The sequence below is a fragment of the Schistocerca piceifrons genome, chromosome X, assembly GCF_021461385.2.
Source record: "Schistocerca piceifrons isolate TAMUIC-IGC-003096 chromosome X, iqSchPice1.1, whole genome shotgun sequence".
Classification (NCBI taxonomy): Eukaryota; Metazoa; Arthropoda; class Insecta; order Orthoptera; family Acrididae; genus Schistocerca; species Schistocerca piceifrons.
The window spans coordinates 570,713,356-571,866,788 of NC_060149.1; positions in this window are offsets into that span (position 1 = coordinate 570,713,356).

Below are 1,153,433 nucleotides of genomic sequence, written 5' to 3' on the forward strand. Positions count from 1 at the left end.
GAAATTATAACTATTTGAATTGCATCCCAACTACATCGATGTGATCGCACAGCACCCTAGCGCTTAGTCGTATTTTTGTTGACGTTGTGAGGTATGTACCAGCAGCATTTCCGCATGCTGTTTCGCGTGTTACATTGTATCCACGTAACATTAACCCCAAAAATTTTTCATGTCGAAAAGAAATCATAGAAAAATATTTCACCTTTCTCTTTCTTTCCGTAATTGATGTGGCTAATGCAGGGTACACTGAACGAAAAAATTTCATGGTACATTTACGTCGTAATGAATACCTGTCAAAACTACTATTTGAAAGCATTTACTCGTATTGTCCCTGAATACTGCTGTAACATCGAACTCATCTCGTCTAATTTACCCAGTTGAAGGATCAGATCTATTTCTCATTCTTCTTTCTTCTGAGAGCGAGGGTCACTAACTTGGCTCGGTGGTAGTTACGTGATCTTGATAATGTCTGTTTAGAGGTTAACACATGTCAAAAGTCGCTGGCGGCTGGGGTGGCCGAGCGGTTCTAGGCGCTTCAGTCTGGAAATGCGCAGGTTCGAATCCTGCCTCGGTCATGGATGTGTGTGATGTCTTTAGGTTAGTTAGGTATAAGTAGTTCTAAGTTCTAGGTGACTGATGACCTCAGAAGTTAAGTCCCATTGTGCTCAGAGCCATTTGAACCATTTCTTCAAAAGTCCCTTGGAAAGTATCAGCAAACAAGAAAAGTTGTTAACTGTCATGTGATCCATATTGCCGGCCGTGGTGGCCAAGCGGTTAAAGGCGCTACAGTCTGGAACCGCGCGACCGCTACGGTCGCAGGTTCGAATCCTGCCTCGGGAATGGATGTTTGTGATGTCCTTAGGTTAGTTAGGTTTAAGTAGTTCTGAGTTCTAGGGGACTGATGACCTTAGAAGTTAAGTCCCATATTGCTCAGAGCCATTTGAACCATTTGATCCATATTTTTAATATTCGACATCCTTCAAGAACTAGCTTCCAAAATTGTTGTACTTCATAGGCGTCTACTTTAATTATCATCGCGATCAACAGGAAAATCACATCTTAAACATGATGATTAATGACAAATTATATTACTGGCTTATCGGCCGTGTCAGTGTGTGTTGAGAGACAGATCTATAAAATCAATCTCACGTATTTTTCTATTATTGTAAGTCATTCATGTTTTGCATTACGACACGATACGTGTTTACGTAAGTAGTAAGCCTCTCGGCAGGAAGTGACTCGTTTCAGTCTCAGTATTTTCATTGGTGTTTGTGCACCTACGTCTTTGTATATCCCTGTCCAATTATTTAGCCGCGCGGATTAGCTCGAGGTCTAAGGCCCCTTGCCACGTTCGCGAGACTCCCCCGTCGGAGGTTAGAATCCTGCCGCGGGCATGGGTGTGTGTATTGTCCTTAGCGTAAGTATTTTGAGTTAGATGGAGTAGTGTGTAAGCGTAGGGATGAAGACCTCAACAGTTTGGTCCCACAGGAACTTACTACAAATTTACAGTTTCCAATTATTTAATCTGATGTGCGTGAATGGAACGAGTCAATGTGAGATTTCGTAAGAGTAGCTGGTATCTGCTTTTTAAAAGTGAAGTTGAGCCAATAGTTGTAGCTTGAAAGGAAATGCAGTGAGCTTAGCGTGAACGTAAGGACAGGTGCCGGAGCAGGTACACATGTAAGTTGGCAGGGGCACCGTGGCCTTCTTTGGCGAGTCTCCCTCGTCTCGAAAGAAAGTACTGTTGGGGTGTGTCCGCTTTAGACTCCGTCACTAGGATCTGGTACTAACAGACGTGTCCTTCGGACACTCTACGAATATCTTTGTTTTAATGTAATTATTGTGCAATATTTAACCATACTACTTTCAGCCTTTGGGACATTTGGAGAAATTTAGGATGTAGGCTTACGATTATTTTTGAACACTTGATAGGGAATACTTTTGCATGTCTGTGGTGTGTGTGTGTGTGTGTGTGTGTGTGTGTGTGTGTGTGTGTGTGAGAGAGAGAGAGAGAGAGAGAGAGAGAGAGAGAGGAGGGTGGGGGGAGAGAAAGAGAGAGAGAGAGAGAGAGGGAGAGAGAGAGAGAGAGAGAGAGACAGATGGAGATAAAGTTTGTGTGTGTGTGTGTGTGTGCGTGTGTGAGTGAGAGACAGAGAGAGAGAGAGAGGGAGGGAGAGAGAGAGAGTAAGGTACTAAGTGTAGTGCATTAAAAAAAATTACCCTCCCACGGTATTAATAAAGTAAAATTGTTCTCAATGTGTAAGGTAAATCTGCAGAATGTAAGTACGACAAGTGCATGGCTGAATTTTATATTTTCTGTCAACTTCACAAACATGTCGTAGGATGGCTAATTTGACGACGCCATTCGAGCTGTAGTAGAATTTAAGCCGACTCATTAACTAGCTTTCAACAAAAGTTGCACTATCAGTGCTTGAGTAGCGTATGTGGAAGATTCCTAATTTAAGCGGATTTTTTGTGGGAAATAGAAGGGTTTCCTTGTACGCATAACAGCGTTTCCAATGACTTATCACTAAGACCACACAGAAATTCAAATGCTTGCTAATCATTAAATGGATCATAATTTGATTGGTAAAGTGAATACCTACATGGGTGAAGCACATTTCGTGATTTTGGAAATTTGTAACTTAATAGATTTTAGTGGGTTGGTGACTTGATCAAATTAAATTCATTCCTTCATTAGTCCTTCAGTATGTACTTCAACTTTCAGTGTTCGAGTAATATTTGTACACATTTCCAAATGTAAGTTGAGTTTTCCTACAACCATAGCAGAGTGAACAAAGGTTCTCGGTTTTCAGGCAGCATCAGTTCAAATAAAATCCTCAAGCTTTCGATGACCATCTCTGCCATCGTCGTCAGGAGTTTACTGGCTGCCGGACCGCCTACGGTTTCTCGCTTGTATAGGCACGATGAGATCATCAGCAGCCAATCAGATAGACTCAATGTGGCGCGGTCGCCTACGTCGACTCGGGCAGCTAGCACAGCTATTGCCTGTGGCAGCACTGGTGACTCAGGTAGCGCCTTCTACTTCTCCTCCTCAATGAACACTCTCGTCCACTCAAGATATCTTACCTCCACTCCCCCACACTGTTACGTCAACCTCTGTGGCCCCCACCAGGGTGGTTGCCCGATGAGCCACAGCACACGCCACAATAGCACCGACGCCGGAATCTACCACTTCCCGTCATCTCCCAGCCGCTCGCGTCCCCCAAACCTCCTCCTACCCTTCCGCTGTGGTTAAGCGCCCTGGCGCCACCCCCAAATACTCCACTCCTAAAAACTCCCAGCCTCTCCTTCCTCCCCCTCCACCTGACGCCATGGACGTCACACCTCACGCCCCCTCATCCCCCACCTTCCCCTCAGTCTCCTCTCCACCCCGTACCTACCACTACATCCTCTCTAATCCTGACCCATCCGTCCTGGAAGCTCGTAACCTCACCACGCTTCTCAGGAAGTACTACCGTAGTGCCCCTATCTCGTTCCTAACTCCTCGTAGGGACTCTGTCCTTATCTCGTCTCCCAGACCCACCCTCCACACTGATATCCTGTCCCGAATTCCTCGCATCCACTTTGGCACCAATGCCTCCCTCACACCTGTTCCCTCCTCCTCATCCTCCCAGCAACCCCAACCTCTGCGCCACTCACCGACCCTCACCGCCATTATCACTCGTCTTAGCCTGATGATCATGGAGAAGGAGATGTTGACAGAACTCCAGGCACATCTGCACACTTACATCCGTGCCGTTCGCATCATCCACAATGCCGCTGGCCCCACTTGCCTCATATGGGTGTTTTCTGAACACGCCCCATCCATTGACCACCTCCTCAAAGAGGGCGCCCTGTTGTTTCATAAACAGCACAAGGTTGACCCCTCCTGTTTCCCTCCCCATCCGTTTGGTGCCAGAGCTGTCTACAACACAATGTGCACCATACATCGGAGTGCTGCGAGGCCCCTGTTTGCCCTCACTAAAAACAAGCGCACTTCCTGCTGCAGTGTCCTAACCTTAAGTCCCCCCCCCCCCTCCCCCATCCTGCAACACCTGTAACCTTCTCCAAGCCACCTACTTCCAGAAGTGCATAGCCTGAGTCCCCTATTAACTCCCAATCTCACTGTCCCTGTCTGCCCTCATGATGACCCCACCCCTCATGGAAACTCCCTGACCCTCCCACCCACAGCCAAGGACATCATCTGTTCTGTGACCGTTTGTCCTCCAGAATGTCCATACCTTTCAACATCCCCACACCCTCCAACAGATCTCCCTGGCAGGCCATTCTGTCTTCCATCTCAATACCTTCGCCACCTGCTCACATAACCCGGCCCACTTTACCTTCTCACATCTTGACTCCCTCGTTTGAATCTTTAATAACATCCACTCCCTCCCTACCAACAAGAACCTCCTCATGTACACCCTCCTCACCCACTGCGTGGATGCCTTCCTCCTCAATGAAACCTTTCTCAACCCACATGTATCATCAGCACATCTCCCTCCCTCCTCCACCATTCCAACACCCCCCACCCAGTAGCACGTTTCGGCATCACCTTTGACCATCATTGCCAGATCAGCTCCAACCCCTCCTCCTTGACCGCACTGAACACCTCTTCTTCCCTGGCCTTACCGTTACCTGCACCACCATTTTTGTCCATCCTGCAGCCCCCATCCCATTTCACTTACTTTCCCACATTGACCATACCTTTTCCTCCTACATGACTGCTGCCAACCTCAACATCCATAGTCGTTCCCTGCTCTGGTGGTGGCACCGGTTCCTTGCCTCCCTGCAAGGTGATCTCATCTCCCTTCTGCAACATACCTGCCCTGAATCCAATACCACTCCCAATGTAGTCCTGGCCTCCCCCAACCTCCATGGACGCATTACGGTGGAAGTCTTATACCCCATCGGTAGTGACGATCTCCCTGTCCTCCTTATCGTGTCAGATGGATGTAACCCCTGTCTCGCTCCCCGCAACGACTCTCCCCCAAAATATGTCCATAATTACTCCCGTGCCAACTGGAATGCCTACCAGGCCACCCTCAATACCCAGGTAGAAAACCACCCTCTCACCTACAACCACCCCAACGATATACCCATGCCGCCTCCTTTCTCCAGCAGACCTTGTCTGAGGCTGTCGAGGCCCATGTGCCCAATACCGCCATTTATCCGCACTGTCCCACCTTACCCCCACAGGCCATCCTACTTCTGAGAGAATCCCATCTCCTCTACCATGCTTTCCTCCACACACGAGCCTGGGACACACTCCAACGACACTGGAGACTCCAGAGGCACATTCATACTTTGTTCACAGCCAAAAAATGCTGGGACTGGCGCCAGACATGCACCTGCCTAAATGCTACCCTACCAATAAACTCGTCTAAGTACTAGTCATCCTTCCACCATCTTACTGGATCTAAACCCTCTCAGCAATATCCCCTCCTCCATAATGACCAAACCTTTCCTGACAACCTTAGAAAGTTCACTCGTTTCGTTTCCTACCTTTCTGATATCCTCACAATCCCCGATGATCCTCTGTTCGATTACTCCCTCTTCCCTGATGTCTGTGACTGGACTGACACCTCTGCCGCTCCACTCGCTCCTAGCTTCCAGTACTTGGACAACATCCCACACACAGATCTCAACAACACCCTCACCACTCAAGACATCGTAACCACACTTCACACAAAACGCAACACTGCTCCCAGTCATGAACGAGTCACCCACCGCCATCTCTGCGAAGCGCCTGACTCCTTCTTCACCGTTCTGGCCACACTCTATAATGTGGTCCTGTCCACCTGCTATTACCCTGACTTGCGGAAAACCTCCCTGATCCTGACGTTCCCCAAGCCCACCAAACCACCCTCTGACGTCTTCTGCTACCAACCTATCAGCCTCACCTCGGTCTTAAGCAAGGTCTTGGAGTATATCCTCACCTGACGAATCCACCAGCACCTCCCCTCCACCCAATCAAGCTTCCAACCCTCCTTCTCTGCCAATGACCTTCTCCTTCACCTCACTCACCTCCTCTCCATACAACTCAATTCCCGTCACTCCAGCATCTTCCTCTCTATAGATCTCGAACGTGCTTACGACCGTCTATGGTATTCCAGTCTCCTCTTCAAGCTCCACACCTTTGCCTTCCTAATTAATTACGTCCATCTGATCGCCTCATTCCTCTCTCATCGCCCTTCCTATGTTACCATCCTCACCCTATACCCCTCCGCCGGTGTGCCCCAAGGTTCCATCCTCTCCCTCTAACTAAAACTCTCCCTCTCTCCCCATAGGGTGGGGTTTGAGAGAGAAGAATTAGAGTTTTACAAAAGCTGACCCATAGGGTGGGGTTTGAGCTCACGCTATGGGGAGAGAGGGAGAGTTTTAGTTTAGGCGAATCAAAATTTACGAAGTAAATAACCATTTTTTATTTGTCTGTAACCATTTTCCACGAAAAAATGAGAACATGGATTTTCTTGAATTACAGCACCAACTACCAAGAATCAAAACAAATGTTTAAGACGAAATGTACATAGTTGTTTTATGTAGAATCTGATTCTGCAATAAAAAATGGGAATTCTGATTTGAAATTTTAAAGGTGCCTTCCGCCCCACCCACAGGGGGCTGGGGTGACGGGCTAATTTTGGCACCAGCAGATGTCCCCCACGAAAATAATCAACTTTGGATTCAACACATTGTTTCGTGTGAAGCTTATGTTTCGAGTTATTCGCGATGTCAACTTAAAATTTACACGCTGTGTATATGGCGTGGAGTGCGGATATTTCTACTGGTGACTGAAATGGTATACTGAAAAACATTATATTGGTAATTATGTCTTTTACAGGCTAATAACTATAGCTACTAGAAGTTGATGTTTTTAGGTTAGGTAGTACTTCCAAGTACCTGTGGCAAGAGGAAGCCGTTAATGAGACACGTGGACCTGTGCACTACCAACCATTCTCCAGTATGCAGCATGGTCAAGTATACCCAGGTGCTTTTCCAGCCCAAGCTTCTCAGTCTCCACAAGTACCGGTCACCTCACAAGCAGGGTCTGAACATCAACAATTGCCGAATATACAATATGGCCAGGTACACTCAGGAGCTTTTCCAACACATGCAACTCAGACCCCACGACAACCACAAGAGGCCGCCTCACCAGCAGATAGTTGCACTTCTCTACAAAGTTCTGAAATATTGCATTTGTACTAAAACTCAAGGATTTTCTTTACTTTAAGAAACATAAAAAATTTTAAATTGATGTCTTGCCAATTTGTTATTTTATATACAATAATTTATACCGTACATGTAATATCAGTTTACAAATAAACTTACCTCAATCTGATTACGAGTTTCTCTTCTGATGAAATACTATCCCAATCGTAGTTCTCACTAGGTGCCAGGTCATCATGAACTATGTTCAACAACTCGTCAAAGGACGCAATCGACATTCTTAAGTAATTAAAAATCTTTGGCCCATGTTTTCTTAGATCTGGGTACAGAGTTACAAAAGATCCGTGAGTTAATTTGTCACGTAAAATCTGATGTACCCAGTACTGTCTTTGCCTTCGTCTCCGTTCTTTAAGCCTGCGGTGCATAATCCAAAGACATGCTGCCTCTTCAACTTGCCGGGCTAAACTGGAGTTCAACGCGGCGTCAACGCCGTACGTGTGTACACGCCACTTTCTCTGACGCGTGTTGCAACGCGCGATGCAACGCTATCATGTGTACATAGCCTATTTTTCTCTGGGAACCAGGGCAGCTGTTGAAATGTGAATACTGCTAGGCGTCATTCACATTGCGGCTTAGATAGAGTCAAGCAGAAAACATCAGGTCGAAAAGTCTGTGGGAGGTTTATTGGACACAGAGAAAAAAAAAAAACCTATCAGAACACTGATGCGTGTACATACTAATGTACAACACATAAAAATATGTTCACTTATACCCATTACACACTTACCTGCACTGCAGATGCTACGGAAACTTAAAGTGGTATTGCAATTATTGCAGAATGGATTGGTGGTAAGGGGCTCATACTGTCAGCCAATAAACAGTTTTTCATAATGCTTAGAAAGTGTGTTTTTCGTACAAACATACACTTTTTAAATGGAACAATATTTATTGATAGTAAAAAACTGAAATTAGAGTAACAGTGGTGTTTGTTGCAGGATGTTAGTGCGAGTCGTTTATGAAATATCGTATTTTAAAAAGTTCCCACACCGACACTTGTACAATACTTGTGGTAGCACACGCTAAAGAAAAACATAAGTGCATACACTACTTTGTGAACTCTGATCAGCAACGAGACATTTGACCATCACATGTTGTGTTCAAAATAACCACCAGCAGCAGCAATACACGCTTCCAGAGTGGTATGGGACGACTGCTGCACACATGTTAGCATTTAAGAGGAGATGTCCGAGCAGGCTGCTGTAATTCGTCGTTGAATATCATTGGCCGTAGTTGGAATGTCCTTTGGACAGTGTCTTTCAGCTTCCCCGCAGAGAAAAGTCTACAGGCGTCAAATACAGGAATGAACGAACCAAGATAGAGGTCCTCTGTGTCCTGTCCAACGATTTGGAAACTATTCGTGAAGTCATGCTGTAGTACTTCGTACACTGTAGACTGGACAGCCATCATGTTGGTGCGATAGGTTCTTACTAGTCTGCAACGGAATGCCTTCTAGCATTAGTGGAAGATGGTCTTTTAGGAGGCTCCAATACATGTCCACATCTAGTGTTACGTCTACGAAAAACGGACCTGCGAGCTGATGATTCACTATCCCATGCCACACGTTTACACTCCATGGACCCTTACGTTCCACCCAAAGAAGCCAATGGGGAATGTCAGTAGATCAATATTGTACGTTTAGGTGAATTACGTATACATGATTGGTAAATGTGGCTTCACCACTAAACAGGATACATTATACATGTGGAGCATCATCTCTTAATGCCCATTTACAGAAGCTAACACGCTTCTCATTAACGTTTCCATGCAATTCCTGATGGAGAGAGATGTGGTGGTGACGGATGATATGTCGATGGAGAATGGGTAGGACACTTGACTCACTCATGCCACTTCCTTGTGCGAATGGGCTTGAGCTACACTTCTCAAAATACAGTACCTCGTAAAAGACTCGCACTAAAATCCTGCAACAAAGACCAATGACATTCTAATTTGCTCTACTTCTACTTTCTTAATGTCAGCAAGCATTGTTCCATTTACGAACTATATGCTTGCATATATGCTTTCTATGTATTACTACAATCTGTTCATTGGCTAACAGTATGAGTCCCTGACTACCAATCCGTTCTGTAAACACCGCACATCAGTAACACTTTCCATACCCGCAACATCTGCGGTTCAAGTCTTGAGTGATTCATCATATATATAACGGTTATATTTTTACATTCCCCCCCATGAACCATGGACCTTGCCGATGGTGGGGAGGCTTGCGTGCCACAGCGATACAGATGGCCGTACCATAGATGCAACCACAACGGAGGGGTATCTGTTGAGAGGCCAGACATACGTGTGGTTCCTGAAGAGGGGCAGCAGCCTTTTGAGTAGTTGCAGGGGCAACAGTCTGGATGATTGACTGATCTGGCCTTGTAACAATAACCAAAACGGCCTTGCTGTGCTGGTACTGCGAACGGCTGAAATCAAGGGGAAACTACAGCCGTAATTTTTCCCGAGGGCATGCAGCTTTACTGTATGGTTAAATGATGATGGCGTCCTCTTGGGTAAAGTAATCCGGAGGTAAAATAGTCCCCCATTCGGATCTCTGGGCGGGGACTACTCAAGAGGACGTTGTTATCAGGAGAAAGAAAACTGGCATTCTACGGATCGGAGCGTGGACTGTCAGATCCCTTAATCGAGCAGGTAGGTTAGAAAATTTAAAAAGGGATATGGATAGGTTAAAGTTAGATATAGTGGGAATTAATGAAGTTCGGTGGCACGAGGAACTAGACTTTTGGTCAGGTGAATTGAGGGTTATAAATACAAAATCAAATAGAGGTAATGCAGGAGTAGGTTTAGTAACGAATAAAAAATAGGCGTGCGGGTAAGCTACTACAAACAGCATAGTGAACGCATTATTGTGGCCAAGATAGACACGAATCCCACGTCTACTACAGTAGTACAACTTTACATGACAACTAGCTTTGCAGATGATGAGGAAATTGATGAAATGTATGTTGAGATAAAAGAAATTATTCAGATAGTGAAGGGAGACGAAAATTTAATAGTCATGGGTGACTGGAATTCGAGTCTAGGAAAAGGGAGAGAAGGAAACATAGTAGGTGAATATGGATTGGGGCTAAGAAATGAAAGAGGAAGCCGTCTGGTAGAATTTTGCGCAGAGCATAACTTAATCGTAGCTAACACTTGGTTCAAGAATCATGAAAGGAGGCTGTACACATGGAAGAATCCCGGAGATACTAAAAGGTATCAGATAGATTATATAATGGTCAGACAGAGATTTAGGAACCAGATTTTAAATTGTAAGACATTTCCAGGGGCTCTGACCACAATCTATTGGTTATGAACTGCAGATTAAAATTGAAGAAACTGCAAAAAGGTGGGAATTTAAGGAGATGGGACCTAGATAAACTGACTAAACCAGAGGTAGTACAGAGTTTCAGGGAGAGCATTAGGGAACAATTGACAGCAGTGGGGGAAAGAAGTACAGTAGAGGAAGAATGGGTAGCTCTGAGGGATGAAGTAGTGAAGGCAGCAGAGGATCAAGTAGGTAAAAAGACGAGGGCTAGTAGAAATCCTTGGGTAACAGAAGAAATATTGAATTTAATTGATGAAAGGAGAAAATATAAAAATGCAGTAAATGAAGCAGCCAAAAAGGAATACAATCGTCTCAAATATGAGATCGACAGGAAGTGCAAAACGGCTAAGCAGGGATGGCTAGAGGACAAATATAAGGATGTGGAGGCTTATCTCACTAGGGGTAAGATAGATACTGCCTACAGGAAAATTAGAGAGACCTTTGGAGAAAAGAGAACCACTTGTATGAATATCAAGAGCTCAGATGGAAACCCAGTTCTAACCAAAGAAGGGAAAGCAGAAAGATGGAATGGGTATATAGAGGGTCTAAACAAGGGCGATGTACTTGAGGACAATATTATGGAAATGGAAGAGAATGTAGATGAAGATGAAATGGGAGATACGACACTGCGTGAAAAGTTTGACAGAGCACTGAAAGACCTGAGCCGAAACAAGGCCCCGGGAGTAGACAACATTCCAATACAACTACTGACGGCCTTGGGAGAGCCAGTCCTGACAAAACTCTACCATCTGGTGAGGAAGATGTATGAGACAGGCGAAGTACCCTCAGACTTCAAGAAAATATAATAATTCCAATCCCAAAGAAAGCAGGTGTTGACAGATGTGAATATTACCGAACTATCAGTTTAATAAGTCACAGCTGCAAAATACTAACACGAATTCTTTACAGACGAATGTAAAAACTGGTAGAAGATCAGTTTGGATTCCGTAGAAATATTGGAACACGTGAGGCAATACTGACCTTACGACTTATCTTAGAAGAAAGATTAAGGAAAGGCAAACCTACGTTTCTAGCATTTGTAGACTTAGAGAAAGCATTTGGCAATGTTGACTGGAATACTCTCTTTCAAATTCTAAATATGGCAGGGGTAAAATACAGGGAGCGAAAGGCTATTTACAATTTGTACAGAAACCAGATGGCAGTTATAAGAGTCGAGGGGCATGAAAGGGAAGCAGTGGTTGGGAAGGGAGTGAGACAGGGTTGTAGCCTCTCCCCAATGTTATTCAATCTGTATATTGAGCAAGCATAAAGGAAACAAAAGAAAAATTCAGAGTAGGAATTAAAATCCATGGAGAAGAAATAAAAACTTTGAGGTTTGCCGATGACATTGTAATTCTCTCAGAGACAGCAAAGGACTTGGAAGAGCAGTTGAACGGAATGGACAGTGTCTTGAAAAGAGGATATGAGATGAATATCAACAAAAGCAAAACAAGGATAGTCGAATTAAGTCGGGTGATGCTGAGGGAATTAGATTAGGAAATGAGACACTTAAATTAGTAAAGGAGTTTTGCTATTTGGGGAGCAAAATAACTGATGATGGTCGAAGTAGAGAAGATATAAAATGTAGACTGGCAATGGCAAGGAAAGCGTTTCTGAAGAAGAGTAATTTGTTAACATCGAGTATACACTCCTGGAAATGGAAAAAAGAACACATTGACACCGGTGTGTCAGACCCACCATACTTGCTCCGGACACTGCGAGAGGGCTGTACAAGCAATGATCACACGCACGGCACAGCGGACACACCAGGAACCGCGGTGTTGGCCGTCGAATGGCGCTAGCTGCGCAGCATTTGTGCACCGCCGCCGTCAGTGGCAGCCAGTTTGCCGTGGCATACGGAGCTCCATCGCAGTCTTTAACACTGGTAGCATGCCGCGACAGCGTGGACGTGAACCGTATGTGCAGTTGACGGACTTTGAGCGAGGGCGTATAGTGGGCATGCGGGAGGCCGGGTGGACGTACCGCCGAATTGCTCAACACGTGGGGCGTGAGGTCTCCACAGTACATCGATGTTGTCGCCAGTGGTCGGCGGAAGGTGCACGTGCCCGTCGACCTGGGACCGGACCGCAGCGACGCACGGATGCACGCCAAGACCGTAGGATCCTACGCAGTGCCGTTGGGGACCGCACCGCCACTTCCCAGCAAATTAGGGACACTGTTGCTCCTGGGGTATCGCCGAGGACCATTCGCAACCGTCTCCATGAAGCTGGGCTACGGTCCCGCACACCGTTAGGCCGTCTTCCGCTCACGCCCCAACATCGTGCAGCCCGCCTCCAGTGGTGTCGCGACAGGCGTGAATGGAGGGACGAATGGAGACGTGTCGTCTTCAGCGATGAGAGTCGCTTCTGCCTTGGTGCCAATGATGGTCGTATGCGTGTTTGGCGCCGTGCAGGTGAGCGCCACAATCAGGACTGCATACGACCGAGGCACACAGGGTCAAAACGCGGCATCATGGTGTGGGGAGCGATCTCCTACACTGGCCGTACACCACTGGTGATCGTCGAGGGGACACTGAATAGTGCACGGTACATCCAAACCGTCATCGAACCCATCGTTCTACCATTCCTAGACCGGCAAGGGAACTTGCTGTTCCAACAGGACAATGCACGTCCGCATGTATCCCGTGCCACCCAACGTGCTCTAGAAGGTGTAAGTTAACTACCCTGGCCAGCAAGATCTCCGGATCTGTCCCCCATTGAGCATGTTTGGGACTGGATGAAGCGTCGTCTCACGCGGTCTGCACGTCCAGCACGAACGCTGGTCCAACTGAGGCGCCAGGTGGAAATGGCATGGCAAGCCGTTCCACAGGACTACATCCAGCATCTCTACGATCGTCTTCATGGGAGAATAGCAGCCTGCATTGCTGCGAAAGGTGGATATACACTGTACTAGTGCCGACATTGTGCATGCTCTGTTGCCTGTGTCTATGTGCCTGTGGTTCTGTCAGTGTGATCATGTGATGTATCTGACCCCAGGAATGTGTCAATAAAGTTTCCGCTTCCTGGGACAATGAATTCACGGTGTTCTTATTTCAATTTCCAGGAGTGTAGATTTAAGTGTCAGGAAGTCGTTTCTAAAAGTATTCGTATGGAGTGTAGCCATGTATGGAAGTGAAACATGGACGATAAATAGTTTGGAAGGGAAGAGAATAGTAGCTTTTGAAATGTGGTGCTACAGAAGAATGCTGAAGATTAGATGGGTAGATCACATAACTAATGAGGAGGTATTGAATAGAATTGGGGAGAAGAGGAGTATGTAGCACAACTTGACGAGAAGAAGGGACCGGTTGGTAGGACATGTTCTGAGGCATCAAGGGATCACAAATTTAGCATTGGAGAGCAGCGTGGAGGGTAAAAATCGTAGAGGGAGACCAAGAGATGAATACACTAAGCTGATTCAGAAGGATGTAGGTTGCAGTAGGTACTGGGAGATGAAAAGTTTGCACAGGATAGGGTAGCATGGAGAGCTGCATCAAACCAGTCTCAGGACGGAAGACCACAACAACAAACAACAACAATTATGTACGCATGATGAAACTTACTTCGCACCGAGCGGCGATGACACTTATTTCACTGCGAGAGAGCGTGTGTGTGTGTGTGTGTGTGTGTGTGTGTGTGTGTTTGTGTGCACTGTTGTGAAAGAACTGCCTCGGGAACAAATTATACGTCCACAATTCGTCGTAGCACGTATAGACGTATTACCATGTTTCAAGAGCAACAGAGTGTGATTGGTGGCCAATCACCACGGCGAAGTGAGCATTTAAAAGCGGAGATACGAAGTTGCTGCATGGCCCGATTTTCCGATAATTGCCTGCCACAACTCCTCGGCTAACGACGAGATTTGTATACTGTATCGGAAACGTAGTAGCTCAAACTGATTTGAGCTTGTGAAAAAAAAACATTCACAAGTATCAGCACGACGTTCTTTGGAAACGATCGGCGCTGCTGAAAAGTAAAGGAGACAGTTAGAGTAAATTTTACTACAGACCTTGAATAAGAATTGAACCAGTCTTAAACACTATAGTATGACGGTATTGTTACGAAAATTGCATTAGAAATATTCATCCGCATTAACCGAATAAGATGACGCTTTGGTAAAGCACTGCACTTACATTCTGAAAGATCGGGTTACCAATCCCCGGCCCGATAGTGAATTTTAGGTCTTCTGGGGTTTCCCAGAATCGATTACGGCCAGCGCAGAGGACGTGGCAGCCGTCCTTCCCAAAAAAAAGCTGCTCCCCAACCTCAAAAGACCCGTCGATGACTTGTTGTTAGACCCCAAGTTTCCACGCAAACAAGTGAATCAAAGACAGTAGGATGAAAGAAAATGGCAACTCTAAGAGAAGATGGAAGAATATCGAAGCAACAGAAAAGACGAGGAATGCAAGGGGAAAATTTCGGGATTTGGCATTGTGATAAAACTTGGTGAAAACAATCAGTCGTTATGGGTCTTCTCGTAATTGATTTGTTACACAAATGAGTAAAAATGCGGAACAGCAGTAGTCTGACAGGTTTTATTAATCTTATAGAGGTTTCTGGAAGTCAGTGTGTGCCCTCTCCCTCGAAATACAGTTTGGACACCACAGCAGTCTGGTTACTGCACATAATAGACGCCTCATGTTCATAGGGAGCCAGAAAACGGTTCCTCTGACCAATTCATTAGCAATGTGAGATTGCCGGAGAGATTACCTGGAGAGCAATTAAGATGGAAGAAATTGACAGAAATTACGTTAAGATGCTCTGAGCCTCGCTCATAAGCTCACGAATACAAGGAAATGTGGAGCTACAAACTGCTGACTATCAGTCAATGGTCGTGCCGCAGAACACCGACTTAATTGGTGACTGACACGTAGCATCGACTGGAACTCCACCTGCATGAGACAAAATTATTAATCCCGCCCCTTACGAACATGCCCAATAACTGTGTCGTCTCTACATCCGGTCAAATCGGCCATTACAATTCTTTTCTTACGATGTATCCATAATAACGAATTTAAATGGAGTTATACCCTTTCTCTATTTTATTAATTTGACTTCGATACAATCTTAATCTTGATATTAAACATAAGTGAACCAATGGAGAGACTAACACCAGAGGCCGTAATAGTGATAACAAGTACACATTAAACCTCGAGACTTAACAGACGTTCTGATGACTCTAAAACATTTAACCATAAACAAAGATATAATTCGGGAGTTTTCAGTGCTTATGTAGCAATGACCGGCTGAATTTGGATAACAGCATTTTCTAAAGTTACTGTTACCCTCTCCTTCAAGTCAAATTGAAACTGATATCAACTAAAAGAAGTCATGGTTACGCTTCGATCGAATTCTACGAGTCAAATAAGATACGTTTTGCACCACTACTGTCCCAGTTCTTCAGATGTATATGAAATGATCGTACATATTCTGTTAGCAAATCTTATATGAAGTTAATTATAATAATACGTTTACGGGATAACATGTTTGTGCTGTATAGTTCAGTTGGCCAAAGGTGTGAACGTATCTATCTGATGTTACGTTCTGTAATTTGATTTATATTAAATCGGATCGGCTATGTACTTGGAGCAGGTTTCGGTATTTCCTCGTTACTATGACTTCATGAATTATTCACTTGTAGTATATGCATGACCATATGCTCATGTGCACTTGAGAATGATAGTTAGGTCCAGATTAACAAATAATGGTGAATAAGGAATATTAATCAAATAATAAACGGCATCAACAGCACCAGTACCTTTTTTATGGTTCATATTGGTCTAAGCACTATGGGACTTAACATCTGAGGTCATCAGTTCCCTAGATTTAAAACTACTTAAACCTAACTAACCTAAGGACATCACACACGTCCATGCCCGAGGCAGGTTCGAACCTGCGACCGTAGCAGCAGCGCGGCTCCGGACTGAAGCGCCTAGAACCCCTCGGCCGCAGCGGACGGCATTACCTTTTTTAATCGATGTGCGTTGGTTAAGGTCGCAAGCACATGGAAAAGATCTGAAACTGATACACCAACTTCGCGGAGACATTTTGACAGAAATCTAGTATCGTCTGTGGCATGTTTGACGTTGTCAATGGATGTTATATTTCAATGAATCCCGTGATAGGAAGGGTCAGTGTAAATATCTGTGACGAGCAGGACAGTCTATAAATGCAAAAGACAAAAAGGACTGCACACATTCAGCAATATTCAGTGTCCTGTAGTGAATGACAAACTAGAACACTTCACTCGCATCCGTACACACACACACACACACACACACACACACACACAAGAATCTCCATATGATTGCCCAAAGATCAATGAAAGAGCAGAGAATACTTAAAGGCTTCCGACGACTTTAAGTTACGGAGAAACAAGTAACTGTAGTTTTATTGATTTCGTCTGCGCACAGTTGAACTTGAAGCGTTTTCGCTCTTACATACTTTAGAAGTGAAAGCCATTAAATTATGTAAAAAACTGAGGCCTAGAACGCTGACCAATTGACACTGCTGAAGAGTAGTAATGAAGAGTGGATTTCTACCAGACTGCTTGGTGAACCCGCTTCAGTAAAAGAATTTCACATTTTTTTCACTTAGTTCCTTCTTTCACCTTCACTTGGTACAATGAGTCCACAAAATACGTGGGGAAACTACAAAATATTTAGATAAGTGTTGACTCGAAATAAATACAGAAAAGTAGCTTCAGTAATGTGAGTTTAGTTAGCTTTACCGCCATATAGTTTTCACGGATGTATAGATGTATGACAGTTTTTAGTAGTTAATTATGCATTGTGGAAATTGTTACTTTCCCGCCGACAGGTCGTTCTGTGGCGCTTCTGAAGCTACAGGCCATGGTTTTTAATGAAGGTTATTGAGTGGCGCACTAGTAAAGAAAAGTGGTCTCGATATTAAATGTACTGTGAAGCGACGAGAAGCACTTTCCGCTTAATGGAAGTGTAAATTCATACAGGTGCCTATCGTATTATGCTATTAAATAAACTATTTTAGCATATGTTAGCTAATTGGATACATAAAGATTATAAATTTCGGCATTATATGTTTTTAACGAGATCTCCATTTTAAAAAATTCGATTAGAGACTGGTGCACAGTGTGGAATTATATCAAACGGCTTAACCAGTTAACATTAACGGTACATGCTATTACATTTATTTAGCACTATCTTGCAGCGTTGCGAACAAAATTACTCGGTCACGAATGCGTGAAACAATTGACGTTCATGACAGGTTCACTTTAAACAACTATCAGCTCATTACACATTGTAGTGATGATGGTGTTTGGTTTGTGGGGCGCTCAATTGCACGGTCATTAGCACCCATACAGTGTCCCAATTTTTTCACACAGTCCAGTACAGCCATTGTCACGAGTAACGATGAGGACAACATGAACACCCAGTTCCCGGGCAGAGAAAGATCCCCAACCCGGCCGGGAATCGAACCCGGAGCCCCGTGATTCAGAGGCAACAACGATAGCCACTAGACCACTAGCTGCGGACTGCACCTAGTAGTAACATCTTTTCACCTAGGCAGATAGTTACAAGCAGCTCACGAAACACGCTCAACGCATTTCCGTATCTGGACTCATTAAACACTGTGATATAGTCATCACCCCTGTTGTTTTAACTGAACGACATTTTTCCTGCAGCACAATAGCAGGTTTGCAGAAGGCAAGTACAGTGATACAACTCTTTTGTAGTAATTCCATTAAAGTCCTAAAAGTACGTACCAAGCACGGTGAATCCTCTTTTGCCCCCATGACAGTGGCGTCGCGTCATGGCATCCACTCAAGTACACTGCGACATCGAGTGAACGTCTTCCTAATCCATGGCCTTTCTACCATCGTGCACAACTCAATGAGACCTCGAATATCTGCGTCCAAGGCGTTCAATAGACTTGAGATAAAGCGTCTTGCGAGCTCTCATCAACACCGTCATGATCGTTGAGGGTTCCCGAATCCATGCTAACATAGTTCGGGATAAATGGAGAGCAGCACTGCCCTGCTGAAGGTACAGGTAACTTGCGGGTTGTTATTGGAGAATTAACGGATGCACTACTTAAGACAGTGGATTGCTGCACCCTTCACCGTTAGATTCGTGTCGGAAACCACATGACATTCCATTCCAACATACCTTTCATGAAAGCATCCATTACCCATGAAGGTTGTCTTCGTGTCAAGTGGAATCCATTACCTTATGTGAATTTCGGTGGTCTCCATATAACAATAGTAGTAGTTTTATACATCCGTGGGTCATTTTCACAAGGATGTTGAACATAGTGTGGTATTATAATTTACGAACAACAAAAACAATAAATTCGTGTAAACAAATTGCATATTATAGGTCTAGTTAACATGGATGTGACATCATTATGACTGTGGCATCACTGCAGGAATTACCCAATCATATTTTAAGATGGTGATGCTCCACAGCTCGTAAATATTTCAATAAAATTGTGATTAACCACCAAGACTCGTTGACAAAATTTCGCTAGTTCACAAGTTTCGGTTCACAGACCATGATACATTTATGACATCCTACTAGGAGATATAAAAGCGATGATGTCACATAATAAAATCAATGAATTCGTCACTGTTGCCACATAGTAATATAAATTTCGTCGTCAATCTTAAAATGTCGGTAACAGTGCACTCAGTCGTAGGCTTCATCAACAGTCAGCATTAACGGTACTAGTGGAGGAATTCTACATATTGCCCGCTATAAAACATGACGATTTAATCTCTATTATTATGCGACAACAGCGACAACTTCATTGATTTTTCTATGTGACATCATTGCTTTTATACTGTGTAGTAGGATGTTGTAAATGTTTCTATGAACCTCGTGACGGTCCGTGGACGGCAACTAGTTGTGCAATGACGAAACAGTATCAGCTGTTCTAGGCGGTAAATAACGACGTAGTTCAACTGTCCCAGTACTAGCCTTACATTTTTTAGGGAAACTATGGGAAACCTAAATCAGCATGGTCGGGTGAAGACTGGAATCTTCATCCTCCAAAATTCAGTACTAAATGATAAACCTTAATCTTTCCTCCCTCCTTCGGAAAACAATGCCAGTGTCATTAAATCAGTGCTACCTTACTCGGTTTGAACGTGATGTACAATACAAAGAAGTTATTTAATAATATGAAAGGCTGTTACACATTATACTCACATTATTACATGATACAGCACTACTTAATCAATCAGCAGATATGTGAAATATAGCGATGATGTTTGATTTCCTTTTTGTATACTGCAACTTCAAGATTTTCCAAACAGGAAAAAAAGAAAGAAATAACACATTTTGAAAGGCTTATGTGAGACGATAGATCTCCACTCTGTTTTATCTAACTACTCCTTCAATATACAAAGTTTATTGCTTAACTGCTGTACATTTTATTGATTGTTAAATATGTATCTTTTGTTAACCTTTTTAATCTTCTTTGCTAATTTAGTGGACAGTTTTATTCCTTTGTAGCATATGCTGTTTTGAGTTTTCGTTATACTGTCTTCTTAAATGTACGAGGGTCGTTCAATAAGTAATTCCCCACATTTTTTTTTTTTTTAAATAAGCCGTTAATATACACATACAAACGTCCTCGTTGATTCTTCACATCTGATATTTGCTCCTTGCGCCGCTACAGTTTCGAACCGTTCTGGCAAATGGCAGAGCCGTTGTACAGCGTCAAAATGGCGTCTACATACGACTCACGTTACAAGCAGCGTGCTGTTATTGAATTCTTATGTACAGAAAAAGAAACCTTGGTGAACATCCATAAACGTTTGTGTGCACTTTATGATGATGTTGCAGTTGATAGGAGTACAGTTTGGCGATGGGTAAAGAAAGTTACAGACTGAGAAAAAGCAGAATCTGAGCTCTATGACCAGTTAGGCTCGGGTCGTCCTGTCACGCCTACTGCTCCAGACATGCTGAATCGTGTGGATGGCATTATTCATGCCGACCGGCGCATCACAACTCGACAATTGGCTCTACAGCTGTCGGTGAGCTTTGGAAATGCGTCTACAATGATCGAGACTCTCGGAGATTTAAATAGGTGCCCACAAAGGGTTCCACGAATGATCACAGTGTACCACAAGACACAAAGAAAGGCTATTTCACCTGAATTGTTGGAGCGTTTTGAGACCAACGGAGACGCCTTTCTGTCTCGTATCGTTACGGGAGACGGAAGCTGGGTGCACCTACATTTAATTTAGTGATGTCATTTTCTCTCTTCAAACTGAAATTCATGTCATTTGCTTCCCTTACGTTCTTTGTCACTTTATTGTGTAGTGATCAATAGGAAACACCCTTTGGTGGTTAATTTGCTTTCTCTGCTGGAAGTCCTCCTGTTTCCGCAGTGACTATAATATTGCTGCCATCAGCAAAGAGAATATTTTCTGTGAGTATTACTATTTTGAAAGTCATTATTTGTATCAGTATTAGGTAGACTACTGGTCCTAACGTGCAACCCTGAGGAAAACCTATCTTGTGGTATGAGCTTCACTAAAAGTATAGCCTTATTTTAGGTTTATGTCATTATCGCACTCTGCTCCATGTGCTAGGTATGATCGATACCAACCTTTAGCGATGCCTATTCATCCTAACCATTCTAGCCTGTCCAATAGAACAGAACACTACCGAGTTCAAAAGTCTTAGAAACGTCTAAGAACATGCCTGTGACACGCGCACGATTGTCAGTATATCAATTACCACTTTTGTGAATTATTGTATCGCTCGTCGTGTACTTCTGCCACTTCGGAACCCAGGCTGTGATTGAAGTGGAGGGTTATATTTATCCAAGTAATTCATCAATCTGTCTATCTTAATTGATTAAATTATTTGTTAAAATGATGAGAGTAGGGAAATAAGACAGCAGTGTCCTACGTATTGTGCTTTACCTTGCTTTAGAGAAGGCACAACTCATACATGTGTTAAATACTCCAGAAATTGTTCTGGTGCAAATGATTCATTTATCATTTTTGATAAGCGTACCTGTATACTTCGTATGCATTGATCCAAAACACGTCGATACTTCACGCAACCGTAATGATTTTTTTGTTGTGTTTTGCTCAGTTTTAGTGTACTGAGGCTCTGTGGTTGGTAATAGCATCATTTTACTTATTACATAATTATTTATAGGTGTTACATTTATTTTTAGGTATATTTGTTGTAATTTCTCTCTAGTGCTTGAGAAATGATGCTTCAGATAATTTACTAGGTGTTGTGGATCACCTGTTACTTTACTCCTCTCTCTTAAAAATCTTATCATACTTCTGGCTGTCTCTTTGCTTCTCATGTTTAATGGTGAACAGTCTGCTTTGTTTTCAGTCTGTGCATTCTATATTACTTTGCATTAAATTATTTTTCGCAGCACTGAGCACTCTCCCATAACCATTTCTTTATCTGTTCAAAAAATGGCTCTGAGCACTATTGGACTTAACTTCTGAGGACATCAGTTCCCTAGAACTTAGAACTACTTAAACCTAACTAACCTAACGACATCACACACATCCATGCCCGAGGCAGGATTCTTACCTGCGACCGTAGCGGTCACGCGGTTCCAGACTGAAGCGCCTAGAACCGCTTGGCCACTCTTTTTCTGTGATGGAAATTTAAGAATTATACCTCGATATGACTCATTTTCGCAAAACTGAGTTACTGCTACACAAGGGTATGGCAGGACCTGCTAGTAACTATGTTAACCGTTTGTATTCGAGAGACATTGCTACTGATGTAGATGCATTTGGAAACATCGTTTCAAAGATCAATTATATTTCACTGCAAGGTAAAGTGATTGTAATAGAAATAATCATTCCACCACCAACTGTATTTAATCTATCCTTTCCGAACGTGTTTAGTTTCTATATAATAATTTCAGATGAATATATTTCCGGCTTTAGCCAGCTTTCCGTACCTATAACCATTTGAGTTCCAGTGCTCTCTATTAGCGCTTGGAGGTCTGATTCTTTACCAACATAGCTACGACAGCTGACAACTACAATACCTATTGTTTCTTTCTTATCTTTGTTCTGCACCCATTTAGACTGACGTCCTTTCTATAGTTTCCCGAGATTCGCTAACCCAAAGAAACCGCCCAGTCCTCTCCTACAATACCTACGTTGCCGCTTTCTATGTGTAATGGACCCCTGATTTATCATGCGGAACACTGAAACCCAGCACCCTACGGCGCATATCGAGTTCTCTGTAAGCCTACACCGTTGCAGAACCGTCTGAGTCTCTGATACAGACGCTCCACACGGCTCTGTCTATTCTGTCGAAGATGTTACAGAACTCGAGCTCCGCTTTCACCTCTCAAGCACGATTCGAAGTCTTTACTAATTCAACTAGCTGCCTGAAACCAGCGAGAATCTCTTCCGATTCAAAGCGACACACATCGTTAGTTCCGACGTGAGCCATCACCTGCTGTTGGCAGCACCCTGTGTTCTTCATAGTAACCTGAGGCAGCCCTTCCACATCTGGAATGACTCCTCCCGGTATGCACGCAGAGCGCACACTGGATTCCTTCCCCTCCTTGGCAGCCATATTCTAAGGGTCCCCATTGCGCGCTTAATGTTGGGGCTCCCAGCGACCAGTAAACGCACCTTCTTCGAATGCCCATACCGAGCGTACCGAGCTGTTTCCTCTGGAACAGGACGAGCGAGATCATCTGGCTCCGGGACTTCGTCAGCCACAGACAGCACCCGAGATCTGCTCGTCAGACAAACAGGGGTCGTCCTCTGTTCTTCTGAACATGGTCTGCTGTAAGTTTAGTTTAGAATTATTCAACCCCCAGCCCCCCCAAAAAGTAGTCTTAGTAACATACATACAATACATAAGCGTCACCTGTTCTTCAGTATAATTACTGTATTCCACGACATGTATTTCAAAAAATACTTCTTTTAAACCATGTTGCAAGCTTCATGTATTCTTTTCTGATGTGATTCCTTATACTATTTAATTGGTTAAACACTTATTCTTGTTAACAAACGATTGCTTCAATACATCACAGCCTTGGCACCACCTCGAGGTTTTTTCTCATAGTAATGACATCAAGCATTTGCTAGGCTTTAAACCATATATGTACTTTCGATGTTGTGGCTGCACTTAACTGGTGGAAATGTAGCGTGTTTTATATTTATTTTTATAACAATTCGTCTTTGTACTTATTATAGCCTTGATAATGACATTAACTCGAAAAGCGCAACGCATATTGGAATAATAAAATTGTGGACAAGGAATCTAAAAGTGTTTAAAATTCCCAAGCGAAGTATCTTACATCCTTCCAAGAAATCTTTGTTGTTGATTATGTTAATGAAGAGTCTTAATGTTTTCTGTAAATTTATAAAGGACTATATAGTATCAGCACTTGTCTGGAACGTATCCACCGTGACCTGTGTACTAATAGAGTTCAGTTCCAATAAATGTCCATCTTTTTCAGGTACAATCGCCAGATGATTTAATTGTGTAGCAAGCTCCACTTGCCTTTGCTCTCAGTGTTCGGAGACCACAGAGTTTCCTGTTGTGATCTTAAAATGTTTGGTAATCAGTTTCATCAGGTCTTAAGTGATAAATTTTGACATGCTTTCGTATGACATTCCATATTTGGTGAGTGATTATAAATTTCATAATTCTGAACGATCCATCAGAATCCATGTCATATGGTGAAAGAAATAATGGCACGAACAATGGCGTTCTACATTACGTAAGGGTAGAAGCCCTCATTCATTTTAGCCATCCCCTTTTTGTTGTTCAACACATCTCAGTCTCGAGGAGTTGATTTCCTCCGAAAGTACGGACTCCGTACGCAAACTTGAACCAGTGACATAAGGAAGTCGCAAACAATGAAAGTTGAGCGTACAGTGCGTTGTTCACCGATGATGTGTCGGTGGTCAAATGCACTGACATCGTGCGCCATTTCCGTCCGCCACTTGTTCCGGCGATTGCCAGTACATAGCGGTTTAGTTATGCAGCCTCATATCCTGCTGATCGTGACAATGCAAAGCACCTGTCTCCACCGCAGTTGTATGTACCCATGTATCTTTGGAAAGTGACCCTTCTCTAACATTTGTTAAGATATTTCAATTTTTTAAGCAAGCATGGAAACACCCCAAACAAATTATGCTTATCAGACACTTCATGTGACGCCCAAAGTATGGAGGACACGGAAATTGGTTACATTGTAAACACAATATTCTCCAGATTGTACATGTACTTGCCCTATCGACAGAGCAACCGCTAAATTACTCTGACATGATGATCGATCCAAGGATGTCTGTTGATGAGAAAAAAAGCGACGTCTTAATCATCACTGATAGGGTCGCCTCTAAGTGCACATTAAAACAAAATACTGGAAGTATCTTCATGGACACCAGAGAATGAGGTCTTCGTTAATCTTAGGAGGGACACCGTATAGCTCTAATCTCGTCTGTCTACGCATTTATGTCAAAATTGCAGAGTGCTACGTGATTTTCCATTTTATTTGTTATCTGTGTTACAACTGACACTCGTTTAATCTCGAGACATTGGAGCAAACGGTATATGCCACGCGAAAAGGAGTGGGAAATTAACGAAGACGATTGCGATAAGTGTCCAACTGTTATGTGATTTTACTGGGTCCTCACAGTGATGTGAACCTACGTACGTATGGATGTTTGGCTACGATCGGGAGACGACGCCCTGAAAGCGAGTGTCGCCTGCGGGGACGCCTCCCCTACTGCGAGAAGCGCGTCGGGAGGCAGAGCAGGTGCGCTCCAACTCGGCTGGCTCGTCACGTTTTTGCGTGAGGAAACGCCAGACGTACTAAGCTGCGCAGATAAGGGACAGGAATCCCGGTATTTGCGTGTGATGTATGAGGAAAACAACGCGATCGATGGCAGCCGTGAGACTTGGCGGCCGATGGCGCGTGTCCGGCGCGCCGAGTCGCCGCCTTGCTAGCCGTGGGCCGTGGATCAAGTCAACCCTTCCTCAACACCAGAGAACTAAATGTTTTTCCGTACTCATACATACGCTCGTATACATGACATTGGTTGCTTTCGAATAACAGTGCCTCACTGCCGACGCATTCGTCATGTATTCGAGGTCTTCAACGGTGATACTCTTCCTGGATGGCCGGTTAGTATGGTCTTCATTAGTTAAAGAGTCAATGGTTCAAATGGCTCTGAGCACTATGGGACTTACCTACTGAGGTCATCAGTCCCCTAGAACTTAGAACTACTTAAACCTAACTAACCTAAGGACATCACACACATCCATGCGCGAGGCAGGATTCGAACCTGCAACCGTAGTGGTCACGCGGTTCCAAACTGACGCGCTTAGAACCGCACGGCCACAACGGCCGGCCGTTAAGGAGTCAGGGAGAATGAGTAGTGCTATAAAATTACCTCATCAGGATACTACAGTCATGGTTACATTTGACACATCTTCAGTCCTTTTTGATCACATCTCCATTATGTTTCTTGCTTTTGTATGCGAAATAAAATATAAAAGGCATGTGATTTGGCGCCATCACCTTTGGTACAGCTACTTTGTGCGCGCTACGACAGTCACTTTTCACCTCAAAGTTCTTTAAGATATTACAGTGCCTGCGTTATTCTGATTATAATGATGTTCCTTTGGACATGCATGCATGTCCAAAAGAACAGGCACAGCAGAGCGACTGCAGCCGTTATGAAGCAAATTAACTGAATTCGCAATTTCGAAGAAGAACAACCATCAACTGTACAATGGGATGACGACAATGAAAATTTGTGCCGGACCGGGACCCTTACCCGGATTTCCCGCTTATTGCGAGCGGTCGCCTTACCATTTTTCATTTTTTTGTTCGTGATTTTTCATTTTATTTGGTCGTAGCGGACCTCACGTGATGATGCTGAAGTTCGTTGCTGATCTCTTCACTCAGTTTTTTTGTCGCAGAGAGCAGCCAGCTCTCTGACCGAACACGCTGAGCTACCGTGCCAGCACCATTTGGCTATCCGTGCGCGACTCACAGCCATACCCAAACTCTGCATCGTAATCATAATAACACAGGCACTGCAATATGTTATTTAACTGCCAATAGAGGGCATGTGAGTTTCAAGTACAACGTCTGACCTGTACGGGAATATACATAATGAAGATTCGAGTATAGCTCGTAAACGCATGGTTGACGACATATGGAAGTTTGGGTTTGCACGTGAGTCGTGCACGCATAGCCAATTGTAAGGTGACCGCCCGCGGTAAGCGGGAAATCCGATGTCGAATCCCAGTCCAGCACAAATGTCCATTGTCGTCATACCATTCTACAGCTGACGGTTGTCCTTCTTTGCAAATGCGAATTCAGTTAATGTATATCAGAGTTCTTTAGTCGCCTATCTGCCTGCTTGCGCGTCGAATTGTGAGTAGAGTCTAAAAGGAACGAGGGTCTTTTATGTTGATTTACAGTTTATTTTTTCGCATCGTTCATGGGACGCTATTTGACTCGTACTTACAATTGCAAGTATGTAGTACTTTGCTCTATTCGTAGGTAGCAGGACAATCACTAGAAGTGTAATCCCTTCACAATACGGCCTATTTTTCCAACTGCTATATTTGCTTGAGGGGTCAACAGCTAGTCAGTTAGTACGATCATCAAGAACTACTCAGAGCTTCGTCATTTCTGTGGAAGGGGGGTGTAACCACTGCTGATACTCGCCGGCGATTGTTGGCAGTGCTGGACAGTGTCCACCATAACTAAAAGTGTTCTTGCAACACTGCAACGCTTGTCCCCATAAGAATCGAAAAACCACAGATGTAATGGCCGAAATAGTGATGCAGGAACTGTCACATCCACCATCATCTCCTGAGTTGCCCCCTCCTCTCACTACCACCTATTCAGGGCTATGAGGAAATTTTCCATCATAGCCCCAGAAACGGCGAACAGCTGTCCTATGGTGGGTGCGACAGACTTCTGAATAGTGGTTCGTGGAGGGCCCACTGAAGTTAAAGGGTCTATGTCTTGAGAATACTGCGGTTGTGGCAGTACCTGCAACCCCATCTCAGCGATGGCAGTTGCGATTCTGCTGCGGGCTAGCGTTGTCGTTTTACAAGAGCACTTTTCATGATCGTGCACATCGTCCAATATTGCTAACTATCGTCGGCGAATATCCGCAGTGACTGCACCATCCTTTCACAGAAACCACGATGTTCAGCACAGGCGTTGATGATCTCACTTCCTATTGTTCTCTCGCATAATGAAATCAGATGGTCAAATGGATTGCACTGTGCAGGAACTACACTTCTAGTGACTGTCCCGCCACCTACGGTTCGACCAATGTACTACATACTTTCAACTGTAATGATGAGTCAAATAGCGCACTATCAGTGACCGGGAAAAATAATGTATAAATCAATATGGAACGCCTCTCGTATATCTTGGCAGGACGAGAGAACTTTGATAGGCTCCGGCCAGTTAGGATGTAGGGCGGAATATCTCAGTTTGAAAATCTTAGTGTTCAGAGCAGTACGGGAGACTTCTCTGATCCTGCTGTCGTATAGCCTACCCCAGATGATATTCCTGATAGTATAAACACTTCGTCTTGTGATCTAAATATGGGTGCGTTGAACCGACTTCGTTTTGGATTATGGCGACATTTGTCGTTGGATCCGCTCATTTGCACTGCATTTATGTAATCACGTGGACTATCACATTACGGAGAATAAGGTTTCTTTCCACGATACATTTTGGAATCGTATTGTTCGATGTTTTCAACGTATTTAACTCACGTTCAGATGAGTATCCACTTGTAATTTAATCATCCAAAGCTTCAAATGGATTATCTCAATGCTCTTCCATTCAACATATCCGATGAAGATGTAAAGCCGATGGTGTTTGGATTTGGTTTATCCATGAAGCATGTGAACCTGTGTATGAATTTCGATGAATTTATTTCATTTTGATACAGCTGGGACTTAACGACTTCATTACCCTCGAACATAGGCTTCATTCAATGAAGTATTCCACGAGTTCCATAAATCCATGTATTCACTAAAGAACTACATCCTCTAAGGACAACCCATTCAGTTTGATTTTATTTAAAGCTGGGATGTATCAACGTGTAGTTTCTTTACATGCGTAGTTAGCAGATGGAAAAAAAAAATTGTAAATTTGTGGTAAGGTCTTACGGGACAAAACTACTGAGGTCATCGGTCCCTAAGCTTGCACACTATTTAGTCTAACTTAAACTAACTTACGCTATACACACCCATGCCAGAGGGAGGACTCGAACCTCCGACAAGGCGCCTTCAGACCGCCTGGCTACTCCGCGCGGCAGTTAGCCGACGCATGAGGTCTACACTGAGGATTCTAATTTCAGTTTTGTCTAGATTAAGTTTGGTTAATCCCCTCTTCTTCCGTTCACAGCCTAATTCGACGTTCATGGGTGATCGCTTGTTGTTCGGAGCTCCCACTGGTATCCCGTGAAGAACAACTGCTCTCAGCTTTCTATAGTTCTGATGGATGTGATAACCGGCGATATCGCAGTGCACAGATAGCCGAATCGAAAGCATTACTCAAAATGAAACCTCAGGTCCAGTTTAATGGGTTTTCCGACTATGTACTTAGGTAGACGGCATAATTATGCTGTTTCGAATGCTGTACATTTTTAGCCATATCGATTCTTAATCGGCCGTGGCTGTTTCGAAAATATGAAAACGCTTTTCAGAGACCGCAACCAATCACATAGTTTGTTGACTTACTTAAATGATTTAATGAAGCAACATGTTTCGGGGTATAAATGTCTAAACTCGTAAAAATTGTGCAAAATGACATTAATATCTATGTGCTGTTTTGTTAAATGTTAGTGTATTTCCAAATTAACATCAAGATGATGTTTATGTCTCTAAACATGTTGATTCATTAAATAATTCAAGTAAATTAACAAATATTGTGATAAGGATATATCTTTCAAAAACCTTTTCCGTATTACTCACTTTCACACACCACTCTGGTGTCGCGTTCCCTTTCTCTATTAGGCTCGAGGCATGGTTTTCTTATTCGGGTGTGTCGCTGATGTTACTTAGATATAAGCAGTTATGGAAAAAAGAACATCGAGACAATAATAAAACGTGTCAGACGTGCACATACCACGCTGGAACAGAAGTTCCAGTGGAGCGTCATACGTCAAGTAGTAAAAAGATAGTTCCGGTAAACACTCCGAAAGTTACTAATCAAATACATTTGGTACGTTAGGTATTACTTGCTCTGTCTGGGATGACAGCTGACGGCACAGTACCACGCAATAGTCAACGTACTGTATCGTACTGTATTACGGAGTACCACCTGAGGACAGCAGTCTCCCACATTGTAACTTAGGATTATAATGCATGTTTTCTATGTTTTTATGATACGTACAATGAAAACAATGATCTACAACTACCATTTTATACACATTTTTAAAACAACTTCGATATAGTTTCTTATTAGGAGATAGGAAGTGGTAGTGCCAATGAGATGCAACAGGCATGACGTTTAAAAGCAGAGAATCCTAATCACTCAAAACTTGTCAAAACATCATGAAATATTTCAGCAATTCCACAAATAAAACCATGAATTGAAGTGGACTACACAGATAACACCATGCGGAAGGTAGTTCGTTTCTGTTTTCCACAGAACAGCTTTTGGTAACGCAAACGTTATACACATTTCGTAATACATATTAATAAATAATAACCAAAAATTGAACTGATGTAATCTGCATCAAAGGACACAACAGTGTTATGTGTGCCATCATTAATAATACATTATTATACCATGTTGTGTGCACCGTTACCTTGATTATGCATGTAAAATGCTTCATATTTCCCTGAAGTAGATCATAATCATAAGGAGGAAATGTTTGGGGTGCGGCCCTTGGCATGCTTGTAGTGTTATCCACATTAAAACCCTGCCACGTATGATTCAGCCTCCATAAAGTAGAAACTGGATCTGTATAAACACAGTTTGGATGTACAGCTCTTATCATGGCATACTCCTCATCACGACCTAGGCCTTTGCCTGTGAATCGTCCTTCACTAAAAGCTTTTCAACCTAGGCCTCGGGTTACACTTCACACGAAGACAAATTTGGTTATGGCGATACCAACAAGGTAATATATGCACATAATGTTCATCAACTGGATGAAGTAGAAATACCACACTTAAAGGTCGGCATGCGATTCCTTATCCCAGTCAAGATAAAAGCCTATAGCCCCACTAATAGGCTTAATAGGAATGCGATTTTAAACCGAGGTTCTGGCAAAGCTGTAACTGCGTACAGCGTGGCCAGCAACAGATAGCACGATATCTACATTGTGCTCGAGATGTCAGGTTACTTCAGTGTAACTAGGCAATGCCATTCGGAAAAGGTATGCAGTGTCGCCGATGTTCTAGTCAGGTGCACGCTAAACGTTTTCTTTTAGTTACAACATAAACTGTATCCAATTTACACCTACACAATGCGGAATCCTCTTACAAAGGTAACCGAATACTTTGTTTCTTCCATGAGACAAATAAAGCCAATAGAAAATAATAGTGAATACAGTCTCACCGTCTGTATCCAGTGAGGTACACAAGACACAAGAGCAAGACTACACTAAGTTGCATATTACGTTTCGCACAATAGATCTGTTCTGCAAGTGTCAATCCAGGTTTATCTTAACACAGCCGGCACGTACACGTACGAGCAACGTTCACTTTAGAGTAGCAGTCAGACCTATTTTGTGTACTACGGGCGATCAGCTCCGTTGTTTGCCAATTTATTTGCTATAAATCTCTCAATTGCTGTCGGAAGAATTTCTGTGATTTCAAGCCGCTGACCCCCTCCTCCTCACCCACCTTCAGCATTGGGGGAATTTCGAATTTTGACGGGAATTTTGAAGCTAGGCTGTAATTTCAAAAATGGAGGGAACTTTCTCCCAGAGCTTTGTTAAACGCCACCCTTCCCTCTCCCCTCCTGGCGATGTCCTTTCTGGGACTCAAACACTGATCCTTCTTGACAGAATGCTGAAGTACAACTCCCCCACCCCCCTCCCAACACATGGAAACTATCCAGATGATGCAGAGGAAGGTTAGGTTAGGGTACTTTATATATTTTGGTTGGGAAATTGAAGCAAAGGTTGGTGCTAATTACGTAATTAATCATAAAGATTCAATGCAATGAGACAACTATATGCAAAGGACTACACAAGGAGCACCGAAAATCGCTATACACCTCAAAAATTCACAATGTCATGCAGCTCGTGTTATCCTGTTGGGAAAAAATTTCGCAATATCACTTGAAACCAGTGGCAGATGCACTCAAATTCTACCCTTCACGTGCAAGATGGTGGGATGAAAGGATGGAGTGGAAGGCCCTAACTTATTTTTGGTGGAAATTGTGTTCAACTAACGAGGGGCTGGTGTTGGGTAGAGAGGAGTTTAGTAAGTGTATTAACTGTAAGCATGCAGCTGAGGACTGTATCTATCACTGTTTGACGTCAGATTTCGCTACAGACGTCTTACCCTGCATTTATCAACAATTACCCTGTAGCCCAGGTAATCAAAGCCAATACAGTCTATCGGAATTGATGGAAAATTCCTTACTGCTGTAATTACGCATCGGAACTGTTGTGAAGAAAACTAGCCCTCCTAATGAGTAGGTCATAATGCATCGCATGTACAGGGGAAAATCGTCATCCCAAAAAATTGCAGATGAGTGGCAGTTCTAAGTGCGTTTTCCTCGAAGTACGGCCGAGAACTAGTGAAATTATGGGCACTCCTGCCTCCGCTCATCCCTGCTTACCTCCCTCCACCTATGGTGGGGACACAGGTCTTTTCAAACAGTCAGCTGCTACCGAGTGCCTCACAGTTTGTCTGTAGCCTACTCTCCATCTCCAGTGGACGAGCGGCACCCACCCCGCCTTGAGGCTACTGTCCTTCGCCAACACAAAAGAATGTAAAGCCAACTTGACAATGTGAGATAAATGAGGGCTGCCCAAGTGAACCTTGTTTGTTAGTTTAAAACTTGGCAGAGCCACCACATTCCACAAGCCTCCCCCTGGACAGGGCACACCTGCCTAGAGCGAACACACAGACGGCCCTAATAAGTGCCCACCATCCTGGATGTAAAAACGCTGCACTGAAACAATTATATTGAACTTCAGTGCATCTCTTATAACTGAGCAACTATTAAAAAAATGTGTTCTGTCCCCAAAAATAGGTGCAGTCTATTTACTTTTAGTTTTGTGGGCAAAGTAAGCATAGTTTTCATGTGAGACTGCAGGACAGAATTCGCATCTCATATTTTTGAGACATCCAACAAAATGGAAAAAAATTCCTGCAACACTGCCGCCGATCACAGATAGCCAGATTGCAGAGGTCTACACATATCCCCCCCACGTAAAACTGGGAAAAAGAACTTCCACTACTTTGCTGTGAAAACTACCGATCACCACAGAATGTTCTCCTTATTTCAAATAAAGAAAAAGCGAGAGTTTAGTCTCCAAAGAAGAAACGTTTGTGTGAAGCAATTTCTTTCAGCTTAATGGCGAAATTACACGATCTGTGAGAGTTTCTTACATTCAATTCAGTGTCTGTAGATAGACTGACATGCATGTGTGTATTACAAACATTTCAGACACACAAAATAATATTACAGGTTACAGCCTTTTACACCATTTGCTCGCACGTTGGAAAAAGCACAATCACTTTACATTTGACAACAAGAAGCTATAATTCAAGAGGAAATGGCTTTTTGGACACTATGGCAAGTCCCATTACACCAATGTGAAGTCATACCACAATGGCGTTTACAAAACAAATCGTGAGAGCCTGTCCTGTAATAGAATCTCCTATTACATTTTACCGCATCTCTCTCTCTCTTCCATATCATTAAAACCAAATAACATCTGCATACTTAAATTTAACATTGTTACTCCATAACTCCCCTCTACTGAACTGCGTGTAAAATTTCTATCATACAACAGACAGTAATTTGCAATAACATCAGATGCTTGCATTCTAGTTTTGTGAACAATTTGATCATCACAGCCTGTTTCAAGCAATCTACTCACATATTGGGAAAAAAATGCTGTCATTTCTAGGCTGCACAACGAGCTATAATTAAAGTGGTCTTTATTCTATAATTAAAGGTTATGAAGTATGACATGACACAAGACTTGCGGTATCACCTATATTTAAATACACAATTGTGACGATGATAGTAAAAACAGTCATGATTCAACACAAAAATAGATACAGCCAATATTTATTAGTTTATGAGCAAAAACGTTGTATTTTAGAGAACTTTCTGAGTCCAGATTTGACCAGTTACACCTGTCCTTGTAACAGAACCGACTATAAGATCCTACCATGTCTCTCTCTTCCGATATATCGAAAAAAAATACCGTCTGCATATCGACATGAAGCACATTACATATACATGTACTGTTCCATCGAGGGAGGTGGCAAGTGCTCGAAGTCACTTGCAAGGATCAGTGTAAAGTTTTGTTGACTGTACTGCAGGAAGACCATATCCAACAGACTATCAATCACAGGAGAGGGTTCCTGAATTGTTCCTTCATAGGAAGTTAAATATATTGTTTTTTGGCTGTAGCACATCGAAGCAGTGTACGATTACAGCTTTGTACACAATCATACACTTTGTTTTTCTACCATGACTTCGAGGTCTGTGTAAGGTACTAAAATCAAATTAACACGTTTCGATCCACTGGCTCTCACACAAAGCTGAACACTGCATGGTGTAAACTGTCCAGCTTCCACAACACACAGGTTGGTAGAAATGAAACACAGAAGCAATGTTTCTCATTGACAAAGATGTGGAAGACATCGCAACATGTGGAAACTGGAAGATTTTCGGGACTGTAGAGAGTTTCCATCAGCTATCTGATGGTGATGACGTATACAGTTAACCGCATTTTCCACAGTGATGGGGGTGGTGAATGTCTTAGTGTTCCTTTTCAGAGTGCATTGTTTCCTCATTTTGGAGTCATGCACATGATTAGTGTTCCAGTGTTGTCCATCACTGGAAGATGCTGTTCACAACACGCATGCCATGTGTAGGAGCCGTGTGGTCTGAGGGCCCTTTCACAGTTTGCACGGCTCCCCCCATCGGAGGTTCGAGTCCTCCCTCGGGCATGTGTGTGTGTATTGTCCTTAGCGTAAGTTATTTTAGGTCAGATTAAGTAGTTTGTAAGCCTAGGGACCGATGACCTTAGCAGTTTGGTCCTCTAGTACCTTACCACAAATTTCAAATTTTCAAACAACATGCGTGAGGTGGTTGAAATAAGGAGAGGTGTTGCTATCTCATGCATGAATAAAATACGCGTAGAGGGCATCACAGCATATGGAAATCGCATGAGTCTGCAGCACTGAAGACCACTTCCCAGCAACTGTCTGAATTTAATGATCTCTTCATTTCATCCCATGCTCCACAGTGACAAGTAGCATATATCCATTGTTCTGCCAAGACTCCCACCATATAAATCAGGTGGTGTCAGCCGATCATTGGGTTGTAATCAACAGTATACCAATGGACAGTGTGGATGGGAAAACACCACTGATATCGGATGACGTACTGTAATATGCACTGCAGCTGACAACATGATCAGTTTTAGGAATTTTAGCAGTTCTTCCATTATTTGAACGCCAGGCAATGACACAACAGAATGCTTCCCAATTTCGGTATGATCACCAAATCACCCCTCCAGTACTTTAAACGCATACTGATGTGGTTAGGTTACCTACATATTTCCAGCTTATCGATCATAGTGCAAAATTTACGATCTTTCCCTGTGTGGATGGGTGACAGAGAGTATGCTTGGATTCGTAGAATAAAGTCGGAGATTGGCAGATCCCTCCCACATTGACCTTAACCAATCCTCTCTACAACACGGTCGCCAGTTTAACCTGCAGATGATCACAAGTATGAAGGTCCTACACTCACTACACTCCTCATCTCGTGAAGGGACAGGGAGAGCTGTGTCCGTAACTGCTGTTCAGTGCGGAATGTCCCACACCAATCTTACCCACAGCACCCATCCAAATGCACAGGATCTCTCCAGATGTGTGCTGGCTGAGGAGGGTAGCACCTGTTATTGGCTCACAGTAGACCTGAGATTGTTGCAGTGATATAACAGACTATTAAGTAGGAATGTGTGGATTACACATGATGGAGCTCCACATGGATAGAGTTCAGAACAGTACACGTAAATAAACCATGCTATTAATTCTGAAGCATTATTCCACTTTCTGGAATCAGAACCAGGAAGTTACCGGCAATAGAGAAGTGACCATAGAGCATAAACACACAGTCCTATGGTTACACAGTTGTGCAGCTAAAAATGCTATATTGTTAAAGGTATAGTAGTCATTCAGAATGCTATGCTCTTGATACTCTAATGCAGGGTATATTTGTTCAACATCAGACATACAACCACCCTGCAAGTTTTCCACCCCAATCACTACGGTGTCAAACTTTAAAATGATAAAACTACTTCCTCCTGCACTATTCTGATGTCCTAGGACGGCATCGTCAGTGCATATCCGCCGCTCGAGCTGCTTATAATCGAAATAGCACGAAGTCAGGAGACTGCTGTTCTGTATCTTAAGAAATTAATGGATTTTAGGCATATTTTAAAGTCAGAAACATACATACCCTCAATTACATTTTTATCACTACTACTACTAGTAGTAGTTTTGATGGAGGCAATTACGTTTCATTAGGAACGAAAAACCGACCAAATATTTTCGTTTGCTGATATACTGAGGTACCACCCACGTCCAGCTGCACGAAAATGCACATGAAGAAGCAGCAACTTCTTATGATAGAGTAAGCGCCACTAACAGTAGCCAAAAGAGATGTAACAGTCTTACTTCTGTTTACAGTAGGAACACGGAAGTTCTCGGAGCATTCCCCTTGCACAAAGAAGTCCTGGACTGATGTTAGGTACTTTTCCTCATGTGTAGAAACAGGAATGTCGTCCTAGCACCACACCTTACAAGTACACCCCACTCACACTATTAAAGAAGATATATGTGGAATCAGTTCACTCTCTTAGAGTACACTCTAGGGCAAGGTTTCCCAACCTTTTCAGCTGGCAGACCCCTTCTTCAGTCGAAAATCCTTGGCGGACCCCTAGTCAGTGTTGAGTACAGTAATTTTAAATTTCAGAGCGAAACCCATGGGAACTGAAAGCTTCTTAATGCAAGTTCCCAATGACCCCCCCACCCACCACCCCCCACCCGAGGTATCAATTGTATTTGGTTTACAGATGAATGAAAACAACTTGAAGGTCAAAATTCGACTTATGAAATAGGCAGTGCACTGACAAAGCAAGTTTAACATTTAATGATGCCTGTGGCCGCATACGTGCCACCGAACACTGTGATTGGTTGACAAAGCTCACTCCGCCCATGCGTAATAGGTTTCAGCGCATCTACCGCCGTGAGCCGGCACACAAACGACCCCCCTATTGTTGCGAAACAGTCGATCAAAGAAGCCGTATTCTCCGGCACTAAACTGTGTGTGCGTTCTCACTTAGGAACCGCAAAGGCTGCTTGGAAATACGACCTGAAGTACGAAAAACAATTGTGATGATTTTGATTTTCACATTTTTATCCAATACTTTTACTCATTATTTTACACGATTTGGTGAAGGGCGACCGCGCACCCCCTAGAAAGAGCCGGCGGACCCCTAAGGGGTCCGCGGACCACACGTTGCGAAGCCCTGCTCTAGGGAATGGCTTAAGTCTGATAAACACATTAATTCTTCTCCTTAAGACTTCAGGAATAACATTTTTTGAGAGAACCAACTGTGATTCAGAAATATCTCTATTCGACTGAGTGTGTGAGAACATAATTATGGACAGGGATACATATGCTTTGCCTGCTTTAATATAACGGCTCTATGTAATACTTACATCGCCTTTGTTGAAGTATGTGTTCCGAAAACTCACGTAGTTCAAAGGTGGAGGGTTAAAAGTAAATACAAAAAGAGCATAATTTTTAAGTTTTTGACGTTCTTGAGCCACTGGTTACCCCCAACCCACCTCAATTCCCGCATTTCAGGTTACTTTCCCTCTAATTGTATGTATTCTGATTCAGTTCTCGTAATTTTGCAATTTTTTGTGATTTTACGTATTTCGTCATATTTCCCTCAATTTTACGTACTTACCATCTATTTGTCGTAATTATACAAGGATTTCCTCGATTTTCTAACTTTTTTTGATATTCTTCCGAATGTTTAGATCATATTTTCAGCATACCCATGTGTTCTTTGATTTGAAACGAGGATATTTGTTTGTCCTATACACCACCCTACAAAAAGATCCCAGGAATTGCCCTCTTTCCAATAATCTACATGCATGCATTTTGGATGGGAAGACCGCGAAAAGTATAGTTACATTCGCCTCGTAGCTAGATGGGACTCAACGGGTGGTGCAGATTGTAAACTCGTAGTCTGGAAACAAATCCCTGTACCGCTACGGCAAATCAGAGAGGTTGTTTGCAGACTCATGTAGCTATGTAGATGAAGGAATCTCAAAGTCTTCCACAGTCCTACATATTCATTTAACTTCCACTCTACCGTGTAGTGATGTGGAACAGGTAGTTGACGTGTGTACAGAGTTGATTTCTGCTGCTGTTCCGATATTTTTTCCCATAAGTATACGCTCTTATTGCTTACCAGATGAGTTTAGCTATTTATTTTTACAACTTACAAATCCGATACGTCCCCACAACCACGTCAGGACATCTAAAAATTTTAGATTTCTCGCATTTTTTATCCTAGTAATAAGCTATTCGTTAGTTGACTGCGTTTAGCATCCTGGAACATGAGGGTTTCCCCTCCTTGTATCTACAGAGTGTGCACCCCCGGCAACGTAATTTATAGATAAACAAGTAGAAAGTTGCACACTTCAACTGCAACCTCACTTCGCTGACAGCTCTACAAACATATGTATAGAGACTATGCTGCATATTACCAATCGTGAAGTCTCGGTTTGATCCGCTTGTACGTTATTTTCGACAGTGCTACAGCCCCGCAGATAGCGAAAAACTCTTTGCAAAATGATTCTGTATGGGATGTAAGCACATTTAAATTCATCCTGCTAAAGAGCATAACATCTTCTATGCAAGTTATATCACCGACACTTCGCGAGATTATTGTCTAAATTCTAACAACAAAAAACCAAGGCATGCTGCTGCGCCTCTCACACCTTCTTTTATACTATTAAATATCCACGATGATGGCCCTTAATCATCTCACCCCGCTATTTTGTGTGCTAAATGTCTATTGGAGGGATGGAGACTGTCCTTCTTGAGTATCATTCTTATGTACCGTAGAGAACAGCAAATTAGTTGGACGATATAGTACTGTACTCAAATGCATCCAGCCACTCACAACAAAATTTTCTACAGATGAAATGAACTTGCTCAATTTCTTTATGTCTTTGTCCAAGGATGTGTTGTGGATGGTTCCAATAAATCCGACCTAGTCCTCCCGCTGATGGATCCACCATGCGTCATATATTGAACGGTATCTAGAGGATCATCCACACTTCAGTATGTCCAGAATTGGATTTGAAGGTGGAATAACCAGGTGGAGGGCTGGTTGAGATTTATGACAGCCATTCATGACACTCACATTGATATAGACATAAAGAAAATAGAGCAAATGCACTGCATCTCTACAATATATGGTTGTGAGTGACTGTGCATTCGATGATGATATGATTTATGGCGGAGGGCGCTAAACAGCTAGGTCATCAACGATGTGCGTTCGAGTTCAGTGTTACTCCATACTGTCCAACTAATGTACTGTTCTATATTGTACATAAGAATAATACTCACAAAAAACTGTCACCTTCCATCCAACTGACATTTAGCACACAAAATAGCGGAGTTGGGACGATTATGCTCCATCATCATGCATCTCTAACAGCAGAAAAGGGGGTGTTTTAGGCACAGCAATGTGCCTTGGTTAGCAGGGGAACAACGCCGGTATCAATGCAGTCTGTTACTGTGTGTTTCCTTCATTCAGTGACAAGTATGCATTTATGGTCAAATCTATTGTTCTCTTTTGATTGACAGGTCCTTCAACTATAGTTCTTTCGAGTGACGGGTCCTTGACCTATTATTCCCCCACTCACCTCTCTACTCCTCCTCCTCTCCCTCCCCCTCCTCCTCCCCCACCCTTTGGGGACTCCCTGTGCCTATATAAGCACACTTTAGATATGAATCTGATTGAATAATTAATTAAATCAATCAATTAAGTAACCAGCAACGACGCAGCCAGCCAAGAAAAGAAGTCTGCACCTGATCCAGCGCCGCTTCGACCGCACTCCGTCTTCGCTGCCAATGGACCTTGACAACGTGCTCGCAGGCCTGCTCATATTCTGTCAGACTCATTTGGCAACACTGTAAAAACTGTGAACTCCTACAGATCGTAACTTATGTGATACTCTTTTCCAATGTGTGTCTGTCAAGGAGAGAGAGGACGTAAGAATTTGGTACTCATACTAGTGGGGAACGAACTCTGATTGTAGAAACTTTCATTGAGTTGTTCCCTCAACCAAGACTTTCATTTAGTTGTGAATCTTTTTTTCCTGTTATGAACTAGTTACAAAGTTTGTTATTTGCTGTGACAGTCAATGAAGACCATTTATGTTGATTCCATTGTGTTCTTAAAAATAGAGGATGAACTAAATGGTCGTGTGTTTCTTGCGAAAGTGTTCCAAGCACCGGATACTTTGGCATCTTAGTACATTTCCAGAGAAAGGTGAAGTAGAAAATCTCGGTTCGACGCCGCCCTCCACGGCCTCTTGCCCAACCATTCAAAGCCTTGTGGACGGTAGGCTTTGGACAGATGTCCCACCATGACAGGGCGAACTGATATGCATCGCGGTATTGACGACGGCTGTCCATAAGGTGTCGATGAGCTGCCGGCGTTTGGGTGAAGTAAAATGAATTGTGTTCTGTTTCCGTGGTCCCCGACCATACCACATCCTTTGGCGTCAGAGACTGTGGGCACAGATACAGGCATCATGGTCAGAGAACACAATGGACCAGAATTCAGCGGCCTGCGTCCCTCCGACGACCTAAATAAAATAAACACAATCGAGGCCACTGGAAGATTGACTAGTGAAATGTGTAAACCCCAGACGATAGCCATGAACATGCTCCAGAGAGTCCACAAAGTTGAGGTGTTGGGCAATGGCCACACAGAAAGTGACGTGAGAGCTGATCTTTGGGATCCTGGGAGGAGTTGAAGTAGCCTCCTATGATCAATGCATCAAGTCGACCAAAGAAGAGGGGCGTTCCTATCTCTGAGAAGAAAGTGGAACGTTCGGGGTGGCCACACAAACCAGGTGGTGCACTGACGTTGATGTTCCTAATGCCAGCAAACGTGAGAGCCATATCTCTGGCGTCTAGGAGATAGGCAACTGTATCAGCGAGGACACTGTCACATAACATTATCACCACCCCACGAGCACTCAGAGAAGCATGGGATACGTTTCCCATATATCCTTGTGGAGCACAAAAAGCTGCAATATGCATCTCCTGAAGGTCGTCAACGTCAGTGGCCGCAGCATACAGCTTGACATTGACTGTGGGTATGCGTTAAGTTTGAAAAGCAGCCATGGCCAAGTGAGCAGCTGATGCAAACGTGGAGGAATCGCGGGAATTTCCCTGCTAGGCCCCCGTTGAAATGCATGTCACTATGATGGGAAGGGAATGGATTCCACTGAGGGGGTTCCATCACCCTGTACCATCCTCAGGACCGCTGTCGTCTGTAAAGGAGTTTGATGTCTCACCCAGTGGATCACTTTCTGAGGTGTGCCTACAGGTAGCGCCAGACGCAGACAGGGGCGGGGGTACGATCAGACGCAGGTGGGGGAAGGTCGATGTCCATAGACGAATGCTGCCTGGAGACAGTAGTGGAGACAGACGTCGCTTCGTCCAGTGTCAGCGAGACGTAGGAGAGTGCTTCATCATTCCACACATCCGATAAAGGCTGTCATCAGAAGGGGTACAGTGCTGTCTCTTTCATTTCTTATGTGATCTTTGCTTCCTAACATGCTGTTCCATTTCGGATGGCGGATGACTGCGTCAGACATGTGGCCAGACGAAAGAAAAGTGGAGGTCAGTACAGTTCTCTGATAAACAACCATGATGTCGAGACAGATAGCTGGCAGCTGCTGCGGCCATCGTACGTAGGTACAGTCGCCAGTGGCAGTGTAGGAGAGACATGCAGAACGTCCATTGCCTCGTCGAGAGGAGTCGACGCCAGAGTCAACTGATTCATAGCAGTTGCAGCAGGCAGGCCCATCACAGACACATAAGATGGCGGTAACACAGAGGGCCCCGTAGGCAGAGCGACATCTCCGGTCTGTGTCTGAATCAGTCTGTGTCGGAGACATTCCGAATTGACATGGCCTTCATGGGTATAACGTGAACAAGTGAAAGGCTGAATATCGAACATTACGACAGCCCTGCCGCCAGAAGTAACCTAGTCAGAAGACACATGTTCAGTTTTGATCTGATGGACATCACTGAGAACATGGTAGGTTTCGAACGAATTCCCCGTTACAATAACGTGACTGTTTCGCCATCTTTATGTAGACATTGGTACCAATGATCGGGAAATGATCATTTAGTGTGAGACGCATTTCGTCCTATATAAACCGTTCAACTTCATTCGCTTTTGGTCGTTCATGACCCGAAGGAAAAGTAATTTTATCGTGGCTTGGCTATAGAAATCTCCATGACGACTGGTGAATGTGGACACGAAAAGAAGGCACTATGTGAAAGTAAAGAAGCGTGCCCTCGCTCGCATGCAGCACAACAGGCAAGACGCTATTAAGACCAGTTCGCCTCACCACCTAACGGAGACGCCATTCTGTGCATTAGACCACTCAGCCATTATCTAAGACGCATAATCTACTCTTTACAATACGAAACACGTAGTTTCAAAGAGTTGGTGCTGTGAGCAACGTAACACTCGTACTGCTCCGAGGGATGAAGTTACATCAGAGAATAAGCAGCTGAAAACAGACCTCTGCGTCCCTTATCTGACTTGTACGCCTGTTTTGTTTATTAGGCCACAGTGTGCTGCTCTATCGCACTCCGAATTGGAAACAAAGGAACACGACATCATCCTGGACGCCGGTATCTACTACCATCTGAATCTTGTGGACGTAGAGAGCAAGACTGATGCCACACGATTGTTGTTTTCGAAATTTTTGATGATTACTGCAGAGAATATTTTCGGTCTTCGATAATATCATAATACGCAAGCATAAAATGTGTACCAAATTCTACAGCTTACTGACGTCACCAACAGACACTCACAGCTAACTGCGTCTATTCGAAGACCCTTTTTGAAGCAGGTTAAAAAATGGCTCTGAGCACTATGGGACTTAACATCTGAGGTCATCAGTCCCCTAGAACTTAGAAGTACTTAAACCTAACTAACCTAAGGACACCACACACATCCATGCCCGAGGCACGATTCGAACCTGCGACCGTAGCGGTCGTGCGGTTCCAGACTGAAGCGCCTAGAACCGCTCGGCCACACTGGCCGGCTTTTCAAGCAGGAGTGACCTGTCCGGTTTTCGAACTACTTGCAACTCTCCGCTTCTCCTGTACCTACGGCACACTGTATCTAGGAGAGAAGCAGTACTTTCATATATTCTATCTAGAACCATTTAGGTGTTCCATATGGTCCAGTCGTCTATCCTCTGGTGAGTTTTGTGGTTGAGTATACAGACACGGATTATCATTCCTAATGGAGAAAAGTTTTCAGAACTAAAAGTTATCTCTAGAGTACCACAAAGGAGTATTACAGGAGCACTACTTTTTGTAATATATAGGACTAAGTGTCTGGAAATGTACCGTTTGTGTGTAATATAAGGTTGAAGATCAGCTTCAAATCTCCCACGGAGTAAATGGGCTCTGAACAGTGTGCTCCACACGAGCCAGTATCACGGGCAATGTATGAGGTTCTCGTCGTCGGTTTCTCTTCTACGTGGTGAAGGATGTCCTCTTGAAAGTCCATAGTTTAGCGCATGCGTGGAGCACTACAAGCAGCCAGTCCAGTTGCAGACGTACCACTTTCTCACTGTCGTTTCTTCCAGTCGGACGGATATAGTATGCGATCAGCTGCGGCTGGTTATCATGTGCTAATGTGCTATAGTACACAATTAATACTGCAATAAAGTTATGGCATATCACTTCGAATGCGAGCCGGAAATAGCACTAAAATTGCTACATTTCTCTTCGAATGCGTGCTGGTATGCTAATAAAACGGGAAAAGGCGTGTTTTGCAGCTCTCTCTCCGCGGTAACTAGAAACCTGTACCAAGTGCTGAAAAGATGGTCGGTTAAATTACCATCTTGTGGTCACTTATTTCGATACTTGTTATTATGACGTTGGTGCAACGGTTTAAAGGGGGTACCACAGAAAGATTTCCCTAAGTGAAGTAATTTTGGAAAAATAGCATTTCAGCCTTATGTATGTGTACCGTTTTGCATTTCTTAGTTATTCAATGCAGAGTTGAAATAGCAAGACATATGAATATACGATACACCTAAAAGTTCTCAAGCAACGTTCAACGTTTTCTCGAGTATCGACGAAAGTTTAGATTAAGAAATTCTCAAAATTTTTCTTTTACGGGAAACATGCGCGTTACATAATAGGTATGGAGCTGCTTCTGTAAACAGGAGTACTGTAGAAATCTAAAGAAACAGATAAAATTTTATACCATTCGTTGATTAGAAGTCCATTGGATTTGTTAAATGGCTTATTCATTGAAAAGAATCAGTGTTCTGGTCTGAAGGACCCGGTTGTTGATTCATGTAAACTTGTTAGTGAAATAACGGAAAGCCTGCGACCGGAACGATGTTTGAGCACAGCCTCATCCAGATCCGAATTAATCATTGCTACATTATAATTGAGACTCAGGAAAAAATCATATATTCGAGGGACATAAATGTTTGTTATTAACTATCGGCAACATACAAAAAGTCATATTTGCTGTTGTACCTACTACAGTGAAATTTCCTGTTGGATCTATTAATTCACTATTTTGTGAAAATTATCAACAAGAGATCGAAATTAATGTTTTTGACGTTGTTGCACTTTGATATCAATGCAGTATCGTTGATCCTAAGGTAGAACTTTTCCTTCAAATGTCGTCTCTCGATATACTGATTATTTTATGGGGTTTTGTTTAACAGTGATTTATTGTGACGAACCTGTTCCTCTTAGCACTTGCAGTTCGCAATACTTCAGTGAATGGGAGAATTTCGAAACAGTTATGAAATGTGACTAATGGTGGCATTATCTGAGAAACCAATTACAGACAGTATTTTCGTGAAAGGTCAACACCATCATTCTTCCATTGGTGACAGGATGTATATTTTCTACATTGCAGCTTACTTTAGGAATTAAAAATTTTTAAATTAAAATGTCAGTCACTGGTACAGATCTGTAGCGTGGCAGCGACGTTTCCTATCGACAGCTTGTGCTATTCGTTAAACGTTATCATTCGGTGGCGTAAAAAAGCTAAATAATCCTGCAAGAAATTTCAGAATTGTTAGTTCGACTTTCTAAGCATCTAGAATGTATTAAAAGCCAAACACACAGCTCTCTCACAAATTTCTTCTGTTGGAAGAGTTTAAATGAAAGCGTTTAATGTAATGATGTTTTGTTTTTGTAGAATAGCGCCCACATATTACAGCCGAAATTGAACAGAGACAGTTACGAGTATTTATTCGACGGTCGGTACGAACAAACCGAAACATAAGTACAAGGCGTGTCTTTCTTAAATAATCAGCTTCGGCTATGGAGAGCAACAGTTTTCGTCTTGTTATCGTCGTTTTTCATCTGACTTGAGAAAAGCGGCAGTCACTAATTAGAGCGATTGTTTTGCTGGCTTCCGGTATATTTAAGTACTGCCTGAGCTAATTACATAGAGTAGGAATTCTGTTCCTTCTGCCGAGCTAACGATGTCGTCTTCGAGAAATGTTCTTCTGATGGACATGTTCCTTCTGTACCAAGAGGCTTCACTTATCCTTTTTGATTTGGATTTCTACAGATATTGAAGTTTACGGTTGTTATTATTAAATTAAATCAGATTTTTTAAATAAAACTTTGATTAGCAGTCTTTACAAACACTGTAATTATTTAAGTAACTAAATGTAGTACTAGGACCACACACTCGATTGTTTCAGGCGTTTCTCTTAGTCGTAAATTATTTTCGTGTGCTATTTTATGTTAATTCATTTCCCTTACTGGTCCAGACATCAGATTTTTGCGTCAGATAAGCTTAAAATATTATACTACACTGTCTACATAGTTCGATCATTTCCTTTGTATATTAACAACAAAGATAAGTCATTTAAAAGTAAGGAGGTTCTTCGGATCTCTTCTTTTATTCTTTTTACGTATGACTGATAGTTTATTGTACATATTAACTACAACAACGATTAACTCGTTACGCATCTAGTTATCTAATTCCTTTTATAGTGGCTAATTCGTGAATCCATAATCCAGAGGAGCGGGATTCAAATTCCCATTCAGTGATCATTTTGAGGACTTGTGGGGTTTCCGTAAATAATGCAAAATGAATGGCACAATTCTGGCTAAGGAAAAGGATGTGGCAGATATCCTTTAACATTCTTATCCAAATCGGTCTTCTGATTTTTGTTTAGTGGCATACTCGTCGATGAAACCTTAACGTTAAATCATCTATCTCATTTTTGTACTGTTCACCTAAAATTCGTATCCTAAAATTAGCAAAACAATTAAGTGCCATTGGTAGCTACTACAGTATAATCCATAAAAGTTATTAGTAACCGAAAGACTTAATTTAATTTTCAGCATAATGTCCTGCCAGACACTGCATGTATATTAGCGGTTACAGAAATGATAAACATTTATGTTCCCTTTGTGAGGTATCGTTTGAGTGTTTAGCATACCTCTGAAATGCTACAGATCCTACTTCCAGTGACCTACAGGAACAGGAAGCTCCCGCTAACATCATGCAAATTTAAAGGTAAAAAGGTCGTGCTACGGATAACGGATTATTACGTGGAAATTGCTAGGAGTGTGCCAATTACATATGGAAGGACAGGTACCGCATCTCATACAGACATGTTAGTAACAGGATCCATCAAACTGTGAAAGGAAATTCATGGTCACTGAAACAATCTGGTTTATTGAGAAGACACATGAACAATGATTTATCTCCTGAATCAGGAATACAAACTGTTAACAAGAGGGCAAGAGGTTGCACATCCAAACTACAGCCTTGACACAGGTTGGTGGATACATAAAACAACGGTATAATATAAGTCCCTGGAAAAGCAAGGACATACACTAATATTTTTTTTAAAATGAAAGGTCCAGACTAGATGCAATAACGTCAATATTTTTTACAAAACTGTTTCACCTGTATTGTCATTCTCAAGTAATTTACAAATACAACGTGGGTGACACTATTTACGTAGGTGGTGGTAGTCAATGTGAATAATTATGTATGGTAATTTTACATTGGTACTTACGCCTTATTTTAATTTGACATATATAATACATCTGTAGTAAACTGTTACTATTGTAGTGATTGAGTGATATATAGTAACTATAAATGTATGAAATGTTTCGACACGCATTTGACTGCTCATTTTCGGTAAATTGCCGTTTGACGTTTATTTCACAGTTTGTTTGCTAAGATGCTCAGTATATACAAAGCGTAATCAGTTAAGCAACGAATTAGACACTGACCGTTTAGAATAGGGCGTTATGGACGTCAGATAGAACCAGATGTAAGTTCCAACGTAGAAGTACATTATACATCTATACATCTAAACAGTCTCACCTGCTGTACGTTGCATTCGCACGTTACTTGAGGGGATGGTTGGTTGGTTGATGCGAGGGAGGGGACCAAACAGCGAGGTCATCGATCCCATCAGATTAGGGAAGGATGAGGGAGGAAGTCGGCCATGCCTCTTTAAAGGAACCATCCCGGCATTAGCCCGAAGCGATTAAGGATAACCTAAATCGGGATGGCCGGACGTAGGTTTAAGCCGTCTTTCTCCCGAATACGAGTCAGGCGTGCTAACCACTGCACCACCACGCTCGTTATATTACTTTAGAATGGCAAAAAGCTGAAACACTGTCGTAAAAAATATTAATATGTCAACATTTACTGTGTTTCGGGCTCAAACTAATGTAAAAAAAATCACATACTCTCTCCTAAGCACAATTAGCTGACTGTGAAAATTAGATCTCCACAATCTCTGACGAAAGTTATTTAACTTCGCGAGTGCCTCGTCTCCGTGGCTGCAGTTACGACCCATGATTACCACTGTTACGCTGCATGAAGGTAGACAACGGCTGCAGTAGAGGCTGAAAATTCTAAGTTCAACTAGGGCTCTGTATTCTGCTCTGACTCGAAGACATCTGTCTCTGCAGCTCGCTGCACCGACCTGGAACAATAATATCTTCTACTCCAGGGACGGCCAAAATTTTCACTCACTGGCCATTTCCGGACCCGAGTGCCAAAGCACCCAGCGACATTTCAAATTTCCCCCACCGCCGTACCATGCTATCTCAGCTCGAGGAGGGGGAAGAAGGGAAAACAGCGAACACGTCACATTAAAAAGGCAGTGCAGGCGCAGTGCATGCGATTTGGTTTTGTATTCCATATTTCTCAACAAGATAGATGATAAACAAAACAAGTTTTCAGTACTTATTAATAATAACTTTTAGCGCGCTGAAATCACAATATAGTTTTTTTCTGCTATATACTGTCGGCATACGAAGAGACGCAGACAATTTCTAGAATTGTGGCTTATTTGGTTTCATAACCGTAAAAGTATTTCACACAAATATGTCGATGGTAATACTATAGCACTTTTGTAACCTCATTATGGGCCCGCGGGGGGCAGCCGCGTGTTCTTTCCCGCCTTGCCACGGTTCGCGTGGCTCCCCCGGCAGAGATTCGAGTCCTCCGTTTGGCATGGGTGTGTGTGTTGTCCTTACCGTAAGTTAGTTTAAGTTACGTGTAAGTCTAGGGACCGATGATCTCAGTAGTTTGGTCCCATAGGAACTCACCACAAATTTCCAGTTTCCTCATTATGGGCACTTTGAAAATCAATTTGACGAAAGCAATGTAGACGCCCTGGACAGTTGTAACCTAAAAAGATTTGTCGATAAAATTGGAATTACAGTGTAGGTCAGTCAGTTAAATCTACAATGGCACAGCTTTGCTTTCAACTGAACAGGCAAACGGTGTCGAAAACAGTTCGAAAACAGATGTATGATTGACATTGTCCTAGAAAACCTTGTAAAACTGTCCTTGTAATTCTCGCAGGGCCACAATGAATTCTTGAAACCTCGCGCTTACTTTAACGATAGTGAACTGGACGGACTGGACTGTCTTTTGCAATATGTGTCCCTCCTACAACGAAATTTTTGTTTCGAATGCATCCCCATCAAATCAGAAAGAAGTTACCGTGCACTGTCTCACTGAGAAAAGTGTGTAGTCAAGTCCACTTAAAATTGGAAGTCAGAAATCCGTTCCGGATGTTCTAATTCTCATATCTGCACTCCTTTATCCTTCAAAAATTCAACAGCTGTGAGTTTCAAATCGAAAACTCGTTCCACGCATGCCTGTTGACTTATATAACGTACTCTGCAGTAACATTTGCAGACTCCATACTCTTCGTTCATTTCCATTGAAAAATGTTGCAACTGACAACGGAGGAATGGTTGCTCTCTCTGATATGTTACTGCTCGCACCACCAATTTTTCAAGTCTCCACGCAGAAGATTTAGCACCAAGTATTTCGTGATGTACAGAACAATGAATCCCATCTGTCGATCGTTGTAATTTTTTGCTGTTTCACTGTCGTGTAAATGTTTAAATTCCCTCTGCCGTTTCATAGCAAATAAGCAGTGCCCATCGTTTACGCGAATTACGAATTCCGATCCCTTTATTTTCTCATTCTCATTCGTTTTAAAGGTTTGGTGATAGACCGCTAGACTGCTTATTTTTGTGCGAACATCAACTGGACCAGTGTGTATCCTTCATACGACTAAGAAATGGGGAAGGGTAAACTGATCTGACATGATTCTTTCGAACTCAGATCGTTGTTGTTGTTGTGGTCTTCAGTCCTGAGACAGGTTTGATGCAGCTCTCCATGCTACCCTATCCTGTGCAAACTTACTCATCTCCCAGTACCCACCGCAACCCACATCCTTCTGAACCTGCTTAGTGTATTCATCTCTTGGTCTCCCTCTACGATTTTTACCCTCCACGCTGCCTTCCAATGCTAAATTTGTGATCCCTTGATGCCTCAGAACATGTCCTACTAACCGGTCCCTTCTTTTTGTCAAGTGTGCCACATTGGATTCTATTCAATACTTCATCATTAGTTATGTGATCTACCCCTCTAATCTTCAGCATTCTTCTGTTGCACCACATTTCGAAAGCTTCTATTCTCTTCTTGTCCAAACTATTTATCGTCCATGTTTCACTTCCATACATGGCTACACTCCATACAGATACTTTCAGAAACGACTTCCTGACACTTAAATTTATACTCGATGTTAACAAATTTCTCGTCTTCAAAAACGCATTCTTTGCCATTGCCTGTCTACATTTTATATCTTCTCTACTTCGACCATCATCAGTTATTTTGCTCCCCAAATAGCAAAACTCCTTTACTACTGTAAGTGTCTCATTTCCTAATCTAATTCCCTCAGCATCACCCGACTTAATTCGACTACATTCCATTATCCTCGTTTTGCTTTTGTTGATGTTCATCTTATATCCTCCTTTCAAGACACTGTCCATTCCGTTCAACTGCTCTTCCAAGTCCTTTGCTGTCTCTGATAGAATTTCAATGTCATCGGCGAACCTCAAAGTTTTTATTTCTTCACCATGGACTTTAATACCTACTCCGAATTTTTCTTTTGTTTCCTTTACTGCTTGCTCAATATACAGATTGAATAACATCGGGGAGAGGCTACAAACCTGTCTCACTCCCTTCCCAACCACTGCTTCCCTTTCATGCCCCTCGACTCTTATAATAGCCATCTGGTTTCTGTACACATTGTAAATTGCCTTTCGCTCCCTGTATTTTATCCCTGCCACCTTTAGAATTTGAAAGAGAGTATTCCAGTCGACATTGTCAAAATCTTTCTCTAAGTCTACAAATGCTGGAAACGTAGGTTTGCCTTTCCTTAATCTTTCTTCTAGGATAAGTCGTAAGGTCAGTATTGCCTCACGTGTTCCAATATTTTTACGGAATCCAAACTTATCTTCCCCGAGGTCGGCTTCTACCAGTTTTTCCATTCGTCTGTAAGGAATTCCCGTTAGTATTTTGCAGCTGTGACTTATTAAACTGATAGTTCGGTAATTTTCACATCTGTCAACACCGGCTTTCCTTGGGATTGGAATTATTATATTCTTCTTGAAGTCTGAGGGTATTTCGCCTGTCACGTACATCTTGCACACCAGATGGTAGAGTTTTGCCAGGGCTGGCTCTCCCAAGGCCATCAGTAGTTCTAATGGAATGTTGTCTACTCCCGGGGCCTTGTTTCGACTCAGGTCTTTCAGTGCTCTGTCAAACTCTTCTCGCAGTATCGTATCTCCCATTTCATCTTCATCTACATTCTCTTCCATTTCCATAATATTGTCCTCAAGTACATCGCCCTTGCATAGACCCTCTATATACTCTTTCCACCTTTCTGCTTTCCCTTCTTTGCTTAGAACTGGGTTTCCATCTGAGCTCTTGATATTCGTACAAGTGGTTCTCTTTTCTCAAAAGGTCACTTTAATTTTCCTGTAGGCAGTATCCATCTTACCCCTAGTGAGATAATCCTCTACAGCCTTACATTTGTCCTCTAGCCATCCCTGCTTAGCCATTTTTCACTTCCTGTCGCTCTCATTTTTGAGACGACTGTATTCCTTTTTGCCTGCTTCATTTACTGCATTTTTATATTTTCTCCTTTCGCCAGTTAAGTTCAATATTTCCTCTGTTACCCAAGGAGTTCTACAAGCCCTCGTCTTTTTACCTACTTGATCCTGTGCTGCCTTCACTGCTTCATCCCTCAGAGGTACCCATTCTTCTTCTACTGTACTTATTTCCCCCATTCCTGTGAATTGTTCCCTTATGCTTTCCTTGAAACTCTGTACAACCTCTGGTTCTTTCAGTTTATCCAGGTCCCATCTTCTTAAATTCCCACCTTTTTGCAGTTTCTTCAGTTTTAATCTACAGTTCATAACCAATAGATTGTGGTCAGAGTCCACGTCTGCCCCTGGAAATGTCTTACAATTTGAAACCTGGTTCCTAAATCTCTGTCTTACCATTATATAATGCAAAACTCTACCAGGCGGCTTCCTCTTTCATTTCTTAGCCCCAGTCCATATTCACCTACTATGTTTCCTTCTCTCCCTTTTCCTGCTCTCGAATTCGAGTCACCCATGACTATTAAATTTTCGTCTCCCTTCACTACCTGAATAATTTCTTTTATCTCATCATACATTTCTTCAATTCCTTCATCATCTGCAGACCTAGTTGGCATATAAACTTGCGCGACTGTAGTAGGCATGGGCTTCGTGTCTATCTAGGCCACAATAATGCGTTTATTATGCTGTTTGTAGTAGCTTACCCGCACTCCTATTTTTTTTTATTCATTATTAAACCTACTCCTGCATTACCCCTATTTGATTTTGTGTTTATAACCCTGTATTCACCTGACCAAAAGTCTTGTTCCTCCTGCCACCGAACTTCACTAATGCCCTCTATATCTAACTTGAACCTATCCACTTCCCTTTTTTTAATTTGCTAATCTACCTGCCCGGTTAAGGGATCTGACATTCCACGCTCCGATGTGTAGAACGCCAGTTTTCTTTTCCTGATAACGACGTCCTCTTGAGTAGTCCCCGCCCGGAGATCTGAATGGGGGACTATTTTACCTCCGGAATATTTTACCCAAGAGGACGCTATCATCATTTATCCATCGTTGTACTGACAGAAAAATGCCGTAACGCAATGCTAAATGAAATGTCGCACTGTTCCGAGTATTCCCGAGAAGGATCGTACAAACTCGAGTGACGGGCCAGGCCTTGGCCCGCAAGCCTCCCGCACTCACAGCATGCGTGAAGTTCGCCACGCCGCGGCCGGCCCTGTTCTACATCTACATCTACATCCATACTCTGCAATCCACCATAGAGTGTGTGGCTGAGGGTACCTCGTACCACAACTAGCATCTTCTCTCCCTGTTCCACGCCCAAACAGAACGCGGGAAAAACGACTGCCTATATGCCTCTGTACGCGCCTAAATGTAAGTTGGCGGCAGTAAAATTGTACTGCAGTCAGCCTCAAATGCTGGTTCTCTAAATTTCCTCAGTTGAAATTCACTAAAAGAACGCCTCCTTTCCTTTAGAGACTCCCATCCGAGTTTCTGAAGCATTTCCGTAACACTCGCATAATGATCAAACCTACCAGTAACAAATCTAGCAGCCCACCTCTGAATTGCTTCTATGTCCTCCCTCAATCCGACCTGATAGGGATCCCAAACGCTCGAGCAGTACTCAAGAATTGGTCGTATTAGTGTTTTATAAGCGGTCTCCATTACAGATGAACCACATCGTCCCAAAATTCTACCAATGAACCGAAGACGACTATTCGCCATCCCCACAACTGCCATTACATGCTTGTTCCACTTCATATCGCTCTGCAATGTTACGCCCAAATACAGGGTTATTACAAATAATTGAAGCGATTTCACAGCTCTACAATAACTTTATTATTTGAGATATTTTCAGAATGCTTTGCATACACATACAAAAACTCAAAAAGCTTTTTTAGGCATTCACAAATGTTCGATATGTGCCCCTTTAGTGATTCGGCAGACATCAAGCCGATAATCAAGTTCCTCCCACACTCGGCGCAGCATGTCCCCATCAATGAGTTCGAAAGCATCGTTGATGCGAGCTCGCAGTTCTGGCACGTTTCTTGGTAGAGGAGGTTTAAACACTGAATCTCTCACATAACCCCACGGAAAGAAATCGCATGGGGTTAAGTCGGGAGAGTGTGGAGGCCATGACATGAATTGCTGATCATGATCTCCACCACGACCGATCCATCGGTTTTCCAATCTCCTGTTTAAGAAATGCCGAACATCATGATGGAATTGCGGTGGAGCACCATCGTGTTGAAAGATGAAGTCGGCGCTGTCGGTCTCCAGTTGTGGCATGAGCCAATTTTGCACCATGTCCAGATACACGTGTCCTGTAACGTTTTTTTTCGTAGAAGAAAAAGGGGCCGTAAACTTTAAACCGTGAGATTGCACAAAACACGTTAACTTTTGGTGAATTGCGAATTTGCTGCAGGAATGCGTAAGAATTCTTTACCGCCCAGATTCGCACATTGTGTCTGTTCTCTTCACCATTAAGAAAAAATGTTGCTTCATTACTGAAAACAAGTTTCGCACTGAACGCATCCTCTTCCATGAGCTGTTGCAACGGCGCCGAAAATTCAAAGCGTTTGACTTTGTCATCGGGTGTCAGGGCATGTAGCAATTGTAAACGGTAAGGCTTCTGCTTTAGCCTTTTCCGTAAGATTTTCCAAACCGTCGGCTGTGGTACGTTTAGCTCCCTGCTTGCTTTATTCGTCGACTTCCGCGGGCAACGCGTGAAACTTGCCCGCACGCGTTCAACCGTTACTTCGCTCACTGCAGGCCGACCTGTTGATTTCCCATTACAGAGGCATCCAGAAGCTTTAAACTGCGCATACCATCGCCGAATGGAGTTAGCAGTTGGTGGATCTTTGTTGAACTTCGTCCTGAAGTGTCGTTGTACTGTTATGACTGACTGATGTGAGTGCATTTCAAGCACGACATACGCTTTCTCGGCTCCTTCGCTATTTTGTCTCACTGCGCTCTCGAGCGCTCTGGCGGCAGAAACCTGAAGTGCGGCTTCAGCCGAACAAAACTTTATGAGTTTTTCTACGTATCTGTAGTGTGTCGTGACCATATGCCAATGAATGGAGCTACAGTGAATTTATGAAATCGCTTCAATCATTTGTAATAGCCCTGTATTTAATCGACGTGATTGTGTCAAGCGCTACACTACTAATGGAGTATTCAAACATTACGGGATTCTTTTTCCTATTCATCTGCATTAATTTACATTTATCTACATTTAGAGTTAGCTGCCATTCTTTACACCAATCACAAATCCTGTCCAAGTCATCTTGTTTCCTTCTACAGTCACTCAACGACGACACCTTCCAGTACACCACAGCATCATCAGCAAACAGCCGCACATTGCTACCCACCCTAGCCAAAAGATCATTTATGTAGATAGAAAACAACAGCGGACCTACCACACTTCTCTGAGGCACTCCAGATGATACCCTCACCTCCGATGAACACTCACCATCGAGGACAACGTACTGGGTTCTATTACTTAAGACGTCTTCGAGCCTCTCACATTCTTGGGAACCAATCCCATATGCTTGTACCTTAGTTAGGAGTCTGCAGTGGGGCCCCAAGTCAAATGCTCTCCGTAAGTCAAGGAATATGGCAGCCGTCTAATACCCTTCATCCATGGTTCGCAAGATATCATGTGAAAAAAGGGCGAGTTGCGTTTCACAGGAGCGATGCTTTCTAAAGCCGTGCTGATGCATGGACAGCAACTTCTCTGTCTCAAGGAAATTCATTATATTCAAGCTGAGAATATGTTCGAGAATCCTGCAACAAACCGATGTTAAGGATATTGGTCTGTAATTTTGAGGATCCGTCCTTCTACCCTTCTTATATACAGGCGTCACCTGCGCTTTTTTCCGGTCGCTCGGGATTTTACGGTGGGCAAGAGATTCGCGATGAATGCAAGCTACGTAAGGAGCCAATGCAGTAGAGTACTCTCTGTAAAACCGAATTGGAATCCCATCAGGACCTTGCGATTTATTTATTTTCAACCCATTCAGCTGCTTCACAACGCCAGGGATGTCTAGCACTATGTCCTCCATACGGGAATCTGTACGAGACTCAAACGGCGGTATGTTTGTACGATCCTCCCGCAAGAAAGATTTCTCAAATGCTAAATTTCAAATTTCAGCTTTCGTTTTGCTGTCTTTCGTTGCCAGGCCAGACTGATCAGTGACTGACTGGATGGAAGCCTTCGACACGCTTACCGATTTTACGTAAGACCAGAATTTCCTTGGGTTTTCAGCAAGATCTTTTGCTAAGGTAGTTGTTGAATGCTTCGCGCATCGCTCTTTTTACAGCAGCAAGAATCTCTACAAACTTTTGCCTGTCCTCATTCTCCCGATCTTTCTTGTACCGCGAGAGCAACTGCCTTTGCTTCCTGAGCATTCTCCGAATTGCGCTGTTAAACCACGGTGGGTCTTTTCCGTCCGTAACCCACTTTTTCGGCACATACTTGTCCAATGCATGATTTACAGTGTGTTTAAAATTTGCCCATAATTCTTCCACGTCCATCGTAAGTAAATGAAGTCCATTCATTTACTAAGTGGGATGCTAACAACTGCTTATCTGATCTTTCTAGTAAGAATACTCTCCTAGCCTTCTTGAAGGACTTTTTAACTTTCGTAACCATAGTCGTAATGACAACATCATGAGAGACTGTCCGTAAGACAGACTCGCGTACAACATCAATGTTCGCTGGAGAACGCACATTCTTGGTCGTCCTGTTGGTTTCTTCTTGACGGAAGATCCAGTCTCTTCAAAGTTATTAATCCAATATTTTAACGCTTGTTTCGACGGAACGGGATCATGACGTCCTAAATCATAAACACTTCGAAACTCCCTCTGCGCCGATATCAAACTGTCATTGTTTTCACAAAACATTTTTATAGCTTCCGCACGCTGGTGTCTTTTCCACTGATCCATGGTTACTGAAATGGCGAACTGTTAACTCGCTAACTGTCTCGAAACCCGCAGTGTTGCCACCTGCCCATGGTTGCCACTGCTTATTTCAAACATTTCCGTTATTCTGTGTCACCCTGTATATTAGATTATTTTGGTTCACTGTCCTACTGAAATTATTTTGAATTGGAAATTTCGTCCGATGTATATAGAATATCCCAAACAATTGTGAATGCTAGCAGTAACACCATAAAGCAAACTTGCAAATTTAAAAGTATTCCATTTTTGTAACTTGATGCATAAGATTCAGTTCACATTAATTAAGCAACTTAAAGTTAACAGTATACTCTGCTAGGTTTATAATGAAAACTAAAAATCGTTATGCGTCCAACAGAAAATTTATTGCAAGAAATAATCAGATATGGTGATACTTGCTTATTAGATGGATTCAATGCTAGTATGTTCTAGCCTGTCATTAGATAACGATTTTCTGCTGATATTGCCCACACCTGATATAGTTCGGCTGTGCACAGCTCTGTTTTAAAGGAATAGCGTGATTCAAATATTGGCTAATATCGCTAGTTAACAAATACACAGAAATGTAAAGTAAATTATAAATGAAAGTTTAATAAAAAGAGTGACATTCTAATGTTTGTAATTGATGCAGACAACAGAGAATTATGCTGAATGATATTTATTCAATAAAGTAGATATCAAATAATTCTAAAGTGGTCCTATGACAACTTATTGAGGTACAAATGGAAAATAACGTCATGAAACGCGGTAAAAATCCTTTGACAGTGTTAAGAAAACGGTACCAAATTCCCGAAGCTAAACAGTCTTCCAAATAACATAAAAACTAAGTCAACTTCAAGAACATATTATTTTCGAGAATAAAATGTTCTGATAGACATTTGCACAATCAAAAGTTATACAGGATGTTACAAAAAGGTACGGCCAAACTTTCAGGAAACATTCCTCACACACAAACAAAGAAAATATGCTATGTGGACATGTGTCCTGAATCGCTTACTTTCCATGTTAGAGCTCATTTTATTACTTCTCTTCAAATCACATTAATCATGGGATGGAAACACACAGCAACAGAACGTACCAGCGTGACTTCAAACACTTTGTTACAGGAAATGTTCAAAATGTCCTCCGTTAGCAAGGATACATGCATCCACCCTCCGTCGCATGGAATCCCTGATGCGCTGATGCAGCCCTGGGGAATGGCGTATTGTATCACAGCCATCCACAATACGAGCACGGAGAGTCTCTACATTCAGTACCGGGGTTGCGTAGACAAGAGCTTTCAAATGCCCCCATAAATAAAAGTCAAGAGGGTTGAGGTCAGGAGAGCGTGGAGGCCATGGAACTGGTCTGCCTCTACCAATCCATCAGTCACCGAATCTGTTGTTGAGAAGCGTACGAACACTTCGACTGAAATGTGCAGGAGCTCCATCGTGCATGAACCACATGTTGTGTCGTATTTGTAAAGGCACATGTTCTAGCAGCGCAGGTAGAGTATCCCGTGTGAAATCATGATAACGTGCTCCATTGAGCGTAGGTGGAAGAACATGGGGCCCAATCAAGACATCACCAACAATGCCTGCCCAAACGTTCACAGAAAAGCTGTGTTGATGACGTGATTGCACAATTGCGTGCGGATTCTCGTCATCCCACACATGTTGAATGTGAAAATTTACAATTTGATCACGTTGGAATGAAGCCTCATCCGTAAAGAGAACATTTGCATTGAAATGAGGTTTGACACATTGTTGGATGAACCATTCGCAGAAGTGTACCCGTGGAGGCCAATCAGCTGCTGATAGTGCCTGCACACGCTGTACATGGTACGGAAACAACTGGTTGTCCCGTAGCACTGCCCATACAGTGACGTGGTCAACATTACCTTTTACAGCAGCAACTTCTCTGACGCTGATATTAGGGTTATCGTCAACTGCACGAAGAATTGCCTCGTCCATTGCAGGTGTCCTCGTCGTTCTAGGTCTTCCCCAGTCGCGAGTCATAGGCTGGAATGTTTCGTGCTCCCTAAGACGCCGATCAATTGCTTCGAACGTCTTCCTGTCGGGACACCTTCGTTCTGGAAATCTGTCTCAATACAAACGTACCGCGCCACGGCTATTGCCCCGTGCTAATCCACACATCAAATGGGCATCTGACAACTCCGCATTTTTAAACATTGCACTGACTGCAAAACCACGTTCGTGATGAACACTAACCTGTTGATGCTACCTACTGATGTTCTCGATGCTAGTACTGTAGAGCAATGAGTCGCATGTCGACACAGGCACCGAAGTCAACATTACCTTCCTTCAATTGGGCCAACTGACGGTGAATCAAGGAAGTACAGTACATACTGACGAAACTAAAATGAGCTCTAACATGGAAATTAAGCGTTTCCAGACACATGTCCACACAACATCTTTTCTTTATTTGTGTATGAGAGATGTTTCCTGAAAGTTTGGCCGTACCTTTTTGTAACACCCTGTATAAACGTCATGAATCAATAACTAGAATTGGTGAAGGTATATAACTTTCAGTGTTGATAGTTATAGAGGAGTGATGTCATCTGAGGCATCGTCTGTTTATATCGCATGAAGCGTTTAAAAGTTGTTGCTTCAGAGGGTTCAGTGTGAAAATGTTTAGTCACTGTAAAACATTAATTCTGTAGTTTTAAAGATATTGGAAATATTCTTGTGTCGCTGAATGCACCTCTTTTTCTGAGGTCGCGGATGTATTCAGATTTGCTTCTATGTTTGACTGTGGATTATTATAAATTCTCTAAGATTTATAGATTAGGTATCTGTCAGAGTGTCTCAGCATCCGCCATTGCTGCTGTATTCTACAGTCAACCAAGCGTTCGACCTTTATACAAATTCCCCGTAGGAGGTTTTACCCACTTCCTCTTACTCACACCACCTGAGCACGTGGCGTGGGCTTTACCGGTCACTTCTGCTGGTCTGCCCACTAGGCCACGTGAGCTCACGGGCTGCCAGTTAGCGTTCAGTATCACAAACTAAATACACATCACTGCACACGAGTTCTACGTAGCTGAATAACTCGTCTACATATGCATAAAGTTACATACTGCTCTGTGTTAAGGCAAGCTGATAAACCTTCAACAAATTCCACATAGAACGTCATCCAAATCACCAGGAATAGCAGTTACTAGTGTCAGCATATTACTGGTCTCTTGCAGATAATCGGCTGCGTGGGTAGGTTAGGACATTTCATGTTCACAAAACACCGTTTTAAGTGTCCCTGCTGATTAACACACCAAAGTTGGAGGAAATGGTCTACAAAATCCATGAAATCATTTTCCCAAAAATGGTCAAATGTGTGTGCAGTCTTATGGGACTTAATAGTTAAGGTCATCAGTCCCTAAGCTTACACACTACTTAACCTAAATTATCCTAAGGACAAACACACACACCCATGCCCGAGGGAGGACTCGAACGTCCGCCGGGACCAGCCGCACAGTCCATGACTGCAGCGCCTCAGACCGCTCGGCTAATCCCGCGCGGCCAATCATTTTCCCATCAATTCACAAGCATCACGTACCTCATCCATATAGCGAAAACTAATTCCATCATAAAAACTTTGATGCTCCTACAGACATATCGCCCCCGATACGTAAACTAAGCTCAGAGTCGACGTTTCAATATATCAGACAACAGTACATCAAAGCCGACCCATGGCAAACCTACATAGGAATTTCTTCGAATTACTTCTCATACATACAATACATATCGTTGCTCTTGATCAAAACATATCGCAGTCATGAGCCTGTGAATGACAGGCCCGTATCACACACACGGCACCTTTATCAATACCAAAATGGTTCAGATGGCTCTGAGCACTATGGGACTTGACATCTGTGGTCATCAGTCCACTAGAACTTACAACTACTTAAACCTAACTAACCTAAGGACATCACACACATCCATACTCGAGGCGGGATTCGAACCTGCGACCGTAGCAGTCGCGCGGTTCCGGACTGAGCGCCTAGAACCGCTAGACCACCGCGGCCGGCTATCAATACCACTAAAAACCTATTATGACCAGATATTCAATCCTATCCGCCTGCAGAGCAGAACGTTTGTGTGTGGTAAGTGACTTACTTAGCCTCCCTTGTACTTACGATTTCAACAGCAGACACAATGACCATTACAGGCTATTTAACTCATCAATGTTGGCTGTTAAAAAATAAGTTCCAAAAGAAATGTTAAGAATTTTTCTGCAATTTTCTCTAAATCTCTCCTAGTAAAGCCGGCTAAGGTTCCCATGTAAGAAATTTCTGTTGTTATTCGAGGGAAGTCCTATTTATTCTCAAGAAAAGATCCATGGGCGTGTTTTTCAAAATGTTTCTCGATTTATTAAGAAGTATTTCTACTGATTGTTTTTTTCTTTAAAAAATTTTCCTCCCTCTTTTTGCCCACCTGAAGATAAGTTTGCTTTTTTTTTTTTTTAAATTTTCCTCCCTCTTTTTGCCCACCTGAAGATAAGTTTGTTATAATTTTTCCCACGTGGTGATTGTTATTAGTTTTCCAAGGTAATATTTACTTTATTTGTTTTCTATGAAGAGTTTATTTCATATTTTACGCGACGAAGTTATCTTTTTGTTTTTCATGAGGAAGCTCTTCTCCTATCAACATGAAGTTTTAGAATTCAGAGGTGTTAATTAAGCAATAAGGGAGGCCCTCCAGGACAAATTCTGCTACTTAAATATCATTAAAAGAAACAAGTTGCTTCCGACTGAGGATTACAAGAGGTGGAAAGCAATGTGGTGACGTTTTCACTTTATGAAGCGTAGGGTGTCTCAGCTAACTGTTTGCGACAACCTCCCACAACCTACCACTATATCCGTTTGTAATCCACCAGTAAATGATCAGAGCCGAAGTAAATAGGTAAACAAGATGCAGCGTTTTCACTAGTGTGTTTACGTTGACTGGATGGCGAGACTTTGATAGAAATTTAATAGATATTTTTTATCAGTTAGAAATGACTGCACGTGCTGGGTTTGAATGAGGGACCAGAAGAAATCATTTCCAAATATCGTTCAACATTTAAGCTTTGGTACAGCTATCCCCTGTTGAATACACTAGATCCCTAATGTCACTTTGTGCTGCATAACAAGGATGATATGTGAATTTAGGAGTGTACATGGATCCACATGCCATCATGAGCACAGCGAAATTAGTAGCGGTACCGTTGCCCCACTTTATCGATAGGAAAAGAAACAAGATCTGTTCAATGAAACAAAGATGGGACGAAACAGACATTCAAGAGCTACCGTAACATGGGATGTAAAGGAACAGTTTTCAACATCAAACGAAAAGAATGATAATTTTGAAAATAAGAATGAGAATCAAATTTATACGAGATTGGCCTAACTTTAAACTTACGATTAAATTTGGGACCCAGCTCATGCTTCTATAACATAAAAATAAGTGCATTTTGTTTCCATTTTTCCCACCGAGAGGGGTGGATAGAAACAGCAGTTTTAATCTTATAATTTTTCCTATTTCTTTGTCTTTGGGTGAATAAAGACAATTAAGAGTCTGTTGTGGATCTAGGAGAATAAGGAACAAAATTTATCTGCTTCAAATGTTTTATTCCATACAAAAACTATAAATATTGCATAAACTGTGATCTTTTATTCAGTTATATCCCTAATTAGTCAATCATAAAACTAAATTGTAGTTCTTCATGTTTCCCGGCGATCTGTTGACATGTTGGATATTCGGGAATCCAGCCGGATATTCGCGTCGTTCTCGCACGATAATTCAACAGCGTCCCTCGCTGTCTTCTTCAGGTGCTAGCTGAGAAGGAAGCAGGACAGTCGCAAATGAGTTGGCCCGATGGCTTACTATGAATCGTTCTGTCGTTTCTCGGATGTGGCGACATTTTATAGAGACCGAACGGTGTTCTGAAGACCAGGGCAGGGCCTACCACGCGTGACTTCCAAAGAGAGGTCCGTTATTTGACTGTAAGGGTACGACAGTACCGCCTTAGTACTGCATGGCAACTAGCATGTGCGCTCGCAACATCCACTGGTCGTGTTGTATCGAGGCGTTCTGTATGCAGAAGTCTTCAGCAAAGTGGCCTTTATTGTCGGCGACCTGCTGGATGTGTACCTCTGACTCATCCTCACAGAAGGGAACGTCTAGAGTAGAGACCTCAATATGCCGCTTCGACGGTCGAAGAGTCGGCCACTGTTGTTGTCACAGATTAGTTCCGATTCTGTTTGGAGAGTGATTCTCAATGGATTCACATCTGGAGGGAACGAGGAACCCGATTCCGGGACCCAAAAATTGTGGAAAGTGACATATCAAGGAGGATCCCTAAAAGTGTGGCCAGCGATTATGTTTATCACTCGGACCCCTCTTCATGATATTATAAGGGTTAATCGGCAATATTTAACTGCTGTCAGGTATCGCGACGAGTTCTTGGGACCTCATTTGCGGTTGTTGTAAGATGCTGTGGGCCCAGATTTCGTACTGATAGGCGATGATGCTCGACCTCATAGAGCATAGGTGGTTGAACTTTTGTTCGAGACAGAATGTATTGTACCAATGGCGTAGCCTGCTCGCTCTCCCGAATTCAAAAATGGTTCAAATGGCTCTGAGCACTGTGGGACTTAACATCGGAGGTCATCAGTCCCCTAGACTAAGAACTACTTATACCTAACTAACCTAAGGACATCACAAACATCCATGCCCGAGGCAGGATTCGAATCTGCGACCGTAGCAGCCGCACGGTTCCAGACTGAAGCGCCTAGAACCGCTCGGCCACAGCGGCCGGTTCTCCCGATTTGCAACTCACAGAGCATGCCTGGGATGCACTAGGGACACGGCTTGCATCACGTCAGCGCCCACCAACAACGCTCCAAGACTGCAAGCAGCTTTGCAGGAATAATGAGATTGATGACATCATTCACAGCATGCGCCGTCGCTGTCAGGCCTGTATTGCTGCCAGAGGTGGTCACACCCCATTCTGAGCACATTTACCAGTTGTCGGAATGTGTGTGCCAATCCGCTACGTTGGAAGAAACGAAGAACATATTTGTCTACCACTATGCATGTTGTAGCTGTTTAAGTTCTGTATTCTTTACATTATTTCTACTTTACTATCACCTGTTTATAGAGTTTTGTGACAAAATAAATGCAATACATTTCCGTTTGTTGCTTTAATTTTGGAGATCATTCTATATATTAGTGGAAGTATTACGAAAATTCCTACAGTAATTCCTGAGATTTACCTTGAGATGCAGACAGAAACACACTGTAGGGGACTTTAATTCATCACGGTTCAGCCAGTTTGCAGAAGTATTTATAAATTATGTTCAAAAACATTCCTCGTCATTCAGTGTATGTACAAGGGACGCTAAATAAGTGGTACAGAACTGTTTTTACTGTTGTCTGGTTTTATCTAGGATACCAATGGACCATATTATACCCACTCTTTTCGCTGCAAAACTCTGTTCTTCATCATAATCTGCACGTAGTACGACTGCCTCACACCTCCCTAATGGGAGGGCCTGTATGCCCGCAATGCACCACTCTACTGGTCGACGTCGGAGCTAAAGTCTTGCAGCATCGATAACCTGCTCATCACCCACGTACTGCTTCCCATGGAGGGCACCCTTCGTCCTTCTAATCTCGTTGTTCTTTATGGTCTTCTGTTAGGCGGATAGAAACCCAGCGGATACACACCATAGTGTATCTCAACTGTTGGACGAATGTGTGATCACTACCATCAGAGACGACCAGTTGCGCAGTGAGGTGTTTGACAGTGATCTGTCGATCACCTCGACTGAGAATGTTCTCACGTTCCAGCATTGCAGGAGTCACGCGGGAGATCAGACAGATTTGCGAAACCCTGCTGCGGTGATGACAGGCACCTCGCCTAACGACTCACCGTGCTTCTGTTCAGTGCTAGGTCTCCGTAGATTCTCTGCAACCGCCTCTGGATATCTGTGATGCTTTGATTTTTCTCCAAAAGAAACACGATGACAGGTCTCTGCTAGGAAAGCACCTCCGTTAAAGACACTACTTTGAGGTTATGTACAGCACCGCCACCTATCGGAACTTCATGACTTAATCGGAAATATTCCACGGTGTCCCACAATGAATTCTGCATTTTTAAACTGATATTGGTTAAATAAATGTTTATTATCTACCAAGAGTCCCTCGTACTGGTGAAAACTGCATTGAAATGCCTGTAGTATCTTCTGAGATTATTCTACACATTGAAACAGAAGCAAGCGGGGTAAATCTGCAATTTATAATATGTTTAGATTTTAACAAATTCCTCTCTTTCAGAAACCCATTTATTGCTATAACAAGTTAGCAGTTTATATCCTCCCTACGTTGGAAAGTACCAGTCAACTTATAGCACGAATTGCAAAACTCATCTACTTGTGTGTCTCTCATTTACCAATCTAATTCCATAAATGTTTTTTATGTGTTTCTGTTGAAGATACAACCTTTTTTCAATAAATTAATATAATAATTCCAATCCCAAAGAAAGCAGGTGCTGATAGGTATGAAAATTACCGAACTATCAGTTTAATAACTCAGAGCTGCAAAATACTAACCCGAACTCTTTACAGAGGAGTGGAAAACTGGTAAAAGCCGACATCGGGGAAGATCAGTTTGGATTCCGTAGAAATTTTGGAACAGGAGAGGCATTTTAGAAGACAGATTAAGGAGAGGCAAACCTACTTTTCTGGCATTTGTAGACTTAGAGAAAGCTTTTGTCAAGGTTGACTGGAATACTCACTTTCAAATTCTGAAGGTGGCAGGGGTAAAATACAGGGAGCGAAAGGCTATTTAAAATTTGTACAGAAATCAGATCGACGTCATAAGAGCCGAGGGGCATAAAAGGGAAGCAGTGGTTGGGAAAGAAGTGAAACAGAGCTCTAGCCCATCCTCGATGTTATTCAATCTGTATATTGAGCAAACAGTACAGGAAAGAAAAGAAAAATTGGAGTAGGAATTAAAATCCATGGTGAAGAAATAAAAACTTTGAGGTCTGCCGACACAACATTGTAATTCTGTCAGGGACAGCAAAGGACCTGGAAGAGCAGTTGAACGAAATGGACCGTGTCTTGAAAGGATAACGTAAGACGAACATCAACAAAAGCAAAACGAGGATAATGGAATGTAGTCGAATTAAGTCGGGTGATGCTGAGGGAATTAGATTAGAAAATGCGACACGTATAGTAGTTGGTGGGTTTTGCTTTTTAGGGGGCAAAATAACTGATAATGGTCAAACTAGGCACGATATAAAATGTAGACTGGCAATGGAAAAGGAAAGCGTTCCTGAAGAAGAGAAATCTGTTAACATCAAGTATAGATTTAAGTGTCAGAAAGACTTTTCTGAATGTATTTTTATGGAATACAGCCATGTATGGAAGTGAAACATGGATGATAAATAGTTTAGACAAGACGAGAATATAAGCATTAGAAATGTGGTCCCACAGAGTAATACTAAAGATTAGATGGGTAGACTACTTAACTAAGTGGAGGTACTGAATAAAGTTCGTGAGAAGAGGAATTTGTCACACAACTTGACCAGAAGAAGGGAATGGTAGGACACGCTCTCAGGCATCAAGTGATCACCAATTTAGTATTGCGGGGAAGCGTGGAGTGTGAAAATCGTAGATGGAGACCAAGGGATGAATGCACTAAGCAGATTCAGAAGCATGTAAGTTGCAGTAATTACTCAACGGTGAAGAAGCTTGCGCAGGAAAGAGTAGCATGGAGCGCTGCATCAAACCAGTCTCTGGACTGAAGACCACAACAACAACACATATACCCCACAGTTTCTAGTTTCTCCTCAATTTCCTTTAAGTTTGGTTTTGGTACTGGCAACGGTATGATAGATAAATTGCGGTGCAACTTCATATGCAGCCACATAGCTGGCTATTCACGTTGGATTGACAGCGCAACCTGTTGCCACGTGCATCAGGCTGAATAGGTACTTTGAAGCTTGCCAGGTTATCGGAAACACAAGTTGTCCTGTTTTAACCACGGTGCTACAGTAAACATGTATCACCGTTGCTGCTGGCTGAGCTGCTTCAATGGTTTCAGTGGAGATAGCGGCAGGTAGGCTGGAAGAAGAATTTGTGCACCTCTGGTCGCTCCCTCTACAACTGACAACGACCACTGCTTCTTGCAATTCATCCAAATATAGTTTGCTTAATACCCTACCATATAGCAGTTTCTTTAGCTTTAATCTACATTTCATAAACAATAACTTATAGTTACCGTTTATAGCTACTCCTGGAAATTTCTAAGATCTTGTTTCTAAATCTCTGCTTTACCATTGTATAATCAGCCTGAAATCTTTTAGTTTCTCCTGGACTCTTCCAGGTGAACTGATAAGCCAAAACATTATGACTAGTGCTCATCGCGACGTTGGATGCCGCTTGGTGGCGTTGCGGGCACGTGACACGGTTACAAAGTATGTAAGCCGAGCAGCACGGACTGGGGATCACCCTAGCGAAGATATGGGTTGCAGATGGGGATATCCCCTGAGGAAAGCTACTATGAGAGAGGGCAAAGGGTTATGACGCAGATCCTGTTAACATTTATCTCGAAAACGGCAAAGTGGGTCGAATGTCCATCTGCTATTGTCGTGATGATGTATGGAAAGAGGTAGAAGGACAGTGAAACTACCACTAGGCTCTAAATAGTTGGACGTCCTCGACGCTTCACAGAAGATGGGGTTCGGAGGTTTGTCTGTTCTGTAAAATAGGATAGGTGGCGATCTGTGGAACCTCTGGCGAAAGAGCACAATTGTGGTGCACGCACAAGTGTTTCGGTGCACAGCGTTCACCGTTCATTATTGAACATTTAGCTCCGCAGCAGACCACCCGTACGTGTTGACATGTTGAACCAACGACATCGTCTATTACGATGGCAGTGGGCACGGAACCAAAGCCATTCGACAATACATCTTTGGAAACATGTCGGCTCTTCAGGTAACTCAAATGTTTACTACACTAGGTCGCTGGTCATCTCCACAAACGTAATCATCGAGGTGAACAGTGGGTCGAAACGTGCAGCTTGCAACGGGTGCAAGATGGTAGGAGCAGTATTATGCTCTGGGATACATTCTTCTGCTCTTGCATGGGAACTGTGGTAGTAATCGAAGACATACTGAGAGCTACGAATCACCTGCATCCCTTCATGTTTGATGTCTTCTCCGACGGCGATGTGATCTTTCAGCAGCATAATTGTCCGTGTCCCTGAGCCAGAACCGTGCTATTGTCGTATGAGGAGAACTGTAATGAACTCACGTTGATGTCTCGGCTGCAAAATTCGCCTGATATAAATCCTATTGAACCGACCTATGCCGCTATCGGGCGCCATCACCGCGTACGCACATCAGTGGCCCATAATTTACGCAAATTACATGACCTGTAGATTTTGGATTTACTTATCAACAAGATGTCGGATCCCTGATACGCAGAATGAGTGAAGTATTTCGTTCCAAAGACGGACAACCAAGCTAATAAGCAGGTGGTCGTAATGTTTTGGCTCATCACTTTATACAGGGTGTTACAAAAAGGTACGGCCAAACTTTCAGGAAACATTCCTCACACACAAATAAAGAAAAGATGTTATGTGGACATGTGTCCGGAAACGCTTAATTTCCATGTTAGAGCTCATTTTAGTTTTTTCCACCTACGCTCAATGGAGCACGTTATCATGATTTCATACGGGATACTCCACCTGTGATGCTAGAACATGTGCCTTTACAAGTACGACACAACATGTAGTTCATGCACGATGGAGCTCCTGCACATTTCAGTCGAAGTGTTCGTATGCTTCCTAACAACAGATTCGGTGACTGATGGATTGGTAGAGGCGGATCAATTCCATGGCCTCCACGCTCTCCTGACCTCAACCCTCTTGACTTTCATTTATGGGGGCATTTGAAAGCTCTTGTCTACGCAACCCCGGTACCAAATGTAGAGACTCTTCGTGCCCGTATTGTGGACGGCTGTGATACAATACGCCATTCTCCAGGGCTGCATCAGTGCATCAGGGATTCCATGCGACGGAGGGTGGATGCATGTATCCTCGCTAACGGAGGACATTTTGAACATTTCCTGTAACAAAGTGTTTGAAGTCACGCTGGTACGTTCTGCTGCTGTGTGTTTCCATCCCATGATTAATGTGATTTGAAGAGAAGTAATAAAATGAGCTCTAACATGGAAAGTAAGGGTTGCCGGACACATGCCCATATAACATATTTTCTTGGTTTGTGTGTGAGGAATGTTTCCTGAAAGTTTGGCAGTACCTATTTGTAACACCCTGAATAGCCCGGTTACGTGCTTCATAGACGAAGTGTTGGCAAAGAGTAAATTAAGCTCTGTGAAAAATTCTACGAGGCAGCTTCCTCTTCCATTACTCCCACCTCTCCCGCCCCCCTCCACCTGTCCATACGCTTCTGTTCTCTTACCTTCTCTGCCTTTTCCCACTATCGAATTACATTCGATGATAACACTTTAATTTGAGTCTACCTTAACTATCTCAGTACTTTTTTACGTTATCATATATTCTTTCAATTCCTTTATCACGTACTGAGCTAGTTGGCTCACCCATTTCTTGTGCTGTATTGGTTGTTGCTCTTGTGTCTAACTTGGCTGCTATAAAACTGTTCATTGTAGTTTATCAATATTCTTACATCCTTGTTCATTATTACTCTTACTCCTGCATTACACCGAATATATTTTTCATTTATAACTCAATATTCATCTGACCATTTCACCAGTTCCCGCTAACTAACTCTACTTTAAAGTATCTCACATATCCATTTCCCTTCTTAAATTATGTAGCCCGCTTAACTCATCAAGGGATCTAAAATCAACTTTCCGACCAGAGCAATGTTTTTCGTGTGGATGGCAACCTCTTCACCAGTTCCCTCCCAAAACTACAAATACGGAACAATTTTTCTCTTGAAGTATTTTTCGTAAGAGACTCTCATCAAAATTTAACAGTATTGTAGAGCAGTATGGCATCCTGAAATACGGGGACCGTAGTCTCCTCTTGCTTTCAGCCACTGACAGTACCAACATGGCAACGCCATGGTGGCTATCGTTAGAAGGCCAAAACAGTCAATCATCCAAACTGTTGGCTCTGCAGCAACCGAAAAGACTGTTTTCCCTCTTCAGGAACTGTAAGTCATTCTGGCATCTCCAGAGATGACCCTTCATTTTTGCACATACGGTATGGCTATCTCCATCGTTGAGGAATGGAAGCCACCACGGTTCGGCAAGTTCCATGGGATTTGAATGAATTACGTGACTGAATCACTGGTTTTATCTGATTCAGATATTTCAGCATATCCTAGTCGGCCGAGTTCCATATTTGGAATGTGATTAATTCCAAGAAAATTCACTTTTCAAGCGTTGACGGCGGTATGATTTCTGATAACACACTCACAAACGTTTGCAGTATTGTGGATCTGATTTAAATCTACCTCGATTGCCATATGGGACAATGTTCCCAGTGGGTATCTTGTGGTATCGGTCTATCATTACCACACCACTTAAACACTAAGTTGGACATACTTCATATGCTTCATCTAAGTTGTTCACCTGAAATATTTGTGATGTTGTTTAAGGTATTGTAAATACTGGTATTTTTCCCATATAAATTTTGAAAACGACGTATAGCCTCTTTACGTCGCTCTATTAAATACTGAGATATCGGTAATAATTTTGATGTTTCATATGGAACTAAAATAATTTCTGGTGCTATTATTGTAGTCCGAAAAGAGAGGGTTTAAACGACGTTTCACTCTTCAAATCCAATTACTGCTTTCGGAAAAATATTCGTATGTTTATAACTAATATTTATTTGTATAGAACATGAGACCGAATGCTGTGTTGTGCGGTAGCTCGTGATTTCATGTCTAAATAAGAAAATTCTCAGCTTTCGGTAACTCTTACTTATAATCCTCATGTTACCCCGACAGAAATACTGAGTGCCTCTGAACTAGCTCAGCGTTGCTCGAATTTTCCTCGTGAACATACTTCCATCTGTATCGTAAGTCACCTCGCAAGCAGATAAAGAAACTGGATTGCTGAAAACCTATGGAATTCTGCCCCTCGTATCTAATGCCACACCAGGCCAACAGGTGCTCTTCAAGGAATTGTCAGTAACGAAAATACTACTTATGCACGTCATGCAAAGCGGAGTGAAAGTAGTGTGCGTTACTGTTAATAATAATCCCCATTGGCTGACGGACGCTGAACAGCAAAGGCAGTGGAAAACCGACGATTGCTGCGGGATGACTGAATACTAAGAGACAGCTCTTTAATTCACTGAAGAAACCTCAGCTTCTTAGAGGAGACAACTCCTAAAATATGTGGATATTTATGGCACCAGAACGATATGTACCCGACTGACTACTCGCTTGTGGCTACGAAAGCGCCGAACCAGCTCTTTACTGTTCACTGGAAATATTTGTGGAAGAGTTACCATTTGGCTTTAACGTTCGCCCGATTTGATGCCTCTGGACTTTTTCTCCGAGGTGAACACAGAGATGAGGTGTAGGCACTAATTCCGACGACCAAAGAGGTGTTAAACATCTCACTGGTGCAGCACGTGCAATGATGTCGATGAAATTTCTTCAGTCTGTCAAGAATTCCTCGCACAAGAGACTGCAGACGTGTATTTTCAGTAGACGGTGAGAACTGCTAATACTTGATGACATAAATGAAATTTTAAGAAAGGGTTTATGAGCAACTAATTTTGTGACTCTCATTTTGCTCGTGTTGGTGTTGTAATTTTGCAGCGCGTGCATATTGACAATCTCATAGCGTGAAGCTGGAACACCTTTCTTTCGAGATTCTGGCAAGAGCCGCAGCAGAACTTTTACCATAGTTACCTGGTGAAACATCCTTAGATGCCAAGAAAACTTATTTTATTTTCTAAAATGAAACATCATCGAATTCTCCTTTTTTAGAACTGCGATACTGGCAGCAGGTATTACTGTAGTTCTATCTGAAAGAAAAATCGAAGTTGATACCAATATCTCTGCAATTAATGTAGTAATGACTGGAGGCTATGTGCTTTAGTGGGATCTTTTAAATACAGAATTATGATGTCTTAAACAGTTCTGGAATTATCTGAGGCGAAGAGCTTAGCTGAATCGTCCTGCATAGTACGGTGAAATATTAAAGATATACTGATAAAAGTACCATACATTTTAATACTGCTGTCAAAGCACCCACAGTGCTAAGATTTACGATAACGGTTTCAGGAATCACTGTTGACTCTGCTGTTACCACCATTTAGAGAGGCGTATGTAGTTTGATTGGTCCTTTGCATTATTTAGATATGTTATCTACGTAAGTTCCCAAAATGAATATAAATATATTTATTTTGTAATGGTTCCGTCGAACTATACAGTATTGTCTGTTGGAGCTCATAGCCTCACACATGATGCTTACAACGACGTGAGAATTACAAAAATTAGAATTTGCACTACATAACACACGATATGTGCAGGTAAGCTTCATAGAGTTGCTGAATCAGTACGTGCATAAACTTACAGTTTTTAATACGCAGTATTTATTGATATCCATTGCACTAGTGTGCGCTACAGGAAAAACAATTGCGTATGCAGTAGCTCAGGTACTGTAAATAGCTGACGGCAGAGATGGGGCTGCCGCAGAATGCTGAGCAGGTAGCGGCTAGCGGCTAGCGGAGTGGGAGGTTTTTGCGTGAGGAAGGCCGGCCTAAGCCTTCCAGACCAATAAAACCCCGCCAGAGATCGCGCCAGGATTAGCGCGAGAATTATTTACACCGGCAAGTAGCATGCGCCGAGCTAACAATTAGGATTTATGCCGCATTTCGCGCGCCGACTCCGCATACGAACGCGCCAATTACGGGCTGGCAAGCAATTCTCCCTCTGTGGCCGAAGGGACCCTCAACCAGCGGCATAGCGCTGCAATGAGGGCTGAGGGTAATATTTCCTTTCGCTAGATGCCACGTCGCATTGGTGTGAGAACGTTAGTGACTGACTCGGAACAGTCACTTCCCTTCTCGGCATCGGTTATATTGGGCACGTCCGAATTCTTATACTCTCGGATTTTTTAAGAAATGAGAACGAATCTATAGGTTAGTAACCAAACTTGCTCCAAGGTCATAAACATTTGAATAACATGAAGAAAGCACAAGACGCAGGATTGCAAATTGACGTCAGGTCGACAACGAGTTCATCAGAGTCTGTTGTACAAAGTTGCATTACAGAAGTATGGCAATAGTAATCGTACGTAGCGTTTTCAAATAACCTTTGCGGAATATGCCTTAGGCTAGTTAAGGAAACGATGAACAGCCAAAATATGCATGGCCGTTAGCGGATTTCAACCCTGCTCCTCCGGATTACGAACCTAGTGTGGTAATCATAGATCTACGTGACATAATAGTGAAGGAAAACATGAAACAAGGAAAACAAGGAAGATTATTGCTTAGCATCCCGTCGATAACGGAGTAATTAGAGTCGGAAAACAACCCCACGTTGTAGAATACTTAAAAATTACAGCTGTGTCCTTTCCTATAGGAACATCCCTGTTGTCGTATTAAGCTACTTTAAGGAAACCACGGAGAACCTAAATGTGGGTGAGCAGGCGGGAATTTTAGCTTCGTAATGAACGTTACGAGACCACACAAATGCTACGCATTAATTAAAAGCCAGGACTGGCTACCGGGTATATGGTTGTTCTAAAGATTTCATGTTGCAATGACACTGATACACTTAATTTACAATTGAAATTATTTGTTAACGGTACATCACGCACTTGTCTTAAATGTATCCTTTAAATCCTAATTTCAGTTTAACAATGACAGTAGCACGTTTAATATTTTCAAAGAGGCTATTGTATTATAGATCTACTCTAGCAGTGATTGTACACTGTAGTTAAGTTTTGTGGCTCCAATTAAATATACGGTTTCTGAGCACAATGTTTTTCTCTGATCTTTTCTCATTCCCACATCAACTTTTTTTTCTGGTGATCGAACTCTCCTTAACTGAAAACCGGTTTCCAAGACTTTGTATGGACATTACATTGCACAAAAAACCACAATAAATTATCATGTCCTGCTAGTATTGTAGACAGTACGTCCACAAAAACTGTTACAATAAAACACACTACCACAGAAAGTGCTACAACTATTAACGCTCATTTCCAAATTCATGTCAAAGAGGCTGCTTTCCATTAAAATTGCAACTCCAAAAATTTTGAAAATAGTGAAATATTAATTACCGCGCAAACCCAGTGTCGTAGGACGGACATATGATTACATCTGCAGGTGTTTGGGGACTGCATATGGTACGCCGTGTGCCAACGACAACTGCTCTAGACTTACTGGGCACAGCTTACTACTGAACTTTGGTGAAACATACGAGTACGTCAATCCACGCTACTTCTGACCTATGTCTAAGTGTGGCAGCGAACTGCGCTACGCTAGTCTCTCAGAAACCCATGACCAATTTTTTCATTCTGTCAGAGATTTTGAAAACTCAATGGACAGGACAACAATCTAACGCCCTCTGCATCCAAGTAGATCAGAATACCACGGGCACCATGCTGCACTACATTATCATGTTGAAAAGGTCGTAACGGAGATCTCAGATATGTCAGAGATGTAACAGCAGCTATCCACATTAAAGGCTATGCGACCAGTGATGATAACGTTATGTACCCAACAGCAGCCCATACCATCAAACAAGGTGCAGCGCTTGTACGTATGACGATGACGAATGTAGTCAGGCAACTGTCGTTCCTACACCAGTATCGGTGCGCCTTTCTCTGCAGCCGCGCTATGTACACGTACGTCTATACTCAGTAAGCCCACTTGCGGTTGTATGGTCGCAGGTACTTTGTGTACGGCTATCACTTCTCCCTTCTTGCTCCGATCGCGAACTGTTTGCGGGAACGATTACCGCTATGGCTCGGTGAGCATTCGAATCTCTCTTTTTTTATCTTCATGGCATTTTCACGAGATATGCATAGGAGGAATCAATATACTTGTTGACACGTCTAGGAATGTACAATCTAGGAACTTTGACAGTATACCACGCCGTAACAGAGAACGCGTCTCTTGCAGCGTCTGCCACTGGAGTTGGTTAATAATCTCCATGGCGCTTTCGTGCTTAATAAATGAGTCTGTAACGTAATGTGCTGTTGTTCTTTGGATCTTCTCCATTTCCTTTATTAATACTATTTGGTAAGTATCCCATACTGTTGAGCAATATTTAAATATTGCTGGAACGAAGGTTTCGTAAGCCACATACTTTGATGACGGACTACATTTCCTGAGGATTTTTCCAATGAATCTGTCTGGCATTTGCCTTTCCAGGGATTGGGTTTATTTGGAATTTCTTCTTTAAGTCGCTCTGTAGGCATAACACTGGATATTTTAGGGAAGTAAATACTCCCAGTGATAGTTCCGTTGCCGTGTTATCATACAATAATGGGGCTTTCTGTCTATGTATAATCAGTACAATACATTTGCATATGTTGGGGATCAACTGCTATTCCCTACAACAAGTATCGATTCTCTGCAGGTCTTCCTGCATTTCGCCACAATTTTCTTGTGTTGCGACTTTTCTTCATAGAGCAGCATCATCCCCGATATGCCTCATGGAACATCCGATGTTTCTACTAAGTCAATTATGTGTCTGTTCTAAAATTAATGGACTAATAACTCTCTCGTGAGGTACGCCCAAAGCCACTTTTATATGTGAAGAATACTTCCTGAGAATGACATGTTGTGTTCTGTTTGCTAGAAATTCTACAATCCAGTCACACAGTTGGTCTGATATTCCGCACTATTCTATTTTGTTAATTAGGCGGCAATGTGGAACTGTATTCAACGCCTTACGGAACTGAAAGAACGCCACCACTGCCAGGCGCCTGTATGAGCCGCCTTCTTGATCTCATGGACGAACAGAGCGAAATGAGTTTCACACGATCATTGTTTCCAGAACCCCTGTTGATTCCTATAATGGAGATTTTAGGCCTCTGGAAATGTCACAATAGGCGAGCATAAAACATGTTCCAGAATTGTACATGTGACGGTTGTCAGAGTTATAGGCCTGCAATTTCGTGCGTCTGTTCGATGACCCTCATTGAAAACGGGAATGAGCTGTGTTTTTCTCCCAGTCATCGGCAATACTTCGATCCCGCAGAGACGTACGGTACACTGATGCTAGGAGAGGAGCAAGTTCTTTTGCATACTCTATTTAGGGTCGTGTTGGTATCCCAACAGGTCCAGTGGCCTTCATTCTCTTGAGCGATGACAACTGCTTTTCTATCCCATGGTCAGTCAAATCGTCACACAAAATTTAAATTTTGAAGTCACGGAACGCTTCACTCACGCCTCTTCTTATGCAAATTTTGGCTTCTTTTTTCCGAGGCTTTCGCTACGTTTAAATCTGTTAAATTCGGAATGAGGTTCTCTTTGCTTCCATAGCGGCTTTCAAACATGGCTGTCGAACCACGGCGGGTCTCTGCCATCCATTACAACTTTGCTGGGCAGATACCTGCTCAAAGGCTATTTTACCATCCTATGGAATTTGTCCACTGATACTGAAACTTTTCAGTGGTGAAGATGAAATTGTCATTATGACTACTCAAGTAATCTGATATCTATTTATTATCACTTTTCCTAATGAGAGAGTGATTCTTACCCTTCCTTGTATACCTATTCACAGCCTTATTATATGATGCTGTAATGGCCGTATGCTCAAAGAATTCCTGTTCCACACTGAATCCAAACGTTCGGGCCTGTTCTCATCTGCAGATCGAAGATGTTGCTTCACGAGTCGTTTCTTATAAAAACTGCTGAAGGTAAATTTCTAACAAGGCATTTAAAAATATTTTATGCTATACACTGTCCGTACTATCGGCCTTAATCACTTGAGTCTCCCCGTCTATAGCTTGTATGTTGAAATATTCAACTATTTCTACAACATGACCTGGAAATTTACTTGAAATATTGTCAAGTTTCCCCTCAAATTTTCCGTCATTACTGCTTCTGAGGCAGGGGTCTATAAAAGAATCCCATGATTATCTTTGACCCACGTTTAACACTTGTCTTCAACCAACTTATTTCGCATTCGGAATCTGTATTACTCTAATTAGATATTATCGTATTACTTACGGCTATAAACAAGCCTCCACCATAAGTGTTCAACCTATCGATACAATTGCATCCCAACCGGAATTTAGAATTTCATTGCTGTTGACAACTAGTTTCAGCCATCTTTCCATCCATTGTACTATTTCGCCAGTGTTACCGTTTATAAGTGGCACTACTTCCAGAATCTTTCCTTTACAGCTAACTACTACTGTATTAACTTTATCTTACTCAGCACTGTAGGCGTGGGTGCGTATTTTCGAGTGCTCAGAGTAGATTATCGAAGTTTCTTTTCCTTACAATTATCTATACCAATATTTCATCTCAAGCTACGTTTCGTCTTAGTTTGAGCTCTACAGATGTCAAAGAAAGTAACATGTAGCGAATTTTGAGCCTTCTCGGTATTTTTGTTCGTCCAGTAAAATAGCATGCCTTGGATTGTGAACTTCCCCGGTTTTTTTATTTCACTCGATTTGTAAGCCGAGCAGTGTCACCCCTTCTCGTCGTTAGAAAACGAGGAGCAGTTTTTTGGAACATGATGTTCGTATAAGCCGCGTTGCACTGGGTGAGGTAGGGTGTTGTTAGATTTGAAATCGTCAGCACATTCATAATCAGTTACTAATCAGTTAAGCTTTCCCAATAATATTCGTGTGTGCATGCTAATATATACGCGTGAAATTTAAGATCTTGTCTGCATGCTTCGTTCTTTCACACTGACTGTCCATGTGATCTGACAGTGCTATCATTTGACAAGTTTAGCGTTGCTCGTCCTACCTCAACTATTCAATGCTGTTAGTATACCAGAGTGTTCATTGAGAGAAAATCTTAGCGTTAACGGAATTCTAGTGGACTAGGAGTTTTTCATGAATGATTGCCTCACGTATGTTCCTTTTTAACTTTCAGTTTCGCCTAATATTTCTTGGAAATTGGAAATTTGTGATAAGATATTATGGGACTAAACTGCTGAGGTCGTCGGTCCCTAAGCCTACACACTACTTAATCTAACTTAAACTAACTTACGATATGGACAACCCACACACCCATGCCTGAGGAAGGACTCGAAACTCCGACGGGGGGAGCCGCGTGGACAATATTTCTCCTTCCAATCACTTCTAGTGAGCTTTACCATTGTAATTCAAACGCAGGCAGAAGGAAACTTTTCGCAGAGTCACGTTCATCCTTTATATGGTACTGGACACAAAATGGCAACAAACATGTGTATTACGATTGACCTAACGCGGCAAGGAAAACAAGCAAGTTTTATCTACAGTGCATTTTTTTGAAGAAAATGATCTGTACATCTTGATCACCCTTCATGGAAATTGGGTGTACCTCATTTATTTCATAGGGAAGGTACTCTTTAATCTAACGAGTTATTTGTCCTGAAATTTACAAACAATAGTATATCACACAGAGGACGTAATGTAGTGTTGCATCGGTAGCAAATTTACTACTGGATTACAAATATCAATGACGAAGGAAATAATGATAATTACCCTTGTCATCTCTGCTAAGCTTTGGGCCGTTTTTTGTGTGAAGTCCATAGCTGTATTGACTTCTCGGTCATAGAAATTCAAGGCTGCACATGTAAGAACCGATAAGGAGTTGAAATCCAGTCTGGACAGGGGTATTCTGCAGCGGAAAAGCACGGGATCCTATTAGTTATTTTCAGAACAATGATATTTTCTCCGTACTTATTGCTAGTAATTTTCTCCTGGATATTGCTCCTCGTTGTTGCTTTCTTAGAAATTTGCGTGACGTGATTCGTATAGGTTCAAGACCTGTGACGCATACTCAATGATAATTATGAGTGTCTCTGTTGTCCATTGCTGTCCCCCCCCTCCCACACCAATATATTTTCGGTTTTTGCCTTATGAGTCCCTGTTAGTTTCTATTCAACAAGTTCAAATTTATAAACTGTGCAACAAGAGCGAGACCTGAATTGTGGATGATGTACAGCAACAATCAAAAATTGGTTTTAGGTTACTTGATTCACAAAATACCTCTTTAGAATTTATACAGTGAATCATCAGACGTTTACTGGTGATTTGCCCTATGATAAACAGTAATTCTCAGTTACAAACGTGTAATAAGGATGGTTGTGCAATAGACTTGCGTTATAACGCAACTTACTTGATACATCAATTCTAAGCATTTTGTTTCAGTTTCCTTCCAGCTAATCATGCTCGTAATGTCGGTTGCATTTTCACAATCACGTACGTCTATCTGCATTACTAAACACTTTCATTGGGACACAAAACTATTTTCCAATGTGCACCAGATGTTTTGAATTACTGAAAACATATGAAAACAAATACAAAATGTTTACAGAGAACATAAGTGTCAAAGATACAACAATAAAATGGTATATTACAAAGATATAATATTTTAATTTTTTATGTCAAATTGAAAAGGTATTTTACATTAAATATGGGGCATTAAATATAGAAAGATAAATGTGATTTTTGAGAATTATAGCGTTGCAAATTTATTTTAAATGTTTAGAGAAGTAACGCTGGCTAAGAAAATACGTGAATTCTACTGTGATATTTGAAAAGTGATTTTAAGTCCCATGAAAATTTTTGACTGTTGTAGATACAACATTATAAGAATTTTACCTGATCGCAGGTAGGTGAAGAAACATTATTAACAATGGAGAGTGAAACGTACTTTATGGAAGTTTATCATGAAAGGAGTATTAACCAACCCAGTTCCCCATTAAGGATATTGTTAGGAAAGCTGTTTTTTTGTGTATGCAATTCTATTTAATATCACACATTCATAGCGGCGTCTTCTTCTGTTCTGTAATATTTTCATGTTGTTATCAATGTTTCTTACTGAATCGTTTTTTTTTCAGTAATGTGGGCTGCAAATGTAGGCTGGTTCATGTTGCCAACTCTTAAAGCGTCAGAGTGTTCTTTGTATCTAATCTCAAAACTTCTGCGCGTCTGATCAATGCCCAATTCTGTGTATGAGTTATATTTGAGCTTTTATATTCCTTATTGACTATATGGGGCCCTGGAAGGATCCGTTAGTAGAGATGCTGATCTTAATATTCTTCCTTTCAAATACGTATGTTATTTGGTATGATACTGGGCCTATGTATGGGATAACGGTATATTTCGGTTGGGCTTCTGTGGAAGGCGGATTTATTTTGGGATGAATGTTGTGTTAATTGTTTATCTGTGAACCTGTGTTTTCCGTTTTTGTTTTGTTGTGGATAGCCATTATTATGAACAACTGATTTAATTACAATGATTACATTTGGTTTAGCTATATGACTCATAGACACTTTCTGCATTTGGTGTATCATGGGTCTGAAATTTTCCGTTTTGTTGGCTGGCGTGATATGAGTTGTCAACGCTGACGTCTATGGTTGAAGGTTTTCTGCAGATGCTGTACTTTTTATGGTTACTGTTACAAATCTGAACACCAGGATAATTTATGTTCTTGTTTGTTTCATGATAACTGTGAATTTAATATTGTTGTACATCTTGCTGAGGTCTGCTACCAATGCATCACTTTCACTGTCTGCACCATCAAAAATTATGACTGTATCATCGGTATACCATTCGTAGTAGATTACTTTGATTGTGATATTTTTATTAGTTGAGAGGTATTTCTGGTCTACTTGGCTGAGGTAAATGTCAGATAATCTCTGAGACAAGCTACTTCCCACTGTCAATTCATCGTGATGCTGGTATGACTTGTTGTTTAGCTAAGGTAATTATGCTGTGTTTCTATGAGTTCACAGGTTGTGCAATACCAATCTGGCTGCATATAACCAAATTTTTTCAAATAATTTTAATAGGGAATTTCAAAAACGTCAGTACTGAGCAGCATACTATTTTGAAATATAAATCGGAAAAATCTCCTAGTTTTTTGCACTTTAATGCGTTCCATATCGTGCAGGCTGTTTCGTTTTAGCTTTGTAATTCTGTTTATCCTACTAACGAACTCTTAAAATGTTTATTGAGGGCAGCAGATCGTCTGAAGATTCGATTCATTGCTTTCATACAATTATGGGAAAACTCCCTTATGGTTAACTAAATCTCGATCATTGGGACGATATGCTTGTATTAGCATAACGTGTCTTGGTTTGAGGTAGGATGCACACTTTTCGAGTGAACACGTCAAAAAATTCACTGAATCAATAAATGTAAGGATCATGTTGCAACTCTGCTCATGATTTATTACTGAATTACTCTTTGTAAAAGATTTATATATCACCATATTCGTTGGTAGAATAGAAACAAAACCTGGATGTAATGTAATTTCTTCATCACTATCAGCTGTCTTTCGTTCACATAGGTTAGTCATCAAGAAATGCCCATCACAACTGTTCAGAATGTGAAACTATACTGATGCCTATAGTTTACATTGCTACTCTGATGTGCTGCACCTAGCTACACACCAGAGAATCGGCAATGGTTGCTAACTATATTTTGCTTTAATCATAAGCGTATGTCTGAGTGATGCTATAAACTATTATTTTTACGTAAAGAGAAGTATTGTCATCTCAATAACCTTCAAATTGTGAGTTTCACTCTTAATTTTTATGTATGAGGTAGCGAATTTTCTCTTAACACTTTTGTTCCCTATTCCTGTGGTCACTTTTAGGACTCAAATTAATAATGAAAATAATTAATTTAATGAGAATGAACCTTAAATTGCTGGTACCCATGTACCACCACAATAAAATAAATACAGTGAATAAATGAACGAGTATAAATGAGGACAGCGGCGTATTTTATTTACAAAATAATGACAAACTTTATTAACCATCTTAAAATTACAATTAGCTGATGAAGAACTACAAACACAAATCAGAAGAGGAATGGTGTTTGAATGGCAAAGCATACATTGGGGTTTAAGCTATACAGATTCTCCACTGAATTAATCACTTTTACAACGCAGTCTGATTTCGTTTAGATGAATAAACTGTGAGACTCAACTCTATTCAAGTGGAATCAGCTACGACCAAGTAGACCACAAACTATGGTTCACCTGAGATCAGGGAGCTGTGAATAACATTTAACATCCCCACGCCACTGCAGCAGTATTTTACTCTTTCATCCTGATTCAGGCCGCAGCAGAAAAGCGGCACCCTGTGGGCCAGGAACAGTGGTCTGCGGCAGCTGTAATGTTCTGACACGTCACAAAAATTAGCAATCTATCAGACCTGACGTTCTGATTATCAGAACGCGTGAAAGTTTCGTATCGGAGACCCGAAATCTCGGCATATCTGAGTGTGAAGTGCACCCGTTCGCTGGTTTGGCCAACCCAATTTGACTCACAGTCACAACAGTGCATGCTGGAACTATCAAGCGTCAAACAGCCGGCTCAGGACGAATGACATCAAACTCGTGACACACGATATATCTTATGTGATACGCAGTTAAACTGTTGGTACGACTGGAAACTGCCGCTGGCACTTGTCCACCACAACATACAGTCCACAAGACGCAACCAGACGGGAAAGACATGAAGCTCTCCACCAGGGGAGGGCCAGAAGAGGAAGCAGGCAAAGTATCACAACCACTTTACACCAAGATTTGGTACAGGAGCCAAAACGAGGAGCAAATACACAACCACCTGCACACTGCACAAACCAATCGAACTATGATCTACTCCTGACTTCCGTTGGCCTGGTAGCCAAGCAAACACGGCTCCAGAGCTCCCAGACTGGGAACTTCTCATTCCATATGCCAATCAGCGACTGCAAATTCCTCTTGTCTGACAAAAGAAGGTGTTACATCAGGAAGGTGTCGTTCTCATGGTAATCATGGCCTTGTTTTGGCAAAAACATCTACCTACAGGTAAACAGGACCATAGTCTCCTACTTACAGAGAGATCTAATTTTTCCAGGCCGATCATTTCAAATCTCAGTAAGAAAGCTGTTCTGCTTCCAAGACAGTCGTGCCTGTGAAATGTATGTTTATATCGCTCTCTAAATGAACCTGGCGACATCCTGGTGGCGTCATGGTGACGGGGGGGGGGAGGGAGAAGGAGGTTACAGTTAGCCTCCACTGCGTATGTACACCAGTCACTATGCCCGTATCTTCCGAGCTTCTAACATGCAAATGCATGGAGCTTTATGACCTCCCCACCATTTGCACAAAAGCTCAGTTTACATCAGTCTCTCTTAAATGGATTTCTTCACCCACTTTTGGCCAACTGGCCACATTCACAATGGACCGCCTCCTGGACCAGATAAAATGTTTTTCGAACCCATAACCTTCTGTCTGGCACTAATCGGAAGGAGGAGAGGGCTTCAAGCAGAGGAAGTTCCACTGCAGGTACGATCCACTGAATGCTGCATCCTTGAATCAGTCCCGCTGGCAAATCGCTGCACTCAGCATTTATGGCACCCAGTTCATCTGCCTCTGTGTACTTTGCTAGCTCCACTACAGCTGCTTCGATTGAAGTTACACATGTAGTAATAAGAGCATTCTGCCCACAATTTTCGCATGTGAAAAAGTTGTAAACCACAAATAATAAATGTAGTACTGGGAACTCTGAGATAATGATCTAAATTAGGAGTATTAATTGAACTGACAAAGTTGTTAAAGTGAGAGAGTGATGTGCCACCTCTCTCTACCTGCCCATTACCCAATAATCTCTCCATGGGGAGTGTCACACTTCAATAAAGGGGTCAGCGTGACACGAAGCTGAGGAAATCATCGCACGTTAACTGGGTCTTTGCGAATGACATACTAGCCTATGACTGCTTTGCCAACCAAAAAATACCACACCCTGTCTTGACTTCATTCAACCAGGGGTCATACACACACTCACTGCTGCATACCTGCAAAAGTTTAGTGATTTTCTGGGTGTCATAATTGTTCCTGTGGACCTTCAGGTCTTTGACATGCATCCCTAATTCTAAATTCAATGACTGAACAGTTAAAAGGTCATGCAGACATTTAAGTAACCCATTCACACTGAAGCTGTGGTCAGAGATTATTGGTTTCCTTAACCACAACACAATATCACTGCACGCTGAGCATTCTGAGAGATTTTGTTACCCCTGTGCAAGCATTCATAGTGATTCAGTCTTCCATAAAGACAAACGACATGACACATTCTGTCCAAGCATTTAGCAAATCTAAGCACGTCAGTTGCATGTTCTTGCAACATGTGTCATCCATTAACCTTATTTCATTGTAAGGTGTCCGTCTGTTCTTTTAGTACAATAGTGTAAATGGTTAACACATAGTAGACAACATTTAAATGACGTAGTGAGACATTACACTAATGTCAAAGATAAAATAAAAACATGAGTCACTTTCAAAAATTGGTTTCAATATCAGTGTATATGGCTTGTGTGATCTTTTGTCAATCTTAGATTTTAGATGAGAGTGACATTGCATTCCATTACATATCTGAAAATGGTGTGAAATAAATGTTAAAGAAAAGGCAAAAATATTTGAAGTTCCCTACGACTCCCTTGTCAAGGCTCTTTAGGGAGTCCAAAAATTAACTTTACATTAATCACAACACTACACTCATGAAGTGTGTAACAGGTTGGACATGGCAGCTGTAGGGGACGAATTGGAGCTATGAGAAGGGTTACCCGTTTACTTAACAAGCTCAGAGGTGGCAGCAGTGTCTGCGGCAGGACTTGTTCCCTGTCTATGGCAGCAACCAGTAATCATATGGACTATTGATAGATCAGAGATGGGTCAACAACAGACAAACTGTCGCTCATGTTGAAGACAGTCCTACAACAGCAGTTGTCAGTGTCATGGCAAGTGGTCCAACGCTCTCTAATCCCTCCTTTTCCTTGTGTCAAACAGTAGTGACCCCACATTATCACATAACTTCAGAGACGACCCTCCGTAACTGCTGGCTGCAGGCAAAGCACCCTTGCTGCTTCTTTCGGCCGCAGCACTTGGAATTCCTTTCACTCTCCGTTTGCAAGAGTGAAAGGAATGGGAGGACTCTGTGTGAGCCACTGTCGCCCCTGAGCTGCCCCTGTGTCATAATGTCAACTGGCTGTCTCCCATGTCACCTCAGGGGGATGACGGGCCACCTGCAGTTGACAGTTACCGATGTGGTCATGCAGTGACTTCATGTCCGCTGGACATTTACCTGGGGTGGTCGCCCTGCTGTGACGTTACACTGACAGCAGCGCCTGAGGTCATGCTACGTCGTGCCAGCCCAACCATCAGCATTGCGGTATGTGGCGTTTGCTGAGCGACCAGCCCTGCTTCATGTTCACCGTTTGGAATGCCACAGTCAATTACACAATCCTTGGTGCATACTTTAGTGCTGTGTTTTTACAATGAATGTATAAAAAACACATACATAGAAATCATAACAAAAATATTAACTGCTTTTAGCTGAAACTGCGGCGGGGCGGGATTAATTTTCGTCCGTTCGTCATAATGTGCACTGTTCAACTGCAACGTACGCACTGTTTAGATGTCGGAAAAGCAGCATTGATAAAAACGACGCCTATACTTACGTTGCAAAGTTCGCGTGAACTCTAGTAACCAGCTGTGCTGCAATAATTTCATAAAACATATCGGGTGGTAATGTTGGTGTTTCTGTCATTAGTAATTGTTCAAAATTCGAAAGCAAGTCTTTTTTATTTCCTTAAGCACACATTTGAATTGGCCATTAAGTACACATTTACTTAACTAACAAATCTATAACTCTCAGTTCTCAGTTCATACAACAGCCTCACACGCAAAGCAGTCAGACATGCAAATAAGTCCAACCAGATTGACTACGCGATCTCACAGTCACAGTTCCACTACTAATAGTGAGTTTCACATTCGGTCCTTTTGACTGGCCTTAAGAGAAAGTTCACACGCTCGTAACTTTCCAACAAAGCAATTCGAAAACTTCCTACTTTCATCAAACTGTTCGTAATTGCAACGGCTTTCCTTGTAACTAGTTTTAAATAGGCGGAACACAATATTTCTTCATCTTAAACAGAATGAGAAACATCATATTTAACATTTCCTTCCGCAACCGAAGGTGGCGAGCGACTCTTGTTCAGGCTGCCTCTCTCCCAGTATATCTAACTAGTTATGTGTGGGAAGTACGTAGTTCTCATTGGCTGATCAATCTGACAGACCAATCAAAGTGATCCTTCGAGATCATTCTAGCAGCAAAACTCGCCTAAGCCAATTACTATTCAGAGAAAGATTTGCGTCTTCCTAAATGCAAATACTTAAACAATGTTTACTAAAACAAAACGAAGTTAAAAGTAATCTTGAAAATAGTTTAGAAAACTATTACCTTGCAATCGGCTATTCTGGCTGCCTTCTTATAAAAGCAATTACATCTAGATATACGTTATAAGCAATGTGGCTAAACCACAACTTTCCCACGTGCTAGTTATGTAATGTTGTACATAACATAATATTAAATTTAAACGTATGTCACACATACACACTCTCACTCATTCTTATTTATTCGCACAACAACCTAATAAACAGATATAAAAATTTCTGAATTTTATGCTACGAAAATGAAAAATAATGAAGGTTTTGAAAAAAAAATAAAAACCTCAGTTAAATCATTCTACACCTTCAGAACTCTAGTAATGATTTCAAAATGATACTAAAAGACAAACGGTTACTATTCCGAACTGAGTTTTGTACTCTAATTGTCGGTTTGGGGTGTTTTAGGTAATTTTCTGAATCTCCAAAACTATAATATGTACGACCTTGAAATTTTGTGGACACCTCCTTCTGAATAACAAAACTTAGTATATCAACATTATTAAACATATTGAGAATAATTTTCTGCCATCTCCTACAGCTCTGAAAAATATTATATGCACAGTATGTAAGAGAATACTAAATTATTAAACCCCTTGAAAATCATTTAGGCCACCTTATGTTGCTCTAGAAAACATCATTACCTACATATTACACAAAACTAATAAAACATAATTTTTATAAAACTATTAAAAATTACTCTTTCCAGCTTCTGTGGTTCTCCATTACACATCAGATACACGTTACTCAAAAAACACACGTTGTTGAAATTACCAGAATACACTTAAACCCATCTCTGTGGCTCTGTATCATATCTCATATACAACATTATATTTACTCTTTTCACTGGCACATTTTTTCTGCCTCTGACACAAACATTTTACCACCATATTTTTACTGGTTTCAAAAATCTTCTGAAAACTCGTCACATTACAGTAGTCTTTACAGCATCACTTTCACTCCCCATCCATCCTGGTTAGTGTCTTTTTTATTGACATTATTTCAATTACTACTTTCTAAAACTGTCTTCCTGATGCCTCTACTATACTTACTACATACTCTTTATTTTTATTTCCCACGAAATTACTTTCTGCTGGTTCTTAGATATCCAATATAAAACGTCCCAGTCTTTTTTTTGTGAATTCTTAACAACTATGGAAGAAGGAAAGATGATAGGAAAAGTTCTGAATGATGAAGAGGAAAGCTGACAACTTGAAATGAAAAGGAAGTAGTATTGCCAACTACTCGGATTGCCTGGTGTTCGACAAACACCTGCTGATGCAAAGGTCACACGTCCCATGAGGCTTCCTTGTTACTGCTGTCTCCGTCGTTCGTCCTGTATATACCTCTTTAAGTCTACAATGTTTCTCAATCCGAGTAGTTTATGTGATTTGACATACTCTAATTGGAAAGCATTTGCGTGAGGTTTAGCAACAATCCTAAATGGCCTCACATACTCATCAGCAAATCTTTTAGTCTCAGAAGTACGTTTCTTAGATTTTTATTTTGTCTTTACTAATACTAGGTCATCTATTTGGAAACTTGTCGTATTTGCCCTAGCATCATGCCTTATTTTTCTTTCCAAAGCCTTTTTCCTAGTATTTGCACATATTATTTTATTTTTCTGCTCCATAGCTATTTCAGTAAGAGTCGGAAATTCTACCAGGTCAAATAGGAGGTTATTAGGTCTAATCCCACCCATTAATTCTATCAGTGCACAAACCATTGGTTCGTGTTTCAAATTGTTTGTTACTTCTTCAAAATATTCCAAGTAATTAGCCCAAGTAGAGTGCTTCTTGTGACAATATGTAATGCAGAGGCGGTTCAGTTCTTTCATAATCCTTTCACACATATTCCCCTGTGGAAAATAAGACGGAATTTTGAAATGTTCTATGTTTCTTCAGCTTAAACGTTGTTCAAATCGTTTAGATATAAATTGTGGCCCGTTATCTGGTAATATTGCTTTTGGTACGCCAATATTTACATAGTTATCTTTCTCCAAATTACTCATAATTACTTTTGAGTTAGCCTTCTTAGTCGGATAAAATCTCACGTATTTTGAAAATCCATCCACCAGTACAAACACATGTTCACAACTTCCCCTTGAAACTGACAGAGGGCCGAAAAGGTCTACATCTACTAAATCTAGTTTATTCTGATGTTCCACAGAGTACATCTGTCCCTGTATAACACTGTTATTTGCTTGCACTTTTTGTCATCTGCTGCAGGATTCTAGCCTCTACGCCACATGTTCTCAAAAATTACTACTTCACTTAATTTTGCAATCACTTCTGGGCTCCATAATGTCTATATTTCCCATGTATAAAATCAATTAATAACTCCATGTGCTGTTGTAGGAAACAAATACGCCAATTATCGTCAGTGTTCTTTCTTCTCCTAAACAGAATATCCTTGTACACCTGACAATATTCAGTTAATTTTGGAAAATAGGGCTGACCTATCCTGTTTTTAATAATTTCAAATTGTCGTCTTGGATTAGTTCCCGCCTTAGATTTCTAAAAATGCGCTTTATTGGTCCCTCTTCCTGTAATTGAATAACCACGACCAAAATATCATCACAATCCCGTGTTCTTAATGGATCTACCCCCTGCTCTTTATCGTTCACGTTTCTGGATAATGTATCTGCCACAATATTTTCTGAACCTTTTACATATTTCATTTCATAACAAATTGCTGTAGATACATAGAACACCTCCTCAGTCTACTGTGTTTAAGTTGACAAGTCTTTAAATAAGTCAAAACACTATGGCCAGTGAAAATTATGACTTGATGTCCCAACAGGTATTGTTCAAACATTTGCAATCCAGATATAACGGCTAATGCTTCCAGTTGAGAAATACTATAATTCTTCTCTGCTTGTTGCAACGATTGACTAGCAAAAGCTTTTGTTTTATGGACCTGCTCTTCTCCAGTTGTTTCGATCTGGAATAATTCCACCCCCAGACTGTAACCACCTACATCTGATCCCAGACAAAGAGGTTTAGAAAAGTCAGGATGGTCTAAAATCTGACTATTTACTATCCCCTCTTTTAGTTCTTCAAACGCTCTTTGACACTCATTAGTCCACTTATGGGGAACATTTTTCTGTAGTAACTCCCTCAAACAAGGCGCATTAAATATCAGCACAGTCACAAAATTGTGATAAAATCCCAAAAGGCTAAACAAACCCTTTAACTCTTTACATGTAATTGGTGCTACGTAGTTTCTAAGAGTCTTCATCTTTCCTGGATCGGGTATAATTCCTTCACCACTAACAATATGTCCCAGGAATTTAATTTCTTTCTTAACAAATTCTGTTTTGTCCAGTTTCAGTTTCATTCCCCCCGTTTTAATTGTCTAACAACAGGCAGTGCTCTTCCCAAGTGGGAGTCGAGATTAATACGTAATCTACATAGACAGTAATCCTTCTTAATAACTGATCAGCTAACATCTGGGATATTGCCCTAGCAAATGCACAGACACTGATGTTTAATGCAAATGGTACCACTTTAAACTGATAACATCTTCCCTCAAATAGGAAAGCTGTGTAATTTATAGTTTCCTGAGCCAACAGTAAGTACCAGCAGCCACACGTTACATCCATGGATGTGAAAAACTTTGCCCCTTTAAATTTCTCTAATAACTCCTCTAGATTTTCAGGTCTATCACTCTCTGGCACTATAATTTTATTCAACGCTCTAGTGTCTAAAACAAGCATAACAGAACCATCCTTCTTAGGTATAACAACCAATGGTTTATTATATACACTAACTGTTCTTTCTATTATTCCCCATTCGAGCATTTTCTGTATCAAGTCTCGAACTGCTTCCTTATGCACTTCTGGAACGGCAAATGGTTTTCGGAAAAAATGTTTATCCTCTTTTACAGTCAAATAGCGTTCATATTCCCTTACCAATCCGGGTTTGTCGGCAAACACTTCACAATGCTTGTTCAAAATTTGTCTCAAATCTTGTTTTTGTACTTCCTTCAAATCCATTAATTCCTCGAATTTTTTCTCGATCTCAGAAAGATACTCTTCCTTCCTTTCGCCATATTCATTATAGTCCTCAATGAATTTGGTGGTCCTGCAGTATCGTATTGGAATATCACTTTGCTCACTGGCTACACAATGTATTTTACCTATGAAGGGAGTAGCTACCGGTTTTTCATTTACTTAATAATCACATGATTAGACCCAAAATTAACCCATCCTTCATATTTTTGCAAGAAATCGGCACCTACCAACATTCCAACACTAAGTCCATTAATAATGAAAAATTTTGTTCTATTTGTACCTCACCTATAGTGATTAGTAACAATATTTCTTGCTTAACTACTTTACTGCTCTTTCCAGTGGCCACAATAATTGTTAGCTGACTCAGTGGCATTATAACTACTTTCGTATATTCAGGGAGAGTATTAACAAAGTTCTGTGGCACTGTGCAAACTTCAGAACCAGTATCTATCAAACAGGGGGCCTTTTCTTTAAACACCATTACATCAATGATACGTTGTCCAATATATTCTCTTCTAACTACCGACTCCGGCTCCTCTAATAAATCCTGCACTTCTTCGCGCCTGTGAAAACCTGCCACTTCTGTGGAAATTACACATACCTTTATTGGGTCCTCTTTCACTTAATTAGTAGTGGCGTGTTTTACTATCCCGTCCACTATGGATAAATCAAAACACCTCTCTGACTTCTCACCCTCCGTAATAATTTCTGTTTCTGCAACCCCGTCCAGGGTGGAGCCAGACATTTTTAAAACATCTCCTTCTTCTTCCCCTTCCCACTCCTCTTCACCACTTTCTAAAATTACTTCCTGTAATTTATTCACTACTTCCTCTGCTCTATTATTTTCTTCCTTCTGCATTTCTTATACTGCTTTACCTATTATTGTATTAATCCCACAGTTTACAGGCAGCCTCTCGTCTGTTTTGCAGTGCTGATTCACCCCCACTTTCCGTACCTAGTTCCTCACTAACTTGGTTCCTAGGATCTTCATTTGAACTTTCCTTTTTCCAAAATGCTATTGAATTTACTGAATAACCGAACTGTTTCCCGGTGTCACTCTCCTCTGCTCTCCTTATTTCTATAACATTACTCCCACGATGTTTCGTAGGTGCCTCTTTCACAATGGGTGTCGCTAGCGGGTTTAATTCGTACTGTTTCAGTCTGCAAACGCTAGCGGTATTACAGACTGCTATTCGTTTCCTTCCTGTACGTTGTCATTGCCTCTCATACTCCTGTAACCAGGCGGTCTGCGCCTATCCGTTACGTCATCTGACTGCAGCTGTCCGCAGTCGAAGTGGCGAGCTCGATCATCGAACCGGCTCCCAACCGAACCTCCCCGTTCTCTGTACCTACCCTGGTAACCATTACCTCTTTGTATAACTATACAGTTCACCTGTACCTCGGCTCTGTTTCCATTTGATCTAGCAGGAAGTCTATATTCGCTTCTATTCCTTTCCTCCTCTTTCAGAATGTTTTCTACTCTCTCAAGATAATGAATGAACTTATCGTTATCATCCCTAGAAACTGATACGATCTCATACCTCCAGTACAACGGCAGCTTGTTCTCCATTTCCATAATTATCTGCTGTGTCTCTACTTTTTAATTTAAACACGACAACGTAGTCACCCACTTGCGCACAAATCTTTTGATATTATCTCTTTTGGCATCGCATTTTTCTCATGACCAAATTTTATTCAAAACCTCTATTTATTTGCTTTTACGACAGTACTGTTTGAAAAATGCCTGTTTGAAATCTGCCAGTCTATCATATTTATCTGAGGCCACGTTTCCCCAAATTCTTGCCTCACCCATTAGATTAGAAATAATGAAACCTATCCTTCGCTTATCACTCCATACTTTAGGCAATACTTCCTAAAAATCACTCCAAAACTCCTTGTGATGTACATTTTTATTTGATTCAACTTTCAAAAATTGGCGATGAGTAACATAGGCAATTCCTGAAGCATCTATTACACCACTGGATATGATACAACCACTACTGTTGTAAACACACTTTTCTACTTTTGTTATTCTACCTTCATATCTACATAATTCCTCATTCACATCGGTACTAAGCTGTTGAATGTTAGTTTCAATGTTAGTGATTTTATTAGCCATTTGCACACCAGCCTTCATACACACATCTTTTCCTTCCTTAATTTTACTTTCTAATGCAACATGACTATCTTGACAGTGTTTTTTCAGATTATATACCTGTTCATTAATTTTATTTAATTCTGAATGTAGCTGTTGCTTCAATTGCTGGTTGTCCTCAGTAACTTGCTCAATCCGTGATGTTAATTCATTTTTTACTGTTACAACAGCAGTATTACATTTTTGTCTGACATGATTAATATAACTTTTAATACTATTAATAAACAAAGACATGCTATTATTCCTAGATTCTCTCACTTTAGATACTTTGTCTTCCATTTCAGATACCATTTCAACTGACAAGTTATTAAATCCCTGATCAACTTCAGAATGCAATTCATTTATTTCGTAACCCAATTTACTTATTTTATTTTCCATATCAGAACTCAATGAAGATTTTATATCTGAACACATTTTATTCATTTCAACGCCCATTTGACTCATTTTATTGTTAATATTAGCATCCATTTTATTCATATGTGTTAAAATATTCATTAACATGCCTGAAACACTATCCTTTGGTTCACAAGGCATTGGTTCCTGTATTGTTTCTTTTACAATTACAGTTATAAATGTAGCATCAGCTTCTACCGTGCTCAGATCGTTTTTCATTCCATAGTTAAAAGACACTGACTCAGGTAAACCACTATCACTAGCTTGTGCTACATCAAAACTGAAATTACCTATCATGGACTCATCTTCATAGTTTACATTTCCAAATATACCTGCAGTCTCTCCTTTACGACTTCCTGATTCTTATTTTCTGCCTTGGTGCAAAGTTTTTTGACACATGCACACAGACAACGAAGTAGAACACTACTTACCTTTTTTATTGTGTGGACGGCACGGCGAGATAGTACAGCGAGTCCGTTCACCAGGGTGTGACGCCGTTGGTCCAGAATACATGTCCACACTTCAGTCACGGCTACCAACTGCTATGAATGCCCGTCTGCTGCAGTAGCGAGGCGCCCGTCGATATTCAGCTGTCGCCACGTCGACTGCTACTTTGTACCGTCAGTTGTTCTCGCTGCATTTCACCTCACTATAAACGTTGCACTCGAGTTCTTTGCGTGTGTGTTTTTCATTCATCTGGGTTCATTTTACACTACTGCTTTTCTGAAGCTCCTACACATCCGAGCTTTCCGATTGTTGTTTTTCCAAGACGCTGCTGCACCAATTGCGGCGGGGCGGGTTAAATTTTCGTTCGTTCATCGTACTGTGCACCGTTCATCCGCAAAAATCCACCTACCTCAGTACGGCGTCCTTTCACCATCCCTTTTCTCTGCAAACATACGTACTGTTCAGACGTCGGAAAAGCAGTGTTCATGAAAACGACGCCTATAATTAAGTTGCAAACTCTGTGTGAACTCTAGTAACCTGCTGTCCTACGATTATTTCATAATACATATCTGGTGGTAACGATGGTGCTTCTATCATTAGAAATTGTTCAGAATTTGAAAGGAAGTCTTTTTTATTTCCTTAAGCACACATTTCAACCGGCCATGAAGTCCAAATTTACTTAACTAACAAATCTACACCACTCAGCTCTCAGTTCATACAACAAATTCACATGCAATGCAGTCATAAATACAAATAAGTCCGACTAGATCGACTACGCGATCTCACAGTCACAGTTCCGCTACTAATAGTCAGTTTCGCATCCGGTCCTTTTCAGTGGTTTTCTTTAAGAGAAACTGCTCGCCAAAATACTCCATATATGAATACGGAACGTGCCACATAGAAATGTTCACAAAGTCCGAAAGTTCACACGCTCGTAACTCTCCAACAAAGCAATTCGGAAACTTCCTACTTCCATCAAACTGTTTGTAATCGCTACGGCTTTCCTTAAAACTAGTTTTAAACAGGCGGAACACAATATTTCTTCAACTTACACATAATGAGAAACAGCACATTTAACATGTCCTTCCGCGACCGAAGGTGGCGAGCGACTCTTGTTCAGTGTGCTTCTCTCCCAGTATGCCTAACTAGTTGTGGGCGGGAAGTACTTATTTCTGATTGGCTGATAGTCTGACAGACCTTCGAGATCATTCTCACAGCAAAACTCGCCTAAGCCAATCACTATTCAGAAAAGGATTTGCGTCTTCCAGAATGCAAAAACTTACGCAATGTTTAATAAAACCAAACGGATGGGGGTTTGTCGGGGACGGCCAGCTCGTCCCACGCATCCCCTGACCGGACTACGACTGTGGTTGCCCGGGATACTGCCCGCATTGAGGCTGATCCCTCACCTGTGGTAGAGTGGGAGGTCGTTTCAAGGTGTGGCAGGGGGCGAAAGACATTCCGGAGGGCTGAACGGAAAGCCTCTCCAGTTTGTCTGACGAACCGGTTTCAGGCTCTGTCTCAGGCTGATACTGATCTTCGGCCTGACATGGCTGCTTGTCCTGTTCCAGAGGTTGCCCCTCAGTCTGCAAGATCCGGGCAGTCGCAGAGGGTGGGCTTACTGGTAGTTGGGAGCTCCAACGTCAGGCGCGTAATGGGGCCCCTTAGGGAAATGGCAGCAAGAGAGGGGAAGAAAACCAATGTGCACTCCGTGTGCATACCGGGGGGAGTCATTCCAGATGTGGAAAGGGTCCTTCCGGATGCCATGAAGGGTACAGGGTGCACCCATCTGCAGGTGGTCGCTCATGTCGGCACCAATGATGTGTGTCGCTATGGATCGGAGGAAATCCTCTCTGGCTTCCGGCGGCTATCTGATTTGGTGAAGACTGCCAGTCTCGCTAGCGGGATGAAAGCAGAGCTCACCATCTGCAGCATCGTCGACAGGACTGATTGCGGACCTTTGGTACAGAGCCGAGTGGAGGGTCTGAATCAGAGGCTGAGACGGTTCTGCGACCGTGTGGGCTGCAGATTCCTCGACTTGCGCCATAGGGTGGTGGGGTTTCGGGTTCCGCTGGATAGGTCAGGAGTCCACTACACGCAACAAGCGGCTACACGGGTAGCAGGGGTTGTGTGGCGTGGGCTGGGCGGTTTTTTAGGTTAGATGGCCTTGGGCAAGTACAGAAAGGGCAACAGCCTCAACGGGTGCGGGGCAAAGTCAGGACATGCGGGGACCAAGCAGCAATCGGTATTGTAATTGTCAACTGTCGAAGCTGCGTTGGTAAAGTACCGGAACTTCAAGCGCTGATAGAAAGCACCGAAGCTGAAATCGTTATAGGTACAGAAAGCTGGCTTAAGCCAGAGATAAATTCTGCCGAAATTTTTACAAAGATACAGACGGTGTTTAGAAAGGATAGATTGCATGCAACCGGTGGTGGAGTGTTCATCGCTGTTAGTAGTAGTTTATCCTGTAGTGAAGTAGAAGTGGATAGTTCCTGTGAATTATTATGGGTGGAGGTTACACTAAACAACCGAACTAGGTTAATAATTGGCTCCTTTTACCGACCTCCCGACTCAGCAGCATTAGTGGCAGAACAACTGAGAGAAAATTTGGAATACATTTCACATAAATTTTCTCAGCATGTTATAGTCTTAGGTGGAGATTTCAATTTACCAGATATAGACTGGGACACTCAGATGTTTAGGACGGGTGGTAGGGACAGAGCATCGAGTGACATTATACTGAGTGCACTATCCGAAAATTACCTCGAGCAATTAAACAGAGAACCGACTCGTGGAGATAACATATTGGACCTACTGATAACAAACAGACCCGAACTTTTCGAATCTGTATGTACAGAACAGGGAATCAGTGATCATAAGGCCGTTGCAGCATCCCTGAATATGGAAGTTAATAGGAATATAAAAAAAAGGGAGGAAGGTTTATCTGTTTAGCAAGAGTAATAGAAGGCAGATTTCAGACTACCTAACAGATCAAAACGAAAATTTCTGTTCCGACACTGACAACGTTGAGTGTTTATGGAAAAGTTCAAGGCAATCGTAAAATGCGTTTTAGACAGGTACGTGCCGAGTAAAACTGTGAGGGACGGGAAAAACCCACCGTGGTACAACAACAAAGTTAGGAAACTACTGCGAAAGCAAAGAGAGCTCCACTCCAAGTTTAAACGCAGCCAAAACCTCTCAGACAAACAGAAGCTAAACGATGTCAAAGTTAGCGTAAGGAGGGCTATGCGTGAAGCGTTCATTGAATTCGAAAGTAAAATTCTATGTACCGACTTGACAGAAAATCCTAGGAAGTTCTGGTCTTACGTTAAATCAGTAAGTGGCTCGAAACAGCATATCCAGACAATACGGGATGATGATGGCATTGAAACAGAGGATGACACGCGTAAAGCTGAAATACTAAACACATTTTTCCAAAGCTGTTTCACAGAGGAAGACCGCACTGCAGTTCCTTCTCTAAATCCTCGCACAAACGAAAAAATGGCTGACATCGAAATAAGTGTCCAAGGAATAGAAAAGCAACTGGAATCACTCAACAGAGGAAAGTCCACTGGACCTGACGGGATACCAATTCGATTCTACACAGAGTACGCGAAAGAACTTGCTCCCCTTCTAACAGCCGTGTACCGCAAGTCTCTAGAGGAACGGAGGGTTCCAAATGATTGGAAAAGAGCACAGATAGTCCCAGTCTTCAAGAAGGGTCGTCGAGCAGATGCGCAAAACTATAGACCTATATCTCTTACGTCGATCTCTTGTAGAATTTTAGAACATGTTTTTTGCTCGCGTATCATGTCATTTCTGGAAGCCCAGAATCTACTATGTAGGAATCAACATGGATTCCGGAAACAGCGATCGTGTGAGACCCAACTCGCCTTATTTGTTCATGAGACCCAGAAAATATTAGATACAGGCTCCCAGGTAGATGCTATTTTTCTTGACTTCTGGAAGGCGTTCGATACAGTTCCGCACTGTCGCCTGATAAACAAAGTAAGAGCCTACGGAATATCAGACCAGCTGTGTGGCTGGATTGAAGAGTTTTTAGCAAACAGAACACAGCGTGTTGTTATCAATGGAGAGACGTCTACAGACGTTAAAGTAACCTCTGGCGTGCCACAGGGGAGTGTTATGGGACCATTGCTTTTCACAATATATATAAATGACTTAGTAGATAGTGTCGGAAGTTCCATGCGGCTTTTCGCGGATGATGCTGTAGTATACAGAGAAGTTGCTGCATTAGAAAATTGTAGCGAAATACAGGAAGATCTGCAGCGGATAGGCACTTGGTGCAGGGAGTGGCAACTGACCCTTAACATAGACAAATGTAATGTATTGCGAATACATAGAAAGAAGGATCCTTTATTGTATGATTATATGATAGCGGAACAAACACTGGTAGCAGTTACTTCTGTAAAATATCTGGGAGTATGCGTACGGAACGATTTGAAGTGGAATGATCATATAAAACTAATTGTTGGTAAGGCGGGTACCAGGTTGAGATTCATTGGGAGAGTGCTTAGAAAATGTAGTCCATCAACAAAGGAGGTGGCTTACAAAACACTCGTTCGACCTATGCTTGAGTATTGATCATCAGTGTGGGATCCGTACCAGGTCGGGTTGACGGAGGAGATAGAGAAGATCCAAAGAAGAGCGGCGCGTTTCGTCACTGGGTTATTTGGTAACCGTGATAGCGTTACGGAGATGTTTAGCAAACTCAAGTGGCAGACTCTGCAAGAGATGCGCTCTGCATCGCGGTGTAGCTTGCTCGCCAGGTTTCGAGAGGGTGGGTTTCTGGATGAGGTATCGAATATATTGCTTCCCCCTACTTATACTTCCCGAGGAGATCACGAATGTAAAATTAGAGAGATTAGAGCGCGCACGGAGGCTTTCAGACAGTCGTTCTTCCCGCGAACCATACGCGACTGGAACAGGAAAGGGAGGTAATGACAGTGGCACGTAAAGTGCCCTCCGCCACACACCGTTGGGTGGCTTGCGGAGTATCAATGTAGATGTAGATGTAGAAATCCTTCTAATTATGTCCCACCCATCACCAAGTTCAGCTACCTGTAACCCTTTTTATTTTACGGTGTTCTGCACTTTGAAACTTTTCCTGTTGCCAACTTATTGGATGATGACACTGATGCAGATATGTTGCGCACAATCTGGGTCGAATACCGCTCACCACGTTCTACACACTCTTTACTGTGCTGTCAGGATCGATCAGACACTGGCACGCATTCACCTTTCTCTCTGAAACTGACCAATTAACTCGGGATCGATCAGACACTGGCACGCATTCACCTTTCTCTCTGAAACTGACCAATAACTCTCAAAAATCTAAGTACAGATATCATATAGCAACTATTGCATAGACATAAAGTAACAGTATTTTTTTATTATTTGTAATACTTAAGAATTTGTGTTTAACTTCCTTTTCCTTTTTCTTTCTTTTGGTTGGTCCCATTCGCCATTTCCTTCCCTCGCACTCCACGCACTCACGCCATGTAATACAAAACTTCGCCAATGGTGCCCCTTGCGCTGCGATCCACAATCAAAGTACCACAAGGAAAGCATCATCGCACTACTGGTGATAATCCATAAACGATTACCACAGACGAAAAAGTACGCTCAGTGAAAAACACCGCAACATATGCGATTATCCGTAAATGTAACAACATTCGAAAACCACCAACGAGAACACATCGCTTCACTGCTAGTAACACTAATCGAACCACAGCGAAAAAAAACAGCACTTGAACGTCAACACACCTCTGGCACGGACAACCAACGTCCATCTCCAAGAAACCACATCGGTATCGGCGGCATGATCAAAATCACGCCATGGTCCACTATCGGATCGCAGATCAACTTCTATGGCACCACTATCGCCTTCTCGTTTCGAATGAAGGAATAGACCGTGCACACGCCCCACTGTCAAGGCGCACAATATCAACAGAAGAAACGAAATCAAATCCTACATTCCAAGTCGAATTTTGAGAAGAACTGAGTCACCAGGACTAACCAAAGATGCAATTTTCATGTTCCAACACATACTAATACAGCAGTGCTCAAATATTAAACCGACCAGTTTTATCATAAGCCCAAGAGGTTTCCGCCGAGAGATCGACACATTCTTATCCACGAAATAAATGTCTATCAGTGAAACATGAGAGAATACCAGCAAATCTCAAAATTGCATTAAATTATCAAAGTAGAAATGCTGTACACAAAACCAAAAACGCCAAACTCATTGACGGGTGAAGTTGTTATCCTTTAATTACAATAATAAATCATATTAAAAGTATAAGTGTAAGCAAATAAAGAACAATACACTAAGTGGCTACATTAATGAATAGGAAACAAATGATTCTCAGCATTAAGTTATTGCTATAACGAGACAGCTACGTCCGACTGTCAATTCCTATGCGGACTTCTGCTGTTCCTGTTTGATGGGTTCGGTGGTCTGAGTTCCCCTGCGTCATTCTGGCGTTCATGTTGCGGACTTCGCCTACCAATCCCTCCATTATTCCTTGTTTGCCCTGAGATCCACACCGGCTGCATGAAGTCGTTAGACTTTAGCATTTCCCTCCTGTTGTTATTTCTGTTTTCTTGAAAATTGTTGCCATACACCCTCCGTCTGCTTCCATCATTCCACTGAGGCTCATTGCCGAATATTTAGCCACGATACTGTTATTTGGGCGCCTTGTCTCTATTCTTGTTTTGCTCGTCATTATTTCCACCTGATGCACCTAGCGAATTTCGTTCGTTTTGTCTCATTCGGTTCCCAACTTTTTGCACTTCCTTGACAAAATCTAATGCTCGTAGAGCGCTTTTGAATGGCTCTGTTATGTCATGACATTTGCCAATGAGCAGTTCCTGTTACCTCAACGGAAGTTTCATGTAGCAGTGTCGTATTATCTCCCTATCACTGTATGGTTGGTCCAGGTAACTGGATAAGCGTCGCGAAAATCTTTACCGGAGTACGACTCCCCGGTGCTTCGCAGTCCTTCCCTAACATAATCTCATCTTCAATCCTATCCTGTGTGTCTTCTGACCAGTAGTTTTTTAGGAAAGACGTAACTGCTGCAGTTTGTCGCAACGTTACGCATGTGCTCTGTTATTGAACCTTCCAGGTATCCACAGACAAATTCCAATTTGTATACTAGCGGCCATGACTCTGGCAATACCCTACCATACTTAGCAATTCATGTGCGCGCGTGCGCCCAAGATTTCATGGCCGACCGATGCCTGATATTCTTGTACCCTCGTCTCGTGTCGTCAGAGTCATGTAGTAATGTTTCCGTATGTCTGGGTCGCGCGCAAATGTGGTCCGGCCGGCATGGTACTTGTGCAAAATTTCGTCTTTGACGTTACTGGTGACCAACGAATTCACGACGCCGCGCTGTTACTTTTGGCTGAATTTCAATATGAGCGAGCCGTTCTCACATTTGTCTCATCTCATCCCTCACCTCGTTCTCCTGGGTAATGAGACGTGTTAGCTCGTTTTTGATTTCCAACATTTCTTCTTGTGTCCCAATTTTTAGAGCGCAGTAAAAGCTTTCTTGGTTGCGCTCACTTCGGCCTTTGCCAGCACCGCCTGATCTCTCGTAATTTGGGCATTTTTTCGCGCCATCGAATGCTACTAATGTGGCTGTCCTAGCCTCACGTCTGGACTCAATCACTACTTCTCGCGTATCATCTGACGTTTTCCTCTGTTTTTACACCCTTAACTTCATCCCTGACCTGATTTATATTTTAGACAAATTCATCAGCTCTTCTTTGAATTTCCTTTATTTTTTTCATGATTCTGTCCGGTCTCTTTTCCTCCTTGTCTTGTCGTTTCTGAATTTCCCCAGTTTCATAAATGAGAATCTCCTGTCTTTCGTCTTCTTCCTGCGGTCTTTTTTCTTCTCTTTCCTTCCTCTGTTTTTCCTCCTCTTGCCGTCTCTTCTCAACGTCTTTCATAAACTGAATGATCGATTCTAATTGCGTACTTCCAGTAACATACCCTAGATTAGACGCAATGACTACATTATACTATGCACCTTGACCGCAGAATTGGACTGTTACTTTCCCATACTGTACTTCATTCCGTATGTACAGAACCTACATGAAGTGCCACCTCGGCATAGTTTTCATTTTCATTTCCTGTCAGAACTGAACCCTCAGTATCGGAGTAATCTGTATTTGACGTTTGTGCCCTGCTTGCTGACCGATTTCAATGAACCTCTTCCGCCGTTCTATCTTTCTCTGTATCAATGTCCGGCTCGTATTCCATTTAGAACGACATCAGTACGCAGCCGTTCTCACTATGCAACGAGCTTTGCTTCTCGTAAGCATTCAAATCGATTGCTAGTTTCGCACGTTTCCGTTTCTAACGCATCACGTGCCAAAACTCCTCTCTGATCTTCTTTTAAGAAATCACGCAATTATACCTAAGCCCATGAAACAAAAACTACTCTAAAATGTCGTACACACCCCATTTTGAAATTTGTTTCACAGAAGCTTGCGGAACGATGTGAGCAACGACGCAACCTCAGAAAAAAATGTCAAAGAAGTCACTGACAAGATACAATGAGGACAAAAGATGTCATGACTCAGCATATTACAAAGTCCGGAGAGACAACGCGTAGCGCCAAACCTGAATCTTAATATTCTCAGTTCACCATAGTCTCACTTTGGGAAAATAAAGAAAAAGACGTGTCTGTTCGGCAAGATAACGCATTAGCTACCTCACGAAATTGTCATCATTAGAGATCCTGGCCACGGGAGGCCAAATGCTTGTTTTAATCATATATATACACTCCTGGAAATGGAAAAAAGAACACATTGACACCGGTGTGTCAGACCCACCATACTTGCTCCGGACACTGCCAGAGGGCTGTACAAGCAATGATCACACGCACGGCACAGCGGACACACCAGGAACCGCGGTGTTGGCCGTCGAATGGCGCTAGCTGCGCAGCATTTGTGCACCGCCGCCGTCAGTGTCAGCCAGTTTGCCGTGGCATACGGAGCTCCATTGCAGTCTTTAACACTGGTAGCATGCCGCGACAGCGTGGACGTGAACCGTATGTGCAGTTGACGGGCTTTGAGCGAGGGCGTATAGTGGGCATGCGGGAGGCCGGGTGGACGTACCGCCGAGTTGCTCAACACGTGGGGCGTGAGGTCTCCACAGTACATCGATGTTGTCGCCAGTGGTCGGCGGAAGGTGCGCGTGTCCGTCGACCTGGGACCGGTCCGCAGCGACGCACGGATGCACGCCAAGACCGTAGGATCCTACGCAGTGCCATAGGGGACCACACCGTCACTTCCCAGCAAATTAGGGACACTGTTGCTCCTGGGGTATCGGCGAGGACCATTCGCAACCGTCTCCATGAAGCTGGGCTACGGTCCCGCACACCGTTAGGCCGTCTTCCGCTCACGCCCCAACATCGTGCAGCCCGCCTCCAGTGGTGTCGCGACAGGCGTGAATGGAGGGACGAATGGAGACGTGTCGTCTTCAGTGATGAGAGTCGCTTCTGCCTTGGTGCCAATGATGGTCGTATGCGTGTTTGGCGCCATGCAGGTGAGCGCCACAATCAGGACTGCATACGACCGAGGCACACAGGGCCAACACCCGGCATCATGGTGTGGGGAGCGATCTCCTACACTGGCCGTACACCACTGGTGATCGTCGAGGGGACACTGAATAGTGCACGGTACATCCAAACCGTCATTGAACCCATCGTTCTACCATTCCTAGACCGGCAAGGGAACCTGCTGTTCCAACAGGACAATGCACGTCCGCATGTATCCCGTGCCACCCAACGTGCTCTAGAAGGTGTAAGTCAACTACCCTGGCCAGCAAGATCTCCGGATCTGTCCCCCATTGAGCATGTTTGGGACTGGATGAAGCGTCGTCTCACGCGGTCTGCACGTCCAGCACGAACGCTGGTCCAACTGAGGCGCCAGGTGGAAATGGCATGGCAAGCCGTTCCACAGGACTACATCCAGCATCTCTACGATCGTCTCCATGGGGGAATAGCAGCCTGCATTGCTGCGAAAGGTGGATATACACTGTACTAGTGCCGACATTGTGCATGCTCTGTTGCCTGTGTCTATGTGCCTGTGGTTCTGTCAGTGTGATCATGTGATGTATCTGACCCCAGGAATGTGTCAATAAAGTTTCCCCTTCCTGGGACAATGAATTCACGGTGTTCTTATTTCAATTTCCAGGAGTGTATATATATATATATATATATATATATATATATATATATATGAGTGATGCTAAATGGTATTGTTTTTACGTAAAGAAAGGTGTTATCTTCTCAATAATCTTCAGATCGTGAGCTACACTCATAATTTTTATATGCGTGTTTGTGAATTTATTCATGGCACGTTGGTTGCCCACCCCTGTGGCCACTTTTAGAACTCAAATTAATAACAAAATTATTTATTGAGATTGAATGTTAAATTGCTGGTGTATCCATGTACCACCACAATAAAATGAAAACAGGGAATAGTAGAGGGACTGTAAGTGATAACAGTAGCGTATTTAAGTTTACAAAATAATGACTAATTTTATTAATCTTTTTGTAACTACAACTAGCTGCCAAAAATTACCACTACAAATCAGAAAAGCAAAGGTGGTTGATTGGCAAAGCATGCATTGGCGTGCACGCTATACAAATTCTCCCCTGAATTAATCCCTTTTATATCACAATGTGACATTGTTTACATGAATTCACTTTGAGGCCCAATTCTACTCAAATGGAATCAGCTACGAAGAAGTATAGCACAAACTACAGTTAACCAGAGAACAGAGAGCTGTGAATTTAATTTAACAACCTTACGACGCTGCAGCAGTATTTCGTGCTTCGATCTTGATTCAGGCCTCAAAAGAAAAGGCAGCCGTAATGTTCTGACACGTCCACGAAAATTTGATAACTACGCGGTTTGGCGTCATTATCAGAACACGGGAGAATTTCCTATTAGAGACCTGAAATCCCGGCATATTTGAGTGTGAGGTGCATCCGTTCGCTGGTCTGGCCAAACCAATTTGACTCACACTCACGACGGTGGATGCCGGAATTGTCAAATGTCAGACGGCCGACTCAAGGTAAATAAGTTCATTCTCGTGACACACGGTATGTCGTAGATAATATGCTATTCCACTATCGGTTAAGTTGGAAATTGCCACTGGCTCTTAGTCCACTACAAAATACAGACCACAAGCCTCACCCACTACAGAAAGACATGAAGTTCTCTAGCAGGGGAGGACCAGAAGACGAAGCAGGCAAAGAATCACAACCACTTACCACCAAGCCTCTGTATGGGACCCCAATTAACAAACCCAAACTCTCCGCCACTTGCACAAGCCAATCGAACTACGCTCAACTCATTGAATCTCCCCTCTTGACTGTTTTGTTGCTTTGGTAGCCAATCCAGACACAGTTCCGGGGTTCCCTCACTGAGGGAGGAAGCCTTCTCTTTGCATACGGAAAAAGAAGATTTTGAGCTAGAAAGGCATCGTTTTCACGGTAAGCATGGCCATTTTTTGGCAAGAAGCATCTACCTAGACGGGACCACAGTTCTTCATTTACAGAGAGATCTAATCTTTCCCGGCCAACCATTTCCACATCCTGAAAGACGACTGTTAAGCCTCCCAGATAGTCATGCCGGTAAAACATGTGTTTTTGCCGCTCGCTAAAAGAACATGGTGACTTCCTGGCGTCATACTGGGGGTCGGTGGGAGGGGGGAGGGGAGGGATTGGAGGGTTACAGTCTAGCCTCCACTGAACACGTTCAACAGCCGCTCTGTCTGTATTGTCCCAGCTTCTGACATGAAAATGCAATGACCTTTATTACCTTACCACTGTTTGCACGAAAGCTCAGTTTACAGAAGTCTCTCTTACATGGCTTCCTATACCCAGTATCCGTAACTGGCCTCCTTCGCGACTGACTGTCTCCTGGCCAATGTAAAATGTTCTGCGAACTGCCGCCCTTCTGTCCAACCCTAAGTGGAAGGAAGAGAGCGCTTCAGCTAGAAATCCGTTTGCAAGTACGATCCACAGAGCACTACTTCCCAGAATCGCTCATACAGCTAGGTCGCTTCACTCAGCATTTATGACCCCCATTTCGTCTCTATCCCGGTTCTTCCTCAGCTCCACTACAGTTCAAATGGCTCAAATGGCTCTGAGCACTATGGGACTTAAGTTCTGAGGTCATCAGACCCTTGAACTTAGAACTACTTAAACCTAACTAGCCTAAGGACATCACACACACCCATGCCCGAGGCACGATGCCAACCTGCGACCGTAGCGGTCGCGCGGTTCCAGACTGCAGTGCCTAGAACCGCTCGGCCGCCCCGGCCGGCCACTACAGTTCCAAGGGTACCAGTTCTCTACGGGTTGTACACTCTGCCCACAATTTTCCGACGTGAAAAAAGTTACAAACGACGTATACCAAATGTATTAATGGGGAAGTTTGAGATCATGATCTAAAATATGAATGTTAAACTGACTGAAAATGTTGCTGAAGTGAGAGAGTGGCGTTGCACCTCTCATGGTCCTGTGCTTCGCATCATATTCCGCAAGAGTTCCTCGCAGATATGACATACTCATGCAGATCAAAATCCTGATCTTCTTTTGCGCTTAAAATAATTTGTTTACTCGGCAATAAAAATCCATTTCCAGTGTCATCGATTGCATAGAACTGATGAGCAAACCATGCCATGCAATCGCCGTCTCTATACTTTCGAACATTGGTTATTCCTGGTTAACACTGTTGTATACGTTGTAAACGACAGTGAATAGTCTATCGGAATACGAACTAGGATCTGTATTACGACTGTAATCAGTGACTGGTTTCAATATGTATTCCGTATCAGCATACATCATGAAAGGCAGTTTCAGTCGATTACTAACTTTCGTAAATTTTACAAATTCGTTTTAGACTGTAGGCATTGTACTGGAGACAGGTTTAAACTGTGTGCAGTCAACTAAATGTGCATTTCATCCTTCCCTAAAATCAAGGTAACAAAATTATCATCCTACATTATCTAAAGAGAAAAAGTAATGCTGCACCCAGTGGGCCACCAAAGTTTTTTATGTAGCAGAAATGACACATATATGTTGTATCGTAAACTGCAACAGTAATTAATACACATGTATTTTGCAACAGTATTTTGTAATATGTAGTGGTGCAACTATAATTTCCTTGTTCTTCCACTTGGTCTCTACAGTTATTCATTCATAATCCCAATACTGGATACCGATGACATTTACAGACACCTCTTCATTATGTTTTTCGAAAATCTGAACATGTCTGATCTCTGCAGGGAAAGCCGTGTCGGCAAAGTTCACTTGGTATTCACTTCTTTACAGGATCCAATCCAGCTTGAATTGACGACTTAAAATGCGCGTTATCCTTTGACTCGTTGTTTATTAGAGCGTGTTTATCTGATATGACTTTAGGAATTTACGTGTTTACTCACACATAAAGTTTCTTTCTTTCATTAACACTAAATCTTAATTCTTTCAGCGCCGAGTCAGAATAACGCGCTTGGAAACTTTTCGGGTTTTCACAAGTCGCTCTGTGACGCTAGTTGAGTACCATTCAAAGACATGTGCCGCTTATAGTGATAGAAACACTTTGTTTGCGTTAAGGTACGCTGTTTTTCCTCACCTGTCTTTTTCTCGAGAAAGTTGGAGACTAGTGAACAATTATTCTTAACCTGCTGGTTAATTTGAAGCACTCTACTGTTAAAAATGTGAAAAGAGCGATCCAACAATGTGTATGGTTCTTAACGCCGCCCTATTGTACACTCTTTGACATAAAACTCGACCGGCGGCCGGCCGCTTCAGAGGCTAAGTCCGCGCCGATCGCGACATGGGACAATAAAACTGGCCAACTCGCTAATTCTCTAAGTCCGGTTATCTGCACAATCTGGCAACACTGCAGACTGCGGCACTTCCTGGAGGAAAACTTATCCCATGATAGAGAAACAATAGGCTGATTACGCCTGTGGTCTAGCGGTTGCGTGCGTTGTTTCTGTTCATAATGTCAGTGGATCGAGAACAGCTGGCATAAAATATTTTTATAGCCTCTTCTGTCTGAATGCTGAAGACGTGAATGTAATGGTAGCGCAGGTTCAATCTATTTCGCTTTCTGACACACCGATATCAAACTTTTATCCAGTAACGATTTTGCGGCAGATTTCCTGCAGACTGTCCTCCTCTGGACGCCGTATGCGGCAAAGCTCCGGGGTCCATTTGCTGGCTACCGGCAGCGTCCGTGGCGACAGCAGCGGCGCTGCACTCCCCCGTTCTTTATCGAAAGCGTCTGCTCCCGCTCATCGCTTTTGATGATTTAAAACGCTTTATTATTAAATGTTGCTCCACAGAAACTTTCTACGATTTCCATTCACGTTCAAAAGCAACGGAGGCAGACGCCCTGATTAGTAGGCGGGTATTATATTACATTAATCGGCAAGAGCTGAGTATGGCCCGAAATTAATTTTATAGACTGGGACGAAATTAAACCACCTCGCTACATTCGATGAATTTATAAATGCTTCATACCTCGTTTCTTTTCCTTTCAAACTCAATTATTTGTGCAACTTTTGGTCAATGTTCGGAAGTTTTCGTCAAGCCGGGGTGAGCGTCTGTGGTGTCAAGTGTATTACAGTTCTTGTTTCATTCCTTATGGTAACTCTATGCGATAAACTGTGTGAATACCTTCCAATGCATGGTCTGTAGCAGTGCAGGAATACTGCACATTTGGAGTTCCATGTAAGGGTTCATGAAGTATTTAATGTTGATCGGAAGTGATAGTTAAGGTCATCAGATTTAGACCAGAAAAATTTGTCGTTTTGGAGGTTTCAGAGAACGGAAAGGAATTGCTAACGCCGGTGTTAGAAAACGTCTACAGTTAAATGCTATTGCAAAAATTTAGAAGAGGGGAACTATATTAATCAACATGTGCACTTCGTAAACAACCTTCTGACATGTTAGACCTATATGACGAACAAAACTCAAATTTATATCGTTGACAGTCGCTTTGAATCTTTTCAGGATCTATTTTACAGTGAAGCACCTTGACATTTGCAAAGCACACATCCATGATATTAACTTAAATTACTAAGTCGAATCGGACGAAGATTGATGTTTAAAGGCATTCTTCAGATTTCGTATAAAGAATTTTTACTAGCCGTTTGCAACTCCATTAATGAAAATGGAAAATAGAAGGTTGTAGTCAGCGGCTTCCACCGAGATTGGAACTGCTATGTCATACAGTACGACCACCGCAACGCACAAGGGAACCTCTTTTTTTTTTAATTTTGCTTTTTTTCTTTTACTTTTTTTGACGATTACCCCTTTTTTTCTCTCTCATTTTAAAGCCCCTTAGGAAAATGGCAATAAAAAAAGAAACTAAGTGCCACCGCCACTTTTCATCCTATAACAAAAAAAAAAAAAAAATCTGGTCCACTTCAGGCGTTGGCTCCTGACTAAACCTACCCCAAGAGCTGCCTATATACCAGGGGAAATATGGGAATTCAAGGTTTGGGCTATCATTACAAACGTCATTACAAATTTTATATTTATTTTGATTTTTGTTTTGTTTATATTTGTTGTGTAATTGTCTGTATTTTGAGTGGCGGAAAACGACATAATAACGGTCGTTGAGGTATGTCAAAAAATCGAGTACAGAGTCTACAGTTTGTCCAACTAGGTAGTGAATGCTATGTCCGCGAATCCAATTCACAGCATTGGTCTTTGTCCGAGGAAAATAGTCACGTCCCGGAACTAATAATGAAAGGGGAGTATTCCTAGCCGGCCGCGGTGGTCTAGCGGTTCTGGCGCTGCAGTCCGGAACCGCGGGACTGCTACGGTCACAGGTTCGAATCCTGCCTCGGGCATGGGTGTGTGTGATGTCCTTAGGTTAGTTAGGTTTAAGTAGTTCTAAGTTCTAGGGGACCTATGACCTAAGATGTTGAGTCCCATAGTGCTCAGAGCCATTTGAACCATTATTGAGTATTCCGATTCAGAATGTCCCGCGTTAGAAAAGCCACGATATGACGAATAACCTCTGAGCTAACGACACACTGGCGACCACAGACGGACTATAGTCACTGCGATGTTGCCTGAGCGTCAAAACGAAACCTTAAAACACACAAACAGGTGTTACTTATGTGAAGAACGCCGTTCTTGGAGTCCAGAAATTAATTATACTTTCTAAGTGTCTCATCTTACAGTGGATTCTATCGTACGAGTCTTCGATGTGGAAAACGAATGTCAAGTGAATTTAGCGAGGTAACGCCGGCCTACACCCGGAAGTAAATGCACTATCAGAGTGTTGACAAATACTTGCTACGACGCTGCCATTTCTCGGTTCTCTTACGAGGCAGCTCTTCAGCGAAATGCTTGCCGTGATTCTCCGATACGGTCCTTCAGAGTGGAGACGCGCGCGCACGTTTGGTTTTTATGTGGCGTTCTCCCCTGATGGTTTCTGACGTCGCCTTGTGGGCTATGTCTACATTTGAGACATTCAATTATCATTAATCCAGAATGACACAAGTTTCAGCTTCCGGCTTGGAAGAAGGCTGTTGACGCCGACATTATATCATTTCAACGTAGGGAAAGCAAAACGGGTCATTCAATGATTCTCATTCAACATAAAGCGCGTGAGATAATTTACCGTAACGTTCATAATCATCTAAAAATACTAACGAAGTAAAAATACATTTGAAGCTTATTCGAATTGAATATACTGTAAGATACCAAACGGTTTGCACCTTGATGTCGAATTTGTCCACGTGCAATCTTTTGCAGCATACAAAAAGAATGAAGATATGTGTTGGTACGGATGGAAGCAAGGAGAGACGTAGTCAACAAATATTCGATTCCTCATGGCATTCATTTCATTTGAGACGTAAGAAGAGTTAAAGCGGGATATTACTTTCGTTAACACGAAAGATATGCCGCACATATTGATAACGAGGAAGTCTGCGTCTTCATACGTTTCCTCCTTGAAATCTGTATACTCTCTTATATACTAAGTGGCTTGATCATTGTTTCAGTAATGTTACCCTCTTGTTTGACCCCGTAACAATGAACAGACTCCAAATGCATGTCTCTGCATGGAAGTAGCTGTTCGAACCCTTCCTGGGTTGCTTTTTGTGTTTTATTGCTTGGAATTCCTGAAGCATAATACTGTGCCTTCTCCCCTTGTGGGTTAGGTCTCAAAACTAAACGGCTTTTTATCCAATGGCATAATTTATTCAGACAGCATCAGCACAAGACTGTCAAACAAAGCCTTCCATTTACAGTTGCAACACTCTAACCAGCACTGACTGAAGTGTAATCCACGGTCATGGTCCGAAATTAGCAGCTGTCTGCTACTGTGGCAAAGTCCGTACTACACTTTCGATTCCGCAGCACCATTTTATCTGGTAACACTGTGTAGTTGCAGAGTTGTGCCAGCATGTCTGTCCTCACACTGTCAACTTTATGTATCTCACTTCTCCTCCAGCGCTGATCACGAGGAGCAGAAGTAAATGAGTGTATTCTGCATGACGTAACATTCAGTATTCCCTTCTTTCATAGCCACTCTTCATGTGCATCGATACCAAATAGGAATGTGAAAACTCTTGCGAGTGAGAGAATGACAATAACAATCGTAACAAGAACACTCAAATAATGAATGATGTTTATTCCAACGCAGAACGAGAATGGCTTTAAATATAAAAATCTATATCTATATCCATATCTATTGATCTTTGAGTTGGCACAATGCAAATATATTCTTAGCATTTAGTTACTGAATTTAGTTCGGGATGTTGGCAGAGAAAAGGAAAAGTCGGTACTTCTCGCTAGTGTAATATAATGTGAACTAGCAACTACCCTTTCCTTAGAACACGACTCAAGCAGGTCCCCAAGTAGGTACTACGGCACTGCTGCATTCTGTTCCCTGACATTGCTCTGATGACGGTTAATGCAGATAGTTCCGATTATGAAATACAAAACGTATTGCAGGTTAGTTCCTAGGATAGTAACATTAGATTTGCGTTGTAGACGGCACATGAACGTGACGTCTATCCATATTACTCATCAGTATAAAAAGACAATATTATGGGAATTTAGCAGGATTACTCAACATGAATTCTGAAATTGGTTGACTGACCGCACAGGTGCTAAACGTCGTCAAGTGTATACGATGTCCTAATCGCATTAGGAATATGAAGGTCGTCTTCGACAGCTCGCAACTTTCACATTGCTATATCCACCCTACTCCAGACAGCCCTCGGTGGAGTTGCACTAAGTTGCCGATGCAATGTAAGGCCTAACCGACAACAGACCACATATTGAAAAATACAAGCGAGTTCTCTTGCAGCGTAAGCTTATTGTAACTAATCTAAAAATTATTGGACAGGAACATTGTCCTATTCAAAAAAAGCTGTCCAGCAGGTCCTCTAATCGCTCCTTGGTACAGTCGTTTGACTATTGAAAATGGTTCCAACAAGTCACCACTAGAAAACACTGCTCTGTACCGCAATAACTCAAGATGTAAAGTAATACCACGATACTCCAAATATCAGGGAACACCTTATCACAGATAAGACTGTCCTTACGGCTTGTAAGCTCACATTTACACTCCTGGAAATGGAAAAAAGAACACATTGACACCGGTGTGTCAGACCCACCATACTTGCTCCGGACACTGCGAGAGGGCTGTACAAGCAATGATCACACGCACGGCACAGCGGACACGCCAGGAACGGCGGTGTTGGACGTCGAATGGCGCTAGCTGCGCAGCATTTGTGCACCGCCGCCGTCAGTGTCAGCCAGTTTGCCGTGACATACGGAGCTCCATCGCAGTCTTTAACACTGGTAGCATGCCGCGACAGCGTGGACGTGAACCGTATGTGCAGTTGACGGACTTTGAGCGAGGGCGTATAGTGGGCATGCGGGAGGCCGGGTGGACGTACCGCCGAATTGCTCAACACGTGGGGCGTGAGGTCTCCACAGTACATCGATGTTGTCGCCAGTGGTCGGCGGAAGGTGCACGTGCCCGTCGACCTGGGACCGGACCGCAGCGACGCACGGATGCACGCCAAGACCGTAGGATCCTATGCAGTGCCGTAGGGGACCGCACCGCCGCTTCCCAGCAAATTAGGGACACTGTTGCTCCTGGGGTATCGGCGAGAACCATTCGCAACCGTCTCCATGAAGCTGGGCTACGGTCCCGCACACCATTAGGCCGTCTTCCGCTCACGCCCCAACATCGTGCAGATCGCCTCCAGTGGTGTCGCGACAGGCGTGAATGGAGGGACGAATGGAGACGTGTCGTCTTCAGCGATGAGAGTCGCTTCTGCCTTGGTGCCAATGATGGTCGTATGCGTGTTTGGCGCCATGCAGGTGAGCGCCACAATCAGGACTGCATACGACCGAGGCACACAGGGCCAACACCCGGCATCATGGTGTGGGGAGCGATCTCTTACACTGGCCGTACACCACTGGTGATCGTCGAGGGGACATTAAATAGTGCACGGTACATCCAAACCGTCATCGAACCCATCGTTCTACCATTCCTAGACCGGCAAGGGAACTTGCTGTTCCAACAGGACAATGCACGTCCGCATGTATCCCGTGCCACCCAACGTGCTCTAGAAGGTGTAAGTCAACTACCCTGGCCAGCAAGATCGCCGGATCTGTCCCCCATTGAGCATGTTTGGGACTGGATGAAGCGTCGTCTCACGCGGTCTGCGCGTCCAGCACGAACGCTGGTCCAACTGAGGCGCCAGGTGGAAATGGCATGGCAAGCCGTTCCACAGGACTACATCCAGCATCTCTACTATCGTCTCCATGGGAGAATAGCAGCCTGCATTGCTGCGAAAGGTGGATATACACTGTACTAGTGCCGACATTGTGCATGCTCTGTTGCCTGTGTCTATGTGCCTGTGTTTCTGTCAGTGTGATCATGTGATGTATCTGACCCCAGGAATGTGTCAATAAAGTTTCCCCTTCCTGGGACAATGAATTCACGGTGTCCTTATTTCAATTTCCAGGAGTGTATTACAATAAATGACATACCTGAAATGTTACCACTCTCATTATTACGTCAGATTGGTAATGCACGTAGTAAGTTCGTCGTATCCATGATTTCCTCTTCAAAGTAACATACTGTACTTATTATTTAACACAAAATGACATTAAAAATTTAAGTTATTCACGAGCAGCTAGTTGAGAATATGTATGAACTTCAAATGACACGACGTACCGTCTTGTTCCGCATATGGATTCAAACCCAGCTCATGAAGACTAAGCAAAGATTTCGTTACTGACGGAAACTAACAGTCATTCCTGATTAAGCATACAGAGTGTGATATACCTCGATTGTAGACAGTATCAGTTAGCAAATATCAACTTTAAATTGAATATCGCAAACATGTTTAACAGACGCGAATTCCTACCCATCATATATTGTCCCTGTTAACGAACTACGAGAGATGTTAAATATTGCTTCTTCACAAGTAACTTACTTGAAATGCCGTGAGGTAAAGCTTTGTGTTGGACAGGGATTCGAACCCAGAACCTAATCGGATTCCTATCGAAGCACAGACAAATGTGACATACCGGATTTTCGCGGCAGTAGCTAGATGTTTTAACTGAAATGACGAGACGAAACATTAATTTTTTCCTTCCCAGGACTCCTACCCGGCACCTATCGCTGTTATATTCTAGAGAAAACGAACGTTAAATATGGGTTTGTTGCGCCAGCAGTGATATGTGAGCGTGTTTGAATTAGAAATAATATGACGAAGAGTTCAGCGCTCACTGGGAATAGAGCCCCACATATATCGTTGTTGACTACACACAAAGAGACGTCAGCTACCGAATTTTTCTCCACCAGCTGCTCACAATAACATCTTGAACTCACAGTCATCTCGCAAATAGTTCTGTCTCTCACTGGGAGTTAAAAACGTCAGATATCGTTAGTGTTGACAAAGAATGAAAATGCATTAAAAATCAAAATTCTTATCCACCAGCAGATAGGTGTTCTCATGCTAGAGCTTGATAATAAATAATTAAATCTTTAGTGCCGGGACAGGATTCGATCCCATTCACGCGTAATATGTGGAGATGTTGAGGAATCTGCAGTTTTGAACAAACAACAAATTGTAGCCGAGCTGTATTGTCACGAAGGGATCAAATTCCGCGTTAAGGGCGGTCTGAGTTGCATTCCCAGTTCAGAACAAATCTTATCGACATACAGAAGCTCAGATAAAAGATGGAATAAGTGTCCTGTGACCATACATAGCGTTTGTTTCGTCACTTGAAATAGATAACTAGTATAAGAAAGGTTACTGGTGATAGAGTTTCTACATGTCGCCACTCTAGACTTTATTGTGGTTCAATCTACCGTCTACTTGGTAGAGAAGGAAAATCATCTTTAATGTGAATTTTCAGACCACACTGCCATTACACCTTCTTCACTTGGTGTAGCCAGGAGAGAATGGACTCCGTCCCTCCGTATCTAAAATCATTGACAGAAGTGGGAATCCAACCCAGACCATAGGTATAACAACCTACCATCCGTCCAACAGACCACGAAATCCTCTTCTCTCATTTTTCTGTCGTAACGCCGTTGCGCCACACTGGATGAGAATTCTGACACACAGGCGTCCTGTAGTAATTTGCACCATGTTCAGTAAATTCATTTACTTGGTTGACCGAATCACCATGAACTAGCTGCCTCGGCTACCCAGTGCATACATTCCACTCTATATTTTGTAATCATCGAAATAAAATCACGCAACTGCCACCTACACAGAACTGCCAACAGTGTAGGATGCAGAAGTTTATATAGGAAGTGTTCCTTTCCACTAGAGCTATTCTATTGCGCTAACTGTTTGTAGAAAACGTCGTTCAATAAAAAAAAAAGAAAAGCTGTAACTGTTTGTCTCTCAGAAGTCAAGACCTGGCCATATGCATAATCTCACAGTGCTGTGGAATCCTAACGTTCTGGAGGAATAGTTTTCGAGCTCTGGAGCTGTTGTAGCTACGTGTCAGCTAGTAGCGTAGATAAGATGTCGCGAGTTCGAATACATTCAGTGCTACATTTTTTAAAACGCAATTCTGCTATCTGCTGAAGTTGTCAATCTAATGGAACTTTGAACATACTTCCCTTCACTTCTCAACCCAAAGTAGTCGCATGTGGAAAAAGGGCTAACTACTGTGACATTTTGTTCTGTTCAGGTTTAATAGACAGCAGGCAGCAGATGCATCTCGAAGATGTGTAGGGAGAGCGCATCGTGCCATAATATGTCAGAAAAGTATTTTCTACATTAGATGTCGTGTGGTAGTGAGATTTTATTCATCTTCAATCTTTGTTTGACAGTTTTAACTCAGAACAAGTTTTCTATATGCATGTAATCAAAAAACTGCACGTGCATTCTCATACTGTCATAGATAACATCAGAGAATTCGCATTTATCGTTGATGATTAATTTCTCTCTCATGTTTACTATTGTTTCAACAACACTAAAGGAAACCTTACGAACATTGTGCACTGTATTATAAGAAACGAAATAAAACTAACCACGATAACCTTACGACGAAAGTATGTTTTAATAAAACCGAGTATCTGTACACAAATGTGCCTCTATCGACACGAATTAGTAAAATACTACTCACTTAGATTTTGAATGGGTCTGTGTTTCATTGGTATGCTGTGTCGTACTCAAGAGGTATGGAAATGTGGCATTTCATAAATAAAGTTACGTATTCCTAGAAACCCAAAATTCGCTTGTCAGCAGCGGAAAGAGGCGTTACCTGTTGTGCAGCATTGTAAGTTTTTCAACATTGCACTATGAGCCGAAAGTATTTTCTTGCGATTTCCTTATTGATGTTTGATCCGACTCCTTGTAGCTCTTTCACAGAAGGGATAAAAACGTTGCAGTCAGTGAGACTGGAACTGCGAACCATAACAAACGCTTTTCGACAGGTCAGCACGTTACCACAGAGCTGGGGAAGAGGTATGGGTCTGAGCGTCCTCTTACGACGGCAATAGTGCCTAGAACTCGTAAACCGCTATTTAAAGGTCGAGATTAGTTGCGATTTCCACCTGCAACGACTTTCCTGGGCTGAAAACCGTAAATTTACAATCTTTTGTTACCCTTCAAGTGATAATAACTCGGATTATTCACTGGAAATGACAGGTAAAATCAAGTGAACTTTGAGGCTTAATTCCGTGCACACCAAGAAGTAACTCGTCGATCACAGAGTTGCCAAACATACGTTGCCTTGTTGCCAAATCTCAGTTACAGTACCAGCAGGGAGAAGACGAACCGGTGTGATCCTACAGCGGGCTGGGAAGTGACCATAGCTGGTGTCTCCAAGTCGCGGCTGCTACGGCCTGGAATACGTAATGCGTCTGACTCGCTTACTGTAACTAGGTTTAGGGACTAGAGCGTAGTTACTAATAATACTCAGAACTGACTGCAAACTAAGCATCATAAATCAGTAACTCTCATTGTTGTTTTTATATTTCTTTAGTAAGTGTACTCAAAACTAAGAAACTCATTCACAGGCGTTTTCGTGCCTCGCCGATAGTCGAGCAAAACAAACAAATAAAAATAAAAAAGAATGTTTATATATACTTGTGTGTGTGTGTGAGTGTTTGTGTGTGTGTGTGTGTGAGAGAGAGAGAGAGAGAGGGAGAGAGAGAGAGAGAGAGAGAGAGTTAAAAAAGAATGAGAGAGAGTGTAAAAAATTGTTGTAAAGAAATTGAATCATGGTATTTAAAGAAATCTTTCATTGTAATGACACGTTCCACATCATTACGAAATGTCGTATTCATGATCTATGGAACAAGAAGTAATCTAATGTAATGTAATCGACTCTAATCACATCATATTGATGACTAGCACTAAAAAAGAGTCATGAATTACCGAAATTTCTGCCAATACCAGTAACAAAATCTAAACTTGAAAATAAAAGACGACAAGTTTTGTAATAAACCGTGACTCCTATCAAGACCCTTTCGTTCCTGTTATCTAACCACGAAAGATGTCTGATATACCTCCATTCTGAAGTAACAAAGTGTGCATGCATTTAAAGATGAAGTGCATGATGTGAAGTTCTGTGACGGAGATACAAACCCAACATGTAATCGAATTGTTAACTAAGAAAAATCAAATGTTACGTATCGGTTTTTCTTACGAGTCGCTAGGTGTCTGAATCTAAAATAAGGATACAAACTTTTGTGCCTAAGAGACAATCGAACTGCACACCTACCGTGCATCCACGAATGTAGCTTAAGTATCAGTTTCTTACTCACGAACAGTAAGATGTGTGCGTGTTTGACCAGAAATAACGACACCTGTTGCGATTGTTGGCAACACATGAACAGACATTAAAAATGCGCGTTAATTTTCACTAGCAGGTGGGTGTGCACTTGATAGAGCTGGAAATGAAATTATGAATATTTTTGTACTGGATCAGGATTCGGACCCACATATTTACCTTTGGAGGGGACCTAGAGAGGACTGCAGTCTTGGGAAAAGGAACGAAATGATTGAACTATACTGTTCCGAGAGATTCAGATCCTCGAAAGAGGAGATACGAATGCGAATCACAGTCCAGCACCAAATTTTTCAACGTCTCTAGTTCAATCAAGTACAAGTAAACTAAGAGCCCTGTCCCTTTAAATGGCTATCGGTTCATCAAATAAAATAAAATTTGCTGATGTAAGTAAGTTTACTGGGGACTGTATTTCTGTTTACAATGACTTCCGCTATGTCATTTCCCAACGTAAACTGGCTCTGCCCAGTTGGTAAAGAAGGAACGTGATGCTTAATGCTGATTCTGGATTATAACGTCTTTCTCTTGAGGTTAACAGAGGTAAAATAAATCTGTTTGTGCGTCTTAAAAGCAAATGCCTGAACCCACGCATTGCACCTGTGATTGTTCGTTCCACCAGACCATTGTGGCCACATTTCCCAGCCCCTGGAGTGTGCTGTAACGGATCATGTGCTTAGCTTACAAAATTAATCACGGTGGAAAAAATGCGAGTCTATTAAATGGTTAAGTAGAAGCAAGCTTCTGACGCAGAGATTATGGTAGTCTCATGTCAGCAGGATGTAAAGACTCTTCTAGGCATCATAGGCTGGATGTGAGGCCCTTTTTGATTTTTCACAAATTCAGCAAATTTCTTAATTCGAGAAAATCCACTATGAAGTGTGAAGTTGCCGGATAATTCGATTATTACTGTTATTATTACTATCATTTTATTCATACCGCTGCTGGAACACAAGTGCTTGAAGATCATTTAATGCCTTTTGGTTACTATAGAAGTAGTTTCCCAAGAACAGGTTCTTTCCCTGTCTACTGAATCCTATTCATGTTAATATCAAACATCAGCAATTACTCTTAGATTACATTAAAACTAAAGTAATTGACGAAGACGTTACTTGATGACAAAAAAGCGCTGCTTTTCGTCCTTTAATTGCACCTAGAAATGGCTATCGAGTACTGACAAACCGAAAGGCAAGAGAACTTACTGCCTTCCGATATACGTCGCTGTCAGTTCTTCCACATGATTTGGTCGACATGACCTGTTTCAAGTTGTGTATGACAGACAATGTTTTAGAAAATCTATTATTTCCCTTTGAAATAAACAGAAGTATTTTCATTCTAAGCTGTCCAAGTACAAAATTTTCGCAATATTAGTTCAAATTTAATATTCGCTTCTATAATGTAGGAAAGTATTTCACAGTTGCAAAACTCGCATCCGAAACATTGACCTGACCATAAATTCTAGCTCAGAGTGACACCAGTTTAAATAACCTCATGTAGCGAAGACTGTTTGCCAGTGCTCTTTCTCACCGGAAAATACGCAATCCACTCATTTGGCTCCATAAGTACACTGTAACAATAATTTCTGTCTGAAATTTGTCAGTAAGCTTTTGCCTTCCAACTGGCGAAATACGGCAGAGTGCGGCCGGCAAACAATTCACAAATCACGAGTTAGTGCCGATAAGACGATTTCTTTAAACGTTATCGAAGCTGAGGGAATTTAGTTTCTGCTTAAGTCGTCTTAAGCAGCAACGTTCACAGATATCTCAAATAGGAAAAAGCTCATTATCCAGGTACGAAGGTTGTGAAACAAACTTCCCACAGTTTGTGTCAGGTTGATCTTTTCGTCTGATAACACTGCTTAAGTATTTTGTCTAAGAGGTATCACAAGTAGTGTTCCTGTAGCTATGGGAATCATTGGTTGAAAACGAGTTTAACACCAATTGGTACAGTGCTGCTAAATATTCAAAATTATTATCAACCTAAGTCTGAGTTCATCCACAAACTGAGGCGTATTTATAATATTGAAGCTAGACTGTGTATCCTTGTCTTCCTTGAGTGGTCATTGGAAGGCGTTTACACACACGTATACAATACTATGAATACTTCGAACGCTCTGGTTAACGTTGCTCTCATAAACTACTTTTGTTTTTTTAATTCTTCTGGGTCTTCAGCGTGCAATGTGTGTTGTAGATACAGTCTTAGACCAAAAAATTGACCGCCGAGTCGCTCACGTAAGGTGGACAATACAGTCGTGCTCCTCTCAGAATTCTATGTCTGGCAACATGCTCGATCTGGCAACATGTAGACTGCGGCACTTCCCAGAGGAAGTCTTGACTCCAGTCTTAGTACATTACTCTTCACTACGACCGTAGTCTTCAGGTAAAACGCGAGACCAGCTAATATTATATAGTAGATTCGCTTGAATTACACTCATAGCTTCAACACCGAGAGGAAAGGGGCGAGAAAATTTTTGTCGATATGTGCTTTCGGTCGCCAGACGTCGTATTAGCTGGTCTCGTGTTTTACCTCAAGACTACGGTCGTGTTCCAGCAGCGGTATGAATAAAATGATAGTAATAATAACAGTAATAATCGAATTATCCGGCAACTTCACACTTCACAGTGGATTTTCTCGAACTAAGAAATTTGCTGAATTTGTGAAAAATCAAAATGGCTTAACATCCAGCCTATGATGCCTAGAAGAGTCTTTACATCCTGCTGACGTGAGAATAGCATAATCTCTGCGTCAGAAGCTTGCTTCTACTTAACCATTTAATAGACTCGCATTTTTTCCACCGTGATTAATTTTGTAAGCTAAGCACATCAACCGTTACAGCACACTCCAGGGGCTGGGAAATGTGACCACAATGGTCTGGTGGAACGAACTATCACAGGTGCAATGCGTGGGTTCAGGCATTTGCTTTTAAGACGCACAAACAGATTTATTTTACCCCTGGTAACCTCAAGAGAAAGACGTTATAATCCAGAATCAGCATTAAGCATCACGTTCCTTCTTTACCAACTGGGCAGAGCCAGTTTACGTTGGGAAATGACATAGCGGAAGTCATTGTAAACAGAAATACAGTCCCCAGTAAGCTTACTTACATCAGCAAATTTTATTTTATTTGATGAACCGATAGCCATTTAAAGGGACAGGGCTCTTAGTTTACTTGTACTTGGTTGAACTAGAGGCGTTGAAAAATTTGGTGCTGGACTGTGATTCGCATTCGTATCTCCTCTTTCGAGGATCTGAATCTCTCGGAACAGCATAGTTCAATCATTTCGTTCCTTTTCCCAAGACTGCAGTCTTCTCTAGGTCTCCTCCAAAGGTAAATATGTGGGTCCGAATCCTGATCCAGTACAAAAATATTCATAATTTCATTTCCAGCTCAATCAAGTGCACACCCACCTGCTAGTGAAAATTAACGCGCATTTTTAATGTCTGTTCATGTGTTGCCAACAATCGCAACAAGTGTCGTTATTTCTGGTCAAACATGCACACATCTTACTGTTCGTGAGTAAGAAACTGATACTTAAGCTACAGTCGTGGATGCACGGTAGGTGTGCAGTTCGATTGCCTCTTAGGCACAAAAGTTTGTATCCTTATTTTAGATTCAGACACCTAGCGGCTCGTAAGAAAAACCGATACGTAACATTTGATTTTTCTTAGTTAACACTCCGATTACGTGTTGGGTTTGTATCTCCGTCACAGAACTTCACATCATGCACTTCACCTTTAAATGCATGCACACTTTGTTACTTCAGAATGGAGGTATATCAGACATCTTTCGTGGTTAGATAACAGGGACGAAAGGGTCTTAATAGGAGTCACGATTTATTACAAAACTTGTCGTCTTTTATTTTCAAGTTTAGATTTTGTTACTGGTATTGGCAAAAATTTCGGTAATTCATGACTCTTTATGGCTAGTCATCAATATGATGTGATTAGATTAGATTACATTACATTAGGTGACTTCTCGTTCCATAGATCATGAGTACGACATTTCGTAATGATGTGGAACGTGTCATTACAATGAGAGATTTCTTTAAATACCATGACTCAATTTCTTTACAACAATTTTTTACACTCTCTCTCATTCTTTTCTATCTCTCTCTCTCTCTCTCTCTCTCACACACACACACACACACACACACACACACACACATCCACACACTCACTCACACACACATACACACTCACACACACACACATATAAACATTCTTTTTTATTTTTATTTGTTTGTTTTGCTCGACTATCGGCACGGCACGAAAACGCCTGTGAATGAGTTTCTAAGTTTTGAGTACACTTACTAAAGAAATATAAAAACAACAATGAGAGTTACTGATTTATGATGCTTAGTTTGCAGTCAGTTCTGAGTATTATTAGTAACTACGCTCTAGTCCCTAAACCTAGTTACAGTAAGCGAGTCAGACGCATTACGTATTCCAGGCCGTAGCAGCCGCGACTTGGAGACACCAGCTATGGTCACTTCCCAGCCCGCTGTAGGATCACATCGGTTCGTCTTCTTCCTGCTGGTACTGTAACTGAGATTTGGCAACAAGGCAACGTATGTTTGGCAACTCTGTGATCGACGAGTTACTTCCTGGTGTGCACGGAATTAAGCCTCAAAGTTCACTTGATTTTACCTGTCATTTCCATTGAATAATCTGAGTTATTATCACTTGAAGGGTAACAAAAGATTGTAAATTTACGGTTTTCAGCCCAGGAAAGTCGTTGCAGGTGGAAATCGCAACTAATCTCGACCTTTAAATAGCGGTTTACGAGTTCTAGGCAGTATTGCCGTCGCAAGAGGACGCTCAGACCCATACCTCTTCGCCAGCTCTGTGGTAACGTGCTGACCTGTCGAAAAGCGTCTGTTATGGTTCGCAGTTCCAGTCTCACTGACTGCAACGTTTTTATCCCTTCTGTGAAAGAGCTACAAGGAGTCGGATCAAACATCAATAAGGAAATCGCAAGAGAATACTTTCGGCTCGTAGTGCAATGTTGAAAAACTTACAATGCTGCACAACAGGTAACGCCTCTTTCCGCTGCTGACAAGCGAATTTTGGGTTTCTAGGAATACGTAACTATATTTATGAAATGCCACATTTGCATACCTCTTGAGTACGACACGGCATACCAATGAAACACAGACCCAATCAAAATCTAAGTGAGTAGTATTTTACTAATTCGTGTCGATAGAGGCACATTTGTGTACAGATACTCGGTTTTATTAAAACATACTTTCGTCGTAAGGTTATCGTGGTTAGTTTTATTTCGTTTCTTATAATACAGTGCACAATTTTCGTAAGGTTTCCTTTAGTGTTGTTGAAACAATAGTAAACATGAGAGAGAAATTAATCATCAACGATATATGCGAATTCTCTGATGTTATCTATGACAGTATGAGAATGCACGTGCAGTTTTTTGATTACATGCATGTAGAAAACTTGTTCTGAGTTAAAGCTGTCAAACAAAGATTGAAGAAGAATAAAATCTCACTACCACACGACATCTAATGTAGAAAATACTTTTCTGACATATTATGGCACGATGCGCTCTCCCTACACATCTTCGAGTTGCATCTGCTGCCTGCTGTCTATTAAACCTGAACAGAACAAAACGTCACAGTAGTTAACCCTTTTTCCACATGCGACTGCTTTGGGTTGAGAAGTGAAGGGAAGTATGTTCAAAGTTCCATTAGATTGACACCTTCAGCAGACAGCAGAATTGCATTTTAAAAAATGTAGCACTGAATGTATTCGAACTCGCGACATCTTATCTACGCTACTAGCTGACACGTAGCTACAACAGCTCCAGAGCTCGAAAACTATTCCTCCAGAACTTTTGGATTCCACAGCACTGTGAGGTTATGCATATGGCCAGGTCTTGACTTCTGAGAGACAAACAGTTACAGCTTTTCTTTTTTTTTTACTGAACGACGTTTTCTACAAACAGATAGCGCAATAGAATAGCTCAAGTGGAAAGGAACACTTCCTATCTAAACTTCTGCATCCTACACTGTTGGCATTTCTGTGTAGGTGGCAGTTACGTGATTTTATTTCGGTGATTACAAAATATAGAGTGGAATGTATGCACTGGGTAGCCGAGGCAGCTAGTTCATGGTGATTCGGTCAACCAAGTAAATGAATTTACTGAACATGGTGCAAATTACTACAGGACGCCTGTGTGTCAGAATTCTCATCCAGTGTGGCGCAACGGCGTTACGACAGAAAAATGAGAGAAGAGGATTTCGTGGTCTGTTGGACGGATGGTAGGTTGTTATACCTATGGTCTGGGTTGGATTCCCACTTCTGTCAATGATTTTAGATAGGGAGAGACAGAGTCCATTCTTTCCTGGCTACACCAAGTGAAGAAGGTGTAATGGCAATGTGGTCTGAAAATTCACATTAAAGATGATTTTCCTTCTCTACCAAGTAGACAGTAGGTTGAACCACAATAAAGTCTGGAGTGGCGACATGTAGAAACTCTATCACCAGTAACCTTTCTTATACTAGTTATTTATTTCAAGTGACGAAACAAACGCTATGTATGGTCACAGGACACTTATTCCATCTTTTATCTGAGCTTCTGTATGTCGATATGATTGGTTCTCAACTGGGAATGCAACTCAGACCGCCCTTAACGCGGAATTTGATCCCTTCGTGACAATACAGCTCGGCTACAATTTGTTGTTTGTTCAAAACTGCAGATTCCTCAACATCTCCGCATATTACGCGTGAATGGGATCGAATCCTGGCTCGGCACGAAAGATTTAATTACGTATTACCAAGCTCTAGCATGAGAACACCTATCTGCTGGTGGATAAGAATTTTGATTTTTAATGCAATTTCATTCGTTGTCAACACTAACGATATCTAACGTTTTTAACTCCCAGTGAGACACAGAACTATTTGCGAGATGACTGTAAGTTCAAGATGTTATTCTGAGCAGCTGGTGGAGAAAAATTCGGTAGCTGACGTCTCTTTGTGTGTAGTCAACAACGATATATGTGGGGCTCTATTCCCAGTGAGCGCTGAACTCTTCGTCATATTATTTCTAGTTCAAACACGCTCACATATCACTGCTGGCGCAACAAACCCATATTTAACGTTCGTTTTCTCTAGAATATAACAGCGATAGGTGCCGGGTAGGAGTCCTGGGAAGGAAAAAATTAATGTTTCGTCTCGTCATTTCAGTTAAAACATCTAGCTACTGCCGCGAAAATCCGGTATGTCACATTTGTCTGTGCTTCGATAGGAATCCGATTAGGTTCTGGGTTCGAATCCCTGTCCAACACAAAGCTTTACCTCACGGCATTTCAAGTAAGTTACTTGTGAAGAAGCAATATTTAACATCTCTCGTAGTTCGTTAACAGGGACAATATATGATGGGTAGGAATTCGCGTCTGTTAAACATGTTTGCGTTATTCAATTTAAAGTTGATATTTGCTAACTGATACTGTCTACAATCGAGGTATATCACACTCTGTATGCTTAATCAGGAATGACTGTTAGTTTCCGTCAGTAACGAAATCTTTGCTTAGTCTTCATGAGCTGGGTTTGAATCCATATGCGGAACAAAAAAAATGGTTCAAATGGCTCTGAGCACTATGGGACTGAACTGCCGAGGTCATTAGTCCCCTAGAACTTAGAACTAGTTAAACCTAACTAACCTAAGGACATCACAAACATCCATGCCCGAGGCAGGATTCGAACTTGCGACCGTAGCGGTCTTGCGGTTCCAGACTGCAGCGCCTTTAACCGCACGGCCACTTCGGCCGGCCTATGCGGAACAAGACGGTTCGTCGTGTCATTTGAAGTTCATACATATTCTCAACTAGCTGCTCATGAATAACTTAAATTTTTAATGTAATTTTGTGTTAAATAATAAGTACAGTATGTTACTTGGAAGAGGAAATCATGGATACGACGAACTTACTACGTGCATTACCAATCTGACGTAATAATGAGAGTGGTAACATTTCAGGTATGTCATTTATTGTAATAAATGTGAGCTTACAAGCCTTAAGGACAGTCATATCTGTGATAAGGTGTTCCCTGATATTTGCAGTATCGTGGTATTACTTTACATCTTGAGTTATTGCGGTACAGAGCAGTGTTTTCTAGTGGTGACTTCTTGGAACCATTTTCAATAGTCAAACGACTGTACCAAGGAGCGATTAGAGGACCTGCTGGACAGCTTTTTTTGAATAGGGCAATGTTCCTGTCCAATAATTTTTAGATTAGTTACAATAAGTTTACGCTGCAAGAGAACTCGCTTGTATTTTTCAATATGTGGTCTGCTGTCGGTTAGGCCTTACATTGCATCGGCAACTTAGTGCAACTCCACCGAGGGCTGTCTGGAGTAGGGTGGATATAGCAATGTGAAAGTTGCGAGCTGTCGAAGACGACCTTCATATTCCTAATGCGATTAGGACATCGTATACACTTGACGACGTTTAGCACCTGTGCGGTCAGTCAACCAATTTCAGAATTCATGTTGAGTAATCCTGCTAAATTCCCATAATATTGTCTTTTTATATTGATGAGTGATATGGATAGTCGTCACGTTCATGTGCCGTCTACAACGCAAATTTAATGTTACTATCCTAGGAACTAACCTGCAATACGTTTTGTATTTCATAATCGGAACTATCTGCATTAACCGTCATCAGAGCAATGTCAGGGAACAGAATGCAGCAGTGCCTTGGTACCTACTTGGGGACCTGCTTGAGTCGTGTTCTAAGGAAAGGGTAGTTGCTAGTTCACATTATATTACACTAGCGAGAAGTACCGACTTTTCCTTTTCTCTGCCAACATCCCGAACTAAATTCAGTAACTAAATGCTAAGAATATATTTGCATTGTGCCAACTCAAAGATCAATAGATATGGATATAGATATAGATTTTTATATTTAAAGCCATTCTCGTTCTGCGTTGGAATAAACATCATTCATTGTTTGAGTGTTCTTGTTACGATTGTTATTGTCATTCTCTCACTCGCAAGAGTTTTCACATTCCTATTTGGTATCGATGCACATGAAGAGTGGCTATGAAAGAAGGGAATACTGAATGTTACGTCATGCAGAATACACTCATTTACTTCTGCTCCTCATGACCAACGCTGCAGGAGAAGTGAGATACATAAAGTTGACAGTGTGAGGACAGACATGCTGGCACAACTATGCAACTACACAGTGTTACCAGATAAAATGGTGCTGCGGAATCGAAAGTGTAGTACGGACTTTGCCACAGTAGCAGACAGCTGCTAATTTCGGACCATGACCGTGGATTACACTTCAGTCAGTGCTGGTTAGAGTGTTGCAACTGTAAATGGAAGGCTTTGTTTGACAGCCCTGTGCTGATGCTGTCTGAATAAATTATGCTATTGGATAAAAAGCCGTTTAGTTTTGAGACCTAACCCACAAGGGGAGAAGGCACAGTGGTCTGCTTCAGGAATTCCAAGCAATAAAACACAAAAAGCAACCCAGGAAGGGTTCGAACAGCTACTTCCATGCAGAGACATGCATTTGGAGTCTGTTCATTGTTACGGGGTCAAACAAGAGGGTAACATTACTGAAGCAATGATCAGGCTACTTAGTATATAAGAGAGCATACAGATTTCAAGGAGGAAACGTATGAAGACGCAGACTTCCTCGTTATCAATATGGGCGGCATATCTTTCGTGTTAACGAAAGTAATATCCCGCTTTAACTCTTCTTACGTCTCAAATGAAATGAATGCCATGAGGAATCGAATATTTGTTGACTACGTCTCTCCTTGCTTCCATCCGTACCAACATATATCTTCATTCTTTTTGTATGCTGCAAAAGATAGCACGTGGACAAATTCGACATCAAGGTGCAAACCGTTTGGTATCTTACAGTATATTCAATTCGAATAAGCTTCAAATGTATTTTTACTTCGTTAGTATTTTTAGATGATTATGAACGTTACGGTAAATTATCTCACGCGCTTTATGTTGAATGAGAATCATTGAATGTCCCGTTTTGCTTTCCCTACGTTGAAATGATATAATGTCGGCGTCAACAGCCTTCTTCCAAGCCGGAAGCTGAAACTTGTGTCATTCTGGATTAATGATAATTGAATGTCTCAAATGTAGACATAGCCCACAAGGCGACGTCAGAAACCATCAGGGGAGAACGCCACATAAAAACCAAACGTGCGCGCGCGTCTCCACTCTGAAGGACCGTATCGGAGAATCACGGCAAGCATTTCGCTGAAGAGCTGCCTCGTAAGAGAACCGAGAAATGGCAGCGTCGTAGCAAGTATTTGTCAACACTCTGATAGTGCATTTACTTCCGGGTGTAGGCCGGCGTTACCTCGCTAAATTCACTTGACATTCGTTTTCCACATCGAAGACTCGTACGATAGAATCCACTGTAAGATGAGACACTTAGAAAGTATAATTAATTTCTGGACTCCAAGAACGGCGTTCTTCACATAAGTAACACCTGTTTGTGTGTTTTAAGGTTGCGTTTTGACGCTCAGGCAACATCGCAGTGACTATAGTCCGTCTGTGGTCGCCAGTGTGTCGTTAGCTCAGAGGTTATTCGTCATATTGTGGCTTTTCTAACGCGGGACATTCTGAATCGGAATACTCCCCTTTCATTATTAGTTCCGGGACGTGACTATTTTCCTCGGACAAAGACCAATGCTGTGAATTGGATTCGCGGACATGGCATTCACTACCTAGTTGGACAAACTGTAGACTCTGTACTCGATTTTTTGACATACCTCAACGACCGTCATTATGTCGTTGTCCGCCACCCAAAATACAGACAATTTTTCTCGAACTTCCTTGGGAGTGCTTTCCACGACCCGCCTCGCAGCTGGAATGTGTTAAGCCAAGAGTGAAGAAGGTTTCCAGTTTGAATCAATGAACATTTCTGAACTACTGAACGGAACACACCAATTTCGAGAAGACGTGACTCAACATATTACCAGCGGGACGCAGAAGGCGTCTGATCAATTACACAACAAAAATAAACAAAACAAAAATCAAAATAAATATAAAATTCAGAAAAAGGAAGATTTTGTTTTGTTTGTAATGATAGCCCTAACCTTGAATTCCCATATTTCCCCAGGCATATAGGTAGCTCTTGGGGTAGGTTTAGTCAGGAGCCAACGCCTGAAGTGGACCAGATTTTTTTTTTTTTGTTATAGGATGAAAAGTGGCGGTGGCACTTAGTTTCTTTTTTTATTGCCATTTTCCTAAGGGGCTTTAAAATGAGAGAGAAGAAAAGGGGTAATCGTCAAAAAAAGTAAAAGAAAAAAAGCAAAATTAAAAAAAAGAGGTTCCCTTGTGCGTTGCGGTGGTCGTACTGTATGACATAGCAGTTCCAATCTCGGTGGAAGCCGCTGACTACAACCTTCTATTTTCCATTTTCATTAATGGAGTTGCAAACGGCTAGTAAAAATTCTTTATACGAAATCTGAAGAATGCCTTTAAACATCAATCTTCATCCGATTCGACTTAGTAAATTAAGTTAATATCATGGATGTGTGCTTTGCAAATGCCAAGGTGCTTCACTGTAAAATAGATCATCAAAAGATTCAAAGCTACTGTCAACGATATAAATTTGAGTTTTGTTCGTCATATAGGTCTAACATGTCAGAAGGTTGTTTACGAAGTGCACATGTTGATTAATATAGTTCCCCTCTTCTAAATTTTTGCAATAGCATTTAACTGTAGACGTTTTCTAACACCGGCGTTAGCAATTCCTTTCCGTTCTCTGAAACCTCCAAAACGACAAATTTTTCTGGTCTAAATCTGATGACCTTAAATATCACTTCCGATCAACATTAAATACTTCATGAACCCATACATGGAACTCCAAATGTGCAGTGTTCCTGCACTGCTACAGAGCATGCATTGCAAGGTATTCACACAGTTTATCGCATAGAGTTACCATAAGGAATGAAACAAGAACTGTAATACACTTGACACCACAGACGCTCACCCCGGCTTGACGAAAACTTCCGAACATTGACCAAAAGTTGGACAAAGAATTGAGTTTGAAAGGAAAAGAAACGAGGTATGAAGCATTTATAAATTCATCGAATGTAGCGAGGTGGTTTAATTTCGTCCCAGTCTATAAAATTAATTTCGGGCCATACTCAGCTCTTGCCGATTAATGTAATATAATACCCGCCTACTAATCAGGGCGTCTGCCTCCGTTGCTTTTGAGCGTGAATGGAAATCGTAGAAATTTTCTGTGGAGCAACATTTAATAGTAAAGCGTTTTAAATCATCAAAAGCGATGAGCGGGAGCAGGCGGGAGTGCAGCGCCGCTGCTGTCGCCACGGCCGCTGCCGGTAGCCAGCAAATGGATCCCGGAGCTTTGCCGCATACGGCGTCCAGAGGAGGACAGTCTGCAGGAAATCTGCCGCAAAATCGTTACTGGATAAAATTTTGATATCGGTGTGTCAGAAAGCGAAATAGATTGAACCTGCGCTACCATTACATTCACGTCTTCAGCATTCAGACAGAAGAGGCTATAAAAATATTTTATGCTAGCTGTTCTCGATCCACTGACATTATGAACAGAAACAACGCACGCAACCGCTAGACCACAGGCGTAATCAGCCTATTGTTTTTCTATCATGGGACAAGTTTTCCTCCAGGAAGTGCCGCAGTCTGCAGTGTTGCCAGATTGTGCAGATAACCGGACTTAGAGAATTAGCGAGTTGGCCAGTTTTATTGTCCCATGTCGCGATCGGCGCGGACTTAGCCTCTGAAGCGGCCGGCCGCCGGTCGAGTTTTATGTCAAAGAGTGTACATGATGAAGAAAAATTGTGTCACAAAATTTTAACCCTGTATTGTTAATTCCAGTAGGAACCTAAATAACTAATGTTCTGTATGTCGAAAACGCAGCATTTTTAAACTACAGAAACTTGGCGCCACGAGCTCCGAACTTCCGTGGGGTTGCCCTGTGCCCGTTCTTCGGTTGACGGCTAGCGCTGTGGTTCCCGTGGCCAATCGGGGCGCGTGACGCCAATTTCCCTAGTTAAAAAAGTTTGCGTTGTCGACCTACTCAACTTTAGTAATTTTAGTTCCTACTGGCAACACCTATCCAGGTTTAAAATTTCGTAACACAATTTTTCTTCACCTTGTATGTAACTCCAGTACTTATTCGTCTTCTAAATGAAGACTTGGCAACAAGCCATTCGAGATCATGATCTACTTTAATACATTTTGCTGCTACTTGAGCCATAATAATATTAGTATTCGGTTAGTCGATGACAAACACAAGCATGCTCAGACGTGTTTTTTCCGAGGCAAGGAAGAGGTGAGCTGGTACTTGTTCCAAAAGGTTTGCTGGTGGCTGTCTCCCGACTGCATAAACATCCAGCCACACTATCTAGAAGCTGAAGAGGTATTCTGCATCAAATGCTCTTTTTTTTCTTTTTTTTTAAAAGAGTAACGTGTTCAGACCAGTTTTTTAAAACGTCAACATTCATAGGTACTATCGCCAGAAGCGTGGCGCTTATTCTGAATCCTAAAGATAATCGGAGTGCTGTTCCCCGAAATTTATTGGGAGTAGAGTCAGCGCATTTCCATCGTTGATAAAAGTTATACCGAACTATCAACATTTCTTCGTGAGAATCTAAAGACAGATAATGACTCCGTCATAAAAAATAATGTTGCCCATGACTGTGAGCGCAACTACACATAAGAGACATTATGTAAGCTATCTTTGTTAGCTGCTGTTCCGACGTCGAACGAGTAACATTGTTAGAACAGGTTGCAATTAAGTGTCTCACGCTACTGATATTACACAGCATCAACGTAAGCCCATTTTATTTACGTTTCATATCATAGCACACTGTAAAATACGGTAGAAAAAATGGGGCGCAACAGTCGACACATTTCTGCACTCAGCGCTAAACAGCGCTTAAGGTGGTGTACAGAGCGACGGTACTGGACAGTGGACGACTGATAACCATTGATTTCGAGAGGTGTTCGTTACCTGGCGTCAGTAAAGTACGGATGGCATTATGTTGTTAATGTATTCTTGGTTAGGGTTTGTCCTGTTATTGCACTTAAGAAGAATCTAAATGCAGTAGGGTATGAAGACGATTTATAGCACTGTGAACCACATACAGTAAGGTAACAGTTTTGAGTGGATGAATGTTTTTATCAATATGATAATGGATCCTATCACAAGACAGCATCAGTAAAACAATGGCACATGGATCATAATATTCCTGAACTGCACTGGCCTGCCTGCAGTCCCGACCTGATCCTGATGGAACACCTCTGGTATGAGGTCCAGCTCTGAGTATCCAACGTCATTGTTTCAGCTGTTACGGAACTGTGGGACGCCATTTCTCCTCAGGCGGTCAGATGTCTTATTGAAAGTCTTCTTTGCAGAATACAAACCAACACAAACGCAAAAGATGGACATATCTCGCATTTATTTTTTACAGTGCTACAATTTCATTTTGCCAGGACTATTTGCTGTGACATGAACCAATCTAAAGTGACAGACAATAATATCAGCTAAAGAGAGGAGCGTGGACTATCGCCTGAAAGTTTACAGTATCTCACGGAGATACTAGAGTGAAAGACTTGGAGGTAGCATACGGAGCCAGTCTATCGATTGAGAGACGTCTGCCAAATGTTCATATGGAAACAGTCCACGTATTTATTGATTTAGATTGAACAACATGCACTGGATTAGGGATGAGAGATTGTATTCACTTTTGGATATAAATTGAAACTATTAGTTACATGATAGAATCAATACTACTCTTAGAGTGTGTTCTGCGGAAAACAATGAGTGCTGCAAGTGTCAGTGCAAGATAATACTGTAAACTAATCCCGTAAGGCAACAGCGACTGACTATGTCGTGTTACAGTGCTGTAGAAGACAATATTGTCTTCAATTATTATAACGCACATTGAAAGAGAGTTTTTACTACTCCTTTTTTTCGTGCAAAGCTGCGACATTGAGAAGGAAAATCAAGTTTATCTGGTTCCTCTTCCAGAGTGTCAAGGTGCTTGACATTTGCAGATTCCAGACTATCTCATGGAGCTCATCTTCTTGGAGGAAACAGCTCAACAAAAAAAAGAAAAAAAAAACGAAAAGATAGGACACTTGTTAATTAGTGTATAGAAATCACATTATTTAGCACTCGTCATATTACTGCATGCGGATTCAGCAATGAAGCATACCATAAGGGCTGAAAGAAACTCGCTTTGAAGCTTTCAGCTATCGTCTCAGTCGCTGTCTTTGTTCCTGATGTAAGTACAACATACGCTGCCTCTAATAAGAATCTATACATTTTGATGATCAGTTACTTGCTTTATTATGTGAAAACAAGGATTCCCTGTAACAGAACAGGAAGAGTCTGGGAAACATAATAGGCGCTGGAAGACTGCTCGCACCGGAGGAAGTGCGGCGACATCTGATACTCATCGTAAACTACGTCACCATCAGATTTGGAGCAATTATCCTAGTTCACATGAAGCATTACAAGATATATGTCTACAATCAAGATTTTCTACCATCAGTCCCGCTGAACTCGAATACCGCAATAGCGGTGAAGTGTGGATAACATGTTGTGAAAGACAGAAGTACATGGACAGTTGATTTAGGAAATATCGATAAGTAATTGTTAGTGTATATAGAAATGTCAGCTTCTGCCCCCAAAGCATCAAGCAGCGCATGAATAACAACAGATGTTAGTATTACGTCTGTAAAAGAAGACCCATGTCTACTATTCCCTTTATTCACATAGCTCTTAGCTGCAGCGTAACTGGTGAGCTAAGGGCTTTTACAGAATTGGAAGAGTGAATAATATGTTAACTTCAGACAGACAGAAAGTGCTTTGCCGATTGTCAATACTTTGGTGTTTTCGAGTGAACAATAGATACGAATGACAGAACTCTCTGTTCCAACATAAGAAGCTGGTTCACTGCTACATTAAAGATACATTACTCACAACGAACAAAGCTTGATTGCAAAAAGCTATTCACTGCTCTTTCGGTTTCATTAATGCAAATGTAGCAGTGGAAACTTGATGTTTAATGGAGTTGCCTCATATATCTTCATAAATTTCAATAAGCTACTGTATGCAATGACGTAAAAACTGTGGAAAAACATTCGAATGAGGACTAAATTCAGACATTTCCACAGTACAAAATATGAGAATTCACTGTGAACATTTTTACTTTATAACATTGTTAAATATTGCTTGCTTTTCATTTTACCCTCTGAGTGATATAATTTTAAGGCAGTTTGAGACAGCTTGGTGTGTGTGTGTGTGAGAGAGAGAGAGAGAGAGAGAGGGAGAGAGAGAGTAACTGAGACAGAAATGAGAGAAAAATGGTTAATAGAGATCACAGCATATGACGTATTAAATATAGAGGTATCTCTCTCTCTCTCTCTCTCTCTGTGTGTGTATGTGTGTATAATGCACATCTTTGACCTTGAAGTTTTTAAAATATTATAGTTTGTTGGATGGTTTGGTAGACGGGCCCAAAAAGCGAGGTCATCCACCCCATCGGTATAGAAAAGGATGGAGAAGGAAGTCGGCCGTGCCTATCCAAAGGAACCATCTGGACGTTTACCTGAGGCGATACAGGGAAATCACGGAAAACATAAATCAGGGTGGCAGGACGCGGGTTTGAACCGTCGTCCTCCGTAGTGCGAGTCCAGTGTGCTAACCACCGTGCCACCTCGCTCGGTAAATATTATGCCAGACGTACGTATGTGTAGGCAAATAATACAGAATTCTGACATTAACATGCTTTCACAATCCCATGAGTGGTATTTAGTGTATGTGTACGTAACAAATGTAACACGGCACAGATATTATTTAGGAAATAGTGTGTGTTTTTAATGTCCAAGGAAACAACGAACATCTTTGAGTATCAAGTGGAGGTTACGTAATTGTTTACTACATATCTGGCACATAATTTTGATACAACACTCTGACTGGTTAGATATGGGGAGGAGGAGTGTGTGTTATAAAGCACCATTGGTCTATTTCCGTCAGCGTGGATTTTTAATAATGTACTCTGATAAGCTAGAGACAGGGAGAGCGAGAGGGGGCCAAGAGGGGGTTTTTAACTTTCTTTAACACAACGGGGCTATTTCGGCCATCTCCGATTTTTCATTGGACTCTTTCATTATTCATACTGCACTATGATTATTTGGAGACAAGGAGGGAGAGGGGGAAAAGAGAGCCCGGTGATAAGGATGATGACATCATGCATTAAAGGTCATCGATGATCCATAGGATCACGTGACGATCTTGGACGTCAGTAACTTTGTTCATGGTCGAAATGCATCAGAATTCCAAGGTTGTGTGACTGAAAATTCTAGCTGCGGCAGATAGTTGACACTAATACTCCTCATGTTGTTTAAGTAGCAGGGCATGTCTGGAACTATGTTTTGAATTAAAATCAGATATTGTTAAATTTATGAAGGGAAAAAGAGAGCAGGAACGACATTTGTAACACCCAGATGGATTGTAGACCTTGCATTTTAAGTGAACTTGTCTGCACAGTGCCCACACTTTAACACCTGGCAAGCTGAGAAAAAAGTTATTTCTGATTTGACTGGGATGCACTTACAAAGATAACCACGTTGTAGAAGAGGTTAATTCTGACAAAAATACCTCCCACTTGTCGAAACCCACCGGCTTTAAAGAAATTGCGATGTTTGAAGAATTCATTGTAGCCTTGAAATAATTTCAAGGATACTTTTCTAAACGATTTCAGAACACTGCCAATCTTACGTCTGTTTCCGAGGCCATTAGACGATTCAGTTTAAAGCGCCTCCGTGTAAATGCAGATGGAACTTACTGGTTCATAATTTTATTCCCGTTTAAAATACATTTTCTTTTGCGTTAAAGAAATCCTGGAGGTCTTCTATGTTTTCCTTGGGAGGAGTTTCCATGTCTGCACAATGAGGCTGCAAACATGATAACATATTTCGACCAACAAAGGTATGTGAAAAGCTTCTTCCGATTATGAAAAACTAAATAAACCACGATTATATGGCACCCAGAGTGCGTAAATGTGTAAAATGATCTGCTTCTGTCAATGTGCTGACAGTTTGTACCAGATAAATTTTTTACAATATCTTCAGCGCGCCAAAACAATCAAATAATACTGGAAATTTGATTTGTTTATGAGCTGTGTTCTTGAGAAATAGGAAATATTGCATCAAATTGTATACTTCGCTACTATATTGCAATTTACATGAGGCTCTTTCGCAGTTTCCCTTTCTACACGCTCCTCATGATCAAAAAGCATGGTGTGGTGGTGGTGGTGGAAGTGTGTAGCAGGGTGAGAGAGCTATGGCATGTGAGCGAAATGACTGCCTGTGTGCCGTATTCTTGGCTATCCCTGATCTAATGATATTGTTGATAGCGTGGGGTTAGAACTTAAACTTACTTTTTATTTGCAAAAGTAATATATTTTCTCAGTTATGTTATTACTGTGCCTTTTCTGTTAACGTTAGTGACTTTTTCTTTAGATTTACATTACTCTCATACTGGGTTCCAGTTAATTAACTGAAAATTTGTACACTCATACAGAGACATACACGCATCCACTTACACATCCATGCACAGAATACAGAAACAAAAGTGCGTTTTCAAAAATTCCTCTAGACTTAATTGTTGTGTTTCTGCCTTAGACTCTATATAGTACAATATACATTTAAGGAAACGTGCTTAAAACTAAAGAGTGGAACAATAAACTAATGAAATTTAATGCATTATCATATTCACATGGTATAGAATTTTGGCATGGTCATCCATAACAATCACCAGTAGTTTAAGATACCAGTTAAATCAGCCGAATTTGAAACGTTGTGTTATTTTAGACATAATCACACGCACACGCGCAAGCACACACACACACACACACACACACACACACACACACACACACACACAATCACACACACGGTATATTTAATGTCTCAGATAATTTACTTCTGCTTCTTGCAGGAACCGTAATGTTTACTGGCAATGTTAAACTGTCACAGCAAGTAATGATGGAATGGGTAGCGTTGAAGTCTGCAGGTAACCGACAGCTGGCAATCTGAACCTTAGATTCCAGTGCCCAGTAGAGGACAAACTGTTTCTTGTGACACCTCTGGTATGAGTATCAGCAGGAAACTGTTCACAGGGAACGGCAGAACTTACACGTTGCGGCGACGGTGAGACGGCAAGGGAACAGTGGGAGGATGTGTTCGGGCATCCTTGCGTGGTTCACATAGCTCGACATGAGACAGCATTCGACTCGGCACTGGTCTGTACTCAGAGCGGTTCGTGTATCCATTTCAAAGCGTCACACGCGAACAGCGGCCATTGGAATGGCGTGCATTGTGCTTGGCACTGTCCAGTGCTGTATCCATCGAGGCGCCAAGCGCACCTGTCGTAGCAACCGTGTTTGCGGATCACTTAGCACCGCTCGGTTGTATAAGATCAGACGCACGGAACCAGAGTAGAGAGAATCAATAATGCAACAATCTGTTCTTACAGGAGCCCTTCACAGACACAGGGTTTGGGTTCTGTGTACCCTTCAAACCTGCTTGCTATTAATAATAATAAGAAGATTATATACGAAATGTACAGATGTGAAGACGTGTAGTTCCAGAACGTTAGGTGTTATCGTGCATGATATCATGATAACAGCTGTTTGGCTGTTTTTCAAGGCTACACCGCGGAAGGATAAGCTGACTGCGTCCTTTCTCTTATTTCCTGCCACACATCCATACAACAGAAGGTAGTTTGTTCAAAAGACAGTCTTTTCACTAGTTGACGGTCTCATTTTCCATCTTTGCCGCGATAAATTATTTCGTTTAACGGGAGACACAAAATGTGAATGTTCTCGTCCGCTTACATTTCTGTTACTGTGTCGTCTGTTTACAAAGCAATCGTCTTAACAGTTCTTTCACGAGGGCTTTATAAGCCTAATAAATTTATTTAGGTTTTTTATGATTTGTAATGTCCATATCGCACTGTATGTATTTTATTTTTCCAAACATATCTTTTATCTGATGAGAACTCCATGCCTTTCTGTTTACTCCAACTATGTAAATTTAAAATCTTTCACTTTGAATCATATTAATTCTTCTATTCTGTCCTCTTTTGTTAAACAAACAATCTTTGTATTCTTCTAAGCTTATTGTGTTTTTAACAATTCATTTCTTAATTCCTTCTCTATTTTATCACCAACGTTATAGGCATGGATTCTGGCTCTTAAACCACAGAATCTTTCCATTTTTATTCCATTGCATTCATCTTTCATTTTTCCTACGACATTCTTGTTTAATTGTGGAATTCCATAGATATTATCTGTTGGTTAATCACCTTTTTCAAAGTAATCAATCATCGATTTCATGTCTTCATATAAATCTGCAGTTCATATATTGTAGTAATAACCATCAATGTCTTGATAAGACAACTCAATATTTTCTCCGTATTTCGGTTTCATTATTCTATAGTGAAAATTATACATCAGTTCTTTAGATAAATAGGTATACTCATTCCGACATAGATGGCCTTACTAAATGTGATTTTTGTCTCGTTCATATGAATGGACACATGATTTTCATTAAAATAGATCTTTCCTTAAAGTTTGGCATAGCTATAAGATTATCACATTTTTCTCCATCTGAAACTAATTTTATATGCACTGTGTTTCCTAAAGTTTCTATCGTTTTTCTACTGATTTCAGTCAACATAGGTGCATTTTTCAAACCAATACATGCAATAAATAGAAGTACTGTCCTTGGCAGATATTATGATCTTGGATGATGACTGATATCAGTCAAAATTGATTTGCAACAATGTAAATAAAGTATGTATCTGCGACTGGTTGCTACATTCTTTATAATTATTCTTTAAGTGTTCTGTTGAATTGTTCAACAACAGATGCATTTAATTCTGTAAAAGATGAATAATTATTGATGTAGTATCTTTTCATCAGCTCATGTAACTCATCATTGTGGAATTCTGTATCATTATCTGTCTGTTGTTTTCTTGGAGTTCTTACTTTGAATATTTTTTTCAAAAGCATCAGTAACATTGTCATCTGTTTCATTTTTATTTGGAATAGTCCAAGCAAATTTTGAAAAAAAAATCCATAACAGTTAATAAATATTTACATCCTTTATGAATTTTAGATAATCCTTTCAGATTACTTGAGTCCATTTCAGCTACATCCCCTAAAACTATTCCAAATGAAACAACTCTTCTTCTTTTAAAGTTTTTAATTTCTTAATGCATTTCATTAATGATTTATTCATGACTATTAGAGGGGCCTGGTGGACGTGCTTCACCTACAAATTTTTTAATGCACTTACTCTTTTTAGTTTTACATAATGGGCATAGCTATAAGATTATCACATTTTTCTCCATCTGAAACTAATTTTATATGCACTGTGTTTCCTAAAGTTTCTATCGTTTTTCTACTGATATCAGTCAACATAGGTGCATTTTTCAAACCAATACATGCCATAAATAGAAGTACTGTCCTTGGCAGATTTTATGATCTTGGATGTCCATTTTTAGTGGTGAGTCTGTGAGGGTTATGTGTTTCAGTAAATTTTTTGCACTTCAAACAGTATATGTGATTGTGAGGATCCATTTACACCGATTTAAAAATCGAATAAGATTTTAAATTATTTCACCTACGACAATTAACTTAACTTCAATTGGAACAGTTTTAATAGAATCTTTTAATCTTACACTGAGAAAATTTGATTTGTTTACCATTATTGATTGATTACTATTATTTATTAGGTATAGTTTATCAGCCATGCTTACAGTGATGTCAAAGTCGTCAAATTTTAAATTTCTCGTTACATTCATACCTACAACAATGACACTTTTAAGTCCTAAATCGTATTCGAAACAATGCATCTTTTGTTCTCTTCCAGTCATAAAAGTAAATTCAATTATGTGTTTATCATATACTTTATCTTTAAGATTACTTAACTCATCTAAGTACAGAGTCAAATCTTTTTCTGAAAAATAATCTGAAAAAGCTTTTTCTATTTCCTTTCTGATAAAGCAATTAGATTAGTTTTACTGACATAATTATTCAACTACTTTAGAATATTTCAATATTCGGGTTTTGTAACAACATTTGATAACTCTTTATGTGAATAATGTTTGTTCACTACATCTTAGAATTTTGTAATTAATTCATTATTAACTTTTGAATGAAAATCTAATTCACTATTTACCTTATTTCCAAAAATGTCCATTTATGCGATTTCAGGCTGTCTCGCCGGATTTCACCCATGAAATCTTCACGGGATGTCAGCCAATTGGCGTCGTCTTCTAGTCGCAACATTTCAATCCCCTGCGTATCCATCGTCTTCAGGGGAAGTGTCGGGATGCTGTCAGTCGCACGCCTTTGTAGCCGCTAGACAGCAATCAGATTTCGGCCGCCAACCAATCACGTGCCAGTGGAATCGCACGGGGCCTTGGCGCCAACGGTGCTGGAGGCGACACGAGTCGTGGCGTCGATTCCCGGTGTCTGTTCATATCAGCGCCGGCTGCGGTCCCCTTCGGACCAGAGCGTTCTTGCCGAATTTTCCTAATTGCAGGATACCAAGCTGTATTGAGACGGTAACCACTCTCTCGATTAATTAAATTTACGTGCAGACGAATCTCTACCGCTTCTTTTATCACCGAATCCCAAAATCCACTGGTGCTGCATAACTTCTTTGTTTCTTCAAATTTGAGGGTATGCTTTCGTTGATGCTGTATTCCGACAAGACGGACTTGTCAACCTGTCCAAGACGCACGTTTCTTGTATGTTCCCTATGGCGCTGTGTAATGCAACGTTGCGTTTGTGTTACGTACAGCCTTCCACATCCCATCCAATTCTGTAAATACCTGGTGTCATTGGTCCTCGTGGGTCTTTGGTCGATCCAAGAATATCCTTGATTTCCTTTGCTGTGCGAAAGAGGGTCTTTACTTGGTGCTTGTTAAGGATTCTTGCGACATTTGCCGTTGGTGGTCCCGCTTACGGCACGAACCCACGATCTCTTGTGTCGTCCTCTTCCGGTCCCTCTCCTCCTCTCTTCTTATTGTTCCTCAAAGCTCGTCGTATTAGTTTCTCGCGGTAGCCTTTTCATCTGAAGGTTTCCTTTAGGTGTTGTAATTCACTCGGTACGCTCTTCTTGTCGCAAATGGACCTCGCCCTGTGTACCAAGGTTTTAAGTACAGAACTGCGTTGCGCTGGATGGTGACAGCTCCTAGCGTTGAGATATAGGTCCGCATGTGTTTCTGTCCTATATACCGAATGTCCCAGCGTGCCTCCTGCGTTTCTAGTAACCAGGATGTCCTGGAAGGGTAGGCTTCCGTTTTTCTCTATCTCCATGGTAAACTTGATGTCTTCATGTATACCGTTGAGGTGCTGCAGGAACTCAAGCAGTTTATTTTTACCATGTGGCCATATCACAAACGTGTCATCCACATATATGTAAAATACTTTCGGTTTCAGTGGCGCCATGTCTAACGCTACCTCCTTGAAGTATTCCCTGTATACGTTAGACATGCTTGGTGCTAAGGGGAAACCCATAGCAGCTCCATCAATTTGCTCGCAGAATTTCCCACCACTTTTGAAGTAGGTGGTTGTTAGTAGATGCCAAAAGAGTCTGACTATGTCCCCATCGAAGTGTCCCTTGAGCAGTCCTAGAGGATCTTCCAGCGACACCCGTGTGAATAATGACGTCACGTCGAAGCTGAATAACAGATCTTCTTAATCCAAGCGCATTTCTTGCACTACCTTGACTAATTCCGCCGAGTTTTTCACATGGTGGGGACAATTCCCTACGAGTGGTTTTAACAGCTGTGCCAGATGTTTGGCAATGCCGTATGTCGGCGCCTTTATTGTGTTTAAAATCGGACATAATGGAACCTCCTTATTGTGAATTTTTGGTAGGCCTTACAGGAGTGGTCGGGTTGGTGCCCTCGGGTACAGTCTTCTGATAGTGTTCCTTTCTAGTCCTGAGTTATTGAGCAACTTGATGGCCGTGCGTGTCACTGATGCAGTCGCGTCCTTTCCAATTTGCTGGTAAGCAAGATCTTGCAGGGGTTGTCGATTTTCTGTCAATAATCTTTTGACTCCATCAGCACCGTCACATTCCCTTTGTCCGCTGCTAGGACTACTATATCTTCGTCTTCCCGAAGTGTCCATAGTGCCTTGTGCTCTGCAGCCGAAATGTTGTTCTTCGACATTTTTGCCTTCTCAAGTACTTCGCGAATGTCTCTTCTTACTTCTTCTGCAGCCTCTGAGGGGAGACCTCTTATGGCCTGCTCCATACCACCCATGATTTCGCGTTTTGGCAACGACTAAACTTCATCCTGGTTCCAAAGTCGTTGCCAAGATGAGTAGCATGGTAAATGCGTCTCAGGCAATGGCACATTATTTAAAACCCAATTTATTGTTCCTTTTCCATGTTTTTCACTTTTCAAAAATGTGTAATGAAGATTATTCAAAAGCGTAATTAACATGGAATTACGTTTGTATTATTAATAATGAAATCACTAAATTTATTGTTAACATCTGTGCTATGCTAAGTTTTTCATTATGATAATATTTATTTCTAGCTAAATGTTCTCCATGAATTACTGTTAATCTGTCAATTAAATCTCTGACATCATTCATCCAAAGGTATTCTATTGATTTTTCTGTATATTTCTTTACTAAGCCTTTACTTTTTTTCCCAGCGACAGCTGAAGCAGTCTCAGAACTGCATTCAAGTGAACTTGTTTCTGAATAATCTGAAGAATCTGTAACTGAACTTCTTAAGTTTGGGAAAGTCATCAACAGTTTGGTGTATCAGATCTCTGTATCTATTACCTTACCTTGATTTTATTTTATTTGGGCTAGTCTCAGAATACAGTGCTCCTGAACTGAATAACATATCTGCATAATTTGATAGATCTACACCATCAAAACTTTCTCCCACTTCATTCATAGTAATCCATTTTCAGTTAAAAGATTGATTAATCCATATGTTCCTTCATGTGTCTTTTCAAAAATTGTTAATTTATCTCCACTGAATTCAACTGGTAATTTACCAACATATTTAAACATGCCAACAGGTTTTAGACCAAAAACTTTATCTTCACTATGATTAATATACTTTAACATTCTTTCACTATCATTTATCATTTAAGCTTCATCCTCTTACTGCCAGACTGTATCTCCTTTATTATTTGAGATTGTCTCTCTTCATCATAATTCTTCAAAACGTTTTCAGTTTTTGATTCACTTAATGTATAGTCGCATTTCCCAGGAATATCATCAGACCAATCTTTTAATGGCCTAATTGCTGATAAATTTCCAAAATATTCTGTATGACGACGATATGGAATCATCTGTTTTTCAACTCCTCTATCTTGTTCAATAGATTTCAAAACAATATCACCTAAACCTTCAATTCCTTGTTTAGTTGTTCGATAGCATGGATAACTGGGTGATCTTCTTTTTTATATTTTTCATAAACTCTTCTTGGTTGTTTTTTCCAAAGCTTGAATTGTGGTTTCAATTCTTCAGCTGTCTCTCTATTTCGCTTAGCTTTTTTAACAACCTCAAGATCATATTTTGCAAACATTTGTTGGGGAAGATAAAACATAATTTAAACATGTCTAATGTTTATTGTTTGGCGACTCCATGGAGTGTCCTGTGCACCACGACCAGATAATGGATACACTTGGAAGGAGAGACAGCACTGGTCGTATTTTTTTGTTTTATTAACCGCAAAATCGATTTTCGGTCACTTAGTGACCATTCTCAGTGATGTAATATACAATTTAAATTGGTAGGCAGTGGTGTCAACAAGCTTAGAGCGATCACAAACTCAATGTTTGTGTTTAATGTCTCCCTTTATTTGAACTTCTATGGCTAATGTTTACATTTATGTTTAACATTTATGTTTTAATTTAATGTTTATGTTGTTATGAAATGTATTTTATTTCTGAACTTACCTTCATTTGGTTTTCTAGTCATGTCTGCAGTAAAAAATCCAAACTCATCATTCCAACATTTACTACACATTTCTTTAAGATCATCAAATTTTAAATCGCCTCCAGTGAACTCCTGGTAAATATGATTTAAATTTGTGTCACCTGTCTAAAAATGTTAAAAAAATTAAGATTATCTCGGACTAATTGCTTTGACAGTCAGTTCCTTTATCTCTACCTGTAGTAAAATATTCTCTAACTATATCTTGATTTTCAAGAATGAAGTCATTAAAAACACGACAGAATTTTGTTGGCATTCATCCAATGGAATGGTTTCATCATTATTTTCAATAAAAGTAGCAATTTTCTCTTTACTCTTATCTACAATTTTTCACACCTCATTATAAATGCTTGATACTGTGATTGATCTAAACTTTTCAAATAGACATACAAACAATTAACTTTATTCTAGTTCAACCATCCTGGAGCAAGAATATAACTGTGAAGCATTCATATATGTTTTCCACAACCACTTGCTCGTATGGCTGCACATCAAATAGAATTTCGTAAAAGTTTTCCTTGTCTACTTTTTTGACGTCTCTTTGGGTATTCTTATTTTTGGTTCCCAGTCAGTATTCAATTAATCGAAATTTTTTTTAATGGTAATGAGTAGATTATTTCAACTGAGTGACAAGTCATCAGTTCTCAAAAAGAGATTGACTGTACCTATATGAGAGAGCTTCAGTAATGTTGCACTGGTTGGTTTTTATTCAACATTTTTAACTCTTAATATTACATTGAAAAATAATAAACTAAATTGTGGAGCAGCAAAAACAGGCTCGAACCCGCAGTCTGATGAAGAAACGATAGAAATTCCAGCTTGTCAGTATAGCTTGAAAAACTTGGAAAAGTTTATATATTCGAAAAAGACTAATATTCACACGAAAGCAGATGAAATTTTCAACAGAGTTACTGCTGAGAGTGATGTAAAATAGTATATGGATATAAAAGATGGCATATTAAGTGTGCTTGATTTTAGTAACCAAATTGTTGAGGCTAATGAAAAGACTGTTGCTAACGATGTTCCTAAAATTATTCCTTTTGAATTAATAAATACAAATTTTGATTTGGTAGATGGGATGTTTGTAAAGCATACGGATAATATTCATTCAGAGATTAATATTAATGCCTCATTCAAGCCTAGTGGAGAATTTGATGGGCCAATAATTCACAAACCATATTATCCTGTAAATATTCAAGTTTCTTATCCAGTTCAAAATCTAGAAATAACTATAACTAATGAAAATGATAGTCTGATTAACTTCAGTGGTGCTTATGTATCAGTTGTTTTGGAAACGCCTTAATAAATTTTTTCCTTAATAAGTCATGAATAAAATCGAGAGATGTCAGTTCTACTCATTCCCTGTGAATGAGAAAAGTAAAAATAATTAAAATGTACCAAACAAGGATACAGAGATTAATACAAATATTGGTGATGGATGGTTGCATCCTAATCATGCTCAGTTATACATGAACTTTAGTGTTATGGGAGCTGATGGTATTGATTATCCGACATACAATGGGAAATATTTGATATTTGTTACTCTTCTTTATTGGATCACGTTAACAAGCAGAATATACACCTAAAAAATGGAAGAAATGAAATTTTCCCACAGAACATGTGGAATATTAATGCTCCAAATGATTTTCTCACAGCATAAGATGCATTTCTCGATTTCAAACGAGTTATGAAAGCAGATTTAGACATTAGTCTATATAATTCCATAACGAATTATCCCATTTTCGTCATTAATATGGCTCGAAGAAAGTATACTGTAATATTATAGGAAACGGCTATGAAACTGTATGCAACTTTTAATGATAAAATTTCTGCAGACACTATACCATATACAGTTATGTATGAAAAGAGAGATCGTACATATGATGCTCAACACAGAATACTTTTGAAAATTTTTAATTACTAGTTTTTACTTCTACATAAATGAATGACAAATTTTTAAAAAAAATTATAGAAGTGTTAACTTCATGCTTATATACATTGTTGAAAAGTTTAAAAAAAGATAGAGAATTTAAAAAGGGAATAATTTTCGTTAACCAGTTGATTTTATCTATTTTCTATGTTCACCTTTCATAAAAACTGCATTACATTTAATTTGCTTACGTTCACCCTTTATAAAAAATATATTAAATTTGTTTTATTACATTCACCTTTTATAAGAAATAATTATTTTCGAGTGAGTTAGACTTGAAAATGTTGGTGAGAGTAGGAAGTGAGCCAGTGAGCCAGAACTCAAAAATCGGTGTGTTAGCCTAAAATTTAGGTAAAGAGCCAGAACCCTAAAATCGGTGGGTTAGTCAGAAATCAAGGTATTGGGCTAGAGAGTGGGCTAGTGGGCCAGAATCCGCCTTTTCATATTACTCCTACAGCAACGTAGTCTATCTACGAGCATTCTCCGTTTTGTAAAACTTTCTGCGCCTTTGAATGCTCTATAGTAGCTGTTAAAATCGGGGGGAGTATGCTACGGGCAGTATTTTACGTCCTCCCACAAATATACATAATGCTTCGGACAAGAGGGTTACAGAGATTACTGGAAATTAAACTTTAGTATATTCCACATAGTTTTGGCAAAGTTATCAGTCGCTGACCAACTGGAGACATTTATACTGTGACGCAGTTGATTGGTGGGAAGACCTCATTAAACCTGGTACCCTAAAAAATATTAGAAAATGTAGCTTTCAAGCTAAGTGATGGCTGCAGAAAGAATATCGAATATTACTTCCTTGTAACTGATAAACGCTTCGGTCTGCAATGTCTATATAAAATAACAAATCCCTAGCGTAGTTGTTAGATTGTTAACTGCTGCTATAATAGCAGGTTATCAAGATTTAAGTGGGTTTAAATGTGGTGTTATGGTCGGCACACGAGCGATGGGACACAGCATCTCCGAGGTAACGATGGATTTTCCCGCACGACCATTTCACGAGTGAATATCAGGAATCAGATAAATGATCAAATCTCCGAAATTGCTGCGGCTGGAAAAAGAGTCTGCGAGGACGGTACCAACGACGATTGAAGAGAATTATTCAACGTGACAGAAGTGCAACCCTGCTGCAGATTGATCCACATTTCAGTGCTGAGCCATCAACAAGTGTCAGCGTGCGAACCATTCAACGAATCATTATCGATACGGGCTTTCGGAGCCGAAGGCCCACTTGTGTACCCTTGATGACTGCACGACACAAAGCTATATGCTTCTCCTGGCCAAACACCACCAACACTGGACTGCTGATGGCGGGAAACATGATGCCTGGTCGAACGAGTCTCGTTTCAAATTGTATGGTGGGGATGGACGTGTACGGGTATAGAGACATCCTCATGCATCCATGGACCCTACATGTCAGCAGGGTACTGTTCAAGCTGATGGAGGCTCTGTAATGGTGTGGGTCATATGCAGTTTGAGTGATATGGGACCCCTGATACATCTATATGCGACTCTGACAGGTGACACGTACTAAATTATCCTGTCTGATCACCTGCATCCAGTCACGTTCATTGAGCATTCCGACGGACTTTGGCAATACTAGCAGGAAAATGCGACATACCACGCGTCCAGAATTGCTACAGAGTCGCTCAAGGAACACTCTTCTGAGTTTAAACACTTTCGCTGCCCACTATACTCCCCAGAAATGAACATGTGATTGAACGTATATGGGATGCCTTACAAGGTGTTGTTCTGAAGAGATCTCCATCCTGTCGTACTCTTACGGGTTCATGGGCAGCCTTGCAGGAGTTTTGGTGTCAATTTCCTCCAGCACTACTACAGACATTAGTCAAGTCAATGGCACGTCGGGTTGTTTCACCTCTACGTGCTCGTTGGGGCCCTACACGAAATTAGGAAGGTGTACCAACTTTTTGGCTCTTCAGAGTATAAATGCAGCATGTATACCAGCACAGCAGAACTGATATACACCTGCCTTGTAGCTTTTATGGAACGCCATTCATTGTATTGGGATGTGATTATGGTATGCATTTCTGGGTCATTCGTGATAAGAGATTAGCATGTCAGTAGAATCCAGCATGCATTACTAACCTATTAACGATTCGAGGCTGAAGATTGTGACGTTACGTGTTTGTAGGCGTGGGATTTAGCCGCTGTGGGTGATATGAAAGGGGGTGAAATTGTTGTGCGACTGACCGCTAGTGGGCCCAGAGCTCTGAGTGTGCCACAGCAGGTCTGACTAGGTAACTGTTACAGGCGAGTTCAGGTATAAAGATGAGCAGTGTCGCAGGAAATGGGTAAATCCCAAAGCTGGGAATTAGGACGGCAGTCGCTCACGTTGGCTTTCGGGCACGAGAGGCACCAAAAATGATGTAGTGTCGGAGCTGAAAGTTGGCGTGTTAGAGCTCTTTGAGTATCTATAATAATCTTCGGTGAAGTATTAAAGCAAATCTGAATATATCTGCGATATCAGAAAACGAGGTAAATTCAATGACAAAACAGTATTTCAATTTCTTTGAAACCACAGAAGTTAGTATCTCACAGTGAACTAACATTTTCGCAACAGACCTATGAATTAACAAGTATTAAACGCTTCAAGTTAGTTCAACCAATGACACCTTAAATGATAGCGTTGTACGATGGCTATAATCCTAGAAAGCCACTCATCTGTATCTGTTCCATTTATTGATTTATTGAGTCTTTAATAGCATTTTACAGCATTAATATTTGTCAGAAGATCGTTTTTTGTACAATTAAACAGCAAATGGATACAGCATGGATACCTTGTGTAGTTATTTAATGCACAATGCACTATTTCGCCAGTAACTTTAGTCAAGTGCTGACTGCAAGTGCTGTTAAAAATGTGGTAATCTGAATGTGGTCAGTCACATTTATTAAGAGAAACCACAGTTCAAAAGAGAACCAAAAGACACTTCTGTCAAAGGACATAAATTATTGTTTAAATTAAATTTGACGACGATCTCTTGAAGTTTATAGTGAGCGCAATTGCGCAAGAATACTGGCTTACTTACTTACAAACAAACCTATACTTACATTTAATGTGAATGGTCTGAGTGTGACCGAATGTTTACAATATTTCTTAACTTAAAAATTGTTGTAATACATTAATTTAGTCCAGAAAGTGGTCGATTTGTGTCAAACCATGTCTGTAGAAGTTAAGAACGACGTGATTTTAGTGGGGACAACCTTCAGCCAATGGGAAAGCAGACAGTAGCTTAACACAGCAGGAGTTACGTGGAGACGGGACTTTTTCGAGTGAAGAGCTCAAGGGAGGGATTCTTGTCACGTTAACGTGATTTCTGGAAGGATCTGGACCTGCTTGCGGTAAAGATTGATTGTCGATCATGGAGTGTTTAATTCTGGGCAAGGAACAGCCTCTACATTCCTTAATTTCTGTAGAGACCTTATGTTTCGAGAGGTCTGAGTATGTTCCAGAGGTCTCCAGCTTCCTAAATTAGTAGTAAAGGAATGAGGTGAGACAGAGTACGAGTTATAGTTCAAAGATTCACAGATGGTAATTTGTAAAGCATTATGTTCAACTCTGAACTATTTTGAGATGGTTAATATTTCGTGTCCTGTGATTATCAAATGGAATCAGTTTTTCGGTATCTTTGATTACAGTTTAGTGTGGGGATTTTCCTACTATTCTTCTAACGATCTCAGCGTAACTTTACTGCGCTTGATGACAGTATTTGCTGTCTCTGTTTTGAATGAATATCGTAGGACCAGTTCCCATTTATCTGAGATGTTCTTTCTTGGATAAACATTTTCCAGCGTAGTTCTCTGTCGTCCACATCAATTTCGTTTGAATAAAACTCTTGTTATTGAATTATTCACTTAAGTTTTATCTTGTAATTCTGTGTATTTTATTACCTCGCAATTCTAGCCAATGCATAGACTATTTGACTGCAGGATCAGAGCTACAATTTCTTATCGGCAAAGCATTAGCTGCAGGGCATAAGAGCAGATATGTGCGGCTCGACCTTATGACTACATCGATCTATTCTTTTTAGAGAGAGCCATTCATATCTCAAGTGCAGAAAGTACAAGTAATCAGAGCTGAAGACACAACTGGCTTGTTCATGTGGGATGCCTTTTTGGTAGAACAACTACACAAGCAGTAATCATTAGGTACCATCGCAATTGGGGTTACCTCATCTGGGCTATGAATTTAATCACTATAGAATTAGACCTGTAATTCTAACACATTACCATATTCTGTGATCCCTGTGCCAAATCTACTGCATTACAGGCAATTTGCTTGATGTCTCCTAGCGTAAAGTTTTGCAGCAGTTGTATCTGTGAGAATCGGTAGCAAAAGTTATGTATGGGGAAGATTTGTGGGGAGCTTCAGGGAAAGTAGAAGAATGCTACACACAGGTGTGCAGAGTTCATGTTTGCAGTGGCCAGCAGCAGAGGATACTGACAGCAGCAATGGCAGCGCGAGCCACAGGCGATGACTTTGTCCATCCGCGTCGGCATCGGCAGCATATGCCTATTTCGCAGCAACTGTACAGCAGATGCCGCCAACATGACTGACACGTTAAGTGCTTGTGCAGATAATTAATATGTGTGAACTCCTAGGTCATCGTCATTGATGGTACTTACAAGTAATGAGCAACCATCCAGTCTGAGTGATACAGATAATATTAGTGGGCAATTTAGTGCTAAACCTAAACGTGGTAGTGTAGAAATTAAACTTATTAATGGGGAAGATAGTCCCATTTAGAGAGGGGAAGTAACCCTTTAGATGACACATCATCAAAATAATTCAATGATGTCTAGTATGAGATCGTTGTGTACGGAGCTAAGTTATGTGAAAGCAGAGCAGGCTTCAATAGGGACAAAAACTGAGAATGTAGAGACAAGTGTGGCAAAAGGTGTAATGTCTGAGGTGAAGAAAATTAAACCTGATGTTGAATAAATGAGTGATTCAAAGTTAGAAGTTATTGGGGCAGATGGGGGGAAAATTTCTGAGGAGGTTGGGCTGTTTAACACCTGAGTCGATACAGTTGAAGAAGATCTGGGGGTCAAGTTGGAAATGATACTGAGCCAAAACTCTCTTGAGCAGTCGCCCGGGGTGGCCGAGCAGTTCTAGGCACTACAGTCTGGAACCGCGCGGCCGCTACGATCGCAGGTTCGAATCCGGCCTCGGGCATGGATGTGTGTGATGTCCTTAGGTTAGTTAGGTTTAAGTAGTTCTAAGTTCTAGGAGACTGATGACCTCAGAAGTTAATTCCCATAGTGCTCAGAACCATTTGAACTCTTGAGAAAGTGTACCACTACATCGATTAACAATTTGTCAGGTACAGTCGTAGAATGTGATAGGGAGGTGCTTATAAATTAAGAACATTTTGAATCGGGATTAAATAAAGAAGCTGTGCAGCATGAACCGCAGATTAAATGTACGAGCAGAAGCAAATTCTTTACCAGTGGATCAGGCTACTGCTGCAGTAGGTGTTCGATGGGTTAATTCAGGAACGACAAAGTGTTTCGCAAATGATGGAAAGTAACATCCAGATGATTTTCTTAAGCATGTACGGTTGGTTATATGAGAGGAATGTCCTAAGAGGCAAAAATTAAGTTCGCTAAAAGACATATTGAGTGCAGTGTACAATCAAGGGCAAATTTAACCCTTTGACTGCTGGAGGCGTTCCATTCTTGGGGCGCTGAGGCGCCGCGGCCTGCGGCGTAATCGGGCTACCTGCGCTGCGTGCCTGTCCCTCGGAGCTGCAGCCGACTTCTCGGCTGATTACGGTTCAGATGGCTCTGAGCACTATGGGACTTAACATCTGAGGTCATCAGTCCCCTAGAACTTAGAACTACATAAACCTAACTAACATAAGGACATCACACACATCCATGCGCGAGGCCGGATTCGAACCTGCGACCGTAGCAGTCGCGCGGTTCCGGACTGAAGCGCCTAGAACTGCTCGGCCACCGCGGCCGGCCGCTGATTACAACTCGCGCAAAGTCAGCGTGAATTTTGGGTGACTTTGAGTTGTAATACCTCGAGCAATGGTTTTTATAAAGAAATCAAATTTGGCCATCTTGTACATCTTCATGCGTTCTCTTTCGAATAATAATGAAAAGAATTTTACTAACCATATTGAGACAGAGAATTGTAGGTAAATGGGCCTAAAAATTAGGCGCCCGAAAAAATTTCGAGGTTTGGCTTCTTGCATCTCTTGAACTACGTGAAACTTAGTATGTAGTAACCTAACAACACAAGGTTCTTAAATATGAAGTTTCATTTCAAATTGTTCAAATGGCTCTAAGCACTGTGGGACTTAACATCTGAGGTCATCAGTTCCCTAGACTTAGAACTAACTAAATTTAACTAACCTAAGGACAACACACACATCCATGCCCGAGGCAGGATTTGAACCTGTAACCGTAGCAACAGAGCGGTTCCAGATTGAAGTGAATAGAACTGCTCGGCCACAGCGGCCAGCAGTTTCATTTCGATAACAGTTTCCAGTACTGAGTGAATTATGCGCAAAACTGAAGGTTTTGTAAAAACGTCAAAAATGCGGTATTTTTGTTCTGATTTTGCTAAGAAACTATGCTCTGTAAAGCATACCAAGCTGTATAACTTGAATGAAAGTTGGACACGAAAATCAATCCCGAAAACAATGTAAACTTCGAATTCGCATATCTAGTAGAGTGAACGCATGATGAAAATGAAGTTAAGAGTTCAATAGACTGACAGCACAACGATAAGGAATAAAAAATTTTCTTCCCCTACCATTTTACAATAATCTACAAATTAGTCGACAAGATGTAGATTTTTATGAAAGGATGAAAGCAGGGTATATTCGATACTCATTTTACAAATATCGTTTTCTACTAATGATTCAAAGCCAGTCTCATTCGAACAACAAGTTTTAAGCCTGCCACCCTCCCCAGAACAATGGGCTTAATTTCCAATATTGGTTAACAACAGAGGCAAAGTAGCAAGAAAAATTTTTCATGTTGTTTCTCATTAGTCAGAGGCGTTTAAATCAGTAATGGAAAACAAGTTTTATGCAAGTAGACCGAATGTGATCTATATTTGTACCACTAAGGATAAAAGAATATAACTGCCCATGTTACGTGTTAATAATTTAAATGTATCGTACATAAATTAATATATGTGTTTTGTTATACTGGCCCAATGTACGCGACGTCATTACATTTGCTAATGTACAGATGTTACGTCATCTCAATCACCAAGTACGTTCATTTGCAATTAAACTGCTACAGATGAAGAAGTCATGCTTCGTTTGAATAATTTTACACGTGTTGCATCTATTTCCCATCCTTCTTTTCGATACGGGCTATGGACCGGCACTGGGGAAGTTAAAAGTAGATTTATATTTTTCTACGTTTCGCCTTTTTTTCTTTTAGTAATTGATTCAGAAGAGTCAATAAATTTTCTCGGATTTAGTTCCCAATGATTGGTAATGCTTCTATGTATGATAAATCTCAAAGCAGGCTTCAGCACATAATGGAACGTTGCAAGTCTTGCATTAGTATCTAGTTTCCCGGCGCACTTTCTGTTTCGTGCAAACCACGCGTCTACGCATTAGCCTACTTTTCTACGAATGTTCACTCGCGATAACAGCCGGAAAATGTCTCCCTGGGAATCACAGAGGATTCTCGTGATCGTAGCGCCTTCTCCTACCAGCTTTTTTCCGGTCTGTAGTATATTATTCTACAATCTCCCTTGCGAGAGAAAGGTGAAACTCTGCGAGAGCCATTTTTCGTCCTGTTACCGACCGGTGAAGAGCATGAGCATTTAGAATGCACTAATCCAGAATGTGAAAAAAATATTTCTTGTGTAATTTCACAGTCTTACGCGCTGATCCCACTGAGCTCAGTAACATGTCACAACCGTCAACTGCACATATTCTCGAACTGTAATCTACAATACATTGCGGTTTCTTTATTTTTTGGTTAGAATTTCTGTCAGTCTTCTCTGTTTCAACCATTTGTGTTGTGTGACTTGAGGACAACATGCACACCTCTCTCTTATCGCACCAGTTGATAGTAAGGACCTTGTCAGTGCACTTAAACTCAGTTTCTCCTCGTCATAATTTCTTCTGCAGTTTTGGCATGTTGCGCCTATTCTTACGAACAGTGTCACATGCGGCTGTTCCATGGTTGTGAAGCCAGAGGAACAGGTCCGGGCTGGGGTTCCAATTATCGACATGTAGAATGTGATCCTGTTCCAATTACGGTTCCATAAGAACTGCCACTACGTCGCCACTTTTTCCCAAATTGTGGAACCCAATTTCTGTTGTTGCGCCTATATATACAATAAAATTCAATATATACCCACTCTGATAGTCCCACAGTACAAATGCCTTTATTCCAAACCTACTTCGCTTGGTTGGAATACATTGCTTAAAAGATAATCGTCCTTTGAACAGCCAGAGACTTTCAACTATACAAAGCTTGTGATGTGGGTGAAATGAATTACGAAACTTCTTACGAACTTTGTCAACAATCGTCCTAATTTTAAACAGACTGTCACGTCCAGTACTCACAGAGTTATCACTGAAGTGTAACATTTCCAGATGCAGACAAAAACGGTCTCGAGACATAATGACGCTGAAAACTGGTGTGCTCAAAAGTGTATCTCTGGATCAATAATCACTTAACACTTACTTCTTAACTAGCGCCATTAGAAGGCAAATAGCAACAAAACAATACTTTTCCTCAAATCCAGTGTCTTTCCGCTTTGACAGTCAAGAATTCACATATTCTGTAGTATTTTCTCTGGTTGTTTTGTCTTCAATAAATTGCAACAGTTCTTGAGACATAAATATCACAAAAAATGAAAGAATGCTTGTGTCAGTATCTAACTGACATTTGTGTCCTGAACTCGAGTCATCGAAGTAATGGTTTAACAGCTGGAAATCGGTTTCTTTCCAGTCAAATGTGTCATTTAAGCTCGGTCTTTTCCGAATAATTTCACTGTCAATTTCTGATTCCCCGGATTCAGAGGAACTGCTGACTGTAATTCTTGCTCTCCCCTCTGATGTAAAGGGCTGAGGCTTCGAGATTCTATTGAAGACTCATCACTGCTAGCAACGTCGGATAATTCACACTCCCTTTCGCTCTTAGTGAGCATATCCAGGATTTCTTTTCTGTGCAACCACGGCTACGTGACAATTCTCATCCAGAAAACTAGAAAACTGACGAAAACACAGGAAGTCGAATTCTGCAAAGAGGGAACATTACAGCAAATATATATGCACTCTCCAACTATACACTCGGATCACTAAACAGCTACTGGAAAAGCAGGGCGGAAAGACAGATCTGCGTGTTTAAACGTCTGTAGCGCTCAGGCAGCTATGACTGAGCGCGCCTAAACTTGTCTGTTGCGGTGGAAAGGCCGGTGGCGCGGTATGTGTCAACACGTCCTTAGCGCTCTATGGAAGACACAAGGGCCGCGCTTATACTCTTCAGGCGTGCCAGGGGAACGGCGAGGCAGGACGAGTTAACACGTCCCCAGCAGTCAAAGGGTTAATGAGTGATTCATTTGTTATCTATGAAATGTTTGAGAGTTGTTTCCTGAATAAATTTTGAAGAGTAGCGAAACAGATGCAAATTCAGAATGAGTTCCTAAACGGAACAAGTTTCAAATACGGTCGATGCGGATCTCTGTGTGTATGAACTTTCTGTGTTGATGCACATAAATCGTCCGCTAGGAGTGTTGATGGATATTACGAAACTCAAGAGACGACTACCGGAATTTTACAACGGAATCTCGTCCACAGTCCGAAAAATTCCATTGATACATTTGTAGATTTCATTGGGAAACTAGAACGGGCGTTGAAATTCAAGCCACGTGATTGAAACAGTACACAAGGAAATGGGTACCAGAACGGGAACATTAGTGAAATCCACAATAATTATAAGAATCATAACAGAAATAATTATTACTGTAATAATAATTCACAAAGCGGAAACGGAAATGGGAATCCTTTCATCCGAAATCAAAACTAGGAGCGAAGGTTTGAGGGGGCTGGAGCCTCACGAAATGCAACACCAGTATATTAGAGATCGCCACATCTCACTTCCGAGGGTGGCAAAATAAACCGATTTCATGCGTATAAGGGTGATAATAAGACGGAGGATTTTGAGGGTGATTTAAAGCCTGTAGACGATTAAGAGGGGGATCAGGAGAATAGAGAGGTGGATTATAGATTAACTATTTGTTTAGGAGATATGCTGGTATTTAATGGCAGCGCAAGGAAAAGTGACTACTCCACAAATGATTCGAGATGATGTGGAAAAAATGCTGGAGTTGTGGTGTCACCGCCAGACACCACACTTGCTTGGTGGTAGCATTTAAATCGGCCGCGATCCGTTAGTATACGTCGGACCCGCGTGTCGCCACTATCAGTGATTGCAGACCGAGCGCCGCCACACGGCAGGTCTAGAGAGACTTCCTAGCACTCTCCCCAGTTGTACAGTGGACTTTGCTAGCGATGGTTCACTGACAATTTACGCTCTCATTTGCCGAGACGATTGTTAGCATAGCCTTCAGCTACGTCATTTGCTACGACCTAGCAAGGCGCCATTATCATTTGCCATTTATCTTGTGATACATGTACCGTCAGACCGATGTTCACCAATTATGGATTAAAGTTAAGTATTCCGGAAGCTACGTCCCTTTATTCTAGTCTCAATTCCTTGTCATTTTCCAGACCTCACGCCAGCCTGCGTGAGCTTAAACGCGTACCTTTCGGCTACCTGTCATAGTGGATTGGCTGTCTGGCCAGTCCACAACAGGAGTCATTAATGCCTCACTGGTGGGGAGAAGAGAAATGTAAAGTAAAAGAGGTCCTGAAGAGTGGACAGACGAGATCGGGGAGATTTAACTGTTAATTAATTGTTCATGATGGTAATGAAATTGAGGATTGAACTGACGTTGTAATTTGTACCACAAATATGGAGGAAGAAGGAAGGGACGTTGAAACTGTTCATTTTCTGGTGCAGTCTACATCTACATCAACATCTACATGGATACTCTGCGAATTACACTTAAGTATTCTAAAAGAGGATGGACAAGCTTAGTTTACGCAGTCTCCCTAGTAGATCTGTTACTTCTTCTGTGTCCTGCCAATAGAACGCAGTCTTTGGATGGCCTTCCCCATAATATTTTCTATGTGTTCCCTCCAATTTAAAATGTTCGTAATTGTAATTCCCAGGTATTTAGTGGAATTTACGGCATTTAGATCTGACTGATTTATCATGTTTAGTTTAGTGAAGTTTAACGTATTCCTTTTAGAACTCATGTAGATAACCTCAGTCTTATTTAGGGTCAATTGCCAATTTTCGCACCATGGAGATATCTTTTGTAAATCGTTTTGCCACTTGTTTTGATCGTCTGATGATTTTATTAGTCGATAAATGACGGTGGCATCGGCAAACAACAGAAGATAACTACTCAGATTTCTCCCAAATCGTTTACACTAATGGCCATTAAAACTGCTACACCAAGAAGATATGCTGATGATAAAAAGGTATTCATTGGACAAATATATTATACTAGAACTGACATGGTAATAACGGCGCTGATACGTCTGGGCATTGAGTCAAACAGAGCTTGGATGGCATGTACCGGTACAGCTGCCCATGCAGCTTCAACACGATACCACAGTTCATCAAGAGTAGTAACTGGCGTATTGTGACTAGCCAGTTCCTCGGCCACCATTGACTAGACCTTTTCAATTCGTGAGAGATCTGGAGAATGTGCTGGCCAGGGCAGCAGTCGAACATTTTCTGTATCCAGAAAGGCCCGTACATGACCTGCAACATGCGGTCGTGCATTATCCTGCTGAAATGTAGGGTTTCGCAGGGATCGAATGAAGGGTAGAGCCACGGGTCGTAACACATCTGAAATGTAACGTCCACTGTTCAAGGTGCCGTCAATGCGAACAAGAGGTGACCGAGACGTGTAACCAATGGCACCCCATACCATCACGCCGCGTGATACGCCAGTATGGCGATGACGAATACACGCTTCCAATGTGCGTTAACCGCGATGTCGCCAAACACGGATGCGACCATCATGATGCTGTAAACAGAACCTGGACTCATCCGAAAAAATGACCTTTTGCATTCGTGCACCCAGGTTCGTCGTTGAGTACACCATCGCAGGCGCTCCTGTCTGTGATTCAGCGTCAAGGATAATCGCAGCCATGGTCTCCGAGCTGATAGTCCATGCTGCTGCAAACGTCGTCGAACTGTTCGTGCAGATGGTTGTTGCCTTGCAAACGTCCCCATATGTTGACTCAGGGATCGAGACATGGCTGCACGATCCGTTACAGCCATGCGGATAAGATGCCTGTCATCTAGACTGCTAGTGATACGAGGCCGTTGGGATCCAGCACGGCGTTCCATATTACCCTCCTGGGCCCACCGATTCCATATTCTGCTAACAGTCATTGGATCTCGACCAACGCGAGCAGAAATGTCGCGATACGATAAACCGCAATCTCGATAGACTACAATCTGACCTTTAAGTCGGAAACGTGGTGGTACGCATTTCTCCTTCTTACACGAGGCATCACGACAACGTTTCACCAGGCAACGCCGGTCAACTGCTGCTTTTGTATGAGAAATCGGTTGGAAACTTTTCTCGTGTCAGCACGTTGTAGGTGTCGCCACCGGCGCCAACCTTGAGTGAATGCTCTGAAAAGCTAATAATTTGCATATCACAGCATCTTCTTCCTGTGGGTTAAACTTCGCTTCTGTAGCACGTCATCCTCGTGGTGTAGCAATTTTAATGGCCATAGTGTATATAGATAAGGAACAACAAAGTGCCTGTAACACTACCTTGGAGAACGCCAGAGATCACTTCTGTTTCACTCGATGACTTTCCGTTAATTATTACGAACTGTTATGTCTCTAACAGGAATTCACGAATCCAGTCACGAAACAAAGGCGATATTCCATAAGCGCGCAATTTCAGTACAAGCCGCTTTTGTGGTACAGTGTCAAAAGCTTCCGGAAATCCAGAAATACATAAACAATCTGAAATCCCTGGTCACCATCTCTGAACACTTCATGCGAGTAACGAGCTAGTTGTGTTTCACAAGAACGATGTTTCCTAAATCCATGTTGACTGTGTGCCAATACACCGTTTTGTTTGAGGTAATTTATAATGTTCGAACACAATATATGTTCCAAAATCCTGCTGCATATCAACGTTAATGATATGGTCTTTAATGCAGTGGATTACTCCTACTACCTTTCTTGAATATTGGCGTGACCTGTGCAACTTTCCAGTCTTTGGGTATGGTTCTTTCGTCGAGAAAACGATTGTAGGTGATTGTTAAGTAAGGAGCTATTGCATCAGCATACTCAGAAAGGAACGTAATTGGTACACCGTCTGGACCAGAAGACTTGGTTTTATTAAGTCTTTTAAGTTGCTTCACTACTCCGAGGATATTTACTTCTACGTTACTCATGTTGGGAGCCGTTCTTGATTCGTATTCCGGAATATTTACTTCCGTATTCTTTTGTGAAAGCATTTCGGAAGGCTGTGTTTAGTAACTCTGCTTTGGCAGCACTGTCTTCGATAGTATCTTCATTGTTATCACGCAGAGATGGCATTGGTTGTGTCTTGCCACTAGCATACTTTACATACGTCCAGAATCGCTTTGGATTTTCTGCCAGATTTCGAGACAACGTTTTGGTGTGGAAACTATTATAAGCATCTCTCATTTAAGTCCACGCTAAATTTCGAGTTTCTGTAAAAAATCGCCAATCTTGGGCATTTTTCGTCTGTTTCAATTTGGCATGTTTGTTTCATTGTTTGTGCAAGAGTATTTCTGCAATGTTTACAGAAGGGTGAAAGTAACGATGTGTAGCCTGTAACTGAAATGAACGAAACTGATGAACACAGAATGTGTGCGTGTCTCCACACTAAAAATTGTGTTGCGACGGTTGTCACACATGCATTGAGTTCGAGAAGTTCAAAAAATGCCAGAAGGTGGGATTTCTAAAGGTACTATAATCTGCGAGAAAAATGCTATAAGAGGCAACAATGTCTGAGTTGCAACTTGTGAAAGAAAAAAACGTGCGTAAATAAGTTTATTTCATTTGTAGTTTTGTAAGAATTTTGTTTTGTGTAAGTGGTAATTTTGTAAATTTAATACGTAAGTGATAAAGTATGGATGGTGGTCGACAGAACATAATTAATTTTGTTATTTACGAAATAGAGGAGTAAATTGTATTGTATATAAGATTGGTGGGCCAAATTCTATTTGTTACTTGAATGTGTTACCTGAAGTATTTTGTGTGGGTTTCTCGTATAGTATGTGTAATTTACTTGTATTTATTGTTCCTGTTTGTGAATTTATCGATTCCACTGGAGAGGACGTTTAGTGCCTGATCTATGTGGATTCAGGAAATCATATTATTACTGGTAATCACACCACAGTAGTATTTCGATAGCTATCGCCATCTGACTTTGGCAGAAGATTGACCCATGTTTGGCGTAGTGTATGGCCAAAGGGGTAACGATATTTTGCAGAGGGGGCTACAGTGAAAATTATGCGAATCAGTATGTTACAAAAAGCGTTCTGGAGAGTTCTCTGGAATTTCGTTGTTGCTCCAGGGGCTGGAAAATACATTCACAGAACAAAGCAATCTATCTGATGCTGGTGTAAGTCGACTTTGGAAATTTGTGTTAAGGCCTTATGGGACCAAACTGCTGAGGTCATCGGTCCCTAAGCCCACGCACTACCTAATCTAGCTTAACCTAACCACGCTAAGGACAACACACACACCCATGCGCGAGGGAGGCCTCGAACCCCCGACTGGGGGAGCCGCGAGGACTGGGTGTAAGTCATTGTGTACCATCGGCAACAGATTCCGGAACAGACCTGAAAGACTGCATCTAACGCTGCGAGGGCTCTGGGATTGTTGGGATCGAGGAGGGGAGGTACGAGGCAGAGTCAGGGATGGTTCTGGCGTGCTTAGTCTGTTACGATACGCCGGGGATGACACATCGTTATGGTGACGAGGGAATTTTTTCATTAGCTGTGTGACGTTACTACAATGCTTTATCGTTAATTTCCGATGTATGTTGCTGTACGGTTCGTTATTTACGACTGGGAGAGGGTAGGTGGTGGTTTTCCACTTTAATTTCTATGTTTCTTTTTTCTGAGAACAGTGAAGCATTTGCCATGACCTGCGTGTGTACGTCTGGGTGTGTGTATTTGTAGTATTAAGGATGTTTGGTTTCGAGTGATGTTTAATTGATGGATTATATAATTTTTTCCGATCTTACTATGATCCATGTGTGTATGTGTGTGTGTGTGTGTGTGTGTGTGTGTGTGTGTGTGTATTTGAAGCATCAAGGCTGTTTGGTTTTGAGTGGTGGTTAGTTGTTGGATTATATGACTTTTTTTAAATTGATGATTCTTTCAATTACTGTTTGTCTGTTAGGGTTTCTTTTCTCGATGGTATATAGACAAGCTAGAGCCACACTCTGGCGCTTCTGCTGCTGAAACTATGACTGCTAACATTTATGTGGCTGGACTGTCCTCAAAGTGATGATGGCAGTAGTGTGATTTTCAGTCAATTCTTACCCTTCCTTTCAACTAAGTGTTCTGAACGATGTATGAGTGTGTTGGTATGAATGAAACTATGAATAAATCCCTCCACCAGCAGTTATCCATATGAAGAGTGGTAGCAGATAGCTCTTCCTTTACTTCTGTGATAGTTTGCCGTCCCATCCTTTCATACTGAGTACCTTGAACAATGTTTGATAGTCAGAGGTATGATACAGTACTGCAAATGAATGAATTGGACCCGAAAACTGCGGAGTCTATCTCAGGCAAGCACACACAGAGCGTTTCCCACCAATCTATACCAGTGTAATTACGTAATTAGTGCGCCTAGTAATACTTGCACCAACAGCAGTGGGTGTGCTGGCAGTAGCACATCTGATAAATCAGGAAGACTGCCTACGGCCTACTTTTGTTGTGGTGCTGTAGGCATATGTTGAACATATGTGTGTGGAGTGTAAGCGTTTTAGTTAGTCACGGATCACTGGCATGTTGTGATGCTGGAAAAAAATTAAATCAAAACATAAGTATCAACGACCAAATTATTAAATACATAACAATAATATTAATAATAAATCTTTTACTGCTCTGGATGTTTTAACGCTCGTACACTGCTCCTACGATTCCCAGGTGAGGTGGACACGTTTACACGTTCCTTTGATCCTTTCGTCATGTGCTGCAGACTTGGATATGTACATCCTCTTGTGCTCCCGACGTTTTACCACGTCCAGCCGCTAGGGTCCTTGTGTACCCTGGATGTGTTCAAGCGTGAGACATCTGGCGGGCAGGTAGTGCGGCCAAGTAGCCACATATCCTCTCTGAGTCCTCAACAGCTGCCCATCGTTCGGCCCGTGTTCGTTTTCTGCTGTGGTCTTATCTGTGTTGCTGATTTCATCTCCGTTTTTCACTGAGAAAATGCCACTCTGTTGTGGCTATTCAGAAGAGGAAGATGATGACAGGCAATTAGAGTATGAGACGCCTCCATATAAAAACCACTGATATCATGTTACTAGACAGACTATTTGGCAATCTGATATCGTTACATGTAACTATAATGCATTCTAAAGATTGTAAATAAACAAAAGCTCTCGGTGGAAACTGAAATAATTAAAACATTTACTTACCTAGAGATTAAATTTTCTCACATAAGAACAAACAGGTTTCTACTGAACAGAGTATGCAACATAGAATATCCGAAATATTAACGTGTCCAATACAAAAATATTCCGTTTTGACTAGATATTAAATGCTGTTAAAAGACGTTCATCCTTGAATCGAGAAAAGTTTTAACTACGCATATATCTCGACGGATAAAAATGTTCCGAGTACTAATCAAGCGACATTATACGCACCGCTTTGCGTGCTATCAATTGCAGAAAAATTTCGTTCAGATATCTAGAACCGTTCATGAAATACGATGGGTGCTATGGCTACGTGATTCACGTTCCACATGAAAAGAACACTGGGTGCAATTCGCGCAACCCTCCCATGAATATAAAGAACCATATGTTGAGAACGGTCATATACACTGAAGCGCAAAAGAACCTGGTATAGGCGTGCGTACTCAAATAAAGAGACATGTAAACAGGCAGAATAAGGCACTGCGGCCGGCGACGCCTATATAAGACAACAAGTTTCTGGCGCAGTTCTTAGATCGGTTGCTGCTGCCACAATGGCAGGTTATCAAGATTTAAGTGAGTTTGAACGTGGTGCTATAGTAGGGGCACGAGCGATGGGACACAGAGTCTACAAGGTAGCGACGAAGTGGGGATTTTCCCGGACGACCATTTCATGAGTGTACCGTGAATATCAGGAACCTGATAAACCCTCAGATGATCGACATTGCTGAGGCCGGAAAAAGATTCTGCAAGAAAGGAACCAACGACGAATGAAGAGAATCGTTCAAAGTGAGAGAAGTGCAACCTTTCCGCAAATTGCAGCAGATTTCAATGCTAGGCCGTCTACATGTGGCAGCATGCGTACCATTCAACGAAACATAATCGAGGGCTTTCGGAGTCGAAGGCCCATTCGTGTACCCTTGATGAGTGCACGAGACAAAGCTTTATGCTTCGTCTGAGCACGTCAACACCGAAATTGAACTGTTGAGGACTGAAAACGTGTTGCCTGGTCGGACGACTCCCGTTTCAAATTGTATCGAGCAGATAGATATGTACGGGTATGGAGACAACATCATGAATATATGGACCCTGCACGTCAGAAGAGGACGGCTCAAGCTGGTAGAGGCTCTGTAATAATGAGGGGTGTGTGCGGTTGGAGTGTTATGGGACCTCTAATACGTCTAGACACGACTATGACAGATGACACGTTCGTAAGCTTCCTGTCTGATCATCTGCACCTATTCATGTGCATTGTGCATTCCGATGGACTTCGGCAATTCCAGTAGGACAATGCGACGCTCCACACGTCCAGAATTGCTATACAGTGGCTCCAGGAACACTCTTCTGAGTTTAAACACTTCCAGAGGCCACCAGACTGCCCAGACGTTAACATTATTGCGCATATCTAGTGTGCCTTGGGATGTGCTCTTCAGAAGAGATCTCCACCCCATCGTACTCTTATGGATTTATGGGCAGCCCTGCAGGATTCATGGTGTCAGTTCCCTCAAGCACTACTTTAGACATTAGTTTAGTCCATGCCTCGTCGTGTTGAGGCACTTCTGCGTGCTCGCGAGGGCCGTACACGATATTAGGCAGATGTACCAGTTTCTTTGGCTCTTCAGTGTATACCACTTTGTTGACCGCGGCTCGTGGTCTTGCGGTAGAGTTCTTACTTCCAGCGCACGGGGTCGCGGGTTCGATTCCCGGCGGGGCCGGGGATTTTCTCTGCCTCGAGATGACTGGGTGTTGTTTGTCTTTCGTCATCATTTCATCTTCATTCACTCGCAAGTGGCCGTAATGGCGTTAAAGAACTTGTGGAGCGACGGCCGAACCGCCCCGCGAGGGGTCTCCCGGCCATCAATGCCATACGCTCATTATTATCATTACCGCTTTGTTCTCAAGTTTAAATACAGTTTTGTTATGTTAGCCACATTTCATACACTTCAGTCAAAGACTTAAAACGAACCATACGCAAGGTCTACACAATGTGGTTTTACCTCTGCAAAAAGTTTTGAATATCCTGCAATGCTTTACTTCATTGGATGCATCACAGTAATTACGCCAAATAACCGAAAGTAATTAATTCCTTTATCGCGCGAAGACATCAAACTGCAAGATGTGAAGAAATTACATTTTTTCGATTAATAGCTTCCTTAAAATCAGATGATAAATATTTCATTAGCGGCCCGCATGTCCAAAAAAAAAAAAAAAGAAATGGTGCAAATGGCTCTAAGCACTATTGGACTTAACATCTGAGGTCATCAGTCCCCTAGACTTAGAACTACTTAAACCTAAGGACATCACACACATCCATGTTCGAGGCAGGATTGGAACCCGTGACCGTAGCAGCAGCGCGGTTCCAGACTAAAGCGCCTAGAAATGCTCGGACACAGCGGCCGGCCCGCATGTCCACTCAACGGCGGCGCTGACAATTCGTGAACGGAATGGACAAACGTAGACCGACAAGTTATTACTGTGGTTTCCAACGATTGCCGATGTAGTAGAGCGATATCAATGATAGTTTCAATCTTTTCCTTGAATTATTAAAGTTATGAAAATATGCAGAAAAGCAGCCTTGTGAAAGAGTAACTGTGAAATAACACTAGGTTAATGAGATGAATCGAACGTGACACCAGATTTACTCATAGGTTTCCAACATACTGCTATAAACTCCAAGATAGCTGTAATTCGCAGACGTGAAACAATATTGACGTATCTGTGTATGTGTCTATGGAGTAATTCATCTGTATACGAGTTCTAAAGTTACTGCATTTACACTAGGTTCTTGACTATCTGGCTCGTTACTATCTGGTCCCCACACTATTTAACCTGCTTAATTAAAATCATAATAATACTTCTCCCCGGTAAAATGAAGATTAATTTATTGCATGTGCTGTACTTTTCCAAAGCTTTAACAAATTGGCGCCGGCTACAGTGCTGGGGGGCCATTCAAAATGCTCATGCAGCTTTTGTGCTCCTAGCACGTTTGGGGTCCTAATTATAAGGTATACACCGTATTGTTAATATTGTATCAGGGAACGCTCTTCAACAAACGATGCTTACACTAATACCTCCAGATTTCTGACAGCCAGATCGCTACCAAACATTGTATGTCGATAGACTATCAACCAAAACTCTGATTTACTTCGTACTATGTTCTGTCGTCCAGCAGAACGGCCTTAAATGTTAATTAAAAGTAAGTAGAACTACGGAGCACAGGAAAATGACGACTCTATTTCATACGTATAAATTCCGAGGGAAAGTTGGTAGAGCGTTAGATCGTCGTTCCATGGGTACTGGTTTCGTATCGTAATGACGACAATTTTTCTTACTCTATTTGCGTGAAGAAGTTATATGGGACTATTAACACTTCCGGACGCGTGATGCAATTGTCTCTTTATTCTACTGTTCCAGTTGTTTATGTTTATTCTGTGAAACTACAAACGCACTAGCTGTTTCATTACGAGTGGTGTCCGTTTTGTCGCACATTTCCGACTGAACACAACACCTATCTACAAAAATGTACTCTACAGGTTTGATACTTTCAACTAACGATGCGAAAGCAGACTGCCAAATCAACATTGCTACAAACCCCGAAGTCCTTTTACATGTCAGTAAGATGTTCTCCCATATAAAGCGTAAACAGTTGTAACAAATTGTCATCAGTGGGATTTGAACGCGGGATCTTTGGCACGACCTCACGCTCTACCAACTCACCGACAGAATTACTTCTCATAGATACGCGTTTCCTGTGCTCCGTAGTTCTCGTGTTACTTTTAATTCCTGTTTACGCATGTTCTAATGGACGACAGCACATAGCACGAACTAAATCGATGTTGTGGTTGATACTCTATGTACATGAAACGTTTGGTACCGATCTGAGTGTCTGACATCTTGAAGTTTGGGTGTTAGAAACCTTCTTCCACCGCTGACAAACAACCATGAACACATAAAGAGTGCAGCTCTGCTGCCAACACTGTTTTCTTGGTTTCCTCAGTTGCATGTCACACGTCCAAAATTAGTATTTTGTTAAACAACTTTTTTTGTGTGGTCCTTTGTGTTTCAATTAATCAGGTTTTGATATATAAGAGGACGTTTGAAATGGTACAACTGGGGTCGAGAAATGGGATTTGTAGAAGCCTATTCAGCTTTTTCGTTATCTGGCTTGACCTTCCACCGCATCAGGCCGGGTAGTCAAAAGTCTACTGTACATTGTGTTGGAGCGTTGGAGCGACGAAACCCAGAATGGCCAACGAAGTGTTCACGTCAAGCGCTCTGGGAATATTCAACACGGACGAAATGGACCGTGCGGCAAAAACAGTTCACAGGTAATGGAGAGAGCTCCGTGTCCCAGCGTGGGCTGGAGTATAAGGCGACAACAAATCAGCACTCTCCACGAAATGCAGCCAGCACATTTGTAGCTGTGGAAGTGTTAATAATTGAATAATTGTTGGGGACGTCTTACCTTTTTCTGGCTGTAGGCAGTGGCTGGTCCTGCTGAGAGTGACAGCACTTGGTGGTGACCCTTGAACTATGAAATTGAGACCTCAAATGAGAAGCAATCGTGTGTTTTTTTTTTCCAAAAAGAAACGGACTCGAGAGGAGCTTCATTTCTATTGGCCCGGAAAAAATTGCCCGAGAGCAATGGGATATCCCAGAAGTTTGGCAGAGAGCAAAGACGTCGACGTGCTATTGACCTAGAGCAAGTAGGGGTGGAGAAGGAGCGAAGGGGAGATCAGTGACCTTGGATATAACAAGCACAATTTCCTCAGGTATAATGACACGGGAAGCGCAGTTTGAGAAAAATGACACTGTAAGGAGCTGATGGTGCAGTTCAAGGTACGCTGAAACCAGATGAAGTGCTGACATTAGGGATATGAGCCAAAACCGCCTCTGCTATCCTACTAATATTCATCACATGGCAGTCTGAACAACACTCAAGAACATCACTGGTGGCCAAACCTTCATCGACGACTATCGTGGAAACAGTGCACCTGTGACATTTTTGTTGCATGAAATGGGTTTTTTGTTATCTCCTTCAAACACTCAGATTTTGGATATCTATTACATAATTTGTATGATATGATAGATAGATCTATTTATTTTTTGCTGATCGTGGCCAATATTTATACAGTAATCAGCGAGAGTAAGGAATTAGAAAATAAGGATTTCCGGATGTTATATTTGCTGAATTTATGGAAATATATATGGAGAAGTTAGGTGTCATCAAAGAGAGGGAAAGTATTTTCAGTGATGTTGAGCAGAATAGTGGGAATGTATGCAATGTATGAAGTCAGTTAACAGCCGATCATTTTTGGACAACCTTTTCCCCTCTACGTACACTATAGGGCAAAAAAATCACAATACCAAAAAATAATTGATGGAGAGTAATGAAATTTCGAGAATACCTTTGTTTGTTTAACCTATTTAAGTGATAACAGTTGGAAGATGACAGGTTAATGTGAACATGAGATAAGCCATTGCAAATATGAAATGCTGGTACATTAGTAATTAATGTAACCACCAGAATGTTGAATGCAAGCAGGCAAGCTTGTATGTATTGCATAGTACAGTCCAAGATGTCAATTTATGGGATGGACTTCCATGAATGTTGCACTTGATCGGTCAATACATGGACAGTCAATGCTGTTTGTGGATGATGCTGTCATCCAAAGATGACCCGTATGAGCTCGATTTGAGCCATATCTGGTGATGGAGGAGGCCTAGACAACAAGTCGACACTCTGAAGAGCATGTTGAGCTACAATAGTGGTATGTGGGTGAGCGTTGTCCTGCTGAAAAACACCCCTCGAATGCTGTTCATTAATGTCAGCAAAGCAGAGCGAATCACCAGATTGACGCACAAATTTGTAGACACAGTGCTTAGGATAACCACGAGAATACTCATTCTGATTAATAACTCAAGGTGCAGGTAGAGTGTGTCCAGCCTACAGACAAGTTCACTACAAGCCCTAAACTAGCCTCCTTCTGACCAAGACATGGCTATCACTGGCACCGAGATAGAACCTGATATCAAAAAATACAGCTGACCTCCACCCTCCCTTCCAATGAGCTCTCGCTTGACACCACTGAAGTAGCAAATGTCGGTGGTTTGGGGTCAGTGGACTGCACGCTACAGGGCGTCTGGCTCGGATTTATCCTCGAAGTAAGCGATTTGTAGTAGTTCGTTGTGTCACTAGGGTGCCAAATGCTGCTCAGATTGTTGCTCCAGATACAGAGCACCAGAGCTATACGCCGAACATGATGGTCTTGCCTCTCGGTAGCGCCACATGGCGTCCGGAGCCCTGGATTCTTGCGGCTGTAAATTCGCGTGATCTCCACTGCTAGCTGTAAGTGGTAACAGTCCTACCGAGTCATTCTGCAGTATCGCAGAAGGAACATCCAGTTACTAGTCGCTCTAGATCATGAATTCGTTCAAATACTTTGAGGTGTTGATAATGCTGTCTTTGTCACCTTAAAAGCATTCTTGACTTACAGCAGCTCTCCACGTTCAATCTAAAAGGTAACTGACGCTCACCACCATTGTTGCAGGTATTTAAAGCAAACCTGATATGCATCCTTATAGTAGCGCCACTAACTCTTACGCGCCTGGGGCGAAATTTAAATATACGTAATCTTTGTGATGCATGACACGATTACCAACTTTCGTCTGTGTTACACAGCTCCTTCTTGGTATAACGATTTTTCCGCCTGTGTATGTAAATCTCAGTAGTATTAAAGTGCATTATTACTCATAAAAAACTTTTGAACTGTTTGAACACTGAGTAAAATGCATTCAGTTGGACTGCATCAAGTACATTTCTAACACTATTTAGTAGCTAATGAATAAGGACATTTTACATGTTTATTGTTGTGTAACTGTAAGAGGAACTGAGACGATTTCATTGTGTTGTACCATTCTTACGAAGACTTATCGCAATGGTTTCAACACTTCTGCGACCATTGCCCCTGAGTGAAACCGTATCTTAGCTAGTAGCCTTCTATACCCCGCCCTCCATTTTCTACATTAGTGTCTAACTAGTCTTCATAATGAATAAAAATGTTCCTTGAACATTATTTTTAAAGTTATTTATTAAACCACAAACTAAGGAGTCAGCGAGACAAATGGTACTGATAATTTACAACACTCAATTTTTGTGGAGTGATGAAGCAGTTCTTTGTGCATTGCAACTGGTTACCTAGAACTACATGTACCTCTCAGAAAAGAAAGCTAACCATCCAAGATTGAGTGTAGATACACATTACGAAACGTGTTTCTTCTCCAGCACTCTTCTCCCTAGTGACATTTGTTTCAACCACATTCAGCATCCCCATTTAAAATCAACCACGTTGAAAAGTATTCACTATATTTGGAATGTGGCAAACATTTTGCATGCCGGTTTCATCAATAATTGGAATATATTGGTCGTTCTGAGGCCAACAACAGGGAAAAATCGGTATAAAAATATCATTGACATTATGGAACCTGTTGACAGGCCGTAGCGGGCCCAATGTTATTTGCATGTCTCTCTTTACTAACTCAGTGACGAATTTAATGGAGTATCAGTGAATCTGGGGTGCTTGCGATTGTTCGGAGTGGTGGAATTGAGATATAGCAACAGGAAACGCTTCGGCAAAACAGGTCGGAGACGGATGGGTGGGACCACAGCCTGGGTGGCGAAAAATTCTTGAAGAGAGGTCGACTCGGAACCCAGAGCGAGCGGCAAGCATTCTCCTCACACATGATTGCTTGGAGGTAAGGTCCGGTCCAGAGCTGTGCGGTATTGTGTGAGGGAGTCATGCACGCCTCTCCATGTTTTTTGACTCCCTTTGAAGAATAGCAGCTGCAGCTGGTAGGAAGTGCAAGCCGCAGGAAGCAGGCACTAGCCTCGTCGTAGTCCTCTCTGAATTTCTTGAACGCAGTTCCGGGGCAATGAACATTGGCGGGAGAACCTGAGGCTGGCGTAAGATACGTGGCGTCAGAATGCAGCATTGAAATGAATACTTTTGGTGATCGGGAAGCGTTTTATGTCGTCATTGGAAGCTGGGAAAAGATGAGCTACTTTAGAGAGGATTCTCTGTTGCGGGTAATCCTCGTGATTGGGCTGCAGTGCACAGTAATTTTGGGATTGGCGGGTTGTACCTTTTGGCGGCAAGGAATACTCCATACATAAGTGAGCACCTCAAGGGAGACACTTGCCAGTATGATGCGAAAGTGTCCGAATAGATTCTACAGTAGGATACAAGGGCGTCTAGTTCGACTTTTGGGTAGGAAGCGAGGGTGTCCTGATGGACTTGACGTAGAAGCACGGTAGACGCTGCCACATTTTAGAGGCACACGAAGTTGCTGAGGACTCCGTCCTCACTAGGGGCTAGCACAGCTGAAGCACACAGCTTTGCACAGCCAGGGCCAACTTATAGTGAGCATAATTCATAGCAACCGCACAATAATTAACTCTGAATTCACACTTTTCTAATTCAGGATGATCGCTTGTCTGATCTCCTGTTACACTGGTATTGAGTGTGTGGACTTCTGGGTTTTAGACACCAACTTTCAGTCACTGTTCCGATTGAAAGTGGCCGGATTAAATACTTGTCAGTTATCATGTGCATCGAGAGAGAATAAATTCTTAGGAGGGCAAGAAATAATTTAACTGACAGGAGAATGACACTGTTTTCCATTTAACTTCACGCTAATTTGGATAGATATAAATGTCACAGGTTTTTGATAATTCATTTCCTATGTTGATCCCATAAATGTGTTCATGAATGAATGTAAGAATTTAATTTAATCTTTGTTTTTGTTCGCTCCCTTCATATACATTAGCTTGTACGTTTTTAATCTGTGTCCAAGAAGATAGTGACAGAGTGCAGTTTTGTGCAAATTACCTGCTTTAAAGGCTATGTCTAGGGCTGTAATTTACACGTTATCCATTTCAATTTGCCCACAATCCATTAGAGGTTACTCCTTTAAGATATGACCTTCCCCACAATCAGTACTGGAAGGTTAAGGGATATACTAGCACGCTATGTTTTCAATATTTATTGTCTGTATATCACAATAGTAGTGGATGGCATAAATGGAAACACTCCAGGGTGCCATTGTTTTGTTTCTGTTCATTGCCATTAATAATAATAATAATAATAATAATAATAGTAATAGTAATAATTCCGCTACGGTCGCAGATTCCAATCCTGCCTCTGGCATGGATGTGTGTGATGTCCTTAGGTTAGTTATGTTTAAGGTTTAAGTAGTTCTAAGTTATATGGGACTGTTGACCTCACACTGCTCAGAGCCATTTGAACCATTTTTGAAGTAATAATAACATGTAGGTCCTACAGCGTTGCAGTAGATATTACATAGTTATTGTGAAATAGTTCGTTTACTGTGAAATCTGAGATTCTTCAGAAGTTTACAGTGTTCAAGTAACTAATGAGAATGCAGCCGGATGCAACCTTCGACAGCCGCCTTATTTTGGAGAGGTGCACACCCTGTCATTTTCAAAGCACAAACGCAGAAAGGAAGAGCTGTGCCAGGGAATTTAGAACGTCGGTTTGCAGAGCGTTCCCGGAAATATAACACACACACGTACACACACACACACACACACACGTTATCGATAGTGAATGTTAATAACCAATGAGTGAGAGAGCATTAACTCTGCCCCTCTTTCTTCGACAGGCTGTGTGCTCTCAATATCGAGGTTGTAAGTTCCCTTACACAGAAATTCCTTCCTGCACTTATGCACTGAAAATGACAGGGTGTTCACCTGTCAAAATATCGACGTTTGTCTAGGACGTCACCCTCCTCCATTCACGTACGTTATTTGAGCAGTTAGTTTATTGTTACGAAGTGAATACTGAAGCAATTTCTGGTTTGTTCTGGGAACTACCTAGTGCATGGAGTAAACATTTTCATTAGAAAATTTTATTTTAACCCCAAAAATCGTAATTACCGCCAGGTTCACTTAGAAGAATGTAGCCATGGATGAATAATTTTTTTGGTAAACAGTTATTTGTTTCCCTAAGGGTTTTTTTGTCATGTGAAATCTTCCGCGAATTTTCTTTGAAAAAATCCAATGGAGTAAGTAAGAAGTGCTACTGTTAATAGTATTATGGCGTAGTTAACCGTATCCTATACGCTTCGCAAGTTATCAGGAAGATTCGGAACTGAGTGTGCCTTTTCTGTCTGGAGGCAGTTCCACAATGCTTAAGCGATTACCCTTCTCACGCCTTTAGGCGAGGCAAGAGTTGTCGTTGTTAAGGTTTCCCGTGGAACAGTAGGATGCGGTCGTGCAGCACCAAAACATATAGATAGTTGGCAGATGTTTAAAATATATGTTTTTGGAAGTTTTCCGTCGAATGATAGGCTAACAGTGAGTGATTACACGGAATACTCGCAGAGGATGTGTTTTATTATTTGAAGTGAGTGAACAGATCAGTATCGTCATACGCAGCTGGTAGTATCCTTTGGTGGGCTTGACTATTATTTGAACACTTATTAAAACAAACAAACTATGTACGAAGAGGCCTTATTAAGACGGCTGTAAACTTTTTTTAACGTAGTTGTTTCATTTAGAAAAGCAATACAGCAATGGAAAGTCCCAGCGCGAAAGTCGAACGTAATTTTACTGTTAGTATGGCAATATGGTCAAGTTTCGTACGGAGAGTGTTCTATATGTTAAGCATCCTCTATCTATGTCCGATGCTCGCAAAGAATTCTGTTTCAATTAAGAATCAGCAAATAGTAATTGTAGAGAAAGGAAGGTTACAAGCCTAGCAGATGACGGCCACCTGGCAAACTGGCGCTGTTCCTTGATGATCTTGTTGGATGGCACTTATTTTAGTAGCTTCCTACCCAGTTTGGTGTGAAAAAGAGGCCAACATATTACATTCGCAATTCATTTAATGTACCGATGGCTTTCATGTGACCTAGCGCGAATACCGTCTCTCTCTCTCTGGTTCTTCGGTTAGATCCGTGGCCTTGCATCTAATTGAGTTAGAGGTCACTTACAACTGACATCCGATAAGTCGCCATATTGACAAAAGCCTTGTTCTGTATTTATTCACACAACGGAGTAATCAAGAAGAATTAAATGCTCCCAGTAAAAAGATCTTTCCATGGACAGTGTTCGTGGGATACGGCAAACATTTTACAGATGACGCGAACTAGAGGACACACCATCAGAATAATTTGTTACTGATGCAATGAGACAACTAAGCTGCTGGTGAAATAATCAACCGACTGCTCTACTCGAAACTGACATTCTCTCTCTCGTTCAACCTTAGCTATTCTCCATTAGTTATGTGACTCGTAGGGATTATATTTTGTAGAACTGTTAAATATATATAGACGTAATGCCCAGCAGAAGAAAGCAATTGTCTAGTGGCTTTGGCTGCAGAAGCCTAAAAGCTATAAATGTTATATCGGTTTGATGTATTTACTTATGCTATTAGTTCCCTGTGTACTCTTTGCAGCTGTTTCAATGCTACATACGTTGTGTCCCAGGAGGAATGTTCAGTATTCAAAGACAATACAGAAACGATCATTCGATACTAAAAAAGGTGAACATAGGTTCTAAAATGCTTACCATAAGAGCTATGAACATTTCTTCACCTTCGGAAATGTGACACAAACCTCTTCTACTGCAAGCTCTTTGCTTTCCATATTTTGGGAGGAAATAGTATGGAGCAAATCCAGAAAAAATTGCTTGGCAAACGTGGGTTCTAAAATCTATATCTTAAGACTTATGGGCACTTGTACAGTAGAAGAGATGTGTGTCACAGTATCGTACGAGGAAGAGCTCATAGCTCTAAGAGATGCATTTTAAAGCTCATGCTTACTAGACATTTTTCCGTCGAATTATCGTTCCTATCATATCGCTGAATGGCGACCATTCCTCCTGGAACACGTTATATTTATATATACTGTATGTGTTCTACACTGACTCAACTGTTGTGTGCCGATAAAACAGTTAATGCTTTAGTGTGTAGAAACTATGTGCTAGCCCTCTAGTGTTGGTATTCTCAGTCAAACCTCAATGATCATTACTATCATAACCTGACTGATCGTTAAATCTCCACTTCTAAATCAGCTCTGCCAGTAAGATTGAATGGATCCCTTCAGTGGTGATAAATTTACATCGGTTTACACTGATTAGACATACCAACACAAGTACATATAAGCAAAACGGCCCAATGGTAGCAGAAACTGACACTTTGGACGTTTAAATTACATACTAAACAGGCACAAAATATGAGCAAATCAAATAAGCTGCATACAAAATAATGCAATGATTATTTTTCTGTTAAATTCGAAGTGTTTTTTTCTACTTTGTCGCGAATCTTTAAACGTTGTATACTGATTTGTTGGAAAATGTCTCAAACATACAGTTTTGTATACCACATATTATGGCACAAAACGATCATCCGTGCTATTTATTTAATTTGCGACGTTCGTTATTATTATAGCATTGTTATAAACAACTGTACTGTGGAAGCGTTTAGTTACGCATTGTATTTGAGGACGATTGCGATCTTACGTAACATCTCCATTTTCGCAGGTCGGCAGAGGATTTGCTCTGTTCGTGGCAACCGGGTTTTCAGACATCTGGCTATAAGCGTACTTAAACGTAATTTGAGTGACATTATTCACAGCGGTAACCAGCAACGGTGCACAAAGCCGTTAATCTGCGACAACAGCGAGGGACTCTGCGTTCAATTCGCGGAGCTCAGGCGCAGCTGTAGCGCGCGTCTCGGCCTCAGACAGCCAAATGAATTCCATCTGCGCCTCCACTGACACCCCATTACGCAGCTTAAGGCAATTTAATCACTGACAAACAGTCGCCTCACTGATTGGATGAAGAGTTGGAATTCGTTACCCATCAATTCCGTGACTTTAATATTAAAGGGACTAATGAACAGACTTTACGCCTTTGGAGCTGGTCGCAGAAATCAATTCAATGTGTATAGTTACTACACAGGCATTGTGCATCTCTCATTATCAGGTATTATCCCACATGAAGGCACAACAGTGCGTCTTAAATAGATGGCTACAACGTAGATGTTTGTGAAAATTTTTCCTACATTTGGAATAATCAGTGACTCATTTCGGGTAAGCGATGGTTGGGGTAGTGTGGAGATACGACAAATGACTTGTGCTTGTACACCTCGTCCAGAAACGCCTTATTCACATCCCAAAATATGTTATTCACAGCCGCAGGCATGGACAGTATAGTGTTGTAAACCGCATTAACCCGTTCGGTATGTCGAATCTCTGGCGGTCGGAATGCACCTTGCTTAAATTTTTGTCTGCTGACTTCGAAAGTAGTGATTTACATTTCACTGACAAATAACGTTGAGATGAATCGTGACAACATCGTAATACAACATAGCGTGCCATATACTCGTTTCGTTCCGTAAGCTGCAACTTTCAGCCATAATTAATGAAACAGATGTCCAGAAATTTTCTGTTGAGTTTTTACAGTAACTGAGGACTAAAATGAAATCGTCTAATAAGTTCTCGTCATGTATTACACATAATTTATATTGAATCATAAAGTGCATTGCCAAACGTACGATAAATCATGACAATGTTAACTCACGTTACATTCATACATTTTTAAATTTAACGGGCGTTACATTGTATATTTGTACATGTATTTAAGGGAGATGTTAATAGGTTCTCTGATTTCATACCGTATGCTATTTGTGACGTATGTGATAAAGAAACAGCAATCAGACAGTGAAGCGAGGATTCCAGTGGATGGAGTATTTTAGAAGAACCTTCAGGTCGCTTTCAGGCAGCTTTCACTAATAGCATAAGTGGCCTCTGCTTTTGCAAACGAAACATGAATGACTGAGCCGTATGGCCGCTGCTGATGAGACGGGAACTAGATTCACGTGTAATTGTACGGAAAACCAGAAAAATGTTGATTCAAGTGTCAACAACGCATTTTATCCTTCCAGGACACTGCGCACTGAATCCAATACAGCGGCACACCGTCACGGAAAGTTAGTAATACTGACATAAAATAGTATTAATTTTTACTATAGATCACATGTAATACCAACAGACGAAAATTGCAGCAATGCCCTGTTCTCGAACATTCAACCACCAAGTAGTTATTATTTCAAATAATGGTAGGTATACCCCCTACTTTCGCATCGGCGCATGGTTTTACTTGTAAAGAAGTTACTGCTGCGGATATCCTGATACAAGCAGGGCTCTACCTATAGTATTCAAAGTCAGTAAATGTATTAATTTTTTCAACAAGTATAACGATGTAATAAATAATTTCATAAGGGAAGTGTACCCCATCAGACTGTTAACATAGAACGGAAATGTATCAACAGATTTAAATAACGAATAATAAGATAGTGTTATTTTTCTGCATGAAAATTCAAAGAAGGTTACTTAAAATTGTAATGTGTATTTTTCTAGACCTTTGGCAGGTAGCGAAAGCTACGTTGTTTTTCAAGACACACCCTTACTCTCAACAAATTTCTCTTTGATTTCTTGATTTAGTGCCCATTTATATGACACCATAGTAAATAAGACTAAGTATGAAACTTTCCCCTGCTTGTCGTTTCGACCATCAACATGCCACGATATCTCAACTGTACTTTTTCTTTTCCGTGCACGTTTCCTATGCTGTTCTTTTATCACTGCAGTCCACGTTCGTGCAGTTTTTAGTTTTAGTTTTTCTTGGAAACGAAGATGCTCTTCGAATGTCTTCTCGGGAGTCTTCTTGGATCCAGGTGGTTTTCTAATACGGTGATGCACATTCCATGATACTATCGTTGAGAACGTAACGGGAAAACTTTTAGAACTCACAGAAGCAATGAAGCCATTGAAAACAATCCTGCTCCTACGACAAGTGACTGACGAATTCCACCTCTATGTGGAGTTCATGGTTACACCTTCTTCTACATTCACCTTTTTGTTTGAATGGTCCTGGAGTTTTCCTTAAGATCTGCCTTTTAATTCTTAATTTCCGTGAGTTATGTTAAGTCACCGATCATATTACTGAGCAGTTAATGTCGTATCTTGGCCTTGACTAATATTTATTTTTCCTTTTTGAATAATAAATATGCCGTTTTCATTTTCTTCATACACAGCTTCCACCTCTAACATTTCCAAATTCAGTAATTAACAAGTCGACCCCCTGAAGATACGGAACAATTGCCAGGAAAAAGAACATATAGTAGTCAACATAGCGTCCAGGGTACTTGAATTGTAGACTTGAGAGACTGTACGACTTGATATTTCCTTTGAAAGTCTTACAGACGATTTGGATGTAATGCTTCTTGAAGTCTTCCTAAATCTGTACTAGATGGTTTTTGTCGAAAGTATATTTTACCATGCAGACACTTTTGGCAGCGTGTTTTCTTGCATCAAGGAATTTCATTCCGATATCTTTGTCCTTCTGGAGTTCTGTTTCAACCACGCTTCTATCTTTGCTTCAAAACCACGCTTCTTGGTTAACACTGTACTCAATCTCAGCTTCTCTTTGTCGAACAAGTCTCCTCCGAGCTCTCCTAGATTCTCTTGCAAGAAGCCTAATCTTCATCCGTGAGATATAGTGATCTATTTCTAGAGTTGCCCTTCTTAATGCTTTGTTAGACTGAATTTCCAACTGTGCTCTCCCTGCGATAGCGCAATGGTCTACTTGCATTCCACCAAGTCTGGGTTTGGGGGTGTCCAGGTTCTCAGTTTCCTGGATTGATGTTTGAGGTTGATAAAATTGAATTCCTTGCTAAGTTCAATGAGACTCTCCTCAAATTTATTAACTCTACGCAAATCAGGATAATATCCTACAATGTCTTATAGCTTTCGTTCTTCACCTATACGTGCATTAAAATCTTCGAACAGGTTGACACTAGGCTTCAGTTACACCTGGGCCTTTACAGTTTTTTCTAATTAAGTGGGGCAGGTGCTATCAGTTGCAAAGGTATCCCAACGGCATTAATTGCGTTCCACCTTATTTTAATGCAATCCACTTAACGTAGCTGTCTTGCGGGTCCTCTACACTGTTTCTCTCCACCTGTTGTTATTACTAACAACAGACAAGGATGTGATAAAAAGTCATAATAATTCTTCACTTATGGTTTGGTGTGCGGATTCAATAACTTGAAATATGATGAAAACTTTTTTGCCCGACCAGGATTCGAACCAAACCACGCGCGTTTAGTGAAGACCCTGAGGAGTTTGTAATCTTGGAGGAACCAAGAAACGATTTAACAGTATCGTTTCAAAGGGATCAACCCGGGTGAAACGGGAGATCAGAGTATGAATCCAAGTCCGCATCAATATTTTCAACACCTCACGTTCAGATGCTGTATGCAATAAGTGCCCTGTGACTTTGCATGACGACTGCTTCAGTAATGAAATATAATTTCCCGTGTAAGAAATCTTACGGGTTTCAACTTACCTTTGTCATGGCCTTTGTGATGACCCAACCTATATCGACTCTCCCGCTGACTCTCACCCAGTTGGTGGAAAAGGGACATCATGTTTAATGTGGCTTTGGAACCACGATGTAGGAACCATGCTAGGACCCATCGTGTACAATTTGTATATCTATATTGTTCAACTAACATTACGAGAGGTGAAGAGGATCTGTCCGTGTTGTTAAAGATGATTGCCTGCTCTGTGAATTGAAGCAACATATTAAATATCCGAGGTATAATCGTTACAATGTACCAGCATGAAAATGCAGTTCACACTTCGACTCATGATATCTTTACCTCCAAAGCAGTAGCTTTCAACTGTCGTGGAACCGAGAAACAGCCCGAGCATCATCAGACAAACGTGAGCGAGCATATTTTTGGTGATTAATTTTCCCTTGTGTTTTTCTGTCATATTCAATAAACGAAGAAGAAACGCTATAAAAATAGGCACTGTTCTAATACGAATAATTTACAACTTACCAGGATACTCTTACGAGAAAAATAGAAAAGTATTTTGATAAAAATCAGAAAAACTTAAGTTTTAACATGGGTGCAAAGTCACACCTAATTAAATATATCACCTTTATATCTAAAGGTCATTAAGACGACATTTTGATAAGATTTAAAATGGCCAAGAGAACATTTTTATACTGGTTTTGATCTGGAAACTTATAGATCGGTAAGAGGAGATGTAAAATGCAGACAAAATATTTAGACCCCTAGCGAGAGTACAACCTTTTGATAACTCACTTTCTCATTTAAAAAGCGACCTCTTATCACTTAGATAGCGAGCCTATACTGCCATAAGTATGCTCTTATTGCCATAGTGATCGTTATAAGAGGTAGTTAGTTAATTCTAATTGTGAAATTAGTTATAGATTCTGTGTAGAATAACCTTGCTGGAATCTTACAACATATTTGACAGCCCACTGTTTTACCTTAAGTGATAATAATTCAACTTCTTTTGCAGAAATGGACAGGAAATATCAAGTGAATGTAGTGATAAAAGTTTGAGCATCCACAGGAAGTAAATTGATGGTCACGTAGTTGTCAAAAGTACTCGAAAATGTTGCCAGTTCTCCATCATACTACCGAGAGGAAGAATGAGTTCTTTTTGTACTGTTGTTGGGTGTCCAGCCACGTGCTCTCGTTTTTATGGAACGATGTTTCGACAGCGTACTTTGCCTTCATCTTCTGGTGTTTCCTTAAGAATGAACGTCGATATCCCGCTTCCTTTATACTCTTATCACTCCACATCCCTTCCTCCGCTGCCGGTATCACCCTGCGACAAGTGTAGTTGTGGAGTGGGACGGCGCCGCCGGATGCTGGGCGCGAACTCTGATCCCTTACTACTCCTGTGGCCTGCGTCGGGCGCGGAAGTCGCTCTCAGCCGATGCTGTGATTTTAGTTTACTGGGTGCTTGGTATGAAGCTTTGATGAGAGTGAACACCCTATCTCTGTTGATCAGCCACTCGTATTTCAGTAGTGTCATTGAACACAGTCCCAAAACGACGAGGTCTGTCTCAGAACTTCTATTTCTTCATACTTCACTGAGTCCCTTGTAACCATGTAGTGTTCCGCAACCGCAGGTTTCGTAGGTTCCTTAAGTTCGGTGTGTTTTGTTCAGTGTATCTTTCTTTGATTGTGTGTACAGTCTCCCCGATGTACAAATTACCGTATTTACATGGAATACGGTAAACACAAGGTTTACGAAGTCCTAATTCATCTTTCACCGTACGTTATAGGGTACGCTTCTCCGAAGGTGTGCGGAAACGCATTTAATGTTACGTCGAGCCAGGATCTTCCAATTTTGTTCGATACTTTGCATACGACAAATACGTCATTCTATTCTCCTTGTCGTTTTCTGTCTGCTGGGCTCGTACCTCCTGCCTGAAAGTACGTTGGATTTGTCCGTCCTCGAATTCGTTCTTCTTGAAAACATGCTTAAGATGGTCAAGCACCATTCGTAGGCTTTTTTCGTCCGATATTGGGTGGGCTCTCTGTTCCACTGTACATAGCACACACTCACGCTGTGAGAGATTATGGCAGCTGGCAACGTGGAGATACATAGCAGCGTTGGTAGCTTTCCTATACATACTGTGTCCTATAGTGACTTTCATTCTGCGCTTGATTAAGACGTCCGAAAAGGGGAGTTCACCATTCTCTTCCACCTACATGCTGAATTTGATACTAGGATGCAGAGAGCTCAGATGGTGGAGGAACCACTGGAAGTCTTTCACTCTCATGTCGCCACACGACAAACGTGTCATCAATGTATCTTAGGAAACATGTAGGCTTCAGTGCAGCTGTTTCCAGAACGTTTTCTTCGAAGGCCTCCATAGATACGTTTGCCACAACAGGTGACATAGGCACTCTATGGTGACGCTATTTCTTTGTTCATAACAGTCGCTTCTGAAGAGAAATAATTTTTATGTGAGGGGAGATTCGATGAGATTGGACGTTGTCGGGTTGAATTTCTCCCTGATTAACTTGAGGGACTCAGCAAGCGGCACTCTGGTGGGGAGGGATACCACACCAAAGCACCATTAGGTCCTGGACAAGAAAGCGTAATTCTTACACCTGTTGAATGAAATGTGCAGAGTTTCTTGCGTGGTGCTGACATTTACCGACGTAGGGGCTTAATACTGCCGTTAGACGTTTGACCAGCTAGTGCGTTGCTGTGCCTATGTTGCTTACAATAGGCCGTCGTGGAACTTTGGTAAGCCATAGAGGCTTAGAGCTATAGAGCAGCAGTTAGTGGTCGGAGCTTTTTGACGCTTTCCTTCGCCATGGACTGCCACAAAAGCTCAGTAGTCTTCACTCTGTTGGTCGGTTCGCCCTTGATGTTCTGTATGCTGGATCCTCGAGTACGTCATACGTTTTAGTACTGTACTCTGACAGCGATAGCAGTACTGTAGCATTTCCTTTGTCCACAGGTAAAATGACTATTTCAGGATCATTTCGTAGTTCTCGAATGGCAGTTCTTTCAGCTTTTGTGACGTTCGTCCTCCGTGGGACAGCTCTAGTGATCACGCGGCACGTTTCCCGATCTACCTCTTCCGCATCGTCTCTAGCACGAGGGTGGAGGGGACGGGATGGAGGAATAACTAGTTATATACCACTGATAAAATCTGCAGCAAGTATAGCAATCGGTGCTAGTTCGAAGTTGAATCTCTTTTCCGGTACTGATTCTGCTGCGACGACCTGCGACCAGCAGTGGAGGAAAGGGTGAGGGGGCTGTAAGAGTATATATAAGGCGAGATGTAGCAAAGACGCTCATTCTACAGACATCACCTGAAGATGACGGTAAGGTACCCTATCGAAATATCGTGTTACGAAAACGACTGCTCCCGGCTGGACACCTGACAACAGCGCAAACAGCTGATTCGCTGGGAAAGCCTAACATCACACATAATACGCTCTCCCAGTCGATGTGCTGCGCTGGCTAGCGCGGGGAAGCTTGGACTCTGAAGACGCCTCGATGCCAGCTGCTGTCGCAATACCTGGTAGCAGAAATTTCGTAAACTATACCCTAATGAGTTTTATTCCACTGGCGCATGGCTTCTAGCTTCGGCCCGACAACCCTCCAACCTGTGGTGCTTCGAGCGTGCAGATCATCGTGCTCCACATTTTACTAGACTTGGTTTATTTTCCTACCAGAGGACAGGGAGCAGATTTGCTAGCTGATCAGCCTCCGTTTTAAGTGACATTGGAAGGAATGTTGCTAGAGTTTTGGGGTTTTGTAATCTGTCCAACTTGTTTCTGCAAATTTTAGGAGGATGATCTTTTCAATGTGTTTACAGAATTACTGGTTCAGCCATGCTTTTTGTAAGTATTCAGTCAGTCGCTATCCCCCGTACCTTTCTTTTAGCTCTTCCGTTGTTTTACTTCTGTTTTAATCCCATGCATAGCGCCCTTAATCCTTCTCCATTATCTTAACACTTGGGAGATAGTTTGTCTGGGTTAATGTGAGTGATGTGGGAGTGAGTAAATGAGTGTTATTTTATTGGTTTCTTTCTCACTGTGTGACAGCAGTTTGTCATTTTAGACATGTTCATTCCTTATAATATGAGTAAGTGCGTTGATAACCTCAGCGTTGAGTAAGTTCCAGACAAACACACACACACACACACACACACACACACACACACACACACACACAAACAGGATGCCCCTATCCTTCAGTAGCTGTCGTAATTATTTGTTCTTCTGTCAAACTGAGAAACTCACTCGCCGGACGTCGTTCACTTCTTTTTGTTTTCAAGTATCACCCTTGGTTACACTCTAAACCTTATGAGGATATGAGGCTGGAAAACAGACGTTCCTATACGAATTTTAAAACTAATAACTACTCATACCTTCACTGTGATACTTGAGCCTGCGTAGATGCTCACAGACGGCTTATTCGTAACGGAATCGTAGTCAAAGAAATCATCATTCCTCCATCGATTGATTTGAGTCTCTCTCTCACTCTTTGATGTTGTAAGGTCAGTCAACATCTAGAAGCCAAGATCACACAAGTATGTATTTGGAAACAGTTATAACACTTAAACTGCCATGCTTATCGACTACCGAAAAGTATTAAAAGGCACTTCGATGAATTTTGATGTCAGTTATCTGCTTGCTTTCAAATCTGCCAGGTGCTCTTCTTAGCCTGAACCGAAATTAGTTACTAGTCGTTTCAAATCCACGAAATGATGACAAATCCAATCAAAATTTCCAAAAATCTTTCCAAAATATATTTTGAAATTTTACTGCAAGAGTATTATCTGATGTTTAATTAAGTCCATCAAGATCTCATTATCGTCAGTAATGGACCACACAGTTGGTAAAATCTCACACGATTCATTTTCAATTGTATGTCTCCACAAATTTATCTTATAGTAAGTTCTTGAATATTACCCATACTAGTCAGAATAATTCCCTTTCCACCTTGCATTTTTCTGTGCAGTTCAGTTAGGTTTACGAAAATATCGGAAAGATATGCCAGTTTAGATACCCATTCATCATCTGCAAATAAATCGAATATTCATTCTTTTCAATAGTAAAAGACTCTAATACTTCACCTCTGAGTTCAAACTTTCGCGTTAACACTCTGCCTCGAGATAACCGTCGTACTTTTGTATGTAGCGGAAATGTAGTACGTTGTAATCCCATTTCTTGACACAATACGTTAGAATGTCTGATATGTAGGGGCCGCCATTTAAAATAGTTCACGGCTTGTTCTACTTCGTCCACAGCAGTTTTCAGAGAAGATGGCAAAGACTTAGCAACAACGTCTTCCCAGTGAATGAGACAGTAGTCGGTTTATAAGACAGGATTTACTTTGCATACTCTACCTGCTAGTCCTTTCACTTGGCCTGTCATTGACGGGATCCATCTGTACAATCATTAACACATTTCTCCCTCGTTAACACCTTACGGACAAATAGTCATTAATCGCACGAAATATTTGTTATTTCTTCACTGGTTGGTAGTTCGGGTTCTTATTTGAAAAAAGAAATACTAGCAATTACATGTCTGTCAACATACCTTATGTAGAAAAGAAGGTGTGCGTGACCGCAAAAATTGGTGGACTCGTTGATCTAAAGTGAGACCTTATTGGCGCTATATATTTCCTCCTTGAAAATGTCTTCCACACCACAGCATATGTCACTAACTCGTCGGCTGATTGTGTCTGCAGAGAGAAGAATTCTTGAAATTTCAGTAGCAGCTTCTGAACCGAGGACCATTTTTATAACGTATTTACACATTGGAATTAACAACTTCATGCTGTTATGTTTATTTTTATTTTTTGTTCAAAAAAAAATGGCTCCGAGCACTATGGGACTCAACTGCTGAGGTCAGTAGTCCCCTAGAAATTAGAACTAGTTAAACCTAACTAACCTAAGGACATCACAAACGTCCATGCCCGAGGCAGGATTCGAACCTGCGACCGTAGCGGTCTTGCGGTTCCAGACTGCAGCGCCTTTAACCGCACGGCCACTTCGGCCGGCTTATTTTTTTTTTTTTTTTTTTTTTTTGTCTGTACGATAAGTTCAGCTACTTCACAGCTAGCCATCTGTACTTTTTGCGAAGTTTCACTTCAATTTTTCTGAGTTTTCCACATGGTTCGTTGTTACTTTAATGGAGTATAAGCCATTTAAGACCAAAGAGAGGTTTTAATTTGTTTCATTTGGCATCTCACTAATTTCTTATGTTTTCATTACAGCAGAAGATCATTTACTTAGAAAATAAACGATATGGTCGTTTGCGCACGCCGCTACCAGCGGCCTATGTAGCGTTTACCTGTTAACTGCTGGTGCATCGATCATCTGTTCTCTCTCTAATGTTCGGCGTGGTTCGCTTATTGTGTGGTAAACTGTATTGCCATTCTGGATAGTCTGCTGTGGCTACTTCGAAGTATGCCTACTTGACTGTATTTTAATTACTTATGTTAACGATATGTAACCTTTCATGTGACTATTCATATAACCTAACTAATACCTATACTCACGCCTCTTTTATATAGTTATTGTAACATCTACGGTAACTTTGTTTTTATGTCGGAAACTAGTCACTACTAATAAACATAGATAATTCTTAGTCCGAATTTCGACGGAATTCTAAGTATTTATTTCAAGTGAGCTTCACTTACTTTATATTTTGTTACAATAACCGACAAAAATAAATCACTTCTTTAGTTAAGAGAGGAATGTTTTTTGTCAAATGTTTCAGTTTAGTTGGAACCGTAGCAGCATTACTGAGTTTGTCTTCATATACAATACACTCGAGGATTGGTCATATTTTGTGACCGCACCAAGAAAACAGATAAAATAAATAATTGTCACTACATTGCCTTTGAACTACTTTCTGACTCTTTTATCTGACTCGATAGTTTCTCTACTCACACTTGAGGGTGGACCACTTCGTACAAAGAACGTATATATATCGGAAAAGAATAGTCTAATGACACTGTAACAGAAAATACTAGTCTAGTAACCACAATATCTGCGCTACTATAGAGCACAGTTATGATAACACTGAAATACACAAGAAATGGAAAGTCCAGGACAGAATAACAACAATATTGTTGAACTGAAATTCTAAACTGTGGTCTGAAAATGTGTGAGTCGTTTACTGGTGAGCGGAAAGAGTTATTAAGTTTAAGAAGCGGCTCTAAACTAGAATAATTACAGAAACAAAGCAATAAAAACATAAAGACAGGCACGCTTTTGCTAAGCCCCAGGATATTAGTCAAAATCACATAGAAGTACAGCCAGACATACTCAAAAGATTCGGGGTTACGAAGTGCTCTTAACCTAGCGACATACCCGGTTCAGTGATACAGATGAGAATACACTTAACTTAGGTAAAGTGTCACAATAAAACTTTAAAAAGTTAAGGAATACACAATCACCTTAGTACTTAAAATCAAGTGAAATATCTAACTTTTAACTTCTTTAAAAACATAAAAATTCGCGGCATGTGTAAAATCAAAAGTCCTTAATAACTTACACTAATTCGAGGGCTGTCCGGAAAGTAAGGACCGATCGGTCGCGAAATGAAAACTACAACGAAAATCAGAAATCTTTGATTCGCAGCAATTCCAGCTACCTCTCTAAATAGTCACCGCTAAGGCCTAGACATTAGTCGTGGCGTTGTGCAAACTTTCCAGTACTCTTGTCACAGAAAGCAGCCGCCTGTGCTTTCAGGCAATTCTCTACGTTGGTCTACCTTTCGTTGTTTGTGCCAAAATGTTGTCTTCATAGCCAGCGGTTCATGCGAGCAGAGATGAACAACGGACGGAACCAATGGAGGGCTGCATTATGAGTGATCAAATAAATCCCATCGAAAACGCTGCAGGAGCCTCTTCATTGCCCCTACAGAGTGCGCCTGAAAATTGTCTTGAGGAAACAAACGCATGACATTTACGTTGTGTGGGCAGCATAGCTTCAGGAGAGATCTATCACCAGATCCATATACTTCGTGGGAGACACAGTTGTTTTAGGCATTTCTACTTGATCATATTGCTCTCTGAACTGAAGAGAGCGACGTAAAGTGATCGACAGGCAGCCTATAGATACTGCCCAACACATCTGTACAAAGTTCCATCGGATTTTCACAGTCGTTTCCATTTCGCGCCTAATCAGACCTTACTTTCCGAATACGCCTCGTATGTAAATGTTCGCACCACACTCTTCACTTTGTGTGACAGCATACAGGTTGCGGAGCACTGCTCTACGCTAACCCAACATGCGCATTATCTCTGCATAACTACTGCTACGTGCATCCACATCGATCTGATTACCATATTCAAACCTTGATCTTACTAAACGGTTCTTACTTCCTACCCCCACCCTCTCCTCCTCTCCCACCATTCCCGTCTATTACCAAATCATGCTTGATGTCTTACGATGTGTTCTAGAGAATGATCATCACTTCAGTCACTTTATGAAATAAATTTCTTTTCTTACGAAATCGATTCAGTACGTCTTCGTTATCCGGTCTACCCTTCTAGTCTTCAGCCTTTTTCTGAAGCACAACATTTGAAATGCTTTCAATTTCTCCTTGTCTCATCTATTCATATTCCACTTTTCAATTCAGTTCAATGTTACACTCCAAAGAGGTACCTTTCAAAAAGGCTTTCCTGGATTTAAATTTATGTTGAATGTGAGCTAACCGATTCTCATTCCATAAGGTACCAGTGTGCAAGAGTTCATCATTTATTTTAAGAAATATGATTTTTCTTACTGGTGCACCCAGATTTTTCTGTCCTCTCTATTTCTGCTATCTTCACTTATTTTTCTGTCTAAATAACAAAATTGATTTACTATTTTTCGTGTGCCATTTCGTAATGTCATTCACTCAACAGCACCTGGTTTAATTGGACTTCATACCGTTATCTTTGTTCTGCTTTTGTTGATGATTACCATATCACTGCTTTTCATGACGCTAACCATTCCGTTCAACTGACCTTCCTAGTCTTTTGCCGTTACCGACAGAATTACAATATTGTCGGCAAACCTCAAAATATTTGTATCTTTTCCCTGGAGTTTAATTTCCTGTCCAGATTTCCCCTAGGTATCCTTTACTGGTTGCTCAATGCTTCGTTCAGAATTACAGTGTATCTTACAATCAACATCGTCAAGAGTTTTCTCAAAATGGTTAGGCTTTTTCCGCATTTATTCTTTGAATATTTTCCTTCTAGTATAGAAACATTCTTCATTGGAGTGGTTTTCGACCCTGATATTAAATTTCTCTCAGATGGTTTATTGCTCTTTTTTAAAGTCGCCTTCATTTCCTTTGGACTGCATACTTTGCTGTCATGCCATTGATCCGTAAATTATCTTCCGCATACTCGTGTATCAGGCTCCCGAGTATGTTCTCCCGATTATGACGTAAATCCTTGGGAAATTAATTGACTTTCTCTCAATGTCATATATGATACTACTGCCAAGGTATTTAAATTCTGATATTTGTTCGAGACAGATGTCACCTAGGCAAATTTTCGTTCAGAATTTCTTTCGCTTCAAGTCTCTTGAATGATGTTTAGCTTTTGATATTTCACAATGCTTCAGCCATATAATGCTGCGAAATGGCTGGTCCTGGCCATCTTCCATAGATGCGATAGCAGCCTGGTCATCGGTTAACAAAGGGACCGATTTTATCCAAATTTATGGTATATGCAGGGCTTAGTCCGTAAAGAAACTGACAGACATAGTAGCTCCAGATGGGCAAGCGTTTAAAAAACAGAAGCGCGGATAGGGTCAGTCATGAGTCATTTACATTAGTATAGTTTCCAGGCGGAAGTTGGCGCAGCGTAGAAAGTACAGAACGGCAATTCTAAGGTCGTGGGCTGAACTTGATATGCGGAATAATATTTTTATATTCAATTTTTACGTTACGTACTTTGTTAAAAAAGCGAAATAATACTCAATATATTGTATTTATTAATATTTTCATAAAAAGGAAAGGCAGAGGTAAATTTGCGATTGCAAAGAAATTTCAAGGTAGGGACTATAAGCCGTACACTACAGCTTCGTGCATGAAATTAGATACGTTAATTATTTTACAGTTGATGATTTACACATGCTGGGGTCATATTCATCGTAAAAAACAGGGTAAGCATTAATTTTCTTGTCATCTTTCACACGATATAATTTTTCATAATTATATGGTTGCTTTAAAGTTTCTATGCAAAAAGAAACTGGTTTCAAATTCATAAGGGGTTCGCTAACATCGCACAGGGTGTTATGTCCGATACAGGGACAAGCCAATAATACTTCATCCCGCCTGTAAATGAAAGGAGAAACACCACGGGGGTATAGTTGGTTTCACAGGTCGAAGCTTCGTTTCCCCCACATCCCGTCACTATTCTTCCCATGAACGTATGACGGCATCCAACAGCTAGTTCAGAACCTGCAGCGTCATAGCACATCATTCAACTCAGTTCCCCTATAGGCCTCTTTGGCCGCTATGTCGGCTTCCTCTTTTCCCCTTTGTCCCCATGTACCCAAGTATCCATCAGAAAGGCAACACATATCCATTGTGCTGCATTCTTCAAAATGCTGTATCACATTTCTTGCTGTGTAGCTTTGTTGAATAGTCTGTAGAGCACTCTGGGTATTGAAGCACAACACAAACATGTACCTTTAGTTTCGTGGCATCTGCTCTGGTTCTTTCAGAACTGCATGCAGCTGAGCGTAATAGACAGCGAACACATCTGGTAGGTGGATTCTGAAGACACGACCAGGGAAAACTACAGTATTGTGCGCCTGAGGATTCTTTCTGTTTTTGATCATCTGTATGTACCATCTTAAAATTGTGGTGTTTATTTAAAATAGTGCTTAACGTATATCTGAAAATCACATTCTGAGTGCTTTATTCCGTAAAAATAATTAAACTTAAAACAATTCCGAGCATCTGAAGGAGCTAATGAGTTGGTTTAGTCTATCCTTTGCTATACTCATTTCTGAAAGATGGATCTTTGCATGTTGCTCGCGGCCTTCAGGTGAAAAGTTGCTCCATGCATGGATGGAAAACACTGTAGGTGCTTTGAGCTCAGAATATATTTCATACGCTTGTCGTACAATGGGGGGTTGCCGCTTGATAGAAACTGTGGCTCACCAGCTTCGGCACAGAGGCTGGAAATGAGGCTCATGCTAAGCTCTCCTACGGCCAACCTAATGCCTTCAAGGTGGACTGTATCCAGCAGTTTAAGGCATAATGATCTAGCAGACCTATGCTCAATCCATCCATAAATAAAACAGGGGCCACACAAAAGCTCTATAAAAGTGATGCGAAAGTTCTAGGTCTCCTCCCTATTCGCTGTGTGCAACATATTGTAGGATGTTACGAGCTTTGAAGGATTGAGTTCCCAATTCATTCATATGTGGTAGCAATGAACGTTCCTAGTCAAAACGGTGTTCCAGATACCTTACCAATTCTTTAAAATTTCAAACATTGTCTCTCAGTTTAAGTTCTGAAAGATTAAAAGGACGACGACAACGGGTAGAAACAACAAACACAGCTTTTCCTAACAAAAAATTAAAACTATTTTTTAGTGTCCATTCGTGCATCTTCTTAATAACCTTCTGCAGCTAGCCTGTACTTACTGCACGACTAAATGATGAACAAAACTGAAAAAAAAGGAAGACACCCAGAAATCCCCATGCGTGGAGGTACTGGAGGATATTATGCCTACTGGTAGCAACATATACTGTCACAAAGTCGAAAACACATCAGTTAAGGGATAAATATATATAAAACTAAGTTGTACGGCCTCCCCCAGCATGGTCGGGTTACCAGCGGTGGAGTGATACCTCCTGAATCCACAATGAAAGGGAGAAATGAGCTATGTGGACAGTACGAATCAGGCAAGGTGGCACTTGAAAATCCGTCCCAAGATCTTTCTCACACAGCTCCTGAATACAACTTAACGACCACTGCTTCGAAATATCTGGTCACTCTCGGTTTAAGAAGGTCAATTAAAGTAGTCTGTTTTAAAAATGTCCAGTTTCCCGTACTGAGTTTAAATGGTCCAATGGCATTTCGTTAACAATCCCAGCCAGATGTCGCAACATTTGTAATGCATTTTGTAGTGATCTGATGTCGTGTCTCGTGCTGCATTCAATTTAGAGTCGAGCTCCCAGGTAGAGAGGAGGCAGTTATATACTTCATTGATGGTGGTACGTTAAGTGCCAACTACACCTCTCAGCAAGCACTCGGTCGTGACGAAAAGCTGGCAGTGTTAGTTATTTGAGGGAAGTGTCCGCAATGATTTGTGCAGTGTCTTTTGGTTGCGGGATTCCTGTTCTTTATTGCAGCATTAGTAGGGAATCCCCACCTACCGTTTAAATCCTCTTAACTGTTTCCCATACTTGCACTGATATAGAGAAACGGTTGATGAGTGCACAAATAGTAGCCAAAATATGTTTTTGCTCTCCCATTTTGTAAGGCTACCATTTCCTCTCGCCACCAGTACCCGAAAGGCTGTGATGTCCTGATCAGGTGCTCCGCAGTTGAACCTCCACAGGGCCATGCTTCTCTCTCTAACTCGAGAATGACATTTGTCATTCCACCAAGGGACATGTGGTGCTCACGGCGTGGCGAATCGTTAAGCCGGTACGATCCACCCTATCATGGATGCTGCCTCTACGTTCAAATACAATCAGTTGGCTGTATAGTATGCTCTTATTCTATCTGGGCACCCGTTATTATATTAAGGCAGTGCTCTTTCAGGTAAATATATCCAGATCGGAATGTGATCGCTGCGGTCCAAGTTGTCGTCCACTTTCCACTGAAAACAGTGTGTCTGAGGGATGGAGATGACCGACGGCAAAGAACGACGCAAGGTCATTGCTGAGGCTTGGCTTCTTCCCCATGTTCAGGAGACACAGATTATCGACAGCAAGTGATTCTGAACAACTCCAACTGAGAAAGTGTGTTGGTGGAGCCACATCACGTAAGGCGGACGTTGCAGTCAAGGGGACGACGAAGAGGTTACCAAGAGCGTCCACATCTAGAGTTTCGTTGGAGGGGAGGTGTAGAAAGCATACTACACTGACCAGGTTAGTCATTCATTCAAGTCATAACAGAAGCTCGGCCAGTGCATGAAGTCAGCCGGCCGTCCGCACCTTCGACGCTGTCTTACTGCTGTGTCGGTGCTTCTCCGCCTGTGGCCACTCACCTTGGCGACAGCGGGAAGCAACCATTTTGATGGTGCGGCCGTAACACTTGTCACATCAGTGGACATTCCACGTTGAAGTTCTGCCTTGCTGTTGTGACATGACCCCGTTAAGTGGCTTACTGTGTTACGAGGAAAGCTGTCTTAATTTTAACCGACTATTCCAAGTACATTACACAATGGCGCAACAATATGGTTATTCTGTAGGGAACATGCACTCTTGCTGCTGTACTGACGTGTAAGTCCTCAAGTCGTTCTTCCTGTGGAGGTTGTAACACCTTAGTACAGGTTAGTCCGATAATTTAAAACGTACGAGGGTTGTTCAATAAGTAATGTCCCCCTTTTTTTTAAAAAAGCCATTAATACACATAGACAAACGTCCTTGTTTGTGCTTCACATTTGATGTTTGTTCTGTGCTCCGATGAAGTTTCGAACCGTTCTAGCAGATGGCAGAGCCATAGTCCACCGTCAAAATAGCGTCTACATACGACTCACGTTACAATCAGCGTGCTGTTATTGAATTCTTGTGTGTAGAAAAAGAAACCGTAGTGAACATCCATAAACGTTAGTGTGCAGCGTATGGTGATGCTGCAGTTGATAGGAGCACAGTTGGGCGATGGGTAAAGAATGTTACAGCCTCAGGAAATGCAGAAACAGAGCTCCATGATCAGCCACACACGGGACGTCCTGTCACAGCTACTGCTCCAGACATGCTGAATCGTGTGTATGCCATTATTCGTGTCGACCGGCCATCACAACTCGACAATTGGCTCTACAGTTTTCGTTCTGCATTGTAAGTGCGTCTGCAATGATCGAGACACTTGGATACTGAAAGAGGTGCTCACGATGGATTCCACGAAGGCACATAGCGGATCACAAGATTCAAAGAAAGGCTATTTCACCTGCACTTTTGGAGCGTTTTGAGACCGACGGAGAGGCCTTTCTTTCACGGATCATTACGGGGTACGAAAGCTAGATGCACCACTTTGCGCCGGAAAGGGAAAGGCAATCCGTGAAGTTGCATGGTCTTCATTCACCATAAAAGAAGACATTCAAGACATCCACCTGTCGAAAAAGTCAGGATAACACCCTTCTGGAATTGTTATGGCGTCATGCTCGTGGATGTGATGCCAAGAGGGTCAACCATCGACTCATAGGCATGTGTGAACACTCTGAATGAAATAAGGAACCGTTTCCGACGTGTTCGATCGGACAAGAATCCAACAGAAATCTTGCTGCAACACGATAATGCACACCCACACCCAAGTCTGAGAACCCGGGCACACATCGCAAAATTGGGTTGGACATCATCGCCTCATCCACTCTACAGTCCAGACCTGGCACCCTCGGACTTACATCTCTTTGGGTCGCAAAATATTCTGTACGGGGAACGCATTTTCAAGATTAGAAGAGGGTCAGTCATGTAGTGAAAACACGGCTACGCCGACAGGACAAGAGCTTTTACCAGCAGGGAATACATGCTCTTCCACAATTTAGTGTACCGCCATAGAACGTGATGGAGACGACGTAGAATCATAGGACATGGACAAGACATGTTGATACATATTGTCACCACATTCTGAGTCCTGACAATAAATATGTTCTGAGAAACAAATGTGGAACATTACCTATTGAACGACCCTCGTACTTTTAGTGAAAACAAGCTTGATGGTTTATCCTTTGCTAAAAGTCCAACCCTCTCGATATAGTTTCTGAAACCATTTACATTTCACTGTAAAATGTGAGCCATTTTACAGATTAAATACAGTATTCGTTTTTCATAACTATTTGTCTTAATGCCGATGTTGCGATATAATGGGGATTGTTACATGGGGCTGTTGGTCCCCTTAGGCATTTATCTATGCCCCTATCGCCTGTACATCCGATAGATTCATCACAAAAAACTACTGCATTGCTGTTTGATGGTCATGAGCTGTTTCTTTTCGATCTCGAACTGTTCACCACGCCTTCCCCATTGGCTGGAGATGGTAGAGACTTCATCATTGGCGACACGCTACCGATGATTTGTCTGTCTTTCTGCAGGGATGTATTTGCGGCCTGTGGGGTAAGTTTCGCTGTAAACTTCGTGTGTTGAGTGGTGGAGACAATTGTTCAGCGGGAACTACGTTACTGCGAGTGCTCTTGAATGTGCAGGTGTTTATGGCAACTTCCGTTGAATTCTGTGCTGAAGCACAAAATTTTGGAACAATTTGTCAGTCACTGAACAAAGGACGTCACAAAATTTGGTAGGTTGTAAGCAACACACAGTTTTTTGGCTTCCTAATAAGAGATTATCTTTTTGCCTTTGATATCAAGAATTTTCTTTTCATGCAGGAAAAATGACAGTCACAGCTCCAAACAGCGCTCTTATCTCTGCAGGTCACACAAGATAGAGAATCTGTACAAGGATTTCTATCTTCCCTTTCTGCTTGGCCGCAATTCCACTACTTGCCTGTCTATTCAACGCTGCTGTGGTGTGTTCGTAATGCTGACTTGAAAAAGCGCATTCCGTTAGCGACATGTAGAGTCACTTTCCGGTGGATAACTCCCGCTATAATGTGCTCATGGAACATTTGACACCTGAAGGTAACAATAAATGCAGGCACATTTTCTAGTTCTATGTTCATTCGCTGCAATTGACTTTTAATATCCGTCACACCAGCATCCTCCCACTTTTATTTTAAGTTCTTATACATCTATATGCACTAGGTATCTGCTTGTTACAACAACCTTTTCAAAATTAGGATGTTGTGGGATATGGCCAGAAATCAATGTCCACCAAGAATTCTTCAAGCGCTTCACAGGTTTCAGTGTGTTTCCTACGTATAATGAGCGTTTATGTATACAAATGGGTGACACTTGTTCAAAGCCTTCCTTCTGTCTCTTAATAATGAGAAACACATTTAGAGATACAATGATTACATATGGAACACATAGAAAAAATATTGCAGTTCAGGGAGTTCCGAAATACAGTTTTCAGTCCAGTCACAAACTCCACTGAAACAGTACGTATTCGTGGTTCCGTGTATGAATCTTCTCCGCTACATTGTTTTCATATTACTTGCCGAATTAGGACTTGTCAGTGACGAGCAATAGTAGTTAACAGTTTAACTAAAAGAGGATGCGTTGATGCAGTTGAAAACCATCCATATAATTGGTACTGGACATAATTACAGTATATACGTTTAAGAATGATTAACGTGATATATGTCCACAATGTATAAGGGACGTTGAAAAGTTTCCGTTTGAAGGCCGTACAGTCCACAGCCGGTGTACTAATCAGGCAAAGTCGTTGTGGTCATTGAGGTAATAATCCCACTGACGCACTAGGATGAAGATACTCGTTTGGTAAAACCCTGTCAAGAAGACCGTAACTGAAAGCTGTGAATCGATTTTTCAAGGCCTTTTTTAAGGGACCGAAGGCATGATAATCACATAGGGAGTGATTAGAACTATAGATTAAATACTGGAGTGTCTCCCACTTGACTTGGCGAAACTTCTGCTCTACGAGATTTACGATATGGGGACGTGCCTGTGGAAGCACGCCCGGTACGGAATGAATCCATCCGAAGTACAGGCGATAGGGGCATACAGCCCCATGTAACAATCCCCATTATATTGCAACATCGACGTCAAGACAAATAGTTATGAATAAAAAGAACACTGTACCTCATCTATAAGATGGCTCATATTTTACAATGGAATGTAAATGGTTTGATAACTTATATCGAGAAAGTAGGACTTTTAACAAAGGATAAACCATCGAGCTTGATTTCAGAAAAAGTACGAGGGTGCTCCAAATTTTTTTCTCAGAGCATATTTATTGTTAAGAGTCAGAATTTGGTGACAATATACATAAACATGTCTTGTCCCTGTCCTATGATTCTACATAGTCTCCATAACGTTCTATGGCGGCACGACAACTTGTGGAAGAGCATGAAATCCCAGCTGGTAAAAGCTCTTGTCCTGTCGGCGTAGCCTTGGTTTCTCTGCATGATTGACCCTCTCCTCATCTTCAAAATGCGTTCCCCGTAGAGAATCTTTGAGCGACCCAAAGAGATGTAAGTCCGAGGGTGCCAAGTCTGGACTATAGGGTGGATGAGGCGATGATGTCCAACCCAATTTTGCAATGTGTTCCAGGGTTCTCAGACCTGTGTGTGGGCGTGCATTATCGTGTTGGAGCAAGATTTCGGCTGGATTATTGTCCGATCGAACACGTCATAAACGGTTGTGCACCATTCCACGACGGTTGTTTCCGGAAGATATACTGCTCCTTCCACAATCTTCGTTCTCCGATAGATGCCTATCGGTGTTTGGCCCTCGACAGCCAAGAAAGGAATAGCAGCACATCGGTATTGTTTGGAGACATTTGGTAATGTCGTCGGCATAGTTCACGCTCTCTCATTTACCGCTTGCATGTCTGAAACACATGAATGCCACAATAATCCCTTTGTCCATAAGTCAGTGTTATTATACTTGCATGATAGTCACGCTACGTTGCATATATGCTGTAGAATCGGCGTCAAAGGGAAACTTTTTTCGACCCTTGTAACCACTGTCATTGCAAACTGACAAGTAAATATATTGCTATAAATCGATCTGTAAACGCCGCAAATGCCAAAGAGTTACGGAATCGTGTTTATCGTGACCATTCACAGTTCTTTTTCATAATTGGGAAACGCCTGAGGTGCTGGTGGATGACAGTATGTAGTAGATTACCGCATGCAGAGAATGATACCAGAACAGTTGTGGAGTTGGGGTGGTTCCCACACTGCAGTTATTAAACATTGCTTCATTGAGGGTGGCCAAGGTGCATTAAACGCACTACCGGCCAAACCATCGGTTAAATGCGTCTGAAGAAAGGAGATAAGAGCAACACTATGGGTATAGGCGGTTCACTATTCTGAATCGAGGTCATCAACTCCATTTGAATTACACTACTGGCCATTAAAATTGCTACACCAAGGAAGAAATGCAGATGATAAACGGGTATTCATTGGACAAATATATTATACTAGAAATGACATTTGATTAGATTTTCAAGCAATTTGGGTGCATAGATCCTGAGAAAACAGTACCCAGAACAACCACCTCTGGCCGTAATAACGGCCTTGATACGCCTGGGAATTGAGTCAAACAGAGCTTGGATGACGTGTACAGGTACAGCTGCTCATGCAGCTTCAACACGATACCACAGTTCATTAAGATCAGTGACTGGCCTATTGTGACGAGCCAGTTGCTCGGCCACCATTGACCAGGCGTTCTCAGTTGGTGAGAGATCTGCAGAATGTACTGGCCAGGGCAGCAGTGGAACATTTTCTGTATCCAGAAAGGACCTGCACATGCGGTCGTGCATTATTCTGCTGAAATGTAGTATTTAGCAGGGATCGAATGAAGGGTTCAAAGTGCCGTCAATGCGAACAAGAGATGACCGAGACGTGTAATCAATGGCACCCCATACCATCACGCCGGGTGATACGCCAGTATGGCGACGACGAATACACGTTTCCAATGTGCGTTCACCGCGATATCACCAAACACGGATGCGACCATCATGATGCTGTAAACAGAACCTGGACTCATCCGAAAAAATGACGTTTTGCCATTCGTGCACCCAGGTTCGTCGTTGAGTACACCATCGCAGGCGCTCCTGTCTGTGATGCAGCGTCAAGGGTAACCGCAGCCATGGTCTCCGAGCTGGTAGTCCATGCTGCTGCAAACGTCGTCGAAATGCTCATGCAGATGGTTGTTGTTTTGCAAACGTCCCGATCTGTTGACTCAGGGATCGAGACGTGGCTGCAGGATCCGTTACAGCCATGCGGATAAGATGGCTGTCATCTCGACTGTTAGTGACACGAGGCCGTTGGGATACAGCACGTCGTTCCGTATTACCCTCCTGAAACCACCGATTCCATACTCCGCAAACAGTCATTGGATCTCGATAAAATGCGAGCAGCAATGGCGCGATGCGATCAACCGGAATCGTCATAGGCTACAATCCCACCTATATCAAAGTCGGAAAGGTGATAGTACGCATTACTCCTCCTCATACAAGGCATCACGACAACGTTTCACCAGGCAACGGTGGTCAACTGCTGTTTGTGTATGAGAAATCGGTTGGAATCTTTCTTCATGTCAGCACATTGTAGGTGTCGTCCCCGGCGCCAACCTTGGGTGAATGCTCTGAAAAGCTAATCATTTGCATATCACTACATCTTCTTCTTGTCGGTTAAATTTCGCGTCTGTAGCACGTCATCTTCGTGGTGTAGCAATTTTAATGGCCAGTAGTGTACGAGATTAGATATCGCAGCTGTAAACCTATTCGCTCTTTCAGGACGTTGTATTGAAGAGTAACTGCTTTTCTCTAAACTACTATCCTTTTTTTCAGTTTGTGCAAAGAGTATGTCGCTTACACATTAGTCTCCTTGTCATGAAACTGCTCCTAATTGTTCCTGATCGTTATTGAGATTCAGCAGAATAAAGAAATTAACTTTCATCTTGATAACTGTAACTGCTACAATTTATATTCAAATTTAATTCGTCTGCGTTCGTTTACTGCAAGCTGATACGAGCTGATGAGAATTACAGCATAAATTCACGACTAGCATTAGCAGTACGGAGTCTCACGATATTTAAGGCGGGACTCACTAAAACTACGAGACATATAATTTATGTTTACTGCACAGTTGCATGTATTACGAAATGGGCGACAGCCGACGGGAATGGAAAGGAGTGAATAGGTTTACTCTTTTCAGTTGATCTTGTCTATTTCCAGGTATCTTACATGCAATCAGCATTGCTATCTGTATTGTCACTGTGTTTGTGTGTTATTGTGCGTGCTGAACTGACAGTGAAGTGTTATTAAAAGAACATAGCATTGTTTGCAGATTTTTCGGTCCTTGCAAAGATCGTTTAGTGCGAACAGCATTAACTTTATTCGCACTTACTTGATTTAAATTGTGTCGTTTAAAGGACGCATTCTGGCAGGATTATCATGCACTTCAACCAATTAGTTCGATTTTCTTTCATAGCACAATTGAGGCTTACTGTTCTCGGTCAAGATGTGAGAGAACGTGCTACCAGTTTGACCTGTTTGCACAGGTAGAGCAATGTGCAACGGACTACCCCGGAAACATCCGGTCGATTTCTAATAGCTGACGGTAGTAATATTGCCGAGTCACGACATCAGACATCGGTTTCAAATCTATCATCAGCCGTTATAGACTGGGCTCATTTTTTAGAGAACCGTGACTCAAATCCCCTTGCGGCCCTCCAGGCCCATATTTTCTCTGGTTTCCTTAACCGAGTTGCTGTGACTCATCCTCCGAAAGGGACACGGCCGATATCTTCTCCTATCCTTGTTCTATTTTAACCTGTACTCGAAACATAATTTTCTTAACTAGAATCCTCAGTAAAACTAAAATTTCAAATTTTATTATCCAGCATCGATAGCGACAAATAACCTCGATTGAGACTTAATGTTTATTAATGAGTTGAATAGAAGAACGATTTTGAAACAAATGGTAAAATAGAAAATCAGGTATGTGACGTCAGTAAGGACCAAAGAACATCGAATTTGTGTCCTGAGACATTATATTTGTTCAGGAAGGTATTTGCGAGATTAATTGGCCTTACGCACTGGATATAGGAATAGCTGGATGCCATACGGACGCGACGGCCTCACAGAAGCACCTCCCTGTAGCTATCTGCAGAGGTGTAATATTCACGCTGTGCGCCCGCAGCAACTGAAACCCGGGAACCTGTGCGCTCTGTTTCCGCTCCCCACGCGTAATCGTAGTTTACAGCAACAGACGAGGCGTGCCCGCTACCTAACACCGACACGCGCAGGAAACCTTAAACGCCCGCTGCGGGCCATATCGGAGCACGGCGAGAGGGACATTAGCCGATATATTCCGGGCGCGGACGCCTATCCGGATAATGGCGGCGCTTAATCCCGGCACACCTTCGGAGCATCTCTGCCAGCGCATAAATTGAAGCGCACAGGACCGGCCCTGCGGCGTCGCCGTCGCCGTCGCCGTCGTTAGCCGCAAGAAGCACGTAACGAGCGCCTCCTGCCTCACGCGAAACCGCACTCAGCCGCTGCTACAATGGGCGCAAATTAGAAGCGGTCACACTGCCAAAAGGGCGGGCAAAAGGCCGATTTGCTTAAAGGACGCCTCAAATGAGGACGACTAACCGCGTCAGACAGACTCGCAGATTCTTCCCTTCTTCACGTCTCGGTAAGCGAATCTCAAGAAAATGCCGATGACCACTTGTTGATGTAGGCACCGTTTTTGCTAACAACTCTCCTGCCAATGCAAGTCGGGTTGATGATCATTTCCCTGTGTCACATAGGATCGCGAATATACTTCTAAGTATTCATAAATACTCAACAGGGATTCATAAAACATCGTATTTGTGAAGAACATCTAGCTCTTTCTTCTCACGAAGTAAAGAGTGCTATCGAAAGAGAATGTCAGGCTGATTCCATAATTTTAGATTTCCAGAAGGCTTTTGACACCGTTACTCACAAGAGACTTCAAATAAAATTGCGTGTATACGGAGTATTACCTCAGTTGTGCGACTGGATTCGTGAGTTCCTGTCAGATAGGTAACAGGTCGTAGTAAATGACGTGAAGTCGTCGAGTAAAACAGAAGTAATATATGGCGCTCCTCAGGGAGGTGTTAGAGGCCCACTGCTGCTCCTAATATATGTACACAACATAGGAGATAATCTGAAAATCCCTCTTGGACTATTTGCATATGATGCTGTCATAGGGTTTCATCGGATAATCAAAACCAATTGCCAAATGGTCTTGTCAAGATATCTGTATGGTGTGAACAGTGGCAGTGGAATCGAAATAACGAAAAGTGTGAATACATCCCCATGAGTACTAAAACAAACCGGCTAAATTGCGGTTACACGATAAATCACACAAATCAAAAGGCTTCAAATTCAACTAAATACAATTACGAGTAATATGAAACGATCACATAGGTAATGTGGTGGGGAAAGCAAACCAAAGACTGTGATTTATTGCCAGAATACTTATAAAGTGTTATTAGTCTTCTGAAGAGGCCGCTTATACCATGCTCGCCCGCGATTTTTCGGGATACTGCTGTGCGGTGTTGGATCCACAGCAGATGGGACTGAGGGAAGATATCGAAAAAGTTCAAATAAGGGCAGTTCGTTTTCTATCATCGGAAAATAAGGGAGAGAGTGCTACGCACATGATAAGTGAATGGGAGTGGTAATTCTTAAAACAAAGGGGTTTTTCGGTGAGGCAGGATCTTCTCACGAAATTACAACCACCAACTTTGTTCTCCGACTGCGAAGTTATTCTGCTGGCACCCACCTACACAGGGCTAAAGGATCATGACGATAAAACAAGGGAAATAATAGCTAGTACAGAAAGACTTTATTAGCTTCCTACAAAATTTTATCTAAAATGAAAGTATTCAATATTCTTTTTTCAAAAACTTTCTCCTCGTGTAAAATGTACTTCATGTATCGTATTCAACTGCTGAGGAACATTACCTGTTGGATGGACTTACGTTGCGCATGTAAACATTGTCGTGAAACAAAACTTTAATCCCAGTGAAAAGCTGAATTTAAAATCCCGAAAATAAACCAGATTAAATCCCATAAGGAAGTAATAATTTATATATTGAAACCTTTGTAACTGTAACTCAATACTGAAGTAGTTTGTGAAAGTTGCGTAACATGAAGTGCATATCTACAATATAAAATACTCCTCAACTCGATATAATATAACTGTTTCATATTACCTACACTGTTCACTGTAACTTAACCTGCTTAATAAGGACGATACCGCCAGCCGCTCTGGCCGAGCGGTTCTAGGCGCTTCAATCTGGAACCGTGCTGCTGCAACATTCGCAGCTTCGAATCCTGCCTCGGGGGTGGATGTGTGTTATGTCCTTAGGTTAGTTAGGTTTCAGTAGCTCTAAGTATAGGGGACTGTTGACCTCAGATGTTAAGTCCCATAGTGCTCAGAGCCATTTGAGCCATTTGAAGAACGGTTCCCAAAATTTCTGACTGTGTACTATTTGTCCGCAAGAATTCAAAGTGAGATCTGACCTGAAATAAAAGTAACTTACCTCATGTGCACGCTGATTTTTGTGTGGTGTACTGACGTTCTCGAAACCAAACTGAAATCAGCAAATACAGCCGCTAAAGAAATATAATCTGACTCTAAATTTGTTTTTTGCTTTTCATAAACAATCTGTGGTTTCGTGTGGCATAAAGTGTAATGCACATACGAGAATAAGTTCAAAATTTACTAGGAATGATCGGGGAGGGTTTTCTTTAATGAACACTGATCTTGGGATATCAAAATCCAGTTATTGTAAAAAAAGACTACCAGTTACAAAAGTCTGTCACGAGTAAAAAAATTTACAGGTATTTCAACTAATAGTGTTACTTGTCACACAATGAATATTATTAGTTATCTAAATGATACAGATTTCCGTAAATATTAGCACTGACAAACAAAGATTTCGTTTTTGCACATACATTGTTTACCTTGAAATAGTCCTAAAATCCTCTTCATGGAAGCAGTAACAGTCTTTTTATAAACAAGTTTTCATCTCCATGACAAAGTATTTCAGATAATTTCTCCCAAATTCACGAATATCAAATCTCCTTCTCTAAAAACTCAGCTGCTCGCAACTATGCCTCAAATAAGAATGCTCCAGGGCTGCAAACTAACAACCGAGCAAGTGAAGCACAGATAAAAAACCGCAGAGTCAAGTATCTTATTTACTATTCGTGGCGCGGTCTCTTTCTTCTCTGTTCCAGCGCAGTAAATGTGAGTTATTTACAATGGCAGATATATTTTTTTCTGTTGTTATTTCATCGTCTTTGTCCTTCAGGGACGGGGGGGTGGGCCTTTACTTTCTCCCTTCTTCATCCAAGCTATTTTTAAAAAAAATACAGTGAGAAACACAAAAAATTGGGTCAGTTTTCTATTTTAAGTTAAAAATCTAAGACAGTTAAAAAAGTGAACATATATACAATAAAAACACACAGAAGTGTGAAATTCGTTTGATAGAAACACAGAAGCACTGCACATTTCATGTAAAATCTCAAGGACCTGCGCTAGGACGAGAAGTATTGTTGGTGGAGAGAGTATTTTCCATTCGGTTGATGGGTGCTGGTAGAAATATACGAGTCTGTTAGATAGTAAGACTATAAAAGTGAGTGGTAGAAGTTGAGGTGGATAGTGGGAAATACCGATATGCAGTCGGTGGGAAAGACAGAGGGTGAGATGTGTTGTGTTGTATGGGTAGGGCAGTGGTTGCAAGAGGAAAGGGATGGGGCTGGGTGGAGATAGAGAGGAGAAAGGATTCCCGATGTGGTGTGGGATAGGTTGGGAAGAGTTAAAGCTGGCAGGAGCGATAAATATCGCGATGCATCTCATTGCCTGGGTGACGGAGTTGGATGAAGTTGCGTTTGGATAGCATATATAGAGTGTGTAAGTGGAGGGATGTGTTTGTGAAGGTGCAGCAGCATACCAGGGTCGGCGATCAGAGAGGAGATAACGGGGTGATTAGAATCAAGTTGATGAATAGGTGCTGGATGTGAGTGAGGGGAGGTGGGAATTTGATGTGATATTAGAGGACCCAGGTGGAGGCACGTAAATGGATACAGAAAGTGAGACAGGTTGCATGATGTTATAGGATTTGTAAATACTTATAGATCTCTGGTGGGGCAGAGATCCATGCAACATTTGCATAGCAGTGGATGGGTCAGATCAAAGTTTTGTAGGTGTGGAGAATAGTGGAGTGGCGTAATCTACAATTTCGGCCTGTTAGCAGTTTCAGTGGTTTTAGGCTCCTGCGGGCTTTTTCTTGGATGTTAGTAAGTGAGGGTTACACGTTTGTTGCCGATAGAGTGTTATTTCAATATATTTTAGTTTGTTAGCCGGATAGGACCGTTATAAATATTAACATAGAAGACATGGAGATGGAAGGTAAGGGTAGATCGTCCTGTAATTATTGCCTACATTTTAGAGCGCTTGATCCTGAGAAACCATTGCATTCATTTCATCAGAAGGTAAACTGATTGAGGCGGTTTTGGAGAGATCATTGGGATTTGTGGGGTGTAGGGTAGAGGGTGAGGAGAGCGGTGCCATCAGCATAATGTACGAGGTGAACTGGTAGTGGTGGTTTGGGTAGGTCAGCAGTTTAGAGGAGATAAAGGAGATGAGAGATGGCAGAGAGTTGGGGAACTCCTCCAGTCGTTTTGGACATACAGGAATTAGTACCGTTAATAGTGGCGGAGAATGAGTGATTAGATAGCGTGGAGGCAATGAGGCAGCCATAGTGAATTGGAAGTGCGTAAGTCTGGAGTTTGAAAAGCCGGCCAGAATGTTATACATGGTCGTAGGCTGTTTCTAGATCGAGGGAGACGAGACAGCGGATTTACAGGAGTGGTGTTGGTGGGATAGGAGATGGGTGAGATGCCGGAGATAGTCATCAGAGGTGAAACTGGGACGCAAGCCACACTGGTTAGGGTGGAGAATGTGGTGTTGATTCATGTGTTGATAGATGCGGCAGGAGAGGATGGATTCGAACACCTTCCTAAATACTGAGGTAAGGCAGATGAGACGGTTGGGAGGAAGTATCAGTAGGAGCTTTGTGGGGTTTGAGGAAAAGTAAGATTTTGGATGTTTTCCGTTGTTGGGTATAGTAGCCTGTGGGGATGATAGTGGTCTAAAGGGTTGCAAGGGTGTTGAGAAAGGAGGAGGGGCACTCTTTGAGGCATTGGTAATTAATGCAGTTGCGGTTGGACGAAGTGTTGCGCTTTGTGTGGAGTATTTGTTTCATGTCGCTTGCTGTAATTGGTGTATTTAATTTTGTTTGTGGTATGTTGTCCAAGTACTGGAAGCTGGGAGTCAGGAGTTGGACAGCGGTATTTGTACCTTCACGAATGGCAGAGGAAAGTACGAAACCAAACGTGGGTAATCAGGGATGGAGAAGATGTCAGACAGATAGGATGCAGAATGGGTGGCTTTGCTCAGGTTTTCTGGTACTGGACTGTTATCGTGAAGAAGTGGGTATTGAGGTATGGGGTACTGCCAGTTAGTCAGTGGGATGCTTTCCAGTATTTGGAAGAGTTAGTGGAGAGTGTAGCGTTGAGTTTGGTGCATGTTTGGCGCCTGTTAATAAATTCCTAGTATGTCCCTGTATTTGGCAGTGGCTTGTGAGTGTTCCCCAGTCACGAATATGTGAGGAGTGTTATATACGACAGGTTTTTCGGAAGATCGGAAGAGTAGTAGGTCTTGTAAGGCGGGGGGGGGGGGGGAGGGAGGATGGGGTGGTGAGGCTATACGTTGGTAGGAATGTGGCCGGATATAGCATCTGAGTGCTGTGTGATGTCCTTAGGTTAGTTAGGTTTAAGTAGTTCTAAGTTCTAGGGGACTGATGACCATAGATGTTAAGTCCCATAGTGCTCAGAGCCATTTATAGCATCTGACCAGGTCTGCTGCAGTTAGGACAAGGCACGAGGGATATCATTAGGTTCCTGGAAGGATTGGAGGTGGCTTCCGATGTGGTTTTCTATGGGTTCCGAACAGACATTCCAGTTAGAGCGTGGTAATTTTAGATATTTCTTGGATGGAGATTTGGCAGGGGTGCAATGGGATGAGTTTGTGTGGGTAGGTAGGAGAACAGGTAGGTTCAAAAAATGGTTCAAATGGCTCTAAGCACCATGGGACTTAACATCTGAGGTCATCAGTCCCCTAGACTTAGCACTACTTAAACCTGACTACCCTAAGAACATCACACACATCAATGCCCGAGGCAGGATTCGAACCTCCGACCGTAGCAGCAGCGCGGTTCCGGACTGAAGGGCCTAGAACCACTCGGCCACAGCGGCTGGCAACAGGTAGGTGATCACTTCCAGTCAAATCAAGGACTTCTGCAATGAGGCGCCGAAGAAGTTTGGGAGATGCTGGGATGAGGGCTGGTGTCGCTTTCAGGATGGGTGTGATGTGGGATGGGAACAACGTCACCTTGCAGGGAGTCAGTAAACTAATGCCACCGCTGGAGTTATATGGGGGATCTACTATGGACGTTGAGATCTGCAACAATAAAACAGCTGGAAAAGGTGGAAATACGAAAACATTACATCTCAAGTGCTCGTTTTCCCAACACGCCGTTCTAGAATGAAATGGTAGAGAAATTACTTGAAGGTGGTTTGATGAACCCTCTACCAGGCATTTAAATGTCACTTGTAAAGTATTCATGTATATGTAAATGTAGATGTAGATGTAGATGTGGGTCCAATGTAATTTTCATTGTGCCCCAAGCACACATAAACATGGAAATCAGTTATCAATAATGCTGAGGATCGTGTGCCAGCCTTCCAAATTTCCTCCATAGATGGGGAGGAGACCTTATGCACTTTGTATCCAGTTCTCATGGACATGCAGTTGGTGAAAGTCCTATTGCAGTTCCACCTCCCATCGCTTGCCTGGTCTTCCATCAGGCTCTTCCTTAGGCGAAGATTTGGCCCATCACATATCTGGTCTCTTAGCAATGTGCCCTGGCAGGCCTATTTTCCTCGCTTTCATTTTATGCACGGTGTTCAGTTGTTTCAACAGGTCGTACAGTTTCTGGTTCTTTCAACCTCTGCAGGTGTTCTTTCCACTGATTGACCAAAAGACCTATCTCATGATTTTCCCTTCAAAGATCAAGTTCTCTTCATATTTTTTGGTGTTGCTTGTTGTTCTGTCCCATATAACAACACCAGAACCATCAGTGCATTATAGGCTGGAAAACTGATCTTAACTGAGACATTGTTACGATATTATCTGTTTCAGATTGAAATTAATTTTACACTGTTGACAATGTGTTGATCTGTTTATCGTTTTAGGTAAGGCCCTATTATAACTGTTCAACCAGGTGCCAGGGCATTTAAAATTTTTCTCTCTGGCTATGTTTCAATTTACAGCCCGTAATTTAGCATTATTATGAGTTTCTCTGGATGCTTGCATCACTTCAGTCTTCTCCACATTAATCCCCAGACAAATCTTAATGGCATTCTTTGCTGAATGCTCTACGGTTTATGCCATGTCTTTCTATAGCACCATGGCAACAATGTCGTATTCATATAACAGTAACTGTGTTCTTCTATTCAGGTTCACTGCTTCGCCTTCTTTTTTTTTATTCCTCTAATAATTCTCTCCAAAACCAATTTAACAGGCTGTGGGTAAATGGTATCGCCTTGTCTCACACTGCTCTGATGCTCAATCCCTTGAGTAGCCCCCTGGAATTTCACTTTGGCTTTTGTCTCCACTGTATACACTTTCATCTAGTTAATCAATTTCCTTGGTATACCAAGCTCCCTCAGCAAGTTTTACATAATTAATTGAAGTATACTACGAGGGCGTGATGAAAAGCAATTCCTCGAATTTTTTATGTGAAAAGTCTTAAAGCTTTAAAAAAAGAAAAATTTATTTGTATTCTACATATTTATTCTGTATTTCCACATACCCACAGCCCTCAGCCGCTTGCTCGATTCTAATTAAACAGCTTAATGTGGCGCTGTGAAACATAAAGCCGTCGGCACACGGATTTTGCTGTGCTGCGCTGAGCGTGCCAAGTTCTACGCGCTGCTAAATGCCCGCAAAATATGAGATTTGTGCATACGTCACGTGTGCCTTAACGTGGTATTCGCGATGGCAGCGCACTCCAGCGGCAGTAGTCTTTGCAGATCACAGTGTCTACGAAATGGACGGCGTAAAAACTCTGCGTTAGCTCTATTAACACGCATATTTTCTCCATTCTCCATGTGCTAGTCTTGTCGTACTATCTGTAGTATACATAAATAATAATTTCAGTACATATCCATGAATATGTTATAAGGCGAAAAGGAAAGTAAATGGTCCAATCAATAAGGACATCTGCTAACGGAAGGTGCATTAGAAATACAGCGATGAAAATTTACAATAGTTCTCCACAGGAGATAAAAATTATGGCATCATTCTCACTTTTTAGTAAAACCATATGGTCATTTTCACTTGACCCCAGTTCCTGTTAAGTAGCAGTATCTATACAACACGTGAAATACAAAACTTCAGCGTTGCTACCTTTGGATCACGGAGTCCCGGTTTCGATTCCCGGCACGGTAGGAGATTTTCTTCTGTGTGTTTGTTTTGACCTCATCAGTCAATCATCATTTACAAAACTAGCTCGATTGAAACGTGTACGGATTGGGAATGTGTATGGGCGCCGATGCCGGTGCAGTTGAGCGCCCCACAAACCAAACAATCCAAAAAAACAAATAAAACTTGAAACAAGAAAGCGAAAAATATCTTACTGCAAGTAGTGCAAGCAAGTTTTTGTCGAGAAAGTGAATCGAACAAAATCACTCATCAGAAAGAGAGCACTTACGCTTACGAAACAGCGAATGCTATAAAATATGCTTCTATTAAACTAATATGGAAGTATCGGACCTATTAGAAAACGTGAAGGTACGTAAAAACCTATTTGCCTGTACTGAGATTCGAACTAGCACCATGTTATCTGTTGTCCTATAACTCCATATTTCTACATGTTACGCTACTCCGACGATGAAAGATTAACGACCAGCGCCTGATATCTTTAATCATAGATACGTTATGAAGCGACATTTAACTATAAAAAATCATACCAAGAATAATGCATTTTTTATGGATCTTTAATGTGCCGTTGCCTTGAAACTGCATATTTCCATAACACGTAAGTTAATATAATTCTTGAACCACCAGTATGACGTTCCCCACACTTTATTGAGGCAGAACAAATAGTACAGTTAAGTACAAGTTTTCGAGAAATCCTCAATTTGTTGGTACTTAGAAACATCATATATAGTTAAGAGTTTCAACTCAGAGTTAATATGGCGTTTCACAACACTATGCTGAAGAGAGACAACAACATCTTCCATGTCATTGGTCTACGTTAAATTCCACGTTCAAATTATCTATCGTGCCAGATATTGCTCTCTGCCAACGGCCTTACCACAGCGGTAACACTGGTTCCCGTCAGATCACCGAAGTTCAGCGCTGGCTGTGTGACCATCCGGTCTGCCGAGCGCTGTTGGCAAGCGGGTTGCACTCAGCGCTTATGAGGTAAACCGAGGTGCTACTTTATTACGAAGTGGCGGCTCCGGTCTTGTGAACTGACATACGGTCTGGGAGAGCGGTGTGGTGAACACACGCCTCTCCATATCCGCATCCAGTGACGCCTGTGGGCTGAGGATGACACGGTGGCCGGTCGGTACCGTTGGGCCTTCCAAGGCCTGTTCGGACTGAAAGGAGATATTGCTCTCTACGTTTGGAAAGACTCCCCAACGCGCTTTTTCCACGCTATGATGTCAGAAAATCAGCATGATCAAAGCTCAGTATTCGAATACACGATCCATGCGTGTGTGTGAATTCCTAAGGGACCTAACTGCTAAGGTCATCGGTCCCTAGACTTGCACACTACTTAAACTAACTTGAGGACAACACTCACACCCATGCCCAAGGGAGGACTCGAACCTCCGGCGGGAGGATCCATGTGTCGACGTCTTAAATATGCTGGTGCGTGAGAAACACCATACTGCAATCGAGTTTCGAATTTGAGAAGCTCGTCTACACATGGAATACACTGTCCTTCAGCATGATAATCCTAGACCTCGCTAGATCACACACAAACGCTGCAATGTCTACAACAATCAGACGCCTAGCGTTAACTGTCATCGATTATCCTCCATAGAGTCCAAATCTTGCTCCACCAGATTTTCATCCGTTTTCCAAACTTAAAGAACACCTTCAAGGGCTTCACTTTGATTGTGATGAAGCTCTGCAGGAAGAGGTGAGATTGTGGCTCCGTCAAGAATGTCAAAGCTTCTACTCTGACGGTAACATCAAACTGGGCTCTCGTTGGGAGAGATGTGTCCGTCGCCTGGGTGACTATATAGAAAAATAAATATATCGAAATGAATAAATAAATAAATAAAGTTGTACAATCTTAATGGTGTTCGTTTTATTTAAGAACTTTATCCACGGTTGATTGTATGCCCGAAAACCTGTCTGCTACTCTCCAACAATATCTTCACCAAAAGGTTTCAGCTTGTCACATTTGTTAATGATATCATTTCGTATGGTGCACTCAGCAAAGAAATACCTCAGTAATTGCTACAATTCCTTTTACTGTTCCTTTTGTAATGTGGGATAAAGGCAGCTGATTCCCACACTTTCGGTATCTTGTGCGTTCTCCATACTTCACTTATGAGTTTGTATATCTGGTTGTATTCATGTCGGGTATCCAGTAGGAACATATAGTCATCTGCGAACAATATTTCAGAAGCCCACTTGGTCGCCATCTAAATACCGCCATCTTCGGGTGAGTAGGCCCTCGTGCTGTCTCGCCGGAACAGAAATAAAACACGCCACGGCGATTCCTTTATATGGTTCAAATGGCTCTGAGCACTATGGGACTTAAACATCTGAGGTCATCAGTCCCCTAGAACCTAGAACTACCTGAACTTAACTAACTAAGGACATCACATACATCCATGCCCGAGGCAGGATTCGAACCTGCGACCGTAGCGATCGCGCGGTTCCGGACTGGAGAGCCTAGAACCGCTCGGCCACAACGGCCGGCGACTCCTTTATACACTGACCGTATGTCCACCGCCCGTGAGTGAACATAACTGCCCTCTAGCGACAGGCACAATATCGCACAGGTGGTGAAAACTCGTGGAAACGATAAATCAATATCAAACACTATTGACAGTCTTTGGTGACCGAAACAAAGACTGTTGCTTCTTAATGTCTAACAGAACATTGTCAAATAGACAGATTCCAATGGCTTGTTTCACTACACAGTCCCAACACCGCGACGCAGGGGCTACCACTTGTCTCTCATCGTATGACATTTTATGTCCTTCAGCAACACAATGTTCCGCCACTGCAGATTTTTCTGGCTGAAATAAACGCGTGTGGCGATGATGCTCCATGCAACGATCCTGGAACGTACGAATTATCTGACCGATATAGACTTTCCCTCAATGGAATCTTGTATAAAAAAATGGTTCAAATGGCTCTGAGCACTATGGGACTCAACATCTTAGGTCATAAGTCCCCTGGAACTTAGAACTACTTAAACCTAACTAACCTAAGGACATCACACACACCCATGCCCGAGGCAGGATTCGAACCTGCGACCGTAGCAGTCCCGCGGTTCCAGACTGCAGCGCCAGAACCGCTAGACCACCGCGGCCGGCAATCTTGTATACCCTGGGTTTTCTCAAACCCAAATCATCCTTCATTGAGCCCAGCAGAGCTCTGATCTTATCAAATTTCTTTAAAATCCTTCTTGCTTTTGAAGATATGCTCCCCACAAATGATAGGAATGCCACCGATTTGCTTGTATCTTCTGTTGGTTCCCGCGAAGGTCCGATCTGTAGAGCACGACGGATCTAATTGTGAGTGTAACCATTTTGCTTGAACACAGCTTTTAAATGATCCAGTTTTGTGTCAAAATATCTGCATCTGATGTGGTGTAAGGACCCCGTTGGTTTGGTACGATGGATGACAACTTTATGCATGAAGATATCGGTCTGTATGCGTGGGCTTACGATAAACACTGTGTCCTAATGTCCCATCATCCTTCCTGTAGACCAAGACATCTAATAAGGGAAGTTTTCCATCCTTTTCAACTGCCACCGTGAATTTAATATTGAGATGCAAACAATTAAAATGATCTAGGAAACGATCCACAGCATCCCTCCCATAAAGGTATGGTCGACGTACCTCCAGTAACAAGTTAGATCTAAGAACGCCGTCTTCAGTACCATGTCCTCAAAATCTTCCACAAACAAATTGGCGATTATGGCGGATAATGCACTCCTCATAGCCACTCCGTCAGTTTGTTCAAAGTATTAGTCATTAAATAAAAAATACGTCGACGTCAACACATGGCAACAAAACTTAGTTGTTTCTACGTCCAATTTTTCACCAATTAACTGCCAAGAATCTTCAAGAAGAACTCTGGTAAATGGAGATACAACATCAAAACTAAAGAGAAAATCCGTGGGACTGAGACACAAAGACTTCAAACGCTGAATCTAAACCAGAGAATGGGAAATAATTTGTTCACGTTTTCCGACGTGGGGATTGAGAATAAACGCTAAATACTTGGCTAAATTGTAAGTAGGAGCGCCGAAATTGCTAACAATAGGCCGAAGAGGAACTCCTTGCTTGTGTACCTTAGGCAAACCGTATAATACGACCAATCTGATTGGTGGTATTACCATCTGGGTAGGTCCAGGTCTTGTGTTATCTGTTTATGGTGGAATGTCGTCCAGCTCACACAAGGTTCTGACTGAGCAGTCCACTGTCATTTGTTTACGCATGTATACTCTCCTTGTTGGTTGATAGCCTGTACATATCTTCCTGTCCCAATTGGCATTTAGGTGTCCCAAAATGATGTAGTCTTTCTGTTAGCAATGCTTTCTAGATCTTCATAAAGCTCACTTCTCGCCTCGTTGCCGCTTATGTTTCTTGGTGCATACGCATTAACAAGCGTTACATCTCCATACTTACGCCTTACAGTGAGACACGATAACCTCTTGCTCTTTGCACTGAATCTCTCCACTTGCCTTACCAAACGATCACCCACCACAAAACAGATTTGCTGTTATGCCTTCCACTCTCTTCGCGGCCGCCGTAAAAGATTACTGAATTATTCTCACGTAAAACCACTTACGCACACCATCAGGTTTCTTGTATTTCAGTGCAACAACTTTATATTCCTCCAGCTCTGACACCACAAATTTGGGGACACCTAGTCTACATAGAGTTCTAATTTTTGATGTGTCGACTTGTTACCCAATCTATCAAGCAGTTTTTGTCTTATAAGTTTCCATCCTTTTGCAAGGCACACTCGCAAGGGCTTTTGGTACTTATAAATGTCTCCTAGACGCGTTATGGGTGCTGCACAGATGGAGCCAACAGTGCGCTGCCACTTTTCTACACCTGGGCTAGCAGGATTGGTCCTCAGGGTTTTCTCCCTGGGAGGATGGGTTACAATACACCTCAAGAGCTGCCTGAGCCCTATGGAAAAGAAAATTACGGGATATGTAAGAAATGGAGGAATAGGCAAGACGGGAGTGATGATCTATGATGCCAAATCGTTTCATAGTGGGACACTTGTGGTTGTCTTTCGCGACACGCTTACAGCGCAGCGGTATGTCTAAGTTATTCTACGCCCCGTTTCGTTGCTCTTAGTGGCAAGCCGTCCCGGCTTTACATTTCGGCAAAACTATGTCTGCCCATACACAGCGAGTGTTTTTGTTGCTAGTCTTCGTGCTTGTCAAACCCTACTTAGGCCAGCAAGGTGACCAGATCCCTCCACAGATGAGGACGCTCGAAGCATTATGGGTAGTATCCACCAGCCAGCTCGGCATTTTGACAAACTAATGAGCCAGCTGGACAGAATTTGGCACGGTATCCCTCAGGAGGACACCCACCACATCTAACAAGAAATGTTAACCGGAATAACGGCTTGCATAAGGGCCAGAGGTGAAACCACGCTTTGTTGACTTGCTCAGTTTGTGAAGTTCTATCTCTTGAATAAATTATCCAATTTTTGCCTAAAATTGTAATCATCTACTTATCTGTACACGTACATCACATCTACCGATCTCCATTTCATTCGGATAATTCCTATAATACCTTAGTGGTGTGCCCTTTTCTTTTTGACTTAGAATGTACACTGAAGCTGCAAACAAACAGGTACAGGCATGAATATTCCAATACATAGAGATGTAAACTGGCAGAATACGGCGCAGCGGTCGGCAACGCCTATATAAGACAATAAGTTCTAATGGTTCAAATGGCTCTGAGCACTATGGGACTTAACATCTGTGGTCATCAGTCCCCTAGAACTTAGAACTACTTAAGCCTAACTAACCTAAGGACATCACACACATCCATGCCCGAGGCAGGATTCGAACCTGCGACCGTAGCAGTCGCGCGGTTCCGGACTGAGCGCCTAGAACAAGACAATAAGTGTCTGGCGTAGTTGTTAGATCGGTTACCCCTGCTAGAATGGCAGGTTGTCAAGATTTAAATGAGTCTGAACATAGTGTTATAGTCGGCGCACGAGCCTTGCGACACAGCATCTCCGAGGTAGCGATGAACTGGAGATTTTTCCTTACGATCATTTCACGAGTGTACCGTTAATATCAGGAATCCGATAAAACATCAAATCTACGACATCACTGCAGGAAAGATATCCTGCAAGAAGAGGACCAACGACCACTGAAGAAAATGGTTGAACGTGACAGAAGTGAAACCCGCCTGCAGATTGCTGCAGATTTCAATGGTGGGCCTTCAGCAAGTGTCAACGTACAAACATTCTACGAAACATCATCGATATGGGCTTTCAGAGGCGAAGGCCCACTCGTGTTCTCTTGATGACTGTACAGCACAAAGCTTTATGCTTCGTCTGGGCCCATCAACCCCGACATTGGACTGTTGATGACTGGAAACATGTCACCTGGTCGCGCGAGTCTCGATTCAGATTGTATCGTGCGGATGAACGTGTGCGGCAATGGAGACAACCTCATGAATCCATGGACCCTGTATGTCAGCAGGGAATTTTCAATCTGGTAGAGGCTCTGTAATGGCGTGTGGCGTGTGCAGTTGGAGTGATACGGGACCCCTGGTAAGTCCAGATATGACTCTGACAAGTGACACGTACTTCAGCATCCTGTCTGATCATATGCATCCATATATATGTGCATTGTGCATTCTGATGGATTTGGGCTATTCCAACAGGACAATGCCCCACGCCACACGTCCAGAACTTCTACAGAGTTGCTCCAGGAACACTTTTCTATGTTTAATTACTTCCGCTGGTCACCAAACTCTCCAGGCGAGAATATTATTGAGAATATCCGGGAGCGTTGCAACGTACTGTTCAGAAGAATCTCCACCCCCTCGTAATCTTACGGATTTATGGACAGCCCTGCGGGATTCTTGGTGTCAGTTCCCTCCAACACTACTTCAGACATTAGTCATGTCCATGCCACGTCGTGTTGCGGCACTTCTGCGTGCTCGCGAGGAGCTTACACGATTTTATTCAGGTGTACCAGTTTCTTTGGCTCTTCAGTGTATGTCGTAACGAGTAATTGCACGATAAACTTCTTCGTCCGTAATGACGGTACGTAGCGGATATTTATCCGACAAAGTATGCCACATTCTCCAGCTATCTCTGCTGGCCAACCCGATGTCGTACTGCGTTTCAGAAGATACGTTCCTCTATCTCATGGTTCACTACTGACAGATTTACCGAATTTTGTCTCTGTGATGCATCTCCACGAAATCTTTGTAGTGTGATCATGCACTGATAGGCAAACCTTAAGCACTAAAATAATTTTCGCATGTACCAAGTGACATAGCTCGATTAAACTTTGACCATACATAGATAGAACAGTTACAGTGTAGTACAGAATGTAATTGAATGATATACGCAGGAAGACGAACAAAAATGGCGCTTTTATTTTTTAAAAAATTCACTGACCTCATCGCAATTTATGATGTTGCGCTGGACAGCACAAATACCGGGAAATAGATCCTAATAGGGTGTCAGCTCACCACGGAGGCAGATGCATGTTCTGCAACGTTCTCCCATGCAGGTCTTAAGGTTGGTAAGGAGTTTCTGTGGTTGGTCGTTCTATTCTTGCACCATTGCCGTTGGCTACTACATCCCACAGTAGCTTCATGGAATTAAGTCTGAGAAATGACGGGCTAGTCCATTCGCCAAATATCCTCTTGTTCTAAGTGCTTCTGTACCTGCGCAGTTCGATGGTTTCGTGAATTGTCATCCACAAAAATAAAGTGAAGGCCGTAGGTATCACTGAAAGGACGGTCGTGGGGAAAGAGTACTCTGTCACTATAAGGTTGACCAGTGAGTATACCGTGATCAAAAATGACAACCACATTAACGTTACACCTCTGCACATCGTAACAATTGAACCACCGAAGCGATCGAGATCGACAATGTTCCTTGGTACATTAGCTGTCTCCAAAAGAGGGTACAGATTGAGCTAAGGAACCATCTCGTGCATGATCGTTTTGGTGATCCAGACGATGTGATGCAGTGAGGAATAATATGTTTTGGGCATATTGACCTACAAATCTTTGAACTCTGTACACTCACCGATCGACATTACTGTCGCATCATATTCCTTCCCAATAGGCGTCTTTTCTGAAACTCGAAAATATAATTAAATCTCTATAGATGGAATTTTACCTCCTTCCTGAATGTGACGTCAGTGTACTGGTCGCATTTATACCACAGTATCTCTCAGAGACTCGACGCATGGCACAAAGGGCTGTACATAGTACTAAAGACGAATAAAGATGAGACGTATTTAAAAAAATAAAATCAAGAATCTTAACAGGCTCATTTTTACCATTATTTCGTTCGAAATAGACTGAAGAGTCAAAGAAACTAGTACACCTGCATAATATCTTGTAGGGCCCCCGCGAGCACGTAAAAGTGACGCAACACGATGTGGCATGGACGCGACTAATGTTTGAAGTAGTGCTTGAGGGAACTGACACCGTGAATCCTGCAGTGTTGTCCATAAATCCATAAGAATACGAGGAGCTGGAGATCTCTTCTAAACAACACGTAGCAAAACGTCCCAGGTATGGTCAGTAATGTTCATATCTGGGGAGTTTGGTTGCCAGCGGAAGTGTTTCAACTGAGAAGAGTGTTCCTGGAGTCACTCTGTAGCCATTCTGGACGTGTGGGGTGTCGCATTGTAATGCTGGAATTGTCCAAGTCCATCAGAAAGCACAATAGACAAGAAAGGATCCAGGTGATCCGACAGGATGCTTACACACGTGTCTGTCAGAGTCGTATCTATAAATATCAGGGGTCCCATATCAATCCAACTGCACGCATCCCACACCATTACAGAGCCTCCACGAGCTTGAAGAGTCCCCTGATGATATGCAGGGTCCGAGGATTCATGAGGTTGTCTGCGTACACGTCCATCCGCTCGATACAATTTGGAACGAGACTCGTCCGACCAGGCGACATGTTTCCAGTCATCAACAGTCCAATGTCGGTGTTGAAGGGTCCAGTCGAGGCATAAAGCATTGTGTTGTCAGTCCTCAAGGGTACACGTGAGGGCCTTCGGCTCCGAAATCATACATCGATGATGTTTCGTTGAATGTTTGCACGCTGATACTTGACAGCCCAGCACTGAAATCTGCTGCAGTTTGCAGAATGGTTTCACTTTTGTCACGTTGAACGATTCTCTTCAGTGGTCGTAGGTCCCGTTCTTGCAGGATCTCTTTCCGGCCGCACCGATGTCGGAGGATCGGTGTTTTACCTGATTCGTGATATTTACGGTACACTCGTGGAATGGTCGTAAGGAAAAATCTCCACTTCATCGTTACCTCGGAGATGCTGTGTCCCATCGCTCGTGCTACGCATATAACACCACGTTCAAACTCATTGTAGCAGCAGTAACCGATATAACAAATGCGCCAAACACTTGTTGTCTTATATAGGCGTTGCCGACCGCAGTGCCGTATTCTGCCTGTTTACATAACTCTGTATTTGAATCCACATTCCTATACCAGTTTTCCGGCGCTTCAGAGAATTATATGTATAAAAAGAAACACGTATTGCAGGCCACTGAAGATGCTTCACAAATAAAAGAAGCGAAACGTGTATGGCAATAAACAAACTGCCTTCAATTAGTTGCATAAACAGTACGTACCTACATGAATTTTGAAGCAACTAAAACAGAAAAAATGACCTTCTAAAAATGTTCACATATTTTCGTGCGGCAGTTTTGGGGTAATGTAAGATTTCTTCATGTGATTGCTCACTTTATAAAGTTTTTTACAGTTTCCGCAGTGAGTTAACAGACTTGGGTGTATTTCAGGGATCATTGGGAGTAGAAATAGTATTAATTCTCTTCTCAAGGCATCGGTATATTAACCCAAGCGCAGAACTGGGTAAAGGCAGGAAAGCATATCAGTCTCTTGCTGCTGTCACAGTACACAATAACGTGTTAAATATACAATTTATGTAGTAAACTGTAGCCACACTGTGTTCTCAGCGTTCATTTTCAGTCAGCCAGATACAGCATGCAGCTATATTGCTGTGTAGGAAGTAGGAAAAATGTAACGGATGATGAAACGCTTGTCCGGCTGTCCCCTAGAAATGAATGCAGCGAATGAACTTTAAAAATCGACACGGGTTTTTATCAAACCAGCATATCGAACCCTTTTTATAAGAGGTCTTCCGACGTTACTGGGGCGTGGTTAATGTTGTTTGCCCCTCTCTGGGGTGGAGTGGAGCATCCCTTCAGTTTCACAAACGGCTGTCGAAGCCAATGTGCGCAACGTCATAGAGAGGGGTAGGAATCACCTTCAGAGATAAAACGTAAAAACTGGTCAGCCGCTTGAACCAGAGGCAGCGCTTCAGCAACTTTAAGGTTTAATTGTAAGGTGGCCAAGTTGAGGCTGTCCAGTAGGACGTGCAACACCATCAGACAGGCACTACACCAACAGTGGTGTCGATTCTCACGTCGTAGGATGTGCACATGTTTCAGCCAAGTGTGAGCAATTTGAAGCTAACAGAGAGATAGAGATAGATTCCCTGAACTGCAAAGGGTTGACGACCACATGGACGTGGTTTGCGTTTTTGCTCGCAGTTTGTTCGAAGAAATCAGGCCATACCAATCTGTGTTCCATGACTCCTAAAATGAGGTTGTAAAGTTTATCGAAAATCAGATTCTAGTACCCCATCTCCAAACTTATCATCCTGGTAGACAGTTTAAACTGGGGTCAATACAATGATGTTCAACTATCCAGCTTGATGAAGGTCAGTAAGGAATACTGGATAGTCACAAATAATGGGTGTCGAGGGTAGCACTAAACGATAGCCTGAGGCCTACTGAGGAAGACATTGTCTATTATGAACATCTCATCATTGAAACAACTAATGTGACTGAGGGATCGAGCATTGGCCACCAGTTGTGTAGTGAACATACCTTATCTGTTTGGTAGGAAGTGAAGTTCACTGTATCTTGCCTGTGTCTAGTCAAAACCTGCTGATCCATCTATCACAGAGCCATCAGTGTCTACCACTTTCGAAATACATCAAGGACGACAGGGAACAGGCGGGGAAAACCCTTTGGATCAGCAGAGTCTTTCAATCCGAAGATGAGGTCTAGATAGATCCGAGGATGTGGTACACACCTTGGGGAGATACGCAATTGCTCCGACAGGAGGCGACAGTGGGGAAAGCTGGAATGCAGAGCAGAGATACTGTATGCAAACTGCGATTATGATTCCAGACCTGGACCGCTGTTGTGAGAGATGGATCACCCTCACAAAAAATAGGACACAGTAGTTCTGATGGTCAGGGGGAAAAGCAATTTTTATCGCATAGTTGAGCAGCCGTTGTTGGCGCACAGTTTTTAGTGGAGGGATCCCATCCCCTGCGAGTAGGCTGTACACAGGGCTGGTCCGAGAAGCTCCTGTCACAGTTCGGTGTATTGGGTCCAGCACCCACAATGCTGAAGGTGATGTAGAGCCATATGGCCAGGTTCCCAGGCCCAGAATCAGAACTAAGTAAGGCCGCAAAAGTATATAGCATTCTGCACTGAAGCTGGTGTTAATGAAGCAGTGAGGAGTATTAATTTGTGACCAGCACATTAACTAGAGCTGGTGTAGATGGGGACGGCATGTCTACTGGGCTTCAGAAACCAGTCCAAGATAACGGTGAGACTCCAGCACATTGAACAACTGGCCGACAAGTTAGTAGTGGATGCATAGTACAAGGGTGACAGAAGTGCATGACACATGTCTTGGAGGCCGGAAACCAGTAGCCATACAGAACCCAATTGGATGCCATTCTCTTGTTCGTGGGGATACTGTAGGAAGCACCAATTTCAGCCCACAAAATATGGTGTGACGAGAAATTCTGGACAAAAATCGGTAGTAGCCAGTGAGACCCGACTCATGAAGGGTGAAAAGGATTTGATGATGCCATGTGGTGTCTAAGCCTTTAGCAAGCGGAAATAGTCAGCGATAAGACGTTGACGCCAGGCAAATGCTGAATGGATAGGAGGCTCCCGGAAGACCAACCTGCCACCAATAGAACAGCCTTGGTAAAAACCACCCTGGAACGGAGCCAAAAGACCCTGAAACTCGAGGTACCGACACAGTACCCCGTTCACCATGTATTTGAGCATCTTACATAGATGATTAGTGTGACTAATTGGGCGATAGCTGTCCATCTCAATGGGTGTTTACCCAGATTCAGTACTGGGATAAGCACGCTTTCTCACCACTGAGATGGGAACACACCCTTCGTGCAGACACAGTTGAAAATGACAAGGTTGTATCGTTGGCAGTCTACCGACAGGTGTTTGGGAATTTAGCTGTGGATGTGGTCTGGATCTGGAGGAGCGTCAGTGCAACGAGTTGGAGCACTGATGAATTCCCACTCACTGAAAAGAAATTATGTGATTTCAGAAGACGTTTAGTGGAAGATAAGTTAATTTGCTTCACCTGATGTTGAAGGACATGAAATGCATGCTCTTAATTCTTTGATGTGGAGGCTCAAGGATTATGCGCAGCAAAATGTTTGGCGATAGCACCTGGGTCAGTGTAGACAACTTCATTCAGGAAGATACCAGGTACACCTGTGGGGGACTGGTGTCCATGTATGTGTCAAACCTTAGCCTAAACCTAGCTGAAGTTTCAAATTTCATACTTACATAATGTTTCACGCAGAAGGCGTTCACACACGTACCGTCGTTTGTTCATCGGATGTACCTCCATATTGGGAGTATAGTAGTAGGCGTTCTTGGTGTAGAGAAGTAACTGAAAGAGTTGAAAAGAAATAAGTCGCCAGGTCCAGATGTAATCCACGTTCGGTCTTAGCAAGAGTACTGTAAGGCACTGGCCCCTTACTTAGTTTGCTTTATCGCGGATCTCTCGCCCAGCGCTAAGTTCCATGTGAGTGCAAAAAGCACAGGAGACTTCATTATATAAGAAAGGTCCAATAACTCAACACCAAAATTACACTCTAGTACCTTCCACATCGATTGGCTGCAGAATTCATGAAGATATACTCAGATTGAATATAATAAAGTGGAATAGCAACAATCGATGCCATTCCACAGTTTCGAACGGCTTTGTGGTGTCTGTTTGCGCTGTATGTACATGTTTTGTTGATGTTGGTACTGCAAATTCAGTTTTACGGGTGGTGAACTATTTGTGTTCTGATATTTCCACACTGTCAGACCACTGTGAGGTACACATACCAACATACCTTTGGAATAAATATGACTTAGTATTTTTTTCTATTTCGTGTCGTGCACATACTGTGTCCCTTCTTCCCCTCCCTATCATGTCGTATAGTGTTTGGTCAAGCATGAATGGTTTTAAATGCGGTAGCAGACGACGAAAAGTGTAGAGGGAACCTCAGTCTTGTACCAGGTTAAATTCAGTCTGGGTAAGGCGTTGAACAGGAACAGGGTGGTCAAGATAAAGATGAGCTGAAAGCTAATCGTTCGGTGTCCAGGGGTTGGTCATGGGCTCTGATTGGGTTTCCCCTATGACTTGTGAGGGGCAGTGAGAGGTCCTATGGGAGTAGTATCTTGGGCACTGTTCCAGGAGACGGGTAGCTAGAGGACGTTCCCTCACAACGCCTGTGTCAGCTGCTCGCGTAAGAGGTATTGTTGTTGTTGTTGTTGTTGTTTTTGTTGTTGTCTCCAGTCCTAAAACTGGTTTCATGCAGTTCTCCATGCAGCTCTATCCTATGCGAGCCTCTTCATCTCAGAGTAACTACTGCAACCTTCTGAATCTACTTACTGTATTCATCTCTTGGTCTCACTCTGTGATTTTCACACAACCACACTTCCTCCAGTGCTAAACTGCTGATCCCTTGATGCCTCAGAAGGGTGTTCTACGAGTACCAACCGATCCCTTCTTTTGATAAAGTTGTGCCAGAAATTTCTTGTCTCTCCAGTTCTTTTCGGTATCTCCACATTAGTTACGTAATCGATCCATCTAATCTTCAACATTCTTCTGTAGCACCACATTTCGAAAGCTCATATACTGATTTTGGCTCTAAGCATTATAGGACTTAACATCTGAGGTCATCAGTCCCATAGATTTAGAACTACTTAAACCTAACTAACCTAAGGATATCACACACATCCATGCCCGAGGCAGGATTCGAACCTGCGACCGTACCAGTAGCGCGGTTTCGGACTAAAGCGTCTTGAACTGCTTCGGCCACAGCGGCCGGTATTCTATCTTTTTCCGAACTGTTTGTCGTCCACGTTTCGCTTCCATTCATGGCTGGATTCTCCAAAGACTGTCAGTGGTTCTGACGGAATATGGTCTACCGCGGGCCTATTTTTGGCTTAGATCTTTCATAGCTCTTGCGGCGCGGCACGTTACTTTTTACCGCCCTGCCAATGTCCAGCAATGTTCATTTGTCTAGCTAAAAGCTGTAGTAGAAAATACTAGACCACTACTGTCAATGCAGGTCGCAACACACATAGAATTGTCCAGCAAACGGGATATGGCTAGCTACTGAAATAAAAGTTTTAACTTGCAATGTAAATTTTCAGGTGTATTTTTACGATAAAGATCACAGTTAATACTGCCAAGTCCGTACTAAAAGGCAACACAATGTAAAGTTCACGCGCACACCACAATCACACACATAGCCAGTTTATGGTATTTACACCCGTTACCGAAGGTAATAGATTTCACCGGATCGTTTAGTTATGAAAATGCTCGCTCAAATGTTGTGCACTCTGCTTTAGACGTAATACCTGTTCCAGTCTTAGATCGCACAACACGGCACGCTGTTTTAACTAACGGTCAAAAGCAATACTTTTGATATTCCGTACGAAATTCCACACGACTTCCACTATACCGTTCATTGAAATACACTTTGTATACTTCGCGGACTCGTAATTAGCATTTCTCCGCGATTTTACAGTACTTTCGTCAGAGCTGCTTTCAATGAGATGTTACTAGTTGGAACCCTCAGCCCCGACCCCCCTGGATCACACCAAAGGCTTTGTTCCCAGCATAGATTGGCGCGAGCCTGCATTTTTCTGATTGGCTGATATCACAAACAGCAAATCAGGTTGCAGTATTATCCCGCGCTAAACCGTGCTTTACTTCAATGACCAATCATAGTAAAACATTGCTTTCTATGGCAATTGCTAAATAAATAAATTTAGAAAAGTATCAAATATAAAATTATTCCTTCTGAAATTACCGATTAATTTGTGTTCTACTCACGATTTATTAGTACCATAAACTGACTGCACATTTAATTATAGTAAATACCCTGTAGAGTTTAACTGGTACTTCGTGAATAAACAAAACAATTTTCATTTACTTCTGTTCATCTTCACTCATACAACACTCACACTGGTAATTACTACACATATAAAACAATTATAAATGTGCCAATACATTAAATATTAATCAAACATAACTTTACAACATTGTTTTGACTACGACTGCTAGCACTGTCTGTCAACTGCTGACCTGTGCCGCCTACTAGTACAACTACATGCAGCTCTGTAACTCAGGTCCATGTCAGCTGGTGACATCTGTCGATGACTCTTGCCTATAACGATATCGTCCTAACAAGTGACAGGAACGATGCGAAGGCGCTACGCCTCACTCTGTCAAATTCTTCGCGCAATATCTCCTCTCTCATATACATCTACGTGCACTTCCCCTTTCATAATATGGCCTTCAAGTTCATCTCCCTTGTATGGATCCTATATACGTCCTTCCACCTTGCAGCTTTCCCTTCTTTGCTTAGGACTCGTTTTCCATCTGAGCTCTTGGTATTTATACAGCTGCTTCTCTTTTCCAGCCGGCCGGAGTAGCCGAGCGGTTCTAGCCGCTACAGTCAGGAACCGCGCACCGCTAGGGTCGCAGGTTCGAATCCTGCCTCGGGCATGGATGTGTGTGATTTCCTTAGGTTAGTTAGGTTTAAGTAGTTCTAAGTTCAAGGGGCTGATGACCTCAGAAGTTAAGTCCCATAGCGCTCAGAGCCATTTGAACCATTTTTTCTCTTTTCCCCAACAGCCTCTTTAATTTTCCTCTAATGCAGTCTCTAGTTTCCCCCTTGTGTAATATGCTTCTACATCTGTATATTTCTCCTCTAGTCATTCTTGTTTAGCCATTTTGCACTTCTTGTAAATCTCATTTTTTAGATGTTTGTATTCCCTATGGCCTGTTCCATTCGCTGCGATTTTAGATTTTCACCTTTCATCAATTAATTTCAATATCTCTTGTGTTATCCAATGATTTCTACTAGGCCTTGTTTTTTTAACTGTTTTATCCCCTATTGTCTTCACTACTTCATCTCTTAAAGCTACCCATTGATCTTCTACTTTATTCCTTTCCCCTGTTCCCGTCAATTATTGCCTAATATTTCCTCTGAAACCCTCAAGAACATCTGGTTCTTTCAACCCATCCAGGTCCTATCTCCTTAATATCCCATCTTTTTGCAGTTTCATCAGTTTTAATCTACAGTTCATAACCAATAAGTTGTGGTCATGGTACACATCTGCATCTTTAAATGTAATACAATCTGACATCTGGTTCATAAATCTCTGTGTAAACATTATATAATCTATCTGAATCCTTCCCGTGTCTCCAGGTGTCTTCCACGTATGCAACCTTTTCTTATGATTCTCAAACCAAGTGTTAGATGTGATTAAATTATGCTCTGTGAAAAAAATTCTAGCAGGCTCCTTCCTCTGTCATTCCTTTCCCCCAGTCCATTTTCACCTACTCTTTAAATTCTATTCTGTTTCGCACTTTAGACTTCCAGTCCCCTATCACAATTAAATTTTCGTCTCCTTTAACTATCTGAATTATTTCATTTATCTCATCATATGCCTCTTCAATCTCTTCATCGGCGGAGCTAGTTGCCATATAGACTTGTACTACTCTAGTACGCGTGGGCTTCGTGTCTGCCTTGGCAACGATTATGAACTCACCAGCTGCTCATAGTAGATTACCCGCATTCCTATTTTCTCATTTATTATTAAACCCACTCCTGAATGAACACTATTTGACTTTTTATTAATAAACCTGTTTTCACCTGAAGGGAATTCCTGTTCCTCCTGCCACCGAGTTTCAGATGTTTGTATTCCCTATGGCTTGTTCCATTCGCTCCGATTTTAGATTTTCACCTTTCATCAATTAATTTCAATAGCTCTTGTGTTATCCAATGATTTCTACTAGGCCTTGTCTTTTTAACTGTTTTATCCTCTATTGTCTTCACTATTTCATCTCTTATAGCTAGCTTCAACCTATCCTTTTCCCATTTTAAATATTCTAACTTACCTACCAAATTACGGGATCTAACATTCCACTCTCTCATCCGTGGAATGCTAGTTTTGTTCCTCCTGGTGACGACATACTCCAGCGGAATCCCCAACCAGAGATCCGAATAGGTGCCTATTTCACCTACGCAGTATTTTACATAAGAAGACATCATCCTCGTTTAACCGTACAGTAGAGCTGCATACCCTGGGCAAAAGTTACGGCTGTAGTCTCCCCTTGGTTTCAGCAGTTCGCAGTACCCACAGAGCAAGGCCGTTTCGGTTCATGTTACAAGGTCAGACAAGTCAATCATCCAGACTTTTGGCCCTACAACTATTGTAAATGCTGCTGCCCCTCTTCAGGAACCGCACGTTTGTCTGGCCTCTTAACAGAGAACCCTCTGTTGTGGTTGAACTAGGACACGGCTCTCTCTATCCCTGAGCCATCCCAACGGCGGCAAGGTCCATGGTTCATGGGACTGGGGAAGCAGGGATGGGGATAATAGACTTAACCACTAAATCCATCATTCCAAGAGGTATTAGAATGATTTATTTAGTGGACAAGTCTAATTACTTTTTTCCTTATCAATTTTATTATTGTTGATGAAGTAGGTCAGGGATAGTAATTATAGCAGACTTCTGAAATAGACACTTTGCAACGGAAGTGATGTGGATTCCGCTATGCGAGACCACTGGGTGTTCAGTGCCGTAGTTTACCGTCTGTAAATTCATGCGGTTGTGCCTTTCTACACTACTGGCCATTAAAATTGCTACACCACGAGGATGACGTGCTACAGACGCGAAATGTAACCGACAGGAAGAAGATGCTGTGATATGGAAATAATTAGCTTTACAGAGCATTCACACAAGGTTGGCGCTGGTGGAGACACCTACAACGTGCTGACATGAGGAAAGTTTCCAACCGATTTCTCATACAAAAGCAGCAGTTGACCGGCGTTGCCTGGTGAAACGTTGTGATACCTCGTGTAAGGAGGAGAAATACGTACCATCACGTTTCCGACTTAAAGGTCGGATTGTAGCCTATCGCGATTGCGGTTTATCATATCGCGACATTGCTGCAGGCGTTGGTCGAGATCCAAAGACTGTTGGGAGAATATGGAATCGGTGGGTTCAGGAGGGTAGTACGGAACGCCGTGCTGGATCCCAACGGCCTCGTACCACTAGCAGTCGAGATGACAGGCATCTTATCCGCATGGCTGTAACGCGTCGTGCAGCCACGTCTCCATCCCTGAGTCAACAGATGGGGACGTTTGCAAGACAACAACCATCTGCACGAGCAGTTCGACGACGTTTGCAGCAGCATGGACTATCAGCTCGGAGACCATGGCTGCGGTTACCCTTGACGCTGCATCAGAGCCAGGAGCGCCTGCGATGGTGTACTCAACGACGAACCTGGGTGCACGAATGTCAGAACGTCATTTTTTCGTATGAATACAGGTTCTGTTTACAGCATCATGATGGTCGCATCCGTGTTTGGCGACATCGCGGGGAACGCACATTGGAGGCGTGTATTCGTCATCGCTATACTGGCGTATCATCCGGCGTGATCGTATGGGTTCCATTGGTTCACGTCTCGGTCACCTGTTGTTCGCATTGACGGCACTTTGAACAGTGGACGTTACATTTCAGATGTGTTACGACCCGTGGCTCTACCCTTCATTCGATCCCAGCGAAACCCTACATTTCAGCAGGATAATGCACGACCGCATGTCACAGGTCCTGTACGGGCCTTTCTGGATAGAGAAAATGTTCTACTGCTGCCCTGGCCATCACATTCTCCAGATCTCTCACCAACTGAAAACGTCTGGTCAATGGTGGCTGAGAAACTGGCTCGTCACAATACGCCAGTCACTAATCTTGATGAACTGTGGAATTGTGTTGAATCTGCATGGGCAGCTGTACCTGTACACGCCATCCAAGCTCTGCTTGACTCTATGCCCAGGAGTATCAAGGCCGTTATTGTAATGACCAGAGGTGGTTGTTGTGGGTACTGATTTCTCAGTATCTATGCACCCAAATTGCGTGAAAATGTAATCACAAATGGTTCAAATGGCTCTGAGCACTATGGGACTCAACTTATGAGGTCATTAGTCCCCTAGAACGTAGAACGAGTTAAACCTAACTAACCTAAGGACATCACACACATCCATGCCCGAGGCAGGACTCGAACCTGCGACCGTAGCGGTCTCGCGGTTCCAGACTGCAGCGCCTAGAACCGCAGGTCACTTCTGCCGGCCTGTAATCACATGTCAGTTCTAGTATAATATATCTGTCCAGTGAATACCTGTTTATCATCTATATTTGTTCTTGGTGTAGCAATTTTAGTGGCCAGTAGGTATCATAATCTTTCGTGTAATTCATGTTACCCTGTGTCGAATTTCGAAACCGATCTGATCAGATCTGATGAGCTCTTCTGTATGTACTAGATCCCTCCAATTGAGAGTTTCAGTGGGTGCACTTGTATTCCACACACTTACACCTAAATTCACCATGGTCAGTAAATGGTTAACACATATGGTCGCGTGATCTAAGCAGCCTCACGGTAAATGTCTGTTCGAAATTTTGGTACATCTCTTTGTGTGTTTGGCATTGTGCTGTATCCGGTCCACATGGTGGGAATTAGACGCGGAAAGGACAATGCTTCCAGTCTCAGTTCAATACAGGGTTACTGCAAATAGCTATTACTATATTCTGGCACAGTAACATAATTGATCAACCTAGCTGTTTGCTGGATCCACTTTCTTCTGTGCGGATGCACAAATACGTCAGATCTCCTTTGGGAATATCAGAGAGCGAACATGGAGGAAATGGACAGGGAACGTGCATACGTGGCGCTCATGGGAAAGCCGATCGGCCGTGAGACGTGCCGACATAGTCCACGCACTTGTGCTAACGCTGTGTCATGGATCAGGCAGTGGTTAACACATCTGTCTTGTCAGCAGCACGTCATAGGTTCTCATTTTCATTCGCCGTTGCTGGTTACACACGATGTCCCGATGCAGCTGACAGCAGTGATCCCTTCCCGTTCCCTGCTCCCCTTCTCCACCTTCAATTTACGTGTAAGACATTTAGTGGGGGTGGAATTGGTATACTGAATATTATCACGAATCTACTCTTCTGCCGACGTGCGTGTGTAACTTTGGGTTCACCCACACCTATATCGTTTCTCAATCCGTTGAAATGTTAACAGTCTACTGTTGTTCCTCTCTCTAGCGTGTGATAGAACACGAATACTGAAATTAGTGATCTTTAGAACCGCTTCACGCATACAGCCACCCGTTGTTTCCCGTTCTTTGCCTAAACTATCTGTTTTCTTAATGTAGTTGTCTGTAATTAAAGTTTCGGTCTTATTCCTATTTCATAGAGCATGTGCATGAACGTTTGAGAGTCTGAGCATATAGGCCACAAATTGCCCGCAATTTTCTATATCCTTTCCCACTCAGTTTCGTGCACAAATGTATTCAAATGCTATGAACTGTAACAGAGTACAAATACGAGGGCATACTGTGAACTAGCAGATATTTTTGTTTATTCATGATGTCATTTGTCTTTTTCAATGATAATAAATTTCGTGGTCATTTAAGATGAAATTCTCTTGTGTCGTAGTAATGTCAGCCTCAAAATGCCTGAAAGAAAATCCTTGAATGCTCATTAAAAGAATCCGAAGAGTAGAGATCAGTAGGCGTGGAAGCACCAGAATGTACATTATCTGACTACTGCCCAACACCAAATGCCAAGTACTATTTCAATTAAATTATCACGCCCCTTTCTCTGACGGCCCCACTGTCGTTTTAAGATATTCATTGCGTGTTTGAGAAATCAGTCAGTAACTTTTCATACCAGCTATTAAATTCAATCTGTCATATCTTATTATATTTGTATCTGTGGGCCTACTCTCCCACTGAGATTATACGGGGCTAGCAGGTCACACAAGAGCGCATCTGTTATAAAGAAAGGAGCCTGTGATCTCTCCATGGCAGGTCAAAGAACTTTTAAAAGAGAATAAAGTAAGTAACACAGCCCAATAGCCTGTCACTGTTTTCCAGTGAATAATCAGGGTGTTACAGAAGTCAGTGAGATAGAAAAGCTCCAGTTAACAAATCAGCAAGGTTTTACAAAGAGTGACTCGTCCCAAACTTAGTTAGCTCTTTTCTAATATGGTATCCTGCGAATATGGATGAAGGGCAACAGGCAGATTCCATATTCGTAGTATTCCGAAAATCGTTTGACACAGAGTCCCAATGCAGACTATTAGCCAGGGTATGAGTAAACGGAATAGGTTCCCAGCGTCTAGGTACGAAGTTATCGTCAAGAGAACCCCAGTGAAATGTGACAGGAGCGCTGCTGTTCTCTATATACATAAATGATCTGACAAACAGAGTCAATTGCAATTTGTGGCTGTTTGAAGGTGATGCTGTGCTGCACGGGAAGGTGTCATCGTTCAGTGACTACAGAAGGATACAAGATACTTTAGGCAAAATTTGTAATTGGTATTATGAATGGCAGCTACCTGCAAATGTGGAAAAATATAAGTTAATGCAGACAAGTAGGAGAAAACAATCCCGGAATGATCGAATACTGCGTTAAGAGCATGCCATTTGACACAGTTCGCTCGATTAAAAATTGAGACGTAAGGTTGCAGAATGATATCAAATGGAACGAGCATGTGAGGTCTGTTTTAAGGAAGGTGGATGGTCGTCTTTGGTTTATTCGGAGAATTTTATAAAGTGCGGAGACCGAACACTAGTGCTCGAGTGTTTGGGATCCTCAATAGTTCGGACTGACGGAAGACATCGAAGCAGTTGAGAGGCGGACTGGTAGATTTGTTACCGTTATGTTCGATCAACACGTACGCATTACGGAGATGCTCTGGGAACCCAAAAGGCGATCCCTAGAGGGAAGTCGACGTTCGTTTCGGTGAACACTGTTGAGGAAATTCAGAGAATAAGCATTTGAAGCAGACTGGTGAACAGTTCTGCTGCAGCGAACGTACATTTCGCGCAAGGACCATAAAGATAAGATAAGAGAAATTAGGGCTCTTGCGGAGGCATATAGGCAATCAGTTTTCCCTCGCTATCTCTCTGAGTGAAACAGGAAATGAAATGACTAACAGTGATAAAAGGTTTCCTGAACCATACGGTCTCTTGCGGAGTATGTATATAGATGAAGATGTGTGCTGGTTTAGGCGCTTACAGATGTACTGGAAGAGGATCGATTCGAACACCTAGCTAAATACCAGTGTGAGGCAGTTCGGTCGATAGGCGCCTCACCGACAGTTTTGTTGGGTTTAAAGAAACGTAGGATTTTGGAGATTTCCAAAGCTTAGGGCGGTAACCTGTGTGGAGAATTACATTACAGAGCGTGACAAAGGTTAATTGGAATAAATGGAGCCAATTTTTCTGTGTCTGTAAGAGATACTGTAGAGACTGGAAAAAAATTTACAATTTTTGTGAAGTATGTATTGCGTATCCTAAGCTTCAGTTGTTGTGTCACAACCGTTGTATGTTGTCTACGTACTGAAAGCTACGAGCAAGAGGTTTGTCAAAGTACATACAACAACTACCAAATGCTTTTATGTATAACATATTACAACCTATTATGCTAGTTACACGAACCGTTTCAAGAAAAGACCCTTGTGTAGAATGTCATGCACGTCTAGAACGCAGAACTATTGAGAGTAGCATCTCCATGCGCCAGAGGTTATTTCTTGGTGGTTTTAAGTTCTGGAAAGAAAGTATTCGTTCTCAGGAGGAAAGGAAGTGCGGAGTGTACAGCAGTGATAATTTCAGTCAGTGGGATACTTACAGTAGTTTCTACAGATTTCGCATTGTTAATTTAGAATCTCCTTACGTACTGCGAGTTTCTGCGGGACAGAACTGCACTTCGATACAGCGCACAAGGGAGACCAACCGCATCGTTAACTGAAATTTGTGCAGTGTACCATTAATCTCTATATGCATATGGTAGTTAACAGTGCGCAGTGCGCTATTGTTTTGAAGGGCCGCACAGCTAACGAAAAATCCTGGTTCAGGAATTATTCGTGGGGCTAACACCTTTGTGCACTACTGAAAAAATCTACTGACTTTCGCTAAATTATTTTAACTCTTATTAAAATCAGTGGCTCCCCATTTTGTTCGAATGATGAAATTTCTGGCGAAGTTCATTAGTAACAGTTGTTGTCTTCTATTTTTGTAATATCAATAAATGTATGTAAGCACTTAACTATAACACACACTCACTCACACACAACAATTTTTTCCACCGTCTACGAACTCTAGTGATTGGACGATGAGAGGATACGAAGCAAAAAAGGTCTAGTGAACTTATGTCCAGAAATGTATGGTTTCCATGCTAGAGACCATTTATTCAATCATAGATTCTTACAGAGACTGCGGTGTAATGTGTGCTGTACCATGAAGCCACAGATACAGTATGTGTTTAAAACTGTTTCCACGTGCCTCAACGCATACGTGTACGAGCCTTAGCATGTTCTGATTCACACATTTACATCGGCCAGGTTGCATTAGAACAGTGTCAAAGGCAGCATGAATACTCTGCTCCATCGTCTCCACATCTGGAATGGGCTCTGCCTACACGATACATTTGAGATGCTCCCATAACCATAAATCGCACGGGTTGAGATCCAGTGAACGAGCAGGCCATACTACTGGACCCCCTCGTCCGATCCATCGACCAAGAAGACACGATTGAGATGCGTCCGGATGTTAACGGCGAAGTGGGCTGGAGCACCAACAGACAATGGAGGTTCTGCATTCGATTCCACAGATGATTGTTACGAAACCTGAAGATACCACCCCGCGCACAGGTGGCCTCATCTGTGAATAGGATGGATGACACAAATCCCTGTATCGTGGTTGCCTGGTGAAGAAACCAGTGATAAAACTGCTCCCGATGGGGAAAGTTTGTCGCTAGGAAGTCCTGCACTCGCTGCAAGTGATATGGGTAGTAACAATTGTCATGTCACGGTCGTTTGGCTTACCCTATACTGGCTGGCCAACTGCCTCGACTGACATGGCAGTCACCATCCGCAGTGTTAATCTCATTTCCCCCCCCCCCCCCCCCCAAGTGTGGTGTCCGAACATTTCGGGTACGTCCTTCATGATTTTCTGTTTCCTTAAATGACCCTGTCTCAGACAAGCGGCGAAACACTGTTACAAACATTGAATGGTGTGGTTGTTGCCATTTGCCTTTCCGTAAGTAAATACCACGTCGGCAAGCTCTCGATTCGAATACGGAACCATTGTGTACAATGCTGTATCACATCCACTACAAGGTGAGTCAGCAAGAAAAGTGAATCGGGCGCAACATTACCAATTACCATGGCTGGCGAGGGCGCTAGGGCGAGACCTATGAGGAACAGTACCACTCTCTAGGAGGATATCATACATTCTGTAACTGTGGGTGCATGGTACAACGCGCATTAGACCACAGTCCTCGAAGCAAAGTTTGATTGAATAAATTGTTTCTAGCAAGGAAACTATGCATATCCGGACATAGGTTCATTAGACCTATTTTGTTCCGTATCCTGTCAATCCTCGCATCGATCAATCGCTACAGTTTTACACGGTGGAAGAAAATCGCCCTATATCTATAAGATCTGTTAAATGTGAGGGATAACCACTTCGTGTTTGAAATTACCTAGTACCGAAGGCATGAGACGTATCTGAAAACTCCTGTCGCACTGAAACCTCAGCTGAGTAAAAAAATTGTTCAAATGGCTCTGAGCACTATGGGACTTAACAGCTGTGGTCATCAGTCCCCTAGAACTTAAATCTACTTAAACCTAACCAACCTAAGGACATCACACAAATCCATGCCCAAGGCAGGATTCGAACCTGCGACCGTAGCAGTCACGCGGTTCCGAACTGAGCGCCTAGAACCGCTAGACCAACTCGGCCGGCTCAGTTGAGTAGCCTGCCAAATTTTCTGTCATTTCAGAAGTAATATTTTCTTTCCAGGGTGTATTACTGTTAAGATCATTTCCGATTTACCGACTGATCTGGCGCAGTGATTAGCACACTGGACTAGCATTCTGGAGGACGACAGTTCAAATCCGCTTCCGTGCATTAAGATTTAGGTTTTCCGTGATTTCCCTAAAACACTTCAGGCAAATGCCGGGATGGTTCCTTTGAAAGGGAACGGCCGACTTCCTTACCCATCCTTCCCTAATCCGATGGAATCGATGACCTCGCTGTTTGGTCCTCTCCCCAAATCAAACAACCATATAGTTTATCCACTGCAATAATCAGTTTGTAGACATAAACCTAATCCCTTGGAATCAATATGATTTTATCGAAAAGGTCTCTGGTGAAAACGGTTACAATGGAAAATACTTTACCATGAGGCAATTTGTTAGAGTTTTGCTGTAATGAGGAGAGCAGCCCCAGTAGCTGACACCCACCGCACATAAGCACTACGTGCTACTGGTGTTAAAACACAGTTTTGTATGTAATAGCTGACAGTTGATTTTATGTTATGACACGTATTGTCAAGTACTGGCACATACACTGCCAGCTTCTGGTTTCAGAATACTGCTTATGTTCTAAACGCCTGTTTATTTGATTGAAGTATCACTACCTGGCCAGCTTACCATTGTAAGGAGAAGGTGACAAAATTTCTGTATTGCAAGATAAAATTAATACTCTGGTATTGAGTTATTATAATTTTTTGTGACTCTCAAAGTGAATGGCAGTAAACAAAGCCATCCTCATTTCCCACCTATACGAATGTGTGTTAATACTGTTCAGTATGCCATTCCGTCAAAGTCTCATCAAATTTCGACTGTCTGACAGCAGTATATGACAATTTTTTGAACTGCAAGATGAAGTGAATGGAGCAATATGGGATTTCAATAAACATTGTTTGACTTTGATTCGGTTTTAAAAATTAGTCTCAGACGAATTTAGGCGTGCGGGAAATATTATTTTTTTTTGGTAACTCTTGTCAAAAAGTTCATTTTAACCGCTAATTATGATCTACAACAGTGCTCATGTGTATTTTGCAATGCTACACAACCAATTCCATGTAATTTCATAAATTGAATTTTTGGTATCATTTCGTGGTAGAAATAAAGGACTAAGCTCGCCTACTGACCTACAACTTATTTCAATAGCGCAAATTACCGATATGCGTTTATTTTAATAAGTAATACAGGCATTTGAAAAGTGGAAAAAATTTGGGGGTCAGTTGTTCTTGCGAAAGAACAACTGAACTTTGGTCATCAACGAGTGCTGCTTAATATGTAGGTTTTATCAGTAATGGCAGTATGTATGCCATATATATTTACTGTTATCCTACAGATCAATTAAGCTACTGCAGTTGTGCCATGTTTGGTTTCTCGTAGAAGTCAAACATATTTTGAGAAATATTACAACTTTTTTTGAGTCAAAGTTTGAATGGTTTTTCGCGATCAGTGATACGTAATTAGTGTGTGTGTGTGTGTGTGTGTGTGTGTGTGTGGTGGGGAGAGGGTGCTAGATTGTACTTTCAAACACAGACTTTTCACCTTTGTCTATTGCACTATTTTCTTTGTCCATGTTTCATCTCTGTCTTGAAACAACATCTTTGCTCATGCTATATAAAACCCTGATATCTGGTACACAAATCTTTACTTGTATATTATGAAAATGTATAAGTACTGCATCACAATAAACATCACACCAAAACAAATTCTTTATTCTTAAATAAATGGTGTTTGGTCAATTTTTTTGCCTTTCAGCTATGTTGTGTGCGTTTACATGATACATTTTGATTAAATTTTGGGTATTATTTAGTAGTTGAATATTAGAGATACGGTATGTAAATGTTTTAGAGAGTTTGATGCTGTAGTTCTGATAGGTAAATATTGCAGTCTTCCTCAGATGTTGTTCCTCTACATAATCTCACACAAGATTCATTTATTTGTAATATAAAAAATAACTGTCACTCAGTCATCCATTATATTTTTAGCGTACAACAAGATGAATTATTTTCTTCACCCAAAAATGATGTTTGCTAAAGTGAAGCATTAATAAAAAATTGTAAAATTGAAACTGCAGTCATAGTACGTGCTGTCTTTCTCTCTCCTGTGATAGAGACATTGTTAAAGCGTGGTATAGAAAGAAATATGTTGAATCGATGCTCGCCCACGACACAGCGAAAAATCTCTATACCAGAATCATTTGTTGCGAAAATTGCCCTAAATTTATCGTAATTCGACATGAAAGCTGCAGAATACAATAAAAGTCATAATGTAAGGCGGTGGCCGTTGTTCCTACGAACCAGCGAGAACACAGCATTACATTGAAATTCTTTCACCCTTAAAGTACTTTTGACGTGGAGATAGCATTGTAACACTTTATAAGCGTATAGCACAATTTAAATGTGGAAATAATTAATAAGCGGGGCCATTGTGCCATAGATCAAAGCTTAAAAATTTATTTCATTGTGTTGTTCCAGTAGCTGACAATAATTCAGACTGTCTCTTTAAGCGTTTGTCTGCTTAGCATAGCATTTTATGAAAAATTTATTTTCTGAAGTGCGAGGCTTTTTCAGGTTAGTATAGCTATACTGAAATATTTAAGCCTAGCTTGAAGTGTGATTTCAGCATGTTATGTTTTAGCCACATGTAACTTATTTTGTATTTCGGTACGCTAAAAGGATTGGGGTACAACTATATTTTAGCCACCAACTCGACGGATGTATGTGTCTGGAAAACAACAATGTGTATGGGTGAAAATAATAAGCCCTAGAAAACGGTATACCTTAACATTGGCCATAATATTGTCGTCGTCAGAAAGTAACTTGTAAAGTGTCGAGAGGAAATATGACTCCCACTCTATTACATACGTGACTGGTTTCAAATGGCTCTTAGCACTATGAGACTTAATTGCTCAGGTCATCAGTCCCCTAGAACTTAGAACTACTTAAACCTAACTAACCTAAGGACATCACACACATCCATGCCCGAGGCAGGATTCGAACCTGCAACCGTAGCGGTCGCGTGGTTCCAGACGGTAGCGCCTAGAACCGCTCGGCCACTAGGGCCGGCAGTGACTGGTTTACTGGAGACGACATATACAAGGAAAATTGGAGCATTAGCAAATGACGACTGAATGTTATTCTACAAAACACTATTACAGTACAAAGCAAACCGAAACTTTGTAGTTTTGATGTGACTGAACTGATGCACCGATACACCAAGTGTTTCCGAATTTCCATGCTTGTTTTCTTTTGCACTGAACATAGGATACTAGAAAATTACAACTTCGTACATAAATAAAAAATGTATAATGTGTAAAACACGCGTATAGAAATTAAATGAGTTATTGGTTAGTATTAACACAGAGTTAATAAAACGGTCGCTGCGTTAATGAAACAATATTGAATCTACATTTCTCCCTTAGAGGCATTCAAAAAAGTAATTATTTAAAGGCTATTGATAGCAAATGAAAATTTATTTTATTGCTAGGCTGTGCTCCATTATTTCTTCTTAGAAACTCTAAGGTGAAAGGATTTGTCTCTCTACCTCTATTTCGTAATGAAAGCCTTGAAGTTTGCATTCACTTGATATTTGATCTGTCTCATGCTACCAATCTCTCTACATGTAGACTGAGCTAATTCCCAAACACAAATACACGCCAACTTCTTAATGAAATAAAAGAGAGTACAAATAACTTATTTTTGATATGGGGTTTCTACTAAGCTATTGACTTATTTAATCATTATGAGTAAATAAATCAGTAGTGTAGCATAAATCTGTACCAAAGGTAGAAGATATCACGTCGTGTAACTTCGTAATCACTGCGAGTCAATAAACATATAGCGCACCAGAAGCCTTTACCAAAATAAAGTGTGTCGTTCTTCGACGTCATGTATGCTCTGGGCGCACTGGAACAGAAATTGTTGAATATAAAAGGCATAATAGTCCTAGTCTGTTATCTTTAACGTAAAGGTATATATATATATATATATATATATATATATATATATATATATATATATATATATATATATATACTATTTGCTCGATATACAAGAGAGAATTGTCAGAGCTTATGTTTCGATAAGCGCCGAAGTGATAAGGAATACCACTCAGTTCATGATACAAGATTGCAACATCGCACTGATACCGATCATCATCACATCGAAAGCCTTCTGTAAATGGACGTTCATGCCACCTTTGTGACCGTTTTTGACCTTCAAAGACCTTACTGTTATACATCATTGGATTCGTGTCGATAGCTGCTGTCAGAAAATAAGCACCAAACTATAGCGTCTCATTTAAAAAAAGGAAGTCAAAGTTAGAATTTCAAAACCTGGGTGCTTATTTATTAATATTCATTGAAATAAACAAGAACAAATTTAGGAACAGTGTTGTTCTGCACTGGCATGTATCATTTGTTTACAAAGTGAATCAAATGAAAGTACTGCTATGACTGACAATACCAACAGACCGTGGTAATAACGGTCAGCGAAAACTTAATGGAATTCAACTTAAGGATTAACTGTTACATGGCAGCGAACGTAGAAGAACACAAATATAGCATTATAATGAAGGAAAACAACTCTCAAATCAAGAAGAATACATACAGAACCATATTTAAATTCAATATTATGGGTCGTAAGGAATAAGATATTCACAAAAATTTCATGTGGCGAAATTTGAATAAGCGAATTTTTCTTACTTTAGTTTGCTGTTGTCATCAAACGGACCCGCTAGATTCCACCTGCGACCTACAATTTTCTGCTGAAGGATTGGTTTTCTCTTCTGAAAGACCTATGCTTCTCTTTGATTACCTTTCCCGCCTTGTTTGCTCTTTTTTCTTCAAGATATTTCTTCATGGTGGTATCAGTTAGGGGTAGAGAGTGCTGCGGTTTCTGTCCTTCATGGCGGAGCTAGGATATAAAATTGGAGATGTTTCTGAAAATGAACTTCTTTTGCTGTTGCACATGGCGTGTCATTTGAGTTATTTGATTTTTCAGCAGGAGCATCATAGAATGTGGACACCTCCTTTTTTATAGTGCCTCGAACACAGCTCATGCTAATTGATTCTAGCTTTCTTACAAAAATGGTGGGATACATCTTCAGAAGACTCTGTAAACAGTCTCTACCAGCCACACACGCAACCAGGACGTGTGAACTATTTCGACCTTTCTGCAAATCGATATTTATGTCTGCTAAGACAAAGAGGACTGATGCTTTTGCTAACTTCTTGACATATTCTGCAATTTCTTTCGTCTGCTGGACAGTGAACACCAATTTGCGATCCATTCTAGGGGCCTCCTGCATTCATCTCTTTATTCCCTCCTCCGGGGTACTGAAAGGAATTCCCTCTTCTTTTGCACTGGCCTTACAGATTCCCCATCTCTGCAAGTTTTAATAGCATCTGGCAGCTGCTCTTGTGTCCATGTGCATTATTCGAAATTTTTTCACGGTTTCACACCATCTAAATGAGTATAAAGTCGAAGCCCTTATCATGTGGGAGAATACTAGACGTGGAGGAAATGCTGATCATGTTGAAAGCCACAATCACAAGTCATTAAATATCTTCCAAATTACTATAAACATTGAAGTTCATATTACACATCAAACTGTATCTCTGATTTCCTATATGTAACCAAGTTACGAACCACAAGTATTCTAAGAAACTAATAACGATACTCACACGAACATGGGTTACATCACACAGGAAGAATTATAGGATTATCAAACCGTTAAGAACTCTCTTGATTCTACGCGGGACCAGAAGACAATGGCTAACAGAGTTGCGTTAGTTCCTACTGTTGTTCGAAAGAACACGTCACAGTAATTTTTTTTCTAAAATATCAAGTGAACAGTATTGTCTGCGTGTCAATTTTCCGTACGTTTATAAATAGGGGACATATATCTCACTATGCACACACACACACACACACATTTATATATTCCCCATCTCTGCTAGTTTTAATAGCATCTGGCAGCTGCTCTTGTGCCCATGTGCATTATTCGAAATTTTTTCACGGTTTCACACCATCTAAATGAGTATAAAGTCGAAGGGTGGTCAGAAAAGGTCTTAAACGCTTGTAGGGATGTGCAAGGGCACGTTGTACTGAGATATAAATGTTAAGAAACAAATTCAATACGTTACGCCATTTCAGAGTTATTTAGCATTGAAACTAGCCAATGGAGGCATCGCGCGCTCACATTCAAGCGGCGTGCCAGGGGCGGTATTGCTCAACGAGTGCTTTGTTTAGTTACATCAAACTTGGATTTGCGCGCGCAACGACCTGATTTGCCAACGTCAATGCTAAATAACTAGGAAACGGCGCAACGTATTGAATTTGTTTCTTAACATCTGTATCTCAGTACAACGTGCCCTGCAACATCCCTACAAGCGCACGCCCGGTACTCACAGCTTTACTTCTGCCAGTACCTCGTCTCCTACCTTCCAAACTTTACAGAAGCTCTTCTGCGAACGCAAAGGCAAAGGCAAAGGTCCCGAGTTCGAGTCTCGGTCGGGCACACAGTTTTAATCTGCCAGGAAGTTTCATATCAGCGCACACTCCGCTGCAGAGTGAAAATCTCATTCTGGAAACATCCCCCAGGCTGTGGCTAAGCCATGTCTCCGCAGTATCCTTTCTTTCAGGAGTGCTAGTTCTGCATGGTTCGCAGAAGAGCTTCTGTAAAGTTTGAAAGGTAGGAGACGAGGTACTGGCACAAGTAAAGCTGTGAGTACCGGGCGTGAGTCGTGCTTCGGTAGCTCAGTTGGAAGAGCACTTGCCTGCGAAAGGCAAAGGTCCCGAGTTTGAGTCTCGGTCGGGCACACAGTTTTAATCTGCCAGGAAGTTTCATATCAGCGCACACTCCGCTGCAGAGTGAAAATCTCATTCTGGATCCCTACAAGCGTTTCAGACATTTTCTGACCACATTGCATCCGTGGAAAGGTTTATGCAGTCAGGTGACAAAAGTCATGGGATGCCGATATGCACATACATAGACGGCGGTATTATCCTGTACACAATTAATAATAGGGCTGTCATTTGTATTCACCTACACATGGGACATTTCGTTTTCTAAATCGTGAGGGAACTAAATATTCCACGATCCACAGTGTCAAGAGTGTGTCTAGAATATCACATTTCCGTGATTACCTCTCACTATGGGGAAGATAGTGGCTGACGACCTTCAACTGAACTACCGAGAGCAGCTGCATTTGCGTAGACTGTCGCTGCTAACAGACAAGCAATAGAACGTGTAATATCCGCAGAAATCAACATGGGTCTCACGACGAACATATACGTCAGGAAAATGCGGTGAAATATGGTGTTAATGGGCTATGACAGCAGACGAACGACGCGAGTGCCTTTGCAGTCAGCACGACATCGCCTCTCCTGGGCTCGTGACAGTATCGGTTGGATCTTAGACTACTGGAAAACCACTGATCTCAGTTGGTGGGAACTGATAGTGGGGCTTGACTGTGGCGCAGACTAGACGAAGTCATGGACCGAAGTTGTCAACAAGGCACTATGCAAGCTGGTTTTGGCAATACAAAAATGTCTGTCACAAAATTTCGTCCTGCGTATGATTCCGGCAGTAAATGGACGTTAAAAATTGGGAATCCGGCAACACGGTTATCACATGTACGATAACTACCTTTGCAGCATTCAGCGGTAGTGGTGTGCAATTGGTGCAGTGGATACTCATTTGGGTTAGGCAGCAGGAGATCTAGGGTTCGATTCTGGGTCGAGGCGTATTTGTTTTTATTTGCTAGATTCACTCTGCCATTCAGTAATGTAGTCGACACCGTATCTTGAGCCACACGATCCGACATCTAAATAGTACAGTGTTTTGCAACAGTGAACATAACAAAAACGTGGTCAGTCAAATCAGAGATAGATATTTGAAACGAATGACCAGTCGTAAGACAGAACAACTACAAAAACAATATCAATTTCGAGATGCTGAATATGGTATTACAGCTAAGTAACTCAAAATCTACTGGTCATTTATACTACATGCGGTACATCTACTCATATGTAACAGATTAGCCACCATTGACAATAATAATTTCCATATTAATGACTCCATGACGTTTACAAAAGAATACATTGTTTTTAGAGGAGATACTCAAGCTATGGACGTACAAATTTTGTTTGACCCGCTGAGTCACGCAGCTTTGGACTCTTCGCAACGTGGCTACATCCACAGGTACAAGAGCGGTATGAACACACACCATCAGTTCTAACACGTGTGTCAGCGGCGTAGAATACACGTGTTCCTTCAAATGTCCCCACAGGAAGAAATAAAGGGCATTCAGGTCAGGTGAACACAAATACAACTGGATTTCCCTGTCGGAGCTGTTCCCTGGAAATGTTCTCTCTAAATACCATCTCAAATTAATTCCGAAGTGTGAAGGTGGACCATCATGTTGGAAACATACCCTCTGCCAAACATGAAGTGCAACATCTTCCAGTGCGTCAGGCTAATAGCTTGAGAGTGACATGCAACAGCCACATGGCCTTGCCATGCAGGTAAGGAAACATAGACTGTATCTATACAACTTCGACACAACGTAGCAGCACTAATGGGCTTCCTACGAATTCAGATGTATTTAGAATTTATTTTTAGCTGTTGATTTTCCTTGTTTTCTACGGAGGAGATACGCGCTGTATACCTGCGATTCACCAAGTGCTACTATAGTATAACGAAAATTAAAGTGATAATTGAAAATTATGTTATTAAAATTCATTGTTTGAATTGGGGAACTGAATATTTCCGTGAAATAGTAGCTTATAAATTAGTGTTCACTTTCATTCAACTGCTAAATTGGCACTGGCGTTTAGACATGTTTTGAACAGAAGAAATGAAAAAGATTTACTTTGAGAGTGCGACAACAGACTATAATAGTCAACTTCTTCTGTATAAATTTAGCGAGTGAACTACTAGGACTCGTTGATTTGCTGATACAATCAGAAAGTGAAAGAAAGCGTAAGGTGTAGAGGTGAGAAGAGATTATATTATTTAAATAGATTTCTATCTGGATAATTATTCGAATAAGTGGATCATTCAAACTAATTTATTCGCCAGTAAATTATCTGTAACTTAAATAACGGATAACATCTAATGCCATTATATGTCACTGTTTATTTCTTGTTCAGAATTAGTATTTGTTTCCTTGGCTCAGTGCAGTTTCTGTTTGATAATTAATTTAGTAGTGGTTTGTCCTGAAACGTGCCTTTATGGATCAGTGGCTTACGTTCTGGACAAAAAAAGAATCTGGCTTAGGGTTCGATCCCTGTTTGGTCTAATGATTTTCCCTGTTCTTATCACTCATTCCACCTATAACAAATACAGTAATGTCAAAATAAGTTAGCCGGCCGTTGTGGCCGAGCGGTTCTAGGCACTTCAGTCCGGAACCGCGCCGCTGCTACGGTCGCAGGTTCGAATCCTGCCTCGGGCATGGATGTGTGTGCTGTTCTTAGGTTGGTTAGGTTTAAGTAGTTCTAAGTCTAGGGAACTGATGACCTCAGATATTAAGTCCCATAGTGCTCACAGCCATTTGAACCATTCTGAAAATAAGTTACACCGTATTTCGGAGTGCATGTTGAAATGTAGATCCTGCACTAACTGGCTGTATGCCAGGAATGGGAGGAAGTCAAAGGTACACAAACATGCCTCGTAAAGCACTGCAGTACTGCAGACAGCCTTCAAGTTGAGCACAGCTTTACTTGATTTACAGTGTAAAAAATAAAATATAAAAATGCTCATAGGAGGACGGCCTCAGTAGTTTGGGTTATAACGCACTAGGCAGCCGCAATGTTAAGCAGCCAATTTCGTAGAGTCCAACCAGCCAAGCGAGATGGGCGTGATATGTGTAATGCTTTCTTTCTCATAACAGACGTACTTTACTACAATGATAAAAATTATTTTTCTATCATTTAACTTGCTTTATGAGCAGCGGATTATGAGTTCACTTACTTAAATGTTGGGGTATACATAAAATATAATAACTCATCAATTTTTTACAGTAAATTTTAAACGAAAGTCTCGTAAGCAAAAATTTCAAATATTGGAAAAAAGCTCCGTATCAAGCAAGGGAGTACCGATGCCGTGCGTCAATGTCACAGGCGAGGCACTTGATATACCAGAAACATCAATGCGTCCTCATGGAGGAAGCAGTTTAACAAACAATAAAAGAGCCTTTAAAAACCGACTGTCTCCGACTAAGCGCTTTATAGAATTAATTCTGGCAAATGAATGGAGAACGGAGAATTTTTCATCTCCCAGTGGATGTTCTAGACGTATTTGTCGCAACTGTCGTAATAAACGCATGCTGTAATTTATAAAATACTGTGCCAAAAAGATATAGCTATAAAATTGAAGACACATTGTACCTCCATTCAGAACTGGAAATTCCCCCGAGTCCTACTAGCCGTCTAAAGTTCTGAAGTTATTATGAAATTCGTTTCAGGATGCAAGGAAGATCTGGCTGCTTCGGCAAGTGCACGGACACTGAAGGCAGCCACATAAGTTTTCCACGAGACAGTGGGCTCAAAATAGGCACCGCGGAGCCAGCTGTCTGTCGCAGCTGCCCATTACGCGGGCTACAATGCACACGTCATTTTCTGTATCAGCTGCCACAGTAGGTCTCGCTACAGCGTTACAGTCCTTCTACCCTACCAACTAGGCCACCTTCACCTGTCTCTGCACCTGCATATACATTTCCTGCTGCCACTGCTAACATCACGCAAGAACTCTACATAAGCAGCCAACGCTGAGCAGCATTACACACTAGAAATTAACACTTCTTTTGTTGTTATGTTTTGGTTGGTGTTGCCAACTGTCGAATCAACACCAACCAAAAAACAAGTGTTAAGTTCATAGTGCTGTGAAGTCTGAAAAACAAAATTTCAAATGGCAGTTATAAGAAGGAGAACAGCGCCAAAAATTGAACAAAAACACAGTAAGTAGAACAATATTGACGAAACCTGCCACTGAAGGTGCAGGGGGCCGGCCCGTGTGGCAGAGCGGTTCTAGGCGCTTCAGTCTGGAACCGCGTGACCGCTACGGTAGCAGGTTCGAATCCTGCCTCGGGCACGGATGTGTGTGATGTCCTTAGGTTAGTTAGGTTTAAGCAGTTCTAAGTTCTAGGGGACTGATGACCTCAGATGTTAAGTCTCATAGTGCTCGGAGCCATTGAACCAATTGAAGGTGCAGGCTCGAAAATTCTGTTCCATTCAGTTGTAATTAGACGGTCCAAAAGTAAAGAGTATTAGCATATCGTAATATTATGTTTTGTTCTTAACACTTTTTATTTTCAGATGACGAATAAGTGTTTTTTTGGCGTAAGTGAATAATTTTTCGAATAATATTTGTTTTTAACGATTAATAAAAAATAATTTATATCTGTGTTTGATAATAGGCATTCGTATAAATTTCGCCCAAGCCTGGTGCTAAGTCAAGCCCATCTCACATGCGCACGCTGTAAATTCGCAGCCTTTGTGCAGGTGAGTGCAGGATGCGCTAAATCCCCGTGGCTTACGCTACTAGCTACTGTGTCAGCCCCGTATACATGCGCTCAAGCGGCTATGAGTAGCATCGGTAATCTTCTACAACTTCCACCAACGTTCGCGAAGCGTATTAGCGCTTTCATTCACACACAAAAAGTACGTGAGGGCAATGCTGATTGGCCACGTAGTTGCAGGGCCTAAATACTCACGGTCATGGCCGATGTGCGAGTTAATGCGACACCAATGGTGAGCAATGTGGATACTGAAGGCACCCTCACGAGTGAACACTGCTTCATCCGACCATATTACAGTATTTATGAAGTCGTCATTGCCCTCATGTGGTTGTTGGAATGCCGGCCGCGGTGGCCGAGCGGTTCTAGGCACTTCAGTCAAGAACCGAACGAATGCTACGGTCGCAGGTTCTAATCCAGCCTCGGGTATGGATGTGTGTGGTGTCCTTGTGTTAGTTAGGTTTAATTTGTTCTAAGTTCTAGGGGACTGATGACCTCAGATGTTAAGTCCCATAGTGCTCAGAGCCGTTTGAACCACTTGTTCTTGGAACGTGTCACAGAATTGCATCCTCAGACGGCGGTCCGCAGGATGCAGGCGTTGCGTTGACGAATAATGACAGGGGTGCAGACCATGCTCGAGCAGTGCGTGAACGACCGTGTGTTGCGAGACACGCAGCTGCCTTGTTATGCTACATATACTTGGCTGGCGTTCTTGGTGTATAACCTCCACAATGACTTCTTCGGTAGCTAGAGTATGACGAGTCCTTAGACGAATTCCGTCACAGGACGGTGAAGGAGAGAACCTTTCTCCAGAAGCCGAAACTTCAGACGTCGAAACACATTTTTGTCAGAAAGCTGTCGACCAGGTTATCTAGCAGCATATTCACGAGAGCGAACACCGGGACGGTTGTCAGATGCACCAAAGATCAGAAGTATATCACCATTTCCATCGTTTGTGTATGCCTTACGTATTGCACACTGTTTTAGATTAACACAAGAAAGAAACGCAATATGTGTACATGAAGTCTGTCACGGGCGCGTTGCTTTACAGGCAACTAGTCCCTGTCTGGTAAACAGCGCATACAGTATAAGCACGTCGTTAGTCGTTGCGGGTTGTTCCACATAATGCGCATCACCTCTCTTACAGCTTCTGTTCTGCGTGACTTATCCCGACATTGCTAATTGTGATATGTTCGTTTCCAAATCACACTGTGCCCCTAACGGTAATGGACGTGATGTTTCCACATTTGCATCGGTAATAATAATAATAGTAACTCATTGAGATGCTTACTAAAAAGCATGCCCTTATCAGACGCAATGTTGAGAGACGTAATTAATAGTTCCATGATGATAATACATGCAAATGGTAATCGAGTTTGGAAATTAATTGCAAAGCACGTTGCTAGCCATACTGGTGACATAGCGCCCTAACGAAATGTAATTGACCTAACGAACTGCAATGGACGTAGCAAGAATAGTACTTGGTACTAAATGGTTGGATAACTGGGGGACGGTACACAGATAATAGGTTTGGAGTCTTGTAGATGCAGTGGCGTGAAGAAACTCTAATCGCTGTCTGATAATTAAGACGCCAGGTAACGTACCACGACGACAACATTTAGCAAATAAACGTAAATACGTCTCCAGTGACAATCGAACCCTCGACCTCTTGTATGCTAACCCAAAACAGTATCCACTGAACCAATTGCGTAGCACTGCCCTACATGCTGACAGAGATAGTCACCGCACATGTGCTTACAAAAAAAATGGTTCTGAGCACTATGGGACTTAACATCTATGGTCATCAGTCCCCTAGAACTTAGAACTACTTAAACCTAACTAACCTAAGGACAGCACACAACACCCAGCCATCACGAGGCAGAGAAAATCCCTGACCCCTGCGGGAATCGAACCCGGGAACCCGGACGTGGGAAGCGAGAACGCTACCTCACGACCACGAGATGCGGGCCATGTGCTTACAATCTTGCCAGATTGTACGAAATAAGGGCAGGAAGAAATTTTGTGGGAGACGTTTCTGTATTTCGCGCTGCGAAGTCCAAGTGCGCGAATTTTTCTTCACCCTATATTGTATATTATTGTTGTTAAGACTGTCTCCATGAAATAATGCCTGCAAAAGTTTTGAAAGCAAATAGCCTATATGAGAGTGTGGCATACGAAGGAAACGAAACATAAGGGAAAAAAAACTACTACGCTAATGATCAAACAGTAATATTGTCAGCTTGTCAGCTGTTTCGTAGTGACTGAGCTAACACAGCAACCGAGTGTATTAATGCGAACCTTATGAACCACGAACACCTCCAAAACTTTAAGAAATGCTATGCCTGAAGTTTCTGTAGTTAGACGGATGGGAATATAACGTTACGCCACACTTACGATATTTTCAACATCTAATGAATTTCCTGGCGCAAAATCAGAATCAGCATCGCTATAAAAAAAAAGGGTAACCGTTGTTATTAACATACTCTCGACCAATTCATCTATTTTCCTCACTATAATACTTAAACGTCACTACTATGACATATCACTGCTTTCCCTTGAGGTAACATGTTAACGCAAAATAATTTATGCAGCTAACATATAGGAGTTCACATGGAACTACTTGTTGGCAGCATGTAGTGAGGTTGAAACGACGACAGATATCGTGATCAGACTAATTCTCACTAGATTGTGGGTCAACTCTTTCGTTCGGCACCCCTTAAATTTTTCTCGAGTCATAAGTAAACTCTAGTATCACAGTTAATTGTCTACCTGTTACTGCATTTACTTGTAGAAAAGGCGATCCGTCATAACCGTACATTCACCATTCTTGTTCCAAGCCACAAAGCAACAGTACTCGCAATACACACAATTTTCACTTCCTCGTGTAAACAAAAACGACTACTCATGAGAGACCTGTCTCAGCACATGGATGATCTGACAACTGTGCAGCGGTAGTCTTATTTGCCACGAGCAGCTGATTGAGACCAGAAAAGTCACTCGTGTAAAAGAGGTTCTACGTTAACAAGCGGCAGCAGTAATTTTCCGTGTAGAGACTACAGCGTTTTCGAAAGAGTGTCAGAAGAAGAAGGTCAGACCTCGCTTAGAGCATGCCTTAGCACTGACAGTTGATAGCCTCCAGAGCAGAGGAGCTGGAGAACACAGGCAATGAGCACAGTGGCCGCGTAGTCAACTACACTATCCAGTCACATTAACGGACCATCTGGCAAGAGCCTGAATATCCACCTTTTACAGGTTCAAAAATTGCTCTGAACGTTATGGGACCTAACATCTTACGTCATCAGTCCCCGAGAACTTAGAACTACTTAAACCTAAATAACCTAAGGACGTCACGCACACCCATGCCCGAGGCAGGATTCGAACCTGCGACCGTAGCGGTCGCGCGGTTCCAGACTGAAGCGCCTAGAACCGCTCGGCCACACCGGCCGGCACCCTTTACAGCGAATACCGTTGTAAGAAGTGCGGAAGAGAGTCAGTGAGGTTAAAAATGGTACCGACAGGGTTGTGGAACCATGCCGACTCCAGCGCCGTGACCAGCTATTCTAGGTTTCTCGGCTGAGGATCCGTGGGATGTAAAACCAGATTAAGATGATCCTAGAGATTCTCGACTGGGTTTAAATTCGGATAATACGGTGGCCAGGGGAGTATGGTAAACTCATCCTGCTGCTCTTCTAAACATGCACGTACACTGCAAGCTGCGTGATACGTTGTATTGCCTTGCTAGTTGATACCGTTGTGCTGAGGATAAATAAACTGCATGTGGAAGTGGAAATGGTCCTCAAGGATAGATGCCACTCGGTGGACGTCCAGTTGCGAAACTGATGTGCAAATTCCAGCTTTTGTCGCTGATGAACAGCAGTCAGCATCGCTGCATAAAGTAGGCGCCTGCCGCGGAGGCCCATACACAGCAACGTTATCAGAATAGTCGTTGAGGATACACTGGTGTTTGTTTGACCCGCCAGGTTAGCCGAGAGCGCTAATGCGCCTCTTCCTGGACTCGGGTAGGCGCGCTGGACCCGGATCGAATCCGCCCGCCGGATTAACGACGAGGGCCAGTGTGCCGGCCAGCCTGGCTGTGGTTTTAGGCGGTTTTCCACATCCATATAGGTGAATAACGGGCTGGTCCCCATGTCTCGCCTCAGTTACACGACTCACAGACATTCGAAACACATCCGTCCCGGCCGCGGTGGCCTAGTGGTTCTAGGCGCGCAGTCCGGAACCGCGGGACTGCTACGGTCGCAGGTTCGAATCCTGCCTCGGGCATGGATGTGTGTGATGTCCTTAGGTTAGTTAGGTTTAAGTAGTTCTAAGTTCTAGGGGACTGATGACCACAGAAGTTAAGTCCCATAGTGCTCAGAGCCATTTGAACCATTTTTGAAACACATCCGCAATTTTCCATGATTCACACTGGACGCAGACAGAAGGGGTACTCTGATTCCGCCCTGGGAGCTATGGGGTGGCGGCAGGAAGGGCATCCGGCCACCCCTTCACATTAACATGCCAAATCCGATTTAACCACGCCAACACCGCGCAAAAACTTGGTACTACGGCGCAAGCGATAGATAGATAGATACACTGGTGTTAGTCCCTTGGTTCATCTTGGTGGTCAGTTGCTCAACAGCAGTTGGTCTGTTCGCCAGTACACATCTTCGCAGACGTTGTGACCCCTACCATCTATTGCCTGTGGTGCACCACGTTTCCCTCGGCCCCAGTTTTGTGTAGCGCCACTTTGCCATGTACGGTATACTTCAACCACGGCGACATGGGAACAGTTTACAAACTTAGCCGTTTCGGAAATGCTACCACTCTTGGGCCAAAAGGCAATGACATGCCCATTTGGACGTTAGATAAATAGCTCCGTTTCCCTCATTATGATAACGACTTCACTGCTTTCCTCGTCCGCACGACACAGTTTTTATACCCTCTACTGCTAGCACTGATGTCTGCCATCTGTGAGTGGTTACTACGTTCACGTGACAGGACCGTGTATAGGGAATATTCAAATGAAAACGAGGCGGATGGAAAAATGTAAATACACTACTTGTCATTTCTAAAGTAAGCGTCATAATTATTAATACATTTTCTGCACTGTGAGGCAAGATGGCCAGTGCCTTCATTGGAAAATGTCCGCGGTTTCCAGATGAGCCGTTATTGTATCGAGGCGTGCGCCCTTTCGTCCGAAGCAAATAGTCGGCCACGAATGTCTTTCTTCAGGTCTCCAAAACACGTAAATCGCATTGGGAGGAATCCGGACTGTATTTAGGACACGTAACGGCTTCCCAGCGAAATCTCTGAAGCGTACTAGGAATAACTTTCGAAACACGTCGGAAACACATTTTCTTTGTCTGGAGACAAACCATCGTGAATTCGTACTTACACAGTACTGTACAGTGGCGGCTCCTGGAAAACTTTACCAGTGTGCTACTATGTGGTGGCTTCTAGCCATTTAACTTGGAAAGGTGTTAATGGTAGCTGAATGGAATATATTAATAATGAAACAAAAGGCGTATGGTTGCAGTAATTTGAACCTTTACATCAACCAACAACTTTTGAATTCAGTACTCTGTGGCAAACGACTGACTTTAGACTAAATGTTTGTTCAGAACATGATCTACCCTTCTAAAACTACCTTGATGTTTAGCAACATTTTTCTTCAGTTTTGTTCCTAGTCTGTTTAGTACAATCTTGGAAAATATGTTACATGCAACTGGTTGCAAAGAAGTTCCTCTGTTTTTATTAACACCTTGTTTATTATCTTTCTTAGGCAATCAGTGTATCAAGACCGCCCTCCAATCTCTCTGGAGTTAGTAGGTTTCCAAGTCTTCTCAAAGATTCATGTCAAATCATTTCTTCATTTTTGGTAAAATCATTTCAGAAGTTCTGCGGTAATATTTTTCTCCAAGAGCTGTATAAGGTTTTAATAACTTCTACAGTTTCTTTGATAGTTAGAGGCAAATCTTCTAGTTTTTCATTGGTGTTTGAGTACTGTTGCTTAGGGATTCGTTTTGGATGATCAAGAAGCTGATCATAATAATTTGCAAGTATTTCGAATGTTTCGGTGTTTCGTAAGCAAAATCGGTAAGAATCGCCTAAAGCCCCTCTGTTCTCAGATTTACATTTGAAGTACATCTGCCATACTCCTTACGTCTCACTTTTTCCGACAAAGATCTACTGGAAAGGGCCTGCCTAACACATCATAAACAGATCATCTGCAGAAAAAACGTTCATACTAAAATTTTTAATTTACTCGGTTTTTTCACCACCATCTAACTAATGGTCTTTTGACTTACAAGGTTAGTCAATTAAATACATTAATTTTACATTTTTAAATTAAACTGTTAAAATATATTTAAAATTTATGATTAATAGTTTAACACTCAGAGGCATAAAATCAAATGAAATATGGTGACAACAGCACAAATTGCACGTAAGTTCTTAAACTGAGCGCCTGCCCACTCAGACAAAGCACACTTACAACAACAGGTCGCCAAAAATCCCTCATTCTCCACGCTTATAAAATACGCTACACGAAATTTCAAAGAAATGTACTGACTTGGTACTGTGAGCAGCGTAGCACTCGTAGTGCCAGAAGGCATGACATTACATCACAACAGGTGCAGTTGAGGACAAAACAGTTGTCTCCCTTGTCTGAGTTGATCACAACACAGCCGATAGTCATTTCAGCACTCTATACTGGTTTAGAATTAGCAGAGAGCGCTATAGAACATCTTTTCGTCGTTTTATTTGTATACCAGCATGCATTAGAAGAGAAACGGCGTTATTTTAGGCTCACGTTGGAGATGAAATGGCGTAATTTTAGTGCAATTTCCGGCTCGCATTAAAAAAAAAAAGACACTCAGTCTTCAGGCAACAAGTGGCCCATCGGGATCATTCGACTACCGTGTCATCGTCAGCTGAGGATGCGGATAGGAGGGGCGTGTGGACAGCACACCGCTCTCCCGGTCGTTACGAAGTTGCATTTAAAACGAAATAGCATAATTGTAGTGCGATATTTACAGTGTGCTGTAGGACGCTAAAACATGATAACCGGCCAACAGTGGAACTGTAACGTGCGAGCCAAGCAGTGGGTGGGAGTGAAACAGTTGCTCTGCTACACCTACCAACTTGGCTTTGGCTACGAGACTCTTTTCCCAGAACTGTATGTAAATTGTGAACTGGCGTTCTTTACAAGGTTCTCGCTACATGAGATAGCAGACACGTTCCACACGGTATCACTGCTGCGCCAGGAAGAGTATCTGCCACAGAACCAAGCGAGATATTCTCCATCAGCCATGGTTCTTCATACAACACATTATTGTCTGACTCCCAACCTGCTGAACCCTGCTTGAACTACTACCAGGTCAGCTGTTCGCTCCTCAAATGTCCAGTTCTCTTATTCAAGCAACTTCTCGAACTCACCTGGGTGATTTGATCCAGTTTCGAACCATTCCAAAGCGGAAACGAATTGAATACAGGGAATTGAAACTGTGAACTCCCTGTAAGCGGCCACCAATATTAAGCACTTCTTGTATGCATCTGCGAATACTCTGATACCTTTAAAACGATACTGACGGACTCATTTTATAAGAATTGACAATACAGAACTTTCAGTCATGTTCAAAAAGCCGAAAGTTACACTTTGACCTTGGTGACAAGCCTCTGGAAGAATAATGAATTGGAAAATATGTTTATTTATACTCATTTAGCCCATATCCATTCCTTTGCATCCATCTGAATAACTGGATATTTGAAAGAGTTTGTTCCAAAATTCCGTGGGGAAACGGAGAGCTAAATACTATCCGTCTGAGATTTTCCAGCTTTACAGTAACTTCCTAGTCGAGTAAAGCAGTGAACTGTCTTCAGACCTGATTCACCGTCTCCGCTAAAACACGTCTAAGCTTTGGTTAACAATAAGTAAAGGAACCGTTCTCCCTTCAGACCCCAGTTAGGGCGCACAGCACTCCGTCTTCAGGCCACGAGTGGCCTATAGGGACCATCCGACCGCCGTGCCATCCTCAGTGGAGGATGCGCATAGTAGGGGCGTGGGGTCAGCACAACGCTATCCCGGCCGTTGTGATGGTATCCTTGACCGAAGCCGGTACTAATCGGTAGAGTAGCACCTCAATTGCCATCACGAGGCTGAGTGCACCGCGAAAAATGGCAACAGCGCATGGCGGCCTGAATGGCCGACCACGCCCGACAGCGCTTAACTTCGGTGATCTCACGGAAACCAGTGTATCCACTGCGGCAAGGCCGTTGCCCCAGTTGGGACACGATCTCTCAAAATCCACAATGGACAAACCCTTATGTTCCCGACATACGAGTATATGGTGGTGCTCTCTAGAACTTACTGTTACATTTTGGAGTTAGGTAGCGGTTTGAGTTATATGAAAATTGTTGGGAGGTTGATCTATTTCTTTCAGCAGTATAATTTGGTGGAGAGTGTTTAGTGCTCATACTAGGGCGCACTGAAAATTATAGCCTTCGGTTCCCTTATGTGGAGACTATTACATTGTTTTTTAAATATAACAAATATTAACATTCTACATCCTTGTTCTTCGTGTCCGCATACTTATTACTCAAAATAGTCACACTGGTGACGAACACATTTCTTCCAGTGAGAGACCAGTTTGTTGATACCGTCACTATAGAATTTTTTACTCTGTTAATGGAACCACAACCTCCCCTCTGATCGCACGGCTTCATCACCATCAAAGTGAAGTCATCGAAAATTAATATATTTCCTTTTTAAAAAAAAATATTTGGAAACAAATGAAAATCGTATGGGACCAAGTGTGGACCACATTGAGGATGATCGATGACACTGAATTCAACGCGTCGGATTGATGCAGATGTCACAGCACTCGTGTGTGGTCTATCGTTAGTAAGCTGAAGGGAGGGTGCTCCATGTGTGGACGAACTCTTCGAATTCGAAACTCGATTACAGCACGCTGTTTCTCACACGCACAGTTCTGTTACACACCGCTACGTTACACCCTATAATTCGGAGCTCTCTTGCGGTGGAGTGCTGCAACTATGTAGATATGAAGAATAAATACGTAGAACGTTGCTGACGTTTGTTTTAATTAAAAAGTTTTAAGAGTTTTTCCATAGAAATTCGAGGAGTTGTCCCTCATGGCGGCCTTCTTTTTTTGATTTAATTCATTTAATTTTACGTGCAGAACGCAATTAGTAAGATGGGATTTGTCAGTTAACAATCGAACCATGTCCTGTTATAGGCCTACGCTTATTTGTTCGCGAGGTTTACTGACATAAGTCATTCGGAAGTTTCGTTGTCCTTAAACTATTAAAAGTATTTCACATCTTGGACGTTCCTCTGTGAGACTACCATGTTGTACCATGATCAAACTAAATTCATCGTGAACTCTGTAAGTATAAAGCCACGCGAACCTTTCCTTTTGCACATTTCACGGAAGACTTTTTTTCCCTTTATGTTGGACATTGTCTTGATGGACACTCCACTCAACGTGGCCCTTGTGATATACCCATACAGTAATGCTAAAATCACTTTTGTAAAATGCGAAATTGAATGTAGAACGATGAACGATATGCGTAAAGAATCCTTTTTTCCTTTTTCGTTTACAGAATTTGAAATGCGTTTCTACCACTATACCAGGTATCGAATCTGCTTGTATTCTCGCTGTTTACAATCTAGTGGGCTTAATTGTAATGGTTTATGGGATTTAACATCAATCATAGCATCGCCGTGTAGTTTGATTATGCTTACACATCCGGGTTATTTACATTGTTTTTGTCCTGTCACATCTGTTTCTCATTAGTTTCGAGGATGAAGCTAGCCATAATTCTGTTAGTTCCCCTGTGTCCACCATTTCTGTTCCGATGTCTGTGTTAAAAGACCATTTAGTTAACTTAATTCAATGAGAGGTTGTTAAGACTATATCACCATTTTTTGCAAGTTTTCTGCTTACGTATGAAGCTTTATGGTCCTTCCTTGTGAATATCCATGCCAGTCGTAAATAGATTGACGTATTTTTAATGATCAACCCAATTTTTCCTGGTACACGATTTCAAACTTGGGGACGCTCGTTAAATCTGCCTTGCTCCAACGCTCTGATTTTTACACTCATATTTTAGGAAGTGAATCAATTTGCCTTAAAACAATGAACTCCAGATCAGTCGTTACGTTTCCCATACGGCTGAGTTTGTACGATAACTCGTCGGAATTATCTGTTGCTAATAATCAGTACTGATCCTTTTATTCTGCCTGTGTAATCTCATAAGGTCAGATCAGCTACACAAGTCATGAACGTGAGGTACACAGGGAAATCAAACTCTTTCCTGGCCAAGAAGTCCTTGGCTAAGATTTATTTTGTTTAGCATATTTACTTCCAAAATCCCTCTTTTCTTTGACGTCCCTAAATTAGCCGTATTTAGATTTATATATAGGGTGTCCCAAAATAATTTATACACTATTCGAACAGAATATCAATTTCATTAAAGGAGACAGAAATACAGTTTTTATGGGTAATAATTTAGAAGGCGGTGAAAAACATAACAATGCTTGTTTTTTTTCAGGATTGTCAACAAACATAGTGTTATCGATTGAACAACGGAAATGGGTGTTATTGGAAAAGAGAGAATGTGCGTGCGGTAAGGGGACGTTGGAGAGTTGATTTTTGGAACACCACCACCGACAAGAGTAACAATTACAAGAATCAGAGATAAGTCTGAAGTCCAAGGAACGGTGTACGATATGAAGAACGGACATAGCGGACGAAAGAGAATTTCAACAGACAATGAGAGAGGCCTACACACGATCCAAGAAGAAATTTGTAAGGCCGTGCTGTCGTGAGACTGGGGTCTGCAGAAGCAGTGTTCATAGAATTTTGCAGTCTCACAACTTTAAGCCTTACATTCCAAGACTTCTCCATGGCTTTAACGAGGATGATACTGACAGGCGAAGCGAATTTTGTGAGTGATTCATTAACAGATGTGAAGATGAGCATCGTTTCCAAGATCTAATTCTTTGCTCAGATGAAACTTGATGGAGCAATTAACCACCATAATTGCCTGTAATGGGCCAGGGAGAATCCATACGTCACCGACCAATGGCATGTTAATCTACCAGGAGTAACAGTCTGATGTCTGTCTTCTAGAGGGTTAATCGGGCCGTACTTCTTTGCCGACACTGTAACGGGTGGCTCGTACTTGGCAATGTTGGAAATGATAACTCCTGGTCTTAGCGTTGTGTTTGGAAATGAAGATTATTACTTTCAATAGAATGGGATGCCACGTAACTTTTATCTGGATGTGAGGGAATTTCTCAATGGTAGATTCCCTGCCAGATGGGTAGGACGAAGAGGGAGTGTGGAGTATCCCGCTCGATCTCCATGTTGAACTCCTCTAGACTTCTTTCAGTGGGGTACTCTCAAAAACAAAGTTTACACTGCGAGACCACACACACACTGGAGGATCTTAGAGAGCAAATTGAGCAAGCTTGTGATGCTATTCCGTTGGAAACCATAAAGTTAGCATGTCGCTCAATCGTCAGTCGTTATCGACGGCGTATTGCGATGGACGGACACCGGTATGAACATTTACCCCCTGAAGTCGGACCATGAGGCACCTAACACCACTAAAATTGTATTTCTAAGCCCTTCCATTAAAGAGATGTTCAGTTTCAAAGAGTGTATACATTATTTTGGGACATCCTGTATATGGTATTCGCAAAAACATTATTTACCTTTAATTTTTGTCTTGAAAGTCTACTATCTGACATACAAAAATGCTCTTCTTTCTTGAAAATAAAAAATGTTTAATCTGAGCACCATAATTGTACATTATTGTAAACAGTAAAAATACCCCGCTTATTAGCAAACTAAAAGGGAATTCATTCTTCAAAAGTGAAATATCTGCCTTCTTGTAAATAAAATTCTTCATTCTTCTGGAAGTAACCGTTTTTCCCAATCCACTCCGTAAGATTATTATACAAATTATGGTAACGCACTAACGTAAGCAGCTTCCTTTCTGAAAATGACTGTTGTCATATTCGTTAAATAATCAGCGATCCACTTCCCTTGGGAAAAAACTGAAAGTTATCTCTTCTTGGAATGACGCCTGCTGTCTGCTAGAAATGAAATATAGTTTGAAGAAATTCATCTCAAGGTAATTACTGGTACATGAATCACACTCGTAGGCGGTGGAAAAAGCAAAAGTTATAAAGAAAAGAGGCCGATTCCCGACTTACTGTGGAATAAGGATGATAAATTTTTCTAAAAAAGCTTGAATTTTATTGACTGAGTGACCACAGGGGAGGCCTGAATGTACGGGTCTGGGTTCTGCACTATTATCGAGGTAAATAATATCACTCCAGTACCACACTACGTCCATGTAAGGAATTTATAGCAGGAACAAGAAACTTTACTAAAAAAATAAGTCTACAGTGACATTAGATTTTAGGGTCCGATGATCATAGAGTTATTTAAAGAAGACGTATTGTGTAAATTTAATAATTCAAGAAAACCACGAAAATAAGAAAATGTAATGGCACAACTATATTTGCAAGCTGCTCATCACAACAAACAGGTCAGCCTCTTAACCTCGATGTTACGTCGCTCATCTTCACTACGTCTCTTTCTACTTCGCGTCTGAACTGATACCGAATTTTCCAAGAGTAACTGTTTGATCCAGTGTTTAATAGCGATACTGGTCAAGGCGGAACGACCCAGATGAATCCGATAGACGTTTAGTTCCTGCCGAATCAGTAGTACTATAACTTTTAACAATTACGTCTGCTAACTGCTGGCGCACTTCCTTGTTTTTTGAAGTGCAGTTTTTTTAGTAAACGCATTTAAATTGTAACCTTGTCCCTCCTGACATTTTGTGGAAGAAATTATTCGCCCTGAATGGACATACGGTTTCATTAATGCTTCATTCTTCTACTACAGTCAAACTGCTGCTTTATCATTTTACTCCTTTTTAAGAAGAAGCGAACAGCAGTTAAAACGCAGATTTGTGTTAATAAGAATCTGTTCATTCAGTAGCGGCACAGCTATCAAAATACGAATTTAAAAAGGAAGTTGGGAAAAGAAACGCTCCCCAGTTGACTGCGGCCTGTACTTCCCTAGAGGATAATTACATAAATTGATTTCTTCCGAAAGTTAGAGACAAACAAATAAGACGGCAGCCCGCGGGTCGTGCGCGTGACAAGGGTTTGATGATTAAATTTTCTTCTCATTTTCGCGTCCCCCAGCGGCACGCCGGCGTCACCGCCACCTGTCGCGGGTAGAAATGGCGCGCGCGCTGCCCACAAATATCCGGCTCGCATTCAAAGTCGCTTCTCCCTTCAATACGTGCAATCGTCGCTCCCTTATGGGGCTTCCACGCCTTGTAATATGAGTTCCAGGAGAAAAATACAGTCGCGATCGCTCTCTGGCACACGTGGCACCGGATGTCGACTGAGCGGAAAGGACTTCTGGCACTGCGGCACATCTGCGTACGCCTATATATTTCCATCCTTCGGTAAGCACAGACGTTACTTCTGACATGGTCGACTCGTCACTCGACGACTGAGACGAAAAACAGAAAGAGAAAGTTTGAGTCAGGTTGCCCCAACCAATAATCGTTTAATCATAAAGGTATTACACAATTATCACGTTAGACGATTGAATCCTTGGGGGTTTTATGTACCCCCGAAGAATTCTTCTTTCAATCTCTCTATGAAGTTATCGCCTACAGCTAGATCAACTTTGGCTGATTGCTCTCATATCATCGTCATTAACCATATCACATCCCATATTCTACAAATACTTCCTCCAGGATTTTCCTAAATTACCTAGTTATCTACATGCACCTACGTTGCTCGTGTACGTTACATATTATCATCTACCTAGATGTCATTAGTTCATTTTCTCGATCTTTCCTTCCCTTCTGGAATCCAGCAAAGAAAGTCGTTGGTGCATCTACCAGCCAGCCGCTGTGGCCGAGCGGTTCTAGGTGCTTCAGTCTGGAACCGGGCGACCGCTACGGTCGCAGGTTCGAATCCTGCCTCGGGCATGGATTTGTGTGATGTCCTTAGGTTACTTAGGTTTATGTAGTTCTAAGTTCTAGGGGAATGATGACCTCAGATGTTAAGTCCCATAGTGCTCAGAGTAATTTTTTTGCATCTACCATCCACTTACATGGCTATACATCAAACTCAGCGGCATTTAGTTTTCAGTATGATAACAGTTAGGTTTTCCACTGCAGCCTTTTCACTGGTCTATTTATTTGTTTCTTTTGTAGTCTGAGAATTACCAACTTGCATCGGTTTTAACATACTGGTCATGAATTCGGTAGGTCGCGGTTCAGATCCCCATCTGTCAATCCAGATTACTGTTTTCCACATTTTCCATAATTCACAATGAATTGTTTTCAAATGACATAGTGGGATTCCTGCCACATCATTCTCGTATCGCAGCTTGCGATCCAAATCCAACCACTCAGTTGTCGATAGGGCCAAAGCGTTCTATAAATTTCTTTCAGTCCCCGGATCAGTATTCCAACGATGACGTGTATATAATTTTTCTCAGTATTTCTTTCAATTCTCTGATATTAGGCCTCAAAGTTGAGTCTTCCGTTTAAATGTACTCTGTGGACAGTGTGGATACCGATTTCTGTCTACCTGTAGAAGTTCTTTTGGGAACATCCTAGCAGTGCTTTCACCTAATTTTGGAAAGGTGAACAGTGCAGAAAAGTGTACAGCGTGAATATAAAATGTGGGGTTGTGAGCGACTATACTGAGAAGAATGGAAACCCTAAACCTGTGAATAGCATTCGCCAAAATGTCCAAAATGGCTCTGGTGGGAAATTTAAAAACATGCAAGGTGACGTTGGTGGGAAGTTTAACAATACAAGACAGAAATTTTTTAAAAAAGTTATATTGAACTATTGGGATGTTTAAAAATCCAAGATGGCGGAACTTGCGTAGTTGTGCTTTATATCTCCTTCACCTCTCCCTCCGCTTGCTCTCTCCAGCAAATGATACTGTAGTATTGAAACGTATTAAAACAGAGCAGTATTTTAGTAGGCATTAAAGTGAAATCACAAAGAATCCCCAGAGAAACTATCAGCCTGTGCCAAAAGTGCATGAACGAACTGAACTTTTTTTTTTTTGGTCCATGTTCAAACTGGTTATACAAAAAATTACGTAAAGGGTTTATTTTGAAGTGCTATGTTTTGAGAAGTTATAGAGATTAATTTTGCTACAAAATTTAAATTTCGGTTTGCGATCAGAGAGCTGTAATTACAGGTGCATGTTGCGACAAGCAATCTATGTGTGTTTTATTTTCAAAATGGTTACCTATTATGATAAGAATTCTTATTACAGCGGTAAAGATTATAGTTATGAGATATAAGTGCAAGGTGTTTTATAAAACATCTTTCAATAGTGTACGTGATCCACTAATGAAGATAAAACCATTTTGTATCCCCTCATATGTACGTAATTACTTACAATGTTAAGATTATTTTTTTCAGGTACACTTTTCATTTAGTACAGCTTACATTCCGACAGAATGAAAACTTTATATTATGAACTCAGATCCATGTGAAATGAAAAAGGTAGTTCCGAAATATTTGTGGTAGCTGAAGTCTTACTTTTGTTCCTAAATGCCGTGTTTGGCTCTTTGATAATAAGGTGTTTGGGAGGTTTTCTCTATGATATATGTTCAATGTCATATCAGTCTATCAGTAACCGATTCCTTAAACGAAGATGAAAATCTACGACTTAATTTACATTTTTACATCTAAACAGCTATTTTAGTTATTGACTTGAGAGGTGAATGATTATCTGCAATTACTGTTTAGAAGTGGTGTATGAAATTTCAGTAGATCAGTTTCATCAAAAGAGAGAAAACTATGTGCCGCACATTTTTCCTCAACAATTCTTTATTGAACATACTGAGAATTACACACATATAGTGTTTTATATACTCACACTGTTTTTCCACGTAATCTCCATCCCGTCCTATGGCCTTCCTCTAGCACAAAACAACTGCGTGTGTGTCCTATCATTACCAAATCCTTTTCCTGGTGGTGGAGCCAGTGCTTCATTGTGTGACCCACCTCCTCATCGTTCTCATAATGTCTTCCACGAATGGCATCCTTTAATGGAGAATGACAACATCAGCTCCCTGGAAAATGTCGGGTGTGACAGCCCTGGATGGTCTCCCCGACCGCTGCAACCCGTGGAGTTCCGCCGAAACGCCTTCTGATGACCTCTGCCTTCGTGCCCAGCGAATACCTGTAGTCTGTCGACAGCTGATGCTCTATAGTCTTTGCACAGGAGTTTGGGAATATTCCCCGCAATTCCTTTCTCTGCAGTGAGAAATTCAAGGACGGCACATTGATTGTAGCGTACATCACCTACAGACGCCATTTTGAAACTGTCTTGGAGCTACGCTATCTGTCGGAAGTGACAGAAACTTCGCGCGCCCACTCAGGAGACTTCAAATATTACGTTTCGTAACGTTTTCCACTCGTACCAATATTTTCGACAGAGAAAACAAATGCGGAGCATTACTTTCTGCCGGTCGGAGTGGCCGAGTGGTTCTAGGCGCTACAGTCTGGAACCGCACGACCGCTGCGGTCGCAGGTTCTAATCCTGGCTCGGGCATGGATGTGTGTGATATCCTTAGGTTAGTTAGGCTTAAGTAGTTCTAAGTTCTAGGGGACTGATGACCTCAGCACTTAAGTCCCATAGTGCTCAGAGCCATTTGAACCATTACTTTCTGGACAACCCTCGTATAATCACAAACATGAAATCACTCGCTCACACCTCTAAAAAAGCTCTTGTCATTTGGTGTAGTGTATAGTAGTATTTATGCACTCGACAGTATCTCCTTTTTGCAGTTGGAATACAGCTCTTCCTATGAGAATGGAGCCACAGAGTAGTGCTACAATTCTGAGCCTTACCTGGCAACAGTAACATGAAGCGGAGCCGTGTGTTAATGTTATAATTGGAAAAAGGGTATGCTGTATACAGGGTGTAAGTAAATTCTCTTCACTGACTTTGAGGACAAGTTCCTTGGAACAAAAGAAGAAAAAGTGTCGTAAAAACGGTCTCTAAAGTACATATCGTAAGAGCTGCGAGCACTGCTTCATCTTCGACACTTTGAAACACTACTCTCTGGCTGCAGTATCTCTGCTTTCCATCTTCTGGGAGGAGGTTGTGTTGACCAAAACAAGAAAACATGTCCGATAAATATGAACTCTAGAATGCTTACTTTTAGAGCAGTAAGGACTTGCTTGTGTTAGCTATTTTGAAACACATCTCTTCTGTGGGACAAGTGCTAATAGCTCTTAAGTTATGCATTTTAAAGCCCCATGATCAGTTGACATTTTTTCTTGTTTTCGTCTAAGGAACCTGCCCTCAAAGTCTTTCAACGGAATTTAGTTACACCTTGTACATTGACTGGACTGTCCATACGACTACAGTACTTGGCCGTACACTAATTTTAAAAGCTTTTAGGAATGTTTTGTTGTTACACAATCAAGATAAGATGCTCATACGTACAGATTATTAAAGCTTACAACACTAAATATAACTGCACAATATGCCTAAGTTTAAATAGATTTCGAAAGAAATTATCGCATAAAAGCAATTAGGAAACAGAAATGAAAGCAGAAAACACTATTCATATTGTGGGTAAAGTATTGGTTGACCTTGTAAGTAACAGACTGATGAAGCGGAATTCTACATTTTATATTTAACATTCTACATTTGTCTGTAATTCCAGTTCCAGCTCGCAGCAAGTTCGATCTAAAGTAGCACACTATTTATAGCTAGCACTCTATTTACTATTCTTATTTGTATTGTTACGTGAACAAGCACTAATGTAATTTAATTGCACCAGAAAAAGGACACCTATTTAATCTTCCGCCAGAGTCTTTCAGATCCCTATTCTACATCGGTAGCTATTACACAAGTTTTATGGTGCCTTCCATCTTTTCTTTGAGATAACCAAGAGGATTTTACACACAGCTTCTCTTCGTACGACTTAGGCCCTGGTGAGCAGCTAAGAAGCACACTCGCAGTATTGGAAGCGATACCGTATATATTTCCATCAGAAATAGAATCTATTCTTCGCATTTCTTGTCCAGCACGTGGAGCATTTTAATGCAAGTTCTGAAATTGATGTATTGATTCTGAATAAAATCCAAGCATTACTTGCGCTCATCTTTTCATTTTGAAAATCACCACCTGTTTCGGTCCCTACTGCCATTATCCAATATTACATGTGATGTTGATAATGCTTATTGTTACATTCTTGTCTATTTGACTAATTTCGCTATACTTAGTTGTTCCATACTTTGTGGATACATTTCAGTGGCGAGGCTTAAGGTATTCGTAACTTTAAGCTCTTTTAAAAAATTGTTAAAATCAAAACTATTGTTGTTGTACCGGTAATTATTATTGTCAACGTTATTATTATTATGTTATTGTTTGCGGTTATCCAAGTAACAGTATTGTTGTTATAATAATAATTATTACTGTGATTGTTCCTCTTATGTTAATGTTCACGATTATACGTTGTTGCTTAGTATCACCCCCTAGTATTGCAGTGAGTAATGTCAAATGCCGTCTGTTAACCTACAAGGCCCAAACTCGTAAGGTCTGCTGAGGGATACCGGATACTCAGAAAGTAGCTGTTATTGTATCTACTTGGAAAAGGATGGTATATTATAAATTCCTGTAATCACAGTTTCATTTATATTTCAGGTCAGTTCTACGACCCTTCTTGTCGAAAAGTTCCATCACGGAGTAATAGAATGACACTTGTTATTTCGCGGATCTGTACAGTCGTTCTTCAATGAACAACAAAGAAAGGTAACAAGTCTCGTTTCCAACTGTGTATTTTGCAGATAAATTTTGATCCTCTTCAATGCCAAAAGTGATCTTTCTGCCAAATTACTGGTTGCAGAAATAGTTAAAATTAATTTTATTGGTTTTGATGCTTAAGGTACTGCTTCACTGAAACCCAAGGCGGTGAGATATTGACTTCGTCTAAGCCTGGCTGGTTGCGGAGTTCACCTGAAGAATATGTCACATATAGTTCCGTCCTCAATAAATCGCCAGGTAGCCGAGAGCGCTAATTCGCTGGTTCCTGGACTGCGGTAGGCGCACCGGCCCTGGGTCGAATCCGCCTGGCGTATGAACGACGTGGGGCCCCTATGCCGGCCAGCCTGGATGTGGCTTTTAGGAGGTCTTTCACATCCTGATAGGTGAATACTGAGCTGGTCTCCACGTTCCCCCTCTGTTACATGACTCGCAGACATCTGAAAAACGTTGGTACAATTCCATGGCTTACACTAAACGCAGACAGCAGGAGCACACTAATTCCATCCATGGGGTCTCGGATTGGCGGCAGGAAGGGCATCTCGCCACCATCTGCAACTAACACGGCCGACTCCGCGTGAAGAGGGACCAAGACCCCAAGAAAGCAAGAACGAATCTTCCGCCCTTAATCGAGGTATATTAAAATTTCCACAGTAGGATACCTTCAAGGAATTAAATGCAGACTCAGAGAAGTTATCTGTATAGTGGCTATAATTTTCATAGTTCATTAGTGAAATAAATTCCAAATTATCCAAGTCAGCATACCAGTCAGTGAACAGAAATGCGACAATATTAACAATTTCACAAAGCAAAGCACAGTACAATGTTTCTCTGTCATTCACACCACCACAATGCTTCTTTCTTGGTGGCTCAGAATCGCTTTCTTCTGGCACAGTTTCACAACAAATGTCTTCAAATTTATGGCCAAGCTCCTATAACTCAGTCTTAAACCAGCCAACTTTCTTTAACCAAAGAGGTTAGTTTACAGTATTTTGAAAATAGTTGCTGACTTAGGAAGTATACACGAAAAAATATTAAGTTAGAAATTAAAACTAAATTGTTTAAGTATTAGGAAAAGACCATTGGCAAACGCTAGTGTTTCACTGTCCCAAAAAATTGGATCATGTTTCATAAGCCTGAAAAGCTTTTGGAATTCAGATCGCCGCTAGGTCTCTTAATCTGCTGTTATGTAAGCACCGGGTGTTGGATATTGAAGTAAAACACCGTTTGATCAACTTATCTAAAGCGTTGGAACTCATAGACGATTTGGAGAAAAAAGAGGAAAAACTAGAAAATGTCTGAATGAATATCCTGCACTCCCGCATATGTTCAACTGACTGTTTCAGCCCTAAATTAAGTTAATGAGCATAGCAATGTACGATGAGAACTGAGGGGTATTTGCCTCTCACATGTTTTTGAACCCCATTGTGTTGCCCAGCCATGACGACACTGCCATCTTGTGTGTGAACTACAAGTTTTCTACGACAATCAGTCTCACTGAGGCAGCAAAACAGATGCTCCGCTAAGCTGGCAGCGCTTCCGTTATCACTGACATCAACAAATCACAATAATCTCTCACATACTTCAGCAGTGGATAATACATATCGCAGAACAGTTGAAAGTTGGGACTCGCTTGAAACATCTACTGTTTCAACCATTATAATTGCTACCAATGGCTTTTCTTTTAGTTCTTTCGAAATTTCGGCACAAATTACTTCTGCAATGGAACAGATGAGGTAATTCTGTATGTCACTTGAGGTACCTTGAAAACCAGTTGATGTCAGCAAGTGATTTGACTAACAGTCATCTTTATGTGCCTTAAGTGTAACAGTTCAAAATAACTGCCACGATTATCGATGTCCTCTGTTCCATTGTGTCTTCTGAAAGGGAATCCTTGTGCAGTTAGGAAACATGCGAGATCAATTAAACAGCTGACAATGTGTCAATTTCTCCTCACTTGTTCGTTATGTTTCTCAACATTTACTATTATGGCATTATACTGTCAAATTTAATGTGTGACCATACACATGTAAAATGTTCCTTGGAACCGTCGTGCCGTTTCCTTAATTTGTTGTAATTCTTCGTGTCACTCACTCCATTATTGTCCACAGCAAATCGGAAGAAAACACTGTCGCCAACACTACATTTTTATGACTGTACCAAGATTCTTGGAAATATCTGACATAATATTTAGTTACTGTATTTAACTGTGAAAGATTTGGTGCGGACTGTTCCTGTTTGGTCACGTCACTTTTCGCCTCTAAACTATGTCCTCCGAATGAATGTTTCCACTGACATTTCTGAGCGTGTTTCCAGTAACATGTTTGTATCTAGTGAGCCCACTACTTCGTCCATATTACTTCAGCAACCCAACCTCCCACTTCCCGAGAAACTAATTTAAAATGTGTAAAATTATACAGTTTCCGTATAACTATAATGCATAGGTAGTAATATGTACTAAAACACTATGAAACACAAAAATATGTACCCTGATCTATATCTGAATACTTTCATCACTGCAGTATGTGCCAGAATATCACACGTGTCTTTAGAAAACATAGAGAATCGGAGGCACTACACGATTATCAGATTCCTTTTAACAGCTGCACAGCCCTCCTCCTCTTTTTCTAGAGAAGCTGGAGAGGGGATGGACTTTGCAAAGGAACATGCGCACACCGTTAATCGTTGTTTCTGGGAGGTTAAAGGAGTGTAGCATACAGCTGACCAGCCGCTGTGGTCTTCCAAACTGGCACCCGTTACACTGACAGCCGTTAATGTCTTAAATACCTGGGGTTAACAGTATGAAGTATGCCCGCATCCGAAATTGTAGAGAAAATATATACAAAGAATGCTTAAATGTAAAAAAAAAAGCATCTTATCTCCAACTGTAATCGGTGACTACAGCAGTAACTAGCACGCCTCGCCCCCGATACCCACTGGCTTAGGGGCCGAAGTTGGTCGTGGTTTATAAAATAAAATGAAAAGTGTAACTGACGCTGGAATTTTATTCAAAATTTGTTATTCTGTTGCTTTTTGATTGCCATTTTGAATTCCATCTACAAAACCGAGCTGGTCGATGCAGTGATTAAAGCATTTGAATCGCATTATGAGGGACCGTGGTTCAGATCTCTGCCTGGTCATCCTGCTTTAAATTTCCTTACATCACTCCGTGCGTATGGGAGGAAGTGCCTGGCAGAGGGGTCATCGAACCACCTTCACAATAATTCTCCATTATTTCACTCTCGAACAGCTCGCAGAAAAAACGAACACCTATGTCTTTCCGTGTGAAATCTGATTTCCCTTATTTTTTCATGATTATACTTTCCCAATATCGGTCGGCGTCAACAAAATATTTTCGTATTCGGGGAAGAAAGTTGGTGGCTGAAATTTCGTGGGAATACTCTGCTGCAACAGGTAGCGCCTTTGTTTTAATGGTGTACATCGAAAATCCTGTATCACGTCCTTGAGACTCTCTCACCCATGCGGCGATAATACAAAACGTGTTGCTCTTCGTTAAACTTTCTTGATGTACTGCGTTTATCTTCTCTGGTAAGGATCCCAGACCGCGTAGCACTACTCCAAAAGAGGACGGACATTCACAGTCTAGGCAGTCTCTCTAGTAGATCTTTTACATTTTGTAAGTGTTCTGCCTATAAAACGCTGTCATTGGTTTGCCTCTCACACACGTTTTTCTACGTGTTGTTTCCATTTAAATTTTTAGTAATTCCTAGGTATTTAGTCGAGTTTACGGCCTTTAGATTAGACTGATTTATCATGTAATCGAAGTTTAACGGTTTCCTTTTAGCACTCAAATGGATGACATCACACGTCTAATTATTTAGGGTCAGTTGCCAGTTTTTGTACCATTCAGTTATGTTTTCTAAATCGTTTTGCAATTGGTTTTGATCTTCTCAGGACTGAACTAGACGACAAACGACTGCATCAAGTGCAAACAGCCTAAGACGGCTGCTCAGATTGTCTCCTAAATAGCTTATACAGATAAGGAACAGCAGAAGGATTGTAACACTGCCTTGGGAGACGCCAGAAATCACTTATGTTATACTCTATGACTTTTCGTGAATTACTACGAACTGTGACCTCTCTGACAGGAAATTACGAATCCAGTCACACAACTGAGACGATATTCCGTAGGCACGCAGTTTCACTACAAGCCGGTAATGCGCTACATTGTAATGGTTGCTTCCTCCTAGTTATTAGCAACTTCTTGTCCATTTATAAAGCGTAGACAGTGTCCAGGTATTCCTGCACCACACCACAGCATTTAGCCACCACTGTATACAATAGCAGCAACTAAGACATCCTCACGGTGCTGCCGACGTTACCCAACAGAGTACTAATGCATTCTGTGTTGAGAAAAGTAAAGGTCCAATAATAAAACCTCTGGTGAGCGTCTGACGTTATTTTTACGCTCGATGATTTCCCTATATAAAGAACGATCAGTTGAGTTCTATCTGCTACGAAGTCCTTCATCCGTTCACAAAGGTGGTCCGATATTACGAAATTTCGTATTTTGATCACTGGGTAAAGCTGCGCAACTGTTTCGTTCACCGATCTGAAGTCAACAAACGCACCACCGTCTTCTGCACTGTCATATGCTGTCTGCTGAATCTCACGAACGAAGAGAGCAGCCTGGTGACACAAAATTGTTTTTGTGTAAAATGTTGACATCTACGAAGGGGAATTTTGTTCCGCAGAAAGTCACACGCGAGCGTATAATGTATTCCATAATTCATAATTCTATAACATAATGATACTATCAATAATAGGCTTTAGTTGTGCGTCTGTCACATGACCATTCTTGAAAACGGAAATTCCTACCCCTTTTCCCTGTCGCTTGGAATACTTCGTTGGTGCTGGAAGGAGTTTAATTACAGAGAATCAGACTTCTGATATGGCCACGTGCTTTTAATCAACCATATGAGGGGATTTTTCTCGGGATTTCGATTAAAGCATCACACCGCTTATAGTTTCTTCGTGAGAACATTTAATTGACTTCTCTGGTCTAGTATCTCTACTGTGAAGATGTATTCTTCTTTTTTTGAAGGACTATTAGCTATGAGTCAGTACTAAAACGTGTCAATGGCATAGCGTTTTGTAGAACTTCCTCAAATGAGTAAAAGTACAGTTCAGAGTTGCCAAAAATAATTCCACCGGGAAACCAGGACATCAAAACTTATCTACGCTGTACTGTGTCCCAGCGAATGTACGCTGCTACCGTCTGAAGTTAGTGTGACTGGATTTTCGGAGCCATACGCTTTCTGTAGCTCGTTATCTCTTGAGAAGACATCTTCGATGCTGCAATTGTGTAACAGTTTCCTCCGCAACTACATCCGCACGATACCAAGCGGAGGTTGTTCCGTAATTAGCAGCTCGGAATCCTTGACGTGGAAGGAAGGGAACGACGACTTAGTGAGCAGATACAAGGACAGCTCCCCACTAAAGGTCCAACCCCCGTTTGAGGGCACAAACTTGGCACAATGTTTCATTGGTATTACTAAGACGTGAGCATTAACAGAGGGCTTATACCAGCGCGTGGTTTTGTGTACCGCTTCCCGCTGCAAGCATTGGGACCCAGCTTGTTACGTACTTTAGTTTTGTTTACACAGACGCTCACGTCGAATATCCGATAAGAAGCATTAAGTGGTGAAGGTGAACTATGGCAGCCAGAAAATTACAGTTACTGGTTACAGAATTACAGTTCTCGCTGTCTCACATTCTCACTCTTTTTCTCTCTTTCTTTTCCTCCCACTCTGTCACATCTGGGCATAATGACTGAGTGAGGTCAATCATAATAACCATAGAAACACACAGGATTTAAAATATGAAATGTATCCGAAATAAATTGTGGAAACACGACGCACTATTAACACTACAAGCTCTACAATAAATATACAGAAAAAGTGCTTAGAATAGCGAAGTTACAAATGCCAGAAACTTATACTATTTAAAAAGGAAAAGGAGATAAACATTTCTCCGCAGAGTGAGTGTATTTGAAAAACGTCATCATAAGCCTTCATAGGCCACTGCTTAGGTAATAAACTTAATTAACTAATATTTTCGGTTATTCGAGCATCATCTGGGAGATACATTTTAGTATCACAGGAAACGCTTCCAACAAAAATTCCATAACGTAAACACACAATCGCAAATTCGGTTTCTGTTAGGGTATGTGAGATGGGTCTGTCATGCCAGGAACAATAAATGTACTTCTATGAAAAGACGTATGCAAGTAACAGTTCCAGTAGTAAGTCAGATATCAAACTAAAATTACTCGCAAAATAATTGTGTAAAGTGGGTAGCACTTGTAATGAGATAAATAACAGTATTATGGCTAACGTCTTACTGTCACCACCCGTTATATTATTACTACGTTGTAATAAAGTTAGTTAGGAGTGAAAATTATTTTATTCTATTCCTCATTTAAAAATCATACAGTGATTTACTTATTTTGCAAGAGAAAACTGAAAGTTATTTTTCCGTTTTGACTGATGTTACTGCAGAAAGTGAAAATAGTTTGAGATTGATGATTTGAGAAAATCGGGTTGTTCAGACAGAATATTTGCAGCGCTGCCCTCTCCAGAGATAGATTTAATCCTTGACAATTTTCGGTGAAGTTAACATTTTTACCAGAACAATTGAAATAGAGTATACTGAAGATAGTCTCCGGACAAAAATATCTGCTAATTACTTGTCAGAAGACTTCAAAAGTTTTATTGTGGCTTACATACTGGGTAACAGTAATCCGAACACGGTCAAGCAAAATTAAATCAAATACTTAGTTCAGTGCATGGTCGATTAACTGATGGAAGTTGAATTTCTGCTACACTTATGCATCGGAACCAGGGGCTGGAAAGCCGCGTTTGGAGAATATCTTCCAACAGCAACAATAGCCAGCTGCATTCAGTGTCGCCGCACGATAATCATCTGATAACAGTATACAGAAAATAGGCATAGAAACATCAGTAGCATTTAATGACTGTAGGATACTTTCTTGGGTCGTAATAAACATTTTCTTCATGTTTCCGTACTAGAGAAGACTTGAAACACTATGGCATCACAGCCAGCAGATAATGAATATGCGCACGGCAGTGAGTATCACGGCAGTTTCACCAACGATTCTCGGGCAAGAAAATATAGACAACATCAGTTGCCTTCCAAAAATGTAGTGCGTACTGTACAAGCTGACTTCCAATTACTAAATAATTAAGATGCTAGAAACGGTATTATTTAATAACAATGGATCCATATATTTCGTATATATAAGTACTCTAACAATATAACTAATTGCTGATTGAGCTCACTTCTCCCTGCATTTCACTTTTCTTTAAACTGTTACAGCGCAGAATAGCAAAGGGACAGAAACCATAAAGTTTTCTTAAAACTCATTCACATTGCCACAGGCAAACTTAAATCATTCCAGAGACAGTGTCGGAAGCTGGAAGCGTGTCAATTTGTTGCAAGTGGGTCAGGTCGACGATACATTACGACACTGTATGCACAGTGAGAATACACATTCAGAAGGAAGGAGACTAAGACAGAAGACCAAAGTAAGCAAGACAAGCATATGCGTTATCTCGTAAGGCATGTTGCAAGGAACTCTGTCTCTTTCACAAGAACACATAGCGAGATATTGACAGAATAAGAAGGACTCATGCGGTCTTTACGAGCCAAGCTTCGTATCATAGTCTCACGCTAGCTCCGTTTAAATACTCCATCTCTCGTCATGAGTTGATCTTTGGGATCGATGACATACACAGTAATAGCTCTGGATTACGTGATTACGATACTGTAGTGAATCTATGTCCTAGATGCTCCAGCACAGCCTATGAACTAGTCGAAGATGTACTCGAGATGATGGCCTTCACCTAATGAACTTCATGCTGCTTGCTGCTTACCATCTACTAATGAAAAACACCACATCGCAAGGTGCTGCCAGCACGAAACTTCAGGGCGGAAGCCCGCAGCAGAGCCTTTTGGGGTCCACGTTTCTCTTCAACATACATGTGCCTCCGGATGCTGAAATCTACTAGGGGAAGGGAGGAGACAAACCGACCAAACGACTACCGACACCAGGTACATCAAAGTGGTTCAACAAGGGCCGTAGTAGAAATTAGAATAGCATTTGCCCTTAGCGATTTAGGAAATCACGGAAACCTGTGTCATTCACCACGTCACAGCTCTGAAAGGTAAGCTAAAGATGCTAACATTCTTTTGCATTAGTTCGTGTTATAGATGGCTCCAAGAGGAATTAAATACTGTTACAATGCACAAGACTATGTCCGCTTATTCCTTCAGTGACCATAGGCGGACTGATCGACATCAAGCTAAACGGATGTGAATTAATCTGCTGGTTCATCTTTTAAAGCTGTGTACCTCTCTCGTAGATTAATGTCACTCCGGATGTCAGTATTACTATTCTAATGTGATTTACAATATTACTGTTTTTCTATAGCAGGAAACGGAGTAAGAAAAACGATGGCCATAACCTTCCAATTAAGTGTGCTGTAACTCAGCCTACAGGTAGAGGAGAGTGATTTACCTTGCTACACATCTCAGACTCTCCACACCGTAACAGAAGTCTGATACATTTTCTTATTCCATTTGCAAATGATGATGGCCACTTTTTATACGCTGCAGTTTTTTTCTGAAATTAAAAATATTACTCCGAAAAATTAAGGCTTCTCCAAATGTGAAAACATGTTCCAAGGCCTAAAAGGTCATGCATCTAGAACAAATATTCAACTAAAATTTAAAATCGTTGCAATTTAGAAAATCTCGTCAGTACCGTATTTTATCCTCTATCTGTTATTTTTTTTACTGCACACCAATAATCAGTAAGTGAAATCAGATTAAGCTAATGAATTATCAGAAGCTAGATTCTAGTTAGATACATTTTGAAATTGAAGCTAACTAACACAACTTCCCGATTTCAACACGGAAAAATCTGTTACGGTAGTAAAGAATCTCACTTCATTTGTAAGTACTGCATGTTCCATGGTGAAGACCTTTATCCGTGTGAAGTTGCAAGATGATGTACCACATACGAGGTATGGCTGAACTGTTCCCATCTTATATAAATAGTTTTGGAAATATATAGCATTTTACTCATCATAAAATTCGTCCTTGAAGAAGTAAAAATATCTTCCATATAGCTTTAATACATTATACAGCATCTAAATGTGTGGAACGGGAAACGTTTACAAATACTGCGCATAATATACCATCATATCTAACAACAACTAAAACTGCAATAAATGGCGGTAACTGCTTACGTCGTGCTATAATTTGCATTATTTCATGTGATTCTAAAACAGCCACATGACTGAAATACTGACCAAAAAACATCATGTGTTCATAGGTGCATTATCCTAGGGGTACAATACTGTACCCTACGCAGATGCGTTTCGGAGATGTTTGCTCAGTAACATCTATCGTGGAAAGATAATATGGTGACATTGACAATAAAATAGTGCTGCAGGTTTCTGAAAGCATGATATACTTTAATTTTTATCACTCATATTAAGTATTCAGAGCATTTATCCAGTGGCTGTAGCACAGGAATCAAAACAGAAAAGAAAATATTTAAGGAAATGTTGACTACGCAGTTCGTCTGCTACTTTGCAAAAATGTTGAGATTAGCAAGTAATACTTACTTACTAGAGTGATAAGCATTAAAATTATATGTTACTGTCAAAGCGGAAAAGCGTCTTAAGTAATTATTTGATGATAGGAAAATAATTGAAACTGTACTAAGAAAGCTTAAGTAAAAAGTATTTAAGTTCCAGAGTCAACACTCGAACTTGTTAATACAGTATTTTAAAGTCCTCCTCTAAGAAAGGTTGAAGAAGGACTTTAAAATAAGAAGTATACAAGTTAAGCATGAGGAAGTACCATGGAAGGCCTCGCTAAATGTGAGAAACTGTACCAGAAAAGCCCATTTCATGAAGAAACTGTAGAGTTGCAGTACTGCATTGACGGGAGCGCTGGAAGAAACGAGGAAAAATAGATGGAGTGAGACCCTTCAGAAGATGGACTTGACAAAGAGAAGTAAAATAGCCTGGAACCTCATTATAAAGCTCAAGGGCAATCCCGTAGGCTATAGACAGCCCGCTTAGGTAACATTCAAACAAATGACGCATCAGCTCTTCGTGAATGGAAAGTCCAATACAAAACATCGATTGTAAGAATCAATAGGATCCTACAATCGTAAATCCATACGCTCTAGGCTCATTTCACGATGACATAACTAAACCTCGGTCTTAATACTATGATAAACGTTAAAGCGGCTAAGGTGAATGATATGCGCACGGAGCAGACCATTCATTTTGACCCGGACGCCAAAATGTGAATCCTGCGGCTCTTCAAGCATTGCTGCGAAAATTGTATGATACCCAAGACGTCGGGAAAAGCAGGAAATTGGCGGTGCGGATCCTAGGTAAGGAACCAGACTCCAGGAAGCACTACCGACCTATGCGACTTATTTGCCACTTGTACAAACCGTATTAGGGACTCTTTTTGAAGCGCATGATGGACTCTATAGATATGAAACATATTTCTTAACAAATTCGTTTTAATCCTGCCAAATCATGCACCCGCCAAATTCTGTACCTCACTGGACATATAGAAGAAGGGTATGAGAATACGGATAAAATATTGTGTTCTGATATCAAGATATGGATAGTTATATCTACAGTACAAACGCTGAACATTTCTACTAAGACATAAAATCGATGATTGATTACTTTGCTAAAAGTGATTATCCAACAGATAATATATACAACATTCCACAAGTAAAGAAGAAAGTTTTAGGAAAACTGACAGACGAATGCAATGGAAAAACAATGGAAGAATTTTGTGGTTTATGAGCAAATATGTATGCATATAAAATTGATGATAAAATACAGAATAAATCGAAAGGAGTTAAGATATGTATCACTAAAAACAGAATAAGCTTAGAAGATTATGAAGATTGTTTAACAACAGAGAACGGTACAGGAAAATTTGTATGATTCGAAGTGAAAAACCTGAAACATGCACAGTTGATCTAAACAAGAAAGCCTTGAGCCAATGCGGTGATAAAGGACATATTTTGGAAAATAAAAGAGATACGCTACCGTACAGACATTACAAATCGCAAAACAGTGTAATAAAAATTTTTCTACATAAATGAAAACTAATCAAGAAGATGAACAATGCAAATCTCTGGAAACAGATTTAAAAAATAAGAGAGTTATAGATAGATGTTTCATATGATGTTACTGGATGTGAATACTTAAATACCAGATATGGAGATAAAAATTTGTATGGAACTAAGTAACGAGTTTGAGGTAATTTTACCACATAGATATTCCAAATTAATTGCTGACTGGTATTTTCAGTTAATTGAAGATGGACAGATGAACTGAGATATAGAGGAATGAAGACATTTAAAAATAAAAATAATGAATTTCACGATCGGGAGTCCACTCTGTGAAATTAATGAAAGTTTTATTTTTCCATTTAAATGTTATATCTTTTAAATGGACAATAGCAAACAGCTAAAGTGAATTGGTGACGGTCTAGCTAAAAGAAATATTAATGAATTTTGTAAAGATAAATATTGAATAGATGGATATTGTAATTAATGTAAAGAATGTAAAAAGACACCACCACAAATTAAGGTTACTTGTGAATGTAGTAGAAGATTAGTCAAGAAAGCACTCAAGCAATATGAAAAATCAACAGTTTACAAAAATTTTATGACTGCTCAGGAAGAAAGAATTACATAAATTTTATGTAAAGAATAGAACTTATAAAAACCGTTTTTATTTATGTTCTTACGTTCATCTATTTTCTGAAATTATTTTTAGTTTTATTGTTACATTCACCTCTTTTCAGAAAATATTATTTATTAACTTATGTTCACCTATTGTGAGAATTTTTTTTTTATAATAAGTGAACGAGATAAGGAGAGATTCTCATTTTTCAGAATTTTATTAAGTAAATGATACTAAAATATGTGTTTCTTAGTTGAAAATAAATGAGTTAGGCCTAAAAAAATGGATTATAGTAGATATATTTCGTAGGTTCTAGGTAACTTCTTACAAGATACTGAAACTTTTGGCTCACCAAAATGAGACGAAAATCTAGTTAGCTTAGAAAAAAGTGACCTAGAACCTACGAAATATATCTAGTGATTCGGCTTGCAGTATCCTTTCTTAACCTTAGGTCTGATGCAGTATTACCCACTAGGTTTGCAAATGTTTCGACAGTCTTCAGTCGCTCATTGTTTAGTGAGCATTGGGTCACATTGTTCTGTCCGCTCACCCACTAATATTTTTGTTTTAACTCTATTAATTTTCGAATTATAGGAAGAACTGAGGGTGGTTTTCACCTGGGCCAGCATCGCCTTAAATTGATTTGCTTCTGCACTTAACCCGGCGATATCATAGGCAAATCTCTGCATATCTACAGTATTTTGAATTTCAATTCCTCCTCTACTTCTCAGTTTATCCATAGCTTCATCTGCTGCCCTTTGAATATATCCATTGAAGAAGATTACGTTAATCAGTAATATCTGAGTTGCCAGAAAACCCTGTTACTTATACAACAGATGAACATGTTTTCTGGTATGAAACGTTTCCCTGTGAACGATGGCGAGATTGAAAAAAAATATTTTATCACAGATGACACGAACATGCGATATTTGCTGTTGGCATGTGAAGACTTTTGACGTGTTAGACGCGAGAACTGTGAGTCACACAAGTAATGTGGCATGATGTTACCAGAAGGTAGTCTCTGGCTCGCTTAGAAGCATGCTTGCCAATGGAATGTGAGGTGAGATACTATGAAAACCAATCATTTACCCACGAGCACGTTGACGTTAAGCGCCGAGAGTAAGATAATCAGAAAACTATAGTTAGTCTCACTTCTTGCTTTGCTGAGTATTGCTATATAGACACTTGTGGGTACAAAATAATTACATTAATCTCTGTGTTAATGCATACTACAAAATTTACTACACGTTATTAAGAAAAGTCACTTTGATACCAACAGTTTTATAAAATCTTGGAAAATTGCTTCATAGCAATGTGAGCACTGGAAACGAATATTCGGTTCTCGAACTGAAATAACTGCCTAACATATTTTTGGTTTGAATTCGGTATTTGGAAGTCTGATCTCTCTGTCAAATTCACCCCGTGAGAGTTCAGTGGGACTTAAGTCAGACAACTCTCTTGACCAAATCATTTCTCACTAGATTACCGACTTCATCATTCGTGAAACATCTCTACACCATGACCGACACTGCATCATCTCCCATCGTTGTCCCACAATGTCTCTTCATACGTTCTCCACAAAGTCGACGAATATCCATTCGACGATAGCTTCTCAGTAGTTCAAAACTAAATTCGTCCTTGAATAACACATTAGACCGTGGCTACAGGCTCCTTTTGATTTGGAATTAATAGTTGTAGCTTAGCCCAAACTTGCCTTAAGAAGTATCTTTCTTTACACTGAAGAGCCAAAGAAACTGGAACACCTGTCTAATATCGTAAAGGGCCCCCGCGAGCACGCAGAAGTGCCGCGACACGATGTGGCATGGACTCGACTAATGTCTGAAGGTGTGCTAGATGGAATTGACGCGATGAATCGTGCAGGGCTCTCTATAAATCCATAAGAGTATGATAGGGTGGAAACCTCTTCTGAACAGGACGTTGCAAAGTATTCCAGACAAGCTCAATAATTTCCATTACTGGGGAGTTTGTTGGCCAGCGGAAGTGTTTAAACTCAGAAGAATGTTCCTGGAGCCATTCTGTAGCAATTCTGGATGTGCAGGGTGTCGAATTTTCCTGCTGGAATAGCCCAAGTCCGTCAGAATGCACAATGGAGGTGAACAGATGCAGGTGATCAGACAGGATGCTTACGTACGTGTCACCTGTCAGAGTCGTATCTAGACTTAGCAGAAGTCCCATATCACTCAAATTGCACACGTCCCAAACCATTACAGAGCCTCCATCAGCTTGAACAGTACCCTGCTGACATGCTGGATCCATGGATTCATGAGGATGTCTTCATACCCATACATGTCTATCCACTCGATACAATTTTGAAACAAGACTCGTCTGACCAGTCAACATGTTTCTAGTCATCAGCAGTCCAGTGTCGGTCTTGACGGGCCCGGGCGAAGTGTTGAGCAGTCATCAGGGTTACACGAGCGGGCCTTCGGCTCAGGAAGCCCATTTCGATGATGTTTCGTTGAATGGTTCACTTTTTGATGTCCTAGCACTGAAATCTGCAGCAATTTGCTGAAGGGTTTCACTTCTTTCATACTGAACGATTCTCTTCACAGGTCGTTGGTCCCGTTCTTGCAGGATCTTTTTCCAGCTGCAGTGATGCCGGATATTTGATGTTTTAGCGGGTTTCTTATATTCACGTTAAACTCGTGAAATGGTCGTACGGGAAAATCGCTGCTTCATCGCTACCTCGGGGATGCTGTGTCCTATCGCTCGTGTGCCGACACCACGCCCAAACTCACTTAAATCTTGATAATCTGCCTTTGTGTCAGCAGAAAGCGGCCTCACAACTGCACTTGATACTTGCTTTCTAATATAGGAGTTGCTGACCCGAGCGCCGTATTCTGCCTATTTACATGTCTCTGTATTTGAATACGCATGCCTATTCCAGTTTCTTTGACACTTCAGTGTATTTATTGATGGCTACTTGTTTCTGACACCTATGTCTATTTTCAAATCATCCATATCGTAAGTGTGACAATGCAGGCGGAAGCCCATGTACCGTAACTGCCAATGCAGAATGAGCAAACCAACACGATGTCCCACTCAAAAGCAGTAAATAGACCACATAGGGCAGACTTTGGAGAAGTCAAGTTTGTATGTTGCTGTGCCAATTGCAATCGTTTCACCTTATTTTGTTTGCGTAGTGAAGATTTTGCCCGCCACGCACCCCTTTAAATCTTGTTCACGAAGACGGCGCTGCACTGTTGAGACAGAGACTGGAGCTACTCGCATATTATGTACTCCCTCGTGAATTTCAGGTGTCGTACGAGTCCTCTGAGGACTACCCTGTAGACATATGAACTAATCATCCCTGTGTGATGTTACTTGGAGTCTTCCAGGTAACGAAATTCTAGTATTCTCAGCAGTTTGCGTGAACAGTGCTATGTATACTACCGGTCAAAAGCTTTGGATCACACATCACGACTATGGATTTGTGGTTAAAACTGGGATTTCAGTTTCAATATTCAATCATATTCTTTTTCTGATAGTAAAAATGTATAAATCTGTAAGGAGTAACTGCTTCTGTTATATATTTGACAGGTAGTTCGCGTAAAGGGTTGCCGATGAGTATCCACAGCAACACAAACGTGCCTTTACCTAAGACGGTTTCATTCGAATAGGCCTCATTCCTTCTACTGTCTGTGTAGCAATCAGTTCGCATTAGTTTACGTTACGTTTTCTGCCATCTAGCACTGTGTTTATATATCCAATCAGGCTCATACCATATTACCTCCGAATTGGAGGGGATCGGGATATTGGAATTGAAAAACGTGCTGCAATTGTAGCTCGGCATCAGGAAGGCTATTCTAGTACGACAGTACCAACAAAAGGCCTAGCCCAGTCCACAGTGGTGTATACAGTGCAATCGATTAAGCAGACTGGTGCCTATGCAACTGTTTCGCGATCTGGATGACCCCGACTAACATCATATAGGGAAGATCAGTTAATATGTGCACAGGGTAAATTTAGAGGACTAGTACTGCGTCTGAAATTCACGAGCAAGTAAACAATATGCTAATAACTCCGATATCTGTGTCAACAGCACAACGCCTTCTTCGTGAATAAGATTTAAGGGCTGCGTAATGGTCAAGCAATCTTTATTATGTAAACAAGATAAAGTTAAATGTTTGCAGTGCGCACAGAAACATAAAAATTGGACGCGTGCAGCAACCGTCCAAGGTTCACGAACAAATCTGATATTGAACTATTGGGAAGCCATCGTGGAATGTATGTTACTTCGTCGTCTTTGTGGAGAACGTATGTATAGACAGTGTGTGACGCCAACAGTGAAGCGTAATGGAGGGTTGGTCATGGTGTGGGATGTTTTATTAGTGATAAAGTCGGTGATCTAGTGAGACTCAGTGGAACGTTAATCAAGGAGGGATATCACAGGATACTAATCGACAATGCATTTCCTTGTTGCAAGAGACTTATTGGTATTGGATTCATTCTGTAGCAGGACAACGATCCCAAACATGGTTTTAAGTTATGCAGAGGGTATGTCAATAAAAAACAGAAATGGAGAGAACTGATGAATATGATTTGGCCAGGTCAGTCACCTGACTTAAATCTCATTAAACTCTTACGGGATGAACTTGACAAAGAGTTCATAGAACTGAGGTAATCTAATGTTCAAGATCTATGAACTAAATCACAGACGTGTTGCACTGCAATATTGGCAGAAGCATACAAAATATTATCTCCACAAAGCTGAAATCTAAACCATATTGTGGTGTATTAAAGAAAGAGAGACAAAATACTTATTTTGTTGATCTATCCAGTTTGTGTTCGTACGTTGAAACAAGGTATACAGTTTTTAGCATGGGTGATTGAAAACATTTGACAGGTAGCGTACCTACACACCACTGTAGATTGAGCTACACTAACTTTTATTTGTATTGTCCTTCGAGAACAGACTTCCTGATGCAGAGCTACAATTACAGCTCGTTTTTCAATTCCAGTCTGCTGCTTGCGTCCCATTAGGAAGCAATATGGTATGAAGATGTTTAGGTGTATAAAAACACTGCTAAATGGACGCAATAGATTGGAAACTAATGCGAACTGATAGCTACACAGATTACTGAAGGACGAAGGCCCATTCGAGTGGAAGCTTTTTATGTAAGGCGCATTAGTGTTGCTGTGGATACTCATCAGGCCCCCGTATAGGGGAACAACCAGTCAAGTACGCTGCAGAGGCGCTTAGTTTTTATATGTTTATACTCATTTTAGTAATAGAACCGGATATGATACTATAGTGAAAGCGAAATCCCTGTTATAACCACAAATACATAGTTGTTAGTGGTGATCGAAAATTTTGGCTGTTAGGGTAGTGAAACACAAATTATTTAATCCTCTCAGTTAAACAAAACTGAGTTTTATGTTATAGTCGCTAGCATTCTGAGGTATCTCCAGAACGCCGTCCTAGGTGAGAAATATAACGCTACATTGTTGTCAGCGACGTGCTTGGAGAATATTGAGAAAGGAGACATCCGCCGCAGTATTAAGGGACCACAGAATGATTCACCTGAAGAGATTTGGGGAAAGATGAAAAACTTGAATGTGAATGCGCGGACGACGATCATTAGCCATAATAGAGCCTAGTGTCTCCACCACTGCGCTTCTCGCTTATTACAGTCAGAGAGACACTAAAGTAGACGTCGTTAGCACTCTCTTAAATATCGCACATAAGAGAAGTAGTTTTTGTAGTAGTGTGATAGGAGATTGGTTGTCGATGTATCTATCAAGATTTAAATTATATCGTTTCTGTACGGTGAAGTTAAAGTTTCTGTTGTGATCGTTATGCTGGTATTCCTGTTTTCTATCGATAATATGTGGTATAATGTATTTTGTATGAGATTTTATACGCAATTAAGTAATGTATGCTACCATTATGACACTATAAACATGAAGTTATCATCTTTAAAGTTACTATGAGCGATAAATTTTCAGACAATCTTCCATTAATCTGCCCATCATATTACACTACCGGAACTGCTTGTTCCATATTGTCATGGATCCATCACGTGTGTAAGTCTCTTTCCAGGACACTGTCGATTTCTTTTCAGGTTTCGAATGGTTGATGAAAGATTTTTTATTGAAATTGTTCTCGGCTGCTGCACCTGACTCTCGGAAGTAAATACATCTCAATAAGAGTCAGTGATAGTGAGGCGTGTTTCTGGGAGTCGGGAATCAATACGGTACGACGTTTGAGATGGAGCGGCTGGTGCGGACGCTGAGGCAAGCTTTCAGCGCGTCCCCTGCCTCTGCCTGGGGGGAAATCGAGCAACAGATCCCATTAGGGCAAGATGGTATCGGCGGGGGCACGACACCCAAGTCGCTAAGAGCGCACACATGGCGATTCCGTCAGCCTTTCTCGATTGCGCACCTTCCCCCTATCTCACTGGCGGAAGGAGAAGTTCCTTGCGAAAAACACGACAAGTTCTTGTGAACAAGCTTTGTCGCTGTGTTTGAAAAAACGTGCTAAACAAAAATTTCCTATACAGAAACAGTGTGAAATCTTGTATGTCACAAGGAAATGTATTTTCCTGTCGTTCATCACACAGTGCTCTTCAAGTGGCCAACTAATTCAGTAAAAGTATTCTGAACTGATATTGAATGGTATCCACTTATACGGACAGACTGTAAGTCAATTCTTATTTCTGTCCCAGAGCATCTTCGAATGTAACATTTCATTTATAAATGTTGTGCTGTCTTTAGTACAGAGCTTTTTTGAGCTTTTTTAGCATATGTATGGTCTGCGGCTTTCCTGTATGAAATATATCAGACTGCACGTGTTCTCAGGGTTTGCACATGAGCAGTTTCTCATGGACAGCGTGAACTGGGTCTCACGTGAAACGATCTGCACGATCATATTGGCGCAGAAGAATCTGAGTAGGGCAGTCACAGTGATGTTGTGGTTATGATACAAGACTGTTGCCTGCAGGGTTGTGAGTTCAAAATCCACCTGAATTCAAATATTTTAATTTCTAAGTTCGGTTCAAGTACATTCTAGAAGTATCAACAAATGTCAAGAATCATTGCACTGGAATGTTCTGTAACTGTACATATACCGTATGTATTCTGGCCGGAGGCAGTTCGCTCCGCGCTCTTGTATGTGCAAGTGCTGAATAAACCTTCGTTAAGTGAAGTTAGTGCTTGTCATTCATCTAAAGGCACCTTCTTCTACGTGACATTATTCTGGTGGAGGCGCCGGGTATTGTAATTTGTGATACTGCACATTATCGACGACACAGTGGTTCCCATGAGGCCACGACAGAGCCGCCGTTTACGTGGCGAGAAACCCGAGTTCGAGCCATATTCGACAAATGGCAATCTATCGGAGACAGAAGAGGAAGTGGACGTTACGATGACAGCAACTATGTGGCACCACATGAGACATCCTTCAGGGTTCTCTGGTGACGATGGCCAAGATCCAAACAAGTGGCTGAAGGCATATGCGCGTATTGCCAAATTTAACAAATGAGATGAGACCGTGTGTTTGGCTAACGTATTTTTCTACTTGGATGGCACTGCCAAGCAATGATATGAGAACAACGAGGAGAAGTTCACAAGCTGAGAGGTATTCCAGGTGGAACTGCGCAATTATTTCGGCGACACACAACGACAGAAGTGTAAAGCTCAAGATAAACTGCAGGGCACAGCGCCCAGGAGAAACTACAGCATCCTACATTCAAATCGTCTTGGAGTTGTGTGAAATAGTGGATCCTAGAATGAAGGAGGATGGTAAGGTTACACATCTCATGAAGGGTGTTGTTGAGGACATGTATCAAGTCCTACTCCTGAAGGAGGTTTCGACAGCAGACGACTTCATAAATTGGCGCCAGTATACCGAGACAATCCATCAAAGAAGGAATTATACGCAAGAAGTTTGAACGGCTTCCAAATGTCGTATCGATTTCTGTGATGGAGGAAGGAACTGATTTCACAAGCGTTCTTCGTCAGATAGTGAGAGAGGAAGCTCAGAAGGCACTTGGATTGCATGGCGAGCAAAGAAACGAGACACTTCAAGAGGTCATATGGGAGAAAGCGGAACAGAAATTGAACCCAATCTCTCGTCCTTCATTTCCCTTTAAAACGATGAAAAAGTCGAGACCTAGGTGAAGTTACGTTCCTACAATGCCGCATGGGGAACTTGTTTGGACACCAAGGAAGAATGACGTCTGGAGGACTCAGGATAACCAACCAGTATGTTTCCACTGCGGAAGACCGGGACATGTGGTGCGCTATTATCGAGAAAGGCGGCGGGTATCTGATGTCGCCCGCGCCAGAAGACAGTAGACCGATCTTAGCCGACGCCAACTCTGGGACGACGAAGATGAGCAAGATGTGGGTGCAGGACGACGTAGGTCACCATCGCCGCAAGGCAGCCGCTGGAGAGGACGCTCCCCAACACGCCGATCAAGGTCTCCATCGCCGTTTAGAAGCTCCAGCCGATCACCTAGCCACCGCAACCTGGAAAACTAAACGGTACGACCTTCCTTGGAGGTGGGGCCGCCGAAGAGAAAAATTCTCCACCCTGGATCACTACAAAAGTGGTAGGAAACTACGTCGATATCCTCATGGATGACTGACCAGCCAAAGCTCTTGTCGATTCTGGAGCATCATATTCAGTCATTTCGGAGAAGTACCGTTGCCAGTCGCAGAAAACCATATTCGTCGACAGCAAAACATCTCTGCTGAAGGTGGCTAGTAGGAAATATGTAAAACCTACAGGAAGATGCGTTATTCGTTTGGGTATAAGAGACCATACACAACCCTTAGAATTCATCGTCTTAATAGAGTGCAGTCATAACTCATTCTCGGATGGGACTTTTTGAAAGCTTCTCAGGCAATTATAGACTGTGGTCGCTTGAAAACAATGCTAGACGAGATGAGATACTATGTACAAGAAGAAGCGAATCCGAGTGTGCGGAGACTATGTGTGCTGGATGAAGTGATCATTTCTGCAGCCAGCGCTAGAAAGGTAACTGTCATGTGTTATGCCATGCAGCAACCCATTAGTCTTGTAGTTGAATGTAAGAGAAGCATACCACTGAAGAATAACTTCATCATCCCAGCCTCTCTCGTCTCGTATAACAACGGATTCGGTGAATTGTGGATAGTTAACCATCACCGAGAACAGCAGATCCTTCCAAGACGCATGTGCGTAGCAAACGCTGAGCCGTTAACTGCTGAACAGTTGAGCGTCATAGAAACCTCCCATGCCGAGTCTGTGGGCGAAATTGGCGCTACCACCACGAGATAAGATCTTCTAGCTCGACTAGCACCAGATCTCACTAAGGAACAACAAAAGAAGCTACTTGCCATTATCCAAGAGTTCTCTGAATGCTTCAACCCACAGGTGAAGGGCCAATTAGTCAAATCTACCGTGAAGCACCGGATTTGCACTGGAGACCATCAAACAGTAAGCTAAAGAGCATACCGTGTGCCAGCAACGGAATGTCGAATAATTCGCGACGAGGTAGAGAAAATGAGGAAGAATGCCATCATTCAGTCTTCGCAGAGACCGTGGTCGTCACCAGTGGTTCTCGTCAGGAAGAAGGATGGCAGTTGGCAATTTTGTATTGAATACAGGAAACGTAATAAGACAACTAAAATGGACGTTTATCCCCTTCCACGAAATGACGATACACTAGATTGCCTGAAGGGGGCTACGTTTTTCTCAACCATGCGCTTGTACTCGAGATACTGGCAAATCGAAGTAAATGAGGCTGATCGTGAAAAACTGCATTCCTCACCCCTGAGGGCCTGTATGAGTTTAAGGTAATGCCGTTTGGTTTGCGTGATGCCTCAGCAACTTTTGAACGGATGATGGATAATCTTCTAAGTTACCTGAAGTGGACGATGTGCCTTTCTTATTTAGATGACATTATAACGTTCTCATGGATATTTTATGAACACGTAAAAAGCTTGATGGCCGTCCTTAAGTGTTTCCAACAAGGCGGACTGAAACTTAATCCATGAAAGTGTCTCTTTGGAGCAAAAGATATCAAAATACTCGGACACCATGTGACAATCGAAGGTGTGCGGCCAGACCCAGAAAAGGTGAGATCTATAACGGAATTTCCTATTCCTAAAAATATTAGAGATGTGAGCTTCATCGTATTATGTTCTTATTACCGTCGTTTTATCAAAGACTTTCGTATCAAAGCCAGGCCACCCCTAGAGTTGTTAAAAGCCGACGCTAAATTTATATGGGGTGGTGCTCAACAAGATTCTTTCAATGTGCTCCGAAAAGCTCTGACAACTGACCCTTTACTGGTCTGTATGTTGAGATAGCACCTACGGAACTACACACAGATGCCAGAGGATATGGGATCGGTGCTGTTCTGGTGCAAATTTCATATGTAAAAGAGAAGGTTATAGCCTATGCTTCTAGGACATTTACAAAAAACCGATAGGAACTACTCAACTACGAAAAGAGAATGTCTGCTGTGATCTGGGCCATGTGCAAATTTCGGCATTATCGTTATGGAAGGCCACTCACAGTTGTTACAAACCATCATTCAGTTTGTTGGTTGACAGGTTTTAAGGATCCAACAAGGACGACTCACCTGGTGGGCACTACGTCTTCAAGAGTATGACATTACCATAGAAGAAAACAACAAGATGCCAACTGTCTCTCAGGAAACCCTGTGCAATCCCATCAAGACTTTGATGAAGATTGTGACTGTCTCGCTGCACTCCGGGATCTCTGTGCTGAGCAGAAGAAGGACGCCAAGATATCTCAAATTATGCTTGCCTTAAATCGGTCACAGGGTGGGAAAGAACAATTTAAGGTAGTTAATGATTACTTTGCAAGAAAAACTTTGATTCGTTTAGAAAGAGTTGGCTGCCAGTCATTCCTAAACACATGCGCTTAGATGTTCTACAGAAATTCCATGACACACCTGAGGCCGGACAATTAGAGTTTATTAAGATTTACGATATGATCCGCAAGTGATTTTTCTGGCCAAGTTTATTTAGGAGTGTCCGTCACTATGTGTCGCGCTGTCAAGTGTCCCAGAGGAGAAAGGCAGTTCCTCAGAAACCACCTGGCCGACTCATACCAATTCCACCAGCCGAAACGCCTTTCCAGCGTGTTGGGATTGACCTCCTCCGACGATTTCCAACGTCTGATAGTGGCAATAGATGGATTATTGTTTGAACCGATTATCTGAAAAGCTATGCCATTACAAAAGCGTGGAAACAGCCGAAGCATTCAAGGTAGCCAAATTCATCGTGGAAGACATTGTATTAAAACACGGTGCTCCAAGGACGTTAATTACGGATCGAAGGAAAGTTTATCAATCGAATCTTGTGACATAGATAAACCGTTGGTGCAACATTACTCATCACATGACGACTGCTTACCATTCGCTAACGGGCTTACTGAACGCCTTATTAAGACCTTGGCCGACATGCTATCAGTGTTCGTCAATGTTGAGCAGAACAACTGGGATGAGATGCTACCTTCCGTGACGTTTGTCTACAAAACCGCCAAACAATACACAAAAGGATTTACGCCATTTTTCCTGGTACATGGGCGTGAGGCGACTACGACGATGGACACTGTGTTTCCGCTACATTCTGAGGACGTGGACGAGGACTACATCGGGCAGGTGTTAACGAGAGCCGAGGAAGCTCGGAAGTTAGCTCGACTCCGCACGCTGCAGACTCAAGAAAACGATCGCCGAAAGTACGACGCGGGCCACTGCCCTGCTGTCTACCAGCCTTGTGACCTCGTCTGGCTCTTCACTCGTTTTCGGAAGGTTGGCCTCTCTGGGAACCTCCTCAGGGTCTACTTTGGACTTAAAAGGTTGTAAAACAGTAGTCTGATGTTACTTATGAAGTTGAAGATTTCGACTCTGACACAAGACGACGAAAGATCAGAGGTATGGTCGACTTCCTTAGAATGAAGCCCTAAAAGGATCCTACAGGCCAGGGAAAATTCGAAGCTCCAGCGACAGACAACAAGCGAAAAGGTGACGAAGAGCGTAGCGGCAAAGGAAGTTCCAGGAAGATCACCGCCAGGGTGAACGTCAGTCATCGGTAGTCGGAGGATGCAGGACGGATGACTCATTCCCAGACTAGGAGCGAACTGCCTCCGGCCAGAACACATACGGTATATATACAGTTACAGAACATTCTAGGCACTACAGTCTGGAACAGCGTGACCACTACGGTCGCAGGTTCGAATCCTGCCTCGGGAATGGATGTGTGTGATGTCCTTAGGTTAGTTAGGTCTAACTGGTTCTAAGTCTAGGGGACTGATGACCTCAGATGTTAAGTCCATAGTGCTTACAGCCATTTGAACCATTTTTTTTTTTTTAACGTGTAGGAGTTGGTCAGGGATAAAGCAAATCTTCTTACCAACTTCAGGCAGGACAATCCGAATTTAATGCGTATTTACCAAGCTCATGCTGACATGTCATTCAGTGAATTCATCACCACTTGCAATGATTGCTGGAATAACTTGCAGTATAACTGTTTAGTTATTGATAAAACGAGGAACCTGAATGAAGACTGATACAGCCGAAACTTCGAAGAGATTCTGCATAAAACCCAGTGTACCAAAATGTAATTGTCTCAGTATATTGTAGACTATGGAGAAATTTACGTGTATGCAATGGTCTCATTCTGATGACATGAAGCACAAAACAAACATACGTTTACAAAGCAACAGAAAAATCGAGACAATTATTGCAAAATTAACGGAATTGTGTAGTGATATTAAGGTGGCAGCTGTAAAAGGCGAGTCTCAGATGAACCAGCTGAATAATGGAATCCAGCGATGTGAGCGAGCAATCAACCCAATGGAACTGGATAGCAGCAACCACAAAAGGTGGATCTCAGATTTGGTTGTCCAATGATAGAATACATCACACAAAGGGGCAACAAAAGCAAAGATAAATCAGACTCTTTTAGTGAATGGTAAGATCCTAAAATGTTAGCAGGGGCAAAAAATCTCCTCCTGTAGATATCATGGAAAGAAAAGCGCAAGAAAGAGGCAATGAACCCAATGTAATAAATCAAAAGATTGACGAGCTTAAGAAAAGCGTGTATATCTCTGTATAAGATGTGTAGTATTTCGAAATGTGATTAATACGCGACAGCACGTCGGCAAAACGCAGAGTTGTTGAAGTACAGAGGGCTATTCGTCTGATACTATGAGTCTTTAAAGTGGGACAGCTGGAGTATAAACCACATTTCACTAAAATGTTTAGACCAATAACAGAAAGTATTATAAGGCTCTCACACATGGCAGCGTATGGTGGTGAAAGAAGAGAAGTCCTTGTGACTTTGATTTGATTAGAAAGATGAAGGAACCACTTCGTGGCATTCGCTTCAGAACTGTACCAGAGATTCGTCAGGCAGTAGACCGCTCCATTCGCACCATCAACAGAATAGACTCAGCTAACGGTATACTACGCCTTCCACAACGCTGGTAACGGGTTCTACACAACGCTGGTGACTACTTTGAAGGACAGTAACAGGTGCAAACATGTAACTCTTTTGTATCGGTTGTGAATAAATAGTTGCCACTATTTAAGTTACAACCCTCGTATTTTGATGGTCCAAATTAAGCCATAGACTTATTATGTCAACTAATAACATCTGCCACTGCTACGAATACAGCTCACATCAACTAAATAAGTCAATCATATTGAACCTCCGAGAAAGATGCGTTGTTAAACAGTGGAGACTGCAATCCGTGAACTCCAGAGGCCTGCTCGCAGAACGTTCCAGTGCAGGTGAGTCATAATGTGAGGTTTGGCTGATTTATTTAGGCTGATGTCACGGATACCATGAACACTCATAATAAAATAAAGGGTTCAAAATTATTTCAACAGTCATAGATACGTATTACAAATTTTCCTGGACTAATCCTGTGAAGGCAAAGACTGGAGGGGAAGTCGAGTGGGTGTTTGAAGAACTGCTGCCCACTGGGACTTATCAGTACCCCAACAACCTACACACCGACCATGTAAGTGGATTTTACAATAAGCTTATTCAGGTTAGTAATGAAGCGGTATGGAATAAACCATTACTCAGCATTCTCTCACTTAACAATGAGTATGGTGAAGTGTCTGAACTGAATCACTGAAAGCCACTTGTGGATCTAATTCAATCAACATTGTTCATAAACATGGATAGTTGCTCTTCTATAAATTATAGGTAAGTGCGATCGACCTGAACAACATACGACTAAGATAAGACCTATTGATATACGTGGCAATGGACTTCTAAATACTACAGACAGTCATATTAACAAGCGCATCCGTGCAAGCTGAAGTTTAAAGTATGTAATACGATGCGTATTTCAAAATACAAAGCTGTGTTTGAGAAGTCTTACATTTTGAGCTGGTCAAAGAGCAGTGGACAAACCTGTGAACTTACGTCTTAAAGGACAACGAAGCAGGCAGTTTTTACACAGAGGAACAAGATGTGTGTCTCATGTTGCATTTCGTGAGGTGTCATAAGAACAACGCCTTAGTGAAATTGTTTGGCTTTGCATGGTCGTAAAACAGTTGCGTGGATGGTCCCAATCAGATATATAAGAGGCTCCACAAACCTCGGACGGCTGAGTGCTATAAGTGCTTTGAAGCACATCAGAGGTGGTAGTGATACTCCCAACAAACTGTCAGCTAACTCCTTATCCCTGCATACAGCTTCTGTTCACCTGGAATGAAATTAAAAGGCATCTGACTGTTGGCTATAAAGGAATTAATCTACTTGATGAAGGCTACAAGGAGCATAATTTAGCATGCTCTATAAAAAAAGTTACGCAGAATATCACGCTGCAGACAGAATTTTAGCCAATAAAGCTAAATAAATAAATATTCCAGCTTTCTCTATTAATGAAAACTTAGACTGGATGCTGGAAACTTGTAATAGGATTCCAAACATGACTAAGGTGAAAAATTGAACTTCATGTAGGAGGTGACGAAGTTCTGAAGATTCCTCCTGGCGTACGTGACACTGATGATCTAAATACAATATTGTAAAACGATATGTAAAAGGTATTGTCTTATGTGCAAATATACCTTTGAAACGGAAATAAAAACGACATAACATACAACATACGAAGCCAGGAACGCGTAACAGGGTCAATACTTGGTTTCTCGAAGCGTCAAATTTAGGCTAAGAATATCGCGAAACGTTAAAAGTCGGATGAACCAGTTGATATTCTTCCTGCCGGCCGCGGTGGTCTAGCGGTTCTGGCGCTGCAGTCCGGAACCGCGGGACTGCTACGGTCGCAGGTTCGAATCCTGCCTCGGGCATGTGTGTGTGTGATGTTCTTAGGTTAGTTAGGTTTAAGTAGTTCTAAGTTCTAGGGAACTTACGACCTAAGATGTTGAGTCCCATAGTGCTCAGAGCCGTTTGAACCATTTTTTGATATTCTTCCTTTTAACATGACCCGCGCTGAGTGTAATATCACAACGGCTTCATACCTCAACGACCAATCAGTATATACCGTCTACAGATTTTTCCTACAATGGGACCAGGATACAAACTCGCTGAGTAGCCGAGCAGTTCAACATATCTCTCAGTGATTGTTCAGATAACAGAAAATCTCAGGCTGAACAGTGCTGACCAGAACAGCAACCTAATTGAATTTTGAGAAGAAGTCGTGGTACGTCTTCAGCATTTAGGATGTACAGTACAAAATCAGCCCACACACCAGTCAGTGCTCCACTCTGCAGCTGAAGGACAGGGTGATAACACATCAGAATTAAGTGTTTCTCAAGTCGATAGAACTGAAATCTCAGACTAACATCATTCAAAATAACACCATTCAAGTATTGTGAACAAACCACTCATCCACAATATATCTCCCACACACCATTTGCTATAGCGATGTTCAATAATAATGGCTAGATAAGACATGTTATTCAGCATCATGATAATTTATCAGTTTCAAGCAGCCGTTTCCTATACTTCGAAGGAACATTTATCAAGACTGAAGGAAGCACTCCAGCAGAAATATCGTGACTTAGACATAGAGCGTTCTCCCTTCTGTTTCAAGAAATACTATATGAAACGAAAGACATTTAATGACCACAAAGGAAACATTGGAATCAAATCACCACTCAGAACTTTGGTCTCTGCATAAAATCTTCTACAAATGTTCTGAATTTTCTACAAAACGTTGGATTATCCACTAATGGAGCGTTAGGTAATCAGTTTCACATGTGCATCCCTCTCAGAATTTCATGGAGTTCTTTAAAGATAATAAATACACCAGTATAAACGCCAAACAGTAACTGATTCTAGTTCGAAGTGCTACAGTTAATAATGAGTACAGTGGAGAACTTCGAACAGCTGAAGGAAACATTGTTTTGGCCGAAGTGATGAGGAAAGTACCGCACATATCTATACCAAATGAGAATTTTTTGTGTGCTAAATTCTGCAGCTGAGCTGTCATTAACTTTCCAATCTTGAGATCTCTATGAGTATCGTGTTATACCAATGACTTCTACATATAGCTGATCGGTTAAGACATCTGTTCAAGTATGTCCACCTTGACTCATTTTTTAGGAGCTGCAGACTGCCATGGGGGGAAATGTGATTGAGTATTCCATGTAAACGACAACTGTAGCCTAACGAAAGCAAAAATGTTACTGTATTCTGTATATTACCCATAAAATAATCCACTATACGAATGCGACAGTGGCAATAACAACAATCATGTGGATTTCTATGAGGGCAGTGAATTTGGATGTCTGCTAGCTTACAGAAATTTAAAGAATTATCACCAGCGGTCATGATTAATTCTTTGAAGCAAAATGAGAGTATCAAGACACGGCCTATTGATATCCATATTGAATTTTAATCATAAAACCTTTCCCTCCAAGAAGTACAGCATACATATTACTGTTGTATGTATGTGTTATTAATTGCATGCCTCTCAGGAATTGTACGGCGATTAGCACACAGGGTGTTTGTTTTAACTTGAGTCAACTAATAATTCGACAACGACGCCGTGTATGGAAAAAAATTGTTGTAGGTGAAAAGTTAGTATTGGGGACATCTGCCTGTGCTACGACTTACCACCTCCTAACCATCTCCCCTATGAGCTCAAATTTTCACCTGGGAACCTTCCATTTTTACTGCTTATGCGGATTCTACACCAAAATACGTACAGTTTATTCAGAAAATTGTTTTCCGTTCGTGGTAGACGAGCTGTAGTCACCAAATATTAAATGTGCAATTAAGAACCGATGCAATTGAATCTACATGTCATTTATGATGTAAATATAAACCTCTGTGTCCTAACGGTTGACATTTGTGTTCGAAATTGACTTTAGTGTTGCAGATTTGGTTGTAGAATACAATATACCTAACAACTTCCGTGTCTAGTTATAAAAATCCATGATCCAGGGACAACGATGGGGACACAATAGTTCCCTGTTTCCATCGGTATGCTTGATATCGGTGAGCCCTCTTGCCTCCGACCACTGAAGTGTTTGATTTCAGTGAGCCCCATTACCAGCCACCATTATGCTGGTTGGTGTCGGTGAGTATCCATGGCTAGTGCGCCAATCACTGTCACTTCGTGGACATTTTACCTTATTACAAGGGTTGTCGTTTGTATTCCGCGAGTGGCCTTCTGGAGGCTTCTGTGAGAGTTTACAGTGGTTGGATGGAAACATACTGGAACCTGTCACCTGGATGGCGGGGTACGAATGCGGTCACCGAAATCAAGCATTACGATGGTTTAGGGATTTACCAAAATTGGCCCTGTAGGGAACAGAAAACTACGTAACCAGAAATGTAAATCTCTAGCCACATTATTTGTATTGTACAATTACATTTGCAACACCAATAACGTTCGGAGTATCAATATCAACAGTGTTGTTGTTGTGGTCTTCAGTCCTGAGACTGGTTTGATGCAGCTCTCCATGCTACTCTATCCCGTGCAAGCGTCTTCATCTCCCAGTACCTACTGCAACCTACATCCTTCTGAATCTGCTTAGTGTATTCATCTCTTGGTCTCCCTCTACGATTTTTACCCTCCACGCTGCCCTCCAACACTAAATTCGTCATCCCTTGATGCCTCAGAACATGTCCTACCAACCGATCCCTTCTTCTGGTCAAGTTGTGCCACAAACTTCTCTTCTCCCCAATCCTATTCAATACTTCCTCATTAGTTATGTGATCTACCCATCTAATCTTCAGCATTCTTCTGTAGCACCACATTTCGAAAGCTTCTATTCTCTTCTTGTCCAAACTATTTATCGTCCATGTTTCACTTCCATACATGGCTACACTCCATACAATTACTTTCAGAAATGACTTCCTGACATTTAAATCTATACTCGATGTTAACAAATTTCTCTTCTTCAGAAACGCTTTCCTTGCCATTGCAAGTCTACATTTTATATCCTCTCTACCTCGACCATCATCAGTTATTTTGCTCCCCAAATAGCAAAACTCCTTTACTACTTTAAGTGTCTCATATCCTAATCTAATTCCCTCAGCATCACCCGACTTAATTTGACTACATTCCATTATCCTCGCTTTGCTTTTGTTGATGTTCATCTTATATCCTCCTTTCAAGACACTGTCCATTCCATTCAACTGCTCTTCCAAGTCCTTTGCTGTCTCTGACAGAATTACAATGTCATCGGCAAACCTCAAAGTTTTTATTTCTTCTCCATGGATTCTAATACCTACTCCGAATTTTTCTTTTGTTTCCTTTACTGCTTGCTCAATATACAGATTGAACAACATCGGGGAGAGGCTACAACCCTGTCTTACTCGCTTCTCAACCACTGCTTCCCTTTCATGTCCCTCGACTTTTATAACTGCCATCTGGTTTCTGTACAAATTGTAAATAACCTTTCGCTCCCTGTATTTTACCCCTGCCACCTTTAGAATTTGAAAGAGAGTATTCCAGTCAACATTGTCTAAAGCTTTCTCTAAGTCTACAAATGCTAAAAACGTAGGTTTGCCTTTCCTTAATCTTTCTTCTACGATAAGTCGTAAGGTCAGTATTGCCTCACGTGTTCCAGTGTTTCTACGGAATCCAAACTGATCTTCCCCGAGGTTGGCTTCTACTAGTTTCACCATTCGTCTGTAAAGAATTCCTGTTAGTATTTTGCAGCTGTGACTTATTAAACTGATAGTTCGGTAATTTTCACATCTGTCAACACGTGCTTTCTTTGGGATTGGAATTATTAAATTCTTCTTGAAGTCTGAGGGTATTTCACCTGTTTCATACATCTTGCTCACCAGATGGTAGAGTTTTGTCAGGACTGGCTCTCCCAAGGCCGTCAGTAGTTCCAATGGAATGTTGTCTACTCCGGGGGCCTTGTTTCGACTCAGGTCTTTCAGTGCTCTGTCAAACCCTTCACGCAGTATCGTATCTCCCATTTCATCTTCATCTACATCCTCTTTCATTTCCATAATATTGTCCTCAAGTACATCGCCCTTGTATAGACCTTCTATATACTCCTTCCACCTTTCTGCTTTCCCTTCTTTGCTTTGAACTGGGTTTCCATCTGAGCTCTTGATATTCATACATGTCGTTCTCTTATCTCCAAAGGTCTCTTTAATTTTCCTGTAGGCAGTATCTATCTTACCCCTAGTGAGATAAGCCTCCACATCCCTACATTTGTCCTCTAGCCATCCCTGCTTAGCCATTTTGCACTTCCTGTAGATCTCATTTTTGAGATGTTTGTATTCCTTTTTGCCTGATTCATTTACTGCATTTTTATATTTTCTCCTTTCATCAATTAAATTCAATATTTCTTCTGTTACCCAAGGATTTCTACTAGCCCTAGTCCTTTTACCTACTTGATCCTCTGCTGCCTTCACTACTTCATCCCTCAGAGCTACCCTTTCTTCCTCTACTGTACTTCTTTCCCCCACTGCTGTCAATTGTTCCCTAATGCTCTCCCTGAAACTCTGTACTACCTCTGGTTTAGTCAGTTTATCTAGGTCCCATCTCCTTAAATTCCCACCTTTTTGCAGTTTCTTCAATTTTAATCTGCAGTTCATAACCAATAGATTGTGGTCAGAGCCCCTGGAAATGTCTTACAATTTAAAATCTGGTTCCTAAATCTCTGTCTGACCATTATATAATCTATCTGATACCTTTTAGTATCTCCGGGATTCTTCCATGTGTACAGCCTCCTTTTATGATTCTTGAACCAAGTGTTAGCTACGATTATGTTATGCTCTGCGCAAAATTCTACCAGGCGGCTTCCTATTTCATTTCTTAGCCCCAATCCATATTCACCTACTATGTTTCCCTCTCTCCCTTTTCCTACACTCGAATTCCAGTCACCCATGATTATTAAATTTTCGTCTCCCTTCACAATCTGAAGAATTTGTTTTATTTCAACATACATTTCTTCAATTTCTTCGTCATCTGCAGAGCCAGTTGGCATATAAACTTGTACTACTGTAGTAGGTGTGGGCTTCGTATCTATCTTGGCCACAATAATGCGTTCACTATGCTGTTTGTAGTAGCTTAACCGCATTCCTATTTTCTTATTCATTATTAAACCTACTCCTGCATTACCCTTATTTGATTTTCTGTTTATAACCCTGTAGTCACCTGACCAGAAGTCTTGTTCCTCCTGCCACCGAACTTCACTAATTCCCACCATATTTAACTTTAACCTATCCACTTCCCTTTTCAAATTTTCTAACCTACCTGCCCGATTAAGGGATCTGACATTCCACGCTCCGATCCGTAGAACGCCAGTTTTCTTTCTCCTGATAACGACGTCCTCTTGACGTCATCAACAGTAAGAAAACAAAATTCTACATTTACATCGTAACTGAAATGTAGAATCGAATGTCATGTCCATTATAGTTATCCGGGCTGCTATGCTGTGATCGGTTGATGAATTTTGTCTTAATTCCCAACGCAGCGAGCTACTGGGTGTGTTGGACCTTCCATCGACCTACGGACCCCCTTGAAGATGTCTCCCGCAGTCGGAGGCGAAACGTTGGGAATTGAGACAAAATTCATCAACCGACCACGGCATAACAGCCCGGATAACTATAATGGACATGAAATTTCCGGCCGTGAAAGTCTACATTTTAGTATCAGAATCGAATGTACCAGTTATTAATACCAAAACAAGTACACTTGCTATTTGTCGAATAAAGCGTCATCTATCACGAATGGGAAACACTATTTTGAATAAACCATACGTACTTTTTTATTCGAAAATGGTATAAGAAAGGGTGGTTTCCTATTTGAAAATACAAATCTGACACCACCCACACCAGAGAGGGAGTGGCCAGCTGTAGTACAGACAGACTGCCCCTTTACTAATATCCACACTTCAAGTAGAACATTTTTTTCGTACGATGCGTCGTTTTCGAGATACTTAGTTGTCTCATATTAAGTTAAACGCCCTGTATACGTGATGGTTCTGCTTCACACCAGAGACATTCAACGATGGCGCCAGAAAGTGCGAACGTCATCACAGATATGCGGGTCTTTTACGGCAAATGTGGACAATTTGTGTTTAAAGTTGTGGGTCGGCCTTAATTGACAATGTTCTTCACCATCGCCAATTCACCCATACCATTTCGTACACTACAAAGGTCCAAGACCTGACAGACAGCTGACTAGTTAACCGGCAGTCACCACGGTCAGCGGTAGAATAACCACAGATTGCACCTTGAAGAAATGGCGACATCCCTCCGAATCTACATTCAATACGATTGAACTGTTTATGTCAAAGGCTGTATAAAGGTTTTTTTTTTTTGTTTCGTAACATTTTCGAAAGTCCGTCAGTAAGGCATGTTCAAGATAATAGCTGCTCAGCTATTTGGAGACTTAGGATAACGTACGGTGTACACATAAGTGAATATACTCTGAGGTGATAGAAATTATTGGACACCGATATGCACATATATAGATGGCGGTAGTATCGCATACATAACGTATAAAAGGGCAGGGCCATTGGCGGAGCTATCATTTGTACTTAGGTGATTCATATTGAAAGGTCGGAAGCGACGTGATTATGACCGCACGACTGGAAGTAACCGACTTTGCACGCGTAATGGCAGATGGAACTAGACGCATGGGAATTCCACTTCGGAAATCCACAGCATCAAGAGCGTGTCGACAATACCAAATTCCAGGCATTGCCTCCCACCATAGGCAACGCAGTGGCCGATGCCCGTCGCTTAACAATCGAGAGCAGCGCCGTTTGCGTAGCGTTGACACTGCTACCAGAAAAGCAATACTGCGTGAAATAACCGAAGAAATAAAAAAAATGGTTCAAATGGCTCTGAGCACTATGGGACTTAACATCTATGGTCATCAGTCCCCTAGAACGTAGAACTACTTAAACCTAACTAACCTAAGGACATCAGACAACACCCAGTCATCACGAGGCAGAGGAAGAAATCAATCCGGGACGTACAACAAAGGCATCCGTTATGATAGTGCGGCAAAATTTGCCGTTAAAGGACTATGGCAGCACACGACCGTCTCGAGTGCCTTTGCTAACAGCACGACGTCGCCTGGAGCGCCTCTCCTGGGCGCGTAACTATACGGGGTGCAGCGTAGGCGACTGGAGAACCGTGGCCTAGTCAGATGATTCCTGATTTGTGTTGGTAAGAGCTGATGGAAGGGTTCGAGTGGACCGAGACCCCATGGTGCCATGGATCCAGCTTGTCAACAAGTCACTGTGCAAGCTGGTGTGAGCTGTGTTTACATATAATGATCCTGGTCCTCTGGTCCAACTGAACCGATCATTGATCGGAAACGGGTATGTTCGGGCACTGTAGGTCATTCGCAGCCATTCAACGATGAACTTTTTGTGAATGACTATGCGCCAGGTCACCGGGCGATTATGGTTCACGACTGGTTTGAAGGACGTTCTGGACAATCTGAGTAAATGATCTGGCCACCGAAATCGCCTGACATGAATGCCATCAAACATTTATAGGACATATTCGAGAGGTCACTGCGTGCATAAAATCCTGTGTCACCAACACTTTCACAGTAATGGGCAGCTATAAAGAGCACATGTCTCAATATTTCCACAGGGTACTTCGAACGACTTGTTGAGTCCGTGCTACGTCGAGTTGCAGCACTACACCAGACAAAAGGAGGTCCAGCACTATATTTAAAAGGTATCCCATGACTTACGTCTGCTCAGTTTATGTTGGCTTCAGAAAAAGAACAAATAATTCTAAGTTAGATCATCAAGAAACGATACTGTATTTTATTTTAAACTGTTTCTCTTTTCAATTATTTCACATTCTCTTACAGGTTTTGAAGGGTTCAGGTAAGTATTCATTAAATATGGCCTGTGTTGTTCATTGAGTATCGGGGTCAGAATCCTAGAAGCCCCCTCAATATGTTTGATGAAGCGATTGCTATCCACCCCATAGGCCTCTCATTTAATACGTGAACTGAGGTATACAACTAACCTGGAGAGTGGACGTCCGAAATCATCGGTACGATCTCTATATCACAAAACTTTATTATATACGTGCATGTGCAACAGCGTCACAACCCAGTCTCCGTTCCAAGCTGACAAAGCAGACTCCGACACAGAGCAGTAGCAGCGATTATGTCTGTCCTGGCAGCTACAGATTACCATCCAGCAACAGTGTGGATAGTACTCTGCAGATAGCATCTTCGCAGCAGCTTGGTGCAACTGGTGTGTGAGTACATTGGTGGAGTTTCTACCATTAACAGACACTCAGGGAATCGTCGGAAGGAATTTCATCATCACTATGGTAATTTATGATGTACTGCTGACTCCGACAATATTTCTTTTAATGCCACAGATGGTCACTAAAATTAATTCTGATGATGTTCAGCTAATACAGCCAGAGATAACCATATCTAAGCCCACATCTTTCTCGACCGTGAGCACATGGGGGCTGACACAAGTCATCAAGCAGCAAATACATGATTATTAATTCTTCCTCTTCCTGTGCAATAATAATACTGATAATAATATGCTTCTTATCCACACAATTGCATGCAGTACTAAAGTGAAACTATCTTTTCTATTTATAGGTGCACGCGAGAGAACAAATTAACCCACTCAACGACACAGCTTATAATTGAGATCCCTTCTCCGTTCTCGTTCATAGATTATGACAGCACTCAGGAAGTGGTAAACACGTGAGTAGTAGTTTCTTCCATAATAATGATACACTTGTTACTCAACACAACTGCATTCATGCCAATTTTAGATATTCTTGTATGTTTCTAGGTGCACTCAGTGAGAATATCGCCTTGAACCAGGGGAGTGTTGAACTGCTTGCTGTGTTGGAGACGAAGTTACTAGAGACAGCAGCCAAGAATGCTTTCAAAAATGTTCCACCGACTGATATGAATGCGGATAATTTTGAACATGGGCAGTTGTCTACAGGCATCCTAACGTATTTTTACTTAATTATGCGTGATAGTATCTTTTCATTCATTGCAGCTGATAAGGATGACATGTACGGAGGGAGGCTTGCGCCTGCAATTGCAACAACTGACCCATTGTTGACAATGATGATACACCTACAGCTGATCATGTTGCATCCTAGCGCATCATCGATTATGTACCCACAGCTGGGTATGCCAAAGCCTACCTGTTGGTCAGTGAGGGTTTAGTCACGGCCATATGAGCAACAGTCAGGCTTGTCGGAGGATGATGTACTCGTGTCATGATGTGCCACAGCCCAGTCCGTTTATGACGCCCAGGTCTGTCAGTCACTGACATTATGGAACAGCAATAAAGCCTTTCCTCGTTTGCCATCATAGTCTAGGCCATACTCCCCGTCTCCTGGACCATCTCGTAACATCGTCATAAGAGTTCACAGTATCACATTATTACAGATCACAAAGTAAGTCCTGCAGTCACTTTGGACCATTGTGTGGTTGCTGGCTCATTTGGGGTCACCGTCTCATTGGTCCACACTGATTACACGAATACGTACTATCGAGTTTCTGCCACTACCATTAATGCTTTCCAAGTTGTTCTGCAAAGAGAGCACCCTGGATACATCAACGACGCACGGTAACCAGCCATTAAGCGTAAAGCAGCTCTGTACTCTGCACTTACACATCAGTAGAAAGTGTGCCGTGATGCAGTTGAGGAATAGAGCATCATCCAAATTTTGGGAGCTAATGGTGTGTTACTGTGGGGTGAGTCAATACCGGCATGGTTTAAAACTTTTACGAAGTGGTCATACTGTGCCATTATTCTGAAATGCACGAAATAGGGTCCAGGAAGGCACTCAGCGATGAACTCCACCTCGATTTATACTCACATGTATTTAATATATTGATTTTGGGTGGCGGGGGTTCAGTTTTATCCGTCATATGATATTGCTGCTAATAGGCATGCACTAATGGCCACAATCTCGATGAACGGAATGTATATTCCTTTACATTGTCGCTTGTGACTAGTAATGGCACTTACCCTAGAAATGTAGGATGTATGGATACTTACCAAATGTTTGATGCCCATGTGCAATAGAATTTCCAAGGCATCTCATTCCAAGTATACCTCCAAGACCCACTAAAATTCTGGAGGAAGAACCCTGATCATTCAGTTCACTTATACACCCTGGCTGCTGAAGATAAAAAGCTAAAAGATAATGACCATGGGCACACTAAACAGAACAAAGACGCAAAGCATAAATAAGTTGGACCCCTCCACTTTTCTAAATTTGTCAACCACTGCAACAAACATTTGTACCTGATAAAAAACTTTGATTCCATAATGTACCGTTGTACACAGTGACCATTGACTATAAGGAAGAAGAGGCAAACAGCAATGAGTAGCAATCCCATTGATTTTCATTACTCTTGCGTATCTAAACTTCGGCTGTACATAGCCACCTTCAGTGCTAAAATACCAAGCAATTAAAGAATACGGATTAATTTACTTTGTATAGAACAATAAGGTAAGCACCATGTTATCGAGTAGCATCCGACCATTCTAGTCAACCCATAATTTATGTTATAATCCAACAAACTCGCAACAGTATATGTCACCATATGAACTTACTGGTTCAGAAGCAGAAGGAAGCTGAAGCGGTTGTCTAAAGCCAACATTAGCACTCAAATCGCAGTGGTTAAGTGATCCATTGCATATTTAATGTGAAAGAATTATAGAAGTCCTCAGAAATAATTTTTATCATGTTAACATCACAGTAAAATAATGAAGGTCAATACGAAAAGGCTGATTCAAACAGGTACATTTAATGAAACATGCAACCGCCCCCCATTGACGTAAAATTTCATAAATAAACGTATGATATAGCAACAATGACGTTAGGCTCTTTGCTGAAAGAAGATAAAAGAAGCTGCCATTATATCTAACTTACAAGACTCTTAAAGTGAACAGTGACTTATTTGTTTGGTGGTAAAAGAGATATATCATTTTATAGCACACTGGGAAACTGGAAGACAAAACGATCCACTAATAAGTTAGGTTCTCACATACTACAATGCCAATTGCAGTCTTTTTGAATTCCCATATTAGCACAACTTCTGAGGGCTGGAACCCCTCCCCCCTGAGATATCACAACTGCCTGGGCTGCCTTCAGGGACGAAATTCCATACAGACATGTTTGTGGCCGATGCTGTCCCGTTGCTGTCCATCATCATCGTCATCGTATCCACTGGGAGACGACGCCATTACAGCCAATCTTTGCTGCTCGTCATCGTTATTGCCTTCACTGCCAGACGTCATCATTACTGCAAGGCCTGACCGCTCACCATCGTCATTACCGCCAGTGCATCCCTCGCCGCCGAACATCGCCAGTGATCAACAGCCAAAGTGTTTGCTGCCAGCCTTCACCTCCGTTAGCTAGTCACCACTGTCACTACACTCATCCACGGATGTATCAACCCACAACTACGACATCCTCGGTCATTTACTCACATCTGTACTCCATTTCCACCTCCACCTACTTCTTTACCCACTGTTCACTTTCCCCCCTGCACTTTCCTCATTTCCCCTCTTTCCCCACTACTCAGATGACACCATCTCTCTTCCCAATCTGAAACATTGCACATTAATTCCCTCGTCATTTGCAGATATCATCCCTCCAACTTATACTGTGTCTCCATTGCCACTGTTTTTGCCACCACCACTGCCACTCTCGTCATATGTTAGACCTGCACCAGCCACCAGCGCCAGGAGCTCCTGCTGTTGCTGCTCCATTGCTGCCACTGTCGTCATTTCATCTAGAAGCAACGGCCACAGCTACTCCAACCACAAACGAACCAGCACCAATAACATATGCAACAGCTGTGGTCACACCAACCACATCTGCATGAACTTCAACCCTACCAGCTCCAGCTAAGATAACTAAGGAAAGTCGTAGTAAACTCCATCCCACTCCATAGACAATATGCTCCGAATTCCCATCATGAAACTATCTCTGGAATCCACCCAGTACAGGAACTCCACCTATCCCTGATAGCCAACTGCTGCCCCACCAGACACACACACCAGAACCTATGGAGTCCATCCCCAGCTCACCCCACACATTCCTTCCTCCTATCACATCCCAAGGTCAGATGCTGCTATCCTAAAACACTTTGCCTCGAAATAAAAAAAGTACCTTCCAACGCTCATCATGTTATGAATCATACGCCTCAAAGACTTTGTACTCGTCAAATCATCTGATCCCGATTTTCAAACTCACCTACTGAAACGCGTCCGTCTTATCACCTTTGCTCCACATGCCTCCCTGTCCCACTCAACCCACCATGACCCAGAGAATCCCAACGCCACGCCACCTGCCGCCTCTTATTGCTGTGGTCAAGGGGGTGGACCCTGAGATCACAGTGGGGAAAGTTGACTGGGAGTTAAATTCCAATCCTAACTCCTAAATCCGAAAAAATCTTAGAATTCATCATCATTATGGTCCTACGTACATCATTTGCCTATTTTTCAAAGATCCCTCAACCATAAATTACCTCCTTCAGGATTTTATCTATCACCGCAAACATAACGTTGAGCCTTCAAGATTCCAAGCCCAAGCATTCTGTTGCCACAAATGCCTCATCTACAACGATCATATAACTTCCGCATGCAAAAATTCTCTCATTTGCCCCACTGTAAAGCCAACTACCTGTCTCAGCCTGAAGACTGCATGCACCTGCAACACTTGCAATCAGTCTCATCACACCCACTCCTGTAAGTTTAAAGCCACCCCCACCCCCACGAAACCTGAATTGACTGTCCCAATCCGTCCTATTGACACACCACTCCACCCAAACTGCTCACTACATCCTACTCCTATTGCTGAAGTCATCATCCAGTTCATCACCACCGTCCTTCCAAATATCAAACTATCTGAGGGTTCAGACATCATTTATCAGGTCACCCCAGCAACCCATTCCATATTTCATATATATGTCACTGCCACATATTCCCAAAACCACTGCCATATCCTCTTCTCCTAAGCACATGCCCTTGTGTAATAAATTTCATCCTACACTTGAGCAGACCCTACAACCCCCTGGCACCCTCAATCCCTTCCATAATGAACCCTTTCACTACCAGGCAAACAAAATTTCTCCTTCACCACAGCTTCATGCCAGCTCTCTAACCTCCACTTTTGTTTTACTCTCCATGGTGATACCACAATCCCTTCTGTCTGCCACTTACTTGGAGCTGGTCATCAAGTAGACGCCACTTCAACATCATCTCCTGTAACTCGTCATCTCCATGCTCGCCATGAAACGCCAACTCTACACATCACTGTCATCCAGAAGTGTTCAGTACTCATATTTTTCACCTTTCTAAATTTTAAACCATTCCATAATTATGTCAAAATCTGTAGGCTGAACAACGGCTACATCACTGCTGCCTCCTGGTCCCCCCCCCCCGCATTTAGGGGAATGAAATGACAATAAAGGAAAAGAAATCAGCTCTTAAGCCCCTCCCTGGGTCGTGATGTCTGTTGCCCCAAAACAGGTTGCTCTTCACCGACACCTACTTATTGAGCAGGTAAGAGCCAGATGACGTCACATGGCAGTATATCTCCATCTCCTATAAGAGGTCCATGAATCTTCCTTCCTGAGCACTGTGCAACAACTTGACACATGACTTCTGAGAGGGGAGGGAGTGTCCATTCGCAACTGTGTGGACAGTGAAGTTAGTTCTCTCATCTAACTCCCACCTCTCCAAAGCTACAGGCTAACCAAACTTGATCTCAAGTTATCCATCTGTCTGTCCAACGTAATAGGTATTACAATCTGGACATTTCATACTATACTCTGCTGATTCGTGATGCATTTTCCTTTTATCAACCTCATGGGCCAAAATACGCCCAAGTCTGTTTCCAGTTGAGAAGCAAACCTTTATAGTTATTTTTTCTTTGAAAAACGATGATGTTTTTCTGCTGAAGTTGCAATACTGTGACAGACAAATGTATCTGTTATCTGTACCTTATATTTTGTTGCTGTCTACAAATTCAGTTACATTCTGGTATTTTTTACTATCTTTTTGTAAATTTTATCTACATAATGAGGAGGATGGTTGTTCACCCTGACAATATGATAGTTGGAAACACGGATTCAGAATTTTCATAAAAGAATACTTACACCGATATTATTACTGGCTACCATTCAAATCAACCAAATCAGCCTCGAGAATGCCTTATTTAATTTTTCCATTAACTTTCTTTGTCAAAAATTTTTGTAGCAGCTTTCTTTTCCCTGGTGTTATAATCATGAATGTCGCTGTTGTTTTTAAACTGGTCGATGTTATTGAGAACAAATGTCATCAGTCAGTAAATGTACTGAGAGGCTGTTGTAAGAATTCCCAATCTTTCAAAAAGATACCTACAAGATGTGCGACTATGAACCCCACACATTATTCAAATCACTTTCCTTTCAGCAGTGAATACTTTTTGTCTAAGTGTTGAGTTACCCCAAAACATTATTCTGTACGAGATCAGAGAGTGAAAGTATGCCAGTATGTTAGCTTACTAATTTCTATGTCTTCAAAATTGACAATTATTCTGATCGGAAAAGTTACTGAATCTAGTTGCTTTAGAATATCTAAAATATGAATTTTCCATTACACATTCTCATCTATATGTAGAGACAAAAACTTTGTGCTCTCTATACTGTCTACAGAATTCTGTTGATATATTATATTTATTGAAGGAACTGCACTTCTTGCAGCAGAAAATTGGATGTACTGTGTTTTATCAAAGGTTAAAGTAAGCCCATTTGCAGAAAACCATTAATGACTTTCCAAAGACCTTATTTGCACCCTTTTCAACTGGAGTTCCTTTTACTGGATTAGTAAAGATGCTTGTATCATCAGCAAACAATTTCAGTTCAGCTTCTTGTTTCGCATAAGAAGCGAGGTCGTTCTTATATATCAAGAAAAGAAGAAGACCCATGGTTGAACCCTGTGGAGCACCTAATGTAATTTCACCCCAGCTAGATGAAGTGGCAAACTTATTTAAATCACTTCACCCATATAAAGAAACTTTATGTTTCCTGTTCTGTCGGTATGACTTAAACCACTCATACACTATTCCAGTTATACCATTAAACTGTAATTTCTGTAACATCATGTCATGGTTCACACAATCATATGCTTTGGACAAGTCACAGAAAATTCCTATTGGTGACATTTTACTATGTAAATATTACCCCATTACTGTTGAGATGGCTGTCCACTCTGAGTACATGACTTTGTCAAAGATTTTTGAAAATGGTGTGAGCATAGGTACTGACCAATAATTATTGACATCTGTAGAGTCCCCCTTTCTGTATATGCTTGACAGTGGCATATTTTAACCTATCTGGGAAAATACCTTGAGTTAGTGATGCATTACGTATATGACTCAGAACATCAGCTGTAAATGCTCCATGTTGTTTTAATATCTTATTAGAGATGTCAACTACTGCAACAAAACATTTATTTTTCAAAGATTTAATAATTTTACTTATTTCGCAGGAGGTTGTTAGGTGAAACTTAATCTGACTAAAGTTTTTCAAAACTGTCTCTTCTATGGACTGCTTGGCTTTTTCTTTTGAACTATTCTCACTATTCGCTCAATTCTCACTATTCTCTCAGCCATGCGGCTGTACATCACAGTGCCTCTTTGTTCTATTTATATAAATGTTTATTTGGCCAATGATGCTACACTTACACTTTAATATCTGCACTGTAGGAGCGGACATGATAAGCGATACCAACAATGTATAGCAATCTGCAGCGCTTAGTTTATACAGTGGGACAAAATATTCACGTCTGTGAATTTAGGTATTTACTATTTTTCTCAAAACCTGTACAACTGACATTGTTCACTTTTCTTTCAAGATGAACTACGCTAAAAAATATTGACACTCATGAACCCTCATTCACATCATAAAACAATTAAAGCAGGCTGAGGGGGCAAAAATTTTCCTATGGGACAAAAATGTTCCGTCGGCGATTCTAGGGTTAACAAGCAAATATGAAGCAAATCATTGTTGAAGAAGTAGTGGAAGGAGGGGCATTACGCCAAGTGCATCAAGAATCAGGTATCTATCCCAAAGCAAAGCAAGTAAAATTCACACACTTAATATTTTATTGATGATACAGATACATGTATTGTTACACAGAGGTTTACGCGATGTAATGGATAATACAAAGGAAACCGTCTTTGAAAAACCTTCGCAGATTTTGTCACACAATACTGGGGTTCCAGAATAGCAAAGAAACTCAGAGAAAATATGTTCCATCCATAGTATTTCAATTAAAAAGCTGCCTGAATAAACGTGTGATTATATGCGGACGAGACAACATACTTGTAAAAATAGGATAGTATATAAGATTTTTAATAAAAATTAAGCATGGAATTAAATTAGCCAGTAACTTCTTTCTTAAAATCAGTTAGACTTTGAATAATTATTGTAAAATGATTGTATCCGGTGAGCACTATCAGAGAATAATGCCAGACAAGTTTCTCTTGTCTGTGTCTATAACAGGAAATTGTTGGAGTATCATGTACAGATGGACGGCTAAAAACTGAAAGTACCTAGGGACAAGGTAAGTCGAAATACCTGTCTTAATTAATGGGCTCTGACCATTCTTTATTCTATTGTGAAACTTCTAAATCGGAAACGTTTCATGTAGCCTTTCTCGGACTTACTGTTATTTCATTCATTACTGGCATCTCGAATTATCGGTGCGTTTCTTGGCCCGACCCCTGACAAAACTGAGACGTGGGACATACTTATCTCATGATAAATTGATGGAGCGATGCAGACTATCTGTTATACATCCCTGTAACATATTTATGCATTGTTACTCATGTTCCATGCAAGCCCTTGGTACTATTTCTATTATTTGTATTTTCTGCTCCCACAGTTCCCTTCCTTCCTTAACTTCTGTGCGAAAGAGTGAGTGAATGTGGGTAGCCTCTTTCTATTTCAATAGTAGTTAGTATCGCAGCAATCTTTTATCTACTGGAGACACAGGGTGGCAGACTTAGTGGGTTCCGGCAAGGCAAAGAGGTTTGTGCCTTCGACAGTGGTTACGTTGGGTGTGAAAGGAACCCTTCTGGTGAGTTCCGCTTACCTGGGGTTCCTTATTCGGGGAGCATGCTAAAGCACTTGTCACTGGGCGGCTGATGAGGGCACATCGCAACTTTAAGAACGAGACTAGGGTATACATCATAGAATGTGCATTGTGAAAGTCTTCAAGCTATCTGAAATATTCTAATTCAATTTATTTCACAGCGGTAGTACCAGAATCATAATTAATACTTCATTCAGTGTAAGAACTTGTGTTTTTCTGCTTTTGTTAAGTGTTTCTGAGACTTATTATGTTGTGCCAGAATTTTTGGTGCGAGAATGCATTCCACTACGATACGGCGAGATTTTGAGAGAATAGTTTGCGTTAGTTTAAAACGTGCGTGTGAATGTACTCTCGTGTGATTGTATTTTCATTTCTTTTGTAAAAACATTTCCGTTTCAATTTTACGAATAACTACGCAGATTTCTTTTGTATGGCACAACACGTAGTCATAAATTCTTTCCATGTACCCTCATGACTATCCCATTATATTTTATATTGTGACCTCGTGTGACAGTAGATATTCAGTGTAGTTAAATGTTTTCGTGTGCGTTTATTATGTTAAACTTTGATTTTCGAGTTCTTCGTATTTTCACACAGGCTACGTGAACGCATGAGTCCGTAGTGTCCTAAGCTCCTTATATTTATCAATTAATTTTTATTTGGTTTTTCCTATTGTGGCACGTATTTATCACTTTAATTTATCGGCTAAATATTCAGAAAATTCACGAGCGTTTCATGCCCTCGTGTGTGATTCATTTGTGTATTGACTTGCATGTGTGTGAATGCTCGGTGCTATTTCATTTTTACCGCCTCCTCTATCGGCTGAAAGGCACGGACCACGTCTTCTGTACTTACGTGGTGAAGAGCTGACTTCCTACAGTCTGTATTCTTCTAATGTGAACATCGAGCTTGTGAATTTACCATGTCTTTCCCCCATTTTGTATGAATTAAATTCATGAAGTTCGTAATTATCTAATATACTTTTGGTTTGAATGATACCAGTATGTAAATGCAGGCAACGGCCACTTTAAGTCAACATAATTTCTTATGAGGTGATTTGAATTGTTTCTTTCTATGAAAATAAATCGTCAGAAGTTGATGACTGTTTCCAAGGCAACCCCTTCGATCATAAAGATTTTTTTAAATTAATACTACCAGTCACAAACTTTGTCAACTAATGTATTACTTATTTATTTAGCGACATGTTTCGAGGGAATACCTGATCTTCAGGCTAAATGGCATTACAAAAACAACTTTAAACTTTCATACTGATATTACATAGTCTTTTCGTAAATGCTGTGGTCATCTTGGTTCCTCTCCGGCGTGGCAGTCTCGTTGTGATGCGCTGAGATGTTTCCATTTCCGTGGCTCTCTCGGCTTTCTTGGTCACTGTTCACAAATTGTCACTAACATAACAGTAACTTGGAAACACGATCACAAACAATTCTGTATGGCAGTGGACAAGATGGCGGTCGATATACAGAATTGTTTGTGATCGTGTTTCCAAGTTACTTTTAAGTTAGTGACAGTTTGTGAACAGTGACCAAGAATGCCAAGAGAGCCACGGAAATGGAAACACCTCAGCGCATCACAAAGAGTCTGCCGCGCCAGAAGAAGAAAGATGACCACGGCATTTACGAAATGACTATGTAGTATCCGTGTGACCTTACTGTAAAGTTGTTTTTGTAATGCCATTTAAACTGAAGATGAGGTATTCCTTCGAAATATGTCACTAAATAAATATGTAATACAACAGCTGAGAAAGTTTGTGACTGGTAGCGGTAATTTAGAAAAACCTTTACATGTTTCTTGAAACAGTCACAGTCGAAAAATAGTCAAAATGGCTTCAAACCCCTTCGTTGTTATAATAAGCGTAATACATCCAGTCTGGCGTTTTCCTAAGCGCAACAATTCTTGTAGACCAAGCCCTTTCATGTTTGTAAGTGAGTATTTAGGATATTGTCTCGAGACTTAACCTCCTGTTAACTTTCACCCGGAAGGAATCTACTTCATGAATAATTTGGCTTTAACTGACCAACTTTTGGAGGCAATTAAGAATACATAATTGACGGGGATCAATGCAGTTATTAATTCCCTTTCTTATAACTAAATTTTCCCAACTTAGTCGGGTGGCCACTCTAAATAATTAATTAGCTGCGGACCCAGCTGAGAAGACCTCAGGGTTCCCAGCGCACATTTCCATTTCCAGCACATTTTGATTATTCAACAGAAACCATGTAACTGAGAAGAATTTCAAGAAAATGATCCCGACCTACGGCTACCATAGCATCTAGACCTGAATCCTATAGAACTGCTCTGAAATCCGCCAAAAGTAAGAACCGTTGTCGCAATACATTAAGCATCTCACTCTCTAACTTGAAAAAACAACAGTTGATACGTTTGGTGCTAATAAATAAATGTTGTTTGTCACCTTGTGTGGTACAGTCCTCTCGACGCAACGCAAATTACGTGATATGCGTGTGAATTTAGTTGCTTTTATATTTATGTATCTTTTCTGCTGGACTCAGAAGTCTGAATGGACCTGCTCGTAGATGTTTACCCCAGAAAGTAATTGTAGTGGATTCCTAGAATAAAACACGAGACTATGGTATTACTGTCCAAAAACGTCAGTAGCAGTTTAGTTTTGCTGTTGTGCTATTAGCCTTTATAAATATGACGTCAGAAGACTTGCAAGAATGTGTAACACCCCAAAAAAGTGTGTGATGACTACTAAAGGACAGATACCTCGAAGGACGATGAATCCAAAAATATAATAAAATCGGTCAGTATAGATCCGGACAAAGAGTCGGCGTTATCATTAACGGATGAAACATCAGACGTGGAATCAATAGACGCAGTTGCAAAAATTAGCGACAACACCGGGAAACTCAGTCTTACAGACACTATCAGCGAACTGTCGTGCGCAGGTAATGTGAGAAAAACTTCGTTGTATTTCTGTTCTTGTCTGTAGCGTGAGTACCGTAGGGGATACACTTTGCCGAAGCCAAAGTTAGCATGCCAAAACAGAGGCATCCGAAAAGAACAACAAGCAAAACGAACAGCATACGACTGAAAGTGAGATAAGATAACCATGAACAAGGAAATCGATCCAAAAAAATAGTAAAGAAGAAACATAGACAGAGAATGTCTCCATGGCTGACACTTGGGTTGCGGAGATACTACACATCAGCTGGAGCAGTCAGAAACCGTCACCTATGGAGATGGCCAAGTACGCAGACTGCAATAGGAGTTTAATACGGTAGGAAGTCATAGACCATTGACGACGAACAATGCCAACACCGAAACATTCAAAACAGTCTCGATATGCATTAACCAGGTAATTTGTGAGACAAAGCTGTACAGCTTAATGTAATACCTGTTCGTGGCCCAGTAGACAAGGTTATACAATTATAGGTATAAATCCCAGGTTATGATGTACTATTTAATACTGTAAAGGAGACGGGGGCAGATATTTTCTTTATAGAGTGTATAAAATATGAACACATGCGATGTTTCTGTAATTTGTACTGCCTACTATCTATTTGTCTAAATCTACTCCCCTCTGGCCACTCTTTCTCCTCCAATCCCGTACCCCCCCCCCCCCCCCACTAAACTTCTACAGTCAATCACACTGTGCTATTAAAATTAGGGAGCTAATCACAGCTTCGTACTTCACAGACCATTAAAATAAAAGCAAGGTCACAATATAACCATTTTGGCTATGTTCAAAAGTATTCAAACACTCTGAATATTTCGTATGAAGTTAAAAGAATTATGAAAGTGTCGACTGAACTGTGCAAAGTGGCAGCCTGAACACACATATACGTATTTGGCCAAATAATACGTAAAGAATGGAACATACATTATTTCATAGAACTCTATAGGGTGTTAAAAGTGTCTGAATGTTCAGATTTTTTTCGCTATTTTCAAAATAGTGAATTTTTGCAAACATTTACCCAAATGGGTGCCAAATTCGAAAGCATTCACCCAAAAAGTTACATAGAGAGTGTTACTATCTGTATTTCAGAGTTCTTTAGAGTGTGCTCAAAAATATCTATGTGATAGAGATTTTTGCGTCATATTCAAAATAAATTACAGAAAGCAGTACGTGTTTACTTGAAAATCAAAACAAATCTCAAGTCAATTAATTTCGACACCTACATTGCTGTCAATTTTCAATAGTCAATTAACCAGACAGAGGCAACACTGGGCTTGGTGACTGAGCGTCTTGCTTTTTCCAGTAGGTTCTTGCCTTGAAATCATGTCCATTCGGCGTAATATGGTAGGCACGCCTCAATGAAAAACGCACATAATGAACTAACGTAAGGTACATCTTCAAGTGAAAGTGATCAGTGTCATTCCCGCGTGCAAAACTAGTCTGATGTCAAATCAAGAAAATTTTATACTGAACAAACAAATTCATTATTTTACACATCTATGCTTATCAAGTATAACACTGTTCTTAACACCTTTAAAATGTCTGAAAAATGCTGCGAGAACGCAAAAGTGCAACGCTTACATCAAATTCGTGTCCAAAACCTGACTACACGCTCTAAACGAAGTGCTCCAACGAATACAAAACATAATTCCCATACGGGATAAGACACAAGTACACTCCTGGAAATGGAAAAAAGAACACATTGACACCGGTGTGTCAGACCCACCATACTTGCTCCGGACACTGCGAGAGGGCTGTACAAGCAATGATCACACGAACGGCACAGCTGACACACCAGGAACCGCGGTGTTGGCCGTCGAATGGCGCTAGCTGCGCAGCATTTGTGCACCGCCGCCGTCAGTGTCAGCCAGTTTGCCGTGGCATACGGAGCTCCATCGCAGTCTTTAACACTGGTAGCATGCCGCGACAGCGTGGACGTGAACCGTATGTGCAGTTGACGGACTTTGAGCGAGGGCGTATAGTGGGCATGCGGCAGGCCGGGTGGACGTACCGCCGAATTGCTCAACACGTGGGGCGTGAGGTCTCCACAGTACATCGATGTTGTCGCCAGTGGTCGGCGGAAGGTGCACGTGCCCGTCGACCTGGGACCGGACCGCAGCGACGCACGGATGCACGCCAAGACCGTAGGATCCTACGCAGTGCCGTAGGGGACCGCACCGCCACTTCCCAACAAAGTAGGGACACTGTTGCTCCTGGGGTATCGGCGAGGACCATTCGCAACCGTCTCCATGAAGCTGGGCTACGGTCCCACACACCGTTAGGCCGTCTTCCGCTCACGCCCCAACATCGTGCAGCCCGCCTCCAGTGGTGTCGCGACAGGCGTGAATGGAGGGACGAATGGAGACGTGTCGTCTTCAGCGATGAGAGTCGCTTCTGCCTTGGTGCCAATGATGGTCGTATGCGTGTTTGGCGCCGTGCAGGTGAGCGCCACAATCAGGACTGCATACGACCGAGGCACACAGGGCCAACACCCGGCATCATGGTGTGGGGAGCGATCTCCTACACTGGCTGTACACCACTGGTGATCGTCGAGGGGACACTGAATAGTGCACGGTACATCCAAACCGTCATCGAACCCATCGTTCTACCATTCCTAGACCGGCAAGGGAACTTGCTGTTCCAACAGGACAATGCACGTCCGCATGTATCCCGTGCCACCCAACGTGCTCTAGAAGGTGTAAGTCAACTACCCTGGCCAGCAAGATCTCCGGATCTGTCCCCCATTGAGCATGTTTGGGACTGGATGAAGCGTCGTCTCACGCGGTCTGCACGTCCAGCACGAACGCTGGTCCAACTGAGGCGCCAGGTGGAAATGGCATGGCAAGCCGTTCCACAGGACTACATCCAGCATCTCTACGATCGTCTCCATGGGAGAATAGCAGCCTGCATTGCTGCGAAAGGTGGATATACACTGTACTAGTGCCGACATTGTGCATGCTCTGTTGCCTGTGTCTATGTGCCTGTGGTTCTGTCAGTGTGATCATGTGATGTATCTGACCCCAGGAATGTGTCAATAAAGTTTCCCCTTCCTGGGACAATGAATTCACGGTGTTCTTATTTCAATTTCCAGGAGTGTATTTGCTTATACAGGGTAAGTCTCCTAACGTTACCGCTGGATATATTTCGTAAACCACATCAAATACTGACGAACCGATTCCACAGACCGAACGTGAGGGGAGGGGCTAGTGTAATTGTTTAATACAAACCATACAAATATGCACGGAAGTATGTTTTTTGACACAAATCTACGTATTTTTAAATGGAACCACGTTCGTTTTGTTAGCACATCTCAACATATAAACAAATACGTAATCAGTGCCGTTTGTTTAACTGTAAAATGTTAATTACATCAGGAGATATTGTATCCTAAAGTTGACGCTTGAAACCTCCGACGTTCAGTTGCGTGTTGTAACAGACACGGGCCACGGTCGGCGAGCTGCATCTGCAGGGACGTGTTTACGATGACGACCGTGTTTACGAGCGTGGCTGTAGTGCACTGTTGTGGTTTGGTCTAGCTGTCGCAGTGTCCGCATGTAGCGCTTGCTGCTATTGTTATGCTGCATTCGTTTCCGCACGCAGACCAACTGTAGTACACCGTGTTACCAGACGTCTGTGATAGTGTAGTGTTGTAGGAACTGTGACCATGGTGTATTCGAACTCTGAAAAGGCGGAGATGATACTCATCTATGGCGAGTGTCGACGAAATGCAGCTGAAGCCTGCAGGGTGTATGCAGAACGGTACCCGGACAGAGAGCATCCAACGTGCCGCACATTGCAAAACATCTACCGCCAACTGTATGCAACAGGTATGGTCGTAGCACGCAAACGGGTCCGTAACAGGCCCGTCACAGGAGAAGCGGGTGCAGTTGGTGTGTTAGCTGCTGTTGCCATGAACCGACACATGAGTACACGGGACATTGCGAGAGCCGGTGGACTGAGTCAAAGTACTGTCATGCGCATACTGCATCGTCACCGCTTTCACCCGTTTCATGTGTCGCTACATCAGCAATGACATGGTGATGACTTTAATCATCGAGTGCAATTCTGTCAATGGGCATTAACAGAGAATGCGTTGCAGTTCTACCTGTTTACCGATGAAGCGGGTTTCACAAACCACGGGGCAGTGAATCTGCGGAATATGCATTACTGGTCCGTGCACAATCCTCGCTGGCTCAGACATGTAGAGCGACAGCGACCATGGACCGTAAATGTATGGTGCGGAATCATTGGCGACCACCTCATTGGTCCTCACTTCATTGCACGGGCCCAAACAGCTGCAACATACATCGCGTTTCTAGAGAATGATCTGCCAACGTTGCTCGAAAATGTCACACTGGAAACGTGTCGACGTATGTGGTATCAGCAATCATGCTGCACATTCCGCAATTAACACTAGGCTGACCCTTGATAGGATGTTTGACGGGCGTTTCATAGGACGTGGAGGACGCATAAATTGGCCAGTCCGTTCTCCGGCTCTCACACCTCTGGACTTCTTTCTATGGGGTACGTTAAAAGAGAATGTGTACCGTGATGTGCCTACAACCCCAGAGGACATGAAACAACGTATTGTGGCAGCCTGCGGCGACATTACACCAGATGTACTGCGGCGTGTACGACATTCATTACGCCAGAGATTGCCATTGTGTGCAGCAAATAATGGCCACCACATTGAACATCTATTGGCCTGACATGTCGGGACACACTCTATTCCACTCCGTAATTGAAAACGGAAGCCAGGTGTGTACGTGCACCTCAACCGTCATGGTAATGTACATGTGCGTCAGTGAAAAAGACCAATAAAAAGATGTTAGCATGTGGACGTAATGTGCTGTTCCAGTCTCTTCTGTACCTAAGGTCCATCACCGTTCCCTTTAGATCCCTACGTATTTCGGTGCTCTCCGATACACACGATCGAACAGCGGAGGAGTGGTACTCAAGCGTCAACTTTAGGTTACAATACCTCCGGATGTAATTAACATTTTACAATGCAACAAACGGCACTGATTACGTATTTATTTATATGTTCAGATGTGCTAACAAAACTAACGGGGTTCCATTTTTAAAAAATTTAGGTTTGTGTTCAAAACATACTTCCGTGCATTTTTTAATGGTTTGTATTAACCAATTACACTAGCCCCTCTACTCACGTTCGGTCTGTGGAATCGATTCGTCAGTATTTGATGCGGTTTACGAAATATATCCAGCGGTAATGTTAGCTGATTCACACTGTATAAAGTAGTTAACGAATTCATTATATACAGGGTGGTCCATTGATAGTGACCGGGCCAAATATCTCACGAAATAAGCATCAAACGAAAAAACTACAAAGAACGAAACTCATCTAGCTTGAAGGGTGAAACCAGATAGCGCCATGGTTGGCCCGCTAGATAGCGCTGCCATAGGTCAAAAGGATATCAACGGCGTTTTTTAAAAATAGGAAGCCCCCTTTTTATTACATATTCGTGTAGTACGTAAAGAAATATGAATGTTTGCTGGACAACTTTTTTTCGATTTGTGATAGATGGCGCAGTAACAGTCACAAACGTATAAGTACGCGGTATCACGTAACATTCAGCCAGTGTAGACGGTATTTGCTTCGTGATACATTACCCGAGACCGTTTACCAATTGCGGGAAACGTCGATATCGTGTTGATGTATAAATATTGTGATCAAACTGCCCAAAGGAGGTGTGCAATGTACACTACTGGCCATTAAAACTGCTACACCAAGAAGAAATGCAGATGATAAACGAGTATTCATTGGACAAATATATTATACTACAAGTGACATGTGATACCATTTTTACGCAGTTTGACTGCATAGATCTTGAGAAATCAGTACCCAGAACAATCACCTCTGGCCGTAATAACGGCCTTGATACGCCTGGTCATTGAGTCAAACAGAGTTTGGATGGCGTGTACAGGTACAGCTACCCATCCATCTTCAACACGATACCACAGTTCATTAAGAGTAGTGACTAGCGTATTGTGACGAGCCAGTTGCTCGGCCACCATTGACCAGACGTTTTCAACTGGTGAGAGATGTGCTGGCCAGGGCAGCAGTTGAACATTTTCCCTATCCAGAAAGGCCCGTACGGGACCTACAACATGAGGTCGTGCATTTTGCTGCTGAAATGTAGGGTTTCGCTGGGATCGAATGAAGAGTAGATCCACGGGTCGTAACACATCTGAAATGTAACGTCCACTCTTCAAAGTGCCGTCAATGCGAAGAATTGGTGCCGAGACGTGTAACCAATGGCACCACATACCATCACGCAGGATGATACGCCAGTATGGCGATGGCGATTACATGCTTCCAATGTGCCTTCACCGAAATGTCGCAAAACACGGATGCGACCATCATGAGACTGTAAACAGAACCTGGATTCATCCGAAAAAATGACGTTCTGACATTCGTGCAGCCAGGTTCGTCGTTGAGTATACCATCGCAGGCGCTCCTGGCTCTGATGCAGCGTCAAGGGGAACCGCAGCCATGGTCTCCGAGCTGATAGTCCATGCTGCTGCAAACGTCGTCGAACTGTTCGCGCAGATAGTTGTTGTCTTGCAAACATCCTCATCTGTTGACTTAGGGATCGAGACGTGGGTGCACGATCCGTTACAGCCACACGGATAAGATGCCTGTCATCTCGACTGCTAGTGATACAAGGCCGTTGGGATCCAGCACGGCGTTCCCTATTACCCTCCTGAAACCACCGATTCCATATTCTGCTAACAGTCATTGAATCTCGACCAATGCGAGCAGCAATGTCGCGATACGATAAACCGCAATCGCGGTAGGCTACAATTCGACCTTTCTGAAAGTCGTAAACGTGATGGTACATATTTCTCTTCCTTACCCGAGGCATCACAACAACGTTTCACCAGGCAACGCCGGTCAGCTGCTGTTTGTGTATGAGAAATCGGTTGGAAACTTTCCTCATGTCAGCACGTTGTAGGAGTCGCCACCGGCACCAACCTTGTGTGCATGCTCTGAAAAGCTTATCATTTGTATATCACAACATCTTCTTCCTGTAGGATAAATTTCGCGTCTGTAGCACGTCGTCCTCGTGGTGTAGCAACTTTAATGACCAGTAGTCTATGCTGCTCGGTACCCTGGACGATATCATCCAAGTGTCCGGACCGTTCGCCGGATAGTTATGTTATTTAAGCAAACAGGAAGTGTTCAGCCACATGTGAAACGTCAACCACGACCTGCAACAAATGATGATGGCCAAGTAGGTGTTTTAACTGCTCTTGTGGCTAATCCGCACATCAGTAGCAGACAAATTGTGCGAGAATAATGAATCTCGAAAAAGTCGGTGTTGAGAATGCTATATCAACATCGATTGCACCCGTACCATATTTCTATGCACCAGGAATTGCATGGGGACGTCTCTGAACGTCGTGTACAGTTCTGCCACTGGGCGCAAGAGAAATTAGGGGACGACGACAGATTTTTTGCACTTCTTCTGTTTAGCGACGAAGCGTCATTCACAAACAGCGGTAACGTAAACCGTCATAATACGCACTACCGGGCAACGGAAAATCCACGTTGGCTGCGACAAGTGGAACACCAGCGACCTTGGCGTATTAATGTATGGTGTGGCATTATGGGAGGAAGGATAATTGGCCCCAATTTTATCGAAGGCAATCTAAATTGTGCAATGTATGCTGATTTCCTACGTAATGTTCTACCGATGTTACTACAAGATGTTTCACTGCATGACAGAATGGAGATGTGCTTCCAACATCATGGATGTCCGGCACATAACTCGCGTGTGGTTGAAGTGGTATTGAATAGCACATTTCATGACAGTTGGATTGGTCGCCGAAGCACCATACCATGGCCCGCACGTTCACCGGAACTGACGTCCCCAGTTTTCTTTCTGTGGGGAAAGTTGCAGGAGATTTGCTATCGTGATCCACCGACAACGGCTGACAACATGCGTCACCGCATTGTCAATGCATGTGCAAACATTACGGAAGGCAAACTACACGCTGTAGAGAGGAATGTCGTTACACGTATTGCCAAATGCATTGAGGTTGTCGGACATCATTTTGAGAGTTTATTACATTAATGTGGTATTTACAGGTAATCACGCTGTAACAGTATGCGTTCTCAGAAATGATAAGTTCACAAAGGTATATGTATCACATTGGAACAGCCGAAATAAAATGTTCAAACGTACCTACGTTCTGTATTTTAATTTAAAAAACCTACCTGTTACCAACTGTTCGTCTAACTATGTGGGCCATATGTTTGTGACTATTACAGCGCCATCTATCACAAAGTGAAGAAAGTGGTCCAACTAAAACAATCATATTTCTTTACGTACTACACGAATATGTAATAAAAAATGATGGTTCCTATTTAAAATAACGCAGTTGATATCCGTTTGACCTATGGCAGTGCCATCTACCGGGCCAACCATAGTGACATCTGGTTTCCCCCTTCAAGCTAGACGAGATTCGTTCTTTGTAGTTATTTCGTTTGACGCATATTTCGTGAGGTATTTGGCCCGGTCACGATCAATGGACCACCCTGTATAGTTGCTGAAGAGGAGTTTCACCTTAAATACTGTTCCTCAAAACTTCAAAACGCGAACTAGAATTCACTCCAGAATAATACTCCTGTTTCTCTTCTCACGAACAGATCGTTTCTTAATTCGAATTATTGACCATATTTACATGTTCCAGATCTGTGATACTTATCTGGTATCACAATGGTCATTAAAGTTTAAAATTTGTGCGAAAATACGTCAGAAACTGAAAAATATGCATTGTTTACATGAATTATAACAGTGTTACTTTACATATGCATTCACATATAATATATACGTAAATTGGTGCCTAAAACATTGCTGTGGACGCCCAAATTAAGTGCCACAATACGTTTTTCGTTCCTAACCGCATGTGGCTAAAAAGAGAAATTGCGTGCTAAACAGATCGTCGACATCACAAGTTAGGCCCCATAAATCGGTGTCGAAAAATTAACTAGGCCAGGTATCCAATTGCAGAAAATAGTTGTTGACTAAAATACTATGTAAACACAAAAACAAATGGGCTTTCTGTGTTCCTGGAGGAATGTTGTTAATTAGGCCTACTCATTGTGTAAGTCTAAACACATTTCAAATTAATTCCAAATTCCCCTGTAACGCTTGTCAAGTGTTACAAAGGTAACTCCACGTCTAAAATATGTGAAGGATGATGTCATTTGAATCTGAGGAACTACCGTAGAATATAACTGTCGTCTGTCATCACCTGTAGTTTTTCAGTAACTTTTCACTACCAGCTTAAGGAAGAGGTAGATAACGTATCATTAGGGACCTTTAATCGGTGGTATTGATTAGAAATTATTGGTCTTCATTAAATGATTCGGCACAGTTGAGGTTAAGCACGGAATGAACTACAGTGCCAAAGCACTCTAAAATGTTCACACACAGTATTTCCGATAATCATCTACTAAATACATCAACATCTAATAAAAGTATGCGATGTGAAACACCACACAGACACAATATAACCGTACACCATGTTATGAGGAATGAAAGAAGACGTTTTTTTTTTTTTACAATGTATCACTCAAACTTAACGAATTCTCCTATATTTACACACAACGTGACCAAAGACGGTGATAGAGATGTACCATCTCCGAAGAAAGTGACAGATTTGATGTCTCAAAAGCAACATACTTGGTAAAATTATTTATCATTTGTTCAAGACAAAAAATACATGCAAGTTCCTTATCATAATATTCAAATGTCATTACAGATCTCTAAAATTAAGTCTTTTAAAAAATAAAATTGAACGTTTTCTGTCACGAAACACATTTTACAAGCTGAATGTACTTTCAAAATAAATTCGTTCTGCTTTCCTTGTTCAGCTATCTCCTGCTGACGACCGTATTTTGATCTCCATAACAAGCAATAAATTCATATATGCACGCAAAACTGGTTGCAAGAAACACACATAGGCAGATCTACCTTACAGCGTAAACTGCACAGAGGAATAGCAAAGTAAACATTGACGACGTTTTACGCGCGAAAAAGCAGTGTATTCATACATCTTGGAACGAATAGCAACAGAATGCAAAAACACTTTGTACATACATCAAGTTGTGATTGTGATTTGAGTTGTTCTGGGACCTTTGTACTGTTTACTAGCACTTACTGATTACCATGTAGGTTATAAAGCTTGATGCATTTGATTATCTTCATACTCGGAAAACTTCTTCTCCTCTTCTTCCTCCATATCAGTTATGGTTAGAAACCTGAAACAATGTGCTAAGCAGGCAAGAGAGCGATGGTTGACAGTTCCAGATACATATTCATTCAGAACTCAGATAACATGCATCGAATCCTGATAGTAGGGGTCAACTGCTGGGTCGTAAATAGTATTCTGTCATCAAAAGTTACCGTGTGTATGTGTTGCTGCTGTTAGTTAATGGATCTTCTCGGGTGTACATCAACGTGCACGTGCTGACACCAGCATGTCCGATCATGATACTGATTTACCAAGTTGAGACTTGTTCCGACAAGCAAAAGCAATTACTCCGCATGTTGAGAGTAGACAGCATATATCTGCAGAGGGTATAAGCAACTGGGGGTCAACTACTGGGGCTGTTAGATACCGGGATATGATAGCTAGCACAAATGAGTTAATGGGAGAGCTGTAAGTGCTTGGTAAACAGTAAGTAATACCACTTATCCGTTACTGATTACCTATTACTCATAATCTGTTACCCATCACCGACTAACCATTACTCATTAGCCATTACCCATGACCTATTTCCTATTACCCATTACCTGTTATCTATTCTGTGATAACTGTTCACCTATTTTTTACGGATTACGTCTTCCAGTGGCTGTACCTGACAGCTAGTAGATGAAATCGCTAAAAGCTGAAACTCTCGGACACTGACCACCCCCCCCCCTCCCCGGCAGAGGTCAGCTCTCAACTTGCTGTTGAAGCCGATCCTAACTCTAGCAGAGGAACTGGCTTTTCAAAGATGAGGAAAAAAATGCCACTTTCTTACCTGGACATTGGTTGTAGAAGTGGTGGGACTTGAAGTATGGGCAAAACGTTAATGTGACACCGGTTCTTACAACATCCTTTTACTCATTTTTATACAGAAACAGGAGTGCAGTAGGTGGAAGTCTATTGCCCCTCGATGTCATCCGTGGTTGCTGGGATGCTGAGTGCCAAGATCAGCAACTGGGGAGACAGTGATGGGCAGTGCCGCCAGTGATGCTGCTGCCGAAGTGTGTCAGACGCAATTCCTTGAAGTCTGGCTAGCTCGTCGTAGCTGCTTATCACACCAGGGAGACTGGTGTTAAAGCGTAACGTCTAGCGTAGCCAGAGTCGAATGTACATGTTCACATAGGCTGTGACCAAAGATGATGGCCCTTAGAAAGTGGTGTACAACATAGGAGCCTGTGCTCAAAGGTGCAACCCACCTGAGGTGCTTGAGGGCAGAAGACATTCAATAGGCAGGCAACCCATTGCTACAAGTGTGCCCAGATTTCTGCAAATGGTTCCCAGCGCCAGGTGGTCGCTGACAGCTACCGGAGACGAAGTACTGGGAAAGTGGCTGGATACTTAAGTCTGGCACTGCAGTGGTCTTCACCTCGAAGTTAACAAGAGATGAAGACCATAGAGTAGACACCCCAAAGTACTGTGAGTGGAACACTATCGAAGGCAGACTGCATGGGTGATATTGCACCAAGATATCCTTATCTGTGCAACTCGCTGACGCAAGATCGAAGAACCCAAATTCAGACAGGAGCTAAGTCAGACACTTAGGTCGCACGTCCGAAACGTAAGAGAAGATTACGGATCGCGTTACTGCCACCAAGTCAGCTGCCATATCTGCCGACCTCCCACTGCACATTTCCAATCTCTATCCCCGATATCTCCGACGAGAAATGTCATAAGATACACGAAAAATAGGGGAAGAAACAGTAAAATTCTCCCTCTCTGCGTACACAATGCACAGTTTTTTTTTCACACAGTTGGTGCCGGACGGAAATCATGTTATTTCGGTTAACTGTCCCATCCGCGCTCTGCCCAAGGCGAGCCGTAGGCTAAATCAAAAGTCTGAAGAGAAAACACAGGTGCTACTCCAGCGTTTCCACTGGTGCTGGGATGACGGGCTGTAAGTAGTGCTCACAGAGAAGCCATGTTATCGTACCAACTTTATCCCTACGGTTTGGCGAGACCAACGTGATGTCGCCGCCCACCTTGGCGCCCCTTGTGAACACAGATAGAACATAGTTTCAGACTACCGCCAAGGCTGGCCAGCTACAACGAGGGTGTGGATGACGCAATAAAAGTTACCGACAGCTCTCTATCACTAATGGAGACCACGCCAGCTTGCCTCCGGGACAACAGCCAGATGTGTAGCTTTACTCTCTTTGCAAAGTTTCAAACAGACCACCTACACGAAGGAAATGTAAGCTAGCCCTGCAATGAATGCATATCCCATAGTGATATGTGATAGTAACGTCACGACTATACGGTTCATCGAGCTATGTTACTTGGCATTGACACATGACGCAAATGTTACTTTCGTCCTTACGTTTTCCTCACCAGTGTACAAGACATACATTGATGAGCCAAACATTATGACCATCTGCTTAATAGCTTATTTTCCGCCTTTGGAACGAAATACTTCACTGATTCTGTGTGTCAGAGATCTGACTGTTTGTTGGTAGGTTTGTGGAGGTATGTGGCATTATACGTCTACGCGCAGATCATGTAGTTCCCTTAAATAAAGGGCCTTTGATTTGCTTACATGGTGATATCGCCCTATAGCGACTCAGATGGGTTCCATAGGATTTACAACAAGTGAATTTGGTAGCCGTGACATCAACGTGAGTGCGTTATACGCTCCTCACACCAATGCAGCACATTCCCGGCTCCGGACATGGACAATTATACTGCCGCAAGATGACATCACCGTTGGGAAAGACATCAAGCCTAAAGGGATGCAGATGTTTCCCAGCTTTCAGTGTGTCTGTGATTATTACCACAGACCCCACACAAGCGCAAGAAAATGTCTCCCATAGCACAATACTGTTCCTATATGCCTGCCCCCGTGGCGCACCACGCGTTTTGAGACGCCCTTTGCTCTATGATGGCTGCGATCGCACTAGCGTTTTCTTTGATCAAATCCTGATGATCCGATGCACACTACAACCGCAATTAACGGTATGGTTGGGTCAACATGTGTACACATAGGTATGGTCTGGTGCGGAGTTCCACATTCAACGGTGTACGATGTTCAGTATGCTCTGTAACACTTATGCATGTGCCACCAATGTCCTCTTTCGTCAGAAAACTCACAGATCACCATCTATCCTACTCTACAGTGCAGACAAGTATCTGAAATCCACGTTCTGTGAGGATTCGTGGACGTCCAACCATTTAGTGTCTAGAGATAGTTTCACTATCGTTCTACATCTTTCCATAGATGCTCAAGACAGTAGCATGTGAAAATTCAACCAGTATCACCGTTTTCGAGATATTAGTTCACAGATTCTCAGTAAGAATGATGTGTCCTTTGTCAAAGTCGCTTATCTCAATGTCTCGATAGGTAGTAAGTGCATGTTGTAGAGACCGTGACTAGCGGGTTGGTTTGTCAGACTATGGTATATATTGGAAGGATGTACGCATTAGGCGCCCTTCAGTTGGGTGATGTCAGTCAACTATGACAGTTCCGTGAAGACTATGTACCACATATCGGGTAATAGCAGTGGTATATAAATGAGAGTTCTCGAGTAAAGAGCATATTTTCTAAAAATTGAAAAATTTTAAAACCAGGTTTTATTTTTGTTGTTTCCCCTATTAAAAAATTTATGTATATCCATGAACGAAACTTTCATTTACTTAAAAAATTAAAAAATCAAATCAATTGTTTCTTTATAAAAAAAGTTCTCCAAGCTTGTGTTTATCTACACAAACAAACAAAACTCTCATTCTACTTTTAAAAAATCTAATAAATTTGTTTCTTTATAAATAAAGTTCCTTAAACCTTGTCTATATAGACCAACAACTGAAATTTTCATTTAAAAACTCACGAGCACATTTCAACTGTAAACATTTTAATAATTTAAAAATCAAAATTGGTCTATGTAAATAAAAGCGAAACAAAATGTACTCCAGAGCTAAGTCACTTCAGAACTTAGAAAACTATTGTAAAGAAAATCATTGATTGAGTTATACAGATCTATAAAATTACAGTAGGAAAAATGGTTATCAAATGTAACTAGACACAAGATCGCTTGGTATTTATAGATTATTTTGAAATGAAAGCAAAGAGAGAACTAAAATATAAAAGTATAAAAAAATTTAAATAATTATTATAGACTTCAGAAAGAAAAATTAATCGAACTTATTCTAAATCAAGTTGACAGCATCATTAATAATGATAATGATTTGAATAAAAAAATCTTTAAAAGAACCATATGAAATCTGAAAAACAAAAGATTTAAAAATTATTCTAAACATAATGAGCAACAATTAATCACACTTAGTGAAAGCTCTGAGGACAATATAAGAAAAAATGATAATGAATTGAATAAAAAATAATTAGAAGATATTTGCAAAGTATGTGAAAGGAAAAATATTAAAAAAATACTTTAAACTTAATAAACAACCATTAATCATTCGTATTAATCTGTCTGAGTGTTACATTGATAATACTGACAATGAAAATTATTTTCAAAAGCTTCTAGTGGATAAATAGGAAGAAATTAAAGAAAAAACATTTCCCTTAAAATTTTTAAGTTATAATTTCCTACATGCTACGAGATTTCAAATCACCTAAACTATTTAACAGAAAATATCCTGCTTTTAAATCTAGAATAATAACTTACAAAATGCATAATGTTGATAATATTGTTGAATCACAAGAATATTTTAATCAAATTAAAGCAGAAGTAATCACTTAATTTACGAATATTTGTGGTTAAAGTTACAATGAAATTATTAAGATTAGACAAAATACAAGAATTGAATTTTAAACCAATTAATGAAGTTTTATTAAGAACAACTACCTCAGAAGATTATTATCAAAAATCAACAAATAAACTATTAACTGAAATGGACAAAAATACAAAGGAAAATATCTGGTTGGTGTTTGTTTTACATAAATAGTTTAGAATTAAGTGTTCATAGACACAAACAGTTTCTGTTTCTTCTCATATAGATTTACCAAACGAAAATAAAGATATAAAAACTGTAAAAAATAAGATCAAAAATGTTTTCTTATTCTAGAAAATTAGCTTTATATCAAGTAGATTTTGATGGAGACAGAGTTAGTAAATACAAAAATATTGAATCAGCATTAGATGAATTTTTTTAAAAAGAGAAAATTAATTTTCATAATAAGTTGTCAAATGTCCCAATATGTGGAAAGATGTCATATATGTCAAATACTGTTTACACTTATGACGATTAATTTGTTGTGTACCAACTTTACTAGACAAAAAATTTAAAAAATGACAAACATTTTGTCACCTTTTCATTTGAGAAGAAAATAATTCTCGTTATTGTTGGATAAAAAGTGTATTTAGATCACTTAGTACACAAACAAGTGTACAAAATGGACAAATTTATTCTTGTGACAGATGTTTAAAATATTTTCACTCAGGAGAAAAATTAGACAAGCATGAATATGATTGCAATTAAAATTATATATCCGAACAGAAGTTCTTTCTGGGTTTAGTTGACAAGTGCTACCACCTCTTAAAAGATATTCGAAATCTGCATAAATTAAAGAAGGTACTTGTAATGATTTATTATAATTTAAACATTTAATTAAAATATAATAAATAATTACAAGTAACTTTCGTAATTTATGCAGATTTAGAATATCTTTTAAAAGATGTTAAACTTGTCAATGAAATCCAGAAAAAGCTTCTGTTAACAAATATCGAAAACATGTTTCCTTTTTACTTAGTTATTATATTAAATACTCTAATGGTGATTAAAATACCTGTAGTATAAATTGCCAAAGAAGCAGCAAATAATTCCTGTTGAAACGTTAGAACAAGAATCTAATGAAATTACAGAAATATATGACCGAAATATTCCAATGATAATGACAAATAAAGATGGAGTAAATGTTAAAATCCAAATATGTGTTTTATTTGTGAATAGGATGTTACTAAAGAAGAAAAAAAGTAATCATTCTCATTTAACAATAAAATTTCAAGGAAGTGGTCACAAAGACTCAAATCAGATAATGACCCAAAATTTATTTCATTTGGTAAAGAGGCTGAGGATGGATTAACATTTAGATCCTTAGATACGTTTAAATTTATAGCGTCCAGTACTGATAAAATATCTTCACATCTTACAAAAGAATTATTGAAAGAAACAGCAAAACATTTTATTAATATATGAATTGTGAAGGAAAATTAACAGAAACAAAATTATGTAAGAATCAATATTTATATTCTAGACTTAATGAATCAAACATATATGATGAAAGTTATATTCATCAGTTCGATGGTCGTCTTCACAAAGGCTGTCATCGAGATGAACGGTGGCTCGAACCGTGCAGTGAGCTACAGACGCAGGCTGTTGGGAGTGGTATTGTGCTATGAGAGACATTTTCCTGCGCTTGCAAGGGCCCTGGGACCTGAGGTGGTAACTGAAAAAAACGCCGCAACTCTTCATGCTTGGTGTCTTCCCCGACACTGATGTTACCTTTCAGCAGCATGGAACCAACATAGGTCACTATCGGGCGCAAATCTACGGCCCGCTATTTTCACGAATTATATGACCTGTGCGTAGACATTTAATGCTACATACCTCCACAAACCTATCAACAAACTAATGGATCCCTGACACAGAATCAGTGATGTATTTCGTTCCGAAGACGGCAAACAAGCTATGTAAGCAGGTGGTCACAATGTTTTGGCTCATCAGTATATGTTATACATTGGAACTGAACATCTCACTTTGCCTTACGGCCAGTATATACAAGGTGGCCAGACACAGTCTCAAAAGCTTGTAACAGTGTTGCAGAATAGGTTGTGCTGAGAAATCATTGCCGGCCGTGGTGGCCGTGCGGTTCTAGGCGCTGCAGTCCAGAACCGCGGGATTGCTAAGGTCGCAGGTTCAAATCTTGCCTCGGGCATGGATGTGTGTGATGTCCTTAGGTTAGTTAGGTTTAAGTAGTTCTAAGTTTTAGGGAACTGATGACCTCAGATGTTAAGTCCCATAGTGCTTAGAGCCATTTGAATCATTTGCTAATCCAAAGCTGCTCTGTTGTGATTGGCTCTTTGTTTCACTTGTTCCAAAGTGTTATTTACTTTCCGGATATCATCGGTATCTGCCATTCCAAATACCAGCCTTAATAATTTCACACCAGCGTGTAGCCACTCACTTTATACCACCCCAATGCGTGTGGTGCTAGATTCCTCACATTGAGCAACATCTCTCGTTGCCGTTCGTATGAGAGACGTAACCCCTGGTTGTCCCCTTGTTTCACTGCTAATATATCCTTCCTTCTGACCTCGAGATAGAATCCGACGAACGTCTCCTCAAGCCTGTGTACCTTATTTCTTACTTCACACGTACTGTAAGGCAATTGTGGCTAGTTATGGTGAAATCCTTCTGCCTGGAAAACCGTACTCCTCCTTCGAGTTGCTGAATCCATAATATGCGAGACCCTTCTGCCTGGGAAACTGTATTCCTCCTTCGAGTTGCTGAATCCGTAATACGTCAAACAGTAGTCCACTAAAGGGACATATCATCACCAGAATTACCGCACACCTCGTCGTCGTCTTCTCACGGGCTTATGTCAAAGATAGCGTGTTCGTGCCTTCACTGCTGCCTGTGTTTAACTTGGAGGAGATGCAAGGAAGAATAACTAATTTGGTCGCTGGTATGAACCACGATGCATATAGGAAGAGTTTCACTAATGTACAGATGTTTGCTGCGTCGTAGACAATAACCATTCTGGGCACATGTAATCACAATTAAAAACCAGAAGAGATTCACTATCCACGAACATGGATCTATAGTTTTTATGTCTTTTACTTTTCACAAAGTCGTCTTCTGAATCCTCAGAAACATGTATGAATAACCCTGTAAATACACTTATCGATAAAAAGTTAAGCGTAACATGTTCAGCTGTGAATGTCATTTCGTACACGCATGTACCATTGGTGGGGATGTGAATGATTACAGTTTTAGTTCTCTGTGATAGTTGAAATGGTCACAAGAGTACATTCATAATTATCGGGTTTAAGGTTAATATCACGACTGGTAAGGTAAAGAAGGGGCATGAACAACACCAGATGTTGAGTAGTCACTGTCAAGCATTCAGAAATGGCGTGTAATCGTGTAAGATAGCGTTATTAGCATCTGACAGCCAGACTAGGGATTAGCGTCTCCTGCATAGGCTGTCGTTAACAGCACAAACAGCGACGTCTCGGGTGTTGCTGTGACCGCGAAACATGGCCAATGCTTACTGGCGCCCGAATGAGTTCAGCAATGAAACGCGGTCGTTCTCTACCCTGGATGGCCATATCTGGAGTGCTGCAGCAGTATTACGCCTAGCGTGAAGCTGCGGGCATCCATCGGGTTTGACTTCGAGCTGGTAGTAACCGAGGGAACTCTAATGGCATATGTGTTCATCACGGTCCTCCTGTGTCCTCATGGGTTTCCTCAGATGCGACAGTATCGTGGTGCCATTCTTCAATAGGTCAATACACATTCACACATGGCACTTGTCTCTATGTACTGTCTGCATGACGCTGAGGTAGTCCCGTGGATAGCAGGATACCCAGATCTGTCCCCGATAGAAAAAGTATGGGAGTAGCTCGAATATCGTTTCCTTCCTAGTGAAAGAATGCAGGATATCAAGGGCCAGTTGCAACAGTTGTGGGCCAGCTTTCCGCAGGAGGGGATATAATGGTCTTAAGACACCCTTCCCAAGCGGAACAGTGCATGCATCCACGCCAGAGGAGGATGCAACGTAATACTGATAAATGTGCCTACACTGCCAAGTTTTTTATGAACTAACTCGGTGTTGCAATCACGGAAATATCATCACGTACTCTCTCAACCTATGAGGTTTTATTTCGTTTCCTGCTGCCATTAGGGTGCTTAAATTTCTTGTCGCGAAGTGTATTCTGAGGACCAGTTTTATCTTGCCTCCGTGTACACGCGCCTTCTGTAGACAATGAACTTATCGCAAGAAAATAATTTGAGAAGTAGAATGGCTGAGTTTTTTACTATTTTACGAAAAGATATCACGTTATAAAGTGATTTTTAACTTGGTTCTATGCAATGAGAACGAGCACCCGAATTATAATTTTAGTAAGAAGCTGCTACGATTGACGCATGTTTTAGCTTAAATGATACGGGGCAGCATCTACGTTCAAATGCTTTCGCCTATTCTCAAATATCGACGACAACAGCGAGTGTGTTGGCCAGGATTTATGCACAAAAGGATATAGTCAACACAGTTATCATCTACGAGTTTCGGTTGCTCATTTTCTGGGATCATATCCTGCATCAAATTCTAAAAACCACAAAAACCAACCATTCTACCGATGTAGTGCGCTCTGCCAACTCAGTGAGGTGTATCTAGTGTTGTCAGGTCTTGAACAACACATTATCGAAAAATACAGGAAGGCATCCTCAAACAGACAATATATTTTTAAAAAGTGACCCAATGAACCGAATATTAAAAACCTGATCATAAAAAAGTTCCATTAGGTTAGCCAAGAGCAAAAAATTTCGCAGAATAATGCAATGTAATTTCATTTCACTGTACTGAGAGAATCATATTGCATTTTAACGAAGCTAACCAAAAAGAAAAAAAGAAATAGTCGCGCAAAAGCGAAAATAATTAGCATAATGAACGAACACTTTTTGAGTAACAAGTGCGCTCAAGTGACGCATTGAACCCGTAGGGGAAGGCAAGGACGAATTCTAAACATTCAGGATAATGAAAGAAAGCTGTGCGCAGACCGTCGCTCCATATGGAATTTCAATTTCGGTAGTTTACAAGCCCGTACAGAAACTGACACCACCCTCCATTTGGCAATGAGTGATTGCATACAATACACTTCTACGGAAGGTAATGACGGATCGCTAACGTGACTGAATGAACCCGTAGGGGAAGGCAAGGATGAATTCTAAACATTCAGGATGAGGAAAGAAAGCTGTACGCAGACAGTCGCTCTGTATGGAATTTCATTTTCGGTAGTTTACAAGCTCGTACAAAAACTGGTACCACCCTCCATTTGGCAATGGACTGATTGCATACAGTTCACTTCTACGGAAGATAATGCCGTATAAAAACAAGGTCTCATGGGAGCTATCACATGCAATGACCTAAAACAAATAATCCGAGCGGCAGCAAAGGTAAGTCGACAAGATTAGATAAACCTCCCGCCGATATTAATTTTCTGGAGGAAAATTCACGTAAATGTTAAACCAACTACTTGTCTGCGACATACCTCCCACGTTCTTCGCAGAATACTTGGTTGTGATCATCCTGAAAACGAAAATAGTCAAGACTACATGAAATGTAAAACCAGTAACTTAATTATACTCGGACTTTGATATCTTTACATGGCATATAATATGAACCTTACACCCAATCTGTCCCACATTTTGCGATCTTATCAAGTCATGGCCACCGCACAATGCTCCGTCACTAAAATCTTAGCTTAATATACGGATCTGGTACACCTGCAATCGAAATTTTAAGTTAAACTAGCAATGAATTTTCTAAGGCCACTGACAGGATCGAGCATCAATTCTTGTGGGAAGCAATGAATCAAATGTGTTTTTGTAGGTCACTGCTATAGGTGACAAGAAAATGCGTTAAAGTAACTTACTGGGGATCAAAATTAACGGACAGCTGACAGTATCTGTAGTGATTAAGCAAGCCATTTGACAAAGTTTTATACTTTCCTTACACTGCACACGGTGACCAAAGGGCCACCATGTAGGATGCCACGCGCAACACTACCGGGGACTCAGGAATTTCGCACGATGTGTGTATGCTTAGCTTATGTCGGTGACGTCAGCCAGATCCACATCAACAATGATATTCCATTCAGATTATAAGTGAATATACAAATGTCACCGGAGATGGACTTCATTTTCATCTATTGTCAATCCTTCCTCTAGGTCTAGAACCTAATTACTAAGCAATACTTGGGTCCCAAAGGTAAAATGGAATCAATTAGGTATTTACATTACGGGACGTGCCCAGGAGGTGATAAAATTGAATTGGGACCTAAAATTACAATCTATTGGAGCGACAGTTATAGAACGGAATACGAAAATCTTTGAATGCCTGCAGAAATTGTTTCCTTTTGTCAACAATTATATCTGTTCTCGAGTTAGAAAACATGCCAACCGTGCTTCCTTTACTCACATTGAACGCACAGATAATTCTAATAGTGGCAAGTTGCCTTTACAACTACAGCCACTTGATGGAGTGTTGGGAGGCTAGGATTAAGGAACATATAAGCTTTTGCCTAGCCATATACATAAAGAACACCTATAAGATGATTACCGGATATCAAGACATCTAGTACAAACACACTGTGAAACACTGAAGCAGAATAAGACCCCACCAATTAAACTTGCATTAGCAAGTAAAATTTTGGGTATATCAGAGTGCATTTTTTAGAAATCAACTGAAAAAAAAACAAAATCTGAAAGGAAAAAGAGTGCAGATTTACGAAGAGCTCACTAGGCTCTCAGTCCTAACTGCAAGGAATTAAAGCATCCGAGCAGAAATCAGCCATTATCTCTAGCAACACGCACGATTTAGTACTACCTACGCGTGTGTGAGTCGTTTGTAATCAAGGTTTTATTCAAATGACCTCCACGGGAGAACGTTAGTACGAAACAAAACTACGACATAAGTCTCTTTGCGAAAAGTTTGCAACGATCGATTGTTTACCTGACACAACTGACTATAAAGATCAAGCTTGCGTTTGAAACCGGATACGAAAGAAACGGCAGTGATAAACAGAACTGCAGTACAAAGAGTCTGAAGAAGGATTTCCAATCAAATTAATGCAGAAACATTGATTTTCAAACAGTTCAACTGAGAACGAAATTTTATTTCTAAGAAACGAATACAACCGACGAAGTATCCAAAGAAGGCATTTCGGTGAGCAATAACCTCAAAGGGGAGGAAGGAGGCCCCAAAGAAAATAAAGAAAAAGTTAAAGCACTGGACCCGCATTTGGAATGAGCGGCCCCGTCCGGCCATCCACATTTACGTTTCCCTTCTATTTGACTAAATCGGAGCAGAAGAATGTCGTTCTTTGAAAGTGACGTGGCTGCTTGCCTTCGCCATCCTTTTCGTATCCGAGCGTGTGCCTTGATCCCTAGTTACCTTCTTCTCGAGAGGACAGTAAACCACAGTCTTCCATTCTCCCTTGAACTGTGGTTCAGTAGTACTCTGACCTCCTTACTTTCTTATTTGTCAATTTTACTTTACTTGTTGATAAAAGTTCTGTCGAATGTCTGTTGACGAATGCTACTGCTAAGGGAAAGAAAAGAAGAAAACCATCCACGAGTTCATGAAATACCGGCAACGCAAAGTATGAGTGAAAATAAATTCATGACGATGATAATGCGAGATGTGTATCGCAGAGCGTTCAAGATAATATAGTTGTCATCAACAAGCTGTATATATGTATGTGTGGGATGATAATTCTTTATCATACAATTTTAGTTACCGAGAGAAATTAGAAGTTAACAGATTAATTAATCAATTGTTGAAAATCCATTCCAATTGATGATATCTATATCGTTCAAGCCTGCGATTGATTCCATTCTTCACATGCAGATCATTTCAGCTGAATTTTAAACTCTGAGCTGGAAAAATTGTACTGGATATGCTGGACTGCCCTGCTTAAAATATCAGTTTGAACTCCGTATAACATTGTAGCGGTCGTCTAGAAATAGTAATTAATTCTATAATTCTTTAGCAATTGATATACATGACCATTGGTCAGGTCTAACGGTGTCTGCTAACTTAAATATATTAAGCACAATAAAAATGAGTTACATTGTACAGAATATCTACATACATAGGGTGAATTCACAGTGGCTAGATAACAGGAACAAATGATAGTTTCTTTATTCATTATTACTATTACGTTTCTTCAGGACTGTACTTCGTGTATGGGTTGCGCATGTAAATCATTGAAGTTTCATAGATATATTTTTAGGGTAACTCTGCTTGTTCACATAGAACTTCATTCGACTATGCACATTTGTGAGAATAAATGTCAGTTTCGTCGAGTAGCCTCATTCTTTTGTCTTTGTTCGTCACTTGAAGGGTTTAAAGGTTGTGTGTTATGTCTGTCACTTGACATTTATCTTCAGCTATGTGTAAGGAAAATGTGGATTTATGAAGGGTTTTTAACGAAGAGGATCCACGTATTCACGGAATCGTACATTAAATTTTAATCCTATTGGTCAACGTATGTCAATGATCATGAATCGTAGCTAAGTTTCTTTAGTCCGGAGCGGCTGCACAGCTTGCTGTTATTTTAAATATTATGGATGGCTTTGTTCTTCATTTTGTTATTTTTTTAAAAAAATGGTTCAAATGGCTCTGAGCACTATGGGACTTAACATCTATGGTCATCAGTCCCCTAGAATTTAGAACTACTTAAACCTAACAAACCGAAGGACATCACACAACACCCAGTTATTTTTTAAAAGCTGACTTTGATATTTATTTTATTATTTATGATATTTACTGCTGGTTTGTCTTCGTAAACGTTGATTTGAGAATTTATTTTAAAATAGAGTTCATTTGGCATGTCTGGGCTGGAGCTGCCATTATAAGCAATTGTTTTAACGGTATTCAGTTCTTCAGTCTGATCACTCATTTCTAAGGGGGTTTTATGCATTCTATTGAGCTCTGCTTTGTATGAAGCCATTTTATGTTTATCTCGGCGACATCTGATTTTATTGGTTATGTCCACTACGTATGTTGGTTTCCTGTGTGCTTAAAATATGTGCCTGTTATTAGAGTTTCTTATGGAGAGGTTCAGGAGGTTTAAGCCTTAGAATATCTAGTGTTTGATGTTAAGAATGATATTTTGATGCATTTTATTCATTTCTTTTGCAAAGCCTTCAGTTTCCTCTGTTGAATCATCAAATACGATTAGTTTGAATTCTAAGTTTTTGATGAAATTGTCAGCATATAGCCTAGCTAAGCAATCTATCTGTGATAAATTTTGTTAATGAAAGAACAAAAGTTATGTGAGAGCACTGGTGTTAATAAATCAGACAAAGGGAAGGTGAAATGCATCCGTGTGCGCTGTAATTAAACCAATATTGGCCTCACGATCCCTACAGAACCGGAATGTAGGGAGCTTTAGTATAGTCATAGTGTCACCATTTAAAGCCGGTTTTTGAAACTTCATAAGTATGCTTTCTCGGGATAGTTTACGTCTATGATCAAGAACCTGCCAGTTCAGTATCTTCAGCGTCTCTGTGACACTCTGCCACGGGTCAGGTAAACCTATACCCTTTCGTGTTGCCCTTCTCTGCATACATCCAGTATTCCCCGCAGCGACTACAGCACTCTAGAAATACAGGATATGTATCCGCAATTGCGAATTTAAACCACCCTCGGCTGTTATTGGAATGATGGTAATGAAAATTTGTGCTGGACCAAGACTCAAACCCGTATTTCTCATTTCACGTGAGAGGTCGTCTTAAACGGTTTGGCCTTCCGAGCACGAATCACAGCCAGACACAAACTTCCATATGTCATCATGGTAACGTACTAGTCCTGTTCGTGACACATGAAAGAAGACATATGGAATTTTCTTTGTGACCGTGATTCGTGCTTGGATGGCCGAAGCAGTTAAGGCGACCGCTAGCGTGAAATGGGAAACGTGGCTTCGAGTCCTGGTTCGCCTGAAATTTTCATTGCCGTCATACCAATGTACACCTGAAAGTGGTTCATTTACATTTGTCGTACTGGTATGGTTCCCACTTACTTGATCAATATTCTAGGTTGGATTGCACGAGGGACTTGTAATGAATCTCCTATGTAGACTGATTTCATTTTCTCGGTATTCTACCAATACCCCGAAGTCTGCTTCCTGTTTACCCACGACTGCGCTACGTGATCGTTCCACTTCGTTCCTACTAAGTGTTACATCCACGTGTTTCTATGAATTAACAGATCTCTGCAGTACCTTACTAATATTATATTAACAGGATATTATATTTCCATCGTTTTGTGAAAATCAAGATTTTACATTTCTGAACATTTAAAGCAAATCCCAAGTATGCACCACACTGGAACCATATCAGAATCTCACTACATATTTACACCTTTTTTCAGGCAGTACTTCACTATAGGTGACTGTAACATCTGCAAAAAGTCTGAGATTACTATCAATATTGTCATTAAGGCAATTAATATACATCATGAAGAGCAAGAGTCGTAACACACTTCCATGGAGCACACCGAAGATACTTCTACGTATGTTTATAGTTCTTTTGCCGCGTCCTCCCTGCCAAAAAATCCTCAGTCCAGTCACACATTCCGCTTTATACCACATACGGTCTTACTTTTGGTAATAAGCGTAGATGTGGTACTGAGTTAAATGCTTTTCGGGCATCAAGAAATACTACAATCTACTTCACCTCCTTGATCCAAAGCTTTCAGTACATCATGTCAGACGCTTTGAGCAAAGGGCCTGATCTTACGCTGCTTACCCATAACTTGTCAATCTTCCATCAAAGTAATGGAATAAAGCCACGATTATTCACAACTGTATACACTGATACGCAAGACAGCGGACGGTCTCGCTATCTAAGACGAGATGTTTATCTTTTAAATTCTATAAAGTGATTAAATCAGTCGCAAGGGGTAGCCTTGCGACCTGAGGCGCCTTGCTACGGTTCGCGCGGGTGCCCCCGTCGGGGGTTTGAGTCCTCCCTCGGGCATGAGTGTGAGCGCTGTCTTTAGCGTTAGTTAGTTTCAGTTAGATTAAGTAGTGTGTAAGCCTAGGGACCGACGACCACAGCAGTTTGGTCCCATAGGAATTACCACAAATTTCCAATTTGAGTAAATCGCTTTAGACTGAAGCTAGAAAAAGCCTACATGTGATAGCGAGAGCGACTGTTCGTCAGTCTTACGTTATTCATATTAAATGGATCAGGCGCTCCGCGTGTCAGATGTGTTTATTCATTGACAAGTACTAAACTCCGATAAACGCCTTTCCTTCGACTATCCGGATCTACAAACACGATTGTTGTGGGTCTCCACGAAATAAAAAAAAAATGTTTTTTTGAAGCTGTGGGTATAAGGTCATGGGACCGCTAAGTTTCGTAATTTGCGAAATACCACCAACACATCGGAGTCTAAGCCATGGTTGGAGCAGGACGTGACCCCAATGATACTGGGAGAGTCGTCTGCTGGCATGTCATTATGGAACGACGTTTACCCTCCTAGACGTGGGTTCTGGAGGTGGTGCTTACTGAAATGGTGTGATGGACCATCAGTAAAACATTACTTGATAAGAAAGGATCATATTACAGGGACCGAATCTTAGCCGGTGAGATCGTTATTTTTCTTTGTAACATAGTAGGCCATCTTCGCTCTGCGTGCCAGCGTCAATGGTCGCCTGCCAGCAAGAAGCGTGTGCTGCTGGCCACGGTTTCTGGCGTCACAACAGTCGCAGAGTCTTGATATAATTCAGCGTGCCGTCTCCGGAGGATGCCAGATGATTGCTTGACTACTTCGTGGCCACAGCGTACAGCACAACGGGCAGACGGTGTTAAAATCGTGGTGTCGATCATGACTGCAGACGATGGCGTGGGGCCCCCGCCCCGCCCCCACGTGCGATAGTCAACAACAACGCAGACCCACACAGACTGGATGATGTTGACAGGGTGGCTAGGCAACTAGCTGGCCCATGCTCGAAATCATTACCCACCTTGGAGGTGACTGTCGGCAGAGACAGTCACCTAGGGGTTCGAAGGCACTGAGTTGACCAAGCGCCGACTTCAGCCTAGACGAATGACAGCTGCTTCTGGTGCAAAGTCCGTTAATGATCGCTGACCGCTTCATATTGTACTGCTAGTGGAGTCCATTTCTTAGTCATCAGCTTTCACATTTTGCATCGCTTGGCATATCGTACACGCCACGATAATGCTGTGCACAAGGATCATCTGAGAGTGAGGGCCTAAATTAGATGGCACATATGTGAGCTGGGCTGTCTAGTGTTCTTCCCCACGGCAGCTCCCAGCCCAGAAACCATAGCAGCCTGGAGCATTCGGGCGAAGCCATTCGGCAACGGTGACCTCATTCGTTCTTCTTTCACTATCCAATCAGCTCTTTCAGAAGCCCTGCCACTGCTCTAAGGTGTCCCAACTTCGGCTTTCAGATGCGGTCGCTGGAATATTACACAGCGTCAGCTTGCTGAATGAGTGGTTTGGTGTTCTGGTGTTCTGAATATGTCTTTCTAGCTCCATAGTGTCTGGTCTTCGTGTTGACGGTCGGTTCTCCATCAATGACGCCGTTCTGTTGAACCTGTGCTGGGCTGTTCATTACACAAGGCTACGTTGTTGCGCAACACTGGCCCCTCCTTGCGAGATACTCGGTCTCCACGTTCGGACAAGTTTACTTTTCTGGATAAAAGAGATCTCAACACATATTTCATTGGTTCATATAAAAAATACGACATTCCCCCTTATCTTTACTCTACTTTCACGTAAACCATATGGTTAACTGGCTATCAGTTAATCTTAACGGTATTTCCTACGATTAACCCAGTCAGGTAGCTGGTGAACTGCAAGCTCAACAGTTCGAATGGTACTCAGGTAAAAGTAGAAATGGGTTACACAAAGCAAAGTGTTGTTTCCTTCAAATTCTCTTAGCATGACCATGTACGTTTAAGATCGGTACGTCTGGTGTGTAGACACAGTAAATCCAATCATTGCTGACGCTTTGACAGTAATAGTGAAGTACCGCAACATACCTTTGGCAGCCCACTTCATCCATTTTACCTTGGAATCACCTTATGCCACGTGCTTTCCTGATTCGATGGGCCACCCAGTTTTGAAGTTAGCAACCCTTTGCCTTTAACATTAGCGGAAATCGTTTCGTCGTCATCATCGCAAAGCTTTTCGTCTCCTTGCGGTTCAATACTATTTCCTGCATCTTCACTTGTACGTATTTACCTTGAGTTTACAATTTCAGTGGTCTAGCGGTTCTAGGCGCTCAGTCCGGAGCCGCGCGACTGCTACGGTTGCAGGTTCGAATCCTGCCTCGGGCATGGATGTGTGTGATGTCCTTAGGTTAGTTAGGTTTAAGTAGTTCTAAGTTCTAGGGGACTGATGACCATAGATGTTAAGTCCCATAGTGCTCAGAGCCATTTGAACCATTTACAATTTCACCGGATAGGGGTGGACTGTAAGTTTTCGGAATATAAATACGTGGCACTAGAAATTGAACTGATGTATGTAGTCGGCCTCTATAGATGCTAATTTCAACTTCTGTCATATGGCACAATAAGATAAACCTCTAGTCAATTGCACTAGATGCTGCAATTTCACAGTTAGTTCTTCCTGGAAATTATGCAGGCGTCTTAGGAAGTGTCCTGGAGACAGCAGTGTAGGATTTAATTGTCCATTTACTGGTGTAATACTCCCTGTAGGGCCGTCATGTCCTCTCTTGCATCTCCTACGCTGTCTGCTAGTCATCGCAGGAGTCTCGCCCCTGCTATTCTAACCGATAGTGAATGCAGTGGATTCTGATCAACTTGAAATCCTTAATTACTGCGACCTGTTAGTTCCATACTCAATTCCCCAATCGCTCGAGTATTATTTAATATGTCCTGTTCCTGTTTTGTTAATTGTTTGTCCCAAAGCGTCATTTAATTCCAGATATCATCGGTATCCTGCATTCCAAATACTTTCCTTAATACGAGTGATTTCTAACCAGCGTCTAGCCATAACTTTTGGACTTCTCAATGCGTGTAGCGCTAGATACTTCACTCAGCGCAACAGTTCTCGTAGGAGTTCATACGGGAGACGTAATTCCTGGTGCTTTCCTAGTATCTGTGCTGATATTGCCGCCCTCTGGCCTCTAGAAATAGTTCGGTGATCGTCTCCTCCAGCCTTTGTACCTCATTCCTTATCTCACAACCACTGTAAGTCCTACTCAGTGTCGAATTGTGGACTGTAAATTCGACGTCCTTCTTCCTGGAGAACTGTACTAATGTTTAGAGATACAGAATCCGTGATATGTCTACCCCTTCTCCAGTAAAGAGGTGTAAGATCTCCAGAATTACTGCACACGTCATGTTCGTCCTCGGTGGTAACGCCACCTATGAGAAAGAAATCCATATCACTCTCCCTCCCCTTCGCGAAAGACTGGACACACATAGTCCATCATCACGTGTCAAAAATAGCGCAAGTCATGCCACTTTGTTGATATGCTTCTGTTTTATTTACGCGCTACACTGTTTACCAACACCATTACGAAATAAAATATGTGTACAAAAGAAAACACGAATCCTCCTTTCCTAATACAACACAATAACGCCACAAAAGATGGCAGTAAGAAGAACGTGCTATAATGTACTACCAAGCTCCTTCATACACTCCGGTAGCCTCGCCAATTATTGGTGTGCCCTGAAAGTGTAAGTTTCTCCTTCCTTCCTTTCCTTTTAAACCTTTAACTTCATCGCAGGTAGCGGCACAGGCACTTGTGATAAGGCATCGGAATCACCACTAAAAGGGTTTAATGCGCTCCACGTGGACAATGTCTGCTAGCATTAGTAACTGTAACTTTACGCTTACAGCCGATGTCATGTTTAATGGACTCCATTATGGAATACACAGATGTTTAGAGACGGTGGATTTCGGTCTATGATCAGACCATCATCGGATTAAAAATACATCTCAGGTATGGATTTACACAAATGCACTAATAGTTATCAGTTGTAGACCGTTCCATCAATAATATTAGCCGTATGTGTGTGGCATATATGTTCCATTAACCTCGATAAGCTTGTTTGTGCTTTTATACTAAAAAGTGGCTGTTTAGCGCTTAATAACAAGCACACACAAGTGTTCTTGCGGTGTTGCTATTGCTGACGCCACCGATTGCTGCCTGTGGCTACGAGCCGTGGGTGTTCACAGCTCTCTTCTCGCCTGAGTGTGTGCTGCTGAAGCTGGCAGACGTTGGCTCTCTGCGGCAACGACCCAACTAGTGATGTACTCTGAGTAATATATGAATGATCTTCCAATGCTGTTTTTCTGACTTCTTATCGGGCGTCTAGAAGGCACAAACTCACGACACTACTGCTACCGTCGCCCCGTGTAGTGGATTCCCGTCATCGTGATATCGATCTACACATTTCTACAATCCACCGTAAAAACGGACCAATTCGGTCCGTATGGTATGGACAAGAATATGTTATCACTTTGGCAGTTCGTCGTAAGTCAGTTACCTCTCAGTGTACATAGGTGTACGCCTCACCTCGCGCTCTGCCAGTTACGCAGAAAGCCATGACAATTTTTACGAAAATATCATGAATATTACCAGCCATAATACGCTCTGTCATAAAGTCGTTGAACAATCAGAAGTATTACGATCACTTGGACGCGATGTCACAGGTCGTAAAACTGAATGTCTTCGAAAGTCATGCAAGTATTCGGAGTTGCTATAATATGCAATCTCTAAAATGGCAGTTGTGATATAGTGTGACCCGATCCGATAAAGATATGGGGCACGTTTACTGCGTGAGGTGCTCAGTTAAATCACATAGGTACTCGTACCAGCATCTGGCAGCGATTCAAATATGGCTCTGTATCTGCGTGAAGCCGGGTAATTAAATCATTATCTCGCAGGGGCATCAAGCATTCTGTACTCACAGCGGTCAGTCATTAGGTGAAATAGGAACGTAATGTAGCTGAGACTCGAAAGCTTCAGTACAGTACGTCAAACCATGGTGTGAGGTGATTGCCATACCTCATAATAGTATGATTGCAGGTCACCTCTGATAGTTATTTGCGAAACTTTAAAATGAACTAATAATGCGGAGACATATTATTTTTTTACGTTTTAGAACTTCGAGACGAATTCCCAATACGGACTTTTACACAAGGCAAGTTTCTATCTTTCTCTATAAGGATGTCTGCTGACTGCTTGCATTCAGTTGAAGTATGGCCATAAGCAAGACAATTTCCCTTGGACCCCAAAGGAAATGTGAGACTCCTTCAAAATACCCAGCGCCATTTTCCTCAGCTGTTGCAGAAAATGAAGGAAGAACAGATGCATAAATGCGCTCACTGTACAGCTCCGTTCCTCACTGCAACGGTGTGCACATCCAGGCCCTAATTGCACAAATTTACGCCCAACGGCTTATCTATACTTTGAGGTCCGTTAATGTGTTGATGTAAACTTTTAGTAATTGTGATACACTGAAATAGCGTCACAGTATATCAAATTTCATTACATTTCTATTGTTCTTCCCTGGGATTTAACAAGTGTGATTACGTTTGTTTGCGATGTTGGGATATTATTATTCTAACATAATATTAGAGACGTTGACTAACACTTTTTATGACAACGGTTTTTATATCCCTGGAACTAGTAGTAAAGTGCTCAAAAGAAATTTTGTATTATCTGCATCCCTGCGAAAGTGTATGGCCTCATAATCTAAGAAGCCAAATACTGAAATTAAAAATGTAAATATACTGCGTGATAAAAACCAAACAGTAATCAAAATGAAGCAATTCGACTTGAAAGCTCACATCTTTGCACGTATGTGAATTCAAAATGTGCTGCTGAATAAAATTCAGTACTGTGTTACTCCACCTCGCGCGTCGTAACATGCTTGACTCGTCTCTGGAATGTTGCACACAAAGTCGGCGATACATTGCAGCAGATACAACTGGCCACTTAATTCGGTTCATTCTAGCTCTGACTCTATGGTTCAAATGGCTCTGAACACTATAGGACTTAACTGCTGTGGTCATCAGTCCCCTAGAACTTAGAACTACGTAAACCTAACTAACCTAAGGACATCACACACATCCATGCCCGAGGCAGGATTCGAACCTGCGACCGTAGCGGACGCGCGGTTCCGGACTGTAGCGCCTAGAACCGCTCGGCCACTCCGGCCGGCTTTCATTCTAGCCTCCTGAAGGAAGGTGTTCCCGAGGTGGGTGCGTTGTGCTTGTGCATTATCTACTGACAGTGAAACTATCAGCGAATTGTATTGTTGGGGTATCTTCTTTCTACTGACGATCATACGTAGGGATTTCTTAAAAAGATTGTTGAAGAATAGGTTTCCGATCCAAACTTCAAAAGTCAAGAGGTACATGCAAAAGCTATTCTATCAACTGCTTATACACCAAAATGCTCGTGGCATTGTTATCAGTGTATAGGATCAACAACACAGCATAAATTGTACAACAAATAAATGTTGCACAAGAGATGAACTAGGTAAATCATTTATTTTAACTTTCTGGCCGGTCAAAAAAACGGTATCGGACAATAATTATAGGCCCCACACACAGTAAGTTACTCAAGACAACGATCACTTAACAGAGAATGAAGGAAGTGGACACCTTTGATACTGATAAAGATAAGTGTTAAACATTTGTATTACCTTGTCTGGAGATTTTCAATAAGCACTACATGAAATTTTTAGTTGGAAGGTGCGGAAACTGTGTACAGTTGTGGGCTGCCGTATTTCCTATGCGCATTTAGTATCATCTAGTACTCATATCTCATTAAAATTGTTAGTCGTTATAGAGATGTAAACTACAACATCTTTCAATCGACGGCTTTCGGCTAGCAGTAGAGCTTGTATTTAGGAACTATAACAAGTAAATCTTCTACAGACGTTATTCTTATACATCTGCAGGATAAAGAGAAACGCGTGATACCATTATTATTTAAACAAATTAAAAAAACAGTGCTGTGATTTTGTGTCTCAGTGTGTTTGAGGTTTTGGGAAAGTATATACCTTCATACTGATGTCCGTAGAGTGCGCTGATGATCGAAACGGTGGTGATCATAAGAGACCTGTCCATAAATGATTGGGAACAAGCGCTGCTTGTTGAGATTGACTTTTTGAAGCCCATGTCTCTCAGCGACATTTCACATGGCGGCTGATCCATCTCTATTGGTAAGAGTTACAGTACCAAACAGGAATCATTCAAATTATCTTAAATTTACAGATCAATCACATCAAGGAATGACATGCTAATTACAGAGCGACAGCGTGTGCACGTTCAAACGAGCATTGCAATATACTTATATAGGTGGCGTGTGCTGCAGTCTACCAAATCTGAAAGATGTAGGTTTATTTCGAGACTGTCATTTCAGTCAAATAATGCAGCATATGGAAACTACGATCTTGCACATAATGGGATAAACCGAGCTGGGCGACGCCTACTGCTTCGCGGTCACACACTGCAGAATATGTTTCTCGTCTCCAACCAGAGCACGCCCTTGTAAAGAACAGTTGCGTTCTCATACCTGTGACTGTCTGGTATTCGAAACTAGAGAACGCAGAACGGTGAGAAGCAAAGGTATGGCCAGGAAGTCTAAAGGTTAACGCGCGTGGAATATGACGTACATATTATGGCCCCGTGGTGGGTATCGCACTGATTTTATTTGTATTTTATTTCAATTATATGTGATTATTGATCAAATAGATTGTGAATACGAGTGCTACACATTCCACAAGGACAGTTCTCGTAATAAATGAAAAGTGTTTTTGTATCTTAAAAAGAGTCTGAATACCTATTGCCGATATCCAAGCAATTTATTAATCACTGGTAGCGATATTCGTTGCCGTGAAAGTGAGTGGGCCTGCATAAGCGACACATATAAGTAAGAAGCAAAGTTTGTGGAACTAACATTCTTGGCGTAACCTGGAGCACACATGTCCTCCGGCAACGTCCGCGTGAAAAATCTGGCTCTTACAGCCAACCAATACCCTCACGTTTTCGACAGTAATCATGAGTTGGGATTTTAAAGGCTTCGGATACGCAGTTCAAGATGTCAGTAAAATTACAAAGCGAACAGGGAAAACTAAACGCCATGCACTATGTGGTATACCGGTTTCAGGGATTTTCACCTGCCTCGAGGTAACTGAGTGTTGTGTTGTCCTCATCATTTCATCATTATTCATAAAAAGTGGCGAAATTGGCCTGAGCAAAGGATGGGAATTTGTACGGGCGCCGATAACCGCGCAGATGAGCACCCCACAAACCAAACATCATCATCATCATCTATGTGGTGTAGCTTAGGACCTACATTCGTAGTATTTCGAGAAAGAGTTGTGGGGTAGTCTCGAAGGCATACGTATAGGGGCTGGCAGCAGTTTGCGGCTCTAATACATTTTAAACATCCGTTTTCAGAGCTCATGTCAGTACAACCCAAGAGAAAATGTAATTATGCTGTCGTACTGCTTGCGGAGTGTAAATGTAGATGAAGAGTTCTTCGTACAGTTAATCCCTGATATCGTTACCTTACAATGAGCTTTTACTGGTCTACGAATATTACGCCCTGCATACCGACATCGTTTCCGTAGTATTTAAAGGGCTCTTCCTGCTACATTCAATGCTAATGAGAAAACGATCTACGTCTGGTGTAACTCAAAGGGGCAGATATTCATCCATGGACAAAAGAATGACATCGTGTGATTGTGTCGTACATTCTGCTTACACTGAAAATATTTAGAAGACTGCCACATTTTGGATCAAATGCACTACTTCTAATTATCTTTCAGCCACAAAATTATTCCTTGCTATCCTAGACAGACACCACAATTCACTTTGGTCAAAATTATTTACAATCAATTACAGTGACTGCTCACATTTTTCCTTTAAGACTTCCTCTTTTCTCGGATATTATTACATTTTACTGACTGTTGTAACAAAAGACCCTTAGAATAATTATTATCACTGTGTATCGATGTCTGCTACTTACGGCCGTCGCTTGGTGCCACGTGACCAAATTATCATACCGTAACGGGGGTGAGTAGTCGGTTTCCGTAAATGTTAGTGAATTTAGTGCGTCGTATTGTAAAACTTTCTATCTCATATTGTTTAATCCTACTACAACCAGTATCTGTTGAAGAAGTGGGCCTTGGAGAACGTGACCCTACATAAACCAAGAAGTGGATCAGAAGATGTAACTTGAGCACAGAATGTGAGATACAGCATCGTTATAACAGTGGTGGACTATAGAGGCCACCTTGGCACTGGAATAATAATGGAGCATTCCATACGGACCGGTGTCTCAAGCTACAGCGCTGTGGACCGTGTTCACCTGTTCGTTCCTGCAGTTCACTAGTAATTTTGAATAAAAGTGTTTCCCGTTAGAATTTCATGTATTTTGTCCATAAATCACTTTTTCGTACGAGTTTCTTTGTGGTGTATAATACAGCAGTAGTCTGATGAGCATTAAATGCTACTAAAGTTAATGCTATATTGCTGAGAGCTTCATCCAGCGTCGTATCATTCGCAAATAAGATTTGGTCCTTTAAAGCGACTTTGGGCGTAAGTGTCACATTTAAATACTCACAATTGTTGGTTTTCGAAAGGCCCAACTGCTACATCATGGACGCTATACAACCTGTGGTGCTAATCTATCTTCACTTACTATCACGGTTTGAATTACTAGAGGGCACTTGTCATCCATTTATTGCTATGAATACTCAGGGCACTTCCCACATGACAGATGTCGTTTTTCTAAAGCCTACACGTTCTCCTGAGATGTCCGCGAAAATACATTGGTGAAATTTCACCAGTTGAGGATTCGCTTGTGACTCTTGTCCAGTAATCCCCACATATGTGCCTTGGACTGATGCTTTTTAGGAATAAATTTCAAGACTTTTTGGTATAATTCTACGACCTGTAGAATCTTTTATAGCAGATGCTGTCGTCTTTACCTACCACTGGTTCTTGGTATGTGCCACTTAATTATTGCTGTTTACATATTTCAATCCGTTTTCCTGCTTGTGAGTAATACAATAATTTTGCTTTAGGCAGGATGGCTAGGTGGTGAAGCTGCCAGCCTTAGGTATTCTAGCAAACCTGATTTCCTTTTGGGGTTGTGTCCCTCAGATGATTACGTTCACAACGGCTATGGATCAATCACTCCGCATTTTGTTGTGTGTCCATCGGTGTTCTTCCTCAAAGTTTCTCCTCTAGGAGAGTAGGCTTCCCAACGTATAAGAGCTCGCCACCCTTCTTCCATACATTATGGGCGGCTCTTCGTATAACTATTACTCGAGAAAGCCGTCTGGCTATGGCGGCCCAACCAGGAGATGAAGATCACACCTGCCTTGCTGTTCGCGTTACAGCATATTGCGCGTTATTTCCCGGTGCAACCAGGGGACTTTCCTTGGCTGTAGCGTTGCAGTGATGTTTACTCAGCCTGATGAGGTCAACTGAGGAGCCACTTCTACGAAAAACCGCCACGCCAATATATGGAAAGCTGATAACGGCTGAGGCAGCTGTGTATTGACCCCATGCCCCTCCATATCGCAACCAAATGACGCTGTAACGTAGATGATGAGGCGGCCGGTCAAGAGCGTTAGGGGGTGGTACATGAGAGGTGATCAAGTAGTTACTTTGTATACCTATGATGTAATTATCAGGTGTATTTATCATGAATCAAGTCGAACATTTCTTCCTAAGTTAACAATTCCTGTAGACCACAGTGTATGCTCTGCTCTAATGCTTCATTCAGCCTTTGCAGTCCTAATTAGCACATAGGTCCGACTCTTGCTCACGGTACCGCAATACATAGACAATTAAACGTCTACCGAAGGTGCGAAGTGTGCGTAAGGTGGTAATAAATGGTAAAGTTTGTCAGTCAACCACTGATCAGATTCTGTTTCTGTGATGTGAGAATTACGTTTGGCGAAAAATACGGTATTCGTTACATTTCACGTAATACATTTAATAAATGAATGGGCATTGTGCTCTGTGAAATAATATTGTTATACCATGGACACGTAAGAATGAGATGTGCATATGGTATTTGTTGTGCATACTGGTCAGTTTAATCAAGTATAGATATCTGACCAGTACTGATGTTTTTCAGAGGTAAACTGGAAGGAAGATCTCTGTTTAACGTCCCGTCGTCGACGAGGTGAAGACGAAGCGCAAGTTCTGACTGGAAAAGGAGGAGAAAGGGAACTGGCCGAGACATCTTAACCGACTCACGGATACAACGGAGAACCAGAACCTGGGTGGCCAAACCCTCCTCGTCCATGCCGAGAGTCTTAAACACTGCGGAATGTCGCTCGACCGTGGTATACAACAAACAGGCTGTTTGCAAATAAGATATAAAATTTTCTATCAGAAGTGAAGAAATATGGAGCAAAAACGTCTACCGACCATTTTGACAGTTCCAGTTTCAAATTTGCGTGGCCTAAGGAAAGTGTACCACAGTGTCAGTGTCTTTGTTTTACTTACTAAAGAATTCAAAAAATTATTACCTTCATTATTAAACTTCGTGAACAGCATTTAAAAAAAGAGTTGCAGCATACTTTCAGAAAGTCAGTAGGTTAATACGGGTAGACAGAAACAAAACAAACAGAAGCCGTCACGTCGCATCTGTATGCTAGCCAGAGCCTCGAAGAAAGAAATTCAAGTTCCATACAGTCATGGCGTTCTTTTACGGCGCTAGAGTGTGCGTCATCACCCCTTATCTGCCTGCCATCCGGCGAGCGAGGGATATATGACGGAACAACGCCATCTTTTCATAACCAGTTTCTTCAAACAAAACTCCTTAAAGAAATATATGGGCAAAGACGACAACGGAGATGAGGAAAGTGTTGCAGATAAGGGAGGAATGGCTGAAATTGTTTCTGTGATATATGATTTTCCTGTTTTGACGCCCTCGCCCAGAAAGGAGACTGTTTCCCTGACGAGGGATGGCGAGGAGGCAGCTCACGTAAGGCGCGCGGCGCTCTGCAACTTGAGCAGCGGATACGAGTCGTCTCCACCCTTGCCCCTTACCTCAGTGTGCACTTCGTCTCGTCTCCACCCTTGCCCCTTACCTCAGTGTGCACTTCGTAATACAAGAAGCTTAAGTGGAAGGTTGCTCCTTACATACTTCAAACGCTGCCAGAGGACGCAATTAATGCGAAAACAGAGGCATTTACACAACACCACAACATAATTATGTAGTTCCTAAAACCAGAAATGTAATGTTTTATGACTGTAGTATCAACGAGTCATAGCTAAACTCAGTCAACTCATAAAAATATCTGGCTGTTACAATTTGTGGGAATAAAAAATAAAATGACCACTCTGGCTGTGTTGTAAATGCAGGAGGTGCGAGATTTCGGTTCATTGGTAGAGTGCCGAAAAAGTGCGAAAGGTCTAGAAAACAAACGGAATATTAACCTGTCGAACAATCGATCGTCGAATACTACTCAGTAGGAATGTACGAATGGTCACAGGTCTGTTTGGCAGATGGGAGTGCGTTACGGACACGTTTCAAATTATGAAATGGTAGACGTTTCAGGACGTATGTCAGCTATGTCGCGAAATGACACTCCCCTACATATCGTCCCCGTAGAGACTGCGAAGACAGGGTTAGATTAATTATAATGTATACAGAAGTATTTACACAGTCATTCTTCTCGCACTCGATACGCTAATGGTACGGGTAGAAGGTCCAATTGGTGGTACAGTGGGATGTACTCACTGCCATTCACCTCATAGTGGCTCGCAGGGAGTGACTAAATGAAAATTTGGATTTCCATACGCTCAAGTCAGAAGTGGGGAGTTCTGAATACCACCACTACACAGCAGGTGCATCTCACAGTAAAGCGATCATTGTTATGCAGTTGTGTAGTTCTTCTTTCATAATAAGTGCCAGACTGAATATGAAAACCGACGAATACCAACAGGGACCTAATACATAGCCACAACACAGACACTGTGTTCTGTGAAGTCCGTAAGTACACCTCGCAAGCGGTGTCCTTCAAAACAATACCTCTCGTTTCTGCTACTACATACGCAACAGATGAGGATGCAGATCACGACAGACACTACGAAAATAACTGCAGCTAATTATAAAATTTAGTCACGAAATCCTTTCTCGCAACAATATTACGTTTGTGTATAAAGTTTCTTTATGACTTACCAACTAAATACCCACCTATTTACAGATGGGAAGGTATCAATAATGTACAGAAGATCCTACAAAACCTGATGATCGAAAAATTAACTTAACAATCAGAACGGACGTAAGATATTTTTTGGTTAGTTTTTATAATTTAATAACTAGTTTAAACATGTTTGTATTTTGCTGAACTGAGCAAAACCACAAATCTGCTGAAACATATCTGACATTGAAAAGAACAGTTCTTTACGTAACAAGCTGACCAGAAATCCCATAACTCAAACAGGAAACACACTCCAGCAATGCATTCGTTGAGAAACTCTCCTAGATGGCTACTAACATAACATTGGAAATAGGACACTGACATTTATTTTCTTATTTTTCAGTACAGGGCGTACCACACACACACGTATATATATATATGTTTCTATTCGTGTCCAGAAAAAGGTCAGGTACTCTTACGAAACTAACTTGTGTTTTCTCTCATATCACGTAAATCATATAAAAATATGACAACAAGAGCTAACGTCTATTAAATTTATCCGTCCAGTGACACCTATTTTTTGCAACAAAACCTAAACGGCAAGATCACTTGAAGCATTGCTTCTTATAATGTGTGTAGACCATTTATTATATGATTACAAAATTACAGAACAATCACCCAGAGGCAGTTACTTCCACAAAATATGTACGAATATGCACACGGAGCTGTTTGAAGTAGAACGAACACATAAAAACAATCGCGAGTAAGTCAAATCCGAAACTGAGATTCACTGGAGGAATCCTCGGAAGCCGGCCAGTGTGGCCGTGCGGTTCTAGGCTTGTCAGTCTGGAACCGCGTTACCGCTACGGTCGCAGGTTCGAATCCTGCCTTGGGCATGGATGTGTGTGATGTCCTTAGGTTAGTTAGGCTTAAGTAGTTCTAAGTTCTAGGGGACTGATGACCACAGATGCTAAGTCCCATAGTGCTCAGAGCCATTTGAACCATTTTGAATCCTCGGAAAATGTAGTCCATCAACAACTTAGCCATTCGTTCAACAAATACTTGAACATTGCTCGTCAGCAGGATCCGCACCAGATAGGACTTATAGAGGAAATAGTGAAGATCCAGCGCAGAGCAGCACGTTTCGTTACAGGTTCATTTAGTAAGCTTGGAGCCTCGTGGAGGAACCCAGCCAACTCCACTGGCAGGAACTGCGAGAGAGGAGCTCTGAATCACGCTATGGTCTACTTTTCAAGTTCCAAGAGTGTGTATTCCTTGAAGAATCAACCAATATATTGCTTACCCCCTCCACATATATGTTGTGGAAAGACCATGAAGATAAAATTAGAGAGATTCGAGCCCACACGAAGGTTTTTCAGCAATCATTTCTCCCGCGAACCTCACGCGGCTGGAACAGGAAAAGAGAGATTTGACACTGGTTCACAAAGTACTCTACGACACAACCATAAGGTGATTTGCGTTGTATAGATGTAGATGTAGCTTAAACCAAATTGTTTTTGGCAAAAATGTGTCTAAAAACTAAAAATTGTATCTTTGTGGGAAAATGTAGACGTTCGTTGACCGAAAATTAGAGTGTATTTTCTTTACAACTGCTAAAAGAGAATTGACCTTCCCGTACTGCACTCTCCAAGTAGTAAACTTGTGTGACTATTTGCAGAGAATAACTTTATTGAACAAAGTATATTGATGTTTTACGAATTACTAGGAACACACATTATAAAACAGGTAAGGAAAGAAAAAAAAGAGAAAAACTGAAATAGCATGAAAGAGGCAGTTACTGGTTATACTTTCAGAGACTTCTCAATATACAGGGCGCTTCATGATTTATAGCAAAACTGACATGGGACAGATGTACGATATTAGAAGCAGAAAACCTTCTAGTGAACACGGATCCGATAAACGAACCATTTAAGAGGTAATTGTCAGTTTGTGATTATGAGCCGCCACTGAGTTCAGTAACAAATCTTTCTCTAGTTAGCAAAAATGTATTTGATATGCAATTTTTTCGATCAAGGCACCATGTTAATAGGCTAAAATTTCATCCATGGCCTACTATTACATGAAATACATTACTGATTCAGTATGTTAGTAACAATTCACTGGACATTCTTATCTATTAAAGCAGGTTTTCCGTTTATCTCTGCAGTGAGTTTCGAATTTTATTACTTCAGTTCCTCAACCGTATCAACATGAGTGTTGTACACTTGACTCTTTAAGTGACCATTGGCAGTGAAATCCAGATGATTCACCCCTGGTGTTCGTATAGGCCAGGGTATAGGCCCTACTCGAGCTATCCATCCTGAAGCAAATTCGGGCGTTAGATGTGGTTTTGTATCAGCAACGAAGTCCGGTACCCTGTCGTGTAAGCCCCACATTTCCAATCCCCAGGTTCAAATTCAAATGGTTCAAATGGCTCTAAGCACTGTGGGACTTAGCATCTGAGGTCATCAGTCCCCTAGACTTATAACTACTTAAACCTAACTAACCTAACAACATCACACACATCCTTGCCCGAAGCAGGATTCGAACCTGTGACCGTAGCAGCAGTGCGGTTCCAGACTGAAGCGCCTAGAACCGCTCGGACACAACGGACAGCCCCAGGTTCGATGTGAAACTTGAACTCGATAAGATGGAGAATTAACGGAGACGTTTACATTTCAAATGAATTTGTCCGAATCAGGTCAATATTCAACACTGAAGTCAGTACCGGCTCGCAACCACGTATTTGCAGTTAGCTCGCAAACGGCTCATTTGTGGACATACGTATGCCAGAAACCTTTTTGCTCCTGTTATCATATAATTCATACGTGTCAGTTTTCCCTATTACTTACGATAAACCCTGAAGATATTACACAACACAAGTAAATTTTCAGTTCGCAGGACATCAGTGGGCAGAACCCAAATTTTTACAAAATTCAGTGACTTAAGATCAGAAAATGTTCAGACTTCGTATAGATCGGTAACCTTTCAAAATGAATAGTCTCATAGCTTACCCACGCAAAGAAGAAAGAGTAATAGTAGTAGTAGTAGTAGTAGTAGTAGTAGAAGAAGAAGAAGAAAAGAATGCCTATTTTTTTATTAAATGTTGTGTTGCAAAGACTTCCTTACGAACGGAGATATTTTCGATTGGTATTTAACACACTACGAAAACTGAAACATCTAACATGCTGAAGACCGTATTATTCACTTTTTCAAGGAGATATTTAAAAATTCAGCACTTATCTTCTTCGTTTTAGATTCTTGATCCATCTGTAGATCCAACAAAACTTATTGTCTTCGTAATTTAGAAGTGCGCCAGAGTAGCAAAAGGAAAGGGACTAATTCAATCACCCATGTGATTCGCTGATTCTACAACAACGGGAAAGCTTTTCCCCACGAGTGAACTTAATTGCTATTAGGCTGCCAGGAATTGTTATATTACACAAAGTAAAGTAGTAGTGAAGGAAATAAATCATTCACGGAGAGTTATACTGTGTCTGCTTCAAACTGAACCCCAGTTAAGAGGAATAAATAGTGTCGCTCTTTATTGTGGGGTATAGACGACGAGAAGTCAGTCGTATTTTTCACATTGCGTAAAAAGGGAAGTCACCAAAAAGAATCTACAAATTTCAATTCTTATAGCAAGTACAGTTCGCTAAACTTATATTACATTTGTATTGCCTCATCTTTTATAATTGGTTTGAACGTAACAGATTAGACCCAGATTTAAAAATGAAGTATATTTATTTCTTGTTGTCTATAGCCAAATGCAATACCCATCCGAAACTGCGATGTCGAACACTTTATTTCTAACTAGTTCAGTCACATAATGTCAACACGTTGTAAAGCCCATCGAAAAAATGTAAATAAAATGTAAGAAACAATAGAGAGAGGTTTGGTCATGAATTAGCTTGACCTGAATGATTCATGTGTAATGTACCTTCATTTCTCATCTATAAATGTATATATGTACAAATTTAGTTTTCTACCGTCCCCTAATAAGATTTTTGTTACACATTTCCCAGGGACCCTCATGAGTGGGACACCCGTTAGAATGCAGTACATGGAGAAAATACAAACAAAAATTTTTCGAACATAAAAAGTACTATATTTGTAGTACACAATAGCCTAGGAGTTCGGTGGCAAAGTATATAATAACTGCAGAAAACTTAGACATTTCTGAACAAATTAGAAGTCGTGACGTGTTAAAAAGAGCAGATGAATATTTTCATTCGGGGTTAAAATATACGTAGGCAGTAATATTTTTATGCTGTATAATAAGTAATTCGGATCACACAAGTCAATAGCAATTTTACATCTGGAGATTTACATCGGTAACGGCATCTTAATGTATATTATGCGGTCACAATTACTGGGTGGCAATGTATTCCACTCTATCAATGTGTGTAGCGTGTGGAAAACGACTATTTCCATTCCCCCTTCCCAAGCAGGCTAATATTCCTTCTTTAGTTTATAATTTCTCTTAAAATATGACCAGCTGAAATAATTTCCACTATATAATCGCTACTTTGGTCCTCACCTTGTGGATATCCGTTTGAATACTGGTAACGACATTGGCGCTATCTCTGTATTTGGGTGGCTAAGATATCAGAGGTAATGGTGTACAGTTTTCCATTACTAGATGGTGTGCGTAATACCATCGCTCAATGTCGTTAAGTGTTTGGGTGGCCAGGAAATCAGAGGCAGTAGTGTACAGTTTTCCTTAATAGACGGTGTATGTAATAACCTCACTCGATTGGGAAACCTCTCCTCTAGTGTCTCATGTAGTGAGGTGTTAATATATTTTGCATAGTAATCACTCCGTCGTATGGGACGCTATGCTCAGCTGTCTCTGGGTATTACTCAATAAGAGTCTTTTCAGCTAATTAACACTACAAACATGAGACTGCAGTCTAGAAGCACTTCATTACAGAGCCACAACTCAGTTTGCGAATGAAAGGTGGTAAAGTGTGCGAAGTCAGGAATTTTTTTCTGAGAGGAACCTAAAGGTACTCATCAGAGTCTCTCAGCCAATAATGCTGCACTACTTTGCTTTTACTATCAGCGATTTTCCAGTGATCATTTATACTGAGTATGTTCGATCCTTTAAAAAACAGTCCTCTCCTTAGTTTTCTTCTCTTTTTCGGTACTTTAGATGGGATTTTTCTTTTCACCTCTTACGTGGTCGATCGGAATTCCACATCGAGAAGCACAAGCATTAACATTTTTGTCTCTCATCTTCCGAATATTTGACAACGAAGGAAGGAGCCAGTTGACGTAGCGCTATCGCAGGTCCACGCGTTGCTCTGGAAAAGAACCTATCAATCACCCGCAGATCGAATTATTTTATCTACAGGCTTCTGCTTAAATACGACAGCTCCCCTCTTGGCAAAGTCACACAACTGTGTGGAGGGTCCGAGATGGATGGTGCAGGGGTCGGACTTATTAATCTGGAGGCGGGCTGTCAGTGTCAACTGACGCGCGACTCTGTGGCAAGCGAGAAATTGGCCGTGTCTTCTTATAGCGGCACTTGCAGCCGCCGCGCCGGACGCCGGACAGGGGTGATCCCCTTCTTGGGCCTGTTCCTGACGGGGAAACCACTTACAAGGGCAAACTTCCACACCTAACGCATTTACTCCACCCCTCAACGACCTGCGTGTTGTCGCACTTCTATACACAGTGCATTTTTCTCGTCAGAGTTGGTGCAGCTGTGGACTTTTCTTTAAATAATTAAATAGTACTTCGTGGTTGTTCTCCTGGCAATTCAGCTGTGAAACAATGGTAATGAAGTTTTACCCCATGTCTGTATTCTGGCGTCAATGGTTATGCTCATTTTGTATTGTTATATTCTGCAACTCAGGGTGGCGGAAGTTTCATAAGTGTCCTCCCTGTGGATAATGAAATTTCTAGTGTGATGTTTCGGATACCCATGCACCTCCTTTACAGACAAATATCCGGTTTTTTTAAAGGCAGCCTATTATGACTTAGTATGGGCAGTGAAACTATGCGAACACTACCGGAATTCGAGTGGGGTGCTCTTACGAACATCTTTAGTTTCATACAGCGAACTTCTCAGTATCAGATGGGTGACAGCAGACACCTGGTTTAGAATCTTCTTGCAGCAATGAGCTGTTGGAATATTCATCCTTTTGTAACGTAAAGAATTGTAAAGTAAGAAAGGAAAGCTTTGATGTCTCATGCCGTCGCCGAGAAGCACATTATAGATGCAGTGGACATGGATCAAAAGGATATCTATTGTGGTCTATTCGAAGAAATCATCACCACATTCAACTGTAGCTGTTTTTTAGGAAACCAATTTTAATTCTAATTTTCTCTGAATACAGTGTTTTAACCATTAAGCTACGTAGATCAGACAGAAATGACCACACCTGATGCTTGGTATAGATAGTGGAAGTGTATTGTTGAGGAGTAAGTCTAGGTCACCTGTTTTGTCATCGCTGTTAAAATTTTCTGTTGCCTCGGCGTTTGAACATTTTCCACACCTGATGCTTGGTATAGATAGTGGAAGTGTATTGTTGAGGAGTAAGTCTAGGTCACCTGTTTTGTCATCGCTGTTAAAATTTTCTGTTGCCTCGGCGTTTGAACATTTTCTTTTCCTGCACCGAATTTATTCGGAAGAAGCATAGTGCGGTCTCCTGAAGATGACTATGACAGATTTAAATCCGATCTGTAATGATCTCGTTGTCTAAGAGCGCTCTACTTAAAAAAAAAATGAACGTTGTCTACTACCGGTCATGTATGTTTACGAGAGAGACGTAGCTAATGAAGAGCAAAGGTTTCATATAAACGTTGGCTGCAACAACTGCCATAAAGTGGTGTTGAAACGAAGTAGTCACTGTAGTGTCAACACGATATGAACTGATGACGGTGAACGTACTCAGCCGTGTGATTAGCTTTCGTTACTGATGAGAAGCCTTGTAGAAGTCATCTATGTTAAGTCCTCCCTGCAAAGGTGTATTACACATCACGAACAAACTAATGTGTGATGGAAACTGCGCTGTATTGGGAAACGGCAAAACGTTTGCAAGCCTGTATACAGGTGTAATTCCTATTGTAAAACCAGCCATTGGAAAACATGCTAATCATAAAACAAGTTATTACTGATAAATTGAACATTCAGACGGTAGTACATACTCTGCCCAACAAATCTGTTACGGCAAATAGAACTTTAATATCAGAACGAATTATTCATTGCATATTTATTTATTAATCTTTGCCTGTTTATTTACTTAATGTTATCTAAAATACGTAAATTTTATGTGATGTCATTAAAGAACTATATCCATAGAAATTATTATCGCTGTGGGAATCTGAGGAACAAGGGGGTAAAGACAGTTGAAGGACAGTTGAGTCGCAAGAGGAGCAATTGCGTTTGTGGGATTGCTTGGCGACGTGTTGCAAGATAAACACAAAAAGAACACTAGAAGGAGTTAATATTAATGCCAACGTTTAAATGGATTTGCTACAGAGCGTGTGAATTATGAGTTACATGTAGACAAGAAGGGAACGTTAGCAATAGAAAGACCATTTATACTAACAGTGCTGTAGACGAAGGAATACGTACAGGTAGACATTGTCAGGTCACAATATGCCTAATTTCGTACCGATCTTGATCAGTAGACCATGACCCATTTACTCAAACAGAGATTCAGTGTGCGATTTTATACAAACGAAACCGCTGTTCAGAAGCATTCTTTCGAGCGCTATTCGTTCATTCCTAAGTGCGAGTATGTATTATTCTCGTTTCAGGATGTAGATTACTTTACATTACTCAGTGAGAAAATTAGTACATATCGTAGCTGGCTGTCAGCTGAAAAGACAAATTCGTAGTAACCAACGGTAAAATCATTAACGACGTGTAACATTAAAATTTTATTGGAGAGGCTAATACAGAATACTCGCTCAATAAACTTCATTATTGTGCACATTGATAATAAACATGTCATTAATTACTACATGAATACTCTGAAGCCTTTGCAATAGAAAAAAATTAGCCTTCTTTCCTCTTGCGTAAAATTCATATGTGACAGTGTTGTTCATTTGGGTAGTATATGTGCGTTGCGAATTCAGTTCTGCCACTGGATGCAAAATTAGTAGTGTGAGAACAATAACAAAAATAGAGAGGCGAGGAAGAACATTTATTTCCTTTGCAAAATGAAAAGACTTACATCAATCTAAACTCAGCAAATAATGTCACTAGCCTTAATTGTTTCCTTAAGTGTGAACACTTGGTCCTACTTAACACCGTCTAATACTATAACGTAACATAAACCACAAAAAATGTCGTGTGGCAAGGGCCTCCCGGCGGGTAGACCGTTCGCCGGGTGCAAGTCTTTCGATTTGACGCCACTTCGGCGACTTGCGCGTCGATGAGGATGAAATGATGATGATTAGGACAACACAACACCCAGTCCATGAGTAGAGAAAATAAATCTCCGACTCAGCCGGGAATCGAACCCGGGCCCTTAGGATTGACGTTCTGTCGCCCTGACCACTTTTTTTCCGTTCGCTCAGTTTTTTATTAGAAAGGGTAGCTAACACACTGACCGAACCCGCATTTTTTGTATAAGTGGACCTTTTTTTTTACATTATGGTGTAACAATAACAAACATAAGCTGCTACAAGCAATTTTTTTTAATATATAAGACGATGACCTTTATAAAATAAAATATTTCTGAGAAACGTAAATAAGTGGACCTTTTTTTTACATAATAGTGAAATAAAATATCCTGCTTCTGTCAGTACAAAATAATAACGGACCACGTTCCTCTTTTGGGCACGTACCTCGCTAATCCCGTTATACCTCGCGTTGGTGTCGGGTACGTCTTCACGTGTGGTGGTGGATCCTCTCACTCTCTTGGTCCTTTCTTCTTCTGATACTTATAGGCAATAATTACATTCTCCTACCCGGGACACCCCAACTGGGTGGGGGTTCAAGCAAGGCATTCCCCAAAAAATTTGCGTAATATGTTCGATATCTCGGATGTCTCATAAGCTGTGAGTGATGTTCTTGTAGTAAGGCCCAAAAGTCGAGCACATTCTTACTGCCGTCTCGGAAAAGATAACGCACAGTCAAACCTCGAATCCAAGTCACTGCGTTTGTCTTTGTTCGGGGATAATATGTCATATCTGGGAGAAGTAGTAGCCGTGGTTCTATTGCTTGCGGCCCCACCCGAAGGAAAAAAGGCGATCATTTTTTTGACCAAACACCATACGTCCGCCGAAGGCCCGCACTTCGGGCGACGCTCCTCTGTGTCTATAACATTGCACTGCGGACACAGTGGCTCATCCACCATATGAATTGTATGCAACATGGAACGAGTCACGTATTTCCCATTTCCCACCTGATACCACAGTGCACACGTTCCCGTATCAGGGTGTGGGTGGTGCACTGTACGCCATACCACTGAACACGTAACTGTTGGTCGGCAGAGCTCTACGCCATTACTCGGCCGTCGTCGAGTCAAGATGTGATATATATCACGTGCCGTTGCCGTCCTGGTAGTAGGTAGTTCCATATGTACATAACTGTGCTCCACATAAAAGGTTCGCATATGGGCAAGCGATGGTGAGATGTGAGACACCGCTACCGGAGCCGAACGAGAAGGTGGAACGAGTTCGTCTATCAAGGTGCCCGTCAGACTTGTCCGGTGTCGTGTCCACATCTTTATCATTGTGGTTACATAAATAGCTACCGCTCGGTCGCGTACGTGGACTAGTCCAAGACCTCCGCGACTACGAGGAAGGGTGAGGGTTTCGTATCCGACCTTAAAAAGCAGACCTGTGCTCACAAAATATCCTAGTGCCGCCAGGATTCGGCGGGCCAACACTACCGGCATAGGAAGAACTTGTGCCAGGTGGGGGATGCGAGAAGCTAGATAAGTGTTGGCAAAGGTGACCCGTTGTATCATATCCAGTGCCCTTAACCTGTGACTTCGGATACTCGCACGAATTGTTTGCAGAAGATGTCTGTAGCTCAGTGCCGTCGTGCGTCGAACTTCTGTAGTGAAGATAATTCCTAGACATTTCATCTTGTTGATAGGCTGTAATAGTGCTACGCTTCCTGTCGGGAGTCCTCTCCCGATGTTCATCGCTCCCGACTTTGCCATGTTCAGGAGACTTCCCGTAGCCATACAATACAAATTAATCCAATGCACGGCCGCTCTTGCCTCGTCGCCTGACCGTGCTAAAAGCAGTAGGTCATTCGCGTATGTTCTGCATATAAACTTTTTGTGCCTTATGGTCATTCCTTGGAGTCGATTCCGGAGCCCGCAGAGAAGCGGCTCGACAGCGATGGCATACAATATCGTCGACAGCGAGCACCCTTGTCTGACCGATCGTGAAATGGTGATGGGCCCCACCAAGCGTCCATTGATGAGCACTTTGGATGCAGCTCCGTGGAGTAGGCTCAACGACGGTGACAGAACTGTCCGGAAACTTCATTTGCGTCATCACTTCCGTGAGGTAAGCATAGATCAGCACGTCAAAGGCGCGATCAAAGTCTATCGATACCAATGCACCCCGGAGACGACATGTAGATGCCAGTGCGATAACATCGCGGTAGTCGCTGAGTGCCGTTTGTATATTGCTATCTCCTCCTAGCTGGGTTTGGTCGAGTGATATCACTTGGCGTATTACGCGTTTAAAGCGTGCTGCAAGTATCCTGGTGTAGATCTTGTAGTCGCAATTAGTAAGGGTAGGTGGCCGGCAGTCCTGTATCCCTGTGCCGTCGGATGGTTTGTGGATGGGGATGATCATTCCTTCCACGAAGGAGGGTGGAAGAGGCGCCTTGGGAGACATGAATTCGCAGTACATGGCAGTCCATCGTGGAGTCATGAGATCTTTAAATGTACGATAAAACTCTAGCGGAAACCCGTCGGGCCCCGGCGATTTGTGCGACGCTCTCTTATCAATCGCTTCCATTACGTCGTCGACTGCGACTTCACCTGTAAACTACTGGTTGGCCGTCTCGTCGAGGCACACGGAGATCGTTCGTCGGACCTCCTGAAAGGCTGTTTGATCGTGTTCCGCTTCTTCATAGAGATGACCGTAGTGTTCCACAAAAGCGTTGGCAATGTCTTTTTTCGTTGTCATACGTCGACCATCTGGCAGTACGACCGTCTGTATTAAGGTTCTGCAGCTACGTTGTTTTTCTCTGACAACGTGATACATCGACGGTGATTCTCCACGGACTCGTTCAAAGGCCCTTGCACGGATTGCGACACCCTCCAGACGGCGGCGCGTTATGGAAATTATTTGGGCCTGTGCTCGTTCTATACCGGCCCGACGCTCCTGTGAAGGTGCTTGTACAGAAAGTTCGCGGAGCATTGTGAAATAAAATTCCGTCGTGTGTCGCCTCCACATCATCTGCTCCCTTCCATATGCAATTAACGCTCGGCGCAATGCAGGCTTAACGCATTCCAGCCGCCACTGTAACGTCGTCGGATACGTCGGGAGACGTCGTTCACACATGTGCCAAGTGTCTTCGATTAAGCGTCTGCACTCAGGTTCCCTGAGGTGTGCTGTATTCAGTTCCCAACACTGCGACTCCTCCACACTTTTTGACGACTCAGGGAGGCCGCGCATATATATGCTATGTGATCTGAAAAGGCGACAGGCCACAATTCCGCATCGAGGATCGCAGGTTCGAGACGATGTGTTACGTAAATGCGATCGAGATGACTTGCAGAGTGACTCGTGACGTAGGTGTATCCACGTCTGTCGCCATGTATCGTCTCCCATGTATCAATGAGATCCATGTCCTGTATGAGTTGCCGCAGCTCCAGGCATGAAGTATAACGTGGGTGTTGATCTCTTGGTGCGAGCACGCAGTTGAAGTCGCCTCCAAATAAGACATGTTCATACCGACCTAAGAATAGTGGTGCAATTTCCTCTGCGTAAAATCGGGATCGATCGCGCCGTCTGTCGGACCCCGACGGTGCGTAAATGTTAACGACCCGTACTCCCAGCACTGTGAGCGCCAGTCCTCGCGCTGACGGCAGGTACACCTCGACCTCGGCTACTATGCCGCTACGTAGAAGTATCGCTGTTTCGCTGCCGCCGTCGGTAGTAGGTGTATGTATGTATCGTACTCATACAGGTCGGGGAAGCTCTCAACACATACTTCCTGCAGAAGAACGATGTCGACGTCTGACGCATGTAACATGTCTCGTAATAATTGCAATTTGACAGGCGTTCTGGTCGTATTAATATTAATAGTGCCTCTTCGATATGCCTGTCGCTGTTCCTCAGTGCGTAAAGCGCACATGAACGCTTATGTTAATTTGTGTGCTGCTGCTCGGCGACATGCTGTCTCTGCGGCAGTCTGAATCTTCTGCGTGGTTAACATCCGGTGGACGCAGCACTCGCCATTGCGGGTGCGTCGTCGGTCTGTGGGTCAGTATCGGATTCGTCGGCCCAGTTCCTGTGCTGTAGTTCCATCTCCGGTCGTGTTTCTCCGGCCTGGCTGACCGAAGGCGGTGGCGATGCTGCGGTGGGTGGATAGACTCCTTCCGTCGGCTTTCCGTCCGGTGTGTCTGTATTCAACCCCAGTCTGGGTCTGGTATGCTTCGCGTCGTACTGCTGTATGGGAGGTAGAACCTCCCGTTGCGCATCCGGATGCACTGTATCGACGTTACAACCAAGTCGGTCTGACGTGGACTGCAGTAAGCAGGTATCCGACGGCGCTAGTCGTCGTTTCTTGTGGCGCTTCGGCGATCGTTGTTTGCGCGTGTCCGCCTCCGTATCCGAGTGCGGAAGTGACTCCCGGTGCTCAGGGACGAAAGCAGCTGTCGGCACAACAGCAGGATCAATTTCCATACCTCCTACCCATCCTTTCCGCTCGATTAAGGGCGTCGTCGGCGCCGGAGCGGCAGAAGTGTGTGTCGTGGCGTCTCTGGAGGCGGTCTCTGCTGCAGTCGGTTGCCGTAAACTGTCAGGATTCTGTAGCTGGTCATTCTTCGGGATGGTATCTGTTCGAAAAGCGTCCGCATACGTTAGTGTCAGCGGCGTCAACGTGGACGGAGGCACGGGCCCGCCATTTGAAACTTGCACTATCGTCCGCTGCATACATTCGGAACGGACGTGGCCCTCTTTCCCGCAGCCTGAGCACGTTTTGGGTTGTCCATCGTAGATGACTAAAGCTCTACATCCGCCGATGAACAAGTACGGGGGTACATGCTGTGTCAGTTCTATTCTGACTTGACGCACCCCATTGAGAACGGGTAAGTCGTCAAGTTGGACCATTTTTCCTCAACATAGCTAAGCACTCTTCCATATGAGCGTAAGGCGTCAATGACCAAGTCAGGCGGAACCTCGAAGGGAAGTTCTAAAAGTACGTATGTTTCGTAAGCCCAGTCCTGCGTGATCAATAGCTACGTCTCCAACATGTCCATCAGAGTGACGAAATTTGAGTCCATGTTTAGTATCTCGGATGATTCTGTCACATACTGCATCGTTAATTAGTTTGACGTGAACGACACTGCTAACTATGGAGAGGTGTATTCCGATAAGTTCGTTGTAGTCAAGTTTAACTTCGTCTCGTAGGAACCTTTCGATTTCGTAGGCTTTCGGTCTCGCATATTCATTCGAAAATCTAGTCTTGAGAGTCGACCTTCGGTATGCATGTGCCATTTTATATCGAGTCGTCTAAACGCGCGAGTACGTCGAAGAGGTAAACAACTGCGCGAGCGCGAACTTCCCCGGCAGGGACGTAAACAGACGTCCGTGCCGTAGCACCGCCGAAGGCAGACCAGTGAGCTACCGGGGGCGGACACATAAACCACAAATAAAACAAATGCCAATATGTTATTAAAACTTACATAGGAGCTTCACTTGTCAAATTATTATTGGGCTACACTAGTTCTACAAACTGTTTTGATCTGTACAAAAAAATAGTGGCTGCGCGAAGTGACGTTTGTGGCCATTGCGTCTAATTACCTTATGTAAATATTTCTCTCATACATTCTGATATATTTCTCCCTAGTTTTGCTCCATTTCCTCTCTTTATTTTTCATTTTCTGTTATTCACTTTTATAAAAATGAAGCTCAACCTTTCTTCAGAACATGGCTCATTATGTGACGAGCTCAACTCGTTCCAGAGCAAAGGTAATATGGTGAACGTTAGTTAGAGCTCATGATAGATCCACAGAGACCGAAAAGCATAGTATAATGCAATTAAAACATTGACATCTGAATCTGAAGATGGCAGCTATTTAGACAGTGCATCCACGTGGTCAGTTGTAGACTATGGGCAAAATAATTCCACTCAATTTAAGAAAATCGTTGCTAATTTCAAACACTTTCTTCCTGTGGAGAAATATTTCTGAATTGTACACACGCTGACGCTAGAAATAGTAAAAAAAGAGAAAGAACATTAAAAACACATTAGAAACCAGTGATCATTTCTGTTTCAAATGGAAAGCTTAAAGTTTATTTCTTCGTCAACTAATGCATTCAGAAAATACGTAGATACTGAGAATATTTCTCCTCGTGACATATAATCAAAGACACTTTCACAGGAGCAAGTGAGGGTTTTCACTACATTAACACCAGATGTTTCCTTACCATTTAACGTTAATCTTCGCATGGTAAGGTCTCAACATATAAGTGGAATAATAGCAAAGAGTTAACTTTCTAACAATGATTCTTCGAGAGATGTACGTGCTTCCCGAAAAACTACATTCGATATAACTCGATTGATGTACGTGGAGCTTCTACCGACGAAAGTCCTAGTAGCGCTTTTGTTGTTATTGTTGTGGTCTTCAGTCCAGAGACTGGTTTGATGCAGCTCTCCATGCTACTCTATCCTGTGTAAGTTTGTTACACGGCCACAGTGCGAGATTTCCCACTTACTTCATAGGCGTCTTCCAGTGAGAACGCTTGCCAGTCGTCGCCAGTTGCTACTGTTAAGCTCTAAGCGGAATATAGTCTATGTGGCTATGAGTATTTTGGACTAACCACCTGTATATCGAGCTAAGCCTTGTTTTGGAATTTCACTAATAGAAATTATGTCTGCTGGCTGGTACAAAAAAGGACTGGTAATTTTATTTCGAGCATGATGTTGATGAGGCAGTAGTGAATTACCGTGTGTTTCTGCATGGGTGTAAGACTACCCCATCCGAGATTTTAAGAAGGCCTTATTTTATTCGGAAGATGTATTCAGTGATAATACACGTGCGTGTGTGTGTATGTGTGTGTGTGTGTGTGTGTGTATGTGTGTTTGTACTTCCACATCTGCGACACCATCATCATCGTAATCAGTGAATTTTCTACTCTACAAAAAATATTTATGTCAAGTACTTTACTGCCCTAGTAAATTTCCTTTCTCTCTCTCTTTCTCCATCTTTCTCTCCCTCTCCCCCCCCCCCCCCCCTCTCTTGAGGCAGCAACATTATGGTGTATTTCAGAGACAATAGGAGGAAATTGACCCCAAAGAAATATATAATGTTCGTCAATAAATCGACATTAAATTAGGCTTACAGGGAACATTGTTTATCGTCTTATGCTGTTAAACAGCGAATCAGCTTACATATTTTCTATCTCTTCAACATATAGTTTACCGTTCCAGTTTACATCATATTCTTATATCTACAAAATGTAGGTTACCATTTCATTTTACTTCTCTTCTAAATACAACTCACAGATTACAGTATTACTGCTATGTTTACAATATACGGATTACAATCACATTTCACAGCACATTTAACCACATACGGGTTATTTTCACATTATATATATTGCTATGTAAATAATATTCAGCTTACGTTACCTGTATTAAATCTTACAACGTACAGGTTACAATTACAGTAGATTACTGTAAAGTCAAGTTTTGTGCACAAATCATTGAGCGCACATAACGGTATAACGGTGCTCACTTTACTATAAAGTATGAAGTACGAAATATATATGGCCAAAAATATTAATTTGCATTGTTTTATGGTCAAAGATGTGTACACCTTAGATCTGCACACTCGAATTTTCAGTAATATTTGACACATATTCCCGGTAACCGTCAATGATAAGTTCTTTTGCTGATGAGTGTTTCACACTCTTTGCTGTACACATTACGCATTGTGCCTCACTTTCGAGAGCATTCACTTTTGCACTCAGTTCCATGAATTCTAGAAGAATCTTTTCAGGTAAGTCATCTTTCGTTAAACCTATTTTTCTTTTTGACACATAGGGTGATATAAATATTATTATCGGAATAAGCTTAAGTGTCACACCAAATACGTGCATCACTTCTATCGTATTAGGCTTTGTATTTATAAAACATTTAAATTTTTTGGCAAAATTTTCTTAAACATATTGTGACAATGAAAATCTAAAAATTGCACCTGGGAAATATCTGTAATGGGCATCCCTACAAATTAGGTTTATCAAGAACAGCGTTAAAACTAAATAAATAACTGAATTGTAAAGAGAGAAGTTGTCTTAAATACGATGTTACACTTGCTATTTGTAACGCAGTCAAAGCAGCTGTTCCATATACTCCTACGCAACTCGTTACTAGCTCCACATCACACTTTTCTTTCTCTCATTGTCACAGTTTTGTGAAAATTACTATTACTCACGAGGTTGGAATTTTTTTTCGATATAGTTTTTTGAACTCGCGCTTCTCTAAACATTAATGTAAATATACGGTTTCATCCAGACACTTTGACGGAGAGACAATATCCAGTGAATCTTGCTTGTAGTAAGATTGCTCTCCAGACACTGTTTTAAATGTTGTAGTGAATAACATAATTTTTCTTGTTGTAAAATTTTGAAATGACCTACTTTATAACTCCCGGCATGCTGATGTCTCTAGATATATAATGGTAGCTTAGACTGCAATTCATGTGAATTTGCTGGATACTCTAGACGCGCTTACAATATATACCCTTTCTTTGTATTATCAGGTATGCTTATTACATCAGAATCGTATACAGGCCTCCACGCAGAATGAAGGAGTGGTAGATGCTGCATCTTGGTGAAGCAGTAGAGGCTGTTAACGTTGGGCTATATAATAGATAACTCATTCTTATTTTTAAGATAGTCAGCCGTGAACCTATTGTTTGCAACTACATATCTATGTGAGCAGTAAACAATACCACCTCTGAAGCGACGTTCAATAAATTATAATGCTTCTACGCCTATAATAAGTTGCAGCCTTACATTTGTTGTTTTCAGGAAAGCATCCCATGCCAATCCTGGTATAGTCATCTAATAGTCTCACTCTATTTAGTTCATTTTAAGATAGACTGAGCTGAAGTTTCCAAACATACTGGTTAAAACCAACACGTCGGTTTTCCTATACAAATCATAGTATCTCCTAATTTCTAGCACTCAAATGATCTCCATACTTCGGTAATTCAATTGTTTGATTGTTGTTACACGTGTCAGCAGGCTTTTCAACAGTCACTCGGCTGTCACTGTTCATCCAACACAACAGATTCGTCAGTTACATGCTCATAAGGAACGACACCTTTTTTCTTTATCAAATTAAACTTCTCGCTGCTGGGGAAATATCCTCTTGTTACTAGCAACTCATCTGGCTTTAAATATGAGACATAATTTTCGAGAGAGGACACCAGAAAGTTGAAGGAATCTCTCAACGAAAATTTTATGTTGCTGCAGCAGCCCACTGTGATAGATGTAGTGTAGGCTTTATTTTTTTCCATTCGGTGTTTGCAAATATAAAAATGACAACATTAATTGATTGCTACGCTATTCAATTTTATAAATTGTTTCTCGGTTTTGGGCATTGCATTCTTGACTGATTTGTGTGCCAAAAAATCGACTAAATGTGCAGTCATCTTCTCTTTAGTATCATAAACAGTATTCACATACGTAAGCGAATAAAATAACCTGTAATTCTACTATATGCTAGACTCGAACAGTTTTTTATGTTACAGAAATGATAAATTTTCGGGTTTGCAGCAAGTCGCATTAATTCACATTCCTCTCATATTTCTAACAATTCGAGGCATGCAGTGGAGTCACTTCAATCTTTTGCCCTAGATGTAATTCCATCCCTTCTAAAACCATACAACTTCCTGAACGCTGCACACATTAACATATACTTTTATGTAGTTTATTCTCATCTCTGTCCACAAGTTTTAGTTCAGCAGGGCACGAAATGTTCACAGCATTTATTGAATCTGATTAATTAAGCAAACTTCAAACATAGGTCATCTTATCATATGTTATAACTGAGTACCTGAAGCAATAATGTCATTCGTTGAATTGATATTTATTATGCCTTGTTTCTTTGCAATCACTTTTAGTACTTATCTGTGCATTCCAACATAAAATCTTCTCCTTATATTCACATCAAAACATAAGTTTTGTGATATCTTTTAACGCCCACCTGGAATAACGAAAAGCTGGCCGGAGTGGCCGTGCGGTTCTAGGAGCTAGAGTCTGGAGCCGAGCGACCGCTACGGTCGCAGGTTCGAATCCTGCCTCGGGCATGGATGTGTGTGATGTCCTTAGGTTAGTTAGGTTTAAGTAATTCCAAGTTCTAGGTGACTGATGACCTCAGAAGTTAAGTCACATAGTGCTCAGAGCCATTGGAACCATTTTTTAATAGCGAAATACAGTTCCTTAATCTCACCTGACTTTAGAAAAGAGGAATTTTGAGCCAATTAGGACATTTATCTTAACTGACTACTTCAAGTCCCTCACTCTGTCGATGAAAATCACGAGACAAACGGCAAGAAACCCATCATGGTCGGCTATTATGCCAGTATATATTCGCTTATTAAAAGTTGTATCGGCAAAACACATCCTAGACTATCAAATAAACACCATCCGAACAGGACTTGAAGGCGCACGGTGACCACGTCATCCTCAGTCCCTAGACGTCAGCCGAAGCAGATACGGGGGGCACGTGGACAACACACCGCTTTGCCGGCTGTTGTGTTTTCGCGACCGGTGCCGCTACTTCTCAGTCAAGTGGCTTCTCAATTGGTCTTACAAGTGCTGCGTGCACCCCGCTTACCAGCAGCATTCGTCAGATCCGGATGGTGACCCATGCAAGTGCTAGCCAAGCCAACAGTCCTAAACTTCAGTGATCTGACGGAATCGGTGTTACCTCTGCAGCAATACCGTTGGCATTCAAGTCTATCATCACTGATTTTGAGATACTTTGTAGATAGCTCAGCCATTATTTGTAATTGTGTAAAATACTACTTAATTCCCCTCAAAGTCAGCAGTGACAATGGCCATGAAGTAAAGCCTACGGAAAGGTGTCTCAATTAGCGGTCCTCGGCGGTATTCTTCTTCTTCAAAAATGGTAGTAACTGCTGCTGTCCTTCGAAAGCTCCTTGACTGAGGTACAAGACAGCAGCTGCTTTGCTTATTATCCATTGCTCGGCTACTAGATGACAGCCACTGCACTCCTTCGATCACTGCTTCATCAGGTTGGTGAATAAAATGTCTGTGAACAGCTCACTTAAGCAGAATCGTTTCTGGAAGAAGTAGAAGAATCAGTAGGTGAAAAATCTTTTTTGTGGAAAGTTGTTGTGGGAGTTAAATTTCATCACCATCGGCTGCAATTTCTGGGAGATAGAAATCACTGCAGTCTCTCTAGCAGCCTGCAGAAACAGCAACATTGAATGAAAAAAAAAAAGATTTACAGCAACTAATCGTTCTATGAAAGATCTATTATAGTTAATATGTATCAGACTTACACGAGCCCTTGAAGGAAAAGGAGTTGAACAACAATGACAACTATCGTGGCGCAACGTGAATAGCTTCTCTCAAATTGAAGGTCCACATTTAAAACGCTCCTCCCTGCTGCACCAGATCTGTACGTGTTCTAGCCTGCTCCAACAAGCAAGAAAGGTTAAGTCCCGTCTTTACATCATATGCATTATTATTATCTTCCACCATTCCAGGATGGTGATCTCAGGGAATGTATGTTCAAGATGAGTATGTTTGTGCTACAGGATTACATTGGCTGACATTTTAGCAATAATTATAATCTCAGAGTGAAATAGCTCTCCATCCTACTACTTGCTAAGTAGCCCTCATGAAAATGCAAGCGAGCTTTTCAAGCTCCGCTAACAACATCGTATTACACTCAGCAACTCCTCAGGCCACCATCGGTTGTCAGCCGTCCATGGCTGCCTCGTCAACGAAGCTGTCAGAGGTGTTGTGGCGCTGTACGCTGTAAATATTAATTTACAGAAAATTGAATAATAGCAAACTGAATTAAACCACTTGGAAGACTTAAGGCCGAACAGGAGACGCCGTCGAAACGTTTACAAGACATCGTCACTTATTTGTTGGAGAAAGTGTACTACATACAAACCGCAATGTGTCATGAAAGCACAAAATCCTTTACTACAACATGACTCAGTGCAGCAAGCGTATGTCAACGTCTATGTAAAACTCTCTTCCCATGAAACTTTGATCTCTGTATGAATAAAATGCTTATTTCAAAATGTTTTGACATTATGATCTATTCTGATTTTCAGTGGTCTTTGGCAATTAAGGCACTGTGGCAACTCTTTTCGGCGTTCCGTCTTGTAAATGGTTTGTGTGAATGAAATTGTGTGAGGCAACCGCCAGTATAAATACAAGGTGGGGAGAGTATTTTGTAGTCAGTAGTGAAGCAGTAACAGCTTGGATAGGAGAGCTCAGTCACTTCGAACGTGGAGTAGTCACTGAATGTCACCTGAGTAACAAAGCCACGAGGGAATTTCAAGCCTTCTAAAGCCGCACAAGTGGATTGTTCTTGGTATGGAAACGCGAATGAACAGTCAAAGATAGACAAGAAGTAGGCATACCTCGACCACTGCGGATGGCGGCTGTAAAGAATCACATGCAGTCAGCAACACGAATCACTCACACCGCCAGCAGCTGTGGCCCAGCGGTTCTAGGCGCTTCAGTCCGGAATCGCGCTGCTGCTGCGGTCGCAGGTTCGAATCCTGCCTCGGGCATGGATGTGTGTGATGTACTTAGGTTAGTTAGGTTTAAGTAGTTCTAAGTCTAGGGAACCGATGACCTCAGATGTTAAGTCCCATAGTGCTTAGAGCCATTTGAATCACTCGTACCTTCCTACGTGCTACCAACATTTACGCTAGAACAATAACTGTGTTTAGTACGTTAAAAGGAATTAAATTCAATGGTCGAGCAGCTGCTCGTAAGCCACACTTTTCTGTAGTCGATAATAAGTGCCAGTGTAGGTGGTGTACACAGGTTACTGGAACGAATAACTTGAAGAGGTGAATCATACTATACTTGTCTAGGAGATGGTATTAGAGATGGGGGAGTTTTTCATGGTTATCCTGTCATTAAGTAGTATATACGAGACAAGCGTTTGCGAAAAATAACATTCTTGAAACGAACTGCTTTTCCAAAGGCCCTGACCTGAACCCTATGGTATGATTTACAACGACGACTTCATTCCATATCCGCAGTGTCCAATATCAATACTTGATCTGGGTTCGGATCTTGAGGAAGAATGGGCTGTCATAACTTTACAGATATTCAAATGCCTCCGGTTCCCAAATACTGCAGTTTCATGGGAGAAGTGATCGTTGGGTAACCCCGGGTATCTAAACGCTGTAGTCTGATGTCACGTAGTAAAGATTGGGTACTCAGGCAATTACATGTGGGCACCGTCACTTAGCATATCTCCACTTCAGCAGTATCGGTTCAGAACAATATCATCCGATGAGATTCAGTTTGTTGGGCGGATGTAAGGGCCATATACAGAAGCTGTATCGACACGTGGATTATTATTCATGTGGCAAAGTGTGCTACAAAGGTTCGAATTGTCAGAATAGGAAAAACAGGAAGCATCGTTGGGATAAGAAGCCGGTACACGCAGATGGGAGTGCTTCGACCAGAGCAAAGCACCCCGAACAGACTGTAAGACTGCGCAATTTAGTGCACAGATGAAATGTTGCTTAGTGGACTTAGTGAGTGATGTGGAACAAAGTTTTCTTGTAGAAAAGGGGTGTATGTGTCTGTTATCAGTCAGGACCCGAAGAGCAGGAGGAGACTAGTGTCACTACCATATAAGTGACATGGCGTTGGCGATATGGCCATATCACTGTTCAGTCGCTACCTATGACGGTATTGGGATTTGCTATTCTGAAAACTAAGGTTATTGAACATATAGAAGTTTTGCCGTGTGTGCATGAATAATATGCAGTGATTCTCAGGATAGGTTTTCTCTACTAACATAATTCTAGATCGATCTTCGGCACCGCATGGTTGAGCTTAGTGAAGCTTTGTTTCATTAGAGGGATGCAACAGCAAAGGATGCACTGTTGCAAGATTCACCAGTCATGAATATGATGCTAGCAAAACTTAAGATGATTTCGTTATAGATTGATCAACAGAAAGATATGCCAACGTAATGTGAGTTTCGACGGGTTCCGATTCGCCTTATTGGACTTTGCAGTGGCTTCGCACTCTCAAGCAGTGAGGAGATAGGTGGTTTACTTTGTTTTGAGCATACAAACACATGCGAGTAACATTAATTGAGAGTACATTGTTACAGTTAGTGTAGATAAGTTAGCCTGTCAAAAGGTAAAGTGATAGCCATTATGGAGGTATTAGAAGAAGAAGACTTCGATAGATCGAGCCTAGACATGACCCGTAAGAGAACCACTGACACTGCAGTATTACGCAATAAAGTGGGTAGTTTGAATGATAGTGATCGCACAGCTGTGGAGAATGAATCGTAAAAGTGTAGCGACTTTTAGAGGTAGGTGGTTACCAGTAGCTCCAGTACCACGCCATATACCAACAGCGCATAGTAACAGACTTCTACGAAACGGTATCACACAGCAAGACTTTTACAGCTATTAACGGAGGCGTTCATTGAACAGCAACACGATATGGGATCATAGAACGTGATGACAGCCCCTGGGGCGTAAATATAGTTACCGTGCCTAAGAAATTATTAGCCGGAGCGATTGTGATTATAGGTAGCTGAATACACGAAAAATTACATATGCTTATACAGTCCCTATCATTGTGGAAACCTCGGATAATTTGGGCCAGTGTCATTACTTTACTACGATGAATCTTAAAAGTGGCAAAAGTTCAAAAATGGTTCAAATGGCTCTGAGCACTATGGGACTTAACAGCTGTGGTCATCAGTCCCCTAGAACTTAGAACAACTTAAACCTAACTAACCTAAGGACATCACACACATCCATGCCCGAGGCAGGATTCGAACCTGCGACCGTAGCAGTCGCGCGGTTCCGGACTGCGCGCCTAGAACCGCGAGACCACCGCGGCCGGCTGGCAAGAGTGGTTATCATCAGTTAGAAGTACCAACTGAGGATAGACTGAAGACAACATCTGTGGTAACATGAAGACGTTACCAATATAAGCCGATGCCATTTAGTTTCAGCAGTTATTGGATGGATATTTGACTCTCGAGTAGGCACGCCTATGTATAAAGTGCCCGAATCACAAATAAAATTGTTTAGAACCGTTTAATTGTTGTTTCACTATTGCGAGCCCATACTTATTACTTCATTATTGCTTCAGCTAACACAGTGATTAATTGTGCTCCCTTACATCCAAGTGACCAGCAGTAAAGTAAAATAAACAGGGAGGTAGGTGAGAAAAAAATTACGATCCGTGCAAGAAAACGACCCAACAGGAGAATCCCACAGTGAGGCAGTTTATCGTGAAAATTAGTAATCGAATAAGTGGTTGACTGAGATCTGATGCAAATGCGCTGTTCAGTGCTTCGAATGGATCATTACTATGATATAATGAAAGTTTATTTCAATATTGTTTAGTTAAAACGTGCTTTAGCTCATATTATGTAAGGTTATTTAATCATTTTTAGCTAATGTAAGATGAACCTGTGATTTTACTTATGCACATTTACCATGGCAACGTAAGGACAGCCCTTCTTTGCATGTGTACGAAGTGCGTCGTACGACCCCTAACATTATGAAAAGCGGCAAGGCTGCTCAAGGATTAAATGGATTGCGGCCTAAAACCCATATGTATTATTTAGATGAGACAGCTGTTTTTCATATGATCTATCAGAACATGTTAGACGACTACAGTATGTTTTTAGTACATTATAGTCAGCACGTTTGACGCTGAGCATGGATAGGTGCCGTACTGCTGTAACTCGCATTAACAGTCTGGGACACAATTAGTGAACATGGTGAGCAAAACGATTCTCGTCTTATACAAGCAGTTCATAATTTTTCGACACCACGAACAACCAAAAAGTTACAGACATTCATCAGTTTATGTAACGACTCCATAATCTGAGAAGGCTTTCGAAAGAAACAGCCGAACTTTTGAACAGATTACTTACAAAGTATGTAAATTTTCAGTGGATACAGTAGTGTCAGCTGACGTTAAAAAAATTAAGGAGACATTGATTATGGATTCGGTATTGTTTTTTCCCAGTTTTGAAAACGAATTTATCATGTCACATGATCATTCTAACAAAGCAGTTGGCTGTAGTTTGGGTCACACTGTAAATGGACAGGAGGAACCCCTACACACTGAAAGGGAAGATGAAAACTTCTTCAGCAAATATCATGAATTGTATCAGGTTGTGAAAATGACGTCACCAGTTAACGTAAAAGTGCAATTTCCTACCAAATAGAGTATCATCCAAGGCAGTCTTGTAAAACCATTTAAAGGTGTGGCAGATGAGGTTCCATAGCTATCTGCAACCAACCTGGTACGCAAAGATACAGCAGGCAGAAGGAAGGAACCACCAGCGGTTAGACAGCGCAAGGCACATTACATGCCTTACGCTTTAAAGTCGCAAAATTAATTATATTGTTCGATTCTCTGTAATGTTTTGTGTGGTCTTAAATTTATTCTTGATATTTGACATTAATGGATATACTTTGCATTATGTTACTTTTAGATGGATCTAGTGTTGTTTTGTTGCGTCATGGCCACATGTATTTTTCTTTTATTATTGTGCGGTCATTGTCCATCATTTTTGCTGTGGTTTCTTATTTTCTGCTTATCGTTACGTCCTCTTCGTTTCGAAAGGAGAGAGGGAATAATCGACATTTATGGATATGCTTTGCATTATGTTACTTTTAGATGGATCTAGTGTTGTTTTGTTGCGTCATGGCCACATGTATTTTTCTTTTATTATTGTAGGGTCATTGTCCAGCAGTTTTGCTATATTTTCTTATTTTCTACTTGTCGTTACTTCGTCCTCGTTTCGAAAGGAGCGAGGGAATAATTGACGACTCCTTTCCTCAAGTGACGAGTGCGTAGGGACATCTTGGATGATGGGGACGGTCCTGGTTTGGCCATACTTTATCGGGCGTAGAATAAAGCGCTTCACTGCCGTTCAGCCACTGGAGTCAGGTGTGTTGTTCTCTGAACAGTCGGCAGTGTTGATTACTAGCCGTCAGTGGACATTAAAATCAACAATAGCGACATGTGAAAGTAGAAATGAAATTCGGAGATTGGAAGATGTTTGTCCAGAATTATGAAAAGAGGTACATGGAACTGACACTCTTAGAGAAATTCAAGGGGAGTACCATAAGTTACAGGCTACCTACAGTAAATACTGGAGAAAAGTTACTAAAAACAGTGTTCAGGACAGCAGGAAAGGAGGATATTCAGAAATTAAAACCCGCATTTGGTCACGTCCAGCAGTGTCCAGCTCTGCGGAAGGTGTCGTAGATTGCCACGCAACATGACTTTCTAATTTGGAGTACGAGAGTTAGCGGCGGAGATGACGCGGTACACCAGTGATATGAAGAAGGTGTTGAATGGCGATCTGGAGAAGAAACAGAGGCAATTATGTTTACTAGCTCACAAATTGGATATTGTAAGATTATTCTCTGAATTGACAGATGGTATCGGTGGAAGCAATGTATCATGTGATAAACGGACACCCCAGTTCGGGGGCGATACCATCATGGAAGTTTACAGTAGGATTAACCCTCTCGGAGGAACAGGTCCGAGCAGATTTAAGACATATAGCTGAAGTAACATAAGGTAATTTAGCTTTATTTTTCAATTTTTGTAAGATTACAGGACCAACGGTTGTAACAAGGGTATATATAGTGGTTTACTTACATACAGAAGGGGTTAGTGCGAAATTTCAGTGTTACAGCATTCACCCGTATCCAGTGAAATGGGGTAACAGGAAAACGGAAAGGTATAAGGACGCAGGAGATATTAGGGATTTTAGATAATAAACAAATGCCTGTAGTTATGTCGTTAGCGGATTTGGAGAAAGATGTTTAAAAGAGTGCTGTTTTCTGTCCAGACAGTACCGTAAAGACTGATACGCAGTCATGTGACATGAGTGTGTTTTTGGGGAAAACGAATGCGACAAGTTGCGAAAAGAAAATCTTCCCCACAAGTCTTACTTTCAAAAGGCAGGGCTGCATCGGCTGTTATGGTCTTCTCGCCAGAAACTGTGTTGACGAATTGATATGTATGAGGGAAACTGAAGGGATTGAGAAAATTATAGTTTCAGGGGAGCGGTGTTATCACTAACGGTATGGCTTGTGAGATAGTCACGACAAATGTCTGCCTTCTGGCTACGCCGACTGGCAAGTCAGTGATGACACTGAAGTGGAATCCGTTGTATTAACAAGAATGGTCACTACTGGTAATACCCACAACAAATTTAACTTACCTTAATACCACCTTCAACAATCAACTTATGCATCCATTAGAAAAATTTATCGAACCAAAGCAGGTGAAAATTCGAAAGCATTAGATGCTACTAAATATTTAAAATTTTCAACAAAATCGTCAATACAAAATTATATAGATATATATTTCTGCTGTCAGCTGTGGTATACTTTTTCAAGGTATTTGCACATTTCATTTCTGCATTAAGAGCACATGAACACAGTGCACTGACCCATCAACGCAGCAGTTGCAAGACATGCAGTTAGACAGCATAAGCTGGGGGAACAGGTTTAATCTAAGCAAAATCACTGTATGCAAGTACTTTAAGCATCAGATTACATTGTAACAAGTTTCTGCAAACTGTACTTTAAGTGTAACCTCACGTTAAAAGTAGATAAAACGGAAACCTATGTGGAACACTTCTTTTTAAACCTGTATGTTGGCATCAGTTCAGTATAGAGTTTTATAGGTCGGACTAATTGTTATCGAAGGCTTGTCTTGGATGATGCGGGTTAATCTATCGGAAAGGGGGAGGCACTCTGCACCCTGAAAAAGTTTGGCATGCGAATTGTAAATATTTTAAAAGTCTTATTCCAGACGCTGCCAGGCAACAGAGGCCAGCTCGACCCAATGTACAGGTCAAGTAGGCCACTGAGCATTATTGCTGACATTACATCAAACACTATGACTGGACGGGTTTGCTGCACTGACCGTGGGTAAAGGACATAGAAACGCTAATGCCGCAACACAGCGTGGTCATAGGTAAAGTAATATCTTGCAACACGGAGCAGTTTCATATTCCCGAAAACTCACACGTTGAAATTATGACCACGGCTATCAATCTGCGCTTGGTGCAGCCCGAGGGCAAGCCAGGAAGGGGTGACAGGATGAGTGATGTAGAACATACCCACTCGCCCTCCGCAGTAAGACTACATCACAAACGTAGCAGTAAGTATATAAATAATGAAGCATAGAGGCTGAGGATATTCGGACTTCCTTCCATTCTGTCTGCATATTGAACTAGAGAGATTTACGTTATATCGAGTTTCAGAGAATCCACGACTAACACTCTGATGGTTAAGATCTGTTGATTGCCTACCAAATGATCAGCTTGTAAATTTCTGGCCTGAGGGGCCCATACCCATGGTATAGGAGACGCTGAACTTGAAAACTTTACCGATGCAGGAAGCTGGTGTGTGGCCAGCCTCCACCTTCTGAGGATGTCGACCAACGCACTGCAAGCCATCTACAGTCTGTCTGGGGGCGGGAGGAGGGGGGGGGGGTGCGTTCGTACTCTGCTAGTCATCCAGTCACCATCAGACATCATCCTGATCGGCCCCTGGTGAGTGACCGTGGCCATTGCTGCTGGGCACCAAACATCTTGACTCGTCTATAGCACCCAAGTGCACAACATGGATACCACAACCCAAGTGCATGGGCGCATAGCTGGCCAAACTCTGAAGGCCCTGAGCAGACAACACGCGCTTCCTCGTTTGCTCGTGGGCGACAATGCACCATCGTAACAGCAGCGCACAGCCAAGGGAAATGGATGTCACGGGCACTATCAAAGAATCAGCATTCCAGTGCCGTCTTGAGGAAGGTGTCAGCACGGTATATTGTGCTGGATGTAAACACTTATTAAGTGTACCACTGTTTCACTGTGTGCTCTGGTGTAAATCAGCCCTCCCCGCACCAGTCCTCTCACCAATCCTGATGTGTAGCGGACTTCAATAGGCCGGGTCATTAAACATAGTAACGTCGATAATGTAAGCAGGAAAACATTTTGCAGGCACTGGGCCTGAGTATTCCTGAATGGCTAGGAGAATGGGCAGCTGACACTGACTGTCTGGCATACAGGTCACAGTCACAGTTTTTGACATGTGATGGCTTATTGTACAAACTATGAATTGCAAATCGCAATTGGCAGAGGGCTAGGTAACAAAATGTGGATGGAGTATACAGCCGGTCTACAATAGGGAGACGTACTTGAGGGCACTATTACGGAAATGGAAGAGGACGTAGATGAAGATGACTGGTTAGATATGATACTGCGTGAAGAGTTTGACAGAGTAATGAAATACTTCAGTCGAAACAAAACCCCGGGAGTAAACAACATTCCATTAGAGCTACTGATCGCCTTGGGAGAGTCAGCCGTGACAGAACCCTTCCATCTGGTCAGAAAGATGTTTGAGGCGGGTGAAATACCCACAGACGTCAAGAATAATATAGTAGTTCCAGTCCCAAAGAAGACAGGTGCTGACAGGTGAGAAAATTACAGAACTATCAGTTTAATAAGTCACGCTTTCAAAATATTAACACGAATCCCACACAGAAGAATTGAAAAAACTTATAAAAGCCGATATCGGGAAAGATCAGAGTGGATTCCGGAGAAATGTAGGAACACACGAGGCAATATTGACCCTCATAGAAGTTAGGTTAAGGAAAGATAAACCTACGTTTATAACATTTGTAGAATCAGAGATAGCATTTGAAAATGTGAACAGTCTATTTCAAATTCCAAAGGTGGCAGAGGTAAAACAATAGGAGCGAAAGGCTATTAACAATTTGTACAGAAACTAGGTGGCAGTTATAAGAGTCGAGGGGCACGAAAGGATGGAAGTTGTTGAGAAGGGAATGAGACAGAGCTGTAGCCTATCCCCGATGTTATTCATTCCGTGTATTGAGCAAGCAGTAAAGGAGACAAAAGAAAAACTTGGAGCAGCAAATGAAGTCATGGGAGAAGAAACCAAAATTTTGAGGTTTGCTGATGACACTGTAATTTCGTCAGAGACAGCAAAGGACTTGGAAGAGCAGTTGAACGGAATGGAAAGTATCTTGAAAGGAGGATATAAGGTGAACATTAACAAAAGCAAGACAACGATGATGGAATGTAGTCGAATTAAAATAGGTGATGCCGAGGGAATTAGAGTAGGAAATGAGACCCTTAAAGTAGTAAATGAGTTTTGCTATTTGGAAAGCAAAATTACTGATGATGGTCGAAGTAGGTAGGATATGAAATGTAGATTGACAATGGAAAGAAAAGCGTTACTGAAGAAGAGAATTTTGTTAACATCGACTATAGATTTCAGTGTCAGGAAATCCCTTCTGAAAGTGTTTGTATGGAGTGTAGCCATGTATGGAAGTGAAACATGGACGATAAACAGTTTAGACAAGAAGAGAATAGAAGCTTTTGAAATGCTGTGCTACAGAATAATGCTGAAGATTATATGGATAGATCATGTAACCAATGAGGAGGTATTGATTAGGATTGGGACGAAGAGAAGTTTGTGGCACAACTTGACTAGAAGAAGGGATCGGTTGGTAGGACATGTTCTGAGGCATCAAGGGATCACCAATTTAGTATTGGAGGACAGCGTGGAGGATAAAAATCGTGGAGGGAGACCAAGAGATGATTACACTAAGCATATTCAGAAGGATGTAGGTGGCAGTAGTCACTCAGAGATGAAGAGGCTAGCGGAGGATAGAGTAGTATGGAGAGCTACTTCAAACCAGTCTTTTTAGTGAAGACCACAGCAACAAAAATATAATCTCCCCCTCAACTGCGGAGCTATTTGGCAAATAAACTTATACTGCTGTGTGGGATATGGCCCTCGCGTCTATCTTTGGCACAATAATGCGTTCGTTACGTTGTTCATAGTAGCTTACCCATGTTAATATTTTGTTATTCATTATTTAACCTACTCCTGCATTACCATTATTTGGTTTTGTATTTATCACCCTGTATTCACCTGAACAGAAGTGCTGTTCCCCCTTCCACCGAACTTCACTCTTTATCTAGCTACAACCTATTCATTTCCCTTTTTAAATGGTCTAACATACCAGCCCATTAAGGGATCCGACATTCAAGGCTCCGATCCCTAGAGCGCCAGTTTTGTTTCTCCTGATAACGACATCCTTCTGAGTAGCCCCCCCCCCCCCCTAAGGTCCGAATGGGGGCTATTTTACCTCCAGAATATTTTACCCAAGGGGATGCCATCATCATTTAACCATACAGCAGAGCTGCATGCCCCCGGGAAATGTTACACCTGCAGTTTCCCTTGTTTTCAATCGTTCGCAGTACCAGCACAGAAAGGCCGCTTTGGTTGATGTTACACGGCCAGATCAGTCAGTCATTCAGACTGTTGCCCCTGTAACTACTGAAAAGGCTGCTGCCCCTCTCCAGAAACCGCACGTTTGTCTGGCCTCTTTACAGGTATCCCTCCATTGTGGTTGCAGCTGTATCGCTGAGGCACGCAAGCCTCCACACCAACGGCAAGATCCATGGTTAATAGGGAACGGGGGGGGGGGGGGGGGGGGAGGTGGTGGTGCTCACAATGATAGGAGTGGATATTTTAGACCCATTTAATAGAACATCTGTAGGTAATCTGCTCATATTGACAATAACAGATCATTTTTCGTGTTTCATAGTGATGATAGCAGTCCCCGACCAGCAAGCAAGGATGGTAGCAGAAAGAATAATGAGAAAGTGATTGCTAATCACTTATCTTAGTATCAATTTAGTTCCACTCTGTTGAAATAAATGTGTATATTGCCAAAAACTTGCGAACGTTGAGAAATTTCTTCCAACTCTCAGGTAAATAAGAGAATGGAGAGGGTACATCACACGACTTCTTAGATGTTCTCCGCCCCCTTAGCTGTCTGCAGTTGTCTTCACCGACCATCGTAGTAGGTTGTTCTAGTTCCGCCTCTTACCGTTAGCGCTGCGTGCCTTACTTGTTTTCCGTTTAGTCTCATTTGAGTTCTTTTGTGCCTCACATTGTGTTTGTCGTCTAGTTTCTGGCGTTTGTGCAGCCCTTCCTGATGCAGCGTTGTCTCTTGTGATATCCAACACAGTTCCTACATCTGTTCCAAGTACAAATACTTTCAACTTCAATTGTGATAAATGCACGCGACACGTGCAGACCGGCTCTTTAGAGATACACGACCGATTGGTGGACAAGATCAAGGTTACTATAGATCCAGATACTGCTCTCTTATGTGTATATAGTGGTGTTCGATTAATAGAAATAGTGATTAAGAATTAGCTTCGCAGAACACAAGACGATGATTCAGCTGATGAGCATTTTTCTCGATTTTGCCCCTCGAGTAGCCCTCTTTTGAAAAACTCTCTTCTCCGGCCTGAGTTTGTGGACGAGGATGCCATGGGTGCTTCTGCAACCGATCAGGTGCATCTGACGATTCTCCTGCCATCCAGGCCGCCTTGCCGGCGCAGACTGTTAAGGAACCTGTTTCAGGAATCCGCTTGTTTCTTCCAGTTCCATGGGATATTTCTCCGGATACCTCAGCTTATTAAACTACTTCTGTGCCTTCTGTGGCGGCGTTCACGTCATTACCTCTTCATGAGAATAACTTAGTTGATTCCTAAGGGCAGGAGGAACCCGTCGTTAGCAAACAATTCTCCATACACTAGCCACTGTCCATTGACGAGTGGTGTGCCAGTCTGTCACAGATTGTTTGATTCACCCTTCCTCCCTCCGCCTCCCCCTCCCCATTACCATGCACACACACACACACACACACACACACACACACACACACAACCGCATGAGGTAGCAGCAATTACGAGGAGCCGCCGTAACCAACGTCTCCAGCCTGCGAGAGTCGCATCACGGAAGAAGACAGAACATTTGAAAAATGAGGGAGGTGTTCATACTTCTTCTCTCTCCTTTCCGTGCATTGATTTTGCCATGGATTTTGGTCCGTAGCTCCGTTCGATGATGGTGGTGTAATTTTGCAGCTTTTGTTCCACTTTAACTGTCTATGCAAGTTTACACTTTACTCGCTTTGAGTACTATCAGGGTCGGTACTAAGTCCGGATAGCCGCTTTACGACACTCAATATACACTACGTGATCGAAAGTATTCGGACAGCCCCAAAAACATGCGTTTTTCGTATTAGATGCATTTTGCTGCCACCTACTGCCAGGTACTCCACATCATTGACCTCAGTAGTCATTAGATATCGTGAGAGAGCAGAATGCGACGCTCCGCGGAACTCACGGACTTCGAAAGTGGTCCGGTGATTGGGTGTCACTTGTGTCGTGTGTCTGTATGCAAGATTTCCACAATCCTAAACATCCCTAGGTCCACTGTTTCCGATGTGATAGTGAAGTGGAAACGTGAAGGGACACGTACAGCACAAAAGCGTATAGGCCGACCTCGTCTGTTGATTGACAGAGTTCTGCTGGCCGGGGTGGCCGAGTGGTTCTAGGCTCTACAGTGTGGAACCGCGCGACCGCTACGGTCGCAGGTTCGAATGCTGGCTCGGGCATGGGTGTGTGTGATGTCCTTAGGTTTGTTAGGTTTAAGTAGTTGTAAGTTCTAGCGGACTGATGAACTCAGAAGTTAAGTCCCATGGTGCTCAGAGCCATTTGAACCATTTGATTGACAGAGTCCGCCGACAGTTGAAGAGGGTCGTAATTCGTAATAGGCAGAGATCTATCCAGACCATCACGCGGGAATTCCAAACTACATCAGGATCCACTGCAAGTACTAAGCCCACATCACGCCAGTAAATGCCAAACGACCCCTCGCTTGGTGTAAGTAGCATAAACATTGGACGAGTGAACAGTGGAAAAACGTTGTGTGGAGTGACGAAACACGGTACACAATGTGGCGATCCGATGGCAGGGTGTGGGTACGGAGAAAGCCCGGTGAACGTCGTCTTCCAGGTTGTGTAGTGCCAACAGCAAAACTCGGAGGCGGTGGTGTTATGGAGTTGTTGTGTTTTTCATGGAGAGGGTTGGCACCCCTTGTTTTGCGTAGCACTATGACAACACAGGCCTACGTTGATGTTATAAGCAACCTATTGCTTTCCACTGTTGAAGAGCAATTTGGGGATGCCGATTGCATCTTTCAACACGATCGAGCACCTGTTCATAATTCATGACCTGTGGCAGAGTGGTTACTCGACAATAACATCCCTGTAATGAACTGGCCTGCACAGAATTCTGACCTGAATCCTACAGAACACCTTTGGAATGTTTTGGAACGCCGACTTCGTGCCAGGCCTCAGCGACCAACATCGATACCTCTCCTAAGTGCAGCACTCAGTGAAGACTGGGATGCCATTCCCCAAGAAACTTTCCAGCACCTGACTGAACGTATGCGTGCAAAAGTGGAAGCTGTCATCAACACCACACTGAATTCCAGCATTACCGATGGAGGGCGCCACGAACTTGTAAGTCATTTTCAGCCATGTGTCCGGATACTTTTGATAACATTGTGTATAATACTGATGCAGACGTAAATTTTGTACAGAAAGTATTATTTGATCAGTTTTCAATTGATAGGTTCTCGAAGTTCTTTTAATGTTGCTTCCGATCTTTGTACGGCCACGGAAACATTTCATAGGGAAGAAATCCCATTACAACATTTCGGAACTCTCCGTAATGGTCGGGGTATAGGATGTACCTTTTGTGATCTCACTTTACTTCTTTCGTATTTGTTTGTGTTTCTACAAAGAGGAACTCATTCACCTATTTTGTAAACTTCTATAGGGATTCTATTGGGTAGTGATTCTAATTGTTTTCTCCGGCCAGAGGATCATTTCCCTAATTTTTGTTTTAATAAAGAACTCGATGACATGGTATACTCCTTGCAACTACGTGAGGTATTTTTGTATGTATCCTACACTCGTCCGATATAATTATTTCACTACCACCTCCAGCAGTCGCCTTGATGGGTTTCATCCTTGTGATTCCTTGCGCTGGCAGATTTTGGACGTTGACGTCATACTGATCATTATGTTGTAGCCGTCACATTTAATTATATGCAGCTGTTGGTAAAATTGTATCGTCTTCCCTGGATGCTCAATATGTCCCATTTACAAGACCATTCCCTGGTTTTGTCATTGAGGATGTATGAGCCCGCTACTCTCGTGCTATAGCACGGTACTCATCTAGTGTGGAACGGTGGACACTGTATGCGAAACCACAAATTCGTAATGCTCTAACGCGTTTTGGTGCTGTAAGGGCGGCAGACGCCAGGCTGACCCAAGAATTTTACTACTCCGTGTTACGTCAACTTTGTGATAAGCTCCCCTTCCGTTAACGAAGGAACGGCGAATTAATGCGAAATTGCTACAATTAAAACAATTTCAGATGGAGGGATTCCGGACAAAATCCCACCCATGTTCCATTTTACAAGATGAACTAACTTCCCTATACCATCTTATTCGTATGCGGGCCCGCAGGACACGCGTATGCACTGCATCCCTCCCTAACGGTGATGGTCGAGTGTCAACGTCTCACCGTGATGACGTTTTCATTTTTATTTTAACTACTTTACAGAACTGCATGATGTTCACATTCCTTTTGAAAATTTTTTAACAACTTTTCCTCTTTGCTGGATTGCGTCGTCATCCTTTTGAGTGATTTCCACAAGGATGACATATATGATAATGTTACCGGGTTTTAGTCAAGCAAGTCACCTGGATTCGATGGTATTCCCAAAGAATTTTATGTTCATTTTTGGCCTCTCATAGGTGACACAAAAGCGTCGATAATCAGTGAAGTGATAAAGTTTAGTCTCGCTAACTCCCGCTTTCTAGGAAAGTAAAACTCTCCTCATTCCTAAAGTCATGGTTCTTGACTCACTTCCTTCGATTATTTTCCTAAACTTCGACTACAGAATTGTCGCTCCAGCTATAAACACCCATCGCTTAAAGTTGCTCAACAAAATCATTGCAGCTCACGAAAGTTGTGTACCTGCACGCGCTGTCATAACTTCTGTTATCGAATGTCGAGGTGTCATTTCGTTGGCAACGGCCACTATTATCTCAGCCGCCTTGCTTTATCTCGACTTCCACAAGGCATTTGACGGAGTCAGTCACAGTTCAAATTGTTTAAATGGCTCTAAGCACTATGGGACTTAACATCTGAGGTCATCAGTCCCCTGGACTTAGAACTACTTAAACCTAACTAACTTAAGGCCATCACACACATCCATGCCCGAGGCAGGATTCGAACATGCGACCGTAGCTGCAGCGCGGTTCCGGACTGAAGCGCCTAGAACCGCTCGGCCACAGCGGCCGGCTCATTCACAGTACTTTAATCATTATAATGACCCTTTTTGTTTTACTCACGATGCATACCAGACACTAGTTAGACTTTTTTCTGGTGGCCATGCCTCAGTAGTTGTGAACGGTCACCTTACCCCCGGTTTTCGATTAGACGGGATCTGCCCCAGGGAAGGCCCTTATCCATGTCACTATGTCACTCTCTGTCTTGTGCTTAGTAGCCGTGCCTTGGAGTACTGTCATGCAACTACGTGGATGGGCTATATTGGGAGAACGACTCTCGGTCCGCGGTTACGCAGATGACGTTATGGTTTTAGTACGAAATGCCAACGACTTTTCATGGCTCAGGGATACCTTGGATTGTCTTTGTCGCCTTGCGGTGCTCACATTAACGACCGAAAATGCACATTCCTACCGTTGAGGGGCTTTAACCAAGTGGTATTTCCACGGGTGACGATGGTCGATCGGCACAAGACTAGAGATCATAGTAGATCGCAAGCCGATCGAAATGGCGGCACTTAACTGGCGAGAGATTACGACTTAAGTTCAGTGATGGATTCTTGAAAACGAACTCTGTTCTCTTACCCTACTTCACCAAGTGCAGGTCTTAGACTCCTATATTTTCAGTAAAGCGATGATGGCCCACAGACTGAAACCACTATCCGGTCGATGCTTGTGGCGACGACACATACTCGTATTTCGAGTTCAGTAGGAATGGTGGCCAGGACCCGCAAGCTCGGATGATTAGGTCTTCCAAATATTAAAGTAAGGGCGCCCATCTTCTTCGTACGACGCAATGTCTTAATATGTACAGAGGCACCTTATCCCATTACAATTTGTTTGTTTTCCTGTCTTCAGCCGGTCAGTCTGATTCCCCCCGTTTATGTCGGGCGGATTAACCACAAATTGCGACATATCTGCGAATGTTTTATAACTGTCACTTTTTTAGGTGCTGATGTCTTTTCGGAGACGGACTTCACTACCGCAGACTTATTCCGTTGGGTTCAACAACCTTGTCTCTCCCCTGTTGAAATAGCTTCCCCGTCAACATCGTGGAAAAATATCCGGTCTCACGTTAGTCTTCTTATATTACAATGGAGATTAATTCGTCGTGGTATAGGGTCATTAATCGTTTGATACCGACTGGCGATCGTCTTTTCCGCATAGGCCGTCGCCCGACTGATCAATACTACAAATGTCATCGCACTGATACCTTACTTCTTAGGTTGCTGTCTTGCAGAGGGGATCATTGTTCTCTGTATTCGTCGACAGTTGGTTTTTGTTTCCCGAAGACCTAAATCCACTTTTACGGATGAAATTCTTACTCTCCGAACGTATCCCTTTTTCCTCAGACTTCTGGCTCCTGGGTCACTACGTTCGCTACTTTGCTGAAGGAGGAAACTACCCTGATCTCCCAGTCTTCCGGCAGTATCTGGAGACCGCGTTGCAGCAGGTGATCTTGTAATCTTGTAAGCATGAGTGAGTTTGTCCAGGAGGTCCCTGTAAGCCCTCTTATTTTCGGCTCTCCTGTTTCTCAGGAAGAATGTTTTCACATTACGAAAACAATGCCATGTATGCCGCTGATCAGGGATTTGACCGAACTCACATTGTGTGTCTGCCAACAGTTGGCATATCTATGGGCCAATGAATAATCCCACTTGCTATCTCTCTGCTGAGTAATGCAAACTTCTTACACAAATACTGAAATGCTGCTTCATTCCTGTTCACAGCCTTAACAAAATCTGTCATAAGTCTCAAACTAATGCGCAATGCTTGGCGAACAATTTTGTTCGGTTTCATTAGAGGTGTTTTGGCAATATTTTATGACCCAGGCACAAGAGCTTTTCGTGAAGGCCATTCCCTCTGTTTGTAGCGTTCTTCTCTTGCGCGGCTGTCCCACTCATACACGTAGGAGCCATACTTAGTGTACCCCCTTGCAAACACAACAGCATCGCAATGACTTTGATATCGCAGGATACTAGCCATTCACGCTTACTGTATTTAACACAGTTTACAACGGATTTTAACATGGCACAACTTCCCTTAACGACTGCAGCATATGCGTCAGGGATGGACAGCCTTGTAGTACTATTGTGTAACAGTGCTGCCTTTTTTTAGACGTCTATAAAGAATCTCCACTCGTCTGGTTGTGTGTAATGTTCAGGTCTTCCAAAAAAGAGTCATAGTGACTGCAGAATGTAATGTCACCCTCAGTACTGAAATGACACTCAAGGTTTTTTCTGACGCTCCCGAAACACAGATCCACGTACTGTGTCAGCGAGGAAATTCTGCTGCTTTACAGTCGTGAGGACAAGAGTTCGGCTATTCGCTTTAGTAGCTATAAATCACTAATCAGATCACTGCGTTACACTGTGACTGTGTGTGGTTCTCCAGACGCCGATGTTGGTGTAAATGTAGAGTGTCACTTCTTCGACTGTGTATTTCGGTTCGGTCTCATAGCTCTCACTGTTTGATGGTGGTACATGTGGGGGTACAGGCGTTGTCAGTCGTCTGCCATGAGCCACAGGATGACAGGGTACTGAATATTCCTCTTCCTCTTGATGCTGACTCTTTCCCTCAAGGGAGGTTCAATACAAACATAGCAATCCGATGCGTGATACGTGGTTTCACGCCAAATACCACCCCCAACTTCATTGGGACGCATTTACCATGCATCCAAACGTCCACCTCAGTCACTTACGGCAGAGGCACCCTTGTCACAAGATATTTGCACGTAGCTCTTACGACGGCCCATAATTGTGGCTGCGAAACTTAAACCGTTTATTAACTTGTAACACTGAGATAGGAGACAATTTTAACGTTGATACTAATGTTCAGAGCATCTAAATCTATAAAGTACGTCAGCTTTCGTTTCTATGAAATTTAAAAAGTGAAAATTTGGGAACCACTGTTATATGGAATATTAAGTGTCACTTAAGTACAGGACAACATAGTGACACGAAGTTTACAACACGGAAAGTGGAGTTAAGTTCATGTGTCGCAAAGATGGGCTGATCTGCTGTTTCTTTGTGGCACACAGTTACAACTGCGTTTCATCTAATTATAAGGCTATCCTCACTCAAACAAAATAAGAATGAAATAACTTATCTTCACTAAGCAAGATGATTAAAAAAATTTTCACTCGCGTATTTACGCATTTGTTTAATGAAACTGTTTGAGAAAAAAGAAGGTCCCAAGATTCATTTAACCCAGTATCCTCCAAGAGAGGCAATTAGTTCAAACTGTTGAACACTTCCGCAGACAAACTTGGGCGGTTTTCAGGTCCTTTTTTCCGTCAACAGCTAGTTACTTGACGTTTTTGGTCCAGGTAGGACCTCCCTCCATGTTTGGTTTTTCATGCTAGCCACAAATTGAGTCTTAATAGTGTTTTTTTTATTTTCATCTTACCAGTGAACCACTATGGTTAATTTGTTTAGGACACATCCACCATATTCGAATGGAATCCGGCTGTTTTTATTCAATGACATACCGCTTTTTAACAATGATTTTTTCTGATGGACAACGAATGTTGTGTACAAAGTTCTGTAGCTTTTAGCTCTAATGTTTCAGTTATATGAGTACCAATATTTTAATTTGCTCATGTAAACGATTTGAATAGCTTTAAAAAATTTAAAATCTTAAAATAATTTTAGAAAGTTATCTTATCAGTGGAAGTCTCAGCGTTATTATTCCTTCTGGTTTTATTCTTATAGAGATGTTCACTTGAAGGTGCATCATTTAGTGCCTTCAAACCAGTAGTGGTCTAAAAATAAAGGACTAGCTGAAGCTGTATATTAATAGTAAAGATGTTGGACACTTAGTTACCGTTTCAGTGAAATGAGAAGAAACATAGTCATGACAGATTAAATAAAATATTCTGAGCAACTGTATATTATACTTAGAGACAAAGATATAATGCGAAATAACTTTTTTTTTTTTAGGGTTCCGTACATCAATAATGTAGGATTACTTCGTTGTCCCTCCGTTAAGACAGTTTTTTCTCAGGCACATAGGCACATATAGGTGTATGAAGTTCAAATTTATGCAGATACCAAAATCTGACGTCCCTTGACGGTGTGAAGCATTCAAGCTTGTAAGTCAGAGCAATGTAAAGATATGTCCATTCATATAACATACTTTGAAACTAGTAAACTCATTCTTCAAAATCTGTTCGGTACGCCCTGTTGACCTAGTACCATGAAATTTCGCAAGAGGAAAATTTTCACGACATAAGTATTGGAAAAATTATGAAAATTTTTCATTTTTAATAATGTCGCATAAGAAATGTTGTTTTGGCCATTGGTCTGCGTGCCTGTCTGTTAAGACCCCTTTCTTTCAGGAGGGGTAGAAGTATGAAGTTTAAATTAATATCAAATATTTAAGATCTGCGGACCCTAAGCGATGTATAAAGTTTAAGCTTCTAGGCCAAAGCAGTCAAAAGTTACGGCCGTTTAAACAACATATCTTTATACTTGCGAAGTCATTAAAACCTACATGAGAACTATCAATACAGATAAATTAGGTCGTATCCATTATTCCTGTTTTATGTCTTGGGGTCGCTCGCAACTGAGTCCAGTAATCATAGCCCCAGGAAACACACCACCAAAATGTCGTTGTATAAACACAACATGGTCAACGCCAACATGAACAGTTTGTTTCCATGTCACATATGCCGAGAGAATATTATCTAGTTGTGCTCCATCACAACCAATGGTATCGACATATCGGTATTCAATTCGAAATGTGTGTTTTGCTGTAGACGTGGGTATTAAAACAGATCACCACCTACACATCTTCAGAAACCGTGAGCAAGATCTTAAGCTTTGTGATATGAAATATCGGAAAATACCAATAAGAATCGCTGGGTCCCCCCGTCACGACGTATTAAGAATTGAAATGTAGCTCCAAGACGCTACGCTATAATAAAATACGTTTCTTAGTTCAGTGCGATAAATATTTATCGTACAAATAACAAATTGCAGTCGTTTCTTGTTTCTAATGACATTTATTGTCAGACCTATCTGAATCGCCGGTGTTTGTATACCTATGTTTACGACAATGAGTGCGTTTCATACTGATGGACTGCTAAACTGTATTCATAAAGGTGTCGTCTGAAGAGCATATGTCTAGAAAACGTCGTTGCAGGCCTCGTCGAATGCATGCCGCAAATCAGCTTTATTGTAATTCGATGTCATCACACTACGATAGAACCACTAACAGTAGAAATTATATTAAAAGAGAATTCGCAGTAGACTGCCTTCGCATTACGAGATGCAATACAGCGTGACGGAGCTCCCCTTGGCGTGAGGACGTTTGAAAGGAGTGGTGATTTACGCTGAGGAATTCAGCCCGGGAGGAGATGAGGGTCCGCCAGGAAGCTTCTACGTCACCCGCTGGATATACTTATCGCGTCCAATTTGTAGGTTGGAAGATTTCATTATCCTCCACTGCGTAATGGGAATCTCTGGCACTTCAAGCTACGATACCAAATTAATTTTGATTCCTTCTAGGAGAGAACAACTTTATTGAGAGTGCGATTTCCACAAGCCGTGTTTCTGAAAATAATCCAGGACCAGGGGGCTTGAGACAAATTAATTCTAACTTGCCGATGCGCAAGATGGGTACCTACCGCCTCAAAGTTGCGAAGCTATTTCAATATCTTCTGTGATGCTAGTTTGGTCTGTAAAAAAGAAATTTTAACTTCAAAACAACGACATCAAGAAGATTTCGTCTTTGAAAAGGAATGTACACGTAGCCTTGTGTTGGAGCTAATTGGAAATTCTTGAGCTCAATTATATTAGCGTATTGAGGCCTGTCAGACACAGCAAGTATCTTTAGCAGAGAGAATCCGCGTAGGGAAAGGATGATTTCAGAGCCGTGCCCCACGGTTTTCGTTGTTATCAGTGTAGTTAAGAAATGTATGTTGGTATGTTCCAGCCTTAATATGTTAACAAACGTAGTTCACTTCATTCACGTACAAAACTGTCTTCGTGCCAACCGTTACCTATCTCAAGCTGTAGAAAACCTTGACTTTATCAGCAAATACTAACGTATTCCTAAATTACGACAGTTTTCTGCACATCCTAGTCACTCAGTGACTGAGATGTAGTAGTGCTAGACCCACAAGAAGCTATTTAGAATCCTGACATTGCAGAAAATTCAAATAATACTAAACACATTCAAACAGAGACTAGCCGGAGGCTGTAAAATAAGAATTCCTGAAGCGTTCGTAATGTCATTGCCTACGGAAGAAGATATGGTCCCTCCAAGATCACCGAAGCCCCAAACTCGTCGCTAGAGCGATAGGGACGCAAATCCACATGGCGACAGAGCGAGCATTTGCAAGAGTTTTAAAAGTCCCAGAGACCGTGGTTAGCGTTACCCGCTTCAGTAGCGCTAGGCAAGAGGTACAAAATTACAACAATATCAAAAATATTTGGTTTATGATATACAAATAAAGCAAGCCCATATATTTCACGGTATCAGTGCAGCGAAACTGAGATCTCGTCTGTAATCCTGAAACTCAGTATGATAAAAACAATTTAATAGAATTTTGTTTTATTTTTAAAGTTTTTATTTATAGTGTTAATTGATATATGTTAGCGACAGTAGCGGTAAATCGGATGATAACTAAGAATGTTATCCACTGTTTGAATGCAACAAAACCTTTTGCGAGCTCTGTCATAGTTGCAGTACCACTTTCAACTGAAGAGTAACACGTGAATCGGACTTTATTTAAGCAAATGCGAGTAAACGCTGACACTGGAAACCACGCTGGACTTCATTTGTGACATACGTACAAATGTGCAGCTTAGACGTAAGAATGCTTCAGTAGTGTCAGAATATATTATTTATGATGCCCAAATACGGCAATCATGCTGCACATACACGCTAAACTAGTAGGACGAAACGCAACAGTGCAACATCAAGGTATGTATAATTAACATAGAGCATAGTGGAAATGATCAGTACTTACATTTAGCCATAATTAGCGTAAGTACCGTGTGCATAACTAACTGAGGCCGTCTTGACAAAGTAGCTAAGCCAGTTACAATTGATGAACTCGCAATATCAAATATACGAGGGGCGATTAATAAATAATCCAACACTTTTTTACTGACCGATTTCGGTTGAAAAAATGCTACATTCTTTGTGGAACATTGTGAAATATAGCCGCTTCAGCCCTGTACTTCCATGAAGTTCCGATAAGTGGCGGCGCTGTACGTAGCCTTCAAAATATCGTCTGCATCGGAAGTGCGTTCCAAGCAGAGACCTGTCATTGCGTTTCTTCTGGCGGGAAATCGGAGGTTCGCAAGTACTCATAGGCGCTTGCAGTATGTCTACGGAGAGGTGGCAGTGAACAAAAGCACGACCAGTCGTGAGCGAAGCGTCTGTCATTATCGCAATAACTTCGAGCAAACCTATTGGCCCCCCGCGTGCCGGCCGACCTTACCTAGCTGTGACTCCTGTAATGATGGACCGTGCGGACACTGCCATTCGAGGTGATAGACAGACCACAATCGAACACCTCGCTGCACTACTTGACGCCTCTGTTGTAGTGCTGACACACTCATCCCCCTGATGGCGTAGTCAAAGGCATGTTCCCGCTGAGTTCCTAGCCCTCCAACAGAAGACTATAAAATGCAACGAAGGACTATGTGTGTGGAATTTCTTGAGCATTACGAGGGAGATTATTGATACAGAAGACGTTGACTTCGTTGTCGACCAGTAGAGTGGCACCATGTGGGCACACAGGCCGTCACATTAGAGTGGCATAAGGCCGTCTGGTGGAACGGAGATTATGTTGAAAAACAGGGTTTTGTAGCCGAAGAGTGGGTAATAATATAGGGTATTACAATCCTAAATAAAACATACTTGTTTCAGAATAAGAATGTGTTGCGATATTTATTGAACGTCCCTCGAAGTTCACAATAATTAATTAGCTGTGTAGTTAATAATCTTACAGTAGGGCTAAGCTCCGTAATTTAGATTTTAAGTGAATTGTTCATCACTTAGACTAACCTTCATTTAAATTCTGATTATTGGCCGTCCAAAGACACTTTGAGTGATGGACCGAAATGATCAGTGAGCTGAGGTGCTTTAACACTTATAAATACGTAGTTCTGCAACGGTAACAGAAGTCACTGCAAGGGTAAAATAACCCAGAAAAGCATGATCGGATAGCTGCGCTGTGGGAAGAGGCAACTTTACAATGAACATTTTTCGGTGGTAGGTTGGGAAGTTTTTCAGCAGTGAGTCTTGGGAAGCTGAGATGCTTGGTGCTTTCTTGTCATACTAGTTTTTGAGAGTCCGCTTTAAATGTCTCGAAAGCAGTTGCACTAAGAACTGTTCATATTACTACGTTGTAACAGATCTATGTAGTGTATACAGTTGCTTGCAGTGCTGGTGTTACTTGGTTATATCTCAGATAAAATAAACACGGTGTGGAATACATCATTGATGGTTTCTCAAATCAACTTCCTCGTACAGGTATATAGACTAGGTCTAAATAGAACATCCGTAGACGCAATTCACTACGGTATGTTTCTGGTGTGTAGTCTCCCTCTAAGCAAAGAAGAGAAAACGATGAATCATGAGGGTCTGTGCAATTCAGAAATCTGCCTGAGGTAAGCAATGGCATCATTCTGAATACGTGGCTGGTGGTTCATCAGTTGTACACTACCGGCCATTAAAATTGCTTCACCAAGAAGAAATGCAGATGATAAACGGGTATTCATTGGGCGAATATATTACACTAGAACTGAAATGTGATTACATTTTCACGCTATTTGGGTGCATAGATCCTGAGAAATCAGTACCCAGAACAACCAACTCTGGCCGTAATAACGGCCTTGATACGCCTGGGCATTGAGTCAAACAGAGCTTGGATGGCGTGTACAGGTACAGCTGCCCATGCAGCTCCAACAGGATACCACGGTTCATCAAGAGTAGTGACTGGCGTAATGTGACGAGCCAGTCGCCCGGCCATCATTGACCAGACGTTTTCAGTCGGTGTGACATCAGGAGAATGTGCTGGCCAGAGCAGCAGTCGATTATTTTCTATATCTAGAAAGGCCCGTGCAAGACCTGCAACATGCAGTCGTGCATTATCCTGCTGAAATGTAGGGTTTCGCATGGATCGAATGAAGGGTAGATCCACGGGTCGTAACACATCTGAAATGTAACGTCCACTGTTCCAAGTGCCGTAAATGCGAACTAGAGGTGACCGAGACGTGTAACGAATGGCACCCCATACCATCACGCGGGGTAATACGCCAGTATGGCGATTACGAATACACGCTTCCAATGTGCATTCACCGCGATGTCGCCCAACACGGATGCGACCATCATGATGCTGTAAACAGAACCTGGATTCATCCGAAAAATGACGTTTCGCCATTCGTGCACCCAGGTTCGTCGTTGAGTTCACCATCGCAGGCGATGGAATAGTATGTGCGAAACGTGATGGGTATGCATGCAGATGTAGATATAGAACATCCCTATACTGTTGTCATGTCCAGCACGCACAAGAAACAAATATCAATATCCACACTTATTAATTAACTACCAAACACAGCAACGTTTTCCAATGGTTAAATATGTATGAGAATTGGATTTAAGTCATGCACTCCTTCCCCCTCCTTCCTGCTCATATCCTCCTCTCCCTGTCTTAGTCTACCTGCATGTTCGTCGCCTCCTCCTCCCTACCACTGTCCCTCTTCCCCTTCCCTCTTCTCTATGTCTGTACACTCACCATCACTCTCTGTCCTCTCGGTCCTCTGTCTGACTTTCAGCCTTGTTTATTGTTACTGAAAACGAAAGGTTGACTGGAAACTGAAGTCGCTTAAGATGAATGGGTAAATCGGTTGGGATCATTGGTATATGGGGTATAGGAGTGACGTTGAAAGACAGTATTTCTCATAGTTTTAATCTGATTATGGGCAGCATTACAAAGTCTCAGAGTATTCAGGTTCCGTAGTAGTATTCTAATCGTTAGCTGATGAGCCATAAATAGAAATTTCCAGTTTTCTATAAAACAGACGGCAAGGAAGCACACAAAAGAGCACATTTTTGCGTATACAATTTCTTTATTCTTTTTCTGAAAATATTTAAAAGGAGAATACGTATAGGGTGTTGGTTTTAACTTGAGACAAGTAAATATCCCGAAAACGATGCATCGTATGAAAAAATGTTGTGGGTGAAAAGTTAATATTAGAAAAGTGGACATCTGTCTGGGCTACTACTGCTACAGGTCACCTCCTAACCAACTCTCCTGCGTAGGAGACGTCAGATTTTTTATTTTCAAATGGGAAGCCACCTCTCCCCCCCCCCCCAATTTTTACTGAATATTAGGATTCTACGCCAAAAAATCCGTTATTATCCATTCTTGGAAGACGGCGCTGTAGTTGACAAGCATCAAGAGTGTCTGATTTTGCAATTAAAAACTGGCGTATCACAGTCTACAGTTAATTTAAAATGTAAATGTAAATCTTTGTGTTCCAGCGATTGATAGATACTTTAGAAATTTACTTTAGTGTTGCAAATTTGATTACAAAATACAATATGGTTAGTTGTTTTAATGTCTGGTTCCTGGAACAGCGGCATGGATGTAATAGTTTCATGTTCCCGTCGGGATCCTTCATATCGATGAGCCCCCTTGTCCCTGACCGTTGGAGTGCTTGATTTCGGCGAGTATCTGTTGCAGGTGCGCCTGTCACTATCACTTGATGTACATGTTACCTTATTATAATGGCTGTGGTTTTATTCCAACGATAGCCGTGTTGTGGACAGCGCGAAAGTTACGACGGCTGTGTGGTAACACACACCGGAATCACTCATATGGATGAAGGGCTTCGTGGGCGACCACCGACATCAAGCACTCCCACGGTTTTGGGACTCATGACAATCAACCCGGTAGTGAAGAGAAAACTACGTTATCATACAAGTAGCTTATTTGCAAGAGATTTCAATGTCTAATCATATTATTTGTACTGTACAATAACTTTTGCAACACTCAAGTAATGTTTGAACAGGATTATCAACTGTTAGAACATAAAGTGTTGCCAAGTATATCTTAAATGACATGTAGAATCAAATGCATCGGTTCTTAGTTGCAAAAGCAGGCACAATTGATATTTGTCGGTTACAGAGCCATCTACCATAACGGGGAAGCAATGGTTTGAGTAAATCGTACGAAGCTTTTGGTATAGAATCCGAATATACATTAAAATTGGAGATGAAATTTGAAAATACAAAGTATTACGCAGGAGAGGTGGCTAGCAAGTGGCCAGTTATAGCACAGACGGATGTCTCCTTTACTAATTTTAACTTTCCACCAAGAACATTTTTTTCTTACGATGCTTATATTTGGGATGTTTAGTTGTCTAATGTTAAAACAAACATTCCTTTGTACGTGGGAGAAACAATTTGTCTAACGTTTACATTGCCTTCCTATCGTACTTGAAACTGTATGTGAGAAAGAATCGCAACCGCACATTTTTACAACACAGCACATCACTTCCTTTATCGCATTCGGTTTTAACAGAAAGAGGGTTCACTGTCTTTAAAGAAAATATACAGCTTATGTCCGTCTGAATATTTATTACAATATCGTGTAAAAATTTGAAGCAAATAGTTCACGAATTTCTCGTGATATTTTGCTAACAATGTTTCCTCTTTATGTTAGTATATATCCATACAAATTTTAAAAATGGATGTATGTATATAATAAAAAATTTGAACAGCAATTGATACAAGGATAAATGTAATGAAATAACAAAAAATGGATAAGGCCAGTAGATGATGCTGTAAGCGTTAGAATATTCACATCAACAGACGCGCCGCACAAGGCTGTTCTTCAGTTTGCGTTCGAGATATGACAAGGAATAACGTATTCACATAAATCCCAAAAAGTTTCGAACTGATTTATTTCAGCTTTTTACAAAATATCGTAATGAACATGTAGTCTACGTACTTTTCTAATATATATAGTTGCCTGGGAATGTATTTATTCCAGTGTTCCATTGTACATCCCCTCTATCTGTACATCTCCTCGTCCTCTCCTCAGCCCATCTCCTATACCAATTTTCTCCGTCCACCTACACCGCCCCCACCATCAATGTCCATCTAATCCTACCCCCTCTATGTCAATCTACTTGATCCCCACTGTATGTTCACCTGCTCACCTCCCCCTCCATCCATCGGCCCATCTGCCCCTCCCCCACTTCGAACATCTCCTCCTTTCTCCTCTGTCCATCTCCTCCTTTCTCCTCTGTCCCTCTCTTGCACCTCCTCCTCTCCCCTATGGTTTCCATCTCCTTCTCCCCCACTCTCTCCGTACGTCTCCTCATTCCCCTCTGCCTGTTCATCTCTTTATCCCTTTCTCTCCCTCTCACTGTTCACATCCTCCTCCACCCTCTGTTTTTTCATCTCCTCCTCTCCCCTCTGTCTTCCTACCTCTTTCTACCCCTATCTGTGTGCATTTCCTCCTCTTTCCATTCTCTGTTTATATCCATCTCCTCATTTCCCCTCTCCCTGTCCTTCTCTTCCTCCCCTTCTCACTGTTCATCTTCTCCTCCCCCTCTGTTTGTTCATCTCCTCCTTTCCCCTCTCTCTTCCTATCTCTTCCTCCTCTTATCTCTGTCCATCCCCTCCTTTTTCCTTTCTCTCTTCATCTCCATCTTCTCATTTCCGCTCTCCCTGTCCATGTGCTCCTCCTTCTCTCCCTCTGTTTGTTCATCTCCTGCTCTTCCCTCTCTCTTCCTATCTCTCCTCCCCTTGTCTCTGTCCATCTCCTTCTCTTTCCTTTCTATGTTCATCTCCTCTTCAGCCCTCTCTCTGTCATTTCTCTTCTCCATCACCCTGTCCATGTCCTCCTCCTCCCTATCGTGCCCACTGTCTCCTTCCCCTTCGCTGTCTCTCCATCTCCTACTCCCCAACTCTCTCTCCACGTTATCATGCTCCCCCTCGTGAAGGTCAAGTAGTCCTTATCGTCACAGACTTTCTTTCTAGATTGTAACCGGTATGTGTACCAAAGTTGATTGAATTCTTTCCACGGTTTTTAGGTGAGCTTCTTACGCATGGTCCTGTCCAAGTAGGCACAGTAGGCACATGCCAAATATATTTCACCTGTAATTAACATACTTCACAAATGCTTGTACCCATATTACACCAGTATCTTTAGCGAATCTCGTCCTGTAGTTTCATTTTCATGCAGCTCAGTGTTTATAACGGCGCATTTCCTGAACTATGTGCTCTAGAATAACATAACTTTGCAGTTATATCCAGTGATGTATGTGGCTAGTATCTGAGAAATATGTCGTGAATAGAGGTAGTATTAAACAAGTGATAAATTAAACCGTCATGCGCGAAGCGGCAGTTTTTCACACATTTCTTGGTTTGTGACATCGTCACACAATGATATATTTATCTAAGTATGATCAGCGACATATGTGGCTGCTCCTTGCAAAATCTGTCGCAAATACAGTTAGTATGAAAGAAGTAATAAATTAAAGCGTCATGATCAATGCGGTAGTTTTACTGCGTAAACAGCGAAAATGTACTAACCGATAAGTTTATTTCCTTTCATCATTTTGCGGGGGTTGTTAGTGAGGAAAAGCTCCGCAAGGGTTTGAGATCTGTGTTACGTTTGATGCAAGCTACAAAGTGTTCATTATACTGGATGACTAAAGTATGGGTATTCGTGTGTCGTTGGCTACACTGCTTTTTCGCACCCACAGAGGTGATTTCAAATGGATCAAATGGCTGTAAGCACTATGGGACTTATCATCTGAGGTCATCAGTCCCCTAAGACTTTGAACTACTTAAACCTAACTAATTTAAGGACATCACACACACGTCCATGGCCGAGGCAGGATTCGAACCTGCGACCGTAGGAGCAGCGCAGCTCCGGACTGAAACACCTAGAACCGCACGGCCACAGAGGCCGGCAATGGTGATTTCCAGATAGTATGTGATATGGGTACCATGTTTGGTTGAAATCGGTCCTGTGGTTTACGAGTAGATGTACAACATACACAGACTCATACAGGGTATTCATAATTAAACCTCCAGTTTCAAAACGCTGTAGAGGGAAACGTTATGAATTTAAAAAATTTACGAAAACTTGACCAATAGATGGCGCTGTAGGCATCAGGATATGCACGCTAACAGACGCCCAACATGATTGTCTCCATGACAGATAGTGCGTTGCTGGTGAAGCTCTTTTACAAGATCGGTATCTGTGCGCCAGAAGCCCTGCAGAAGTTCCGGACACTCAAGGGTATGAATAAAATCATTGGTACTATGTTTGCTGAGAGTCTAGAGAAAATACTACAAAATTTGATAAGACAGATTCTTGTGCAGAGGGAGAAAAGCAGTTGATCCGACCGCTGTCGAAGAGGTGGCCTCAGTATTACAGGTGGGTTCGAGCGGTTGTATGCAAACATGCAGTGCACCTGGTATTGCCAGAGCACTGTACATGCCTCAAAGCACGGAGCATAAAATGCTACGAAACATCCAGTATTGCTATCCATTCAAAGTCACTCATGTTCAGGGGCTGCATTCTACAAACCTTCAAGCAAGACAAACCTCCGGTCTAGAATTTCTTGCTCGCATGAAACTGGACAATGAATGGGAATGGAATGTTCCGTGGACAGACGAAGCCCATTTCCATTTCCAAGGACATGTCATGACACTAACTGCTGAATATGGGCAACGGAAAATCCGCACACACATCAACCGGTACCGCTTCATTCTGTAGAGGTAGCTCTGTGCTGCAGTTGGACGGCATAGTTTATCATAGTGCCGAAATTTTTAGAGGAGAAGAGTCCTGCGGATCCTGCTACCTGTACCGTCACAGATAAACGTTGTAAAAGTGTTTTGCGCACCAACATCATTCCAACCCTTCAACAGCGTAAATGGATCTGTAGGACCATTTTTATGCAATATGGCACTCTGCTGCACATTGCGCAGCCAGTGAAGTGGTTGCTGATGAGGCATTTCGGAAATGCTAGAAGTATCAGCCAGTTCAGAAGACTTGATCTTAATGCGTGTGACATGTGGCAGCAGGGTCATCTGAAAGACGTTGTATTCAGTGCTCCAGTTACGAACGTTAGTGAACTGAAGGCACGCATTGCGGAACACTGTCTGAACGTGACCCCCGAGACACTCAGATCTGTTGGGGAACATGCTATTTCTCGGTTTCTACGTGTGGAAGAGACTGGTGGAGAGCATATTGCACATGCTTGCGCCAGTATCACGACAAGTAGAAACGGATGTCAGTTTGCTTTTTATATGGTTTTTGGCCTGGGAACCATTAAAGCCGACTTTAGCCATCAGATGTTGTACGCCGTTTCCGTGGTGGATGGGCTTACCTATCTAACAATGCCACGACTGTTGATTGCCGAACTTGTGCAGTCTTGCTCATCGACCAGTAAGGATGGTGTAATGTGTAACTCAAACCACAGTCGTCGTATTGCAAGTCATCTGTCATTTATAGGCGACCCAAATGCGATAAGACGCTACAGCGCCATCTGTTGGTAAAATTTTCATTTCTTTTCTTGATGTTTCCTCTATATCAAAAACATGCTTTTCAAATTTGATGTCATTCTGAGTAGCGGCTCTCTTTCTACATCGTTTTGAAATTGGAACTTTATTTATGGACAGCCTGTATATATCGGGATACAAAATTTTACTCAGAACAGAACAGGACCTTAGAAGTAGTTAAGAAGAAAGCGCGAGAGAGGTAAGGAGGAGGGAGGGAACTGAAACCAATGACTGTTTTCATTTTATCGAAATTAGTCTAAAAAGTACCGGTGGGTTATAGCTCGAGTGCAACTGCTCACAATTTTGCAGCGTAGGCTGTAATTATTGTATGTCAGCAAAACCTGGTAGATATTGTAATGCGTTAATGCTAAACCGATTTACACAGGAAACAATAAATTCCAGTTTTAGCCACCACGTGCCTATCTGTTGCTGTGAATGCAAGATAAATGTATAGATATTTTTCTATATGTACTTGATTAGGAACGGGACGTGGGCAGAAAAGGTCAAACAAGTGAGGAAAGCAAAATGTTGGTATTTATTTTAACCACCGCTTACACAAGTTGGTCATAATGAGCACGTCGACGAGATGCTGTGCAGCACCAGAGTTTCTCATGGAGGGCAATATTGGAACTTTTTTTCAGCGTAAATCGCTTCAGCCTTAACGCATTAGAATATCCAACAAGTTCCGCTCCCATAAACAACTGCAGTCCACACTGGGCCTCCGTGAGTAGCTCCACTATAATTGTAACCACCCAGTACAAAGTGCATTAGCTTCATACAGTCATCTAATCAATGAAGGGTTCTAGAGCATTGTGAAAAACTTCTACATTGTGCAGAAACGTTCAGGCTGTGATGTAAGACACTATACAGGCCAATCTTGAGTACTACGCAGGGTACTAAAGAAATAACAGCCAAACACATTTGTAGCAGGCCTCACAAGTTTCCACAATGTGCACGTAACACATAATAAAAGCATAGGCTACAGCGATCACACCTATAAATTAACTTACTTCAAGCCACCATTCTACTTCCAATTTTGAGAAATGGTGAAAACACGATTTCTTTGACTAGTCCTAGGTTCGGACATTGGCAGACATAGCAACAAATGCATGCAATTAGTCAGTATTGTAGGAAACGTTTGTATCCATTGGTCTCCTGTACTCACTATTTAGTATCTAAGACTTACGTTATTCCTCATTTCATTAACAATCTGAATTAGAGGAGAGAAGGAGAAAATACAAAAATGCAGTAAATGAAGCAGGCAAAAAGGAAGACAAACGTCTCATAAATAAGATGGACATGAAGTGCAAAATGGCTAAGCAGGAATAGCTAGAGGGCAAATGTAAGGATGTAGAGGCGTATATCAGTAGGTGTAAAATAGGTACTGCCTACAATAAAATTAAAGAGACCTTTGGAGAAAAGAGAACCACTTGCATGAATATCAAGCGCTCAGATGGAAACACAGTTCTAAGCAAAGAAGGGAAAGCAGAAAGGTGGAAGGAGTATATAGAGAGTCTATACACGGGCGATGTTCTTGAGGACAATATTATGGAAATGGAAGAAGACGTAGGTAAAGCTGAAATGGGAGATATGCTACTGCGTGAAGGGTTTGACACAGCACAGAAAGACCTAAGTCGAAACAAGGCCCCGGGAGTAGACAACATCACATTAGAACTACTGACAGACTTGGGAGAACCAGCCCTGACAAAACTCTACCATCTGGTGAGCAAGATGTATGAGACAGGCAAAATACCCCCAGACTTCAAGAAGAATATAATAATTCCGATCCTAAAGAAAGCAGGGGTTTACAGATGTGAAAATAACCGAACTATCAGTTTAATAAGCCACGGCTGCAAAATACTAACACAAATTCTTTACAGACGAATGGAAAAACTGGTAGAACCCGACGTCGGGGAAGATCAGTTTCGATTCCGTAGAAATGTTGGAAGACGTGATGCAATACTGACCCTACGACTTATCTTAGAAAATAGATTAAGGAAAGGCAAACTTATGTTTCTAGAATTTGTAGACTTAGAGAAAGATTTTGGCAATGTTGACTGGAACACTTTCTTTCAAATTCTGAAGGTGGCAGGGGTAAAATACAGGGAGCGAAAGGCTATCTACAATTTGTACAGAAACCTGGTGGCAGTTATAAGAGTCGAGGGGCATGAAAGGGATGCAGTGACTGGGAAGGGAGTGAGACACGGCTGTAGCCTATCCCCGATATTGTTCAATCTGTATATTGACAAGCAGGAAACAAAAGAAAAATTAGGAGTAGTAATTAAAATCAATGGAGAAGAAATAAAAACTTTGAGGTTTGCTGATGACATTGTAATTTTGTCAGAGACAGCAAAGGACCTGAAAGAGCAGCTGAACCGAATGGACAGTGTCTTGAAATGAGGATATAACATCAACAAAAGCAAAACGAGGATAATGGAATGAAGTCGAATTAAATCGGGTGATGCTGAGAGCGTTAGCTTAGGAAATGAGACGCTTAAAGTAGTAAATGAGTTTTGCTATTTGGGGAGCAAAATAACTGACCATGGTCGAAGTAGAGAGGATATAAAATGTAGACTGACAATGGCAATGAAAGTGTTTCTGAAGAAGAGAAATTAGTTAACATCGAGTATACATTTAGATGTCAGGAAGTCTTTTCTGAAAGTATTTGTATGGAGTGTAGCCATGTATGGAAGTGAAACGTCGACAATAAATAGTGAGAATAGTAGGTTTCAAAATGTGGTGCTACAGAAGAATGCTGAAGATTAGAATGGTAGATCAAATAACTAATGAGGTGGTATTGTATAGAATTGGGGAGAAGAGAAATTTGTGGCACAACTTGACTAGAAGAAGGGATCGGTTGGTAGGACGTAATCTGAGGCGTCAAGGAAACACCAGTTCAGTATTGGAGGGCAGCACGGAGGGTAAAAATCGTAGAGGGAGTCCAAGAGATGAACACACTAAACAGATTCAGAACGATGTAGGTTGCAGTAAGTACTGGGAGGTTAAGAAGCTTACAGAGGAGAGAGTAGCATGGAGAGCTGCATCAAACCAGTCTCTGGACTGAAGACCACAACAACAACTGAATAAGAGTGATGCACCGTGCTTGTTTCCGCCCACCCGGTCCGTGTCCCGAGACCTGGCCTAGTGAGCTGTTACAGCGGCCACCTTACTGCATCAGTCCGCTGGTCGATGCGCCAAGCGCTCTGTTCCTCGCAGTTCCCAATCCAGCCCGTGCGGCGGGTCGTCTCGCCTCTCCTTGAAACGTATCTAGACTTACGGGGAGAAAATTACTCATTCACATAATGCCTACAATGACTCAGTTGATGATTACAGCTGTGATTATTAGCGATTCATTCCTAACCTGAGAAAAATCGGCTTAAGGAAATCTATACAACTTATAGTGAAATATTGTAAGTTTCCTTTTGATTTCAAGTAAGTATTTTGGCCCTAAATTCAATTATATTCTATACAACGGTAATATGGACATGGCGTCCTGTTCACGTAGTCGATTTTCAAGTACTGTTTTTTGGAATTGTGTCACTCTTCTTGCCGTGGTGCGATTTGTTTGATTTTCACTGTTAGAAAATAAAGAGGCGTAATAAATAGAAAATTTCCAAACTAAAAATATTCTTCAGTTTTATTAGTGTCACACACAGACGTATAAAATATACTGATGCTGTAAGAAACTGTAACAAAATAAAATCTGTCACTAAAGCAAACATTTTTTAGTGTCGGTGAGTGGTGTAGACCAGGGCTTCCCAACGTGTGGTCCGCGGACCCCTTAGGGGTCCGCCGTTTCTTTTTAGGGGGTCCGCGGCCACCTTTCACGAAAGTGTGTAAAATAATGAGTAAAATTATTGAATAAAAGTGTGAAAATCAAATTTATCACTATTTTCTTTTCGTGTGAAAAACATGTGTACTTTTACTTCAGGTCGCATTCCCAAGCAGCCTCTGCGGTTCCGAAGTGAGAACGCATACACAGTTTAGTGCCGAAGAATGCGGCTTCTGTGATCTACTGTTTCGCAAGAATACGGGAGTCGTTTGTGCGCCGGTTCACGGCACTAGATACACTGAAACCTTTTACACACGCGCGGGGCGAGCTTTGTCGACCAATCACAGCGCTCGCTCGCACGTATGCGGCCCCAGGCGTCATTAAATGTTGAACTTGCTTTGTCAGTGCACTACCTTTCTCGTAAGTCGATTTTTGACCAGTTTATTACTTATAACATGGATCGGTGGCTGAAGTCAGGATCATTGAAGAAGGGTACAGTTTTTCCATCGCCTTCACAACAAAGAAAATTTCCAGTTGAAATTAATGAGGAGGGAGGACGACCAAAGGAAGAACAATCACAAGAAGCTCCACAACCTGAGTTATTATGTGAAAACGCTGCTAGTACTCCATTGGTTGCAATATCCTGTGGAAGTGGGATAACCAAGAAGCGTAAGTACGACGAAACCTATTTAGAAATGGGCTTTAAGGAGACAAAGGAGGGTAAAGCTCAGTGTGTAATTTGTGCGCCTGTCCTTCCGAACAGTTCAATGGTTCCAATTAAATTGCACCGTCATTTTGAAGGTACTCACCCGGGCTTCGGGGCTAAAGACATCGATTTATTTAAAAGGAAGAGTGCTAAACTAGCTGCTTCTCAGCATTGCATGAAAACTCTTGCAAACACAATTAATGAAAATTCATTAAAATCTTCTTTCTTGGTTAGTTATCGAGTGGCAAAAACAAGCAAAGCTCATACCATTGCAGAAAATCTCATAATTGGATCGTTAATTTCAAGTTGTTTTCATTCATCTCTAAACCAAAGACTACTGATATTTCGGGAGAGGGGGGGGGGGGGGGGCGTCATTCGGAACATGGCACTTGCATTAAGAAGCTTTCAGTTCCCATGGGTTTCGCTCTGAAATTTAAAGTTACTGTACTCTTGACTGACTTGCGGTCCGCCATGGATTTTCTATTGAAGAAGGGGTCCGCCAGCTGGAAAGGTTGGGAAGCCCTGGTGTAGACAAACCTCTTATTTCAAGGTTGTTATCCGTAAAATCGACGCATAACATGCTATAATGTAAGACCTTAGCCAGTTTAATGGACGATGGCCGATGAAGATCCAGTACTGGTATTGCGTAATGTAACAAGAACAGAGAATATAGAACTTTAGTTGGACGTTTAGAGAATCGGATTTTTTTCTCTTGAAATGAAGGTTGTGGTTTACATGAAGACATTGAGATAATTGTAATAACTAAATTTAAATGAACACTAACAGTACCTACCATAAAAAATATTTATTTTGTGGTAACCGGATTCGGTCAGTTTTTTTACCATCTTCAGACTTTATATTAAAGTATAAATATAGAATGGATTTACAGGGATTTCTGAAAATAGTAGTAACATGTAAAATACACCATGCATAATAAATATTAAAAGAAGAAATCATATTCGTACTGGAAGGAGGTGGCAGTGAATGAAACTGGAGTTACAACTTCACGTACGCCAACTGCTAAAGAGATCAATGCAGTTGTTGCTTAAATATGCGATGTTCCGCCCACTTCATATCTAACTAAGTCAGCGATAGGCAGTCAGGCATACAGGACTTGAAACAATTATTACAGTAAGGTATATACAGAATGGTTACACGTAAGCAAATAGCAAATGAAGAAACAGGTGCCTATAAAGTAACCGCTGTAAACGGCATTTCGCCAGTATGTAACAAAAATATGTATGTAAAGAGATAACCAATCAGAATCGGTTGTGAGAAAACCGATAGCCATCTGTGGGGATTTACCGCAAAATCGTAGCTTGTATGGCAGCCTAGATGGTGGTTAAGTGACGCTAATGGTTCCCATGGAGACGGCTTAGTCATATCGATATGCACCATGCAGCAGATGAGAATATCAGAGCTGCGACAGTGGCTGGATGATAAATACATATTGGCATGCAGGCCGACATGAAGAAATGCATGCCAGGTATTGCATATTGCTCCTAGATTGTAGTGCCTGTGAAAATACTGCTTTAGTGACGCCTTATTTACTATCTAAGCAGCGTGGAGGTGTAGATGTGCACGTTTCAACAGAAGACGATATCAGAGCTACGACAGCGACTATTTGTTAAAAAATACTAATGTACATCTGTCTTAACAGGTATCAGAGCTTCCAAATGTAAAATAGGGTTTATTATACCTAAATCATAAAAAACGTAAATGGAAAGAACGACGGGACCAAATCTCATGGACCCATGGAGGGAGTCAAAGATATAAAACAAGGAGCATAAGAAAATGAGGTTAACAGTAACTTTGAACTTAGTTGTTTGCAGGCATAAATATTCCACGAAATTCCGTAAAACAGGTCTGCACTGTGTCAGATGTTCAGAAATATAGATTACGCTGTACGATATAATATATTATCGACCAGTCTAAGTGGTCATAAATGCAAAACAAACGTGTAAGCAGTCAAAGGTTAAAACGTACTGCCGATGTCGTTATTTACAGTCACAAAAGTCCATAAAATAGCAATAAGCCTGAAGTTATCTGGAGAAATAAAAGTGGAATAAAAACAAAGGTAAAATAGCGTTCAGTAGTTAACCTAGATAAAAAGCATCTTATTACATTGAAGGCGGCACTGCACAATGGTTGTCGTAAAGTGAACTAGTCTATTAAGACAGTCATGCATAAAAAGTAAAAACATAAGCAGCCAACAGCTGAGAATAACGTGCACAAAGTTTTACACAATCATGAAAACATCCCATAAAAATAAAATTAAGAATAAAAGAGAAACAGAAGTGCAGGAAAGTTATAAAGTAGCTCTTCAAAACGATCATAGATATAGTTTCTCTGAAGTCTGATTGCTCATTGAGTAAGGACAAGGATTCATTTTTGTAGTGAGTGTAAATCTCTATCTCTTCTACTTTATTAAGTTACATATTTCTCCACGAGAAATGTTCTTAAAAATTACCATAATAACTAAATTTTGAATTGCAGGGTTACTGAATTTGAATAATTGAATGTTATATGGTGACAAACCTATTGGTGTACAGTAATGAGTTGCACTATAAAATAATTATCAGTGATGGCTTAGGGGAGCCACCTGGCTTTTAGAATCATTCCTAAAAACAAAAGACAACGTCTGACACCATAATTTTTGTGGGGAAACAAGAATTCCCCATTTGCAAAAAGCACTCCTGAAAATTACGCCGTTTCTTCAGTATGAGCCGTACCAAATATGAGTTATACTGACGCAGCAGGTCTTCAGCGTTTTTGGCCTGATCTTTTCTCATTGATTATAAACCCTGCTCGGCTACAATTCCTGTCTGAAGATGCAGATGTTGCGGAAATTGTAATCATAGATCAGGCTAGTGTGAAAGATCTGCATCCTTACTTTCAGAAAAGCCTGTTCTAAGTAACGTAAATGTTTAATTTCTATAATTCTGCTCCTCTTGCAAGAATCCCCTAAGTCATCTACGCAATTGCCAGATCGGGTTTTCTTTGGTTCCGTGGTGGACAAACCACTTACATCACTGAAACTGAAAGCATATGTATAATATACAAATGTCACACATTTTGTTTTGCGGAAACCAGTGTATAAATGATACATTGATTCAAAACATAAATGAAAGTAGAGATAGTGAACAGAGGGGTGGGGGGGCGGGGGAGAGGTGGAGGATGGAAATAGAGAAAAACAATTATAGAGAAAAACGAGTTTTCAATTCAAGGAAATATGGAAAAAAGGGCAAAGGACACAGAAAGGCACATATTTTTCTTCAATAAATGCTAGTATGTCACACTGGCAGCACAGCTGAGAACTATCATCCTTTAATGCGACAGGCAGTTTGATCACAGTACTATGCACTTCCTGTCTCACTTCCGGACTCATATTTATGAGATTTAGAATGCTGGGGCTCAAAAGTGCTGCGACAAGACATTCTTCGCGAATCCCAATCTTCTCTCTCGGGAAAGATTCTGTCCTCCGATCCAGTGCTATGGTCTGTATCTATAATACAATATTAGACCCTAAAAGCAGTCTTTATTAGCAGTAACAAATGATTATTAACAAGGAAGTAGATGCAATACATTCCGGCAGCTCTAGTTCCAGTGACGTTATGTTGTTTCTAGAACACAGGACAGATCAAACTTATCTTAGTACCTTACCAATAGAAACAGGAGTATCGGGTGCTTCTTTGCTTGAACTTACTTCGTAAGTGACGTCTATAAGCTTCGAGAGGAAGAGAATAAAGGTTGTAGCAAGCTCCCTGTTCCACTCTTCTCTTTGATCCATTTTATTTCGTTCCTTATTCTGACAGTGATCTCGTCAATTGCATTTGCCACAGAACATCAAATCGACAAAGGTATTCCTTCGGACATCTATCATGCACTTCACTCTTTTGGTAACTAGCTTATTTAAGCCATTTTTAGATAATTTATGACATTCCTTGAAGTTGCCGTTAAATGTTTGTGACACCCAGTCTTTGAGAAACTGCTCTTCATCTAACAGGTGTCATAAAATGTTTGCAGTGCCATGTGCCATGCAGGGGAGCCACTTAAGAGGCTAAAGTGACGACTCGATTTTGGCCACCTGGTCTGTTATAAACGCTCCCCCTTCCAAATATGTGGCAGAAATACCGCAACTTTCCAATTCATACAAAATTTCTCTCCTCTTATTGAGACTAGATTTAGCATTATCAATAGGAAATTAAATACTCATAAAACTTAGGATTTCATCTGTATTTCTGGAGTCATATAGTGAAACAATGGTAACGTATTCAATTTTAGTACATTTATCACACCACAAGTCCTCTTCAGAAGCATACACAATGGTTTATAAGCAAGTTTTCGTTTCCTGTTTAACATCTGCTCTGATTATTTTCAGTTCCCCCAAAATCGTTGACAAATGAGGAAGGATGTCGTTAATACTCACGTGGATTGATTATGCACACTGTGCATCTATATCTAAAACGTCCTGATATATGCTCCTGAACCCTTAACCTTTAACGACATCATAAGAATGCAGGCCCTGGCCGCAGATTCGAGAGCAACTACTAATAATAGTATGTTTTGATGTTGAAGATACTAATGGTATGTCTAAGTCTCAAAAATTTCTAACTTTTACGCATTTCTGCCTGATTAACATTGAGGGAGATAACACTTTCTTGAAGCAATACAAAAAAATCTCATGATTGTACTGCACAAAACCAACTTATTCGTTCGATTGTGCACAAAGTACAGCCCAGAAATATTTCTTTTGAATGAAGAACAAATTCTTTTCCAAATCACTTTTTATTCACTGCTTCCTTGATAAGAAACACCCAGTGGTGCTGGTAACATCGAACAGCTAGTTTTTGAAAACTCCATGTTGCATAGACAATCAGAGATAAGGAACTGGTTAGAGGGGCGAGTAATCACAGTGCGCTGTCAGGCGTGCTGGGGAAGCACAAGAGGCGGGGCGTCGTCGCCGGGCCCCAGCAACTCGGTATCTGTCAGCTCTGCTCAGCTCTAGGCGGATCAGCCGGTGACCCGTACAGACCAGATCGATGATGATGATGATGTTTGGTTAGTGCGGCGCTCAACTGCGCGGTCAACAGCGCCAATGTTTAAACAGTTCAATCTAGCCACTGCCAGGAATGATGATGAAACGATGAGGACTGCACAAACACCCAGTCCCAGGACAGAGAAAATCCCCAACTCAGGCGGGAATCGAACCCAGGACCCTGTGATCCAGAGGCCGAAACGCTAACAAATAGACAACAAGCTGCAGAAGCCCAGGTCGAGACCCATTGGTTGGGCGGGCTGAAACCAGCACCGTAAAGGACTACGCTACACTAAGGTGACAAGAAGTCATGGGATAGCGATATGTACATACACAGGTGGCGGTAGTATCCCGTGCACAAGGTATAAAAGGTAAGTGCATCGACGGAGCTGTCCTTTTTACTTATTTGATTCATTTGAAAAGGTTTCCGACGTGATTACGGCCGGACGACGCGAAATGGTAGTTGGTGTTTGACACATGGAACATTCCATTACGGAGATCGTAAGGGAATTCAGCGTTACCAGATCCACAAAGTACCGAGAATACCAAATTTCAGGGATTGCCTCTCACCACCGATGATTCAGGAGCCAATGGCCTTCACTTGACGACCGAGAGCAACGGAGTTTGCGTAAAGTTGTCAGTGCTAACAGAAAAGCAACATTGCGTGAAATAAACGCAGAAATCATTATGGGACGTACTCCGAACGTATCCGTTAGGAAAATGCGACGGAATATGGCGTTAGTGGGCTATGGTAGCAGACGACTGACGTGAGTGCCTTTGGTAATAGCACGGCATCGCCTTCACCACATTTCCTTGGCTTACGATCATATGGGTTGTACCCAGACCACTGAAACTGTGGCCAGGTCAGATGAGTCCCGAGTTCAGATGGTAAGAGCTGATGGTAGGGTTCGAGTGTAACGCAAATCCCACGAAGCAATCGACACAGTTTGTCAACAATCCACTGTGCAAACTGATGTAGGTTGTGTTTACATGGAATGGACTGGATCCTCTGATCCAATTGAAACGATCATTAACTGAAAATGGTTGTGTTTGGCTACTTGGAAACCATTTGCAGCCATTCATGGACTTCATTCTCCGAAACAACGATGGAATTTTTATGGGTGACAATGCACCATATCATCCAGCCAGAATTGTTCGCGATTGGTTTCTAGAACATTCTGGAAAATTTTAGGGAATCATTTGGCCACACAGATCGCTCGACATGCATACCATCGGATATTTGTGGGGCATAATCGATAGGTCAGTTCGTGCACAAATTCCTGCAATTACGGACGACTATAGAGGCTGCATGGTTCAGTATTTCTGCAGAGGACATCCAGCGACTTGTTGAGTCTATGCCAGGTCCAGTTGCTTCACTGCGTCGGGCAAAAGTAGATCCGCCACGAAATTAGGAGGTGTCCCATGACTTTTGTCACTTCTCAGTGTCATCAGTGAGAATAAAGTTGTGAGTGTGAATGCGTACTTGATCTGTGTATTGTGTATTAAAATTGTATACTGTTTTGTAGACTGAAAAATTTAGTATATTCTTTACACACAATAGGTCGTCAATAATATTTCTTACCATTTTTTGAATTTTTTGTATGACCTGCGTCAGCCTTTACAGACAGCACTTTCTGTAAATCCATTTTGAACTTGCTTCTTCAGTTATGCAATAGCTAATTCAAACTATCTTCCAAATCTGAACTGCTGAACAGTGTAGTTGCGGTGGGGCGGGGTCGTTCGGTCGTTCTTTCGTCTCCTTACTCTCTCTCTCCCAGTTACTTTCATCGAACAGTTCACCTACCTCTATATTTCTTCATTCCGACGTCCGCTCACTCAGCAGTAGTAGAAACACGCTAGGCAATATAAATCAGTGTTGATGAAACTACTACCTAATACCTACCACACAGAGGCCGCGTAACTCAAGTTGCAGTAGAGTAACTCAGTTCCTGTAAGTTTATTTTCACAAATTTCGGGCGGTAGGAGAATGCAGTTTAATCGCAGTAAGCATTTGAAAATTCTATTAACGTCTTTTTATTCGTAAGGAAGCACAAGAAATAGCTATCAAGTCCGTATTTACTATGGTAATACTCATCATTCAAAGTTCACTGTTTAACAAACACATTTAACACGTAAAAGCAGCCAGAATTTCTGCAAGTCCGACCCGATTAATTTTGCGGTCTAACAGTCACCGACCCACCACTGTTAGTGAGTTGAACATTCGGTTATTTGAGTGGTCTTCTAAGTCAGAAGTGCTCGCCAAAGTATTCCATACAGAATACGGAATATGCCACGCGGAATTGTCTCTACGACCAAAAGATCACACGCTTATAAAACTTCAACTAATTAGTTTCGAAACATCACACTTTCCTCAAATGTTCGTAACTTAACCAGCTTTAGTCACGACACGTTTTATCTGAAAAGATCTCATTAGCTCTTTATTTCACATGCTCATTTCACGGAGACATCTAGCACGGTGTTAATCGGAAGCAGGTTAGCGAGCGACTCTCTCGATGCACCTCTCCTCTCTGCCTATCTATCTGCAGCCGGGAACCGCTCAATTCTGATTGGCTATTGATCTGAATGACCAATCAGAATTATTATTCCAGATCATTCACGCAGCAAAACTTGTCTTAGCCAACCGCTAATCCGATAGTCATTGACGTCATTACAATTACGGTTTTTAATATACGGTTTAATAAAATAAAACGAAATGCAAAAGAATCTTTAAATTAATATAGAAACTTATTCCACTTCATACTTTTATTCTGGCTGCTCTCTTACAAAAGCAAGCACACATAGACATACGTCATGGTTGCAACATAATTTCCCCACGGTTCAATTATATAAGGTTTTACATAAAATGCCATTAAGTTTTAACGTATCTCCCACGTACACTCCCTCATTCATTCCCATGTATTCACATAAAAAATAAGCAAATAATACTTTAGAATGATTTTTATAGTACGTAACGTAGGGTAATTAAAGTTTTGAAAAGAAAATTCCAGTTAAATTATTTTATATTCTGTGAGTTTTGTTATGACTTCAGGTGATAATAAAAGACATTTGGTTATTGTTCCTAACTTAGTTTTCTAACATAAGTGTCGGTTTTAGGATATTTAAGTAATTTTCTCAATCTCCGAAACTATAATAGATAAAAATCTGAAATTTTAACAAGCCCCCTTCCTTAATAACAAAAGATTTCGTACCAAGTTTGAACAATATTGGATGATAATCACTATAGTTTATTTAGATTCGTAGGGGGGATTGAATTTGCGTACCGACTCTATGTTACTTGAGATCGTTCTCACGGCTGGTAGCGTCAGCTGCACTTTGAGTCAGAGTGAAGAAAACACGTAGCCATCCTGAAGCCACCGTGCTACAGGGCTGTGTGCCTTACTGCAAAGAATGTTATCTCGCAATAACTTGCTACGTTACATACACCCATCATTAAATTTTGTATTTATCCCTTATATCATGAAACTTGATATTAACCTCTTTCACTCATAAAAATATGTAATAATAAAATAAAATCATAGATTACAACGTCAAAAAACAGAGAATATAATCATTGGAACGTTTTAAATGAAATAAAGTAAAAATCATTTCATTTTCTCGTGGAAAATTCATGTTACTTCAGGTGGCTTGACATGTTTTCTCATTTGCCTAAGGCAGAAACCACACCGATAGTTAAAACACCTGACATAGAAAACAATACATGCACATAAATCATCAGGCACTTTAACCACAAGCAATACTGATTGCATACAAATAACTTCAATAACAGGACAATATCCCTGGATGTATACCTCCATCCATAAAGAACATGAATAACATGATCCGTGCCTGCACACCAGTAACTTTTATAAATGGACCTTACGCCTCCATGTGTATCTCCACCCACAAACAAACATCAACCACAAGTCATATTACCTACATAAAAAGAAACTCAGTCTAATAACTAGAGCATATGCATCCAGGTACGTCTCCTTCCACCAAAAAATAATTTCAAACACGGGTCTTGCTGCCTGTAGACAAATAACTCCAACCTCCACAGGGTTGGATTTCATTTCACCTAAATCAATTTACCAATGCTGCCATTCACACAAACATTCCTCACAACACACATTTAATCCCTCAGTCACCACAGCTTATTCTAGTTCTGGCTTCCATGTACATTAATGACGCCAATTCTACAATATATCTTCAACAATTACTCTTATTACCTTATTATCCTTATCAGATAAAATTCTTATCCACAACTATGTGCCTCTCTACAAAATATTCGCTTACCTAACTTGCTTTCTAAAATCATACTGCATATAATTATTCCATCTCTTAGTCCAGTTCTTTCCTGATACAATGTGCAAAGTAACATCCCAGGTTGAACAAATTTTAATTTCCCAAATTCTGTCCCAGCTGTCCCCCTTTATTCATTCCATATCACGTGGCCTTTTAAGATGAGAAAATTTTCTCAGTTCTTCCTGCCCGACATATTTCATTTTGAATCTTTCTCCCCCATACTCTGGTCCATTCAGTGCTTTATTTAAAAACCTGATTTCCTTAGGCTGCACCCACGCTCTATCCACAAACGTTTTTCCAAACACTACATCAGACAAAACTTGGGCCACGTCTGATCAGAACCCTTCATCATTCTTTCCATTTTTTTTATCATTGAGCATACCATCTTGACTTAGCCAACTGTCATTCAGTCAAGATGGTATGGTAAATGATAAAACAAAGCAGTAGGCTTTTACCAGAAATATTGACCCTTAGACAATGTGTCTAATAGTATATTTTAAATACGACAGTATGCCATCTTAGGCACTATATAACATTAAAACACTTGACAATGGCACTTTAGAGCCGAAATCATGATCTTATAAATGTAGCACTGCAAATAAAAAACAGTCTAATGGCGGTACTGACTTTAAAGAAATATATTATGCCTGTAGTCTCACATTATGAAGAAAATTGTTATATTTCATTATTATGTGCAACAAAACCAAATTCATTACTATTCAATATACCACTCACAGTTTCTCCAAAAAAAAAAAATTATCTGCAGCTATAATCTACCCACTGTACCACTAACAACAAAACCATGTAATACGGGATCCTCTGCCCGCTCACAGTTAAACTCAGCACGTCACTGGGACATGCACTTCCTTATAAACCCACACCTCTATAAACACTACAGTCATGCTCAGTAACCTGCACATAATTAACGCTGACATCCACTGAAGTAGAGCCCATTGTATCTGATTCAGTAGGACTACTGAAGGCATCTGATGCTGGAGTCATTGCCTGCTCGCAATTAGTAACCACAGCATTTTGGAATTGCTGTCTGAAATTGCCAGCTGAGCTTGCCACTCCACATAGCAACGAATTTTTCGTTTCATCACAGCTAACCACTATCTTCCTATGTATCTCGTTTATAGCTTGCATACTCTCTTCTTGCCTTGTCTAACACAGTTACATATCTGTTTTAGTCTCATCCCTCAATTTAGTTTGCACTGTATCAGTTCCAGCAGTTAAATTCTTTTCCACATCCCCAAAATTTACCGTTGGTTCTTCCAATTTATTGTTGCAAACCCCTCGCGGAAAAATCTAATTTACTTTTTAATTCATCTTTTGAGCCATCCCTAATATTTCTTTAATTCCCATAAAAATGACCATAAAGTATGTATTAGTTTTCACTCATCGACATATTAAACATTTCTTTCGTGATCACCTCCGTTACTTCTTCCTGCTTCTGCAGGCTCTGAAACTCCCTCATACTAGACAGTTACTTACAATCACTAGTTGACTTCTGAAGTTTGCTATTCATTGTTATGGTTAGCAGTACTACAAACACGTATTTTATGTTGTAACCGAATCTCTTGTTACTGATGACTGCTGCAGTTGGCAGCTCTTCCAGAGTGGTGCAGTGCACTGGAAAAGTATTGCTTGGTATGGCATGATGCGGCTTACAGCCTGGTGACTGTGGCAGCAGTAGCAATTCCTTGCTGGTTGTCGGCGCTCAGACGGAAGTCTGTCACTGATACTGCTGGCCGTTAAGCGTTACGTTTCTTGTATATCACAGAAGTGGCTACACACGCAATCCTACAACGTCTCTCCAAGTCAGTTCACTGTGATTTGTACCGGACCGACCCACATTTGCGATGTGACGGCTAGAATAATATTGAGTATCATACGCTTTCTGTAAATTTGGAAATTTGTAGTAAGTTCCAATGGGACCAAATTGCTGAGGTCATCGGTCCCTAGGCTTACACATTACTTAATCTAACTTAAACTAACTTACGCTAAGGACAGCACATACACCCATGCCCGAGGGAGGACTCGAACCTCCGACAGGGGAAGCCGCACTAACCGTGACAAAGCGCCCGAGACCGCGCGGCTACCCCACATGCTTTCTCTCCAACAAGACCAGTCTATGCGACTATATGCGATAGGAAGCTACTTCCCAATTCTTGTTGATCCCCAAATGATTGTTCATTCAATTACTCTTGAGCCCTCACATGTATCAGGACGAATAATAAATCGTAAAGCAAGAAAAGCACTGTTTATAGGGCCTCCGTAATATATGACAGAATTTCGTTAAGTGTTGGCTATTACACAGTCTCGGTGCCAACCAAATCAATTGTCACATTAACCCTAAAGAAATCCAGACGCAAGTTCAATAAATGTGGGCAGCGTTTAAATGCTTAGCAAACTAAGTTTATTTCAGAAAACAATGTAGCACTTACGACAACTACACATTCGTGCAATAATAATCGTATGAGTGAGAGTTTAAATAAAGTTAACGGTATCACGCGTTTGCGTAGCATTCCGAAAATTCGCGAAAATCAATGAAAGTCCCATAACCCAAGTCTAAAGTTGTAGTCCCGTAACTGTGAGCTAACGAAATTACAAATGCAGACCACAGAACTAACTACAGAACAGTTTTTAAATCCAAACTGACTCACCTAACCTGAAATATTCAAAGTCCGCATGTTGAAAATCTTTTACAGTGTCACAAATGTCCATGCAAACAGTTCGGCTGATGCGATATTTTCCAAGTCCCTACAAGTCGAAAATACTTTAAATTGTTCGCTATCGACACATGCAAGTTACTGCAAGTCCGTGACCAACTCACATACGTGGGTCAAAAAAATACACTTCTGAATTCTGAAACATACTTGAAACTATTACACGTGAATGAAACCTGAAACTGCATTTCCTATCGAGGACACTTTTTGACCCACACATTTTCTATATTTATCTTTGTAATCATATTACCAGTTTGACTGTTATTCTTTGTGTTTAGTTTTCGTTAAATTTTCTTTTATTTTATATTTTTCCTGGCTACTCAAGTCATCTAAGGTGGAAAACACTCCAAGTTTCATGCTAAATTCTGGCTTTTTCCCAACACATGCTGAGAGGCACCGTTTACCTGACATGCAGTGTAAGATTCTGAATCTTAGAGCGTATAGCAATCACTGCACCTGACAATGATGACAATGTGTGACTAGTGCAGCTACTGGTCTCTGACAGCTTGGGCCAATCACATCTTCTTAGCAGTCAAAATATGGACATTGTTCAGCCGCGCCTACTCCTAACGGCACAACGGAACGAGTGCGCTCGGCGGCGTCTACGAATATGTTTAAAGTGTTTCATAACCATTTCGGGGATGTATCGTCTTAACCAGTTTCAGATGACTGGCCCTCCGTTCATGATATGCATTGTGGTAATGTGTTAAACGCTTTGCCGAGATCTAGGAATACGAAATTTTCCTGTTGCCCTTCCATTCATGGTTCTCAGAACATCGAGCTAATAAAGGGCTAGCAGCGTTTCACACGAGCAGTGATTTCTAAATCGATGTTGATTTTTGGTTCAAAGCTTTTCTCTCTCAGGGAAATTTATTATTCTTAGTTCTAAACGTAATCCTTTATGGAGACTTTTTCGGTATTCTCAAGATATAGATAAATGTGCTTACCGTTACTGGTGAACGGCTTCCATCCCAGTGGTCGGACGGTTGTATTTATCAGGGTGAAATTGCATTGAGGTAGCACTCAACACTGATAGAAATGGTAAGTAATACTCCATAAACCCTTCTCCAAATGCTACCAAACTGATACTGTACTCTTTCCATCTCTATGGCCCACATTGGTTAAAATTTGGTCCTTACACGGGCTATTTTGCAGCATTTTCAGTACAGCCATTGCTACTGATGAAAAATTTTGTGAGTGTATGACGGTTGTTGGTTATGTCTGTCGACATTGTAACATTTCAGGTGATGATCAAAACACAGCATGTCCAGAGGACGTGCTGAAATGCGTGCTTAATTTACTGGCATAGTGTCACCAAGAACCATCGATAACACATTAATGAAAGTTGGGTTGAAATCATTAGTTACATTGTGTCGTTTACCGCTTACGCCATACCACAGGCAAAAGAGACTTGCATGGTGTAGTACCAGAGTCAGCTGAGATTCGTGGTGAAATTCTGTGGTGTTCACTTCCAGTTGTGGCTGGCAGTTTGACGTCAACTTGTCCGTATACGATATGGTGAAAGGCCTTAGGAAACAGCGATTCTCGAAATCCATTCCTCTTCAAATCCTCGAATTATGGTGAGGGAAACTTATGGATATGACAACAGGAGTTACTTCATAGCTGCTGAAGGAAGGCTGAATGCTCGTCAGCACGTAGCAACATTGGTAAACCCTGTGGCACACCGTTCTCGACCACTATACCAAATGACATTTTTTCAATAGAGTAACCTAAGGCACTACACTGCAGTTCACACCATAAGCCCAGTCGAAATGTAATCATTGTTGGCTGGCCTACCCTGTCCCCTCCTTTGTCATCCATAGGGCACCTGATGGATGTGACCGAAAACAAATACGAGGCCTGTTCAGAAAGTAAGCTCCGATTGATTGCCAAATTGAAACCACAGTGAACATCAGAAATGTTTTACTTGTAACAATTAGCTACACCTTTCAGGTACTTCTCTACGTAGTTGCCGTTCTGACTTAGACTTTTGTCATAGCGTTGTACCAACTTTTCAATAGCCTCATCATAGAAGGCAGCCGCCAGTGCTTTCCGCCAATTCTCCACGCTGGCCTACACCTCGTTGTCTGTGTCAAAATGTTGTCTTCAAAGACAGCGGTTCATGCGACCAGAGATGAAACTCAGGGGGAGACAATTGCGGACTGTATTGTGGGTAATCTCACATTTCCATTTGAAAACGATGCAGGAGCATCTTCATTGCCCCTGCAGAATGCGGCTGAGATTTGTCTTGAAGAAGAAACAGCACGACAGTTATGTAATGTTAGCTGCATAGCTTCAGCCGAAATTTCTCACCAGGCCCTCGTACTTGGCGGCAGACACTATTTTCTAGACATCTTTACGCACTCACTGCGAGCTCAGAAATGAGAAGAGCGACGTGATGCTAACTGGGGTTATACTAGAGACACTACCCAACACATCTGCGTAAAGCTTTATCGGATTTTCATAGTCGTTTCCATTTCACGACCGATCGGAGCTTACTTTCTGAACGCCCCTCGTACTTTTATACCAGCATTGAGCCAACAGTCTCTATGAACTGACACATCATGTGTCTGAAGCATCGCAAGAAATTCCTAACGGTGTCAGTTGGAGGCTATTTGCTTGCATGCCACAGCGAATACGAAGTATGTTCATGCCTGTGGAGTCACACCATATATTTATGTTGATGCTAGACATTATTTACCAATGGAACCAAAATTTAATCATCTGATATCCGTGATGTGATCAACATGTCCATAAAGTGTGTTTTATATCTGACAATTGCTTCATGACGTGCCTTTTTTTATTTACGTTCATGTATAACTGGTGTACGAATGATGATTTCTCCGATCAAAGTGAGGCTGGCAACACTTTTCAAGACCGTTTTAAAAGTTTAGCCCCTGCAGTGTTGTCTGTCTAACCCAGTTCCCAGATTAACAGCCAGTTGTACGTCGCGGAGCGGACTCTGTGTCGCAGAGGTCTGTAGCAGCGTGGACGTGATACACGATTTGTCACTACTGAGAATAAGTAGTGAGTGTTGACGACGATCACCAGATCCTAAGCCGTAATTAATGAAGCATCCTTGTAAACTATGGCACAAGACTTTCGTAAGAGTGCTGATTTACACGACAGTGATACGACAGTTCGTACAGAGCTGACAGCAATCGGTTTCTATGGTGCAGCTGCTGCTCAGAGGTCACTTAACATAAAACCGATGCAAGTCGTCAATTACAGTGAGGCAAAACAGTGTTTTCATTATCCGGTCGAGGAACACAGCGAAAGTTGGGCATGATATGGATAGCAGTAGTTTATGTACCTCGGGAATGCACGTATGTAATGTCACTCCCGAATGCCTCGTAGTGATAGTGGAATGTAGAGGAGGAGATGTGACGGTTGTGACGCTACTGTCACATATCACTTTGGGGTATTAATTCATTTTCTGCCACTATTTAGAGGTTATCTTAGTGATAGTACTGGAGCTGTATCGGTGGAAAGGTAACCTTGAGCCAGCCCTGCTGGGGTAGTGTCGTCGGAAACGTTTCTATGGCCGCTTTTGTTAGCAGAAGGCCAGATGTCTTGCATCTTCTAAGTATTCTGCCAATAAATCGTTGTCTTTGGTTAGCTTTCCCAATAACATTATCTATATAATGGTCAGATTATAAGTTATTTGTCATGTAGTCGAATTCACAGCCTTTAGATTTGTGTGATTCATCGTGTAACCGAAATTTTGCGAATTCCTTTTAAGAACTCAAATGGATGACTCCACACTTTTCAATATTTAGAGTCAATTGCTACTTTCCGCATCACGCAGATATCGTGTTTAATTCATTTTGCAATTGGTTGAGATCGTCTTATATCTTTACAAGACGGTAAACGACAGGATCATTTGGAAACAATGTAAGAGGGGTGCTCAGATTGTCTCTTGAGGCCTTTATATAGATCAGGGACAACAGAAAGCCCATAAAACCTCCTTGGGAAACGCCAGACACTACTTCTGTGTTACTCAATGACTTCCCGTCAGTAACTATGAAGTGTGACCTTTCTGACCGGAAATCAAGAATCCAGCCTCATTTATTGTGTCTTGTAGAGATATTGTAGATTTTCCAAAAGAAGAATTGAAATATGAGGGGGATCAAGACCGATTGACGTGTAAAATATAAAGAAAAGGATATATGGGGAACTGTTGAAATCTGATTCTTTTATTCTCACTTTCAGTAGCATCATCGCTACCAGAGCGTATCAAAGCCGCTTTCATTCGCTTAAACATGAGGCTAATATTCACAACCCTTTGCGCTGTTTTAAACGCCAGCGCTTTGGGCACGCCTCTCCAGCGCGCAAGGGAGAAGTCACATATGGGAAATGTTGTAACACTGTCCAAGAAGGAGTCGTTTTTTCATCTCATTCGAATTGTGTAAATTGCTCTGGGGATCACGCTGTTTGGAGCAGAGACTGCAGTGTCTACTTTGAGCAAATGAAAGTACAAGAGCTAAAGACAAAGAAGGTCATGTAATCTCTCACCTTTGCTACTTAGTTTGCTTCAGCTCTTAAAAAACTATCCCGAAAACTGTCGCCTCATCACAAACGGAGGTTGTTAGTGTTACCGTAATACCTGCGCTGGTCATTGCAGTTGTCAAGGTACTGTTACTCCAGAGACTTTGGCTCCCCACAGAACAACAGAAGATGGTTCAAATGGCTCTGAGCACTATGGCACTCAACTTCTGAGGTCATCAGTCCCCTAGAACTTAGAACTACTTAAACCTAACTAACCTAGGGATATCACACACAGCCATGCCCGAGGCAGGATTCGAACCTGCGACCGTAGCGGTCGCTCGGTTCCAGACTGTAGCGCCAAGAACCGCACGGCCACTCCGGCCGGCAACAACACAAGAGGCCACGGTTGTTGATATATTGGAACCTCGGATACGTTAAGAAGCAGACTCCAGTAGACAGACCGGCGCTTTCGCTATCACTGCCACAACTGTTCCTCGGTATCTCCTCCGGGAAACAAACGAAACGGAAAGCGGTGACCACGGGAAGGACAGTTAGGAAACTTTCAAACCACGTAAATACCTTCCAGTGTGACGGTTTTTATTATTCGCCTTCGGAGACATTGGAATACTGCGTCTGACAACCAGCTAGCCCACAAACTAAGCTTCCAAACTTCGCAGGTTACCCACCCTAGCGGAAGACAGGGTGAAAGAAAAACGTCACAAATAAAATGGCTCGCATACTGAAGTGGAGCGTCAGTGGGTTCCACACGCATTTGGAGAAGCTGAAACTCCTAGTGGAGACCGTCCCCAGTGTTTGTGCTGACAAGAAACAAATTTTGGTTTTACTAACGTCCCTGTGCTACAAGGATATATCCTCCACCACAAGGGAGACCCTACTGGAGAGACGGCCAAGGGAGAAGTCACTGAGTTTCTTAGTAACACACGCCACTCTGCTCTAATCCTGCTTACTGACGTATTAGCAGTTGCAGTTTAAATAAGTTTGGGTCGAAGGATCACTGTGCATTCCCTGTACATACGAAGACAAAATGCAATAGATTCAGGGGCTCTCATTGATCTTATAGGACAACTAACCTGTCCATTTCTCCTGCTAGGAAACTTCAGTTCTCAAGACGCATTATGGGGCTGTTACCATACTTGCGCTGGTGGTTGAAGCTTGGAAAGCCTCACAACGTCGAATGAGAGGAGTATCCTCAACAACGCTTCTAATGGGTCATTCTCATCCACAGACCTCTCTTCCTCTTCTCCGGGCCTCTTATATTCTGCTCCGTGGGAAGTTCCTAATCGCCTTCATTACTCTGACCACTTCGCACTCTAGATCCACCTACCTGATGGATCAAATGCTAGAAAGGAAGCCGCCAAGATGGTTGATTGACAAAGTAAAATAAGTGTTGTTCAACAACATGGCTGTCTTTGAACACCGAGGCAGCATGCGGAAATATGGCGACTATATTACACGTGCGATCCACTATGCCGTCGACCTATCCCTGTCAAAGCTTTCAGGAATTACGGGAAGGCAGGTCTTATTGGATCGATGAGTGCCGCTCAGCAAACCGGTTTAAGTGTGCGGCTCTGCGACGATTTAAGTGCCACACAACAGCTGAAAACTCACAGCCTTTAGAGTCACGAGAGCCAATATTCGACACACAATCGACGACAGCAATAAAAATTGTCATGAAACTACTTTATTTGTTCTCTGAATGTATGGGAAACCATCGGGAGGATTTCTGCCAAATGCATTTGGATAGTTGCTGCAGTGGCATTGGTGCAGGGTTATCTCCAAACAAGACCCGAACGGATCTCCCAGAAATGGCAGACCATTCAGTGACGACTACTGTCACTGCCAGTCAGGATCCAGCGTTCTGCTGCTGCCGTACGACCGCGAAAGGAAGTGAGCTGGACATCAGGTACAACAATTCTGAATCATACAACTGCTCTTTATCCATTTGAGACCTGGATTCATCACTGTAAGTGACACATAATACCGTGCCCGGTCATGACAAAATTAAATACAGAAATGCAGCCAAAATGGTAAACAGCTTCAGAGGAAATCCTTCTAGAACGTTTTAATTCCATATGGAGAACAGGAAAATTTCCCAAATCGTGGAGAGAGAAAATTCTGAGACCACTTGTGAAACCAGACAAAGACCGAACATGTCCCACTAGTTACCAGTGCGGCACCTTAACGAGCTGTGTAGGAAAGACCTCAGAGCGAATGGTCAACCGTCGTTTGGTCCTGATGTTAGAGAACGGGCAGCACATTAGCCGCTCTCACTGCGGATTCAGGAGATACAGATCCACAGACGACAACGTGACCCTGCCAATGGCAGCTATCTAGCAGACTCTCCTACACTCCTGGAAATTGAAATAAGAACACCGTGAATTCATTGTCCCAGGAAGGGGAAACTTTATTGACACATTCCTGGGGTCAGATACATCACATGATCACATTGACAGAACCACAGGCACATAGACACAGGCAACAGAGCATGCACAATGTCGGCACTAGTACAGTGTATATTCACCTTTCGCAGCAATGCAGGCTGCTATTCTCCCATGGAGACGATCGTAGAGATGCTGGATGTAGTCCTGTGGAACGGCTTGCCATGCCATTTCCACCTGGCGCCTCAGTTGGACCAGCGTTCGTGCTGGACGTGCAGACCGCGTGAGACGACGCTTCATCCAGTCCCAAACATGGTCAATGGGGGACAGATCCGGAGATCTTGCTGGCCAGGGTAGTTGACTTACACCTTCTAGAGCACGTTGGGTGGCACGGGATACGTGCGGACGTGCATTGTCCTGTTGGAACAGCAAGTTCCCTTGTCGGTCTAGGAATGGTAGAACGATGGGTTCGATGACGGTTTGGATGTACCGTGCACTATTCAGTGTCCCCTCGACGATCACCAGTGGTGTACGGCCAGTGTAGGAGATCGCTCCCCACACCATGCTGCCGGGTGTTGGCCCTGTGTGCCTCGGTCGTATGCAGTCCTGATTGTGGCGCTCACCTGCACGGCGCCAAACACGCATACGACCATCATTGGCACCAAGGCAGAAGCGACTCTCATCGCTGAAGACGACACGTCTCCATTCGTCCCTCCATTCACGCCTGTCGCGACACCACTGGAGGCGGGCTGCACGATGTTGGGGCGTGAGCGGAAGACGGCCTAACGGTGTGCGGGACCGTAGCCCAGCTTCATGGAAACGTTTGCGAATGGTCCTCGCCGATACCCCAGGAGCAACAGTGTCCCTAATTTGCTGGGAAGTGGCGGTGCGGTCCCCTACGGCACTGCGTAGGATCCTACGGTCTTGGCGTGCATCCGTGCGTCGCTGCGGTCCGGTCCCAGGTCGACGGGCACGTGCACCTTCCGCCGACCTCTGGCGACAACATCGATGTACTGTGGAGACCTCACGCCCCACGTGTTGAGCAATTCGGCGGTACGTCCACCCGGCCTCCAGCATGCCCACTATACGCCCTCGCTCAAAGTCCGTCAACTGCACATACGGTTCACGTCCACGCTGTCGCGGCATGCTACCAGTGTTAAAGACTGCGATGGAGCTCGGTATGCCGCGGCAAACTGGCTGACACTGACGGCGGCGGTGCACAAATGCTGCGCAGCTAGTGCCATTCGACGGCAAACACCGCGGTTCCTGGTCTGTCCGCTGTGCCGTGCGTGTGATCATTGCTTGTACAGCCCTCTCGCAGTGTCCGGAGCAAGTATGGTGGGTCTGACACACCGGTGTCAATGTGTTCTTTTTTCCATTTCCAGGAGTGTAGTTAAACACAGTTGCATAGGGATATTCTTTGCCATCACTAAAGCGTACGACAGCACATGAAGGCACAATATTACAGGGAATCTTATTGGGCTTTCGTGTCAACCACAATATTCATTCGTTCCTTCTTATCTAAAAGCTTTTTTATGTACCGAGTTGGTAACATAATATCAAATAGTTTTGAGCAAAAGAATGTTGCGTCCCAGAGAAGTGTTTTAAGTGTGACCCTCTTTGTCAGAGCCATTATTATACGTGCAGTAGGGCGTCCTGTACAGTACTTCTAACTAGCTTGGACGATTCTGCAGTTTTCTGTTCCTTGTTGAAAACTGCTAAAGCGACGGCAGTTGCATCTTATGGCGATGAGGCTGAGAGACTAGACTGCAGAGATGGGTTTTACATTTTGTGCAGAAATGTGTGTGTGTGTGTGTGTTCATTTTAATTGTCGTCGTAGTATTTTAAATTTTTCTGATCTGCATATGAGGGAAACCATTCTGCAGTTTAAAGACTCGATCGGGTTTATCGTCCTCACTTTTGGTTTCAAACTATCGTGGTTACCATAACTAAATGACCTGAAGGCAAGTACCCAAGAAACATTGAATACCTTTAAGTCCCTTAGCCACAAATCTCGGGGAACATGCAGCGTGCATCTGCTCCAGTTTCATTGGTATCCTGTATGAACGAGGCTAGACTATGGGCGCACAATGTACTGATCAGTGAGACCTTAATATCTGAAGAACATTGATGCCATCCACTAATGAGGGGATCAGGCCGGCCATGGTTGCTTACAGGATCAGCCCCACACCCAGTCTCTGTGCTAAGGCTGGGTAACCACCACTCATCAGCCAGTGGGTGGATGTATGTCAGATTGTGGTTGCTCCCAGTTTACTAGCGTACAGTGCTGTTGGTCGTCCAGCAACGTAAGCCTTTTCTCCAGTCGTCCACGAGCAACAAAATCATTTGGGAAAATGTACTGGATTCACATGGAGTGAAGCAGTTAGGAACCCCAATTCTGGGTTGGAATCGACTGCCACCCTTGTTACTGCAGAGGTTCAGAGTAATTTCAGATTTAGGGCAATATAGGAGAGGTTGCACTCCTCCACGTGTGTTTAATACAATGTTTCATCAGATATTATCTGAGCACCACTAATATACAGCTGTATTTACAAATATACAGCTGTATTTACGATTGGACCTAAGCAGTGGGGACGGCGTTGGCTGCTCTGTTGCTTTCCCCGACAGTGTCCTCAAGACCTTGTTACTTCAATAATTCACTATGTTCGATACAGAAGTATATGGGATCTGTCAGGGCACCAGAGCAGGCATCGTGACTGCTAAATTCCTAGCCTGTTCCAGCTCTCTATAACATATGTAACCAACCAAAAACAGTGTAGCCAGGGCGCATTTCTAAGCCTACAAATTCTATGGAAGGAGATGTCTTTCTGCTGGGTACCAGCACACAAGGGCATTAAGGGAAACGAAATGCCAGATGTAACATCCAAAGAGGAGTGTCATGATATTCAGATGGTTCAGTGTACCATCCCCTCCGTGCACTCACCTGATTGTTCAAGTAGAGGGTAATACGTAAATGGAAATAAGACTGTCTCGATGTGGCAGACCATAGCCACGCCTAGAAAAGTAAGTAACGCAGCCATGGCATACCTTCTTCCAGCCTCGGAGATTGGATGTCACTCTTCTCACCCGTCTTAGCATAGGACAGAGCCCCTGACCCAGTGCCTATTGCCTGTGCAGGAGCACCATCCAAAAAGGCAGCATTTAATTTATAGATATATTTACCCTCTATTGTAACTGGTAGTCTAACAATGTGGTAGGAATCTAAAATTTTTGTGGAATGTTCCACTTGTTCCCTAAAAATGTACAGAGAAATTTTTAATAATTTATTAAGGATGTTGCCTTATCCACATTCTCTGTTAGCCATAAGCCATCCACGTATTTGAGTATTTATTATAGTTTCCCTCTTCTCTTACAAGTGTTGTAACTCCAGTTGTTGGACATAGGAGCGTTTTAACGCTGTCTTACTGGATTTGAGCCATTGGATATTGGTTGATCAAGGGTGAGACTCGAGAGAGGGAATGAAAATATGTAACAGATTGCTTCTTACTTCCGAAGTCACATTCGTTACTACCAAATTTCCCCGTTGCGTGGGCTAAAATCACACACACACACACACACACACACACACACACACACACACACACGCACGCACGCCGTGCGGGGTAGCTGTGCGGTCTGGGGCGCCTTTCCACTGTTCGCGCGGCTGCCCCCGTCGAAGGTTCGAGGCCTCCCTCGGGCAAGGGTGTGTGTGTGTTGTCCTTAGCATAAGGCAGTTTAAATTAGATTAGGTAGTGTGTGAGCCAGGGACCGATGACCTCAGCAATTTGGTCGCATACTAACTTACTACAAATTTCCAATTGTGACATGGTGCATTTTGATCTATACAAATTCCATCGTTGTTTGGGAACATGAAACCCATAGATGGCTGCAAATGATCTTCAAGTACCCGAAAGTAATCATTTGCAGTCTATGCTCGGTTCAGTTGGACCCAAGGATCCAGTTCATTCCATGTAAACAAAGCCCAAATATTATGGAGCCACCGCCAGCTTGCACAGTGCCTTGTAGAAAACTTCAGTCCATGGCTCTGTGGGGTCTGCGCCACACTCGAAACCTACCATTCGTCTAGGGTCCAACCAATATTGTCAATAGCCCAAGAGAGACACTGGAAGCGATGTCGTGCTGTGAGCAAAGGCACTCACATCTGTCGTCTGCTGGCGTAGACAAATAATGCAAAATTTCGCCGCACTGTCCCAAAGAATACTTTCCCTTTACGTCCCACATTGGTTTCTACACTTGTTTCATGCATCGTTGTTTGTCTGTTAGCACTGACAACTCTACGCAAACGCTGCTGCTCTCGGTCGTTAAGAGAGGGCCGTCGGCCACTGCGTTGTCTGTGGTCAGAGGTAGCGCATGAAATTTGGCATTCTCCGCGCGCTCTTCACTCTGTTGATCTCGGAATACTGAATTCCCTAACAACTGTGCCTTTAGTGTACTAACCACTGCGCCAGCCCCCTTTGTAAGGAGACTGCCTTGAATACGTTATCAAGCATCAGGACTTTTAAGTAAATAGTTACTGTTTCATTCAATCACTCCCAGAGCCTTGTTTCGACTCAGGTCTTTCAGTGCTCTGTCAAACTCTTCACGCAGTATCATATCTCCCATTTCATCTTCATCTACGACCTCTTCCATCTCCATAGTATTGTCCTCAATTACATCGTCCTTGTATAGAACCCCTATATACTCCTTCCACCTTTCTGCTTTGCCTTCTTTGCTTAGTACTGGTTTTCCATATGAGTTCTTGACATTCATACAAGTGGTTCTCTTTTCTCCAAAGGTCTCTTTAACTTTCCTGAAGGCAGTATCCATCTTACCCCTAGTGATATATGCCTCTATATCCTTACATTTGTCCTCTATCCATCCCTGCTTAGCCATTTTACACTTCCTGTCGATCTCATTTTTGAGACTTTTGTATTCCTTTTTGCCTACTTCATGTACTGCATTTTTATATTTTCTCCTTCCATCAACTAAATTCAGTATCTCTTCTGTTACCCAAGGATTTCTACTAGGCCTCCTCTTTGTAAATACTTGATCTTCTGATGCCATCACTATTTCATCTCTTGAAGCTACTGTATTTCTTTCCGCCGTTCTTGTCAGTCGTTCCCTAATGCTTCTGTGAATCTCTCTATAACCTCTGGTTCTTTCAGGTTATCCAGGTCCTACCTCCTTAAATTCCTACTTACTTGCAGTTTCTTTAGTTTTCATTTACAGTACATAACCAGTAGATTGTGGTCAGAGTCCACATCTGCCATTGGAAATGGCTTACAATTTAAAACCTGGTTCCTATATCTCTGTCTTGCCATTATATAATCTATTTGAAACCTACCAGTGTCTCCAGGCCTCTTCCACGTACACAGTCTTCTTTCATGATTCTTAAACTGTGTTAGCTATGATTAAGTTCTGCTCTGTGCAAAATTCATACACGACTACTCTGCGATTGGCAATTAAGTTCTGGCAGAGGGTTCATCGAACCAGTTTCAGACAATTTCTCTACCTTTCCACTCCCAACGGCTTGCGGGAAAAACGAGCACATATATCTTTCCGTGCCACCTCTGATTTATCTTATTTCATTACAATGATCATTATCCCTATGTAGGAGAGCGCGAACAAAATATTTTAAAAATCAAAGGAGAAAGTTGGTGACAGAAACTTTCTGAAAATTTCATGGCGGAGCTTTAAGTGCATTTGTTTTAATTATTACCAATCCGACTGGCACATCATATCCGTAACACTGTCCCCCTATTGCATGATAATACATAACGAACTGTCCTCTTTTAAACATTTAATTTCTACGTCAGCTGAACCCGATGCGGGTCCCACACCGTGCAGCACTACTCCAGAAGAGCACGGACGAGCGCATTGTAGGCAGTCCATCAGTAGACCTACTGCATCTTCTAAGTTGTCTGCCAACAAAAGGACGTCTTTGGTCAGCTTTCACAACAGCAATATCTGTGTGATCGATAAAATACAAGTCATTTGTAATTTTAATCCGTAAGTATTACGTCGAATTCACAGCATTTAGACTTGTGTGATTCATTGTGTGAACGAAATTTAGCTGATTCCTTTTGGTGGTCATGTAGCTGACTTCACACTTTTCATTATTTGGGATCAACTGCCTCTTTTCGTACCATGCAAACAACTTGTCTAAAGCATTTTGCAATTGGCTTTCATTTTCAATTCATTTCACTAGACTGTGAAAGACGGCATCATCTGCGAACAACCTAAGACTGATGCTCAAAATGTCTTCCAAATTGATTATATAGTTTAGAAACAGGTGATGGCCTGTAACAGTTCGTTGGGGAACATCAGATAACCCTTCTGTTTTATACGATACATCAGTCAAATATAATGGCCGTAAATTCAACTAAATATCTAGAAATTACAATTACAAACAACTTAAATTGGAAGGAATACATAGAAAATGTCGAGGGGAAGGCTAACCGAAGACTGCGTTTTGTTGGCAGGACACTTAGAAAATGTAACAGATCTACTAAGGAGGCTGCCTACACTACGCTTCTCCGTTCTCTTTTAGAATATTGCTGAGCGATGTGGGCCCTTTACCAGATAGAATCGACGGAGTCCATAGAGAAAGTTCGAAGAAGGGCAGCACGTTTCGTATTATCGCGAAATATGGGAGAGAGTGTCACTGAAATTATACAGGTTTTGGGCTGGACATCATTAAAAGAAAGGCGTTTTTCGTTGCGACGGAATCTTCTCACGAAATTCCAATCACCAACTTTCTCCTCCCAAAGCGAAAATATTGTTACACCGACTTGCATAGGGAGAAACGATCACCGCGCTATACGAGGTTGGAATAATAGAGATTTGTGAAGGTGGTTCGATGAACCCTCTACCGGGCATTTAAATGTGATTTGCAGAGTACCCATGTAGATGCAGATATTCGATGACGTTCCGTCAACTACCACGAACTGTGACATTTCTGACACGAAGTTATGAGTTCAGTCGCACAACTGATACGATACTCGGAAGGCATGCAATTTGTTTACAAGTCACTTGTGAGGAACGGTGTGAAAAGCCTTTTGGAAATCTAAAAATAAGGAGTCTATTTCAGATCTGCTGTCGATATCAGTCATTACTTAGTGTGAGTTAAAAGCTAGTCATGTTTCACAAGAACGATATTTTCTGAATCCGTGCCATTTGTCAATAAATGATATTCATCTAAGTAATCCATGATGTTCAGATAGATTATATGTTCCAAAATCCTATTGAAAACCGACGTTAATGATATGGGCCTGCAATTTAATTTGTTTCTTGAGCATTGGTGTGACATACGCCACTTTCCAGTCTTAAGATGCAGATCTTTCGTCGATCGACTTGTTGTAAATGATTACTAAGCATAGAGTTATTGTATCAGCATACTTTGAAAGGAATCTAATTTGTATGCTATCCCAACTATAGGAGTTCCCATCATTAAGCAAATTAAGCTGTTCGCTAAACCGAGAATATCCACATCTAAATTAGTTTTGTTGGCAGATGTCTTTGATTCAAATTCTGGAACTTTAACTTCGTCTTGTTTTGTGAAAGTGTTTGATAAAACCGTGTTTAATAAACTCCGATTTCCCTCCAAGGATTATCATATGAGTTCCTGAAGCATTTCCGTAACACTTGTGTTTTGTTCGAACTTACCGGTAACAAATATAGAAGCCCGCTTCTGAAGTGCTTCGATGCCTTCCTTAATCCGATCTCGTACGGACCCCAAACACTTGAACACTACTGAAGAATACGTCGCACAAGCGTCCTATATGCGGTGTTCTTCACAGATGAATCACACTTTCCCAAAATTCTCCATATAAACCGAAGTTGACCATTTGCCTTTCCTTTTACAGTCCTTATACGCTCGTTCCATTTCATACCTCTCTGCAACATTAGACCTAGAAATTTAGACGACGTAACCTTGTCACGCATGACGTTACTAATGCTGTATCCGTACATTACGGCTTTTTTCCGCTGTTCATTCACATTAACTTACATGCTATACCTCACTTAGTATCGATAACTGAACTGATGGAAAATCTATTTGTTGAATCGGATGCATCAGAGGAACGAACAGCACAGGCGTATGCAGAAATTTCGTCGGCTTGTTGTACGTAAGAAGGAGTGTTGTTTACTCGTTCAGCACACTGTCGATGTAGAACTTGTTTTATGTCAGAATGTGTCCTTTGTTAAACCTATGCAGCTTCGTACCAGGGTATGGCTTAAACTAATGAATATTCTGAATTTTTACAACAAACTGTAGTAACATATCTGCAGTGTTGAAAAAGCCTTAGAGGCACATGCCGAAAGCCAGTAAATAAAAAAACCTGTAGGAAGGATTAAATGGCTGTTTTGTATACAGACCCGGGGCATGAAAACGAAGCTGATTCGTGGCATTACTTCGCACCGAGTGCCAATTCAGCGCAGCTGGAGTGAACAGAGGTAGGCTACCTGAGGTCGGGCCTGTGACAATAGCCAGCGCTCGAGCGCTAGCAGCCCCACCTGCGTTCGACGGCAGTCAGCCCCGCTCGGTAAATACGCGCCGACGGCTTTCTCGTGTGCGGTGTAAACACACGCTCCTCGTCTGATGTGACATTCGACACGTGGCGGCGGCTGAGTGGCGGTGAAGGAGCTGCGTTCCTCGCAGCTTACGGGAATCCATACCAGCCTTCAGTGCTGCGTTGTGCGCATAAAGAAGGAAGCACGGAGACACTTTTCCTGTTTGCAAACTGGATCAAGCTTATGTCTTTCGAATCGTATCACAAGTTTCATAACATTATCAGTAATTTTTTGTTATATAATTTTAATAAATGTTCTTTACTAAGGGGAAGACCCCTTCGTATTAGTGTTAAAGACTTGTGAAATCAGTATGGGTGATGATACCGTTTGAGGATTCACTGTTGTCGATACAATTCTCTTGGTGTATGTGGCCTGTTGGGAAACTTGAGTTGTTGCTTGGGACATCATTAGGTTCTGTAAGGTATTTTTTTATCAAAATCCTCTGAAGTACTGACTGTAGGAAAAATTTACCCTTGCAAAAATCTGTGAATTTTATGGTGTGACTTGAAAACGTTTTACTTGGTTGAAATCTAAGTATTCATTCCTATTTATCAGTTGAGAACCAGTTTCACTTATGATGTGCTTTTCCGCAAACGTTCTATGTCCATTTCATTTGGTGTAACATCCACCTAAAAAGGTTTGGAATAATCAGAGTAACTTGTGACATAATATCGCAAAGGAAACCAGTAACACAGAAAAGACAAAATAGGCACAAGAAAGAACCCTGCGTGGGACAGAATGTGGGGTACGAGAGTATTTTGAAAGGACGCTGGACTCTCCGATCCGCTGACGTCCCGTTTCGAATTTATTTCCTCTTGCGTATCGTCGCTAAAAGCTACTCAAATCGATTGACTGGATTGCAGATCACCACCACTTTCTCAGGACTGGTCTTTGCAAATGACGACTACTGTTGAGTCTTAAAGTGCAGTCTTGTAACAGGTTATCTTTCTCAAAATTTTACATTGTTGCAGAATTTTATGTTCCCACCTCTCAATAGCGTCACTAAATTGATCCTGGCTTCATCCTATTTACATTCTGTCCCACACGATAAAATGGTGTAAGCTAATGCTTAAGGTAACCTGAGCCTCAGACGATGTAAATCAATATTAGTTAGCTCTTGATACGTCGGAGACTAACCAATACACTATATAGATATTTAACATGTAAGTATTTTTCTCATATGTAATTACGTAACTCAAACTAGCATGCCAAATATTTCGTACTCCTCCGCTAGTATCGCAGGTTCGCAAAATTACTCCCAGTTACGAGAAACTAGTCGCCAAGTAAAATATTTTTTTCATATAACAGCATTTGGTGGTGCCATGATGTCAGCCTCATACTTAGTTTTATGTTCTATTTTGAAAACTGTTTCCTAACTGAAGCTTCCGGTCGGTTATCGGAAAATGTCTTCGTTGAGTGGATGTTCTTGGTTACAGACGACACTCTTCACTCTTTGCGAAAGCTTTCATTTGAAGAATTGGAACCATTCTGTTCCTACATTGGTTGTGGAATGAAACATGAACTTCGGCGGCGACCCGCGTACTTTAGTCATCCACATACGACGCCATCTAGCGCGCAATGGGTATCTTCTTATCAATGCTTACCCATGACTTCCCGTTAACGATGAGGAACTGCTCCTTTGACATAATTCATGGTGCAAGAGCAGGTTATGTACTGACCTCCATCGTGATTTATTATGTATGCATGGGCCAATAAGAAGTGGTATGCTGTTTCTGTCACCCAACATTTTTACTGACTTACCCCTTCAGTATAAGCAGTACCGACAGCAGGCTTCGAAACTTGATATACCTGAACATTTAACACGTTTACATATATTAGACAGAGGCGACAGAACGGCAAGTGACGGGAAATACCCTACAATCGACGAGGAATTGAACCCCCGATCCTTGACTTCAAAGACCGACCCACAGGCAGTGCTCCTATGCTAGGAATTCCTTATTACAAAAAAGATTTCATGCATGAATGCTGTTAGATTTCATCGGGACAGTGAGAAATCTGGAAATGAAAGAGCAGTCAAGCAAGGAATTCTCGTTTCTCCATCAGCCCTAAACGTAATTTTCAGATTCTCTGAACTGCGTCTTATGTTTCAGCATTCCTCATTTCGTAACTCTATGGATTTTAGTTGGACACTTTCAATTTGGTAGATGTCGCCACTTTGCACTCTCAGGGAGGCGGAAAATTTTCAGTTTTGTAGGGGTAGTAGTTACTTTGCGATCCCCACACTTACATACTTCAGTGGAATAAGGGAAGTTGCATGGTGGAAACGGACTCGTTACGAAGATTATGGCGAAGAAGGTCGAGATCCATGCATGTCATTGTGTGTAGGATAGTGCTGAATTATCTAATCGCTTACACAGAAAAAGGAGGCCAGAAGTTTTCAAGTATGTAATTACGTGGAGTTGTGTTTCATATTTACTGAGAGTTTTTTATTGTTATTATGGTATTCCTATTATGTAGTTTGTAGACCGTGCACGTAGGTAATCGCGCCGAATCATACTTTCCGGGATTGGTGTTGTAGCTTTCTTATATACTCCTTTTGAAGTAAGTGTGAAGCAAAAGGAATCGTTTTGTTAGGTGACAGTTTATTCTCAAACTGTCACCCAGTGTATCTTATAATGTATTAGCTGAGTAGCCATGTATGTATTTATTCCAATCTTGTATTAGTCCACTTTCTGCCTTCCCCTCTCTCTGTCTGTCTCCTCCTTCTGCCCTCTCTCTCCATATCCTCCTGTCCGTCTCTCTGTCCTTCTGCTTCTCTTCCCTCTGTCCATCTCCTCCTTCCTCTTCTGCTCATCTCCTCCTCCTACCGCTAAGCTACACTCACTTGGTGAGTGTAGCTTAGTTACACTCAGTTAGTAATTCACATGTTGATGCATTACAGCAGTAAACCAAATTGTTTATTATGACGAGTTGTTTCTATTTTAGATAGACGGGTCCTTCATTAACGTATCCATGTGTTGTACTATTTGCATTTTCATGCTTGATTGGGCCTCCCTGATGGTTTTCAGTAAATAATGCGTTTGCGTTCCTCAACATCGCAAGTTCCATAAATTTGCATAATCTTATGGGAAACTTCCCTTCGCTGTAGGTCACCAGAGATCGGACTACAAAGCCTGGAGCCCTCTCATGCATATATCAAATACTTTTATTGGCCGTATTTTAAACAGGAAGGTGAAGACGAGCGCCTTAGTAATAAAAGAACAAAAAGAATTTAAGCGCATTCTGAGTTGCTTGCGCTATACTAAATTTTGCTCCCTTGAATGGCCACGTGTAAAATTTCATCTTTTACCTGAGTTTCGTATATTTTATATGTTCGTGTTTTATTAAGATTCAATTGTGTTATGAGAAGTGTAGGTTACGAATTTGGATATTTGGGGAAATATTTAAGTTTATTTGCATTCCTGGTTTAAGTTTATAGTTGGTATTGAATTGTATGTGGAATTTCACTGAGGCGACTTAAGTCATGGGACAGCAATGTACACTTGACAGCAAAAAAAGTGGGTCACTGCCAAATACAACCAACATAACGTAGCTGTGTTGCAGGTCCTCTAAACACCAAAACCCCGTGGGGTACAGTCGTTTGACTACACACAATGGGTACCGCAAGAGACTGCTAAGAGACCAAAGCTCTTTATGGCTGTCAGTCTAAGCGTCAACTAATGTCGTCATACAAAACATATTAGAAAACACGTTCTTAGCGATGAGACACCCCATAACACTCATAAACTAACCTTAATTACAACAAGTGACATTCTGAAAGTTCTGAGAAAACGGATTATTTTACATATATCGTACAGTAATCCTTAGTCAAAATTAGATACTTGAGACAATATATGGAGTTACAAAGCTGTACGGCAATAGGAAAAAGTTTTTTGCTCTCTAAAAGGTTTTTCATTCACGTGCTGAGGGTCGCTCAACGGCGACTGGCTCTGGAAACTGGATATTGGACGAACCAGTAGAAAAACTCGATTAACGACAACAAGCACTCTAAGGAAATCTCAACATTAACAGCGAATAACCAGTAATATCATTGTTCTCGTAACACATTAACAGCTATGTGTACACAAATTTGAACTTTAAATGACATGACCAACGTCGTCGTTCTGGACCTGGATTCAAACCCAGCACCTATAGCCATTGCTAACTAAGCTAAGCTTTGTTTGTGCCTTATTGAGACCGGATCACTAGGCATAAAGAGACGTGAAGTATAGACGTTTGCACCAATATCAGTTATCAATTCAGATCCTGAAAATAAATGACGAAAATGTATGTACTGAACTGGAAATCCAGTCATTACAGTTACCGTCCTGGGAACTACCGCCAACGACGTTTAATATGGTGTCATCCACAAGGAACAAGGTATGCTCATGTTTAAAATTGAAATGCCATCATATACAGCTTATAACAGGGATGCAGACCCAGCACCTAATCGGATTGTTAACGAAGTACAGTCATGTTCAAAAGTATCCGAACGACCTGGATTGCATTTCGCCTAATTCCCATGCATACCACATAACGCAGTTGTCTAGCAGGTCCTCTAATCGCTACTTCATACAGTCGTTTCACTATTGGAAATGGTTCCAACAAGTCACCACTAGAAAACACTGCTCCGTATCGCAATAACTCAGAATGTAAAGTAATACCACGATACTAAAAATATCAGGGAACACCTCATCACAGATGAGACTGTCCTTAAGACCTGTAAGCTCGCATTTATTGCAATAACTGACACAACTGAAATGTTAGCACTCTCATTCTTACGTCAGATAGGTAATGCACGTAGTTAGTTCATCGTATTCATGATTTCCTCTTCAAAGTGACATACCACACTTGTTATTTAACACAAAATGTCATTAAAAATTTACGTTATTCACGAGCAGCTAGTTGAGAATATGTATGAACTTCAAATGACACGACGAACCGACTCGTTCTGCATATGGATTCAAACCCAGGTCATGCAAACTAAGATTTCGTGACTGACGGAAATTAACAGTCATTCCTGACTAGGCATAAAGAGAGTGATATACCTCGATTTTAGACAGTATCAGTTAACAAATATCAACTTTAAATTACTTAACGTAATCATTTTTAACGGTCGCGAATTCCTACCGAGCATCTATTGTCCCTGTTAACGAACTACGAGATATGTTAAATGCTGCTACTTCACAAGTACCTAACTTGAAATGCATTGAGGTAAAGCTTTGTGTTGGATAGGAGATTCGAACCCAAAACCTAATCGGATTGTTATCGAAGCACAATCAACTTTAACATATCGGATTTTCTCGGCTGTAGCTAGATGTATTAAATGAAATGACGAGACGAAACATTAATATTTCCTTCCCAGGACTCCAACCCGGCACGTATCGCTGTTATATTCTAGAGAATAGGAACGTTAAGTATGGGTTTGTTACACCAGCAGCGACATGTGAGCATGTTTGAACTAGAAATAATATGACAAAGAGTTCAGTGCTGACTAGGAATCGAACCCCACACATATCGTTGTTGACTACAAACAAAGAGACGCCAGCTAACGAATTTTTCTCCACCAGCAGCTCGGAATAACATCCTTGAACTTACAGTGATCTCGCAAATAGTTCTGTGTCTCACTGGGAATCAAAAACGTCAGATATCGTTAGTGTTGACAACGAATGAAAATGTATTAAAAATGAAAATTATTATCCACCAGCAGATAGGTGCTCTCATGCTAGAGCTTGATAATACATAGTGAAAAGTTTAGTGCTGGGCCTGGATTCCAACTCATTCATGCGCAGTATGTGGAGATGTTGAGGAATCTGCAGTTTTGAACAAACAACAAGTTGTAGTCGAGCTGTATTGTCACGAAGGGATCAAATTCCGCGTGAAGGGCGGTCTGAGTTGCATTCCCAGTTCAGAACCAATTTTATCGACATACAGAAGCACAAATAAAAGACGGAATAAGTGTCCTGTGACCATACACAGGGTTTGTTTCGTCACTAGAAATAAATAACTGGAATAAGAAAGGTTACTGATGATAGAGTTTCTACATGTCGCCACTCCTCACGTTATTGTGGTTCCACCTAACGTCTACTTGGTAGAGAAGGAATATCATGTTTAATGTGATTTCCAGACCACAACGCCATTATGCCTTCTTCACTTGGCGTAGCCAGAAGAGATTAGAATCTGCCTCTGCCTATCAAAAGACATCGGCAGAAGTTGGAATCGAACCGAGACCAACATCATAAGAAACTGTCATCAGTCCAACTAGCTTCTGTGCTATGTTTGTTCCATAAGAGTTAGTTGATCAACGAAGTAAATGTATACAAGTAAACAGAATCTCTTCTTCTGGGGTTGTGGAAAGAAAATAGGTCCTCTACATTCTTCCATTTTTATAGGAGAGCCAGGCGTACTTCAGCCTGCTGGCGCCTCATGTTTGCGTCAGCAACCTATCAGTGCTGCTACACGAGGGCAAAGGGTAAACGAAATAGCCACCTCGTTGGCGTAAAATGAATGAGAAACTTAATAGATAATTTCATAAAGAAAAAAAAGGAATCCTGAGAGTGAACAAAATATCGTTTGATCGTTCTTCAGCTCTGTCGGTAAGACAATGTTAGGTTCAAGAAATTTGCGTAATTTTCTTTGTATTTCTTTTGTCGTTCGAGCTTTTGATGTTCTGTCATCAGGTACATCCAATAATCTGCTTCACTCTTCGTCATAGCCGTAGAGACGTAATAGACTGTCAGTCCTTTGAGCCAGTTGGCTGACCTTTTTTTAGTGTTAGGATATGGCACGTCATCAGGCAGAAGGACGTGTGTCGGTGTAATCGTGTTAGGTGACGTGCGGAGCACATGTGCTAGTTTTTGCCTGTAGAGATTCAACACGTCTTTCACATCGTCACAGACGTAGCGATGTTCTGCAGTGTCGACGACATTGCAGCTGGGATAGTTTGGTGTGTTAGCCAGACGTATCGCGTGCAATTTAGCGTTGTTGGGGATTTTTCTATTGACGGCGAGGTACCACGTCGATCGCACATTGGATGGTAAATGGGGGTCAGATATGTTTTCCCATATGTTTTTCCAGTTATAATGTCGAAACTTGTTTTCTATTCGATTGCGCAATTTTCCTTCCAGCAAGGTGTTGTAAACCTCCTTAACCTGATATATGTCCTTCTCCGGTACTCGATGGCGTACATAGCTGTATTCCACAAGAAAATGTTTATAGTGGTACAGCTCGTGGGAGATGTGATGCACATCGATTGGTGGATCTCTGCTGACTGGGGTGATTTCACGTAAGAGATGAGCCACTAAGGTCCGCGGTGATCGTTGCCACTGTTTATGAGTTTTGCTAACGTATAGCGCTTGCGCTTTAAGGTAGATGTCTGTTAGATGTAGCCCTCCATTGCGTGTCGGTAGCGTGAAGGTATCGTATGAAACCTTAAATATCTGACCTCTGCTGACAAAATAACCAAGCGCTGCTTGCAGTTGGTGTGCTATGGTTCGTGGCAGAGGCAGTACTTGAGCAACATAGTTTACTTTGGAGGTTATATAAGTATTGGCTAGTTGCACTTTTTGTATTTCATTTAAATTACGCAAGCTGTGTTGTTTTATGCTTGCTCGTAATGTGGCAAGTAATTTTCTATAATTGAGAGTGGCCGTGCGGCGGATATTATTCGTATATTCTATTCCAAGGCATTTGATCTTTTCCACATTGTTGATACGTCCAGCGGCTCTGATCTCTATACCCCTACCAAGATTCATAATACCAGATTTATTGCGGTTGAGTTTAGCTCCTGACGCCAGTTCGTAGGTCGCCACAACTTCAAGTACTGTTGCCACCTCGCTTTCGTCTGTCACAAGTACCCCTACATCGTCCGCGTAGGCTTGACATATAATCTTCTGTCCGTGTATATGTAGTCCACGGAGTTGCCGAGTCAGGGATACTAAGAGAGGTTCAAGCGCAATCGCGAAATGCGTCATGGACATGGGGCCACCTTGTCTTACCGAACTCTGAATATTGATCGGGTGACGGAGTTGTCCGTTGACACTGATTCTTGACGTGCTATTCGTCAGTATGTTTTTCATAGAGGCTATAATTTTCTGTGGGAAGTGCATGGATGTCATACACCGGAACAGGTACGAATGATTAACTTTATCAAAAGCTTTTTCAAAATCAAGCGACATCAGAGCACAGCGAAAGTTGCAGGCTTCCGATATCGCTATAATGTCTCTGTAGTCGCATAAGGTCTGAAATATCGTCCTATCCTTTCCCACATTTGTCTGGTAAGCTCCTGTCACTGTACGAATAACTGAATTAAACCTTTGAATCATGATACGGTCGAAGATTTTATAATCACTATTGAGAAGTGTTATGGGTCGAAGATTCTCCACGGTTTTGCCTCTTGGTGTTTTGGGGACTAAGACCACTGTACCTTCACAGAATTCCTTCGGAAGGTCAGTGTCGGCATTTAGTATTTCATTGCAGACGAGTGCCAATTTAGCAATTACCTGTCCGCGAAAAGTTTGATAAAATTCAGCGGGTAGCCCATCTGGTCCAGGTGATTTATTCTTTGGACTCCTCGAGATGGCATCTTCGACGTCTTCGTCCGTTATTCTTGCTGCGAGCACATCAGCTTCTTCAGGAGTGAGTCGCTCTGTCGTCCTAGCAGTAAGAGCTTGCTGCGCTGTTTCATCCGTCTGTGTATTGGCCAGCAATTCACTAAAGTGTCGATGGATGTCGTCTCGTATTGCAGCTTGATCTGTCAAGAGTCTCCCGTCTGAAGTTTTGAGTTCTGTCAGAGTTTTCCGTTTTTGTCTTTTGTTCTCTTGGAGGATGTGGTACATCGATGTTGTTTCTTCTCGTGTACCGTTCTGCAAACGCGTTCGTATTTTACAGCCTTCGAGATGGTGTCTCTGCAGGGTGAGCAATTTTGCTTTTATTCTGTTGATTTGTCCATAGTTTGTTATGATTGTAGCATCCCGAACGCACTAGTCTCTGAGACAGCTGAAGTAAAAGTCTAATGTCCGCTTCCGCCAGGCGACTTTTTCACGGGAGTAAGTTTTCACTGTCTTTATTATTGCGGGCTTCGCGCAGTTTACCCAACAATTCAGCGCCGTACCGTACAAGTGGAACTTCCTTTCACATTCTGCCCAAGTGGTGTGGAAGGCGGCGTGACATCCAGGATCCGAAAGATGAGCAACGTTTAGCTTCCACTGACCTCTCGCCCTGTAAATTCCTTGTTTCTCTAAATTTATCGTACATATGTACGCGATATGATCAGAGAAAACAGTGGGCCATAGCTCGGACTGTAAAACGTGTTTCCTTAAATTGGATGTTGCGTAAATCCTGTCGATACGACTGGCAGAATGGCTGGTGATATAGGTGAATCCTAGCTGATCACAATGTTTTAGTTCCCAAGTATCTAACAGATGGAATTCTCTGAAGATGTTCTCCAGCTCCAGAGATTTGTTAAAATTTTGCGTCTGATCTTTGGGACCCAGCACGCAATTAAGGTCACCCGCAAATAATATTTGTCCAAATCGCACAGCGAAAAGGGGGGCGATGTCCTCCTTGAAAAATTCGGCCCTGCGGCGCTTGTTTCAGGTTACTGACGGGACATATATGTTGATAAACCTGGTGTTGTTTATCGTGACAGCGAGACCTCTACTGTTCGGCAGTTTCGTCACGTCTGTAAGTAGGATCCCCTCTTTAGTCATAATCGCTGTGCCGAGGCTATTGTCATTGCCAGGATTGATGACGGCGTTGTAGCCAGTGATGTCGTCCAAACGGATAGCCGTTACTTCTTGCAGCAGCGGCGTACAGAAAATCTTGGAGATTTCTCAGATCGAGGGTGCTGCTAATTTTATTTATATTCAAGGTCGCAATTCTGTACGCCTGCAAGGACGTCATGTCGAATATACCGTGTTGGTGGGATACTGTTTGCCAGGTGAAGTGGATGTGTGCTCTTCTTAGAAGAAGTCGGCATCATCATCTTTTGCACGAGCGTCTTTGATGGTGGGTTGTTGCCGGGTGGACACATCTTGTCGACGGTAGGGTGCCGTCCGTCCTGAACGTTGTGGTATGTCAGCCATCTCTGCATCATGGCTTTGCTCCTCCATGTCATCCGCCCAATCTCGCGTGCACGTAACTTCCCGCGTGTCTGTTTTTGGTACAGGTGGAGGGTCCTTCGGACTAGCTGTACCGTCTGGAATGTGGATTCCACGGTCAGGTTCAGTGACCTCGTTTCGGGTCTTCTTTTTTGTTGTTCGATCTTCCAGAGGAGTTGCCTGTGTCGTCTCCGCCAGTCCTTGGCCTATCTGTTTCGCCTTTTCACGCAGGATTGGCGCGATTTCTGCTGCTCCCTGACGGGCTATTCGACGTTTCTTCCGTTTCTTTGGTGAAACATTTGTAGGCTGCTGGTCATTATCCTCCGATGTTTCAACCGTGTCCTCTTTGTGTTGCCCAACTTCTTCGAGTGGTTTGCACATGCCTTCTTCTGCCGTCTTAACCTGGTCTTGTTCTTCACGCCTGTCAGTTTCCTCGTCTTGTGAGTGTGCTGGACCTGTAGCTTCTGTGCTGCTAGTATCCATGGCTACGTTACCGTCGGGAATGTCGGCATAAGCAACTACCGCCCTGTCAAAACATATGTCTTGGGCGACGTCACTGCGAATTGCGGCGGCGTACGCCACGGGTAGCGCGGCCATCTGACTAGGCGGGTCTAGCTCCCCAGTCGGCAGTTGCGTCACACGCCGTTGAACACATTGCGCGCGGACGTGTTGGGTCGAACCACAACCCGAGCAGGTTCTCGGCTGTCCATCGTAAATGATGATCGCTCGCTATCCACCAATCCAGAGATACGATGGGATATGTTTCAACATGTCAATCTTAACTTGCCTGACTCCATTTAATGCTGGATACTTGTGCAAGCTAGACCATTTTTCTGCGACATTGCTGATAATGGCGCCATAGTCTCTCAGCCTTTTCTTAATCTTCTCGGGCGTTGTTTCAAAGGGGAGCTCAAAGATTCGAACCGTTCTTATTCCCATTCCGGCACGCGAAACTGTGACCTGCCCTATGTGTCCGTCTGAATGTTTGAATTTTGCCATCTCACCACATGCTTCTACAATTTGGTCGCACTTGTCAGAACTGGATAACTTAAGGAACACAGTCGGACTGACAATCGACAGGTGAATTCCAATCAGTTCATCGACTTTGATCTGAAAAGTTTCTTCGATAAATGCCTCAACTTCGTAAGATTTCGGGCGGGCGTAGTTCGGATCGAAAATCCACTTCAAAGTATCGCGTCGCGTTGTCTGTTCCATTATGTCATTCTAGAAATGTGATCGTGGACTATGACTAACGCAGAAAGCGCGCACTCACCACACAGCGCCGGCCGTTCGCAGCGACGATGTAAACACCGCAACAGCCGCTCCGCACGCCCGCACAAGCACGGCCGCCGGCGGCGGAATGCGTCCAACGGACCACCAAACCCTCTTCTCTGTGACTTGTTTCTCTATCATAACGCCGTTGCGGCACACAAGATGGAAATTCTGACTCACAGGCTCCCTGTAGTGGTTTGCAGGATGTTCAGTACATTAATTTACTTGGTTGACTGAATCGCCATGAGCTAGCAACCTTGGCTACCCAGTGCATACATTCGACTCTAATTCGTAATCACCGAAATAAAATAACGTAACTGCCACCTACACAGAACTGCCAACAGTGTAGGATGCAGAAATTTAAATAGGAAGTGTTCCTTTCCATTTGAGCTACTCTATTGCGCTATCTGTTTGTTGAAACCATCGTGCAGTGCAAAAGAAATGCTGTAACTGTCTGTCTCTCATAAGTCTAGATCCGGCCATATGCATTATCTCACAGCACTGTGGAATGCCGAAGTTCTGGAGGAACTGTTGTTCACTTCCAGACTTGCTGTAGCTACGTCACAGCTAGTAGCGTAACGTTAAGTGCCGCGCACTGTTGAAAAGATGTCCCGTGTTCTATTACATTCGCTACTACATTTTTTTAAAACGAAATTCTGCTGTCTGCTGAAGTTAACAATTTAATGGAACTTTGAACATAATTTTCTTCACTTATAAACCCAAAATAGTCGCATGTGGAAAAAAGGATAACTTCGGCGTCATTTTGTTCTTTTCAGGTTTAATAGACGGCCAGGCAGCAGATGTGCTCGAAGCTTTTGTATTATGTATGGGGAGAGCACATCGTGCCAAAATAGTCAGAAAAGTATTTTCTACATTAGCTGTCGTCTGGTAGTGGCATTTTATTCTTCTTCAAACCTTGTTTGACAGCTTCAACTCAGAACAAGTTTTCTACATGCATGTAATCAATAAACTGCATGTGCATTGTCAGACTGTTATAGATAACATCAGAGAATTCGCATATATCGTTGATGATTAATTTATCTTTCATGTTTAGTACTGTTTTAACAACACTAAAAGAAACCTTACGAAAACTGAGCACTGTATTGTAAGAAATGAAATAAAACTACTCACGATAACCTTACGACGAAAGTAAGTCTGTTTTAACAAAACTGATTATCTGTACACAAGTGTGCCTCTATCTTCACGAATTAGTAAAACATTATTCACTTAGATTTCGATTGGTTCTGTGTTTAAATTGTATGCTGTGTCATACTCAACAGGTATGCGAACGTGGCATTTCATAAATAATGTTACGTATTCCTATAAACCCAAAATTTGCTTGTCAGCAGCGGAAAGAGGCGTTACCTGTTGTGCAGCATTGTAAGTTTTTCACCATTGCACTATGAGCTGAAAGTATTTTCTTACGATTTGCTTCTCTATGTTTGATGTGACTGCTTGCAGCTCTTACACTGAAGGGATAAAAACGTTACATTCAGCGAGGCTGGAACCACGAACCATAACAGTCGCGTTTCCACAGTCCAGCACGTCAACACAGAGCTAGCGGATAGATATAGTTTGCGCTTTCCCCTTACGAGTCCAATAGTTACTAGAACTCGTAAACCGCTATTTACTGGACAAGATTAGTTGCGATTGCCACGTTCAATGACTTTGCTGGGCTGAAAACCGTAAATTTACAATCTTCTGTTACATCTCTAGCGATAAAAACTTAGGTTACTCAATGGAAATGACACAAGAAATCAAGTGAACTTTGAGGATTAATTCCGTGCACACCAGGAAGTAACTCGTCGATCACAGAGTTGCCAAACATACCTTGCGTTGTTGCCAAATCTCAGTTACAGTACCAGCAGGAAGAAGACGAACTGATGTGATCCTACAGCGGGCTGGGAAGTGGTCATAGCTGGCGCCTCAAAGACGCGGCTGCTACGGCCTGGAATAAGTAATGCGTCTGATTCGCATTTCTGTAACTAGGTTAGAGGGACTGGAGCTTAGTTGCTAATAATTCTCAGAACTGACTGCTACTAAGCATCATAAATCAGTAACTCTCATAGTTGTTTTTATATTTCTTTCGTAACTGTACTCAAAACTAAGAAACTCATTCATGGACGTTTTCGTGCCTCGCCGATAGTCGAGTACAACAAACAAATAAAAATAAAAAGAGAATGTGGGTGTTTGTGTGAGAGAGAGAGAGAGACAGAGAGAGAGAGAGGGAGAGAGAGAGGGAGAGAGAGAGGGAGAGAGAGAGATAGAGAGAGAGTGTGTAAAAAATTATTGTAAATAAATTGAATACTGGTATGTAAAGAAACCTTTCATTATAATGACGCGTTCCACATCATTACGAAATGTCGTATTCATGATCTATGGAACAAGCATTAATCTAATCTAATCTAATCATATCATATTGCTGACTATCCATGAAGAGTCATGAAGTACCGAAATTTTCGCCTATATCAGTAAACAAATCTAAACTTGAAAATAAAAGACAACAGTTTTTGTAATAAACCATGACTCCTATCAAGACCCTTTCATCCCTGTTAACTAACCATGAAAGATGTGTGATATACCTCAATCCAGAAGTAACGAAGTGTGTATGAATTTAAAGATGAAGCGCATGATGTGAAGTTCTGCGACGGAGATACGAACCCAAGACGTAATCGGATTGTTAACTAAGTAAAATCAAATGTTAAGTATCGGTTTTCCTTGCCAGCTGCTAGGTGTTTAATCTAAAATATGGACAAAAATTTTTGTGCCTGAGCGACAATCGAACGGCACTCCTATCGTTCTTCTTTATTGTCCACGAATATTGCTTAAGTATCAATTGCTTACTCACCAACGGTAGGATGTGTACGTGTTTGTCCAGAAATTGTTGGCAACATGAACAGACATTAAAAATGCACGTTAATTTTCACTAGCAGGCCGGTGTGCACGTGATAGGGCTTGAAATGAAATTATGAATGTTTTTGTACTGGATCAGGATTCGGACCCACAAATTTACCTTTGGAGGAGACCTAGCGAAGACTACAGTCTTGGGAAAAGGTATGAAATGATTGAACTATACTGTTCCGAGAGATTCAGATCCTCGAAAGAGGAGATCAGAATTCGAATCACAGTCCAGCACCAAATTTTTCAACGTCTCTAGTTCAATCAAGTACAAGTAAAATAGGAGCCCTGTTCCTTTAGATGGCTATCAGTTCATCAAATAAAATAAAATTTTCTAATGCAAGTAAGTTTACTGGTGACAGTATTTCTGTTTACCCTGACCTCCACCTATGTCATTTTCCAACGTAAACCGGCTGTGCCCAGTTTGGAATGAAGGAACGTGATGTTTAATGCGGATTCTGGATTATAACAGCTTTCTCTTGAGGTTACCAGAGGTAAAGTAAATCTGTTTGTGCCTCTTAAAAGTAAATGCCTGAACCCACGCATTGCACTTGTGATAGTTCGTTCCACCAGACCATTGTGGCCACATTTCCCAGCTCCAAGAGTGTGCTGTAATGGATGATGTGCTTAGCTTACTAAACTAGTCACGGCGAGTCTATTAAATGGTTAAGTAGAAGCAATCTTCTGACGTGGAGATTATGCTATTCTCATGTCAGCAGCATGTAAAGACTCTTCTAGGCGCCATAGCCTCGATTTGAAGCCATTTTGAAATTTTCACTAATTCTTAGTTCCAGAAAATCCACTGTGAAGTGTGAAGTTACCGGATAATTCGATTATCACCGTCATTATTACTATCATTTTCTTCATACCGCTGCTGGAACACATGTGCTTGAAGATCATTTAAGTCCTTTTGGTCATTATAGAAGTAGTTGCCCAAGAACAAGTTCTTTCCCTGTCTACGGAATCCATTTCATGGTAATATAAAAACATCAGCAATTACTCGTAGATCACATTAAAACTAAAGTAATTGATGAAGGCGTTACTTGATAACGAAAACGCGCTGCCTTTCTTCATTTACTTGCGCCCAGAAATGGCTGTCGAATACTGCCAAAGCAAAAGCCAAGGGATCTTACCGCCTTCCAATATACGTCGCTGTCAGTTCTTCCACGTGATTTGGTCGACGTGACCTGTTTCAAGTTGTGTATGACACAGAATGTTTTAGAAAATCATTTGTTTTCCTTTGCAATAAACAGAAAGATTTTCATCCTAAGCTAACCAAGTCCAAAACTTTCGCAATATTAGTGCAAATTTAATAATCGCTTCCATAATGTAAGGAAAGTATTTCACAGTTGCAAAACCCGCATCCGACTCACTGTCCTTACACTTAGTCGCCGCCCATAAATTCTAGCTCAAAGTGACGCCAGTTTAAACAACCTAATGTAGTGAAGACTGTTTGCCAGTGCTCTTTCTCACCGGAAAAAATGAAATTCACTCATTGGGCTCCATAAGTACACTGTAACAGTAATTTCTGTGTGTATGCAATGCATACGGATTGTAGAATTTAGTGGTGCTCTCTCCTCCACTTCTGTGTACAGTATGCCTGACCTAAACGGGCCCTTTATCATTACAGGCTCCGGGCGGTGCAACATCATATTGACAACAGTAATGTGCTTATACTGACCACCTCGTTGTTCGTTTTACCCGATTTTGTAATCATTTAAGTGAAACAACATGACCTTAGAGTGGGAGACATTTCGTTCCCCTTTTCCTTCTGTGAAATTTGTCAGTAAGCTTTTTGCCTTCGAACCAGCGAAATGCGGCAGAGTGCGGCTGGAAAACGATTTATGAACCACGATTTAGTGCCGTTAACACGATTTCTTTAAACATTGGCGTAACTGAAGGAATTTAGTTTCTCCTTAAATCGTCTTATGCAGCAACGTTCACAGATATCTCAAATAGGAAAAGCTCTTTATCCAGGTAGGAAGGTTGTAAAACAAACTTCCCACAGTTTGTGTCAGGTTGATCTTTTCATCTGATAGCACTGCGTAAGTATTTTGTGTAAGAGGTATTAAAGTAGCGTTCCTGTAGCTGTGGGAATCATTGGTAGAAAACGAGTTTCACACCAATGGGTGCAGTACTGATAAATATTCAAAATGATTATCAACCTAAGTCTGCGTTCATCCACAAATAGAGGCGTATTTGTAATATTGAAGCAAGACTAGGTATCCTTGTCTTCCTTGAGTGGGCATTGGAAGACGTTTACACACACGTATACGAGGGTAATCCCAAAGCTAAGGTCTCCTAAGGGACACATAAGTGGCAACGCAGGCACAAATGAGAGATCCTTAATTTTAACGGCAAGCAGAAACTACAGTGTTGGCTGCGTGGTGGCAACGTGATAAAGAGCAAGACTATGAATACGAAGGTCTCGGGTTCGATCTCTCACCAGCCCCACGATTTTTATGTGCCGATTTACACATATTTCCCCCGGAACAGTATTTGTTGATGTGAAAAATGCCGAGTTGCACTGTGGTCCGAAAGCCACGTAAAACTGTAGGTTCCCCTATTAAATGGCTAGGTAAGTCAACTCAAAGGTCGGCATACCACCTCAAACAAGTCCGTGCCTATTAAAGCACTGTGGTGTTCAAACCACTCTTGCGACTGATGACTGCTTTGATTTCTATGGGTTCCAAAACTAATGATCTTCGGGTATTAACATTTTTGTGTTTTCGTTCTGTAGCTTTGATACCAGTAAACGTAAGTAACCGGCCGAGCACTGTCACCGTTCGAGTTGTGAAGGTGGTAGACGACGATGCTGTCGACCGCAGTTACAATTTTGGTCATGGCTATGTTTCAGTCGAATACCTCTATGGGCCTTTCTGCGTATTTCAAGATATACTTTTATACACTTGGTACGCTTCCAAATTGATATCTAATAGAGCTGTATTTAGGAACATGAATCAGATATGTTTTCCGTGCAATATATCGGACAACACGTCAGTGCTGCGAGATTTCGTTAATGTGTTGCGCATGGTGCAAGAAATATTTGTGTTTTGCTTGCTTCTGTGATAGTTTTCACCCTACTGAATGCGAGCAAGCTCACGAATAGACTGTCAATAACTGTAATTACGCAATAACACACTTAAAAGTTGTATTTTTGCATTATGTATCCCGATGAAAATAACTGTAAACAGGTTATATGCCTACTTCCTTATTATCGCGCTTCTCTATGCTTCCCTCAAAAAATTAAAATAAAAATAAAAAGAGAGAGAGAGACAGAGAGAGAAAACAGAAATGTTTGTCAAATATCAGCTCAGTGACGCCATGTTCGTCTCGCGATGTAAAGCAAGGATAGTTGATAGGTAATATCTCGTTGTACTAGCGATATGTATGGCTACAGGGTTCTTTGTTTTCTCTCTGCAAACAACTAGAACAGAATTCAATAACAAAGTGGTAAGAACACCTACTCAGTGCCCCAATTAAACACTCAGCCATTCTTGGTTATTTTGTTAATCGTCTGTAATGCAGTAAGCATCCTTGATTATTGATTTGTAATTACTGCCATTGTTATTGTTATTCGTCACCCCACACCAGCTTTCCTATCACTCATTGCCGCCGATGCACGTAACGAATGGATCAGGATGAATGGTATGTGGGATGTTTCGTTACGGAGAATATACACATTTACCTCGGCGTCTTGTGGCGGGGTAATATGAAAATCTCAATAAGAAAAGACGACAATAACACCCAACTATTTCTGTTCACTTAACACCATGACGACAGACAAATTGGCGTCTCACTGTATTTTGATTATAATTCGTTAGCCTTTTTGCGACCTCATTTTAATACCTATGGGAGCAGGCATTATATTTTGCTTTTTGAACACCGAACAATAACACACAAAGATAGTAGATGGAAGGATACAGTTCATCACAAGAAGACTAAACAAGAGGGAAACATTACGAAAGCAATGAATACGCTGGTTAGTACACATTATTTGTATAGATCTGAAGATGAAAAAGCGCAGATCTGCACAGTGTCCGCATCTGCACTTTAGTTTCTGTAGTAATGGTTTCAAAATGGTTCAAATGGCTCTGAGCACTATGGGACTCAACTTCTGAGGTCATTAGTCCCCTAGAACGTAGAACTACTTAAACCTAACTAACCTAAGGACATCACACACATCCATGCCCGAGGCAAGATTCGAACCTGCGACCGTAGCGATCTTGCGGTTCCAGACTTCAACGCCTAGAACCGCAAGGCCACTTCGGCCGGCTGTCTTAATGGGCATAATTTTTAGTTTCTTCTCTTCTTAATTATGAAATGAATTGATTATTACGTGGTTCAGAATAATTAAGTAACTGTGTTTCTTACAGATTCCATTCACACCAACATTCTTCCTCATTCTCGTGCAATTCTTGAAATTCTACTTGTATGATCACAAGACTCCACACAGATGCAATCGATTTCGAGGTGCAAAGTGTTTGTTATCTTACTTTTCGTGAGAGGTTGGCAAAGTTGATTTCCAAAGACTTTTTATTGTACTGAAATAATCTTTTCTAACAATGTACAAGGGTAAGCGTTTTATTCGTATATATTTTGTGGGAAACTGTAATCGTGATGGAGGATTACACACCCTGATTGTTTGACTCTGCTGGTAGGAGAAAACGCTGCATATTAACCAAATCCCGCGCCTCTTCTCCGTATCCTCCTGTGACACGAGCACAGGATTCTCCTCCTATAACGCTACAGAGCTGTTCCTATCACAGCTGAGAATCGGCAACATCGTCACAAACATTTGGCAACACTGTGACACTGCAATCACTTCCACGTATGGTACTGAACTGACTCGCTAAATTCACTTGATATTCCCTTTCCATTTGAATGACTCGTGGTAAAAAAAATCCTCACGTAAACCAAGACACTGAGTCTGAAATTTCAATTTTTTGGCTAAAGAAATGCTATTCTTCACATAAGTGACAACTTTTAATACCTTTCACGATGCGATATGAGGCTGAGCGACGAATACCATGACGAGAGTGGTGGGCTGGCAGCAGTGTGTCCGTAGCCCCGTGGTACCGCCCGTGTCTCGTGTTCCAACGGTTAAAAAAATCGGCGGTTCTAACAGTGGTAGGGGCAGCGCGTGCGAGGTTTTTTTTGTGTATTATTTCATGGAACTGCGAATTCCCAGAAAAAAATTCTGTAACAAAATCAGAAGAAAGTCTTTACACATCAGATCCTCTTCGCAGATCGACTCAGCGAGTTGTGTTAATGGTCGTAGATCTCGGCTTTCTGACTGCCAAGCTGTTATACAATACAAGCGTCTCTGAAGAAATTTGAATCGATCGTCAACGATACGAAATTCAATAATGTTCTCCATTTAAGACTCCCATGCCAGGGTGATAGGTATGAAGGAAATAAATTGATTAGCAAATCTCAAGACAATACTTCAACTCAAAGTGCAATGGTGAAAAACTTACAATGCTGCACAACAGGTAACGCCTCTTTCCGCTGCTAGCAAGTAAATTTTGGGTTTCTAGGAATACGTAACTTTATTTATGAAATGCCACTTTTGCGTACCTGTTGAGTGTGACACAGCATACCATTTAAACACAGACCCAATCGAAATCTAAGTGAGTAATTTTTTACTATTTCGTGCAGATAGAGGCACACTTGTGTACAGATACTCAGTTTTGTTAAAACAGACTTACTTTAGTCGTAAGGTTATCGTGGGTAGTTTTATTTCATTTCTTACAATACAGTGCTCAGTTTTCGTAAGGTTTCTTTTAGTGTTGTTAAAACAATACCAAACATGAGAGAGAAATTAATCATCAACGATATATGCGAATTCTCTGATGTTATCTATAACAGTCTGACAATGCACATGCAGTTTATTGATTACATGCATGTAGAAAGCTTGTTCTGAGTTAAAGCTGTCAAACAAGGTTTGAAGAAGAATAAAATGCCTCTACCAGACGACAGCTAATGTAGAAAATACTTTTCTGACTATTTTGGCACGATGCGCTCTCCCCATACATAATACAAAAGCTTCGAGACGCATTTGCTGCCTGGCCGTCTATTAAACCTGAAAAGAACAAAATGACTCTGAAGCTAGCCTTTTCTCCACATGCGACCATTTTGGGTTTATAAGTGAAGAAAATTATGTTCAAAATTCCATTAAATTGTTAACATCAGCAGACAGCAGAATTGCGAATATAATAGAAGACGCGACGTCTTATCAACAGTGCTCGACATTTACCGTTACGCTACTAGCTGTGACGTAGCTACAGCGACTCCTCCAGCACTCCGGCATTCCACAGTGCTGTGAGATAATGCATATGGCCCGATTTAGCCTTCTGAGAGACAGACAGTTACAGCATTTCTTTTGCACTGCCGATGGTTTCAACAAACAGATAGCGCAATAGAGTAGCTCAAATGGAAAGGAACACTTCCTATTTAAATTTCTGCATCCTACACTGTTGGCAGTTCTGTGTAGGTGGCAGTTACGTTATTTTATTTCGGTGATTACGAAATAGAGTCGAATGTATGCACTGGGTAGCCAAGGCAGCTAGTTCATGGCGATTCGGTCAACCAAGTAAATGAATGTACTGAACATCCTGCATACCACTACAGGGAGCTTGTGTGTCAGAATTCTCATCTTGTGTGCCGCAACGGTGTTATTATACAGAAATCAGTCTTAGATACGAGGGTTTGGTGGTCTGTTTGACTGGTGATAGTTTCATATGATGTTGGTCTCGGTTCGATTCCAACTTCTGCCGATGTTTTTTGATAGGGAGAGGCAGATTTTATTCTCTTCTGGCTACGCCAAGTGAAGAAGGTATAGTGTCATTGTGGTCTGAAAATCACATTAAACGTCATATTCCTTCTCTACCAACTAGACGTTAAGTGTAACCACAACAACGTAAGCACTGGCGACATGTAGAAACTCTATCATCAGTAACCTTTCTTATACTAGTTATTTACTTCTAGTGACGAAACAAACCCTGTGTTTGGTCACAGGACACTTATTCCGTCTTTTATTTGTGCTTCTGTATGTCGATAAAATTGGTTCTGAACTGGGAATGCAACTCAGAACGCCCTTAACACGGAAGTTGATCCCTTCGTAACTATAAAGCTCGACTACAACTTGTTGTTTGTTCAAAACTGCAGATTCCTCAACATCTCCACATACTGCGCATGAATGGGTTGGAATCCTGGTCCAGCACTAAACTTTTCACTATGTATTATCAAGCTCTAGCATGAGAACACCTATCTGCTGGTGGATAATAATGTTTATTTTTAATGCATTTTCATTCGTTTTCAACACTAACGATATCTGACGTTTTTGACCCCCAGTGAGACACAGAACTATTTGCGAGATCACTGTAAGTTCAAGAATGTTATTCCGAGCTGCAGGTGGAGAAAAATTCGTTCGCTGACGTCTCTTTGTTTGTAGTCTACAACGATATGTGTAGACTGAACTCTTTGTCATATTATTTCTAGTTCAAACATGCCAACATGTCGCTCGTGGTGTAACAAACCCATACTTAACGTTCCTATTCTCTAGAATATAACAGCGATACGTTCCGGGTTGGAGTCGTGGGAAGTAAAAATTAATGTTCCGTCTCGTCATTTCATTTAATACATCTAGCTACAGCCGAGAAAATCCGATATGTCAAAATTGATTGTGCTTCGATAACGATCCGATTAGGGTCTTGGTTCGAATCCCTGTCCAACACAAAGCTTTACCTCACTGCATTTCAAGTAAGTTACTTATGAAGTAGCAATATTTAACATATCTCGTAGTTCGTTAACAGGGACAATAGATTCTGGGTAGGAATTCACGTCCGTTAAAAATGTTACGTTATGTAATTTAAAGTTGATATTTGTTAACTGATACTGTCCAAAAATGAGTTATGTCACTCTCTTTATGCCTAGTCAGGAATGACTGTTAATTTTCGTCAGCTACGAAAACTTAGTCTGCATGATTGGTTCAAATGGCTCTGAGCACTATGGTACTCAATATCTGAGGTCATCAGTCCCCTAGAACCTAGAACTGCTTAAACCTAACTAACCTAAGGACATCACACACATCCATGCCCGAGGCAGGATTCGAACCTGTGACCGTAGCAGTCACGCGGTTCCGGACAAACCGCACGGCCACCGCGGCCTAGCCGGCATGGCCTGGGTTTGAATCCATATGCAGAACGAGTCGGTTCGTCGTGTCATTTGAAGTTCATACATATTCTCAACTAGCGGCTCGTGAATAACGTAAATCTTTAATGACATTTTGTGTTAAATAACAAGTATGTTATGTTACTTTGAAGAGGAAATCATGAATACGACGAACTTACTACGTGCATTACCTATCTGACGTAATAATGTGAGTGCTAACATTTCAGGTATGTCACTTATTGCAATAAATGCGAGCTTACAGGCCTTAAGGACAGTCTTATCTGTGATGAAGTGTTCCCTGATATTTGTACTATCGTGGTATTACTTTACATCTTGAGTTATTGCGATACAGAGCAGTGTTTTCTAGTGGTGATTTGTTGGAACCATTTTCAATAGTCAAACGACTGTACCAAGGAGCGATTAGAGGACCTGCTAGACACCTGCGTTATGTAGGTCGCATGGGAATCAGGTGCAATGCAATTTAGGTCGTTCGGATACTTTTGAGCACGACTGTACATAAAATCAGAAGTTAAATATGAAATGTTTTCACCAATAGCGAAATGCTGGAACCTTAATTGAAGATAGATTTGTTTTTGCCTGACTGGGATTCGAACCCAGCATCTAGCACCGTCGTTTTCTAGCCAGGAACAGACGATAAATAGCTATTGTAGGTTTACCAGTAGCGAGATGGGCGCATGTTTAGCTAGACATCAGGCGACGGAAAGTTCTGTGCAGAATGGAATTCAAACCCCGCACATGTGGTCATAAAGAAACTGTAACTATCAAATTCTTTTCCAATAAGAGCTAGGAATGATATGTTTGTAGTTTCAATGATGGGATGGAAAATACTCTGCTGGCTAGAAGTTGAATCCACAATATGTCGTCGTTGGTGATCACAACAAACACAACGTCAAACCCAAATCCGTTTTCACCAGTTAATGGAGAGGAATGTTTGAACTTGAAAAGATGTAAGGATACGATTGATGTTGTAATATTGTGATAAAAAGCTCATCATGTGGCTGTGAGTTGAAACGAACACGTTACAGCTGACAACGCACGAAGAGACGTTGAAAATGCAACTATTTTTCACCAGTAGTTCGGAGTGCACATGCTAGGGCTTGTAATGAAATAATGAATATTTTGTGTTGGTCAAGATTCGAAACCAGATAGGTGCCTTTCGAGGACGCCTAGAAGAGTTTGCAATCTTCGGGAACACAGTGAAATCGAATTCTAATCCCAGCCCAGCACCACAATTTTCAACGTCTCAGTTTCAAATAAAGTAAGAGCATTGTGAACTTACATGGCCATTGGTTCATTAAATGAAATACGTTTTCTAGTTTACGACGGCTTGCTGGTGACAGAGTCTCTGCCTTACGGGGTTTCTTCATCTGTCACAGCTCAAACGAATGCCCAGTCGGCAGCGAAGGGATGTTATCTTTACTGCGGATATTGAACTACGGAGCTTACTGGCGTTCTGCACTTGGCGGTACTAGGGGTGAAGGAGAGCTACTTGTGTGTGTTAAAATTCTACGCCTGACGTGAGATGTAAACCTACAAGTTTTACACATCAATACAAGATTAATCCACCAGACTACAGAACCCCCTGCCAAGCACGTAATTATGAATTGCAGAGTATTCATTTAGATGTAGATGCAGATGTCAAGGGACGCGTAACAGGAAGGAGGGGGGATCTGGGAATGGATAGAAGTGCAGAAGTGCAAAATATAAGCGTGAAATGCTTGCAAAGTATTGCTTACTCAGATGCGTGCCACAGTTCGTTTTATCTTAGGACCGAGAGATAAGGCAGGACTGTTCCCAGAACGAAGAATGGGTTACAGGGAAGGGGAGATCAAAGAATACGGTTTCATAGGTGGTGAGAGGAATGATAGAGAGTAAAGACAGCAGCAATTAAAAGAGAAAATGTAGCGTCATTGGAAATCGCTAGATTTGTTTACAAAGTTTTGGGGGAGTGTAATAGAAGGGCACTTGCGGCGATAGTGTCAGAGAGAGAGAGTGTGAGAGAGAATAGAAGAGATATTAACAACGAGTAAACATAAATGTTCAAATGTGTGTGAAATCTTATGGGACTTAACTGCTAAGGTCATCAGTCCCTAATCTTACACACTACTTAACCTAAATTATCTTAAGGACAAACATACACACCCATACCCGACGGAGGTCTCGAACCTCAGCCGGGACTAGCCTCACAGTCCATGACTGCAGCGCCCTAGACCGCTCGGCTGGTCCCGCGCGGCGAGTAAACATAATATGAAATCGTTGGCGTATTGTGTAGAGAACGGAGGGCGTATTCATGGATGGAGGGGAAGAGAGAGACGTATTTGAAATAACAAAAACTACTGTGACAGAGTCCATTTACGCTGACTAGTTTGTAAGTGTGTAGACAGGGTATAAATTAAATAAAAATAGAATACTTAACAAACTGTATATTCAAAAGCAACCCATTTGAATTAAAAGGGAAACTCAAAGGAAAGCTAACTCATATTGTAGATTCTCTGTTGCCACGCGATCTTCCACTAGCTCCCAATGAGGAAAAATGACGAAAAAGAAGACATAACAAAACATTTTAAGAACTCTAATATTTTATCCAGAATCCTTCATTATTTTGTATTTCTACCACGCGTCTTGGCATAGAATGTATAAGCCATCGGACGTTACAGCCTGAAGAAGCAACTTCCTCCCAGGCTTCCAGGACGCAGTCCCAAAGAGCGTCCGGAGTAGTTGGTTGGTTTCGTGGCCAGTTCTCTGTTAATATTCTGGCGACCTCAGCCCACATGTTTTCCATGGAGTTCATATCAGCCGCCCGTGGCGGCCAGTCCATGACGTTGACGCCAATGGTGGAGAGCCGCTGCTGAACAAATTCAGACTTGTGAATGGGTGAATGGTCCTCTTCCAATGTGACGTCCCCTTCTGCGTACAGCATTCGCACTGACGGAAGCATCACATTTTACAATATGTGGGCATACTGCGCGCTGTCTAGAGTACCTTCTATCCTGTGAAGAATTCCCGCCCCTCTCGCGGAATTCCAACCTCAGCAGGTAACAGATAGCCGGCCACTTCTTCTCGTCGTGGTTACATATTCGCGTTGATGGCGAGTCCCTTGCGGCCTGTAAACGATTCGTGGATCGCCGTTGTTGGTGGAAAACACCTTCTGATCAGTGAAAATGACGTTGTCCCACGACGCCCTCAGATGGAGCTCCGCAAATGCTAGCCGGCATAAAGCGTTGTCTTCGCTGAGCTCTTGTTTCACGGCGGATCGTCGTGCATGCAGTCCAGCGTCCCTCAGCCTTCGGCGAATCGTGTCACTGGAGCCGGGGAAGTAGGTCTCCCGCCGCAACTGCTTCGCGTTCAGAAAGGGATTATCTCTGCTGCTAGACACTAGGTCCCGGTCTTCCTGCTGTGAGATCACTCTCTTCCTGCCTGAGCCAGGAGCCCTGTTGGTGGTGCCTCTTTCACGGCAGATCCTCCACCATCTCGTTGCAGTGGTATGTGGTACGCCATACCGCCTGCCAGCTTCTCTGATGGAACATCCTCCTTCCTCAATGAGAGCGACGACTCTACCTCGGCCGGCCGGAGTGGCCGAGCGGTTCTAGGCGCTTCATTCTGGAACCGCGAGACCGCTACGGTCGCAGGTTCGAATCCTGCCTCGGGCATGTGTGTGTGTGATGTCCTTAGGTTAGTTAAGTTTAAGTAGTTCTAAGTTCCAGGGGACTGATGACTTCAGATGTTAAGTCTCATAGTGCTCAGAGCCATTTGAACCAGTTTTTGACTCTACCTCGAATAGGCCTCTCCCAGTGAGCAGTGTGATGTGTATTTCTGCTTGCCGCTCTTATACTGATTCGAGGAGGTAAACATATTTACGTCAAATGGAGCGGCAGAGGGAGAGGCATGCGGCGCAGCCGTGCTGGCTCGTCCCGGGCTGTTGGCCCACCAACGCCACCGCCAGTTCGCTCACTTGCGTCTCGCCTCGGCCAGCCTGGCTGGCCCGCAGCTCGCGAGCCGCGGCTAGTACAGGTCGGGGCCGTATGGCCACGATTACCCCTTGAAGGATCAAAAGTTACACCTAACCTTCCCAAGTCTGTAGTACAAACTAACCCAGCTACAGCTATTATGCTATAACATGTGCAGGCACACCTACAGTTGACGATTTATTCAAATTTTTGACGAACAATACTTTCAAATATACATTCATTTTAAACATAGCTACCACAAAATATTTCACCTGGCTAGCAATAGCATGACGCAGAAAACTATACCATCTTGTAAGCGCTGTGCATTATATGTAGCCTTAAGAAAACCTGCATTCAACCACGACAACTAAGCGGAATGTCAAAGTAAACAGGTTTGGCGGCAGTTTCTCCAAATAATAGTATAAATTTAGTATATAATACACGTTTTGTGCACTTATAACATGTACTCAGTGTCTCTGAAACAATACGTGCTGCACGACGGAAATTACTTTCTGCTGAGGCACTTCATTTACATCCCAATGATACACGACTACTAGAGAACATTGACCTTTACGGCAGTCAATCCACTTGTAAATTAACATCATGATATCGCAGATATTAGGCAACATGTTACTAGGGATGAGTAAGGCCTTAAGGTTTGCAACTAAACATGCTACTCCTAGCTACTACTGAATATGAAGTTGATTATTAACGTGTCTTCATAACCATGTGTGCGGCGTTCGAGTCTCAGTCAGCATAGACGTTTTCGTCACATTATTTCTAGTTAAACGTGTGCACATCTTGCTGATGGTGGACCAACATTGGACATTTCTCGTCTGTTGCTGGTTAGACAACGACGGCGGTAGGCGCCGGGTTCTAATCCCGGTCAGGCAATACTACTTCAGTCGTCATTTAAGGTTCCAACCCCACTACTGGTGACAAACTGTGATATCTACATTCTGATTTTACGTACTTATTCAACAATCCGATTAGGTGCTGGGTTCGCATCCTTGTCCCCAGCACTACATGATGGCATTTCAATTTTAAACATGTGCATCCTTTATTCCTTGACAATGCAACACAATACAACGTCTTTCGAGGTTAATTACCAAGAAGGTAATTGTCATGTTAGGGTTCCTGCTTTCGGACAAACATTATCGTCATTTACGTTCAAGTTGAGAATTGATAACTGATACTGGTGCAAACGTCAATATTTGACGTCTCTTTCTGCCTAGTGATCGAGTCTCGATAAGGCAAAAAGCTTTGCTTGGTTAACAATGGCTTTAAGTTCTGGGTTTGCATCCGGATCCAGAGCGAGGACGCTGGTCATGTCATTTAGAGTACAACTTCGTGTACAAGTAACTGTTGATGAGTAATGTGAACAATCATATTACTTGTGATTCGCTTTTAATGTTGGGATTTCCGTAGAGTGGTTGCCGCCGTTAATCACGTTTTCTTTTAACTGCTTAGTATTACCTAAGGTTGATGTGAAACCACTCCCCGTTGAATGTTGAACGACGTTCAGCATGTGTTGGGTAAACCTTTTAGACAGCAAAGAACTTGTTTCCAATTGCCCTAAAACTTTATAAATCCATATACTGTCTCAAATATTTAATTGTACCTAAGGATTACTGAACGATTTATGTGACAAAGCTAGTTGTCCTATAACATTTGAAATGTCACTTACTGTAATTAAGTTTAGTTTACAAACGTTAAGGACTGTCTGATCCCTTCTGTACTATCGTGGTGTTACTTTACATCTGGATGGACTGTCATAAAGACTGGTGTTCTCTAGTAGTCTCTTACAACGACTGTACTGTGGAGGGTTGCGACTATGTGCAACACAGATATGCTATGTTGGTTGCATACATTCAGGTGCAGCGTACACGTTGGAATTCAGGGGTGACCCACTTTTTTTGCTGTCGAGTGTACTTATATAGATGGTGGTATAATCGCGTACTCGAGGTATTAAAGGGCACAGCATTGGCAGAGTTGTCACATGAAGTCAATCATGTGAAAAGGTGTCTGATGTGATTATGGCCGCATGACAGAATTTGACCGCAGCTAGACGCATGGGACATTCAGTTCTGGAAACCTTTAGGGAATTCAGTATTACGAGGCACACAGCGTGAAGAGTGTGCTGAGAAAAGCACATTTCAGGCTTTACCTCTCACCACGGACAACGCAGTGTCCGACAGTCTTCACTTAACGACCGATAGCGGGGACAGCAACACTGTCTGAAGTAACCGTAGAAATCAGTATGAGACGTATGAAAAACTTGGGGCGAAATCTGGCGTTAATAGGCATGGGAGCAGATGACCGAGCTAGTGCCTTTGCTAACAGCACGACATCGCCTGCAGCGCCTCTCCTGCGGTTGTCGCCATATCGGCTGGGCCCTAGACGACTGGAAAACTGTAGCCTGGTAATATGAATCTCGATTTCAGTTGATGGTAGGGTCCGAGTGAGGTGTAGATCACACGAAGCCACGGACCCTTTATACGGAATGGACTGGGTTTTCCGGTGAAACTGAACCGACCATTGATTGGAGATGTTTATGTTCGGCTAATTGGAGACCATTTCCTGCAATTTCTGCACTTCATGTTCCCAACAACAAAGGAATTTTCATGGATGAGTATGCGACACCTCAGCGCACTATAATTTTTCGCCATGAGTTTAAAAAACATCCTGGACATCTCGTGCGAATGATGTGGCCACCCACATCGCCCGATATGAATCCCTCCGAACAATTATTGGACATAATCCAGAAGTCAGTGCGTGCACAAAATCCTACAACACTGGCAACAATTGTGCAATTATAGGCGGCTATAGTTGCAGCATGGTTCAAACTTCCTACGGGGGATTTCAGGCCAATGAACAGGCTAATTTCACAGCACGGATATCAAAGAGTTAGAAATCAACCCCTTAGTTTAGTATTTGTAGACACAGAAAAAGCGCACGTCAATATACTCATATGCAACTTCTGAAAAGTTTTAGTATGGTAGGAGCTGAAAAGCTTGTGGGACAAAAGTTGCATGGGGCAACGGAGGTCATTATATGACTATAATTTTTTGTTGCTAGGTCAGGTTAGTTTAGAAAAAAATCGTTCAGATTGCTCTGAGCACTATGGGACTTAACATATGAGGTCATCAGTCCTCTAGAACTTAGAACCACTTAAACCTAACTAATCTAAGGACGTCACACACATCCATGCCCGAGGCAGGATTCGAGTCTGCGACCGTAGCGGTCGCGCGGTTCCAAACTGAAGCTCCACCGGGACCAGCCGCACATTCCACGACTGCAGCACCTTGGACCGCTCGGCTAATCCCGCGGGGCTCAAGGGGTGTCAATTCAGGCGAACGAGCCGGCCACGATACATCTCCTCCGCATCCAATCCAACGATCGGGGCATTGTCTCTGCAACTCATTTCTCGCCGTCACCGAAAAATGTTCCGGACACCCATCGTGTTGACACCACATCCTGTTCCAGGTTATGAAAAGTATTTCTTCCAAAAACAGACCTGATGTATCTTACAGTAATGTGTTGTATTTCCTACCATTAAGATATCCTTCGGTGAAAGAGGGGCCTACAATTCTGTCCTCCAGAATCCCACACCACACATTCACCTACCACGATTAACATTTCCATGGGTCGTGATTATAGCCTCGTCAGTAAATACACACATCAAAAATTTTTGCATCACCCTGGTTCCAGAACTTCTGAAGACAGGCGTTGATTGTGGATATTTTACCGAAAATTACCGAATTATCAGTTTAATAAGTCACGGCTGCAAAATGCTGACACGAATTCTCTCAGACGAATGGAGAAACTGATAGAAGCCGACCTCGGGGAATATCAGTTTGGATTCCGTAGGAATGTTGGAACACGTGAGGCAATACTGACACTACGAGTTATCTTAGAAGATAGATTAAGGAAAGGTAAACCTACGTTTCTGACATTTGTAGACTTAGAGAAAGATTTTGACAATGTTGACTGGAACACTCTCTTTCAAATTCTGGAGGTGGCAGGGGTCAAATACACGGAACGAAAGGCTTCTTACAATTTGTACAGAAACCAGATGGCAGTTATAAGAGTTATGGGGCATGAAAGGGAAACAGTGGTTTGGAGGAGAGTGAGACAGGATTGTAGCATATCCTCGATGCTATTCAATCTGTATATTGAGCAAGCAGTAAAGGAAATGAAAGAAAATTTTGGAGTAGGAAAGTAGGAATTAAAATCCATGGAGAAAAATTAAAAACTTTGAGGTTTGATGATGACACTGTAATTCTGTCACAGACAGCTAAGGACCAGGAAGAGCAGTTAAACGGAATGGACAGTGTCTTGAAAGGAGAGTATAACATTAACACCAACAAAAGCAAGACGAGGATAATGGAATGTAGTCAAATGAAATCAGCTGATGCTGGGGGAATTAGGTTAGAAAATGAGACATTTAAATTAGTAGATGAGTTTTTAAATTTGGGGAGCAAAATAACTGATGATGGTCGAAGTAGGTTGTATATAAAATGTAGGCTGGCAATGGCAAGGAAAGCATTTCTGAAGAAGAGAAATTTGTTAACACCGAGTATAGATTTACATGACAGGAAGTCTTTTCTGAAAGTATTTGTATGCAGTGTAGGCATCTATGGAAGTGAAACCTGAACGATACATAGTTTAGACAAGAAGAGAATAGAAGCTTTCGAAATGTGGTGCTAGAGAAGTATGAGGAATATTAGATGGGTATATCACGTAACTAATGAGGAGGTGCTGAATAGAAAAGGGGAGAAGAGGAATTTGTGGCACAACTTGATTAGAAGAAGGGATCGGTTGGTGGGACATATTATGAGGTATCAAGGGATCACCAATTTAGTGATTGAGGGCGGCATGGAGGGTAAAAATCGTAGAGGGAGACCAAGAGATGAATACACTATGCAGATTCAAGAAGGATGCAGTCTGCAGTAAGTACTTGGAGATGAAGGAGCTTTATATATATATATATATATATATATATATATATATATATATATATATATATATATATTTCTATCGCTGCTCGTTTAGTTTTTATTGCCGTTTCAAATATACCGGTCATTTTATGAAACACCTTGTATATATATATATATATATATATATATATATATATATATATATATATATATATATATAGGGTGTTTCATAAAATGACCGGTATATTTGAAACGGCAATAAAAACTAAACGAGCAGCGATAGAAATACACCGTTTGTTGCAATATGCTTGGGACAACAGTACATTTTCAGGCGGACAAACTTTCGAAATTACAGTAGTTACAATTTTCAACAACAGATGGCGCTGCAAGTGATGTGAAAGATATAGAAGACAACGCAGTCTGTGGGTGCGCCATTCTGTACGTCGTCTTTCTGCTGTAAGCGTGTGCTGTTCACAACATGCAAGTGTGCTGTAGACAACATGGTTTATTCCTTAGAACAGAGGATTTTTCTGGTGTTGGAATTCCACCGCCTACAACACAGTGTTGTTGCAACAAGACGAAGTTTTCAACGGAGGTTTAATGTAACCAAAAGACCGAAAAGCGATACAATAAAGGATCTGTTTGAAAAATTTCAACGGACTGGGAACGTGACGAATGAACGTGCTGGAAAGGTAGGGCGACCGCGTATGGCAACCAAAGAGGGCAACGCGCAGCTAGTGCAGCAGGTGATCCAACAGCGGCCTCGGGTTTCCGTTCGTCGTGTTGCAGCTGCGGTCCAAATGACGCCAACGTCCACGTATCGTCTCATGCGCCAGAGTTTACACCTCTGTCCATACAAAATTCAAACGCGGCAGCCCCTCAGCGCCGCTACCATTGCTGCACGAGAGACATTCGCTAACGATATAGCGCACAGGATAGATGACGGCGATATGCATGTGGGCAGCATTTGGTTTACTGACGAAGCTTATTTTTACCTGGACGGCTTCGTCAATAAACAAAACTGGCGCATATGGGGAACCGAAAAGCCCCATGTTGCAGTCCCATCGTCCCTGCATCCTCAAAAAGTACTGGTCTGGGCCGCCATTTCTTCCCAAGGAATCATTGGCCCATTTTTCAGATCCGAAACGATTACTGCATCACGCTATCTGGACATTCTTCGTGAATTTGTGGCGGTACAAATTGCCTTAGACGACACTGCGAACACCTCGTGGTTTATGCAAGATTGTGCCCGGCCACATCGCACGGCCGACGTCTTTAATTTCCTGAATGAATATTTCGATGATCGTGTGATTGCTTTGGGCTATCCGAAACATACAGGAGGCGGCGTGGATTGGCCTCCCTATTCGCCAGACATAAACCCCTGTGACTTCTTTCTGTGGGGACACTTGAAAGACCAGGTGTACCGCCAGAATCCAGAAACAATTGAACAGCTGAAGCAGTACATCTCATCTGCGTGTGAAGCCTTTCCGTCAGACACGTTGTCAAAGGTTTCGGGTAATTTCATTCAGAGACTACGCCATATTATTGCTACGCATGGTGGATATGTGGAAAATATCGTACTATAGAGTTTCCCAGACCGCAGCGCCATCTGTTGCTGAAAACTGTAACAACTGTAATTTCGAAAGTTTGTCTGCCTGAAAATGTACTGTTGTCCCAAGCATATTGCAACAAACGGTGTATTTCTATCGCTGCTCGTTTAGTTTTTATTGCCGTTTCAAATATACCGGTCATTTTTTAAACACCCTGTATATATATATGTGTGTGTGTGGTAAAAAGAAGAAAGTATCAGAGAGAGAGAGAGAGAGAGAGAGAGAGAGAGAGAGGGAGAGAGAGAGAGAAACCACTTTATGATAATCTGGGAGTATGTCAGTGCATGCTGCCATCGTAAAAGCTACCTCTAGAGGATGTCATTATTTTATGTAAATTGCATGCTAAAATTTGTCCAGGGGATTCAATTTAGCTTAGATAGATATCTAATTTGCATCACAGTTGCATAATATCTGAAGTAACGGCATCTCCACAAACCATTAACAAGAGAACTGATTTGTCATCTATTTTTGCAGTGAACCTCATAGATACGATTTTATAGTGTTTCAATATAAACGCACGTTCACATTTTGCTCACTAAATGTTTGATTAATTGTTTGAGAGGCCCGGGGGCCTTGTTGATGCCATGAGGTCCAGTCCCGTTTCTAACAATTTTATAAATATTTTACATAAATTTTGAAGTCTTGAGACCTTCAGTTCTTATTTAACTGCTCAAATTTTGATGCCATAGCGCCACAACTGGTAGCTACATAAAAAAGAGCATTAAACATAGTAAATTTTACGTAAAACTGAATATCATATGTAATGGTTCTATGTAAACTTTATTGCTGTACCTCAAATATTCAAAATGTAACGTGATGCAAGGGCATTACGAATAACGAGAGCCGCACTATACGCAAGCAAAGATGAGGCAGCCGCTTGACCAGAGAGGCAGCTGAACTGTGAAAGCGGTGTGACTTTGACTGACTGTCAAGCCACGGAGGGGTTGCTCCGCAGAGTGACTTCTGTCCGGGCAGTACAGATGTTCCTACCCCAGTAATGACCTCGTAATGAGAGCTCAACACACATCGACATGTGCCTTCTTCTCTTCCAGGCAGCTGCGCAACTCTGTGCGAGCAATTCCCCGCCCCGAGCAACATCTCACTCCACTCACCAAGGAATCACACTGTCAGGGATTACTGCATTAGAGCCAGACTTACGGCAGACTGCAGAAGTAGTTTTTCCCACGTCGGCAACGCGACTTATCGGTCAATTGTAAGTCAAACTGAATCATTATCAAACAAGTGTGGGTGGTCTGCACAACCTGTAAACCATGTCACACTTCCGAGAGAAAAGTTACAGTAACTATGAACACTAACTCATTCATTTTCATGTTGTCTTTTGTGTTGTAACTGTCGTAAAAATGTTTTGTGTGATGAACAACGTATCTGCCCCAGACCAGTGCAGTGTAAGTTGTGTTCTACCTTTATTTTTACAATTCACGGATAATTATATAGACTGGCCCGTAGGCTTCACCAACACTTATTCAATCATTTTGATGTACAACATCAGCAGTCATACTAATTGTTTGTATTTTTCACTTTACGGTTTTCCTTTTCTCAAGCATTATTTCTAACTCTCATCATCAGTGGTGTCACAACTTTCATGTACCCGTAAATTTGATTGATACTGACTGTATTTGAGGTTACAATTATGTCGGACACTTACCAATTTTTACTTCACTTTGTTTTTACAGAAACACAAGTGTTTGCCTTTGAGAATTTATCTAAAGTTTTAACACTCATTTTTTCATTTACACGTGTTGTATGTAGTCACGACTGTATACTTTTTAGAGTTTACGACCTTGTACTTCTAAATAATGATACATCACAAGAGTAGTGCTACTGGAACATGAGTTTCTGTATATGTCATCCCCTTTGTTCGATGTGATACACTGTAAACGTGTTTTGACAAATATCGTTCTTACTGTTCAGTGTGATATACTCTGTAGTAACATATTGTTATAACAGAGTGAATGATTTAGGTTTGTAACATAATGCTGGCCACGGTGGCCGAGCGGTTCTAGGCGCTTCACTCCGGAACCGCGCGACTGCTACGGTCGCAGGTTCGAACCCTGCCTCGGGCATAGATGTGTGTGATGTCCTTAGGTTTGTTAGGTTTAAGTAGTTCTAAGTTCTAGGGGACTGATGATCTCAGATGTTAAGTCCCATAGTGCTCAGAGCCATTTGAATTTGTAATATAATACTTCGGGATGGAGTAACTAATTTTGGACTGATTTGAGCATGTGTGGACCTTGGTAAGTCCTCCTAGTGTGTGTGAGCATTATAAAAGTAATTGTTATGTCAGTATAACACTGTAATAGCTGATGTTTCTCCTTTTACTATATGCTTCGCCAAATAAATATATCCCTGTATCAGTACATATGAGTGAATCTGAGGATGATTGTAATTAGTCCGCTTATGTATTTTGATGATGTTTACATTAGTAACATGTTACCCTTTCCACGTATGGCGTGAAAGTGATCTGATGATGAGCACACGAAAGAAAAAACAAAAGTAGCACCCATATCCTAGCAATAATATTTATGAGAATCTCGTGCTTGACATGAATCTCAGAGCAATTTCATTGGAATCAGTATAAAAACGACAAAGAGATGATATATGGTGGCAGTATATTCCCAAATTGTCACCCAAACCATTTTACAATGTATTATGCACATCCCATAATCAATCTAGTCTATGCTTCAACGCTGCATCGTAACTGCAGCTGACGTCAACAATACCAATCACAACCCACCTCGTTATTTCTTCCCTTCCTTCCCTTTAATTAAAGTAAGGCATTGTCATTTTCTACAGCCTTGGAGAATCTTTGCTAGCTGACTTTCAATAAGTGAGTCTACTCACTCATAAAGGAACCAGGAAGCACCACAATTTTGTTCAGAGGTGAGATGTGTCCTTCAGAGCAAGTTATGAATCCAGAAATCCCTTCGTCCCAACTTTTCTTGAGATCCTATTAGTAATCCATTGAGTAAAGATAAAATCAATGATAGATGTAATTATGAGATACCGTAAAGCGTGAAACTCGCCGTTTTCTCAGGGGCCATGCCACGAAAGAATGTTCGTTTGAAATCCTAGCAACGAGCCTTGGGATTCGCTCACAACATTTATATCTATGGATTGCGCACTTTACCACGTGCTTGTATGTGTAAGTCTTGTGATTCGTCAGGTTTAGAATCCTGTCAGAGACTGGGGGAATTTTTTTGTTTTTCTCCCTATGCTAGGGCGTCATTGGTTAATCATGACAAAATCTGTGATAGTAGGCGTTTGTTTAACTTATTTGCTAAATTATTTCTGGTCGGAACTCGCAGGTTGTGCCGTAATTGACTGACAAGTTTCTTATACTGGCAGAAACAGCCTAGCCCCGGAAAGTTAAGTGAGAGAACAGTTGCTGCTAGATTACGAATAAGATTAGAATTACTGTCGCGAAATCGACGTCCCATCTAAATAGTTGTCTGCATGTTAGAACTGAGTACAGAAGGCGAACTGGACTCACAATTTCCTGCCGTTACTTGCCATCTTCCGCATTTATGATGTGTAAGTGTGGTAAGAATGACCCGACAGTGCAATCAGTTATTCAGGGGGGAAGCTACATTATTTATCTTGCAGTAGGATTTAATTGCATCGTCATAACATTTACAGCCAGCTATTGGCTTCCATCATGAACCTTGTCGATTTCTGTGGTGTTTGTTATAATTTTTCTGGGTTCCTTCTTTATACCACTAACGATTCTTGCAGTTAGTGGCCGTATCCACAAATTAATCTCATGGTTATGCTTTTATATTGTAAACCCACCAGTGCCTAAGATAGATTTCACAATTGCAATCCATTGTCTACGTATAAAGTGTTGACTTACATATTTCTGAAGGTGATTGATACGTTGATGCATTACAGTAATAAACCAAATTGCTTGTAGTGACCACCTGTTTTGCGTTTTCAGGCTTGATGATGCCACCCTTGATAGTTTTCATTCAATAAGGCGTATCTATTGTACAACGTTGACATTTTATAAAACTTGTATGATGTTATGGGTGTGGTGTCACCGCCAGACACCACACTTGCTAGGTGGTAGTTTAAATCGGCCGCGGTCCATGTAGTACATGTCGGACCCGCGTGTCGCCACTGTGATCGCAGACCTAGCGCCACCACCTAGGCAGGTCTCGTGATACGAGAGTGGACTAGCCCCAGTTGTACGAGAACCAAGCTACCGCCCAGTTGTACGCGAACCTAGCTATCGCCCAGTTGTACGAAGCCTTTCTCTCTCATTAGCCGAGAGACAGGATAGCCATCAGAAGTTAATGGCTACGAACTAACAAGGAGCCATTTGTATCAGTGCCTATAGCTTCGAGTATTCAAGAGAGATGTATTCCAAGGAATCAATAAAAGTTAAGTAAAAAGCATCTACATACTTTTCTTCGTATTCATTTATAAGTTCTCATGTTCCAGACTTCACGCCCGTCTGCATTAGTCTAGCGTGCCTTTCTTTTGGCTACTACCGTGTGGCGTAACAGTCTTGTTACGTCACTACAGATTGGCGACGAGGGAAAAGGACCTTTTTCTGATTGCTTACATTTATTTCTGATTGCTTACATTTATTTGTGTCATGGCTTCGCCACAATCTCCAGATGTACTGTCCGAATTTTATCGCTTGCAGAATCAGCAGACGCAGGCGTTACTGGATGCCCTTGGACAGCTCGTCCAGGGTCAACGTGCGCTGCACACCGATGCGGCCGCCGCCGCTTCTTCGCTACCGCTGCCACTGAACGCTGTTGCACCTCCCTTTCGACCATACGTGGCAGCCGATGAGACCTGGCAAGAGTGGTCTCGTCAGTTCGCCTTTCACATGGCTGCCTACAGAATTCAAGGTAATGAGCGGCAGCCGTTTTTGCTTTCTTGTGTCGGTGTGTCCACATACCGTGTGATAGTGAAATTGTTTCCCCGCCGCGACGTAGCAACTTTGTCATACGAGGAAATTTTGTCTGCCTTAGATGCCTATTTCAAAGAAACAGTTAATGTGGTTGCAAAACGGTATACGTTTTTTCGTACAAAACGTACGGCCGGTCAAACTAATAGGGAGTGGGTAGCAACATTGCAAGGACTTACTAGGGACTGTGCCTTTGAATGTGACTGTGGTCTTTCTTATTCAGATACAATGGTGCGTGATGCAATTGCACAGAACGTTTCTGATGTTCGCATACGGGAGCAAATTTTGAAGCTAGTTAATCCCTCCCTTCAACAAGTGATAGACATATTGGATAGACAGGACACACTGGACTGTGCTCAGGAATCTTTTGAAACTTCGCCAGCCGTGTGTAACATTTACCGGCCCGCTGGACGCGCTGCGCGGCCCGGTACCCGGGCCTCGCGCACGGACGCACAGCGACCGCCGCGTGCTAAGCCAGGTGTGCCGCGCCGGCACACAAATGTAGTGAAATCATGCCCGCGGTGTGCTACTAGACATTCGCGTGAACATTGCCCGTCACGCCAAGCTATTTGCTTTTTCTGCAATAAGAAAGGACATGTTCAAAGTGTTTGCCAGAAAAAGCTCAGATCAGACAATCACAATCATTCCAGGCCCTTTGCTTCGCGCCGGAATCGAACCAAGGACACTCAGGCTCGTGGACCTTCGCCTATGGACATTCATGTCGTTCATTCCACTTCGTCCAGTGACACTTTCTCTAACAGTGACTGTGATCGTCCCACAAAAACTGTGCGTCGACGTCGCCGGAAATCACGTCAATTAGCAAGTGATTCTGTACCAGTGTCTGTTCCAATTGCACAAAACAGTCGCTCTTGTCAGCAGGACAATAAACTTTTTGTGGACTTAGACTTTGAAGGCAAAGTGATACCATTCCAGCTCGATACCGGCGCTGCAGTTTCATTGCTCAATCACGACACATACAAACAACTGGGCGCACCTCCGTTGCGTGCCGCAAATGTTAAGCTAGCTACATATTCCGGACAGAAAATTCCTGTGTTAGGCCAGTGCAGCCTTCTTGCAACATTCAAGGGACAAACAAAACTTGTGTCATTTTACGTTCTTCGTTCTTCTTCTGCAGTGAACTTATTTGGTCTAGATTTATTTAAGTTGTTTAACATGTCTATTGTAAATCAGGTCCTATCTGTGAATCAGACTGTGCCTCCAGACAGTGTTTCCCGGCTGTGTGACGAATTTGCAGACATTTTTGCACCGGGCTTAGGTTGCGCTAAAAACTATGAAGCACATTTAGAACTGCAGGTAAACGCGCAACCGAAATTTTTCAGGGCGCGCAATGTTCCCCACGCATTGCGTGATGAGGTCGCAAGAACGTTATACGATCTCGAATCACAGGGTGTAATTGAACGTGTGCAAGCTTCTCTCTGGGCCTCACCCTTAGTAATTTTGCCAAAACCTTCCGGAAAATTGAGACTTTGCGTGGACTTCAAGGCCACCGTGAATCCACAGCTAGTGACTGCTACTTTTCCTTTGCCCCGCCCGGAAGATCTTTTTGCTAAACTGTGCCCGGGAAAATATTTTTCAAAGTTGGACCTAGCCGATGCGTACTTGCAAATACCGGTGGACGACGAATCCCAGCGCGTATTGGTGGTTAACACGCATCTTGGATTGTACCGCTTCAAAAGACTGCCATTCGGGTGTGCATCCGCCCCTGCCTTGTTTCAGCAATATTTACAAACTGTTTGTGCGTCGGTCCCTACTGCAGCAAACTATCTGGACGATATAGTGATCTCCGGACAGACAGAAGAAGATCATCTTGCGAACTTACGAACATTATTTCAGGTCTTGCGGAAAAATGGTCTTCGCTTGAGGAAGGACAAATGTGTGTTTTTTGCTCGTGACTTACCATACCTGGGACATGTCATTAATGCCCAAGGCATACATCCGAGTCCAGAGCACCTCCGTGCCATACAAGACTTGCCGTCCCCTAAAAATCTGAAACAGCTACAGAGTGTGTTGGGTAAAATTAACTATTACCATAAATATGTGCGCAATGCCTCTTCCATTTCAGCTCCGCTTCATCGCTTACGCCGTAAAGGTGTTCCGTTCGTCTGGACGACGGAATGTGAACGCGCCTTTCGCCAGTTGAAATCGGCGTTGCTTTCTAATACTTGCCTTACGCCATTCGATCCCCAGAACCCCCTTTTGTTGATGGTAGATGCATCGGATTTCGGGATCGGTGCTGTGCTTGCGCACACAGTTGGCTCCCATGATCGCCCTATTGCCTTTGCGTCCAAATTGCTCTCGTCTGCGCAAAGAAATTATTCACAGATAGAGAAAGAAGCTTTGGCTCTCGTGTTTGGTGTTACTAAGTTCCATGATTTCTTGTATGGTCGTCACTTTACCATCATCACAGACCACAAACCTTTGACATCGCTTTTTCATCCGACCAAGCCTGTACCTCCACGTACAGCGCAGAAATTCATTCGCTGGTCTATTTTCCTCTCGCAGTACCGCTACGATATCTTGTATCGGTCCACTGCTAAGCACGGAAACGCCGATGCGTTGTCCCGTTTGCCTGTTGCTGAGGATAAAGCCTTCGATTCTTCCGAACTTGCTTGCATGTTCATTGATTCGGAAACCGATGAAGTGGTCGAATCGTTTCCGATTGATTTTCGTCGTGTCGCTACAGCCACAGCTGCTGACCCTGTCCTTGCTACTGTTTTACGTTTTGTTGCTACGCAATGGCCTTTGTCAAAGTCTCGGATCGAGGATCCGTTGGTTCGCCGATTTTTTGCTCACAAGGAGAGACTTTTTGTTCGACGTGGTGTTTTGTTGTTGCGTTCTGATAATGATCAGTCCAGAGTCGTGGTCCCACGTTCGTTACAGTCCTCTGTTTTACGGCTTCTTCACCAAGGACATTGGGGTATAGTGCGAACGAAACAACTTGCTCGTCAGCACTGTACTTGGTTCGGAATCGATGCTGCGATTACGAATATGTGTTCTTCGTGCCCGGCGTGTGCCGAACAACAGTCCGCACCGCCGCGGAAAGTCTTTGCGTGGCCAAAAGCCACTTCCCCTTGGCAACGCTTGCACATTGATTTTGCTGGTCCATTCTGGAATGCTCGATGGTTGGTTCTGGTCGACGCCTTCAGTAATTTTCCTTTTGTTGTCCGGATGTCTTCCACGACGTCCTCCGCCACCATCCAAGCGTTGTCTGCTATCTTTTGCATTGAAGGTCTTCCGCAGACTATTGTTTCCGACAATGGCCCACAATTCATGTCCGCCGAATTCCAGTCTTTCTGCCAGGCCAATGGTATTCAACATCTGACATCCGCGCCGTTTTCGCCTCAGTCCAACGGTGCCGCTGAACGATTGGTCCGGACTTTCAAGTCACAGATGTTGAAATTGTAAGAGTCGCATTCTCGGGAGGACGCATTGTTGCTCTTTTTATCTTCGTATCGCTCTCAGCCCCGAGATGGTCGCTCGCCGGCTGAGTTGCTCCACGGTCGTCCTCATCGCACCTTGATGTCTTTGCTGCATCCGCCGCATCAGGTTCCTGTGCAGCGGCAGACTCCTGCTTTTGCTCCAGGCGACGTTGTATTTTATCGCACCTATCGAGGTTCACGGCGTTGGCTCGCAGGGCGCATTCTTCGCTGCCTCGGCCGCGCGATGTATTTGGTTTTGGGGGCCTCTGGTGAGGTGCGTCGGCATCTCAATCAGCTGCGCCTCTGTCGTCGCTCGGGTTCTGCCGCTCCCCGTCTGCTTTCAGCGACGGTGCCGTCCGGTCAGCGCCCTGGGGACCCATCTACTGGCTCGCCTCATCCCCAGGTGTTACCGACGATGCCTTCCATTTTGCCCCATGGCGACGCGCCGCCGCCGCCGCAGCAGCAGCAGCAGCAGCAGCCGCCGCCGCCGCCGACCGCATTCGACGCTTCGTTGCAGCCGCCAAGCGCCTCCCAGGGTCACGCGCCGCCGATCGCTTCCCGTGACCAGCTGTCCTCCGCCATGGAACGCCCGCCCGCTCCGGACCACATGACGTCATCGCGCGTCGGCTACCCCGACGCAATGGAGGTCGACCCCAGTTCTTTACGGGCGCATACACCGCATGTTGACGTGCACCCTGGACTAGTTTTGCAGGCGTTTCCTAGCTCCCCTCGGACCGGATGGCCGGGTGCGGGTGGCACAGCCTCGCCTGTTGTTAGGCTCCCCACCTCATCGCATACGTCAACATGTGGTCCTCCCCACGGCGGGCGGAAGCCTTATCTCACGACCGTTCGCCGATTTGCGGGGGAGGAATGTGGTGTCACCGCCAGACACCACACTTGCTAGGTGGTAGTTTAAATCGGCCGCGGTCCATGTAGTACATGTCGGACCCGCGTGTCGCCACTGTGATCGCAGACCTAGCGCCACCACCTAGGCAGGTCTCGTGATACGAGAGTGGACTAGCCCCAGTTGTACGAGAACCAAGCTACCGCCCAGTTGTACGCGAACCTAGCTATCGCCCAGTTGTACGAAGCCTTTCTCTCTCATTAGCCGAGAGACAGGATAGCCATCAGAAGTTAATGGCTACGAACTAACAAGGAGCCATTTGTATCAGTGCCTATAGCTTCGAGTATTCAAGAGAGATGTATTCCAAGGAATCAATAAAAGTTAAGTAAAAAGCATCTACATACTTTTCTTCGTATTCATTTATAAGTTCTCATGTTCCAGACTTCACGCCCGTCTGCATTAGTCTAGCGTGCCTTTCTTTTGGCTACTACCGTGTGGCGTAACAGTCTTGTTACGTCACTACAATGGGTAGCCCCCATATCAGTAGGTCACCACAGATTGGACTTACAGCGTGTTGGGGATATGCTAAACATCACAGGCGGAACTGCACAGTTTGGAGCCATATTTTTCAGAATGAAATCTAAATTTTAACACTGTGAATATCACAGAATTACCTATGCATTTGTCTAAGCTTTGGCCACTTAAAACCTGAATTGAATAATTTCTCTGTTTGCATCATTTCTTTTCCTTGCGTTTATATGGTTCTTAAACATCAGTCTATCTTTGGGTGTATGCTATGGAACTATCAAGTAGGTAGCAGTGTGATTATGGACCCAAGACTGTTTGAGAGTGTGGGGAACTGTTTAAGTGTACACAACGCTAACAATATGATTCCGTTTAGCCTATGCTTACTTCGCATTGCCATAAAATATTGTCCTACGCAGTCGCTGCCTCATACATAATTCTCAAGGAACAACTTTTTAGGCAACTACGACAGAGTGCACACATTGAAAACATGCCTCGGAATTGTTTGTCTCACCATGTCACCGTGTACATTGTTATCACAGCTCCCAGAACACAATGCAAACATGCACGACAATTTCCAGATAGTTTCTGTGCACGTCACCTTGTCTCCAGATAGCAGTAATCATCGGCTATTGCTCAACTAGAACCTTGATAGCCATAAAAATAGGGCAAGGAAATTGCTGTTGTATAAGTAGTTAACTGTCGTGTAGGAGGTGCATCTTGGTTCGATGATTTTTTTTCCAAACCCTGGTCCAGATTATCATTATCTTATTGCTCCTGGAAGAAGTGTCAATTTGTTCACATAACCTCATTTTGCATGTGTGGCTAGTACCACGTGGTCCGCCTCCACGTTGGCAAGGCGTTTTCTGTGTACGAAGCGAAAGCACAATATAATTCCGATTTTGCGAATATTACTGTCCCGTGTCAGAACTGCAACTAGTGATTTCCTGCAGACCTGTGTTGTGCGTAACTCTCTAAACTTTAATACGCACCTAGCAAATGCGAGCTGCATCACCATGCGTTGAATAGGGAGTACATTGCGATGGTAAAAATATGATCTGTTTAAAAAGCGTTAGCGACAACTTCTTTCGTTAAAAAGGAGAACCATTACGGCTTTGCTAAGCAAGGGATTCTGTGGTAAGATGATGATATTTTGTAAGTAATAAAATGGGAAATCGAGCTCGTAGCTTGAAGACTTTCTAAGTAAGAGAACCCTGTATGTTGTCCTTTATGGTGAGTGCTCATAAAAGACTATAGTATCACGATGAATGTCCCATGAAAGTCTGATAGGCCTACTCTTGTTCTCTATATACATAAATGATCTGACGGATAAGTAGTTTGCGATTTTTCTGAGGGCGCTGTAATGCATCGTAGAGTGTCGTTGTTGAGTGTCTGTGAAAAATACAGGACAATTTAGTGACAATTTCTATTTGTTGTAATGAAAAGCTGCTTGCTATAAATGTTGGAAAATATATGGTAATGCGGATAAGTAGGAAAAAGAATATGGTAATATTCGGATGTTCGATTTTATTACTCATACATAGATGAAGAGGTCTGTTCCTGTCAAAGGAAGCTACAGGTTATAAGCCACTGGTGAGAAAATTCGAGGAATCAGAGTAACACGAAAGTTTTTCTCTACACTCTTCCTTTCCACCCATAAGTGAAAGTAAAAAATATCTAGGATGTGATGAGCAGTATTTTAGTGATTTTATTTGCAATGTATAAAACAAAAAAACGGTGATCCTTGACATTATTTTCACTAATTCACAATAATGTAATGAAAGCAAGAGGCATACCTGTCATAATGGAGAATTTCTAAAGGAACGCGTTTCTGCTAGCGATCATGCTGTCTTTTTAATACGTTGGACATTTCGACTAGTCAGTGGTGACTGTGATGCATATAATCTTTTCGAATAAGGTTTTTTGTAATTTATCTAACATGGCTTCGCAAGAACCATGTCGTCCTAGAACTTGTGTGCTGCTCAAATATTGTAGCAGCGTTGCAGCCCACAGAGCTTGCATTCGGGAGGGCAATGGTTCAAATCCGCGTCTGACAATTCTGATTTGAGTTTTCCGTGACTTCTCTAAATATCTTTAGGCATATGCCCGGATGGTTCCTTTGAAAGAGCGCGTCCCATTTCCTTCCCCATCCTTGAAACATTCTGAGCTTGTACACCGTCTTACTTTCATGTTGTCAGGATGCTAAAACCTGAACATCCATCGTATAAATCTCTTAATTAGACGTTTTGTGTGGCGGCTGAAGTACACTGTAACAAGACATTACGACTCACATGCGGACACTGAGAACAGTGCGTAATTTACTGTGCGACTGTGGCAGACGGTTGTCACTTAGGGGAAGAATGGTCCGGTACATAGAGTCTGGCAACATGTGATAGGTCAACATGTCTATGAGTCCTTTCATCCTCACCGTCGAGTGACACAGAGTGCCCGCAGAGTTGTAGGTCTCCATCTGTATAGGGTCCGCCCCCGGTAGCTGAGTGGTCAGGGTGACAGAATGTCACTCTTAAGAGCCCGGGTTCGATTCCCGACTGGGTCGGAGATTTTCTCCGCACAGGGACTGGGTGTCGTGTTGTCCTCACCATAATCATTTCGTCCCCATCGACGTGCAAGTCACCGAAGTGGCGTCAAATCGGAAGACTTGCTCCTGGCGAACGGTCTACCCGATGGGATTCCCTAGTAACACGACATTTTTTTGTTTATCTGTATTGTGGCCATGACCTAGCTGCACAGTGTCAGCATCCCCAGTTCATGGGCGCAGTGTATCATTTAGCGGCCTGGTTCTTGGTTTCAGTCAACATGCCGAATCGTCTCCATATGGCTGCACAATTCCCTGTCGTGATATCACTTGCCGATGGGTGGAAGGAGGTAGAAGTGGTCAGAGTAAACGTAAATCCATACAAAATATAAAACTGGATGTCCATGCGTAACACAGATCAGCCAGAACATTATGACCACCTCCTTTGGCACGAATAACAGCTGCGACCCATCTTGGCAAGGAATCAATGAGGCCTTGGTAGATCGCTGGAGGGAGTTGGCACCATATCTACACACAAAAGCTACATGGTTACCGAAAATTCCCGGGACTGGGTCGATGAGATGTGATGCCACGTTCAACCACATCCCAGATGTGTTCGATCGGGTTCAGATCTGACAAGTTGGGGGGCCAGCACATCAAATGGAGCTCGCCACGCCATCACACTTCCTGCCTTGTAACATGGCGCATTATTTTGTTAAAAATGCCACTGCCATCAAGAAACATTATCGTCATGAAGTGGTGTACGTGGTCTGCAAACAGTGTACGATACTCTTTGGCCGTCATAGTACCTTGCACGGGCTACACTGGACCCATGGATGTTCACGTGAATGTTCCCCTGCACATAATGGAGCCGCCATCAGTTTGTTTCCGTCCCACAGTACAGGTGATAAGGAGCTCTTGCGCTGAAAGACGGCGGATTCGTGGCCTTGAAGAAGGCATCATCAGACCATGCAACGATCTGCAACTGCGCCAACATCTAGTGCCGATGGTCATGTGACTATTTCAGTCGTAGTTGTCAATGCCGTGGTGTTGAAATTGGCACATGTATGGGTCGTCGGCTGCGGATGCCCATCGTTAGGAGTAATCGGTGTACCGTTTGTTCAGACATACTTGCGCTCTGCCTAGCATTAAAGTCTGAAGTTAGTTCCGCCACAGTTCGCCGCCTGTTCTGTTTTACCAGTCTGCCCGGCCTACGACATCGGACACCTGTAACGAAGAGTAGCCGCTCAACCCCACGACGTCTGGACGTAGTTTCACCTTGGCTTCGCTACGTGTTGAAGACGCTCACCACAGTATTGCTGTAACAACCGACAAGTCGTACAGTTTTCGAAATGCTAATGCTGAGCCTCCGGGCCATCGCAATCCGCCCTCAGTCAAACTCAAATAGATCGCGCCTTCCCCTTTCTACACATGGACAGTGAGCTAACTGCTACTATGTGCACCGTGCGTGTGTCTGACTAGCGGTCATTCCTCGACAGGTGACGCTGCCATCCCCTGGACGGCCTTATTTCGATAGTAGGTCGGTGGTTATAATGTTCTGGCTGATTATTGAACGGTATGTACGTAAGTGTGTATGTATGTATGTTTGGTTCAAATGGCTCTGAGCACTATGGGACTTAACATCTGAGGTCATCAGTCCCCTAGAACTTAGATCTACTTAAACCTAACTAACCTAAGGAAATCATAAGCATCCATGCCTGAGGCAGGATTCGAACCTGCGACAATAGCGGTGTCGCGGTTCCTGACTGAAGGGCCTAGAACCACTCAGCCACTTGGGCCGGTATGTATGTTTGTTTGCACCACATTTCCTCCTAAACAACTGGGCTGGTTTCAAACATACTTGGTAAAGATGTCATTTACTGTCTGGAAAGAATCACTGTGGGGTTAGTAATCACCCACCTATCAAAGCATTGGGGGTGCGGGTGAAAAAGCAGTGTAGCCCACGACACAAGGGTACCCATAATTTGAAAATGAGTGAACTTAGAGACTTGCAACCAACTTCACACGTAGTTTGAAACCAATACGAAACTTTGTATCGCTGACGACAAAATGATGAAAGGAAAAAAATATGTCGCTTAGTACATTTTTGTATTTCTTGCGGTAAATACGCCACTTGAAGGTCGACGTTTTAATTTATTACTCCTTTACTACTAGGTCTATTGACAACACATTTCGCAGACAGTAGACAGATATACCTCTGGTTGTACCTCCAAAATTATATCATTTTACAGCATGTAGTTTAAGAGATACGACGTTATAAACAACAAGCTGCGTTGAAATGAAACTGTAGTGCGAAATTCGTTAGACATACAAGTGACATATGAGCACGAATATGGGTGAAATAAATTAAATGTGTGGGAAATATATTCGACATGTGTGGACGGGTGCAAAGCCATGAGAGGAAAGCTTACTACGAGCCCCCTGGACGATTTCAATCAAATTTGGTACATGTATTGGCTACAATCCAGAAACGAATACTGTAGGAGTAAGAACCACCAGCCTCCTATTGTGGTGACTGTCGTAGTGTGGAGACAGATGGGAGGACGAGGAGATGGATGGAAAGACAGCCATTAGGACAGGGGACGTACGAATGGGTAGGAGGAGGAGAAGATGGACTGAGTTAGGGAAAGGGGAAATGGTCAGAGAGAGGGGACAGAATGAGATGGACAGAAAGAGGGAAAGGACCAGATGGACACAGAACGGAAAGAGGAGGAGGTTGACAGAAAGGGGCAGGGGGAGATGGATGAGAGTGGCGGGTAGAGGAGGTGGAGAGAGAGTGGGGGTTGTGGCGATTGAGAGAGAGGGGGAAAGATGGATGTGGTGGACAGGGACAGGGGGTAATTGATAAAGAGAGAAGGTAAGATATATTGATAAAAAAAGGGTTTGGGCGGAGAGAGGACAGGAGGAGATCGATACAGAAAAGGGAAATGAGAGGGAAATGGACAGTGAGAGGGGGCAAGAGGAGATGGGCAGAGGGAGGGGGAATGAAGAAATGGTCAAGGAGAAGGGGGAGGAGGACATGAACTAATAGAAGTTTGAACTAAATAAATACCACGCCAACGCCGAATTCCTCAGATAATTACATTATAAATTATAGTGGCAGCGTAGAGGCTTATTCCGATCATTAACTTGTATGTGTAGGCTAGCTAGTTCACGTTAGAGTTAGTAATTATAATGTGTTCTTGAGAAGACATCCTCGGGAGCAGCGGGCGAGATTAAACGGCGGCCCCTACGTAAAGCGGGAAAAACTCGCCTCGCTTGCAACCAGCCGCAAGAGGTATGGTGTGAAAGAACCACAGCGCGAGGTTGGGGGCGTGGGTGGAGGGGGAGAAAGACGCCACGCTCACTGCCGCTACTTAACTCTGCCTCGTGCCGCGCTCGGGTGACACGTGTGGCCACAACACTTCTAGGCCGCAGTCCGCTCATGTGTGCCGCCTTGAAGCTAAGACGAAGTGGGACGCAGTTGCCCTGCGACTTTCTACGAATAAAATTATCATATCTGAACCATTCCTTGTTTCCTCGTACATCCGACTGTGCAAAGCTACTGCTTAAACAGGTAATTATGGGCTGTCATCGAGGTCTCGTTATGTGATTCGCACTTGTTTTGGCATATCTTCCAATTTAAAACTGTTCTTGGAGTGTGAGTTACTCAGTACATATGTGTATATGTAGTTTAAAACGTGTTTTGGCAGTCAAACTATCAATCACTTTTTAAATTTTTTCAGCCGTTTGTACCATCTCAGATAACAAATACGCCAATTTTTCTGTTTGGGATTGTGTACCCTTCAATTATAGAAGAACAAGCCAACACTGGTTTTGCAATTCTGCACAGCTGTAAACCTGGAACAAGCAAGTTCATGTGAGCTACTTGAATTTTCCCTTAGAGAAAACAAGATACCTTGGATATTAGCCACCATTACTGAATATTCCGCCGTTTACAGACTTTTTAACAACTACATGTGATGTTCAATAAGCAATGTAACACTTGGTTTTATTCAGAATCTCAGTACTTCGTATTATTCTACACTCGGCTGGATACAAAAGATACAAAACTCTGTTTTTCAACATATTCTCCCTTCAATACGACGGCCTTACACCACCTTAGCAGGACAGCCTCTGTTCCTACTTGGTACCATTCTACTGGTCGACGTCGGTTGCCACATCTTGTTGCATCAATAACCTCCCTATCATTCACGTACTGCTTCCTGTGGAGCGTCTCCTTCATGGGGCCAAACAGATGGAACTCGGAAGGTGCGAGATCCGGGCTGCAAGCTGGATGAGGAAGAACAGGTGGTGGACGAGTGTATCAACAATACCAACAGAGACGTCTAGCTGAACAGCAGGGTTATTGTTTGTGAACCGTCGATCAGCTCGAATGAGAGTGACCGTTCGTCCCAGTACTGCACGAGTTACATCTATGTGCGGCCAGCCGTTGCGCTGGAGATCGGACAAGGATGCGCGACCTATCTGCGATGATAACAGATGCCTCGCCTAACGACTCACCGTGCTTTTGTTCACTGCCATATCTTCTCAGACATTCTGCAAGCGCCTATGAACATTTGTGATGCTCTGATTTTGCGCGAAAAGAAACTACGTGACAAATGTCTGCTTGGAACGCACTTCCGTTCCGACACCATTTTGATGGATACTTTTTAGCGCCGCCACCTGTCAGAGCTTCATAAAACTATAGGGGCTGAAGCGGAAGTATTCCACGATGTCCCAAAATAATTTCCGCGTTTTTCAGGCGAAACCGCCCGAAAAATACTTTTTGTTGCATTATTTATTAAACTCCCCTCATATTCTGGATGGAAAACAGACTTCTAGGTCTACAACATCTACACCAGTACTCAGCAAGCTACTTAACCGTGTTTGGCTCGGGTACTTTATAGCAGCGCTCTCTTATTCCCCCTTCCTCATTGTGCTTGAAAATGGCGCTTTGGATGAATGATTGTCGTTAAATCTCTGTGTTGGTCCTAATTTCTCGAATTTTCTTCTTGTGGTCATTTCGCGTGACATATGGGGGAACAAGTAATATGTTGTCCAGATTCTTCCCAGAAGCACTCTGTCGAAATTCCATTAGTAAGCCACTCTGTGTTGCTCAACGCCTCTCTTGTTGCGTCTGGCCCTAGACATTTTGAGGATTTCTGTAACGCTCCCGCGCCCACTAAACGACGCTGTGACGGAATCCAATGGTCTTCACTGGATTATATTTATATCTTCTTTTAGACCCACCTGCTAAAGGTCTCAGGGTGGTGAGGAATGCTCTAGAATCGGTCCAACATGTGCGCTGTAAGCCACTTCTTTTAATAGATGAGCTAAATTTCCTTAAGATCCTTCCTATGAATCTCACTCTAGCATCTGCTCTTCTTATTATTTATTTAATGTTGTTATTCGACTTAAGGTTGCTCCAAATGGTTACTCCTATATATTTTAAGGAAGATAATGTTTACTGCAGTTTCTCGTCACTAGTGCAGATGGTCAGTAGCGGATTTCCTATCTTATGTATGCCCAGTATGTTATATTCTTTTAAGTTTAGAGCCAACTGCCAGTCCCTGCGTGAGTCGTCAATCCCCTTTAGGATTCTGTAAAAATCGCTAGTATAATGTCGTTGATACCTTTGTGTAGGAAACTGTATCATTTGCGAATAGTCTTATGGATTTTTCAAAGTCTGCTGCTAGATATTTTAGTTACCAGGTGGTCAGAAAGAGTTTAAAATTCTTGTAAGACTGTATGAGAGGAAGCTGTGCTGAAACGTAATTGTTAAGAAAAAAATTCCACACGTTGCGCCGTCTCCGATTTAATTGGAACTGACGTTAGCCAGTCAGATGGTTGTGCATGCAAATTCAAGGACTTCCACGCGCTAAAATGCGGTGCTGCACATACATCTGCGGATCCGTGAGCTACCATTTGTTCCAATGCTCATTGCCAGTTAAAATGTGACTTTTTAGGAAATGATAAATTTAAGCTACTTGAGCTAAGGCTACGTTTGTTCGATTTGAGGAAACAAAGGAGGAACACCTTTGGCGACAGTGCCTTTGATTGGCTAACGACAATGCTAATTAGATCAGAAACGGTGAAATGTATCAGTATTTTTCATTATAATTATTTCTCTGGAAAATGTACCCTGTAGCGCCATTACTTTCTACACTGTTTCTGGCCTTCCCGTATACTGTAAACAGTAACGATCCTATCACACTTCCTTGGGGTTTTTCTGAAATTATCTTTACATCTGTCGATATCTCTCCATGGAAGTCTTTTATCGTGTCGCAAATGGTATCGAATAGTTAGGAGGCTCATTAAATGTCAGTGCGGCATGGTATCAAATGCGGTCCTGAAGATTAGGAAGACAGCATCAACACGAGTGCTGATGTCTACAACATCGTGGATCTCATGGAGGAACAGAGCGAGCTGAGTTACACCAGGTCTCTGTTTGTGGAATACCTGTTGATTTTTATGGAGCAGATTTTTGCTCCAAACGGTTGACCACTGTAGCCGAGTGGACAGCGCGCTGGCTTGTCATGCTGGGCGGGCGGGGTTGGGGGGGGGGGGGGGGGCAGGGTTCGATTACCGACTAGGTTGAAGATTTTCTTCACCTATGGAACTGGGTGTTTGTGACGTTTTCATCACCCTTATTTCATCGTCATCGATGCGCGAGTCGCCGAAGTGGCATCACCTCGAAAGACTTGCATCAGGCGATAAGGTCTAACCGCTGGGAGGCCCTCGCGACACATTTCATATCATTTCATTTCTCCAAATACATCATTATAGATGCGTATAAAACATGTTCCATAATTCCAAAGAAGATTGACATCAATGATATTGGCCTGTAATTATGTGCAGCTTTTTTATGGCACTTATTGGAAACGGGACTGACCTTCGTATTTGGCCAGTCGCCCCTCGTTGCTCCAGCGACCTATTATACACTGCTGCTAACAGGGCAACACGTCCTTTCGCATGATCTCTCTAAGAGGGTATGTAATCTGATCTTGATGCATTTCCTCTGCTAAGTGATTTAGTTGCTTTTCTATTCCGTGATCATTTATCTTAGTGTCTGGCATTTCATTATTCTTACAATGACTGAAAGAAAGGACTGAATTTCGATCTTCCACTGCGAAACATTTTCGGAAGAGCGAATTGAGTATTTTAGTCTTAACTCTGTCATCTTCCATTTCGATGCCAAATCACAAATCACAGAGGCACGTTACAGTCACAGAATCAGTGTAACTGCGTCTCCCTAAGCACGGTGTGGAAATGGCAAAGTGAGGCACCACGTTCATACTAATAATTCAAAGAAGCAGTTTAATTACGTAAATCAGACATATAAAGAAGTGGTGACATAGTCCACCATTCTTCCACCACAATTTTTCCTCCACTATTTTTTTCCCATTTTTCCACCGCCACCTTCGATAGTGACATCATAGTCTGCTACAGTCAACACAACTGTGAAACTTGCCACAAAGCGATTGAGACATTTACAACCAGAGGGTACCTCTGGGATAATTATTAGACATAAGATTAGTGTAATTAGTTTGATGTGTTGATTACGCTGTATTGTGTGAAATTATTATTTGCACTTCTCTTTATTAATTGTTACCAGGTCATCTGACGACGGGCTGCACCCGAAACGCGTCATGAGCACAATAAAGAATTCAATTAGTCTACAACTATATTAGTTATGCGTTTTAGCAGCATTTTTAAATTCTGTTGCTTAGTTTTAGTAGGACTCAGCTATAACTATTAGCCACAGTAACTTCGTAATAAAGCCTCAAGTCTCTTTTTTCCTATTATGCTGTTTCTACCTTCCACTACAGTGGAAGTCTCCCAGTGGGACTAGAGGAGGGGGAAGGGGACGTTTGATAGTGACATCATAATCCACCATCTTTGGCTCAGGCAATTGGCTTAAAGTGTGTGAGGGACGGGGTGACATTGACACTGACACTGTCAGGGGTGGGTAGTGGGCGATCTTGAAAGTGACGCTCATTTTTGCAATTATTCCATAAACTGCTCCAGAACAAACACTGTCACAGTACCACCATCACATGAGGTGAATGGTATCTTCAAAATATTAATGATAAAGTAAATTCTAAGGTTATTTGATGGAGAAAGTTTAATTAGAGGTACGAATTTTAGTTTCAAGCAGTATCTAGTACGTAAGTCAAAATCGCTCTTCAAACATGAAATTTTCACCAGGACTGAAAGGAAGGACTGAATTTCGATCTTCCACTGCGAAACATTTTCGGAAGAACGAATTGAGTATTTTAGCCTTATCTCTGTCATCTTCCGTTTCGATGCCAAATCACAAATCACAGAGGCACGTTACAGTCACAGAATCATGACCAACTAATACAGCAGAAATAATTAAATGCTCACATACAGTGACCTAGTTCTGTTTAGATATGTCTGGTTATTTTTATTGATTACAATATGTTGAAACAGCCAATGCCAGACCCTCTCTTTCTCGATATTACTTGCGATCTGTGTTAACTATTTAATCAGGTAACTTGCTTATATGCAAAAATCAGTTGTTCGTACTACTTGTTAGCAATGGAAGTTTCACAAAGGAATTTAGTATGAAGCTACTCTCATTGAGAGCTTAAGAGTCTCTGCAGTACAATCACTCACTTGATCATTTGAGATACATTTTGTTCGCTGGCGCACTGAGTTGCAGAATAACCGAGCTGCAGTTTAATGTAGATTACGTCGTACCCTGATATGAAGCTACATAGGCTTAACAAAGGACAGAATCCGACATAAAACAGATTTTACATTCACAGTATACTGAAATGAGAAACAAGACAAAAATGTAACACACGATACACGGAGGCAGTATGTTGCAGGAATCCTGCTGATAACACAAAGAGAAATCATAAATCACTCTTGGTATACATTTGGGATATTGGCAATTCAATCTATATTAATGACTATGTATATAAATTATCAATAAAACGTTCTTGTATATATCTTGTAAGAATTGTTTGCGGATAGAGAACTGAATATTTGCGCAGGTCTGTAAGTGCCATGTAGATAGAACATGTGAACAGTGTACAAGGACTGGATTTGGGTACCGCAGTCATACGTATTACTACAGCAGTATTCAGGCACATAAATACAACATGCACATAGGGTTATACATTCATAGGCAGAGCATTCGATATCCTGCTGAGTAGCTCGTGGGAATATAGTCACTGAATTATGCTCTGGACTTCCCCTGACATTCTAATTATCAAGAGCAGTAGATCTAGATGTTGGCCCTGTTGACGAACTTGTCCAATAGCTTACAAGTTCCTATATCTTTGTACGCTGACAAGGTTAGGAAGCTGCCTGAGAATAGATGACCAAGAGCCCATAGATTACTTGAAAGTACGTTTATATGATACGTGTTCCAAGGACATTGCAGGAATATAAGGTTTCGCCCTTCTTCCCCTCTGCAAACGCATAGAGTGTGGCGCTTGAGTTGAAATTACAATGATTGCATTTCAGCCCTGCTATAGCTGTCGAGAAACTAGTCGATTTCTGCCTCCTATTGTACCATGGTACTCTTGCAATCGTGGGATGAAATGGTGCGTAATGAGTGCCTTCTATTTGAGATGTCGCCGAACATTCTTCATAGGGTCCGATGACAACTGTTTTCAGAGCTTGGGTGTCATATCTGTGAGAGGGAGTGTATCATATCTACTAGCTCCATGTAGAGACGCTTGCTTTTGTAGGACACCTGCTTCTTCATTTCCAGCAATCGCAGAGTGGGCTTTCATCCATATCATCATGATTCTGCAATAGTTCCTCTGTATCCAAAATACAACATTGATATTTGCTGCAATAATTGGATTGGTACAACTACACTCCTGGAAATTGAAATAAGAACACCGTGAATTCATTGTCCCAGGAAGGGGAAACTTTATTGACACATTCCTGGGGTCAGATACATCACATGATCACACTGACAGAACCACAGGCACATAGACACAGGCAACAGAGCATGCACAATGTCGGCACTAGTACAGTGTATATCCACCTTTCGCAGCAATGCAGGCTGCTATTCTCCCATGGAGACGATCGTAGAGATGCTGGATGTAGTCCTGTGGAACGGCTTGCCATGCCATTTCCATCTGGCGCCTCAGTTGGACCAGCGTTCGTGCTGGACGTGCAGACCGCGTGAGACGACGCTTCATCCAGTCCCAAACATGCAACATGGGGGGTCAGATCCGGAGATCTTGCTGGCCAGGGTAGTTGACTTACACCTTCTAGAGCACGTTGGGTGGCACGGGATACATGCGGACGTGCATTGTCCTGTTGGAACAGCAAGTTACGTTGCCGGTCTAGGAATGGTAGAACGATGGGTTCGATGACGGTTTGGATGTACCGTGCACTATTCAGTGTCCCCTCGACGATCACCAGTGGTGTACGGCCAGTGTAGGAGATCGCTCCCCACACCATGATGCCGGGTGTTGGCCCTGTGTGCCTCGGTCGTATGCAGTCCTGATTGTGGCGCTCTCCTGCACGGCGCCAAACACGCATACGACCATCATTGGCACCAAGGCAGAAGCGACTCTCATCGCTGAAGACGACACGTCTCCATTCGTCCCTCCATTCACGCCTGTCGCGACACCACTGGAGGCGGGCTGCACGATGTTGGGGCGTGAGCGGAAGACGGCCTAACGGTGTGCGGGACCGTAGCCGAGCTTCATGGGTACGATTGCGAATGGTCCTCGCCGATACCCCAGGAGCAACAGTGTCCCTAATTTGCTGGGAAGTGACGGTGCGGTCCCCTACGGCACTGCGTAGGATCCTACGGTCTTGGCGTGCATCCGTGCGTCGCTGCGGTCCGGTCCCAGGTCGACGGGCACGTGCACCTTCCGCCGACCACTGGCGACAACATCGATGTACTGTGGAGACCTCACGCCCCACGTGTTGAGCAATTCGGCGGTACGTCCACCCGGCCTCCCGCATGCCCACTATACGCCCTCGCTCAAAGTCCGTCAACTGCACATACGGTTCACGTCCACGCTGTCGCGGCATGCTACCAGTGTTAAAGACTACGATGGAGCTACGTATGCCACGGCAAACTGGCTGACACTGACGGCGGCGGTGCACAAATGCTGCGCAGCTAGCGCCATTCGACGGCCAACACCGCGGTTCCTGGTGTGTCCGCTGTGCCGTGCGTGTGATCATTGCTTGTACAGCCCTCTCGCAGTGTCCGGAGCAAGTATGGTGGGTCTGACACACCGGTGTCAATGTGTTCTTTTTTCGATTTCCAGGAGTGTATTATTATGGTTTCAAATCATTTGTAGGGCTGACATACCGTCAGACATTACTGCTATTGTGTCTGCTGTGGTCGTCTGAGCTAATAGCAGGACTTCTATAATGGCAATCAGCTCGGTTGCGGTAGTAGTGGAGTGTGGATCCATCTTGTTCAGATGTTCAAATGTGTGTGAAATCTTATGGGACTTAACTGCAAAGGTCATCAGTCCCTAAGCTCACACACTACTTAACCTAAATTATCCTAAGGACAGACACACACACACACCCATGCCCGAGGGAGGACTCGAACCTCCGCCGGGACCAGCGATCCATCTTGTATAAACTTTGTCGTGTGCTGCAAGGTACACCATAGGCACTACCAAAGCGCTCACTACACTTGAACACATCTGTACACACCAAGCATGCTTCGTGATAGTAAGCCAAGAAATCTACTGCCGTTGTGTTAGTTGTATCCTAGTTTTCAACCGCTTAACTGGTCCTGCCGGGTCAACGTATCCTATGGCCTGTTGAGGTGTGGTACAAAACGACTTTTCCACTTATTGCGCCTTAATGGCTGCGTTTCAATATATTCAGCAATGATGGTACAAGTTGCTTGTTTAGCCAATATCTTCATACACTCAGTAGGATTTTAATTCCCGGATATTTTCGTCAAAAGACCCATATTCGTCAATATAGAGACGCAGAAGGAATTTATTACAGAGGAATGTTCGTTCCAGCTTCAACGGTGGGTCATTTGCTTCAGCAGTAATGCGTTGGTTGGCGTTGACATGAACGCCCCAGTAACTATACACAGGGCTTTTACTGCAGAATGTCCAGTCTCTGGAGCGCGCTGCCTGACACTAACGCGCGGCACATATGTCCATACCTAAGTGTGTCCTTATTAGCGATTTTAAGAAAGACGTTACTATCTACTGATCAGAGCCCCACCATACTACGGTCGTTGCCTAATGCGATTTCATGGCTTTTCACATCAAGCATGTTCAAAGGAATTTTGCATCGTAGTCATAAAAACACAGGCACTGCAATATCGTACTGGAAAATTATGTTGCTCCAGTTGCACTTTTTGAGGAAGTGGAATTATGTAGCGAGGAAAGATTATTAGAGTAGTCTTGGTATGAGAAATTGTGAGGCCACTTCCTGTACACCACTTCGGTATGTATGCTTATGGTGTCTGTGAATTGTAATAGTTGGATGACACTGATAAAGATGTCACGAAGGTCTGTAATATCAACAATAAAGGAGCCAAGACTGATCCCTACGTAAGTTCTCTTCAAGTTTCTCTAAGTCCCAGTGTAGTTCTGTTTTGTAGAATGATTATCTGCCTATTGCTCGGGAAGCTTATAACGTTACTCATGAATAGTTTTTGAATCTGAAGTTTCTCCAGTTTTTACCCTCAGACTGACAAGATCACGCTATCGAATGCTTTAGTCAAGTCCATGAACAGAATTATCACATAATCATTCTCAGAGATATTTGGCTGCGTAGCAGTAACTAACCGTAAAAGGAATTTAGTTGTTGCTTTTCCTTTCCCAAACCTAAGTCGTTTTCCGGTAATATTTTCTTGATTTCACACCACCATTCTAAGCATCGCTTACACTAATAATATTTTGTATTACCGTCGCATAATACGGGAGTAAGGTGATAGAGCGCTAGGACTTGGGTCTATCACATCTTTTTCCCAGTTTGTGGACGGAGACGCTACGACATGCTTTCAGTGAGTCGATCTTGATCTTTTGAGTCCATGACTATTGTAAATTTTGAGCAGCAGCAGTTGGTCTTTTTGTGTAATGTCACTTAACATTGGCTACTCAATACGATGTGGAACAGATGCAGTACCCTTCCCTTGGGAGAGCGCAATCTGGAGCTAGTCAAGCGCGAAGGGTTGTATAAGTACACTGTTGTGCTCCTCATAATCCGCCTCGTCTTCCTTCCCCATTATATCAATAGGACTGTCACACACAAGAACGACTGTAAAAATTCGTCGGAAGGTAGAGGCGGTGTACTGAAGATTGCGCCCACTGGTCGAGGAGGGGGTCTACTGATTCCCTTGCCTGGCAGGTAGAATAGCTGAGGGACGCTTCCTAGAGGTTTGAGAGCTCGCATTTGCAAGCCATACTACGTAGAACGCTGCAAACTGAGGTCCTTGTTAAGCGTGCACCGACAGCTTCCTACAAGAAATCGACACACATTGCAAAACCATGGAACGTATATCAGATGCAGATTCAGATGTTAGTCATTTGATGAAAACTTCAGAAACGAAGCTTCCCATTATTATACAAGAATCACTTGACAATTACCACGAGATTCGTGATTACGATATCTGTTGTAACCGCGACAGGAACGGTCGCGGGGTTGGCGCTAACGAAAACGTGGCGGGACCGAACGAGAGCGAACCGCGAACAAACAAGACGGACGAACGGGAATTGAAGGACAACAATGACGATAGACAACCGAGCAAGACACCAAGATCAACCACAAAGTATTAACAAATGGGGTCACGAGAGAAAACCTCACGAAATCAAAAAAACGTCCACTCGTAGACGGGAAGTAAGCACACGCAACGAAAACACGAGATATCTACCGACTCAACGCGAATACCAGACTGCCTCGATGCAGACGCAGACGCACTTAACTGAGGTTTACCCTAGGCAGATGGCGAAGTGCTAGTGCCTGTAGGGCGCTTCTCCTTCTAGCTTCAAGAGGCGGGGGGGGGGGGGGGGGGGAATTACATGATGACGCTAAATGGGACTTGGCTTTGTGCTGTTTTTTTTTTTTGTTTTAGGATGATAGAATAGTTAGAGGGATAGTAGAAGAAGCAGGAAAACGAACGGCCCAATTGATTGGCCGGCATAGTATTTAAAAATGATAGATGAAAGGGCAGTAGAAGGGACAGTAAGAGAGGAAAACGAACGGCCTATTGTCTAGCCGGTAACTTACGAGTAAATGACAGATTAAAGGAAAGGAGAAAGGCCAGTAAGAGTTGAGTGAAAACGAAAGGCCATTGTCCTGGCCTCATCTTCATGGCGGCGTCGGTGACGGCGGTGGCAGACAGTCGTGAGGGGGTGAAGTGGCGGGAGGAGGGGGGTAGAGAAAGGAGTCGGAGAGTGACAGATGGAGGAGGGAAAAGGGAAGGGCCTGTAGACTGCCGCGATGCGTTTTTTTTTTTTCTTTATTGATTTTCAATTCCCCCCGAAGGAGGCGGGCCCGCAGCAGCTTACTACGCTGCTCTACAGCCTACAGACTTTTTTTTAAATAAAGGAAGAAGAAAGAAACAAGGAAAAACAGGCGATAAAATGGCGATTTAAAGTGTAAAATGGCGTAAAATTGCGGAAAGTTAAAACAGAAAGCAAAAGGGGTTGGCAATGTAGATAAAAGACACAGGAATCAGACAAGTAACAGAGTAGACACACAATTAAAAAAAAAAACATGGCGACAGTCTGGTTTCCGTTCGCAAGTGATAAAAAGCACACCCAGCGACAGTTTGATGGCTGTTCACTACACTTCCCAAAAGACTCAACACGGAGCACGCACTGGAAAAACACACTGCAAAACACTGCACGAAAAAGGCGGCACAAAGATGGCACTCCCGATCCAAGGCAGATGGTGGGGGCGACCTGGAGTAGGGGGAAAAACAAGGAGGTAGGAGAGGAAAAAACGAAAAAGAGGGGGGGGACCAAGGAGGGAGAGGACTAATAAAGGGGGAGAAGGGCAGACGCGAGAGGGAATGAGAGGAGGCATAGGACGGAAATGGAAAAGGACGCTGGGGAGAAAAGGAGGCAAAGAGAGGGGGGGTGGGGAAGAAAGAGGATGGAAGGGGGGGGGAGGGAGCCCGGGGAAAGGACAGAGGAAAGGAGGGGGAGTGAGGATCAGAGTTGATAGGAGGGGTAAATGGAGGGAGAGAGGGCATCATCCGGGAGGGGGAGTTGATGGAAGCCACCTTGGGAAAGGAGATGTAGGGTGTAGGGACGGAGGCTAGGGGGGACACAACGGTGAAGACGGGGCAGGGGGCACGGATGGGAGAGGAGAAGAGCAACCAGGGGGTGAGGGGGTTCAAGACGGCGGGAGGTGTAGAGGATGCAGATATGTTCGAGGAATAGGAGCAGATGGGGGAAAGGAATGAGATCATAGAGGATCCGCGTGGGGGATGGGAGGCATATATGGAAGGCGAGGCGGAGTGCATGACGCTCAAGGATCTGGAGGGACTTATAGAATTTTGTGGGGGTGGGGGGCAGATACCCAGGCAGGACTGGCATAACAGAGGATGGGACGGATTAAGGATTTGCCTCGATGCGTGCGAGGCAGCCGCCTAAATACACGACAGGATATGCCGCTATTGGCCGCTGGGACCACGTGCTCCACAGTGGCGCCGTCACAGTAGACTCGGGGACAGGAGCGCGTGCAGCCACGGCTGAAGACGCTACTGCTGCAGATACCTCTAGTGGTCATCGAGTTCCATGCCGTCTGGCGCGGATTCGAAACCCGCGGCGGTCGGTGCCAGAGTATCCTTGCACAAATTTCACGACGAAGAAGATTTTTTCCGAAACTGTTCCGAACTTTATTTTGGCACTAGGATTTTTCTTAACTTTGTGTGTTTCGATAGGGTTATGTAAGAGAACAGCTTTTCAGAAGTCAGATTAGTTCAGAATTCTCTTGGGTCCGCTATGAGTCAAGCACAACTGTCTAATTTAGCAGTAATTCAATAAAAAGTGGGCTAGTTAAAGATGTCGATAGTGGTGACTCAGATCCAAAATTTGCAGCCGAAACTGAAGGAAGAAATTCTAAGCTACGAGCTAGTCACCTGTCACGAAGGAGATCTTCAATTGCTTTTCTGCTTTCTTAATAATCAGTTACAATATTACTTTTTTTTACTCATTGGTTTTCATCCATCAAAAACTGTTTGGAAACAGTTAACATTACACACTGATCGCTTCATCACACGTACGAAAAAATGCCTATGCTTTTATGAGGTTTGCAGTTTGGGGAGGGAGGGTGGGTGGCGGTGAGGGGGGGGGGGGGAAGGGGGGCAGTGACAAATTAAAAGTCTGCACTGGGTACCAAACTACCTAGATAGGCCACTGCATGGACGTCAGTTTGAACCAGAGTAAAATACTGGATGTGTAGGTAACCTAGTTGGTAATTCTTTGTACAGTTCTGTACATGTTTGAAATTGATAACAACAAGTATCACCAAGACATTCATTAACATTTAAATACACTCCTGGAAATGGAAAAAAGAACACATTGACACCGGTGTGTCAGACCCACCATACTTGCTCCGGACACTGCGAGAGGGCTGTACAAGCAATGATCACACGCACGGCACAGCAGACACACCAGGAACCGCGGTGTTGGCCGTCGAATGGCGCTAGCTGCGCAGCATTTGTGCACCGCCGCCGTCAGTGTCAGCCAGTTTGCCGTGGCATACGGAGCTCCATCGCAGTCTTTAACACTGGTAGCATGCCGCGACAGCGTGGACGTGAACCGTATGTGCAGTTGACGGACTTTGAGCGAGGGCGTATAGTGGGCATGCGGGAGGCCGGGTGGACGTAGCGCCGAATTGCGCAACACGTGGGGCGTGAGGTCTCCACAGTACATCGATGTTGTCGCCAGTGGTCGGCGGAAGGTGCACGTGCCCGTCGACCTGGGACCGGACCCCAGCGACGCACGGATGCACGCCAAGACCGTAGGATCCTACGCAGTGCCGTAGGGGACCGCACCGCCACTTCCCAGCAAATTAGGGACACTGTTGCTCCTGGGGTATCGGCGAGGACCATTCGCAACCGTCTCCATGAAGCTGGGCTACGGTCCCGCACACCGTTAGGCCGTGTTCCGCTCATGCCCCAACATCGTGCAGCCCGCCTCCAGTGGTGTCGCGACAGGCGTGAATGAAGGGACGAATGGAGACGTGTCGTTTTCAGCGATGAGAGTCGCTTCTGCCTTGGTGCCAATGATGGTCGTATGCGTGTTTGGCGCCGTGCAGGAGAGCGCCACAATCAGGACTGCATACAACCGAGGCACACAGGGCCAACACCCGGCATCATGGTGTGGGGAGCGATCTCCTACACTGGCCGTACACCACTGGTGATCGTCGAGGGGACACTGAATAGTGCACGGTACATCCAAACCGTCATCGAACCCATAGTTCTACCATTCCTAGACCGGCAAGGGAACTTGCTGTTCCAACAGGACAATGCACGTCCGCATGTATCCCGTGCCACCCAACGTGCTCTAGAAGGTGTAAGTCAACTACCCTGGCCAGCAAGATCTCCGGATCTGTCCCCCATTGAGCATGTTTGGGACTGGATGAAGCGTCGTCTCACGCGGTCTGCACGTCCAGCACGAACGCTGGTCCAACTGAGGCGCCAGGTGGAAATGGCATGGCAAGCCGTTCCACAGGACTACATCCAGCATCTCTACGATCGTCTCCATGGGAGAATAGCAGCCTGCATTGCTGCGAAAGGTGGATATACACTGTACTAGTGCCGACATTGTGCATGCTCTGTTGCCTGTGTCTATGTGCCTGTGGTTCTGTCAGTGTGATCATGTGATGCATCTGACCCCAGGAATGTGTCAATAAAGTTTCCCCTTCCTGGGACAATGAATTCATGGTGTTCTTATTTCAATTCCAGGAGTGTAGCTCATGAGCTTAATCTTTACATCATTAAGGAATTTGTATGTGTCTTAGAAGTTTAATAAAGTGAATGACAAAATAACTTACAGAAACCAAGTTTACATTCCACCGCTATGTTGAATTTTAGGTCAGTGTATCTTAATTTTTCCTTATAAAAAACTACCGAAAACCAATTTTGCGTTTGGTGTTTTATGTCGCGTCGACTGTTACTGTCGTTAGAGATTTAGCTCTCAGATACGTGGTTATAGCATGGGGAGGAAGCAATCATGGCGTCCTTAAGGAACAATTCCAGCATTTGCCTGGAATGATGAAAACCAAATTCGGTATGACTGGCATTAGAATTAAGCCCAGGTTTTCAAAAATAATCAGGTTTCCATCAGACTTCATATGGAGACATGGCTTATCGTACATGGTCATTGAAACTTCCATATCGGAACTGTTGTTGTTGTTCTGGTCTCCATCCCTGAGACTGGTTTGATGCAGCTCTCCATGCTGCTCTATCCTGTGCAAGCTGCTTCATCTCCCAGTACGTACTGCAGCCTACATTCTTCTGAATCTGCTTAGTGTATTCATCTGTTGGTCTCCCTCTACGATTTTTACCCTCCACGCTGCCCTCCAATACTAAATTGGTGATACCTTGATGCCTCAGAACATGTCTTACCAACTGATCTCTTCTTCTAGTCAAGTTGTGCCACAAACTCCTCTTCTCCCCAATTCTATTCAATACCTCCTCCTTAGTTATGTGATCTACCTATCTAATCTCCAGCATTTTTCTGTAGCACCACATTTCGAAAGCTTCTATACTCTTCTTGTCCAAACGATTTATCGTCCATGTTTCACTTCCATACATGGCTACACTCCACACAAATACTTTCAGAAACGACTTACTGCACTTAAATCTATACTCGATGTTAACAAATTTCTCTTCTTCAGAAACGCATTCCTTGTCATTGCCAGTCTATATTTTATATCCTCTCTACTTCGACTATCATCAGTTATTTTGCTCCCCAAATAGCAAAACTCGTTTACTAATTTAAGTGTCATTCCCTAATATAATCCCCTCAGCGTCACCCGAGTTATCTCTACTACATTCCATTATCTTCGTTTCGCTTTTGTCGACGTTCGTCTTATATCCTACCTTCAAGACACTGTCCATTCCGTTCAACTGTTCTTCCTAGTCCTATGCTGTCTCTGTCATAGGTACAATGTCATTGGCGAACCTTAAAGTTTTTATTTCTTCTCCATGGATTTTAATACCTACTCCGAATTTTTCTTTTGTTTCCTTTACTGCTTGCTCAATATACAGATTGAATAACATCGGAGAGAGGCTACAACCCTGTCTCACTCCCTTCCCAACCACTGCTTCCCTTTCATGTCCCTCGACTCTTATAACTGCCATCTGGTTTCTGTACAAATTGTAAATAGCCTTTCGCTCCCTGTATTTGACCCCTTCCACCTTCAGAATTTGAAAGAGATTATTCCAGGCAACATTGTCAAAAGCTTTCTCTAAGTCTACAAATGCTAGACACGTAGGTTTGACATTTCTTAATCTAGCTTGTAAGATAAGCCGTAGTGTCAGTATTGCCTCACGTGTTCCAACATTTCTACGAAATCCAAACTGATCTTCCCCGAGGACGGCATCTACCAGTTTTTCCATTCGTCTGTAAAGAATTCGCGCTAGTATTTTGCAGCAGTGACTTATTAAACTGATAACTCGGTAATTTTCACATCTCTGTACACCTGCTTTCTTCGGGATTGAAATTACTATACTCTTCTTGAAGTCTGAGGGTATTTCGCGTCTCTCATACATTTTGCTCACCAGATGGTAGAGTTTTGTCAGGACTGGCTCTCCCAAGGCTGTCAGTAGTTCTAATGTTTCGACTTAGGTCTTTCAGTACTCTGGCAAACTCTTAACGAAGTATCATATCTCCCATTTCATCTTCATCTACATCCTCTTCTATTTCCATAATACTGTCCTCAAGTACATCGCCCTTGTATAGACCCTCTATATATTCCTTCCACATTTCTGCTTTCTCTTCTTTCCTTAGAACTGGATTCCCCTCTGAGCTCTTGACATTCATACAAGTGGTTCTCTTTTCTCCAAAGGTCTCTTTAGTTTTCCTGAAGGCAGTATCCATCTTTCCCCTAGTGATATATGCATCTACATCCTTACATTTGTCCTCTAGCCATCCCTGCTTAGCCATTTGGCACTTCCTGACGATCTCATTTGTGAGACGTTTGTATTCCTTTTTGCCTGCTTCGTTTACTGCATTTTTATATTTTCTCCTTTCATCAATTACATTCTATATTTCTTCTGTTACCCAAGGATTTCTACTAGCCCTCGTCTGTTTACCGAGTTGATCCTCTGCTGCATTCACTACTTCATCCCTCAAAGCTACCCATTCTTCTTCTGCTGTATTTCTTTCCCCCATTCTTGTCAATTGTTCCCTTATGCTCTCCCTGAAACTCTGTACAACCTCTGGTTTAGACAGTTTATCCAGTCCCATCTCCTTAAATTCCCACCTTCTTTCAGTTTCTTCAGTTTTAATCTATAGTTCATAACCAATAGATTGTGGTCAGAATCCACATCTGCCCCTGGAAATATCTTACAATTTAAAACCTGGTCCCCAAATCTCTGTCTTACCATTATATAATCTATCTGAAATTTTTCAGTATCTCCAGGCTTCTTCCATGTGTACAACCTTCTTTTATGATTCTTGAACCACGTGTTAGCTATGATTAAGTTATGCTCTGTGCAAAATTCTACTAGGCGGCTTCCTCTTTCATTTCTTACCGTGGAAAATTCTACTAGGCGGCTTCCTCTTTCATTTCTTACCTTTGTCAGTATCTCCAGGCTTCTTCCATGTGTACAACCTTCTTTTATGATTCTTGAACCACGTGTTAGCTATGATTAAGTTATGCTCTGTGCAAAATACTACTAGGCGGCTTCCTCTTTCATTTCTTACCCCCAATCCATATTCACTTACTACGTTTCCTTCTCTTCCTTTTCCTACTATGGAATTCCAGTCACCCATGACTACTAAATTTTCGTCTCCCCTCATCATACATTTCTTCAATTTCTTCGTCATCTACAGAGCTAGTTGTCATATAGACTTGTACTACTATAGTAGGCGTGAGCTTCGTGTCTATCTTGGCCACAATAAGGCTTTCACTATGGTGTTTGTAGTAGCTTACCCGCACTCCTATTTTGAAACAAATATATAAGTCGCATGAAGTCAACTTTACTGCAGCTATAGCGGTACTAAGGCTGTCCAAACAGCTATTGTGGATAGAGGAAGTCTATCGGGTCAAAGTTCGCTCTTGTCTCGGGAGCAGGTAGTTTAGTGTAATTAAGACGGTCCGGTCGCAGGTAAGCCGTGACATAAAGGGAGGAGGTAGTGGGTGCAGATTTCACTGATTTCTGGTTGGGCGCTAATTTCACTGGGCGCAGTTTTCATGGATTCGGTGGAGGTATGTGTGTGCAGAAATTTTGCCACGATTTTCTTTTTCGTGGTTGAATATTATACAGGCTTTTGCCTCTGCTTTCTTAAGAGTGCAATATGGCAGGCCCTCTGGCCTCTTCATAGACTTATTAAGGGCCAACAAACAGAGCTATCATGTACGAGGGTTGAAACTTTAATAGTGGCAACTATTTATTTACAGCTCGTACAAAATTGATACGTGTTTCAAAGTTTTACCTACCTTCAGAGTAGTCACCAGCATTGTGTATAACCAGTTGCCAGCGATGTGGAAGTCGTTTGATACTCTTAGCAGTGCCAGTTGTGTTGACAGTTCGATCGGCGCGGTCTATTGCCCGACGAATTTGTAGCAGGTCTGAAGCGAATGCCGTGAAGTGTTTCCTTCAGTTTAGAAATCGAGTTGAACTGACGAGGGCTTGTCAGGGGAATTCAGTAGGTGGTATAGCACTAGCAGCCCCATCAGTCAAACAAATCAGTAACAGCTTGCACTGTACGTGCTAAGCATTGTCCTGCAAAATGATGGTCAGGTCCTGCAGAAAGTGTCATCAGTTCTGTCTCTATCTGTTCATTTTTGGAACACGACCTCGGGCACTGCAAGAGAAGATGTACAGGAACCTGTACGATTACGTAGGTCACCAATGGTTCAGTCTTTACCGACGGGTTTCTGCGTTTCGGTTTAAGCAACGGCCGGCGCAGTTCGGACAGAGACACTATCATTGTGCACTCGGACATCCGTTACGCCGAAAAGCGAGAAGCAATACTGGACACCCTTAGCGCTAGTTCGGGCCCGTACGATGGCCGCTGTAGACATGATTTCGCACATCATGTCGAATATGTTCGAACATCGGATTCGATGAGATGTTCAAACGCAGAAGAAACACCCGCTTTCGATCACAGTTGCGTCCTGTCCCTCCTGAAATTTTAGAACTTGAAAGGGGTAGGGAGTACTTTGGGTCGTAAGGTTTGGCTGGACAGTTTAAAGGCACTTCCCCTTCAAGATCACTGACTACGAAGCTGGAATATATTTGCTCTCACACGGAGTATGTCGCTGCGAAACGAAACATTGCAACATGCTGCAGTTCGTTCCACGAATTTGGAGACGCATTTCTAGCGAGAAATGAAAGACCGTGCTAAGCAAGAAATAATGATGTGGTCAGATCTAGGAGCGCCGGGATAAGAATTTTCTCTCACAATCTTCAATGCATTGTTTCTAAAAAATCAATTCTTAGACTATCCATTTAGCTCGTCTGTGTAATTCCTTTTTACTTGAGCAAACTACTCGCCCGCTATCAGTAAGCTGTAGTTGGAAGATACAGTGTTTAGCATCTTTAAATGTTTGCTGCCAGAATGGAAGTGGTGTCTAACAAACAAAATGTGTGGGAAAGCAGAAGGGCAAATGAAAGCAGTAATTAGTAATCCCGCATCAATAACAACAGGAGGAATGAGGGAAAGAAACGGCAACGTGTGCTACAGGAAAGGATAGCACAGTCGGACCACAGGAATTACGGGGACCGTGGTTATGGAGCTGAGAATGCCCGTGGATCACTGCCGATGGGCCAGACAGAACCATATTAATAACAACATCGACAGAATCGAAATTAGGGGTCTGAACCCGTCCAACGGACACAATAGTAAAATAGCAGTCATAGCTGAGGCCAGATAACAAACCATTTCCAGAATAGATACTTTGTCATTTGTTGTCTTTATTTACTTATTTATTTATTTATTTTTGCGATCAGATTTGATGTTTTCATTTTTGTGAAATTTTCTTCATGTGTTATTGTGTGCAGAATATGGTCCACATTAATCTCTATGTCATCACAGTTTTTTTTCTTATTTTACGTGTTTCTCTAGGTCTCATTTTGTGTATTTTGTGTGAACTACAGTTGTGCGTCAGACACCGTACTTCAATATGATGATGATGTTTGGTTTGTGGAGCGCTCAACTGCGCGGTCATCAGCGCCCGTACACATTCCCAATCCGTACACAGTCCAGTCTAGCGTGTTTCGTGAATGATGATTGAATGATGAGGACAGCACAAGCACCCAGCCCCCAAACCGACAAGAAATCGAACCCGGCACCCCTTGATTCAGAGGTAGTACTTCAAGATATTCGTGCATATGTCAGGGTAGGTTATCAAAGTCTTCATATGCTGTTGTGTGGCAAATATCTAGACGTATTCAGCATCTGTCTTTTCCGTAGGGATTGACACATCTTAGCGCTTCCTGTGGGCTGTCGTGTTTAGAGTCGAATTGTCTTTGGTTTGGTCAGAAGTTTAGATTCACTTCTAGGGTGTATTCTAAGTGAGATTGTACATGAACGAGGGACTGGCGCACGAACAATACGAGACTGGAATAGAAGGGAGAACCGAGAGAGGTACTTAAGGTACCCTCCGCCACACACCGTCAGGTGGCTTGCGGAGTATGGATGTAGATGTAGATGTAGACAGCTCGACATATTTCCAGTTTTGTTTTGTATCAATACGGCCGCACAATAATGCTTAAGTCCGTGTTTAGGGTGCTAAGGTGGCCAGAGTGCCCACACTCGCGACAAGTGTGCAGGGTCATCGGGAGTTGTTTTAGAGAGGATCTTTAGGCCTTGCCAGTTTCGGGAGTGCCAAGTTCCACAGTCGTGTGCGTAAGATGTTAAAGGGGCCATAGAGCCCGCCCTCACCGAAGCTGCGAAGGGTCGCCCAGCGTTTTGCGATTGTCACGATGTCACAATTCCCTTGGGCGTGTGCAAAATTTACTGTGACTGGCTGTGACGTGTTCGTTGTGCAAGTACCACATACTAACACTAGAACTGTGACTCGATCAACTCACACCTTCTTTACCAACTTGTAGGTTTCGCAAATTTCCCGTACAATGGATCTGTAATAGGATCTAGCAGGTCTTCATGACTAACAATATCATATAGTTTTGAGAGGACTCAAATCATCCTGATCGGCAGCATGCAGACGACAGATACATACACCACTTGCAGAAGCCAAACCGGAGATACGCCACCTGACGACGGAGGCCCCACCGTCCGGCAGCACAATTATGACATGGAGCTCCTCAGTATAATGGAATAAGAAGTCTGGTAACACTCATGGTATGTCACTTACTTACAGCTTGCATACATCAAACAAGTGTGCATACTCATTTATAATTTAGGCCACCTCCATAAAAGTGGCGGACAGTGTAAGTTGTGTTTTCTTTTTACAATAGTGTGTTTTGCGGATATGATGCAACCATGTCCTCAGGTGCTGTCCTCGAGGAGGGGAAGAGAAGATTAAAGCAGAAAGAGGTGTAGGCCTGACATCCAAGCGCAAACACACACACGCACACACACACACACACACACACACACACATACACACACACACACACACACACACACACACACACACATATATATATATATATATATATATATATATATATATATATATATATATATATAAGGAGAAATTGAAGAGTGGGAATTGTTCGTTGTCTTCTCGAAAAAAGAAATACAAATATGTATGGTTCAAATGGCTCTGAGCACACTGGGACTTAACTTCTGAGGTCATCAGTCTTCTAGAACGTAGAACTACTTAAACCTAACTAACCTAAGGACATCACACACATCCATGCCCGAGGCCGGATTCGAACCTGCGACCGTAACGGTAGCTTGGTTCCAGACTGTAGCGCCTTGAACCACTCGGCCACCCCGGCCGGCTAAAAATGTATATAAACAAAAAGTTATATAAGCATTTTAAGTTACATTGGGATAATTAAAAAGCATGTCAATTTTTAAGCATGGTAATTCATAAAACGGTACAGACCGGCTCGCGTGTCATCCTCAGCCTACAGGCGTCACTGAATGCTGATATGGAAGGGCATGTGCTCAGCACATCACTCTTCCTGCCGTATATCAGTTCACAAGACCAGAGCCGCTAATTCTAAATCAAGTAGCTATTCTATTTGCATCACATGAGCTGACTGCACTCCGTTTGCCAACAGCACTTGGCAGAACGGACAGTCACTCATCCAAGTGTTAATCAAGCCAGACAGTGCTTAACTTCGGTGATCTGACGGGAAACGGTGTTACCACTGTCTGGTAATTCAGAATACTAGTTTTAGAAGTATGTTGTGATGGGTAGCATTAGATTTCTGATTTCGTTAATGATAAGCACTATTTTAAGGTAGTCCTAATAAGGGAATCCCCCAACCATTCGCTTCTGAGTCCTTTACTTGCGCGAGGTAGGTACTGACACTGATTCACTAGTTATGGCACACCCTGCGGTTAAGTTGTTTATCGTGTTCGTTGTTAGATAGCAATGAGAACAGAAATTAGGTTACCTTGTTGCATGTTAGGAAGTTCCCTTTTGCATGTCACAGGACTAAAAAATACTGAGGTCTGTGGTATGTGAGGTTCTTTGCTTTCATGCTCTTGTACATATTTGGAAGGTTTGTGGACAATGCACCGAAAACAAAATATGTCATTGTCGTACAACAATCGACATGAAGCTCGAGAAGCGACGTCGCACTGCCCGGTACTCAAGCAGTCGACAACGGGGTGAGCTGAAGGGAGAGAATACATGGATGGGCGACCGAGGTGCATCACGAGGCTGGAGAAATTCCCCGAGCGGCCAAGGTGACGTAATTCCATGTCACAATAACTTTCACTGTTGGCGAGAAGGCTTAGCGGACCCAAGCGTGGGACCCGTTCACAGGTACAACCCATACACCTGCTGGCATCCGGTTCATGGAGCAGCACTGAACTGACGCAATGAATGGACATGTAGCGGCGCCGACCAAGTGAGTTCTCGCAACCAAATTTGTGCGAATGACTAACAGTGCACCACACAGGTTACGCACACATCGTCATCCGGTGCCCGTGTAATCAACGCAGTAGTGGGCCACCTGTTCAACAATGTCTTGCAGCGACCGAAGAGCCGCCTGATGGTACCCTACGAGAGTCTGTGTGGTTGTGAGCTACATCCACTCATAATACTCCCCAGCGGGCATGATAAATGTGACCACGTGCCATCTCCAATCTCCTCTATCTCTTTCGCAACACTCTCGACGTGACTCTGACCACCTGGACGAGCCACTCTACAATCAAGAAACTGTTTGGGACAAACGTTTTTTGTTGAGATATGCATGTGCAACTTTGTTTACATTACAGTCATTATGGTTGACATTTGACTGGTGCGACGACTAAAACACAATCCAGCTTCAACTCATTTGTGGTTGTGCAACAATTAGAGACATATTTTTTATTGTGGTTCCTAGTATGACCTTAACTAATCAACTTAGCATTTTTCACATTGCAACAGGACACTCTTCATGTGTATTTCATCTCTTTATGTTTATACTGTCTGTAATTACCATGTTTATATGGCATGCTATATAGGGATACATTCAGCTTACCACTTTTTGCTGATAAACACTGATTATTTTGATAGGTAAATACATTATGTGATCAAAAGTATCCAGACACCTGGCTGAAATTGACATACAAGTTCATGGCGCCCGCCATCGGTATTGCTGGAATTTAATATCGTGTTGGCCCACCCTTAGCCTTGATGACAGCTTCCGCTCTCGCAGGCATACATTCAATCAAGTGCTGGAAGGTTTCTTTGGGAATGGCAGCCCATTCTTCACAGAGTGCTGCACTGAGGAGAGGTATCGATGTCGGTCGGTGTGGCCTGGCACGAAGTCGACGTTCCAAAACATCCCAAAGGTGTTCTATAGGATTCAGGTTAGGACTCTGTGCAGACCAGTCCATTACAGGGATAATATTGTCGTGTAACCACTCCGCCACAGGCCATGCATTATGAACAGGTGCTCGATCGTGTTGAAAGATGCAATCGCCATCCCCGAATTGCTCTTCAGCAGTGGGAAGCAAGAGGGCGCTTAAAACATCAACGTAATGCATCCCCCCCCCCTCAATTAAAAACACGACCAAACCATAACACCACCGCCCCCGAATTTTATTGTTGGCACTACACACGCTGGGAGATGACGTTGACCGGGCATTCGCCATAGCCACACCCTGCCAGAGGATCGCCACATTGTGTACCGCGATTCGTCACTCCACACAAAGTTTTTCCACTGTTCAATCGTCCAATGATTACGTTCCTTACACCAATCGAGGTGTCGTTTGGCATTTACCGGCGTGATGTGTGGCTTATTAGCAGCCGCTTGATCATGAAATCCAAGTTGTGTCACCTCCCGCCTAAGTGTCATTGCACTTGCAGTGGATCATGTTGCAGTTTGGAATTCCTGTATGATGGTCTGGATAGATGTCTGCCTAATGCACATTACGACCCTCTTCAACTGTCGGCGGTCTCTGTCAGTCAACAGACGAGGTCGGCCTGTACGTTTTTGTGCTGTACGTGTCGCTTCACGTTTCCACTTCACTGTTACATCGGGAACAGTGGACCTAGGGATGTTTAGGAGTGTGGAAATCCCGCCTACAGACGTATGACACAAGTGACACCCTATCACCTGACCCCGTTCGAAGTCCGTGAGTTCCGCGGAGCGTCCCATTCTGCTCTCTCACTATGTCTAATGTCTAATGACTACTGAGGTCGCTGATAAGGATTACCTGGCAGTAGGTGGCAGCACAATGCACGTAATATGATAAACATATGCTTTTGAGGGTGTCCGGATACTTTTGATCACGTAGTGTACAATTCCACACTGCATATCTTTAGCTCATTGATACCATTAATTTGTTCTCAGTTATCGAAAGGTTACATATTAATTAATTAACATTGGATTTTGAACTTTTTCGCCTTCTAAACTGTGCGTTGTTTTAATAATGTAGTGTTTAAATGTCTTTTCTTTGTGCATAATCTCCACAAAATACACTATATTTAAAGGTTTTGTCAATATGATCACCTTCACTGTTATTATTATATCATGTTATAGACGTAAAATCTATCTTAGCACACAATCATTTTTGTGATAATCTACTTGTCCATGTACATCATCATCTCTTCGCTTTTAGCTACGTTGTTTTCGATCATTACGCATTTTATTATATTACAATGACCGACTTTCAGGATGTATATGTCTGGTGTTTGACTGTTACTCTAGAAATGTTTTTCGAATGCATGAACATGATGGACATTATGTGAAATCTAATTGATTAAAAACTGAACATTTATAGTTCTGGGACATGTCTTTGTGTGTGGTACTTTCATTGGTCGAAGATACAACCGGATCATGTGTTTTCTCCATTTTTTTTTCTTTGTTGACATTTGTGCTGTTTTCTTACTGCCACAATTAGACGTTTTCAGTTTTTTAATTTGTTATTTGGGCACATTAATTATAAGGACCTGGGTCCAATCTTGCACACTCACTTCAAATATCCTGGGCAGCAGCCTGGTATCCAGCCCTCCGAATTGTGTATGCTAAAGTGAGTTAATATGTGTGGCGTCCAAGAGGGTGTCTCCATGTTGTCTGTCTTAATTGCAACGAATGGATAGAGGGTTGGCAAATTATTAACGTCTATGTCTTTATTGAACCCTTTGGTTCCTTTGGGTATGTTGGGAAATGTTCCAGTTGTGTGTGATTTTTTCCTTCGTATAGTGCCACACTATCCCCATTTCTCAAGTGAGGCACACACGTTGCATAAAAATCTAATGCGAGCGACATGGTAAAAGAAGATGGCAGGCCTCCTGGCGACTTCATACACTTATTAAGAGCAATCAAACCAGCCTATCTTACATTTACGAAATATGAAATGGTTCAAATGGCTCTGAGCACTATGGGACTCAACTGCTGTGGTCGTCAGTCCCCTAGAACTTAGAACTACTTAAACCGAACTAACCTAAAGACATCACACACATCCATGCCCGAGGCAGGATTCGAACCTGCGACCGTAGCAGTCGCACGGTTCCGGACTGCGCGCCTAGAACCGCGAGACCACCGCGGCCGGCTACGAAATATGAAATTGCACACTTGTAAACTAATGCAATTTCGCTACCGTATTACTCTGTCATGCAAAGTAGGTAGTCGGAAGCTATGTATCGGCTTGTATATGATCGGCAGTGGGATGCATGGATATTGCAATTCTATTCCTTTCGCATAGGAGATGAGCTGGAACTTTTGGGCTGTGAGGAGGCCAGCCACTCACAACAGCAGGAGGTAGCGGGGGGATATCTGGTCACTGGGGACTGCGGAAGGAGACCCGACCTTCAGCAGGTGGCTTTCTGTTTTTACGTCAGGTCTCAGGGACCAGAATGACGGACGCTCGCTATTTCTACAATAGTTGGAGACAGTTTACTCGTAGGAGCGACATGCTCCGGCAGGAAAGCGCCAACTCGACGCCACAGCTGTGTTATTGTTTGGGTCATTTCGGAGAAATGGTTGCCCAGCTCCACGGGATAGTCGGCAGAGCGGCGCCACACATCGCACACCAGTTACCAAATTCCTTTGGCGCCCGTCGCCAGAATGCTTCCCGCACGAAGTCCTGACGCGGCTATGGTAGGCTGCTTGACTGTTATGTCAGCACACGTTTGCAGCCACTGACGAGAACTGGCGGGAAAGAACGGTATTGGCACCTAGGTTGAAGGAGTACAGTGGTGGGAGTCTAGAAGAATTTTTTACAAGGCCACAACTGGCGAAAGCTATGTTTATAGGTGACGCTAGGCCGAGTTCTGACACAAGCCTAGCGGTCGCTCTTTGGGCACGTGGCAGAAGACAAGAGAGTGTTGGTTCTTGGCTTGGCTGCAGGAGTCTGTCGTATACTTTGTCGCCCTTGCTGCAGAGTAATTTTGTTTCCAGTTTCATTTGTTCGGCCACTCAGACAAACACTCAGTTTTTCTTCGTGCTCCCGCTTCGACAGGTCTGCAAAAAGGACCCAGTCCCCATGCAGCGGCCGACCACAACTAGCAGCCGTCATCAGCTAGCCGCCTTCCTCCATATTGTCGGTAATATAAACAGCCTCGGCCAGTAGTATTTCAGATGATTTTTCAGCCGTCCTAAATTCGAACTGAGCTTTCTCAGTGGTGGCATCCATGGAACCAAATTGCCTCTTTAGGTGATATCGTAGTACTGCAACCAATTACCCACTTGTTTGTCGTTATTATACATTCCAGCTGTTCTGTTTGCTGCCGCATCTCCCAGTTGAGAATCATACTAGATTCATTGTAGTGTTGTTTGTACTAGTTTCTTGTCAAAATTTCTATCAAGTCAGGACTATTTACATGTTTGGTTTATGTTTACATACGCGATTGTTCCTTGTACAAATTCATGACCAATTTTGTGTTCCCTTTAAAGAAATTACATTTAATTGTAAATTTCTTGGCCAGTATTTATCTGTTAAAAAGTCGTATTCAGCAGAATCCTTTCCCACCATCATTTTTGGAAGGGAGTTTTGATCAGTTAATTGAAGGAATAAATTATATGAAAGGCTAGCCGCCCCAACGTAGAATTTGTACCAGGGCCATTAAAAGATCGCGTTACCCACCATGTGTATTTATTTAATGCTTCCCTTGCTTCGTTCATGGCTGGGTCACATTCTGAATCACACCAACAGGATGACGGCCTGTAAGCAGCCCGCTTACGTCCTTTTTGAGTTACTGGAAGTTCCTTTGTTTCATTGATAAGCTTTTTACAATACCGCACAGCCTCTTTCTGGATCCCCAGTTTCGATGATCGATTTCACTTTTCGTTCCAGCAGTGTTCCGTATAGGTTCCATTTGGTCTGGACTGGCAATTGATCCGAATCTAAGGTATCCTGTATTTCTTCACATGTTCCAGCAGACAGTGCAGCAGATGCTATGCTCAGGTGTACTGCGTCGTTAATTATTTGTCTGAGCTATTCTTGTTGATGAGCTGTCATTTACTACTACAAGGTCTTCCAAATGTAATACATCCACTACAATTTTTCCCATTGCGTTAGCATTTCTACAGTCCCAAATTGCATGGTGACTGTTAAAGTCATCTAGCAGCAGAAAGGCTTTCCCGATGGAGTCAGTTACTGTTGTTAACATGTGTTTGGAAAGCCTGTGGTTTGTTTCAGTGATGGCACAAATGTCTACATTGTTTTAGAGTAGAAAATGTCGGAGGCTTTCTTTGTTCGTCTTAAGCGATCTTGATTTCTGATGGATGATTTTGTATGCCATTTTGGGCTGTATGAAGTGGGATTATCACGTTTTTGAATCACATACGGATCAAATCTCTTTGTAGTACCGGAGTCGTACCATTAGCAGCCTGCTGGTACCATATATCATAATTATACTGAAAATATTATTAATCCGTTAGCTCCCAACATCGCTCTGTTAGTTTAGTTTGTAATAGTGTCGGTGGGCAGTGGTTGGGACTCACTGGAGTAACAAAAAGTAGAGTTATGGTTGCTACCGCCCGATGGTAGATCCTGTATGTACCAAAGAATTTACGCATTGCTGGTGGTGTAGTTGAGCATGGAGTATTAGAGGAGGAGGCGCTGGTATCGGCGGTGAATCTACCAGAGCCATAGTTTCTGGTGTCTGTGGCATTGGTGTCCTGGTATGTGCTGGTTGCTGCGGAACGTAGGTGGGGGTGCTGATTTTGTTGTGTGTGTGTTTTATAGGTTGGCGTTGTTTGAAGGTTCGTTGAGGGCAGGGAACTAAGAGTTCCGTTGCAAAGACCTGTGTATACGTTTATTAAATGTTTTCCTTGTACAGTGAGTTTTTACATTTGGTGGTTTCCTTCGGTTATTAGTTTTTGTGAGAGACTGTTGCTGTAGTTGAAAATTTTCAAGTCGGTGTTAACGTCTGCTGCTCTGTTTTTCCCGTTCATCAAATGCAAAATGACAACTGTTACTTTTTAGTTCTCTTCTGTGATCTGTGTCTCTGGTATAAAGCTTCTACTTGTTTGGCCAATGTAAATTAATTTAAGGTTCTAGCATGTCTGATGGTAAACACCAGATGTGTTGTGTTTGTTTTTATATTGGTTGCCCGTAGTTTTCTATGTACTGAGTCATCTTTTCTGTAGGCTATTTTTAGTGCTGGATTTTTGTGTATGTTGCCTAACCTATAGGAAACCACAGAATGTAGTACCATGGTATGTACACAAAACTTTGTCTGTCTATATAGTTTGTAAATGCTTTTTAAGAAATCCAGTTTTTTATGTGTAATACCAGTGAAAAATATTTTTCCTTTCGCTTAATGGAAGGAAAATAAAAGCCCACTACTGAATCTGAAACTTTAGCTGAACATGTCTGGGTAATAGAAAAGAAAAGAAAGAAAACTGTTTTTCTCAAGGCGGACCCAGTTCTAAAACAAATGTTTCTAATCATTTTTGTGCATTATTGATCAAACTCCATTGTACAGGAGTGATTTATCAGTCTTATTAAATAAGTTTCAATTATTTAGTGTCTCGTGTATTGCAATGGTTTGGGGACTCTCAGTGCCAAGAGAGCAAAGCGATACTGAAATACATTCGAAAAATAAGGCACGGCAACGCCGAACCCCCTGTTGAATCGGCCAGGAGTTCCTCTACGTTAATGACGACTGAGCCTACTGCTGTCGCAGAGACAGCGCCGCAGGCCAGCAGACTAATTTGTCAATTCATAGTAGTAATAACACTTGCGTCGAGATGAGACGTTCGCTGGCCGCGCCGGCTTTACGGTTGGCGGAGGCGCCATTGTGAGCGCGTGGCACCGCACTAAACCAAAATTATGACTTGTGGGTCCACAGGCCGCTTCGGTCCACGGTTTCAAGGTTTTATGGCTCACTCGCGTAGCAGCACGGCGCGCTACCGGAACTTCTGACGCTTTACAACTGGCGTTAGTACAACTACATCACGTTAGCATCCGCAGTATAGTTACAATGAAGGGTGCTTCCTGCACGCTCTCAGATAATGGACTGTAGAGAAATCAAAGTAAATAAACAGGAAACTGAGGCTGTAGCAGAAGGCAGAAAACAGAACGCGTACGTAAAATCTGAAGAAACACGACAGTGGACTTTGTCAGCTCAAAAAGGTGGAGTCGTGTTAAAACATGTATTTTATGTTGGAAACCGAAAATGACGGAGGGATTACGTTGTAATTAACGGTGAGCAAAGTCAGGTAAATTTCCAAGTGAGAGAATGGAGACAGAGTAAAATGGCTCTGAGCACTATGGGACTTAACATCTGTGGTCATCAGTCCCCTATAACTTAGAACTACTTAAACCTAACCAACCTAAGGACATCACACACATCCATGCCCGAGGCAGGATTCGAACCTGCGACCGTAGCAGTCGCGCGGCTCCGGACTGAGCGCCTAGAACCGCTAGACCAGGAGACAGAGCAATGAAAGCATCAATAATCATTTTCATATGTGGAAAAATATAGGTATCTTACTAACCAAGGGGTACAATGTTTCTTTTTTGCGATGGACAGTGGGCCAACCGGAAAACACTCCGGAAGATGTTCAACGCCGTATTGCATTGTCGATGATACTCAAGATGCATCTTATGACTTATAATCGCAGATTAGTGATTATCGTGACTGGTTTTATAACGGGGCTTAGTGCATTGTTATAGGGAGCGACTTTTCAACAGAAGCGAAATCTATGTCGGATGCTGAAGAAGCAAACTTAAAGAGTCCGATTTATTAATTGGTAGTTGGAGGTACTGCTGTCAACATGAGAGTATTGTTGCTGGATGACTGCGCGGGAATATAGATTTAGTTGTACTTTACTCCCACTTGGTAAAAAGAAGTAAAACTCTCTTTAAATGTGGCTGAATTCAGTACATTTCCCTTAAGAAGGAGAAAGAACCCTACAGTATCCAATTATAAGATCATCAGTAAATGTCTGTTGCTCGTCACAAGACTATCGTAAGTGGGGGTGATACAAGAGACATGGAATGCGGCGAACACGTGAAATTATCAGTAGGTGAAACGAAGATGTGATGTATGGATTCTGAAATATATGCTGTATTAGTAAAAGAAATGGCAACACAATATCCTAGTGCGCCTTATTCCACAGTATTTCTGCATCGTTCGGAGCTGTAACCAGGTACCTATGACGACACAAATCTAATTGATTCTGGGATGCGCTCTTAGTATCATAGCAAGGCTCAATAGCCCACGTAAAACTGTAATAGAAATGGTACTGTTCAGTAAATTTTATGAATCTGTTTTCAAGGAAGACAGTGTAATAATTCTCCAACATCTACCATAAATTACACGTGGTGAAATTGTGAATAAGGTAAACCCGATAATAGTGCGAGGTGTACAGCGGTCTGCGCAGCGACGAGGCTGATTTCACAACCAGATTCTTGACGGCAGGCAGGACGAGTTTTTATAACCTGAAACACGTCTCTACCTCGTTAGAACTTTAACAGAGACACTTGTACTTAGTTAGAATTGCTGTCTCGGAAAGAACTTCTTGGTGAAACTAGTCTACTCTGATCTCTTACTGTGCAGGAACGCTAACTGACAGAACATGTTGTGAAAACGACTATAATGCAGGCTTCGTACTCTTATCGAGTGGAAAAATGCTGTCTGATTGAACATTATACTGAAATGAAATGAGCGTTTGGCGTCATTGGCCGGGACGACCCTTACTGGGCAGGTCCGGCCGCCCTGGTGCAGGTCTTATTACATTCGACGCCACATTTGGCGACCTGCGCGCCGGGTAGGGATGAAATGATGATAAAGACAACACAACACCCAGTCCCTGAGCGGAGAAAATCCCCGACCCATCCGGCAATCAAACCCGGGCCCGTAGGACGGCAATCCGTCACGCTTACCGCTCAGCTATAGGGGCGGACAATATCATACTGAAATGCACTCACATAGCATATCGATTGCTGTAGCCCCATCGAAGCCTGCGAGATGCTTCTCTCTCTCTCTCTCTCTCTCTCTCTCTCTCTCTCTCTCTCACACACACACACACACACACACACACACACACACATGAAAGGAAACGACAGGACAAACCGGTGGTGTAACGGGGTGGGGGCGAACCTGATGTATAATGAAAGACATGATTTGAACGACAGCGTTGTATATGTATAGCCGTAACCCATATATAATAAAGCTTTTAGGTGCAAAACGTGACCCTGGGAGAATGAAGGAACGTTGTGAAACGATTGCAAGCTTTACCTCACGCGTGACAGCTTCAAATCCGTCTAGTGCCACCGAAGAGTCACTGACCCTCCATCAGTAGCGGAATCTTGCACTGCACGAAGGCGTTCCTTGTCAAGGAGGAGAGATTTTTGCCAGTGTCTTTGGTGGCAGTGTTAATTCTGAATCTTAATCCTGAACCTTCTCCTCCATGTTACAGACACATGATTCTGTGTCAGACGATGAAAGGTTACCCAAAACGCACACAACGTAAAATGAGATCCAAGTACAGCCACATGTACACCTTTAATTACTGCCCACCTGTGAGTACAAATATTTTGTGGATAGCCCCAGCCAAAACAAACACGGAGATACATCGGAGCATTTTTGAACAAAAAAAGGACCATCGGCAAGAGTTTCGCTGTTACAGGGAGCTACCTTACAGAAATATGTTGTTCTAAGCTGATACTAACACCAGACGGGCATACAGAGAGCCATTCAAACTGTGGAGAGCGTTATTTATGTCTGAGTAATAAAATATCAAATTGCATATCCAGAAATGTAACGAGATTAATCAGTAATCACATAATATATAGACAAATAAACAATGATGTCGGCTCAACCTCATTACACACAGAATAAGTCATGGTAAATAAGCTACAGTTCATAACTTCACCAATAATAGTTCCAGAATAACCCAAAATTAATCGCTGTTCACTCTGCTTCAGTTACTGTTCTTCAGGCGCACGATGCTCGGAACAGTATGAGCACAAAGGCAGAAAGAGGTTCGTATTTTGAACGATGACACTTTGTTTCTCTTGGATAAGTTTAGGGAAGTGTGGGGTTTATAGTCTCAGCAGAGGGATGAACGTGGTATCTTAGTCCCGCTGGTTACCATGATACAGATGTGTCTTTATGTCTGGGATCACAATGAAATCTTGAACTGGTTGCATTAACCTAAGCCCAGCACCCTATGTGCCAGCCACGCGGTGTGCCTCAACATGAGGTCGGACATTGTCATGTTCGTTACAGAGCAGTTGGCACGGGCGTAGACTTTACTACATAAGCTTGATGTGTTGATTCGTTGAACAACAATATCAAGCTAAGTGTCGGGGCGACAAGCATGTCAAGCAGCTTCTTCAGCTAACATGCCATGGAGGCTATGTGTAACCGAAGTCACCGGGTTAGTCACAGCCCTGGAAAGCCAGCTGAGGCCGTTATGCATCCGCATCATCTGCCAAATGTGACTATGTGCATCACAGCATCCTGCCACCTCAAGATGAATGTTGCCCCAAGTAAGCGTTGCCAATGCAGTGAACAACTACTATCTTTTCCCCTCAGCAACAAAAGAAATAACCTTTGCATGCCCCTTTGATTAGTCCACAATTAACTTCAGTAACTCTAAACGTTCACAGATCTCATGACCGTTAATCACAAATGGTAAAAACGTTCTTAAAACAGACAAACACCACTTAAGTAACGTGTACAGGGAGTATTCTCCCAATCACACAAAACGGTTAGCAATGGATAACAACGAGATACAATCCGAAACGGTTTACAGCCTTTTTTTCTTCTGTTATAGCAATTTAAAAATCTGTCCCACCATCACATGTGTAGCACAGAGTACGCACGCCCAGACAGCTTCTCTGGTGTAGCCGTAATTCTGTTTTGCAAGGCACTGTGTAGGGACATGATTGAAGTTCAAGGAACAACATTAAGTAATTGAATTGCATCAGTTTCATGTAAGTTAAACAATGTAAGCAGTGCACTTTAGGTAGGTTCTCAGGAGGCACGCATGTCATCAATCTGTGTATAATTCGCGTTAGGAGTGACATCTCATTAATGGTAACTGTTGTCCCGGGCGAAAATGCGAGTACATCGCCGATACAATGATGATTCTTAGGTTTGCTTGAGGAGAAAATTGAATGTAACGATAACACATAAAATATTAGTTCACTTTACTACAATATACATATGAAAATTTACTTAACTTGAACAATCCATTTCCGCATGGAAGTTTTGAGTACTTATAGCTGTCTCTGAATGTTTAAGTATCACTTGATACAGGTAAAATTAACAAGACTCCTCTATTGATGTATAATTTATATAATGTTCACATTAAAGTTCTGCCTATGACATTTAATACATTGGCAGCATATCTAAGACGATGCTGTCGTCCTGATCGGTGACTGCAAACTGGGACCGATCTTTCCTCTGCCCAGCCGAAAGTAGACCATTGATTACGGTGGCGTAGCGAAGCTCCAGGAAGCGTGGCTATGCCTGTGTTTCTCATTTGTTGATGGGACACTCAGCGACTATTGTTTTCTGTGGTTTCGGTGGGAGGTGCCAACCATTTTTTGGCACTCCGTTCTTTGGACGACACCCCATTCCTCTCACTCAAACCTCCATCCAATAGGGCAGATGCATGTGACGAAGGTGGGAGGAAGGACTGAATGCGGACGCAGGTAAGGAGTCAGGTAGTGTAATTTGGACATGACAGCTCCCTGCCAGCAGCCTGGCTTCCGTCTTGCGAGTGACCGGGAACACAGACCGGAAAACAGTCACAGGGCCACGCCCGCATCCAGAGACGCTGATTCTGTGGTCAGCTGAACAGCGAAGTGATCTTCGGGGGCGGCTTGATGACCTTCCAGTGCCGGTATATCCACGGACATAGGTTCAGGCTGCGGGATGGGCACCGACGTCGGCGACATCGATAGCGGTGTCAGTGGGGTGTCGACATCCATTGGTACAGTAGATGGTGCCGGCCTCGGTTGACGAAGAGGCGGAAGCGACTGCTGTTATGGAGGCCAGTGATGTGCTGAGTCTATGAACAAACAATCTGAAGCTGAGTCACTGACAAACTCAGAAGCGAGTAGCAGCTGGTTTTGGGGACAACGCTGCAGCCCAGCAGAACCTCGGACGCTTAAGAACAGCGTCCGACGGTTTTCGTAATGACTCAGCGCTTCCAGCGCTGCTTCTTACCGAAAGACTTCAGCTTGCGGCTGAAACTTTGTCTGACCTGGCAGAACTAATTGATTCCGCTGCTGCCACAGAAAACGCAAGGAGGTGCGGTGTCTACGACAGTGTAACAAAATTATTGGTGACATCCTGTCACTTGGCAAGGAGTGGGTTGAGGACAGAAAAATCTTTAAAGACTGCTCCCGAGTGTGGTCGGAATGGAGTATCCCCATGTGGCTACTGAACGTTCGAGCGAACCGTTCCGCTTCCCCTTTAGACTGAGGGTGAAAAGGTGCAGTGGTCACTTGGTATATGCCATTAGCGGCGCAAAACTTTTGGAAATCGACTGATGTAAACTGTGGTCCATTTTGGGAGACAGCGACCTCTGGAAGATCTTCAAGACAAAAAAATAGAAGAGAACGCTGATGTCGTGGTAGTAGCAGTGGTGGATGTCATGGAGGTAGCAAAAGGAAACATACTACAAGCATCCAGCACTATCAATCACTGGTGTCCCAATATGGACCCACAGAATCTATATGAATGCGTTGCCGTGGTCCGGATGGAAGTGCCCACTCAGAACAGCGTTGCGGTGGAGCTGATTCATGTTCCGCATACACTTTTCAGGGAGATGTCATTTGCTCAATCTGAGCATCCATTCCCTGCCAACTTCTATGACGTCTGGTGAGTTGCTTCGTGCAAACTATGCCACAGTGACTTTGATACAATAAAGTCAAAACTTCGAGTTGTAGGGACAAATCACAACACTCACACCACCGTTCTCTGTATGCAACAGCAGAACACTTGATCGTACGGACAGTGCATGCCGATGCGGAAAAAAACTATGCGTCACAGAGTGTAGAGTGTCTCTCAAACTGTGAGGTCACCAATGGAACACGCATTGTAATACAACTTGCAGAGTGGCGTCGGAAGCCGTCGCTGGAGCTACACGCCGAAAATCTGGACGAAAATTTTGAAACCATTCAAAATCCTGTGAGACAATTTGCAAACATGATTCTTCAATAAATGTAACACTGTGTGGGTACCTACCAGAAACTGACGCAACAAGTTATCATTCCTATGTTGGGCTGCGGGCCTGTACAACAACTCACAATGATAATTAGACAATATCAGAGTCCAAAAGTTGCAATTTTTGTGCTGTCCGAGGTGAGAGAGAGTTGGCAGGACTGAACAAGGCCCTCAAAGACCGATTTTCTGTCAGTAAATAGAACTTCCGACCGTACAAATATTGGTGTATGTTTATAGAACAAGAGATAACGGCGAGCACATCTTTTCAAGCTGACTGTCGTTATAATGCGCTTTGTTAAAAGTTTTCACGGTAAAAGCAATAGGTTTCTTATAAGAACAACTGTAATCGGCCAGCACAGCTCCGATGCATCCACAGCTAAAATGACAGGCTTAGCTGCGTCAAAATAAAATAAACATCGATGACGTAACAATGCGTCCTTCAATTGCTGAAATGCGTTCTGGCGTTCTTTTGACCACACAAAATGATAATGTTTCTGGCGCAACATATGGGGCGATACAACATATTTCCCATTGTTATCAATAAATTTGATATAATATGTGCGCTTCCCCATGACTGATTGAAGCTCCTTACTGTTAGGTGGAGCCGGCAGATCTTTAATCGTAGGCAAGTGCGATGTAGCAGGATGAATGTCCTGTGCTTTAATTATGAGACGTAAGTAGTTCATTTCTCAGTGGAGGCAAGCAAGCCACAGAAAGAACTTCAAAGAAGCACTCCACGTTTTGTAAATGTTCAGCAGGTTTACGACCCACGACTACAATATTGTCCCAACGGTTTCTACACGAAGGGACTTCTCGCGTCAGTCGGCCGTCGTAATTTAATATACACTCCTGGAAATGGAAAAAAGAACACATCGACACCGGTGTGTTAGACCCACCATACTTGCTCCGGACACTGCGAGAGGGCTGTACAAGCAATGATCACACGCACGGCACAGCGGACACACCAGGAACCGCGGTGTTGGCCGTCGAATGGCACTAGCTGCGCAGCATTTGTGCACCGCCGCCGTCAGTGTCAGCCAGTTTGCCGTGGCATACGGAGCTCCATCGCAGTCTTTAACACTGGTAGCATGCCGCGACAGCGTGGACGTGAACCGTATGTGCGGTTGACGGACTTTGAGCGAGGGCGTATAGTGGGCATGCGGGAGGCCGGGTGGACGTACCGCCGAATTGCTCAACACGTGGGGCGTGAGGTCTCCACAGTACATCGATGTTGTCGCCAGTGGTCGGCGGAAGGTGCACGTGCCCGTCGACCTGGGACCGGACCGCAGCAACGCACGGATGCACGCCAAGACCGTAGGATCCTACGCAGTGCCTTAGGGGACCGCACCGCCACTTCCCAGCAAATTAGGGACACTGTTGCTCCTGGGGTATCGGCGAGGACCATTCGCAACCGTCTCCATAAAGCTGGGCTACGGTCCCGCACACCGTTAGGCCGTCTTCCGCTCACGCCCCAACATCGTGCAGCCCGCCTCCAGTGGTGTCGCGACAGGCGTGAATGGAGGGACGAATGGAGACGTGTCGTCTTCAGCGATGAGAGTCGCTTCTGCCTTGGTGCCAATGATGGTCGTATGCGTGTTTGGCGCCGTGCAGGTGAGCGCCACAATCAGGACTGCATACGACCGAGGCACACAGGGCCAACACCCGGCATCATGGTGTGGGGAGCGATCTCCTACACTGACCGTACACCACTGGTGATCGTCGAGGGGACACTGAATAGTGCACGGTACATCCAAACCGTCATCGAACCCATCGTTCTACCATTCCTAGACCGGCAAGGGAACTTGCTGTTCCAACAGGACAATGCACGTCCGCATGTATCCCGTGCCACCCAACGTGCTCTAGAAGGTGTAAGTCAACTACCCTGGCCAGCAAGATCTCCGGATCTGTCCCCCATTGAGCATGTTTGGGACTGGATGAAGCGTCGTCTCACGCGGTCTGCACGTCCAGCACGAACGCTGGTCCAACTGAGGCGCCAGGTGGAAATGGCATGGCAAGCCGTTCCACAGGACTACATCCAGCATCTCTACGATCGTCTCCATGGGAGAATAGCAGCCTGCATTGCTGCGAAAGGTGGATATACACTGTACTAGTGCCGACATTGTGCATGCTCTGTTGCCTGTGTCTATGTGCCTGTGGTTCTGTCAGTGTGATCATGTGATGTATCTGACCCCAGGAATGTGTCAATAAAGTTTCCCCTTCCTGGGACAATGAATTCACGGTGTTCTTATTTCAATTTCCAGGAGTGTATTATTATTATTTTGATTGTTGCCGACTTACGTGGTGGGCCTTAATAAAAATGATATTTCATTTTATTTTGATTTACAATTAAACGCTTTTGTGAAGTTCTCCCTTTTTTAATAATATTAATCTTCAGTATAAATTATTTGTTACGTTAATGAACGTTAGACTCACTGAATCTTAAAACATGAGCATATAAGTTGAACAATGGAATAAGCTTTTCATATTAATTTCCTCGGCTAATCAGCTCACTTTAAATGAAAAAATCTTTAGTTATTAATCACAATTGCGGCCCACACACACGCGCGAGAGTATTTTTTCTTACATCCGTTAAGTATTGCCTCATAGTCGGAGTCCTGGTTGTGGCTCTCGGGTATGGTACTGAAAATAAGAGTCTTAAAGCTACGTTTTTCTGCAACGTCGGGCGGCTCTGGAGAAAAATGTATATTATGTTCATGGCGGGCGAGTTTTTCGCTTCCGCTAATTTTTATAAGTTAATATCGCCACGTAATGGCGTCGTTGGCTGCATCGGCCGCTGCGATTGTTGAACTGTAAATTACTCGAATGCAGGTTAATTCAAAGGAAGGCGTACATGAAATCGAGATCAGCTCTTACAAATTAAAAGTGAACAATAATATTAAATCAATATATTATGTGCTTAATTAGTACAAATATGCTTACATTTGCCAGCACTCGCAAGATGTCCATCTACACGCAACCAAGACAAGAGAAGAAGTGAAGACGACTAAGAAAATTAACAAAAGAGCGTATCTTGTCGTCTCTTTAGATCATTTTGTTATATTTCTTTGCACTCGAAACTTACACAGAGAAATTATTATTTTACGGGTACATGATAAAAATATATATTATTCAATTTTTAAATGTCTCTTCTTTATAAATACTGTTTAAGTCTTTTCGTATTATTTCACTGGGGACGCTATAGACTTTTGCTGTTAAGTGTTTCGGGAACCGCTGAAAATTTGCAGAAGCTGAAGCACTTCCAAACAGTAGCCTGCGAAACCGCAACAAGCCGTGATGAGTGTTTATCACAACCTATTGCTTCGACTAATGGTAACTGTACATATGCCTCACACTAATTAATCTTTGAAATGTATCTGCCCTGTCCCTGTCTGTTCATCAGTTACTTCCGGACGTGGAAGAGGAAACGAATCCGCCACAATTTGTAAGTTTACATTTGATTTACAATCAGCACTCAGACGTAAGCCATCTGAAGGCTTCCTGAGAATGACCAAGCGCGACGTCCATTGACTTGCAGAAGTGGGTTGGAGAACCCCATTGTCTTTCCGTCTTTGCATTTCCTGGGCAACCTGCTAGCGTATAGAAGCGGGGACAGGCCGTGCGCGAAAATCAAGAGGTTGCGCATCGTCTTTCACAGTACCGTACGCTTCAAAACTTTTTGCCCTTGCTAAATCTATTTCAAACAGTGCCCTGTACTTACTAAACAAGTCTGAAACATCAGTGTGAGTAAATGAAACACTGATTTTAATAGATTGTCTTGGGTCAGATGTTGAATAAATCAAATAAGTCTTGAAAACTTCTGGCAGAACAGAACTATGTGCTGGAACGAGACTCGAACTCAGTACCTTAGCCTTTCGCGGGCATGTGCTCTACCAACAGGGTTACCCAAACACGACTAATGACCCGTTCTTACAGCTTTACTTCCGCCAGTAACACGTCTCCTACATTCCAAACCTACGTTAAGCTGTCAGGGCAGGTCGTGAGTCGTACTTGTGTACCTCAGGGAATAATCTGCGCCTCGACGTTAGTCGCACGGAGGCATTCTGCTGCAGACTTGTGCAAATGAGTAATACGAGTGTTCGAAGCTACACCTTAAGGGCACTAGAAAAAATCCAACGTGTCACCTTTGCCAACACTTACCAAGCTTCTCTCATCTACTATCATCCTCAGATCCTTCCAGTGCAGGTGATGATGGTGCGCCGAATCCTGGCGACATTCGAATACTCCGTGAGCACAGAACTGCTTTTTAAAGTCGGAAACCCTCACTTCCCTAGTAGACGTGGAGGCCTTGGGCTTATACCACGTCTGCGAACGAGCAGTGGCGAACTATGTAAGGAACGCCACCAGATAAGTCTGACTTCACATGACGGAAACGCCACCGTGCCCACAGTGTAGTAGACATAGATGAACATTTCCTGACATGCGAGCCTTCGGCGGCAGTATTATTTTTGATTCAAAAAATGATAGCCTTCCTGCTGGTGACACAAGCAACTGAGCCATGGGTATTACTTCTCCCGGACTGGCACCATCCCCTCGTCTGGCGCCGGTAGCGGTGGCCGCACACGAATCTTTTTTGTGGAACTCAGTTATGTACATACTGAAATATCGACTACGGGAACGTACGCGGTGATCGATATATATATCATATTGATTTGAGGACGGCCGAGTAACGGCATAGGGAGGCGGCAACCAACAACGAGCTGGTCACTGGTATGGCGTAGAGTGCGCCACTTGCACCTCGATACGGCGACGCGTATAGGTATCAGGTTGTGAATGGGAAGTTTGTGACCCGTTCCAGGTTACATACAATTCACATGACGGAAACGCCACCGTGCCCACAGTGTAGTAGACATAGATGAACATTTCCTGACATGCGGGCCTTCGGCGGCAGTATTATTTTTGATTCAAAAAATGATAGCCTTCCTGCTGGTGACACAAGCAACTGAGCCATGGGTATTACTTCTCCCGGATGTGAAATACTTCCCTGAAACGAAGACCAACAGAGTGACTTGGATTCGGTGTCTGATTGTAATTTAGCTTTTCTGAGAGGGTGGTAGGAATGTGGTAGACTTTGGGACCTTCCTACAAAGACGTCACTCACTGATTTTGTATAATCCGAGATATCGAACACATACGCAATTTTTTTAGGCAGTGCCTTGCTTGATCCCCCAACCAGTTAAGGTGACCAGGTAGGAGAATGTAAACACTGTAAATGATGATTCTGAACAGGAAAGGATCAGAACAGTGGAGAGGACCTACCATTACATACAAAGACGTTCCCGTCTCCAACACGAGTTACAACACGATCGGGAAGGAATGCGCCCACGAAGAGGTACGTTGTCAGTCACTGTTTTGCACTCAAAGAAGGAGTTTATGTCTCTTATTTCTTACGTCATTTATGTGAAAGAAAAGTGATGCTGAAAAGTATGCTTATTTACGTTTACAAAAAATGTTTTATTTTATCTAGAACATCGTCTTTTATTTCCAAACAACAGGGATTCAGGGACTTATTTGCGTTATCATTATACCTGCGTTATTTCAGTCGTGTAGTACTCGTTTATTTTTTTGTTCTCTACATAGAAAATTTTATTCTTTATTTTCAGGAGAGATCATTTCATTCCATCATTCAAGACACTCCTTAACTAAAAAAAGTAGCTCTTACCTAAATATGCTTACACTGTTTCTAGAATTTGGCACATGAAACACACCTTGTGACTGTGCGAAAAGGTGCAGGCAAATTACATACCTCACGGACCGGAAGTTCGTGTCTGTCGTAGGTGGACAAAATAGAAATAGGCTGCTGTAGTGGCGGACTACCGATTCTGTCGTATGTGCCTTTATTTATTAGTGTAACAGAAACATCCGTGTCCAACTGTAATTTAATTGTCTTTCGATCCATTAGTAATTGAAAAGAAAGCTTGTTCGCCTGCCTGAATACTGCAGCGGAAAATTTCCATGTTGTGGAAGTGCGAGGTTCGGCTTATGCCAGTATTAATGGCTTCACCGTAACCATATTCACTTTTTGACAGCTTTGCTGCAGATACAGGTTCGCACAGTGGCGGCTGTTGCCTGAGATTGGGTTGCCGCATAAACATACTGTTTGATGTAACCTTGGAGTCTGCATAGGTCCTGCATCACAAGGACAAGCTTTCCGGTCATGATTCGAAAAGCATTGAGGACAAGACTTCGTCACAGAATGTTGTAGCACACATCCTGTACTGTGAGACTGGGAGTTTCTACTTTTACCGTTACTGCTTGTCTGAGCCCTATTTTTAACCTCTTTAACGCTATTATAAGCTGTAGATGGATTGTCTTTTGCACTTTGAACAACAGAAATAAAGGGGTCTCGAAGTCAACTTTTGTTGAGTCCAAAATTGATTGTGATTCTACAATAAACAACTAATTTTAATCACGATCTGCTAGTTTTATAATTGCAGCGTGAATGCATGTGTATGATACATTTTAAGTGACTAAATCACGTAACACCACATCACCATAACTGATTCCACAAAAACACTTAAACTCACAATGCCTAGTTAGCCCTTTGAATCTGGCATTCGGCTGTATTAGTGTTTGAGATGGTTGCTGCTGCAGCATGTGACTGGCATCATAATGTTCGTATGGTCGCTTAACAAGGTCGTGGTGTTAGACAGATTTTTTGAGTAGTGTCTGGAAACTGTTTAACACATAGCTGGTAGTCGTCGGCATCTACAAATAGAAAGCATTGTGCTCCATACCTATTGTGCTATAAGCAGCGAAATAGGCCACCATTGCGTCTGATATTCCGATCATTCTTCATCCTGACTATAGTATGAGAAAAATTTAGGTGCTGCAACCCGTGGTGATGCTTCTTGGGGAAAGATTAGTGACGTCAGTAGCTAAATACTGAGCAGCAGGCGTTTAATATGCTGCACCTGAAAATGGAAATTCGTGGTAAGGTCTTACGGGACCAAGTAGCTCAGGTCATCGGTCCCTAAGCTTACACACTACTTAATCTAACTTACGCTACGGACGACATGCACACCCATGCCCGAGGGAGGACTCGAATCCCCGACGGGGGGAGCCGCGAGCATCGTGACAAGACGCCCCAGACCGCGCAGCTATCCCGGGCAGCGCTGCACCTGAAACTGGATAAACTACAACACATAAAATATTTCTTAGATATGTGTATCAAAATTTACTTAAGGTGTACAAACCACTTCCACTGGAATTTTCTGACTATTTACAACTCTCTCAGTATTAAAGCATCACTTGTTACAGATAAACGTAAAAGACTATAATTGACATAATGTTCCCATTAAAGTTCTATATAAGGCATTTAATACACTGGTGGGTTGATTCGTGACTGCGAAATGAGGCCTAGCGTTCCTCTGCTCATCCATCGATTGTGGTGGTGTAACGATGCACGGTCTGACGACTGCAGCACTAGTTCAGTGCAAGGTAGAGACATTTGCCGACTGCCCAACCGCTGTGCAGTCCGTCCAACTACAACGGACTCGCAGCGAGCTACATTCACTTGCACGCCACCTAACACTAGTGCCAGTGCGGTATGAGCTACTTTTCGTCTATAATCTTCTCAGACATTTCCTGTACTGTATGACACGCTAAATTTGTAGAGACTATCCAGTGTCGCAAAGAATTAGTATGAAGTACCCTCAGCTTCACAACGTCGGTAGGACATTAGTACAAAGCACTGTCTGCCACCCAATATTGATACAAAACACCTTCTGCCATTTAGAACGGGTAAGAAGCACCCTCTACCACGAAGCATTGGTAATAAGCACCCTCTGCAACATGACGCCGCTAGTATGTACCTTCAGACTACTGAATGATTACAGTGGTCACTATAAAACCCTATGAAACCCTTACAATTCGTTGTAAACATCAAGTTAAAAATAAGTGCAAAAATACAGAAAATCGTGACAATCATTAAATATTAATGCAAGCTACAATGAGATATGGCTATCAGCCCCTTGACAGAGGTCTGGTGATGAGGTAATACATTAAAGTCACCACAACATTTAGAGAAACTACCAACATCGCGGAAGTCGCACAGTGATTATTGAATGTTAAACATAGAGGAAAGAAAGAACTGCAGAAGGAATAATGCAAGCACCCACTATTTTGATTGAGCACAAGCTTTGTTTGGGATTGCTGATAAATGTAAGTGAATTAAAAATATGAAAACCCTGCCATCAGCCTGAAATCGTCGCAGGTATCCTATAACTCAATTTGCGAATGCTGCAGTTGTCCACCATACATACGACTAGAATGTATAGTGTCCATGGCTAGTGGCTGTGATATCTGATATTCAAAATCAATCTATTCTGTACCTTTACCGGAAACTACTCTCCCTCAGAACCTGGAATTGAAGTACCTCTCTCGGCTGAAGCGTACGCTGGCGAATGTTGGATGGATGTAAGTTCCACGGAGTGCTTCCAGCAAGAAGCAGAATTATACTCTATCTTCTCGTCTGTGAGCCTTGTTCATATATTTCTCACCACTGACAGTAATTTTTCTTTGTTCTAACCAGTCAGATCCATTTTGTCAATGGAAAAAATCTCTCTTCCACATTCAGTTTTAAAATAATGAACCAGCTGTGGAGGTTTTTAGTGCTGGAGCACACAAGTAGGCAATATCTGAGTGTCACTGTCTATCTTATTTCGTATTTCAGCCCACCAGGATTTCTCCACATACACACAAGCGCCTAGGGTCTCCAGCTTCTGAATTAGTTTAAATTAACCAGTGGTAGCGGCTCTTAACGTTTCTTAGCAGAGTTAACGGCAATGCAGTTAACTTGCCGCCAACTGATGGCTGTGGATGCTGCAGCACAATCGAGCCTGGAGGGGGGGGGGGGGGCGGGGGGCTTTCACTCTCCTTTAGAGGTCTTTGCATAGTCGGGGGCTTTACATTGCCAGAATATGGACTTCCTGCAGAGCGCAGGGTATTCTGATACTGCACTCCATGTCATTGTTAGCTCACGACATGTCCACTTAGCGCCAGCAGACTCGCGACATTAAAAACAGTACACAATAGCTTTCCGACATTTAGGCCGCAAATCGGACGGTGCCCTTCCCGTGGAGCCTGCGCCACACGCAGTATACTGGTCCCAACTCCTAAGTGGCTTCTCCACTCCTCGCCATAGTGGTAGTGCTTGTCATTTGAAGACAACTGCCCCCCTCCCGCCATAATAGGCAGACACTGGCTCGCTCTCCACTGCCTCCACATGCATTCAGTTTTACTCCCAACTACGTACTTAAAAAGTTGTGCAGAATACGAAATTAACGTGGAAATTAGTAGTTATACATAGTGATCACTGACACTAATGTTACCCGTATTTGTACTCTCATTTCTATCGAACAACTGATTTTATCTGGGTGTGTTTATTACTTTGATGGAATCTGATTATGGTTCATGGAAAGTTCGGCAAAAACGGTCGCGTAACATCAACTCTCACTCGATTTTAAAATTTGGTTAGATGCAATTTTTACTCATCTAGCATGGGATCTACGTGCTTGTAACGGCAAAAATTGTTAGGCAGTGGAAAGGATTTTTTCCAACGATACACTTGTTCTAAGCCTCCACACATTCACTCTCATTACTAGTGTAGAGATAAACTTTACTTCATGGAACATACCATTTAAAGAGAGCATCAGTTCTCAACTTTCCGTTCATTCTTTTAGATAAAATTTACAATTATTATCCAATATTTAAATTCTTCATTCATACCGATTTACTTTGAAGATATGGCATTACCTCAAAATTATCACTCATTCAGTGATGGCTTACCAACTAATTCAGATGCTCTCCTATTGAACACAGAACAGTCAAAACACACCCATTCTTACTTTATAGAATTAATTACTAACTGTCATTCACACTCTTTAATAACGTCTGTGTATGTCAGAACACAGATGTCTGTGAAAACAATTAATCCAAACGGATATGAATACGGGTTATCAAAAATCACATTCATTATATACGTTCATGTGCACAGCAAAAAGGAAATACATTTCGATAAATAGTAGCACATTAAAATGGTGTAGGATTAGTACTAAAGCATATATGTGCCAGCGGAAAATTGCTCCTACTGAAGCATAAAAGATGCGAATATGTTCCTGTTTATTTAAAAGACTGACAGAAAAGTGGGTTATCAGCTGCCTCATTCTGCCTTCTTTAGTACTTTTAAATAATTTCCCTAAGAATTTTGGCATGTGAACTTATTCACGCTTTTTATAGCACACAACTCACCTCAAAATCCCATAAGCTCCCCATACTCATTCACACTCACTACTCCATCTCGGTAAGTCGCTCATAATCATTCAATCCAAGTTGCCGTTTCTCTCTCACTTATTCAGCCGAACTCACTGTCATTATCTCTTTATTATCTTTTTGTGTCTCTCTGTCATTGTCCTCTGTGTCACAGCCACAGTCCCCTTCGTTCTGTCCTACTATTACTGTCTCCTTTCGTTGTCACTGTCTCCCTCTTGCTCCCTCTTACTGCTAGTATCTCATTCCCTCTCTCCTTCCTACTGCTGCTGTCTCTCTTCACTGTCACCATCTCTCTCTTCCACATTTCAGTTATCATACATTCTGTCTTGTGTTATCACAGGCTCTCACCTACTACCACTTTCTCTTTCGTTACATCCCTCCCTCTCATCTCCCTGTGACTGCCACCTATATCTTTTTTCTAGCACTGTTCAGTCACTGTCAACTATGTTCCAGTGACACTGCGTCCCTCCCTTTCTCTTACATTGCCGTAACCTCCTTCGCTCCTTCTATAACACAACCACTGTCTATTATCTTCAGGATTTATTATTTTTCCGTCTCTTTGCCACTGCCACTGTCTTCTTCTCCCTCAGCATAAAGAAATGAGAAGATTTTTGAGGTAATTTTTGAAGGTTCTGAGAAAGGTAGAATGGGGCAACTCGTAAACCACTTCTCATTCAGAATCTTTAAAATAAATAGAAACATATTTGCACTTTTTGTCCTCCTATAGCCTCATTTTTCCGTTGGTTCCCTTCTTTTCTTTGCTGCAGAAGGGCATGTAACTCATTATGAAACGAAATGTACTTCTCGGTAAAATTTAGGTAATATACTTATGTGGAGCAGAAATAATTCAAAACTAATTTTACACCCAGACAGGGCTTAAAGTGCAAAAAAGAGAAAAAACAAAGAAATGCATGTGCTTCAGTATAACAACATGGGGTTTGGAGATGACAACGGAGGCATTTTAGAGCACATTTCTCCCTGCTACGCCACTTTATAATGTACTTTTTCGCCTCATACCGGATTTTACACGTGTATCTTACGTGTCCAAGTAGGGTAACCTTCAACCACTGCATCTCGAAACGGATAAAGGTGGGCAGAAAATTTTTAAGATTGTATGAAATCTGGATCTTAGGAATACATTGTAAAAAGTTCAGTCAGTTGCTGTGATTCCAGACCTATATAGTTATATGGATATGGTGTCTGTTCTTTCAGACATGTCCGAAAGAACAGAGACCATATCCATATAATTATATAGTTCTGGCAACACCGGCCATGATCGTCTTCTTTTGTGCGGATGCACACATATTCCCCGAACTCTTACGGGCCTTGGTAAGAATGTCTTCCACGAGTAATAAGTGTGTTGGGGAGGGACACTACAAATGTAGTGTGTGGACATACAAGGTGAGAATGTGGGTCTCGCGAGAGGCGTGCGTGAGATAGTCCCTGCAGTCGCGCTACCCTCTGTGCCCTCGGTGGCTCAGCTGGATAGCCGGCACGGTAGCTCAGCGTCCTCGGTCAGAGGGTTAGCTGCGCTCTGCAATAAGAAAACTGAGTGAATGGCTCAACGAAGAACTTAAACGGACGTCATAAGACGTCCGCCTCGAAAACATAGAACAAACTATAACGAACAAAATGATGGATAGAGCGCCTGCCATGTAAGCAGGAGATCCCAGGTTCGAGTCCCGGTCGGAGCACACATTTTCACTTGTCCTCGTTGATACATATCAACGCCCGTTAGCAGCTGAAGGTATTAATATATTTCTAATTTCATTCTAGACAGCTGCAGGTCATCAATGGTGTCTGTTCTTTCGGACAATGGAGTTTTATGTATGGTTAACTCAGATGCTGACATTCACTTATTGAGTGTTAACTACCGTAATCAGTTATGAAGTCCATACTGCACCAAGTAAAATACTACGAATTTTAACTACTTCAGACAACTCTGTTTAGCAATAGAAAACTTTTCTTGGCGGAACCTGTTTGAAACGGCTATAATGCAAGCTGCCTACACACTTCATGTGTGTGTAAACGATATCTGAATAGTATTCTGAAGTGCAGTCTCCTCGGAACTTAATTAATAGAGCGCCGCTGATGTCGACAGATGCCTAAAATATACTTACGTGCCTTGATTGTATGTACACTTATCAAATTAAATACTATGAACAGCATGTGTGTAGGGTGCAGAGAGTAGGAGGAAGCTGAAGACAGTATCCCACAAACTAAGCATTTATGTATCAGACAAATTCAAAGCAACACTGTCGACGGCAATTCAGAGGTTTAAACCAAATATATTAATGTGAGAGGGAAATGATCCCCCATGGCACCCAATACGGATCGGAACACTGTTGCAGATCCAACGATAACTACATGACAATTTTAAAAGAACGCAAAATTTCCATGTCTGGTGATGTTTTACTGAAACTCAACACTTAGTGATGATTTCATTTGTTAGACGGTTTTAATAGTTTCACAATCAATACCTTCACTGAGCGTGACCAGTGGTAATATTAACGACGACAGTGTCACTGAAGCTGAGTTACTAAAGTGCTTGTGAGCGGTGTGTGTGGGTGCTATTCTATCATTCTGCACAACGAATTAATCTGAGATGTACCCTTTACCCTGTGGCTCCTTCAAGATGCAATTTCCACCCCCCACTACTACAGAAGTCAGACAGACGCTCCTAACGTTCTAAAGAGAAATGCCTGAAAAACTTTCAGCAATAAATACATTCTGAAATCGTCCGCTGTAAGGAAATGACACAAAAATTCACAAAATTTCTTACGTAACTAGTGGGATACTTGGGTACTGGAGTAGTGCTAGTTAGTGTACGAAAAACATGAAACTAACGAAAATTATTATTTATTTTTGCTAAGATTCTGAGAAATCACAATGGAACTTTTAGTTATGAACCGAACAAGTTATTTCCGGGTTCTTTTCGGAATGTGAGGTTACCTCTTAAGGATAGGATTCGCTAATGAAATTTCTATACAAAGTTTAAGATTGTTATTGACTTGGCAGAATGGCTGAGAGCCCTATCTGCTCAACTTGAATAATTATCCGTTAGAATGTTCCTAGGTGTGGTCGAGGCTGTCATGTGTGAAATGCAGTGAAGTGTACTGTTGTGGAGGAAATATGGGGCTTGCAAGAGCTGTAGCGCACAATACCATAAGCTGTGATGATTGCTGTGTGCGTCGCTTGCTGCTGACAAATAAGATAACTCTCGTTCTATCTGAATTGACCTTCGCCAATCAAACTCTCCCTATGCCTTGATGAAGTCAAGGACTCCTATTCGCCCCTAGTCTAAATACTGGCGTGGTACACCGGTCAGATAACCAGTCCACCGCGATGCCACTTAAAAATTCGCTCGCAGGCGTTTAACTGTAAGTCTGTCCGTTCACACCGCACAATAAGTGTGGCGGCCAACACAGTGAACAACGCTTAATTGCAAGGACTCAATATAGAGTCACACTCCGATTCACTCTCGACAGAGGTGCTCTCCCAGTGAAGTACTGAGGAGAGACTTGTTCCTCGCTCTTTGAGTACATGTATGAGCGCACACGCTCTTGTTACGTGTTCTCTGTCCAAGATTGACAACGGAACGGCCCCTCTCCATGTCAGACGTGAAGGGATATTTCTATCGGTCTCTTCCATTACTCCTACAGCTCAAGGCATCAGGATTATCTTCTGCCAATCAGCAATGCTCTTCTAAAATGGGAGAATGACGTTTCGTTTTAAGGTGACCAATCCGGAAATCTGTAGCATCGGCGTTTGGCGTTTGCTGCCTCCCTGTGAAAACCTCTGAAACTGCGTGCTATGTTTGTAAAAAGAATGCGTATGCTGGGCGCTCCCACACAATGTAGCAGAATTTGCTTTTAAGCCGAACACGGGATCGTTCTCCCTTTCACTCAGGCAAACTCTGTCCACTCTACAGGCAGTCGCTGGCCGACGTAGATAGGTTGACTTGTCATCTGAAGGGATCAGCCTCCTAGCATGCGGTTTGCCTCTCCTGAACTAAAAGCTTTTGTGACCATCGTGTCTTGAATGTGTGTGTGTGTACGCCAGCCTCGAGTACTTCACCCTCGGTGCGCACTTGCGATTTATTTGTTATTTGCATATCGTTTACATGAATTCATACAACATTGACTTTATCTAATCGAGTTTGACTTTGAATGAAGCGTCTTGATGTGCGGAATATGTAAGCAATGAAGCAATGAAGGCCAGGAGACAACGAAGTTTTACATGCTTTCAGAAATTCCATCACTAAAGAAATCGAAGCAAATAATCCAGAATTCGAATCTAGAACAGTTGCCAGCATAAATAGCTTAGAAGGAGATATCCAAGATGAAGCGAAGCAGATTAAATGACTTAATATAGGGGAGCCTTCGGGTCCTGAATCTCTATCAGTTACATTCCTTCAAGCGTGCACCGATATATTATCCCCATATTAAGCAATCACATGTAACTGCTCGAAAAAAGATTTGTACGTAAAGACGGGATAGCTGCATATGCCACTCATTACTGAAGAAAGAAAATAGCCACAATCCACTAAATTACAGCCTCATATCACTGACGATAATTATTTATCAAAAGGATTTTGGTACACTCGACAGCACTAAAAAGCGGGCCACCTCTGAATTCCAATGTGTGGACCGCACCTAACTGCACGTAACCAATATAGTATAGCTCTGTCACAGGCCCTCTAAACCGTCTACAGTACTGTCGTTCGACTATACACAATCAGAGCCACTAGAGATTATTACAGACAACTGCTCTTTATGGCACTCACAAGGGGAGGCCGCCAATTGTGAAATTCAGATTCGATTGATACTGCGCATAATAAAAGCTCATGGCCAGAGGTGTAATGTGGCAAAGCACCATGATGCACTTCTCAGTCGTTGTCGAGAAAATCGACAGTTAAAAGAAACCGTTGCGGTGAAATACTCTCTACGATTAGTAAGTTTCTACAACGTGGTGGTGCAGCGGTAAGCGCTCGGGTTCGTAGTCCGAATCTCGCTCCATGCAACTTTTTTTTTTAGTATTTGCTTTTTGTAATTCATATATATATATATATATATATATATATATATATATATATAATTCCCGGCAATCAGTTGCAACAATTATGCGTATAAGAAGTTGTTGAAAGTCGTTTGTCGTGGAAAAACTGGCGACTTCGAACATCATTATGTTTTCCTCAAACAAAGTTGTATTTCACAAATGTTATTAATTGTCTTCATAAAGTTAACCACGTATAGTTAACGGAAGACGTAGAGACAAATACGTATAGCGTAAGTCAAACGTTCGAATTAGAATAGAGACCCCACGAACACAAACTTGCTGTGGCAGGTATCAAATATAAACTCCGTTACTCGCTCGTTACACTTAAAGGACAGATGTTGAATGGGCCGAAACGAGCCGCCCCATAACAGCGTAGTTGACTGCTAACTTCGAAAGAAGGTAGATGCGGTCCCTAGCGCAACTTGTAACTTCGTCGAAAACCGTGCGGACGGGACAGCTTTGGTACACCCTGTTAAACAAACGGAAAAATGGAGGCGGTACAATTGGAGAGCGATCCGCCTTCACCAACATGCATAAGCAATTCATTAATAGTTTATAGCGAGATTTGATCCGGCGACCTTCGGATTACGAACCCCAGCGCTTACCGCTGCGCTAAGACGCTGTAGAAAATCATTAATCGTAGAGAGTATTTCGCAGCAACGGTTTCTTTTAACTGTCGATTTTCTCGACAACGGCTGAGAAGTGCATCTTGGTGCTTTGCCACATTACATCTCTGGCCATGAGCTTTTATTATGCGCAGTATGAATCGAATCTGAATTTCACAATTGGCGGCCTCCCCTTGTCAGTCCAGATGTAAACCAATATCGTCTTACAACAAATATTAGAAAACACATTATTAGAGATGAGACAGTCCTTAACGCTTGAAAATTAAACTTCATTACAATAAGTGACATTGAGGAAGTCTTATCATACTCATTGAATGGTATGACGAGTTGTCGTTCGTGATCAGTATTCGAACCCACAGTTAACAAAACAAAGCTTGTGTGTCTGATGGCAACTCGACTAGGCATAAAGAGACGCAAACTAGTGAAGTGTTGACCAGTAACATTTTACAAGGCCGAATGTCAGAACCTGGAAATAAGTTACAAATATTACAACAAAATCCTAAATATTTTTTATCAAGTGGAAAATTTTTAAGAATGAAGACTGTTTCTTTATCTATTTTGATATTTTTATTGGAAAAAGTGGAGTATGAGAATTAAAACAACTGTAATTGAAGTGTATCTGCAGTCATCGTTTACAGTCATTATTACCATATATGTTCCCATTAAAGAAAAATTAATCAGTATTGTCATTTATGAATAAAATTTGACCCATTTTAGTCAATGTAAGTCTCTATCTCTTCTCAGTGCCTGTTTCTCCTGATTTTGAAAATATTCGTTCACAGGCCACTGATGTTGCTGTGATACATAATACTTTCAGAACCAGTTGATACAGCGCTGGTCACAACAATTTTTTTTTATTTCCCACCAGTTTAAGGGATCGCTGGATCGCTGTTTCTAGGCACATATCCCTCCACAAAATATTTGTCCAATTCGACAATTGCTGCATTTTCTGGGTTGTGACTTGCTAGAAGTTGACTAATAGTGTCATTGAACTCCTACCAGTTTGAAGAAGTCTCATGTGTAACGGTGGTAACTGGTTGAGACATGAGCTCTGTTTTTTCTTGTTGAACAACCAACGGTTTCATTTCTACATCAGCCGTCATGTAGAGTCCTGAAATTTTTTGTCATCAGAAAATCCTTGACTTAGAATCTGGGTCCAGTAATGTTGCCTGACTAATCATTTCGTTACTGGAGATAACACCAAACTACTCTGATAACTCTTTAACCAAATAATCAACCTCTGACTTTGTTTCTTGACGATATTCTTTATTTTAGTCTTTAAAATGTTTTAGTTGCCGTTCCATTAATCTTGGCAAGATTTTCATTATTGAAACTAAGACTGTTTTCTTTGAGGTCCCCTCTTTTCTTACTTCATTAAAAACTTTCAAAATCGGTAAAGCCTATTTCATTATCTCCCAGTCTATATCTTTTAAGTTTAAAGTGATCGATTTTCCACCTAAAATAGTGGGGTAAGAAGGTAGGGAATCTTTACTCAAAGTAAATCTTTTCAACATTTCGTAAGTTGTTCCATCTGCTTGGGACATTCTGTTGCAATTTCAGTTGTCCTCTTTTTAAAATTTCCTTGCATTTAAGCAAGTTTGCTTAAAGCAGAGGGTTTCTCCTTAAGAAACACAACAATTTATTTGAACTCATCAAAGGGTTTCTGTATGGACATCTGAATTGCGTACTGAGCAGTGGGGTTTAAAGGATGTGCAAAGCATGGGATATGTGGAAGTTTTAAAAAGCATGGCAGTTAATTTCGTATTTGACCCATTTTCTGTTATTGTGGAAATTATTTTAAAATTGATATTGACTTTTGGGTATCAGACTTTGTCCAGTTTCATTTGTTTTCTGCAATCTGTCTGTCTTCGAATTATGAGAGCTCTAAAAGGTATGACTTTAGTTCACTCTTCTCGAACTAATGTTTCGCATCAGACGTATTGCAGACTACCTTTATGATGGCAGAATTTTTTTTTTAATTTTTACTGAAAATCATTTTTAAAAGCTGTACATCGAATGGCATACATGTACTTAATGTGGACAGCTCTATAATATTAAAAATATTACTTATTGGTTGCAGTAAATGAAAAGTAGTTGCGGGTGAGGGCTTGGTTCAGGACCTGATGACACTGATGGTCTGGATAGTGCTTTAGACTCAATTTGCCTTTTGGGAGGATACCTTCACCCGAGGCGGAAGCAGACATCAGTGAGGACACTAAACGAGAAACGATTTCTCGAATTTCTGTATAGATTGATGGCGATCTTGATCGACTTCCTGACCCACATTGTTCCAGAGGTACTGTAGGATGCTTCGATTTCAGATGTCTCTTCAAGTTTGATGATGAGTCAGAAGTCAGGACAATTATTTTCTGACAGTAGTGGCCATTTCCTTTTTCTTACATTTTGGTAAAATGTTACCGAACATCGCTCGTAATTCTTCTAGGCGAAGGCAACGTGGATAACATATTGTAGTGCAGGGATGAAAGTACAATGGTGAAATTGAAACACCTACTATTAACATAGCCAAGTAACTAACAATTTGAAAGTTTTGCAACACGACTTTTATTTACGTGAGCCTACGTGGAAATGACTAAATAACAACGAAAAGTCACAATCACAAAGCCAGTAAGAATTTCCGAGTAGAGGCAACAAAGGACAACCTCTAAGTTTCCCACAAGAGTCCTAGGAAACACACATATACTTAATTCCAAGTCCTGTTCCGATGGCGAAGACGTAGTCTTCCGTGGAGTCGTCCTTGGGGTCGGTATTCGGCGTGAACTGACGTCCGATACTGGTTCTAGCCTTTAAATAGTATTGGTCAGCCAATTAGATGTTAGTGTAGTAATAGTTCCTTCAGGCCATCTCGAACTCCCTCTGTAGGAAGTAGTACGCGGAATGTGTGTTTCTAAAACAGCCGGTGTTTACCATTGCTTAAGAGTTGGGCATAGACAACCTCGATCCAGTGTGGTGTTAGATGTGTTGCCGGCCTGCAGGGGCTACCTTGGCATCGGCGCAAAAAATGTGATATACTAATTTGGGCTACATAGCGTGTCAACAAGAGATGACAGGGTATTGGTGTGGATGAAGGCTGGAGAAAAGCAGTGCAAATGAATTCTAAAGTCTGTGCATTAGGAGCTAAGAAACTGTCTGCTTATGCATCCACTATTTCTACCAGCGTCTTTGTATTGCTACTGTATAACATAGTTGGCCATCACTTACAACTGATTTCGACGAATTCGGCCATATATTTCAGAATATCGACATCTATATCGTTCTTCTAATGAATTTGGACACCTGGCTCCAACCAAGCGTGGTCTCCGCTGTCCTTAGACATCACAGAATCAACAGATGAGAAGTTCGAGTAGTGGAATACAAACACTTTGACTTGTTACCGACAATATTACACACTTCCAATAGTCATGAAGACAAATAGATAAATATATTTTCGTAAACATCAAATCCCTTAAAAGAAATTTGCCTAATGTGTGTCCTCTACAGACCTCCGAAAATAGGAGGGATAGCCAGTGTCAAAACTGACCTTTCAAGATTCGATTAAACTCAGGATCATACAAATATTGCTAGGAACACTATGATAAATATTCTGCCCCTTGGCAGTGAAATTTAAGTGTGTAGTTTCTTCTTCAAATGCAACAGTATTTCAGCTTGCACCCGTCCATAATGCAGCCTATAGTCAGGCTCCAATACAACTATTTGCCACGAAATCCCCAAGCTAAGAAATCCGTACCTGGAATGTCAGCTCATTACATCATTACCAAACTAACTCTGTTACATAATAAATATGCTCCCCAAAAGACAGGAAACCTGAAGAGAAAACTTGCACCTTGGCTAACGGAAGAGGTAATGGAAGAGCTAAAACAGTCCATGAATGTTAGAGACACTGCACATCAGACTCACGAACGACCTCCTTGAGCCGGCCGGAGTGGCCGTGCGGTTCTTGGCGCTGCAGTCTGGTACCGCGAGACCGCTACGGTCGCAGGTTCGAATCCTGCCTTGGGCATGGTTGTGTGTGGTGTCCTTAGGTTAGTTAGGTTTAAGAACTTACAAGTTCTAGGGGACTGATGACCTCAGAAGTTGAGTCCCATAGTGCTCAGAGCCATTTGAACCATTTGACCTCCTTGAAAATAAAATTGATTACATGCAGAAAGCAAACAGAATCAATGAAACTGAGAGAAGCGACAACTAAGACTGCTAATACATTATTCTGAAACACACAAGAACACATGCTCTATGGAATAGCTTGTATGATCCACGGAAGAGTAGGAAAAGTAGAAGCTCCAGTTGGTCCCATTGTCCTAAGCAAGGAACTAAACCCGTACTTGACTTTAGTGATAACGTTCATTGAACTGTAAACAAAACACATACTTACTGATTATTTAACAGAGGTAAATGACGGTAGTTGCACAGCATTTACCGCACAAGACGGCGTCGCAGTCCAAATATTCATGCTTATTGTTTATCCACTACTGCTCATAATAACAACTGCAAACCTAGACCTTGAAGCTCTTTCCAGGACAACACAGAAGAAACAATAGTTCCCAACAGAATACTAGCACTGGAGATCCGACTGCTAAGGAGAGTTGCTTGGTACGCTCTGTCTGATGGGAGAGTGAATGTAGACATCAGAAAAGAACTGGGAGTCAAAAACTTAAATGAGCAGATTAAAGAATACAGAAACATCGCGAAGGATTATGTCAAAAGAATGGAAGACTACAGATTACCAAAATTGGTGATAATTGTTACCCAGTGAGCAGAAGATATTTAGGAAGCCCGAGGAAAACCAACAATTTCAGCCAAGAATGGGTAACAGGTAAATGCCTACTACATGCAGAGAGAAGGAGAAAAAATATTCTATTAAAAATATTATGATTCTCTGTGTCACCGTGATTTTCAAAGGGTCCATAGGGTTCTGAGCACTACGGGACTTAACATCTGAGGTCATCGGTCCTCTGGACTTAGAACTACTTAAACCTAACTAACCTAAGGACATCACACACATCCATGCCCGAGGCAGGATTCGAACGTGCCACCGTAGCAGCAGCGTGGTTCCGGACTGAGGCCGGCCACTGTGATTTTAACAAGTTTTGTAATTACATATAAAATTCTGCTCTGATGTAAGAGGACTCCTGATTATATTAATCTGTTCAAGTTAAATGAATAAACAAAAGATCAGTCATAATATACAGGTCATGCCACGATGAATGGTCAATATTCAGGGATATGGCAGGAATGATCACTTGGGCCAAGAAACTTCATGTGGACGTATGCACTCTATTGAGAGGTTTCCGAGATAGATCATATTTAATGTACATTGTTACTTACTTTCTTTATTGTTCAGTATAATGTCATTGTTTACAATGTCCCTTAGTAGTGCAGACGTGTTCGACACGTGGCCCAGCAAGTCGAGAAACTACTTGATACTGGCTTACGTAAACCTCAATGTATGCGTGTTGCTCAAGATTTTCCGTATTCTCTCCCTCTCTTCACGCAGTCTAAAAGTCCTTGAGAAAAAATTAAAAGGGGCCTTTTAAAAGAAATTTGATGTAGTATAATACTGTATTGCAACAAGCATCGCTAGAGGCGGCGCATTTCGTGTTGTTCAAGAAAAACATACTGAAGCAACTTTATATATATTTCGTCTCAGAAACCATTTGGAATGGGGCGTATGTCAATATTTAGCTTTTTGCTTCAAATGTTCGTTCCTGTCATATCTCTGAATGTTGACCATTTGTCCTTAGGAAACGTGTATACATGGACTATCATGTATGTTACAATAACCATTTAATTGAATATCATTTCCACCCAAAGGAGTTAAAAGGTGAATAAAGGCTACCAACACTCCAACAGAAGCTACTATAAAAGGAACAGACATGGAAGAAGTCATAATAGTACATAAGACGATTGGAACAGATCTAAAAAGTATTCAAAGACTTAATAGCTGAACACAGATGGAGAAGTGCTCAGTCACGAAAGCGAGTTGCAAGCTGTTTCAGTGTGACAAGAGCACAGAGAACAGAGTGACGCCTATGTTCGCCATGTGGTCCACCCCGTGCGATCTCGTCTTTGAGAGCTAGTTGCCATGGTGGGGAGCAGTGAGCTAGTTTGCAATCTGATCAGTGAGCTAGTGAGCTACCTTGCAATGAGTGGTGGGGAGCTAATGAGACAGCCTACGGTCCGATCGGTGTGAGTGGTGCTGAGTGCGGAGCTGCTGGGAGGGGAGTGATGCCTGGATTGTTTTGCGACACGCTCCGACCACGCGGTAGCAGAGGACCGTAGCTTTTATGATTGCTGGCGACACGTTACGAGTTTGATACTAAGTCAAAGGATTAAAAGTAACAAGTCGCTCAAAATCATGTTAACGTTTATCGAGCCTTTGATATTTGAGATATTCTTTTGAAATCAAGGAAGGAAACAAGCTGGAAGTGTTTTCTGCATTAATGTGTCGCTCTAAAGTCTCTGTCTTTCGTTTGCCTCAGTAGCTGCGTGGTCAGCGCTTTGGAATGCTAAGTGAAGGGGTCAAGGTCCGACTCCCAGCAAAGTCGATTTTTTTTCCACTCACATACTGAGTGTTGTTTTGTGATAACTTCCATATCTTTATAGTTAGCATTACTATTGAAATGGCTGAATGGATACTGCCTGATAGCCACTAAATTGGAAAAGAAGGGTGATTTCGTTATTTTCCGTTATCATGAATGATAAAAGCTTCATGTACTAATAAGGTTTGCAAATCCACATGTGCACACGGCCTATAACACATTTTTTGTAGCATGGGAAACATTTCCTTAAAGAAGTGACATGGAGCGCCATTTCAGCAGCCTAGCGCAAAATTTTCTTCCCGCTCATTACAGCCACCAAAAACACATTTTGAAATTAGATGAGCTACCATTCACTTTTTCCGAATCATTCATTATCCAGTTCAGGAGCAGAGTGACCATTTCTACTGGTGGCACAAAGAAGATGTTTTGAGCTAAGAACTGCATCACAGGGATGTGTCCTTCACAATTCTTATTTGTTGCCAACAAACAATGTGCCTTGCAATGGCAGAGTAACAAATGCGACCAGGAAGACACCACTAAGGAGCTTGGTTGGTAAACACGCTAAATACGTTTTCTAATGTGGCACACGCTTTGTTTTCTTTCTTTGCATTTGTTTGTTTTGTTTTGGCCATTGGGCTTTATACGACGCGTAACTCGGAATCGGCAAGCCGCTACATGTGTGGAATCAAAAAAGTACTTGTGCATAATCAGGCAGACTTCGATAATGAAGTGGAATAAATTGTTGACAATTTGTCTGATATTTGTGTCTATTTTGGTCAGTAACTTAATGGGAAGAAATATAAATACATACTTCACCAATACTAATACAATGAATGGCTTTCTCAATTAAACATGAAGTCTTTCTTCATGCTCAAGCAGCTTTTCCGGACTACAAAGTAATTACGAAAATGTGGCTATGTGAGCAGTTGCTGAATAAAACACAGTTAACAGACTGTTCAGTGATACGATCTCCTTAACATGTCTGTGTATTCTGATTAGCAGTTCTGCAGGATTTTATGTTTCTTACCTCTAGATCTAATGGTTACTGAACGTAGCGAGACGTCTTACGATAGCAAAATCTCTAAGAATTTCTTTCTGAGTTCTATATATCTGTTTGTAGCTCTGTCACAGAGGAGGTAAAATAGTGCTCTCGATGCAGTTGTAACTGAGAGCTATGTAATCTTACTCTTTACTGTGCGTGAACATTTTCGTGGAGCAAGCGAGCAACTGTAGTGTTCATCGCCTCGTCATTTCCCTTGTCATGGCTGATACACATAATCGCAATGTAGATAACAAGGTTAGTTGTAGCTACTGCGTGAAAGTAACCACTCCTGCTTGTAAACACATATTTGATGAGCCAATGAAACACAAAAGTGGAATTCATTGGGAATCTGTGATTGGTATGCCACTAACGTGTCAAGTGAATCTTTCAAGATAATTCTCTGTCATTCCAGGAAGTAACAAAACTATCACAGCGTCACCCGACGTGTACCACTATGTTGTCATGACCCTATCGTAATCGTAGCAGGACGATGATGTTTCTACAGGCAATGTCTTTTTTGAGTGGGCCAACAATTTAGAAGTGCATCTTGTGCATCAATGATGCAGGCGCTCAGTTACTCTTCCTACGACGCCATGAGAGCAGTCCAGTATTTATGGTGACGGTAAAGAATGGATAGTTGCACAGACCACCGCAACACATGCGACTGCAAATAAGTGTAATCCATTGAGTTACAGATCCATTTCATTGACATGGACATGTGAACAAATGGTTTGCTCCTTCTTTATGAAATACGACGAAATATATAGCCTATTGACATCAAACCAGCATGGATTTATAGAGCATCACTCTTGTGAGACATAGCTGGATCTTCATTCCACGACGTACGCCATAAAAGGTCTCTCAAATTGATTTCGAATATGAAGCGTTCCAAAAAGGCGACTTCCAACGGCCTACTTCACTATCCAGACAATCAGAACATTTCTCTTAGATTTGCGGCAGGCAACTCTGCAGAAGAGGAAAATGAACTGCAAAATGATGGTGAAAATATATATTCACGGTGCAAAACGTGGTTATTGATCCTAAACAATAAAATGTATGAGGCTCTCCATATAATTATTAAGAATATTTCGTCAAGCTTCGATAAATCGAGAAGTAAAACAAATGTGAGGGGTTTCTAACGAAAGTCCTAGGGGTTACAAAGATGAACAACGTAACTGAGAAACATCACATGTTGTGTTAAAGGTTAAACAAAAGTTGTGTTATTGTCTGAAGCCTTAGAAGAACCAAGAAGTTTACGAAGGAGACTGCCAGCATTACCGCTGTTCGACTTCTAATGGAATATTGCCGAGCACTGTAGGATCATTACCTGATGGGATTGACGTAGGACATCAAAAATGTGGAAAGAAAGATGCTGATTTTGTAGTATGATGAATTATGGGCGAGATTGTCACGAATGTTTCTCTTTTCTTTCACTGAGGCTGGAGGCTTTAGGGGGCAGGGGAACGAGCTGGGGGACGCAATATTAAAAGAAACGCTTTTCCACTGCGGCACGCTTTTTCCACGATATTTCATCTACCGTTTTTCTCCTCCGAATGGAAACAGTTTTAGTTGCTACCGCCGTACAAAGCTTGATATTACAACTGTAATAGCAAAAGAGATATTAGAACTTTCACTTAAAGATTTTGATGTTCGTTTTTCTCGAGCTTCGTACGTGAGGGGAACAGTCGAGAAATTGAAGTGATTCTGTGAACCCTTTACAAAACACTTAACTGTGAATTACAGAGAAATCGGGTATCATTGCGACGTAAATGAAGTTCCTAAGCAGAATGTAGTTTCCGTCCGTTGTTTAAGAGACAATGAGTACACTTTACATGTGCTCAGAATGTGAGTGATATACTATGTGCAAGCAATTATTTGGCAAGGTTGCCATCAAAACTGTTTACTTTGCAATCCGCTTAGCCATCTTGGTAGAGCACATATATTCGTAAGACGAGATTTAATGCAGAGCACTTACAAAAAAGAATAGACTCCAGCGTCGTGCGATTGCTAATTAGCTGAAATATTATACAATAGCTAAGTTCGTCACGAGTGTATTCTTTAACTTATTTTTCGTTAAATATTTGAATGAAACGTCAAAAGTACATGTAGCTCCGTTAGTTTATATTACAGTCTTGGTAGGGTAGATGAAACTTTAATCGTTCAGCAGTTGAGCGTGGCTTTGTTGCCTGGGCCTGTACTAGCCGCGGCTCACGAGCTACGAGTCAGCCAGCACCCCATTATGACAAATACATTCTGCTGACATATGTGAAATTCGATTGTTGTTTGTATAGAGGCTAGCTTTCAATGACTAATGAGTGGGTTCGATTCCCGCTAGGGTTTCCAGTTTTTAGCAGCCACAAACAATCTCTTCACCTACAGTAACGCCAAGTAAGGAACGCAGGACCGCGCCGTGGTTCCAAATCGACATTAAACATGCCCACTCACTACTAACTGGAACATAGTTGTATTAGTTTTGATTGTCAGAGATAGACGTCACAGCTTTCTTACATTGGTAATGTTTTCTTAGTTTACGAATCAGTCGTCACGTCATCTCATAGGAGCTTCATTTCTTATTTTAAGTGACCTTGAGATTTTGAAAATATTAGAACTTGACTGGGAATCGAGCTCTGTTTCTAATTTTTCTCGGGATTTGAATCCTTCGGGATGATCCTTTCCCAACATTTCGTTTTTCCCTCACGATGCGAAACTCCTCCAGGTCTCTACGAACAGTGCTGTAATAACTACTATTTACAGAGAATTTGATAGTTGACACCTGTTCGTGTGGGATGAACAACGACGATATTTGTGGTGTTGAGTCCCGGGCAGCACAGAACTATTTGTTGCCTTACCTCTAGCCGAACACGAGTACATCTCGCTTTTGGTGAAGAAACAATAAATATCTTATGTCTATTCGTGGCTATAAGACAATAGCGAAAGGTGCCGGGTTCGAATCCCTGGCAGGCAAAAATCATTTGTGTCGTCGTTTCAGGTTCCAATATCACGCTATTGCTGAATATATTTAATATCTGACAACTGACTGTGCTTAGCTAGCAATTCATTTAAGTACTGGTTTTTACTCCCCATCCATCACCACAACTCTAGTTTAAGGCGTTATAGCCGGCCGGAGTGGCCGTGCGGTTCTAGGCGCTACAGTCTGGAGCCGAGCGACCACTACGGCCGCAGGTTCGAATCCTGCCTCGGGCATGGATGTGTGTGATGTCCTTAGGTTAGTTAGGTTTAATTATTTCTAAGTTCTAGGCGACTGATGACCTTAGAAGTTACGTCCCATAATGCTCAGGGCCATTTGAACCATTTTAAGGCGTGACACACTTGTACGTTGCACTTTATTACATATGTTTTATGGTACCGAGCGAGGTGGCGCAACAGTTAGCACACTGGACTGGCATTCGGGAGGACGGAGGTTCAAAGCCTCATTCTGCTTCAGGAGGTGAGCGGCGAGTACGTCTTGTGCACTGGCAGACGCCGAGCCGTGCGGACGCGCCAGCAGCTGTAGCAGCATCATCATTTGCCTGATACATAGTAATTTAGTTTGGTCTCTTTTTCACGTGCTTCTGCAAAAGAACTGTACTTGTGTATTTTAATGTGTAGACTAGTGGTAAGGAAATTTGTAACTTTTTGTTTTTTCAAGCAAATCCTTGTGCAAGGCGGCTTCCTAATGTAATTTACCCGCCGTCAGACCGCCACGTCACGCCACTAAGTTTAAATTTCGTGTTGGTACACAGCATATAGCTTAGACCAGTGCATTCTAGTTTGCATACTTATGCAGTAGTTTTCGGGTAAGCAGAGTTTCTAGTAACAGGTAACTTCAGCAGAGAAACTTGTTTCTGTGTAAGAGTTTGCCGCCTCAGGGCATTGTGAGACATATGCAGAGCAGTTTCTAGTGTTTCTTTATTCTTCTCGTTATGTTTGGAGTACACTGCAAACTCAGTAGTGCCATATGAGACCTTATACCTATTTTTACACGCTGCGATATGGCTAGGAACTGTGCTTATTGTGAGCGGTCAAGAGGAGAATTGGTTGCTGTCTGTAAACAGCTGGAAGCAGCGTTGGCTATCGTCAATACGCCTCTGGATAACGTTCAAAGTTGCGGTGGCAACGGGGGACTGGGGACGGGACCCGCGACAAATTTGGTGCCTTTGGAATCCCCTGGTGATTGGGATGTCGCGGCATCTTCTGATTCGCAACATCTGACCGGACCGTCCCCACTGGAGTTACGGAGGCAGGCAGTGGTGGGTTCACGTGTCACTGGACAGAAGGTGAAAGAGGGAGCAGGTCGCACGGCTGGCACCCTACGCATTAGCAATAGGTACGAGGTGCTGCCCAGTGCTGATGATAGCTCTGAGCCAGCACGAGATGCCTCCCCTGTTGGGCCAGCGGCCGATTTTCCTGCCCAGTCTCGGCAAGTGCGGAGTGTGGGTGTATTTGTCATTGGGAGCTAAAATGTTAGGCAGGTGGTGGAGCCTCTCACGGAAATAGCTGGCAAAGCGAGAAAGAATGCCAGCGTGTCCTCGGTATGTTTTCCGTGGGTCTCGTCCGTGATGTGGAAGAAACCCAGACGGCACCTATCGAGCGCAGTGGGTTCAACCGGCTGCATACACTGGCACATGTCGGCACGAATGACGCCTGCCGTTTGGGTTCTGAAGGCATACTCCGTTCCTTTCGGCGGATAGCTGATTTGGTCAAGGCAACTAGCATCGCTAGTGGGTGCAGGCTGTCTAATTGTAACATCGTTCCCAGGGTTGATAGCGGTCCTCTGGTTTGGAACAGAGTGGAATGTCTAAACCAGAGGCTCAGACGACTGTGTGACCGTATCCGATGGCAGTTTCTCGACCTCCGCTATCTGGTGTAGAACTGCAAGATTCTCCTTAATAGGTCAGGCCTGCACTACATGCAGGAAGAATCTACTAGGATAGCGAAGTACGTGTGGCGTGCACATGGGGATTTTTTAGGTTAGAGAAAAACCTTCCCTTGGGATGAAACTAAATTTCACTGCTAAATTAGCCACAATGTCTTCAGAGAATGTTTGACGTCGCAGTCCAGAGATAGAAAAGGTTAATGTGATTTAGTAAACAGCAGGAGCATCCAAGGGAAGGTCCCACAACTAGTGTCGCTTACTGAAGGCTATAAATCATACATGGTATTAGGAACAGAAAGGTGGTTGAAACCCGACGTTAATGATAACGAAATCGTAACTTAAGATTTGACTATTCATCGTAAGAATAGGTTAGTCGCCAATGGTCGCGTCGTGTTTATTGGAGTGTAGAATTCGATAAAATCTAGCCATATTATCACGGATTCCGATTATGAATTAATCTGGAAGAAGTTAAATATCAAAGATCGGTCAAAAATGGTACTCGGATGCTTTTTTAGACCGCCTGGGTCAGGAGCTCTAGTGGTAGAGCGCTTCAGACAGAACTAGCAGAACATCGTTACTAGTTTTTGTGATCATGCCGTTGCAATAGGTTCTTGTTAGGTATTGACTGGGAGTGTCATTGTGAGTTAACGAGCATTGCGCTCTCATTTAAATATATTGCCGAAAGAGTCACCCTGTCGTCCAGCACCGCGTGCCACAAAGGGCGCAAATTCAACACGAGAAAGTGAAATTCACACACGTCTATTGTCTATTGGGGCCTAAGCACTGTAGTGTGTGAGTGAGACAGATGAGAAACCCAGTAGAAGGCTCTTGTAACCGAGAAGACGTAGCAGTGTTAAATATAGTGGACCTAAGATCGTCCATAAAGGGAAACATTTATGAAAAGTACTTAATTCTGTAGTAATTCAGAGAATCAAGCCACAGTAGTTTTAATCTGCCATCCTCCATAAATTTTCATGATGACCATAATAAAACTTGAATATTGATCATATCTATAATAGTTTAGGATTTACTATTAAAGTGAAATTAACAAGTTTTGTAACAAAGACCTGAATGCTAAAATCTGAACGCTTTGGTCGATCTTAAAGATCGACATTACACATACAACCGCATCATTAAAATGGCAAACGTTGTAAATATCAACTCTGTAACTTTCTTTGTTTAAAAGATAGTGTAAATTCAAATTTTCAGAATTTTCAGTTTTGCATCATATCATCATTTCCTCCACACAAAACACATTGACCGATGACAGCATGACACCTAATTGAATCGTTAGGTAACATAATATTTGTAGTAAAGTTTAGTGCATAATTTTTACTTGTGTTCTTTATTTATTTATCAGAAAGCACATTGGTGCAATGCTACTGGCTGTGGCATTCAAAGCAAAGAAGGAAATTGTATTGGTTTTATGTAAGAGAATTTAACGTTTATTATGTCTTGGAAATTATTGTTACTTTATTTAGAACGTGAAAGTGGTCAAGCTTTGATTATTTAAATATGTTAAAATGTAAAGTAATGTAGAATAAACTGTAGCCAGTGAGATGGAAGGCTTCAGGAAAGAGAACTGCGCTAGTCAGTTGAGCGAAGATGTTCGGCGAGAGGGAAACGCGGTCGGAGACGGGCAGAGGGCAGTGCTGGAGCAGACGTGAAAGCGGTCGGCCGGACTTTAGGTAGTTAGGAAGTGAAACGACTTACAAAATTTCGCATTGTGTGGTATCGCGGGACTTAGTCTCTGAGCGGTGAGCAGTCGTGGGCCTGGTGTGAACTCTAACTTTTCGTGTAGTTAAGGAGGCGGAGTATGGGACTTGTGTTTCGCGATGAGACTATGATTGATCGAACTGTATCAAATAGATATGCGCTCGGGTGTAACAGTAACTCTAAATACGACCACTTTCGCTATTAGTTTGATTTCTGAACAAACGTTATTCTAAAAAAATCGCAACTCTGTGGCTTTTATCATTTAGAGGCCGTTAATTTAGTTCTCGGTATTATTATTACTGTTATTATATGTGAACTTCAAATTTCTCAAACTTACCATCAGAAAGACAATTTAACTGAAGGGTCACAAGTGTCTATTTTAGGGCGTGTAATGCGACACGTACGTTTCAACCCCTAGATGATTTTGAGCCAAGAAAAGGAACTGCATGTGAGCCCGAACATCTTTGGGATGTTATCTCTCATCTTGCTATCAGAACTGGTGCCAGATACAGGAATTCGTGTAACAATGTTCTGGCCGAAAATTACTCTGAGCAGACAGTTAGAGAACCAACTCGTAAGGATAACGTTGTAAGTAGGCTGTTTAGGTTTTTATGTTGGTGACGCCATATAGCGCTCTGTATGAAAATCGCTGACTGCGCTGTGTGCAGTCTAAAATAGTTCAAATGGCTCTGAGCAGTATGGGACTTAACATCTGAGGTCATCAGTCACCTGGAACTTAGAACTACTTAAATCTAACTAACCTAAGGACATCACACTTATCCATGCCCGAGGCATGATTCGAACCTGCGAGCGTAGCGGTCGCACGGTTCCAGACTGAAGCACCTAGAACCGCTCGGCCACAACGGCCGGCTCTGTGCAGTCTATGGCTGGTTGGACTCTTTGTTGGAATATTCGATAGTGTAGTGTTGGGCAGTTGGATGTGAACAGCCCGTAGCGTTGGGCAGTTGCAGGTGAGCCGCCAGCAATGGTGGATGTGGAGAGAGAGATGCCAGAGTTCTGAGATGTTAATATGGAGCGGACGATCTGGACGTGTGTCCGTCAGAAAAAAGGAAATTTGTCAATCTGGATGTCACGAATATATATGGTATTACAAAATGATACGGCCAAACTTTCAGGAAACATTCCTCACACACAAAGAAAGAAAATATGTTAGGTGGGCATGTGCCTGGAAGCGCTTACTTTCCATGTTAGAGCTCATTTTATTACTTCTCTTCAAATCACATTAATCATGGAATGGAAACACACAGCAACAGAACGTACCTGCGTGACTTCAAACACTTTGTTACAGGAAATGTTCAAAATGTCCTCCGTTAGCGAGGATACATCCATCCACCCTCCGTCGCATGAAATCCCTGATGAGCTGATGCAGCCCTGGAGAATGGCGTATTGTATCACAGCCGTCCACAATACAAGCACGAAGAGTCACTACATTTGGTACCTGGGTTGCGTAGACAAGAGCTTTCAAATGCCCCCATAAATGAAAGTCAAGAGGGTTGAGGTCAGGAGAGCGTGGAGGCCATGGTATTGGTCCGCCTCTACCAATCCATCGGTCACCGAATCTGTTGTTGAAAAGCGTACGAACACTTCGACTGAAATGTGCAGGAGCTCAATCGTGCATGAACCACATGTTGTGTCGTACTTGTAAAGGCACATGTTCTAGCAGCACAGGTAGAGTATCCCGTATGGAATCATTATAACGTGCTCCATTGAGCGTAGGTGGAAGAACATGGAGCCCAATCAAGATATCACCAACAATGCCTGCCCAAACGTTCACAGAAAATCTGTGTTGATGATGTGATTGCACAATTGCGTGCGGATTCTCGTCAGCCCACACATGTTGATTGTCAAAATTTACAATTTGATCACGTTGGAATGAAGCCTCATCCGTAAAGAGAACATTTGCCGTGAAATGAGGATTGACACATTGTTGGATGAACCATTCGCAGAAGTGTACTCGTGGAGGCCTATCAGCTATTGATAGTGCCTGCACACGCTGTCCATGATACGGAAACAACTGGTTCTCCGGTAGCACTCTCCATACAGTGACGTGGTCAACGTTACCTTGTACAGCAGCAACTTCTCTGACGCTGACATTAGGGTTATCGTCAACTGCACGAAGAATTGCCTCGTCCATTGCAGGTGTCCTCGTTGTTCTAGGTCTTCCCCAGTCGCGAGTTATATATATATGCGCGGATGCGGATATCCGAGGATATCCGCGCATATCAGCGGTATTTGTTACTTGGCGGATAAAATCGCGACCGGCGCGGTTATTCGCGGGTCATCTGCGGATATTGAGCAAGGCATCTGCCCAGTACGTATGTTGCAATGTTAGTTGAAAACTTCAAGTCTGTTGACATTCTTGGAATCTTGCAGGGCCCGGGTAGAGCGGATGTCTGTTGTCCTCATCCCCTGGCTACGACCGACGTAACTGTACCCAAGAGACCTGCACCTATTCCGTTTCCGTGACCGTTTCTTTTGTGTGGCCTGTGAAGTGCTCTCTGGGTGGCAAACCTGCCCACAGTCTACCAGACAGGTGCCCGTAGCAATTTTCCGCTGCCTTCAGTTATCGCTTTGTAGTGAACGAGTGACAACGTGCATCGTAGCCAATATCAGTGAGAGTTCTTTCTTCAAATGAACACAATATCGATGGATACAATTTCGTGTAAGGTGATTTTACGTTAGTGAAGGAAAACAAATTGAAATCGTGCATGGGGGCTTAATTTATTTTATATGATTGAAAATGATTTTTTTTTTTTTTTATAGTATGTCCGATTACGCAAGTCTCGTAAACGGTTGGCCCTGACTAGTACTATTACGCTATCTGACTGCAACAAACAATGTAAGAAAATTTTCGTAAACACAGTTAATTAATTAAGTCCCCAGCAACTATAAAACCTACAACACCAATAAGCACAAGAGTAACTGTTCTGTATGTGGGAGTGTGACTCAACGTCCACATCTGGCACGGTTCTTTTCCAACAAGGCAAGAATTTTTAAATACCAACTATGCTGACGTGACAAAAGAAAATTAGAAAACTATAATTACGCAAGAAAACCAGAATTCACTCTAATACAAGAACACAAGCCAGATGCTTTGTTGACTGAACCTGTAGTGACGCATTATTTCAGACACACAATTAATAAAAGAACATTGTAGTTTTTACCTTCATATATATTGACGAAATGCACTCATTACAATAACATCTGCTATCTCTCCCATCAAATAACTGCATGCAACATGGAACAACACTCTTTACTACAACATATCCCTCCGATTTCACGACAAGCAGTGCCCACTAGCACATCTCGGCACGAACTCTTAACACGCACTGTCCTCTACGATCTCTCGACAAGCACTGACTACTACGAGCTCTGCCCACACACTGACTGCCATGAACTCTCGACAACCACTGACTACAACGAACTCTTAACACGCACTGTGGAGGCGGCTTAATAGTACTCTTTGGCGCAATCTCTGGGGCAGTGGCACAGTGTAGCCACCTTTCATATGCCCCTCCTCCACAGGCCAGAATTTGATGGTATTTTTGCCAGCATTGGTGGTGAAAATACCACCAAATTCGTCCAGAAAAATACAGACAAAAATAAAAGATAATATTAATACCTAAACATCACATAATTAGTTAAAAATTTTGGCTTTGCACTGACCTTTCACTAACCTAATATATGAAATACAGTAAGCAATACAACTTCTTTTCATACATGTGACTTTACATAATAGTTTACACAATATACAAAAAATCAGTTTATACAAATGTTCACATAAAATGCTTTCAATGATTAGTTTATACAAAAAAAAGACACTAACAGGTGACATCTTTTCAGTAGAAGCAGTCCATCAGTTGCACCCAGTAGAGTTTAGCAGGTACACCCAGCAACAAGTCACATTAGTTCAGTAGAAGCAATCCATCAGATGCACCCAGCAATGTTAAGCAGGTGCAGACACCAACAAGTGACATCATTTCAGTAGAAGCAGTCCATCAGTTGCACCCAGCAATGTTGAGTAGGTGCAGACAGCAACAAGTGACTTCATTTCTGTAGAAACAGTTCATCAGTTGCACCCAGCAATGTTGAGCAGATGCAGACACCAACAAGTGACACCATTTCAGTAGAAGCAGTCCACCAGTGGCACCCAGTAAAGTTGATCAGGTGCACACAGCAACAGGGGACATCTTTTCAGTAGAAGCAGTCCATCAATGGCACCCAGCAATGTTGAGCAGGTGCAGACACCAACAAGTGACATCATTTCAGTAGAAGCAGTCCATCAGTTCCACCCAACAATGTTGAGCAGGTGCAGACACCAACAAGTGACACCATTTCAGTAGAAGCAGTCCATTAGTGGCATCAGCAATGTTGATCAGGTGCACACAGCAACAGGGGACATCTTTTCAGTAGAAGCAGTCCATCAGTGGCACCCAGCAATATTGAGTAGGTGCAGACAGCAACAAGTGACATCATTTCAGTAGAAGCAGTCCACCTGTGGCACCCAGTAAAGTTGCAGAGGTACACACAGCAACAAGTCACATTAGTTCAGTAGAAGCAGTTCATCAGTGGCACCCAGCAATATTGAGTAGGTGCAGACAGCAACAAGTCACATCTCTCAGCAGAAGCAGTTCCATAAAACTCACTAGCACTGATCACACTGTTCATCAGAGTTTATGAGCAGAAATTAAACATGTCCTAGTGGCACCAATCATGTAGAAAAGGTACAGGTAACAGTCCATAATTTTTTTTTTTTACAATCACTGATCACACAGTTCATCAGCAGAAATTAAACATGACTAAATGTCACACATCACGTTGAAAAGTGCAGGTAACAGTTCAGAATATTTATCTTCACTAATCAGACAGTTCAGGCATGAACAATAGTTTGAATGCACATACAAATGCTTTTACAGTAACATACAAATCATAACAAACACACAAATGATGTCAGATAATTTTCATATTAACTATTACAATACACACATACCAGTAAACCGATAATATTCACGGGTGTCAGTGCAAGCCACTACAAACAAATAAAATAATACACTCCTGGAAATTGAAATAAGAACACCGTGAATTCATTGTCCCAGGAAGGGGAAACTTTATTGACACATTCCTGGGGTCAGATACATCACATGATCACACTGACAGAACCACAGGCACATAGACACAGGCAACAGAGCATGCACAATGTCGGCACTAGTACAGTGTATATCCACCTTTCGCAGCAATGCAGGCTGCTATTCTCCCATGGAGACGATCGTAGAGATGCTGGATGTAGTCCTGTGGAACGGCTTGCCATGCCATTTCCACCTGGCGCCTCAGTTGGACCAGCGTTCGTGCTGGACGTGCAGTCCGCGTGAGACGACGCTTCATCCAGTCCCAAACATGCTCAATGGGGGACAGATCCGGATATCTTGCTGGCCAGGGTAGTTGACTTACACCCTCTAGAGCAAGTTGGGTGGCACGGGATACATGCGGACGTGCATTGTCCTGTTGGAACAGCAAGTTCCCTTGCCGGTCTAGGAATGGTAGAACGATGGGTTCGATGACGGTTTGGATGTACCGTGCACTATTCAGTGTCCCCTCGACGATCACCAGTGGTGTACGGCCAGTGTAGGAGATCGCTCCCCACACCATGATGCCGGGTGTTGGCCCTGTGTGCCTCGGTCGTATGCAGTCCTGATTGTGGCGCTCACCTGCACGGCGCCAAACACGCATACGGCCATCATTGGCACCAAGGCAGAAGCGACTCTCATCGCTGAAGACGACACGTCTCCATTCGTCCCTCCATTCACGCCTGTCGCGACACCACTGGAGCCGGCCGCACGATGTTGGGGCGTGAGCGGAAGACGGCCTAACGGTGTGCGGGACCGTAGCCCAGCTTCATGGAGACAGTTGCGAATGGTCCTCGCCGATACCCCAGGAGCAACAGTGTCCCTAATTTGCTGGGAAGTGGCGGTGCGGTCCCCTACGGCACTGCGTAGGATCCTTTGGTCTTGGCGTGCATCCGTGCGTCGCTGCGGTCCGGTCCCAGGTCGACGGGCACGTGCACCTTCCGCCGACCACTGGCGACAACATCGATGTACTGTGGTGACCTCACGCCCCACGTGTTGAGCAATTCGGCGGTACGTCCACCCGGCCTCCCGCATGCCCACTATACGTCCTCGCTCAAAGTCCGTCAACTGCACATACGGTTCACGTCCACGCTGTCGCGGCATGCTACCAGTGTTAAAGACTGCGATGGAGCTCCGTATGCCACGGCAAACTGGCTGACACTGACGGCGGCGGTGCACAAATGCTGCGCAGCTAGCGCCATTCGACGGCCAACACCGCGGTTCCTGGTGTGTCCGCTGTGCCGTGCGTGTGATCATTGCTTGTACAGCCCTCTCGAAGTGTCCGGAGCAAGTATGGTGGGTCTGACACGCCGGTGTCAATGTGTTCTTTTTTCCATTTCCAGGAGTGTATTTACGAGATAGGTGGGTAGGATTAGGAAAGGAAAACACACAAAACACACTCACTCATCTCTCATCCACATTAAATACTACTGTGTAATTGAATAGTGTTAATTGTGTAAATGTAATTCTGTCAAAATCCGATATTCATCATGTGTATCAAGTAGTAGTGGCAGCAATGTATAACAGTCAATAATAGTTAAGTCAACGTCATAGTCATCATGTCAAGACCAATGTTTGCCAAGCCAGATCAAAATGTACTGTTGTTGAACAACTGTCAGTGAGCCAAGATATGCAATTACTTCCCCTCTCCAAAAAAAAATATATACTGCTTAGTTATTTAACAAAGTGTGTGTATAGACTATCTTCCTTCTATTTTAGTGTTCTAGTCTGGTATCTTCATCCTCCTTGTTCCATAAGACCAACAAAAAAAATATGCTCCTCACTTACTTTACCTCTTATACACCAAAACTCCAATAATCATCAGCTTCACACAATCTCAATAATACCTCAATAATAACTCTTCAATACGTCTTTTCATCAATATCATTTACCTTACCTCTTGTCCACAAAAACTCCAATAATCATCTACTTCATATAATCTCTATACCTCAATAATACGTCGATAAATATAAACCTCAGCACCAATATCATTTCACTTCCATAACAACTCAACTTCATATAATCTCTATACCTCAATAGTACGTCGATAAATATAAACCTCAGCACCAATATCATTTCACTTCCATAACAACTCTTTCCTCTAGTCAGTCTCCTCGAACAAGTACAGATAAAATCCTAGTGCAACTTCAATTCAGCATCCCACACAATCCGAAGACACAGTGTCCACACACAACCTCTGTGTAATCCATCTGACCCAAATCTTCTGCTCATTGTGAATTATAAACAAAAGAAATGCATACATGACCTCTAACAGACTTAGTTCGAATAACTCTCAGTAATTAAGTACGATTACGGAGTGTGAATAATCATAATATTTCACAGTGTGTATACCACTTCAAGAATCATAGCAGAAGCAAACATGTGGAGTATTTCTTGTGTCAAGTGTCACTTCCTATTTCAATTGCTTACGAAAAATGCAGTCTAATAATTGTTAATGGTCTAAACCTAGTTTTGGTCTGTCATGTCGTTAGCCTCCTTCCTATTAGCATAAATTTATACAGCTTCCATAAAACCTCAGCTCATGTGACTTCTATGACTTTCTTGTACTAATGTCGTTCGTCGAATTATAGCAGTTCATTTTCTTTATCTTAAAAATATAAGGCACTGAGCGTAAGCAAAACAAGCAATAGCGAGTAAATATACCAGTAGAGAACAGAATGTCAACAAGTGGATGCAGCACAATCCCTACAACGAGGCTCTGCCAAGCGAACAATCTATAATTAATACCATAGTGTGACCTAAACTCTATGTTTGTACACCTTATATCAGCATTTCTATATACCAAATTAAAGAGCAGTTATGGCAACAAAACAGAAACGTGTAAATATGCAATCCACGCGCATAGCAGCAAACATATGTCATCTAACATAATAAACAGGTCATTAGCATCATATCAGCATAAGCAAATAAATGTTCATATGTCGTCTTAATAAGTAAACATGAAGGCGCAAGCAGATAAATCACAAAGTATAACCTACATACATAACCACAGTCAGCACAATTAATCAGGTTACAATTATAATTTAAATAAATAAGCACAGCAGGCACATAATTAAAAAATATGACATCAGTGAAATAGCAGTGCAGCCAAGCGATGCATAATATATACAAGTCACAACCCAGTTCATTAATAATCATTGTCAAATTCAGTTAACGTACGCAAGCGCGTCGCTTCACACGTAAATTCATAGGACATGAAATTAGCACAAAGTATGAATCACGTAATCGTGAGCAGCAAATTACGTCTAAGTACGTACCTAAGTGGAAATATGTTACCTGAAAAATGAACTCAATTAACAGTTACCTTTTTTAGTTAATTAGTTTCTTCTTCGAAATTACATTCTTCCTGAAAATTTCTCGATAGCAAGTCGTCTTAACGTCGGACACGCACAGAATTTACCTGAAGGTCTTAAATACTTTATACAACCGTATCCTGAAAAATACTGAATGTTAATAACAGAATTCATCAAGTCACTATAGCTTTATACTGAATTTAGTCGGAGAAATTAGACTGTGTGTTTGTTTATGTCTGTCAGTGCATTCGCACTGAGCGCTCGATCAGCTGTGGGCGCGTGACGTAGGAAGCTATTGTTCGCGGTCAACGACTGCCTTGTGCGGCGCGCAGACTTCACTGTTGCTTTGAGTATGTGCCGCCGCCAAAACACAGCGCGGTATCCTTGTACTCTCCGCATGTTTACATCTAGCTGTTAGTTTCTCACAAGTATGTCATTCCACAAAAATCTTTACGTTTGATATATGATGTATTCCTTTAGAGCGTCGTGATTTAAGAGTTTCTACTTCGACAGTGTTATCATGAATAATTTTACGAATTCTATATGGACCGTTATAAAGCAGAAAAAATTTGCGACATAAGCCTTTTCCTTTATGAGACAAACGGTGGGACTTAATTAATACCTTTTGACCAACTGACAAGATTTTTAAACGACCAGGACGTTTAGCTGATTTCTCTCTTCTAGCAGCCGCAGATGCAATATTTTGCAGAGCCAGGTTGACAACTTCAGAATGCCGCAGTTTCCGTGAAGGCGGAAAAGGAATGATTTCAGATATGCGATTTGTCGGTGCTTTATTTTTTAATATCAATAGAGGCGGTAAAGAAGTTGAGTCATTAGGGAGTTCATTCAGAATGTTTTGAAAAATATGAAGATACTGATCCCAAGTTCTGTGATTCTGATGACAATAAAGTCGACACAAATTATTGATTTCCTTCATCCATCTCTCTGAAGCGTTAGATTGAGGGTGAAAAAGTGAGATGAAGATTGGTTTAATTTTACGACGCTGTAGAGTACGAAGCCAAATTTTAGAACGAAACTGTGATCCATTATCTGATATAACCTTGTCAACATGACCAACTTCTTTAAGAAAATGTTTGATGAAAGCGTTAGATACTGAACGAGCTGTTGCTTTTCGTAAAGGTGTAAAACACACATATTTTGACGTCAACTCCACTGCTACGAAAATGTACGCAAAACCATTAGTAGAACGAACCACTGGACCGAACAAATCGACTGCAGCCATCTCCTTTAATTTCGCTGGAATGACAGGAAACAACGGTGCTCTGTGAGAAATCGTTGGAGGCTTAGCCATTTGACATAATTTGCATTTGGCAAGAACAGATCGAATACGTTTTTCCATATTACTGAAGTAACAATTTTCTCGTAATTTGTGAAAGCATTTTCTGGGACCAAAGTGCGCATAACTGAAATGTGTGTACCAAACCAATTTATTGACCCACTCATCAGGAATACAGACTAACCAAACGGAGTTGTCGACCGATTTTCGTTTAAAAAGAATGTCATTGCGAACTAGATAATGCTGTCTAATCGCTACGCTTTCCTTTCTCCTCCACTTCTCCTTAATGTCCTTCCAGATTGGATCCTTATTTTGCTCCTTAGCGATGTCCTGGAGCGAAGACGAAATAAAGTTCTCAAACGCAACACCTTGAATATACATCAAACAATAATTGTTTGCCTTGCAGTCCTCTTCAGCACTTTGTTTCAAACCCATAGGTGCACGTGATAAAGCATCGGCAACAATATTTGAAGAACCCTGTATGTAAACAATACTAAAGTCAAATTCCTGTAGGTACAACGCCCATCGTGACAATCTGCCGTGAGTTAATTTTGTTGACATAAGAAATTCCAGAGCTCGATGATCGGTGTAAACCTTAGTATGTCTGCCAAACAAAAATGTGCGAAATTTTGTAAAAGCCCAAACAACAGCCAAAGCTTCAAGTTCCGTAATCGAATAATTCTTTTCTGATTTAGAAAGAACGCGACTTCCAAATGCAATAGTCTTCTGTACTACAACGCCGTTTTCTTCTATCTCTTGAAATAAATGTGCACCTAGGCCTTTGTATGATGAGTCCGTTGCCAAACAAAATTCTTTAGATAAATCCGGATGTGAAAGAAGTGGAGCAGCAACTAAAGCATCACGAAGCTGTTCAAATTCTGACTGAGCTTCCTCATCCCAACACCAATTAGATTTCTTTCCAGATAGTTCACATAAACGAGGTGTGGCCAAATCGTCCAATTTAACAAAGCGTCTAAGAAAATTACAGACACCAAGGAAACTACGAACATCACGTTTTGTGGTAGGAACAGCATAATTACGAATAGCGTCTAATTTCTCTGGATCAGGAAGAATACCTTCTGTAGAAATAATGTGACCGAGAAATTTCATCTGAGAACGACCAAATTCATATTTTTCCAAGTTCACTGTCATGCCAACTCGTGCAAAAATACGTAATAATGAGTCCAAAATTTTGTTGTGCTCACTCCAAGAATGTTTAGCAATAAGAATGTCGTCAACATATGAAGTAATATTGTCACGAAGATAAACAGGTAAAATTTCATTTAAGCTACGAATGAATGCTGCTGAAGATACAGTAAGTCCAAACGGTAATTTCCGAAACTGGTAACAGTTACCAAAGGCTAAAAAGGCAGTATATTTTCTACAATCAGGGTGGAGTTCTATTTGCCAAAAACTTGCGCGCATATCAATCGTGGATAAAACTTTAATTCCATGGAAATGTTGAAGAAGTTCATCTAAATTTTGTGGGCGGTCAGTTTCAGGAATGATGATATTATTTATCTGTCTGGAATCCAGAACCAAACGAATTGATCCATCCTTTTTAAGAACAACGTGTAATGGGCTAGTATAAGGACTGACTGCAGGCTCAATAATGCCCTGATCTAACATGTACTGAAGTTCATTCTTAACCTTGTCTCTGTAAGCCAAAGGAATAGCGTACGTTTTCCCGCGAAATGGTGTGTGTTCTTTCACTTTAAATAAATATTGTAAGCCTTGTATAGTTCCTGTGTGATGACTAAACACTGTAGCATGTGAAGTCAAAATGTAGTGCAGCTCTTCTCTTGCAACGTCATCGGGCACTTCAGCTTTCTTAACCTTTTCATTAATTAATTCTTCGCTATTAATTATATCATCCATCGCGTCTCTGTATCTATTGTCATTATCATGAATAAACACATTGTCGTCATAATGCTCAACGAAAACATCAGAAGTAAGAAACCTTAAACATTTTGTATCTGACTCAGATCTTGTTAAACACTCGAAAAATTTTAAACATTTCGGCATTCCAGCAACAGTCAAATTTACACTTCCTTCTTTAAAGTTCAAAATTGCCTTATGTGCGTTAAGAAACTCCATACCTAATATAATTTGGGTACTGAGTAATGGAACAATAATAAAATTAGCAGAAAATTCGTATCCTTGACAAATGAAATTTAAGTTGGTCTGTTGTTTGACTTCCACACTTTTTCCAGAAATAGCACCTCGAATTGTAGTTTTAGAAATAGGTAACACAGGACAGGCAATAGTTCTTTCACATATACGAAAAACTGATTCACTAATGACATTCAATGGGCTCCCAGAATCTAAAACTGCAGTGAACTTATTCTTACCCACACATACTTCAATAACAGGATGTAAAAATGCGTCTACATTATTTTCCTTTTCATCTAACAAAATGTCTCTCATGTCTTCCAGGCGTACGTAGTGTAAAGTCGTAGTGTCATTACTTTCAGAACCGTCTATATTGCTGCCAGAAGCCGAAGCTGCAAGTCATTGTCGATTGTTTGCGTCACGTCTTTGAGTATTCGCGTCATTTCGCGGATCAATTTCTACGATTTGCACTTGTCTCTCTGAAGTTCTGTCACGTGGAGGATGCCAATTAGGTCCCTCCTGTCTGTTGGATGCAAATTCTTGGCTGTGTCTGTTATTAAAATTTCTGTTTTCCTGTCTGTCTGCATAACTACTCCTTGTGTAATTTCGACTGTCACTTCTGAAATTATTGTTGTATCTACTACCCTGATTGTTTCTGTAGTAAGAATTTCTATTACTGTTTGAATAATTTCTGTCTTGATAATACCGATTACTGTTTCCGTATGATTGATCATTCCGATACGAATTACCGTTGTTATAGTTGTCTGTGTCATTTCTGTTAGAACGTCTGTTATTGTCATAGGGCTGGTATCTATTGTCGTGTCTGTTACGTCTGTCATTCTCAAAATTACCCATATAACGCCCGTTACGATCACTATCTCTTTTCTCTGAAAGTCTATTGTAAATACTGTTACTGAAAAAGTTACAAGAAGTCCCGTCGTCATTGTCATACTCAAGTTCTTGCAACAAAGTCTTAAAAGTCTCGATGTCGTCCTTACATCTTCCAGCTAAAGCAATTTGTCTTATGGATTGTGGCAACTTAGTTAAACAAATGCGAATTAATTCAGTCGGGCTATAAGGGTTGGACAGGAACTGATTCTTTCGAATCATGTCTTCAAAGTACTCTGCCGGCGTGCGGAACTCAGACTGTTTGAAATTACGCTGCATAATCAGACTATGTTTGACTCTGTCTTGTGTGTTTTCGGACCAATATGCCGATAGAAATGCATGATAAAAATCGTTTAGATTATTACAATCTCTAATGAGTGCGCGCATCCGCGTCGCCGGTTCGTTTTCTAAATATCCACGCATGAATTCTAGTTTGTGACTTAGTGGCCAATTTGGTGGAAGTGCGTACATAAATTGATCTAGCCATGCACATGGATGTATGTCATTCTTAGAATTGCGGAAGATCTTAAAATTCCGGACAGTCAAAAAGTGTTTATAATCAAAGTTTTCGCCTCGTGGCGACAAAGACCTACCGCGTCTGTCCCAGTCCCAATAACGATTGTTGTCAAGTTCACGCGCCTGACGCTCTCTTGTCGCATCCCGTAAATGAAACAAATTATTTTCTTCAAACCCCTCTGGTATCTGTGATTCTAAATTTCTTCTGCTATTTTTTCCTACAATTTCGCCTTCGATCTGTTTGACTTGCTTCCGTAATGCCTCAAATTCCTTTTTCACGCGTTCATTAAATTTTCCCTGATTTTCAACATGCTTATTTATGTTCTGATACTCTTCGGTTTCTGCAAATGGTAATGGAGCTGTATCATCCGAATCTCTGTCCCCATGTAAACTAAGATCTGTCAGTTTATCTGAAATTTCCTCAACTCTTTCCGATAAGTCACCTAATTGTTCTTTCTGTTTGTTTACATCTTCCGTAAGTGTCGCGACTCGGGTTTCAGTATTGACACATTTGGTAGTTAACTGTTCATATTGTCGTGTTAGATTATTTATTCTGTCATTTGGTACGGATTCTTCGATTCTCTCAAATATTTCTTCCTTATCTTTTGCACGTTGTAAATTTAACTCTGAAAATTTCTCTACTATCACGCGATCTCTTTCTTCCTGTTCTCTATCCTGTTCCCTTTGTCTGATTTCTACTGCAATTAATCTATTATTGTGAGCATTCAAAATTGGTTGTACTTCCTCTCTGATTTCTTTCTTTAATTCATCTTTCATATTTTTGAAACATGTCCCTATTCTTGAATCTAACCGTGTTTCCAAAGTTCCCATCTCTGTTTTTAATTCAGATCCAAACCGTGTTTCCATTGTTCCCATATCAGTTTTTAATTCAGATCGTAAAGTTCCCATCTAAGTTTTAATTGTTCCTATTTGTGATTCCACTGAGTCTAACCCTGTTTTTAATTCAGATCGTAACTGTGATCCCAAATTTAATATTGCACTCATCAACTGCTCCGTACTAACTTGTTCCAAATTCTTTTCACCCCTAACATTTCCTACAAAACCAGTTTCCTTCGTCATAGCTGTAAAGCTATCTGTGTTCGATACTATTCCAGAATCTTCTATCGTTAATCTCGGATTCTGTGAATTTTCTGATTGAGAAAAATTTTGAAATGGTTCCGGACTATTTTCCCGACTTATTACATTGTTTTCCCTTTCATTATCCATCATACTGTATTCCTCTGTCGGCGAGTTTGCCATGACAACAATTTCGTCATTCTCACTATTCATCATTTTTGCCTTTTTCATTGATCGCGTAATCATTTACAAAACATAAAAAAAATTCGTCACTGTTCGAAAATCCCACACAATGACTCCTTATCTCCAACAATACTATTCACACGAGATGTTTCCTTCAAACACGATTAACGAACAATTGAAATAATTGCACTGGATTTTCAAACCCATTGACAAGACAACAATTTAAATTCTGAGAAAAAAATATCATTAGAAGAATGACAATTACCAAATCTACACATGCAAAATAGACTACAATTACTAACTACAAATTACTACAACAATACTACTGTCTACTATTTTTACAGTCAGAAGATTCCAAGGGACGATCCTGGCAGGGTCGCCACGTGCATGGGGGCTTAATTAAATTTAAAAATTGAAAATATTTTTTTTTTGTTTTAGTATGTCCGATTACGCAAGTCTCGTAAACGGTTGGCCCTGACTAGTACTATTACGCTATCTGACTGCAACAAACAATGTAAGAAAATTTTCGTAAACACAGTTAATTAATTAAGTCCCCAGCAACTATAAAACCTACAACACCAATAAGCACAAGAGTAACTGTTCTGTATGTGGGAGTGTGACTCAACGTCCACATCTGGCACGGTTCTTTTCCAACAAGACAAGAATTTTTAAATACCAACTATGCTGACGTGACAAAAGAAAATTAGAAAACTATAATTACGCAAGAAAACCAGAATTCACTCTAATACAAGAACACAAGCCAGATGCTTTGTTGACTGAACCTGTAGTGACGCATTATTTCAGACACACAATTAATAAAAGAACATTGTAGTTTTTACCTTCATATATATTGACGAAATGCACTCATTACAATAACATCTGCTATCTCTCCCATCAAATAACTGCATGCAACATGGAACAACACTCTTTACTACAACATATCCCTCCGATTTCACGACAAGCAGTGCCCACTAGCACATCTCGGCACGAACTCTTAACACGCACTGTCCTCTACGATCTCTCGACAAGCACTGACTACTACGAGCTCTGCCCACACACTGACTGCCATGAACTCTCGACAACCACTGACTACAACGAACTCTTAACACGCACTGTGGAGGCGGCTTAATAGTACTCTTTGGCGCAATCTCTGGCGCAGTGGCACAGTGTAGCCACCTTTCAATCGCCAATTTGGAAAAAATTCGGATACGCATTTGATGGCAACGAAAAGATAAAACATATAGTGGCTTGTTTTGCATGTAAAAAAGTATATTCCTACACTGGACACAAAAGTGAAACTTCAAATTTGGTAAAACATTCGTGTGAGGCTGGTCAGAGTAGCATAATTACTTATTTAAATACCAAAAGAGACGTGAAGGTTCCTGAAGTTCCGCCAAATTTGAAGACACCCGCGACTGAAAAACTTATCAATCTTGTCAGCAAAGACATTTTACCATTCGAAGTTGCGTGTGGATCTGGGTTTCTCGAGACGGCACAGTTTCTTATTGATGTGGGGGCCAAGTACGGTGCAGTGAGTGTTAAGGAGTTGCTACCCCATCCAACCACCATATCCAGAAGTTTGAAGGAAACGGCCGATCGTCTGCGTGAAACTGTCTCCTCAGAAGTGAAGAATATATGCAGAGATATAGGTGGAGCACTAAATGTCGATTTATGGACTGATTCGTACCGTAAAATAAACTATATGGGAGTGACTGCATATTATGTTAATTATGAGGAAGTGAAACTTGAGGATCGAGTGTTGTGCACCAGAAATTTTGAGAGTGAGATTAAAAAAACAGGAGAAAACATTAAACTTGAATTAATTAAGATACTACGGTCGTTCGATTTATTCAGTGCTGTGAATAACATCGTGTTGGTTACGGATAGAGGTCCAAATATTGTGGTAGCACTTCGCCAATACAAGAGGCTCTCGTGCTCAGCACACATTCTTAATACTGTGCTGGAGCACACACTCGAGGAGACGCGAATGATGAGAAGAGTGACGTGCAGCGACTAATAAATTCCTGTCGAGCTATCACAACTTTCTTTAAAAGATCTGGTCTTCAGAATCGCCTTCAGAAGTCATTGAAAGAAGATATAGACACACGATGGAACAGTAAATTGGATATGTTTGAGTCTATCAATTCACAATCGTTTGAAGTTCTGTCAATTTTGTCAGAGAAAAATCAAGATAATTTGATAGATTCTATAGACAAGAGGAAGTTGGAAGATATAATAATTTTTCTGACACCATTTAAAATAGCTTCTTGTGATCTCGAAGCCTCCAAACCCCTACGCTTTATTTGTGTGTGTTGTGGAAGTTAAAAATTCTCTCCTTCCTTGAAAAAAAATGATTGCGATAGCCCATTTCTGATAGATTTAAAGAGTACAGCCAAATCTATTTTAATCAGCAAATGGGACATAACAGTAACGAATAAACGTGCAACGGTTTTGAATCCAAAATATAAAAACCTAAAATTTCTTAGCAGTGCCGAAAAAGATGAAGTTGTAAAGGAAGCGAAAAATTATGTTGCTATAAATTGTCCACAGTTAAAAGAAAAGGAGGAAACAATATCTGGAATTCCTGCAAAAAAAACAGAAGTCTGGCGTGCTTTTTAATGAATTTGAATATTCCTCAGAAGATGAATCGGCGAGATATCTTGACTTTGCGTCAGATGAAATTCTCAGATATACGAATGATAAAGTCCAAATTTCGGAAGGCATCGACCTGATAGCTTGGTGGCATGGACGTGAAAACGTCTATCCGCGTCTTTCCAAATTCGCATACTTCGTGCACTGCATTCCAGCGTCCAGCGCGCCATACGAGACAAGCTTCTCTACTGAGGGACAAATAATGCAGGACCGACTCACGTCTTTGAAGCCACAGTCGATTGATGACATCATCTTCCTGCATAGTAATCTTCCAAAGTAAAACCGTACTTGTACAGCTTCTCTTACTTCACTTATGTTTTGGGCTTATCCCAGTTAGTTACAATTTTTTTCATCTGATTCTTTCTTTTACAGAATTTGAATCAGAAGCAAGCAGAAGATGAAAATATTTAATCAGAAGCCTGTGAGTTTTTATTGTAATATTTATAGTAAAGAATTTCCTCGACATATTGTTAGTATTTTTACTATTCCCAACAAGAACATTTAAGTAGCATTAGGTAAAAGAAGGAAATATTTAACAAGCAACTTGTTTTGTTGTAATTTTCATACTAAAGGGCTCAATTTTAAGTTTTTACTCTTCGCAACAAGAACATTCAACAGCTAACACGTCAATATTATTAAACTAGGTAATGATGATCTCATAAGTGCCTACCTACATTTTAGCGTGCACTACAGTAACATTTGCAGCCGCCGAGCATTGTCGCTCTTTGTGAACAGTGAAACAGCCCGGCCAGAGTGGTGGCACGGCGGGCCTTGTAATTAATTAAAAGTGGGACTTCAAACTACGGCTCACGACCACCAACAAGCTGTGACTGCGATAGCCCGTGAAAGATTATTCTGATCACATTGAAAATTTACAAAATATTCAAATCATCCAGAATAATAATGTGTCTTTTAATTTACCAGCCACTTAGTAAAGAGAAGGGCTGAAATTCGTAACAAAATTGAGCATTTTAACTGTAACTCGGTATTGCTTAACAGGGAACAGTGCCTAACATTTGAAGTTATGGGACAGTGGTTTTTATATACACTCCTGGAAATTGAAATAAGAACACCGTGAATTCATTGTCCCAGGAAGGGGAAACTTTATTGACACATTCCTGGGGTCAGATACATCACATGATCACACTGACAGAACCACAGGCACATAGACACAGGCAACAGAGCATGCACAATGTCGGCACTAGTACAGTGTATATCCACCTTTCGCAGCAATGCAGGCTGCTATTCTCCCATGGAGACGATCGTAGAGATGCTGGATGTAGTCCTGTGGAACGGCTTGCCATGCCATTTCCACCTGGCGCCTCAGTTGGACCAGCGTTCGTGCTGGACGTGCAGACCGCGTGAGACGATGCTTCATCCAGTCCCAAACATGCTCAATGGGGAACAGATCCGGAGATCTTGCTGGCCAGGGTAGTTGACTTACACCTTCTAGAGCACGTTGGGTGGCACGGGATACATGCGGACGTGCATTGTCCTGTTGGAACAGCAAGTTCCCTTGCCGGTCTAGGAATGGTAGAACGATGGGTTCGATGACGGTTTGGATGTACCGTGCACTATTCAGTGTCCCCTCGACGATCACCAGTGGTGTACGGCCAGTGAAGGAGATCGCTCCCCACACCATGATGCCGGGTGTTGGCCCTGTGTGCCTCGGTCGTATGCAGTCCTGATTGTGGCGCTCACCTGCACGGCGCCAAACACGCATACGACCATCATTGGCACCAAGGCAGAAGCGACTCTCATCGCTGAAGACGACACGTCTCCATTCGTCCCTCCATTCACGCCTGTCGCGACACCACTGGAGGCGGGCTGCACGATGTTGGGGCGTGAGCGGAAGACGGCCTAACGGTGTGCGGGACCGTAGCCCAGCTTCATGGAGACGGTTGCGAATGGTCCTCGCCGATACCCCAGGAGCAACAGTGTCCCTAATTTGCTGGGAAGTGGCGGTGCGGTCCCCTACGGCACTGCGTAGGATCCTACGGTCTTGGCGTGCATCCGTGCGTCGCTGCGGTCCGGTCCCAGGTCGACGGGCACGTGCACATTCCGCCGACCACTGGCGACAACATCGATGTACTGTGGAGACCTCACGCCCCACGTGTTGAGCAATTCGGCGGTACGTCCACTCGGCCTCCCGCATGCCCACTATACGCCCTCGCTCAAAGTCCGTCAACTGCACATACGGTTCACGTCCACGCTGTCGCGGCATGCTACCAGTGTTAAAGACTGCGATGGAGCTCCGTATGCCACGGCAAACTGGCTGACACTGACGGCGGCGGTGCACAAATGCTGCGCAGCTAGCGCCATTCGACGGCCAACACCGCGGTTCCTGGTGTGTCCGCTGTGCCGTGCGTGTGATCATTGCTTGTACAGCCCTCTCGCAGTGTCCGGAGCAAGTATGGTGGGTCTGACACACCGGTGTCAATGTGTTCTTTTTTCCATTTCCAGGAGTGTAGACATCTTGAAATCGTTTGCAGTTCCATTAAACCCGGAAAAAAAGCTATTTTTTAACATTGAAAGTATTGCCTGCGAAATCTACTGTAAATTTTGTCTTAGTAATTTAGACCAATGTTGAGGATGTTTTAAAGTGTGAAAAACTTTGTTTAGTTGAGAATGAAACAGACATTTCATTTATCGCTAGGTCTTAATTCGATAAATCAGTCAAAAGGTGAGGTTCGAGATTTCAATCGTATTTTTAGCTAAAGCTAAATTGACCCCTAATTTCTAAAACCACTGATTTTGTTGTCACTCTTCGGAAGACGAGTTATTTCTTCCAGAAAACGTCAATTATTGCTGGCACTTTAACTTTTTCACAGGTGCGCCAGCGTTTTGCAGTGTAGTTCTAATACTATGAATATTTTCACATGGAAACGACGAGGACTGAACGCTTAAGCTATAATATAATCTTCAGCTGACATGAATGGCTTCAAAATTTGACACGTCCAAGCAGTGCGTACAAAAAAACTGTCGGTAAATGATGCAATATGCTAGTAACAGTTTAAACCATCGTCATTTTCAGCTTCCTTGGCACAAGAGCAGTGAAATGCAATTGTTTCTATACACGTATTTTCATCATTTAATACTATTACATTGAATTTAATTTTTTTAAATAGCGCTTCCAATCTCACGAGATCCGAGCCGCTACTGTGTGTGCTCCGGAGCGCCAATGCTTTCCTGTTTGGAATGGTCTGCTTTAGAGTAGGTATAGAGCATTTCCTGTGATTTAAGAAGTCAAAAGTAGTTACGTCGTCGCAGAAATGGCAGTCTGACAATAACTATGTCATTACATACCATAATTCTAAGTATTACTGTCTATTACTATTAATTACTCATTCAAAACTTAAATATATGCGGATGCGGACAAGGAACTTGCGGATGCGGATTAATTGCTGCGGATGCGGTTGCGGATTAGTACCTTGCGGATGCGGTGCGGTAGTATAGCTGGTAGTATTGGCACTCACTGGATCACAGTAGTTCGAGTAACGAAGATTTTTGTGAAGTAAGTGATTCATGAAGGATATAGGTTATTGTTAGACAGGGCTATTCTTTTGTAGGGATCATTGAAAGTCAGATTGCGTTGCGCTAAAAATATTGTGTTTCAGTTTAGTGATGATCAGAGGAAGTAAAGAGAAAACTGTCTGAGTACGTTCAATTTTCCTCAGCCGTTTCAGTATGATATAACATAGAAGTTTACCAGCATATTCATTCTTTACGTTCAGAGGGGAAGTTTCAACGTCTTAAACCTCCTGGCAACAAACAGACCGCCGGCCGGAGTGGCCGAGCGGTTCTAGGCGCTACAGTATGGAGCCGCGCGACCGTTACGGTCGCGGGTTCTAATCCTGCCTCGGGCATGGATGTATGCGTTGTCCTTAGGTTAGTTAGGTTTAAGTGGTTCTAAGTTCTAGGGACTGATGACCTCAGAAGTTACGGTCCATAGTGCTCAGAGTCATTTGAGCCATTTTTTGAACAAACAGACCTGCACCTACTGCATCAGTTAGTGCAGAGGCAGATATCAGTTATCATAACGCTGTGATGGCATATATAACAACGGGTCTGGCAAAGGAGGTTAAAAAATGTAGAAAGACACTTTTGCTTATCAAGGGTGAAAGGATACAAATTTCAGAGTATCTGAGATGTCGGCTCAAACCTTCGATGATGAGGACGAAGATGTGGAAAACAAATGGGAAAAATTCAAAGGAATCGTGCAATGCGCGCTACATAATTAAGTCTCCGGTAAGGTCTTAAGGGACCCTCCATGTTATAATAGTCGTGTTATAAAACTGGTACGTAAACAAAGAGAACTTCACCTCAGTTTCAAGAGAGGTAAAAAACTATCTGAAAAACAAAAGATGAACGAAGCGAAAATGAGCGTAAGGAGAGCAATGAGAGAAGCGCTCAACGACTTGGAAACCAAAACTTCGTCAAACGATCTGAGTAAAAGCCCTAAGAGGATTTGGTCGTATGTAAAGTCAGTAAATGGGTCAAAATCATCTATTCATTCACTTCAGTGACAACACTGTCACCGAAACGGAACGTGGCAGAGAAGGACGAAATATTGAATTCGTTCTTCGAAAATTGTTTCACTGCTGAAGATCGTAGCACGGTCACTCCTTTCAGTGGTCGTACAAACGTGAAGTTGGCTGATATTGAGATAACCGATCGCGGAATAGAAAAACGACTACAATTTCTTATCAGTGGAAAGGAGTGAGGACCAGAGGCGATCCTACAAAGATTATTGGAAAGAAATTTATCCCCTTTTAGCAGTAATTTATCGTAGAGCGCTTGAGCAACGAAGGGTACCTAGTGACTGAAAAAAAGTGCAGGCCATTCCTTTTTTAAGAAGGGCCGTAGAACAGATACGCACAATTATAAACCCATATCGTTGACGTCAATTAGTTGTAGAATTACGGAACTTGTATTATGGTCATGAATTATGCCTCTCTGGGAAACCAAACTCTCCTCTATAAAAATCAACATAGATTGCGCAAACAGAGATCCTGCGCAACTGAGCTCGCTCTGTTCCTCCATGAGGTCCACAGTGGAGTAGACAATGGCACTCAGGTTGATGCCGGGTTCCTTGACTTCAAGAAAGTATTTGCCACCAACCTGCACTGCCGGTTTGTGAAAAAAAAAGAAAAAAAAAAGAGTTTATCGAGTCTGGAAGCAGATTTGCGACGGCTTCATGACTTCCTTGACGACACAACTCAACACGTCGCACTTAACGGAACAAAATCTGCAGATGTAAACGTAATTTCCAGTGTACACAAAGGTAACCAGATAGGACCGTTACTGTTTACAATATATGTAAATAATCTAGAAGAAAGAGTCGGATGCACTCTAAGGCTGTCCGCAGATAATGCGGTTGTCTATCACAAAGTAACAACGTCAGAGCATACATTGAAGAGCCAAAGAATGTGCTATAGGCATATACAGAGATATGTAAAGAGGCAGAATGCAGAGTTGCGCTAGGGAACGCCTAAATAAGACAAGTGTCTTGCGCAGTTGATAGATCGGTTACTGCCGCTACAATGGCAGTTATCAAGATTTAAATGACTTTGAACGTGTCCTTGTAGTCGGCGCACGAGCGATGGGCCACAGCGTCTCTGAGGAGCCGATGAAGTGGGGATTTTCATTTCACGAGAGTACGGTCACTATCTGAAATCCAGTAAATCAAATCTCCGACATCGCTGCTGCCGGAAAACGATTCTGCAAGAACGGGGCCAACAACGAATGAAGAGAATCGTTTAACGTGTCAGAAGTGCAACCCTTCTGCAAATTGCTGCAGATTTCAACGCTGGGCCATCAACAAGTGTCAGCGTGAGAATCATTCAACGAAACACCAATGATATGGGCTTTCGGAGCCAAAGTTCCACTCTTGTACCCTTGATGACTGCACGACACACAGCTTCATATCTCCCCTTGAGCCGTTGACATCAACATTGGGCTGTTGACGACTGGAAACATGTTGCCTGGTCGAACGAAACTCGTTCCTAATTGTATCGAGCGGATGGACGTGTACGAGTATGGAGACAACCTCATGAATCCATGGACCCTGGATGTCAGCAGGGACTGTTCAAGCTGGTGGAGGCTCTGTAATGCTGTGGGGCGTGTGCAGTTGGAGTGATATGAGACTCGCGATACGTCTACATACGACTTTGACAGGTGACATGTACATAACATCGTGTCTCATCGCTTGCATCCATTCATGTCCATTGTGCATTCCGACGTACTTGGGCAATTCCAGCAGGACAGTGCGACACCCCACACAACCAGAATTGCTACAGGATGTCTCCAGGAACACTCTTCTGAATTTAAACATATCCGCTGGCCACCAAACTCTCCATACATGAACGTTTTTGAACATATTTGGATGCCATGCAACGTGCTGTTAAGAAGGCATCTCAACTCCCTCGCACTCTTACGGATTTATGGACATCCCTAGAGGATTGATGGTGTCAGTTCCATCCAGCACTGCTTCAGACATTAGTATAGTCCATGCCATGTCGTGTTGCGGTACTTCTGCGTGCTTTCGGAGGCCCTGCGCGATATTAGGCAGGTGTACCAGTTTCTTCGGCTCTTCAGTGTAGTAACGATTTGCAGAATGACCTCCGGAGAATTCATGAATGTTGCAGGCTCTGGCAGTTCACCCAGAGCGTGAATAAATGTAACGTATAGCACATACATATAAAAAGAAATCGACTACTGTATAACTATACTATTGATGACAAACCGCTGGAAGCAGTATCCGTCGTAAATTACCCAAGAGTAATTATCCCGAACGACCTTATGTGGAATGACCACATAAAACAAATAGTGGGAAAAGCAGACGCCAGACTGATATTTACAGGAAGAATCTTAAGAAAATGAAGGAAGCGGCTTACAAAGCGCGTTCGACCCGTTTTTGGGTATTCTTCAAATGTCTGGGATCCCTATCAGATAGGACAGATAGGAGAGATATAGAAGATTCCTCAGAGTGGTTTGTGGGCCACGTCGTCCATAAACAGCCCTTTTCAATCCATCCCAGGCATGTTCGATAGGGTTCATGTCTGGAGATAGTGCTGGCCACTCTACTTGAGCGATGTCGTTATCCTGAAGGGAGTCATTCACAAGATGTGCACGATGGGGGCGCGAATGGTCGTCCATGAAAACGAATGCTACGCCAATATGCTGCCGATATGGTTGCACTATCGGTCAGAGGATGTCATTCACGTATCATACAGCTGTTACAGCGCCTTCCATGAACACCAGCGGCGTACGTCATCGACAGTTCCTGTCTCTCTGTATCTCCTCCATGTACGAACAACGTCGGTTTGGTTCACTCTGAGACGCCTGGACACTTCCCTTGTTCGGAGCCCTTCCTTATACAAAGTGACGATGCGAACACAATCGAACTGCGGTATTGAACGTCTAGGCATGGTTGAACTACAGGCAACACGAGACGTGTGCCTAGTTCTTGCTGCAATTACTGGAACTGATCGGCTGTCGGATCCCCTCTGTCTAACAGGCGCTGCTCATGCATGGTTGTTTACATCTTTGGGCAGGTTTAGTGACATCTCTGAACAGTCAAAGGGACTGTGTCTGTGATACTATATCCACAGTGAATACCTACTTTCAGTAATTCTGAGAACTGGGGTGATGAAAAACATTTTGATGTATGTACCTTGGCAGAAGTTACAAGAGAGGCGTTGTGCATCACGGAGAGATTTACTACTGAAATTTCGAGAGAGCACTTTCCGGAAAGAGTCGGATAACATATTACCAGTCCCTACATATGTGTAGCGTAATAACGACAAGGAGAAAATTCTGGAAATTTGAGACAATACAGAGGCTTACGGACAATCATTCTTCCCTCGGGCTACTCGCGAGTGGGACAGGGTTGGAGGACTCAGTTAGTGACTTGCGGAGTATGATGTAAATGTAGATGTTTATGTCCTGTCCGCAGAGTCGCGAGCGCACGTAATTTGTTTCCTTCATCGCCGCAGCTAGTACTCGCATCCGTTGAGATTGAGTTGCTGTGGCCCCTTCCTAGAGAAAAGACGAAACCAAGATCAGCTTCCAGCCCGACCACGCAAGACCACGACCCTTTTAAACCGAACGCGTCATCCGTGACGAAGTTCAAATGCCACCACAGCACATCGTCGGTATTCACCTATCCATCTCAAGCAGCGTCGTCTACGTCAAGGTGGTCGATGACGAATTTGTCACGCTGTTGCGAGCAGATGTGCGAACACTATCAAGTTCAAACACTCCAATGGTCACAACAAAGTGGTTACCGTTGACCATGCAGGACTGGGATAACGCACACAACCAGTCTTCGAACTCGCGTTGCAAGTGACGCTGGACTTAGTCACCGCGGCTTTCCGACCGTATGGAAAATTAATTACCCACATTCGAGACGTACCCAGTCCTCAACGGCTTGTGAAAAGTTAAAACTGAATTAAGGAAACACGTACTGTTGTACCTAATCATAGGTGGACTCGAGCAGTCGTGATGTACCATGGACAGCCTCTTATTTGTTCTGGTGGCGGTGAAGAGGATCATGTACGTTCTGCGTGTATTCAACGTCGGGTTACAAAAATTCCATTAGGTGACACGGCGCCAACCTCTACGGTAACGTCCGTACCCCTCAATTGCCAGGGGTGACACGGGCGACCGTCATAGCAGACGAAATACAGGGGACAGCAGACTGTACACCCGTAGCACGTTCAGGGTTGACCGACACCATTACAGAGTCGACAGAGATTGAAAAAAGTCGCCCATCGACATCACAGGGAGATTCGGACGAAAGAAAGGAATTCTACACTAGGGTTGTAACAACCTCTACTTTTCTCCGTGTGTGTGTGGGGGGGGGGGGGGGGAGGGGTTTTGCGGTGCGGCAGCCACACACTCTTTCGGGCACAGAAACCCACATTCGAAAGCAGGGGTCACCAAGGAAACATAAAAACTACCTTGTACACCATCAGACGGTTGACCCCTGCGGACATCTTCTCCAGTTGACGGCTAGACCGGCGACGAGATGGGAAACATGGATGACACAGGGTCGCTCTCACCTGGTGTTTCCCTGACTTCGACACACCCATTTCCGCTCTCTTGGGCAAACAGACCACAAGAACAGCACCCGACGCCGGTACACAGCCAGAAAAAAACTGCGGATTTACCTGGTTCACTCAGCTCGCAAGTGTCCTACCGCAGCCACGGTCAACTTACGGACCTTAGGCAGACGACATTGAAGAAAATTCTACCCTCGCTTTGGTGGATAAGGAGAGGGCTGTCTCCTTACTCACCTCGGCTCCGCCCTTAGTAGCAGCAGATGACGTCGCGGACGCGGCCTGCAGATGAGAGTCCACAACATTTACGGCGACGCAGATGGCGGCCCCCATTGCTAGACACATCTACAGAACTATCGCCTATCGACCACCACCGTTTACATCACTCGGACACGTACGAAGTTGTCGCTGCTCCAAAACATGCCCAATGCAGCAGTCACTGACATACTCTTCCTCCAAGAGGTCTTCGTCGAAGATTTCTTCGGTAGGTATGGTTATACGGCTCACGTGTCCCACGCCTCGCCAACTATAACTGGTGCTGCAGTTCTCCTCAGGGAGGGCCTCGAGGCGGACGAAGTACATCTCCCCAACGCCAGAGGAATGGCCGTCACGGAGCTAGGGATCCAGTTTATCAATATGTACGCCCCATCTGGAACGAATGCAGGCGCGATAACTTGGTGTTAGGGGGCGATTTCTATAGCATCCAAACACCAAAGCTTCAACGCCATTCACCATGCTCCGAATTTGGGACACTCAGCAACGATATCCAGCTGGTAGATACATGGGAACGAGTCCAAGGAAATCGACCGTAACTCACTTATTTCACGAGTCACTCGTCTAATAGCATTGATAGGATTTACGTCTCCCGTTCTCTCACAGCAACAGTGAGCGACGCGGAGGCGTGGCCAGTAGCCTTTTCGCGAGGCGTATACAGGGTGAGTCACCTAACGTTACCGCTGGATATATGTCGTAAACCACATCAAATACTGACGAATCGATTCCACAGACCGAACGTGAGGAGAGGGGCTAGTGTAATTGGTTAATACAAACCATTAAAAAATGCACGGAAGTATGTTTTTTAACACAAACCTACGTTTATTTAAATGGAACCCCGTTAGTTTTGTTAGCACATCTGAACATATAAACAAATACGTAATCAGTGCCGTTTGTTTCACTGTAAAATGTTAATTATATCCGGAGATATTTTAACCTAAAGTTGACGGTAGAATACCACTCCTTCGCTGTTCGATCGTGTGTATCGGAGAGCACCGAATTACGTAGGGATCCAAAGGGAACGGTGATGGACCTTAGGTACAGAAGAGACTGGAACAGCACATACGTCCACATGCTAACACCCTTTTATTGGTCTTTTTCACTGACACACATGTACATTACCATGAGGGTGTCCAGCGATAATGTTAGGTGACGCACCCTGTATATGTGCCGTCACGGTTCCCCGCCAACGGTTGTGGCGTAACCGACGTCATTGGAAGTTAAATCTCGCTCATCTCGCTTCTCCGGATTGTCGGCGCGCCATCGAGGACACGTGGAGTTCGTGCGTCTGCCGCCTCCCAACGTATCCTACATCGATCAGGTAGTGCTTAAACTGCGCCAACTGTGGAGAACCGTGATTACGTATTGTCTTGAAAGCGCTGCTTGGAGGCGGCATACGTTCGATTTTTCTTTCACGGTCCTTCGCGAATGACGACAGATGGCAGTACAGCGTGCGAAGGCACAGATCGTAGCCTACCGACACCTCAAGGGAATCGATCGTACGAGCGTCAACACATGACTGACTAACAATGAAACGACCACCTTGTACCACGTCATTCGAGAACGTATACTGCGAAGGCGGGCGCTGAAGCAAGCCATCACCACCACTGCGGACGGCTGTAGCCACACCAAACAACTCGCATTCGGGAGGACGACGGTTCAATCCCGTCTCCAGCCATCCTGATATAGGTTTTTCGTGATTTCCCTAAATCGTTTCAGGCAAATGCCGGGATGGTTCCTTTGAAAGGGCACGGCCGGTTTCCTTCCCAATCCTTCCCTAACCCGAGCTTCCGCTCCGTCTCTAATGACCTCGTTGTCGACGGGACTTTAAACACTAACCACCACCACACCAAACAACGCGGTACTGATGCAATTTTCTTCGACAATTACGCACAACTTTATACTACTCAATGTTCCGACCTGACGACTGCAACTGGAGTCTCACGACTGGTTTATGACAGTGTTCCACAGGACTTATAAACTGAATTCTTGAACAAAGTTACGGAAGACGAAGTTATCGTCGCCATAGGTAAAGGAGCGTCGAACAAGTCTCCTGGCCCCCACGGGCTCCCTGTGGAATTTTATAGATTCAGTATTTACTGACTCCCACGAGTGAAGGGTCTGAATCAGAGGTTGAGACGGTTCTGCGACCGTGTGGGCTGCAGATTCCTCGACTTGCGCCATTGGGTGGTAGGGTTTCGGGTTCCGCTGGATACGTCAGGAGTCCACTACACACAGCAGGCGGCTACACGGGCAATAGGGGTTTTGTGGCGTGGACTGGGCGGTTTTTTAGGTTACATGGCCTCGGGCAGGTACAGAAAGGACAACAGCCTCAAAGGGTGTAGGGCAAAGTGAGGACATGCGGGGACCAAGCAGCGATCGATATTGTAATTGTAAACTATCGAAGCTGCGTTGGTGAAGTACCGGAACTTCAGCCGCTGATAGAAAGCACCGAAGCTGAAATCGTTATTGGTACGGAAAGCTGGCTGAAGCCAGAGATAAATTCTGTCAACATTTTTACAAGGGCACGGACGGTGTTTAGAAAGGATAGATTGCATGCAACCGGTGGTGGCGTGTTTGTCGTTGTTAGTAGTAGTTTATCCTGTAGTGAAATAGAAGTGGATAGTTCCTGTGAATTGTTATGGGTGCAGGCTATACTCAACACCCGAGCTAGGTTAATAATTGGCTCCTTTTACCAACCTCCCGACTCAGCAGCATTAGTGGCAGAACAACTGAGAGAAAATCTGGAATACATTTCACACAAATTTCCTCAGCATGTTATAGTCTTAGATTTCAATTTATCAGATATAGATTGGAACACTCAGACGTTTAGGACGGGTGGTAGGGACAGAGGATCGAGTGACATTATACTGAGTGCACTATCCGAAAATTACCTTGAGCAATTAAACAGAGAACCAACTCGTGGAGATAACATCTTGGACCTACTGATAACAAACAGACCCGAACTTTTCGACTCTAAGCGCAGAAATGGGAATCAGTGATCATAAGGCCGTTGCAGCATCCCTGAATATGGCAGTAAATAGGAATATAAAAAAAGGGAGGAAGGTTTATCTGTTTAGCAAGAGCGATAGGAGTCAGATTTCAGACTACCAAACAGATCAAAACGAAAATTTCTGCTCCGACTGACAATGTTGAGGTTTATGGAAAAAGTTCAAAGCAATCGTAAAATGCGTTTTAGACAGGTACGGGCCGAGTCAAACTGTGAGGGACACGAAGAACCCACCGTGGTTCAACAACAAAGTTACGAAACTACTGCGAAAGCAAAGAAAGCTTCACTGCAAATTTAAACGCAGCCAAAACTTCTCAGACAAACATAAGCTAAACAATGTCAAAGTTAGCGTAAGTATCACTATGCGTGAAGCGTTCAGTGAATTCGAAAGTAAAATTCTATGTGCCGACTTGACAGTAAATTCTAGGAAGTTCTGGTCTTTCGTTAAATCAGTAAGTGTATCGAAACAGCATATCCCGACACTCTGGGATGATAATGGCATTGAAATAGAGAATGACACTCGTAAACCTGAAATACTAAACACCTTTTTCCAGCTGTTTCACAGAGGAAGACCGCACTGCAGTTCCTTCTCTACATCCTCGCACGAACGAAGAAATGGCTGACATCGAAATAAGTGTCCAAGGAATAGAAAAGCAACTGAAATCACTCAACAGAAGAAAGTCCACTGGACCTGACGGGATACCAATTCGATTCTACACAGAGTACGAGAAAGAACTTGCCCCCCTTCTAACAGCCGTGTACCGCAAGTCTCTAGAGGAACGGAAGGTTCCAAATGATTGGAAAAGTACACAGGTAGTTCCAGTTTTCAAGAAGGGTCGACGACCAGATGCGCAAAACTATAGGCCTATATCTCTGACATCGATATGTTGTAGAATTTTAGAACATGTCTTTTGCTCACGTATCAAGTCATTTCTGGAAATCCAGAATCTACTCTGTAGGAATCAACATGGATTTCGGAAACAGGAATCGTGTGAGACCCAATTCACTTTATTTGTTCATGAGGCCCACAAAGTATTAGATACAGGCTCCCTGGTAGATGCCATTTTCCTTGACTTCCGGAAGGCGTTCAATACAGTTCCGCACTGTCGCCTGATAAACAAAGTAAGAGCCTACGGAATATCAGACCAGCTGTGTGGCTGGATTAAAGAGTTTTTAGCAAACAGAACACAGCATGTTGTTCTCAATGGAGAGACGTCTACGGACGTTTAAGTAACCTCTGGCGTGCCACAGGTGAGTGTTATGGGATCATTGCTTTTCACAATATATATAAATGACCTAGTAGATAGCGTCGGAAGATCCATGCGGCTTTTCGCGGATGATGATGTAGTATACAGAGAAATTGCAGCATTAGAAAATTGCAGCGAAATGCAGGAAGATCTGCAGCGTCTAGGCACTTGGTGCAGGGAGTGGAAACTGACCCTTAACATAGAAAAATGTAATGTATTGCGAATACATAGAAAGAAGGATCCTTTATTGTATGATCATATGATAGCGGAGCAAACATTGGTAGCAGTTACTTCTGTAAAATATCTGGGAGTATGCGTACGGAACGATTTGAAGTGGAATGATCATATCAAATTAATTGTTCAAATGGCTCTGACCACTATGGGACTCAACATCTGTGGTCATCAGTCCCCTAGAACTTAGAACTACTTAAACCTAACTAACCTAAGGACATCACACACATCCATGCCCGAGGCAGGATTCGAACCTGCGCCCGTAGCAGTCGCGCGGTTCCGCACTGAGCGCCTAGAACCGCTAGACCACCGCGGCCGGCAATTAATTGTTGGTAAGGCGGGTGCCAGGTTGAGATTCATAGGGAGAGTCCTTAGAAAACGTAGTCCATCAACAAAGGAGGTGGCTTACAAAACACTCGTTCAATCTATACTTGAGTATTGTTCATCAGTGTGGGGTCCGTACCAGGTCGGGTTGGCAGAGGAGATAGAGAAGATCCAAAGAAGAGCGGCGAGTTTCGTCACAGGGTTATTTGGTAAGCGTGATAGCGTTACGGAGATGTTTAGCAAACTCAAGTGGCAGTTTCTGCAAGAGAGGCGCTCTGCATCGCGGCGTAGCTTGCTGTCCAGGTTTCGAGAGGGTGCGTTTCTGGATGAGGTACCGAATATATTGCTTCCCCCTACTTAAACCTCCCGAGGAGATCACGAATGTGAGAGATTCGAGGGCGCACGGAGGCTTTCCGGCAGTCGTTCTTCCCGCGAACCATGCGCGACTGGAACAGGAAAGGGAGGTTATGACAGTGGCACGTAAAGTGCCCCCTGCCACACACCGTTGGGTGGCTTGCGGAGTATAGATGTAGATGTAGATATACATTAATCGGGAACCTATGTCCACAACAGTGGCGCTACCCGCAGCCTTCGTAGAAGGAATAATTATACCGGTTCACAAATCGATAGGGGACACTCGTATACGTGATTACCGCCCACTGACACTCGTCTACTGTGACATTAAGATATTAACCAGACTATTAGCAAACCGTATACGACCGGCCCTGCCTCACGTCGTCTCACTAGATCAGGCTTCCCTAGGAGGGAACACATCCGCACAGCACTGTGTCGATACCATAACATAACAGCTCTAACGAGACCACGCTGCATTCCGGGAGCGCTGGCATCATTAGATTTTAGCCAAGTTTTCGACCGAGTGGATGAAGTGTACTTGACGTCCGTTCTTCAACACACGCAGTTTCCACAGAAATTCATAGACGTCGTGATGTCCCTCCTCCGAGGGGCGACCTCCAAGGGCTCGTTAACGGGAGACTCATGCAGTCCCTCCCGATTTCCAGATCGGTGCGCGCTGCCCCTGTTGATCTTACTCTATGCTCTGGCACTGGAACCACTGCTCTGTGGCCTCCGTCAACCTCTCACCGGACTCACGTGGTGTCACATTTCGCTGTACAACATATGCAGAAATTCTGGTTCTTGTGCTCCGCAACCACGACGATTTAACCAGCGCTCTATAATGAATTGCCACGTACTGTGAGGCTTTAGGCAGCTCTCTGAACGTGACCAAATCGGTCACCAAGAACCTAGGAGACTGGTTGACTCCAGCGTGTGTCGACCCCCTACAGCTTGGTGTTACTATCAAATGCCTTGGAGCAGAGTTTCACAACATACGTCGCACTGCGACCATTAATTACGGCCGCATATTACAACAAATTTTGGTCCAGATCTCCAATCTTCGTCTGCGAACCCTTCACATTCTTGAAAGGACACACTTCGTTGATGTTTACCTAACTTAGCGCGTTCCACACATAGTGCGCGCACTTCCTATACCGTTACTGATGGCTCGAAGTATTTTAGCGGCATTCGGAGCCTACGTCAGTACAGGCATGCTCATCAAAGTCACTTATGAATCGATGGCACAGGGATGATCTTGGTCTAGTCTGTGTCCACGACAGAGCGATGACCCTGTTTGTCAGCTCGCTCGTCAAGCTGTGGCGCCATCGCCCGGACAGTTTGGCTGATTTTCTGCAGGAGTCCTTAGCTCCGTCCTCCCTTACGCCCCCACTGACAACGCAACACATACCCCAACCTTTTTACTACTTCGGTCACTTTCACATTAAACACATTTAAGCGCATATCGCAGTACCACCAACGGCACGAGAGATATATCGTGTCCTACAACAGAGGCGTCCATCCAACGTCGTGGAGGACAAGAACCCTCATGGTAGTTGGAACGTGGTATGGAGGATGATTCACGTGGTTACACTGGATACAGACGTCCGATGGACATGGTACATCACAGTCAATGGTAATCCAAATCACGAGCGACAACTCATCATCTCATTTAATGGGTGTTATAAGACGTCTAAAGTGACACTTAAATTAATGCAATTTAAATTACAAGCGTTAGGGACTGCCTCATTTCTAATAACGTGTTTTCTCAATATTTGTTCTAGCGTTGCATTAGTTTACATCTGTACTTACTGCGACAATGATCAGTGTTCCCTAGGGGTCTCTTGGTGTAAGCATTGTGCATAGTCAAACAAGTGTACCCCACAGGGTTCGGCATTTAGACGAGATGCGACACAGCTACGTTATGTTGGCTGCATTCAGCATTGGTCAATTTCTTTTGCGGTCAAGTATACATATACTACGTTCGAACATGATGAATTACCACGAAAACGATCTCTTGACACATAGTCAGTTCTGATTCAGAGGATATCGTTCTTGGAAACACAACTAGCTCTTCACTCACACAAAATTATGACTGCTCTTGGCAGGAGATCTCAAACTGATTCCATGTTTCTAGATTTCCAGAAAGCTTTTGACGTCGTTCCTCACAAGGGATTCCTAATCTAATTGCCTGCCTATAGAGTATCGTCTCGGTGGTACGACTGGATTCCAGATATCCTGCCAGAAAGGCCATAGTTCGTAGTAAATGATATAAAGAGCCCAGGTGAAGCGTAAGTGATAGCTGGTGTTCCTCAAGGAATTATTATAGGCCTGCTGCTGTTTTTATAAAGGATTTGAGAGAAACACTGAGCAGCGTTCTTGTGTTGTTAGGAGAGGATGCTGTCATTTACCATGCAGAAAATCATCAGAAGATCAAAACTATTTGCAAAATGGTTTACATATCATGTCTTTACAGTGTTGAAAGTGGCAAATGATTATAAATAATCGGAAATGTGAAGGTAGCAACATGAGTACTAATAGGCACCAGTTGAATTTCTGTAACACAGTAAATTACACAAATATAAAGGGTGTCATTTCAACTTAATACCATGAACCATGGACCTTGCCGTTGGTGGGGAGGCTTGCGTGCCTCAACGATACATATAGCCGTACCGAAGGTGCAACCACAACGGAGGGGTATCTGTTGAGAGGCCAGACAAACGTGTGGTTCCTGAGGAGGGGCAGCAGCCTTTTCAGTAGTTGCAGGGGCAACAGTCTGGATGATTGACTGATCTGGCCCTGTAACACTAACCAAAATGGCCTTGCTGTTCTGGTACTGCGAACGGCTGAAAGCAAGGGGAAACTACAGCCGTAATTTTTCCCGAGGGCATGCTGCTTTACTGTATGATTGAATGATGGTGGCGTCCTCTTGGGTAAAATATTCCGGAGGTAAAATAGTCCCCCATTCGGATCTCCGGGCGGGGACTACTCAAGAGGACGTCTTTCTCAGGAGAAAGAATACTGGCGTTCTAAGGGTCAGAGCGTGAAATGTCAGATCACTTAATCGGGCAGGTAGGTTAGAAAATTTAAAAAGGGAAATGGATAGGTTAAGGTTGGACATAGTGGGAATTAGTGAAGTTCGGTGGCAGGGGGAACAAGACTTTTGGTCAGGTGAATACAGGGTTATAAATACAAAATCAAATAGGGGTAATGCAGGAGTAGGTTTAATAATGAATAAAAAATAGGAGTGCGGGTAATCTACTACAAACATCATAGTGCACACATTATTGTGGCCAAGATAGACACGTAGCCCACACCTACTACAGTAGTACAAGTTTATATGCCAACTGGCTCTGCAGATGACGAAGAAATTGAAGAAATGTGTGATGAAATAAAAGAAATTATTCAGATTGTGAAGGGAGACGAAAATTTAATAGAATATGATTCGCACAGAGCATAACTTAATCATAGCTAACACTTCTACTTCTACTTCTGCATCCATACTCCGCAAGCCACCTGACGGTGTCTGGCGGAGGGTTCCCCGTGTACCTCTATCGGTTCTCCCTTCTATTCCAGTCTCGTATTGTTCATGGAAAGAAGGATTGTCGTTATGCCTCTGTGTGGGCTCTAATCTCTCTGATTTTATCCTCATGGTCTCTTCGTGAGATATACGTAGGAGGGAGCAATATACTGCTTGACTCTTCGGTGAAGGTATGTTCTCGATACTTTAACAAAAGCCCGTACCGAGCTACTGAGCGTCTCTCCTGCTGAGTCTTCCACTGGAGTTTATCTATCATCTCCGTAACGCTTTCGCGATTACTAAATGATCCTGTAACAAAGCGCGCTGCTCTCCGTTGGATCCTCTCTATCTCTTCTATCAACACTATCTGGTACGGATCCTACACTGCTGAGCAGTATTCAAACAGTGGGCGAACAAGCGTAGTGTAACCTACTTCCTTTGTTTTCGGATTGCATTTCCTTAGGATTCTTCCAATGAATCTCAGTCTGGCATCTGCTTTACCGACAGTCAACTTTATATGATCATTCCCTTTTAAATCACTCCTAATGCGTACTCCCAGATAATTTATGGAATTAACTGCCTCCAGTTGATGACCTGCTATTTTGTAGCTAAATGATAAGGGATCTATCTTTCTATGTATTCGCAGCACATTACACTTTTCTACATTGACATAGAATTGCCATTCCCTGCACCATGCGTCAATTCGCTGCAGATCCTCCTGCATTTCAGTACAGTTTTCCATTGTTACAACCTCTCGATACACCACAGCATCATCTGCAAAAAGCCTCAGTGAACTTCCGATGTCATCCAAAAGGTCATTTATGTATATTGTGAATAGCAACGGTCCTATGACACTTCCCTGCGGCACACCTGAAATCACTCTTACTTCGGAAGACTTCTCTCCATTGAGAATGACATGCTGCGTTCTGTTATCTAGGAACTCTTCAATCCACTCACACAATTGATCTGATAGTCCATATGCTCTTACTTTGTTCATTAAACGACTGTGGGGAACGGTATCGAACGCCTTGCGGAAGTCAAGAAACACAGCAACTACCTGTGAACCCATGTCTATAGCCCTCTGAGTCTCGTGGACGAATAGCGCGAGCTGGGTTTCACACGACCGTCGTTTTCGAAACCCATGCTGATTCCTACAGAGTAGGTTTCTAGTCTCCAGATAAGTCATTATACTCGAACATAATACGTGTTCCAAAATTCTACAACTGATCGACGTTAGAGATGTAGCTCTATAGTTCTGGACATCTGTTCGACGTCCCTTCTTGAAAACGGCGATGACCTGTGCACTTTTCCGATCCTTTGGAACGCTTCGCTGTTCTAGGGACCTACGGTACACCGCTGCGAGAATGGGAGCAAGTTCCTTCGCGTACTCTGTGTAAAATCGAACTGGTATCCCATCAGGTCCAGCGGCCTTTCCTCTTTTGAGCGATTTTAATTGTTTCTCTATCCCTCTGTCGTCTGTTTCGATATCTACCATTTTGTCATCTGTGCGACAATCTACAGAAGGAACTACAGTGCAGTCTTCCTCTGTGAAACAGCTTTGGAATAAGACATTTAGTATTTCGGCCTTTAGTCTGTCATCCTCTGTTTCAGTACCATTTTGGTCACAGAGTGTCTGGACATTTTGTTTTGATCCACCTACCGCTTTGACATAAGACCAAATTTTCTTAGGTTTTTCTGCCAAGTCAGTACATAGAACTTTACTTTCGAATTCATTGAACGCCTATCGCATAGCCCTCCTCACACTACATTTCGCTTCGCGGAATTTTTGTTTGTCTGCAAGGCTTTGGCTATGTTTATGTTTGCTGTGAAGTTCCCTTTGCTTCCGCAGCAGGTTTCTAACTCGGTTGTTGTACCACGGTGGCTCTTTTCCATCTTTTACGATCTTGCTTGGCACATACTCATCTAACGCATATTGTACGATGGTTTTGAATTTTATCCACTGATCCTCAACACTATCTGTACTTGAGACAAAGCTTTTGTGTTGAGCCGTCAGGTACTCTGAAATCTAATTTTTGGCGCTTTTGCTAAACAGAAAAATCTCCCTACCTTTTTTTAATATTTCTATTTACGGCTGAAATCATCGATGCAATAACCGCTTTATGATCCCTGATTCCCTGTTCTGCGTTAACTTGGTTCAAGAATCATAAAAGATGGTTGTATACATGGAAGAAACCTGGAGATACTGACAGGTTTCAGATCGATTATATAATGGTAAGACAGAGATTTAGGAACTAGGTTTTAAATTGTAAGACATTTCCAGGGGCGGATGTGGACTCTGACACAATCTATTGGTTATGAACTGTAGATTAAAGCTGAATAAACTGAAAAAAGGTGGGAATTTCAGGAGATGTGACCTGGATAAACTGAAAGAACCAGTGGTTATACAGAGTTTCCGGGAGAGCCTTAGGGAACAATTGACAGGAATAGGGGAAAGAAATACAGTAGAAGCAGAATGGGTAGCTTTGAGGAATGAAATAGTGAAGGCAGCAGAGGATCAAGTAGGTAAAAAGACGAGGGCTAGTAGAAATCCTTGGGTAACAGGAGAGATACTGAATTGAATTGATGAAAGGAGAAAATACAAAAATGCAGTAAGAGAAGCAGGCAAAAAGGAATACAAACGCCTCAAAAATGAGATCGACAGGAAGTGAGAAATGGCTAAGCACGGATGGCTAGAAGACAAATGTAAGGATGTAGAAGCTTATGTCACGAGAGGTAAGATAGATACTGCCTACAGGAAAATTAAAGAGACCTTTGGAGAAAAGAGAACCACTTGCATGAATATCAATACCTCAGATGGAAACCCAGTTCTAAGCAAAGAAGGGAGAGCAGAAAGGTGGAAGGAGTATATTGAGGGTCTATACAGGGGCGATGTTCTTGAGGACAATGTTATGGAAATGGAGGAGGAGGTAGATGGATATGAAATGGGAGATATGATACTGCGTGAAGAGTTTGACAGAGCACTGAAAGACCTAAGTCGAAACAAGGCCCCGGGAGTAGACAACATTCCATTACAACTACTGACAGCCTTGGGAGAGCTAGTCCTGACAAAACTCTACTATCTGATGAGCAAGATGTATGAGACAGGCGAAATTCCCTCAGACTTCAAGAAGAATATAATAATTCCAATCCCAAAGAAAACAGGTGTTGGCAGATGTGAAAATTACCGAACTATCAGTTTAATAAGTCACGGCTGCAAAATATTAACACGAATTCTTTACAGACGAATGGAAAAACTGGTAGAAGCCGACCTGGGGAAAGATCAGTTTGGATTCCGTAGAAATGTCGGAACACGTGGGGCAATACTGACCCTACGACTTATCTTAGAAAATAGATTAAGGAAAGGCAAACCTACGTTTCCAGCATTTGTAGACTTAGAGAAAGCTTTTCACAATGTTGACTGGAATACAGTCTTTGAATTTCTGAAGGTGGCAGGAGTGAAATACACGGAGCGAAAGGCTATTTACAATTTGTACAGAAACCAGATGGCAGTTATAAGAGTCGAGGGGCACGAAAGGGAAGCAGTGGTCGGGAAGGGAGTGAGACAGGGTTGTAGCCTATCCCTGATGTTATTCAATATCTATATTGAGCAAGCAGTAAAGGAAACAAAAGAAAAATTCCGAGTAGGAATTAAAATCCATGGAGAAGAAATAAAAACTTTGAGGTTCGCCGATGACGTTGTAATTCTGTCAGAGACAGCAAAGGACCTGGAAGAGCAGTTTAATGGAATGGACAGTGTCTTGAAAAGAGGATATAAGATGAACATCAACAAAAGGCAAACGAGGATAATGGAATGTAGTCGAATTAAGTCGGGTGAAGCTGAGGGAATTAGATTAGGAAATGAGACACTTAAAGTAGTAAAGGATTTTTGCTACTTGGGGAGCAAAATAACTGATGATGGTCGAAGCAGAGAGGATATAAAATGTAGACTGGCAATGGCAAGGAAAGCGTTTGTGAAGAGGAGTAATTTGTTAACATCGAGTACAGATTAAAGTGTCAGGAAGTCGTTTCTGAAAGTATTTGTATGGAGTGTAGATACGTATGGAAGTGAAACATGGACGATAAACAGTTTGGACAAGAAGAGAATAGAAGCTTTCGAAATGTGGTGCTACAGAAGAATGCTGAAGATTAGATGGGTAGATCACATAACTAATGAGGAGGTACTGAACAGAACTGGGGAGAAGAGGAGTTTGTGGCAAAACTTGACTAGAAGAAGGGATCGGTTGGTAGGACATGTTCTGAGGCATCAAGGGTTCACCAATTTAGTACTGGAGGACAGCATGGAGGGTAAATATCGTAGAGGGAGACCAAGAGATGAATACACTAAGCAGATTCAGAAGGATGTAGGCTGCAGTATGTAGTGGGAGATGAAGAAGCTTGCACAGGATAGAGTAGCATGGAGAGCTGCATCAAACCAGTCTCAGGACTGAAGACAACAACAACAACAACAACAACCTAAATATTACAATTAGAAACAACTTAAATTGAACGATCAAATTGAAAACGTGGTGGAGAAGACGAACCAAAGGCTGCATTTTATTGGCAAAACATATAGAAGATGCCACAGGTCTGCTAAAGAAACTGTCTACTCTACGTTTCTCTGCCCTCTTCTGATATGCTGCTTTGTGGTATGGGCTAGGTACCAGAAAGGGCTGCCGATGGACATCAAAAAACTTCAAAGGAGCCTAATTTGTTATGCATTTTTGTGAGATACGGCGAGTGTGTCACAGATGTTGTACGTGAGTTGGGGATGCAACCATTAAACCAAAAGCTTTTTTCGTTGCTGTGAAATCTTTTAACAAAATTTCAATAGCCAACTTTTTCCTCTGAATGTGAACATATTTTCTTGACTTCAGCCTGCATAGGGCGAAATGATCATCGTAAAAATTAAGAGAAATGGAAATATCTAAGTGTTAATTTCTCCCACGCGCTGTTCGAGGGTGTTATGGAAAAGAAATAGCGTGAAAGTGATTTGATGAACCGTCTACCAAGCATATAAGTGTGAAGTGCAGAGTACTGGTACACACGTAGATTTAGACGTATCTGCTCAGCGCATGATTGGAAGGATTGTGTGATGTCGTAGTGTGACATATAACAGTATTAAGTTAAGGTATTTGTTACAAAAGGAATTTGAAGAAGTCGGTCAAGTGTTTTATGCAATGATTTGCCTTAATGTAGGAAATAAAACAGATCTGAGACGCATTTTACGCTCCTCATTTCCTGTACGTGATCTGGAGCATTATCCAAAGGCACGTCAAGTATTACATGAACCTATGACTTTCAGACGAATAACTTCACAAAAAATTTGAGCGGAGTTCCTCCATTTTTGCTTTCAAATATTTTTCAGAAAGCATGATCAAATCGAAAACTCACTTGCCTTCGCAGCGACTTCTGTTCTCGAAACATGCCGAGTTTAGTACTCGATTCGAAGGAAACCATGTTGACAGTTAAATATCACAACACTGTAACATGTTATGCCCACAAGTTCGTTGCAAAATACTGGAAAGATAAATTTTCTGACATCTCATTTATCTTCCTTGTGTACGCTACTCTCCAAAGGCTCTAAATTTAGCATCCAATCAAAGAAAGCCTTTTGCACCGTTAAATATCACACCAATGTAACTTTTCATGCCCAAAATAGCTATGCCGTGAAGAGATGAACTTTCAAATTTACGCTTTCGCACTCGCTTGTCGGCAGTACAATATTTCGGCAGTCAGCTTCAGATAACTGTTCTCTAAATTTTATCATTAGTGTTTCTCGAAAATAACGTCCCCTTCCCTCCAGGAATTCCCATATCAGTTCCTGAAGCATCTCCGTAATACTTGCTTGTTGTTCGAACATACTGGCAACAAATCTAGCAACCCGCCTCCGAAAAGCTTCGACGTCCTCCGTCAATCGGACATGGTGCGGATCTCAAACACTCTAGTAACACTCAGTAATGGGCCGCAGCAGTGTCCTATATGTGCTCTATTTATGGATTAACCACACTTTCCTAAAATTCTCCCAATAAACAGAAACCGACCATTCGTCTTCCCTACTACAATACTCGTCCATTTCATATCGTTTTACAACCATATGCCTAGATATTTAATTGGCGTGACTGTATCAAGCATCACACAAATACCGCTCTATTCGAACGTCTTGGCTTTGTTTTACCTAATCATCTGTATCAGCTTAAATTTTTTTACATTTAGATCTAACTGCCATCCACCACACCAGCTACAAATTTTGTCTAAGTCTTCTTCCATCCTCCTACAGTCACTCTACGAGGATATCTTCCCGTACACCACAGCATCAGTAGTAAAGAGCTACAGATTGTTGCTCACGCTGTCCTCCAGATAAGTAACGTACACACAATATAACAGCGGTCCTATCACACCTCCCTTGACGACTCGTGACGAGACCCTTGTCTCTGATGAACGCCCGCTGTCGAGGACAACGTACTGGGTTCTGCTACTTAAGAAGTCTTCGAGCTGCTCACATATCTGGGAACATATTCCTATACTTGTACGTTCATTAGAGGTCTACAGTGGGACAACGTGGCAAATGCATTTTGGAGACCTGAGAATGTGGAATCTGCCTGTTCTGTTTATCCATTTACGCAGGATATCTTGTGATAAAAGGGTGTGTTTCGCAGGAGCTATGATTTGTAAAACCGTGCTGATTCTGTGTACGAATCCTTTCCGTCTCTAGGAAATTTATTACATTCGAACCCATTTTTTCAATGGTTTCTTCGGTCAGTTGGATGACGTGAGGGCGAGCTTGGTCATGTAGCAATAGCATGCCTTTTCTTGGCAATCGCGACGTTTTTGTCTTTTTGCTGGCTAAACTTTGTTGATGACCGTGATTGACTGTTAGGCACTCTTTATTATACGCTGATCTTCCCAGTAATCAAGAAAACATACACCTCGGTTATCCCAAAAGAATTATGCCGTAGATGCTTACATTCAGATTTTTTTTTTTTTTCAGACAAGTGAGCTGCTGAACTTCCATTCCATGATTTGCCTTACGGAGTATGGTTCAAAATGGTGAACGCAAAATACATCACACGCTAAAACATTTTTAGATAAAGGTCATCTTCCCTTTAATAACGTTCTTTAGAGCCTGTATATACTGTGAGTCTTCCTTCGCTGTGCTGTTGCGTTAATTCTTTTGGGTCCCACCTTGCACTTATTTTGCTGTACTTGAGCTCGTCACAAATAACGTTATGAACTTGCCAGAACTTATTGCAACGCCGGCCGCGGTGGTCTCGCGGTTCTAGGCGCGCAGTCCGGAACCGTGCGACTGCTACGGTCGCAGGTTCGAATCCTGCCTCGGGCATGGATGTGTGTGATATCCTTAGGTTAGTTAGGTTTAAGTAGTTCTAAGTTCTAGGGGACTGATAACCACAGCAGTTGAGTCCCATAGTGCTCAGAGCCATTTGAACCATTTTGAACTTATTGCAACTATTTTTCCTGTATGAGAGCTAAAAGTTATATATACTTTGAAACGGGTACTAATCACACTTGGTTACATGTGCTTTTGAGACACCCACAACTGGAATGCAAATCACATGGCATCTAACGATGACTGGCCAGTTAACTGAGAGAACCGCTTTTGTTTCTGGTGGAGCCTTGAAAAACAGGTGAACGTAAAAAATAGGATGGATTTGTAAAGCAGGGAGATGCGGTGTACAGGTTATTAAATAGTAACAACAGGAACCAAAAGAAAATCGGAAAATAATGTGCCCATACACATTTCATTAAAATTCCTTTGACGTCAGCAAGTGTTCTCAGTATCAGCAGTCTACTGCAATAATAATTACAGTCGCTGGTGCAAGAACTTTTGGATACACTTAGGACATTCCTTTGATATCACCACATAGGTTACAACAGTTAAATGTTTTAAATCCTATTCGGCTGTCACAGCTTATGCATAGGTTGAAATGGTTGAAATGGCTCTGAGCACTACGGCTCTGAGCATCTGAGGTCATCAGTCCCCTAGAACTTAGAACTACTTAAACCTAACTACCCTAAGGACAACACAGGCATCAATGCCCGACGCAGAATTCGAGACCGCGACCGTAACGGTCGCGGGGTTCCAGACTGAAGCGCCTAGAATCGCTCGGCCACACCGGCCGGCTATGCATAGGTATTATGTTTGAACTTATCCCATAGAAAAGAATGTAGTGACGTCATCTCAGGTTAACGTATAGAGAAATTTATAACGCCTTCACAGCCTGTCCAGGGACTAGGCAAACATGGCGTCGGCGCTTTCTTAGCCACAAGGGAGTTGTGAGTCAGGTCATCGTCGTGCTAGTACCACATACGTCAACTATATCTTGCGGTGCTTTTTCTTAAATGCATTGGCTTCCTGAACGTGACCATACAGCCATCTCAACTTAGAAATTCAATGAGTTAGCATTTTTGTTGCACCGTCACAAAACACATTTACGTTAAGTAGTACGTAATAAAAATGCGCCCCAATTTGAGAAGAACGGTGATGCACGCACCTACAACAATAGAGGAAAAAAATTACCCTTATTACCCATTACTGGAGCTGTCAGTGGCTCATAAAGATATTCAATATGCCGCAACAAATGTTTTTGATCATTTACCAAACAATATAAAACGTCTGAGAGGTAGCGAAGCACATTTTAAATCTAACCCCAAATCATTTATCCTGGATAGCTCCTTGTAATACGGGGACGAATTTCTGTTTAAAGACTATAACCGGAACTAAACCTTTTTTTTATTCTAGCTTATTTAATCTTTGTATCTTCGGGTCGTATAATACAATGACTTTTCAGTTTGTGTACCCATAACAAAAGAAAACCGAACTGTTGGAAACTTCCCGCCTTCTTGCATTCCTGTTGCATCTTTGAATGCCTCTAAAAATCTCACGAGTTCTTTTGCAGTTTTGCTGTCGTAACCAATTAGTTTTTCAGAGAAACCTCTTTCTGGAGCAGTTTCATGATTTTGTCGTACTGTGGAATTCTAAGCAAGCTGTTACTATATGTTTCTTGCTTCAGGCTTGTCTGTATAGAATTCTTGTCACCACTTTTCTTCATGAAACGGTCACTGTCTTCAGCGGAATAAGCTCATCTATCAAATAAGGACTCTGTTCAAAACATGTGTAATGCATGCATAATGCTGGAAGGATTGCAGTGCTTTGCATGTATTTGCCTTCGACAGTGGTAAATGAAATCTTATTAAAATGCTGTGGATTTACTCCTAAATTTGAGTAATATTTCCTCGATATAGTTCTTAATAAATTCTCCACACACTTTTCTTCTCAGAAAGTGATTGCTCACCACTGCCCTATTTCGCAGTGCCTAATATGGATAAGCAAAGCCCACAGTAATAGGTAGGTAGTATATTTTCCAATATATGTCAGTCATATATTTCCTGAACATCCACAAGTTTTCACGCCTATGGCCCGGATAATGCTGCGCATCATATTCGCTCGTATTTCATCGGCTTGTCTTTTAGTGTTTCGTACTACTATCATAGGATGTATTAAATGTTGGAAACGTGTGCATCTCCCAACTCTGAACCGACATTTACAACCTTCTGACATAAAACGCAAAGCCCTACGCCTACTGTTAACGTAAATAGACAAAAGTCCCAGGCACACATTTCTACACACCATTTTAATTATTGCAGGTTTCACTGAAACTTCTAATGCTTCAGAAATTACACTTTGTTATAATCCTCAGACATCTGCCTTCAAATGTGTAGTGGTGGATCTGTAAGACAAGATAGCAGGGCACACACCCTTGCCCGAGGCAGGATTCGAACCTGCGACCGTAGCGGTCGTGCGGTTCCAGACAGTAGCACCTAGAACCGCTCGGCCATCCCGGCCGGTTCTGTTCAATTAAAATGGATTCATCTTTGTGAGCAGAATGTTTAAAAATTTCTAATTCTCTTAGTAGTTCATGCCTGAAACCTTTACTTTCTGCATGCAAATGTTCAAAGTCTACTAATCTCCGTAGTGCGTGCTGGAGGAGAAGCTGATGTCCAGTAAAAGTGGAACTGCACAAATTTCCCTCGCCTTTACTTAGCAAGTGCTCTTTGTACCTCACATTGAACGGTATCCCTGTGTCACTTCTATAATAGTTAGGACAGTCGTCACATGTAATTTTTTAAACGTCAGAGTTTGTCAAATCATCTTCTTGTGTTCTGATACAATGTTTTAATTTTCGTTTTAGACTATGGTTTACAGAGAAAGCAACGCTGCAGCCATATTTATTGTTTAACGGTCTACATATCCTGTACGCTTTATTTCCTACAAATGGTGTAGAAAAAAAAATTTATCACTTCCTGTCTTCAAGATGCTGTTAAACACTTAACAACTGTTTCCCCCTTTCAACAAGATTAGCCAATCTAGGGTCATTAATTGCAATGGATTTAATTTCTGACATTTCTTTTTGGAAACAATGTTGTTCTAAAGGAATGCACACTGCGCGATGCATCGCAGTAACAAGACAAAAATACTGATCAATTAATTACACTCTAACGTGTTTTCGGTATGGTCCACATTCTAGTAGAGTCAGTAAATAAATTATGTTTGTCATGAACAGAGGTCACCAACAGGATGTCTCGCATAAGAGTCTCCTGGCGCATTGTCTGTATTGTTTCGGCAGATATTTGCGATTTCGTTTATGGACTGTGTAGGTGAAGTCAGTTCAAACCAGTGTCGACGGAAAGAGTCGTTTTCTTCTCCATTACAAAGAAAATTCTCAGATAGAATTTTAGTTGCCAGTTCGTTAGTCACCCCAAATTAGTCTAACGCGACATTCCTTCTATCGGTTTATATTAAAAGGAACATTAAAACACGATAAAATGACCAATACTTCAGCAGTGACTCGTGTGCCGCCCTGTGATGACCTGACTGCTACGTCCAAACAGCAGCAATGCTCATGTGTTGCGGGTGTACGTTTGCTAATATAAAGTGGACTGAGATGGAAAAAATTTAAGTAAGCTGACGTCACACACGCTCGACTGAACTAATTGTTCATTCACGCAATTCTGATTATTTGAACAAACAACTTAAATGTGCTCGGAGAGTCTTCCAGATTAAGCACCCAATAAACAAACACTTCTTCCGTGATTCTTAAGTGGCTTAAAATTCTACTCTTGCAACTGCAAAGTATGAAGCCACTTGCTACACTATACAGTGGAAACACAAGTTGAGTTTAGAAACGCTACTAGTTCACTCCTCTTGAATGATACACTATGTTATCAAAAGTAACCGGACACTGGCAGAAAATGACTTAAAGTTCGTGGGGCCCTCCTTCGGTATTGCTGGAATTCAGTATGGTGTGGGCCCATCCTTAGCATGGATGACATCTTCGACTCTCGCATGCATACGTTAAATCAGGTGCTGCAAAGTTTCTTGGGAAATGGCAGCCGATTCTTCATGGAGTGCTGCACTGAGGAGAGGTATCGATGTCGGTCGGTGAGGCCTAGCACGAAGTCGGCGCAAACTAAACATCCCAGAAGTGTTCTTTAGGATTCAAGTCAGGACTCCGTGCAGACCAGTCCATTATAGGGATGTTACTGTCGTGTAACCACTCCGCCACAGGCCGTACATGATGAAGAGATGCTCGATCGCGTTAAAAGATGAACTCGCCATCCTCGAATTGCTGTTCAACAGTGGGAAGCAAGAAGGTGCCTAAAATATCATTGTAGGCCTGTGCTGTGATAGTGCCACCTAAAACAACAAGGGGTGCAAGCCTCCTCCATGAAAAACACGACCACACCGTAACACGACTGCCTCCGAATTTTACTGTTGGCACTACACACGCTGGCAGATGACGTTCACCGGGCATTCGCCGTATTCACACCCTGCCATTGTTCACCGTGATTCGTCACTCCACACAACGTTTTCCACTGTTCAATCGTCTAATGTTGACCTCCTTACACCAAGCGAGGCGTCGTTTGCCGTTTACTGGGGTGATGTATGGCTTATGAGCAGCCGCTCGACCAGGAAATCCAATTGTTATCACGTCCCGCCTAAGTGTCATAGCACTTGCAGTGGATCCTGTTGCAGTTTTGAATTCCTGTATGAAGGTCTGGATAGATGTCTGCCTATTACACATTACGACCCTCTTCAACTGTCGGCGGTATCTGTCAGTCAATAGACGAGGTCGGCCCTTACGCTTTTGGGCTGTACGTATCCCTTCACGTTTCCACCTCACTATCACATCGAAAACAGTGGACCTAGCGATGTTTTAGGAGTGTCGAAATCTTGTGTACAGATATATGACACAAGTGACACCCAATCAGCTGACCACTTTCGAGGTCGGTGAGTTCCGCGGAGCGCCCCATTCTGTTGTCTCACTATGTCTAATGTCTAATGACTACTGAGGTCCCTGATATGGAGTACCTGGCAGCACAATGCACCTAATATGAAAAACGTATGTTTTTGTGGGAGTACATACACTGTTAATCACATAGTGTAAGTTTCTTATTAGTACAAGTTATGTCAAGTTGAAGTACTCGATCACTTCATTTTTTCCCTTACTAAAATCCCCGAAATGATGTCCTTGTCCAGACCTGCCTAGCTGGTAGCGTCCAATCCCCAATAGCGCGACGTTTTGATAAGAAGACCGGCTGTTAACAGTGGGCTGGACCGGACTGAACTGGACTGGACTGGAGTGCAATGGACGATGAGAGCTGCAGTGGTGGTGGCTCTGGTTATGATCATTCCTTCCGTGTGAGTGGTGTCACTGCTTTCTGCATTTTTTGGTGGGAAGCTCCACCGATGACTCACAGTCTTACTGTGTTGGTGGATGGTAAAAGTGTTCCATTCGACAATGATGCCATTCCAAAGACATCACTGGAGTGCACTTTGAAGGTATGACGTTGGGACTAGAAGTCCCATACCACTCTCCGGCAGTGGAAGTTCAGGCTGCAGTTATGAGGTACATAACTACGAACAACATTAGGTATCAGCATTAGTAGTTTATGATGGTCGACACCTATCGAGTGGTCGAGTCAATATTAATACTTCATGAGTGGCCATAAGAAGGCTATCGTTAACGGTGGTCAGAGTCAGAGTCCTCAAGGATGGTGAGAGGAACAGAGTGTTAGTGTTGGTGCCAGTGCCAGCTTGTCGTGGAGCCAGTCTTTTGTAAACCAGCGACCGTATTGCGTAGGGCTTCTAATTTGGCATAGAGACACCTTGCTTTCTCTCGCATTGATGTTTTCAGAGTGACAATGTCCATTTCCTCGTGGAGGTCAACTACCGTCGTAAGGGGAGGGCATGCAGGCTCCAACGAAGCAGCTTATTCTGCAGGTGCTGGAAGGTCTGCACCCGGGAGGCACTAATCATAGCCCATGTAGTGGTGCCATAGGTGAGGGAAGGGTGGACAACCATCCAGTACAGTCAGAGCTTGCTGTCGAGGCTCAGTTCCCTGCTGGTGGACATTGGGTACAACGCTTTTATCAGCTTGGGTCCTTTTTGGGTCATATATTCTACATGACGATGGAAGAACAGTTTTGTATCCATACAGACACCTAGGTATTTGGTATCAGGGGACCATGGGACCTGGACGCCTGCAGTTGTGATGTTGTGGCGGAGGATGGGGCGCCGTTTAGTGAAGTAGACTGCCACAGGTTTGGCGACATTGAGGGCAACCTTGCTGGAACGACACCAGATCACAGTGGCGGCTACCTGCCTCTGAAGACGAGAAATGAGCTGGTCTGTGTTGCAGCCGTTGGTATAGAGCACCGTATCATCAGCTTATTGCACCAGGTGACAGCGTGGAACGACTGGCATATCCCTAACATAACCATCGACATGTGACATGACCTGGAGCGTTGAAAAGAAAGTCCTGTTATGGAGGAAATTATCTACAAGCTTCACATAGATGTCAGGAATGGTCGTCTGTGTCAGCATTTTGTACACAAGATTGTCCTGCCAGATCTTGTCATATGCCTTTTGCAGGTCCAGGAAAACAGCTGGCGTCGACATGGTGTAGTTAAAGCCCTTGTTGACATGTTCCGTGATCCTAATGATCTGGCCGATAGGTGGGAAGCGAATCCAAACTGTTCTGGACAGATTGTCTTTGTAGCCGCCAGAGGCTGGGAAATGCGGTGGAGGATTAATGATTCTAGGACCATGGCCATGGTATTCAGAAGTCTAATGGGCCTGTTGTTAGTAGGGACCATAGGATCCTTCAAGGACTTGAGGATGGAAATCATTTTGGCTTGCTTACATTGTGGGGGAGAAAGGCCAGTTGTGAGACAGTGGTTCAGGATTCTGGTAAATACGATCAGTGGCTTGCGTGGGAGACGGCGGAGGTGTTCGTTTAAGATGCCATTCAAACCGGGAGCCGACTGCCCACGCTTCCACTGGAGGATCCATTTTTTACTCTGGGGATGTAAGGTGAGGGGCAGTCAGAAGTGGTCTTTGTCACAAAGCGGTAATGTCTGCTTGAATATTGCGTTCTTCTTGGAGTCCTCGATGAGCAATTGGTTCTGGACCTCAGGCGCAATGGCCAGAGTTTCTACCACATGGAGGGCATAATATGCCATCCACTTTGTGGATGGTATGGCTGGTTTTACTGTGGAGTGCCGTAGGGCTTAGACAAACTCCCTTCGGATTTATGTTGGAGGATGAAGGCAGACATCTTGTCCTCCCATTGTTACATTTTCCAATCAGCGGGACGGTGGCAGAATTCACGCTAGAGACGCTTCGTGTGATGCTTATCCCAGGGATCACGTTTCCACAGCCGGTGGTAGCGGTTCTTCTGGATTTTGAGTTCACGCAAGAGGGGAGGCAAGTCATCAAGTGCGGTTAAACCCCTTAGGATATGGAAGTAGGGGCCTTCATAGCCTCTTGGATTTTTGTGGTGAGATAATCAACGGCACTAACTAGATTTGCAGGTGTCATTAGGTTGAGATGTTGCCGCGTGGTGTTATTAACCATCCTGGAAAATCTGTACCAACCTGTGACAGTCCAGGTAGAACAGACGTCTGAAAATAGAGCAACGTCGGTAAGGTGCAGTAGCATGGCGTTGTGGTCAGAGGCTAGTTCTTGGAGTGTTTCCAACGAAAAGGGTGTCGAAATGTTCTTGAAAATGGCAACATCCAGGACGTCTGGCTGGCAGTCAGAGTGGACTGGTATATGGGTGGGAGTGCGGGGGCCATAGACCGACAGCGCCAGAATACCTTCTACGTCAAAGAGGGACCCGCCCTTTGGATTAGCAACGTGACAATTCAAAACCGGATGCTTGGCGTTGAGATCTGCCCCCCAACAATGAGTTTGTCAAATGATGTCAAGGTATGGAGATCAGCTTGAAGAAGTGGTAGGTTAGGGCTCAAATACGCTGCAGCAGAAGCTATTGCAACAAGACGAGTAGAAACAGTGACTGCCATTGCCTCTATATGTTCGAGTGGTTGGAGAACCTCGTGATTTTGGATGAATGACTTATGATGAAACACTGCCAAGCCCACACCTTGGCGATGGAGTCGGTCAGTGCGATAGCAAAACATGTTGCGAAAAACAAAATCGTCGGCGGGTTTCAGGGGGGTTTTTGAGACAGGTAAAATGTCCACATGGTGGTCGTAGAGGAAAGTGCTTACTTCAGTCTTCATACCTTTAAGGCCATTAGAATTAAAGATACAGACAACTAGATCCTGAGAGGACTGATGGTTTTGTGATGGGCGATTCGCCATTATAACAAAACATGGCTGAGACCTTCAACAAGGCCCTCTGACCGACGGATCTTTTGAACTCTTTCACTTATGACTGCCCTGATGCGAGACCGCATGAACAGAGAGATGACATGGAGGATCTCTCGCATGTCACCCCAGAAAGAAGCATCTGTCTCCACCATTGGAGGAACATCCCAGGTGGGGTGCTCGACCCTGCGACGGGCAGTGGTGGGCATTTTTGGCTAGTGGAGAAGGTGCCACAATGGTGGGTTGTGGCACTTCAGAATGTGGGCGGGAGGAGGCTACAGATAGTCTTACAGCTTGGTGGGCGTTGGTATGCGTCACAGAAGATGGATGAGCAGGAGAAGTCTGAGCTGCAGCAGCGAAGGTGGTCGTAAGGGATGGAGCTGTAGAGGTCTCCTGTGTCACAGATGCGTCAGGTACCTGAGCGTCAGTCGTGGGTTGGTCGTCAGATTTACCCCATGAGACAGGAAATGGATGCATTCCTGTGATGATGGGGGTAGCCGATTCGTCCTTGGTGTCCTTCGTGGAGGGCGGAAAGACTTCATTGCCTTCTGGTATAAAGGACAACCCTTCCAGGAGACCAAATGGTGAGGATAGTGAGTCGTGCCTAAACAGCGGGCACACATGGGTTTTTCTGAGGCTAGGAGGTTGCAGTCCTCTGATGGATGCGAGCCAACACACTTGACACACCGAAAACAGCAATGTGTAAACGTTGACACCTACAGCAGATAGAAGGGTCGTTGCGGCCTTGACATGATTCAATACGGACCTTGGCGCTCAGGAGTTACCTGATTTAGTAAAAGCGTTGGACGTCCTCTCTCCTCAGAAGGGACGCAACATGGGTGGGGATAGGGATTAATTTCCGGGACTCAGGTCCCTCGTGTTGTATTGGTGGACCAAAGGATCCAACAACTTGAGATGGAGTAATTAATCCCTGATGTCTGTTTCTGTAACTTCGTAAGGAAGGCCTTTGATGACGATTTTTGCTCTTCTATCACCAGAAGCCTGATGAGTGTAGTAGTCCATAGCCCTGGACTTCACAAAGTTGAGGACTTGGAGGTACTGGACGTGGTCTTTCTGGTACACTGCCAGCAGTTGGTGCGCGATAAGGCGTTGCAGTTCAGTGTTCAGTTTAATATAGTCCGTGGGACTGTAAACAACGATAGGAGGAATGTTCTCCTTCTATGGTGGTAGTGGCGGGGCATTCTGAGAATTGGGTTTGGGAGAGGGACTCATGTCCTGATCCATGGGAGCACAGGTGCCGCTGGTCCAAGTGCGGAGTCAACAGATTTTGAATCACGGCCGCTGCGACGGGTGCTAATGGAAGATCGTTTAGGTTGTCGACCGGGGATACCGATAGGGTCGGAGTCCACAGAAGCCCGTTGGGCGGGCGATATGGTCTAGACGGTGCACCACCCGAAGGGGCGTCCGCGTAACAGTCGGTTGTATTAATGCTGGGAGCCAACATGGCTTGACCGTCACTAGGTGAGAAGTCTATCACCAGGCGGCCATGGGAATTGTCAGAGGACGAAGAGGAGGATAGGTCTATCACGCAACGCTGTGGACAGGATTCACGTAAATCAGTATCACTCTCAGTGGTTATCGCTCACTTGTGGCGGGGGACACGATCCGCTCGGTCCTTGGCCCGTTGGGTGGTGTCAGTATCAGAGCAGCAGGCAGCTTGCCGGGACGGCCGTCCGGCAGCTTGCCGGGACGGCCGTCGAACGGCCGGTGTCACGTTGCCGTGCGAAGGGGCGGCGGAAATTTCGCCTAGCCGCGGGTTCCTGTCCTTGGCCCTGTTCATTCTTAGCCCCGGCCCGACTGCCGTAGTCAGTACCCTGGCAGGTTGTAGGCACGAACGCCTGTCGCCTATATATACCTGGTACAAAGGGACGCATACGAAGTAACAATGCTGCCTTAGAAGGCGAGCGACAAATCAACGTCGACTCAGACACTAAGACTACACAATGCTGAGCAACACATGTGACCGTTATTCACAACGCGCACTTACTCGAAAGTAAACACTGTCAGAGCTCCAACCTGACTGACGCTTTCTGCTGGGTCAGTGAAAGCTTAAATACTCACTTCATGGAGGATTACTTCGCTTTGATTGTCTGCAAAGGTGGGTCGCGGAAGCAGAAAATACTGCCGATATGTTTACGTCGATTCTAGCTGCGCGTGACGATTGCGGTGTCGGTGCGACCGCCAGAATCGCCTTCTGCTGGTCTCCCTGCTGACTTCCCCTGCCTGCCACGATACGAGCCGAGCCTTGGACGTTTGAATATTTCCGCTGGCAGACACTTCGCGGTCGTGGATTTGCCTCAGACGAAGAGATATGCGCCTGGGTACACTCATGGTTTGGGAGGCCAATGCAAATATCTTTTCATGAAGGCATTGAACGTTTTGTCTCGTTGTAGGATAAATGTATTACCAGTCATATTGCTGGTTTTGAAATAATAAACAGTTTGCCTACGTTTTTCCATCTGTATCGTTTTGTTTGACTACCCCATATGTATATATATATATATATATATATATATATATATATATATATATATATTTCAGTCACGACTTGTAATAGGAGACCACATTCATCCGTCAGACAGCTGTGCCACAGTAAAAATTTGGTATTAGCACCAGCAAGTACTATGAGGCAAGTAAAACCTCGTAGTTGCATTCAATAAATCTAAACAGGGTCCATTTGAGTGTGGAAATTACGCTTAAACACACAAAACTGTACAATTACCAACTAGAGCCTGTAACTCCGTGGTAGTCATTTAAATTTCCACATAACAGCATAATAACAATAAGATTAAAATTTCAAATTCATGAAATAACGATTGTTTCATTGCTGTTTCTGCATGCAGAAGTGTTATCTCACTAACAAATGTATGAATAATCATGCCTTAAATATTTTATAGTTGAGTTGGAAGGGAAGATATTAAATTTCTAGAGGGTTCCATCGACGTAATGCGGCAACGTTTCGCTCTCAGATACGTTCATACAAAAGAAGCTATCTCTCTCATCCTATAAATACACCGGCAAATTGATCTCTTATTGACAGTTAACAACATTTATTGGAAAAATAGTCGTCTCAACGCAGGCATATTACTCAATTACCCCGGCGTACTGAGAATGAATTTGAACGGAATGTGATGTTACGAAAATACCCAAGCTCTGCTGTAAGCTTATTTACATCAGAAGAATGTATCAGGAATGTAATGAGATAATCCTTTGCGAAAGAAATTGCCCTGGAATATGTTCCATAAATTCTGTAATATTCCTAAAACCAAAACGAAGATGTAGCAAGTTGAAAATGATGGAGAAAGGAATTATTGGTTTCCAACAATTACTTGAAAGCGTAGCCCAGTACATTCTCTGAATCGGATCTAAATTCGTGACGTTAATCCGTTTACCAGCATTAGAGTAATTTCATCTCGGATGTTAATTTACTCTCGAGAAGGTCGATAGAGCTGTCGCCTGGTCGCGAAATTCGTTTCTCGCGGTTGCATAATTCTGACGAACCTTGTCTTCCTCGAGTAATTAACGCATTTGCTAGTATTAATAAAAATGCCTTAAATTTTTTGAGCTCATTTGCATGATGCGCATGTGAAGAGCGGTCGAGGAATTTATTCCGCAGGAGCGCTTTATGAGTGCGCGCCACCACCGAAACGGAAAGACGGCCCGCGATATTAACTGCAGGCCGGAATTTTGTTTCATATAGAGACGTCCGGCCTGCTGAGCGCATTTTTAGCTGTTATTAACACAGACGAGTAGCCTTTCAGGCCGCAAAAGCGCAGCACGCCGGACAACCTTTTGGACGCGTAATTGAATGCATTTGCGTTGTCATACAAATGCTAGGACCTCTGTTTCCGCAGAGAAGTGTGACCACCTGCCCGTTTTAAGAGATACGAACTGTGTAGTGTTTCACCTCCTAACACTGTATTAAAATGTTTCATGTCCTCTAATACGTAACAAAAGAATTTCCTAACACTATTCTTACGAAATCTACGTCTAAATTTTCATCATGCAACTTATTTTAAGCTGGATGTAAGGAGGGATTTTCTATTCTTCAATACGTGTACTCTACAGACCACCATACAGCGTACGCTGGAAGGAATAAAATCTCCCAAAATTAATTTCTCACATTCCCGTTCCATTGGCAGATGCATTGCGGTTTAATCAATAGCCAAAATTCCTCCTTATAAAGTAGAATTTCCGTCAGTTTACCAATTTCGGCTTTACGGAAGATGTGTGTCGGAAAAATTAATTTGTACTGTAAATTTTTTTTGGAGATCTAGTCTGCGAATTTTAAGAGAGAAATTCTCACTGATGCACAGTGCCTTTCCTTAACCTTTTTCCATACGATATTATTGATTGCCGTTATGCTCTCATGATGACTAAATAAACCTATTATGAATCATGAAATTATTATCTGAATCCATCGTATCTTATCCGTTAACAAAGTTTGGCAAGTGTGCCAGTTTAACGTATATTGTCATCTGTTGAACGTACGGTGAAGTAGACTAAGACTTTTGATGGGAGTTTCGACTTTTTAATTGCTTTAATTAATTCCTTAATCTCCGTCTTTTTATGAGAACACCTTTCCAGGAAAATGAAAGAAACTTCAACCACATAGTATTCAATTTGTGCCTGTCCCACTTCGCTTTTGGAAGCGACGTCGGTCTTAGAAGAATTACACTGCACAGGTTAAGTCCAAGTAGATCTTAATCTGCCATTTGTCTTTCCCAAAATGAAATCTGTGTGGCCGGTTCACCGGCTGGGGTGGCGGAGCGGTTCTAGGTACTTCAGTCTGGAACCGCGCGACTGCTACGGTCGCAGGTTCGAATCCTGCCTCGGGCTTGGATGTGTGTGATGTCCTTAGGTTAGTTAGGTTTAAGTAGTTTTAAGTTCTAGGGGACTCATGAGCTCGGATGTTAAGTCCCATAGTGCCCATAACCATTTGAACCATTTTTTGTGGTCGGTTCCTTTATATTCGCTATGGACAAATGCTTCCTGATGTTTTACAGTTTTCAATAACTGTTTCGTGCGGTGGTTATAGTTATAGGAGTTCACAGTCTTTGCAAGATACGTAAGAAGAAAAATTCAAAAGGTGTTTACCGACAGTCTTGAACAGTTTATACCTTCGCCTCTGCAGTTACTCACACTCACGGGTATTCGCACTGCTCTCCTGTGTATGTGTTGTGTCCATCTGAATCGAGTCTGATATGGTCTACGCACATTTCAGCAATATTTGTTAATAGGCACATCCAAAACACCTGGGAAAAATCAAACAGATGGTAATGGACCCTAAACTTTGATATTAAAATGTAGTGGTGGGACATGAATGTTTTTATTGGCGTGAACTACTGACACATAACTGGAACGTCTAAAGCTCATAGTAACTCCTGAAAGCAACGACCGCCAGCTTTGATGCATACGTAACAATTGTTGTAATAAGTTTGAAAATCCGTTGACAATATTTAATTCAGTGCTTCGGCACGTAGTTTTAGACAAGTGTATACTTTTAACTTCACCAGTAACATTCAAAAATTGCTCTTAGGTTTTTCGGGCAAATTGATAAAATGTAGTGATTGTTCTTTCGCAGGATATAACAATATCACTTTCAATTCTTATCGAAAACCTTGGTAAACTTTCTGTTGCATGAACGACCCGATTACTTATAAATTTCTGTCCAAAGCGGTAAATGTCTTCTAGTTATGAAGACGGATTTTGCTGAACTCGTCCGCTTTTCCAGACACTACACCTTGCTGCTGCTTAGATTAAATGAATGTTTCCAACTAGTGCAACGTGTACAGTTCAGTATCGTAAAACGTAAGCTGTCTGCAGACTCATGCCTTAGACTCATGGCTTGTTGCCATCACCTGTATGACCTGAAATACCCATTTCCTGCTACAACATACAGCAAATAATTGTACACTCTTGCTGTTACAGTATTTACTGCACATCAACCAATAATACCCCTTATATCACCGGATCTTTGTATGACGGAAAATTAGTATCCACAATGATATAAGCAAAGCAGAAGGAGGTCTTACTCTGAGTACCGTAAGTTCAGCATCTACCTCATGATGCAGTCGGTGACACGTGGTAATAACGTGAGCACGCTCAGAGCTTTACACAAGACATAGACCACGGTAGCATATATATCCTGAGGAAATGTTTCGGATTCTATCATCTGTAGCCGAGCACTACTAGCAGAGTCCCACGGCAGTACAGCAGGGTGAGACGACAAACTCAGGGGAGAACAGGGGAGCGGTTCGATATCGAAGTGCAGTCCGACGGCAGTGGTCGTGAGAAGACGGTGGCGTAACGGATCTCGTAATGATTAGCTGCCCCAAGAGGAACTCACTCTGCTCTGCCACAAATTATAGCGTTATCTTCGTTGTTCCCAGGTGGGTGCATTGCATGGCAGGCGGTCACGTGACGTAATTACCGACGCTTGTTCGGGGCCGCTAAATTTACGGTGCTTCTTCACCCACCGATGGCAGTGACGTAACATATCCGACCGTTGGTCCTGATCTCAGAATACGAAGTTTGTGAACCTCTATCGCCCATGTAATTTCGACACTAATTAATTGGGGCACTGTACGTAGGGGTTGCTTTAATGGAACTTAGTGAAATTACCTGCAACGGGTAAGAAGGAGAAGCAACGGCACTGACCACACACGGTTCCAGGCTTTACCAAAGTAGTTCATCATCCGGAGGGTTTATTTTTTATTAAATTATAATTGAGCGCATAACATTTATATATTGATAAGCACATTTATTTTGTTGCACGGACCTCTGCAAGACTTGCAGGAGGGGTATCAGTGAGGCAGGCATTGGTGGGTACCGACAGGGACGAGGAGCCATATGACTACAATGCCGTGGCCAGCAGCGCTGATATTCTCGATTGAGGATCCACTGCCAGAACAGACCAATCGAGGTGATTCCACGTACTCTCGATTGTGTTTAAATTCGGGGTTTTGGTGGCCAGGGGATTACAGTAAAGTCCTTCTGGTGCTTTTCGAACCGTGCATGTACACTGCGAGCTGTGTGACATATTGCATTGTCCTGTTGGTAGATGCCATCTTTCCAAGGAAAAACAAACTGCATGTAGAAATGTGTTGGTGAACTGTAACTTTCAGAATGATGAGATCATGCGGGGAATGCTTTCCGTCCTGGACCCTTCCAAGGATTGTTGCAGGGTGTTTGCTTTCAGACGTTTCACGCCGTACTTGCCAACGGCCATCTGTCTGACAGAGGATAAAACGTGATTCATATGAAAAGACCACCTGTCGCCACACAATGGACGTCCAGTTGTGGGAGTGGCGTGCAGATTCCAGCCTTCGTCGCCGATGAACTGCAGTCGTCACGGGTGCATGATCTATGTGCCCGCTTCGGAGAGCGTTTTGCAGCAACGTTCGCTGAACATTCATAAGATGACACTGTTGGAATCCCCTTCGCTCATCTGGGCAATCAGTTGCCCAACAGTTGCACGTCTATACGCCCATACACGTCACCGCATCCGTCGTCCACCCGTGTCATCTACGGCCCTTGGTGCACTACATTTGCATCGGCTTCGGTTTTGGATACCGCCACTTTGCCACGCACGTTAAACTTTAACCACGGCGGCACATGATTAGTTTACAGACTTAACCGTTTCGGAAATGCTTTCACCCTTGGCCCTAAGGTCTGTGATCATGTCCCTTTCGACGTCAGATGAATCCTTCCGATTCCACAACCCCGCGACACGCTTTATACACGCCCCACTGCTAGGGCTACCACCTGCCGTCTGTAAGTGGGTATTGCACGTTGACGTCGAGCACAGGTAGTTAATGTGTTAATGTAGACATACGTACATGAGTACATACATTTTTGCAACAGGTTTGGGTTCCAATTAACATACGTGTCCATGACACGTGGCCACTCATCATGTCCCAGCATATATAGAACAAGTACATGAAAGAAATCACTGACAGCAAGGAGGAAAATTTCCAAGACTTTGTATCGAAACGAGCAAAGAAGCAAATGTAAAAAAATTAAAAAATGACCAACTCTTTATACGTACTTTACACAGCCTATACAATGAGCTTCTTTTGTAGGGAGAGGTAAAGCAATGCTTATAAATCTGAATTTGTCCGTACATATACATAAAATTTAGTGTTATAATGTATGCTAAGAGTAGGACGACATGTTTCTGGTGGTCCTCAGTCCAGAGACTGGTTTGATGCAGCGCTGTTCAAATGTGTGTGAAATCTTATGGGACTTACTGCTAAGGTCATCAGTCCCTAAGCTTACACACTACTTAACCTAAATCATCCTAAGGACCAACACACACGCTCATGCCCGAGGGAGGACTCGAACCTCCGCAAGGACCAACCGCACAGTCCATGACTGCAGCGCCCTAGTCCGCTCGGCTAATCCCGCACGGCGATGCAGCTCTCCATGCAACTGTATCCTGTGCGAGCTAATTCATCTTCCAGTACCTACTGCAACCTACATCCTTCTGAATCTGTTTAGTGTATTCATCTCTTGGTCTCCCTGTACGAGTTTTACCCTTCACGCTACACTCCAGTACTAAACTGGTGATCCATTGATGCCTCTGAACATGTCCTACCTACCGATTCGCTCTTCTTGTCAAGTTGTGCCACAAATTTCTCTTTTCCCCAATTCTACCCAATACCTCCTCATTAGTTACGTGATCTTTCCATCTAATCTTCAGCATTCTTCTGTTGCAGCACATTTCGAAAGCTTCTATTTTCTTCTTGTCTAAACTATTTATCGTCCATGTTTCACTTCCATACATGGCTACACTACATATAAATACTTTCAGAAACGACTTCCTGACATGTAAATCTTTACTCGACGTTAACAAATTTCTGTTCTTCATAAACGCTTTCCTTGTCATTGCCAGTCTACATTTTATATCCTCTCTACTTGGACCATCATCAGTTATTTTGCTCCCCAACCAGCAGAACTCATTTAATACTTTAAGTGTCTTATTTCGTAATCTTATTCCTTCAGCATCACCTGATTTAATTCGACTACATTCCATTATCCTCGTTCTGCTTTTGTTGATGTTCATCGAATATCCTCCTTTCAAGACACTGTCGATTCCATTAAACTGCTCTTCCAGGTCCTTTGCTGTCTCTGACAGAATGACAATGTCATCGGCGAACCTCAAAGTTTTTATTTCTTCTCCATGGATTCTCATTCCTATTCCGAACTTTTCTTTTGTTTGCTTTACTGCTTGCTCAATATAGATATTGAATAACATCGGGGCTAGGCTACAACCCTGTCTCACTTCTTTCGCAACCACTGTTTTGCTCTCATGACCTTCGACTCTTATAACTGCCATCTAGTTTCTGTGCAATCTGCAAATAGCCTTGCGCTCCCTGTATTTTAGTCCTGCCACCTTCAGAATTAGGAAGAGAGTATTCTAGTCAACATTGACAAAAGCTTTCTCCAAGTCTACAAATGCTAGAAACGTAGGTCTGCCTTTCCTTAATCTATTTTCTAATATAATTCAAAGAGTCAAAATTGCCTCACGTGTTCCAGCATTTCTACGGACTCCAAACTGATTTTCCCCGAGGTCTGCTTCTACCAGTTTTTCCATTCGTCTGTAAAGAATTCGTGTTAGTATTTTGCAGCCGTGGCTTATTAAACTGATAGTTCGATAGTTTTCACATCTGTCAACACATGCTTTCGTTGGGATTGTAATTATTATATTGTTCTTGATGTCTGAGGGTATTTCGCCTGTCTCATACATGTTGCTCACCAGATGTTAGAGTTTTACAGGGCTGGCTCTCCCAAGGTATGTTGTCTATTCCTGGGACCTTGTTTCGACTTAGGTCTTTCAGTGCTGTGTCAAACTCTTCACGCAGTATCATATCCCACATTTCATCTTCATCTACATTCTCTACCATTTCCATAATATTGTTCTCAAGTACATCGCCCTTGTATAGACCCTCTGTATACTCTTTCCACCTTTCTGCTTTCCCTTCTTTACTTAGAACTGGGTTTCCATCTGAGTTCTTGACATTCATACAAGTGGTTCTCTCTCTTCCAAAGCTCTCTTTAATTTTCGTGTAGGCAGTCGCTATCTTACCCTTAGTGATATATGCCTCTACATCCTTACATTTGTCCTCTAGCCATCCCTGCTTAGCCATTTTGCACTTCCAGTCGATCTCATTTTTGAGACGTTTGTATTCCTTTTTTCCTGCTTCATTTACTGCATTTTTATATTTTCTCCCTTCATCAGTTAAATTCAATACATCTTTTGGAACCCAAGGATTTCTACTAGCCCTCGTCTCTTTACCTCCATGATCCTCTGCTGCCTTCACTATTTCATCTCTCAAAGCTACCCATTCTTCTTCTACTGTATTTCTTTCCCCCATTTTTGTCAATCGTTCCCTAATGCTCTCTCTGAAACTCTCTACAACAGATATTTCTGCCAGTTTATCCAGGTCCCATCTTCTGAAATTCCCATCTTCTTGCAGTTTCTTCAGTTTTAATCTACAGTTCATAACCAACAGAGTTTGGTCAAAGTCCTCATCGGCCCCTGGAAATGTCTTACAATTTAAAACCCGGTTCCTTAATCTCTGTCCAACAATTATATAATATGTCTGAAACCCTCCAGTATCTCCAGGCCTCTTCAATGTATACAACCTTCTTTCATGATTCTTGAACCAAATGTTAGTTATGACTAAGTTATGGTCTGTGCGAAATTCTACCAGGCGGCTTCCTCTTTCATACCTTACCACCAATTCATATGCACCTACTACGTTTCCTTTTCTTCCTTTTCCTACTATCGAATTCCAGCCACCCATGACTATTAAGTTTTCGTCTCCCATCACAATCTGAATAATTTCTTTTATCTCATCATACATTTCATCAATCTCTTCGTCATCTGCGGATCTACTTGGCATATAAACTTGTACTACTGTGGTAGGCGTGGGCTTCGTGTTTATCTTGGCCACAATAAGGCGTTCACTATACTGTTTGTAGTAGCTTACCTGCACTCCAATTTTTTTATTCATTATTAAACCTACTCCTGCTTTACCCCTATTTGATTTTTTATTTATAACCCTGTATAAACCTGACCAGAAGTCTTGTTCCTCCTGCCATCGAACTTCACTAATTCCCACTATACTTTTCTTCAAACTATCCATTTCCGTTTTTAAATTTTCTAACCTATCTGCCCGATTAAGGGATCTGACAGTCCACGTTGCAATCCGTAGAACGCCAGTTTTCTTTCTCCTGATAACAATGTCCTCCTGAGTAGTCCGCGGTCGGAGATCCGAATGGGGGGCTATATTACGTCCGGAATATTTTACCCAAGAGGACACCATCATCATTTAACAATACAGTAAAGCTGCATGACCATCGGGAAAAATTATGGCTGTAGTTTCTCCTTGCTTTCAGCCGTTCGCAGTACCAGTACAGCAAGGCCGTTCTGGTTAGTGTTACAAGGCCAGATCAGTAAATCATCCAGACTGTCGCCCCTGCAACTACTAAAAAGGCTGCTGCCCCTCTTCCGGAACCAAACATTTGTCTGGCCTCTCCACTGATACCTTCCATTGTGGTTGCATCTACGGTACGGCAATCTGTATCACTGAGGCACGCAAGCATCCCTACCAACGACAAGGTCCATGGTTCAAGGGGAGGACATGACAGTCATAAATTCAGAAAAATGATGGTAGTTTTAGAATAAATAATTCTTAGAAGTTAGTGAGTACTGCATTATCCAGCAGAAACTATATGCTTTCACTTTGTGGATTCCATCAAGAAGCCTTACAACTGTTTGGTTTGTTGTTCTGAGATGAAATGTACAGTTCTCAAATAAAATGAGCATTCAATGACAAATACCTATTTAGTTTCGATACATGTGCAGAAAAACAATTATAAAAACAAAGGGACTATATTCTTTTTCAATGATTCGTAGTTATTAATTAATGTTATACAGTAAGAAATGATTAAGAACGAGAAGCTGAAAATAAATTACATAATTTTTCTCTTCGTATGATGACCACAAGTCCTCATTATCCATAATCGTTTAAGCTAGAGGGATATGAGAATCACTGCATTCCTTTCATACAAAAATTAAATAAAAATACAATGGGAGTCAAATGAAACAATAAGTAAACTGTACATTATTGCAATAGTAATCGCCATAAATGATAATACATTTATGCCACTGTGAGACATGGCTCTCACTGGCTTCATGGAAAGACGTTTGCGGTTGGCTACGAAAACATGATTGTATCCAGACGTGCACCTCTTTGTCGATTCAAACCGAAGGTCACGGATGTCTTTATTCAGGGCTCCAAGAGTATCAAAGTCGTATGTGGAGAGATCGGGACTGTATGGAATGGGTAAGGGCTTCCCATCGAAACTTCTGCAAAATGCTCCAAACAACCTTGCAAACGTGTGAGACAGCCCACTTCTGTATCTAAGGTCATAAAATGTCTTAATAATGTCGAAAGTACCCAAACCAAGGGTTTTCTTTACTTAGTACGTTGGTAATTATGTACAGATGATGGGAATCATCAGAAGAAAATTTATCACTGAATGAGTTTTTAGGTATCAGAGATACAGATTATGAAATAATGGAACATTCCTGGCGATCGAGTGCTTTTTTTGGGGGGAGGGGGGGGAGGGAGAGGGGGGAGGGGCCGTTACATAACGACCACGAGAGATGCTATCAAATAAATCCATTGGTGAGACAAAGGATTTGATCTGCACACGCCGATATATGTACGCACCCAGAGCTAGAGGGTAAAGTCGTGGGACTCCTATATGCCATGCAGTACGTGTACCACTCATACGTTTTTTTATAGGTTACCCATGATTTCCTTCGTGAGAGTGAGCAAATACAGTCTGTGGGAGACCTCCCCACAAAGGCATATGGCGCGCGTCTGACATCTTCCTTCACAAAACCCACACCTAAACTTAACTACCAGCCTCCTCTACTGCGACGCTACTTGACGTGACAGCACATCAGTCACATAGAGACCGGTAGCGCACGCATTGCATCCGAACAGAAGTCAACCAGCCAATGTTCTCTTGCTCCCACAATAATGTCTAGTGCCGTAAGAAGTGCTCCTGATATAAATTATTAATCAGTAAGGATACTGTCCTCTTTTTAATGTTAGTGTGTGATGTAAGGTGCTTCAGAATAAATTTTGAAGCGATAAATGCAGTCAGCTAATAGTGGTCAAAGCAGAACGTTTTACACTGTTGAGAGGGAATGAAATTTATTCAAATTACTTTCCTCCAGGTGGTCATTCCTAGCGTTTCTCCTGTATTACGGGTTCAGCTGTTTTCATGATATGGCAAAATTACTTCATCTTAACTTTGTTGGTCAATGACCTTTCCGTTAGAGTAGTCGTCAGATAACCAATGGGATGGAGTCCTTGTGCGCCATCTGTGTGTGAGTCGTGTAAATATTTTTCTATGTGTTATCACATTTAACTGTCCACGTAACGAATTTCTGAGAAGACTGGAGACCAGAGCAGAGTTTGAGTAAACAAGAATTGAAAATTACCTGAAAACCTCTTTCAGGTTAGCTGTGGTAACAGAACAACGGTCCTATTTCAGCCACGAGGATGCTGTTCCAGTCTGCCTCACCTTCTTGTTTCGCAAGCTAGCTCATTGTGCATTTAGCTCTACCATCAGATCTGCAAACAATGTTCCTAATACTTGTTGTTTTATTTGATACTGATTACAAACGCCGTACTCAAGAGCAACAATCCATTATATCAGTATTGAGCTTAATATAGTTACTGCCCTAGATTTTTTCGTATCAACCAAAAGTAGAATGCAGTTTGACAGTTTCAATGTGCACTGCGTTCTGCCGAAAGTGAAAATCTCCAAAAATTCCAAATAAGGAGCTTGCATCACGTAAAGGGATCGTAGTCTGGTGCTTTAGATAATAATGAATCTTCTTCACTATAAATAATAGAGAGTACAAACGAAATAGGTCGTGTTGATTCTTCTATATAAGTCGCTAGTCTTGAAGCTGCTATTGAACTGGGCCGTCGGCAGTCGGTCGCGGCACTGATGTTCTCTTAACATTGGGCTCAAGTGGCTCTAAGCACTACGGAACTTAATGTCTGAGGTCATCAGTCCCATAGACTTAGTACTACTGAACCTAACTTACCTAAGAACATCACACACATCCATGCCCGAGGCAGGATTCGAACCTGCCACCGTAGCAGCAGCGTGGTTCTGGTCAAGCGCCTAGAAGAGGCTGGCTCTTCACATAGGGGCCGCTGCTGTCCCGTTGACGTCCTGGAGAGGAGTTGGTCAGCATGCAATTGGCTGACGTCGTCTCACAGCCACTTCTATCGTTCCCGACTGGCGTGTCAGCGCTTGACTTTACGCGGTAACAATTACACTTATTTTAAAAGACCATAATCACACTGAAATTAACGCGATTTATGATATCCCCATGGGCATTACAAAAGGGGGAAATCGTTCGTAATAGGGCGAGTGATCACCAACGTTTTCTCCTGCTGGTTATAAGGCTGGCAATGTGTTTTTGTGTTAGGTCGATCCATTTCTCAACCAGCAAGTTTCAAAACTTCTGGATGGACGTTGATGCATTTTGGCATGCTATATACTATGTCTCCCAAACCCATTCCACTCGTGCTCGATGGGATCTAATTCGCTGAAACGGGCAGGCCAGTTCATGCACTAAACATACTCTCCTTCCGTCATGTTCGTGCTCATTTCGATGCCAGTGAACATTGTCATCTGTATAAATGAAGTCAGGTCCGAAAGCACTCCTGAAAGGAGGAAATGATGAGAACTGAGGAACATTTACGTCTATGTTTATATCAAGATTAAAATAAATAAGTCTTGTGGCAGAGACGACTACACACATACAAGACTCAATACTTGGCCAAGTAGGTGTGGGGCAGGTGGGACGTGTACTACAGTATATCACCTCAAAGATTTGGAGGGCAATATTCCCATGCAACGTTATGACTCACAGCACCGTAACACCTGGACCACCAAACAAGGATGCTGAATAATGTTACTGGGTGCATTACATGTGTGCATCTTTCTTCTTATGAAGGGACGACCATCATTCTATGATCGTCTTGAGAGGCCAAGTGTTATGCGGTGGGGAGACATAATTTTGCATGGACATACCGACCTCCAAGCCTCTGTAAACGGTACAATCACCGCTCAATGTTATTGCGACACTTTATTTCTTCCCTATGTCAGTCTTTTCATGGGTGTGTTCGACTTTGACTTAATTTTAATGGATGACTATTTGCGACGGCATCGAACAGTGCTGGTGGAGAAACTCTTCGAAAGAAATGGTATTGGGTGATTGGATTGAAATGCTCATTTCCCCGACGTGGATCCCATCGATAGCATTTGGGAGACATTGGGGTGATGTACTGAGCCACGTCCACGTACACCAAGAACCATCCAGCAGTCAACTGCGCTGATGGAGGAATGGAATGCCCTACCACAAGAACTCTTTACCAATCCCATGACCAGCAGAAGAGTACGTTGCAGAGCATGCACTGCCGTCCGTGACGATCATACACCCTATTAACATCTATGTCCCTCCTATTGTAATGCCCAGGACACCATCATAAATCTCGCTGACTGCAGAGCAAATTTGCGTTTGAATAAATTTGTGACTTATGTGCGTCCCATTTCGTATTTGTTTCAGTTAACATTTGTACTATACTTTGGCCCTTCTTTCTATGTGTGGCCTAAGGTTTATCGTGTTATCTTACTTGGCAGTGATGCATCATGTGGAGTTTTGCACACTAGTGCATTACTCCTACAGTTTTCTCAGTTAGTAGGGTTTTCGTGCTTTGCTTCAAGTAAAGAGAAAATATTAAATTACTGTCATTGCACATCCAACATCGGATAAACTACTTACGTTGTTGCAGGACTAATTAAATGAATGATGAGAACTGAGGAACATTTACGTCTACACTCCTGGAAATTGAAGTAAGAACACCGTGAATTCATTGTCCCAGGAAGGGGAAACTTTATTGACACATTCCTGGGGTCAGATACATCACATGATCACACTGACAGAACCACAGGCACATAGACACAGGCAACAGAGCATGCACAATGTCGGCACTAGTACAGTGTATATCCACCTTTCGCAGCAATGCAGGCTGCTATTCTCCCATGGAGACGATCGTAGAGATGCTGGATGTAGTCCTGTGGAACGGCTTGCCATGCCATTTCCACCTGGCGCCTCAGTTGGACCAGCGTTCGTGCTGGACGTGCAGACCGCGTGAGACGACGCTTCATCCAGTCCCAAACATGCTCAATGGGGGACAGATCCGGAGATCTTGCTGGCCAGGGTAGTTGACTTACACCTTCTAGAGCACGTTGGGTGGCACGGGATACATGCGGACGTGCATTGTCCTGTTGGAACAGCAAGTTCCCTTGCCGGTCTAGGAATGGTAGAACGATGGGTTCGATGACGGTTTGGATGTACCGTGCACTATTCAGTGTCCCCTCGACGATCACCAGTGGTGTACGGCCAGTGTAGGAGATCGCTCCCCACACCATGGTGCCGGGTGTTGGCCCTGTGTGCCTCGGTCGTATGCAGTCCTGATTGTGGCGCTCACCTGCACGGCGCCAAACACGCATACGACCATCATTGGCACCAAGGCAGAAGCGACTCTCATCGCTGAAGACGACACGTCTGCGTTCGTCCCTCCATTCACGCCTGTCGCGACACCACTGGAGGCGGGCTGCACGATGTTGGGGCGTGAGCGGAAGACGGCCTAACGGTGTGCGGGACCGTAGCCCAGCTTCATGGAGACGGTTGCGAATGGTCCTCGCCGATACCCCAGGAGCAACAGTGTCCCTAATTTGCTGGGAAGTGGCGGTGCGGTCCCCTACGGCACTGCGTAGGATCCTACTGTCTTGGCGTGCATCCGTGCGTCGCTGCGGTCCGGTCCCAGGTCGACGGGCACGTGCACCTTCCGCCGACCACTGGCGACAACATCGATGTACTGTGGAGACCTCACGCCCCACGTGTTGAGCAATTTGGCGGTACGTCCACCCGGCCTCCCGCATGCCCACTATACGCCCTCGCTCAAACTCCGTCAGCTGCACATACGGTTCACGTCCACGCTGTCGCGGCATGCTACCAGTGTTAAAGACTGCGATGGAGCTCCGTATGCCACGGCAAACTGGCTGACACTGACGGCGGCGGTGCACAAATGCTGCGCAGCTAGCGTCAGTTGACGGCCAACACCGCGGTTCCTGGTGTGTCCGCTGTGCCGTGCGTGTGATCATTGCTTGTACAGCCCTCTCGCAGTGTCCGTAGCAAGTATGGTGGGTGTGACACACCGGTGTCAATGTGTTCTTTTTTCCATTTCCGGGAGTGTATGTTTATATCAAGATTAAAATAAATAAGTTTTGTGGCAGAGGCGACTACACACATACAAGACTTAATACTTGGCCAAGTAGGTGTGGGGCAGGTGGGACGTGTACTGCAGTATATCACCTCAACACGCAACAGAGACAATTTAGGATCAAAGCACATGGGGTAAATGCAAGATACTCGCAGTCAGTCAATCACTCCCCGTTGTTTGTGTGATGGGTGGATGGCAGCCGGCAGCTTTCATCTCCCCCGTTCCACTGCTTTGCGGTAACCTCCTAGGCGGGTTTACTTAATCCTTCCTCTGTACTGCTCGACGTAATTCTTTCGCACATCGCGTGGTTCCAGCAGAGACGCTTCTCCAGTGCTTGTGCTCTTGGAGACTATTGTCGGCTGTAATTGTCTCAGGGAAGCATCATTAGCATAATATTTGGAGACTGAGGTCAGAAGAAGAAGTGCATCAGGATGCTTAAAGATACAACTAACAGACCGCCAGAAGTTCATTCGACACTGAACAGAAAAGTAATACTTTACGAAGGGACAGCAGACGTTAGAACGAAAGTAAGGATCAGACTTCCACTCCGCAGACCGAATCGACAACGGTTGGCCTGACTCTAGAAGGTAAACACAGTGTCTCTGCCTGCTCACCGAATTATTACTTCCTTCTCGTGAATCTCCTCGCTGTCTGTCCTCCACTTACTCACGAACGACTGCTTGATCTCTGTCCGCCCGCGTCTATCGACTGTGCTCGTATTGCTAAGAGAAAGGCCAGTTGATTATCTGAATGGCTGCACAGCCTTTTGACTGTCAGTCTGACTGACTATCCACTGCCTGATTCATTCCCTGGTTGCTCCTGCTCCGCATTTTGTCCCTGGCCTCCCTCACTTTGTGCGCCAAGGCTATAATTTTTGCCTGGATGAACGGACACCATGGAGTCATATAAATAACTAAGACGATTCAACAGAAAAATCAGAGACAATCTGCGCAGTTGCGACAACGCTGTGTCCCAGATGGCGCTGTGGTTAACGCACCTGCCTAGCGAGCAGGAGATCATGGCTTCGAATCCTGGTCCGGCACACATTTTCACTCATCGCCTCAGATTCCACGTAATGTCCCGCTCCAGCTGACATCGGTGATATCCTTTAATTTACATAATCTTTCTCATAGCCAGGTTCATTTGCAACCCCACCAAGTGACAATGTGATGCTGCATAACCTTTCCTCAAAGGCTTTGTGCAGCGTGGAATTTTCAGATCTTGCCACATCTGTCGTGTAACCAGGAAACTCCCGTCCCTTTCTCACACCGCTCCTCGTTGCGGCAGTTTCTAACTCTGGTTGTAAGCCCACATCGAATTGTACGGCAGTGGACATTGTATAAAGTGCTTGTCAATATTCCTAAATTCGCAAGAAACTAGCCATCCAACAACAAACGTGAATGCTTGTACTAACCATAGGTGCCTGTAATTTGGCAGCATTCCTCCTGCTGTCCGTCAGCCTTTACACAGGCTGGTGGTTCTCCGACCATTGTATGTCTTTCCTGATAGTAACTAATACGTCTACCAACTTTGGATGAAATCCTTCTAGCGTTTAGGATGAGCTTTTTACCCGTGAATCTGCCAGAGTATTCTCCAGTCAAAAGTAGTGAGATACCTTGTAATATCGTGTCAGACGTCGTTTTGCCCTGCGTAGTGCAGCAACTCAGTACTTCAATCTCAAAAATTCGTTGCAAGTCCCTTGCAGAAAAATTTATCCATACTGCCTCTATAGCCGCCCATATATGCGTTTGGGAATGTCTCGTGTACTGATTGCCGCTTAAACCAGGGCACAGCGGTGAAGTACAACAGTGCCTTGTCTTAACATTACTACTGCTCACTACTAGACGCACTGCATTATTTTGCTTGATGTATATGCAATGTTTTACATGCTAAATGTAACCGGTTTACGTGAATGAGGCACTGTGTAATATGTCCATTATATTTTGTCCTGCATCAAGTGTTTGTGTATGTTGTTTCTTTTTGTGAGCTGTGGATTAATTTTGTAGCTGTGTCCTAAAGTTGTGATCGAGAATTTCTGTCTGTCTCTCTCTCTCTCTGTCCCTGTGTGTGTGTGTGTGTGTGTGTGTGTGTGTGTGTGTGTGTGTGTGTGAGAGAGAGAGAGAGAGAGAGAGAGAGAGAGAGAGAGAGAGTTAATGTGAGATCAACTAGTTAGTTTGCTGTGTTCACAGCTGAATGTGGAAGAATACTGTGCTGATGGAAATTGGTGTTCCGGGTATTTCAGAAGGGTGTTTACTTTCTCATTTATTAATTTGACTGGCTGCGCCACGTGGTGTTACCGCAATTAAATAGTAAGCTGTAAAAGAAATGTTAATGAGGAAACTCTCTATCCATGCGCACTCATCATAAGAAAAGTTACTTTTAGGAAGTCTTTCAATGCGAACCACTTGCGGACCAGCAAAAAGGTACACCTAATTTTGGAACTATATTCAAACCTGACAGAACCCATGTCGCTTGCAACTCATCCGTTTACCACACGGAAAACACTTGTATGAGACCGAATATCAAATTACAAAATGTGCCAGAAAAAGGAATAGAATTCCCAGTGTTTGGCATATGCTTAGTAGGGGAAAGATCAAAATCGTACTGGTGTGTATAGAGCCAGAAATCAATTGCAATACGTCCATGCAAACAACGTTACGATAATTCTTCTCTGTGCATATGTAGAGATAGCTGAGTACCAGACGTTGCCCCAATACATATTTATTCCAATCTTCTACTAGTGCGTCTCCTACTTCCTGCTGTCTCTGCCCTCTTCCTCTTTCCCTACCTCTCTTCAGTTTCCTCCACTCCTCCCTCCCTCCCTCCCTCCCTCATTCTCTCTCTCTCTCTCTCTCTCTCTCTCTCTCTCTCTACCTGACCCCCCCCCCCCCAATCTTTATCTATCTTCAGCAAACTCTCTTCCTGTCCATTTCCTCCTGATCCTCTCGCTATCCACCATCTCCCATCCCAATTCTCTGTCCAACAACTTCTCTTTCGCCACTGTCCACCTCCTCCTCTCCCCTGTCCCTGGCCATTACATCCTCTTCCGTTTGTATGTTAATTTCCTCCACCCATCTCTTCCCATCCCCTCTCCCCTCGCTATGTGTGTTCATTTCATCTTTCCTCCTCTCTGTCTGTCCATCTACTCCTCCACCCTTCTCTCTCCACATTATCACAATCACCGCAATAGGAGGCTGGTGGTTCTCCGACCATTGTATGTCTTTCCTGATAGTAACTAATACGTCTACCAACTTTGGATGAAATCCTTCTAGCGTTTAGGATGAGCTTTTTACCCGTGAATCTGCCAGAGTATTCTCCAGTCAAAAGTAGTGAGATACCTTGTAATATCGTGTCAGACGTCGTTTTGCCCTGCGTAGTGCAGCAACTCAGTACTTCAAACTCAAAAATTCGTTGCAAGTCCCTTGCAGAAAAATTTATCCATACTGCCTCTATAGCCGCCCTTAAATGCGCAAGAGTTGCCGGTGCAGGATTTTGTGCATGAACTGATTATGTCCCATAAGTGCTCCATGGGATTCATATCGGGTAGTCCGAGTGGCCAAATCATTCCGTCGAATTGTTCAGAACGTTCTTCAAGCGAACTGCGAACAATTGTGGCCTGGTGACATTGCATATTCACAAGGGTAAGAATTTCATCGTTGTTTGGGAACATGAAGTCCACTAATGGCTGAAAATGGTCTCCAGCTAGCCGAACATAACCATTTCCAGTCAATAATCGGTTCACGTGGATGATAGAATCCAGTCCATTCCATGTAAACACAACCCACACCATTACGGAGCCACCATCATCTTGCACAGTGCCTTGTTGACAACTTGAGTCAATGACTTCGTGGGGTGTGTGCAATACTCGAGTCCTACCATCAGCTCTTACCAATAGGGATCGGGACTCATCCGACCGGGCCACGCTGTTCCAGTCCTGTGAGGTTCAACCGATATGGCTACGAGGAGAGGCGCTGAAGGCGATGTCGTGCAGGTAGCTAATGCACTCGCGCCTGTCGTCTCCTGCCACAGTCCGTTAACGCCATATTTCGCCGCTAAATTTGAAGGAACACGTACAGCGTGCGTCTCATATTAATTTCTGTGGATATTTCACTAGTTGTTGTTTGTCTGTTAGCACCGAACAACTACTCAAACGCCGAAGCTCTCGGTCGTTAAGTAAAGGACGTCTCTCACTACTTTGTCCGTGGAGAGAAGTAATACCTGAAATTTGATATTCTCGGTGCACTCTTGACACTATAGGTCTCGATATATTGAATTTCCTAATGATTTCTGAAATGGAATGTCCTACGCGTCTAGCACCAAATACCACTCCGCGTTTAAGGTCAGTCAATTCCTTTTGTGCGGCCGTATTCTTTTCATATGAATGAGCTGAGTACAAATGACAGCTCCTCCAGTACCTTGTGTACGCGATACTCCCGCTATCTGTATATGTGCATATCGCTATCCCGTAACTTTTTGTCACCTCAGTGTATATTTCACATATATTTAGCATCACAACGGAAAAATTTTCCTATTGGAGACCAAAAAATGCGAATATGTTTCTGTTTATTTAAAAGATTGAGTGAAAACCGGGATACCAGCTGCCTGATCCCACCTTCCTCAGTATCTTTAAAAATTTTCCTAAATATGTTAGCATGCGAACATAATTTGGCTTTTTTAAACTTGATTCTCAAGTCGCCCATAACCATCGGCTCCCAGTTGCCCCTTCTCACTCACTCATTCAGCCCAACTCATTCTCGTTATATCTTTGTGACTATCTGTCATTGGTTCCGTGTCATAGCTGCAGTTCTCTTCGTCCTGTCCTGCTACCACAGTCAACTCTCATTGTTACTAAGTCTCTCTCTTCCCCGTTGTCCGTCATATGCTCTGTCTCTCATTACCAGTGGCACTCACCTACTTACTCTTTCTCTTTCTCATTATTTCTGCTCCCTTTTCCTACCAGTGTTCGGTCTCTTTCAACTATGCCCAACTGCCACATGGCCATCTCTCTCACACACACTGTAATTGTCTTCTTCGCTCTTTCTATAACAACTAGTCTACTATCTTCCAGTATTTATTACTTTTCCGTCTCTTTATCACTGTCTCCTTTTCTCTCAGTATTAAAAAGCACGAATGTGTTAGCTTGCCAAAATTTTGGGAGAAATTTTTAAAGGTACGACAGAAGGTAAACTGAGGCAGTTGGTACCCCACTTTTCAGTCAGTCTTTTAAATAAACGGGATTTTATTTTCATTTTTTTTTCTCCGATAGAAGTATTTTCCGCCGGTTGCCTTTTTTTCCTGCTATAGCATGGCATTAAACTCATGTGTAAAGAAAAGCAATGGTTAGTAAAATTTGGGTACTTTACTTATGTGAAATAGAAATATCACCAAACTAATTGTACACCTGTGTTGTGCTTCAGTGCTACAACATGAGGTTTCTAGATGATTACGGAGACACTTTACAGCGTATTTCTCCGTGCTACGTCACATTATAAACTACGTTTTTGCCTTACACCGTATTTTACGTGCGTATTTTACGTTTACAAGATGGGCAACTTTAAAGCTATGTATCTCGGAAATGGATGAAGATGTAAAGAAATTTTTCAAGGCTATTTCAGATGGGACTTTTAGAAATACGTCACAAAAATTATGGCCATATGCTATGCACAGCTATCTCGGCATCCATGGCTGGGTTTTGGTACGCAAAAAGAAGTTTTTGAAATTTTTCTTAGTAATGAATGAAGAATTTTCAAAACGGGAAGATTGCTATTCTAGATAAATGGCTATAGAATGAACCAATAAAATTTGAACCGTTTGCTGCTGTTATTTATTATTTATATTTCGCCTCATAATGGATAATACGTGTAGTGGTGAGGCAGCTCTAAACCTCCGTATCTCGGAAACGGATGAAGAAATGAAGAAAATTTTCAAAGCACCGGCCGCATATTTGGAACTGAGGAGTGAAGTTGTGCTAGGTATCCGGCAAACCCCAGCGTCGACTGGGTGATCGCCGTGAGCCTCTTCACAAGGAGTTCGTTGGTGTGTTGAACTCTCTGCAGGAGACTGAGCGCTGGATGTGTTAAGTCACATGTCCCGCAGCCATTGCCATGCACAAGAGCACTAACTGTAACAGGTGAATGTAAAGTTCGTTTAAATGCTCGTCGCCATCTGATGTATTCTGGGCTCAGAACACTCCCACAAGAAATCATAAGAATAATGTTCAGTCTCCATTTATTAACAAAATGATTTTGCTTATCTTTAACTCAAATCGTCTGGTTTGATTGATACTGAAGTTCAACTCAGACAAAGTGCAAAAGTGTCAGTAACCTGGAAATAAATCTTACAGTAGATACAAAGTTCTCTGAATGCTTGATAGCACAAAACTTCTGTTACTGGAACTACCAAAAATATTCATGATATGATACAGTCCTCCCACTAGACTGAATGCTTGGAAATCTCTAAGTCCACGATCCCAATGGGAGGCGTGAGTCTGAGCAGAATGAAACTTAAGGTAGCGACAAGATCGGACAAGACCGCAGTAATTCTAAAGTCCCTTCAGTCTCGCCGGAAGAGTCTGACACTAACAAATGATACCAACAGTTCCCACGAGCACGTCGCCGAACTTAGCGCTGTCTACTGGAGGCGGTGCTGGGTCCATAGCAGAAGACATCCATTAACTGACTGAGACCGAATTGCCTGCACAGGGTCAGTGTGACAGTAAATACACTTCGGAGGTATACTTGCATTCCATTGGTGACACGTGGCACAGAAGATGCAGCAAAATGGTCCGCAGAATGAGACATCCCTGTCGCGGTTGTGCTCACCACCTCCTTTCCTGCCTGGTGTACGTGAAACTCCTCTGCGGGTCGAGCTGCAAATTTCTATTCTCACGGCACTGTGCAATCGTTGAGTGGCAGGGGCTGTGCTTGCTGCAGCCCGCCTGGCAGAGATGTGTCACAGGGTGGCGTAAGCGCGTTATGACATTCGCGACCCGCCACTACGTTTTAGACAACACATACTGGAAGTACTCTAAGAAGCAGTCATTCGCGTGGATACCACACCACTATAGGACACCAGTAATCTCACTCAGAGCGCCCGCTCTGCTGACCTCGTAACACCTTTCTTATCGTCCATAAATATCAGTTTATTTTGTGGTTATTACCAGTTTTCTAGCACAGATGCTGGCAAATATTCAGATAATATTGAAACTAGGTTGCCCACAGCTGACGTAATTATCCAGAATTAGTTGACCTATTTACACAGTATAACAGGTGTTTACATACAGGTATTAAAATATAAGTCCAATTGTCCGCTATAATTGTATTTCCTTAACTCGATTAGAGACTCACACCGTCTGTTTCACAACTTTTAAGTTACGACATGTGATCTATATAACGCTGTGTCATACCGTATAGGGGTTTATTACAGAATGCAGCACTGTATCAGTTCACGTTGCTAGGCGAATTTCTCAGCAGTGTTCAGTTGACAAAAACCCTCATCAATGATGAAGGTCCAGTCTGTGCTAAATTCAGGAACTATCATCACTCTGCCAGTAAAAATATATTTTTGTGGGACTATGTCAAGCAACAGACGATGCACCCCTTAAATAGTATCGAGGAAAATATTGAGTCCAGAAGCCGACACGCCTCTGTGTGTGTGTGTGTGTGTGTGTGTCGCCAACATAATAGTAATCTTAGCAGCTGACAACACAAGCTACGGAGCGTTTACAATGGCTGCCGTTCGGCATCGCCTGTTATTTGACATAGGCCCACAGAATCACATTTAATCGGTAAAACTGTTGACAGTTCGTGATTTTAACACAAACTGGACAGTTATTATTGATGATGATGTTCAGCAATTGAAAGACTGAGAACTGTACCTCGACACGCCACTGTTACTCTGCGATATTCTGTAATAACTCCCTGTACCATATGACATACCATTACATACGCCAGAGTCTCTAATCGACGTACATAAATACAACTACAGCGGACTATTAATATTTTTATTCTTTTTATATTTTAATGTTTTAACAACCGCATGTAAACACCTGTTATACTGTATGAATTGGTCGTCGCTTATGGCTATCCCGTGTGCTTCAAGCTGTCATGTAGGCTCCTTCGAAATCTGTTAGCATTTGTTCCTGCACCAAATGTAGCGATTTGCTGAACGACTAGGTGACGGAAAACCTACTTATTCACTCTGGCGGTCATGAGAAGTAAACCACATTCATTCTTGAATGAGATTTTCATTCTGCAGCGGAGTGTGCGCTGATATGAAACTTCGTGGAGGATTAAAACTGTGTGCCGGATCGAGACTCGAAATCGGGACCTTTGCCTTTCGCGGTAGAGCACTTGCCCGCGAATGGCAAAGGTCCCGAGTTCGAGCCTCGGTCCGGTACACAGTTTTAGTCCGCCAGGAAGTTAAATTTATTCTTTTTTACATTAGGTTTCGCTACTATGATAGGTGCAGTGTCAGAGTGTGTGTATGGGTCGGCGGTCCTGCACATGTCTGCGTGCGTGTGTGTGTGTGTGTGTGTGTGTGTGTGTGTGTGTGTGTGTGTGTGTACCATCTGACAGCTCACGGAACCTATTTGGAACTTATCAGATGGGGACTATCGATGCACTGATGCGAACCGTCTTCGGCACGTCCTAGCCAGTGGAGCAGATTCTGGTCCGTAGCTCATACTCAGTGTCTCAGCAGACACTACCCTAGTGGGGCGTTCTGAAATCTGACTCCACGCTTATTAAAGGCCTCCCACACGCGGGAACATAAGTCTGTACCACCTGCTTTCTCCTACCCTTCTGACAGTGGGCCACCCTCTGCTCTAAACTGACAGTAATCTCTGCGTATTCTCATGGCGTTTCTGGTCTTCCATTGCCAGATCTCAGACAACCTACACATAAAATTAAATAATAAAACACACTTTGCACACGTATTAAATACTCAAAATACCTTATATTATACCATACATACATCGATTTCTCATCAGAAACGAAATGGAAGACAAAATTTCCCTGAACCACTTACGAGTTATCATCTAAATAACTCTTAATTAAGCATACAAAACATTAAAACATGTAGAAGCTGAAAGAACTTAATGAATGCAGTACATAGTGTTAGCTATATTTTGAATTTCTTTTTCTGCAACACTGTCAGTTCTACTATGACGTATGAGTGATCATGCAATATTTCCTTTACTTTAAACTGACAGTATTAGACCAAATAAAACTTTGATATTATGTTCTGTAAAAAGTCTGATCGTTGACGGTTGCGAATCAGAACATGGTCACCATCCTTAAGTGTGGGCGTCTTGCTAGTGGAGTCGTGATCATTAGGTTTCCGATCCAAGCTCGGTTACAACTGCGATTCCCTGTTGAAGAGTGTTTTTCCTGTCCCCTGTCTGTTTCAGGCTGGGTGCAGAGCCAGTAATTAGACTTGTGCTTCCTCCCCTGGAGTGTCCTACCTGAACAAACGTGGCATTACTGTCACTTTATTTTGCTGATAACGATTCCCAGTACCTATCCATTTCTGACTGATGTTGTTCGGAGCCGCAGCTACCTTTATTAATACTTCTTGAATTTTCAGCGCCACTACCACCCATGTTTTGCTCTCCGCTGATGGCAAGGATGGTTCAAAATGGTTCAAAATGGTTCAAATGGCTCTCGGCACTATGGGACTTAAGTGCTGAGGTCATCAGTCCCCTAGAACTTAGAACTACTTAAACGTAACTAACCTAAGGACATCACACACATCCATGCCCGATGCAGGATTCGAACGTGCGACCGTAGCGTCGCGCAGTTCCAGACTGTAGCGCCTAGAATCGCTCGGCCACTCCGGCCGGCTGGTGGCAAGATGCCTGTTTCTTTCTACTTGAAACTCAACGTGGGCATCTCGTCTAATGACTGCTCCAGACTCACTACCAGTACCACTAGAAGTTGCCTTCAAGCGCACTCAGCCATGCGCTAGTAGTTTATAGTTATGAACTCTTCCGCGTCCAAGGGCGGTTTCAGGTGACGCAATGTGTAAACTTCACACAAGAAAAATTCCCGCGTGGTTTCTCCATTCGAACAGTAGTTGAGCCTGACAATCAGGGAGCTCCGTACTCTCTGCTTTGTTGCCCAGTTCCCGTACTGTACGAGAAACTCGCGGCTTATTTGCTCAAAATCCATACGATAGCGCCCTGGAATCTGCCACCGCATTCTCTCTTCGGAGATTATATTTTTTCCAAATATGTTCATTAACTGCTTATGATTACTAGGCATCGTCTCTGCCCAGTCTCGAAAGCTTTGCAGAAAAGGAACTAGATGTATTCCAGAGTTCGTCCTACTGAATTTTTTCTAAATTGGAGGGGTAACCTGTGGAAGAGGGTTCCATGGTGCTCGTGTACAAACAGTTGAACACGGTGGTGGCTGGCCACAGAAGACAGCAGATTCGATCCCGTAGACGTAGTAGTGGCTCTCTTTGTCTATGTGAATGAAACACCGCTGGCAGTTTCCCCATTCGGCGCAGACTTAGGACAGGCCTTGCACACACATAGCGTGACGAAATCTGTCGCGCTTGGCACAGGCAGAATAGCAGTGTATGAAAGAGAGGGAGATGAGGGGGCAGCCTGGTGAATGGGAACGCCTCCTCGCTTCTGCTGTAGGAAGATGAGGCGCCGTGAATAACAAGCAACGTTGGAACTGTTGAAGGTTTCGCTGATGTAAGCGCGCTTGACCCAGACACCCGCTGGTTGGTCGTGCCGTGTATCTTATCAGTGAATTTATCTTAACCACACCGCTGAAATAGCTCCCATGCACCAGTGTAACATCAACCTACACAGGACTCATCTGGAGTAACTGAAACTCCTCGCACAGGACAATTCTTATTGCTTCTGTTTTCAAGAGACTCATTTTAAATACACTGATGCACCTTTACTAGGAAGCTATCCCATCTACCGAAAAGACAACTTTTCTGGCGATAGGGCGAAAAGTGATGTAAGAGTGATCAAGGACACTTTCAGCTTCTCAACTGTACCCTTACTATAACGCTAGAGGCCTTCGCTTTTCGGATAGTCGCCTATGTCGCTGTCATGTTGTGCCCTGTGTATCTATCAAATGTCCAATAAACCCATTGGCAGCGACGTCCTCAAATGTCTTCTTAATTACTTACCCCATCACTTTCTGCATTTAGGGTACTATAATGCACACAGAGCTCAATGGGGATCTAACACTACTTGCATCAAGTGTCAAATACTTGAAGATCTGACATGTAATGCAGATATATTGATGAACATGGGTGAAGATGCACATTTTAGCACTGCTACTGCTTCATCTAATACCATAGTCCTCTCCTTCTGCTCACCTGCCCTTGAAGCCACCGCTATATGGTGAGTGGACGACGAACTTTGTAGGGCCCACTACCCTGTCTGGATCCATCTGCCTACTGCAGCAGATTCCGAAAGGAAGCCGCAGGGATGGTTCTTCAGAGAGGCTAACTAGATGCTTTATGGCAGTTAGCTTGTAAGTAGGCTGTTTAGGTTTTCTTTTTGGTAACGCCACGTAGCGCTGTGTATGAAAAATCACTGGCTGTGCTGTGTGCAGTCTGTGGCTAGTTTGCATTGTTGTCTGCCATTGTAGTGTTTGGCAGATGGATGTGAACAGCGCGTAGCGTTGAGCAGTTGGAGGTGAGCCGCCAGCGGTGGTGAATGTGGGGAGACAGAAGGCGGAGTTTTGAAATTTGTAAGACTGGATGTCATGAACTGCTATATATTTAATGACTTTTGAACACTAGTAAGCTGGCAGTAGTGGCGCTCGCTGTATTGCAGTAGTTCGAGTAACGAAGATTTTTGTGAGGTAAGTGATTTGTGAAAGGTATAGGTTAATGTTAGCCAGGGCCATTCTTTTGTAGGGATTTTTGAAAGTCAGATTGTGTTGCGCTAAAAAATATTGTGTGTCAGTTTAAACACAGTCATGTATAATTTTTCTAAGGGCACGTTTCATATGTCGACCCTTAGCCGAGGATACCTCACTGGAATTTTCTGATTTTTTCTTGTAGTTTGTGTAATTAGTGTATATTTTGTTTATTGCTAGCGCGTAATTGTAGAGAGAATCTCCTTTGTAGCTGCAGTCTTTCATTGTTGTACAGTAAATCAGGTGTGGCACGCATGTAAATTTGCACCAAGTATTTCGCAGCTGCGCTTGCAATTAACTATATTTTATTTTCAGTGCTATGTTAATGTGTTCTCTTATTTTTACTCTTCAAATTGTGTTTTTCTGTGTTGTCGTGTGAAATATTGTGACAATAAAGGCGTGTGAAAAACCTAATATTAGGCTCCAAAGTAAACTGAGAATAAACAGTGAAGACGAAAGCAGTGTGTTAGCGCCACCATGTAATGAATTAACTAATGTTCAAAGTAGCAATTTGGTAACTGTGCATAGGGAAATGGAGCGGGCTGCAAATAATGGCGTAGGCAGTGAAACAATTAGTAAACAGGGAAGCATTATCGATCGATCGGTCGGCAACAGCTCGCCTCAGCATTCCGAAATGACAGGACACAGCCTTGCAAATACTGTAGATTCAGGTTTTGCGTCCTCAGCGTTTTCTCAAATAAATCAAGACACATTTTCTGCTTTTCAAAATGCGAATATTGCCGGTTATAATGAACTGCCGAATAGCACTGAGGAACATGTTTCAGACACCAGTGCACTGTTATTACAGTTAATGCAACAAATGGGACAAAGGGTACAAAAGTTAGACACAACACTTGAACAAAATCAGAAACTAGTGGGACAAAATCTTCAAAAGTTAGACACAATGGAACAAAATCTTCAAAAGTTAGACACAATGGAACATCACCAGAGACAAACACAGCAACAGTTAGACACAATGGAACAAAATCTTCGGAAGTTAGACACCACACTTGAACAAACACGTGAAGATTTAACTCCTAAGTTACATAACATTGAATCGAAATGTCAAAAAGTCTGTAATGACGTAAAAACACAAATTTGTGAGCATTTCCAACCTATTTTTTCGCGTCATGAAAATGCATTACAGAATCACGAAGCAGCCATAAAAGAACTGCAAACTATTGTTCATGAAAATCACGACACCTTGCAAGCTAAATTGACTCAGTTGCATCTACCGATTCGGTTACGCAACTTGCAAAAACTCACGAAAACTTAAAGGACACTGTAGATACGATTTCAACACAAATGGACACTTTGAAACTTGGTTCAGAAAAACACACAGAGGAAATAATTTCACTATCGGATAAAGTAGCCGAACTTTCAGATTAGTTCACTAACTTATCTACACAGGTAGATGATGATCTGAATGACACAAGACCTGAAGCCTTCACGGACACTGCCCGCATCTCGTGGTCGTGCGGTAGCGTTCTCGCTTCCCACGCCCGGGTTCCCGGGTTCGATTCCCGGCGGGGTCAGGGATTTTCTCTGCCTCGTGATGGCTGGGTGTTGTCTGCTGTCCTTAGGTTAGTTAGGTTTAAGTAGTTCTAAGTTCTAGGGGACTGATGACCATAGATGTTAAGTCCCATAGTGCTCTGAGCCTTTTGAACCATTTTTTTCACAGACACTGAAGAGTATGAACAAATTAGAAAATTCAAACAAAATCAAAATCAAATCAATACACAGTACAAAAGAGGACTCCGGGAAGTACAAGATCAGTTGGCACAAGTAATACAAGAATTACATATTTGAGAGGACACTCGCGCTCCAGTACGGGAAGAGGGACATAGAAATACGGAACAACAACAAAATAATAACACAGGACACTTCGGATATTATGAAAGAAATTGGCAAGGCGCATTGGATTTTGAGATGGAACCGCCGAAACGAAGTAACAATGAGCGATGTGCGACTCGCTGACACGATGATTTTGAGTATACACTACACGTAAATTCAAAACATTTAAGAATTCTGATAACGACATTCATCCACAAGCATGGCTTCATCAGTTCTCTCATTGTTTTCCTCCCAACTGGTCATTGGAGCACAGGTTAGAATTTATGTGTGGCTACTTGGAGAATGAACCAGCTGTAAGAATACGATCGGTCACTCACGATTGTCACAGTGAAGGAGAATTTTATCATGCCTTCCTCTCAGCGTATTGGTCTCAAGCTACACAAGACTGAGTAAAACATGGCATAATAATGATGAAACATTTCGAACAATCTGAATTTTCCAGTCTTATGAAATATTTTGAAGACATGTTGCATAAGAATCAGTATCTTTCAAACCCATACAGCCCCTCAGAACTCATCCGAATTTGCTTAATCAAACTGCCTGAACATTTACGACATATTATTTTAGCAGGACGTTGCAAGGACGACATTGAAGCTTTTCAGGGACTGTTACAAGAACTGGAAATTGACACTGACAATCGCGGAACGCGAAAACAGGAGCACAACAATTACAGGTCACATCTGTCACAATTCCGCCATGAAAGAAATAATAACTGGACACGACAAGGCCATTCTTACAACGTAAATCGTGACCAAAACAGACACCACCCGTATGACAACCACTGGCAGAGTAATAGTTACAGTGGAAGATCGCATTTCCGTAGTAATGAATATGACAGAAACAATCATAGAAACAGACAATATGGCAACCAGAACTATTATTATCAAGGGAGACACAATAACTTCAGACGCAACAGTTCAGCGCGCAGTTACGATTCAGGGAGAAATTCTTCACCACTTAACTGACAAGAAAGAAACTATGGGAACTACCGACATGACGACAGACGATATGATCATAACGGCAGACCTGAATTTCATCAGATCTGGCGGGATTCAGACAGGGCTGGGCCCTCTCGGCAAGATGAATTTGTAGAAGTTAGGTCTCCTAATCCCAATAACGACGCACGCCAACAAAGAGATAGCAGAAAACGACTCGCAACGCAGGCAGCCACGCGCACCGGCTGGGCTTGAGAAAAGTAACACAGAAGGCAACCTCGAGAAAAATTTCAGTATTCTTTACATTCAGAAAGTCGTCTTTGAAAACTTCATCACCACATCTTTAAAGGACATTGCTCATGAACAAGATAAAGATCCGATTTGGAAAGACATCAAGAGCAAATGGCATGAAAAGACACACACAGATTCGGCGTTATTATCTGGTTAGAAACAACATACTGTTCAAACGCTGCACTGTTGATGACAAGCTATGAGTACTTTGCATTCCTGGCGATTTTGTTAATAAGCTCATTTGGTACATTCATTTCAGCTATGCACATTTTGGCTCACGAAAATGTTATCATATTCTTCGAACGACTTGTTATTTTAACAATATGGAAAAGAGAATTCGAAGAGTCTTGTCTACTTGTAAACTTTGTCAAAAGGCGAAACCATCTACTATCTCCCATTGTGCTCCGCTGTTTCCTATCATTCCTTCTAAATTAAAAGAATTTGCTGCTGTTGATCTCTTGGGACCGCTTGTCAGAACATCTAATGGATTTTCGTATGTTCTAGTCGTTGTGGAACTTACTTCAAAATTTGTTTCTTTCACACCGTTACGTAAAGCCACTGGACGGTCTGTATCCAACGCCTTTGTTAAAAATTTCTTACGTGGAGTTGGACACGTTAGTAAAGTCATTTCAGATAATGGACCGCAATTCAGATCTGCTGTTTGGTCACGCATGCTTCAGAATCATAAAATCAAATCTGTTTTTATTTCATTGTTCTCACCACATTGTAACCCCTCCGAACGGATTATGAAAGAAATCAATAAGCTTTGCAGACTTTATTGTCACAGAAAGCATCAGCATTGGGACAGATATTTACACTTATTTCCAAACTTGCTGAATCAAATGCCTCATGACTCCACTGCTTTACCACCTATTCTTGTACTGAAGAATGAAGAACCACCGAACAGATTATGAAAGAAATCAATAAGCTTTGCAGACTTTATTGTCACAGAAAGCATCAGCATTGGGACAGATATTTACACTTATTTCCAAACTTGCTGAATGAAATGCCTCATGACTCCACTGCTTTACCACCTATTCTTGTACTGAAGAATGAAGAACCACCGAACAGAATTAGATAGCTTGTACCTTTTCCGAATACACGTAAACTTCGACACAAACACATAGTTGATTTGGCTATTAAAAATATAAATACTGCAGCAGACAAAGGGAGAAAAATACACGGTAAAGCAAATGCAAAGAAATTATATATTGGTCAGAAAGTTCTCATTAAAGCTCATTCATTGTCACATAAGAAGAAACACTTGAGTCACAAATTCTTTTTACTTTACAATGGACCTTACAGATTCCGACGTATACCACATGATAATTGCGTTGAAGTTGAAACTCTGCATACAAGGGAGAGTAAAGGTTTACACCACATTTTACATGTAAAACCGTTTTTTGAAAAATAATCTGCTTTTTAACTTTGTCTTTGCCATATAACTTTTCACTTTACATTGCTAGTATGCTTTGTCAGACTTAGAATCTGTTAACATGCAACAATATTTGAAGTTAAATATCCAGCCAAGAACCAAGAGAACATATTTAAACAGAAATTGCGAATGCATTGTTATTGTGAACAGACGACACAGTGTTATTGTGTGTGTACATTCTTGCTTGTTAGTTGCACAATTACGTGACGACTATAAGGCTCACATACTTAGAACATTTACCAGTACTGCTAATGAGATTTTAATGCAACATTTTGGTTTACTTGAAAATACATTCTGGATTTAAAGTACTTTCTGTGAGATACCAGATGACACAGTGGTTAGTTTATGTGACAGCTACATGACTTTATCACGACGCAACTAATGAGTGACAATTTACAATGTTGCTTTTGCGGTGTATCTGTTTTATATCTGCACAGTTTTTCTGAATTCTTCTGGAAAGTAAAACATGTTTTAGTAGTAACTTTTGTGGTATAGCTACAAGGAGACAGCCTTTTCCGTAGCACAACAATACGTTACAGCACAGTACTTTCTTCATCACGGCAATAAGCGTAATATCATGAGGTAAGTACATTGACTTCTGCAGAACTTAGCTTTCGGAGGACGATAACTACGACATATCCACAGAGATTATCTTACAACAAGACGCACAGTTTACCGCTACAGTACACGTATTTGAGTGATTAATTTTGTACTTAAAACTTTTATTTTTAAAGATTTTTGAATCACAAAGATACAAAGAAAGTTTTCGGTGATACATTTCATTCGATTGCAGTAATCTGTAACACCTGAGGGTATAATTACATTAATCCTCAAGGGGGTACACGCCTACTTTGTGTACCATGTGTTTGGCAGGCACAAGGAGCCTTAACTAATATGGTATTGGCTTATACAACTTTACACATCGGTACCATATTTCTCTAACACATAAATTACACAGCTATCTGATCATTTAACTGGGAGAGACAAACATTTATTTTACTACATCAGTGACAGATGTTTACATAATAACACAGTTGAATAACTTCACACTTATGGAACAGTATTTTGTCTGTACTTTGTGAACTGTTCATATTTTTTTTTTTGGGACCATTGTGATACTACGAGAGCTTTGAATGATGTATTTGGTATGGGATCATGATTTTTAAAGTACGTTTGAGGTAGATGATACTTTTGACATGAGCAGAGAATTTTTTTAGGTTTTGAAATTATTGAAGGAAGCTACGACGATTTTGAGATTTGGCTGAGGTTTTATAATGTTATGATGATGATGTGTATTACGCTGTTGCAGTATGTTTATGATCAATAAGCTGATGCTACATGAGGAATTTTATTATGCTATGTATTTATCATCATAAAATATTGAAGAAGTGTCGACGAATATGTATATGTGTAACAAGGTAAGAAGTAATGAGTAGTGGTTAGGGACTCTGACTTGCGAAAAGGATGTGGGAAACCAAGAATCGTACTTTAAGAGTAATGAGGTGTGTGTAAATGCGTGAATGTATCACAATGCCGGCGTATATTTTTGGGATACTGTTATATTTATAGGATTTTGTTTCTACAGATTTGCAACGCAAACTCTCGACCTATGAAATTTTTATACGAGACTGTCACTGTAGTGCAAACTGGTGTCGTAAATATTTCGGTAAAAAAGTTAAGTGACCACCTCCACGTAATTCATCGGGGGCAACCAGCTGCGAGACAGTTGCCTGGAAAAAAGCATTAGTGTGTGCCTTTCAGAGGCACAGGTGGAGAAAAAAAAGAGGCCATTATCCTCGCTATTGACATTCCTTTGTAGAAAGCATCGCAAATTCGACATGCTCAAACTTGAAAACATATGATATTACTGTGGAGCTCTTAATTTATGATTTTTACTAAAATGCCTAATGAAATGATGAGAAACACTTCACAGTTATTGTCTTGCTAGTTGAGAGAAATGCCATATGGCTTGCTTTATGTATTTATTTACTCATTTTGTTTAATATCTAGTTTCTAGCTGCACTGCAGCATTGGTTAAAATAAAATTTAATGGATGTACTAATATAGTTATTTTATGCCTACAGATCCAGTCAATAATAAATTTATGATCTACTTCCAAGAAAATGAGGGCACATAAATAGACATTTCCCTTCACAGGAACTGCATAAATAATTTTTTTTACGATTTGGTAACTTATTTGCTAGCGTAAGTTCTCGTGATGCATCACCATGGTGTTAAGATGTGACATAGGTATTAAACATGGCCATTTTTATTGTAATATTTTTTCTGCTTGAGCTATGTCATGTTTAGATATAAATTATTGCATTTGCTGCTGCTGTTTGCCAGGAATAGTGCTACTTAATTTCACTTTACATTACTCTGTTAAGCCAGTTTTACTGCTGATTTATTTTTCTTGTTTGCTGCTCATTGCATTATATTAGTTCTAATATTGCTGCTTCCTTCGCCAATTTGCATTTTTTTGTCATTGCTGTTTGTGTTAATTGTTTTGTGCTGCTGCATTGCCTCGTCCCTTAGTATAGCATCTGAGCTCAGTAGATTTTAGTTAGCTTAAGAGGGGGTAGACTACATAAGAGAATGAGTCGCGATGAATTGGAAGAAATGCATTGAGAAGGTATACGAAAAAATTACAGAAAGCAGGTATAGGTAGGATTTTCTTGGAAATAAATGATGAGGTAAGATAATGGAAAATAAATAATGAGGTAAGAAATATGTTAACATATAAATACAGAAACCATGCTTGGATAGGATTTTTTTTGGTGGAAACAAATGTTGAAATAAGACGAAAACTCTATGGAATGAAGTTTTGGATTGGACTGCAGTACCAAATGTTACACTGAAAACAAACACTGTCATGTATTTTTCTGTTATTACACTATGTGAATTTGTGTTTTTCCTGTCTGTATGTGTTTAGCTAATAAGATTTATGTTGTAGAATTTTTCTGATAATACGTTATTTACCTTGTAAAGATGCTTAGACATTATTTATTCTGTTTTGTTTTAATGATCATGTTTGAAATTAGTGTTTCAAGAACTATTCTCATTATTTTATTTATTTACTTATGTCATAATTCCTGTAACACTGATGTATATGTCTATTTCTATTCTTTTGTAAAGCCTGTATTACCACAAATGTTATCTGTACTATTATGTTGTTTAATGATGTTTTTTGTACCTTTGTAATTGTATTTTTAAATCGTAAATTTATAATAATATAGACCCCAGTTCTTCAAATTAAGTTACGTTTCACTGCACACGTTTCTGTTGGTCATAGTAATGCACAATATGTGAGAAGTTGGGACTGTTAGTGTTTGTACGTGTGTTAATAATTCAGCAAGGGACTGGATAACAGCGTTGCTGGTTCTAAGGACATTTCAAAAAAATTTTTGTGAGTGCACAAGTGGTGGTTCATGTACTTGCTAAATTGTCCACAAGGCTCTTCGATGGTGATTGTGCACCTGCACAGTCGCAACGGATGGCTGCTAGCCATCTCTACAAGGACTACAGTGGGTCTACACCTTTGATGACTCACCAATACCATTATTTCTACAAGGACTGCAGTGGATCTGCACTTCTGGTGGCCCACCAATACCGTAATCTCTAACAAGACTACAGTGGTCTGTACTGTGATGACCTACCTACCAATATTTTTCAAAACTTCGACTGACTCTGCGGTTGGTTTGCTCTGTTGTGGCCCATTACCTGTCAGCATGTCAAGAGTCAGCACTGTCTTTCCGTTGGAAGGACAACACTACTTCTTCAAAACTGCATGGAAATCCACTACTTCCGTGTTCATTGTCTTTTACTGCTCAGACTTTCAGAAAAGAAACGGCAGTTTTACTGTGATGAATGATCAGGACTGTCTTTATGGACTGTGAGAAAATTTTAGCTTTTGACCAACATTGTATTAATAAGTGTGTGCATTTGGTATCTTTCTTACAGTAGTTATGAAAAATTTTTTCAAATCTGTATTGGCCAGTGCCCAAAACAATTTGTGAAATTTTTTGTGGGGAGCATGGGGGCTATGTATGTAGGCTGTTTAGGTTTTCTTTTTGGTAACGCCACGTAGCGCTGTGTATGAAAAATCACTGGCTATGCTGTGTGCAGTCTGTGGCTAGTTTGCATTGTTGTCTGCCATTGTAGCGTTGGGCAGATGGATGTGAACAGCGCGTAGCGTTGTGCAGTTGGAGGTGAGCCTCCAGCAGTGGTGGATATGGGGAGAGAGATGGCGGAGTTTTGAAATTTGTAAGACTGGATGTCATGAACTGCTGTATATTTTATGACTTTTGAACACTAGTAAGCTGGCAGTAGTGGCGCTCGCTGTATTGCAGTAGTTCGAGTAACGAAGATTTTTGTGAGGTAAGTGATTTGTGAAAGGTATAGGTTAATGTTAGTCAGGGCCATTCTTTTGTAGGGATTTTTGAAAGTCAGATTGCGTTGCGCTAAAAATATTGTGTGTCAGTTTAAGCACAGTCATGTGTAATTGTTCTAAGGGGACGTTTCAAGCTGTTTTCGAGCAGTGTGACGGCATCCAGGTCTGGGTGGACTACATTACGGCTGTCATTCACAATGCCACCGATGCATCCATCCAAAAGTCAACAGGAAAATCTAGGAGGTGAATTGTCCCTTAGTGGAAGGGTGAACATCGTTCTCGACCAGGGACAGCGAGGAGGCTAAGCGCAGATTCAATAGGTGACGAGAATAATACGGGAGAGTAAGCAGATGTCTTGGCAAAGGTTCCTGAACTCCGTCAATAGGTCCACATCCTCAAAGTAAAGTATGAGAAGCCAAGAGGACGATCTCAAAGCGCAACTCACGACCTCCAATAGCAGATGTACAAGAGCAGAGGTCTTTCCTAAGATCGCTGAGAGACGTAGCTCAGTCAATGGCTGAAACGTGTAAGTCCCTAATGGCCGATCCTAGCAAGGACCCAGCTTTCTGTCGATATCGGGAGACAAAGGATGAGGCTGATTTCGATTTCCGACCCTCCAACGTGATGGAATACAACCAGCCTTTCTCTCTGTGGTTATAGGATTCTGCACTGTCGTTAGCTCGTGATACTACACCCAGGCACTACCTGATAGCGTACAGCATGTTTAAACAGTTGGACACACAGTCGTAGGAGGTACTCTTTCGGCTCTTTAATGAAATTTGGATGACGGGAGGCTTTCCCAACTCGTGGAAAGAATCTGTTTTGATTCCAATTTTTAAACCATGGAAGGATTGGACGAGCCCTGGTAGTTATCACAGCATTAGCCTAACAAGCTGCGTAGGAAAGGAACTCGAGCGTATAGTCAACTGGCCCCTAGTGTTGGTTCTCGAAGCCAAATCGCTACTAAGTCACTCCCAGTGCGGGTTCAGGAGGTACCACTCCATACTCGATCTCCTGACCCTGCTGGAAGCAACAGTTCAACAAACTTTACCCCGTAAACAACACCTTATGGTTGTCTTCTTCAATTTGAAGAAGGCCTACGAAACTACCTAGAGGCATACAATTTTGTTGCAGCTCGATCAGTAAGTGTTCTGTGGACGTCTGTCTACCTTGGATCGGTCTTTTCCCTCGAACAGGTAGTTTAGATACAAGGTTGGAAATGTCCCGTCTTAACGCTTTAAGCAAGAGAATGGTGTTTCTCAAGGGTGTGTTAAATGTCACGGCATTCGACATTTCAGTGAATAGTATGACGTGCTTACTGTGGCTTGTCACTGTTTTCATTGTTTGTGGACGAATTCTTTACCTTCTGTGCGTCCTCCAACCTTGCAACACCAATTCGGCAATTGCAGTTGACGACCAGGCAGTTGGAGGAATGGCCTTACACCACAGATTTTAAATTCTCGTTGGAAAAAACTGTGTTGATTTTAGTCGCTCCCGCTTTCCTTTTACTTTACCTGTTTTAAAAGTGGGGAATACCATTGTCACTTTTAAAGGAAAGGTGAAGTATCTGAGCCTTACATTTGATGAGAAGCTAATGTGGCTTAAAGAACTGAAAATGGGATGTGTCAAGACCCAACACATCCTTTTGCGGGAGCCCAGGTAGGATATGGTTGCAAGCCTTATGGGTCAGCAAGGCCTTCGTACTTCAAAGTGCTGGATGCGGTTCATCACGAGGGTATTAGGCTGTCCACAGGGGCGTATCGCACAAGTCCTGTTGCTATCATATGCGCAGAGGCTGGTGAGTCTCCGCTGTTTGTTCGACGTCTTCTTTTCATGGTACGCCAAGCATATACGGCTTTTTCGGTTCCTACACTGCTAGCATCCATCTACGATGCACACCTGCAAGTGGAACTTCCGTTCAGTCATTGCCCACAGGCAACAAAAACGTTTGGGATCCGTGTTTGGGTAGCCTATAGTTATTAAAGGTGGGAGGCATTAAGGTCCAAGGGATGGGGTAAAGTATCCCCCGGGCTACTAAAAGACAACCAGATTACTTTTAGAAATGACTGACTACAGAAAGAATTGTACCACGGGCTATAATTTTAAAATTACATCTAACGAGATTTTACATTTCCACGCGAATTTCATTACTATTTACACGTATGGGCCTAGACTAGGAGATCTTATCGCTTGCTTTGTTGTGTTTCCCGACATTGTTCTCAGGATAGGTCTCCTATTGAGGGTTTCACGTTACCACTCGAAATTGTTTGGTGCCCTGAGGGCAGTAGAGCAGAAGAGGAGGTGTCATGACAAGAAATTCTTCATCTGCACAGATTTTCAAGTTACCCTTCTCGCTCTCTGTCAGTGTACCCAGCATATATAATGGTGGAAAGAGAGTAGGACACTCCCATTCTCTTGCAAAAGCAATACCCTGCTGGGTTCCAGGCTATACAGGGATTCGGGGAAACGAACTCGCTGATGTGGCTGCCAATGAGGCTGGCTGCCTTCCACCTCCTGCTCGCTGCCCTGTCCACCCGCAGTTTGCCACCTCGCCTGTGATCAAGAAGACGGCGTGCTGGTGGGAGCCTCAGTTGCTGAAAGTGAGGAATAATAAAATACGTCATGTTAAAACTTCTGTGGGACCGTGGCGTATCTCCTTCCGACAGCGACGGGCTCAAGAAGTAGCATTTACATGGCTTTAGGACATTGCCCACTGCCACATGGCTTCCTCTTTCGTCTCGAGGAGCCCCAGTATGTCAGAGGTGTGGGACACAACTATCAATACGACATATTTTGACATCAGTGTTTTCTATGACGAACTAAAGATTGATCTGGGTCTCCCGCAGACCTGCCCTCTTTTTGAACTGATAGCGAGGCGAGTATGGTTCGTGTTTTAAGCTTTGGTATGATGGCCGGAATTCGTCCCAAGATATTTGATATGGGATTTTAATGTGTCACGGAGTGGCTCCGTCACCCATTATTTCTAAGTAGTCATCCAGCCGCAGTTTTTTGTCCCTTTTCAACTGTGTCTTTACTGGAATTTTGTCCTTGTACCAGATAATCCAGTCATGGGAGAAGTAGCGAAGTAGTTTTACATCTGAACTTAACTGATAGTTGAATAAAAATATACCATTCTAGGACACGCTGAGGGAATACGTCACAGACAATGACACGGATCGGTCAGTAAAACGTATTAATGTGTCAGAAACGAGTTAGGACGTTAAACCCTAATCATGCATCTACTGTTTTTTTTTTTTTTTTTTTTTTTTTTTTTTTTGCCATCGAGTACACAGAATAATTCGCTACGCAGTAGCACTTGTGCTTGTGGTAAATGCGCCTTCCTCGTAAAATTTACTTCACTTTTAAGGGAATGCGGCGTGCTTTAAATATATAGTGTTAAAAGAAAAGTATTGCATATGTTAATAAGTGGTAGTTTGGGCCAAAAGTAGGGAAATATGTCAAGGGAAGTTGGACTATAAAATGCATTCCTTAAGAGCTATGAACACATAACCATCTGTGCTACTGTGAAAAACATGTCTTTTACTGCGAGGTCCTTACTGTTACTAACGACCAACAGAATGCAGTAAACAAACAAGGGTACGTGCTTCTGTTATTCTTCATGATACAGCATGCAGTAATATCTGATAGTGTTGCTAATGTAAACTGTATTCATATGGTCACCATGCTTGATTTCTAATGGAAACAGTTTGTATTTCAATAAGTTTGTTAAACACCTTTCACTGTAGTTTCAGCTTTGCACTTGCTAGCCTAATCGCAGCCTATTATTCTACAAAGGGAATGGCAGACATGATATTCTGTTATTGACTGGCAAATGGAAGAAATCGTGGGTTTATAGTAACTAGAAGCACTCAAAATATGGAACTCTTTTTCTTAACATCCTGTATAATGTATGAACGAAATGTATAAATGGGATTGCTCGTTGGTCGGTCAGACTTCTGTTGTCGATAGTGTCAGGTGGAGAGGCAACGCTTAGCGCACGCCGGCTTGCTTAGCGGGTGAGCCGTTTGCTAACTCCACTTCAGTCGGCGAAATATGTCCTCTTCCTTTGTGAGGCACCTCGTTGGCGTTTGCAATCTTGGCGGGTGGCGCGAGCAGCGAACAGAGAGGGCTAATATTTGGCTAGTTTTCAGTCGCCTTTCTTCACAGTGAGTCGCACTTTGCAATTACAGTGGCGTGTTTTCATTAGGCGGCCGTCAGCACCTTCACCTAAAGGTGCTGAAAGTCTTAATTGCTGCGTCTGAGCTACAGCCTATAAGCGGGTACCTAGAATCTCAACCTTACTGTCGGCGTTTGTCGAGCCACCCTACATTCGCTTTCTGTGGCTCATGATTGATGTCGTCAGGAAGAGTAGAAGTGAATAACACTGAGGGGCATTCGACGACATTCATTCGGTTTGCTTACGAGAGGCGTGAATACGTGAAATTTAGATATAACTCATCTTGCAAACTTCTCGTACGAGCTGCAAAGAGAAATAAAGGCAACAACCATGTGTTGTCTACTACATGTATGTCTTACAGGACTGGGTGTGACATATAAGAAAATCATCTATCAACACTGTTACTGCTTACTGCGTAACTGATGTCAGTGTGTTTTGTCCAGCTAGATGGGTTACTGATATGTACTGAATTAGCACACGCACATAAGTAATGGTCAGTTGAACTGGAGACACCTAATTAATTACTTCCAGCACCAATTTCATCCAAATGTTAGAAAGTACTGAGCGCCAATATGATCTGTAACCACCCAAAAACCACACACAAGTTACGCACATACGTTAGGCAATTACCAAGCCATGGAATATCTAGTTCGAATGCGTCACAGACGTGTTTAAAAGAATTTAGGTCTAGTGACCGTGGGCATCCTAATTTTCTTGGGGTGTTCCTAAATCTAATGTCATTGAGATCGGTTGGCTTATAGATTGTAACGTTCTGCATCCAAATAAACACACGTAATTGAGTAAAATATTTTTCCTCTGCAATTAACCATTTGTTACGAGCGGTGAACAAAGGTACACGTGTAGCCTCTCTTCTTTCCAACGGAGCATAGTATTAGTCGGTATCGCTGCCCTCTGCGTGTCAGTGTCCAGTAATAAACTGGCGAGTTATTTTCTGCACTGCAGCTCATTTATCTACTGCTAGAACCCTCGCTAGCCGCTGACGACCACTGCTATTTTGACCAGCCGTAGCTGACAATGTCGGAGGCGCTCTCCAAGTCGAGGTATTCACGGTACTCGTTTTCCACTTTGGCACGCGTAATGGGCAGTGGCTACACAAACCAAAATATGGAATGTCTCGTATGATATGTTTTCACAATGCCCGCCACAAAAAGTACAGATTCCAGGCGTACGGTCTACCCGACGGGAGGCCCTCGTCACACGACATTTCCATTTCGCGTGTGCATCCTCTCCAGCCTGCCACGCCGTCTTGCAGTATGCAAACATACGTCTGTCCTTATTTCTTCTAATTCCGTGTTTCTTCACGAATACCCTCTAGTCTTTTTCCCTTTGTTTTAAGAAGAATTTTAATACATTTTTTGTGGAAACTGAGGACGAGGAGCCCACGCCGCAGTGGCCGAGACATTGTCATGTCCCTATCTGTTGTCTATCACCGCTTTACATGTTCTTCACTGCTACCATCCTCCAGAATGAAATTTTCAGTCTGTAGCGAAAGTGCGGTGACATGAAACTTTCTGACAGAGTAAAACTGACTACCTGACCAAGACTCGAATTCGGGACATTTGCCTTTCGCTGGCAAGTGCTCTACCGACTGACCTACTCAAGCACGATTCAGAACCACTCGTCACAGTGTTACTACCCCCAGTTCCTCATTTCCTACCTTCCAAACTTCATAGCAATTCTCCTACGAAAATTGCGAGACTAGCGTTCCTGGAAGAAAATATGACATAATATATCATGTAAAGACTTTTCATAGTGTCTTTGGCACTAAGTTGAAAATTGTGTCAATTCCAGGGTATAGAAAACTTTAAAAAAATCTAAATCTGTGCTCAACTTCTTCAACATGGTCGACCTCTTGACTGAAATGAACTCATCACTCCAAATGGCTCAAATGGCTCTGAGCACTATGAGGCTTAACATCTGAGGTCATCAGTCCCCTAGAACTTAGAACTACTTAAGCCTAACTAACCCAAGGACATCACACACATCCACTCCCGAGGCAGGATTCGAACATGCGGCCGTAGCAGTCGCGATGTTCCGGACTGAAGTATCTAGAACCGCTCGGCCACAGCGGCCGGCCTGATCACTCCACTGCACAGTGAAAATTTCATTATTGAAACATGTCCAAAGCTGTGACTACGCCATATCTCTGCGGTATCCTTTCTTAAAAAAGTACTCTAGTCCTGCAAGTTTTATAGGAGAGCTTCTGTGAAGTATGCAAGGTAGGTGATGAGGTACTGGCGGAAGTAAACCTATTACGTTGGGTCGAGAGTCGCCCTTGCGTAGGTGAGTCAGAGTGCACTTAGCCGCGGAAGAAAAAGGTCCGATTTCGGGCCTCGGTCTGGCACATAAAAAAGTTTCATATCAGCGTCGATTCCTCTACAAAATGATAATTTCATTCGGGAGTACGATATCAGTCAAGGACATGCATAAGCAGTAATAAACAACAAATACTGCAAGCAGTTAATTCCATAAATTATCTGGGAGTACGCATTAGGAGTGATTTAAAATGGAATGATCATACAAAGTTGATTGTTGGTAAAGCAGATGCCAGCTGAGATTCATTGGAAGAATCCTAAGGAAATGCAATCCGAAAACAAAGGAAGTAGGTTACAGTACGCTTGTTCGCCCACTGCTTGAATACTGCTCAGCAGTGTGGGATCCGTACCAGATAGTGTTGATAGAAGAGATAGAGAGGATCCAACAGAGAGCAGCGCGCTTTATTACAGGATCATTTAGTAATCGCGAAAGCGTTACGGAGATGACAGATAAACTCCAGTGGAAGACTCTGCAGGAGAGACGCTCAGTAGCTCGGTACGGGCTTTTGTTAAAATTTCGAGAACATACCTTCACCGAAGAGTCAAGCAGTATATTGCTCCCTCCTACGTATATCTCGCGAAGAGACCATGAGGATAAAATTAGAGAGACTCCAGCTCACACAGAAGAATACCGACAATCCTTCTTTCCACTAACAATACGAGACTGGAATAGAAGGGAGAACCGATAGATGTACTCAAGGTACCCTCCGCTACACACCGTCAGGCGGCTTGCGGAGTATGGATGTAGATGTAGATGTAGATACAGACATGACGCATCTTATCAGCCACTGCGACATGGTTTCTTCATCTTCAATTTCAACAAAATAGGTATTAAAATTCTTCTTGAAACAAAAGAGAGAATAGAGGCTTGCGTAAAGAAATACAAAATTCGAAATAATGATAAAGACAACTGAGTCAGGCGACTCGCCGTACAGCAGCATTCTCTGTAGCGACGGTAGTGCCTCCTTCCCTACATACTCGCTACCTATAATTCTGTTTCTATTACGTCGATATTGCAGTCCCTTTCTACAATGGTTTAATGTGGACTGCATGAGAAGCCATCATTCCTTCAACAGGCGAATCACTTCTGAGTCAACACATCAGAAATAGAGTTTTCAAGTTCATAGTGCGTAGGGTAACGTGGGATCCGCACAGCGGCAAAGAAATTAATTGAGAAGCCTTCCTAAGCTACCTTGCACTAACAGAACCAGATTAACATTCTGCGGGAAAAGAGGGACAAGAGGGAAAAGTAGTGAGCACAGACATTGGACCAGCTCGGGACAGTATGGCGAGCTCAGTTATTTTCAAATCATAGCACAGTTCTTCTGATGTTAACATCGTCATCAGATCCTTTACTGTATTTTCCGTGTTTAACGTGCTCTTGCAGGATGGCGATGATATAAGTTGTTCACAGGCCTGAATATTCCTCTGCAACAACACTGGTCTTTCTGCAAGCGTTTCGATGGTGCTGCAATATTGCTCTCAGTGACAAGTACAGGACGGCTATCTGCACACTGTGGACACGACGGCTGAAAATATAAAATGTGATACGGTTTTATGAACAGTTTTCGCCTAGAAATGTTGGCATTTGGCGGTATGTGACTACCTAAAACTTCACGTAGGTTCGGGACAAGTTCCAGATGCCTGCCTTTGCATTGTCAGATTGCAAGAAAAAATAATTATTCTGCTAAATCCCTCTTCACTCTTTGTACTTTGATGCTATCTGATCAGTACCTACGGCGCAACAAACAAAATGCGATCGATTTGTTAGACGCACTCCATACATTGAGAAATTTAGATCCGAGCAAAGCATGTGGTAATTAGTGCAGCTGGGTTCCCAAATGCAAGATTTTCAATTGACCTTCAATTGTACAGTGACAGGCATCTGCAAGCGCTAAACACTATCCAATTATATGTACGTGACGCAAAGTACATATTAACAGTACTTAAGATGTGCCCTAGTTAAATGAGGATTCAATGGGATTAGAACTGCAGGTCAGTGTTATGAGATTTTAAAAGTAGTCGCTTTTGTTTTCACATGGACTTGCAGAGGAGATTAAAGCCAGAAGGGATGCGAACATCTCCGGTGTTAGTCGTCGGACGGAAAATAGCTTTTAGAGAACGTTAGTAGTTGTTACATTTTTTTATTCCACTGTAGTAAAGTTACATATTCTTCCATCTCATAGGTTAATTTTCTTCATTAGGAACGTAGTTTAAGCCAAAAGTGTAATTTCCGTACTTCATTTCCCACTTCTCAAAATAATGACAGCGAAACATTATACTAAACAAAATATACGATTTTATGCTAAAGTTTACAAAACTTCAAATAGCGTATAACATGTATAACAGTATTTAAAATAAGAAAATTGTCCCTGCGAAGGTAAGCATAAGCATACAATTCACCTGCAAATGTATTGATTATAAGGTGAAACAACTGAAGATGAGAAAGCTGTCATATTTGGGTTACGAAAATCTAAAACTTGTGTTATCCACAGAAACGGATTAGCTCCGAATTAGTAAACTGCATCCACAGGAAAACGGAAATGCATAAAACAATTGTAGGGAGACAGCAGCTCACGCAACATACGCTTACTTTTCATGTCAAAATATTAGGTCCAGCAAGTCGCGCTCATAGCAACAATCCCTGTAATGGGCGCATTTCAACGAAGGTCTGAGGATGATTGGAATTAGTTATACCGTAAATTGTAATTGCGTCAGCAACCAGTCGTGTCTATACAGGCACTAAACAGCTGAATACAGTGTTCTGATGTGTAATTGCTGTACTGGCACGATAGGCTGCATACACACTTACATAGATCTGGAGACGATCAAGTGTGATCGAAGTAATCATACCTCATTAAACGTGCAAATCATGTGGAAAATTAAACGATACGATAATGTTTTAAACCACAATTAATTCTTGTTCTCTTCCCTCCCCAGCACTGCTGTTTACCCCGTTTCTCAATTCTTCTGTACGTTTAACAGTAACAGAGGACGAGCTCTGAGACATGACTCTGCGTCACACAGAATATCCTCACCGGATTACAAGTGGACGGTTTCCTTCGTTACGCAGTTTTAATATCGAATGAGGAGAAATCTGAGTTGGTTTCCTACTTTCGATTCACTCGTACGACACAGGCCGTTTAAGAATCAAACTTACTGGATATCTCTTACAGAAAAAGGGGTTGATGTTAATTCTACATTGCAGTACGAGATTATGTTATAATCAGAAAAGTTTTTCAATAAATATTCCAAACTGTATGTCGAAAATGTATAGGAAAATTTCGAAAGAGAGCAAGAAAAGAAGAGATTGTCTTGGTAGTGGGATAGTGTCTCTATCTCATAGAAGCTGTTCAATCACGCAGATACGAGGACATTCAGCTGGTAGCAATAGCCTTTCGTAAATAATACATTCAATTATTTTATAAACCATCCATCAAAGAACTCGATAATGATAGAGATATCTGTAAGTAGGCTTTCACAGTCAGTGCCAAACTGAATGGAATCTGTTTGGGTATTATGCCGCATTATTTCGATAGACTTAAAACAAATTATAAAATCAACTTTTCGACCTTTTGCAGTGATTTTCTACAGATACCCTAAAGAGGATCACTGAAGCACCATCGAAATACTAGTTTTATAATGTGTTTTTCTTTTGTGTTCTAAAATCACACATCATAATACCCAAAAGAATTTTATTCAGAAATATGTTTCGCTTCCTGTAAGTACTATTAATTTTCTGGTCAGTTGTTAGCAATATGAGGCTCCGATTGAAAATCTTGTTTGTGATGTACAGTTATAAAGTGTGCTACTTAGCTCAGTTCATAAAGCATTAAATTTATTGATCGAGGCGCCTTTTTTTTTCTTCGAAGACAGTACAAATATGTTGTGAATTGAAGACAGCTCGCGATTTTCAAGGTGTTTCAAAGCTTACGATCTTAAAAAGAAAAGGAAGATTTTATCACTAAAATGGAAGATATGTGAACCTCAGTTGCAAATACACTCCTGGAAATGGAAAAAAGAACACATTGACACCGGTGTATCAGACCCACCATACTTGCTCCGGACACTGCGAGAGGGCTGTACAAGCAATGACCACACGCACGGCACAGCGGACACACCAGGAACCGCGGTGTTGGCCGTCGAATGGCGCTAGCTGCGCAGCATTTGTGCACCGCCGCCGTCAGTGTCAGCCAGTTTGCCGTGGCATACGGAGCTCCATCGCAGTCTTTAACACTGGTAGCATGCCGCGACAGCGTGGACGTGAACCGTATGTGCAGTTGACGGACTTTGAGCGAGGGCGTATAGTGGGCATGCGGGAGGCCGGGTGGACGTACCGCCGAATTGCTCAACACGTGGGGCGTGAGGTCTCCACAGTACATCGATGTTGTCGCCAGTGGTGGGCGGAAGGTGCACGTGCCCGTCGACCTGGGACCGGACCGCAGCGACGCACGGATGCACGCCAAGACCGTAGGATCCTACGCAGTGCCGTAGGGGACCGCACCGCCACTTCCCAGCAAGTTAGGGACACTGTTGCTCCTGGGGTATCGGCGAGGACCATTCGCAACCGTCTCCATGAAGCTGGGCTACGGTCCCGCACACCGTTAGGCCGTCTTCCGCTCACGCCCCAACATCGTGCAGCCCGCCTCCAGTGGTGTCGCGACAGGCGGGAATGGAGGGACGAATGGAGACGAGTCGTCTTCAGCAATGAGAGTCGCTTCTGCCTTGGTGCCAATGATGGTCGTATGCGTGTTTGGCGCCGTGCAGGTGAGCGCCACAATCAGGACTGCATACGACCGAGGCACACAGGGCCAACACCCGGCATCATGGTGTGGGGAGCGATCTCCTACACTGGCCGTACACCACTGGTGATCGTCGAGGGGACACTGAATAGTGCACGGTACATCCAAACCGCCATCGAACCCATCGTTCTACCATTCCTAGACCGGCAAGGGAACTTGCTGTTCCAACAGGACAATGCACGTCCGCATGTATCCCGTGCCACCCAACGTGCTCTAGAAGGTGTAAGTCAACTACCCTGTCCAGCAAGATCTCCGGATCTGTCCCCCATTGAGCATGTTTGGGACTGGATGAAGCGTCGTCTCACGCGGTCTGCACGTCCAGCACGAACGCTGGTCCAACTGAGGCGCCAGGTGGAAATGGCATGGCAAGCCGTTCCACAGGACTACATCCAGCATCTCTACGATCGTCTCCATGGGAGAATAGAAGCCTGCATTGCTGCGAAAGGTGGATATACACTGTACTAGTGCCGACATTGTGCATGCTCTGTTGCCTGTGTCTATGTGCCTGTGGTTCTGTCAGTGTGATCATGTGATGTATCTGACCCCAGGAATGTGTCAATAAAGTTTCCCCTTCCTGGGACAATGGATTCACGGTGTTATTATTTCAATTTCCAGGAGTGTATTATTTTAAATTGCTTGTCTGCAAATTCTGTATGGCTTAAAAAATGTGTCTTTTTCTCTAATCATCTCCCTTCGACTGGACTGTACATTCTAATTTACATACGTTAACTGAGCATCAAGACACATGTACCCAAACTTTTGTTGTTGTGGCCATGATAGAATTAGAGCGAAAGGTTTTTGATATAGAAAACGAATCTAGAACAATGAAAGATACATGTTACCTACAGAATTTTCCGAAATCGCGACACCGAGTGAGGTGGCGCAGTGGTTAACACACTTGACTTGCATTAGGAGGACGAAGGTTCAAAACCGCTTCCGGCGACCCTGATTTATTTTTTCCGTGATTTCCCTAAACCCCTTCAGGTAAATGCCGAGATGGTTCCTGTTAAAGGGCACGGCCGACTTCCTTCCCCATCCTTCCCTAATCCGATGGTACCGATGTCCGCTCAGTTCGGTCCCCTCCTCATAATGAATCAACCAACCAAATTGAGGCACAGTTTCTTCAGTTTAAAACGATTCAACTATCTGTATAAGCCTGCTAATTCTCTGGTCAGAAACTGAATTTTGTGTTTATTTCATCTAAGGCTTCGTTAATATAAGGGGCAGTCAGATTGAAACGAGACGGATGGGGATAAAGTAAGTAAATGGCTTATTATTACAAAAGTGATCGTCACAACTGTTACCCGTTTTATCCCATTATGAGACAAGACGGTTAGCGCCTTCATGGAAAAATGTTTCTAACCAGGCGTGCGCTTCTATCGACGGCCACGAACATCACATTTCAGGGCTTAAAAATGGAAATTGCATGGGTAGAGATGGGGAACATGTGGAAGATGTGTATGACCTCCTCAGAAAACCTTCTGCAGCGTAGTCGAAACAATCTTAGCAACATGTGGGCAGACACTTCCTGCAACAAGTTGACGCCGCTCGTCAGTATTTCTGGGCGTTTGGACTGAACGGTGCGCTTCAGTCTTTGCCAAGTGTCCACGTACCTCGGTTTGTTAATTGTGGCCCCGTGTTCCAGAAAGTTAAGGAAATTAACTGTGGGCCCTTGCAGCCAAAGAAAAAGGTCATCATGAACTTCTCGGAGTGTCATTTCGGCTACGCTGCAGGAGTTTTATTAGGAAGCACTTACGCATCGTTCACACAGTACCGATCTCTCCCCTTGTGATTGGAGCCCTGAGGAAAGATATTTGCGGAATTCGATGTGCTTCGGACGAACGGGTGTATGGCCAGGTGCTATCGTGGTTCCGTAAGCAACTGCAAACATTTTCTCATGAAGCCATTGACCGCCTTCACTCACAGTGAGATAAAATTACTAACAGCTATGGTGACTACTTTTGGAAGAATAAATTATTTGCTTACTTTTCCCCATCCGCCTCGTTTTAATTTCACTGTTCCTTATAATGTGATGATGTTTTACAGTTTTAAAATGTTTTAAAATTGTTTTTGCTACTCTATTGTTGCACTCTCTTAAAAAGCTCAAGAGAACACGGTGAGGGTGGGCGTTCTGAAAATGAATAATTTTACCGCCACCGAGTTTCATATAAATGTAATGGCAACGTTCGCGAAACAAAACGCTTTTTATCCGAATATTTCACATACATAAAATACTCTGCAGAAACATGTAACAGAAATTAAAGTTGAATCACGCAGCGGTACGCAACAAAATTACTGGTCTGAAAAAGATGAACAGGGCCTAAATGTGACTACGTTGTCGAGATGTTAAATGCGAGGAAAAGTATTGGTAGAAGTTATTTCAAATTTCTGAAGCGTTTGATGTTGAAAATAAAAGAGAAAACACAATGCCAAATATCAATCTGTGCTCTAATCTAGAGGCAAAATGTTTTTCATCAAAATGTCTGATCGTTAACTCAGCAATGGTATTAAATACAAAGCAGAAGGAAGTTTACTTTTGGAAGTAGAGTAAAACAAATGATTCTGCATTTGAGTTGTACAAGATGTTCATAACGTTGTACCAATGGAATCCATCTGGTAGCAGAAATATTTTTTCTGTACACTGTTCAATGAGATCATTACCAGCTACTAACAGAGGATCAATCGAAACTAGATGAACTGGAAAAAACTGAATCAAGTTGTGTTCTGTCTCCACGGGTTTATGTAGCACACTGTCTACTACAAATCATGTAGTTTTTAAGGACCGCGTGGCTGAGAAACAAAAATACGATTGGAATCATCTTCAGAATGTCAACTCCAGTTGACACACATGTAGTGCAGGGGCTATAGAACAACTGTGGAAGATAGATAATGCTTCCCTGTCCATATGGGGAGCCTGGCGACCGTATTAATAGTAGCCTTAGATTGTTTGCAAATGAGATAGTTAACTGTAATGTAATCCAGGCAGTACATATATTTCGTCAGACACAGACACGGCTTAAGATTGGTTCTCAGATTAGAAACTTGCCTTACATGTTCCGAAATTAAAAATCTTGCACTCTGTAAAACGCAAAATCGTGGAAACCTACAATCCTATATTTACAGTATCAGTCTGTCAAAATGAGAAATAATCAAGGCATAAACTACCTAGGTGTCACAAGTTCTCGGAACATAGAGTAGAATGACCAAATAGACTTGACTGAATGATTCACTTACTTGCTAAGGGCAACAAATGAACAGTAGTCTTAATCCACTACTGCGCGCACCAAAAATGAGTCTATTGTGTTGTTTCTCTTTCTGTGAAGCACCTAAAGCCAGCCGACATTAATGACCCAAATATTCCTGGAGGTTTCAGCTCCTTCTTTACTTAATCTACACTTAGCTGTTCCTTTCTATATGCAAATGGTGTGCAGGTGTTTGTTAAGTTCCCATGTCCAGTCATCGGTCCTACAATGAATTTGATCTGCCTCCTGTTTCACCCATGGAGATTTGAACCCAATATTCTGCGTGGTGCCTCCTGATCCAGCTACGTATTTCTGACTTTATCATCGCCTTAGTGATGGAGCTGTCGCATCTATCCTGGTCACCCTCTCACCTTCTTCATTGCCACTAATTCCTGAGTGACAAGAAAATCACTCAAGTTTTAGACTGTTACTCTCCCCTACCTCACAAGGATTCAGAGCAATCTTCAACGATCCTTGATCTCGTAACAGGGACTGTTAGAGATTTCCGAGCTGCTTTCCTGTCTGAATGAATCTAGGTACCACGTTCCTTGTAGCACCTACATATGTTCTTCTCCTCGCTCTTTCTAATTTCAGATATTTCTGCCTGAAATACCTCGGCCAGCTTCTCTATAGAGATTAATCTCTGTTGTTTAGGGTCCAGCACCTTCACGTGTTTCGACCCGTCAGTAGATGAGACTACAACTTCTGACCGGTGTCGTGATTCGTTTCTCCAGTGCTCATTACAGCCGCATATTACCTGTTACCTTCAAACGTTTCAACACCATTTACAACGATTCTTCGTCATAATATAACGTGTTTTCTACGTCTGAAAATGACACACAAACGTTTTACAAATTAAGTAATTACATTTTCGCCACAAACAGATCATAGTACTAAATATAATCGAGGTCTTACATGCACCAACATTTGAGAACACAAGCAACCTCCTTCACCATAAAGTTTCCACTAAACATATCTGGCAAAAAACCCTCCATATTGCACCCACTCATGATCGCAGAGTGTGCGCCATTTACTGACTGCTGGGGAGCTGCCACCACGCCTCGCAGGAGATTCCCACACATGCATGAAACATGCTGGCAGTTGCGCGCACATCTCCATCCATGGCTGGAAAGACTGCCACTGTTACCGCCAAGGTCTCAACAGGTTAATTTAGATGAGGGGAATAAATCGTCAAGAGCAAACACTCATCTTACTGAATCTTCTAATGTAACACACCGGTACACTGTTGTCGCCACTCAACAAGCACACTGGTTACTTCACCATTCAGCCACCCAGAGGGCGCCGCAACTGGACTTCTTCCGAAGCTCATGCGTCAGAGCGTTCTTTGTAACTAACCAGTTGTCACAGGCTAAGTCGTGCTTCGGCCAAGTCCCGTGAACGCCCCTTCAGCTCTCTCCAAGACAATCAGATGTGGCTTGGACATTTGGTTCTAGCCGAATTTCCACGCTTAACATAGACTCACCCTAGTTTAAAAAATCCACTTCAACTACTCTGAGGCACGAAAGTTGTTCACAGACCTCGAATTTCTCACACAAAATGTAGATATCTCCCTTGTATAAGTGTTATTTTCGAAGACAGAAGAAATCGCTACTTTTTGTTAAAAGTCTCTACAACAGTATGACATATGCTACATTTCCTCTATGTATTCGCTCATCAGGTTGTAAGGTACTTCATAAAAGTGTAACGTTCTTAAAAAATTATTGGAATACTTAAATGAATGCCTGAACTTGGAATGCATCAAAACTGCAGTTATCATGTAGCGTGTTATAACTGCAGGTGGTGTGCATACTCTGTGTTATTGTTAGCAAAACTTTATACGAACTCATTGGGCAATGCAACTCCGAATACTGATAATGAAATGCAATCACTGTAAAATACATTCAGTCTCTAAGGTTCTGAATCCTCTGGTCCTGTTCAAAACTGATAACATTCGTCCCTGTGCACGTAACAAATAAATAAATGGTCTTACCTCTAAAGCAGCAACAGTGGATCGCGTTATATTCAGCTCTCTCATGAAGAAGAATAAAGTATACTATCTAGCGACTCAGCGATGTCCAATGCAAGCCATAATATTTTGAAATATTCATGGAATTCTTTTTAAAGGAGGTCTTTTTCAATGAAAACATTTAAGAAAAATTCAGTGTCTTTTAAAAACATGTGACCTGGACAGGGAGGCGGTAGTGATTTGGATGTATTACTAACGTTGACTTTTTCAATAGTGAAATTGTATTCGAAGTTTAGTTTGGCTTTTCAAAATATCTGACAATTGAAATTACATTACTCAGAAAATTTACATCCTCTTTCTTAAATAAAAACCTTTCTTTGCTGACATAGTCACAAGCAATGAGATTTGTACAACAAGAATTATCTAACATCACTAAAAGTCTTAAAGACAAATCCTCAAATTACGTATACCTGTGTTAACAAAATTTAGAAACATTACAAAAGGGAAATATCTAACTAGTCTATACACCAAATCTGTCTACGTACATCCTGGGATTACTCAACATAGAACTCACTGTTACCAGTTATCAGTCAACTCATTTGCACTAACGTGCTGGCAAAAGGAAAGTGATAAAAAATTAACTTCTTTACATTAACTGAAAGAAGGCTTCTGCGTTCACATTTATATTTCCAATAACTCGTAAAGCTCCTTTGTAATATCAATCCAATAATCTTTTCTTGTCACAATTAAATTTACATTTCATCATTTCACTTTACATTCCATTATAAAATCACTCATCATTTTTAACTAGCTATTTTACCTGCCGTGTAACACAAAATATTTTTATGAGAAAATTTCTACATTATAATCTAACACTTGGTGGCTTTACAGAGCATACCACAAAAATGCCTACTACATCATCTTTCGCTCACAGACTGAAACACACTCACTGCTGTGCGCCAAACGCCCTCTTATTCCTACACTACAATCTCAGACCGGAAGCAGTATCTTTGGCTCTGCGGTAGTGCAATGTCAGAGATCCACTTTATAGAGTCCATCAAAAACCTGAATAGTTTACACTATAATAGTTACATTTTAGTTTACGTTAGTATCATTTCAATATTCGGGTGCCACATATAAGTGTACCCCAGTAGACTCCTTCCATAACCCTCCAGAGAATGTAACAAATTTGCCATACGGTTTGGATGTGCACTGGACACCAAATGTAGGACAAATTTTTACATAATTATTTACAATACGAATAATCGGTATTACATAATCCTTACAATATAATTAAAAAGACCATAGAAACAGATGCGTCACAATGTGACCAAGTATAAAAGTACAAATCATAGAACTGGCGCTCTTGTGCATAAGTCGTGAAATTAAAATTTTGTCATGTCATACACAAAATGTTCTAAATTCATGTTGCTAGAAGATGCATAATATTAGTGAAAGTAAGAGTAAAGTACATCACCAGTTGTCAAGAAAATAATGGGAAAATGGTTAAGGAAAGGTTGGTGCATGGCTGAAGCTTGTAACCATGTAGAAGTGGCTGCATGGTAAACTTCACTTCCTTGCAGTTTCACATCTGAGTATTAGCCCAGTAGGTTGGTCCAGTGTCCAAGAACAACTAAACACATCATCATAGTCTCATTCCAGTACAAAGGTACAGTTGGTACTGATGTGTCAGCACAGCATGAAATTCAACTTTTACACAACGACACAAGCTCAGCACAACAGGCTGTGGAGTTGTAGGACTGGACCAAGTGACACATTAGGCAATCGCCATCGACAGTTGTACTGAACGTTTATTTGGCACATTTCAACAAGACAGATGACAAATAAAACCATCAAAACATTTTTAAAACTACCATTCAGGTGAGAGCAAGTTACTTCAAAATTTAAACATTCATAAACCATGGCGCTTATGGCCTATTACACATTTAGTGAAGTGAGTTAAAAATTATTTACTCAAAAACTATGATCAACCTGAAGAACAATCCACTAAAATATAACGAGGGAATGTAGTCTTTCGTTACTGTAGTGATTGGTATTACCAAAGTAATTCAGAGTACAGGCAACAAAAAATTAGATACCATGTCACACAACTATGTTACTTAATTGGCAGGCACCCTACAATGTAGGATATAAAATTTCATGTGACCAAGCAACCTCGCGGGATCCAACAAACTACGCGCACAAGTGTACGCCTGCCCACTCAGCTGTTTCCAATACAGGCTCAACAAGGACCCCCAAACGGGAGTAGCAACGGTCACGAATAGGCACGAAAAATCTCAGAACTAGTGGGTGTCTACAACAGACTGACATCTGCCTGAAGTAACCAGAAATACTATAATTCGTTGCAGCACATCATCTGTAGAATTAATCAACCTATTAATGAACATCAGCTAAGCAGTACAAATCTATTATCTTATGTGTGTAAGGCCAATTATACATTAAGCCACGAGCGTACTACATACACGGCCATCTTAACTTCGTAGTGTGATATAAATACAATAACCAGGCAGCACTTAGAGAAGGAGCAGCGGAACTATTTTCAATGGCTGTTAACACTGGCACTAGCGATCTACATTCCTGGCCATTAAAATTGCTGCACCACGAAGATGACGTGCTAAAGACGCGAAATTTAACCGACAGGAAGAAGATGCTGTTATATGCAAATATCTAACTTTTCAGAGCATTCACACAAGGTTGGCGCCGGTGGCGACACCTACAACGTGCTGACATGTGGAAAGTTTCCAACCGATTTCTCATACAGAAACAGCAGTTGACCGTCGTTGCCTGGTGAAACGTTGTTGTGGTGCCTCGTGTAAGGAGGAGAAATGCGTACCATCACGTTTCTGACTTTGATAAACGTCGGATTGTAGCCTATCGCGATTGCGGTTTATCGTATCGCGACATTGCTGCTCGCGTTTGTCGAGATCCAATGACTGTTAGCAGAATATGGAATCGGTGGGTTCAGGAGGGTAATACGGAACGCCGTGCTGGATCCCAATGGCCTCGTATCACTAGCAGTCGAGATGACAGGTATCATATCCGCATGGCTGTAACAGATCGTGCAGCCACGTCTCGATCCCTGAGTCAACAGACGGGGACGTTTGCAAGACAACAACCATCTGCACGAACAGTTCGACGACGTTTGCAGCAGCAGGGACTATCAGCTTGGAGACCATGGCCGCGGTTACCCTTGACGCTGCATCACAGATAGGAGCGCCTGCGATGGTGTACTCAACGACGAACCTGGATGCGCGAAAGGCAAAACGTCATTTTTTCGGATGAATCCAGGTTCTGTTTACAGCATCATGATGGTCGCATCCGTGTTTGGCGACATCGCGGTGAACGGACATTGGAAGCGTGTATTCGTCATCGTCATACTGGCGTACCACCCGGCGTAATGGTATGGCTGCCATTGGTTACACGTCTCGGTCACCTCTTGTTCGCATTGACGGCACTTTGAACAGTGGACGTTACATTTCAGATGTGTTACGACCCGTGGCTCTACCCTTCATTCGATCCCTGCGAAACCCTACATTTCAGCAGGACAGTGCACGACCGCATGTTGGAGGTCCTGTATGGGCCTTCCTGGATACAGAAAACGTTCGACTGCTGCCCTGGCCAGCACATTCTCCAGATCTCTCACCAATTGAAAACGTCTTGTCAATGGTGGCCGAGCAACTGGCTCGTCGCAATACGCCAGTCACTAATCTTGATGAACTGTGGTATCGTGTTGAAGCTGCATGGGCAGCTGTACCTGTATACGCCATCCAAGCTCTGTTTGACTCAATGCCTAGGCGTATCAAGGCCGTTATTACGGCCAGAGGTGGTTGTTCTGGGTATTGATTTCTCAGCATCTATGCAGCCAAATTGCGTGAAAATGTACTCACATGTCAGTTCTTGTACAATATATTTGTCCAATGAATACCCGTTTATCATCTGCATTTCTTCTTGGTGTAGCAATTTTAATGGCCAGTAGTGTACAATCAGATTGTATCAGCACTCCAGGCCCTATTAAATGTTAATCATTACATCTCATACAGCTCTCACTAGAACCTTGCCTGTTAAGCAAGTTGAAATTAACGCATTCGAGGTCAGACCCAGTAGGAGTCGCAACGGCCGGCCAAAAAGATGAAGTCAACAGCACTGAAACCGGTAGTCAATTTCGGTCACAATTTACAGCACAAGCAAGGCCCTTACGCTCTTGCTTGTTCTATGAAGCCAGCCGCTGTAGATCCCGGTGCCAGTAGACACGCAGGAAGCGAAATACACCAACGGCTTCCCAGTATCGTGACTGGTTCCACGCCGGCGATATGCGCTACGGCGCCGCCACCTTGGTAAACAGCCCCTTTTACATGTCCTCTTCCTGCTTCCTCGCACGGCACCTGCACTGTCTGCCAGACTTCCCAAACGACGTTACTGCTGGGTGCCCCAAAGCAAAAAATCCTCGCTACCTGCCAGAGCTTACCCCTCGGTCCCTGACTGGCCCGGTACGTGGCGTCACCGCGCGCTGTGCGCACACCAACGGAAAGATGCCCCATAACGGCGGCGGGAATATCGCTGATCGAGCCACACGCCTCAGGTACCCGACACCATATTTACCAACACCCAAAGTTGGTTAATCTCAGTACATCAGTATTGTGATGATGATCATCATCACTACATTTAAAATTGAAGATACTCCGTCGATCCATAGTGTGCATAGCCACAACGACTGAACTATGAATGATGATATCCAATAGTTCCAATGCCATCAAGGGAGGGTGGTAATTGGATGATGGAAGGTGGGAAGCCATGAGATAGATAAGGTAGTGTAGCAGTATCTCAATGCAAGTTCTAAATCAGCCTATAGTATGTGTTTCAACATGACAAATTTTAGTAAATGTTAGACATGTCAACAGTAAAGATACAATATTCTAATAAAAGTCATAAACTTGATTAAGCCATAGTGGTGTTCATTATTACATGTCAGTTCTATACAACACAATGGAAGGGTACCAACAGTCTGACTCTAAGTATAATAATTCTTATGAAATCTGGCATCAGTCTGTCTCTGAGTATATAAATTCTCTTTAACATGTGACGTGAAATGTGGCATTAGCCTGTCTGTGAATATAGTATTAGCATACATGCTAAATAAACAAGACGTAAAGGTTCAAGCATACAAGGCAAGACTAAATTATTGGTAATGCATAATCCTACATTGTGACCCACAGTAGCCCATACAACTATCAAAGTGCATGTAGCAGTGGTCAGACATAGAAAAACAGTAAGATGGCTAAAAGTCGATTTTGCATAGTACACATCCTGACAAAGTATTTAAGAAAATAATGACAAATACTCTTTGTATGGCTACAAGTGGCAATTATATGAGGTATACATATTAATGGAAGATCATAGTGCGGGTTAACATCCCAAAGATGTTCGGGCTCACATGTGGTTTCTCTTCGTCGAAATGTCTTGGCCCAAATTCGTCTAGGGGTTGAAACGCATGTGTCGCATTACGCGTCCTAAATTAGATACTTGTGACCCTTTGGTTAAATTGTCTGGCTGATGGCAAGTTTGCAAAATACGAAGATAATACGACATATAATAACAGTAATAATAATATCGGTAACTAAATTAACGATTCATAAATGATGCAGGCCACACGGTTACGATTTGCTTAGGATAATGCTTATTCATAAAGCAAACTAATAGCGAAAGTGGTCGTATTTAGAGTTACTGTCACACTCGAGCGCATACCCATTTGACACAGTTCTATCATTCACAATTCCCGCGATACCACACAACGCGATATTATCTAAGTCGTTCCACTTCCTAGCTGCCTAAAGACCGACCGTCCGCTTTCGCGTCTGCACCCGAACTGTCCCCTTTGATGTAGCCAGCCTAACTGTCCACTTTCGCGTGTGCACCAGCAATCCCTATGCCCGTCCCCGGCAGCGTTTCCCATGCGCCGAATATCCTCGCTCAGCCGGCTAAGGCAGTTTCCTATCCTGAAGCCGTCCATCTGATTGGCTACAGCTTATTCTATATTATTTTACATTTTAACTTTTGTGGCGGCGTTCGTAGCGACAAACTATTCGCTGTAGAAACGGCTTACGAAGTCACCGCCACACTTTTAATAGCGGGCCGACCGGTCCGCTGGAACAGTGAACAGAAAGATGAAAACCCAAACACTCTGATTAAATAAAAGTCCGTACTTATCTTTATTAACGAAGATACAGAAACACAGTAGTGAACTCCGTGTCTACAGAAATCTGTCTAGTTCGAGTCGGAGCGGCTAGGTCAGCGTCGGCTGACGACAAACAACAACTCTGCTGCGATGAACACACAACTGACTAGCAAGTACACAATTCGGTGGCGAGTACGCTACTGAGCGGCGAATACAGAACTGTCCTAGCGCTCGCGACTCCAGCGCTTAAGAAACCAGAAGCCAGCGGTGGCGCGCGCAGACTTCCGGCGATTTCCTGTCTCGCTGGCGCTGCTTATGCGGACGGCGTCCGGACTTTGATGCTGCCAACCTTTTGGCAGCGGGCTCGGGTGGCATTACTGGCTAGGATATAACATTAACATACGTAAATAATCAAAGCTTGACCACTTTCAAGATCTAAATAAATTAAAAATAATATCCATTACATAATAAACGTTAAATTCTTTTAAATAAAACCAATACAATTTCCTCTTAGCTTTGAATGGCATGCCAGCGCTTTCTGATTAATAAATAAAGAACAAAAGTAACTATTATGCACTAAACTTTACAAAAAATATTCTGTTACCTAATGATTCAATAAGGTGTTATGCTGTAAACATTCAGTGTGTTTTGTGTGGAGGAAATGACGATCTGATGCTCAAATGAAAATTATGATAATTTAGGCTTACTCTATCTTTTAATCAAAGAAAGTTACAGAGTTGATATTTACAACATGTGTCATTTCAATGATGCGCTTCTATATGAAATGCCGATCGTTAAGATCGACTAAGGCGTTCAGATTTTAGCATTCAGGTCTTCGTTACAAAACTTGTGAATTTCACTTTAACACTAAATCCTGAACTACTATAGATATGATCAATATTCAAATTTTTTTGGGACCTCCGTAAATATTTATGGATGACGGCAGGTTAAAATTACTGTGGCTTGATTCCCTGCATTACTAGAGAAATAAGTAGTTTTCATAAATGCTTCCCTTTATGGCCGATCTTAGGTCCGCTGTATTTAACACTGCTACGTCTCCTTGACCACAAACGGTTTCTCCTGGGTTTCCTTATGACGTAGGTTCTCGTCTGTCTCACTCGTACACTACAGCGCTTAGGCCCCGATAGACACTAGACGCCTCTGAGTTTCCCGATCTCGTAGCGAATCTGCGCCCTTTGTGGCGTGGAGTCCTGGATGACAGGGTTCGTTTCACAATTCCTATAGGCTGACTCTTTCGGCCGCATATTTAAATGAGAGCGCAATGCTCGTTAATTCACAATAGGTTGCTACAAATGGCCATTATGGAGTATGCATGAGTGCATAGATATTTAAAATTTTAGTGTTAATTTGAAGTTCCTGGCTTTCAATGCTCATTTGACACAAATGCTTACGCAATCTCGTTATAAAATGTCATGGAAATTAAAATGCTGGCTCTCAGTGACCAACTGACAGAGAATGGATTATAGCCTAGGAACCAACATAAATTCATTTATCTACATCTGTGTGTAACATCAATTTAAAGCTTATTATAAGGGCAGTAGCTGTTAAAGTAGAGATACAGTATTTGTAAGGTGAATTGCACCCTCGGGGCTGTACGTATTGTTAGTAGACAAATGATCTAAGTTTACGAAATGCGCACAACTATAGGAAAGGATATGGAACGAAGTTGTACGGAAAAGTACACTGGATCACTGAAAAGAAGCGATAGGCAGTCATTCGTCAGCCATGGTCTGTAGCGTAATGGTGCAGTTAAAACATACAATGAATGTGATCACAGTATAGCTGGCGAACTGTTCATTAGCTTTGTTATTCTGAGTAACCATAATTTGCACGAGATTTTGAAGCACTGCTTGCATATTCTTCGGAACTGATGTGTCGGGTGTCACCTGTGTTGTGCTTTGTGATGTGATGACATCACCTACAACCATGGACGTCTCCATTGTTATTCGGGGGCTGCATATAAGTGTACCCCAGTAGATTCCTTTCAAGTTAAATAAAACCCGTTCTTATCACGTTAATATCTGTTATGTCCTGCCTCACAGGACTAGAATTCAGAGGCGGGCTGCTAGATTTGTTACTGGTAGGTTTTATCATCACACGAGTGTTACGGAAATGCTTCAGGAACTCGGATGGGAGTCTCTAGAGGGAAGGAGGCGTTCTTTTCGTGAATCGCTACTGAGGAAATTTAGGGAACCAGCATTTGAGGCTGACTGCAGTACAATTTTACTGCCGCCAACTTACATTTCGCGGAAAGACCACAAAGATAAGATAAGAGAGATTAGGGCTCGTACAGAAGCATATAGGCAGTCATTTTTCCCTCGTTCTGTTTAGGAGTGGAACAGGGAGAGAAGATGCTAGTTGTGGTGCGAGCTACCCTCCGCCACGCACCGTATGGTGGATTGCGGAGTAAGTATGTAGATGTAGATGTAGAATATCAAACTCAATTTAGACTCATGATGGAGTACTAAGAACATGTCGTACCTCTGTCACAGGGTGCCTCCTCACTTTTGAACTCTTTTAAAGGAACCAAATGCATCGTCATCCATGAAGTCTCTTAAAGCAGCAGTACAGAGAAGTTGTAAATATCAGGTTAATACTACGATTACTTTATAAATTCGGTATGTAGCTGACGTCATTAGAATGGTCATCTCTCCCTGTGTCGGTGGGACATTGAAATTTCATTAAAAGATCCCGCCTAAATGGAAAAACGACCGATAATTGCTCTAAATCACGAATCATATCTGTGGTACTTTCCTTGCCTCCATCTGCCTGGCAGCACGTCATTGATGTCAAACTGATTGGTTAATTAATTAAATTGATCATGAGGATTCCTTTACATGATGAGTAATTTTTTTTTTCCTGCACTTGAGTTACACTTTCTAGGTAGATCAAGTGGGAATCCATGAAGGGAATATGATGGCCTTTATAAGGAGTACTGTTGAGAAAATTTAGAGAGCCGACATTAGAAAGCTAACGGCAGAAAGATTCTGCTGCCACCAACATGACGGGAGCTCGCGGACGTCGCGACTGACGGCTTCCCAGCCGCCGGTGCAGCAGGCGGCGGCAGCTGACCTCACGGCGACGCGGCTCCGTGGGGGAGCCGTACTGGGCTGCCGAGCGGTGACGAGTTCATCTCAACCACAGGGCATCCTGACTTCAGCGGAGCACTGGTGGCGTTGCGCGCATTGTCGGAGAATCTACACAGCAGCAGCCAGGAAGGATCCGCAGGTCTGGGCAGCGACGACGAGGGAGAAATTGTACAGAAAGCTCAATAAGTAATTGTAGAACTCCACGCCGTCTCAGTCTTTGGCGCAGCCACTGTGTCTGCTGCTAACGAGTACTGCAGAAGTCGTAAGAAGTAGCAAACGGCCATAACAAATACTGCAGAAGTCGTAACAAGTCGCCATCTGACATAACAATAAGTTTGACGCCATAGTGAGTGGGATAGAAAACTTGCAGGGCGAATGTATGTCAGGGATTGGGAGTGTATTTCCTGCACTAGACCATTAACAGCGTCACATTCCGTGACTAATACATAGGTAACCGCACAGCTTCAACATTATAGCATGTTTAAGTCCAGAACCGTGTAGCCTTAGGAGTGCGTGTTTATGTTCTACGTTTATTTCTGTCTTTCCAGTTCTTTCTTGTTATGGACTCGAAACACTAAAACAATACTCCAGAATTGATAGCACAAGTGAGTTACTTAAAATGTTTCAAACTAGTTTCGTCTGGAGCTCCATCATGCCTATTCTAAACATTTCTCCTTCATCTTGACCGTCTGTTATATCACCACAACACACTCAAATGTATCATGCTCGTGTGTAAAGTCTTCGCAGAATGGCAGTTACGGTATTGAATTGAGAATGCCGGTCTATATCTCTAACATCGTCGGTTGTACAAGTCTGTAACAGATGTTATGTTCTTTCCAAAATCAAAACATCAAAGTGTATTGAGGACATGAAACTGAGCTCGTTCTGTTTCTTCACAAGACGTCGAATACAGCGGGTATAATGCCTTACTACTTTTGGTCAGTTTAAAATTAATCTGGAGACAATGTTTCGGGGGGGGGGGGGGGGGAGGGGTAGTTAAAGACAGAGAAAGAGTTACGAGGTGCATAGAGAGAGGCAATCTAGAGTTTGGCTCGGGGTGCTTAGACAATAGGTTCAATGAATGGGCAGCTCATTTCGAAATAGAGGACAGAGCGCTGCTATGGATATGATTCTTTTGTTGGTGTGGTAATCATCAAAGATATTGGTGAGATCTTTCAATATCCGACGTTATGCTACGAATTCGAGAATAATTTGTGACTCCTATCTACATAGAGAGAGATGGCCAGCCGTAACAAAATCTTAGCGAATTTATAAAGTGTTTCGTATAAGGAACATAGTTTTTGTCACCTTCTCTCTGCTGCTGTGTATTTCCCACACTACAAAACAGTATTTGTGTCATGTTATGTATGCAGTGTAGCAAGGTTCACGGTATGTCTACATGTATATAACACTCGCAAAGTTTAGCAATGATACAGAAATTGAGAACCATGCTGCAATTTCGTTGGCTGATAGCATCATGAGATCGACGCAATGAGACGTTTCACTGACGTGCGAATTCATTGAGAGCAGTGGTTTTGAACTTGAGTAATTGAGTAAAACGCGTTGAAATTATGGAGAAACCTGCTAAAACTACGAAGTTGATGGAAAATGTGAAAAATTGAGCAAAATTGTGACAAAAATAATTGTTATAGAGCTCCGACCTCGGTAGTTTGCTTATTCGTGATCGTTAGCAGTTTTGTAGATTGAGTTTGTAGTTTGACTTTGTTGAATACTACGAAATGACTAGGAGGGGTGGTTGCGAATTGTAGCTTGGTGTTTGGTGTAATAATGACGGTGGTTTCTTTCCGCGGCATGTGAATAAATAGCGTGAAACCCGCGGTTCTGTTGTAATATTTACGCGTCTGAAATGTATGTAATATCAACATGCGTGACAGATTATTTCCTTGACTTCCACGGACACTAATTTTGAGTGCATGGGCTACGAGAGGTTGCTGGAAGCGGACAGAGGCAACGGAGTGGTCAGCGCCAGTGTACTTCATAGCGGCCTCGCGCAGCAGCTGCAACGGTCACTGGTGACTGCGCCCGCCCGACCACAGCGTCCACTCCTCTGGCGAGTGCTACTTATTCCAAACGCGAGACATAGCAGAGGTCAGCAGCAGGCTGCTGGCCATTCCGTGACGAATAGTAAGTACTTTACTATCGTTCCAGTGGTCAGGATTTCCTAGAAATACGTTTGATTTCCCTAGACCTGAAACAGCCTATCATTGTCAACCTGACACCGACCAAAGCAGAGCTTTGGCAGCAGGTGAAACTCGTTGTGTACAATAAGCAAGGGTATGAAAAAGACCTGGGAAAGCATAACCATTAACTATGGGAGAGTTCAGCTGCAGACCGGAAACAATTTAACATTGTCAACCCAACATCGACCAAAGCAGACCACTTGAAGCGGATGGAGCTCTTTGTATACCATGACGGATAGGGTGCAAGGGGGGACGGGAGGTAAGCCGACTCTAAGCGGGATAGTTTCTGTCCACACATCGAGGCGAAGACACATGCACTGTTCTGGTGGAATGTTTTTTTTTTTTTTCGATGGTTGTGTGATGTTATTACAGTGTTTCGTCTTCCTACAGAACCAAGGGAGGGCTGCACTTGTAGCCTAACGTAGTCTTTGCTATTTTGTGTGTGTTTGTGTATAAGTTTCCTTCTTTTTTTAACAGTTAGTTACTTATAGGGGAAGTACACCACTCTCCTCGTAAGACACACTGATGCCATTTACAAGAAAAACACGTCTATCCATCCTGGAATGATCTTTCAATATTGATTATCGTCTTGTTCTCAGGTCCTACCAGCAACAATTCGTTGGTGAAGTCTTCTGCTCTTTGTAGTGTGTGGAACTTGTTTGCTGAATGTACGTTTAAGGACTGTTGAAAGGAGTTAAGTGCTTACTTAGTAGTACATTCAATGCAAGATTCAATATTCTCCGTTCAATAATTATTGTAGCATATATGAATTCATGTAACGAGTGTGAGTTTACACTTATTTAACTGGAGGTTTCATTGAGTTTATTACTAAATCTGCTTTTTGCGCTGTTGCTATCAGAGCTTTTTTTAAAGAAAAGCTCGAGACTATGCGCTTTACACGATGTGAGGTGAGGTGTGTCAGTATCGTTGTAGAATGCAAAAAAATCACGCCTGGAGAGTGAGCTAATACCAGTTGTTTAGCTGGAGTTTTTATTGATTTAGTACTATATGCAATACCTGAACTGCCACAGTATTAGTTCTAAAAGCGTAAGACTACACGCTTTGCACGATATGACGGAGGTCTGTCGGTACAATATTGTTAAAGCAAGCGTACGAATCACACCTGGAGAATATACGATGCTAATGCCTCATGCAGAAAAAGAGTTTTTGTCTTTATTACGTCACTTTTTTAAATAAATAAGCTGACATTATAGGAGCTGAGTTGAGATGAACGGCAACACTTTAGGCAGACTGAGAAAATTAGGCACTGATTAGACGATTTTTACAGAGAGATAATCAACAGCAGAAGTTTCGTCTTCTATTTTCTCGATAAATAAGAGTCAACATTCTTCAGACAGTTTTGTGTGCCTGTGAATGTATGGAGTGACATATTAATAGGTAGACTAAATTTACATTAACATCTATATGTTTAATTGACAAGTCATCATACAGTGTGTGGCAGACGTTACTCTTCACCACTACTAGTTATTTCCTTTTCTATTCCATTCGCAAGTAGAGCGAGACAAAAACGTTGCCTATATTTATGGGTGCTAATTTCTCGTAATATATCTTCGTGGACCTTATGCGAAATGTATGTTGCTGGCAGTATAAACTTTCTGCAGTCAGCTTCATATGTCGGTTCTCTAAATTTTCTCAGTGGTATTCCTCGAAAAGAACATTGCCTTCCCTCCAGGGATTGCCATTTTATCTACCTGGCAAGTGTAAACCGACGGCAGGAAAAAAATTACCATATAAAGAGACTCCCATGATCAATTGTATTAATAAGTCAATCAGTTTGATATCAGTGACATGCTGCTGGGCGATCGAAAGCAAGGGCAAGAGCACCACGGATATGATTCAGAAGTTGTAACAGTTACGAGATGTTTTTCCGTTGTTGCGAGATCTTTTAATGAAATTTCAGTATTCCACCTACACAGCAAGAGATGACCTTTGTAATAAAAATCATCTGTATTACAGAGTTTATAAAGTGATATATAGTATTAACCTGCTATTTACAACTCGTCTGTGCTCCTTCCTTAAAGGGCGTCGTAAATGATGAAGCATCCTGTGACAAAGATACAACCTGCTCTTCGCATTCCATCATGAGTCACAAATGAGTTTAATATTCTAGTCATGTGATACAGAACGTAACAGATATTAACCTAATAAGGAGACATTTTACTTTATTTTTTACCTGATGATAAAGTACTTGAAGGAAATGCTGCCTATCATTATTGTTGTACAGCATTTTCGAAACAAATAACAGCACTTTAGCGATGGGAAAATGTGTGTACGCTCTTCGAAAATAACTGTGTACATTTTGTGTCAGAAATTCGAGTTGTATGACCAACAACACCCCTAAGTAAAGTGCACTTTTTAAACTGGGGAGACTATGTCAGGTGTGGAAATGAAGTTAGAACTATGTGTCCAAGCCACACCTGCTTGTCTCACTGTGTGCTGTAGGGCTGATCACAGGACACTTGGCCAACAACAAGCCGCAACTTATCACATGACGACCTGTGAGTTACAAAGGATGCTCCGGCCTGTCAACTCTTTCCCGCAGCAGCAGGGACAAGGCCCGGTGGCAGCAGCCTTAGGGTGGCTGAAAAGCAAAGTAACCAGCATACTAGTTGAAAGGCAATAGAAAAGGATGTGTGATTTGCGTGAGAAGATTGAGTACGAAGACTGTTTGTGCTGGACGTTTATTCCTCAAATGTAAATTGATCAGTTGACTACTTGGTGGTCAAGATGTCAGTCTCTCTATTCTCTGAGCATCTGGTACGGCTGACGACGTATACAGAACGTAACAGATATTAACCTAATAAGGAGACATTTTACTTTATTTTTTTATCTGATGATAAAGTACTTGAAGGAAATGCTGCCTATCATTATTGTTGTACAGCATTTTCGAAACAAATAACAGCACTTTAGCGATGGGAAAACGTGTGTACGCTCTTCGAAAATAACTGTGTACATTTTGTGTCAGAAATTCGAGTTGTATGACCAACAACACCCCTAAGTAAAGTGCACTTTTTAAACTGGGGAGACTATGTCAGGTGTGGAAATGAAGTTAGAACTATGTGTCCAAGCCACACCTGCTTGTCTCACTGTGTGCTGTAGGGCTGATCACAGGACACTTGGCCAACAACAAGCCGCAACTTATCACATGACGACCTGTGAGTTACAAAGGATGCTCCGGCCTGTCAACTCTTTCCCGCAGCAGCAGGGACAAGGCCATCACGGCAGTCGCATGTACTGATTGGCGTAGTCGCGACTCCCCGGCAGTCGTCAGTTGACACGTGCTCTGCAATCGCATGTGAAATCAGAAGGTTCTCTTTCACCAGATATGTTTAGTGGAAACGGTGTTTTAGAGGAGTGTGCTAGTGTTCTCAAACATCAGTGCATGCAAGTCCTCCGGTATATTTAACAAAATGATCTACTTGTGGTGCAAATTTAATTACTTCATTTTTAAAATGTTTGTATGTGATTCTCGGATGTTGCAATTAAGTTTTATTATGAAGAAGAATCATTGTAATGTAATGGTTAGTGTTACTTACTTTATAAGTATTTATGTACACGTCTAGTTCCGTTGGACAAAATTCAGGAGCAACAGATGGGGACGTTTCCAAGACAACAACCATCTCCACGAACAGTTCAACGACGTTTGCCGCAGCATGGACTATCAGCTTGGAGACCATGGCTGCGGTTACCACCGACGCTGCATCACAGACAGGAGCGCCTGCGATGGTGTACTCAACGACGAATCTGGGTGCACGAAAGGCAAAACGACATTTTTTCGGATGAATCCAGGTTCTGTTTACAGCATCAAGATGGTTGCATCCGTGTTTGGCGACATCGCGGTGAACACACATTGGAAGCGTGTATTCGTCATCGCTATACTGGCGTATCACCCGGCATGATGGTATAGGGTGCCATTGGTTACACGTCTCGGTCACCTCTTGTTCGCATTGACGGCACTCTGAAAAGTGAAAGTTACATTTCAGATGCGTTACGACCCGTGGCTCTACCCTTCATTCGATCCCTGCGAAACCCTACATTTCAGCTGGATAATGCAAGGCCGCATGTTGCAGGTCCTGTACGGGCCTTTCTGGATAGAGAAAATGTTCGACGGCTGCCCTGGCCAGCACATTCTCCAGATCTCTCACCAATTGAAAACGTCTGGTCATTGGTGGCCGAGCAACTGATTCGTCACAATACGCCAGTCACTACTCTTGATGAACTGTGGTATCGTGTTGAAGCTGCATGGGCATCTGTACCTGTACACGCCATCCAAACTAGAAACTTGAACTGTTCTGTTTCAACAATCAAATGCCCATTCTGTGAAATTAAAACGTCTGGTTTTTGTTGAATTGTGTGTAGAAACTGTAAAAACTTAGTCTTGCTATGATTTAGCGTCAGTTTATTTTCTACAGTCCATGAACTTATGTCATGAACTGCACTATTTGATACAGAGACAATGTTGCACGCAACATCCTTTACTACCAAGGTAGTGTCATCAGCAAACACAAATATTTTAGAATTACCCATAGTACTAGACGGCATATCATTTATATAAATAAGGAACAGGAGTGGCCCCAACATTGATCACTGGGGCTACCCCCATTTGACCGTACCCCACTCAGACTCCACATCACAGCGATTCTCAACACCGTGAATAATGGCGTTTTGCTGTCTTTTGTTAGAGTAAGAGTTAAACCAATTGTGAGCTGCTCCCCATATTGCGTGATGGTCCAACTCCTGGTACAATATTTTGTGACTAAGACAATCAAACGCCTTAGTTAAATAAAAAAAGATGCCTAGCGTTCGAAACCGTTTGTTTAATCCATCCAGTACCTCACAAAGAAAAGAGAATGTTGTGGACTGGCAAGACAGCCAATCCACAGTGACCGGTAGCCGAAAGGCACGCGTTTAAGCTCACACAGGCTGGCGTGAGGACTGGAACAGTTAAAGGAGTTATACTAGCAAGAAAAGTACGTAGTTGCTGGAATACTTAACTTTAATCCATAATTGGTGAACATCGGTCTGACGGTACATGCATCACAAGATAAATAGCAAATGATAATGGCACCTTGCTAGGTCGTAGCAAATGACGTAGCTGAAGGCAATGCTAACTATCGTCTCGGCAAATGAGAGCCTAATTTGTCAGTGAACCATCGCTAGCAAAGTCGGCTGTACAACTGGGGCGAGTGCTTGGAAGTCTCTCTAGACCTGCCGTGTGGCGGCGCTCGGTCTGCAATCACTGACAGTGGCGACACGCGGGTCCGACGTATACTAACGGACCGCGGCCGATTTAAAGGCTACCACCTAGCAAGTGTGGTGTCTGGCGGTGACACCACAGAGAACATAGTATTTTCCGTAGTTAAACGACTTCTAAAGCCGAACTCTACATTTGATACCAATATTTGATACAAAATGATTAATTACCCTTACATACACAGCCTTTTCAATAACTTTAGCAAACACTGATGGCATAGAAATAGGTCTGAAATTTAATTTCTTACATTTTCCCGGCAATTTTGTGACATCTCGTTGAATCGGGTGTACAGCCGGTGGTCTGCGTTTTTCTAACACAATATTTCGACATCGCAGCTCGGCGTCTTCATTAAGTGCTTCCTATGATTGAACGACAGGCTGACCGTGTACCGTATTTATGACTGGACGGTGTCTGGCGTTCCCTACGCCATCCACTCCCGCTGCGACCGTGTCGGTTGGTCGCCAGATGTTCCGGCTTCCGTCCGCGCCCGCTTCCGCTGTTTTCCCCGGTGGCGGCCGTTTCATGGCGTTCCCTACTAGGTCCGCGCCCGCCAGGCGCGTTCCTCGCACTGTCGACAGGCTGCCACTCGCGGCTGAGCCGCCGTAGCGTGAGGTTGTCTCCACGCCACGCCGCTCCTCCTACGCTGCCGGGAACGCCGAAAGAAGAGACAAAACTGTCGTGCTCGACATAGAAGACAGGAGAGATATTCTGGAGAGCCAGAATTAGTAGGGACTGGTTAGCATAGGGAACGCTGCAAGGTCAGGGCCTCTGTTGCGGTTGGACAATCCCGCGCTTTGCCAGATCAGGCTCAGAATAGCAGGCCAGTAGTGAGATCTCGCGAGCTGGAAAAAGTAGCTTCCCACACCAAGCACAATTTGGGAAAAATGCCCTCCCCGTAAGGTAACCACCCCCTGATCCAGCCCGGAAATGGGGAAAATAGGGCCCCACACAAAACCGGCTACCAACATTACATCACCAGGCGGGAAAGAATGTCAACCAAAAGGTACGACCGTGCCAAACAACACAACACCACTACTCCTCTCCCCTGCTGATATTCGGGGACGAGAGAAAGAGAAAGAAATACTGGACAAAGAAATGGCCAAAAAGAAAACCGCCAAATTGGCGACAGCCAAGTACGATACAGACCGACAGAGTCGCCAAAACCGTGCTCCCTCAGTGCCACAAAAGAGCACCCGCGGCACCGGCGCCGGCATCGCGCACCACACGAAGAAAAGCCCGACCAACCGCGTCGCGTCGACCTCCGCAACTGCGAGCAGACCGACAAACATACCAGACAGCACCACCCCACGACACCAGCAAGGGGCGGGGAAACGGAAGACCCTAATCCCCACAAGAATACAAAACAGCAACCACAGCTTCGAGAGTCCGAACAGGTTCGGCGCTTTAGGGGACTTGGATGATGACAGTGTAAACAACCGTCCCCCTAGATGGCAACCTGCTACCACCACCACAACCACCACCACCACGGGATGCACCAACAGTCCTCACTGAGGACATAGTTGCGGGACACGATGACAACTCGACTCTCGCCGTCGAGGGTCAACAACGGCCCACCGACAGCGGAGAGGACAAAAGAAACCCCAAAAACGTACCACCAATAGTAGTTTATCAATTAGAGGGGTACACTAAACTAAACAGAGAAATTAAAAGCAGAATAGCAGGCCCCCTAAAGGCCATCTTCCGCGGGGACTCTGTTAAGTACCACTTCGAGTCCGTAAGAGACTATTATGCCGCGGCAGCCTTTCTAAGAGAAAGGGATGTACTGCACTTTAATCACAAACCGCCATAAAAAGGGAACTTAGCGTAGTCATTCACGGCCTCGCCGCGCAAGTCCTGGAGGAGAAACTGAGAGATGCCCTCGTAGAGGAAGGTTTCAGACCAGCCTATGTACACCAATTAAAAAACGGGCAAGAAAGTCAGGAAGGCTCATAAGAGAGCCAATCTACAAAGTTACCCGTCCTAGAGGCACGAGCGGTGAGAGGATCTACGAAGTGCGGAACATCCTCCACACCATAGTGACGGTAGAAACCTATCGTCCCAAAGAAAGCCGCCCACATTGTCACCGATGCCAGCGCCTAAAACACACGGCAAACTATTGAAATATGCCGGCGAGGCAGGTAAAATGCGGGGGCCTCCATGCCACAAAGGATTGCCAAAAACCCCCAAGCGAGCCGCCGAAGTGCGTGCTGTGTTCCGGAGACCAGCCAGCGTCTTGGAAAGGCTGCCCGGAGCACCAAAAGTATATGCACCGCCCCAGACATCCGACAGAGGGACAGCCCAAACAGCGTGCGCCCTCGAGCAACAGACAACATGGACACAACACGAGAAAAGGGCGTGAAGTTGTCGAAACACAGGCGAGGACAGACCTCATCCAAGAACTAGAATACACGCCAGAGATTCAGGCACAAGACGAAGGCACAAAGAGAGAGAAACCCTCAGAAAGAGCCCCCAATCCAAGGACAACAGAAACAACAGAAAAGAAGACGAATGACGGAACAGAAAGACCGCCACTCGTAGCAAACAGACCAGACACACAAGCAACAGAGGGCGCACGCTCCCGACAAACACGACTACGAATACGACCACAGTTTCCACCTCTCCCTGCGCGACGACAGGTCCATCCGGACATTGCCGCAGCCGCACAGGTGGAGACAGCAGACACAAAGACACCAACACCACGATGCCACTCCTTCAAAGAGGCGGTAACATCACCGACCACCGAGAAAACAAGCCAAACCCAAGCAAACACCACAAACCAAACTCAGACGCACAAGGAGACAACACCAACTCAACAGAGAAACACTGTCACATCAAACAATAATGAAAAAGGACTGCTCGTGAACGCCCTCTGGGAGATCATAAACACAATCCGTACCCTCGAGCTGGACTCAAACATAGTCACAGCAATATTCAACACAGCAAACGCGCTCCGTCAAACATCGGACAGGACGGAGAAACACACATTTTCTACAGAGTCTGCTTAGTGCGTTCATGTAAAAATGGCGCAACGAGGCAGACCAAACTCTGACACAACACTTTGCATCTGGAATGCAAACGGCATCAAAAACAAGAAAACCGAACTACAGACTTTTATATCGAACCACAATGTGGACATTCTGTTAGTTTGCGGGACACACCTCCGGCCCTGCGATACCTTCAAACTGCGGAATATGACAGAATACCGTACCGACAGGCAAACCAACGAGGAGGCGGTACGGCCATGTTCCTAAAACGAACAATTCCGCACGATGTAGTGATCGCACCTCCAGTGCAGGACATCGAGGTCACTCTGGTAACAATAAACACAGAGAGAGGAAAACTGACGGTGGGGGCAGCATACCTAGCCCCAAACTGCCAGTTGCTGGAAGATGACCTCAGAGTGATCTTCGACAAGCACCAAAGGGTGGCTTTAGGTGGGGATCTAAACGCTAAGATTCCAGCGTGGAACTCCCGCACAACAAACCCTAAGGGAACAAAACTCCTGCAGCTGGCGGACGCTTTCCATTACATCGTCCGCGGCCCCGACGAAGTGACACATATCCCAGTCGTAGCCGGACACAGATCGGATGTCCTAGACGTGCTGCAGACGAAAATCATCGGAGACGACGTCACGCTAGATACGATCCAGACCCTGCCGTCTGATCACAACCCGGTACTAGTAAGAATCCGCAGGTTGAACTCTCTCCCGGACTTCCCGAGAAAAGATGTACAGATGGACGGGGAACAGTATCACAGGGTCCTCACAGACACAATAGACCCAACACTGGACCTGTCGTCAGAGGAAAAGCTGGACGATGCTGTCGGATACCTGACAACAAAAATACAGGCAGCCATCAAGCACACCAGAACAACAACAATCTTACCGTGAAGACACGAGATAGAACTTCCACCGCTACTGCGGTAGCTTCGATGCCAGAAAAACAGACACAGAAGGCTGTGGCAAAGAACCAGGGACCCGCAGGAGCGGAGAGAAATGACCAGGTTGTCTCGAGAACTTGAGAAACGTCTAAAAGAATGGCGAGCAGAAATCTGGGAAGACAGGATGGAGACCTTCTGCCTCCAAACCCAGGACGTATGGCAACTGGTTAAAAATATTCGACAGCAGCCTCCAGCCAAAAGGGCGATGCTAGGATCCCAGGGAATCGTGTTAGATGCCTTGTGGAAAGCCGAACTGTTTTCGGACACGTACGAGGAGCAAAACACAACACCAAAACTCGACCCCTCAGCCGCAGAGCAGCTTGAGGAAGAAACATCACACAAGCAGTACAAAGCCTCCTAGACACACCGACACAAACAGCACCAGAACTCACAACACCGACACAAATCAAGAAAATACTAGCCTGCAGAAAGGATAGATCAGCACCAGGACTAGACAAAATTTCAAACATACACCTAAAGAACCTCCATAGGAAACCACTCGTCCCGTTAACACGTATCATTAATAGCTGCATGCTACTAGAAAAAATTCCAAGCGGCCTGGAAGGCAGCAAAACTTATTACATTCCCAAAGGCAGGGAAAGACCCAAAACTACCGGCAAACCATCGCCCAATCAGCCTACACTCCACTATGCGGGAAACGCTTAAAAGAGTAGTTTTGGACAGGATCAACAAATATCTCATAGACGATGAAACCATCAGACCGGAACAGTTCGGGTTCCAGAAGAATGTCTCTGCAGAGCTACAAGTCCTTCGACTGACAGAACTCATTACACACAACTTCAACTACACAAATTCAACAGCAGCAGTTTCCCTCGACTGAGAAAAGGCTTACGACAAGTGTAACGCCGGAAATGCATATCCTCCTACTTCCATCTATTGTACTATAAATTTTGTCCTTATTTTGTTACCTGAAGATGTTGCATTTCTGCGTCTTTATAGAATGTAACTGTTTTACAATATATATATATATATATATATATATATATATATATATATATATATATATGTGTGTGTGTGTGTGTGTGTCGAGGTGTAATTGGTTGGTTTTGTAAATATTATTTTTATTTTTACGCTGGGTCTTGCCTAGGGAAAACTATGCTATGGAACGATTACATCGATAGGTCGTGTGGAGAACCAAAGTGTGTAGGATCTTAGGTAGTGTTAACTGTGCCGCGTGGAGCGCGGGCAGAGCTGGAGGCTGACTGGACTAGGGCGGTGGAGCAGGTGCGTTGAGTGACGCTCCCGCGAGTTGGCGCGCTTTCGGGGTTTGGTAGCATGTAAGTGCGCTCGACTTGCTATGATAGTTTCTGGCATGGTGTCGCGGACGGGAAACAGTAGCTGGCGCACATCAAGAGTCCGTTTCGCGTGGTGACCGTGTCGAGAAGAAGGCGCGCCAACATCCAGCTTCTGCAACAGCGACGGCCGGCAATAAGTGACTGTCGCCACCTCCTCGATCGAGGACTTCAAACCTTCAATCAACCAACAAGGAAGACTGAAAGCACGTAAAGCTTTAGAACTGTATGGGACACCTCAGCTTTTCAAACTATTCCATTTGCATCACTAAAATACAGCAACATAGCATGAAACTTTGTTGCTCATTGTCCCAATAGCATTACCAAGCAGGGTCCCTTCCTTTTACGAAATGAACCCGAGTGTCGTTGAAATTCAAACGCCAGCATTAAAGAAATATCATTCCATTTTACTGCTTTAATTTCAAAATTCAGTTAAAGTATTCATATCTGGCTACAATTACCAAACATAACTATATTTAGATTACACAAGCACATATTAAGTGTGCGAGTTTTGTTACCATATTTTAGCTTATCTGGGACTGCAGCTCAGCTTGGTACGTACTAAATTTTACTATTGTTAAGTGTTCAAAATCATTTAATTCAAGTTCAAACTTAAATCTCTTATTTCTAAATTGCGGAGATTCAAGTTGCTTTTGAGATGATTGTTGAGGTAGCCCAAGAATAACCTTATTTTATTTAATATCGTAGTGCTTCACAAACAAAGTTCACTATTAATTTCAGTCACTAAATTAACTTTCAATTTTCCGGTTTTATTAAGTCTTTTGCTAAATTAAGTCAGAGTGTAGCGAAATTTATTACTTCTGACAAACATTCAGTTTTCACACAACACGTGTCAACCTTCAGTTGCCACGCTTTTAGTGCTAATTATATGTGCATTAACCTTTCTTTTTCAGTTATTATAATAGTTTTCCATAGGACCGGCGACCGTAATTTTCCCCAAATCTCAAATATGTAATTAACGCCAGTTGATTGTTAACGTAACGACCGCACGTTTAATTTCTTTATTAACTTTACCCTTTTTCAAAATTAATTTCCACCAATTTCATTTGCATTTTTCCTTTCATTTAGGTGTAACCCTTCCTCCCTCTTTACCGACAGATCAACTTCGGTGACGATTGCTTTTCCCAAATATCCATTAGTTACACGAGGTTTAATATTTCACTGTCATTCAGGTCGGTAAGTGAGGGAGAGGTTACACGAATTTTGCACTGTGCTAATCTCGTAGCAAAGTACTGGTTACGAACAGGTCGTTACGTCAGCGAGAATAAGTAGTGGGAGGAATCCTAATTAGATTTGAGATTTGGCATTTGTATTGAAAATTAGTAAAATGAGTGAAGGCAACAATCACCACAATTTGGTAGACTTGGATACGGAACAATCGGTCGAACAGTGGGTAACGCGCACCGCGGAACCCATTGTTCAGGGGCAGAAGGATAGCATGAAAGACGCGACCGCCTATACGCAACAAAGAGCAGAAATGGAATTCCAAACTTTAGAAAATGTTTCGGAATCGGAAGTGAAAATCAAATATGAACCCCTTGATGATGAATACGGGGGGGCAATTAAAGAGGAACCGGCTACGGAAGTAAAACCGGTAGTTTCCGGGAATTTAACTGATTTATTGACTGTTTTGATTAACGAAATCAAGGCTCAGTCGAGCATAATTGAGGCTCAGTCTGCCAAGCAAGAAGCTCGGTCTGAAACAATTGACAGGAAGCTAGACAATCAGAACAAAGCTATTAATGTTGTTAACATCAATATTGGAGTTGTTAGCACAAAAGTTGATAAAATCAAAGAAGATGTTGTTGTGATTATTACCGAAATCGGTAATCTTAAACAGGAAATGATAGGAGTTCGGGCGGAAATTGCGACCATAAATACTCGTTTTGGCTCCGAAATTAGCAGAATTGAGAAAATTGTAGGAGAAGCAGTTACTCCGATCATCGAGAATAAGGTGAAGGAACAAATTCAATTAGTGAAAAAAGAGGATCAACAGGACGTGGAAACTTTAAAGGCTTTAGTATCCGAGGTTGATACTAAGGTGAGGAAGCAGGCTAATACCAGCGAAGAGAAAAAGAGGGAAGTGGAAACGCTTGCGACAACCACTTGCCAAGTAATTACGAGAGTGTCGGAATTAGAAAAGAAACTTGACGGAAAACAGAGCTATGTGCCAATCTGTGCACATAGTTCGTAATAGTTGACGAAAGGGGAGCAGTTCGACCCCTTGAAAAAAGGCGGTATACACTCGACCGATTTCACTAAAAATTGTGAAAGAGTTTTACCCAGATCACGGACTAATGAGAGAAAAATTAATGCGGTTTCTGACGTGTTGGATGGTGATGCCAAGCGTGGGGGCTTAAACCTCAACATCACGAACCTGACTTTCGACAAGTTTAAAAATTTGTTTCTTGCTGAATACTGGTCAGAGCAAAAACAACAAAGTGTCTGGCGCGAATTTGTCGTATTGAGGCCTTTCGATGCGAATTCGCGCGGCTCGATGAAGGAGTTTTGTGAGGGCTGGATCTGCAAGTTGAAATATTTGCGTGATCGCCGCACGGAATCCGAAATAGTATGGGAACTCGACAAGGAGCTTCCAGATAATACAAAACGCTACGTAGGAAGCAATTACAGGACAATCAATGATTTCCTGGCGAGAGCTTAGGACGAGGACAATTGGCGCAATAATCGCGACAATGGTAGAGGCCCTGGTAATAACAACGGGTACCACAACAACCACAACAACAATAACCATGGAAATAATGCATACCGCAACCAAGGCAGCAATAACAATAATGGTTCGGACTGTAATGACAATCGGTATAATTCAAATAATAAGAGGAATGACGGAAACCAGTATCATACTAACGTGATACGGGCTTCGCAGAATAGTAATAACGCCAAAGGGTGTGATCAGCCGCCTCAGCAGCATCCGGGGAGCGGATCTGCTGGGACGAGACAGGGAAACCATTAGCCGCGCCGGTGAGGGGCCGACCGGGCGTGGATAAATTTTGGCTGCCCAATAACAGGAGAAAACCCAGGTGTCGTCGTTATGAAAATTCCGTATGGAATAATCAACGGCGGGAGGGTGTGCCAGTGTTAGGACAAAGGAGTGCGCCCACAAGTAGTAGATCAGCTGTAGACACGGCTGGAGAAAATACATTCACTGTCAGTGAGAACAATTTAAGTAGTGTTACGGAAATCGATTATAAAGTGGCAGCTGTAACACCCACAACGGAACCGGAGATTGAATTTAAGAATGATTCGCAAGTTTTGAGAGAAGTTCTGATGTCGGATAACACGTCCATCATTGAGCGAGGGGATGCAGAGAGGGATGAGGTCTGGTTAAGACAGTTCGGTCGCTTATACGACGAACTAAGAAATTATAGGGGCCTGTATGGGAGAAGTATTTATGGGAAGCGCGGGCAGGATTTGCCGCGTCTCGTCCCGCAAGTTCAAATGGCTCTGAGCACTATGGGACCTAACATCTATGGTCATCAGTCCCCTAGAACTTAGAACTACTTAAACCTAACTAACCTAAGGACATCATACACATCCATACCCGAGGCAGGATTCGAACCTGCGACCGTAGCAGTCGCGCGGCTCCGGACTGAGCGCCTAGAACCGCTAGACCACCGCGGCCGGCCGTCCCGTAGGAAGATGGTGTTTGTGAAGTGATAGAAAGTTCTGGCCCTAACCGGCAGACTTTACCGGAAGTTACAGTGGTAGAAGATGCCGACCGATCCGACGCAAAACTCCAGTTTAAACATTGCGAAAGTATTAAGGAGAATGATTACGATAATTTTAGTGATAGCCGGACACGATTGGTAGAAAAGCACGTAGATTATAGCGTGTATGAGGTTAGAGCGGACGTTATACGGTCGGACGGTAGCAGTGTGGATTGCGCAGATCCAGAGGAAGTAGTAATTGCAGATACTACTGGGCACATTCCTCCACGTAGACTGGCAGATGAGATCAATCTGGCCAAAGAGGAATCAACGAAGTTGACAATTAGTGAAATGATAGCAAAGCAACACTCACTAGTTGAAGAGTTACAGGAAAAGGTTCGGTATTGGAGGCGACGCTACCGACTAAGCCTCAGGACAAGCGTGTCGAAATTAAAACTGTATGTGAACAGAGGCTGAAAAAGCCGCCAGATAAGCCGGATTTAGGATCAAAGCCGGATGGTTTTCTCTGGAATGACCTGGATATAGAGAAGGATTTATTGTATGAAAATAAAGAAACAGTCGAGGACAAGTGTAGACAGATAGTAGTGTCTGTTAATATGCACGACCTACAACTAAACGTGTTGATTGACACGGCGCAGAATTGAGTGCTGTGTCTGGGAAAATATTTGAGTTACTGATAGACAGACTTGGTATCGTAGTTATGCCAGTAACAGGAGAGAAAATTATCGGTGCTACTGGGAAGGCCAGTAAACCGGTCACAAAACAGATGTTTGTTAACTTCGAGATATGTGGGGCACGATGTGAACAAGAGTTTGTCGTCGTGCCAGACTTAACTACGGAAGTAATTATCGGGTTAGATTGGCTATTAAAGTACCGTGCAGTGATAAATTGCGAAAGCAAAACTTTGACATGTACGTCACAAGATAAAACAATAGTAGTTAGTTTTGACGAGGCAGGAGACGGTGTGCATAGGCAATACCAGCCTATACACATATGTTGACGTAGGCATGAATTTGAACTACCGTAACGTGAGGAAATCCTGTTAGATGACAGAAGTAAAAGTTTAATGGAAGAGATAATCAAATTCCCTCCACGGATTGACATTAATATTGGTGTGAAAAAAGATCGTTTTGCGAGAAATAATGAAGCTAAAAGCCGATGCTTGCTTACGTCGTCATGACGCTAAGGTGTGTTTTGCTAAGTTTGCAATCGGAGACTTAGTACTTGTAAAAGCTCATGAGAAATCGAGCGAGGTAGACAATGAAATCTCTAAATTTAAGTTTGTTTATAATGGACCATATAAAGTCATTTTTATACCTCACTCGAATGCTTATTGTTTAGAGTATCCAAGCTCTGGAAAACTCTTAGGTATACAGAACATTGTAGACTTGAAATTGTACCAACCTGGGATTGATTAATACCACATAATGGGTAATTTGTACAGTATGTAAATATAGAGTGTAAGATTTAAGGATTTGCTATGTTGCCATGATTTGCCTGACCAAGAGGTCATTAAAGAAGTTGTAATTAATAAGTAATTAATATTGATTAAATGATTTAAGAGTAACTGATTATTAATCAATTGAAAAATCAAAGCTGCTGGTTTAAGTTTTCAGATTAAGGGATGTAAATATGATTTTGTAACTAGCTGTAAGATGTCATGAATATGGGTTTTACTACTCATTGCCGATGTACTTAGACGCTGTTTTAAGTTTCAGGCTAGTACATGCGTGTGATGATGAACAGTGTTGTGTTATCCACTGTAATAGTGTTAATGGACTCCTTGAGATTACTCGGGAGTGAGTTTTTCCGAAAGAATTCAGTGAAACGGGCGTTCTGGAAAGGCCGTTACACAGGCGAGTGAGATCAAGCGTGCCGCACAAGCAGGCGCAACAATACTGGCGAGACGGAGCCTCTGTGGGCTCTTATGCCGCTGTCGGCATTCTTTGTACTTGCGAGTACGGAAGGCAGAGTTGTTTTTCTTCCAAGACAGCTGATGTGAAAGAATTCTGCTGTCAATATTTATGTTTTTTTTTTCGATCTGCTGTATATTATTTTCTTGTTGAGCGTTAAGTGGACTCTCATGGCGCGAATATTATTTATGAAAAGGATATATAAAAATCTGTATTCTACGTAAGTAATTATTAATTTGCGTGTATTGATCTACCTGTTTTTATGAACATATACTCTGATTAATTTTGAAAACAGTATTCCATTTCCTGATACTGTTAGGAATTTTGCTGATTTTAGAATAGCTAAACCATTTTATACGTTTTCTACGAATTTTAATATGTTGTCAACCTGTTTTCTTTTGTGCAAGGTGACAGAGTGGAATAAGATTAGGAGTGTCTCCACTCAGTTATTACGGTCTAAAAATTGATTTATGGTTAAGTAGTCTAATGCTAAATTTTCTTGATGTTTTGAGCATATTCATTTTCACTGATTTCTTTATCTTTTTGTTTGGGGGGGGGGGGGGGGGACTTTTTCTGAGTCTCTTTAGGTTATACGAACATCCTCAGACAATGTGGGGCACGTGTAACGTCGGAAAGGCATGTCCTCCTATTTCCATCTATTGTACTATAAATTTTTTCATTATATTGTTACCTGAAGATATGACATTTCTGTGACTTTATAGAGTGTACGTACTAAATTTTACTATTGTTAATTGTTCAAAATCATTTAATTCAAGTTCAAACTTAAATCTCTTATTTCTAAATAGCGTAGATTCAAGTTGCTTTTGAGATGATTGTTGAGGTAGCCCAAGACTAACCTTATTTTATTTAATTTCGTAGTGCATCATAAACAAAGTTCACTATTAATTTCAGTCACTAAATTAACTTTCAGTTTTCCGGTTTTATTAATTATTTTGCTAAATTAAGTCAGAGTGTAGCGAAATTTATTACTTCTGACAAACATTCAGTTTTCACACAACATGTGTCAACCTTCAGTTACCACGCTTTTAGTGCTAATTACATGTGCATTAACCTTTCATTTTCAGTTATTACGGGCTGGCGACCGTAATTTTCCCCAAATCTCAAATATCTAATTAACGCCAGTTAATTGTTAACATAACGATAGCACATTTACTTTCTTTATTAACTTTACACTTTTTCAAAATTAATTTCCACCAATTTCATTTGCATTTTTCCTTTCATTTTGATGTAACCCTTCCTCTCTCTTTACCGACAGATAAACTTCGGTGACGATTGCTTTTCCCAAATTTCCTATAGGTACACGCGGTTTAATATTTCACTGTCATTAAGGTCGATAAGTGAGGGGGAGGTTACACAAGGTTTGGCACGGCAACCTGATTTTCAAGATACACCACAATACAACGATCCCCGACGTATGCACGAAACTGATAGACAGCTTTCTGACAAACAGGACGTTCCTTGTTGAGGTAAACGGAAAACGCTCCTCAAAAAAGCCCCCGAGGAACGGTATCCTCCCGGGGTCGGTACTGTCACCCACACCTTTTAACATTTACGCAAACTACATCCCCCTGTCGCCGCATGCCAGGATATCCCAATTTACGGACGACACAGCCTTCTACACGAGTGGCAGGCAGCACCACTCAAACATAGCACGCCTCCAAAGGCAGCTAGACGTGGTAGAAGACTGGTGTAGGGGAAACAAAATGATACTAAACGCAGGTAAAACTACAGCTGTCTACTTCACAAGAAAGCGCCCGGTACTCAGAGACCAGCTGTCTCTAAATGCCCAGTAATTACCGTGGAGGGACTCCGCGAAATACCTGGGCGTAACATTAGATAAGAAAATGCACTTACACCTCCACATCGGGAATAAGAGGAAGAGAGGTATAAACCTCGCAAAACCCCTCCTGCCCTTCTTCCTCAGCAGGGAGTTGTGGATGGAAACCAAAGGAACACTCTACAGAACAACAGTCCACCCAGCACTAACGTATGGATGTTCTGCGTGGGGGATCACGTGCGAGACCGACCACAAAAAACTGCAAAGAGTGCAAAACAAGGTCTTAAGGTGATTCTGGACGCCCCTCCATGGACACCCATACGCGAGCTCCACGAAACAGCGGAAATTGAAACCATCCATGACACAGTGAAAAATCTAGTGACTACACTGTACAACAAACTAGAAATACTAAGAGACAGTTGTAGACAACTGAGGGACACAGGCTCTGTCATACCCAGAACATTTCACAGGCGGAGAGTGCCACGCCTTATCATTCAAGAACCTGTAGAATAAGTAACCAGCAGTGAATAGGTAAATGTTTAGCATGTTTTTGTTTTGTTTTGTCTGTTTCGTATTCCCTTTTTGTATAATATGCTTTGTTTGGTTAGTAAAACCTGTCACCACCACAACAGCAAAACTTTGTTGCGGAATTAATAGAACCACGAAATCCAAGGTACCACCCTTTGATAATTAAAGCAGGCACCACCACAGCAGCCAAAGGTACAAAATCTTGCGAGCCAACTAACAAAAGGTACCTTGTACATCACATGTAATTAGTAGTTTAAGTATCTAAACTAATCTAAAGGTGTAGTGACTAACTCCAATCTACCCCCTCTCCCCACTCTCTGTCGGCTGTGCAACCACCCATAACAACATAGATTTCCTAGAGATAGATTAACCTGAGCTAGACTATCAAGTAACGAGTTAAAGTTAATGTGTAGACGCAGACCAACTGAAGACCTACGCACTCACGACGCCCGTCCTCAGAGGACAAGCGGCGAGTACCACCGTACCCCACCCAGGTGGGGACGGCCAACATCCTGTCACAACGAGCACAGCGACCGCCCCACGGAACGACGACAACACTCGCCGAGCTGCCGACTGGTGCAACTACACAAAAGAAAGCAGTGGGAAGCAGCACCCGCTACACCCACCGCACAGAACCCAACAACCATAAACCCACAACCCATAAATCGAGGATGGTCGGGGACAGCAAGGCCTTATTGTTCCCACAATGCCCTCCAAAGTCCAGGATTTGCTTTGTGACTAAAAGAAATCCCAGAGAAAAACGACCAAAAACAACACACAAATACACGTAGATTCGGCGAAGCCGAAGGCACTGTACAACACCACGTCACAGACACACAAAATAAAGACAGGCTGCCTTTGCTGTTCGTGACCGCACCGACTTTCTCCAGCGCCCCTGTCATTCTCCTGGTTGTGGTGTCACCGCCAGACACCACACTTGCTAGGTGGTAGCCTTTAAATCGGCCGCGGTCCGTTAGTATACGTCGAACCTGCGTGTCGCCACTATCAGTGATTGCAGACCGAGCGCCGCCACACGGCAGGTCTAGAGAGACTTCCTAGCACTCGCCCCAGTTGTACAACCGACTTTGCTAGCGATGGTTCACTGACAAAATACGTTCTCATTTGCCGAGACGATAGTTAGCTACGTCATTTGCTACGACCTAGCAAGGCGCCATTACCAGTTACTATTGATACTGAATCATGTACCATCAAGAGCGACGTTCACCATTAATGGATTAAAGTTAAGTATTTCACCAGTTACGTCCGTTTTTTCTAAATTCTAATTTCCTTGTCCTGTTCCAGACCTCACGCCAGCCACCATGAGCTAAAACGCGTGTCTTTCGGCTTCCTCTAGTAACATGGTGTTGGCTATCCTGCCAACCACAATATTGGCGACGAGGCACCACCGCGTTCTTAACTATACTGCCCCGATTTACCTCTGTAATGGCTTCGCCACCATCTCCAGATGTACTGTCCGAATTTTATCGCTTACGGAATCAGCAGACGCAGGCCTTACTGGATGCCCTTGGACAGCCCATCCAGGGGCAACGTGCAATGCAAAACGACGCGGTAGCCGCCGCTCCACCGCTAATGCAGCCACAACACACAGTTGCACCAACTTTTCGTCCTTTTGATGCTGCACTGGAAAGCTGGACAGAGTGGTCACGCCAGTTGGGATTTCATCTCGCCGCCTACAGAATTGAAGGTAACGAGCGGCAGCCATTTTTGTTGTCTTCGGTCGGCGTACAAACGTACCATGTGATAGTCAAATTATTTCCCCGAAGCGACGTAGCAACTCTGTCCTACGACGAAATTTTGTCTGCATTAGATGCATATTTCAAAGAATCAGTCAATGTAGTTGCCAAACAGTATACCTTCTTTCGTACAAAACGTACGTCAGGTCGGACTAATTGGGAGTGGGTTGCAACCTTGCAAGGCCTTACTAGGGATTGTGCTTTTGTGTGTCAATGTGGACTCCCTTATTCAGATATTATGGTACATGATGCAATTGCAGAGAACGTTTCTGATGTTCGTATAAGGGAACAGATTTTGAAACTAGTCAATCCCTCCCTTCAACAAGTGATGGACATATTGGATCGGCAGGACACAGCTGACTTTGCTCAGGAATCATTTGAAACTTCGCCACCCGTGTGTCAGGTTAACCGGCCCGCCGGGCGAGCTGCACGGAACAGTAAACAGCACTCGCGCCCGGCGCGCCGCTGCTGCCAGGCTCTCAGCCACGAGTACTGCGCCGGCAAGCAAATGCAGTGCTAAAATCATGCCCGCGGTGTGCTACTTGACATTCGCGTGAGTATTGCACATCACGCCAAGCTATTTGCTTTTACTGTAATAAAAAAGGACATGTTCAAAGTGTTTGCCAGAAAAAGCTCAGATCGGACACTCAAAATCATTCCAGGCCCTTTGCTTCACGCCGGAATCGGAATCGAACCAAGGATATGCAGGCTCGCAAAACTTCACCCATGGAAATTCATATAGTTCATTCCACTCCGCCCAGTGCCACACTCTCTCTAAGAGTGACTGTGTCCATCCCACAAATAGTGTACGTCGACATCGCCGGAATTCCCGTCAAGTCGCAAGTGATTTTGTACCAGTGTCAGTTCACGTTGAATGAGACAGTCGCTCTTGTCGTCAGCAGGGCAATAAACTTTTTGTGGACTTGGACATTAACGGCAAAGGGATACCACTCCAGCTCAATACTGGGGCTGCAGTTTCACTGATCAATCAAGACACTTACAAACTGCTGGGCACACCTCCGTTGCGTGCCGCAACTGTTAAGTTAACTAGCTACTCAGGTCAAGAGATCCCTGTTTTAGGACAGTGCAGCCTTTACGTCCTTCACTCTTCTTCTGCAGTGAACTTGTTTGGTTTCGATTTATTTCAGTTGTTTAACTTGTCTATTGTAAATCAGGTCCTATCAGTGAACCAGACTGTACCTTCAGACAGTGTTTCTTGTCTATGTGAAGAATTTGCAGACATTTTTGCACCGGGCCTCGGTTGCGCTAAGGACTATAAAGCACATTTGGAATGGAAAGTAAATGCGCAACCGCAATTTTTCAGAGCGCGCAATATTCCCCACGCATTGCGTGATGAGGTCGCAAAGATATTACACGATTTGGAATCACAAGGTGTAATCGAACGTGTGCAGGCTTCTCTCTGGGCATCACCCTTAGTAATTTTGCCAAAACCTTCCGGAAAATTGTGACTTTGTGTGGACTTCAAGGCAACAGTGAATCCACAACTAGTGACTGCAACTTTTTCTTTACCCTGCCCGGGAGATCTTTTTGACAGGCTGTGCCCGGGTAAATATTTTTTGAAGTTGGACCTAGCGGATGCGTACTTGCAAATACCAGTGGACGAAGAATCCCTGCGCGTTTTGGTGGTTAACACGCATCTTGGTTTGTATCGATTCAAACGACTGCCATTCGGGTGTGCATCCGCCCCTGCATTGTTTCAGCAATATCTACAAACTGTTTGTGTGTCGGTCCCTACTGCAGCAAACTATCTGGAGGATATTGTGATCTCCGGAAAGATGGAAGAAGAACATTTAGCCAATCTCACAACATTATTTCAGGTCTTGCAAAGAAATGGCCTTCGCTTGAGGAAGGACAAATGTGTGTTTTTTGCTCGTGACGTGCCCTACCTGGGACATGTACTCAACGCCCAAGGCATACATCCCAGTCCCGAGCACATCCGTGACATACAAGACTTGCCTTCGCCGCAGAATTTGAAGCAGCTACAGAGTGTGCTGGAAAAAATCTACTATTATCACCGATATGTTCCACATGCCCATTCCATTTCAGCTCCGTTTCATCGCTTACGCCGTAAAGGTGTTCCGTTCGTCTGGACGACGGAATGCGAAAGCGCCTTTCGCCAGTTGAGATCGGCGTTGCTTTCCAATACTTGCCTTACGCCATTCAATCCCCAGAAGCCCCTTTTATTGATGTTGGATGCATCGCATTTCGGGATCGGTGCTGTGCTTGCGCCCAACGATTGATCGCACGATCGCCCTATTGCCTTTGCGCCCAAATTGCTCTCGTCTGCGCAAAGAAATTATTCACAGATCGAGAAAGAAGCATTGGCTCTCGTATTTGGTGTTACAGAGTTTCATGATTTCTTGTATGGTCGACACTTTACCATCCTCACAGACCACAAACCTTTGAAATCACTTTTCCATCCGACCAAGCCTGTACCTCCACGTACAGTGCAGAAATTCATTCGCTGGCCTATTTTGATCTCGCAGTACCGCTACAATATCTTGTATCGGTCCACTGCTAAGCACGGAAACACCGAAGCGTTGTCCCGTTTGCCTGCTGCTGAGGATGGAGCATTCGATTCATCCGGACTTACTTGCATGTTCATTGATTCGGAAACCGATGACGTGGTCGAATAGTTTCCGATTGATTTTCGTCGTGTAGCTACAGCCACAGCTGCCGACCCTGTCCTTACTACCGTTCTGCGTTTTGTTGCTACGCAATGGCCCTTGTCAAAGTCACACATCGGGGAATCGTTGGTTCGCCGATTTTTTGCTCACCGGGAGAGACTTTTTGTACGACGTGGTGTTTTGCTGTTGCGTTCTGATAATGATCAGTCCATGGTCGTGGTCCCACGTTCGTTACAGTCCTCTGTCTTACAGCTTCTCCACTAAGGACATTGGGGTATAGTGAGAACGAAACAACTTGCTTGTCAGCGCTGTACTTGGTTCGGAATCGATGCCGCGATTACGAATATGTGCCCTTCTTGCATGGTGTGTGCCGAACTACAATCAGCACCACCGCGGAAATTCTTTGCATGGCCAAAAGCCACTTCCCCTTGGCAACGCTTACACATAGATTTTGCTGGTCCATTCTGGAATGCTCGATGGTTGGTTGTGGTAGATTCATTCAGTAATTTTCCTTTTGTTGTCCGGATTTCTTCCACGACGTCATCTGCCACCATCCAAGCGTTATCTGCTATCTTTTGCATTGAAGGTCTTCCACAGAGTATTTTTTCCAACAATGGCCCACAATTCATGTCCGCAGAATTTCAGTCATTCTGCAAGGCCAATGGTATTCAACATCTGACGTCCGCGCCGTTTTCGCCACAGTCAAACTGTGCCGCTGAACGATTGGTCAGGACTTTCAAGTCACAGATGTTGAAGTTGAAAGAGTCGCATTCTCGGGAGGACGCGTTATTGCTCTTTTTGTCCTCGTATCGCTCTCAGCCCCGAGGTGGTCGCTCGCTGGCTGAGTTGCTCCACGGTCGCCCTCATCGAACCTTGATGTCTTTGCTACATCCGCCGCATCAGGTTCCCGTGCACTGGCAGACACCTGCTTTTGCCCCAGGCGACGTTGTCTGCTACCGCCACTATCGAGGTTCACGGCGTTGGCTCGAAGGGCACATTCTTCGCTGCCTCGACCGCGCTATGTATCTGGTTTTGGGGGCCTCTGGTGAGGTGCGTCGGCATCTCAATCAGCTGCGCCTCTGTCGTCGCACGGGATCTGCCGCTCCCCGTCTGCTTTCAGCGACGGTGCCGTCCGGTCAGCGCCCTGGGGACCCATCTACTGGCTCGCCTGGGCCCCAGGTGTTACCGATGCTGCCTTCCGTTTTGCCCCATAGCGAGCCGCCGCCGCCGCCGCCGCCGCCACCGCCTGTTCTTCCCCCGGCGACGCTCGCAGTGGACGCGTCGCTGAAACCACGGGCGCCTCCCTGGATCTAGCGCCGCCGATCGCTTGCCGTGACCAGTTGTCCGCCGGCCGGGGTGGCCGAGCGGCTCTAGGCGCTACAGTCTGGAACTGCGCGACCGCTACGGTCGCAGGTTCGAATCCTGCCTCGAGCATGGATGTGTGTGATGTCCTTAGGTTAGTTAGGTTTAATTAGTTCTAAGTTCTAGGGGACTGATGACCTTAGAAGTTAAGTCCCATAGTGCTGAGAGTCATTTCTTGCCCGCTCCGGACCATATGTCGTCTTCGCCCGTCGGGTGCCCCGGCCCTATGGAGGTCGACACTTCGGCCCCTCCTGTCTCTCTGCGGGCGCATACACCGCATGTTGGCGTGCACCCAGCAGCAGGTTTTCAGGCGTTTCCTAGCTCCCCGCGGTCCGAATGGCAGGGTGCGGGTTGCACAGCCTCGCCTGTTGTTAGGCTCCCCACCTCGTCGCGTACGTCGACATGGGGTCCTCCCCACGGCGGGCGGAAGCCTTATGCCACAACCGTACGCTGATTTGCGGGGGAGGAATGTGGTGTCACCGCCAGACACCACACTTGCTAGGTAGTAGCCTTCAAATCGTCCGCGGTCCGTTAGTATACGTCGGACCCGCGTGTCGCCACTATCAGTGATTGCAGACCGAGCGCCGCCACACGGCGGGTCTAGAGAGACTTCCTACCACTCGCACCAGTTGTACAACCGACTTTGCTAGCGATGGTTCACTGACAAAATACGCTCTCATTTGCCGAGACGATAGTTAGCATGGCCTTCAGCTACGTCATTTGTTACGACCTAGCAAGGCGCCATTACCTGTTACTATTGATACTGAATCATGTACCGTCAAGAGCGACGTTCAGCATTAATGGATTAAAGTTAAGTATTCCACCAGTTACGTCCGTTTTTTCTAAATTCTAATTTCCTTGTCCTGTTCCAGACCTCACGCCAGCGTGCGTGAGCTAAAACGCGTGCCTTTCGGCTTCCTCTAGTAACACAGTGTTGGCTCTCCTGCCAACCACAACACTGGTCTTGTGTTTTTTTCAGTTGTTTTTGTAATAGGTCCAAAGCCGGGCTCAACGCTGTGTTGAGTTGGTATCCAGCTTCCCGGTTTATAAAGTTCTTTGTCATCTTCCTTTCGATCGGTTCAGTGATGACGCTGTTCCAAAATGTGGGGGTCTGCGATAAGATCGTGTTTTTATCATCCTTCATGGTGTGCTCAAGTTCCAAGCAATGTTCTGCTATTGCCGATATAGTGACTCCACTAGAGAATGACCCCACCGATAGAGTCGACAGGAAAATCAGAGCTCTGCTTAAGGAAACAGTATGGCCTGAGGAGGTTGTCAAGCAGCTGAAAGCTAAGGCACCAGTACCATCTAGATTATATCTATTGCCCAAGCTCCATAAGGAGGGTATACTGCTGCGTCCTATCGTAAGCAACATTGGTGCAGCCATCTATCCTACAGCCACTCACCTTAAGAAGATATTAGCACCGTATGTGGGAAAGTGCGTCCACCACATCTGCAAGTCATCAGACTTCGTGGAACGTCTCAAAAAAGAAGAATGGGGTGCTGAGAACACTAGTTCACTGAGGCAAAACACTGTCCGACTCAGACAGCTTGGCAGCAGAGTTAGAAAACATACAGCAAGTGTTCGCAGACAACTGATACTCAACAAGGGATATCCGTAAGGAACTACATCCCTCCAGACGACCTAATACTGAGGGAGAAGAACAAGAAGAAGAGACCTGGAGGGTAGCCTTTCTACGGTATGCAGAATCTATATCTGCTAAGATCAGCACAATACTGAAAAAGCGCAATATCAAGAGTGTGTTCTGCCGAACAAACAAGATCAGGGCACTTGCTGGATCGGTTAAGGATGATCTGGGATTCTGAAAACCTGGTATCTACCATATACCATGGGGATGCGGTATGTTTTACATTGGCCAGACCACCAGAAACTGTTGATATGAGATGTGAACAGCACCAAAGGCATACCAGGCTACAACAAGCCACTAAATCGGCAATAGCAAAACATTGCTTGGAACTTGAGCACACCATGAATGATTATAAAACCAGGATCTTATCTCACACCCCGAAATTTTGGGACAGCGTCATCACTGAATCGATCGAAATCGAAGTGACAGAGAACTGTATAAACCGGGACGCTGGATACAAACTCAGCATGGCGTGGAACCAGGCTTTGGACCTATTACAAAAACAACGGAAGAAATCACAAGACCAGGAGAATAACGGGGGCGCTGTAGAAAGTTGGAGCGGTTCCCAATAGCAAACACAGCCTGTCGACAGTGCGAGGAACGCGCCTGGCGGGCGCAGACCTAGTGAGGCACGCCATGAAACGGCCGCCACCGGGGAAAACAGCAAAAGCGGGAAGAAGAGAAGAAGCGATGGCGATAGCAAAGATGCTACTCCAACTACCGCCGCAACAACCGCTACTGACTGGAAGAGGTGCGCAAGGAATGAGAAGAAACGCCAACCAAATGTGGCAACTCCAGCAGCTCTGGCCGGGTTTTGCAGGTTTTCCTCAGGCCGTAAGGTGAATACCCGAGCTGTCCCACGAACTTCCTCAAATAACTTCGCAATTTGGAGATATAAGTCCCGCCCCTCCCTTCCCATTAGAACAAATGTAAACAAATAAAATAACCAAATGATGTCCCTTGTACACTCTCGTCCGAAACAGAGCAAAGCAAGCTCTAGTAATGCCCGCCTACGCCTTACCGGGAAGGAATCAAATGTGCTTCAAAAAAATAGAGAAATTTAAAAAAAGAGAGCGAGAGAGAACCAGCCTGTCGCTCAGTCACAGGAAGCACCTGATAAAGACGCCGAGGTACGACGTCGAAATATTGTGTTAGAAAAACGCGGACCACCGGCCGTACACCCGATTCAACAAGATGTCACAGGTCTAAAATTGACTTCATAATCCATTTCTCCTTTTCTAGAAAGCGTCTTTACTACTGAGTACTTTAATTGTTAAGGAAACTCACCATTCATAAAGGCAAAGTTACAAATATGGATAAGTACTTTGCTAACATGTTAAGCATAGCACTTTAATATTTTGCTAAGCCCTCCATCATATCCATGACAGTGATCTTCTGTCATTTAATTATTGACTCGATCTCCCCTTTGTCGGTATCATAGAAGAGTATTTCAGACATCAGTCTCAGAAAGGTATTTTCCAAGAGAGTTATATGATTCGCTGTAGAACTCACTAGCAATGCTAATAAAATAATTGTTAAATACTGCACGTGTATCTGACTTATCAGTAACAGAAATATTTTTACTACAAACTGACTTTATATTGCCGACCTTGTGCAGCTGACCAGACACTTCCTCCACAACAGAACATATGGTTTCAATTTTATCCTGTGAATTAGCTGTCCTATTGCGTACCACATACCCTTTGCCTTCCTAATAACGTTTTTAGCACCTTACAGTACTGTTTGTAATGGGCTACTCCAGCTTGATTGTGACTACTTCTAACATTTTGATTTTATTTCCGCTTTGTTCTACATGATATCCTTAGCCCACTAGTGAGCCATGCAGGCTTCCTTTTATTGCTAGTACCCCGTTTAGAACGTTCTAATATAAAGCAACGCTCAAAGCGCATGATGAATGTGTCGAGTAAAGCATTATATTTGTTGTCTATGTTATCGGCACTTTAAACATCCTGCCACTCTTGTTTCTTAACGAGGTTTATAAAACCCTCTATTGCCATTGGGTTAGCTTTCCTACATAGTTTGTAATTATACATGACATTTGTTTGAGTACAAAAGCCTTTTAGTGTTAAAATTTGTGCATCATACTCAGTTCACGATATTACTAACAGAATGCCCATCTAGTAATGAAGAATGAATAGAAGTATTGTCCACGGCTGTGCTGCTTTTCCCCTGCACCCTAGATAGAAAAAACACAGTCTGCATCGGATCATATGAGTTAAGTAGATCTACCAACATCTTTTTTCTTGCACAGTTACATACGAAATTAACATTGAAGTCACCACATATAACTAATTTTTGGTATTTCCTATAAAGTAAACCAAGACCCCTCTCTAGCTTGAGAAGGAATGCTGTGAAGTCAGAGTTAGAGGATCTATAAACAACCAAAATTAGAAGTTTAGTTTCACTAAATTCAACTGCCCTTGTACAAGATTCAAATATCTGTTCAGTGCAATGCATGATACGTCTGTACACTCAAACGGAATACCGATTTTTATGTACATGGCCCTCCCACACTCCACAAGGAACTCGTTGAAAAACAGCCAGTTAATCTGTGTCCTGGTGAAGGAAGCTTCTGAATTGTCAAATTATTTAAGTGGTGCTTCGATATGCCAGTAATATACCAAATCTACAAGCAGTTCACTAAATTTATCTCTATTGCCTCTTTTATTTTGATGAAATATGCTAATTCAGTCTCTACTTGGATGCCTGACCTCCTCCGAAGACGATTCCTTTGTTAGAAGGACTTCCTTTAGGCAGGTACACCTATCAGCTCACTTAAATCTAGGCGCAACTCTAACACCAACTAGTACAGGAAGTTTTCCATAAGTGATCCCTCTATCACCCACTAAACTGTCACCTATAACCTTTACCTGCCTCCCCTTCCCACGCCTACTGAGGTGCAGGCCATACCTAGTGGAACCTGATCTACTGGTAGACTCAACTGGTACCACTGCAATGTGACAAATACCCTTTGCGATCAGTACCTTCTCTAGCCCCATGTTAACAAGCCTGACAGCCGCATTAAGACGAGGTCAATCATGAAGCTGAAACAGTTGCACAAAATGCACATTAGTGACACCAGTATGAGTAACTATCTTTACCAGGTCACCACCGACATCATATTCCTCTTCCCTATCAAGACTGTTCCCTGCTCCACCCACTACCACTACCTGATACCTCGTATAGTTCCAACATAACTCCCCTACGCTGTCAGTTACCTCAGCCAAACCTGCACTAGGCTTCACAATGCTGGTGACCTGGTACTCACTCCCCAACATTTCCTGCAACTGCTGGCCCACACCTCTACCGCACGAACTTCCTAACAGCAGAGCCTTCTCCTTTCTGTTAGACTCTGCAACAGACTTAGACCTCATAACTGCTGAGGACTGCTGCATGTTTCCTATACCTACAGCTACAAGAGGCTCCACTCCACTCACCTCTGACAGTTGGTCAAATCTATTGCATATAAGAAAAGTAAACTGACTGAATACCTCCTCCTCCTAGCTGCCTTCTTGCCAAGTGCGAGTTTCCATTCGCCAGCACCCCTCACTCTGCTCAACCTACCTAGTTCTTCCTTTGCGTCTTGTAACTGCACCTGAAGGGCACAGATCTTAGGCTCCTGCTCTATCAACTTACTTCTACTACACATTCTGCATTCCCAGGAGAGGATCTCGCTAGAAAACCCACTGCCTTCCCCACATTATTCCCCCTAATGAAAATATTTTCAACAAATCGCACATAGTACGCCACTACTCACAAACCTACTGAAAAAAAACGTTTGCGTTACCTAAACTCAATTACACTAGTAGAACTATTTATAGAACTAACAATAGTGGTCTCGAAATTCTCTCTCTACTAAGAAAGCAACAACTTTTATTAATAAACAACTAATACCAACACCAACAAAACTTCACACAATTTATTGACTAAAACCAAATATTCAGGTGGCACTGGAACACTCAACGAAGTTAAACAGTGAGTGAAAATTTTACTAAAATATTTCACCAGAAACAATAAGAAACGTCAGGTGACGACTACCGCACGAAATTTACTAAACGGCTTCAACGCACAGAAAACTCTAAAAAACACAGTGAGCGAACGTTTCCAACTTTATTAAACCGTTATTTTTCCACAAACAGCTCGAGACACCGTTGAACTACTAAATTTAATAACTGTATAACAGTGCACAAACAACTTTGTCAGACTTAAGAAACACTACAGCGGCAACTGCAAGCCGCGAAATGTATAGACACTGCTAATATTTGGATGAACGATTGAAAACCACTAAATTTAATATTCGAATACCGTGTACAAACAATATGGTCAGTACTTAGCTTTATATATGGTACAGTTGGAACGGCAAGCCGCGAAATGCACACACACTGCTGTGACGTGAGACTTGGATAAACAACGTAAGCATACTCAAGAATAACACAGCACTCAAATGAACTTTAAAATAAATAGCTGAAGACTAAAACTTTATAAAATATTGACGATCAATTTCAACAGCAGTCCAGCACACATCACTTCACGCCAAAGATCTCTTTTAAGCGTATTTTTGACACGTGTAAATTTTTAAACAATTTATTTCATAGCATAGTACAAATGTACTATTTACCGCCAATTTTTTATATCGCAATCGCGTTAGCTCTTCCTTTGCCCCAGCATTGTCCAATATGAACACAGTATTCTGAGGAGGGATGAAAACCTCATAATGAGTCTTAGGACATGTTGCTTCTTGCATTTCTTCACACAAACAGGAAGTAACCACTTGTGAGAGACAGGGACAGATAGCGAGTCTGGAGTTTCTTGATCAAAGGAATGCTGGGTCTACAGGTTTGAGGTGCAGGTGTTAGTACAGGAAGTAGCCACTGGAGACAGTTCAGAGGTGAAGCCGGCCGGAGTGGCCGAGCGGTTCTAGGAGCTACAGTCTGGAACTGCGCGACCACTACGGTCGCAGGTTCGAATCCTGCCTCGGGCATGGATGTGTGTGATGTCCTTAGGTTAGTTGGGTTTAAGTAGTTCTAAGTTCTAGGGGACTGATGACCTCAGAAGTTAAGTCCCATAGTGCTCAGAGCCATTTGAACCATTTTTTCAGAGGTGATTTTCCAGGTATGGAATATCAAAGCACTCCAACTTCTGGCCCATGGTAGGTGGTAGTTAGTACTGAAAATGGCGGCCAGCATCGGGTGGGGAGGGAGAGCTGTGCTTTTCTCAGGAGGGAGAAAAGTGGCTCAGAACTGAACTGGGGAGGGACTGACATAAAATAGTACTCTTTTCCTAGATGGACGGTGGAGGAAGAGGGTAGAGAGAGGGATGACGGGTTTCTTTGAACGATGGATTATCCCCAGGGTGTCATAAATCAAACCCGGGGGTCACAAATCAATTAGTGTAACAATAGGTTAAGATAGAGGTGTGAGGGTCAGGAGAAACGACTGAGTAGGATTAACAGAATAATTTATGGGACTGAAACTTCGTCATTTGAAGAAGACAGACTTAGTAGGAAAATACAGAAATGTCTTGGTCAAGGACTTGGGAATAAACAGGACCAACCCTAAAAGGTAAAGATAAAACAATGTAAATCGTATTTTAGGGAGCCTTATCAAACAAGTCAGACAAGAAAATAAAGGCTGTAGAGAAAGCATTACAGAAAATGATCCCATCAGGTACGATAAAAAGAGCTTGTAGTCAGTGTAACAGCCCCTTGTTCGGCATGGCAAATGAAGCGGTGTTGTGGGACGTGTTCTGCACACTCGAAAACCAACAAATTGTTTGAAATGGAAAGTGATTGCCTAGGCGATATGGACAAAATCGTACAAAGTTTGCAGGAGCGAAAACATATGAAATGTTCAAATCGGAAGGTACGAAACGTCCTAACAACTAAACTGGTAGAAACCGCCATATTCCGCTTTCGGATAATGTAGTGAGATATATAGGAACAACAATGTAATGTTGACAACTCTCCCTAAAATCTTCCAAGCTGTGCTCTCAGCAAACCATGTGCTGCTATCACCTTTATCAATGTCCAAAGTCAGATACTAATCGAATTTCTCAAGCAAAGTGGTTCAAATGGCTCTAAGCACTATGGGACTTAACATTTTCTCGAGCACGGAGTTGCCATTAACAGTGATGTGTACATGAGAAACGTCAAGAGCAAACTCTCTGGGCACCTCACGGAGGTACAAAAAAACCCTTGTACAACTGTTTGCAAGGTCACACAATGTGTGGTGACCAAGTTCAAATGGGAACAAGCATCCACGCTACAGCCCGGGGGTTCATAGGATTTATATCAGGCGAGTTTGGTCGCCGAGACGTGAACGAGAGTTCACTATAATGATCCTCAAACCTCTGTAGCATGGTTCTGTCTCCGAGACACGTATAATTGTACTGCTGAAAGACCACATCACCGTCGGGGAAGAAATCGAACATGAAGGGAGGCAAGTGGTTCGCAGTTGTCAGTGTGTCTTCGATTACTACCACGAGTCCCATGCAAGCGCAGAAGAACGTCTCCCATAGCATAATACAGCTCCCACCATCCTGTGTCCGTGGCGAGCTACACATTTAGAGCCGCCGTTCACCACGCTGTCGGAGTTTGTGGAGTCAATCATGAACCTAATGTAGCAAAAGTATGATTCACTTGAAGAGCCGACACGCTTCCATTGATCGACTGTCGAATCCCGATGGTCCCGTGCCCACTGCTATCGTAAATGGCGATGTCGTTGTGTCAACATGTGCACACGTCGGAGTGGTCTGCTGTGGACCTCCTAGATCAAAAATGTACGATGAACGGTAAGCTTCCAAACACTTGTGCATGCACCAGCAGTTTGCTCTTTCGGTACAGATCACCATCTATCCTAGTTTACAGAACAGACAAGCCTTCGAACCCAACATCCTGTGAAGAATCGTGGACGTCCAACCATTAGTACCTTGTAGTAGTTCCATTGTCCTTTTACCTCTTTCCGTAGATTGTCGCGACAGTAGCACGTGAACATTCGACCAGATTTGTCATTTTGTGAGATACCCATTCACAGGCTCTGCGTAATAGTAATGCCTTTGTCAAAGTCGCTCATCTCAATGTATTTCCCCGTCACTATAATCGATTTTCGTCAGCCAAGGTAATTCCTAAACATCGTGAAACCGAAACCTATGGCCTGTGCCTCCCTCTTCGTTACAGAATACTTCTGACCATGTGCGTTTAACATCCAACAGCCAAAGCCGCTGTCTGTATCACTTCTTTTCCTGTCTTCTCTTCTTTTTAATGTAACTGAAGCCCCATACAGTATTCCGATGCATCACATCCTAGGCTAAATTTTTGTCATATTACGAGGTGATAATATTGGCGTTATACACAACATGCTCTGTGCATTTCGCCTCCGAAACTACTCATTCTTTTCTTTTAATAGTCTGTGTGATACCTCATTATTCAAGATTTGTTAATCGAAAAATCGACCGTAGCAACCACAAGAAATGAAATAGCTTCTTATTTCTACATCTACATCTACATCCATACTCTGCAAGCTATCTGATGGTGTGTGGCGGAGGGTACTTTGAGTACCTCTGTAAGTTCTCCCTTCTATTCCAGTCTCGTATTGTTCGTTGAAAGAAAGATTGACGGTATGCCTCCGTGTGGGCTATAATCTCTCCGATTTTATCCTCGTGGTCTCTTCGCGAGATATACGTAGGAGGGAGCAATATAATGCTTGACTCCTCGGTGAAGGTATGTTCTCGAAACCTCAACAACAGCCCGTACCGAGCTACTGAGCGTCTCTCTTGCAGAGTTTTCCACTGGAGTTTATCTGTCATCTGTTCAGCACTTTTGCGAATACTAAATGATCCTGTAACGAAGCGCGCTGCTCTCCGTTGGATCTCCTCTATCTCTTCTATCAACCCTATCTGATATGGATCCCACACCGGTGAGCAGTATTCGAGCAATGGGCGAACAAGTGTACTGTAACTTACTTCCTTTGTTTTTGGACTGCATTTCCTTAGGATTCTTCCAATGAATCTCAGTGTGGCGTCTGCTTTACCAACGATCAACTTTATATGGTCATTCCATTTTAAATCACTCCTAATGCCTACTCCCAGATAATTCACGGAATTAACTGCTTCCAGTTGCTGACTTGCTATATTGTAGCTAAATGATAAAGGATCTTTCTTTCTATGTATTCGCAGCACATTACGCTTGTCTACATTGAGATTCAATTGTCATTCCCTGCACCATGCGTCAATTCGTTGCAGATCCTCCTGCATTTCAGTACAATTTTCCATTGTTACAACCGCTCGATATACTACAGCATCATCCGCTAAAAGCCTCAGTGAACTTCCGATGTTATCCACAAGGTCATTTATGTATGTTGTGAATAGCAACGGTCCTACGACACTCCCCTGCGGCACACCTGAAATCAGTCTTCCCTCGGAAGACTTCTCTCCATTGAGAATGACGTGCTGCGTTCTGCTATCTAGGAACTCTTCAATCCAATCACACAATTGGTCTGATAGTCCATATGCCCTTACTTTGTTCATTAAACGACTGTGGGGAACTGTATCGAACGCCTTGCGGAAGCCAAGAAACACGGCATGTACCTGGGAACCCGTGTCTATGGCCCTCTGAGTCTCGAGGACGAATAGCGCGAGCTGGGTTTCACACGATCGTCTTTTTCGAAACCCATGCTGAATCCTACAGAGTAGATTTCTAGTCTCCAGAAAAGTCATTATACTCGAACATAACACGTGTTCCAAAATTCTACAACTGATCGACGTTAGAGATATAGGTCTACAGTTCTGCACATCTGTTCGATGTCCCTTCTTGAAAACGGGGATGACCTGTGCCCTTTTCCAATCCTTTGTAACACTACGCTCTTCTAGAGACCTACGGTACACCGCTGCAAGAAGGGGGGCAAGTTCCTTCGCGTCCTCTGTGTAAAATCGAACTGGTATGCCATCAGGTCCAGCGGCCTTTCCTCTTTTGAGCGGTTTCAATTGTTTCTCTATCCCTCTGTCATCTATTTCGATGTCTATCATTTTGTCATCTGTGCGACAATCTAGAGAAGGAACTACAGTGCAGTCTTCCTCTGTGAAACAGCTATGGAAAAAGACGTTTAGTATTTCGGCCTTTAGTCTGTCATCCTCTGTTTCAGTAGCATTTTGCTCACAGAGTGTCTGGACATTTTGTTTTCATTTACCTACTGCTTTGACGTAAGACCAAAATTTCTTACGATTTTCTGCCAAGTCAGTACATAGAACTTTACTTTCGAATTCATTTAACGCCTCTCGCATAGCCCTCCTCACACATTTCACTTCGTGTAATTGTCGTTTGTTGCAAGGCTTTGGCTATGTTTATGTTTGCTGTGAAGTTCCCTTTGCTTCCGTAGCAGTTTTCTAACTCGGTTGTTGTACACACGGTGGCTCTTTTCTGTCTCTTACGGTCTTGCTTGGCACATACTCATCTAATGCATATTGTACGATGGTTTTGAACTTTGGCCACTGATCCCCAACACTATCTGTACTTGAGATAAAACTTTTGTGTTGAGTCGTCAAGTACTCTGAAATCTGCTTTTTGTCACTTTTGCTAATCAGAAAAATCGTCCTATCTTTTTTAATATTTGTATTTACGGCTGAAATCACCGATGCTGTAACCGCCTTATGATCACCGATCCCCTGTTCTGCGTTAACTGTTTCAAATAGTTCAGTTATGTTTGTCACCAGACGGCCTTATATATTATCGCCACGAGTCGGTTCTCTGTTTAACTGCTCAAGGTAGTTTTCAGATAAAGCACTTAAAAAAATATGATTGTCAAGAGGGCAGAGAAGGTGACCAGGGATTACTGTAACATTTTCTGTGCGGCAAAACACATCATGGATGACAATGATAGCCACTTCACTGGTGAAGCATAGACAGATGTACTGAATCAGCACAGACTGGTGCCGACATATGCACTGCCCGAAAAATATTAGTACACCTAGAATGACGACGTCGACTTACATCCGACGACGGCATATGCTGCCTGGGAGATTGTAGCTGTATTGATAATGGTTTCAGTGTCGTCCGCCAACAAATAGCTTTGTGGCATAGCTACCAGAGCACCACCTGTGTCTACCCTTCTATAGGGATTGCACACAGCCGAAAGACTCATGTGCAGAAGTGTGAAAAAAACAATGAACCGTGCTAAGGAGCTAACGTGCTTCCTACAGCCAAGTGAGCGAGTTTTAAAGGGGTCAGATTTTGACCTTCTGAGTAGCGGGATGGCCCTTTAGGAGAACTGGCACGTAAGTTGGAAGTGCTGCATTGTTGTACAAGGATGCTGGTATCAGTGGTCATGCGAACATACTCGCATCCGTAGATGACACAGCACAGACGCCCGCCAGGATCGTCACATTGTAAGGGCAGCAGTGGCAGATAGTACGGCTACCACAGCACAGATAACAAGGCTTGTGAGAACAGACGTGTCAAAATGAACTGTTGCGAACCGGTTATTAGCAGTGAGACTACGTACAAACACACCTCTAGCCCATCTTCCAATCAATACACCGCTCGACTGGTGTTGTCAGAGGTTCTCTTAGAAGACCGAATGGCGCCTCGTGGTCTTCAGCGAAGAAAGCACACTCTCTGCACGCAAGTGATGGTCATTTACGCATACCTCATAGACCTGGTGAGCTCTGTCTCGCTGAGTACATTCGCCCAAGAGACACTGGCCACACCGAAGGCCTTATGGTCTGTAACGCGATAAGCTACAACTCTCGTACACCTCTGCTGTTTCTAGAGGGAACACTAACCACCGCTCGGTAAGTGCAGAATGTTGTTAGACCCTTTCTTTTGCCTTTATAGCAACAGGAAGGTGATGTGTTACTCCAACAGGATTATGCTCGCCCACACACTAACCGTGAAACTCAACGTGCCCTGCAAAACGTGCAGCAACCTACCTGTCCGGCACTGTCGCCGTACTTGTCTCCAATCGAGCACGTGTAGGGTATGATTCGACTCGTCAACCAACAACTCTTGCAGAACTACGAGAACAAGTCGAGCAAGCGTGACAACGCATCCTAGGACAGTGTTCGCCACCTGTACGATCGACTGGATGCCACAGGCAGCAACTGCATTGCCAGACATGGAGGCTGCACCATGTACTAACGGGAGTTGCAGCATGGGGCGATACCTGATACCTCAGAACCGCTTGTCCTTTCGATCTGTAAATGTAATCATTTCACGCATTCCATGTTGCACTGTTGCAATAATACATCTTGAGTGAAGTGGAAACCTCTAAAAGGGAGTTCTATTTTTTCCGGTAATGTATTTCAAAATACCGTTCAGCCTGTAACCCCACAAAACGAGTCATAACAGGAAGAAATAGATTATACCGGCTGTACTGTCACAACTCACACACCCAATGACTGCAGTGGAGTAGCACATTAGAAGACATCATTAACAATATTCCACACGACCCCAATGGATATGCGCCTATGGAAATTTTGTTTAACCAGGCTGTTTAATTGGAGATACACCGAGAAATATGCTGGAGGAGAAGCTTACACTGGACGAGAAATTTGAAAAATCAGAAGAGATCCTTAGTAAAAGGGTCGAGACACACAGAAAACACTACGATAAACTTATGCACGTCATAGTGCACGAGTTCGATCACCTAGTATTCATACGAAAACATGTTCAGTCCAAACAGGATGAACAGCAGATAAAGTTCCATCATGTATACGGATGACTGAACAAAATGATGGAACTGAATCATCTGAATGCATCGGAGCTTGAATAGTGTCAAAGCTGTGGGCAGCGTGACCAAGAATATAATGAAGATATAAAGAGGTATTGTGTCAAGTATGTGATACCACCAGAGGAGGATCAAGAGTACGGTGGTGTGTAGAATATCAGACTTATATACTAATTAAGTGTGACTCTCATCAAGGAACAGAGTAAACATATTTAGGATTAAATTTTCCATTCTTAAAGACAGCTTTATGTTGTGCACTCCTGCAGTTGTCAGTCTGAGGGCGATCTACAACATGTGATTACCGAAGAGAACTTCATAAGCCAAGATCGCACAAAGAGCATTTTACTGAACGACCAGTTCCGCCAGAGTTACACTGTCATAATCGGATCTTATGCTCTAAAATTTTGGAGCATAAGATGCCGTGATGCCAACATAGCTCTCGCAAAATTAGTCATTCAGTAAAACGCTTTTTAATGAACTTGGTTTGTAAGGTTTTCTTCAGTTGTCACAGTATTATGTGTTTATTTTAGCTTCTTATAGAATAGAGAAAAGAAGTGTTAGACGTGTATGCTTTAAATGAGTTGAAATTAAATTACTGTAGACTTATTTACATACGCAAATACTTATTTGGACTGTTGCAATAATTTACAGTGATGTAGTGATAAGAAAGTTGTGGACCCAGCATTTGCAACACTCGTTATGTCGTGTAATATTTCTGCTGATTGAAGCTGACGGCACACCTGGTATAACGGTTTTGTTACATGGAACGAGCTGAAGATGAGAGGGTGCAGCACAGGTCTATGGCAGCAGAGACAGCCAAGCAGGGAGCGGCGATCGTCTAGGACAGCGTTGAAACCGTCGGCCACGGCCCGTGCATTCGAACTTGAGCGCTGGGCGTGCCGAGTTTCTGACGTCATAACGTGGAAAGAGTACGCTGAAGAGCCTTTCCAAACGTGCAGAGCAATATCTCGCATATCACATATTCTGAATGTGCATTTTAACGTAGGCCAGTGAGAGGGGGGAAAGCTGCATACGTCACACGACGCCATCTCTCTTCAGTACAGAGTCGCGAGGCGCCATATTTTCTTCCAGTTCAGACCCATACGCATAATGTCGTTCCTACGCACCAGAAAACTGAACAGCCCTCGAAAGCGTGTCGTTAATAGTACGATTTGTTCTAATAAAATTACGGGAAACGTCAAACTGGTCATTAAAGAATTATTGTAGCTTTTGTATAATGAAAGTATGCAGTTTCAAGACAACGGTACATTGAGGAACCATCAAAAACGCGTCGTCCTAGGTACATTTGTTATAACCAAATTTTATTTACTAACGTATCTACATTTAAGGAGAGTTAGAACGGAAAATATTTTTCACATTTTCGGATTTTTATCTGATTACAAACTTTGCAATTTTCCAAATAAAATGATATACATTGAACTATATATACTGCTGGTATTTAATATATATATATATATATATATATATATATATATATATATATATATATATATATATATACGCATCACTTATAAACTCACATGGGAAGTATTTTATTTTCTTAAATATACAATAATCTACACAAGTTGAAAATGTTACAATTTTACGTGCATTACTTCAAGATCTAATAAATTTGGTAAGTTTTTTTAAATAGATCACTGTGTATTGCTGTGTTATAAAGGTCATGTCCAGAAGAGGATGGGCGCCAGGTTGAGGAAACTGAAACAAAGTTTGAGAGACAAGAAACTTTCTGATGGTAAAACCATAAGAGGCAGGCTGACAGACAAAATGATTGATGAACTAGAGAAGTATTATGGGATGGCCTTTAGAGATAATACTGAGGATTTGTTGAAAATGAAGCAGGCAATATGAGCTACCGTCTTTCACAGACTGTCAAGTGACGAAAAACCAGTACATCATCTTTGCCCTCCTGGACTTGACTCATGGTGCAATTACCGCAATGCCCAGTACTCAAACAGTTCATACAGTCATAAATATTCCATCCCAGCAGCAGTCATGGATATCATAAATCCTATTTACAGAGACCTGGCAAATCCTGAATTACTGAAGAACTGTCTGCATGGTCAGAATCAAAATCCCAATGAGTCGTTCAATAATCTTATATGGACGCGCTTACCAAAAAATGTTTTTGTTGGAATAAAGACATTGAAGTGGGGGTTCAGTGATGCTGTCATTGCTTTTAATGAAACTTTGGTAGGGTGAAAGTGCTACAGAATATGGGAATTAATTCTGGGGCAAATTGCATCAGAGATCTTGAATGGATGGACAAGGTTCGCATTGATAAAGGAGGGTATGCAGCACAGTTGGCCACTAAGGAGTCCAGAAAGAAGAATAGAAGAAAAATCTTGGAAAAAGATCAAGAGGGCGATATATAGTATGGTGCTTCTGAGTGACTAAAAATAAAACGCTAAGCATGTATTAAGTGAGTTACAGTATTTTGAAACTTAAGAAGCCGTTCCTGAATATTTACAATTATTGTTGCATTTTTCCCTAAATCTCAGAAACCACTTGGAATAGAGTATTTAAATTTTCAAGGAGTAATAACATACATATCCTGAGTCAACTGATCTAAAAGAGGAACATAACTTCAGGTACAATTATAATTGTTTAGGATAACGTACAAATAAAGTACACAAAATTGTAACCGTGTAATTAAAAAATTGTAATTCCGAAAGCAGTGGCTGAAATGCAATTATTGTAATTCAGTAGACTCAGAATATACAGTTTAATGTCCTGTAAAAGTTTCATGTAAATGGCTACAGTGGTTCCTGAAAGACAGAGATGCCAAGTCACTAAATTTAACATTGTCAGGATATGGCGTTCCAACTCCCCTTAAGGCTTTCAAGAGATGGTAAGAAGCAAAGTATGGTCATAACTCATCAGTGGTCGGGATAGCGTAACAATTAGAGATTCTAAATGTTGGGTGAAGTAGCTGATGTGTTGCTGGTTCGTATCTGACTGGCTCTGAATACTGTTTTACTCACCTTCGCATTTTACAACAGGTTGTAACACTTTCTTATGAGTTTCATACAAGTATATTCTACAATATTCGGTATTCCTTTTTTCTGAGGAGTTAGTTTGTTCGATTGGTTTTATCTAAAAGAAAGCTTCCAATTATTGCAGTAAGATATTTTGCACTTACTTTTTTCAAGTTTTATATTTCACATATTGTTCTGCTACTGAAAGGGAACAGTGACCAAGTAAGAATGAGCTTAGCGTTTTACTGAAAATTGAAAATGATGAAATAATTTTTATCTTTTGTGAAAAACCATTGTACATTTGTCTCGCACTATTCATAATGAAACTTTTATAAGTTAATGTCTTGACTAGGCATGGTGCAGTCCTTCTTGCCTTATAACATGTTCACAGATATTAGTTTTAATTTATGTATACCACAGATAGAACATCATGACTAACATTTGGGCGAGGGAGGCAATGTGCGTTTTACTAGAGCTAACTTAGGAATTTTATGCCGGTACAGTTCGTAAGTAGTGCGATTTGCGAGCCAGATACAGCCGACAAATGCCGCTGGAGCGCTGTGTAGTCACATATACCACGTTGAGGCACACGCATCGTATGTACAAGTCGCGTCGTTTCTGAGCGTCCAAGAGCACGTTGAACTCGACAGGCACAACGTTGACGATGGAAATCGCGGTCTGTGAGTCGACGGCCTTAGGAGGGGAAATGGGAAAGGGAAGGCTTCGAACCTGCAGCCGAATGTTTGGCAGCGGGATGCTGCCTTCGACCACGATCAGCTGGCCTGGACAGTGTACCGCCTCGTTGTGATTACGCAGTGCAGTGCAGTACCAAACGATGTGTGAGGAAGGCGATTTGGCTGCTCAAAATGTACTGAATAATTGTTAGAGTACGTGGGACCCCCTAACAGCCGGTGGTATCTATCTGTGTGCCAAGTTTTTGGTGGAAAGACGTGCTACTGAATGCATGAATTGATTGATGTTTCTTTTTGCATATTCTTCCTACAGTACTCAGTTTTTCTAGAATATACATATTGTCACATTTTCTCTTTAATATTTACTTAATTTTCAGCTGTTAGACCTCAGGAGGCTGCTTTGCAAACAACATGTTAATACCTTTCTACATAATTAAAACTACTTCATCATAAACGTGAACCATTTGTAAGCTTTGTTGATTTCATTGATGTCTACTTTTGAAATTATATATGTGTTTGCCTCTGTAAGTTGCGAGTTAATAGGCGACGGAAATATTTACTGCTGTAGGTCACCTTAAGAAACGTTACACTGTCTGCGGAGATATGAACATAGTTTATTGTGTTATTATCCAATGAGTTACAGCATTTTTTTAAATGGAACAATAGTTGTTTCTATCATGCAATGGAATCAGTAACACCAGCTCTGTGTACGTCAATTTAAATTACATTCCTATCACTTTTAGTTTGGGAGCTACAACCCGTCAAAATTTCAGGGGGAGATACCTCGTGCTGTATATAATACATTGCTGTGTGGTGGGTGATGGATGTTCTGGCGGTGGGAAGTTGATTTAAATCAGATGTTAAAATGTGTGTCCATGTTCTTGAATGCACATTGCAATGCGCCTTCTAAAGGATCTGCGGACGAGATGTAACATCGCCGGTGTCAAGGAGCAACATGCTTCCTCGATGCGCCGTTTTAGATCATCTGGGGATGTGGGCTTAGTGACATAAACACGATCTTTTAGATATCCCCACAAAAAGAAATCTAATGGTGTTAGATTGGGCAACCTTGCCGGCCATGAATGAGGAGTGACCATCGTGCTGCATCCACATATGGACTCTCGTGTGTAGACACACATGTTCAAGGAGACCACCATAACTGTCGACTATACGTTAGGTTAGTGTGTTTTTTTAACGTCCCGTCGACAACGAGGTCATTAGAGACGGAGCGCAAGCGCAGATTAGGGAAGGATGTGGAAGGAAATCGGCCGTGCCCTTTCAAAGGAACCATCCCGGCATTTGCCTGAAACGATTTAGGGAAATCACGGAAAACCTAAATCAGGATGGCTGGAGACGGGATTGAACCGTCGTCCTCCCGAATGCGAGTCCAGTGTGCTAACCACTGCGCCACTTCGCTCGGTCTGTCGACTATAAACGCGCGATATAACTCACCTGTCAGTGTACCTGGGAAGTAGTGTGGACCGATGATTTCATCCCCAAGGATTCCTCACCATACATTAATAGACTACCTACGTGGATGGTCGACAGGTCGTACCCACCAAGGATTGTCTGCGGCCCAGTAGGGCACGTTATGGCAATTCACTGCAGCATAATTTGTGAACGTGGATTCATCGGAGAACATAACACCTTGTAAAGACTCCAGCGTGAAATTACGCATGGCCCATTCACAGGATGTAACTCTCGCACGTAAATTATTTCCACGCAGCTCCTGGGTCAGTGACAGGCGGTACGGATGAAACCTGTGGCTGTGTACTATACGCCATACAGATGTGAGACTGACGCCAGCGACTGCAGCAACGGCTCGTAAGCTGACATGAGGAACGTGGTGTACTGCAGCTAAAACAAACACCTCCGTCTCCTCACTTCTTGCTGTTCTTCGTCTGTTACTGCGTGCATTACCAAGCTGCCTGTTTCCCGAAGTCGTTGTTCGGCACGTAAGAACGTAATGGCTACTCTTCACCTAGGGTATCTCACGGCGTACGCCATGGCTGCTTCAGTGGCATCGTGTCGGCACTCGCCGAGCATCAACAACATGTCAACGTACTCGTTGTTCGTGTATGCCACATTCATCTGATGTCAGTAACTGTGGTATATTGAGCCCCGTTTGTTTGCGTGGCTCGAACTGTCGGGTATATGACCGTGTGCGGCGACAGTCGGCAGTCTAATAGCGCATCGAGAAGCTTCTCGCTCCGTGACACCGGCGACGTTACAACTCGGCTGCACCATATTTAGAAGGCGCATTGAGTTCTGCGCAGCGTGTGTGTTATCTGCCCCTGAAACTTTTAAGGGTTGTAGCTACCAAACTAAAAGTGATGGGAATGTAATTTAAATTGGCGTATACGCAGCTGGTGTTACTGATTCCAGTGCATGACAGAAACAACTGTTGTTCCATTTAAAAGTTGTAGCTTATGCTGTAACTCTTTGGATAATAACACAATAAACTATGTTCATAGCTCCGCAGACAGTGTAACATTTCTTATGGTGACCTACCGCAATAAATATTTCCGTCGCTTATTACTTCGTACCTTACAGAGGCAAACACATTTAATGAAACACCCTATATAACGTACTGTTTTCTTGCAACTTTGAAAAGAATATTTCAGTTTATTTGGAAATGGACTGAAACTAAATAAGACTGGAAAATGTCATGATCATTTTAAACAATCTACATATCTACGTTATGTACAAGTAAACATTCTAAGAATTAAAAATTGATGGTGGTACATGAATGTGGTGTGTTTGCTCTTTAAAATATTGACATTCGGATGATTAATGCGAAAACCTGGGAGTCATTGCAATCCATGATTACAGTCCTATTTTTGGGATGTATCCTCTACATTTTGGGCAATTTTCTTTATCTCCATCTTTTCACTACATTTGGGGACTTCTCTTATATTTCAGAAAGTCCTTAATTTTAGCGGAGTTTGGAAACGTTTAATGAGGTGATGTAAGAATTCAGCTATGGGTGCTACCGTGGACAGATCTATTTTTATGCATCTTTCTTCATCTGCCGAGTTTGTATCGCAGATGGTTATGAGGAAGCCCCATTGTACTAGAAGGGCACTGCTTGGCGTCTGTCGTTTGCTTTCACTCAAAAGTGAGTTAAGCAGGCCTGACTTGCTATAACAGAGAATCGCGAGTCTGTACGCGGTATATGATCGGGAATGAAAGGCATTAGTTTCTAGGGTTCAAATTATTCAGCTAACCAGGGATACTTTTAAACTATGAACGACCGTAATGAACTTACCAGCAATACCAAACTCGATTAAAAAAGTGCGAACTGCATCAATGCAGTTGCAGTGCGAGTATGATTAGACTTCGAAAGATAATCTTTCTTGCGATCAAAGGACAATAAATCGAATCTTGTCAAATCGGTGTGAACTTTTTCTTAACCTGGTCATATTAATGGTAGTATTTTGACTGGAGTTTTGATTAAGATTGTTACATTACCGTCATATATTGCTATATGATATACATCAATTTTTACGGTCTGTTTGTTCTTCGATTCTTTTGTTGGTGGTCTGTTGGGCTGTGTGTGTGGAAGATAGGATCTTTCCATTGGGATGGGGGTCGTTTTGTAGCGACAGCGGAGCCCACTGGAAAATCTCACTTTGTCAACCACACCTCCATGGTGGATGACAGAGTTCTTGGCATCACTTTGAAAGCCTCACCCTGCCACTTTTTATGTGCTGGCGAGCCGCGCAAAGGGGGCAGCAGTTGGTGTACTCCGACACCTCCTGGAGATGACGAGTACGATTGTCAGGCAGTTCTGTGCTGGCGTCCTGAGAATCAACGCCCTGGAAGCAGCTCCTCCGTTTCGCTCCTATACCATTATACAGCCATCTGATGACATTGTTTCACCTAGCGTAGGGTGAAGACGAGTGGGCCAGTGGGAGCTAACACGGTCTCAATCTGCTACCAACTTCGTAAGGGAAATTTTGCGTGGAATACGCAGATCGGGGAAAGTTAAGAGTTTTCCCCTCAGTTTTTAGTAAATTTTGTGGTGTTTCTCGGCCGTCGTGTTGGCAATGCTATAAAGTAATCCCCCTCCCCCACCGATGATGAGGAGGAAGGAATTTTTTGGGAGTCGGGGACAGACGTTCGAGTATCGCTGACGCTGATTGGTAGAGATGGAAGCTGCTAGCCATCCATGACTGCTTGCTGCATTCTCCTGTCTTTGCAACCTGTGGTTGCACGATTCGAAATCTGGGGAGTTCGCTTTGAATGTGCAATCTAATTTGCTCACTTAACACCAGTAAGACTGCCATGTCTTTAAGCTTGCATCAGCTAGCTGCACAGATAAGTACATATTGGTGCTGTGCCTTCCCCACAGTCTTCCATCAATGGCGGTCCACCAGCGGTGTTAATCTGATTCAGTTTGTTAAACTAATTTGAAGCCCAATTGATTCCTTTATTTCATTGTCAAAGTTTGTTTGATATTTGAGCAATTTAAGAGCGAAATCAGATGCAGTGAAACCCTGGTTAATTGTATCTTTTATTATCAATAATGGTTTAATACTTTCTCAATTTAAGAGATAAATCATATTCTACTGAGAGCAGATTTATTTCCTCTAATTTCAGCTTCTTTTTGACTCGCTTTGTCCTACTTTAGAATAAATAAAATTTTTATCAAAAACAGGACTGTCTTCCATTCTAATAACGTTAACCTGTCTCATAACATTCCTGGTTATGGTAAGCTTCATACTTTCAAGTTGTGCTTTGCTGGGTCAGTGATGTCCTTTGGGTACAGTGGCCAAATTCAGCGTTAGGGCATGGTAGTTTCACTAGCTGCAGTAGAAGCAGCTGGGGCACACATGCTCTATGTAGCATTCAGAGTTGTAATTAAAGACGACCACCCTACAAGATTAAGGGTATTGTATATAGGTCACTTGTCAGCAGTTACACGCTTCAGAACATTCTCGAAATGGAACGTGTAACTTGAGAGTAAGTTGTGCCAGAGGTACCAAAATACGCATGTCACCTTAAACAGTAGGAGGAGCAACTTGCAACTCAACAGTGGATGCGAAAGTTGTGTTTCTAAAACCACGCTCTATATCCAGGAAGATAGAGAGAGAAATTTTCTGAAAGGGTACAGCATTTTCCACCTTTCCAACAATTTGATGAAGTACTGTTTCGCATGATTTTTCTGGTTGATATGCGTGTTCATTTTCAAGTAGAAGAACTTCATTTAACCTCCTTTCCCTAATATGCACGTTAACCAGATTTCCTAATCTCTTTAGGAGAAAGGCGGACAGACTGATTGCTCTCATATCCTTAGCCTTTTTATGACTGGTTCTCACTGCCTTTGGAGTGAAAACAACCCTTACAGTACTCCAGGTATTAGGAATGACTCTGAGAAGTCTGTAGAGAAGTCTGATTAACATCTCTACTGCTTGTCGCAATACACTTGGAAAGATCACATCTGGGCCTGGAGACTTCAGTGGTTGAAACATTCCCTCTAACCGCCTTTTTTAAAAAATATCAATACATTCCCTGGGAGAGTCCCAGTTCTCCCTTTGGTTACGTGTAAACCAGGACCGCCCAGGAACTTAATCTTCGTCAGTGTTATCTGTCAGAGTGCATTTGGAGACATGAATCTTGAGCAGCACATCCAGCGTCTAATCCGCTGTACCTGTAAAGCCACCATCCTCCTTCATTAGACTGACTGCTTGTACCTTCCAACTCCTCACAGAATACCGTCCAGGGTGACAATTTCGTTTACTTAATTGCAAGCTTGTGTTTAGTAAGGGCTTCCCGATATTCTGCCAGTTGTTCTTTCCTTCTTGCAACGTTGAACATTCTTCTTATTCTTACCTGCATCCTTTGAAATTTGAGATTGTTATCAAACCAAGATACAATACCGATTCTGCCCTTCTTGCTGATTGGAAAGCTTTGTAAGTACGAGGTCATAATGATAGACATCACTTCATCTGCTGTTTCCTCAAATCTACGTGATATTGCATCAAATGTTTGAACTGAGATAAGCATGGACATTAGGTTATGGTGTGCTTGACACCCATTTCGACCCCAAACTCAATATTCATGTCGTCAGACATGGATGGCTCCAACGACACATGCCATTGTTTGATGTAAATACGCCTTTAGATGGACCAGAATTTATGTCGGTAACTTCTTCTATTGCTGAACATAGATTCCCCACTGCCGTTCAAGACCTATTACTTGCTCTCGAGTAGATATTCGAGCACGTACTCACCTCCGCTCTTGGTTTCGCTGCTTCCCAACACCTGGCTGATCAATGAATATTCCTGTTGGATGGCTGCAATCCTTCAAACCGAGACTGCATTACTGTAGGTCTGTTACTTTTTTTTGCCTCGACATTATCTGGATCCGATTATCCTGAGAAGTAGGAGTATTCCACTCCTGCCTTGTTTTCTAGCATCCCCCCCCCCCTCACTCTGCTATATTTTTTAGAGGTCTTCGGTTCGAGATTTTTCAGTTCCATCCATGTATATTTAGGAAGCCCTTCACTGTCTTTCATTTCTTTTTATTCTCTAAGAAGCTCTCTCCTTTGAGCCCAAGATAACGATTTCATATAGACCTGGTCCAACTTATCAATGGCGATTTCCACTTCCCGATGTGGTGTACCACACGCTCAATTTGCGGAAACAGCTTTTATCGTTGAGTTTTTACTGTTTTGTGACTCAATAACAGGGAAGTTCAACCGGCTCCTGAAGAGACACAAAATCGATACAGTCTTTAGGCCCTAGCAGACACCTAGAATATACAAAATACTGTTTGAGTGTGGGCAGTTTTATGTCGGACACACTTCCCGCATTATTGAACAGTGCCAGATAAAACATGAAAGATGTTTCCTCCTACACTACCCCCAAAAATCGGCCAGCCGTGGTGGCCGAGCGGTTCTAGGCGCTTCAGTCCGAAACCGCGCGACTGCTACGGTCGCAGGTTCGAATCCTGACTCGGGCATGGATGTGTGTGATGTCCTTAGGTTAGTTAGGTTTAAGAAGATCTAAGTTCTTCGGGTATATACCCGTGGTCTAGGGGTAGCGTCTTTGATTCATAATCAAAACGCCTTCGGTCCCTGATTCGATCCCCGCCACTGCCTAAATTTTGATAAATAATCAGCATTGGCGGCCGAAGACTTCCGGCATAAGAAGTAAGCCTCATTCTGCCAACGGCCTTGTCAAAGAGGGCAGAGGAGCGGATAGAGGTTCAGGGCACTCTCTTGTCCTAGGGGTGGGAAATTGCCCCTAAAGGCGGAAGAATCAGCAACGACATGAGGATGCAGAAGGCAATGCAAAACACTGCATTAAAGACACGTAACGTGTATCCACAGGACATGTGGCCTGTAATTGAAGAAGTGTCATGACAATCTCTCCATTGGCAAAAGATTCCGGAATAGTCCCCCAATCGGATCTCCGGGAGGGGACTGCCAAGGGGGAGGTTACCATGAGAAAAAGATTGAATAATCAACGAAAGGATAACGTTCTACGAGTCGGGGTGTGGAATGTCAGAAGCTTGAACGTGGTAGGAAAACTAGAAAATCTGAAAAGGGAAATGCAAAGGCTCAATCTAGATATAGTAGGTGTCAGTGAAGTGAAGTGGAAGGAAGAAGAGTCAGATGAGTATCGGGTAATATCAACAGCAGCAGAAAATGGTATAACAGGTGTAGGATTCGTTATGAATAGGAAGGTAGGGCAGAGGGTGTGTTACTGTGAACAGTTCAGTGACTGGGTTGTTCTAATCAGAATCGACAGCAGACCAACACCGACAACGATAGTTCAGGTATACATGCCGACGTCGCAAGCTGAAGATGAACAGATAGAGAAAGTGTATGAGGATATTGAAAGGGTAATGCAGTATGTAAAGGGGGACGAAAATATAATAGTGATGGGCGACTGGAATGCAGTTGTAGGGGAAGGAGTAGAAGAAAAGGTTACAGAAGAATATGGGCTTGGGACTAGGAATGAAAGAGGAGAAAGACTAATTGAGTTCTGTAACAAGTTTCAGCTAGTAATAGCGAATACCCTGTTCAAGAATCGCAAGACGGGGAGGTATACTGGGAAAAGGCCGGGAGATACGGGAAGATTTCAATAAGATTACATCATGGTCAGACAGAGATTCCGAAATCAGATACTGGATTGTAAGGCGTACCCATGAGCAGATATAGACTCAGATCGCAATATAGTAGTGATGAAGAGTAGGCTGAAGTTCAAGACATTAGTCAGGAAGAATCAATACGCAAAGAAGTGGGATACGGAAGTACTAAGGAATGACGAGATACGTTTGAAGTTCTCTAACGCTATAGATACAGCAATAAGGAATAGCGCAGTAGGCAGTATAGTTGAAGAGGAATGGACATCTCTAAAAAGGGCCATCACAGAAGTTGGGAAGGAAAACATAGGTACAAAGAAGGTAGCTGCGAAGAAACCATGGGTAACAGAAGAAATACTTCAGTTGATTGATGAAAGGAGAAAGTACAAACATGTTCCGGGAAAATCAGGAATACAGAAATACAAGTCGCTGAGGAATGAAATAAATAGGAAGTGCAGGGAAGCTAAGACGAAATGGCTGCAGGAAAAATGTGAAGACATCGAAAAAGATAGGATTGTCGGAAGGACAGACTCAGCATACAGGAAAGTCAAAACAACCTTTGGTGACATTAAAAGGAACGGTGGTAACATTAAGAGTCCAACTGGAATTCCACTGTTAAATGCAGAGGAGAGAGCAGATAGGTGGAAAGAATACACTGAAAGCCTCTATGAGGGTGAAGATTTGTCTGATGTGATAGAAGAAGAAACAGGAGTCGATTTAGAAGAGATAGGGGATCCAGTATTACAATCGGAATTTAAAAGAGCTTTGGAGGACTTGCGGTCAAATAAGGCAGAAGGGATAGATAACATTCCATCAGAATTTCTAAAATCATTGGGGGAAGTGGCAACAAAACGACTATTCACGTTGATGAGTCTGGTGATATACCACCTGACCTCCGGAAAAGCATCATCCACACAATTCCGAAGACGGCAAGAGCTGACAAGTGCGAGAATTATCGCATAATCAGCTTAACAGCTCATGCATCGAAGCTGCTTACAAGAATAATATACAGAAGAATGGAAAAGAAAATTGAGAATGCGCTAGGTGACGATCAGTTTGGCTTTAGGAAAAGTAAAGGGACGAGAGAGGCTATTCTGACGTTACGGCTAATAATGGAAGCAAGGCTAAAGAAAAATCAAGAAACTTTCATAGGATTTGTCGACCTGGAAAAAGCGTTCGACAATATAAAATGGTGCAAGCTGTTCGAGATTCTGAAAAAAGTAGGGGTAAGCTATAGGGAGAGACGGGTCAAATACAATATGTACAACAACCAAGAGGGAATAATAAGAGTGGACGATCAAGAACGAAGTGCTCGTATTAAGAAGGGTGTAAGACAAGGCTGTAGCCTTTCGCCCCTACTCTTCAATCTGTACATCGAGGAAGCAATGATGGAAATAAAAGAAAGGTTCAGGAGTGGAATTAAAATACAAGGTGAAAGGATATCAGTGATACGATTCGCTGATGACATTGCTATCCTGAGTGAAAGTGAAGAAGAATTAAATGATCTGCTGAACGGAATGAACAATCTAGTGAGTACACAGTATGGTTTGAGAGTAAATCGGAGAAAGACGAAGGTAATGAGAAATAGTAGAAATGAGAACAGCGAGAAACTTAACATCAGGATTGATGGTCACGAAGTCGATGAACTTAAGGAATTCTGCTACCTAGGCAGTAAAATAACCAATGACAGACGGAGCAAGGAGGACATCAAAAGCAGACTCGCTATGGCAAAAAAGGCATTTCTGGCCAAGAGAAGTCTACTAATATCAAATATCGGCCTTAGTTTGAGGAAGAAATTTCTGAGGATGTACGTCTGGAATACAGCATTGTATGGTAGTGAAACATGGACTGTGGGAAAACCGGAACAGAAGACAATCGAAGCATTTGAGATGTGGTGCTATAGACGAATGTTGAAAGTTAGGTGGACTGATAAGGTAAGGAAAGAGGAGGTTCTATGCAGAATCGGAGAGGAAAGGAATATGTGGAATACACTGATAAGGAGAAGGGACAGGATGATAGGACATCTGCAAAGACATGAGGGAATGACTGCCATGGTACTAGAGGGAGCTGTAGAGAGCCAAAACTGTAGAGGAAGATAGAGATTGGAATACGTCAAGCAAATAATTGAGGACGTAGGTTGCAAGTGCTACTCTGAGATGAAGAGGTTAGTACAGGAAAGGAATTTGTGGCGGGCCGCATCAAACCAGTCAGTAGACAGACAGATGACCAAAAAAAAAAAAAAAAAAGTTCTAAGGTACTGATGACCTCAGATGTTAAGTCCCATAGTGCTCAGAGACATTTGAACCATTTTGAACCGAAAAATCGGCTGTAATAGAACATGCGCTGGAAAACGGACACCGAACTGCATTCGCCGAGGCTTCTGTTATTAAATGGACCAACGTCTCCTGCCATAGCGTAACAAACGAAGAAATTGAGATCAAAATATCAGACAACACCCTCAAAAAAGACGTTGGAATGCGGCTGAGTTCGACCGGGGATTTGTCATTGGGGAGTTGAACAATGCACGGCAGTCACGCCACCAGAACATGACCATACATGATGCGGAGCCAAGTTTTAGTGACGTCACTGACGACGGCGCAGCTTCATAAGCACGGCAGCCGAATCCACATGACAGTCAATCACTTGAAAACTGCGGAGGAGGTCCCTGCCAAAAGCTTGTGGCCAGTTAACAGCGTGACACAGTTTGAAATACGATAATATTTTATTAATGCCTTCCATCACTTCCAACCCCAATCCTTGTGTGTTCGAGGTCTCGTATAGTTCCGCGGTTTCTCTTTTCTTTTCCGTGTTCACCATTTTGGTCACACGAGAATAGCGAATGTAACAGGTCAACACCGACGAAGCAAAAGTAAGTGGAAGGCTTATCACAAAGAGAGGTCGCCCATTATCTCTGAAACACCAGTCACGGTACATCTTCCCATCTTTGACTCACCTCTCGGGGTGTACTCCACCATACCTTAGTTTGGGTATCTGGAAAACTGGGGAAGGACTGTGGGGATGGATGTGGGTAAGATGGGACGTTGTGGGGCACACTTCGTCTGGTTCATCCGCTGAAACATGTCCGGTATGGGAGAACATGCTGGTAGCTAGCCTACAGCCGTTATAGCCTTCAGCTTCAGGCGAACACACAAACCTCTCCAGCAGCACGATCAGTGCTGTGTCAAGGCATTGCACCTGATAGAGGACCACATACACTTGGTAATAGGTAAATCATATGGTAGACTCCAATTCATTGGCAGGATACTGGAGAAATACAACAGGGGTACAAAAGAGATTGCTCACACATCACTAATGCAACAAACCCTACAAAATTGCTCAAGTGTTCGGAACATGTATCAAATAGGACACACAGGACCATACGAACGGTCACAGGTTTCCTTGATTCAAGGGAAACCGTAGACGCCAAGTTTTCCGCAAAAGCCTGCTTGCAAAGTATCAAGATTCAATATTAAATGAAGGATCTAAGAATGCACTACAGCCCCCTACGTATCACTCCTAGAGGGACCACAGAAACCAGTGTAGACAAGTGACTGTGCCCACTAAGGTATTTAATCAATAATTTTCCCGGGATCCATACACCAATGGAATGGGAAGACACCCTAATACGTGGCATAAAATGGATGTACCCTTTTTATGCTCTTCACGGTGGTTCGCGGAGTATTTTCCTTTAGATCTTCTTTTTCTGTGCCTTTTTCCCGTATTGGCGCAGGGCGACATGGTTGTCAACCGATCTGGCATGATTTGCTGAAGTGGTAACCGTATGCACTTCTAATCGCCACCTCGTTACCACCATGGGAAAGAATATGAGTACCCCAGCTGTCTGCGTGAAGTGTTATTCACGTGAAAGTGGGAGAAAATTTTCTAAATGTTTCCGAATCGTGTAAACGAGGCGGTACTCTGGTAACAGCCAGGAATTCTCCTCTTGGGACGTGAGAAAGCTTCTAAACACCATCTACAGGCTCGACGACGCACCGACTCTTGTTGCTAATCCACCGGGCACACTCACCTCTCCGTCGCAATAGTGGTGCTTTAACACATACGGCTATCTGGGCATGTGTGATCTGTAGAGTATTAATGCATATATAGACGTGTTGGTGCGTATCATTTTGTCGGGGACTTACATACTACGAAAGTAAGGAACTCTTCATCTTTGTGTGCTTTGGTAACCAAAACTGTGAGGAGAGGCCCCATACCCTACTCAGGCAAATTGTCACAGACCGTTAGACCAAAACCCACTGCAACCGTAAAGCTGGATCACCACCTGGTGCTCACAGCAGCTGCAGAATTTCGTTAAGAAAAATTCTCTTAGTTTTTCAAAAATGTTCTTACATAAAATACTCGCTCAAAACAGGTACGTTTTCAAACGTCTCTTCATTCATAACGAGACTCTCTCTAGATAAGACGCTGCGAATTTTATAAACTAGTTCTTCAAACGAATTACCGTTCATGGAACATGCCGCATGTGGTTTTTGTATGACAGCATATAAATTTGTTTATCTTCTAATAAACGTTTTTCACGGCAGGGGCAGATTCGCATGAAGTCACAACAGTTGGTGTTCCATTTCGATTTTATAAACAGAGCTGTTTGATAACTGCAAAACAATTGTCTTTATTCATTCCTGCAAAATACGTGACAGCGATCAGTCAAGAAAGAACGGAGAAGGGAAGGAGAAGAGGTTAGCGTCTCTTCGACAACGGAGACACTACAGACAGAACACAAGCTCGATTTGGGCCAAGATTGAGAAGGGAAATCTATCATATTTATTCGCCGGAATGAATTCGCTTTTCACCTTATGCATTGCTGGAAAATTGTGGAACCCGTAGAAACAAATTGTTGTACTGGGTCTTGAACCTCACTTCTTCTGAACGCGAGTCTAGTGACTTATCGCTGAGCTATTGTATTCATTCGATCCTTAACAGAGGTGCTTACCACCAAATGATCATTGTTCGTTTTTTAATGTTTGAACAAGAACTGTGTAGGACTCACGCTTGGCAGCAAGCATCGTACTTAACAAAAATATCGGTATTTCCGAAACCGTTGCCAAATTTCTGCAGCAACCTTAGGAGATCTAGTTCACCAGCGAATTTCGAGAGCTATGCGTCATAAACTACGTGCTGTGAACATGTCTGTAGCGATCAAAAACATATACGTCTACTGAAAATTGGTATCCCTTACAAGAAACCGATGCTCTGCCTATTACCAAGTTATTACTGCCTTACTGTGTTCTTGTATATGTACGACGAACGATACGATAGAAAATTAGAGCGGCCTTGTGAAAACTCGCTATATCATAAAACCTGTCTGTGGGAGGGAGCCGCCTAACATATTTTCACGGCGCCCGAAGATACGGAGGGGCAGAGTCGTTGGTCTGCGTTATCACAGCGAGGTTTACGCAGCCTGCCTGCCTGCCCATATAAGGCACGCTGCTCATTACGAGCCTAAGTAAGGCCCGTTCGCTGCCGTCGACCTCAGTTAGCCCCCGGAAAACAACGTGACAAGTTCATGTCACCAACATGTCTCAATGTTTTTCAAGCGTAGAACTACAAAAATTACTGCTTATTTGCCTTTAATTTCCATTCATCATTTACGTACGTATTTAGGTGCACTCGCAAACATTTGGTGAGACAACGCAGAAGCAAAAGGGACACTGAGATTCTTCCATATACCACCTGCTTATTCTGTTGACTTCGAGTCTCATCCTTACTCCCATAATACTGCTTCGGCTACGAAACCCACGCGATTGGTCAACGCAGACACCGTTCCGAGGCCTCGCTGCAAAGCCTGGACACCGAAGGGAGCAGCTCAAATATTTCAAAGGGCCCTGAGCACTATGGAACTTAACATCTGAGGTCATTAGTCCCATAGAATTTAGAACTACTTAAACCTAACTAACCTAAGGACATCACACACATCCATGCCAGCGGCAGGATCCGAACCTGCGACCGTAGCTGTCGCGCGCTTCCGAGTGAAGCGCCTAGAACCGCCCCGCCACAGCGGCAGACAGGGAAGAGCCAACTCGCCACCGCACAACTCCGAGACGACGCGTCGTCCAAATCCTGTGTGTGCATCTTGTAAGTAGGCTGTTTAGGTTTTTATATTGGTAACGCCACGTCGCGCTCTGTATGAAAATCACTGGCTGTGCTGTGTGCAGTCTGTGGCTGGTTTGCATTGTTGGAATTTGCTATTGTAGTGTTGGGCGGTTGGCTGTTAACAGCGTGTAGCGTTGCGAAGTTGGAGGTGAGCCGCCAGCAGTGGTGGATGTAGGGAGAGAGATGGCAGAGTTTTGAGAGCGGATGATCTGGACGTGTTTCCATCAGAGACAGTAAATTTGTAAGACTGGGTGTCATGAACTGATATATATATATATATATATATATATATATATATATATATATATATATATATATAATGACTTTTGAACACTATTAAGGTAAATACATTGTTTCTTCTCTATCAAAATCTTTCATTTGCTAACTATGCCTATCAGTAGATAGTGCCTTCAGTAGTTAGAATCTTTTATTTAGCTGGCAGTATTGGCGCTCGCTGTATTGCAGTAGTTCGAGTAACGAAGATTTTTGTGAGGTAAGTGATTCATGAAAGGTAGAGGTTATTGTTAGTCAGGGCCATCCTCTTGTAGGGATTTTTGAAAGTCAGATTGCGTTGCGCTAAAAATATTGTGTGTCAGTTTAGTGTTGATCAGAATAAGTAAAGAGAGAAATGTCTGAGTACGTTCAGTTCTGCTGAGCTGTTTGAAAATCAAATAACGTAAGAGGTTTATCAGTACAGTAATTCATTAATTTTTCTAAGGGGACGTTTCAATCTGACATCACTACACAACGAACGACCACGAAGAATGGCGAGACGATTCGTTCTCTCTCCTTCTCCTTAATAATCGAGTCGTGTCTATGTCCAGTCAAACCAATCCTGAGATTTATAATTTTATATACAAGAAGTGTAGTAGCAAAAGGTAACATTTCATGTCTTAATTACACTACTGGCCATTAAAATTGCTATACCACGAAGATGACGTGCTACAGACGCGAAATTTGACCGACAGGAAGAAGATGCTGTGATATGCAAATGATTAGCTTTCCAGAGCATTCACAATAGGTTGGCGCCAGTCGCGAAACCTACAACGTGCTGACATAAGGAATGTTTCCAACCGATTTCTCATACACAAACTGCAGTTGACCGACGTTGCCGGGTGAAACGCTGTTGTGATGCCTCGTGTAAGGAGGAGAAATGCTTACCAGCACGTTTCCGACTTTGATAAAGGTCGATTTTAGCCTATCGCGATTGCGGTTTATCATATCACGACATTGCTGCTCGCGTTGGTCGAGATCCAATGACTGTTAGCAGAATATGGAATCGGTGGGTTCAGGAGCGCAATACGGAACAAGATGCTGGATCCTAACGGCCTCGTATCACTAGCAGTCGAGATGACAGGCATCTTATCCGCGTGGCTGAAACGGATCGCGCAGCCACGTCTCGATCCCTGAGTCAACATATGAGGACGTTTGCAAGACAACAGCCATCTGCACAAACAGTTCGACGATGTTTGCAGCAGCATGGGCTATCAGCTCGGAGACCATGGCTGCGGTTACCCTTGACGCTGCATCACAGACAGGAGCGTGTGCGATGGTGTCCTCAACGACGATCCGGGCTGCACGAATGGCAAAACGACATTGTTTCGGATGAATCCAGGTTCTGTTTACAGCATCATGATGGTCGCATCCGTGTTTGGCGACATAGCGGTGAACGCACATTGGAAGCGTGTATTCGTCATCGCCATACTGGCGTGTCACCCGGCGTGATGGTATTGGATGCCATTGGTTACACGTCTCGGTCACCTCTTGTTCGCATTGACGGCGCTTTGAACAGTGGACGTTACATTTCAGATGTGTTACGACCCGTGGCTCTACCCTTCATTCGATCCTTGCGAAGCCCTACATTTCAGCAGGATAATGCACGACCGCATGTTGCAGGTCCTGTACAGGCCTTTCTGGATACAGAAAATGTTCGACTGTTTCCCTGGCCAGCGCATTCTGCAGATCTCCCACCAACTGAAATCGTCTGGTCAATGGTGGCCGAGCAACTGGCTCGTCACAGTCACTACTCTTGATGAACTGTGGTATCGTGTTGAAGCTGCAGGGGTAGCTGTACCTGTACACGCCGTCCAAGCTCTGTTTGACTCAATGCCTAGGTGTATCAAGGCCGTTATTACGGCCAGAGGTGGTTGTTCTGGGTACTGATTTCTCAGGATCTATGCACCCAAATTGCGTGAAAATGTAATCACATGTCAGTTCTAGTATAATATATTTGTCCAATGAATACCCATTTATCATCTGCATTTCTTCTTGGTGTAGCAGTTTTAATGGCCAGCAGTATATCTAAAAGTCTGCTCCATTCGATCGTCAATCTCTGAATCTCGTAACTTTTTGCCCCTTGAGTTCCTTTAATTATTCATTCACGTAATTATTGGCACCCAGCATGGGGTAATATAATTAGCAATCTCCATGTCATTTTATCGACGAAATCAAAGAATTCTCAGTTTACTAAAGTAATTGAGTAGAAACAATTATGTTACTTCGTAAGTATATTCTGATCTTGTCGAAGAACTACATTTCAGTGAATATAAAGTAAGTAAAATTAAGAAAGTTAAATGGCAATGAGAAATGGCGCAACTGTAAGGGGAGAGGAACATTTCTGCCTTTGAAATAACATTACACAAGACGTGCGACTTGTAACCAAAAGTATGTCAGATGACGTCGAATTTATGGTCACGCAGACTGGTAAGAGTACAATGGAGGCTAGCTCAGACACGAAATCAACTTGCTGCTACGTGGTAGTCATGAGAATACAACAGGACTGACAAGAAACAGTTTACGTCCAAAATATGACGAAACCATATACATCATAACATCTGAAAGAAACTTATAAAGGCCTTTCGCTAGGGTTAGCATGCTATAAGTGAACAGAAAGATTTAAGAAAACCTTGCGACTTCCAGCTTGAATAATACTAATAGGAAATAATCTATAACTGGGAACATCAGAAAGAGCAATTTTAATAGTGTTTTTTATATAAGGCAAAGATCTTCCAGTTGATCGCAATGAAGAATGACAATTACGAGACAAGTACAGAATTCATACCTCATTTCACGCATATTATTTCAGTTTCATTCGGGTAGTTCCTACATTACGCCAGTTTCGCACACTTAACGAAATTTTAGTCACGTGCTATCTCTCACAATAAAAGAAACATTTGTAAATACAAAGAACTTCTCATGTTTGTAATATACATGTATGTGCTATAAATCTCAGCAGGGGTCCCTAGTAACACTGAAAGCAGCTTTACCGTAACAAGTCTAACACCATCGTATTTTGACTTGCCTTCAGCCGTTCCGTCTTGTAATAATGATACCATCTCTAAGTAGAACTTGAAACCAAATATTACGTGACTGTATAATGTTTCATAAACCTCATACCCTTAAACCGTCACGACAACCACGATAAAGTGATAACGCTGAAACTGTTTTTATGGCAAGTAAAACATACTCTACATCTATACGTTTGTGCTGAAATACATTTTCTCAAAAGGTAACGCAATAAACAGTAGTGAGATTAACATCCTGTACTGGTGTCAATTTTAAGCATATTATAATACAATTTAGATAATCATTTACTTTATGGTGTTGGTTGGTTCAAATGGCTCTGAGCACTATGGGACTTAACATCTGTGGTCATCAGTCCCCTAGAACTTAGAACTACTTAAACCTAACTAACCTAAGGACATCACACACATCCATGCCCGAGGCATGATTCGAACCTGCGACCGTAGCAGTCGCGCGGTTCCGGACTGAGCGCCTAGAACCGCTAGACCACCGCGGCCGGCATTTATGGTGTTACCGGGAGTATCCCGTTGTTGAATGATGTACGCAGAAAGAAGACGGTGTCCAGGTGACACCGAACTACAGAATTTATTTCGTTAAGGAAGTAACAAGAAAATATGAACAACGGAAATTGAATCTCTACTAAAAAACGCAGGACATCATACTGATCTAATAAGAATAAATGTCACCCAATAAAAAATTTCTACGAAGGTCCGAGAGAACGCACACTGTCACCATCGGTTACCCTCCAAGATTGGTGCACTGGCGTTGTCTTCGCCCGTACCACTGGATAGGTGACTCGTTCTTTACTCGGAAATAGACTCGGCAGCACACTCCAGAGAGCTTTTTAATAGTGTTATTTCATCCCCCACTCCACATAATGGTGGGGGGGGGGGGGGGTGAGGGAGCTGTCAGTGGTACAGGTAACGCGCTCTTTACACAATTGACAGTAAAATTTTAATTATGTGAGAAATAAACAAACAGGAGAGATATTTAAATTGAATTTAAACCTTTCCAGAGGTAGAAATAAAATGGAATTATTTAGATATGTGAGAGATATGACCTCTTGAACCAGTAGTTAAAAACAGTAATAATAAAAGAGGTGAAAAGAAACAAAGTACGCGCATATTTAAAAACATTTATAACTTGATGCCGATACAACGATATTTAAAAGAAGCACTTTTCTGTCACGAAGGGTCGGAAGGACAGGTCCAGGGAGAGGGAGTCTGTTGTTGAATGGGTATATTTTGGCCGCAGAGGAAGGTAGGAATGTGTTGTTATGAGGATGCAGGACTGGTGCATAGCAGCGATGGAATAGGAATGGCTGTAAGAGCAGAAGAGGGCGTGGAGTAGATGGGGGAATTGGCTGATCACAAAATAGGGGTAGGTTGGGGAAAGAAAGGCAGACACGAAAAGAAGGGGGTAAGGAAATGTGGGGAGGGGTGGGAGAAGAAGCGCTGATGAGGTAGAACGGGTGGGGTGGTCTTATAACTGGTAGGATGCGTAAATGTCGATTCGAAGTTCATGAAGTGGGAGGGGGAGATGTTTCAAGTTTCTTTGAAAGAGTAGGCGAAGGGTGTGTAGGTGTGGGGTTGCTGGAATGTGTTTATAAAGGCGCGGCAGCATATGAGAATTCTAAAGTAGAGGGGAAAAGATAGGATTATTGTAGTTGAGTTTGCGGATGGTGTAGATCGTTCGGAGGTGTTAATTGTGAGTGACGAGAGGCAGGAATGTGATGAGTTGGTAGAGGATCCTTGTGGAGGAAGTTAAACGGATGAGGAGAGCGAGGCATAATACATGGCGTTCGAGTATCTGGAGGGGCCTATAGAACTTGCACGGGCGGATATCCATGCAACATCTGTATACCAAGGATGGGCCGATCAGGGATTTTAACATGGAAAGAATAGTGCAGGGGACTAGTTACCATGTCTGTCAGGTTAGCAGTTTTAGTTTATTGTGGGCTTGTGGAGTAGGTGACGTTTCCATATTAGCTGCCTGTGGAAGATTAGTCCAAGGTACTGTAGTAACTTAGGTGGACGGGACGGTCATAAATGGTGAGGCAGACGTCTTGGAGACGAAAGGTGTGGGTGATGCGTCCTATAATTATTGTCTGGGTTTTGGAGGGGATAATCTTAAAGAGCCATTGGTTACACTAGGGACTAAACTGATTGAGGTGGATTTGGAGGGATCGTTGGGATTTCTGGAGCGTAGGACACTGGACGAGGAAAGTGGTGTCACCAGCATACTGAAGGAGGTGGATCGGAGGGTGTGGTTCGTTCACAGTGGAAGTGTATAAGAGGTGAAAGAGAGCGGAAATAACGGAACCTTTCAGGCACTCCTTCAGTGGGGTGGAAGGTACGGGAATTGCTGCTGTTGACAATGACACTGGATGATCGACTGGAAAGAAAGGATGCAATAAGGCGGAATAGTTGATTGGAAGTGCCTAAGCCAGGTGTTTAAAAAGGCGATCTGAATGCCATAGGCTGCTGTATGCTTTCACAAGGTCAAGAGGGACAAAGATGGCAGATTCACGATTATTAAACTGTTGGACTGGAAGGTGGGTGCGGTTCAATAGTTGAGCATAAGCAGGTGAGGAGGGACGGAAATCACACTGGGTAATAGGAGGCAGATGGTGTTGGTGCTGATACTCGTGACCAGGGAATTAACTGCGTTTCCTGAGAAGTACTTGTTTTATTTCCTGTGCTGCGACTGCAGTGTTTAATTCTGTTTCTGGTATTTTGTTTAGGTACCGAAAGCTGGGAGCCAGGGGTGGGACTGAGCAGTCTTCGCGTTCGTGAACAGTAAGGAATTGTGAGTAGCCCAGAGAGCAGCAGGCGGTGGTCCTAAAAAGCCGCCTTGTTTAGGGATACCAGGAAGTGCATTGTGTCACGTGAGTACGGGAATACGAAATAGTACCGGCTGAACCCGTTGATGGTTGCGCTCTCCTTACTGCACCGGATGGCGCAACCAATTCGAGCAGCCCAAGCTGCAGCCGTCTGGCTGGACGGCAACCCGCAGGGCGTTGCGGTGTCGTGTGTGCCGGGTCATCAGGCACCAGCCTTACATATCATTAAGGTGTTCCGGTTTTGCATCGATTTTCAGCACTGAAATCTATACCAGATATAAACCGTAATGAAAGATAGTCACTTAATTTCATTGTAATGATATACATTCCGGGACCAATCATTAGGTTTGTGTGCCTGACAAAATATTGTTCATTTCACACAGAGAACAAGTCCACGTTGTCTTGTGCTGTGAACATAATTCAAGGAAGTCGAAAAGTACTAGCAATATTATAGTTACACGTGTACATGTATGAAAAGCCAAACAGAAAGTCAGTTGTTTACGACGTGGTTGTATGTAGCGAAAGTCACGGTGCGGTAATGCACATGTCTAACCGTGCCGGCCGGAGTAGACGAGCGGTTCTAGGCGCTACAGTTCGGAACCGCGCTACAGCTACAGTCGCAGGTTTGAATCCTGCCTCGGGCATGGATGTGTGTGATGTCCTAAGGTTAGTTAGGTTTAAGTAGTTCTAAGTTCTAAGGGACTGATGACCTCAGACGTTAAGTCCCATAGTGCTCAGAGCCATTTATTTTGTCTAATCGTTGTAGGAATCCGCCGAGAACGATACATAAATATGTAGCCAGGTCGGTAAAGACAACAAGCGCTGACTGACACACACAGAAACAAAAAGATATTATTTTACTAACATGCTCAGATGAGCAAAAGGATGTTCTAATTATTTAGTCCAAAATGGTTCAAATGGCTCTGAGCACTATGGGACTTAACATCTGAGGTCATCAATCCCCTAGAACTTAGAACTACTTAAACCTAACTAACCTAAGGACATCACACACACCCATGCCCGAGGCAGGATTCGAACCAGCGACCGTAGCGGTCGTGCGGTTCCAGACTGAAGCGCCTAGAACGGCTCTGCCACTCCGGCCGGCAATTATTTAGTTATTATTGTTCTGTCATACTCTCTAATGCGCGTTGAGGAATACCCTACCGCAAAATCGTTCACAATGTTCATGATATGAGAAATGAACTAAAATTAAAAAACAAAAAAATTATGCAATTTTAGCTCTTTTGTTAGATCTGAAGAGATCACATAAAAGGTGCTACTCATTTATGCAAAATATAGTTTCTCAGTTGTTGTACGTTGATTCAGTTACACTGTCATTAGACTAGTAATTAGGACACTGTTTGTAATGAAGAGAATGTACAATCATAACAATAATAACGGAAGGAAAGGCGTAGACACGCGTACTCTCGTGGCCGCGTGCTGTACTATAATCACGAAGCGTAAGTAGTAAAGCCAGCCATACGCATCTTATTGCTATCAGTCACAACTATCTGGCATAAAATAGCATTACTTAGAGGTCCAAAGCGCTTCGAGTCCAGTTCGTCTCAGACGCAGAAAATCTACTACTGAGTCAACTATGAACATACTTCACCGAAAGTCTCTACAGTCATTGACAAATAGCGTAGGTCCTATCAGAGCGATCCACAATCAGAACATCCCCCGAAGAAGAGAGCCAGAGCGTTGAAATTTTGCTACTTTTTGACCCATTTTGAACTACGGTTAGCCGAATCTCGAACAGAGACAATATGAAGGCAGTCTCAAGGCCTTCGTAAAAAAAAAAGCATGGTTAATCTTATAGCCTGTAATGAATGGTGTTGATGTCAGAATGCCAGTTCCACATAAGATGCTTGCACAAAAAGGCCGAAGAGAACATGAAAGGCGTTTTCGCTGCTCTATTACGAAAATGAGACGTGGCAGAATATTATTTGGAAAATGTACACAAAAGTGTCGTGTATTTCACGACACCTGTGTCACCACATAAACAAAAGTTTCTGTAGTAGAGTGATAAAAAGAGTTTGAGATCAGAAAACGGAAAACATCATCAGTTAAAACGGTGGCTTAAGCTGAGAACAACTTGGAACGCGGACACTGACGTCAACAGCCGTTCACCAATGACGACCTGGTGTCACTGGTCCCATATCGGATGATGGCCTAGAATGCAGCGTAGATGAAAATATTTGTCATAAGGAAATGGTCAGTCTACGGGGATTTGCGACAAATAAACATCCTAGATGGAGCCCTACAACAGGGGATACACAGCCTGTTACCCAGATGTCATTTCGACAGATGTGTAATTTTTATGTGAATGTGCTGATGAGTTCAGGGTCAGCCGGCCGCAGTGGCCGGCGGTTCTAGGCGCTGCAGTCTGGAACCGAGCGACCGCTACGGTCGCAGTTTCGAATCCTGCCTCGGGCATGGATGTTTGTTATGTCCTTAGGTTAGTTAGGTTTAATTAGTTCTACGTTCTAGGCGGCTGATGACCTCAGAAGTTAAGTCGCATAGTGCTCAGAGCCATTTGAACCAACCAGTTCAGGGTCAAAGTGGCGGTGAAGCTAAACCAGCTGTATCCATTGTTATGCCTACTTCGACACACCCACATGACTTAGGAGTTGTTCTGCTGATAAAGCTGCTGGTTCACATCCGGAGTATTCAAGAGAAATGAGGGAAAATACAGCACGTACATAATCTGATCGCCTACAGAAGGTGTATGTTGCATTCTTAAACATGATTTGCAATTACAGCATGACGTTGCGATGACGGGTCTCCATCTAGTAGTCGGAATACTTTACCCTCGGAAGAGGTATGGGCCTTCGGATGATGAACTGTAGGAGAAATGCAGCACGTCACAAAATCAACACATCTACAACCAGAGCATCAGCATACAGTGTCACTACACCACTGGGTGGCCCTATTTGCTACCAAGTAACCTCTGTTTTCCAGCAGCTCAACGTTACAATATAATTATAAGTTCTGTACCTACGTGGATATTATAAAACAATTTTATATTGATGTTGAAACTGCTTATAAAATGATTTCTGTGCAACTTTGTATCTCTACCAAGCTGATAACAGTATGGCTTAATAATCCCAAGCGAAATTTGAACGAATCACCTAAAACACCAAAAACTACCACCGCAAATATTACGGAAACGGAAAGTGCTATTGGTGTGTGGTTTTGGCAGAACGGATTGTTAGTCAGGGACTTGTATTGTTAACCAAATAAACGGACTGTAATAATAATTAGAATTTGTATTTTTGTGGAAAATACACTTTTTAAATGGAACAATATGCTAATGCAACATAGAAGAAGGGATGTCATTCAGTTTCAAACTGATAAATTTCGGAAGTATACGCCCTCGAACGTTCGTGGGAATCTAATCACTTGGTGAACCCGAAGCTAGAAAGAAGGAAATGCAGAATATTAGGGTTTAAAGTAAAGGGCTGTAAATGGCGCGGTCATTGTAGAGGGTGCACTAGCATGTATTTAAAAAAGGTGCAACGGAAACCAACACCGCAATCAGATGAAGTGATCTAGGAATATTACGAAAAATACTAAACTGGAGAACTTGACAGTGATTTGAACACCACTCAACACGAATCCGACAACAGTGACTTAAACACTGTTCCAGCCCATACAGTTCTCAGCCCAACAAGATGTTATCAGAAGACATGTTAGCCATTCACAACTTAACACTCCAGTTGTTTACAGACTGCTTAAGTATCATCTGAACACGAGAATTCCTGTCATAAATGAGGAAGCGTGTCGTAGGGGAGCGTTGGAGTGACAGTTGTAGTGGAAGAGCATAATATCTTAACAGAGGGTTCCGTGGACGATGTAAAAGAAAGGATGATTATGGTTTAACATCCCGCCGACGACGAGGAGGATAAGATGAAGCGAAATTGAACTAAAGATAAGTATATTGGAATACGTTAGGCCTACTACTTTGATAACAAGTTCCGCTGTAATTCTCTTCTAAAGCTGTAAGGATTTTATTACATTATTCCCGAGTAGCGTCTTTATGTAGAGACATTCTTTGGGAAGGAACCGTGTTACAGAAGGGCGCGATGATATCTTAGATGATAGAGTCTGCCATGTTGAAGAAGTAAAGTTTACCAACAAAGGAAGATCTAAAGCAGCAGATTGTGGAATTAAACGATAAGAAAGGCAGAAGCAGAATCTGTATAACAGCTGAATTTCTAAAAGGTGGAAGAAAAATTCAAACGGATAAATTCGTAACATTATCTACGATTTCCATAACATGGATAAAAATGCGTGAAGGTCGCAAAATGGGCATGATATGTGTAATACACAAGAAGAATGATAAAACGTTATGTGAAAGTTACAAGCTGACTATTCTAATGAGTGTGATATACAACATTTTCACTAAAATCCGACTAAAAGAAAAATCAAAACGGCTAGAGAACACAGTGAGGGAATACCAAGGAGAATTCTGGCAAAGAGTATCAACTTTCGTTCAGATTTTCATATCGATAAACATATTGGAGGGGATACACTTATTTTATTTTGAAAGGTACCAAATATGTACTGATATCAAATTTCTTATTTTGTTAAGAGGAAAACAGAGCTATGACTTTATCAGGGATAAAACACAAGGAATAATAGATCATATACAACTTCGTTTCACTGCACAATAAACACTACTTAATCCCTTGGATATATTTTTTTCCAAACAGCTGCATTTATTGCTTTTCACTAATTACAATCGATATCCAAGCCACACGGCTGCACCTTGAGGCACATTGTGTGCAATGCACGTTCACAAATAGGGCATGTAACGTGACTGAGAGGCAGTATCGAGTAGGCTATGGTTAAACCCTCGACTGCAGTGTTGAAACACTCAGGGAGAAACTGACTCTACGATATATCTTAGAATGGATTTAGGAAAAGCTTTTGACACAGTTCACTATAATACCCTATTTGAAGTTCTGCTGGTGACAGAAATTAAATACAGTGAGTGAAAGATTCCCTACAATTTGTACAGGAACCAAACTGCAGTCATCAGAGTAACAGGACAATGCTACAATGCAGTAGTCGAGACGGAAGTGAGACAGAGTGGCATCCTTATCTTCACATTATTCAATCTGTAAATTGAGGAAGCAGTAGAGGAATTCAAGAAGATATTATAAAAAAACTGTAATGTTCAAGGAGAACAAATTATGTTTTTATGGACAGCACGGCAACCCTACCGGAGACAGAAAGGACTACGAAAATCAGTTCAACGTAATTTATAATATCTTGAAAACCGCTGATAGGATCTACATAAATAAAAGTAAAGCTAGATGATGTAATGTAGTCGAATTAAGTGACGCAATTTTGATGTATTTGGTTTATGAAATGAGATGTGGGAAGTGCAAGGTGCGATGCGAGTTATGCCATTTTGGCAGCAAAAAGGCAGATCCTAGAAGATGTAAAGAGGATATAAAATGCAGACTTTAGACAATAAAAATATCTTTCATGATAAAGAGAATATATTAACGTTTAATACAGATTTAAGTATTAGGAAGTCTTTTTTGAGAGTCCTTGTCTGGAGGGAAGCCTTATGTGGATTTGAAAAGTAGGCGATAAACAGTACCGACAAGAAGAGCATAGACGCGTTTAAAATATGATGCCACAGAAGAATACAGGAGATTTGATGAGTAGATTGTGTACCTAATGGGGAGGTATTGAATCGAACTGTGAAACAGAGTTTCACAGCACTACTTGACTGAAATACGGGATCGGTTGATGGGATACGTCTTGAGATAACAAGGTATAGTAGTTTTGATAAGGAATGGAAGTGTGGTGGGTGAAAACTGCAGAGGGAATTGCAGGCTTGACTGCAGTAGACATGTTCTACTGGTTCTAAAATGCAGTAGTTATGCAGAGCTGAAAAGGCTTGCACAGGATAGACCTGTGTGTAGTATTGCATCAAACCAGTCTTCGATCTGAATACCACGACATTATCATCCTCAACAACAACGCCAACAGTCAAATATATGATTCCATACATGTTGAATGGAAAGAGGAAATTCTGACACATAGGAAGAGTAGTAAATCTGACAAGAAGGAATTCAACAACACTTTAAAATGACGTCAAGATGTAATAAGGTGTACGAAAAATATACAAACCGAAAGAGCACCCTAATTTTTTGTTGAGGTTGAGGTGGAGGTTATTTGGGGAATGAGACCAAACTGCGAGGTCATCGGTCTCGTCGAATGAGGGAAGGATGGGGAAGGAAATCGATCGTACCTTTTCGAAGGAACCATCCCAACATTTGTCTGGTGCGATTTAGGGAAATCACGGAAAATCTAAATCAGGATTGCCGGCGGCGATATTGAACCGTCGTCCTCCCGAATGCGAGTCCATTGTGCTAACCACTGCGCCACCTCGCTCGCTTTATTTTTTGTAAAACAGCCTTTGGAAAGAAGTGAGAACAAACACTCTAGTAGGATCTATTTTTAGTAGTATGCATAAGAATCCATCTAGTGGAAACGAAATGTTGATTTTGACAAAATGCAGAGGAGGAGGTGAAAAAAAACTATACGAAATTAGACGAAGCTTGGGCACAAATGCCATTATAAAATAGTAGAAATTAAAGTAACTACACTCTGCCATCGAAAGTACAAGGTGGGACAATCGACGTAAGATCACCAGTAGAGGATACTGGAGAGTTGGAGTGGCTCCAATGCTTAGGTACGCCGATAACGGTATGTAAAGTGGTGAAGAAAGGTACTACTGGCCGAACAATATTAGCATCTAGCGGAAACTGTTATGGACCCAAACATTTCCGTACATCATGAGCTTTGTGCTGAACATCGAGGGTAAGGAATTATAAAGTACTAATTAGACCAATAATAACATGTAGAACGAAAACATGAACTCTAACTGCTGGAAGCAAAAATTACAATACCGATGGAAGAAGATAATATATGGTACGTACAAAAAACGGAGAATGGAGATATAAACGGAATGCAGCATAAGTTAAAACAAAACAAGAATTTTGATGGCCATTCATCAGAAAAGAATGTGGGAAGCATGAGTAGTGGAGAAGGTATCCTAGAAAAATTGCAGGGTAGACGGAAAGTTGATCATGAAAAAGAAAGGCCGACAAATCTACTGAATCCCCAAACCGTTCATGGTTGCAGTAGCTATGAGCAACATGGGATGTAATTACAGATGATAGACCTTTATGATAATGAATGTTTCTATTGTTCTCTTCAGATAGAGGTATTAAAGTAATAGCAATAGCTGAGCAATAAAGACAGCAAACGAAGAGACAGGCTACAGTGTCATGAAAATACATACAGCTATCTTACATCAGAGTAGCACTGACTCTAGGAGAGACAGCGTTCTGCACATGTTGGATCATGGTTCTACCATATTATCTTCCACTATACACAGCGGTGAGCTCATTATGAAGAAATAAAAACAAATATCCACTACATTATATGGAGAATACACTGTTTTTATCATTATATGTGTAGCACTAACCTACGAGGCAAATCGGTGAACTGGTTCTAGCCCATGTGCCGCGGTACATCGACCATAGTTCCGAAACAGCAGTCGCCATAAGTATTGCTTTTAAGTGATTCGCCCTCACTGTTCGAGACGAAATATGAGCTGCCACTTAATACTCTCCACATAGATTCATCACAGAGATATCTAATACACTAAACACACAGACTCCATCCACAACTTTCACTACTATCTTAGGCTAAATGGTAATATGGCGAGAAGAAATCCGACCACAACAATAATATGAACACATGAAGGACTAACGATATCCGCTAATGTGTGAACGGTAGGAACGTCGGTAATGGGTTTTTTGTGGCGATGGTTATCACATTTGAATAAAGTGAAGTACCAAATTTCTGAAATGGGTGATTTAGTAGTTTAGTTGGCTCAAGGACTGTATGTAGGTACGTCACTGTGCTTCTTGTTTATATTTCTTCAAGTTACTTTAGTGTCCTTGTTATGCTAAGTCTTCTGAAGCAGAATTTCAGAGTTAAATCAATTATATAACGATAACGTAGCCGGTAGTAGTTAAGCTGGACTTGGACTTCATACATATTCCGAGGAATATTACGCAAATGTGGTATACCATCTTGACGCTCTGACAGTTTCAATTATATTCCCATCCTTTTGCGGTTGGAATGCGGAACTCCTATAAGAGAAACTCTATATTCAACAGCAACAGAATATACACTGCCTATCCTCGACATAGCCGTCGGATTTCCCTTTTCCTTTCCTCTTTCGAAGATTCTGGGAGGAAATATTGGTCTTAAAGAGCGTCCTTGGGGAAAAGGGGGAGGTGCGGGTGAGAGTTCGCCCGATAAAACGCTCATCTGCAGCAACGCTTCGCTTCAAATTCTCTCCGCCTGGCTCGTCTTTCCTCCTGCCTCACTTACCCCTCGTATCGCGAGGTATATTTTTAAATTATTTTAGGATCTCAGCCCACTCGTTAGATTTCCACTGAAAGACACGTCTTCCATACAGATGCGGATTCTTTGACACCGGTTGCATTTCGTGTAAAGCGCACAATTATTCTCGTTCGGCGTCGTTCACTGACGGAAAAAGAATATTGGATACGTCTAAAGGAAACGTATTCAGGCTGGCTTCACGTGCTACTCAGATCTTTCCGCAGAAACGAGAGAGGGAGCTTGCATTCTAAAAGATCTGAGACGTAGGGCCGAATTTCATTTTCGGTAATTGCTCCAAGCTAAAAAGCATTTATTCTACAAAAAGAACTGCATATTATCGAAGAGTAATGTTAAGACCTCGTTACTTCACAAAACGTTACAAACTCCTAGTTTCCATGCTATCCAACAGTTCTGAGGGACAATATACACTAACCCAAAAAGTGCGTGAACGTTATCAGCCTACATCCGAAAATATCTCTGTGTTTAATAGTGAAAGTAACCGTAAAATTCTGCTAGTAACAAGTGAATCTTTGAAATATTTTATTTTAATATATGATGAAACTTGATGTGCGAAATATAAATCGAAATAGTTAAGAATCCGTGACACGCATTAATTTTGATATATTACCTTCCTTAGACAGCACTGAAGGAGACATTTATGTATTCGGTTGTGAAATATGTTCCTGATACCACAAATTTGTTTAAAGCAACTTCATTATCCATTCAGCTCACACATGATGGAGGCGTGATCATCAGGATGTGAGCACACCTTGAGGCACCGGTAAATGAACGTGCAGCACTCTGCAACACATACTTTCAATAAGGTTCAGGAACCGAAATTGATCATTTCTGACAAACGGAATTTTCAGACCGAAGTTAATGACTTCTCTCTTGTATTTCCCATCTTTCCCCTGCGTTTCTGTAGTTCTTAATTCTATTCGAAATACAAGAAAACCTGTACATGCACGAACTCTGTAGATCCACTTAAGGTGGTTGCAATGAACTAAAATGATTTTGAATGTAGGAAGGTATCATTTCTGGATTAAATCTGTAGGTCCATTTTAATCTCGTATGTTAAATTCAACACAATGAAGTGAAACAAAACATACGAAAAGCTTGGTAACGTAAAGAGTATTGGGACATAATTAGATGATCTAGTAATTCTCATCCGTATTTTTTATGGTTTTTTTCCAAATGCTAGTGTACACTCTACTGATAAACCTGGACCGGAAGCGTATTCACTTTTTGACTATTACTGTGATTTTTAAAGGTAATAAATTCTTATACTGCATGTTCCTTTTAAATTTTTTCATTTTATTCATTGCGCCTAGGAGGGCGACCGTTTGAAATTACCCAACACCTCAGTGCTCCTTTCTTTCATTTCTTCCCAGTATAGCTTCTTCTGAACTACGATCCTGTAGCCTATCGGGCGTTTTTCTCCGAAAATATGCAACTGATAATTTAAGTTAGAAATTTAGTTCTATCATGAAAGACTGCTTCATATATGCCAAATTCTTTTAGATAATCATGAATTTATTTTGGCTACTTTTTCCACTTCTTCATCGATAAAGATAAGTCGACAGATGACCTTGTGATCCTATGGTTATCCATTCTATGTGATTAACCATAACATTGTAATAGCCCTTTCTTCATTTTATCCATTGTTTTATTCTGTAGGAAATTTATGAGGCTTTCGTGGCCACTTGTTAATGTACTGCCCGTTATTTTTGTCTCGGGATGTTCGGCAGACGTTTGTTTCATGATTTTTGTGACACTTCAACAACGCAAGTGGCTAGCATTGTCAAAGATTTTTCCGCCGTTTTTGGTGGCGTATTGGAGTCGAACACGGGGCCTGTGATTATACAGTATCCGACCAAACGTTTCGGGACACTTATTGGTGGATATTAATAAGATGTGAGTCGACACTTCGCCTTTGTGACCGCTTTAACTGTGCTTGAGACACTTTCAGTAAGGTGTCTAAATGTCTATGGAGGAATGGCATCACATTCTTCCTCACGAACCGAAGCCAGAGAAAGTACTTCGTTCTGACTCGCCGTTCGGGTCACGACTCTGGGAAGACCAGTCCATTTAATAAATGTTATTTTCCGCAAAGCATTGCCTTAAAGATGCTGTTTATTACATGGCGCTTTATAGTGCTGGTATGAGCGGTCATCGTCTTCGATCTGTTCCTCTGCCTTATGCAGTACCTAATGCTGTAAAATGTGTCTCTATCCTTCCGTGTATAGCGTTTTCCTAAGCGCAGTAACGCGACCATATCCTAAGCATGAAGTACAGTCTCTTGCCGTAACACAACCTCCACACTGCACTGTAGATACAACACATGATGCCAGGTAACGTTCTCCTTCCATCAGATTGCCATACGATATGCATCACTCCAAATCACTCATTTCCACCCACACACGGTCCAGTGGCGTTGGTCTTTACACCAACTCAACTGTCACTTAACACTGACTACATAAACGTGTGGCTTTTGGGGAGATGCTATACTATTACTGCCCTTTCTTTTTAACTCCCTACATAAAGAAAGTTTGCTGGGTTTACTGCTGGTAGCATTTTGCGACTCATGACAGTAATTTCGCTGGTTCCATCCATCCTCCACAATGTATGTATGTATGTGTGAATTCCTAAGGGACCAAACTGCTGAGGTCATCGGTCTCTAGACTTACACACTACTTAAACTAACTTAAACTAAGTTATGCTAGCAACAACACACACATACGTCCCCAAGGGAGGACTCGAACCTCCGGTTGGAGGGGCCGTGCACCTCTACAATGGTCGACTGTCCCAGTATGTAGGTACATCAGGTCTAGCTGGTCTGGGTGTAGCTGTGGTTTCCCTTCGTGTTTTCGCATCACTAACAGATCACCAACAATCGACCTGGACAGCTTTAGAAGACTGAAGTGCTCCTGAAGAATATGTCACTCAGAAACATGCAAAGACTATTGCACTTTCAAAGTTACTGAGTTTTTCTGACCGACCCACCTGTTGTTACTCCTTCACTCCCGACAGCAAAATATTCCTCTCCTCTCTTCATACTGGTGGGTGCACCTGTCGTGACATCTAGTGCTCAGTTCCGCATTACATATGGGTGTAAGCGTACTTTTGATAAGATGGTATATGTATCTGTCGTAACAACGTTTCAGGGCGTTTTCCTCACCATTAGCGCTGTGGCTCTCCGCTGTTGCCGACAGAAGTTCGCTTCAGCATGAGAACACAGGATCCGTTTATCTTGAGCTTTCTCCTTTTTGGTTGGTTTATGGGGAGTTGAAGGCACCAGACTACAAAGGCCAATGGTCCCTTTTTCCCCTTTTTGTTAAAACTGTTGTAATGTGCGTGAATTTGCATGGATTCCCAGAACAAACGGGTGTGGTAGTTCTTCCCCACAGAGAGGACCTTCGTGTCAGCGAATTTCGTAAATCGCTTGTTCCGCTACGACTGATTTCTTCACCTATCCCGACTTGGAGCGCCGTTTATGCTCAGTGCCCCTGGTATTGATGGATCATCCGGCTATTTCATCATTGACTTTCCACACGTAACAATATACGGTACATTCCCAAGACTGCGAGTAGGTCCCTTCTGTCCTTTGTCGATGTGAGAACTACAGAGTGTCAGTCTCCCGTCTTGATCTGAAAAGGTGCAGAGTATTGTCCTAAATTTTCGCGCTTGATGTTAAGTTATTCAACCGTTTCATCAATTCCCCAGTTTTATTATTATTATTATTATTATAAACTTGGAGTATTAATGGGACGTTTAACAGTATCTTTCTCTCTGTATGTGAAATCATATATTATTCTGAGTGCCACAGATATAATAAGTGTTTGTATATATGAATTTTATGACGATTTTAAAGTCTATAGTTGGTTTCACAATAATCAGATTTTCAAAAGCCTGCGTGCTATTTTTCATTTACACTCCTGGAAATTGAAATAAGAACACCGTGAATTCATTGTCCCAGGAAGGGAAAACTTTATTGACACATTCCTGGGGTCAGATACATCACATGATCACACTGACAGAACCACAGGCACATAGACACAGGCAACAGAGCATGCACAATGTCGGCACTAGTACAGTGTATATCCACCTTTCGCAGCAATGCAGGTTACTATTCTCCCATGGAGACGATCGTAGAGATGCTGGATGTAGTCCTGTGGAACGGCTTGCCATGCCATTTCCACCTGGCGCCTCAGTTGGACCAGCGTTCGTGCTGGACGTGCAGACCGCGTGAGACGACGCTTCACCCAGTCCCAAACATGCTCAATGGGGGACAGATCCGGAGATCTTGCTGGCCAGGGTAGTTGACTTACACCTTCTAGAGCACGTTGGGTGGCACGGGATACATGCGGACGTGCATTGTCCTGTTGGAACAGCAAGTTCCGTTGCCGGTCTAGGAATGGTAGAACGATGGGTTCGATGACGGTTTGGATGTACTGTGCACTATTCAGTGTCCCCTCGACGATCACCAGTGGTGTACGGCCAGTGTAGGAGATCGCTCCCCACACCATGATGCCGGGTGTTGGCCCTGTGTGCCTCGGTCGTATGCAGTCCTGATTGTGGCGCTCACCTGCACGGCGCCAAACACGCATACGACCATCATTGGCACCAAGGCAGAAGCGACTCTCATCGCTGAAGACGACACGTCTCCATTCGTCCCTCCATTCACGCCTGTCGCGACACCACTGGAGGCGGACTGCACGATGTTGGGGCGTGAGCGGAAGACGGCCTAACGGTGTGCGGGACCGTAGCCCAGCTTCATGGAGACGGTTGCGAATGGTCCTCGCCGATACCCCAGGAGCAACAGTGTCCCTAATTTGCTGGGAAGTGGCGGTGCGGTCCCCTACGGCACTGCGTAGGATCCTACGGTCTTGGCGTGCATCCGTGCGTCGCTGCGGTCCGGTCCCAGGTCGACGGGCACGTGCACCTTCCGCCGACCACTGGCGACAACATCGATGTACTGTGGAGACCTCACGCCCCACGTGTTGAGCAATTCGGCGGTACGTCCACCCGGCCTCCCGCATGCCCACTATACGCCCTCGCTCAAAGTCCGTCAACTGCACATACGGTTCACGTCCACGCTGTCGCGGCATGCTACCAGTGTTAAAGACTGCGATGGAGCTCCGTATGCAACGGCAAACTGGCTGACACTGACGGCGGCGGTGCACAAATGCTGCGCAGCTAGCGCCATTCGACGGCCAACACCGCGGTTCCTGGTGTGTCCGCTGTGCCGTGCGTGTGATCATTGCTTGTACAGCCCTCTCGCAGGGTCCGGAGCAAGTATGGTGGGTCTGACACACCGGTGTCAATGTGTTCTTTTTTCCATTTCCAGGAGTGTATATTCTCCATTTAACGGACTGTTTCATTTTATGACTTATTTAGTAATAAGTGAAACAAGAATTTATAGACGACTGAGAGTAAGTAAATTCCTTTGTACTTGTTTGTATCTGGTCAGCCTTGTTTCTTGTGAAGTGGTCGAATTTACACGAACTTCCACTTTAGTAATTTGTTTCAGTTTGCCAGACTTCTAGGCTTCAGGCTTTTGTTTCTTCTGGTGTGGGTATTGCTGAATCCGGATTCGGAGAGATTTCTCAAAAATGAGGTGGTTTTCGTGAATTTCACTGTTTAGTGGATTTTGGCAGTAGACTGTGAGTAGCTTCCAGTTTTCCATCCTCTCTGTTTGTAGTATTCCATCTACCCATCTGTAGCGTAGGCAGCTTATTTATTCTGAAGTTCTTCTTTAAATTTCTTCTAAAAGCTTCTGGTGCTATATATTCATATATTTTGGTCAATTTTCCTTTGTTTACTGTGCTTGTGTTTGTATTTTTATGCTGTGGATACTTTTACCGTTTTTATTTGTGGATTTTTATGAAATCCTGCCAGTTTATCTCATTCTGCAGTAGTTTCGTGTTTCAAATCTTGCAACTATCACTAATTTATAAGTGTCATTCCCTCGTCTATGTTTTCTTTTTGTTGATAGAGTACTCGTATTTTGAGATGCCTGAGTTTGTAACTCATCAAAATCCGTTGATATCTTGGAAGTTAAATTTGCAAGGAAAATATCTGACTTATTACTGTGGGGTGAGTTGATTCTGTTCTTGTTGTTTTCATTACTACAATTTTAATTATTTCCTTTCTTCTCTTTTCTGTCTGGTGACTGTTCAATTTAAAATTTAATTTGTTGTTGCTTGGTGGCTCTCCAACTTAACTGTTAGCTGAAGACAAGCAGGAAGTGACTTCTTTTGGATTGAGGGACTGAAAGACGTCAGTATGGCTATTGCAGTTTTGGTTCATTCTTTCATGCGCTTGGTATATTTCAAATGTTCTCCCACATTTGTATTCTCTACCAATTTGCCCATTTAAGTCTCTCAGGAACAGTTTGACTCAATGCACTAAAATTTGTTTTGTACCTTCTTCTAGGACTTCCCAGAGACCATCTTTTTTAAGTATCTTTTACTTTATGGTGATTTATAGGGGCGTAAACACTAATTAATGCATCCTCAAGGAAGTCATTCACAAGATGTCCACTATGGAGGTGCGAATTGTCGTCCATGAAGACGAATGCCCCGCCAATATGCTGCCGATATGGTTACTCTTTCGGTCGGAGGATGGCACTCACGTATCGTACAGCCATTACGGAGCCTTCCACGACCACCAGCGGCCTACGTCGGCCCCACATAATGCCACCCCAAAACATCAGGGAACCTCCACCTCACTGCACTCACTGGACAGTGTGTGTAAGGCGTTCAGCCTGACCTGGTTCCCTCCAAACACGTCACCGACGATTGTCTGGTTGAAGGCATATGCGACACTCACCGGTGAAGAGAACGAGATGCCAATCCTGAGTGGTCCATTCGGCATGTTGTTGAGCCCATCTGTACTGCGCTGTATGGCGTCGTGCATGGTGGCATTTCGAGGAAAATATCCTGGTATTGCAGTGACGAGTGACTCAGTAATAACGAGAATAATCGGCTGTTTCCCAGAATGTGGATCAGTTGCAGACTAGAAGTGAACCGGGGGACCGGCTATCTTGACGAACGCTAAACAGGCTGAGGTTAGGAATGTGATGCTGTGTCTGCCTTCAGGAAGTTTGAGGAGACTATCTGTCCAGTCACAATCTTGGTGTGGCAGTGCTCAGAAAGCGATAAAGGAATTAAGATTTCGTGCATATTATGTCAGTAGTTGGCAGAAATTGAAGGCACCGGATGATGCAGGGGGTCATGTTTTCATTAAGATATTGACATCTATGAATCACAGAACTGGGCAGTGTTTTCCTCACTGATAAACCTGCATTCACCTCAGTATATCTGTGAATACTCAAAACACAAGAAACTCGTCAAACGAAAATCAACATGGCCTCATGAAGACATCTTGCACCATCAGAATAATGAAGTGTTTACCGTATCGAGTCGTCACATAGTGAGCACCAATTTCTTTGATACTACAGGTAACACTGTTGTGCACCATGTCACCATTAAACAGGTTATTTCGCATTTTTAGGCTTATGAGTTAAACTTACCGATTACCCTGTGCTATCGATACATCTTAAGTAGAAGAGTCTTAGGGCACGGGACGTGAGTGCAGTAGAGTTGAAGTTGTTTTCTGTGAAGGCCAGAGAACGTGACGACAGCTTATGCAGCGAAAACTGTAGGTAGACACTTTATGCGGACAGTCATTCTTTCTCTTGCGGCTACAGTACAAAGAATGGCTGTTCCAATGGCGTTAGATCGATCGTGTAGTGAACCGTTCCATTAGTAATGAAAATCCTTATTCATTACGTATATATACAAATATATGTCACAAAAGGCCTATAGTCTGCCTAGCGTTTAACAGGAGGAGCTAACTTCTCTTCTCAGACACGTCGTCACTGAAGACTTATACTAATAGCTTCACGCCGAGTTCGTGGGACTATTTCGCGGAACTAATAAACACTTAATTTGTTCAGTACATTTCACAACTGTCAAAACTCATTGCGGAAATTTTCGACTGAAACTAAATCCAGGGTTTGCCCATATTATTTTGCGAAATTGCAATTAGTTTGCAAGATATGTCCTTGAACTGTAACTTGTTGAAATGAGAATCATAAATTTAGATGATGCGGACATCATTGTTTCCCGTGTTCTTCTGTATTGTGGGCCTCCGGATCAGAAGTGTTCCTTGAAATAATCAAGTCATAAATTCACAGAAGGACCCCACGAGATCCATTCATGACATAATGGGAACAGCTGCGGCACCTGAGGAAGCAACCAGCTGCTTGGAAAAGTGGATACTACGACCAAAGTCCCGGGGATGACATGGGTGTGCGAAAGAGGACTGTGTTAACACGTCGGAGGCTGGAGCGAAATGATCACACTCCGTCTCCTGGATGCCCTCGTGTTTCATTCTCGCACCTCTATTGCTCAGAGATTGTGAATGAAGTCCCCCTGAACAGTCCCCGGGTCAGCAGTTCAGCCAGTGTGAACAACAGCAGGTCAGAAACATGTGCTGTAGCTGTGGGTGGGCTTTGAACGGTCTTCTCAGCATCTCATCTAGAAGCATAGGCATGAAAGTTTCAATAAAATATTTCAAATTTTTGGTTCCTACCTCTTCCAAACAGGTGACTCCCGTACACTTCCTTTGTAACATCATGTACTTCGGTCTATGTGTGTCTTCAGTGCTTTCATACCTACTATGGTCAATAACTTTTTTGTGGTTTTTTCCTCGGTAACAGGTGGTTCTAACTGGGTCCCTTCAGTCATTGGCCATGTATACATAGATTAAAAGGCAATCTTTAAAGGAAACCTCCATTGTTTTTGATATTTCTATCTACAATATAGTGATTTACTCGGGATTCATAGGTGTCTTCTTCAACCGAAACCAACACTTTCCCACGTCTTTCCTTCTGTGGTTCTCGAAGCTCGTAATTACACACGTTTGGAACAATTAACGCTATGCATCTTGCATGCAGCAATATAAATGAATTTTCTTTCGACGTTGAGGATAAAATGATAGCTTTACAAGTTAACAAGATGTAGGACAAACGTACTGAACATCTGTTGTCCATAACCCCATATCAGATTTGAGAGGTCTAATTTTCAAGTCAAATTTCTCAGACAGTAATTTCATGTTCAAATTAGGATTAGGTGTTTACGCAAGAAAATCTCATTGCTCTATATAACTTCTAGTTGAAGTCAGATTAGGTTGTAACTTACAAGCATTCTCTTAAATATATGATTCAAGTTTAAGAGAGCCAGTTTCATCTATTGTTCCCGATAAATACGTTTATGCCTTAAGCATTCTAAATCTTATATATTTTAAATGGTTTTTGTGTTATCTCCGGTTTTTCGGAATTGGTATTCCCTATTTCCTTTCCTGTTTCTGTAACCCACGTAATTGACTCTTTTTCCAGATATCCAGGAACATATTTTTCGTTAGTCTGAGGTCATTCAGTCATTAGAGTGGCCCAAAGTGCCTTAACCTTGCTTGCCACTAATTGCTACGAGTATATTCCCTATATTTTGAAATACCTCATTACTTCTTATATTACAACAATCTGTACTATTTTATGCACACATTACGTGCCAAATAAACAGACTACCTACGCTCTCTATCCTGTCTAGCTCATAGTTCAGTATTAAGCATTCACATGAATTTGAATAATTCGATCTCACCCCTACAATACAGAATTTCAATTTTGTATTTCTAAAAATGTAGTTCTTGTGGTAGACATTTTCAGTTAAACCAAATGCTCCCTCCGTTACAACAGTTCTTAGATCTGTTGCAGATCTTTCGCGTCTGCTTTATGGTTTCTCCAGGATACTTAAATTTTCTAATTTGTTCTACTTTAGGTATTCTATGTATTTTGGTGCATTTTTAAATTTTTTATTGCGAGTTTTGTTTCTTCAGTTGAACATTTGAGACCATCTCTGTTGGCCATTCGTTCCATAAGATTTGTTTGAGTAACTGTTTTATCAGTGCAATAATAATAATAATAATAGTGATAAGAGTTTATTATTGTTATTATACCCCTTATCATTTTTATTTTCATGTCAACTTTTCATCCCTATACACTTAAGTTCAACATATTGATGATGATATTTTTACTTTAAAATGGTACTGTGTATTTTCTACATATTTCATGATCATATGTGTATGATGTCCTACTTGTCTTGACTACCCCAAATAACTTTTCGTCCAGAAACAGAGTAAAAATGTATCAGGCAAATGTAATTTGACTAACGGGGGACATCAGCCAGTAATCTGCATGACTGCCTGTCTTGCAACTTTGTTCTTTACGAAGATATCACCGGGACTACGGCTTCTTTTAAATATCATCTCTTTTTTTTGTTCTTTAATCTACTTTCTCTTCAAGACTTGTTCAAAAATGTCACAAAACGCCATTTACATAGACATGGCGTTATTAAAAAGGTAACACGACACTGATCTCCTGAATGACAACAAAGTGTACGTATCTGGGGTAGCGCAACTCGTCCACTTACTGGAGCTGACAGCAGACAGATGGAAACACGAATCAGGAAACACTTTTCGTCAGAATGGCGTTATTGTAATTTCTGTGTAGCTAACTGACATCCTCCACAGATGAGTAGCATTGCTACTGTCTATTCGTTGGTGCACATCGTACTAAAATAAAATAAAAAATAAAAAAAAACTGAATCACTGGTGTACAGTTTCCTTGTGTTACCTTTTGTATACTCTCTACTCCTAGGGATTGGACGAGTTACGTAACGCAGAATACCTGTACTGCATACTATTATGGGAAAGAAAAATCATTTTTTTATGTTTTTGATAGCGTCATATTTATGTGAATAGTACACAATCTTTTTCAACAGGTCTTCAAGAGAGTAAGTGGATTACCATATAAAATAATGTGTGGTTTTAATTAAACTTCACTTCTTGGGCTAGTGTAGACGTAAATCTGTTTACGGTAAGGGTACCCTAACTTAGAATCAACTGGCGATTCGACATTAACTCTCGGAAGAGACCGACGGCCAGTTGCACCACTATTTTTTGAACAAGTTACGGTTGAATGCCTGAGAATGCTGGACGCAATGTGTGATCTTCAAGCAGCGCATGAGTTGTGTAACGTCAGCTGAATATTCCATGGTCCAGTTGAGAAGTTTCGGGCAGCAGTAAAGCAGTCTATAGGCTGGTTCAAGGCTGTCGTGGCTGCAGATGGTCGTCACCCTGAACAATGTTTGTAACCTTAAATGTAAACGTGATGTGATATTAACTAATGCTACCCTCTCATGTGGAAATTGCAACGCGATTCTTTTAATGATTTATTCGTAATTTGTCTTATGCATTTTCTTACAAGTGTTTCCACACAGTTTCGTTGTCCTACGAACACTCGTTTCTAATGGTGGCCCTCTCAGGTAGCGAAATTTTAACTATAACAACCCTTTAATATAATGTGCTGTTTACAAAAGACGTCCGTATCTTCGTAAGGAACAAATATACAAGAAGGGCAATCATGTTGGATAATGTCCCCTGATACCTAAACAGCATTTGCTTGACTCACTTTTATTTCACTTTAGGAGGAAAACTTATTTAGGATGCTCAAGGTTAATGAAAGTGTAATAGACAATCGAATATGTTATGGCCACTCCTTTACTGCAGAACGTAAGTACGATCTTCAGTGGTACGCTAGCTCAAACAACATAATTTCATATGTGCGAAAATTTTTAATAATCTTTCATTCAGATGAGGGCAAGCCATTATCCCGACTTCTGGCAACACATATTTATGCAAAATACATGCTAGCATATTTAAAATTATTGGTTGCAGTCTGTTCTACGTAAGTTGCTTGCTCTCTTTTGAGAGTTTTATGGAATGTTCATTTATCTGGACTGATTTTTGTTGTCGTATTGATTCGTCTTCAAAATACGTAATTGTAGACATCATTAGCGGAAAAGCATACCCCCGAGATACAAATATGACTGTACAACTTCCATACTTATGTGTCTATGTGACACGTGTCCTGTCAATCTCCCGCTTCCACCCTTCAATAAAACTGTCTGAAAGAAACAGGTTATGATGAAACGGTATCTTGAAGCAAGGGGGTTTAAGAATAAAATAGGGATTTGTTACATCTTCAGTCCACAATAAAGGTCCCTACGCCGACCAAAAATCTTTTCAGGTTACAGGAATATTTAAACTGTTAACAATTATCCTGGAGTTCGTCATTACTCTTATATTACGCTCGGTAGCCGTAAAGAATAATATATTGATTCGTGCACTTAGATGAGAAAAGTCGTGCAGAACCTCCTAATACCGTGTCTGACGCATTATCTACCGGCGTAGTGCAGCAACTCGACGTGGAATAGACTCAACAAGTCGTTGGAAATGCACTGCAGAAACGTGGAGCCATGCTGCCTCTATGGTCGTTCGTAACTGCGGAAGTGTCGCCGGTGCCAGATTTTGTGAACGATCAGACCTGTCTATTACGTCCCATAAATGTTCGATAGGATTAATGTCGAGTGATCTGGGTGGACAAATCATTCGCTCAAACTGTCCAGAATGTTCTTCAAACCAGTCGCGAACAATTGTGGTCCGGTGATACGGCGCATTCTCATGCATAAAAATTTCATCTTCATTTGGGAACATGAAGTCCATGCACTGCTGCACATAGTCTCCAGGTAAGCGAACATAACCATTGCCAGGCAATGATTGGCTCAGTTGGACCAGAGTTCCACTCCATTCCATGTAAATACAGCTCACAGCCTGAACAGTGTCTTGTTAACAACTTCGGTCCTTCGCTTCGTGGGGTCTGCGCCACACTTGAACCCTACATCTGCTCTGAAACTGGGTCTCATCTGACCAGGCCACGGTTTTTCAGTCATCTAGTATCCTACCAATACGATCACAAGCCCAGGAGAGGAGCTGCAGGACATGTCGTGCTGTTAGCAAGGCACTAACTTCGGTTGTATACTACCATAGCCCATAGCCAAATTTAGCCACACCCTCCTAACGGATTCGTTTGACGTACGTCCCACTTTGAATTCTGCGGTTATTTCAAGCAGTGCTGCTTGTCTGTTAACGCTAAAACTGCGCAAACGCCACTGTTCTCTGTCGTTAAGTGAAGGCCGTCGGCCTTGGCGTTGTCGGTAGGGAGAGGTGAAGCCTGAAATTTGGTATTCTCAGCACACTCTTGACCCAGTGGACCTCAGAATACTGAATTCGCTAACGATTTCAGAAATGGAATGCCCCTTGAGTCTAGCTGCCGCTCAGCGTTCAGTCTTTTAATTCCTATCGTAAGAGTACAATCACATCGGAAACCTTTCCACATGAGTCACCTGAGTACAGATGACAGCTCTGCCAATGAACTGCATTCTAATGGTTTGTGTACGTGATTCTACCACCGTCCGTATATGTGAACATAGCTATTCTCTGATTTTGGTCACTTCGGCGTATTTCGCAATATTAACCATAAAAAAACTTCCTTATCCCATTCGTGTTTATGGGGGTAGCGGTCGGTCTTGTACTTGTTAACTGATCTCACAGCCTTACTGCGTACGTGTCTTTTCTGCAGGCCACAAAAGCTGAAGCTACTCTTTAGAGGATCGGCTATCCCCTCATCGCCTGTTATCTTGGATCCAGCGGTGATAGGTAAGGGTAAGATTCGATACGTCGTAGAAGTATCGATATATGCATCCTCACATCCTTTGTAATTAGTGAATCTCTACAATATGATAATCAATAGTACAGCTCCATCAAACTGAATTGTAGTGAATTCCCCGTTGAGAAAAATCTGGCTGTCCAGCAAATGGTATGGTGGTTATCACCTTTACCTCTTAAGAAACAAAGTGTTACAACTGTATCGTGGAGTCATGGTCGGGGCCTACAAGATATATGGGCACACGTTGCCCGTCATGCCTCGTCAACTCTCGACCTCGTCAGGGCCCACGGGTAATCAGTTGTATCAATGAAAACATGCCCACTAAACGTTATAGCTTTGCCGTGTGTTATCGACAGCTTGTATACATGGTGAGTCACTAACTGTTGCCACCTAGAATAACTCCGAATGTATGATAGTATCTGAAAAGTTTGTGGGACAAAAGTTGCGTGCGACAATGGGGGCCATAATATGACGTTGGTTATTTGTTTCTATGTGGGGTCGCTTCAGAGATATGAAGATCAACTTTGTTTTTTATGTAGGACGCTGCAGTTTGGTACTTATTTTCTGATATCAGCTATCGAGATGAAGACAATGATGTGTAACAGTAAGGTCGTTGAACGTCAACGAAGCTCACAAAAGTGGCATGAACGTCCATTTACAGAAGGTGTTCCAAGTGATGACTACTGGTATCAATGCAGTGCTGCAATCTTCTGTCATGGAGTGAGTGGTATTCCTTATCACTTCGGCACTTATCGAAGCACATGCTCCGACAATTCTCTCTCGTATATCGTGCAAAAAGTAAATATTCACCGAATACGGTGTATCCATCTAACGTGCCATTGACATGTAAACATCATTCGACGGTTTCGCAATACAACATTAATAGAAACGGTAAGACTAGTATCGTCGAATCAAGCGATTGTGAATGATGTATTCCTTCGAAGAATAAGTCGATCTGCTTCTCATTTGCGGAGAATGCCAACGAAATTCAATGAGTGATAGAGACTTATACGCTCAAAGATATCCTCAACGTACTCATCCTACACGTCGTACATTCGAATATGTGTATGATAAATAGAGAACAACTGGATCTTTAACGCATCGGAAACATATCTGACAAAGGAATGTTACTGGCGCGGTAACGGGAATTGGTGCTCTTGACACTGTGGTTCGAGATCCTTGTTAGCTTGTGTCAAATCGCAAGGGAATCTTGCATGAGACAGAATAGTGTTGTTCGTGTTCTGCATCGCCATAAATATCATCCTTACCATATCAGTCTCCACCAGGAATTAACTGGTACGGATTGTGTGCGTCGCATTGAATTCTGCCGATGGGCTCAACTTCAGATTCAGGGGAATAACACATTTATTAATTTGATTTTATTTGCTGACGAGGCTACATTCACGAACTATGGAAATGTTGATTTGCTTAATATGCATTATCGGGCAACTGAAAATCCATGTTGGCTGCGGCGAGTAGCACACCAAAAACCGGGGTCGGTGAATATACAGTGTGGTATTCTGGAGGACAGAATTGTAGGCCCCTATTTCATCGAAGGAAATCTTAATCTGAGAATGTACCCCATATTCATGCAATAAACATGAGGTCTGTTATGGAAGAAACATCTTTAGAAACAAGGGACAGAATGTGGTATGAACACGATGGGTGTCCGGCATATTTTTCGCTGATGGTTAGAAATGAGTTGCAGGGACAATTCCCAAATCGTTGGATTGGACGCGGAGGAGATGTGTCGTGGCCGGCTCGTTCGCCAGACTTGGCACCTCTGGATTTTTTTTTTCTTGTGGGGGCTCAAAAAAGACATTGTTTATAAAGACATTCCAACCACACCTGAAGATATGCGAGAGAGAACTGTCAGAGCATGTGCTTCGATAAGTGTCGATGTGATAAACAATACCACTCAATCCATGATAAGAAGATTGCAGCACTGCATTGATCATCACTTCGAACATCTTCTGTAAATGGACGTTCACGACAGATTTGTGACCTTATTCGTCTCGATAGCCGATATCAGAAAATAAGTACCAAATTATAGCATCCCATTTTAAAAAAAGTTGACCTTCATACCTGTGACGTGACCCCACCTAGCAACAAAAAACCAACGTCGTATTATGGCCACCGTTGTCCCATGCAACTTTTGTCCCACAAACTTTTCAGCTTCAGTCATAATTTCGGAGTTATTCATGGTGGCAGTAGTTAGTGACTCACCCTGTATATTTAAACGAGCAGTTAAGAATTATTAAACTCGTCTGAAATATTTCTCTGACGTATGCCACAGGGCCCGTATATTTCTGTGACCCTTGTGATACTCTACTGAAGACAAGCACCAGAGGAACAGGTGCCATCAAGAACGATATCTATTAGGTACGAATTTTTTTAAATTGCATTTGGTATCACGGTAATAATGTCTTGATTTCGTATCGATGGTCATGCGACCAGAATGTCTTATCCACATGTTGGATATGCTTCCTGATCAATATTCCTTCATCGCATCTTGTGTATATGTACGATAACGGCGTTACATTCACTGTTACAATACAGAACAGTAAAGCCTCTGACAAAACTGAAGGATAAAAACGTAATTTAATGGTACACGAATTCCAAGTTCTATCGATGTCAGTTTCTTCTTTAAAGTCCACATTAGATGAACTAAGGTAACAAAGACATCTCTTACTTTGTCGTATTTCCTGGTAAAACGAGTAGTAAAGAAGGAGATCTGTGACTGAAAGACCATAATTGGCAGACACAGAGCTGAAGGCAGATTTACAACATAGGCGGCCCCACATTTTCCGTGCCACATTCTCAAGAAAGGGTAAAGAATCGGAAGCACCTTCAGGCCCGATTTTTTTTCAATATTACAAGCCTATATTTACCTTATACCTTCACTCCTCTATTTCGAAATACTGTTTGAGTAGAAGACGAAACGTCTTCAAGAACCTTCCCACAATAGATAACGTGAAAGTTTAATTTCAACAGCTTGGTTAAAGATTTACTGTGCTAGTAAAAGAAAAAGATGCCGGTGCCGTCAGTACAATGTTCTTTCACGTCTTACCAGAAAATTTTGCTAGTTTTATAAGCGGAACACAGTTTTGCACTTTTCGTCCCTAAAATTGCGTCTTTCACCACGCCGCCGACGAGCTTTGCGTTTATTAATTGTGAGAAGCCTCAAAAGCGGCAGCAAACGCTTTCTTGTAGCTCCAGCAGAGATATTGGCAGCGAAATTAATCCCAATTGATGCTATAGTAGCCATTCCATCCTGACGAAGACTTTAATGTTCTGTCGATGATAATATTATTAATTGGCTACTATAGCAGAAGAGTGGGATAGGAAACTGGTAGCAAGGAACACCCTTATCCGTTTATGGAAGACCTAAATATGGATGGCCGGGCGGCGATTTGAAACCTGCTCCTCGCAAATACGATGGCAGTGCTCTAAACAAGGCGTCGTCTTGCTCGTCCCATGGTATCTGCGCACCTTGAAGCCGCACCCTGGACACATCACATCCCTGACGTCCGGAAACGCGAAGCGGTAACGAGACAATGATTCATGGCAGACGCATCACCTAAACCGGGTTGGGCGGTTCCGCTAAGGAACGTCCAGTCACAATACACACAGATATTAAAGCCTGTCTTTACAGTTTGGCACGTGCTGTGGCGGTCCGCCGGAGAAAGAGAGGGACAACCTAATATGAATGAATGTTCTCTTCGTTGGTTAGTCTGACGTTCACATAATTATTTTTAAACAATCATTGCATTGTTTTCAGGAATATCCACTCCTATGCGTGTAACTGCTGAACACAACAAAAGGAGACAGCCATTCCATACGAACGGATTGAGTGATCGTCGAAAAACAAATATTCTGTAACCAGCAGACTAACAAATTAAGCAAGTACTCCGCCACGTTAGGTTATCCTTTTCTGACTGCGCATGCTGGCCAGAATAAATGCCAAGACTGCGTAGAAAATCTTTATTACCTAAGCTTACTTTTATTGAAAGTTTATGTTGCTATTGTACCGTGAAGATGGGGATTGTGCGTCGAAATATGTTGCTTCAAAAAATAACTACAGTCAGAGAACAAAAAATTGTGACTGCTAACAGTCTCTGAAAAACGTTTTCACCTGTTGTTGTACTGATAATAAAAAACTATCTATGTCATAGTATTCTTTGTACGTACATTAACATGGCTTTCGTTATCACTAGATTCATAAAACCGTATAGAAGTACAACAGATGACGCTGTAAGAAGGGAAGTACCTGAAGAAGGATCCGAAATGGTATTCCACAGGATTCAAATAAATTTAACTTTTTAACGAAGGCAATATTCATGCGTACATTCATAAGGATTAATACATTAACGGATCTCTGCAGCTTAATGGATTAACTTTAGTAATATTTAATTCATTTCCATTCCAGATAAACGAGTGACGGAATAATGGAACACACTAGATACCAACAGAGGACGAAGCTGAGATATATTCAGGTCTTACACCTCCGTTGGTGTGGATGTAGATTATCTGCGGCAAAGCATTCCAGACCCAGCAACCTAGGACCGAACGGGACAGGACTGAAAACAGGTCAATCTCAGAAATTGCTTAACCTAAGTCATCAACTGCGAAACGCTTACTTGGAAAAAAGAAAGCAATAAACTGTGACGTACTTCGTTAAGTTAGTTAACTTCTGCGACTAAGTCATTAAGGTAATTGATTTCCTGAGAATAGCATCCGAATGTGGTTATTCCGAAGTTAATTTTCTTACAATTATTCCGATATATTTTCTGTGTATTTTTATATTCTTGATTCCAATATTTCTTTAAGACTTGAACTAGAATCTGGAATGCACGTCATTCGTGTGAGCAAATATATCAAAACTTTCATTTCTTTACATAAATTATATATATACGTTTTAATTTTTCTCGATATTGCTCTATCTGTGCATAGTCACCATGATTTCAATGCTCCAAAAGAAGCAGAAAACATTATAAAAAGTTGCAACCAAGCTCAAATAAATACTTCAAATATAGGCTGAAAGAAGCCACACTCACAAGCGGATAGTTCAATCCGACTTGTTGAAACCTACCCCACAATATTACACACACAAGGAATACGCAGAAAGAAATATACTGTGAAAATTTTACTTGATGAGGCTCGCTGCAAGTGTTAAAAAAATTTTGAAGTTACTCATTTTTGCTGCACGAAGAACCACTTACAACAGTACTTTGTACAGCCTTTCCTGACAAGCATGCTCAGCCGTGACAAAGAGAGCTTCGTGCTACGTTAGTACTAAGTCGAAAGACACATACAAGAATTTTAAGCACTTAAACCATACCAAAAGGTCTGAAATCTGATTTTTTTTAACAGCTTGTAGTTAATAGCCACAGCGAGACTGTTACATCTGTAACTGTTTCATAAGTAACTAACACAGGAAAGAAAATAAAGGTAGTGTATGATGTTACATTAGAGACGGCTTCTATAAAACGGGAATTTAATTTGTTGACTTGAAACATTTCATAGTAATTCCTATAGCACAGTGTTTATGATAAATTTTGAATACAGCATAATTCAAGTTGTAGAACGTGGTGATGCAAACTCACAAAGCACAAATGACGACTGAAGTTTAAAAATACGTTTTTGTTGATAAACCTGAAATGACAAAGAGCTATATGAAACTATATTGTCCAACTTTTTTTTTTTTTTGGGAAATGCTTTGCCCACCGGGAAAATTTCTTTATCGAAATGCTGAATTACACTATCAATTCCGGGTTGAATCTGAATTACATTAAAGGTCTTCTCGCCGTCCCCCTGAAGACAGAGGTATCATCGTGTCCAGGCCACCAGACTAAAAACAGCAATTGATTTTTTCAGCAGTTCGTAGGAAGACGTGTCCTATGCAATACTGAAAATTATTCGCTTCCATTTTTCCAGATTTTGCTATGCCGATTTCAAGATTTTTACACGTAAAGAGTTCTTTTTTTTTAATCTTTGGTCCTAATTTTCCTTGAGGTCCTGTAGCTGTATTAAGCTACGGAAACAGTAATCAACAGCAGCTTCTCTCTAGCATTGTTGAATACGAATATCTCATAGCATTCATCGACTGCGCACGTGACTTTGTCTTTGTTTCCCTCGAAATGGTGAGGTGCGGTTAGCACAAAGTTCTTGCACGAAACCTGACTCTTTGGCTTTGTACTCAGCATTTATGGGCTAGCAAGGAGCTCTATCTGCACATCATCCACGAATTTCACTGTAGTATTAGGTATTAATGACATCTTCTCTAAGCGTTTGCTTGAAGTAAACTTCGTAGTTTTGCAAGTTAACATTTCCGTATTATATCTTCAATATGTTTTACCACGCCGTAGAAGGTTAGAAATCAATAGTATTCATCTCACTGGCGGTTCAGTGGGCCCAGTCTTGCAGATCTCTCTTAGTATCTGTGAACTGACTTTCACGAGCTGTTCTAAACTCATTCGAAAGCTTTTTTTACCTCTTTTGTGGGGCAAATTTTGCTACATATTTCGTACTTCGTGTAAATCTTCCTTTCGTTTATGCAGTTTATGTTCACATATTGCGCAACGGAACCGGCTATGCACATTCCTTAAGTCTAAGCATTTTCTCCTTCCTTTATTGAACTAAAAATTTACAAACTTTCCTTTGTCACTATAGATTATTACTCTACATGTTCTTTTTGGGCTAGGGAGGTACTGTATTTTTATCCTGGACTTTAATTTGCACATAAATCATAGTTATGACCACAATTCACCCTGTTGTCAGAGGTTTTTCTTATTTATTCTAAGGTTCCCACATTTTGTGACGAAATGTAGAGATCATTTAAATGAATGGCCAAGAAGTTAACTAGTGAACAACACGTATGTAGGTCTTCAGTAGAGGTAGGTGAGCTTCGTGGCATACGACGTTTCTCACATTTCATCCTCGGGATGCTAAAAACGTTATGTGGATTCTACATTACTATGAAACTCTGAAATCCGCACGAAGACGGATGCTACTAACAAGCATATACATTAATAACACAAAAAATAATTCAGTTTTATCTCCGTTGTTAACATGTAGTGATATTCAATGAGTTCCAAACTTAGCGAACAGTAATTGTGAACTGTGTCAAAGAAACTATCAACGAAAAGTGAAACTCGCTTTAAAAATTCCGAACGCATTGTGCCGTGTGCTGTCAAGCTAGGATAATTGCCTGCCTTGTTGAGCTTGTGCTGTCTGCTAAAACTCCGGTTGTGGTGTACATTTCTCTAGCTGCCTAGTGAGCTACGAATTTGGCAGTTTTCGGCATTAAAATATACGTCCGGTGTCTGTAGCAGTTGAAATACTGTCACTGTGTTTCTTCCAGTGTATTCTTCCTGTATAAAAAATTTCAGGGCAAGTTTGTAAATGCCGGAATGGTCTGTTCTTGGTCAGATACGGAGGATAATCTCTTTTTTTGTAATTATCATTGGCCCGATGGATCAGCATCTCATCAGTTTTAATGAACATGATAGACTTTGTATTTAGCCAGTACACTGTAATAACTAATTTTTTGCTTGTTTTCTTATTCACCACAATAACCAGGCTAATTAAGAAAAGTAATAAGTAAGTATACCAAGAAAAATGACATATTCAATCATTAATTTACACTTTAATTAACGTAATTATAAAATATAACACTTTGTTAATTTAGACACATAAGAGTTACCCTCTTTAATGTTGTAATTGAATAATGTAATATGATGAACTATTCTAAATGTGCTAAATGTGTAGAGAGAGAATCGTGGACATTACTGCGTGAGGATTAATTGAAAATGTAGTGTAAAACGTATGTATCTGAGTCCTTAATAATTTTGTGCACACAAGTATTATGCTGCACATTGTTTGGTGTTTTTGGTGGACTTTCAGGGCTGATGCAAGCAATGGTAGCTTGTGTAGATGTACTGGGATTGTGATGGACTACAGTATTCAGTGGCTGGTCCCGGCTGCCTTCAGAGAGAGACCTCGTGCAGTCAGCTTTCTACTTCTCCCTTTAGCTATCCTCTCCTTTTGGCTGCAAAATCTCTGCAGCACTGATTCTAATTACTGTTTCTTCGCACCCAACTTTTGAACCACACTTTCCACCAGGACAGTTACAATACTTTTTGTCATCGGACAGTGATATCGACAGACTAACATACTAATATGTAACAAATGCTACTGTGGTACGTGGGGCTTCTAAAAGTCTCCAGGAAATTGAGGTTCAAAGCTTTACGGGGCGGTTGAATATGATAGGTGAGCGCAAGTTAATCGCCGTTGTAAGTCTTGGGAAGGGTTACAGTTCATAAAAGCACAGTAAACGCAGTTTTCCGTGTACGGCAACGAACGAGCGGCCTGAAAGTTTATGAACCGTTAATAATCAACACAGTCACTATTGACATGAAACAGCTTGCAACACATCAGATACGAAAGCAGGCAACCTGCGCCTATTTCGCTAATAGGGGAAACAGCTCCTTTCTTTTGGTGCTCCAAAAGCAATCAAAATACCGTCTGCGTTATTCGAAATATGTACAGTCCGATATTACTTCACTGAGCAACGCATGTGAATAGGCCAGTAAAGTGAAGTTCATTTCATTACGAGTTCTTGTTATACGCCGATTATATCCGGCAGCAAATATTGCACAGAGTTTATATTTACTGTGACTGTTTCTTTCCCAAGAAACATGATTGCTTTTAGAAATACATGTGTTTGGTCGAAAATTTGAAAACATTAGCTATACTCGTATACACTACCGACAGAATCCTACAGCCTATCGCCTTAACTGGATGCGCTAATGCTTATGCTCGACGACAAACGCTGTGGTATGGAACTCTACAGAGTGCTTAAACTCTGAACCTTGATTTCTCGGAAAAGTTTCAGAAACCCACCGTACTACTTGTTACATCAACAAATACACTACAGTCGTGTGAATGATGAGCAAAATCAGTGACCCATGGGATGAATGTTTCCGCGGCGAAACCATCACTGCCCATCTTTTCCGAGTGTAGCGAGATGGCGATGTATAGCAAGGAATTGTAATGAAATGACTATTTATTTATCAGTCCATTCATGCAAGTAACGCAGTGAAGTGATACCTGACTGTACTTGCTTCGAGTAATGTACACAGTATTTTTATTCGACTCAGTTATCTACGAAAAAGGAATCGATGATCATATGATTGTTGTAGCTGCTATAGTTAGGAATATAAAGGAAGGAAGGAATATATTACCGTCTAACAAATATCAGCTATCACCTTACTTCAGCGGTCAACATGAAAGATCAATCCCTGAGAGTGAATATGTTAGATATGTATGGATAAAATTCAAGAGTATTGTATAAAACACCTTAATCAGTTATGTGACGAACAAAGTTGTGAAATATGAGGAAGACGCGCCGTGATTAGACTGCCATGGTAGAAAGCTGCTCCGAAAGCAATGAGAGCCTCACTGCAGTTTTCAACGTAGACAAGGTGTCGTAGGAGAATAAAGATTGAAAGAAGCCCAATTTGTTTTAAGGTGAGCTATGCGTGAATCATTCAACGAATTCAAAGGCAATATTCTATCAACCGATACGACAGAGGATCCTAAGACGTTTCGTCTTATACAGAATCAGTTGTGAGACTATGGTTGAGCTTTAAGCGTACTCCTCTGATGCTAACAAGATCTGAACCTGGTGGCCTATAAAGAGAACAGACCGCTAACCCTTTATATAATGCGAAATATTAAGTCAAAATCGCTCAATAGATATTAATAAATATTGGGGAGGAAATGCTGATATTGTCGTACAATTGTCTGTGTCCATATGCCACCAATGATTGATGAATTAGTTAACAGATTAAAGGTAAAGTTACAAGTTCGGTCCCAGAATTTTAGTTCGACACTGAGACACAGTCTCAAAATGACCATGAGCCGAACGGTTGTCTGCTGGAAATGGTTCAAATGGCTATGGGACTTAACTTCTGAGGTCATCAGTCCCCTAGAACTTAGAACTACTTAAACCTAACTAACCTAAGGACATTACACACATCCATGCCCGTGGCAAGATTCCAGACTGTAGCGCCTAGAACCACTCGGCCACCCCGGCCGGCTGTCTGCTGGAAGCAGAGTGTTCCCTCTCTCAAGGTCTAAGTCAAAGTGATCCTCTTGTCTTCTACTGAAACGTCTGCTCGTATCGCCAGCGCGGGATTCTTGTCGGCCTATCGCTGTGGACCTTTTGGGTTCCGTCTAATGAAAAATTCATAAAAACACTTGCAATATCCCTCTTCTTAATGAAAATGGTGAGATTAACAGGTAAAACACATTTCACTCTCAAAATGGGGACTGAAAGCCGAAATTCGCTTCCACTATAAGTTTGGTTTCACGTTTTAGCCAATTACAGCGGGTACACGTAGACGAAAACAGGGTTTCCTCCCCACTACAAAAATACCTTCAGCGAGCCAGTTTGCTGCTGTATACGAGGGTTGGAACTTAGATAGTGGCACCTATTTATTCGCAACCGATACTAAAGAGTTACATGTTTGCACCTGTTACTGTCCTTCAAAGTAGTCAGCAGCGTTGTGTACAACCCGCTGCAAGCGATGTGGAAGGCGTAGTATACCGTTAGCAGAGCCTGTTCTGTTTATGGTGCAAATGGAACGGTCTACTGCCTGTCGAATCTCTAGAACAGTTCTGAAGCGAATGCCACAAAGTGGTTCGTTCATCTTCGCAGTCAAATCAAAGTCACAAGGTCTTAAGTCCGAGGAGTATGGTGGATGGTACATTACTTCCCAGTCCCATCGACCGAACAGAGCAGCCACACCTTGCGCTGTATGCGCCAGCGCATTGTCGTGCAAAATGATGGGTGGGTTGCGCAGAGCTGGTCGCAGGTGATGCTCCAAAAATGAACAGTAATATTGTGCACTGACGATAGCTGCGGAGGAACGTTTTGCGTTAGGATAACACCATCACCGTCGTACATGAGAGTCACCATAACATTCACAGTACTGGGCTCTGACGCACTTTCGACTTTCTCGGCGACCCATAATGACGCCATTCGTTGGATTATCGTTTCCGTTTTGTCTCGTACGATGTTGCTCATGACTCATCCACTGTTACTATACGGCGTAAGAAAGCCTCTCCATCGCGCAACGTGCCACTGTTCTGTACGGCAACGTCGATTAGCCGCACGCCTCTTGAGGACCTTAATGACACTGCCGTGCTGTACGACCTCTGGCACATTCAATCCCGATCCAGCTCCGTTGTTCCTATTCCGAAAACATAGTGACACCGTTAGGTCAGATCGCTCCTTCATAAGTGACTGTGTTTCCCTCGATTGTGAGCACGCCGGTGACGTGTGACGGGCGAGTCAATTTGCTCGAGGGTTAGTTAGGTATGTCTACAACGTGTGCAATCAGCGAGAGCAGTAGATTCCATTGCATAGTGTCTCCCCAGCAGTGTCGCCACTGTTTAAGCTCCAACCTACCTAAATTGTCTCTGAAAATACAATGTAGATAAAAACACATTTACAATTCACTTTTTCAGGCAAATGACACTATTTATCACACGAATTTTTCTGGATATTATTCTGGCATGCGAAACGAAACAGTATGATAAATTTAATGTTCGTTGCCATGCACGATACAAAATGTGTACTCAGTTATAAAATTTTTATAAGTAGCCTCCCAACACATCAGTGTTTCATTTTTAAGGGCAAGTTATTGACGTTAACTTTGTCCATAGTCTCTATGTGACGTAAACACTCAAACAATTCAAAACCATCACGCTTCTCGATATATAGTGTGGTACTTTTCTTGCTCGTCATGGTGATAAAAGTGTAATCTAGCAATATTAATAGAAAGGCCTTTCATGCTTTCCTTCGGTTAATACAGCAAGGCTTTGATGAAATGCACATAAACATTCATTCTCACAGTCTAACAAATGCAGTAGGAATTCCAGCGTTCATCAGACTGTTGAATTGTGTTGTTTTGCATGAGCAGAAAGTTAATGAAGTCTCTTTAATCCACGTACAGAGACACGCAAACTAATTAGTGTTTCAGATCGACTGACAGCGTGCCTGGTTCTCCTTGTAACAGTTGATGAGCTGTCACTCGAGGCGTATCCTCTTGACGTTGCTGTAGGATGTAGGTTACGCTGCTTCCTCATGAAATTGGGTTGTGGACAGGTTGGCAACGGCCAGTTCACGGGGTATGCCGCTTCTCCTGTTTTATTCAGCTGTGCCTTAATGCATCTGGCCCGTTGCACTAGTCGTTGATTCCTTGTGGTACCACGTGCCTGTTGTGGTGTGTCTTTGGGCGGCAGCTCACTTGGGGCAGACCACTGTGGACATAGGTAGGCCCGAAGGAAGGTGACACTCCCTGTAGGGAGCCACAATTCGTCTGCGTCCTCGACGTAACAGCTCTGTCAGCTGTCTTTTATTCTAGTATTCCGAATCACTTGTGTTGTGATCACCGTGGCAACCATTTTACAGAAACATACATTACATATTATACTTTATAAAATTTTATCTCGAAGAAGTTACACAAGATTCCCCTAATAACCTCTCTGTTCACCTTGAGTTATATATTTATGTTACAACAAAAATGGATCGCTGACCAATACAAATTGAGAGCCAAGATTAACTGATAAACCATGATCAAGATGGTACACGACGGTTCAAAAACAAAAGATCGCTTCTAGACTGAGATTTTCACTCTGCAGAGGAGTTTGCGGTCTTATGAAACTTCCTGACAGATCAAAACGGTGTGCCGGACAGAGACTCGGAGTCGGGACCTTTACCTATCGCGGGCAAGTGCTCTACCAACTAAGCTACCTAAGCACGACTCAAGCCCCGTCCTCACAGCTTTAATTCCGGCAGTACCTCGTCTCCTACCTTCCAAACTTTACAGAAGCTCTTCTGCGAACGTTGGATAACTAGCAGTCCTGGAAGAAAACATGCTGTGGAGACATGGCTTAGCCATAGCCTGGGAGATGTTTCCGGAATGAGATTTTCACTGTGCAGTGGGGTGCGCGGTGGCATAAAACTTCTTGACAGTTTCAAAAAATCATTCATTTTTACTATTTCTGTAATATGATACTGGGAGTGGATGGGTATGTCGTTGCTGTTAAATGGCTCAAATGGCTCTGAGCACTATGGGACTTAATATCTGAGGCCATCAGTCCCCTAGAACTTAGGACTACTTAAACCTAACTAACCTGCCCGTGGCAGGGTTCGAACCTGCGACCATAGCGGTCGCGCGGTTCCAGACTGAAGCGCCTAGAACCGCTCGGCCACAGCGGCAAGCACGTTGCTGTTGGTTCCTGCATTTGTGTATCTACTAATACCAGGGGTATCTGCCAATATCCTGCAGACGTTCCCCAATTACCTTTCGATACTATGTTCCATTATAATTTTGTGTTTTACTAAACGAATTTCTGCACCAGGCTATATATTGCCTAATATGCATGTGGCTGCATAGATCCGTGCATTTGTAGAGATTCTTTGCATAACAAATTAATTTGCTGCATTCCTCTTAATATTTGTTGCTAAATCAAACCTTCACGCGCTCCCACATGTAAGCTGACTGCCACAGTTTTCAAATCCAAGGCGGCCTGAATGAAAAGAGTTTGCCACAGTTAGTGGGCGAGATAAGTATTGATAGGCCGTGGAGATCTCATGTTATCATTTCTTCTTCCGCTAAAAGAACTTATTTAAGAGGAAATAGTGTATAATTTAAATTTCCTTTGTTCCGTATACTTGCTGTAGTGTCCATTCTTGTCATACAACTGAATGTTAGCGTCGCAGCATAGCTTGTTCTTGAAAAAACTTTGTGTTATCTGAAGTCCCGATAACCGCACCATAGCCCGAAATTTTGTGTGAGATAAACACAAGAAATTGTAGTCAGTTTTTCTTGATAGCGCAAAATTCATTTAAAAAGACAGCTACTAGTTTCATCAGTGTCTATTGTCGCAATAAAAGTGTAATTAAACGTTTCTAAATCGTATTTAGCTAACACACTACTAGCTAGATAGACGCAATCTAGGCTTAAATTTTCCGAGTTATAAACGTTTTGAAACCTGGCCAAACACGTTTGATAACGTAAATTCTCTAAAAGCAAAGTAATTATTAATTCATCCTCTGTCATTGTATCTCTAAATCAGTACAAAAGCTACAACAACAACCGCACATAAGACCTTTGTGTCGTTTTTTGTTTACATTCAGCTTATCTCACTTCCTTCCCAAATTAAATCTTTCTTTAAACTTAATTATACTTTCGAAACTGACTATGAGTGAGAAATGTGGGAGCTGTTTTAGGGTAGTGAGTAGAGTAATTTGTTGTTAATCTTGTAGGAAATATTTTCACTGGGGAGATGCAGTGGGGAGAATGTTGGGAGAATAGAAGAGACTCTTTCCTGGAACTGCAGAGTATGCAGTAGGAACATTTTGATTGAGGAACAGGAAAGAAAAATCTGTGCCCTTCAGGCACAGTTGGAGGGAGTATGGAAGGAACCGATAATAATCAAGGGAGATAGGGGGGAGAGGGGTGGTAGGGAACTGGCAGCTGATAGGAGGATAGGAAGAAATGAAACGCCATTTATCATCAACACCAAAACTAAGTATCTACCACTGCCAGAGTTAAGTGGAGAAGAGTCTCAGGTAAAACTAGGAGCAGGAAATGGGCAGCACACTTCAACCGAGGCCAAGAAGCCTATGACTGCACAAAGTGTTAGGAAGAAAAAGTGCAGCTGCAAGGCAATAGCCATGGGCGAGGTGCTGGCCCTTAGTTACAGAAAAGTTTAGGGGCAGCGTGCCAGGTCACCAATATCTTCAAGCCAAATGCTGGGCTACGTCATGTCGTAGAGGACTTAGGGTCTTTATGTAAGGACTTTAGAAAAGAGGACCGTGTAGTGATGTGGGTGGGGCAGGAAACCGTTTGAACAGGGATGAGGCATGTGTCATAGCTGGTGACCTGGATAATATAGCTTCCCTGACTCATGGCCCCAACGTACACTTCGTTGAGCTGTTTTGGCGTCATGATCGACCACACGTTGCTGGAGCGGTGAGGCGAATCAATGTGGGGTTAGGTATGGCTCTGAGGGCAGCCAACTATGCTCATGTTTGTCTGGTGGCTGTCGGGACTATCAACACATGGGGATTCACTAGCCATGGTCTACACTTAAACAGAACTGGGAAAGAAAAGTTGGTACAGGTGGTTAACGAAAGTATAGGGGGTGGATCTCGGGCCACACATGGTCAAATACCTGTTGTCATGGGTAGGAAAAGTAGGTCTTTTTAGGATAAATCCAGACAACAGGTTTCCCTGCCTGAAGAGTATCTCCAGCAGTTTGAAAAATACTGAGACAATCACTCACAACACTTCCAATATCACACTTATCAGATGTCACAAAGAAGAACAAACCATTGGGATGAGTAACATGGGGCGTTTCACAGACATAACAATCCTCCATCAAAACATGCAATCAATAAAAAATAAAAGACAACTATTAGTAGTTCAGCTCCGAACTTTGAACTGCACAGTAGTTCGTGTTACTGAGTACTGGTGTAGAGAAATTCAAGATGTACTATCATCATTGTATGAAAGGGTAAACTCTTACTGCAGAACTGCTTCAAAAGGTGGAGAATCATGTATTTATATCAGAAAAGAAACACAGTTGAAATGAAGACATGACCTCAGTACAGTAAGTGATGACAAACACTTTGAAATATCAGCCATTGAATTAACAGGGCTTGATATCACCAAGAAATTAATCATTTTGTGTGTGTATAGATCTCCCAGTGGTAGTGTGGACATTTTTTTCAATAAATTAACAGAAGTTCTGGATAAAGTCTCAAGTACAAAGGTCAACATAATTCTGTGTTGGGGTATTAACATTAACACTAATGTCATAAAAGAATGCAGCATCACCCTCATAAATATCCTTCAAAGTTTGGGCATGTCCCTGTTGGTCAATAGTGCAACAAGGGTTACTACAATGACTGCATCAGTAATTGACCATGTGGCCACAAATATGGACAGGGAAAAATGTGATGTAGCTGTAAAAGATCTCGGACTATCAGACCATCTTTGTCAAATAACAACAGCTAAATCAGGCATCGAATCATTCCCTAAACTAAAAGCCTGCAAACAACATCTATCAGAAATCTAAATAAAGGATTTTTCAAAAGAACTAGCAAAACAAGGCTGGGATGAAGTGTATAAGGAAACCAATGTGAATATGAAATTCTCTAAATTCTCCACATTATTTAAATTAAACTTGGAAAAGGCATTTCCCAAAGAATGCATGTCTGTATCAACATCTCACAAAAACAGATGGATAACAGCAGGTATTAAGAAGTCCTCCTAAACCCTTAAATACCTCAGTTCAATGAAAAAGAGTCGCAATGATCCAGAATTCTTAAATTTCTGTCATAGATACAAAATATCTATAGGAAAGTGCTGAGTGCTGCAAAAAACTCAATTAATGACAAAATAACATATAACGCAGAGAATAAAAGCAAAGCAGTCTGGGATGTTATAAAAAAGGAAACGAGGAGAGGCAAACAAACGCAGAATAACATACTGCTAAGGGAGTGGGATAAGGTAGTAAATAATCCACAACGCTTAGTAAACCATGTAAACCAGCATTTTTCAATTATTGCAGAGAAGTTACAGCAAAAATTCCCCAACTGAAAAATAAGAAGTCAGTAGGCTTAGATGAAGTACCAATGTGTGTACTGAAACAATGCATAGAGATTATACAAGGCCCCTCAACAAATATTGTAAATGAATCCTTCACATCAGGGACATTTCCAGAGCAGTTAAAACAGTCAAGAGTTGTACCTTTGCTTAAGAAAGGTAATGAAGAAGACATAGAAAATTACTGGTCCATTTCCCTCCTGTCACCAATCTCAAAAATGATAGAAGCAATTATGAAAGACAGATGAATGAATTAGCTGAATAAGTACAATCTTTTAAGCGACTCGCAGTTTGGTTTCCGAAGTGGCAAAAATACAGAGTCAGCCATAGTACAATTCACAAAAGTTGTACTTCATGCTCTTGATAAGGAAGAGTGTGTCACAGGCATATTTTTGGATCTTTCTAAGGCCTTTAATACATTCGATCACGAGATTCTACTCAATACATTACGAGTGTTACGAATAAGAGGGGTAGCTAATGACTGGTTTCAAGCATACCTAGCAGATATTGTACAACGAGTAGAGTTAACACATACTTCAAATAGATCCAAACATTTGGCAAAATACTAACCAGAACCAAAATAGACTAATATACAGGTTCCGCAAGGTACCACATTAGGACCAATACTATTCCTGATATACATCAATGACTTTCCCAGTAGTGTTACTCATAGTGAAAGAAATCTCTTAGCTGATGACAGCATTATTATTGTCACTAAGAAAACAAGAGAAAGTAAATGAAAGTCTTAAGGAAGTTTACGATTGGTCGATACGCAATAAAGTGGCATTGAACATAAAGAAAACTAATGCTATGAATTTCAGTTTGAAGAGGGAAAATGAGAATGTTAAATTAAGTGTAAATGGCACCTCTATAGACTGTGTAACAAATGCAAAATTTTCAGGAATGAATATCGATTCTCAGTGAAGTGGTGTGTACACACAAAGGTACTTGCAAACAGAATGTCAGCACGTTATGCCCTTAGAAACCTATCATCAGAGTGTAACATACAGTATCTTTTAGTTTCATACTATTCATATGTTCTCTCAATTCTTAGCCATGGCACTCTTCCTTGGGGAACAAATGCACAATATATGAACACAAATTTCAGATTCTAGAAAAGAACCATAATAGTAATAGCCGAAAATAGTAATCGAGCTCATTGTAAAGATCTGTTCAAAACACAAGGATTTTAACTGCTCCATGTGAATAAATTTACCAGTCAGCTGTACACATCAAAAGTAACATTGTTAATTACTGCACAAATAACTTTGTCCATGACCATGGAACAAGAGCTGGGCTCAACTTACATATACGAAGAAAAAATAAACATAAAACTCAAAACAGTATTTTCTACCAAGGAATAAAACTGTACAATAAATTACCAAAAGAGATTAAAGATATTGCAAATAAATAGACATATTTAAAAAGGCACATAAAAAGTACCTCTTATGCAATCCATTTTACACATTAAAGGGTTACTGGGATAAAACAGAGTGGGGGTTTGGTAAAAAAACAAATTACACAAATAAATATTAGTAACACCTTCACACCGTTTTTTCCTTCTTTTTTCCTTTCCTAAAAATACTTACACCAAGCTATTCCTAGCAGAATACACTAACACCTCTTCCTCTTTCTGAGCTCAACATCTGACTCACTATAGAGGGATGCTGACTCAGTTTTTTAGGATAGCAAATGGGAAGTTGTGGTACAGATAATGGCCCAGAGATAATCAGTGTGTGTGTGTGTGTGTGTCTGTGTGTGTATGTGTGTGTGTGTCTGTGTGTGTGTGTGTGTAGTGAGTGAAGTGTAATGAAACAATGTGTGTATAGTGTGTGCAGTGACATTACACTCTTTAATAAGTTATTTGTAAAAAAGTATTGTATACCAGGAGTATATCTAATGATTGTGTCTAAATGTATGTGTATATGAATCGGCTTATTTTAAAGTGGGCTATACTTCTAAATACTCTGATATGTCCTGTATACTTGTAGAAAGAGATCCACAGATGAATAAAGCTACTAAAATTACTACTGCTACTACATTCTACACAGTATCAGTCTATGGGAAGACCTGGAATACGAACCCTACTTGCAGGAAGCAACTGATTTAAATACATACTAGGGAAGACGGTAGAAATCGCAACACAAATAAAAGATCTAGAAAGTAGCAGAACGAACTATATTCTGAAATTAGTACAGAACACAGTACTCTTAAGCGAGGGCAGCTTTCACTAATATACACTCCTGGAAATGGAAAAAAGAACACATTGACTCCGTGTGTCAGACCCACCATACTTGCTCCGGACACTGCGAGAGGGCTGTACAAGCAATGATCACACGCACGGCACAGCGGACACACCAGGAACCGCGGTGTTGGCCGTCGAATGGCGCTAGCTGCGCAGCATTTGTGCACCGCCGCCGTCAGTGTCAGCCAGTTTGCCGTGGCATACGGAGCTCCATCGCAGTCTTTAACACTGGTGGCATGCCGCGACAGCGTGGACGTGAACCGTATGTGCAGTTGACGGACTTTGAGCGAGGGCGTATAGTGGGCATGCGGGAGGCCGGGTGGACGTACCGCCGAATTGCTCAACACGTGGGGCGTGAGGTCTCCACAGTACATCGATGTTGTCGCCAGTGGTCGGCGGAAGGTGCACGTGCCCGTCGACCTGGGACCGGACCGCAGCGACGCACGGATGCATGCCAAGACCGTAGGATCCTACGCAGTGCCGTAGGGGACCGCACCGCCACTTCCCAGCAAATTAGGGACACTGTTGCTTCTGGGGTATCGGCGAGGACCATTCGCAACCGTCTCCATGAAGCTGGGCTACGGTCCCGCACACCGTTAGGCCGTCTTCCGCTCACGCCCCAACATCGTGCAGCCCGCCTCCAGTGGTGTCGCAACAGGCGTGAATGGAGGGACGAATGGAGACGTGTCGTCTTCAGCGATGAGAGTCGCTTCTGCCTTGGTGCCAATGATGGTCGTATGCGTGTTTGGCGCCGTGCAGGTGAGCGCCACAATCAGGACTGCATACGACCGAGGCACACAGGGCCAACACCCGGCATCATGGTGTGGGGAGCGATCTCCTACACTGACCGTACACCACTGGTGATCGTCGAGGGGACACTGAATAGTGCACGGTACATCCAAACCGTCATCGAACCCATCGTTCTACCATTCCTAGACCGGCAAGAGAACTTGCTGTTCCAACAGGACAATGCACGTCCGCATGTATCCCGTGCCACCCAACGTGCTCTAGAAGGTGTAAGTCAACTACCCTGGCCAGCAAGATCTCCGGATCTGTTCCCCATTGAGCATGTTTGGGACTGGATGAAGCGTCGTCTCACGCGGTCTGCACGTCCAGCACGAACGCTGGTCCAACTGAGGCGCCAGGTGGAAATGGCATGGCAAGCCGTTCCACAGGACTACATCCAGCATCTCTACGATCGTCTCCATGGGAGAATAGCAGCCTGCATTGCTGCGAAAGGTGGATATACACTGTACTAGTGCCGACATTGTGCATGCTCTGTTGCCTGTGTCTATGTGCCTGTGGTTCTGTCAGTGTGATCATGTGATGTATCTGACCCCAGGAATGTGTCAATAAAGTTTTCCCTTCCTGGGACAATGAATTCACGGTGTTCTTATTTCAATTTCCAGGAGTGTAGAAACATTCACAGAATGAAAAATAGAAATAGCAGTCACCCATAGCTACACAAGTTCAACTAAGAACACTTCGGAAAAAGAATACGGAAACATGAGAACTATATTTCGACAACAAAAGGAAGGGAGGGAGGGGGTTACAAGAATTCGGTGAACCTTAGCGCATGGCTAGCACTGCTGCTCTCCCTTAGTATCGCAAAACACGTGTGATCGCCAAACGACCGAAACGGCGATCGAATCCGAGTATCATTATTAGACTCTGCATGAAATCACGAGCCGTCACCGCATGGTGGAGCGCACCTATGGACTATGGGCGGTGGCGGGAGAAACGGCAGCCGGTGGAAGTTTCCGAATCGACCGGAGCGGCAATGATCAGGTGGTTTGTTATCTAGTCGGCACCTCACAAAGTCATGGCGTACCTCCTAATATTGTGTCGGACCTCTTTTTGGCCGGCATAGAGAAGCAACTCGACTTGGCATGGACTCAATAGGTCTCTGGAAGTCCCCTGCAGTAATATTCAGTCATACTGCGTCCATAATAGCAAAAGTGCTGCCGATGAAGGATTTTGTGCACATACTGACCTCCAAATTACGTCCAATAAATGTTCGATGGGGCTCATGTCGGGCGCTCTAGGTGGAAAAATCATTCACTCGAACTGTTCAGAAAGTCTTTCAAACCAATCGCGAACAATTGTGGACCGGTGACATGGCGCATTGATATCCATAAAAATTCCATCATTGTTTCTAACATGAAATCCATGAATTACTGCACATTGTCTCCGGGTAACCGAACATAACCATTGTCAATCAATGATCGGCTCAGCTGGACCAGAGGGCCCAGCCCATTCTATGAACACATAGCCCGCACCATTACGGAGCCAACACCAACTAGCACAGTGCCTTGTTGACAAACTGGGCCCAGGTCCTCATGGCATCTGCGTTACACTCGAACTCATCAGCTCTTACCAGCTGCAATAGCGACTTACTTGATGAGGTCATGACTTTCCAGTCGTCTAGGGTTCAGCCGATATGTATCAGTTCCCTAATGATTTCCGAAATGGAATGTCCCTTGTGTTTACAGTCGATGAGCAAGGCTCCAGGCACTTGCATACGATCTAACGGTGAAGTCAGAATTCCAGTCGCTACTCTGTCGCACTAATTAAAATTGTTTTCCTGATATCGTTGTTGGTCAGGACTTCAGATTTCAACAGTTTCTATGCCTTTCCTAGGTTGATCATTTTGCCCTCCATTATGGTACCTGTCGTCTGCCTGATATGGTGGCCCCCATGACGCACAATGATTATTCCTATTCCACCTATTCCCATTCTTATGGTATGGATCTCATGCTCGCCTGTTTGTGTTATTCGGACTGTACTGGTCCGGCTCAAAGAGAGTCTGTACAAAGTATGCTGGCTGTTTTATTCTGACTATGCTACTGATCTCAAGATTTTGTAACAAGCACTGGAACATGTTAACACACTTCCTAATGTGGGCTGCGATTAAGGTGTCTCTGCCAATTGAGTACTATAATGTCTTTTAGGTAGGTTTGCAGCAATTCTTTCTGCTTGCAAGGCGCGTCCAGAAAATGTTTACGTTTCACCATCTTTTCAAAATACTGTAACGGATGTTTGCATTGCAATTTAGCATACGGTTCCATCATTAAGATGCTTAGTTTTACGTGTTCTTGCTGATCTTTTACCCATTATCTACCTAAAACTTCCAACTTCAACTCTCATATATTTCGCAGCATACTCCAATTACTAGCACATTCTGGGATTTCTTCTCTGAGGTGAGCACAAATAAAATTTACCTTATGTTCTGCAGATCGTGACCTCAGCAGTTCACCTTGAAACTGTTCAATAAAAAGTTTCAGATGAAAATTGTTCGAAAAATCTGGGATTAACGAGTATTATTTTACGGAGAGAACGTTCTTCCGTATCTCGTATTCCTCTATCTCTTGGTACACCAAACCTGTTGATAATGCTTGTTTAGCAGGGGTAGATGAGTGGTCTGGCTTGCCACATATTTTGCAGAGTGTGTCAGTCAACTGCCACAGATCTTCCTCTTCCTTTCTCTTTTCCACTTCGCTCGTGGTTTGTTCGTTTTCCAATCTCTATTATATATAGAGAAGTTGCTATGCTCTAAAATTGTGGCGAAATACAGGGAGACCTACAGAGGATCGACGCTTGGAGAATGGACTAATAGTTAATGATGTGTAATTACACGACTGTAGAAATATCACTCGAAGCAGTCACATTCACTAAATATCGGGGAGTATTCGTACAGAGTGATTTAAATTGGAACGACAACTTAAAACTAATCGTAGGTAAGGCAGACTCTGGACTGAGATGAATATGAAGAATCCTCAGTATGTATATGTATGTATAAGTATAAAGGAGGTTGTTTACAAATCTCTCATTCGACCAATACCTGAATATTGTTCATCAGTCTGTTGTCTGTCGCAAGTAACATGAATAGAAGAAATAGAGAGGATCCAAAGGAGAGCACAGTGTTTCGTCATATGTTTATTTAGTAAGCCGAAATCCTCATACAGAAGAACAGTCAAGCTTTTTAAATAATTGTAGTGTGTAGTTCTGCCGTCTTTCGTGTGGATAAGAACGGTGGTTGTTGTGTTCAGATGTGAGATGAGTTTCTATCCCTTCGCTTACAGCTCCAGGTGGTGTTGACTAGGGTAATGTAGCCTGAGGCTGTTGCCAGTTTGTATTACTGTGGGCGCCAGATGCGGGGAGACAAGGGACATTCAGCACATCTAACGTGTCAGCCGAACGGTCCACTACTTTGGCCGCCCTGGTTCCTGACGCAATTGAGACTGACTCTTCATCTGTAGTCGAGTGGGATGTATTTTCGAAGAACTTTCCACGAGCCAGATCAAAAGACCTCCACAGTTCATCTGACAAACAGATTTCAGACGCAGTTCGCAGTTAATAAATGTTCTGAACCTGATGCAGCCCTCTGTCAGGGGAAGCCTTCTTGCCTCCTAGATTAGTGCAGTCCCAGAGGGTGGGATTACTGGTAGTTGGGAGTTCTAATGTCAGACGCGTAATGGGACTCCTTAGGGAATTGCAACCAAGGAGAGGAAGACGTCCAGTGTGCACTTTGTGTGCATGCCTGTGGGAGTCTTTCCTGATGTGGAACTGGTGTTTCTGGTTGCATGAGGAGCACAGATTGCAGCCAAATGCAGATGGTAGCTCATGTCGGTACAAATGACGTGTGTTGTTTTGGATCGGAAGAGATTCTCTCTGGTTTCGGCGGCTTTCTTAGGCTGTAGGGACTGCCATCCTTGCAGGCAACCGATAGCTGAGCCGAATAGAGGGTCTAAAGTAGAGGCTCAGACGGTTCTGCGATCATATAGGCTGCAGATTCCTCGTCTTGTAGGATGGTGCGGTTGCAGACAGGCGAAGGATCCTTTACACACTGAATGTTTTTACATGGGTACAAGGGGGGAAGGGAGGAGGAGGCTCTTTGGGTTGAATTCCACTTCTTTTTTTCAGTCAGAGGAAGGCGGCAAAGTACAGAAAGGGCCTCTGTCTCAAAGAGTACAGTGCAAACAAAGGACGCGAGTGAACCCAGCAACAATCGGTTCTGTAGTTACAAAACGTCGTAGGTGTGTTAGGAAAAAGCCACATCACCAAACGCTTAAAGAAAACACTGAAACTGAAATCGTTCTAGGTACTGATAGCTGGCTAAACCGGAGATAAGTCCAGATTAATATTTATGAAGCGCGTAACGGTGCCCAGAAAGGATTTATTAAATGGAGTCGATGGTGTCGTGTTTGTGACTCTTTGTAGTATTTTAAGTTGTTGCGAAAATGAAATACATAGTTCCTGTGAGCTACACTCCTGGAAATTGAGATAAGAACACCGTGAATTCATTGTCCCAGGAAGGGAAAACTTTATTGACACATTCCTGGGGTCAGATACATCACATGATCACACTGACAGAACCACAGGCACATAGACACAGGCAACAGAGCATGCACAATGTCGGCACTAGTACAGTGTATATCCACCTTTCGCAGCAATGCAGGCTGCTATTCTCCCATGGAGACGATCGTAGAGATGCTGGATGTAGTCCTGTGGAACGGCTTGCCATGCCATTTCCACCTGGCGCCTCAGTAGGACCAGCGTTCGTGCTGGACGTGCAGACCGCGTGAGACGACGCTTCACCCAGTCCCAAACATGCTCAATGGGGAACAGATCCGGAGATCTTGCTGGCCAGGGTAGTTGACTTACACCTTCTAGAGCACGTTGGGTGGCACGGGATACATGCGGACGTGCATTGTCCTGTTGGAACAGCAAGTTCTCTTGCCGGTCTAGGAATGGTAGAACGATGGGTTCGATGACGGTTTGGATGTACCGTGCACTATTCAGTGTCCCCTCGACGATCACCAGTGGTGTACGGCCAGTGTAGGAGATCGCTCCCCACACCATGATGCCGGGTGTTGGCCCTGTGTGCCTCGGTCGTATGCAGTCCTGATTGTGGCGCTCACCTGCACGGCGCCAAACACGCATACGACCTTCATTGGCACCAAGGCAGAAGCGACTCTCATCGCTGAAGACGACACGTCTCCATTCGTCCCTCCATTCACGCCTGTCGCGACACCACTGGAGGCGGGCTGCACGATGTTGGGGCGTGAGCGGAAGACGGCCTAACGGTGTGCGGGACCGTAGCCCAGCTTCATGGAGACGGTTGCGAACGGTCCTCGCCGATACCCCAGGAGCAACAGTGTCCCTAATATGCTGGGAAGTGGCGGTGCGGTCCCCTACGGCACTGCGTAGGATCCTACGGTCTTGGCGTGCATCCGTGCGTCGCTGCGGTCCGGTCCCAGGTCGACGGGCACGTGCACCTTCCGCCGACCACTGGCGACAACATCGATGTACTGTGGAGATCTCACGCCCCACGTGTTGAGCAATTCGGCGGTACGTCCACCCGGCCTCCCGCATGCCCACTATACGCCCTCGCTCAAAGTCCGTCAACTGCACATACGGTTCACGTCCACGCTGTCGCGGCATGCTACCAGTGTTAAAGACTGCGATGGAGCTCCGTATGCCACGGCAAACTGGCTGACACTGACGGCGGCGGTGCACAAATGCTGCGCAGCTAGCGCCATTCGACGGCCAACACCGCGGTTCCTGGTGTGTCCGCTGTGCCGTTCGTTTGATCATTGCTTGTACAGCCCTCTCGCAGTGTCCGGAGCAAGTATGGTGGGTCTGACACACCGGTGTCAATGTGTTCTTTTTTCCATTTCCAGGAGTGTATTTTGGATAGACAGTATGCTATATAAATAGAGTAAATTAATAGTAGGTTCCTTTCACCGTCCCCATGACTGAGATTAAACACTTGGTGTATATTTCAAAGAAAATATGAGTCTCATTCCAAAATCATACAATTGTAGTTGGTGGTGACTTCAAACTATCCTCGCTATGTGGACGAAAATATTGTTCAGGTTTGAAGTCGGTGGTAGAAATTAAACATAGTCCAAAATCGTACTAAATGCTTTCTCAGAAAATTAATTTTAACAATAAGTTGAGGAGCCTACTAGAAGTCTAAAGGTTTGCGAAAACTTATCTCTTAGCTACCCACAATCCTTAGCAAATAGAGAGCTTCACAACAGGTACAGGAATTAGTGACCTCAAAATTGTTGTGTGTCGAATACTGTAACACCCATACAAACTACAAATAAGTGGAAACGTATATACTAAACAGCAGATTAAACTCCACTGTAGGAGACATTGCACCTAGCCATAAGTTTTTTAGAAATAACTTTATTGTACCGTTACTAGATTCGCACCTGAGACAATCTTCAGATGGTAGCGTTGGTTTCTTGGCACGTTTCACATTTCTGTGATTACATGGTACACAAAAGGTTTTACATTTTAATCTAGAAAGTGGAGTGGCAATTGAAGCAATTGGAAAATCTGTGTTGGAGTTCAGTAGAGGGGTGGCAAGGGGAGAAGAAGATAAAAACATTTGCGCCGTGTGTGAGGATAATGCCACTGGACAGACCACGGAAAGAAAATGATCTTCTTGTTCTAAGGAGGGTCGTTTCGACGTCAATGACTCTCCACGTTCAGGAAGACATTCGGGGTTTCATGATGATCTTTTAAACATCTTAACCCAAAATGATCCACGTGATTGTATTTGACAACTGTCAGATGCGACGTACTGCGCTCACCCCGTCACCGTGCGACATTTGTAGGTAATGTGTAAGGTTATAAAATCTGGTGTCTGGGTACCGTATGCTGTAAGCCAAATCCACAAAAATGACCGTGTGGCCGTATGTACATCTCAGGCCTGGTTGTCGTCAACTGGCTCGTGAACAACACCGACGAACTCCTACTCTCTATGGTTTCTGGTGAAGGGAAATTGCGTCTTCATGCTAAAGTAAAGAAAAGAATGGAATGGTTGAGGCCAAACAAAGCAGCAACTCCCCCTACAGACCTACGCGCATTCGCAAAAGCTAATGTTATGCTTCTAGTGGAACAGTGATGGAGTGTGTACTACGAATTGCTTCCCCGATGTGTAACCATCTCTGCAGACAAACATTGTCAACAACGGAGACGTCTTGCAGATGCAGTCCAAGAAAAACGACCAGGAAGACTGCGTAAAATGATGCTACACAAGGATAAGGCCTACCCGTAATCTGATGGACCGACAAAAACCACTGCACAGGAGTTGGGTTAGGACGTTATTTCATGCCGACTTTATTCATCTGATTTTGCACCATCAGATTTTCACCGTTTCCTCTCTCACTCGAGCAACCTTCAAGGAACTTCCTTTCCGGATTAAAATGAGCTCCTAACGTTGCTCAACGAATTCTTCCCCTCAAAACCACGTGATTTATACAGTCGCCGAATCTAAGTTACCCCAGCGTTTGAGTGTTGTAAATAGTGAATGAGAATATATCATTGATGAGTTACCTCTCTTTTACGTGTATTTGCTGCGATTATCAAATTTATGGAAAACGCTACGAACTTATACACACCAACCTAACACATTTACCTCACAGTGAGACAAGACAGATGATGAATTCAATGAAAAATGTTTGCTGTTGCCGACGGAGTCATGACTGTACCTTCGAGAACACTTTTTTGTTGGAATCAAATCGACGGCCGCGTATGTCCCTATTCATGGATCCAAAATTGTGGAAATTGCTTTGGGAGGGATTGGGACTGTACAGATTAAGGGTAACGGCTTTCCAGAGAAACTTCTGCTGCATAGTCGAAACAACCTCAGCAGCATTTTGGCGTTCATATACGTTTTCACGTTTTTCTCAGCTACGCTGCAGACATTTCGCTGGGAAGCCCGTACGCATCCTCCATACAGTCCTGATCCCTGTTAATGCGTTTTTCGTTCTTATGGAGTCCTGAAGAAAGATATTTAAGGCCTTCGTTCCACTTCGGACAAGGAGGTGCACGCCTCGTTATATTCATGGTTCATCAGAAAACTGTAAAACATTTTTCCACGAACGCAATGACCGTCTCGTCTCACGCTGGGATACATGTACGTATTAACAGTTGTAGCAATTAATTTTGAAATAGCAAACAGTATGCGTAGTTATTATATATCATCTGACACGCTTTCATTTCACTGCTCCTTATATGAATGTGTAGATCAGATGTGGGTTAAATTAAATGAAATAATGTCGAGGGAATTTGAAAGATATATAAAAATTAAATTAAAAAGAGCTTGAATTTATCCTCTTGGCAGAAAAAATTGATCACAATACTGTTGCTGAAGCAAAGAAAAATCACAACTATGTCGAAAGAACCCGAAATATCCAAGATTAGCGCTGTCTTACTGAAGCTCGAAACTTATTGCAGACGTCATTGTGACATGCTTTTGATAGTTTCTACAACGTATCTCTAAATCGTAATCTGTTAGAAAATCCAAAGAGGTTCTGGTCGTATGTGAAGCATACCAGCAACAAGACAGAACCCACACATTCACCACGCGGTAAAATGGTTATGTTATGGATAGCAGTGCCACTAAAGCGGAGTTACTAAATTCCTTCACCAAAAAACGATGTTAATATTCCAAAACTCGAATCAAGAACAACTGCCGAGGTGTGTAACGTAGTAGTAGATATCTTATGTGTAGTGAGGTAGCATAAGTCATTTCATGAATACAGGTCAAGTAGAGATTGTATACAGTTAGGTTCCTAGCAGAGTACTCCGATGAAGTAGCACAATATTTAGCAAATACAGACAATCGTCCCGTTGCCGGACGATCCATACGTAAGAGACTGAAAAAATACGAAGTTCACACCAATTTTTAAGAAAGGAAATAGTAGTAATCCGCTGTATTACAGACCCATGTCACTGAAGTCAGTTGGCAGTGGGATTTTGGAACTTACAGTGTGTTCGAATAATATGAACTTCCTAAAAATCTGTTTACTGGAACATAGACAACATTGATTCAGTAAATATGATTCCCGTGAAAAACAACTAGCTCTTTATTCACAAGAAGTAAAGAGCCTATCGACAGATGTCTCAAATGGTTTCCACATTCATACCTTTCCAGAAGGATTTTACACTGTTCCTCATAAACATATTCTAATCAAATCTCGTATCTAAGGATTATCGTCCCACTTATGAGGCTGAAATGGTGATTTTCTGTCAGGAAGACCACAAATAGTAGTAATGGTTGGAAAGCGTTCAACTGAGAGCAAAAATGATGCCTCGTGTTCCCCAAGAAAGTGTCACAGGTGCTCTGCTGTTACTAATCCATATAAGCAATTTAGAAGATGAACTGGGCAGCCTCCTTGGATTATTTTGCAACTAATGCTGTTATTTACCGTTTAGTAAAGTCATCACAAGATAATAACCATGTGTAAAATGATCTAGATGAGATACTTGTAAGTGTCGAAAAGAGATAATTAACTCTAAATAATAAAATGTGTGAAGTGATCCATATGAGTACGAGAAGAAATCTGTTTAATTTTGGTTGCATGACAAATCACACACATCCAAATGCTGTCACTTCAACTAAATACTTAGGTATTACCAGTACCAAAAACTTAAAGTAGAACAATCAAATCGAGAGTTTTGTGGAGAAGATTTCGTTTTATTGGCATAACACTTGGTAAATTCAACAGATCTCCTTAATAAACTGCCTACACTACGCTTGTACGTCCTCTTCTGCAATATTGCTGCGCCGCACAGGATGCGTACCAGATAGAATTGACACAGGGCACCGGTGAAGTTCAAGGAAGGGCAGCTCGCTCTATACTGTAGTGAAATAGGGCAGAGAGTACCACAGATATGAAGCGAGAAATATGGTGACAGTCATTAAAACAAAGCCGTTTTTAGTGCGGCGAAATTTTTTCCCGAAATTTCAATCACCATCTTTCACCTCTGAATGCGGAAAAATTTTATGACGCCGTTTTACATTAGGAGAAATGGTCGTTGTCATAAAATATAAGGAATTGGAGCTCGCAAGGCAAGTTTCAAGTGATCGCTTTTGTCGCACGTAGTGCAATATTAGACGTCTGTGTACGGGCTGGTTTTCCGTGCTATGAGTTTATTTTATGTTTTGGTTAGAGCAGTGAAACAAACGTTATTTGTTACACTGACAACATGCATTACAGCGGTAAGTGGTCTTAGTCATCCATCTCATTCACTCAAGTGTGAATTGCAGAGCAGACACATCGATGTAGATACAGAGATGCTCACCCATCTCCTGTGTCGGACACCAAGAGAGTCACGTAACGCTTTTCATCGCTGAATGCTTCCCTATTAAAATTTCAAGAGCGAAGGTTCGAGAGAAGCTACAAGTGTAAGTTGCTGCGTTTCTTCCCTCAATCCATATCTCATGGAAAGGCCATAAAGGTAAGATTAGTGCGACTAAAACTTACCCAAAGGCTTACCAATAATCGTTTTACCCGCGAACGATTACGACTGAAACATAAAAGGAGGCCACGTTTACTACGGCTCACATCGTGAGGTGGGCTACGCTACAGAGGTACATGTGATTGCTGATAAAATGGACGGAACCGGTCACCTGACAGAGCTGTTGCAACTCGCCGACCAGCGAAGCTCATTCACTTCGGACCGTGCTTTGATTCACTGACGGCTATCACTGATACCGTGTTCCGTTTACCAGACTGTGAATTATGATTCCGTATGTAGTTACTATTTCGGACGGTTTCTCTAGGCTGCTAACTGGACTCTAGTGCAACTAGCGAATCTCTTGGTCGATTACGTAGGGCATCCATCACGTGTTACGACGTCGAGGTACGGACTGGTTTTCCGTGCTATCAGTTTATATTACGTTTTGTACTGAGTAGTGAAACAAATGGTTTTTGTTACACTGACAGCAAGTATCACAGCGCTGAGTGGTCTTGTCATTCATCTCCGAACTACTCGTGTGGGTCCACGAGTTAACCATCATCATGGACTTAGGGATTTTGTGGGCATTCCCTTTATATTCCACTTTAACTGTAATAAATACAGATACTCCCAGTACACTGTCTTCACATGAAGAGCTGTACGCTTTCGTACGCAACAAGTTTAACGGAGGTCTATAGTATCCATTGTAAACCCCAGAAATTCCTAGTAAAAAGGGCGAGTTCATCATAGTTATGTAGTTTCTGCAGAGTCGATATATGCTCCGTACAGAAAACTGACGGTATTTTTATTTGCTACAGTGTTTTTGTTCATTAATTCATTTATTTTTTAAATCTCTTTTGTGCTTATCCTTATCTGCTGTGCAGAAGTCTGATACATACATTTCCAGCTACAGGTAGAGCTACCTGGCTGTATGTGGTGACGGTACTTCTGGTACTATTTTCGATAAAACATTTTCCTATTCCATTCGCGAATGGTACCCGGGAGGAACGAATACTTGTAAGATTGTGTATGTGCTTAAATTTATCTGATTTTTTTTGTGAAAGTCATTTCGCTGAATGGACATGGTAAGGACAAAATTGATCTACTTGTGGGAGCAACTGTGTGCTGTCAAACAACCAACACATTGTCAGGAGTTGTCTGTCAAACCACTCTGGGATTTATAGTGACAACAGGATAATAGAAGGCCAAATTAAACTGGACCCTATGATAGAATGAGTTAAACTCATTAAGCGCTAATCCTGTTTTATTAATTACACAAACTGTATAACATAAAAAACACATATTAAATTTTCAAACAGGTTTAAGACAGTAGAGAGTGAAGAAACCGCTAGATATGTCGCATGTCGAAGACCAACAACTAAAGAAATATTGCAGAAGTCAGACGACAGTCTATGAAAAAGACAAAATAGTTAAAATAAAATTTTAATATAAGTGTGACAGAAGCAACCGAACTAATTAGTCTGGTCAAAAACGTTTACGGAAATACTGCTGGGTATGTAAGTAGACGTTTATAAGGGATATAATTGCGAACACCTGAATTAAGAAGAAATCGAAACAGATAGACATTATACACTGTCCAGTTACATTAATTTGACCATGTGTCACAGAGCTGAATAATCACCTTTTGCAGCGTGAACCGCAGCGAGACGTGCAGGAAAAGGGTAAATGAAGCTCTGGAAGGTACCGACAGGAATTTGGAATCATGTCAACTGAGGTGCCGTGCCCAGATGCGCCACGTTTCATGAGTGAGGATCTATGGCGTGAACAGCCCGATCGAGGAGGTCTCACAGATTGTCTATTGGGTTTAAATCCAGAGAATGCCACGAAAACATTCTCCAGACCATAAGACCCCCTTTCCCAGCCTGGACCCTTTGCTTTCAGAAGCTTCACGCCATACACGCCAACGGCCACCTCTCCAGTGGAGCATAAAACGTGATTTATCTGAAAATGTCACCTGTCGTCACTCAGTGGATGTCCAGTTGTGGTACTGACATGCAAATTCCAAGTTCGTCGCCGATGAACAGCAGTCAGCATGGATGCTCGAACCAGGCGCCTGTTGCAGTGGACCATACGCCGCATCGTTCGTTGATGAGACACTGTTTGTAGCCCCTTGGTTCATCTGGGCCAGCGGTTGCTCAACAGTTGCCCATCTATTCGCCCGTACAAATCACCGCAGTCGTCGTTCACTGCTGTCATCTATGGCCCTCGGTGCACCACAAACGCCTCGGTACCGCATTTACATGGGCACATTTTGCCAAGCAAGGTATACTTTAACCACGGTGGCCCGTTAACAGTTTACAAACTTAGCCATTTCCGAAATGCTTCCAGCCCTGAAACGAACACCAATGCCCATGCCCTACTGGACGTAAGCATTATGACGACTACTGCAGTGTTTTCCGCGTCCCACTGAGCCGTTTTATATACCATCCACTGCTAGTGCTGGCACCTGCAATCTCAAAGAGCTTATTGCATGTTGACGTCGGACATAGGTGGCGGTCACATTAATGTGATTCTACCATGTATCACTGTAAAAGTGAGAATGTTTCATGTCTGCATTTCGGAATTACTGTCAGAAGATGTAGGGAAAACAATTCGGTGCACTAAAACAGAAAATTTCCTGGAGATGAAGGACTAATACAATATAGAACGACAGGAGTGGATGAGATCATGAAACAAAACCTGTACAGTTAACGGTAGACTGTTCGCACACATGGAAATTTCTGGATAAATTGAATAATACTGTAATCTTTGCAGCTCCTAAGAAAGGAAGCAACAAAGATGAGCTAAACTGTAGGCCCATTAATCTTTGTCAGTGTTATAGAAGATTTTAACAAAAATTCTTACTAATCCTCTAGAAAAACCTTACGTTTGACAACCGAAAATAAGTTGCTAGTTTTAAAAGTGTATATAACACACTAAACCGTCTATAGGTTGTCCACTAAGTTTTATAAAAAAGCAACGAATATCAGCTATCACATATCAGTTACCACACTGCTCATATACTATGGGAAGGCATTTGACTCTTTCAGTATAATATCTTTGTTGACAGCGCTTGAGAACCCAAGAATATAATCCGTCTAAATCAATTTATTGAGGCATTTGTACAACAAGGATACAAATTCCTTTCCATTATGTTAAGGAAGTGATAAGTTAAGAACTGAGAAAGCAGTTTCGTAAGATGTGTCTCTTACCAGACGTATGCCGCCATAAGTGATAAGTTAAGAACTGAGACAGCAGTTTCGTGAGATGTGTCTCTTACCAGACGTATGCCGCCATTGGGCGGAGAAAATGAGCAGACAAAGAAAAACTACTTACAGTGACAATAAAATTATGGAAAATCATTATTTCGATAGGTGAGTTACGGAAATTACTCATGTAGTAGTAGAAACGGAACGATAGGATTACTGAAAACAAGAAATAAACACGAGGGTGAAAATGGCTTTGTGTTAATTTGGAAAACCGAAGGCTGAATTCAAATGAAAACTACCAATGTGCCTTGAAAGAAGAGTCTACGGTAATTGTTTACTGCTAGAACTACCACATGGAAGTGAGGTTAGTTGATAACGTGGTACTGAGTGTTACAATGCAATGGGCATGTCTTGAACAACTGGTCCTCAGCAGCTTGTAAATATATTGACTTAAGCTGCCCAACATAGATTACTTTTATTAACTTATTTATTGGAAGACTATTCTTAGGTCCATGACCATCGTCAGCGATGTCTGCATTACAGAATACAAAATATCTTCCGAAATACATTTACCTCTAGTGTAAAGTGGTTCGTACTACTTGAGGTGACTGCTACTTTTTCATATTATTTCACTTGCCTTATTTACTTGTTTCCTAGGAAATGTCAAAGAAAATTGCCCTTAACTCTCAGATAATTATCCTATTATATGACAATTTTAATCGGCATATTAGTTAGGCATATTATATACATGTCATGAATATATACTTAACAACAAAAAATAATGATTACGTTGTTTACTTCATAGATTCTATGATTTAATTCTTAAATTGTGTTATTCGAATTAAAAGATTTTCTCAAGAAAGGAATGAATTTCAGCACTACAGATTTATAATAATATCGACGAAATTTTTTTGGATTTTTTGTTTCTTAGGTTGTCATTTTAGTTCAGAATAAGGTCTAGAGGTGTCGTAAAATATGTGAAAATTTGTATCATTTCCAAAATATTTATCAGACTACCTTTTCCAGCTGTGTGTAGGATTGACACGCATTGTGTTGTCACTAGCTGCAGAGCGGTACTGAAGTGATCTCTGACATCGATCTGTTGTAGAATTTTAGAACATGTTTTTTGCTCGCGTATCATGTCATTTCTGGAAACCCAGAATCTACTCTGTAGGAATCAACATGGATTCCGGAAACAGCGATCGTGTGAGACCCAACTCGCTTTATTTGTTTATGAGACCCAGAAAATATTAGATACAGGCTCCCACGTAGATGCCATTTTCCTTGAGTTCCGGAAGGCGTTCGATACAGTTCCGCACGGTCGCCTGATAAACAAAGTAAGAGCCTACGGAATATCAGACCAGCTTTGTGGCTGGATTGTTTTTTTGCAAACAGAAAACAGCATGTTGTTCTCAATGGAGAGACGTCTACAGACGTTAAAGTAACCTCTGGTGTGCCACAGGGGAGTGTTATGGGACCATTGCTTTTCACAAAATATATAAATGACCTAGTAGATAGCGTCGGAAGTAGACAAATGTAATGTATTGCGAATACATAGAAAGAAGGATCCTTTATTGTATGATTATATGATAGCGAAAAAAACACTGGTAGCAGTTACTTCTGTAAAATATCTGGGAGTATGAGTGCGGAACGATTTGAAGTGGAATTATCATATAAAATTAATTGTTGGTAATGCGGGTGCCAGGTTGAGATTCTTTGGGAGTGTCCTTAGAAAATGTAGTCCATCAACAAAGGAGATGGCTTACAAAACACTCGTTCGACCTATACTTGAGTATTGCTCATCAGTGTGGGATCCGTACCAGGTCGGGTTGACAGATGAGATAGGGAAGATCCAAAGAAGAGCGGCGCGTTTCGTCACAGGGTTATTTGGTAAGCGTGATAGCGTTACGGGGATGTTCAGCAAACTGAAGTGACAGACTCTGCAAGAGAGGCGCTCTGCATCGCGGTGTAGCTTGCTGTCCAAGTTTCGAGAGGGTGCGTTTCTGGATGAGGTATCGAATATATTGCTTCCCCCTACTTATACCTCCCGAGGAGATCACGAATGTAAAATTAGAGAGATTCGAGCGCGCATGGAGGCTTTTCGGCAGTCGTTCTTGCCGCGAACGATACGCGACTGGAACAGGAAAGGGAGGTAATGACGGTAGCACGTAAAGTGCCCTCCGCCACACACCGTCGGGTGGCTTGCGGAGTATAAATGTAGATGTAGATGTATAAGTGATCTTGGGGCCCTGGCAAAGCAGCGCTAAAGCTGTGCGCCCCCCCCCCCCTCCCCCTCCCACGACAAATGGTTCAAATGGCTCTGAGCACTATGGGACTTAACTTCTGGGGTCATTAGTCCCCTAGAACTTAGAACTACTTAAACCTAACTAACCTAAGGACATCACACACATCAATGCCCGAGGCAGGATTCGAACCTGCGACCGTAGCGGTCGCGCGGTTCCAGACTGTAGCGCCTAGAACCGCTCGGCCCACGACAAAATCACCTAGAAATTTTGGAGATACGAAATGATATTTACAAATATTACTGAACAAACTATATTTCTGAAATATACGGCACTTAATAAATTAAATATATCATTGTAGTAAATAAAATGCAAATTACATAATTCATACATGTTATAGGATTGGATGTACCTGTATGTATGTGTGTTCCACACCTAAAGCACTGGACCGATTTCAAACAGACTTTGCTCACATATCACTTACTGTCTGAAAAGAACCACTGTAGAGACAGTGATACTGTCTGGAAGGAACCGCTAAGGGAGGAAGGGGGAGTTAAGAAATACTTATCTATCAATGCAAGTGAAAAAGAAATGCAGCCAAAGACGAGTGAATAGCCACATCTTAATTATCCAGTATCTGAGAATGAGAACAATTCGTGACTTGGACCGATGACCTCTGCAGTTTGGTCCCTTTAATCCTTAAACTTCGTGACTTGCTACAGCCTATACACATAATTTAAAACCTTGAAGAAATTTCTATCGCTGACAACACCCACAAAATGATCAAAGAAGAAAGTTTAACTCTTACAACTTACAACTATATACGCAGGTAGTGCTGGGTACCCACATACCGTTTCTACAAAATTGAAAGGAATGGAAATCGTAGACTTATTGTTGATAGGAGCTACTGTAAATTGACTCTGGCATGATGTATGATAAAGAACAGATTTGGTTTACTCCTAGTAAATTACTACTGGTGCATAGCTTACTAACCTATTCATACATATTATAATACTGGATGTATGTACCAATGTTCCTCATCTCCTCCTAGACCACTGGGTTGACCTCTACCAAACGTGGTACACATATAACTTACTGTCTAGAAAGAACCACTATGGGCGTAACAGGAACCAACCTCTCAGCAGCGTGGGGATCGGGTGAAAAAGTTCGTTGCTCACTGTGTGCAGTTAGCCAAACTACATTCATTCAGTTTGACAATGAGAGTGCTGATCAAGCACTAAGTCTGCCGCATCAGGTAAAACCTCCTAATGTATTACTTTTTTCCTGCTAACTCAATACGCAACACATTTCACAGACAAATTACACACATACCACTTTTTGCACCTGCAAAATTATGTTATTATACTACACGTAATTGAGGAGATATGATTTCATAAACATTCAGCTGTGTGAAAAAGGAACTGCAGCGCCCAAGTCGCGTGTGAACTATGTGGGAAATGCGTTAAATATATGTAAAATATATATAACATGTGTGTACAATGGCAAAACCACAGGTAAAAAGCTCCGCCTACACTCGTGGATCTGTGGGTAAGAAGCAACAATCTCCTATTGCGGTGGGAGTGGTTACGCAGAGAGAGAAGGGGGTAGGTGGAGATGGACACAAAAGGAGCAGGAGGAGAATGAAACAGATAGGAAGGATGAGTAGATGGACAGAAAGAGGGGGAGGGAAAATGGAGAGGTAGGGAAGAGGAGGACATGGTCAGAGAAAGGGTCACAGAGGAAGAGATGGACAGAGTGAAGTTGGGAGGAGGAGATGGTCAGACAGAGGGTGAGGATGAAATTGACAGAGAAAGGGAAGATTAGGAGATAGAGGGAAGGAAGAAGGGGAGATGAACAGAGAAAGGAAAGTGGAGGAGTTGGATAGTGGGGGATTAAGGAGATGGATTAATAGAAAAATGGAACAAATATATACCTGGTCAACACTAAGTATCCAGCTAGTTATAAATAAAAGAGCAACGGCTCTAAAAAAAGAGTTGAGAAAAGTCACTACCATTGAACTGTGTTGTTACTATAATTTTGTGTAGCATTTCCTTCTGTTGGGTGAAGCAATTTCATCCATAATATCAATAATCTGCTTTCACCTCCATTCTGTCTGGAGTGGTGTTTTGCGTCTTTAATTTGCTAAAACTGCTTTCCAGCATGTTATACACTCCTGGAAATGGAAAAAAGAACACATTGACACCGGTGTGTCAGACCCACCATACTTGCTCCGGACACTGCGAGAGGGCTGTACAAGCAATGATCACACGCACGGCACAGCGGACACACCAGGAGCCGCGGTGTTGGCCGTCGAATGGCGCTAGCTGCGCAGCATTTGTGCACTGCCGCCGTCAGTGTCAGCCAGTTTGCCGTGGCATACGGAGCTCCATCGCAGTCTTTAACACTGGTAGCATGCCGCGACAGCGTGGACGTGAACCGTATGTGCAGTTGACGGACTTTGAGCGAGGGCGTATAGTGGGCATGCGGGAGGCCGGGTGGACGTACCGCAGAATTGCTCAACACGTGGGGCGTGAGGTCTCCACAGTACATCGATGTTGTCGCCAGTGGTCGGCGGAAGGTGCACGTGCCCGTCGACCTGGGACCGGACCGCAGCGACGCACGGATGCACGCCAAGACCGTAGGATCCTACGCAGTGCCGTAGGGGACCGCACCGCCACTTCCCAGCATATTAGGGACACTGTTGCTCCTGGGGTATCGGCGAGGACCATTCGCAACCGTCTCCATGAAGCTGGGCTACGGACCCGCACACTGTTAGGCCGTCTTCCGCTCACGCCCCAACATCGTGCAGCCCGCCTCCAGTGGTGTCGCGACAGGCGTGAATGGAGGGACGAATGGAGACGTGTCGTCTTCAGCGATGAGAGTCGCTTCTGCCTTGGTGCCAATGATGGTCGTATGCGTGTTTGGCGCCGTGCAGGTGAGCGCCACAATCAGGACTGCATACGACCGAGGCACACAGGGCCAACACCCGGCATCATGGTGTGGGGAGCGATCTCCTACACTGGCCGTACACCACTGGTGATCGTCGAGGGGACACTGAATAGTGCACGGTACATCCAAACCGTCATCGAACCCATCGTTCTACCATTCCTAGACCGGCAAGGGAACTTGCTGTTCCAACAGGACAATGCACGTCCGCATGTATCCCGTGCCACCCAACGTGCTCTAGAAGGTGTAAGTCAACTACCCTGGCCAGCAAGATCTCCGGATCTGTCCCCCATTGAGCATGTTTGGGACTGGATGAAGTGTCGTCTCACGCAGTCTGCACGTCCAGCACGGACGCTGGTCCAACTGAGGCGCCAGGTGGAAATGGGATGGCAAGCCGTTCCACAGGACTACATCCAGCATGTCTACGATAGTCTCCATGGGAGAATAGCAGCCTGCATTGCTGCGAAAGGTGGATATACACTGTACTAGTGCCGACATTGTGCATGCTCTGTTGCCTGTGTCTATGTGCCTGTGGTTCTGTCAGTGTGATCATGTGATGTATCTGACCCCAGGAATGTGTCAATAAAGTTTCCCCTTCCTGGGACAATGAATTCACGGTGTTCTTATTTCAATTTCCAGGAGTGTATATATATATATATATATATATATATATAGCTAGTGAACCAGCATATATATATATATATATATATATATATATATATATATATATATATATATATATATATATGCTGGTTAATGCTGGTTCACTAGCTAATATTTTCCTACAAAATTCTGCGAGCAGTTTAAAAAAACCAAATTGAGAGAGAAAGACAGCGCAGCGTGCCCGGCTAGCCGTGCGGTCTAACAACCTGCTTCCCGAATCCGCCCGGTGGAGTAGTGTCGAGGTCCGGTGTGCAGTGTGCCGGCCAGCCTGTGGATGGTTCTTAAGGCGATTTTCCATCTTCCTCGGCGAATGTGGGCTGGTTCCCCTTATACCTACCGCCTCAGTTACACTCTGTCGGCAATTGCTCCACGAACAGTTTCTGCATACGCGTACAACGTAATTATTCTACCACGCAAACATTGGGGATACACTTTTCTGGTATAAGACGTTCCCGGGGGCGTCCACTGGGGCCGAACCGCACAATACTCCTGTGTTGAGTGTGGAGCGGCGGTGGAGTGGGTCCACTGCTGTGGCCTGTTGTGGGTTTGTGAACCACTAAGGGCTACAGCGGGACGAAGAAGACTTCGTCGGACGTAAATGTAATTTCGTACGCGTCCACATAGTTGGCGGGTATGCAAACGAATAGAGTTGAAAGACACTGTGACAGGTAATACGTTCAGCAGGATTCGTTGGTGTTGTTCGTGTTTAATATCGATACCAAGTCTGTTAGGGTACATAGAGTATATTGAGTGATCACTGTGAAGGACACAGAAATGCCACATAATCTTATGAGTCAGCGTTATCAGCACCAGTCAGTGTTCGGCAGGTGCCTTATTGTGGGTCTCATTTTGGCTGGCTGGTCAAATCCAGCAATATCCAGATTTGTGGGGCAATCAGATGTGACCGTGGCCTGATATTACATTGCATGGGAACGTGAGAATAGGCATTCTTGTTGTCAAGTTTCTGGCTGACCACGTTTGACCACAAGGAAGGATTGCCGTGTTGTTTACCAACTATTACCAGAGCCTGTTACGCAAGTACGAGAACAAATAATGGACACCGTGCAACATTCTGGGTCATCCGGCATTATTGCTCAGAGACTAGCAGCAGCTGGACTAGGGAATTACCATCCTATCCATAGGCTAGTGTTATCACCAGAGGCAAACTTTTGCGTTCGGATTGATGTCGTGGCTGGTAACCATGAACTGATGGTGAATGGCACCACATTGCGTTCACTCATTACTCGACTTTCGGCCACAGCCCGAATGATACTCGTCAGCGAACATAGTGGCAAACTAGGGAGACGTTCAGTCCTTTGAATGCTTTGGAGAGACACAGCGGTGCTGCTGCTGGCGTATAGGTGTTGGGAGCAATTGCTCATGGCTGGTAGAGACTGAGGAAACTCGGACTGCACAGCGGTAGGGGGCGCACATCTTGCATCCTCATGATTTAGCTCTTACGCGACAACATGGTGGTGCCATTTTTCAACAGGACAATGCTCGTCCTCACATAGCACGCGTTTCTATGAACTGTCTGCGTGATGCTGAAAAACACCTACGGGCAGAAAGATCCCCGTGGCCTTCCCCAAAAGAACAAGTATATCATCAGCTAGGACGTTATCTCCGTCACACTGTAAGTATCTAGGATATCAAAGACCACAAAGCGTCTGTTTTCATTTGCCTCTAATTCTACGGCAGCCGTTTGCTTAACGATGTTCAAATGGTTCAAATGGCTCTGAGCACTATGGGACTTAACATCTGTGGTCATCAGTCCCCTAGAACTTAGAACTACTTAAACCTAACTACCCTAAGGACATCACACACATCCATGCCCGAGGCAGGATTCGAACCTGCGACCGTAGCAGCCGCCCGGTTCCGGACTGCGCGCCTAGAACCGCTAGACCACCACGGCCGGCTTAACGATGTTCCTGGAGTTTCACTAGCACGAGTGTCTGGCATTGTCAAAGCTTCACCATTGCTGGTGATCGACTGGAGTGGAGATCGTTGCCGCAGATTTTGTGCACCTGGCGCGCTAACGTCCAACGATGTTGCCGTGGTTATTACCGTTGCTACCTGCAACGGTCGTTTGCTGCAGCACGGAAATCGAGCGTCAGTTCACCTGACGCTTTTCTCTTCCTTGTTAAGGTTTTTGTCATGTTTGTGGGTCTCTATAGCTTTCATGAATAGGCAGATCTGGTAGCTCTTCTCCACAGAAAGAACTCCCGTGTCGGTTTCACACATCGCTTGCTCCAACACGGCCGATTTCTCCTCCTAAACTAAGTTGCAGTGCCGATTATGTTCGGCAATCCTGGTGTTGATTGATCGACCAGTCATTCGTACATAGACTTCTGCATCATTGGAAGAGCAAATCCTAGAGACACCTGTGTGATTACTAAACGAACCTGGGCTGAAATGCCCCGCTCTTCTTTGGAATTACTCTGTCTCTACTGTTAATCTCACCCATAAAGAGTCTTATATTAATGTACTCTTATTACTTGTAGTATGTAACATTTGTTTTTCTTGAAGGCCAACTAGCTGTCCTAGCATCTGTAGGTCTTCCTACACTTCACTACGAATTTCTGAATTTACATCAGCTTCATCTGTGAACAGCCTCACGGAACTTCCGACAAGATCCACTGAATTACTTACACACATCATGAATAGTAACGGCCGTATAGTGCTATCGAAGATATTCTTACAATTCCCGGGGTCTGTTAAATGTGGCGCGTTGAACTCTTTGTGCTAAGAAGTCCTTCAGTTTTGTGACAAAGTTAGTTCGATATTTCGTAAGCTCATATTTAGTCTCGTAGACGACAGGGCGGATCTCTGTTGAATGCATTTCGAAATTGAAGGAACACAGTATCAACCGCGATGGCGGTATCTAGACCGCCTGGATATTACGGACAAACATTGCGAACTGGCACAGTGTTTTCGCGGAACCGATGTTGTGTCCTACAGAGGAAATTTTCGCTTGTGCTTGATTCTGTTACAACTGCGGAGACTACCAACAGCAGTGGCGCATTTAAATACCGTAAGTCCAAGGCGCAACTCCAACCCAGGGATGCCACATTTCTTTCTTACTTGCGAGAAAATACTATGTTGCACAGTCACGTGATTAAGTGGTGAGCCGGCCACGGTGGCCGAGCGGTTCTAGGCGCTTCAGTCCGGAACTGCGCGACCACTACGGTCGCAGGTTCGAATCCTGCCTCGGACATGGATGTGTGTGATGTCCTTAGGTTTAAGTAGTTCTAAGTCTAGGGGACTGACGACCACAGATGTTAAGTCCCATAGTGCTCAGAACCATTTGAACCACTTTTAAGTGGTGAAACTAATGGGGTCGTAACAGGTCAAAAATTTTGAATTTACGCTTTTGCAATTAGACAGGAAATGCCGACATGGAGGTAGTGTGTGTTTAGTAGGCTGAGCTACTGCGAAAGCAGTCTCAATGGGCCGGGAATTTGTGCGGCCATGAGCTACACGGCCGTGGTCATGCGGAGCGAATCCGAAGTCGATCGCCGGAGTTGTTTACTCTGCGTGTCCGCGCATAATCATCGAATTAACATGATCGAAATTTCTGGTCGCCACGATGCACCCACGTGCTCGTGAGTTAAAGTAGAGCCTGCGGCAGTCTATTGTTTCTTAGAAGGAGTCGTTCTCCATGTTCCCGTTTATAAACAACTAAGAACTAACAAGCCTTAAATCTAATGTTACTCATTTACGATAACACACATATGGTTTCTTGTTTTAAGATATTCCGTGGATGCTAAGATTGCAAACCAACTTCGCTGTCACAATTTGTTTAAAACTCCGTCTTTATGAGTCATGATTACGATGATCTCTCGAAAACATACGACGGTTGAAACTTAAAAATGATTTTACCAAGGGTTCTTGGAAAAATATTGAAACAATTACACAAGACAACACTTTTATGGCTATCTTTCACAAAGTTCCATTCATATTACTTAGTTTTCTTGTCTCAAGTCGAGGTTTTAGTGTGATTGCTTCAGAGATGTAATTCGTGTCTTCTGGTATGCTATGAAATAAAAAAAATGGCAACCATGAATAATATTATGTTATTCTTCATAATACATCAAGAAGTAATGACAGAATCATTTAACTCCATTGTTTTTTCCTCGTTTATTTCAGATTGCTACAAAATTCCTTTGGTGGTTGTAGATGGTTTATTCCATATTTCACTAGAAGACATGAATAACATTCCAACGATTATACTCAAAATGAGATTGTAAAATGAAACCTAAGTGGTATAAAACGAAAAATTGTGAGGCGTAAGCAAATTTGTAGACATTTTGAGAAACAATGGGAATGAGCTAAGGCACATCTGTATGATGCAATTGATTTACATCTCAGTTTTTCAGTAACAACAAGCTACACTGGCAAATTACAGAACTCCGTTATAGGAAATCTAGGGTACAGTTACGGATACATTCAAATACAAAATACTCCCTAAAATGCTACGATTTATAACAAACATATTTCTAAATCGTAAAGCGTGTGAAACATCAAACGGACTGCCCCCAGTACGGGTTTTTCCCTGCAGCGTTATGATAAGATGCGTGTGTTTGGTAGTATCATTGGAATCGATAAGTTTCAGCAGTCCGTTTTGCTTTTTTTTTGCGTCCTCAGTGCGTCAATACTGCTGACAGATTTTTAGCTCTAACAGTGGGGCGAGTTGTGTGTGAGGGCAACGTATTTGTTTGAGAAGGATTTTGTCAGATAAATAGAAATAATAGATTAGTTGGAAGACAAATTATCCAAACATATTATCCAAGCATCGGTATCACTGATGACTGTCATAACGCGACTGAAGAGTTAACTAAGCAGTTAGGGACTTTATCCCTGCAAAGAGCCAAGATACTCTGGCAGATATAATACACGAGTAAAAAGGGGGCAATATAGAGTAAACGAAATGGGGATTAATAATAGAAATGAGAGGCAGATAATGTCAAACATCTGCAGTACAATACAGACGGGGATTGAACATAAAATATGGACGAGAATCTTGAACCCTAGACAGAACTCAGGTGCAACCTCATCGTTAGAGAACAGTCCCGGAAAACAGGGATTATGGGGGCTTAGACAGGAACAGAATTTGGGAGTGAGTCACAAGATAATGGGCACTGGTAGGACCACATGGGGCGTACGAATCTGACCTAGAGAAGAATGGAGATCAAGCATGCTCTTCTAGCTGTAAAAGGGGAAGAGAAGTCAAGGTTATTGAGGAACAGGAATAATGAGGTAGTGGAAGAAGTAGGCTTAATTGAAAAAAAAGATGGTTCCACTGGCGATGAAGGATTGGAATTTGTAGACAGGTGGATGAGAGAATTTTGTGAAAGTAGCATGAAGGTGATGTACCAGCAGGGGTTTCAAGATGACAGTAATTATGCAAAGCAGAAGACCATATGTCAGACTATCATTTGGGTTAAATTGTTATCCAATGAGGATATGTAAGGAGTTCGGTTTTCTGAAGAATGGTAATTAGTAAATCTGAATATACTGATGACGAATCTTTCATGGACACAGTAATCGTGGCAGAACACCTGAAACAGTGTGGCATCCTGAATCTGTTGGACAGACTGGGAAATCAGCAGACAGTACGAGAAAAAGTGTGTGGTAAGCGCAGAAAGTGAATGCTATTACCAAGCCAATCCAAGATTTGAAACAGAGTGTACTGACTTCTAGACCTGAAGACCTAATAGCTGTAGTTTTTTTTCCTTTTGCCAGATCTGAGACATATTTTCAAATTTTCTTAAAACCCATCTGATTTGGAGAGCCATTGCAACGAGGCTTGTTGTTATATTGGAAGAGGAATACGTACCCCATTCTGATAAACTAGAGTTCTTACTATCCTACAACAGACTCTTATTTGTGTCTAAGTGGTTCAGATAGTGCGTGGAGAAGAATGATAGCAAGAACATTATACTTTCAGATTACTTCCCACCAATGCAACATGAGGACTTCTGCCATGAAAAACCATATGTAGGCCATCAGTGTACTCACATTTGAGTTAATTATAAATAATGTACAACAAGAGGCCGCAAGTATTGTTTCATGTGAGTGCAGGCCCAGTAGTGAAACTTGGTAATCCGACAAATTAAGAGGCTGAATGCATTCCTAATCTAGAACTAACTGGTTAAGATAAGGACTACAAAGGATCGAATGAGGAAAAAGTCAGGTGATAGAAATAGCATTACAATATGTTCAAACCAGTTGTATTTGGCGCAGTTTTGGATTTAGACCTACCAGTGGTTGCAAGAAGTAGACCACAAATTAAAGAAATTTTGAAATGTGTATAATTAGCCATGTGAATTCACACAGAAGCACTATGAAAAATGAGTATTTGTCATCATACACGAAATCAAAGGAGGATTTGGTTCGAGAAACGTCACTAATCTGAAGCCATACATAATGGGAAGAAGTATGTGATGCAGAATATTATTAGAAGTAACAACCATAATTTGGAACATTCGGTTGATGCGACAGGAGAACTGAGTGATTCAAATGACAGCTGAGAGAAATGGTTCAAATGGCTCTGAGCACCATGGGACTTAACATCTGAGGTCATCAGTCCCCTAGAACTTAGAACTACTTAAACCTAACTAACCTAAGGACATCAAACACAACCATGCCCGAGGCAGGATTCGAACCTGCGACCGTAGCGGTCGTGCGGTTCCAGACTGTAGCGCCTAGAACCTCTCGGCCACCCCGGCCGGCCAGCTGAGAGACCTTGGCGTTTTTGTCTTTAAGGTGTCACAAAGGAGTAACAGCCTAAGGCAAGAAAAAAAAGAGACGAAGTGCGACTAAGGATATACTAGAATGGGATGCAAATCGGTAGATGTGATGTTCATGTGGAGACGAACAAAACATTACAACTTTAGAGAAATAGGATGATTTATCCAAGAGAAGCAGTTTCACAAATTGAACAAGTCGGTAACAGGTTGGTCCACCTTTGGCCGTTATGGAAGCAGATACACGGTTGACACCGATTTATACAGGTGTGAGATGTCCTCCTGAGCGATATTGTACCGAACTTTGTAAAACTGGCGCGTTACGTTGTCAAACTGCCAAGAGGGTTGGAGGGCCCTGCCCATAATACTCAAAACGAACCAAGTTGGGTAGAGATCTGGTGATCTAGCTGCAAAAGAAGGGTTTGGAAACCACGAAGACAGGCAGTAGAAACTCTCACCATGTGTGAGCGACATTATCTTGCTGAAGTGGCTAGAGGTGTACCAACGCGCCCAGATTGTGAAGGTCTTTCTCTTCAATAAATAATCCAGTTTTTTCTAAAATTGCAAGCATTTGTTTGTCTGCACATGTACATCACATCTACCGATTTCCGTCCCATTCGGATAGTTCCTTCGTGGTGTGCCCTGTGTTTATCTTTGGGTGTATACATCTAAGATGTTTGTTTATAATTTATAAATGAACTTTGTTGTCTAGCAAGTATGAGCAGGATGGCTGTTTGTGCGTGATGTAATGAGGAGGACTTCAAGGAAGACTCAGAGAGTAAATCTAAGACATCTTGTGATGTAAGTTGAAGAGTGATATGTTAACTGAGAGCTATAATTTGTTCGGAATACTCTGACACAGTAGATAAATGGAGGAATGAAGCGTATCTCAGTGTGGAAATGGATGTATACAACATAAAAGAAGTGAATGGTTAACAGTAAATGACTCAGAAGAGAGAGGAGTTAATGTGGTAAATGATCATGCATTATATGAGATGTGATTTGCTTGGTACAAAATTGACTGAACAGAGCACGTGGTATTAGGGGACTCCTTCAGAGGGAAAAGTGTTTAAAATTCTTGCAAAATTAAAATGCTTTGGGAAAATGACGAATTCCAGTACTAATCTTTCATCACATACACTTCGTCCCTGTATGATAATACAAATGCAACAAGCCGGGCGGGGTAGCAGTCTTAGGCGCCTTGCCATGGTTCGCGCGGCTCCCCCCGTCGGAGGTTCAAGTCCGCCCTCGGGCATGAGTGTGTGTGTGTGTGTAGTCCTTAGCGTAAGCTAGTTTAAGTTAGATTAAGTTCTGTCTAAGCCTAGGGATCGATGACCTCAGCAGTTTGGTCCCATAGCAACCTACCACAAATTCCAATAAATGTATCAATAATCTAGGATAAACCATGTATTGATGTGCTGGGGTAATGTGAGATCTCGTAGAGCATTTAATTTAATTACATTTGATATCATTGAGATGACGTGTGGTCGTTTGGAGTGAAAAAATATGCGTTAAATTCCATTGCAGCAGTAGCATAAAGTTCGAAGCTATAATTTTATGTCAGGTGACAAGTCATTCACAAGCTGTGTCTTAGTTAGGGTTTGAGTTGGAGAATTTTACCACAGCAGAAAGCACTGGAAAGCAAGACCGAAGTGTATGTTTTTGTGTCTTTCTAATTACAAATGTAAAACAAAATCTAACTAGTACATTAAGTATGAGTTTGTGTTTGCCTAGCTGACTCAGTGTTGTGCCTCCTCCCTTGAACCATGGTCGAAGTAGTAAGGATATACAGAATGTAGACTGTCAATGGCAAAGAAAGCGTTTCTGAAGAAGAGAAATTTGTCAACGTTGAGTATAGATTTAAGGGTTAGGAAGTCGTTTCTGAAAGTATTTGTAGAGAGTGTAGCCATGTATGGATCTGAAACATGGACGATAAGCAGTTTAGACAAGAAGAGAATAGAGGCTTTCGAAATGTGATGGTACGGAAGAATGCTGAAGATTAGATTTTTTTTGTAAATTTGTGGTAAGATCTTGTGGGACCAAACTGCTGAAGTCATCGGTCTCTAAGCTTACACACTACTTAATTTAACGTAAACTAACTTACGCCAAGGACAGCACACACACCCATGCCCGAGAGAGGACTCGAACCTCCGACGGTGGGAGCCGCGCGAACCGTGACAGGACGCCAAGACCTCTCGGCTAGCTCGCTTGGAAAAGATTAGATGGGTAGATCATGTAACTGATGAGGAGGTACTGAATATAATTGTGGAGAAGAGTAATTTGTGGCACAACTTGACTAGAAGAAGGGATCGGTTGGTAGCACATTTTCTGAGGCATCAAGGGAGCACCAATTTACTACTACAGCGCAATGTGGTGGGTAAAAATCGTAGAGGGACACCAAGAGATGAATACACTGAGCAGATTCAGAAGGATGTAGGTTGCAGTAGATACTGTGAGATGAAGAAGTTTGCACAGGATCGAGTAGCATAGAGAGCTGCATCAAACCAGTCTCTGGACTGAAGACCACAACACAACTACAGTGTTGTAATCGTTAATGGATCCCCTATATTTTCTAAATTAGTGGAATATTGAAAGAAAGCATTATATTTTACTTTTTATTTATTTTAATTTTTTTGTGTTAGTGGTTGTAGGAGGTTTGATAGGTTTACACCCTTTTCTTCTCGTGCTTTGTTTATTAGTTTCTCTGGTGGGAAGTACGTTCTATCTGTGAGGTTAAGGGATCTAAATCATAGATTGTGTAATGTACTACATACTCCGAATACATTCTAATAGCAATATTGTTTGAGAAATGTCTGACTAGAACCTGAGATGTTTTTATTCACCTAAGTTAGTGAGACGATATAAGGACCATATACAAATGCCACTGGACGTATTTCATGATCTTGGAGCACCGGAAGTGGTACGCGACTTGGACTCAGTAACGAGCAAACATCTCTCACAACGCCGATGAAACGGTGAAAAGAACCAAGGACTTGTGTGTGCCAGAAAAATATCTGAACACATTGAGGGAGGATAAAGGCAGTCCCAATGAATTTGGTGAGTAACTATTGTCGTGTTCTCCTAAATTTCATTTTCGCGAAACGATTGCTTATTGAAAGCAAGAATGTATTTCGTGGTGCTGGAGAATGTTAATTTTAAATAAGTGGAGCACTAGCAAGAGGCTTAAATTACTTTAGAACGAAAGTAACTTTCGAATGATGTTTCACTCCCAAGGAGCATAGGTCGACGGAACTTGGACCGTACGTTGAAAGTAGAGCTATAGTATAGGTAACAGATGGAAATACGCGATGAGAAAACCAGAAATGGCACTTTTATTCAAAGACAATAACTACACCGAATCCACTTCGGTTTATGATGGTCTCCTGGGTATCACAAAAGCCGGGACATGGATCTAAATAGCTTGTGTGAACATCACAAACTGAAATGCATGCTGTGCGACATGCACCTATGATAGCCACAAAGTTGGTAAGAGTTCTTGTGGTAAGGCGTTTCACCGTTTGACATTCGCTAGATGGTCGTTAGCGCATCTGGACGTGCTAGAATACGTTTCGCCAAGGCGTCCAATAGGCGCTGAATGGGCTACAAGTCGGGGAACGGGCAGGCCAGATCATTTTCCGAATATCCTCTCGTTAGAAGAACCCCAGCACCAGCACGGCTAGGCGTAGTTGCGAACTGTTATTCATAAAAATGAAGTCAGGGCCGAATGCAACCCTAAAAGACGTATATGAGGAAGAGTTACAGTGTTACAATAACGTTGACCAATGAGTATACCACGTTCAAAGATTTGAAGGTCAGTACTCTTATACAACGTTATACTTCCCACACCATAACACTTGGACCACAAAAACCATCACGTTCGGCAGTGTTTCTGAGTGCCTTACCTGTTTCCTGCTCTGGCCGTATGAGGGTACGTTCAGAATTACTACTCCCACTGGATCTGATCTCATCCGATAAGAACACGCGAACACACTCCTCATATATGCAGTCCTTATGCTCTTAGCACGATCTCAAACGATGCCGCCAATGTGGGGGTGTCAACGAAATACAACGTATTTTAATTACCGAGCTATCGTAGAGCGTGACATTACGTGTCTCGCACTCCTGTTAAATGTGGTTGCAACTGTACTTTCTCTTTGATCTGGGTCTCTTCTTGCCCGTTCAACAACGAAGCGGTCATCTACTGCTGTAGTTGACCGAGATCGACAACGTGAAACAAAGCTATGAGTTAAACCAGATTACAGGGCTACAGTCGTCTTACTTCATCCTTCTTCCAGTTTCCTGACGATTTTCCCCGTGTGAAACCGTCCAAATATTGACTCCATACCATTTTATGATGAATAACAACGCCATCTATAATTGTGATTGAAGCACACTGTCTTTTCCGATTCATTCAACTGCCTCGTGTTACGGTGCCAGTCCCATTTGGCGCTATAGTGATGTTAACCTCACGCCATGTGACGTCTAATTTTCTGTGCACGACTGAGATACATCCAGCAACAGTCCCATGCAGTTTCAATCATCTCCACGTAATAGTTAATATGTTATGTTACTTTATCTACGTAGCCCTTAAGATTTGCAGAGAAGAATATTTCATTAGCATGGCTTGTACCATTCGGCCATTAAAATTTGCTCCAAAAATGCAATTGCCTTCTAAAACTTACTGGAACACTCGGAACATTTTTAATCATACAAGTAGAGCACTGATGTTAACAATCTGAGTTTGATCCTATTTCCGAGTGGAGCTTCAGCCGTGATGAAACGACAACCACCAAAGTTTCAAAACTTTTCTGGTTTTATTCAAATTCCTCCGAAACCAACCGTTTAAGCGAATAATCCAAACATACTAAAAATGTAGAACATTAAATTCTGCATAGACTGAGTATTAAATCATTGAAATTGGGTTAAACTTTCCTACAGAAAAGCTACATCAGAAATCGGTAGTTTTTCACACTGTTCGAAAGACTCTTCTTTAGTCTCTATAAAACCTGCAGTATCTGAAAACTGTCCAAATTAACGCAAAATTTTGTAGAAGAAAAGGTGTAGCGTATCAAATTATGTTTTCGAAAAGTAAGTGAAAGTGACAAGACGACGTAGCTAGTAACTAAATATCCCCATTATTCAATCATATGTAAACCATTTGTTTAACGAGCAACATCAACTTTCTAATTTCAGTGGAATGGTTTCTTCCAATCTTTACTGTTGTTCGTTTCCTTTTTAGTACACTCATTCTCTGCCTAAACAGGTATGCGAAAAACACTAAGAGCTGTGTTTTGTATGGTCTTTGATGCCTTTGAAGACCCAACTGATTTCCAAAAGGCAGAGCGCGTTGTGGATGGGGTATTTCTGTTGCATGGAGAGGGACGGAAAGCAAAAGAACATTTTTTTAAATACTTGAAAAGTATGTAGATAACATTAAGTTTTGCTATTGCTAAAGGATCATGACTGTATTTGATGGATACCCTGACTTGACAAGGTTCTAGGCGCTACAATCTGGAACGGTACGACCGCTACGGTCGCAGGTTCGAATCCTGCCTCGGGCATGGACGTGTGTGATGTCCTTAGGTTAGTTATGTTTAAGTAGTTCTAAGTTATAGGGGACTGATGACCTCAGAAGTTAAGTCCCATAGTGCTCAGAGCCATTTGAACCATTTTTTTGACGTGACAAGTGACAGGTACAAGAATTCAGCTGAGTGGTTGCGCAGAGCCACGAAAGATAACGTTTAATGAAACAACTTCACTAACCATGGCAAAAGGTTTATTTCCGTCGAACGTACAAAACAAAGAGCGTCTCATTTCTTTCGCGTTTACACAACCTGAGAGTGAACACTTCAATATTAATCAAGTTCCTGCGGATGCTAATACCGTAATTGTAGCTGTTGCTGACACCGTTGCTCAGCACTGTATGCCCTTGTCGTTCGGGAGTACGCTGACCTTTTTGTTATTCTGTTTGCTTCACACCTATTGTCCCGCAACGTTATTCTAAATTTCAAGTTGTCTCAAGCATCGAAAGACAACATTCTGTTACTACATGCCTTCAGTGGCTGCGTTACGACTTGTCAAGGCAATTTAGACGAAAAACAGCCTACAGAAAACAGCGGAGATATTCAGCAATCCCAGTGCTACTGTTGATGAGTTTGAAGAGGCTGGACAGATCTTCACAGCAGCCCTACACCACAAAGATGAAACAAAACCAGTAAATGTCCTTCGAATCAAGTTTTTGAAAAATATGTATCAAAGACATCATTCAGCATCACCATTTTGCCTTCTACAGAAGCAACAGCTCAACAGCATTCCCTAAGAACGTACTGGCACCTGCAAGCTTGGAAAAATAACACTCCAGATCCACTGCATTTGGTATGGAAGGCTTCAAAATTCCACCGCCTACCAGTTACCAATCCTGAAGAAACAGAAGAAGCGGAAATATTGAAAACTATTTACTAGACTTGTGATACGGGGTGCCATGGGGGATGTTCCTGGAAGAAAATCAGCATTAAGTGTCCCACCGTTTACAAACCATGCAAAGACCAACACTGCACTAATTTTCCAGATGACATCCCTGTTATTACATTAATGATTGTGACATAGATAACGACATTTTGGAAGAACAATTCCCAGTGAGAATATGAATGCGGAAAAAATGAAAGAATTCCAAGTGTGTAAAGAAGTAATATTATAAAATTTAAAAAAAGGCGGGTTGTATACTGCTAAACATTAATCTTTTACTCCTAGTTAATTTATTCTGTTATATTAGTTTAAGCCAATTTCGTATAATCATATGTAATTCTATATATTATTAGTTGCACTAGTTCTCTTTATTACTAATACAACAATAATAAACGTAATATAATTCTTTTCACTAACATCCTTGTAAAAAAATTGTTTGCCCTATATATAATATACTAATATTATTGCATTAATTCCATAGTTTTCGATACTCTCATCTCGATAACGTGTAGTTTATAGATTATGTACTAGTAACAAAAATAAAATATGATAACTGAACAAATTCGATGAATGGAACGTACCAGTACGTTCTGGAAAATAATGTCTCAGAATTTTTATTATGTTCTCAATATCAGTTGAGGTGTTACATGCCATGGATATTAATTGCTCAACTGTCCCGATTTTCTGAAGCAAGCAGCTGTCCTCTGTTGCAAGAAGGCTCCGTATTGTAGAGTGTAATATGGCGGCGTGTAACGTAACTATGCTGTTGCGTGAGAAACAGCGTGCTGTAATCGAATTTCTAGCCGCAGAAAACTTCGTCCACACGTGGAGGACCCTCTACATCAGCTTGACAATGCCAGCCCACACACGACCGCTGCCACATCTGCAACAATCCGACGCCTTGGGTACACTGTCATCGACCACCATCCATCTGGCTTGGGCCCATCCTACTGTCGTCTGTTTCCAAATCTTAAAAGACACCTTCGAGGACTTCACTTCGGTAGCGATGAAGGTGAGATAGTAGTTCCGCCAACAAAGACAAACGTTCTACTGTACAGTCACGGAATCAGCAAATTAGTCTCTCGGTGGGAGAAATGTGTTCGTCGCAAGGGTGACTATGTTGAGAAATAAATATGTAAATATGGAAAATAAAGCTTCAGAATGTTATTATAGTTTGATTTATTTAGAAAGCTTTAAGAATTTTCACACATAAAAGTCGGAGACCTTACTTTTCAGCAATCCATCGTAGATAGTTGACTCTGGTCGTTAACCAAAGGCTTTACTTGTATTTGAATAACGTCGATATTTACGTACCACCTAGATTTTTTGTCACTTGCTTTGACGTTTTTAAAACAAAATTTTATAGTCTACGACTGTTTTCCTATAAAGGTGTGCGTCATATTGGCCTGCTCTCAGATGCTGCACGTTTTATAGCGATGAAACAAATGTTTTTCGAAAATTGTGACAAACTGTCATTCTATGGCACAATTTTTGCACAGGGAAATTTAATCATACAGCAAACTTTTGGTACTCAGTCAATATCAACATTAATGCTCAACGCTTTTGGTAGTACGGCTTTTTCGATTAAAACCTTAGTCTCGTAGGAATCTGAATAAAACCAGAAAAAGTCCGAAATATAGGTGGTTCTCTTTTCGTCATGGGTGGAGAACAACTGAGAAATCAGAGTAAACTCACATTATTCATATGATTAAAACAGTTGTCCATACTCCACTAAGTTTTGGAAAGCAAAATTATAATTTTTTTAGCCTATATGTTAACTTTTTTTCAGTTCAGTATTCTTCCATGATAATTACGCATTATATATGTTTGCCCTTTCATGGTCTCCTATCTAAAATAGTTCAGGGAGAAAAAGAGACGAGTGGTGAAACATCTCACGTGAAGATTCTGCCTTATTACTACTGCTGTGTGCCGGCCGCAGTGGCCGTGCGGCTCTAGGCGCTACAGTCTGGAGCCGAGTGACCGCTACGGTCGCAGGTTCGAATCCTGCCTCGGGCATAGATGTGTGTGATGTCCTTAGGATAGTTAGGTTTAATTAATTCTAAGTTCTAGGCGACTGATGACCTCAGAAGTTAAGTCGCAGAGTGCTCAGAGCCATTTGAACCATTTGAACTACTGCTGTGTATTCTTAAGATGGACACTGTCACATCAGACCTGCACATGCCAAATGCCATGGACACTGCTGTATGTCCAGTGCCAAACGCAAGAGTGGAACGACCGAGTCGCGCGACATAGCCTACGGCTCAGCAAAAAAAAAAGTTAGTACGTAACATGTGTTTCACAAGAAGTTGGGACCATCAACGTTGACGGTGGTCTACCACGAGTAACAAAATCTAAGTATCTCGGTTCTACACTACTGGCCATTAAAATTGATACACCACGAAGATGACGTGCTACAGACTCGAAATTTAACCGAGAGGAACACGATGCTGTGATATGCAAATGAATAGCTTTTCAGAGCATTCACACAAGATGGCGCCGGTGGCGACACCTACAACGTGCTGACATGAGGAAAATTTCCAACCGATTTCTCATACACAAACACCAGTTTACCGGCGTTGCCTGATGAAATTTAGTTGTGATGCCTCGCGCAAGGAGGAGAAATGCGTACCATCACGTTTCCGACTTTGATAAAGGTCGGATTGTAGCCTATCGCGATTGCGGTTTATCGTATCACGGCATTTCTGCTCGCGTTTGTCGAGATTCAATGACTGTTAGCAGAATATGGGATCGGTGGGTTCAGGAGGGTAATACAGAACGCCGTGCTGGATCCCAATGGCCACGTATCACTAGCAGTCGAGATGACAGGCATCTTATCCGCATGGCTGCAACGGATCGTGCAGCCACGTCTCGATCCCTGAGTCAACAGATGGGGACGTTTGCAAGACAACAACCATCTGCACGAAGACTTCGACGACGTTTGCAGCAGCATGGACTATCAGCTAGGAGACCATGGCTGTTGTTACCCTAGACGTTGCATCACAGACAGGAGCGCCTGCGATGGTGTACTCAACGTCGAACCTGAGTGAACGAATGGCAAAACCTCATTTTTCGGATGAATCCAGGTTCTGTTTACAGCATCGTGATGGTCGCATCCGTGTTTGGCGACATCGCGGTGAACGCACATTGGAAGCGTGTATTCGTCATCGCCATACTGGCGTATCACCCGGCGGGATGGTATGGGGTTCCATTGGTTACACGTCTCGGTCACCTCTTGTTCGCATTGACGGTACTTTGTACAGTGGACGTTACATTTCAGATGTGTTACGACCCGTGGCTCTATCCTTTATTCGATCCCTGCGAAACCCTACATTTCAGCATGATAATGCACGACCGCATGTTTCAGGTCCTGTACTGGCCTTGCTGGATACAGAAAATGTTCGACTGCTGCCCTAGCCAGCACATTCTCCAGATCTCTCACCAACTGAAAACGTCTGGTCAATGGTGGCCGAGCAACTGGCTCGTCACAATACGCCAGTCACTACTCTTGATGAACTGTGGTATCGCGTTGAAGCTTCATGGGCAGCTGTACCTGTACCCGCCATCCAAGCTCTGTTTGACTCAATGCCCAGGCGTATCAAGGCTGTTATTACGGCCAGAGGTGGTTGTTCTGGGTACTGATTTCTCAGGATCTATGCACCCAAATTGCGTGAAAATGTAATCACATGTCAGTTCTAGTATAATATATTTGTCCAATGAATACCCGTTTATCATCTGCATTTCTTCTTGGTGTAGCAATTTTAATGGCCAGTAGTGTAGAATTTATAGCGATGGCCAACTTAAAGATGATGTCAACGCAACATTCCAGGGAGCCTGGATGAAGTGCCGAACGTCAACAGGAATCATCTGTGATCGTCGGAAGAAAGATCATCTGAAATCAAAGATCTACTTGATCTCATCCGTCTCGCCGCTCTTTTCGGCACCGAGTGTTGACAAACTACAAAAGACACAGAACGACGACTGGGGATCATGTGGCGAAGATGCTGTGATGGGCGGGTGGCATCACTAGATTGGATCTCGTTTCGAACGATACCATCAAAAAGCGTTTTGGTGTTGCACAGATCCAGAAGAAAGTGCTACATAACAGCCTGTGATGTTCGGACAAGTGCTGCGCGCAGACGGCGATACTATAACAGAGGCAGCCTACTCAGTGGAAGTAATGGCAAAAGGACCTAAGGGACGATCAAGAAAGCTATGGACCGATACTCTGCAGAATGACCTGAAGGCTGTCAGTTTTCATCTAGACGTGGCCCAGCATCAAAAAAAATAGAGACAGCGACTCCACTCAGTGGATCTTTCCACCAATCCTGAACAAACTCTAAAGAAAAAGAAGTAGTAATATCAGACTAACCCTTTGAGTACTAAGAATATGATCTTTTGTAATTTTGCAGATAATTAACCTTTATTATCACAGTAAGGAAAGAATACAAGGAAAATTGGCGAAAAGTAAACGCTGAATTGTTTGTAGGGCATTGTTTCACTTTGGAATATAATTCCAAAATTTTTCACAAAATTAACCTTTGTTGTCATAGTAAGCTACGAACAAATTGGCGAAAAGTAGGTAATCATCAGTTTTAAGGAAATGGTTTCACTTGGAAACAACTAGATTATAGAGTTTCCAGCTACCCATCATTTCATGTGATGTATTTGAAAACAAATTCGCATGTTTCCTAGACACAGTCTCACATCTCGAAACTTCCAAGACCTCATAATGCCTGTTACGAACCAGAGTCCTAAATAGCTAACCTTAAATTTTCATACATTTTTTATCAAACTTATGTACTGCCCCGATGGTCTCCTTTCGGAACCACTCACAAAAGCTGTAATATTGACTCAAATTTACGTTATATTAGCTTTAAATGTACTTACTTTCAGCGTCAATGATCTTCTCACTACGGACACTGCAAAAAAAAAAAAAAAAAACACATCTTACAATCTCCTACAATCACGTGGCGCCATCTCTGCGCCAAATGTTGCTACAAGTGACTGCTGCAAAGAACTACTTTGGTAGAAGTACCTGAGTGTACTACTAGATATCTCCGCTTTGCAGGCGGAAACGATTGGTACTCAAATTGTCAATCTTAAACGGCAATGTATGAGAATAAGAGAACCAATTTCCCTCAAGACATTTCGTTATGAGGAAAAAAAGAATCTCTGACGATCTACGCTGCTAGTAATATTCTTTTCAATACTGACATTTTATTTATTTTGAGTAATTTTAGGGCGTCCTGCGACTAGGTAATTTTTGTTCCGTGGCATATTAAATTGTTCATCATGCTAACACTCAGCAGCTGTCTATGTGATTATCTTATCTGAAGTTGCACTCTCACTTTGTGTCATATTCCAATGGTTATTCGAGTTCCGTTTTTAATGATGCATCGTTTCAAGTTATTTTAAACAGTTAGAGTCAAAATTAGTCTTACGACAGAGGCTACTAAATCGAGTACCTACTTTGGAGCAGTGAAATTAATATATAAGTCGGTAAGAGCTCTTGAGTCAGCAGGTACTGGTTCGCAAATTACTCACATTGATGTGTGGAAGTTAGTGGCACCGCCTTGAAAAACAATACACAAACGTCTCTGATGTGTGTATGTTACCCTATTGGCTTACGGTAAGTCGTGAATGTGTGACATCTCAGCGGAAACTGAAGAGGTCTGATTGTTAGGTTCCCTACTTCAATTGTCACTGTACCTCAGACAAGAAAGGTATGTTACTGAGAGTGAGATGTTTCGATGGACCAGCGGTCGTCAACAGAGCTGCTTTGATCGTACGTAGTACCTATAATGTGCAAGTTATTCACGTCAATGAGAAGCTAGATATCACCTTCTGACTGGAAGTTCCTTATCATAAAGTACTCAACATGGGGTCCTCTGCTGTGTACATAATTTTGATAGTAGGTATGGTACGGCCCATGTATACTTAGCTTTTCCACAAATGCCTGCTGACAGGCCTACAGTTCTCCAAACACTGACTGAAACTAAAAAAGTTGGGAATTAATAGCGCAAAATATGATGTTGCTAAATATTATGCGTTCTATCAGTACAATAATTTACGGAAGAATGTGTTTTGGGCGCTCGAGAAAATCTTTTATCAATTAGATGAAACGGTAAGACGTTAGCAAACAAGATAAAAATTCTTTGAACTTACTATTTTATAAATAATAACGAATTTATTAGCCTTTGTACGTGATTTCCTGCCCTCATATTGCAGCCATACACAAACGCTTCCCTTGTACAGTGAAAAATATTTTCAAAAACTGAGGAGAAAATGCTGAACTTTATCTTCGCTTTAATTATCGCGCAAGGACCTATGGAGCACCGTCCTAGGAATGTAGAACGCATCTGAAAATTGCGTTTTAATGATTACTGCTAAAGGCTGGAGCGGCGGCGTTTAATTGCCCGAGGCGCTGGCGCGGTAGCAGAGTTACTGCCGCAGGAATAAGATATTTGTGGCGCGGCCCGGGATATTGCTCTCCCAACGACCTCTGTCGGTACACTCGAGCGCTCTCCCGCCAGACCTCTCAAGGTTTGCCTCGCCGTCTCGCATTTTTCCACTCGCTGTCGCGGTATTTAATATCGCCCACTCCGCTTACGACTGTGGGCAAGCCATGCCCGTTACACTGTAAGATACAGGCTCTCGGCTAGACACAGATCTAATGAGTGACCCCAAAATCTAAGCCTACATGTCAAATTACGTTTAATTGCATTTAACCATGGTAAGATCAGCGTAACTAAAACACTAAAATAAGTAGCATTAGAATTCTTTAAAAAAGTAAGCCGTAATTCCTTTTAAAAATAACAACATAAAGCCTACAATAGACATAAACCAGTAACCTGCCAAACATGGGGACTAAACCTCGCGAACAACAGCCATACATTCAAAACCTGGACTCGACCCAGCCTCAACTGCGGAATTGTAGCTTGGGTCTCCGTTCCATCCACCTTTTATCCCTCACACCAGATTCAAGAACTGCACAACCTCACCCTCGCTTTCCACGTCACACAACTCTCTCCCACTTACATTTTGTACCAACTCATTAAGTTTGACACGTTCTCAAGCATTTAGAACATTTCCGCCTGTGCAAACTCTGTTCCCAACACCGTTTGGTATTTCTCATCACCAAGAATGGTGAACTGCTCCCACGCATCTCGCAGCTGTCAACATCTGTAGTCCACCCCTTGGAAAAAGAGAGAGAGAGAGAGAGAGTGAGAGAGGGGGGGGGGGGAATCACCAGAATTGCTTCCTTCATTTCCCAGTGTCATGTAAATTATCCTCCTCTTCCAGGCCATGGAATAATCCTCGAGATGCACATTTCATATCAACCATAACTTAAGGTACTCCTCCTCCCCCACCCCTCTTCCCAAACAAAGTCTCCATCCTATCTGTGCCCTGTCTTCTGCGTATTTCCCGCATCCCAGCATCAATACTGCCTAGATTAATTTCTTTCCTACATCTCCTACAGAGAGGCAACATGTTTCCTATAGGATCTTCTGCAATCCAGCATAGTTTCCCAGTCAGAAACCCCTAGAACCATCATCTCCTCAAATCAAAAAGGGACTTCTTTGGTCAATAATATATCAGGCCTTTCAGCAGCAATATTTTACCGTGATAAAAGTTATGTACATAGCTTATGATCTTTTTAAATCAAAGAGTGACACTACCAGCATCATCAAATGTGCCAAAAAATCCACCGAAATGAGCAATTTACAAAACACTCATAGTGTGTGAATGGTTTTTTTAATCGCTGTTATACAATTTAAAGATATCTGGCTAAAGAGCGAGTGTGTTATCAGTGACATGTGCAATGAGGCAGATTAAGTAATAAGAAAGAAACGCATATTGCACTCGTATAACATACAGAGAGAGGAACAGTGTTCTCTTATTAAATCAGTAAAGAGGCATACATGCTTACTTTGGAGATGAAGATAAAAACATAATTTTCAGTTTAGCTGCTTATCTCCTAAAACACAAATACATACATAAAGTAAGCTAGATGTAATTTGCGTAGTTCTATCATGAGTAGACTACCATTGCTCATACTGTGTTGTGTGTATAGTGTTCTGAAGCTGAATACAGTGGATGTTTATGCCGAATCGGTGCGATATTCCTTGATGCGACGGCGACTACCGAACGGTACGTGAATGTTTTTTAAGATGAATTCATCCCCATTATCCAAAGTCATCCTGATTTCGACAAGATGTGGTTTATGCAAGACGGAGCTCGACCCCCTCGAAGCACGAGAATGCTTGATGTCCTGGAGGACTTCTTTGGGGCCACATTCTGGCTCTCGTGTACTCACAGGCCACTGGCATGGGCCTCGATATACCGCCATATTCTACGGATCTGAACACGTACGACTCCTTTTTGTGGACAAAAAATGGTTCAAATGGCTCTGAGCACTATGGGACTTAACATCTGAGGTCATCAGTCCCCTAGAACTTAGAACTACTTAAACCTAACTAACCTAAGGACATCACACACATCCATGCCCGAGGCAGGTATCGAACCTGCGACCGTAGTAGTCGCGTGGTTCCGGACTGAAGCACCTAGGCCGGCCGCGGTGGTCTCCCGGTTCTAGCCGCTCAGTCCGGAGCCGCGCAACTGCTACGGTCGCAGGTTCGAATCCTGCCTCGGGCATGGATGTGTGTAATGTCCTTAGGTTAGTTAGGTTTAAGTAGTTCTAAGTTCTAGGGGACTGATGACCATAGATGTTAAGTCCCATAGTGCTCAGAGCCATTTGAACCATTTTTGAAGCGCCTAGAACCGCTCGGCCACCACGATTGGCTTGTGGACAAAGACAAGGTGTACATCAATAACCCCAAAACCATTGCTGAGATGAAAACAACCATTCGGGCGGTCATTGACATCAACGATGTTCTCACACTTCAGCTGATTATGCAGAATTTCGCTATTCGTCTGCGCCAAATCGTCGACAATGATGGCAAGTATATCGAACATGTCATAACCTAAATCCGAATATCTGTAGTGACGTTTACATGTTGAAGAAAGTGTGTGCATGTCGTAGTTTGTAACTATTTTTCCCATGTAGTTCAATAATTGTCACCCTGTAAGTTATGAATGATGATAACTGTTCTCAGACGAGATCAGCCATATGTGATTATAAGGATGATAAATGGTGGATGGAGAACCTAAAGCTTGTTGTTTCTGCAGAAATAGTTGCCCAATCAATAAGTCGTGATACTGAAATTGCAACTCCACGAATAATAAATTATGAATGAGAAAATCACTCTTCATAGCAACTCCGAAATTAATGGTGGGATTTGTAAGTGTACAATACAGTCTAGGAGCCAACAAACACATATGTCGTATTAGCCCTAAAGAAACTCAGTCCCAGTTCTAATAAATGCAGGCAGGAATTTGCAGTGAGAAACTGAGCTTTTGTCAAGTAAAATAACATTTACCGCAGTTTATAATCACTGAAATAATTGTCATCCGAATGATGTCTCAAATAAAACGGAAAAATTTTCAAGTTTTCATACACTTCTGGAAAAAATACTAAAGTTCCTTTAGTACAAGTCTAAAACTAAAGTTCCACAACTGGGAACTAACTAAATCCTGAGTGCTGATCTCTCCCTCAAAAATAGCTACAGTAAAATTTTAAAGTTCAGACTAGGTCGCCTAATGAGAAATATTCGAGGCATGTACACTGAAAATATTTTAGAGTGTTCACTATCGATACATGTGAACATGACATCTCCACGATTCAATAATTAGAAATGTTTTAACTTACTGGAAATGCTACCTGCTGCCACATGTACATCCTGTCTGCTTCAGATATCAAACCCGACTACCACATGCACCAAATATAAAGTGCCATAACCCTGAAAGCCTTGCGCCAAATCCCTCACCGCTGTTTAAATACTTGCACTGACATGAATCAAGTTCATACACTTGCGACTGTCAAAATAAAATTAACAACTATAAATTTAACGTTAAATACATTTACCATATATGAGTTTGCAAATAACTTTCCTCGGCTTTCTAAAGCTTTTCTTTGTGTTTCTCTGACTTAAATAATTCTTTTTCAAACATAACGATTTTGTCCATTGAACGCTATTTTGTGGTGTTATGTTACTAATAAATACAAAAAATTAGAACAAAGTACACTCATACATCCCTAATTATGTCTGCTGAGCAATGCTACCGCTGCTTTAAATCATTCATACCTTATTTATATGAAAATTTATGTTTTTGTACAGTGGAGTGTACATTCAGGACTATAGTTTTAAATAGGTAATATTCATTAAAAAAATGTAGTGAAGGTAGTGTAGTGGTTTGATATAGCTCATTCAGAGCTATCCGTAGGCAATTTGTCTGTAAAAATTGGTTAAGGCGTTATCGAGATATTAATTTTTGAAATTCATTACATACATAAAACATTTAACTCGAAGTAATTTAAAAACTACGTTTCGTATCGAGGGCGCGTTTTCGCCTTCGCACTTATCTTAATTTTGTATTTGTAGCCATCTTACTGGCTTTTCTGTGACTAGATTGGTTCAGGTTTATTTGAATTTAGTCTTATTTGCTACTTTATTCTGGACGATCAATTCGGCCACGGCGGTTACCCTTCCATGCTTGACGCCAATATCCGGGTTTTCCCAACCACGTGATCAGACCCTGCATTTTCCTGACCTGTGGTCTAAAATTCTCATACTCAGACCGTCTGCCAAACACTGCGCCTGAAAAGCTGCCTCTGTGTAAAAACTCTTGCCGCTTCTGCCGCGGCTGCTGCTAACGGTATGCCAGGAGACACTCACAGGGATGCGACTGTTTTTCAAAGTTTCTCGTCTCCATTAGCGGGATGTACCATCTCAATACTGACCACCGACATGGTCTACGACATGCGTAGTATACACAGAAGAAAGTTAATAGAGACACCTCTCCAGTAGCACCCACATCATTGCATTCTCATCTAGCAGCGGTGAAGATGCAGAGATGTGCGACCTCCAACTGGATGAAAATTTTGACATGGCCAGAGAAGATCATACTGGGTAGAAAAACACAGCAGGCCGCGGTACAAGAAACGTCCTTGAAACCTCTTTTGGGAAGTCTTCAGTTTTTATATTTTCAAGACGTCCATTGGCTCATAATACAGTTCACGTAATATATTACTCTTTCCAAGTTAAACCGACAGGTAAATTCTTGGGAATGTGATTTGATTTCAAACTCAGATGGATTTCCTCATTAAGTCCACTATTAAAGCTTGTCCACCTATCATGAATACCGTCAGAGTATTTTGGGGGCCGACGTGAATACCTTAGTCACTGTAAGTCGCGCGTCAATGTGGATCAATATTGAGTATGGTTGTACTGTGTATGGTAATGATAGAGTACAGTATATCCGTAAATTAGATACAAAACCATAAGGCTGTATATGGATTTCGGGAGGTGACGTCAACGCCTACAAATGCCCTATTAGTAAAAGCACTGGAAAAATCGTCTTCGTTTCAGGAACTTAGTCGCTTGACAGCTAATAAAGGTGGGAAAGGATAGCACCAATGACACATCAAGTCAATAAGGAATGTGAAAGGATACACTATACTCTCTTCTGGACAACGGAATGGTATACTGATTCCTAGATTCTTTCAGAAGTTTACAGATGCTGAAAATTGTATTTAGAAGTATCATAATATCGAGGATACCTCCTATGGATAAACGGCCTATCTGTGTACACTGCTCCAGTGTTATGCTTGGAACTTAATTTAAACAATGGTAGAAACTGTATCTTGATAGCCAGGATGTATCTCCATGAAAAATGCCGGAAAATTCTTCATATAGGCATTAATGGTCCGAGAAGCGCATCGCAGGGTAAGACTGGGTGTGCTTTCTTGTCTCGAAGAATGGCTGGACTCACATTCGGGATGACGTTCAAATTCGCATCCCACCACCTTGATTTACGTTTTCGGTGATTTCCCTAAATCACTCCAGGCAAATGCCGGGATGTTTCCTTTGAAAAGACCGTGGTGGATTTCACTCTCCTGTCGAGATCCGAGTTCATGATTCATATCTATGACCACGCTGTCGACGCGATGTTGTTAAACTGCAATCTCTTTCATTCTAAGAACGAGTCACAACTAAATACAGTTACACTCTAAGAAAAAGCAAAAGAAAAAAACGACACACGACCAAGAAATTATCCGAATGGGACAAAAACTGTTAGATGTGGTGTACGTGTACAGACAAGCGAATTAGTACAGTTACAGAAAAACTAGGTGGTCTATTCAAGAGAGCGTTGATTGATAGAACTGTTTAATGTTCTCCTGAGGGTTATCATGCCAAATTCGGTCCAACTGGCACACAAAACTCTCGCCGTATTACATTGCTGAAAGGTAAGCCCCGGATGGCTTTCTACGAAGGGCAACAAAACGGGACGTATGATATTGTCGACGCACCGCTGCTCTGTAAAGGGTGCCGCAGCTGACAACCAAAGAGTTCCTACTTTGAAAAGAAATGACAGCCCAGACCATTACTCCTGGATGTCGGACACTATGGCGGGCAACAGACTGGTTGCTATCCCATCGCGGTCCAGAGCGTCTCCAGACGAGTCTTCAGCATGGAATCCCATTGAATGGAGTAGAACTGTCTTCAGTGACGAGTCCCGCTCCGAAGTGAACCCCGATGTCTTTTTTTTTAATGTTAGGTTTTCAGATTGACGACATTTTAAATCCTGTCTCTCATTCGATTCCATTAAATCACATGAAAATTTACGTCAACGACAAAAAAAATGGTTCTGAGCACAATGGGACTTAACATCTGAGGTCATCAGTCCCCTAGAACTTAGAACTACTTAAACCTAACTAACCTAAGGACATCACACACATCCATGCCCGAGGCAGGATTCGAACCTGCGACCGTAGCAGTCGCGCGGTTCCGAACTGAGGCGCCTAGAACCGCTCGGCCACCGCGGCCGACGGTCAACGACATTAGAAATTGTTTGAACCTGAACAGGGTTGTGCAAGAAATTTATAGATTGCTTGTCTCGTAAAGCCTTGTCTGATCTGCGTTTTACCGAAGCCCGCCACGTTGTTCTTCATGTGCGAAGTAGTAAAGGTGAAACTAAACACGATACAAGGAACTGACTTTATTGTAACTAGTATAGCTAACCAACGGGATCTACATTCTACTTCAAAGATAGATGAGTTGCCGGTTAAAATAACTGGAGGCCAGTACTTACCCAAAATAAGCTATGCTTGGAAAAAGAATGAAGCATCCAGAAGACATGGTCGGATGTCAGTGTAGCTTTCTACATGTACAAACCACCGGCGGACATGGAATGACTAGAACTGCAGTTCTCTATGACACACAGAACGGAAACAAGTGTGCATTAGTGTTGTTCACGTTTAGTATTGCTACCAAACATGGCACGGGTTGGGAACAGTGTCAGATGTTGAATGATCAATGTGAAGTACACAGAAATGTAGTGAACTCATGCCAGACAGCATTATAAAGACCTTACTGAGTTTGAAAGTGGCCTCTTATGGGATGTAACAACACATATCCTCTCAACTCATGAAGTTTCATTTCGTGTCGTCTTTCGCTTGTAGATGCTTCACATTTTTGACGGACGGTGTAGTTGGCAGATGCATTCCTGTATTTACCACTCGACGTAGATATCCAGGAGCTTCTAATGATAAATTTACCATACTAGCAGGGAAACCCGGCGTTGCCGGGTATTAAGTTATTCCAATTTTAAAATTAGTGCGTATTCTCCTCCAACCTCTATTTATCTACCTTCTCCTTCTCTGCTATCTGTCAATCTTCTCCTGTCCCCTCTCTGTCCTTCTCCTCACCACCCCACTCTCTCTGCATCTCTTTCACCCCCTCTGCCTGTCCACCTCTTTCCCGACCTCTTTCTGTCCATCTCCTTCCCCCATATCTGTCTGTCCATCACCTCATCCGCCCCCTCTGTATCCACCTTCTCTCCGCATCCCCCGTTCCTCTGGGAATCCGATATATTGTGCATTCACACCAGGGTAGCCCACTTCACGGCGAATTTAAAACAATTGTTCACAGCAGAGGAGTATAGTATAAGGCATTCAAAGAACTAACACTATAGGTGCCTAAAAGGATATGGTTTTTCTAAACTGTGTCGATAACCATGGGTCTAGGGAGAAGGTAACAGACTGGTACTGAAATGGTGTGAGCATATGTATGCTCGCACCTTTACTTCTAGCTGCTGGGTAGTAAAATGGATATGGCCACTCTTATATTAAACCTTTATAATGAAGTTACCTACGGCCAGGTTTTGTGAAGACAACTCACCTAGTCACGCCTATACATGTAAATGGTGGTGGCTGAGGTAGGAGCATAACCACAGCCCCGATAACGGCATGAAGACGTTCTGACAAATTACAAAAAAAGTGTGTGAATTTCTAAGGGTTCAAACTGCTGAGGTCATCGGTCCCTAGACTTATCCACTACTTAAACTAACTTATGCTAAGAACAACACACACACCCATGCCCGAGGGAGGACTCGAACATCCGACGGTAGTGGCCGCGCAGTCGGTGACATGGCGCCTCTAACCGTGTGTCCAGTCCTCGCGGCTGACAGATTACAGGCACTGTAGCTCACGGTACTAAAACGCAATGAAAAGACAACACATGTTGTTGTAGTACACAGAATAAACACTTTTTTCAAAGGGACATTAATTCACAATGACTTGGCTAACCACAAAATAAAAGAAATAGAAGCAAAGTTACCAGAAATATTAACTCGTCAAAAGTACTTTAAAGTGTTAATTCCCCAGTACTTCAAATAAACATCTAAGAAATATTCCACTCTATCTACACATCACTATCTTTTACAACGTAATACAATTGTAACCATGTACCTTGTAAGATATGTCCCCTTAAGCTCCATTTTGACTTTATGTATCTCACACTAATATCGTGAACTTTTTCCTAATACATTTTAATAGCTGCTATAAAACCCTAAACTTCATCTCTCACCATACTTTTCATTGAAATGTCACTATAATTCATGGGGTATTAGTTTTGACTAGTTAAAGGGGAAGGAGCTGTCACAACCTCATCTGTATTTCACATGGAATACAGTATACAAAATGCAAAAATCTATGACAAAATAATAATATAGAAGCCCGTAAAACATTTATGAAAACACAAGTGAAATTCTTAACCTTTTCATCGTTAAAATAAATTCTCCAACTATTTGAAAAATAAAAGGTCAAAAACTGTCTTCCTTTGCGATAAACAATACGCTTTGAGTACTACAAAAATTTTAAGCTAAGCAATTTCGAAAATCGGTGTAGAGGGACACGTGTGTTCACGAAACTAACTAGGTTTGGCTTCAAATGGCTCTGAGCACTATGGGACTTAACATCTGAGGTCATCAGTCCCCTAGAACTTGCAACTACTTACACCTAACTACCCTAAGGACATCACACACATCCATGCCCGAGGCAGGATTCGAACCTGCGACCGTAGCGGTCGCGCGGTTCCAGACTGAAGCGCCTAGAACCGCTCGGCCACACTGGCCGGCCAAATAGGTTTTACAATGATTTTATCAGGATGGCAGTTATTCAAAGAAGTGTAACAAATGAGTGGCAAAATCCATTTATTCTCCTGACAATGAAAAACATGAGATATCGCACACAGATTTTCAACATAGCAGTTGAAGATAGCTTTCACATCAACACTCCAATGTTTTTTGCATCCGGTGAAGTTTTCCGGGGCACAGAATTCTGCTATGTCCCAATACAAACAAATTAGGTACAAAGCAGAAGACTTACTGAGGTCTGTAGTAATGTCTCAAAGTAATGTCTGTGATGTGTAAGAAAACACAGTTAGTTATTTCAAACAATTCTTAGAATGTAGAAGATTGCAGTTTGATCTGATTTACGTTAAACAGACTCACTGTGCCACCTATAAACACACACCGCCCCATTTGATCACTCAGAGCCTTCTATATATCAATCTCGTGGTCCGTGGTATTTTTCTCCAAGTTTCGAAAGCATCTCGCTACATGCTAACATTAGACAGATATGAGATACAGACGTCCCAACGATGAAGACTGCGTATTACTTTAGTGGGACATATGTGTCCCACCTAACACGAAAGGGGTAAGTGTAACATGCATTGCAAAGTGACTGGAGCAGTGACATGAGAACTTAGGTCATCATTGTGTGGTTATAACGGTCATAGTAGGTCATATAATCATCTCAGTTTCTTAATGTCACGAAGGAGTGTGGGTAAATGGTATTACCTTCGTGAATCATCAGCGTGAAATTACCGCCCATATCTTCTGTGTTTCTAATTACTGCTGAGTCGGCTGGGCAGATGCGTGTGCATGCGTAGTATGACTTCAGCCGTGTATGATTCGTGTGTTCGGTCTACTGACCTGCACTGGACAGTAATGAGGAGACACAGGAAATGTGAATGTGTCTCGCGTAGTAAATACTAAAGTGCACCTGCACGTTACCCTTTTGATACTGATGTCCCACTGAATCACGACAAATGGCTTCTCTTTAGCACGTAAGTGTTTCAACAGTAGTACGGATTACAGTGAATAGTATCTCTATGGATAGCAGTTTTATATGGCTGTTTAAACTGGTATTATTGTTAGAAAATCGTTCTTGTAATGGTGTGTTCAAAATAAGATAGTTATTGATGAACGGTTTTGTTTCTCCTACTTGTTATTGTGCAATAAAATAGTACGTTTGGTATTCTCTATCTCCAAAATATTCCACAATTTTGTGTTGTTCTCTGAATACTGTGTTTCATTCAGGAATGCAGAGCTGGAGTGAAATCATACCCAGTGTTGTTTTTAGTGAATCTCAAAACGCTTCGGAACCAGGAACGTGCATTAGTTCACATGTAAAGGCACAGCGGATGTCTTTTCACAAAGAAGAGAACGTCTGCTCTACCTCACCCGCGAACCGTAGAGATGCGTTTCACGGGTGCCCGATCGTAACCAAACAAACAAATAACCTCATTCTGAAGGGTGGTGGCGATTCGGAGCGTGGCTACAGGGCTGAGACAAGGGCCATGCGTGCGTGGCATGTAGGAGAATCGTCAGTCAGTGGTCAATCACGGTGAACGACAACTCAACAAAAGGAGGGAATTTCGCTGTCATTCAGAGAACTATCGTTGGTAATACCGAAGCGGCTATTCGGACCCTTCCTTCTGACAGAGCTGAGGAAATAGGCATTGAAACCGCCAGTATCAGTATACTACCCCAAGCAAAACCTCCGGCTCGCAACTTGAAGAAAGAAGAGCTACAAGCTATTAGGAGTCTTAACGTCGACAGGCGTATACTGGTACTGCCTATTGACAAGGGAAACGCGACCGTCGCAATGAAGATCGAATCTCATGAGCAGAAGATCCGGCACATAGAAGATCCGACTGAGTACCTTGAACTAAGGGTAGATCCGACGCAGCGGATAACACGGAATACAAATCGGTTAATCAGTGCGTCTTCTCTCTCGGCGAACATAGAGAGCAACCTGCACAATACAGTATATTGGTACTGTCTACTGACAAGGGAAATGCCACCGCCGCTGTGTTGATTATCAGAGATCTATAAAGATCAAACATTCCATTTAAAGCTATTGTTAGCGCTCATGGCTGGTCGAATGATAAACTGGCATAATACTTGACTTCTCTGGTTAAGCCGTTCGTGGGAAAGACTGACGTACACATAAAGGACTCAGGACATTTCATTGGGTAGTTGAATAAACTAAAACTTGGAGTAAACGGCATACACGCCAGCTTTGATGTCGTTTCATTGTTTAAGTGCCATTCAATGATTCTCTCGAATATATGGGTTCCATTTTTCCACAAGACATTAGGAAGCTTTTTCATATATGTGTCTCTACGATCTATTTCACGTGAAATGGCAACTTCTACAGGCAGCTGGAAGGCATCGCCATGGGTAGTCCACTCAGTCTAGTTCTGGCCAATTTCTTCACGGAACATTTCGAAGCACAGGCGTTGTACTTGGTACCTTGTAAACCTCTTGTGTGATACAGATACGTCGATGATACCATCGTTGTATGGAGCCCTGGTGAGGAGCAACTCGGTGACAATCCCCATACCAACATAAAATTTTCCATGGAGGTAGAAAACGACTAGATTGCTGATCACGAGGGAGGGTGAAAACCTTGGACACAGTGTGAATCTAAATCCAACATACATGGACTGCTAATTGTATAAACTGTCAAATCACCGCTCGAGCCATGAAAGAGGTACGATGAATACGCTCTTAACACAAGCAAGATGAATATGTGAGGTGCAGTACCTCAGACGTGAGATGCAACACCTACAAAGCGTCCTGAAGACCGATAATTACTCCATCAACTACATAAGAAGTGTCACAGAATCATACACTCGACGAAGTGACACATGACAAAAGAAAATTCAAGGTAAGGCCTTTATGCCATACATTCTCAGAGTGACGGACAGAATCGGCCATATATTGTGCAAACGTGGAGTAAAGACCTTTTGTAAACAGACAAAGAAGATCATGGTGGCCGCAGCGGTTATGACATCAGAGAAGTCCTAGGACGTTGGTCTGACAGGTACACACAATCTGCGGTCGCGAGCTCGACTCCAGTCCACCTGCTGCGATGAAGGTTGAAGCTTTAAAAAAATCAGACACTCTTGTTGGCGAAACGTCAGGCACTTCATCAAACAAACGTCGGCCGAACAGCCCTAGACAGAAGCCAACAGGCAATTTGTCAACAAAGGGCCACGAAAGCCTTAACAATTTTGTACTTGAAAGACATTTTGCTGCCTAAACTTCTCCAACTGTACATGTAATTTTGACGTAGCTTGTGAATTGACATAACAAAAGTTTCTCTGCTTCAAGGTTTTAATGTTTGTCTCACAATAACCAAATACTGTTTAAACCTTACATTTAACAGCATAAACTAGCCGGCAAAACAAACATCTCACATGGTGTAAAAAACTTCACTCTGAATGAAATGCCAGACTAATCACTACTACATGTGTCATCACACTGTATTCCTCAGTTCGTTCAAGAAACTTTTAAATCTTTACTGGATGACACATAAATTTGTGTTGTTTTGAGTCGTAGCTTTTTCACATTATCTTCAAGTTCTACATTATTACTAAAAGGCAAGAGAAACAGCTTCTCATTAAACTCATATTCACTTTGTAAGTATTTACTTCAGCATAAGCACGTTTAACATTTATATCATCACTTTTAAGTCTTTGCTCTCAATACATTGCTCTTAATGTACAATAACTTATAGTACAACACTGCACACTTACATTTTCAAAAATAGTTTTTGCAGCTCCCTACACAGCACAAACGCGACTTTCACAAAAAGGATAACAACAAACTAATTCAAATTAAATGTGTGTGTAAAAGCCTAACACAATTTTGTTGTATTAAATATGTAAAATGGTTAACTGGATCACAAAATTATTGGCCACAATACACAAACAAAACACATCGCATCTAAGAAGACGTCACTTGTCAACATCGACTGTCACAACTCTAGGAGGGTAAGCAGCATCACTACACACACAAAAGGAAATACTACGTAAATTAACCTTGTCAAGTAATATCTTAATCTCATGAGCTGAGTGTATAAGGGTGCTTGCTTCTTTAAGGCATATCTACGATGTGGTGGTGGCAACTTACCTTCTTTCATTTTGAATTTTTTCGCAAAAGTACCTTTACCTTCTGATGAACTATTTGGAGATGGGCTAGGCGGAACTGCAGGAGGTCGCAGAGTTTCCCCATGATACGATTTTAAATGGTGAAATTGAACTATCACAGAATGGTCAGACAGTTGTATTTCAACATAAGCAGGAGAGGGCAGCTGCATGATAGAAGGAGGGTCTTCAGAGGGGACATCAGTTTCTTGGTCCTTACTTTCTTAAGAGTGGGAGTGCGAGGTCAAACCACATCTCCTGATGTACACTGTGGAAGCACTGCTCTTCTATTACATCGTTGAATCTGTTCCTGAATTATTTTGTTTAACTTATTTCCAGATAGCAATGAGGCAGCGTGGTAAACCTTTAACTTCGGCCACGGCCGTGCCAGGCGGTAATTTGGCAAGTTCAAATGGGAACCTCATTGCCCACCTGTACACTGCCTCGTATGGTGAATACCCCACTGAATCTTGTATGTGACTATGGTACGCGGAATCTATATATGCAATGTATCTGTCCCAATCAATGTGCTAGCAGTTCATCTTGTAAGACAGCATACTAACTATCATTCGATGGATATGTTTAAGAGCACCATTGGCTTTAGCGTGGATTGGGGTACTTCTGCTCTTTTTGATTCGGCACAATTTGCGCACTTGCACAAACACGGTAGACATGAAATTAGTCCAATGACCGGTCAAAATACACTCCAAACAACAATAACGACACACCATGAAGGAATTATCCGAATGGGATGGATGTCAGCAGATGTGATGTACACGTACAAACAAACAAATGATCAAAACTTCAGAAAAATTGGATGGTTTTTCCAGTGAACGAGCCCAACTAATTGACCAAGTCAATAACGTGTTGACCCACATCTGTCCTTACGTAACGAGTTATTCAGCTTGACATTGTTTGTCAGAGCTATTGCGTTTCCTCCTGAGGGATATCGTCCTAAATTGTGTCCAATTGGAGTGTTAGATCGTCAGACTCAGAATTGGGTGGAGGGCCATGCCCACAATGCTCCAAACGTTCTCACTTGGGGAGAGATCCGACGACTTTGCTGGCCAAGGTAGGGTTTGGCAAGCATGAAAATAAGCAGTAGAACCCATTGCCGTGTGTAAGTGGGAATTATATTGCTGAAATGTAAGCCCCGGATGACATACAACTTGTAAGGGTCTCACAGATGGCAACCAAAGGGCTCTTGCTATGAAAAGAAATGGCATCGCGGAACATCACTCCTAGTTGTTGGCCCATATGGCGGACGGAGGTGAGATTGGTATCCCACCACTATTCAGAGGATCTCCTGACACATCTTCGGCCTGGAATCTCATTGACTGGAGTAAAATTCTGTTAAGTGATGAGTCCCGCTTCGAACGCAATTCCGACGACAAGCAAAGATGTCTGTGTAGACACTACACAGAGCTGTGGGGTACCATCCTGACTATCGCCCAGCATATTACCCGACAACTGGGAGTGACGGTGTGGGGTACAGTTTCTTTTCATTGCAGGACCCACTTTTTGTCCTTTGTAGCAGGCTTACAGCACAGCGATATGTCGACGGAATTCTGTGCCTCATTTTGTTGCCCTTCTTGGAACAACTGCTTACATATGGTAGAGAGGCTACTCGCTATGCACTTTGCCTTGAATGAATCATAAACTGTTATCATTTTTTTATCTGTACAGGCAGATAATGTCTACCCATTTCCGTCCAATTCGAATACTTCCTTCTTGGCTCACTGGATTTCTTCTTTTTCTTCGAGTGTAGCATCGGGACTTCGAATGGGAAAACTTAATATTTGACGACGGCACATACTACGTTTCCTGCAGTCATGTGTGCACAAGAAAAGAAGTTCTATATATAAGTCCTGAACATCATTCTGTTTTCCCTTCACGAAGCACGTGTGGCAGTCTAGGATTCGTGGCCCTGGATGCACTATGGTATGTGTGCAAACTATCATAGTACTAAGATACTACACACTGATCAGCCAAATCATTATCACCACTCTACCTACCGTCGATATAAAACCATCCACGCGATAGCAGCGTCACCTGGTAAGGAATGACTGCTAGTCAGACATACGCACGGTGCATGTAGTATTAGTGACCGTCCGGTCCGTGTACAGAATGGGGAAGGCGCGCGATCTATTGTGATGTCCCGTAGGCTCGGCACGAGCTTTTCGGAATCGGAAGCGTCGTAGGGTTGAGCGACCACCCCTCATTAGAGATGTCGGACGTCGTAGGCTGGGCAGACTGGTAAAACAGGACAGGCGGCGAACTGTGATGGAACTAACATCAGACTTTAACACTGGGCTGAGTTCAAGTTTGTCTGTACACACAGTGCACCCAGCATTCCTGGTGATGGGCCTCTGCAGCCCACGACCCATGCATGTGCCTATGTTAACACCACAAAATTGGCAAATACGACAAAAACTAACACATGACTATCGGCATCGGTTGTTGTTGCAGAGGCAGAGCGTTGTATGGTCTGATGAATCACGATACCTTCTTAATTATGCCAATGGGAGAGCACGAATCCCTCGTCTCCCAGGGAAACAGCTCCTTGGCATCTGTAGTGCGGGACGGAGAAAACCTGGCGGCGGCTCCATTATGCTCTGGGGTTGCCTATGCAACCACGATTGGCGATGACCAAGGTCTTGCAGACAGTTGTATTGCCATTGCAGCCAGTTGTTGTGGATAGCATCCTCAACAGCAGATTGTATATGAAATGGGAGTCTTTATGGTTCCCAAGAAATTGACCTAGTGTCTTGAGTTTGCTTTTGATGTTGTACAATGTCAGTTGATGGCAAATAATGTCGTTCCTCAATCACCCAAACATATAGTTCTTATAATGCGTACAATTGATATCACTCAGACTCAATCAAGAATTCTAGCCTATCATGTAACAGATATTTAAGTAAGGGCATAATTCCACAAACTTTACTTGCTGAGCACTACTTCTTTCTCTTACTCTTCAACCTATTCCCACTCTAAAATTCTTCCTCTACTTCAACCTGACCACTAGCGAGTATTGTTCCACATGCAGTTTCCATACCTCTTTGCCAAAAATTGTCAATACGCAATGAAACACAAAAATTATTTCCTACTGTTTGTCTCTTATATTTCTTTTCATATGAATTTTCAACCTTTTCAGCACATCGTTCTGACTGAACGGATCAACCAGGAAGAGAGTGCCACAACTGTCTGGAGCGTCTCCAGACACATCGTCGGCCTAGAGTCTCATTGTCTGGAGTAGAATTGTCTTCAGTGGTGAGTCCCACTGAGAACTGAGTTACGATTACAGCTAAGACAAGGTTGGGGACGCTCCAGAAAGCGGTGGGGTGCCAACCTTATTATCGCCCACCATACGGCCCGACAGCCAGGAGCAACGTTCTGGCGAGCCATTTATTTTCATAGCGGGACCCGTTTGGTTGTCGTCCGCTGCAAATCAGTGTGTACACCCTGGTCTCTTGATTTTCATGGCAAGCCATCTTCGGCTTACATTTCAGTAATACAATGCCTATCCGCACACAGCGACAGTTTCTACTGCTTGCCTTCGTGCCTGCTAAACCCTACCTTGGCCATAAAGGTCGCCAGATCTCTCTCCAATTGAGAAAGTTTGGAGCATTATGGGAGGGACCCTCCTGCGAATTTTGATTTTCAATATCTAACGCGCCAATTGGACAGACTTTGGCACGATATTCCTCAGGAAGATATGCAACAAATCTGTCTTTCAATGCCAAGGGGAATAACGGCTTGCATAAGGGACAAGGATGAACGAACGTGTTATTGTCTTACTCAATTTTTGTGAAGATCTTTCTCGACAGTAAATCATCCAATTTTTCTGTAATTATAATAATTTGTTTATCTGTACATGTCGATCACATCTACCGATTTTCGTCAAACTCGGATAATTCCTTCGTGGTGCGTTTTCTCTCTTTTTTTCTTTTTCCCTTGGAGTGTATCCAAAACCGATCCTCAAAACACAGCCTCATGTCTCACAACAACAAAAATGGTTCAAATGGCTCTGAGCACTATAGGACTTAACATCTGTGGTCGTCAGTCCCCTAGAACTTAGAACTACTTAAACCTAACTAACCTAAGGACATCACACACATCCATGCCCGAGGCAGGATTCGAACCTGCGACCGTAGCAGTCGCGCGGTTCCGGACTGAGCGCCTAGAACCGCTAGACCACCGCAGCCGGCCACAACAACAAAAACAGTAGAAAATATCAGAAACTACTTATAGCGGTCTATAGTGCACATTTCTTCAGTTGATTCTAAAATCAGTTACTGTAATGAAACACAGATAAGCAAACGTTATGAGTTCGTAGGTACACTATCCTCTAGGTAGAACACTCTCCCCTCCATGAAAACTGCGGTATTTGGATCACAGCAATGTACCCTGCAGCTACAATTTATCTGGTTATTTTTGCTCTAATTTAGTTTTGTTGGCCGATGTTACTGTAATCAAACAATGAAGAGTGGCAATAGTGTCACCACCAGCCAAAAAATAAGAGGGGGAATATTAAAGATATAAAAAATAAAAGAAAGTAAGAGAACTGATACAGAATTCACAACAAATTCTTAGACCGTGTGTGCTGAAATCTGTTTGGTAGTATTGTAACTAGGGAGATTTCAACAATCTAGGTATCGGAGACATTGACATATGTTGATTTTTCCCATAGTTGAGATCCCCTCTAATTTTAATAACGTCGTACTAATTCTTTCTCTAGAAATTTTCAGGCAAATCCCAAATATTTCGCGTCAGACATTTTATGTATGTTTAGTAACTGCATAAAATAGTGAGATAATCATTTCCCTCCTTGAGAGCAAAGTTATGGGTTACAACATTGTTGTTTTTAAATTGATCTTAACAATTTTTCAGATTTTAAAAAATATTTGTAGTGTTTCTGACAGATGATACACCGAGACAGTCGTAAACAAATAATTTTTAATAGTGAATGTTTTCATATGTTGCCGATTCTACACGGTGTTTCACAAATGATGTTACACACTTCTAGAAGTTGTAGAGAGCGCTGAGTAGATCAAGTTTCTCGTGGGAACGCAAGCCCGCTAACATCATCCAACGACGCTACAAAACGTCAAAGTTATAGGCCCCGGCTTCTGTAAATATAAGGGTGATTGTAGGGTAGGCAACTTCTCAGAGATCGTAGCAGGTACCGAAACAAAACAAAAAGTGACCGTTAAACATGAGTTCTACACTCCATGACTGAAGAGGTATGAGCACTTGTTCAATAGAGGAGATGTGTTTCACGCTAGCGAAGGAGAACAAGTGCTCATAGCTCCTCAAGTATGCATTTTGGAGCCCATGTTTACTGCGTATTTTTTCTTGTCTTGGTCCACGCTACGACCTCAGAAAGTAGTATACCCTACGTTCTTAGCAACAACAGTAGTATTCCATGTATTCCACTGTCAGAGGTATTAGAATGATTTTCTCTTGTAACTTCGTTTCCGAACCAGGGAACCTTCACTCAAACTGATGACATCCTGTAGGTCTGTAAACACAGATTTACAGGAGCCAGCGGCTGTCACTTGGACGTTCTGTAGCATCGTTGGATGACGTTTCCGGACGTAGGTTCCTAATTAAAGCTAAATCTACTGAGTCCCTTCTACAACCTCTAGAAGTGTGTAACATGAATTGTGGAGGGCCCTGTACATGAACATGTGTGGTGCTTGGAAGGCAAGCTTTCTCATTATAATTGTTGATAACAGCTACAGTCCGTTTCAGCTTATTATGACCGTAGCAAGTGCTTCACTTTGCCCTCTAAATCGTCGTGAGAGACGCCATCTTTCGGCACTGGATCCATCTAAATAAACACACACTGCTGTACTGGCAGAAAAGGAAAATAAAGTTTAACAATGTTGGCGAGAAGCCAGTGCGCGCGTTATAATCTGACGTCTCAGTGTGAAATAAGTGGCTAAACTAAACAAAGATTTTGTTTTGTTTTGCAGAAAAACAGCTACCCGCCGTTACGTTGCTAACTGCGCGCTTGTACAGGTAAAGGTGGATAAATGGGCCCCCACTTTGTTTTTCTTATATAACACCTTTTATATTTAGTATAATCACCACAAATTAACATAAAGCATTTCTCTAGTATGCCCTGCAAATAGTTACGACATGTTTTGGTTCCACTTTTTAGTAGTTAAAACAAAATTTTATTTTTCCTGATAATCTGGATTTTGTTGGGTTAAGTATTTGTGCTGGTAATATGGGCCCCAAGGTAGTTTGAAATAAAAAGAAACAAAAATTTCAAAAATAATTTTATTTAATTTTTGTGTATAATGACAGAAAGATTCACTCTGAACATTGTTAATTAGTCTACTGGTGGGATGATTTTCACAGCCTATGCCTAGTCTATTCACAAGCATCTTTTTACACGTTACAAGTGATCCTCTTTCAGCTGCAGACAAGGCACCAACTTGCCTTTTTCCCCTCAGGCCGATGACACGAGAAAATTTTGAATGAACGACACTAAGACCTGACTCGTCTGCTGGCTGGGGTGGTCGAGCGGTTCTAGGCGCTACAGTATGGAACCGCGCGACCGCTACGGTCGCAGGTTCGAATCCTGCCTCGGGCATGGATGTGTGTGATGTCCTTAGGTTAGTTAGGTTTAAGTAGTTCTAAGTTCTAGGGGACTGATGACCTCAGCAGTTAAGTCCCATAGTGCTCAGAGCCATTTTTTGACTCGTCTGCATTAAAAACTCTGTCTGCAGGATATTTGTAGTTACTGAACGCAGCTTCAAGTAAACTGAAGAAATTGTCGACAGCTTGTTTATTAAATTCATTAGCACGTGAAATCTATGTTGCGGATGGCTTCAAAATAGACAGAATATTTTTGTGCCGTGACATAAAATGGTCAAACCAAGTTCGACCAGAAACTTCGCCCTTTACAAATGGATGAGGGATTTTATTTCTTGTGCAAAGCTGGTAGGTCATGCGCCTGACATCACTTCTGGTAAGGCTGTAGAATTTGGATTCCATAATGAGAAGTTCGTCCTGAAGTCCCTGTGGTAAAACCGGTGGACGGCCCAGTTTAATATTAACTATTTCTTCGACCGGTTTATCGATTCGTGAAAGCCTTTGTAGCGTAGAACGAGGGACAGAGTGCACTTTAACCGCTTTTTTCAACCCCATTTTTTTTCTCTTTAATAGCTACAATAGCATTTGACATATTTGCTTTGTCCAACGATTGCCGTTTCGACTTTTTGGTGGTACAAGATGTCTTCGAGGCATCTGAAACATAAAGGGTAGCAATATTTGTAAATGGTCTCATAAAATCTGATTGATTTTACGGGGCCCATAATACCAGCAGCAAAAGGGGCCCATATATCCACCCTCGCCATCTTGGGAAAAACGATTTTGCCTACGGTTAGTTTGGTTCGCAACCGACGTTAATTAATGTAAAACGGCATCCCAACAACAATCCAAATACATAACTTACCATAGTTTTAGTAATAACATGTTAGAAATTTTAGTTTAATTCAAATAAACACTAACCTTTCAAACTTTTGATGACAGCGAAAAAATTCACAGCACAACTACTCACAAACCATGACAGCTACTACGTCTGCACATTCTACAGTGAAGTTTAGCAACTAGTTCTAGTAGTTCATGTGCTCTCCGCTAGAATTCATGGCCTGTACTTCCAAATATGTAGGGGGCCCATAATACTAGCAGGGGCCCATTTTTCCACCTTTGCCTCTAGTGAAAATTATTCTGCATCACATACAACAATCTGAGGACCTGCATAAAAACTGACGTCAAAAGATTATTTAACTATTTTATGAAATATTTCAGGATTTTTTTTGTCGTACTGGCCTAAAGATTATTCACCTGCTGATGTTAGTATAACGGTTTCTTATTCAATCCCTTGTAACGCTCCCATATCTTTGTGCAGAGCAGTCATGTCTTCTATTGTAAATGATTAACGGATCTTTCTGTATTGACAGAAATGGAAAATATCACACCATGAATCACCGATCCGCTGTTTATGAAACTTCGTGGAGATGTTAAGAACATAACGGTTACTAAACGATTACATCATCATTCCATTCGGACCTAGAGTCCACCATCAAAAGCAGTTTGAGTTGTGATCCCCACAGGAAGGAATACACTCTCTTATTCGTAGCGAAATGTAGGCAAACAGATTCCGAATCTTATCTTCAGGAACTGAAGTCAGTTCATGATTTTGGTATGCTGGAGGCTGGTACGCAAGTATATGTCATCCCACTTCATCTTATGCTAGCTCTGTGGGCGAGAAATACGCGAATTAGGTAGGCCAAACAAGGAGTCGTACATTCCCCGTCTTCTCAGAAGTGATCTGAAGGTTGGGGTCTTGTATTATCCTACTGGAATACACCACTTGCTACCATCGTCATGACAAGTACAACAGCGTTTACAAATCTTGACCATATTTGGCGAGCATTCAGCCCCCTTCCAGCAGTTACCAAATCAGTCCTGTTGTTGTATCCGGTAACGACCCAAACGATAGTTCCAGGTGACGTATCGGTCTCGAGAATCGCTGCTTCCAGTAACCTTTCACTATGTCGTCTACGGAAACGCTGACATCGATATGACCGTCACAATCAGAAGCGAGACTCGCTTCATAACACCACACAATACCAGCACAGTTCACTAGGGTGCTACATCATGCCACTCTCTGTGTCCAGGCCTCAGTACACTCTGGCTCCTCTTCATGCCGGTCTGTGTTGTCTTCAGTATAGCGTCGGTGGCAAATTGCGCTTGGAAACTGTAAATCCTAAAACGCATTCCAGTAATCTGTTCCTGAGGGTTAATTGTGGTACCTGCCTGTAACCCTGCCTGTATTTCTACTTTTTGTCTCTCGTCTACTCGTCACACGTAGTCGAACAATCCTACGGTCTTCTCGTGATGTGTCCTTGTGGAGAACCACCCTTCTCTTTTTGCCACATAGTTATATTGAGTGCCTGTCATCCTGCTGTCTTGGTACTACCCCCAACAGTGTGTGCTATCCGTCGGTATTCAACTTTTCTCAAAGTCGGAAAGTAAGCTGCAAGAACAAGTCCTCTGAGCATGCTGTGTTGCGATTTTCACCTGTAAGTTTCCAGTAGTTTTACACATTGCCAACTGTTGACTTGTAGTCAAATGGTTCAAATGGCTCTGAGCACTATGGGACTTAACTGCTGTGGTCATCAGTCCCCTAGAACTTAGGACAACTTAAACATAACTAAGCTAAGGACATCACACACACCCATGCCCGAGGCAGGATTCGAACCTGCGACCGCAGCTGTCACGCGGTTCCAGACTGTAGAGCCTAGAACCGCTCGGCCACTTCAGCCGACTGACTTGTAGTCACATCATTCTTCAACCGCATTAATGGATTTTTTTATCTGTAGCGAAAATAATGAAAATATGTTTGCATAAGGAAGAAATGTTAGTCAACATACTTCACGGACCAGGAAAAACTGAAGTACCAATTTGGTAGCTCGTGGTGTAGTTGATCTGGGAGTAAGGCTTCCCAGTTTCATAAGCGTACTGCGTTTCCAAGAACTGGAAATATTTCATAATTAGACAAAGACAAGGAAAACAATTACGTATTGTATATAAGTGTGATAACAGCCTAGGAAATCCAAAAGGTAAAGGCATGAAAAAGATCTACCAGTATTTCACGACTAAGCGCTATCGTACAATTCTGTTAAAACAGATTACTCTGTTTCAGAAGCACTGCAGTATCTGAAACATATCTGCAAATGATGTCAAGAGCAATTGCGGAAGAGGTTTATTGTAACCAAAATGATTTATCAAATAGAAGCAGGTGAATAGTCATAGCGTGTTCGTGGAAGGGAAACAGCCGGTTAACTGTGACAAAGCACGGCACATTCTATTCCTTACGCAAAACTCTAGTAACAGTGAAATCTTCCCATCACATAATCATTAAATAATGAACAATTTAATACATGAGAGTTTGCTTTAACAGCAAACGGGCAATAGCCGTTTATGAATTCCTAGGCGTTTCAGAGTAGCTCATTTTATATTTGTAAGCAGCCACGCTTCCTCACAATACACTGAATTCCATTTCCAATATTATCAGAACCGGCCAGTAGGCAAAACACCTCCATTACTTATTCCCTTGCCTTTGTTGGGTCTATAAGATGAAATTATTTGCAAATATTCCTCAATATACATGCAGAATAAGAAACTCCAGACGTGCTTTAGTAAAGACGCTTATTAAACCTTGAAAAGCTTAAAGTATTTCTTCTGCCAATGTAATCTGTGCTTCTGGCTATAAAGCATCGCTTTTAAATCCTCGTTTCATTGTATCTTCATTCGATTTATAATTTCACAAGTAAAAAAATGATACTAAATAAAAGTGATACTAAATAAAAGAGATATCACAGTATCTTCCTGTTATGCGAAGAAGTCACAGTCCCATGGCAAGCACACATTTCGGTGATTTGTCAGTAGCCGAAGGGTTCTGTCACGGGAATGGGCGAAGATTAAGATCTGAATGTCCTTTGAGTTGGAATGTGCACACACCTCTGTTAGTGAGGCTATAGCACGACATACCGCAAAAACGAATTCACGTACATCGCAAGGTACAAGAGGAAATTAACAAGAAAGCGCGGCACTCGCTGCCAATGTTTTTGACGCATTTCATTTAAGCAGCTTGCCATCTCAGTTGCCATCTCAGTTTAGAATACAGGATTCTGAAATTTCAAACAACACAGCGGATGAGCGGTGTGCGCTGGCCGGTAGGCTACATCTTCATTCAGATTGTGGCTGTCAACTTACGCGGGCAATCTGTAATTAATATCAACTCAATCACGACTTCTCACACACTTCCTAGGTTAGAATTACAAGTCAGTATTGCTACTGAAATCACCATTCAGTTGATTAGTCAGAAGAACAAACGTCGTGTAGATAATGTAGCTAAATTCCCTTTAAACACTTTGAGAATTTGTAGGGAGGAGCAGGACGGCTAAATTTAGCATAGAAACTCATGTACAGAGACGTACCGTTTTCAACTACACGCAGAATACCACAACACATGTCGCTCTGTGAGCGCCCGCTACATGTCGTCTGGGTGATGTGAGGACGCACCGATGTCATCACAGATACGCTATCACCATACACACGATGACCTATCCCTGGTCCTCCAGCATCCGCCGCCGCCAAAACTGGTACCAGTAGGTCTTACTACGATGTCACAGGGGTCTCGTAAATCAAGGTTTACATCTGACCCACTAGTAGTAGCGGCTTCAAGTCGGAAGAATGTTCAGTCCAAGCTACCGCGTCACAAAGATTCATCCACTGTTACCTAAATCGTTGGTCCAGATTACCTCTGACTGCTCGTGAAAAATGACGTGGTGAGCCATCCTGCTGGAACCAAATGTATTGACGCAGGTACAGTGGCACTTTCCCCAAGAGCACACTCAGTACGCCGTCAATGGATCGCAGGTGTGCAGCGTCTGGAGATGTGGTGGAAGAAGGTAAGGCCCCATCAAACGTCCATTCAGGAACCCTCGCCCAGTGTTCAGACCATATCGTTGCCGAAATCCAAGGAGGCGCGCAGCATGACAGTTTTCATCAGCCCATACCTGACTGTTATGGGAAATGATTTCATCTTACCTGGTGAACTTGACGTCATCATTGAAAAGGATCCACCGTGGAAAGTAGGGCTTATGCACCCAGTGGTGTAAGAACTACATGCAGAAGTGGGCTCTTGACGTAAAATCCTGTGGCTGCATTGCCTCTACCGTCTGGGGGTTGTACGGGTGTAGCTGCTGCTAATGGAGACCACGCCAGACACTTTGGTGATCTACATTCAGTCTACCAGCTGTGTTTCTGATACTCGTGGTCGAGCATTCTTTCACTGCATAGAGTACCACCTCTTCAGACTCAGGAGTGCTTTGCCGCCGTGGAGTATTCCTGTCTGGCCGCTGGTACACCGTAGCAAATAGGGAGTGAGAAGGTGTCTGGCGGTGTGGAAAACACTCCGGATACAATTGACGAGCAGACCTCTCACAGCACCGAGTTTCGTTGTACAAAGTCATCATGTCGCAGTATTCCGCAAACATGTAGCTCACAGCAACACACTAAAAATGAAATATACCAACACCTTGGATTCTCTACTGGCTGATTACCAGTGGACAGTACTACAGTGGGAACAAAGACTACAAGCTCAACAACAAGTTCATATATTTCAGGGCAGATCAAGAACTCAACTGAATGGCATGTAAACAAATCTGTAGTGGGGATATGACATCAGGTGATCGATAAATGACGTACGCAATATCCTAGTCAGTGCCACCGAAAACATGGTAGATTTCAACGTGTTTTGTTGTATTATGCGAGCAGCGGAAAAACTGTACTTTCCCAGACATGAGTTCCTATTCAAAACTTCCCCACTGCCCGCATCTCGTGGTCGTGCGGTAGCGTTCTCGCTTCCCACGCCCGGGTTCCCGGGTTCGATTCCCGGCGGGGTCAGGGATTTTCTCTGCCTCATGATGGCTGGGTGTTGTGTGATGTCCTTAGGTTAGTTAGGTTTAAGTAGTTCTAAGTTCTAGGGGACTGATGACCATAGATGTTAAGTCCCATAGTGCTCAGAGCCATTTGAACCATTTTTGAACTTCCCCACTACAAGTCCTCAAAGCCCGTAAAGGAAATTTATTTACATCCTGTATGCTCTCATCAGTTCTGATAAATTACTACCAGATAATGGTAAGATTTACCTCTCAAATTCTTAATTTCATTTTTACATCAAAAGTCTGGGTATGCACTTCTTTTTTTTCCTGAGATAAATACAAGTGACTCTTTCGTTGAGTCTAGAGTCTCAGCAGTTTCTAACTGAAATGCACTGTCAAACTTAATGCACGGAATTTAGAGAAGGGGCACATATATGTGGGTACAGCAAAAGTATTGCCACTTGTATGTATTGTACAACATAGTTTCATGGCTGCTTTGAATCTTGTATGTTAGGGAGTTTGCATGATTACAAGTTCTGGAAATGACAGTTGATTAGTTTCTGTTCTGAACTGCCGCAGTTGTTAATGAGGGCGCGATTTACGCTGAATTGCATGTATTATGTTGTAGCTTTTATATTCCTGAATTTCAGTAACTAGCCCACTTTCCTTTTAAGTTTTTAGATTATATCCGTTCTGCTGCACGCACGTCAACTATCAATAATTAACTATTCAGTTAAGCTAAAATTATTCATTCCGAAAGTCCAGTCCAAGGAAAAGCACAATAACAAGGAGTGAAACTTTTCACAAACTCACTGAGCGAAAATGGACTTGTGGTGTTTTTGTGACCATCAGTATTTACTACAATAGTACAGTATTTTACACAGAAATACGTGTTTGAGTGTTATTTTGGCAGGTTTATTGGCATTTTCTGAGACAGTTTAAGACATTTAGAGGGTCTATTTGCCGAATGTTTCTGATAGTTATGTAGGAACCTACGTAAAATATATGCCTTCGTGTCAGCGTTTCAGGTACCTTATGGTTAATCACCATTAATTATAAAAATAAACAGATAAATCTTTTTAATAAACTGTTTAACCATAGCCGTTCTCCAAACAGTCATTATCTAAAAAAAAACACACATTTTCAAATTTTCAGTCAGCGAACTACGGTTATTTATATCGTTTTTTCACTCAGAAGTGATATGTCTGGGGTCAATAAACTGCTTAAGCAAATACATGTTCTTCCAAATACATAAGTATCTTACCACAGTCTTGCTCATTAACTCGCGCTGAATACTTTCCGATGCTATCCCTAGGGCCCGCTAAATACATCTCTTTTAACAGCTGCAGCATTCTAAAGCATTCGCATCCAGTTTAATTGTTTGCAAGGCTGCTGCATTTTCCCATCTGCTCCAGCAATTCAGTGTGTTTCCACAGTTATGTGAGCTCAGTGATACAGTTTCAATCATGCAACGGCTAACAGTTCTGACGATAAACTGATAAATTAACACAGGAGGTGGTAAAATAGTTTATAAAATAAATTACGAGAAGAGAATAAAAATTATTTATCTAGGTAAAGATTGTAGTAAGATTCTACCTGTTACATTACACAGTGCCTGAACCACTGTGTTGCCTCGCTCAATTCAAGATGAGGTACTGATATAAAGTTCTTTCGCAAGACAAGAGGCATTAAATATAACTTATCCCTTTACCTGAAAACGTGAGGAGCTCGACTTCGGTTGCTTATGATCACAGTTTCCTGAAGGCATAATTTTTCTTCTGGATAAGCAAATGCAGTTTTCGAAAAGGTTCTAGCTGTAATTAATGAATCGCAAAATTACCCTAACACATTTAACTATTACAATCATGCATGCAAACATTCAAACCTCATCTGGTACATTTATAGTGGAAATACGGGCGTATGTCGTATTTGAAGACTCTTGGTTTTCTTTCGAGTGCTGTTGTACTGAAGTAACTTCCTACCTGTTCGAACTTACGTGCCGCAACTTAAAGCAAGCAAAAACACATCGAAACCGCACGCGTTTCCCCGCTACCATTTGTTTACCCTGCGTTGCGTAGCACACTTGTGTTGGTAGCAGCTAATGCGCTCGTTGCGACCTGCCACCGGCCGATGCCCCACGCGACAACGCATGGGGTGGAAAATGGAATAATCCATCTTGCCCGTAGAGCGCAGGATTTGTGACATTCAATATCGGGCGAACGGGGGCCACACACGCACACACACACACTCCCTTCACTTCACCCTTCTTATTCTCCAAAGTGCTAACTCGTTAGCGGCGCTCGTCTGCTGCTCTCGTGTGCTGCCATCCATCTGCCAGTCGATTATTAAGAAATATTCGCACCATGTGCACTCAGAGCCACGTCATCCGTCAGCATTAATGACACCTAGTAGCTATGAATAATGTTTCATTAAGGTAGTAAGATAAATGCAAAGATCCTGTGTTTCAATTTGTTGCTGTTTTGTTGGATAGAAACTCTTGAAACAAGTCACTGCAGTAAAAAGGTAAAGCCAAATGGCGTTGATGACTGAGAGAATACAGACTATATCACAATAAATAGCCAAAACTGGCTCGGGTAATAATACACTATAATACAAGCAAGTATGTTCCAATTAACTTCTGTTCCCAAACGAGCCGTTTGTGAGATAATTGCGACTGATTTCAGTTTGGGATATTGTCCTACGTGAACCAGAACGAACAAAACACGTAAATTTCGAGACGCTGCCATATTAATGTATAGCCGGCCGCGGTGGTCTCGCGGTTCTAGGCGCTCAGTTCGGAGCCGCGCGACTGCTACGGTCGCAGGTTCGAATCCTGCCTCGGCATGGATGTGTGTGATGTCCTTAGGTTAGTTAGGTTTAATTAGTTCTAAGTTCTAGGGGACTGATGACCACAGATGTTAAGTCCCATAGTGCTCAGAGCCATTTGAACCATATTAATGTATAGTCATGGCACATTTTTCTATTGCAGTAAATCGCATTAAATTGGCGTAAAGGGCATAAAATAGTCGTTTACCAATAAAATAAATACAGCATATGCTGAAAATAGCCCCCAGGTGTTGGCGCAGCAGTTACATTTGATGTCTTATCTCGGCCTCGACACCAGTCTGCCACCAGGTGACGGGGTGAAGCTTTGATAATGCCAGCCACTCGTACTGGCGATACGTCAGAAAAATCTTCAGACTTAAGTCAATCGAAGGAAATGAGACAGAAGTCAACAGCCAATGGGACACTCTTTATATCAAATCTCGGTATTTCCGACGCATCTTTACAAAGAGTGTATCATAATTAATATCTAAAATCTTCAGCGGTGAAGGAATACGATAACACAAGCAAACATGTTCCACTAACCATGAAACCGCAAACGTGACGTTTGAGAGACAGTTCCGAGTGTATATTTAAGAGCGCCGACACTACAGTATGAAATATTTTCAATATCAGTACTAATATATTTGAAATTTAAGCTTTTCGATGTACCCCCATCTAACTGAACTGAAATTTGACCCGTTTCCGAAGGTTAGGGAACGTGGTACATGCATGCTGGGACACCGACATGTTATTATACAGATGTAACACGGAATATATCGCTTTAGTACCATCTATGATGGATAGAACGACCACAGCCTATAACTTGGCCTCCTAGTTGAAATGATTTTAATCCTCAGGATTTTTCTGTCCAGAGTCATCTCAGACGTAAAGGGTACAGAGCTCCCACTGATACGGCTCAAGAAGTAGACAATCGAATTGCACCGGCTCTAAGATTAAAAATATAGCACCACTGTTTAAAAGAATTCGTAGCTCACTGCTCGAACGAGCATAGCATTATATCCAGATGCGAAGATGACACGAAGAGCACTTAGGTCATTTGTAACATGTTATATGCAGAAGCAGTATGGTAACCGTATTTCTAGTTTATGTAGGCCATGAGTGAAATTTTAGCGAAAATCGATATAGTCTCAAATTTCACTAATAAATGATTAGTTCACGCCCTTTTACGCGATTTTAAAATAATTTTCTACAGTAGCGAAATATACCATGTTTATGTATTAAGATGGCCGTGTCTCGAAATTTACGTGTTCTGTTCGTTTTGGTTGACATAGGTCGTATCACAAACTGACCATTACTGCTGGTAGCAGCAGGCTATGAGGACTCTCCGAACTTCGGGTTTTATAGCTCACATACGTTTTAAAACAAAATTATCTAGGATTCCTACAGTGAAATTGTGGTTGGTTAAAGGAAATATAATTTACAACACAAAGAATTCTGTGGAAGAAACATTATTTTACAACCCACGTGTTAAGTACATGTAGCTGACTATTATGTGGTTTATATATGATGGTAGTATCTGTTCCCGAAAGAACAGTTACCGTGGATGACCATGCAGCATTGCTAGAAATGAAATGATAATTAAATGCACACCCTAGCTGCAAACAGGCGTTGATGTACATCATTGGGGACATGTTGAAAATGTGTGCCCCGACCGGGACTCGAACCCGGGATCTCGTGCTTACATGGCAGACGCTCTATCCATCTGGGCCACCGCGGGCACAGAGGATAGTGCGTCTGCAGGGACTTATCCCTTGCACGCTCCCCGTGAGATCCACATTCCCAACATGTCCACACCACTACATTCGTAGTGCGCCTAATAGATGTTTGCCTATCATACTCATTACTCGTGGCAGATTAATCTACCAAGTCCCGTACGAGTTCGGGCATAGCGTGTGAGTTCGCACAAGAAGGTCAATGGCCGGGAAGCCATATTTTAACTATATATGACGGTAGTATCTGTTCCCGAAAGAACAGTTACCGTGGATGACCATGCAGCTTTGCTAGAAATGAAATGATAATTAAATGGACACCATAGCTGCAAACAGGCGTTAATGTACATCATTGGGGACATGTTGAAAATGTGTGCCCCGACCGGGGAGCGTGCAGACGCACTATCATCTGTGCCCGCGGTGGCTCAGATGGATAGAGCGTCTGCCATTTAAGCAGCATACATTTTCAACATGTCCCCAATGATGTACATCAACGCCTATTTGCATCTAGGGTGTCCATTTAATTATCATATTATGTGGTTACCGCTGCACGACGTTAAAAATGTTCTTACGTTTTACACGAGATATGATGCTGCTAGCTAGGGCTTCCTTCCTGGCTCCAAGCTCTTCTTTATTGTAGTCTAATGATAAAAAAATAACATCTTGCACAGGAAAGCCGTGACTCCTTTGGGATTTTAGATCGGTTACTTCTGCTACATTGGTCAGTCATCAAGATTTAAGTGAGTCAGCTCACGAGTGATGGGACACAGCATCTCCGAGGTAGCGATGAAGTGGCGATTTCCTTGTACGACTATTCCACAAGTGTACCGTAAACATCTGGAATCCGGTAAAAGATAAAATCTGCGACATAGCTGCGGCCGGAAAAAGATCTTGCAAGCCTGAAGAGAATCGTTTAACGTGACAGAAGTGCAACCCTTTCGCAAACTGATGCACATTTCAATGCTGCGCATCAGTGTTCCGACCATTCAGCGAAACATTATCGATATGGACTTTCGGAGCCGTATTTCTCTGACTGTTGCATTTAAATGCGGCCATGGAATTCTCCATTTATAAGACATTACTCACAGCTGTCCGCTTGAGCAGATGTGATATTAAGTCTTCATACGTAACGTTTAAGTGTGTACAAACCTTAGTTCGTTAGTCTATAATCCGCCGACAATATTTAACTAGGTTTTATTCAAAACATTTCCTGTTGACCTCACATTACTCTTTGCAGTGAATTTCATGTGGTAACGACCTTTAAGTGTTTGTATTTTTCAATGCCTAGGCATTTTAATGTCCTTGTAAAATATTCCAATGAAAGAATTTTAAACATGTGGTAATTCTAAATTTTCGTGGAAATTATGCAACTGGGTTCTGTTTAGCTTCTTAGAGACGCTTCTTCTGCAACGCAGAAACCATAACTCATGACTTTACGTTCTTAATTATGAGTTAGTTTGCCCAAGGGAAGTAACTAGAGCTTTGTTTTTTTCTCTGTTGAAAATTGGAAGCAATATATAGTTGTAAAAAGAGTTCAGACAGTTAACAAACTCGGAAGGAAATGGGCATAAACTCAAACGGAAACTATTTAGAATTGACAAAAGTAAAAAGATAACAGAATTACATCAAAGGAAATTTATAATTTATCCACAAAGTGTAATTCTTACTCGATGTGGTACAAACAAAGTAACTCATTAGTTTCTCTCGTGAGACTGACTGTACTCCAGCTCAGTACCTCCAGCAAGGAAGGTCCTTGTTGGACGGAAGGAAGGAGAAAATCGGCTTCACCCTTTCAAAGCAACCATCCTGTCATTTGCCTCAAACGTTGTAGGAAGATCACGGCAAACGTAAATCTGAATGGCCAGACGGGGAACTGTAACGCTGACCTCCCGAATATCACCACTGCGGTCCTTTGTTCTGTAAATCCCTGATGATGCTAGAAAGCTGTAGTCCGTCCTGTGGTAATCAACATGCTAACCATCGAGTCACGTACAGAGAAACAAACCCAACTCCTCTGGGTGGACATGCTGAAGTACCTTGACGGGCTTAGAAATGAAGTACCTCTGGAAGCTTACCGCGTCGCATATAATCCAATAATAAAGTCGGCAGCCTATATGAGAAACTACCTTTTAAACTATGGCCTTAACAAATACTTCCTAAGCAGTATCTGCGATAATGCACAACACGGAAATTAATCACTTACCCATAATCTTTTATTATGACTCTATTCCAGCTTCTACATTTTATTCTGGGGTAATATTATTAACTTAAGCTACGGAATAGCATCGAAAAATTATTATTGTTACCTGGTTAGCATAACAGTGAAATATCTACAGCTAATGCCTTCGCTGTCGATGACGAATAGTAATCATTTCGAGTTGGTTGGTTAGTTGGTTGCATGTTCCGCAGATCATTAGAACGTTTATTCTTCTTTCTGTGCAACCAGCTTTTAAATAGCAAGTCGTCCATGGAACAGATGGAGCTATGCAGGGGAAATGATCTGGGGTTGGATTGGTTCAAATGGCTCCAAGCACATGGGACTTAACATCTGAGGTCATCAGTCCCCTAGACTTAGAACTACTTAAACCTAACTAGCCTAAGGACATCACACACATCCATGCCTGAGGCAGGATTCGAACCTGCGACCGTAGCAGCAGCGCGGTTTCAGACTGATGGGCCTAGAACCGTTCGGCCACAGCAGCCGGTTGGGGTTAGATTAAAATTTTATTTGCTACCTATCAGACATATTATTTACTGGAAAAATTACTTAAGTTCTTTGTTGCTACATATTAAACTCTTTTGTGAGCCACTGATAGCTTTAATAATGGGTAACAAAGGTCATTGTCCCCTCTAGTATTGTAGATATGAGCTTCAGTGTTCTTTCCAAATTGTGATGGGTTGCTTATGACAAATTTAATTAATGAATAGGTTTTGTGACGGCACAGTTCAGATTACTAAAGCTTCGAAAGATTAAGAATCTAATGATTTTCTTCGTAATAAATGTGATTCACATGAAATTAAAAAACACATGTGCGGCGTTGTTTAAAGATGGCCAACTGCACGAAACTTGTTACAGAGAAATATGTTGCTTATTGGATGAGATTGTGCCTCGTAGCTGTATTTCTCAGACTGTTGCATTTAAATGCGGCCATGGAATTCTCCATTCATAAGACGTTACCCACAGCTGTCCGCTTGAACAGATGTGATATTAAGTCTTCATATGTAACGTTTAAGTGTGTGCAAACCTTAGTTCGTTAGTCCATAATCCGCCGACGGTATTTAACTAGGTTTTATTCAAAACATTTCCTGTTGACTTCACATTACTTTTTGCAGTGAATTTTATGTGGTAACGACCTTTAAGTGTTTGTATTTTTCAATGCCTAGGCATTTTAATGTCCTTGTGAAATATTCCAATGAAAGAATTTTAAACATGTGGTAATTCTAAATTTTCGTGGAAATTATGCAACTGGGCTCTGTTTAGCTTCTTACAGACGAAATTAAGACGTTGAAAATGTTTTTACGTTTTACACGAGATATGATGCTGCTAGTTAGGGCATCCTTCCTGGCACCAAGCTCTTCTTAATTGTAGTATAATGATAAAAAAAATAACATCTTGAACAGGAAAGTCGTGACTCCTTCGGGTTTTATAGCTCACATACATTTTAAAATAAAATTATCTATGATTCCTACAGTGAAATTGTGCTTGGTTAAAGGAAATATGACGATTTACAACACAAAAAATTCTGTGGAAGAAACATTATTTTACAACCCACATGTTAAGTACATGTAGCTGACAATTATGTGGTTACCGATGCACGAACATCTGATGTGATAACCCAAGCCGGAAGAGCCAGTTTAGCTATCCCCGTTTCTTACGTTGCGCACTCCGAGTGGGATCCGGAATTTAGAGGGGCCGGTGCTCCTAAATTTTTCAGCGAGTATTTATCGACAAGCCGCTCCATCAATACGCGTAGATTGGCTTCATCCCGTCCGTTAGGGGCCCAGATGTTCCCAAGAGGGATTTGGGATGATGTCACTCATTTGGAGCGATAGAATCAGCGGTGATTAGTGTCGGGCGTCAGCTGAAGAAGACGGATGCAGGCTGCGGCCCCTCGCCACTTAGGTGGGCCTAGAGCCATCCAGATTCCATCTATCATCTGCTCCGATAAGTGAGCTAGTTAGCGTGCCGAGTGCCTCAGGTAGCGGCGGCACGCGCTCACAAATTGTGCCCATTGTCCGCAGTTTCGAGTGTCCTCTCCTCGCCCGCTTCTCGTCCTGACACTTCTCTAATGCTACTTTATGCGCTTCTGCTTTCCTTTCGGTAGCAAGAATTTTATCTGAGTAGCTGTCAAGCTACTAACTCGTTCCGATGGAGATATTTAAAGCCATGGTTTTCTGTTTCTCTATTTTAATACTTTCTCAAATCACCATTACTGGTAGTCACAAATAAATTTAACAAACACACCAATTCCATTTCCTTCAGGTATTATCCTACAAGCACGGTCATAACGTTATAGATGCATTCAGGATGAGACGTTAAATTTATTAACTTCAAATATTGCGGGAACCCTTGACGATATCCAAGCAATGTATTCTATTAGCGATACTACGTCAAGAAGCTGTTACTTTATTTGTGGTTAATGGATTTCGCAACTTTTTTCTACGAAAATACTGATGCCACATAAATGTGAGGTAAGCATAACGTACGCTATGCCGGCAAACCTGGTCTTCGCAATTGGAAAGCATTCATCCCCCTTGTCGAATCAATTCCGTAAATGGTAAAGGACGTTATTTGCGTATGCAGAAAACGACGGGCTGCCTTTTTTATTGTATTTTTTATTTTTATGGGCCGATTTCAAATTATATGCTCATCGTCAGCAGTCCTACAGAATATACGTAATAATATTTCATATTATATGCTGTGGACTATATGTTTTGGATTTAGGACGAGATTATAATTTTATGTCTTTTGTGTTAGACTGACTGATACCTACGTGTACTTTGTTTATGCCCTCAAAGTAGATATTTCTGATGGTGATGGAGATGTCGCGGTAATTTACTACTAGTGATATATTCAGCCGTCAAAGATATCGGTCCACGCGAATGGATGAGAATCTGCGTAGGAACTAAAAGGATAGTAGCATCTACACTCTTTCAGACAGCCAAGCAGCTCTGGTATCTCTATCACCCCTGCAACGAGGTCAAAGACCGATGCAAAGAGACATAGATCCCGTGCGAGACTACGGGAAAGCTATAGAGTTAACCTGCTGTGGGTCCCTGGTCACTGAGGAATTTGGTAATGAACAAGCTCATAGGCTGGGCATCACGAATCCGTTTCTTGGACCGGTACTTGTCTTAATTTCACTACGACGATGATAAAAGCTAAAGTACGTAGCAGGATCAGGAGGAAAAAACCATGTTTTAAAATAAGTTCTGCGGTCCTGGGCTTGAACAGGAGGCTGATTAAACTTATATTAGATCTAATGACACGCCGTGGAAACTTCAAGAAACACCTGCACACGACAGATATAGAGATAAAAGCCCTTAAGTGCCAATAATGTTTTACGGGAATTGAGACCGGACAACAGCTAAACTCCCAGTACGATGCACTGGAGGTAAAAATGTGCAAATAATTAGGTCATTAAGTGATGATGGGATTGCGTTTAATAAAGACCTAGTAAGGGGTCTCCCACAAACCTTCAAGGGTAGTGGCTGGCCTTTCTAGATTGGCCTGGGGGAGGGGGGGCGGTGGCGATACTACACAATAAACTTAGTTATGATGTGAGCAACAGGGGGTTAAGTCCACTGTTGTTCTGTCTCCCTTATTGAAACAAATCAAATCAATGTAGTATTATGTATTATATTGTTTGCATCATCTATAGGACGATTAAGACGAATTGTGTAGTTTGATACCGGCCCAACAAACCAAAATATAGAAGACATAAAGCCTCTTACTTGTCTAGATGTACAAATAATGTCGTTTGACAACTACATGAAGGCTGCAGGACACCAAGAATACATAAAGTCTGTAAATCATAGCAGGTTTAAATGAGAATGCAGGCTTGCTCACCAAATTTAATTGATGACATCATCTCGACTTATCAATTGAAACAAGGGGTCATGTTGTAGCAACGTGTCGGCGAGTTTCGTACCCGTCATCTTCAGGCGAAATATCTGGTACATGTCTTGTTAGTTCCGTTGGAGTTATTTGGGTAAGGGGGGAGGGAGGGGGGCAATGCTGGGCCAATTGTGTGTTGTGATCGACGGCGAGTGTTTATCAGAGACAAGACAATCTTCAGGACTCACCCAGGAGAATGTGATAGGACCGCTATTATTCTCTTTATACATAAAAGATATGGTGGACAGGCTGGGCAGCAATCCGTGATACTTTGTTTATGCTGCTGTGGAGTACGGTAAGTTGTCGAAGTTGACTGTCTGTAGGATGATACAAGATGACTTAGATAAAATTTCTAGTTGGTGCGATGAATGGCAGCTAGCTCTAGATGTAGAAAAATGTAAGTTGTAACACCCCACCCGTCACTTATCTGGTTTTGGTGTGTGTTCACCCCAGGTAATTGACTAACAGGTCAACAGAGAGATAAGGCCCTGTGACTCCTGACTGAACTGCGGTGGCAGTGTTGACATTAATTGATTCACAATTGATCCCTTTTAATTAAAAAGGGGTGCACATTGATGTGATATTCAGCTATTGAACACCAGATGCAAATGTTGAACATAAAATTAATTAAGAAAGTAACTTGGGATTTCTAATACTTGATTGAAAACGGATGCAGTCGATTAGCACAGATTTATTTTAACTCACGACCTTCAATCATCACATTACATGACTCTCCTAACAGGCAGTGGTAATGAATTTCGTTTGCGTGGAGTAAAGCGCGATAAATCAAAAGTAATTCCTATCGACTGACCCAGGCGTAATGCGAAGTGCGAGAAGAATTCTACGATACACGGCCCATGAAACCCTTGTGGAAACTTTGCCGACGTGATCCAACAAATTAATCAGTGGCCGGAGCGGGCGCAATATCACCGAATTCAGCGTGGCTGGGCGTCGTCGTTATGCGGACGTCGGCCGACCTCGTGGTGCTGCAAGGCTGCGCTCGTCTATTCACTTCTAGCTATCTTACTCAGTACATAGCTGAAGTAAAACTTTCTATCTCCAAGCTCAATCGTTCCGTTTGCTAAGCCCTAAACTGCAGAGATGCTCACTCTCCCTCGGGCAAGCTGAGTAAAGATCGCCACGTCCGCACTCTAGGCAAGCTGGGATCGGAAGACCTCTACGGAGACTTCTCCCAGTCCACTCTTCGCCTCGGTTTCCCCTCCAGCAAAATCACTTACGCCAATTGCAGCGCAAGTCGCGTTAATTACGTGTCGCTTCCCAGCGCCGACCAATGCCTGCTCTGGGAAGTGAACAAATTCCCACAAAATTTCCTTTCCTCTCAACTTCTGCTATTTAGCTCCTCCCAGGCCAACCATCAAGGTTAGCGTCTGCACAAAACACCAATTTCTCCGGAATTCTGACTCCCAGGAGAGTGCTTCAGATTCCTTAGTCCTACGTTCCCATCGGAGGCCAGCGTATTTCATTCTGTCGCTCTTCACCTGATTTACTTCAGACTCTGCGGACAGTGAATTCAGCGTGAAGTTGCTATAGTCACGAACACACATATTTTGGCCTCTGTTGACCGCTCCACCATACCTTTGCGCGGCTTTCTCGCATGTTTCACTGAAAACGGGACGACGGACATTTATCAACAGTCGTACAAGTTCTCTGTCTGCTTCCCGGTACACCAGCATGGGGTCAACCACCCACTCATTGTCACTCATCTTAAGGCAGCTGGAGGCCGCGCCCCGTTACCGCTTTCTCAGAGCTTGAGCCGCCCTAAGCCTATTGTCGCTTCCCTTCGCCGCTCCCCAGCCGGCCACGGTCAACTCGAATACTTCCCTGGGATAAACTAGCCTCCAGTAAATCGATGCGTTTCCACAAAGTTTTCATGTCGTGTGAATTAGCTTAAAACAATCACCCGACATTAATTATTCCAATACGTCCATACTATACCCTCTACAATATGCATTGTGCCTTGTCAGTCATTTTTGTTCCGCCCTACTGTTCACTTAATGTGCGTTAAGTGATCTTTAATGACTTCATGTAAGGGGCCTAGTCCTTGCCATCTTACAAAGTTATTGCGAATGAGTAGGAAATACGAACCCATAATGTTCAGATATAGCATAAGTATCGTCTTCTTTGATACACTCATGTCGTTTAAAACTCTGTGCAGAGCGATATGAAATGCATCGAACATGTGAGGACTACTGGCATGGAGGGTGTATGTTCAACTTCGGTTTACTGGAGAATTCAAGGAAAGTTCATCTGTAAAGAAGACCTCATATAGGACGATAGTGCGACCTATTCTTCAGTACTGGTTGAGTGTTTGTTATCCATACGAGGTCGAATTAAAGGAATACATGAAAGCAGTTCAGCGGCGGGCTGCCAGATTTGTTACTGGTAGATTCGAACCACATGCAAGTATTAATGACATGCTTCGGGAATTCAGATGGTAATCGTTGGAGGAAAGGCGACATTCTTTTCAGTATTGTACTATTTTCAATATTGCACTGTTGAGGAAATTTAGAGAACCAGCATTTGAACCTGACTGCGTAACGATTCTATTGCTGTCAACATACGTTGCGCGTAAGGGCCATGAAGATAAGAACGAGAAATTAGTGCTCATACGGAGGTATACAGATAGTCGTTTTCCCTCGCTCTATTTACGAGTGGATCAGGAAACAAAATGATTAGCAGTGGTGCGGGATACCCACCGCCACGCACCGTGCGGTGGATTGCACAGCATCTATGTAGATGTAGCTGTGGACGTCGCGGCTGGTGATGGGAGGCCGCTGGCGAGATGGAGGGGGTCCGGGCGTCTTGGTGTTGCTCTCTGTTCCAGCCGCTTCCTCCGTTGCTTTCAGATCAGAGCGCTCCTGACTTACGTTTACTAGCGCAACATTTCATGCGGAACTCTGCTGGGAGTCGCTGTCCTGGTTGACAGGACCGTTATGTACTCGTATTTCTTCTACATGCATCAAAAAAAGTTTTGCATCACACTGGTTCCCAGAACGCCTGAATATAGGGGGTGACTGTGGATATTGTATCACAAACAAAGTCTCTTTGAGTGTTCAGATATGTCACTAAATCCGCCCAAAGATGTAAACAACCATGCATGAGGAGCGTCTGTTAGAAGGAGGGGGTCCTACAGCCCATCATTTCTAGTCATTCCACCAGGAAGGAGGTACATGGTTCGTGTTATCTGTAGTTCAACCATGCCTAGACGGTCAATATCGCGGTTCCATCGTGTCCTCATTGGAAATTTGTGGTAAGGACTATGGGACCAAACTGGTGAGGTCATCGGTCTCTAGGCTTACGTACTACTTAATCTAACTTAAACTAACTTACGTTAAGGACAACACACACACACTCACACACCCATTCCCGAGGGAGGACTCGAACCTCCGACGGTGTGAGACGGGCGAATAGTGACAAGACGCCCCAGACCGCACGGCTGACCCGCGAGACCGTGTCCGCAATATTACTTTGTGCCAAGAAGAGCTCTCTACAAGGCAAATATCCAGGCGTCTCGAGGTGAACCAAAGCGATGTTGTCCGGAAATGGAGGAGATACAGAGAGAAAGGAACTGTCGATGACATGCCTCGCTCAGGCCGCCCAAGGGCTACTACTGCACGATGACCGCTACCTACGGATTATGGCTCGGAGAAACCCTGACAGCAATGCCACCATGTTGAATAACGCTTTTTGTGCAGCCACAGGACGTGTTACGACTCAAACCGTGCGCAATAGGCAGCATGATGCGCAACCTCACTCCTGACGTCCATGATGAGGTCCATCTTTGCAACCACGACACCATGTAGTGGGGTACAGATGAGCCCAAAAACATGCCGAACGGACCGCTCAGGATTGGCATCACGTTCTCTTCACCGATGAGTGTCGAATATGCTTTCAACCAGAAAATCGTCGGAAATGTGTTTGGAGGGAACCCAGTCAGGCTGAACGCCTTAGACACACTGTCCAGCAAGTGCAGCAAGGTGGAGGTTCCCTGCAGTTTTGGGGTGGCATTATGTGGGGCCGACGTACGCCGCAGGTGGTCATGCAAGGCGCCGTAACGGCTGTACGATACGTGAATGCTATCCTCCAATCGATAGTGCAACCATATCGGCAGCATACTGGCGAGGCACTTGTCTTCATGGACGACAATTCGCGCCCCTTCGTGCACATCTTGTGAATGACTTCCTTCAGGATAACGACATCGTTCGACCAGAGTGGCCAACATGTTCTCCAGACAGCCTGGGATAGATTTAAAAGGGCTGTTTATGGACGACGTGACCCACGAACCACTCTGACGGATCTATGCCGAATCGCCGTTGAGGAGTGGGACAATCTGGACCAACAGTGCCTTGATTAACTTGTGGAAACTATACCACGACGAATACAGGCATGCATCAATGCAAGAGGCCGTGCTGCTGGGTGTTAGAGGTACCAGCGTGTACAGCAATCTGGACCACCACCTCTGATGGTCTCGCTGTACAGTGGTACAACAGGCAATGTGTGGTTTTTTATGATAAATAAAAATGGCGGAAGTGATGTTTATGTTCATCTCTATTCTAATTTTCTATACAGCTTCCGGAACTCTCGGAACCGAGGTGATACAAAACTTCTTTTCATGTGAGTATATCTTTGGTGACCGAATCCCAGAATCCATTGGTGTTCAAAAGCAAACATGTGCCCTTAGGTGCATCTCTGTTCTGCCAGTGAAGACTTGTCGGTTTGGCAGAGGTGAACGCTCGTTACATGCTGCGAAGAGCACAGCGAGGTGCGGCGCCGCGTCTGGCCGATGTACTACATGAAACGTTTTGAACTGATGACGTAGACGATAGATACCCTTAGCCCCAGTTGATCTTTAAATGACGAAAACATATTCTTTGTTTTGTTCGTTGAGCCGATTTTTTTAACTGGGGATCTTCATTATGCTCGAAATCTAGGCTATGGGTTGCGTTTCGTACGGAAGGAACACTAGATTCTTGGTTTATTGTTCTTGATTGTCTTCCTTCCCTCTTCTACTAGCGTGGCTTGAAAGTGCGTCTTATTTGTCTTGCTACTTTCTGTAGCCGTTCGTATGAAACGTTTCGCGCAGACGCTATAACGTGTAAGTCACACATTACTTGGATCATATGACTCGCTGGCTGTGTACCAGGGTGCTGAACACAGATTTCAGTTTCGCTGAATGATGACTGCGAATGGTATTTAATTACAGGTCCGTGCATATCTTTTTCACGTACACGTAATGTCACAACTGGTCATTACAGGCATTCTTCATCAGAATTTCCAAGAACGGTAGGTACCCGTGTTCTTCCACCTGCATCGTTCATCGCGAACCTGGCGTTGTCGTGTAAGCTGTTAAGGTGGCATAGGAATTCCTGTAGGGTTTCTTCACCATGCGGCCAAACCACGAATATGGCACCCTCATATCTGTAAAACGCGTGCAGTTTTAGCCATTGTTTTTATTTTTAAAATTTTATAGTTGTGAGGCAAACTCCGAACATTGATTGGCGGACTTCTGTTTCTTTGTGGTTCTGACAGCGCAAGTGATTACCAGGTTTTTAGGTGTGACCTTCATGGTTTGGTGCAGTTATCTCTTAGGTGAGGCACCAGAGGAGGTTCTGCATCAATATACAGCTAGAGTTGTTTCATGTGGAACCCGAATAGACCCAGCAGTATATTGTACCAAGTATATCAGCTATGTGTGAGAGTCATTTATCAGCGCTCTCGGCAGAAGCCTTGGGTTGAGTCCCAAGCAGGATTCTTCAACTTTACACATAACATAGAAGATGATTTAGAAGAAGAAGATGAAGAAGAAGGGCAAACTCTGTCTACTGGAGTATGTTTTGGAAATCTTTCGTGCAGGTACGTGTCTTTCGTCGCAGTTGAAGAGTGTGCCACGACCAAGGTGAGGACATCATTAGGGAACTTCCGAATAAAAGGGTTAGTTTTTCATCACTTCAAGATGTTTATTCCTTGTATGCGTTATAGTTCATTGCGCCCAGGATGCTTCGCTATGTTTCCAGCTTGTCTTGGCGGAGATAGGAGGCGATTCCCTTAGAAATGCAGGTTTCTCAATTTCGACCTAGGTCCACAAATGAGTCAGGAAGGAAATACGTCCTTGTTGGCTGTGTGCCGGTGCCAGAGAGTACTTGGGTCGACGCTCTTTGACTATGGGCAGGAATCAACACTTTATTTTTCCCTCACACCGTTATTGCTATACATAGCAAGTGCTCATGTGGCGCCGGCCGCGGCGGTCTCGCGGTTAAGGCGCTCAGTCCGGAACCGCGCGACTGCTACGGTCGCTGGTTCGAATATTGCCTCGGACATGGATGTGTGTGATGTCCTTAGGTTAATTAGGTTTAAGTAGTTCTAAGCTCTAGGGGACTGATGACCACAGATGTTAAGTCCCATAGTGCTCAGAGCCATTTGAACCAGCCAGCTCATGTGGCCGATTCACTGTTAGCATTACAGGGAAACAGAAAACCTCTGCTGAGAATACGATATTACTTCGACTGAAGAACAAAATTAAGTATAGTGGTGCGCAAAACTTAAGGACGAAAGAAACTTTCGTACGACGTGTAACTTTCAAGCAACATACCTCGATGAAACTTAGACGATACATAGAAAGAACTGCAACGCTGTAGTACATATCTCGGACACTGAAGTTATCGCTAGTCATGATACTCACCTGGATATTACAAAAAGCGTGACATGGTTCTTCATAGGGTGTGCGATCACAACGTACGATAGAGCATTCCTCCTGCTCAGATGACACTTGTTGGATGGTCGTTAGTGTATATGGACGTGCTGCAATACGTCTCACCGCTGCTTCACACAGTTGCTCCATGAGATTTAAGTCCGGGGAACGGGCAGGCCATATCGTTCGCCGAATATCTATCGTTCGAGGACCTCTTAGACCTGCGCTGTTCGATGTGGTCGCGCTTTGTCATCCATAACAGTGAAGTCATGGCCGAAATCACCCCTGAAAATAGGCAAAAGGGGAAGGAGTGCAGTGTCACAGTAACATTTACCAGTGGCTGTAGCCTACCGTATTCAAAGATTTGCCCATGCAACATCATCACCCCACATACCATAACATCTAGACCACCAAAACGATCATGTTATACAGTGTTCCTGGGTGCGTTACGTCTTCCGACCTCTTGCCGTATGAGGTTATGTAATGTCCCAAGTTGTTTTTGTAGTCCAGGTGTTACGGTTTTGGGAGGCATATTTTTGCGTGGGCGTACTGACCTCTTAGTCTTACCGTTCAACTTTATTGTAGTACTTTACCCCTTCCCTACGTTCGTCTATTCAGCAGCGTGTTCGGCCCTGACTTCACTGTTGTGAATGACAATGAGCGACCGTATCGAACTAAACATGTGCAGGAGCTCCTGGAACGATAGGATATTCGCCGAATGGATTGACCTGCCAGTTCCCCAACTCAAATCCTATTGAGCACATGAGGGATACGGTGGGGACAGATACTGGAGCATGTTCACATTCACCAGCGACCATACATCAGTTAACAACCACTCTGATCAAGGAATGTAACGCCCAACCACAAGAACTCCTCAGCAGCCCTGTGGCCTATGGTGGAGGATATTTCAAACCCATGCGTTGCTGTCAGTGGTCATTACGTACATTATTACGAATGATTTCCCACCTTCTGTAATATCCAGGCAACCATCATAAATCTCAGTGTCTTCCATGTAATTATTGCTTTTGAATGAAAATATCATTTCCGTTCGTCTCATTAAGTATTTGTTTCAGTTACTTTATCTGCTATACTGTAAGAGTTGTTTCTATGTATGGTCGAAGTTTCATCGAGCTGTATTACTTGGTAGAGACACATAATGTGAACGTTACTTTCGTTGGAAACTTTTACTCACCAGTGTATATTCGAACAATACAAGTTAATATTTTGAACGAAAATACGGGACCATAATTAGTGTGGCTGGGCGACTTATTAATTACATTCGATTGACCAGCTAGGTTTTCCAGTCACATCACTAAATTATTTGTTATGAGAGCCCTTAAATTAGACGATTCTGTCTTTGTACTTCAACTCCGAATACGTCTTCGACTGAAAATCTGTTTCATTATGGTCTACATATTTCAACATGGGTTCAGGGTCGTGCGTGTTACAGACTGCGTTTAGCCAAGTAGTGACATCAGGCCTTCTCTTTAGGTACACTGATGGCCTTTAAGCTAAAATTGGGCTTCCTTGTCTGGCTGTTCTCTGAAGAGATACCACGGCCACATATCCAGGTAGAAGGAAATATTAACTAATAGACGGCTGATCACCCCGTACCAGACGAAACTTCTTCGGTTGTGATAACTGCATCCAGCATTGAAAGTGGAGAATACACACAAATTTTCGTCATAAAAGAAATCTCAGCCACCACTCAGCCCACTAAATTCACTCGCTAATGTCCCAGAGCGATTCATCTGTGATAGATCTCAGGCGTCTATAGCGTCCATAAGCGCTCATTCTTAACTCACACCAATTCGGTTTTATGCCAGGAAAATCGATTGATGTTGGCATTAATCGAGCTATTCGAAAAGTAAACATATCAAGTAATAAGTACACAACAGCATTGCCAATAAATATAGCAGCGACTTTCGACAAATTTATGGTGGCCTGCAGTGTCTGCACGCCTTCGCGACCTGCAGTTCCCGACGGGCCCATACGGTAGTCTTCTTGACTATTGCAGAGAGTCGCCGAGTAGCGAACGGGGTATCGTAAGGCCATCGAAAAGGTCTCTTAGGGATGCCCGCAGGTGTCGATTTGGGAGCCCGATTGCCGGAACTTCACTATTTGTCCGCTCCTAACATTAACGGAACGGGACGAACGCTCACACGCAGTAGTCCCGTATGCTGACGACCTCCTTGTTATGACGGAGGCCAGATCTAGAAAGCTGCTTGAAGGAATACCTCAGCACAACTGCAGACAATGCAAGGGTGTCCAAGAAGTAGACTCACAATTGTGGCAAATAGAACCCTCTACACCGTAATAGAATAAACAGAAACATTGCAAGGTAGCCCTTGTGCATATAATTGGACAAGAATTAACCTTTAATCTAAACATCAAAACAGCTACTGCATAAACTTGCCAGGATCAACTCAATGAATCGTAGAGATTGCCCCTGACTACAATGAGTAAACTGCGTTCTATTCTAGTCAAAAATGCGTTTTGCTGCATCTTCTGGTTCAAAAAATGGCTCTGGGCACCGTTGGACTTAACTTCTGAGGTCATCAGTCCCCTAGAACTTAGAACTACTTAAACCTAACTAATCTAAGGATATCACAAACATCCATGCCCTAGGCAGGATTCGAACCTGCGACCGTAGCGGTCGCGTGGTTAGAGACTGTAGTGCCTAGAACCTCTCGGCCACCCTAGCCGGCGCATCTTCTGGACACACAGACTCAGCACCACGTCTAATACTATGGTGGTTAGGGGCTGACAGAGGAGTGTGCTCCTGCGGCTATCAGAGGGTCTTTGGCACCACGCCAAGGCAGGCACTACTAAATGCGCTCGAGGCATACGCAACAGCTGTAACTATTAACTAACGCGCTGCAAAAATCACCAAAAACGGACAGATCAGATACAGTGAGAGATTTCTCAGTGGAGGAATTACAGATCTTGAGAGAACTCAAAAACTCGAGAGTGAATTCATGGAGAAGGTCCATGGGGTGTATGTATTTCTCCCCAGTATCAGGAAGTAGTTGAGAATGAAACATGTCAATGCCAGTCGGGGCATGGTTCAGTTCTCATCCGGTCACGGATCGTTCCTCACGCATTTGCTGCGTGTAAACATCTGCCATGAGGTTGACTGTGACTGTGGAGAGAGAGGGGCCCCTCAACACTCACATGTGTACTGTGATCGTTGGTTGCAGGAAAGACGACTAGCCCACACGACGACATAATACAATCACTTAAAGATCAGAACATGTGAACCGATGTCAACGACTGTGGAGACAAATTATCTAGAACTCTGCACAAGGAGTACTTGCAGTGACGAGAGTACAGACGACAACAATCACTGACGACGAATGACTCTGTAGACAATGCTAGCGTGACAGACGACAGTAGTACTGGTAGCAGATCATACGACGACAGCAGAGGCGGAGGAAGATAAACATAGAAAGAGGACTAAATGTATAGGCATTAGAGTGTCACGAAAAAGAAAGAAAAGTTTGATTTTAGTCGAGACTGCGTGTTATGACGAGGGTATAGGCATGACTGGTACCCGATTTGTAGTTAGTGTTTGTTAGACTGAAGTGTATCTGTCTGTATTTCCGTTAATGTAATTTAGTAGCCATAAAATGTAAATGGTTTGTAATTGAATTATTAACGTGGTAACATAACAGATGCATTTAGAATTGGTAGTAATGTGTATTGTTAACATCTGTGTTGTACTGAAAGTCGATCTAAGCAATAGTTGGTATACCTTTGCAATGCCTAAATTGCTCCGTTGAGTTATCATTGACCAACTCTGTTCAGAGTATGAGAATACCACACAAAAACGTCTATGAGGTTGAATTGGCATGCATTTTACTTATAGACAACTACTACTAGTAGTGGAACACTGTACATCTGATAACTGTCATTCCAATTACGCGTATGCGTAGCTGATATGTTTTTGTTAGTGTTTTTTCAGCGATATGAGAGTTGATGCATTTAATATCTTTTCACATAGCAGTTGCATACTTCAGAGTTATGTATTTGGTTATTTGTGTTTTATTTACTTTTGTTACAATGGACCGGCTGATGATCTGATCGTAGACTGAAATCGATTGTTTCTAGTAAAATTTAATGAAAGAACTGTGTATTGTATTATGTAATTCTTACCAAAATAAATGTTATTTATAGAGAAATATTAGATTGCAAGAGAATTGTAGAAATGGAGGGCAGCACATGTTGCTGTGTAGAGTAGCGTAACCTGGGTATAGGATCACGACATCTGAGGGTGAGAGGCTCACAGACTGCTGAGTGCCTCGCCTTCGACTGAAGGGTAGTACGTGGCTGCCCAAGAACAAGAGCCTCAGTGTCCTTCTAAAGTACTCTCTTCTGGACAGCATCGAAGGTGGCCTTCAATAAATCTAAACTTTTCCTGTCTTCCTACTTTCCTATATTAATTTTAAGCATTTCCGATTCCTCTCAATATTGTTAAAAATTTCTTAAAGTAATAAAAAATCAAATAATCTTCATATTATGTATGGGTACAATTTAATATTGTGAAAACACGGCTTATCTTAGTTACTAGTTGGCAGATCATTTGTAAACGGCAGCCAAAAATTAATAAAAATAAAGTGGATGTCTTGATGACATTGTTCATATCTCGTGACGAGCATAGCATCTGTTATCAAGTTAATGCGCCATCCTGTCCGCTAAAAGCGCCCGAAAATGGCAGCAAGATGTCTGAAACGTCTAGTATTCAGACGTTCCAGATCTTAACCCCGTTTAAAATCTGTGACACCTAATTTATAGTGGAGTTACCTATGATGAATCCATACGCCACACTAAGCAATGCAGAGAGCATGGCTTCAGAAAACGGGTAGTGTCGTTTATATTTTTTTGAAACAAAACTTTTTTCTTGATTGATTTGTAAATTCCTATACCACCCCCAACATTTTAAGGAACTTCTGAGTCATTTTCATGTTTAAGACAGATTTTTACTCCATTCGCTTTTCACTTCTATTTATTAGTTTTCGGTTCTTACATGTAATCACTCAAACAGAGATTTTCTTTTCTGCGTGTAGCAGCGCATCGATGGCTCTTCGTCAAAGTACCAACTGAAACAAAGCGACAGTACAACAGTAAAATAACAAACAGTTTGTAGCAGACATGCCTTAAAATAATTATGAGAACAATTGTAGACTCTAGTTAGCCCCAACGAGGCCAAAAAAAATTTCTTTTGTATAGAATGCATCTTGAGATATCTCATGAGGTGAGAAGTACCGTCATGATAAAAATAAATGTTTTTAATTGTTGTATCACCTCTACCCTGAAATATAGATCTCAGACTTGGTCTCTCACACATAAATAGAAAAATGAAATTAAAATGTGAACAAGTGTGCTGGACTGCAGTTTGTTAGAAAAATAACACAATCAAGTAGGGCCAGAAATAAAGACCTTAAAAGTGGAACTGGAGTAAAGGGTTCGCTGGCTTAACCATTGCAGTGGCAAAGGATGAAACATGCAGGTACATGTGATGACCTGATGACAAATGAAGCAAATAAAAATAAAATAGCTATGCCTGGGAAAAATAGACAACATGAGGAAATGAGCAGCACTCATGCGGATAAACATTACGGCTAACAATACCGTGGTACAGAGACCAACTGAAGAAGTGGCCAGACGTCTTTGCACGGCCATGGGACACTAATAGCTAAAAACTACAAAATCAACAACAGGCACTGAAACACGAGTGGATCTCTGCACTAACGTGTTCAGTATTAATTATAGCCACTAGCAGAAGTACTGGAAATACAATCTCCAATCTGTAACATTGTGCTTTCTTAATGTCATACTCTTTTCCTTTCGTATGTCTAAGGCCTGACAAAGGTCTGACCCAAAACTGTGTTTGTTATGTAACAGCAATGCTTCGGACAGTTGTTTAGAACTTCAACACAGAGCACAGTTTACTGGACGAAATTATTTTTCACGTCCCTAGAGACACCGGAGAATGCTTCACGTCACTCTGCTGTGAGCAATGGAACTGAATCAGATGACTTAAGAAACTTCACAGCTCAATTTTTTTACGACTTCTAATGTAACAAAAGCAGAAATGGATTGTTCAGAAAAGATATTACGACAGAGAGCAAATAACTAACGCTAGGGTAGTAAAGGATGCAGCAATAAGACACCAGCGGGACAAAGTAAACTTCTTTAGTCTATGCCAGCATATGAACAGGTGTTCACCAACGAGCAAGGTACTGTGCCTATTTGAATTTTAAATGAAGTACTTGGTGGTTTCCGCGAAACGCTGCGGCCAACATCTCAGTCCTTCGCAAAACATACCAACACGTAAAGGAATAACTGCAGCAGCGATAACGTTCAAGTAGCAGAAAGAGGGCCCGCAAAAACTGGCCAGCGCCTATATGAGTCCTTCCCGGAATCCTTGCGACTGTAAAGCCACACAACTCTTAAGGCCTCTTCTCGAAACACTTGTATGCTGCGAATTGCTAGTGGCGTTCAGCGTGTGCCTACATCGGCATAACGTAACGGCTTCACTGAGAAATGAAAATGAAACATTTAGTTTCCTGTACAAAGAGGAACAAAGCAGCAACTGGTGTCCCGCTCTGCCGACCGTTACGCTGTTCGTAATGCAAACATTTCTTGTCATGCAGACAGAAAGTCTGTAAGAAGCATATTCCATAAAGCGCGCCGATCCTAACAGTTTTTCGAGTTGCAATGTATTTTTAAAGAAATGGGGCAGGTCCCTTCCCCTATTTTCCAACTTTGTGTTAAAAAAGCAGCCACATTCGCAACAAGTGCAATAACTAGGTTTTCATCTCTAGGACAGAACCGCACATTATTCTAGTGGAATTTTAGATTTTAGTTGTTTCGATACAAATCCCCCTTCCTTTAAAGCATTAGTTTGCTTAATTTCTTTGCTTCAATTAGTAGTGGGCGATGCAGAAATATGTAACAGTCGTTCATATAACTATAGAAGTACTCTTTTCTCCTTAAAGTGGAAAGATAACTTTCTTGTCTCTTGGAATTTTTTTTTTAATTAAGCGGATAATTTAATAGTGTCCTTGTTTCACAATTAGTTCCTACGCACTTCACGAATTTGGCTAACAACATTTCTGTACTATGAATTATAGATATACTTATGAATTATATGTATTAATAGTATATAGCCTGCGTCCGTCTAAATGTTTGTTAGAGTCTCGCTTAAAAATTTGGAATATATCGGTTGGTATCGATTTTTTTGCTTGCAACATTTACCATTAATATGTTATGAACATTTTACATTATACATGTTAAAAATATGTAGCACATGTGCTGTGTCGTCCGAACAAGACACAAACAGGGCAGAAGTACCACAGTCGCAAAGATGTAAGCTGGTGCTGGTGCCAGTACTATAGAGAGTCGCCACTTGTGCGAGTTCCACCAGCGCTACGGGCGGCGCTCAGAATGAAGCCTCGACCAATTGCCTGCCGAGTACAGTCTGCCGATGACAGGACGACAACGGACAGGGGCCTACTCGGAAATGGAAAAGCTGTTCTCACCCACTTGGTTATTTGGAATATATCGGTTGGTATCGATTTTTTGCTTGCAACATTTACCATTAATATGTTAGAAACACTTTACATTATACATGTTAAAAATTTGTAGCACATGTGCTGTGTCGTCCGAACAAGACACAGACAGGGCTGACTCAGACAGGGAACGTCGTTTAATGAACTCCCAGAAGTGAACAGACAATTATTTTAAATTGCATTTGCCATGTACTGTGGAGTTTACCTACGATTATTTTCACTTAGCCATTGAGGACGTTTTTTGTGTTACATTACATACACTGTTGTGAACTTCATTATTCGACAAGTCACGAAGATAAGTAATCTTTTTTAACTCATTTGTGTGACTGTTACTAATTTGTTGTAGTGCCGTAGAACCTTCGTTCTCTTATCCCGTTACCTGACCATGAGGAATAGCTGTGTAATAGTGGCAGAGATAAATTGTTTTAGCGGTGTACTGCGCCAGAAGCCGTTTCACGAACTTACAAACTCGGCCTACCGTAAAAGTAGTGGCAACTCGGCCTTCACAGCAGTAGCGACGAGGCCTTTACAAAACTGGCAACGAGGGTGTACAAAACCATGTACGTCCGAATGTTTATTATGGCATTGTGTTAAAATTTGACGTAAATTGGACTGGAAGTTCTCCAGATTCTTGGAAGAAACATTTCCCCGCTTTGTATTGTATCTATACATTTATATATTACATAAATAAAAAACGATACCCTGTCAGTCCGAATGTTTATTAGATAATAGTGCGAAAACTTTAAAGACAATTGGTCAGAAACTTATCGAGATATTTGGAAACAACCTTTCCTCTGCGTACATTAAATTTATACTTATGTGTTATGGAGGGGTCGAACGGATGACGCCTCTGCACGATGTCAGTAGCCACCTGGAAGCGCTCGTGGCACTAAGAAAACATGATTATTCAGTGTATCGTTCATTTTGACAACTTTTACAAATGGTGGTGCACTATTGGCCGTTGTTGCCTTCTTGCCTCTGTGTCGGATGTTGCGCCAGTCCGAGTCCTAACGAGACGTAGCTCCTCTTGCATCGATACGGATGCGTAGCCCATGCCTGGTACGGCATGGATGGCTTCTACCGGCTGTGGGAGTGTACTCGATCCCACTCTGTGTCTCTTCTTCCCTGGACCACATCATCCGCATCTACATCTACATTTATTCTCCGCAAGCCACCCAACGGTGTGTGGCGGAGGGCACTTTACGTGCCACTGTCATTACCTCCCTTTCCTGTTCCAGTCGCGTATGGTTCGCGGGAAGAACGATTGTCTGAAAGCCTCCGTGCGCGCTCGAATCTCTCTAATTTTACATTCGTGATCTCTTCGGGAGGTATAAGTAGGAGGAAGCAATATATTCGATACCTGATCCAGAAACGCACCCTCTCGAAACCTGGCGAGCAAGCTACACCGCGATGCAGAGCGCCTCTCTTGCAGAGTCAGCCAATTGAGTTTGTTAAACGTCTCCGTAACGCTATCACGGTTACCAAATAACCCTGTGACGAAACGCGCCGCTCTTCTTTGGATCTTCTCTATCTCCTCCGTCAACCCGACCTGGTACGGATCCCACACTCATGAGCAATACTCAAGTATAGGTCGAACGAGTGTTTTGCAAGCCACCTCCTTTGTTGATGGACTACATTTTCTAAGGACTCTCCCAATGAATCTCAACCTGGTACCCGCCTTACCAACAATTAATTTTATATGATCATTCCACTTCAAATCGTTCCGCACGCATACTCCCAGACATTTTACAGAAGTAACTGCTACCAGTGTTTGTTCCGCTATCATATAATCATACAATAAAGGATCCTTCTTTCTATGTATTCCCAATACATTACATTTGTCTATGTTAAGGGTCAGTTGCCACTCACTGCACCAAGTGCCTATCCGCTGCAGATCTTCCTGCATTTTCTAATGCTGCAACTTCCCTGTATACTACAGCATCATCCGCGAAAAGCCGCATGGAACTACCGACACTATCTACTAGATCATTAATATATATATTGTGAAAAGCAATGGTCCCATAACACTCCCCTGTGGCACGCCAGAGGTTACTTTAACGTCTGTAGACGTCTCTCCATTGATAAGAACATGCTGTGTTCTGTTTGCTAAAAACTCTTCAATCCAGCCACACAGCTGGTCTGATATTCCGTAGGCTCTTACTTTGTTTATCAGGCGACAGTGCGGAACTGTATCGAACGCCTTCCGGAAGTCAAGAAAAATAGCATCTACCTGGGAGCCTGTATCTAATATTTTCTGGGTCCCATGAACAAATAAAGCGAGTTGGGTCTCACACGATCGCTGTTTCCAGAATCCATGTTGATTCCTACATAGTAGATTCTGGGTTTCCAAAAACGACATGATACTCGAGCAAAAAACATGTTCTAAAATTCTACAACAGATCGACGTCAGAGATATAGGTCTATAGTTTTGCGCATCTGCTCGACGACCCTTCTTGAAGACTGGGACTACCTGTGCTCTTTTCCAATCATTTGGAACCTTCCGTTCCTCTAGAGACTTGCGGTACACGGCTGTTAGAAGGGGAGCAAGTTCTTTCGCGTACTCTGTGTAGAATCGAATTGGTATCCCGTCAGGTCCAGCGGACTTTCCTCTGTTGAGTGATTCCAGTTGCTTTTCTATTCCTTGTACACTTATTTCGATGTCAGCCATTATTTCGTTTGTGTGAGGATTTTGAGAAGGAACTGCAGTGTGGTCTTCCTCTGTGAAACAGAGTGGTGTAGGCGGCAGGCCTTGAACCCAGTACTGCCAGACTGCCAGACCTCGCACCCGTAGACGCCTAGGAGTACCGGACGATGGTCTGCCAGGAACCCTGGTGGTCGTCTTCCGTCCAGCACTCAGAGAGTACAGCACCTGGTACTGCACTGCTGCTGGTAGTTCATCAGATCTCCCATTAGTAGTGGTTCGTGTGACATAGCATGAAATTCATCAGTGGAGTTCAGCCCTGCAGCACTCCACGCCTGGCTGGTACTGCGCTGGTTGGTCTGCGACAAGACTTACTAAAACAGCATGGTTATGGAACGGAATGTCGTCGACACGGACTCCATCGTTCCCATTGACCTGAACCGTTCTCCAGTACTTGGAGCTGGGGCTCCGGTATTTAAATAGCTCTCCGTAGTTACGTGACGTGCGGTTTACTAGCGATGACCGCATGTGGCCTCGTTGTTCGGCTACCGCTGCTTTAATTTTCTCTTAGCAGTTACTTAAATTAGTCTATGAGTGTTTCCCCTATACGTGTCTATTGCTTCTTGCGGTCGTGAGTGTTGAAAAAATGGACTCGAGTACGGTACACTGATAAACAGGTAAGAAATTGTGCTATACAGTTAGCAGTACAGAAAAATAAGATAACTAAACGGTCCAGTTGAAATAGCCTAGTATTCTTCGGTGCAGCGGAAACTTAGCAACAAAGGTAGACCGAAAAGAACAAAACAATTTTAGCAATGTAGACAGGTTCCACAAAAACCACAATTAAACTGTCAAAACACAATATGACAAAGACAGAGGAAGACAACGATGGAATCAGAAATGGAAACCAGCTTTGGTTGGGGAAAGACGAGGAAGAAGATAGATCGTGTTCTTCCTGAAAAAACCAGAGCGCCATTTGCATGAAGTGACTTAAGGAAAGCACAAAACCACAGTCTACGCTATCACATGGGGAACTTGACAATGATCATCCGGTTCGTGAGACCACACTCATTATCACTGCACTACCATCCTAGGTCCAAACGAGGAAAAGGTCAAGAAACGTACAGAGGTAAAGGGAAAAACAGTGCATAAAGAAACTGAAGATGGAAGAGCAAAATAAAATAAATGTAGTTGGAAACACAAAGAAAGATGCAGGGAGAGCCAGGCCATGGTGAGGTAAAAAGGGAAACATCAGGCGCGACTTTACAGGAAGCACCTATTATCTGGACTTACGATTGTCACAATGCAGTAAAAGAAGTATGAAAATTGACTGTATATTTGCAGCCGTGAATATAAATAAAATAGTCAACAACGAAATTTCGGGCCAAGAAAGTTATATTTATACAGAAAATTATGATTTAATTGTATCATCGTCAGTAGTTACCGCAAAATTTTACCAGATACCAGATTCTGATGTAACGTAAAATGTGAAGATACCGAAGTGTTAGTACCGAATTCTACACCAGCAATAAATAGTGCATAATACAACAGCAGAGCTTGACAGTGGTAATGATATACACTGTGTGATCAAAAGTATCCAGACAGTACTAAAAATATACGTTTCTCATATTAGGTGGACAGTGATGCCACCTACTGCCAGGTACTCCACATCATCGACCTCGGTAGTCATTAGACATCGTGAGGGAGCAGCATGGAGCGCTCCTGGGAACTCACGGACTTGGAACGTGGTCAGGTGATTGGGTGTCACTTGTGTCATATGTCTGTACGCGAGATTTCCACACTCCAAAACATCCCTAGCACCACTGTTTCCGATGTAGTGAAGTGGAAACGTGAAGGGACACGTAGAGCACAAAATCGTACACGCCGACTTCGTCTGTTGACTGAAGAGACCGGCGTCAGTTGAAGAGGGTCGTAATGTGTAATAGGCAAACATCTATCCAGACCATCATACAGGAATTACAAATTGCATCTGGATCCACTGCAAGTACTATGACAGTTAGGCGGGAAGTGAGAAAACTAGGATTTAATGGTCGAGCGGCTGCTCATACGACACACATCACGCCGGTAAATGCCAAAAGACGCCTCGCTTGGTGCAAGGAGCGTAAACACTGGACGACTGAACAGTGGAAAATCGTTGTGTGAAGTGACGAATCACGGTGAACAATGTGGTGATCCGATGGCACGGTCTGCGTATGGTGAACGTCATCTGCCAGCGTGTGTAGTGCCGACAGTAAAATTCGAAGGCGGTAGTGTTACGGTGTAGTCGTGTTTATCATGGGCTTGCACTCCTTGTTGATTTGCGTGGCACTAACTCAGCACAGGCCTATGTTGATGTTTTAAGGACATTCTTGCTTCCCACTGTTTAAGAGCAGCTCGCTAATGACGACTGCATCTTTCAACACGATCAGGCACCTGTTCATCATGCACGGTCTGTGGCAGAGTGGTTACAAGACAATAATATCCCTGTAATGGACTGGCGTGCACAGAATCATGACCTGACTCCTATAGGACACTTTTGTGATGGTTTGGAACGCGGACTTCGTGCCAGGCCTCACCGACCGACATCGATACCTCTCCTCAGTGCAGCACTCTGTGAAGAATGGGCTGCCATTCGCCAAGTAACCTTTCAGCACCTGACTGAAGGTTTGCCTGCGAGAGTGGAAGCTGTCATCACGGCAAAGGGTGGGCCAACACCATACTGAATTCCAGCATTACCGATGGAGGGCGCCACGAGCTTATAAGTCATCTTCAGCCAGGTGTCGGGATACTTTTTATCACATAGTGTAGTTGCACAAATATATATGTTATTTTAAAAATATTTTTGCGCAACATTAATTAGACAGCAGCCAGTGCCGCTTATGCAGACTCCGGGGGACGTGACTATACTCCAGCCTGGAGATTATCGACCGGTTTTCCATCAACCATAATAAATGGGTGATGATGTGCACCGACCACGTTGTATTCAAGCGTGTTTCTTGACACCGTTTGGGAATGAAACATCTGAAACTTCCGGCAGAAGGCAGCACCTTAGAGAAACTGCTATGAGAGTTACCAGGAAATAGCAAATTGAAGTGCATACTTCGTGCTCTGGAGGCTGAATGGCCAGAATACCTGAATTTTTAAATAATTTCATGGAGCAGTCTGTGAGCTCGTGATATCGGGAATAAGCTGGCAGCCGTCGTGAGAGTTACACGGGAATGGTGGACCCTGTGGGGCTGACCTCTGATTTTAAAAGAGTTACTTGTATGAAGTCGGGAGTGAGTGCTCCTTGGTAGTCAATATAGAGGTTTCCTCTCACATGAAAAACTGGAAGAGTTGTTAAGTGTGTTTCCCATGCATGGGCGTTACGGGCTTAGGTATTTTCCGGTGTTTCTGACAAAGTTTGCCACTTAACGACTGATTACTTGCTACACGGGCAGCAGTACATTTCAGAGCAGAGGATATCAATTAACTGGAGGTAGCTATGTTTTAGACAAGAAAATTAATTCCATTGATTGTAGTGGAGACTTGAGTACTTTGTGTGTGTCCATCGCCTTCTACAGTTTAGGGTGCAGTCCTATTCTGTTTATATAATTGAGGTTCTGCAGACCAGTAGAAGACGATATAAAGACTGTTTACAGCTCTCGTTTTCCAATCCATTGGCCGCATCTGAGAGTCTTTCTAATTGGCTAGTGGTACATATTGCGACAAGAAGTAAATGAGGTAGAATATGTTGTGGTAAACACACATGAGTGTTTTAATTAACAATGTGAGCTGAAGCCGTGTCTTTTTAATATGTGAAATGAAGAATATCACAACAGGAACAAATATGACACTCTTAAGTATATAGAAAGAGCCTGGCCACACGCAGCAGTAGAAAAAATAAAAACGAAGTTGGAAGCTCTGCTTTCACATTACTGCGCTAACTATACTCAACTTGAGAGAAACATTGGCCCGCAGTTTGTTGCGTGCTCTAATCCTTTGAGTGCATTTCGCGTGAAACAACCATTGCTATTACAAAACAGAGTCATCCAGTGGTACACTGAGGTTCATCTACTAATGTAGTGCGCTGTAGGTGTCACTAATTGAGTTCAAAGCAACGGTCGGCGCAGAGATAGCCATACATGATTGTAGCAAATTGTGACACGTGTTATTTATTTATTTTTAATTTTTTATTTTCCTTTAATTGTTTAATTTTATTTATTTATTTTTGTAGGAGTGATCACATTGGGCAGATCATTGACAGCTAAAGTAACAATATCTATAGTTATTGTAACGTAAATGTGAGGTTGCCCTACTGCTTTTATGAGTAAAAAATGGCTCTGAGCACTATGGGACTTAACATCTTAGGTCATCAGTCCCCTAGAACGTAGAACTACTTAAACCTAACTAACCTAAGGACATCACACACATCCATGCCCGAGGCAGGATTCGAACCTGCGACCGTAGCAGTTCCGCGGTTCCGTACTGCTTTTACGAGTAGTTTAGAAACGAAACCAATAGTGAAGAGCGTACTTTTGACGGAAATATATTAAATTTTATGCTTGTTTTTGTTTCACATTTAGGTCTATAATTAGTTTTAAATGTTTTAATGAGTTCATAGTAGTTTTAAGATGTGGGATTGTGTGTATGATAAATGCGGAATTGCTTTCCCGTATATCGCATCAAATTATGGGGGTCCAAAACTATATGTCCCAGTGGTTTCAAAGTGAAACCACGACCTTAAAATAATTTACTGTTTGCTTTTTGCCAATATTTTCTTGTATTCGTTGTTTACCATGATGATAAGGATCAATACAGTGAACAATTTTTAAATTACTTTCTTATAAGACATAACGAAAATGGATGCTCCCAAACTACATGCAACAATGTAATACATTTTACACCACGGGCCTGTTTCTGTTAATTTCCATTATCTAGTGACCAGCGAATACAATATTTGCCAGATTAACTATGCGTAAATCGTAGCTGTTTTATGTCAACATAATGTATCAAATAACGTTGGTGATTTTATCTACAGGGTGTTCGGAAAGGTGTAAAGGTGAGTGAGAACATAATATTCTGAAAAGTAACTTATGGCCGGAAACGTACCGTTTCCGTGCTACAGCCATTTGAAAACATGTTTGCTGGGTAGGTTAGCAACAGTGCAGTCATGGTAGGGGATGATTACGTCGGATTAAGAAAAGAAGACATTTGACGTCTGTCCTACATCTCTCACCTCGTTCGAGCTTCATTCACTTGTCTGTGAGTGTTAGAGTTGTTATGGAGTGTTGGAGGTCATATTACTGTAGTTATTGGTCATCTACAGCATACCAGACGGTGCTGGGAGAAACGTCCATTGCATGAGCAACTGCCTGAGTATTTGCTGAAATGTTCTCTTTAACATGATGCAGTTCGGCCTCTTCCGGTACGGGTGTGCAACCTCTCCTTGGAACACCACGGTCTCGTCAGCTGACGGTGAAGGTACTAATTTCACTAAACTGTTGCATAATTGTGGCGAAAACGGTATGAGATGGAAGCGGACGTTGTGTATATCGACCTTGATAAAGGCAACGAGAAGCTCTCCCATTACCGTGAGCATTGCCATAGAGAAAGATCATGTCGGTGTACAAACGTGTATTCATACATGTTGCTGTAACACTCACAGACACGCGAGTAAGGCTCGAACCAGGTCAGCCCCGTTGCAAACAAGCATGTTTTCAAACTGATGTAGCACGTAAACGGTACTTTTCCGGGCATGGGTTCCTCTTCAAAATACTATGTACTCACTCCCCTCTACAAGTCCTAGAAGCTTGTTACTGGAATTTTCAAACACCCTGTACACGTACATCGTGGTGGTCTTATGTTATCATAAATCAGCCACAATTTACGTATAGATAATCTTACCAATGTTATTTCCGCAGATCACCTGATACTGACAATTTAAGCCAAAACAGGTCTGTTGTGCAAAATATTAAATATATTACCTCACTGCAGCTAGCTTTGGAACTATCGTTTTCATTACGTCTTGTAAGATCGTATACTATGCTGCTGGTCCAACGGAACGTAAAATAATGTTTGTTTATACAGCGTGTAACAAAAATGTACGGCACAAATTGCAGGACACATTCCTCACACGTAAACGAAGAAATTATGTTATATGAACGTGGCTATGGAAAAGCTTTGTTTCCACGTTACAACTCATTTTCTTCAACTCATTAATCATAGGAAATGCACCAAGAACAGAACGTTAAAATCATAGAGAACACGCACTGTTGGTGACCTCTAGTTACGTTGTGCAGCCCCATTGTTTTGTTTTACATATCACTGTTGCCATGCAACTTACGTCATTGCTTGTTTATAGGTAGCATCAACTGTTTCAATTATCAGTACGACCTTCCCAAGTGCACAGATTCCTACGTATAGCAAATTACAGCCTTGCCTCGTGCAATGGTAGTGTGCACAAATGCAGAGATGGAAGATGCCCGTTTATGGATTAGCTGACGGCATTGGCGCTCGAACTTAAAGTTTTTACCGGAAATATTTCCAGAACGAAGATGCCCCGACAGGAAACCTTTGAAGCCATTGATCGTCGTCTTAGGAGATATGGGGCGTTTAAGCTTGGTACTCATGACCAGGGGAGGCCTAGAATGACGAAGACACAGCGATGGGAGGCGCCCATTTTTCATCCAGTTGACGACGACCCTGGTGCCTATACAAGTCATGTAGCAGCAAAACTGAATGTTGACAACATGACTGTTCGGCGAGTGTTACGCGAGAACCAGCTGTATCGATACCATTTCGAGCGTGCGCAGGCGCTATCAGCAGCTGAATTTCCTGCACGGGTAATCTTCTGCGAATGGTTTTTTCAACAAAGTCTCAACCCTAAGTATAGTGCAACAGAACTGTTCACAGATGAGGCGTCGTTTCAACGAGATCAGATTGTATATTTTCACAATCGCCATTTATAGACAGACGTCAGTCCTCACTCAACTGTTGATGTAAGCCATCAACAAAGATTGACAGTCAATGTTTGAGCCGGCAGTGTTGGTGACTGTTTGGTACGCCCTCACTTCCTTCCACCCCGGCTCAACGGACAAAGTTATTGTAATTTCGTAGAGAATATGCTACCTGATCTGTTTGCAGACGTGCCTTTAGCAGTGTGATAAAACATGTACACCATGCCCAATGGTGCACCTCGTAATATTAATATTGATGAACTTCTGCTTCAAAATAATAGATTCGGCGGCAGATACATAAGTAGAGATGGACTAACTGCCTGGCCTCCACGCTCTCCGGACCTAAACCCATTTTACTTACGGGAGCATTTGAAAGCTTTTGTGTATGGAACCCCCGTACAAGACGTTCGGAGTCTCCCTGCCCGTATTATGGAGGACTGCCAAACTATACACAATACTCCAGGGGTAAATCGGCACATCCAGTATTCAATACGACGGCGGGTTGATTCATGTATCAATGCCCACGGGAGGCATATTGAACATCTGTGAGATAGAGTTGCATGGGGTATGCTGGTGCGTTCTGTTCGTGTACGTTTCCCATGATTAATGAGTTGGTGAAAATGAGATGTAGCATGGAAACAAAGCGTATCCAGACCCATGTTCATATAAAATAATCTCTTCGTCTACGTGTGAGGAACGTGTTCTGCAATTTCTGCCGTACATTCTTCTTGCACCCTGTATTATTGGGACTAAAAGGATTAAGAAACGTGTAAATGGGCACTGAGAGTGCGTAGATTCCGTCCGCGGTCGTGTGCCAGTGTCAGCCCGTCGCTTTAGCGGCATTCGAGTAAGGACGAGAAAGAACGTTTGAAATTCTGGCCCGAGGACTGTCGTTTTGGCTTTGTCTGTTTTGCATTACTCACTCCACGAAACTGACAGATGACTGCTCAGAGAAAACCAATAGTTAGATAGCTACTCTCCACATCTGACGAATCTTTCTTTGCTTGTTACATTCACGTCAGTGGAACGATGCATTAAAACGAAAGATATAATAAATCTAACCTTTAAATTAGCTTCCCACGTCACAAATTGTAGTTGCGAGATACGAACAAATACTGTTAATAATGTGAAGAATGGACCGTTTAAAATGAGTATATTTCTGATTATTACCTAGGACACGGTTTCGTTTCAGTATAACAAGCGTCAGCCCACTGAAGAAAACCCATGTGATAGTTTATGTGAAAAGGTGCGAAATGGAACACGAATCGAATGTTGTCGTGGTAAGATGAAGACAGCAAACAATAACAGTCTCCTTTTTAATTTCAAACCATCTTAGACTGTGTACGAACTTCTGGAACAGGTAGACTCAGGTACAGTGTTCCCCACATTGCCGCGGTTGTACGTTGGGCGAAATTTATGGTGGTGGTGCTGCGGCAGCGACAGAGTGGCGGAGCTGTGGTTTCACCAGATAGCCCACACTACGAAGCGAAATCTGCTGCCACAGCACCAAAGACTCTGGCACACTCTGACACACTTCAACACAGTTATCACCTCTAAAATATAACTTTACTTTTGCTTTTTACATACGTATTTTTGTTCTGTTTCATTATAACTAATGAAGTCTAATATTGTATAAATATTATGGAAACCGAAAAATGTTTTGTAAACCGATGTGTTCGACACACTGGCAATGTCAGGGTCTTGGTACTATATAAAATCGACGAGTGGTTGGCCTAGAGGGGGGGATTTAGTGTTGGAGCTGCCGGAGAGATTGAACGAAGAGTCGATGGCTCTGGCGCTGCGGAAAAGAGAACAGCCAAATATTTGTAGTTGCGAGTCTACTGCAGGCTACAGGAGCCGTAGAATGTTGGCTATTAATTATGAGACTCCGAGATGTCTAGAAGGTCGCACACAGCTGAGTACTAGCAATCCATCGGCCATTGCAAGTACTAGGACCATCAGCATCGGAAAACGAACTATAGCGTTCTGAAAGGATGGAATATTATTACCGCCGAGCTACTGTTTCAGGTCTGTAGCAGTAAAAACTGCGTGAACAAACCACTACAGATATTTTTCAGTGTAATAGGCTTATCAGCCTTGTACATTACATGAACAACATATTTTTTTATGTAATCAGTGGCCATGTGTCCCCTAGGAAATTATTATACTTAGTAGGAATGAGGTTCTTTTGTCCTCTATGAATACCATGCTGAAAACGATCATTTTGACGGTTAGTTAGAGTTTTAATGTTCCCAGAAATTAAAAATTTCATTTATCAGAATTTGAAAGATCGTGTTTGTTCGTATATGTACTGAGTCTCGTAGGATTTAGATCATTTATGGTCAGCGATTATTAAAATGTCAACCAGAACAGAAATGTCAAAGTTCGCGGTGAAGGCGTAATAGTCACTAGACAGGCAGGCGGTAGACACTGGAAGCGTAACATGGATGATGATGATGTCTGGATTGTGGGATGCTCAACTGCGTGGTTATCAGCGATTGTACAAATTCCCAACCCTTGCTCGGTCCAGTCTCATCACTTGCATAAATGATGATGAAATGATAAGGACAACACAAACACCCAGTCATCTCGAGGCAGGTGAAAAATCCCTGACCCCCTTGAATCGAACACGGGACCCTCTGCTCGGGAAGCGAGAACGCGACCGCGAGACCACGAGCTGCGGACACGTAACAGGGAGAAAAATAGTAATAGCGAGAAAGACAGTCCAACAACTATGGTAAACAAACTACATTAACATTAGTAAAGAGATTGCAGATTTACCTGACGACAGTTCGGATGAGTCAGTCACATCTGAGGTGTAAGTAAAAACAGAGGGAAGTCTCGCTGCGCCTGTGCCATTTAACTGCCACATTTTCATAAGGAGGCTGGATTCCGCATTGTCTATGGCTCATGACACATCACCTGGTCACAACAGCGCTCGTTACTGCTTGTTGCATCTGAGAGGGCGAAGTAAAGAAATCCGCCTTGTCCTTTATAATTTCATTTTTCGGGCAACAAATTATTTTCACTCGTAGAGAGAAGCTATTATCTACATATACATCTAAATCTTCATACATACTTCACAAACCATCATATGGTGCGTGGCGAAGGGTATCTTGTGAAACTACCAGTCATTTCCTTTCCTGTTCCACTAGCAAATAGAGAAAGGAAAATTTATACCTCTGTACTAGCCCTAATTTCTCTTATCTCATTTCGGTCCACGCGAAATATACGTTGGCGGCAGTAGAATCGTTCTGCGGTCAGCTTCAAATACGCATTCTCTAAATTCTTTTAAAGTGTCCCGTGAAAACAACGCTGTGTTCCCTCCAGGGATTCCTAGTTGAGTTCACAAAGCATCTCTGTAACACTCACGTGATGATCGAATCTACCGTAACAAATCAAGCGCTCGCCTCTAAATTGCTTCGATGTCTTCGTTTAATCCCACCTGTTGGTCAACCCAGACACTCGAGCAGTACTCAATAATAGGTCACACTACTCTTCTGTACGCAATCATCATTACAGATGAACCACTCTTTCCTAAAATTCGCTCAATAAATCTAAGTCGACCACTCACCTTCTCTACTAACATCTTTACTTGCTCGTTCCATTTCATATCGCTGTTCAACATTACGCCTAGATATCTAGTTGGCGTGATTGTCTGAAGCAGCACGCTGCTACTGCTGTATTCGAGCATCACACGTTTGTTTTTACTACTCACCTGCGTTAAATGGTTCAAATGTCTCTGAGCACTATGGGACTTAACTTCTGAGGTCATCAGTCCCCTAGAACTACTTAAACCTAACTAACCTAAGGACATCACACACATCCATGCCTGAGGCAGGATTCGAACCTGCGACCGTAGCGGTCGCGCGGTTCCAGACTGAAGCGCCTAGAACCGCTCGGCCACAGCGGCCGGCTCACCTGCATTAACTTAAATTTTTTCTGCATTTACAGCCATTCACCAGACCTACTAGAGATGAGGAAAAGAGCAGTCCTATCATACTTCTCTGACGCACTCCTGACGGTAACCTTGTCTCTGAAAACACGCACTGCCGAGGAAAAAGTACTGGGTTCTATTACTTAAGAAGTCTTCGAGCTATTTACATCTCTAGGAAACTTGTCCCTATGGTCGTACCTCAGTTAACAGTCCGCAGCCGGGCACTTTGTTAAAAATGCTTTCCAGAAATTTAGAAATATGGAATCTGCCTGCAGCTCTTCATTCATGGTCCTCGGGATAACATGTAAGATAAGGGCAAGCTGAGTTTCACACTTGCGATGCTTTCTAAAATCGTACTGATTTGCGGACTGAAATATATTCATTTCAGGGAAATTTATTATGTTCGAAATGACAATTTTGCAGCAAACTGCTGTTACAAGAATTGACCTGTAATTCTGTGGGTCCTTTCTTTTACCAAACTTATATACAGGAGTCACATGCCCTTTTTCCCAATCGCTTGGGGATTTGTGCGGGGCGAATCATCTGCGATACAGGAAAACTATGTAAGGAGCCAATGTCTTAATGTATTCTCTGTAAACCAAATTGGGATTCCATCCGGACCTGGCGACTGGTTCACAAATTTTCACTTTATATATTTTACAGAAACGACAGTATCCGTGGTTCATAGATTTAGATGCGCTGAACACGAATATCAAGGGCATGTAAGCATTGCCTTAAATGCAGCAGCGACATGGGAAAATTTGTGCTAGTCCAGGACACGGTCCCGGTTGTTCCGTTTCTGTATAACGATTGTTAGAACTGTCTTGGCCATCCGAGCACGCCTCCTCTCCAACCTAAATTCCCGTAGATGTATTGTCCACCGTCAGTTTTCCCGTATATGCTTGCAGCTATGCAACTGAGTCCCGCAAACGTTCGAACCGCGAGTGCATCCACACAGAAGATATAATTTCGCTGTCAAGGCGTGTATATGCACATGGTAATATGTTTGGTGTCTTTTGCTTTCGCACGCCACACATATAAATATGTACGAATATCAAGGTTAAAGTTTTCCCCTAGCTCAGAGTTCCAAGTAAATAAGTGTTTACGTTTCAGAGTCAAACTTACACCACATTATAAGAGCTATATGCAATATCATTGTGACAAGGGTTTCTCTGCCGTATGTGATAGAGGCGGACACTTCCAGTACAGTTAGGCAACACTGCTTTCACCATGACCGTCCAGTCATGTGAACTTTGTCGAATGTAGAAACAGCACCAACCAGTCATGTGAACTTTTCCGAATGCAAAAACAGCACCATCCAGTCATGTGAACTTTGTCGAATGTAGAAACAGCACTATCCAGCCATGTGAACTTTGTCGAATGTAGAAACTAGAAGCGACATTAATTGTCGTTTTTCATGGCTGCATACTTTGGAACTGCGTTAGTTCACTTGATACTGTAACGAGTGTCGTGGCGGTTGACAGTGCATGTATGTCAGTTGCCGTGTTGAAATTGCACAATTGTGTTAACGGGAGCGAGTACGCTTTCACAAGAATGCTCCACACATACAGAAACTAACCTAATAACTTTGTTACATTTCCGCAGATGTTATTGTGATTTATATTTCGCGGCTCAATTTGGAGACCAAGACAAATACTGTAACTCGTTTGCGTCAATACTGAAAGCTAGGATGAGGGTACAAACGTCTCCATGAAGTTTGGTGTGCCAGCTATCTGTAGTGAAGCTACAAGTCTTGCACCCATTTGCTATTTTCGTATGGTACTTCCCTTGAGGAAAGGAGTCAATACAGAGAGGAAGAGGAGTATTCAGTAACCTGACATCTCACATGTAATTCGTTTCGTGGCTCAGAGCGAAGAATTGACAGTTCCTGCTCCTCCACATGTCCCACCATCAAGTAACGATAGCGAAGGTGCTGAACCGACCCTGACATCTGAAAAAGTGCAATGATCCGCCAGTGACACTTACAATATCGTCACCACCAGAACCATGTCGAGCTCTTGGCCTCACGGCTGTAACAGTGGAATCTCCTCCCTGACACAATGTGTGTGTCTAGGTTTCGGGAGCGTCAGAAAAAAAATTGATTGTTATTACAGTACGGGAGGCGACGTTACATTCGGTACTGGCACTGACGGTTTGTTGAAAGACCTCAATATAACCTACAAACCAGACGAATAGGTACTCTGTAGAGATAGCTCAAAACAATTCTGAAGGGAGTACCGTTACACAGTAGTAATGAAAGGCCATCCATCCCTGCCACATGTACTACCTGAGCGAAATAAAGCTATACCATGCTGAAATCCATCGTAAACTGTGTTAATTACAATAAGCTTTAGTGGCCGGTATGTGGAGATTTTAATGTCATTGAAATGCTGTAGGGTTTGCAAGGGGGTACACTAGGTACTGCTACCTGTTTGAATGAGACACTTGCGGAAGAGAAAACACTGCACATTGGAGGAATGGCCTCCACGAACAGCTCTATTTCCTGGCTCCAAACATATTGCCGAAGATCCTATAGTGAAACCGAACGAAGTTGTTCACCACTGTATGTGAGGTTGGGACCGATAACATCTGTTAAGGCCGTGCACAGGAATGAAGCAGCATTTCAGTGCTCGTATAAGAAGTTTCCACGACTCAACACAGATAAGACACAAAAGGGGTATTCATTGCTCCACGTCTACGCCAGCTTTTGGGTAAAACACCATCTGATTCCCCTCTAACCCCTGATCTGCTGCATGCGTGGTATTGTTTTCCTAAGGTGACAACGTTTTTCTTGCGAAACAGGAAAGCTGAGCATTACAAGGACCTTGTGGACGAACTCAGTCATGCTTGTAGGGTCACTGGCTGCAACATGACCCTAAAGATGCACTTCCATTACTCCTACTTCGATGTGTTCTCAGTGAACTGTGGTGCTTTCAGTGAAGAGCAAGGCGAATGATTCCACCAGGATATTTACCTCATCGAACAGTGCCACACACGATGATGGACTACTGCTATGTTAGCTGATATCATCTAGATACTACAGAGAGATTCTCCAGACACCACCCGAAAGTGGAAGGGTAATAAATGGCGTGATTAAACTGGGTATCCAATTGATACCGGTATCAAGATACGTGCAACGTAAAGTGTCAGGTTAGTTGTAACCCTCAGGTAGGAGACAATTTTAATCGTGGTATTCGGCTTCAACACATCGAAATCTATAAAGACTGTGTTTGGTTTCTGCAAAAATCCAGTATGGACCGAAGTTATTTGTTTTCTACACCTTCAGTTCCTTCTCTACTTCAGGGATGCCTGTTACTACACCCTCCATTCGGGAATCTGTGAGCCTGTGAAACGGAGGAACGTTTGTACGATCCTCCTGCGTGAATGGTTTCTTAAACAAGAAATTTAAAACTTCAGTTTTACGTTTCCTGTCTTCTGTTGTCACATCCGACTGGACAGAAGACTTTGGTCCGCTTAGCGATTGTACGTGGGTCCAGAATTTTCTCCTGTTCTCAGCAGGAGGTTTCGGTAAGAAATGAAACTGGTGGTTGCATGCTCCACGCCATACTGACGCTCGAATTTCTTCTAAATTTTGGCCTGTCGTCATTTCTGTATTCTTTTATGGACCGAGCATGTATCAATTTCTGTTTCCTGCGCATTTTCCGATTTTTGAAAATTTAATGACGGTGGGACTTTCCAGTACATAATCACCTTACTCGGCACCTACTTCTCCAGAGCCCTATTTACGCTTGGTTTAAACTTTGACCACAGATCACATTTCCTTTACGTTCATTATATTGGAACTAAATGATGTGTAAGTGGGATGCTAACATCTAATTATCAGCTGTTTAAAGCAAAAATCATCTCCTAGCCTTCCTGACGTCGTTTTGATGACATCATGGTCATTAATCCCCGTCTCTCTACTGACACGATCGATAAGGTCAGGTCTGTTTGTACCTACAGGTCTAAAATATTTCCATTTACGCGTTTTCTCTGTGTGTGAACAGATATCTACAATTTCGTTTTCATACAGTGTAGCTGCAGTCAGCACAGATAAACAGTGCTCAACGCGTTTTTCATTGACGTTCGGTGTCGACGGATAGCGTCGGTTTGTTTCCGTTACAAACAAAATGACTTTTAAAGCGGAGTTTTACATGTCCATCCGATAGAGTTGTGCATGATTAGACTAGTGCGATATCTGTTTTATCGTTAAGTATTAATAGGGACAGGAAAACGAAGAATAACTAGTATTTCTGCAGTGACAGCACCGCCTAGTTCCTCGCTGACTGCTACCGCCAACCATGCAACGCTGCTGAGCCGCAGCTGGATTGCTGCTTGTTCGTGTTTTAGTGTTTCTGTTAATGCGTATCGATAAAAAGAATGTCGGACTAGACTGTCTGGAGATGCTCTATCCAATGAGCAAGTAAAACTCCGATTTAAGAATTATCTGGATTGTAATGGCACACAAACCGACGTTTCCTGTTGACACTGGACGTCAAATGAAAAACATGACGAGTAGTAATTGTTTGGACTGACTTCAGCTATACCTTGAAAAAACGAAACTGGTAGTATCTGCTGAAACACCAGAGAGAATATGTCTGACTTACCTTAGGAGAGATATCCGTTACGTCGTGTGTCCGTTGTTCAAGATGTTCCACGATGACTGGTCAGTATTGAGGAATATGACATAAACGATGATTGGAAACAAAAGCTACTACTGAAAGTGGGCTCTAAAGTGCGAATCGTAACAGCTGTGAGCACTGGTTTATCTTCGTTAGTGTGAAACACATGTCTTCTATCAAACAACTGTTCATAGCTCTTAAGGTGTGTATTTTGGAGCTCATGTTTCCTAGAGAAATTTTTCTTATTTTGATCAATGCTATCTCCTCTCAAAATACGGAAAAGGAAGAGCTTGCAGTAGAAGAGATTTGTTTCGCAGAGTCGAAGATGAAAACGTGCTCATACCTCTTATGGTATGCATTTATTTTTAATAGACATCTTTGTTTCGACTAGGCATTCCTGTCACATCCCGGAATATGGACCTTTTGTCCAGGGACACTCTGCGCAGGACCATTTTTAATGTTAGGGTTTGTCTATGCACTAAATTGTAATCCATCTTGTCATTAATTATGAGTTATATGCATTTTCGCATTTGTTTACTGTAGTTCCTAAATGGCTACGGAAATCATACTACACATGCGATGTGCATTTAACCAGTTGATATCGAGCTGTTTATAGTATACGGCTGTTGCAGTGTGATTAAAACTATGTTGTGCCGGCCGGAGGCGCTACAGTCTGGAACTGCACGGCCGCTACGGTCGCAGACTCGAATCTTGCCTCGGGCATGGATGTGTGTCATGTCCTTAGGTTAGTTAGGTTTAAGTAGTTCTAAGTTCTAGGGGACTGATGACCTCAGAAGTTAAGTCCCATAGTGCCCAGAGCCATTTGAACCATTTTTTGAAAACTATATTGTGGATGTTGAAAGACGTGCACTTCATTCACCATTCGGTGCTCGCATTTCATATTTCCAATCCATGCTTTCTGGTATTCGGTAAACAAATAATTCAGGTAATATTAATAATTTCTATGGGTTGCCTGATTTATTTCACGATTTTTACAGCTTGTCTCACACTGATCTGTGAGAGGAGCTTGGCGCCAGGAATTTTCTTTATTTATGGGCGAGTGCAGCAGTCTTCCTAGCAGCCATGATGGCTCTCCGTTTCCTATCCTTTTTTCCGACCGCCTGGGTAGCACGTGGTGGCGTTTGAAAGTTCAGTAGTGGCCAAAGTTTCTCCTGCACTCAGTTCCCCAATCTGCCTTACCAACCTTGTAACTGATATTTCTTCTCAACTTTAACGTCGCGAGGTCGCCTCCCTGTGAAATTCCGGCCCTATGATTGGCCAGTTCAGGTGCGCGCCCGTTTGTCGCTGGCGGGCGCCAACCGCCCTCCGCGGATGGATTGTGGACAAAGGGCAGCTGCCAGTTCTAGTGTGACCGTGCCTGAGGCGGGAGGTGCTGCTTCCAGGAGATGAAGTTCGGTAAGCATGAGCGCAGATGTGCAGTTTAGATTCACGCCCTGCGGCCCATAGGGAACCTTATAGGTCATTGTACTGATGTGCGCTGCTTGAATTACGGTTTATGCAATGTTTACCATGTTATAATACTGTAGGGGTTTCCTCATACAGTCGGACATAATGTGTGAGACGTGTTGGTTATTCACAGAAGCTTGCAGTACGGCACTAAAGTGCATACATTCATGCTCACTTTTCCACTTCATCCGACAGTAGCTCTTTCAGTTCTCCTGTGTAAAATTCAACTCAGAATTTATGTCTTCCTAGCTTGAAAACTTGTGCCCTTTGTCCTACGCCACGTGGTGAGTGTCTGGCGCCCCTTCATGTTTCGTTAACGTAGTCGGACCGCGAGCCAAAGTTCTATGAATAGTTTCGCGTCTTACTGGTTGTATTCCTTTAGTACGGGAGGCTACCTAGCGATTCACCCACAGTAGCATCTTTCTTAGTCTTTCGCTGATACATGGTGGTGGTCGTTGCATGCCTGCAACCCCTTCCTTTAGTAAATTGGACCCCATTTGATAATACGGCGACCGTCCCTAAAATTCCTTGTCTCCTGCTATCGTGGCTTATTATGAACGACCGTTGGGGCAAGTTGCTGAACTCAATTCTTTCTTCCCCCACCCCCATTTGATTGTATAATTGTTCAGTATTCAACTGTTAAATAAATGAGTCCTTTAATCTGTACATTCTCGCTTTCATTGCGTGAAACCATCCTCAGTGTCACAGTAGAATAATGAAGAACTATAACGGTTGCTACAAAGTCGTGCAGGTCCCGCGCCATTAATGATAGGATCAGGATCCAATATCGCGCGCCTGGCACGACCATTGCACGCACGGCACCGATAATAGTAATAACAAGTTTCAATTATCCCCCACTGATAAACTGGGAAGTGTTCACGGCTCAGTGTGAGTACGTGAGCACTAAATCCACTTGATGTGGTGGTAGTAGTGGCCTGTGTTTCACCTTGCTGGTTTAAAAAAAGGAACATAAAAATTACAGCCCCTACACAGAGGGATAGTAACCTGTAAAAATAAAACGAGCCACCGCTTTTAATGTCTGTCAATACTTCCTCCGAAACATTTTCTTACACATGACATTTAATGTTCTATTTTTATTAAAGTATAGACGTGCAACTTCATCTCCACTTATTTTACAACTTGGACTTACATCATATAGATTGTAGAATAAATTGAGTATTCGTAGCAACTGGTTTCAATCACGATGTTGATATACATCATCGAACCCCAAGGTGTACCCACAATATACTTTGACTAATACGTTAGCCATGGCCATCTGCTATCTGCTGCAGACGTTTACTTGCTATTGCACTGTCATTTGACAAAGGGTTCAGATTGTTTGCAGCTTGTTGTGTAGTTGTTTCGATCTCTGCTGTAAACGTATGCGTATTATTGTTCATCCCTAGCTCCGTTAGATAAAAGTGATATGTTTGTATATACAAGGGTTGGACAAAACTATGTGTGTGTTCAGACATATGGAGACACAAAGAACACAAACCGTCGCCATGGCTAATACGATATAGGAAACCCATTGGCATTCAAAGCAGTTTCTAGTCGTCTTGGAAAGGAAAAATATAGGTCTTCTATGTTTCTCAAGAGCATCTTATACCCTTCGTCTTGCAAAATATTGTCAAGTTCCAGTAACGATAATGGAGATGGATAGCGATCGAACGCTTTTCTCTCCCAAGTAGACCACAAAGACTAAGTAATATCGAACTGGTGACTGTGGTAGCCAGAAGAGATGCGACAGTTCATCCTTCTACTCAATAAATCAGTCCTGTGTGAACAGGGCGCTGTCGTCTTGGAACACAGCCCTGTCATTGGAGAACCATCATTGTGCTATGGGATGGACGTGATCAAAGTGATCGCTTAACCGCTAGCAGTAATGCAATCTTACGGAGTAACCAAGGGGTCGACGGAATACCACGATGTGGCTGCCCAGATTAACACAAAACCCCCACCATGTTTCACTGCTGGGACGTAAACTGGACCAGAAGTTAAAAAGCGTGCGGAACAAGACTAATCCGGCAAAATGAATTCCTTCCATTGCTTCATAGTACAGGTTGTATGGCTTCGACTAATACGGGCATTTACACCACTGATGAGTGATTCTGGAAACCCAGTTCACACTGGAATTCCCTACTTATGGAGCTTCCTCCTTCTTCTTGTTTTGGTGATTACATGGTTCGCGGGTGTGGCATTTTGCTCTGCAGTGATTTTTGCTGCTGTATTCCTCTAATTTCTCGTCACAATCGTCTTCAACGACCGCCTGTTGCGATCACTCAACACACCATCTCGTCCCCATTGTGACATAGCCGAAAATGTTTTTCCGCTTTCCCTATATTTGGTATAAATCTTTGATATGCTGCTCTTGAAACACCAAATACTTTGGATGCCTTGATTATGGAAGCACCAACCATCAGTGTGCGATTTGTGCTTTTACTAGTGGAGGGGATGTCTTAGGGGGTTAGTATAATTACATATGTTACTAGCTTGGACCGTGCCGTTACCAATGGTTAAACATTTATTTATAAATATATGTTAATGCGGAAACTCACTATTCGCGCGTATGCACTATCAGAAAAGCCATTCCTTGTTATATCTTTAAAAGTACATTATAGGTAAAGCTTATTTACAAAATCATCTACATACAGGTATACGACGGGAATCCAAATGTAAAGGCACATTTGTGAAAAAGCTGTACTTATTCTGATGATAGAAAACTGAAACATGCGTTATTTTTCTACGTAACCTCCCTGGACTTCAATCCAGTTTTCACGAAGTTTTACGAGTTTTTTTTTTTTATTTCATCCGAAAATACGTTTTTAGGTTGCATTTGTAACCAATTTTGCACCGCAGCAATAACGTCTTCATCACTTTCAAGTATTCTTCCCTGTAGTGCTTCCGTTAAGGGTCGAAACATGTGAAAATCACTTGGAGCCAGGTGTGTACTGTATGGTGGATGTTCCAGCACCTCGAATCTCAACTCCTTTATTGCGTCGGCTGTCCGTTTGGCAGAATGTGGGCGAGCATTATCTTGCTGCAGGATGACACCTCTTGACACTTTTCCACTACGTTTGGATCTGATTGCAGGTTTTAATTTCGTACGCAGCACATCACATCCACCATACAATACAGACCTGGCTCTAAAGCCTCGTTTACGCTGGGGCGACGTCTTGCAATATTGTGGCATGCTACGGAAATGTGGCGTGCGTCGTCTTCTAGCATGCTACAACAGGCAACATCTTGCGGCGTACGTTGCATGCGGCAGGTTAATTTATACCAAAGCAAGTACCGCAGCGGCGGCCTACTTGGTACTTGCACATGCAGCTAACAACGGAAATGAAAACCAAAGGAAAAGAAAACGATGGTGGAAGAGAAGAGTATTTAAAGAAGGTCCACGAAATAGTATCCTAGGAACTAGAAGCAGACGGTGGTGCGTTATTTACTAATGTGTGCTTTCGTCCCAGGAGCGTTAGTTCGCGCCATACCGTTGCCGAAAGGTGGCCTAATGGTGAATGTTCGCACAGGTACCAGGCCGGTCACCATCCTGTGTCAGGGCCCGGGGTGGGACTTTCAGCCCCCAGCTCACCCAACTCTGCGGTACGACTGCTGCGGCATGACTGCCACATTACTTCCCTCGTAAACTCGCAAGTAAACGGATGACGCACCTTAGACGAAAGTAACAATGACAACATGAGAATGATGATTTAGTTCTAAATGTTTTGAAATGCTTAATTACTACATAACACTTATTCAAAATTAATAAGCAAACATGTTAATAGTATTAATAGTAAGACTGTATTAAAAACTTTAAGTGTTCGGCTCCACAAATTTAAATTATATGTAAAGTTTTACTCCAGTGCGTGGGAAATAAACATCCCAGGTTGGGATGCATAAACTACAGCCAGAGGAGGGGATGGTCTGATGCAGAGGGGGGGAAATCCCCCCCATCCCCCCTGTAAATCGCTCACTACCAACCATATGAGCACCAACAATTTGTCCACATTGGAATTCATTTTGCTCGAGCACAACTACTTAGCACACTGTTCTGACAGTAATTCACACTTGCAACGTACTGAGGGCATTACACAGATAAAGTTCGTGGTCGATTACAACAGCACCACATGCTGGCTTGGCTAGCACCCGCATTTAGGTCAGGCATCCATTTCCTGCGGGGTTTACAGTGTTTTCTTTCCAGCACCTGTAGTTGTCGCTGTGTATGATTGTAATATGAAGTGTTAATTTAACATGATGACACCTTGGATTGAATTCGTGGTTGATGTATAATCATTTCTGGAGAGGCGCAAGACGCCGGCGGTTGGCGCCAAAACAACATGAAATTCCGGGGACGGTTCAGCTGCGGGTGTTGTGGTGGGTGGATGCACTTGGGCATATTTTGGTATTGCTGCAATTGCAAAAGTTAACGTGGAGGCGTTCGACTTTTGACAACAAGTCGTTTACGTGGACTCTCGGTACTACTACATACTTACATAACAGGGCCGATGGAGGATGACTTTCGATGAACGACGGGCGGTGACTTGGCTGTCGTCTACTAGAAAATGCTTCTGTAAGCTGTATACATCCAATAATTATGACAGTCCCTGTATGTCTCCACACAAACGCATCAGTCTTTAATTAATGGGAAATAAACATCTGAATTCAATTTTGTGATGCCTATAGGAAATATGTAATAACGGCGATGTGCAATGGTCTGCTGTGTATAGAGATACATAGGGTCAGCCAACTTTCACATGACCTGCCAGCATCTAGAATTTTCGAGTATTTAAGAAGTCTTAAACCATGACCGAGCATTTCGCTTCGTATACCTAAGTATAGTTAGCACAAAAAGAAAATTTAACGAGTTTACAAAATAATAGTGTGGGGTTTTGTCTATCGTGCCACAAGAATTGGTTAGTGGAACAGGCAGTATGTCATCTTAGTCGACTCCCTAGGCATATCAAAGAACTCAGTAAGGAATGGGTCATCTACTGGATGACTTTCATCGAAATCATATATTGACGACATTTCATGAATAAAACGATGTTTTTAAAGAAATTCGATTTCCGATGTATTACTACCTCATACAAAACATCTCCTTATTGTCGGGTATTAATACATACACTCCTGGAAATTGAAATAAGAACACCGTGAATTCATTGTCCCAGGAAGGGGAAACTTTATTGACACATTCCTGGGGTCAGATACATCACATGATCACACTGACAGAACCACAGGCACATAGACACAGGCAACAGAGCATGCACAATGTCGGCACTAGTACAGTGTATATCCACCTTTCGCAGCAATGCAGGCTGCTATTCTGCCATGGAGACGATCGTAGAGATGCTGGATGTAGTCCTGTGGAACGGCTTGCCATGCCATTTCCACCTGGCGCCTCAGTTGGACCAGCGTTCGTGCTGGACGTGCAGACCGCGTGAGACGACGCTTCATCCAGTCCCAAACATGCTCAATGGGGGACAGATCCGGAGATCTTGCTGGCCAGGGTAGTTGACTTACACCTTCTAGAGCACGTTGGGTGGCACGGGATACATGCGGACGTGCATTGTCCTGTTGGAACAGCAAGTTCCCTTGCCGGTCTAGGAATGGTAGAACGATGGGTTCGATGACGGTTTGGATGTACCGTGCACTATTCAGTGTCCCCTCGACGATCACCAGTGGTGTACGGCCAGTGTAGGAGATCGCTCCCCACACCATGATGCCGGGTGTTGGCCCTGTGTGCCTCGGTCGTATGCAGTCCTGATTGTGGCGCTCACCTGCACGGCGCCAAACACGCATACGACCATCATTGGCACCAAGGCAGAAGCGACTCTCATCGCTGAAGACGACACGTCTCCATTCGTCCCTCCATTCACGCCTGTCGCGACACCACTGGAGGCGGGCTGCACGATGTTGGGGCGTGAGCGGAAGACGGCCTAACGGTGTGCGGGACCGTAGCCCAGCTTCATGGAGACGGTTGCGAATGGTCCTCGCCGATACCCCAGGAGCAACAGTGTCCCTAATTTGCTGGGAAGTGGCGGTGCGGTCCCCTACGGCACTGCGTAGGATCCTACGGTCTTGGCGTGCATCCGTGCGTCGCTGCGGTCCGGTCCCAGGTCGACGGGCACGTGCACCTTCCGCCGACCACTGGCGACAACATCGATGTACTGTGGAGACCTCACGCCCCACGTGTTGAGCAATTCGGCGGTACGTCCACCCGGCCTCCCGCATGCCCACTATACGCCCTCGCTCAAAGTCCGTCAACTGCACATTATACGGTTCACGTCCACGCTGTCGCGGCATGCCACCAGTGTTAAAGACTGCGATGGAGCTCCGTATGCCACGGCAAACTGGCTGACACTGACGGCGGCGGTGCACAAATGCTGCGCAGCTAGCGCCATTCGACGGCCAACACCGCGGTTCCTGGTGTGTCCGCTGTGCCGTGCGTGTGATCATTGCTTGTACAGCCCTCTCGCAGTGTCCGGAGCAAGTATGGTGGGTCTGACACACCGGTGTCAATGTGTTCTTTTTTCCATTTCCAGGAGTGTAGATATGGGACATCATATCTCGCTCACACTACAGTTTTCGCTTACATCATATTCACTGGTGGTGAATTTGGAAAAATTACGCTTGGTGGGGTTGAACACAATCCCTTATGACTCGAAAGCTGTCTGGCAATTGGGTTATCTTGTACCGTCATTAACAATGGACTGTCTTAGAACAGCTTGGTTGTATATAAACTTGGGTTGCATCAAGGTTGTTAATGACGTTGGGTTGTATTACAGCACTTGGGCTGTTTATGACTTTGAACTGAATCAGAATCTTTTGTGGCCATAGGTCGTGCTATAGAAAAATTGGCTTATTTTATAAGTGTATGACCTTGAACTGTTTCAGTTCAGTTGAAATACTTACAACCGCGCACATAAAGTATCAAGTTCCTTGGAGTCTCGATTGAAACTAGCTACACTTAGTGTTGAGTTCGGAAATTAAAAATCGAAATTTGTCTAAGCAACAAGTTTGCTACCAACAGAGTTAGTTACCAATTGACATTTTCATACTTAGCTTGGGCCACGATTTGACCTCATAACAGGATCGACTGTACGTTGCACGTCACAACTTTGCGTTGATGATACCCCAGCTGAAGGGAGTTAGTGCACCGCAAGGCGTCCCCATTAATCAGAGACTTACGTTCAACAGGAATTCTGCCGTTGCTCCTTCAATGCACAGCTACAGCATGAGCTTTTGCATCCCATCCGCTGCTGCTGCCACCGGTAAGATAGCATGCAGCACGGTGGCTGCTGTTGCTGTCACATACTGTCCATGGCAGACATGCCCAGTTTACAGGATTCAAAACAGGTGACGTTGGTAATGTCATGACCTGCAATGTGGCCAAGCTATAAACGCACTTATTTCTCTGCAACTCTGCGATGACAACGTGAAGGAAATTTTTGTCTGAGCTCACTCAAGCGTTTGGACTCGCTGACGGCGAACAAAGCGCTCATTTTGTGGGCGTCTAACAGCGATGAAGCCGGAGGACTGATAACTACCGCTCTAAGTATTGAATGCTCTTGAACCACCGGATGAGCAGATACTGGGTAAATCAATCATGACTCTAAGTGGTTTTCGTCAGTTTATTGCATAATATAACGGTTACTACTACTGCTAAGAAAGTCGACACCAGAAATATCGTGAAAAATTGCTTCCACTAATACTGTTACTCCGTGAGCCTTGGAAATTTTTGACAAAAACGTGTCTAATAGGGGCTGGACATGTAATAACATCACGGCTGAATGATTCCATATAAGATGCGCCACATTGTTTACATGGAAACTCACAGTTGCATGATAAACCTTGCGAGTGACGAGACCATACTGTGTATCTTTGCTACCGTTGAATAACACACTGATTAAATTTGAGCCTAGTGGCCACCATCGCAGACCGTGTGGCCGAGCGGTTCTAGGCGCTACAGTGTGGAACTACGCGACCTCTACGGTCGCAAGTTCTAATCCTGCCTCGGGCATGGATGTGCGTGATGTCCTTAGGTTAGTTAGGTTTAAATAGTTCTAAGTCTAGGGGACTGATGGCCTCAGACGTTAAGTCCCATAGTGCTTAGAGTCATTTTTTGGCCACCATCTGCATGTGGAGACCGTAACAGACAGTCACAACCACAAACCACAAATACGAAAGTAGATTGAGCTATTGGGGCATGAGAATGGATATACTTTTGGCAATTCGTAGAGTTTGTTACGAGAAGAGTATAATGGAGCACGCTGACGTCAGCGTCAGTAATTTAACTTGTCGTGCAGTTAAGAACAAATTGGCGTAAATAGACTTCCCATTTCTCATTTACGTCGTCAAAGCAAGTGAATGGTGGATGGGAGTGAGTGATAATGCTGCAGCTGAAGACTGTAGTCAGTTTTGCAGTAATGTAACAGTATATCCAGTTGGTGCTGCTGTTGCCGTGGAATTCCCTCAGCCGGCCGCGGTGGCCGAGCCGTTCTAGGCGCTACAGTCTGGAACAGCGCAACCGCTACGATCACAGGTTCGAATCCTGCCTCGGGCATGGATATGTGTGATGTCCTTAGGTTAGTTAGGTTTAAGTTGTTCTAAGTCTAGGGGACTGATGACCTCAAACGTTAAGTCCCATAGTGGTTAGAGGCATTTGAACCATTTCAGTTCTCTTTTCTGCAGTTGTTGTCGCTGTTGTAGCTGCCGCTGTAGCTGCCACAACTTCAGAAACTTCTTGGTTCACTTTATAGGAAATACAAAACGTTAGTTACATGTGGTGACTTCAATATTAATTGTATAAGTGATTGTGCAAGGAAAAGGATGCTGGTAGATCTCCTTAATTCATATAATCTTATGCAAACCGTATTCTTTCCAACGAGAGTGCAAGGGAACAGTAGAACAACCACAGACAACATTTTTGTTCATTCCTCATTACTATAAGGGCATTCTGTTAGCAAAAAGGTGATTGGCCTTTCAGATCATGATGCACAAATTTTAACTCTAAAAGATTTTTGTGCTGCAACACATGTTATATATAGTTATCAATTTTTTAGGAAAGCTGATCCAGTTGCTGTAGAGACCTTTGTAAACCTTATCAAGGAACAAGAGTGGCAAGATGTTTATAGTGCTGTTACAGTAGACAATAAATATAATGCTTTCCTCAAGACTTTTCTCGAGCTCGTTGAAAATTGCTTTCCGTTAGAACGTTCAAAACAGGGTACTAGCACAAACAGGCAGCCTCGGTGGCTGACTAGAGGGATAAGAATATCCTGTAGAACAAAGTGGCAATTATATCAAAACGTTAGAAATAGTCAAATTCTAAATGCAGCAACCTATTACAAACAGTATTGCAAGGTGCTTAAAAAAGTTATTAGGAAGGCAAAAAGTATGTGGTATGCAGATAGAATAGCTAAGTCTCAGGATAAAATTAAAACCATATGGTCAGTCGTAATGGAAGTGGCTGGTCTGCGGAGACAGGTCGAGGATATAGAATCAGTGCGTAGTGGGAATATCCGTGTTACTGATAAGTCGCATATATGTACAGTATTTAATAATCACTTTCTGAATATAGCAGGTGAACTAAATAGAAATCTAGTCCCAACAGGGAATCATATAGCGCTCTTAGGAAAAAGTGTTCCGAGACTGTTACCTGAAATGCTCCTCCATGATACTGACAAGAGGGAGATTGAGTTAATAATTAAATCACTAAAGGCCAAGAACTCTCGTGGATATGACGGGGTATCTAGCAGAATACTGAAGTATTGTTCTATGTGTGTTAGCCCACATCTGTAACTTTTCCTTTAGGGGTGGTCGGTTTCCTGACTCGGTAGTGAAGCCACTTTATAAAAAGGGAGACAGGGATAATGTTGGCAATTATAAACCTATTCCTATGCCATCGGTGTTTGCTAAAGTTATCGAGAGGGTTGTATATACAAGGTTACTGGAGCATTTAAATTCACATAATTTGCTGTCAAATGTACAGTTTGGTTTTAGATATTGTTTAACAACTGAAAATGCTATAATCTCTTTTCTCTGTGAGGTTTTGGACGGATTAAATAAAAGGTTGCGAACGCTAGGTGTTTTCTTTGGTTTAACGAAGGCTTTTGACTGTGTTGACCACAAAATATTACTGCAGAAGTTGGACCATTATGGAGTAAGAGGAGTAGCTTACAAGTGGTTCGCCTCTTACTTTAAGAACAGAAAGCAGAAGGTAATTCTCCGCAATATTGAGAGTGGTAGTGATGTTCAGTCTCAATGGGGCACTGTTAAATGGGGCGTTCCCCAAGGGTCGGCGCTGGGGCCACTGCAGTTTCTTATTTATATAAATGACATGCCTTCTAGTATTACAGGTGATTCAAAAATATTTCTGTTTGATAATGACACTAGCTTGGTAGTGAAGGATCGTGTGTGTAATATTGAAACAGTATCAAATAACGTAATCCATGAAATAAGTTCATGGCTTGTGGAAAATAATTTGATGCTAATTCACAGTAAGACTCAGTTTTTACAGTTTCTAACTCACAATTCAACAAGAACTGGTATTTTGATCAGAGAGATTGGGCATATTATAAGCGAGACGGAACAGTTCAAGTTCCTAGGCGTTCGGGTAGATAGTAAGCTGTTGTGGAAAACCCATGTTCAGTAGCTTGTTCAGAAACTAAATGCTGCTTTATTTACCATTAGAACAGTATCTGAAATAAGTGACAGTTCAACACGAAAAGTAGTCTACTTCGCATATTTTCATACGCTTGTGTCAATGGTATTATTTTTTGGGGTAACTCTTCTGATTCAAAAAGGGTATTTTTGGCTCAAAAACGGGCTGTTTGAGCTATGTGTGTTGTAAGTTCGAGAACCTCTTGTCGACCCCTATTCAATAGTCTGGGAATTCTGACATTGCCCTCACACCATATATTTTCTTTAATGTCGTTTGTTGTTAGCAATATTAGCTTATTCCCAAGAGTTAGCACCTTTCACTCAGTTAATACTAGGCAGAAATCAAATCTGCATGTGGAATGCACTTCCTTGGCTCTTGTGCAGATAGGAGTGCAGTATTCTGCTGCATCCATTTTCAATAAGCTACCACAACAACTCAAAAATCTTAGCAGTAGCCCAAGCACTTTAAGTCGAAATTGAAGAGTTTCCTCATGGCTCACTCCTTCTATTCTGTCGAGGAGCTCATAGAAGAGCTGAAAAATTAAGCAAATTCCAGTGTTACATTGTTGATTTTTTTATTTAAATTTAAGATTTGTTGCCTGAATATGTTACCTACATTTCATTTTATCTGTTTCTACTATCGTGTTATAATTTCATGTATTGACTCGTTCCATGACCATGGAGACTGCTCCTTAATTTGGTCCCACGGAATAATAAATTAATAAGAGTGATAGATGAGAGTGAGTGACAATGCTGCAGCTGAAGACTGTAGTCGGTTTTGCAGTAACTGTAAGAGTAATTCCAGCTGGTGCTGTTGTTGCCATTGAATTCCCCCTGCCGGTCGGGGTGGCCGAGCGGTTCTACGCGCTACAGTCTGGAACTGCGCGACCGCTATGGTCGCAGGTTCGAATCCTGCCTCGGGTTTGGATGTGTGTGATGTCCTTAGATTAGTTAGGTTTAAGTAGTTCTAAGTTCTAGGGGACTGATGACCTCAGTAGTTAAGTCACATGGGGCTCAGAGCTTTTTGAACCATTTGAATTCCCCTGCGTTTTTTTCCCCTGTTCTCATTTCTGTAGATGTTGTAGCTGTTGTACCTGCCGCTGTAGCTGCCACCACTTCAGAAACTCAGGATCCGTGACTCAACAGTGAAAAGGTGCAAGGTGAGAAAGTCCTCGTCGCCACTTTTCCATACTACTTGAAGTAGGAAGAACACAGTTTAAGATCACCCGCATTGACGGTGGCGCAGAGATGTGGAACAAACAGTTGGTTCCTGTGACAATGACAGTAGCGTTTACGAAGTGAACTGCTAGTCGATATCAAAGTCCAGAGTATAGCGAAAGTCATCGTAAGAGTGCCTAAACCGTCCATTCAGCAAACTTAAAGGAGAAATGAAACCACAGCAAGAATCGTTTAACATGACATAAGTCCAGCCCTTCCGCTTATTGCTGCAGATTTTAATGCTGGGCCATCAACAAGTGTCAGCGTGCGAACCGTTTAACGAAACATCATCGAAACGGGTTTTCGGGGCCGTAGGCCCACTCGTGTACCCTTGATGACTGCACGACACAAAGCTTTACGCCTTACTTGGGTCCGCCAGCACCGACAATGGGCTGTTCATGACTGGAAACGTGTTGCCTGGTCGGACGAGTCTCGTTTCAAATTGTATCGAGCGGATGTACGTGTACGGGCATGGAGACAACCTCATGAATCCATGGACCCTGCGTGCCAACTGGGGACTGTTCAAGCTGGTGGAGGCTCTGTAATGGTGAGGGGCGTACGCAGTTGGAGTTGTGTGGAACCTCTGATACGTCTTGATACGACTCTGACAGGTGACACGTAAGCAGCCTGTATGATCACCTGCATCCATTCGTGTGCATTTTGCATTCCGACGGACTTGGCAATTCCAGCAGGACAACGCGACACCCCACACGTCCAGAATTGCTACTGAGGGGTGCCAGGAACAGTCTTATGAGTTTAAACACTTCCGCTGGGCACCCAACTCCCCCTACATGAACATTGTTGAGCATATTTTGGATAACTTGAAACATGCTATTCAGAAGAGATCTCCACCTCCTCCTACGGTTTTATGGACAGCCCTGCAGGATTCATGGTGTCAATTCCCTTCAGCACTACATCAGACATTAGTCGAGTCCCTGCCACGTCGTGTTGTGGCATGTCTGCGTGCTAGTGGGGGCCCTGAAGCCTATTAGGCAGGTGTACCTGTTTCTTCTGCTCTTCAGTGTAATAATGAAGTGCACAAAGAGAGACAGGTATAAGTTCATTTTATACATATTTTTCGGAGAGCAATTTTAAAGTTTGAAATGTTACTGTTCCAGTATTTGTTAAAATATGCTTTTGTAATTTATACAGTGCACTGAATGACTACTCCCTGATATTCATTAAATATATTAAAAACATTTTTTTTTAATTGGACCCTATATTTTAACACGTTGGAACTTCTGTTTTTCAGTTTCCTATTGTCATCCTCAAATTAGATTGTGAAAATCAGAATATAATATGACATTGAGATCATATTTGACTATATAACCTCCACGCAACTCCCACAATATCTAGTCCTCTATCGCTCACGTGCAGTTGGGTTTTATTGAATATATTGCTTTTATTCTGAATGAACTTGAGTAAATGCTAGTGATTAATAAGTCAATGTGATACTTTATTGTTCCAACTATTTTACCCTTGTTTGTAAAATACTCTCGCGTCTCTGCGTACTAAAATACCTTCAGTTTCTGCAGATCACGATCCTTCTCTTTGTAATGGGTAGCAGTCTTGCAACATTGGTCATGTGATCTTCTATTAGCATGTGTCTGAATACTGTTATTATTATAAAAAAGGCACAGCTGTTTCCGACAGTAGTATACTCTAGTTTAATTAAATTATCTGTGACTATATTCTTTAATAGCTTATCTTTGTAACAGGATGATGGGAACAAAAAACTCCTTCTGCTAATTCTGGTTCCTCTGCCATTCGTACGGCAGGAGCAGTGGTCACTACTGACAGCCAAGTTCCGTTGTCATTGTCACAATATGTTATAAGCCTTTATCTTATTACTAATTAAATATTGAAACTGACAGTTTCATCGATATCTTGATTACTTCATCGATATCTTGATTACAAGAAATCAGTCCACTCAGGTATGATTGAGCCATTAAATTCACCATTATCAAAAACTGGGGTTTTCGCATTCGCATCTTTAGTTTTATCCATCCAATTCTTCGGAAGCTCAGCTATTCTTATACGTCTGATGAGGCCCATGTCTTTCTCACTTTCCAAATATTAATGTACTATGTCTGGGAACGTCACACGAACTGATTCAAAACACTTTGCGTGAGGGACAAGATAGTGGATAGACATGAAAAGATCTACTTTTTGTTTCGGCACCCACATGAGTCACAGAAAACTTCCAAAATTTTAACCTCTTGATCCAGAATCTCAGTGACTGAATGATGCAGGAAAGAAAATTTTTCATTTTAACTTTTTTTCCCCATTGTTTCAGGATAAATAAAGAATACTGCATTAATGTCTGAGAGTCGATGTAAGATCCTTTTGCCGACCTCCTAATTCAGGTCATACAGTTGCTGAAAGGTTCAAAGACGATTTGAGTTTGATTTCAAACACATAAACGACTTTTCTTTAAAGTCAGTACCGCCATTAGACTGTTGTTTACTTGCAGTGTTACATTAACACTTACACGATCATGATTTAGGCTTCAAAGTGCCATTATCAAGTGTTTCCTGAAAGCAAATTAGACAATAACAGTGAAATACATAACAAGTGATCTAACCATATATGAATCCATATTTGTAATGCTTACTTACAAGTGTCATACAGTGCCTAAGATGGCATTCTCTCGTATTTAAAATTCACTATTAGACACATTGTTTAAGGGTCGATATTTCTGGTAAAGCCTACTGCTTTGTTTCATTACTGAGTATACCATCTTGACTGAATCACAGTTGGCTAAGTGTCAAATTGTCTTGGTCAAAGAAACTCCTGTTACAAGCAGCTGACTTTTTCTTTTAACCTTTGGTCTCAGTCTCCGGTAGGATAGGAAAGTTAAGCAGCAATTTATTTTCTTTGGTATTTGTTACAGCTTTGTAGTACCTGTTGGAACGTCCCCTTTTGAACAATTATACATGACTGTCCTTAAACTGTCACACAATATTTTTAGCGCAACGCAATCTGACTTTCTATAATCCCTACAAAAGAATGGCCCTGACTAACATTATCCTATACCTTTCACAAATCACTTACCTCACAAAAATCTTCGTTACTCGAACTACTGCAATATAGCGAGCGCTACTACTGCCAGCTAAATAAAAGATTCTAACTACTGAAGGCACTAACTACTGATAGGCATAGTTAGCAAATGAAAGATTTTGAAAGAAAACTAATGATATATTTACCTTAATAGTCATAATATATATAGCAGTTCATGACATCCAGTCTTACAAATTTCAAAACTCCGCCATCTCTCTCCCCACATCCACCACGCTGGCGGCTCACCTCCAATCCCGCAACGCTACGTGCTGTTCACATCCAGCTGCCGCTGCCTAACACTACAATGGCGAGTATTACAACAATGCCAACCAGCCACTGACTGCACACAGCACAGCCAGCGATTTTCATTAGAGCGCTACGTGGCGTTACCAATATAAAAACCTAAACAGCCTACTTACATAGCCCCCATGCTCGCCACAAAAAAATTTACAAATTGTTTTGGGCAGTGGCCAATAACGATTTGATAAAATTTTTTATAATTACAATAACAAAGATATCAAATGCACACACTTATTGATACAATGTTGGTCAAAAGCTAAAATTTTCTCACAGTCCATAAAGACAGTCCTGATCATTCATCACAGTAAAACTGCCGTTTCTTTTCTCAAAGTCTGAGCAGTAAAAGAAAATGCACACAGAAGTAGTGGATTTCCATGCAGTCATGAAGAAGTAGTGTTGTCCTTCCAACGGAAAGACAGTGCTGACTCTTGACATGCAGACAGGCAATGAGCCACAACAGAGCAAACCCACAGCAGAGTCAGTCGAAGTTTTGAAGAATATTGGTAGGTAGGTTATCACAGAGCAGACCCACTGTGGTCATGGTAGAGATTGTGGTATTGGTGGGCCACCAGAGGCGCTGACCCACTGCAGTCCTTGAAGAAATAATGGTATTGCTGGGTCATCAAAGATGCAGACCCACTGTAGTCCTTGTAGAGATGGCCAGCAGCCATCTGTGCAGGTGCACAATCACCATTGAAGAGTTTTGCGGATAATATAGCAAGTCCATAACCACCACTTGTGCACTCACAAAGTTTTTTTTTAAATTGTCCTTAGAACCAGCAATGCTGTTAACCAGTCCCTCGCTGAATTGTTAATACACGTGCAAACACTATGAGTCCCTACTTCTCACATATTGTCCATATACTATGACCAACAGAAACGTGTGCAGTGAAATGTAACTTAGAAGTTACTTAATTTGATGAACTGGTGTCAATTACAATAACAAAGGTACAAAATACATCATTAAAACATAATAATACAGATAACATTTGTAGTAATAGGGGCTTTACAAAAGAATAGGACTAAACATGTACATCAGTGTTACAAGAATTATGACATAAGTACATATATAAAATAATGAGAATAGTTTTACAAACATTAATTTCACACATGAGCATTAAAACAAAACAGAATAAATAATGTCCAAACATTTTTACCAAGTAAATAACATATTATCTGAAACATTCTACAACATAGCTCTTATTAGCTAAACACAGTAAGACAGGAAAAACACAAATTCACATAGTGTAATAACACAAAAATACAGGACAGTGTTTGTTTTCAGTGTGACATTTGGTACTGCAGTCCAACCTAAAACTTCATTCCATAGATCTTTCGTCTTATTTCAACATTTGTTTCCACCAAAAATATCCTATCCAAGCATGATTTCTGTATTTATATGTTCATATATTTCTTACCTCATTATTTATTTTCCATTATCTTACCTCATCATTAATTTCCAAGAAAATCCTACGTAAACCTGTTGTCCTTAAAATCTACTTTTTTGGTTCATATCCTCTTTCAAAATACTTTTTTGGCCAAACCATTTTCTTACAGCTTCTCAATGCATTTCTTCCAATTCATCACAACTCGTTCTCTCATATAGCCTACCACATCTTAAGCTAACTTAAATTTACTGAGCTCAGATGCTGAACTAAGGAACAAGGCAATGCAGCAGCACAAGACAATTAACACAAACAGCAATAATAAAAAATACAAATGGCAAAGCAAGCAGCAGTATTACAACTAATATAAGCCAATGAGCAGCAAACAAGAAAAGTAAATCAGTAATAAAACTGGCTTAACAGAGTAATGTAAAGTGAAATTTAGTAGCACTATGCCTGGCAAACAGCAACAGAAAATGCAATAACTTATATCTAAACATGACGTAGCTCAAGCAGAAAAAATATTACACTAAAAATGGCCATGTCTAATACCTATGTCACATCTTAACACTAGAGTGATGCATCACTGTAACTTGCTCTGGCAGACAAGTTACCAAGTCACTGACAAAAATTATGTATGCAATTCCTGTGAAGTGAAAATGTCTTTTGGAGCTCCCTCATTTTTTTGGAGTACATCCGTCATAAAGTTATTTTTTACGGGATCTGTAGGAATAAATTATTTATATTAGTACATCTATAAAATTTTATTTTAACCAATGCTGCAGTGCAGCTAGGAACTAGATATAAAACAAAATAGGCAAAGCAAGGAGTGAAACGTCATTCACTAGCAATATGGCATTTCATAATGCAGTAAACAATCTTTCAACTAGCAAGACAATAGACATGAAATGTTTCTCATCATTTCATTTCAGTAAATACCATAAATTAAGAACTCTACAGTGTAACCACGTTTTCGAGCTTGAGGGTGCCGTATTTACGATGCTTTCTACAAAGGAATGTCAATAGCGAGGATAATGGTCTCACTCTTGTTTTTTTACCTGTGCCTCTGAAAAGGCACACACTAATGGCTTTTCCTCCAGGCGTCTGACACAGCTGGCCGCTCAAGACGCATTACGTCAAGGTCACTGGGCTTTCTTACCGAAATAATTATGACACCAGTTTGCACTACTGTGACAGTCTCATATAAAAATTTCACAGTTCGAGAATTTACGTTGCAAATCTGTAGAAACAAAAATACTATAAATATAACAGTGTCTAAAAAATATTCGTCAGCATTGTGATACATTCATGCATTTAGACACATTTCATAACTCTTAAAGTACAATTCTTGGTTTCCAACATACTTTTTTCACAAACCAAAGTCCATAACCACTTCTCATTGTTTCTTACCTTATTCGTCGACACTTCTTCAATATTTCATCATAACAGATACGTAGCATAATCAAATAACTCATATAGCATCAGGTTATTGATCATAAACATACCGCAACAGCATAATACATTTAGTCATGGTAATAACAACATCATAACACCTCAGTCAACTCTCAAAATCGTCGTAGCTTCCTCCAGTAATTTCAAAACCTAAAAAAAATTCTCTGCTCATTTCAATAGTGTCATCTACCCCAATTGTACTTTAAAATCATGATCCCATACCAAATACATCATTCAAAGCTCTTGTAATATCACAATGGTTCCAAAAAAATATGAACATTTCATAAAGTACAGACAAAATACAATTTCATAAGTGTGAAGTTATCCAATTGTGTAATTACATAAACATCTGTCACTGATGTAGTAAAATAAATATTTGTCTCTCTCAGTTAAATGATCAGATAGCTGTGTAATTTGTGTGTTAGAGAAATATGGTACCGATGTGTTAAGTTGTATAAGCAAATACCATATTAGATAGGGCTCCTTGTGCTTGCCAAACACATGGTACACAAAGTAGGCATGTACCCCCCCCCCCTGAGGATTAATGTAATTATATCCTCAGGTGTTACAGATTACAGCAATGGAATGAAATGTATCACGGAAAACCTTTGTATCATTGTACTTCAAATATCTTTAAACATAAATGTTTTAAGTACAAAATTAATCACTCAAATACATGTACTGTAGCGCTAAACTGTGCTTCTTGTTGCAACATAATCTCTGTGGAAGTGTCGTAGTTATCGCCCTCTGAAAGCTAAGTTCTGCAGAAGTCAATGTACTTACCTCATGATAAACAAAAGTGAAATGCTTTGCGTATAGATATCGTAGTTATTATGCTTATTGGCGTGATGAAGAAAGTACTAAACAGTAATGTATTGTTGTGCCACGAAAAAGGCTGTCTCATTGTTGCTATACCACAAAGTTACTACTAAAACATGTTTTACTTTCCAGAATAACGCAGAAAAACTGTGCAGATATAAAACAGATACACCGCAAAAGCAACATTGTAAATGGTCACTCATTAGTAGCGTCCTGATAAAACCGTGTAGTTGTCACATAAACTAACCACTGTGTCGTCTGGTATCTCACAGAAAGTACTTTCAATCCGGAATGTATTTTCAAGTAAACCTAATGTTGGATTAAAATCTCATCAGCAGTACCAGTATATGTTCTAAGTATGTAAGCCTTATAGTCGTTATGTAATCGTGCAACTAACAAGCAAGAATGTACACACACAATAACTCTGTGTCGTCTGTTCACAATAACAATGCATTCGTAATTTCTGTTTCAATAAGTTCTCCTGGTTCTTGAATGGATATTTAACTTCAAACATTGTTGCATCTTAACAGATTGTAAGTCTGACAAAGCATACTAGTAATGTAAAGTGAAGAATTTTGTAGCAAAAATGAAGTTAAAAAAACAGATTATCTTTCAATAAACGGTTTTACATGTGAAATGTATTGCAATCCTTTACTCTTCCTAGTACGCAGAGTTTCAACTTCAACGCAATTATCATGTGGTATACGTCGGATTCTGTAAGGTCCATTGTAAACTGGAAGAACTTGTGACTCAAGTGTTTCTTCTTATGTGATAATGATTGAGTTTTAATGAGAACTTTCTGACCAATGTATAATTTCTTTGCTTTTGCCTTACCGTGTAGTTTTCTCCTTTTGTCTGCTGCAGATTTTATATTTTTAAGAGCCAAATCAATTATGTCTTTGTGTCGAAGTTTACGTGTATTCGGGAAAGGTACAAGCTCTCTGATTCTGTTCGGTGGTTCTTCATTCTTCAGTACAAGAGTAGGTGGTAAAGCAGTGGAATCATGAGGCTTTTCATTCAGCACGTTTTGAAATAAGTGTAAATATCCGTCCCAATCCTGATGCTTTCTGTGACAATAAAGTCAGCAAAGCTTGTTGATTTCTTTCATAATCCGTTCGGAGGGGTTACAGTGTGGTGAGTACGATGAAATAAAAACAGGTTTTGATTTTATGATTCCGAAGCATGCGTGACCAAACAGCAGATCTGAATTGCAGTCCGTTATCTGAAATGACTTTAGCAACGTGGCCAACTTCACGTAAGAAACTTTTAATAATGGCGTTGGATACAGACCGTCCAGTGGCTTTACGTAACGGAGTGAAAGAAACAAATTTTGAAGTAAGTTCAACAGCGACTAGAACGTACGAAAATTCATTCGATGTTCTGACAAGGGGTCCCAAGAAATCAACAGCAGCAAATTCTTTTAATTTAGAAGGAATAATAGGAAACAACGGAGCACAATGTGAGATAGTAGATTGTTTCGCCTTTTGACAAAGTTTACAAATCGACAAGACTCTTCGAATTCTCTTTTCCATATTGTTAAAATAACAAGTCGTCCGAAGAATATGATAACATTTTCGTGGACCCAAATGTGCATAGCTGAAATGAATGTACCAAATGAGCTTATTAACAAAATCGTCAGGAATGCAAAGTACCCATAGCTTGTCATCAACAGTGCAGCGTTTGAAGAGTATGTTGTTTCTAACCAGGTAATAATGCCGAATCTGAGTGTGTATCTTTTCATGCCATTTACTTTTGATGTCTTTCCAAATCGGATCTTTATCTTGTTCATGAGCAATGTCCTTTAAAGATGTGGTGATGAGGTTTTCAAAGGCGACTTTCTGAATGTAAAGAATACTGACATTTTTCTCGAGGTTGCCTTCTGTGTCTCTTTTCTCAAGCCCAGCCGGTGCGCGTGACAGTGCGTCCACAACAATGTTCTCCTTGCCGGGAATGTAGACTATTGTGAAGTGGAATTCTTGCAGAAACAATGCCCAACGTTTTAACCTGTCATGATTTAATTCTGAAGACATAAGAAATTGTAATGCACGATGATCACTGTATTCTTTTACGTGTTTACCAGAAAGAAAGAAACGAAATATGTTAAATGCCCAAACGGTAGCTAAAGCTTCTAATTCAGTAATGGAATAATTTTTTTCAGATTTTGTTAGCACTCGTCTAGCAAAAGCAATGGTTTTCTGAACAGTAGTGTCATTTTCTGTGGCTTCTTGAAATAAATGGGCACCTAGACCGACTTTAGAAGAATATGTGCTAAGGCAGAAATCTTGTGACAGATCTGGATGAGTTAGTATTGGTGCGTTAAGTAGCGATTCTTTCAAAGAATTGAATTCCAACTGTGCTTGTTCGTCCCAGTTCCAAATAGTATTTTTTCCAGTGAGAGAACAAAGTTTTGGTGTAACTAGAATTTACATGTTCAGAAAACGAGGTAAAAATTTACGAGACCTAGAAAACTGCGGACTTGTCTTTTTGTGGATGGAACTGGAATGGCTCTGATTGCTTCTAACTTCTCAGGATCCCACTGAATGCCTTCAGGAGAAATAATATGTCCCAAAAACCTCACCTTTGACCTACCGAACTCAGACTTTTCCAAGTTAACTGTAATTCCAGATTCTGCAAAAATACGTAACAAACTGTTGAAGATGCGATTATGTTGTTCCCATGAAGCTTCTGCTATTAGAATATTGTCCACATATAAGGTGATGTGACGTTTTAAGAACTCAGGTAATAAGGAATTTAGCCCGCGAATGAATGCTGCCAAAGAAATGTTCAAACCAAAAGGAAGTGTCCGAAACTGATAACAAACGCCGAAACAAAGGAAAGCTGTGTATTTTCTACATTCTGGATGTGCAGTTACTGTTATTAGTCCCTTCTTATTGTTCTTTCCATTCCAAGAGCTCCTTTTTCGAAGAATGTGGATCAGAACATAATTATTTAATAGATCTGTTGACAGAAAGAGTTCACATTAGGAAATGCATTTAAGTTTATTTTATAAAATCAATGCTTTAACACAGCTGGAAAACAGATATCAAATGAAATAACCAATTATGGAAACCAAAGCATAAAAACATCATTCAATAGCTATGTGGCATTTCGCAAGTCAGTAGCTCTCAACTCTCGTAGAAAGACACTTGTCATAATGAGGTGTATAGACATAAAAATATTTCTTGTCATTTCATTAGGCATTTCAGTAAATATCATAAATTAAGAGCTCTACAGTGTTATCATATGTTTTCAAGTTCGAGCGTGTAGTATTTGCGATGCTTTCTACAAAGAAATGTCAATAGTGAGGATAATGGCCTCTTTTTTTTCCACCTGTGCCTCTGAAAGGCACACACAAATGCTTTTTTTCCAGGCGACTGTTGCGCCACTGGGAGCCCACGACGCATTACGTGCAGGTGGTCACTTAACTTTCTTACGGAAATATTTACGACATCAGTTTCCGCTACAGTGACAGTCTCATATAAAAATTTCACAGGTCGAGAATTTGCGTTTCAAATCTGTAGAAACAAAGTCCTGTAAATATAACAGTGTCCAAATAATTTTCGTCGGCATTGTAATACATTCACACATTTACATACATTTGATAACTCTTAAGGTACGATTCTTGGTTTCCAACAACCCTTTTCACAAACCAAAGTCCCTAACCACTACTCATTATTCCTTACCTTATTCGTCGACACTTCTTCAATATTTCATCATAACAGATACGTAGCATAATCAAATAACTCATATAGCATCAGGTTATTGATCATAAACATACTGCAACAGCATAATACATTTAGTCATCGTAATAACAACATCATAACACCTCAGTCAACTCTCAAAATCGTCGTAGCTTCCTCCAGTAATTTCAAAACCTAAAAAAAATTCTCTACTCATTTCAACAGTGTCATCTACCCCAAATGTACTTTAAAATCATGATCCCATACCAAATACATCATTCAAAGCTCTTGTAATATCACAATGGTTCCAAAAAAATATGAACATTTCACAAAGTACAGACAAAATACAATTTCATAAGTGTGAAGTTATCCAATTGTGTAATTACGTAAACATCTGTCACTGATGTAGTAAAATAAATATTTGTCTCTCTCAGTTAAATGATCAGATAGCTGTGTAATTTGTGTGTTAGAGGAATATTGTATCGATATGTAAAGTTGTATAGGCAAATACCATATTAGATAGGGCTCCTTGTGCTTGCCAAACACATGGTACACAAAGTAGGCATGTACCCCCCTGAGGATTAATGTAATTATACCCTCAGGTGTTACAGATTACAGCAATGGAATGAAATGTATCACGGAAAACCTTTGTATCATTGTACTTCAAATATCTTTAAAAATAAATGTTTTAAGTACAAAATTAATCACTCAAATACATGTACTGTAGCGCTAAACTGTGCGTCTTGTTGCAACATAATCTCTGTGGAAGTGTCGTAGTTATCGTCCTCCAAAAGCTAAGTTCTACAGAAGTCAATGTACTTACCTCATGATAAACAAAAGTGAAATGCTTTGCGTATAGATATCGTAGTTATTATGCTTATTGGCGTGATGAAGAAAGTACTGTACAGTAACGTATTGTTGTGCCACGAAAAAGGCTGTCTCATTGTTGCTATACCACAAAAGTTACTACTAAAACATGGATTACTTTCCAGAATAATGCAAAAAAACTGTGCAGATATAAAACAGATACACCGCAAAAGCAACATTGTAAATGGTCACTCATTAGTAGCGTCGTGATAAAATCGTGTAGCTGTCACATAAACTAACCACTGTGTCATCTGGTATCTCACAGAAAGTACTTTAATTCCAGAATGTATTTTCAAGTAAACCAAAATGTTGCATTAAAATCTCATTAGCAGTACCAGCATATGTTCTAAGTATGTAAGCCTTATAGTCGTTACGTAATTGTGCAACTAACGAGCAAGAATGTACACACACAATAACACTGTGACATCTGTTCACTATAACAATGCATTTGTAATTTCTGTTTCAATAAGTTCTCTTGGTTCTTGAATGGATATTTAACTTCAAACATTGTTGCATGTTAACAGATTCTAAGTCTGACAAGCATACTAGTAATGTAACGTGAAAAGTTATATGGCAAAGACAAAGTTAAAAAGCAGATTATCTTTCAATAAACGGTTTTACATGTGAAATGTGGTGTAAATCTTTACTCTTCCTAGTACGCAGAGTTTCAGCTTCAGTGGAATTATCATGTGGTATATGGTACATCGGTAAAGAATGCTAAAATTTTTCTCAAGATTTGAGTCAATGTAATTTTTCCCTGAGTCAGCCGGCGCACGTGGCTGTCTGGGGTGCGAGTCATTGTCTGTCTCTTTGTTGGCGTACGTCGTTATTGGGATTAGGAGACCTAACTTCTACAAATTAACCTTGACGAGAAGGCCCTGCCCTGTTTGAAGCTCGCCAGTTCTGATGCAATTCAGGTCTGTCGTTACGATTGTATCCTCTGTCGTCATGTCAGTAGATTCCATAGTTTCTTTCTTGTTGGTCACGTGGTGGAGAATTTCTCCCTGAATCGTAACTGCGCGCTGGACCGTTGCGTCTAAAGTTATTCTGTCTCCCTTGATAATATTTATTTTGGTTCCCATATTGTCTGTTTCTCTGATTGTCTCTGTGATAGTCATTACCGCGGAGAGGTGATCTTTCCCTGTAATTATTATTACTCTGTCAACGGTTGTCAAACGGGTGGTGTCTGTTTTGGTCACGATTTGTGTTGTGAGAATAGCCTTGTCGTGTCCAGTTATTATTTCTTTCATCGCGGAATTGCGACGGATGTGACCTGTAATTGTTGTGTTCCTGTTTTCGCGTTCCGCGATTGTCAGTGTCAACTTCTAATTCTTGTAAGAGTCCCTGAAAGGTTTCAGTGTCGTCTTTGCAACGTCCTGCCAAAATAATATGTCGTAAATGTTCAGGCAATTTGATTAAGCAAATGCGGATGAGTTCTGAGGGGCTGTATGGGTTTGACAGGTACCGATTCATGTGCAACATGTCTTCAAAATATTTCACAAGACTGGAAAATTCAGATTGTTCGAAATGTTTCATCATTATGATGCTATGTTTTACTCGGTCCTGTGTAGCTTGAGACCAATATGCTGAGAGGAAGGCATGATAAAATTCTCCTTCACTGTGACAATCGTGAATGACCGATCGTATTCTTACAGCTGGTTCATTCTCTAAATAACCACACATAAATTCGAATCTGTGCTCTAATGACCAGTTGGGAGGAAAGCAATGAGAGAATTGATGGAGCCACGCTTGTGGATGAATGTCGTTCCAGAATTCTTAAATGTTTTGAATTTACGTGTAGTAATGAACAGCTTATAGTCAAAATCATCATGTCGGCGAGTCGCGTGTCGGTCATTTTTTACGTCGTTTCGGCCGTTCCATCTCAAAATTCGGTGTGCCTTGCCAATTTCTTTCATAATTTCCGAAGTGTCCTGTGTTATTATTTTGTGGTTGTTCCGTATTTCTAAGTCCCTCTTCCCGTGTTGGAGCGCGAGTGTCCTCTGAAATATGTAATTTTTGTATTACTTGTGCCAACTGATCTTGTACTTCCCGGATTTCTCTTTTGTGTTGCGTATTAATTTGATTCTGATTTTGTTTGAAGTTCTTAATTTGTTCATACTCTTCTGTGTCAGTGATGGCTACAGGTCTTGTGTCATTCAGATCATCATCTACCTTTGTAGATAAGTTAGTGAACTGATCCGAAAGTTCGGCTACTTTCTCCGATAGTGTACTTATTTCCTCAATGTTTTTTTCTGAACCAAGTTTCAGAGTATCTACTGTGTCCTTTAAGTTTTCCTGAGTTTTTGCAAGTTGCGTAACCGAATCGGTAGATGCAACTGAGTCAATTTTAGCTTGCAAGGTGTCGTGATTTTCATGAACAATGGTTTGCAGTTCTTTTATGGCTGCTTCGTGATTCTGTAATGCATTTTCATGCCGCGAAAAAATAGGTTGAAAATGCTCACAAATTTGTGTTTTTACTTCATTACAGACTTTTTGACATTTCGATTCAATGTTATGTAACTCAGTAGTTAAATCTTCACGCGTTTGTTCAAGTGTGGTGTCTAACTTTTGAAGCTTTTGCTGTGTTTGCCTCTGATTTTGTTCCATTTGTTGCATTAGCTATAATAACAATGCATTAGTGTCTGGAATCTGTTCCTCTACGGTTTTCGGCAGTGCATTTGCACCGGCAACATTCACATTTTGACAAGCAGAAAATGTGTCTTCACTTATTTGAGAAAACGGTGAGGACGCAATACCTGAATCTACAGTATTTGCAAAATTATGTCCTGTCATTTCGGATTCCTGAGGCGAGCTGTTGCCGAGCGATCGATCCATAATGCTTCCCTGTTGAAATTGTTTCACTGCCTGCGCCATTGTTTGCCGCCCGCTCCATTTCCCTATGCACAGTTACAAAATTACTATGTTGAACATTAGTTAATTCATTACACGGTGGCGCTAACACACTGCTTTCGTCTTCACTGTCATTTCTCAGTTTAATTTGGAGCCTAGTATTACGTTTTTAACACGCCATAATTGTCACAATATTTCACACGATAACACAGAAAAGCACAATTTGAGGAGCAAAATAAGATAACATAGCAATGGAAATAATGTCTACTTAATTGCAAGTGCAGCTGCGAAATACTTTATTTAGCTGGCAGTAGTGGCGCTCGCTATATTGCAGTAGTTCGAGTAACGAAGATTTTTGTGAGGTAAGTGATTTGTGAAAGGTATAGGTTAATGTTAGTCAGGGCCATTCTTTTGTAGGGATTATTGAAAGTCAGACTGCGTTGCGCTAAAAATATTGTGAGACAGTTTAAGCAGTCATGAATAATTTTTCAAAAGGGGACGTTTCACTGTCTATTTTACACTACTGGCCATTACAATTGATACACCACGAAGATGACGTGCTACAGACGCGAAATGTAACCGACAGGAAGAAGGTGCTGTGATATGCAAATGATTAGCTTTTCAGAGCATTCAAACAAGGTTGGCGCCGGTGGCCACACCTACAACGTGCTGACACTAGGAAAGTTTCCAACCGATTTCTCATACACAAGCAGCAGTTAACGGGCGTTGCCTGGTGAAACGTTGTTGTGATGCCTCGCGCAAGGAGGAGAAATGCGTACCATCACGTTTCCGACTTTGATAAAGGTCGGATAGTAGCCTATCGCGATTGCGGTTTACAGTATCGCGATATTGCTGCTCGCGTTTGTCGAGATCCAATGACTGTTAGCAGAATATGGAATCGGTGGGTTCAGGAGGGTAATACAGAACGCCGTGCTGGATCCCAACTGCCTCGTATCACTAGCAGTCAAGATGACAGGCATCTTATCAGCATGGCTGTAACGGATCATGCAGCCACGTCTCGATCCCTGAGTCAACAGATGGGGACGTTTGCAAGACAACAACCATCAGCACGAAGACTTCGACGACGTTTTCAGCAGCATGGACTATCAGCTCGGAGACCATAGCTGCGGTTACCCTTGACGCTGCATCACAGACAGGAGCGCCAGCGATGGTGTACTCAACTCAACGACGAACCTGGGTGCACGAATGGCAAAACGCCTTTTTTCCAATGAATCCAGGTTCTGTTTACACATCATGATGGTCGCATACGTGTTTGGCGACATCATGGTGAACGTACATCGGAAGCGTGCATTCGTCATCGCCATACTGCCGTATCAGCCGGCGTGATGTTATGGGGTGCCAGTGGTTACACGACTCGGTCACCTCTTGTTCGCATTGACGGCACTCTGAACAGAGGACGTTACATTTCAGATGCGTTACGACTCATGGCTCTACCATTCATTCGATCCCTGCGAAACAATACATTTCAGCAGTATAATGCACGACCGCATGTTGCAGGTCCTGTACGGGCCTTTGTGTATACAGAAAATTTTCGAGTGCTACGCTGGCCAGCACCTTCCCCAGATCTCTCACCAATTGAAAACGTCTTGTCAATGGTGGCCGTGCAACTGGCTCGTCACAATACGCCAGTCACTACTCTTGATGAACTGCGGTATCGAGTTGAAGCTGCATGGGCAGCTGTACCTGCACACATCATCCAAGCTCTGTTCGACTCAATTCCCAGGCGTATCAAGGCCGTTATTACGGCCGGAGGTGGTTTTTCTCGGTACTGATTTCTCAGGATCTATGCACCCAAATTACGTGAAAATGTAATCACATATCAGTTCTAGTATAATATATTTGTCCAATGAATACCCGTTTATCATCTGTATTTCTTCTTGGTGTAGCAATTTTAATGGCCCACATTCGGAGGACAACGGTTCAAACCTGCATCCGGCCATCCTGGTTTGGGTTTTCCGTTATTTCCCTAAACCGCTTCAGGAAAATGCCAGGATGTTTCCTTTGGAAGGGCGCGGCTGATTTCCCTTATCCAACTCTTATCCGAGCTTGTGCTCCGTCTCTAACGATCTCTTTGTCTACGGGACCTCATATATATATATATATATATATATATATATATATATATATATATCGGGACTGAGATGAGATACAGCAAAATGTTTTACATAAAAGCTGTAGGTGACAAAAAGGGTCATGTCTCGCTCCTAATGGCTGTGACCTTGAACGTGATTTTTTAGGTTATTAGGAGGCTAAAGTGATTTTTGACAATTGCAACCGTAATATTTAACATCTGAAATGGGTGGAAAATTTTACGTGTTAAGTAATACATTATTCAAGTTCACTGGTAGTTCAATCGAGGTCAAATAAGCAAATATGTTTTTAAGTCTATAGGGATTAACTCGGAACAGAGTTTTGCATGCAGTTTTGAAGGGGCAATAACGATAAGTTTAAAGGTAATTATCGAAAGCCTTTCGAAGGCTGAATTTTGTTTCATGGAATACCCTTTTCCTGGGGTCGGATTTGGAAATAGCAAACATACATTTGAACTTTAAATTTATTTAACGTGTTTATCGGCAAAACTAAACACATCACGGTGCATAAATATTATTGTGCTATTTGCATGATAGAAGAAACATAAATAAGACTTAGATCATTGCAGAATGAGATTTTCACTCTGCAGCGGAGTGTACGGTGATAGGAAACTTCCTGGCAGATTAAAGTTGTATGCCGGACCGAGACTCGAACTCGAGACTAATGCCTTTCGCGGGTAAGTGCTCTATCATCTGAGCTACCCAGGCACGACTCAGGCGCCCTCCTCACAGTTTCAGTTCTACCAGTACCTCGTCTCCTACCTTCCAAGCTTCACAGAAGCTCTCCTGCCAGGAGACGAGGTACTGGCAGAATTAGAGTTGTGAGGAGGTGGCGTGATTCGTGCTTGGGTAGCTCAGATGGTAGAGCACTTGCCCGCGAAAGTCAAAGATCCCGAGTTCGAGTCTCGACCTGGCACACAGTCTTAATCTGCCAGAAAGTTTCGTAGATCGTTGATTTACCAGTCATTCAATTAGTCACCCCACCTCTCATTCCTCGGAATATCCTTTCCAGTTTGTATCTAACATTGTATTTTGCTGTATCCCTCCTCTGTTATAAGTTAATAGCTACTAGAACTGAAAACACATTTGCTTATTTGACCTTCATTGAACTGTCCATGACTTTGAATAATGTATCGTTTTATAAGCCAAATTTGCTGATCTTTTCAAACTTTGAATCAAATATTACGGTTCCCATTAAATAAAATCATTTTAACCTCCAAATCACCTTGAAAGTCACATTGAAAGTCACGGCCATTAGTAGCAATACGTAACCCTTTTTTCCATTCTACAATCTTCATTTTGCTATGTCTAATCTCCATCCTGACTTAATCTCCATTACGGATTAAAGTGATCCTCCCTGTGCATAGGGTGTTACGGTAAGAGCGTGCCAAAATGTAACAGAACTTAGAGAATTCTGAGGTGAAAAATTTGATTTAGGGAACCTGGGGTCGTAGAAGGAAGCTTAAGGAGATGTGGAAGTAAATAGCGTTGCTGTTTTACAGCTTGTTTACAACTAACATGCTTACCGGTTTACACGTACTGTGCTGGCTATTTACATGTCATTCCTTATTTCCTGCAAGGAAACAAGGAGAACGAGCCTGATTACGGGGAAGTAAGGACGCAGGTTTGGTTTACTTTACTTGTCCATGAGGTGACTCTGTTGTATCGTATTTACATTCTCTCATGACCTAACGTGCTATGAATCAAAGTCGGACACATCCATTACTCAGCGTTATTCAGAGACGTACAGAACAATACGATCGAGCAGTAACGGTACAGTTTCGCTGAACTCACTGAATGCACCTTGTGAATGGGAAAGAACGTTGCAATGCCCTCCCTGCTGAAAGGCTGTACAGGGAACTATATCTAAATAGGCATCATCTGCACGACGAGTGTTTATTTTTCTCGATGGTCGAGTGCGGGAGTCTGGTTCATTGGAAAAAAGAAATGAGAAACCTGGAAACATGAGTACCACTTGCATACCCGATTTTGAAGAGGAGGTGCTGCAATGTCTTGCAGCGGACGCCACTATAAGTACTTGTCGTACTGCACGTGAAATGGGCGCTGCACATAACAGAGTCTGGCGACTACTCCATGAACAACAACTACACCAATATCACCCACGACGAGTTCATGCAATGCTTGTGACTGTCATTGCACCAAGGGTCGCTTTGTATTAGTGGTTGCTCGAGCAGTGGACTGATTGACCAGATTTCTTTAAAATCGTGTTGTTTACTGACGAGTCTTCATTTGATCGTGATGGTATTTCGAATAGCAGGAATAGCTGTGTGTGGGACAAGGAAAACCCTCGCGCTTTAGTAGACTCGTATTATCAAGTAGTTTTTGCTGTGAATATCTGGGGTGGCATTGGGACGTATCTTCTACTTGGCCGTCTGAATGGCCACCTGTACTTGAGGTTCGTGGAAAGAGCTGTGCCTGAGTTGTTAGAGAACGTGCCCGTAGCTGTTCGGGAGACGATTTGGGTACAACATAACGATGTATCATCTCGCTTCTGCATGGACGTCTACAATCAACGCAGTGCTGTACTTGGTATTGGAAGGGGAGGTCCTGTTCCACAACCAGCGAGGTTACCTGACCTGAATTCCCCTCATTATTTCCCATGGGGCTATCTACCTTCTTTTTTGTATGAGACCCCGGTGGATACGAAGATTGAATTAGTTGCCAGAATTGTAACTGTCTGTGATGTGATTCGAAACACACCAGGGATATTTGCCAGGGTGGGTCAGAATGTTGTTAGCTAATGTCATGATTGCATTGAGGTTTATGGTAGTTACTTTCATCACATTTTGTAAGATGTGTTGTGGGTTGGCAGGAGAGCCAACACCGGTATGAGAGGAAGCCGAGAGGCACGCGTTTTAGCTCACGCAGGCTGGCATGAGGTCTGGAACAGGACAAGGAAATTAGACTTTAGAAAAAACGTACGTAGCTGCTGGAATACTTAACTTTAATCCATTAATGATGAACATTGCTCTTGACGGTACATTATTCATAATCAATAGTAACTGGTAATGGCGCCTTGCTAGGTCGTAGCAAATGACATGGCTGAAGGCTATGCTAACTATCGTCTTGGCAAATGAGAGCGTATTTTGTCAGTGAACCATCGCTAGCAAAGTCGGTTGTACCACTGGGGCGAGTGCTAGGAAGTCTCTCTAGGCCTGCCGTGTGGCGGCGCTCGGTCTGCAAACACTGATAGTGGCGACACGCGGGGTCCGACGTATACTAACGGACCGCGGCCGATTTAAATTCTACCACCTAGCAAGTGTGGTGTCTGGCGGTGACACCAATAGATGCATTACAAATGGTAGGTTCATTGTGTCAGTGATGGTATTTGCAGCTAACTCTAACTAATGTAAATAAAATATTTCTATTATCTCCTTGCATTGGCTTCTCCGACCCCAGGTCCCCTGCCTCAAATTGTTCAGTGGAGCATCCTCTATGCCCTATTAAAATTTGGCACGCTCTTACGGAAACATCCTGTATAGGCTGAATAGATATAGCATTATATTAATGGAAGTATGCAAAAAAATGGTTCAAATGGCTCTGAGCACTATGGGACTTAACATCTGAGGTCATCAGTCCCCTAGAACTTAGAACTACTTAAACCTAACTAACCTAAGGACATCACACACATCTATGCCCGAGGCAGGATTCGAACCTGCGACCGCAGCAGTCGCGCGGTTCCAGACTGTAGCGCCTAGAACCGCTCGGCCACCACGGCCGGCATGTATGCAAAATCGCGTCCTGCTCAAAGAGGCAACCGCAAACTATCCCCTGTTGAGCAGGATACTGATGTATACGACAGGTAATTCATAGTGTTTCCTTCGCAGTGAAAAGTCAGTAACGAATAAACATAAAACAAAATTTAGGATGATGTTGCTGGTAGCAAGCAGTATCTAAAACCACCTTACAGAACGACTAATTAGAGATCAGTTCAGTAATATTTAACACATATACTGTTTAATTATATAATTTTATGTATAATAGTGACCACCTGGTGTATACTGAATATTAGCTAAAGCAGTTGTTCGAGGGTGAGCACAAACGTTCGTTTAGAGTCCCAAGAATGTTCACACAACGTAGTTAGGCGTAACTTCGTTACCCTTTCTGCAACTCTAGCTTGGCAGTTTGTGATTTTCGCCTTTTTCTGTATTTCAGTTTGTCCTAGTCCGCACTTACGTTGGTAATTAGAAACAGGCTGTTATCAGCTGCTTCCAAGTAATTTCCTAATGAGAAACAACATGGTCGGAGAATTATTTGCCACATTTATAACTAGCACTGTTATTTCGTAGATCTGAGTATATGTTGCGACGCAAACATCGTTTAGCAAAGCAGGGAGCACCGTTCACTGTGAAAAAAACGCGTGCTGGATTCCGACTGCTTCGCTCAGCCCCTTATTTGATTAAAAATATTAAACAAGGGGAAGTGTGGTAGAGAAGCGGTAATTATTTTTCATTGGCCGCTCTTTGATTAGTTTGTTTCAAGGCGGCCTGGCCTGCTCTCTGCAGCTACCCTCTTCATCCGCTCAGCGCGCCCCCGTTTGTTCCCTAGAGATTAAACACATTTAACTTATGGCGGCGCTACACTTTGAAGTCTTTGCATTTTTTAAACCGTTATCTAAACTTCCCCTTGAGTCACCTCCCCTCTCGCCATGTGTACGGCTCTTTCTTGCCTTATTTTTTTTCCCCATACGACAGGATGCGGGCCTGCATCGGCCCTACAGCCCCCACCTGGTGTTTTCCCCTCCACCTCTCGGAATACAAACAGTACAGGCCTACAATAGCACCCGTCAAAGGACGACAATGAATTATAATTAATACGTGCTCGTGGAGCTCGAAATGCCAATTAGCGTCGAGAATTTCTTTTATTTCCAGGCACATGACTTTTCTCTCCAACGACTCCAAGCCTTGTTTCGCTAACTGGATGCTTTCCACATTGTTCTAGACTCTGTTTTGATTAAAAACTCCTTGCGTCCGTAGTCATGCTTTATGAATTTTTTCAGGTTTTTTTAAATACATGAATATCGTGTAGGCCACAGTGAAAATTCTTATATTGTTCTTGGTGGGCAAAATGCTCGAGAAGTTTTTGTAGACTAATGTTACGAAGATTATTGCTATTGACTTCCGTAGAGGATTGATGTAAATTACGTTATACAGAATATTCAAAGAAAAGGTTATCATAATAGAGCTTTTGGTATTTTTTGACAACGTAATCGAAACATCGAAGAGCCCTTTAGGAAAGCCTTCTAAACAGGCCCTAACACCAGGTAATATCACTCATGCGGAATAAAGTTTGCAGATACTTATGACAGAACTGCCTGGACTGTCAATTGCTATAATGGAACTTAAAGGGTCTTCGTATAGTCTCTGGAGTCTTTCAGAGTTCAGTAATCCTCTCGTTGTACCTCCCTTTATGTTTCATCAGTGTTACATTCTTCAAACTATCACGCACTTGCTGATAAAATCCAGTTGTAAAGCAGCACGAGCGCCAAGAATATCGAATCTGCCACGTCAGAAATAATATTCCTGTATGAAGATGGTCACAGAATATACGTCTCAATCTAAGGACGCTTGACCTTTGTATTGCACCGATAATTTATCTATGAACATTTTCGTGATACCTTACCTAGATTTCGGCATACTTAGAGATGACCATCTAAGCATGAAAATACATATTACCGCAGCCTGTCGGATACGTCGTTCTTGTCTATATGCAATTCAAAATAACTATAGATATATTTTCACTTAAAATAAAACGAAAACACATAAATCCATGTGCATCGGCGAACTGTGATGGGGAAGGTGATCAAAAGAAAACTGGCCGAAAAGTGCTATCGGCATTTGGTAACAACGTAATATAAACAGTACACAGATCATTGGAAAACTACCCCAAATGAGTCATCTCACCAATAAATATTGCTCAAGTAAAATCGCGACCCCTGTTATCTGTACAAGTGGTATCTGAACAAGTGGAAATTAAAAAAATGGTTCAAATGGCTCTGAGCACTATGGGACTTAACATCTGTGGTCATCAGTCCCCTAGAACTTAGAACTACTTAAACCTAAGTAACCTAAGGACATCACACACATCCATGCCCGAGGCAGGATTCGAACCTGCGACCGTAGCAGTCGCGCGGTTCCGGACTGAGCACCTAGAACCGCTAGATCACCGCGGCCGGCGGAAATTAAAATGTCAGAGTGTTAGAACATAATTATCGTACACGAGTTAAGTCTTTCTGGCTAATCTGCACGCGTTCGGTCCTGGTGGTAGAGTCTGAAAGAGGTAGTGTGAAATATTTGGATACTCAGTTTTGCTCTCAAAAGAAAAGACATGGGTCAATCTGTCCAGATACATGAACAAACAGTATATGGTGTATTATGCATCACAAAGTCCCCATTACTACGTACAACAGCTGTTGTACAACATGACGATAGGTGTATTGTTCGGAATTTACGATCCTGTATTATGTTGGCCACTGTATAATATCGGTTACGATACATATTTCGGAGAACATTATATTTACAGTTAGGCATTTCAATCCAAAATCTCGCCGTAGATGCACCGAGTAAGCCTTTTGTGGATCTATCAAATTCTGTAACGAGGCAAATGAAGTCTTGTGGCAGAATAGCGCCTGAATGTGGTAAGAGAAACAACAAGGCGGGAAGGCTCTATTTAATGTTGCTTTCTTGTCTTCTTCTTTCTTCAGTGTTGATAGCGGTACAGTGGCAGTCTTTATATGTACACGTTTTGATACGCATTATTCCTACACACACACTCTCTCTCTCTTTCTGTCTCTCTCTTTCTCTCTCTTTTCTATATCACCTTTCTTCCTTCTCGCGTTATTGCTGCATCTCTCCCCCACCCCGACCTCTATCGCTGTTTCTTGACAACTTCACTATATCTACTCTTCAATTTGCGTCTGCCCTCTCACCTCTAGTTCAGAAGAGTTCGCGCTATTTTTAGAAGTCTCTCTGTCGGTCACTTCTTGCTCAGAAACATAACCAAAAATATTTGTAGTAGCCACTTTCACTTGGTTTACGTTGATAAACGCCGTGGAAGGAGCCATCGCGGTCGCACTAAGGTCCTGGGTGCAACAGAAGACTCGGAAGTTTGAAATGTGTTAGCTTTTTAGGTGAGAATATTTAATTAGCCTACTAAGATTTTAGCACGAATGCTCCACGAAATTCATATTACACATACCTGCCAGGTAATTAACTAAACTACTAATTTTGTCTGATAATATTATAGAAGCTCATAGAGCGTTCCTAGTTTAATAAATCATCATGATTACACTTGAAGAGTGAATAAATAGCAAATACCCACGGGATAAGAGATCACGTGAGACACAAATCAAGTAAAAGAATTCATTTTACATGCATGTTCGCGAGCGCTACCTCTGCCGTCAAATGGTTCAAATGGCACTGAGCACTGTGGGACTTAACATCTGAGGTCATCAGTCCCCTAGAACTTAGAACTACTTAAACCTAACTAACCTAAGGACATCACACACATCCACGCCCGAGGTAGGATTCGAACCTGCGACCGTAGCGGTAGTGCGGTTCCAGACTGAGGCGCCTAGAACCACTCGGCCACACCGGCCGGCCCTCTGCTGTCACCAGTGAGGTGTAACTGCAGTAACACAGTTAGTTGCTTCATGTGCAATTAGCGTAAAACATTACATTTTTAACGATTCATGTTCTACTTTTAAAATTTGTAATATCGCCACTTTTTGCGTGGTCGTCAGATCTCATAACCTATTCTGAGTAACCTACATTTAGGAGGCAGATATTTTAATTTCACTGATTCATCAGACATCCGCATGGATGTTTTTGTGTATTACGGGACATGGCTCGATATGGGAAATGTGTATGGAATGAAACGAAGTCACAGTTTCAGAGTTTGGTTGACTGCTAGAATTTCACTGTTTACGTCACTGCTACAGATCCAAATCTCAAAAAATTAGAAGCAGACAGATAAAGATGATTAATGAAAATGAATTTCCAGAGCCTACGGCATAAACAAAGGATTTTTTTCTCTTCTTATTAAATGTTCTCTTAAAATATCCATTTCTTCGTAAGCTTTCAAGGTCATTCTCTGGAATATCTAATTGATGCCTTGTACTCTAAGAATCTGTGGATATTGTGACAGTCATTAGATCTGTTCCACTATTGGCTTTGAATCCTTTTAAGGTATCACTTATAATCACATCACCTCCCCGAAACCTATTTGCTAATCCAGCGTAGCATTTGCTTGTTCATTCATTTACAGTTCTCTTAATTCTTTGGGTTCATAACTTCAAATGGCTTTTTTTCCTTCAGTCAAATATTTATTTACGTTACAGACATGTTTGGTTTCCACATTAATGATATCTTCAGTGGACCTGTGTTGGGATAATTCCTTTTTTCCTGTGTTACTTGTAGATTCTAAACAGTTCAAACCATACTTATTGTATGAATAAAAGTGTTGCTTGTGGTGAATCTTTTTTCTTGCTAAAATCTGCGTTTGATCGCATCTCCTATCAGTTAGAGGGTGCGCTTCTGTTTCACATCTGGAAAATCCGTACACAACCATGTCACGATGTTTTGACTGTGTAGTTTTAAAAAAATTTTTTTCGTTACTTTAATGTTATGAAATCCATCATTACTTATACGGCAGGAACTTCACACTTATTTGAAGAGAGCAGTGAGCAACTTTTATTTGGTCACATTGTGTCCTTTGTCTTCTTTTTATATGCAAGTACTTCAAAACTATTGTCCAATCTCTCCCTTTTTTATCTCTCTCTCTCTCTCTCTCTCAATATGTTGAAGTATACTTTCCTTTACGAATAAAATGTCGTATGATAGTATGATTGTTCTTTTTCTGCTCTTTCGTGGCCGGATGCCCTTTCTGACGGATGGCATGGACATGTCTTACGGGGATGTTTTGAGTGAGGATCGAATAGCTGTCAGGGGTGGCTAAAGGGGTAGAGATGGGCACGTTGGGAAGACTATGTATTCAGATTATTGGTAAAGTGACCGCCGGAGGCGTCACAAGGAAAACACAGCCAGGTAGAATATGCTTATAAAGATTATTAAACTTTGAGAATCAGCTCCGACAACAAGAAGTGTTCCACATACAGACTTCAATAAGGTTAAGTCTTGAATATTTATCGAACCACTCTGACCTTTCCTGTTTAGGACTTGAATATTTAACGAGCAAACTGACGTCTAGGAGATAATTGTGTTATCTTGACAAACGAACATTAGGCTGAAGGCCGATAAATATCCTTATATAAGAATGAGATTTTCACTCTGCAGAGGAGTGTGCTCTGATATGAAACTTCCTGGCAGGTTAAAACTGTGTGCCGGACCGAGACTCGAACTCGGGACCTTTCCCTTTCGCGGGCAAGTGCTCTACTATCTGAGCTACCCATGCACAACGCACGCCACGTCCTCACAGTTTCACTTCTGCCTGTACCTCGTCTCCTACCTTCCAAACTTTACGGAAGCTCTCCTGCGAACCTAGCAGAACTAGCACTCCTGAAAGAAAGGATATTGCGGAGACATTACCTGAAAGGAAAAGGTCCTGAGTTCGAGTCTCGCTCCGGCACACAGTTTTAATCCACCAGGAAGTTTCATCCTTATGTAAGATTGGGGTGAAACGCTTATGGAACCAAAATGACTTCTTGTATAATTAAAGATTAAAAACGATGTGATAACGACATAGACTGTTACAGTACCTTGGACTGTTCAAATTTTTCGTGAAAGGTCTTCAAACAAGAATATCACACTACTACAGTCAGTACACTTGGTTGAGGACCGAGAGGACAGGCTATAGTAAATGTTCAGCAGGCACAGCAAAAGTTTATGCCAATAGTCAGCAAGTATTACATGGTTCTATGGCCAGTCACGTCATAGGTTCCGGGTTGTGGAACCTGGCATGGACAGTGTAGATGGCGTATCGCTGGCTCTGAGTGGGTTCCTTATAGATGAAATGTGCGCGCGTTCTGCGTCTGGCCCTGGAAGCTCACTCGGAGTGAACTAGTCTCCTTGGGCCTCAATTTTGGCCGAAATACAGCCCCAGGTGCCACGCAGGATGCAGTCAGTCTAGTTTTCTGTTATGTGCCCGCTGTAAGAAAGAGGAGTTTGTGTCCAGCGACCTCTATCGGCGCTTCGGTTGCCATACAGTGGCCACGTGTAGCACGGTGGTCCTCATGAGTCGTCTGCTACAAAGTCTGCTGCCATGTAATTGGGCTGTAATGTGTATTGTTGCAGAGTAGGCATAAGCCCATGGTACATCATACCTCGCTCTCTCAAAATGGGAGGAGAGATGGTGACACTTTCAGTGTCCCTGGGTGGTGTAGGATGGCAAGGAGAGCGACGTCCATCTCTATCAGTCTTCGTGCTGGTTGGGCCAAAAAAGCAGCGAACGATCCCTCCATGGAATTGGTTGCCAACTGGAGCTGTGTACTGAGCAGGCTGTGCCAAAAAGATGGCAGCAGCCCATGTTCTTATTCCCTAGCAGGGTACCGGCGCCCGTAACAAGGTGGACCCATTGCACCTGGCAAAACCTTCAGCAGCCAAGGAACAGTGCAACTGGAGCCAGCCTGAAAACAGACCACACAAAGTAACGAAACGAGAGATCTGAGCTAGTCAGACATGGCGCGAAGACCCATGGAGGTGGGCATGTACGGATAGTCTTTCAGCGGTAACTGCGTTGTTGGGGCTTTCGATACAGCAGTGGACGGCATCCTGAGGGCGGAAAGAAGTGCGTGAGTATGGTAGCAGTAAACTCATCGAATCTGAAGAGCAAAAACAAGCATGGAAAAGATGGAGAAACACGGAGCTCGCAGTGGAGAGGAGAGCTGATCCGCGCTTGGGATATACAGTTTACATGATGAGAGGGTAGCGACTGATGTGGATAGGAAAATGAATGTGCCCAGGTGGCATTGATAGCTGTGGGATTTTCATATAAGGTGGTATGGAAAGGACAGGTAAATATTTCGCTCTGTCATTACGAACAGAAAAACCGTGTAGACCAACTGTGCACGAACCAAAGAAGGTGGTGGCCAGCAATAAAGCCCAATAGCATGAATCCGAATATAAATGCCTGATGTATGCACAGGCTCGGCCAGGCGAGAGGGGAAGGACAGTGTTACAGTAGTTGGCCAGTAGGGGGCATTAGGAGGTCCAATCGAAGGAAAGGTTAGAGGATGGAGGGTCCAGAGTCAAGACAAAAGACGGGGGCTGCAGCAGTGTTGTCCAGCGATGTGTGCACGAATGAGTGACGGGTACTGCGATGGGAGTCAACTGGTGACGTGATAGTGGAGGCCATCCCCACAGGATCACCCCTGTAGCCCACGAGATGCGACTGGTGGCACTTGAAGCTTGTCCGCAGCAACAGCTCCTGTCAATCCAAGGTAAATCAGATGGTCCAGGAGTTGCCCAAAGCAGCAGGCAAAGAAGAACTCTTAAGATATAAATCAGACCAATGAGGATTTCAGCCGATGGATTGAGTCTCACTAGCCATCGATTAGAAAGAAGTCGAATTGCTACAGGTTCAGAAAAAAAAAAAAAAACAGGCGAAACGGGGTGAGTGAAGCTATAAGGGAACAAGCCAGGTAAAAGGACTGATACTGGAGGAAGGAAAAGATAACGACAAGTAGCATGATGGTGGCCAGCCTAAAGATCCATACCAGACCTAGGTGAGGATGTGTAGTCACAAGGAAGGCGGGAGACTGTGCCAGTGGCATCCCACAGCGGCAGTCGTCAGGTGACCTTTGTGATCGAAGATCCAGATAGCTCCCCCGTGAATGTCCAATAGAGCAGCTACATACCACAGCTGGTGTAGAGAATCTGACATATGGACCAAATATGTAATTGGCAAGAGCCATAGCAAGAGCTGGCATACCAAAATCCATAGCTCAAAATGTACATATGACTAGAAGTGGGAGACCCATTGTCCTTGGTGTCGTAAGTGATTTGGAGAGGAGGCCCCTGGTCCTGTGCCACTACGGCACTGCAGGTGCTGGGTGCCTCATCCAACAACCCTACAACAACAATCCCATGATGATGGGGTGCAGGAACAAAGGCCAGAAAGGGAGCTACACCATGAGAAGGCTCAAGATAGTCGCTCCTAAACGAGACATGTGGCGCCTTACTAGAGTAGGGGCCAACCGAATGGACACGTGTGACTCCCAAACAATAAGCAAGGCAACAACAGAAGACACTAATGACGGAAAGAATGTTCGTCACTACGTACGCTGGTATCGGTCCGACCAGGGCTGCACATGCCAGGAAAGAAGAGGCCTGAGGGTCCTGTATAGGCTAAAGAGGGAGGATGCTTTTGCAGGGCACCTAGCTGTACGAAAACGCCCTGAGCTGAAAAATGGTAGACATGGCCAGACAGTGGGTCTGTGGCAGTCCTGTGGTACCTGAAACTCCCTGGGAGTTGTCTACCACCCGAAAAATTGTGCGGATGACGAAATGTCGTCAGAGAATTATGTTGCGTCGCGAAAGACGACGAGAGAAAGTACAGGTGTGCTGAAGCACAGAGGAGCGTCACAGGATATGACGCAGGAACAGAAAAATATGCCGGAGAACAGTGGCACTTAGAATCACAAAGAAGTGTTGCAGAAGACGACGAGGGAGTGCGAACCTGCGTCAAAGGACGAGAGTTTTGTGGGAGGCCAATGTATCGTCAGTTGTTTCTTGGGCAGGACATACGGTAATGGCGAATATCGACGTTGGGTTTGAGACTTCAAGAATCTGATAGGCGTGAGCACCAGTATAGGACAATAGAAAAGTCCATTCTAGTGCACCACTGGTAACTGCGGAGACCAGGAATTTGAGATGAAAGAAGACCACGTTTCCATCATCGCATTGAAGCTATGAAACAGTGGCGGCTGTACTGCCTTCACCTGGTTCCACTTCTGTAGCCAATTCTCCTAGCGGCACTTCATCTGATGAATGACCTGCGTTACGTCAGTGTCTGTATGAGCCACTGCGTGTAGGACGATCTGCTGATCATGCAGCAGCTGTCAGAGGTCATGTAAGAGTCCCTGCAGCTCGTCCTTTTTCTGGTATGTCATGCTGGAACGAAATAATTTGCTTAGCATACCTGACGTTGTGTGACAACACGGCACGTTGGTTCACAATGTCTGAAGGCATACTACTTATAGAGGAACTGTTAACCAGAGAACAGTGACATGGGGAAGACAAAGGGCCAGTCTAGCAGGGTCCTAGCACAAGCGTGAAAATGAATTCCAAAGACAGATACCCTCCCCCCCCCCCCCCATCGCCAATATCCGTAATATGTTTATTAAACTCAAAGAATCAGATCTTACAGGAGGAAGTGTTCAACACACAGGCCAGTAAGGTTAAGTCTTGATTATTTATCGAATAAAAGAAACACTGACTCTGACTGGTTAGGACTAGAATACTTAATGAAGAAACTGACTTCAATAGGTTAATTTTGTTATCTTGACAAAAGAACGAAATGATGAAAGTTGATAGCTAGAAGTCTGTGGTGATACACTTATGAAACCAAAATGACTTATTGTATAATTAAAAAACGGAAATGGGGTCCGTGAATGTATATTCCGCTTTTGTAACTAAATGAAATACGGTTTGTTTTTTACCATACGTGATGTAGGGAACAGTTCTGTTAATACGTTATGTTTTCTCATGCTACTCTCTTGTCAGGCTAGAAACAACTTTGGCACCACACGTTTCGTGAGGTTAAATTATCATTTGTTGTTACTTACGATTTCCAAGTTGTTAGTTCATGTGTGTTGTCCTAGACAGATTCTGACAGATGAAATGCGAGTACATTCAACGCCTGGCCAGGAAGCTCATTTGGAGTGAACTTGCTTACTACGGCCTGAGTGACTGCCAAGTACAGCCCTGAGCGCCAGGGTACAGTCGGTGGTGCTTCTGGTCACGTAGCTGGCGTAAGAAAGACGTCCGTGGGGTCAACGACTTCTGACGGCGCCTTGGTGGCCGTTTGGTGACCATGTGCAGTATGGCAGCCGTTTTGGGTAGTCTGCTAGGGAGTCAAATGCCATGTAACTTGGACGTAGTGTGTGTTGCTGGCACAGTAGGTATAAGCCCACGATACAGCAATTGTAATTTGGGTTTAGAAGCCATTTAATCAGTGAAGAGTGATGGAATAGGGACTGTGTGGCATTATTCTGATGGTCATCTACTGAGATGTTCTAAAACTACTTCATCTGTTACCAACAAATGCGTTCGTCTCTCAAGAGACACCGACCTATTGAAGCAATGTCTGTGCAGCTGACAGAGTTTTGTGTTCTGACAAAGCAGAGGGCTATAAGAGTGGTAGCGAGGCCGCTGGTACACTCACATAAGTCGACGAGGCCATTGTGGAGGAACCAGACGAACTGGGTCTTTTTACAGTCTTAGATTAACGTCTAAGGATATCTGTCAACAGCCTCAGATGGAAAATGGAACATAACAGAGATGAACACGACCATGTGAAAAGACTTTGTCTATGGCAACATGGAATGTACAGAGACTGAATATCAAGAAAAAATTCCCGTGGAGTTGGGAGCGTTAAGGATTGGTGTGTAGGTTTTAACGTAAACGAATAAAAATTGATAGGAAAATAAAATGAGGGGAGATTGTGTTCACTTACGGTATTGGGAAGAAAGAGATGATGAACAGGTATGTCAATAGAGATCTAGGGAAAGTGAAATAAGAACATAAAGGGTTGGGAACCAATACATAAAAGTATTATGGCTGTCGACTTTTCCAGTTGAGAACATGAGTTCATGTTGGTGGAAGTGTATACACCAACAGATGACGATGATAGCACAACCAACAATCAGTTATATGAGGAATAGTCAAGTGCCCTGAAAACGATAAAGCCTCAAAAGGAAATAGTCTTTGTGGGTGGTTATAGTGCGGCGGTAGGTTCAGAGGTGGATGATGAAATAACAGGAAGATATGGAGAGTATATTTTAAACAGAAATGACTAAAGACTACTAAATACATACACTGCAATGGATTTTAAAACTTGAAATTGTTTCTCTTCCCATAAGTAGATACATAAATACACATGGCAGAGTCATTCAATAGATTTGAGAACAGTCATGGATTACATCATAGAAAAGACAACTTCTAGAGTTAAGGTGAATGAAGTAAGGGTATGTAGAACCCGCGAAGGTGGCTTCGGCCACATCCTGCTAGGAGCAAAATTTAGCTTTCCACTATGGGTGAAAAGGGTGCTTCAGCAAGATAGTATCTCTATGAAAATTTTAGATGCAGTTAAGTATAGTAAAAAAGTCTCATACATGAAACTGTAAAATTTGTTTATAAACCGAGACCAGAAAGCACACTCCAAAGTTTTAATGATGTGGAATGGCTGAAGAGAAATATGAAAAAATTAAAAAATGCATTCATGAGACAGTATATTAAACTGTTGGTCAACCAAGTGAAGAAAGAAAACAATGCCCAGAGTTTTGTATTTATGGGTATCCACAGCCTCCAGTCGCGCGTTGGGGCCGCGCGGTCTCAGGCGCCATATCCAGGATTGCGCGGCCCCTTCCGCCGGAGGTTCGAGTCCTCCCTCGGGCATGGATGTGTATGTTGTTCGTAGCGTAATTTAGTTTCAGTTAGTTTTAAAAAAAGTAATGTGTAAGTCTAGGGACCGATGACCTCAGTAGTTTGGTCCCTTAGGAATTCACACACATTTGAACATTAACCACAGCCTCCAGATGCTTAACAAACGTATTCATGGTCCGTAGTAGGCTGTAACGTGATTTTTATTTAATCGTGAGATTAACTAATTTTGACTACTTGTTACTGTCAATCATTGTAAAGCCAACATGGAAAAGCATGCATCGCACGTATAACTGACAATTTACACACCTCACACAAAGATAAAAGGTTATTTTTTATCTTCATGTGAGATGCTTAAAGTGATAGTCATACATGCGATGCACGCAGACAATGTAATGCTCTTCCATGTTGGTTTCACAAGTGGTTGACAATGACAAGTAGTCGAATTAGCTAATCGCACGACTAAATAACAATTAAGCTACAGCCTACTACGAACCATGCTTACGTTTGTTAAAGCCGAGAGTGGTGGATCGAGAACATACGGGAAATGATAAAGGTGAAGAACAGCTTACTGAGGACGAGACACCAAGTGCATAAAAAAATATGTGGAAATAAAAATGGAGGTTAAAAAATTATTAAAGTAAAACGAGAAGTGGGAAAAGAACTGTAATAAGAGAGATACGTGTACGAATGTTACAAAGATGGCCAAAGCCTGGGAAATAGTGAAGAGTTTAAGAAGTGATGTGAAAGAACGGAACAAATATAAAAGGTATGGACATTAGGGAACGGGAGAATCATTTCCAGACACTGCTTAAGGAAGAGAGAATCGAGTATAAGGACATAACTTGAGTTCGAGATTGAATTATTTGTAGAAAATGTAGACTCAATAACTACTGAACCAGTTGGAACATCTGTGAAATGAATGGAAAATGGAAGAATTTCATAGCAGGGCCAAAGGAACAGAATTAGTGAAATATGGGCCAATTGTGTTGTGACAATGTTTGAGTAAATTGTTTAATGCACGCATGTTGGAGGGAGAAGAAGTGCCCAATGAATGGAATTTGGCTTACCTTAGTTCAGTCTACAAAGTTAGGAAGAAAGTATGTGGAAATTATCATGGATTTAGAATTAAAACCTCAGCGTTTCAACAGCTGGGTCCTAGGCCATCCTCAGAAACGCTGTGACAGAGAACAGGTCTATGGACGATGAGTGGAACCCGGCTTCAGAAGGGCAGACTACCACGAATAAACAGACTAGATGTAGGGTTCAAATGGCTCTGAGCACTATGGGACTTAACATCTTAGGTCATCAGTCCCCTAGAACTTAGAACTACTTAAACCTAACTAACCTAAGGACATCACACACATCCATGCCCGAGGCAGGATTCGAACCTGCGACCGTAGCAGTCCCGCGGTTCCGGACTGCAGCGCCTAGAACCGCACGGCCACCGCGGCCGGGTACTAGATATAGGGGATGTTGATGGATGCTGAAGAGCAAATTGGTATGCGGAGGGGAAAACCTTCTAACGACAACATTTTTGCTGTAAGGCAACCGATAGCAAAGAGACTGAAAAGGAATCTGAGTAGCCATATCGTTCGAGAGGGGGGGGGGGGGGGGGGGGTACTCCGGCCGCGCCCCTGCGTACTCCAAGCATAGCAGCAAGCGGGTCTGACAGGGAGGAAGGGTGAGGAAGAAAAGAAAGGCTGCAGCTGGACGTCGTTAGAACAAGGGAGTCATCTTTGTCTCACGCCAAGCAGCTTGCTAGCAGTGATGGGAGGCTCATTCTAAGGCCCAACCTGAAAGTTTGTCATATAATTGTATTCTGTGTATTTTTCAGTATTATATGAAACAGCATCAGTATGATATGATTTTGGTATAGTGCTAGTGTGGTAGTCGGCGAAATCTTGGCAGAAGTACACAGTGATCCAAAACAGAAAAAGGTATCCACTTCAAAGTCTGCCACAGTAAGGAACAAAATAAGTGTGCATGTACTAAGCCAAACTAAGCTAGAAGGAAAATCAGAAGAGCTAAAGGGAAAAAATGAGCGCTTGCGCAGAGAACTGGTTCTGCCAATGGGCCGGACACACAGGACAGGATTCTACACCTTGAAGTGGAAATTACCGACCTCAGAGCAGAGAATCAGAAGTTATGATCAGAAAGCAGGCCAATCCCGCTGTATTTTGCAGCAGTGGCAGCTGCTGGCATGGTAGGGAAAAGTGGTGGAAACGCTTAGAACGTTGTGTGAACTTTAATGACGTAGGGTTGATTGCTAGTTCCAAGTAGAGACAGAAAAAGAAAAATGGACTCCACTGTTACTAACAGTGTAAAATAAGAGAGACCATAAGAGAGTTGTCTGTTAACGTTATTTTAATATAAAGGATGTCAATCTTATTCTTTCGTTGTTAGAAAATCAAAATTTAATTATAAATGTTTGTGGATCACATGTATATTGTGTTTAGAAAGTGATGAGCACATTATTTCACTTACAGATGTGCTGCACGCAAAAGACAAAGTTTCTCTCTCATTCCAAATTAAGTTTCAGTTATGAAAAGACTCAGAATATTTGATAGAACGCTTTATTACACAGAAAAAAACACACGATCATACCGACTGTATTCTCAAGTCAGCGAGAAAAAGTCAGAAGATAATACCATGTACCAGGATGTCAAAGAATTAATTGTATGGAGTCCAAAAATGCGCAATAACAGTCTTGTTCGGAGAGAAGGAAGTAATCAACTGCCACATCTCTACATAGCAGCAGAGATTTAACTCTCCAGTTTACTACGTAAAATCTGGCGACACTTAGGGATCGGTAACGTGTAACTATTTCTTACTGATATTAGCGTGATGCAACCGCTTGACAGTAGTCAAATTAATGTTGCTATTAGGATTTGTGAGCTGTAGGGCTTTCAATTACTGCATGTATGTCTGTAATAGTGGAGCGTTTAGAATTCATGAGTAGCCAAAAACTAGGCTGGAACTTGCTCAACTGTTGCTTTTACAAACCAAACACGATTTGTGACAAAAACTAGTTATCACATCTCGTCACAGCCTCATAAACTTCGTAGCAGCGTAGCTATATGCTCGATACCTTCCATAGGTTTCACGTATTGAAATCCAGCTATAAAACAAGACGTTGCAATGTGTCAAAGTGCTGCTTTTTATTGCGTGATTTGGTGGTTTAAGGACTGGTGTATGGTTATGTGAGTTGTTGGTTTACGGTGTGATTTAAATATGAGCTTGTCCGTTTTTAATTTATATGTTTGTCACAGAAATCGGCCACAACAACTTGCGTCGGGATTCTGTTTTAAAGTTAGATTGCGCAGTGAATGACTCAAAGTTTGCATTCGCGTTTACCTTAATTCATTAAGGCGAATGCCAAGATGATTCGTGTCAACGTTTTCGGTCTATTTGTAATTACCTCGACGTCAACTCAGTGTTAAACCGGAATATTCTTTACTTTGTACCTTCGTAAACTCTCAAACACAAAATGAAGAGCAATTTCGCACGATAAACAGCAGTTTAATTAAATATGTTATAGAAGTTTTCTATTCTGGATTTCAAAGCCATCTGATTTCGGAGCTAGATGCTTGCTGCTTTCTTATGTTCTTTCTATCTTTACATTAGTCTGCTTAATTATAATAATTTAGTTCCCAAAATATATAAGGTAAAACTGTTCTTCCTCTTATATAGGCTGAAGAAAAATTCGCGTGTTCGAACTTGGCAGCGAGATTCCTCACGTACTGGCAATGCAAAAACGTCTGTCACAAAATTTCGTCCTACGCATATTACGGGCAGTAAATGGACATCAAAGATTGGCAATCGGGCAACACTCTAATCACATGTACGGTAATTACCTTTGTCTGTAAATGCAGCAGTGTTGTGCAGTTGGTGCAATGGACAGAATTTTGCGTTAGCATTGAGGTGGTCAAGGATTCGATTCTGGCTCGAGGCGTATTTGTTTTCATTTGCTAAAAGTAGTCTGCGTGGTACAGTAGCAGGTAAACACTACGAACACAGAGATGGAGGTACAATCGTGTCCATTGATCAGCTTTTGAAGTAGCGTTTGGTACGTCGTGGACGCGAATTGTGTCGCACTACTGCATAACCAGAATGGTCCCATCGAAATTATTTGCAAAGCCCGTTGCTGGTCCTACTGGTGACGTAACGCCCTAAAGAAATGTAATCGACCTGAACGTGGCAAGAATAATAGTTGATATTAATCGATGCGACAGTTAGGGAAGGGTACACACTTAAAAAGTCTGGAATCTAGTAGATGCTATGGTGGAAAACAATTCGCGTCCATGACGTGCAAAAGGTTTCATTAAAAGCTGACCATTCAAAACGATTGTACTTCCATCTCTGTGTTCGTAGTACATAGCTGAAACGTTTTGTAGGAGATCCACTGTAATCGCTGTATCACGATTAAGACGCCAGAAACTGTACCACCCAGACTACTTTTAGCAAATAAAAACAAATAACCCTATATACAGAATCGAAACCTCAACCTCCTGCATGCTAACAGAAAACTCTATCCACTGCACCAACTGTGCAGCACTATCGTCGTCTCCTGAGAGAGGTAGTTACTGTGCAAGTGATTCCAATGTTGCCAGATTGCTAGTCTTTAACGTACATTCACAGCCCGAAATATGCGCAGGACGAAATTTGGTGTAAGACATTTTTGTACTGCAAATATGTGAGGAATTGCACTGTGAAGTCCGGGTGCGCGAATATCTCTTCATTCTGCGTATCATACTATACATGCTTCTTAAGATGTTACGAGTGTTTTTAAGACTTTTATTCTTTGTCTTCACCTTTATAGTTTCGAAGTCGTTCTCTGCCAATTTAGTATGATTTAAAGATGTTATCTTTAACATATTTATCTGTGGTATAATTCAAAACTATTCTATGAACAACAGAATTTGCCACGATAGGGTATCTAGCATTTAGCAGTGATTCAGATAGCCGGTCTCGTACGTACAACTACAGCAAAGGGATATCTGTGGAGGGACCATGTCAACATATGTTTACTGAGCAGTGGCAAGAGTCCTTACAGTAGCTGAAGGAACAACAGTGTGGATGACTGACCAGGTTTTGTAACATTATCTATCATAGCAATTCTATGTTGATATTGCGACACGGCTGGAAGCAAGGGGACACAAGAGTTTTTGTATTTCCAGAGGCCATGCTGCTCTACTGTATGGTTTAATGAAGAATACAAGGACTGCTCGGGAGGTTATTGTTAAGTAAGAAAACAAATAGGGTGATTTATCGGTCCGAGCGTTTAACCTTAAACCTGTAGGTATGTAAGAGAATAGAAAAACAAATTGATTGTTTGAAGCTAAGTATTGTGTTAATTTGTGAAGTTTGGTAGAGGGAAAAAAAGATTTCAGGTCAGGTGAGTTCTGGTTTATCAATTTGAAACCAGAGAGAGACGATAAAGGAGTACGTTTAATAACGAACAAGAAAATGTGAATGAGGTTGATCTAATATGATCAGCATGTTAAACAAAATAGACACACGAGATTAGTACAAAAATATTTTACTTTGAATTCCGCACAGTATAAAGATAAAGGGAAAAACGGTATAATCAGATAAAGTAAATTACTTGTTACGTAAAGCAAGACAAAAATTTAATTACAATGGGAGACTGTAGTTGGACAGCAGATGAAGGAAGGATAGGAAAAATAAGTAGAGAACGTTTTCTTTCGATTGGTAGTATTTTATACAGAGTACAGTTTATTCATTGTAAATACATGGAATAAGACTGGAAAAAAAGGTTACATACGTGGAAGATAGCTGTAGGCACTAGAGCTTTCAGTTAAAGTATAGACTTGCAATACAGACACCTATAAACCAATTTTTTTACTACAAAACACTTCTACGGGCGGATACGGACTCTGCCCGTAAGTAATTAGTTACGTTCCTTACATTATGGCTGAATAAGTTGCAGTAAGGTTAGAAAACAAGGAAATGGAAGCTGGATGACTTTTAACTTTAAAGGAGAGATTCGTGTCCACATTGAAGCTTTGCAGCAATCGTTCTTCCCGTGAACCATACTCAACTGGAACAGGGAAAGGGGGAAGCGACACTTGTACGCAAGGTACCCTCCGCCACACACAGTAAGGTGGCTTACGAAATGTAGATGTAGATGTAAATGAAACGACAAGAGTTTGTGGAGAGTTCCGGAGGGAGCATCATGTGACGGCTAATAAAAATAGCCTGAATAAACACAACTGAAGTGGAATGGAAAGCTGTGATGAATAAAATAGTGAAGGCGGAAGAGGAAGAGCTAAATAAAGAGGAATATCTAGTAGAAACTCTTGAATAACAAGCACGATATTAAATTTGTTGATAATAATACTAATTAACGAAGTGTTTCGCCGATTCCCGTAAGAGTTCGAGCTCGAACTTTCATAGGAATGGCGAAACGCAGCGAGTAATGAGAATGATGGGCACGGGCACTACGTCAGAAGTGTACGGATAAGTTGAGGGTTTGGGTCTGACGGGATACGTGTCCACTGTGTCCGGATGGCTTAGTTGTCAGAGCTTCTGCCTAGTGAGCAGGAGATCCATATTTGAGACCCTGTCCGGCACAAACTTTCAACTTTCCCCATTGATGTAAGTCACTGCCCACTGGCAGCTAACTGCCGTTAATACCTTTGTGTCTATGACAAATACGTCCCACTAGGTGTGCGATACACATGAGACAGGCGAAATATACTCAGATTTCAAGAAGGATGAAACAATCACTACATCATGTACCGTAAAGTGTGAGCAATACCTAGCGGTGATAGGTTTGAGCATTACTGACTGAACAATCAGTTTCAGAAGTCATGTTCACGAAGTACTAACACGAAACGTGTGCGGAACAATCCAACTACTGGCGAGTACCAACGTAGGATGTCATCAGCTTAGTTTCCGTAAGAGGAAGAATAGAAAGGAAAAGGGATTGAAAGAAAAGGAAATAAGCGCCTTATGGCGTAATTGTCTCGGTGTCCCCGAGAGGAAGGATTAGCCACCTAGTCGAAATAGGTTTTTCCCTTCTCGCGCAATAACCCATTTCGTCATTCTATGTGATAGGTGTGTCGTAAGTTTATAGTTTGAGTTATGGTAAGTATAATTAATATGTGTGTCGTCTGGTGTGTTGCTTGTGAGGTATGACGATGACACAAGGAAGAGTGCTGAAACCAGTGTCGCGCAGATGGCCCACTCTTTTCGAGTTTTAATGTACACATGCGACAGACGCATCACCATCGACAGTCACATGCTCTTAATCAATCAGACTCTGGAAGGAGTCTGGTGCAAAGTCTTGCGATCAGAAACTATTCAATACGACCTGGTCAAATACTGGTGCTGAAAATTTATTCCATCACCAGTATTCGACACGGCCACCTCTGTGTCGAACGCCACCCGTACGCTAGCGACCTCGGCTGCGGACTTGGGTTTCGTTCCTGAGAAATGTCAGAAAAAGCGACGCATTACCGCCACTAGAACCTTTGTATCATGTACTGTGATGTTTGTATGGTATGATTGTGACAGAAGCTATTTCAGTAGATGCGTCCAAGTAAAGATCAATGTACGTCTATAGCAGTTGTAGATTTATAAAAAAAACAATTGACCAGGTTAGCTGGAACTTACGATTTGGGATTCTGAGATTTTCAGAGATAAGTACACGGAGTGAATATATATCTACAAACTTTCTGGATACCAGACTTCTGCTAGAATAGTGTTGTAGAGCAGTGGTTCTCATACATTTCTCCTCTGGATCCTCTTCAGCCTACTTTATTATTAAAAATAGTAATTTTTTATGTTTTCTTTCTTTTATCCCCTATTATATCAAATTAAATGTAGAAGGTTTTATGCAACAGAAACCAAAACTACATGGATTATTATACCGAAAATACGGAAGAAATGGTGTATCTTTATCACATTCTCACTTATTACGATTTTTCTCCTTTAAGAAACAGAGTAACTCATTCCTCAATTGAAACATTCTGTTTAGTACTTGGCCGCTTTAAAACCATCGAACATTACTAAAAATGGAGAAAATGAGTCTGTTCAGCATCTGCCTCCTTACACAGAACATTAAAGAGTCTTATATTCACATATTTTTCCTTAATAATATTAACTGTTTCTCTAACCATTTTAAGCACTTCGTGTATGGATATGATAAGTGCCTTAGCGGCCAGAGCCTGCCGATGTATCATGCAGTAAGTCCACAGCTTTAACTTTCGCTTGCAATCAACGATGAATACCAAGCATTGACTAAGCTCCATCTGTGCACTTACTTTCCGTGTCCGGAACTAGACTTCAGACTTCCAAAAATCAGCAGCCAATATGGCCTTGTCATTTGCCTCCAATAAGTCATTCATTGTGCAGGGCTGGTCTAAATATGGACAGATAAGCAGGTGTTGAGGATCCTCGACAGAACCACACAGACAGAGAGAGTTCTCATTCTCTTTTAGGAAACCCCATTGCTGCAGGTTTGTCTTGCACTTTGGAACTTCTACCCTCATGTGGTTTAGGGTTCTCCAGACTGTGTATGGTAGGTCTCCCCCAGGCACCAGTTCTTCTTTCACATCTTTATGGGGGTTTCTCAGGTCGATTTCCCACCTTTTCAAACGATTCTCTTTAGCCGACCCTTCCAGGGCTCGGTGGGTGACAGGAAACTCTTTCTCGAACAAAGCCGTCGGTCAGCAGGCTGGTGTCCATATAAAGGATGACGCATGTCCTTTTCTTGCTTGTTTCTTGCGGCTTCGGCAGCAATGTCACGTCGTATGTTGGGCGGTGCGATCCCCATGATTAAGTACATCTTGTGCACTGGGGTTGACCTCAAGCATCCGGTAGCAGTCCGTGCCATTTCATTCACCGCGACATCAACTTTTCTCGCGTGTGTTGATGCAGACCATACTGGAGCGGCGTATTCCGTGGCTGACACACTGAGCGCAAGGGCTGAAGTTCTTAGTACTTTTAGGTTTGCACCCCAGGATCCGCTGGTTAGTTTCCTGATGATGTTGTTTCTAGTTGAGACTTTTTCCCTTGTGGCATTACAATGACGTTTATAGGTCAGTGGGCGGTCCTACGTGACACCAAGATATTTGGGCGTTTTACAATGCTCGAGACGTTCACCTCTCCATATTACATTTAATTCACGATGTGCTTACCTGCTCTTTAAATGGAAGGCACAAACCTGCGTCTTGGAAGGGTTCGGCCTTAGGTGGTTTGCCTCATAATACTGGTAGAGAGCTTCCAAGGTACTGGTTAATTTCTCCTCTACATCCATAAAATTGTTACCTTGGGCTGGAACTGCAGTGTCATCGGCATACATAAATTGGCGCGTAATGTTTGGCACTGGTTGGTCATTTGAATATATATAATACAGAGCTGGGGTGAGGAAGCCTCCCTGAGGTAGGCCATTTCTCTGATTTCTCCACCTGGTCTTCTTGCCCTGGAGACAGACGAAAAATCTCCTGTTATGCAGGAAAGTACCTATCAGTGATGTTAAATGGTAATCTCTTGTCACATTATATACTTTCCTAAGGAGCCTCCGATGGTTTACAATATCATATGCAGCTGAAAGGTCTATAAATGCCACTCCCGTGATCTCTTTTCTCTTAAACCCGTCCTCGATATGTTGGGTCAGGTTCAGGACCTGCCAGCAGCACGATTTGCCTGGTCGGAAACCTGCCTGCTGTGGGATGATCTGTTGTTCCAAGACGCTTTCTATGCGACTTAACGTCAGGCGTTCCAACATCTTAAAACATTGACATAAAAATTACACAGGTCGGAAGTTTTTTGTATCATTAAGTCCTTTCCTGGTTTCACAAATGCAACTACTCGGGCTTTCCTCCACATCTTTGGAATATGGAGCCTTTTTACACATGCGTTTTTCAAATCTAGCAACCACTGTAGGGTATTACTGCTGAAGTATTTAATTTGCTCGACTCTTAAGTTCATCGACACGAGGAGCTCTGTTAATCTTCAAGCTGGAAATGACTGCAGTGAGTTCTGACATTGTAAATGGTGCCTTGAGGTGATAATTTTCCTCTGGCAGATCATGTGCTAATGCTTCCTGGTACTGTCTGCCGTATGTTTTGCCATTCATAAGGAGTGTGGTGGCAACCTGGTCTGCCGTGACGTTAGTAAATTTGTCATTTGACTTTGTAGCGTCACCGTTAAGGTTCTTTAACAATTTGCAAGCCAGCCTGCCTTTCACTTTCATGTCTAGGCTCTCCATGAGGTCACACCATTTGGCTTTGCGGTTCTCAGCTATGACTGACACGAGTTCATCGCCTGCTAGAAGTGTCTCATCATTAAATGGGTCGTTATCGAAGAGCTTCTGGTATCTTTCCAGTAGTGGCTTTGCGTCCTCAGACAGTCCCGTGATCTACTGTGTCCTGCATCCTCGCGGAATAGACACCTTCCTAGACACCTTCTGAATGAGTTTAACAAAAGAGTCGTACATCTCAGGCTGTGGGGGGATTTTTGTTATTTCTACGTCAATGAGCTGTCTAAATTTCTTCCAGTTGGCCTTTTTAAAATTGAACCTTCTTTTGAAAGGAATTTGGTCAGGCTTAACAACTGCATTGACCGTGCAAATTATGGGCCGATGCTGTGTATGGGGAATAGGATCCCCAATAAGTTTTCCACATTGGCCAGCGAGTTTCTTGCTAACAAAGATGTTATCGGGATTGTACCCTTTCTTCCATCTGCCACTATTAAAGGAGCTTGGCAGTTTCGGGTCATGTACGAGCAGTAGATCGTGTACCTCAGCCCAGGTCTCTAGTTCCACTCCGCTGCTGTTACTTTCTTTGTTGTAGATCCTCATGAGGGATGTCGGGCCAAATACTGTCCTACTGGCGCGTTACATCGTAAAAATCCGAAGCTGGCTGGCGGGCCCTTCCCATAACGCTCCCAACGTTGTCAGTTACTGGCCAAGGTAGAGTTTGACAAACATGAACACAAGCAGTAGAAACCCTCGACGTGTGCTGGCGTGAATTATCTTGCTGAAATTTAAGGAGGACTTGCAATGAAAGACAACATACCGAGGTGTAGAATATCGTCGACATACAGCTGTGCTATAAGGGCGCCACGAATGGCAAACAAAGGGGTCCTGCTATGAAAAGAAACTGCATCCCAGTCCATCACTCTTAGTTGTTAGCCCATATGGAGGACGACAGAGAGGTTGGTATACCATCGCCGTCCTGGGTGTCTACAGACTCGTCTTCGGTCTGGAATTTCATCTACTGGAGAAGCATTGTCTTCAATGGTGAGTCTCGCTTCAAATTGATCCACGGTAACCATAGAAGACGTGTCTGGAGACGCCCCAGACAGCGGTTGGATACTAACCTGACTGTCGCCCACGATACGTCCCGACATCCAGGCGTAGTGATCTGGCTTTCCTTTCACAGCAGGACACCTTTAGTCCTAATCAGCTGCACCCTTACAGCAAGGCGGTACATCGACGATATTCTACGCCCAGGTTTGTTGCCCTTCGTTGAAGCCATCCTGGGTTCCCATTTCTGAAAGATAACGCCCGCCCACAGACGGTGAGAGTTTCTCCTTTTCGTCTTCGCGCTTCCCAAACCCTGCCTTGGCCACCAGGGTCCCCAGATCTCTACGTAACTGCGAGCGTTATGGGCAGGACCCTCTAATCTAGCGTGCCAACTGGGCAGTATTTGGCGCGACATCGCTCAGGAGGATATCCTACAACTCTGTCAATCAATGCCAAGTCGAATAACTACTTGCATTAGGGCCAGCTGTGGATCAATGCGTTATTGACTTTCTCAGGTTGTGAAGTCCTTCCTCTTGAATAAATTGCCATTTTCTTCTGAAACTAAAAATGGTTCAAATGGCTCTGAGCACTATGGGACTTAACTTCTGAGGTCATCAGTCTCCTAGAACCTAGAACTACTTAAACCTAACTAACCTAAGGACATCACACACATCCATGCCCGAGGCAGGATTCGAACCTGCAACCGTAGCGGTCACGCGGTTCCAAACTGAAGCGCTTAGAACCGCACGGCCACACCGGCCGGCTTCTGAAACTGTAATCCATATTTGTATGTACATGTACATCACATCTACCGACTTCCATCCTATTCGGATAATCCCTTTGTGGTTGGTCTTTCTTTTCTTTTCTTTTTATTTTGCCTTAGATTGTTGTTCTCATCATACATTATCGTTTTCTTTTTCGCCTTTGTTCATGTCCATCAACAACCAGGAGCAGCTTTATACTGCAATCAAGTCTTCCTCGCAAAGTCTGAAAGTCTGTTAGTAGACATCGAGATATACGAGCCAAAGCTTGCACTGTGAGTGATAATTTAGGATACAGTCAGAGTGCAGCCGATAACGGACGATTCCGTCGAGGCCGACATCGTTCAGCTCACCCGATCATTTCAGACAATGCTAAAAATATCACCGCTGTTCCATTACTTTCTACTGCGTCTGGAGTAACAATTACATATGCGAAATTCAGTGTTGAGCAGCAGCATCTTCTTTTTTCGAAGGAGAAGTTAAACGTAATTGTTTGTTACTAAAAATTTTCTTAAATATGTCGGCCATTGTGCCCAACCTCCTGGAGATCACATCCTGCAGTTTGAGAGACGCTAGTCTAAGGACAGTGGAGGGAGACCATAATTGAGAAGAGTTTGGTACACGTCTGTAGTTGATCATGAGTGTTATTCGATCAGTATATTGAGTTAGAACTGTAGTAAAAAAGGAGACGTCTTGAAAAGAAATAATGGTTCAAAGAGAATAAATATAAAAGTTAAGGTTTGCCAACAACATTGTGATTTGGTCAGGGACGGTAAGGACCTTGGAAATCAATTGTACAGAATGAATAATGCCTTGATAAGAAAAATAAGAAAAATGAATAAATAAAACAAGAGTAACGGATAAGCAGTAAAATTAAGTAAGTCGATGCACAGGGAATTAGATCAGGAAATGAGGCGATAAACATAGTTTGGGCAACTAAATAACTGAGATGACAGAAGGAAAGCAGATTTGGAACACAGACTGACAACAGCAGAAGGAGTATCTGAAAAAGATAATTTTTCTGTTATAAAATGTAAGTTTATGCAATAAAATTATAAACAGCCGACCAATTGCAATGGAAAAGGGAATTCTTTACCTAGGTTTCGACAAATATAAATTTGTCTTCTTCAGAAGGTAGCAATTTTACGTTAGTAAGGACTAATGTGCCATCGCCGTTTTTACAATTGTCGGCAATAATCCAATTGTCAAAAATTAAATATAGCCCTAATTGACAAATGGATCTATGCCGACAATTGTAAAAACGTCGATGGTACATTAGTCCTTACTAATGTAAAATTTCTGCCTTCTTAAGAAGACAAATTTATATTTGTCGAAACCTAGGTAAAGAATTCCTTTATCCATTGCAACTGGTCGGCTGTTTATAATTTTATTACGTGGATCCGTTGCTGTTGTGCAGATGTTTAAAATATTGTAAATTTATGTTTTAGAATTTTTTTTGGAATTATTTCTCTGAAGCGTATCATTATTCTGAAGTGAAACGGTGTTTATTCACAGTACAGATAACAAAATAATAGTAACTTTTGGTGCGTAGTGGGCACATAGAATAACTTCTGAAAAGCTACTGAATGAAACTGGGAAGAAAAGAATATAGCGACACAACAGAACTAACAGAGATAGCGCGTTGTAGTATACATTCTTCGCAATCAAGGAAGTATTAATTTAGTAATGGAGGGAAGTTTTGGTCGTAATAACTATAGACGGACTCGAACGTTGGCTACAGAACAGGTTCAAGTGAAAGCATGCTGTACAGTTGTGAAGGAACTTGCATATGATAGACTAGAATGGAGACATGCATTAAATCGGTCTTCGCATTAAAGACCACTACAAAACTATGAAATTGTAAATCTTCAATCCATGTCGTGCAGGTATAGCTAAAAAGTAATACTTTATCTCTGCAGCGATATTTAAATTTTGCCTTTAGTACCGTTAAGAAAATTCAGACTTATTTTTTTTTAATTTGATGAAATTGCGTTGCTGTGCCTGTAGACGAATTAAACTGGACATGTAAAATAGCCCTTCCACCAGCTACTTTATTTCCATACAACATCAACGATATAGCAATGTAGAGCATCATTTTCCATTGTACAATATCTTTACCGAAGCAAGTAGAGTTTGTTGAAGACTCGAAGATAAATCAGAGTCAACCACATCTTTAGTGTACAATAAAGACTCTGAGCACTATGGGACTTAACATCTATGGTCATCAGTCCCCTAGAACTTAGAACTACTTAAACCTAAGTAACCTAAGGACAACACACAACACCCAGTCATCACGAGGCACAGAAAATCCCTGACCCCGCCGGGAATCGAACCCGGGAACCCAGGCGTGGGAAGCGAGAACGCTACCCTTTAGTGTACATCTGTGTAAGTAGTCTACCTCTATTTCGTAAATCAGATCGTGAGTCTCTCCGCCCCCGGTAGCTGAGTGGTCACAGTTCGGCGCTAGCGGCCGTGCGAAGCGGAGATCCGATACCTCCGCCTGTGCGGCGTGTGCGAGTGTTTGTTTACTTGTGGACTCAGTCTGCGCGCGGGCTAGTAACAATGGCGAACAAGTACCGGAAAACTACATTACGATTCAATTTCTGCAAAGACTACGAACGACCAAAGGCTTTAGCCGTGGAACGATTCATTTGAGAGGAAGTCGAGATACCGCCAAACGATATTGACGGAATTCACCTATCCATCATTAGTCCCACGGTGTATGTTAAGATGATAAATGACGCAGCGTGTGAAAGAATTCTACAGGCGACAAAAGCAGGTCTCCGATTTTCCATGGTGACGGGATTGTCGGCACGGTTACTGTAGAACATGCTGGTCTGGGTGTACGTACAATACGTGTTTTTGAGCTGCCATTTGAGCTCCCGGCAGAACGCTGGACACAATTCGTAACGTAACCCGTTCCTAACGGAGTGCGACAGATCACAAAGACAAATTTATATTTATCGAAACCTCGGTAAAGAATTCCTTTATCCATTGCAACTGGTCGGCTGTTTATAATTGATCTTCAGAAGCATGTACCGTCCTATCTGACAATTGGTGGTTGTCGGGCGATGGTGATTTACGATGGTCAACCACGTACATGTTCTGGCTGTGGCCAGGACGGACACCTCAGGTCAACCTGTATGCAACGGCGGATTACGCAACTGCCCTCAGATGTGCGGGAGCCATCGCTGGTGATGACAGGACTACCGAGCACCTATGGCAAAGCCCTCACTGCGCCCGCTGATGACCGAAAGGACACAGCCCCGATGGAAGATCAAGATGGCACTCTCCGAAACCTTGTAGCAGACGTCGGGATGACAGAGGATGCTGCTCAATCGAGCGTACAATCGATGGCGACAACATCAGTTGAGACCGAACTCCCACCAAGCACAACGATAGTACACAAAGTAGTTCCAGCTACTACAGATGCTGTTCAGTCTGGAACACACTCTGTGACGACAACATCAGTTTCGACCGAACTACCGCCAAGTACAACGATGGGACTCGAAACACTTCCAGTTCCTACGGACGATTTTCTGTCGGGCAGACGTGATTCCCTACAATCTGAGGACTCGGAAGGAAGGTCACGCAAACAACGTTCCCCGAAAAGGAGGAAACGGCGGCGTTGCACGACACCTCCTCGGGATGACCCCTTGCCCCGACGACGATGCGCCTGTGGACCAAGAAGACACAACAGCCTCTACGCAACAGGATGAGGCATTGGAAACTGTTCGATCAGACCGGCAGCGGTCTGTCACATTAACGGTACAGGGGCGTGGTGATGCTGAAGAGGAATCACAGCCATTTGGCTCTTCAGACGCAGATGCTGTGGCTATGGACACGAATAGATCAGTACATGAAGAGACGTGGTATGACGATATTGAGGAGGTGCCGGACGTCATACAGAGGCAGCCGGCACTCACGAAGACGGCCTAATAATTGCTGAAGGTGAAGGGAGAGGGGAAACTAAACATTCAACATCTGCATGATACTGAATGCCGTCAACGGATCCTTGAGACATGGACGATGTGCGAGCGAAGGGTTGAAAGGTATGTGCTGTGTGCAGTCTGTGGCTGGTTTGCATTGTTGTTGGAATATCTGCCATTGTAGTGTTGGGCAGCTGGATGTTAACAGCGCGTAGCGTTGCGCAGTTGGAGGTGAGCCGCCAGCAGTGGTGGATGTGGGGAGAGAGATGGCGGAGTTTTGAAATTTGTAAGACTGGATGTCATGAACTGCTATATATTTTATGACTATTAAGGTAAATACATTGTTTGTTCTCGATTAAAATCTTTCATTTGCTACCTATGCCTATCAGTAGTTAGTGCCTTCCGTAGTTTGAATCTTTTATTTAGCTGGCAGTAGTGGCGCTCGCTGTATTGCAGTAGTTCGAGTAACGAAGATTTTTGTGAGGTAAGTGATTTGTGAAAGGTATAGGTTAATGTTAGTCAGGGCCATTCTTTTGTAGGGATTATTTAAAGTCAGATTGCGTTGCGCTAAAAAAAAAATTGTGTGTCAGTTTAAGCACAGTCATGTATAATTGTTCAAAGGGGACGTTCCAAATCGTTCCCTCGGCATTGATGGGCTTCCTGCTGAATTTTACCGCGAATTTCGCAACGAAATGGCACCGCGATGGACGGAAATGTATAACGAGATGTTAAATTTCGATGGGCCTATTCCACCGGCTTTTATGGAAGGCCTCTTGGTGCCAGTACATAAACCGAAGCCAGGGATTACGGTCACACATTATCGCCCCATCACAGTGCTTAATGTCGACTATAAGATCTTTGCACGGTTGCTAGCGTCCCGATGTCGTATGTTAATTCGTAGTGTTCTCTCTCCAGAACAGACGACATCGGGTGGATCGGTGAATGCGCAAACAGCTGCTGGCGAATGCTGTGATGTGATAGCGCTAACGGAGGAGTGCCGGCTTAAAGCGGCGATGTGGGCGCTTGATTTTGACACTGCTTTTGATAAGGTGTGCCACAACTAACTGTACGCTATAATGGAACAAATGGGATTTCCGAACCGTTTTACTGGTCTCATTAGAAGGATTTAGGGGGGGCGCATAATCCTCGGTAAATAGGCGTATAGCAGGGCCCATTCAAGTTCGACGATCCATTCGCCAGGGCTGTCCTCTATCGATGCTGCTGTTCGCGATAGCGTTGGAACCATTAATTGGGAGGCTAACAAATTCTCTTTCTGAGAAGGAACTACGGAGCTACACCTTCAAATGTCGTAAATATGCGGCCGACCTCCTGCTGCTCGTTCGTTCTGAGGAAGAGGTGAAGACAGTTCTTGAACTGTTGTTGGACCACAGTGTGACGGCGGGTAGTGCAGTGAACATGAACAAATCGGCGGCAATGCCGGTTGGAAGGGGCCCTACGCCGGAAGAAATCAGTCCGTTTCCTTATGTGCAACGATTACGCTATCTCGGCATGGACTTTACCTCATCTGTACACCATACTGCGGCAGTTAACTACCGACGTAGTTTACAGACAACACGTACCATGGTCCGACAACATCTCGTACGGTGCCTTGATCCTTTGCAGCGAGTCGAGTACGTGAAAACTTATGTGGCTTCTCGAATGGTGCATATTTCGCAGATCCTGCCCCTACCACTCACGCTCGGACGTCGACTTCAATCAGCACTAGGCTATTGGTGATGATTGGATCGCCCCTCAAGGTGCGATACGCAACGCTCACGCTCCCTACGAACAAGGGGAGACTCGGACTTACGAATGTTCACTGCCGAGCGACGGCGCTCCTTCTAGCCACGATGTACAAGCAATGGCGTAGCGGGGGTGGTTCCCTAATATCCCGCATACTGGATCTCCTGGTTCCAGCGTCCCTCACACTTCCGGTGGCGGTGGGCAACATTACGCCACATTTTGTGTATGTATCAACATTTATCGTCAAACTTAGTTATATCAGAGACGAGCTTCCGCGCACGAGACCGCCATGCGCGAAGGATTTTTATGTTTGGCTGCTACGACGGATAAGTCGTAATGTCATTGAACTCAAACACCCCAGGTTGCACTGGCCGAAGATTTGGAGACATGTGCACCAAAAATTCCTTCCTACCTTCGTTCGGGCACTGTGGTTCTCTGTTGCGTGTGGCAAGTTATACACTAACCAACGGCTCCATGCAATTGGACTAGTGGACACTCCACTATGCCCGAAATGTCGCCAAAGTCAAAGGTTGGACGATCTCGTACCTCTATGGAGATGCTGCCAAGTCGCGCTTTGACTTTTGGTATTTCCTGCCGCAAGCCCACAATGAGATTCATAGATGGTCCCACTATCGGAAAACCTTTGCCAACTATCTTCAGGCAGTCTTCCTCGACCCACCACGCAGTTGGGATGTGCCGGGTGCAGTCGGTGTGCACATTTGACTGCTGATGATGAACCTCACGCTTCTCTCACCACTCAATATGTAATGCACATACTATACCATGCAATGATCTACATGTTCCTTTTTAACAGAGTGATCTTTATTGAAAATAAATAAATAAATAAATAAAGGGGGCAGCGAAACAGAATTTTAACCCTAAGGGCCCAGGCTGGGTCGGACATTTTCTCCGCTTAGGAACTGAGTGTTTTGTTGTCCTATCATCATCATCTCATTCCCATCGACGCGCAAGTCGCCGACGTGGCTCAAATAGAAAGACTTGCACCCCGCGAACGGTCTTCCCGACGGGAGGCCCTAGTCACACGACATTTATTTATTTATCGTGAGTCTGTCATATGAACATAAATAACTCACTTTCAAATAACTTCCGGGAATTCAGCTAGGTAACACTTTCAGCGACTGCCGATATTTCGGCGGGAGAACACCACGCTATTTTCAAGGCAAACTGCAACGGACAGGCGACGTACATGCAAATTTAAAACCTCGGTTCTCCGACTTATGCAGGAAAGATAACACACACACTGAACAACTAGTGGCACCAAAGATGACCAAAGTCAGAGAAATCGATAGTGGGACTATGAACTCGCAGGTGAAGTAGCATTGACTCCGTCCCTCTGTTTTTTGACAAGGGAGAGAGCCGGATTCCAAACAGAGTTTAAACAAAAACCTCCATCCCTGCTAACGAGGTTGCTTGCTAATTTAATCTCAACTGCCTCATTAATAACAATGTCCCAGAAGCTGGACGTGCATGCCAATATCTCGGTGTTATTATATATCGTGGGGTGACCAGTTTCCAAGTAATGTTCGGCAATAGCAGACCTACTTGGCTGCTGTAATCGTGTGTGCAGTTTATGCTCAGTACATCGGTCCTCCACGGTCCTGACAGTTTGACCAATATATGCCATGCCGCAGTTACAAGGAATGCGATATACACCCGCCTTACGCAGACCAAGATCATCCTTAACAGAACTCAAAAGCACTCTAATTTTAGATGGAGGTCGTAAAACACATTTCACATCGTATTTCCGTAAAAAACGACCGATCTTGTTGGAAGTGTTTCCTACGCACGGCAAAAGGGCAGTAGACTTAGGTGTCGACTTAGAATTATCATCAATCACTCGATGTACATTTGGTCCATAACGTAACGCACGTTCAATCTGTCTATCACTATAACCATTTTGACGAAACGTAACTTCAAGATGGGACAGCTCAGCTGGCAAAGTCTCAGCGTCGGAAACGACATGTGCTCTGTGTACCAAGGTACGAAGTACCCCTTCACGTTGAGCCGAATAGTGACAACTATTAACCTGTAAGTACAGGTCGGTGTGAGTACGTTTCCTGTAGATTGCACGTCCCAATGATCCATCATCCTTCCTCCTAACCAACACGTCAAGAAAGGGAAGGCAACCATTCTCTTCCACCTCCATCGTAAAACGATTGTTCGGGGGGATCGAGTTCAGATGTTCTAGAAAGGCATTCAAAATCTCCCTACCATGAGGCCAAACAACAAAGGTATCGTCAACATATCTAAAGAAACAGGCGATTTTCAAAGGCGCCGACTGCAACGCACGTTCATCGAAGTCTTCCATAAACAAATTTGCGATCACAGGAGACAACGGACTACCCATCGCAACTCCATCTGTCTGCTCGTAATACTGGTCATTGAATAAAAAGTAAGTGGATGTCAAGAGATTAGTTAATTCAGCACCAAACTTAGCCTCAATTAACTGCAACGAATCAGACAGAGGAACACGAGTGAAGAGAGAGACCACACCGAAATTCACTAAAATATCGGTGTCATTCAACCGCAGTCCCTCCAAACGACGTACAAAATCAGCTGAGTTCCTGGTATGATGTTCACACCGACCTAATTGTGGACTCAACAGAGAAGCAAGATGCTTGGGTACACGATATGTCGGAGCGTCGATGTTACTCACTATAGGACGAAAAGGAACCCCTTCCTTGTGAACTTTCGGAAGGCCATATATCCTAGGGGGAACTGCACTATAGGTGTTAAGACTCTTGATAGTGTCCTGCGACAAACCACTTTTCTTCAGGAGGCTGTAGGTCTTTCTCTCAACACTTTTTGTGGGGTCAGCATCGATTCTGCGATACGCGGAATCAGATACTAAACGTTGTATCTCTTGTACATAATCCTGTTTATTTGAAACAACGGTGGCGTTGTCCTTGTCCGCAGGTAAAATAACAATATCATGATCAACTTTGAGAGAGCGTAAAGCAGCCCTCTCTGCTGTTGTTACATTACTCTTGGGTGGACGAGCCCTAGTCAGCACACGGCATGCCTCCCTCCTAACCTCCTCTGCAGCGTCAGGAGGTAGTTTGCAAACTGCCTGTACAACTGAACTAATAAAATCAACTACTGGCAAACTCTTCGGAGTGGGTGCAAAATTTAAACCCTTCTCAAGCATGGATAAGGTTGCGTCTTCAAAATATTTCTTTATGAGATTTGTTACAGAACGTCGAGATATAATATCAGACTCCGCGCGATGAAAACGTTCAAACTTTGCCAAATGCCGGGCTGTAAAGGAATTGTATTCCCAGTCTGCTTGAGTCCATGGGGCACCGTCCAACCAATCCCAAGTGAAATTAGACAATTCCGATGCAACCATTAAATGAAAACGATACACTTCTTTGGTAACAGAATCCAAACGTCGACGAGTAAAACGAATCCTTTCAAGAACAAGAGCCAAGCCAGCACGTTGCTTGATGCGATTGGCGGCAGGAGAATTAATATGGTGCACAACCTTGGCAAATGTTGGGACATGATTTTCATCACGACACCACAATAAAAACGACAAAGCACATTGCAGTCTAACTCGACAGCTACGAAGTTTATGCAATTTACGTAAACACCGATACATTTCCTCCCCGTAGAGGTAAACAATGTGAGACCTGAGTTTCTCCTGGCGTATACAACTTTCAGATAACTTCCGGGAATTCAGCCAGGTAACACTTTCAGCTGAAATATCGGCAGTCGCTGAAAGTGTTACCTGGAATAATTCCCGGAAGTTATTTGAAAGTTGTATACGCCAGGAGAAACTCAGGTCTCACATAAATAAATAAGTAAACACTGCCAAGGCAGAAGCTGCAACACACATTTGTGTGTCTGCACCTTTCGTGCAGTAATGAGAAACTGAGTCATTACAGGAACTATACAAAGAACGATATGTACGTATATTCCGTTATCTAACCCAACGTTCAGTGTGTTTCCACTTTTCAGCAATGAATTAAAATACAGGCACTCCCTTTACTTTAGATTAATGCATCTAACACCAACAGAGAGGAAAAAAATATGGTATCAATGTTCCGTTGAGTCCATACTAGAGCTCAGAAACGGAGCGAGTACTAGGCTAAATGTTGAGGGCTGCATACTTCACAAACCACGGCGCCGCTAGCACATCAATAATAACGGGCTTCCTTCGTTCCCCGTATAGCTCGCGAGTATGACGAGTTTGAGAACTGTGGCACTGCTGTTGCTTTATACTTGTCGACTCTTTCTCTTTTAATGAAGCATGCAGGAGTGATTCACTGTTAGTACAGAAGACTCGGCGGAGGTTCGAATCCTCCCTCGGGCATGGGTGTGTGTGTTTGTCCTTAGGATAATTTAGGTTAAGTAGTGTGTAAGCTTAGGGACTGATGACCTTAGCGGTTAAGTCCCATAAGGTTTCACACACATTCGAACATTTCATGAAGATGAGTACACGATCTTGCTTCTGTAAAGCAGCACTGACAAGACGTGATGACCGATTGTGGGAATCAGAGGCCTTTAACAAAGCTATGTTTTGTGAGACCTTGGAAGGAGTAAGACAAAAATAAATTGAAGCAAAGTTCGCAATTGCAGGTGTGTTCGATCAGGGGAGGAGTGGTATCTTGAAGAAGTTTCATGCTACAGTTCATGCTTCACACGAAGTACATAATAATTTCGTCCAGTGCTAACAAAATGATTGTGTTCTAGTTTATTCCACATCCACCATAAGAAAACGTATGTGCTGCGTTAAACGAAAATTGGACACGCAAAAACGTCACTGTCATATCCCTGTGACAAGGTGAGATATTTTTGTATACATTTGGTCATGACAACTTGAGTTTATGGGCTAACAGCGAGTTGTGTAGCTTATTATACGTTTTTGTAACTTATTTTAATAATTAATCACCATTTAGAGATTACACTTCATCCTCATGTCATGTTTTCTGGTACTGTCGTTACAGGCTCGGTAACACCACCTATGTGTGTATACTGTCAACGAAATTTCTAGATATTCTCTGAATAGATATGAAATGTTAAAATAAATTTACAGGAGTCTTCGTATAAGTTTTATCTATATAAATGAATGAATAAACAACATTCACAGCTTACCGATCAGTCATTACTTTGGTATATAATAATCGTCAAGCTCAGTGGTTGCCTCTGTCACTTAGGAAGGTCGAAAATTCTGTGCATTTCGACTTGCACTTGAGAACGGCAATAAAGCCGAAATAATGACTGTGTGATATAAAATACAGTTTAATGGAAGAAATTTCTTTCAAAACCGATGCGTATGTTACGGTAGTACTGCGAGTCCGTTGTTATACTTAGGAACTCGTGTACTTGCTCTCCTCTGTGAGCGAGTCGAGGAGCAAGGAGAGGGGATTAGTGTTTAACGTCCCGTCGACAACGAGGTCATTAGAGACGGAGCACAGGATCGGATTAGGGCAAGATGGGAAAGGAAATTGGCCGCGACCTTTCAAAGGAACCATCCCGGCATCCGCCTGAAATAATTTAGGGAATTCACGGAAAACCTAAACCAGAATGGATGGGCACGGGTTTAAACCTTTGTCCTCCCGGATACGAGTCCAATGTGTTAACCACTGCACCACCTCGCTCGGTCTGAGCGAGTCGAGTCCACTGGTATCCGATAACAGATACAAGTGACGAGTCGGCCCCGATGGAGACTCACGAGTCTAGTCTACGGGCACACGGACACGGCAAGTTTGGAGTGACGTCACATGATTCGATAATGAGGTAAAGTAAAGTAAAAGTTGTATGGGAGACCCAGAATGGCAGGTTCAGCCGCCTAATTGGAAAGGTGTTCACTATCCTCTGCGCCCGCAGAACCCTTTCCGTCGCGAAGTCTGAGAGCTGTGTATGGAAGAGTATCTGTTAAGGTTTTGTCGTTGTAATTGTGTGTGTGTGGTTTAGTGTCATGTTCGTGTTAGAAATTATGAGAGAGGAGAGAGGGCGAAACCCGATGCCGGCGTATAGCCTACTCCTCCAGAAAAGCACCAACCATAACGTCCCCATCCGACGGACGGATCAGCATCACCAGTGCGCATGCCCTCACTTCATGAGACATTGGGGATAGATTTGAAATTCAATCCAGTACATTGGTGCAAGAACAGGTGATCGGAAATTCTGCGCCATCGCCTCTCTTCCTCTTACGTACCAGGTACTGGCAGTGAAAATTTCATTCATCTCCAAGATTCGGTCCGGCTTACCCCCGAGTCGAACGCCACTGCACAGGTGTTAGTGACATCGGCTACAGAGGTGCGTGAATTTAAAGCGCGTACACGGAGCTCATTTCTGATCCAAAGTACATATCTTTACTGATGTTGTCAGTCATTCAGAGACATTTACTCTACTTCTCTCATTGCTACAGAACATTTGAGTTACTGACTTCAGAATACAAGAATGCATCCCTTCCAGGAAGATTATTTAAGTAGTTTGCCAGAGAGTTTATTCACTCAAGAAGAGCCGGTAGTGGTTATGCTAAAGGCCTTCAAAGCAAATTATTGAACTCACTCTTCTTAATCATAAGAAGAGTGGTCACTTTTTAAATTTCGATATTAGTCGTGCCGTATCTCTCTGTTAGGAAAATGCTACAGTGTCATGAAAGTCTGACTGAAATATAGAACGAGACTGAAAATCAAATTGGGATAGTTATTTCCATAATGAATGCTCATTCTGCTGCCGAATGTGCGCTGACATGAAACTTCCTGTCAGATTTAACATGTGTACCGGACCTGGACTCAACTTGGAACCTTTACATTTCGCGGGCACGTGCTTTACGGAATAAGCTATCCAAGCACGACTCCCAGCTGGTGCTCCCTAATTTTCTCCCGTCAGTATGTCCTCCAGTGCCTTCTGAACTTCACAGGAGCTGCTCTGCGTGCCTTACGGGACTAACACCTTAGGATCGAATCTACAGTCAGGTTTACAGTTTTAACATGACACGAAGTTCTAGATTTATGTTGTTGAACAGCAAATCAGTAACAGTTTGTGGCTGTAAATACTTGAGGCAGAAAATACTTGATAAATTGTATAACACCTTACTGTGAAATAGAGGAAAGTGCAGTGGATCCAAAAAGGTACGTCGACCCGTGCCGCAAAGCAAACTTCTCCTTGTATCTCTGGTTATGCACATCTAAGGACTGATCGCGTAACTCATCGTTGAGCCTTGGAAAAAAAATGCTTTTTTGAAGAGCGCGCCGCAGCACGTTCTGTGAAACGGTCGCCCTCCGTTTCTGGTGGTGGCGCCGCTGTGGCAATCGCAGCTTTGGTGTCTCCCTCTGGTGGAAAAGGGGAAAGGTTGCCTGTTCACGTGCATTTGTGCATTTAAGATGTGCTATAAGCTCGCCAGGCTCCATTCGAGGGTTGGATTCCCTCACTTCTTCATCGAGGACTCGCACTGCCTGGGCTACTCTCAGGATGTATCTTCGACGTGGAAGAGCCGCACCGTTTCCTTGCCGTGCCGTCTGCTCGCCACCACTACTGCTCGCCGTCTGGTCCTCCTCCTCGCCACCGCCGCCGCCGACCTTCTCGCGCGCCGCCACCATGTCCCAACCCACCACCACTATCATTTTCATCTCTCCCTCCGCTGCTCCAACCAACATCACATGGAGCTCATCCTCCACCCCCCTTCCCGTCCTTCCTTCTCTCCCTTTCCACCCCACCCCTGCGCCACTTTCGGCTGTAACCACCCCCAACTCCCCCTCCCCTATCACTGTCGCCCCATCGACAGCTACTGACTTTCCGCCGCTCCCTGCACCGCCTCCGACGGGCTCCAAGCCGCCACGGATTTCGGCTCGACGTTCCACAGTCGCTGTGACACCCACGCCCCCTCCCTCTGCGTCATACACTGTTCAGGGTGGTCCTTCCCCCCGCCATCTCCCCCTGAAACCCGTCCCCCAGCCCCCTCTCCACCTGATCATGTCCACGAAACCTTCAAAGCGCCCGAATGTTAACCCTTCCCCCGAAATCTCCTCCAAAAAAAAAAAACCCCGATCCACGTGATCCACCCACCCCCGTCGACGCGACCTCGATCCCCGCCCCCGCCACGCCTGCCACCCACATCTTTGTCCTCTCCAATCCTGACCCTCAATTCCTCGATGCCCGCTCCCTCACCTTCACCATCCGGAAATACTACCCCAATGCCCCCGTCTCCCTTCTGATTCCTCATTAAATCCCCCAATGCTTCTTTCCACACCGATCTCCTCTCCTGCATCCCCCATATCCAATTTGGCCGACGTGCAACCCTCACCCCCTACCACACCCCGTACTCTCCCCATCAGCCTCAACCTCCCCGACGTCTGCCAACCTTCACATATGTGTTCACGAAGCTTAGCCCCATGATCACTGAGGCTGAGGTATTGGCGGAACTCGACTCCCGGCCCGACATTGAAATCCGCTCGGCCCGTCGCATCTTCGATGATGCCGGGCTGACTTTTCTCATGCGGATATTCACCGAATCCTCCTCCTCCATTGACTGCCTCCTCACCGAGGGAGACCTCATCTACAATCGTCGTCATAAGGTGGACCCCTCCTGTTCCCCAGTCCAATCCTACCGCTGCCAACACTGTCTCACATACAACGACCACATTACCTCTGCCTGCAAGAACCCCCCTACTTGTCACCACTGCAAAGCTTCACACTTCCTCAAGAATTGCCCCAACCTCACTTCTCCCCCCTCCTGCAACACTTGCAACGAACCACATCCTACCTACTCCTCGAAGTGTAAAGCGAAACCTCCTCCAGTCACCCCTGAGCTCACCGTCCCTGTCCGTCCTGTTGATGACCCCATCCATCCCAACAACTCGCTCTGCCCTCCACCTACTGCTGAGGACATCATCCATTTCATCACCATTGTGCTACAAAACATCCACCCCTTCCAGCGCTCCCACACCCATTCCCAAATCGCCCTCGCTGCCCGTTCCATCTTCCATCTTACCACCTATGCCACATACTCCCACAACCAGGCTTACTTCACCTTCACCCCTCTCACCACCCTCTTCTAACTCTCCCCTCCCATGGTACAACAACCCTACCATGTCCTGTACCACAACATTCGCTCCCTGCCCACCCACAAATTCCTCTTCCTCCACACCCTCTGTCAGCACCACGTAGATGCCTTCGTCCTAAATGAAACCTTCCTTCAACCCCGTATCTCCATCTCCACGGATCCTTACACCCTTCACCGCACCGATAACCCGTACCCTCTGGCACGTGGTGGAGTTGCTATAGGCCACCTCAAGCACCTCCCTGTCCGGCCCCAACCTCTCCTTAACAATCCTGCCGAGCATCTCACTCTCAGCCTCTTCTTCCCCACCCTTACCATCACCTGTGCCACCATTTATGTCTGCCCTCGCACCCCCATCCCGTACGATTTCCTGGCCCACACTGACCGCATCTTCTCCACCTACATGATTGCCGCCGACCTCAATATCCACAGCCGTGATCCTGCTGACCTCCAGTGGTGGCATCAGTTTCTCACCACCCTCCAGGGAGACCTGGTTCCCCTGCCTCAGCACACCCAACCAAATCCAACACCACTCCTGATGTGATCCTTGCCTCTCCCAACCTCCTTGGGCGCGTCACCGCAGATGTCCTTGACCTCACTGGCAGTGACAATGCTCCTGTTCTCCTCACTGTCTCTAATGGTCGCCATCCCCGCAACGCTCCTCGCCCCAACGTCCCTCCTAAACTTGTCCATGATTACTCCCGTGCCAACTGGGATGCGTACCGGGACTCCATTCACACCAAGGTTGATGGCCTTGACCTTACCCTCCAATCTCCTGATGACATCTCTCGCACTGCTGCCTTCCTGCACCAGACATTTTCTGACGCCGTAGCCACCCATATCCCCACCAAAGCCATCCACCCTCACCGCCCTGCCCGGCCTCCACAGACCGTCCTCCTCCTTCGAGAGTCCCGCCGCCTCTACCGCTATTTTCTCCGCACTTGTGACTGGGATGCACTTACCCGCCACCGGCAATTACAACGACACATCCGCAACCTGCTTACTGTGAAGAAACGTCGTACCTGGCGCCAGACATGTACACAGCTCAACACCACGCTCCCCCATAAACTCTTCCAAGTATTGGTCTGCTTTCCACCGCCATACTGGGAACCGTCCCGCCCCCCAGTATCCTCACCTCCTTAATGACTGTCGCTTTCCTGACAACCTCAGTAAGGCCAACCACTTTGCCTCTCACCTCTCCGATGTTTTTTCCATCCCAGAAGATCCCCACTTTGATTATTCCCTCTTCCCTGACGTCATGGACTGTACGAATACCTCTGTTCCTCCCCTTACTCCTAGCTTCCAGTACTTGGGCCACACACCACCATCTGAACTTAACACTCCCATCACTACACAGGACATCAACCTCACACTCTGCACTAAATGCAACACTGCTCCTGGCCACGACTGCATTACCTACCGCCACCTCAAACACTGCCCTCCCTCCTTCCTTTCAATCCTTGGCACCCTCTACAATGTCATCCTTGCCACTGGCTTCTATCCCGATCTGTGGAAAACCTCCCGTATCCTGATGTTCTCTAAACCCAACAAGCCTCCATCTGATGCCTCTTCCTATCGTCCTATCTGTCTCACATCAGTGTTCAGCAAGCTCTTGGAATCCATCCATCACTACCTGTACCAAAACCACCTCCTCCCCAACAGCCAATGTGGCTTTCGACCTTCCTTCTCTGCTGATGACCAACTCCTCCGCCTCACTCATCTCCTCTCCCTCCAGCTTAACTCCCATCGCTCCGCCGTTTTTGTCTCCCTTGACCTCGAAAAGGCCTATGACCGTGTCTGGCATCCCGGTCTCCTGTTTAAACTCCAAACCTACGCCCTTCCTATCAACTACATCCGTCTGATGGCCTCCTTCCTCTCCCACCGCCCCTCCTATGTTACCATCCATAATGCCAATTCCCACACCTTCTACCCCTCTGCAGGTGTGCCCCAGGGCTCTGTCCTCTCCCCTCTCCTCTACCTCCTGTACATGGCAGATATGCCCCAACCCCCACCTCCAGTACACCTCTTGCAATACGCTGATGACACCACATTCCTCACCCTCGCTCCTACCCTCCAACGGTCCCAACGCCTTCTCCAGAATCACCTTGACCTTTTTGCTGCATGGTGTAACCAGTGGCTCCCGAAAATCAATCCTTCCAAGACCCAGGCAATCATCGTAGGTCATACCACTCGCTCCTTCCGGCTCCTGGATTTCTCCCTTACTGTCTGCGCCCGTCCTGTCCGCCTCACTCCCACCCTCACCTACCTTGGCCTCACCCTTGACCGTCACCTCACCTGGATCCCTCATCTCCACTCCATCCAATCCTAAGCCCACAACAGCCTCCGACTCCTCAAACTCCTCTCTGGCCAGACATGGGGGTTGCACCCCTCTACCATCCTCCACACCTACAAATCCTTAATCCGACCCATCCTCTGTTATGCCAGTCCTGCCTGGATATCTGCCCCCCCCCCAAATTGTATAGGTACCTCCAGATCCTTGAGCGTCATGCAATCTGCCTCACCTTCTGTATACGCCTCCCGTCCCCCACGCGGATCCTCTATGATCTCATTCCTTTCCCCCATCTGCTCCTATTCCTCGAACATATCCACATCCTCTACACCTCCCGCCACCTTGAACCCCCTCACCCCCTGGTTGCTCCTCTCCTCTCGCATCCCCGCCCCCTGCCACGTCTTCACTGTTGTGTCCCCCCTACCCTCCATCTCTACACCCTACATCTCCTATCCCAAGGTGGCTTCCATCAACTCCCCCTCCCGGCTGATACCCTCTCTCCCTCCATTTATCCCTCCTATCAACTCTGATCCTCACTCCCCCTCCTTTCCTCTGCCCTTTTCCTGGTCTCCCTCTCCCCCCCTTCCATCCTCTTTCTTCCCCACCTCCCCTCTCTTTACCCCCTTCTCTCCCCCGAGCCCCTTTACATTTCCCTCCTCTGCCTCCTCTCATTCTCTCTCGTGTCTGTGCTTCTCCCCCTTTATTAGTCCTCTCCCTCCTTGATTCCCCCCCTTTTTCGTTTTTTTCATTCCTCCCTCCGTGTTATTCCCCCTCCTCCCGCCCCCCCCCCCCCATCAGCCTTTGCCTCGGGAGTGTCATCTTTGTGCCGCCACTTTCGTGCAGTGTTCTACAGTGAGTGTTTTACAGTGAGTGTTCCGTGTTGTGGTTTTTGGGAAGTGTTGCGAACGGCCATCATACTGTCGCTGGGTGTGCCTTTTATCTCTTGCGAACAGAAACCAGACTGTCGCCGTGTTTTTTAATTGTGTGTGTACTATGTTACTTGTCTGATTCCTGTGTCTTTTATTAACGCTGCCAGCCCCTTGTGCTTTCTGTTTTAAGTTTCCGCATTTTTCCGCCATTTTACACTTTACGTCACCGTTTTATCGCCTGTTTTTCTTGTTTATTTTCTTCTTCCGTTTTTTAAAATAAAAGTCTGTAGGCTGTAGAGCAGCGTACTAAGCTGCTGCCAGCCCGCCCCCTTCGGGGGGAATTGAAAATCAATAAAGAAAAATATAAAAGAAAAAAAAACTCGCCAGGCTCAGTTGGTCAGCCGGATCAGTGTGGTGCAGTCAGTGTGTGTCTGTCGTCCGGAGTGCTAGGATGTGTTAGGCCGCCAGTCTGCTCGAGCTGCTCAGCCAACGGACATTGGCGGTTGGATCGATCCGTTGGTCGGTCGCGCACTGAGACACAAGATGACTTGTCCGTCTTGAGCGTCGGCGCATGTGAGGTCGCCACGTCAGTCCAGTGGGCCGCACCGTATAGCGAAGGGTAGTGGCTTCGCGGCCGACACGAGAGCAACAGGGGTCAACCCACGACACCGGTTTGGCCGGTGCGAGCGGCGACTCCGTGAGATGAGAGATCGGCGCGCCTTCATGCGTCCGTTGAAGTGGCTGGCAGCGAACGGTTCGGGAGACCGTTTTGGGGGTCCTGCGCCGGTAGTGTAACTTCAGTTTCCCACTCTAATTTATAATCGAAGACATGAAAGAAATAGTATGCTAATGGGGAAAGACAAGCTGAATTCTTTCTCGAAATATATGTGTGGAATCAGAAATATGTTATAGCAGCTATGTATAAACCACCCAAAATCAGCACAGTCTCATCCATTCGGCGCTAAAGAATTCGATGTCAAGTGTCGAAACAATTCAGTCATAATCATAGTCAATATCAAGTTCCCCGTTAGATTTGTTGTTACTCGGATAAAAACGTTATGGGGCACTCAAAAATAGAGCTGCAGACAAAATGTCGCTCTGCAGGTCAAAGAGATTGTATGACACTAATGATACGAACATTTCTGTTCTATTTTCAATCCATCTACGCCACGTAATCATACTCCTGTACTTATAACATCAATCAAGTAGACAGAAAAAGTAATTCAAATCCGAGAGACTTTTGTTCCTTGCCTTTCTGCCAATTATGTGATACGCTGAATTAGTCTGTACAGATGGCCAGAGAAATGATGCGCGTAGTAACGCACAAAAACATAAATGACGTCAATAATAATGCCGTATGAGAGTATTGTATATATAGTCAGTGGCAAGATATTACCAACGAGCCGACATTTGACCGCAAAATACGATCTTTACTCACAGGTTATGAGAAACATGCTGTTCAGTGCTTATTCTAGGTACGAGGAATTACTGTCCGATGGCTGACTTTAGAGTTGGAACGGATAATGAGTAAGATATACTCTCCAGACTGAAGACCCAATCGAACTCCAACGCCTTAATTTTATGAAAAATACAATAAACTGTGGATTAAAGAGAAGTAAAGGCACCGAATGCCAAAATCACGTTTGCCCTTTCTGTTGTATAAAGCGAGTTCTATCCTGTAGTTATGTTTGAGAACTGCACAGCTTCGACATAGGAAAGGCAAAATCAGATGCTGTTTTTTCAAGTCTCTATAGGCGAATTACGCAACTTTTGCTCGACGCCAGTCAGTCCTTAAGTTGTGATACATTATCAGTCATCAGAACCACAAGATTGCTCTCAGCGACAGATGGTGTTATCTTAGTATTGAAAGGCATCATGAGACTCACCTCTGAAGCATTAGTAACGATGAAATGACCGTAGACATGATTACCTACATTGACGAAAGTATTATACTGTTTCTCAAAAACCATATTCAACTTCTCTCTCCTTAGCAATACTTATCATAATGAGTAATAAGAAATGTTAATCAACCTGGCTTCAGAAAAAACTATGGCTCTCCACTTGTATTTATTAAAGCAACTGAGAATCTCAAACAAGCTATGGTTATACACGAAGCTACTATTTTAGCGATCCTAGATTTCATTAAGGCGTTAACTACAGTTGATGGATATACCTCACGTTAAAAAAAAATCAGTCAGCTGAATTTCTCCAACAGTACGCTACTACGATTCAGCAGCTACGTGAGTAACTGGTTTCAATGAGTAATGTGTTAACCCCTGAAGTCAACAGAGATGAATTTACTAACTGGTGCCCCCTGGCCCCACACAACTCCAGTCGTTGACCCACTGCCTATCTTTCTGTACATCAATTACACAGTATCTGTGTTATATTGATGCTATCATTATTTATAAGTGGATGGCATCATAGTTCATGAAAGTGACAGCACTACTAATACTGCTTCTGCCATGTCAAGCAACAGATATTACTTGCATTCACGATCAAGATGGGCACAAAGCACCAAAGTAGCAAAGTCATAAAAATCACAAGTTGTCTTACATCGACCTGGAAGTTCTTCGGTGAACATTTACGTATATCAGTTCCTCGCATACTTCTTAAACGTGTCCAGTGAAAGAATTTATGTAAATGAGAAAGATCTCAACACCCTTCCGCACGACCATCTCAATGTGGATGGACAGACTTGCACCAGACGCAGGAAGTGTTTCTCTTGCCTATCTGCAATTCAAAAATATTTCCACCTAAAGTAAAACAAACTCTATCACACTCATTAGTTCCACTGAACCTATAGAACTGAGATTCAAAAGGTTACCAAAACACAGGCTGTAGCAAGCGCTGTGTCCAGCGTTGGGCGTTAACTGATACCGGGTAGCCCCGCTCCAGTTGTCGCATACATAGCCGTTCGTTCCGTCTGACTCCGGCAGGTGGCGTAATGGTTTTAGCCGAGGAAATTTTGGACGATTATGAAGTGGCCTTGAAAAGAAGCCCAATAAATTCATTTCGCCATTTAGAAATTGAAGCATGTGTGTCAGAAGCGACTACTATCACAGCTATGCAGAAACTCAAGCTAAAACATTGCAAACTAAACAGTACATATGCTGACCAACCAGATACTGTTTCTCCGCGTCAATTTGATATTACATTATATTACAGGCTATTATCACGGCGGGCTTAATCCTGAAATGGTGTTTTCGCTGCTGGTGCATGGCTGCTTTTCTCAGAATACGTGAACTCGCTGAACAGTCGCTGTGGAAGCTGGTGAAAATACTATTTATCGTAACAAATTTTCTGTTTTGCATAATCAAAAGATATCAACTCCAGCGACAGATCCTGAATGAAGTAGTATTGAGTTACTTCAAACCAGACCTACTCTAACCGGTGCGGGTTTCCGAACTCACAGAACGCATGCCATTACGCATTATCCTCATCAATACTATGAGCAGCCGTTGCATTCTGTTAAGACTTGTGTTTTCTGTGTAATTTCCGGGCCGGTTTTACCTTACCTACCCAACAGATTCACACGGCAGAAAGAACAAGAACTCTAGACCAGTCGAGCTAATCGTGAGTAGCTTCCGTAAGATATTTTTTATCATGTCAGCCCTTTCTATGATCAGAGTAGATGGGAACCGGCAAAGGACGTGATTTTAACTGTTTTTGTTTATATCAATGGCTTCTTAGTACTGGTGCCCTCAATACCTATAATAGGATTTCAATTTTCTATCTTCATTACGTTACTGAAATACAAGATCTGATATGTCCAGCTCTAAATCTCCTTCCTCATTTAAGCCGCACGATCATGGTCGAATCTGTCCAGTTAACTGTATCTAATTAAGAACCACACTGCTGCTAAGGCACTGTTATCGTCTGTGTAGTTTCCCTATCGACGTATCCCACCGTTCTTCCTCTGTTCAAAAGCTAGTCAGTATCTCCGTAACAACGTCAGAGCACCAGTAGACCTCTACACACATTCGTCGGAACAGTTGCATTCTGAGGATTGTAGTTCACATGTTATTAATGACATTGAAATTACTGTAATACATATGTTAATTACTAACGCTACCATTATTGCTATTAACGTTATTATTATACGAATTCATGCTGAAAAGTAATACCTCCGAATTTCTTATGAGAAAACTCTTAAAGCTTCCGAAATACAATGAAATATATCGAAATTCTTCAGCTTTATTCTTCATGTCTATGTATTTATTTCTCATTATAGTCTCTGTGACAACGAATATATTTCTCCCAAAGACAGACCAGTTAGTTGACGCCATCACTGTACAACGTTAGACTTTGTTGACGGAACCACAATCTCACCTCTGCTTGTACCGCTTCATCACTACCAAAGTGATGTCCTCGAAGGTGTAATTAACGTTTTTGAATCAGATGAAAATCGGATGGGGTCATGTCGGGACTGTCCGGAGGATAATAGCTGACTGTTAAACAAGGGCGTGGGAATGTTGCAGATGTCGCAGCGCTCCAGTGTGGTCTGACATTGTCACGCAAAAGGAGAGGGTGCGCCATGTGTAGACGATATCTTCGAATCTGTGTTTCCAGGTTTTTGAGGGTCTCGTAGTACCGTGAAGAGCTTACAGTGGTGGCTTTGGGGACGAATTTGAAATACACCGCATCTTGAATATCCCGCCGGCCAGAGTGGCCGAGCGGTTCTAGGCACTACAGTCTGGAACCGCGCGACCGCTACGGTGGCAGGTTCGAATCCTGCCTCGGGAATGGATGTGTGTGATGTCCTTAGGTTAGTTAGGTTTAAGTAGTTCTAAGTTCTAGGGGACTTATGACCACAGCAGTTGAGTCTCATAGTGCTCAGAGCCATTTGAACCTTTTTTTTTATTGAATATCCCAGAACACTGAGCATGGTTTCGCCCGCTGATGGCAGGGTCCTCAACGTTTTTAGCGACGGTGGTCCTTTGTGGCAGAACGCCATTGATGCTCTTGTTTCGGGGTCGGAATGAGGAACCCAGCTTTCACCACCTGTCACAATGTTGTTAAGGAACCCATCACCGTACACTGATTTCATTGTTCTACGGAGTGAAATTGGAAGCACGTTTTCTGTGATTAGAAATTCGAGTACAGCACGCTGCTTCTCATGCACAAACATATTTACGTTACACACTGCCACGTAACACGCTACAATTAGGAGCCCTATAGCGACAATGGGTTGCACCTTACATCAAAGAAGCAGAAAGCGACAATTCAGAGGCGTTACTTTTCAGCACACCTATGTACTTACATTATGTGCAACTCATCTAATGTGCAAGTTTCTGTGTTAGCTGTAAACGGAATCTATAAGGATACCTGCCTACATTTCACAGAAGTCCCAAAATTCTTTACTCTTGTCAGGTAAAATTAATCCACACATTAATGAAACATGCAGATGATGTTTCTAGGGGTATACCGAAATTAATATCCAATTTGCTGTTTATAAAGTATTATCAATGTCAAGTCGCACATCTTAAACTGTATTATGTCTTGAATCACTTTTAATATCAAAAAATTAGTTGATATGGTGTCAACGTATGTAAAAGATAACAATATAAGTCATTACTGGTAGGACTGAATGCAGAATGGTTAGCAAAATTGGCTCTAAACACTATGGAACTTAAAATCTGAGGTCGTCAGTCCCCTTGACTTAGAACTACTTAAACCTAACTAACCTAAGGACGCCATACGCATCCATGCCCGAGGCAGGATTCGAACCTGGTACCGTAGCAGCAGCGCGGTTCCGGAGTGAAGCGCCTAGAACCGCTCTGTCACAGCGGCCGGCGAATGGTTTGCAGGTAGACGCTGTCCCACTTTCCCCATCTTCAATAATAGTATCTTGGCAAGAGAAAATATATTCGTAGTAGGAATACACCAAAGAATCAATTAGAGAATTCATTTTCTTGCCAACTCTAGTCAAATTTTATTATATCAATATTTCGAATAACGTTCTGTATATCTATTACAGCACAGACTTAACAATAATGATCCGCTTCGACGTCACTGCTCTACAGTTAATACAAATCGTTACAAGGATTATCCCCAACTGATGAAACATTCCGTATTTTAATGACTCTTTTTGCTGTTGAAAGGTGTATAAAATGTTGAATGACGAGTCACTGAAACCGCTCCAGAAACAACAGAAAATCTTTAGTTCAGTTACGTTCTCCCTCCATAAATTCCCTTCAAGACGTATGAGACCGTGAATTGATCTGAAGACAAAACTAAAGCGAATCTGTCTGAATGGTTCAAATGGCTCTGAGCACTATGGGACTTAACTACTGTGGTCATCAGTCCCCTATAACTTAGAACTACTTAAACCTAACTAACCTAAGGACATCACACACATCCATGCCCGAGGCAGGATTCGAACCTGCGACTGTAACAGTCGCGCGGTTCCGGACTGCGCGCCTAGAACCGCTAGACCACCGCGGCCGGCCCTGTCTGAATGAAAACTGCTTTTTGGGTGCCATGTAGAAAATCAAACATTGAATTGTAGATGTAGGGGTTGATGGCCGTGGTGCTCTAGTGGGTAGAGACTCTGGCCCTCGAAGTCCCAGGTTCAATCATGGATAGGGGCAGGGAACTTTTCCCGTTCCAGTCCCACTGGGACTGCTCCCAATTGTACCACCTCGAGTGCTGATCGGAACGTAGTTAGTTTACCGCATAGTCACGCGTGCCTGGGCAGGTTTTCCTCAGTCTTGTTTGAGTTTTCGTGTGTGTCACATCGTTGTTTGGTCTGTAGCCTTAGTTGTGTGTGGCCGTTGCTAGTGTCGTAGTCCACTCATAGTGTCTGCCATGGTTTCCAAGTGTTTTCCAAGAAAAAGTACAGGCAATTTTCGTCTTATCTATTTTGATTCTGATAACTATGTCGTTTTCGTGAAGTTTTTGTATGTACTGCAGGTAGATAGTTTGCTTTTGCATCATGGTTTCGGGTTCCCTTTAAGTACCGTGATGGTTCCATAAGTAAAGCGGAAATGAATTATGTTAATGTCCGAGTGTTCAGTCTCCCGCCGGAATTTGACGACAGTTTACTTAAGGGAATGTCGCTAGCTTGTGGAGATGTGAGGGGTATAAGACTCGAACGCTGGTCCACTCAACACCAGTTGCAGTTTCATAGCGGAATCCATTATCGAAGGTTATAGTCAAATTTAACATTCTTTCCCAGCTACATGGCTATGGTTACTGCAGTCATGTAACGTATAGCAAGTAAGTGGGCACATGCTTTCTCTACAATGAAAGTAGACACCTTTCATATAACTGGTCGCGGCATATATTTGTGTCGGAAACTGATGTTAGATGATCTTGTTTCTACTGCTCAAGAAGTTGGTGCCACGTCTTCCCCTGGTGCAACGGAACAACAGAGTGACATTCAGCTTTACCCTCGCAGCACGCCACTGAAATTTTTGCTGCCGAGTCGGCATTGTCCGCAGTGCAACATGAGATACATCGTATGCACCATGGTGAGGAGTCGAATTCGCCTACTCTTCCCCTAACCCTTTCAGAAGTAAATTTGTCGGTTGATGTATCTTGTACTGCTAAGTCCCGCATTCCTGACTGGGCCGATGGTGCGAAAACAGCTTCTGGAGTCTCTAGTGGCCTCCCAATATTCCTCCCGCGGTCGAGGTAACTCCTCCAGAATCGTCCGGTGGGGAAGTCGTTGAACCTTCTGATGTTTAAGTGATTCAACAGTAGCAAATTGGGGCGACCCTATAATTACCTGGTCTTTTGGTATCACCCATTCACATGACGTTGGAACTACCAACTGGACTGGGCCTCTGCGGCTCCTTGTTTGTCACCTACTTTGTGTAATGTTCAAGAACCACCCACGTCCCCGACTGCCGATGCTGTATAGCCGTGTAGCCGTTGTAAGCAACGCATCCATTGTGAACGTACGGTGGCTCATAAAAAGAAGAAACATAAAGACTCCAGAGGCTGAAGTGCAAGCTCCTTCCCCATCCTGTGACTCGTTAATAGACTCAGCAGTGGATCTTAACACACACTGATGACGTAATTTGGTTGGACAGCAGATCAAATTTCGTATCTTGTTTTAAAGTATGAAATGTTACACGTTTCTTGGTTAATAGGATGGAATCGGACCTGCGGTTCTCTTCGTATCTTCAGTTTATCTATGAATCCTGTGCGGATTGCGGATGTCGTATTCCTACAAAAAGTGCAGCTTACTCGTTTTTCTCTCTGTTCCTTTTTTTCGCTGTGATTACTGTGGCTCACGGAAATTACACGGGGATTGCCCTGTTTTTAGGGAGGGCAATCCTACTGAACGGATTGAAGTTCTTGATAATGGTAGAGGAATAGGATTTACTTTTCTTCACTTGACTTGAATCTCCTTTATGCTCCATCCGGTACGGAAAGCACTTTGGACTGTTCCCGATTTTGTAAGGAATAGGTGGTTTAGATGCTACAGCAAAGTCCGCAGAGTATTTTCGTATGTAGCGATCTTAACTGTGTCTGACACCCTGTAGATTAGTCTCCTAATTTTCATTTTTAACGGGAACTAAAAGATATAGTTCGTTCTTTGAAACTGCAAGATGTTTGGGCCTGTAAATATTGTACTCTTGTCAAATTTACCTATTTCAAGGCTACTTCTATTTCTCTGATAGGATTTTGGCTGTCGATGTCATCCCCGTCGGCTTCAAAGACAACTATGCGGTGATTGTTACTTTACATCACATGCGACAATCGGTGAAATTGTTTCGATCACCTTGAATGCTGGATGTGGTGAATTTAGAGGATCTGTCTCTGGATGACATGTTCCGGGGAGTGTGGGACCGTAGTTTTCGTTCAACTGCGTGATGTGCCTCCATTTTGGAATTCTGGATGCAGATGTCAAAGTCGAAGCTCCGACAAACGTTCATGCGAATCTGCGCTGATACAGCGCGGAGATATCGGAGGACTCAATGATTTTACTGCTCTCCCGTATGTGGCATTTATGAAAGTGCTCATCAATCTCCGCTACGGATTGCAAACGTCAGGCGTGTAAATACGCAATTGCTACCGTTCAAGCACAGTCAAATGGAAGGGTTAAGGATACGATCCAGACCTCGTTCCGTAGTAGCGGAGGAATTGAATTCTTTACATCATCCGATTCGACGTCAGACCCGTCGCCGACGTCCGTGTATCACGTCACTCTAGACAGAGGACTGTAATCTTGTGACGTAGCAAAGGATATATCGCATGCTCCACGTCAACTCTACGTTGAACTTAATGTGCTACCCGCTCCTGTCAGAATGACATCCGATTTGTTTGCTCGGGATCTGGATCGCAGACGTACACCTGGTCAAAATACTACGCTTTTAGACGCTTTTCAGTGTGATGATGTCTATGACCTTATTGGTAGATCGCCTTCTAGCAACCTGCCGGGGTTGGAAGGCCTGCCTAACGAGTTTTATGTGCGTTTCTGCCTTTGTTGGGTACTACTTTTACATTGCACTTGAACGAAGTGTTGAGAGGGGCGTTTGTTTCAGACTCATTTGAAGTGGACGAAATTGTGTTAAATCCTGAAAATCTAGGTCATGCAGAAAATGATATATTTCGGACGATTACCTTACTAAATTTTGATCGTAAGACAGCGGCGAGGACGGTGAATAGCAGGCTCTCAGCGTTGCTGTGGAATGTTTTAGCGACCATTAAAGTTACACTATGTGATCAAAAGTATCCGGACAACTCCAAAAACATACGTTTTTCGTATTAAGTGCATTGTGCTGCCACCTACTGCCAGGTACTCCATACCAGCGACCTCAGTAGTCATTAGACATCGTGAGAGAGCAGAATGGGGCGCTCCGCTAAGCTCACAGACTTCGATCGTGGTTAGGTGATAGGGGGTCACTTGTGTCATACGTCTGTACACGAGATTTCCACACTCCTAAACATCACTAGGCCCACTGTTTCCGATGTGTTAATGAAGTGGAAATGTGAAGGGATACATACAACACAAAAGCGTATGGGCCGACCTCATCTGTTGACAGACAGAGACCGCCGGCAGTTGAAGAGCGTCGTAATGTGTAATACGCAGACATCAATGCAGGCCATCACACAGGAATTCCATACGGCATCAGGATCCACTGCAGAGTACTATGACAGTTAAGTAAGAGGTGTGGAAACTTGGATTTCGGGGTCGAGAGGCCGCTCACAAGCCACACATCGCGCCGGTAAACGCCACATGACGCCTCGCTTGGTGTAAGGAGCGTAAACATTGAACAGTGGAAAAAGTTGTGTGAGCGATTAATAGCGGTACACAATGTGGCTATCGGATGGCAGGGTGTGGGTATGGCGAATGCCCGGTGAACGTAATCTGCCAGCGTGTGTAGTGCCAACAGTAAAATTCGAAGGCAGTGGTATTATGGTGCAGTGGTGTTTTCAACCCCTCGTTGTTTTGCGTGGCACTATTACAGCAAAGGTCTACATTGATGTTTTAAGCATCTTCTTGCTTTCCTCTGTTGAAGTGCAATTCGGGGACGGCGACTGAATCTTTTAACACGATCGAGCACCTGTTCATAATGCACGGCCTATGGCGGTTACAGGACAATAACATCCCTGTAATGGACTGGCCTGCACAGACTCCTGACCTGAATCCTATAGATCACCTTTGGGATTTTTTCGAACGCCTACTTCGTGCCAGGCACCACCGACCGACATCGATACCTCTCCTCAGTGCAGCAGTCCGTGAAGAACGGACTGTCATTCACCAAGAAGCCTTCCAGCGCCTGACTGAATGCCTGCGAGAGTGGAAGCTGTCATCAAAGCTAAGGGTGGGCCACCACCATATTGAATTCCAGCGTTACAGATGGAGGGCGCCACGAACTTGTAAGTCATTTTCAGCCAGGTGTCCGGATACTTTTGATCACATAGCGTATGTTCCTGTTCCTACTATTCTTACACTGATAGCTGACTGTCGTGATGTGTAGCTCCTAGTGTTCTGGCATTTTTGGATTTTGTCAAGGCCTTCGATCGGGTCAGACATGCCTTCCTGTTGCAGGTCCAGGAATTGAAGCGCTCAGGGTCTTGTCTAATCCGTTTACGGGTCTCGAAGCTTCGGTGGCCGTAAATGGCCAACTGACACCCCCGATTACGATCCGTAGGGTTTTCCTCGAGAAAGTCTGCTTTCAATGTCGTTGTTTGTTCGATCATTTGAGCTCCTTCTTCGAAGAATCGTCGCTCAGTTATAAGGATGAACACTCTTGGTGAAGACGCTCTCAGTATGCGCATAGACAGATGACGTGATGGAGTTACTCCGTTCTCCTGCTAAGATTCCATTGCTGAAGACTACTTTGGATGTCTTTTGGCTTGTATCTAGTACCCGCAAATGTCGATTTATCTAATTACGGTGTTTTGATAATGCTGTCATTTCGTGGGTGCGGTGGCCGATATATGGCCGATAGACATAAATGTTTAGAAGTCATAATTGTTCGTTTTCCTCACCAAACGGCTACACTTAATTGGAAGTCGTTTCCGGAGAGCAGCAATACTGGAACACGAACGGCGTTTCCTTAAGCTGCTTCAGAAAGTTCGGATCCTGGATACCTATGTCTTATGCTATGCAGATCACATCGCTCAGGTTTTTCCCCTTCCCGCGATGATGGCGAGGAAACTAAACCGACTGTCTACTCGTCTTTTATGCAACCATAAAATTTTTCAGTTACGATATGCAGTGGTTGCGCATGCGCGTTCTCTCAGGGGTTTGGACTTTCTGATATTCAAAGGAAAGCGTCTGTATTATTTGGTCGGCGCACTGTACTGCCTATCCCTCACACAATCCACACATTTACGTCTTTGTTATTGTACTGTATGCGGCCGGGCTGTTTCGAACCGCCTGTCGATGTTGGTCGATTCAGCTTCCAGTTAAAACAGATTCGTGAATTTTACGTTGCTGTCACTTATTTGGGAGTTGATATTCTACAGTGGCATCATCTCAAAAGCACATTTTCGTCATTGTGCAGGGAAGGGATTGACGGTTCGGCTCTGTTTGAACGGGAATCGGTGCAAATTTTTTGGAAGACGGTGTGATTCCGTATTAGCCTTCCTGTTCTACCAATGGTGGTGGCGTCCTCGTGGTGTCAAGTGGTACACAACGTTACCCACCAGTGAGCGCATATTTCGTAGCGGACTTACTGTCACGGATCAGTGCATTCGTTGTCCCACCATAGAAGTGCTACAACATAGATTTACCTCTGATCGTTAGGAAGCGAACTGGCACCGGATTAAGAAACAGTGTTTCTAACTCGATCCGTGGAGACTGTATTTTCGGCTGATACCCTATTGCGTCCAGGCTGCTCCTACTTTGTGTGGGCAAAGTCTAATGCAATTGCATGATTGTTGGGCCACTATGCTCATTACATAGTACATGGATGGGGTGATAGGGTCTCACTCGTCTTCCACCATCATATGTCCACTGCGTATTGGAACTGTTTCGCTTGTCACAATATCGCCTCTTATTCGGCAATTCGTTGAACCTCGTATTTCTTCGTCAAGGTATAGGTTGACTTAGCCGATCCTTGCGGTCATATTGTCATGGCGCCTTTTGAGGAATAATCTTACATGGTTTATTCCATTTTTGTGGCTCTGCTCGTCTTGTTTGTTTTAATTTATAAAAGTTAAAAAATCTTTTGTAGGCAATGACTGGAAAGGGACTTTTTCTTAGTTTAAAAGTGGCGGTGCTATATATGACTAACTACGGTTTTGTTTTATTCCTTTTTGAGTAGCGGGTTATAAGGTATAAGAAAAAAGCCAAAAAGACGGTAAAGTGTGTGCCTGGAAACCTACAGGTTGTAAACAAAACAAAAGGGAAAGGGGGCGGGGGGACGTCTTTGGCGTGTGATCAAAATGTCAGAATGTCATAGATCTCGGACTCAAAAAAAATGTTCAGATGCGTGTGAAATCTTATGGTCTTATGGGACTTAGCTGCTAAGGTCATCAGTCCCTAAGCTTACACACTATTTAACTTAAAGAATCCTAAGGACAAACACACACACCCATGCCCGAAGGAGGACTCGAACCTCCGCCGGGACCAGCTACACAGTACATGACTGCAGCGCCTTAGACCGCTAGGCTAAATCTCGGATTCGATCCCAGCTCCAGTGCTTAAAAAAAATCAGAGAGAACAGCAGGTTCAGTTCGTTGACGTCCAAGGTTCATTCCCGAATAGTGGCAGGGAATTTTCCTCGTTCCAGTCTCCCCAGGATGGACCCAGATCCAGTCGTGGGGAGGGGGGGGGGGGAGGGGGGCACGGATCAGCCACCACTTCCCCTCCTATCGCCGCGATGAATGCGAAGGCTGCACTCCACATACCGTCACACCAATAGTTCGATCACTGGCTTTCCCCACTGACTTTACCTCTTTTACCTTTCCTTACCGTGATTACTGGGTGTTGTGTGCTGTCCTTAGGTTAGTTAGGATTACGTAGTTCTAAATTCTAGGGGACTGATGACCATTGATGTTAAGTCCCATAGTGATCAGAGCCATTTGAACCTTTCCTTACTTAGAGAGTTGCTAAGGTTACGGAATGGAATTGTTGATCAGTCAAGAGCTCTTTGGGATCATTGTTGTGGACGAAGAGAAATTACCGCTATTCTCATTGTTTCGAAAGGTATTCCTTGTTACACATCCCTATCGATATAAATTATTGCAACGATAATCGCCAGCGAAATGTTTGCTCAGACAATTACGGACAGTGAGTAGCTTTTATGTCAGTGCATGTTAACCAGGTACTGCATGTAACCACGCCTAAATACAGTACTTCCTAGTCTGAGAGTGTGCCTCTGTTTTTTCTACGACGTCTGCCGGAGTGAGCGCAGACAATCTATTTAAGTCCAACGCCAGGAAGTTGACGCGCCGCTCTCTAGGCATTTGGCGAACGTTTCAGCCTCCTCTCCCGAGACTACAGAGGAATTAGGGGGAGAGACAGCATGAGAAATGAATGGGGGATACGTAAGGGTACCCTCAAGAATACAGAATAAGTGGGAGGGGCGAGGAAAGTTATTTTTATAAAGATTTAATGTCATTTGTGTATTTTTAAGAAACACGGCACCAGAATAGACGGATTGTAAAAAGAAGAAGAAGCAGCAGAGCTGGTGCATTTTTATCTCTCTCTTTGCAAATTCACTTTGCGGGAACACGTGGGGAATATTCAAGCCGGCCGGCCTTAAATATGCTTTATGAATTTGCAGCGTGCCTTGTAACGGCCTTCTCCCGTGAAACACGTCTCGCGGCCTTCCTCCCGCTGCAGCTGCCGGGTGAATTGAAGTAATTGCTGGAGTAATGTAATTTAAACATAAAGCGTAGGAGAGGTCTTCCATTATTTCAATGAAAGTGCTCTTAGCATCGACTCAACTTGTTCACGATTTCCTACGGTATCAAACACAAGTCGCTTTCCAAACAACTATACATATTTCAGTGCACGAATTCATTTTGAACACAACTGGTGAAGGTCATTTGTCTCGTTACTGGTCAGAATCCACATAATTATTGTATGCACTTTTGTTGTCCTTTAGTCTGTGCTACCACATTTACTGTACAAGCGTTGTTGTGGGAATTTATCAAAATACCATATCTCCTAAACCACCCACGCTAGAATTATGAAACAAACACCACTGACATTCTGATTTACCCTACCTTTAGTCTGTTAATGTCAAGCATTGTTCCATTTAAATAAGTAAATGTTTGTACGTAAGATACACCTTTTTAGTATTATTACTATCTCTTCATTGAAAAGTTACTATTTTTAAGTACTATTACTATCTCTTGATTGACTAACAATACGAGCACCTGACCTCTAATCCATTCCGTGTAAACCGCATATCAGTAGAACTTTTCATTTCCGCAATATTTGCGGAGCAAATTTTAGGTGATTCATCCTGTATAGTGAAGTGAACTTTTTCATTAAGTCCCCACATAATTGGGCTCAAATTTTACCCACGGCCCATGGTTGGGGAATGTGATAAATGTACAATGGGGCACCGGCACATTAGGTTGCTGAAATAAGACAACATGTAACGCTTAAATATCTTCCAAGGTGAAACGGTGGAGCTCCGTCTGTACCTTGGTCTCCAAGGTCATCTGACCGTAGTCCTCAGGATCTTTATGTTGGGGTCGTCTCAAAAGTGAAACCTACAACATTCCCGTTGATTTAGCGGAAGCACTGCAGGAACGGGATGTATAGCCTTGTCAAGATCTTCGATGTGATCCCGATGTGTTTTGAAGAAATTGTAAAGTACTGCAGAGACGAGTGTAGCCCTACTTTCAGATACGAAGATGGCACGTGGAACCACATCATTAGCGAGTGTACGGTTGTCTAATTTCAAGGGCTCTGGCAGTATCATATCGTCTGCTTTGGAGGCAATGGATGGAATTTGAGCACAGCTATATGGGGATTTAATCGATATGTTTACATATAAAATTCATACTAAAGTCAGTGGTGGTTGCAACCACATATTCGTAATTATTTCACTAACTGTTCTTTTGTTAACACACATTTATTGTAACGTTTTTGTTTCTGTTACCGTATACTTTCAACTGTGTCAGTTTTCGATAACTACTATGATACGTCCAGGAGAATGACATTTTCTGGATAGTTGTTCCTCCGTTTGAAAACTATTTAAGTGTTTCTGTCGGATGATATTAATGAAATTTTGAACCGACTACTAGGATTTTACGAGGCTAGTGTATCCAATACGATAGTAGAGAAAGTAAAACAGATACGCTCAGTAAACATTTGGAAGGAAGGTGACGTTTCTGTCTCTAGTTCCTTTTGGATAAATTTATATTCCTACAGGATGCAGGCTGCAAAGTCCCTACATTCTGTAGATATGCAACAAATAACGTAGCAGCACGTCGCAAACCTATCTATTGTAGTTCTAAATTACACTTCGTGTTTCCCATAATGAGACAGATATGGCTGTTTTAGCGCTTTAACATATGTAAGGATAGACAAAAACGCGTTAACATTTAATATCTATGTGATTTCAAATTCATATTTTATAAGAACCATCGCCGTTCTATAAGGACAGATTCTGTTTTGAACTGTTAAGTTATCAGCGTGTATTTTGTTCACTTATAAAAATACGATAGTGGTTTGAAATACTATATAAAATGAGCAAACCACTTCGAAATTTCACTTGTTGTTCGCTACAGTAATTTCCTTTCATAACACAGATTTACAAACCAGCTCTAACCGTACTGCTAAATAAGGATCTTAATTAGTAGTGATAACTTGAGAGAGTATAATGTGGGCATCTTGGCTCATATTGATGCACACGTCTGCAGATCTGCAGAGTACTGAGGTATGTACTCAACCAAACATCGCGTTACAAATTCTGCCAGTTTCTTGCGCGTAGTTCACTCAGCGCATTCTATGGCATCCTGTAACCGAGGCGCTTTCCCAAAGTGAGGTATTTAATCCCAGAACTTACTATTTTACCTGAATAATTGAGCTGAAAGAAATGGAAAGAAGGAAAAAAACTGGATAGAAAAGAGATAGGAAGTAAATATTGACTTTCAGTCGCACAGGGCGTATGGCAATGCAATAGCGCGAGTTGAAAAATTGTACCAGACTGGGACTCGAACCCGGATGCCCCGGCGACCATAGTGCCCATCGAAGACATAGGATTACATGTGTATTGAAGCGCGGTGGTAAAGCTGTCCAACTTGGATTTCGACAAGTCTGGCAAGCTGCATGATACCAGTTATGCCTGCTGCACCTGACAACAGGTTGTGCTATCAATCCAACGTAGTTACACAGGTATATATTTGCGGAGATAGTTTCACTGCAGCTCATTTATCTTAACGATAGGAGCAGCAAAATTAACCAACGAAACTTAAAGGAGGCTGAAGAGAAATAAGAATTGAGGAATACTATACCAGTCACGAAACAGAGCCCAAGTGCAGCAGGAGAAAATATGTTGCATGTTTATGAGGCAGCTTCAAATAAATCGTTAGATGTTTCATAACTGAAATTGTATAAAAAATTACTAAACACTCATTCGGGAACCTCGAGCATGTTACATGTTTGTATAATTGGCCACAAATTTTCTCACTCTATAAATGTTTTGAAACAGGACAAATACTTAGTGGCTTCAAGTGTGAGGGAATGTGTACCAAGCACTTGAGGCCATTTATCAGTACACAGGCACTCTAAATTTAGGGGAAACATTGATTGAAATCGGAAAAATAAATATTGCTCAGTGGACACTGGTGGTATGCAGTGTTGTGGAAAGAAAGCTTGGTAAGAAAGGAAAGCTTCTTCTATCAGGCACGTAAATTTAGACTAACAGAACGTGAAAAACTAACTTCGTGTTTGCTTAAATGCTTTTGGGGAATTTAGAATGAACTATTTTGGTCATTTGGAGGGAATTCTTAAAACCCCAACGCACATCCAGGAAGAAGTAATTAAAATTATTGTAACTGGGGTCAAAGTTGTCTGGAACACGTTAAGTGTACAGAAACTAAACTTCCTAAAACTTGGCGTTGCAGTATAATAGACATCTTCAGATTCTTAGGTGCAAAGGATCTCGACCTTTAGAGATGGTTCTGCCTACTACAGAAAACATGCACTAGAGGTGATTTGATGATGGGTCGAATTGAGAATAGCGGGTGCTAGATGGGAGATGGTGAAGTTGCAGAGAAAATTGCCCGAAATACGACGAGAATGAAAAAAGAGTAACTAAAAGGCAACAGTTTCCTGGCCAACAAACATCCAAAATGAATATATGTTTCATTGAACACGTATTGTGACACTCGAATAAAGGAAGACTTTTCATCAACTTCTGGACTCTATTAGTAGCACTACAGTGAAGGCGTACACAATAAACTGCTATGTACCGTAGCACAGCGAGAAGACGGACAGGCAAGGAAAATTACTTCAGGCTGCTTGGATCGGGCGTAGATTGGCTTGGAGGGAAGTATAGCATCCCGCCCGTTCTGCTGATAACGTTCGGCAGCTTGCCTGCCTAGCTAACAGGCAAGCATGGGCAGGTTAAAAGCGGAATTTGTACACCTCTACACGCTTCTCATCAGATCCAAATTTCCAACTTCCCGTTCGCCACACCACAGAGAGCCCCGCTCGTTTTACTTAACCCCAGAACAGGAACCAATTATCATACAATGCTTCTGTACATTACTTTTGAAACAACAATCTATTCACATCTGAGAATTCGTGTTTACAACAAACATAAATACAAACGACCAGTTACGGTTTTCATTGTAATGGACCATATTTCTCATATCAAAGAAAAAGGAAAAGTCATAACCCCCGTGGGTGAGTGAAACATTGTACCGTATGTCTTAAAAAGTACACTTCCGACAACTAGTATGTTCTATATGGATAATGGGCGAAAGGTAAGAGAAATACGGGCGTGCACGGAGGAAAAAGGAACATATTTTTCCCTCGGATAGTACGTAAACGAAAGAGGACTAGGTGTGATCGATATTGGAAGGACTCAACATCTGGTATGTTCATACTGTGACTCTCGCATTATATACGTTAAGAATCAATAATACTGTGGAGTACTCTGAAAAAGACCTGACTTCGGAAAATGTGCAGAACAGAGTGTAAGTGATAACTGATAAAGATGACACAGTGACGGCGTACCAACAGCGACCTCCCTTGTGTCACTGTTATGGCCAGACCAGTGATTACAAACAAAAAAGGAAGTTTTATTGCGCCCTGAAGAGGTGGAAGGGACTTTACGAGGGGCTTTCAATAAGTAGTGAAACATATTTTTTTTCTCAAACTATTTCAGTTGATAAACTGCGGATTCCGTTGTCGAACATCGCGGAATAATCCCGCTTCAGCTCCTATAGTTTCATGAAGTTCTAGAAGGTGGCGGCACTATACGTAGCCTTCAAAGTGGCGTTTGTAAGGAAAGTGCATTCCAATCAGAGAGCTGTCATTGAGTTTCTTTTGGTGGAAAACCAGAGCAATGAAGATATTCATAGGAGCTTACAGAATGTCTACAGATATCTGGCAGTGAACAAAAACAAGGTGAGTCGTTGGGCGAGGCGTCTGTCATCATCGCAACAACGTCACACAAACCTGTCAGATCACCCGCGTGCCTGCCGGCCACACACAGCTGTGACTCCTGCAATTTGGAACGTGGAAACACTCTCATTCGGAGAGATCAACGGGTCACAATCAAACACAATCAAATCACACAGGCCTGCTCACCAGAAAGGAGCCCACCAAATTTCATAGCATGTCATTCACCCTTCAGCACGGACCTCACACCTTCCGACTTCCATCTGTTTGGCTCAATGAAGGATACACTCCTAAGGAAACACTACGTGTATGATTAGGAGTCTACTGATACAGCAAGACGTTGTCTCCGACGTCGACTAATGGAGTTGTACCATGCGGGCATAAAGGCCCTCACAGTAAGGTGGTGTAAGGCCAGCACATTGAACGGAAATGCCATGAGATGAAAGTCATGGGATAGCGATATGCACATTGCAGATGGCAGTAGTATCGCGTACACAAGGTATAAATGAGCAGTGCATTGGGGGAGCTGTCATTTGCACTCACGTGATTCATGTGGATATGTTTCTAACATAATTATGGCCACAAAATAGGAATTAACAGAATCTGAACACGGAATGGTAGTTGGAAGTAGAGGCATGGGAAATTCCATTTCGGAAATAGTTAGGTAATTCAATATTCAGAAATCGCAGTGTCAAGAGCGTGGCGAGAATGTCACATTTCAGGCATTATCTTTCACCGGTCAACGCAGTAGCCGACAGCCATCACCTAAAGATCGAGAGCAGCGGTGCTTACATAGAGTTATCATTGCTAAAAGGCAAGTAACACTGCGTGAAATACCCCTAGAAATCAATTTGGGGTGTACGGAGAACGTATCCGTGGGGTTAAATTAGGTATTAATGGGCTATAGCAGCAGAAGACAGATGCGAGTGCCTCTGCTAACAGCACGATATTGACTGTAGCGCTTCTCCTCGTCTCGTAACCCTATCGGTTGGACCCTGGGCGACTGGAAAACCCTAGACTCGTCAGATAAGTCCCGAATTCAGTTGGTAAGAAGTGTTGGTAGGGTTGGAGTGTGGCGCAGACCCCATGAACCCATGGATGCAAGTTGCCAACACGGCACTATGCAAGCTAATGGTGACTCCATAATGGTGTGGGCTGTGTCTACATAGAATAGACTGGATCCTTTACCCCAACTGAACTGATCACTGACTGGAAATGACTATTTTCGGCTACTTGGAGAAAATTTTCAGCTGTTAATGGACTTCATGTTCCCAAACAAGGATGTAATTTTCGTGGATGACAATGGGCCGTGTCGCTGGGCCACAATTGTTCTCGACTGGTTTGAAGAACATTCTGAACAGTTCGAGTGAATGCTTTGGTCACCCAAATGGCCCACTGAACTTTTATCAGACATCAAAGAGAGGTCAGTTATGGCACAAAATCCCGCAGTGGCAACATTTTCGCAATTATGGATGGCTATAGAGGCAGCATGGATCAATATTTCTGCCTGGGACTATCAAGGGCTTCTTGAGTCAATCCCAAGTCAAGTTGCTGCACTATGCCGGGCAAAGTGGGATCCGACACGATAGTAGGAGTTACCCACAACTTTTGTCAGCTCATCTTAATGTTGAAAAATAGGGTTTTGCAGCCAAAAGAGCGAGGAATAGTATGGTATATTGGAATCTATCTTGCTTTCAGAAAAAAAAATGTGCTGCATTACTTACTAAACGCTCCTCATAGAACCATGAAACGGAGCGCAGACAGTCATCCAGTGAGTCGACGAGTTGTCATCAGTCGCAGCCCAGACGGAGTCACAGTTGCAGTTAGCTCAGCCTCTAGCTCAGAGTCAGTCACTAACTAGTGTACACAGCGGAACTTCGTACTTCACCATCAGTAGGGTTAACATGGACTATTACAGAGAGCTTGTACCAGAACACCTAGACTACCTTAAGTAACTTATTTAATAAACAACCCTGTTAATATATGCGTGCAGTTGTGTTATAGAAAGAGGATAACGGGCACCAAACAACATCGTCTCCTTACGTCCCACAGTGACAACGAGACGACAGATTTTGCTTGCTTCTCTTGTGTTTTAGCTTGCACGTGTGCTCGTTTCTAATTGCTGCTTCTTGTTGTGTTCTTGCATGTATTCCAGGAGGAGGACTAGTCGAATTTCTCTTTTCAGAGGCTTTGCTAGCTTGTTTTTTGCTATAAAGTATTTGTGTAAACCATGGCTACCCCGCCCCCTATACCCCCTGCCCTCGACCCTCAGCCGCAGACAGCAATGTGATGGATCTAACACAAATTTTTCAGTTTCAGAACCAACCAACTGCTGCCTTGCTGACAACGGTACAACAACTTCTGGCAGCACAAGTTATGTACGCCGCACAACAACAACCGACCGGCCGTCAAACGTAACAACTGCTGCCGACCAGCGTACCACCGTTCCGGCAATTTAACGACATCGAAGGGGAACGGCTCTAATACCTGACACAATTCCCAGCACATCGTGAAGTTCATCGAGTTCAGAGTACTGTAGAGCTACAATACTTTCTTTCGATTGCGGGGTCTGCCGGCCGCTGTAGCCGAGCGATGCTAAGCGCTTCAGTCCAGAACCGTGATGCTGCTAAGGTCGCAGGTTCGAACCCTGCTTCGGGAATGGATGTGTGAGATGTCCTTAGGTTAGTTAGGTTTAAGTAGTTCTAAGTCTAGTGGACTGATGACCTCATATGTTAAGTCCCATAGTGCTTAGAGCCATTTGAACCATTTTATGATTGCGGGGTCTCCAGTGTTCAGGTTAATACAAAAACTGTTCCCTACAGCGTCTGCCGACGAAGTAATCGCTACATTAACTGAGTACTATGACCAGCAAGTCCAAGTAGTTGCAGTCAGATATCAGTTTTTTCGCCTGCAGAAAAAGCGAGAACAGACGTACCGTCAATGATACACTGAATTAAACGGACATGACGAGGAAGTGTAAATTTAAGTTTAGTTGTAACAACTTTTATAGTTATTTAATGATTACAGATGCAATAACATTAAATTAGAGATGCAATAACATTCAATGTCTCACGTAGCAGACTACGAGAACAGATCTTTGTTGTGGTTGGCAGGAAAGCCAACACCGTGTCACTAGAGGAAGCCGAAAGGCACGCGTTTTAGCTCACGCAGGCTGGCGCGAGGTCTGGAACAGGACAAGGAAATTAGAATTTAGAAAAAAACGGACGTAGCTGGTGGAATACTTAACTTTAATCCATTAATGGTGAACGTCGCTCTTGACGTTACATGATTCACAGAATCAATAGTAACTGGTAATGGCGCCATGCTGGGTCGTAGCAAATGACGTAGCTGAAGGCTATGCTAGCTATCGTCTCGGCAAATGAGAGCATATTTTGTCAGTGAACCATTGCTAGCAAGTCGGTTGTACAACTGGGGCGAGTGCTAGGAAATCTCTCTAGACCTGCCGTGTGGCGGCGCTCGGTCTGCAATCACTGATAGTGGCGACACGCGGGTCCGACGTATACTAAAGGACCGCGGCCGATTTAAAGGCTACCACCTAGCAAGTGTGGTGTCTGGCGGTGACACCACAATCTTAAAGTACTCCGATGCAAGTCTTAGAGCCGCTTGCTGGCGACTGCCCCAAGCAGCACAACAAAGAGCGCGAAAACAGCTGCGCGGACAGCCACGTAGACAGGTTACAGGCCTGTGATCTTAGTGAAGTCTTGCCCGAGGTGTCTTAGTCGCTATAAAAGACAGGACTGCCCATCACGTAACGCAACTTATTACACTTGTGGAAAAAAGTTCATGTCCAAGCAGTTTGTTTGCAACACCACAAAGACGCCAATTTTGCCCGCTCCAAGAGAAAACATGCTCGTGTATAAGAAGTGAACGTTGCGTTTTCCAAACCTACAACAGCTTCTGACAAAAGTCTTCCTTTTCACTCTAGTGCTGTGCAACGTCTTTCTAACAAACTATTAGTCTCACTACGAATTGCTGGCCGTCGTGTGAACTTCCAGTTAACACAGGTGCCTCAGTAACTTTGCTTAATCGAACAGTTAGGCTCACCACGACTTTCTAAATCTAGCAAGCACCTCACCGCCTACAATGGACAGGAAAACCCTGTACTTGGACAGTGTAGATTGCCTGTCACTTACAAATCTCACACCAGGACAGCGAACTTTACTGTGTTGAAATCAAGAGACAGTGACAAAATTTTCGGTTTAGATGCATTTCATTTGTTTGGCCTTAGCACAATAGTCAATGTAATTTCCATATCGGCTGTTGCACCAAAATACAGTGTCACTAGCTTACTTAAAGAATTTCCTGAACTATTTTCAGATGGAATGGGAAAAGCTAATAAATTCGTAGCGCATGTGCACAGCCTAAATTTTTCAGGGCCCACCCCGTTCCAGTTGCTTTGTGAAAAAGTAGCTAGTGAACTGCAAGACTTGCAAAAGAATGGTGTAATTGTTCCCACTTAAGCTAGCCTATGGCCAAATCCTCTCGTTCTGTTGCCTAAGCATTCTGGCCAAATTCGCATTTGTGTTGGCTTAAAGTTTACTGTCAAGCTATAGACAGTAGTTCACACTTATCCGTTACCTCCCCCGATGAACTCATGGACAGGCTTTGTGCAGGACGCTACTTTTCTAAGACAGATTTGCGTGATGCCTATTTGCAAATTCTACTGGATGATTTGTTTTTATTTCATTTCATTTACTCCTCATTTAGAGACCGCTTGCCTTACATTTTATAACAGGACGCTCATTTTACAGCTTTTCATGATGATTACAAAATATATTTGATATTACAAACAGCAATCATTGTTTTCGGCAGTTACAATGGAAGTCATAGTAAATTAAAAATACATTAGAAATTAAAAGAAAAAAACACAAAATATTCAAGTTTAAGAAGATATGATGATATATGATAGGAAAGACTTGGATTGTTAGAGAAAGAGAGAGAGAGAGAGAGAGAGAGAGAGAGAGAGAGAGAAACAGAGAAATGTTACTCTATCTGAGCCAGCCTGGCCTGAAAGCCTTGGGAATACTTTGAGCCTTGCAGTCCCGGTTCTCTACAGCTTGATTTGCTGATTAATATATATCCAAACACGGTTTACCGAAACACTATAACTGTTATATACATTGTGGAAAGCGCAGTGATGTGTGAGTGCAAAGTATGTTATTTCTTCGGGATATTAATTATCCTTCAGTTCCTATGTTATATGTCTTGGAGTTTACCTGTTATGTTGCTTATATATTAAGTGTTCAGTTACAAATGTTACATCCCAGCAGCCGTACAATGATCGTGGGATGGATATGCCTGCTGTTTCTATTTAAGCTAGAAGTGTTTTATAGTGTTGATTGCGTTACACTGTTTATTCTGATACAGTTTAACTATTGTAGATTTTGTGTAGGGTTGTCTGTTTTACGTGTTGTTGAAAGCGGTCGCTGTTTGAGTGAATGTGTGTTTCAGTGCTGCTGTCTGTGTTGGTGCACGAACTGGAACAGCTGTCTTACGTGCTTCGTGTGTGTTGCAGTATTCTGTTATACGACCGTGTCTGTTGCATTCGCCATGTAATGGCCTTGAGACATCATCAGCGATTTTGTTTACCGTTTCCTACTCGACTTTGTCTCTTATTACCTGTATCATGTCATTGTTGTACTGCGTTGGTGTCTGGTGCGCTGCTCTATATAGGTGACAGTGAAAAAGTACGTGTTCTGATGATTCCTGTTCCCCACATGTACAAGTAGCACTCTGGTTGCGGCCTACACGGTGTAAGTGCGCGGGGTAGGAGCCGTGACCTGTCAGAAAGTGAACCATACCCCGGCTGGGATTTATATGTCCCAGCCTCAGACTTTCCCTGATGTCCGGGAAAAATTGGCATATCCTACGGTCCCTATCGCTTAACTCCCGTTCCCTTTGCCGGGTATCCACCCACCATTTAACGAGTTGGCGCGCTTCCCCGTAATGTCATGTCCGATGATCTCGGTTACCTTCTCCTGTCTCCCCCTCCTCAAATGAAATAGCTCAAATGGCTCTGAGCACTATAGGACTTAACTGCTGAGGTCATCAGTCCCCTAGAACTTAGAATTACTTAAAACTAACTAACCTAAGGACATCACACACATCCATGCCCGAGGCAGGATTCGAACCTGCGACCGTAGCGGTGGCGCGGTTCCAGACTGTACCGCCTAGAACCGCTCGGCGACTCCCGCCCCCCTCCTCAGCCAGTACATAGCAGCCCGCCAGTACATTGCAGCCCGAAACCGAATGGTTGTGTTGATAGGGAAGGTTCAGAGCACCAAGCAGAGTGAGTCCACTGACGTGGTGTTGAAAGCCCTTGACAGCCCTACCAGCGCACTTCTGTGCCCTCGGCGCACGATGTTCCGATTCGTCACCAGATGAAGATTGAATGAATAATCACAGAAAGTGTTGGTCGTCAATACACACTTAAGACTGAGCAAGTAATTGCGTTTGCCCTTCGGCAGTGCTTCCGCAAGCGCCATTTTTTAACGTTACCTGGAACAGCTCACTGCAGAAGTGCCATTTTTTTCAAGCTACTTTGACGATATTGTTGTCTCCGGTTGTACACCAGAGGAAAACATTGCAAATTTGCGTACTTTTTTCGAGTGTTGTCAGAAGCGTGACTTTTTTCAAACTAAACTACAGTACTTAAGTAATGTGATAAATAATCAGGGTGTGAATACCCTCCAATCTCATTTGATTGCTGTTCCTTGCAATGTGTCTCGGCTGCAGTCAGTATTAGGCAAAATGGCATACTACTCAGATCGAGGATCCTTTGCATCGCTTGCGTCGCAAAAATGTACCTTTTGTGCGAACTAAAGAATGTCAAGACGCACTTCAGAAACTCAAAAATACCTTGCTCAGTGACAGATGTTTAATGCATTTTGACCCTGCCAAGCCGGTAGTTTTGCAAGTCGACGTTTCTTCCTACGGAGTCGGTGCTCTGCTTTCGCACAGAATTGGTGCATAAGACAGACCTATTGCGTTTGCCTCAATGTTGTTAACTCAAACTCAGTGTCATTATTCTGAAATAGAAAAAGAGGCACTCGCTATTGTGTATGGTGTGACTAAATTCGATCACTATTGTATGATCGCAAGTTCTATTTAGTGACAGGTCACAAGCTTTCGTAGTTCTTGTCGGATCCGTCAAAGCTGGTTCCTACATGCAGTCTCAAAAATTGTAACTGTGGGCTTTGTTGCTTTCGCAGTATCAGTATGAAATTGTGTACAGACCTACGGCAAAGCATGGCAATGCAGACACCCTATGTCGCCTTCCGATTGGTCCAGACTCTGATTTTGATGCATCTGCCGCATCTTCTTGCCAAGCCGATGGGCTGGAATCATTTCCGTTGCACTACCGAAAACCTGCACAGGCCTCCAAAGCGGAACAAGATTTGAAGATTTTGCGCGTCTTGACCCCGTTCATTGAACTGTCCAGAACTCAGTTTTGTGCCGGTATTTTGCACATCGACATAACCTTTCAGTCCAGCAGGGCGTGATTCTAGTTCAAAATGACTATGGACAATCCCTTGTGCTTATTCCCAAAGTGTTGCAAAAGGACGTGTTGCGCTTGCTCCACCAGGGACATTGGGGAATTGTTTGCACTAAAGAATTAGCGCGCCGGCACTGTACTTGGCAGGGCATGGACGCCCACATTGAACAGATGATGGCACAGTGTCGAGCATGCGCGGTGAACCAATCCGCTCCGCCACAGACTTTCTCAGCTTGGCCCAAGACTCAGTCGCCATGGCAACGAGTGCACATTGACTTTGCTGGATAATTTGGAACGCTTGTTGGTTCATAGTTGTAGACTCTTTCAGCAAGTTTCCCTTTGCGGTACCTATGAACTCTACCACATCACGTAGCATCATTCAAGCGCTGTTCTCCATATATTTTGCATAGAGGATTTGCCAGAAGTACTTGTGTCGGACAAAGGACTAGAGTTCACTTCACGTTATTTTGAACAGTTTTGTGAACTAAATGGAATCCGTCATCTAATAAGTGCTCCGTTTCACCCACAGTCCAACAGAGAAGCAGAACGCTTCGTACTCACATTCAAGCAACAGATGGCCAAGCTTCGCGTCACCCACGTACGGAAGCGAGAACTGCAACCCTTTCCTATCACTCCCACCCACGAGACGAAGCATCAGCGGTAGAACTTCTGCACAGCCGCCGCCATCGGACGCTGCTACACTTGCTACACTCACAGTAGCATCCGGCGCCGCCAATGGTCCGCAAGTATCACTTTGTGCCATGCGATCTTATTCTTTTCAGAGTTCATGGCAACCGTGGGCACTGGGAAAGAAGCGTGATCCAGGAAAGCATTGGCTCTTCTACGTATTTGACTGCAGGTTCCGATGGTTTGCAACGCCGCCAAATTTACACATTTCATTAGCCGTGTGATTCTGCTGCCTTTCTTCCCCCAGATTCACGGCATCGCGGGACCGTGCGGCCTTCGCTCGCCGACACCATGGAGCTTGACCCGCCATCGCCGTCGATGTCATCGCCCCACGACGTGTCTTCAGGCCAGTACGTATGCACAGGCAGCAGTTTTCTGGAGAATGTTCCTGCTGTCTCGCAAGCCATATGGCGGATTACGGACGGGAGTACGCCGTCCGCCATAGCTACGGCTCCCCATGTCCCGGTATGAGCTGTCGCCAGCACACCAGGTGGCAAACAGGTTACGGAAAGATCGCCGCCGGGGACCGGAACCGTCGCTGAGTAGCAGTCGAGGGTTGAGCACCGCTCCTCTCACTCGCGTACTGTCAGCCATAGGCCCCCGCTAGTACGGGAGTACAAACAGAAGTGTTCTCCGGCTCTGTTTTTATTAAAACATTGACGGGCACTTGCGCCTAGGTCTTAGCACGGACGGCACTTGGAGAAAATTTTGCATGGCGTCGCCTGGCAGAGTTGTCGTGTCTTCTCGCCGTTGTGGAATGTCGAGCTTGGGTGGCGCCTTGGGGTCGCGGCGGTCTCTTTCCGCCGACGACACGAGGCGCGCTTTCTTGTTGCCGCGGGCCGCGCGGCCGGCCATCTCGAGCACCTCAGCTGCCGCAGAGTCAGTCTCTGCCCCCCCCAAGAATAGGGAAAAAGTAGGCCAGGACCTGGAAGCGGGCCGCGGAACCACAGAGAGGTTTTCCGCCGCCCCCGTCCAGAATTCCGCGTCTGCCATCGTGTTACTAGGGTCAGCTCTGCAACCGGAAAACCTAACGGTGCCAACAAAGGTTGCAACTGACAATAACCTGGCAGCAAGCCCCCTTTCCGCTACCGACATGGCAAAACTACATAAAACGCAGACAGATAAATACATCGTCAGGACTTGCGATCCCGCCCCTCCCTCCACTCTCCTCAGCCCTCTCCTGCTTGCCAACGGCTGTGGCCTCCTTGCTGAACATATCCGCAGCCTAAATGGCAAGCAGAAGCCCAGTCAACCGACTAAGATCCTCCCCAAACCCGTAACTGCCACCCAACCCCCTACCCGATCCCAGTTCCTAAAATCCCCCCCACTCAAGTCCACCACATCCCGACAAAGGCGTGTAAGGAAGAACAAGCAGGAGAAGCACTCCAAGGGGAAAAAGCAATCCACCACCCCCATCCCAAACACTTCCACTTCCTCTGAGGAGCCCGCGCCCCCGACAGCACCTGTCGTCGTCCTAGGAGGGGACCAGGAAACACCGGAACTGGAAGGGAACCGCATAAACGGGCAGGATTCGGATGGTTTCGTGCTGGCGAGGAAAACCTTTCGCCAGCCGAGGCTCCCGCCGGCCCGGGGAGTGGAACCCACCCCGAACAGGTTCCAGGCGGTGGCTGATGAGCCAGAGGCACCACAAGACACTACAACACAAACACAAAATCATGTCACCCACCACCTCCCTCCGATCGTCGCAGAGTTCACTGAGAACTACGAGGAACTCTACGAAATGTTAAAAACAGCAATCGGGGGAGGCAATTTCAAAGCGAAACCTGCTGGTGGTGACAAAATAAAAATTACATTAATCACACTCGAGCACTACACCACAATAAAAACACTTCTGAACAGCAAAAACATACCCCACTACACTTTCCCCACAACAAAAACACGTAATAAAAACATAGTCATCAGGGACCTACCAAGACGAGTGGCCCCCCAGGCGATCAAAACAGACCTGACTGCCCAGGGGTACATTGTCAAGGCGGTCCATCAAATGGGAAACATAGGGAGCAAATGGCCCCTGTACCAGGTCACACTGCCGGACGTCCCACAGAACAAAAGGGACATTAAGACGATCCTGGCGGTCCCTGTGACCACTGAACCACTGCGCCGCAAAAACAAGACGGTGCAGTGCTTCAGATGTCAGGGCCTCAACCACATTGCGGCACACTGCTCCATGGCAGTGAGGTGCAGAAAATGCGCCGAGGCCCATGACACAAGAACCTGTGACGTAAAACACACGGACCCGCAAATAAGGTGCGCGCTGTGTGGCAAAAACCACACAGCGGGCTACCAAGGTTGCGAGGTCCATAAAAAACACACACAGCAGGCAAAGGGCGCAAAGGCCGCCCCCCACACACGAAAAGGAAACACCACGAACCCATCCAGACACACAAGACACCAAAACATGACAACACACACAGACAAGGCCTGGGTAAAACCAAGGCCGGACACACCGAGGGCGACTTACGCGGAAGTGGTTTCTCCTCCGAAAAACCACGAAAGCGTGGCCCAATCATCGCAACACCAGACACTATCACAACAACAACACCGGGAAACACACAGCAACAACGACCAGGTCCTCCATAACGGAGGAAGCTCTAGGGAACCCCACACACACTCCCCCCCCATGGATCAGTTGTTAGGCGTGATGGTGCAGACCATGAACCTCGTCATGGAAATGATGAAGGAATTCAGGGAAGCCCAAAAGCAAAACACACAGATCCTCGTCGCCCTTCAGGCAACAGTCCAGCAGTCGCTCCCCTCTGCGACTTCCCCAGTAGTATCAACACCCCATCATGAATAGACGCCCGAATATTCAAGGCCTGACAATGTGCGTCTTTAACGCAGACGGCATTGTTAATCAAGAGGTCGAGTTCAGAGAACTCATGAAGGAGTTCTCCATCGACATATGCATGATGGGGGAAACCCACCTGAAACCGGGAGTAAAAGCGACAGTTCCCAACTACATTAGCTACCGTAAAGACAGGCCAACCCAAGGCGGAGGAGTGGCCATATATGTAAAAAGAGGGATCCCCCACCACCAGGTATTCTTACCAGCTACCAACAAAATCGAAGCAGTGGCGGTGGAAGTAACCACTGCCACTGGACCCCTAACAATTGTTGCAGTCTACCGACCCCCACATGACCAGATAGATGAGGGAGACATAGCTGCTCTAGGGCAAATTGAAGGCAAACTCGTAATAGGGGGAGACTTCAATGCCAAACACCCTGACTGGAATTCTAGAGTAACCTCCAGAGCAGGCGCCAAGCTGCAACAACTAGCGCGCGCCCACCACTTCGAAACATGGGGTCCAGTCGAGCCCACACATTTTCCGAAAAACGGAAGCAGGCCCGATGTGTTAGACATAGCTCTCACTAGGAGGATCGCAGGATTTGTGACCGCAAGGACAATCAACAGAATGTCCTCCGACCACAACCCAGTGATTCTAGAAGTCGATGTGGGAGAATGGGTAGCACTCCCACGGTACCAGACGTCTTACAAACGAACAGACTGGGAGCGATACCAAGAAACTGTCGCCTCTGATATCGCTCGCGCTCCGCCACCTACTGCCGAAACAGTAGATCAAGCGCTACTAGACTTGACAGGCACCATCTTGCAGGCAGCGGAAGAGGCCACCCCACCACAAAGGGACGGCCCTCCACCGCAAATACAGCTCCCGGAACACTTACTAGCTCAAATCCGTCATAAGAACAGAGTGGCAAAAGAGTGGAAGATCACCAGAAATCAGGCCACCAGGAGGCTGCTCAATCGTCTACAGAGAGAACTGAAGGTAGCGCTCAATGAGCACAGAAACCAGCAATGGCAAAACCGCCTCACAGCTCTCAAAGTAGACGATCATACACTTTGGCAAGCAACCAAACAATTCACAAAAAGACGCGCTAGGATGCCGCCACTGCACGGCGAGCGGGGATTGGTCTACAGCAATGCTGATAAGGCCAACGCCCTCGCCGACTCCTTCGAGAAGCAGTTCCAAACGGCAGAACCCGAGGATGAAGAGCATGAAGAGGTAGTCAGTCGTCAACTGACTGTCTTCCTCAATGCTGAGGAGGACCCAGAGGACGAACCCATACTTTTTGCCCCCGAGGACGTGGCAAGAGTAATCAGGTCCCTCCCTACAAAAAAGGCGCCAGGGCACGACAGTGTCACAAACCAGTTAGTCAAAAAACTCCCACCCACAGCGATCACACACCTCGCGAACGTCCTCAACGAGATTACTCGTTCCCGTGAGTTCCCAGCTTGCTGGAAACATGCGGAAGTGGTCGCGATACACAAACCAGGAAAAGACCCTCTATTCCCGCAGCACTACAGGCCGATTAGCCTCTTGCCAACTCTCAGCAAGATCTATGAGCGCCTCCTGCTAAAACCCATGCAAGAACATATTACCAGAGAGCAAATTCTGCCGGATTTCCAATTTGGATTCCGGCAGAACCACTCTGCCCCACAACAGGTCATGAGAATGGTTGAAGCAGCCACAGAGGGCTTCAACCACAGAGGCTACTGCGGGATAGTGCTACTAGACGTAGCCAAAGCCTTTGATTCAGTATGGCATAGAGGGCTACTCTACAAGTTGTACTCACAAGGGTTTCCAGGGAGCATAGTTCAGCTAATCAAGAGCTACCTCACGAATAGGACTTTCTCCGTCAAAGTAGAAACTGCCACCTCCACCAGAAGGCGCATTCGTGCTGGGGTGCCACAGGGATCGGTCCTGGGGCCCGTATTGTACAGCTTGTACACTGCGGACACTCCAACGGCCCCCCTGGTGCACACCGCGCAGTACGCCGATGACACAGCCTTTTACACGAGAAATGCGAACAAGGACCTGGTCATTCGTAGGCTACAAAGGGTTTTAGATGACACAGAAACCTGGGCCCGTCGCTGGCGCATCACCATCAACTCGGAGAAGACGCAGGCAATGCTGATTACCCGCAGGCTCGGAAGGCGCGAACCTCCTCAACGTCCCCCCCTCCACCTCCACCTAAATGGAACCCAACTCCCCTGGCGCAGAACCGCCAAGTACCTTGGCGTAACCTTGGACTCTCGTCTCACGTGGAAACCCCACATAGACGAGGTCCACAGGAAGGTCTGCGCCAGAATGTCCATCCTATACCCTATCCTGAACCCAAACAGCTCCCTTCCCTGCCGAGTAGCAGTAAACGTTTATCAGGCCCTGATCCGGCCAGTAATGGAGTATGCGTGCCCTGTCTGGGGATACGCGGCGAAGCAGCACCTGGACAAACTCCAGAGGCTGCAAAACCGCGCCCTCAGAAGGGCACTGCATCTACCTCTCGGATTCCCCACAGACGACCTGCACGCCGCAGCCGATATCCCACTCCTGAGAGAGCGTTTCCAGGATCTGGCAAGGGCCTTCTATGAAGGTACTTCCAGATCCGGAAATGCACTCATCCACTCCCTTGGTCGGTATGACATGTCCCGCGATAAACACAAGCGCCCTATGACGATCTTCGACGATTAAGTCGAAGAGAAAAAGCCCAATACCCAATCCCTAATCCAGTTCCTTCCCATATATCACCAATCATCTCGCCTACCTCAGGCAAGTCCCAGATACACACAACAATTCATCACATATCACAGACACCAAAAATATATAGAAAAATCACACACACATGTACACAGGGGAGTAAAAGCCAAAAGGCTATACACTCCCCCTCACACTTCCCCAAAGAGGGAAAGTATTAGATGAGTGCAGCAGCAGCACCGGAACCGTCACTCATCCAATGAGTCAACAAGTCGAGTCATCAGTCGCAACCCAGCGTGAGTCGTAGTTGCATTTAGCTCAGCTCTTTTGAATAAATAGCGCTGTTAATATATTCGTTCAGCTGTGTTATTGAAAGAGGATACCGGCCACCAAACAAAATCATCTACTTGCTTCCCATGATATAGGTCTACAGTGACAACGAGAATACACAAAAGAAACTGGGTTCTGAGGGGGAGGGTAATTGTCTCTGGGTTTCTATAACATTGCATTTCATCTCCTACTGAGCACTGAGCATGCTGCTACGACAGTGATGCGCGTGTAGGAACAAAGTGCCGTATGCAGCCAATGTTTAGCGGATTGCAGTGCTGGGTGTGTGCCACTAGTTTGCATGGTTATAACGCACGTTACAATGTCGTCCGAGGACATGCGGTTAGCACTGTGCTATTCCGACCGTCCTGTCGGTTCCTACCACTGTGCTAAAGGATCCATCTACGTTTCACTCATAATGTGAAAAATTTGATTACTACCAAAACTTGTAGCTGGTTCCTCCTTCAACTAGTCAGACAGGCTAACCATGATACAGGTTTCCGTAAGCAGCACTTCAGTGTCGTCGTCTCTCATGGCCAAACGAAACACAGAACTGCTGCCACATCATATGACTAACCTTGAGCGCACTACATGTGACCTGTAACTTCAGCAAGAGCATGATCAAACTAATAGCTCTCCAATTGTCGGAGGAACGTTCCACCGTTATGTTTCTATCTTTCTTCTCCCCCGTATGTCATCTGACCTCAGCGTTACTAAACGGCTCTTCAGTGCTTTCTAATCCATAATCTGACGGGTCGTCTTTCCGTCAGCAAAAACGTCCATGCTACATATTGTTAGACTGTTGTCTTTAATTCATTTGATCATGACTGTAGTTCCGTATATGCATGATGTTTCTCTCTTTCTTTAATTATTTCGTCCTTCCTCTCTTTTCCAAATCCCTCTGTATACAACTCTCTCTCTCTCTCTCTCTCTCTCTCTCTCTCTCTCTCTGTCTCTCTCTCTCTCTCTCCCTCTATCACAGACACATACACACACATCACATATTTTACAAAGATAATGAATAATTCAAAGCCTTTTAAATTAACGTTACGGGAGTTGCATGTAACCAACAGTTTAGAAACGTTGGACGGTAATACTACGGATTAACCAGATATGTGTCTGCTGGATATTCGTTCCTGGTTCTTGTAGCAAGAGATTGTTATATTTTAATTATAAATCGTCTTTAATAGCTACATCAACCAGTCCACCTAGTATGTGCATCGTACTGCTTACACAGGGAAGTACTGCCAGAAAACCAACGAACTGATTTTATAATTTTTGTTGCAGCACTCTCTACCACTTGGACCATGGACCTTACTGCGTTGGCGTAGCTAACATGCCCCAACGATGTAAGTAATGGTACTGTATGAGCAACCACGTAGGAGGAGCTTCTGTGGAGCGACCAGAATAACTTAATGTTCCTAATGTCAGCAGAAAGTTTTCATTAGTTGCAGGAGCAAAAGTCTGGGTTATTGACGTGCCTGCCATTGCAGTCTGGCAATTTTGTCTCAGATGTTGCCCGTGAATTTCATGTTGATGTTAACTGAAGTGGTCGACATAATACACTCCTGGAAATTGAAATAAGAACACCGTGAATTCATCGTCCCAGGAAGGGGAAACTTTATTTACACATTCCTGGGGTCAGATACATCACATGATCACACTGACAGAACCACAGGCACATAGACACAGGCAACAGAGCATGCACAATGTCGGCACTAGTACAGTGTATATCCACCTTTCGCAGCAATGCAGGCTGCTATTCTGCCATGGAGACGATCGTAGAGATGCTGGATGTAGTCCTGTGGAACGGCTTGCCATGCCATTTCCACCTGGCGCCTCAGTTGGACCAGCGTTCGTGCTGGACGTGCAGACCGCGTGAGACGACGCTTCATCCAGTCCCAAACATGCTCAATGGGGGACAGATCCGGAGATCTTGCTGGCCAGGGTAGTTGACTTACACCTTCTAGAGCACGTTGGGTGGCACGGGATACATGCGGACGTGCATTGTCCTGTTGGAACAGCAAGTTCCCTTGCCGATCTAGGAATGGTAGAACGATGGGTTCGATGACGGTTTGGATGTACCGTGCACTATTCAGTGTCCCCTCGACGATCACCAGTGGTGTACGGCCAGTGTAGGGGATCGCTCCCCACACCATGATGCCGGGTGTTGGCCCTGTGTGCCTCGGTCGTATGCAGTCCTGATTGTGGCGCTCACCTGCACGGCGCCAAACACGCATACGACCATCATTGGCACCAAGGCAGAAGCGACTCTCATCGCTGAAGATGACACGTCTCCATTCGTCCCTCCATTCACGCCTGTCGCGACACCACTGGAGGCGGGCTGCACGATGTTGGGGCGTGAGCGGAAGACGGCCTAACGGGGTGCGGGACCGTAGCCCAGCTTCATGGAGACGGTTGTGAATGGTCCTCGCCGATACCCCAGGAGCAACAGTGTCCCTAATTTGCTGGGAAGTGGCGGTGCGGTCCCCTACGGCACTGCGTAGGATCCTACGGTCTTGGCGTGCATCCGTGCGTCGCTGCGGTCCGGTCCCAGGTCGACGGGCACGTGCACCTTCCGCCGACGACTGGCGACAACATCGATATACTGTGGAGACCTCACGCCCCACGTGTTGAGCAATTCGGCGGTACGTCCACCCGGCCTCCCGCTTGCCCACTATACGCCCTCGCTCAAAGTCCGTCAACTGCACATACGGTTCACGTCCACGCTGTCGCGGCATGCTACCAGTGTTAAAGACTGCGATGGAGCTCCGTATGCCACGGCAAACTGGCTGACACTGACGGCGGCGGTGCACAAATGCTGCGCAGCTAGCGCCATTCGACGGCCAACACCGCGGTTCCTGGTGTGTCCGCTGTGCCGTGCGTGTGATCATTGCTTGTACAGCCCTCTCGCAGTGTCCGGAGCAAGTATGGTGGGTCTGACACACCGGTGTCAATGTGTTCTTTTTTCCATTTCCAGGAGTGTATACAGAAGACTAAAACAAAAATCAGTAAGTACTAATACAATATAAACAGAAAATGAGATACCAGTTTACAATTACGTGAATTACGTAGGGAGCCTCTCGGTCAAAACTGCGGAAGGGTAATGTAAAAATTGAAAGGGAATCCACAATTACAAAGCAATAATATCTAGAGAACAAGTACAAGTCTGTAGAAACAAGCATGACTAGGGGAGAGATAGATGCCACCAAAAGAAATATTAAAGAAACATTTGGAGACAAGGAAAGCAGCTGTATGAGTATCAAGAGCTCAGATAGCAAGCAGAGGATCTATATCAGTGGTAGTCAACCTTTTATATCTGCTACCCATTTTTCTACCTCTGTTAGTAATAAAATTTTCTAACCGCCCACCGGTTCCAAGGTAATGGTGATCTATGATATTTTTATTTTTTTCCGTCAGACTGGTTTGATACGGCTCGCTACGATTTCCTATCCTGTGCCAACCTATTCATCACAGAGCAACACATGCGACCTACGTCTTCAATTATTTGCTGGATGTATTCCACTGTCTCTCTTCCTCTACAGTTTTTGCTCTCTACAGCTCTCTCTAATTCCATGAAAGTCATTCCCTGATACCTTAATAGATGTCCTATCATCTTGTGCCTTCTCCTTGACAGTGTTTTCCCCATATTCCTTTCCGATTCTGCGCAGAACCTCCACATCAGTCCACCTAATTTTCAACAGTTGTCTGACACCGCATCTCAGATCCTTCGATTCTCTTCTGTTTCGGTTTTTCCACAGTCCATGTTTCACTACCATACAATGCTGTGCTCCAAACGTATATTCTCAGAAATTTCTTCCTCAAATTATGGCCTATGTTTGATACTGATAGACTTCTCTTGGCCAGGAAGGCCCTTTTTGCCAGTGCTACCCTGCTTTTGATGTTCTGCTTGCTCTGTCCATCATTGATTATTCTACTGCCTAGGTATCAGAATTCCTTAACTTCAACTATTTCGTGACCGTCGATCCTGATGTTAAGTTTCTCGCTGTTCTCACTTCTGCTACTTCTCATTACTTTCGTCTTTCTTCTCTTTATTCTCAATCCATATATGTACTCATTAGTCCTTTCATTTCATTCAGCAGGTCATGTAATTCTTCTTCACTTTCACTCAGGATAGCAGTGTCATCAACGAATCGTATCACTGATACCCTTTCACCTAGAATTTTAATTCCACTCCTTAACCTTCCTTTTATTTCCATCATTGCTTCTTCGATGTGCAGATTGAACAGTAGGGAAGAAAGACTACATCTCTGTCTTACACCCTTTTTAATCTGAGCACTTGGTCCTGGGACGTCCAGTCTTATTATACCCTCTTGGTTCTTGAACATATTATATACTACCCGTCTCTCCCTATAGCTTACCCCTATTTTTCTCAGAATTTCGTGCATCTTGCACCACTTTACATTGTCGAACGCTATTTGCAGGTCGACGAATCCTATGAATGTGTCTTGATTTTTCTTCACTCTTTTGTCCATTATCAATAGCAACGCGTAATTGCCTCTCTGGTGTCTTTACCTTTCCTAAAGCTAAACTGATCGTCATCTAACAGAGATATATGGTGTATGGGTGAAAATGTACTTTACAAAATTTATGAATTAAACGAAAGTTGAAGTATACAGTAATAGTTACTTAGCAAATACTTCATGTCAAAATTTTCTGAAAACCTGATGAAAATGTTTTTAAAATCCGTACCACCCACCGCCCACTGTGAGAGCTGTAACGCCCACTGGTGTGCAAGAAGAAAGCAGAATCAAGAAAAATTGTGTGGAAAGAGGAGGGAAAGCAGACGATGATTAGGTGGGAGATAGGATACTTCGGAAAGGCTTAGACAAAGCACTGAAAGACCTAAGTGGAAACAAGAGCCCTAGAGAAGACGACATTCTCTCACAATTGGTTAGACAGTTGGTGTGGGATCCTGCCCTCTCGTCTCTTATAGGGTGCCTAGGAAGCTGTTTTCTCACGTAACTAGTTAACATACAAGCAAAAGATATTAATGTAGTTTATTATGGTAATTGAATTGACAGTAGTTAACTTTCATTTCTACATGATGGGCCGCAACCAATTGGTGACATGCAAATAATAAATGTCCTTTGATAGATACAATTTCGATGGAAGCTAATCACACAAGTTCATAAGTCACTGCTATCGTTGATACCACTGCGACTCTTCTCGTGCATCCGAAGCTAGGCGGTGCGTCACTTTTATTCTCTTCGTGTAGGTGCCGCTTTTGTCGTGGTGACGCCCTAGTCAGGTTGCTATTGGCTGACGTCGTCTCACAGCCCTCTCTGCTGTATCGTTCTTGAACTTCGTGTCGGCGCTTGTCGTTACACTGGAACAGTCCTGCCCCCAAAGCGACGAACCGTCGTCGTGTAGGGAGCGCGACAACGGCAGAGGAGGCAGGAGTGTGGGTGCAGTGTTGGACCGGAAGGTGTGGCTGCAGGGGACGTCGAGCTTTCGGTTGTAACCCGCCATCAGTCCTCCTCTCTGGCTTAAACGTCCCCTGGAAAACGACCAGAAGTGTGCACGTCCACCTCCTGATGCCATGAACCAGATGAAGAAGGCGGCGACTGCTGTGGTGTGGGTGGGTCCAGCTCCATCGGTAGGACGAGAGGAGGCGGAGGAGGCGAAGGCTCCGTCTCCGTGGGGTCGTCCCGCGGTGTCGTGATGACATCATCTGGCTGCTGCTGTGATCGCGCTGTCCTCGGGATCCGTAAATCCGGGGGAAGAGACACTGAAAGGTCGTCGTCTACAAGACAGAGGTGAAGTTAATTTTGAGGCCGGCGCTGTAGCCATGTGGACCTGAAATAAGACACATGCAAGCGCCAAGTCGACGAACGATCTCGCCTCGCGCCCACCGCCTGCTGTCGCTAAAAACCCTGTAAAAGACAATATCATCAGGAGCGATACGACACTTGCGCCCTTCCTTCGGCGCCGGATTCTGAGGAGAGTGGAGCAGGTTGAGTAGTGTTCGATGGCGGCGGCCGTGAAGCAATTCCGCCAGCGATGGTCCATCTCTGGTGTGTGAACGATTGGAGGAGAGAAACAGCAGCAGTGCTTGATCGCTGGTGTGTGTTCAGCGAAGTTTGGCCATCTGCTGCTTGAAGGTTTTGACAAAACGTTCCGCTTCGCTGTTCGACCTTGTATGGAACCGTGCACTGGTTGGATGCTGTTTGCCACTGTGTTCATAGAATGTTTCAAATTCATTTGACGGTAACTGAGGGCCGTTGTGTGACACTATGACTTCAGGTAAACCTTCGTGGCAGAAAATTGAGGACAACACCTGAATTGTGCTACCTGACGTTGTCGAGTTCATTGGCAAAGCAAAAGGGAAACTTGCTACACACGTCAACCACAATCGGCCAAAGAGTGCTCCAAAAAGGTCCCGCAAAGTCAATGTACACACGTTGCCATGGGGCCTGCGACTTAGGCCAAGCAGAGATTTTTTGTGGCGGTATGGACTGATTTTCCGCACGTGCGTGACACTGTCACACCATCTGTTCTATTTATCTATCATATCCTACCAAGAACGGTGTCGACGCGCTTGCTGTTTCGTACAAACCATCCCCCAGTGTCCTTGGTAAAGTAATTTGAACACTCCTTTTTGCAAAGCTTTAGGGATCAGCACAAGTGACTGGCCACTGTCATTTTGATCAAGAATCACTCCTTTCTATATAGCGAGGTTATGCCGACGTGCAAAGTATCGGCGCAATACAGTGTTCTCTTTGGTATGCAAGGAACGAGGCCAATATATGCGAATGTATGTTAGCAAAATGTTCAAATCTGAATGGACTTCTGTGGCTTGTGCAATTTTCCAATAGTTCAACGGAAAAAACAGAAGCAATTCAGCATCCTGAGCATCGATGTGACAACAAGATGCGGCAGTAGCGTCAATGTCTGTATCAGCGCCAGTCGGAAGACGGGGAAGTGCGTCCTCATTACCATGTTGAGCTGTCGGACGATACACAATCTCGTACTGGTATTGAGACAACAACAAAACCAATCTCGGCAAATTTGGGACAGTTCGTACAGGAACCGGTTTCGTCGGATGAAACAAGGACTGCTAAGGCTTGTGATCCGTTACTAAGTAGAATTTTCTGCCATAGCAATAGTGGTGGAATTTGGTCACATCATACACAATAACCAAAGCCTTTTTTCTCAATTTTGGAACAGTTACACTGAGCTTTGCACAACACTTCTGATGCGAAAGCTATAGGCCTCTCTTTACCACCAGTACTGTGCGAAAGGACTGCACCGATCCCATAAGACGAAGCGTCAACTTGCAATACAACTGGTTTGTCACGGTCAAAGTGAACAAAGCATCGATCACTGAGCAATGCATCTTTAAATTTATGAAAAGCTACTTGGTACTCCTGTGTCCAAACAAAGGGGACGTTCTTTCGACGCAAGCGATGCCATAGACCTGCTATTTGCGCAGCATTCGGCATGAACCGAATATAGTATTTCATTTTCCCTAAGGCTGACTGCAGATCTGTGGCTTTGCGAGCAACTGGCAAATCTCGTATGGCTAATAAATGCGACTGAAGAAGATGAACACCTTGACTGTTTATGACATGACCAAGATACTGCTACTGAGATTTTAAAAAAAATCACACTAGCCCAGTCTACACTTTAGTCCTGCGTCAGAGAACATACGAAACATAGCACGTAAATTTGCAATATGTTCTTCAGGTGTATGGCCTGCTACGACAGTATCGTCCAAATAGTTTGAACAGTTTGGCACTTGTGCAGTCAGCTGTTCCAAACAGCGTTGTAAAATGGCGGGTGCGGAAGCACTGCCTAAAGGTAAACGCTGATATTTGAACAAGCCTAAATGAGTATTCACTACACACGCTTCTTGAGATTCTTCATCGAGTGGTATGAAGATACGCGTCACGCAAATCAGTTTTTGAAAAGTAGTGTCCAGTCCCTAATCTGTCCATGAGATCCTCTGGGTGTGGCAACGGATAAGCATCAATCACAGTTTGTGGGTTGACTGTAGACTTAAAGTCAACCCAGAGGGGAATGCGACTTGAAGCTTTGGGGAGCAAGACCAGTGGGCTTGCCCATTGACTAGCTGATATGGGCGCAATAACTCTGCTATTTTGCAATTCTTTAAGTTCAGCAGCGAATTTATCCCGTAATGCAATGGGAACTGTTCTGGCCCAGAAAAGGTTTGGCTGAGCATTGTATTTCAGAGTAATATTTGCAATAAAATTGTTAGCCTTGCCTAAAGCTTCAGAAAAGAGTTCGGGAATTCTTAAGCATGCACTGTGGATGGAATGCAGACACTGGCAGCACAATTTCCTGAATATTAAAGCCAAACAAATGAAATGAATCAAGACCAAATGTTCTCTCAATTCTGAGATTGTAGCACCATAAAAGTCACTGGTTACATATGTGAGAGACACATGACAGGCAAAGCACATTTTCCGAGAACGGGAAAGTCTTGTCCATTATAAGCTGTCAGTTGTGTGCTACTTTTAGGAAGGCATGGAGAGCCTAACAGTTCATATGTGTGACAATTTAGCGATGTGACAGAGGCAATCATTTCCAACTGAAATTTTACACGTTTCCTACACAGAAGTAAATGAACAAACAGTTCGTTTGAGTGGCATACCACTGAAGAAACTGCTTGAGTGGCAGTTTTGTAAATGCTTGTTGCAGACCTCGAATATACTGCATGAATGACAGTGGCCTTGTGACTAAATTTTTGTGAGCGGGCCGAATTCCAACGTTTGTTCCGTTTGCAAACATACGGACTGTACATGTACTTTCCTACCACACGTGTAAGACGGAGCTTGTCGAGAGCGGTGGGCTTTGCATTTGTGCCGTGAGTAACACTGAGGGCAAGACTTAATTCTGTTCGCCTGTGTAGCTGCATGTTTAGCGAACTGCTTACACATTGTGGAGCGTTGTTTACTTGGCGTGGCTAGGGAAAGCTCATCGTAAGCAAGGGACTCAACCTGAAAAATAGGCGGCTGCTCATATTTATCAACCAACAAGGCACCCCAATCGTACTGGTCTAGTATTTGCACTACCTGCTGAAATGATGGATCGGTCTGTTTCAAAATCTGTTCTCTGAGTTTCACATCTGGTACATTGTACACGACTGCGTCACGCAACATAACATCTGAATATAAAACACCACAAGCTCACTTGAATTTGCATTTCCTTCTCATACCCTGCAGATCTGTTACCCGCTCCCAATAAGTTTGTTCTGACCAATTTTTGCAGTTGAAGAATTGGTACCTAGCTGCTACCAAATCCGCCGGCCGGGGTGACCGAGCGGTTCTAGGCGCTACAGTCCGGAACCGCCCTGCTACTGCGCTCGCAGGTTCGAATCCTGCCTCGGGCATGGATGTGTGTGATGTCCTTAGATTAGTTAGGTTTATGTAGTTCTAAGTTTTAGGGGACTGTGACCTCAGAAATTAAGTACCATAGTGCTCAGAGCCATTTGAACCATTTGCTACTACAGGGTGTTTCAAAAATGACCGGTATATTTGACACGGCAATAAAAACTAAACGAGCAGCGATAGAAATACACCGTTTGTTGCAATATGCTTGGGACAACAGTACATTTTCAGGCGGACAAACTTTCGAAATTACAGTAGTTACAATTTTCAACAACAGATGGCGCTGCAAGTGATGTGAAAGATATAGAAGACAACGCAGTCTGTGGGTGCGCCATTCTGTACATCGTCTTTCTGCTGTAAGCGTGTGCTGTTCACAACGTGCAAGTGTGCTGTGGACGACATGGTTTATTCCTTAGAACAGAGGATTTTTCTGGTGTTGGAATTCCACCGCCTAGAACACAGTGTTGTTGCAACAAGACGAAGTTTTCAACGGAGGTTTAATGTAACCAAAGGATCGAAAAGCGATACAATAAAGGATCTGTTTGAAAAATTTCAACGGACTGGGAACGTGACGGATGAACGTGCTGGAAAGGTAGGGCGACCGCGTACGGCAACCACAGAGGGCTACGCGCAGCTAGTGCAGCAGGTGATCCAACAGCGGCCTCGGGTTTCCGTTCGTCGTGTTGCAGCTGCGGTCCAAATGACGCCCACGTCCACGTATCGTCTCATGCGCCAGAGTTTACACCTCTATCCATACAAAATTCAAACGCGGCAACCCCTCAGCGCCGCTACCATTGCTGCACGAGAGACATTCGCTAACGATATAGTGCACAGGATTGACGACGGCGATATGCATGTGGGCAGCATTTGGTTTACTGACGAAGCTTATTTTTACCTGGACGGCTTCGTCAATAAACAGAACTGGCGCATATGGGGAACCGAAAAGCCCCATGTTGCAGTCCCATCGTCCCTGCATCCTCAAAAAGTACTGGTCCGGGCCGCCATTTCTTCCAAAGGAATCATTGGCCCATTTTTCAGATCCGAAGCGATTACTGCATCACGCTATCTGGACATTCTTCGTGAATTTGTGGCGGTACAAACTGCCTTAGACGACACTGCGAACACCTCGTGGTTTATGCAAGATGGTGCCCGGCCACATCGCACGGCCGACGTCTTTAATTTCCTGAATAAATATTTCGATGATCGTGTGATTGCTTTGGGCTATCCGAAACATACAGGAGGCGGCGTGGATTTGCCTCCCTATTCGCCAGACATGAACCCCTGTGACTTCTTTCTGTGGGGACACGTGGAAGACCAGGTGTACCGCCAGAATCCAGAAACAATTGAACAGCTGAAGCAGTACATCTCATCTGCTTGTGAAGCCATTCTGCCAGATACGTTGTCAAAGGTTTCGGGTAATTTCATTCAGAGACTACGCCATATTATTGCTACGCATGGTGGATATGTGGAAAATATCGTACTATAGAGTTTCCCATACCGCAGTGCCATCTGTTGTTGACAATTGTAACTACTGTACTTTCGGAAGTTTGTCTGCCTGAAAATGTACTGTTGTCCCAAGCATATTGCAACAAACGGTGTATTTCTATCGCTGCTCGTTTAGTTTGTATTGCCGTTTCAAATATACCGGTCATTTTTGAAACACCCTGTACATTCACCTGTTAGTCACAATAGTTAGTTAGCGAATCTACCACGTTTGTAAGAAAGTGCACTCGGAGTGGCATTAGGAAATAGTTTGGTGATGAGGTCTAACACTGCATTTCCAACCATGGATAAGAAATAATTGCTTTTCACAGTACCTAGTACATTGAGAGTGAGTATGTGAGCTTCAAATTTTTGCAACCACTCATGCCATTCCTTTCCCTGTTCACGAAACTGTCGAAAAGGCGGTATAGCAGTAGATGTTGCTGTAGGGGGTGCTATTTTCGCCGTGCGCTTAGCGTTGGCCAGTAGCTGCTGCACTGTGTTCAGCAACGTCGATATTTGCTGCACCTGGAACTGAAACATCTCCATTAGCTGTGTTGCATCTAACGCTGGTAGCTGTGGCACCTGAGCAGCGGGCGGGATAGGTGGTGTAGGCATGTTGGAAGAGACAAATGAAAGAAACAGATAAGGCAAGCAAGGGAAAAATGTACCAAAGCAAAGAAAATTTCGCCAACGCCCACCTGAAAACACTGATTGGCAAAACAGACTGTTCAAGCAAGCAAACGCCCCTGCAAACAAAAGTTAAGAAGATTTAAGGCGCCTGTAAAACAAAAATTTCCGTGGTCGCCAGACACTGGGTTCTTCTAATAACTAATCGCTAAAGTGGGATCCTGCCGTCTCGTCTATTATACGGTGTCTAGGAAGCTGTTTCTTCAGATAACTAGTCAACATACAAGCAAAACATTTTAATGTAGTTTATTATGGTAATTGGGCAACGGCCTTGCCGCGGTGGTTATACCGGTTCCCGTGAGATCACAGAAGTTAAGCGCTGTCGGGCGTGGTCGGCACTTGGATGGGTGACCATCAAGGCCGCCATGCGCTTTTGCCATAATTCAGGGTGCACTCATTCTCGTGATGCCAATTGAGGAGCTACTCGATGGAATAGTAGCGACTTCGGTCAGGAATACCGTCATAACGACCACCGGGAGTGCGGTGTGCTGACCCCACGCCCCTCCTATCCGCATACTCCCTGAGGATGCCACGGCTGTCGGATGGTTCCGGTAGGCTACTTGGGGCCTGAAGACGGAGTGCTTATTACGGTAATTGAATTGACAGTAGTTAACTTTCATTTCTACATGATGGGCCGCAAGCAATTGGCGACATGCCAGTAATAAATGTCCTTTGTTACATACAATTTCCGTGGAAGCTAATCACACAAGCTTGTAAGTCAGTGCTGTCGTTAATATCACTGCGGCTCTTCTCGTGTGGCCGAGGCTAGGCGGTGCGTCGCTTTTATTCTCTTCATGCCGCTCCTGCCATGGTGACGTCCTAGTCACACTGCTATTGGCTGTCGTCGTCTCACAGCACTCTTTGCTGTATCGTTCCCAGTTTCCGTGCCGGCGCTTGTCGTTACGCCGGAACACATCCGACACTCCGCCCATGTGTTGTCAAGGTTGTTTAGACTACGCTGTAGAAGTTTCTCTGCAAGCTCTTGCACATCTTCCATGCAATCCCAATCATCCCCCACGCGATTTCCGTACTTTTCTTGGTTGTCGATTTGATTCGGACGAAGAGTTTCAGGGATGGGTGGAGTCATAGTTTCTTTGGCAAACTCAAATATTTTTCTATGAAGACATTCACCGTCTTGTCCGACTGAGGCATAAACGTATTAACAGTTATCGTGATTACCTTTGAAATAATACACAGCTCCCTCACCTTTTTACCACCAGTCTCGTTTTCATTTGACTGCCACTTACAGAATTTTATACTGAGCACAATTATATATTAAATCATGGGAAGCAAGCTGTTTGAGAATTTGACTGAACGTTTTGAACGTTGCAGACATGGAAGAGACCTGAAGGTAAAGGAAGGTTTCAGAATTATTATGTAAGTGTATGACAGACATTTTGCAAACAGACTTAAATATACAAAACTTTTCCAACAGCAAATGTGGTCAACGACCATTATTTTTCAGAAGTGAACTAGAGATTAAAACAGAAGAAATTTCAGAAAGATAATAAATTAAGGAGAGGGGGCCTAAATAACTTGAAACATCCAAGGCAGCTGGGAATTTCAAAGTGAGCCTTACTAACTACCGAATTAAAAATAGGAAGGAATGCAACAGTAGCTGAATCGGTAGCTCAGAGAGATGAAATAATAAAAGCGGAGGGCGAAAAACTAGATAAAAGGAGAGTGTTCAAGAGAAATCGTTATCTGATATAGGAGATACTGAATTTAATTGACGAAAGGAGAAAATGTATAAATACAGCAAATGAAGCAGGCAAAAGGGAATACAGATGTCTAAATAAGAAATACAAATAAAGTGAAAAACAGTAAAAGTAGGAAACGCCCAACGGGAAAGTCAGATGCCACGTATTGGAAAAAAATTTAAAAATGGAGAAAACTGAGGCAGCTCTATGAATCTCAAGAGTTCAGCTGGCAACCCTACACCATGCAAAGTAAAGAAGACTGAAAGGTGGAAGTAATATTTAGATGGAATGTGTAAGGAAGTAAATATGAGCCAAATGTAATGGAAGTGTAGCAAGCACGTGAGCAAAAGACTGGAGATGTGAAATAGTGAGAAGAACTTGAATGAGCACAGTGAGGACATATTCAAAACAAGGCACCTAGAATGGATAACATTCCCTCACAGTTATTAACATCACCCTTCGAGAAAACACTATGACAACTGTTACACCTAGTATGTGACATATATTAGACAGGCGGAACGTTCTCATAATTCAAAAAGTATGTAATAATCCAAATTCTGAAGAAAGTAGATGCTGACAAGTATGAACATTACCGAACTATCAGTTTAATAAGTCGTGGTTGCAAAATACTGACACAGATTATTGACAGAGAAATGGAAACAGTCCAGCTTGGGAACGGCTATTTTCGTAACGGTGAAATATAGGCTCACGATAGGCAATACTGACCCTGCCATTTTAATTAGGAAGGCATAGCAGTTGCAAATTTAGAGAAAGCTCTGTAGTGTCTTCAACAGACGTTAGAAGATGAACATTATAAATGTTACACAATTGAAATGCAGTATATTTTATTTACTTAGGTGGTGCTGATTGTTTTAGAGTAATAAATGATACACTGAAAGTGATAGATGAAGTTTGATTTTTCGGCAGCAAATTAACTGGGAGTGGCAGAAGCAGAGAGTCAGATTAAAAATATTTTGCAACTGACTGTGAATGATAACATCCTGAGGCAAACTAGATTATTATAGTGCTTTTAGCAACTTCTACTGTATGATATTACGTACTCACAAGTGGAATTGTCCCAGTATCACGTTGTCACTGTAAATTCTAGGGGGTATTAAACAGACTTCTATTTATCTCAATATGCCTCTCAAACTAATACTCACTCATGTAGTATAGAGGCTGGTGTCAATGGCACACATTTTTTTGGTTATGGAGAGTGTTTATATACTCCCAATACATCAGGGTTTAGTTTATTGAATAGAAAATTCATTAATAAAATTGCGTAATGGCATTAATATTTAAATGTATTCATTATGATTAACATAATAGTTGGTATTTACTATTACTGATCATAAAGCCTACATATTATGCAATAAGCAACAGAAATCAAACTTAATCCAGGATACTTGTAGGGCGTACTGTTATGTTGTACATGCATTGACAAATCTAAGTTTTGAGAAAAATTTACAGTACGAAAAGATACATCTGAAGATGAGATCTTAAGTCTTGAAAGTATTTGTGGAATAAAAATGTTATAGAACCTTCCTTGTAGCCTGAGGCTATTTTATTTATTGATTTCAAAAACGGATTATTTCAGGACACTCCTCAAAGACATGAACTGGAATGATCTATACGGTGCTCATGGCATGACTGAAAAATGCAGACTTTTGTTAATAATGTCCTTACCTTATTTGAAAACTGTTTATCTCATTTGAAAACTAACCCGAATTAGACCACAGACTACAAAGAATCCATGGAGTCTGCAAGCAATAAAGATCCCTTGTACCTGAAAAGCTCTGATATTGAGGCTATAGCTCATTACAAGACATAATGCGACATAGTAAATATAATAGTGGCATCAAAGCAAATGCGTTATGTGAAGAAGATAATCAAGTCAAATAACAAAATAAAGACCATATGGGATTGGACGAGGAGACTAGCAAAACGAGAAATAAAGAGAAGCTTATTGTACTAACAAGGGGAGGCCGCCAATTGTGAAATTCAGATCCGATTCATACTGCGCATAATAAAAGCTCATGGCCAGAGGTGTAATGTGGCAAAGCACCAAGATGCACTTCTCAGCCGTTGTCGAGAAAATCGACAGTTAAAAGAAACCGTTGCGGTGAAATACTCTCTACTATTAGTAATTTTCTACAGCGTGGTGGTGCAGCGGTAAGCGCTCGGGTTCGTAATCCGAAGGTCGCCGGATCGAATCTCGTTCCATGCAACTTTTTTTCTAGTATTTGTTTTTTGTAATTCATATATATATATATATATATATATATATATATATATATATATATATATATATATATATATATATATAAAATTCCCGGCAATCAGTTGCAACAATTATGCATATAAGAAGTTGTTGAAAGTCGTTTGTCGTGGAAAAACTGGCGACTTCGAACATCATTATGTTTTCCGCAAACAAAGTTGTATTTTACAAATGTTATTAATTGTCTTCATAATGTTAACCACGTATAGTTAACGGAAGACGTAGAAACGATATTCCGAAACGAATACGTATAGCGTAAGTCAAACGTTCGAATTAGAATAGACACACCACGAACACAAACTTGCTGTGGCAGGTATGAAATATAAACTCCGTTACTCGCTCGTTACACTTGAAGGACAGATGTTTAATGGGCCGAAACTAGCCGCCCCATAACAGCGTAGTTGCCTGCTAACTTCGAAAGAAGGTAGATGCGGTCCGTAGCGCACTTTATAACATCATCGAAAATCAGTGCGGACGGGACAGCTTTGGTACACCCTGTTAAACAAACGGAAAAATGGAGGCGGTACAATTGGAGAGCGATCCGCCTTCACCAACATGCATAAGCAATTCATTAATAGTTTATATATATATTTGAATTGCAAAAAACTAATAATAAAAAAAATTGCATGGCGCGAGATTCGATCTGGCGACCTTCGGATTACGAACCCCTGTAGAAAATCATTAATCGTACAGAGTATTTCACCGCAACGGTTTCTTTTAACTGTCGATTTTCTCGACAATGGCTGAGAAGTGCATCTTGGTGCTTTGCCACATTACACCACTGGCCATGAGCTTTTATTATGCGCAATATGAATCGAATCTGAATTTCACAATTGGCGGCCTCCCCTTGTAAGTGTTAATAATACATTGTTAACAGATGTGTACAACGTCGTAAAACTTTTTGCAATCATATTATAACTGTTATGGAAAATAAGATCGTCAGGTTCAGTAGATCTTACCCTACCGCTACAAAGCTTCAGTATAATGAATGTGACCCTCACTAAAGCAGTAGAAGTAACGTCCACACAAAAATCTTTAAAATACTAGTGGTGATAATAAAATATCAACAATCAATAATTAAAAGGTGTGCACCTGAGTTCAGTAACATATTAAGTTGTCTTTGTAACCAGACATGAATAAGTGGAACATTTCCTGAGTAGAGGAAACACGCTGAAGTCAAAAACTAAACTCAACTTAACTCCGCTTGAGGAGGCCTCGGCAGGCCCCATGGTACCGACTGACCGCCGTGTCATCTTCAGACGATAGGCGTCACTAGATGCGGTTATAAAGGGGCATGTGGTCAGCGCACTGCTTTCCCGGTCGTTAACAGTTTTCCTGACCGGAGCCGCTATCACAGCACTTAGAAGGAGAAATGTTGTTACTTCTGTTTTCGTCATATCTTTTACAACAGTAGCTGCTGTGCCCTCCGGCAGACTGCGCAGCGGTCGCTTGTGGCTCGCTGAAGTAGATTTCTAACAGTGCGGCTCATGAGACACACCTAGAATAGTTGTTCTGTTTACTTGTGTTTCGTGATGTTAAAGAATTTTTTATCAAAAAGTAACAGTGAATTAATATTTACGTTTGTGTTTGTAGACTTTTTACGCAATTACTGATAATTTTTGTGGTGAATTGAATTATTGCTAACCGAAAAAGAAAACGGCTTTAGCCACTAGACTGTGCTGTTTCGTTCCCGAATGTCGATCGGGATACAAGTCATCTCCAACAGGTAGGCACTCTTTTATACAGCCAAAGACCGCCATTTATTTTGCTGAATGGGCTAAAGTTATGCCGAGGAAGGATATTCAGTTAACAAGTAAATCATACGCATGTGAGAAACATTTCATTAATGATTTGCTTGTTAAAACGGACTCATTCGTTATAGAAGAATACAAGGACGAAATACCGAGTAGAAGATGGAATTTAAAGCCAGGGTCAGTGCGTCATATTTTTCCAAACTTACCAAGGTATTTAACAACTCACTTGAAATCATGCAAATCTCCTCCAAAGAGAATAGTAAAAAAAGCAATTCCATTATGTACAAAAACTTCAGATATTTGTGCACTAGTTTCAGTACCCAGTGATTACCATGTAGCAGATGGTGAGGCTGATGCCAGAAAAATTAACGACAATCTCAAACGTAAAGTCAAGAACCATAAAAGAAGGCTAGTGAGAACAGAGAATCAGCTACTGGAAAAGAGGGAAAGAGAAATTTAGTTATAAAAGAAAGTTTGTGTCGAATTTCCTGAGTAAAAAACAGATGTTCGTCATAGGCACTATGTTTAAGGAGTCCAACAACCCCACCTGGTATTCGATATAGTGATTAGTTTATTCTCGAAAGCTTGCTCCTCAAAATTAAATCACCTAAAGCCTACAGGCATTGTCGAAAACATGACTTACTTCTCCTGCGTTCTGAAGACTATTTTCGAAAGCTCGGTAAGGGGTTTAAACGCTCATATGGTGTCAACACATATGCCATAAATGCTATCAGGGAAGTATTTAAAAACGAACAGGACGAAAATAAACGTTTAGGTGTTATAATTATCCTTGATGTTAAATTAAGGGATGACATTTGTTTTAATTCCTCCTCACTCAAAGTGGATGGCTTTGTAGACTTAGGTGATTTAACAGCAGAGGAAGAAAAATACTTTGGTGAACCATGCTTTGGTATTCCTGTTTCTTCTTCTTTTTTATAGCTAGGTCCAAACGGTTGCCGTTTATGCGAGCAAAAATGGAACTTGTGGTGATAACCTAGCTTAAATATTGATACCCATTATCATACATTTGGAACAAGGTGGAGAAAGAGGATAGGTTTCATAAGTGATAGAAGTTATAAAATAAAAATTCTTTGATTAATCTAGGAATCACCGGCAAACCAGTAAATGTTAAATGCAGTATCCAAAATCCAGTTAACCAGGAGAGAAAATTTTGGGCTTCTTCAGACTATGTACACATATTGTAAGGAACTATTTTGACGATAAAAATAAGCTGCTGTACAAAAATTAAGAAACAGATTTTAATAACTATAGACAGGTGTTTGCTCTGGACTCGTCCCATTAATTTGCAGGCCTTAGAGCTTGTATAAAATGACTTCTTCCCATATTGATCCTACGTCTTTCCAAAGAAAGAATGCGACGCTGGCCCTTCAATTATCCAGCAATTCAACTGCAAATGCAATTAAAATTTTCCACAAAACTAATCCCGACTAGATACCAAATAACTCACTCTTCATACAAAATACTAATTGGCTCTTACGAATCCCTTTTCTCAGAAAACAAAAAATTATTCTCAAACAGAACGATCGAATCTCTCGGAGTTACGCTAAAGGGTGCATTGGAAATTTATCAGTATTTATGGTCCAAAGGTTTTAAGTACGTAATGGCAGGTAAATTCAACCAAGAAGCTCTGGAACGTCATTTTCAAATTTTAAGGGCAGTAAGTTGTGACGACCATCCACCAGCTGTTGATTTTCTGCAATTGCATATATCCCCAGTAAGATGGCTACATCAGCATCCGGGAACTGTGAACCGAATTCAGAACCATCTCTTACGTCATTTGTTAATAAGATACGTTTATGTGCTAAAGAAATGGAAGTACGAAACAAATGCATTAACTTATCTGCTGAGGACAAAATTAAGGGCGAAATGGTGGTAGCGGACTAGGAAAATTATCTTCCTGTTCCGTATAAAAACAACATTCTAAGCAATCCTTATCTTATTACATAGCAGGTTACATTGTCAAAAATCTTAATAAACAGAGTAGCTGTGTAAAGTGTGCTCACACCCTTGTGAGTGAAGTGCCGTCTGACACAATAGCTGCAACCTTCACTGCCATAAAGGACTTCGGCTCAATGAATAACGCTTCTTATGTGGCTTACCCGTCCGAAACCGTTTTCAACATTCTTTTACAGGCCGAAGTAGTTCTTGAAAACAATCTGTCTTCCATGTGAAATATGGGGTTATATATTTTATGAGTGTTTAGACAGTACTAATGGAATTGTTTTGGGAACATGTTGTATTGAACGTAAACTTGACATTACCGGTAAATTTATTTTTCATTTCATAAAGTCCCGCTTTTTCTTTCACTCGAAAGAAACCAGCGAAGAGCTCTGGTCACCGAAGACCGCTAAGTCCTCACGCAAGCTTTCCAAAGTTTCCAACAACTAACAGCTCAAAATTGTGTGGGTGAGTTTATATCACCTTTTATCTCCCATGTTTTAATCTGAATTATTGATTGGTATGTGCCACTATAGATGACTTTTTCTATGTTAAGCTGTATTTCGATCTTCGTCAATATATCATAATTTTGTTAAAGAATATCATTCCAATGGTCATGGCATAGTTACTTATCTTGTCTTAACCTTAACAAATACAGCGTTTTAAAACTGTGAGAGAATCGACTAGTACATATTGAAATGTCCCTCGTCCAGCGCTAAGCGATGATAGAGCTGCCTAGCGGCGGGCCCACGGTAACTTCACGAGTGTTTGCACTTCCTCTTCTAGACGCTATGTCGCTGCTTATCATTCAAGTAGCTTAACACGTTTATACTTATTTTATTATCAGAATGGGGATATGGTTGAATAATCAAAACAAAATCAGTATTTAACCACAAATCCATAGTTGTGATATGTGATCCAAAAGTTTTGATTGTTAATATCTGTGTGGGAATTCCTTTCCTCAAATGTCCCAATAGGACACTATGGAAACGACATGTGAATGCAGCCGAGCTCATATTCAGCCTGCTACGTAACTTCTTAAACTGGTAGGAAGTGCAATATCGTTTTATATTAAGACCGTGAAGGATGCGACTCTATTTTGGAGTTACTTGCACGGAAGTCAATAAATGACAAAACACTGACTCCATGAAATTTTTGCAACAGTTCACCTAATATCTCAGAAGAATCGGTTTCTGGTAACAATGATGTTGTTTATTTGCAGCGTAATTAGTACAAGCCTAATAGATATACTTTTCTTGGGTACAACAAGGAGAAAATTATTGTAGAAACTAAATGTTAATTCAATGGTTCCTTGTTATAACATTCACTCGATTTCCCTGTTCTACCTGGTCTTCGTGTATGAAAGGTATTGGATAGGGTTTGACTAAGAACTTTATTTGCTCTTTGAAATTAAATTGATGTGTGAAATCTCTCTCCTTGCCAGGTCTTTGAAAATACTTTGGAGCGTCGTTGCAGAACACTGAACACGTCTTAATTAACTGAGTCTGAAGTATCCTTCACTCGATGGATCAGGTCCCATATTTCATTTAAAACACTGATATCTCTTTGGTGTTCCATCAGAAACATGATCTAAATGCACTCACGGGTAGAAAAAGATTTTGTCTCCAGTGACGCTTCGGACCATGTAAGAAATTTTAGCCACTGATTCGAGAATACTCCTCACTCAGAATACCCATCAAAATTTAATCTTACAGAAGTACTCCATCTTAATTCACCACATCCAAAGAACAGCACCACTTGGTTTGAAATCCCAAAATTTACCCCTAATATTGCGTCTGTGCTCAATTAGGCACATTAAAGAAACTAGCACTAAACCTCTGTCCTGCACAGTAAATTCAACCCCATCTAACCTTATTCCTCTACATTTTTTCTGATACTTGCAGCCTCCAATTTCGTCCACTGACTCAGTAACACTGGCCATGAAGTTTCTCCTTTGCACCTCTGAAACTCAGTTCCACTCAACACAGACACCTGTCGCCGAGTATTAAGAATGCATGATAACACAATACCATTTCTACCAGTAGATGGTATACGGTGCACAATACACTGAACCTTTTCATGACTCTTCAAAATCTAAGAAATCCACTGAAATCTGTTTTATAGATGTGAATTCGGCTGGTGGTGGTGACTTTCACTGTCTCGTAGGTGGGCTGTCTGCTCTCAGGCTGTTCTGCATATCAACCGATGGGATCTCAAAGATATTACATGGCGAGACTCTTTCCTGCCAGCGTTGATTTCATCGTCAGTCCCTCCCATTTCTGTTAACGACTTTATGTCGAGTCCATATACATCTTCTTCTGTTATAGTTTCTGCCTATTCTTCCGCTACCATTGCCATTCCCATAAGGATGACGGTGGTGATCATCACGCTCACGTTAATAACTACGATCAAGGAGAGGGCCCTGATCATGGTAACGAACTCGATTTAGTTTATTGGTTCATTGTTGTTCTCTGACATTTTCATACTCTGTTCCTTGTAACAGGAAGGCCTCCAAATAATTTTTACAGTGACTTCCACTTTGTTAAGAAAAATCTATATTAACTCGGCAGTAGCGTACGGATGATGCAGAAGCTGGTTCTTCTACAACATATACTAAAAGAATCTAGGATGAATTTGTGAAATTTAATTGACTGAAGTTTTGCACCATGGTTCTGCTGTACTTGACTAGATGTTTTGCTGTGTTGGGGCGATAGGCTGGCAAAACAGGTGCTGGAAATACTGATTGGAGTATCAATTAGTATCAATTACAAACAAGTGGTCTCTTGAGGAAGGCGGTTTCACCTTCCAAATATCCACAGACAAACCTTATCTTGTGTCCAACTGGCCATGTTGGGAATAAAGAGAAATCTAATTGTTCAAGGCATGCTTGAGGGCGAATTAGACTCCAGTTATTCTTCCGATTTACTACAAGTAGCTTCCTGTTGCTCTTTCATCTTGCTGGAGTTAGCCTCCATCAGATCTTGCTGTTCCTTCAATTCACCAATGCCCATTTATTTCTTTTGAATTGACCCCCAACCATTCTGATTTCCTACAACTTGCCTCCCATTGCTCTTCTGGCTGACTGATAGCTTTCATTGATATACAATCAGACGTTTGGTAATCCTACACTCTGTGGTTAAAGCAACATGTGTTATATTCACTACTAAACATAACAGAGACGGAAGTTAGCAGTAATTAATACCCTTGATCACCATTTGGTCCACCTGAAACAGTGAGCCCAGGAAGTTCTGCATTTACAAAAGCATTACTGCAACTAGTCTCCTCTCTTATTGTACTACCATCATTTCCACCTGTACTTCCTGTTTCACTTGCTTCCTCCTTAGGTGCTCCACTAAGCATAATGGCAGAAATCCCGTTAAGTGCAAATAAATTCGTATCTGACCTGTTGCAGTTAAGATATGGGAGTGTTCATTTCCTCACGACTGTTACACGGAGTCTTGCTCCTAGTCTCTATCTGATAGAAGCTGCCCTGTCCATTTTCACGCAGTTTTTTTCTTCTCAACAACTACTTATGCCCTGTACCATAAGTCAAGAAAAACGTTCATCACCGTTTTAAAGCACCAACTGTCACAATCAAGAAAAATTCAGACGAAGTGAACAATGGTATGGTTCTATTAGAATGGAATGAGACATTCGCTATCCACAACAGATAGTAACGAATCACCATCATTGAAACCCTAGCACAAAGTTTAAAAAATAAAAAACTCTAAATTCAGCATCAAAGATCATGGCAGGCATGTGCTACCCAATTTCAAGAGGAGATAAATGAATGGAGACAACTTTCACGACCCAAGCTTGCCAGACACAGGGTTTAACACACATAGTTCCTCAAAAAATTTACGACATATGCCAATATTGCTAAGTATAATTGATCCCAATGTACTTAACGGTCACAAAATGTCCAAAAGTGACTATACACTTCACTGTATAGAAGACTCACATGTGACCCATGTTTCCGTGTGTGTGTGTGTGTGTGTGTGTGTGTGTGTGCATGTGTGCGTGTGTGAGAGAGAGAGGGGGGGGGCGTGAATTACTGATGATAAACACGAACCAATTTTCCATTACACATATTAAACGTAAACTGTGGAGAAATTCCATGAGAAGACAAGCAATTTAAAATGAACATCACAGTGAAACATGCATCACAATAATATTTGAGAAAAGTTAAGGGAGGCCAAATAATTTAAAAATCCATCCAGCCAGACCACACATCAGTGCTGTAATTTTTTTAAACAGATGAAGCTATTATGTTCGTCAGGTTCAGCCCCACATAATTTTAGTGTAATTATCTCAAGTTTTCCCACTACAGAATATCATACACAAATGGAAGATAATTTCCATACAACAATGAAATGAAACTCTGCTTCAAAGAAGCCACAGTGATTAGTGCGAAATTACTTACATAGGCCTACTGCCACAACTTGGCAACTGCACGATAAGAAATTTAGTGTCAAAAAGCACTTAATTCACACATAATCCCCAAGTTTATTACTATTCATCACTAAAAAAAGTAGGCTTCAAGGTATGAATAAAATTTAAATATTTACGGAGCCTGTCTAAAAATGGCTCACAATAGCTATGTCCTCTAATATCAAGTAGGCTGCACACCGAAATCTCTCATAACACATATGAAAGAATGAAATAGACGATACTTGGACACTCCCGTTACGGACTTCTAGGACTTGTAGAGGAGAGTGAGTACATGGTATTTTGAACAGGAACCTATTTACGGAAACATACCGGTTCTGTGCTACAGTCGCTTGAAAACATGTTTGCTAGGTGGTATGAAACAGGGCAGTCACTGCGGGAGATAGTTACGTCAGATCGGCTGATGTAATTTGACGTCTGTCCTCCCTCTTTGACTGGGTTTCTGCCTCATTCAATTGTCTGTGAGTCAACATGGTTGGCTATGCGTTTGCAGATTACAACGACATGATCCTTCTGAATAGCGAAGCTCACAGTAATGGAACCGCTGCTCGTCGTCTTTATGAAGATCGTTCTCCACAACGTCAGACTCTATAGCACGCCCTAACCGTCACAATTACGCAATGGCTTCGAGAAAGGCTACCGTCACGGTCAGTAGGCGTGACTGTGGTGCTCCAGGTAGACGCAGTACACCATAAATTGGAAGAGGCCGCACTGTATGGCGTTGAAGAGAAACCATCAATGAGTACACGAGCAATTTCCTTGGCTATTAGTGAATGACGTACTGAATCATGCCTAATCAGTTACTTGTGATCGCGTTACCAAAATGTTTTCAGATGGTTGTAGCACGGAAAAGGTACGTTTCGGCACATGCGTTCTAGTTCAAATTATTATCTTCTCATTTCCGTCTACAAGTCATAGAAGTTTGTAACGACAATTTCCGAACATCCTGTGTACTTAATTGCACCCTCAAAAGACACTAAAAATATTAACACAGTAAATACTTTTCATCCAAAATGGATGTTGTTTTCCAAACAGCAAAGGAAACGGTTTTCATTAGTACTGATATAAGTAAAAGCACAAGCACCTAAATTTCGACAAAAAAAAGGAAATGGTTAAGTATTCAAGCACACTGCAGTAACATTTTGCTAGAGCACAGGACATCTGAGGAAATGCACTTGAAATCTCCATCCCCGCACGGCATTCCACGACTGGATAAGTAAACAACAACACAAAGAATTGATCTTAACTAAGTGACTCTTCTCCAGATATGAAGGAAAATCATATAAACGCTGAAACAAACGACATTGGATATTTAAAGCAATAAAGCCTTCCCACAGTCCTCCCAAGTTTCAGTTTAGCATGTGATTACAAGTGATCTGAACATACTTGAAAGCTCATGAAACGTGGCAATACAAACTAATTGAAAGCTAAATCGATGAATTAGATAATACTCTTACATTAACTAGAAAATTTCTGAAAAGTAATCAACCCTGGCAGAAGTCGTCACTTGAATAATGTAATTTAATGATCAAACACAGTTCCATTAGTCATCGTGCTGAAGTAGCAGCTGTCAGTTGCCATCTTTCTCACCGCAAGATAATATGCTTGATGCAAATACGAGAGGTTTTCAAAAAGTTAGTTATATATTGATATGGAAGGCTAAGTAACTCTTATAGAATACTGCGCTGCACCTCAAAGTGACAAGGATACACTGCAGTATTCTTCAGTATAGTCACCAACTATCCGTAGACTACAGTCGGAACGTTCTAGCAATCGTACACACCGAGCGAGGTGGCGCAGTGGTTAGCACGCTGGATCGCATTCGGGAGGACTACGGGTCAAACCCGTATCCTGCCATCCTCACATAAGTTTTCTGTCATTTCCCTAAATCGCTTCAGGTAAATGCCCGGATGGTTCCTTTGAAAGGGCATGGCCAATCGTACACTTCCTCTACGTTAGAAATCCACTCTTTGAGACGAATTCATTCGCGAAGCGCTGGGTAAACGCTGTCAGTTTTGGAAAATCTCTTTCCTAATAAGATTTATTTCAGTTTATTGAAAGATGGAACTCGCGTGGTGTAAGATGTGGGCTGTATAGCAGATAGGCATCAATGACGTCTTTACGGCAGAGGCCAAATTGATAGCACTATTTCCTTATAGTTGCATTTGGTCCGTACCCACCGGATTTTCACGGTGAATCTGTGTGATACATTGACTTTTCCCAACTGGAACCGTGCCGTTCCGGGTACGTCAACATTATTTTACGTTTCCGCTTGCCGTGACGTTGTTTTACATATTTCAAGAAGCATCCTAGAAATATAAGAAAGAGAGAGAAGTTGTTTTTCAAACGTGTAATAACAACTTTAGGATTTTACCAGTTCACAAAAGTAGGAAAAGAGAAACAGAATGGACGGAGAAAAGAAAAGTATAACGTGGGGAGCAGATGAAAGAAAACTGTAAATACAAGAGACCACAAAGACTTTGAATGGAGCCCGATTTTCATTTGATAAAACTCAATGGTTTAAACGAGAGGACGATAAGAAAAGCGAAATTGTTATATTCAGTACACGTAAACCTCTGATAAAAGTTTTACGCCGAGCGGATAGCTTTTTATAATCTCTTATTCCACAAACGTTTGACCACAGAAAATCGCTATGGTCCGCCACCTGTTTAATGAAAGTATACCTCATTCACCCGCTCTCAGTGCAGTGAGCTATAGTGTGCTGTGGTTACAAGCGCGAATGGAACAATGCGGCTTCTGTACACCGTTCCGTCTGTCAACATGGTGCCAAGTGTCATTTCGGGCTTGGACCGTGCGAATATTGTCGCTCTACAACAGGAAACAGTGTCAGCGAGGGATGTTTACCGGCGATATAGTGATGTCATTTAAACATTCATCTGCTTTTTCAGACAGTAAACCAGTAAACACTGCAAAGTGTTCACCCGCGCTCGACAACAAAAGCCGGTGATCGATACTAAGTGTAAGTACTGCAGGTAGTTTCCGGTTTGGGACTGGGAGAGTTGTTTGGAGCCAAACGGGTGCAAATATATGCACGCTATTAAAATCTCATGTAGGAGTCTGTTATGAACAAAACTAGAACCCCCTCCCTCCTTCACGCCGCACAGTAGAGGATGGTGTCGATGGGCAAGGGGACACTTTAATTAATTCTACATCAATGACGTCTAGTTCTCTTCAGCGGCGAGAGGAGGAATTGTGTGGCGCCTGAAAATCGTCGCAGAAGAGTGAGGAGGTGGTCAGGTACGTCTCACGCATGCAGTGCCATGGACTCAAGAGAAAAGCGTATCAGTCATTTTTTGCTTATTCTTATGTATCAGTATCGCCACTTCTCATCGGTACCGAGGAAAATCTAAAGGCTATTCAGTAAAGAAACAGGATGCACTAACGTATTGCCCGGAACTGTAGTCAACGTTTCGACTATGGTTTCGTTTTTGAAGCCGATAACGCATGAGCACGCTGTCAGACCTCAGAATTAATAGAATGGCCTGTGGTATCTGCTGCCTTTAAGCTGATTGATCATGTCTGGGATCAGCTGAAACGTTCTACGCGCTGATGCAGCAATCCTCATCACATGTGGATGACCTCATGGGGCTGAAGAATGGAAATGGGCTGAGTTGCCTCGCTAAAACACATGAATATGTTATAGTGCACAGGTGGACCAACGCTGTTTTGAATGTTGCACAGCATCAGACTTTCATTTAACAAATGTATATGGAAGTGCACATCAAGACAGTCTATTTTCATTGCAGAGTAAAGTTGTTTATTAAATTTAGTAGGGCTTATCTTTCATTCCCTGTATTCCTTAAATCTAAGCCTTTTCCGACGTAACGACAAGCGCCAGCACAAATATTAAGAATGATACAGCAGAGAGGGCTGGGAGACGACGTCATCCAGTGGTACTCTGACTAGGACGTCGCCAAGACAGGAGCGGCACCTAGACGAAGTGAAGCCACGACCAGACAGTAGAAGAAGAGCACTATCAGACCCGGACTAGAAACCACGCACTAGAAGAGAGGCACTAGAAGGGCCGTGATTTGTGATCCATAAGAACTTGTGTGAATTGCTTGTATGGACGTTGTATATAGCGAACGACACTGATTACTTCAATGTCGCCAATTGCTTGTGACCCAAAGTTTAGTACTGCCAATCTACTTTATTGTAATAGAAACCATTAACGCGATTTGCTTGAACTGCTGCATAGCGATCCGAGAAAGCCGCATCCCTTAGGCACCCTATAAGAGACGAGTGGGCATGATACCACAAAGCACATACACTCTCGAAGACATGCAGATAGCGCAGAACTTCTTTGAGCTTTTATATCTGTTAGACAGTGTAACTGAAGATGCATGTTAGTACCATCTTTACTTCTTTGTTGTGTTTTGGGCTCTAACTCCTTACCTGAGAGCGTCACGTACTCTATGCTGTGTTCGAAACTATCTTCCTATGTAGTAAATGTACCATATTCTACGGAATACGGTTAACCATAACAGGTTAGTAATAACAGTATCATCATACAGGGCGTTTCATAATTCCTATTGCAGGATTCTGGAGGGTAAATAAAGTTCTGATGAGGAATCCAAATCCGGAAATGTGTCTTAAGGATATGAAAGAAGTTTGAAGATCGTATCACTTTCAAATTACCTGCTGCAGGGTATGCACTCAAACAGAGAGGAGAGAGCGATCATTAGCCTCCATACCATTTTCGTCCGACTACAACAACAGCTGAACGAAACTTGTATATTTGCAACTGGCAGGACTGACTGTGTTGCTCCATGGATGCACCATACTCTCCACTTTGAGGAGGACGTCTTTCGTCATATAGCAATAACCACATGCAGAAAAACAGTCCCAATTATTAATAGCATACTTGCTAGCAGGTACTTTCGGGTCATACCGGGAAACAGGATAAGGCCTTTAAAGACGCTAAATGTGGTCTACCTTAGGCGTCTGTCCTCGTCCCGCTGCCGTTTAGTCTCCGGTATGTCAGAAACTAGATCTCGTGCATTTGGATACGCAAATGACTGAGTGCTGGCAGTGGGGCACCAAAATTTTGAAGAAACGGAAAACATCTTCATGTCTGGTCTGGTGACGAAGGGAGCATACTTTCAAAGATGGAGACTCACATAATCAGCACCCAAAATGTCGAGGAGTTACACTGAACCAGATAATGTCCTATAATTAACATCTATAAAACACCGCAGTGAAGATACGCACAAGAAACAACATCTTACATATGCTGTGCCGAGCAAGCTGTGGCTCCTCTGTCGAATACGGTGTTCCTGTATTGCTCCATGTTGAAAGTACACAATTGCTAGATCTACAGCTGATCAACACTGTAAGAATAATCATTGGTAGACTAAGATCGGTCCAGTCACACGGCTGCCCATGTTGAGTCACATTTCGCCCTTTCGCTGCTCTTCTCTGTGAGTTTAAAGGCATACAAAGCAGCCCACAACAGCCTCTCCGTCGAGACGCGGTCACCATAGAGAGGTCCCACTTTTAATCAGGAAAACCATCCGTGATATCAGCCGTGGAACTGCACATATCTCGTTTCAGTTTATCCTACTCAGGGGAACGAGACTGGGCTAAGGCTTGCCCTTCGCATTGCCATAATTTCCCCTGCATAAGGAAAAATCTCCATGCTTCGACGAATGGTGCAGAGCATGGACAATGATTAACAGAGTACGTATCAGGCCTGGCAGAAGTGCAGACTCTTCCTAATGGGGTGAAGCTCCATCTACAAATTGTGATTCTGAAGTAATGAGGCCTACTGTATGCCACAGTGTTATGGAATGTTCCAACTGGGCATATGGACAAACTTCCGAAAATTTACTGATGGAAAGGATTGAATAATTGACTGTATTAAAATTTTAAAAGTCTGTTTGTAAATTACATGCGTTGTTGTTTGTATTTTACTTCATATTGTGCTTAAAAATCATACGATATATATATATATATATATATATATATATATATATATATATATATATGAATAAGTGGGATATTTGAAAGAGATACGGCGTTTATACTTATTTTACATCAAAATGGTACAATGCTGGAAACGAGTTCTGCTGTGTCAGGACATGTTGTCCGCCAGCCTGAAAGGCTAATTTGATGGGTGGACGTAGCACGTCCCAATAGGGTCCCCGGCACCTTGAGCCAAAACAAACAGTTCCGAAGAACGACAACAAACAGTGGTGAAACTCCGGCAGCCGCTTCTTCGAACAGAAGCGCCCACTTCGCCAAAAGGTGGCGTTAACATAACTATTAGAAGGTGCTGCTGTCAGATACTAAGCAATTCACGAATGACACTGCTAAACAGAGCTTGAAAGCTATGTTAATACTTCATGACAGGGCGAGGCATAGTGAGAAGAAACACGCCGAAGGCTGATGTAGGCGCAAGCAAGCACTTGAACAAATACGTCACATGCAGTAACGGCTTGGGGAAGATACGGAAGATGATGCTGAGGATTCATAATTGACTGATTCAGAAGACTCCTCGCTGTTGTTGGACATTGTGCCACTGTGGAGAGGGAAGTTGAAAGTATGGACAGTCAGGCCGTCGTAGACAACGTGGACGGGAAGATATTCTAACCAGTGTAACGGAAGAGAACTGTCAGTCGGAGGAAGGCTCAGGGTCTCGAACACGTGACGCAACAGCCGCTGGTCACCACCAGCAGTTAGGACACCATATCTGGCGAGGTGTCACAGGCTGCTGTGGCTGCCGAGTCGACAACGTCGGTACTATCATCTACGAAAGTACTGCTACCTGATATACAACTGCTTCAAACCATGTAAAACTCTGCAGGTAATTGAAGAAAATTATATTTAGAAGCTTAAGAGCAGCATATACCGGAGATGATGTGAAGTTTTACGTCGAATTTAAGGACTGCGGTAAGGCCATCAGGTTCTGTCAGGATCAGCAACTGCCATTCCGTACTTACCAGGACGCTACTAACAAGGACATGCAGGTGGTCGTTAAGCATTTGGCACCATCTGGCTCCGCGGGTTGGGTCCGCGAGGACCTACAAGGCAAAGGATTCGCCACTGAGGAGGGAAAACTTCGTCCACTTCCGGCGAATATTGAGATACCATCTACGACGTTTGTTACGTATGTTCTGCAAAGGTGAGGGGGGGGGGGGGGGGAAGACTATCGCTCTCGCAGTTAGCCGTCCCAATGCACACGATTTCAAAGTTTGGTACATAAGACTAACTACTGCTGGTTGCCAGTACGTTGTGCAAAATGTGGGAACATGCACCACAGTAAGAAAGCAAACTTCCCAACAACTGTACTTGTGAGCGTGTGGGATGCCAAGCGTAAGTTGATGATTCCTGGAAGGGCTATATTGAATTTCAGAAGATGCTTAAGAAGTTCCAGTCCTCGACGCGAAACATACTCACGTCACAGAGGACGAAGTAGGCTCTTATCGACTGTGTGAAACATCTGGTAACTGACACTGCTGGAGCGCCCACACAACAATCTAGTCCTCCTCCATAACGGACCAGCCATGGACAACTTCTTCGACTAGCGAGAGTGGAACTTTCGTTTCGAACTTAAGAAACACGCTTTGCGACACCAGTTATTCAGCGGAGAGAGTGACCCCAGAAAAGGATGCGAACGAAGCCATTAGGAAAGTGACGACAGCTTTAAATTTCTATTTAGTCGAAAGTTCTGATGCAGACTCATTGCCACCGCGAAGAAGATGTTGACCGTTAGAGACAAGTTTTCAAATATCGTCACCCAGATGGAAACGTTAGCGTAACTCTAAGGCTCGGATTAACGTATAGTGGCACTTATGAAGTGTATTCATCTATGCCTTTGGAATGTAAATAGCGTGCGGACTAAGACAGTTTAATACAAGATTTCATCGACTGCCAGAAAACTGACACCGTCCTTCCATCTGAAACTCAACAGAGACCGTCTGAATTTTTCAAGCTTCAGAATATGATGGTCTGCCGCCATAACCAACCCCAGGGCCTCGGTGGTGGCACAGCGGACTACCTTTGCCGTTCATCGGAAAGTAGTTACACCAGATTACGGGGCATGGAGGCGAACGCCACTGCAGTTTGGAAGGACCAACGCGAGGTAACCTTTGCCCCAACGCTCACCTTCTCGAACAAGATCTATACGCTATTTTCACTCATCTTTCCAAGGTCTTTATAGGTGCCGTCTGGGATGGTAAGCATCCCACTTGGCACTCCCGTACCATTGTTTCCAAAGGACTCGAACTGCATCGACTGGAACAGATTGTAGACCTCGAAGTCTGAGGGCCCTAGAGACAACACATATTCCGCACCCCTGCCTCAAAATGCTGGACGTAGTGGATACTGTCATCAGACACGAGGCTGCCGTGGACCCTCGTCTCGGACCACAGCCCAGTACTGGCCACGCTCCCGAGAACGAGACATCTGATGTCTCGTCGTGTCTATATGAAAATAATAGCCTCCAATTAAAGTGGTTCCTGAACAACAAAATCGTCCGCACGACTGGAATTTCAGAGGCCTGACCTGTTCAAAAAATTCAGTTGACTCACAAGCAATTACAAACTGTCATGGAGTACTGCTAACACGTCAACCCATTGCTTTTGTTGCTAGAGGAACTTCGACTGTAGAATAAACGCTATGAGAGCTATGGCAGGAAACGACAAACACGGCCTACCACCGCCGACAGCTGGAGTGGTATCCCAGATATCGGCGGTTACAATAACGTGTGCAAAGATAGGAAGACAAAAGTCCTCTTTTCTCCTCCAGCTTGGGAGGAATAGAGGCTGTTTCAGAATTTTCGAGTTGACCCAATGTCTATATGACCAGCCAACACTCCCCAATTACTTACTGTAGATCCTATTAACAAGGCTGAGACGTTTGTGGTATCCCTTGCGGAACCATTGAACGTCACAAAGCAGTAATAAGGAATTACTACAGTTCAGTTCGAAGACAGGATTCTAACAATCGAGGACAGACTGCCCCATAGTCCTAGGTTGTCCAGCGAGGTCAGGACCATCATTAAAAAACTGAACGACTGAGGCACCGAGTGCGAATAAGGTCACCATCCTCCATCTGAAGAATCCGCCTCGAAAGCTGTTGATATTATTGGCGAGGAGTTAGAATGGATGCCCGTAAGAAACATTTTCCTACCACATCGAAGACTGCCATGGTGGTCTCAATTCCAAATCCGTGGAAGGATTTAACATAAGCCACGAACTACAGTCCGTTAGTCCTCATAGCTGTTTGGGAAATATATTTGAGAGAGTCATTCAGGCATGCATTCTTTAGCCCCTCATTGTGGACGGTACTATCCGAGTGGAGCAGTACTGGTTTCAACACACAAACTCTGCTGAAATACAACTACGTTGCCTGGAGGAACTTTTGTCAGTGAACCTGAATGTGACCAAGGCTACTGCTGCGATCTGTTTAGGTATGCCTTCGAGAAAAAATGTCAGTAGCAACTAATTCGAAAGCTGCACGAAACCACGGGGATTCCGGACTCTTAGGTGAAGCTAATTGCTAGCTTTCTGATTGATCAGAAATGGTTATTACTATCGAAAATCAATCATCTGACAGCAAACTTGGAGAGCAGGGACTGGCTCGGTACTGTTTAATATCTATGTAAAAGATATGCAAACTGCCGAGAGCGTGCGAATTGCACAATTTAGAGATGATACGGCTTTCGTTACCAGTGGACAACATGTACAGGCCAATATCAGGCACCACTGTCACCAACTGGATGCCACGACAACTTCTTACGAGACCAACAAGTTTCATCTCAACCGGGTAAGAAAATGGTAACTTGTTTTAACAAGAAACGCTCTCTACTTCCAACTACTTCCAACCACTTTTTGATCAATTGGTCAGGACATCCCTTCGTGTTCCACTGTGACATATCTAGGGATCACCTTGGTCTAATGTTTCTACCTCGACAAGCAAATGGTTTCCGTCAGGACCAAGGCCAAGCAACTAGTACCTTTTTTATTTGAAAAAAAAGGACGCATGTAAGCACAATCTCTAACTTAGGTTATATAAACCGACGATCCTCTTAACGATTTTATATGGCCGCTCAGTCTAGTGTTCAACTCGTACAACAAACACAGAGCTGCTTAATTGCTTAATGTTCTTCACCTCCCCCCCCCCTCCCACCATCCGTGAACCATGGACCTTGTCGTTGGTGGGGAGGCTTGCGTTCCACAGCGATAGAGATAGCCGTACTGTAGGTGTAGCAATAACGGAGAGGTATCTGTTGAGAGGCCAGACAAACGTGAGGTGGGCAACAGTCTGAATGATTGACTGATCTGGCCCTGTAACATTAACCAAAACGGCCTTGCTGCGGTGGTACTGAGAAAGGCTGAAAGCAAGGAGAAGCTACAGCCGTAATTTTTCCTCAGGGCACGCAGCTTTACTGTGTCGTTAAATGATGATGGCGTCCTCTTGGCTAAAATATTCCAGAGGTAGAATAGTCCCCCATTAGGATCTCTGCGCAGGGACTATTCAGAAGGACGTCATTATCAGGAGAAAGAAAACTGGTGTTCCACGGACCGGAGCGTGAAATGTCAGATCGCTTAATCGGGCAGCGGAATGTATAGGTTAAAGTTAGATATAGTGGGACTTAGTGAAGTTAGGTGGCCGAAGGAACAGACTTCTAGTCAGGTGAATACAGGGCTATAAACACAGAATCGAATAAGGCTAATGCAGGAGTAGGTTTATTAATGAATAAAAAATAGGAGCGCAGATAAGCTACAATGAACTGCATAGTGAAAGCATTATTGTAGCCAAGATAGACACGAAGCCCACGCCTACCACAGTAGTACAAGTTTATATGCCAACTAATTCCGCAGATGATGAAGAGATTGAAGAAATGTATGATAAGATAAAAGAAATTTTTCAAATAGTGAAGGGAGACAAAAATTTAATAGTCTTGGGGGACTGGAATTCGATAGTAGAAAAAGGAATAGAAGAAAAAGCAGCAGATGAATATAGACTAGGGGTAAGGAATGAAAGAGGAAGCCGCCTGGTAGAAATTTGCACAGAGCGTAACTTAATCATAGCTAACCCTTGGTTTACGCATCATGCAAGAAGGCTGTATACGTAGAAGAGGCCTGGGGACACCGGAAGGTTTCAAATCGAGTATATACTGGTAATACAGAGCTTTAGGAACCAGGTTTTAACTTGTAAGACTTTCCAGGGGCAGATGTGGACTCTGACCACAGTTTATTGGTTATGAACTGCAGGTTAAAACTGAAGAAACTGCAAAAGGCTAGGAATTTAAGGAGATGAGACATGGATAAACTGAAAGAACCAGAGTTTGTAGAGAGTTGCATAGATAGCATTAGGGAACGATTGACAAGAACAGGGGAAAGAAACACAGTAGAAGAAGAATGGGCAGCCTTGAGAGATGAAATACTGAAGGCAGCAGAGGATCAAGTAGGTAAAGAGACAAGGGCTAGTAGAAACCCTTGGTTAACAGAAGAGATATTGAATTTAATTGATGAAAGAAGAAAATATAAAAATGCAGTAAATGAATCAGGCGAAAATTAGTAAAACCATCTCAAAACTGAGATCGACAGGAAGTGCAAAATGTCTAAGCAGGGATGGTTAGAGGACAAATGTAGCGATGTAGAGGCATATATCGTTCAGGGTAAGATAGATACTGCCTACAGGAGAAGTAAAGAGACCTTTTGAGAAAAAAGAGCCACCTGTATAAATATCAAGAGCTCAGATGAAAAATCAATCCTAAGCAAAGAAGGGATAACAGAAAGTTGGAAGGAGTATATAGAAGGTCTATAGAAAGGTGATGTACTTGAGGGCAATGTTACGGAAATGGAAGAGGACGTAGATGAATATGACATGGGATATATGATACTGCGTGAAGAATTTGACAGAGCACTGAAAGACGTAAGTCGAAACAAGGCCCCAGGGGTGGACAACATTCCATTGGAACTACTGACAGCCTTGGGGGAGGGGGGGGGGGGTAACCAGCCCTGAAAAAACACTGCCAACTGGTGAGCTAGATGTATGAAACGGGCGAAATACCCTCAGACTTCAAGAAGAATATAATAATTCCAATCCCAAAGAAAGCAGGTGTTGAAAAGTGTGAAAATTACCGAAATATCAATTTAATAAGTATCGGCTTTAAAATACTGTCAGGAATTCTATACAGACGAATGGAAAAAACTTGTAGAAGCCGACCTCGGGGAGAATCCGTTTGAATTCCGTAGAAATGCTGGAACACGTGAGGCAATACTGACGCTAGGTCTTATCTTAGAATGCTGATTAAGGACAGGCAAACCTACGTCTCCAGCATTTGTAGAATTAGAGAGAGCTTTTGACAATGTTGACTGGAATACTCTCTTTCAAATTCTGAAGGTGGCAGGGTCAAATACAGGAAGCGAAAGACTATTTACAAATTGTACAGAAACCAGATGGCAGTTACAAGAGTCGAGTGGCATGAAAGCAAAGCAGTGGTTTGAAAGGGAGTGAGATAGGGTTGTAGCCTATCCCCAAAGCTATTCAATCTGTATATTGAGAAAGCAGTAGACGAAATAAAAGAAAAATTCGGAGTAAGAATTAAAATCCATGGAGAAGAAATGAAAACTTTGAGTTTTGCTTATGACATTGTAATTCTGCCAAAGGACCTGGAACAACAGTTGAACGGAACGGGCAGTGTCTTGAAAGGAGGATATAAGATGAACATCAACAAAAGCATAAGGGGGATAATGGAATATAATGGAATTAAATCAGCTGATGCTGAGGGAATTACATTACGAAATTGGGAACTTAAAATATCACATGACTTTTGCTATTTGGGGAGCAAAATAACTGATAATTGTCGAAGTAGAGAGGATATAAATTGTAGAATGGCGAAAACATTTTTGATGAACAGAAATTTCTTAACATCAAATATAGACTTAAGCGTCAGGAAATCTTTTTTGAAACTACTTGTATGGAGTGTAGCCATGTGTGGAAGTGAAACATTAGCAGCCGGCCAGAGTGGCCGTGCGGTTCTAGGCGCTACAGTCTGGAACCGGGCGACCGCTACGGTCGCAGATTCGAATCCTGCCTCGGGCATGGATGTGTGTGACGTCCTTAGGTTAGTTATGTTTAATTAGTTCTAAGTTCTAGGCGACTGATGACCTCAGAAGTTAAGTCACATAGTGCTCAGAGCCATTTGAACCATTTTTTTAAACATGGGCGATAAACAGTTCAGACAAGAATAGAATAGATGGTTTCGAAATGTGGTGCTACAGAAGAATACTGAAGATTAGATAGTTGGATCACGCAACTAACTGATTAGAATAAGAGGAATTTGTGGCACAACTTGGCCAGAAGAAGGGATCGTCCGGTAGGACAAATTCTCAGGCATCAAGGGATCATCAATTTGGTATTGGAGGGAAATGTGGAGGGTAAAAATTGTAGATGGAGGCCAAGACATGAATACACTAAGCAGATTCAGAAAGGTTGCAGTAGTTACTCGGAGATGTAGAAGCGTGCACAGAATAGAGTAGCATGGAGAGCTGCATCAAACGAGTCTCTGGACTCGAGACCACCATAACAACAACAAGGTTCTTCAAAAGAAAGTCCTTCGATGGATAATTAGTACCAGTCGGCACACATGCGCTATTGACCTCCACGCCGAAATTCCTGTGAATACGGTCATTAAGGCAGTTGAGAAAAGTCTGACGAAATTACGCCGCAGAACTGACTAAATGCGAGACTGAGTCTATCACATTCAAACTCTTGGTTGGGCGATATCTCTCCCACGGCATAGGTACAAGGTACCAAGATCCTTCGTACAGTAACACTACAAAGCTATACCAACTTCCGGGTGTACCTTACGGGCTGACACACAGGCCCTGAAAAACTGACCACAGAACTGCACTAAATAAATAATCCCAATAAAATCCTACCTTACACCATGAAGTCAACACTACTACGTTTAAGAAAATTAAAAGACTTTTTCGAAAAGCAGCCACGTCCTGTGAATCCGAGGCACCATCCTGGACACTATCGCCTTTGGAGGCCTCTACGAGCAACGACGAGCGGTCTTGGCCATTACTGACTCCAGTGCCAGGATGAGGTATCCGACCGTCTTTTAGTTTCGTTGGTCCGGCTGGACATAGGATTTATACTGTTCACAGTGAGAGTGCTCCACCACAGACTTCTAATTACAAACTTGGTGATTACAGCGTTATCAGACCGTTTCACAGTTTTTCGATTAATCTAAGATGTCTTATTATGTTTCTATGACTGAATTAATAGTATTTGTGGTTTAATGAGAAGTGTCATTTTATGTTTTTGTTAATGAAGTATTCATAGGTATTTGTCTACCCGGGAGCTTGATCTTATGTATCGAGCCTCTCACGTCAATGTTCAAAAATTTATGTATTTAGTCCTCGCTACAACTCCTACAAGGTTATAATAGCGATTCTGAAAACACTGTAGATGAAACAGCTTCACAAATAGAACAGTGATGCGGGAAGGAAAAGTTGCAGCTTAAAAGATTTTACATGGCGTTCTCTTGCAGAGCTTGCAGCAAATCACGAGGAATGGAATGGGATACAGATCACATTTAAGTCCGGAGTAATTTTTTATTATTACTCCGCTGACGCTGGAATATGATCATCTGAAATCACATTCTGAATGCTGGAATGTTTCGTATCAACCATCCCATACACTCTTCAAAAATCTCTAAGGCACTCTGACTGATGACGTCAACTTCTAAAACATGATAATTTCTAATTCCTTTTCTTACTTTAGGTTGTAGCATTTGTAAAATAATAGCATATTTCTTTACGCATTTTTCTGCTTCCGAGAAGCTGTTATGCTGGAGGCTGTACCAAATTTTAACCTCACACAGTGAAGACACAGCCAAGACCAAAAAGAATGTAAGACATGTATCTCGTGCAGGAGGCATTGCTGCTCGAATTTTTATGCTGTGAGAGATTTATAAAATTTTCAATTAGGCCAGGTTCCTTTTACTCTAAAAATTTTATCGTTGTTATACGGTCAATGACAGCACACGGAACACCACGTGTCATTAATTTACGCGCTGATGAGAAATTTACTATCAATCCCCGACACAGGAAAGCGAATACTGTAGCTAATGGGAGAAAAACACAAACCATTTAGGACGGACAAGCATTTCAAATAGCATTTTTAGTTACTAGTCCAGCCTGTCGTCACTGTATTGCCCCTCACAGCCTGGGAGCATTTGTCTTAGTGATAGTTCTGCTCCTCTGAGAAAGCTAGTATTTCATAACATGAAGGCCAGCTTCACAATAATACGCCTTGCAGTCATAACCTGCGGCCGCTGCATGGCGTCGTTCTCAAAATCTGAAAGAGATATTGATAATTTGCTTTCCGTCAAGACTGAGTTAGAATTCACATCATTGCAAGCAATTATTAATGTTGTCTTCACAACAACGTGTAATTAATTCTGCTAGTCTTACTAAAAAAGATCTAATTTTATCATTGTAACATGAGAGCTCTTGAATGCATAATAAACCATACATTAAAAACTGGTATAATAACAGGGAAGTCTGATTCCTGGATACCTCTCTGCTTAACGGATAGAATGACTAGAGATCATGAGGTCTTGGGCTTTTGTATTTGACATGAGTCAAGGATTTTCGAACGGTATCAGTATGACAGTAAAAATAACAACTACTACTTCAGCTGTGTTAACTTCCTCTGCAAATCAGATTTTACAGAAAGTTATTGATTATATTTCTTCATCACTTCCCCACACAGCATGGGCACCAAATGACGGTAACTGTAAGATCTAAAATAAAAAATAAATCGATTCTAAGTTCCCACTGCTACTCATCCTAGGAAAAAAAGTCCGGTAGCAACTCATTAATTCTCGGGAGTATAGTAACCTATTTAAACACAACAATTACTATCACTTTGAGGCTATAAATATGCATCCTCTGTTCCAGATGGGCCACCTATTCGTAATTGAATTCTATTCGTAGTTTTTCCCTAATTTTATAACAAAATGTCGGTAATTTGTAAGCACTCTCAGCTCCCAAAACCAAATATTTTAAACATAGGTATAGTTTTAGACACAGTTTTTAGTATTGTCCTTCTGCTGATTTCATTTATATTAATTCAAACAGTTGTTCTAAAGCAGAAGAAACTGTTTTCTTTGAGTACTGTCTTCATCACTTTAACAACGTTCATTATGCCTACCAACAAGAGCTATATGGCTGTTTTCTTAACGTTTCCCAGACTTTTATTTCTTTATTATTAAAGGAGAGTAGTGCAGAAATATTATGCCACATCACCCCTTTATTGTTAGTGGAAACGAAGACAAGTTAAGTTAGGAAAAAGATGTGCAAGGAAAACCTGCCGTGGTTTATTCAAAAGCAGTCAGCCCTCAGAACAATCGCTTAAAATGATCTAGACAAAGGCGGACAGATAAACCTGGATGGCAGGACGCGAGTGTGAAGGATGCTTCTCCCGAATGCAAGATCAACGCTTAACACTTTCGAGGCGGGCTCAAGCCACCGTCGGGCACTGATCCAAAGCCATACATGTCATACCTCCTGAAGTATGTGTCATAAAATAATATAAATTTGCAGGTACGGTTAGTATTATATGTAGATTCTGTGTGCAAGATTTGTTACGAACACAGTCAGTGATAAAGAAGTAATATATTAAAACGTCATGTCTGTGAGAGTCGTTTCTGTCACTAAGTTGTTAACCGCTGCATTATCACGCTCTACAGAGGTTCTTGCAGCCAAAGAAACAGTCTTTGCGAGGAAAATAACTTCGTTATTTCATCTACCTTACCAAAGCTTAATCCTTGTATCTATTTATCGTTATATTTAATTTAAACTAGGTTTATTTTTGATAATCATACGGTATAAAAAAGACATACAGCATAAAAAATTAAAGAATAATTTCGAAATGTAATTACAACTAAGCTTTATCCGTACTCATTCACAATTCCTAATACAAATAACGTGCTTAACCATCGCAATACCAAAGGGGCGGGGAAGGGGGGGGGGCTTACTTTATGTGCACCTTTTGAAAATATTGTAATCAAGTCATATATTTAACATTTTAAAATTTTGAAGAAAAGAATATTGTTTTCAATCATTTCTTAAAAGAGATACCATAATGTGACTACGAAGTCTTTCTCGACGTATTTCTTGAATAAAAATCTCTCGGTATACATGCCGCGTCAATTCAGGATAAAACCATAATGGTTTTAAATCTTTCAGTGGAACATAATTCAGAAATTTAAGTAATAGTAGAGATAGTAGTGAATGTGAGTTTCTGCAACGTTTGTGATATTCATACTTTCAGGCTCAGGACATTTCTTACGCGTCTATACATTTTTAAATACGCTGTGAATAAAATTCGTTGGCAATTCCAGAAATCAGTTTTTTTTTCGGTCATAAAGTACCTCTCCCCCCTGCGTACGCATTTCGACAAATGCATTGGTATTGTATTGTATTGAATTGGGGACCTAGAAACGATGGGGAGGCTTCGTCCCCGCCGTAGCCCTCAGTGCTTCACAACCCCTCAACAGGCTACAGCAGTCCACTGACCCCACCGCCGCCCCACACCGAATCCAGGATTATTGTGCGGTTCGGACCCCGGTGGACCTCGCCCCTGCCACCGCACCCTTCCCGGGAACGTCTCACACTAGACGAGTGTAACCCAAACGTTTGCGTGGTAGAGTAATTATGGTGTACGCGTACGTGGAGACAGTGTTTGCGCAGCAATCGCCGACATAGTGCAACGGAGGTGGAATAAGGGAACCAGCCCGCATTCGCCGAGGAAGATGGAAAACCGTCTTAAAAACCATCCACACACTGGACGCCACAGCAGACCTCGATACTAATGTACCGGGCGGCTGCCTTCCCGCCAGGAATGCATTGGTATTACTAAGAAGGTGCTAAATATATTTTCAGGTCCTGGATCCTACTTATATGTGAGTACCTATTTTAAAAGATTCTTGTTAATAAACGTTAAAGGCAATCAGTAATTTTTTATTATTTTCTATGATGGGCATAAAGTATCTTCCCCCCCCCCCCTCAGCTACCCTTGGTAGTACAAGTTATGGAAAATTTGTTGGTATTACTATAGTTTACAATCACTTTATGGTTCGCAGATTCTTTACGCTGAGTAAGGTTCGACCGTGTAAAGCTGAACCCAGTTTGTTACAGAGGAATTCTGAAGCTAAAAATGGAATGACGATAGCCACGGATCGAATACCGGAAACTTTAGGTCAGAGTAGGTAGAGGGGAAAGTTCCAAAGTTTTAAAGCAAAGTCTTATGATCCGTGGCGGGATTAATACGCCGTTAAATCGCTCCGAAACTAGAGACCAAATCTGGCGCCGCCTGCGCCTGCCCCAGCGAAACATTTTAACGCTACGAGCAGAGAAAAAGAGAGAGAATAGGGAACAATTTGCGTCAGTGGCTTCGGCGGAGTTTTCAAGCCGCCGGTTTTACAGATGGCTGTGCATGTAAAAGCTTTTGTTGGTTCGACCGAGCTACTTAGCTGCTTAAAGCGTGCACCGAACCGGCAGTGCAAACGGCGTGCGAGCCCACACCAGCTACGGCCAGCGGCGCCGCTTCTACTCAAAGCGAATTTGCTACGCTCACGTTTTTGTTAGATCCGCTTTAATTACATATTCTCCGTGGCGTGCAAGCATTGTCATTTCGAAAAACAATGGCTATACTTTGGTACATTACGTTTCTTTCTTTTCTGTATAATGTCACACGGAATTCATCAACTGCGGTTTCACCAGTAAATGAGAAAAATTCCGATGAGGGACTGGTAAAAGAATGCAAAATAAATTTATCTGGAATAAAAATACCATTTAAAATTTGCTAGACCTTATATACGCAGAGTATTCGAATACGGTATCTTAATTATCCAACACAAAAGGAAATGTTTCTTTTAGTTCAGCTGTTATTTTACAGCATCGTTGGACCTCTAGCGTAACTCAAATTCCACACTTCTTTATTTGTACAGATAGCTTCTGTCTGGTGTGTTTCATACGAGGTTTCTACAATTAGTGCTTTCTCATCTTTTCCACATTCTTCGAAATCTCATGCGCACACTTTCTTAGGTATTCTGTCACAACCGATACGTCTCACGTGGCCATGCAGTTTTAGTTCTTCCCTTTCTGTCCAATATACCAATATTCTGCCTATTCCAATCATTTCCTTGATGTCCTAATTTTTCGCACTGTCCGTTACCGTGATTTACAGCACTTTTACAACACATTTCCGTTAGGATGAGTTTCCCTCAAAACCATTTATCACTGCCCACCCTTCCAAACTATTTGAAAAGTCTTTTTCCACCACAAAACTACACCTATATATATATCTATCTATCTATGTATATATATATATATATATATATATATATATATATATATATATATATATATATATATATATATATATATATATATATACAGGGTGAGTCACCTAACATTACCGCTGGATATATTTCGTAAACCACATCAAATACTGACGAATCGATTCCACAGACCGGACGTGAGGAGAGGGGCTAGTGAAATTGGTTAATGCAAACCATAAAAAAAAAATGCACGGAAGTACGTTTTTTAACACAAACCTACGTTTTTCTAAATGGAACCCCGTTAGTTTTGTTAGCACATCTGAACATATAAACAAATACGTAATCAGTGCCCTTTGTTTCATTGTAAAATGTTAATTACATCCGGAGATATTGTATCCTAAAGTTGACGCTTGAGTACCACTCCTCCGCTGTTCGATCGTGTGTATCGGAGAGCACCGAATTACGTAGGGATCCAAAGGGAACGGTGATGGACCTTAGGTACGGAAGAGACTGGAACAGCACATTACGTCCACATGCTAACACCTTTTTATTGGTCTTTTTCACTGACGCACATGTACATTACCATGAGGGGTGAGGTACACGTACACACGTGGTTTCCGTTTTCAATTACGCAGTGCAATAGAGTGTGTCCCGACATGTCAGGCCAATAGATGTTCAATGAGGTGGCCATCATTTGCTGCACACAATTGCAATCTCTGGTGTAATGAATGTCGTACACGCCGCAGTACATCTGGTGTAATGTCGCCGCAGGCTGCCACAATACGTTGTTTCATATCCTCTGGGGTTGTAGGCACATCACGGTACACATTCTCCTTTAACGTACCCCACCTGCACATTCCGCAATTAACACGAGGCTGACCCTTGACAGGATGTTCGACGGGCGTTTCATAGGACGTGGAGGACGCATAAATTGGCCAGCCCGTTCTCCTGATCTTACACCTCTAGACTTCTTTCTGTGGGGTACGTTAAAGGTGAATGTGTACCGTGATGTGCCTACAACCCCAGAGGATATGAAACAACGTATTGTGGCAGCCTGCGGCGACATTACACCAGATGTACTGCGGCGTGTGCGACATTCATTACGCCAGAGATTGCAATTGTGTCCAGCGAATGATGGCCACCACATTGAACATCTATTGGCCTGACGTTTCGGGACACACTCTATTCCACTCCGTAATTGAAAACGGAAACTACGTGTGTACGTGTACCTCACCCCTCATGGTAATGTACATCTGCGTCAGTGTAAAAGACCAATAAAAAGGTGTTAGCATGTGGACGTAATGAGCTGTTCCAGTCTCTTCTGTACCCAAGGTCCATCACCGTTCCCTTTGGATCCCTACGTAATTCGGTGCTCTCCGATACACACGATCGAACAGCGGAGGAGTGGTACTCAAGCGTCAACTTTAGGTTACAATATCTCCGGATGTAATTAACATTTTACAATGCAACAAACGGCACTGATTGCGTATTTGTTTATATGTTCAGATGTGCTAACAAAACTAACGGGGTTCCATTTAAAAAAAACGTAGGTTTGTGTTAAAAAACATAGTTCCGCGCATTTTTTTATGGTTTGTATTAACCAATTACACTAGCCCCTCTCCTCACGTTCGGTCTGTGGAATCGATTCGTCAGTATTTGATGTGGTTTACGAAATATATCCAGCGGTAACATTAGGTGACTCAACCTATATATATATATATGATCCAGAATTTTATTCCTTGTCGGTCTTAAACATTTTGTGCCAGTAAACCAGATTTCAACTCGGGAAATACTTTGTGTATGAGTAAAACGCTTCGCTTCATGGATTCTACAGAAAAATATAACACGGTCTCCGTAATTATCTGTGTGAGAAATTTGGCAGGTAAGAGGAAGACAGGAGCATATCCACTCCATTAGCATCACGCCAGTGTGTTCAAACAATTGTTTAGATTTGTTACCACGATTACGTGACGTGATACCACGCTGTTTCTTACTTTACCGTGAAATACGTAAATAAGCTGTTAAAATTAGACAATGCAGGTATCTTGAATTACACCTTTTCTCAGTCCGAAGGTTAATGTGGACACAGTGCTCTATCGGGCATGGCCTGCTTCGGCTTACTGACAGATTCAGTCAGGTAATTACACTTTACCTGTGGATTCGACGCCGGTGTCACATGTAATTTCTCACGTATACAAATCATTGTCAGTTGTAACAGAAACAATACGTGACAGAAAAAAAACAGATCAGTTGAGCAATGAAGTGCTGAGCACTGAAATTTGTAGCCTGACGTTTACACACTGAGCAACAGGACCAAACAGCACAGCCACTTTTCATAAACTATTTCATTCTTCCATACATTGCTGACGTACAACGTCTAGTTAACATATTTGGATTCCGTATCTCGACTGCCTTGTGGAAGAGCTTACTAATTCTATTAGAAGGCTGGAAAACCAAAAATTTATGTTTCTTTGACACTGTGACTATTGCGTTGTCCAGTCAAACGTCAAGACCCAACGCAAAGCTTCACTCTAATACTACATCTCCCTCACCACATGAAAAAGCACAGAGGTTCTCTTGCACATCTTTTTTGGACTATAACCACTAATAAAACCACGTGGAGAGGAATGGCTGATCCCCATTAATTATTGGTTCTCCGTAAGCGACTAACCAGTTTGAGGCGGAGAGCACATAGCGTACCAGTAAAAATTTTCTGTTCAGTTTGCGGGTGCCACATAGGACAGAAGACTCTTCATGGCCATCATGGTCATGACCCGACAGAATGACGGAGGAACACTACGTATTTCTGACTCGTTTTGGAAATTGGACCCTCGAAGTTTTGTGAGTAATGCTCTCTACGAAACATTTGTTGTAGCATCTCCTACAGAAATTTCTTGAGCATATCTGTGATATTATCCCGTTGAAAAAACTAATGCGAAACGAATTGTATAGCTCCTCCTTGGAACTTCTGTAACTCTTCTGCTAATTCAACGTAATAAAGATCCCAAAACTTGGATCAGTACTAAAATTTGTCGAGCCGTGTTAAGTAATTGAGCTACTTCGCACGTGATTAATGTTCCGTTGGAATTCTTGTAAAATCGTCACGCCTTCCGCAAGTCTAGATTTATGTGATCATTCCACTTTAAATACCACCACAACCGTCCCCACCAGCAAAATCACCAGACGAAAACACCTAGAAATTGTTACTGATTCCAGTTTTCATGACTAATAGCGTAGTCAAACAGTGTTTTTGTCCATCTACAGAAAATGATCATCATCATAAGTTAACTACAAATTTTTGCACCAGGCGTTGATTATTTGCAAGTCTCTCTTAATTTTTTAAGAAGCTTAGAACGATGTTACTACCCTATACTCAGGTCCAAACGGCCTCACAAGGCTACAGACTTTATCTGCCAGGTCAGATAGGGAGATAGGGAACAACAGCGGTGCTTGAAGTACACGAGCACTCCTTCTATATTTGATGATGCCTCACCATCAAGAACGATGCACCCAGCTCTGCAAACTTCGAGGCCCTCAGTCAATTCGGTCATATATTCTATTAGTAACTAGACACGTATTTTGTTACGGTTTATGGCTAGGAATGAACCAACCACTACGTAGAGGAAAGTACATTGTCATGCGAATTCCTGACAGATTACAACTGGGCATTGCATGTGCTTTTGATAGCAAATTGTTACAGTAACAGCTGTACGAGGAAGCACACATAGTTTTGCGCTTTGCGCCATCGATACGCATCTTTCTTATGTGACAAGAAAAGTTTTTCGGTCCAGATATATAGTGACACCGTTTTATTACTGCAAGTGAAGATACCTAGTACACACTAATTTGTGGAAAGAAACACTTCAATTAATACAGTGATTTTTTTTATTTATAGCGTACTTTGCAGATGCAAACGCTACTGTAGAAAATTAATACAAAATAACACACACAAAAAAGTTACTATAGTCTGAGATACACAAGTTTCTGAACAGTTGTTACAGATGCACTGGGGCAAGGCTACATTTGCCATTTTTTTTTGCCTCGAGCATGGAGGTGAGTGATGTGCTTAGGTTACTTAGGTTTAAGTAGTTCTAAGTCTAGGGGACTCACGACCTCATATGTTAAGTCCCATAGCGCTTAGAGCCATTTGAACCATTTTTTATTCACGTATAAAATTATAGGAACCTCACAGGCAATAAATAAAAAAAAGTGATAAGCATGTTCACGGATCGCTTCTAAATACGCATGCACTCTTTCTGACAGCCCTGGCAATATTTTAGTGGTTTCGTATGATAGAGTGTTACGCTAAATATATGTTTCAGCAAAACGAATGTCTGTGGCATAAAGCATATATTTCGTAGGCCCAAAGACACTGATCGAAAGGACAGATGTCGGAGCACGTGCAGCCGATGAAACTGGTCCTGCGCAATTCGCCCATATGTCGCGATGGGCCGCGCGAAGTGGCCGCGTGGTTTGAGGCGTTCTGTCACGAACTGCGGGCCCGTACCGCCGGAGGTTCGAACCCCCCATCGGTCATGGGTATGTGTGTTGCTCTTAGCATAAGTTATTTTAAGTAGTGCGTAAAGTCTAGGGACATATGACCTTAGCAGTTTGGTCCCTTAGGAATTCACACACATTTGCATTTTGTCACGGTGGGTACCATCTCGAAGAAAATTGATGGAGTCACATTTGGCACAAATTACAGGCTACGTATTAGCAACAGTATCTCCGATAACATTAAAATCTACTGAATATTTAGCTTATTAACCAGTGGAATTTGTAAACTAGAGGACACAAAGTCCTGTCTCAATCTACCCATCACCTGAATCAGAGTGGCAAGTGCTGCTTGATTGAAACCTTTGTAGATAATTACAGATGCTTGAAAATTTTGAACAAACCACTGCATGAAGTTTGTGGTTCTACTGCACATATGTCGACGAATCAGCAATGTTATTTATCTGAGCATATAACATTAACAAGCGAATCACAGGAATTAAAATATGTATAAAGAATGGTCTATACTAGGTGTTCACAAGCAGTCTGAAATGCTTGTAGGCGAGCAGCAGTGTTGGATGAGCTGAGAAATAATTGTTAAGAAATAAATTCGATACGTTGTGCCGTTTCCGAATTAATTATCATTGATGTTAGCCAGTTAAGCCGTTGTGATTGCAAACTCTAGCAGACTGCCAGATATAAATCGTGTAAGTTGTTCTCATAGCATGATGATATCACACGAGACTGCTCAGGTTTTTCTCGGGTTCAATACTTTAACTATCGACAGCTGTCTTGTTCAGTTTTATAAAACCAAACGAAGCTCATCTTTGGAGATACTGTCTCTAATGGCCCGCTTGAATTTGCCCTCGCAACCGCCTGATTTTCTGACTTCAATGCTGATTAACCCGTAAACGGCGTAACGTATCGAATTTTTTTCTTAACAACTATTTATTAGCATAACCTACCCTCACAAGCTTTTCAAACTATTTCTGACCTCCCTGCCTAAGAGAAACACGCACACGCACACACACACACACACACACACACACACACACATACACACTCACACACACACTTGATAATCAGCAACGCGCACCCACTACGGCACCCACCTACCTCCGGACTCCCCACCCCACCGTAAGTGAGCAACAATCTCTGGTATCTACATGCGATGGGCGACAGTAGCAGAAAATTTCTTTTTCCCCAGTATCTCTTTAATACCACAGTTGCTCATCTCGAATGGTATGTCTCTGATGACAGCTTTGATGACTTTTGGGTGAACGTTTGGCAATAAGTATCGCAGAACCTCAGAGGTTCCGACCTCTTCTCTCACCTTTAGGTGGTTAGTCGTATCTGTGAGTACAAGCTTTAGTTTCTTCCCTCCAGCCTTATCTGCGATAAATGTGTCACAACGGTTCGCTTGCAGACAGTCGTGCAGTTTTGTGTGGTTTCCTTTATATTGCGTAAAGATGGTCGGAATCCTCTGTTTATCTTGATGTTGTTCTTCTGACCCTCATTCGAACAATCAATTTCACTGTCTCGAATAGCAATTGCTTGTCTCTGCTGTAGCTGTTTGTTCGACGCTTCTTGCCTTTGCTTGTTTTCCGTTTAGTGGTTTTTTGAATTCAGCGTCAGTGGCAGATGATTGATGGACAGCGCTCGTGGCAGTCGTAGGAGCACCTCGCTCCATTCCACTTGGTGTCTTGATGTTATTTTCTGTTTCGTTAGACGAATAGGTATTGCTGTCCCACCCGAAATCCGGAAGTCGTCATTGGCCGCAAGCGGGAAAAGCCCGGTCAGAGGGCGATCGGCCGACTCCGAAGCGGCCGAGGTGGCTGTCCCATACTCAACTACAACACCACCATCAGCTTTATCAGTGCACCGTTGACAAACTATCTGAATTGTCCCTTAGGGTCTTCAACTTGCTAGTACCCCACAACGGCGTGTACTCAACAGCTCAGGTGACGTCTGTGAGACATTGACGGTGTTCCGTCTGTCAGTCTCTGTGCTTCGTGAAGGGTTGTAGTAGTCAGTGGTACATGTGTGTGGCGGATGTTACAGTAGGCCATGATGAGAGGCCAATGTGAATCCTATGCCTGCTCATCTACTGTTCTTTTTTCCAGGAATCAATTCTCAACTGAGCTCCTTCTATCCACTTTAATCGACCACGATGCTGTCATCAGCACGATGACGCCAAAATAGTTGACCCTGCTGGTGGCGGTTTTCCATCCTAGGAGTATCGGCCAAAGAGAATGTAAACGGTCCCCACACAACAACCCCGTTCCAAATTAGAGTCATCTTTAAAATAATATTAAAATTTGCATTAATATACTAATAATATTTGCCAATGTAAAATAATAACTAGTGCGTCCCATATTCTTTATGTGATCCTTGATGTTGTATTTTATCTACATATAGATCCATGTTTTATGTTTTACATATGTTACCATCGTATGTTGAGCCCTATTGGCCCTCAGTGATGTGATGCAGCAGGTGAGGGCGGGAGCTTCCTCCATATAACTAGTAGCGTTTTGATGCTTGTTATATCCTAGCCAGTAATGCCACCCGAGCCCGCTGCCAAAAGTTGGCAGCATCAAAGTCCGGACGCCGTCCGCATAAGCAGCGCCAGCGAGACAGCAAATCGCAGCAAGTCTGCGCGCGCCACCGCTGGCTTCTGGCTTCTTAAGCGCTGGAGTCGCGAGCGCTAGGACAGTTCTGTATTCGCCGCTCAGTTGTGTACTCGCCACCGAATTGTGTACTTGCTAGTCAGTTGTGTGTTCATCGCGGCAGAGTTGTTGTTTGTCGTCAGCCGACGCTGACCTAGCCGCTCCGACTCGAACTAGACAGATCTCTGTAGACACGGAGTTCACTGTTGTGTTTCTGTATCTTCGTCAATAAAGATAAGTACCGACTTTTATTTAATCAGAGTGTTTGGGTTTTCATCTTTCTGTTTACTGTTCCAGCGGACCGGTCGGCCCGCTATTAAAAGTGTGGCGGTGACTTCGTAAGCCGTTTCTACAGCGAATTGTTTGTCGCTACGAACGCCGCCACAAAACTGGCGACGAGGACTGCCGAACTCGTGTGCAGGGCTGGTTCAACTTGTTTCTGGTTATACTAATTATAGCGATAAACTTTTGGGGGCTGGTTTAATTTGTGTTCACTATGTCTGCCGAATTACAACAGTTGATCTTGTTACAGAGTCAGCAAATACAAAGTCTGGTGTAAGCAATCGCCAAACAAGCGGCTAATCCTCCAACACAAAAGGAACAAGCACAGGCAGCACCACATTTCCGTGCTTTTGATGCATCAAGAGAAGAATGGCGAGAACATTTCGCGCAGTTGCAGGCGCCCATGACAGTCTACAAAATCACAGGTACTGAGCGGCAGCTTTATTTAATTTCCACTGCAGGCGTGGAAGTCTATCGACTACTTTGTAAGTTGTTCCCGGAATCCAAGCCAGAAGCTTTAGACTATGACGTTGTTGTTAACAAGCTTGCTGAGTATTTCGAGTCGCGAGTTCATGTGGCAGCAGCCAGATTCAAGTTCTTCAGATTAAAGAAACTGCCACATCAATCTAATAAACAGTGGTTAACAGATTTACGGGGCCTCACCCGTCAGTGCCGATTTAATTGTGTGTGTGGAGCTTCCTACAGTGATGTCATGCTACGAGACGCTATTACTCAAAACATTGCAGATTCTCGTATTCGTGCTGCTATCTTAAAGTTGCCTGACCCGTCATTAGAGACTGTGATGAACATCATTGAAGCCCAAGATACTTTTGACTATGCTGAGTGTGAGTTAGATCAGCCATGTATTTCTCAAATTGCCTGTGCTAAGCAAGTTATGTCACGCCCGCGGCCCCACCGGCAGAGTCAGACTGTAAACACTAGCCGGCCGCGTCATGTTAAACACATTCGTCAGCCGCGTGCGCAAAATGATAGAGTTAAGTCTTGCCCTAAGTGTGTTCTTGCTCATCCTCGTGAACGTGGCCCGTTAAGAAACGCGGTTTGTCACTTTTGTCAAAGGAAAGGACACATCCAGACTGTTTGTTTGCGTAAACGCAAGAACAATTCTAGTGCTGCCCAGCCCATGGATATTCATGTTCTTAAAAGCCAGCCCGCCCAGAAGGTCGCGTTTAAAGACTCTTCCACGGTTCGTGTGGGTAATAAACTTGTTCGCAATAAGCCACCCACCCAGCCCTCTGCTATGCGACCCAAGCGTACTTCAAACGCTGTAAAAGTTAATGTACAGACTGCAAGTGAAGCGGGAGTTGTTGTTCCACCCGCCCAACCCACGAGTTATCGTAAACAGCGAACACGCGCTAAACGCGCTGATTTTGTGTCTTCCGCCTCCACTGCACCGATCCAGAGACAGTGTAATAAACTATTTGTGAAGCTACGCATCCAGGATAAGACCTTCAATTTTCAATTAGACACTGGTGCGTCTGTGACTCTCATAAATAGTGCTACGTATGCGGCTATCGGCCGCCCTAAACTTTCAGCGGCAAAACATTCTTTGGCTACTTATAGTGGAGAACAAATTCCTGTGTTAGGTGTATGTAGCGTGCCAGCCACATTCCGTGGCAATACAAAAACAGTTTCATTCACAGTGCTCCGCGCTGCAGATAGTGTAAACATTTTCGGATTAGACTGTTTTGACTTGTTTGGCCTGTCTATCCAAGACAATGTGTTGCAAATTAATTCTGTTGTTGTTCCTCAAGACAGCATAACCGATTTGTGTAAACAATACAGTGACATATTTAAAGACGAACTAGGTTGTGCTGCGAACTTTGCCGCTCATATTACGTTAAAAGATAATGCTCAGCCTCGATTTTGTCGTGCTCGTCCAGTGCCTCACGCCCTCCGGGCACCTGTAGAAGATGAACTTCGTCGTTGGCAAAACAACGGTGTTATTCAACCCGTTTCAGCGAGCCAGTGGGCTTCTCCCTTAGTTATTATAAAGAAACCGTCTGGCAAGTTACGTTTGTGTGCTGATTTTAAGTCGACAGTTAATCCTCAGACTGTCATTGATTCTTTTCCTTTGCCTAGACCGGACGAGCTGATGGACAAGTTAGGGGAAGCTCGTTTCTTTTCCAAAATTGTTCTCCGTGAAGCATATTTGCAATTGCCCCTCGACGAGCAATCACAACAGTATTTTGTCATAAACACGTCGTTGGGGTTGTTCCGTTTTCTGCGTTTGCCTCTTGGTTGTGCGTCAGCTCCAGCTGTTTTTCAGCGTTTTTTGTCACAACTTCTGGCTAATGTGCCATCGTGTTGCAATTATTTAGACGATATTGTTGTGTCCGGTCGGACGTCTGCTGAACATTTCCGTAATTTGGAGTGTTTGTTTAAAGTGTTGTCTCAGGCAGGCCTACGTTGCAACATCGATAAATGTTCATTTTTCCTTACGGAGATGGAGTATCTGGGCATGTTATTAATGCTCAAGGCATTCATCCCTCCCAGTCACATTTAGCAGCTATTCGTGATTTGCCCGCCCCTCGCAATCTGCATGAATTGCAAGCAGTTCTTGGCAAATTGACATATTATACTAGGTTTATACCTAATGCATCACAGATTGCTGCACCGTTGCATCGTCTCCGCCGTAAGAATGTTCCGTTTGTGTGGTCAGCTGATTGCCAATCAGCCTTTCAGCAGCTTAAAGAGGCTTTATTGAATGATCGTTGTCTGGTCCATTACGACCCTAACAAGCCTCTGGTGTTAGCTTGTGATGCCTCTTCTTTCGGCCTCGGTGCTGTGTTGTCTCACCGAGTCGGTAACACCGAACGTCCTATTGCGTTCGCATCTAAATTGCTAAACACAGCTCAGTGTAATTATAGCCAATTGGACAAGGAAGCGTTGGCTATTGTGTTCGGTGTCACAAAATTCCATCACTACCTCTATGGTAGACCATTCTATTTAGTAACAGATCACAAGCCCCTGACGTCACTGTTTCATCCGTCTAAACCAGTTCCTCAGCGGACAGCTCAAAGACTACAACGTTGGGCTCTTTTGTTATCACAATACCAGTATGAGATACTGTATCGCCCTACAGCTCAGCATGCAAACGCTGACGCGCTTTCTAGATTGCCGATTGCTGCGGATGATGTCTTCGATTCCTCTGACGACTCTTGCCATCAGATTGACGCCGATGAGCATCAATCCCTCCGGGATTTTCCGATTGATTATCGTCAGGTGGCACGTGAGACAGCTACGGATCCTCATCTGTGTTTACTATTACGTTTTGTTCAACGTGGTTGGCCGTCCAAGGCAAAGGACATATCGGATCCTGTGGTTCGTCGCTATTATCCGCAAAGTCATCTGTTGTCTGTTTCGCACGGAGTTTTGCTGTTACGCACCGAGAATGACCAGCTTCGTGTAGTGGTTCCCCAAGTGCTCCAATCCAAGGTCCTCGACTTGTTGCATCGAGGTCATTGGGGAGTGGTCCGCACCAAGCAGCTTGCCCGCCGTCATTGTACATGGATCGGCATTGATAAGCAGATTACGCAGATGTCTACAGATTGTTCGACGTGTGCCGAACACCAAGCTGCTCCGCCTCAACGCTATTTCGAGAGGGCACGCCCTGCCGGTCCCTGGCAGCGAGTACATATTGATTTCGCTGGTCCATATTGGAATTCTCGTTGGCTCATCGTGATAGATGCCTTTAGTAATTTTCCGTTTGTTGTGCCCATGCAGTCTACAACGTCTGCACAAACTATACAGGCGTTGACTTCAATTTTTTGTATTGAGGGTCTTCCAGAAGTTTTAGTGTCTGACAATGGTCCACAATTTACCTCTTCTGAATTTGAAAGTTTTTGTTCTGCCAATGGCATTCGCCATGTTCTTACTCCGCCGTTCCACCCTCAATCGAATGGTGCAGCGGAACGTTTTGGACGCACATTCAAGGATCATATGGACCGCCTTCGTGCTACGCACTCTCGTCAGCAGGCCCTCATCACGTTCCTGTCGTCTTACCGGACCACGCCACGCGACGGCCCTTCGCCTGCGGAGCTTCTCCACGGCCGTCGTCATCGCACCCTACTACGGTTGTTGCACCCCCCGGATCGACCCGCCGCTTCTGAGCATCGCACGCGTTTTCAGCGCAACGACGCCGTTTTTTTCAGAGTTTATCACGGTCGCCGTCGTTGGGAACGTGGTACCGTGATAAGTGTCCAGGGTCGCGGTTTTTATACTGTTAAAGGTGCTACTGGGGTGCACAGGAGGCATCAGAACCAGTTGCGCCGCGCTGGCCGCCCGGATTCTGCCGCTCCCTCTTTGTCCACAGATTTGGTCCGCGGCGGGTTCCAGCCGCGCCTTCCGACTTCGCTGCCGCCCCCAGGGCAGCAGCAGCAGCCGTCGCCGCTACCACGCCGACAGCCCGTCCCGTTGATGCCTCCCGCGCAGCTTCATCCGGGAGCGCCCCAGGTGGTCGCTCCGGCGCCTGCGGTCCCTCTTCAGTCGCCACCGCCTTCTGAGCTGATGGACGTCGACCCCTCAGCCGGGCCGCCTTCCCAAGCGGTGGCTGTGCAGCCTGTCCTGCAGCCGCTTTCCTTGGGCACCCCAAGGAGTCTGACACCGCAGCGCCTTGTCCGGCGCCCACTCAGCAGCCGTCGCCGCAGCGTCAGGAGACGCTGCCTCTCTTCGTGGGTCCCGACGCCCCGTCGCGTCCAGTACCAGAAGCTGCTCCCGTGGTCACAGGCGTGCACCCTGACCTCGGTTTTCAGTCGGTGTTTCCCGGGGCCCCGCGCAGCCAATGCTGGGGTGCGGACCGGGGACTGCCACCGACAACAGTCTCCGCCCCGGTCTCTTCTGCTACGCCTGCGGCCAGACCCCTCCCCCGCCGTCGACGCTCGCCACGTCATTATTCAACGACGGTGCGGCGATTTGGGGGGAAGGAGTGTTATATCCTAGCCAGTAATGCCACCCGAGCCCGCTGCCAAAAGGTTGGCAGCATCAAAGTCCGGACGCCGTCCGCATAAGCAGCGCCAGCGAGACAGCAAATCGCCGCAAGTCTGCGCGCGCCACCGCTGGCTTCTGGCTTCTTAAGCGCTGGAGTCGCGAGCGCTAGAACAGTTCTGTATTCGCCGCTCAGTTGTATACTCGCCACCGAATTGTGTACTTGCTAGTCAGTTGTGTGTTCATCGCGACAGAGTTGTTGTTTGTCGTCAGCCGACGCTGACCTAGCCGCTCCGACTCGAACTAGACAGATCTCTGTAGACACGGAGTTCACTATTGTGTTTCTGTATCTTCGTCAATAAAGATAAGTACCGACTTTTATTTAATCAGAGTGTTTGGGTTTTCATCTTTCTGTTTACTGTTCCAGCGGACCGGTCGGCCCGCTATTAAAAGTGTGGCGGTGACTTCGTAAGCCGTTTCTACAGCGAATTGTTTGTCGCTACGAACGCCGCCACAAAAATGCTATTTAACAGTTACCTGTACTTCTCCGACACTTACTAGCTCTGCACCGTCATCTCTGCTCACCACCTGATGGTATACAAACATTTTATTTTGTTAAGTCTGGCTACCCATACTTATTATGGAGATGAATTATGTAAGTTTGACGCCTGTTTCCCTCTAATGAGTATTGATGTTCAACGTTTTGGAGATATGGTCTGAAGACAATTTCTGATAAAATCGAAACCGGTCACCATTTTGGTGGCTGATTTTTAGTTTTTAATAAGTCCACGTGATCAAGACTGATTAATATTTTAACTATCTTTCAGATCGCTCTTAATTTCCTGAATTTTTTTTAAAAGTTATTAAGACTAGGGTTAGATAAAAAGTAGTAGCAACATTATCGTAACACGAGGGATGTGAATCCAACGGCATGTGCGCTGTCAGTAGCTGATAACGGCATGTCAGTCGAAGTAGTGCAGTGAGCGGCAACGGCTGTGGTTGATTCAGTTGCAGTGTGTAATGTCTTTAAGTATTGATCAAGACGGATGTGGCTCCTAGGACGAGCGCACAGCAATGTTTCCATGAACATCGTGAAGAGTGTGGTGATGCCGCATTGCCATAGAGCATGGTAGTGAGATGGGTGAAAGTTTTTCGGAATGGCAGGAACGACATTCAAGACCGGCCCTATTTGGGAAGTCCCCCATGGGTAACATGACAATTAATCTCATTGGCTCCCAGATGTATGTGGGCAGCCGATGGGCTGCATCCCATCATCCTTCACGACAATGACAATGCACGGTGCCACACTGGGAACCCTGTGCAGGGGTTCCCGCGTAAATGTGGCGAGAACATCCATCGTATTCACCCGAAATGAGTCCTTGCTGTTACAACCTATTCGCCGAAATGAAGGAAATTCTTCGTGGCGTGTGCTTCAACACAAGGGACGTTATCATCCGTGCGATAGGGCAGTCCTCGCGAGACGTCCACAGAGATGAATGCGTTGTCGGCGCATGAAACCTGCCTCTTTTTAAGGAGAAGGTGGTCGAGACGCGTAGAGAATATATTGAGGACACATAATACGGCGAACGTCTGTCAATAATGAATTATAACATTGTCGCCACTACTTTTTATCCAACCCATGTATGTCAATACTTGAGAAGTAAACAAAATTGTCGAGTCCACAGCAGAAACAATACAGGAACTAGTCCAATAGAAGTAGTAACGGCTTTTTCTTAGGAAGATTATTACCTGTTACTACGATTTCGCATCGTTTGTAAACATAAGAACAAATATCGGTACGTTATACACGGAGAAGATTACCATAGTGTAGTTAGGATCTGGTTGAGCTTGTCTAGGTTCTAATTTAATTACGTGAAATTTTACGGCTGATACGTGCGAAATACATTTAACTAATTGGCACGTGAAAGGGAAATCACTACTCTCTATTAACGAAGTAATGATGCTGTTTGAGAGGCAACGTGTAGATAAATAGTACATTTTGCATCCTAAGAAAATTGTTTGATTTCTTCTTAGGTCTGATCTTGAAGTTTTCGCAGAAGATAATCCAGCGGCCCATATAAACAGCTTGCATTAGTGAAGGTAGCTGCGCCGCGCAAATGTTAGCAGTTGTGAGGTGAATAATGGCGCCTTTGTGCGCTCACAGCGACGAGCGAGGAGGATGACGTGGCTGCGCGGAAGGCGACGCCACAATTTCTTTCCTCGCAGTCTCTGCCGGCGCAACTTCCTGTCACGTATCAGTTTTTATCCAGAGCTGGAGTGCTACACGGAAACACACTTTCAAGGACGAGTGCCTGTTACAAGGCGCATAATCTTGACCCAATTCGGTATACTAGGAAAGCCGATGTGAAGTACTTCGGTGCCAGTTGCAATGGAACTCCAAGTTGTTTATTTTACTCTGATTCCACGACTTTGATATTTGTCAACCTTTAAAAAGGCGCAGGAGTTCGTAGCAGCTCTCGCCCTGAAGTAAATACGTACGATGAAGTTAATTTTATTTTCTGTTACAGATGCGAAATGTCACATTTTCTCTAATTTATTGGTTCATAGTAACCCCATTCAAATGGAATGGGACTGACCGTGTTAGAAAAGACACTTCGTGCTCGTCTGGTCTTCCAGCATCATCTACGTCCCAAAGAATCATTGAAATCAGTCAAGTGAGTAGTTGCAGACGACCTGTTTACTACAAACATGTCCTTTCCCTCTACAGAAAAATGTGATCGACGTTTGACAAATACACCGAGACTTTCAACGCAATTTTTTTTACATGCCGATACGTTTAAATAATAATAATTACCTTCCCGAACAGGATCCAATAGAATCAACACAGATTCCACTGCTTGAAACATGTCTTCATAGCATTCTCCGTTCTGCTGATCACGAGCTTCGCCACCGGAGCACAAAATTTCTTCTGTATTAAAATGCTTGTACACTGTTGCTGATCTTCATAGCATTTGTCACAGCGGCAGTTCAAGCAAAAAAAATGCTCTCCGATATTTAATAACCGGCAGTCTCGTTACTTTTGTGTGGACGCAGTATTTTCGCTTTCTAATTTAGACATAGAGTGCGAAATAACTAAGCCTTATCCAAAAATCAGAATAATGAGTTGTCTGATCACTTATCCTTCACATCCTTCTTCCCTCACTTACAAATTTGTCAGTAATGTGTTATGTAGGAAGTTAAGTATAAATATCTTAGATTGCGTAGAAAGTGTGCTGCCAACTAAGTATCATGGGAGAGTATAGAGTTTAATGGAGGGTATAGGTGAAGAATTTCACTAACTACGTTACTTGTGATTCAGTTATGTAGATGTTATCCGGACTTCCAGAGACATAGCTTGCACAAAATTTGTCTCAGCATTATGACTAACAGTGAAAGCATTGTCATTATAAAGATAGGAAATCCTCGTTTAACAAGAAATTCTCTTTTACTTTACTTGTAGCATTAAGAAATGTGTTTGGAAGTCAGCTCCTTGTGCAAAAGATGTTTCTGTTGAAACGGAAGATAAACGCATATTTGAAAAATGTTTCTGAAATTTATTACAGGACATAGATGGCAGGGCTAAAACCCCTCAAACATTAACGTTCGGATATTTGAACATCCATACAGATTAAACTTGTATACTTCTGTTTTCCTGGTCATACTCTTATCAACGAAGCCATCCAAGCATAGCGCCCAACAACATCGACCATCATTCTCCATTCAGAGGTTTCACTTTACAGGTCATTAAAGTGTTTAAAGTAAAAATTCTACTTATAGCTTGTGTTAATGTGTAGTACAGAAAAACATATTCAAAAACTCCGCTCTATATAGTCGCTCATTATTTCGAAATATATATCTTTCAGCTCAACAGACTGCACCAAGCTTCGCCGTGCTAGTACAGTGTATCAGTGGCGCTCGCCTCGAGGATGATGAGGGTGTAACTGGCGTCTGAATGTAAACGGTTTTAACCCAGTAATTAAGGAGCAAAGGTTTGTTTAATTGGAATAAAGTCAACAATTTGGATATAATAGTAAAGTAGGAACACGCCAGGTACTACTGACCATACGAATTATCTTAGGAGATCGCTTAAGGAAAGGCAAACCTAAGTTTCTAGCATTTGTAGACTTAGCCAAACATTTTGACAATGTTGACTGAAATAACCTCTTTGAAATTCTGAGGGCAGCAGGGGTAAAGTACAAGGAGAGAAGGCTATTTACAGCTTGTATAGCAACTAGATGGCAGATTTGAGAGGCCTGAAAAGGAAGCAGTAGTTGAGAAGGGAATGAGACAGTGTTCTGTAACCTATCCCGATCTTATTCAATGTCTAAACTGAGCAAGCCGCAAAGGAAACCAAATAAGAATTCGGAGCAGGAGATAAAGTCCAAGGAGGAGAAATAGAAAACTTTGCGGTTTGCCGATGAGACTGTAATTCTGTCAGAGACAACAAAGAACTTGGAAGAGCAGTTGAACGGAATGGACAGTGTTTTGAAAGGAGGATATAAGGTGGATATCAGCGAAGGCAAAACAAGGAAAATGGAGTGCAGCCGAATTAAATCAGGTGATGGTGAGGGAATTAGATTAGGAAATGAGAAACTTAAAGTAGTAGATGGGTTTTGCTACTTGGCCATCAAAATAACTAATGACGGCCGAAGTAGTCAGGGTATAAAATGTAGACTGGCAATCGCAAGAAATTTCTTAACATCAAATATTGATTTAAGTGTTAGGAACGCTTTTCTGAAAATATTTGTCCGAATTGTAGCCATGTACATAAGTGAAACATGGGCGATAAACATTTTAGTCGAGAAGAGAATAGGTGCTTTTGAAATGTTGTGCTACAGGAAAATTCTGAAGAATAGATGGGTAGATCACGTAACTAATGAGAAGGTACTGAATAGAATTGAGGAGAAAAAAATTTGGGACACAACTTGACTAGAAGAATGGATAGTTTGCTAGGACACATTCTGAAGCATCAAAGGCCTCCTAATTTAGTATCGCAGGAAAGTGTGGGGGTTAAAAATAGTAGAGGGAGATCAAGCAGATTCAGAAGGATGTAGGTTGCAGTACATATTCGGAGATGAAGAGGCTTGCACAGGATAGAGCAACATGAGGAGCTGCATAAAACCAGTCTTAGGATTAAAGACCACAGCAACAACAACAACTGTCAAGGAAAATAAACGCGAGAATTACAGTGCACTCAGAAATGTTTGTCGAGATATTACAGAGACGGTGAGTAACTTGAAGTGGGAACTTAAAAAGTGACTCTAAAAGGAAACGTTGGAGTACAACTTGCATAACTGAGATCGTAACTAGAAAAATTTTGAACGTACTTCCGTATAAGTATTTCTATAGACGTTTAGTATACTGTAGTCCCGTATACTGGCATTTTGCTTGTTTGTCTCTCTTTCTATTTGTTTCTCAAAATGGTAGTTGTATAAATGATTGCGAATATGAAAGAAATACCTTAATAAGTGACATTTTTAATAGAACACTCGTTGATATGCTGTAGTTTAGGTTATTTAGGTTATTTAAGTAAAATTTTTTTCCATATCCTTGTAGAGAGGAAAGGAGCTGTAATATTTTGTTCCATTCTTTTCGTCTGATAAAGAAAGTCTCATCGAAGTAGGTGCGGCAGTAGGAAACATTAACAGTTCCTATAATAGGTACACCATAATAAAAGTTATTCGCTTCTTTCAGAGGGGTTTTGGAGCGACGTAGGTTGTGTAGATGCGGTACCATGTGACCATGTGATCCTCCACCGCTGCATTAAGTCATGGCAGTGAAGTGTTGTATATACGTCAGTCAGTTGCATTGAATCGTTGTAGTAAGATGGGTTGAGGTGGAGACGCGACAAACTGGTAGAAGTGAGTTTGGGCTTGCTTACGAGCACCGAACCCCTCTACAAGGAATTGTGTACCAATCGCAGCCGTGTAACGTGGAATAAGATCAGTGATTGTAAAAATAACCTAACGGCCAAAGACTGGAGTCAAGTATCATGTTTGACCGGCCGCGGTGGTCTCGCGGTTCTAGGCGCGCAGTCCGGAACCGTGCGACTGCTACGGTCGCAGGTTCGAATCCTTAGGTTAGTTAGGTTTAAGTAGTACTAAGTTCTAGGGGACTAATGACCTGAGAAGTTGAGTCCCATAGTGCTCAGAGCCATTTGAACCAAGTATCATGTTTTCTCAACGACAAATTGTTTCCAAGCCAGCCGGAATCGCAGCTGTCAGTGAATGCAGGTCCATCTCTAACAGATATCGAGCTATCATTGCGCAGTTGCCATTTCGGATCGGGTAACTCACTAAAAAGGCTACTTATCACAGTAACACATAAAGACAGATCTGTTCAGTGGGCAAAACAACGCAGATTCTAAATGGCAGCTGATTCGATGCACGTAGTGTGGTACGAAGTATTAGTCTTTTTTTCTCTTTAGAAATGACATAGGACACTGAATGCACCAACAGCCCAATGAGGCGTTTAACTCGTAGTGAGTGGAGACTCTAGCACAGGCCAGAGATGGTTGTGTGATTTTTGGGGTATTTCCTCGTACCATGACGTGGATCTACTCCTTCAGGTTACCGTTAACAAGAACCAGCATGATTATTTCAACACTCACGTTGACCAAATATTGCCCTTTCTTTTACAGCTTCACGACGAGTTTGCTGTGGACGCTCAAGTCTTCCAAGACGTTAACAGCGGTGTTCTAAGAGCTGAACGCACATTGTCCTATGATATCTCGACTGGCTCACCAAACAAAAACAGGTCAATTCCATTCAACATATCTGGCACTGATTGAAACAGAGTGTGCAATGTAGTAATGAGCATCACCCAGTTGGGAAGCACTGTGAATTCTAACAATCTGTGAGTGTCTTTAGCTGGATATGGAATACCTCAAGAAGCTTACGGACTTTCTTCACGTCTTCATTAGCCCTCCAAATAACAGTGTACTTTCAATAACGTGCAATCCCAAACGGGATGCGGGTGGGGTACCTTATGCCCACAACAAAAAACACTAATAAAGAAAAATAAAACAAAAATAAAAATACAAATGTCGTCAGTTATAGTTAATTTTTACTCACAGCATACTTTTTAAAGATTTATAGATGTGTAAGTTGGATCTTGTACCTCAAAATATAGAATGTGACATTTCTTGTGAAAAGTCACATTTACTACAAAGACTTAAATTTATGAGTTACGTTTAACTGAATTTAGCGGAATTTTCTATCTACAATTACATCTAAACATAAACGCCACGAGCCACTGTACAGAGCATGGCGGAGTGTCCTTCTTGCCAATACGACCTAGATTTTCTTGCATAGTCCATTCGGGAATTGAACGGGGGAAAAATACTGTGTACAAGCGTCTGAACGCATCCTAATCTCTCTTGTCTTCTTGTAACTATCACTACGCGATATATATGACCCTGGCAGCATGAGTGACAGCGTTTCCTGTTTCATTGTATACTTTAACAGTGTGCAATCACTTTTCTCTTCCGTTGCTTCTCCGCACCTTTCTCTCATGCCGTTTACATCACGTAAAACCGATTTTACCATAATGTCTAACTATTGCTGTACATAACATGTGCGAATGTAAACTGTGTGCATGTGTCTCTTTCTTTATCTGTACTACTGTAATCTTTAATTTCTAAATTTAGTGTAACACGCTTACTCAAAAATGTGTAATGTAATCTACACTCCTGGAAATTGAAATAAGAACACCGTGAATTCATTGTCCCAGGAAGGGGAAACTTTATTGACACATTCCTGGTGTCAGATACATCACATGATCACACTGACAGAACCACAGGCACATAGACACAGGCAACAGAGCATCCACAATGTCGGCACTAGTACAGTGTATATCCACCTTTCGCAGCAATGCAGGCTGCTATTCTCCCATGGAGACGATCGTAGAGATGCTGGATGTAGTCCTGTGGAACGGCTTGCCATGCCATTTCCACCTGGCGCCTCAGTTGGACCAGCGTTCGTGCTGGACGTGCAGACCGCGTGAGACGACGCTTCATCCAGTCCCAAACATGCTCAATGGGGGACAGATCCGGAGATCTTGCTGGCCGAGGTAGTTGACTTACACCTTCTAGAGCACGTTGGGTGGCACGGGATACATGCGGACGAGCATTGTCCTGTTGGAACAGCAAGTTCCCTTGCCGGTCTAGGAATGGTAGAACGATGGGTTCGTTGACGGTTTGGATGTACCGTGCACTATTCAGTGTCCCCTCGACGATCACCAGTGGTGTACGGCCAGTGTAGGAGATCGCTCCCCACACCATGATGCCGGGTGTTGGCCCTGTGTGCCTCGGTCGTATGCAGTCCTGATTGTGGCGCTCACCTGCACGGCGCCAAACACGCATACGACCATCATTGGCACCAAGGCAGAAGCGACTCTCATCGCTGAAGACGACACGTCTCCATTCGTCCCTCCATTCACGCCTGTCGCGACACCACTGGAGGCGGGCTGCACGATGTTGGGGAGTGAGCGGAAGACGGCCTAACGGTGTGCGGGACCGTAGCCCAGCTTCATGGAGACGGTTGCGAATGGTCCTCGCCGATACCCCAGGAGCAACAGTGTCCCTAATGTGCTGGGAAGTGGCGGTGCGGTCCCCTACGGCACTGCGTAGGATCCTACGGTCTTGGCGTGCATCCGTGTGTCGCTGCGGTCCGGTCCCAGGTCGACGGGCACGTGCACCTTTCGCCGACCACTGGCGACAACATCGATGTACTGTGGAGATCTCACGCCCCACGTGTTGAGCAATTCGGCGGTACGTCCACCCGGCCTCCCGCATGCCCACTATACGCCCTCGCTCAAAGTCCGTCAACTGCACATACGGTTCACGTCCACGCTGTCGCGGCATGCTACCAGTGTTAAAGACTGCGATGGAGCTCCGTATGCCACGGCAAACTGGCTGACACTGACGGCGGCGGTGCACAAATGCTGCGCAGCTAGCGCCATTCGACGGCCAACACCGCGGTTCCTGGTGTGTCCGCTGTGCCGTGCATGTGATCATTGCTTGTACAGCCCTCTCGCAGTGTCCGGAGCAAGTATGGTGGGTCTGACACACCGGTGTCAATGTGTTCTGTTTTCCATTTCCAGGAGTGTATGTGGAACGCCTGGTTAGATGTAAGAGAAAGCGTGGTGACCATAATCTTGCTAGGTTAAATAAATTAATAAATAAATGAAAATGAATAAATAAATTACGGTTGTTCAGTCTACTTCCAATAGAGGTTCTCTAAATTTACCAAATTCGACATTGCAATAACTGCCTTCTTGTTCTTTCAAGGATTCCTACTTAAATCCCCAGAGCATTTGTGTCGCACGTTCATATGAGCTATTCCGATCAGTTATGATCCTAACAGAGTGTTTCTCTATTTTTTGATGTTTGTTGTCAAGTCTACTTCATAAGGACTCCATATATGGAAAAATATTCTAGAACTGGTAGCGCTAGCGTCTTTTATGCTATTTCCGTTACAGATGCATTAGGTCTATACTTTGCTAGGTCTCTTCCAAACATACGTGATGTTCCATTCGCCTTCCTTAATACTGATTCGACTTGATCGTCCCATTTCTTATCACTTTTTAGGTACATGATGACTGTTTGGTACAAGACAAGCCACGAACAGTTTTACGGTCAACTAGCGTCATCTATGAAGCCGCATTATTGTTTGTTAAATGCGTCCAGACCCTTCAGGGAGGTCTAATGCGTTTGAAAAAGGTCTGCGTTCAATCTAAACGAATAACTGGGAAGCATTAAAATACTTTGCAACTGCGTTCCATGGCTTAAGAGAAGTGAAATGAAGAATAGCCAATAATTTTTTACATCATGATCTTACGAAAATTCGTATGGATTTTTCAGAATGGCGGAATCACTTGTGTTGAAACCAGACTCTTTCATTTAGACACGGAGAGTCGAAGGCTTTCGTTTGCATAAAAGCTTTCAGGATCCCCTTACCGGACGATGCCACAACCTGAAAGACCACTGGATCACTCAAAAACTTACTTCTGAAATCGCTGGAGGGGCGGATGGAGAATTTCATAGATTTTCTCAAACCTCGAATACACATTAACAAAGAACGATATTTTCCGTTCTTGTAAAATGTTCCTTACGAAGAAAGAGGGCGCAGTTACTGCGATAAGATATCAAATTTCGTCATGATAACACTGGGCCACAGGCTGCATACGTGGCGGTTTGGAAGACTACCGAACCATGGCTGACAGTGGTGCAACAATTCCTGCACAGCCATAATGCAGCACCACTAGATTACTACCGTGCTGGACTGTAGAAACGGATCTACATGGAGGACAGATACGAGGTGTTAAGGAAATCATTGTGTTTGCGAAAAAGCTTGTTTCATAACCAATATGAATTGTTTTACAAACATTCATTCGTGCCACTGAAGCAAATATGACTCCAATGCTGGAGCCACATTTATTGTACGTTTATTGATATTTTCAAATAATCGTTGATTCTCCTTCGGAAATTTCATTTCACAAAAACTATACTGTGTTTAACTACAGCATTGTAAAGATCGAATATTGAGGAGTTGGCAGGAAAAAGAGCAAAATGAAAAATCATTTAAGTATGAATATTAGCTGTAATCCTTGTATCCTAGGTAGAGGCATACAAACAAGTCGCTTTCGTCAGTCAATTAAGAGGTCATACGCATTTAGAAACCGCTGAAATCACGCTTACTGATTGCTAATTGGAGGTAAAAAGTGACGCAGTGACGTCCCATTTGTAGGCAAACAGCCCCAAACGCCGTTTATAGAGACCCTCAAACCTCAAGCAATGCAGAGTTCGATAGTTCGAGAGTTCAAGAGTTGCAGCGAGTAGTAGAGTTCCAGACCGAGAAGAGTTCCAGATCGAGCAGCCTCGGATGACCACAACAGCCTACAGCAAATCCTATGTAGGTGAATATCATCTTCAGTTAAGATGTGCACTAGGAAAGACTTGCAAAACTTGCTTGTACTTACTTCCGTACTAGATTTATTGGTTTCCAGTGTCAATTTGTCTACATGTACCTGTGTCTGTTCATCACTTTCATTGTGCCGAGTACTTGAATCTAAGGGTTCGATAAGAGCAATAGAAACTGACACCCATGGTGTTTGGTCTGTAGTACTGTATGTTATTGTGTATACCAGAATGTTTATAAAGTTGTGGCTCGGGGTGACTTTTGTTCTGGTAATTTATAGGAGGATCTAGCAAGACTCGCTGTTTTGTAGGTCTACTCTATATCTGTAATACTGAGCGTTCTCTTCATCATGTTCATTGCAAACACATGAAGAAGCAATGAAAAGCAGACTTGTAAGCCAACCCAGAGTCTCATTTCCTATAATTACCATATCTATCTCATTAGCCTAGCATCTAAGTCTTCCTTTACTGTCTCCAACCAAAGAGACCTGAAAAATATCAGTTTGATCCGTCGCCGTTACACTCCTGCACACATCCGCTAACGTATCAAGAAAGCAATGACCTCAAATCCCGCTTCGTAGTAAACATGTCACTACCCAAATCGAGTTACGACAGTATTACAAGTCTCACTTTTTCGCCAAAATTTGTTTTATCATTGTTAACTCATCTTCTACTTCAGTACACATGGAGGTGGCGCAGTGGGTATCTTAGCGGACTAACAGACGCACTGCCGGCCGCTGTGGCCGATCAGTTCTAGGCGCTTCACTCCGGAACCTGGTGACTCCTACGGCCACAGGTTCGAATCCTGCCTCGGGCAGGAATGTGTGTGATGTCCTTAGGTTAGTTAGGTTTAAGTAGTTCTAAGTCCAGGGGATTAATGACCTCAGATGCTAAGTACCATATTGCTTAGAGCCATTTTAACAGACGTGTGGAGAGTGGCTCAAATTGCTCTCCGACCATCGTGATTCAGGTGTTCCACAATTCTGCTAAATCGATTAATGCAAATACCAGGATGGTTCGTTTGAAACAGTCGCGACCGGTTTTTCCCCGTGTCTACTTCGCGCTTGTGTTGTGTCTCTAATGACCTCGTCGTCAACAGGAGATTAAATCATATTCTGCGCTCCTTTTTTTCTTTCCCTGCTCCCTCTAACCCTTGGATACATAACAGGGGTCGTTTAGGCCTGGTAACCTTTCATTTTCTCATTAAATTGTTTTAAAATTTATTTATTTTGTTTGATGTCCTGTGCAATCCCTGCAAAAACAGTGAATGTTTTTCAGAACGAACGTTATTTGTTGCAAGTTAGTTTAATTATTTTATTTTCTGAATTATGTATTCATACACGTATAATATATGACACGGGTCTTTTGCAGCCTTCAACAAATTAGCACTATTTCTGATACATTATTTATCATTTACCTAAATAGTGCGTTACAGTAGCTACATTACTGATAATAATTACGCGTTTGGCACAACAGTGCTCTTTATTGAGAGATCAGAAGTACTGTAAAGGCTACATCCCAATACTCATTCGATTGTGAGTGTAGTTTTCAATGTATGCATACTCTCAAATGAACGTAAGTTTTGTATCATAAAAAGAATAAGTATGTAATACACTTTTATTCCTTACTCGGAACGTAGATACCGTAGTAGCTCTCAGAGACACAGTAACATAGTCTGAAGTCAGCACAAGCGATCAACACTCCAAATAAACTGTTACTGAATGGCCAGAAGACGATAATCTCTTCCATCAAGAAGATAGTAGAGATACAGACACTGATGTTCATGAGGAGTGGGTAGCACACTGGACTGGCATTAGAGAGGACGACGGTTCAGACACGCGACCCGCCATGTAGATTTACTTTTATCGTGATTTCCCTAAACCGCTCCAGGCAAATGCTGGGATGGTTCCATTGAAAGGGCACAGCCGATTTCCTTCTCCATCCCAGACAAAATCCGATATTCTGCTCCTTCTCTAATGATCTTAATGTCGAAGGGACGTTAAACCTAATATTCTTTCCTTTCTGCTTTTAGCGTCCCAAGTGAAGCAAGCAATCCACTCCAAATGAAGGCTTCCACATCCAGAGAACTTTTATAATCACAATTTTTCATCTGAAAGACTATTTGGCAATTGTACGTTGTTGGACAAAGACAACAAATGTGTGTTGGACAAACCATGGTATTTTGTGGACTTACTCACAACAGATGAAGACTGCAGAAACTGAAAGATCACCGACACAGACATGATTCATATGCCCACATCGATTTGAGAGAAAAGTGGTCTATCAGTATGCAAATGAAAACAAAATTATGCACAGAGTATAGTGCAATTATTTGTGTCGAGTGTTACTTTCAATGATTAAATATTCCGTTGTGGATTAGTAAAATTGAGAGTCAGTTTTTCAACTATGGAAAATTATAGCTCAATTTATAATATTCTATTTCATATTATAAGAAAACAGAGGTTACAGAATCATAATAAATGCTATCACATTCACCCATTCTCACCAACCCATCCAAATATGATGTTTCTTTTAATACCAACATTTAGTACTTGTCGTGTCACACATATTTGCTAGTTCAGCCAATCGTGTATACAAGGATTAATCATACATTTAACAATTACGCAAGCTCTGTTGTAAATGTATAAAAATGTCCTCCAGCTCATTCAAAGTAACTACAGTAGCATTTACCAGTACAGGTATAGTGAAACTTCATGAAACCTAAATGTGGATGGCTTGGCGGCATTTGACAACTAGCTCTCGTACATACGCATGCACTGCCATAATCATTACCCGACGATTCTCAGTCATTAATATCTTAGAGACAAATATATCAACGATATGTGGGAAGGGATTCACTTTTAGGTCTACAATGTTTCTGATGTACCTTGACTATTCATTATAACTGTCCCTCTTGATCGGTACATACATTTATATATTTTTTAAATTGTACGCTTTAATACAGTTCGGTCACAGCCGTCATCATGATATGTCAGATAAACAGAAGAAATGAGAAGTGTTGTTGCGGCTACCGCAGGCTTAGCAGGATCGAAATGAACAAGGCAACCGCCACTCAACAAGGCCTTTTTTAGGATATAATATGTCAGCTTCACGAGAACTGACTGCAATTCCGTCACGTACCGCGTGACAGCTAGGTTCCAAATGGCCAGAAAATGTGAGTGAAAGGGATAAAACCCCTGAATATTAATAACATGGCCTAAGTACTAAATTTCAGACTGAAAACGGGCACATTTGTACAAGCGACACTTCGAACCTGCAGCTGAAAGTACCTAAAAAAGCGTACAAAGGTTACTAATATGTTCCTGTGGTGTAGGTAATGACACCACAATATAGCCCAAGTAGTTTGAACGTAATGGAATTTTTGCAGTAAGCTTTTCTAAGCAGCGTTTTAATATGGCAGGACGGAAGCGCTGCCAAAGGGTAAGCGCAAAAGATTGAACAATCCTGAATGTCTGTTGACACAGACACTTTCTGAGACTCTTCATTAAGCGAAATTTGCAAATAAGTGTCTCGTGAGTTAATTTTTGAAAAATAGCGGCCTGCAACAGTCCTGTCTATTAATTCCTCAGGGCAAGGCAACGGATAAGTATCAACTATAGTGACTGCAGGCTTTCTCGGCGTAAACTGTTTATGAAGGTTTCTCGGGTCTCCAGCCGGGTGGTAGCGTTGACATCTCGCGACGTTTCGGGAAGTGTCATACTAGCCATCTTCTGGCGAAGTGTAGAGGTTCTTTTTTTGGAAAAGGATGGGGCCCCTCCACGCCCACACCAACGTGTTGACCAAACCAAAAGTTCTACGGTCACCTCCGTATAACATGTTAGTTTTTGAATCAGGAGTCACAGGATGCGGGTTGTGATGCTATCCATGCGTCTGGGTAAGATTACTCATTAACATGGTCCATCAGGAGCCAGAGAGTGGACGAAAGCGATCGGAGGGTAGCGGTTTTAAGGGCAGAGGAAAAAAAGTGCCAAGGCAAGAGCCAAGGGAAGAAAAACCTCTGCGACAGTAGGACGAGTGGTAAGGGCAGTAGCGGCTTGCTATCTGCGACAGTGCATGCAAGGTGTGGTTATGTTAGTTCAAGGTATCGTGCATCGTTACCTTTGTCGTTGTTGGAGCTCGTTGCGGCGCTTGCTGCAGTTGCTGCGTCCCTGCAACGGTTCAAGGTCGTTGTAGATTAGTGGGCGATCGGTCATAGATCGGCTCACAGACGGTGTAGGGGGTGTGTGTGGCTGGTTTGCGTGCTGTGTACAGTACGGTTTCCCTGCGGTTGCCTGTTATTCGGCTGGTCGAGCACCTGGGGTTTCCAGTAATAACTGTGTTGCAGGGGCTCGCCAGTACTGTCGTGTTAGCGTGCTATGGACCATAGATGTTTAGTTCCTAGCCAGTAATGTCTTTGGTCTGTTATGCTTCGATCTATGGTTGTGGTCGTAGTTACCCAGAGAAAGGATAAACGGGTTGCGCGAGTGTCTCGTGTTATTGTACAGTCATGTGGAGAGTTTTTGGAATACCTGCTAGATAGTACCTAGCCGGTATTCCCGGTGAAGGTCCGCGATGCGTGTGTAGCGCGGAGCGTTGCTTATGATTTTGAGTACTTTGTTCTGTATGAGCTGCAGACGGCGCAGGCGAGTTGGCGCAGCGTATCCCCAGACAGGGGCTGCGTACGTCATCAGGGGTCGAATAAGTGTCGTGTACGTGGACCTAGACACACTCCTGTTCAGTGTGCTACGCCTGTTAAGCATAGGGTAGAGCTTTTTGAGCCTCGCGTTAGCTTTGTTGGTCGCGTGTTGAATGTGGTCACCCCAGAGTAGTTTCCTATCCAGCCAGACACCGAGGTATTTGAGCTTCTCGCGGAAACGTATTGGGCGTGTGTGTAGTGTTATTGGGTTGCAGTGCTGATGTTTGCGCAGTTGCTTCGGTCTTCTAGTGAACAGAACGGCCTCGCACTTGTCGACGTTTACTCTAACACGCCATTTAACCAGCCAAGGCTCCGCCGTTCTGAGTGCAGTCTGTAGTCGTGAGTTAATGTTAGACGGCTTCCAATCTTGCGCAAGGATGGCGGTGTCATCCGCGTAGATTGCTACCGTCGTGTTGTGTGTAGCTGGGAGGTCGTTAATGTAGAGGTTAAACAGTAAGGGCCCTAGGATACTTCCTTGGGGTACTCCTGCCTGTATACCATGTCGATGTGTAGAGGTTCACGGAGAGCGGGCTATTTATATGCGCGGTCACCCCCTCCACTAGACCTGGGGTGGCTGCGATGACCAGCGTCGTGCGCACGGTGGTGGGGATGGCGGGCGCCCCCGGCGGCCGCGTTCGGTTCTCGGTGTAAGCATTCTGTCTGCATCCGCGGCGAAGGACGTTGACGGTCGCGCTCCCGACGGATTGCCGCTAATGCAGTGTTCCATGCTGCGCTGAGTTGGTGTCCCTCGTCTCTCTTGACCAGATTGGCATGAATCCTTATTTCTATGGATTTTTTGATAACGCTTTCCCGGAAGCCAGATGCCCGGCACAGTACCTTCGTGTTTTCGAAGTTGAAAGTGTGTTCTTCATTTATGCTGTGTTCTGCTATAGCTGATTTTTCTGTGTGACCTAATCGCACACATCTGATATGTTCTTCGCAGCGTTTAGATATACATCGCTGTGTTTGCCCAATGTATTGTTTTCCGCATTCGCGTGGTATGCTATACACTCCTGGTGTGTTAAGGTTCAGCGCCTCTTTGGCAGAACCTAGGAGCTCCCTCGTGTTCGGTGGTGGTCGGCGAGCGGTTCTGATATTGTGTTTGCCCCGAAGTCGTGCAATTTTGGCCGAGAGCGGACCCACGTACGGAAGGAACGCGAGTCGTTGGTCTTATTCTTCTTCATCATCCTCTTCTGGGGTTCTCACTGCTTCCTTCTTCCTTTTAAGCGCCCTGTTGATCTGCGTTTCACTGTAGCCATGTTGGTGGAAGACTTCCCTCAGGTGTTGCGGCTCGGATAGTGGGCTGTCTTTGTCGTAGACGGCGAGCGCCCTATGTACCAGGGTGGTCAGTACTCTTTGTCTTTGTGCTGGATGGTGGCAGCTTGTTGCATGAAGGTATTGGTCTGTGTGTGTCTTCTTCCTATGTATTGCATGGCCTAGTGAATTAATTAAGAGGAAGGCAGATGGTTCACTAGTCCATGCAGTACATAGCAAGAAGACACACATGCAACAAGCTGCCACCATACTTACTATTCGAAGGACGCAGGGTAAGTATCGTCTTCGTATTACTCTGTACTGATGTTACCGAAATGGGCCGACCAGCGATGGCAGGCTGATTAAATCAGCGTTGACAGGCGGCGCTGAACGCTGCCTTTCTGGAGATGTGGCGTTGGTCGGTTTCTACATCTACATCTACATAGTTTCTCTGCAATTGACACTTAAGTGCCTGGCAGAGGGTTCATCGAACCATTTTCATACTACTTCTCTACCATTCCACTCTCGAATGGCGCGTGGGAAAAAGGAACACCTAAATCTTTCCGTTCTAGCCCTGATTTCTCATATTTTATTATGATGACCATTTCTCCCTACGTAGGTGGGTGTCAACAAAATAATTTCGCATTCGAAAGAAATTTCGTAAATAGATTTTCACCGCAAAGAACTGACTGCCACCCCAGCTCGCGTAACGTATCAGTGACACTCGCACCCCTATTGCGCAATAACACGAAACAAGCTGAACTTCTTTGCACTTTTTCTGTGTCCTCCGTCAATCCTGCCTGGCAAGGATCCCATACCGCGCAGCAATATTCCAGCAGAGGATGGACAAGTGTAATTCGGCTGTCTCTTTAATGAGTTTGCGCATCTTCTAAGTGTTCTGCCAACAAAGCGCAGTCTTTGTTTCGCCTTCCCTACAATATTATCTATGTGGTCTTTCCAATTTAAGTTGCTCGTAATTGTAATTCCTAGGTATTTAGTCGAGCTGACAGCTCTTACATTTGTGCGATTTATCGTATACCCAAAATTTATCGGATGCTTCAGGACTGCACAGGAAGTAATATTTCTACCAGAAATACTATAATGAGTCTTATAGAACAAAACGAATACATACTATATTTAAAACCTCGATTCACTGTATCTCCAGTCACCTATGAGTATGTACCATGACAAGTTCCGTTTAGTGAAGTTGCAATCTTATATAACAATCTGTGGCTGTTAGGCAGCGTTACATGCAGTCGAACTAGTAACTAAAGTGAAAATTGCCGTCTACAAATTAAGCACACCGTCGTTTAAAAATATGCAATGAAAATGATTAATTCGAATTGTCACGCTAAAATTCAAATAATAACTACAAATTAAATATAGAGACATTTCGCAAAAAATAGCATACAGTCATTTCGTAAAAGTAATCCATAAAAATAAAATGGGTATTTTTTTTAATAGTTTAACCTATGGCTTTGAAGCTATACAAGAGAGAGCTTAATGTAACATTATCTCCACTTTAAGTTATGTAAAGTTGTATTGCAATTTCTTTTCGTAAGTTGAGAATAAAAATCGTAATAACCTTAAGTGTATACCATGGGTATATAAATGATGACACAGGAAGAGGTGCCGAGTTCTGGGTCGTTTCGATATCGCTGCCGTCGTGTTTATATGTGCCAACCACAAGAGCACGATCTGCTGATTTGGTCTCCAAAACGTGACCTTATCTACAGCGGACCACGGCGGATGCACACACGATGAACAACAGGCAAGCACAAATTGCATTTAAGGCCACCTAACAGTCACAAATTGTTGTATAATGCAGGCTACCACTCTAAATAGCACTAATATTTGTACCAGTCTAGGTGAACTCAGTTGACATGATACGTTGTACGGAGATTTTAAGTGTGGTATGTCTCCGTTTTGCTCTCTAACGATGTCTTATGGTCTTTCTCGGTAGAAAAATTTCTTCTCATTTCTTCTGGTTATCAGACAGATCCGGATGATGGTTGTGGCCGTTACGCGGTAGGTCAAACATTTAATATATATACGCACTCTGGACAGCAAATTAGTCAATTGCACACTCGCAGTTCAATCGTTAAACCTTCACCGATGGCGCCGCGATCAAGTCACATACTCAACCTCGCGCACAATGCATATCACAACAGCGATGGTGAGACATTGATTTTCAAAGCGGACATTGTATGTAAACATGGGTAAACGTACGTGACAGAGTAACAAAAATGGATTATTGTGCTTGGCCTTACCCATGGCCATTCGTGCGTGAAATTGCTAGATTTGTTCGTTTTTCGTGGCGGTCCGTTCAGTGTGTCTACAAGCAGTGGAGTAACACACATGTCACTAAACACGACGTCTGAATTGTGGTCGGAAAAAGATCCTGACTGAAAGGGACGAGAGGCATGTTTGGCGGATTATGAATTCAAGTCGCTTCCAAACCCGACAGCAGTTGCTGCAAGCAGTGATTGAAGGTCCATCCAAAACTGTTAGCCAGAGAATGAGAGAATATAGCGACGGTAACTGCATGTAGTGATCATTTGGAGTCGGTCATCTCACAAGAGGTCATTGTTCACGCCAACAGGAAACTTTATCGGGCTGGAAGAAAATGTGACTGACTTTCTGAAAGTCCCCCCTCTCCCTCAATTAGATTTCGACGGACCTCCAAAATCGCCGGCCAGGGTGGCCAAGCGGTTCTAGGCACTACAGTCTGGAACCGCGCGACCGCTACGGTCGCAGGTTCAAATCCTGCCTCGGGCATGGATGTGTTTGATGTCCTTAGGCTAGTTGGGTTTAAGTAGTTCTAAGTTCTAGGGGACTGATGACCTCTGAAGTTAAGTCCCATAGTGCTCAGAGCCATTTGAACCATTTGCAACTCTAAAATCACATCACTTGAACCCCATACTAAATATTTGGGACATGTTGGAATAACGGGTAAAATGCCGACATCAGCATCCCCGCAAAATGGTGGAACTGGGCCATTAAGTCTCAGCGATTGGCGTAAGCTTGTGGTGACGTACGTGCACAATTTTGAGGACTCACATCCTAACCGAATCTATATGAAGATGGCATCTGTTCTTTCGGACATATCCGAAAGAACAGATGCCTTTGGTGACCATGCAGCTCTCTGGAATGAAATTACAAGTAAATCAATACCATTAGCTGCCGACGGGCATTGAAATACATCTACGGGAACAGTTGAAAATGTGTGCCCCGACCGAGAGTCGAACCCGGGTTCTCCTGCTTACATGGCAGACGCTCTGTCCATCTGAGCCAGCGAGGCCACAGACGATAGCCCCACTACAGGGATTTATCGCTGGCGCGCTCCCCGTGAGACCCACATTCTTAACGTATAGTCCACACACTACATTCGTAGTGCCCCTGCTATTATACCCATTACTCGCGGCAGACAATCCACCGAGTCCCGTAAGAGTTCAGGCAAATCGTGTGCATCCGCACTGAAGAAGGTCCTCAGCCGGTTAGCCTTAAACGATATGAAGATGGCATCTGTTCTCCGAAAGAACAGATGCCATCTTCATATAAATATGGCTTACCGGCTGATGACCTTCTTCAGTGCGGATGTACACAATTTGCCTGAACTCTTACGGGACTCGGTGGATTGTCTGCCGCGAGTAATGAGTATAATGGCAAGGGCACTACGAATGTAGTCTGTGGACTATACGCTGAGAATGTGGGTCTCACGGCTAGCGTGCCGGCGATAAATCCCTGCAGTCGCACTGTTCTCTGTGCCCTCGCCCCGGTGGCTCAGATGGAGAGAGCGTCTGCCACGTAAGCAGGAGATCCCGGATTCGAGTCCCAGTCGGGGCACACATTTTCAACTGTCCCCGTTGATGTATATCAAATCTCGTCAACAGCTAATGGTATTGATTTACTTGTAATTTCATAACCGAATCTAGGTGGTTATCAAATCAAGACCATGGGCGGGATTACACAGTATTAGATGACACTTGTAATTAGAGAGAGGGATACAGAGAGAGAGAGAGAGAGAGAGAGAGAGAGAGAGAGAGAGAGAGAGAGAGAGAACGATCAAGGCCATTATAGTAACTTATAACGACTAGTGATAATGATTGCGGATTTGTCCAATGATTTTATGTCATTTGTAGACAAACCCTTTCACTGTTGCACTATTGATAATAACTGGAATTTGGTGTAGTACGTATGTAATGCCCAATGGTGCCTTCACCCTTCATGATAACTACAAGGAAGGTTTTACGGTGGCTATAATATTATGGGAGACAACTTTCATCTCCAGAGCGTCTCTCGCACATCACTGAGGTTAGAAATGAAGCGATATTCGAATTTGTCGAAACGATTGTTGCCGGACGCGCTTAAAGTCAAGTGTGAAGACAAAGGCATATATACATGCACAGCATACAGCGCACAAACAATGGCAGCTTTGCTGCAGTGCTCCAGCTTCGCGCCAACATAGAGATGAAATTCGCTGTTGTGTTACTATCACATGTACAGCGTGTCTGTTCAGAATGTGACTTTGTCATAATGTTCTGTCACCTTCATTTTTTACGACTCTCTTTGGCCTACATTCTCGATACAAACATCGATATAGGGGCAGCACGTCTACCATGAAAAGAGCTACAGTCATAGAAGTATAATATTCACACATAAGGCTCCTTAATTTCGTAAATTTGGTGAACTAGGCATCATAATCTTTCGAGCAACATTTGTGGCTGGCCAGACAACGGTTCACAATAAGTCTTGTAGCCATCGTACGTGCTTTTGCTCTGTAGTGCGAATCATTTTGTGTGTCACACCACGCTCTGAATGTCAGAGCTCATTGTGCTACAGATTTTAAAAACAATGACATATACAGCAGGTTAAAATGCAGTCATATGTAGAAGACAATTTTTACTTGACAGTGTACGATTTATCCATTAAAGCCAACATTGACACAATTTTATATAGCAGCTATTAATTTCGCAATATTTTTCACGAGCCTAAGGATTACATTCAGATCATCCTAATTTCCAAAAGTAACCCATAAAAAATAAAAATGAGCGTACTTCCTGAATAAGATGATGTAAATGTTACAAGACGAGGTAAAATTTATGTAGAAGGCATGTGGCCCATGCTGGTGTCCAAAACGCTTAATCATAAAACTGTGAAACCAGAGATGTACATTTGATATAAAACAATCATCGGTAAACGCCAACTGGTTAACAATGGATACGATTACCCCCCTCTGCAAAATATACTTGACAACTGTGTTGTGTGCTCTACGTGAGAATATTCAAGAATTCTTTTTGGATATTGATCCCATTCCAGAGAAACAGCGGTGTAACGGCGTAAGTAAGTCCTTGGTGGAGGATGATGAGCTGCTGTTCTTGTTTTCAATGCATTAGAAATGCGTTTTTCAGGATCCAGAACCGGAAACCTTGCTGGCCGAACCACACGCGGGACGCCTTCAGCGTACTGAACGTGTAGACGATCCAGTATAGTTACTCGTTAGAGTCAGGAATAAATGCATCTCAGAAAATTCGCGCGTGTGGCTCTAGTGCATCATATCTATAATCTTGTGTGTTAACAGTAATCCTCCGCTGTCAGAAAACTATTCCGTGATCCAAGTGATCTGCTTTCACCATGATCCAGCAATTGAATCAACTCCCACAGTTGCTCCGGAAAAATGTATGATGAAAATTATTCTGAAAACCGAAATGATATTCGTCTGTGAAGAAGTTGTTGTTCTCAGTTATGTCTTATTCACGCGGCGAGTAAGAGTTGTATCATAACGCTTGTCTGTGAACTGGATTGGAGGTGAATGTAATGTATGTGTTTTTGATATGTGTTATGTGTGTGTTGTATGATGATGAGACAAGACAGAGGGTGAAAGCCGGTGGTGGCGCATAGCCTACTCCTCTCAAGTAACACTCATGAGAGATCCATAAATTAATCCAGGATACTGGCGCGAAGTCTCGTAGGGCGCTAATAACCTCGTTTTTGAACATCCTATATCCACAAACACACACTCAGACACTCACTCACACACACACACACACACACACACACACACACACACACACATACACACACACAAGCCTGGTGATATGTAACTTCATGTCAGCATCTCTGTTGCTTTTACCGGACAAATAAGGGCGGTAAAAAATTTCACCCACCACCACGATTTAAACCAACTACTTCCAGGTCAAGCACTACGGTAGAGGCGTGCTTTAGCGACTTAAACTACTTTTTCCTTACATTTTGAAACTTTTTCTGAAAAACTGAAAAATTTTGTTTGTGAACAGACGAATTATTTTCCGAAATACAGAGAAACTCGTCTTAAATAATCTAATGATGCCTCTGCGATAAACTAATAAACATCTTTCGAATTAGTAAGACTCTTTCTCGAAACATCATAAAATCCTTCTTCAGAAAAACTGAAACTTCTTCGTTAAAATAAACTCTTTCTCCGAAGAAATAAAATTCTTCCGAGAAAATTACTGAAAACCATTCTTTGGCGGAAATTAAACACTTTTCTATGAAAAATTAAATATCTTCTTAGAAGGATTAAAATTCCTCCTCAGAAAAAACGAATCACTTTTCTTCTTCTTCGCTCTAAGATTTTTGAAAGTGCTTCTCACAATTGGCACTTTTCCTATTGTACTCTCTCCCATGTTGATTACCAAGGTGGACATTCCATTAATTGAGAAATGAAGATGTGGTTTGTAAAGTGTAAGCCGACAAAGTGTTCGAGAACCTAATTATATGGAAAGAACTTCTAGTTCTGGATCAAAATTATTTCATGTTTTACATACCCCACTTCAGACCTCTTTATAAGCGCTAAGTTTCTTCAGGGCCATTTCGAAATATGGAATTATTTCTCACAAACAAATAAATGCTCCCTTGATGCAGACATGTCACCCAAATGGGAGTATTAGCCAATTTCATTTTAAAAAAGGGGTTAGTTGTCATAAGCTTGGCCGAGCGGTTCTAGGCGCTACAGTCTGGAACCGCGCGACCGCTACTGTCGCAGGTTCGAATCCTCCCTTGGGTATGGATGTTTGTGATTTCCTTAGGTTAGTTAGGTTCAAGTAGTTCAAGTTCTAGGGGACTGATGACCTCAGAAGTTAAGTCCCATAGTGGTTCAAATGGTTCAAATGGCTCTGAGCTCTATAGGACTCAACATCTTACGTCATAAGTCCCCTAGAACTTAGAACTACTTAAACCTAACTAACCGAAGGACATCACACACACCCATGCCCGAGACAGGATTCGAACCTGCGACCGTAGCAGTCCCGCGGTTCCGGACTGCAGCGCCAGAACCGCACGGCCACCGCGGCCGGCTAAGTCCCATAGTGCTCAGAGCCATTTGAACCTTTTGAACCTCATTGTGGTTGGTGGGTCACGTCGTCCATAGACAGTCCTTTTCAATCTATCCCAAGCATGTTAGATAGGGTTCATGTCCGAAGAACACGCTGGCCAGTCTAGTCGAGCGATGTCATTATCCAGAAGAAGTCATTCACAAGATGTAAACGATGGGGAAGCGAATTGTTGTCCATGAAGACGAATGCCTCTCCAGTATGCTGACGATATGGTTGCACTATCGGTCGGAGGATGGCATTCACGTATCTTACAGCCGTTACGGCGCCTTCCATGACCACCAGCGGCGTACATCGGCCCCAGATAATTCCACCCCAAAACAGCAAGGAACCTCAACCTTGCTGCACTCGCTTGAGAGTGTGTCTAAGACGTTCAGCCTTACCAGCTTGCCTCCAAACACGTCTCCGACGATGGTCTGGCTGGAGGCATATGCGACACTCATCAGCCGGCCAGAGTGGCCGAGCGAGCGGTTCTAGGCTCTGCAGTCTGGAACCGCGCGACCGCTACGGTCGCAGGTTCGAATCCTGCCTTGGGCATGGATGTGTGTGATGTCCTTAGGATAGTTAGGTTTAAGTAGTTCTAAGTTCTAGGGGACTGATGACCTCAGCAGTTAAGTCCCATAGTGCTCATAGCCATTTGAACCATCTTACACTTATCGGTCGGTGAAGAGAACGTGATGCCAATCCTGAGCGGTTTGTGTTGTTGGGCCCCATCTGTACAGCGCTGCATGGTGTCATGGTTGCAAAGATGGACCTCGCCATGGACATCGGGAGTGAAGTTGCGTATCAAGCGACCTATTGCGCGCAGTTTGAGTCGTAACACGACGTCCTGTGACTGCACGAAAAGCATTATTCAACAAGTTGGCGTTGCTGTCAGGGCTCTTCCGAGACATTATCCGTAGGTATCCGTCATCCACTGCAGTAGTATCCCTTGGGCGGCCTGAGCGCGGCATGTCATCGACAGTTCCTGTCTCTCTGTATCTCATCCATGTCCGCTTTGGTTCACTCCGAGACTCCTGAGCACTTCACTTGTTGAGAACCCTTCATGGCACAAAGTAACAATGATCAATGCAGACGCGATCGAACAGCAGTATTGACAGTCTAGGCATGGTTGAACTACAGACAACACGATCCGTGTACCTTCTTCCTGGTGGAATCACTGGAACTGATCGTCTTTCGGACCCCATCCGTCCAATAGGCGCTGCTCATGCATGGTTGTTTACATCTTTGGGCGGTTTTAGCGACATCTCTGAACACTGAAAGGGACGTCTGTGATACAATACCCACAGACAACGGTCTTCAGGAGTTCTGGGAACCGGGATGACGTAAAATCTTTTTTGATGTGTGTATATCAGTTTTGGCTTTGTACCGATTGTCAGTACTCATTGAATTCCTTACGCTTTACGATCTATGCAGTCCTGATCTCACACTGTTTTCTCCCCAAACATATTAAGGAACATTCTTCTAATTTGCGCCACTACAAAATTCATAATTTCTCTTAGTTTGCATTAAAATTTTCATTTGTTGTTGATTGCAGTACTCATGCACCAACTGCATAAACCTATGTTAGAGCTTTTAGCTGTCTAAAATTTAGCCGTGAAATGCTCATATGTATCCTGTTAAATACTCTCTCTGTAGCTATGGTATATAATGGAGACAAGCGTTGCAAGGGTTGGATGGGCACCACGGCAGGTGGCGGAACTGGTTTGTTGGTATCAAGAGCCAATGTTTCACCACCATGGGCGGGATAGCAGTTGTCCGGAGGGTGGGAGCCTGGTAGCCGTACAACATATGAACATCATATCATCTTTGTTAAATACACATTTTATGAGTGGACACACTACACCAATCGCAGTGACCCTGTGCCGTGGCAACGCCCTCCAGAGCTTCTGTTAAGGATAGCAGTTGTGGAGGCAATAAGGTAAGCAAGCTGCCTGCGGTATCTGGCACTCCCACCGTTGCTTGTAGGGAGAATCGGTGACGTCAGTGACTGAATGGAAATGCTGAAGCGAGGTGTGAGTGGTGAACTGGGCAGCGTGTGCACCTTTTGCACGCAGCTTCACAGCTCAGTTCAGGACACATCGGTAGATGCGGAATCCTCCGTAGATCTCTCAGACCAGACTGCTCCAGCTGGTGCGCTCTCCCCTCAGCTGCAGAACGCTCAGTTGCCTGCGGGGCACCACCTCTCAGCCGTGGGCTGTGGTTGTGTCTGTACAAATGAAGGGGCCGGCCGGGGCGTGACGAAAGGACGAACTGCAGTTGTACTCCGAATCCCACCTCGGACACGGTTGTTTGTGAAATCCCCCTGATAATAATTTTATCTGCATGAAATTAATGACAATTATAAACTAAAGGCCATAAAAAATAGCAGCTAGTAACGGACCAGCCGGCTGTGTGGAAGGGTCGAACAGAACAAATTATCCACTTACCTTTGCTCAACTAAGAAAATATTTATCGATTTCTTTTGTTTCTCACAGAATTTATGGCGAGACAGCCAGCTTATAGTGAGCGATATCTTGTTTGCTGTAGCACTATGCATCATACTTCGTATTTTAAGGTCCTGAAGCAATGACCTTTCTTCGTTTTTTTTATCCTCATCATTGCAGAGAATAGCTGCTCACAACAGTATGTTGACCCAAAATGCAGTTAATTCCAGCTGCATTCCTGTGTATTCCGGGGATTGTTTCTGTCTTTACACTTAGATGCCGTTGAGACATAAACAAATACTTGTAGAACTTGACCATTAACAACGTTGAATTTTGTAGCTCAATTACAGTTGCTCTGTAGATGTCACATGATCAAGTTCAGTTCTTGGAACCTCGAATTGAAACCATTAATTAGCTGTTTGATTATCATTGATAGTTTACAAAGGAGATGTCAGCAGGTAGATTTAGAGAGTGAAGAGGAGCGAAGAACTTTCTTTAAACACCCTGCATTAGATTCGCCATACGTGTGTACTACCAACAAACCTTTCCCCTGTACTGACACCTTTAGTGTATTTAGGCGCATCGTCATATTGGGCAGAAAAGCGTGGTCTGATGTCTATTTTGGCTCTCTGAGGCAAGTAATTTTCCCCCTCTTCTATCTAGAAACAAAGTAATTTCCTCAGAAATTTAAAAAAAAATTCTCGATGAAACCCTTTGAGCTGAGGATGGTTGACACTGCCCCTCGTACAAAATTCATACACTGCATCAAAATGTTAATTACATGACGAAGCGCCACAGTTTCAGCACACAATTCCTCCTGATGACCGAATGAACCAGTGTATACCGCAGATGTCATTTCCGAAGTTTATTTTTTAAGCGCAAGGCAAAATTATTCTGATGGACAACCGTTTGTGGTGCAACGCCTGTGGCCTCAGAAAGAAGCCTTTCGTAACACTGATTCATGATATCCACGTACCCACATACGGCTTCAAAAATATCGAGCCCTAATGTCGTGTAATCCCGTTGTACCGTAGTTATTAGATTCTCCGTAAGTTGCAGCAGCATGTCCGTTCCATGTACGGAAATAGTAAGTTGAGGCCAGTCGGATACATGAGTATGTGAGTTCTCTTCGAGCGCGGGAGGAAAAGCTATTAAACTCTTGACTTTATTCCTCAGCTGTGCCTTGAAATTAGCAACCGAGTCGAACGTACGATGACACAGCATTATCTCCGAGAGACAAACGCCCTCAAAAGGTGCTAATTCCCCTTGAACTGGAATTCTGCTGCTGCTACCAGACATGATTTAACGAGACGTCCCAAAGAGGATGGTTTGCCAGTCAGTACTGTGGCGTAGGTTACTTTGTAATTTGCGCTAATTACGACTTAGTTTCGGTTTTATTCGGCAGTATTCAGCAGAAATGTATACTCATATTACACTAAGACAAAAAGTTTTCCACAGTTCTAAAAATCCTCAGTGACAGTGATTTTTTTGTTTTGGCGTAACCACAAACGCCGGAACGAAGACGAAGAACGGAAAACGAGAGAAGGTGGTGAGGAAACGTCAGCCAATAGCCGCTGACAAGGACCGAGCCGCGCCAGGAGCCCCCCCTCCCCCCCTCCCTGCCAGCCTTGGACGCTCAGGTCGGTGCAGTGCACTGCAATAAGTGGAACGTATCTGCGGAACGTGCCACAAGAACAGTTAGTTGTGATCCTTATTAGTTACTTGTATGGACGTTGTCTACAGCGAAGACTATTGCTGTTTGCTTGTCACTTGCGACACCGGTGTTATTCCAAAGTTAAGTATTATCAGTTCTCCTTCATAGAAACGAAACTACTAATATTATTTACTTGAATCGTTGTATAGCATTCCGAGCACCCTATAAGCGACGAGTAGGCAAGATACAACTTTTTAATTTGCATCGTCCTGAATGTTGCCTTTTAAATTTGAAACCATTTCCTTGCAAGCAGTCCCTTCTATACGATCGTAAACAACTGCATGAAGGTGGCTGTAACGATGCTGTAGGTTGTATTTCTTTGCGAAAACAAGCAATATGTGACGCAATAGGCACTGCGAACATCTGTCTCTGTCACTGAAGAAATATGCTTCTTCTAATGAAGTAGGCAGCGGACTTCCACTACTAAACATTTTTGTTCCTGTCACAGCGACGAGAACTGTACAGGCGGAGGCACATCTGTTTGCTTGTGCCCACAGAGTACTTGTGTGCCTGACGTTAGCTCCCCTCACGACCGCGGCGTCGCGCTAAGGCCACGAGTGCTCGTGAGCGCTCCTGCCCGCAGGGCACTTCCACACGTCTTGGGGCGAAGGTGGTTAGATGACCACACCACTCCATGTTAAATAACGTACATTTCGCGTAAGGAGCATGAAGATAAAATCAGAGCGATTAGGGCTCGTATGGAGGCACAAAGACAATCATTTTTCCCTCGCCCTATTTGCGAGTGGAACGAAAAAGGGAATCAGTAGTAATGGTACAGGGTACCCTCCCCACGTACCATACGGCGGCTTTCGGAGTTTGTATACAGACGTAGAATGTAACCCTCCAGAACTGCAAACTGGCAGTGTCTGGAAGCAGGAGCAGAGGCAGCCCACTGGCTCTCCGGTGCGAAGTCCACTACGTAGTCCTGTAGTTACCGGAGGCCAAATCCCCTGGCGTCTGCTTCATATCGACCCATAGACCGGCGCTTGCCTCTCCTCGAAGCGTACGGTTGACAGACTCCATGTATCTATCGAAACATAAGAGGTATTTATAAGGACTTGGCGTGTATTTGTGTTGCCAAAGCATCAGTTCTGGCCACCTGGCTCAAACAGAGCCCGTGGCCCTGGCGTGAGGAAGTCGGGCCACCGTACTGCATCTTGGTACCACTATCTGATCCCTCCAACCCTGTTCCACTAGCGAATACTTCGTTGGAAGAATAATTGTCGGTAAACTTCTGTACTGGCTCTAATTTCTCGAATTTTCTCCTCGCCGTCAATACGCGAGATGTATGTGGGGAGAAGTAATATGTTGTATGACTCCTCCTGAAAAGTGCTGTCCCGAAATTTCAATAGTAAATATCTCCGTGTTGCACAACGCCTCTTTTGTAACGTCTGCCAGTGGAGTTTGTTTAGCATCTCCTTAACGCTCTCTCGCCAGCTAAAAGATCCAGTGTCGAAACGCGCCGCTCTTCGTTGGATCTTCTCTGTCTCCTCTATCAGTCCTACCTCATAGGGATCCCAGATAGATGAACAATACTCAAGAATCGGGTGAACGAGCTCCTTATAAGCCTCTTATTTCGTGGATGAGTTACATTTCCTTAATATTCTTCCAATGAATCTGAGTCTGGTGGCTGCTTTTCTCACTATCTGTTTCATATGGTCATTCCACTTATGATCGCTCTGGATAGTTACGCCTAGATATTTTACGGCAGACGCTGTCTCCAGCTGCTTGTCATTAGTAGTGTAGCTGTGCAGTAATGGATTTCTTTTCCTGTGTATACGCAATATGTTACAGTTATTTACGTTCAGGGTCAACTGCCAGAGTCTGCACAATTCTCAGTTCTCTGCAGGTCGTTCTGCAAATTCTTACTATCTTCTAGCGTAGGCAGCAAAGATCCTATCACACTTCTCTGTGATACTCAAGATATTACCTTTACATCTGTCGATTTAGTTCCGCTAAGAGCGACGGGTTGAGTTCTATCTGCAAGAAAGTCTTGAATCCAATCGCAGGTCTGCTCCGTTACTCCGTAAGCTCGTACTTTTTTCATTAAACGGCAATGCAGGACTGTGTACAAATTCCTTACCGAAATGAAGGAACACGGCAGCAACCTGAGTACCGTTGTCCACTGCACTGTAGCTCTCATGGAGGAGCAGAGCGAGCTGAGTTCCGCAGGATCTCTGTTTTCGGAATCCATGTAGATTTTTATACAGATTTTCATGTTCCAAGAACGTCATAATCCTTAGCAAAAAACGTGTTCCCCAATTCTACAACAGATTGATGTCAACAATATATGTGTATAATTGTGTGGATCTGTCTTACGGCCTTTCTTAGAAACGGGAATTACCTGCGATGTTTACCAGTCCTTAGATACCTTTCGTTGCTCCAGCGATCTATTTATTTCGCATAAACTTTATAGAATCTTATAGGCATCTCATCTGGTCCTGAAGCCTTTCCACAACTAAGCGATTATAGCTGCTTTTCAGTTCAGTTCCGCGATCGGTTATTTCAATATCTGCCATTTTGATGTTCGTACGACGATTGAAAGCAGGGGCAATGTTACGATCTTCCCTGGTGAAACAGCTTCGGAAGACCGAATTGAGTATTTCGGCCTTCTCTCTGTTATCTTCCGTTTCGGTGCCGGTGTGGTCACTGAGAAGATTAATAGATGATTTTGACCCACTTACTGATTTCAAATACGACCAAAATCTCTTAGGTTTATTACTCAGATCGGTTGACAACGTCTTACTTTCAAAATCATTGAACTCTTCTCTCATTGCACTCACTACGCTCATTTTCGCTTCTTTCAGCTTTTGGTTCGTCAGCTAGGTTTTTACTTCTTTTGAATCTGAGAAGAAGTGCTCTTTGTTTACGTAGCGCTTTTCTAACATGGCTATTAAACCATGGTGGATCTTTCCCGCCCCTTAAAACCTTAGTCGGAACTTACTTATCTAGGGCATATTGAACGAAGCCCTTGAATTTTTTCCATTATTTCTCCACATCTTCGTCCCCATCGCCGAATATTTGATGTTAACTGCTGAGATATGGTAAAATTTGTATCTTGTCACCCTTGCTGAGCAAATATATCTTCCTAACTTTCTTAACGTTACTTGTAGGACCCGTCGTCATAGATGGTGTCACAGCCTTAGGATCAGTGATTCGGCAAGTTCAGGTCTGTTTGTTCCAGGAGGTCTAAAACGTTACCCTCACGAGCTGGTTCTCTAACTGCACAAGGTAATTTTCGGACAAGACATCCAGAACAATGCCACACAATTCCCTGCCTCCGGCACCAGATTTGATAGGATAAGACTCCCAAACTATACGTGGCAAGCTGAAGTCACCCGCTATTTCAACGGCATGATCAGGAAAATTACTAATGATATTCACCAAGTTCTGTCTGAAGCACTCTACAACTACAGATCCTGGTCTACAAAAGCATCCGGTCACCATTTTTGACCGTTCTTTGATACTCAGTTTCACCCAGATTAATTCACATTCGGATTCCGTGAAACCCTCGCTAAATTTTATCGAATATTTTACTGTAATAAACACGCCACCACCTTTGGCTACTAACCTGTCCTTAAGATAAACATTCCAGTCTGAACTTACGATTTCGTTGTCATTGACGTTTGGTTTCAACCAACTTTCTGTTCCCAATGCTATCTGTACATCATAACGTTCAGTTATGACGTACATCAATTCTGGGACCTTTACTTGGATGCTCCAGCAGTTTACTAAAATCATATTAATCTTCCCTTTCTCTTTTCTGCGAGGACTAGGATTCTCTGAGGTCGCAGTGGCTGATTTAAGAGGTAAATCGTCTTTTCTCCCAAGGGAGGGGTTCTCTAACCTAAAAGAAGCCCCATGTGCACGCCACACGTGCTGTGCTACACCAGTACCCGCTTCCTGCGTGTAGTGCACGGCTGACTTATTAATCGCAACTCTACAATTCTGCATCAGAAACCGGAGATCGTGAAATTCGCATCCGATACCGTCGCAGAGCCGTTGAACCTCTGGTTTAGACCATCCACTCTACTGCAGACCAGAGGAACGCGATCAACCCTGAGTACGATACTACAAATAAAAGCTTAGCCTGCACCCCGGGCCGGCCAAAGTGGCCGTGCGGTTAAAGGCGCTGCAGTCCGGAACCGCAAGACCGCTACGGTCGCAGGTTCGAATCCTGCCTCGGGCATGGATGTTTGTGATGTCCTTAGGTTAGTTAGGTTTAACTAGTTCTAAGTTCTAGGGGACTAATGACCTCAGCAGTTGAGTCCCATAGTGCTCAGAGCCATTTGAACCTGCACCCCGGGTGCGTTGCTAGTTGCCTTCATCAAATCAGCCAGCCGCCGAAAGGAGCCGAGGATTGCCTCAGTACCCAAACGGCAGGACGGACCGGTCAGATGTTGCGTAACGGAAGCCGCCGTGACGTCCGGCTCACCAGGGGATTCCAGTGGCACCAAAGGCGTCGCGGGTCTCGTCACTGGCGCCCCGACGCCACCGCAACTTTGATCATTAGCTAGAAGCTTTTCAACGGTAGCCAATGCCGCTTCCAGCTGTTTAATCACAGCAGCCAGCACTCCTTGTGTCCGCTCACAACAAGCACGGTCCCCAGCCATGTCGTATTGGGTGTAAAATAGATATAAGGTCTCAAATGGCGCTACTGAGTTTGAAAATATAACACGGAGAATAAAGGAACACCAAAAATTGTTGTGCACATTTCCCACTGTACTCTGATACCACAAGCTATTAAACAGAAATAAATCTCCCTATGTATTTTCAGATACCTGTTGTTAGAAATCCTGTTTGGCGAAAACTTACTTCACGAGATAAATATCGAAACTATAATGCACTGATGTAAACTGTGTGCTGCCTATTAGTACAAAATTCAAACCTAGTGGCGTGACAGTTTCTGGCGACGGGAAAATTTACTCTAAGAAGCCGCCCTACACAAGGATATTCACATGACTTATGCAACAAGAAAAACTACGATTATTTTTCTAACCACTAGTCTACACAGTAAAATACATACATACAGTTCACTTCTTTGCAGAAGCACGTGAACAAAAAGCAAAGTCTAAATTAATTTTACAGTTTATCAGACAAGTGCTGCTGCATCTCTGCTGCTGCTGCACGTCCTCTCGACTCGGCATCTGCCGCTACCGCATTGGATTTGTATTCCTGCTGCGTCGTGGTTATTACTACGCTGCTTTCTCTCCTGGCCTCATGAAGTCGTAATTCTTTTTTTGTTGGTTTTCTGGCCGTGAGCATTCAGCTATCTCAATAGTAATATCAATTATGACGACACGACAGTAAGGACATCACAACAGCTAGTCCATAAAGGGAGAAAAATCTCCGACCTAGCCGGGAATGGAACATGGGCTCCTTTGCGTAGACATCCGTCGCGCTGACCACGCAGCTACCGAGGCGGACAGACGCGTTAGTCGCCTGTCCTTATAGTAGTAATTTTTGTATCGGCAGGCCAGCCTTCATATAACAGAGTCTGGTCGGCTCCAGTCTGAACCGTTTCCATAGTCTCTTACTTCTGCTGTGGCGGCGTCATTATTTAATCAACAAGGAACTCAATTCTAATCAATGTATCACTTATTCCATATTCCAGTTTAAGTAAAAATTCATTACCAAAACCCACTGCAATCATCTCTGTCATGTATTTACTTTACACCTTATCGCGGGCACCTTCAAAGTCTGGAAAAAATAAATTCACTGCCAAATATGACTCCCAGTTTAAGTGGACAGGGTCTTTCTATGTTGGCAGGACGTTTGTCATTGTCCTAAGAGGTATTGCAGTGTTCTGATGTGGTCCTAATACACGCCTCATGATTTATTTTATTCTGTGTCTTTTGTAAAACATAGTATCCATAGAATGAAATTTTCACTCTACAGCGGAGTGTGCGCTGATATGAAACTTCCTGGCTGATTAAAACTATGTGCCGGACCGAGACTCGAATTCGGGACCTTTGCCTTTCGCGGGCAAGTGCTCTAACAACTGAGCTACCCAAGCACGACTCACTCCCCGTTCTCACAGCTTTACTTCTGTCAGTACCTCGTCACCTACCTTCCAAACTTTACAGAAGCTCTCCTGCGAACCTTGCAGAACTAGCACTCCTGAAAGAAAGGATATTGCGGAGACATGGCTAGGCCACACACTCCGCTGTAGAGTGAAAATTTCATTCTTGAAACATCCCCCAGGCTGTGGCTAAGCCATGTCTCCGCAATATCCATTCTTTCAGGAGTGCTAGTTCTGCAAGATTCGCAGGGGAGCTTCTGTAAAGTTTGGAAGGCAGGAGACGAGGTACTGGCAGAAGTAAAACTGTGAGGACGGGGCGTGAGTCGTGCTTGGGTAGCTCAGTTGTTAGAGCACTTGCCCGCGAAAGGCAAAGGTACCGAGTTCGAGTCTCGGTCCAGCACACAGTTTTAATCTGCCAGGAAGTTTCATATCAGCTCACACTCCGCTGTAGAGGGAAAATTTCATTCTAGAAACATCCTCCAGGCTGTGGCTAATCCATGTCGCCGCTGTATCCTTTCTTTCAGGAGTGCTAGTTCTGCAAGGTTCGCAGGAGAGCTTCTGTAAAGTTTGGAAAGTAGGAGACGAGATACTGGCAGAAGTAAAGCTGTGAGGACGGGGCGTGAGTCGTGCTTGGGTAGCTCAGTTGTTAGAGCACTTGCCCGCGAAAGGCAAAGGTCCCGAGTTCGAGTCTCGGTCCAGCACACAGTTTTAATCTGCCAGGAAGTTTCTTAGTATCCATGTTTAACAGGGCTACTTCTTCCTTTTATTGACATCGTGGTGGGATCCATTGCGCAACAAAACGATTATGTTCTCTTCGAAAGTAATCAAGAGGCTTTCCGGTTAGTTCATCTTCCATCAGGTTCCCACAATGGCCAATAGTTCCACAGGTATGTCATCTACACCCAGTGCATTATGCCATAGAACTCTCTTGATAACGCTTTTCACGTCCTCTCTGCTGAACGATTCCCTTTGGCCTCGGTTATGAAGTGCCGATGAAGTAGTCTGTAGTGCCACACGTTTAATTCAAGTATTAATCGAACTGCCAACACTTTCTGCAGTACAGTTCGCAGTGTTGTATAATTTTTTAAAGTATACTTGGAATTGATGGCATCAACATCAGCTTTCCCGGAATCACTAATTCGGCACTTGTGCAGTGACTTCTCCACTGCTCTCCCATGTAGACAACATTATTTTGCCGAGAGGCGCCGAGACATCAATGACATGCAAGCCCAGCCCTCCACCCTTCGAGCAGTTTTAATATTTGTACTTCTATACTGCTTCCATGCATGTGCATTTTACAGATTCACTGTGCTATTGTGATAAATTAATGACGTTTATATTTAGGTTTTTGTTGTTATTGTTTCAGACGAAGACACGCAGGTGTTCCACGATACTTTAGTGCCTCAGGATACCTACCCAGTCTATCGAAACTGTTGTTGATCGGCTATGTCATGGTACAGCCACAGCAGAGACCGCTTGCAGGCCAAAGAGCCCGTAATCCAATGTTGACAAATCTGCTGAACCTCGCGACAGAGGTATTCCATGACCCATTACTGCCCGAGCTACAGCATCAGCTTTCTACATCGAGTTTATTTGCCTTCCAAGCAATCAGGAAAAATGACTATGAATGGCTATAACTCTAACTGTGAATATTAATAATACCGACAAATTGTAGGTCCTGTAAACTTATGTCCGAAAATGCATCGTTACCATAGTAGATTATGCTAACGAATGAAAGACCCTCTCATCACGTACCGTGTCTGTAGCCTAAAGATGACACTTATGCAGATTTATGATGGTAGTTCCGGTAAAGGTTTGCTTAGTCGGTTACGAGAACTGATGACGGAACTCCAATAATTGCGATGGTCTATATCAAAAACCATCGACAAAACCCTTCCCGTTGCGGGAAATCCGTTGCTGATAATTCTTGTACTCATTACAGGTTATAGGGATAATAGCGGTTGTCATTCAGGATACACATAATCGTACTTTTGCTTACAACATGGTGGAAGGCCACTCGCCTGGAGCTTGTACTACAGTTTCTCCGTCCCTGCAAATCTGATGTACGCTCAGTCCGCCGGCTCCTTGCTCGTTCGTCTGTCTGAAAGGATCTATGCATGATCACATTACGCCCAAAAAGGTCTTTAAATGTTGTGTGATGTGATTGGTGTCTGTGAAGTTACTTCTTTTGGTATAGCAGTTCAGCCTCTCGACTCTTTCCATCTGTCTGGCCACAAACAAACACAATCTCGGCTTGTTTCCGACATGAATACCGGACCATTCTACTGCTTACAGTACACTGCGTCAATCACAAAGCCTGTAACACACAAGGAACACACTTCATAGCGTGTGCGCGTAAATAAATATGTCCTATAATTAACCCTATCAACCAATAGCTGCATCTACACACACTTTACCTAACTGCGACGTATACGGAGGCGGAACACTGGCGCTACACCGGCGAAACACGTTCCTCTGGCGGAATATCTTACGTCAAAGTATACACCACGATGTCTACCGTAGTGGCCGAGAGATTCTAGGCGCTTCAGTCTGGAACCACTTAGGTCGCAGGTTCTAATCTTGCCTCGGGCATGGATGTGTGTGATGTCTTTAGGTTAGTTAGGTTTAAGTAGTTCTAAGTTCTAGGGGACTGATGACCTCAGATGTTGAGTCCCATAGTTCCCAGAGCCATACACTACGGTTACACCACGCACATACTGAACATAAGAAGTAAATACGCGGCGGTAAGATCCTTTCACAATATAAAATAGTTACGTCTTTTCATAGCCTGTAAGATGTTAGCTGATCGGCGCCAAATCTGTAAAGTTGGGAAACTGGTAGGATACGCTCAAACTCGGGTGTACAGCCACAAAAAATAAGTACTTTATGTGTATGGAATGTGTATCTGCCTATCGCGAAAATGTAGTGAAATATGTGTACAGTGGAAATAATTTGCTGCCTGAAGTAGTCAAGTGTAGATCTGCACCCAAACAGCACTCTTGCAAGAGATAATCACAGTGTCACAAGGAAGCCTGCAATCAAAAGTACCCGAGTTATTTACCCTTCTTGCGCTGTTACTCTCAGCCAACAGCTGTGGAGCTCTGTGCTCTTAAGCAATTTGCTCTCCATTCTAGGTCGCCGCTCTATGGTGAGGGGATTAGAATGTGGGTATCGATATCGAAAAAATGTCTATGAGGCAACAGGTCTTCCACTGCCCTCTGTGTGCACTATTGTGCTACATTAACTACTCAACTGACTTCGCGTTTCTGCGAGTGTTAGCCTGTTCCCACACATATTAATTTCTACCAAGTCAGTGACTATGCAAAGTCTTGACTAGGTTCTGTTGTAAGCCCCCAGTTTGTTGAGACATACTGCAAGGTGGCTGTTTGAATGAATGTTAATTTCGCACCTGACATGAGATTTTATACGTGGTAACAAGTAGATGGATATGTCACCTGACATACTTCGGTGGTAGTGAGCAGATTTGCCTATCCAAACGTACAGTAGGTAATCCCAAAAGGGATGACATTCGATTTGATGGCATTAACACACCAAACTCATTACCTGTATATCAAATGGTTCAAATGGCTCTGAGCACTATGGGACTCAACTGCTGTGGTCATAAGTCCCCTAGAGCTTATAACTACTTAAACCTAACTAACCTAAGGACATCACACACATCCATGCCCGAGGCGGGATTCGAACCCGCGACCGTAGTGGTCCAGACTGTAGCGCCTTTAACCGCTCGGTCACTCCGGCCGGCACCTATATATCAATGAGCAAAAGGTGATAAAAGCTGCTGGAAGAAAGGTTTTAGTTTGGGGGCAGACACAGGTTGCACTGTCACGACCCACATACAACGAAAGGCTTCTAACAGGAGTAGGTGACCCGCAGCGAGAGAGACAACGAACGCACCGGGCGATACAGTGACGGGAGCAGGTAGCGGCCCAGCGCTGCCTGTGACCGAGAAATTCATAGAAAACTGCGTTGGGGAATTTCCATGATACAAACAAGAAAGAGACACAGCTGATCACGTGAACGGCCCGTGGTGCTGTCATGATGCACGCGTGTAACTTTCAGGCACCAGGAGCGGGAACAAAATATCTGATTGGGTGGAATAAAATGGAGTAAAATGGGTGATATTTCCACGCAGTTTAAGGGTAGGACTTCTGTGACTGGCTGGGGTAGTTTCAACTAGATGAAAGGAATGCTCCCATTGGTCTGATAAAGGCGTGACGTGAAGCATGAAAGGACGAAGGTGGGGGACACTTTGTTACGAAAGACACAATACCGAAAACTTCGGGGACTCTCCTCTGAATCTGCATCAAGTGTAGAACAGGAGGCATCACGCTCTGTACGACGCCAAAAGAGGAATTTTTGTTTGAATTCTGCATTCACTTTGACTGACATTCAGCTAGAAATAATCTGAAGAGTCGTTGAGCTCCAATAGCGGAGAAATGAAACAGACACGTAGTTAATTGTACTTGCGAGAACTGAGAGGGTGTTGAACTATAATGCTGCTCCATCTATGCACATGTATATCGCTATATTTTCCAGACTATGAATGAGTGCATGTTTTTTTGCCTAACGAGAAACGTAGGACAGTTTCATCTGATAAAATCAGTAAAGATTTTGATTAGCTTTTTATAGGATTTTCAGAGGGCGAGAGCAGCCATGCAGCCAACAGCACGTTGCAGCCAAAAGTAAATGCCGCTGGCAGAGGCATAAGATTGTTGGATCACCAGCTTGCGTCCACTGTGAAAGTAAGCAACCTTGAGTAATCTTTTGCTCATTTTGTCACAAAAACTAACCATCCTCCGTAGACTTGATTGTCATTCTAAATAGTACCGAACTTAGCAGCGGAATCGGATGATTTGTCATAATATTGACCATCTCATACGAGGTCTGGAAGTAAGGAAAACCTTTTAGGGAACCTTCTATTTAAAGTTCATATTGTTGTGTTCAGCGTTATTTCTGCTAATCAGGACGTAATACGTTATCTTAACAACTGTCCCGAAATTGTCATATCACAATCTATGTAAACCCGTGTGCTTCTTTGACAACAAAAGAGAAATTAAACAAATTTTACAGCTAATCACCGCTATAATTTATTCTAATGACGCTAGCGCACTCACAGGGTTTTTTGCTGATGTCTGACGAATGTGAAAATGAGTGGAGTGTCAGAATACCATCTACTGTTCGAATCGGATCATAGGTCTTGTGAAAAGGGACCTGCGTAAGAAACGCAGACTAATATCTACCTGTGTATAGTTTTAATTTGACGAGGAAAGCAAGATCCTACAGTTTCATGTCTTTCAGCATGTTGTTGACCTATTCTGTGTGTTAAACTTCGATTTATAACCCGAGCAGACAAGGAATAAGTATATGTACTGCGGCACTCTGACTGTAGCGAATAAACCTGACGTTTATACGTCGACTTGTTATTTTTGTCAGGTGTGGACAAGCGTATAAAGTGACTACAATGCAAACGTGAAAAGATTCGGTGGAATAAGCTGGCTGTCAGTACCACTACACGATTAGGGGCGCTGCCTCCACTAGAAAGAACAACAAACCTTTACTTTCCTCCAAAGAGTCGGTGCCCTGTCAGTAAGCACGACTACTCATTCACATCCTTAAAGAGTAAAGGGGTAGCTACAGAAAAAAAGGTCCATGTATCTACAGCGTGATTCATCTTGTCACACGACACCACACATCAAAAGCATACCACATGCCCTGTCACCTTACACACCAACACTGCCAGCTGAACTACTTACTGTAGAAATTCATCCAGATTAGTAGTCATTCCCTCTCATAACTCCCCCAGAATACAGGAATAACGTGCGCCATGCACGCATATCTGTGTCAGCACTACATCTTAAAGCATACCTACAAATTAAAATGGAGGTAGACAGTACAGTACCAGGACGTCACGTAGCTATACTGAATGGAATGGACGAAGCGCTACGTCCTCCGCCTGCCTCTCAACTTGTCAACAGCAGTGAATTCACACATAAATGTCACTAGCCTTGACGATGAGAGTGTAACGTACCCCTTACTTTCAAACCACATTTTACTTTGTTATTTTCAAGATTTACATTTTATATCGAATCCGCAGATATCAGTAGCATCCGATAAAGACAGGAAGCACTGCAAAACCCATAGCATGGAGAGATTTTAGTTCCCATGTTAGATGAAGTAACCGCTTGTAACCTCCCCCTCACTTATCGACCTTAATGACAGTGAAAAATTAAACCGCATGTACCTAATGGAAATTTGGGATAAGCAATCGTCACCAAAGTTAATTTGTCGGTAAAGAGGGAGGAAAGGATTACATCTAAATGAAAGGAAAAATGCAAATGAAACTGGTGGAAATTAATTTTGAAAAAGGGTAAAGTTGATAAAGAAAGTAAATGTGTGGCCGTTACGTTAACAATTAACTAGCGGTAATTAGATATTTGAGATTTGGGGGAAATTACGGTCACCAGTCCTAAGGACAATTACTATAGTAACTAAAAAAGAAAGGTTATTACACATATAAATAGCACTAGAAGCGTGGCAACTGAAGGTTGACACGTGTAGTGTGAAAACTGAAAGTTTGTCAGAAGTAATAAATTTCGCTACACTCTGACTTAATTTAGCAAAAGAATTAATAAAACCGGAAAATCGAAAGTTAATTTAATGACTGAGGTTAATAGTGAGCTTTCTTTCTGAAGCACATCGAAATTCAGTAAAATACGGTTAGTCTTGGACTACCTCAACAATCATTTCAGGCCGGCCTCGGTGGTCTCGCGGTTCTAGGCGCGCAGTCCGTAACCGCGCGACTGCTACGGTCGCAGGTTCGAATCCTGCCTCGGGCATAGATGTGTGTGATGTCCTTAGGTTAGTTAGGTTTAAGTAGTTCTGAGTTCTAGGGGACTGATGACCACAGCTGTTAAGTCCCATAGTGCTCAGAGCCATTTGAACAATCATTTCAAAAGCTACTTGAATCTACGCAATTTAGAAATAAGAGGTTTAACTTTGAACTTGAATTAAATGATTCTGAACAATTAACAGTAGTAAAATATAGTACGTACCAAGCTGAGCTTCAGTCACAGGTAAGCTAAAATACGGTAACAAAACTCGCACTCTTAATTTGTGCTTGTGTAATCTAAATATTGTAGCCAGCTATGAATACCTTAACTGAACTTTGAAATTAAAGCAGTGAAATCGAATGATGCTGGCGTTAGAATTTCAACGACACTCGGGTTCATTCCGGAAAAGGAATAGACCCTGCTGGGTAATGCAATTGGGACAATGAGCAACAAAGGTTCATGCTACGTTGCTGTAATTTAGTTATGAAAATGGAACAGTTTGAAAAGCTGAGGTCTGCCATACAGTTCTAAAACTTTACGTGCTTCCAGTCTTCCTTGTTGGTTGATTGAAGGCTTGAAGCCGTCGATCGAGGAGGTGGCGACAATCACTCATTGTCGGCCGTCGCTGTTGCGGAAGCTGGATGTTGGCACGCCTTCTTCTCGACACGGTCACCAGGCGAAACGGGCTCTTGATGTGCGCCAGCTAATGCTTCCCGTCCGCGACACCGTGTCAGAAACTATCATAGCAAGTCGAGCGCAATTACATGCTGCCCAACCCCGAAAGCGCGGCAACTCGCGGGAGCGTCACACAACACACCTGCTCCACTGCACCACCCCAAATGGTTCAAATGGCTCTGAGCACTATGGGACTTAACAGCTGTGGTCATCAGTCCCCTAGAACTTAGAACTACTTAAACCTAACTAACCTAAGGACATCACACACATCCATGCCCGAGGCAGGATTCGAACCTGCGACCATAGCAGTCGCACGGTTCCGGACTGCGCGCCTAGAACCGCGAGACCACCGAGGCCGGCTGCACCACCTCAGCCAGACTCTCTCTCTGCCCGCGCTCCACGGGACAGAGTTAACACTACCAAAGATCCTAAACACTTTGGTTCTACACACGACCTATCGATGTATTCGTTCGATAGCATAGTTTTCCCTAGGCCAGCGTATAAATACAAATAATATTCACAAAACAAACCAATTACAAATCGACATAAATGCATATATATACAAATAGTAAAACAATTGCAATATACAAAGACACAGAAATGTTATATCTTCAGGTAACAAAATAATGAAAAAATTTGCAGTGCAACACGCCTGTGTAAGACTACAAGTTGGTTGGGTTGGGTTGTTTGAGGGAAGAGACCAAACTGCGTGGTCATCGGTTTCATTGGATTAGGGAAGGACGGGGAGGGAAATCGGCCGTGCCCTTTCAAAGGAACCATCCCGGCATTTGCCTGGAGCGATTTAGGGAAATCACGGAAAACCTAAATCAGGATGGCCGGACGCGGGATTGAACCGTCGTCCTCCCAAATGCAAGACAAAAAGGGTCCGGCGCAGTTCTTAGATATGTTACTGCTGCTTCAATGGCAGGTTATCAAGATTTAAGTCAGTTTGAACGTGGAGTTATAGTCGGCGCACGAGCGGTGAGGCATAGCATCTCTGAGGTAGCGATGAAGTGGGGATTTTCCCGTGCGACCATTTCACGAGTGTACAGCGAATATCAGCAATCCGGCATAATATCAAATATCCGAAATCGCTGCGGCCGGAAAATGATCCTGTAAGAACAGGACCATCGACGACTGAATAGAATCGTTCAGCGTGACAGAAGAGCAACCCTTCCCCAAATTTCTACAGATTTCAATGCTGGGTCATCAACAAGTATCAGTGTTCGAACCATTCAACGAAACTACATGGATATGGGCTTTCGGAGCCGAAGGCCACCCGTTGATGACTGCATGACACAAAGCTTTACGTTTCGCCAGCGCCCGTCAGCTCCGACATTGGACTGTTGACTGGAGACATGTTGCCTGGTCGGTCGAGTCTCGTTTAAAATTGTACCGAGCGGATGATCGTGTACGGGTATTTAGACAACCTCACGACTGCATGTACCTTATATGTCAGTGGTGGAACTCTTCAAGCGGGTGGAGGCTCTGTAATGGTGTGGGGCGTGTGCAGTTGGAGTCTAGATACGACTCTAGATACGACAAGTGACACCTACGTAAGCATCTTGTCTGATCACTTGCTTCCATTCATGTCCATTGTGCATTCATAGTGACTTGGACAATTCCAGCAGGACAATGCGACACCCCAAACGTCCAGAATTGCTACAGAGTAGTTCGAAGACCTCCGCTGGTCATCAGACTCCCCAAACATGAATATCATTGAGCATATCTGGGATGCCTTGCAACGTGTTGTTCAGAAGAGATCTCTTGCCCCTAGTACTCTTACGGATTTATGGACTGCCCTGCAGGATTCATGATACTTCAGACTTTAGTCGAGTCCGTACCACTTCGTCTTGCGGCAATTTTGCCTGTTCGAGGGGGCCCTACACGATAATAGGCCGGTGTACCAGTTTCCTTGGCTCTTCAGTGTAGAATTTCGTTTTAGAGAGAATCCGATGGCGCTGATACTGCTTCTGTGAGGGATAACAACTACGAGAGCTTTGCTGCAAAACATGCAGGAAAAAATCCTATTTGGCGACTTACTAAGGTAATCTAAGGACAGATCATAATCTCTGCAAATCTGGGATGTACATGCATGGCCAGTCATACTGTAGGCCTCTCATGCCATCTGCTACGGACTCACTAACTAAACTGAAACTCATCAGAAGGTTTAGTAGCGTGGGGGAGGAGGGGGGTGGGGGCATCTTGCAAGTGCTGGCAGCGCGCGTCATTACGCAGTGCGTTCTCGTTTCAGTTTGGTGAAACACAAATTCCATAAATGGTATAAGTTAAGACATTTATACGACAGATAAATCTATCGTTTGAATCGGACAGCCTTCGATACACAATCCAAGTACAGAATAGTAGTTCGAAATATCAATTTGTGACGACGCTGCATCACATTCCACATAAAACACGAAGAATCCACTGTGACATGTATGCATGCGTATGTGTAAACACTGGACTCTTTTACCACCGCCACAGTGAAAAATAGGTTTCCATCGTATATGAGTGCCTTTTAACCTCTTGACAAGTAATACAATAAGTCTGCTCGACACATTCACTTCTGTATGTACCTACAGTCATGCTCATAAATTAAGGATAATGCTGATACATGGTGAAACAACGCTCTGGTGGGCGGTTTGCGGGTTTAAATCACCTCGGGGTATGAATGTGCTGTGCATTTGGTCAGCGGTCGTCGCACTGTGGTGGTGGCAGCAGTTCACATACACAGAGGTCTGTTGGTGCATGTCAGAGTACGGTGCAGCGAGTAAGAGTGCAGACATTTTCAGGCGTGCTAATGGTGACTGTGCGTTGAAAATTGCTCAAAGAACACATATTGATGACGTTATGAGGGGTAGAATGTAGGGCGACTGTAGGCTGGTAAAACACAGCAGGTCGTAGCACGGGCCCTCCGTGTGCCACAAAATGTGATCTCAAGATTATGGCAACGATTCCAGCAGACAGGAAACGTGTCCAGGCGCTACAGTACGGGACGTCTCCAGTGTACAACACCACAAGAAGACCGATATCTCGCCCTCAGTGCTCGCAAACGGCCACGGAGTACTGCAGGTAGCCTTGCTCGGGACCTTACGGCAGCCACTGGAACAGTTGTCTCCAGACACACAGTCTACTGACGACTGAACAGACATCGTTTATTCGCCCGGAGACCTGCTAGGTGCATTGCACTGACCCCTGGTCACAGGAGAGTCCTTAAAGCCTGTTTTCAAGAAACAGTACATGGTCATTGGAACAGTGGTCCCAGGTTATGTTAACGGACGAGTCCAGTTATAGTCTGAACAGTGATTCTCGCCGAGTTTTCATCTGGCATGAACCAGGAACCAGATCCCCACCCCTTAATGTCCTTGAAAGGGACCTGTATAGAGGTTGTGGTTTGATGGTGTGGAGTGGGATTATGATTGGTGCACGTACACCCCTGTATGTTTTTGACAGAGGAGCTGTAACAGTTCAGGTGCATCGGGACGTCATTTTGCACCGCCTTTTCAGGGGTGCAGTAGGTTCCACCTCCCTCCTGATGGATGATAACGCACGGCCCCACCGAGCTGCCATCGTGGAGGAGTACCTTGAAACAGAAGAGATCAGACGAATGGAGTGGTCTGCCTGTTCTCCTGACCTAAACCCCTGGGATGCTCTCGGTCGAAGTGTCGCTGCACGTCTTCAAACCCCTAGGTCACTTCAGGAGCTCCGACAGGCACTGGTGCAAGAATGGGAGGCTATACCCCAGCAACTGCTTGAATACCTGATCCAGAGTATGCCAACACGTTGTGCTGCCTGTGTACATGTGGGTGGTGGTCATATCCCATATTGATGTCGGGGTACATGCACAGGAAACAGTGGCGTTTTGTAGCACATGTGTTTCGGGACGGTTTTCTCAACTTATCACCTATACCGTGAACTTACAGATCTTTGTCGTGTGTGTTCCCTACGTGCCTATGCTATTAGCGCCAGTTTTGTGTAGTTCCACGTTGTGCCACACCACATTCTGCAATTATCCTTAATTTATGAGCATGTGTGTACGTCATTGCCAGCAAGACAGTCATGTCTCTAAAGATACACAGGTACGTTATTTTACCTCTTACCTCTTTCATACGGCTGTTGTTTAAAACACTGCAAATCTGCGTTTGTGCAAGTTATTAGATTTTCTATTTCACATTCTTGCAGAATTTCCGTGTAGAAATTTCGATTAACAATTACTCCAAACGAATTACTGTTAATAGTTGTCATTACATTGATTTTAAACTCTTCAAAAAGAGTTCTCATGTTGCTAGGTGTATGGCATATAGTCCACAACATTTAGACGCAATGCAGCCATCCTTTTATCCTGCTTTGTAAGCAGGTTTTTCACTTATCCCTTAATCCACATAACAGTCTCGAGTCACACAATTTTTCGACCAGACCTCCAAAGTATGCCTATGGCTAATATCTCCCTATGTTGAAAGCAATATGTGAATCCTGTTGGCACATCTTTTTCCACAAGTGTCTTCTTTTTCTTCCGTTTCCAGTATACAGGGTGTATCAAAAAGGATGGCGGAAACTTACACGGCTGAAAGCACACGATAATAGAAGCACAAATGTCAAGTAAATATGGGCTCTAAAACGCATATCTTAAGAGCCATGAGATATTCTTGATTTTCGATATTGTGAAAGAAATCCCTTCTACTGCAAGTTCTTTTGCTTTCCATATTGTCGAAAGTGGTAGTATGGACAAAAAGAAGAAAAAAGTGTTCAGTAAACATATACCCTAAACTGCGTACCTTAGAAGTTATGGGCACTTGTTCATTTGAGGAGATGTTTTGCAAAGTACCGAAGATGTACAGGTGCTCATAGCTGTTAAGGTATGCAGTTCAGAGCCCATGTTTACTTGACATTGTGCTTCTATTATCGTGTACTTTCGGCCGTGTAAGTTTGCGCCATCCTTTTTGATACACACTTTATATATTCTACCTTTATTGTAGTTTTTTACTCCATATACTCCCTCATTTTGTTTCTGGACCTCGTTTTTCTCCATTTCCAGTTTTCTTTTTTTATGTGCATTACACACAAGCCGTGATTAGGGGCATGCATAGGACTGGGTGTACAACGCCATCTGAGTCCGCAACATTTAGACACATAGAACCATGCTTATTTAAACTAATACGGATGTGAGGTCTCGTTTGCCACATTTTCGTCTGGCACAGAGTACAGTTGTAAATAATATTTGTTGGTCTTTGTGCAGGGTCAAACACACGATCCATTCTGTGCCCAGCTAAAAGATTATATCTTGGCTTCAAATGATAGAGATATATTTATTTGCTAAAGCTCTACGTCTATGCATAGGACTAGGTATACAACATATAACCTGCCAAATTAAAACGCAATGTAATCACACTTTTGTAAGCAGATTCAGATGAGAATGAAGCTAATACAACAGGTTTCTTCTTGTGTCCCTTAATGCAGTAAATGGCCTCGATTCCGACATTTCCGACTAGTTCTCCAACGTATGACTATTGGCCGTTACTGTGGTTGGCAGCCGGTTTCCTTTGTTACTGGTAAGGATGAGGACAAAAATTAGTAACCGGAATTCAAAGAACAGCTGCATATCTTTAGGAACGTGACTGCCTTGCTGCTAAAGATATTAATACATAAAGAGTTCAATATGTCCATCAGATTTAAAACGTTACCCGTTAAAAGCTCATAAAGATGCCACATGACCATGGCGTCGCATTCCGACGTGTTACTTTGGTGCTCTAACGCTACAACAGATAACATTATATGTATAATTGTCCTACAGTTCCCCCACGCTACGCTTGTGATAAAGTTCATTCGTAAAAGTACCCATGATCAACCGTCATGTTCGATCCATTATGTAATAATGTATCACATACATAATATGTGTCTGATTTTCGTGGCGTTTTATGTGTAAAAAATATGAGATATGTTCTTCAGCCTGGGATACTTACCAGAGTGGATTAATAAATGTGAGGTCTAATTATGGCGAGAAAATATGATGAAAGCCTATTTTTTACTGTGGGGATGGTATGTCAGGGTGAAGACCTTTACTTAACTTTAGACAGATAATTATTTCCATTGTACACATATTTTTCTGCATTTTCGCAGGAGGCAGATAGCTGCGATGAGTGGCCATGCGGTTTGAGGCGTCATGTCACGGATTGCGCAGCCTTTCCCTCTGAAGTTTCGAATCCTCCCTAGGGCATGGGTGTGTGTGTTGTTCTTAGCATAAATTAGTTTAAGTAGTGTGTAAGTCTGGGGACCAATGACCTCAGCAGTTTGGTCCCTTAAGAATTCACACATATTTGAACATTTTTTGAGTAGGCAGATAAACTGCCATCCACATAAACTACTCAATTTTTTTTTGTTGGTACATCTGCGATGTGGCATCTCTTACGGATGTCCACAATTTCCAGTTCTGTCGCCACTCGACAAACATTTAACAGACTATGCAGTGGCGTAATGATTTTATACTGTCAAAGTATATTTTCGCAGCGTATGTGCGACATACGTGCAGTGTATCTGTGGTGTCATTGTGGTGTATATGCTGGTGTTATGCCTGAGTATAAGCCGCATTGACGCCAACTGTGTATGTGTGCTGTTATTGGTTGATGTGGTTGAAAAATAAAAATGAAGTTACCAGACATATTTACTTACGTGTGTATATCCCCAATTTATAACCGACAATTACAGTAACAACCATATACTGTCATGCTACATTCCTCCTGATTGCATTGCTGTCCAAATAAGCTCGATCTAACACGCTGCTGTTGTGGCTCATGAAAACGTAGATCGTGGGTCACCTCCGCATCCTGGTCCAGCAGCCGTGACAGCATTGGATTAAGGGCTCTTATGCCTGCGGACGGTTTCCACTGAGGCTATGCTACGACATAGTAGAACAACAGGTTGATAGCTCGGGTAGACATCCCGAGCTACAAGTACAACGCGGAGCACCTGCGTGTTTTCGTCTGTAACATTAACAACAGAGGCCTAAGTGTAAATGTTATTAATTTATCAGAATAGCTCAGCCCTTTTGTAAGAAACACATGCACGGTAACAGTAAAACGTTAGCTGTTGTCCTTGTGCACCGATTTGCAGTTCTGCGACGTGCTCACGCAAATAGTGGAGCTTTTTTGCTAATAACAACAATATTGTTGTAACAAAAAGAATTTACAAATACTTACTGGTAGTCTTCTTCGCCCCATCTGATCGCTGCTGCTAGCGGTGCTCCTTACTGGACGGACGCAAGCAATCGAAGTATAAAAAGAATTTACAAATACTTACTGGTAGTCTTCTTCGCCTCATCTGATCGCTGCTGCTAGCGGTGCTCCTTACTGGACGGACGCAAGCAATCGAAGTATAAAAATTAAAATTGATCGATGGGTGGGGAGACGAGCTTGCACCCTTATTCGTACCCAAGGACCTGTCGACGTAACTCCATTGGCCACAGTGGTGAGTGAGAAGCATGATGTCATTGCACGAATACCGGATGTGGGCGCCATCAAGTGAGGTAAAATCTGATTTTGTTATTAGCAAACGTGCTGCCAGTGCCTACACTGACCCTCCACTATTCATTAATGTTGTTTCTGTATAAGAATCCGTTTTGTAATCGTACACACGTATTGGAGTTGCTAGGTTTCTGTAAATATTCGTAACCAGAGCAATGTCCCTGAGCAGTAGTTCGTTATTACTCGTTTTTTTAGGTATCTTAGGAGCACAGTTGTGTATCCAGTTTAATATAAGACTGAAAATCTCAAAAACACAGAACTTTTCTTTTGCTGTGTATGACGAAACGTGATAACTCGTTAGAGTTGGCCTTATTCAGTGGGACGAACGGTAAACGGGGAAAAAGAAGCTAGTGACAGGCGTTAATTAAATCTGCGTGTCTAGCAGCGGTTGGCGGAAAATGCGAGGGAGCGTTGTGTGACAGCGTGATTATGGAGAGGCGCCGGGGGCCGCGTCACGCTAGTTATTCCTGTCGTCTCCACGAGACAAGCCCCGCGGCCACCATCCGAAACACGTGTCGGGTCGCCACATCTACCCCAGGTGCCTCTAACAACAGTCAAGTCTCGTCAACTGTAACGCTGCCAACACAGTTTTTATTTGGTAGACGAAGTAGTTCAGCATCTCGTCAACGTTGAGATCATCGGTGACGAAGCTGAAAAATATGTGTTAGGGATGCTGCTGAGGGCGTCTTAAGAAACCATGCTAGAAGGACTGAAGATTAGGTTTTTAATTACGTCGACCACGAAATTATAAGAGCCAGATGAGACCGGATGAGAAACACGTGAGATTCTACAGAAATTATGAAACAGAACTTGTTCTCCCTCTAGCAGCAGTTTGTCGTAGATTTTTGGAGAAACCAGTAGAAGCCACTGACTGAAAAAAAAACAGATCATTCCTGGTTTCAAGATCATCGGAAAGACGCATATAACTATAAGCCTACATGGCTGACAACAATCAGTATCAAAATTTTGGAGCATGTTTCACATTCACATGTTATGACGTTTTGAAAATGAACATCTTCTCCGTATAAATCAACATCAATTCCATAAGTAGATATCTTGTGGAAAAATCTTGCTCTGGTAGTACATGAAATACGGAGCGCAGTAGACAGAGGCATCCATGATTAATGGCTCTGAGCACTATGGGACTCAACTGCTGAGGTCATTAGTCCCCTATAACTTAGAACTAGTTAAACCTAACTAACCTAAGGACATCACAAACATCCATGCTCGAGGCAGGATTCGAACCTGCGACCGTAGCGGTCTTGCGGTTCCAGACTGCAGCGCCTTTAACCGCACGGCCACTTCGGCCGGCCATCCATGATTACAAAGTGTTCCTTGGCATCCGGAAGACATTCGATACACTTCCGCATTGTAGATTTATCAACAAAGTAAGTGTCTGCCATAAAGCAAGTAGGCAACAACATATGCAGTGTGCAGCGATATAGGTTACGTGCAGCGAAACGTTTAAATGTGGCCTATGAACTGGAATAAACCTGTACTTTATAAATGTAGTACACAGAGAATAACACGAGGATAAATGAAAAGGACATAATAATGAATGCCACTGAAGATGCCTAGCACGAATAGGTTCAACACGTTTGGCACATTCAAATAAAACATACATTTGCAAGAGACGTACGTGATAAAGCGTAAGTGTGGTAGCGCTTGACGATATTAGCTGCCAATATTAACAAATATGAGTTTATCGAGTATCAGATCAGATTTGTGACTGGATGCAGGGCTTCCTAGCCATAGAACTCAACACTGTCGTCATGGGTCCGAAGTCAACATATGTAATTTTCTGAGTACAGAAATGTATATTCAGGGTGAGTCACCTAATACGTAACACCCCCTTTTACTTCGTGAACGGTTAAACATATCGAAACGCAGTTTTCGGCAAATGTCAGAGCGCTGAGGGGCACGTATGCTTTTGTTTGCTTATTGTTTTTACCGCTATTATCAAATGAGTTACTAAAGCAAGTACGGTTTTTTAAATGAAGCCATATACTTTTTATAACTGCATTCTATAGGTCTTGAGAAGACAATTACAGTGAAATAGCGTTTGTTGATGTTGACGCTGAAAGCTGTCGCAAAAAAATTTGATAATTGTCCTAGAATTTGAGAGCACGTTGGCCGGAATCGGCAGTAGCGGTGCAAACACCGTTAAGCAGAGCTCTCGCGTACGGTGTATCAGAATGTCGACACATTTGCCTGTTTACTTATCTGCACTGCAGGCCGCTTATTTCCTCTCCAACATCTGTTGCACACCAACGAGGAGGAGTTTTGATATAATAGTTTTATGTTGTGAATGTAAACGAAATGCCACGAAAACAGAACAGGGTTATAGGGCTATTTAGCCGGATCACCAGTGTCCAACGCGCCAGGCATATGCACGAATTATTAAGACTCTAGTGTAGACAGCCTGCTTGAACGTCAAAAAGAGGACAAAAAAGAAGGTTGCAGCTGGCAGAGAACACGAAGAAGCTGCTCTCGGTACGGCATTTGCAGTAAAAACATTGCCAAGCAGGCGTCTCGGACCAGACTGCTTAGTTGTATACCGTAAGGTAGACCTGCACTGCGAGGATGAAGCCTTATTTCCCCTTGAACCTATTCATGACCAATTTGAAGATTCACCTACAAATTTTGTGTATGGAAATATGACCTAGTCTAGAGTTTACCGAACCACAAATGGCTTAGCAAAACAGTTTCACATTTGTGTAACCTCCCAGATTCACGTAAGCTGAGTCAGAGAAATCAACCATTCATTCTTCAAAATTGAAGAGGTCTTATACGTTGCAAAAAGCAACTACTGTATTAAATGTCTGAATGTTAGTAGAAAGACTTGACCTATCTTTTCCTGTACGTGGTTGTGTGCTTCTTTGAGGTAAAATACATGCTGTCGGGCAACTGTTCAAAATGGTTCAAATGGTTCTGAGCGCTATGGGACTTAACTTCTGAGGTCATCAGTCCCCTAGAACTTAGAACTACTTAAACCTAACTAACCTAAGGACATCACTCACATCCATGCCCGAGGCAGGATTCGAACCTGCGACCGTAGCGGTCACGCATCGGGCAACTGTCTCTACCTACATTGTTCTAAATAATATCATATAGGTTCGTTCATTGAAGTGAATGTTTTATTAAATACACATTGGTGGCCAACTGTACACCGTAAGATACATATTCTAAACGAAACATCGTTATATGCTGAACGTAGGCGCGTAATGACGGTGTTACTAGCTACGTGCGGTATACGCTGTCCACTTATTGACATTACGATGAAATTTCGTACAAACGTAAATGAAATAAACAATTTACTAACAATGAATTGGGAACCACCCAAGTCATATAACAAAAATTTTTTCTTCTAAAAAAATAACTTTAATTTTTATGTAAGCATGTTTTCAAACAGCTGACCATGGACTGAAATGCACAATTTCAATCGCCGTTTGAAAGAACGATGAACCGATATAATTACAGTGGATGATATTGCAGAGCATGCACTGGCGATTGGACGACACATATCGTCTCGCGCAGTTGGGGCTTCGTCATAGACTGCATCTTTGTTTGAGTGCTCTCCAAACAAAGAAAACGAGGGGAGTCAAATCGGGGGAATTCGCAGGCCAATTGACAATAGATTCAACGTCCAAAAAAGCTGTCATTCAGTATTTGTGTTGCAACACGGGACGAGTGAGTTAGACAACAGTCATGTTACAGCCACATACACTGGTGGATATCCAGTGGCACCTCTTCTACATGAAACGGCACAATGTGTATCAATGCCTATTTAGAACGTCTGATATGAAGTAAGGCCCCACAATGTATTTTCCTATAATGCCGCAACACACGTTTACGATCCACGGCCGTTGATGCTGCATCTGACGAAGCTAGTGTGGATTTTCAGCTGCCCAGTAGCGCATGTTATGCAAATTTACATTAGCTTGGTTAGTAAAGGTTGCTTCATCGGTAAAGAGCACACGGTGGAAAAACGTAGGGTTGTCTCTCAGTTGCTGAAGGGCAAACCGACAAAATTATGTACGACATTCAAAATCACTGTCATCGAATGCCTAATGTAGTGACAGATGATACGGATGGAAATTCTGTCGTTGCAGGATGCCAACGACACTCGTCTGGCTGACTCCACATTCCTTGGCAATATATCCCGTACCCAGGATAGCTTCGTCGTGCTCTCTGTTAGTTGTAATCTTCTTTTTTGTTCTCTTTTTGACGTTCAACAGCCTGTCCACACTATCGTCTTAATAGTTCGTGCATTTGCCTGGCGCGCCGGACATTGGCGATCCGGATGGATAGCCTTATACCCATGTACTGTTTTTACGACATATATTTTAGATATACAAGTTAAAATTAGTATGTAAATCACTTCCTTGTTGATGTACATGTCTGCACGCAACGAATGTTGAAGCAGAAACGAGCGGCCTGTAGTGCAGACAAGTAAACAGGCAAATGTCTTGACATTCTAACGCAGCGTAGCACGTGAGCTCTGCTTGACATGTTTGCACCGCTAATGCCGATTCCGGCCAACGAGTTCTCAAATTATAGGACAATTCTCGATTTTTTTTATTACGGGTGTCAACGGCAACATTAACAAACGCTGTATTACTGTAATTGTCTTCTCAAGAGTTATCGAATGCAGCTATAAAAAGAATATGATTACATTTTAAAAAAGCGCACTTGCGTCAATATCTCCGTTGATACCCACACTAAATAACCAAACAAAAGCATACGTGTCCCTCGACGCTCTAATATTTGCAGAAAACCGCATTTCGACATGTGTAACCATTCACGAAAGAAAAGGGATAAGGTCTGAAGCTTCATTGACTTTTTTCCCATATGAAGCTGTTGTCCGCAGGAAGGCTGCATCGCCAGATGAGAGTGGAGAGATAGAGGAAGATGAATTGTGAAGTGACTCTTTTTAATCCTGAATGGAAAGAAATGTAACGATTTTTGCATAAATAGGTGAAGAAACCCACTACTGTTTAAATAAGCTACTCGAAATAAACAACGTTAGACAATAACAACCGAAAGATTTCTTTGAGTAAACGCCCGGAGTGATGGAACGTTGATCAACCACACAGAACTAATTCTATGAAAAGCGGATACGAGGCTGAGGCTCATGGAAGAAAATTAAGGAAAGACATGTTTTACAAAATACTTGTTCAGACGATTCTGAAGTATTTCTCGCCAGTCTGGGACTCTAGTATTAGTAAAGGAGATAAGGAAGATCTAATGAAGAGCGGTACTTTTCATAGCGACATCTTTTTGTAAATGCGAGAGCGTTACGCAGATGCTCAGGAAAATCCAGTGGCAGACCCTACAAGAGAGGTTTTGTTTAGCATGGGAAAATTTACTATTGGAATTCCAAGGAGTACGTTCCAAGAAGAACAGGCCAATATATTACTTCGTTTAAGTATATCTTGGGAAGTGACAGTCTCGAGAAAATCTCGGAAATTGGAGAGCGTTCGGAGATTTATCAACAGTTGTCCTACCCAGTCACCATTTGTGAATGAAACAGGGAAGGGGAGAAGTGATTATCGTATCAAAAATACTCTCTGCCGCACATCATAAAGTGGTTTGCGGGGTGCAGATATGGATGTAGTACAAGCTCGGGTTGACAAATAGTAGGGATTGAAGCCGTTAGTGTCCTCTCCAAACGATCAATCCCGACTTTTGACTTAAAGAGATTTAGAGAAAATATGGAAAATCTAAGCGTCACTGCAGGTAATTTTACCCCAGTCTTCTCCAATTCGAATCCAGTACCTTGTCACTGCGCCACCTCTTCCAGTGAAATTTTGTTACCATCTACCCTGTATCATCTACATACACATGGATACTTTGCAAGTCACACTTAAGTGCCTGGTAGAGGGTTCATCGAAACACCTTCACAATAATTCCCTATTATTCCACTCTCGAACAGCGCGCGGAAAAACGAACACCTGTATCTTTCCGTGCGATTTCTGATTTCCCTTATTTTATTATGCTGCTCCTTTCTCCCTATGCAGATCGGAGTCAAAAACATATTTTCGCATAAGGAGGACAAAGTTAGTGATTGGAATTTCGTGAGAACATCCCACCGCAACGAGAAACGCCTTTGTTTTAATGATGTCCACCCCAAATCTTGTATCATGTCAGTTACACTCTCCTCCCCATTTCTCGATATTAAGAAACTAGCTGCCCATCTTTGAACTTTCTCGTTGTACTGCGTTAACGCTAGCTGTAAGGATCCCACACCGCGCAGCAGTAGTGCAAAAGAGGACAGTCGAGCGTAATGTGGGAAGTCTCATTAGTAGATCTGTTGCATCTTCTAAGTGTTCTTCCAGCAAAACCCAATGTTTGGTTCGCCTACCACACTACATGTTGTTTGTGCTCTTTCCAATTCACGTTGTTCGTACTTGTAGTTCCTAGATATTTAGTTGAATTTACGGCCCTTATATTCGATTGATTTATCGTGTAACCGAAGGTTAATGGAATTCTTTAACACTCATGTGGATGACCTAACACTGCTCATTATTTACGGTTAATTGCCAATTTTTCCACCGTACCAATATCTTTTGTAATTTGTTTTTCACTTTGTTTCGATCTTATGATAAATTTATTAGACGATAAACGATAGCATCATCTGCAAACCGTCTAAAACGGCTGGCCAATTTGTCTCCTAAATCGTTTATATATATATCAGGAACAGCAGAGGGCCTATAACACTATCTTGGAGAACGCCATAAATCATTTCCGTTTTACTCGATCACTTTCCGTCAGTTACTATGAACTTGACCTCACTGCTAGGAAATTACGAATCCAGTCGCATAACTGAGACGATATTCCATAAGCACGCAATTCGATTACAAGTAGCTTGTGAGGTACGGCGCCAAGAGCCTTCTGGGAACCTAGAAACACTGGATCAACTTGAAATCACTTGTCGATAGCACTCATATATGATAGGTTTCCTGACATCACAATACGTAGACTCATTTAGGAGACCTGTGATCGATAATATGAATTTATTTAACAGTTATAACAGCTGTGACTCTGTCAATATTTTATTCTGCGAACAAATCCCGTTCAAGAAAGGTTACATACTTATAAAAAGTCTCTACAAAAGCTGAAGACTGTTAGTGGTGAATCGCATACATTTAAAACACAGGCAAATACTTTCATACCAGTAATCGCCTTCAGTTTCCTGCAGCAATATGTTTACTCCACTGGGCTAAAGAAAGTGTCTTATGGCTTTGTTATTAAGTCTCTTAATCGGAAAATTCTTCCTTCCTCCACTCACTATGACCACTTTCCATACAGTATATGAGATTTGTGCCTTCAATGCATGTACTAAGATCAGGTAATTCAAATGGGTATATGTTTAGCGCTCTGTGATGTTTGTGATGTATAATGATGAGAGAAGCGGTTGCCGGCACAAAGGCTACTCCTCTCGATTCCCGACCTGGTAGCCGAGTTTAGCGTCCCCATCCGATCGATGTACCACCAACAAGAGTGTCGCATTCTCTTACTTTAAGAGTTTGGAATGTAATCCAAGAGACTGGCGCAAAGCCCCTTCGTATATTTCCTTTCAACAGGGAAGCGCATTCAATTAGATCAGGGCATTTTAAGTTAAGAGAACGCGTGGATATTTTTGAGGTCCCTTCATTGTGTGAAGGAAACTGTTTTTTGTATTTTTTAATCTTATCCTTCGCATTGAACATCAGTCTTACTCTGTGTGTTGTAGTAAAAATTCAAGAACTGAAGCCACTCACAGGTGGCACAAATTAGTTACAGCTGCAAACAGTCACAGTCTTCAGTAATGATAAGTGTTCAGATGCGATTAGTGTGCCGATAGGGCTCTATGTTGCCGCTACCGAGACCATAGTTTCATTGCTGGCGTGTTGGACACTGCTGTCTGTTTCTAAAAATCGAGCTCGTGATGTAAACGTCTTGAAGTTTAGTACAATTGTTTGAGAGATGTTTGTGACATCTTATGAAGCGATGTATTCGACAGTTTAGAAACTGGTTCAGTTTCAGTCACAGCGTTTATCTGTTTCTAAAATTATGCACCATGTGCAGAAATGTATATAGGATTAGGCCCGTGTTTGTACCTGCCTGACGAGTTCCATATCGGAAACTAGGGTGCGAACTGTGTCAAACTCAGCGCTGGAACTGTTTCGGAAAAAAAGTCTAAAATATCTTTGCAACAGCTAAGTATTCACATCTTAGATACCATGAAAATAAATAATACTGAAGTTACAGATACTGTAAAACCACAACCTTTTGTTTATAACAACTATGTGGAGATGAGTAAACTGCAGATATTATGTGTATCATGCAAAAAAGTAAGAAAAATGATTATTATCAAATGTTTCTGCAGTATCAACGTACTTTTAATTCCACAGATAATCCTACAATGATTATCTGTGGAATTAAAAGTACGTGTGTGTGATATGTAATGAATGCTTAGCGAGTTATGTCGTGAAACCTGTAAAATCAAAGATACTACTGGCAATACATGCTCCCTATTCCAGTAAACCACTTAAGTTTCTTGAACGGGAATTCCAATAATTGGAAATGATAAACATGTCTGCTGAGCCCCAGCAGACATGCACAGACACATTGGTGAGGAAATACCAAATGACAACAACCATGTTTTGCATGTTTTCATTACTATGGAGGTTAAATTTTATATTTGACTGACGCCTAGAGGCTATATTTTAACGTACGTCTGCCACAATATGAAATCCAAATGTCAATATTTCCTTCTGAAGTGGACGTCTTTATAAACGTTGAAAGCATGGTAGAGAGGTTTTGGTAGATGGTGGCAAGTTCCTACGGGACGAAACTGATGAGGTCATAGGACTCTAGGCTTACACACTACTTAATCTAGCTTAAACTAACTTACGCTAAGGACAACACACACACCCATGCCCGAGGGAGGAGTCAAACCTCCGACGGGGGGAGCCGCGCGAAACGTGGCAAGGCGCCTTAGACTGCACGGCTACCCCGCGCGGCGGAGGGGTTTTAATAAACCTTCCATTTAGCAAATGATTGGCTGTCTACTATTACAAGAAGATTTCACCTTAAAATTGCTGTTCCAATAGTGAACAAAACTTTGTAATGTACATTTTATCATTTTTATTAGTTCTTATTACAGCACTTCTCTTTATTGTTGGTGTTTAAATTCACTACTTAAATCATAGTTTTTTACCTAAATATTTATCAATTACAAGTATTTTTTTCTCAAATACTGTCCATGAGTAAGAATTGCTCATACAGGGTTTCAGCAAAGAGGAGCGTTGGGATGATTTTCATTCACGAAAATAAGCGTAGAAAATAGTATATAGATTGTTAATACACAGTTAGTACTAATGAAATTCGTAGCAATCGGCGGGGGTCGTGAAGAAATGCAACTGTACGAAATGGGTGGCTGCCAAAAATGTTGAGAACCCCTGATCCAGATCTAGGCAAGGGAAACGTTGAATAGGTGAAGTGTACAACACTAACCGCATTTGCATAGTTTTCTTTCCTTTTCCAAAGTTTATTTGCAATTGTTCTTGAATATCCTCATTCATATCTGAGTCGTCAATTTGTGTCTGCCATTTGAAGGACCTAGGTCCATTGTCTGGTACAGACAGGGATTTTCCTTGGTGGGAGAAGAGGAAAAGGGTGGACTCAACCTGGTGAGGCTGACTGAGGAGCTTCGGGATTGAGAAGTAGCGGTTCAAAAGTGTGGAAAGCTGACATTGGCCGGGCGAGGGATGGTTCAAAAATGGTTCAAATGGCTCTGAGCACTATGGGACTTAACATCTATGGTCATCAGTCCCCTAGAACTTAGAACTACTTAAACCTAACTAACCTAAGGACATCACACAACACCCAGCCAGCACGAGGCAGAGAAAATCCCTGACCCCGCCGGGAATCGAACCCGGGAACCCGAGCGTGGGAAACGAGAACGCTACCGCACGACCACGAGATGCGGGCGAGGGATGGTTCAAATGGTTCAAATGGCTCTGAGCACTATGCGACTTAACTTCTGAGGTCATCAGTCGCCTAGAACTGAGAACTAATTGAACCTAACCTAAAGAAAACACACACATCCATGCCCGAGGCAGGATTCGAAGCTGCGACCGTAGCGGTCGCTCGGCTCCAGACTGTAGCGCCCAGACCCGCACAGTCACTGCGGCCGGCGGCGAGGGATGTGCTGTAGATCACTGCAAGCCAGGTTCCAATCCACGTGGGGGTCACCCGGCTGCTGTGTGCGAGAGAGAGAGAGCTAATAAACGTATCACAGCTTGGCAGAAGTTGCCGACGATGGCCGACAGTACCCGGTCTAATGGCACGGCTGACTGTGCAGCCTGAATTTACAACGTGAAAGTTACCCATAAGCACACGGACGACTGGCATATGACTGGAATAAAACCTGGCCACATGACCACTTACATACCTACTTTCCACGACGACCAGAATAAAAATCGGACAACTCAACACTCATAACAGTCGACTAGTGATGCAGGAGCTCCGAAAGGAAGTGGTGGAAAAGAGACTGGACATACTCTGTTTACAGGAGCCGTACTCTCTGGCTGGAAAAGTTGCGTTCACTGCCGCAACATGGCAAACTGTTAGCAGTGGGGACATCCCCAGAGCGGCCATTCTGATAACTAACGCTGCACTGCGTGCAACACCCTTGTCACAGTTCTCCAACAGTCACTGCAACGTTGTGGAGATACAATCTCCTGCTGGGATTGTTATCATTATTAACATGTACTTTCAGTACGGTGATAGAATCGAACAACACATAGATCATCTAGTGAGTGTGGTCACGGCGTTGCGGGGGCGCAAAATCATTATAACTGCTGACATTAACGCCAAATCCCCCCTATGGTACAGTGGCACAAGGGATGAAAATGGTGCAAAAGCAGAAGAAATGATAATGGCTCTTCAACTAGTGGTGGCAAACAGACCAGGTAATCCCCCAACCTACGTAGCTGGAGGAGGACAGGGCACCAACATTGACGTGACCTTGCTCTCGCCAAACGTAGTGAACATACTCCAAGAGTGGAGAGTGGAAGACAATGCCACCATTAGCGATCACAATCTAATCACCTTTATTGTTGGAGACAGAGAGTGCCGCTGGGCCATGGGGTGGGTGGTGCAATGGAATTTTAGAAAAACAGATTGGGAACGCCTAGCCAGAGAGTGCGACATTCCTCCATTACCAGAAGGAGACGAACGACAGGACTTCAACGTGGACGACAGAGCCGAAGGGCTGGTACATGCAATAACAAGGGCGATTAAGGCGGCCGTACCAACCAGGAGAAGAGCCGTGGCGGCCACACCGGCACCATGGTCAGCCGAACTACAAGAACTACGACAGTCTGTCAGGAGACTGAGGAAGCACTACCAGCGCAGTGTCGTCTGGTGGGAAAAGCAAAGATGGCTGCAGTTATACCGGGAGGCAAAAGACAACTTCCAAAAAGAATTACAAAAGACCAGAATAACTAGTTGGGAAAATTTTGTAACCAATCAGCTGGCCCTTGATCCTTGGGGCGTGCCATATAGATTGGTAAGGGAGAAGATCCGCTCCCCAACAATGATATCATCGCTCAGGTACGGGGACGGGCAGGAAACTGCTGAGGTCCTCCTCCGGTCGCTGTTGCCTGACGATGATAGAAATGACGACACCGAAGAGCAGCGCCAACTACGAGATGAAGACCTTCATAGGTATGCAAATGACGTGGCGGTCCTCCCCTTCTCTGAGGAGGAAGTTGCTGCTCATATCAAGACTTTAAAGAAAGGAAAAGCCCCCGGGCCAGACGGCATTGTGGCGGAGGTAGTGCAGTCCTTAGCCCCACAGCTAGTTGCACCACTTACACATATTTTCAACGCATGCCTCAGGCAAGGCAAATTTCCAAAAATATGGAAAGCTGCAAACGTGGTGATTATCAAGAAAGGCCCCGAGAAGGACCCTGCTGAGGCCAAATCCTACAGGCCCATCTGCCTGCTGGACGGCTTTGGCAAAATTCTGGAAAAGTTATTAGCGAATAGACTGACTGCTCACCGCATGCTGCACGGGATGAGCGACAGGCAATTCGGTTTTAGGTCGGGGCGATCGGCATCTGATGCAATCGCCCTGGCGGCCGAGGTCTGTGGCTCAGCCCCGTGTAAGTATGTTGTTGGCATCATGGTGGATATCAGTGGCGCCTTCGACAACCTGTGTTGGCCTTCGCTCTTCTCCTGCCTTCGGGAGAAGGAGTGCCCAGGGCTGCTATATGGGTGTTTGAGGAGCTATTGTGAAGATCGGGAGGTACAGCTATCATCCCCTAGCGGATATGTCCGGAAAACTATCACCAAGGGTTGCCCCCAGGGCTCCGTGTTGGGTCCCCTATTTTGGGACATCCACATGGAGCCTCTTCTGGATAGCCTGCAACAGAGCGAAGATGTGCTAGAGGTGATAGCCTACGCTGACGACCTCCTCCTGCTGGTCGGCGGCCGAAGTCGCGAGGACATAGAACCGAAAATAGAAGGAGCATTAAACAAATTACAATTATGGTGCCGAAAGACCAAAATGACTATCTCACCATCCAAGTCGACCTACCTACCACTTAAAGGACAGTTAATAAGAAACCCGACTGTGAGAATTAACGGTACGCCCGTTCTTCGGAGACGAGAAACACGCTACTTGGGAATCATCATCGATGAAAGGTGGAATTTTGCAAAGCACATAGAAACAGTAACCCAGGAAGTACTACAATTACTAAACAATCTAATTTCCATAGGACATAAGAGATTCCACCTCCCGCCTCATTTAATCAAACTCTACCATAACAGCATACTGACGTCAATAGTGGGTTACGGCTCGGGAGTCTGGGCTCACAGGCTCACGAGGGTGGTGCCTGCTGTGACGGTGAGAAGAGTACAAAGGAACATGATATTAAGGTCCGTGGGAGCATACAGAACATCTCCAGGGGGAGCCCTGTTAATCATAATGGGGCTCTGTCCCCTAGATATAAAGATTAGGGAACAGGCTGCGTGGTACTGGGCCAAAAAGGGTGTTATCACCAAGGTAGAGGAAATTATGGGGGCACCAGTCAGGGAAAAAGGGGAGATTAGGGAAAGAGAGGTAGATCTGTGGCAGGAAATATGGGAGTCGGATGAAACTGGTAGAAGAACCTTTCAGTTCCTACCAGATGTAAAGGACAGACTGAAAATGAAGTACTTTGAGCCAACTCGGGGATTGTTCCACTTTCTCACCGGTCATGGCCCCTATCCGACTTATCTTTGTCGGTTTGGGAAAAGGGCGACACCTGCGTGCGACTGTGGCGCATCGGAGGGTACTCCCGACCATGTGGTTTACGAGTGCCCCCTTTTCGATGATGTAGCCGGGACATTAAGACGACAACTACCAAGCACAAACACCTATGACCTTTTAAGACGGGAAGAGACGTTTCAGACACTGAATACGCTGGCAAACAAGGTATCACGAAAAGTATTGACAACTTTTCTGAGAGACCTTCATGCTTAAATAAATAGACAACATCGAATGCGACGACTGCCCCAATCCCGTACCGCCTGTTCGTGGATAGGTCGACTTTACAGTGGGAATCCGCCACGCCCGGGACCAGGGGGACTGGGGCGATCCCGAATGAAGAAAACGCACCGATTATGACATAGAATAAGAATTAGATTTAGTTAATTAGAATAGGATAGTAAGTTAGGAACCTGCAGTGACAAATTAACCCTTGCCTGCCCTGTGCCAGGGGCTTGCTCATAGGGATTAGCTCTATGAGCAAGGCATCTAAGTAGGTTTATATTACCAAAACTGGCACACTTGTAACGCTGCAGGCAGTTAGCATTAACCAATCGTAGTAACTAGAAATTACGTTAGCTAGTAAACTAGAAGTAGTCTGCCTAGTAGAAATCGTAGAACTGTCTGTAGTTAAGGAAAAAATATTAAAGCTGCTATTGTAAATTTAGAAATATAGGACCCACTAATCACTAAGGTGGTGGGTCATTATTGTATAATTATTATGAAATGAAATAAAGAATTTTTTTTTTTTTTTTGCGTGATCGTCGGGTGACAGATAATGAGTGCCGCTCCGCTCACTCTGCTTCGCCGTGAGGATGTGCTGACCTGATGTTCCTCCACACTACCAAGTGTTTCCTATGGCAGAAGATGAACGGAGGCCGATCAGCTCTGTGTGTTCCTCTGGGCCTGATGGCGAAATTACTTTTCATCATTACTAAATATGAGTATTAAGTTCAGTGTAGGCACTGCTTTTCTCTGAAACTGTACCATTAAGGGGTTCTGCGACACCTGTAAGAGTAATAGTAGAGCGTCACAGATCGAGACCGCAATTTAAGCTGTTATGGTGACATGAACTCAATAAAAAGAAAATTTCGATTACCGTTATTTTTAGGACGGTGGGAAACGCAGTTCTTCCATTAAGAAAATCGTATACAAGATTCTGATGCGACCAGTTCTAGTGCTCCAATCTCTAGGGTCCACATAAACTCCCCGTGATGTAATACGTCGATGGAATTCTGAGACCACTTGTAGGATTGTAACGGTTCGGTATAGTAGTTACACAAGTGTAAGAGTCATGCTCAGGGAATTTAAACTGGAGTCACTGGAAGAAAGGTGACGTTGATGTCGCAATATCTTGTTGAATAACTTTAGATAAACGCATTTGAGTTACACATAATTACACATCTAGTGCAATGGTCAAGAAGACAAGACAGACTGAAACACTTCTGGTGCCAGACCAACTTTTTTGCGTACTCCACAATTGAATGTGGAAATGGAGGATACAGTTTAGTTATTTACACAAGTAGTCTCACAACAATGTACTCTTAACCACACATTGTACATTGGGGTCTGCACAGGGTGCTGATATTAATAGTGATGGCTGAGCTAGTACGAGCAGTATGTTTTAGATTGCCTTGTACGTATTGCACAAGCAAGATATTCAGGTTTATTTTCCTTTGGGGAGCAGGTCAGGTGTTGAAGGTCAAATGCGTGAAAACAAATGAGTAGTCTATACTGACGAGCGTAGTTCTCACGACCGTGTAGAAAGAAAATCAGATTGTGAATTAAGTGAAGTGTTTGCAGGAAAATTGTTAGAAGCAGCCACTAGCCAACTTACACATTGAAGTTGGAAAGGATTAAAGCGCAAATGTTCACAACATCTGCACCTATACCTGTTGTGGGTTGGCAGGAGAGCCAACACCGGTATACTAGATGAAGCCGAAAGGCACGCGTTTTAGCTCACGCAGGCTGGCGTGAGGTCTGGAACAGTACAAGGAAATTAGAATGTAGAAAAACGGACGTAACTGGTGGAATACTGAACTTTAATCCATTAATGATAAGCGTCGCTCTTGACGGTACATTATTCAGTGTCAATAGTAACTGGTAATGGCACCTTGCTAGGTCGTAGCAAATGACGTAGCTGAAGGCTATGCTAACTATCGTCTCGGCAAATGAGAGCGTATTTTGTCAGTGAACCATCGCTAGCAAAGTCGGTTGTACAACTGGGGCGAGTGCTAGGAACTCACTCTAGACCTGCCGTGTGGCGGCGCTCGGTCTGCAATCACGGGTCCGACGTATACTAACGGACCGCGGCCGATTAAAAGGCTACCACGTAGTAAGTGTGGTGTCTGGCGATGACACCACATTCCTCCCCCGCAAATCGGCGCACGGTTGTGGCATAAGGCTTCCGCCCGCCGTGGAGAGGACCCCATGTCGACGTATGCAACGAGGTGGGGAGCCTAACAACAGGCGAGGCTGTGCCACCCGCACCCTGCCATTCGGACCGCGGGGAGCTAGGAAACGCCTGACCATCTGCTCCAGGGTGCACGCCCGCAGAGAGACAGGAGAGGCCGAAGGGTCGACCTCCATCGGGCCGGGGCATCCGACGGGCGAAGACGACATATGGTCCGGAGCGGGCAAGAGTTCCATGTCGGAGGACAACTGGTCACGGGAAGCGATCGGCGGCGCGTGACCCAGGGAGGCGCCCGACCGTTGCAGCGACGCGTCCACTGCGGGCGTCGCCGACGGGTGAACAGGCGGCGACGGCGGCGGCGCGTCGCCATGGGGCAAAATGGAAGGCATCGTCGGTAACACCTGGGGCTGAGGCGAGCCAGTAAATGGGTCCCCAGGGCGCTGACCGGACGGCACCGTCGCTGAAAGCAGACGGGGAGCGGCAGATCCCGTGTGACGACAGAGGCACAGCTGATTGAGATGCAGACGCACCTTACCAGAGGCCCCCAAAACCAAATACATAGCGCGGCCGAGGCAGCGAAGAATGCGCCTTTCGAGCCATCGCCGTGAACCTCGATAGTGACTATAGTAGACAACGTCGCCTGGAGCAAAAGCAGGTGTCTGCCGCTGCACAGGAACCTGATGCGGCGGATGTAGCAAAGACATCAAGGTGCGATGAGGGCGACTGTGAAGCAACTCAACCGGTGAGCGACCCATCTCGGGGCTGAGAGCGATACGAGGACAAAAAGAGCAGTAACGCGTCCTCCCGAGAATGCGACTCTTTCAACTTCAACATCTGTGACTTGAAAGTCCTGACCAATCGTTCAGCGGCACTGTTGGACTGTGGCGAAAACGGCGCGGACGTCAGATGTTGAATACCATTGGCCTTGCAGAATGACTGAAATTCTGCGGACATGAATTGTGGGCCATTGTCGGAAACAATAGTCTGTGGAAGACCTTCAATGCAAAAGATAGCAGATAACGCTTGGATGGTGGCAGATGACGTCGTGGAAGACATCCGGACAACAAAAGGAAAATTACTGAATGAAACTACCACAACCAACCATCGAGCATTCCAGAATGGACCAGCAAAATCGATGTGTAAGCGTTGCCAAGGGGAAGTGGCTTTTGGCCATGCAAAGAATTTCCGCGGTGGCGCTGATTGTTGTTCGGCACACACCATGCAAGAAGAGCACATTTTCGCAATCGCGGCATCAATTCCGAACCAAGTACAGTGCTGACGAGCAAGTTGTTTCGTTCTCACTATACCCCAATGTCCTTAGTGGAGAAGCTGTAAGACAGAGGACTGTAACGAACGTGGGACCACGACCCTGGACTGATCATTATCAGAACGCAACAGCAAAACACCACGTCGTACAAAAAGTCTCTCCTGGTGAGCAAGAAATCGGCGAACCAACGTATCCCCGATCCGTGACTTTGACAAGGGCCATTGCGTAGCAACAAAACGCAGAACGGTAGCAAGGATAGGGTCGGCAGCTGTGGCTGTAGCTACACGACGAAAATCAATCGGAAACGATTCGACCACGTCATCGGTTTCCGAATCAATGAACATGCAAGCAAGTTCGGAGGAATCGAATGCTCTATCCTCAGCAACAGGCAAACGGGACAACGCATCGGCGTTTCCGTGCTTAGCAGTGGACCGATACAAGATATCGTAGCGGTACTGCGAGAGGAAAATAGACCAGCGAATGAATTTCTGCGCTGTACGTGGAGGTACAGGCTTGGTCGGATGAAAAAGCGATATCAAAGGTTTGTGGTCTGTGATGATGGTAAAGTGACGACCATACAAGAAATCATGAGACTTTGTAACACCAAATACGAGAGCCAATGCTTCTTTCTCGATCTGTGAATAATTTCTTTGCGCAGACGGGAGCAATTTGGACGCAAAGGCAATAGAGCGATCTTGTTCGCATTCCGTCGTCCAGACGAACGGAACACCTTTACGGCGTAAGCGATGAAGCGGAGCTGAAATGGAAGAGGCATGGGGAACATAGCTATGATAGTAGTTAATTTTACCCAGCACACTCTGTAGATGCTTCAAATTCTGCAGCGAAGGCAAGTCTTGTATGGCACGGATGTGCTCGGGACTGGGGTGTATGCCTTGGGCATTGAGTACATGCCCCAGGTAGGGTAAGTCACGAGCAAAAAACACACATTTGTCCTTCCACAGGCGAAGACCATTTTGTCGCAAGACCTGAAATAATGTTCTGAGATTGGCTAAATGTTCTTCTTCCGTCTTTCCGGAGATCACAATATCGTCCAGATAGTTTGCTGCAGTAGAGACCGACGCACAAACAGTTTGTAGATATTGCTAAAACAATGCAGGGGCGGATGCACACCCGAATGGCAGTCGTTTGAATCGATACAAACCAAGATGCGTGTTAACCACCAAAACGCGCTGGGATTCTTCGTCCACCGGTATTTGCAAGTACGCATCTGCTAGGTCCAACTTCGAAAAATACAGGTTTATTACAAATGATTGAAGCGATTTCACAGTTCTACAATAACTTTATTATTAGAGATGTTTTCACAACGCTTTGCACACACATACAAAAACTCAAAAAGTTTTTTTAGGCATTCACATATGTTCGATATGTGCCCCGTTAGTGATTCGGCAGACATCAAGCCGATAATCAAGTTCCTCCCACACTCGGCGCAGCATGTCCCCATCAATGAGTTCGAAAGCATCGTTGATGACAGCTCGCAGTTCTGGCACGTTTCTTGGTAGAGGAGGTGTAAACGCTGAATCTTTCACATAACCCCACAGAAAGAAATCGCATGGGGTTAAGTCGGGAGAGCATGGAGGCCATGACATGAATTGCTGATCATGATCTCCACCACGACCGATCCATCGGTTTTCCAATCTCCTGTTTAAGAAATGCCGAACATCACGATGGAAGTGCGGTGGAGCACCATCCTGTTGAAAGATGAAGTCGGCGCTGTCGGTCTCCAGTTGTGACATGAGCCAATTTTCCAGCATGTCCAGATACACGTGTCCTGTACCGTTTTTTTCGCAGAAGAAAAAGGGGCCGTAAACTTTAAACCGTGAGCTTGCACAAAACACGTTAACTTTTGGTGAATTGCGAATTTGCTGCACGAATGCGTGAGGATTCTCTACCGCCCAGATTCGCACATTGTGTATGTTCACTTCACCATTAAGAAAAAATGTTGCTTCATCACTGAAAACAAGTTTCGCACTGGACGCATCCTCTTCCATAAGCTGTTGCAACCGCTCCGAAAATTCAAAGCGTTTGACTTTGTCATCAGGTGTCAGGGCTTGTAGCAATTGTAAACGGTAAGGCTTCTGCTTTAGCCTTTTCCGTAAGATTTTCCAAACCGTGGGCTGTGGTACGTTTAGCTCCCTGCTTGCTTTATTCGTCGACTTCCGCGGGCTACGCGTGAAACTTGCCCGCACGCGTTCAACCGCTTCTTCGCTCACTGCAGGCCGACCCGTTGATTTCCCCTTACAGAGGCATCCAGAAGCTTTAAACTGCGCATACCATCGCCGAATGGAGTTAGCAGTTGGTGGATCTTTGTTGAACTTCGTCCTGAAGTGTCGTTGCACTGTTATGACTGACTGATGTGAGTGCATTTCTAGCACGACATACGCTCTCTCGGCTGCTGTCGCCATTTTGTCTCACTGCGCTCTCGAGAGCTCTGGCGGCAGAAACCTGAAGTGCGGCTTCAGCCGAACAAAACTTTATGAGTTTTTCTACGTATCTGTAGTGTGTCGTGACCATATGTCAATGAATGGAGCTACAGTGAAATTATGAAATCGCTTCAGTCATTTGTAATAGCCCTGTATTTACCCGAGCACAGTTTGTCAAAAAGATCTTCCGGGCGGGATAAAGGAAAAGTTGCAGTCACTAGTTGTGGATTCACTGTTGCCTTGAAGTCCACACAAAGTCTCAATTTTCCGGAAGGTTTTTGCAAAATTACTAAGGGTGATGCCCAGAGAGAAGCCTGCACATGTTCAATTACACCTTGTGATTCCAAATCGTGTAATGGTTTTGCGACCTCATCACGCAATGCGTGGGGAACATTGCGCGCTCTGAAAAATTTCGGACACGCATTTACTTTCAGTTCCAAATGTGGTTTATAGTTCTTAGCGCAGCCGAGGCCCGGTGCAAAAATGTCTGCAAATTCTTCACATAGACGAGAAACACTGTCGGAAGGCACAGTCTGGTTCACCGATAGGACCTGATTTACTACAGAGAAGTTAAACAACTGAAATAAATCGAAACCAAACAAGTTCACTGCAGAGGAAGAACGAAGGACATAAAATTACACAAGTTTTGTTTGTCCTTTGTATGTTGCAAGAAGGCTGCACTGTCCTAACACAGGGATTTCTGGACCTGCATAGCTAGTTAACATTTGCGGCACGTAACGGAGGTGTTCCCAGCAGTTTGTAAGTGTCTTGATTGATCAGTGAAACTGCTGCCCCGGTATCGAGCTGGAATGGTATCACTGTGCCGTTAATGTCCAAGTCCACAAAAAGTTTATTGCCCTGCTGACGACAAGAGCGACTGTCCCATGCAACGTGAACTGACACTGGTACAAAATCACTTGCGGGAGTTCCGGCGATGTCGACGCACACTGTGTGTGGGACGAACACAGTCACTGTTAGAGAGAGTGGTACTGGGCGGAGTGGAATGAACTATATGAATTTCCATGGGCGAAGTTTTGCGAGCCTGAGTATCCTTGGTTCGATTCCGATTCCGGCGTGAAGCAAAGGGACTGGAATGGTTTTGAGCTTCCGATCTGAGCTTTTGCTGGCAAATACTTTGAACATGTCCTTTTTTATTACAGTAAAAGCAAATAGCATGGCGTGACGGGCAATTCTCACGCGAATGTCCAGTAGCACACTGCGGGCATGATTTTAGCACTGCATTTGCTTTCCGGCACGGTACACGCGGCTGAGCGCCTTGCGGCAGCGGCGCGGCATGGCGCGAGGACTGTTTACTGTTCCGTGTAGCTCGCCTGGCGGGCCGGTTAACCTGACACACGGGTGGCGAAGTTTCAAATGATTCCTGAGCAAAGTCAAGTGTGTCCTGCCGATCCAATATGTCCACCACTTGTTGAAGGGAGGGATTGACTACTTTCAAAATCTGTTCCCTTATACGAACATCAGAAACGTTCTGTGCAATGGCTTCACGTACCATAGTATCTGAATAAGGGAGTCCACATTGACACTCAAAAGCACAGTCCCTAGTAAGGCCTTGCATGGTTGCTACCCACTCCCGATTAGTCTGACCTGCCGTACGTTTTGTACGAAAGAAGGTATACCATTTGGCAACTACATTGACTGATTCCTTGAAATATGCATCTAATGCAGACAATATTTCGTCGTAGGACAGAGTTGCTATGTCGTGTTGGGGAAATAATTTGACTATCACACGGTGCATATGCACCCCTACGGAGGACAACAAAAAAGGCTGCCGCTCGTTACCATGAATTCTGTAGGCAGCGAGATGGAATCCAAATTGGCGTGACCACTCCGTCTAGCTTTCCAGTGCAGCATCAAAAGGACGAAAAGTTGGTGCAACTGCGTGTTGTGGCTGCGTTAGCGGTGGAGCGGCGGCTGCCGCATCGTTTTGCATTGCACGTTGGCCCTGGACGAGCTGTCCAAGGGCATCCAGTAAGGCCTGCGTCCGCTGATTCTATAAGCGACAAAATTCGGACAGTACATCTGGAGATGGTGGCAAAGCCACTACACAAGTAAATCAGGGCAGTATACGTAAGAATGCAGTCTTGCCTCGTCGCCAATGTTGTGGGTTGGCAGGACAGCCAACACCGGTTTACTAGAGGAAGCCAAATGGCACGCGTTTTAGCTCACGGTGGCTGCCGTGAGGTCTGGAACAGGACAAGGAAATTAGAGTTTAGAAAAAACGGACGTAACTGGTGGAATACTTAACTTTAATCCATTAATGGTGAACGTCGCTCTTGACGGTACATGATTCAGTATCAATAGTAACTGGTAATGGCGCTTTTCTAGGTCGTAGCAAATGACGTAGCTGAAGGCTATGCTAACTATCGTCTCGGCAAATGAGAGCGTATTTTGTCAGTGAACCATCGCTAGCAAAGTCGGTTGTAGAACCGGGGCGAGCGCTAGAAAGTCTCTCTAGACCTGCCGTGTGGCGGCGCTCGGTCTGCAGTCACTGATAGTGGCGACACGCGGGTCCGACGTATACTAACGGACGGCGGCCGAATTAAAGGCTACCACGTAGCAAGTGTGGTGTCTGGCGGTGACACCACAATACCCGTAACACCTGTACATCCAAATGTAGAGACTCTGTGGGCACCATGTCCGATGCCATTTTCTATCTCTGTATGTCGAAGCAAGTGTTCAATCTCTAATGCCACATCATACTTCGGATACTGAGCTCCGACATTCCGTTTTTAACATGTGTTTTGTTTGACATAAAATTGATTATCTGTTAAATAGCTAGCACTTGCGAATATATTTAGTTTGTGAGAGATGAACTAGATAACGTTCTTTTCAACATTCTTTTTCCAATTCAGTATGAGAAAAATCTTAAATCCCACCCGTGAATCGCCAAATTTGGTCACATGTATATGGTATGACAGTTTCAGGATATTTTGTGACATACTCATTAAGCATTTGGCACACGACCTTGTTCCATTCTGTTGCAGTTAAAATTACAGACATTCCTCACTTCCTCAGCTCAAGTACTTCGAACTGTTTAGTCTTACTTATTTAATGCTAACTATGTTTTATAGTTGAATACATACAATAATTTAATATGTCACAAGTTCAACGACTTTAAGCAAAACAATAAAATCGGCATCGATAGTACACTGAAGTTTTATAGCAGATAACAAATGAGTTTAATCACGACACGAACCGCACTTCAACCTCTGCTCTTGTCGAGGATATATGAATAGGGATGCAATTTGTATTGCACTGTACGTTGAAATGCATATTTATATCTAATTCGGCAGGAAATGGCCAGAATCTACAACTCTAAGATAAACTGACAAGTACCGGATTTATAGAAGGATTATTCTGTAACACCCTCCACCCTTCCTCAACCTCTATAGGTGGCCTAAGGGTTATTGAATTGCAGTTATTGAAAAATAACTGATACATGAGCATTACAAGGAGAGAGCAAGTAATAGTACAATAATAGGTTTTTGATTTAATGTTTGTATTAACCGTTTGTCGCTTAAACACACTCTTTTATAACCGTCAAGGGGTGCAATAGAAACTATACCGGTCGTACTAACAAACGGCGGTGATTTACGGCTAGAAGTAGTCCAGTAAAATATTGTGATGCAGGCATCGTATTTCTAAAGCTTTGGCAAATTAAATTCTAGAGTGTCAGTTTGCCTCTATTTCTTACAAGTATTCTGTGGAACCAAGTCATAGCGGAATATGATAAATGTATGACATCTTCAATTTAAGGACACAGGCAGCAATGGAAGCAATGACCGACCAAAAGACAACGCAACGGAGAAGAGAAAAAGTAGTGTATTCGACATAATCAATTCTAATTACTGTGCCACAACTCAACTTCACATTTTTTCATTTCAAAATCAACTGATGACGATGTGCTAGAGATGTATTAAGTAGAGACATAAAAAATTCACGTACTTCACGAAAGCAATCCGCCCGATCACCAAAAACGTGACGAATTGCAAATATTATTCTGGGAAAGGCAGATGTCTACGAAGGGTTATTATGTCGTGTGATCTTACCTCTCGAGGGTTCATGCAGATGAGTAAATCTCCACGAGTATCACATTAGTGTTTGTGAGTTAATGAACAACATACTTGGACATTTCAGTTATTCGCCAGAAGTGTAATTGTTATTTGGACTAAATTATATAAACATTACACAGTCAGGTCATTTTGTAGGAAAACAAGTCTCTTCTACATAGAAACCCCACAAATGTTTGCTGCCTCATAAAGTAAAGAGGAATAAACAAAGGTTTTCTCCGAAGGAGTACCACAGCACTAAATTTCAGCCTCTAAGTGCGAAGTGTGCATAACATATATTTGTAGAAGCGCAATTGTAAAATTCAAAACAAAAATTGAAATCGTTCCGCTCCATTATTCAACCTCATTGTAAGATCGACCTTTATGTTACTACATCTTCAATAGTGCTTAATAAATAGATATCTAATGCACGTTGGGCCGGATAACATGTTGAAAACAATTTTTTTTCTCGATTTCTCACCAAACGCAGAAACTGCGGCTGTTTGTGAATGACAGTTCTTCAGTTCCCCTCATTCGATAACTATATTAATTCTGTGAAATTTTTGTATGTGACCGAAGAATGTCATTATAGCTTGCCAATGGTACTGTCTATTTTAGGAATACCAGCTTTGCCGGTAAGTATTTCACTTTTACTATTTCAAGAAAAGAAGTGAGAATTACACAAACAGTTTGAATGTACGTAAAAGGGTAAAACAGCAATTGGTGCTAGCAGTACAGCACCAAAAGTTTTGGTAAAGACATCAAGCGCTTCTTCATGGAAGTGAATGTAAATTATAAGAACGGAAGGTCATTCGAGTGAAAAACTCAGAAGAAACGCGACAGTGAGACAGGAGCGGGAAGTTGAAGCTAGTCAATGGAGGATAGTTAAATACTAATATTAAACAGGAACAACATCTCCAATGTTTTGCAAAATATGATTTATTTAGTCATCAGTCGGCTTAGGCTTCGTTGGACATTTTCAGGAGCCACCTGATGATGCTCTATGAAGCGAAACGCGGCTTATGTCCAATTAAAAACGTTTTCAGAACATCATCAATATGTTTCCTATTTAATATTGTTGTTTTGTTCTGGAAAGCAAGGACGGAAAGTTCAGTGGCTAAACACCTCTAAGCAAGACTGCTCCAATTACAGTTAGTTAAAAAACGAGACGGCAGAGTTAGTATATAAAGATATAAGAAGCTATGCCCATTCAGTTCACGAATATGGGATACGTTTGAAACTGAGTTTGTGAACTGCAAACTAAGAGAGGGAAAAGGAAGGGACATCAAATACAAAATGACTACTTCCTGACGGATTTGAGATTTAATTCTTTATTTCAATTTTAGGTGTCTGCATTGTATGTTAATCATTCGGATCGTGGAAGCATTGATAGTCTGTTCATTTACAATCATTACATCATTCACCATGCAGTATTATCCAAGTTTTGTTGTTAACAGGAAGTTTTGGGCGTGCCACGTGACGTGGGCGCTTTCGGACAGTCCATGTGCCACGGTGTGTAGAGTGTACGAGTGTAAAACCGCCATCGTCAGAGTCAACTTCCTTGGGCTGCAACGAGTAACTGTGGGCAGGCAGGCCACCGAGCACCAAGTCACTCGACATCCCATACAAATCCTGTTCCTCGGTATGAGGCTATGAAGCCACCTACCAACAACAGTATTATTACTCACCACATGTCGCAGAGATTGCTATGCCCTCAGGATCATTCCATTCGACGTTAGAAGTATGGAAAAAGATCTCCTGGACTGAAGAGTAATTGCATCATTTTTTACACCCCGATTGCACGGTACGGCCGTGTTGAACAAATAAGGCAACGTATGAACCATCCCAAGAGTTTCACTGAGAAAAGTGGAGCAAAAAATAAGTAAATGTAAGTTAAACGTCCCGTCGAGAGTGAGGTCATTAGAGACGGAGCACATGCTCGAATTACGAAAGGATGGGGAAGGAAAACGGCTGCTCCCTTTCTAAGGAACCATCACCGCACTATCTTCGAGCATGTTAGGGATTCACAGAAATTCTAAATCTGGAAGATCTGACGGGAAGGATGGTGGAGCTGGCATTCTCGTGTCAGTTACTTTTACGTGAGATGAAAGGAGGTCCCTGGTAAGACTGACATTGTCCCTCAACACTGAGTGATACAAAAACCTAAGGAACAGTCATCCGTTTGTTTGCAGGCAGAACCACATAGACAGTCCGTTAATCGCTCTTCTAAATCGACAGAGTGACCTTTTTCGTTTCAGAAAGCTAATAACTGAAAGGAGGATAATTTTTTCACGATATTTGTTAGAGTCTCATTATCACCATCAAATAATGTAACAATTCATTAGAAAGAACTTTTGATGAGTACGGATCACACTTTGTGAAACACAAGTGCTGCATGTGTGTCCTTAATTTTTTCAGACTAACTAAGCAATAAAAAAGGTTCATAGTATGGATGCGCATAAATTTCATTTCTTCCACTGTTATGATGGCTGTATTAGATTTCAGCCCTAATTTGAGTGATTTGAAGACTGAAGCGTAGTGCTGTGTTGGAATTTTATATTTGCAAACGACTGGTTTCCGGAAAAACCGATCAATAGACTAGCCTGTTAGCACTATTTTATGTCTCCTCGTCTTACACTCTGAGAGGGAGTAGAAGGAAAGAGGGACGTCCTGCAAATGCAGCGCTAGTATCAACCGTGCAGTGCGCCGTTTGTCGATTGGTAGAAAGATCGCGCTTTAACTACGAGGGCGGCGAAATAGCTCATTGCCATTTGTAGCCCGGGGCGGTGGCAATGATTGGTTCCAATACGGTTAGTGGAAATCTAATCATGGGATTCGATTGCACAGTGTCAGCTAATCAGTGTCGCGAGGAGCTACAACGTACATGGAGCACTCGGTACCATCAGTGGTGTTTCTGGTTGACTATTTCGTTGGGTGTACGAGTCTTACGAATACGATTGTCAGACGAAATTTCATAAAATAAACAACTAAATGAGTGGCGTACAATAAAAAATAAGTTCATTAACTAAAATATTAACAAAAAATGAAAACCGGGCCAAAAATATTTATGCATTGTGCGCTGTCGACAACACTGATTAAGACAAAAAAATTAATTTCCTTGTAGTTAAAAATTATTGTAACTGTTCACATTGAATGGTTACAGCTATAACACAGCAGCTTTATATATAGTTTTGCTCCAAATGCACTAATAAGACACTAGAAGTATTGTCCAGAATATGTGATTAAGTAAAATTGAAGTTGTTAACAAGAGTGACAAGACAATGAAACATTATGTATATAGAATATGATGTGTGAAAATTAGAATTTATAGAAGAATTTGTCTTTTAGCTTGCGGAACTTTGATTCACAGTGAAGACTGAGTAGACTCTGAAAGTGTTCTGAAGCCATTCTGACTATTGAATATGCTCTTTATCATGATACACACGAATGAGTTATTTTCCCTTTGGAATTCTCGGATCTAATGTGCTTATGGAATAAATATTGATGGTTCGCACGTTTAATATTTTTAAAAATTGCGCATATGCATTCCCTGATACACAATAAATTTTGGAGAATCCCCCACATTTTTTCTTTGTGGAGCCCTGATTCACAAGAAATTTCTGGGTGTGGGGAGTCGCTGTCAGGATTCTTTTTAAATTCAAATTCCGAGTAAGCCTCGCTCTCTGGATTTCTGTCACTGTTATATAAGTAAATTCTGATATTTTAAAAACTGGTTTAAGCCTATTCTTTTAAAAGAGGCTAGAGGTTACAGCAGTCAGCAGAAGCTGTTTGACAAAAGCCCTAGGAAACATGGAGGAACACGTCTCAACTCGCTCTTTCTTCTCTCAAAACAGCTCCAGCTTGTTTGGGTTTATCTGATTTCTCACGCTTGGTATATGTGGGGAACTTGAGTTTATATGAATACGATTGCTTAGTCTCTGATTCAGCACAAAACATAACAGAACTCTGCTGACTGAGCGGGCAGGTGAGGGTGTAAAAAATGTAGCATCGACTCACAGAGAAGTCATTCCTGCCGAATCTTCAGAGCTGTGAACATCACTTGGAACGGTAGACATTATAGGATCGGTTGCGAGTCGAGAGAGCAGAGCTACAGCTTCGAGGAAAATATGTAAGTGTCCTTCTTGCTGTTTCCTATAATCTTACCTTTTACTGTAATTTTGTTATAAATTTTTCGTCTCTACATACAGTTTATTTAGTGCTACAGATTGTGCTGTATTCAAGTTGTGATTCAGCATACACGAGGTAAGAATGCTGCCTCAGCAGCAGTGGGAAGGCTCTCTCCGAAGTATTCGACACATTACGGAGCGATTAAAAACCATAACTTCTAATATACTGAAGTCCTTTCTGCTTCATCTTCAGACCTGCAAACATCTTTTGAGCTCCTGGAGTCAGAGCCAGCTGAGGAAAAAATTTACAGGAAGGAGCAGAGTTCCTGCACAAATGCAGTTGGGAGTCATAAATTCAACAAGAAATGTAAGTATTTCTCTTCTTATGCAGTCTGTCATTTTTATACGTGTTTCATATATGTATGAGTGCATATTTTTTCTCATTTAATGTTAAGAATCTGCAGTCCTCTTGATTGAACAGTGAATAATCTGTGGTCTGGGCGAGCAGCTGGAGCAACAGTAAATCGGCGAGAGGAAGAAGCAGCATTAGCACAAACAGCAGCAGCGGAGAATATGGGGAGGACGACCACCTCGGTATGCTGAGCTTTCATTGACTAAACTAATAATAATAATAGTAATGTAATGGGTGAATCAGCAGATGAATTCTTTAAACAAATGATCTCAAATTGCCTGATGCCCAGTCTGTATTTGGAAGACAAATATGGACCGGTGTTTTAGAGGTTGGGCTTGGATTTAAGGACCATATATGTTTCTTGGATGTCTGTTTTCACATTTTCGAGACCAAAGTGCGTCGTATGAAACCACCTATTAGGATTAACAGTTTGCTACTCTGCACCAGTTTGCTCTCTCTCCGAAGACAGGTGAGGAAAACAGATATACCTCAATATACAGAGTGAGTCATAATTGAGGAAAAATTTGTCATGCAAAGTGTCACACACTGAGTTACAAACACAAATTCGTTTTCCGCATGTTCCTACGTCAATAAATGACAATGCAATTGAATGGTAAAAATACGGAAATATGAAGTGGACTTTCGGGTGTTACTGTGCGCCGACATTGGCCAAGGGGACTGATCGGCAACAAGTACAACTTGCGAGTGTTGTAGGTAGTCTAGCCGCTCACGAGAAGGAGAGGTATGCGGCGTCAAGCGACGGCTTGCGTGACTCTGCGAGCAATGACAGCGCCCACATCTCTCTCGTACCGGTTACGCTGGTCGGTATTATGTATCGTGGCTAGTTGGCACACGGAAAGGAACGTGAGGAGGCGCTGCACTACTGTACCTGCATGTTTTATAATTTGGTTTTTGCGTCACAGGCTTAGTTTCAAGAAACGAGTACATAGAAGCAGAATGCAAAATACAACTACACAGGTATGTGTCAGTTAATACAAACGAATACAGTACAGCTGTACAAATCGAAACTAACATAGAAACACATGACCAGAAGCTGCAGTGGCGGTTTATAAGTACTGTTCGAAATGATGGCCACGATGTGTGCGGCAAAGTTGAACTCTTCGCAGGAAGGATTGCTGAACACGATCCAACATGTCTGTATCTCTTTGCGTAATATCACAGGCACGTTGTATTCTGCGTTGAAGAGTCACATCAACAACCTCTCCTTCATAAATAACAGATTTCAGATGGCCCCACAAAAGGAAATCCAGTGGATTCAGGTCTGGCGATCTTGCTGGTCATGCTACAGGGCTTCCATTACCGATCCATTTCGAAGGGAAGGCATTGTCCAGGCGGTGTCGAACTGTGCTGCTGAAGTGAGCGGGGGCACCATCATGCATGTACCACAGATTCATACGAGAGGCCAAACCGACGTCTTCCAACAATTCCGGTAATGTAGCAACCAGGACACGCAGATACCGCTCTCCTGTAAGCCTTTGTGGTGATCAATAATACCACACCAGATTTTGACACCGCATCGTTGTTGGTACCATCGTATCACTGTGCTGTGGGGGTTTTATGCCGCCCACCCCTGCCAATTATGCGAATTCACTATACCCTCCTTCGTGAAATAGGCTTCGCCGGTGAACAGTATTGTTCGTGAAAAATAATGGTCGAGGGTCTGACGCCGTAGGATAAAGTTCCAGAAGTCCAGCCTCCTCTGGTAGTCTTCCGGCAATAATGCCTGTACCTTCTGCATGCGAAAGGGATGGTAATATTTTCTATGGAGTACTCGCATAACAATAGATTGTGACATTCCGACCACAGTGGCGAGAGACCTGGTGCTTATTGTTCGGTCCTCCGCAACAGTTTGTAACAGTTTCTCTTCGTTATCCGCACTGTACGTCGACGGTTGGCCACCACCACTAAATCCTGGAGGTGCTACACATGCACCATACTCCCTCAATCACCTGTCCACAAACGATTTTGCAGGTGGAAGGCGCCGGCCAGGAAACCTCTCGTGATACAGTTGCCTTGCAACGTCAGCTCTTCCATCTGCAAGCCCGTAGGTGAGGTGGATGTCGACGTATTCCTCGTTTGTGAAACTTGCCATGGTATTGTAGTAACACTGCGACGCGGTCGTTAGCAGCTGTCAACACGGCGAGTATCCGGCAGAGTGAGCAGCGCAGAGGTATTGTAAACACGTCATGCACGCCGCGGTTTTACTTCCGCCATTGACCACTCTTCCGCTTACAGGACACACATGCCCTAACATGGGACTGTACATTCCGTTACCGTCGGCAGCGTGTGATTCACAAGTTCTAACACAATTTCACATACATTACGATGGGATTTGTTCTTTCTCGTATCTTTCAACGCTGGCAGATACACATCAGCTAATTGGTGTGTCATGTATTGTATCTATGGGTGAATGACAAGTCGTGATCGTGAGGCTCGTCGGTATCTCGTTCAATGGTTAACAGGTGTTTTTGTTTTACGTACACAGTACACCTAGGAGAACGAAATTAACAACGGTGCGTCACGTGTTACACATAGCAGTATGCGGTCCTCGACATACTTTTCCTCATATATGACCCACCCTGTATAGATTGCACCTCTGTCACTGTCTGCTGACAATAGTGAAATGGTATTGAGCAAGTGTCACATAGTGTCTTTTAAATAACTGGAAACTTTCCAAGTCCGCTATTCCTGCTGGGCATTGATGAAACTAGTTAAACTGTGTGTTAATGAAATAAAGGGATTTTATGTAGAATCACACAGAAACTGTTAAAAGTAGTAGAAAATTAAATTGCAGTGATAAACATTAGGTAAGTCGATAATGCTTATTTTAAGTGGTCTCTTCCAACAGGAATGTATCCTGTAAATAAGGATGTACAAAGTGCGTATAAATATTGGAGTTACGAAAATCAATTAAAGTTTACCGGCATACCATTCCCTGCAGAGCTGAAACATATTCACACTTTCGAAAAGCAGAATGATGACGTGTCTGTAAATGTCTATGGCATCCAGTACTCAGATTGTGAATATATGTTTGTGAAAGACAAGAGGAAAGACAATTAACTCCGTGTTGCACCTCTGTATTTTACAAAATACCGTGACGACAGTCACGCAAATCAATTTATCTCGAAGAATGATAACAATACAGGTAGATGTCATCCCTACTGCATAAAAACTTGTTGAGGCTCCCACAGAGTAGTATTATTCCTTCGATCAATATGTTGTAAAATCTGAACAGGGTCTGTGTCATTTTTATTCCAAAGAAAAATTACTTGCACATTCAGTTGACAATCAGTAGTTTCAACCAGTCACCAGTATAGTACCTACTCCCAAAATCATGCAAAAAATGTTTTCAGGTGATTCACCAAGAAACGCACTGCAATATAAATTTCAGATTTATTGATTCGCCAAATTTTCTGACATGTTCCCTTGAAATGTGTGCATTTTATGGTAAAGCGAATGAACTGAAGGTAATGGAGGCATATTTTCCCAATGACGATGAGTTTAATTTAGTAAGCCAGAATGGCGTTTGTCGATATGAATAAGTAAGCAATCGATTCTCCTGCAAGACTGCCTGATAGCAATCAAAGAGATTGACGACCGATTCACTAATAACGGAGATGGAATACCAGAGAGCCTCCAGTGTATGGAACATATTCAAGCGTAAAACACTTAGAGCACATTCTGATTTGTATTTAAAAATTAATGTGCTGCTCCTTGACAATGAGTTCAAAAACTTTTCGGTCTTTTCCTTAGGATATATGAACTGGATCCTGCAAATTATCTTACCTCCACTTGTCTGGTATAAGACGCTTTGCTCAAAATTATTAAAATGGGGTTGCAACTTATTACCAACATCTGACAAGTCCAGTTTATTAAACGAGGCATCAGATCTAAATTGTTCGTTGTTCTTGAATACATGTAGTTGTGAATAATTCATTCATGTTAGATTATTATGAAAAAAGTATGGAGTTTGCATCATATATTTCGATGGAAATACGTTACACAGTTGGGCAACGATGCAATTTCTTCCCATATCTAAATCGAAATGGCATCCAGAGCGCCTCGAAAGTTTTGCGGAGGAGGACATACCAGACGATTCGGACAAAGGGCACATACTGGAAATAGATCCTGAATGTTGTATCTCCGGTGGAAACAACAGTAATTCTTAGACTAGGAAACAGGAGACCCACCAGGGTAGCAGATCATACTAAGTAATATCAGTAGACAGCGCTACAATTGAATAATCAAACAAATTTACTTGCCTTTTGAGAAGCAGTCATGTGAAACATAACAAGCACTTTCGATCTCTGAATAAAGTCTTTTGTCAGCTCAACAGTAAACTGCATTTCTAGCTGCGCTGGTTCTTACTGACCTAACAAATTATGACGTCGGCAATCACTGTCCCATGGAGCTGAGTTGTCGAACTGAGGAGATGATCTGCGCTGACAAACTGGGCCCCAAGCGCTGTGGTCAGAGTCCCTAATGCCAACGCTGGATAGGGCACTGGTGTCATACAGTGTTCCCGGAGAAGGGTGCTACGGCGTCTGATTTGCGTATACTGCCATGCTGGTGCCACCTGTAATTGTATGCAGATACTGAACTTTGCGCGCCTGACCAAAAGGCGCAGGCCCACATATTGATCTGAGGCCGACAGAATGGTTGTAAAAGCCGATACAATGTCATTAGGGGTAGATGCGTCGATGGGAGCCAGCAGAAGCGCCTCACGGTCGGATAACAGAGGCGAAGACAAAGGAGTCTGGTTCGCATCAAGGTCCATAGGCTCTGGGTCCAGCACTGCCTAGTCCGAGAGCAACGGGACTGAAGACGGCGAAGGCAGAGGTTGCAGCAAACGTGGTGGCGAGGGTGGCCTTAGCCGTGTCTGAAAGCAAACAGCCCATGGAGGTGTCAGTAATGTCAGCTGGCCACAGCTGGTTGAGATAGCTTCTCAGTTGGTGCACATCGACAGCGCAGAAAGATACGTATATAGCTTCTTTTCTGTGTTCGTAGATTCTTACTTAAATTGCGTGTGAGTTTCGTATAGGAGGTGTAATTTCGAGTCTGTTACTGTAATCGTAAATTCACGCAGGTTGTAGCGCAGTCGTTAGGCATTTTTGTTTTGGTACGTCAGTGGCACTTGTCTGTCTAGTGGGCTCTTAGAGGCCAGTGTAGCCTGAGCTCCCAGTTGGTGAACAAGGACAGCACAGAAAGATACGTATATAGCATCTTTTCTGTGTTTACTTCGTAGATTCTTACTTAAATTGCGTGTGAGTTTCGTATAGGAGGTGTAGTTTCGAGTCTGTTACTGTAATCGTAAATTCAGGCAGGTTGTAGCGCAGTCGTTAGGCATTTTTGTTTTGGTACGTCAGTGGCACTTGTCTGTCTAGTAGGCTCTCAGAGACCAGTGTAGCCTGAGCTCCCAGTTGGTGCACATCGACAGCGCAGAAAGATACGTATATGGCTTCTTTTCTGTGTTTACTTCGTAGATTCTTACTTAAATTGCGTGTGAGTTTCGTATTGGAGGTGTAATTTCGTTTTTTAGTTACTGTAATCGTAAATTCAGGCAGGTTGTAGCGCAGTCATTAGGCATTTGTTTTGTTTTGGTACGTCAGTGGCACTTGTCTGTCTAGTAGGCTGTCAGAGACCAGTGTAGCCTGAGCCCTCAGTTGGTGCACGAGGACAGCGCAGAAAGATACGTATATAGCTTCTTTTCTGTGTTTACTTCGTAGATCCTTACTTAAATTGCGTGTTAGTTTCGTATAGGAGGTGTAATTTCGAGTTTTAGTTACTGTAATCGTAAATTCAGGCAGATTTCAGCGCAGTCGTTAGGCATTTGTACAGGTTAGTTCATACATTCTTTGCGTGTTTCCCTTGCGTTATCTAGGCACGGACTCGTGTTTCAGTAACTGTTGTTCAACATCGACTACAATGGACAATGTCTGTGATTGCTGTGTTCGGATGAGGGCTGGCAAGCCGTCGCTCACAGCTGCAGACGGCGCTGACTTCGGTCGCGCAGCTTGAGGCTGTTGCCAATGGGCACCACTGTGTGGAGCCGGACTTCGGTGTCACGGGGATGTCAACCTCGTCCCGTCTGTCCCCAGATCGGTCTGCCGCTGTGGTTGCCCCGGTTGCTGCCTGCAGTGGGGCTGAGCCCTCGCCTGTGGTTGATTGGGACTTCGTTCTAAGGCGTGGCAGGCAGCGAATGACGTCCCCAGAGGCTGATCAGAAAGCCTCCCCGGTTCGTCTGACAAACAGGTTTCAGGTACTGTCTCTGGCTGAGCCAGATGCAGCTGTCTGCCCTGTTTCAGTGGATGATTCTCAGCCTTCAAGGTACGGCAGTCGCAGAGGGTGGGCTTATTGGTAGTTGGTAGCTCCAATTTTAGGAGCGTAATGGGGCCCCTTAGGGATATGGTCGCTAAGGAGGGAAAGAAATCCTGTGTGCACTCCGTGTGCATTCCGGGTGGAGTCATTCCTGATGTGGAAAAGGTCCTTCTGGATACCATGAAGAGTACAGGGTGCATCCAGCTGCAGGTGGTGGCACATGTCGGCACTAATGACGTGTGTCGCTTTGGACCTGAGGAAATTCTCTCTGGATTCCAGTGGCTATCTGATTTGGTGAAGGCTGCCGGTCTTGCTTACGAGATGAAGGCAGAGCTCACCATCTGCGGCATCGTTGACAGAACCGAATGCGGACATTTGGTGCAGCCGTGTTGGCTGCAGGTTCTTTGACTTGCGCCGTAGGGTGGTGGGGTTTCGGGTTCCGCTGAATGGGCCAGGAGTTCACTACACTCCGCTGGCGGCAAGACAGGTAGGGGAGGCTGTGTGGCGTAGATTGGGCTGTTTTTTTAGGTTATAAGGCCTCGGGAAAGTACGGGGTGGGCTGCAATCTCAAAGGGTGCATGGCAAATACAGGACGTGCTTGGATTAAGGAACAGTCGGAATTGTAGTTGTAAATTGTTGTAGTTGTGCTGGGAAAGTCCCTGAGCTTCAAGCGCTAATAGGAAGCACAGAAGCTGAAATCGTTATAGGTACAGAAAGCTGGCTAAAGCCTGAAATAAGTTCTGCAGAAATTTTTACGAAGTCTCAGAGGGTGTTCAGGAAAGATAGATTTAGGCAGAATTGGCGGTGGAGTGTTTGTGTCTGTCAGTAGAGGTTTATCTTGTAGTGAAGTCGAAGTAGATACTCCGTGCGAATTGGTATGGGTTGAGGTTATACTTAACAGCCGAACTAAGTTAATAATTGGCTCCTTCTACCGACCCCCAGACTCCGATGATATAGTTGCTGAACAGTTCAGAGAAAAATTGAGTCTCGTAACAAATAAATACCCCACTCATACGGTTATAGTTGGTGGGGACTTCAACCTTCCCTCGACATGTTGGCAAAAATACTTGTTCAAAACCGGTGGTATGCAGAAAACACCTTCCGAGATTGTCCTAAATGCTTTCTCTGAAAATTATTTCGAGCAGTTAGTCCACGAACTCACGCGAATTATAAATGGTTGCGAAAACACACTTGCCCTCTTAGCCACAAACAATCCAGAGCTAATAGAGAGTATCATGACTGATACAGGGATTAGTGATCACAAGGTCGTTGAAGCTAGGCTCAATACGGTTTCTTCCAAATCCACCAGAAACAAACGCAAAATAATTTTATTTAAAAAAGCGGATAAAGTGTCACTAGAAGCCTTCCTATGAGACAATCTCCATTCCTTCCGAACTGACTATGCAAATATAGACGAGATGTGGCTCAAATTCAAAGATATAGTAGCAACAGCAATTGAGAGATTCATACCTCATAAATTGGTAAGAGATGGAACTGATCCCCCCTGGTACACAGAACATGTCCGAACGCCGTTGCAGAGGCAACGGACAAAGCATGCGAAGTTCAGAAGAACGTGAAATCCCGAAGATCGGCTAAAATTTACAGACGCGCGAAATTTGGCACGGACTTCAATGCGAGATGCGTTTAATAGGTTCCACAACGAAACATTGTCTCGAAATTTAGTAGAACATCCGAAGAAATTCTGGTCGTATGTAAAGTACACAAGCGGCAAGACGCAGTCCATACCTTCGCTGCCCAGTGCCGATGGTACTGTTACCGACGATTGTGCCACTAAAGCAGAGTTATTGAACGCAGTTTTCCGAAATTCCTTCACCAGGGAAGACGAATGGAATATTCCAGAATTTGAAAAACGAACACCTGCTAGCATGAGTTTCTTAGAAGTAGATACCTTAGGGGAAGCAAAGCAACTCAAATCGCTTGATACGGGCAAGTCTTCAGGTCCAGATTGTATATAGATTAGGTTCCTTTCAGATTACGCTGATACAATAGCTCCCTACTAAGCAATCATATACAGCCGCTCGCTCACCGATAGATCTGTACCAACAGATTGGAAAATGGCGCAGATCGCACCAGTGTTTAAGAAGGGTAGTAGGAGTAATCCATCGAACTACAGACCTATATCATTGACATCGGTTTGCAGTAGGATTTTGGAGCATATACTGTATTCAAACATTATGAATCACCTCGAAGGGAACGATCTATTGATGCGTTATCAGCATGATTTCAGAAAACATCGTTCTTGTGCAAAGCAGCTAACTCTTTATTCACACGAAGTAATGGCCGCTATCGACAGGGGATCCCAAGTTGATTCCGTATTTCTAGATTTCCGGAAAGCTTTTGACACCGTTCCTCACAAGCGACTTCTAATCAAGCTGCGGGCCTATGGGGTATCGTCTCAGTTGTGCGACTGGATTCGTGATTTCCTGTCGGGATGGTCGCAGCTCGTAGTAATAGACGTCAGATCATCGAGTAAAACTGAAGTGATATCAGGTGTTCCCCAGGGAAGCGTCCTCGGACCTCTGCTGTTCCTGATCTATATAAATAACCTGGGTGACAATCTGAGCAGTTCTCTTAGGTTGTTCGCAGATGATGCTGTAATTTACCGTCTAGTAAGGTCATCTGAAGACCCGTATCAGTTGCAAAGCGATTTAGAAAAGATTGCTGTATGGTGTGGCTGGTGGCAGTTGACGCTAAATAACGAAAAGCGAGGTGATCCACATGAGTTCCAAAAGAAATCCGCTGGAATTCGATTACTCGATAAATAGTACAATTCTCAAGGCTGTCAACTCAACTAAGTACCTGGGTGTTAAAATTACGAACAACTTCAGTTAGAAAGACCACATAGATAATATTGTGGGGAAGACGAGCCAAAGGTTGCGTTTCATTGGCAGGACACTTAGAAGATACAACAAGTCCACTAAAGAGACAGCTTACACTACACTCGTTCGTCCTCTGTTAGAATTTTGATGCGCGGTGTGGGATCCTTACCAGGTGGGATTGACGGAGGACATCGAAAGGGTGCAAAAAAGGGCAGCTCGTTTTGTATTATCACGTAATAGGGGAGAGAGTGTGGCAGATATGATACGCGAGTTGGGATGGAAGTCATTAACGCAAAAACGTTTTTCGTCGCGGCGAGATCTATTTACGAAATTTCAGTCACCAACTTTCTCTTCCGAATGCGAAAATATTTTGTTGAGCCCAACCTACATAGGTAGGAGTGATCATCAAAATAAAATAAAAGAAATCAGAGTTCGAACAGAAAGGTTTAGGTGTTCGTTTTTCCCCTCGCGCTGTTCGGGAGTGAAAGGCTAGAGAGATAGTATGATTGTGGTTCGATGAACCCTCTGCCAAGCACTTAAATGTGAATTACAGAGTAATCATGTAGATGTAGATACATTGCACGTTCAAGGCAACGGTTGATCGTCCCCGTATCCCAGTGACGATTTGCGCGGAAGCACCAGAAATAAAAACAGGCACTCTTGGGATACTTAGATGTGGGGGCCGGCATTAGTACCGCCCAGTGAAACAGATGCAGCAGTTGGAGCAAGGTGCGGTGGTGGCGGGCAGGCAGCAATTCTGCACGAGACAGTCCGTCGCATAGTTGGGATCTGTATGAATACAAAAACAAGAGGAGATCCTGGTCGCGCGTGTGGATAACCCATAGCTTTTCCATTTGTTGCTTGGAGGTGTGGACAAATCGTTCAACTTCGAGGTTCGACTTGAGGTGGAACGGAGCATTCGTGATGTGGTGAATGCCTGAGGTCGCATAAACTGCTGGGACTCGGGGCCAACAGACTGTGGGTCACTGTCGACCACAATAGCTTCTGGTAACCCTTTCGAACAAAAAATCGTAGATAGGGCCTGGTTCGTGGAAAGAGCTGTGGTGGACTGCATTGGCACTACGGAAGGAAATTTACTAAAGGCGTCTGTGACGATGAGCCAATGTGTCTTCTAAAAATGGCCCGCAAAATCCAGATGTAACCTCTGTGCCACATTACCTGAGGCCTAGACCCAGCGAAGAACTTTTTAGGTGGTGCCGCGTGATTCAGCTGTTCAGTTAGTTGATCCATTCGATGCAAATGCGCAGTGATGACGTTTCAACTGCTCCATGGGAACAACGCCCCAGTGCGCTTGATAGAGAAGACGGAGTACTAGCTGCTGAAGAAGAGAAGGAATCAACACATGTGACGAGTTCAAGTCCGTGTGCAATAAAATCACCCCCTGGTGGACCGTGAGATTGTGCCTGAGAGCAAAGTAGTGGTGAAGCAAAGAGTTCTGGATTTGGAATACTGAACCTGGCCAGTTATTGTGAATGAAATGCAACAAAATACGCTAAGCGAGGTTAGAGGCTGTGGTCCGACCAATTTGCCGGTAATCAAGAGGAGAGTTCTGCACTGTATCAGAGTCCTGGACATCCAAGATATAATAACAAACAGCCGAAGTATCAGAATCAGATCCAACAAGAAGATGGGAGAGTGTGTTGGCGTTGGCCAGTTTAGCCGCGCACCAATGCAAAATTTAGTATTGACAACTGGACAAAAAAAAAAAGTTCTATGCAGCAGCTTCCATGCAGTGCATGACGGAATAGTCTTGGATGGACTATAATAGGTTTGCAGGCGCTTGTGGTTTGTTACCAGGAAGAATTTGTGACCAAATAAGTACTGGTGAAGTTTTGTTACACCATACACTATAGCAAGGGCTTCCTTTTCAATCTGAAAGTAGTTCTTTTGAGCATCTAGAAACAGTTTGGAAACAAAGTCAATCAGATGGTAGTAATAACTGGATCCGTGGGACAAAACGGCCCAAATGTCATGAGAAGGGGCATCAACAGCTGAACCAACAGGCTTTGTTCGGTCAAAATGTGCAATTCAACGATCATGAAGAAAGCATCTACCAACTTTTGAAAGGTGTCCTGGCGATCCTGCGACGAAACAAAACGAACCTTCTTTTGGTGTAGCCGATGCAAGGGGGCCACGATTTGAGCGGCTTTCTGAATAAAACGGGTGTAATACATTAATTTGGCCAGCACAGGCTAGCCGGCCGGGGTGATCGAGCGGTTCTAGGCGCTACAGTCTGCAACCGCGCGACCTCTACGGTCGGAGATTCGAATCCTGCCTCGGGCATGGATGTGTGTGATGTCCTTAGGTTAGTTAGGTTTATGTAGTTCTAAGTTCTAGGGGACTGGTGACCACAGAAGTTAGGTCCCATAGTGCTCAGAGCCATTTGAACCAGCACAGACTGCAACTGATGTACAAATGCGATTGGAAGGAGGAACACCGTGAATTGGTGACATGATCAAGGTACTCGAATTCAAATTGAAAAAACACTTTTTTGTCCTTATTATACTTCAACCCTGCATCAGACAACACCTTAAACAGAGGTTTTGCAAACATTCATCAGGCTTGCGATCGGGAACGACAGTTTCGTCGAGATAATTAAAACAAGACTGAACTGTTACCGCCACCTATTTTTCAAAACAATAATTAGTAGACTAGGAAGCAAGAGAACGACCAGGGTAGTTGGGTACATTACGGAATATCAATATAGTGTGCTATAACTGAATAATGAAACACATTTGCTCGCATTTTGAGAAGCAATCATGTAGAACATAACAAGCGGTTGCAATCTCTGAATAAAGTCTTCTTTCAACTCAGAAATAAACCAGCTTTCTAATTGCGCTGGGTCTCGTAAACCTAACTAAGTAAGATGTCGGCGGGGGCTGTACCATGGAGCTGAGCTGTCGAACTGAGGAGACGATCTACACTGACGGACTGGCTCCCGAGCTCTGTGGTCCGCGTCCTTTAGGCCAGTGACGGTGAGGGCGTTAGCATCGTGTATTCTTCCCGGGGAAGGGATGTGCGGCGCCTGATTTGGATATACTACCACGCAAGCGTCACCCCTCGTGGTCCGTAGATGCTGAAATTCGCGATGTCGAGCTTTCGACGGCCAGCACGTGAGTGGTGTCTTCTGAAGAGACCACACTGAGTACTCTGAAAGTATTCATGATTTACAGTCATATTCACCCTTATGTCCATAAAAAATGGCACCACCGACGGACAGCTAAAAACCAAAAAAATTGTATTCGACCATGAATGACAAACTATAAAATGAAATACAAAAATATAATACAAGGCTTATAAAGGAAACCGGTTTTAAAAAAGATTAACCGAAACTTATCTCGTAGGTTAGCTCCCTTCATGGAGTCATATCTAGAGAATAACACACAAAACCGCAGGAGTGCACAGAATGAGTTTGAGAAAAATTTCTTCAAACTCGTGAATAATGACATATTAGGCAAAATCTGCAAAAGCTACTGGGCACTAGACTAGTAATATCACTTGATAGCAGATTTGTGACAGCTGCATTAACTGTAAAATCAAAGTTTCATAGGAGCATCTTCGCTAACGAAAATCTAGTCGGTATTGAACTTATCAATCTCAGTGTAGTCTGTGATAAACGTATTACGGGAATGACGATTTCCGGTGTGTCGGAAGCACTCCTTTTCGATTTCCACTATGGATATATTTTGAACGAATTCCCGGCAACTTGTGGAAGACTCTGCTACACTGATAGGATCATATACCACACCAAAAGTCCCAGTATCTATAAGGATACTGGGTTGACAGATTGATACTTCGGGATTCCCAAATGGATTGATTCTTAGGATTTCCAGTGAATGACAAATACGATTTCAAGCTGGTGAATGACAATGCGATAGAGGTAGTGAAATAAGAACTGAATGGGGAGCTGATTGTAGAATTTATAGGCTTACACACAAAAATAATCTTCAGATCGAGTCTGAGTACATAACTCTCAGAGCCAAAGGCGTAAAATAGTTGTTGACAAATGGCTAACCATTGATAATCACAAGAAGCGTGTCCTAGATTCAGAATTAAAAAAAAGTGAGCAATTTGTCATTCATTCGAAACATCAAGTTGTTTCAACTATTAAGAAACTTAAACTCTCTTTGTCCGCTCAGGATGATAAAGGCATATACCTGCAAAAAGTAAGTACACTGACCTCTGGACATTAGCATATCACAAATGATTATGTAAATAGTGAAATACCAGAATAATGTAAAAAAACGTAACTTATTACAATTCAATTACAATTCTATTACATTGTATTTAAAGAAACCTTGCATGTGACTGAGTACTTGTCTAATGGAAATTCAGTCATCCCTTTTAATTGTTTATGCACTATAAAAAAACATTGCGCATGAAAATACACTGTAAGAGATGAAAATATAACTCATATTATTGTTGATTAAAACCTGAGGTGAATACCACCGTTTCCTGACGTAAAAATGCGATTTATTGGACTATCATAATTTGATTTTATTGTAAATACCTCTAACTTGAATTTACTTTCTAGTGGAAGGTCAATTATCCATTGGAATTACATTGTATTTAAAGAAACCTTGCATGTGACTGAGTACTTGTCTAATGGAATTTCAGTCATCCCTTTTAATTGTTTATGCAGTATAAAAAAACATTGCGCATGAAAATACACTGTAAGAGATGAAAATATAACTCATATTATTGATATCGTATTTTGTGTCTGAGTTCCTTTTTGTAATCCTTCTTACTCCCTCTATAGTTCGTTTCTATGACACAATGCACACACAACGTTAGTGAGTGTCTGTCTGTTTTAAAAGATTCTCTCTCAGCTGGGGGAGGGGGCTTCTTATCAAGATAACCGAGATCTTTAGAGAGAAATGGAAGATTAGGATTTAACGTCCCATCGACTTCGAGCTTTTTACGGACAGAAATCTTTAGAGATATCTCCAGAAGTTCAAGTATTTCTTAAAATATTTAGAGAGATGGGATCACACGTGTGCTTCAGGATTACAGTATTCGATGAAAGATGTGCAGAGACATGTTTGTGAAAGACAAGCCATTATTACTGTTGGATGACAGATCACTTGTATTTAAGAAGTAGAGTATTTTGGCATATCTGTGCGTGTGTGTGCGTGTTTGTGTGTACATAAATAATGTCATTTAACGCCATATTTACGCCAGAAGGAAAGGGTAAAGGTCTTTCGGAAGTAATAACTTGTGCATCGTTTTAATAATACACACTAATTAGTTGGAGGTATGGGAGAGGAAAGGGGCAAGTGTATGTCAGGAGTAATGTAATTTGACAGCATTTTTACACTTCATTTTAATGCTATGCTCAGACTGGTTGTGATGAGGAGGTGGGAAGCGGTTTTAAATTTCCCAAAGCCAAACTGGGCTGTTAACAAATTTGGGCTATTTCTGAAATTTTTTACTGACTACTTCATTTTTTGCACTGATTGTTTGGAGATAAATGGAGGATGGGGAGGAGAAAGGAAGAGGATTTTCATTTCCAATTATTAATTTGTTACTTTATTGATTTTATTTATTGATGGTTGTTTAATGATGTCGCACATGACCTTCATTATCATATGATGATCTTGAAGGTCATTTTTAGGTCAAAGAGCACTAAATAGTTGGCGGGCGTACTGCTTAAATAATCGGAAGGTATGCTTGTAAATGTGACTTGAAATACTCGTATCATGAAGTTATTTCTTCTGTCGTCTGCTGTTAAATTCTGAATCTGATGATTGAGTGTTTTTTATTCACTTCATCTGATAGGATATTTAGCTCTCCTTTTGAGGCGTTCCGAAGTAATTGGGGGACATGGGTGTTCGGAAAACTGGTTTGTTCGGATAATCGAATTGTACATGTTTATTTGCCAAAAACCTGAGACAAGTTCTCCTTCCGATCTCTTTTGTGTAAACCACTTGTAAACAGCATCACCTAGATCAGTGTTAGTGGCGATCTTCATAGTTTTACGGCTTAACGATCCATCAGTAGAATTCTTTATATCCATAATTGTCGACTTCCCCACCTTGTACTCATTGGATAAAGTGGTTGCAAATTCACCTTCTAACCTTTTAACAATGTCGTACTTGTCCCTCATAGAAAGGACAACACGTCTACGTTTAAGCATTTTGTATCGTTAAGATCACTTCTTCACGCATCAGCACACAATGTGGTCGTAACAGAGAACAGAAAGTGACTGTTTGCACCGTGAGAAGCTCTCCTTGGGGGCGCGCAATCCTTCAAACTGCGCGGAGCGGCACGCCTCAACTCTAAGCTGGCGCAGCTGTTGCTGTGAACAGCTTTGATACTGCCGCTACTTCTACTGCCAGTGCCAAGCCGACAGAAGTGTGCTGCTTGTTGAAACACAGCGACTGGCGGCTTTGCCGGTCAGCAGCGCCTTGTGAAGGCCCCATTAGGAGCAATGTTCCGCCAGCTATGGCCCAGTGCGGCGACTACTGTGGGAAACTTGGTTTTGGAGTGAGGGGGATGATGGACGGTAGGGTGAGAGAGTAACAGGTGCGAGCGAGTACACAGTTCGGTTAAGCGGTCGTTCGGTTGACCGACGTTCGGATAATCGACGCTCTACTGTATTGCTGTGTCATACATATATCTTTTGTAACATATAATTTCATCTGTAAATTATGGTTGGATTAATGGTACGAAAATAAATCGTATAAAAATTCAGGAAAGAGACTGGTTGCATATTACGCCCACATAAATCGTCAATTAAAATCAAAGGTTTAGTCCTCCATCGACACTGGATATAGTGAATTTACAACAGTAGTAACTGTTTCCGTGTGTTATAATGTTGTTAAACGACAGTGACATTGGCAGTTTTCGTTTGTGTGTGTTCCTGCGGACTTGAAATGATTCACAGAATAACTGACCGAATTGATACTGAACAGTACACTCATATTTTCGTAATTTTATGACTTAAACTTCGTGACAACTATATCCTTAGTTATTAATGTATTTCCAAACGAATCAGTGTCCAGTACACATCTGAGTTGCTCTGCAGGAGTGGTTTCCAGAACACAATGGTATTTCAGTTCTCTATTGGCCTCCACCTGCACTATGCCTCAGGCCCATTGAAAACGTATGTGCTGTGACGAAATAGGCAATAGAGAAAATTCCCCTGATCCTGCTCTAAGAACTCACAATTACCTTTGGAGTGTCAACATACAACGTGAGAGGAGATGGCAGGAAATGAGACAGTTATTACTAACTACATACACTATCTTTCTCACTGGCTGTAGACGGTCATTGAATTGGAAGGCATGTGGATGCGATATCAAGTGGCTAAGTAACCACATTCTGCGCTCATTTGAGACCCAAAAACCTATTAATTGTTGTGTACGAGTACATTAACGTTAAACAAAACATCAAGAATTTTCTAAAATATGACATTATTATAAATAAAGGCACGGCAAAAAATGTTTGCGTCGACATTATTTGCAATCAAATCAGTTACGGATACTGTGTACAGAAGACGCTTCTGAACAGTCTGTGTTACTTTTCAGGTTACTTATATGCCCGACTAGTGTATCTATCTCCAGCAGACGGTTGATAATGACAATATAACTCCACAACAGATCATAAATTCCAGTAGGGAAGTAGTTAGTTTCATTACCGTTGCATTATAACCATCAATGGCGTCATATGCTGCACGCCCTGTGACACAGCAGGGGCATGAAACTTGATATGTTATATAGGGGCATGGTCAGGTGATCAGGAACTTAACATCAGCACCCCTCCTCCCCTTGCCGGAAATAGTGGTGGAGGAAACCTCTTCTGTCACAGGGATTCGAACCGGCAGCCTCCGAATCCAGAGCGATCTTAACAAGTGAACGTTAGGCACCACAGGTATCGAGATTGTAATGCCACAACGCTGGAAAGGCTCGTACATGTCGGTAAGACCAAATAAAAGAAGGAAACCTCAGATAATTAATAACTGTACAACTAAAAATAAATTATTAATATAACACTACTTTAAATCTGAATGAAGAATATAAAATAATTTATTGTAGCCCCATTCACTTTTCTAACCTTATACAAATACTTCAGGACCAGAGGACACCACTCTCTAAAAAGCAGAAGCATTGAGTTGTCGATAGGCACACACAAAAGAAAGATAAGTTCCTACATTTCAGAGTTATCCTTTGACGAGCTAGCGCAAACTACACACACACACACACACACACACACACACGAACATAGACATGCCTATGCCCCTACATGTTGCAGCCGAACTAACAGTGCCAACGCTTTTTTGTGGCGGCTTGTCTGTTCGTGGTTGGTGGTAGTGCTGGGTGAGGTGGATAGATGGAGACGGAATGGGCAGGCAGGAAGAATGACCGGAGGTGGGTGAATAGCGGAGCAGAGAGGGACAGCCTATTTGCTAGCTAGGAATGTGAGTGGGAAGGGTGACAAGTATATGGGCTACATCAACTGTAGCAGCTGGTGGGACGTGGGTGGCACATACTGAAGGCGACGTACAGAAGTGAATTGGGAGATAGAGACAAGATGGAGGAAGAGGAAACTGTTGAGTGGAGGGTGCAGAGACAGAGGATTAACTGAGATTGAGGCCAAAAGCAGAGGATGTGTTGTAAGGAAAACTCCCATCTGTGTTCTTCAGAGAAGCTGGTGGTACAGTAAAGGATTAAGATGCCATTGAAATTGAGCATGTTGTGCTCAGCTTCATGTTGTGCCATTGGGTGATCAACTTTGTTGAAGATATCAGTTTGGTGGTGCCTTATGATCCTGATGGACAACTGGGGACAGGACTGAAGCAAGAGATGCTGGGTGGTGGTTTGGGCAGGTCTTGCATCTTGGTCTGCCACAGGGATAGGAAATATGAGTGGCGACGGATGGACTAGGACATTGGGTAGGTGACTGGAAAGCAGAACACCACTTTATGAGCGTTTGGAGGGATTTTGGGTAGGATGTCCCTCATTTCAGAGCAGAATGAGAGATAATCAAAGTCATGGTAAGGGATATGGTTCAGTTGTTCCAGTCCAGGGTTACATTAGGTGACGAGAGGGCACGACTTTGTAACTGATTCTTGGGAGTGGGGGAAGGATTGGAGGGTTTGTGAAGGAATGGCAAGGGAAATCTTCTGTGAAGGCCTTTGTGAGCCCTTCAGCATACAGGGAGAGGGAGATCTTGTCACTGCAGACTACATCTCCCACAGTGGCAAGGCTGTGTGGGAGAGATGTTTTGCTGAGGAAGGGATGGTAGCTGTCGAAATGTAGATATTGTTGGTGCTTAGTGGGCTTATGTGGACAGAAGTGTGGATGGAGCCATCATATAAGTGGAGGGCAATGTCCAGGAAGGTGGCGCATTCGGCAGAGGATGACCTGCTGAAGCGACTGGAAGGAAAGATGTTGAGGTTGTCAAGGAATGTGGATAGCGTCGCCAATGAACCTGAACCAAGCTAAAGGTTGGGAAATTTGGCCGCGCGGGATTAGCCGAGCGGTCTAAGGCGCTGCAGTCATGGACCCGGCGGAGGTTCGAGTCCTCCCTCGGGCATGGGTGTGTGTGTTTGTCCTTAGGATAATTTAGGTTAAGTAGTGTGTAAGCTTAGGGACTGATGACCTTAGCAGTTCAGTCGCATAAGATTTCACACATATTTGGGAAATTTGGGAGAATAGGCTGGTCTCCTCTAGATGGCCCCAACAAAGGAAAAGTAGTTGTCAGTCAGGATATAGTTGATAACCTGTGTAAGGAATGACATGGGGGTTCTGGAATCTGAAGGTCATTCGGAGAGATAATGTTTGATGGGACCAAGGCCATCGGCGTGAGGGATGTTGGTATATTGGGAGGTGGTATTAACAGTGATGAGTAGCAATCCAGAAGGTAAAGAGTGGGAATGGTGGAAAGTCGGTGAAGAAATTCGTTAGTGCCTTTGAGGAGGCTAGGTTTCGAGCAATTCGTTGGTAGTGTCGGTCAAAAACAGTGGAAGTTCTTTCAGTCGGAGCAAAGTATCCAGCTACATCTACATCTACATGGATACCATGCAAATCACTTTTAAGTGTCTGGCAGAGGATTCATCGAGCCACCTTCAGAATAATTCGGTATAATTGCAATCCTGTATAGCGCGCGAAAAAGGAAACACCTATATCTTTCGGTGCGAGCTCTGGTTTTCCTTATTTTATAAAGACGATCGTTTCTTAGCATGTAGTTCGGCGCGAACAAAATATTTTCGCATTCAGAAGAGGAAGATGATGATTCAAATTTTGTGAGAAGGTTTCACCGTAACGGAAAGCGCCTTTATTTTAATGATATCCACCCCACACTCTGTATCATTTCAGTGACACTCTCTCCCCTGTTTCGCTACAATACCAAACGTGCTGCCCTTCTTTGAACTTCCCCGATGTACTCTATCTGGTAAGGATCCCACACGCGCAGCAGTATTCTAAAAGAGGATGGACAAGCCTAGTCTAGGCAGTCTCTTTAGTAGATCTGTTACATTTTCTAAGTGTCCTGCCAATAAAACGCTGTCTTCGGTTAGCCTTCCCCACAACATTTTCTATGTGTTCCTTCCGATTTAAGTTGATCTTAATTGTAATTTACGGCCTCTAGATTTGATAGATTTATCGTGTAATCGAAGTTTAACGAATTCCTCGTAGCACTCATGTTGATGATCTCACACTTTTCGTTATTTATGGTCAATTGCCAATTTTTGCACCATATCTTTCATAAATCGTTTTGAAATTTGTTTTGATCTTCTGGTGGCTTTACTAGTCGGTAAACGACAGTATCATCAGCAAACTACCTAAGAAGGTTGCTCAGATTGTCTCATAAATCGTTTGTATAGATATGGAACAGTAAAGGGCCTATAACACTACCTTCGGGAACGCTATAAATCACTTCTGTTTTATTCGATGACTCTCCGCAAATTACTACGAACTGTGACTTCTCTGACAAGAAATCACGAATACAGTCACATAACTGAGACTATATTCCATAAGCATGCAATTTCACTACAAACCGCTTCTGTGATATAGTGTCAAAAGCCTTCTTGAAATCTAAATATAAGGAATCAATTTGAAATTCATTGTCAACAGCACTCAACACTTGATGCGAGGAAAGAGCTAGTGGTGGTTCACAAGAACGATGTTTTCTAAATCCGTGTTGACTGTGTCAATAGACCGTTCTCTTCGGGGTAATTCATAATGTTCGAACGCAATATATGTCCCAAAATCCTGCTGTACATCGACGTAAATGATATGGGCATGTAATTTAGTTGATTACTCCTATTGCATTTCTTGAATATTGGTGTGACTTTAGCTAGGTTCCAGGCTTTGGATGCGGATGTTTCGTCGAGTGAACGGTTGTATATGATTGTTAAGTATGGAGCTATTGTATCAGCATATTCTGAAAGCAACTGGTATACAGTTTGGACCGGAAGACTTGCTTTGTTAAGTGATGTAAGTTGATTCACTACTCCGAGGGTATTTACTTCTACGTTACTCATGTTGGCAGCTATACTTGATTCGAGTTCTGGAATATTTACTTCGTCCTCTTTGGTGTTATAATTTCGGAATGCTGCGTTTAATAATTCTGCTTTGGCAGCCCTGTCGTTGGTAGTATTTCCATTGCTATGGCGCAGAGAAGGCACTGATTGTGTCTTGCCGCTAGCACACTTCACATACGACCAGAATGTTTTGGCATTTTCTACCAGGTTTCGAGACAAAGTTTCATTGTGAAAACAACTGCAAGCGTGTCGCATTGAAGTCTGCGCTAAATTTGGAGCTCTTGTAAAATATTGCCAATGTTGGTGATTTAGCATCCGTTTAAATTTAGCATGTATTTTTCGTTGCTCCTGCAACAGTGTTGTGACCCGTTTTGTGTACCAAGGAGGATCAACCCCGTCGTTTGTCAATTTATTTGGTATTAATATCTCTATTGCTGCCGATACCATTTCTTTGAATTCAAGCTACATCTGGTTTACACTTACATTGTTAAGCAGGAAGGAGTGAATATTGTCTCTCAGGGAGACGTCAAATGAATTTTTATTTGCTTTTTTCAATAGGTATATTTTTTGTTTGTTTCTGGAAGATTTGGGGGTTACAATATTCAATCTCGCTACGACAGCCCTGTGTTCACTAATCCATGAAACTGTTTTGATGCTTGTTATTAGCTGAGAATTATTTGCTGCTAAGAGGTCAAGTGTGTTTTCACAGGCGCTTACTATTCGCGTGGTCTCATGAACTAACTGCTCGAAATAATTTTCAGAGAATGCATTTAGCACAATTTCGTATGATGTTTTATGCGTACCTCGGGATTTAAACATGTAATTCCGCCAACATATCGAGGGTAAATTAAAGTCAACACCAACTATAGTTGTGAGTCAGGCACATGTTTGAAATTAAACTCAAGTTTTCTCTGTACCTTTCAGCAATTGTATCATCTGAATTGGGAGGTCGGTAAAAGGATCCAATAATTATCGTATGCCGGCTGCCGAGAGTCATCACTGCCGATACTTACTCACAGAAACTATCTAGTTCAATTTCGCGACAAGATAAACTACTTCTAACAGCAACAAACACGCCACCGCCAACTGTTTAGCCTATCCTCTCGGAACACCGTTAGGTTATTTGCAAAAAATTTCGGCTGAACTTATCTCCTGCTTTATCCAGCTTTCAATACCTATGAAAATTTGACCATCAGTGCTTTCTATTAGCGCTTGGAGCTCTGGTACTTTCCAAACACACGTACGACAGTTTGCAACTGCTATACAGATGGTTCCTCTATCTAGGTTCTTCCTGTGTTCGGCTACACCTTTTGAGACTGAAGCCCTTTTCGTGTTTTCCATGACCCTTTAACCTAAAAAGCCGCCCACTTCACGCCACACAGCCTCTGATACCCGTGTAGCCGTCTCCTGCGTGGAGTGGACTACCGACCTATTCAGCGGAACCCGAAACCCAATCACCCTATGAGGCAAGTCAAGAAGTTTACAGCCTAAACGGTCGCAGAACCGGCTGAACCTCTGATTCAGACGCTCCGCTCGGGTCTGTACGAGAGGTCAGCAATAGGTCCTGTCGACAAAACTGTAAATAACTTTCATCTCGCAAGCAAGACTGGCAGCCTTTACCACTTCTGTTATCCACTCGAAATCGGAGACAATCTCTACCTATCCAAATTGACATTCAACACTGGTACCGAAGTGAGCCACCACCTGCAGTTGGCTGCACCCCGTGCTCTTCATGACATCCGGAAGGACCCGTTCCACGTCTGCAATGACTCCACCTCTGCTATGCACACGAAGTGCACATTGGCTTTCTTCTCCTTCTTGGCAGCCATGTCTCTAAGGGGCCCCATAACACACCTAACATTGGAGCTCCCAACTACCAATAATGTCAACCAGCGTGCTTGCCCGGATCTTGCAGGCTGAGAGGTTTTCTCTGAAACAGGACAGTCGACTGCATCTGTCTGGGTGACAGTGTCAGCCACAGACAGCACCTGGAACCTGTATGTCAGGCTAACTGGGCAGTCCTCACGTACAGCCACCTGGGAAGTCTTTCGCCGCTTGCCACGGTCTGAGGCGAGGTCCCACTCGACCACAAGTGAGGGGTCAACCTCAGTGCTATCAGTAACTTAGCTGGCCACCGGCGAGGACCGATCGGTCGACTCTGATGTGCTGTAAGTCCGTTGGATCCCCCAGCCGGGCCACAACAGTGATGCCATTGCAGCCTGCAACTGAGGGCGAAATGTCACCAACTCGCCTCACATCACAGTCTCTCTCCATACTTAATTCTATGGTAAACTATTCTACTCAGAGAAACAGACTATCGACACGTGCTGCGAAACTCTACTGCAAACCGTGACGAAAACACAAGAACTGTGTGCAATAAATTAGATTAATACGCAGATATTCAAAACTCAAACTAACGAAACACTCAGGTGAGATTTCCTAATTCACCCCTGATTGGGAACTTGTAATATGTCACAAAATCGGTTTACTTTCCAACGCTAACGAAAACGCCAGAACTGTGTCCATTAGATAATTATTAAGTTAATATGCAGAAACTCAATAAAGTAAACTATCAAAGTAAACAATGAAATTATTCAATTCGCTCCTGGTTAGCAACTCGTAAAAGTCACAAAATCGGTTACTTCCGTATGACTGCTTCTGTCTTGGCTGGATGGTGCTGCCTGACTGCTACAATGTGGTGCCCAGGATTCTTGGGTTTGTAGATTTTGGGTAGCATTTGGAAGGTGGGTGTGCAGAGTGTTGTTGGGGAGAGGAAGGAGATGAACTCAGGTGAGACTGTCTGGGAAGGGCCTATGGATTTCAATAGGGATTGGAGGTTAGGATGTCCAGGATGAGATCACTGTTGCTGGAGTCAGACAGCTGGTCTGGCAGGTAGTCACTGTAAGTCTTCACAACAGTTGTTAAGCCCTTGTCCACAGGGAGGATGATTAGGTCTGGATGTATTTTCACGTTTTGTATGGCTCTTTTCTTCTGCCATGGCACAGTTACATGCACCCTCGTGGCGTCTTCCTATGCCAGCCTTTTTATTGGTTAGCTAGAAGAAACTTTCCTCACTTCAGAAAACTCCCAACGCTGTCTGGTTCAGGTTAATTGAAGATATTTTCATGATCTGGACCTGGTCAAAGACACCCTGCCCACATTCCTTCACAACTTCAACAACTTTTTCGCATCTCCCTGACTGAGTCGGCCTCTACCCAACATTCAACCTCCCTGGACGTTGATCTTCACCTGTCTGATGGCTTCAGCTTCATCCACAATTCTGTCTACGTGAAACACACTACCCACCAACAATACTTACATTCGACAGCTTCCATCTCTTCAACACCAAAAAATCACACAGCCCAGACACCGTCCCCCATTATCACCCTGGACTTCAAAAACTGAACCATATCCTTCGCCATGGCTTTCATTATCTCTCATCTTGCCCTCCACCGAGGAACATCCTACCCAGGCTCATTCCCACCCTTCCTTAAGTGGTGTTCTGTCATCCACCCATCCTACGCAACATTTTAGTCCATCCCTATGCCACTCACACTCGCTACCCCTTGGCACAGGGATCATATCCCTGTGACAAACCAAGGTGCAAGACCTACCCAATCAACTCACGCAGTACTGCTACTCCAGTACTGTGACAGATTTATCCTACACCACCAAGGCTGAACCACCTGAGAAAGCAGCCAGGTCATATACCAACTCTGCTGCAAACAGTCTAGCCTTTTATGTTGGTATGGATACCAAAGCTGTCCACTAGGACAAATGACTTCTGCCACATTGTTGTCAAGAACAAAGTTGGTTACCTGGTGGCACAACACGCTGGTGAGTGCAACATGCTCAATTTCAGTGGCTGCTTCACAACCCAAGGCATCTGGGTCGTTCCCTCCCTTAACAGCTTCTCTGAACTACACAGATGGGAGTTTTCCTTACAGTGCATCCTCAGATACCACAATTGTCCTGAGCAGAGGCTCAGGTAATCCCACATTGAACATTATACATATAGTCTTAAAAGTTTGTGCTTGTGGGTTTTTAACAGCTATGACAATGCTGCTAAGTTTGATGAGAAAAAAGTAGAGTCTAGCAATACGTAACTGATTCGTGAACAGCTCACCTCCTAACGTTCTTTGTTATAAATCATAGAAGATTGTCATAAGTACTAAAAGTATACATATACAAATTTTCAGGTCTATCTGTATAGGATGGGGAATCTGTATGTGGTTAGGAGAAATTATTTTATACTTTTTAGTCTTATTTAAGAATGTGTTGTATTAAAAATTGATTTTCATTTTAATAATTATTTTCTGGTTTTTAGTCTTGTGTGTGTGAAATGTCTCTATTGATTTTAATATGCAGATGATATTATACTTTTTATTTAAATAATTGGTTATACATACACTACCTCTTTACTTGCTGCTCTGACCATGAATGCATGTCAAATACATGGAACACATCTCTGCCCACCTACCTGTTAATCTTCTTGTCCACCACTTCTCTGCTCAGCCGCGCGCGTCTGCTTTCATACCGCCTAGAATGCATTCTGATACTACCACATAACGCGGTGTTTCTGCAGGGCACCTGAGATGTCAGGTGTTACCAAATTTGTCACCCCCATCTCCATCACTGTTGCAAACGTCCGACAAGAGAGCGTGTTGAAATTACATTGTCATCAGGCCCTGAGCTATGTTTAAAATTATATGTCTCTGGCTCATTGGGTTGTTAGTTTTAAGTCAGTTGCAAAATTTGTAGCGAACAGACATACAGGCAAGAAAGCGACCTAATAAAAACGTGCTACAAACATGTGACTGAAGATTCCAGACCCTTTTTTCATGACTGACTAACAGCTAAAATTTTTATCATGCCTATAATTTTATTTTGAAGTGCCCAAAACTTTAATTGCAGGCTTATCCTTCATTAATAGTGGAGAGAGAAGTGAGACCGCCACAGATACAATCCTGTCATATTGAAGAACAGTATGCCGAAATCTATATTTGGATCTGATTATTTTGTGAGGATGTGGCAACCGTCAAATTCGTACAAAATGTCAAACATCTCTTCTTCCTAGAGGAGGCAAGATGTTAAAAGAACGACTATGTTTCGAAGATTAGCGTCAAGATAGGAGAGAAAACCTCACGGAAAAAGGCTATATTTGTTCTCTGTGTTCCAGCAGGAATTCCTTGCCCACTGCGCCTCCCAAAAATCGGTACTAGCTCTATTGTTTGAGGTCGTAAACAGTCCAGCGTGAAGACGTTTAGAAGCCTTAAACCTCAAAGCGCAGAAACAGCTACAGCAAAACCACACCCGACGAGCACGCGATATGCTCTCGGTATTTGTCGGCTTGAGTCGGAGTAATGTTTGCCTGCTGATTACCTTGGTCAGGTGGTAGAAATGTCAACCACATATAGGGGCCACAGTTTACAACTGGCGAGCGTGACTACGTCGTACTCTTGCAGTCAGACGACACACTCCGCCATGTAGTAAGCCATCATCACAACCTCCCTTTTCGTCACCTCGATAGCTACTTCATTGGTTCAGCTCTTTCTGCAATCTATTAGGATTCTTGCTTGAATTCAACTTTCCCTTGCATTTTAAGCTCCACAAGCCTTTTAAGATCTTTTGGTAAATTTTTATGTTGATTATTGCGTTCATTGATTACTATCTCCGTGTGTCAGTAGTTCATCTGATCAGCGATGGCTGCTCTCGGCAATGCCTTTGTAAATTCTAGAAGAACTTAACCTATTATTGCATATTAATTTGCCTTAATTAGAGTTGCATATCATGTGCGCTTTCCTACGTCTCCTAATTGATTATGATCGCCGGCAAGTAGGGGTGATATTGATATCCTTCCGCGGTCAAGACTGAATTACATCTCCATTAAAATTCGTGACAGTTTGCACATGCCCGCATAAGTGGCAGAGCCAGTTGCTGTGGCACGGGAACTTTGTGGCGAGGCGTTTACGCCCGGCCACAGGGCGCTGAAAACATGTTTTGCACGAGCAGATTTCTGGTTAAAACCGACTACTCGAAGTGGCTGTGCCGTTCATGCCTGTTTGTAAATCAGCAACCAACCGCGATGCGAGTATGTCTATGACGTCAATGATCTCGAACTTGTGCCGAGTGTGGAGTTTTACATTTCCGAGTAAGCTGCACAATACACTTACGTAGAAATTTGGAACTATGACGGCGTATGCTAACATCGGAAGTTAATCTATTCTGGCAGAGCTTATTCCCATTATAGAATTGGATTTTGTGCTTTCGTGTCATCTTAATCTAAGTTTGTCGTGTTTGCTTTGTTGTCGTGACACATGGAAAATTTACACAAAGTCCTTGTAGTTTTTACAACTTCTGCCCTTCTACAAGAGAGACGAAATATCTGATACCAATAAGGTATTTACTTTTAAAGGCTCTGAGCACCATGGGACTTAACATCTGTGGTCATCAGTCCCCTAGAACTTAGAACTACTTAAACCTAACTAACCTAAGGACATCACACACATCCATGCCCGAGGCAGGATTCGAACCTGCGACCGTAGCAGTCGCGCGGTTCCGGACTGAGCGCCTAGAACCGCTAGGCCACCGCGGCCGGCTACTTTCAAAGAGAAGAAGTCTAAATCACCCATAAATAAGAGCGTAAATAGATAAATGTGTTTGAATGAAAATTATTTCACTTGCGATAAACTCAGAATTACTTGGCAAGAAAAATAATTTTGAATGTTATTAGGCACTTATCGAAAAAACAAGATACAATGGATAAAGCAAAAAGGCGTTATTTGCTGCATTCTAGATACTGATTGCTGTATTTGCAAGCATATACTTTCTCTGGAAGATAAATGTGTATGTTCTGAAATGTTTGGATGAGACATTTCCTATTTTGTCAGTTCTCAGAAGTGTAAAGAATTTTGTCACGTGACAAGAACTTTAACTATGAATTCTACTTTGGTCATTAATAAATTCTATTATCAATGCTTCTTCCAACTATTTGTTACTACATTTCGATTTTTCCGTAAAAAGGATAGTCCCTCAAAACTTGACTTTAACCGTTCAGATGCCAAACTGCACAGCAGACAGCTTTGTTGGTTCACGCAATTGTGGCGCTGACGTGTGACTAAAATGACCACTCGGAACAGGTAAGGCTCAGTACAGAAATAAAACATCAGGGGCGCTTATGTCGGATGGTCAACTGAAGCAAGAAAGTGAATCGAATTCAACAATTTACTTTCGAGTGGACCCGCAACTTTCTTCAGATCGATGAACGACATATTTTATTTTAGGCAAAAGTTTTTTGCTGAACTATTTATTTATTTACTCTTAGTGATACAAGCTACACTTGGAGGTGAAATGGTGTTCCCTACGCTATGTGTACATATTGCTCCTTATGATTAGATCTTAGCTTGTAAGACGTGGTTTATATAGCTTCCTGGAGCGTAACTCTCGATTGTCTTTTTGTTACGGTATTATAAAGTTTTTTATGTGAGTACTTTTTATTTGCGTTATCTTCCAAACTTATTTTTCGTGGGCTTTTTGACTACTTCGACTCCAGGGATGCTCTATGTTTATTTAAAAACCACATAAATATTATCTTTGAAATATTAATGGTAGTCACTGATTTTCTGCGACATAGAAATTCCAATGCAAACATTTAGCATCACAGGACCCCAATCTGACAAAAAATCCGTAAGAAATAACTTTATAAGATGAAACAATAAATAGTAAATATGTAAATTATGTGATCATATCATCACAAAAGGACAATCAACATTTACGCTCCAAGATGTCAAATGGACGTCTTCATTGCAGCTAAGACGTAAGCATAAGGTGCATATGCAGACATAGACCAACGCAGACGTAAGGACCGGTATTGCTGCCGCGCGGGGTAGCCGTGCCGTCTAAGGCACCTTGCCACTGTTCACGCGGCTCCCCCCTGTCGGAGGTTTGAGTCCTCCCTTTGGCGTGGATGTGTGTGTGTGTTGTCCTTAGTGCAAGTTAGTTTAAGTTAGATTAAGTAGTGTGTAAGCCTAGGGACCGTTGACCTCAGCAGTTTGGTCCCATAGAACTTACCATAAATTTCAAAACAAAAAAACGGTATTGTTCCTATTTCATCTACACTGGTACACTTTTTGATAATGGTAGAAGGTCGAAACGAGCTAGCCGTGTAATTTGTATCACTACCAATAAATAAATAAATAAACAGTATAGCAAAAAACTTGTACTTAAAATAAGAAGTCGATCGTATAAAATGGCCTTAAGGACATAGCATGTGGGATTAAGCCTGGATACTCAATGTAAATAAGGCAATTTCGGTTTGTGGGTTAATCTTTTCGGTTAATTACAGCGATTGATCAACTGTTCTCCTTTTTCTGATATGTATAATATTAGCGAAAATTATGTTGTATTACCAGTGGTACTTCACACTTAAGGTGATAATTGTTATAGAAAAGGAAGACGTACAGTGGAGCTGTTGCTGATGACTGATGTGTATTGAGGACTCACGGAGCAACGGCTCGTCGATTTCCAGCAGCTGCGGCTCGGGAACGAAATCGCGGAGTTGTTCCCTCATCAGTTCGCCGGTGGCCATCTTCTTAGCAACTATGCAATAATTAATCCGTCTGCCAGAGCCGCCGGTCTGCGAATGCGGAGAATGTCTACGCGGAGCATTCCAGTGAGCAGACCACACGGCGCGTATCTAACGACGGGCCGAGGCGGGCTTTTTGCGCAGATTCCGCAGGCCATTCGTATCGCCGGCGCGGTGGCTGGTGCAGCAATTATTTGTATGGAAGTGAGCGAGCGAAGCCAATAGGGCACAGCTGGGAGTGGGAGCGTGCCCAGCCCTCGGGCGAGCGCATTAGCGCGCGTGCCGCGGCCCTGGCCCGAGCAATTCCGCCGACAACGCGCTCATACGCTGCCGCCCTCGTCCCCGCCCCGCTGCAGCACACTTTTCGCATTTCTTACTAATAAGTAAAATAATTTCTTACGCGAAATATGTCTTAATGGAAGATCTTCTCTTCGATAGATTAAACCAGATGTATTATATTTTTGAAATCATTAGCACCTCTTCGTCACCTGTTAAGACATAAATATAGGAAACGAGTTAAGTACGCTCCAACAAAACCGTATCACTCTCTCGAAGTCCTCGATTTCCGTGCATTCTTTCTCTTGCCATTTTGTGACAAAGCATTTTGACTCCCACCACTCTGCCCTGTACGCATTTCTATTTCGTATACTAAGCTGTATATAAAATTTGGCTGATTTTATTTTCAAAACTTCGATGTTAAAGTTCCTACACTAAGCACAAGTTACGCAAACTATTAAAATTTTAGAAACAAATTCCCTCCACAAAACTTTATTATTCACAAATGATTCCAATTAAAAGTTACTGCAACTATAAAATTTCGTGCATCTAACCTTATGAGCTAATAAATAAATTTGGCAGGAAAGACCACTTCCAAATTAAACAGCTATTATTCCTCTTTTCAGCAACGCATTTACGTTAGCTTAAACAAAGTTTAAGAGATATTGTTCATTGAAGATATCATCTGATCCTGATTTTCAGGGCCACTTACGCCATACTACTGTAAATTTCCGGACCTCTTAATGTAATTTTGATCGCCAGATTTTTCTATATCTATTAACACCCATATTGATGAGCAAGGATCCTAAATCAAGAATGACTAATTTTTCTGTAACTAAATTTTCATGTCCAAAATGGATCCAACAGCCATAAACACGACATTCCCAACTCCATAATCATAAATTAATATTGCCTTTTTAATAGCTACTGCTCATGATAAATAATATACAAACTATATCAAAATCAGCAACCGATAAAAGGTAAACTATCTGACCTACAGGACTGTAAACTATTATAAATTAACAAAGTTCATTAATATCCTGGAGCGGGTTTTTGTAAGGCAAAAGCTCGCGCCATCTTCAGTCGGTCTGCTTTTAGATATCCGTTATTCTGATCATCCTGCTTTTAGTCTACGTGTGGTATAAGTTCAAATTAGCTAGTCTGTATTTCATCCCAGCCTCGGAAATTGTTTGTGTAGCCTCACGCTAAGAGAACGAATTTAAATTGTGACTAATAGACATCAAAATGTGTTTTCTGGGTCATCTGAATTATATTTGTGACTATAGTAACAGTTCTGTGACTTTCTTTAATTGCGTGTGATGCAACTTTTTATCACTTCTTCTGTACCCTGCGCTCATTTACTTTCTGATGAGATAGGAATTATTAAGCTACGCATATTTCTGTAATAGCTATCTGCTTGTAAACGTTGTTAGCGTCTCTAAGGAACCTGGTCATAACCGGTAGGATCCTAAGAACGCAATTAGTGATTGTTGAACTTCCCAGTTTGAACTTATGAAAGAAGCTTCTGGCTATTCATTTTAAGGATAGATTCTACAACATTTTATATGGTCATCCAGCGAGACTGTGCAGCTACTGAAGGCATATTAGTTGACAGGTAGGTGTAGTTATCTGCCAGCTTGAAACCTGTATCAACTTATTAATTTCCCCTCTCTCATTTCCCACACTGATCTCCTTCGCACGTTATACTTCCCGCAAACTTGATTCCTACCACACGGTTGTTTCGTCACTGGTGTAAATCCTTGGACCCTCCCGTACTTACAACAACACATCCCATCAACATTACACTTACACACACTCACCGACAAACCCCAACGAAACATGAACAACCGCCCACTCACTAGCTGGCCAGTAAGTCCGCTGAGAGATCTGTCCATCGTTCCCCGTTCAAGAGGTTTCTCCCTTCCCTCTCCATTTCCTAGCCCCTCTCCTTTCTTTCCCCACTGCTTTGTTCTAGGTCCTCTTCCTCATCATTTACATGTTATTTCTTTTTCCAGTCACTCTCCTACAGGAGCCTGCACCCTTCTCTTTCACGTGAGCCGCCACAAAGTCCTCGCCTGTACCAACCTTTTCATCTCAGCGTAGCAAGTACAACCTACGCCTCTAATTATTTGCTGTACATATTCCACTCTTTGTCTTCCTCTACAGGTTTTATCCTCTACAGCTCCGTCTAATACCATGAAAGTTATTCCCTGTTGTCTTAACGGATGTCTTATCAACCCGTCCCTTCTTCTTGTCAGTGATTTCCATACATTCCTTTCCTCACCCATTCTACGTCGTACTACCTCATTCCTTACCTTATCAGTCCACTTAATTTTCAAGGTTTCTCTGTGGTACCACATTTCAAATTCTACGATTCTCTTGTGTTCCTACAGTCCATGTTTCACTGCTAGCCACACCACTAACTCTTCTCTTGACGCTCCACATCAGTATATTATACTAATCATCCTTCCCTACTTCCTGCACTCCGTACACAACTACCAGCACACAGAATGCTAACTCAGTCTGTCGAAGTCATTACCTTTTTAATTATTTTGTCATTATGAAGAATACCTTAAATCAGTATACGTTTCTAATTCTATCCGGGCCTTTAGAGCGAACACAGTTGTTAACAGTGACAACTTGTCCCCGACTCTCCGCCTCGCCTCCCCCCCCCCCCCCCCCTCGGACTGAAGCGAGAGGGATGAAAGATGAAATCTTAATAACGAAACAGAAAACGAAAAGAAAAGAAGGCCCTAGCTTCCGGGTCACGGAACACAAATGCCAATGGAACATATACGGGGATGATCCTTTCGAAAAACGCCGTCGTATGCTACGGTAGCTGCGCGGTCAGTGCGGTGGATTCCTAAGAGAAAGGGCCCGGGTTCGATTTCAGAGCACACCGGAGATTTTTCTCCACTCGGTGACTTGGTTCCTCTTGTCCTGAGTTTGGTATCGTCATAATTGACATTACTATCGAGATTGTTGACTGAGCACGGCACAAAAGCCAATAATAAAAAACAACAAACCACAATCCCGATATTCATACGCTACATCGATACCCACAAGGTCATCCTGAACTGTATCTACTAAACTGCGGATTTTTTTATGAGGGAGTCCTTCCCACTGGTGGTTCGCAACATATCAATCACGAAGTTTCATGTTCTTGGCTTTGTTGTTATCCCAATTACCTTTGGATCTGTGGAAACATCTAGACAACAGCGAAAAGCCTGTAACATACAATCACCAATGCACGTAGCATAAAACACGGAGTAATGCAACAACACTCAGACAGACGGAAAAGTATTGTGATGTGACTGTCGCTGCTGCTGGAGAGCTCAGCGCAACGTTGTTGCGCGTCACTCGTCCTTGGCATTCAGGAAACCCACACAGCAAATACATATCGGCAATCCTGTTAGCACCACTGTGCATTACATTTAACATTTAGCTAACACTATCGGGAAAACAAACACGAGAGAGAAACGGACAGTACTAAATGCCAGTTTGAGGGCAAATTCTAATGCGGGCGCCGGCCGCGGTGGTCTAGCGGTTCTAGGCGCGCAGTCCGGAACCGCGCGACTGCTACGGTCGCAGGTTCGAATCCTGCCTCGGGCATGGATGTGTGTGATGTCCTTAGGTTAGTTAGGTTTAAGTAGTTCTAAGTTCTAGGGGACTGATGACCACAGTAGTTAAGTCCCATAGTGCTCAGAGCCATTTGAACCATTTTTTTCTAATGCGGGCTTCATTGTTGTCACCAGTGGTCCAATGGGTGAATAGAACATGTTTCTTTCCAAACAAGACACGCAACACAGTCAACATTTCTACTGTTGTGCAGATATTTTCAGTGCAATAAAGACACAAAAAGAATGGTTCAAACGGCTCTGAGCACTATAGGACTTAACTTCTGAGGTCATCAGTCCCCTAGAACTTAGAACTACTTAAACCTAACTAACCTAAGGACATCACACACATCCTTGCCCGAGGCAGGATTCGGAACTGCGACCGCAGCGGTCGCGCGGTTCCAGAATGTAGCGCCCAGAACCACTCGGCCACGCCGGCCGGCAATGCAGACACAAAGATAAATGGTGTTAAGAAGTGAAACTCAGTGCCATTACTCTGTAGCAAGTGAAAGACGTGCTATTCAATCTCATTCACCATATAGCCTGTCATACTTTATTCGTTTTGCAATTCTTTCATAATCTTAAAATTTCAGTGGGATCCTACATGGAGAGACTATTTACTGTGTCAATATTACGCTAGTCAGTGAGAGAGGATGGGCGCAGGATATTTTTCGTTACTTGTGAACCCAGTTTATCAGTCTCCCTGGAATACCCATGATGGCTTCCCTTCTTCCACGTTGATCGTTGCTGCAAGGAGCACGTGGGACCAGTTTGAATGCTATGTAGTGGCCAAAGTTGTCCCCCTACCCAGTGTTACAAGTTGTGGTACAAATCCTGAAGCTCAACTTCTCACTCCCTTTTAAGGCTGCAAAGTAGCTCCTTGACGAAACTCTGACCGTCTTCTGACGAATCACGCGCCGTTTTCCGGTGTTCGGGCGGTTAGCCATAACGTCATCGTGTTTCCCGGCAATCCCGTGGCCTCTGATTGGCCGGGTTAGAAGTGCGCCAATTCTAGCGACACAACGCTCCCAGCTATCCCTTGGAGACGTGAAACCTCGGTCAGTTCTATCTTGTTCCTGTTCGCTGCTCCCTGCCGCCGTTGGATAAGCAGCTGCAGCAGCAAGTCGTATACTCCTAGCTCACTCATTTGTTATATAGTTTAATTCTTAATTTCTTTGCGTGTTTTTGATACTTGCATTGTTTAATTCATAAATTTCGGGCGTATTATAGTATTTGAGAGTTGTAGCATCGTGTTTTAGTACCTGAATAGTGTAAATTCGCGTAGTCGTCTGTCTTCTGTTTTTGTTTTGAACGGCCAGTGTCGGTTGGTCACAGTCAGTGTGCTCCCTGCCGCCGTTGGATAAGCAGCTACAGCAGCAAGTCGTATACTCCTAACTCACTCATTTGTTACATAGTTTAAATCTTCATTTCTTTGCGTGTTTTTGGTACTTGCATTGTTTAATTCATAAATTTCGGGCGTATTATAGTATTTGAGAGTTGTAGCATCGCGTTTTGGTACCTGAATAGTGTAAAATCGCGTAGTCTCCTTCCGCCGCCGAGCAGTGTGTCAGCAGTGCGCAAGTAGCAGCATTACTGCATTTACTAGGCAATCTTGTATTTTAATAACCGTTTAAATTTTGTGTCCATTTGTTTGCGCTCTCTGTAGATTAGTTCAGACGTTCTTTGCACAACAGTTTTTAGCATGGATAGGGACTGCAACTGCTGTGTTCGGATGCAGGCTGGGTTGGCATCCCTTCGCTCTCAGCTTCAGGCAGTGTTGGCTTCGGTCACACAGCTTGAGGCTGTTGCCAATGGGCATCACTGTGGGGGTCCGGATGGGGGTTTGTCGGGGACGGCCAGCTCGTCCCGCGCATCCCCCGATCGGACTAAGACTGTGATTGCCCGGGATACTGCCCGCATTGAGGCTGATCCCTCACCTGTGGTAGAGTGGGAGGTCGTCTCAAGGCGTGGCAGGGGGCGAAAGACATTTCGGAGAGCTGAACGGAAGGCCTCTCCAGTTTGTCTGACGAACCGGTTTCAGGCTCTGTCTCAGGCTGATACTGATCTTCGGCCTGACATGGCTGCTTGTCCTGTTACAGAGGTTGCCCCTCAGTCTGCAAGATCCAGGCGGTCGCAGAGGGTGGGCTTACTGGTAGTTGGGAGCTCCGACGTCAGGCGCGTAATGGGGCCCCTTAGAGATATGGCAGCAAGAGAGGGGAAGAAAACCAATGTGCACTCCGTGTGCTTACCGGGGGGAGTCATTTCAGATGTGGAAAGGGTCCTTCCGGATGCCATGAAGGGTACAGGGTGCACCCATCTGCAGGTGGTCGCTCATGTCGGCACCAATGATGTGTGTCGCTATGGATCGGAGGAAATCCTCTCTGGCTTCCGGCGGCTATCTGATTTGGTGAAGACTGCCAGTCTCGCTAGCGGGATGAAAGCAGAGCTCACCATCTGCAGCATCGTCGACAGGACTGACTACGGACCTTTGGTACAGAGCCGAGTGGAGGGTCTGAATCAGAGGCTGAGACGGTTCTGCGACCGTGTGGGC